The sequence below is a fragment of the Castor canadensis genome, chromosome 9, assembly GCF_047511655.1.
Source record: "Castor canadensis chromosome 9, mCasCan1.hap1v2, whole genome shotgun sequence".
NCBI classification, from domain to species: Eukaryota; Metazoa; Chordata; class Mammalia; order Rodentia; family Castoridae; genus Castor; species Castor canadensis.
Window position 1 is genome coordinate 136056756 of NC_133394.1, and position 1153433 is coordinate 137210188.

A 1153433-nucleotide genomic window follows, 5' to 3' on the forward strand; every position below is an offset into this window, starting at 1 on the left:
GGTCATGCTTCTATATTTATAGTCCAACTCTTGTCCATGTGGATATTCAATCTCTCAAGACACTAGCCCTTACAAAATATGTAAGGCCTTTTCTGCGTGCATGTATTTAAATTTACTAAATGGTATTGTGATACAAAAATCTCTTGATGTTCTCAACCTTTTTTCTTAAGAAAAAAAGAGGACGTATCTGGGTTGTCCTATACAAATAGTTGGCTCGTAGAGGTGCATGTGTGTCCATAGTGTGAATCGAATCACTAGTATACACCTTCCATGTTTATATCAGCTTGTCTCCGTGTGCACTATCACCACCAACACTGAGCTAGACATACTCGGGTTTGTTCACTTAGAGAGTGGCTTGTCCATGCTCTCTGTTGAGTCATAAGACACGAGCTCCTTAATTGCAGTAATTACCACTGGACGGTTCTCAGAGCTGTGAGGTTTATATTGTCAGAGCACATGAGAGTTCTTATGTTGCCAAATCCTTGCCAGGACTTGGGAGTATTATGTTTTCAAGTTATCTCTTTCATGGATGCTTTAATTTTCCTTTTATCTATTACAAATGAGGTTGAACATCTCACCATGTACTTGTCACATGTTCAAGGTTCCCCTTCTGTGAACTGTCTAGCATATCTTTAACCCATGCTCTACTGGCTCCCCAGGTTTTCCTCATTGATTTACAGAAGCTTCTGGTATGATCTAGCTGTAAATCCTTCACTAATTTTGTAGTATGTTTTCTCCCAACTGGTCACCTTCTTCTAGTCTGGTGAGCTTTGTTGAACACAACTTCTGAGTTTTAATAGAGACAAATTTATCAATTCTTTATACGTTTGGGGGCCTCTATTTTAGAAGTTCTTTCTTAGCCTTAAGAGCACAAAAATAATCTCCTTTATTTTATCAACTTTATTTGCAGGAGTTTTTAACCTAAACAGCGTTAACCTATAAGTCACAGGATTGCTGAGCATGGATGGGGAAAAATTTACACTTTTATTTTCGCTAATATTTAATAGACATTTCGGATTTCTTTTTATTATGAATGAGGGCATCAAATCACATTAGTATTAGCAAACTGCTGATATTGTCACCAAAATAAATTAAGCATATTTTCACCTCACATTTATAGTTGTTGCGCTTCCCTCAAAATTTTGTTTAGGCTCACAACTATTTCTTAATTGCTATTGTTATTAGATTTGCAGCTAGATCTTATAAGTTCATGTTTTAGTGAAAAGCACATCTTGTACTTCACTTTATAAAATTTGCACATTAGTGGGCTCCTTGACAATCATATTTCACTTCATAGAGTTAAAGACATTTATTCTGAGGAGTCCATAGTGTCCTCAGATGACCAAAAGGACACATGTCTATATAGGATGCTCTACAGCTCTCCGTTTCACACTTAGGTCTTGATCTGGAGTTCACCTTTGTACATGGCTCAAATCACATCCCTACCTCACACCATATGCCAATCCATGTGCACAGTGCTCTTTCTCTTCCTCACTAGCTTTTGACCACCTTTATTACAATCAAGCTTCCATACACGGCTAAGTCTGTCCCAGAATTTATGTTCACTCTATCAATCTTTGGTCCAAGCTAAAATTCTAAACTATAGAGCAGGAGGGCAGAAGGAGTAAGGCTGGTCAGACTCATGAAGATTGAACTAGCAGTTTTAGGTTATTTTAATCTGTTTTACCATTTTATATTATTTTCCTACATGTGAATTCAAGAAAGACTTTTTTTTAAATTAATGGAAAATGCATGGTGTATGACTATTGGTTTTGGATAAGTAGGCCTGAGCTCTCTTGCATCTATACCAGCAACTGGCAAACCTCTTTTGCAAAGGGTCAGACAACTAATATTATAGGTTCTGCAAGATTAAACCACTCATCTCTGTCCTTGCAGCATTGAAAGCAGTCATAGACAATATGGAAGGAATTGAACATGGCTGTGTGCCAGTAAAACTGTTTACAAAAATTGACTAGCCAAATCTGGCCACAGGCCATAGGTTTGCTGGCCCTGTTTGTTCAATTGAAAACAGTGACAGAGAGTACTCCCATAAAACACAGACTCAAATCCTAGAGTGGAACATTGTGCAGGATACTCAACCTTCTAACTAAGTTGGTTTTAGAATGACATTTGGAGTCTTTCTTTCCAAATATAAGGCAGCAATGGTCTTGAATGTGAAACACATCAAAGAAATTATAACCTTTAATAGAAAACCCAGACCCATGGAACTGAAAATTAGAGGTCTTTATTTGCCATCCCAGCATTATTTATAATCTATGATATAACAGGAAGTTATATGTAGACAATAGCCTAAATGGCCAGTGGTGAGAAAATCACCAGGAAGATTGTGGTAAATCCAAAAAATATGATAGAGCCATTAAAATGTTTGTGGAAGTTATTAACAGCATGTGCATGGTGATGGTATAATGCTAATTTGAAAGTGAGAATAAAAATAACACACATAAGCTATACTATGTTTTAAAATACATACAGAAAAGTCTGGAAGGGAAAAGGCTTGTGACAGACATGGGTACAGGAAAGTATGGTTTGTTTATTTTCTTGAGACTACTTGTCTGTGTCCTCTGTAATTTCTACACGGCAGCTATATTAGTTTTAACTAAAGAAATTTTAAGGAACGGCATTTACAAAACAGTCTGCACAAATCCTCTTACCCTCAGGAGCACTGAGCAGGTGGAAAAGGGAAAAGTGTATTTAGTAATAACCTAGCAATTCAGAAGGTGTGACAAGCTAAGCCAAAACCACTTGCATCTTTAACTTTTGTTTTTGTTTTTGGAAGTATTGGGATTTGAACTCAGGGCTTACTACTTGACCCACACCCCCATCCCTTTATGCTTTAGTTATTTTTCAGATAGGGTCTCACACTTTTGCCCCAGACCAGCCTCAAACATCACCACTCCCCATGGAGCTGGGATTATAGGCATGTACTGCCATGGCCAGCTATAATGTTAAACTTTATATTGAAGAAAGCAAGTAATTAACAATGGCAAATATTTCAGGAAATATTTATTATCCTTGGGGGATCTTGTCAGGACCACACATGGAATGCTAAGAATTTTCCGGGGATTATCTCAGTCAATCTTTCCAATAGCTTTCTAAAATATTTGCTGCTGCCATCTTCACCATCACCATCACCATCATCTCATTTCATAACCCTGTTTAAGAGCTGTGTCCAAGCTCTGTGTATGTAAAAAGCCATAGAATTCCAACACAAAGCCAAATCAATATGATGTCCAACCAAGCACTGGAGAAATAAACTCTTTCCTCAAACTGAAAAATAGCTGTTGGAGGCTGGCACTTCCTCACATTGAGGGCTGGTTTCATTACTCCACAAAGCAGTTCCAGTAGCATCTCTGTTAGTCAAAACTCAGCCAGGCTTTCTTTATAGCCCAATCTCTGGACAGTCTGCATTGCTTTGAAAATACTCTCTGGTCAGACAAGATGCCCTCTCACCCTCCTCTTGTTCCCCTTTGCAGAATTCTCACTCAGAATTACACAGCTTGCATTTTCTTGTGATGCACTGCGGGGGTTTCAGTGGGAGCTTTGACATTGGATTGGGGAAGGCATCTGCTGTCTGTAAGTACCACCTCCCTCCCTTGCTCACCTTTCAGCTCTGATTTCTTCTGTGTTGCTCCAACAAGTCTGCTAAGCTCTTACTTCAGGGCATTTGCCTGGGCTCTTCCCTCCCCAAGTCTTCTAGTGACCGAGGACTCATGATTCAGGTCTAGCCCTCAAGTTACCACCCCAAAAGGGCCTCCCCCAACATATGTATCTCATACCCACTCCCACCTCCCAGCACGTGCCATCCCACTCCTGTGATTTGATGAATATTTTTCTTCATACCACTTTGCACTCTAACCACCTTGTTAATTTTAAATCCTTGTTTTTATCCCATTCAAATGAGGAACAGAAATCCTGCTCGCATTCATCATGACAGTCCCTGTTTCTGGCACCTAGGAGGTCCTCACTGAAGATTTGTTGAATAAATTATCCTACTCAATCTTCCACACTATGCAGAAAGCTGTCTTAGGCTCTGAGAACCTAAAACCATTTGCCCAAGTTTCATGGAAAAGCCTGTGGAGAGCAGGGATTTGAACCAGGCCTGTCTGCCCCTCCCTCCCATTGCCTAAACCTCCTCCTATCAGTCCCTTGATAATGAAGGATTCTCTCTCCTGACACTGGACAGATGAAATCAAGGGTGGCTTATTAGTCACATGTACTCATGGCCAAACAGAGGAGTCGCTGCCCCAGGCAGGTCCCACAAGGGCTACACTCAGAAACAGTGAGCCACTGCTGTTGGTATAGCTCAAGCTCCAGGCTATCAAGATGGTGAGGTGCCCCGGGTTCCCACAGAGGACAAGATTGGCTAGTTTGGGTCATTTTGCAGGCTTGCAGGGAAGTGGAACCCAGCACTTGGGGATAAGACAGAACAACACCTGGTTGTTTAGCCAGGGGACTTTATCTGTAGTAACAGGGTAGGAAGAAGAAACTGTGGTTGGACCATTTGAGGCCCTCCCAGTTTCAGCAGAGGTCAAGATACACATAGTGCTAGACCATGCTTTTAGGCCTTACACCGCACTCATATTTAAAACTGTGTGAATAAAGGGCAAAATAGTTTCTGCTGGGTATTGAGGGGGGGAGTGGGAGGGGGTGGAGTGGGTGGTAAGGGAGGGGGTGGGGGCAGGGGGGAGAAATAAACCAAGCCTTGTATGCACATATGAATAATAAAAGAAAAATGAAAAAAAAAATAAAAATAAAAAAATAAAAAAATAAAAAAAAATAAAACTGTGTGAATAGTGAGAGAAGAAACACAAGGCCTGGGGACCAGGAGATGAAGTGGAGTCCCCGTTAAAAAGGATCAGTCGGTGCCCCCTGAGGGCAGTGAGCAGTTCTTGTCAAAATACTTTGCAATCTTCAGAAAATTCTTCCTTATTCCAAGAGTACTGCAAAATTGGCAAGGCTGGTCTGTCCGGGAAGAACGTCAAGGGCAGTGTTTTAGGGCGTTTGCACTCATGAGTGTGATGAATGTTGGCAGCCTGGTGTCCTGGAACCAGCTCAACACCTGCCCATAGTACCAGTGTGTTTTGCTAGTAAGATTTTTTGACACCCATAAAAATGAAACTATATTAATGGGGAAAATATAATATCTTCTTGGAAGTGTGCCCTGGTTTGTGCAAAGAATACACACAATGTTCCAACTGACCTAGGAGTCCTCCAAGGCCATGGCAGCTTTGAACATCAACTTGTCTGTAGAACTCATTAAACACAGTACGATTGACATCTAAGTCGTGACTCTGTATCCTGAGTTTCACATACTCGGTTGTGCTGAACATTAAATTATTTTCATGTGGGTGTGGTGACAAGCCGTTTGCAGCTTCTTTTTGTTTCGCTTTGTGTGTGTAGATTGTCATTGTCATTTTTAAAATCTTCATTTCCTTGAGGCTGAATTCCCTCTGTACTTTCATAGGTTGGTGTAAGAATGAGGAAGTGAACCTCCAAACGGACAGTCCCATGGCTTTCTGGGAAGATGGCAGCATTTTGTGAGCATCCCTCAGAGAGGTAGCTCTGGTATGCCCTTCTTTGTGCCTCCCATGCGTGCATGCACACACAGAATTGCACACTACTACCACAGATGGGCTAGGTCCAGCCTACCTTCACCACTGGGCGCCTTCCTCCTTCACTACTGCCCCAGGGAACATGTGTAGGTGTCACACTCCCTCACCTCTTTGCCCTTTCTCTCTTCCTCTCAGGCTCGCCCACACTCACTCTCTGATCTCACCTCCTCAGAAAAGTGACACCATTTAAGCAGAACCCTGCATTTCCCATTTTGTCCTCCTCTGTGCTCAGAGGCCACCCAGGCCTCCAGGTAGAGGCCTCTTCTGTTGCCATGTGAGCCCTGATCAGATGACAAGGAAAGACTGCAGCACCAACAGAGGACCACACCTGTCTGTTCCTGACTTGTTCTCAGACCCTTTCCTTCAATCCTGTCCCCTTCACCTTGGTTCAGACCACCAGTGACAGCCTATGAACTATAGACCTGCCCAGTCTGATCAGGTGACAGGCACCATCTTCACATTAGGTCCTTCCCCGGGCCAGCTTTTGCACCCCTCCTCATAGGATAAGGAGTCAGTAGGCCAAATGACTGTTGGCACCAAAATCCATCCACACCCCGCCCTCCCCAATCCCCTTCCCAGACACTGTAGACCAGGATCCAGGCACCTAGGACCTGAGACTCCCATCCTGAGCCAGTCTAGGTGTGCACAGGACTCTTCACTGCCTGCACCACCAGACCTGAGGTGTAGCCACAGGGCAGCCTTATACCTGGGAGCGGGGTATAGACAGAGCCTGGATGGGAGCTGGAGAAGGCACACACTACTGAGTGGGGTACAACCTGGGGAGGGAAGAAACGATGAGAAGGCAGCTGACTGTGGGCCCTGCAGATGGGAGGACAGGCCTGACATCACTCCCTGAATGACCTTGAACCCTCAAAAATCTCCCTACTGCAGACAGGAAGCCACCTGAACTCTGAGCCTGGATATGGGGCCCAGAAGCCCCTCCTCTCTTTCGCATCTCCAGCTTCAGCAACTGGCTGGGTGCCTCTCAAATTTGCCCTCTGGATCTGGTAGACGATTTGCATCCCTTAGTAGATAACTCGTATTGTACCACTATTTCCTTGCTTTCTGGCCCCTCTACCCCCTGTAGACTTTGTGCTCCATAAAGAAGGAACCGCCACCTGGCCACCATATCTCCTGCACCCAGGACCAGGCTTGCTAACATGGAAATAACGATTTGAATGGGCCCTCTTAGAGGTCCCTCCAGGAGCAGGTGCTCCAGCTCCTGTCCACCTCAGCTGTGAGCGCCTGTGTGACTAACTCAGGACACTGGCCTGAGGTCCCGGTCCTCAATTGAGTTCTTGAGGTTGGACACTACTGTGCGCCCTGTGAGTCCTGGATAAGAGATGCAGACTAGGTCTCAGGTTGATAAAAAAAAACACGTAATGCCCTGTGGTGTGGCTCAAGTGGTAGAGAGCTTGCCTAATGAGCCCAAGAACCTGAGTTCTATTCGCAGCACAAGAACTCAAAACCCAAACAAACCACACACACAAACATTCCTGGAGCTTTCTGTCCACCGGCTCCTCTCCCTCTTTTTTCATTTGGGAAAGACAGCATCCCAGTGCAATCCTGGCCAGAGCTATCAGTAGTTGTGAGCAACCCTTGGGTCCTGGTCTACCACTTGCTTGTAACCCACATCAGAGGTCAGCAGACTTTCTCTGTAAATGGACAGATAGGAAGCACTCTAGTTTCAAAAGCCTAAACTCCTTAACTTGACATTTGCAACACAACTTGGCCACAGACGGGATGGGCATACTTGTGGTCCAATAAAACTTTATAAAAACAAGTAGGCCAGGCACCAGTGTCTCACACCTATAATCCAAACACTCAGGAGGCAGAGACAGGGAAGAATGTAGTTCAAGGCCAGCCTGACCAGAGAGAGAGAGAGAGAGAGAGAGAGAGAGAGAGAGAGAGAGAGAGAGAGAGAGAAGACCCTATCTAAAAATATCCAACACAAAAAATGATTAGCAGAGTGGCTCAAGTGGTAGAGAGCCTGCCTAGCAAGTTACCTATGACAGGCTCTGTCTGTGCTGGAGGGCCAGCCCTCTCCACAAGGGGTTGCCTGAGACACAAGGCTGCCTTCCAGGACTTTTCAGGCCTGCTCGAGTTAGGACTGCCTCAGGCCCACAGGGAGATGTGAGCAGCAGTCATCACTTGAACGTGGAGTCCCCTGCCTTGAGGAGGCAGATTTAGCAATCTGTCACACACACAGCCCACCTCATGGTGACACTGGGCTCAGAGAGCAGGCAACATGGCACAGGGAAAAGCATCTGTCAGCCTGCCATATAGACAGAGATTAGAGAGGATGGTGAGGTTAATTATGGCACCTGCTTTTCTATAAAGTGCGTGTCGGGAAGAAGGGATTAAGCTAATTGCAGAAATCTTGGCGCTTCAATCAAAGGTGGGCACAAAGCGATTGCTTTGTCCTGTGTCTCACTGGCTCCCCAGGGCCCGGCTGGAGGAGGCCTGCCCACTCTGTCCCCAGCAGCTCCCCAGAAATAGCCTGAGTTGGCGTAGCCATTCTGCAAAGGAGAGGAGCTAAAAATAAGAGCATGGGAGGGAGGCCCTGCCTTTCCACTTCCATTTTCCAAAGCTTACTTTTTTTCCCAGAGAAAGACGGCGAGTTGATTATCCTGAGGGCGCCCATAGTTGTGCACGTGTGACAGGTGAGCTAAACGGCACCTAGCTTGAGTACCGCACCGGGGCAGGTGGAACAAGTGCTCCCCTTTTTCATCTCTCGGTAACATCAGCTCCTGCTCCCGAGAGCCAGGCAGGCAAAAAGAAAGTCCAGGTTTTGAGTCATTCAGCACCATCACCCTCCCTGCGACACCTCACATCCAGACATCTCCAAGCCCCAAATCAAACTGAAAGAGGTAGGCTTCTGTCCTCTGCCACACAGAGGGACTTGGAGTTTTGAATTCCCAGCTGACAAATATTGGAGTCATTGTGGAATGAATTGCGAAAAGAAGTAAACAGTCAGAAAATCCTCCTCTTGTGCAGGTGGAGTGGCTCAAGTGGTAGAGTGCCTGCCTAGGCAAGTGTGAGGCCCTGAGTTCAAGCCCCAGGGCCACTGGAGGAAAAAAAAGCAGGCCTCCTCTCTGATTTTATTATACGTCATCAGTGGACTTTTGCTTCCCCTCAAATAAAATATTATATCTGAAAAAACATGGTCCATGTAACTTTTGCCAGGTGAGTAAGCTTTTGGACTTCTCAGGGGATATGTTGCCAGATGAGTCCTACACTTGTTTGTTCCAGGGCTTCGGACTGGAGACCTGGCTCCATTCTCTGTCGCTGATTAGTGTTCTGACTTTGGAAATAAATTGCTTTGATTTTTTTCGTTTGTCTGGTGAGAGAGCAGAGCTCACGCCTCCTAGCATGGGTGAGCACTGCGGGAGATGGCTCACGGGCAGCGTCTGCCAGGCAGCAGGCTCTCAAGGCCTCATCATCCCCTTTGCCATCCACCAGAAAGGCGTAAGGTACTGCACGAGTCAGCGTTCTCCAGGGAAACAGGCGGTAGGATGTATGCCTGCAGGCTGTTGTGAATGACACACACATACACACACACACACACACACACACACACACAGATTTATTGGCTCACACCCTTATGGGGCTGGCAAGTGTAAAATATGCAAGGCTGGCCAGCAGGTAGAAAGTCTGCCAGAAATTGGTGTTATGCTCCTGAGTCCAACGGTAGCCTGGAGGTAGAATTCCTTGATCTTTGGAGGATCTCAGTTTTGTTTTCAGCTGATTAGATAAAGCCCACATATCCGCTTTACTCCAATGTTAATCTGGTTTCAATGTTAATCACATCTAATACTCACTTCATAACCACATCTACACTGGTGTTTGACCAACTAACCATGGACTCACCAAATTGACACACAAAATTAACCATCATAGGTACATTATCTCCTACTTCAGAGAAAAATCTGACCCAGCCAGATGGAGCATTGGCTGAATCTTGGGTTAACCACACATTGTTTAACAATGACATAACAACAGAAAGTTTGTAGACTTGCCTTTTCACATTTCTAGCCCATCCACGAATCTATTCTTTCTTACATTTTTATTTTATTGTTGAATGAGCATGCAGTAGTAATACTAGGGGATTTCACTGTGGTAATTCCATAATGTGACAGTGTACTTTGAACAGGTTCACCCCATCCATTGTATTTCCTTTTTTTGGCTCCTTATGCAGCACAAGCTGGCTTTGAACTTGGGATTGTCCTGCCTCAACCACTCAAGTAGCTGAGATTATAGCTGTGAAGCACTAAAAAAAAAAAAAAAAGAAGAAAAAGAAAAGAAAAGTAACAAGAGCCAATCACCAACTTAACCCCCCAGAACCTACTAGATTCTTGAGGAAGGAAGTCTCGTAGCATGGTGGAAGCACTCTAGGCTGGAATCTCAGGTTCAAGTCCCCGCCGCCCCTCTGTTAGTGTGTGGCTTTAGGCAGATCTCTGAAAGTCCTCAAACTTCATCAGTTGCAAGTAACAATAAACACATCTGCTCTGCGGCTGCCCAGAAGAAACATGAGAACCATAGCAGGCTGCCATGGAGAAGGGCTATGTAAGTGAACCGTCAGGAGTCCTCGTATGACGCCTTATCCTACGAGGGACACAGAGCTCCAGTCAGACTCAACCACTCATTTGTACAAACCTACAACTGCACTCTGCCACAGTTTGACCTGACTCTAATATGTAGCAAGATCATCATTTGTGCTCTCAATTACAATTAATCATTCACTTTCCTGGAACTCAGAGTGGCTTTTCTAGATGCGGATTAAGTGTCCACGTTGTGTGAACATTAACCTTTGTTTTTTCCCTCTCTCAATAAATTTTCACACAGAAAGCATTTCATTGCACTTGAGCAGGGCTCAAAGCAGCAGGTCTCACAAATGCTTGCTGAGGAGAATTCATTCATTACAGAGATATTTATGAAGCCCTTGATCTGTGCTCTCGGCCCTGGATGGAGAGGGTGGTGACTTTAAGTGCTAAACCTGGTCATGCAGTAGAGTAGGTGTGTGGCAGACACTCACTATTTATTATGTGCTCATATGTTATTAAGTGACTATTTTTTTTTAAAAGAAAGACAGAATTTGTGTTTTAAAATAAGGACAAGGATGAACAAATGCTCCTCAGAACCTCAGCAGCCTTTGAAAAGTCCCCAGGCCTGTAGCCAGATGTCATCTCAATACCAGAAGACAGCCAGGGACCCAGAGCAGCAAGGACAGGAGGGTGGGTGAGTGAAGCAGTCATTCTTTGGAAAACCTTACCATCAAAGGAAATTGTCTTATGTTGTCTCTTAGAACACTTCACACTTCATCAGGAAGCTATAAAAACAATTACCAGGTCATTAATAAAGGTTATTATTTTTTTAAGATCCTCTCCCAGGATGACCTAAGCCTGTATTTCACAGAAGGCATACCCCGTAGTGAAACTGGGGGAGCTCTGAGTGGAAATGAGGGGGCCTGTTGGGACAGGGGGAGCTTCAAGCTTTCTGAGCCTCAGTTTCCTCAACCCTAGACAAGCCAGGAGACCCCTGTGTATCCCCTTGGGCTGTGAGAGGTTGAAATAAAATGGCTTGGAAAGGATGCCTGGCACCAGCCTGGCACCCAGAGGCACTCAGTGAATCCCATCCTTTCTTTCCCTGGCTCTCCGCTACCTGCATCTGGGGTCGCATATATGAATGGATGAGGCAAGAAAGATGGAGGTGGCCCTGGATGCATCAGGACGGACTAAGCTATGCTGCAGTAACAAGCTGGACCTCAGCAGCTGGAAGTAGCCAAGTTCACGTCTCACTCCATCAAATTTGACAATGCACTCCACCCACTGCCACCAGGCAGAAGCTCAGGCTGGCAGAAGCCCCATCCTAACATACAGCTCTTAGACTCTGGAGGGAGGGCAAAGGCCTCGTGAGCTCTGTACAAGCTCTCGATGTTTCTACTGGAAGTGGGGCAAGTTACTGCCCCTCTCACATTTCACTGGCCACAGTAAACCATGCTGCACACCTGAGGTGAATCAGGTGAGGATGTGTTGTCCATCACGGTGGCAAGAACTTGAGGGGGAAGAAAGCAGCAAAGCTTAGGAATTTGGACCCAACCTAGGGTCCATCCATAATAAAAAAAGAACAGGTGGAAACCTATCAAAAGTTTAAGCTTCAAATCTTGTCACATCAACTCAAGTTACTTTCTTTAACCAATATTTTCTTTTAAATATTTAAACTTGAGCCATCTAGCCCTTTTGGTTTTTAGTCTGTTTTTCAGATGGAATCTCACACATTTGCCCTGACCATCCTTGGATGGGTGTCCTCCTACCTGTACCTCCTGAATAGCTGGGATTACAGGCTCATGCCACCACACCCAGCTAGTTTTTAAGATAGGGTTTCACTAATCTTTTTCCCCAGGCTGGCCTTCACTCATGATCCTCTGCTTCCCCAGGCAACCTATTCTTATTTCACCTTCTCCATATGCTCACAAGGAGATAAGGGCACTGAAGCTCAGAGAGGGGACCTGATTTGTCCAAGGTCACAGGGCAAGGAAATGCCAAAAGTGGACCTGGAGCACCCCATAGCACCCCATGCTATTCTTCTGGGTGACACTCCAACTCTTTGTCCTCCCAGGGCTTCTGCCTCTCTCAGCTCCAGGTGCATCCATGCAATCGACAGTTCAGCCTGGCTGGTGGCCATTACTGTTACACTGTTTACATTAGAAAACAGAGACCCAGAGGGGTGACTAAAGGCTTCTCTTTTACCTACTGTGACCCTTGCCTCCTTATCCACAATTCTTTTTCAACAAATCATGGGCTGCTGTCCTGTCCTCCCCAACACCCTCCAGGAAGCTTTCCATAGGGAACTTATTTTTCTTTCACAGTCTCTTTGGAGGTGATAAGAGGTGGAGAGTTAACCCCAGAGAAAAGCTCATGAAAATAGAGGTGGGATAAAAAAATTACATTAAAAATGCATCGACTTCCTACGTGTTCAAGCTTTCATTTAAAAACATGACATCTCTCATTTTTGTTTAATGGTGCAAAATTTAATGCTCAATTCCAGGAAGAAAAAAGACACAATAAAACAAAAGTCAGTGTTAAGCGTGCTCAAAGGTAAATTTCTTGGTCTGGAAGTGTGGCTCAGTGGTAAAGTGCCTATCTGCCTAGCAAGCTTGAGGCCTTGAGCTTAAACCCCAGTATTGTCAAACAAACAAACAAAAGTAAAATTCAGCCAGGTGCTGGTGGCTCCTACCTGTAATCCAAGCTACTTGTGAGGCTGAGATCAGGAGAATGATGGTTCCAGGCTAGCCTGATCAAATAGTTCACAAGTCTCATCTCCAAAAAGTAGCCAGAGCAAAAAGGACTGGAGGTGTGGCTCAAGAGGTAGAGCGCCTGCTTTGCAAGAGCAAAGCCCTGAGTTCAAACTCTAGTCCCACCAAAAGAAAAACAGGTAAAAACTTTACGTAAAAACTGGGATGGCGTTTGCCTTGAACTAGAAGCCGAAGACATAGTTTACAGTTAGCCATGTTCCATGCATATCATAGTTGATACCCAATCAGTTTGACTTTTCCCTTTGAAGACGTTAAATGCTCATTCACAAACGAGTCAGTTTTTCTGAAGCTCATTGCCAAGGGACACCAGCATTTTCCAAGACACAGTGTGAATCGTGGGTCTTACCTACTTTTGTTAAGTTGCTTGGAGTGTAAGTAAAAAAATATCTACCAAAATTGGTTTAAACCCTAACAGTGTATTTTTCAGGTAATAAGTCTGAAACTATTGCATTCTAGTGTTAATTTAGCAACTCTGTGATGTCAGACTTCTGGGTCAGCTTCTCCAGAATTCTCTTGCTTGCTTGCTGTCTCATGGCCACAAGAATGCTGCATCAGCTCAAACAACCTATCTTCAGAGGACTTCATACTAAAAGAAATTCCAGCAATTCTAGGGCATGTTGCCATTTGACAGAGAGGATGCTTCATTCTCTTTACGTGAGTCCCAAATAAGAGGTCAGATTTGTGGACCAAGGACTTCCCCAAGTCTCTACAACTGTATATGGTTTCTTTTACTTGGAGAATAATCAACTGTGTAAGATGTTTCAACAAAAGGATTTTGTATTGAAGCAAATACAAGTTTAAGTAGAATTCCATCCTTTTTTTCCATGAAAAAAAATCTGCATGGCCCAGTGTCAGGATGGACATACATAATTTTGCCACACAAGGAGCCCTGGACTTTCTGGGTTGGGTATCCAATGTTCAGTGATAAGATTGAAACAAAGGGTCTATGGAAATTTGGCCATTATTTCTTTTCAGTGGTGTTTCCCACTTAGGCTGGTCCCAGGGTGAACAAAGCACAATTGCACATTCATAATGATGGGGGCTTCTCCCTCCTTCCTAGTAATGGAACACCTGGTAGTCTGTTATTCACCACACACAGTAGCATTCTTTCCATCCTTCCTCTGTTTGTGATGAAATCACACATCAAAAATAACTTCACAGGCTAGGGACATGACTCAAGTGGTAGAGCACCTGCTTAGCAAGCATGAGACCCTGAATGCAAACACCAGTACTGCAAAACAAACAAACAAAATTTAAAAAGAAACAAAAACATAACTTTACATTTAACAAGAGCATATTATTTCCATAAAGCCAATTTTTAAAAACCTAAATGAAAATACCTACCTTTCCACCAGGAGATCATTCATAAACGACAGAGTAAAAAACCCTGCTTGCAAACAATTCCCCTTTCCCATGTGGTGGGTGGTAACTATACTTTTCCTACGACTCAGTCCTGCCTCTAAGTGCCTCACCCTCACAGGGAAGTTAAAAGAAAGAGAGGCAGCTGCCTGCTCCCTTCCCGCTCCCCTCACCCAGGGGCAGATGAAACACATTTGGAGAACAGCAAGGGCGAGGGTCTTTGTGGATATACCTGGGAGAGGTGGAGATGTGTAGTCTGCAGAGAGAGACAGACTTGGTTTGGATGCAGTTCCCCACCATGGGAACTTTGGTAAATCAGTTTCTCTCCTTTCATTTATTTCCTGATCTGAACAAATGATGACATCACTGCCTCCAGTGGGATAAACATTTCAAAATTACCAAAATTGGTTCTGTGTTTGTGATTACAAGTGACCAAAGAACATTTTAGTATTTTAGTGACCAATGAGTCAGTGACCTCCCTGAGTTTCCACCAGAAGGTGTGTGGGGTCGGGGGGAGGAGCAATGACAAAGCCTGTTGTGAGGTTCTCACAGCATCTGCTTGATTTCATTGTAAACACACAGGAGGGGTCAGCGGAGCCTGGCCTGCCAACCTGGAGGCAGCAGGGCAAGGGAGAGCCTCAAGGCTCACATTTGTAGACAGCTTAGCCAACTGCCAAACCCTAGAAAAGGTTCTGCCACCCCCTGGCCCAGCTTCTGCAGGAGGGGTAGGCAAGGTGGGAAACTGCAACACTGGTGTCCTTGGACTCCACCAGACCAGATGGAGAAGCTATAGCCATGTGAAAGTCCATGCTGGTGACTCTGTGCTGGGCGAGTCTCTTCCCTCTCGCTTTCTCTTGCGCTGTCCAGGCACTCCATCTGCTTGTGTGTTTGTTTATTGCAATATCGTTAGCATGGGCAGAGGTCTATGTCACCAGCCACACCAGGAGAGGAGTTGGTGCCATCCACATTACTTTAGACAAGGTCTGGCTATGCAGCCCAGGCTAACCTTTAATTCAAGATCCTCCTGCCTCAGCATTCTGAGTGCTGGGATTACAAGCATGTGCTATGGCACCAGGCCAGGGTCATCCATTCTGAGCTGAGACCACTTGCAGTGAGATCAGACCCCAGCTGATCACTTTGTGGTTTGCTGGATTATAGTTGTATCTTCTCACTATATTGTTCATCTTTCTTACCGACACACTCTTCTAAACCCACTCATTGACTATATCCATTTCCACAAGTACATGGTTCTTTGTGTACGTATGGGTACCATCTTATGTACATCAGATACTGTGTTTGCTTCTTTGTTTCCTTGTGATGCTTCGGATCAAACCCAGGGCCTTGCCTGTGCACCATTTGGTGCATGTGAACTCTCTCTCTCTCTCTCTCTCTCTCTCTCTCACACACACATGCAGTAGCTCTACCACTGAGCTACATCCCTAGCCCTGTTTTTGCTTTAGTTATTTTTATAATACAGCCTTGCATATTTGCCCAGGGCCAGCCTCAGACTATGACCCTTCTACTTCTACTTCCCAGAAGCTGGGATGACAGGCATACACTACCACATCTAGCTTGTTGGTTGAAATGGGGGCTTGCTGACATTTTTCCCTCAGGGCTGGCCTTGAACCACGATCTTCCCAATCTCCAGTTCACTCTTCCGATAAGCAGGATCTGGATGATGGTGCTTCTCAGGTAGAATTGCTTATTGCTGAATCCCTGGGAAACCAGACAAAGATATTTCTCAAACTCTGACCCCTTTGCTATCAGCAGTGACTTGGGCCCATGGAGAATGCTATTTCCTCGTGCCAAATTGCAAAGATGCCTCTTGAGTTTCCCAAAATACCTCCTTTCTGGAGACTTCTCCGCCTCAGAGAGGAAGGGTGATGGGTCGAAACAGCTACTGAGTAGAAGGCAGCAGGCATTAGTCACGCGGGGAGGAGTTGCAGATAAATTTTAAGAGCTGCTGCAAACATGGAACCATAGGGTGTTCAGGGGCCATTTTTGTTTTAGCAGATATATCTCAGGATCTTTGAAGGAATGGTTGTGCTGCCAAGATGGCAATTAATCAACCCTCCAAGGTCGCCAGGGACGAGGTGGATTGGGCCCAGGCAACAGGGGCCTAGAGGAACTGGCTTTAATTAAAGGATTTGTGCAGTAATGGAATCTCAAATCCTTTGAGCAATGTTGCGTGAACTGGGCCTTTCAATCCCTGTGCGCATTTTCCACGGCTGCAAAAAAAGCGACAAACATCCCGACTGAGTTCAGGGAGGGAGGATATTGTTAACCCATTTGAAAACCCCACTGAAGAACACGCTATTGGGAAGCAAGCCTGAAAAAAAAAGAAGAGGGAAGCTGCACTCTGCAGCCTGGGGAAGGATGGTAATTCTGCAGACTTCTGTCATAAAGTCCTGATATGGTCATTTCTGATAACTTCCTAAGCATTTGACATTGTCAGCACCTCACCAACTGTCTTCATTTGGATTGTTGCTCGTGATTTTGATGAGATGGTTGATATCTGGGAATTCACAGTCCTGCAGTTTGTGAGACTGGCAGAATTCTGTCCCTAGATGTTTTCTTGACGTGCAAAATATTCTTGCAGGGCATTTGTTGGCTTTTGCAAAGGTCAGCTATCCTCCTTTGACCAGGTGCACACTCTCTGGGCCCTCTCTACACACAGCCTCACCTGACTGACTCTTGGAGATATTTTGAGTTTGTGATGATGCTGATCAGACCTCCCACCAAATCCACAGTCACCTCTTTTTTGTCATTTGGTGCATGTGAAACTCACACACACACACACACACACACACACACACACCTTCCTCATTCTCTCACAGTATGAATTACAGCCCAAAAAATAAGAGCAGGGAGAAATGCCACTTCCTAGTCACTAACAGGACTCCACCTGGCTGCCAATTGCCATACATCTTTTCTTGATTCCTATCACCAGGAAGCTCAGAGCTTCTGTGACAATTACTTGATCCTCCAAATCTTTTCAAAGAACTGTGATCTAGCTTTCAGACATCAGCTTTCTATTGGGTGCTGTTGTAAGGTTATCATTATGTGTTTAGAGAAACTGCTTTCAAATTCAAATATATTGTTTGATGTTTCTTATCAAAGCAACCTGCAGGCTGGGTATCCTCAGAGCTCAGACTGAGATAATAGTCTGCTTTCTCAATGAACAGATATGTACAGGAAACACATCTAGTCTGCTCAAGCTACCTAAAAAATACCACTGTCTCTTGGCCGAAACAATAGACATTTATTTTTCATAGTTCTTGAGGCTGGAAGTCTGAAACCAGGATGCCAGGATGCTTGTGTCCTGGTGAGGGTTTACTTCCTGGCTTGCAGATGGCTGCCTTCTCTCTGTCCTCACATGATGGGGACAAAGAACTCTCAGGTTCTCTTCTTATCAGGACACTAATCCTATTGTATTAGAGTTCTACTCTTTTGACTTCCTTTCTGCTTCGGTTAATTTTTTTGTTGTCCTATGATTTAATTTCTTTATCTCTTTATGTAGGTACTATAGGCTTTTGCTTTGTGGTTACAAAAGGCTTAAGACTCTTTTTTTGTTGTTTTTGGTGGGACTGGGTTTTGAACTCAGGGCTTCGTGCTTGCAAAGCAGGCACTCTACCACTTGAACCACACCTCTGGTGCATTTTTCTCAGGTTATTTTGGAGATGAGGGGTCTCTCAAACCATTTGCCTGGACTGGCTTGAACCATGTTTCTCCCAATTTCAACCTCCCAAGTAGCTAAGATTACAAGCATGAGCCACAGGCTAAGGCTTAAGACTTTTAAAATGAAAGCATCTTATATACAAGAGTCTACTTTAAGCTATTAACAACTTTTATCAAATAAAAAACTCTATCTTCTAACTTCTCTTCCACCTGCATTTTATGTTGATGTTAAAATTTAAATATTTATATTATATATTAATATGATAGTATAGCTATAGTTATTTTAATACTACTATTTTAATACTGTCCTTTAATTTTTATACTAGAAGTGATTTGTGCACAACCATTGTAGTATTAGCATATTACTAATTTAAGTATATTCTTACATTTATGGTGAGATTTATGCTTGCCTATGTTTTCATGTTGTTAAGTATCCTTTTGTTTCAACCTGGAGGACGTCCTCACCATTTCTTGAGGGGTAGGTTGAGTGGTGATCAATTCCTTCAGCTTTGGGGCTAAGGAAAGCTCTTTATTCCTCCTTCATTTCTAAAGGATGGCTTTGGCAGTCTGGATGGGCAGTTTTATTCTTCAGCACTTTTGCATAGATCATCCCACTTTCTCCTGGCCTGAAAGATTTCTGCTGAGAAAGCTATTGCATCCTTATGGAGGTTCCCTCATATATAATATGTTTCTTTTGTCTTTCTGCTTCTTTTGTCTCTCTGCTTCTCTTTGACTTTTGAGACTTCAGTTATGATGTGTGTCAGTCAAGATGTCCTAATGTTTGATCTTTTGGGGATTCTTTGAGACTCATAGATCTGTTCATTTTCCTTTTCCAGATCTGAGAAGTTTTCTGTGACTATTGGTTTAAACAAGCTATTTTTCCCCTTTGTCTTTCTGTTCTTTCCCTCTAAATTCCCAGATGCATATGTTGGTTCACTTGATCCTGTAAATATCCCATAAGTCCTATAGGCTTTCTTCATTATTTTTCATTTTGTTTTCTTTTTGATCCATTGTCTGAACAGTTTCAAGTGACCTGTCTTTGAGTTTGTCAATTGCTTCCCCAGCTTGATGAGGTCTCTCTATGGAATTGTTTACTTCAGCCATTGTGTTCTTCACCTCCAGAATTTCTGTTTTGATCATTTTTATAGTTTCTATTTCTTTGTTAAAGTTACAATTGTGTTACAAAGGTAGCTGTGTGAAGTGATGGATATGTTACTTAGTTCGATTACAGTAACTATTTAAAAATATTTATTATATCAAATCATCCTTTTGTATACATTAATATATACAACTTTTACTTGTCAATTTTACCTCAGTGAAACTGGAAAAATATCAAAGAGAAAAAAGAGACATTGTAGGGCTTTTCTGCTGCTATTGTCTCTTTTTTTATGGTACTGAGATTGAACTCAGGGTAGGAATGCACTCTACACCACTCTGCCAGCACTTGCCTCTATCTTTTTATAGTCATGTTTTAGTGAAACTAGCTTGAGTGATTTTCTGTTATTAAATACTAAGAACTCCATCAGACAGAACCTCATGGTTGGTTTTGTTTATTTGTTTTGAGACAAGGTCATGATATGTAGTTCAGGCTGGCCTCAAACTCACAATCCTCCTGCCTCAGTCTCCTAAGTGCTAGGATTTCAGATGTGTACTTATGCCCAGCAGAATCTCAGTTTTTAATAGCCTGAAGCTGATTGTGGTTATTGAGCGAGCAGTAGTTGGTTTAAATGATAATGACTGGCTTCCACTTTCTGGAAGATACAGTAGATATACTTGTCCCTATTCCATCCTCCTTAAGTTCAATTAAAAACCCTACATATTATGTGAATAAACATAAGAAGTCTCTGAAAAGGCAGAGAAAAGAAGGCAGACTGACCAGAGAACTTGGGAGTCCAAAGAATGACATGGTGATGAGTTTTCTGGCTTTCATTTTTGCTTCATGTATCCCAGACTGTATACTGGAGAAATTAGAAACCCAAAAATGTCCATAAGGACAGACAGACAGAAGAGCTACGAAGAAACTTTCTGTCACTAGCCAAATGACCAGAACAGGAAAGCCAAACAAATCATAAAAATTTTAAACTATAACTGCTCTATGCTAGTCAAAAACCACAAGGCCAAAAACAAGCCCATCAAACAAAAAGCACTGCGGTCCACCCACACTCCATAACAAAGCAAGAACCTAGATTCCCACTTTTGCCAGCTTGTAGAGAAGGGCCCCAACTTCCCTCATAGGTAGAATCAGAGAAGGCCAAGAAGGAGCTTCAGGGTTAATCAACAGTATCAGGCAGTAACAACCCCTACTCTGTAGGATCAGCACAGATTCACCAACACAGCCATAAGGAGGTGCCCCCCATGCTTGCTCAGATTGAGTCAGAGAAGAGCTATAGCATCAGGACCCCCAACATCAGTCAGTGGTGACAAGTCCACTCACCCACAGGGTCAGTGAGAGCCACAAGGTGCCCACCCCAGTCAGGTAACACTTCAAGCATATTGATACACATAAATTAGAAGTAAAAAACATGGATGGGCTGGAGGTGTGGCTCAAGTGGTAGAGTACTTGCCTAACAAGCGTTAAGCTCTGAGTTCAAGCCCCAGTACCAAAAATAGCAAGAAAAAATATAAACATGGAAAAAGATATTCCATTTAATCAAGTGAAATAAAAAGAACTTAGATGTGGCTACACTAATATATCAGATCAAGTACACTTCAAAGTGAAGACATTTTCCAGGGAAAGAGAATATCACATCATGATAACAGCCCTAATCCATCAAGAATATGTAGAAATCCTAAATGTGTATGTGCCAAACAACAGAACTGCACATACGTGATACTGACTGAATTGACGGGAGAAACAGACAAATCCACAGTAATAATTACAGATTTCAACCACATCTCTCTCAATAATTGATAGCAATGAAAGAGAAAATCAGGATGTTTCTAGAACTCACCAATACCACCAAGCCACAGGGTCTAATTTTACCCCAAACACCAGAAGATAGATTATTTCAATTATCCATAGAGCATATTCCAAGGTTGGCCATAACCAAGACCATTAAAAACAAACAAAACTCAATATGAAAAAAGTGAAATCACGCTGTGTTCTCTGACCTCAATGAAGTCAAACCAGAAATCAATGATAGAAAAATAAAAGGAGCATCTCAAACCACTGGTGCCTGAGTTGGCATGAGTTGACCGAGCAAAGTACCACCAACCAGGTATCTGAAACAAGAACTGTTTATTTTCTCACGATTCTGGAGTTAAAAGCCTGAAATCAAAGCACTGGCAAGGTTGGTCTCTTCTGAGACTTCTCCCTTTGGCTTATAGATGACGATCTTTCTTCTCTGTTTCACACTATCTTCCCTGTGTCCTCGTCTGCTCCTTACTTTCTCTTTGAAAAAGTGCATCAGTAATAGTGGTTTAGAACCTACCTTAACATCTTTATTGTAACTTTTCTTTTTAAGGGCCTATTTAGAAATACAGTCACTTTCTGCAGTCCTGAGTTAGGACTTCAACATAGGACTTGAACAAAATCTGTGGAACTTGCTAAACCAGTGCTGAGAGGGAAATTTATAGCACTAAATGCTTGAGAAAAGAGAGAAAGCCTCAAAGGAATCACATGAGCTCTTATTTCAAGAAACTGGGGGGAGAGGGGGAGAGAAAGAATTAAACCAAAAGCAAGCAGAAGAACAAACAATGATGAACAGAAATCAGTGAAAACAGAAAAACAATAGAGAAAAATCAATGAAACAAGATGATTTTTTTAAATCAATAAAATTAACACAAGACTGACAAGGAAGAAAAGAGAAATTATAGAAAAGAATAATATCAAAAATGAAACAAGGTTTATTACTACAGATCCTACAGTCCTTGAAAAGACAGTAAGATGACATTATGAACAACTCAACACAGAGGTTTGACTTTCACAAAGGTACAAAATCAGTTCAATGGTGGCAGTATGGTGTTTTCAACAAATGGTGCTGGGACAACTGGATGTTGGTTGACTAAAAAAGAAAAAAAACCAAATTTCATATTTCATGCAAAAGTAACTCAAGTGCATCATGCAGTTACTTAAATGTAAAATTATAAAACTTTTAGAGAATGCCATAAGAAAAAGAAGAATTTTTAGACATGTCTCTAAAAGCACAACCTATAAAGTGAAAAATTGATCAATTGCACTTCATTAGAATTTAAAACTTTTGCTTGAACAAGACTTTGTTTAAGAGGTAAAAGATAAGCTACAGACTAGGAAGAAATGTTGCAAACCACACAGGTCTCATTTCTAGAATCAGATGATCCTCAGTTTATGATGGAGTTACATCCTGATAAGCCCACTGTAAGTTAAAACATTTTAAGTAAAAAATGTTTACAGTAAAGACACCTGCATGCCAATGTTTATTGCAACATTTTTCACAAAATCTAAACTATGGAAATAGCCAAGATGCCCCACTACTGATGAATGAATTAAGAAATGTGGCATTTATATTCAATGGAATTTTATTCAGCCACAAAGAAGAATGAAATTTTGTCATTTGCAGGTAAATGGATGGAACTGGAGAACATCATCTTAAGTTCACCAGGTTCAGAAAGCCAAAAGCTGAATGTTTTCTCTCATATGTGGAATATAGACCCAATACAAATACAAGCAATGTTATAAAAAACAGGTCTTGCTAAGGGGAAGTTACTAATGAGAGATGGAGGATAAAAGAAGGAAGCTAAGAAGGTGAATACAGTTTTTGTACTTCTTGTACAAGAATGAATATATAGTTTTTAAACCTATTGAAATTGCCATAAGACAGGACTATAGCAGAAAGAAGAAAAGTAGAGGGGATGAACCAGTTCAGGTTATAATACATATATACATGGAAATGTCACAATGAAACACACTGTATAACTACCTTAAACAAACAAAAAACGTCTTTTTTCAAAAAAAGAGAACAGAAAGGTAAAACAGGTCCTGCAGGGAAGATGGTACCTATGGGAGGGAGTGGGATATAAGGAAAAGGTGTAGGAAGGTGAATATGGAGGAAATATTTTGTACTCATGTAGGGAAATGGAAAATTGAGACCTGCTGAAACCATTCCAGGAATGGGGGAGCAAGATAAAGGAGAATGATGGAGGGGGTGAATTAGACCATTGTCTATTGTAAGAGTTTTTGTGTCACAATGTACCTCAGAACAACAAAATATGATAATAAAGATAAAAATAAAACAATGTGTTTAGTTAATCATGTGAGGATCACTATTTGATTCTACAGTTGGGCAAAATCTTCCAACATAAAACCTATTTTATAACAAGGTGCTGAATATTTCATGTATCCACACAGATGTATGGTCTGTAGGCACGATAGGATGTGAAACACAATATCTAGAAATGCTACAGACACTGTATATTGTAGAGGGTTGGGTTTTTGCCCTCACGATTGCCTGTTGACTGAGAGCTGAACTCACCACTCATGCCTGGCATCATGAGACAGTACAAGACTGCACATCACGAGCCTGGGAAAAGACCAAAATTCAAAATATGAAATACAGTTTTTACTGAATTTTTATCAAATTCACACCATCATAAAGCTGAAAAATTGTTAAGTGAAACCATTGTAAGTCAGGAACCATCTGTCTAAAAGGAACTCTCAAAACTCAATATTAAAAAATTTAATTAGACAACAGGCAAAACCTGAAGAAATAGTTCACCAAAGAAAATATACAAACGGCAAATAAGCATGGGTGTTCCACGTGACTGGCCATCGGAGAAATGCAGATTAAAACAGTGAGCTCCCACTGCATGCCAGGTAAAGGAGCCGAGAAAAAGACTCCTGAAGATGCGGAGAAGCTTTTATGCACCACTGAGGGGCAGGTAAAATGCACAGCCACTTGAGGAAATAGTGTGACAGTTTCAAAAAAAGAAAAGAAAAAGGGAAAGGAAACACACCATGTGCTCCAGGAGTCTTAGACATTTGCCCCAGAGATGTAAGACCTTGTGCCTGCACAAAAACCAGATCTTGATTATTCACAGCTGTTTACACCGGCCCCAAACTGGAAACAGCCAAAAAATGTGCTTCAATCAATGAACAGTTGAACAGACTGGGGTATATCTATTCTGTGGAACAGAATGAGAGGAATTAAGTATTATTATGTGCAACACCTAAGATATATGTCAAGGGCATGGGGTAAAAAATAGTCTTGAAAGGACATGTGTACTAGACGATGTTTTAGAGACATCCTGGAAATGACAAAGTAGTGGAGATGTAAAACACTCGGGGAGCAGGGGGGAGGGATACTGAGGTGGGTCAGGGACGACTAGGTGTCAGAAGAGTCTGGAAGAGTTAGGGATTGTGATCATAGCGGTGAATGTACAAATTACACAAATGATAAAATGACAGAGAGCTACGCACACTCATGTACCAAGGTCGGCTTCTTAGTTTTCTCTAGTTAGTTCCATTTTGGAGCCACTGGGGGAAGCTGGGGGAAGGGTACACAGCACCTTCCTGTATTCTCTTTGAAACTTCCTGTAAATATGTAATTATTTAAATGAAAGGTTTACAGCAGGGTTATTTAATATCTCATAGGTGCAAGAGTGCTGGAGAATGGACTTGGTGAGAAGGACCAAAGCCAAGTGCAGACTAGAAACCTGATCAGAGGGAGAAATGCAGCCGTGTCTGTGTTCACAGGACACTACAGTTTGCACCACTAATTCCTCGGTGCCTATAGCCTCCAATGCATGTGGGGAAGGGAGAGAAAATGGAGTGAAAACACCACATGATAGATTCTGATTGGTCGCCCTAAGGTGACATATTGGTCTCTCCAGAAAGGAGGCTGGAAAGCCAATGCCCACCTTCAGTGTCTTGGGCGGGAAGTGATCTGTGACTCATAATGATACTCAGAGTGAGAAATCCCCCCAAACAAACTGCATGCAGATGCTGGCTGTGGCTGGCTGTGCAAACCAGTGGTCGGTGTTCATCTCAAGTCCTGACCGATGAGACCTCTTCCTAAGTCTCACTGCCTCTAATTACCCATCTCTGCAGGTGACCTTGACCTGAAGATTCACATGTGAGCCTAACGCTAGCAAGTCACAGAACTGTGACTTGAATCAGGTTAGATTAGATCTTGAACTCTCAATCCCTTCATTGCCAAGTGTTCAACATGGGAGAAGGAGCACGACTTTGTAATTGATGCATTTTGTTTTATTTATTCAGTTCTTTATTTTAAAAGTCATTTTGTTGCATGGTTTAGAAGTTAAGGTGTGTTCATCCCAGCAGACTTGGAAGTTTATGTAGCAAAGAGAAACATGACCAATGAACATTCATATATAAAGGCAGGAACAGATTTGCAAGTGTGCTAGAAGGGTGACTATGTAAAATAAACTAGGGAGAAAAACAAAAACCACCAAGACAGCATGAGTGCTTGTGAGAGCAGTGAGACACTGTTTATTTTTAAATGTTCTCTATTTCAGAACAACCGAATTATACCTGCAAGCTGAAAAACTTACTGAAACTGTATTGCATTTGAACTTGGGACCCTTGGTGGGGTTTTTTTGTGCATGTGTGTGTAGTTTTGTTCTTCTTTATGCATCCCCTTTGATGAGACAACTACAGAACAACATCGGAGGCACCATCTCCAGGATTGGAGACTGAGACTTCACTGCATTTGAACTTGGAGGTTTTTTGGTTTTTTGGTTTTTTAAAATTTTCTGTTTTTTCATTTTATTTTAATACATTTTTATAAATAGATTTTTCTTTCATTTACTTATTTTTTATTTTTATTCTAACCTTTATTTTTTTTAGTTTTGATTTTCAATCCTCTCTGTCTCTCTAATGTCTGTTCAGCTTACTGTCGATTAGTACACTAAAGCTCCCTGTTTATACCTTTGAAATATTCTTGTCTGACACCTTGTTCTGTTTTCTCCCTCCAGTCTGTGTATTTGTTTTTCCCATTTCTTTAACTTCTTGCTTTCCATCTCAGCTCACCCTTCCATTCTAAATATTACCATTGTTATTATTACAAGCTAGAAAATACTTAATTGCACACAGTACAGGGACAGTAACAACACCAAAGACAATGACCGGAAGACAGAAAAAACATTGAAACCAGTTTCCCCACAGCAAAAAATTAGTACAGGAACCAGAGGGGAATGAAGAAAACAGGTACTCAGATCCAGACTCCAACAAAATGAAGATAAACTATGCCAAAGGACCCAATGAAGCCCACAAGAATAATTTAAAAGAAGACGTACTACAGGTACTCAATTATAGAGATGATACTAGATAGGGTCAACCAAAATGTACAGGAGACACTCAAGAAATTCCAAGACAACAAAAATAGAGAATTTGAAAAAACATTATCATCAATAGATAGGTCATCCAAACAAAAAATCAATAGAGAAATCCAAGATCTAAAATATGCAATAGATCAAATGGACCTAGTTGATGTCTACAGAACATTTCATCCAACTTCTACACAATATACATTCTTCTCAGCAGCCCATGGAACCTTCCCCAAAATAGATCATATCCTAGGGCACAAAGCAAGTCTCAGCAAATATAAGAAAATAGAAATTATACCGTGCATACTATCTGATCACAATGCAGTAAAAGTAGAACTCAACAACAAAAGTAAAGACAAAAAATATGCAAACAGCTGGAAACTAAATAACTCATTACTTAATGAAGAATGGATCATCAATGAAATAAAAGAGGAAATTAAAAAGTTCCTGGAAGTTAATGAAAATGAAAACACAACCTATCAGAACCTATGGGACACAGCTAAGGCAGTCCTGCGAGGAAAGTTTATAGTCATGAGTGCATATATTAAATAGACTGAAAGATCCCAAATCAATGACCTAATGCTATATCTCAAACTCCTAGAAAAACAAGAACAAGCAAATCCCAAAACAAATAGAAGGAGAGAAATAATAAAAATAAGAGCTGAAATCAACGAAATAGAAACCAAAAAAACCATACAAAGAATTAATGAAACAAAAAGTTGGTTCTTTGAAAAAATAAACAAGGTCGATAGACCCCTGGCAAACCTGACTAAAATGAGGAGAGAAAAAACCCAAATTAATAGAATTAGGAATGCAAAAGGGGAGATAACAACAAACACCATGGAAGTCCAGGAAATCATCAGAGACTACTTTGAGAACCTATATTCAAATAAATTTGAAAATCTTAAAGAAATGGACAGATTTCTAGATACATATGAGCATCCAAAACTGAACCAAGAGGACATTAATCACCTGAATAGATCTATAACACAAAATGAAATTGAAGCAGCTATCAAGAGTCTCCCCAAAAAGAAAAGTCCAGGACCTGATGGATTCTCTGATGAATTCTATCAGACCTTTAAACAAGAACTGATACCAACCCTCCTTAAGCTGTTCCATGAAATAGAAAGGGAAGGAAAACTGCCAAACACATTTTATGAAGCCAGTATTACACTTATCCCCAAACCAGGCAAAGACACCTCCAAAAAGGAGAACTATAGGCCAATCTCCTTAATGAACATTGACGCAAAAATCCTCAACAAAATAATAGCAAACCGAATTCAACAACACATCAAAAAGATTATTCACCACGACCAAGTAGGCTTCATCCCAGGGATGCAGGGGTGGTTCAACATATGAAAATCAATAAATGTAATAAACCACATTAACAGAAGCAAAGACAAAAGCCACTTGATCATCTCAATAGATGCAGAAAAAGCCTTTGATAAGATCCAACACCATTTCATGATAAAAGCTCTAAGAAAACTAGGAATAGTAGGAAAGTACCTCAACATTATAAAAGCTGTATATGACAAACCTACAGCCAGCATTATACTTAACGGAGAAAAACTGAAACCATTCCCTCTAAAATCAGGAACCAGACAAGGATGCCCACTATCTCCACTCCTATTCAACATAGCACTGGAATTCCTAGCCAGAGCAATTAGGCAAGAAGAAGGAATAAAAGGAATATAAATAGGTAAAGAAACTGTCAAAATATCCCTATTTGCAGATGACATGATCCTATACCTTAAAGACCCAAAAACCTCTTCTCAGAAGCTTCTAGACATCATCAATAGCTATAGCAAGGTAGCAGGATATAAAATCAACATAGAAAAATCATTAGCACTTCTATACACTAACAATGAGCAAACAGAAAAAGAATGTATGAAAACAATTCCATTTACAATAGCCTCAAACAAAATCAAATACCTAGGTGTAAACCTAACAAAAGATGTGAAAGACCTCTACAAGGAAAACTATACACTTCTGAAGAAAGAGATTGAGGAAGACTATAGAAAGTGGAGAGATCTCCCATGCTCATGGATTGATAGAATCAACATAGTAAAAATGTCTATTCTCCCAAAAGTAATCTACATGTTTAATGCAATTCCCATCAAAATTCCAATGACATTCATTAAAGAGATCGAAAAATCTACTGTGAAATTTATATGGAAACACAGGAAGCCACGAATAGCCAAAGCAATACTCAGTCAAAAGAACAATGCAGGAGGTATCACAATACCTGACTTCAAACTATATTACAAAGCAATAACAATAAAAACAGCATGGTACTGGCACAAAAACAGACATGAAGACCAGTGGAACAGAATAGAGGACCCAGATATGAAGCCACAAAACTATAACCAACTTGTCTTTGACAAAGGAGCTAAAAATATACGATGGAGAAATAGCAGCCTCTTCAACAAAAACTGCTGGGAAAACTGGTTAGCAGACTGCAAAAAACTGAAACTAGATCCGTGTATATCATTCTATACCAATATTAACTCAAAATGGATCAAGGATCTTAATATCAGACCACAAACTCTTAAGTTGATACAGGAAAGAGTAGGAACTACTCTGGAGTTAGTAGGTATAGGTAAGAACTTTCTCAACAAAACCCCAGCAGCACAGCAACTAAGAGATAGCATAGATAAATGGGACCTCATAAAACTAAAAATCTTCTGTTCATCAAAAGAAATGGTCTCTAAACTGAAGAGAACACCCACAGAGTGGGAGAAAATATTTGCCGGCTATACATCAGACAAAGGACTGATAACCAGAATATACAGGGAACTTAAAAAACTAAATTCTCCCAAAACTAATGAACCAATAAAGAAATGGGCAAGTGAACTAAACAGAACTTTCTCAAAAGAAGAAATTCAAATGGCCAAAAAACACATGAAAAAATGCTCACCATCTCTAGCAATAAAGGAAATGCAAATTAAAACCACACTAAGATTCCACCTCACCCTTGTTAGAATAGCCATCATCAGCAACACCACCAACAACAGGTGTTGGCGAGGATGCGGGGAAAAAGGAACCCTCTTACACTGTTAGTGGGAATGTAAACTAGTACAACCACTCTGGAAAAAAATTTGGAGGCTACTTAAAAAGCTAAACATTGATCTACCATTTGATCCAGCAATACCACTCTTGGGGATATACCCAAAAGACTGTGACACAGGTTACTCCAGAGGCACCTGCACACCCATGTTTATTGTGGCACTATTTACAATAGCCAAGTTATGGAAACAGCCAAGATGCCCCACCACTGATGAATGGATTAAGAAAATGTGCTATCTATACACAATGGAATTTTATGCAGCCATGAAGAAGAACGAAATGTTATCATTCGCTGGTAAATGGATGGAATTGGAGAACATCATTCTGAGTGAGGTTAGCCTGGTCCAAAAGACCAAAAATCGTATGTTCTCCCTCATATGTGGACATTAGATCAAGGGCAAACACAACAAGGGGATTGGACTTTGAGCACATGATAAAAGCGAGAGCACACAAGGGAGGGGTGAGGTAGGTAAGACACCTAAAAAACTAGCTAGCATTTGTTGCCCTTAACACAGAGAAACTAAAGCAGATACCTTAAAAACAACTGAGGCCAATAGGAAAAGGGCAACAGGTACTAGAGAAAAGGTGAGATCAAAAAGAATTAACCTAGAAGGTAAGACACACACACAGGAAATTAATGTGAGTCAACTCCCTGTATAGCTATCCTTATCTCAACCAGCAAAAACCCTTGTTCCTTCCTATTATTGCTTATACTCTCTCTACAACAAAATTAGAAATAAGGGCAAAATAGTTTCTGCTGGGTATTGAGGGGGTGGGGGGGAGAGGGAGGGGGCGGAATGGTGGTAAGGGAGGGGGTGGGGGCAGGGGGGAGAAATGACCCAAGCCTTGTATGCACATATGAATAATAAATGAAAAAAAAATTAAAAAAATGTTCTCTATTTCAAAATTTCCTAGGATTTTAAATAAATTAAAGCAATGCAAAACGTTCCCCCCAAATAAACCTTGACTTACTTGCTTTGAATCTCTGGCATTTGAGGAACCACAGAGAAAAAAATTTTTATAAAAAACAAAAAAACTTGTGAACAGCTTGTGTTTTATTCATTTTCATTGTATCAAAATTTCAAGGAATGTATCTTGATTATGCTCATAAAATCTTGTCTTCACCAAGGAAGAAAGGACACAAGGAAGGAGAGAAGAAAAGGGAGACGGGAGGGAAGGAGGGAAGGGGGCAAGGAGAGGAGGAGATGAATTTTGTTGGAGAACTGTTACATTTCATTGTTTTGTTTGGGATTGCTAAACTAGTCCACAACACCAATCCTGCCCCAGTGTGCGTGTTACTCCCACCTCTGAGGTGTGCTGTGGGTCCCCCAGGGCAGGGCGCCATGAATACAGAGCAGGAATCTCCGACTTTCAAGCCTGTGAGTTGATCCTGGCCAAGGCCTCCTGGTATCAATCTGGGGATTTGAAGCCACCTGCGCTGCCAGACTAGTGCTCCTCTGCACTTCACCACTGGTCATCTCTCCTGTCCCTATTTTGTGACTTGGGGTGACTGCAAAATGGAACAGACAACCTATATCACATATGTACATGGCTGTCACTGCCCATTGTTGTAGCAATAGTGCATTTGCTCACCATGCTTGTTCATGCTTCTATCCAGTGTCCAGTCCAAAGTCCCATCTACGGTCCTGCCTCTGCATGCCCCACTTCCCCCCTCAACTTACCCATCTCATCCATGGCACCATCTCCTGTCACTTGTCCACATCAGAATTCAAGGTGGCCACCCTAGACAGGCGCTGTACTGCTTGAGCCATTCTGTCAGCCCAAGGTGCCTCCCTAAAGTCTCTCTCCAAATCCATCATTGGTGACTGTCATTTCTCCATCATTGGTGACTTGTGAATACCTGATGTTCCCAGAGTCCATGTGGGGAGGTGGTGCACAACAGCCCACGTGCCTGGCCTCTCATCTTGGGTCATAATGGACCCTACATCACAGGGCTTGTGAAGATACCACGTAACCCACAAAAAGCACTTTAAACACCACTGCTCGGGCCACTTAGGCATCATTGTTATTATGAGGTCCACTGCTCCACGCCAGTCCAAGCCACCTTCTGTGCTCAGGCTATAGTCTCTTAATAAGTGTCCCAACTTCTGTTCCTGCCTTCAATCCTTTCACACACAATAGCCAGAGATGATTAATATGTAAAAATAAGTATCCTTTCACCACCAAGAACCTTCTGATGGCTTCCCATTGTACGTGGATGAAAATCGAGACCCTTGGCCCTGGCTTACAAATCCCCACATGAGGTCACCTTGGACTATGACCTTTTCCTCCCTACAATTTAGAGGCACCAGCTGTGTCTCAGTTACTACTTGAATGTGCCAAGCTTCAGCCTGTCCCAGTGTCTTTGCATGGGCTGTTACTACTGTGCTCAAAGGACTCATTCTGACTCTCTTTATGTTTCCAGGTCTCCATAGCACGATTGCTCTCTCTTCTGCCAGGATTTCCTTTGGGGGATCCTTCAGTGGGGGTTCCTTCTTCCTCCCTGCTCCCCAGTCAGGTCACCCTATTTTTGAGAACACTGTCAGGGAGCCCCACAAGAGCACACCATTGTCTTAACGTGGTTCTCACAGCACCAGAGCCAGGTCTGGCCCATAGTAGATGCTCAATGAATGCTTGTTGGCTCAAGGAATGAAATGTGTTTTTAGTGGCACTGGGGTTTGAACTCAGGGCCTCAGCCTTGCTAGGTGAGCACGCTACCACTTGACTTGAGTCACTCTACCAGCCCTTTTTGCTTCAGTTTACTTTTCAAATGGGGGTCTCATGCTTTTGCCCTGAAAGACTTGGATCACAATTCTCCTATCTGCCTCCCACATAGCTGGGGATGCAGGTGTGAGGCACCTTGCCCAACCTGTGAAAGGCCTTATGATTTATTCACGTTTATTATCTTCATTTCACAAAGGCAAAAGAAATTGGGGTTCTATAGCTGATGATTCAGGAAGAAACTCAGGTCCATCCAACACAGACCTGCTTCTCCAGTCAGGATTCCTTTCCCTCCCCCATGCTGAAGACGGAATAAAGTAACAAAAGAATATAGGACTGACTCCCCCTGTCCTGCCCTAGCGGCATCATGCTGATGTCAGTGGTGGACGTTCAGAGGCCACCACATTCTGCAAATTCCTTCACTGGTTTCTCTTGCCCAAGCTTTTTAATACTGATTCTTTTTTCATAATGTATTTTTATTTTTAACCAACACATTAGTAATGACACATATATTTATGGATATGATGTGTAGTGGTTAGGGTAGCTGGCATCTCCATCACATCAGACACAGGTCATTGATTCTCAACACTGACACCTGCCAATCAGGTCTTCCTCCCTCCCTCCCTCCCTCCCTCCCTCCCCCCTTTCTTTTTTGCGTCTGGAACTTGAACTCAGGGCCTTGTGCTTAGTAGACAAGCACTCTACCACTTGAGCCCTACCCCTAGTCCATGGCTGGGAGTTTCTATAAATCATAGTCTTAACCAGTGCAGGGCCAGGTGGCAGTGGTGGCTCAGAGAAAGACCGTCACCTACTGATGACCTGCTCCACCTCCAAAGCTTATAGCTGGGCTCAGAGCTTCTCCTTCATGGTCCATGGTATGCATGGGTCTTCCAAGCAGAACAGTGGAATCTTGGTCTTGACCTCCAGAGAGAGAGAGAGAGTGAGAGAGAGAGAGAGAGTGAGAGAGAGAGAGAGAAGAAAAGAAGTGACTCAATGGGAAAAGCTTTTTTACAAAATACAGCTGGCATTTTTGTGGTAAGTATCATTGCTAAGTGTGACATTATGAAGGAGGTTCATTACACAGCGTCCTCTGGACCAACCCAGCAAGGCCTTCACCTGGGTTACTCTGTCCAATGTGGCAGCTGCACATCCATTTCCAATTCCAGCTTATCACTTAAGGCAAGAAAAGGTCAATTTCAAGTTGGTCTTGTGTTGACGGCGAGGCTTGTGGTTACAAGTCACAGAAAGCCACTGACACTTGATGGAGCCCGAAGAAGCCAGGAGCTCTGTTGGAGAAAGTTCTGAGTTGGGGGTCAAACTGGTTAATCCAGTGGTTCAAAGATGTCATCAAGAAATCACTTGCTGATGTTGTCAGTCAGAGAAAGGGAAACTTAGGAGCATATGAAATGTCATCGCACTGTTAAAAAAATAATTCCTACCATATGATCTGTGTATGTGAAATTCTGTAACAGGCAAAACTAACTTACAGGGACATTGTTTAAATCAGTTGTTATCTAGAGCAAGGGAGCATGGAGGAAGTTTCTGTGTTTATGAAACTTCTCTGTAGGTCTTGGTGGGATTGGGTCGTGGGATGAATGTATTAATCAGACTTGACTAGGTGGATTTGTGTATTTCACTTGCATAAATTGTATCTGAAGAGGAAAAGAATGTCAATAAATATTGAATCCTTGTAATGATTTGCGTGCTGAAATGTTTAAGAATGACATTTGCCAATATCTGCACGTTACTTTGAAATATATTAAGAAGTAGTATGGATTGAGAGATGGGTTGATGTGTGATAATGCAAACAGGAAGAAATGTTAGCCACTATAGGATTGAGGTGCTATATGTATGACCCCTCATGGACAAATTCATTCAACTTTTCTGGAGGTTTGAAAATTCCCACAATAAGAAAAGAGAAAGATGAGAAAAAGAACGAAGCCAGCAGGAATGACCCATGAAGCCACTTTGGAGTTGAGATGACTCAGATCTCAAGTTCAAGCTGCCATGGGATGGAATTACCTCAATTTACTAAGTTTCATCATCTTATTAAGGACAAAAATGGGGGAGTTATGGATGTCATCACTTAATCTTTTTAATAAGAAAAACTTAAAATGTGAGGTACCCCTGAGCTTCCGGGCACATCCCTATGGTAGAGGCAAGCTCCCAAATTAGCTAATTAAGCCACTGAGAAGAAACTGCTTGAACCTTTCTGCCACCTCTTGACTAGCAAGAAGGGTTTAATGAATGCCTGGGAGTCTGTCCTTCCTCAAGGCCATCGCCTTCCTAGGCTGGTACCTTTTTTCCAGTGAAAATCTTCTCTCCCCAGTTTCTTGCCTCTGGAAAGAGGCTGCACACACACACACACACACACACACACACACACACATTTTTATTTAAGAGAGCCAACAATGTTGTTTGAGCCATCCAGTGAGTTAAGCGAAGATGAACCAGAAGTATATGAATTAAATTTCGCCTCAAGTCCCATAGAAATCCAATAAATAAATTAAGCGCATGTGGATTTAAAAATTAAAGGCCAAGAAGGCTCGAGGCAAAGTGCATTTGACATTTGAAATAATAGAAACCACGAGGAGTCATGTAGCAAGATGTGCCCTTACCTGGTGTAATAGGAGCCCGTGGTCACCATGCTGCCTGACTCTGTGTTTACAGAGCACAGTGGCACTGCAGAGAAATTCAATAAAACTCTCCAAGAGCCAGGAGTGAGCTGAGTGCCATCGTTTAAGGTCCACGTCAGGACTCCAGCTCGGCCTCGACCCAGGAGAACTGTGATAGCCCAAGTCCTCGTTCCCTTCTCAGTTACCCTTCCACTTTGGAAAGGTTGTCCAGAGGGCCAACACCAGCCCCAGAAAACAGTCTTTTCCCTCCTGACAATATGTTGCAAAAAGCTAAGAGATTTGCTTTATTTTAACCTGGTAATTCCCACTCCTAGGAATTTAGCCTAAGCAAGAAATTCTGAGATGTGACCAAAGCTGTGTATAGGAGGACATTTGTTGCAATGTTATTTAAGAAACCAAAAATGCTAAAGCAATTACATGTCCAGCTATAGGGATTGCATAAATTACTGTCTCAAAGGCTGCTCAACACAGCAGTTAAGACAAAGACGTGGGTGGAGCCCTGGCATAACCTCTGGTTTCCTTGAGCCCGATGGTCCTGTTTCACACCTACCTTGTGAGCTTCTACTTTCTCATCCATAAAATGTGTGTACCTCACAGCCAAGGCTGAGGGATGAAATGAAGTAATGGGAGTAAAATGGTGTGTGGTGCTTAATACACTGTCAGCTCAATTACGTATCTCTCACACACACACATATACACACATATACACACACATGTACATATGTGTGTATAACACATACACAGCTACATACCAATACACAGCACATTGTTAAGAAATATTTAATACCATGGAAAACATTTATGTCTTATTAGGTAAAAGAAACCGAATACAGGTTGAATATCAACTATAACTCAAAATTTATCACAATGGACATTTTATGGGCACAAGAAGGAAGATTGGAAGAAATTTCAGCCAAACGTTTGTAATGACCACTGTGTCTGACAGGGAAACTGCGGATGAGTTCAGCTCTGTTCTGGATGCCTTCCCTATTTTCAAAATAATCAACTTGGATCATGTTTCTTTGTGTAAGTTCCTCTTAAAGAACACTTATTATTTTAACAGATGAATATAAAGAAAAAGAGCAAAAAGAGACCCATTATCTTACCACTGCTAAGATATGAAAAAGAAAAAAAGTAACAAATAAATATAGCTAGAAAATTCAAAAATTAATCATGGAAATTTTCCTCTGATTACACCCCTGGTCTGTCCCCTCAAAGGTGAATGCAGTCCATAGCTGCTTTCAAAGTGGGGAGAAATTTTTATAGCAGTAGCTATCAGAGCAAATAGACCCATCCCATTCTTTTCATTTTTTTTTGGGCAGTGTTGGGGTTTGAACTCAGGGCCCTGCACTTGCTAGGCAAGCACTCTACCACTTGAGCCACTCCATCAGCTCCTCATTCTTTTAATTTTGATCAAATTTCATTTTCATCCTATTCTAGGAAGTCTAATGCTTTTATTGATTTATTTTTCATTAATTTACTTGTGAATTAGCATACATTAATAATCCGAGGACATTGCATCGTGATAACTGCACACGTGCATACACTGTGCCTGAGCAAGTTCACCCTCCATTACACTCACATTCCCCTTTTTCTTCCTCCCCACTCCTTCAAACCGTGCTTGGAGGGTCATCATGCCGTCTTCATTGTACATATGCAGCGTGCCTCCATCTTCTTCACCCTCTATATCCATTCACTCTCCCCACTCCCGCTAACCCTCCTCAGACAGCCCCCATATACATTCATGTCTTATTGTTATTGTCATCATCATCATCATTTTAGATGTAGGTTCCACAAATCAGAGAGAAAATGCAATATGTGGCTTTTGAGCTTGACTTAACTTGCTCAACAAGATGCTCTCCAGTTCCACCCATTTTCCTGCAAATGATATAATTTCATTTTTATTTTTGGCTGAGTTATATTCCATTGTATATACATACATATATATTCTCTTTATCCATTCATCAGTTGTTGGACACCTTGGCTGATTCCACAGTTTGGCTAATTGTGAAGAGAGCTTTAGTTAATATGGATGTGCAGGTATGGCTCCTGTATATTGATTTATACTCCTTTGGATATATGTCCAAGAGTGGTATGGTGAAGTCATAAAGTAGGTCTATTTCAAGTTTTTTGGAACTGAAATCTTGAAACTACTACAGATGAAAGTAGGGAAAATTCTAAAAGATATAGTATAGGCATAGGTAATTTTTTGTGTGTGGCTGCCCTGGGATTTGAACTTAGGGCCTCACTCCATTAGCCCAGTAATTATTCTCTGAATATACGAGAAATAAGATTAAGAATTGACAAATGGTATTGCATCAAATTAAAGAGTTTCTGCACATCAAAAGATACAGTTACTAGAATCAAGAGGAAGCCCATAAAATGGGAGAAAGTCTTCACCAGCTATTCAACAGATAAGGGATTAATATCCAGAATATATGAAGAGCTCAAAAAGCTAAACAGCAGAAGAACAAATATCCAATTAATAAATGGGCAACTAAATTGAGCAGACAGTTCTCAGAAGAAGAAATACAAATGGCTAATAAACTCATGAAGCGATGTTCAACATTCTTGGCCATAAAGGAAATGCAAACCCAAACTACACTGAGATTCCAATTCATCCCAGTCACATTGGCTACTAGCCACAGGTCAGAGTCAGCAAACGCAGAGCCCAGACTTGGGAACCTCGATGCTCCAGAGAAGCACAGCCTGTGAGTTGTAGGGGACCTGGGAGCTTGAAGGCTGCCACAGATCAAGTAGGGAGGATCTGGTGTCTGAGAAGTTAGGAACCAACCTCCTGGGAGTCCCTGGGAACTTAGAAACTGACCTTTAAATCTATTTTTCATACTGGGGCCCTCATTCAGGATCCTGAGTGGCTATTTCCCCACTGAGCTAAATTGCACAACCAGACAGTCCCTCCTGGTCTAAGAGGTTCAGAGTTTAAAAAACAAACCAAAACAAAAAACAGCTGTGGAGAGGAAAGGAAGCCACCCTCCTCCCAACAATGGAAAAAATATTGACTGTTTTTGTCTTTGCCTTTTGGGGTTTGTCTGATTGATTGATTTTTTTTTTTTTGCAGTCATATGTGAGAGTCATAATGTCCATCTCTAAATATCAATTTTAACTATATCTTCTCCCTCATCATTCTCTCCCTCTCCCTAATTTCTTTTTGTCCACAATTAGAGTAGGTTTTCTTGTTTTCCTTTTCTCTCTGTTGCCATCCAGAGTTCTTTGTTGTCATTATTTCTAGCAGATCATCAGACTTCCAGATAGCTCGCTCTCTCTTGCCTTCTCTCTCCCTGTACCTTTCTTTAGCTGAACCTTTTCTCGATCCCCTCCTTCTTTCTCATTGCCCTCCTCTGTTCCTTTAGCTGCCTCCCCTTCCAGCCCCATTACACCATACATTTTGTCTGCTCATTGCAGACAAAATCCTGTCTTCTTTCCATTACTGCCCTTACTAGCTAATGTCTTCCTAGTTCATGAAGTACTACCTTTGCTCCTTTATTCCCCTAAAGATACCAGAACAGTGCAGTGGTCATTCTTATTTAGAAATTACTATGTTCTCAAAATGTGTCTATCATTTGTGACTGCTTCTCCAGCTAGTCTCTTCTCCCTGAGTAGAGTAGGGGCTGGACTCAGTCTTGAGCTTGATGGACAAATGTTTGAATACTGAGCCAAACATCACTCCAGTAATGAGAAAATATAACACAACCCGGTCACTACTCAGTCGTGCCTAAACACTTAATACTTCAACATAAAGGGCACAGGAGTCTAAAACCTCCAGTCAAAAACTTGGCCTCAAATGCATAATCCCAATGTAGAAACACAAGTAATATGAAAAACACAGCAACATGTCTCCTCCAAAAGACAACAATTGTACAATAAATGACTTGAGACATAGTGAAGTAGACAAAAATCTCAAAAAACTGAACACAAAATGATGACAAGCATGATCAATGAAATTAAGGAAGACATGGCTAAACATTTGAGTGAATTCAAAGAGAATAACAAATGAACATCTGAATTAGTTCAAAGAGAATTCAAATAAACAGCTGAATGACATAAGGAACACAATGCAGGATATGAAAGAGGAATGCAATAAAGATATAGAAATCCTAAAAAAATCCAATTAGAATTTTAGAAATGAAAAGTTCAATAACCCAAATAAAAAAACTCAGTTGAAACCCTTGCCAATAGAATAGAACAAGCTTAAAATGGAATACAGGGCTTGAAGACAAAGTAGAGGAATCAGAACATTCAGGTAATGACAAAGAAAAAAATACTAAGAAAGAACAATTGAACATGCAAGACTTCGGGGGCACAATTAAAAGACCAAACTTATGAATCACAGGATAGAAGAAAAGAACAGGTATAAGCTAATGGCAAAGATAATATTCAATACAATAATAGCAGAAAACTTCCCCAATCTTGAGAAAGAGAGGGTTATTCAGGTACCAGAAGCTTTTACAACACCAAACAGACAAGATAAAAAAAGACGTTCCCTAAGAGATATGGTAGTTAAAACACTAAATATACAGAACAAAGAAAGAATATTGAAAGCTGCAAGAGAGAAGCAAGAAGTCACATATAAAGGCAAACCCATTGGGATAACAGCAGATTTCTCAACAGAAACTCTAAAAGGAAGGAGCACATGGAATGATGTGTTCCAAGCCCCAAAAGAAAATAACTAGAGGACCATTTTCTTTAAAAAAAATATTATGATAAACTGGAAAACCTAGAAGAGACGGGTAAATTTTTAGATACAGATTACCTACCAAAATTGAACTAAGAGAATATAAGACACTTAAACAGATCTATTACAAGCAATGAGACTGAAGCAGTAATAAAGACTCTCCTACCAAAGAAAAGCCCAGGCAGATGGATTCACTTGGAATTCTACCAGGCATTTTAAGAGGAGCTAACACCAATGCTCCTCAAACTATTCCATACAATAGAAAAGGAAGGAACTTTACCAAACTAATTTTACAAAGTCAATATTACCCTATTACCAAAACCAGATAAGGACACAGCAAAAAAAGGAAGAAAATTATAGACCAATTTACCCGATGAACATAAATATAAAAATTCTCAAAAAAAAATACTTGCAAACTGAATTCAACAACACATTAAAAAGATCATACACCATGATCAAGATGGTTTCATTCTAGGGATGACAGAATGGTTCAACACACACAAATCAATAAATGTAATACAACATATAAACAGAATCAAAGACAAAAACATGATCATCTCAATAGATGCAGAAAAAGCCTTTGACAAAATTCAACACACTTTTATCTTCATGATAAAAGCTCTGAAGAAACTAGGAATAAAAGGAATGTATCTCAACATAATAAAGGCTATATCCCACAAACCCATAGCTGACATCAATTAATTGGGGAAAAATAGAAACAATTTCCTCTAAAATCAGAAACAAGAAAAGTGTGTCTACTCTCCCCATTCTTATTCAATATAGTACTGGAATTCCTAACCAGAGAAATAGTCAAGAGAAAAGAAATAAGAGGGATGCAAATAGGAAAGGAAGTCTAAATATCCCTACTTGCAGATGATATAATCCTAATAGTTAAGTTACCACAAAGATTCCACCAAAAATCTCTGAGATCTGATGAACTCTTTGGTAAACTAGCAGGATACAAAATCAGTAGTGTTTCTATATTCCAACGACCAATAGACTGAGAAAGAAATTCAATCACAATCACAATAGGGTAAAAAAGAAAAAAAACCTCAGTAAAAACTTAACTAAGAAAGTAAAAGACCTCTACATGCTCCTGGATCAACAAAATTAATATTGTGGAAATGGCTCTACTACTGAAATCAATCAGCAGATTCAATTCTTATCAAAATCCTAATGTCATTTTTCACAGAAATAGAAAAATCCATTCTAACATTCATATGGAAACATGAAAGACCATGTATAGCAAATGTAATTCTTTGCAAAAAGAGCAACTCTGGAGGTATCACAACACCAGACTTCAAATTACACTATAAAGGCATAGCAACAAGAACAGCATGGTACCAATGGAGTAGAAGACCTAGCAATAAACTCACACAGCTCCAGCCATCTGGATTTTGGCAAAGGAGCCAAAAACATATGCTGAAAGAAAGACAGCCTCTCCAGCAAATGGTGCTGGGAAAACTAGATAGCCTTTTGTAGAAGCCTGAGACTAGACACCTTTCTCTCACCTTGTACAAAAACCAACTCAAAATGGATCAAAAATCTTAATATAAGAACTGGAGCTTTGAAATTACTACAGGGAAACACTTGAAGATACGGGCACAAGCAACTGTTTTCTGACTAGGTCTCCAGTTGCCCAAGAAATAAGAGCAAGAATTGACAAATGGAGTTGCATCAATTTCAAAAGCTCCTGTTCATCAAAGGAAACAATTACCAAATGAAGAGGCAACCTCAGTATGGGAGGAAATCTTTGCAAGCTACTCATAGGATAAAGAATTAGTATCCAGAATATACATAATTAAACACCCAAGAACAAATAACCCAATAAATGGGAAAATAATTGCACAGACAGTTCTTAGACGAAGTCCAATGGCCAATAAATAAATGTGTGGAGAAATGTTGAACATCATTGGTTATAAAGGAAATGCAAATCAAATCTGCACTGATTCCACTGTGTCCCAGTCAGAATTGCCATCAAGTAAACGAGCAACAACAAATGCTGGTGGGGGACAGGGAACAGAGTACACACACTGTTAATGGGAATGTAAATTAGTGCAATCACTATGTAAATTAGCATGGCGGTTCTTCAAAAAACTAAAAATAGTCACAATTTACGACCCTGCTATACTACTCTTGGGCATATATTCGGAGGAGTATAAGTCAATATACATGAGAGGCACCTGCACACTCTTCATTGCAGCACTATTCACAATAGCCAAGCTATGGAATCAGCCTAGGAGCTCAATGACCAAAGAAGGAATGAAGAAAATGTGGTATATATGCACAATGGAGTATTATTCAGCCATAAAGAAGCATCAGATTATGTCATTTTCAAGAAAATGGATGGAACTGGAGATCGTCATGTTATACAACACAAGTCAAGCTCAAAAGGCCAATTATTGAATGTTTTCACTCATATGTGGACTCTAAATCTAAAATAATAATAATAATAATGGGACATGAGCATAAAAGGTAGACTGTTTGGTGGGAGCAACCAGCTAGGGGGAGGAGGCAAGAAAAGGATTTTGGGGAGGGTGAGCATGGTTGAAGTATGTTATATATACATATATGTATGTGTATGTGTGTGCAAGTGTATACATGTGTGTATATGTGTGTGCATGTGCATACATGTGTATATGTGTGTATATGTGTGTGTGGTGTATACATGTGTGTATGTGTGTATATGTATGTGTGTGTATGTGCGTATATATGTGTGTATGTGTGTGTCTGATGTATACATGTGTGTATGTGTGTATATATGTGTGTGTGTGTATGTGTGTGTATATATGTATGTGTGTGTCTGGTGTATACATGTGTGTATGTGTATATATGTGTGTGTATGTATGTGTGTGTATATATGTGTGTGTGTGTCTGGTGTATACATGTGTGTATGTGTGTATGTGTATGTATGTATCTCTGTGTATTATGTGTGTGTGTATGTATGTGTGTACGTGTGTATATATATGTGTGTGTATGTGTGTGCATGAAGCATATGAAACCTAACAAATGCTGTTTGAAAAGTGGGAGGTTGATGGGAAGAGTATACTAGAAGTCAATTTGATCAAAGCACATTGCATGCATGTACAGAAATCACAGTGAAACCTCTGTACAATAATGTACACTAGTAATAATAATAATGATAATGACGATGATAAAAACGGCCCCACTGAGCTGGGGAGGTGTCTCAGTGGCAGAGTGATTGCCAGCATCACAGCCCTGGGTTCTATCCCTAGCACTGAAAACCACAGATGTCCCATTTACCTGCCTCACTGGTACCTGTCAGACCTAGGGGTGCTCGTGAACTAGCATGCCCTCTGTAGAAAGTTCTACTCCCCTCCTACTCGTACTTCTCTTCCTCTTAACCTAGTTGGACGTTATCTTGTGGCAAACACTGTGCCGGGCACCTCTCCCTCATCTTATTTAAATTTATGAAAATTCTTCCTTATCTCCATTTTCCAGATCAAGAGACCTAAGTGTGGGCAGGCTGGAGGACGAGCCAAGAGCGTACAGCCGGGAATCAACAAAGCCAGGAATGAAACCAAGGCCTGTTGAGTCCAAAGCTGCCATCCTGCTTTCCCCCCTCCCTGCTCTTTGCCCACCTCCTTTTTTCTCCTACTCTTCCTCTTCCCCCTCTCATCCCCACCTACCCCATGGTGGGAGTGAGGGGACGGTGGACAGGTAGCCATATGTCTTCCTGACAGCCCTGTCTCCTCTTCTTGTTCCTTACACCCAGAATCCTGATTTTGCTCAGGTGCAGGGATTCCTGCTGCTAAGGGGGAGGCAGAGCCTTTCTTGCTCCAGAGGGCATCTGGATTGTTTGGCTCTAAGTCAATCAGAGAAATAACATTCCTTTCCTCATGATTGCTTTAGGCATGGGCATATGACTAGTTTCTGACCTGTGTGATATTATTAGAGAGGACTTTTAGGGGGCTTGTCGGAAAATTATCTTCCCTCTATAAAAGGTACCAATGGAAGAAACATTGGTGTGTGAAGACATGATGCCTGGATCTATGGCAGTCATTTTGTTACAGTGAGGAGAATCGACCTGATACATAACAGAAATGACATGGGCCTTTGATGATATCAATGAGCTAATCACTATCATCCACAGAGCTGCTGGAATAACTCTGGGCTTCTTGGAAGATTAGATAAAGTGACCCTATTATTCAAGCTGGCTTGAGTTGCTTTTCTGTTGTTGGTGACCAAAAGCTCGCTATGCATACACTTTCCTTCCTCTATGGTTGGCTGTTTCCTTCAGGTTAAGAAGTGTTGGTCAGGCAGCCTGATTGTATGATTGTGACACTCCTTTGCACTGCCGAAGCTATTCCAGAAATGGCAGAGGAGAAGGTAAACGGGCTGTGTGCAATGCTCATCTGGCATCATACACGGTTTGAGGCGCACCTGAGGGTCACAGGACAGGCTAGACTAGGCAGCCCTTCCTACTGCTCAAAGCGCTATCCACAGAAAGCCATGGTCATCAGGGAGGTGAAGGTGGGACCATCAAGGTTCAAGGCCAGCCAAGGCAAAAGTGCTAGACCTATCTCAAAACAAGTCAGGCATGGAGGCATTCGTCTGTGGTTTCAGCTACTCAGGAGGAAGAGGTAGGAGGATCACTGTTTGTTTGAAAAATAAACTAAAAGCAAGAGGACCAGGGGCATGACTCAAATGGTAGAATGCTCGTCTAGCAAACTCAAGGCCCTGAGGCCCAAACAAGAAAGTCACGGTCATTGACACACATAGATGCAAGACCAGTAAGTTGATCTCCATAGCCCCGTACAGAATCAAGTGAAGTGAGAGCTCAGGAGTATGGGAGTAATCCCGCTTGCCTGTGTCATGAGATCTCAAAGGCCCCCAAATAATGTTAGTGCTAGAAGAGATCCAGGACACATTCAAGTTCATTCCTGTTGTTTCATGGATCCTTATCCTGAGGTGGGAAAATAGATAATTGTTCAAGTTTCTGCAGTTAAGGGAGGGTCTGCATCCCCAGCCTTCAGACTCCTACCTGAGGGCTTCAGGACCACCTTCCTGTCCGTCATACCTGGTCCCAGATCGCTATACACTCCCCACATTGCCTCTGAATCTGTGTAAGGAAACCTTGCCCATTTGGATATAGTTCAAATTAAAGCAGTAAACTGAATCAGGTGGTGAAGGAGGTGGGCTATGTGTGTGTGCTTGTGCATGTGTGTGCTTGCATGTGTGTGTGTGTGTGTGTGTGTGTGTGTGTGTGCATGCAAAGAGGAGTAGTGACAGGAAAATCTTAAGATCGAGGTCAGCCTAGGCTACATTGAGAACCTGTCTCAAGAAAACAAAAACAAGGGTGGGGGCACAGGAGGAATGAGGAGGTGGCCCAAACAATGTATACACATGTAAGTAAAAGTAAAAACGATAAAATAAAAGCAAAAAAAAAAAAACAAGGCTGGAGGCATGGCTCAAGGTATAGAGTAGTCTGGCAAGTGGAAAGCCCTGAGTTCAAATCCCACTACCATCAAAAACAAAAACGAGAAGAAAGGAGCGGAGTTCCGAGTGTAGGAGACAGCGGCTGCCCCTGCCTTGCCTCCTGTGCTACAGTTGTGGGCTTGCTGGCCACACCACCTGCGCGTCGTGGAGCTCTTCCCTTCCTGGTCTGCCACTGACAAATTGCATTGATTTGCAAAGCAGACAACTCTGCAATTGCCTGAATACATTTAATGCTTTCAAATCAAGCCAACTCCACATTCGGCATACCGTATGGAATTCTTCAGGGTGTTTATAAACACACAGTTACACTTAAGCCCTCGTCCACTTTGCTTAAACTGAACCAGAAACAGCGCAGAGAGCCAAAACCATCCAGACAGAAGGGACAATCTTCCTGCCACCTGCCAAACTCTTGCAGAGGTGGCAACTTCTGCCCCAGAGCTGTGCCCTGGCCCTGCAGGCTGTGTTTGGCACACAGATGGGTTGAGTTTGGCTCACTTTGTGTTTTAAACAATTTTGCACCAACATTTAAGAATTGAGAAATTTCACATGGAAATCTAGACTTCCTGCACCTTCTGGAAAAAATTGGAAAGGTGGCCATACTGTGTGCTCCTTCTACCTAATGCGACTATAGGTGAGCATAGCCTCTCCTCTCCCCATTTTTCTATCGTTCCCCACACCCTCCTGTTTCACCCCACTGTCTATCACTCCTTCCCAGTAGCTTCCCAACCCTTGGGGGCATTGCATTTGCTGTCCCTGCTTGAATTGAGATGTTCATTTTACAGAGGAAGAAAGTGATTCTCAGAATCCAAAGTCGACATGCCTAAAGTCACATAAATGGCAAGTGACAGAGCCCATATCTGATTCATAGGCACAGGAAGGAGGGACTGCTCTGCAGACATGGGATTGGCAGGGTAAGAGAGTGAAAGCACAAAGATGTCCCCTAACCCAGAAAACTCTAGATGTTCCAGACTGGGCTTTGGACTTCCTTCTCAGGCCATGGGATTGGGTAAAGGGACGATGGAGGAGCGAGACCCAGTTGTACCTACATTTCAGGAGCCTGAGAGGCTAAGCAGGCCTTGAGGATTAGATGGAGAGGGAGATTTGATCTTTGGCCTTTGGCTCACCACAGAGGCACCAGACATTTAGTGTTCATTGCTTTTCAAGAATCACTTTAGGCTCTGGGAGAGAAAGATTGAGTCTTGACTTGGACCTTGTACAGCTTCCAGCCCACAGGGGGAAACAGACACGCGAGAATGTGAATTCCAGCCCCTTTGCCTTCCACTCTAGCTGATCAGAGGCAGACGGCAGCACCGAGGTGGCTACAGCCTTAAAGATGTGGGTTCGAATGCTGGTCCTTCCCTTCTTGGCTTGAGAAAAGTATTCCAACCTCTAAGTATCATTTTCACATTTGTTCAAAGTAACCCAATGCCTACCTCATAGGGTTCTTGTGAGGAGAGATTTTAAAAAATGCTTGCACAGAGTGAGCATTCAATAATTGCTAGTTCTTCTAGGATTTGTTCCTACCCTCCTCTGTTACTCACTCTTCCCTTTTTTGCCCTTTCATCTCCCTCCCTCCCTCTTTCTCTCCCTTCCCCCCATTCCCTCCTCCCTCTTCCTCTCCCCTCGTCCTCTTGACATTGCTTAAATTTTGAGATTTCCAAATATTTTCTTGCACCCTAAGCAATTCTTCTGGGTTGGGCAGACCTTCGAATGGAAAGTGCTGACATTGTTAAAACAACCCACACCACCTCCATCCACTCTCACAGTGGCACATTGTTTATGTTACTTTCTTTGAAGGACAGAAAGTTACTAAGGAATCAATCCTTAATTATTTGGTCTCATTTGCATGTACTATCATAGTTGATGGTCCTGCTCTGGGGTTCCCAAAATTGTTCTGGGCCTTGAGCATTTGAGATTCAAACGGAACACAAAAGTCCAAGAGCTTAAAAAATCTTACATTTTTCATCCCAGGGTAGATGCTGGGTCCCTCGTTGCCCATGTGCAAATTACCTCCTCTCCTTATTTGCCCCACCAGCAAGGCAGAAATCATTATTTCCTTGCCTCACTTGAGGGCTGAGAGGCTTAATTAAGCTTTAGAAGATGGTTGTTAGTTAACCTAATTCTCTCTGTAAACTAACAATCCTTTGCTCTCCTAATCACAGCTCCCAAACTTTTCATAAATTAGTCCCGTTTTCTTAAAGTCACAATGTAGACTGCCGCTTCTTTTTGACTGATTCATGCCTATAAAAGACTTGCCTGTTTGTTTGAGGGGGTTGTTTCTCTTTGTTTTTGCTTGCTTGTTTGTTTTTGGTTTTGAGATAGGGTGTCATGATGTCACCCAGGCTGGCCTTGAACTTGCTATGTAGCCAGGTTGACCTCAAACTTGTAATCTTGCCTCAACTTCCTCGCTCCCCCACTTGCATTACAGCATGCATCACCAGGCCTTACTCTATAGTTTTCTGACAGTACTGGGGTTTGAACTCAGGGCCTCACACTTCCTAGGCAGGTGCTCTACCTCTTGAGCCACTTCACCAACCCTATAATTTTTTTTAAATCGTACTAGCATTGCTTTTCCATAAACAGACTGAGGGTGGGAAAATTCTGATGAAGAAAGATCACCTTGGGATGAGGTGACCTTAAAGGGGCTACAGAGGGAACTTCCGTCTCCAGAGAAGCTTTATTTTTGTTCTTAAAAATGGAGAACAGCCTTGGGCCATCTGGTCACCGTGGCAGCCTTAAGGAGAAGTGTGTTTAGCTGCACTTTACTTATTTTGTAGTGTGTAGCTGTGGCGTGAGCAAGAGTCCTTCAGGCATTAGTTCTAATCCTGATTCCACCACTTCCTGGCTGAGTGACCTTGGACACCTAATCTTGATGTCTCTTCACCTATGAGAAGGGGATTATGTCTCCTTCCAGGCTTGTCATGAGGATGAAGCAAAGCCACAGGAATTTCCTCCTTCATGTTCACGTGTAGAGAAACAAGTGCATCTTCCCAACTTACACAACCAGATTATAATAAAACCATGAGAACAGGGATGACATTGTGTGTCTAGCTTTTCTCAACACATGTTCTGCAAAAGAATTAAACTCCATGGAAAATTACATGAGTGGCTCCTTTCTTCCAAGGATGATATATACCTATTATTATTTTAAGTACAAAGAAGAGAAATTTAATTCACTACCTATAATGGACACCTTAGGACTTTTGTGTCCTGCAACCTAGTTAAGAAGTCCTGGTAAGGTAACACTATGACTAAAAGATAAACTTCAAATTTCCACTAGTTATTACAGAAGTCTATGTCTAACGGGTGTCCCAAGATGGCAGGAGCAATAGTTGAAAGTTCCCGAAGTCTCCATGCTCATCTGCATGAGGGAGACAAGAGCTGGAAGAAGAGAGCTTTTCAGATCACATCTGTTAGCTGGAACTCAGGCAAGAGGGATGTTGGGAAATGTAGACCATTGGTGGGACCAGAGAAAAGAAAAAGATTACCAGGTGTCCGCCATCTATAAGTGTTATCTCCCTGGTGTTCAAGCTATCTTGTCATATCATTCTACAGGTGATGGCGTTTGATAAAAGTTTATTAAATGTGTGAATGAAAGCCAGGTGTGGTGGTTCATGCTTGTAGTCCCAGCACTTAGAAGCCTGAGACAGGAGAATTGAGACTTCAAAGCCAGTCTAGGTAACACAGTGAGACATTACCTCAAAAAAGGGAGTGTGTGTCAGTCATTCAATCAACACTTTCTCTGTTTATCCTATGTCCCATTTTTCTTGAGTCCTTTCTTCTGGGCAGCTGCCACTAATACTGTACAAGTCCCAATATATTGTTCTGTAGAGTTAAACCGAGTTTTTGGAAAGAGCCCTGGATTTGAGTCTCAGCTGGGTGACCTGGGGCCAGTTGCTTTTTACCTGTCATTATGGATAATTTCCATGTTCCTTTGTCTATCGTGGAACAAGGGTTTCTGGCCCATCTTGTGGTTTGGGGGGAGGCCACGGGAGTTAATCTAAACTGGGAACTGCCATGAAAATGTAAATGGTGTTGATATTAAAGTTCTTCACATTATTAACTGGAAGTGCTCAAGGCGTTTCTCCTCAAAGGACAGCTGCATCCTAAGAGAAAACGCTCACCAAGTTTCTAGTTGTGAAATATCAGGCACTGCCTTGCTAAGCCCAGCTTTCTGCTCAGTGTCCCTGTACCCTCGTGGCTGCACGTCAATAATTTCCATAAATGCCATCTCGGGGGGGGGGGACCAGAGAATGGGTGTTGTTTGAATCTGTAATGACGGCAAACTCAGGAGGAATAGGCAAACATGAGCTGGTTATGTCAATGAGGTTCAAGCCAAGTCGGAGACAAGGAAGGAATGAAAAGAGAGAGGGAGGGAAAAGTGGGAGGGGGTGCCACTCCACGTCAGGTAGGATGTCTCTGGCAACACAGGTGAACATCCACTGATCCAACTGCATTATTTCCTCCAAAGGGAACAGTTGGAGAGAATTAGAGGAAAACAAAATGAAGAAAGGGAGTAATTCAAGGCTTCTAGATTCTTCCAGGGGGCAAAAGAAAAATACCTTTGCATTTGCATGGAATCTAAGTGAATTTTCAAATGTTTACCCTTGGTGGAGCCACAGATTCAAGGGCAACCAGCTGTCACAAAGAGAGCTCTTAACTCTTAGGAAGGGAAATAACACAATGTTATAGAAAACACACAGGTTATAGAAGAACCAAGAACAGCTGGGTTCACTATTCCTAGCATGGCTTTCGGAAAACCTCTGACCTTTTAGGGAGATGTAATTCCTGCATCAAGGTTTACTGTGAAGACTAGATCCAACATTATGCCTGTTGGCCTACCTAGCCCCTACTAGGCACTCATTAGGTTATTATAATGAAAACAGACTAAAGCATCTATCTCCTCTGATGATTTACCAACCATATAGTAATGTCATGAATACCATTCTGAACAAGAAATGATGTTTGTAAAACTTAAATACAAACAATCTGATCAACTTGCATGTGACTTTTGTGAAATTCTCGCCTTGGTCCACCAAATGCATATTACAAAAAATGTGTATTAAGAAGCCACGGCCTCAGTCCATTTTCTGCTGCTATAACAGAGCACCACAGACTGGGTAACTTAGACAAAACAGAAATTCATTTGACACACAGTTCTGGAGATTGGGAAGTCCACGAGCATGGTGAGGGCATCTGGTGAGGGCCAGTATGCCATGTCACAACATGGTCAAAACATGGTGACCAGCAAACACATGGGAGACTGAGAGAGAGACAGAAAGGGGCTGATGTACCCAAGTCCCTTAGCCACTAACTCACTCCACAATGGCACTGGTGCATTTATAAGGGCAGTCCTCAAGGCCTAACCACCCTCCCAAAGTCCCACCTTTTCATACTGTTACAATGACAATTAAATTCAAGAGTTTAGGAGGAGAAATTCAAGGTAGAGCATCCCAACCCTGGCTCCCCAAAATTCACATCCTTTTCACATCCAAAATAAATTCATTCGTTCCATCCCAAGGCCCATAAGCCTTCACTTATTCCAGCACAACTCAAAAGTCCAAAGGCCCCCTAAATCATGGCCCCATTCGCCCTGAGACAAATTCCTGGGGCCTGTGAGCCTGTGAAAGCAAAATGAGATCAGTACTTCCTGTATGGGAGGGTGGGGCAGGTACAGGATAGGCCACACCATACCTGAATGGAAAAATGCATGAGAAAAGAGGGTGACTAGTCCCAGGTAAGTCTAAAACCCGACAGCAAAAACAGCATTAAATCTTAAAAGCTGGACAGTGATCCTTTTTGACTCCTTGTGCCACGCCCAGGGTACACTGGGGTGATGGTTGGGCCTCCTTGACTTTGCTGCACTCAGCCCAGATAGCAGTTCTCCAACCTGCAGTTGTCACAACGTTCCAGTCGCTGTACAGTTCTGGGGTTTCAAGGGTGGCCTTGTCCCCGAGGCCCCTGCCACGGTGGGGGTCTGTGGCAGATCAAGCTCTGATCCCACATTTCTGCTGGGTATTGTCCTTATAGGGGACTCTGCAGTGGCTCTGCCCTGTGACAAGTGTCTTCCTGGGTTTCAGGAACATCTATTGAAACCTAGTTGAGGAAGCCGTGACCTATAGCTCTTGCTGAATTATCACCAGTGGCGCCAAGGTTTCTTGGTACCAAGGCTGATGGCTTATACCTTCTTCCAAGGGGCAGTCTGAGCCATGACTAGGGTAGTCAAGGAGTGTTTCCTGTTTGTGGGGAGCACAGGGGCAGCCAGCCCATCTTTTCTAAGAGCGACGGACAGGCAGCCTCAAAGACTCTAAGATGCTTTTGGGGTCTTCTCCCATGGTCTCCGTGAATACACCTGGCCCCTTGCAGCCTGTGCACAGCATTGTTACCATGCACTCAGTATTCTCTCCCCAATTGGCTTTTTCACTCTTTACATGGCCAAGCTGCAAATTTTCCAGATCTTTCTCCTCTGCTTTCCTTTTAAAAGCTTGTTTTAAGATCACTTCTTTCCTTCCACATTTCATTGTATGTGATAAAATGTAGCCATGCAGCAGCTCAAATGCTTTGCTGCATAGAGGTCTCTTCTGCCAGATATCCTATGTCATTGTTTTTAAGGACATGGTCACAATTCCACCAGGTTTTTGCAACTGCACAGCACAGGTGGCATTTACTCAAGGCCGTGTTCCTCTGTCCATCCAAGATGACATCAGAACAGCCTTTAATGTCTAGACTTCTACCGACATTTTGACCACAACCACTCGAGCATCTCTGAAAGCTTCCACACTTCCCTACAGCTTTCCTCCTCTCCAGAACCCTCATCAGAGGGTGCTTAAATGGTCCATCCACAGCAATCTCCATTTAGGTTTTTTCCTAGCCTGTTCCTCCAAATTCTTCCAGCCTCTACCCATCCCCCAATTCCAAAGTCACTTTTGTGTTTGTTATAGCAACAGCCTCACTTCTCTGTCCCAATTTTCTGACTTAATCTGTTTTCTGTTGGTATGACAGAATAGCACAGACTGGGTAATTTATAAACAACAGAAGCTTAGCTCACAGTTCTGGAGGCTGGGAAGTCCAAGAGCCTGGTGCTATCTGATGAAGTTGTGACCGTGTTGTGTCATAAAATGATGGAAGGACGAGAGAGCACATACAGGAGAGAGGGAAAAAGGGGACCAAATTGATCCTGTTGTCAGAAGCCCTTTCCATATTGGGGACATTCAAACCCTCGCAACCAAACAAGTTGCTGCCCTGAGAGTCACGCAGGTGGCTTCTTGCATTCTTTCTTGACCATCTATTCAGAGGAATGCTCTTAGTAATCTCAGCATTCAGTGTGTACGTGTTTTATCCTTTTTTCTTCCTTCCTTCCTTCCTTCCTTCCTTCCTTTCTTCCTCCCTCCCTTCCTTCCTTCTTTCCTTTCTTCCTCCCTCCCTCCTCCTCGTCTCCCCCTCCCTTTTTCATTGTTTTTGAGAGAAGGCCTCACTGTGTAGCCCAGGCTGGTCTCAAACTCATGGTCCTTCTGATTCTACCTCCCCAGTGCTAGATTTTACAGGCATGCACCACCTTGAAACCAAACCATCATTTTCCAAAGAGCAGAGAACTTGTCTGTCTTGTTCATGGTGGTTGTGGTGTACGACAGCTCCAAATGCAAAGTGTTCCATAAATGGCTGTTGGAAAGAAGGCTGGGGAAGGAAGCAGGGCTGCCTGAATGATTGGTAAACATTTTAACACTGGCAACCCTTGCATCCCATAGAGAGAGCTGCTTGTCCTAAAATACAGGTGCTCCTGGGAGAGGCAGCAGTTGACTGAAATGGATTCTGGCGTGTGAAGGACTCCTCCGAGACCCCCACACTGCAAACAGGCTCTAGAGAACGGGGCTGGGAAGCGAGGGCACGGAAAAGAGCTTCTCTGCTGTCACCTGGGCATGCAGATACAGGTGTGCACGTGGGCTGTGAGGATGCCCCCCCAACTCCTCCCACCCACGCAGAAGCCAATTTGCATGCATCACCATCAGGGTGCCCTTCATGGAGCATCCATCTTCCTTTTCATCAGGGCGGTGGGGCAAGGGAAGAAATACCTTTCAAGACCAGACATGAATCTTGCAGTAAACAAGCTTTACTGTGCTCTGGTGTGTAGGTTTTAACCCTTCCTGATACCCAAAGGGCAGACTGAAATGCTGGAATAATCTCTGTAAAGCTTTGAGCTAGGATGAGGAAATTCTAGGCATGATATAAACAAACATATCAAAAAGCATGAAAAGCCATCAGGACCCTTTTTCTCTTAAGAAGAGGCAAATGAAGCTCACTCTATTTCTTAGACCTCCTTTTCTTCCCTTAATACCTCCTTCCCTATCTCTCTCTGTCTGTCCCCTTTCTCTCCCTTCTTCATCATTCTTTCCAACTTTTCTCTCTCCAGTGTGTTTATTTCCTTCTGTCCCTCCCTTCCTTCCTCTCCCTTTCCCCCTCTTCCTTTTCTTCCTCCTTTCTTACTTCCCCCACCCTCCTCCTGACAGAATCATTCAGGATTCTAAGAGGAGCCAGGCTGAGAGCATGAACCTGGTGGAGGGGCACACGGGTTTCATAGGAGGAAGAGACTGAGGAGGGAAGCTGCCTTATGAAGTACCTACTGCACGCCAGGCACTGTGCCCACACCCCCCACTTACTGTTCCATTTTACTCCCCAACAAGCTACCTAGCAGTTGTTATTGTCTCTACCACAGACTCATCGTGAGGCTCAATAGACTACTTGCTCAGATCACACAACTATTGATAAAATATCTGTCAGACTCCCTTACCACCTAATTGTTTTGAATTTTATTCCAACTGAGAAATGTTTTCTTGCAGAAGCACATGCTGTGTTCTTTCACCCGAGCATCCACGACAAGATGAGGCTTATCACCTGAAATGTACTCATAGGCCAGCAAGTGGGAGGCCAAATATACCAGGAACCACACTACCCAGCCTAATCCAGAGCCAGACAAGTACTTCTCCCTGGGACCTCCCACAGGAAGCATCTCACATGCTGCTATAAGAAGCTGATGGAGCTCTAGAAGAATGGTGATCTGGTCTTTCAACACATAAGACCTGCAGCATGGACGAGTGTGTGGTCCTGCCTCAAAAGCACCTAGTGCTGGGCGCTGGTGGCTCACACCTGTAATCCTAGCTACTAAGGAGGGAGAGATCAGGAGGATCAGGATTCAGAGCCTACCCTGGTAAATAGTTTGCAAGACCCTATCTCAATAAAACCCTTCCCAAAAAAGGGCTGGTGGAGTGGCTTAAAGTGAAAGCCCTGAGTTCAAGCCCCAGTACCCACCCCTTCCCCCCGCAAAAGAGCACCCAGAGAGCCATCCATCATCCTTCATGTGGAACAACTTCTTCAAGCACATTGACATCCACCCAGGAAACACCACATTCTAGATGGGATGCAGCTGGCCTGCAGGCTGAGTGTGATGTCTTTGAGAAGATAGAGGCTGCAGGGGGGGATCAGGCTGTTTTTTGGACCCGAGTGAAGACATTGGCCATGGACCCCATCCTGGCCAATGCTAGGTTTTCGATGGTGATCTTGCCAAGGTGCCCACTGTGACCCTGACAGTGGGAACGGGCACTGTCATGAATACTAAAGAGGTGACGCTCTTATCACACGTTATCACACGTGCTCACACGTGTTATCACACGTGCTCACAGGCGCTTGCTCTATCCAAGGCCATTGAGGAGGGAGTGGACCCTGTGTGGACTGTGTCTGCCTTCCAGCGGCATCCCTGATCCATGTTTGTAAGTGATAAAGATGCCACCTTGGAGCTGAAAGTGAAGGCCATCAAGTATTTCAAAGGTTTAATGCTTGTTCGTAATAAGTTGGTGGATCCCCTGTACAGAATCAAGGAGAAGGAAGCCGAGGAAAGCCAGCCTTCCAAGAAACTGTATTGTGATTAGCTTGTGCTGGGACCTGGTATCAAGTACCTCATAAGTGCAGGCAGGTCTTTCTGGAAATGGTCTTTAGAATGGAATTGTTTTTCTTTAATATAGCATGGTTACTGCAGATAAGTGTGTGGCTATTACACTAGCAGCCTGGTCAGGGAGCTTAGCTATAGGGAGAATGACTTGTTTGTAACTTAATCAGAAAAAAATCTCTGAAAAATGTACTCTATCATTTTGATGACTACAACACCCACGTGAGGGCCTTTTAGCTTCTCTTCTGCCTCAGCCACAGTTTGCATGTCAACACACTCCCATAAGGAATTTCTGTTCTTATGAGCACTTACCTCGGGTGGGTGGGAATGAGGAGCTTGTGCACAACCTCTTTGAAGAGTCATGACAGCACCTTGTGAACAGCCCTGCTGTCCCTTTTTTAGAGAATCATCAGTCCAAATTTAGGAATAAACTCTTTATATATCTAATGTACAAGGGAGCTGTCCCTCTAGTCAGCACCAAGTACCAAGGAAAGAAAACTGTCCCTTACTTCCTTTCCCCAAGTGTTTTGTTGTTGTTTTTTTTTTTCTTGTTCTCACAGTTGGGTCTTTCAATGAACTAGAGGACTCCCTGAGGAGAATTTGAGTGGGTTGGGTTCTAAAGGTGGCTTTGCTGATAAACAAAGCCTCTAGGGACCCAGCAACAAATAGTTCTCTCCTTCAAGGACCCAAGAGGAGAAAGGCAGAAACCCTTTTCCCTCCAGAGCCCTGTGCTGTTATCAAAGGTCTCTTATGTAGTCATCAGTAAAGAGGAGTCTACAGGCAACAGACACTGCCACACTTTCAGTGCTATTTTTAGGCAGGGTGCTGGGCTGGTAAGCAGTCACCGTCCACTCCTGCCTCCTTCAGAGTCAAATGCCAAGACCTCACATAAGATGCTTCTAGTATTGTTTCCCCACTTAAAATCCCTGCTCCTGTCTTCTCAGGTTCCTGTGGAGTAGTTTGATGTTCTCAGAACATCAAGAAATAGAACCCTGGGCTCCTCTTATCTATCCTTCAGCCCTTCTTCCTGAGATGGACTACTGGTCTACCTTCTCTTTTCTACTCTTGAGCCTTCATGGAGTGGTTGCTTCCTCCTCCTCCCTCCTATGCCTGTTTGAAGCTATTGCTACTTATATCTGGGAAAGATTTTTCAAAGCCTGGCTCAGACCTTTCTTTAAGTGCTGTGTTTGGTACCAGCATTTCATCTTTACCTTTTATACTATACGTGACTGTGCCATCATTCTGTGTTAAGCTAATGGGTCAGTGGACTTGTTTACAATATGGGATTTTGTATTGAATCCAATATTTTTGAAAATATATAAATAAAAATGACATTGTGGCTGTTTACTGCCATGGAAGCATGTTAATGGTTTGTTATTAAGAGAGGAAAAACAGGTTTCAAACAATGTGTAAAACCCCATTTTGACAAATTAATACACAAACATGTGCGCATAAAAATTCATAAGGATGTAAAGAGCCAGTTTGCCTTTGAATAGCAGGATTGTAGGTGAATTTTACTTGCTTTTGCTTCTCGGTTTTCTTAACTATGTTCCTACAATGAGCCAACGTCTCTTGAGCGAATTGTTTTAATTTTTTTCTCTCTAAGAGTCATTTTTAGAATGACTGGAAAGCTTCTTTCTAAAACATTTTGCTTGAGGGCCCAGAATTTGGAAATGTCTCTGTTCTTTTTCATCCATTTCTGAACAGAGAAATAAAAATCCTAGCCCAAAACTCCCATTTGGCTAATACTGTTTCTTTTTCTAATTGCATTGTCAATCACTGATTAAAATGTAAGTGCCCGGAAACAGAAAACACATCCTTTTCCCCTGTGATCCAGGTATGGTGCTAATGAATATCCAAGAGGGCTCCATGGCCTCTCCTTACCCCTTTGGTCTTTCTTTACTTCGTCCCTATTTAACACCAGAAACTTGCTCTTTGGACATTTTAAGCTTAGAGAGTTTAGACAAGACTGGAACTTACTTTCTGCTTTGAATAAAATTAGAGTTTATTGAGTGAAGTGTTGAGTAAGCAAGACAAGGCGGGAGGAGTGTATTTATCCTATTTGGGAAAATACTTTTGAACTCTGTGTAGGATCCTTTTGTCCCCAGCTAATTAATGAATTAATGGACTCATTACAAATGATTATAATTCTGACTCGATTTGGCAGAATTTCTTCCTGGCAGTACTTTGCTTTCTGTTAGTTTATATAACTTGTCAGTATTGAAGGAAATACTTCTTTTCCTAGTAAATAAAGCATGGTTACTCGCTCATCCAAAACTTGCTCAAGAGAGTATGTGTGAGTCTTTTACACTCTTCTTGTTTTCAGGTTTTACTATGCTTTGGAACCTGTATATCCCTCCTTCAGACAAAATTATTATTATTCAAACCTACAAATGTTTGCTGGGCACCAGTGGCTCCCGCCTGTAATCCTAACTACTTGGGAGGATGGCATAGGGAGGATTGCAATCTGAGGCCAGCCAGGGCAAATAGCTCATGAGATCCTCATCTCCTAAATAACCAGAGCAAAAGTGCATTGGAAATGTGGCTCCAGCAGGAGAGTGCCTGCTTTGCAAACTAAAAAGCCTTTTTGTCCTTTTGTTTTTCACTGAACAATACTGCTTGTAACAGTGAGCTAAGAATGTAGTTCGGTGTAGAGTGCTTGCCTACTGTAGGCCAAGTCCTGTCTTCCACCACTAGTACTACTATGTGTGTGTATATATATATATATAAAATGTACCGGGTAATATATAATATATGGCATGAATTGAAGTATTAATCATCCCATTATATTTTTAGAATGTAAATGACATCAAAGTATGTAAAAGTAAAACCTGGATGTCCATCCCTGACTGCCTGCCCTTCATCTGTGCTAGGCATGGAGGTTTCTGCTCTGATGCAGCTGCAAGCACAGAGTGGGGGCTGGGCTTCCTCCCTCATTCGGCTTCTGGTGTCTGCATGCTGTCAGACCCTCTGATAGTCTGGTCTCAGAGGCTCCCTGGCCACTTGGTTACTAAATGCTAATTTGACACAGGTGGGGTTTTTCCAGTTTTGCAGAATGTTTTACTTTTTTGTGTCATCTCTGTTTTGGTGTGGCTTTTTTCCTAAAGCAAACTCTTTAATGGTATGTCTGTCAGGTAACTTTTTCTTAGGCTAAATAAAACAGGTCTAGGGTAAAGGTAAGAATTTACACAGCATAAAACTCTGGGACTCTAAAACTGTCCTACCAGAGATATGCTGTCCAGTAAGGTAGCCAGGAACATGTGGCTTTAAGTCAAAATAATATTTAGCAGTCAGTTTCTCAGCCACTCCAGCCACATTTCAAGGCCTCAGTCACTCCATGAAGCTCCTGGTTGTATATTGAACAGCACGATGGAGGACATTTTCACCTTTGCAGAAAGCTCTTTTTTTCTTTTTTTTGATACTGGGGATGGAACCTAGGGCCACCCACATGCTAAGCACACAGTCTACCACTGAGCTACACCCCCAAACCCCATTGCATATTATTTCTGTTGGATAGTGAGGCTCTAGTGTGCAATGTGAGTTGAGACCAATACCTCAAAACCAGGGCTGGTGGAGTGACTCAAGTGGTAGAGAGTCTGCTTAGCAAGCATGAGGCCCTGAGTTCAAACTCCAGTACTGACCAAAAATAAAAACCTCAAAACCACTAATAAAACACCTTTGCAATCTCTATGTTCAAGTTTGGGCTGTGACACCTTACACTTTGTGCAGGAGGCCAAAACCTACTCCAGACATGTCTCTTCTGCTACCATTGTAGAAGAGGCCAATCCTAGAGCTGGGCACCTTAAACAGCACTGGTTACTTTATTATGTCCTCCAGTTCTGGGGCCTGGACTCAGCAGAGCAGTCCCTGCCAGGAGTCTTTAGGTGATGGCAGATTAGTGGCTGTGGCTGGGGTCTGGGAGAAGGCTGGGCTCTAGGGTCTGGTGGCTGATGTGGATGTTGACTGGGACCTCAGCTGAGGCCTGTCCTGGAGGAGATGGTGACTTCTTTTCGCCACGTGGCCTAGGAAGTCACATTCAGCATCACACACACATGTGCCAGGCCTCCCACATTCAAGGTCAGGACAATAAGTGCTTGCTTCTCACCATGGAGGGTGGGAGGTGAAATGGCTTAGAAAATGCCCTCTGCCGAAGTTCTCTGAGACAGACAAAGGATCTGTCTTTGAGTCACTTCCCTCCTGGACCTGGGCCTTGACTGCATGTTGGAGCCCCAGCTAGAAATTGGTCATGTTAAAGAAAAACTTGAATAGCATAACCTCTGTGTGCTTTGTCCAGCCAGAGCAGAAATTCTACATCCTTTTTTCGTTCTTTCTTTTTGACACAGGGTCTCACTATGTGATCTAGACTGGCCTTAAACTTGTGCTCCTCCTGCCTCAGCTTCCCAAGTGTTGGAATTACAGGCATGCACCACCCACCTGGCTGGAATTCTAACTCTTTATCACACCACCGGTCCTCTTGGCAATATGGTAAAATCTATGTATTTTGCAGGCTACAGTTTTGAAGTGCAAAATGTAAAAAAAAAAAAAAAACAGGATTACAGAATAAACCAGGTATATGGAAACAGCTAAATTATTAGTCAAATTATAACTTAGTAATATCTAGCAAGCCCTCACATCAGATCCTAGAAGTATGATAATTTCAAAGTCGTGATGAGTGTAAATGAAATTTATAGTTATCGTCCGTAACAATTATAATATGACATGAAAAGATTTGTGATTTCTATTGATGACAAATTCATAAGCACTGCCAGCACTATTGTGGTTTGTTACCTTTGTTCATATCAAAAGGAAATGCTAAATTTTGCTTAAAGCCTAGAAAAAATAAAGCCATGATATTTCTGTTCTCCAGATTTTCAGATCCTTGAGTCTTGGAGCTCAGGGCAGGAGCCATGGGCCGGAGCTCATCACAGAGCAGAGCAGCGAGAAGAGCCTGGGAGAGCAAGGAGTCGTGTAGCCTGGGCATAGGAAGGCAGGTGCTAAACTGCTCTAGTGTGAAAATAAGATCTGGACCTTGGAGGAGAAGGTTCTGGAAGGACAGAAAGGTGTGTGTCTTGGTCAAACTGGTCTCAGGTGAGGCCTGAGGAAAAAAAATCCCTGTTGTTGCAATAGCCAAGGCACCATTGCCCACCCCCAACTGTGGCATTCCCAGTCCTTCATTTTGCTTCTCATTCCAGCTAATAGCCTGAAATTGTTTCTCCTGGCCACACAACAAGCCACATCCCTTTCTGTCCCTGCCAGTCTAGACTGTCTTGCAGGACATGCTGCCAGAGCTCCTCCCTGAGCCAGCTGGTCTTGCCCTTCCTTGGGACTTGAGGGAACTAATTAACAGTATCTCTGTCCTCTGTGCCCCAATTCTAAATCAAACCATAGCCAAGGCATGCAGGAGGAGATGGATATCAAAATGTCTCCTTTATTTCAATTAAAAACTGGGCTGGAGGGTGTGGCACAGATGTGAGAGCTTCCTGCCTCTCCCAACACCACACACCACATTGTGAAGCTGGAAGTCTGCTAGGGAATGCTGGAGTCCCTGGCACAGTGACTTCTCCAGGACCCCTCCTGCTGGCCAGAGCAGTGATACAGAGGGATGAAGGCAGAGAGAGTGCACACACACATAGACACACTTAGCTTTGGTACTCTTGATACACTCATTCCTTCCAGACTAGAAGATGGTCCTGCAGCTGTCACCCACCAACCAGATATCTCATGCTACATCCAAGAGGAAAAATAAGGAATGTGGCAAAAGGCAGGAATGCTTAGAGGAAAAGATTCTCCCCTCCAATACTCACATTCTGAAGTCTTACTCAGGCTTAATAATAGTTGTAGTTATTAATCATTATTATAATTATTGATAATTGGAAAGGGCTCCCTCCCTTGTGATAGGTGTTAGAGTAAAATGTTCATATATAATCTCATTTTAATCTTCACAACAAACCTCTGGCTTGGGAGGTTGAACCCTGTGAAATTGCCACTATCTGGTCATTTTGACTTAGAAAAATGGTAGTTTTGCACCATCAACAACATGTGTTGGTGAGGATGTGAGGATAAAGGAACCCTTGAACACTGCTGGTGGGAATGCAAGCTAGTGCAACCACTCTGGAAAAAAATTTGGAGGCTTCTTAAAAATCTAAACATAGATCTGCCATATGATCCAGCAATACCACTCTTGGGGATATACCCAAAGGAATGTGACACAGGTTACTCCAGAGGCACCTGCACACCCATGTTTATTGCAGCACTATTCACAATATCCAAGTTATGGAAACAGCCAAGATGCCCCACCACTGACGAATGGATTAAGAAAATGTGGTACTTGTACACAATGGAATTTTACTCAGCCATGAAGAAGAATGAATCTTATCATTTGCAAGTAAATGGATGGAACTGGAGAACATCATTCTGAGCGAGGTTAGCCAGGCTCAGAAGACTAAAAATCATATGTTCTCCCTCACTTTAGATCTAGGGCAAATACAGCAATGTGGTTGGACTTGGATCGTATGACAAGAGGAGAGCACATATGGGAGGTTTGGGGATAGGTAGAAAACCCAAAACATGAAAGAGTTTGATGTCCCCACTGTAGAGGAACTAATATAGAAACCTTAAAGCGACACAGGTTAAACTGAGCAGGGGATCAGGAACCAAGGTAAAGATCAATTAGAGATGAATCAACTTGGGTTGTAACACATGTGTACATGGAAGCAATGCTAGGAATCTCTCTGTATACCTATCCTTATCTCAACTAGTAGAAAACACTTTGTCTTCCTTATTATGCTTATGTCTTCTCTTCAACAAAATTAGAGATAAGGACAAAAAAGGTTCTGCCTGGAAGTGAGGGGGGAGGGGGGAGAGAGTGGGGAAGGGGGGGGAGAAAGGCGGGGATAATGACCCAAACAATGTATGCAGATGTGAATAAATGAATGATATAATAAATTAATTAATTAATTAAAGAAAAATGGCAGTTTTGTATCGTTCCATCTAAAGGCTTCCCCCTCTTTAGCAGGTGAGGCTGCTGAGCTTTGTAAAAGGTAAGTGTGTTGCCAAGGACCACAGAGCCAGTAGGTGATCCTTGTGGAACTTTAATTCAGGCCGACTCCACTGCCTCTGCGGGGAACTGCAAGCAAGTTAAGGGTGCCAATGCACCTGGAAGGCCCCGGGGGATCTGAGGCTCATTCAACAGTACAGCAAACACCTACCTTCTCTCTTGCCACGGATTAAGAACAAAGTGATCTAGTACTGACTTGTACATATACAGTAAGTGCTTAATAAATATATTGCGTGCAGGTTAATACCAAGGCTCATTCTTACCTATGAACACCAACTGGCTTGCAGAAGCTTCCAGCCTTGCTGTATCCAGCCCTTTGCCGTGTGGAGCTCATCTGCGCACATGCTTGGTGCTGGCCTGCTTCCTTGCTAAGCACCTGATTAAGGGCAGAAACCGATGACTTAGCCTGCTTGGAGCCATGCATCTCCTCTGCTCAGAATTAAGTCAGCTTACAATAGTAATCAGGCCACAGTGGGAGCAACCTAGGGACAATTTAGAGAAATGCTAGCGATTAAGAGGCAGGGCGATATGAGATTCCTTTGTGCATTGTTTCTGAGAAGGAGCCCTTCCTGGGTTTTCATCCCCATCATAAAACCCTCCCAAGAAGCAGGTCTGTAAGAGGTACCACCTGACTCAGAGTGGTGGAGGGGCTCTGGCAGGGAGACCAGCCCTAAGGCTGGCAGGCTATCTTTGCAGCATGTCAGCCCTTCTCTCCAGTTTCCCACAGCTAAGGTCTGGCCACGTGGCAACTCTGACTCCTAAGCATCTTTGGGGTGTGCCCACTTCTGCTGCTTAGATGGAAGGATACTGCTGCCACAGCAGAGTTCAGTTGACAATAATCTCTTCCCCAGGTCACTGATCTGTTACAAACAAAAGTGCAATTGTGTCATCCCTGTTTTAGTCCAGCCATGGACTCTGGGCCTCCCTTGTTCCTTAAATAAGTCAGTCTTGACAAAGCATCCATCTACATTGCTCCTCCTTTGGGAACATTCTCCCTGTCTCCTCTCATCCCAGTCCCATTACCTCAGAGACCGCCCCTGTCCTCCCTAGGACACTTGTATGACCCTGTGCCTCCTCCACACCCCATCAGCATTTCCTTCTCTGCCTTTCTCACTGGTTGTGCCCAAGACACAGCTGGGATTCATTCAGTGAGTAAGTACTTGCTAAATGGATAGATGGATACATGAACAAACAGAAAATGAAATTCAAGTTCCATGCTCCAGAGAACTAAAAGGTCTTCAAAATATACAGTGCATGAAGGACCTCTGGAGACAGACATGCAGAATCCAGGTTTACATGGAGTGCATAGATCTGGACAGATTCAAAACTCCACAGAAGCCTCAGGACCCACCAAGCTGCAGTGTGCCTGGGAGATCCCTAGAAGCTCAGGATATGACAGGGGCTATAAATGAGGATTTATTCTTCAATGTACAATTTTAATCCCATTCAACAATACCAGGTCTAAATATCATCAAGAACGCCATCCGGCTTCTTGAGTTGCTTTTCTTATTCACCTTGACCATGATGCCTGAGTGAGCACGGGATGAGAGCAGCCTTTCTCTTTAGCAATGGCATTGCTGCTGTCTCCTCAAGGGCAGAGGCAGGTGTCTTTGTCTGGTTTGTGCTTTTGTAAAAAAGTAGCCCAAGGTTAGTAACTTACATAGTAAAGAGATTTGTTGGGCTCATGGTGCCGGGAGCCATAGGATCCAAGCAGCCATGAGGCTGGTGTGCTGGTGAGCACCTCCCCCCAGACTGTATCACATGATGGAGAAGCAAGAATCCAACTGTCTGCATGTACAGAGGCCACACCTTGCTGTGTAAAGACTCTTGATCTTTGGGGAGACAGCATTCATCCACCCATGACCTAATTATCTTTGTAAGGCTACACTCCTTAAAGGTTCGTCCCACTACCTTAACCCACTACGCAGGGGACCAAGCTCCTAGTACATGAACTGTTGGAGGGCAACCACACAGAAACCATAGCAACAGCATCACTTGCAGACCACGCAGAGACCCACTGTCTACCCAACGGGATGTGGTGGGAGGGGCAGTTTTTGCTCACTCCAAAGAATCTCAATGTTGGAATTTTTCAAGTCAAACCACTAAAAACTATGACCAAGAGTATTTATTTATGTCTTTAAGGACAACAATGATGTTTTAAAAGTGTATATATAATATATAAGTAAATCCAGGGCATAAAATGGCATTACAAAAAAATTCACACAACTGTTTCCTACAAAGAATGCTCTCTAGAGCTTAAAGGTATGAATACTATAGACTTGTTGAGACACAAGACAATATTTCCAAGGTGAAGATGTCTTGTCAAAGACCCCAGAGTAATCCTCCTGGCCTCATCCATTATCCTGGATGTCACAGAAGAGAGAAACGATGTCAGGCAAGCCCGAGTCCCAGACCACAAGAGCTGTGAGAAGATACTATAGTATATGTGTGTTTATACTTGGCCTTGTTCCAAAAAAGCTTAGAGAGGACTTACTGGAAATGCACAAATTAAAATAGTAAGATGTAAATAAATGCTAAATGGAGTGTCATGTTTGCGGGTGGAGGGAAATAGAACAGAATTTATTTTTTGTTGCTGTTGTTTGTCTTTTTTTTTTTTTTTTACATTTCTTCACTATAAGGGTTAATGGTTCTTTTTTTTCTCTTTACTCATATATTCATATGTACATACATTATTTGGGTCATTTCTCCCCCCTAATCCCCAACCCCTCGCCTGTCGTTTTTTGATACAGGGTGTCATTGCATAGCCCAGGCTGGCAGTGAACTCATGATCCTTCTGCCTCAGCTTCCCAAGTGCTGGAATTGTAGGCATAATCACCACACTCAGCTTAGATCATAGTTTGAAAAGCCAAAAGGTCCCATGCATTATTATAGATGAGCTGAAAATTTAGCTTTGCATTTCCTAGTGTCCAAATTAAAAAGAGAATGTAACTAATGATATTCAGCATTGTGCCATGAGCCATGTCTCAGAACTGCACAGCTGGGGATAGATAGCCTTTGCATAGGAACACCTCTGTTGATCAGAACATTGAGAAATACAGACGCTATTGAGACAGGTATAAGGGAGTTTTATTTTATCTTGGGTGAACTGATCTCTTCTCACTCTCCCTAAATTAGATCATAAAAGTGACATCTTGTTCTGCTCCTTGCAGGTCTGACTTGAGGCTCTGAGTCGGTTCATCCATTCATCAGACATTCTCTGAGGCTCATTGTGTGCCAGGCGCTATCCTGAACACTACTTCTCCTCCAACTGCTAAGAGTGCTACTGGCATCCACTCATCCCATGTCAGGTTTAGAACCACCTGAGCAGAAAGAACTGTCTCAACTGCAGTGGCCAAAATCTGACAATTCATCAATGTAGGTATATCTGCTTCAGCCCCTCTTTCCAGTTTGGGGCAATTCTGAGGGGATATTCTAGCTTTATAACATACCACAGAGCTGGCTGGGACTCCATTGAGACGGCATCACAGCTCAGCTTTTCCTTCTACCCAATCCTGTTCCCTTCCTCTCTTTCCTACAGAAAGGTCCCAAGGGCCCTTCCTAATAAACCTCAGGCACACCAACTCCATCTCTAAAGCCAGCTTACCAGAGAAGAAAAAGAGAAGCTACACCTAAGTAGCAGTTATATCTCTGCTACCTCTCCAGGAATCACAGCAGAAGAGAGGAAGGAGAAAGGATGCTCTGTTTCCTAGCGGTCCAGAGCTAGGGTGGTCCATCTTACACAGACCTGCGCCTCTCTCCCGTTTTTCTCTCGTGAGGGCCCTTCATCCACCTCTCTCCTCTTTCATTATCAGAAACTAATCTTGGGCTGTTGTCTTAGGTTTAAAATGAGGAAAATGAACTCAATGGCTTGTATACTCTATAATTATGATCCTTTGAACATTTAAAGACAGTCATGTCCTTTTAAATTTCATTCCACATATTTCACAGAGGCCCAAACGAAAGGACATCACAATACACTATTTGCTTTTTCAATACACTATATTTTAGTAAATACATTTACGTCACCAACATTGAAGTACACTCAATGAACATCCGCCAGATGCATCATACAGCACTTAAAAATCAGCAATTGTTGGGATGGTGACATGTTTAAATTTGGCTCCTATTACATGAAGTCAATGCGAGGGCATAGCTTAGATTAGGAATTACATTCTTGCTACATGGCTGTTGTTTCTTCTCCCTCGTTTTCTTTCTCTTTCAAGCTGCCAGATGGTGTGAATTCAATTATTCTAGAATGCAGAGAGCCTGGGTTTCTGCAGATGAGCGGCACAGTCGGCACACACTTGTGCTTCTATCACTGTCGCTCACATGGTGTGAGCTGCCCCACCAAGAGCCCCCAGCCAGCCCTGCCTCTCAGGGACAAGGGTGGATCTGGTCATAGTTTTAAGTGCACTTCGAGAGTTTCTGGAATAAAACTTGTTCTACCTCTTTCATTTGCCTATGATTTTAGAAATGTAAGTTTTATCTTTATTTTTTAAGTGAACTGGACGACTGTGTATAATTGCAATGAACATTCCAGCTTGAAGTGTTAGACAATGATGAATTGCCCAATTTTTCAGGGCATTTCCTAGTGACATACTTTGTGCTTATAACAGTGTCCCCATTGCACAGAAGAGGAAACTGGAGCACGGAGAACAGAAAGGGCCACCTGCTTAAGGTCACCTGGCCAATGAGAGAGAGCTAGGACTTTACCCAGGCACTTTGGGTTTTAGACACCAACCATGCTCTGAGCTACTCCCTTCTACTTGTGTATGTTCAGTTAGCATCTCTGTTACTCAGTGTCCCCATTAAAAAACAACGACAGTCGTGATGAAATCCCTTACTATATACAATTTAATACACATTAATATAAATATATATCCATAGAAAATAATAGAACAGGCTCAGTTGCAAGGATGAAAAATCAAGCAAGAATGGGAATATCACCTTGGATATGGGATCGTTGTGAGTGGTGATAGGATGCGAGGAGAACCTTTAGCTCTCTGCCAGGCACACAGTAAGTGCTCAGAACATACTTGCCACCATTAAATTGCAAGGGACTCTGTCGAGGGAAATGTCTATGTCCCCTCAATGTACTACTGTTGAATCTGACTTTGCAAATTCACCTTTGAGGACATCAGAACATTGTCTGTCCATCACACATAAGCAAAGTGGACTCAGACTACCTGGCTGAGGACAGGTTTATGCCACTGTGCATATGTGTGTACCTGCAAGCACACTGCCTAGCTCACTCACTGAAGGCCACAGCCTGGGAGCTTCACAGTCATGTCTGCCTCCAAGGTACAGAAGAGAGTGAACTGCGCAGTGAAGGGGGCAGGGACAAGGGGGCAGAGACATTTGTCTTCACTTTTCAAGGTGAATCCTTACTGCTTATACTTTACCAGAGAGAAGATATAAATTGGTTTAGGCAATTTCTATCAAAGATTTTGATGCATATACCTCTTTCCCTTGAAACAAAATAATGTCAGGGGCTGGAGGCCTGACTCAAGAAGTATAGCACCTGCCTAGCAAGTGCAAAGCCCTCAGTTCAAACCCCAGTACCACCAGAAAACAATAAGAATAACTTCAGCAACATTGACGACCACAAAAAATTGAGATCAAAATAAGTCTCCATATATCTATACAATTAAGTACAATGTTCACAATGAAAGAATGAGATAACTGCATAATAATAAAAACCACCTAGATATATAAGTGAAAAAGCAAGATGTGGGTTACAATTCATGTAAATACGATATATATATATATAAACACACACTGTATGTACAGAGACATACATATACACATGTGTGTATGTATACATCTGTGTGTTTACATATATACAAGCATATATAAGTAATATATACTTTTACAGATATATTACTTAAATATAAATAATACATAGATAGATAGATAGATAGATGTGGAGATGTTACATTTGTATCTATTTTAGTTTGGAATACTCTAGAATCTGATTCTAAGAAAGGATGTAAATTTTTGCTGCTTGTTTGTGATCCTAGGAAACTCCAGTATGAAAATGAAGGAAGGCAAGGCCAGTTAAGGTTATTATTGACTAGAAGTTACCGCTGAGGGAAACTGGAGCTCAGCCCTGCTGAAGAGGTTGAAAAGCAGTATACAAAGAAGTCCCCTCCACTTTACCTCACCCCAGGAGCCTGGAAGCTAGGTATTTACCCATCAACTTCCTGCATCTTTGGTTGTGGGTTCTTTCAGAAACAGTGGCTTTCAGGCAATTCTAGCACACTGCAAATGTTCCCAGGACAGGAACTAAAAGCTTCCAAGCAGAAAGACCCAGGTATTCACAGCAAACAGCCTTCAGTGTGTTCAGGTGAGAGACAAGAGGACACTTTGTTTTCATTTTTGAATCACCATATATTAATAGTACAGGGTTCATTGTGATACTCTTATACACGTGTACTTTGAACACCATTGTGTTTCCACTCCTTCTTCATTCTTCCCACTTTTCAAAGTGTTGGTGGGTTTCATGATGCTGTGTTCATATATATATATGAATATACATGTAATATACTTTGATTCTCTTCACCCCTCAGAATCTTTTCTTTTCCCCTCTCCCTCCTGATGAGTGCCCCCATACAGTCCCCAATTTACATCCATGTTCCATTATTATCATCGTCATCGTCATTTTAAGTCTAAGTCCTACAAGTGTGTGAGAACATGGGATATTTGTCCTTTTGAGTTTGGCTTATCTCATTCGACATGATGATCTCCAGTTCTGTTCACTTTCTTGCAAATGATATAGTGTCATTATTTTTTTATGGATGAGTAAGATTCCATGGTGGGTATTGTGCATGTGTGTATGTATGCATACTATATTTTCTTTCTTGGCTGATTCCACAGTTTGGCTATTGTGAAGAGAGTTGCAACAAACATGGATGTGCAGGTGTCTGTCTTGTATATTGAGTTACACTCCTTCAGATATATGCCCAAGACTGATACGGCAGGGTCATAAAGTAGATCTATTTTTAGTTTTCTGAGGGACCTCCATTCTGATTTCCCTAGTGGTTGTACTACTTTACACTTTCTCCAACAGCATATGAGGGTTCGGTATTATACTCATTCCAAAATCAAACAAGGACACATCCCAAAAAAGAGAATTATAGACCAATCTCTTTAAGGAATAGAGACTCAAAAATTCTCAATATAATACTTGGAAAAATGATTTCATCCACACATTAAAAAGATCAGGCACCATGATCAAGTTGGTTTCACTCTGAGGATGCAAGGATGGTTCAACATAAGTAAATCTATAAATATAATACAGTACGTAAACAGGATCAAGGACAGAAATTACACGATCATCTCAATTGCTACCGAAAAAAATCTTTGACAAAATTCAACATCCTCTTATGATAAAAGGTCTGAAGAAACTAGGAGTAGGAAGAATGTACCTCAACATAGTAAAGGCTAACCTACAGCCAACATCATACCAAGTTAGGAAAAACTGAAACCATTTCCTCTAAGGTCACGAACGAGACAAGAGTGTCCACTCTCCCCACTCTTCTTCAATATAGTAAAGGAATTCCTAGCCAGAACAATAAGGCAAGAGAAAGAAATAAAAGGGATTCGAATAGGGAAGAAAAAAATTCAAATTATCCCTTTTTGCAGATAATGTGATTCTATATTTAAAGGACCCTAAAGATTGCACAGAAAAACTCTAATATTCTAATAAATACTTTTAGTACCATAACACCATATAAGATCAGCATACAAAAATCAGTAATTTTTCTATATGCCAATAATGAACAGGTTGAGAAAGAAATCAGGAAAGCAATTCTATTCACAATATCATTTAAAAAAAACACCTAGGTATAAACTTAACCAAGCAGGTGAAAGACCTCTACAGTGAAAACTATAATATCTTGAAGAAAAAAAAAAAATCAAAAAAGACGCCAGAAGTTGGAAAAAAAAAAAACCTCCAATGTTCATGGATTATCAGAATAGCATGAAAATGGCTGCACTACCAAAAGCAATCTACAGATCCAACACAATGCCCATCAAAGTCCCAATGTCATCCTTCACAGAAATAGAAAAACCAATCCTAAAATTCACATAGAAGCATGAAAGACCTTGCATAACAAATATAATACTGAGCAAAAAGAGCAAAACTAGAGGTGTCACAATATTGGACTTCAAATTATATTATAGAGTCATAATAATGAAAGTAGCATGGTACTGACACAAAAACAGACACATAGACCAAAAAAACAGACACATAGACACATAGACACATAGACCAAAGGAATGCAGTAGAAGACCCAGAAATAAGACCTCACAGCTAAAGTCATCTGAATTTTGACTAAAGAGCCAAACATATGTTGGAGAAAAGAAACCCCTTCAACAAGTGGTGCCAAGAAACCTGGATATCCACATGTAGGAGTCTGAGACAGACCCTTACCTCTTACCCTGTACAAAAATCAATTCAAAATGTATCAAAGCTTTCAATGTAAGATCTGAAACTGAAACTGCTAAAGGTAAATACCTGAAGATCCAGGCAGAGGCAACTACTTTCTGAACAGGACCCCAATTGCCCAGGAAATCCGAGCAAGAATTGACAAATGGGATTGCACCAAATTAATACTTCTGCTCATCAAAGGAAACAATTACCAAGTGAGGAGACATTCCACAGTATGGGAGGAAATCTCTGCAGGCTATTAAACGGAAAAAGGAGTAACATCCAGAACATACAAAGAGGCCTTGAGTTCAACCCCCAAATAGCACTGAAAAAAAAAAAAAAGAAAGGAATATATAGATAGACCAGAAATACTTCTTAAGCCTTGGAGAAAATGTAACTGCAGTACTTCTGCATGATCCCCACAACTGTGAACAACTGTGATTGGTCAAAGGGCAGAGGTGATCAAAGTTCACACTCCAGTCACGCATAAGATCTCCAGGCTCCATTGTGAAAAGCTCTTTCCATGTTGGTTTCATCACAATTTTCCTTTTCTTTTCACAAAGCTGTGGTTATGGCATGAGGCCAAAGCCAGTAGATCCCCCGCCATCCCCACCCCTCTGCCTGGCAGTGTTTGTGGAAGCAATGCGTCTGACCTTGGATGTAGCGCAATCAGACACAGCCCTGGCCTGCAGTGGCTCATGGAGGCTCATAGCTACTCAGCCTGAGAGTGGGGCTTCCTCTCTGCCTCTCCTACCCAGTCATCAGTACATTTCTCCCTCTCTACCATCATTCCATTCATTTTATTCCCTTCTTTGCTGTCTGTCTGTCTGTCTCCCTCTATTAGAAACGGGCTCTGATGAAAATGGGGATAAGTCTTGTTCCTGTCCTCACTGTTTCTCTAGCATCAAGAACTGCATGAAAAAGGTGATCATAAGTGTCTATTGACTGAACTATTGAATAGATGAATGAATATTCCAGAATGCTGGAGAAAGAGGAGAAAAACACCAGTGATGATAAAGGAAAAAAGAAAAGGGACAAGGCAGAAACCAGTACAGGAAATGCCTGGAAGTCACAAGGCAGAGCTTCTACTCAGAACTGGAATGAGATGAAAGGGGCCTTCCCCCTGGCTCCTCCCCACCTGCTGCCACCTGTGTCCCCAAGCTGGAGCTGGAACACAGAGGGTGATGGCATCCTGGAACAAACTGATTTTAGATGGGATCCAATGGCTTTGTGCACAGCTGACCAAGTCATTGTATCATTGGCCATTTTTGCAAATGAGTGAAAAAGGAGTCTTTGTTTCACCACAGCGAAGACTGGCTTTCCCTGAGTTTCAGATTGTTTGGGTGACTGTTGAGTAACACTTTTCCTCCCACTGTGGGTGTCTATCTCCAGCTGCACAGACATTGGGCTGGCTCCATAACTTCTTTTAGCGAACAGAATCCTAGCAAACGTAGCATGACTAGAGACTGAAATGCACTGTCCTTTAACCTGGTGCTTATATACTATGTTACTCCAAGGAAAGAGCTAACCTGAAAAGTCTGTTCTTTCAGAATGAAGGCACAAGGAGTCAACTTGAGCCCAGGTCCCAAACTGAATCCTATCCTACAGAACCACAGCCTAAAGTCACCCAGTCTAGCCCAACATGGATCATCCAAACCACAGGTGACCGTCAGACCCATAGTATAGGAAGGAATAGGTGTGGCTCTAAGCCACTGTTTTGGAATGGTTTGCCAAGGAACATTATGTGGCAATGGAGGACAGAACCACCCTCAACCTAACCCACTCCAAATTCAGGTGTGAGTTGTGTAGTATCTGCATGGCTTTGGGCAAATTAACCTTTGTGATTCCGTTTCCATATTTATCAAATAGAAGCAATGATAACGTGACTCTCAGCATGGTGAGGATTAAATAAGATCATCTCTATAAAGTGCTTAACATAGCATCTGGCCAAGAGTAAACAGTCCATAAATCGGAGGTCACAAATTGGTAAGTGTGTCTCCAAAAATTCAATTAATGAGCCAGGCACCAGTGGTTCATGCATATAATCCTACATGGGAGGCTGAGATTGGAAGGATTGCAGTTCAAGGCCAGCCTGGGCAAAGACCCCATCTCAACAGAAAAAAGCTGGGTATGGAGGGCACACCTGTCATCCCAGCTATGGTGGGACGCTCAAAATAGGTGAATTGCTTCTAGCCAGTCTGGACAGAAGGTGAGATCCTGTCTTCAAAATAACCAGAACAAAAAGGGCTGGAGGCGTGAATCAAGCTGTAGAGCACTTCCCTTGAAAGTGCAAATCCCTGAGTTCATATCCCAATATCGCCAAAAAAAATTCAATTAATGATTTCTATTGGAATAAATTCACAGCTGCCAACTGGGAAATTCCATGCTTAAGTATCTAGATTTCTATCTTTTCTTTTAAAAAAAATCAGGCCAGCGTTCCTACATGGCACATTGACTAGAGCTAGGGGGCAGCATATCACCGTGGGTATGATAGACAACCTGACCACAGGTGTTTAAACAAGAAAAGGACTAATTTTTCTCATGCAGTGAGATGGTCAGGGGTTGGAAGTCCAATCCTGGCACTGAGACTGGGCAATGCCATCAGTGACTGAGGTTTCTCTGTCCTGATGCTCAGCTATCTTCAGCATGCAGTATTTGGTCCTCAGGATCTCAAGATAGCTGATGCACATCCAGCTAAGGCTTCTGTGCTTCAGACAGGAAAGGGGTGAAGATGGTAGGAGAGAGAAGGTTTTACAGGGACTTTGCTTACATCTTGAAGGTCAGAAGAGAACTTTTGTGGCCCTGATTTGCTGCAAATTGGGCTGGGAAATGGGGCACTTGTTTATTGGTTCTACAGTTAAGAGAGAGGAGACATGGAAAGGTGTTGGAGATCCATGCTAGAATGTCTCAGTTGACTCTCTCAAGGCAGGCTTGCCATTGGCCTTCTCTCCATGGTCCCTGCCAGTGTTAGTGTTTGTGCCCTCTGGTATACAAGGTGCCTCTTCCACATTCAGCTGAGTGGGCATGGTTTTGGAGTGTGGTCCTGAGTTTCTCCCTGCTGGTGAAGAGTATCTAAGTTCATGTTAGAAGTGAACCTCCAAGGTCCCATCCTCCCAGCTACTCTGCTCCATTCTGTGTGTGTGTGGGGGGGGGTTGTTTGTTTATTGTTTGGTTTTGTTTTGCAGGGCTGAAGATTGAATTCAGAGCCTTGTGCATGCTACGCAAGTGCTGTACCACTGAGCTGCATCCTCAGTCCACTCTGCCTCATTCTGTGTGTATAGCTTCTGATTTTATCTAAGGCAGGGCCAACCTACAACATGCCCAATGAAGCAGTGGAAAGTTTTGGCCCACCTCTTAAAAGTACCTTTGTAATACCAGTTACTTGGGAGGCAGAGGTAGGAGGATCACTATTCAAGGTCAGTTTGTGCAAAAAGTTACTGAGACCCTATCTCAAAACAAGCTAGGTATGGTAGTGTTGTCTGTAATCTCAGGTACTCAGGAGGTGGAGGTAGGAGGATTGCAATCTGAGGCCCACCCACGTAAAATCAATAGACACTATCTAAACAGACCCAAACTAAAACCAAAAGGACTCAAGTGGTAGCACACCTGCCTAGCAAGTGCAAGACCCTGAGTTCAATCCCTACTACCTCAAAGAAAAAAAAATGTACTTTTGGCCGTGCTAGCCATCTTGGCATGGCCTTAGCTAAAACTGAGAAAATATCCTTTTCCCTACTCCATATGTCCTATTTTTCCTTTTGATGGTCATTGATAGTTTCATGCCATTTTTCAAGGCTGGCATTTGAAGATCCAGGAGGTGACCTCCATCTACTACAATAAAATTAGTGATTTATAGAAAGTCAGAATTCTCCACTTCCCTGAACGCCCCTTTTATCCCTAACTACTATGTCAACATAGCACCCACTAGCCAGGAGGGTTCAAAGATCTGAATTGCACAGCAAAATAAATCATTTTGAAAATCCCAACAGTAATGTACGGTGTGAACGTTCTTTACTTGAATTGAGTGAGGAGGAAGGGAACAGATTGCAGCCAGCCTTGATGGTGGTATATTACTCAAGTTGATGTAGGGTGGGGAAGATTGGATATTTAATGTCAATGATACCATGAGAGGGGGCAAAACCTCCAAGTTCCACTAGAAAATAAGAAGGTAAAACTCAGGTCCCATAAGCCCTAGCCTACTTTTTCCTTCCTTATTTTCCTCCCTGTCCTCCCCCTACTTTTTTACCTTTCTCCTTCCCACTCTCCCTCCCTTCCTTCCTGCTGATCTAGTTCCAAGTTCACTGCTGACAATTTGTTAATTTAGGTCTAGCATAGATATCCAAATACGTGCAGAATGCTGGCCCCAAAGCTGTCCATTCCAGTGCACTTGAGGTTGTGCGTGGCATTACAGCACCTAAACCTAAATGTCTGGAACGTGCAGAGCTGTGCAGAGCTGTGCAGAGCTGTTTGCTTTCTTGGGCAAACTTGAGCATTAAAGGTGGTCTCTGTGCCCCGAGTCTTGGGAATACTGAAGGGCAGAGATCTGTCCATTATTCAGTGGAGTGGCATGGTGGGCCTGGCTGCTCTGTTATGTCAGCTTGAGGCAGTTTGTCAAGTTTATTTTGGGTTCCTATCACACTTGGGCACTGTGGGGGGTGCTGGGGACACGAAAATTCCTAAGTTATAGTCCCCTCTGGGGCTCATCATCTAAAGGAGGCGCTTGACCCCTAACTAAATTATTCGCCCCTCCGGAAGAGCTCTGAGTCCCCTAAGACCAGTTCTTCTCGAACTTGAACGTGGGCACAATCCCCCTGGGTCCTGGTGAAAGCATCAGCTTGAATGCAGTAGGGATGGGGTGGGCTCTGAGATTCTGCAAGTTTAACCAGCTCCAGGCAACACTGTGCTGCTGGCCCAAGGCCACATTTTGAGTGTCATGGTCCTGGAATGGGGGTCAGCTAGGAAAGAGGAGGCCTTGGGGAGCTGAGTGAGAAAAGCCCCAGGGAGCAATTAGAGTCTGCTTCCCTGTGGCACCACCACAGGAGCCTGGGCTTCTACTCACTCAGGTTAAGCGGTACCAGCAGCCCTTCTCCTAGGCCTTATGCTTACTGTAAAGCCAGCTGCCTCTTTGTTGGCACAACCCAAAGGAACACTTTCCAGCTGTGGGCTGAGCAAGCCACCATTTCAGAAGAGATTAACAGGAAGGGATCAACAAATATTGCCTAGGCTTGGGGATAGGACATGAGCTCCCTGTCTTCTTAGGATGACCTTCGTCTCTTTGCTGTCCAAGCACTGCAAATTCTCCAGCACTCCATGGACACCCTGCTCTCCTGTACTTCCCAGGTCCTGAGACTCTCAACACGTTCTATTTATTACATGTGCACTCTCCCGCCACAGCGAAGGCTGTGCACCAAACAAGACCTCACATGCAGTACAACTACTGCTCAGCTTGGAGGTTCTGTGATGTGGGCGAGGCTTGCATGGCTGAAGGTCAGATTCTGATGTCAGAAGTCTGGGGTGGTCCTGGCTGAATGCCTGGGCCAACTGAGCCCCTGTTCCACAAAAGTGCAAGCAGAGAACACAGGGTGATGTTTCTAAGTCTATGCTTGCATTATGTCTGCTCAAATACCATTTGTCAAAGAAAGCCATGTGACTGGACCAGCGAGAGTTAAGGTGGAAGGAAGGACCCTGCAAAGTTAGAGAGGAAAGGGGAGAAAACCTGGGTCGAGAGTGCAGTCCACCCACTCCACCCACTGCAACTTTCATGTTGAAACATAGAACTTCACAGTCATCACTCAGCTGACCTGAGCAGTATCTTTGCATCCAGAAACACCTACCCTTCTGTGATCCCGGAAAGACAGAACAGCTGCAGAAAGCAAGAGAAAACCAAGCACGCAGAGGAGGGAGAGCAACAGAGCATTTACTGACAATGCTCTATTCATGATGCACATTTAATTCAAAGATCTGCTGGCCTTTACTGCCCTGCCTGACGTGGGCTCTGCAGCAGTAGAGATATTGAGCTTTCTGCCTCTCACAAAGCAAGGGCCTGAGCCCGTCAGGTAAACAAAGGGTAATGAATTGGCAAATGGCAGAGTGGTGAAATGTTGGGAGGTGTCTAGCCAATCGCCAAGGGGACACAGCTTCATTCTGATCTCGTGTAACATCTTCATTAATGATCTGGAAGAGGGCATAAACAGCACATTAATTATAATCTCAGATGATGCTAAATTGGTATTTGTTGTCTGCACCAAAGGAGACTCTGAAAGGACCAGGCAGGAGATGGAGCCAGCTTAGAAAAGGCTAACAGCACCTGGGAAAAAAAACTCACAGCACGCAACTGTGGAGGGCCTGTTACTGGAAGCAGTGAGGCCACAAGGCAAGGAAGCTGCCTAAATCCTTCCCAGAACAACCACAGGAATTTTGTAAATAACCAAAGGAAGGAAAAATGTTTACATCACGAAGATGGCAGACCAGCAATGGTGGCTCACTCCTGTAATTCCAGCAACTCCAAGAAGTGGAGATCGATTTGGAGGCAAAGATGGGAGGGTTGTAGTTCTAGGCCAGTGGGGGGTGGGGAAGGGGGTGGGAGGAAATCCCCATCTAAACAAATAATCCAGATGTGGTGGTAGGCTATGTGGGAAAAATAGGCATGAGGATCTCTGCCTCAGGCCAGCGCCGGTTGTTTTTCTTACAAAACAACTAAAGCAAAAAAGGACTGGCAGCATGGCTCAAGTAGAAGAGTACCTGCCTAGCAAGTGAGAGATCCTGAGTTCAAATCCCAGTACTGAAAAAAAAATACCAAGATGGCATCAAGAAATTGGATACAAGCAAGCTGCAGGGAGGGAAGGGAGTATAAGCTAGGGAGCAGGGGGAACTAGACATGGCTTCCTTCAAAGCCTTCTCCCTCTGGGACATGAACTCAGGAATGCAGAAAGTCACCATGATTTGAGTTGATCTGTTTTCTGCTATATCCTCAGCAGCTGGAATTGTGCCTGGCACATAGAATATTTATTTAGTGAATTCTGGAAGGAAGGAAGGAAGGGTGGGAGGAAAGAAGGAAGGGAGGGGGGAAGGAAGGAAGGGAATCAGAAGAAGCTCTCTCTCCTTAAGATGCAAACCAGTGTGAAGACTGATTAAAAACAAAACAAGCAAAGAAGCAAACCAAAAGCTGAGCATTGGGAGGACAGGAACAAGTGAAACCCGGAGAAGCTCCTAAGAGAACAGAGCCCCTGTGATTTTACCATGCAGAAATAGCATCAGTGTAATAGTGCTTACAGATGCCTGGCACTATCTGGGTGCTTTACCCAACTTCTTTCACTTAATCATCACCATCAAACTACCAGGTATGTTCTGTCACTGCTTCCTTTGTATATGCAATGGACAGAGATGAGTGACTTTTGTCTGGGTCCTGCAGTGACAGTGGCAGATTAGATCTAGACTGTTTCTGTCCATGTTTTCTCACAGTCTTATTCTGCCTGCCACACCGGTTTCAGGGCCAGGGCTGGGGCTGAGACAGAAAGAGAAGAAAAAGAAAAGTAAACAGTGAAAGTGACACAGTGGCTCCTCCCAGCGTCCCCTCCACCAACTGCCCATCCCAGTCTGAAGACTCCACACAGCCCTTCCCTGTCTAGGCTGGGTTTTTCTTTTCTTTCTGATTCTTTCATTCCAAACCTCTCTCTTTTTTTATTGTTTTATTATTCATATGTGCATACAATGCTTGGGTCATTGCCCCCCCCCGCCCCCACCCTCTCCCTTACCACCCACTCCATCCCCTCCCTCTCCCCCGCACCTCCTCAATACCCAGCAGAAACTATTTTGCCCTTATCTCTAATTTTGTTGAAGAGAGAGTATAAGCAATAATAGGAAGGAACAAGTGTTTTTGCTGGTTGAGATAAGGATAGCTATACAGGGCATTGACTCACATTGATTTCCTGTGCATGTGTGTTACCTTCTAGGTTAATTCTTTTTGATCTAACCTTTTCTCTAGTTCCTGGTCCCCTTTTCCTATTGGCCTCAGTTGCTTTTAAGGTATCTGCTTTAGTTTCTCTGCGTTAAGGGCAACAAATGCTAGCTAGTTTTTTAGGTGTCTTACCTATCCTTACCCCTCCCTTGTGTGCTCTCACTTTTATCATGTGCTCATAGTCCAATCCCCTTGTTGTGTTTGCCCTTGATCTAATGTCCACATATGAGGGAGAACATACGATTTTTGGTCTTTTGGGCCAGGCTAACCTCTCTCAGAATGATGTTCTCCAATTCCATCCATTTACCAGCGAATGATAACATGTCGTTCTTCTTCATGGCTGCATAAAATTCCATTGTATAAGAAAATGCACATTTTCTTAATCCATTCCTCAGTGGTGGGGCATCTTGGCTGTTTCCATAACTTGGCTATTGTGAATAGTGCCGCAATAAACATGGGTGTGCAGGTGCCTCTGGAGTAACCTGTGTCACAGTCTTTTGGGTATATCCCCAGGAGTGGTATTGCTGGATCAAATGGTAGATCAATGTTTAGCTTTTTAAGTAGCCTCCAAATTTTTTTCCAGAGTGGTTGTACTAGTTTACATTCCCACCAACAGTGTAAGAGGGTTCCTTTTCCCCACATCCTCGCCAACACCAAACCTCTCTTTTGTGTATATAGAAGTCTGCAAATTTTGTTCTGCCTCTGTACTTCCTCTTATTTTCTGTGCATTGTGGTGTACCTCTGCAAATTTTGTTCTGCCTCTGTACTTCCTCTTATTTTCTGTGCATTGTGGTGTACCTCTGTCATTTACATATATTGAGAGCTGAATGCACGAAATTATACTACTGTACATTAGAGCTGACCCAAGGACATTCAAGGGCATTTTTTTAATGAGAATCATATTTTGGGCATTTTTTTAAAAAATGAGAATCATATTTTGTCCACACTTTGACTTTAGGACAATATCCTAATGTCCTGGGCTTCTTCTTGCATGAACTGCTTAGCTTTTTTGCTCGTGGTACTAATTTTAAAATAATTGTTTGTTTTGTCTAGTACTTGTTTTGTAAATCCCTGAAAGTCATGAATTTTGTCTTCTGTAATTACCAGCATCTATGAAGATGGCATAGTCCTTCGTGGGAAAGTTTGAAAACAAGGCAGAGGCAAGCTGTGACTGGAGAGAGAATCCTAGAGGTGTAAGAGGTGCTTAAACTGCTTTTGCTGAAAAGCACTGACTCCTTACTTGTGCCCATGACTTAACTAAAAGCAAGGGAAAAGGTTGGCATCCCTGTCTCCATTTTGTACCTATTGCCCTTTGCCCTGAGCCATTCTCTCCTGCACGAAACTTGGAATCAAGGAAGAACAGGAATAATTGATAACACCTTCATGACAAGGGACTGAAACTTCCCCCAAGGAACAGCAGAGACTTGCAGGACAGACCACCACTCCAAATGAGGACAACCACCTTTACTGATGAGGCTGCACCCTGGAGCAGTAGCAATCGTGTCTTGGGAACTAGATTGCTCCTCTCACGTGATGACAGCAATAACATCTTTTCTGGAACCTTCGGAATGGTCAACCAGAACACACCTGTGACTGGGACTGTTTAACTATGCATACCTTTTGTCCAGTGTCCCCAGTTCTTCTGTCTATTTAAACCTATTACTCATGTCCATACTCTGAAGATTACTGAAGATGGACTGAGTACTTACTCTGCCTCTTCCCATGGCATGTCCCAAGCCATTTAATAAATCTTACTCTGTCCTTCACCATGCCTCTTTATACGGCATGTGGAATCCTAGGAGTTTGGGTCTTCAGTCTAAAACTCTTGTTTCAGAAGCATAAAGAAACCGGGTCCAGCCTCTGTGGTACCCATATGGGTGCTAGTTCCTGACATTTGCAGGTTTCTTCCCAAAATTGTTTTTTCTTTCTTTCTTTTTCTTTCTTTCTCCTTCCTTTCTTCCTTCCTTCCTCCCTCCCTTCTTTCTTTCTTTCTTTTTTGTTGTGTTGTTGCTTTTTCAAGTTGAATTTCAGTCTCTTAAAACCAAATAATTCCTTAATAATGCAATGACCTTCAGGTCTGGCCAATTTTAAACAATCTAGTCTTTGATCTAGAGAGTCTAACGGGAGTACGGATGGAAGCCAATGTGTAAATGTTCTGGGGGACAATGGAAAGTCATTGTTCCAGGCAATTCTGTTCCACTCTAAAGATCACTAAGAACTGAGTCTGTCTCCAAGTTTGATGCCCACTGGTGAGTGAACACATGCCATCAGATGGAAAGGAAGTCCCAAGGCTGATTTAAGAGTGTCTAAAAAGTTGCTCTCCACAAATCAAGATGGAAACAGGAAGGCATTTTGTAGCATATGTTTTAGTTAGAATAGGGTGACTATATAATTTATTCTCCACTTTTGGGAATAAAAGAGAATATCTAGCAATGACTCAAGGACAGTGAACTTAAAGCAGGGTATGTCACCCTCCTTAAATGCACCTCAACAAAGGAGGTTTCTTGGCCCAATTAGCCTGGAAAATGCATATACCAAATATCCCTTTCCAATAGTCAACATCCATTCTATTATTAAATACTTTGAGTCTTATAGTACAGAAACTTACTGAATGTCACCTAAGTCAGCATTCCCAAACTGATTCAATTACAAAATCTTCATTTTCAATAATACTGAGTATCATCCCAGGAACTCAGTATTTCAGAGAACATAGTTCAGAAAATACTGACCTTAAGTATGTTTAATTCAGATATAGTATAACTCTCTGTGCTCACGAATGACCTGAATCTAAGGGCCTCCTGTAACAAAAATATCTTCCTACCACCATCCCCTTTCAACTGCATGTTCTACTACTATTTTCTCCCTTAAGGACTTTCTAAAGGATATGCAGTTGTAATGGGGTTAGGCATTATGTCATTGGGAAGAAATAACTCATTAGCTCGCTAAACATTAGTGATAATTAGTTTATCTAAATCGCCACTTTCCATCCATTGATTCCAAGTGGAGAATGGTCCCCCAGGAATTGTCTTCATGGGAGAAGTGGGATGAAAAAGGTCAGGAGCATGGAATACCAGCTCAGCCTGTGCAGTAGTTCAGTGGAAGGCTCTAGATTACTCCACAAAAGACCACTTGTCATTACCTGCCCCCGCCCCAGTCCATAGTTTAAAAAAAATATTGTTTCCCAAAACATCTACTCTTACTTGGTAGTAACATTTGTAGCCTTACTATAATCTGGGATTTTTTTTTCTTTTTTGGGTTGGGGGGACGGTACTGGGGGTTTGAACTCAGGGCTTCATGCTTGCTAGGCAGATGCTCTGACCAATTGAGACACTCTGCCAGCCCTATTTTGTGTCAAGTATTTTTGAGATAGGGTCTTGGGAACTGTTTGCTTGGGGATTGCTTCGAACCACGATCCTCCTGATCTCTGCTTCCTGAGAAGCTAGGATTATATGCATGAGCCACCGGTACCTGGCTTTGTCTGTTTTTTCTGACCTGCCTTTCACCCTCTTTCTTCTGAGACTGTTCCCTCAACTCCAACCATGAAGTTCTAGAAAGGGCTTCCATGATCATCTAAAATTTCACCTTTCTGTCCATAGTGATTAATCTAAGAAAAGGCCCTGGAACAAGCTGGACACACCAGGAAATTCCTTGTGATGGCTGGGTGCTGTGGCTTAAGACTGTAATCCTAGCTACTTAGGAGTCACAGATTGGGAGGATCACAGTTTGAAGCTAGCCTAGGCAAAAAGTTCATGAGTTCCCATCTCAACGAATTGTTGGGCACAGTGGAGTGTGCCTGTCATGCCAGCTATGCAGGGAAGCATAAATAGGAGATACAGTCTAGGTGGCCTGCACATAAAGCAGGCCCTATTCAAAATAACCAATGAAAAAAGGGCTGGAAGCATCACTAAAGTAGTAGAGCGCCTGCTTAGCAAGTATGAGGTCCTGAGATCAAACCACCAGTACCACAATCAAAAAAAACCAACCAAACAAACAAACAAACCTTTTTTTGGGAGTTTTGACATTTAGATCAAACTACGCAAACCTCAGCCCTCTTTGGGCTACCAAAGCTGTTGCGTGAGAGTCTGGGAACTGCCAGCAGATGTGTGTCCAGCCACAGAGGAAGCTGGTTGCTTTGGTTTGAATGTGTCTGGCAATGTTCACATACTGGAAACTTTATCCCAAGATGTTAGAATTAGAAGGAATGACCTTTAAGAGAGGCACAACACTAGTGAATGGATGGATGGCACTGCTGCAAGAGTTGAGTTCCTTCTAAAAGATGAGTTTGTCTTTTCTCTTTCTCCACGGGATGACACAACAAGAAGGCCCCTGGTAGATGCAGCCCCTTCACCCTGGACTTTCCAGCCTCCAGAACCAAGTTGGCGATAAGTTGCCACTCTGTGGTACTCTGTTATAACAGTACAAAATGAACTAAGACGCTGCTCTTCAGATAGGGTTTATCAACTACTTCTGACATTTGGGGTCAGATAATTCTCTTTTGTAGGAGGTTATTCTACGCCTAGCAGCATCCTTGTCCTCCGTGCACAAGTGCAGTAGCATCCCCCAATCCCCTCAGTTGCAATGACCAAAAATGTCTCCACAGGTCCAGGGGCTGCGGCGGGGCGGGGGGGGGGGGGGGAGGTTGAAAGCCCTAGACTAAAGTAGGAAGCCCGTGCTCAGCAAAGTGCACAGGTGAGAGGAGTAGAGCAAGTCCTGGTGACATTTAAGGCTCTGCTTCAGCTGTCCCTGAGGCTCAGCACGGTTCACTTCTTCCTGCGGATTGATTTCATGAGCCAATTAGCTCCATTTTTTTCTCTAAGCTGGCTCAAGTTGAATTTCTCTAGTTGCACACAAGAGCACTCCGTTAATCTATAATTTCCATTAGGATTCTTGAGGAACTGAAAATAGCTTGCTCTCCTCCTCCTATCCAACCCCTCTGCCCACCGGGCCCCTGGTTACCTCCACAGACCCTGCAAGCTCAATTTCCCTAGCCCTGTAGGGGACTGCGTGGAGTGTAAAGCCTGGATGAGGGCTGAGGGAGCCACACCCACACCGGGCCCTGAGCACCCCACACACTCACCAGCAATTCAGTGCAAAGAGCAAACACAGCTCCTCCCTTCTCAAGCAAGCAGCAGAAGTGCGGCTGCCTAAAGATGTGGTGCTTTGCTTTGTTCTGTTTGGTTTTGAAGGGGATGTGGAGGTAGTGGGAAAGAGGACAGTACTTTTTTTCCTTCAATATTGGTAACAAGCTAAGCAAAAAAAAAAAAAAAAGAGAGAGAAAGTCGATGTGTCAACATTAGAGGAAACTCTTTCTTGGAGGTACAGATAGATGATAGAGAGTAATTTTATCCAGGGCATTTGCAATATCTGTACATATATATTACATACATATAAATATATATTATATGTGAGTACATATATATATATATTTCCTTGGATATCAAAGCCAGTGCCAGTAACCATATCTGCTGGGCCTGAGGAGGGATTGTGACCTATCTTGTCAGCTAAGAGCTACACAGTGTCCTCTTGGGTCACCAGGCCCTGGTCCTCTTCAATTCAATCCCCCTGCCTGCTCCAGGATTGAAGTCACTAACATCTCCCTGCCCCCACACACATAAAGTACTCAGTCCCATGCAAAGAGAGCTTTCCTAGGCCTGGCTTCACCCCGCCTTGGAGCTTAGAGCTGGTTATGTGAATAAGACATACTGGCAGGATGCACCCAGGACAGCAGTGAGATTGTTAAAATCCTGGACTACTTCCATACCAGTGGGCAAGAAGATGCACCTGGAGGTGGCTCTGTCAATCCAGCCCCTTCCTGAGAACCCTGGAGAGCCTGAAGCTCCAGGAACTTCTGGGTTAACGTAGCTCATCAGGAAGCCCCAATAGCAAGCTTCTGAGCCAGCTCACTCCTTTTCTGATTGGTAGGTGCTGCTGCCTTCCTGGTTTTTAAGCACCTGACTAGCAACCTGTAAGAGGAGACAGAATCCTGGGGAGAGGTATGGGAGGGTGGCAAAGACTGTATTCATTTTATAATTCTACTTTGGAATGATCCTGCCATGCCATTTATTCTTTGTGGATGCCTTTATTCTGAAAGCATTCAGTGATGAAGTAGACTTGGCTCCTGCAGAAGAGCTCACAGTCCAGCAAAGGAGAGAAGATATCTGTACTTTGAGCTACACATGATGGAGAAGGCTCTCCAGCTGGGAGGCTGGGACTCAGCTGATGAATACCATCATTTCCTGTAGAGGTCAGGCTGCGTCTCTGTGGGTTTCCAGGGAGTGAGGATAGATTGGCAGTGTGCATCCGTGTGCTCTTGTGGTCCTTCCTCAATGGCACACATGAGCAAGCCACTGGTAGGATTGTGGCTTACTTCCTACCATGAAAGAAGTATACCCATCCATTTGGCCAAGTCCAGGCTTTGTTGTGACTCACTGAGCCACCAAGACCACATGTGTTCCACAAGCCTAATGTAATCAAATGCAGCTAAATTTATGTCACAGAGAGGATGCGCTAGCTATTTCCTTGAATTACATTAACTTTTCCTAATTTAGGCAAAGCTGAGCTGTCCCAGCATCCCTCCTTAATTCAATGTATGCTCAGGTCAAAGAGAAACAAGCCATTTGAAAACTACTGCTCTTGGGAAGGCAAAGGAGAGGGCTGTGGATAATGGTTCATGATCAAAATAGAAGAAAGACCAAAGAATGACCCCTTCCATAAATAGTCTCCTGAATCTGTTTTTCCTTCCACCGTACAGCCTGTCGCTCCGCCATCCCATGCCCCATTAAAGAGGATCTTATGCTCATTCAACAGTCGACCATTAGCTGATAAGGCTTAACAACTCCTAGTAGGTATTTGCATTTTAATAGAGAATTATTGGAGACCAAAAAGCTTGCAGGGTCCACAAGAACACAGCACAGAATTGGAGGCTATGAGGCAATATTTGGGAGAACAGAAAATTGTTCAGGTTATTCTCCAGTTTTCCCATGTTTATTTTATCCCTTCATTGAACTCTCTTGTGATGGTCTCTCCTTGCACCCCCCCACTTCCATCCTATCTCTACAAGCACACTAGTTGACAGACTTCCTGAGGGACAGGTCAGTCCTGGATTTAGTGAAAGTTCCAACTGGACAGCATGAGTGGGGAAGACTAGCCCTCGGGTAAGAGGCAATAGAGGGAGGGGTGAATGGCTTGACTTGGAGAAGTCTCATGGGTTGGGGGCTGGCCCCTAAAATGGAAAAGGTAAGAAAAGATGAGAAACAGAGATGAGTGGAGACTATAGGGAAAGACTGTGGAAAATTGGCAAGTTCATGCTTGAAGAGAGGCCAATGGACTGTTAGAACAGGGATGTTTAATGTTTAATTTGAAGCTGAGGAGTACATGGTCTGCTGCTAAGGTTTTTTCATTCCCAGAGGTTCATGTGTTGGAGGCTTGGTTCCCAGGGTGGTGATATGAGAGGCAGTGGGATCTTAAGAGGGGTGAAGTCTTCAGAAAGGAATGCCCTGAATGTTACACCCATTGTCTCCGTGTTTGGGATAATAGTAGATCCACACTAAGTCTATTGTCTCCATGCTTGGAAGCCCAGCAAAATGATTAGGCATTGCTAGGTAATATGGCTACTTGTCCAGATAAGGGTTCAAACTGGAATCCCATAAGGCAGAAAGTGTAAATATGCCTAGAACAAAGAGCCATTTTGAGCCCCTTCACTTTCAACTCCTGTGTATCACAGGGTGCTCCTCTTTCTCTCTTACTTCTCCCTACTTTGTCCTGCTTTGCTAAATAAATCTTTGCTGGCCTTCAGAAAACAGAAGTGATGTCTAGTGAAAGGTGAGTAGGTCATTGGGTGCTCTGCCCTTGGAAAGGATTAATGAAATTTTGGTGGGACTCCAGTAAGTTTCCTTGAGAATAGGTTTTTAGAAGAACAAAACTGGCTCCTTCCTGCTGTCTGGCTTCCTATCTTACCATGTGATTTCCCCTCCTGCTGTGATTACATCTGCCATGTTGTGACCCAGTCAAGGGAGCCCTCACAAGAGACCAAATCAACGGGGCCAACCAATCATGGACTTTTCACCTCCAAAACTGTGAGCTAAGTAAGGCCCTTTTCTTTATAAAATACCACCTTTGGGGTATTTTGTTATAGCAACAGAAAATGGACTAATACATCCCCCAGGCCCTCAGAATCTCAACAATTAGAAGTTTTTTCAGGGATCAAATGTGGTGGCATCCACCTGTAATTCCAGCTAGTTGGAAGGCAGAGATCGGGAGGGTTGCAGTTCGAAATTATTGCAGGGAAAAAGTCGGCAAAGCCCTATCTCAACAAATAAGCCAGACGTGGTGACACATGCCTGTAATCCCAGCTATAAAGGAATATAGGTAAGAGGATTACAGTCCAAAACTGACTCAGGGCAAAAAAGTGCGACCCTATTTGAAAAATAACTAAAGCAAAAAGGACTGGGGATGTGGCTCAAGTAGCAAGGCATCCGCCTAGCAAGCCCAAAGCCCTTTGTTCTGACACCAGTACTGCCAAAAATTAAACAACAACAAAAGCCGTCTTCAGGTTCTAAGATAAATATCTGTGTTGGGTTAGGCAGGCCCTCAATGTTAAAGTTAAGATGACTGTGGCCAAAAGCCTATGAAATGTTTAACTACAGATTCCATTTCTAGGAAGCAATCTGAAGTAAATAATCTGAAAGTGACATAAAATCACAGACAAGAGTATTATTTGCACAAAGAAATTTTAGAAACGATGTCCAAAAGATTCCTAAAGAGTCTTAGGGGAGGCTTCCCCAGCCTCCCACTGTAGGTCAGGGTCTTTCCCATCCTTCCAGCCCACCCTCCAAGGTATCCTAGTTTGAATTCCTACAGCAGCAGACCATGAGGCCGGGGCTCCAGTGTAGGTGTCATAGTCAGAAGAGGAGACAGCAGGTGCGACAGAAGGCACAGGTTACCAGGAGAAGGATCTTCTGAGAAATTTGGTAAATGCACATGGAATTCCTCTACCACCATGAAGCTGGGCAGCTGCGGTATTGATTCACCAGCACCATACCATCTCAGTTGAGCACTGATGCTGTGGAGATTAAATCCGATTCTTGCAGGCTGCCCCATAAGTAACTGAGCAAAGCATCACCACACTGGGAAAGCCTCAAGCAGAGGTGTAGAGTCCTTTGAGGGAAGACACTGTCAGCATGTGAGGACTGTCTGCTCCTGCTGACAGTGAGCCAGAGGCTGTCTGTCCTGGTACCATAGGTGGCAAGGCCACCCAGCATCTGCTACAGCACCTGAGTTCAAGTTCATCTCCATCTAAAGAAGTCTTTTACAAAAGGATCAACCTCCTCTTTGCCAGTCATGCCATAGCCCTTTTGTCTACACTGCCATCCGTTTCTGTCTGAGCTTGGGTATCTCTGCATGCCTTCATTTTTCATCTGTAAACGGAGGACACTAATGGACCTGATCTGCCAGGAGGAGGAGCCAGAGTGACCCCACAACACACAGGCCCACTGTTTCATCAGAGACCTTCCCAGCCTGGTGGCCCGCCACCCACATCACCGCAAAGGAGTTTTGGCCACAGCCTGCTGCCCTGGAATCAACGCTGCAGCCAAGACCTGGACTCACAAGCAAAAATAAATGTTGTTGACTGCATCTGAGGTTTTATGGTTGTTACCCAGCATTATGATGATAACAGATAACTGATACAGCACCGATTTCACTGAGGATTATGAGGCACATAAACACGTGCAGAACTGGGCCCAGGGACAGGGACCATAATTGATTTTCCTTAAATGTTAACTATAATTGTTAGAGTGGCTACCGCACTATCAGAGGGTGCCATGGATGCTGCGTATTTATATGTGTCAGTTTCTCCTTCTAAACTAGGGGCCCCTGGATGATAGAAAGCTAGGTCCAACTCATGTTGGGTAACATATTTCCCTATATTCAGGAGCCATCATTCTGCAGGAGAGTGACACATACATAAAGCTTGTGGTGGGGACTAGAGATAGCAATCGTCCAAAAGTGCTGAACGCAGAGTTAGCACAAAGAAGATGCCCAGAAATGATAAAGCCAATAATAAAATCCAAGTGCCCCCACATCTGAGCATTCGCCTGGAAGGAAAGGTTAATAAAGATGCGGCTGGCTTTTACCTCCACACGGAAGGAGGCATGATCAGGTACTAACGCACTTCTTCAGTGGTTTTATAACCATAGCTGTGGCTCACATTTCAAGCTCCCTGTCCCCTCCAGACACCAGCCATCACATGATGGCAAAACCAATTAGAGCAAGCATGCTGCCCAGAATAAGCGACCTATTAAGGAAATGTGAATCAAATGAATGCAGAAAGACATCTACTGTAAATCTATCTTTAACAAGTATTTATTTTTGTGGGGTTCCCCCCGCCATCACCAACTTTCCTAGAGGAGTTCATTGTTTGAGAAAAAGCTTGGTAAAAATGAGAATGTTTTTATAGTATTCCTCCTGGTCCCTGTAGAGATCCTCTCTGGGGCCAGCCCACTGCGTGGAGCCAGCTCCCAGGTAGAAACGCTTGCAGCTCCTGCTGAGTCCCAACAGCAAGGTTAACAGAGCCCTTGGACAGATACATCTTCATTTCATGACTTTGACAGTCCCTCAACTTAGGTCAAGTCCAAAGCAAGCCGAGTGATTTTACTGGAGGCAGGGAGAGGCGATGAAAAACACATGCACTGACATAGGTTCCATTCCAGAGTCCGTGACCCACCATGTGGTGGGGACCTTGACCTACTTCCTCATTCTTGTCTCAATTCCCTCATCTGTAAAACAGGGATAATAAAGGTCACCTTGTAGCCAAAAAAGATGTCAAATGTCTGGTCATAACAGCAAGTGGGGAGGGACAGGGTAGCTGAGTGGTTGAGGAATTGAGCTCACTGGCTAGATGGTCTGTGTTTATATTTCAGCCTTGCCACTTGCTAGCTGTCCTCAACTTCTCTGTGCTTCAGATCCTGTAACATCTGTAAAGTGGAGGAAATTATCACTATCTTTGAGGCTGTCATGAGGATTAACTAAGGTAGAGTCTGTAAAGTCCTTCCCACAGTATTGGATACACGGCAAGTGCTCAGTAAGTGTCAGCTAGGATTGTTATTCAAATGGAATTATTAATAGAACTCTCTGATGGCCAGAGACCTCCTAATCATCTCGCTTGAATCCAGACATCAGCTGCAATACATCAGCTCGGACGCCCAAATGGCGACAGTGCATTTAAGCAAATCATAACTCAGTGAGTCACGAGTCCAGTTTATAAGCAGAGAAGCACAATTCAATTTTATAGGCAGCTGGGCTGCTAATTAAGAAGAGGCCTTTAATTACAGCACCTGACACAGAAGCCCTGCCTCAGGCTCACTTGTCTCAGTATTCCTTACTTCTCCCTCAGTCTATCACTCATCCATTTCTCTACTTATTATTTGTTCCTTGTCTCCATAGAGGGAACTTTAAAACAAAAATGAAGCTACTCCCTGCTCTAGAACTCACATGCCACACGTTTGATGCTAGAAGAATACTGCTCAGGTCCCCAAGGTAGTGACTTCTGAGATAATGAGGAAGCCTCAGGAGTGGGGAAACAAAGGACTTACCCCAGGGAAGCAATCCCTGTATGAAGATATTCACAGCAGCTTTCTTTATAATTTCCCCCAAACTGGAAACAATCCCTATGTCCTGCAACTGGTGAACAAATAAGCAAACTGTGGTACTTTCATGCAGTGGAATACTGTCCAGCAATAAAAAGGCAATATGCGTTGCTCAATGGTGTTCTAAGAAATATGTGCCAGGGAATTTTGTCATTGTGTATTTACACCTATCTAGATAGAATAGGTCAGTCACTCCATGTGGCCTCTGGAGACAATCAAAAGACATAGTAAGCCCAGGCACAGCGTCTCATACCTGTAATCCCATCTACTCTGGAGGCAGAGATCAGGAGGATCACTGTTCAAGGTCAACCTGGGAAAAAAGTTAGTGAGACCCACCTCCCCATCTCAATCAATAAGCCCCATATGGTGGTGCAAGCCTGTGATCCCAGCTGTGTGGGAGAACTTAGGTAGGAGGATGGTGATCTGAGGTGAGCCCTAGACAAAATATGAGGCCCTGTGGGTGGGGTGGGGGGAATAACTGAAGCAAAGAGGGGCTGAGGGCATGGCTCAAGTGGTAAAGCATCTGCCTAGCAAGCACAAGGTCCTGAGTTCAAACCTCAGTACCACCAAAGAAAGAAACACAGTAAACATAGATGGATGAAGCTGCTACTGGTATATCATGGCACATGGCAACAGTAAACATTTTATGAGTAGAAAGAGCACACTCTAAAATAATGATAAAAAGTATAGTATGTAAACTATCACATAGTTACTTATTGTCACTGTCAAGTATCAGGCTCTGTTGATAATCATCTGTGTGACACTTTCATATGGCTGACAGCACTGTAGGTTTGTTGAGACCAGCATCACTGCACACGGGTAATGAGATACACTATGAGTTGACAATGACTATGATGTCACTAGGTGAGGGAAAAGCTTCAGCTCTATTATAATCTTGTGAGACAACCAGCACACAGGTTGTCCGTCATTACCTGAAATGTCACTATGTGGTGCATTACTGTTGCTACAAGCATGGCATGGATACACCTCAAATGCATTAGCTAAGTAAAAGAAACCAGAGTCAAAAAGCTATACACTGGATGATTCCCATTGATGTGGCTTCCTGAAAAAGGAGACTCTAGATGGGTGAGGTAGTACATGCCTGCGATTGCAGCTACTCAAGAGGTGGAAGCAGGAGGATCTAGAGATCAAGGCTAGCTGGGGAAAAGTTTTTAAGACACTATTTCAAAAACAAAATACAAAAACAAAAGGGCTAAGGCGTGGCTTAAGTGAGTGCTTGCCTAACATATGGGAGGCCCTGGGTTTAATCCCCAGTACCATAGAAGAAAAGAAAGAAGAGAAGAAGAGGAGAGGAGAAGGGAGGAAAAGGAAGGGGAAGGAAGGGAAGAGAGAGGGGAAGGAAGGGGAGGGGATGGGAGGGGAGGGAAGAAAAGAAAAAGAAAAGAGAAGAGCTCTCTAGGGACAGAAAATAGATCAGTGGTTGTCAGGGCCTGGGGCTGGGGAGGGGTTTGGGAAGGGGTTGGCTATGAAGAGCCCTAGGGGAAAGAATGGAAAAGTCCCATATCTACATTGTGGTCATGGTTATCCAGCACATGTGTTTGTCAAAATTCTTAGAACTACACACCAAAATAGGTCAATTTTATTAAGTGTGATTTAGACTTCAGTAAACTTACCTTGAAAATAAAATGTTCCATAGGAACCTTGGCACAGCAAGAAACATGACCTTGGTCTTTCCTAAAGTCAAACAAATAACCTCCATATGTTTTATGTTATGCCTCTATTAAGATCCTTGTTAGCCATTAAAAAATGCTATGGGGGGGGTGGTAACTGGGGATTGAACCCAGAACCTTGAACTTGCTAGGCAAATGCTTTGCCACTTGAGCTATACTTTCAACCTAAAATACACATTTTTTAAAAGTGGGGGGCCATTAACCTCATCAAATATAGTAACACTGGTGTAAGAAAATACTTCCTTTTCTAAGAAAAGTCAGTCTGGCAGGAAGTCAGATATGAATTTCCATTGGGTAAAACACATCAAGCCCTTCTCCATGTCAGATGACCTATAGGATGGGAGGCATTGTTTCAGCTCTGGGGAAGAGGAGATGAGGGATGGAATCATGACATGTCCATCTATGCATAAGTGCTTAAGTCACCTCCATGCACAGTGACCTCAACACTAGGAAAGCTGGTCCTATGAAGTGAAGATGAAGTTGAATAGAGAGCAATGCCAGGTGGGTTCTCCCAGGAGAGGAGCTTGGGCCAAGTGAAAGGCCCAAGTGGATAATAACCCAGTAATTCATGTTTGGAACTCTCCCAAACTTCTCAGGGCCCAGCAGTGCAGAGAGAGACCTGATTTTCACATTTTATTACATTAAAATATTTCTCCAATTTAAAACACATTTCGCTTGATGAATCATTGGTGCCACCTATTCATAAAAAGATATCTCTAAAGAGTGTCAGTGTACAGTTGAGTGACCAAGGATGGGTGGGCACAGAAGAGGATCTGATTGATAGGAACCAACAAGCACTGAGTATTTAGTGAGTCTAGATGGGCATGACTTCATCTCATCCCACCCCAACCACAGGGAAGATGTTCTTATCATCACTTCATAGACAGGAGATGAAGGCTTAAGGCGAAGATACCATTCGCTCTTAAGCATTTTATATGTCCAAATGCAAATGTTCTGTGATTCCATGGTAAGTGGAAATGGTGATTTCTGAACTAAATTTAGACAGGCAAGAGGAGAGAAAATAAAATTATGAAGGAGTGGGCAGAAGTATGGTGGTGTTTAACAACTAACTTTGGAGTAAGGGGCTGGTTTACACCATAAGTAAACATTCCTATTATGACCGAGTTGAAGCATGTTCATTAAGTCACAATCAGCTCTCCTGAGAGTTGCTGATAGGGACATTTTGGGTGAAAAATATCGGTTCAAAGAAAGTGTAAGAGAACCCTGGGTGAGCCAAAAGACAGGAGTGAGAATAGCAGAGTAACCAGAAGAGGAATGAGAACTGAAGGGTACATGGGTGGGGGGACAATAGAGAAGACAAAATTCAAGGGACAGATTGGAGACTTAGTGATGCAAGATGGAGGTCTTATGGAAGTTTAAAGAAGCAAGCTGCCCCAAGTCACCCTTTGTGTCCTGTAGGCCCTGAAGTGTAAGGCTACGGGTAAACCTGGGATCTACTTCTGGAACAAAGGAGCATCCAAGCATGTGCCTTGTTTTAAAACAGCCATGAGAGTAGGAGTGGAAAGAGTCCAAAGTGAGCCAAATTTCTAGGTAGAAGGGCTACGTGTTCATTGAGCCTGAAGGACACCATGAAGCTGCAAGTAGGAGAAAGAGAAATAAGGTCAGAGAGAAGCTAAGTGACAGGAAGGACCGATAGGATCAGCAAGGATGCTGGGGTTCCCTTTACTAAGGGATGCAGTGCCTAGTGTGTGTGATGTGGGTGATAATGCTCATCAAAGGAGCTCAGATGGCTAGACACTTTCTTCTTAACAAGTAGAAACCTCTACTTAAGGAAAGGCAGGAGCACAGTGATCCCTGGGCAGTGTTTAGAAAAGTGACCAGTGGAACAGAAAAGAGACTAAGTCACTGAAAAGAGGAAACAGTGATTTCTGCTGATCTCATTGTCAAACTTGCTCTGATGTCCAAGCAGAAAGAGGCAAGCACTCTACACCAAGCTATGTCACCTACATAAACTATTTAAGTATTTGCGGCTGGTGGAGTGGCTCAAGCAGTAGAGCACCTGCCTAGCAGGCGTAAGGCTCTGAGTTCAAATCACACTACTGCCAAAAAAATACATATGTAAAATATATTTTTATATTAAAATATTTATTATATATAATGTACAAAATATTATATATATATATACACATATATATAAAATATTTAGAAGGGCAATTTGGCAATATTAATCCAAAATTTAGCAGGAAACGTAGTTCAGTGGTAGAGTGCGTGCCTATCATGCCTAAGACCCTGGGTTCAGTTCCAGTATCAAAAAAAAAATTTTTCCAAATACTATTTATATTTTTTTACCCTCCACCAACAGTTCAGGGAGTATCTATTTCTCCTCTCCATGGAAATACTGAATGTCATGAATTAAAAGAAAATAATTTTGCTAATCTGGTGGCAATTTTGTTGTTTTGATACTCTTATCTCTTAATAGATTTATTAGCTGGTTCCTGCTCTCCTGTGACTGCTGTGTTCACATCCTGGGTCATCATCTACCTCTCTGTTGGGTCACTGGTCTTCTCCATGTGGATTACTATGAACTCTTCGCATGTTAAAGAGATTAATCCTTTGTGTATGTTGTATTGAAAGTATTTGTTTCTTGTTTATCATTTAATTTTGACTATAAAGGGTTATTTGTTTGGACAGGTAGGATTTTTTTCTGCACGAAAGTTTCAGAGTTTTTGAAATTTTTTAAACAATCAGCTTTATCATTAGTGGGTTTTTTATTTCATGTCATATTTACTTTTATAAGTTTTTTATTAGGATAAATTCATTATACAGGGGAGATTCATAGTGACAATTCTGATTAGACTTATAGTGTATATTATTTACATTAGCCCCATTGTCTCTTCCCCTCAACCCCCTCCCCACCCCATTTAAAGCAATTGCAAGAGGTTTCTTAGATCTAGTTCATTATAGGTATCTGAAGTGCCATATACTGTCATCTTAAACTTCTTTGTTCTCATATCATACTTAGTATGGCCTTATCCATTTGAATTTTTTTATACAGTGGTTGTTGTAATGACATTTCTTTGAGAGTTGAGCCTTTGCATTTTCTTTGGTTGAAAGAAATGATGTAAAGATCTAAGTGACCTTTGTCACATGCTTTTCCATTTTTCACAACATTATCAATGAAGTGTGAGAAAAGGTGAAAAAAAGCCATCTTTTCACTATAATTTAGGAAACCAGCATTATCCTAAAATAATGTTTATGTGTACTTCTGTTCATTTCTGAATTTGCCATTCTGTTTATTTATTAGATAGTCAATAGCCAGGTGGGAGTAATGACCCAATCATTGCACATATGAATAAAGGAAAAAAAATAGTCAATAGCCTACCACCTTCTTATCAGATGAGCATTTTCTGATAGGGAATATCATCGTGAAAAAAGAGAGTGGTAACTGCTATAACAAGGGCAACAGAATGTGTTATGGAATACAGGTCCAGAGAGTTTGAAGAGCTTACTTTCCTGTGGGTGTGTTGGGGGTTTCCAAGACATGACATGTCAACTAAATTTTTTGAAGAAAAGTAAACATCGACCAATATGGTATTAACCATTCATCTATCTACTGCAGTTCTGATATTCTAAAGAGATGGTTTTAATTTTTTAAAAAACTTATCCTTTTATTACAAAAGCATTCATTACAATAGGATATTACATATCAGCAGGTTTTCCTATGTGTAATTGAACCCTTTAGTTAGCATATATGTGAATTTTAACTGATAGATATGAGGCAAACACTTTCCCAACTAGCTTTATTAATTTTCATGGTACAGAGGCTCAAAAATCTTACAGTTAAATTGTCACTTCCTGTTTAATTTCTCCTATTGTTTCAATCTTTCAAAAGCTACCATCTCTACAAAGATCTAGTCAGCGGGTCCCCATTTGGGCTGTCACATTTCCACAGTCACGTGGAATATCTGAATAGCATCCAGAAAATGATGAGAAATGAAAAGTAGGTTTCCATTTTTCATGAGTAAAAGTTGAAATAGAACAGATCAAAGAGAGAACTTGAATATTGTCCTCAAGAATAATACAGAGAACGATGAGCAATTACTTTCTCTGTCCACTAATTTTGATCAAGAGAAAATGTGTTTACAGCAAAGTTTTAAAAAAAAATTTTACATGGATGCAAGGAAGAACTTATTCACTATCTTGGTACTAGAATAATGAAATAAACTCCAAAAAAAGGTGAGGGCCTTCAGTTCCATAGCCCTTCCCAAGAAAATAGAAACCTTTTTTCTTAATGATTTACACCAGTGGTTCACAAACTGGAGTTCTTGAAGTATGCTGCAGAAAGTAAAGAGAAGGAATAGGGCAGTTAGCAGCTGGGCTAGGCTACAGGGACTGTCGTCTAAACACAAAGCTATGGAAAAAGGACCTCTCCTGTGCTGACAGGTGAACCACTTACTCAGTTGAGAGCTCAAGATCTCTCTTCAGTGTTGCTTGGTAGTAGTGTCAAGGCACACTTTGTTTGTTTATTTATGTATTTTTTGATGGGACTAGGATTTGAAGTCAGGGCTTTGTGCTTATAAGGCAGGCTCTCTACCACTTGAGCCACACCTCCAGCCCCTTTTGCTCTGCTTATTTTGGAGATAGGGTCTTGCTTTTTGCCCAGACAAGGTTGGATCATCACCTTCCTATTTAATGCTTCCGGCCATCACATGGATGGCATCACAGGTGTACACTACTGCACTCAACTATTGGTTGAGATGAAGTCTGGCAAACTTTTCTCCAGGGCTGGCCTCTAACCATGATCCTCCCCATGTCAGCCTCCTAAGCAACCAGGATTACAGGTATGAGCCATGGGGGCTCACTTTTCTCAAAAACAACAATATTGGCCAGAGACATGTGATTTTGTGACCTGCATTAATTCATATTTGGCATTGGTCAAATGGACTAGCACAGTCATAAAATGACATTAAAGAACCAAAAACATTGAGAATATAAAAATTTTAAAGGACAGAATAAAAAAGCACACTTTCCTGTGGTTCAGAAATGCTATGCTAGTAGGAAAGTTAGATAAAAATAGTTTAGCACATCCCCAAACTCCCAAATTAACCAAAATTTTTTCCTAGGGCATGCATATTTAGCATGGAAGTCAATGGTCAAAATCTGGTCTTTAGTAACTTTGAAAATAGACATAAAAATGCAAATTTTAATTTTGAAAAGTCTTTAATTGACTAGGAGAGCCACGGTAAGGAGTGATTAGAAATTTTTTCAGCTGCATAAGATTTTCAATGAGCTCCCTAAGGATGTGTGTGGGTATCTTTGATTTAAGATTGAGTCGATTAGTAAGAAGGAAATGTAATGTCAGGCATTTGAACCCCATTTTTATGATCTAGCATTTATGCAATTCGCTTCCTCTCTGAATTTAAAACATACTTCAGAGCATATTGGTTAATATGGGCAGTGGTACACTTCCTAGGCTGCAGCTGCAGATTTGAAAGAAAGGGAAGCTGGTGGCCAAGCCAGTCTTCACAAAACTAGGTTAGATTGGTAAGGTCACCCAAAGGCCCAAAGTCCAGAAATTTCAATTCATCAGACTCATGCTTGTTTGGGGAGACTGACTCATGCTGGCAAATCCTCCATTCTTTGAGGTCAAGGTTGCATCATGATGGGTGACTAAGACATGCATCTGCTAAATCCTAGGAAATCACCTGAGTTTTTAAAAGAATAAATCTGTAATACTGTGGTGGAAACAATAGAAATCTTCATCAGTGAGCCAGAAATTTGGAATTCTAAAACAGAGAAAACATCAGGGATTATATTTAAGAAAGAAAAAAATACCAGAGGATAATCACAGCTTAAAATTCATAGGAGGACTGACTGGTTTGGGGACAGGTTCCACACTCTTGAACTAATGCAATGCACTAATTCATACTTGCATTTGACAAATATCTGTTAAGTATCTTTCATGTCACAGGCACTGTCATAGGCATTTTAGTCACTCAGTGAGCAGAGCAAGATTTTTGCCCGCTTGGAGCTTATTTTCCAGTGTGAGGGTGAAAAATGGTAGTAGAACAGTGCTATCTTGGCAAGTAGATAAGGGCAAGGCAAATTTGTTGTGTCTGGGTAGTCGACTGGTTATTGAATAAGGTGGCTGGGGTAAGTCTGGATGAAGAGATAAGGGAGTTAAACCAAGCATGCTAGAGGAAAGGCACTGTAAGCAGAAGGGGCTGTGAGCTTGGAGGGCAGGAGGGAGTAGACTAGGCAATTGAAGGGACTTCAGAGAGGACAGAAGTTAGGAAGTGAGCTGAAGGAAATGAGGCTAAGAATTCAGATTATGTAGATCAGATTATGTAGATCTTCACATGGACCTTGGGGTTTACTCTAAGTGAAGTGGGGACAGAGCTGCAGGGGTGTGTGTAGGGAGGAAGGGAAGTGCAGGGTTTTAAGCAAAGGAGTGATGTAATATAATGAGTGTATGTTAAAGGGCTTGCCTCTAGGTGCCTGTTGAGAATTGACTACAGGAGGGGCAAGAATAGATACAGATAGACCAGTAATCCTAGTAAGAGAGGATAGTGTCTCTGAGCAGGATGAAAGCTGAGGCAATGGTAAAAGTGGCCAATTCTGAATATTTTTTGAAAATGAGAGGAACAGAACTTCCCCATGCACTGGGTAGAGGGTGAGAGAGAAAGAGGAACTCATAGATGACTTTTGTCTGGCCTGGCCAACTGGCTGGATAGGACTGACTTCACCTGGATAGGGCCTATAGGCCCCCAATGATCTTAGCCTCCCAAGGTCATGTACAGTTTGGTCAAATTTGGGAGTAGAGGAAGGTGGTCAAAAGTTCCATTTTGGATGGTATTGAGTTTGTGATGTCAACTGGATATTCAGGTGGAGAGGTCAGTAGGCAGGAATTGGGTCTGGAGTACAGAAGAGAGATCTGAATACATTTGGGGTTGATGGTTTGTATATTGTGTATCACATGTAAAGTCACGAGACTGGATAAGATAACCACAGGGCAGAATGTAGCAAAGGAAGAGAAAAGTGACATTAACTGATTAAAGGAGAAAAGCCAGATGCCTGTCTCAACAGATGCCAAAAAAGAAAAAAAAAATGTGATAAACCTTGACTGCTCATTCCTGATTTAAAAACAAATTCCTTATGGAACTAGAAAGACAAACTTTATTTATGGGGGAAAAAATGAAGACTTTAATGCATAACAAAAGCTATTAGATGAAAGACTCTCTCTATTTTTTCTTTTTTCTCTCAAATGTTAAGGACCTGGCATTTATCCCTTCCCATCTTTTTCATGGCTCATTCAGTATTACAAGCATTTATACAGCCCATGGCTGTAGAGGTTGGATCGTATGAGCTTTGCTTTGACAAAAAAGAATCATAACATTACAGCTTTTGAAAAATTAACAGCCTGTCAAGCATATCCCCATAGATACGTAGATAGAGTCAACGCCATCTTGTTCCCTAATCTACCATGTATCATACCACACATGTGTACACATACATTACATGTACATATTATATATATGTGTAATGTATGTATACTACTATATCCACAGTAGAATATTATTATACTAGTTAAAAAATTTAAGATTTTTTTTTATTTCTACCCTTTTCCTTTTAGCATCTACCGAAATTCTATTCTCAAACTCCCAACTTGGCATAGCCCCTGTTAACAACCCCTTGTACAGTATTCTGTACATTTTCCCCAAGTTCATGTACTCATAAGCAAGTAAGAATCTGTATACAAATATATACATTGACACAAACACACACTCATACATACAAACCCCGTAACACTGATACATGCATACCATGACACACTTCTATGTAGAAGATACATAACTCTGTATCTTCTCACTCAGCGGTTTATGGAAAGAAGTCCTAATTCACAAGGAGTAACTTTAATTCCTTCTTAGTAGTGACATAGCATTTTATAGTGCAGATAAAGAATTTATTCAACCATTTCCTCATGAATGCTTTTAACTTTTTGCTGCTATGATTTTACACATACCCTTTCCATTTGAATCTTTTATTTCCACTGGCTACATTCCCAAGAGTCTAGTCACCGGGTCAAAGGCTATGTGGATTCTTTATTTTAATAGACGCTGCTAAACTATCTTTCTCAAAAGGCAGTAACAATTCACATTTTCACAAACAATGCATGAGATTGCACTAGAGAATATGCTTTTTGATATCTGTCAGTCTGATGAACGCAGAGTAATATCTCATTATTATTTTAATTGGCAATTCTGTGGCTGCCAGTGACTTTGCCTAACTTTTAATATGTTCATTAGCCATTTATCCATTTTGCCCCTGTTAAAAATTGGAATGCTTTTTTCTTTGCTTATCAATTTGTAAAAATTTATTCTATATAAGAAATACCTTTTGTGTGTAGTATCTTCATTGTACATATTTTTCTAAATGCATTTTTAACTTGACTTTGTTTTGGTATCTTTTACCATGTAAAACTTTTAAATTATTATATAATCAAATAGCTTTCATTCTTCTGGGTTTCTGATTTTAAAGATGTTCTCTGCCTCCTCTATTTGCATGTAGCCACCTATGTCTTTTAATCCAGTTGGAATTTATTTTCAGATTTGTTGTGAGATTGAGACACAGGCTCATTTTGTTGTAAATGAATAGCCAGTTATGCCAGCACTATTTATTAAATAAACCATTCTTTCCCACAGAATTGAAATACTACTTTTGTCACATATTAAATTATGATCTATACTGAGACCTGCTTTGGGATGCACTCTTCTGTTCCACTGCTTTGTCTACTCTTATGCCAACACCATGTCGATTGTGTTACACTCATTTTGATTACAGGGGCTTTCAATTGAAAGCAGGCCTCTCATTTTTTATCTTCTACCTACTTTTCTTTGCTAGTCAGGCATTTAATAGTTTCAAGTGGATTTTTAAATAATTTTATCTAACGCTCCCAACCCCTCAAAACCTCAGAAAGAGAACTACTAGTATAAAAAATGGAATTTTTCAATAGCTGCTTATTTAGAGTAAGAATTACTGTTTTTGAAAAATCTGTATTTTTAAAATCTGTAAAGTTTTCAGTAGTCATTTCTTTTTTAAAAATACCACTTTCACATCTCAAAATTTAACAATTTGTTGATGTGATTAAATGTCTAGTCACTGTTCTAATTTTCCAATTAGTTTACTTGCTAGACTCAGGATATAACTAAGGTCATAATTGCAGTTAATGGTGACAAGTGTTTAAATCTTTTTTAATCCAGAGACTCTCTCTCTGACACATTTTTCTTTTTTTGGCAATTTACTGAAGAAAACAAAATGAACATTGTCTGTTCAATATAGCTTCCCTAGCCTGAATTTCTGTACATCAAGATGTGTGCCTTTGTGATATTAATGTATTCTTCTGTCCCCTATATTTGTAGCTACATCTAGAAGTTTGATTCCACTCAGGCTTAATTTTCTGGCGTATATTCATCATGGAAGGTGATGAAGGCCTCCTTGTTAGCACTTCTATCTGTTGACTTGCTAGGACTTGTGCAGAGATGATATTTCCATCCCCTTGGTCCTGCTCATTGGTAACTGGAGCAGCTTTAGAAGCTTCTCCTACAAAGGTGTTGTGTCCTTGTCACCTACCTAGTGTCTGGAAGTGCAGTTCCTGCAGGAAAACAAAAGATTCACATGGTTTCACTAGAGCTGGTTTCCTGGAATCCTCTCAAGGTGGCCACTATGTTTGTTTTGTTTCTTTCATTATGAACTAGTGGACATAAGAATATTGGAGGTGATTTCAATCTATTATAATTGTTATTTTATGTCTCCATGGCCTGTGGGAGGCAAATCAGATTGACTCTTGAGACTGCTGGACCCACTGGAGTGTTTAAGACTGAACCACAGGAAAAGCAGTTCAGATGCTCTGAGCAGGGGCCTCTCCTGCCCTAGACCCCTCAAGGCTGGAATCCAAGGGCTTCTACTGCCTACTAGGGGAGTGGGAGTTGGGATCCCCACCTGTGCACTGGTGTTGCTGAGTTAGGCACTGTGTCTGGGCTTTTTCAAGGACGGAGTAGAAAATGTTGTTGCTCATAAGATCACTTGCCATGAGATGACCCTGAAGTTCTCATTCAGCTGTAGGATTTTTGCTTAACTCATGGATCTCCTTTCTCTCACACTGAAAAGCTGCAGTCATTCCCCATCGAGGGAGAATGCCTCATGTACTGTAGGCTATTCTGTGTACACTGCAGTCTCCACAAATCACGGTCTTCACACCACCTCTAACACAGGAGATTTCTGAGAGCAGCTTGGGACAGTTTTTGAAATTCGTTTTGCTGGTAGGACATATCCCACTAGGGATGGGTTATCTAGTTGCTATCAAGTCACTTAAACAGGTTCTCTATGTGGCTGTGTCACCAACTTGATTCCAGTTGGGTTGGGATCGTTTGCTTTACTTTACTTCCTATTTTTATGGATTAATTTTTGAAATTGTTATAAAATTACATTCTTTCTCTGTCTCTCACTATCTCACTGTCTCTGTCTCTCTCTGACTCCCTCTCTCACACACGCATTATGGAATAATAAATCGAATTTTGCTACAGTTATTTACTTAGGAGGAGAATTGTTATTTGTTTAACTTGTAAAAACATTATTGCTGGGTGCAGGTGGCTCACATCTGTAATCCTAGCTACGTGGGAGACAGAGATCAAAAGAACAACAGTTTAAAGCCAGGCTGGACAAGTGGTTCTTGAGACCCTATCTCAAAAACACCCAATGCAAACTAAGTCTGGTTGAGTGGTTCAAGTGGTAGAGTGCCTGCCTAGCAAGCATGAGGGCCTGAGTTCAAACCCCAGTACCACCAAATCTAAAGAGAATTTCACCCAAACAAAATATAAAGACAAAAATTAAAGACAGGCTGAGTGTGGTGATTCATCCTAGTCATCCCAGCTACTTGGGAGGTGGAGATCTGAAGAATTTCAGTTCGAAGCCAGCCCAGCCAAAAAGTTAGCTGGAACTCTATCTTAATAAAGAGGACAGGTGACATGGTTTATTTCTGTAATACCAGCTATGTGGGAAGTACAGGTAGGAGCATTGCAGTCCAAGGCCAGCCCAGGATATAAAACAGGGTATGAAAAATAAGTAAAAGCAGAAAGGACTGGGGGTGTGGCTCAAGCGGTAGAGCACTTGCCTAACACAAGGGCAAGGTCCTGAGTTCAAACCCCAGGACCACAACAAAAAAAAAAAAATTAAAAGAGAATTTAGAAGGCAGAAAGAGAAAAGACACTAGTCATATGCAAGGGAAATCCTACCCCTTTAAGGTTGTCAGTGGATTCCTTGGCAGAAATCCTAATCCTAGCACTCTTGCTGCAGGAGGGCTCACTGAGACTGAGTATGTTTATTAAGCAAGCAGGCATCAATTCAGCAGACTCGTGCCCAAAGGCTGAGCCCCAGGAACAAAGGGGATTTCCTTATATACCATTTAGAGCAGGTTACAGAAATGAGGGGGGGTGCAGCTTGTCCCATACATAATCACCTTATTTCATTGGCTGTTTTAATCTCTGGGGTGGGTGACCCTCCTCTGGTCTCCAGGTGACATTCTCCAACTCAGTTTTCCTTTGTTTTACTATAGCACTCATTATCTCCCTTCCCCCTCCGTGCCTTCCTGCCACATTCTGGAGGTCGAGGCGGAGAATCACAGGTTTGAAGCAAGAGTGTTCTATATGGTTCCATAGTGAGACCTTATCTCAAAATAAAAAAGAAAGAGAAGAAGGAAGGGATAGAGGGAGGGGGGCAGCGGGAGAGAGGGAAGAAAAAAGAAACCTTGTATATCAGGCATGGTCAAAGTGCTGAAAGAAACCAGCTGCCATCCAAGAATACTTTTCCAGCAAATCTGTTCCTCAGAACTGAAGAAAATAAAATCTGGACCTGTCCTACAAGACATCCTACAGGAAGTTTTCAGGTTGAGATGAAAGGTGATGATTTGTAACATCAAAGCGTATTTCATAGGTTTTTATCCTTTCAGGATAAAACTTACCATCAAAAGTAAGTATGCAGTCAAATTAAAAAACTCTAAAACTATAATGGTGGTGTGTAAGTCATTTGTAACTCTAGAATAAAAGTTAAAATGCAAAAGCATTAAAATAACTATAGTTAGAATAACTTCTTAATGGATAAATAATATAAAGAATGCAAATTGTGACATCAAAAACATAAAATGTGGGAAGATGAGACAAAAATGTGGTTTTTGTATATAATTGAAATTAAATCATTATCAGCTTAAAATATACTTTTATAACTATAAGGACATTTATGTGAGTCTCATAATAAACAGATACACAAAAGACAAAGCTTCTCACCAAGGAAAATTGTCAAATCACATAGGAAATCACCAACAGAGGAAGAGAGGAAGGAAAACATGACAAAGCAGTCAGACAACAATGAACAAAACAGCAAAAGTATCAATAATCACTCTAAATGTAAATGGATTAAATTCCCCAATCAGAAAACAGTGGCTGAATGGATTAAAAATGAAGACCACATTTTATGCTATAAGAGATTCAGTTTACCCTTCCTTCCTTCCTTCCTTCTTTCCTTCCTTCCTTCAGTGGGACTGGGGTTTGAACTCAGGGCTTTGTGCTTGGAAAGCAGGTACTCTACCACTTGACCACATTTCTAGTTCTTTTTTCTCTGTTTTAGAGATGGGGGACTCCAGAACTATTTGTCTAGGTTGGCCTCAAACCTCAATCCTCCTGATCTCAGCTTCCCAAATAGCTAAGATTACCAGTGTGAGTCACTGGTTTCTGGCTTATATGTGGCATTGTAAAAGGCCAAAGTCATAAAACAGACAGTAGATGGTTGTGGGGTTGAGGAGTTGTGACTGGAGGAAGTGAGAGGATGTTGGTATAACTTTCAGTTGTAAGATGAATGTCCTTGTGACCTAACGTTCAGTGTTAATAATAACGTATTACATGTCTCAAGAGAGTGGATCTTAAGTATTCTCACCACATGCAAAAGAAGATAACTCTGTGAGGTGATTCATATGCTAATTCACTTGATTTTGTTAATGATTCAAGCATCATGTTACACACATTAAATACCTACAATTTTTATTTGTCAATTATACCTCTATAAAGATAGAAAGTAAAATTGCTTGGTGTGTAGAGTGTAGCTGCTTTAGGATGGCAAGCTACCCAGAGAAGTAGAAGTGGAGAATGACAGTGGACTCCATTTGTGGGCTTGCTGACCCACGTATGAAGGTGGAGATGAAAGAGAAGCTGACACAGTACCTGAGACATTCTGGACATTGTGCTAAGAGTTCAAGCTTGGTCCCTGTTCTCGAGTCTTGAACAGTTTAGTAGCTTGCCTTGCTTACTTCCTGTTCCTTTTGGATTCTTTGTAGGTTTCTATTTTTCTTACTAGCCTCTTAAATAACTTAATGTCTGTTTGGGGCTGGCAAGAAGGAGCTGCTCTGAGCTTCCCACTACTCTACTTAAATAGTTACGGTGAGAGAATGAGAAACTGGTACAAATTAGGGGAGCCTGGAGCAGGACCTTCCTAAGACCCAGGGACTCAGGGCTGCCACCCTGAGAACTAGGTTATTGAGGGCTCTATTGGGGCTCTCCTTGCAGTGACTCTCACTATTTTCTTTACACCTAGAATAACACTCAAGATGTATTAGATGTACACTTAATAATGGCTATGGAAGCCTTCCAAACTCTCAAGACAACTCATCTGGAATTTGGAGGTTCAAATTGAAAGCAAGGAAACTAATCCTACTACCTTCCTTTGTTTTTGTTGGTTTCTTTGAGACAGGATCTCACTATGTAGCTCAGACTGGGCTCAAACTCACAATCCTCCTGCCTCCGTCTCCCAAATGCTGAGATTACAGTCATGTGCCACCTTACCCAGCCTGACTCTAGCATCTTAAGTTGTATTCTTGGGAAGCAGTCTTACAAACTGAGATTAGTGTGCAGGAAGTGTAGTAGGGAGTGCTCCTAGGGCCAGCACCACGAAAAAAGAAGGAAAGAAAACAAGAGTGGGCAGAGGGTAAACCTTGGCTATGATGCATCCCCCAAAGATCTAATCAGATCCCAAAGAAAACTCTGAAGCTGGAACAGTCCTTTCAATTTAGCCCAGATTCCAAAGGGAAGGGTCCATGGTGATCAGTAATGAGTCACAGACTCTTTTGGGAGAGGGGATGCATCCTTGGGGAAGGCAGCTCTCTTCAGCTGAAGAAGGTTCTAAAGGGGTTGACAACTAAGGACTATGTGCTGGCAGCACTCCTTGTAAAGATGGAGACAGAAGCCCTTCATTCCTGAAGAGGACACATCACCACCCACCCCTTGGCGTGGCTTAGAGCCACTTCTTTCTACAAGTTTTAGAAAAACTCTCCAGAATTCTGGAGCATTTCATTCCTGAGAAAACTTCGAGAATGAAGGTTAGTGGGGTCACCTTACAGGCATCACCTGGAGGTTTCAGCACTGCAGTTAATACTCCATCCTGTCCCTCCTCTGCTAGCCACCTCATTTTTTGGGGGGGAGGTGGTACTGGGGATTGAACTCAGGCCCTCATGCTTGCTAGGCAGACTGTCTACTACTTGAGCCATGCCCCCAGCACTTTTTGCTCTAGTTATTTTCTAGATTGGGTCTTTTGTTTTTGCCCAGAACAGCCTACACCGTGATATTCTTACCTATGAGCTGGGATCCCAGATGTGAACTACCATGCCTGGCTTATTGATTGAGATGAGAGTCTCACTAACTTTTTGTCCAGGCTGGCCTTGAACTGTAATCTTCCCAAACTCTAATTCCCAAGTAGCTGAGATTATAGGCACGAACCACTATGGCTGGCCTTCAGGTCATCAGCTTTTAAAGGTCTGAGTCCCTTGTTCCTGTGGCCTTTTTAGAGTATAGCTACTGCACTTGTCTATTTATTACCCAACTAGGAAGAGAGAATAACAAGGGGTATGCAAATGAATCACCTGAGGGAAAACGTATGAGGGAAATGAGGCCACACCTCCTCCTGGCCAGTTGCTTCTACCAGGATGCTGATGCTTCTTTCCCTCTCGGTAAAAGGAACATAGAGCCCACCAGCAGTCATGGTGAAAGTATCCACTTTAAGGAACCAGTATCTTAAGAATTAGAAACCTAGAATTTCAGCAGGGAAGCACACATTCCCATAATGGATCATTGGGGAAGTCAGTATTTCTGCTGCTACCTCTTCATTGCAGGACCTATGTCGTCTCCCTGCTGGGAGAGGTTTCATTAGCAAGTGCACTGCATACTGAAGAATGGCATGCCATCTCCATAGGGAAGTGTCTTTGGGCTGGCACTTCTCTCAAGCTGTTGGCCCCTTGGTTTGGCAGCATGTGATATGAAGGGTGAATCTCACAGTCATGTACCTATTCCTGTACCTGCTCTGATGTTAAGTGAGTCCCTCCATCTGGCAAAACAGCCTGTGGCCTCTCACGCTGGTGATAGAGGCCAGCTGATAGTCACTGGATGGTATGTGGGTTTTTAGGGCCTTCTGGATAACGAATCCCCTCTATTCATGAGACTAAGATCTTGCTACCCTGTACCCGCCTTCCTGTGTTCATCCACATGCCTTTCTTGCCCTTCAATTTTCTAAAAACATTTTCCTTCCAGGACCCTGGCCAAGACACCTGCTAACTCCAAGCAAGTTCTCCTTCACCCTAAGTGGCTGACTAGGTGTGCTATGTGACTGATCAGGTGTGCTGCCTGACTTCAGCGTACTATGACTTGAGAGGATTTCCTGTCACCACTAGATTTTTCCCAGTGCTGTAGCTTGAACCCAGGGCCTCACACACTAACTAGTCAAGCTCTCTGCCAATGAGCTATGTCCCCAACCCCCCACCTACCCTCTCTTACTGTTATCTTTCAAGACTATCCTGAGTAGGGATTGCTGTGTGGCCATGATCCTTTTCTTTTCTTTTCTCTTTTCCTTTTGTTCTTCTCTTCTCTTTCTCTTTCCTTTTTCCTTTCCTTCTTCCTTCCCTTTCCTTTCCTTTCCTTCCTTCTTTCTTTCTGGGCCTGGAGTTTGAACTGAGGGCTTTGTACTTACAAAGCAGCTGTACAAAGCCACACCTCCAGCCTACCCATCCATTTCTAGCTTGCACCAAGTTGAGCCATTTGTGAATCAAACCCAGGTTTTCCCTTCTATATGAAACGATAATGTAAGAGTCTGCCCTCCATGAGATCACACATGTAAGCTGAGCAGTGACACAGTGGTAAATATTTAACAAGCAACTTTATAAAAAGGAGGGGAAAAAAGCCTGATTAGTAGTGTTAGGTGATTTCCATGCTGTATTTCCATTATGGTTGATTTTAAATTAACAACATAGCATTAACAGGCCCATGAGATTCCTAAAAATTTAACAATGACTTTGGGGAGCTGATTGGTACCAGCACACTACTGGAACTGAGAGAGAGGTGTGTGTACTGTGGTGGATGGCATGAGCTACTACATGCATGCAACCTACTCTTGCAGCTTGCTTTTGCCTTCTGGGTTTGTTGTTGTTGTGTTTGTTTCTTTTTGTGGGACTAGAGTTTGAATTCAGGACTTGGTGCAAAGCAGGTGCTCTACTGCTTGAGTCACATCACCAGTCATTTTGCTCTGGTTATTTTGGAGATAGGGTCTTGAGAACTATTTGCCCAGGCTGGCCTCCAACTGCCATCCTCCTTATCTCAGCCTCCCAAGTAGCTAGGATTGCAGGCATGGGCCACTGGCGCCCCATTGCCTCTGGTTTTAATGATGCTTTGTCCTATGTGTACCTCTTCCATTTAGGCCATCGCAACTTCTGGCTTGGTGGGTGCGGTAGAACTGAGCTAGCTTGTGAGGGGTAGTTCTGGTATTTTGGTCATTGTTGTTTCATGGTGAGACTCTTGTTTCTAATAGAGCCAGGTTTTACTCCAAGAACTGTTTTTTGAAAGGTGCATATTCTCTTTGGCAGTTGCTATGGTTTTGATCCAGGATCTATGAGATATTTCATAAAATTCCCATGTCATCTTTTCCCACAGATTCCCCTGATGCCACAGGAATATTAGGTCGTGCCAGGCCACGTGATCCAAGACACCAGCTGCTTGCTCTGAGGCCTGGACTTGATTTAGAGTCCTTTCCCGCCAAAGACTCCACTGAAACCTAGCATCCTTCTGTGTCGCATGGTATGCGAGTTGGAGCATCCTTCAGGTAATGCATTGCTTCTGAAGCTAAGGAAGCCAGTTGCTGCCATCTTATGATGGGGCTACAATTTCACTTCCCCTCTACTTTGTAGGGGGTCCAAGCATGTCCCAGATCATGGGACTCTAGAAAATTAGTTGTGTGGTGTGCTCCCAGATCTTTTAAGGTGCTTTTCCCCCAAGAGTGCATGTGAATTACTAAGACCTCCTCCAACCTCCTACGCACTTCCTGTGCACTTAATCAAACAAATGTAGTGGACCAGCATGATATTCTGTGGGATGTCCAGCTGGTCTGTGTCTCTTCAGACTGTGTTGTGACAGAAGATAGCAGGGTTACATTTTCCTACCTTTGAACCCCTCGAGTGAAATTTTTCACTTCAGTTGCTGTACTTTTCAGTTTCAGAATTTCTTTTTGGCTTTTTCTTTATTGATATTTTCACACATCTTTTTTTTGAGACAAGATCTCACTGGCCTTCAACTTGAGATCCTCCTATTTCAGCCTCCAGAGTGATAGGATTATAGGATCAGTTTCATACATCATTTCCTTGACTTTCTCTGCATCTTCCTGTAATTCTTCAAGCATTTTTTTTTTCTTTTTGGTGATACTAGGTTTTGAACTCAGGACCTCATGCTTGCTAGGCAGGCCCTCTACTACTTGAGGCACACCTCAGCCCCTTCACTCATTTTTAAGACAGCTATCTTAACATCTTCATTCAGTAGATACACTATTGTTTCATCCTCGGGGACTGTTTCTTTGATTTATTTTTTCTTTGGCCCATATTTTTCTGATTCTTTGCATTTCTTGCAATTCTTTTTTTAATTGAAAAAACCAGACATTCGAATCTCATAAAGTGGTAAGTGAAAATAAGATCTCTCCTCCTCCAGAATTTGATGTATTTTGCCAGTGTTTTTTATTTTTTGTTTACTGTCTCTTTGCTTGGTGGGTCTGTCTCTCTCTGTCAATGATCAGCATGAGGCAAAAACTTAAAGTCTTCTCAGGGCCTTTCTCTGGGCATATGCAGACATTTTCAAATTTTCCCTGTATATGATAATTTTTAATGTTCTTGTCTGTAATCTCTGGCTCTAAAGAGGGGAAAGAGAAAAATGTGAAGCAGAGAAGATGCTGGCCCTGTAAGTCCCCCAAAGCTAGAAGGGGGTGCGGTGCAGTAGCAATGGCTGCCCGCCTGTTTGCACCTCTGTGATCAGAATGGACCCCAGGTATGTGGAGGACATGCCCACCTGGTTCCTGCTGTGTGTGACCTGCTCCAAGATCCTATGCCCAGCTGCCTGCCATGTGGCTCTGGGTAGGGATGAGTAGCTGCTGTCCCTAAATGCTGAAGTGCACTGAAATCAACTGTGCTTTCCACTCCAGACTTCCCCCTGGCAGTTGCAAGCTTTGAATAGGTCTCAGAGCTCCAAAAGGGTTCTATCAGAGAGAGTCTGCAGTGCAACCATGCCCAGGCAGGGAGACAGACTGCTGGTGCTTTCTACTCTGCCATCTTCTGTGACCTCACCCCCAAAGTGTTCAATACACATTTTAAACTAATAGAAGTCTGTCCTCAAACAACGTTACACTATTTCATGTGTAGTGCAGGTAATTTATAACAATGTCCCCAGTCCCTTCTTCCTATCCTCTTTAATGTGCAGCTTATAATGGAATATGCCCTATTCCTCTCTCCCACCCTTTTGACATTGATGCCATCCAGCTCACTTGTCTGTATGCTCTAATCACACAATAGACTGTTACCATTACTTCAACTTGTTACCTGTTAGGTCAATGAAGTATAAGAAAGTACAGATTTTATTTTACCTGTTATTCTTCTTCAACACTCTTTTGATATGCAGGTCTGAGTTTCTAGCCTGTATCATTTCTTCCTTTTCTTTTGTTGTTGGAGTTTGAAAACAGGGTCTTGCACATACTAAACACATACTGAACCACTGAGCAACACTCCTGAGCACCATTTCTTTCTCTTGAAGAGCTTTTAAAATATGTTTTGCATGTAATTCTGTTGGCAATGAATTTCTTCAGTTTTTCTTGCCTAACAAAGTCTTTATCTCACTTTTGCTAGACCTCAAGTTCTAGGTAGATGAGGTTTTGGGTTTTTTTAATCCCCTTCTTTCAGCATTTTAAATACTTCACTCCATTTTCTTCTTGCTTGGTTTCTGATAAAATGTTCACTGTGATTCCTATCCTTGTTCCTCTGTAGTTATTTTTTTCTCTTATGCCTCTTTGTCTTTGTTTTGTTGCAACTGGAGTATATCTAGCTTTATGCTTTCTGGGTTCTCTGAGTGTTTTGGGATTGTGGTTGTATGCCTCTCATTAGTTTTGGAAAATTCTCTACCATTATTACTTAAAATACTTCTTTTGTTTTTAAAATATTTTAAAACAAAATATTTTAAAATAATATATTTATATTATTTTTAGTTTTTATTATTTTGCTATATTATTTTATTATTATATTTATTAAATATTTCTTTCTTTCTTCCCCTTCTTATATTCCAGTTGCATATGTGTGACACTTTAAAAACTTACTCCACAGTTCTTGGTGTTCGGTTTTGGGTTTTGAATTCTTTTTCCTTTTTGCATATCAGCTTGGGAAATTCCTGTTGCTTTATGTTTAAGCTCACTGGCTATTTCCTTGGCCATTTCCAGTTTACTAACAATGCCTGTAAAAGGCAATCTTCATTTATTTTATTTCTAGCATTTCCTTTTGATCCTTTCTTAGGGCTTCCATCATTCTACTTATATTATTATATATTCTTGCATATTGTCTTTTTTCCCTTTAAAGTCCTTAACTTCTTAAACATTGTTATTTTAAATTTCGTGTCTAACAATTCCAAAATCTGTGCCATATCTGAGTCTGATTCTAATTTTTGCTTCATCTCTTTGGACTCTTTCTTACCTTTTAGTATGTTCTGCAATACTTGGTTGAAATTCAGCATGATGTATTGGGTAATAGAACTGTCATAAATAAGCATTTAGTGTGAGTTTTTATATCATTCTGGCTAGGAGAAGAACCATGTTTAATATTGGTCATAGCTGGAGATGCTAGAGACTTCAGATTCTTTTAGAGCCTTTGTTTGGGCTCCCCTATGCAATCGGGGCTTCCCTAAGAATTCTTTCTGAGGTAGATCTGCATCCTGCAGCTTTTTCTGCTACAATCCATTGTAATTATTCTAGAGCTATGTTGATGTTCTGGTATGGAGTACAGAGGGGAACTGTTTGATAATCTTATGATTAAATCTTAGTCCCTTAATGTGCCTATATCCCCAAGCTGTGACCTTCACAAAGATGCTAGATTTTTACTTTTTTTTTTTTTTTAATCTTTTACTTCCTTAAGTGAGGTGGTTGGTGTAGGAAGAGAAATGTCAAGGTGGGAAAAGGCTCTGGTAGTCTTTTCTCTTAAAAGTAGGTCTTCTCTATGAAGAATATTCTGGTCATATTTCATAATGGTTACTCCTCTGTTTTCTCTACCAGAACCATGATCACATCTTTCTTGGCTTTTTGTTGTGAAAACTAGGTAGGTTTCCTGGAGGTAAAACCCCTAAGTGTGGTGTCCCTCTTAAGATGAAAGTCCCTGGCAGTTTCATACCATCTCAATAGGTCCTTCTCAGCTACTAGCAATTTGTTAAAATGACCACCAAAATGTTCCTACCAGCTTATGGCTTCAATTGCTTCTGCTCCAAGGAAGCTTTTCTCTCCAGATTTCAGCATGGTACTTTACCCTGCAAACTCTGTTCTCTAATGACAAAGCCTTTGGTTTTCACTCAGCTTTTTCTTCTTATAGGAATGGTAGTGATAACTTCCAGCTCTTTACATGTCAAAGCTGAAAGGAGAAATTCGTCCTTGGGTAGTTTTGTATTTAATATATTGGCTGAGTTTACAGGGGGTGAGAGGTGTGTGCAAATTCATAAATTTCCACTTGGCATTCTCCACTGTGATAGCTCTTATCTCTTTACAGGTCAATAATTCAATGTCAAGAGGGTTTCCACATTGACTACACCTACTATAAACTAGACTTGGGCCAGACCTCCACACTAAGCCCCCACATGGCCCCACTCTAAGAGAGCCCATAATGATACTTTGATTCTCTTGGTGTCAATGTCAGATCATATTCTATCTAATTGTCCTTGAAATATTTAGGTATCCCCTTTCCTCCAGCCTGTGGCTACCTAAGTAAATGGCCATAGATCACTTGGAGGAAAGAATCTGGGAACTAATACTGTGTACACTTATGTGCAGAATTCTTTCTCCTGGGGACATGACCTCTACCTCTGTCTATGTGCTCCAGGTCGAAAAACAAGTTCAAATCCAGAAACTGAGCAAGTAATCATGACATTTCTCAGGGCAACTGCTCTCAACATCTTGATCATCCATCTTTGTTTACTGTTGTTTAGACTGAGGACTTCCTTTGATGGTTGACCATCTATTTTTCCCTAGATGACTTGTTCGAGAGTAGGTAGGTTCTTCCTAATCTCTGTAGGTCAAATCCTCTTGACTACCACGCTTACCTTGCAGCATCCACCTGCTTCTGTGGGTTAAATGTCACCATGTGACCTCTGTGTTACAAGGTCCTGTCATCTCTATTGCTCTTAATGAGCTCTGTTCTTCTGCTACCTTCAGTCCTGGATTACTGGAAGACCCACCACCTAATTTCTGAATAGTGTTGATGCCTCTGTTGCTGGAGAATTCTTTACTGATTTGGCAAGTAGTGTATTCTTTGAGCTTTCCTGTGAAATATATTCATCTATTGGGGTTTCCAACTTTATGTATTTTCACTCTTGCATGCTCACTTTATTTTTTTTTAGCTGTTTTACAATGTTTTACACTGTCACCATGCTAGTTCTGGCATTTCTGCTTAATTTGGTGTCCTGTGTTACTGATTTTTCCATGTTTCTAGGTGACATACCATAGCATTAAGTGTGTTCATGCTATTACCTGAGGTTCCTGTGTAAGTGTTAAATGCTGTATCCTGAGGGAGTACCCCAAATTGATAAACTCTCCATTATCTAACTTTTTGTTCCACCTTCCCCTCACCATCCATAATCTTAGGATTCGGTTTCCTGGCTCCAGCTAGTACATGCTGCCTAGGTCCTACGGCTTCTTTGGGGCAGGGTTTCATTTCAATATGAGTCCTGTGGTGTCCCTGGACTATCATAGGCAGTGATTTGAGAGTAACTGTTGCTAGCAGTGGAAGATGGGGTGCATTCTGAAGGTGATGGTGGTGAATATGGTTCTGTAGAGAGGAGACATTTACATCATCTTGCAAGGAAGGAGAAGTGGGGTGTTTTGACATGCTCAGTAGATTGAAGGTGAACCAGAAAGTCACGATTTTTCAGGAACTTCAACCCAAATGTCTCCTTCTCATGTGTCAAAGTCCCGCTAACATTAACACATTGTTACTGAATCAACCAATGTGAACTAAAAGGCATCTGGTTAATTGAACAGTTTTAATTTATGTGAGTGCTCATTTATATGAAGCCAATTAGAATAGAATTCCTTAAAAGATTTTATCATGTAGATACAACATACAACACATATAAAAAGGTAACACATAAATGCATATATACGCCAAGATTTTATAGCTTTCACTGTAGAATCTTAGTCACGAGACAAAGCAGTATAGTGATATAATTCACTAGTTAATAAAAAGATAGTTGAAATCAAATTACATTCAGGACAAATGGAAAAGGTAAAGTCACTTGTTTGTACAGCTAAACTTCAGGGTTTTTATTTGTGGAATCATGAAGGCTATGGACCAAATTTTTCTTTGCTTTTTTATTTTGGGGTATATTTTGTCTATTTTGGGACAAGGTCTGCCTGTGACCCAAGCTGGCCTCAAACTGGCAATCCTCCTGTTTCCCAAGGGTGAGATTTACAGGCATGACCCGTCTCACCCAGATTGCATGCTGATTTTTTTTTGTGTGTGGTACCGGGGTTTGAACTCAGGGTCTTGCACTTGACAAGAAGGTACTCTACCACTTGAGCCATACCCCCAGTCTTTTTCACTTTAGGTCTTTTTTAAAAATAGGGTCTGGCTTTCATTCTTGATGAGCCTCCTCCTGTTTATGCTTCCCACCCACCTGGGATGACAAGCGTATAACACTGCACCCAGCTTTTTCTTTTTTAAGATGTGGTTGGAGGTGAGCCTACTTAGCAAGCACAGGCCCTGAGTTCAAACTCCAGTACTACCAGAAAGAAAAAAGAAAAAAAAAAAAAAAGAGATGGGTCACCTGTCCTGAACCATGTGATCCTCCAAATCTTCACCTCCTGAGGCTTGGTTTTTAAAAAGCTTCTTTTACCTTCCTTTTTCCTCTTCTCAGTCTCAAATGTGCTTAGGAGTTAACTCTTATATGTTTGCATTCCAGCAAGGACTGGCTGAAATAATACACCTCCAAGCAACCTTGAATGAAAACTTTATCTTACTATAAGCAAAAAAAAAAAAAAAAAAAAAGTCACCAAAAGGAAAAGAAAATAAAAAACTAGAATCTTTCACATATTAAACCTGTAGCTGCAGTTTAAGAATTATCTTTGGCATGTCTGCCAAACAAAAGTATCAAATTAGACATGTAGAACCAAAAATGAATTTACCAGAAAAAAAGGCTATAAGGTGTTACCATGAACTCAGTTATGTTAAAAAGTACAGAAGAGACCCCAGCCAAAAAGGAGCAGAGCAGCCTGGGAAGCTCCCACCAAAGCTACTCCAAGAACTTCTAGGGGCAGTTTGCCAGGACAGGTTTGAATTAAATTCTGCCAATGCTGTCCCCAGTAGCCATTTTCAGGCCATTTTTCTCCTAATTCCAAAGTGTACTGGAGCCACGCAGTATCACAGAGAAAAACATCATTTTTATTTTCATGTATTCATCACTGAATGTCACCCCAAAATTCTCTAATCCTTCCCTAAACTGGAATTCTCACAATGAATGCCAAGCCAGAAAGTCAAATATTTGTTATCCCTGAAACTAGGACCCTTGCAATAGAGGCTAAACTAAAGGGAAGGAGAAATAGAAAACTGGTCACATGTACCAGTTACACTGGTTAAGATGTCTTCCAGACTCAGAAAAGGTTTCTATATTATAAAAGTGAAATTATGCACCAAAGGCAGGTGGTTCCAAGATGGAGAAAGGCTCTGAGGATGGTGTCCGGGGTAAGTGGCCCAGGCACTTATGGGACTGGTCCACAGGCTTTCCATACTGGCAAGGGAGCAATAAGCCATGGGCAATCTCCATCTGGACTTCCTTCCTGGCTGACCAAATTGTTTCCCAACCAGACCTGTTTTGCCCAGCATGAAGTATGCTAATCACTAAACAAACGTTTTATTCAGAAACTGGTCAAGCATGAGGAGATGGGAGACACAACTCCTCAAATCTGCCTCCCTAAGGATAAGGTTTTAGGGTATTCATCAGATAAGGAAGCAGAGTGATGTAAGGTATGGGGAAATGTGATTGGAATAAAGTAATCAGTGGTCTAGGTGTGTGTAATCACTCTTCATGGCTTTTTATGGAACTCATGTTCAGAAAAATGGCCTTGTAAGCACAGTCTAAGGGATGTAGTGTTTTGGCCTCCTGATGTCAATGAGATCACCTGTCTGACACCCATACAGGCCTGAATGAAGAATCAGTAGTTTCAACCAAAGTGCCCTTACATCTCTGAAAAGTGACCTAGGCAGGTGTTATCATACCCACATGTTAGAATTGTAATCTATAGCAAAGCTAGTGGGAGACTAGCTCAGTTGCAAGATTTCTCAAATTAGTGAATTTTCAAGTCAACTAAAAGCAAGTAAAGCTAGAGGGTTTATCCAAGTTTTTCCTCAGTTTTAATATCATACCTGCCTAAGTGGAGAGCTGAGTCTGCTTTGGAAGTTTACCCTTGGCCTTCTGCTACTATTGCATTTAAATCCTAGGACTGGTCTTCTGCTTTCTCTGCCTCCAATAAAAAGATGAAAACATTTTTATATGTTTTACAGAAGGATGTCCATTTTTCACACTTTGCTCTGAACTGCAGATTAATCACTCTCAGCCTTTCATTATCTTTTCCCAAAGTATCAGTTCTATTTATAGAAAGCATCAAATTCCCATGTTCTCACAGTCACTATTTCCCCCATATTTGAGAACAATATATGCAGTAGTGTTTTTCACTGGACACCACTCATTTTGCTGCTTTTTCCCAGTATGATACAGGTGGAAGTTTCAGCACCTTTTGTGATAGGTATGTTGTTCATGATACCACTGACTCGTTGCTGGCCAACACCTGGTGACCAACCCCAAAATTTGATCCTGATATCTGGTTTCTTGGACCATTCTTGGCATCAAATCTTTTAGGTTGGGTTGCATGTAAAGTAAATTGAGTCAAAGAGGGGCATTCAGGAAGTTAATTAAAGAATACACTTAGGATCAACATCAGTGTGAAGGAAGGACTAAAAATAGGGTCAAACAGGGAAAGGTTGGCAGGGATGCTATTATGTAATAAAGAGTTTCACTAGTCTTTGAACTTCCTGAGAGATGGGAAGCTTACACCCTTCCTTCCATCCTTAGTGACTCAGGATGAGGATAGGGGTTAGTCATGCAAGAAAGACCAACCATCTGATTAAAACATTGAGTCTTTAAGTCACATATCTACCCAACTTCCTGACCTTTAAGGAGAGGTGGCAGCTGGAAATTGAGCTCAATCTTGGGGCCAGTGATTCAGTCAATCATAGCTACATAATGGAACTCCAATAAAATTCCAGACACTGAAGCTCAGTGGAGCTTCCTGATTTGTGAGGACATTGATATGCAGGAAGGTTATGTGCCATAATTCCTTGGGGGAAAGGACACAGCTCTAGTTTCTACCCTTTATAATGAAACCACAGTCTTAAGGATACTGTCTTCTTGAGTTCTGCAAATCATCCTAATAAATTATCAAATATGATGGGGTTGTGGGAAACCCTGAATTTGTAGTCAGTTGGACAGAAAGTGCAAGCGGCCTGTGGATCCCTGAATTTATGGATGGTGTTTGGTGTGAGGGAATCTTCAGTCTTATGAGGGGTCAAAGGTACCTCTGAACGATTAGCACCAAACTGCATGTGGTTCATAGATGCCATCATAACAAAGGACACAGCTGATCCTTTAGGGAGTTCAGGTGTGAGAAGAACATAGCTGTTCTGCATTGGAGGGGCTAAGGCTTTATACCTCTATGAAATATTCAGACTGCCCCTGGGCATTGCTGTTCTCTTCAGCCAAAAGAAGTTCCTGGAGAGTGCTGGCAGCCAAGGGGTGTCTGTGGACAGCTGAGGGTATCTCATTCTAGAAATGGAATTTCACTGGCAGGTTATAACACCCACTATACTTTGTACCTGTTTCTGTCTTTTCAATAGTAGGGAGAATAAAGTGATTAAAAATAGCACTGAAAACGATTTCAAATTTGTAATTACTTTGTAACTAAAATAACTCAAAGAGGGAGATTGGTGGGCTGGACCTGGCAAATTCTTATGAGTGATCATACTGTTTTTCCACTAAAATCTTTTTCTTTTTTTTGTCTTCCTATTGTTTTAGGAAGGACAAAGTCTTAATCCTCAGGAGGACTCCTCAGGCTCTCCACGATGAGTTCGGCTAGGGGTGATCCCTCCTCACCTCATTGCTCCAATCTTGCTCTCTATGGGCTGCATATGACTTATTATATATTTTTTTTAGCTTTTAGGATCTCTGCTTGAAATGTCTTCTTCCTCTTTTGCCTGGTCAATCTGTATTCCCATTTTAGGTCTTTGTCTGAATGTCTCTTCTCAGAGAAGCTTTCTCTTGCCCTCAGTCTAGACCAAGGTCACTTGTTATATACTCTCATAGAGCCTCTCCTCTGTAGGTGGCCTTTTTAGTGCAGCTCTACCAACATAGACATGTGTTTAGCTGTTTAATGATTGTCTCGTTCCTTCTAACATGTTTCATGAAGGCAGGGTTGATGGCTACCTTGTTCTTTCCTTTTTCTCCAACAGTTAACTCAATGACTGACATTGGGGCTTAAAAATATTTGTTGAGTGAATAAATAAGTGAAGTAATTAAGGTGGGTAACAGCAGTGCAGTGCAGAGCTTAAATCATGTGACCCTGGAGTTAGATTGGACTCAAACCCTTGAAATCCAGGGAGTTCTGCAAATTAGTTTCCCACTTGGACAATGTTAGAAACTTGTCAGTTCACATCAAGGCTGTCAGACTGGGACAATTCATCCTCAGTAACACACCCAAGGAGAATAATGAGAATCTGTCTATCAGCAGCAGCTCAGAGTAGCAGTTAAGCACACACATTACATCTGGGCTGAATCCCACAACTGTCTTCTTGGCCTCAATTCTTTTTGCACCAGTTTCCTCACTTGTAAACATCTAATTCAAAGCTGCTATAAACATAGGCTAAACTATGCAATGAACAGTGCCTGGCCCATAGTTAGTGTTTTTCATGTGTTTGCCATAATCATTATTACTCATTAATTTAGGTGTCTCAAGACACCTCTGTTTTGAGACCCAAATCTAGTTAGCAGAATCAGACATCTCCTCCAGGTGTCCCTACCATAGAGTAAACAGTAGATTAGAGAGTTTTCTTAGTCAAAGAGTCAGAGGAAAGGAAATAGAATATTTTCTGGGAAAATATTCCAGCAAGTTATGGGAGACTTGGTGGATGGCTCTTCTCTACTTTAGGAACAGTTATGTCTAAAAGTCTAGGGTGGTTCATTTAGAACTGCAACTCTGACTCTCCTTCCAAGGAATGTGAAACCTCATCATATTCTGAATCTTTGCTCCTCTTATTCTTGATTGCAGAAGGGACTTTGACAAATATGACATTTCTTCAGCCATTCAGGTTTGAACAAAACTGATGTGATTACTTTTCTTTAGATAAAACCTTAGCCTGAGACAAGTCTCATCACAATAATTTCAGTTCCTACTTTACCAAGTCTCTGTGCACATTTACGACAGGCCAATTCTCTTGTATTGGTGCACTTTGCAGGTAGAATTTTAACTTTCTTTCTGTATCATTCCTCTACATTTTTAGCGTACCCTCAAGCTTTCCAGGGAAACTGGAGCCTGGGACGAAAATAGTTGGGAGTGATAACTGGATTTTGATTCTGACTTCTATCCTAACTAATTTTGCAAACGTGGATATGACCTAGGTGCTCAGGTTTCCTCATTGGTAAAACATGGCAGAAAGAAACTTTTGGCGATTATACATCATGACCTCTGACATAAGCCAATACACTGTTAATATACACTTAGTGTAGAAAGTTGTATCGGGTATTTCATAAGTGAAAAAAAAAAGATACATACTTTTCTTTGTGCTGACTTTGGAATGTGGATTTATTACAAAAATGAAAGCTGAATTTATCAGCTGCAATGCTTTCCATTGTATTTAATCTAAGAGAGTGCGGTTCTCAGAATCAGGTAAGAACTGGATAGAATATGATCTTCAGGCCAACAGAGCCATCAAAGACGAGATCGCCGTGAGCGGGTTGGTCTATAGATTCTTGTCTCGTACATTTCTTCTGAGAATGAGTGCAAATGAGCAGTCAGACAGGTAGAGCCCATCCACTAGTCATAGACTCATCTTGACCCCACCAATTTGCCGTCGACTGGGCGCAGCCCTAATTGTGCGATTTCTTGACCTCTTTCAGCTTCAGCGTTCACATCTATAAAATGCCTTGCAGGGTTTACTCTAGGAATGAGGGGAAAGCAGGGCTTACATTGTGCAAACGCGTAACAGGCACACAGGAAAAAAAAAGAAAAAGCAAAATAAAGAGGATAGTATCATATCCAGTAAAAACATCTGTAGCTTGAATACATGTCCATTCTGGAGGGCGCGGGGGACAAAATGGGTCACGGCAAGTCAACATTTTCTCACCTGTTATCTCGGCAATACAGTGTCTGGCGCAGTGCTTGCAAATTCTAGGTCTGAACTAGAAAAGAGTTCTGCTCCAGTCCTGGGTCTGTCACCTATTAGCTGTATGATATTCATCAGTTTCTCAACCTCTGAGTGTGACTCCCCTAAAGCCAGGGTAGTAGGAATGGATAGCATTTCCTCACTGGGACCAGATGTTTTTCAGTTTCCCAGATGAGAAGCACAAGGCGGGACTGAAACCGAGCGTAAAGGCCCGGGGCTCATCCCCGCCCTAGCAGACAGGAAGAGGGTGGCGTGGGCGGACACAAGTCCGGCCAATCCCGCGGCGGGCGGGACTGGAGTTCCCGCCTCTGGACGGCGTGCGCGCGCACGGCGTACGCACGCACACAGTTCGCACGCTCTGCGGGAGCGCGCGCGCAGGCTCGGCCCTCGTCGCCGCCGCCATTTTAGGTCTTGGTTCGGGCCGCACGGTGTGGGCTGTTGGAGCGAGAGGGGTGGAGGTCCCCCAGAGTTAAGTAGCTGTCCTCGACTGTGCCGACGCAGCCGCCAGCTTCTCTCTTTTCTTCCTTCCTAACTGCCCTCTCGAAGAGTGCGAAGATGTCCAAGCGGCACCGGCTGGACCTAGGGGAGGATTACCCCTCCGGCAAGAAGCGTGCGGGGACCGATGGGTAAGCCAGGCCCGGGCGCGAGGCGGCGGCTCGGGCTTTGTTGGGATCCTGGCGGAGAGCGGGCCAGAGCCAGCCTGGCCGAGCGGACCCTAGAGGCCGAGTCTTTTGTTATCGTTGGGGCTTGGTTTAGCGGCGGCGGGTCGGGTAGGAGCAGCGCCGCCCGGCTCCGCAAGGGCGCCGGGATGAGTGTGGCAGGGCCGACGCCCGGCCCTGGCGGGAGGACGGGGAGGCCTGTCGTGGCCGCGAGGGCGCTTTCTCCAGGCGGAACCAGCAGCGAGTCACTTTGCACCGAGTCGGGCGGGAGGGAAGCGCGGACCTCGTGGCTTGGGTTCCCCGGCGAGGCCCGGAGGCGGGGGGCAGGGCGCGGGGTGTTCGCGGCAAGGGCACAAGGTGCTCGTGGGGCGGAGGGGCCTGGGCCGGGTCGGTCCGGGCGGGTGGGGGGCGGTGGGTGCTCGGGAAGAGAGGGAAGCGCGGGGATTCCCGTGAGGGCTGGATTGGGGTGGCGGGAGTTGTCGGGGGCAGGGCGAGCGGAGGGCCTGCTGGGAGGAAGGAAAACGTGGAGGACGCCTAGGGTGGGCTGGAAGGCTGGCGGGAGAGCGTGCCTCCGTCCGAGAGCAGTTGAGAGTGGATGGACGGATGGAGGCAAACTTCCGCTCCCTGCCCACTCTCCCGCCATCTCTTTTATTTCCTGCTTTGCTTAAAACAGTGGCTTTCAGCATCCCGGGGGTGGAGTTGAAAGACATACTTTTTTCCCGTAAGCTTTTAATTTAGTTTATCATTTCCTCTCCCTCCTTCGTAAGCAGCTTTTGACCCTTTAAAAAATGTTTTTAGTATTGGGGCAGAATATCGACCATGTGGAAGTTTAGAAATGCTTGCATAGATTCGTGGTTTTTCACATTTCTTTAGCCTTTCTATAAAGGTACAAAAGCATTTAGCAATTAACTTAAGCACGTGTCTAAAAATCATTTCTTGTCCAGTGTGTATTTTTACTCCTGGAATACAGAATAATTAAAGCAAAAAAAAAACAAAGAAAAAAGTCCGAATATTAAAATATTTCCCTTTTTTTAAAATCATTTTTGTGGACTTGTGATAAAGAATCACTGTCAAGCCATTCATAAAGCTTTCTGGGAAATTTTGTTTACCTCAAGTCCTTTGAGATTGATTTCTAGGCAGTCCGTTTAGTGTCAGCGTGGTGTGTGGGTCAGGGTAGAATGTACTTTTTGATGCCTTCCTTTCATTGAATTATGCCACATTTTAATTTTGTCGATTTTTAACTTACAGTACTAAACATTGTAGTAATACAATAACATCATAAAACAGCCTCTTGTGCTATCCCCCACCCCCAAAAAATACACAAAAAGCAAAAAAATGTTAGTGCCTTTGAGCCCTATGCCATATTAGAGCTGGAAAAAACTTTGAAAGAATACATATTGCTCCACTCTAGGGAACAGAAATGGCAGTCCGTGTTAAGGTGGTTTGTGCACGCTTACACAGCTTATAGCAGGATCTTGAACACATGCGTTTCATTTTCACTGTGAAGCATTCAGCCTGATACTGTAGTGAAGAGCCATCACAGCCTGTTTGAATGACATTTATAATTATTAGTAAAGCAGGGAAACACTTGGTTCTTGATTCCTGTGAAGCAGAAATTGCTTGACATTGGGCTAGTGTGCAGTTGACATCTCATAAGAGGTCAGATTGTAATAAAGTATATTGGGAGAGAATTCACTCATTGGTACTTTCCGGCGTGTGCACCATTTAAAATGTTTTTCTTGGAGTTGGTGGTTCCATGACATGTACATCCGGTTGTTTCCATTCTGTTGGAAGACATACCCTTGGTAAAAATTGACTTTTTGTATCTTTGGTGGTAACCTCTTGGTTCTTGTGGATGCTTTTGTTGTTTGCCTGTCAGTAAAGGAGGTCTCATAATGCCCAAGTTTAGAGAAATCCTGGAGGGCAAATTTTACACTGCTTTCTGTGCCCGTTAAGTGCCATTTTCCATGAAACTAGTTTTCCTTTATCACTGGGCTTGCAATATTAGTGCTGTTTTGATGTTTTGTTTTTGTTGTTGTTACTTTTGTTGACTGCCAAATGATTCTGTGGGCTTTGTTTTTTAAGGGTGATAGGTGTATTTGAGAGCATAAGCTGTGTTTTGTAAATGTGGGTGTCAAATATCACTGTTGTATTTCTCTTAATATGAACAAGGGAGAATAATTCAGTCAATGGGAGGTTTTACCCATATTCATGACCCTGAACTATATAAGGAATTATTTATTCCTGGCATATTTTAGTTTTGAATCAGGTGAAGTTGTAGGCGTCTTATACTCTGATCTCTTTCATTTTTCCATAAATTCAGAAAATCTTGAATATAAAATTACCAAAAAGACAACCTATTGTGAAGTGTGAAAGAAACTTTAGATAGGGACATTTTCATTTATCATTTTTTTAATATTCTTAATAAGAACTCTTCTTGTTAACTCAGAAAAGTAAAGCTAATGCATGATAATGATAACATAAGTACATGTTGTGTACCTGGTATTTCTAGATGTTTTATATTTATAAATACATTTTCGTTATAGTCCTATGTGGTACAGGAGTTAAGTAACTTGCCCAGTGGAACACAGGAAATGTCCATACTGAGAAGTATATCTGAAATCTTTATCTCCATCTTTGAGGACATTTTGTGATGAATTGTTTTTAAGGTCTTTCTATAAGTGTTGTTGTAGGCATGGATGTTTTTCACTCAAGTCTTACTAGCTATAGATCAGTTACCCTTTTCATTGGTTGGATAGTATGCTAATTGTAAAGGTGCATCACAGCTTAATTAACCCATATTCTGTTTGTTGGTGTTAGGCAGTTTCCCAGTTGTCATTTTGAGGATGAAAGTATGATGAACATCCTTAAGTATACATATTTGCACACCTACGTGCTTAGGAGTTTCTGGGAGTAAGATTGTCTGGGGTTGGGGGGAAGTATCATTTAGAATATTCTGAGTATGATGACCAGTTTACATCCTCATCTGTAGTATTTTAATGCTTGTTGTCACTTCATGCAGAGTTTTTACAAGGTATTCTAATTTTAAAAAAATCTTCAATGATAACCAGTGTATATTGGGCATTTCCAATGTGCTAACCAACACTTAAAGTACATTACATATATGTTAACTTTTCAATACCACAAGGGCATGAATAGGTACAATTTATAGATGAGGAAGGAATCACTGATCACACAGCTAGATTGAACTGAGAAACAGTATAGAACTGCCTGACAGGTGTCCCTGCTGTGTCTTAAGTGTCCCTGTGTGACTTAAGTGGTTATAGCACTGTTTTGGTTTTTTTTTAAAGCATATACCTTAGTTAGTAAATATTGAAGAACAAAAGTTTTATTATAAAAAGTGCCTGTTTAAAAAAGAAAATACCCAACTCAGGAGGTAGAGATCAGGAGGATTCAGTTTGAGGGCCAGCTTGAGCAAAACTTTCAGGAGATCTCATCTTAATCAGTGCTTGGCAAGGTGGCACATTGTTGTCATTTTGCCAACTATGCTGAGGTGCACAAATAGGACACAGTCCAGGCCAGCCTAGGCCTAAAGCGAGACCCTATCTCAAAAATAAGACAAAGCAAAAAGGGTTGGGGGGGGGGCATGTGGCTCAAGCACAATGCTCTGAGTTCAATCCCCATACAGCAAAACAAAAACAACAAAACCCATGCATATGTCGTACAAGTCCACTTGTGAAGTAGAGGGTTTTAGTCCCCTTAACAGACTTGTAATTTTTTTTCTCCCTCTTTCATTGAAAGTAGACAGTATGAACCATAAGGCAGTATTTTTAGGTGATTGAAATAGTTTTCTACATCCTCCCAGTTTCTTTTCTTAGTCTGATACTATTTTATTAATACTTCTCACCTTGCAGATTAAAAAATTGAGGCTGATGCCATGCCTGTGGTTTTGCAGCTGCAGTTCCGGTGCCTTTTTTTTTTTTTTTTTAAACTTTTATGCCACAACAACAGTCTGTTTCTTGGTCAACAGCTAAATCTTTTCATCTTCGGAATATATACTTTGTTTCCTGTAGTTTTTTTGATAATGAAGCTGCAGATAAAGTGAGTTCTTGAAAACGTCTTTTGTTGGTAATAGGCATTACTTTAACAAAGCAGAGTATTACATAGTATATGAAACTTTGCCTATCCTCCTTTTTGGCCCAAATTTTGTAGCTCTGGAAGGGTTAGGTCTGTATCTTAAGTGCCTGGTACTGTACTGGAGAAGTTCATTAAAAACTTTTTGGTTTCTCCTTTCCCTTATGATGAAGTGATCACTAGAAACATGAATCCTTTCATTTTTAGACCAGTTCTTTAAGGATTCTCTAGCTCTGTGAACCATGCTTTAGTCTAGTCTTTGAATCATGTGACTACAGTGCTTCTCACATTGCTGGACATAGTTCTATGTATCATTCTGTAAATTATTCCCAGTTACATTTTGGGGCAATAAATGCTTATTTAAGTAATGTTCCCCCACAATCAGATGCAGAAAGAGGAAAACAGATGGTGATAGTACATTTCAAAAATAGGCTAAGACTCAAGTTGTGAATTGTGAAACTTCATTTTATGTTTATTAAAAAGTTATCCTTTGGCTCTTTGGCTTTGACTTTTGTTTTTAAGTAAGATGAGAGGCTTCATTCAGTTCTAGCTTATGTGCCCTGTAATTTGATGTCATTGAACATTGGGATGGAAGAAGGGAAAATCACCTACATAAAATAAGGTTTTTCTCTCCTGTAAGCAATTTTGTATGGAATAGAATTGCATATTTTAAGGACAAGATCAGAATAATGGACTAGTTTGCCATTTCTGTGATTGAACCATTCTAACTAAGTGCTAGGTTTATCGTTTCCAGCCGTATTTTGCCCAATGGAATTACTGTTGCTCAATTGATATATACCATCATGGAGAATGAATGCTCTTTCCTGCTCTGCTGCTGATAACTTAGGTCACAGGAAATTTGTACTACTACCATGGGTTAGGAGTAAGGAACCAAGGACGCAGTTAGGGGATGGTTGACATGTGGACTCATTTTAATCTGGGTCTTAAACACCTTGTGGCAAGTTAGTCCACTATAGGAGTTGGTCTAATGTAAACTAAGTTAGTAGAATGAGCAAGCATACATTTTATTTTGACTACCAGGCCCTCAGAGGCCACTTTCAGATGAACTCCAAAGCCATGCTATTTGTCAGGTTTCCTATGGTAAATTATTTTAAAATTACTGTAATCTCTAGTAACTAGAGGTAGATAGCAGAATTGACTACTTAAAATTGACCTAAGTTTTATAAGGTGGCTATCTTCATAATATTTTTAGAACAACTTAGTGTTCAGTGAAGCTCATTTTTAATTTGGTTATATTTTATTTTGTGGTTCACTAAAGTACGTTAAATTTGCAATGTACTTTCATTGTTTTGATCTTAAGGCTATGATGCAAGAGTAAACAGTGAAAACAAAAGAATAAAAGTGTTTTTCTTAAAAAGCAATATATACTTGTGATACTGTGTATAACATTGAACTTTGCTCTTTTCACATAGCATTACAACATAAAACACCATGAAAATACCTTTTCACATAAACTTGAAGGAGAATCTGGAGAAGATTGTCATGGCATCATCAGTTTGGACTTCTTTTCTTTGCCCGTTGTTGACCTCTTTTGTCAAAGTAGGGTGGGCTTTTACTTGCAGGAGACTCAGTTCTTGTGTAACTGCACTTTATATTAATGGCTGTAAGTCAGGGAAAGATGTTTATGGTGGATTATGAGAAATCCTTTATCATTATTTATGATAGTTTGGTAATCCACTGAGATTTAGACTCTTTGTGACTAATGCTGCTGTAAAACATTGTTTTTAGAAAACTAAAAATCTGAATTCTCATTTTTTTTATTTCTAGGAAAGATCGGGATCGTGACCGGGATCGTGAAGATCGGTCTAAAGATCGAGACCGGGAACGTGATAGAGGAGATAGAGAGCGGGAGAGGGAGAAGGAAAAGGAAAAGGAATTGCGGGCTTCAACTAATGCTATGCTTATCAGTGCTGGATTGCCACCTTTAAAAGCTTCCCATTCAGCTCACTCAACCCACTCAGCTCATTCAACACATTCTACACATTCTGCTCATTCAACACACACTGGACACGCAGGACACACATCACTTCCACAGTGCATTAATCCATTCACCAATTTACCACATACTCCTCGATACTATGATATTCTTAAAAAACGACTTCAGCTCCCTGTTTGGGAATACAAGGATAGGTTTACAGATATTTTAGTTAGACATCAGTCATTTGTACTGGTTGGTGAAACTGGGTCTGGTAAAACAACACAGGTGAGTTACTGTATAGTTTGTTGTTACACATTTTACTGATTTTAGCTTACCAAATGTTGCTTAATTGATTAGATGTTATTTCCATTGTCTGTCTTATAGAACACCTTGAAGAATAAATAGCTTCTTTGATGATTAGCACTTTGTAGTGATTTTTCAGAGCGGGGGGTCTAGTGGGAAGGGGAGTCGAATCTTCAAGTCTGTTCACGAAAATAGCAGAGCTATTTTCTCCGGTCTTGTCACCTTAAGTATGGCAGTGATAATCTCCAACCCACTTTGACTCTGGGACTATACAGAGTTGTGGGTAAAACCTTAATGTTCTAGTGCCTGAGTGGAGAGAGCTTAGAGAGTGCTATTGGAATGGTTTTGGTTTTTGTTATTTGTTTGCTTATTATCTTTTGAACTAGGTGAACATTATCTATTCTTTGAAAAAGTGGAAATGCTAAAAGACACATAGTAAAGTCTCTACCCATGACTTCCACCAGTCTGGTCTCTCCCCTACTTCCCCTCATCGTTAAGAATTAAACACTGCTAAAGGTGTCTCATTAATAAGATACCTAGAATATGTATCAGACATGGATGAGGCATTTTTTTCTAGGTCCCTCTTGACAAATATTTAAGGCTGTTGTAATGCTTTTGTGGGCAAGTGAGTGGAAATTGTTGGAGCATTATCGCTTATAATTTTAATACATGCAGCCAAATAGCCTTCCATAAGGAGCATATCAACTACCCTTCCCTAAGCATGATAAGAGCATGTGTGGGGAGTTGTTAGATTGCACTGCTGAACCTGATTTTAACGTGATAGGTGAAAAATGGTATTTGTGTAATTTAAAATTTTCAGTTTCTGGTTGAGCGAAGTTAACCATCCTTTCATATGCTTGAAACCTGAACTACTGATAAAAAAAATTGTTGTTGTTGTTTACAAAAGTCCATGGCCATTATAGAAAGTTGGAAAAGTCAGGAAAGCATTGAAATTAATTTAATAATTGCCCATTTTAGTTTGCAGAAATATGTTGTATTTCCTACTATCCTGTTTTCCAGGTTTATATACCTATAGTACGTGTTTATAACTGAGCATAGTGTGTAGACAACTACATTTTTTTGTTTTGCTTTTTGAGGTAGGATCTCACTATGTAGCTCAGGTGGTCCTTGCATTTGAGATCCACCTGCTTCAGCTTTGCAAAGTGCTGACAGGCATATGTTACCATACCTGGCTTAAATTTATAAGAAATTAAATTTATAAATTTATAAATTTGTAATTAAATTTATAGAAAGCTTTTTTTTTTAAAGGCTTGAGCCTTTTACTTGCCTATTGATGTCATAGTATTTAAAATAATTACTTCAAATGCTTTACCAGTTTGCATAATATTAACATCACTTGTTTAATTAGCACTTGGGTAAAGCCAGGCATTGGGTATTTTTTTCAATGTGTACTTTTCATGTATTATCTCATTTGAAGTTTTACCTTCAGTGAAAGTAATCTGTGCATTTTACAGATGAGCAAAATGAGACGAGTGTATTAGCAGTTAGTATGGAAGAAAGTCTAATTGACTCAACAAAAGGCTTGTTATTATTTGGATTAACATCTGGCTTTTGGGAGGTATTTGAGATGTGAATACTTAATATTATAGAGAATTTGGGGGATTTGAAGGGAAACTAAACAGTTTGGAAAGCGAATTTCCTCCAGTCTTTTCTTGGCATACTCTTACTAAAAACTTTGATACCATTAAGAGTTAACCATGGTTTTTTACCTCTGAGAAAATGAAATCACCCAAATAAAACCTAAAGTAATGTCTTTGGTAGCGCCACAGTGAAAACATTTTTATTGCTATTTATTATTTAGCAATAAATAATAAATAATAGGAGAAACTGAAACTAGTTTAGTCAAAGGAACAACATGAACAACTTTATAGGAGGGAAGCATTGGATACCCTGGCTAGAGAATAGGATTGATGGGACAGGTAAGGCTGGAGGTATAGGTTGGGTCTTGATATAAATCAGGAAGTCATGAGAGCTATTTAATTTGAGGGGAGTAGCAGAATTTTGCAGAAATTTCCATTCTACTGAGATGCTTATTACAGACCATACAGGAGGTCGTAACAAAAATTTTGACTTCTAAAGGGCAGTGGGAATGAAGAAAAAAATGGATTGGAGTCAGGTTAAGTATTGAGTATGGCACATAGAAGTAAAGGTTTTAGGGGGGATGTTTGTCGTTTTTTGTTTGTTTGTTTTGGGGGCACTGGGGTTTAAACTCAGGGCCCCATACTTGCAAGGTAGGTGCTCTACTGATTGAGTCACTCCACCAGCCCTGGAAATAAAGTGTTTGAAGGAAAGTGAAAAATGCCTTTAAGTTGTTGAATTTGAGATAGTAATAAAATAATTCTTCAGATGGAAATGACCATCAGATCGGGATAGTTGCTAGATGTAACATTGACATTCTTGTATAGTATGTAATATTAGAAATTAAGAGAATATAAAAGATCATTCAGGATAAGGTATAAAACAGGGAGACTAGAGGGGTATGGATCAGTTTTAGGAAGATTGGCCTCAAGAGGAGGAAGGGAAAAAGCAGAAAGGAGGAGGAGTAAAGCTGATGCCAGGCTTGATGGAGCCAGTTAGCCTGGATATTTCAGTACCTGCTTACCTTCATAATGCTATTTTCCTTAGAAATGTAGATAGATGAATTAACTGAGGGTTTCTCCAAATACCGTTTGCGAACCTTTTAAATTTCTGAAACTTCTCCAAGGGTCCAAAAGTTTTCTTTGTATACTTCATACAAATGCACATAAACTCAGGTAAGAGAATTCAGCTCCCTTCTTTTGAGGCAGACATTAAGTGATTTGTTTTAAAAAATGCACTCTACTAGTTCAACTTTTTTTAATTTGGAAAATGTATTTTTCATAGAAAATGTTATGTAAACATAGGATATCTTTTATTAGTTATTAACTACTTTAGTAAATTTTCAGTTTTAATTTCCACGTTATGGACTTAAATGTTACTGGTTCTTTGGTGCCCTGGTTATTTTAAGTGTATCATGCTGGGCACTGGTGGCTCATGCTTGTAATTCTAGCTGACGGGGAAAACAGATCTGGAAGATCTCAGGTTCGGGGCCACAGAGACCCTCACCTAAACCAGTAGCTGGGCATAAAGTAGAAGAATCTCAGTCCAGTCCAGCTGGGGCAAAAAGTGAGGCTGTATCTCCAAAATAATCAGAGTAAAGGGGGACCAAAGACATGGATCAAGTGGTAGAGTGCCTGCCCAGCAAGTGCAAGACCCTGAGTTCAAACCCTGGTACTGCCCAAAGAGTGTCAAGAAGTTATAAAAGTCTGAGAACTGCTAAATTAATAAAAATTATCTTGTTTTCAAAACAAGGATGAGTTAACTATTTTGTTAGAATGAACTAAAAAAAAAAAATCTATGACCATTCTTGTCTTAAGAATGCTGAATCAATTTTAAGTGTCTTTAATTTTGTCTGTTTTGTGTGTGTCTTTCGAGGGTGGTCAGAGAAATGAGGATTAAATATATAAAACTAGTAGAAAACCACTTAATTGTGGGTATTTTAGTTTAAAGAACTGGAGAGACTGCTAATTTAGTTCAGTATTTTTGTTCATTCAAAATCTTTTAATGATAATGTATTCTCAGAGAAACAATGTAACAGTTTCTCGTTTCAGTTATTTGTTAGTGGTAACAGGTATGACCAAATTGAAGAAGTAACCTAACTAAAATGTAAAATACTGAAGCAACTAATATTTTTGATCAGCTGCTGCTGAAAATATTATACCTAGAAAACCGTGTATTTCTTAGAGCATCAGAGTCTGATATGCCTTTTGGAAGCTTTTGTTTTTGGTACTGGGGTTTGAACTCCACCTCTGCACTTGCTAGGCAGATGCTCTACCACTTGAGCTACTCCACCAGCCCCCTTTGGAAGCTTTGATGGGGACAAATCCTTGGCCTTTTAGCAGTGGATTCCTATTTAATGTGGTGGACATTTACATTTTTCCCACAATGAGAATCTGTTAGTGTCTAGATAATGGAACAGGGACGAATGTTGACATGACCACCCCTTTCCCGTTGGCTGCCCTTCAGTGAAGTACTGCTGCTGCTCTAGGTCCTGTTGAATTTGAGACTGGCAGTTGCTAAAATTGACTTTTAAGATGCTATCTAAGATGCTCCGTTGTGCATACTACTCCTGAGGGGTAAAGGATATGAGTACCAGAGTCAAGTACTAGGAGTTAATTTTGTTGACTTACACAAGCCAAATTTGAACTGATTTAAAAGATAAATTGTATCTACTTTTATCTGCATTTTGTAATTCAGATTGGCAGTTTGAATGATAGACTTTTCTTAGAATGTTTTTGGAAGCCAACATTTATTGAAAAGAATTTAAGTTGGATTTCTGTTTTCATTGCATAGAGAAATAATGATAAGACGGTTTATGCCGGTGAACATTTTGCTTGAGCAAAGTCTCAGTAGACCTTGCCCGCTCACGAGAATAACTATGTCATATCTGTTTTATACATGACTCCTAGGCACAGAGCACTCAGGTTATAAGTTTAAGTCATAAATGTTTCTTTGTCATTTGCCTAATGAATTTTGTTTTAAATTATTGGAATGAGGTAAAGTTATTTATGTTAAGCATACTTTATGCAGTCATAGTAGAATTATTTTAATTGTGAACTTATTGTATAGATTCCACAGTGGTGTGTGGAGTACATGCGATCGTTACCAGGACCCAAGAGAGGAGTTGCCTGTACTCAGCCCAGGAGAGTGGCTGCAATGAGTGTGGCTCAGAGAGTTGCTGATGAAATGGATGTGATGTTGGGGCAGGAAGTTGGTTACTCCATTCGATTTGAAGACTGCAGTAGTGCAAAAACCATTCTTAAGTAAGTATACTACATTTTTAAAAATGGACACTTTCTTTGATTGTAGTTTTCTGCTTCTAGTTAAGGAGTTTAGGTAGGTTTTAGTAACATGGTGCTGTATCTTAGGTCAGATGTTACTGATTATGTAAGTTGTGGGGTTTAGTAGATATTCTCTGAAATAGCACTTAAATGTGGAAGAAAAGTAAAAATAAATATTAGTAAAAGATAACTACTTTATGTGTGGGATGGGGTAGGATTTCCTTGGGGGAGAGGAGACTCATGTTAATTACATAGTTGTTGCTATGCATATATAATGAGCTAAGTGAGAAATAGTTTGTTCTGTGATGTACTCTTGATTCTTCTCGAGATCCCGGTTCCTCTTTATAGCTGTGGTGCACTTGACTGTATTGACCTGCTTTACAACTTTCAAGCTTACTTAATTTTTTTATCTTCATCTTTCAAGTTGCATTCATCATAAGTACTGATACATATTTCCTAATGGTCATGCTATCAAAAAGTTTATCAGTATTTGTGGAACATTTAAGACAATTTTAAAAATGATCTCTGTCATAATGGAATTTTAAAAAGACATTTTGCAACCAAATGTTATCTGGGAAGTGACACGAGTCTTTGGCAGTGATACCAATGTAGTGTAATAGGATAAATGATAGTCATCTGGTTTGACTTTAAAATTACAAAGTTTTTAAGTGTTTCAAATGCCTGTAGAGGTAGAATAGTATGAACACCACGTATTAATCACCCATCTTCAATCACGTCATTTTCGTTTCATTCATATGCCAGTGTTTTCCATTATTTTGAAGCAGATCTTAGATACTGTATAATTTCATCATTAAATATTTAGTGTGTACCTCTCAGGAAGTTTCTTAAAATATGAATATATCACAATTTAAAAAAAATTCTTTAATCAGCCAGGTATATTGGCGCATGGCCATAATCCCAGCACTCAGGAGGTGGAGGCAGGAGGATTACCTGAATGGGGTCTGCCTAGGTTACAGAATGAGACACTATCTCCAAAAACAAATAGAAAACCAAAAATCTTTATTCAAGATATTGATTCTTCAAGTTTCTTTTCCTAGTTCTTTGATATATATCTTTTCATTAGAACTTCATATTCAGTTTCCTATTTGACAGCAATTGTACTCTAAAATATTTAGGTCAGCTTTTTTTTATGACTTTATGAGGCGTGCTTATAGCTTAAACCTTAGATTTCATTGAATAAATCTTTAGATCATGCTACATTATTGATTTGTAATGGTCAGTCTTATGCATTTGTTTTGTTTTGTGGTACAGATTTGAAACCAGGGCTTTACTCTTGGAAAGCTGGCGCTCTATTGCTGAGCCACGCCTCCAGTCCATTTGCTCTGGTTACTTTGGGGATGGAGTCTCCTGAACTGTTTGCCCAGGCCATCCTCCCAATCAGACTACCAAAGTAACTAGGATTATAGGTGTGAGCCACTGGTGCCTGACAGAGATCATTTTTATTTATTTACTTTTTTTTTTTTTTAAGGGTACTGGGGTTTGAACCCAGGGCTTCTCGATTGCAAAGTGGTCTCTTTACCTTTTGAGTCACACCACTAGCAATTTTTTTTAGACTACTTTAGAATGTGAGTAATGTCAAGGATCTGAGGAAAATAAAGGGCAAATTTTACAAATCTTTAATGGGAATGTATTTCTGACATTTAATTGATTATTTACCGAAGTTTTCTTGGTAAGTTACAGTTATGTAGATAGTAGAACTTGGAAATTGGTGGGGTGGGGGGAGGGTGGGTATGTACTGTGGTAGTTGTAGTAGGAAGATTTTGGTTTAGTAGGGAGGAACAAGTAACTCAAATAGATGTGGTAGCTCATAGGTAAAGTATTTTGAACTTTGTGATGTTTTCTTATAAAGCAATTCCATTAGCTATTTTCATATAAAAATAAAATGCTTATGTATCCATTTGTGTATTCAGGGGAATGTTTAATTTTCACTAAAGAAAATAGCAAAGAAGAGTAACTTCTCATTTTTCTGCTGAAAGGATTCAAAATTTAGGCACGGTTCCAGAGTGCTTTAGCTAAATTAGTGTATTTTTAAATTGTCCCTATACAGATTTGGGGTCAAAAGATAGTTTCTTCCATATTTGGAATATTCATAAATAAATTCTTTGTTCTAATTCGGATATTGTGCTGTTGTCAAAGAACTGAATCTAGTCTGAGTTACTGTCCTTTGTTAACTCTTACTTCAGTGGCTAAACGATTGCAGTGGACAAGTTGCTGTGAATGGTCTTTATATTTTGTCCTTTCTGAAACGTTCTATTTTCCTGTTGCTGTTTTTGAATGGAAAGTATGGGGGGAAATTTTTGAAAAACAGTGAGGTAGCTAAAGAACAAACCAGTTAGTGAAAGATAATGTTGTCATATTTGTAACTAGTCAGTAAAAAATACTTCATTCATTTTGATGTGTGGGAGAAGATACTGGTGACATCCAACACTTTTGCAATTGGTTTTAGGAAACACTTTGTAATTGAAACTGCATAAATTTTAAGAAATCCATTTTTAAGTTTTTAAGTGAAATCCTGAATGGAAAGTAAAAGCCAGACGAGGGACTGGGATGCAGGATGAGAGTGTTCCAGGCAGATGGAACTGGAATTTGAACCCAGGTTTCTGCACTTATTCGACAAGTGCTCTACCACTTAGCCACACCTCCAGCCCATTTTGCTTTAGTTTATTTTTCAAATAGGGTCTGTGTACTTTCTTAGACCTCAGTCCTCCCATTTCTGCTTTTCCCCATTGTGAGGTTATAGGCACGGGCCAGCATTTTTTTTCCCCCACTTTTTTTTTCTTTAATCTGAAGGGGAAAATTACTGCTTTTCTTTTGAAGGTACTGTAGTTTATACATTCTTTAAGCATCTGACTGACTAGTATAAGCCACCATTTTCATGTCAAATTTTAAGATGTTAAGGACAAAGTACAGATGATCAAAGATGCCCTTTTTAAGCTCTCTTCCCTAATTGGGCCATAAAGTCTTTGGGAACAGGATTTGTGTCTGTACCTGTAGATTTTTTTGGTGTGTTTTTTAATCTGAGAAAGTTAATGTGGCAGCAGTTGTATAAAGTTTGTTACTACAATGTAGGATTTGGATGAATCTTTGGCATGATTGTGAGCAAAGGGTAGATTATTCATGAAAGGACATTTTCTCTTAACTTTTGTGAAGCAGGGTATAGTGATGGGGTGATGTAGTGTACATAATTCGCATTTTATTCTGAATCTTCTCCTTTTGGTATCTAATTTACTATAGATTTGGACTCTTACAAGGTTAAGACCCAATCTGAGATTAATTTATGAAACTATAGTTTTTTAGAGGGCACGGGTTTGTTGGCTCTGCTGTACTATCCTGAGGTGTTTATCTGATGCATAATTTGAAGGTAAGCTGCTAGAAAATCAAGAAAATATAAAGACAAGTCACTTGAAATCTGTAATTCAGAGATGGGTGAATGAACAGCATTGGGTTTTAGGGTGTGCTAAATTGCCCCTTGTAAAGCTTGAGGGAGATAAATTTTGAACAAACCAGCTAAAGGAGTGTTAATCTCAGAAAGGTTGAGAATTTATAGGCAAGAAGATGAAAGAAAATCCAAAAGTATTTAACAAGTCTGACCATAATACAGACACTGCTGCAGTAAGGCGTGAGTGGTATAGAAACTTTAGATTGACAGGATTACCAGGCATTGCTATAGCAGATTCCTTGGGGCCCCTGGAAGCAGGAGACTGAAACACTGACTGCCTAAAGACTACTTAGGAATTCCAGAGTGAGTGCCTAGTAAGGCACCCTGTTACAAAAGTAGGTGACTTGAAAACAAAAAGAGATCAGAGATCTCCAAGCAAAGTCTGTAGGGTGCCAAAGTCGCGTCCTAGCTCTGCTGCTTACAGTGTGATATTGGCTGTGTTAATTAACCTTTCTGTGCTTAGTGCTTTTTGAGAAAATGGAGCTGATAATATGTTGACACTCAGATTTGCCTAGAGAAAATTATAGTATTTTAGAACATGTGCCTTAGGTTATATGCAAATACTAGGCTATTATATTTGAGGCTTGAGCACCCATAGATTTTGATATCCGCTGGGGTGCCTGGAACCAATCTCTCAAGGATATTGAGGGGCAACTGTACTTGTTCTGGTTGTAAAACTAAGTGTGAGTAGAAAAATTATACATGCCTGAAACATCTCAGCATAAGATATATATATGTTGATCAGTTTGTTGATGCATCAGCACCTTTTTTTTTTTTTGATTGTGGACCTTTTGTTTAGAATTCCATTTTGCTATAGAGTAGAGTATATGGCTCTTAGGATGGAATTTGAACTTGGAATACAAAAATATATTGTTCTGGAATTCAAGAGAATTCAGTCTTGGAATTCTACGTTTCTAGACTTTTTCAGTATTGTTGAATTATCTCTCACATTTGGTAGGTTTATTTATTTATTTGTTTACTTTTATTTATTTATTTTTGAAGACAGGGTTCTTGTTTATAGCCCAGGCTGGTCTCTTACTTACTCTCCTGCTTCCCCCTTCCTCAGTAGTGGAATTGCAGTCAAGAAGTTTCCTATTTCAGTTGAAATTTTTATTGTAGTACATAAGGGAGGCAGGGACTTAACCAGTTTTGTCTTGCAACAATTTATGCGGTTCTTTAACCACTGCTTGTTTTATTTATTTATTTTGGTGGTACTGGAGATTGAACTCAGGGCCTCAGAATTACTAGGCAGGTGCTCTTGACAGTTGAGCCATGCCACCAGCCCTGTATTATATCTTTAATTCTCATAACTCCATGTGGTTCACTGTAAGTATTTTTTGTTTTTTGTTTTTTGTTTTTTTTTTTTTTCATTTTTCTTTTATTATTCATATGTGCATACAAGACTTGGTTCATTTACACTGTAAGTATTTGTAAAACTGTGCCTAGGAGATGAGAAAAGCATTAAATGTAAGCTGTGTGATGCATTTATAATAGATACCCTTTAAAGCAGATTTCCAAAATACAACTTTGATTTATCTGCTTATTTGGTTATGCTAGGAGAAAGCCTATGCTGTGGAAGGCAACCAAACTTTCACAGGATGGGAATAATACAACCTAACTGCCTTAATAAATACTTGTGCTGCTTTCACTTACACTGTACCATGGTCATCGCTTTAGAATAGTAATAGCAAGTTGCTTCATTCTTTTAAATGGCTGCCTGGTATTTATGATTATATCCTGGTTTATCTGGTGAATACTCAAATTTGTTTTTTTTTTTTTCTTATTAGAAACAGTTACTATTCTAAACACCCTCTTACAACCTTGCATGTGCATTCCTCCCATCCCCTATTCCCATCTGTGAAATTGATTTCCGACAAGTGACATTGATTGATTCAAAGGATATGTTCTCCATGGAGATTTTATTTACTATCCCCAGTAAGCATTTATTAAAATTTGGTATTTGTTCATATTCTTTCCCTGTCTTTCTATGGGTGGTTGAACTTTTTTCTTAATTATTTGTAGGAGTTCTTAACAAATAAGCACTTTGGATATCAAGTCGCAACTTTGAACCAGCTTATCAGTTTGTTTATTGACTTACTAGTACGTCATTAAGAAATTTATAATGGAGAAACTTCAATTTCACCTCTGAAGTTAACCACTTAAATGTCCAAGTTTTGCATCATACCCTACCTAAGATTGTTTTAAATAATTTAATCCATGTATTCTACTGTTGTGTTGTGAACATGTTTTTTCAACCTGAACACTTGTTGACTTAACTCCAAGGGTATTGTTGCTACATCAGGCATTTACATTGCTTAATCTGTCAAGTGTTTAACTTGATTACTATAAGCTAGGGTTGCTGGGCACGTCGTGGCTCATATCTGTAATCTGGAGGCAGAGATCAGGAGGATCTTCCCAGTTTGAAGCCAGCCCTGGGAAATAGTTGGAGAGACCCTATCTTTGGTGGGGGGGCGGGTTGCGCAGGAAACCATCACAATAAAGGGCTAGCAGAGTGGCTCAAGTGATAAAAGCAATTGCCTAGCAAGTGTAAGGCCCTGAGTTCAAACCTCAGTGGTAGAAAAAAAAATTATGCTAGGATTTCTTAAACTTTAGCAAATATCAGAATCACAAGCCTGTTAAGAGTACAGATTACCATTCCTCAAAACTCATTAATTATATCTGTGATGCCCAAGATTTGTAGTTGCCATCAGTTCCCAGGTGATGCTATTGACTGTTAGTGGCATTTTTGCTTACTAATTGATTATTGAACTTTATGGCTCAACCTCTCTCCCCCTTTCTTTTTTGGTGGTTCTTGGGTTTGAACTCAGGTCCTCATACTTGCTAGACAACTGTTCTCTACAACTTGAGCCATTCTGCTAGTCTTATGACTCCCCCTTTTAACCTGGGTAAATATTTAATAACTATTAAGAATGGGAGTGAAATATGACTTAGGTACAGGAAAAATGGCTATGTTTTGTGGACCACTTCTGTTTCTCCTATATGTTGGCTTTTTTGTTGTTGCTGCTTAATTTTTGAAAAAGCAAAAAAGTTTCATTTATTTAGCAGTATAAAATGTCATCATATGCTTTGTAGCGTTGTTCTTAGTGACCCAAAATGAACAGAAATTTATTCTCACAGTTCTAGAGGTTCAAAATCTATGTATTAACAGTTGGTTCCTTTTGGAGACTGAGGGAAGAGCCTTTCATGATTCAGGCAGTGGCTGGCAATGCCGCATATTGGCATGTAGCTTTGTAACTAGTCTGCCTCCATCTTTACACAACTTCTCCGTCTCGAATATCCACCCTTCCTCACTTCTTTTCATAAGTACATCTGTCATTGAATTTATGGCGTACCCTTAATCCATAATGGACCTCATCTGAAGTTTTTAGTCTTTTCAAGTTAGGTCACGTTCATAGATACCAGAGGTTAGTACTTTCACTAGCTACCTTTTTATTGTATGTGCACATACAATGTATTTGTTTATCACAATCTTTAAGGAGAGGGTGTACTAGCACAGGTTTGGGGATTAGTGGAGTGTATTACCTGGTTTTTGTAAGCTATATAACCTGCTTTGAGACTGGAAAAGTTAGCTGCTGTGATGTTTCTTTTTTTCCACTGGGAAAAAAAGGTTTATCCTTATTTTACAAGAGATTGTCGAAGTTTGAAAAATATTATTTTCCTTTAGTTTCTTTATTGTGCAGACAGCAAACCATATATAAATGATGATGCAGGAGATTTTAACTATAGCATCTTCTTGTAAGGATCACTCAATTTAACATAGAGGAAATACTAGGATTGGTCTCATCTAGAAGATAGGATTTGAGTTTAGTTGACCATTTAACTTAGCATTTCCAATACACTTAGTTGTTAATTAAGCACATATTTCCATTAACTAATTTGTGATATTCATAATTTACCACTTGTAACTTTCCATTTCTTATACGACTGTAAAACAATGGCTTACTTGGTCAGCTTTGCTTTTGAATGCTTCCAGATTGTTGTGGGTGCCTGAAGCTCAAGAGTATGAAGCTAATCACAACATAAAAAGGGGACTTCTTAAGAGAGTTTTTAGAGGTTTTCAATTTGAAATACATCATTTTGTCTGTTTAGTCACTTTTTTCATAGTTTTAATTTCCAAAATTGAGGTTTAGCTTATCATTGGAGGTCTTGTAATTGGTAGCAGTTTAGTTATTGTCACTGCCTGTAAATGCTTGAACTTAATCTAGCCATACATAATTGTCACTTAAAATAAGCTATGTGAATTGTTGTAATTACACATACTGAACTTACATACTAATTAAAATGCCTCCAGAAATAGTACATTAGGACTATTAGGATTGCAATGAGTAGTTAGTATCCAGAAAGGCTAAAAGACAGAGTATGGGGTGTAAGTTTGATAGTATTTGAGCAAATACTATAAACCTTTTTTTCCCCTACGGAGTCATAAAGGGATTTCTGTTGAAGCTGAGAAAGTTACCCACAAGTAGATTGTTTTGCCAGAGATAATGTGCAAGAGGATTGTCTAGCTTATCTGAATGCAGGTACGGTCAAATGACCTCAAATACATCAAAGAAATTCCAAAGCAACTAGGGGCTGCAGTGTTGCTGATTCATGCTGGAGTGTTAAGACATTGAGTCATAGTTTAATTGGCAGCATGGTCTTACATAAAAAAATATTAAAGTTAGTACTGTTGTTGATTGAGAAATGGTCGTGGTTTTTCTTTTTTTAAAAAAAAACACCCAAAACTAGAAACATAAAAAATACATAAATGGAATGAAGGTGGACTACTTGCCAGAATTTTATTCAATTTAGAATTGTTAGGTGAGATAGAAGAGAAAACAGTATTAGGTTGCTGAACTTACTTCTCCAAATGATGGCATTAGCTAAAAATACCAAGTTGGTCCATGAAAGATTAAGTTAGACTAATCATGAAAAAGAGCCAAAACGAAGTCATAAATGATGACTTAAGATTTTTATACCACTTTTAAATCTGTGAATAAGATAATGGATTTTTATTTAACCGAATGAACTGTGACTTCAGCATTTAAATGTGTACTGTGTGTTTCTGTCTAGGTGCCAAAGGAAGATAGTTGTCCTGTATTAGTCAGCACTAGCCAGAGTGGAATGAAAGGAGATGACTGACCCACACAGTGTTCTAAAACCACCCTTGATACTGATTATACATGGTTCCTCCTTGGTGGCTGGATTCCATATTAACTACCTTCTCTTAACCCATTTCTAAGCCTGGTTTCCCTCTCTTTGGTTCATTGGTCAATCTGCTCTTTTATCTTGCACTTACACATCAACGTTTCCATAATGCTGATACCGTCCCTCAGTGCCTGAGGTTTTATGAATGAATTCTTTTTTGTGCTTCTTTAGGGTCATTTCATTATTGGTGGGGACTGAGGAGACTTGGTAGACTCTGTATCAGCCCTTTTAAACCAAGAACCTGTCTTAATTTAGGAATTACCAGGGTTTCCTTTCCTTTCCTTTTTTTTTTTTTTTTTTGTGTGTATTTGCCCATGGTAGCATTTGAGTGGTTTGATGACGTGAAGCAACATAAGGTTTTATTGATTTTTGTTTTGGAGGTTGGATATTTGTATCTTAGTTTTTTGGGTTTTTTTGTAATTATTTAATGGCAAATTTTGTTAAGGGTTTTGTGAAACCACGTGTTCATATTTCATAATCAGGAATGTCTTGTTTCTCAGTAGATTGCAGTATTTGACAAGATTCTTAAATGTGTTTGGTGTATATTCTTAGAAATTTTTCTTGAAGCTTAAATTTACATTTGATTATGAAGCAATAGTACATTTGCCTTGGGCAGAAATTTAATGTCTTTACCTTTCATTTTTATGTCATGAAGTTTAGTTTCAAAGTGATTTAAATGAACCTTGACCAACTTGTTCATTATGAATATAGGTATATGACTGATGGCATGCTACTTCGTGAAGCTATGAATGATCCTCTCCTGGAGCGTTACGGTGTAATAATTCTTGATGAGGCTCATGAAAGAACACTGGCTACAGATATTCTCATGGGTGTTCTGAAGGAGGTTGTAAGACAGAGATCAGATTTAAAGGTGAAGTAATTTACCCATTTAATTCATGTGTATGCATAAAAAATGTGGGAGGACATTGATCACTCATCAGTTACTTTAAAAAGAAAAAAAAGCCTATTTAAAAAAAGAAAAAAAAAGCATCCAAGAACTTACATTGCTTGTTTCTGGTACAAAGACAAACCTTTCTTTAAGGACCCATTTCCTTATTTACATAGGGAGGGCATCTGCATAGTCACGTGGCTGTGTACCTGAAAAACCATTTTTTTGCTGTGACTTTCTGTGGCAGTATAGAAGACGCTTGCTTACTTTAGGAATTTTTTTAAGTGTTCACTAAAGATGATTAAGAAGGGAGAAAATTTACATATGATCTACTGGTTATATTCTGCCTTCCTGTTTTTCCCCTGTGAAAGTTGTTTTAATAAATGTAGCAGTAATTACTGCATTTTAATGTTGTCTTTTACCAGTCCTTTCACTTAGTTCTATAAATTTTGGTTTTTAAGGTATTGTTTCACAAAGATAATGTAGTTCACTTATTGGATATCTCTATAAATATGTTAAAATGTAAGCAACTTTACTGCAGCTCATTCTTTTGGTATTTTTTAATGTTTATTTAAAGACCTGCACTCTGTAACTAATATATGTATATAAAACAGTAACTGCATAGTGCTTTTTTCTTTGAGACTTTGTGAAAACCCTTTAAAAAAAGACAACTTTAAAGTATTTTGCTGTTTCCTTCCAGGTTATAGTTATGAGCGCTACTCTAGATGCAGGAAAATTCCAGATTTACTTTGACAACTGCCCTCTCTTGACTATTCCGGGCCGTACACATCCTGTTGAGATCTTTTATACTCCAGAACCAGAGAGAGATTATCTTGAAGCAGCAATTCGAACAGTGATCCAGATTCATATGTGTGAGGAGGAGGAGGGAGATCTTCTCCTTTTTTTAACCGGTCAAGAGGTATCATTTATTTCCTGTATTTTTTAGCCTGTGTTATGTTACTTCTACTAAATAACAGCTTTAAACTTAAGAACTTGGCAATTATTAACCATAGGCATATATTAACTTTTTTTTCTTACCTTGATGGTTTAAGTTTTTCTTTAACATGATTGTATTAATATACTAAATATGTAACCTCCCCCCCCCTTTCCATATACTCTTAAGAATACCTTTTTAAACCACTGGTGTTTATGTTACAGGTCATTAGCCTAAGACTTCTAAATGCTTTTAGAATTGAATTTATGGCAATTGTAGCAACTTAGCGACCCAGCTCGTAATTGGTATTTACTAAGTCATAGTTTACATCATAGCTGCTTTGAAATCAGGAAGTCCTTGCTAGTTATTGCTTGTGAGTGAACTTGGATGGCCATCTGTCATCAGAACATTCTTCTCTTTTGTCTTCCATGTTCTCATTGAGGATTAGAAGGACAAGATATCTATATTTTATTCTCAGGTGTAGCATTTTTCTAAACTTTTTCAACTGGGTGTTTAGAGGTATGCTGTGAAATTCATGAGTGGTTAAGTTCAGGAGAAACTATTTGAATGAAATAAGGCTTTAGAAAACCTTTTCACTAAAGAGTTAGAGCTTTTCAGTGGGCTTTGAGTTACCTAGTATCTGGTTCTGAAACTAATACACGTGCCGATCACTTGGAAAATTTGGAGATTGTTATCCAGTGGGACATAATGGATCCTGAGAGTCTGCCTTTCTAGTAAACATCCTTGCAGTGGCAGTGTTCCTCAGTGCTGAGTGGCAATGTTCTAGAGCAGTGCTGTGCAGATCATTTTGTTGTAAATACTCTGCATCTATGCTCTTGACTCTGATAACCACTAAGAAACCTAAGACTTTTGAACATTGAAAACTGGCTAGTGTTGAAGAGGGACTAAATTTTTAATTTTCTAGGATATGTGTGCTTACCCATTTATTTTTGTTTTTGCATGGCTCACTGGCTAAGAATTGCTATTACATTTTTAAAGGGTTATAAATTGGAAAAAAATACAAAATTGAGGTGGTAGATGGATGGAAGACTAATAACATTTCTTGACATCCTTTGCAGTAAAAGCTCTGACTCCTGCTCTAGGACATTTTCTTCTCAGGTATGGTCTGTATATTGCCTGCCTGAGGGAAGAAAATTTGCTAAAACAAAGCAAGTTCTTCTCTCTGTTCCAGCTTGGTGAAACAGATGAAATTTGAGGATGAAATATAGGTAGCTGCATTTTCTAAAATGTTCCTTGTGCCATTTTTATATCCCTTTGGTTTAAGGGTCACTTCCAGGAAAATTTTTTAGCTAGAATGATGCAGATGGTATATTAGTGACACCATAAAAACTGTTGTGGGAAATTGCTCTTTTGTCAGAAGGGAAAGGTCTGCATTATGACTGCCTCCTGATGCCAGAATATGAATTCTTTGTGTTGAGATCCTACAGAGGTGTTAATGCACCCATTAATGATACTTGAGCAAATGCCATTGAGTTACGAGCTATAGGCATTGAATAATTTCTTTATCCTTGGCTTTCTTTGGGATTGTCCTTAACAATTTATGATTTGTTCCTTATTAGGCCATGTTTTCTTTTCTACGCAGCAAGGTTTTCAACTTCACTATTATGTTGTCAGCTGGTTAATTTTTATTGTGGAATTACAGGATATCTATCAGCATTCCTAACCTCTACCAATTAATTACACGTAGTAATACTTCCTTCTTTGGTTTTAACAACCAAAGATGTTTGTAGACATTGCCAGATGTCCTCCAGGGGAGTGCAAAGTCATTGCCTGTAGAGAATCATACTTGTTCTTTGGAAAACAAGGTGTGTTGTGAATTTACTTTTCCAGATGAACAAAGTTAACCTTTTCTGGTACTAATCATACTTTTTAAGCATTTAGAATGGAAAGTTTCCATAACATTTTTAGAAGCAAGAATACCAAGCGCTTTTTTGATGGCATATAAAAAGACATTTGTTCTGTAACAGTGATGAAGCTGTTGAGGTATTCATTTTGTCCTCTTGTGTATGCTCTCTAGTTTCTTACTTCTTACAAAATACATAGTGTATTTTCTTTCCTTAAATAACTGTTTAAAGTACTTAGTGTGCTTAGATAACCAAGCACATTCGAGTGCTGTCTCATCTGAGAGGCTCATGGTAAGGAACTGCAAGGCTTTTCTCTGAGTTACCTTCTTGTTTTGGCAACTCTGAATCCCAGAGCTGGGGAAAGGAGGGCTGTAAGCTCCGTGATTTTCAGATGTGTGTTGTATGTAGTATGTTTTTCATGAAACACAGTGCTACTGTACTTGTCAGCTGTTTTCGTGTTTACTATTACATTTTTAAAGTTCTCTTTAGGTGTTCTTCCTATTCTTGAATTTGAAGTCTGGGGAGGTCCATTTTGCATAGCTATCAATTGTATTTAATAAAGCTGGCCTAAAGATAAGCAGAATATTACCGTTCTTCCTCTTTTTGTGAAACTTTAATTTTTACTTGGTAAATTAAATGATAGTTTCTAAGAAATCAGTACTCTTCATGTATTTGAATAGCCTCCATAGAATACAGTAAAGTCATCAAATTTAAATAATGGTGCTTCTCTTCATCAGTTTAGTTTGAGAGGAAGGGAGCCCAGTTGAAGTTTGTGAAAGTGGGATAGGTTTCAATCTAGATGTTGCTACATTATTTTAATGTGTAAAATATGGATCTGCAATTTAAATTAAATGTCAGGTAGAAGACCTTAGGGAAGCTGCATTACTGAATTACAGTAGGAGTCATTAAAATGCCAGTTGTTTATAAGTGGGTGCTTGAAAAGGCTGAGACCCCACATTGCTTAAGCAACACAGTCTCTTATCTTTAATTATGCTTTGTAGAATGCATTTTAAATGCAGTGAGTTTGTATAAGTAAGGTCCAAATCAATTTGCTTACATATATTGATAAATTTTGGAACTGAAAGTCTTTCTTGAAATCAGAAACTCCTAAACTTCTGTGTTACTTCATGACACACAAGTAGTTGGCTGTGGATTAGAAAGTGAGTCTTCCATTTCTCTCTCGTATCTGTTTGTGTTTATATTATGATGAATAGAGATGAGTTTTGTGATATTCTGAACTGATAGTGTTGACTTTGAGGAAGGTTGAGGGAATTTATTTTTTTATTTCATTCCAGACAGAGTCTCATTATACCCCAGGCTGGCTGTTATTTCTGATCCTCTTAGCTCAGCCTCTCTGAGTTCTGGAATTAGAGGCATATGCCACAATGTCCAATGTAAAGGCAAAATTTTACTGCAAAAATTTTCGATTCTGTATGACCTTGTTTATATAAAATAACTGGTATCCTTCTCCCCTTTTCTCCCCCCTCAAAGGCCTTCACATGTGTCAGGCAAGCACTGTTCCACTGAGCCAATTGTGGGGTCTTATTTCTCCTCCATGCTTTGCAGGTTGTCTTTATATTTGTAGCACTCAGTTATTTTGGTTGAGTTAACTTACCTGCCTAGTACATTGGATAGTCTTTTACTTTCTGGTAAAGTAATTATCACTGTAAAATATTGTAATCTTAAAGCAAATGTATGACTTGGCATTTAATTTTTTAATATATGCAAGGTAGGTGACATTTGACCATTTTCTAGTGTATATGTAGCAAAATTGCAAATGATCTGAATATTGGAAATCTGACTTTGTAATTACGTTCAAAACTCTTTTTAAGCCCTTAAAAAAAGATCTTAATTTTGAATTTGCATGCCAGCAGGGGGCATTCTAATTTAAATCCAGTATTTGAAAGCATTTTTTTCTAGAAATAATTGTTAACTTTGTTGGTATTTTTTTCTTTTGATGAATAAATTCTATTTGTAGTTTACTCTGTAAACTTGAGATCTCAATGAAAGCTATTAACATTAGATTCTTTTCTTTTTTTCTCTTTTGTTTTAAACTCATGTTAGGTAGGCGCTCTGCCACTTGAGCCATGTACCCAGCCCCTTTTTGCTTTAATTTCTTTTTCAGGTAGTCTCAAGTTTTTTGCCCAGGGCTGGTCCTGGGCTGCCACAGGATTTTGATAATTTTTTGCTTCAGCTGACCTCTCTGCCTTTGAAGTAGCTGGAATTACAGTTATACACAATCACATCCAACCCAACATTGGACTCTGAACAGTAATTTTCTTGTTACAGTTTTCAAGACAAATAACCTTGTATTATTCAAGAAAATAGTAGTACGGGAAAATATTTTTGTTCTTAACTGCATCTTAGTTGCACTTTGATTTAAGATGATTATAAGGAAAATCTAGTTCGACACAAAATCAGTTTACTTGCAATTTCCTCTCCCCTCCTGTAGCAGTCTGCCTTTTGAATAAAAGATACTCTGTTATCTTCTACTTTCCTGACCATTCCCGCCTTTTAATTGAGATGTGGTCTCAGGAGCTTCTTACTCCCACTTTTTTTTTTTTTTTTTTCCTTTTTTCTTTTTGAAGTACTGAGGCTTGAACTCACTCAGGGCCTATACCTTGAACTACTCCGCATGTTCTTTTTTGTGATGGGCTTTTTGAGATAGGGTCTTGTGAGCTGGCTTCGAACCACAATCCTCCTGATCTCTGCCTCCTCAGTAGCTAGGAATACAGGCTTGAACAACCAGTGCCCAGCACCAGTCTTCATTTTTAAGTTCCTTTGCTATTCCATCTCAGTATTTATTGTGTCTCCTCTCTAAACTTGGATTTGAATGCTGGAATAGTTTCCTGTGGTAGGGAACAATTTGAAATTAGCTGCTAAGATATTTGGGTTAGCACCTATGTTGATACTGTAAAGATGTTTGTTCTCATTAGCACAATGAAGCAAATCTTCCATATAATTGCATTAGTGATACGTGACATTAAAGCCTAATTGGCTTATTTAAAACATCTAGCACATCAGTTTCTTTTTGATTGTGAAAATTGAAAAGGTCATGAGTACAGTTAAATATTCCTGGGTGAGAAATTTCAATTTTAGTACAATTTGTTGAGAATTAATTTGAAAACCTGACTCTTCAAAAAAAAGGATTGTAGGGAAAAGAAAAAGAAGAGGTTGTGGCATGTAAATAAGAGAGTTAGATATTCAGTTGAACACAGAATTCAAAAGCTTTTGGGTAGTTTTAGAAATTCCATCGTAATTTATCAAGTTAAGTTGCTAAACAAAGTAGGGTATCCATGAATTGAAATCAGATTGCATATGTAACATAAACTGCAAAGAAGATTATGCTAAATACTTAGTGTTTCAGTATTTTTATTTTCAGATGCAAACTTTTTTATTTTTTAGGAAATTGATGAGGCTTGTAAGAGAATAAAGCGTGAGGTTGATGATTTGGGCCCTGAAGTTGGTGACATTAAAATCATTCCATTGTACTCCACACTTCCACCCCAGCAGCAGCAACGCATTTTTGAGCCTCCACCTCCAAAAAAACAAAATGGAGCAATTGGAAGAAAGGTAACACTAGAGATATACTCTATAAACCTTTGATTAATACTGAAAGAATTGTACAATACAAGATACCAAAGTATGTTCAGTTATGAAGAGCTTAAGTTGTGGGTGATTGTGATTTGGATTGTACACCACAAGTAGTCTGCAAAGGTAAATAGAAAAAACGTATTGGAGTTGCACATATCATGACCCTTACGGAAGAAGAGGTACTGCAGTTTTTCCTTAGCAAATGAAAGGTTGGCTTGGGTGAGTCAGAGGGAAGATGGCCAAGTGCTGTGATGTTCTCCTGTTAAAGCTGTTGATAGTGCTTTGATTTCTTGCTAGGATTTTCTTTAAGTTTTCACATCTATATCTATAGGTGTAAAAAGTTGACTCTGCACAGCGCTCCAGTTACGAGCACTAAGCACACTGAGTAAATATGTAGGTTCCTTGAAGGCAAGAATTACCGTGGGTTCTGTTGATAGGGAGCTGTTCTTGGCCCGGAAAAACAAACAACCCTCTTTGAGGAGGCACTTTGGGAGAATGGAAGATCCAAATACCAGTTTGAAACAGAGCATCTGGTTTTTTTGTTCAGTTTTTAAGAGTTGAAGGTTTTAGTAGGTTATTTGAAAAAAAGATGCACTGACTTAAATGGTTTGAAAACTACTTGTAATGATAGATTCAACTTGATTTTTAAACATATTACCTGCATGTGAATTTTGGTAAGATTATTAAATCTTTGGTCTTTATCACTTTGGAAAATGATTGTCAAGGGTTAAGCATGATGTATTCAAGGAATTAACAAGTAGGGTCTGGTAATTGTTACACATTTCTTTAGTTTTATCATACAGAAAAAAAGGCTCACTTGAAATTCTGCTCCTAATTTACTTGTCAAAATTAGATCTGTTGTTTCCTATATTTAGGATTAATAGACTCAACTTTTTTGCCACCTATTCCAGTCTCTTTACTAATGTTTTCAATGATGACTGAATTATAGATTAAAAAGAAACATTCAACAAAAGTGATAGAAAAAATAAGCTTAGGGTTTTTTTTTTAATAGATTCTCAAGTGTGTAAATTTGATTTTTTTATTGAATAATATCTTTAGTGTGTTTAACTTCTCTAGGACTTGTTAAATGTTTCTTTTGTATTGTGCATGTTGAACTTTGGGGAAAACGTCATTTTACTGGACGTTTCATTTCTCTGTAGTTTTTAATTCAATGCCACATCAGTGTATGTGTGTGTATTAGTTGTAGGAGTAGTAGCTTTCTAAGCATTTCTATAGTAAAGAGAAAGTAATACATTCTTTAGGCAGAGCTTAAAGACTTCATTTGTTGGGAAATTATGTGTACTGTGTATATCTATACTTGTTTTATTTAGTCATTGGGTGAAATTGGTGTATAGCCTTATTTGTTAATATGTTCATGTAGTTCTCATTCTGTTGAGATCGTTTGATAAGTATGGGCCCACTGTTCTAAAATTTCATGTTTGAGCTCTGTTAGTTATGAGTGTGTTGGAAATTTAGATTCAGTCTGGTGTCAGTCCAACACAGTACATTTTGTAGAATCCATGTGTCTGTCCTATGGACTAGAATGATTTTTTTTTTCTTTTTAGTGTTTTTGTCTTACTGAAAATTACTTAGTAATGGCTAGATGCTCAAATACGGGACCCTCATTCTGGGTTTTTCATTTAAAATGGAGGGCCACAACACCATTTGATGGTGTTGCATTTAGTTAATATATGTCTTTAGCATGAGTTAGTTTCAAAAGGTTGAGAAGACAACTGTTGTCACAGCCTTCCTAGATGATCTCAGGGAGTAAGGGAGCGCTTTGTTGGCAGTTGGTATATCAGAATATGGGAAAAGTACTCTGAGGTTCACAATGTCTTGCACATAGTGAAGATTTTCATAGAAGAAGATCTGCATATCAAGTCATGCATTTACAGTGTAGGGCAAGGGCAGCTGTCTGGGCTGAGATCGGGGTGCTAGCTGAAACGATAAGATAGGTGAAGCATGCTCTGTACAGGGACTAGCAGGCAGGGTGAACAGGTGACTTACAGGCCTATTTAGAGCATGGATGGGGGCATATAAGGGAATGTGAGGAAGAAGGAGGGGTGAGAATTAAGTACACTCTTGTTATATGGGGGAAAGGTGGTGGGTGCTGGAATAGGAAGAACTGCTATTCAATTGCTGTTTTCTGTTTTTGTTAGGATGCTGCAACTTATATATGGTGTCCAATTTACTTCTAGAAAATCGAAAGGTCTAATGGCCAAGGCTTGATTCTGTTGTCACTAAACAAGTATTATGCCAGTTCCTAGACTAAAACTTTGAGAAGTGTTAACTGTTACTGATTATGATACTGACAATTAACTTAAAAATTCCATAAGAACATTTAGAGGTCTCTACCTTGTACTGTGAAAAAGAGTTATCATTTCACTAATTTGTTTACTCTTGTTTGTAATACAAGGGTAATGGCTAGTATACCACAGATAAACATGTCGAAAGTTTCTGAATAGAATATTTGACTTTCTTAAGGCAGTGTCTTATTTGTTGTCTTCTGTTGATGGAAAGTAGATTCTATCAACCCAATAGCCTTTCAGTGTTAAGTTTTATGGGCATTTGGAATGGCTACTTAAGTAGCATTCCTTTTACAAATAGTTAACTGTTCTTTTAGTAGGCTTTTAAAATAGCATTTTGAGTTTTTAGCAACTGAGAAAGGTTGAGAATGTTGTACATGTGTTTATATGAAGAACTTTTACCTGTTTTAATACTTTTTGAAGTTTTATGTATTTGAGCTAAAACCTATAGTAGCTTTTGTTTTGTTTTTACATGGATGAAATGTTTACTCCTCTGGCCCTCTTTTGACTAATACTTAAAATTGCTGTTTTCTAGATTTGATGTTAACTAAAATCTAACATTAGTTCTTTGATTTAAAATAGTTTTCATGAATTTTTGTCCATACAAATAGCTAGGGTTTTGGTGACTTTTAATATAGTTCAAAATGCAGATTGACCACTAATTAAGGGAATTGGCTCTTGTGAAGATAGTTTTATGGTTTTGAAGAGAGACTTGATAGTGTACAAACAAGTAAACTAATGTCTTTGAGAGAACCGCAGAGTTCACTGGGGACTAAAAGTCCAAACTAGTTTAACTTAAACACATCATTGTAGCCAAACAGTATTCAAGTACTCTTTGAGTTCTACTTCGAAGTGGAATTATTGAACTAAATCAAAATGATGACTTCCTTTACAAGTCAGGTTATTGAGTGGCAACTTTACTCTTAGCACATTCTGACAGTGATGCAAAATGCTTACCGTTGGGTTTGTTTAGGAGTTATATACACCTGAGGTAGTTTCATAGTCAGTGAGATTTTAACACTTTGAAAAACTCTTAGAACACTTACTGCAAAGTTAACCGTTCAGAAAGCTTATATCAGTTACGTAGGTTTTCAGTGGTCCTATGTAAGTCCGTTGGCCAATACAGAATCACTTTGGTACTGACTTTACCAATATTTTAGGTCTGAGGCCCAAACTCCTAGGTTTCATTTTAGGTCACCCAATACACAAAGTACAAAAGACAAGTAATAATGAAGGGTAGAGAAAGGAATTTCATTACACAGCACAGCCTTGGGAAGAATAAAAGCATTTTAAACCATCTTTAGCCATGTGATTTACTTTAATTAGGAGAAGAATTGAGGGCAGGGTTGAGAGGTATGTATTGTTAACAGTCCCTGCCGTGGGTGTGTTCCCAGTGGGCATAGGCAGGTGGCTCATTGTTTCAGGATTGGTCAGTTGGGACCTTATTGAAGTAAGACTCATTAATGCCTGGCTGTGGGTCAGGTCCTTCTGGATTCTAAGACGTCTGCAGTGGCTGCTGGCTAGAATGGCTCAGAGCAAAGGGTACAGATGCATAATGGAGACTGGGATGCCATTTACATCAAGAACATGCTTAGTGCTTGCTTGTATTATGTATAAGTATAGGGTTTATTTAGCCTGAGCTCCTTAGCTAGTATTTTTCCAGCATTAGAATCTGCAGAAGAAATAACTCTCTTAAATTTAACAATGTATTATATGAATTTTTGCCCTTTTTGTCCCCATACCTACCTCTCATGGTTTCAGAACCTGTCCTTTTTGTTATGGTGGTATAGGTATTAATAATTATATCTGTATAGAAGATCAGTCCTACTTTCTTTTAAAAAATGTGTTACTTTAAAACTTTTCAGTTTTTTAGTCCTTGGGAAAAGCCCCCAAATCATACTCTAGGGAGTCACTTAATACTCATTTTAGAGTTTGATATTTGTCTGGAAATAGATATCAATGATGACCTCGAGCCTGCTACTTTATTAGCAAGATCATCTAATAAAAACTTGGAGAATCACACACACAACACACATGGACTTACAAATGAAATTTATTAACTATATTTTAAAACAGTCCTCCGCCCCTTTTGTCCACAGGTTTGTTTTCCTTGGTTTCAGTCAGCCATGGACTTAAAAATGAGATGAACAATTCCACAAATAAATAATCCATAATTATGCACTATATTGAGTAGCCTGATGAGAGAGCAAAGGCACTGTCTAGCTCTGCTCCACTCAACCCGGAATATGAATCATCCCTTTATCCATTGTGTCCAGTGTGTATATGCTCACAGCCATTAGTCATTTAGTTATCAGATTGACTGTTACAGTAACTGGAGTGCTTGTGTTCAAGTTACCCTTATTTCACTTAATAATTAATGATAACTCCAAAATATAAGAGTAGTGATGCTGGCAATTTGATTGTAGCGTAGGTTTTTTTCTTTTTTCCCTTTTGGCAGTGCTAGGGATTGAACTCAAAAGCTTTGTGCATGCTAGACAAGCACATTACCACTGAACTACATTCGTAGCTCTTGTGTTTTTCAGGCAGTCTCCCTATGTAAACCATGTTGGTCTTGAACTTTTTAGGGTTTTGATACGTAAATAATTCTGAATGCCTAGTAGATTCTAAGTTACTGCCAGTGTTTTGAGAGATCTCCTTCTCAGTAGGTATGAAGTCAAAATGAAACTGTTAGTATTAAGTAAAATAGTGGAACAAAAGGCTGTAATTCCTTTCATCGCTTACATACACCAATAGCCAATTTTGTGCACATGCTGCCCTTGTCTAAGCAGATCCTTCAGTGGCTGTACTCTTCCCTTCTCTTGTGAGTAGATTTCACTAATCTTCAAGAACTATTCTAGGTGCCATTTTCTCGGTAAAGCCTTTTTTGTCTTCACTGTGGAAAATAAGACACTTTTTAAATCTCACAGCGTATCTTTGGTGTCATTTATACTTCATATCTGTGTCAAATCTTTCCTTACAGACTGAAAGTTTTAAGAGCTGGCTCCATCTGATGCATTTGATCAACTGCTTGCATATATGCATCTCCAACTGAATGTCCATACTCTGTTACTAAAAATCAGATGTTCTAGGTAAAAATAATGTGGTTAAGTGATAATTTTCAGTGTAATAGCTTAGCTGTGAGCTATATTTAAACTTACAGTTTTTAAGTTTACTTAGTGTTAAAGCACTTTGCCATTGGAGAGAGATCTTTTTTCTAAGGTTTATTTACTGGTTCAAAAATCCTTGTGTAAGTGAAAATTGGTGGCTAGTCTTCAATATGAATGTTAATTTTTCTTGATGTGTAATAGTTTTGTATGCGCTTTATTTCTAAACAGGTAGTTGTGTCAACTAATATTGCAGAGACATCTTTGACAATAGATGGTGTAGTATTTGTGATTGATCCTGGATTTGCAAAACAAAAGGTACATATTTTAGTGCTTTCGTTCAAGACATTATGTTAGTGCAGGTATGACTATTTTACTACCTGTCCATCTGATAGGCTAAAATTTCTCTTTTTCTGGATTATTTTCCTATTTTGTTTAATTTTTAGATTTCTGTCTTTATAATAACTTCCATCCTTCCATGCCATAGTTAAGGATTTTGCTTAAAAAAAGCCCTGCAGCTTCAACATCTGATGTTAAAGTAGACTCAAGAAAATTATTTTGAATTTAGCCTGTAAGAAATTACATGCTTTCAGTTTAGTGGAAAAGTTTTCCATTAGAACATTTGTAGGAATGTAGTCAGCTGATCAAAAGATGTTTTAAGAAATAAAACAAGATATCTAAGCAGCCACTTGATTTGGCAAAAGTTTGTGTCCATCACTGCTAAACTAAAGGTGTAACATACCATCTTCAACTAGTGTGCACAGGACACAGAAGGCAAGTGACTTTCTACAGGAAGTACACTTGTGTTATTTTTATTACTGTCCCATTCTTAAGTGAGCATTCAGTCCAAAATACCCACTACCAGCACAATATAAGACACACCAATGCAACTCAAAGAAGGTAAGGGTGGTGATGTGGGATGCCGAGGAAAGTAGCAGCCAAGATTGAACATGAAACACTGCCTTAATTTCTGAGAGCCCGCTAGAACTGAAAGCATGTAATTTCTTACAGGCTAAATTCAAAATAATTTTCTTGAGCCAACTTTAACATCAGATGTTGAAACTGCAGGTTTCTTTTTAAGCAAAATCCTTAACTATCTATCATGGAGGGATGGAAGTTATTATAAACTAGGAAAGGATAAAGATTATGTAAGCTAGCTCTGTTAGGTAGTTTTTTCATGTTACCTTTGAGTCTTTTGGAATGGTAGAATTCCTAAAAGAAAGTTTCTTTTGCCATTGTGTTAGATGATTGTGGTGGTGGTCACTTTGTTTATTAGCATTAACTGTGGGCTTTAGTTACATCTGTTGGATCCAGTTTGTGTTTAGCTAAAGAAAGAATCTTAGGTGTTTTTTTCATTCCAATAGGTGTACAATCCTCGAATCAGAGTCGAGTCTCTATTGGTGACAGCTATTAGTAAAGCTTCAGCTCAGCAAAGGGCTGGTCGAGCTGGACGTACCAGACCTGGGAAATGCTTCAGACTTTATACAGAGAAAGCTTATAAAACAGAAATGCAGGTAAGGTTATTTATTGCTGTACCTTTTGTGTTTGGAAGGTTAAATTGAATGTGCTATCAAAAGAAACTTGCTTCATTTACTTCAACTTTTAGGACCATTATGCTCCTTAGTTTGCCCTGAGTGAGATTTATGATGCAGTCTCCAGTGCAACTCTTTTACAATTTTAAGTTGAGGTGGATAACACCAAACATGTTGAACATTGTGAAGATAGTTTGAGGAAAGCCTGTTTTCTTTCTCACCTATGCCAGTTATTTTTCTTCTCTGAGGCACTTCTGTAAAAGTAATGCCAAAGCAAATAGCTCAAGAGGCAGGGGCACTGGCACAGATTTCCTCATCTCCTAGGAAGTATTAAGGAATATTTAACATAACGAACACATGTTTTTGTTTTTGCTAGGATAACACCTATCCTGAGATTTTACGTTCTAATTTAGGATCAGTTGTGTTACAATTGAAGAAGCTTGGTATTGATGATTTGGTGCATTTTGATTTTATGGATCCACCAGGTATGCCTCATCATAGTATAATTTATCGGATCTTTTAACCAAAGTTGACTCTTCCTTCTGCAGAGCGTATGCATTAAATGTTGTACCTTTTTCTTCCGTATGTGTCAAGATAGGGCTTATGTGATGGTAGTAGAAGTAAGAGGGGTGACAATAACAGTGGCACATACAATTCCCCTCTCCCTTGTCAGAAGTTACTCTGGGAATTTAGGTTAGTTATCATCTGGACATCAAAATGTGAGAATTGCATTTCCTAATTTTTCTTATGGGGAAGTAGTGTGATAAACACATTGATGAGTTAACATTTACATAATATATTTAGAATGAAGACAATTACAAGTGCGGGAAAATTGTGCAGTTTTGTGTGATTCATTGTTTGCTATATCTGTATAATTTAATTTGATAACAGTCTGAGTTTCAACTTAACATTGTAGAATGAAAAATGAGATTGCTTATAGTAGTTTGTATTTTGTCAAATTTTTGCTTGCTTATGGCATTTTGTCTAATAGATTGCCTTTTCCCTCTAGCTCCTGAAACTCTAATGAGAGCCTTAGAACTTTTGAATTATCTGGCTGCTTTAAATGATGATGGAGATCTGACTGAATTGGGATCCATGATGGCAGAGTTTCCTCTAGATCCACAACTGGCTAAAATGGTTATTGCAAGTTGTGACTACAACTGTTCTAATGAGGTCCTATCTATTACTGCTATGTTGTCAGGTAATAGAGGGAAAAGAACTGAAAAAAGCCCAGCTCTTCAGAGTTTGGGTGGACTTCTCTTTCATTTGTGTTATTTAATATTTAGTTTGATAGTGGATTTTATAGATGGTTTTAAGGAATTCATTTTGTTTCCTAAATACCTTGTAAATAGCTGCATAGTGATAATAGTACTTACTAAAGAAACAACTTTGTGCACAAAACAGAAAAACATTGGCTCTCTTGAGTGCAAATAAAAATTGCAGTAAGAATTAAGTTTGAATGCAATGGTAACTGAATTCTTGTTAGGTCCATGAGCACTATCTATGAGGTTTATAAGTGAAAGTACAAGAAGAACTTTGTTCTGGTACTTGGCACCATTCAATGAGCCTGTGATTCATTTAAATTGAGCCTTTTCTACATGTATAAATGTATATTTCAATGATAGTGAAACAAAGAGAAGTGATCATGTATAATTTTAGGCTTAAAATCCAATCTGGTTTTGGTACTTTTTTGCAATGGAAGAAAAACAACTTGGTTACAGAAATACACCTAATAGGTAATTTGGTAATTTTTGAAAATTAGTCTAGTAAGCTGAGGAAATAGTGCTATTTTTTAGAAGTAATAAAACTTAATCCACAAGTAAATAGTAACTTAGAAATTAGACTTTCGAAAGGAGAAGAAATACTATTAACAAACAAATGAATAATGATTCTTAAAGTTAAAAATTGGCAGGTTTTTAATGACAACCAAAATACAGTTTATGCGACTAGTTTCTGTACTGTAGAGAAATAACTTCTAATTGCAATGTGGTTTATTGGTCTTGATAGCTTAATGATACAATTCAAAACCTATGGAACCAAAGAAAAGAATAAATTAAAAATTTCTAAATATAAAATTATGGCTAAGTTTAGATGTATGGTATATTCTAATGGTGTGACTTATTTAAGTAGCTAAAATGTTTTCTTGCCGAGTTATGACTGATCAGACTCAGAGCAGATGGGCAGGGCAGTATTGAATCATTTTAATTAAATTGTAGTCTCTCTTGCGGAGGTGGTGGTAGGTTGTTGTCTGCCTTTCTTTCATGTTTTGTTAGATTCTCCCAGTTGTCCTCCTTAGATGTTAGTTTTTAGAGAAAGTGTGGGGTAAGAATTAACAGATAATTGTATGCCTGTCTGTTACCTGCTTAGGTTTTATTCCTTTAGATTCTCTTAATTAGACTTGCTATATAATACCATTGTTTGAGTTTAGAATATTAGTCCTTTAAAATTTGTCACTATGATGAGATCAAAATCTTCCAACTACATTTCAGTCTCATTTGTAATATGCAAAACTGAGGGTTGACTGTTAGTTCTCCTTAGAACGTAAGAAGAATAAGCATTTGTTTGCAGCAGGGTTTTTTGTTTCTTTTTTATTTTTCTTTTTTTTTTTTTAAATGGGCCATTTGTGGGAAAAATATAAAATAAGGAGGAAGAAGTCATGGAACAGAAACAATTTGCTGAGCTTGTAAAGCTTTGTCTGCCTTTAGTTTCTGAAGTTTTGTGATGAAAATCAGAGCCCTTTGGGGCTCTACTTACTCATTCCCATTTAATTGGTGGCTAGTTCACATTAACACCACAGCTGCAAGAAGTTTCTGTGTTTTATGAATCACCTTGCTTCACTCACTTCAAGCAAGATTTCATACTCACCGTGATCATGCTCCGTTGTCTTTATTTGGCTACTTGGGCATCTTTTTAAAGGGGAACTGTATGGGAAAGAGTTTGATGCTGTATTTGGTCTCCTTGTTGATAATTCCCATTATCTTATATATAAACTGATAATTTATTATTTTTTATTAATAAGGTTTTAAGAGCTTAAAAATGTGTTGAAAAAGTCCCAGACTTGTTAAGTATTTATTTTCATACTGCTTTTTATGACTATGGAATTGCTAAAGTGAATTAAGGAAAGTTGTATTTCAAAAAATGAGGTGCACACTTTGTAACAACTTAAAGTTTTATGTAAATTAATTCTGAGGATCTAAACATACTGTAGTAGTTACATATTTTGATGACCCTTGAAATAATGTCTGTTTGAGACTGTCAACTTTTTTTTAAATACTGGCTTTTGCTTTTATCTTGAGGTTTTGATTCAAATCGGCTTTTCTTTTTCTTGGTTGGTTTTGTTTTTTTTTTTTTTAACTTGGGGTCTCATTTACTGATCTTTTTATTAAAATGCTGCAGTACTAGACTGAATACTTCAGCCTTTTTGAATTTTCTCAATTCTTAAGGCGGTTAAACCTTCCACCACTACTGCTATCATCAAACCCAAGATTTCTTGATATTTTTATGTTTGCATATGCTTCTGCTCACCGGTGCTAATAGTGATACCCACCAGTTGGAATAGCCACAGAATTAGGAACAAGAATTCTGATAGAAGTGTGGCAGTAGACTGGTTGCAAAGTTATTTAAGTTCTGTAGTGGGCCAAGTATAGTTTCCCAACTTTTCTCGGCCATTCAGTGGGTTAAGTAGGATGGCCATTTGAAAAATTACGATTAACTAAAAGGCTATTGACACCATAATTCTGGTTATTGGTAGAGCTATCAGCACTGGTTTTTGAAATAAGTCGAACTTTCTAGTAACTCGATGGCCTTCAGAATAGCTGTTTTGATGCCTACTTTTAGATCTAGTTAAAATAATCAGGTACTCTGTAGCTTTGAAACCCTCTTGTCTTACAGATGTGGTTAGGTGTTGATGTACCAAATCAAGGTAGTAAACAGTCCAAGATGCAGTTGGAGGCCATCCTGCCCTGCCCTATGCTCTGTGAACTGACCTAGCTAGGCCTTGTTCCTCTATCTGTGAATGCGTGACTCATCGATATGGGCGTTTGTGTTGGGCCCATACCAACCTTGTTTAGTCCCACAGTGTTTTGTTCGCCCCACGGAGGCCAAGAAAGCTGCAGATGAGGCCAAGATGAGATTTGCCCACATAGATGGAGATCATCTGACACTGCTGAACGTCTACCATGCTTTTAAACAAAGTAAGTGTAAATTAAATTGAAGGTGCTCTTTTGTCCAAATGTCATTGCAGCATATAAGATGTTTCTCCATCCCACCTTCATTTATTATCCGTGACAGCTTTACATTAGAAACCCAGAGATATTCTAGAAAAACTCCTGACTAGCATTAAAATAGAAATTGCCAATCTTTTTCAAAATTGTTTGAGTTTATAATCAAGGGGAAACACACTGATTATAGAAAAAGCCTGAGAAATACAGGGCGACAGAAATGAAAGACTTGTATAAACTTACCAGTAAAACAGAAATTATGCTGTACTTCACCTTGGTCTTGTAGTTCGTACAGTTTTTCATTTTTTCACAAATAGTTTTGTATCTTTTATGTAATCACTACTCTTAACATTTTTTACTAATAAAATTTTACATTAAAACTAAAAGTAGAACAATGAGCAACAAATTTGAATGACCTCAGATTTAAACATGGTTTGTACACGTGAAAGGGAACAGTTCAGCTGTTGTATTAGCTGAAGAAATGAATTGTAATTGAAAAGAGGTATCATTTGCCTATGTAAAACTGACAAAAAGGCTAAAGGAAAATATTCCTTAGCTGTGTTGTAATGAGTTTAGTGTAAAAATCATTCACAGGAGGTAGGAATGTTAATATTTATGGTCTTTATGAAAAACAGGTTTTATTTTATCAGTAATCTTAACAACTCCATAATACTGTTTGACGCAGAAATAATGTAGGAAGCCTTTTCAGTACTCTGAGAACGCATACATGATAAAATGTTTCATGTCAGCAGTATTTGTAATAATTTGTTTAAGAAGTTGAAAACTACCTAGATGCCTAGCAATGAATATATGGTTCTGTAAGTTTTTGATATACACACATGATAAAATATTGTTCTGGTTTTAAATCATGTTAATATTTAGTGAGCTGGAAAATGTTTGCTAGTTGTTTAAATACTGAGGAAACAGTAATAATGATCAGGTTATTGCTAGCTGCTTTTTGTTGGATTATACCACTTAAATTGAGAGGAAAACTTTATATAGGAAGAAAAAATCAACAGGAACTTAAAAGGTTTGATTTCTGCATATCATAGATTCTCCATGAGGATGATACATAATCACATTGCTAGCCCTGCATTAACACCCAGACCCAAAAATGTTGCTCTGAAAGTTTATGATTTCTGCTAGAGAGAAGTTAATTTCCTCATTTATTAAGTTGACATTCAAATTTGGCAACTCATTTGAACTTTTTGGTAGCACCAGAGATTGAATACAGTGCCTTACACTTGCTAAGCAGGAGTCTTTCATGTGTCTGTGTGTGTGTGTGTTCCTAGGGTTTGAACTTAATGGCTTCATAGGACTATTCATTTTTGGTTCAATCAGTCTTCCTCCCACCCTTTGTTGAGATGGGGTGTTGCAAACCTTTTTTGTCCTGATCGGCCTGAAACCATGATCCTCCCAATAACAGCCTCCCACCATAGCTTTGTGGTTGAGATGGGGTCTTGGGAACTTTGTGCCCTGGCTGTGATTCTCCAGATCTTAGCCTCGAAAATCTCAGCCTCCCAAGTAGCTAGGATTACAGGAGTGAGCTGCTGGCACACAGAAAGGAGGAAGTCCTTTTGCTTTCAGGTTTTTTTTTTTCATATAGGATCTGCACTTTTGCTAAGGCTGGCCTTGTTCCGAGCTGTTCCTATCTCTGTCTCCCATCACACCCGGCTACACTCATTTTAGTATCTCATAGAAATCCTGTTTACATTCCCAAAATAGTGCCTATTGACTTTGACAAATCTCTTTATGGGGTGGTGGCAAACAGAGTACCTACATTTTACATAGCCTGGTATGAATAGATGACTGTCAGTAAGGACAGAGCCTTTCTCTGCCCAGTCCTAAAACATTGGCAGATATGGGAGGTAGAAGCAGAAACTTAGTGACAAACCAAGAACTGAAGGCCCAGTGTGTGGTTTCCTTTAGAACATTTTATCCTTCTTAAGTCCAAATAGTGGTAACACATTATGTTGAAGACTGTCCGTGATAGGATAGGTCAGTTCTAGAAACCTGTATTCCCAGTGTATAGCATACATCCTACTGGATGATTAAGAGATTATAACCTAATGTCAGATCATGCTAACTGCTCTTAAGAGGGAAGACCTAGGGAAGAAGCACACTCATGTCCATCTTGGCTCTCAGAATCTCCTTTGATATTATGAAGAGTCATTGTTTAAGTGATAATTACAAGATTTTGAAGGGACAGCATGGGTTTTTTTTACTTCATTATCCTTTAGACATTTTAACAAATTCTTTTAAAATTAGAGAATTGTCTGTTAAGCTTTGGTAATTATAAGAGCGACCACTGTATTTGAATTTCATAGTTATGCTTTGACAGTGAAATTTAGGATCATACTTTGAAACTTCCTATTAAGTGTAAATACAGCAATGAGATACTTGAAATTAGAGGAAGTTAAGTTTAAGATGGTGCGCTTACTAAGTAATGCTTGTTCTTTGTGTGCATTTTTGATATTTGGGGGAATTTTCTGTCAAAATATTCAGCTGTAGACATCTACTGTGGGACCAGCAGTCAGACGGAGTGTAATGAATTAGAGCAATAATATCCGCTTGCTGGATGCGTCATTGTTTCATAATAAAAACTTAACAGGAGGGATGATAAGTCAATACTTTGTTTTTAGGCGTATTCTCTATATACTTGTCTTAATAAGGTCAAAGAAAAGAGAATGGCTCCATACATGATATAATTGTCCCCTTTTAGTCAAACTTAAAAGACAACCTTTTCAAACAAGAGCTCTTTATTTAGAAAGAAAAAAAATCATACTTTTCCAGATCACTGTATTACTTAAATATTTTTAGATACTTTCTTCTCATTTGTTTAATTGAAACATTAGTTACATTTGAAATTAGGTATATTTCAGATATTAGACAACGTGCTTTTCTAAGAGATAATGGTTAAGAACATGGTAAAGCCAAATGTTATGTTGACTAAATGTCTTAATATTTATGTAACTGACACCGTAGAAACAACTAGTTTTAGTTATTTTTGTGTATGTTGGGGTTATTCTAAAAATCATACAAATGGCTTTAAATCTTAAAAAATAGTTAAAATATCTGAAGGTGAAAAACATCTAAAAATGTTCCCGGATGTAGATTTTATTTACCCCATTTATCAAATTATTTCTGGCAAGTTTATATGTATAATAAAACCATGAGGTACCAGTTGTTTATCTTAAATAAAAATGGCCATTTTGTTGATTTAATTACTGGGAGAGGGTTTCACTTTGTTGCTCAGGCTAATGTAGAACTTAGGGGCTCAAAGGATCCTGCCACCAGGCAGCTCTTGTTACTCTTTGTATTTGAATTCTGAAGATTGGGAAGGGAATTTAGAGCCACGTTCCAGAGTCAAGTCTGCAGTCAATAAGCCCTTACTTAGCTTAGATATTTTCATTGCCTTTTGCCCATACACAGTTTCAGCATAAGCAAAAGTTCTAAATACAATTTTTTTTCTTTTATTTATATGCGCATATAATGTTGGGGTCATTTCTCCCCCCTTCCCCCTGCCCCCTCCCTCCTCCCTAAATACAATTTTAAATGGCCATCTTGTACTTCTCATTCTAAATGGGTTAGTTAATGGACTTCTACTTGTTAATGTTGTTTAATTCGAAGTTTGTTTTTTTCTAGTAGTGGGGTTTGAACTCGGCCTACACCTTGAGCCGTTCTCCCAGCCCTTTTTTGTGTGATAGTTTTTTGTTTTTGTTTTTCTAAGATAGGGTCTTGTAAACTTTCTGCCCACACTGGCTTTGAACCATGATCCTCCTGATCTCTGCCTTCTGAGTAGCTAGGATTACAGGCATGAGCCACCTGCTCTTTCTTCACGATCTTTCTCAAAGCTCTCTTTCTGACCTCCCTCTTTTCTGAGTGCATTTTGTAGCAGATAAGAATTTATTTATGTACCTATTATTTCTCTATAACTATTTAAAAGTTGGACATTACAATTAGTAGAATCCTATAACCAGAGAGAAAAATGTATGTCCCATGTTAAGGGTATGTTGTAGCCAGAGAAAGAGCAATATGTACCTAATTTTTATGTTTTTTTTTCTCTAACCATTTCACAAAAATCCTCAGTTTTTTTTCCTGAGTGAATCTGAACTAAATAATGCTGTTTTCAACATGACTTTTTACTTTGAATAATACATTCTGAACTCTTCAGATGAACAGTGCTGGCCTTTCAGACGTTTATCAAGGATTCTCTAGCACAGAAGTATTATTCTTTTGATAATACTTGTAATGAAGCCTTGTTTACCAACATGAGTAGATGTTCCACACATCTTTCTAAACTTCATCATTTATATTTCAAACTTTGCTTATAAATTGCTGAGAGGCAGATGTGTCACAAACTTGAACCTCACACTTCAGAGCCGTCTAAACTTGGGCAGAATTAAAGAGCAGTAGTCATTTGAAGATTACTTTTGTAGTTGATTATCGTAATTTAAGACTGGTTTTTTTGAAAATTAGCAAGACATGATATTTTACCTAAATCCCCCAACCCACTCCTGTCTATTAAACCATATGGTGGGCAAAAGCCAGGTGTATGTTAATGGTTAAACAATTAGATTTTCTAAGAACAGTTGATTCGAATAATGATTACTTTGGCATTCGGTATGTAAAACCATTCATACTATTTCTTAGTTTGAATTGACAGTAGAGCTTGTTTAGGAAGGTTGGTAACATTGTAGTCCATTTAAAGAAAATGATGTGGGTAAAGCCCTTTTCTGGATTACTTAGTTTATTCTTTATAACAGTTTTCCTTTTTAATTAGAAAATTGTTCTGTGGATGATTCATGGTCCCCCTTTTCACTTTCTCTCCAACTTTCAGATCATGAATCGGTTCAGTGGTGTTATGACAACTTCATTAACTATAGGTCCCTGATGTCTGCAGACAACGTACGCCAGCAGCTATCGCGAATTATGGACAGATTTAACTTGCCTCGTCGAAGTACTGACTTTACAAGCAGGGACTATTACATTAATATAAGAAAAGCTTTGGTTACTGGGTATTTTATGCAGGTAAGTGAATAATTCAAGAATACATAATTAAATATAAATGTTTACATATGTGATTTCTATTAAGTCCTTTGGATCCACTTTTAAACACAAAAATAAACTAAGAATACCTGTAAAAATTGATCCTAGATGTTGTTTCTAGTTTCTTTGAAAGAATTAAGTATACTCAGAAATTTTAGGTCTAATAACTAGCAAGTTGGTGCTCTCAGTGGCAAAGTTAGTACTCCAGTTAGATTGGACAGTTCTTTTTTAATTCCTGGAGCCTTTGTTATACCAAATGGACACTTTGGCTGTTTTCAGGTATAAATGTGAATTTCAGCCTTTTACTCTGATAAATGTAATCAGGTTTCTTGAATCTTGATCTTAATTGGAAATGTATTACTACAACGGTATACTAAAAGGAAGATGTTAATGGTGGATCTGGAAGTATACAATTATACTTTCCTTTTTATCTAAACATCCTCACATTTAAATACTCAAATAATCAGGTTTTATTTACAGTTGTACATAGTGGTCATTGGAATTTATAACTTAAAACCTTAGGGAACTGCAAAAGGTCTCATGTGCTATGTTGGAGGTTATAGGAACTGAAACATGTTAATCAGGTAAATACTGGGCACATTTATTTTAAGGAGGGGTGTGAAATGTTGGAAAGTTTTGTTTGAAAAACTCAAAACCTTACAATAAAATTGAAAACCAATCTATTAAGTTCAGCTTGATTTTAATTTTCTATCTCCTACTTATTTATTCTTTTTTTGTCTTTGCCTGTTGTTTATTAGGCAAAATGTGGTCAGCCTTAAGGGCCAGTTGTGCTCAGTATATAAGATGCATCTCAGTACAGTCAGAGGCGATCCTATGAGGTGTCTCTGAGTCAAAGTGACAGAATTACTGAGGCATGAGCTCTTTTGTATTAGAGTTGGGTGAATAATGTAGTTGAATATAAATTTTTTTCCTCCATAGACTTCATAACTATATTTTTAATATTTATTTAATATGTACCACTCTATTATCTTATTTTTGGTATGTTCTTAAATTTATTTGTAATACCCAAAAAAGACTGATGAAGTCATATTCAAGCAGTATTATACCTGACACCTAGTGGGTACTTAATAAATACTGTGTAAACTTGAGTTGATTCTATTATTCATGCATATTCTTTTTTGCACAGAGTTGTAGAATTAGAAAGGGCAGACATCTTCTGACAGGACATTTGTTAATCGAATGTTAGGTGAATGTTACCAGTCAAGGAGTGGATTTCATGTAACTATGTAACTAACTGCCTTCTTTTTCCATTTTTTTTTTTTTTTTAAATCATTCTCTTTGTGGGCCACCATTCCTCATTCCTTATTGCTCTTTTATCTTAGACACAAGTCTGGTCATTATTTATGTACTCGGTAGTTGGCAGAAGAAGGACCAGGTAGTAAATATTAGGGTGTGTGAATCAATTAGATTCTTGTCACAGCTCTCCCTGTCCTGGTAGTGTAACAGCAATCATAGACAAACCGTGTTCTTGTGTCCCAGTAGAACTTAGGAATACCGAACTTTGAATTTCATATGATTAATTTTTTTGTGCTTCATAAAATGTTTGCTTCTGATTGTTTTACGTTCCAGTCATTTAAAAACATAAAAGTTACTCTTGGCTCACAGACTTCATGTAGGCTTGGGAATTGAATTTGGCCTGCAGGCTATATGTACATGGCTGATTTCTGCTTTTTTATTAAGCAATTATGAATAAGAATAGCCCTAGAGTAAAAAGCAAAACATGAGACCTGCCTGTATACTTTATACAACTTTTGTACTTAGCACATCAGAAACAGTGTACTAATTTACTGGGTTTTGGTTTCAGGTGGCACATTTAGAACGAACAGGGCATTACTTAACTGTGAAAGATAACCAGGTGGTTCAGTTGCATCCCTCTACTGTTCTTGACCACAAGCCTGAATGGGTGCTTTATAATGAGTTTGTTTTAACAACAAAAAACTACATCCGAACGTGTACAGATATCAAGCCAGAATGGTAAGCACACTTTGAAGTTTTTTTTGTTAGTATTTGCTCAGAATAGAATCTGACTCCATTGCAGGCATCATGATCTTCTTTTTGCTTATCGGGTGACTTGCTTTTTTCCGCTAGGGATATATATTCCTACGTATATATTCATTTATCTATATTCTGATGCCTACATACAGGCATCAGAAATTTACCTGATGGTCTGATTGTCTCATAACACAGTTTTGTGTGTAAGAGGACGGGGCCTGTTCATATGGGTAGGATTGGGATTTGAGTAGAATCAAGAGATAATTGGAACTGTTCTCTTTCTGCTGTGCTGAATTAAGTCCATACTATCCTCTGATTGTAGAAGTATGATTTTAAAACTTTTGTCTCATTACATTGAATTATAAATATATTGTGTTGGTGTTTTTAGGAACTATGAAAGCACAAAAATTACAGCTTCTGGTGTCTGAGCATTATAGTCTTTTAAACATGTAATTACAACTCATTGTTTAATTTTTGATTTTTGGGCAGAGCCCATTGTGTTAACTTAGAATGGGAAATGTCAGCCAAGAGTGGCAGAACTGAAAGCGCTTGTGTTAGGTGATGTCACTTGTGCTGCTGCTTTCCCACACTGATATTAATACTTTTGACACTTACTTTGTGTAGAGCATTACCAGTTTATCTTAGATGCTTTGTTGAGAAAAATTTGAATCGCTAAAGCTTAGAAAAGATTTTGGCCGTGTACTCTTTAGGGTATAGAGTTATATTTATGGCTATTAAAACATTGAAAATGAGAAGATGGAATCATTTCAGTATCATATTTCTTACATAGAACTTAATGCCATAACCTCAAAGATGCAGATCAAAATAGTATGTTAGAGCGAAGAAATGAATGGCCTTACGTGTTATCTTATGTTAATGTATAGAAATGGTTTTTAAAAGAGTATGTCCTGAGTATACCTTCTACACTTATATGGAAATCCAGCAGTGAAGCTGTTGAAATAATGTTAAGTAGGGGATGAGGAGGGGGTTGAGGGAGAATGATAGTAGGAGTGGACCTAACCCAGGTACATTGCAAGTATATATGGAAATGTCACAGTGACAACCCCCCGTACAATAAATACATGCTAATAAGTGTTTTTTAAAATGAAAAATATATATCTTGAGGTTTTTTTCAGTGTTTTTGGTAAATTCAGCAGTTTTGTGTTTTACTAAACATATCTAAAAGTGGTGCTTGTAAACATTTGTAAATTAATTGTGGGTTTGTCAATTTCCTTTGTTCATCACTGTAGTAAAGGTTAATGCCTAGCCTATTAGCAACCTAGTACTTCAGTTAAATGTTGATTTGGTGATTTTTTTTTTCTCCCTTCTGGACAGGTTGGTGAAAATTGCCCCTCAATATTACGACATGAGCAATTTCCCACAGTGTGAAGCAAAGAGACAGTTGGACCGTATTATTGCCAAACTTCAGTCCAAGGAATATTCACAGTACTGAATTCAATGCTTAGAACTGAACTTATTCAGAGGACAGCTTTAAAAGATGAGTGAACTCAAAAGTTCAAGTTGTGCCCTTCACGTTGGTTCAATAATGGCCTTTATTTGAAAGCTTTTTAATTTTTCTTTACAGTAAATATTCCATTCTGATTTCATAAATTAAACATTTATGCCTCCCTTTTGTGTTGACACTGTAGCTCATACTGGAAAAGTCGATCAATGTTTTGCAGTTTATTGAAAGTAGTTCTATATATAACAATGTTATAAGCATTTCTTTAGAAATGGTTGAAAATGCTTCTAAAATGTGATTATCGACCATGGTATGCATGATCGTTGTAATTGTTGACATTCCTTTTAGAAGTTGTGAAATGTTACAACTTGTGCTTATGTAGACACAATCTTCTGTCTCAGTACAGAGGCACTGACTTCAATAAAGTCTATTTATACTAATATTGGCCAAAGCCCATTGGTATCTTTATTCTAGTCTCCACATATAGCTGCTTCTCGACCCAAGTGTGGGGCTTTTTCTTTTTTTTTTATTATACTGTTATTACATATTTAGCATCTTTCCACAAAAAAGCACTCCTTAGATAAAATAGTCATTAAAGTAGCATTTTTACGAGCATAATATAGCACTTGGTTAGGTTAATCAGTATGTGATCTAATGGGATGATGTGTAATACTTTTTGAAATTGAAAGAAAATAGTTTTCTCCTCCTTCCATCCCTCTCTCTCTCTTTCTCTCTCTCTCTCTCTCTCTCTCTCTCTCACACACACACACACACACACACACACACACACACACAAAAGGATGGGGGGTGTTGAGCTCCAGGTCTCTTACTTGCTACTTGAGCCACACCCCTAGTTCTCTCCTTGTCTTTCTTAAAGTTCATTTCATATGGCTAATACTGCATTATTTTGATAACCTCATTTTTATCAGATTTTATTTTCAGATGACCATAATAAGCACCCAAACCTGAGAAATGTTTCATTTGTATTGGATAGGAGGGACCAATATTGTATTGTAGATCAGTTTTACTAAATTTTCTATGTTGGAAGTTTTATGCAATTTATAAAGTAATTTCTGCAGTCTCTTTAAGTACTATTTGACCTTCCGTTTCTCATAATAGGCAGTAGACAAGTTCAAAACAGATCTGGAACTAAAAAATGAGATGTTTGATGTGGCCCATCAAAGATTCTGTAATCAGTTGTTTCCACTTGAAGACTAAATACTTTAATTTTTAATGTTTGGGCTTCCCCCCCTTTCTCCCCTTAAATTTTTTTTAAACATGAAAAGGGGGCCTGTGCAGTGGCTCAAGTGGTAGAACACCTGCCTAGCAAGCATGAAGTTCTGAGTTGAAACCCCAGTATCGCCCCCTAAAAAAATGTGAGATGAAATGTATGTGTTGCTGGGATTTGACTATATTTGGAAAGTACTTTTTAATAGGTAACATAGGAAGTTAGTTGCACAATTTAACTCTTCTAGTGTGCCAAGGTGCCTTGAGGTTTGCAGTCATTAATGTCCTCTGTAGATACCTCATTTGCTCTCAAGGAATAATGCTAGGATAATATTTCAGGTTACATTTAAACAATGATTTGTCAGTTCCTGCAAATCAGTGATTGCTGTTCCCACTCTGATAACTTGCATTGGGAATAGACGTGGAAGTAGTAGTGCAAGCTGGACTCTGTTCCCCATCACAATCTCTACCTCACAACCTCCAGTTTTCCTAGGCTGGCCACGTCTGACCAAGCCTAGGCATTTCTTACGTGTTTTTGGCAAAGATAGGAGTTTTAAAACATGGTTTCCATCCTTTTATATTATAGATCTGGCACCTGAATACCAAAGTTTTCCTTTGAAGACAGTGTTTTGACTATCAATCCCTTTGAGGTATAGAACAGATATTTACAGTTTAAGATTCCCTTCAACACTATTTTCAGAAAATCTTCCCAAAGATTAGGGTCCACCCACTTTTTTACAGTGTTTGGAATTGAACCCATGGCCTCACACATTCAAGGCATGGGCTGTACCAGAGATTCACACCCAGTTGAGCTGCCTGTGAATATAGCACAAGGTCATCAACAAGTAGAACCGTGGTCCCACAAACATCGTGGAAATAGCACAAATCAATGAGAAATGAGATCACATGCCTTACAATAAATCCATTTAGCCAGAATCAAAAAACCCAGAACTGGTCTACCTTTGGCTTACCTGTATAGTATGTGTCTCCATCTGAGAACTTTAGGTTTATAAGTTATGTGCAAACAATTGGGAATAATTTTAATAGCTATCCCTTCTGCTCAGATTCTTTAAGAAAAACAATTCCTTAACACTGAAGCCCACCCAGTAGTTCTGCTGGAAATGATGAGCTTAAAGTCTAACAACTTACTTCTATTTTTACTTCTAGTTTACAGTGTGATGGCCTTTTAGGTATTTGTAGTAACCATTAGATCATCTTCCATTATTCCTTTTTTGTGCTATTTTCTTTCCCCCTCATTCTTCCTCTAACATGAATTCTAGGTATTCTGAATATTGGCTAACCTCTGCCAGGTGTTCTCTAGGTTACAGTCAGTACTTTGGTCTAAGCCATCAGACTGCAATTGAACTCATTTCCCAGAGGGCAGGCCTGCCACCACTGTTCGTTCAAGCAACCACAGTTCACTTTTGGCCTGTATTTAATCTTACTATAAATTTAAGGTACCTAATTATAACAGAGTTTTAATCACTGTGGGTCAGGACTGAGAAAAGATCCTCACAGAATTTGGGCAATATTGATCTTTGGAAACCTCACCCCATTTGTTTACATGCACCTGTAGCTAAGTAGCATTTTTAAAACATTAAAGGTTTGAGAGAAATATCTTAATTATAAATGCTTTCAAACAGTCTCAATTCTTTTAGTGAGAAACTAGCCTGCACTGTTTCCAGATGGTTTTGCCAGTATTAACTTTAAAAATATATGACAGGTTTGGTAGATGTGTAAATGTTGATTTCCAAATTGCAAGGTTTTATAGAAAGAGGCAATGGGTTTCATTCATCCATTTTTAGTGGTCCCTAACAAAACTCATGCCTATTACTGTACTTAAGATTAAAATGCCCAATTGGTAACATTGCACAAATGGTTCACACAAATGCGCTATTGAGAGCTTACTAACTGCAGTGATTTCTAATGGTACTGACAGTGGCTAGACTACAGAAACTTTTCTTATTTTTGTTTACTTTGAATTGTCTAGCTTAAGCTCTAGATAATTGGTCATTTGAACTCAGCAAAAGCAGCCCTGTCTGGCCACCTCTGTCGTTAGTTACATTGCTAAATTGGCTCAAAACTGGGTGTTACACACTTGGTAGGTGTCTTTCAGTGTTTTGTTTTTTATTGCTACAGGAGTTTTTAAATTCAGTTTCAAATGCTTATTTTGGAAACTCATTTGTAATTAATAGGCTATAGTAAATTAAACCTGATTTGAGAACTCAAGTCATAAGCATGGAAAAACCACATTTATATCACTTGATAACTTTCTAAAAACACTTCTCCCTGAGGCAATATTATTTTACTTGTTAGGATTCCTTTGTAAAATTTATCATTTGATTGGTGTTACTATTGTTTTTTTTAAGCACCAGCCTCGAATGGCCTCATGTAAGGCTACCTCCATAGCTGTAGTATGAAGCAAGAAGTGATTAATGTGGTTAAGACTAAGTCAGAAAGGGAAGGTCGGTTAAAATTCGACAAGCCCTAAAAATTCACAACCTTGAAGTTGACAGGAGAGTGACAGAAGTAGCCACCTACCCCAAATGGTCCAGTAGGAGCTGCCATAAGTTGAGAGGGCAAGCTGGAGTCAGCTAGCCTTTCTGAGTGTAACCAGCTGTCAGAATGTCATGATACTTCAGACAAAGCTGGAAATCAACATTAGACTCCCACTAGAAATTGTAGGGTTTTCAGCTTACAGCTGGATTGTCAGCTGCATTGGCAAGTTCTGGGGTAAGGAGGAAAATTTTTGTGAAGAAGGTAGTATTTTGGTTGGGTCTCAAGAAATTACTAGGATTTCAACAGACTGCAAGGATCTTGTGGATTATTAACCACATCACTGGCAAAGAATCACAGGGCAGAGGTGAAGTTCTGCTTTCTTGAGGTATAAATATAGTAAACTGCCTTTATAGTGTACAGTTTGTTACGTAATCACAGTTAGCATAACAATTTCATCATCCCCCCAAATTCTTTGTCTCTGCAGCTACCACTTTGTTCCTTGAGTTTTGCCTTTTCCGTGGAGCAAAGTAGAAAAGTTTTCAGGATTTTTAGCATTGAAAAGAATCTAGTAAAACAGATGTTCTTTATTTATACTTAATTGTTGGATACATTCTATGTATTTAGAGTTGCATGGCAGCTACCCCCATAAACTCACTTAGAGCGAGTGGATTTTCCATGTCTTGTGCTATGAGGATGCTTGGTTCACAGCCTTGATGAGTGGATTCTGTACTCCTTAGTGTAAGAATGTGACATCTTTACTAATAGGCATCTTCACTTCAGCTCATAGGTCTGCTGTTTATAAAGACTTGTTGGGCAATGGAAAGAGAAATTTTAGCTTCACCAAATCTGAGGATCAGAGTGAAATAAGACATGCTGTCAGTTTTAGGGCATGACTGACTTAAAACCATTAATGAAGGGAAGTTCGTTTTAATGATTACAGAGTGTGTGTGGTGTCTTTATATAAAGAAGTACATTTGTCCAGAGTAGATACTGGGAAGTATTTTAGTTCATGGCCCCTAAGTAAAGCTCGTTTTTTACGTGGAAATAACTTATTGTGACCTCTGAGAGGTCACAGTAATCTCTGACTCAACATTCTTTGTTGACGTTGCTTGGGCAGAGATGCCATGTGAAAATGTGGATAGTACTATGAATTTGGCTGAAGGGTTTTATCTGAATGCTCTTCCTTCCCTGAGTACATGCCAGATAAGACTTGAAGGGAAACGTTTGAAATGTGTTGGACATACTGAATCACAAGCTTTTCATGATAATCTACATTTTATTTATGAAGTAAGTGTAGTGTTTGATAATGGTAATACATACTGTTGCACTGAAGTTGATGTCTGATCAGAAGAAAATGACTAAAGTATTTTTCTACAAGGGGACTGTAGGATGTCCTGTGCTTTCTGAGGGTTCAGTTAAGTTTCCAGGGAAGTACCGGATTCTGACCTTCCTATTTGGCTCAGCTACACAGGCAGCAGCAGGTGCTTAGACTTACAAAAGATTGTGAACGCTGGCATACAGCAATTACTTTTCTTCTGAAATATCTTTTTTTCTAGTTCCATGAGGGTAGAGACTGCTTAGCAAGTGGGAAGCCCTGAGTTCAAAATCCCAGTCCCACCAAAACCAAAAAACAGAGAGAAACATAATAACATGTTATAAGTAGGGTACATGCTGTACTTCATATAAGTACCACTGATAGGATTTTTTTTATATATATGAAATGTAAGGAATAATTTTTAAGAAGCATTTACATTGTGAAAACAAGTATAGATGGGTTTGTTTGGGTTTTTTGCCAAATTTTATCTAGTTAGTAATTAGAGTATTAGATTTTCATATTATTGAATTACATCTGAATAATATATAAAGACCTACTAGTCATGATCTAAAAGTTTTCCATATTCGTTGGATATCTTACAGAATTTTATGTTCTATTACATTTCTCTTTGTGGTTAGTTTTGTGGTTTGTTAGAAAATAGAAAACTGAGAAAAACGGATGATTGGCAGTCCATCAAGTCCCCCTTTTTATTTCCACCTCCTTATTTAGTTCCTGACTTTGCAATGGCAAAGTCAGTTTCACTGTTTATATACTAAACCATTTGTGAAAAGCCTTAGACATGAGGAAATCCTGGACCTGGTGCTGGGTGGTTAAAAGAAATTCAGTGACAGGCTATGAAACTGTTGTCCTAACTTATCAGTGGCTAGGACATACATAGTTGCCTTCTGACACCATATTGAGTGAAAGCAGTTTAATCTATTGCTCTGTTTAGGTAAGCATTTGGAATCCACAATCGTGTGAATGCTGTGGTTAAAGTATTTTATTTCTTAAGTTCTACCTTATATCAGAAGTTGAGAGCTGGGGAGATAGCTCCCTGGGTTCAATCCTCAGCTCAGCAAAAAAAAAAAAAAAAAAGTTACTGGAAAATATCTCACTGTATGTGTACGTGGAGAAATTTAACCTGCAGTTGTATGAACATCCAGTGATTGTAAAAAATAATGTAAACATGCAAGCACTTAATTGACGGTGATTTCTTCAAGTATGACTCCCTTTTCCTTTCTTGTTAAAACAATTCAGATTAAGAATTTGTAATTTTTTTAGCAGTGTTATTTCTACTTGAAGACTTTTTCTGTTCAATGAAGATTGTAGTGTCTGGGCATATCACATCCATACTCTCAAACTCATTGCTTCTTGCAGCATAAACAACATTCAAACCACTCCTAAGCATTTATCGAGGAAGGTTGCAGCCATTTGAGCTAATTTTGCATGCTTTGTCAATTCAGATTTTCTACGAGGTTGAAAATCTATTTTGGTTTGCAGTAGTGATAGGTTTTATCCTCCGATGAGTCAACCTTTTCAGTTTTTGAAATAGAAGAGTTTTAACCTTTGCAGTCATATAGCACTTTAAAATTCAAAGCAAGGATCTGACTCTTTTGACTCCTAAAATGATACTGTATATGTTTTTGTGGAATGGGAGTGCCAAATAGGTAGTTTTGTTTGCAATTGGAGTAACTGTCATAAAATCAGAGAAAATGCTGGAAGGGATCTCAGGAATGGTTGATTTTAAGCCCTCATTTTAAAAGAAAACCAAGGCCAGATAGCCAAGTTCTCTTCAAGGTCATTTGGTTCGTTGTTTGCCTCCTGGTTCCAAGTGAGGTTTTCTTCCCTGTGCAGTATTTTCTTGCCATTTTTTTGTTCTGTTTTTTGTTTTTAGAATCCCATGATTTTCTCCTTTCCCCAAATAAAAACTGATTTTGAACCATGCCAGTGACGTTAGGATAATGGGGATATAAAACTTGGTAGTTCCTAAAGAACATCTTTTTTCCATTATTTTAGTGATTTTAACTATGGAGGACGTTTTGAAACTTTGTTAATTTCCGGCTATTTTTACTTGATCATTTGGTTAGATTCTGATAATGCTGTGAAGTCCTGGTCTTTACAACTAAAGGTGAAATTTCTTTTCCAATAAATTGGAGGTAGTATATAAACATGTCTTGACTTTCTTAAGGCAAAATGTGTTGAGCTCTGGAGAAAAACACATTTTCAGTTTTGATTTACCCTACCATTTGTTCAAGTACTTACTTTAATGTACCAGGTACCATGCTAAGCTCTTAACACATAGTGTTTCTCAGTTCTTTGATAGCCCAGCCATGGGCTGTAGGTGAAGTATGTAGGACTTCTAGTACTGAAGAACTGTGTGATAAAATAAACCTTGGGAGCTTAGCGGGGTGGGAAAGGCAGCCTGCAGTGCTAGTTAATTTTTGGTAACATACTTACCTTATTCTACTCCCTTCTATCCCCAAGCCAGTGAGACTCAGCCTTTATTGTCTGACTCTGTGCCCCTTGGGGTGTGTTCTTTGCAGACCCAGACTTTATGTGGAGATCTCAGTTCCCCTGTCTTCTCTCTCCTTCTGTCCCTCTGTGCCTAAGTTTGGCAAATGTCAAAGCATACCTGGTCATCATTCTTTCCGTTGTTCTTAGTCCCTTCCTCCACTCACATCCCAGGGGTTCCCTTTTTCCTGATAAGCACAGCTGTGCTTTTAAAGAGATGAATTCTTTTTCCCTCTTTTCTGTCTCCAGGTAAGTAGGGGAACTTTAATGTTTTTTGGTTTTTGTTTTCTGTTTGGTTTTTTTGTGGCAATACTGGGGTTTAAACTCAGGACCTCATGTTTGCTAGGCAGGCGCTTTACCACTTGAGCCCCTCCACCAGTCCATCATGCCTTTGGAATTAACTGATGGATGTAGTTGGCTACTCCCTTTTCTTTAAATAAGAGCAAGATGGAGGTGGTAGCACTGTGCTGTCTAATGAATTATTTGTACAGATGTAGAACAGATACTGATGTATTCAGATGAGTGAAAGTTTACTAAGCATTCTTTGACATATTGACATACTTGGGCCTGCTGGTTCTCTGTCTTTTGGCAAATCTCACTTGAGTTCTGTCAGCATAATTTAGTGGGGTTTGATAAACCATCTGTATTTTCCTTTCCCTGAAGCCTGACACCCAGTGGTCATGCTTCAACACCAGAAAATGTTGAAGACAATTTCTTAGCCACCTGCTTCACACTTTGATCTCCATGGTGAAGAAGTAGCTGAAGCACTGAGCCAGGAGCCAGCAGAAAAGAGCCACATAGTTCTTAAGTTGGCCCATCATAGACTAGCTGCCTTGAAGAGTTGGAGATTTTGAGCCAGTTCTTGCTTGTTACCTTGACTGCTGAAACTGTTCCCTCACCTTCTAAAAGAAAGTAGAGGTTCACCTCCCACCCACGGCTCAGTCTCTGAAGTCAGTCCTTATAGCAGAAGTCATGACATAGTCCAAATTCCATCTCCCTAAGACTGCTTGCTGTATTGCATGCTGAACTATTGAGAAAGATAAAGAACATGGCTGTTTTTAATTCCAACATTGAGAGATTGCCATTTTTGACCTGAGAAGTAATATAGTTAGCTTTCATTCAGATGCCCTATTTTAAAAAATGTGTCTTTATCACAACAAAATCCCACTGAGAAGGCAGAAGGCAGTCAAGGCCTGAGACAAGCCAGCAGCTTAGTCTCTCATCACATGCACAGGTGTCTGTCTAGACTCAGAGTAGTGGGTAGCATTGCTCAAGCTGTTTAGGTTGGGCTTTCTGTTCTTGTTGGTGTTTGTTGACACCTTATAATTCGATTATTAAATTTAATGAATTGTTTGCCATCTTGGTACTATGAGGATTGAGTTGGGTAATCGTGACAAACGTGTAAACTGTACAATAGCTGATTGGTAGGTGTTACTGCTGTACTGTAGGTATTTCTGATTTGGGGTATATCGTGGATTTGTACTTCCCCCTTGAAGTTTGATGTGACCAGATTAACTAGATTAACAGGACTGAGCATAAGTAGATGGGTCATGTCTTGGGGGAAGCTGTAAAAAACAGTCAGTGTTCCCTTTACCGTGTTCTCTCTCCCTCTGCCATGGGAGCATTCCAGAGCAAAGCTCCCAGCTGACCCTGGGTGGATATAGAAGTAACTGAAGTTTTAGAAGCCACTGAGAATGGGGGCTGTTCGTTTTTATCATACAACAGCCCATTCTGACTGACATGACCAAGACACAGGTCTTTTAGCAGTTTTGCACTATTCAGTCCGTAGTCAGAGAGGCTTAAGCTGAAGTGTTCTATTAGGAATTACATTTAGAACTAAGTTTTCTGAACTCTTCTCCAAGGATAGGTTTGATTCAAGATTTGTTTCTAGAAACAACACGGGCAGTAATCAAAAAAGGTGATCTGACAATTCGTGCATGCCTTCTCCGTTCCTAGCACCGTTTCAGATGTATTGCACAAATAAGTTCACTGAGTCCTAGCACCAACCCTGGGAGAGCCCTGTCTATTACTACTGTTGCACAGTACAGAAAGGCTGAGAGGTACTGGATGTCCCAGGTCACATAAGTAGCAGATAAGAGATGAGAGAATTTGAGAGCACTGAGTACCACAGTGGTACCATAACATGTGGTGCTCATTTCAGCTTAGATTTAATGCAATTTGGCAAGTTCGGTGCAAAGTTTAAGGAGTAATTACTCTTACACTGGATTGGAAATGGAAAATGCATTTCTCTCCACAGCACCTTGACCTTTGTCAATGACTTTGACCTTGGAAAAAGTCACCCCATGTCAGCCTCAACATAAAGCCCTGACTGGTAACCCCATCTTTAGCAGTTGGTATGTTTACTCTCCTGTTGTGGAGTGTTGGCTGGACTCTGTTTTTACCAGAGCTCTTTGCTTTATTGGTTGATTCATTGTTCTGATTTATATTATGTCTTCTCTTAAAATGAAAAAGCTCCCAGCAGCCAAAAGTAATATGAGTTATCAGAGTGTTACACCTTTCAAATTGAGATTTTTTTTAATTACAAAGCTAAATATATTCATTTGCATTTACTACAAATTAATACGAATTGCTAAGAGTTAGCATTTATTAATTGCCTAAGAATATTACATTATGAATCCATCTTCATTTTTTATATAGCTGTGTTAATTCCCTGTTGCACATTGCTAGTATTGACATGGAATAAGGGACCCAATTGCTAGTATTTAGGGGTTCCTTTATAATATGATTAAAACATTTCTCAATTTGATTCCCCACCTCAGTCCAGTTAAATCAAGTTTCTTAAATTTGGGGTCTAAGCATTGGTATATGGTCCTGTTTGGTTCCAGTGTGAATCCAGGGTTGAGAATGATGAAGTGAAGTCATGAGCCTTTTATCAGACTTGGATTCGAATTCTGCATCCAAAAAAGGGAACCTTTCAGTTTTGTCATCTGCAAAATAGGGATAGCACCTACATCATATGTTTGTATTAAGTATAAAAGTAATGTAGGTAAAACAGCAGCACCCAGCTATGGTCAAGTGTTCAAGAAATTCTTGCATGTTTTAAGTGGGTGGGATGCATATATACCCAAGCTCAGAGCTGGAAAGAACGTCTGATTTCAGTGAAGCAAGCCTAACCTTGACGAGAATTGAGAAGCAACTTGCTCAAGTTCTTTGTCTAGACCCAGATCTTGGGCTCCTCCTCCAAACCAAATTTCCTTACCATCTCCCTTTACCTCTCAGCTATTTGGTTACATCAGACAGCATTCCCTCCATTGAGCCCACAAAAATGAGTTGGGCAAATGTGAATACTGTTGCTTGAGCACTGGCTCAGCTATGGCTCCAGCTGCTTAGTCTGTATTTCTCTGTTTCAGTGCTAAGATTGTGTTGGTCACTAGAAAGCCAAGAGCCTTTCTAGGAGGCTGCCTCTGCAGGAAGACAGTAGATGGAAAGGGTGGGATGTTGGAGTCAGCCATTTTGAGGTCAGGCCCTGGCTCCACATGCCCAGCTGAGTAACTTCACACCTGAGAGTTTCTTTGTCCTTTCAGTGGTAATGCTGCTCATCTTTTAGTGCTCTGCGTGAACTGAGCATACTGAGTCTGTCATCTCCCAGGTCTGTGACCCTGGGATCATTACCTAACCTTTGGTACCTCATTGTCATGTGTAAAATGGAATGGTAATAGTTTCCACTTCCCACGGTACTTGTGGTGACTCGGGAAGCTGGCGTCTGAAATGTTGACCATGTGCTTGGTTCATATTCAGTACCTCACATTGTTAGAGGAAATGGCCAGTTTCTCATCACTCTTCATCAAATGTGATGAGGTGACACTACCTGGAACCTGCTCCCACTTACGAGGGCTGGTGGACAGCGGCCACGAAGTCAGGACTGTCCTGTACATACCTTCGTGGAAAACCCATTCCCATCTCCCTCATTGTCTCTTCTGAAGCTTTTCAAGTTTATCCTAGCCTGCTTCCCAGTGTGAGTCCTGTTGGTCTGCAGTTTCCCTTCTTGCCTTCTGGGGCTTCCTGATCTGTAGAGTAGGAAAAGAACAGAAGGGGAGGTGGGGCCCCACCATGTCCTTCCCTCCTTGTTAAACACTGACAGTAAACCCTACCATTGGAGAAGTCATTTATCGTTCACTAATACAGCAGTATTGCCTCAGAGGAACGTTGTTCCCCTATTTTTGCAATTGTGGAAACAGGAAACGTGACTTCCCAAGGCTCTGTTGGCTCATGAAAACTTAGCCTAAATTTTCTTACCTTTTCTTTTTCAGACTTCAAGTACAGAGGGATTAGTTAATCATATATAACCTTTAGTAAATGACATGTCATCATTTGTTCAAATAAAGTTCCCTAGACAATGAATGGGCATGACTGTGTTCCAGTAAAATGTTACTTACAGAATCAGGGTAAGGTTGGATTTGACTGGAGAGCCACAGGTAACTGTTCTGTGCTCATGTGAATTTTCTTGTTGATTATATGTGTACTATTTTGAATTTACATTTTACATATTCTTTGGCTTCTTACTGTGTTTTGCTTTTCCTTCAACTCAATGCCTTAAGGTCCATTCTCACCATGGGTACATTTAATCTGTTGCTTGTCGCTACTCCATGCTGTTCGCAGGTTCCACCCCCACTTCTCACCCACCCACTCTTCCGGGGACGGACACACAGTTGTCTCCAGCTGTCCCCTGCCGTGCATGAAGCTCCAATGGACACATTCTTGAACATTTTCTGTGCAGTACATGAGATCACAGAGTGTTCAAGCAAGTACTGCCCTGTCGCTTGGGGATGGTTACCCGTGCCACACTGCCATGTTATATCACTGCAACAAACTGGCGTTGGTCTCCTTTCTCATTTTTGCCAAGTTTATAGCTCATTGTCTCATTTCCGTTTCTCTAATTACTAATAAGTTCATTTGCATATAAGATGATATTTTCTAATAGAAAAATCAGGTTCCTCCCCTTAAGCCTCAGCTGGTTCTTCCCCCAAGATTTCATGCTTTCTATGGGATTTTTCCAAGCATGATCAAAAGGATGTTTTATACTGAGCTCCGTCTGCATTCACAGTTAATGTTTTGCCAACCTCATTACAGCTCCTCCCCCATACCCTTTTAGTTGTCACAGCAAAGTTTTAAAGCTAATCCCAGAGCACATGCCGTCTCATTCTTAAGTCACTTTGCAGCTCAACGTGGGAGGTTTTTAGCCGTTAAGCCAATACAATGGACAGTTCTTCCTCAATACTCATTTTTCCATTTCGTTGGCTGTCTACATCTGGCTGGTTGTTTTCCCGTGGGTCACTCAGCTTGTTGCTCCCCCTTGTGCCGAGTATCTAACCTGTAGGTTACATTGTGATCTTCCTGTCTGGGGAGCCCCACCTAGCTCTTGCCCTACCTACCCCTGACCAGCCTTCCTGGTGCTCTGCCTGCTTCTCACTTAGGAGTCATTCCCAGTCACCTGGTCCAGGCCAGTAAACCATGAAGAACCAAGGGTGCAGCATTTTGACTGATCAATGACCCGCAAAGTTGTCCACATCCTAACTCCTGGAGCCTTTTGAGTACGCTATCTTCCATTCCAAATGGGGTTTTGCAAGTGATTAAATTCTGGATTTTAAAAGAGATTATCCTGGATTATTTGGTGACCCAATAGGTCCTCATAAGAGAGAACAAAGAGGGTCACAAGAGAGGAACTGATGACAGTAACAGAAGTTAGAGTGATGAGAGGAAGGGGCCACAAGCCAAGGAATGCAGGTGTTATCTAGAAGCTGGAAAATGCAAGGAGACACATTCTCTCTTAGAACCTGCAGAAGGAATGCAGGTCTGTTGACACTTGCGCTGTGATGCTTTAACCCTTAAGCGTAAGCTAAATTGTTACAGTAGCAACATTAAAAAATAGGACCTATATTGCATGGTTTGTGCATAATTATGATAATGCTTCTGTTTTCCTCTCTCTGAACTGCTCCCCCCTCAAATACCCTCGGGACCTCCTTCCTCCTTCCTTGCCTCTTTCACCTTCTTGAGTCTCTGCTCAATATTACTACTCAGGTCTGTTTGAAATAAAACATACCCTGTCATGCTACTCCCCCCGGCCCTGATTTATTTTAATTCGTTGCACTGAGTACAACCTGGTATTACAATGAAAGTGTGTATTTTTCTTTACAGATGAGAGTAGGGGCCCATTAAGTCGTTGTTGAAAGAGTAAAAGGAAGGAAGGAGCGTCCTTGTAAGAGTCCTCTGACTTAAGGGCTTCCTAAGTGACTTTCCCACTCCACCTCTGTTCTTAGTGGAGTTTGTATATTTCTTCCTCGGATCTTTCAGTAAAACAAGGACACTTTGCTTAAATCATGGAATGCTTCAAACGCACTGTAGGTTGCCAACGACAAATTGGCATTCGTTCCACACTGCCATTGAGAAAAACGGGAGTGCCTGATGCAAGGCCAACAGCTTCTTAAAACCGTAATTGTAGGGATTTGAGTCACTGTGCTGGGCCAAGAGCAAAGGTGAACGGATGGCTCTGAGCAAACGGCTTCCCTGGGCTTCCCAGGTTCATATCGTTTGGTGAAGTTGAGTCCTAACTCACCATCCAAGTTCAGTGGGGCTGGGAGATTATCTGGACCTACTTCCTGCCTTTGCAGTGTGACTGCTGAAATGTTCCTGGGCTCCAGTACCCCATTTCTGAACGTCCCTTCTACCATTCCCCCCATTGGGCCCACACTTCCCAGGTGTTGGTGATACACTTGATTTGTGATGTTGGGGTGGGGGGGTGGAACAGAGAAATCCTGACTCTTGGCTGGGGGCAAAGGCTGGTCTGGCAACTGGTGACCATGGCCAACACCGTGGGCCTGGCATTGAAGCTCTACCTGAGGCTCTCCCTGTGTGCCAAGGGCAGGCCTGAGCCAGTGGGGATGGAAGTATGTGGGTGACACCTTGGCTTCTCCAACTGAGCTCCACAGTGTCATCCACATCCCCCCAGGCTGGAACTGCATTCACCCTATTGTAACATGCTTGACAAAAATTGCTTCCTTCCCTTCTCTGCCTCCACTTCCCTGCCAGCACTTCAACATTACAGCCAAATGAAACACACTGAGTCTTTGGGTCTGGCTCTGCTGTTGGAGACCCAAACTGAAAGTCAACCCTCAGCTCTAACTGAAGCAGCTGGTCCACTGCATAGATTTCACTACGCTGGTAGGAGGGACCATGTCTTCGACTTGTTCAGTCTTTAGAAACTGTGGTTCAGAACCAGATATCAAATAGTTTCTCAAATCCAGGAAAGAGGATGTGATACTAGTTTAAAAGCCTTGGTTATATACAGGTGACAGGACACCCAATTCAGAGTAAAGCAAAAATGGGCGTGTATGGGTTTATACAAGGGGAGTTCCAGGGTATGCTGAGTTCATCCAAGGTACAAACAATAGTACTGGGACTCAATCCTCTCTTCCTCTCCCTTCTGCTGTCCTCTGTGCTGACTTTGCTTTCAGTTTCTTCTTGGGGACCCCAACACTTGCTAGCATCATTGCCTTCTGTCTAAGCTACAGTCAGTAGCTCTTTCTGGGAGCACCGGTCTGGGATGCCTCAGTTGGGATCCATGGCACTCTGCTGACTGTCGGCTGGGCCCTGCATTTCACCCTAATTGGGGGAAGGGGGTGGTAAAGCATAGGGTATGGAGTCCCACTGCCTCAGGGGACCTGAGGCAAGGGACTGAGAGGAGCGTGCACTGCTGTCACAGACCCTGGAGCAGGAGGTTTGAGTTGAGGCAGTTTCTCTCACAATGCCTATTTCCTTATCAACACAGAGATAGTAATGCTATCTAGCACAGAGCAGTGTGGGGAGTGCCGTGGTCCATTAGGCTGCTGTATTACACCACCACAGATTGGGTGTTTTATAAACAGAAATTTATTTTTCATGGTTCTGGAGGCTGGGAAGTCCAAGATCAAGGTACCAGCAGACGTGGAGTCTGATGAGCGCTCATTCTCTGGTTCATAGATGACAGCATCTTCTCCGTGTCCTCACATGGAGGAAGCGTGGAGCAAGCTCCGAGGTCTCTTTTACAGGAGCACCAATACCATGCATGAAACTCCACTCTTGTGACCTAATTCACATCCTTAGTGCCTTACCTTTTAATACCATCACCTTGGGGGTTAAGATTTCAACGTTAATTGAGGGGTGGGGGACACACTCAGACATAGCGTACAGCTGTCATTCAGAACACTGCCTGATCGCAGAACCTACTCTGTGACTTTTTGCTAATATGACAGCAAACCCAATAAATAACCTTGATATTATAGAAACTCACCTTTCCAACAAGACTGGAACTGGTTGGCTGGCTAATAAAATGATGAATCTTTATCAAAGTCACACCCTGTCCATATTTGACCTTAAAGCATAATTGGGTCTGAGGCCATCCTGGGCTGCCAGGACTGGGTGGCGCAAGGAAGGCACTTAGGCAAAAACACTGAAGTGCTCACTCTCAGGTGCTGATCTGGCTTTTGCACGGCTCTGAGGGTGAGGGCCTCCTTAAAATTTTGTGCCCTAGGCTTCTGTCTTGACCCACCTAAGTTCCTCTTTGCCAGCTACTGGTTCTATGGATTAGAGTTTCCTGTCTGTCTCGCATGAGCCACACCAAAATACTGCATTACCTCTAACTTCCAATCTCAGTTGCTGAAGAATCCAGGAGCGATCGAAATGCATGCTGGCAATACCCAGTCCTCGATTCTTACCGTTACCTCCAAGGCTGTATGGTTGTCTGGCCCACGCCAAATTCCACAACCTGGGTTTCGTTTTTAGCAACTTGTAGTTCTTTAGTCATGCCAAAACATTCAACGTAATTTACCTAGGAACAGGAACTTCGTTCCCACTCGTTTTTAGATGGGTTCCATCATCTGTAATTACACTATGGAAGCAAACGAGTACAATTAAGTAATAGAGGACAGGACTTTCTTAATCACCGTTGTGTTTTTAGACTTAGAACCATGCATACCCCTCACAGGGCTTGGTGTCTGTAGTATGGCAGGTGCACTGGCATGCACTGCCATGGGGAACAAAGGCTTAACTCAGGGTGTTTGTGGTTGCACTCACGTGGAGCCAACCAGCTTCAGGCAGTTCTTGGGTTATGGGCATCAGGAGCAAGGTTTACGGTTAATCCAGTTTGGAGTAGGTTCTACCACTTATGTGTAAATGTATATGGGAAGGGTCTAGAAACATTCTTTTTTTTCTGATCTCATGTCTCTATGCCAAGAATATAGCAAGTGCCTTTTTCACTGGAGGGAGGGAGGGAAGGTACTACAGGAGACCAAGTCTCCATTTCAGCAGGTGATAAGGAATTTATAAAATTTGAAAAAAGCTAATATAAACCTTATATTTGAAAATATACTTAAATAGCTACAGTTTTCATAACAAATTGGAGAGGACAAAGCTTAAGGAAATACACTGGTGGAATATGCGGGTTCCATGAGGGCAGACCCCGGGTCCAGTGTTCACCCATGGTTCTCCAGTGCCTGGCAAATTATGCTTGCCCAGAAAGATTGGGGGGAAATGGTAAATTCTCAGCAAAAACTGCACCCTTTTTTTTTTAATTTTTAAAATTTTTTTTCCAAGACACTGAGCAGTAACAGCCTTTCCTTGTTGCTTCCCTCCCCTGTAAGGAACTGATCTCTTGCAAAATACAGGATGACAGGTAACGAAGAGATTTAGGTTTTTATCCTGCTCTAAACTGCACCCCTTAAGGTCAATGTAACTGTGAAGATGTAGACTCAGGAAATGTAATTTGTGGGTTTTACGGTGCTGGTGGTTTTTTGACATAGGGTCTTGTTGTGTAGTCCAGGCTGGCCTTAAATTAATGACCTCTGCTTCTGTAGTGCTAGGATTACAGGTGTGCACCACCATCCCTGGAATGGAATTTACTTTTTTTTAACAACAGAAGGCATCTTTTAAAATATTGATCAACAATGTTTAAAAGCACAGTAACAGTTTTCCCAAATACATTACAATAGGATTCTTCTCAAGCTCTTCCTCAATGTTACTTCCACAGTGGGATCTGGCAGATGGTCGATCCACCTGGTGAATCAAGTCAGTTTGGAGACTGACCAGTGTCCTCAATGAGGCCACTACATGCATGCAATACATGCATGTGGTTGAGCTCACAGAGGCTGCATCCACAGACTGACCAGTGGGTTGTTCTTAGCCAGTATAAACAGTGGTACTTTCCAGACAAGTGGGAGATAGATGGGGTGCCATTCACCACACCAACACTGTCCATAAAATGATGGAAGTCACTGATGTGGCCTCCTCGAGGAGTCAGGCCTGAAGTTTTCCCCTTGGCCATCTTCCCCCATGGAGGGCTGTCCACACAGCTGCTCATTGTTGTAGCATAAGGCTAAGTTCTGCTATTCTAGTGGGAATTCCAAGTTTTCCATTTGTCATCAGTGCCCTACTCCTTCATCCCACCTCTTCTGCGTCCATCTGAGGATACTGAATCTGTTCCTTACATAAACACGATGAGCTCCACTTTTCCATGTCTATATTGAACCCCATTTTCTTGACTTTTCCTCAGAAATATTAAAATAAGCAGGACAGCCACAAAACCAGCTGTATCATCGAGACAGGGCTGGGTTCTGTCCAGAGTTTGGTCTTCACACGTGCTGTTCCCTCTGCTGAGTCTTTCAACCCTTCCCTTCCCTTCCTTCACTCCCCACCCACCTCCTCCTCAAAGCCAAGAATGATCAGCCAGCTCCCTCACGCCTCCAGGGCAGGGAAGACCATCAGCTCTGTGACCCCACACCACTTGCTTTGTGCTCTGTTACAGCCCTTAACTGTCAGGGAAGCGGTTCAGTAAACAGTGGGGTTCAGATGAGCATCATGGACCACACTGCATTCCAGTGACTCCCAAACCTTTACACCAGAGACCCCTAAAGGAGCACGTATTATACAGCAGCCCAAAGTAGACACACACACAAGTGTACATAGCAACCCAAGGGCAAAGTTTCAAGAAACACTAAGGTCCCATGCTGTGTGTGAGATACTCACTATTTTAAAGTGCTGGCCTGACCCGTTTATAACTAATTTCACAACTCACTACCAGGTTTAGCAAACACTGCTCTTGGCATGGCATGTTGGTACCTGTAATCCCAGCACTCAGGAGGCTGAGGCAGGAAGATCATGAGTTTGAGGCCAGCCTGGGCTACACAGTGACAAAACCAAACAAACAAACAAAACCCTGCTGCTGTCATCTCCACGTGTCTCAGGACTGAATCCATTTAGAGCTGGATGGTAGCGTGATGGATGGGTGGCAGACCTTGCCTTCCATCCCTTGTTTCTAATTTTTCCCTGGGTCTTCTACAGGTTTTCATATTTCTCAGTAGTCCACAGCCCCCAAATGACCACAAGCCTCTTAAAATATGTGTTGCACAGTAAAAAGGCTGCTTTTTGGCCATTGTGTATAATTTTCTTAAAAACACTCAAGCACCATGCTGGCTGTTTTCCATAAAAACCATCCAGCACGATCTGTGGTAAGTGATGTAGAGTAAGTGTGTGTGTCCCTCTTTTGTTCCTTGAGGACTTTCACCTCCTTCTTGATGCCATAAACCTTCTTCAACTATAGTTACACTGGGAAGTAGGAGTCCTGCAATGGTTAATTTTAGGTGTGAACGTGGCTGTACTGCAGCACCTGTGTGTTTGGTTATACTTAGAAGAGATTTAACATTTAATTCAGTGGACTGGGTAATGCAGACTATTCTCCATATTGTGGATGGGCCTCATCAAATCAGTTGAAGGCCCTCAAGCAAGAAGAGGGAATTCTGCCAGCAGACCACCTTTGGACTTGAACTCCAACTCTTCCCTAGGTCAATATATAGCCTGCTAGTCTACCCTGAAGATATTGGACACCAGCCCCCACAATAATGAGAGCCAATTCCTCAAAGTCAAAGCCAATCCCTTATTCTCTCTCTGCCCTCTCCCACCTCCTCCTCCCATTCCCTCTACCTGTTGGTTCACTTTCTCTAGCGGACCCTGGCTAGTCCAGGCCCCTGACATTTCAGAACTGTATTAAGGTCATGCTGACTGCCTCTCCAGGTGGAGAGGATTGACAGGAGTTCTGCAGGTTAAGGAGTCAGCACTGGACGGAATTCAGTGTTGTGTCCAATCCACAGAGGACTGAAGCCCTCCTGCAGCACTTTGGCCTTGTCAGCCGTGTTCTCAGTGATGTGATGGGGTGGACTCTGACCTGCTGGGCTGAAGTGGAGTTGACTGGGAGCATGAGGGAGCTTGTGATCTTGGGAAGAGGACGGGAATGGGGCTGGAAGTTCAGGAACTACCATTGAAAGCAGAGATCTGGTCTGAGGAGCCACCACTGATGCTGTCCCCAGCAACAACTTTCCATCTCAGGAACGTGACTTCACCAGTGACACGCTGTTATGAACACCAGTGCCGACTCTGTGCCAGAAAGGTGGCTTTGTAGCCACCGCTGCCCTCAACATAGCCTTCTCAGCAAAAACGGACTCAGTTACTCTCTTCTGGATCAAAGTCTACAATGTCCTGATTGGTAGAGCCTTGGTCACATGTACCTAGGTGCAAGGGAAGCCGTGAAAGCAATTTCAGGCTTCTGGTTCTGTAGGAGTCACATTATGTAGAAGCAGTGTTGCTTGGGACAAGCTGGCTCAACGCTGGGGAAAACATTCCTGCTAACCCCCGGTCTGTGTCCCTGTACCTTCTGATCATTTTGAACAGCACAGGAAATGGGTTTGTTTGGTGCAGTGCCGTGTCCCATGTTTCAGAATTGGGCAAGTCAGGCTTCAAGCCTTCACTCCATCTCCTGGGAGCTGTGCAATCCTGGGCCCTAAATCGATGCCCCAGTTCTGTTTTCTCATCTGTAAAATGGGAGAATAGTCTACACCAGATGAGGTAGGGGTACGGATTGGAGGAAGTAACACACACATGTAATCCCACGTCAGAGTACAGGGCAATTAACAGTAACTATCGTCCTTGGATAAGACCAACCCTTCTGTACATGACAGTCATTAAAAACTGCCATGACCACAGCCCTGGTGCCTACCCCATGCCACATCAGTCCCCGGGCGAGATGTTCACTTGACTGCTTTCTCAGTCTGCATGCAGGGTCTGCCCAAGTCCTTCCCATCTTCTCTCTCCTGTCAGCCTCTGAGCACTCCATTATAGTCCCATGCTTGACTCGAACTCAATGTCTTTACCTGTTTTCTAGTGTTGTCCTCCCTCTCCCCCCATCCTGCCCCAGCAGGTCCAATCCTACCATCCACCTCTGCCTGGAACCCTCCACTGTCTTGCTGGGTGCCAGTGTCAGCACCTACACCTGATGCTGAACACCAAAAGTGTGGTAGACTGTTGGCTTTGGTTGATTTCTCCTTAAATAGGCTCTGGAGCATGAATGATATACAAAGAGTATCTTTTCCCTCGGTATCTGTTTGGTGACCTTCCCTATGCTACCTTCTTCATCTTCACACTTCATGCTTAAGCGTCCTTCTCTTCCTCTTCATAGCTATGCTCTTGAGAGTTAATGGTGTGTTGGCCACTATCAGGCCATCTCATTTAACCTCCCACAATACCATGGAATTGTATCACATGTGAAAATGGAAGAATTAAACCTACTGAAGTTGTTCCAAAAAGGGGGAAGAGAGAGGAAGAATGACGGAGGGGTAAGTCTAAGATACACTGTAAGCACATAAGTAAATATCACAATGTATCCCCTGTACAGCTATTATATGCCAAAGAAAAAAAGAAACAGTACCCTGGAAGTAATATGATCCCCATCCAAAAAGTTATATACCTGACTGTAAACACACAGTCAATAATGTAATAAGGATTGAGTAATTCCAGGGAACTTAACCACTTAACTACACATAGTTCTTTCATCCTTCCAACCATCCATCCATCCACACCCTACCCAACAACTCACTCATCCATTTATTCACCCATTCATCCATCCTTCCATCCATCTACACCCTGCCCAACAACTCACTCATCCGTTTATTCACCCATCCATCCTTCCATCCCTCCATCCACACCCTACCCAACAACTCATTCATCCATTTATTCACCCATCCATCCATCCATCCATCCACACCCTACCCAACAACTCACTCATCCATTTATTCACCCATTCATCCATCCATCCATCCACACCCTGCCCAACAACTCACTCATCCATTTATTCACCCATCCATCCATCCATCCATCCATCCACACCCTACCCAACAACTCATTCATCCATTTATTCACCCATCCATCCATCCATCCCTCCATCCACACCCTACCCAACAGCTCACTCATCCATTTATTCACCCATCCATCCTTCCATCCCTCCATCCACACCCTGCCCAACAACTCACTCATCCATTTATTCACCCATCCATCCATCCCTCCATCCACACCCTACCCAACAGCTCACTCATCCATTTATTCACCCATCCATCCTTCCATCCATCCATCCACACCCTGCCCAACAACTCACTCATCCATTTATTCACCCATCCATCAATCCATCCCTCCATCCACACCCTACCCAACAGCTCACTTATCCATTTATTCACCCATCCATCCTTCCATCCCTCCATCCACACCCTGCCCAACAACTCACTCATCCATTTATTCATTTATCCATCCTTCCATCCACCCATCCACTCACCTCCCTAGCATTGCTCACCTGTTCTGCTTCAAGAGCCTGCTCACCAGGCTCTATATGTAAGAAAAGCTTACAGACTCATGAGGGAGACAGGTAAAAACCATCACGATACAAACTGCTTCATCAGAAAGAACAGGGCATAAGCAAGCCAGTGGGGAGGGAACCAAGACAGGATCATATTTCTCAAGCACATAGGTGGCACCTGATGAATATTAATCATTTGTTGATTAATTTGGCTCCATTTGCTCCACAGGAAAAGCATCTGCTCTCACGATGAAATGAGATCACATGGGTTAGTGCACTTTGTAAACTTGAAAGTCCTTACAAACATGAGGAGCCGTGCCTGTGGTTACCTGACAGGTGGAACACCTGAAGCACTGCCTGACACATAGTGGGTGCTGCACCCATGAGTGCTATCAGTAAAGACAAATGTCAAGGGCCCAGCTGGCACAGGAGCCTGGCTAACTTTAAGGAAAAGGGTATTAATGTTGTAAAAAGATTCCCTCTCTTCCTTGTCTCATTCAGCACCATAGCAGTGGTACAACTGAAAGCAGAGGGAGAACATATTTTTATGAACATTCTTGAGTTCACAATTTCTTTCTTCTCTTCTTCTACTCCTTTACCCTCCCCTCCTCTCCTTTTCATTCTGCTTACCCACTCACCCACCTTCCCATCCATCCACAAACTACCCACCTACTCACCCATCCATCTATTCACTCATTCATCCACCCATCCATTGATCCTTTCATCCATCCATCCATCCATCCATCCATTCATCTATCTATCCATTCCTTTCTCCCTTCGCTCTCCCCTCCCCAGCCTTCCTCTCCTCTGTTCTCTTCCCACTCCCTCCCCTCTCCTCTCTTCTCTCTGCCAGAATGTATTCCTTCATACCTGCATGAGCTCACCATCACACTCCTACTCCCTATTTTATCTTCAACATATTTTGAAGATACCCCCAGTTTCCTTATCATTAAAGATACAGGTAAAAGACAAACAGGGTTCCTGAACTTTCTATGAGTTTCTTACTTTGTCGGAGGTTGGTCTAAGTCTTCCTTTGCACACTTATTTAGTTGGAGAAGACTGTGAGGCATCCTGGAGATACATAAACAAAGTGTTTGTCACATAGCGGTAGCTCAAGAAAATTGTGTCCCTGCTCTCTGTTGTTGTTTAATGAATGATCTCAAATTTAGTGGCTTAACACAACCACTTTAAAGTATTTCATGAATATGGGGCTAGGTTATTTGGGGGCGATGGCTGACCGGCTCATGGACCTCTGTGGTTTGAGGTGACTCAGTGATACGGCTGGCAGGATGATGCAGGCAGGTTGCTGGAGCTCAGACCCTGGCTCTGTGTAACCCCCCGTCCCCAGGGCTGCTTGGTTTTCCTCATGAAGACCAAGCTTGCTTGTTTGCAAGATCTGTGTTCTGGGAGCCTGTGACAGAAACTGAGATGTTTCTGTGTTCTATCCCCAAAGAGAATTGCTGCTTCATTTTCCTGGTCAAGCTAGTCACCAGGGCCAGCTTGGATTCAAGGGGAGAAGAATGAGACCCCAGCTGGTGAAAGAAGGGGGGAGGATTTGCAGTCACTTGTAGCCTCCAGCTGCTGGAGAAAGCATTCTTTTTCATTGTCTGCCATCCTGAAGATGTGCAAACCTGTGCTGACAGAGCCTCCACTCAAGGTGGTTCCCGTGGTCCATCCAGCTATGAGGCAGCAGCCAGTTCCCACTTGCCCGGCTGACCTTTCACAACTCAAACTTCCTACGAGTACCTGACTTGGGCACAGTTTCCTCTGCCCTTGAACAGAAAGTCAATGTGTTATTCAAATGTGAAAAGCCCATTTCTTTACTGTCACTACAATTCTTCTTTTCCCAAACCAGCATTTCTCAAAGTGAATGTTAATATATCTTGCATGTCTGTAGTAACCAGGACATCAGGGAGACCTGGGAAATGCCGCTGGCTTTAAAAAAAAGTCATGCAAACAGGTTTCCTTCTGTAGGACTTTCTTGGGACCTTTAACATACTGATGTGTACTTTGCATTTCAGAGAGGACAGTCAATGTCACATTCCACAGACTTATGCAATCCCAGACCCTTTCCTTAGAGCTCCTCCCAGGAGATAGGTCGCACACCTATGCCCCTCTTGGAAAGGATGCACTGACCACTACTGGGTCAGTGAGTACTTGCCTGGTGTCTGCACCTTCCCATCCTGCAGGCAGAGTTGGGTGTGGCTCTTACCTGGATTCTGGAGGCTTCCTGGAGAGCAAGAGAAGTCTGCCTTCCATTACAATTTCTCTTAGCTCTGGGGCTGTGGGTGAGTTAACTAATTTCTTAGGTCTAATGTGGAGAAAACCCACCCTGAGCTGGGCGTGGAAGAGTTACACGCAGCAGTGCACACACAGATGGCTGAATGGTGGATTTCCCTTTCTGGTTCTGGGACGAGTCCACCACAGGAAGCGATGAGGGAATGCATGCGCCCCCTAGTGGCCACTTCTGCTGCTGCCACCTGAGTGGAAGCGTCCCCAGAGTGATTGGGTGGCTTGTTACTAACTGTCCCAAGCTGGGGCATGGCAGCCCCTCTTAAACTAAAAAGGGAAGAAACTGTTTAAATGAAGGTGATAGGGTTGAGTACAGGGATTGCAGGTTCAATCCCCATTTTACAGTTGGTGGCCTTGAGGTCAAAGAGTGACATGATAATGCTGAGAGTGATGGGGGATTGGGTTGGGGGCGGGGATTCCACTCACTGAATACCCCTGGAGACAGCCAGGACCAAGATCTTATTACTTTCACCAGGTGCAGATTTAGTCTTGAGGGAACAGGAGAGGTATGAATTGCCTTGTTTTGTCTGTGATTCAAGGTCATCTCCAAGAGTGAGCAATCAATGATAACAAATTATTATTTATGGAAAACTGGCTCTGTCAGGTATAAATACTTTACAGATTTAGTCCTTGCACCAAGCCTTGGAAGATGGCAGACATAATTATTGTGACTCTTGTTCGATAAACGGAAGTCCAGAGCATTTGGGTAACTTGTTTGAGATCACACAGTTAATGTGGGATAAAACCAGCATTCAAACCTATGCAGTCTGATGTCACATGCTTGTGCTAACCCAGTACACTCACTTGCCTCTCTCAAAACCACTTGTTGACTGCCTGGATTAACCAATAAGTATTTCTGATGTCCAGGCTGTGTGCCCACCTATGTGCTGGACCTGTGGAAGATCCAAAAGATTCATGAGACTATTTGGTTTCTATGATTGCTCTAAAATTGGGTTTGACCTCTTAATAACTGGTAAAGAACCCAAGGAAATACTGAATGATGAAATTTAAAAGAGTAAGTTTTTCAAAGTAGGAAGAAACTGGGTAATAGGCTGAAGGGCAAACATGTTGAGAAAAAGAACCAACCCAGGCAAAAGCCAACACTATATTAGTGACACATGTGATTTGTATGCCTGTGAACAGGAAGATGTGGGAGGGGGAGAGACGTCTCCTTGAGTAAATGAAGTACGGAAGTTCATTAGAACTCCAAGCAAAGTGTTAAGAGAGTAGAGCTAGCCTTCAGAGCATCAAGGAATTGTAACATGAACTATACCAGGCAGGTGCAAAGACATGGTCTGAGAAATACATTTACAAAAATATCAGATAAATAATAAATTATTAAATATGTTAAAAGCTAAAAGGATCTTTGTATCTGCAAGGCTCTTACATTCAAGGGGGAAAAAATGTTGGGTTGGTCTGGTCTGAGAGGGTAGAGGAAAGGGAATGGAGACCGTCTGGCTGGATTTGTCCTTCCTCTGAAGAGGTAGGAAAATACCCTGGGAAGAACTCTCACAGGAAATCGTTATGCTGGTGGAGGATGCAAGGCCCCTGGGGAAATGAAGAAGCAAGTTACAAACACCAGATGTGAGGTCCCCATCCTCACGCTCTGCCCAGGAGACAGAGGTCCAGCAGGAGGGCCCACGGCCCGGGACAGGGAGCTCCAGGACCATGAAGGCCTTCTCCAGAGTGTCCTGCGGCCCCTCTGGGATCACCTTTGTTTCTGCTGGTGCAGGTGCTCAGAGCAATAGAGTACAGGTGGAAATCTGTCATACAGAGACATGATAGAGAGAGAGAGAGAGAGAGAGAGAGAGAGAGAGAGAGAGAGAGAGAGAGAGAGAAGATGCACCCACCTTGGCATGGCTCCTCTCTGGACTGGTCAGCTTTCCATCACTATGACAAATACCTGAGACAATCAACTTATAAAGAGGAAAGATCTATTTTGACTCACAGTTTTGGAGGTTTCAATCCATGATTGGTTGGCCCTATTGCTTTGGGCCTGTGGTGGCACATTATGGCAGGAGCACATGGCAGAGCAAAACAATTCACCTCATGGCCAGGAAGCAAAAGAGAGAAAGGAAGAGACCAGGGTTCCACAGTCCACTTAAAGAGCACACTCCCAATGACCTGAAGACCTCCCATTAGGCTCCACCCCTTGAAAACTCCCAATAACACCAAGCTGGGATCAGCCTTTATCATGTAGCCTGTGGGTGACACTTAAGGCTCTGCTATGGCACTCCCTGAGCTGCCGTGACTCCTTGCTATCTCTCCCACTTGGATCATGGTGTTCATCACCACAGACCAGAAGAAAAGACTATCCAGCACGATAGCCACACAAGGTTGAGCACAGGACTCGGGGCCTCTGAACTCTCTGGATGACCTCACACAAGAGACACAAACACTCATTTATAAAATGGCAGTGATCTTGCTAGTATCTCATTGAGTTCTCAAATGATGCATACCTGCTCTGCTGAGCTGCACGCATCTAGCCTGTGTGAAATTGCCATGTGGTCAGGGATGGCCTTTTGTACAGAAGGCTGTCCACTGGACATCTCCCCAAGCCCTTTAGTGACACCAGCTTAATTCATTGTGGTCATCATCCTGTAAGGTAGCTATTACAATTATAACTTTATAGACCAGGAAGCTGAGGTGGGCAGAGGCTGAATAATTGCCCCAAGTCACTCAGCTGAAAAGACGTAGGCTTGATCCCAAATCCACAAACCTGATGTCTGGGTCTAAGCTCTGAGCCCCTTCTTTAAACGTGGCTCCAGTAGTCACATGCACAACTCGGCTGGTATCACTGTGACAGGCTGGGTGAAGGAGAATGCAGGACTTGGCGGCCCAATGTCTGGGCATTTCCCCAAGGAGATCTAAGGAGGAGATTGGAGTTAACCAGGGAGCAAGGCAGGGGAGTGGCTGCAGCAGCAGAAAGGATTGAGGTGCCATTGTGAGGACTGAGTATCCAGGGTCTGCTGCTTACTGACTGTGACCTTGGCCATGCTCCAAAGCCTCTCAGCTGTAAAAGGGGGAAAACAGGTGTGTGCCCTAGTGGCGAGACTTAGCAAACAATGGTGGTACTAGTGTTTGAATTCAGGGCCTTGCATTTGCTAGGCAGGCGCTCTACCATTTGAGCCACTGACCAGTCCTTTTCTGCTTTAGATATTTTTTGTGATAGGGTCTCTTGTTTTTATCTGTGGCTGGCCTTGAACCACAATCTTCCTGCCTCTGACTCCTGTATGGTGGGATTACAGGCACACAACACCACACCTGGCCCACAAGTGATGGATTTTAAATGAGGTGTGATGACAATACCCAAGGCTTATCAGTATGTATATTTTGTGAGGTGTCACAAATCTCCTTGTTCCCAAGATTTGACCCTTTGAAAGATCAGACAATTGAACACTATAGGTTAGCCAGTTTTCTGTGACTCTGATGAAACACCCAATGCTGGGAGTTTTATAAAGAAAACAGTTTTTTTGAGTTCACCATTGTGGAGGTGTGAACGCATAGTGTTACTCTCTGCTGTGCGTGGGTGAAGGCATCACTGTGGATGACATCACAGGTGGGAATCATGTGCAGGGGTGAAAGATCACGCAGAAGACAAGGGCAGATGGGTTCAAGGCTCAGGATCATTTATTTTATTTTTTATTTTTGTGGTGCTGGAGATCAAACACAGGGCCTTGTGCAAGCTAGGCAAGCGCTCTAGCCCCAGCCCAGGCTCACTCTTTAGAACAGCCTTTAGAAGCCACACCCACAGCAACCGGACCACCTTTCACTAGGTCCCCCTCTTGAAGGCCCTCCACCTCACACATGGCCGCACTGAGCCCAGGCTTCCACCACATGAAGCACTGGGGTCACACACCAACCTCATCCAACACACAGCACACAGAGCTTCGGATGTCAACAGTAGCGAAAGCATTCAGTGTCCTTATGTGGTCATTCCATTTCATGCCATAAGGTGAGTGTCTCAAGTCAATTTTACAGATGGGTGACTAAGACTGTTGAAGGCCACACAGAGCAGGGCTGGATCCCCTGGCAGCCTCTACTGTCACACTCTGTCCCTCTGAGAATGTTTTAGGTAGAAGGTGGCTTTAAACACCATTCCCTACCATTAAGCTTTTGTTTTATGTTGAGAGAGGAAAATAAACCTGACTCAGGATTGCTGTGGAATTACCTTCTTGTCATTTGTGTGTCACTTCAACCTTCCCTCCTCAGTCTTCCCAAACTGTCACAGTCACTCAGGCTCTTCACGTGGTGAGGGGATTCTTCTCCAGCAGGTATCCATCGTCTTGTTCTTGGATTCACTTACTTATTTTCTTGTGTGTCTCAACCCACTGGACGGCATGTTCCACAGCAAGGAGAAGTGCCTCGAGCTTCCATCCTCCTCTGAGACCTGAGCATGGTAAAGTCTCTTTCTGTCTGTCTTTGACTGGATGCCACTGAGGTTTGCAGACAGGTCATGGTCATTTCTCTTACTCTCTGCCAATCTACTGAGCCATCAAGTCTTGCTTTTCCTCATTTGTAAAATAGTAGACAATGAATATTATGTAGCCACCAAAAATATTCTGCCAAAACATGGAATGGCATGGATATTCCTGATGTGCTCAGTATCCAAGGCAGTAAGCAGGATGGACCCATGAAGGATGCAGACCAGGGAGATTAAAGGTGAACTGTGCTTCAGGTTGCCTGGTTCCCAGCCTGCATTTTCCATGGATTAGTTTCTGTGACTCAGTTTCCCCAACTATAAAATGGGGATTATAAGGGTCCATGCCAAAAGGTGTCATTGTGACAATTAATGAGCAAGTGTACTTGCTGTGTTAGAGGCATGCTGGCACATTGGAAGAACCCAATAAAGACTATGGTTATTTTTGGGGTCATTGCTATTGTTTCTACTGTTATTTTGACGTAGTCAATGAAGAGATTATGAAATGTATGTATGATATAATTCCTCTATCAAAATATGTGCATATAAGACCGGAAGTGCACAGATCAAAATGACACAAGATCTCTCTGGAGAAGTGCTTTCCTTATTCTACTTTGTTCCTTCCTTCTTTCCTCTCTCCATCTTTACCTCCCTTCCTTCCTGCCTTCTCTTTTTCTTTTCACAAACATGGATTACGTTGGGTAATGAGAAAATAAATCCAAGAAAAGTCTAACTACGAAAATATAAAATAAACTCAAAATAATAAAATAATGAAACAGACAAGGCACACTTTCCAGAGAGGGGGACTCATGGTGACTGATGGCTCCATGGAGCTCACAAGGCCCTGACCTCAGCCACCTGGGCTGTGCTGAGTCCCCATTTTGCCATTCTAGGCTTTCCCACCTCCTGCCCTCTTGCTTCCCGACCTCCCACTGTCGCTCTGAGGTCTCAGTAGAAGTCAGAACAAGTGACTCCCAGCCACTCTCTCCAGCAACTGCTCTGTAGCCCCCAGACAAAGGTTTGAAGGAAAAAGATGTTTGAACTCATAGACCCGACGCAGGGATTATCTACGGATTGTCTCTATGTTATCCCTTTGCACATAGTGGACGGTAAATAGGATGTCTTTATTTCCTTAAAGGAAAAATAAATACTGCAGTTTCAGAACCAGGGGCCTCTGTGATCTGCACAAATGCAGCTTGAGGTGCCCTGATTTAAGGGCCTGGCAGCAGAACAGCAAAGGTAAATTCTCCTGCTGTGGCCATGGCGGTGGTGTTTATATATGATGATGGAATGCAAACAAGCATTGCTTGGCTCCAAAAGCACAGGCAGAGAAAACTTCATCTGGCTATTTAATTCTACAGGGTTCAGTGCAAATGGGCTTTGTTTTCTTGCTGGCCTGGGCTTGCGAAACCATAGGTCATTCCACATCAAAAGGCATTAAAATGTATAAGAAGGAAGCAGAACCAAACACTTAGCAGAAGTTTTCTGCATTTTCTGGTTGTGTTCTTTACTGTAAGGCTGTTTGCACTCTTTAATTCACAGCCCTAGCCAGCTATGGAGTAGAATAACACAGTTGGTGCAGGCATGTACATTCTCTCTCTCTCTCTCTCTCTCTCTCTCTCTCTCTTGGACAGCCTCCTTTGGGTATATGTGAGAAACCAAAATGACAAATATGGAAATTTTGCACTTAATTCTGCCTGTCTAAAATAAATGTTGGAAAGGCATTTTCTCTCCTATATGCCTATACGTGGGCGGTACAACCAAGCAGAGTCAAGGTGCTGGACTGGAGCTCTCTCTTTTAGCCAGTTCCTTATGAAATACCAGGGCTTCTTCACTAGTGTGAGAGCCAAGGCAGAGAACTAGAAAGATAAATGATTTAATTCAGCCTGTCAGATTCTGTTTGTTTGAAGCAAGGACTCACGAGGAGTAAAACACATTAATTGAGGTCTCAGGGTGACAGTAGAACACGTTTTCTTTATTGCTGCTCTCTGTGGAAGGGGATTGCTTTTTTTTTCTTCTTGTTCTTTTTAAACTTTATTCAGTCTTTTTCAGTCAACTTTTATTGAGCAGGTCCTGAGCTAGTGCAGAAAACCAAGATGGTGAAGACTAGCTCACAGGAAATGGTACAAACAGAGAGAAAAGAAGCATAAGGAAGTTCCTCTGGGGCCATTACAAAGGGCTGTCCCCAAAAAGGTGACTTCCACACCTGATCTTGAGAAGGTGGCAGGAAGGCTAAGAAAGGTGTGGGTTGGAGGACCCAGGAGAAGGTATACACAAGAGAATTCTTAGAGAATGGAGAGGTAAGTGGTAGGAATCTGATTGAGGGAGCTTGTGGCTCTTAGAGGGCCATGTGGATTGTAGGAAATCATGCCAGATCTGTGGGGGAAACAGGCAGCTAGATTAGAAGATTTAGTGCCATTTTAAGGATTGAGATTTTGATACAAGGAGCAATGGAAGCCATTGAAAGGATGCCATGATCTTATTTGTACTTTGAAGAGATCATTGTATTTGCAGGGTAAAGAATGGATGGTAGAGGGGAACAGCAGATGCAGACAGACCTATTAGGAGTCTGCTATAAGGTCATGGCAAAAGGGGAAAGTGGCCTAGTCTAGGTGACTGAGTAGGAGTAGTGAGAAGTGGAAGTATTTAAGGAGACCTTAGATGTGGATATCCAGAGGCCAAGGTGTTGAGACTGTTCCTACAACAATATCCAGACTTCATCCTGACTGCCCTTCCATGGACAATCATACCTTGCCATTGTCTTTCTTCAGATGGCCCCCAGGACTTCAGGAGTGGTCCAAGTGTGGCTTCTGAGGGTGTTTCAACCCTGGATTTAGCAGATGTCAGAGTTAAGTCAGACATCAGTATGGCAGAGGATCAGATCTGGAGCCCAGCCTTCATCTCCCCACTGAACTCCTGCAGTCACTCCATGGTAGATACTGCAAACGAACTTACTCGGCATTGATTGCAACAACCCTCCCAATGAATCCTGTGGTGCTTACAGGCCAGGAAACTGAAAAACATATTTCCCAGACTTTGTGGGTCAGGTCATGTGACCAAAGTGTCCCCCAAGCAAACCCACCTTCTCTAAACTTTCAGGCAGAACTAAGCCATGTGTCCTAGCCGCTGAGTCCAGAGACCTGATGTCTGACAAACAAGTGTCAAAGCCTCTTTTTGTTCAGGGGCAGAGGACAGTACAGTTCCTAGTGTCCAGTCCCTAATGTCACACAGCTTCTGTCTCTGGCAGTTTTGTTCCTATTTGTAGCATCCAAACACAGGTCTCTGCCTGTCCAGGAATTATGACTTACCCAAGACTTTCTACTTAAAGTACCTGAGTCAATTCTGTTGCTTGTGAACAAGAAGATGCAGCAGCCATGCCAAGTAATTTCACTTATTACTATTAGACATTTTCTTTGTTTTACAGAATCTGTTCCTTAACGAGAGGTCATGTGTCCTCTGTAATGTCAACTACAGTACAGAGCACATAGTAGCTGTGATATGGACAACTGTCAGTTTTGCCTGCTTGACATTCAACGGTCTTTCTTCTGGAAATAGGTTACCACATTGTGTTCCAGTTTTCCTTGGGGAACCACATCCTCTCCAGTCTCAGTCCATTTGTTTGGGTGGTATTGACTCCACTTCGAGAGCCAAGGATAGACATGTGACTTGAGCCTGTCCAGTGAACACTGCACCCCACCTTATGGGCACACAACTCTACCAAAGTCAATGATTTGAAATCCTAGGAATTTTTCCCAGACCAGAGAGAGAGAGAGGAGAGACAGGTACTTCTGGAGGCACTGGATGGAGGTGAGAATGAGGTCAACCCGAAGACAAGCAAAGTTAAGAAATTGGGTGGTTGACATGGTTTGAGATTTTCACAGAGCAGCCTTGTCTTAAAATTGTCTTGTTTTTAGTCTCTTCAGTTAGGTGAGCCACTGAGGCTCCTTTAAATAATGAATTAATTTTTTGCTTTCACCAGTGGAGTTGGGTTTTTGTCACTTGCAACCAAGGATCCTAACTAATCCTGAGGCTGTCCAAACTCTCTCCTGATGGCTCCTCAGCAAAAGAGGCAAGAGTTGGAGTTCTTAACTCCCCATGTTTAAAAACTGGCTATTGCCTCCATGCCAGCCTTTCTCCAATAGATCAAGGCATAGCCACACTTTTAATGACCTGATGGAACAAGCAATTCAGATCAAGCTGAGATGTAGTCTGCCCCATTATCCTCTTAAACAAACTGGCCACTGCTTCTGGAAGAGAAGTTCCAAGCAAGGGCCAGGCAATGAGAAGTGTGATGTGGTTCTGAGCTCTGTCTTGCTGCAGACACGAGTAGCTACCATAGAGATGGTGGTCAGCCACATGGGCCTTAGTGTGTATGGAAGTAAGGTCACATGGGTTGACTATTGCTCCATGCTCTTTAGATATCCCATCCTGGCCCAGTTGCTTCATTTCTATGAACTGGAATCAGACAGGCTTATCTTCAAAAAAGTTAATTGGCTGACACACCTGGAAAGTCCAGGAGAATGGAGTGTCTAGCTTCAGGTTTGGCTGGATCCAGCTGCTCCTAAGTTATGGCAATCATCTGTGGTGCTTCCTTTCAGCTCTGTCCTCTGGGCTGTCTTGATTCTCAAGCAGTTGGGCTTATTCTCATGGGAGTATCCAGGCCTGGAACAGCCTCCTGGTAGGAGCACACTGTTCTTCCTATGGCTCCAGTGAAATGGGGTCAGCCTGTGTCCCCTACACACCCCTTGAGTGAGGGAGTTGGGTCACATGATGGGCAGGGGAAGGGACATTTCTCAAAGGAAGAGCAAGAAGACAGAACTGATGCTAGCAAGCTGGAAACTAGCAGACGCCACTCCATGCTCTGTTCCCGTGTCTTCCTGGGAAAACTAGAAACACATCCTTTCCACTTCATTGGCTTTGTAAAATAACATGAGTCCATGCTTGGGCTGGAGCTGTTGCTGCTCTCCACATCCCACAGGCCTTTCTACGGCCAAGTTCATGCCCCAGACCCAGCACCAGCAGCTGCATACTTCTGCCTGAGGACTTCCTCTGGCTCCTCTGCGGGCCTCAGGCTGCTCATGCTAAGGAGCTGACAATACCTGTCCACTAGGGAGTTGAGGGGCCCATACCCCAGCCTCACACCCTCTTGTGGGGGTCCACACTGCTTCCTACTGAACTCTTATGGTGTGCAGCTGGATTCTTTACTCTTGGGTCACTTCTTTTTCTCACTCCTGTTTCCCTTCCTGTACTTCCTGGTTCACCTCCCAAACCAACACTTGCCCTCCGGTCTTCATCTCAGGAAAGTTCACCGTGAGAAGGACTGATAAGTGATCAGCATCATGCCTGGCACATCGTGCCAGGCTTTTTCCTGTTACCAACACCACAACACCACAGATGTGGTATGTTTTAGTGAAAAGAGGCTAATTTTGGCTCATGCTTTTGGAGGTGAAGGTGGAGGGGTGCCTCTGGTGATGGCCTTCTTGCTGGCAGAGTCCTGACGACATGTAGGTCAATACATGGTGAGAGACAGGGAATATGTGCATTTCTTTGGGTCTCTCTTCTTTTTTCTTTTTGGTGAAACGGGTTTGAATTTAGGGCTTCGCAGTTGGTAGGCTGGTGCTCTACCGCTTCAGCCACACTTCCAGCTTTCTCTCTCTCTCTTTTATAAAGCCCCTAGTATTCAACTATGGTCACTTTGTCTAATTCCAATCACTTATCAAGGGCCCCACCTCTAACCGCCACAGTCGGACCAAGTTGCCTCACAACAGGGATTAAAACCCAATGAGTCACAGAACTTGGTTGACCTGGGCAGGTTAAGTAACAGCTCTAAGCGTAGCACACATTATAGACACTCAGTAAATGTTTGTTGTTATTATTGCCATGGCTGTTTTGAATTTCATTTGCCTTAGTGTCTTTCTGCTTTAAGTGCTGTGTGCTTCGTCCTGTCTTCATCTTCCCATGCTTGCCACAGGATAACTTCCTCTTTGGGTACATCCTTCCTCCTGCCTTCTTGACTTCTCTTAATTCTCCTCAATTTTAATCTTTCCCCAGGGTAATTCAATTTTGATGAGATGATATAAATATTTAAGCCATTACAAGACAAAAATTGCAATTCAAAAAACTGATGGACCAGACATTTGTTTAGACTGTAAATTTTTTTTTTTTTGGTTGTACTGGGGTTTGAAATCAGGATCTCACACCTGCTAGGCAGGTGCTCTTACTGCTTAAGCCACTCCATCAACCCCTTTTTTTTCTTTTTTGAGATATGGTCTCACAAACTATTTGTCTGGGGCTGGCTTTGAACCATAATCCTCTTGATCTCTGCCTCCTGAGTAGCTAGGATTACAGATGTGAGTCACCAGGCTCAGCAAGACTGTAAACTTCTTGAAGGCAGAGAAGAATATTGGTTCTCACTTTGCCTGGAGTTAGCACATGTGTTTGTATTCAAAGGGCATTGTTTTTTTAATAAGGCAAATTAGCAGACTTTATTTTAATAGAGGAAGGAGACTGAATGAAATCTACTTCCTCTGCACATTACATCTGCTTCCCATCTGCAGTTTCAGCCACAAACAATCATTTTTATCCTAGTCTATAAGAAACTGACCTCTTGCATCTGCAGAGCCAAGCAACTAAATGACACCCTAGTGGCACGAGAGAGTTAGTGCACCTCATTTATAAACAAGGAAACCACCCCTGCATCATCTGGACCATTAACCAATTTTCAATATGAGATTAATGCAAAACTTATTTCTTGGGGAGAAAGTGTTTATGAATAAAGATGGATTACTCACTAATGGGAGGATATCAATTCAGCAAATCATGTGCCTTCAGCATGACAAATTGTGAGGTTGGCAATAGGACACAGGCATTCATGTAGAAGAAAGTTTGGTTTGTCTTGGGAGAACCAGCCTCAGCAAATCTGGAGATCAAAAGCTTGCTGGTTTGGGTTTCCATCTTCAGTTGTCTGCATACCACACAGCAAGGGGTTGGCAAGGTGGCTGGAGAGATTGCTTCTCAATGAGCTTGCGGCTCCCTCTGCTTCCCGAGGGGCCGTCTCCATCTGTTCTGGCCCCAGTGTGGGTAGACGGGAGGATAGCTTGTTTTCATGTTGTAGGAAACTCACAAACAAACCTCCATGTTCCTGTGCTAATGCCAGGTGAGCAAACCAAGGAGGAAAGCAGAATTCTTATGGGGTGTCAGGGGTCCCTTGGGAGAGGGGCAAGCAGGACAGGAAGGAGGCATTTTATCAGAAACCTACTCAGGTGACTTTCTTTGGGCTTCCCCTGTTTAAAAAAGAACAATTTTAGGGGAGCCAAATGTTTATGGCCAGAGGCCTGATGTCATTTGTACAAGCATTCCTGGTGTATGCCAAGGAAATTGTTTTCTCCAGCCCCTGCCTCTCCTTCCCTGGATGCCTTAGCAGGTCCTGTGCCTGCTCAGTGAGTCCACATGCTTCCCGTGTGACTTTCAGGGAAAGAGAAATCAGGAGGGAGATGTCCTTGGTTCAAGACCCATCTCCGTAGGAGGGAGAACTGGGGGATCTTTCTTTGAGTGTCAATTTTTCATCTATAAAACATAGTAGCTGCCTATCAGTTCCCAGGACAAAAACATTCATCAGCTACTGGGGGCAATGAGAGGGTCGGAACCACTGACTCTATCTGCCTGGTGGTGGTGGTGGGGGAATGTCGTTAAATGATCAGTACAGTGATGGGCCTGGTAGGTCTGAGCAGAAGAGGTAAGTGGGATCACACACTTGGATCGCTTCCTACAGCGTTATAGCTGGGCGACTGGGGCAGGTTATTTAGCATCTTGGAGCCTACTTCCCCATCTGTGGAATGGGGATTCTTCCAGAATTGTCAAGATGAACAAAACTGTTCATTCAACAGTAGGAGAGGGGATAAGAGAGACAGAAGTAACTTCCATTGATGTGGAATGGGGGGGCGGACGGACCTGAGCTAAAATCAGGGAAGCAGGATCAGAATATTAACTTGGGCTACTACAGTTGTTTAGCGCTCTCTATAAACGTTATCTAAAGGACTTTGACAGGAAACCTGAGAACCCCAGGTGTTGGGCCTAATTTGATATTTCCCAGTCCCTTTGCATTTAATGTTTCTAGGGGTGGGAAAATACAAAGAATGCGTCCCCTAAGTGAGGGGACACAGTGAGCAATGGAAGGAAGTATGGAAGAGAAGCCCCTCATTAACACTGATGAGATCAGCACTAATTCTGATAACCGAACAGAATTTCTGTGGACTGAATACTTAAAACAAACAAACAAAAACTACTGTAATTTTGAAGCTGAGTCAGTCAGCATTCTTTGGGTCTGAAGTCAGTACACTAAATTTCATCTCTCAATGTTCTGTCCAACATCATTTTTTAGGAAAAAAATCCATTCCCTTCTTATGAAAATCTATAGTGGTCAGTTCGGTCAGGGTCCACTGATTTGAAACACCACTCTTCAGGAACCCAGAAGACAAGATGGTGACCTATTTTTGTTTAAAAGGGTCATTTGATATATCTTTGAAAAATGTCAATCTCAGAAAAATCTCAGGAAAACAGATACTTACCCAGACATCTACTATGTTTTCTGAGTTTCCACTCAGAAACTCAGGAGCTCTTATTTGCAAGAAGAAAGAAGCTTTCTTTCTGGAGGGGTCCTTCTTGCTTTATTTCCCTTCTGAGACCATGAGCCAAGGTTTGTGACATCACTGGGTTGCTGTGGAAATGTTTCACAGAGGAGTTCAACCTCAAGTGGGGAATTTAGAAGAGGAAGTGCAAACTCTTGGAAAAACAAAATTGGCTTGAATAAAAATGGGTAGCATTTGAAAACAAAGATTCAGAAAGCAAACAAGATAAACTGCCTCTAAGAGATTGTTTCAAGTTTTCCTGTAAGAATTCAAATACTTGGAAGAGCATCTCACACAGATATGCCAGTTTTTATTTGAAGTTTACTTTCCATAAATATCTATATAAAGGGTCAGGGGAAGCAAGTAAAGAATGCCGTTTTGCAGAAAAAAAAAAAACCCAAAACTTTCAGCTACTCAGTTATTGAAGGAGGAAGGTTTAGACCTAGGATACCTTGGTGAAGGGGAGGGAAGGAAATTATATCCATTTATATTTTTATAACATATAATGGACTTAAAAGAACAGCTCCCTTTAAAGAATTGTGACTCAAGGGGCCTGAGTTTCAGTGCCCCTTTTCTCGTTTTGAACTGCAAATCAACAGAACGCCACACCAGAGCCTTTCTTCCTGCTGGGGCAGTATTGTCCCCTGAATCCACTACCCAGTCCTCTTAGCTTAGCCTAGTTTGATATAGCATTGACTTAGCCTAACTACAGTAACCGGCAAAAGGAAGTGGGTTTGCATTTGGGATGGGAGGAGGCAGCCACGGGTGTGTGTGTGCCTGCGTGTGCACGCGCGCCGGGGACCAGGGGCACCGGGAAAGAAATAAAATCTAGACCCAGCAACTGTGTGAAAATAATTTTCCCCTGGCTGGAATAAGGGTCTCTGCACGGGAAGGCAATTTTAAGAATTAAAATAAAAAACCTTCACACAGGATAAGAGGAAGGCTTGCCAAGGAGGGTGCGGGGCGTAACGGGGAGGGGGGGGGGTTGCTGTGTCTTCCCAGGCATCCTTCTTTTCCCTTCTCCTGCGTGGGGCCATTCCCTCCCCATCCACCCACTACCCGTTCCCCCACACACCTGCCCGTGGCCGCACCCGCGCCCCCTGCTGTCCCGGGTGGCGCACAGCCGGGCGGGGACGGAGAGGAGATCCGGCTGGCCGCAGGGGCTGCGAAGGTCTGGCGACTCGGGCTGATTTAGTGGCCGGGGCTGTAGTACAGGCTGTCCCCGGCAGCCGGCGGAGTCGGGGAGCCCACGTGACGGCCCCGGCTCTCCGGTGAGCTCCCCAAACAGACGCACACCCAGCCACTCGCGCGCGCGCGCGCACACACACTTCACACACACACGCACGCACCCACCCTCGCGCGCACACGCCCGCCCGCTCTGCCTCTGCGCCCTCCATCCCGGCTCTCTCATTCTCTCGCCCTCTCGCTTCCCCTGCGGTCCCTCGCTCTGCGCGCACACACCACACACACGCACACGCACACACGCGCGCACACACGCAGCCGGCACAGGCGGCGGCGGCGGCGGCTGCCCAAGTCAGGACGAACCTCTCTAGGTACCGTCTTGAAAAGGCGGCGGCGGCGGCGGCGGCAGCCCGAGCATCCCTCCTCCACCGGAGAGGGAGCACCGCCGAGAGTTTCCGTTCCCTGGGCCATTCCCTTCCCCCTCCTTTTCTTTATTTGCGAGACAATTTCTTCTTGGCTTATTGGTTTAATTTGATTTTGAACATTTTTGGTTGCTTTTGTGTGTGTGTGCCTTTTTTTTTTTCTTTCCTCGTTTTATTTGCATCCAGAGCATGGCGGGCTGCGGGCTGTCGGAAGACACCTTCTTCTCTTCCTTCTTTTACAACTACGGCTCCTCCTGGGAAACCCCTTCCAACCAGGTAAGGGGTGCCTCGGTGCCGGGCGGCGTCGCGCCCCGTGCCCCCCGCCGATCGCTCACTTGGCACTAGGCGGGGAGGCAGAAGATAAGGAGGGGGTGGGGCGGATGGGGGGCCAAGTGGGTCGCACTGTCTGGGTCAGCGCCAACTGGCGAGAGGAGGTCCCCCCTTCCCCCAGCGCTAGCTCTCCAGTTTCCAGGATCTATAGCGTCCCTCCGGTGCCCATTCTGCCATCGACACCTCCCCCCACCTTCTCCTAACCCAGCGGGAATCCGAGAAAGAGGCAGGAGCTAGCGCGTTACCCCGAACAACTCCAGGCAAAACCAGGGAACTCGAGCGCAACCTTCCCCAAGTCGCCGCGGGCGCCGCGCCCCTGTGCGCCCGGCGCCTGCCCGCCCTCCAGTTGTGCCGAGGGGCTACGGAGGGGGGAGCCCCCCCCGCGACGTGATGTTCCTCCTACCACTCCCCCCGGGCCCCAAGCCACCTCTTTTCCTAAAATGGCTGAAATCTCAAGTAGAGGCGTCCCCTGACCCGCGGAGGTGGGGGAGCCCAGTGGAGGCTCCGCTCCTCCTGACCCCGCGCCTCCCCCGGCGCGCAAAGCACCCCACAAACACACACTTAACTTTGATGACTGTGCAATGCAGTCCGGCTGCATCGTGCCCTAGACGCTCCCAGCCGCCGGCCTGTAGGTGTGCGTGTTGGTGTGACTCGGGGGCCCGGGGAAGCTGGGGGTAGATGTTGGGGGGGGGCGTGGAAGGCGATGGGTGTCAGCGGGTCACTGGTAACCTGGAGAGACAGGCATGTGCTCAGGGTCTAGGGGTGAAAAAGCTATTCTGGGAGCCAGAGCGAGAATTAGAGGAAAAATGCCTTTTAATTAAATAACTGTTGTAGTCTGCTGCCCCCACCGCCTGTTTGGTGAAAGTCTACAGGCATCTGTCATCTCCAAACTACCCGGGGAAGTGGAGCTGGGGTCGGGGAAGTGGAGGGGTGTGTGTGTGTTGTGTGTGTGGTGTGTGTGGTGCGTGTGTGTGTGTGTGTGTCTGGGCAGGGGAAAGTTGGGGCCAGAGGCGAGATGGAGGAGCAATGTGAAAGGCAGCAACTCGGTGGGCCGTCCAGGCAGCGGGGGATTCCCGGGTCCCGTGGAGCGCGCGCGGGAGGGGGAGGGGGTCCGGGCCCGCGGGGTGGCGATGTCGAGGGAAAGAGCTCGGTTCGGCCCGGCTCGCTGGGCTGCCGCGGCGTCTCTCTCTGGATCCCGCCCGCCAGCCTCGGCCGCTCGCTGGGCTGCCTGCCGCGCTTGCCGGCGCTGGCGCGCTCCCTCCCGGGCCCAGGGCGCAGCGCGCTCCTGCGAGCTCGCGGAAAAAAAAAAAAAATAGAGCCAAAGCCCTAAAGCAAAACAACCGAAAAATGTGCCCGACCGCCCCCGCATCACCCCAAGTTTCCAAGAAACACATCACCAAACTAGTAGTTGCCAGCTGAAGAGCTCGCCTCTCCGGCGTGGGCTCTCCAGAAAGCGCCGTGGCCTCTCCAGAAAGCGCCGTGGCCACCGGAGTGAATAATACATAAAGGCTGCCGGGGAGCCTTGGAGAGGCTCCCGCCGCCGCGGCACGGCAGCGCGAGGCGGCGGCGAGCTCCGGCCAGACCTCCCGGCCGCCGCCGCTGTGGGGGCGTCTGGGCCGCCCCCTGGGAATTACGCCGGCAGATCGCCGATCGCGGGCTTGGAGCCCTGTGGGGCGGGAGGGTAGTCCAGGCGCTGGGAGAGGGCGTTCGTGGTGAGGCATCCGGGAGAGGGAGGCCCAGCGGCTAGTGGAAACTTGCGGGAGCTGCCGAGGTGGTCGGGCAGGCGCGGGAGTTGCGGAGCCTGGAAAGGCACAAATGTGGCCAGGGGGGCGCTCGGGCTGCCCTAGGTCGGCGCTGGGGCTTTCTCCCGGCCCTCCTGGCGGGTCCTGGGTGCTCTCCACGCCTCCTGGCGCCGGATTGCGATTGCCAAGAGCCAACGACCCCTCCGGCTTTGCAAACTCCAGCTCTCCAGGAGCTGGCGTCCGCGCGCCTCCGTGTGTGCGGGGGTGTGTGCGTGTGCGCGTGTGTGTGCGCGCGTGTGTGGTTGTCGATGAGTCACAAACCATCCCCAGCTCGCCTTTGAGGGCCCAGGCGGGTATACAGGGCTTGAACCGTACAGCCAGCACTAGCCCACCCCGGCCGGCTTTCGGGATTCCTCGGCAGCGCCGCGCCCCCCATTACTGGAGTGAGATGCGTTAGGATAAGTTTCCAGGCGCGTGCCTCCGACCCGCACCTCCGGGCTGTGAAACTCGGCCACTTTCTTCCTGGGTAGGAAGAGAGAAGGGAGGCAAGGTGCAAGGAGGCACACAGTGATACGGTTTTACAGCGATGCCAGGTTTCGCAGCGGCTTTAATGAGATAGGAAACAAGTCGTTTGAGAGCGTTTAAAAGCGAAGGGCTGCGGCCCGATTTCCAAAGACAAGCAATCACGTGCCAACTCCTTAGAAACCTGAGGAGGTGGAGGAGAGGGAGGGGGTGCGGGGCAGGTTAGGTGTAAAGGAAAGACACAACCCTAGAAAGGGGCGCTCTTGAAATAGGAAAACTATCGGCTTCGTCGGGTGGGTAAAGTTAGTTTAACTTGACTAGGAAAAGCATCTCCCCAAAAGGCAACATCTTTCTTCTAGACAGAGAGACTCTGCAAAGAAAATCGACAGAATTTGGGCTAAAGCAGCTGGAGCTGCTCTGTGGAGGGTGATTAGCTCACAGGCTGATGTTGGGTAGCCAGCTACCCTTAGTGCGCTGGAATTGTCTGGTGGGAAAGGGAGATTATTTGAGATATTGATTTCTTCTTCCTGTGGTGCGGTATGAACTTTTAAGATAAAGTACAGAAACAAACGAGAGATGTACATCATTAGGGGACGGTGCCGTCTCTCGCCACCGAAGCTTTGATGTCTAGTGGTAAACGCAGTCCAAGCAGTGCGTCTTACCAGGATTCGCGGTTCCCAAAGCAGCCACCACCGTCACCATTTTGGGGAATGAAGAATATACAGTATGTGCACCAGGGCCTTACTGATCTCCCGTTTGCACGTGCGGCGGTTAACCATGGGCAAATGACTGAGAAAACTGCTCCTAGCTGTTTCTGAGAAGAAAAAGGAGAAAGCTAAGGCAATGGTTTAAATCCCATCTCTGATTTGGGCAGAGCTGCCATGGGGAGGCCTGGGCCAAATTTCAAAGAGTGAGACTTCTTCATGATTTTACCTGAATTGCTGCCAAAAAAGCTTACAAATCCTCCATTCCCTAAAAATAGCAACGTTCTTCAAATATAATTTGTTTACTCTACCTCAATTAAAAATAAAACAGTCTTCCTAGTGTTATAAAATGCCTATGAAGGTAAGGGTTGAAAAAAAATCAAGCTTTTTATTTCTAGATCAATATGATGTGCTCTCAACATCTAATACCATGTAAAAGGAGCCTTTTGACAACATCAGTAGCAGGCAGGCGTGTCTCAGTAAGAAGCTCTTTTCCTGGAATCACAAGGCATTTTGATTACTTTCATTTTCACAAGAAACATGATTATGACACCTCTCGTTATAAACAAGCAAGTGAAAAAAAAACAGTGAAGATGGAGGTTCTTGATATATAGACCTGGAAATCTAGAAACCAAGGGGGCACTTATTCATTACTAAAACATGCAAACAAAAACAAACAAAAACCCAGCCAGGAACCATTGTTGAAGGGAAGGTTTCTCCCTTGTCTGTGACATTTTATTATTAAAGCTTGGGGTGGGGGTGCAGAGGGTGTGAAATTTTGGAGAGAGCCCAGTGTGTATTAGAGCCGAAACTACATCTGTTACCATTTAAAAACTGGGAAATTCCATCCTATGTACGAGTAGATCACGTTGCAGGTATTTCTGCACCCACTTGCCAGTGTGTAAAACATACCATCACAAGTGTGTGTGTGTGTGTGTGTGTGTGTGCGCACGTGTGCACGTGGAGGGGTGGGGTGGGGAGAGCATCTGCTTAGGTGGAATTCATTCCTTCAATTAGAATGAAAGCCCCAATTAAAGTGTGTATGTGAGATGTCTTTGCTTGGCTCAATGCAGCCGACAGCAGACCGTTCTTTAATTTACAGTTTCACGCCTAGGGATGGCAGTAGTGCAAGCTTCCAAAACCCGAGCTTTCTCTTGTTCTGCTGTGCTTTTCAACCTGGGATTCTCCCCTGTAGTTCTTTCAGCTTTCAGTCTCCATCATGAAGCTGACTGTGCAGTGGTCATTACTGCCTGCATTTTGGACCTAGGTCACCTTATTTGTTGTCACTCTGTAAGCCCAAATCGAAGCAGGCCAGGTCTGTATGATACAGAATCAATCAATTGAAAGTGAAAAATGGAGCCAATTAGCTGAGTGCTTGGGTGTCCGTGAGGCCAGACATCTGACTTTACTCACCTCCCTGGCTGGTTCTTTGGTTACCAGGCAGCTTAATCTGAATTTGTGAAAAAGACATGACCACCAGACTTCACTATGCTGTTTTAACTTTTCTTTCTCTCCCTCCCACATCACATTTTCCAGACTCAAAATGTGAAATGGCATCCTTGTATGAGATATGTGGCGGGCCTGTGTCCTCAGAGTAGGCAGTGCTTGTTCTGAATTCGGCCCTGGCTTTTGTTAAGCTGGTAAGGGCACAGTTCTTTGTACTCACTCTGTCTTTTCAAGCACCTTAGAAGTTTCAATGTTTAGAATCATTAATGGATGTGGGTAAGTTGTTGGAAGGTTGTTCTGACTGCCTTTTATTTTTATTTACTTTACTTTTTTTTTTTTTTTTGCCTTGGTACTGTTTCCATGAATAGGAATAGCCAATATAGGGAGCAGCCTACTGAAGAGTCCTGGTTTTCCATTCACTCCAAGTACCATAAGGAATTCAATATTTTTTCTTTCTTTCTAGATACTTCACAATTCTTAAAGTGACAATAATGTTTGGATCCACAGAAATGAGCCAAGATTTGAGAATGTCTTCTATTTACAAAGTGGTTGAAGAGCCCCCATATCTCGAAGTTCTAAAAGTACAAGCTAAGCTTCTATACAATTTAGATATTTTTATTTTCTTGAAGATGTATGCATGAACTACAGAATATTTTTAATTTAATTTTTTTATGCAGGAGCTTGAACCCAGGACCTTGTGAATGCTAAGCACATACTCTACCAATGAACTATACCCTTTGCATACAAAATAGTTTTTAAATCCATTTATACAGTTTTACCCTAAATAAATAAAATTTAGAAGTCCACCTGTAAATCCAACTCACATAACTCCAGGTTTTCTAACTTCTCCTGGGTAGATTAAAAAGTAAAAGAGATTCACAACAACTCAGATTTGTTGAGAGTATTCCAGTAAGGTAGCTTCCTTAAGCTATCAGCTTAAAAATATTCTTCACTTTTTAAAAATTTCCATAAACTTTAAAATGTGGAAACCCAGGAGTAGTGACAGTAAGTAGCATTTATCAATGAGGTTCCAAACACCTTACCCAGTGTGTCTCATTTAATCTCCATAGCAACATAAGAGGTAGATATATTTATTGCTATCCCATTTTACAGAGGAGGCAAACAAACCACAGGGTTAAGTACTTGCCTAAGGCCTTAGTGTGAGTTAAGGGAAGGCCAGGTGCCACTAGGCTGCCTGGAGCCAGTTCTGCTTCCTCTTCCTCTCTGCAATCTATTCACTCTGTTCTCCCACTCCATCTAAAGACTGTGTGTGGCCTCTTGTATGTGTCTAGCAAGTTTGCCATTCTGCATTCATTTGCAGCTTCCTGACATGGTGGAGATCTTTGTGTGCCCACATTTGCTCAGGTCTCCTTTATACAGACAGGGAGTTCTCTTTGGTGGATGAAGGGACGTTGCTGTTTTCCTTGGATCGTCTGCACCTACCTGATGCTTTTGCTCTCACCCTAATGATGGGCTAGATATTTATGTTTCCATTCTTTTTGCATTGAATAGTTGATTTAGCTGGAGAGGTAGACAGGATCTTTAGGTTGTCACTTTGCAAAATCAAATAGAAAAAGTTTACAAGTAATTACTTGAATGTATTAAGACTTTTATTCTCCGTCTCTGCCTCTCTCTCTGCATCTCTCTCACATACACACACATGCATTTAGGCGTGACACTCACTTTTATTTTATGAGCTAATCCATATCTGGGCTTGTACCATATCTCTCTCTATACATACACTGTATGTATAATATACAGTATATGTAAGAATATGTATTTATGCATGTACATACATAATTGTATGGAAACGTGTGCACATTTCAAACAACTATATGTACACATATGTATATGTGCACATATATAGCTATGTATGTGTGTGTGTATATATATATAGTTTTGTATGCATATATATATATATATATATATGTGTGTGTGTGTATGATTATGTTTGAGATTTAGTCTGAAATTTACCTTTCTCATCCTGGCCACGTTGTAACAGGTATCTTCTGTACCGAATCATGCACCTAACATTTATGTGCAGCATGAACTAATGCCTTTTAGTGCTTCAGCCTTCTGTTGTGATCTTCCACATTGCAGTTATGGGAAGGGGAGGGAAGACATTAAATGTCAGTGGCTACAGCAAAACAGTCTCTACTGAGAGAGCAGAGTCTCTGGCTGGTTTCGCGGTCCTGCGGCCCAGCAGAAATGTAAAAGTGCAGGGTTTGCATTGGAATGAGAATGGGGTCATCTCCCCTCTGTAGTCATCATCACGGAAGCAGAACTTCCTTCCAGAGAGACCATAGGAAATCAATGATCACACTTTGCCAGCGAGGAGGTGAACGTGTATGGCAGATGGCATTAAATGAAAGAGCAGCAGAAAAGTGATTTCCTCTCCATGACAGTGTGACTTTGGGTCCCTTCAAAGAAATCACATCGTTGATGTAATTCTTGTATTTTAAAATCTCCTTTTTTTGGATTATATGTTTTAAAAAAGAAGAAAGGAGAAAAAAAATGCCACTAGGTGATGTTACAGTCTTTTCACTTAAAGACAGTTATTCAAACAAAGCATGGTGTGTGGAATATGGCACCGGATCTCCCATCTCCCTTTATTTTGGTTAATAAGAGTCACCCTGGTTTATTGAAAGTTACTGCTCTCTTAGTTATTTATTTATTTAGGTATTTGCTGAAGGCGAGATTGAGCTTGCCCTTGGGGAAGGCTGCCCTTGACCAGAAGGGGCTACAGAGTCCTGACACAGGGGAAGCCTTCAGTGGGGCAGGGGAGGGCAAGATGGTGGCTGGCCAGGGAAATGGTGGAAAAGCAGGTGTGTGAATCTACCATGCTCCCCCGCTGTAGCATGCACTTCTGGTTGCTTTGTGAGTATCTTGGCCTGTGTTTTGAAATAGAGAGCAGCAGATAATAGCTAAAGGCCAGAGAATGTCTGGCTTCTATCAGGAGGAAGACAAGACACCCAGGTAGCTTCTTGCCAGAAAGAAACTTAGAAAATGTGTTGGTTGTGTAACAACAAAACAAAACAAGCAAAGAAGACACAAAGAAAAAGGAAACAAACCAACCACCCTGGCCACATTTGGTGACAATTTATTATTTCCAGTAGCAGTTTAGTCCCTAATGTTAACAATGAGTGATTATGATTCTGTAGTTTCGTTTACAGCATAAATTAGCATTTTGTTTTCTGTTACAGCTTTTGAATGAGGAATTATAATGTATAATTTGCTGAAAATAGATGTTATCATCTCTTAGGATGAGAACAAACCACATAAACTTGAACAATTGACAAAAATGGAATCAGTTACATTCAAATGGAAGTAGTTTACAAACCTCCAAATACAAAGTGGCAGTAGTAGCTGGTATTGTAACAAATAATTAGTTTTTTTAAACAACATTTATTGAATTCCATTGACAATTTGGTAATTGTTCACAGTTGGCTGTAGCCCTCCCTCGTCTCAAACGAAATGTGGCAAGGAACAACCGCATTTTATAAACTACGGTTTGTTTCGTTATTTTGCATTGCTTCCAGAATGTATACTTATTTGTGTAAATAGCCCTTCTTGAATAATAAGAAAATACCAAATTATGTCACCAAGCTTAGGTGACAGAGAAACATTCAAGTGCTGATAGTTGAAGGAGTTTGTAGGTTCCATGAAAAAAAAAAAGGCAAATAGTTGAAATGGGTCTGAGTATGTTGAAAGGAGAAACTAATGATTTCGCAATAGGAAATCATATTTTGACTTCAGCAGGTATTGACTTCTCTTTCTCACTCCCTTCCCAGAACCCTTTCTGTTTAGTATTGTCACTACTTACCTGTCATCGGACCTCCTGTCCTACTACAGGAACACAGCCATGCCATGACGAGTTCCCGTTATGCCCAGTGGGTAGCAGGCAGAACATATGTGCCCCATTTATGGCTGAAATCTCAGAAAACAACTTTTCTGCTATCACATGTGTCACTTCACTTATTGTTCTTTGTTCCATCTCTTGGGATGATAAGGACAATTCCGCAATGTCATTTCTGAAAATGGAAATTTGACGTGGAGAAGAAACGAATCCTGTTTCCATTCGAGTGTTCCCAGGGAAGAACATGAGGGGGTGACCTTAGGCTCACTAAACCTCTTAATTTTGAAAATGAAAAATTATGAAGTATATGCTTAAATTAATAAATTCAGAAAGGGGAATGGAGAAAAGCAGCAATCTGAGGGGATTATATTTTAGGTTTTTTGGTAACTGCTACGTGCTGAGTAGATCATTCATTTTTGATTATTTCTAAGAGATTAATCCATTTCTTTAAAGTTAATATGCAAAGAAATATGTTCAACATTACTTTATTTTTAGATTCCACGATTTAGTCTGAAACAAATCAGTGGTGCATTATAAACACACAAGAATGTATCTAATGACGGGAGTCAGGCTGAACAGATGCTAAAAAAGATGCTTCATGTGAAGTCGAGGGAGCTGCAGGAGGGAACGGAAAAAAGCTCTGGAAGTTGGAGGGCTTGTGAGGTGAACCCTGGAGACTTCACCCACCAAGAGTGTGCTCCTGCAGTTTGGAGCAGAAGGGACTCCGCTTGCTCCTGTGTGAGTACCAACAATGCCATCCATCTCTTTGAATGGCTGGGGACCATTCAAAGAGACCTTAGACCAGGTGCTGGTAGCTCACACCTGTAATCCTAGCTACTCAGGAGGCAGAGATCAGGAGGATCGTGGTTCAAGGCCAGCCCAGGCAAAAAGTTCATGAGACCCTATCTTAAAAAATATCCATTACAAAAAGGGGCTGGTGGAGTGGCTCGAGGTGTAGACCCTGAGTGCAAACCCCAGTACCTCAAAAAAAAAAAAAAAAGACCTTAGACTTGAAAGACCTCTGTTATAAGATCTTTGTTAGTCTTTGGCTAAAAAAGGTCAGGGTAGGTTTTCCAGTCAATCTTCTCATGTTTATGGAGAACCCATCAGCAGAATGAATGATACATGATTCTCCGTGAATTATATTGAATCAACCCCAAGAGAACCCATTTGTTCAACTTACTATATCATTTGAGAAATGTTTAAAAGTGCTTTCTATGGATTATTTTATGAAAACCACCCTATGGTAGGCACAATTATTAGTGTTACAAATTACCAGCGAAAGAACTGAAGCACAGAAAGGTGAAATGATACAGCCAGGGCCACCCAGCTACTACGTGGCAGGGCCAGGATTTCAATGTAGTGCCTGCCCTCCAGGCCTGTGTCTTCACACTCATGGCTGGCTGCCGGCAGCTGGATGAACAGATGGGACAGTGGACAGAGGAGCAGCACAAATGAAGCAAACCTGTGGCTTTCCACACGGGTGCAGGTTAGGAAGGGAATGTCACCTTGGTGCAGAGGATGGCTCGTGTTTGAAGCAAGGAGCAGGTAACAGTGCTGTGGCCATGTGGACGAGGGGCTTTCCTTTGGAAGAACTGCAGAAGGTTTTCAGAAGATAGTGCATTTATTCTGGGCTTGAAAAGAGAGATCTGGGCAGGTGAGAACTGGGCAGTAATGGGGCAAGAGGGGGCGTGTCCAGGCAGAAGAGGAGTGTGGGAATGATCACAGAGTAGTTGTTAAGGATCATTTTGTTTGTTGTATTTGGTCAGTTTTTTATTCAATAGAATTTATTGAGTACCTTCAATGTGTTTGTTCCTGTCCACAAGGAGCTATAATTTGGGAAGAAGGGCTGGAAGTGTAGTTCAAACAGCAGAACAACTGCTTGGCAAGTGGATAGCCCTGAGTTCAAACCCTAATACCACCAAAAAAAGATTAGTCGTACACACATGCACACAGATACACAGACACACAGACTCATATACAAAGTATGCATATTAGATACATGGCTAGGTAAATGGATTGGGTGTGATGTATGTAAAAGGGTACAGATATATCTCTCTATTTAACTATCTACCTATCTGTCATCTATCTGTCTATCTATCTATCATTTATCTATCAGCTATCTACCTACAGCTATCTATAATTTCTCTCTCATCTAGCTCTACCTACTTACTATCTTGTTATCTGTCATCTATATGTCATTATTTCTTTAAAGCTGTGTAAAGTATCAAGAGGGAAAATTACAGAATGTTTAAAGAGAGAAGGACAGCCATTGTTGTGACTGTAGAAGTGGACAAGTGTGGACTCTTCAGGGTGATTGTCCAGTCCTCCTGTGGTGTCATTGATTCACCTACCAGCAGTCCCCTTTCCCAAATGGGAAGGAGTTAGCAGAGTTGGGATCTCACGAGTCAGTAATATAGATCAGCGAGTTCTTTTCTACCCTGTCATTTTAGCTGTCACAAGCAAGCAAGAGAACTTTCAAACTTGGTTGAAAGTTAAGCTCTTTGCACCACTGAAATGTGCTCTGTTGACAATGTCAAAAAAAAAAAGGTTCAATTAGCAAATGAAATATAAAGTTTTATTTTAGATTTTATTGCACAGTAATCGATTGCTAAACTTGATCTGTATTAAAATTAATCACCCGAGCTAGAGGGTGAGATAAAATTAGAAGGGGACACACGCTGAGGCTGGGGAGCAGCGCTAATGCAATCCTTGACGGCCAGCTTTGCATGAGGTCAAACTACAAGCCTTCCACAGCTTTGATAAGAAGAACCGAAAATGCTGCAAGCTGGAGTGGAATCATCTTCACAATGTCGTCAAAGGAGTGCTAGTTTAGGAAACAGTACTCCCCTGCGAGTTGAGTTTTTGACCCTGATAGTTACGGTTGCGTTAGAAATAATTTAAAAATTATTTTCCTTAAACTGGGGCTAAAGAGCAAGTTGCCAAGAAACATTATGTACATCTATTACAATAAATAATAGGTTATTTTACCGAAAACTGGCCATATTGATTCATTTGTTGCACTAGTATAATGAAGCATGGTGATGGTGGGGGGAGTGTTTGTAAACTGTAAAGTGCCCTCAGTCATTCTCATTATGGTGGAACAAGAGTTTGCCTGCTGAAATTGGCATTGAACACAGACTCAGGAATAAAGTAGATGTTAGAGAAACCTATCTTTCACTCACTTAGGTAGTTTTGTTAAAATGCTTGCAGTGACATTAAACATTTGCATTTTGGGGCCTTGTCCCGGGAATAATGGCTAACTGTACTAAATCTCTCTGCCTCCTCTGTTACCACTTCTGTCAAGTAGCCTCTCCAAATGTCCTGAAGCTTTGATTAGGGCATGCCAAGCTAATGAGATGTCCCCAAGCATCCCTCAGTGGTTTAGTTCAAAATATCCTATAACATACAATTTGTTACAACTACCCAAATATCCTTTTTCCAGAGAATTTGGGGAAAATGTCTCGGTGTATATACAATATTTTAAAAAGTTGCTTAAATCTTAAGCACTGCTTGAGTGCTAGTTATTAATTCTTTTATGCTTATTGTATTTAGAGTAAATAGCTCTAGGTTTTTCCTTAATTGATTGATAAATGTCTTGAGTTTGTGTGAGTGTGAGTTTTCATATTATTATGCCACCTATAACATTAAGTACAGAGCAAGACATGAAATAGGTGCTAACTAAAATCCTTATAGACCATTTAACTAGAGAGATAATCTTTAACTCAGGGAATTAAAAGACGCAATCCTCTAACGGCCATGTAATTGCAAAGTGAAAGGACCAGAAGTTAGGGAGGCAGAAACATTGCTTTCAGCACCTCCCCAAAGTTTGCTAAAAAAAGAGGGAATTTTCCTATTGAAATTAGGATACATATCTCATTTTCATACATAGGGAATAATATTTTATTTTTTAATGTAAAAATGTATTTAAAACTGGTTTTCCTGGCATTACATACAGGAGAACTGATGAAAAGCATATTACTGGTTTTACTTGAACCAAACTTTTTTCATAGAAGAATTCAGAAAAAAAGAAGCAAATCAAAACCAAATAATCCAAACACCTAAGAATAACCACAGGTAATATTTTGATGGATATCTTCCGAGTCTTTTCTCTAGGCCTATTCTTTCATGTTTAATGGGCATGCAATATTTTTATTACACAATTTTTACCCAGTTTGTCATACAATGCTTCATATACTGCTATACCATTTTTAGTTTTTCTGTAGTGTCCTGCTGTATTATTAAAGGGCCATTTAATTAATCATCCTGTAGTATTAGCCATTTAGGTCACTACCAATTATTACTGAGCTCGGTGCATATTTATGGTTATTTAGAGTAATACTAGGTAAATATATACACATTTTAATACTTTTGTGTTCATTGTCTTTCTTTTTTTTGTTTGTGGTACTAGGGCTTGAACTCAGGGCCTATACCTTTAGCCACTCCATCAGCCCTTTTTTTTTTTGTGATTTTTTTTTTTTTAAGGTAGGATTTCACAAACTATTTGCCTGGGCTGGCTTCAAACCTCGATCCTCCTGATCTCTGCCTCCTGAGTAGATAGGATTACAGGCGTGAGTCACTGGTGCCCGGCTTCATTGTCTTTCTAAAATGATGCATTGGGTACTATTGGAGACTATTATAAAATTAATCCTCTTACTATGAATTGTCTTTGTCCATTTAAAGACTCAAAATGAATCTTTTTGATTGCCGTGTCCCTCCAGAGGTCATGTCCACAGCAGTAAGGATCTTCCTTCCTCATTAAAACATGGGGCAAGCGATTCAACCTCACAGTTTAAGAGTTTAACTCTGATTGGCAGATGAGAATTTTTTTTTTCTCTCTTACCAGCTTCTATTCTGTTGAGATCTACAGAGGAAGCTCTTTCTTGTTCTACTCACTGAACTACTTACACTTTGAAATAAGGAAGAAACCTGGACTCCAAACAGGATCTCTTGTCATTACTGAGAGAATGCCAAGGGAAGAGGAATGGAGAGTATATACCAAGCTATCATTATTGTTGGTCTGGTCTGGACCCAGACATGACAAACTACAGAGAGATTTGTGAAAATAAAACTCTGAAACAATGAAATGTACTTACATTCCTCATTGAAGGCCATCCTCATTGCTCTAGAGCTCGCCCCTCTTCCTTCTCAATTGATGTGTGCACAGCTCTTTCAACATTGCCTTGGACCCCTGTCCATTAAAAATAAGTGCCTCTTCCCCAGATCTGGTCTTTATTATAATCTGATTCTTCCCTAAGAAAGTACATTGGGGGAGCACGATGGGAGGGGCAACAACCATTCACCTGTTGGGTCCAGAGTTGCTTTGGATACTGTTGCTTTCAGATCATTACTTTGCTATCATCACACAAAGCTGTGCTATCTCCATGTGCCCCGCTCCCTCACCCAGTGGAATTCCCAGAGAGTACATCTTCCTCTTCTTCTTGGCACTTCTGTCTCTGTGTTACTCTGTCTTGTCCCTGAGGGCTCAGCCACTTGGCTCATCTTCTCTTTTCTACCCTAGCTGCCACCACCAGAGTGGTCTTCAGCATCCACACCTGGAGGGCATATCCAGTGACTTAGCTTCGTAATTGCAGCACTTTACCGCACTCTGTTTTGGCAGCCCAGTTGTGTCACCTGCACCTGCTTCATCCTTTGTAATGTCTTAACTTCTGGAACATTAAACTTCATTGTAACCACATCGGGTTATAGCCTCATAGCCTTTCTCCACTTGCTCCCTTACTCATTTATTTCTGGTCTCTCTACTACTCTCCCCACCACTTTTTTTTTTCAGATTATCAATCATACCCCTCCCCTTTTTTAACCTGTGAGAGATTCCATGGTGCATTATTTTAATTACTCTCTTGCACAAATCTAAAAGACTTTTTATCTCTTGTCTTTCTAAAATCCTAGCCCTGGGTCAGTTCAATCAATTGCCTTGTTTGTTTCTCAATCAAGCCATTGCCTACTGTTGAAAAAAGTCATACCAAAGAATTCCACTGTAATTTTATTGTCTTCAACCTCAGTAGTGTTCAGTAAGCTTTGTATGGGACATCAATCTTACTTACTGTCCTTTTCTGCAACTCCAAACACTGTCAAATGTACTCAACTCCCCTGACTATCATTGGTCCTCTTCATACATGAGGGTTCATGGTTGTTCAACATGAATTTTCTCAGCCTTTTGTCTCACCTGGAAATCTCCAACTTTTTGCTCCCAGGTTTCCTTCCACCTGTTCTGTGGATAGCATCCCTTGACATCTCCTGAACCTGATCCATCAATTACAGCTTCATGACTCAATACAGTTAAGAATGAATGTACCCAAAATCTCTCCTATTTTGAAATATGCCTCCATGAATCTTTCACTTCTCTTTAGGGGATGTCAGTCTCATTCTCTTTGTTGCATGGCATGAAAGACCCAGCTAAAGTCAGAGATCATACATTTTAATTGCTTGAGTCTGTATGATGGAGGTTGGTTGCCCTTCATAGCTCACAGATTCCTGGAGCAAAGAGGCAGATAATGTTCAAGTCAGGTGACCTAGTTGTGCTGGGCTCAGCAAGAGAGTTGTGTACACTCATTGTTACCAAATCTTCCTCTTCCCTTGTCTTTTTAAATGACCTCTAATAAGAGTTCAGGCTTTAACACTTTGCTGGAACTCTTATTATGAGGCAATTACCTCATAATTACAAAATGTTGGGATGCTTATCAGCACTACTTTTTAGACATACCAAAGATTTTGACTCTTTAAAAAATTATTTTGACTCCTATGATATCTCTCCCGTCATTTTTCTCTTTCTTTCTGTAATTGACTTTCTTGCTTTGTCTGACCTTAAATGTTGATATTCCTGAGGCCCTATTCTGGTTATATTCTGCTTTCACTCTATCCTTGTTCTTCTGTAGCAACCTACCCATGCCTGGAAATCAGTCATATGACCGTCTTTCAAATTTGTATTTCCAAACAAGATCTCTCTCCTGAGCCTCAGAACTCAGAATATTTTCAGTACTCTATGTCAAAGACACAGTTTCTCATCCAGATTGCTTTGCTCTTGAGTTCTTTATCTGGGAAGAAGGTATCAATACTCATCATAGAGACCAGTTAACTTTGCAGTATACCAATAGGCCACCCAAAACTCTGTACCCTAAAACAGCAGCCATATGTATGTGCTCAATTACATGGGTCAGAAGCATGGGCTGAGTTCAGCTGGGTGGTTATTCTGTTGGACTCTGTTGGTTCACTTATGCTGTAGTCATCTGGCAGTTGATAGCTTTGTTCATAAACCTGGCAGATGACTGGCTACTGGCTCAGGAGCTGAGGCTAACTGAGCCATGTGCCCATTTTCATTATCCAGCAGGCAAGCCAAGATTCACTAACACAGTAGTGACCAAAGAGTTCCCAAGAAAAACAAGGTGTCAGGCAGGTTGGATTGGAACTCATAAAACATCACTTCTGTATCATTCTGTTGGTCAGAGGAAGTTACAGGGTCAGCCCAGTTTGAGGGAGTAGAGAAATAGACTGTACCACTTGAGGGGTAGCTCTTAAGGATATGCATGTGTGTATGGTGAAGAGGCTAGTGGCCACTTTTTATAATTTACTTTGTCTATAATCCATGTTGAATCACATCTCTTTCTTTCTTTCTCTTCTCTGCGTCTAGTCAGTCATCAAGTCAGGTTGTTGATAGTAATTCTCTTCTTTGTTCCCATCTTCAACATTCTCAAGCTTAACCTCTGCATTAGTTTGCTGGGACTGTTGTAGCAAAGTGCCACAAACTGGGTGTCCCAAACAAAAGTTTATTTTATCACAGTTCTGGAGGCTGGAAGTCTGAGATCAAGGTGTCAGTAAGTTTGGTTCATTCCATAAGGGAAAGATCTATTTCAGGACTCTCTTCTTTGCCTGTAGATGCCTGTCTTCTCCCTGTGTCTTCACATTGTCTTCCTTCTGTGTGTATCTGTCCAGGTTTCCTCTTTTTATAAGGACACTAGTCATATTGGATTGGGGTCCACTTTAATGACCTCTTTTGAATGTAATCAACTCTGTAAAAACCCCATCTTCAAATGCAGTCACATTCTGGAGTCCTGAGGGTTTAGGCCTTCAACACAAATTTTTCTGAGGGATGTGATTCCATATAACAATCTCCCTCCCATCCCACATCATCTCCTCATTCTAAAACAGTGTTATTATTCTGATAGGTCTGAAATCTCAGGCTCGTTTTTAGGATTGTTAATGTCAAGTGATGTTATATTTTTACCACTGTTTTTTATGTCTTCTCTACTAGATTGTAAGCTCCTTGAAGGCAGCCTATTTATTTATTTACTTATTTATTTTTGGCAGCACTGGAGTTTGAACTCAGGGCCTCTGCATGTTAGGCAGGTGCTTACCACTTAAGCCTCACCCCTAGCCCTTTTTGCTTTATTTTTATTGTTTGGCAATGTCAGAATTTGAACTTAGGGTTTTGAGCTACCTAGGCAGGCATTTTACTGCTTGAGCCACAGTCCCAACCATATTTTTTGATTTTTGAGACAAGGTCTCACTATGTAGCCCAGGATGACCCAGCATTCACTATGTCGCCCACTTTGGCCTTGAATTTGTGATCCTCCTGCCTCAGCCTCCTAAGTGCTGGGATTACAGGTATGCATTCAGCTCAGAACATTTATTGGTCTTTGTGTCTTCAGCACATGGAACAATACACCACCAATAAGTAGTGATTAACTTAAGTGAACTATGGAAAATTCTGCTTATGAAAAAATAAGTAAAATGAATAGTCCTGAGGAAATAGTCTTCCAGAGACATGGTCATCTCAAGATTTTTAATTTAGAGAGGAGCAGTGAATGTTGCTCCTAGACTCTTTGGGCAGATCATCAACACAGCAGTGAAAGGAGTCTGTCCTACCCACATCCAGAGTTGTCTTCTAACTAGTACAGGATAATGGAAGGTTGAGAGAGAAGACCTTACTAGATACATACATGGGATTAGCTGAGGATGCTTTGCAAATGATAACGTTAGACTTTTCCCAAACATGTATTGGGGTTGTCCAGAGAAATTGTGTGTGTGTGTGTGTGTGTATCTTACTACCTATCTAGAGAGATTTCATTGAAGGTATTGTCTTGTGCCATTGCAGAGAACTGCTCAACCGAAATCTTCAGGGTTGAGTGGCAAACTAAAGAACCAGGACAGAGTGGTAGTTCATGGTCAAGGGGAGGCCAGTCTTTGTTCTGTTCAGGTCTTTGACAGATTGAATAAGGCTCACCTACCTCAGATAGAGTGATGGTCTTTACTTAAAGTCCACCAATTTAAACATTAATCTATGTCCCCACACCCCAAAACTACTTTTACAGAAATGTCTAGAATAATGTTTGATTAAATATTTGAGTATCATGACCTAGACAAGCAGACACATACAATTAACCCTCTGCTGGTCCCACAGTGCACGTCATGGTGAGGAATGTAGGCAGAAGATGGGACTAAAGTAAACCAGTCATTGACCCTTGTACGCATATGTGGAAGAGACTGTCAATGGAAATGCCATTAGGGTCCCGCCTGATTAAAATGTCAGTCATTGTTTTAAAAGGATAGTCAACAGTTTAAAATGGAATAGTATAGGATTTTAGGTTGCTAGGGTAAAAGATATGACAGTGCTGAATGTTTAAGAAAACTTTGATATCCTTATTTGAGAGTTAATTCAATTCTAGTCAAGAAGACACAACACAAATACAGATACAGTATTTGTTTTTAATGCAAACATGAAATCAAAGTTTATGGTATGTGTTGGAGTGGGTATTACAGATTAAACAAAAACAATGAAAATTAAAGAATTGTTTGATTAGGAAACCAAGCTGAAACAACATGACGATCTTGGCTTAGTTATCTTCCCTCACTCCCATTCATATCTGTTTAGGATTATCATTAAATGTCCTGCAGTTTCTTGACTTTGAGCAGACACTGAAGAATTCTGGGAAGAAATGAGTGTTTTCTTAGACAATTTTTGGTTTCTGAGAAAGTCTTAACAGGAGAGGCGTCTGCGGGTGGTCATTTGTCGGGTGATGCAGGAGGCTGCATTTTAATTGAGTGTTGAAAACACCTAGAAAGGCAGGAATTTGGAAGAAACTGCTTCTTTTTCTTTAAATGGCCAGAGTCACATGATGAAGTGCTGTCTTCAAAGATGGCTGTGGGCATCTGGCCCCCACTTAATATTCAGTGTTTATAGAACCAAGGGAAGAGCAAAAGGTTACTTTCTGATAAATTCAATAAGGTGGTTATTAATTCTGTCATCATTTTACTAGTGAGTATAATCTAGACTTCAAATTTCTTAATTTTTACCAGGAAAACATTTTGAAATGTTTATATCTTCTTAGACTGGCTTATATAAGAATTCCATATTGCTTTAAAATTTTGCCCTCTCTAAACTGAAATCTATCTAAACATTGTTCTAGACAGAAATCCAAGTGCAGTGTGATGTTGAGGGTCTTGTGTTTTGTAGTCAGCTCTGTGTGTTACTAATCCTCAGTTTTCTGACCTGTAAAATGGAACCTTGTAACATTCACGTCTGAGGTAAATTTAGGTAAATTAAATGAGATAACACACATGAAAAGCTTAGGACTGTGCTTGGCATGGGAGGAATGAACAGAGGGAACAGACACGGCTTATGTAAGCAACGCTAACTTGTTTAGAAAAGACCACTTTTTGCTACTGTAATTCATCCGATCAGTCATTTCTCCGTCCCTGTCTGGATTTATTTCCACAGACCATGTTGATAATGAGGTAAGTTTCAATAAAATATTTTCTAGGAACACATACTTACTGCTTTGTTCAGAAGTCATATGCCCTAAAATATACCAGTTATTTCTAGAAGGTCTGTTGCTTGATTTAGATTTTAATATTTCTCCCCCTGATTTTTGCCCACAAAATAGAAAAAAATTGCCCATTTATTTGCAAGGAATAAAAACATATAATACCAAAGAAAATTAGAAGATAAAACTCCAGAATAACATAATTCTTCAGAAAATACAGTCCAATCATAGGCGATGGGTAATACCCAGTTCTTTTTTGGTTGACCTACAACAGAAGCAGATTGTGTAGGTATTTAATATAGAGTGGCATTTCAACACCAAGTGGTGGCTATTATTTCCATTATCAGTGGGAAAAGTAATATTAAGGTAGAAATTAGTACCTTGGGCAAATGGGGGAAAGTCTTATAAAGCAAAAGTATCTGAAAAATGTAACTTTTTAAAGCTCAAGGTAGTGGGCAGTTCTTCCAGCAAATACTTCTGGAGCTTCTGCCATGTGGCAGGCCACTTTTGAGATGCTGGACGTGTGGCAAGAGCAGGAAGGAAATGCCCTGCCTTGGTGGAATTTACAACATGGCAGGTGTAAACAGAAGCAAAGCAGTAACACTCAATGCAGCATAGGATAATTTTACTGAAACTGTCATTAAAAAGGGCCAAAAGATAGGGTAGACAGTGACCAGTGACAAGAAAGTGCCATACTTGAGATGTGAGGGAAGAGTGTCATAGGAAGTCTCTCTGGGAAGGTCTTGGTTGAGCCTCCCATTCCAGGCAGGTCCAGGTGGGCAGAACTTCCCACTCACGAGGCTGCAGCTGGGGAGTGGGGTATGTGGCCAGAGGTGAGGTCAGAGGTCATACAACCCAGATCCTGTTGGGTTGCAAGGGATGTAAGGAGTTTAGAATTATTTCAGGGATATTGGAATCCATTGGAGAGTTTTAAGTGGGGCAGGAACATGGCCTGATATTTTTCCAAGATTGCTCTGACTCATTCAAAGTGGATGGGTGATAGTGGAGGCAAAAATGAATGGGGAGAACAGTGGGGGCTCTGTGTAATGCGGACAAGAGAGGTGGTGTGGCCAGGGACTAAAGATGGAGAATCTTAACCTAAACCAAGAAGAGTTTGGGCAGTTGTTTCATCTCAGTGCAGGGGACTCTTGTGTATGGCAAGCAGTGCAAACAATGAACTTGACATTGGCACCGTCAGGCATTGGATAGCAAACCAACTCTCCAGGCTTAAGGTGCTTCTGGCCCTGTGGTTAGATTGTTGGAAACTGTTGAGTGATGATCCATCCAGTTATGTAGGAAAACTGTGCTTGTTGGAGGTCGGAAAATGTAGCGTGCAAAAGCTGAGGGCATGTGTCATTGCTTCTCTGTCATGAGTTGGAATTGTGGTGGATAAGGATGGGGACAGTTTCTATGTGTTTTGTGGAGTGCTCTGGGGTCTTTACACATGAGCCTTTTGAGTGGGTAATCAAGCAGACCATCGTTCTTTTGGTTACAAAGCAGAGCAATTGCCTAGTCAGAAGGGCTTGGTGATGAAATTTCTCAAAGCTGTGCACCTGCCACCTGCCAGTGGGAAGATGTCTTCTGGGACTGTTTCAGGCCAATGGTTCCATCTTAACATTCAGGACGTAAGTGGGGCAGGAGTAGTTTGAGCGTAAGTGAGAGAGGTGAGGAGAGGACCAGAGAAATGATGGAGCTCAGGGATCAGGGCCCTATTTCTTGTTTTGTTCCAGCAGTTTTGCTTTCAGGGAAGAAAACCTGTGGCTCAAACTCACAGGGCTTGAGGAAGAGCATAGCTGATGATAGAGAGGCTTCCGATACACCCTGGAGTCCAAGGTCAGAAAGTGAAGGAAGCTGCATCTCCTATGAACGGGCACAGGTACTGCAGTTGGGAGCCAGGCTGTTTACTCTCCCCTACCCAGGACCCTATTTCTGCACTGACTCATGTTGGCTCAAATTCAGCCCAAGTGGCTGTGGTTCCTGATCCTATAGCATCACTTCTCAACACCTGTGCCCCATCCCAATGGGTGGCTCCATCTCTGCTTCACTGTAGTTCAGTTTCCCAGAGGGCAGTTCTGTTTGCTTCAGCCCCTGGAGTCACTGGTTAGTGGTGGTGGCCTGGGGTCCACTGATACAAGGCAGGACAATGATGGACACGCCTCATGGTGCCGTTTGGTAAAGAAGAGCCACGTCTTCCTCCAAAGCCTTGTTATCACTTGGCAGTGGAGGGAGAAGAGCATTGACGGTCAGTTACTGGCTGTCAGTTGGTGCTCTGCAGCTAACCTGGTCTCCAGAGAATTCTGGAGCGTCTCAGGGTGTGTGTGGAGGGAATCTGGAGGAAGGCTATGGTGGAGAAGAGCAGTCAGATGAGAGATGGTGGCATAGCAGAAGGGAATGGGGTGTTTTGCATGTAGTGGGCAGACCTTCACTTATAAAATACAGTAACATCTGAGACAATTCTAGTGAATTCAGTGCCTCTCAACTTATCTACTCTATGACAAAGTTAAATCTTTCCTTAGCAACCTCTGTGTATTATGCTGAAAGAGCCTTTGTCTTCTCTTTTCCCTGAAGGAATTAAATATATATATATTATATACATATTATATATAAATATATATATATATATATATATAAAGAGCTTCTGTAACTCAGTAGCAAAAAACCAAATGACCCAATTAAAAAGGGGCTAAAGATTTGAATAGACATTTCTTTAAAAAAAAGACATACAAGTGGCCAACAGTTATCAAAAGATGCTCTGTCATTAATCGTCAGGGAAATGCAAATGAAACCCATCTCATGCCTGTTAAGGTAGCTGTTGTAGAAAAAGGAAGAAAGAAAAACAAACAAAAAAGAAGAACTGTTGGTGAGGGGATGGAGAAAGTCAACTTTCCCCTTTCTGATCCTAGCTTAGTGCATGTTGGGTTCTAGAACGAGGTCAGTTGGGTGTTGGAGGGTGTGTTGAGAGGGACTGCTTTGCCATTAAAGATTTCAGTGGGGTTGAATGAATACTTTTTAGCCAGCAGTGTTCTCCAGATTCTCAGAATACATTTGGCAAGGGTGGGCAACCTCCTCCTGCCCAATAAACCCAGAAATTCCTAATGGTGAGATTTTCTGATCATTTTCACATGCCCCTCTTGCTCTCCACCCCAGAGCTGAGGATTTCAGAAGTGCTACAGATGTACTCTGAAATGTTTTAAATTAAAAATTGAACAAATACCAGCATATTTCTTGAGAAGTTTGGAAGAATTGTATCCTTTGCATGCAAAAGTCATTATTATTTTATAATAATAATGATAATAATAAAACCCACTGCTGGAATTTTGAACAGCATCTGTGTGAAACATAGGACTCTAGTACTGATAGTCTGGTTGTGCCATCAGAAGAGACAAAGAGGAATTGTCAAGGTATTGATTTTGTATCAACACAGCCTCACTGACACATGACTCAGGAAGTGTTTAAATGAAAGACCAGGCAGAGAAAGGGGATTACATAAGTCTTCAATACAGAAAGACCATCAGTCTGGAGATCTTATTTAATGCCTGCATCTGTGAATGTCACTGACCACAGAAGGTTTGGTCCTGGTGATTGTGGGAATTGTCTGAACACTGACGGGTGTTTGAAGGCAGACCTGGTCTTCTAGTGTCTGCAGACGCAGAAGATTTCAGTGGAAGATTCGCTGAGCTGAATACAGGCACTGCAATGTGAAACTGTCCTTTTTTTTTTCTCTTTTTCTCCCAAGCAGATATATAGACTCAGTTGCTCAGCAAACACTCACTCAGGCTGCCTTCTCTTAAATTGTTTCTTTCCAAGTTTAAGTTGATCTGCTTTAGGAAGCAAATCCTAGCTCTCCAGTTTGCATCGATTTTACTTCCTACAATTACTAATGGGTGATGAGTAACCCTTACTGTGGTCTGTTTTCTATAGCTAATAACACAGTATTGCAGACTGGGTAAATTACAAAGGTAGGATTTATTTCAGCTCACGGTTCTGGTACAGGGTTGAGGGGCCTCATCTGGTGATGACCTTGATGGCTGAGTCCTGAGATGGTACAGGCCATCATGTGGGGGAAGAAGGAAGCATGTGAAAGATTTACCCAAATTGACTTTTAACAGCAACTCCACTCCAAAGACAACCCACTAACTCATTATTCCACTGATCCCATGAGTGGATTAATCCACTTATGAAGGCAGAGCCTTAAGTCCCATCTCTTGATATCTTATAATGGGAATTGAATGTCAACATGTGTTTTGGAGGTGACAAACCATAGTCTGACCATAGCAACACTGTATTATTTTCTTTTATTAGTTTCATTCTCCAATCAATGGTAGGCTCCTTAGGGGTAGAAATGACATTCAAAACTCACCTGCCTTCTTTGTATTAACTTTAGTTCATATCTTCATTGTGTTTTTTTTGGATGAGGGTAATGGACTGTTCATTGTACCAACTAAAAACAAAGGGTCACAAAAATAGGACTGGTGGAGTGGCTCAAAGTGAAGGCCCTGAGTTCAAACCTCAGTCTCAAAAATAAAAAAACAAAACAAAAATAAAAAAACTTTTCTGTAGGTCCCATTGCCTTTGGTATAATTTCAGAGGTCTTTGCACGGCCCTCAATGGCCTGGTTGGTTACTTCCTTGTCTGACCTCTTTCCTTTAACACTTACTTCTCCAGGGCTCTTTTGGTGTTCACATGGGATAAGATCTTTGATCCTACTGAGCCTTCGCTCTCATGTGTCTCTTGACCAGACCTTTCCCTCCAACTCTTACACTTCTGCAATTTTTATCATGTTAAAAAACAAGTGTACATTTCTTGTACTAAAATAGTGACATTAAAACTTGAGGAAGAGAGATAAAGAATGTGTATAATAATGACCATTATTTGCCCAACCAGACAAATATATAATTTGTGCAGGTTAATAAAGCATATTAATAACTTCACGAGGCTAACCAATTTGGGACTCAATTAGAAATGTGATCCCAGGAACTACATACAAATTATTATAATTATGGTGACAGGAAATGGCGCTCCTAGGAAATGGTAGGAGGCAGAAATTTAAAAAGGGAATATATTATTTAAAAGTCAGGCAGCTTGTCTTTGCGGCCCTAAGAGTTGATTTGGGAAAATTAAAGATCTCAGATCATAAAACTACCAGCAGAATGGAGAACTAAGCTAGTCCACTCAGCAGAAAGCAGTTCACCACCATAATTGGAAATACAGACTTGTGGTTACTTAATGGAAGCAAACATTTAATCATGTCAGGGCCACTGTGTGTCATAGATTTAACATACCTTCGCTAACATATTTTGTAACTTGGACAATTAATTCCACACCTGTACTGTCCTGAATCCAGCTTTATAAAACATGTCCTCCCCATAAAAATAAATGTATGTGGCAAATGGGCCTGCCTCTTGTTTGCCAAAAAACAGATTACTATCAGGAAGGCAGAGTTATCACCTGCTGTCAACAAATGGATTACCCAAGTTAAGGTCATTATTGTTGCTGTCATTTTCTTACATATGAAAAGCTGTTACATATGAACATAGGAATGAGATGGATGACCTTGAATCTGTCTAGCGTTTCTATTAGACCTTTTTAACTTCATTTTGTATGCTTGTAAGATTATGAATTAAAACTATCCAGGCAGCCCTACATTTTTTTAAAAAAGGAATTGCCTCTTTAAATGAAGAAATTTTTTCCTTTCCTGCTAAAGGTTTTAGATTAACTCAGCATCCCATGAAACCTTTCATGTTGTCATCCACTGACATTTTTCTTTCTGGATTTTTAGAAATATAATACAAGATAAAAATACACTTGGAGGTGAATCAGCAAGAGGTAGCGATAACAACAATATTTATTTACTTTACTCCTCTGCTTTTATTTTTTTTCCCTTATTATTTATGGAATTTGTGTTTCTACTCTTTTTTTTTTAACTCTAAAGTCTGTTTCAGTGAACTTTGATTTCCATGTTTCTATTTTATTTAATTAAACTTTTTGAAGACTTTTTTCCACTCCATTTAAATGAAACATGACTGAGGAGGAAATGAGTATAAACATCTTTGCATAGCTGATGCGTTGAAAAATGCATGACCACTTAAATGTCACAACTCGGCGAAGCATTTCTTTTTTATTCTCTTGCTGCTGAATTTTAAGGACAAGCTGCATTCTGCATTTGTTGTTTTGCTTAAAGCAGGTAGCCCCCTGCTCCTGGGTAAGAACTGTCTCCTCGAGGCGTATGTTTTTGGAATTTCAGGGCCTCTCCTTCCCTCTCTTTTTCCCTTTCTTTTCCCTTCTCTCTGTTTCTCTTGTCTCTTTCTCCCCTGCCTTCCTCTTTCCCTTTCTTCTTTCTTTTCTTTGGCAAATTAGCCAGGGCTGTGGGGATGACAGATGTGAGGCTAGCCTAGGGGTGGCATCAAGCTCACCATTTAGGGCACTGTCCCTCCTCTTACCTCCTCTGCCTCCTGGGCCTGTTACCGATGAGGCCCCCATTCTGCCAGGTCCTGCAAGCCTCAGGAATTAATTTTGCTCTGGGTGGTACATCTTTCCTGCCTCCGGGCCTGCCCACACTGCTCATTGACTTGCTCTTCAAGAGCCAGGCTGCAGTAGCCTAGACTGCAAGAATGAGGTAAGGTCTGGTTCAGATGACCTAGCAGCAGGATCCCACGGGGCCAGGGGAATACTAATTTGAAAGGGAAATAAAAGGACACAATAATTAGGTTATTATAAGATAAAATAAAGCAGGAAGAAGAGTGTAAGGGTAGGGGAAGTGGCTCAGGGAGCTTCCTTTTCTTAAGCACCTACTATGTTTCGGACACTGCCATGGATACAGGAGCCAGGCAGGGTGGCATTCTGACTGGGTAGTGACTAGGACATGTACTTACCTGTTTGCCACAGTCACCACTACTCCATAGTGTCTCTCTAGCAGACAAGAGGTGATTGTTTTTAAGGAACATGCATTTTTATGTTATCTCAAATCTTCACTTCATATGGTGCTAGCTTGCTTAGGAATATGGGGACCCTGTGGACCAGAAAATCCATGCTTCTGGGAAGGAGACAACCACTTCTCAGTTAATTATTGCTATGTAGCAATGCAGCCCCCATGATGAGTTCTGATTTTTCAATAGAAGGGAGTGCCCCAGGTTTATTTGCTGTTTGAATTGTGTGTGAAATTTCCTGATGTTAAAATATTGACAACTAAAAAAAAAAAAAACCCTAAAAATGAACACCGTCAAAAATTACATTGGGGCATGGATGTGTTTGGGGATGGGGGTGTATGATTTGGCCTACTATGTGACATGACCTAGCACAGGTCTTTCAGAGGGCCTAAAGGAAGAAACTAGTGAGGGACTTGGAAGAACACTGCATTCAACAAATGTCCCTGTGTGCCTACTGTGTGCCAAATGCCATGTTTGTTCTCTGCAGGAAGATGTATCATAGCGTCCATCATGTAGATACTTCTGATCTACCTCATTCCCAGTGCGTTATTGAAATAACAGTTCAGGACAATAATACAAGGCCTCCTATAATTCATTGTCAAGTGAATTGCACAGACGCTCCTGCTATGGGAACTCAGAGGTAGGAGAGAGACCTGTCTTTGGGTTTGGAAGGGCAAGGAATCTACAGGGATCAAAATCTCAGGAATATTCTTCAAAACAGGATGGACACAGAGAGGAGAGGGTCAGAGCAAGGATGGAGGCAGCTTCTTGTTGGGAGAATCTCTCCAGAGGAGAGTCCTTCTTGGAGGTGGGGGATTAACTTTGAGAGAGTAGTCACGTACCCTTGAGTGTAAAGTGAAGGCAAACCCAACTAGAACCCCAGACTGTTTTGTAACCATCTGCTGGTCATTTTATTAACTCTGTCTTGCATCTTTGACGTGCAAAGATCAGAACAGCTATAATAGAAGTCTCTGTAAAGCTAGTGCAGAGTCCCCATGCCTGCTGGTTAGAAGCTAAGGCTGGTGTGGAATTTCCATCATTTCTCTAGAAATCTTTTTACATGTGAACGTAGCTGCTGGTAGTGCCCAGATGGTGTCTGTATAGTTCCTAGGCATGACAGCCAGCTGAGTACCAATGGAACATTACAAATAGACATTGGGGACAGCTGAGATGATGTCTACCCTTGGACCTGGAAGGAGATTATAGGGAAAGAGTATAGCAAGTGCAGAGAATGGAAGGGAGCATACAGGTAAGTCCTGCTTGGTGTACCTCAGGAGCCCTCCCTGCTCTGCACAGGAGGGATTTTCAGACTAGATCTTCTGAACTACGAAGCCCTGGGCTCAGTTGAACTTCTCACTCACAACCCTTAAGTTTAAAACAGATGAAAATAGTCCTCCCTCCCTCCTCCTCTCACCCAAGCCCTTCCTTAGGATGCTGTGTTTAGCCCTAGGGCTTTGGAATCTAGTATTACATCAGTGTTTCCCTTAAAGAACGAGAAAGTTGGAGAATGGGGAAGGTGGTGGTCCAGGCAGAGCATTGACCCAGGCAGACAGAGTAATGAGGTGAGGAAAGGAGATAGGAGAATTTTGTGTTGGTTTTTTCATATTTCATTCTTCTTAAGTTTTTTTTTTGTTTAGGTGTTATAGAGTGCATATTATATTAGTTCAGTAGAACTATTTTATGCTTAAATTACATTACAATATATTATAAATTAAAAAGTGCATTTTAGTGGTATGAACTCAATTTTATTTTAAATTTTACTAATGAGCTATGGTGTAAAAAATGTTTGAAGATCACCTTCCTAGACTATGAATGTCAACCTTTTCTATTTTAACTCACTTCTGTTAAAAGACCTGGGTCCCACCATGATAGAAAGAGAAGGCCAGATTTCCAAGAAGAGAGTTTAACTACTCACAAGCATTCTATAGTTTGTCATTTATGGCAAGATTTGAGGGCATAAACATTGCAGTGGTATTTTTGAGAGGAAATGTTTATCATTAGAGCTCCAAAACACATCACAAACAGAAACAATAATTTCATTAGTAGCTGAAAATTGTAATAATGCTGTTGAATATAAATTTCACTGCTATGGTAATTCTCAAACACAAGGCTGATGAATAAAAAATTGCAGCAGTATTATTGTGAATAAACTTTATTGCTATGAGTAAGACACAGTGGGAGGACTGATGGAGGCTGAGATTTGGGGTGACTGTTTTCAGCCGGTGGGATGGGTGTTACAGGAGGAATGTGTTCCGTTTTCTAGTATTACACTCTTGCCTTCTGTGGAAAATCCCTTCTCTGGAGAGAAAGCAATGTTTCCTTCACTCTAACTCCAAATTGCACTTTTCTTTCTTGCTCAGTCCTTTAACATCTCAGCAATTCTATCCTGTTGCACAAGCCAAAACCCAAGGATTGACTTCCCTTCCCCTGATCCTCTGTATTGAACCTGTCACCAAGAACCATCAGGACTTCTACCCTTGGATTGTGCCTAGAGTCAGTTTCTTTTGTCTGTCTTCTCTGCCAGCCTCTGGTCCAATCTTGGACCACACTGTTGGCTCTCCCTAGCTCTCCCCAACACCTGTATACTTCTCTCCAATTGGACCATCTGAAGAGTAAGCATCGCCGCATGACCATGGGTCAGCCCCTCTCCAGCTAAAACCCTCCTGTGGCTTTCTCTTTAATACAGAATTAAATCTAAACTCTTCAATATAGTCTTCAAAGCCCTGTGTGACTGCCAGCTTCATTTCATGCACTTTTCTCCCCGGGTCACTGTCTCCCTTTGAATTCTCAGAATCTAGCCCATGCTAATCCTAGGACACTCCTGTTCCCTTAGTTCTTAGCTGGCTCATGTCCATCCCTCAGGGCTTCAGTTATCTGTCCCTTCCTTGAAGAACTCCTCCCTTTTCACCCAGCTAAAGTAACTACTGGGGGCTTCCATTGCTATCTGTCTCCATATTCTCACAGGGGATGGAGTGAGAGGTACCCCCTGAGACTGTGCAGGAAAACAGTCCATCTTCTCCTTTCTTTCCTCACAGACTTACTTCCAGTCTCATGTTTGCTTGAATTAAAAAAAAAAAAAAAGACCAGTCTTTAAAGAATAGAACTTGTGACTTTCAGGTTTGTAGTCCCACATCTGAGGAGGTCAGACACCATCATCCTGGCAAACAAAATGCTCACGTGTTTGCAGTGCTCCTCTGGGCTCTCCACAGAGCAGGCCAGACAGATGTTCCTAGGACCTGAGCTCTAAGGTGTCTGATAGATGCCAACCCGTCTGCCACCTCTGCTCACCTGTGAGAGCTATGTGGTGCTGAATAGGGCCTCGTCAAGCCACCCTGGAGCCCAAGGCAATGCAAAGGCCAGTAATGCCCATCCTGTCTTTATGCACAATTTAGATATTTTGCTCATTAACAAGTTTTTGGTGTCAGTTTTCAAACATTGCATTAAAATACTATGTTGCTTACTGAGATTTTGGCATCCCTTTAAGTTTTGGAAGTGCCTCACCTGCTCTACGCTGGCTGAAAGAGGATATTGATCAGGGATATATGAGGAATATATCAGGAACCAGATGCCTTATTTATAGTGGAATGGAGTGATCTGTGAGTAGCACTGACTTGCAGTGTGTACAGAGTTGGCTAGTTGCAACCTCCTGCCCACTTTGCTTAACTGACAAGAACAATACACATCAGGGATGAGGATATTCCTGAGGTCAATTTTTAACAGCTCAGTATTGACTGAGGCCTGGAGCAGGGTCATAACAAAATGGCGGAAAAGAGCATGGCTGAAACATCTCTTGGCCACAGATTCAGATCTTGCTTTTACCAACTTATTTGCTGCCCAGTTTGAGGCAAGTGATTTTTTTTCTTTCTTGAGCTTCAACATCTTTGTTAATAAATTGGAATTTTTTTTTTCAAATCACCAGTTTGTTGGGTGGTGGTGAGTATTAAATGAGATGAGTGATTTTTTTTGGACACCTGTCTACAGAGTGCCCACCAAGTGCCAGCTCTGTGCATGGTTCTAAGATTCAGAGGTGAGAAAATGACATCAGGACACTGGAATTTGCAGGCTAGAGGGGAGGTGAGCATTCATCTGGGTCATACCTGTGGTTAATCCCCATACCAGGAGAGGCCAGGGGAGAACTTCCTCTAGGAAGTGCTGAGTCATGTGAGCTGGGCAGAGAAAACCAGTTCACTAGCACAGCAGGTAGGAAGGGCTTCCGAACAGAGAAGAGCTTGGCCAAATACCCAGTAGAGTCATGGGTGGTCCACAGAAGTCATGGCTGGTCCGCAGAAGTGAAAAAAAAAATGGCAGTGTGACTAGAGTGCAAGGCATTCATTTATGTTGTTGGTATTTTTTTTTTTAAATCATTACCACCCCTCTACTTGGCTCTGGGTGATACAGGGGAATGAGTGAATGAGTTTCAGAAGCTTCACTGGCAGACTAATGCCACCCAAGGAACAAACAGTTCTGCCTTCAAAGGTAGGAACTGAGTTCTAGGTATGCAGCTGTATTTCTAGAAAACATTCCAGAAGGGGACAGAAGAAGCCCCTAGGAGTGAAGAAAGAGGAAAAGGATTAAACTGAAAAGAGCCGAGCTTATAATGGACAGTGAATAAACAAGAAGGGACATTTCTGTGTCACCTGGCATACTTCTTAGGAAATAAAAGTTATTTTTCCAGAAATAACTTAAGGATTCAGCAAGAAAAGGTCCCACACTGTAGAGCACTGGTGCTGAGGAAATTCCCTGGTGTGTTAACATTTCTGAGCAAAATGTACAGGCAGTTCTCTTCGACAGCACCCCTTTCTCCCCATGAGCCAGGTGAGTTTGGGGGGAATCCTTAACAGGCCCATGTTTTATGGGCCTTCCACCATGGTAAAAAAATGAGGAGAGTTGAGGAATGAAGTTGAACTTGTAATCTCAAAGTGCATGGAGGGGAAATTTGCTTTTATGCACAGTGTAATGTTGGCAGAACCCATTCTCTCTAGAGGACATAGAATAGGTGGAAAAGGGCCACTTATTCTGTCCCTCAAGCTCATGCTTTCCCAAGCCAGGCATGACCTCAAAGAGCGAGTTTCCAAGCCCCGCTGTGAAACAGTGAGTGTTTGTCACTTGAGTGCCATTTGTCACAGCTGATAGTGCCTGGAAACTTTCACTGAATCTACCAGAAGGTAGTGGTTCTTCACGGCTTTTTGCATTTGAACTAGTGACCGAGAGGTGAGAAATCTTAGATTCCATTACATCTCTTAGCTCCCTGGTCACCCTGATATGGCTGTGACACTGAAGGTCATGTGTGGCATGGCTCATGATGAAAAGCTACATCGGACTGCAAGTGAATCCTCCATGCAAATCCCACGATGCCAGCTTGTCAGTTAACAGGTCCAACTTTCCCAAGGGGGGCTTGTCACTGCCAAGCTGTGAAAACTGCCATCTGAGAGGTGGCGAGTCCACAGCACAGCTCCACTGTGGTCTGTTGTTTATGTCTCACAGCGAAAACGCCTTCATTCTGCTTGGGGTGGGGGGAGCCATTCTAGTCAGTAGCTTGCAAGGACTCAGACCCACATAATCTAGGGTCCCGGGCAACTTGGAGGTCACGAGATGTGTTGACAATGCTAGCAGGAATAGCAATCAGTGATTGTCCTTCCAGTCAGGCTCTTTCAAGGGTGGGCAAAGCCACTAGTTCAGAGGTCAGCAAGGCTTGGAGTTGTTTTGTGAATAAAGGATTTATAAGAACCAGGAGTCACCGTCTGCTCCTGGGCCCCTGCCAGATTGAGCTTCTTGAGTTTCTGCAGTGACAATGGTGCTGTCCAGGGAACAGAGCATGCACTCAGGAGCAGCGAGGAGCTCAGTTAAGGAGTGGGAGAGGGGCTGGAGGTAGCTCCTTGGTAGAGCAGTTGCCCTGCATGCATGAGGCCCTGGCTTCCATCCCCAGCATCACAAAAGAAAGAGGATGGAGTCTAAGATATGTTGGGAGAGAAGAGAGAGAGAGATCACGAGGCCAGAGCACCTGCTCCAAGGATGGATGGGGGAGTAACTTAGATTTGCACCTTAGCATCCTCTGTGGTCTGGGCCTTTGATTGGCAGAGGAAAGAGGTGGCCCTTGCACCTGAGCACCTGCTCCAAGGATGCAAAAAGGACTGATGCATGGCTGTAACTTAGAGTCCTGGTTCCTTATCATCTGGATCTGTGACTTAACAAGAAGAGGAACTTGCTAATGTAAATGGGTGTCAAACAATCCTTGAAGCAAGAGATCTCATGTGAACACTAAATGCCTAGAGCAGGGGGCACTTCAGGTGAGGGTTTATGCATCCCTTCTGTAGGTCATGGTTACCAGCCTTGGTTAAAAGAGATGTGGCTTTTTCTAGTTTATGAAACTTGTAGGCCAAACTGAAACTCAGTGACCTATTTCATGAACTAAACTGCTGCAGAGTTGGCAGCCACCCTCCAGAGAGTCGCTTGTCCCCCCAGAGCGAAGTAAGATAATATTTATTCATAGCATTAAAAAATTTAAATGAAGTCATCCAGGAGCAGCCTCCTGAGAAGGAAATAAAAATGTGCAGGGTCACTGGTTAGAAATGTTGCTATCGATAAAGACTATGGGGGCAATTAGTATTGAGGAAAAAGTCAATCTAGCAAGGTAAGAAACTGAAATATTTATATAAAAAGTTTAGAAAAAATTCCATTAGTTATTACCCAGGTGGACATATCTCCGTGTAATTATGGAGTCTGCTAACAAAAGTAAATTTCTCTTCCCTGGTTCTATCTCTAAGGCATTCGAGATGGCAGATCTTCTTTTCATGGGGAAGTAATTTAAATAGATAGGGAAACAGGATAGGGTCGCTATAAATTCTTCTTATTCTATAGGTAAAAAATGTGACTCCCAGGGGTAAGGGGACCAGCCTGAGAGAAAGGGATTGTCAGGTAGCTCTGAATGGTTGGTGTGTCCTCAGGCAACTGCATTGGGAAAAAAATGGGTCTGAGGAGTCACAAAGCCATAACCTAAGCAGTATTTAGGAGTTGGCAAAAGTCATTGAAAAATCCATTCTAGCTGGGTGCTCTTGGCACAAGTCTATAATTCTAATTACTTGGGAGATGGGGAGGATCGAGGTTTGAGGCCAGCTGGGGCAAATAGTTTGCAAGACTTACTTTCCAAAATAACCAGAGCACAATTGGCTGGAGGTGTGACTCAAGTGGTGAAGCCACCTGCTTTGCAAGTGCTAAGCTCTGAGTTCAAGCCCCAGTCCCACCAAACAAAAACAAACAACCCCCCAAACCATCCTATTTGCACTCCACCACAAGCCAGTGACACAAGAGCAATACTTATGTGCATTTGTTTGCTGCTCAGGAAATGGAACACATCGCAGTTGTAGGTAAGAAACTCCCAGAAGACAACACTCAGTGCCAGAGGACCCCCATCTGTGGGGCGGGGTCTAACTGTTCTCAGTGTCAGAGCAAAAAGGTGGGCTTTCCTTGGTCATTTCTCATTAAACCCTGCTTTGGAAACAAGGTGCATCCTTGTTTTCTCTGCTTCCTCTCAGGGGCTCTACGCCTCACTAAGAGGAGTTCCATTACTGTTGACTGACACCACACAAAGTCATGGTTTCCAGCTTGGGTCAGGTCTTCAGGGTTTATTGCATTCTCTCCACTTTCCCCTAATGAGCCACTCTGGACCCCCACAGCTGCCATCTGAAAGGGGCTTCCCTCATCCTATGCAGATAATCTTGCCTCACTTCCATAGAGAAAAAAAGTCTTTCACTTGAGGATTGCCTCATTTTCTTTATATATATTTATGTATATATACCTAAATGTTTTCTGTTACAGATAAATCTTATTAAAGGCAACCCCTTCACCTGTGTACTGGCCTTCCCACCCTCCCATCTTTCTACAGCTTTATTCTGTCACTTCCTCTCCTATCTTCAATTTCCTTCCTGGCATATTCTTCTAAATCCATGCATCATCTCAGATTGCTTCTCTCCCCCTGCCCCATCAACCTTCTTTTGATCTTTCCTTCCATTCCCTCGAACCAGAACCCCTACCCAAACTTTCTCTGAAACCATAACAGTTTAGCTTTTATCCCAATATGTATTGAAATGACTCTGGCTAAGGTTATTACTGTCCTGATTTTCAAATCTAATGACCTATTTTCAGTCTTCTTCTTTCTTGATTCTTTAAAGTAATTGCCTGGGTACAACTCTCATATTTAGAAATCCTTTCCTTTCTCAGTTTGATTTCATTTATTTATTCATTCACTTAATAAATATTTATTGATCCCTACTATGTGCTAGGGGGCCCTAGCTGAGGTTTGAAGATACAGCAGTTATGTATTGACACAAATACTTCTGGAAATGAATCTAAAGCATCGTGTTGGATAATGATGAGGTCAAGAAGTTTCCAGGGCCGCCCACTACTGTCTCTTCAATGCCTTTGATGGTCTCTCTGGTTCTTCCATGTGGTTTGTCAATGTTGTTGATCCCAACATAACAATTTGCCTTCCTCTTTGCTTTTCTACATGACTGCCAAGAGATCTCATCCACTCCAAGACTCATATAATTATATCTCTGCTAATTACATCTGTATCTATGTTCCCATTCACCTATATCTTCCACCAAAGCATGGATTTTTCCATCCAGTTATTTACTGGCCATTTCCATTGGAGGGTCCCTAAACTTAGCAAGTCCACACTGACAATCTTCTGTCACCCAAGCCTGTTCTACCTTCTGTGTTCTCTACCCTTGCTGGTATTGACACAATCTTATTGGTCTCTTGATCTAGAAACTTGTCCCTCATCCCTACTGTAATAAGCTGCCAAGGGCAGTGGATTCTCTGTCTTAAAGGCTCTGAAACTTGGCCCTGTTTTTTAATCTCAGGATCTGTGCCTTAGTTCAGATTCATGTCATGTTTTTTCTGAACTCTTGCCTTCTTGCTGGTTTGCCCAACCCCTAGGCTCTCCACTCCAGTCTACCTCTCACTTCATCGTTATCCCAGAAATACTTGATTTTGTCTGGTCTCAGTGTAAAATTAACTCCCTTGTCTGTCTGTGGCCCATAGCAATGTTTTAGGAATGGTAGAATGCAACTAGCTGTGGCTCTTGAGAAAATTTTGGGGGATTACAATGAACATTCTGAAGTACGAAATAGAAGTGAGTTTCACATAGAAAGGGTAAATGTTGTTTTATGAACCTTTAGTTCCTGTTCTAAATATGTGTGTGGAACACATGAGAATACGATGTAAAATGTTTCTCTGCTGGGCAGCATCAGGAAAGTTTTAAACAGTGCTGGCTCCTGAGGATGTTCTAATCCCTGTGTGTGGCATGGGAGGCCCTTCTCAGTCCTGTTGCACCATTCCTCAACAGCTTCTTAGGAAGGGTTCTACCATGAGAAAACTCTTTTAAGTGACAGGGACACAGTGAACATGCCTAGCTTTGCCTGCTCCAGGCCTTTGCCCTCCAGCCCCCTGGGCTGCTTTTCTTTCTTGTAGGGAAATCCTTGATTGTTTTCCATGTCTCAGCTTTAGTGTCTCTCCCCTGGCTCTTTCTAGGCAGGGCTTCCTGATCTCCTACCAACACTGGCATGTTTGGAATGTCATTTTCATGGCCATGTCTGCTCCTGCTCTCTCCAGGTCATGAAGAGTGAGGAATGTGAGGCCAATTCACCTTTCTATTTTTGGCATCTACCACAAGGCCTGGGATGCAGAACTCAGGAAATGTAGGAACTCTGTGTGTGTGTGTGTGTGTGTGTGTGTGTGTGTGGTGTGAGAGCAGGATAAACGTGTGCACACGCCCAGTTCACAGCTGAGCTCTTTACTACTTTTGGGTATTTACCACCTTACCCTGTGTCTCTGAAGCCAGACTCTGAGCACAAGGGTGTATGTCACCATGGTCCAGGCTAAATAGATAGGGCTTCAAGTGAAATTTCACATGCAATACTACTCTAGTCTCTGTCCTTGTGTTGGGTGTCTTATCACTTACAAAGGTCAATGGCTTGTGGTATTGGGTCAGTGTCAATTAGGTTCTGTCCTCATAAACTGAGATTATTTGTACCATGGCCTGAGGCTGCTGGAATAAGGCATTTGTGTACCTAATGGTAGGAAAGACACAATTTCATTTTTTTTTTTTTCAGTTTCTGAATGAATTTGGCTTACAGTCACCCTAGGAAAGAGAGGAAATATGCTGGCCTGAATATTTTCCTATTACCTTAATCTTAGTCCTCGACTACTTATAAACAGTTTGAATTCATTAAAATACAGGTCAACCCCCCTCCTTGCAGCAAGAACAAATAATGTCCAAGACTGCCCTTCATTGGGAGCGGACACTTGAACACTTGAGTCCTAGCTGTGGTGTGGGCACACATCCATTTTCACTCAAACAACTTTGTAGCTCAGGTGATCCTTGACCAAGCATTTCTACTCTGGCTTTTGTCTGTGACTGTAGAGTGAGGATATTCTAGTTCTCTGGAGGGTTACTCACAGTTTTAGAAACTGTGAAATGCTCCCTGTCTGACTTTGAAGGCAAAGAGAAAGAACAGAGAGCAGAACAAGAGAGAGGGAATGGGGTGTGGCTAAAGAAAGAGAAAAAAGCAAGTGGGCCATCAGGAGGGGGAAGCCTGGGTCCATTTCTTGGCCCCCTTGCCACTGGCTGCCTTTGGTATTTCTCTCTGGTCTCCTGGTCTCTTCTGAGGCACCAGGAGAGACTGGGGGGACACAGGTAGGAATCAGGGAGACACTTGTTCTGAATAGCAAAGAATCTAGACCAGAGTTCCTAGCCTTGGCACTGCTGAGTTTTGGGGCTATTTTGAGCAATTCCTGGCTTTTCCTCACTAGCTACCAGTAACCATCCTCCCCCCACACCTCTGGTCACTATAGCGACAAGTGTGTGAAGACATGGTGAAATGTCACCTTAGGGGCCTAATCACACCCCAGTGAGAACCACTGCTCTTTTCAGACATTTGTCACTTACCTACGGCACATTTCTGCTGTGAGGCAGATCTGTTGGGCAGGCTACTACCTAAAGAAGTTAAGTGGAGAAAGATTTGAACAAAAAGTGACTTTCAGCTTCTTCAGGAAAGACCCTCCCCAAAACCAGGGACATTATTTTTCAAATCAGCAAAGAGGGAGTGAGAAAGCCAGGAATCAGAAAATCAGGAACAAAAAGGCCCAAGTTTGTGCTTTAGGACACAACCATATGATCAGAGGGTGAAATGTGGGTTTAACTGGGGACCAAGGACACAGGGCAGGTAGATCTGGTCCTGAGGAATGAGCTCACTGGAGCAAATGGTGGGAGAGCTGGTATCAATGGTCTCCTACTTTTGTGTCCTACCTACCCCAGAAATACTTGCTATCACTGATTTCATGTTTTCTAGAAAGTACCCCATTTTCTGTACTCACTCTCCACCGCCTCGCCTAGAAATAACTAGTGGTCTTCTTCGGAGAACTGGCAATCCTTTTTTTGTTTTGTGGTACTGGGGTTTGAACTCAGGGTCTCACGCTTGTCAGGCAGACCCTCTGTCACTTGAGCCACTGCACCAGCCCTTTTTTGTGTTGGGTATTTTCAATATAGGGTCTTGTGAACTATTTACCCTGGCTGGTTTCGAGACCTGATTCTCCTGATCTCTGCTTCCTGAGTATCTAGGATGATAAGTGTGTGCCCCTGGCACCTGGCTTATCAATTCTTGATAAAGCGGTAGAGCTCTCTTCCCAAGCCTTGCAATGGAATGCCCAAGAAGGCGTCCCACCACGCATTGCTCCAACTGGTATCTTCCACAGTGAAGTTTGACCAGAGACCCATTTACACAGTGTCCGGGTAAAAAGTCTCATTTGCTCAGGAGAAAGATTACAAAGAGGAGACTGGATGCAACTTTTTTGTACACTTGAACAATATTTTTAATTGGTATGATTTTAATTGGCATATAAAAAAGTGTGTATATTTATAGGTTACCATGTGCTGCTGTGATCCATGTACATGTTGTACAATGTTCAAATCAGGGTGAGCTGTCTGTCTCCTCAAATCTTCATCATCTGTGGTGGAACCACAAAATCCTTCCTTTCGTTCCTTTGAAATATACCATTGGTTACCGTCATCTGAAGTCACCCTTCTGTGTGACAGCACGCCAGACCTCATTTCTCCTCTTTAACTGTGACTTAGTGCCGAGTGACCAACCTTGCTCCATCTCTGCCCCTTCTCTCCTCTCCCCAGCCCCTGGCAACCACCATTCTACTCTCAACTTCTGTGACATCAACTCAAAAAACATTTAAAAAGTGTGCAAAATCCCCCAGTTTACAGAGGTTAGAGAGAAATGCAAGGGGTTTATGATGAAGATACTAGAAAACTGTAAAGAAATTTCATGTGGGAACCTACGCCTGCCCCACGAATTAGGTCATTCTCAGTGTCTTTACCTTGCTTCTTCCCAGACACGTTATGTGGTTCACCTGTGCCTCACTAGTTTGACCAGCAAAATGGGAATACTGACACATCATTTCAGAGGTGAAGAATATATTAACTAAGGTCCTTGCAGCTTTATTGACAGCTGAGGTTCTAAAAGGTTGACATGTTCTCTTCAAGTGTGTGTGTTATACAAATCTGACAGTAACCAGCTCTCTGTGCATGGTTTCGATTATATGGGACTGGGTCTTTATCTTTCAGTATGGCACTATTACCCTTAGGTACATATTTTTCAGATCATTATAGGATTCCTGGTGTGACAACCCTGGAGAGGGAAAAATTCACGCATGCAAGCTAGACTTGAGTAGCCCGAGTGTTTACAGCGAGATTGCCTCGCTTTTCCAAAGCTATACATCTGCAGTGTGCGCTAGACCATACTTAAGCCATAATGCATGGTTTTAAGGTCACTGCTGGTTATTATCTGACTGGTAATGACCACAGAACTATACATTATTGCGATTAGGAGCCATTTTTTGTACTATTTTTAGTTTTCATTTTTTATTGAGTAGTTGCTGACACCCCCAGAGTTTCACAGGGTTGGATTACAGTAGCTGGAAGTTGCAGTCATTTCACTAGGTTTTGTTCTGGGGAGAAGTTGGTGTGCAGCTGCTGTTTTTGTTCAACTGCTGTCAAGGAGATTGAAGTTTATTTGAACTGTTCCTTTTATTTTAAAATGGCACTTGGGACTTTTCACCCTGAGATGCCATATTTTTCTCTCCCTTGAAATTAGGGACTAGTGTTAGAGGAGGAGCTGGATTTGTTTATTTTCTTACCTTTTCTGAATAATTAGTTATTTCGTCTCAAGGGAATCACAATGTCATTACTGTACATTCTGGGATTATAAAGCATACTATAAGGGGTTTTTACCTCTTTATAAGGAAAAATAAGAACAGGGGTCAAAATTAACTGGTTGCAAGCATTTCTCATTTGTAATTTTAAATCGTATTTATGACTGTGTTGCTTATCTTACTGAGAAAACAGTAGTGCTGGGGTGTGAATTAGTAAGGTCTTTATTTTTCAAATGTGCAAGCATTCCTTTTGGAAATATTTACTGTTAAATAAAACACCATGGAATCTTTTTTTGGTAAAAGCTCAGTATTTCATTGTTAGCTTCAGTCAACTTTCATTTTCTGTGGAGATTCAAATAATTATTCACAAAGTAATACAAGGAGAAGGAGTCAAGAAAGCACCGTCATGACAATTTGATCCACGATGAGAATTCTGTCCGTGAAAGTACAGTGATAGGGATGATTTTATTCAGCCGAACAGTTGAATATAAAGGTCTTCATAAGGAAACCTCATTTTGACAGCTTTTACTGTTGGGCAGCAGGATTCATATATTTGCCATGTTGATTTATTATTTTAAACTTCTTTTCCATATGCATGCATGCTCTGTAGTCATTTTCCTTGTATCTTTCCTTCCCATCGCTCTGTGGACTGATGAAGGACCATATTAACATTTTTAATGGGAGATTTTTATGTAGGAATAAGAAACAACTAGCATTAATTATTATACTTGTCTGAAGTAGAGAAGAATCTGTACCATATATCTTTGTCTATTTATGTAACTGTCTAATGGTGGCTGAGTGATGCCCTCGCTGCTGCAGTAAATTAAAAAATAATAATAATCCTAGCTAGGGAATCAGTTTTATAAATCTGTGGTCCTGCAGAAATGTTTCAGGAGGTGATGTTTCCCCAGGTCTTTGATATCGTGTCAGGTTCAAACCTTTGCTCATGTGTGTCAGTGTGGTCTAGTTATTGAGACGATAATTATAATCTGTGTTATTTTAAGAAATACTTCAGAATCTGTTATTATTATAGTATTTTTTATTCCATAAGGGAATTTGGATAGGTGGAAGGCTGTACCTTGTGTGATTCTTTGCCAAACTTGAGGGACATTGGAAATTTTGATGATGAAAGAGTGATCTTTTATACTCTTAAGTATGTAATTCCAATAAGGTTTAAATCAGTGTGTTAATTGGTAAGTGATACTGTAATCATATGCACAAGCAGGGAAAATTTTAAAAGTAGATTATTTACTTGCTCTCAGGAAATTAATCTGCAGAGGTCATATATTAGATTGCTTGTTTATTAAGTGGAACCCCTGTAGTTACAAAGTGCCGGCTGGTTCTGCCCTCTCTGAAGCATTCTTCTGGATGTTCCCAGCAGGTGTCAACAGCACAGAGCCTCATGGTCTTATTGATCCAGATTCAAACAGTTCATTAATCTAAGCACATATTGTATAGATTTTTCAATGTAATTTTGAGAGGGTTGAAAAACTATATTGAATGATGAGATATGGTACTCAAATTATGCTTTTTATAGCCCATCTCCCCTGGGATTGTGCATTCCAACTGGGGCAGATACTGGCACCCCCAGTTTGTCACTCCTTCTGTTTCCCTTCTAGTAGGTGCTCACTTAAGAAGTCTGCCCTGTATTATTCTGCCCTAGTATTTTTTCCTTTTCTATTTGGCATAATCTCTGTGCCTTCCCCAACAGTGCCTCCCCTCCCAAATTAGCTCTATAAATGTAAAGACTTAAAAAAAAACCCACACAAACATTTTAAGGATGTTTTTGTCTTTCTCATGAATACAGTAAAAGTTTCCCTAAAGTTTTTCATTTTTTCTTGAGACCTTTGGCTTTATAGATTTATCAGGCAGTTTCAAATAATGTATTTTAATGTTCTTAAATCAACAAAGTTAGACTCTAAGTTCTGTCAAAGGTGCAAGAAAGAATCATGGTACCCAGGTCAATTACCACCATCACCGCTGCCATTTTGTATGTCTCTGCCTGAAGCAAGGTAATGTTCCACTGTTCCACTACTGTTGTAGGTAGAATAGGGAGGTGAACTTTTCCTTCACCTGTTGCACATGTTGTTAGTTTCTTTAATTTGGAATAATGTCTTTGCAACCTCTGTTAGAACTGAAGGACAGGTAACCATCTTATTCATAGGGAGGTGGAAATACTGGTGCTTTTCCTCAGAGACAAAAAGCAGCAGTAGGAAGATAGTAACTTGACAAGGAGAGAAAGCCTAAGAAAAAGGGAAGGGTAGAGGTCACTAAACACCCCCGTTCTCACCCGCTCAACATGGCTCACAATATAGCTTGTCTTGACAGTCTTATCTTGTCAACAAAGCTGGATTAGAAACAGAATGTTTCCTTGATTGTGAGGAATATTTACTTAGTTTTGTTTTATTCTGCTAGATTGATAGCATGGTGTGGTCCTATTTTCCTTGGATCTCATTTGGAACACCTTTGACATAAGTCTGGATGGATAGAGACATCTAGCAACCCTACCATGGCTGTCAGGAGTTAGGCACTGGAGAAAGCGAAGCAACTGTGGGCTTTGGTTTGGAGGCAAACCAAAGGTCACTGGTCTATCCCCAGACACATGGCTATGGCAGGCTGATGAGTGCTGGAGTTTTGAGAACAACCAGTATCTATAGACCTCTAGAAGTAACAGGTTTTGTCTGTATCCATGTGAGAAGGTTTATCAAAGGTGAATTCAGTGTATGTGTAGGTAGTGGTTTGCAAGGTTTGGGGAAGTTTCTACAAGTTGTTTTATGGCTGGAGCAGTGCAATTCCTATTTGAATTTTATTTGAAGCCTAAGGTATACAGGTCATCTTAATGAATTGGCAGGAGAGGATGCAATGCTGCTGACCTGTTGGGTTAGGATGCGATCATGCTCAAGAATGCGTAACTAGTGGGGTGCTGCTATGCTTACCCAGACATTTGCAACTGGTTAAATCTTCATTTCCAGAGTCTACCTATTGTTTCAGAAGTAATTTGTGCATGATTAGGGAACTTAACCATGTTACCTATTCATGCTAACTTTAATAAATTCCACACTAAAAATATTGAGTTCGGAGGTTATTAAAAACAGTTGCCTTCTGTGGCCATAGTTCTGTGTGAGAACAGATTTCCTTTTTCATTTTGAAGGAGTGCACAATAAAAGACATGTTGGCATCTTTCATTTACTGTTCAGCAGTTTTGGCTGTAGGTGGGTCTGAGTTAATAAGGTGAGGCTTAGGAGAAGGAGCAGATTTTATTCTGAAGCTTAATGTGTGAGAATGAAAGATGGAAGGCTTAGGAAGATCCAGACAAGGGAAAGAAGTTAATAAAAAGAAGCCAAAATGGAAATGGAGGGGCCTATCAGCTTTACACATCCTTGTGCCACCTGTCCCCTCTGTCCAAAACCATCTTCATTGTGGGCACTTCCAACATTCTCAAATGGGTACTGCTTTAGGTCCAGTGTCAGTAAACTTTCCTTTTTCTTTTTTTAAAATAAAAAGCCTGAGAGTTAATAGCTTGGGCTTTGGGAGCCCTATGGTCTCTATTACAACTACTCAGCTCTGCTGTTGTACCATGAACACAGCTATGCACAGTGCTTGTATGAGTGGTTGTGGCTGTGTCCTAATAAAACTTTATTTACAAAAACAAATGGTGGTCCTGAGTAGAACTATGGGCCATATTTTCTGACTCCTGCTTTAGGTCATGATTTCTTGAACATCAGTCCTTTTGGTACTATCGTTACAAAATTGCTTAATCTGAGTAGCATCAGCCCTATTGGTTATTTAATTTTTTCTCTTTTATTGATTTTCTTTGTTTTTAAATTTTATTTTATAAGAACCACTATATCACCACCCTGGAAGAGCACTGTTGTGTGTTCCTAAGAAGGGATCCCAAACAAAGGCAAAAGAAACCAATCAAGCACCATCTACTGTGGGTATGCCATGCTTTGGGAAATGTTCACTCAACAAACGAGATGGTTTAAAATCACTCTTTCAGGTTGGATGGCTGTTTCCTTGGAAGTTTTAAAAGATGTAGGCAGGTGGACATCCTGGAAGCAGTGGCTGAGGAAGGGTGTGAACAGGGATGGCTTCCCAGAAGACCAGGTCATTAGGTGGTTGTTGGATCAAATACAGGCCAGCCATTTAACTTGAATTCCAGGTCAGCAACAAGTGATGTTTTAATGTTCCATGCAATAGTAGTCAGATTTATGTCATTCAGTTTTTCATCTGTAATTCAGACTTAACTTGGTGTCCCATCTTATGTTTTAGCTAAATCTGGTGCTATAGTCAATCTCCCCCACCCTCAAATTTGTATGTTGAAACCTAAATTCCCAATTCCAGTAGTATTAAGGGGCCTTTGGGAGGTGATCCCACCCCTACAAATAGAATTAGTGCCCTTCTCAATGGACTTGAAGGAGCTAGCTTGCTTTTTTCACTATGTGAGGAAACAGCGAGAAGGGGTACCATTTATGAACCAAGACGTGGGAACTCACTGGATGTCAAATCTTCCCAGCACCTTCATCTTGACTTCCCAGAGTTTAGAATGGTGAAAAACAAATGTCTACTGTTTGTAAAACACCCAGATTAAGGTATGTTAATTAGACTAATGTAATTAGTCCATTAGAGCAGACTGATGGACTGATGGACACCTGGCAACCATACCCTGTTAATTTGAGGACATACTAATTGGAGCTGGGGGAGGTGGTTATTGTAGAAAGTGAACAGGGAAGTATAAACTTGGCCTACTTACAACTGAGTCCCTGCATCTCTCAGCAGGAGACCGGGAGTGAGCTGACCTGATGGGGAAGTACGGGTCAGAAGTTTAGGCAGATTCTTGTGACTCGGAATCTCAGCCAGAAGCTTGTGCATAATCAATTTCTGTAGCAGGAAACCATTGGAAGGTTCTGAAGAAGAGCCTGCGGCCAGGCAGAACCTCAGTGTTTCCCTGCTTATGTAGTGACATCATGCATTCAGTTCTCTGGAGAAATAATCAAAGGAGAATTTAGAACTGTTCTCAGATTGTCAGTTTTTCATCTAAAAATGTTAATGTACATTAAACTTTTAATTAAAAAAAGCATATCCCATCACAAACTATTTTAAATATGGAATGTTTAGTGACAATGCACACATTTTGTTCCGCATTTCATCAGGCTATTAACCAGAATAATTTGGATTTAAAAATGAACTGAATTAGGTTCAGGTGAAATCCCAAACAAATCACATTACTTAAAGTGTCATCTTTACCAGGTGCAGATATGTTTTTGGTTGTCCTCTGCAGGTTGTTTTGGTCGTTACTGCAATTGGGTGGTGAGCTGTCAGATGTCAGATGACAGAAATGTCAGTAGCCAACAGAGCCATTTATAGAAAAGAGAAAGAAGGATCTTATTAGAGGTCTTTGGGGCCCATTCTCTATCTTGATTTTTGCTTGAAAATAATTTTATTTAGATAATTGCAGGCCCTGAAGAGTTAAAAGGGCACAGAATTGCCTGGATTTGAACTAAATATTTATGCCCATTTGTGAGTTTGCATGAGGATGCATTTGGACATGAAAACCTAAAGTTGGTAGGAATTATTCCATCCGCTTTTGTCTCTTCTGGATGATTTGGATGTGATTATAATCAGGAAATAGTTTGAATGCGATAGAGCCCTGACGATGCCTAATTCTGGCTGTCATGTGCACCAGCGACTTCTGTTTCTCTTCGGCAAGAATTGAAGAGTCAGCAGATAGAAGTGGCTTTTGCAGGCTGAGGAGAACGTGTGCACGCCTAGCTCACCTGGCCACTAGGTGGCACTACAGCCACAAGGAAGTGTGGTCGGAATTACACAGTTCGGCTGTGGCATTAAGGAAGTTCTCCACGGCTGAATTTGGGAGAGGAGAGCCTGTGTTGTCTGGCTTTCCTGGACTGTGGGGGATCTGTGGACTCTGTTGCATACACGTAGTATCTTGGATGAAGGTGAACGTGAAGAGGATTATTTGGTTAGGATGCAATGTTTCCTGTCTGTGTTGTTGTGACATTCACGTGCACACACGTTGACGTTTTGCTAGGGACGGGTGGTGTTTGGGAAATGGGAAATGGAGGTCATACTTCCTGGTTTCTGAGTAGGATGGCCAACTCCAGCTGAGCAACAGCTGGACTCTTGACCCTACTGTTTTCTTTGGAGTTATACACTAGAAATGTTCTCTTGGTAGAGATGATCAACTTCTAGAAGCTGGTAGATGTCACAGCATCCCTGTGTGCCAGTCTCTCTTTCCATTGTTTTTAACCATGGAAAAAAATATTATCATCTAAAAGAATTTTTTTTTCTATTTGGTACAGAAACCTAGAAACCCCACTATTGCCTCAACAAAGAAAAGAGAGCAAGAAGAGCCTAGTAAGAGTATCAAAGGGTGAAAATAGAGTAACAGCAATGCCAGGTGCACTTGAAGTATAAGAATCCTGGCAGAGAATTAGCAAAGATATCTTCTCATTAGTGAAAGATGGGATATTGATCCAATTGAAGTGTGCCTGGTAAAATAAAATTTGCTATTAAATGACTTGAGGAAAAATTAGCTTAGCTATGGTGGGGTAGGGGGGAGGGGGGAGGGAAGTCCGTAGTGGAAATGTTAATGTATGTGTGTGGCCCAATTGCAAAGCAGACGCTGTTGTATGATCATTTATTCTTTAGCCTGGATCTATGTAATGGATATTATCAACCCCTTTCTGCACATAAAGAAAACAGCAGCGAGGGTTGGGTGGCACCTGGCTTGGTTTCTAATACATTTAAAAGCTCTGAGTGGAGTCAGGGTTGGGTCTGACCTTGTGTCTTGGTGTTCAGGAAATGACTGGATAGTGGGAACTCGGGGTAGAGAAAATGTCAGTCAGTGTTGCCTTGTACTGTAGCTCCAGGGCCTGTCATGGTGCCTGGCTGGCTCACAGTGGGACTGGAGTATACGTTTGTTCAACCAATGGAGAACCACAGAACTGCCCATGTGTGTAGCTGGAACACTAGCTATCCCTTGATGTACAGAGTGTCAGAAGAGCCTCAGATTCGGTCAGTTCTTCCCACTTCAGAAGGACTGGAACTTACTTTATTTTTTTTTGGTGGTACTAGGGTTTGAAGTCAGGGCTTTGCACTTGCTAGATAGGTGCTCTAACACTTGAGCCATGCCATCAGCCCTTTCTCTTTAGTTATTTTTTGAATAGAATCTCGCTTGTAGGCCTGGGCTGGCCTGGAATGCGACCTTCCCATCACTTTTCCCATAGCTGGGATAACAGGTGCTCATGCTACCATGCCGGCTTTTATTGATTGAAATAGAATCTCATGAACTTTTCCCCCGGGGCTAGCCTCAGTCCTCCTGATCTCTGCCTCCCAAGCAGCTAAGATTATAGGCGTGAGCCACTGTACCTGGCTTGGAATGTCTGTGTTCAATTCAACCCAGCCTCAGCCTGAGTTCAACGAGGCAGAGATTATCATTGAATTATAAGAAAGTGAGAAAGCTGAATCTGTGGAGAAATTGAAGAAGCTTCCTGAGGCTGGGCAGGGAGAGCTCAGCTTTTCTGACTTTAGTCTGACCAGTCTTTAAGGAAGCCCATGATTTTATAAGATAAAATTATGTAGAGTGAATAATGTACCTATTTTTTGGGTATATATGTTCAACATTCTTACAGAGAAACCAAAATAAGTAATCCGAGAGGAGGGGGCAACATAGAATAGACATATAATACTTATTTCACTTAAAAACAGCTCTTTATTTTTCTTTTTGTGGTACTGGGACTTGAACTCAGGGCCTCCCGCTTTCTAGGTAGGTGCTGCATCACTTGAGCCACAGCCCAGCTCCCAAAATCTCTGTTGTTAACCTTTTACCTATAATAAGTGTTTATTCTAGAGAGCCTAGAAGATCCAGATAAAGAAAGTGAATGTGTTGAAATTCATTCATTTTCTTTTCGATAAACATTTATGTAATCTGTAGGATTTTCCTATGCATCGAGGTATTAAAAAAGAGATTGTGTTTTGCAGTTTGCTTTTGAAGCTCAATATATCATACACATTTTTATGTGTTGATAAATTATTTCTGCATCATAATTTTTAATGGCTGCAAAGTGGCCTGCATGACAAACATATCATAATTTATTTAACCAGTCCCTTATTTTTGGCCATTTGGGTCGTTTCCAGACTTTTACCATAATAAAGCAGTATTATAATAAGCATCCTTGAAAATGTGTCCTCGTGCAGTTACTCCTGACCCATTGTCTTCTAGAGGAATTTACACAGACCTGAGAGGTGATGGAAGTTAGCTGAGCAGCAGAACATGGACCAGACTTCAGGCTCTTTAGTCACTGACAAGCACTTTTTCTGTCTCATCAGTGGAGGTCACACAACCTATCTGGTGACTGTGGCCATTCCCTGTCCAGGATTCTATGCAAAAGGAGGGTTCTTGACATATGCCAGGAACTATTCAGACATAGGGCTAGATAGGTGCTCTTTTTGACCTCAGAAAAGAAGTCGAGTTCAGAAAGGGACATAAAATGATTTTATCACCTTAATGGGGTTAATAGAATTTTCTTTAAACTCCTTTCTTACTTTTCTTCTGTGGCATTATATTTTCTCAGTTTCTGTCCTGGTTCTCTGATCTTCCCTCCCTCCCTCCTTTCTCCCTTGCTCTTTCCTTCCCTCCTTCCCCCTCCTTCTTTCCTTCCTTCCTTCTCCCCCCCTTCAGGTGTCATGACTGCTCCATCCCTGTTTCAATGGCTCCAACTCTCCAGCTACCACTTCTGGACTACTGTGACTCCCAAGTCTGAAACCCAGTCCTGATGTCTGTCCCAAGGGCAGTTCTGCACTTCCCATGGACGGCTCAACATTTGAGTTTCTGGAACCAGAGCGTCTAATTACAGTCTCCCATAGGCTTTGAGTCCTGAGTGGTCTGATCCCTCCATTGCCTTCCTCTGATCTCCCACCTCTCGATAGGTTCTGGCAGCTCTGGGTGTCTGGCACTCAGCATCTCGCTCCCATTTCACTACCTGTGCCCTAATTCTGCTGCCCTCTACCTCTTGCCAGGGTGGTTCCTGTGGCTCTCACGTGGTCCCGCTCCCTCTCTGCTCTCCCCAGCCAATGCATCTTGTACAGCCTTGGCAAGGTCCCTTCTGAGGTCAGCCACTGCTCTGCCCCACTCCATCTGCCCAGTAGATTCCAAGGTTATCACCCTGGCCTTCCAGACTCTGTAATTTGATCCCAAACTACCTTCTTAGCCTCTTCCCCCTTTCCTAGCAGACAAGTCCAGCTCCAGTCAAACTGGACTCCTGGATGCTCCTTCGGCAGACCCAGCTCAAAACTGACTCTGAGCCTGGGCCAGGCCAGTTTCTGGGCCAGAAGTGTCTGTTGTCCTCTGCTTGTAAGCTCTTAATATGCAAATGCCACCTCTTCTGTGGAGGCCTCCCTGGTTTCCTAAGCCCAAACTGACCTTGTCTTTCTTAGTCAGTCACATCTTTTTTCTGGCAGTACCAGGCATCCACTGTAACAACTCAGGCTCTTGCCTGGTGTCCTATGGCAGATGTCAGTCCCCTCGTGGGTAGGAACACGTATCTTTCTCAAATCCTTGTACACTCACTTTCCCCCTTAATGTAAGTGTGCTGTCCCCTCATACCAGGCTCTCAAAAGTTATTGCTTAAGTAGAAACAGTAATTGGAGATTTAAGAAACTTTGCTGAAATTTATCAGAAATACAGCCATAGTACAAAGGAAAAAGCGAGAGCTCCCTGTTCTAAGTGAAAAGTCCCCCACACAAGGTCACCTATGAAATCTTAACAGCTGCTTCTTCTCAGAGCCTCTGGTGCAATGTTCTATGACTGACCCTGACATGTATGAATGAGATTGAAAAATAGTGCTCAGAAGGTCAGTGGGGTTGCCAAGAAAGTTCTACTTTTGTAACTGGGATCCCTTTCCTCTGCCCTTACAATATACTCTGCCCCTTTCCTTCAGCAGAAAGGGCACAAGGCTGGAGCCAACAGTTTTGGCCTCTGCGACTTATAAACTGTGTGACCCCAGGCAACTTTTACTGGGCTAACACGGCGGTGATTGCTGTGTTACTTAAGTGTTGCATTTGGCTGTGATAGAGTGGCTTGAAAATAAAAAAAAAGGATTTATTTTTCTTCCTTGTAAATAAAGTCTGGAGATAGTCCAGAGTTTAGCAATCAATGACCCCAGCTTTTACTCTCTGCCCATTTTGCTCCTTGGTGTGTAGTTTTCATAGTAAGGTAGCCTCACAGACCAATATGGTTGCTTGAGCTCCAGCTCTCCTCTTTGCATTCCTAGCAAGGAGCAAGGATCCAATGTTGCCTCTTCCTCCTTGAGTTTAAAACCATTTTTCTAGAAGTTCTACCCAACAACTTTGGTTTAGAGCTGGTTGTGGTGCTTAAGTTTTAAGTGCATGAGTTGAAGGGCATGAGAGCTTTAAGAAAGCATCAGGGCTGGTGGAGTAGCTCAAATGGTAGAGCACCTGCCAAGGAAGTGTGAGGCCCTGAGTTAAAACCCCAGTACTGCCAAAAGAAGAAAAAGAAAGGGAGAAAGAAAGAAGGTAAGAGCCCATTTTTGGGCCTCGTTGAGAATGAGTTAAATTGGAATGTATGTGGTTGGAGTTAGGGGTCAATATTTTTAAATAATCCTCAGTGACCAAGTGCATAGTCAAGGTTGAGGACCAATCAATTATATAATTGATAACTGATAACTCAATTAGGGACTTTTGAGAGTGAAAGGGAACTAGTGGCATACCCTTTGGTCTGTCCCAGGTGGACGCAGAGGGACAAGAGCCCCTCGTTATAGTTCATCCACTTCAGGGATCTGTCAGGTGCTGGACACAAAGTTTTCTACTGGTGCTGTCCTGAAAGGAGGAAAAAGGAGGAGAGGAAAGACAGTAGCTGGGCACCCAGTCTTCCCTCCCAGTCCTCCGCAGTCTTTGGGGCAGGGTTAATTTATGTGATATCACTTCATGAGATGCAAATGCTTTAAAGATGTGATCTTCCTAACAGTGCAAATAAATCCACATGGTGGCTAGAAGAAGCCCTTTAGCCTGACGGACGTAGTGGCTTTGGGCCATTTTCTTAACGAATGCTGCTGGGAGAGGATGGTGTCTTACCGTGGTTTCAGAGTGTGGACCTCAGAAGCCACAACCCTGGGTGGAATCCCAGCTCTGCTCCCTACTTGCCTTCACTTTGGCTTCTTGAAGTCTTCCTAGAGGCCCTGTAATGTTACTGGGGCTCAACTGGTTGTTCCAAGGATTAAAGGAAAGGTTTTACCTGGGCCTTGGCACATTGGAGTGTCCATCACTCTCCGTGAGATTACCTGGAGGAGGCTGAATGGAGTTTCTCATGGCGGTGACTTGAACTTGGAGTTCAGTGCATTTGCAGTGACCTTTGCCTGTGGCCATTTGGTCTGGATCCTCCCACTTTCCCCTCCACTGGGCTGGAGTCTTTGGAGTTGTAATGTCCCACCCACCGCCTCCCTAACTTGTCAGCTCCCTCCCCAGGGCTGCTGCTCTAATCACGCCTGCTCTGCGTTTTGCTGTAGTCTTGTCTTCCTTTATTCATTCTGTATTGCATTTATTTCCTTACCTTTCCTCCTGCAGTGTAAACAGACCTTGAGGCAAAAAAAAAAAAAAAAAAAAAGAGCCAGCCAGGATGCTGTTTGGTTCTCTTGAAGGGAAACTAGCGTCTAAATCTCAGACAGTGAACTTGACCGCCAGCAGAGTCAAGATCCGATTCTGTCTTCTTGGAGCACCTCCACTTCGACAAGGTGAAGACGCGTGGGAAGCAAGAAGGTTTGGTGTGTGTGTGTGTGTGTGTGTGTGTGTGTGTGTGTGTGTGACCACGCCAGGTCCCTCCCAGCTTTTGGGAGACGGCCACTATAAGCCTAGGGTTTCTTCATAGGGTGACAGTGCTCCTTGTGCCTGGTTCTTCCATGCCGGGATGGCTGATGTTCTCTGTTGAGTCGGGAGTGAATCTGCAGGCCATCCTGTCCCTTGTGCCACCTCTCAGCTCAGCTGCTCAGTACAAAGGCAGTGATCGTGGGCATGGCTGGACCAATGCAACTTTATTTATAGACACTGGAATTTGTTTGAGTTCCTATATTTTTCACGTGTCACTCTTCAACCATTAAAAGCTGTGAAAGCCACACTTAGCTCCTCCACTGGAGGAATCTGTGGTTGAGTGGATTTGACCTCAGCTGTGGGGTTTCTCCTGCCCTGGTGAAATGCAAGGGGCCCAGCCAGGGTTGTGATGGAGAGTAACACTGCTGATGGGAATGCAAAGTCGGTCGCCACTTTGGAAGAAAGTGTGGCAGTTTCTTTATTCTTTTTTTTGTGGTATTGGAGTTTGAACTTAGGGCCTTGAGCTTGCTAGGCAGGTACTCTACCACTTGAGACATGCTTTGGCTATTTTCCGTTACGATCTCATGTTTTTGCCTGGGGTAGTTACAGACTGCAATTCTCCTACCTACACCTCCAGTGTAGCTGAGATTATAGGCAGGGACCACTATACCTGGCCTGAGTCGGGCAGTTTCTTAAAAAACTAAACACACGCTTATCATCTGATCCAGCAATCATGCTCCTTGATATTTATTCCCAAAAGCTGAAAACTAATGTTCACACCAAAACCTGCATATGGATATTTGTGACAGTTTTATTCATAATTGCCAAAACTTGGAGGCAATCAATATGCCGTTAGTAAATGAACAGACAAATAAACTCTGATATATCCAGACAGTGGAAAACTATTCAGCGTGGAAAAGTAATGAGTTATTAAGTCACTCAAAGACAATAGGGAAGCTTAAGTGCATATTACTAAGTGAAAGAGCTCATGTGACAAAATCATGTACTGTATGACATCAGAGAAAAGGCAAACAGATGGAGACAATAAAAAGATCAGTTGGAGGGGAGGGGAGGGTTGAGGGGAATGACTAGGAAGAACACAGAGGATTTTCAGAGTGGCAAAATAGTTCATTGTGATGCCGCAATGGTGGTTGCCTGTCCTTCTGTCTGTCAAAACCCATGTAGTGTACAACACCAATAGTGAATCAGAACGGAAACTCAGGACTTCGAGTGAGAACAAATTTAGGAGCTTTGATTGTAACAAGCATGTCATCATGATGGCAGACGCGGACTGGGCAGAGGGCAGATGGGAAGTCTCTACACCCTTCAGTTTTGCTGTGACCCGAAAACATCTCTGAAAAATGAAAGCCTATTAAGAACATAATAAGGTAATGACACTGATCAACTCAACCTGATGAGTTAGTGGCACAAAACCAAGGGAACAGAATTTCCACTAAACGTTGGTTAGTGGTGAGAGCTGGCCTGGGCCTCTCCCCGGGGACTCTGAGGAGTGAGATCCGGGGGTCAGATCTCCCAAATAAAACATGTGCAGATCCCTGTTAGGGATGCACGGTGTGCACATTAGTGTTTCTGAGAAGACTCATCAACCAAAACAACCACCACCAAACGCATGCACCTCATTCAGGTTGTTTTCCTGAAGAGCAGCACAACCTCAGACTGTATTAACAAGCCCAAACCATTACCATTAGGTGGCCTGGGGTCACTTTGGTCTCTGCGATGCTGGCCTAAGGGCTGGCTGTAATTCACTACGCCTCTGGAGCAGTGGGGATTACAGCTATGTGGCACCACGCCTGACCACACACCTTACTATATCGTATTAGAAAATTGTAAACCATTGGCAAATGTATAGTTTCAAGCTGACTTCTTAAATGAGATTATTTAACTAGTTTCCTCCCATTTTTCAATACTAAGAGACCATCAAATTGGCAGGGCATGTTAACAGAAGGACCTGTTTTAGTTAAATATTTATTTTTTTCCCCCCAAATTCCCTGCGTAAAGAGACATGTACATTGAATTCTAGTTCTTGATTCACTTAATTCGTTAGTGGAGGTGAGACATGCTGACTTCTTTGGTGGTTTGGTAGAATAGTCAATTCTCCCAAAGCAGATGTGTTTCTGAGCAGCTCGCCCCACAGGCTGCGGCGTGGCATTGCCACAGCAAGAAGCAGCTGGGTTGACCTGTCAGTTGGAGCACATGTGGCTTTCTGGTCCAAGCATAGCCTCTCTCTGGGCTGCCAAGCCCATGCTATCTTGTCAAGCCTCTTTCCTTCCCTCCCTCTCTTCCTTCCCTCCCTCCCTCTCTCCTTCCTTCTTCCCTCCTTTCTTTCTTCCTTCCCTCCCTCCCTCCCTTTCTTCCTGTTTAGTGGGGCTGGATTTTTTTGGTGTTGTTGTTTAAGGTAGCTATACAGGGTGCTTCACTGTGACACATACATGTATATGTGTAACCCGAATTGGTTCATCCCCTCTATTTTTCTCCTTTCTACCTTTGTTGCCTTCTTATAGTGATTCTAATAGGTTTAAAATTCTATATTCATTCTTGTAGGGGCTGGAGTTTTGAACTCAGGGTTTTGTACTTAAAAGCAGATGCTCTATTGCTTGAGCCACACCTCCAATCCATTTTTCTCTGATTATTTTGGAGATAGGGAGTCTCACAAACTGTTTCCCTAGGCTGGCCTTGAACCGTGATCCTCCTGATCTCAACTTCCCAAGTAGCTAGGATTACAGTTGTGAGCCATGGACTGGCACCTGGCAGCAAGCCTCATTTCTGATGCCCGCACAAGCCTCAAGCACAAATCTCCCCCAGATGCCCCTAACCCCAAAAACAGCTTACATGCCCCACTGGTTAACTTTAATCATGCCATCCCAAACACGCCTTCCCAGGTGGAGTAGAATTTGCCCAGTTTCTGATGCACTTTTTAGAATAGAAGTTCCATGTTCCTTACAGTGTGAGGCAGGTGATCTGCAGTGATACAATATTGTCAGGGTGTTGTGACAATGGTAGCTGTACTTGCAGAGCACTTCATAGTGCACACTGTCTCTTTAACTCTTTTGAGAATTGGGCAGCTTCTTCAGGACAAAAGTTCTTGTCATGTGAAGCCGGGAAGACTGGAGACTTTGAAGAGTGTGGCTAAGGACTCCTGGCTAGAAGAAAGAGGACAGGGTTCGAATTCCCCTCTTGGCTCCATGTTCTTTCTTCTTTATTTGCTGCTGTCTCGGAGCTGGACTTCCTGTGATGGCCTGGTGTGATAAATGCATTGAGGCTGCGGGCTCTACTTCATCAACCCAGGGTGCTGATGAAAACCTTCCCATCAGAAAACATCTCAAAAATATCCAACAGTAGAGGGGAAGAGTACAGTGAAGATCCAGTATCCTCCGATCCAGTTTCCTAGCGTGGACAATCCCAGGGCCAACCTTTTCTTTGAATGCTACCAACTAATAATTTTATTTAATAGAAGCTGTGGTAATTGAGCACTGAAATGGAAAATAAAAACAAGCATAGCACAAATGCACACCCTATTTAGAGGGATTTTTAAATCCTTTTTTTCCTCATGGTTATTGTGTTATTTACTATCATGGCCAAACTTGTTTTAACTATGAAATGGATTAATTTGAAGATCCCAGATATCAGATTTTTTTTTCTGTAAATATTTAACAACACATCTTTATGAAATCAAGGTTTCGGATTCTGTTTTGCTGCATAAGAAACTCCTTTCAAACCTAGGGTGTTATAACAGGGGTCCGTGTTAGTTTTGGGGTTGGCTGGTCTCAGCTGGGCCGTGTTCATTTGGGGCCAATGTGACTGAAGTCAGCTTTCAGTTGGGCCGGGTCTGCGCCTCCAGGTGGCTCACCTGTGACTCCCAGCTTGAAGCTCAGGTGGGGCTGTCCATGATGCCTACAGATGGTCCTTCCAGGTGCTTGGTTTTTCCCAGCATGGCTTCTTGGTTCTGGGAGGAAATGTCCCAAGAGTGGGGGAGACATTTGGAGACAACTTTTTAGAAGCCACAAGGCTCCAGTGACCCAGACGTGGAGGTTAGGACCACCACTTCCTCGAGTTCCTTTGGAGAAGTGGATGTAAAGGCCACCCCAGGTTCGATGGCGGGGAATGAGACTCCATCTCTCAACAGAAGAGCAGCTGAACAAACATAATAATGAGCCCGGTATTAATTAATGTGATATTAATGTCACAAACATCTAGTTTGTGTTCAAATTGTTTGGAACATAAGCAACTGGTTCTTTCTTTCTTTCTTTTCCAAAAACAGGACAGAAATGAGGTCTACCCATTGCATTGGTGGACATGATTTTCTTTCACTGTGACATTCTCTCTGTCTTTCTTTCTTTGCTTGCCATCTATTTGGTAAGAAGCACAGTAGTGTGTCCTGTTGAATTTCCCAGCCTGGATTTTGCTGTTTACAACCACACTGTGCCTCTGTCCTTTGATTTCACTCTTTGTAAACTGTTAAGTCCAGAAGCTTGGTCAGGTTCAGGTCCAGGGTTTTGGTGGAAACGCTGAGTGAGCAGTGGTGTGCATTTCTTATTACATCACAGTAGGAGGTGCAAAACCAGTTTTCCTCCCTCTGGTGATGTTAAAATTGATTTGTGGGTTCAAGTGTTGAATTCAGAGCCTTTTAAAAGCTGGTCTCCCAGTTTGCAGACTCAGGCACATGTTTGGAATGGATTTGCATCTACACATCCCCACCTGCATTTGTGTGTGCTGACCACGTGCCTGCATCCTTTCAGATACTTTATATGTATTAATTGATTTATTTTTCATTAATGACCCACAGAAGAGACTTTAGGATCATCTGAGGCTGAGGCACCCCGCACCTAGCATCCAGACCGCAGATGCCTTCTGTTTCATTCTCACTTTCTGGAAGGATTAATTGTCATTTTTAGATTTCTGGGGACCCAGGTCTATAAGAAAGAGAACAAGGTTAAGGGGAGGGAATTCTTACACTTATTTATCTCCTCTTAGAATGAAGGGTCATTAGGCCAGAGCCAGGAAAACCCAGAAGGATTTATTTTGCACCATCACCCCTAGCCCTTTTGTTAGCCATGTGTAATGGGGTCAGCAGGGTGTGACCACTACCTCTGCCAAGGATACTGGGGCTATGTCTCCCCTTTACGTGAATGCTACTTTGTTCCCCAGACACTGGGGTGCTTGCAGGAAGCTCCGAAATGACGATTTTATTTTAAAGAAAATATTTGCAAATGCAATTTGCAGTTTCTACATGAGGAGTAATGAGCAAAATGGATGCAGCTGTCTCTTAAATGAACCCTACCGTGCCACCCTGTTTTGCTTTCCTACTGACGACGTGATAATGCAGGCGGCGTTTGTGCCTTTCCTGAGGACTTTGAGGCCCTCTGAGCTTCAAAGAGAGAGCTGGGGGGGGAGGGAACAACAGTGTGTGCCTCCATCCAGGTGCCCGGATGTATCTATAGCTGCCAGTGCTGAGAAGAAGGCTCCAAAGAACAGAACCTAGGAAGTGCATGGAGAGATGGTTTGACACAGAGAGAGCCACGTGAAAGCTTTACTGGGACTCTGAGCCCTTGTTGTCTGGTCAGGTAGTGGGATCAGCTCCATTTCTCCAGGGAACATTTTTTTCCTCCTTTTTTGGGTTGTACTGGGCCTTGAGCTTGCTAGGGCAGGTGCTCTACCACTTGAATAGTGTCTCACTTGTGGCCTGGGCTGAGCTGGACTGTGATCCTCTTATTTACACTTCCAGGATAGCTGGGGTGACAAGCACATGTCATCAGAACCATCTTTATTGCTTGAGATGAGGTCTTGCAAACTTTTTGCCCTGTCTGGCATTGAACTGTGATCCTCCTGATCTCTACCTCCTGAGTAGCTGGGATTATAGGTGTATCACACAGGCCCCAGGAAACATTTTTGAGGGTTGTAGCAGCATTTCTTTCATCTCCCTAGAGTGCTTTAGAACTGTCTTGGTGCTGGATGTCCAGTCTCTTTATGGTCTCAAATGGAGTCATGCTGGGCCAACCTCACATGGCTGTTCCCTGCTGCCTTATGCAGAAGTCCCCGTGCTGTGGGAGCTGAATGAGCTGGCTCTGTCTTCAGCAGAGGGCACTTTGGAAGTCCCCATGCTCCCCCATGCATGTCCAGCAGTGCATATTGACAAAGTCCATTTCTTGACAATGTTGAAAGGGAGAGATGACTTGTCCTGATGGACAAGATGCAGCTTCCTGGCATCATAGTATTTGCCTGCAGTTGTTTTAAAGGATACAGAGTGGCTGTCTAGCAGACTCTGCCTGTGACTTGGAGAGAAGTCAGATATGTCTGGTGAAATGGGGACACAGGTTCCCAGGAACATTCCGTGGTCCCTTGAGAATATGTGATGGCTTTATTTATGTACAGCCTAACTTCTTTTCGCGGGGCAGCGCTGTGGTTGCCCCATGGAGCGCCCGTGTTAACCTGAATGCATTAGCTGTACAGGTGAGAGTATTTTTCTGACCAAGTCATTGCCTCATTAAGAGTGTGATGACTATGTATGGATGGCTGCTTCTTAAAATCTGTCTCTGTAGCATGTGCCTGTCCCCCGGACAAAGAGCCTCTGTGGTGTATTTCCTTGCCTGATGTCTTGTGACATTTTTTATCAGGACAACAGGAGGAAAGGGATGAAAGAAGGGAAAGGAAAGAGAGGGAGGGAGAAAGAAGAGAAGGAAGAAAGGGAAGAAGAAGAAGGAAGGAAGGAAGGGAGTGGGTTGGGGAAAGAAGAGGAGCCTTGTCGTACTCTAGGACTGGGTAGCTTGTCAGTTGGATGAAGTGTTACTGACAGACCTGTCACCCTCTCATGTCTTCCTTCCTAAGTTAAGGATCTTGGACCCCCTACTGGCTGGAGGCCACTGTTGGTTTCATCTTCGTCTTTGAGAACAGCACGATGTCTCAGGTGGGACACAGCCCCAGGCGTGATGTAACGGGAGTTTCTACCTCATGCTTGCATGTCATTCACACAGTGGAGCATCATGGGAGCTTGACTGGATTGATGTCCTCTCCGAGAATAGCACTGATTATAGAACAGATCTTCCCAGATCCAGAGCCATTTTTAATTCACTGCCTACCACAGCTGCCAGCCTGCACAGATAATTCCTTCTAGCAGAATAGTTTTAGATTATTATAGGGAAGCAAAATTTGCATAAAAGCACTCTCTTCTCTCTCTCTCTCTCTTTTTTTCTCACTTTATCTTTCTTCCCTCTTCCTTTCTCAGTTACTAAACAGATATCGTCAATTACTTGTGTTGGAAGAACTTTTTTAGAGGGAGGGAAAATACATTGTTTTTCTGAAAAAGCAATGTGCCACATGCAAGCTCTCTGTCCGACTGAGAAGGACTCAGAGGACTCTTATGACACTGACCATGTCACAGCTGCTTTGTTTTCAGAGTGCTTTTCAGTCCAACCCACTTCTAATTTTTATTTGATTTTCTTTTGATTGGGCACAGGCTCTGAGGACATAAAGATGAGTGATGCTTGCTTTTGAAAAGCTCAGTTTATTGATTTATGCAGAAGTCACATGAAATGAGCAAGGCAGGCCTTCTCAGGTCTTTTTGCAGGTGAGGAACGTGAAGGCCAGGGAGGCTGAAATGTTGGTGGGAAAGCGTGTGGAATGCATGGTGGAAGGACCAAGAGCAGGACCCTGGGTCTTGAAAGACTTTGAGTTTGCTGTGTAGCAGGTGACATAACTCAGGAAGGGGAAGAAGGCAGCTGCAAACTGGCAGCCTGTGGCTGCTTGGGCAAATCTTCTAATTTGATGACATTTGAAAATAAGCAGGTTCTCCTCCCACCTCCTCTACCCTGACCCTCATCCTCAAAAAGTAAGGACATCATACTTCTTTTGGAAAATACTATAAAAGGAGGTCAGGTGTTACGGCTCATACTGTAATTCCAGCTACTTGGGAGGCAGAGATTGGGAGGATTGAGATTTGAGACCAGCCTGGACAACAAAAGCTAGTGAGACCCCATGTACATAAATAAGCTGGGAGTAGTGGTGCCTGCCTGTACCAATCCCGGTGAAAAGGGAGGCATAGGTAGGAGGACTGCGGTCTGAGACCCGCCCTGAGCAAAAAGAGACTGGGGCATGACTCAAGTGGTAGAGCGCCTGCCTAGCAAGCTTGAGACCCTGAGTTCAAACCCCAGTACTGCCAAACAAACAAAAAAGGAAATAAAAGAGAAAAATACCAGAAAAGATGGAAGGTATGACAGAGTGGCCATTGGCCACCGCTACCAGGTACCTCCCAGGTCACTTTTGGACGTAACCAGTCTTTGGCCCTCAAGGCTTTAGTGTCCCTCTCTGCTGAATCTGGGATTGCACCATTTAAAAAATAATCTCTTGGTTTTTCCATGCCTCAATTTATCAGCTTAAAAAACAGAAAGAGTTGGCAAGATTGTCCCCTGTGGGTTCCCAATCCTGATGATTCAGGATTTAGAGACCCACTGAAGATTTTTCCTCCTCACCTCTGAAGGCTGCTGTTTCACTTGTGCTCTTGAGAAAGCTTTTGTGGCCATCATTTGATCTAATTGCTTTCTGGTCTTGCTGCTGCCTTTTGTGGAATGAAGACAGTGAAGGGGGAAGTCTATCCTGCCCTCACTTTGCACTTGGCCTTGATTTCCTGATTTTGTGGGCAAATTTCTGAGCTGTATTTGGTCCTCCTTACTAGGAAAATGAAGAGAGGGCCATCACAGGAAACAGAGAGGTGAGCGTGATATTAGAAACGCCTTTGATGCCAGGTGTTGCTAAGTTCCTAATTGCCACACAGCTTAATTAAATCATTTGATTTAACCATGGATGTTATAGGTTAGAAAGGTCACCCAGGAATCTAAAAACAACACAGAGCCGAAGTGACGTCTGGGCAGGGATCTTTGCGGTGGGCATTTTTTTCTGTGTCCCACATCTATGATTCCTCTTCCGTGTGTCACTTGTGTTCAGTCAGAACTGACCTGGCCATCTGCAGAGGGCCCCACATGGAGCAGAATATGGCTTTGGGTGCTCCATATATAATCCTGCAATTCTACATAGGGATCCTGTTCTTGCCCACCTGCTGAGAAGGAGGTAGCTGCCTGTTTGTAGCACGATTTGATTCCAAAGCTAGTGACAGCCCTCTTGCCCCCACATACTCAGAGCTTAAAATTCCACTTAAGTTGTGCTATTTGGCCTTAGGCTTTGATTTTGTGTTAAAAAATCAGTTACCAACCTTTTTAAGTGCAGAGTTTGTAAAACACGTTCATAAGACTGTCTTACTCCATTGTCACCCCAGCCCTGTACGGGAGGAGGGTGGCATTGTCTCCTCTCGGGAAAGTGAGGAAAGAGAATGACAACAGGCAGGGTTTGAAGCCCGCTGGTACCCCTCACTAACTGTGTGACCTCGGGTAGGCATGTGACCCCTCTGAACTTAATTCTTTTCCCTACATGCGGTGGATTCAAATTTTACTTCACAGAACGTTGTAGGGATTGGGCAGAGCACTTTCATCTGCCAGTCATTCATGAGTCATTCATTCTAGAACTATTTACTCAGCTCTCTCCTAGGCTCTGGTGACAGACACTCTTCCTGTGCTCATGGGGCTTACAATCCAGGCCCAGCCATGGCGTTCAGCCGTAATAGTTTCTCAATAAATGGTTGCTGGGAATGGCAGAACAGTCTTGTGGAGAATGTAGACAGGGAGAGGAGCCGAGCTGAGCTGACTGTGGAGTGTTTGTTCCCAACGTCTTAGGTTAGTGAGCTCTGCCTGCCAGCTTTCTGGAAAAAGAGTTCACTCCTGTTACAGTCTGAGACCTTTTATTTTTCTCCTCATTTCTGGTGTGGACCATTTTAGGACAACATAGCTAGATGAATTATGATGCAGTTCTGGGTTACTATGTGTCCTTGGACACACAGGGTCCTCACCTTAGCCTCATTAGCTCATCACAGGGGTCAGATTAAGAATTTTCTAGACTATGGTGGTGTGATGACTCGTTGTGGCGATGATCTTCACAGCTGGGCTCTAAACGGCACCAAGCTGGTGGGGAAAACATGGTCTCTGGACTTCTCAGTGTTGGGTGCCCCTCGTTGTGACTAAGGACAAGGAACACAGCTGCAGTCGCTGGATCTCGGCGTCTTCTGAAATCTCTTCACCTCTCAGCAGCTGGGCCACATCCTCCATTTTGAAATCATGCTGGGCTGTGACAGATTGTGGAGTTGACCAGGTCAGGCAGACAGGTCTTTCCTTGGTTCTACCTTGACAAGAGAGAGATGTGTTTGGCAGTCCTGTCCGCGGCTAGAGTGGGGTGAGGGTACTTAGGCTTGGTGACGGCCTCAGAGCAGCATGCAGAGAGTGCTGTGTGTCATGCTCCTTCTTCATGTCGTGTCTGAAGCCAGATGTGAGGGCAATCTGGGCTGTGACGTCTGTCACCCCATTCACTACCAGGGTTGATCTGGCTGATCTGGCTGGCCAGGCAGGTGTCCCCTTCCACCCCTCATGTGTGTCCCTCCCAAAGCTGCACGCTTGGTGGAAGAGGACGACCATTCCCGATAGAGGAGGACCTGTTCTTTGCTCAAGTACGAGTAGCTGCGCTCCCCTGCTAGAACCTCCAAACAAACTCAAGTGTCCGAAGCCAGCTGGCTGTGCTCAAGCCCCAGCTCTGTTTTTTTTTATTTTATCTTTTTTACATTTACTCACAGGTGTATACATTGTTTGGGCCATCCCCCCTTCCCCACCTCTCTTTCCCCACACTGCCCACTTCCAGGTAGAACCTGTTCCACCCTCTTGTTCTCCAATTTTGTTGGATAGCGTTTTTGCTAGTTTGAGATAAAGATAGTTATACAGAGAGATTCCTAGCATTGCTTCCATGCACAAGTGTATTGCAACCTGAATTGATTCATCTCTTCCTGACCTCTTCACTACTTGCTGGTCCCCTTCCCATAGTGGCCTCTGCCAGTTTAAGTTGACTATATTCGCTCCTCTACAGTAAGCACATCAACCACATTCAAGTTTTAGGTTTCCTTCCCTTTCCCTATTCCTCCCGTGCGTGTTCTCCTCTTAGTGTGTGACCCATGTCCGATAATATCACTGCATTTGTTTTAGGTCTAAAGAGAATTGCATATGAGGGAGAACATACGATTTTTGGCTTTCTGAGCCTGATAACTTCGCTTAAGATGATGTTCTCCAGTTCCATCCATTTACTAGTGAATGACAAACTTTCATTCTTCTTCCTGGCTGAGTAAAACTCCATTGTGTATAAATACCATAGTTTCTTAATTTGCCAGTAGTGGGCCATCTTGGCTGTTTCCATAGTTTGGCTATTGTGAATAGTGCTGCAATAAACATGGGTGTGCAGGTGCCTTTGTAATAACCTGAGTCTCATTCCTTCGAGTATATCCCCAGGAGTGGGATTGCTGGACCATATGGCAGATCTATGTTTAGATTTTTAAGAAACCTCCATATTGTTTTCCAAAGTGGTTGTACTAGCTTACATTCCCACCAGCAGTGCACGAGGGTTCCTTTCTCCCCACATCCTTGCCAACACTTGTTGGTGGTGGTGTTTTTGATGATGGCTATTCTAACAGGGGTGACGTAGACTCTAAGTGTGGTTTTGATTTGCATTCCCTTTATGGGAACGTGAGCATTTTTTCATATGTTTTTTGGCCATTTGAATTTCTTCTTTTGAGAAAGTTCTGTTTAGTTCGGTTTCCCATTTCTTTATTGGTTCATTAATTTTGGGAGAGTTTAGTTTTTTAAGCTCCCTGCATATTCTGGTTATCAGTCCTTTGTCTGGTGTATAGCTAGCAAATATTTTCTCCCACTCTGTTGGTGGTCTCTTCAATTTAGAGACCATTTCTTTTATTGTGCAGAAGCTTTTTAATTTCATGCAGTCGCATTTGTCCATCATTTCTCTTAGTTGCTGAGCTGCTGGAGTTCTACTGAGGAAGTCCTTGCCTATACTTATTGCTTCCAGAGTATTCCATGCTGCTTCCTGTACTAACTGCAAGGTTTCAGGTCTGATATTAAGGTCCTTAATCTACTTTGAGTTGATACTAGTACAGGGTGACAGGCATAGATCTAGTTTCAGTTTTCTGCAGATAACCACTTTTCCCAGCAACATTTGTTGAAGAGGCTATCTTTTCTCCATCGTATGTTTTTGGCATCTTTGTCAAAAAAAAAAAGCTGGGCATAGCTGTGTGGATCATCTCTGGGTCCTCTATTATGTTCCACTGGTCTTCATGTCTGTTTTTGTGCCAGTACCATGCTGTTTTTATTGCTATTGTTTTGTAATATAGTTTGAAGTTGGGTATTGTGATACCTCCAGCATTGCTCTTTTTGCTCAGTATTGCCTTGGCTATTCGTGGTCTCTTGTGTTTCCAAATGAACTTTAGGGTAGATTTTTCAATCTCTGTGGTGAATGTCATTGGGATATTGATGGGAATTGCACTGAACATGTAGATTGCTTTTGGTAGTATAGCAATTTTTACTATGTTGATTCTGCCAATCCATGAGCATGGGAGATCTTTCCATCTTCTGTAGTCTTCTTTGATCTCTTTCTTCAGTGGTTTATAATTCTCCTTGTAGAGTTCATTTACATCCTTTGTTAGGTATTTGATTTTTTTTGAGGCTATTGTAAATGGAATTATTTTCCTATATCTTTCTCAATTTTTCATTGTTGGTGTATAGAAAGGCTACTGATTTTTGTAAGTTGATTCTGTTTCCTGCTACATTGCTGAAGCTGTTTATGGTGTCTAGGAGTTTTTGGGTGGAGTCTTTTTGGGTCTTTGAGGCATAGGATCATGTCGTATGCAAATAGGGATACTTTGACTATTTCTTTACCTATTTGGTTTCCTTTTTGTTTCTTCTTCTTGCCTTACTGCTCTGGCTAGAAAGTCCAGGACTATTCCAGGACAATGTGGAATAGGAGTGGGGAGCCCAGTTCTATTTCTAACAGCTAAGTACTTTGACTTTTTCCTATGGTAGATTCTTCATCTGGAAAGTAAGGTAACAGTAGCTAAAATTAGGACTTTGCTATGTTCCATGCAAGTTACATCTACCAACCCATCCACCCTATACCAGCCCTGGATCAGCTACCATCTTTATACCTATTTGTAGGTTAGGACACTGAGAAGTAGACAGCTTTGCTCAAGGTAACTGACAGAGATGGGATTCAGACCCAGGTACACTGATTCCAGAGAGTTGTGCTCTTAACAGCTCTACTATGCTCCTTATCTGCTAGGGTAGGATAATAAAACTCTACCTTGAAGGGTTTTGGTGAAGATCAGAAGAGATAAGCAGGAACAGCAGTGCTCACTACTCTTGGGGATAGTACGCTGAGCTCTAAAGGCAGATTTCTCTCTGTGCCACTGGAGCAGCTGAGCGTTGAACACTGTGGGGTGTCCTTCAGGCACCTGAGGTTCATTGCCTACAAGTCCATCTTGGCTTCATGATGGGAGCTGGAAAACCATTGCCCATAAACTACACCAGAATCATACTTACTGTGAGTCTCCTGCAGCAACACTAATATTTCCTGTGAAGATGAAGTATTTATTAAGTACCTACACTTATCTGATGCAATTTCAGCTACTCCAGATACAAATAAACAACCTTGATACCTATACCTGTCCTGGTGGAGTTCTAAGTCCAGAACAAAAAGCCTCCATTCATTCTGCACTGACTTTTTTTTTTTTTTTCATTTTTCTTTTATTATTCATATGTGCATACAAGGCTTGGTTCATTTCTCCCCCCTGCCCCCACCCCCTCCCTTACCACCCACTCTACCCCCTCCCGCTCCCCCCCTCAATACCCAGCAGAAACTATTTTGCCCTTTTCTCTAATTTTGTTGTAGAGAGAGTATAAGCAATAATAGGAAGGAACAAGGGTTTTTGCTGGTTGAGATAAGGATAGCTATACAGGGCATTGACTCACATTGATTTCCTGTGCGTGGGTGTTACCTTCTAGGTTAATTCTTTTTGATCTAACCTTTTCTCTAGTTCCTGGTCCCCTTTTCCTATTGGCCTCAGTTGCTTTAAGGTATCTGCTTTAGTTTCTCTGCATTAAGGGCAACAAATGCTAGCTAGTTTTTTAGGTGTCTTACCTATCCTCACCCCTCCCTTGTGTGCTCTCGCTTTTATCATGTGCTCATAGTCCAATCCCCTTGTTGTGTTTGCCCTGACTTTTATTTTTAGTCGTTGGCACATCTACCTCACATTTTCTATGGATGCGTTAAAAAGCCCACCAGTACCTTCATGGTCACCATCACTGTCATCACTAACGCCATCCTCCCCACCATCATCAGAACAAGTGCTTACTGTGTGCAAGTGCTGCCTGCTCTGCCCATAACATCTCATTTATTCTCACATTAGAACAGAAAATGAAGGTTTTAGCAAATTAGACACCTACAAATTAAAGCAAATGTTGTGTAAATATCATTACTGGCAATGGTTATAATGGACAGAAATGGAGAGGAGTGTATCTCAGCTCTTCGAATATTTAAGAACTACTTTATAGAACATTTGAAGAGATTCCTTTGGTGTATGTGTGTATGTGTGTGTGTGTGTGTGTGTGTGTGTGTGTGACTAATTTAGAATAAATATGGTGAATATAAAAATATCCACAGTATTCTATTGGTACTGTGCTACAGTTTATATCTTGAAGCTCCTTCAAAATTGGACTTTGAGCACATGATAAAGTGAGAGCACACAAGGGAGGTGTGAGGATAGGTAAGACACCTAAAAAACTAGATAGCATTTGTTGCCCTCAATGCAGAGAAACTAAAGCAGATACCTTAAAAGCAACTGAGGCCAATAGGAGAAGGGGACCAGGAACTAAAGAAAAGGTTAGTTCGAGAAGAATTAATTTAGAAGGTAACACACATGTACAGGAAAGCAATGCTAGTCAACTCCCCATATACCTATCCTTATCTGAATCAGCAAAAACCCTTGGTCCTTCCTATTATTGCTTATACTCTCTCTTCAACAAAATTAGAGATAAGGGCAAAATAGTTTCTGCCTGGTAGCAAGGAGGTGGGAGGGGAGACGGAGGGGTGGGGGGTGGGGCGGTAAGTGAGGGGGTAGGGGGAAGGGGGGAGAAATGACCCAAATATTGTATGAATATATGAATAAAAGAAAAAAAAAAGAATGTCCTCCAAAGGCCTATGGAAGTTTGGTTCCCAGCCTGTGATACTATTAGGAGGTGGGGCCTAGTAGGAGAAAGGGGATATTGGAACCCTGGGTCCCCTTCCTTCTCTTTGCTTCATGGCTGCTTGTGTTGAACTGTTTCTCTGCCATGTGCTCCCTCCATGATATGCTGCCTCACCACAGGCTCAAAGGCAATGGGTCAACTGACCATGGACTGAAACTTCCAAAATTGTAAGCCAAAATAAGCCTTTCCTCTTTTCAAGTTGACTGAGTAACAGAAGCTGACTAACACATACCCATTTCCAAAATAGTGTCTAGTGGATATACATATTGGTATTTTGTTAATATAACAATTTAATGGATACCCACTAGGTTCAGGCACTTCAGTTTTCTCCAATATTCCACTCCTTTGCTCACATGTGGAAGTTCTTTCTTTTTTGGGGGGAGGTTAGGGTTGAGAAAAGGTCTCCCTATGTAGCTGAGGCTGGCCTCAAACTCTCTGTGTAGCCCAGATTGGGCTTGGATTTGTAATCCTTCTGTCTCAGCCTCCTGAGTACTATGATTGCAGGTGTGGCTGCAGGTTGTGGCTGGATGTTCTTGATTTATTATGGTGAAGAAATAGTTAATCTCAATCCCATTGAAGTGCAGAGTTTCTCCTAGAGCAGCCTCTCAGTGCTGAATATTTCTTAGTGACATACGAAGCAACCTGTCAAAGAAGTTTTTAGGACAGTTAATAGGTGAAATATTCTCCATTTTATCAGCATAGGTTTTTTTGACTTAAATTTTTTTCTGATAATGAAAGAAACATCCACCCAAACTTCTAATCTGGCTATATGGAGGGTTGACCACCTGTTCTGGTAAATCTTCCTGTTCAAAGTACCTAAGGATTTGCACAAAGTGAAACTAATATACTTTCATGATATCTGCAAAGAAGTGAGTGCAATTCCATGGGCTAAAAATAGATAGGAGAGGGAAACTGGGTGGGAAGCATGAGCTGAGGTTGTGCCCTGAGGGTGTTTGCTGACAGCAGAAAGTTGGATTCTTGAGCTTGAAGACTCTGATGGGACCAGAAACCAGCTTTGGACCTTTGCCATGTGGAAAGTTGAAACTGACACCCTGACATAAAGCCTTGTCCCTAAAGTGGCTGCATCCCTGTTGGCTGAGATTTCTGTAGCCGTGACTCTGGACAGAGCAAAAATGTCTCCAAATTAGTGGTTGGAAGTACTAAGAAGATGGATTCAGAAGCTCTCTTGAGGAAGGCAATTTTGTCCCAGGCTCTATGGCTTCTCCACAGCCTCAACTGACCTCATAATGCAGAACTGTAAAACTTGAAGAATTACATTGCCGGGTATTTGAGTCAAGGGAACCAACAAAAAGCAGAACAAGACCCTCAGGTACTTTATGCATTGTGGTTGTGATGACACAGGAAAAAAGGTACTGAAAAAGAGATAACAGGTTTAAAATAGTCAGTGAAATCAGAGACTTCAAGCATGAGCAGAGACGTGGACTAATCCTAAATAGTATATATACCAAAAGTCTAACAAGGAGACTTGGAAGATTTGGAGAAGGACCAAATAGAAATAAAAGCTGAATTATTAAAATTCAAAATAAACTCTGTTCTTTGTAAGAAACTTGAAAAGAATTATGGGCCCCCACAAATTAGCCATTATTCTATCACTCAGAGTGAACAATGCTTGTATGTTTAGTATAATTCAAGTTTTTTTTCTGCATTTTTGTGGAGTAGAGTATTCTGTACAAGAATAATTTTATATGCTACCATTTTTTCTATATAATAAGCATTTTCCCATCACGGTGCTACAGAATATATATAGAACTATATGTAGAATAAAGAAATGCTATAATGTAAGTGTTCTCTTGTAGTCATATTTATTAATTTATTTACCATTATAAGCAATACTGTGAAGAACATTTGACAGAAACTACCAGGCTTTCTTAAAACTTTATGTTTTAAGAATTGGTACAGTGTCATGTTCTCTATACTCTACTGGTTTTAAGGAGTCACATGGCAATCTCAGATTCAGTGTAACAAGGACCTAATGGTGTGCACACTGGAAGACCTCATTCAGAGACCTAGATGCTATATATATTAGGACTTTTATTTCATTTAAGAAATATAAACAGTAGCATGTTACAGAAAATTTAAAAATTTAAAAATTTTTATTGTTTTGTTATTCATATGTGCATACAATGCTTGGGTCATTTCTCCCCGCTGCCCGCACCCCCTCCCTTATCACCCATTCCGCCCCCTCCCTCTCCCCCCACCCCCTCAATACCCAGCAGAAACTATTTTGCCCTTATCTCTAATTTTGTTGTAGAGAGAGTATAAGCAATAATAGGAAGGAACAAGGGTTTTTGCTGGTTGAGATAAGGATAGCTATACAGGGAGTTGACTCACATTAATTTCCTGTACATGTGTGTTACCTTCTAGGTTAATTCTTTTTGATCTAACCTTTTCTCTAGTTCCTGGTCCCCTTCTCCTATTGGCCTCAGTTGCTTTTAAGGTATCTGCTTTAGTTTCTGTGCATTGAGGGCAACAAATGCTAGCTAATTTTTTAGGTGTCTTACCTATCCTCACCCCTTCCTGTGTGCTCTCACTTTTATCTTGTGATCAAAGTTCAATCCCCTTGTTGTGTTTGCCCTTGATCTAATGTCCACATATGAGGGAGAGCATATGATTTTTGGTCTTTTGGACCAGGCTAACCTCACTCAGAATGATGTTCTCCAATTCCATCCATTTACCAGCGAATGATAACATTTTGTTCTTCTTCATGGCTGCATAAAATTCCACTGTATATAAATACCACATTTTCTTGATCCATTCGTCAGTAGTGGGGCATCTTGGCTGTTTCTATAACTTGGCTATTGTGAATAGTGCTGCAATAAACATGGGTGTGCAGGTGCCTCTGGAGTAAACTGTGTCACAGTCTTTTGGGTATATCCCCAGGAGTGGTATTGCTGGATCAAATGGTAGATCAATGTTTAGCTTTTTAAGTAGCCTCCAAATTTTTTTCCAGAGTGGTTGTATTAGTTTACATTCCCACCAACAGTGTAAGAGGGTTCCTTTTTCCCCACATCCTCGCCAACACCTGTTGGTGGTGGTGTTGCTAATGATGGCTATTCTAACAGGAGTGAGGTGGAATCTTAGTGTGGTTTTAATTTGCATTTCTTTTATTGCTAGAGATGGTGAGCATTTTTTCATGTGTTTTTTGGCCATTTGAATTTCTTCTTTTGAGAAAGTTCTGTTTAGTTCACTTGCCCATTTCTTTATTGGTTCATTAGTTTTAGGAGAATTTAGTTTTTTAAGTTCCCTATATATTCTGGTTATCAGTCCTTTGTCTGATGTGTAGCAGGCAAATATTTTCTCCCACTCTGTGGGTGTTCTCTTCAGTTTAGAGACCATTTCTTTTGATGAACAGAAACTTTTTAGTTTTATGAAGTCCCATTTATCTATGCTATCTCTTAGTTGCTGTGCTGCTGGGGTTCCATTGAGAAAGTTCTTACCTATACCTACTAACTCCAGAGTATTTCCTACTCTTTCCTGTATGAACTTTAGAGTTTGGGGTCTGATATTAAGATCCTTGATCCATTTTGAGTTAATATTGGTATAGGGTGATATACATGGATCTAGTTTCAGTTTTTTGCAGACTGCTAACCAGTTTTCCCAGCAGTTTTTGTTGAAGAGGCTGCTTTTTCTTCATCATATATTTTTAGCGCCTTTGTCAAAGTCAAGTTGGTTATAGTTGTGTGGCTTCATATCTGGGTCCTCTATTCTGTTCCACTGGTCTTCATGTCTGTTTTTGTGCCAATACCATGCTGTTTTTATTGTTATTGCTTTGTAATACAGTTTGAAGTCAGGTATTGTGATACCTCCAGCATTGTTCTTTTGACTGAGTATTGCCTTGGCTATTCGTGGCCTCTTGTGTTTCCATATAAATTTAATGGTAGATTTTTCAATCTCTTTAATGAATGTCATTGGAATTTTGATGGGAATTGCATTAAACATGTAGATTACTTTTGGGAGTATCGACATTTTTACTATGTTGATTCTACCAATCCATGAGCATGGGAGATCTCTCCACTTTCTATAGTCTTCCTCAATCTCTTTCTTCAGAAGTTTATAGTTTTCCTTGTAGAGGTCGTTCACATCTTTGTTAGGTTTACACCTTAGGTATTTGATTTTGATTGAGGCTATTGTAAATGGAATTGTTTTCATATATTCTTTTCTTTTTCAGTTTTTTCATTATTAGTGTATAGAAATGCTAATGATTTTTCTATGTTGATTTTATATCCTGCTACCTTGCTGTAGCTATTGATGATGTCTAGGAGCTTCTGAGTAGAGTTTTTTGGGTCTTTAAGGTATAGGATCATGTCATCCACAAATAGGGGTATTTTGACAGTTTCTTTACCTATTTATATTCCTTTTATTCCTTCTTCTTGCCTAATTGCTTTGGCTAGGAATTCCAGTACTATGTTGAATAGGAGTGGAGATAGTGGGCATCCTTGTCTCGTTCCTGATTTTAGAGGGAATGGTTTCAGTTTCCTCCATTAAGTATAATGCTGGCTGTAGGTTTGTCATATATAGCTTTTATAATGTTGAGGTACTTTCCTTCTATTCCTAGTTTTCTTAGAGCTTTTATCATGAAATGGTGTTGGATCTTATCACAGGCTTTTTCTGCATCTATTGAGATGATCAAGTGGTTTTTGTCTTTGCTTCTGTTAATGTGGTTTATTACGTTTATTGATTTTCATATGTTGAACCACCCCTGCATTCCTGGGATGAAGCCTGCTTGGTCGTGGTGAATAATCTTTTTGATGTGTTGTTGAATTTGGTTTGCCATTATTTTGTTGAGGATTTTTGCATCAATGTTCATTAAGGAGATTGGCCTATAGTTCTCCTTGTTGGAGGTGTCTTTGCCTGGTTTTGGGATTTACAGACTATTTTGTACGTTCCTGCTTTCAATCACATATTTTGTCATACATTTGATATTAGCATATCATTTGTGGTTAGGTTTGGCTGCAAGTAAAATCAAACTCACATGGCTTAAACAAAATAAAGTTTATTTCTTTTCTGAATTTAAAAAATTTGGAAGTAGTAGGTACAGCTTTTTAGATTTTGTTGTTCTACTATGTATGACTTCCACTTTTAAAATACTTTAAGATCCAAGATAGCTTCTGGAGATCTAGCCATCAAAGGTATATGTCATCCAGAAGGAAAGGAGAAAGAAGGCAGGGGTGGGTGGTGGGTGGGGAGAACATGTCTTAGGATGCTGCCTGGAATTTGCAACCATGTTTCCACTTATATTACATAGCATGGAACATATTCACAGGGCCTTAGATAGGTATAAGGGAGGCTAAGAAATGTAATCTTTGTTGCCAGTGACCATGTGCTCAGTTAAAAAGACTAGAGGATGGGAGAATGGGTATTGGAAGACCTCAGTGCATTACAAGTTTCCCTCATGTTTTATTCATGAAGTTCAAACATAAGACTTGATAAAGTCTGCTCATAAATGTCACCCTCACCAGTGCTGGGTGCAAGGAATTTAATAATATAGTTAAATCAGTCAGTTAAAACTACACTATATTTAATTAATTAATTAATTATTTTTGGCAGTACTAGGGTTTGAACTCAGGGCCTCAGTCTTGCAAGACAGGTGCTCTACCATTCGGGCCATATCCCCAGTGTTTTTTGCTTTAGTTATTTTTCAGATAGGCTCTGTAGTTTTTTGCCCTGACTACCTTCAAACCTTGATCCTCCTGATCTCTACCTCCTGCATAGCTAGGATTGCAGGAGAGAGCCACCATGAATTAACAGGACTAGCATATTCTCTGATTGTCAGTGTGAATTGGCTTTTTATTCTATTGTTAGCCATTTATATTTTATATTTTATGAACTTTTTGCTCATGTCCCATGTCCATGGAGTGATGTGGCTCATTAATTTTTCTTCACTGTTTACTAATAACTTTATAATAAGTTATTGAGCCTTTCTTTATGTGTTGGTTTTAAAGTAGAAGCCATGTTTCTGAGAGTTCTGGAATAGGGCACCTGTGAGAGGCTATCCTTTAACTGACAAAAAGGGCTTTCTTCATCCCACTGTGAGGGGGGGACTGGGAGTCTTACAACTTCTGTGTTTGAGTCCAAAGACTTTTTTCTGTAACTCCTTAATTGCAGAATTTGGAGGATCTTTCTATGAAAAAAATCAGAAAACCCAGAAATGGCAAGGAGCAAGGGTGTGATGGAGATTACATGTAATGTGTTTGAAGCATGAGTGTGTGCAGTGCTCTTTGACTCCTGAACTGACTTTCAGGTCTCTTTGAATCCTCTTTTGTCAGGTCTCTGAAGGAGTTAAAAATAGAGAACTTATACTAAGATAGGAATTCACCTTTGTGATGTCAAGATTGAGAAGATTGCAATGAACCACCCATCCATTAGAGAGCGCTCTACAGATAACAATCTTGGCTTGGCTCTGTGGAGAGCATGTGGTAGACATTGTGTTATCTTATCTGCACTGCAGTCCATTTATGTGACAAACACTATCAAAACACTCTTGCTCTTGACTATCAAGGTCATGAGTCAACTCTTAGAGTTTCTTGGAGAGATTACTAGTTTTAATTCTTTACCCAACAGAGAGGAAGGACCTTGCCTAACATCCCCCAGCTTGTTAAATGGGAGGAAAATCTAGAACCAGCACCTGGAGTTCCTTACTTGGGCGTATCTTTCTCCCAAGCTAGCTGTCTGCAAGCCTTTACCATTGTCCACACCCACCTTAACTGCACACTTGCTCTGAGTCCCTCTGCCCCTTGTGCTGTATTTGAGAGAAGTGTTGTCCCCAGCACTCTCCTAACCAAGGACCTAGAGATGCTCAGCTCAGCCCCCAAAATGTAAGAACAATAACAGGTTGAATTTCTCAAAAACTTGTCTCAACTCCAGAGCACTAGAAAGTGGGGGGAGAGAGTCTGAGGGCCAGTATGAAAGAACAAGATGCAGCCAAGAAAGAGAACACGGAATGGATGGAGAACAAAAGGGCAGCATTACTCCCACCTTCATCCTTTAAAATGTTCATGATGGGGAAGCAGGAGGGAGAGGATGACACCACATTTGGAGCCAGATTTGGGCTTCCTTCCTGGCCCTATTACCTACAATAGTGTGACTTTGGGCAAGTCCCACTGTGATCTCCCTGAATCTATTCCTTCCTCTATGGGAACAGCAATGTTCTCTAACTCCCAGGCTTGGGAGGAGGCTCTGATTGTGACACAGTTTGAAAGAGCCACAGTTACTACTTGGCCAATAGGACGATAGCTTCCTATTCCGGGGATCACATGGGGTTAGATCATTCCTTATTTTCAGACTTAGCCTCCAGCAGAAACCTTGACAGAAAGTCACGGGAGCTTTAATGTGGGGGTGCAAATTGACCAGACCAGATGAATGCACCCACTTGGAACTCAACTCTATTTCTTTTTCTTTTATTATTCATATGTGCATACAAGGCTTGGGTCATTTCTCCCCCCTGCCCCCACCCCCTCCCTTACCACCCACCCTGTTCCCTCCCTCTCCCCCCCCACCCCCTCAATACCTAGCAGAAACTATTTTGCCCTTATTTCTAATTTTGTTGTAGAGAGAGTATAAGCAATAATAGGAAGGAACAAGGGTTTTTGCTGGTTGAGATAAGGATAGGTATACAGGGTATTGACTCACATTGATTTCCTGTGCATATAAAGGAAATGCAAATCAACTCTATTTCTGACTGATGGATCTTGATATCTGCCTATCAGTGAACATCGATAAAACTAAGACTGGTGGGCACTGTGGTTCTTTGGGTCTAATAAAGACAAGAGGAAGAAAACCTTTTTGCTAACTATATTACCACTGATAGTATTAGTTACAAGTGATAATTAGCTTTCATTAGAGACCTCTTCTTGCAAATCTGGGCAGGAAAATGCTCAGGAACCTTATAATTTTAGGTTTTCTATTGTTGGGAAGGGGGATTGTGTTCAAGTGTTGAAACATGCAGAGAGGACTTTGCAGCTGAAGTTTTGAGAGTTTGTTACTCATTACAGTTCGGTATGTAGTAAGCGGTAGAAGCAGGACTCGAATCCAGGTCTTTCTGGCTCAGGTCTAAATCACTGTTCTATTTGTCTTGCGTCTAAAGGATGATGATTTATTGCTCTAGTTACATCAAGCAGGACGTCGTACCAGATAGGCTTTTTCATTGTTTTCTGAAAACCAATTAACTTCCCAGCTCTATATTATTTGCTTTGAAGCAATAGTGATTACTAATATGTTCCATTGATTCTAAGACAAGAATTCCCCCCCCCCCACATTTTAGCATCTCTGAAATTGGATGCTTCTTACAAATGATGGTGTATCATCGTTTAATTGGCAGCATTTTTCTTTCTTAGTGGCACATAAAATAATGGTGTATCTCACAATTGATAGCATCCTGGATTTGATGAAATGCAGTAACAATGACTTGGTTCAGGGAAAGGGTAGAGGAGTGTGGGGAAACAAGCTATAAGCATGGTGCATGCCAGGATGGGGCTTCTGGGGTCACATACCTATTTTCCATCCTGTCTCCTGTTACTCCAGCTAAGACTCTTGGATCTGTCTCTCAACCAGGCTGATACCCAACCTTCTCATCTTTCCTATGTCCACTTAGCTTTTGTATAATGATCAGAGCTTTCTGTTTGAAGATCTACCTACTATAAGAATTACCCAGTGCCTCACATGAAGGTCAAACATGCCGGCATGACCTTCCGAGTCCCAAATATGCATTCTGCCTTCTCTCCCCTCACATCCTTGTCTCAGTCAACTTGTGAGGGGCTTTGGTCAAAGTGTTCTCCATAGTGTGGGACCAGGATTGACAATGACCTCAGAGGTGTGCCTCCATGGCATTGAAGCACCCCAAATGACCCGATGAGCTCTTCATGCAATTTAGAATTTTCTCAACTTTCAGGGCATCTGGAGGAGAAATTCTGAATTTTCATGCTGGAAAGTCTTCACTGTCTTGCCACTCTACCTTCCTTTTGTAACAAAGAGAATCAGGCTGTCACAATAGTACTCAGCGGGAATTTAATTTTCTTCTCATTTGTTTATAGTTATATTTGTGGCAAGAGACACTGGTTTTCCATTTATACTAGTGTTACAGAATTGCCCTTTAAAGAAGAAACTTATTTCAATAAAATCTCAATTAAAAAAGAATATTAAACAATGATTATAGATACTACGTGGATATGGCAAGAGTTGTGAGTATGGAACTCACATGACAGAGGTGTGTCCACTTGTCCACGTGTTTGTCTATGCCATTTCTTTTCCCTCCCCAGGAATGATGGAACTCCTGTATATCCCCTCCCCCACCAGCACGACTCCTGTACATCAGTTAACCCTCAATATCCACGGCCTATTGCTTGACATCTGACTGAGTGCTTTTGTTACTCTAGTCTATGGACCATGGTTAGATATTCACAGCCCATCTCTAGTGTGACAGTAAATCTTTGCAGGCAGGGACTATTTCTCAATGCATCCCTATGGTTTTTCAGTGCTTTCTATGAAGCTATAAGAAAGAAAGGATAGATGGAGTTACCATCTGTGTTAGCAAGAGTTTTCTTCAAGGCCCCTCCTACAGAGGCTAGCCTGGTTTCAGACAGCTCTCTGCTCTTGGCTTACACTTAAGAGTCATCCTAAGTAGTGGTTACTCAGGCATCTGTGGAACTTGCATTGTTCTTAGGCATAAATATTTTGCAAGGAAATTCATAGAATCACCCAAAACCATTAAGGAGGAAGTGAACCTAGGGTAAGGCCAAAGAAAGGCCAGGAGGAGGTGCATGCATGTGCGTGTGTGTGTGCGTGTGCGTGTGTGCGTGTGTGCTGATGGCAGCAGCAATCCATTGGGTTTATAGCTGTAGCTTCTGGTTGACTTCGCTGTTCATCTGAAGCCCAAAAGACAAAATTCAGTGACCAAAGATAATGGTAATCTAAGCAGAAAAGAAGAGAGATAAATAAAGTACTAGCGGTTTTTATACTTGAGCAGTCCTGTTATCCTTCTCATGGTCTTAGATAAGGAGCTGTGCTCACGGGAAAGTGTGCAGAATCACAAAGATATATGCTGCTTCCAGAGAGAAGCCTCATTCTGCTACCTATGGTGTCTTCTGGAAAGAGAAAGCAGAAAAAGATTTGATACCACGATGCCATCAATTCCCTCGGATGAATGGTGTTTAAGCAGCTCCTAATAAAGCCCCCTGTTTACTAATCTTATCTCTGCTAAGGAGGACTGATGCCAGAGTCCAACAGTGCAAGGGAGGTGATAAAAACAGGAGTCAGTTTTATGGGAACACACCTTTTATCTCTTCTCATGAGACTTTCAAAGCATAACTTGCTGTTTTCTATCAAAAATATCTCTGCTCCGTTGTTCATACTATAGTTTTAAAGAATCTGATGGTGGGGTGTGTGTCGGGGGATGTGCTTGAGGCCTGATGGATAGCCATCTCGATTTTCTGTTCCCCCTTTTAGAATTCAACTGTACCTAGGTGCAATCAACATGATAGTTTAATTGTACCCCAAGGAAAGCTGTAATACAATCAAGACTGACACATGATGGTCTACGATGTGAGATTCTTTATTTTTTTTTAATCTTCACCTCATCAGTCATTTATAAGGAGAGTTAGCTATTAATGATTGATGGCAATTGGACACATCTAACTATCCTTGCTGTGTTGATTTTTTTCCTTGGGTTTTAGTTGGCAGAGTTGGGTATCAGGGGATGACAGTAAAGCTGTCATCTCAGGGTTTCCTAGGGTCTCGCTAGTGCTCTGCAAACTAAATTGGAATAGTAATTAATTTGATCAATTTTATATTAAAAACTAATTTTAGCTTGTATCTTCTGTGTCCTTTGTCAGGGCACAGCCCTATGGTCAGCTGACCTTTAAAGGAATATACAGTGGTTGCTTCAGTGAATCAAAGGTGGTTTTCTCTTTGCCAGTTAAATGCATTAAGGCAGTTGGTCTTGCCACAGTGATATGATTATTCTGCAAAAGAATTTTCAGTGATGAAAATAAAAAAAAGTTAAAATAGTCTAATTTACTGCAGCACAGTGCTGGGCAGCTGTTTTCTGCCTTGATCTGTATTCTAATAAGTCTTTTAAATGAAGAGATTTATGGGATTATTTTAATTTTGATGTCTTTTTAATGCTTCATGCATTTTAAATACAACCTTTTAATAGTTTTTGAGATTGAAGAATTTAATTTTGTTTTATACTGCAGAAATAAATGTATTCTCAGGAGACCACACCATTATTGTAGTTCTCTCTTTCTTTTTGAAAATCAGCATAGCCATGACATCCAGCTCAATCGCCAACTGGAACTGGTAACATTAGATTTCAACAAAGCCTTTTTTTCGTTGGGATGAAGAGAAAGAATCCAGGGCTGCATTACAACAGAATGGGTATTAAATAGCATTTTTGCAGGTTCAGATGTAAATTTGTCCCAGTAAGGAAAAGATTTCCCCATGCACATGACCAAACCTCATTGGTTTGTCAGAGATGGAGTGTGGTTGGACACCCTGTAGACATGCCACGTGACTTGTGAGCAAGACAGGCTACTGTGTGTGTGTAAATAAAACTAAAAACTGCTTTCAAAATGCAGTCGTGGGGACGATATTCACCCAGAGACATGTTTTTAGAGAAGTAATAATGTTTTGGTATAATTAGATTTTGATGAGCCTCATAATAATATTTTCCTTTACTTTTCCATTTTGGGCAGGGAAAACCAAACAGAAAGCTTTCATAATCAAAAGTTCTGAAGTTCTCTAAAGAGGTCTGTTAAAATGCAAGCATGAGGAGCCATTCCTAACTAAATACTTTCTGCTGATATCTTATGCAAAATTAATTACAGCCCTAAGTTGCTTTAGACAACTTTATATGTGCTGATTGAAGTTATCAGGAGCTCAAGAAACTGTTCTGCTATCCTGTTAGAGGTTTGAAATACCTTCCCTTCCCTCCCCTCCCCTTCCTTCCCCCTTCCCTTCCTTTTTATTTTATACTGGGGATGGAATCCAGGGCTCATGCACACTAAGCAAGTGCTCTACCACTGAATTATAACCCCAGCCTCTTACTTTTCAGAAAAGGTGAGAGATCAAAATTTACAATGCTTTGTTTTTCTTTCTTTCTTTTTGGTGGCACTGGGGTTTGAACTCAGGACTTCACACAAGCTAGGCAGGTACTCCTACTGCTTGAACCACTCCACCAACAAGACAGATCAAAATTTAAAAGCCACCAAAATATTGTTTCAAATAATATTTCATACTATGGAAAATGATCCCTGATGCAATGTTAAATGAAAAGCAAATGGCAAAAATTGTGAGACCCTAGTTGAAAAAGAACAAAAGCAAAAAGAACTGAAGGTGTGGCTCAAGGGAAGAGCACCAGGTGCAAGGCCCTGAGTTCAAACACCAGTACCACTGCCATCAAAAAAATAAAGATATCACTGCGATACAGTTTTCGAAAAGTGAAATACTGTTTTTGTAGGGGATGTAAATAAGTGTAAATACACACGTACACAGCATGCCTTGGAAGCTATTGCAATATTAAGAGTTCATTTTGGGGTTGTGGCATTTAGAGTGATTTTTCACAATTTTCCACAATAAAATGTTTTTAAGTAGCACCAAAACTTGATAAAATACACATATTTCTGTAACATAATGTTTAAAGGGGCCAGAATTTACTATATTTAAATTCTACCATTTTGTTGTAATCAGATTATTTCAAATAGTGATCTTTTACTATTTTTAATTAATTAAAATTAATTAATTAATTAAATTAATAGATGGAGTCTCATTGTGATAATTCCATAGACACTTGCAGTGTTCTTTTTATTTTCTCTTTATTCATATATTCATATGTATATTCATTGTTTGGGTCATTTCTCCCTTTCCTCCCCACTCCCCTTGCTTCCAGGCAGAACCTGTTCTGCCCTTTTCTCCAGTTTTGTTGAAGAGAAGACATAAACAGTAATAAGAAAGACAAAGCGTTTTTGCAAGCTGAGATAAGTATAGCTATACAGAGAGATTCCTAGCATTGATTCCATGTACAAATGTGTTACATCCCAAGTTAATTCATCTCTAACTGATCTTTACACTGGTTCCTAATCCCCTTCTCATGTTGACCTCTGTCACTTTAAGGTTTCTGTATTAGTTCCTCTGCAGTGGGGACGTCAGACACTTTCATGTTTTGGATTTCCTACCTATCCCCATACGTCCCGTATGTGCTCTCCCCTTGTCATGTGATCCAAGTCCAACCACATTGCTGTACTTGTCCTAGACCTAAAGTCCGCATATGAGTGAGAACATATGACTTTTAGTCTTCTGAGCCTGGCTAACCTCACTCAGGATGATGTTCTCCAGTTCCATCCATTTACTTGCAAATAACAAGATTTCATTCTTCTTCATGGCTGAGGAAAACTCCATTGTGATATCCATGGATACTTACAGTGTTCTTTGAACAAGTTCATCCTGCATTATATGCCCTTGACCTCTCTCTCTTCCCTCCTTTTCCAAACAGTGTTTGGTACCTTTCATTATGCTGTCTTCATATAGGTGTAGTAATGAACTTTGAGCCTCTGCTCCCCCAAGTACCCACTCCCTTTCTCTTCCCCCACCCTGTGACCCTCTCCCCAACCAAGACATTCAAGTCCCACGACTCTGATCATATCATTGTAAGTCTAGGTTCCACATGTGAGGGAACCATGTGATTCAAATAGTGATCTTTCAATGGGTACTGGAGGGGAAAAGAAGTGAGGACCCCTGACCCGGAACTCTGCTGTCCTTTAGCTGCTGGGATGTCTGAGGGCTGTGTGAGGGCACCCATCCTCCATAGACTCAGGTTATGGTGCTAAAATGCAGCCTTCAGAGTGCTGCTTTTTGCAACTCCCTCCTTCAGTCTTTTTCCCTGAAAAAAAGTTACATACAATTCATGCCCGATTAATGGTCATTCCTGTTTTACTATCCCATTAAAAACTCCAAATTTGCTTTGTCATCAAAAAGGCAGGTCATAAACAGTCAACCAGTTTTTCTTCTCCCCCAGATCACCCTGTGAGGGCTTAGGCTGTTTATGTTTTTTCCCTCTAATATGTAGCGTTAGAACAAAACCTCCCTCAGCCGTTGACTGGTATCTCATTTGGAGGAAGCCTGTTAATTGACTTGGTCTCCTGGACCTCAGTTTCTTGAGCTACTTAATGGGTCTAAGACCTGTCTTGTAGAGCTGGAGTGAAATAGCAAGAGTGAACGCATGCAAAGGAGGGTTTGCATGGGGAAGGTGTCATAATAGTTACCGTTGTCCTATTTATGGCATCATTATCAGTAGTAATAAAGACAGACTTCCTCAGGCCTGAGCTCAGATTCTTCTGGCATCCCTGTAGCACGTCATACGATAATGGCTAATATTACCCAGGTGCTTATTGTGTTCCAGACATCTCTGTGCTCTGCATACATTAATCTCACTTAGTATTTGCAAGACCTCATGAGAGGCACTCTCAGACCCATTTTGCAAACGAGGAACTGGAAGCACAGCATTTCTGTAGCTCCGGAAGGGTCTCCAAGCTAATAATATTAGAACTCAGACTCTGCAGCCTCCTTCCAACTATGTAGGTCTTCAAAATAGTAAGCACACCAATTGTTGGACGAGACATTATTATAGGTAGAAAGAAGTTCCTGGAAATGTTAGGAGTATAAGTCCCTAAAAAGGGAAGCAAGGCCTGGGAGTAACAGAGGGGTCTAACTCTACCTCATTTCTTCTCTGTGCATAGTCAAAATTTTACTGAAAACATTTTAAAAAGAAAATTGACTATTGGAGACAGCATTCAACTAAAAGTACCAGGAACTGGGTAATGGAGCACTTCCTAACAGTTTATGCTAGATCTGCCCGTCATCTTACTTTCTTTGTTTTTAGGAAAATTGGTGATAAAAACATTAACAAAATATAGTTAGAGACACTGTCTAGATAACAGGGGACCCGTCAGGATTGTTTCAGTGAGTCAGACTTGCAATGGATAATGAACCTTGTGTCACTTCTAAACAGGGCTTCAGAGTCTACGAGTGAGTCACCGTCTACAAATAGCCTACAAACGTTTAGACGCATTCTTTAGAATTCGCTTTTGCTTCCTTGGGACTATTTCCTTTCCATTGATTTTGCTCCTCACTCCCCCGCCCACCCCAACCTCCCTTCTTTTCTTCCTCCCTTCCTTCCTTCTAAGTGCTGAATGCTCTTATAAGAGCATTAAAGGAAAACTTGAAAAAACAACAGAAATCTTATTCGTACAACATAGCTCTGGTTTTGAGTATGAATTTGTGTATTTTTTTATCTGTAAGAAATTTTTTGGTTTACGTACATAATTTATAATGATATGATTGTGGTCAAAATGAACAAACAATTTTATTCAGCTTTGTTTCACGTGTTTAATGACTGTGCATTATTCCATTAAGCTGATGTCCATAATTGATGTGGTTTTCTTCCATTGCAGACTTTTTGGGGTTGTTTCTAAGTTTTTGCTCTTTTAGATAATCCCTAGCAAATATATTCTTGCATATAGCATTTTCTCTTTTTATGTAAGTTCCTGGATGGAATTATTGGATAAGGAATAATAAATCTTTTTATGGATCTCAATGCATATAATGAAATTGATATTGCTAGGTGCATTGAAGAAATGAATGATACAGACTTTGACTCTATTGTGGGCTGAAGTTCCTAACACTGACTTAGATACTCCATTGAAAAACCACAAGTGCTGGGAGTGGTAGCACTTGTCTATAATCTCAGAAACACCAGAGCTGCAATTATTGATGATCTCTATCAGTTGAATTCTTTACAGTACCTGACTCTTTCCATGACCTGCACTTTAGCAATGGCACCTCAAGATTTTTTCACACTGACAAAAGACTTTGTGGATGTGAATTTTAGCTGGATAATGAGACATTTCAAGTGTAAACATCTGAACATGCCCTCGTTTTGTGGCTATATTTTCATTTGGTAACATGTGATGTTCTCCTTTCTTTGGTGATCATCATTGTAAGTACAGTTAATAGACAGTCAAGGCCTTCTCTCCTAGACCTGTGGTCACCTCCATTTTCTCCTTCAGTTCATGCTTAAGTTTGTAGAAGGAGTGTTGCATTCACACATTCCTTAAGTCTGAATCAGTCCTTCATCAGCCCCTACCTAAGCTCTTGTCCGTACCACCCAGGAACCTTCCCCAGCAATGGCAATGAGCATTTTTATGATCAAACCTCAATGATATATTTTGGCCTGTATCTTACTTGACCTCTGTAGCATTTCACAATTCAGATAACTCCCCGAAATTGTCTACCCTCAGCTCCCATGATCTCGTACCTCTCTGACTATTCCATCTTGGTTGCTGTGGATGGATCTCAGCTTCTGGACTTCTATAGTGGTACATTCATTCATGTCTCTCTCTTTCCCTCTCTCTGTCTTTCCAGAGCTGTGTGCTAGGAATTATATTAGACACTTTTCCTCACTCACCCACACTCACCGATCCTTCCATTCTGGCTCTTACCTGCCTCTGGATCTCCCTCTTTTCTTCCTGTTACCACTGTTTCTGCCTTGGATAAACCCATGGGAATATCCTAACTTGTATTCCTGACTCTAGTTGTTCTTGCCTCTAATTCTCTGCTTGCTTTAGCTGGAGTGAACTAAATTAGTCACCTAATCCCCTTGCTTTCTTGCTCTAACCTCTCCCCATGCCTCCTTTCCACAGGTTCTACATGTCTCCAGAAAGGATCATGCTGGACTCTTTTCCACAGCAGTTAGGGTCTTCTGTGACCTGCCCTGTGCCATTTCTGCTGTTGCCTTGTCAGATTCTTGGCCATATTCTCTGTTCCAAGGACATTCTTCATTTCCCTTGCTGTTTCCATGTCTCCTGCCTCTGTGTCTTTGCACACTATTTCTCTGTCTCACCTGTCGCTATTGAGCACCTGCTCCCCTTGCAAGGCTCAGTTCAAGGTTCTCTTCCTTCCCCAGAGTCTCCAACCTCAAAGAAATTTCACATGGACTGGTATAGTCCATCTTGACGGTAAAGTCTGAGTTCTTGAGGGCAAGAATTGTGATTGTGTTTTCTTTTAAGTAACATTTATGTCCCATGATTAAAAACAAAACAAAACACTATGAGCTGGGTGTGGTGGCACTCGCTTGTAATACCAGCATTCAGGAGGCTGAGACAGGAGGATCATAACTTGGAGGCCAACCCAGGCAACTTAGCAAGACTCTGTCTTAAAATAAAATAAAATTTAAAACAGGCTTGAGTATATAGCTTAGTGGTAGAGCACTTGCCTAGCATGCAGAAGGCTCTGGGCACAATCCCAGAACCACAAAACAAATACACTGCATATTTTATTGTGAGGAATTTAAACAATGTCCAAAGAAGGAAGTAAAACCTCACACAACACTTATCCATGTTTATTTCAGCTAATTTGCCTTTGCTTTTACATCTGTATGCAATTAATTATTCCTTTTATGAAATCGACATCATAGACTAATGAAATTGACATTATAGACTAAAGAGTTTTTTTTTTCACTACTGGGGCTTGAACTCAGGGCCTACCCCTTGAGCCACTCCATCAGCCCTTTTTTGTGTTAAGTATTTTTGAGATAGTTTCTCTCGAAGTATTTGTCCAGGCTGGCTTTGAGTCCTGATCCTCCTAATCTCTGCCTCCTGAGTACCTAGGATTATAGGCGCCAGCCACCAGTGCCCAGCTACTAAAGAGCTTTTACAAACTAATAGATCATGAACATTTCCCTATGTGTTTAAATATTCTTCAAAAACACAATTATTAATGGCTGCATTATATTTGATAATAACATAGATATACCATAATTTATTTAACCATTCCTCCTTGATGCATGCTTAATGGCTTTTAATTTTAAAATGCTAAAGCTTCATTGAACAGGATTTTATTGATATTTAACAGATTTTATGAAATAGAAGAACACAAAAATTTATCACAATACATGTCTAATTTCTTCAAACTTCACAAATTCAGTTCAAGGGAGATTTTGTGAAAGTTAACAACTGCCTGGTTGTATTGAAAGCTTTGTTAACCCTTTGGATTATTTTTAACACTATTGATAATTAAAACATGTTTTAAAAAACATAACCTTTACTGTAGATTAAACATAGAATGTGTGAGAGTGAGTGTTGCTAAGAGAACTTCAGCCATCCCATTTTCAGGTTTTGCAGAAATGTAGCTTTTTATGTAACCAGTTCGTATTTGTGAAGTGCTTTGAAGATGAAAGCTATTACGTAGAGGCAGAATCACTTTATAAAAATGTTACATATAAAATACAAAAATCCATAGACAGACTCTAAGATTTTCAAAGTAACACCAACTCTTTCATGTAATCATTTATAACCACCATCTTTAGACTAGTAATCCAGGATTCATTTATAGATTATTCTTGGAGTATTTTAGTGTTATCTGTTACAGTGAAATTGTTTTCACAGTCAAAGGCAGCGGTTAGGAATGACGTTATTCTTTTTAACCATGGTTATTGAAGTTGTAGCACAATTTATAAATAGGTGAGGGCAAATAAAAGTTGGCCATAAATATAAATCTTTCTTTCTGACATCCAACATTACAACCACACTGATTGGAATTTTGAAGAAAAAGATTTCATCGTGTGCTGTGTAGGTTTTAAAGTAGCGATCATAAATTACAGATCACCTTATTTCTGTAGCATATTTAAAGAAACAGAGTAAGACTGTGTGAGTAATGGGCCTGGACATTCAGTAAGGATGTGCTACTTGTGTATCTGCAAACAATATCCCACCTACTCAGTCACACCCAGATTCCAGGTATATGATGTTAACATTGGACCCTTTTATTTACAAAATGATTTTCATTTTAAAATATTGCCTGTAAAGTTTCTCTGGCTTTCTCCCCTCTCACTTCCTACACACCTGTCACTAAAATAAAATGTTACTGCTGCACCCTGAAACTGAAGCTTCGTATTTTCATAGATTGCTTATAATTATAGCAACACTCATCACATCTCACATCTCAATTGACCAAATTCCCACAAATCACCCTGCAATACAGGCTTTTTTTGGCCAGAATTGAATGTCAATCACAGTGAAGTTAAGATTGGGTGCCATAGCTGCAGCAGGGCAAGGAATGAAAACTCAGGCCCAACTTCTGGTACAACTGATATGTCATAGCAGAAGTGCAGTAATTTTGCCTTTGCCTGTATACCTCTCTGCTGGGGTTGATGGATTTCCATGCAGTATGACTTCAACTTTGGAAGACAAGTGAAATGTTTTCTGTCTAGCTTCCTGTTCATTGTCTCTTAGTTCCTGATCTCCTGTGTTCTTGGGCTCTCCATCCCCACCCATCCCATGCCTGGCCCTCGGCAGGGCCTGTTGGCTTCTTGAGTATTGAAGCCCAAGCATCCATGAAGTATGACAAAATTAATGTCATTGTAGAATTCTTTCTCCTTTTTTTTGGCTTATGACCTTTTTGTGCACTTGAAATTGCATTTAATAATTCATTACTGCAGGTCTTTCCATTTAATTTCCTGGATTTTTTTTCACTCGGAAAAAAATCTACAAAGTTGGTTTTTCTGTACAGACTTATGGGGTCTAATAATTTTGCAATCTATGACAGTTCAGTAACTGGTGCCCTCCCTCCAGCATTTTTATTGCACACAATTTTATTGCTAAAAGGTTAAGCCATTTGACCATTTTATTTTAGACTTATCCATCAAACATTGCTCACAGAGAATTAAAATCATGCACAATTTAAAGACATAAGCAACATTTAGTCATTTATTTGCAAGTGGGACTCTTAAGTTCTTCAGAAGAAAATCCCCCGATGTAGACACATGATGCAGGACAGGTGGGTTATGACCATGAAGGTGGAAGAGACTGTGCACGGGCACACGCAGCACAAGCCATGCCACAGTGCAGGTGATGAATAAGTCTTTCCCTAATAGTAGTCCCCTTTCAGTCACCCATAAATATTTCTAGAACATTGGCCTTTTGTTAAATGGTGAATTCTCTCATCCTGGCATGACAAAGACTAGAGCAGTGAGCAGGTTAGGAAAATTTGCAATCTGTTCTTATGTTCCAAACAGCTTACACATTAAGATGGGGATTTTATAAAATTTCTAACTTTTCTGGTGATTGGGAAATGGAGGATGCTTTGTACTTTTTTTTTTTTGAAGGCCCAAAAGATTGACTAGGATCAGGTATGTCCTTCATGGGACAAGCTTTCATGGAGACCTGGCCACTTTTGCAACCCTTCCTCTTCACTCCTCTAAAAGGCTGAAGTCACAAAGAGCCATTTGGCCCAGAGGACGTGCAATAAATCCTTCGTTACCTTTGGAGTTAACTGATTTGACAGAGGATCCTTGCTGCTGCCTATGGTGGGAATTCATACTCCGATGTGTGCTAATGCACTAGCATGCACCACAGACCGAAGTCTGTCAATGAAGGGCCACAGACATGACAGTGGTCACATGGGGTTGTATTGCCTAGTGACGCTGCAGCCTTGTGGTTGGTGTACATACTCTCACCAGTTTGCACATTAGTGAGCTCGCCTAATGACACCTTTCTCAGAACATACCCCTGTCATTAAGTGTCATTCCTTAATGAGTGGATGATAATGTCTAATATGATAATATCTCAAAGGAAAGTAAAATGTCTGGGCTGTTAGGAGTTATTTAATGTTTGTCTGGAGGTCCCATACACGGGGAGGAGAGGCCAATGGGCAGTGCTTTTCCTGTTGTTCTGACTTCCATTTTGTACAATCCACACAAATGATGTTTACAACATAACTCGTAATGTCACTTGGCATCAGAGGTCACAGTGGGCCTGGTCTGCCTCTCCTCTTCACTCTCTGGACCCTGTCTGCCCAAGACTGAGACAGGCCCCATCATGACCTTGGGTTTGTCCTTTTCTCTTCCTAGGATACCATTCCTGTGGTGGTTTCCAGCCTCTCCTTTTGTCTCAACCTAAATACTTTCCTTCAGAAAGCAACCCACCATAGCTGCTGCCCCTTCCTAGAATAGCTCTTTTTTCCTCTACCACAACACTGTTTTTATTTCCTTGGTGGCTCTCGTTTTTCTTTTTTCTTTTTTTAAAAATGGTACTGGGGTTTGAACTCAGAACCTCATGCTTGCTAGACAGGCACTTTACCACACGAGCCAGGCCTCTAGCTCATTTTGCTCTAGCTATTTTTTCTTTTCGAATTTTTGCCCAGGGCCAGCCTTGGACTATGATCTTTCTACGTATGCCTCCTGTATAGCTGGGATTACAGGTATGCACCACCATGCCCAGCCCTTGTCTCAGTTTTAATGATTTTATTTACCCACTACTTCTCTCCCACCATAATATAAGCCCTATTGTCTGCCTTGTGGGCTTTCATATCCTCAGCGCTTCTTGTACTACCTGGCATAGAGTGGGTGCTTAATAGTAAATATTTGTTGAATGACTTAATAGATACAGAAATGACCAATTTAAGCACAATTCCAGCTTCAGCTAGTTGATGTGACATTTTTCTTTTTAGCTATCTTTTTGGTGCATCCTCTGTTCAACTGTTGAAGAAGATGACTGATTTTGATAAAATTTGGTACACTGCACAACGTTGGTCCCATCTTGAATTGGATTCATAACTCTGTCTGTCATCTTGAATCCAAATGGTGGCAGATAAAACTTGACAAATGGGACTTTGAGCAGATTTCAGTACAGTTTGATACAGGGATCGATGTAGCATTTAATTGAAATGTGTGAAGTCTAAATTTCACAAATCTTAACCCTAACCTGAACCTACGCCAACCCGATTTTCCTTTGTAATGATACCATTTTCTTCAAAACTTAGCATTTGGGGCTAGATTAAAAGTGTCTTGGGAGGTGAAAATCAACAAGGAGACTTCATGGTGGATATTTAGCTATTTTCTGTAAAAGTCTTCACATCCCTCAACCTGACAGGGCGACAAGGTTTCTGGGTGACTTCTGGCAGCCAGGCCAAATGCAAAAGTCTCTAGGGATAGAGTGACAGGGAGTGACCATAGCAGCAGGCCAGTGTAGATGAAGTTGGCTTTTAAGCTAAGAAGTCAGTGGAAATTGAAGCTTTTCCCAATTGGAAAATAAGTCCCTCCCCAAGGCTGGCGACCCGTCCTATCTTTGTCACAGGAAGCATTCTGAACGTGGTAGGAAAATTTTCACTTTGATATTTGGGATTGCCTCTTAGAAATTCATGGCCTCCCATTTGAGGGTTCATGGATTTTTAGATTGGGAAAAGTCCTGACAAGTGATGTTTTAAGAGGTGTGGCGCGCTTGCTTGCTCTTGTTTTGGCTTCTGGGTGCTTGTGCTCACCCAGTCATTTGCTGCAGAATTTGCACAGCATTCCTCAGTGGCTCACTCCTGTTTGTTATCAGATAGCAATCCTCAGCAATTTCCCAAACTCTGGAAAAGCCAGGGTCAACACTATCAGCGAAAGAGGTAAAAAATACAACAGTAGATTATTTGCTATTGTAGTTGCAAATTCTGACTCCAGTGCCCTAAAAAATACATCTTCTTTCATCAGTAACCATCAAATTTTCATTTAATGTAGTCTTAAAAACACAGCTCTCTCTTGAGACCTTACTGGCATGCCCTTCTTCCCTCCCCACAACCGTTTTCCTCCTTGTCCCTTCTCCCTCACTTCTAAAGTTGTTATAATGCTTCATTTCTTCCTTTTGACTTTTTTCTGATAATAAAAGATTCTATTTATTATAGATTTACCGTCTGCAGAAGCGTAGATGGAAGAGAATACAAGTGACCCAAGTCCAGCACTTAGAGATAAAACCACACTCAAGTGGTTTTAGCCCGTTTCCTTCCAGCCTTGTTCCTGTGCCTGAATATGCATTTGCGGGTCAAAGCTAATTTGTTTCTCCAGTCTCCCTCCAGATTCCGTGCTGAATATCTCCCTTGCTGCTTATCTTCAGTGGTCCGAGAATTTTATTCAGTGGCCCTGCCAAAGATGGAAAGGGCAGATAGCTTTTCTTTTGCTTGTCGTTTTCCTCCTCCATCTGTGTAGACACCTCTTTGCCCTGGTATCACTAGACTGACTGTTTGCTCATTACCTCCCTTTGACCGTATGCCTCCTTTTTCCTGCTCTTTTGGCTGCGGGAGTCCAGGACTGGCCTACTTAGGTCATGGCCCGCAGTTCTGTGAGGTCACACTTGTAGCGTCTCCCTACCAGGGTGTAGAACCAGATTGTTTCCGCTTCTCTGTAGCTGATGGCAGGCAGGAGGCTGCAGCTCCTGGTAGGAAGGCTAAGCTTTGAAGTTCTAAGTATCACTCTGGCTGGTGCCGATCTGTTCAGCCACAGACTTGGGGGTTCTAGAAAAATCCAGCCTGGCTTTCCTCCAGCTCTTTGCTTTGTGCTCACAGAACCTGCTGCCACCTCCACGTTACAGGAAGGGAGCCGTGGCTAACACATATTCTGCACCTGTACTTGCACACACTTGCTCCTCACAACGACATGGATATTATTGTCCCATTTTGGAGTGGGAAACCAGAAGCCCAGGGAGATTTAGTGACTTTCCAAGGCCACTATACAAGGATTCAAACCAGGTCTGTGTAGCTCTAAAGCCTGTGTTTCACCACACTACAAAGTCTTTTCTGGTAGAAAAATGAGCTTGCACTCTGTGATGTTGGCAGTTCTTTGGATAAGGCTAAGAACTGCAATCGGAGTGAAGGCAAAAGTGTTTACTGATAAAGGTTGTGTAGACAAATGGAAATGGCAAAAGTCCAGCAGCCCCCAAATTCGGGCCAGTGAATCAAAGAGTGTTGGGGCTAGCCAGGACTGTCGAGAACATTGAGGCCCAAGATCCTCAACCCTGACTGCATCATAGAACTACCCAGGAAGCGCAAACACATACACCTGCTCGACACACACCAACCTGTGAAATAATCGTGGGCCACATCAGGCCTGGAGACATGGCTCAAATGCAAGCGGAGATCCTGAGTTCAAACCCTGGTACCACCAAGAAAAAAAAAAAAAAAAAAACCTTGGCCACATCAGAGGTGCATATATCCTTCTCAGACTCTGGGGCTTCTTTTAGAGTCCATTCTGTAAGTAGCGCCAGGGCTTTCGGAAGAGAGGTAACCAACCTTAAGTACAAATGGACCCATCCTACTCACCTGCTGGGTTCCATTCACGGAGGTTTCAGGCTCCCATCTCCACACCCACCATTGACTTGCCATCTGTTCATTTTCTTCATTGGTATTTGCTTTTCTTTTTCCGGAGTTATTCTGTCATCTCTTCTTTGAACAAGACAGTGGTTGGGGAGTGCAGGTCAAGGGTAGTCAACATTACTTAAAATCCTTCTCAAATCTCTAAAAATTTGATTATTGATCTGAGGATTGTATTAGGATGGAAAGGTGTGGAAGGTTCAGAGGTAGGATGAAATTGTTTCTGACAGATTAAAGAGGGTCTGTATATTTCACCTGTGCTATAAGGTGATTTATATATGGAAGTGAGAGAAGCCAGAAGGAAGGTGATGGGGAGAGTGGGTGGGAGGACCTGGAGGCATGTCCCCGCTGTCTGGACAACCCGTTTAATGGGACAGAACACCTGTTCCTCTTTTGTGGCAAACCCTGCACTAGAATGAGATCCAGTTTAGGGAGATGAGACGCCTTTACCTGGATTGGTTGAGGTACTTTCTATACGCGTATGAATATGCAACATTGCGACTTGTCATTTTAGGAAGCTGAGTGGAGAAACAGAGAATAATGGAAGGGATGAACGAAACCAGAGTACAATATGTGTATTTGTAGAAACATCACAATTAAGCCTGTATAACTATCATATATTAATAAAAAGTTTTAAAAAAGAATCCAATTGTTATGTTTTAAGGAATGGATTTTACTTAATAATGTGACCATCCTAATAACAAGGCTTGTCAAACTGAAGTATTTAGTTTGTCTTTTTTGTCACATCTATACATGTCTCTCGCTATGTCCTATCTGTATAAATATATCCATACATGCCCTATCTATCTACTACTACTATTGTTTACTGTCTGTTTACCAGAGATCAATCCATTAGGCCAAACCATATGAAAGTATTAAAGTTTGAACCATTCATGATTTAACAAAGAAACAAACAAGAAAACCCTTACGGTTTAATCTAATAACCTTATTTCACTTTTTTTAACCTCCAGAAATTTATTCATAGATCTAGAAATCTTGTGTTACCATAGGACTGGAGAAATCAGTATTACATACTGTAATAGAATTATACCTGCAAAAAGCCCACTGAACCCCATGAGGCGAACGAACACATACTTGCGGAAGGCTCTGAACTTGAAACTGTTTGTCCTTTGTTAAAAAGGAGTATGAAGTCTTGGAAGGTTCAGGGAGGTGGCAAAGTTTTATTGTCTCCAAGCCAATACTTGCTCTGATGGCATCAGAGATGTAAAACAGGACTGAACAGGAGGCTGTACTGAATGCTTGCCACATCTGCTGAACACACCTCTTTCTGTGGGTGCAGACATCTCAAGCCGTGGGAAACACAGAGCCCTGGGATGCGATCGTGGCTTGCTGGGCTCCACTAGCTCGGTAGGTTGGCGGCACGGAAGTCTTGGCTGCCTTTTTTCATTGTGACTTAGTCAAATGTGTTGACGGCGCAGTTGTGCCTTCTCGAATAATTATGCAACAGCAAATATGCCAAAATTCTTCTCGCTGCATTTATAGCTACAGCTTTGCAGGGTGTTGAAAAAGCATGGCATGCTCCCAGCTATCATGTTTTTCAAAAGTGAATGACTTTGGCATTTTGTATTTCTTTTTCCCTGTGACCCTGAGTACTTTTTCTCTTCCCTGGGTGCTTCAATTATTATCAGGCATAAATTGTGCATTGTCCAGCCTCTCTTACCTGCTTCATAAGTTTATGATGAGGATGAAGAGGGCAATGATTGGCAAGTGCATTTCAGACATAAAGTATCACTATTACTCTGGTTCAAATTAATTTACCTGTAACTTCCCTGTCGGTGAACACATTCCCCACACCCTTGTCCTTGTTGGTGAAAACAAACTGATAATAAGACTTGTTCCTTATCCCCGAATGAATGCTCAGAGTTTGGGACACTATTAGATTTTGTTTTTTAAGTAATGTGGACTCTTTTATCTATATAAAAATGTTGTACATTTCAATTAAAACATTGGCAGCCCAAAAATAATCCAAATGAAGGAAATCACGAATATCCATGCTCTCAATAGAAGACCAGTTGTTTTTTCTTCATAATGCTGACCACCAAACTTTAAATCCTGGAGCCTTGGGCAGAGATGCTGAAAGTAGCCAGTCTCCATCCTCTCTGTAATGGCCTTGTTGGAGGCAGGTAGGTTCTGGTGGGAGACAGGGCTGTGGAGAGAGAACCAGAGACCCCTGATGGTCTGCATTTCATTGTTGGGACAGTTTGTAGGTCTTCTTTCACACGAGAGAAGAAAACGTTTCTAAAGAAATATAGTCAACAGGCCACAAGAACCCTGCCAACTCTTGTCCTTTCAACTCTGTTTCTCAGGCATCTCCTGGTGAGTGCTTTATCTTGTCTTCATTCCAGGGAAAGTTCCATGCATGTTAGGTTTCAAATACCTTCCTTTTGCATAGTGCTTAAGAAATTAATCAAAATATTAGTCAGTTTGTGCATAGTTTACCGTATGCTATGTTATATGGTAGAGAAATATAGAATAGTATATTGATATTTGACTTGTTTATTTATGGTACTGGGATTGCATTTAGGGCCCCAGATTTACTAGGCAAGCAATGTACCATTTAAGCCATGAGCCAGTCCCATACATCGATATTTTAAAAGTCTTTATTCGAGAGATCTGTCTTAAAATTATGAAGTTACATCTTGAAGAGAGAAATCTCCAAATCCAATTCCATTATTATAGAAATCTTGGTTACCTAGCTTCACATAGAATATATACAAAAAAGAAAACTATAAGTGAGATCAGGAGAAAGGGAAGGGAAGTTAAAAAAAGTTCTAAATTTGCATGCAGGTTACCATGACGACAAAATATCTTTATCACTTATTGGAAGTATCTGTTAACCTTCTGTGGCTGCCCCATCCAGAGCTGGGTTTCAGGATCGCTCTCCTATGACTGTGCAGCACTTCACAATCACCCCTTTAACAGATTGCTGGGTCTGAGTTGGAGAATTCCAGTTATTATGCAGACGAGGTTCAGGGGTTCGGAACTCAGCCCCTCTTCCTGTAGCTTTGACCCAGCTGGTGGATACCATTCATGTCTCACATCCTAACATACAGAGACGCATTTAGGTTTCTGTGGCTTGAAAGTAACTGAGAACTATCTCTGCCATTTTGACAAGTTATAGGAAGGCATTTTTAGAAAACTTTACTTATATAATTTTGATCTTTCTCTTTTCTCCACGTAGAAACCATAGGTGAATGCATATGAGAAAGATGTTTTGGGGAGCAAAGATATTTGTGACCCATGAATTAAAGGCTGCATTTCTCAGCTAGACTGGGAGGGACTGGCTTAAAATGGTAGCAATTGTCCCTGTTTATGGGAATGTTTTTACAAATTTTGGTGGTTTGTTCCAAGGCACCACCTATCTCTTTAAGCACAAACAGAGCCTGAAAGTGGCTAGATTTGCTTTTTTATTTTTTCCCTTTAGCAACAAAGAAACCATAATAGTATCTTCATGAAGGCAGTATGGATATCATACACATTGCACTCAATAAGCAAGTAAGGGAGGAGAAGACCTTTTAAGGTACTGTAAGATGTCCATGAGATCTTCCGACTTTTCCTTCTAAATAACTTATTTTTTTGAATTAATCTGAAATCATTCTTGTCTTTCAACATTGAAGCTTTCAGCATTGTTTGCAGGCAGAGCTGTTAGCTGACCAGATTCCCGACATAGCAGAACCCACTGCAGGTCTATTCCATTTGGAATTTTCTAGTGTGTCAACCTGTTATACTTAAGCAGTTAAATAAGTGTCTTTTAAGTGAAGAACTTTTCTAAGTTTGCTCTTTCAATCTTGATTCTAAACTAAACAATTTGATTCCTGTGACAAGTCTGGCCCAGTTATGATCATTTAGTACCTATTTCTCCGATGAAGGAAATGCAGGGTTATTCTCTTCTTTGATTTTCCTGAGGGACCCTCCCCACTTCTTCCTCAAGTGTCCACTTTTCCTTACACAGTAGCGTTCACTGACCCATGGGCTCTTATAATAGTGATTATCAACCGTTAGTCCCAATGCTTCTCTTGACAGCAATTGCTTTTCAAAAGGACTAAAGCCACATTTGAACAATTTTATCCATTATGATCTATTTTGAACGGATGCACCAGAAGAGAGCAGAAGTTTAGAAACGTACAGCCTTGTCATTTCTCTACAAGTGTGCACATAAAATAATGAACCCTCAGCCACGGAATTCTCCCCTCCTAGAATGTTCCTGGATGGGATCCAGGCATAGTTGTCATCTTGCAAGCATGACCAGACTTCCAAGGTACCAGAAAAGGGTAGAAAATAGTTCTTTTTTTTTTTTTTTTAATTTCAGAACACAAATCGCCTATCTGTTGCTAGTACCAGTGGACTTCTTCTGGGAGTGACCTCTCAGAAGGGCCAGCCTATGTTAGGTTTTGCTGCCTTTTAATTTCTTAAAATAGGGGTGTCAGTTAAAAATAGCAAAGAATTTAAAGCTTGAGGAAGGCAGAGAAGAGAGCCTTGAACCAGGTTCAAGTCTTTTGAGTAGCATCTGAGTAGACATGGCCTTTGCAACTTCCAAAACACTTAATGTTGCTAGTTTAATTGGTATCAGTTTATGTCATCCAATTCTTCTGAAACAGGAAAAAAATTGTTGTTCAGCCTGGTGCAGGGAGACTTAAACTAGAAGATAAGAGAAGTAAAACACACGCCAATTTCTTTTCCTAGTAGATTGCTAGTAGTTGAGTCAAGCATTGCAGTAGAAAAAGGTCACAAATCAATCCTTTCTGGATTAGAAAGGCTTCAGGTAAGTACCACTCTCACATAAATTGTACAAGTCAATAAAATTGGCCTAATCATTTCAATAAACATGACATGATTTCTTTTCTCATTAAAGATTTAAGGAGTAATGCTACATAAACTATAACTCTCTTCAATGAATGAAACTAAATAAAGTATGTGAAAAGAATTTTTGGCCGACTCTCAGGGGATGCTGGTGTTTTGGCTTAAATGCCAAGAAATCCTGTTTTCAACTTAATATTTCAATAGTGTGAATTTCAATTCTTGGCTAGGAAATTTCTGACTGATGAGCCTTTCAGACTGGTTCAAGCTCAGTGGTTTTCATCCCGTAGGTTAGAGTGTGAGGAATGTTTAGTTCATTCTCTGCTTTACCCCTTTTCCCCAACCCCCTAAGTTGATGATTATGAGAGAAACCAAAATTGGAAAAGTGTAGCATACCAAGTGATCTGTCTGTGCTAAATTTTTCATTGTATATTCTCTAATTTTGAACCTGTCAAGTGTTATCTGTCAATCATCTGCATATAGCTCTTTAAGATTACAGAGTCGTGAATGTGCATAAGAGATTGACTAAATCCTGTGATTAGCAAGAAAATGTATAAGAAAAAAAAGTTGAAGCATGCATTAAAAATAAATCTTCTTGCTAATAAAGACTTTAATGTTTACTTAGGACAAATAGAAAATATGTAATTGGGGAACAGGTATTTTGGAGAATGCAGCACAACTGAAATTTATCTGATGTACATTTAATAAAATAATCACAATGCTGCCGTTCCTGCTATGCTTAAGAACAAGGGGAATTATTAGGTTTGTGCATGGAAGGTAAAATTACTGCACAGAATTGCTTTGGGGAATATACAAGATACAGGAAATGAAATGAAATAAAGCAAATAGAGGGGAGAGACTGGTTTCTCTATATTGCTAGGTAGATTTAATGAATTGCTAATATAACACTGAGCCGTGAATTACTCAGTCATGGCCCTTGTTTCAATCTTGCAATTGTCCTCTTAAATACAGATTCATTAGAAAAAGAGAAGTTGCCAGCCAGGAAATAAACTTATGATTTCAAATGTAGACTTTTCACTGTCAGCTGCAAAATATTGAGAAATCTTGTGAAGCTATTTTTAAGTTATTTGGAAGATTTTTTTCCCCTTTATTTTGAGGGAGGTCTCTATGTCCTTAAAAGTCCCTTTGGGAGCTGAACTAGGTGGATTAACTTTTCAGTTTTTTGGTGCTATCACCACACTGTTTGTTGTGGTAGGGGTTTGATGGTTAACAGGTGTAGTGGAAAAGACCAGAGGTTTTGACTCAAACAGGTTTGATTCAAGTACTAGATTTAGAATTGCCAGAAAAGCACCATGTTGGGTAAGTTACAAAACTTCTCTAAGCCTGAGTTGCCTTTTATCAACAGGCATATGGAGAGGGTTAGTAATAACCCACCCGTCCGTCATCTACCAAGCACTGTGCTCAGTGCACTGGATTGTCAAATGGTGACGTAAGAGCATGATATCATGAGAGGGAAGGAGACATCTCAGACCCTGGCCTCTTGCACTAGGAAGGGATGGGATCTTTTTTTTTTTTCCCTTTCTTTTTGTGACTGGGGATTGAGCTCAGGACTTTGCTTATGTATGCTACCACAAATCATGCCTTTTTGCATTTTGGCTTGGTTTTCAAATAGTGTCTTGAACTTTTGCCTGGGCTGGCCTTGGACAGTAATCCTCCTCCCTCCACCTCCAGAGTAGCTGGGATTACAAGAGTGGGTCACTATGCCCAGATCAGAAGGTGGGCTCTTAGGAAAACTCCCTGGAAGTAGTATGACAGGAGCCTACAGTTTTAGTGCTTGCAGCTTTCAGCCAAGTACCTCGTGTCTGAACCTCACTTTCTCTATGGGTTTTGCCATTGGAATTGTTATGCAGACCAAAGTTTGCCATGTATTAATTCCCAGAGAGATGGGGCCATGTAGTTACCCATAGGATATCCTTTGTATAATTTCAGTGTCTGTTATAAAGGAGCTTCAGTTGTCTGGACACTTGATGCTCGTCTAGCTAGCTAGCCTGCTTTTCTTTCCATCTCTGTAAGCCACGAATGCTGGGTCCTCCACCACTGATCTTTGTGAGCCATTTATTTTGCAGACATGGAGGTTGTGAAAGGGGTGGATTTATTCAGGAGCTTTGGGGCATCTCAAGCTTAATCTCAGGAGAAAATCTTTAGCCAAGTCAGGTTTTTAATCGCTAGGTTAGTCATCCTACTGATTACATAAGGAACTACGTAGGAGCATTTCAAATGGCACCAGCTCTCGGCAGCAAAATGACAATGAGGATGCAGTATTCAAATCCAGGTACTCCTAAAAGCAGACAGGAGAGGGGCCTCCGACTCCCTGCTCCCGAATCTGCCTCTACATTAATTCTGTGCCTTTTAAAGAGAACTCACTGGAAGGAAAGCATAATTTGAATTAATTATTTGCACATATGGCGTGTTCCTGATGTCAGATAATGTTACATTAAGGACAGACATGCTGGGCACCCATTAAATAATCAAGTAAATATTTGTATTGTTTATGATGAACGGATTCTGTCTGTGGGTATTTTTCTGTGCTTTATAAACATTCCTTTAGGAGGCAGTTACTGTTTGTTGGGGCGTCATACCATGCTTAAATCTGACAAAGAGTGCTGTTTAAATTCCAAATCTGACAAAGAAACCTCACACCCACTGCGTTTTTTGGAGCTAAGTGAATATTTAGTAACACTTTAATATAATAGCTGGATCATTATGGTATATTACCAAACTGAATGCTACGTTAATAACATTAATCACACGGACTCATTCTTGTCCTCGCCTGAGTGTTGTAAGTTCTTGTATACATGATTTCTACTATAATTCAATAGTAATTAGTGACACAATTACTTCAAGCTGGCACCAAATGTTTATATTGAACCACCATGAATGTTGGGCTCAACTCAGGAAGGAACCCAGTCCCTGAGTAAATATTGGGACCATAGGCAGTCGAGTTTTTCTTTGGTGACATGTGTTATGTAATGGAACGTGTCCTGTACAAGGTTTAGAATACCCTGAAGATGTGATGGAGGTTGGCTTTTCACTCTGTTCGCTGAAGGTCATGTCAGAGGGAGACATGTAAAGAAATAATTCCGGACACTTTTTCAGAAGAGAATCCAGTGTTTGAGAAAAGCTCACAGTGCGTCTGGGAGAGAATGGTATCAAGGGTACCTGAGGAAGTGAACTTGGAGTTGCCTGGGTATGAATTCCCATGATTGTTACGGCCCATTGGAATAAGGTCCTTGTATGATTCTTTCTCAAGGAGCTTTAGGAAATCTTGAGGGTTGTTGCATGATATTTGCAAGGAGCTTCTCTGTGTGCTTGACTTCCTCTTTTGCCTCAGAGAGGGAAGGTTGTCATGTGCTCCAGCATTCTATTTAATCCAAGGGTGCAAGTGAGTGGTGGTATTCAACCAGGATTCTGGGGAAACAGCTAATGGAGATTAGTGTAACTATTTGGATGACATGTCTTGGAAAGTTAGAGGCAAGAATCTCATTCATTTTCTGAAAGTGGGGAGAGTGGGCCAGTAAAGGCTCTGTTCATTTTAAGGCAATGTTGCCTACTTCTTGACCGGAATTTAGTTTGTGGATGAAAAAAAATTAATTGTTTGATCTCCCCCTGCTCTTTGCTTTAAACAAAACAAATGCTAAATGTGTTTACTTTTTCTCTAACTCCAAGGACAGATGTTTGATGTCTTAATAAATGAATATATTCACTTAGCCAGTAGCTTTTTGAATGAATTGTTACTGAATTCTTGCTGGGCTTCAGGAATTGGGCTCTATGCTAGAAATGACACAGGAATTTGGAACTTGTGTTTTGGGGCAGCAAAATGAGAGGCAGGAGATGCATAGTCCTAAACAGGAAACTGCTCACAGGCAGTATCTGAAGGGGGTGACTTCTGAAAGACTGGATACTAGACAGGGGACCCATGACTAGATTCTTCTCAGAATAGGATGCCAGGGGCAGGACTGAGAAGAATATTCTGGATCAACTTCAACACTGAGTGAATACAAGTCTTTATGGGATGTTGTTTGGCTATTCTTAAAGCTTTATTATGATGGTTAAACTATGTCAGAATGTCAGGACTGGGCAGAAGTCTGACTTTCCCTCCCTCCCTCCCTTTTTCTTTCCCCTCCCTCCTTCCTCCCCTGGTTCTTTCTTTCCTTCCTTCCTTTCTTCCTTCCTTCCTTCTTTCCTTCCTCTCTCTGCCTCCTCCCTCCCTCTTCTCTCTCTGTCTCTCTTTCTTTGGGATGGAACCCAGGACTTCAAGCATGCCAGGCAAGCTCTCTACCACTGAACCACTCACCTGGCCTGTAGCTTCTCTTCTCATCTTTATTCCCTGTATGGGAACTCATCCAGACCATGTTTTGATTTGAGGAGACTGCTTGGTCCAAGGGAAAGATCCAGCTCACTTCTCACCTGCAGCCTGGCCCTTGGCTTGTGCCACCTTTCTGGCACTCTGGATGTCAGAATAAGGCCTCTTCAACTGATTACAAAGTCCTCGCCTCTTCTGTGGCAGAAGGCAGACATAGTATATGGGATGAGAGGACTGCTGCTTTGTGTTGAGGTCCTGAACATAAATTTCTGTAGACTTCACCTAGAATCTTGCAATTACAAACAGCACTAGATTTTTCTCTTTGAGTTTGAGATTTGGACTTTTTTAGGCTAACAAATGAAAATAGAGTCATTCCAAAAGCAGATAACTGAACTTAGGGTGTTGTTAGATACATATCCCATATACAGAAAAGGGTGTGTGTGTGTGAAAAATAGCTAGACACACACACAGAGAAACAAAGAGAAACAGAGAAACACACAGAGAAAAACACACAGAGAAAGAGACAAAGAAAAATGAGAGAGAACAAAATAGGGAAGAGAAACACAGAGAAAAACAGAGAGAGAGAGAGAGAGAGAGAGAGAGAGAGAATCAATCCTCTTTGCAGTGCAGTACATGACAGTCTTGCTAATACTTCTTGTGAAGGGAAGAGAGCCTCCACTTCAGGCCTTAGGGAGAGGGCTGCCTCCTTTTCATAGCCTTTCTTGCGTGTATAGGGGCATTCACCAACGTCCTGCGCAATTCTTAAGGTATGAATCTGCATATCCAGATTTAAGCCCTGTGGTAGAACTGAGTGAAACAGTGCTGTATTAGACATAACCTAATTTATGTTTTTGGAAACTGATTCCTGCAGCTGTGTGGCGTTTGAATCATGGTGGCCTCAGGGTGGCTGAGGAGGACCAGTTAGAGGGATGGTGGCTGGCAGCTGTGGAGATGGTGAGAAGTTGTCAGAATTAGGATGTATTTGAATGTCAAGCAGTGACATCTGCTGATGAACTGAATGTGAGCTATGAGAACCAAAGGAGAAAAGAGTTGATCCCATCAACAAGGAGCTGAGTCTCTCTTCTGCTCAGATGGAAGGTGCAGGGTTTGGAGCCTGTATTAGTTGCCAAGGCTGCTGTGGCAAATGACCACAAACCTGGAAGGGCAAGACTCACAGTTCTGGAGGGTTGATGCCCACAATTAGGGTACCAGCAGTTCATGCTCCCCCTGAAGGCTCTGGTAAGAACTTGGCCTTCCTGGGCTTGTAGAAGCGTCACTCCAATCTTTGCTTCCATAGTCACATAGTCTCCCTCTTTCAGTGTCCAAATTTTCTTCTTCTTAACAGTCTTTAGGTTAGGGCCCATCCCTATCCAGTGTGACTTCATTTTAAATTGATTGTATCTGCAAGACTCTTCTTCCAAATAAGGTAGCATTCATACATATTGGGGATTAGGACTTGAACATATCTTTTTTTGGGAGGGGGGAGTACACAATTCAACCCACACAGTAGGGATTGAGAATTTGGTTTTCTTCAGGCTACATTTAAGATGTTATTAGATATCCAGGAGAGATGGCACATGGACAGTAGGACATAGGAGTATGGAATTTGGGGCAGGGATGAGGCTGGAGGAACAAATGGTGGCATGCTCACAGAGATGACTCAAGTCTCACCCAGAGAGGTGCTCTGGTGGGGGGAATACATTCTGAAGAGGTGAAGTTTGGGATGTTCCAGTGTTTAGGGGTTAGGAGAAGAAGAGGAGGCTTGGGATAGAGGTAGCTTGGCTTTGTGTTTTTCTTTCTTAGTAGGCTTTGAGCTCCTGGACTGTTATTTTATAGCAACTGTTGTTATGTTTCCAGCATCTAGCATGATGCATGAAATTGAGAGGGATCCCCATAAATGTTTGTTAAGCAAATGTGCAGTGATAGTTCTTTGTTTGTAAACCATAAATAAATGGCACTGATGTCAAGACAATACCTGCAGAAATGAGGGTGCAGGCCCGTGTGTAGCCAAGACAATGTGTTTGTGATCACCCTGCCCATTCCATGCTGTCTGCCTGGTCTGTGTGAACGTGGACATGAAAGATGAGGAGGGGAGCATCTCTTCTTTGCAGAGCATCTCCATGCGATGTGGCTGCTAAATGGGCCAAACCACCCATTCAGCACCAGCACAGGAAGTCACAGCCACTACAGGACTTTGGTTCTGGGAGGTTGAGAACTGGGATGGAGGCTTTCTATAAGGCAAGGGCAGCATGGCCAAGGGGTTCAGAAGGCATGGCTAGAAAAGACCATGTGAGTCAGAAAAGGCGTGAGAGTTGTTTTGTGTTCTGGAAGGCAAAACTAAGGCAGACGTGATGCCAGGGACATCTTGATGTAGCATAAGAATTTGGATCCACATAGAGTGTCATGGGGAAGAGAGTTAATAAACACTAGTGCTAAAGAGCATGGGCTGGAGCCAGAGCACCTTGACTTCTTATCTGGCCTCTGCCATTTACTTTCCACCTTTAGCAAGTTACTTATCCTCCCATTGCCTTAATTATCACACCTATGAAATGTGAATATAGATAGGTCCTTGTCCATAGGGTTCTTATAAAGATGAAGTAGGTTAGTATTTTAAAATATTAGAATGCTTCCTGGCATATGTGAGCACTATTTGTTATACAAAAAGAGCTTGGACCTGGGTTTCAGTTTTTGATTCTGCAACATACTACCTGCAAGGCCTTGAGCCGTTTCCTCATCTCTAACGTGGAAGTAATAACACCTGCTTGAAAAGGCAATTGTGAGGACTGGTGAGATGACATGAATGACATGTCTGGAACCTCACCAGATATATCATTCATAAATGTCAGCAGTTTGCTTCAAGAAGGACTCTACCATCTTGAGAGATAGGCATGATGTAGGCATGTTTATCCTATGTTGGTGTGAACGACAGGCATGATGGCATTTGTCACAGATGTGGGGGATGGGATGCTTGCATTAGAAGGAAGGTAAGAGCTCATACTGTTTACAGCCTTCACTCCTGATTATTTTAGTAAGGGGAGTTGCTAGAGGCAAAATAGGCAGGAAAAACATTGACAAAAGTATGGAAAAATGGAACTCCAATTTATTAGTTGAATGCATCAAGGAAATACTATGCCTGGAATGGGATGGTGAACATTGAATAGAGACACCAGGTGCCTAGGATGAAAAGAGACAGTACAATTTAGGGCTAAAGGTATGTACTCTGGCATTAGCCAGAGTTTGATTCTAGACGTTTGATTCTAGATGTGCCATTTGTTGGTCTTCTGCCTTGGACATGTATTGTATGTTGGTCTTCCCTAGAATCTGACCTTGACTCTCACATTTGAGCTGATGTTATTTATTTGCATACATATTTATTTGAATGGTCCCAGGGAACATCTTGGGAGAGGGTAAGGAAACCAGTACCTGGTGTGGTAATGAGCAGGTTACTGCTGGGAGACCTGGAGTGGACTCCTGCTGGGGCCCCTGGATGACAGTGTTGACCTGCTTCACCATTGTCCCCTTCAAGGGAGAGGAAGCTCCAGAATTATCCACCAGCTCCTGTTTGTTGTAACCCGAGGGTTGCTCTTGGGATGGGGAGCAGGGGCTCTGTTATAGTTCCATGTTGTCCCACTTACATTTCTGGTGATCTTGTGACCAGAGCAAGTCCTCCAGAAAGGGTCTCATCTTGGGGAAAGAAGCTCAGTGTGTTCACTTGTGAGTGTGGAGGGGAAATTGGTGGGCACTAACCATATCTGCTAAGGCAAGTCATTTGAACTCTCTAAATCTCAGCTGCCTCCCAAAGAAAATGGAATCTCTGTGTGGAGATTAATAGAAGGGAGCAGTGGAGTAGGGATGGTTAGTCCCTACTGCTTTCTGTGCAAGGCCAACAAGGGGAGCTATTACTGTGATGAAAGAGAATGGGATGAACAAGGAGACTACCTTCTACTGCATAGTGTTCATAGAGACTGCTCAGGAAATAATTTATTAGAGAGAGTTTGCATCCATTTAATTTGCTTGGAGAAGTGCCCATAATAGAATCTTATACCCTTGGTCACTTAAAAGAATTATGTGTGGCCGACACATTGAAGACATTTATCCACTCGGACGGAAGGTTCTTCGTGAGTACAGAGCCTGTAATTTACTTATAGGTGTATAGAGTGGGATAGCTCAGGTTAATATCCGTGAACAGAGACCAACAATTAGCAAGTTAATTAGGGTCCTGATTTTAGTAGCGAAGGATAATCATTTACTAGCTTAGGTCAGACCCTGAGCCTTCCTGTGAAGTAACTTTTTATGAAAATATTGACTGAGCAGAATCTCTGCACCTTCACACATGCTTGGAAAACTCATTACCTCACCCGAGACAGTAGTGAGGACCACGGTAAGTTAAGGAGGCTTGGCTTTGGCCAGCCTAATATAAATAGAATCCTAACATGATAGGAATATTTGTCCTTCCCGTGCTGTGCTGCTGGTTTGAGACTAGCACGTGCTCTTTCCTGGCCAAAGCTCAGGTAAATTAATACTATTCCCATTGATCATTTGTTGGGAAAAAGAAAAACCAAAGGGTACCATTGTTGTACTTCAGGGCTAAAAAGCATGAGGAAATGTAAGCTTTCCTTTTTCTTTATTTCTTACAATGACAGCCATTGACCCTCATTTGGGATTCTGTACAAGGACCTGGAGATTATAAATCCAATTTAAAGAAGGGGAGAGGGCATGGATTGAAGAGACAACTGGCAGTGGAAGAAGATACAGCCCCGGCTCCTCTTCAGCAATGGAAGCAAGGTCCAGCTTCCAGCTGGGTCTGTTGTGAATTCTTTCTCCGGCCCTTCTCGCCTTTTCTCTGGCACAAGCTCCTGCTTAGTGTGGTTGCAAAGTTGCTTAGCACGTCCCTTGACTAATAAGGTGGGTGCTTGGCCATGCCTCATAAGCCATAGAAACGATGATGGACAAGCCTTTTCAAATCTGTTTGGCTGTGTTTCCCACTCCATCAGTCATGAATTGTAAAAGGGAGTTGTTTCTGTTTGTAAAATAGCACCAGAGATGAGCTCATGGCAAATGTAGCTTTGGTAAGTTGCTTCAGCTTCCTGAAGGAAGCTGATCAGGCCTCTGAAAACATTTCCTGGCCTGCCTTTGCTATGGCAGATCACCTGAACACATTTCTCATTTTGGTTTAAGCTGAATTTGCTAAAGAAAATACTTCATGTTAAAAGTCCAAGTTAAGACAAGGGGATGGTTTGAAGTTACACAAGACAGTTGTTTTTCTTAACACTGTCTTGGTGAACTTAATTTTCAGTGATAAAAGAAAACTAAATGGTGGAACAACTCCAAAAATCATTTTCCATGTCCTAGGTATAAGTTGGTGAACATTAACGAATCACCACAGTCACATTTTCTTGTGTGGTAGGCAGAATTATGCCTCCATCCCCTTATGTCTATGTCCTGATTCCAGAGCCTGTGAGTGTCACTTTACATGGCAGAGGGACTTTGATTAGGTTTACAGTGTAATCCCAGGAGTCCTTAAAATTGGAGACTATTTTCTGGCTGGAGAGAGAGAGAGAGAGAGAGAGAGAGAGAGAGAGAGAGAGAGAGAGAGAGAGATGGTAGACTGAGAAGGCTTTGAGGCCCCATTGCTGGTTCTGGTTCTGAGCTGTGTGTAAAAAACTGAATTCTGTCAACATCCTTAACCAGTGAGGAAGTGATCCTTCCCTAGAGGGACTCAGTTCTGCCAAGGCCTTGATTTGAGCCCAGAGAAACATTTGCCAGACTTCTGACCTACAGAACTGTAAATTAATACATTTGTGTTGGTTTAAGGTACAGCAATCATGGTAATTTGTTTCAGTAGTGAGAGCAAATCCATTCATTGCTGTTTTTCTCTGATCTAGAGTGTCTTAATGACAGAGTGGCTTCCAAACCCAGGCTAGGCACCCTGCAGTCAGGAAGGGCTGCATCATCTTTGAGCAAAATGAGATGCTCTGGGTCTGGTGTGTTTCAAAGAATCCCCACCTGTGGCCCCCAGCTGAGGACATGGGTGATGGAGAACCAAGAAGAAATGAGTGAATATTCCTGGGGCCTTCCCATGTTGCTGACTCTGTGCTGGATAATCACTCTTTAACATACTCACAATCACCTGTAATGTGGAGCTGGTATTTTACAGATGGGAAATTGGCTTCGAGAACTTAAATGACTTTCTTGAGTGCATGAAGGAAGTGAGTGAGATAGTGATGCCCTGAATGTCTAAAGAATATATATTTTTTTGTCCCATGTCCTCCTCTTCCTTCTTAGCAAGCCTTAGGAATTGGGGCAGCCACACTTAATGGCCAACTCTTCTGCTGCAGAAAAAAATGTAGAATCACTTGCCAGTCTCTTCTTGAGTTGCTAGAACATTGATGAAGGAAGGGAGTCTGGGGGGTGCTGCCTGCCTTTCTCTTCTAAACCCACAGGGAGGGTGAAACCAAGACAAAATGGCTCCTCTCTGCTTCTACTTAGGTTCTGCTTCTGTGTTCTGCTTCCCTGATTACTAATCAGCAGTGCTGAGTGGCTTGCAGAATAAGCACCTAGTGTGTTAGTAAAGGAATCAGGTTGGTATTTAAGATGAATGAATTGAAAAAAAAAAAGACTGATTATTTCCAAGGATCACTTGGGACTGGCTTTGCAAGATCCAACTGTATTAAGCCAGATTTGGGTTCGATTGCTGGCAGTGCAGTTGGATTAGATGTGTACCACAAGCCTCTGAATTCCCAAGACCCTCTGTCTGCCATTCAGTAGCACTATGTGTCACCCAGGAGAACACTGGCTACCAGTAAAGAATCCCCTTCCCCAGTGCCACAGATGATTGGCTTTTTTGAATTCAGCCAGAGTCCTGTGCTGGTAGAGTCCTGCAGATGGGTTGTTTAATAGGCGGCTTTCAGCATCTACTACACAGCGTTAAGTTCCATGAGAGCACCGCAGAAGCATTAAAAAGTGCGACCAGTTCCTGAGGTGCACTTAGTTTACAGGGAGAGAAAAGGCTGATTTAAAAAAATGAGCACGTTTTGGTAAACAAATAGTCTTTTGCTTCACAGGTGAGTGGGAAACTCGAAACCACCCATGCACCTGCTTGGCTTTGGGGCAGGCAGGTAGTTGGGTGTTGGCCATATGTGTTTGCACGTAGGTTGGTTTGCCCAATGTAGCCCCAGAATCTTTGACAGCTAAGAACCAAGTCCTCAGACCTTGGCCAGGTTTTGATGGCTGGAACTCAATGTGTTATTGAGAGCTGTGTGGCCAGCTAGACACCATCCCTGAGGTGTGGGGGAGAACTGGGCATCCTCTGGGCATCTTTACCCATAGGATGTTGAATGTTACCTAGCCCATTAGTTCTTATTTATTCCTTTACCTAGAGCTGGACCAGGATTCTAGAATCTTCTCTTCTGGGCACGGCTAGAGTTTGGCCCACTTGTGGTGGCTGTTCCTATCCAAGCTGCATACTGGCTTAACCCTTGACTAGGGCTGGTCTTTTCCATCCCTGTGTTTCCTGTCAGAGCTATGCCTCTGTCCTGTGTGACCCTAGCTTGCACCTGTCTTCAGGCTCAAAGTTCTCTACCCATCTCTGGGTAGAGTATCTGGGTCAGTTTCTCTTCCCCTCATGGCCCTCAGCTGCTCCTGGCCTCTTGCCTCCCACTGCCTAGTGGCTCTGTGTAGTTAAAATCCCAGCACGCCTCACTCCGGAGTTGGAATAGCAACAGAGTAGACCCCAAATCCATCCCTTAGAGCCTCCTTGATTTACACCGTCAAGTTTTTAATTTCTCTTTGAGGCTTTTGCTGTGACCCTAGAACCCAAGAAACATCGTACCCAGATCTGCAATTTTTTGCAGAAACTTCCACCCAGGATGGAATTAAAATTTTTACTGAAATAAAAAAATATCCAATCCTCTCTTTTCTTTGGTGACAACAGGAGGCCTTTTTTTTTTTTAGAAGACCATATTTAAAAAAAAAAAGAAAGAACAACCTGTGATTTTTAAGTTAGAAAACAGTGTCAGAGTACACTATGCCCCAAATCAGGATGCAATACATTTTCTGAACCATGAAATCTTTCTCCCTTAACTGTCACAATAATTCAATTAGGGCTAAACACTTTTTACATTGGATAGTTAGTGTCTTTTTGGAAAGGGTTTTAGGCTATATTTGGGTTCGTTGAACTATTTGTTTTGTAAACAGACCTTTAATGCACATTCTAGCATTTTTAATAAGTGCCCCATTTCAAGCAAAACATCTGTACTCAAAATGCTCATTTTAAACACTGCTTTCACATGTCACTCCTCTGCCTAGAAATTTCGAGTTGCTCCCTAGTTCTTTTTTTCACTCTAATCTAAATTTCAGAGTCTGACAGTCTAGGCTTTCTGGGACCAAACCCTACCTGGCTATTCTTTTCCCTTTCAAGATTTTTAAATTGCCCTTTCTCCCTCTTCAGCTCATAATGAATGAGAGGCTGTGCTACTGTTAGTAATAAGGATGACCTCAGAGTTCCTTGTTCAAGTCATGTCTGTTATTAGCTCTGCGACTTTGGCAAATTGCCTACTTCACAAGCTTCAGTGAGACTGAGTCTGTGAGATGGGAGAGTAATTAAGACCCATTTTATAGGGTTAGAGATGAGGATTAAATTTATTCTTGGATGTGAAATGCTCTCTGGTACACAGTTAATGTTCTCTACGTGTGAGTTATGATGATATCCCCTCATGAGAGGATTGGTGATTTGGATGGATAAGGGGAATATTTAAGCCCTGTTTTTATTCCCTTGCATCAAAGGTGTTATACATCTTTGCTTAGGCTCAACCTCAAATTGACACACCATTCAGAATTTTTTTTCAGCTGCCGCCTGTATTAGCATACCCCACCACAGGGCAGCATGAATGATTTAAAATATACCAACTAAAGAATTTTCCACCACATGTCTGCCCTCATCTAGCCATTTGCAATGCATAATCGGTACTACCTTTAACCAAGGAAGTCAAGCAAGTGTAAGGTTTGGATCACTCTGTAAGTCTATTCCTGCTGCTGTAACAAAGTACCACAGACTGTAATTTATAAACAATAGAAATTTATTTTCTGTAGTTCTGGAGGCTGGGACGTGCAAGATCATGGTGCCAGCATGTTCTGTGTCTGGAGGTTACTTTCTGCTTCAAGGTGGTGCTTTGTTGCTTCATGGACTGGAAGGGGACAAATGGTGTGTCCTTATAAGAGGGCAGGGATAGAAGGGCAGAAGGAATTCGCCCTTCAAGCCCTTATATAAGGCACTGACCTCATCCTTGAGAGTAGCTCCCTCGTGGTCTAATCGCCCCCTGAAGATCCCACCTCTTACCACTGTGGCATTGAAGGTTAAGCTGTAGCATGAATTTTGGAGGGACCCAAACATTCAAACCACAGCAATCACTTTTCCTGAATTTATTGCCATGGCATGTTACTAGCAGAAGAAGCGTGGATACAGGGTACTTCATCAATGAACAAGGGTTTGGTTTGAATCAGGGAACTGTTAGAAGAAGAGTGTTTTAGTAGTGGTTTTTGCTATTTTGAAATTTTTCTATTCTGGATCCCTGGCCCCCTTCTTCCAAGTAAATCCCACAAGCCAATTAACCTTCGGAGCTTAGTTTGAAGCTCGTTGGGAACATTAGAAAATGAGAATGGTGCAGAGGGTCAGATTTCTAGTATCTAGCCCAGTTTTCTATCATCAATATTGGGGGAAGGGTTGTCTTCTGGGAAAATGTGACAGAAATCTACCATAAAATCATCTTTAGGAAGTTAGCTGTCCTCCCCTATCAGCTAGTAGAGCAAAACATCAATCTAGGCTGGATGCCATGATGGAACCCAAAGGAGAAGTCAAAGGTTCAAGATTAGAGTCCATGAAAATTTTCACTCATTCCAAAACTTAGTACAACTGAAAGAAAGTAGTGTTGTTCTTAATCATTTTACTCATTTCCTCCAATGAACAGTCCCTTTGATTTTTTCCATATTCTTAGGGAGGAAATACATTTTGCATCACAAATTTCAGTTTTGGTAATAAAGGACTTGCATATGTGTCCTGTAGTAGCCATGATATATATTTCTTTCTGGATGATAAGTCAATGGGGTCTTATTTTTAAACCTTGGTTGAGGGAGGCGGGATAATGTACTAGATTAAGAGGAGAGATTGTAGGGACAGAAGACTTGGTAATTGTCAACAACCTGCTCTGAGACAAGCTCCTTAATCTCTAGTGATTGTTAATCTTGATTGTCAATGTGATCGGATTGAGGGATGCTGAGGGGATTACTGACACACACTAATGGCTGTGGGTGTATCTTGGAGGGTATTTTCAGAGACGATTAGATCATGAGGGCTCTGACCTAATGAATGGACTATTCCCTTGATAGGTTCATAATACGATGGTGTTATTGGGAGGTAGTAAAAGGTAGGGCATGGGGCCTAATTAGAGGAAGTAGGTCACGAGAGGAATGTCCTTAGGGACTACATGTTGCACTGGCCTCTTCCTGAAACCCCTTTTCTCTGCTTTCTGGTCACCATGATGTGAATGTCTCTGCTCCTCCATGACCTCCCAACCCTCCATGATGGACTGACACTCTGAAACTGTGACCCAAAATAAATCTACCTCCTTTTAAGTTGTTCTCTCAGGAATTTTGTTCACGGCTACAAGAAAGTGACTAATACATCTCTGTAAGTCTTAGATTTCTCATTTGTAGACAGAGATAAAAATTTAATTAAATTACACATACATAATTTACACACACACACACACACTTTTTGCAGCTTTCTAAAAAATGTGAATGAACCAACACATGCAAAGTGCTCAGGACACTACCTGGCACATAGAAAGAATTCAGAAGATGGAAGGTCAGCCAGTAAGAGCTCACTAAAGCCTTTTATTCCATGCATGTGAAAGGCACAGGGTCATGAAGATGAGTAAGAAATGGCCCCTGCTTTTGAGAATCTTACAATAAATATATAAGACATGGGGAAACTGTGACTTTCAGCAATAAAAGAGGACACAAGTCAGGTGTGAATTTGTTGGGTGTTGTGGAGAGATGATGGAAATACCTTCAAAATGGCAGCAAGGCTCTCCAAGATCTGTCTCCTGCCTATGTGAACAGCCTCATCTTAAGCTTTCCCCTCCTTACTCACTAAACTCTAGCTATACTTAACACATCCATTCAATTAGCAGATATTTAGTGAGAATCTTCTAGAAGCAAGACACAGTTCCATGTGGTATGGTGAACAAATGGTATTTAGACCCTGCTTTCATGGAACACAAATACTGCCAATGTCTCACACATGCTAAGCTCTTTCTTACCCCTGTGTCTTTATTCATGCATCCCTTCTGCCTAGCATGTTCTTCCTTTGATACCTTCTTTACACTTCATCCTTCCTATCTTAAATTTACCATCCTTGGAAAATCCTTTCTGATCTCTGAGGTCAAACTCAATATAAATCAAATCCCACCATTATCCTTTCTCAAAGACTCAGAACACCTGTCACAGTTTATTTGCATCATTGTGTATGGCTCATCCACTAAACTGTAAGCTTCATGAGGTCATAGACTGTGTTGATTTTATCTATCACATTCAGGACTTAATTGGCTCCCAATCTAATAAAAGAATCGACTTAGCAATGAAATATATTTTTATTTGACAAGCAGGGGTGGAGAATTTATGCAGATTTTCGTGGTGATAATACATTTAGATTGGTAGGTTTATTTTGGTTCTGCTAGCTGATCTTATATCTATGTGTAGATGTAATTTTTTAATTGCTTAAGTATTGTCCCAGGGAGCTATTCCTTATCATCCAAAAGTTTAGAATAGTTTCCATTCCTTCCCCCTGGGATTAACTTTTAGATTGATTCTCCTCCCCGCTTGGGATTTCAGGATGTGCTTTCATCTTTGTTATAGCATGTGTCACTCAGAATGTCAGTCCTTGGGTGTTGCAGAGTCTCAGTTCTTCTGTTGCAAAATGTAAATCTCTCCCTTGATCACCTGTGTCATCAGTGTGAATCCAAGTCCTTGCAGACCACTTACAGAAGAAATGGAGGACACTCTGAACAAACGCTACCCATTTGTTTGCCTGCTGGAGAGAGGATAGAGGAGAGAGGAAGTAGGGTAGCTGTTGCATATAAATGTGTGCAGCTGGCCAGGTGCTGGTAGCTCACGCCTATAATCCTAGCTACTCAGGAGGCAGAGATCAGGAGGATTGTGGTTCATGAGGCCCTCTCTTGAAAAAAACTCATCATAAAAAAGGGCTGGTGGAATGGCTCAAGGTGTAGGCCCTGAGCTCAAACCCCAACCACCCCCCCCAAAAAAACGCATGTGCAACAAATAACAGCTTAAAACATAGCTCAAACACAGCCTCTTCTTTTTGGTTTGGTTGACTGATGAAGCCAGTGCACAGTGTCACCATCTTTTGGAAAAGCATTCATTCAAATTCCAATATTGCTAGGAAGAAATAATCTGCCATCACAGAAAATGATAATGTTGGATGTGGACAGAAACCCCATAAAATTGTATGGGTGATATTAATTTAGTCACCTACGGCTTAATAGTCATTTTATGGACATTAAAAAAAAGTTTTGTAGCCATAATGTTTTATCTATCTTTATGGTCTCTTATGCTGTGTTTAATCAGTATAATTATGGGAGAAGATAATTAAATCTAGTACTATACAGTTCTTAAGATTTTAATGCTGTTATTACTAATTTAACCACTGAAAGGACATATAAGGTCTAAGCCGTTGCAAATCAGATAGCGAAATATCCAGTCAGAATTTTCAGTAAGCAATTTAAATGATAGAGATGAAGTTGTGCCTTTTTTTTATTTGTCAGCCTATTTATATTATTGAATATATGTTTTTATTTACAACTGGGAAGGAAAATCGGGAGGAGATGAATCCTTGTACGATTCTTTGAACCAAGTGATAACTTTCTGTAGTTCAAAATGGTTACATTAGAAATACTTTAGTGCCCCTGAAGGCTATTTGTGACTACAATTTAAAACTGAGATTGTACATATAATATATTTCATTGTGTATATCTATATTTCTCTCTATGTAATTTTTACTCAATGTATATTAGCCATATTATTTCTTTTTTGTGGGCATAAATAAAAATAATACCATTTTAAAAAAATGACAGTAGGGATGGCCAAAGAATTAGTGAAGGCATTTGGAACTGCTTTGCTTCAGGCAAGGGAGCTCTAGACTCTCCTTCGTGGCTATGAAAACCCACTTTTCAGCTTGTAGGACCAATTGGAGGATGCCCAATAAATGTGTGATGGAACAGCTATTTAATGGAGCGCAGGGAACATGCAGGATTTAGATTAGAGAAAGCAGGGTGGATGAAGGGTGCATCTGGTGGAGGCCAGTGAGAACCAAGGTGAAAAGACTTGGAATCTCTGTGGAAAAGTTGATGAACTCCTGACTAATCTCCATTCCAGGCCATGTTGACCTATGTAATGAGAAATAAGTTAGGAGAAGAAAAAAAATCAGGCATACTGGGGGAGGCTTAAAACATCATGCAAAAAGTATAGGACTGCATACAATGGAATATTATTTGGCTTTAACAAAGAATGAAACTTTGGTATATGCACAACATGGGTGAGCCTTGAAGACATTGTGCTAAGTGTTAAGCCAGATACAAAAGGACAAAATTTTGGAATGCTTCCACTTGTATGAGGGACATAGAATAGTCACATTCATGGAAGCAGAAAGGGTTAGGAGAAGGTAAGAATGGAGTTATTTTTTAACGGCTACAGGACAGTGGTGATGGTTGCACAACAGTGTGAGTTGACTTAATGCTACTGAACTGTAAGTTTAAAAATATGGTAAACTTTGTTATGTATATTTTGCTATAATGGGAAAAACTTAAAAAGTACTGGACTGAATTTTGCAAACAAAGGAGAGGTGTTGAAAGTTTTGTGGAAGGGAGGATGAAATCAAAGTGGGGTATTTGGAATTAAATCCTTGGGGTTTTTAACCAGGTACTTTGGTTGGCAAAGTGTGTCAGAGACATCTTTGTTTTTACCATGTTGGAAGACGGCTCTTCAGGTCTTATAATTTTATGATAAAACTAACAGTGTTGATAGGTAGAAGTTTCTAATGGCAAAAGTACGGTGGGAATTAGAACTGGGCAGCAGAACTTGACTTAGAAGATCTATTTGGTGGTTTTAGTGATGGCAAAGAAATGTTGATTTGTTTGTGTGCTTCTGGAAAATATGACTTGGATAAAGCATCAAGGCCTAATGTTGAAAGTTACCAGCCTGGAATTAATGAAAAATATGAGGACAGATCTTGAGGTTTTGGAATAGTTTTGTGCATGGCATTGATGTTGTGTTCTTTTTCATTCTCTAGCAAATTTATTTTCATTGTACGCTCCAAGGAAATGACTAAAAACCATCATTAAAACACTCTTTTCCTTTCTTCATCATTGGGAGAGGCCACAAGTATCTGCATTTGCAATTGGAACCAAACCTTTGCTTTTGTATTCTAATAGCAACTCTAAATGCGTTCCATGTGGCTCACTGGCTCTCAGGATTTTACAGTAAGAGAATCACAGTGGGGCTCACAAATCATTTCAGATCTCCTTGCTTTAGACACAAAGATGTTGGGCTCAGAGAGTCATCATGGATCCTCTTATAATTCCATACATTTTCTGGCAGTTAAAACAAATGGTTAGGTTTGTAAGGTTATGCATGTTAGGTGCACCAAGCTCAAGACAACAGGTGAGGTTGGTAAGGAGAGGAAAGGAGGGGAAACCATTCCTTACAGGACAAGGTGAGGGAGGTATCTGGAGAAGCAGCTTTGACAGGTCTGAATGGAGAAGTCACAAGATCAAGGCTAAGGGAGGTTTATCTGTGTGGGCAGAGCCTTTGTGGTGTATATTAGATGAGCTAGATATGAAGCTTTGTGAAGATCTGAAGTTCTGTGTGGCTTCACCCTTTAGAAACTGATTTTGGACAAGTTATTTGCTTCTCTAAACCTTAGTGTTTTCCTTTATGAAGGAGCGATGGTAGATCCTGAATGGAGGTGTTCTGAGGGTAAGGGAGGCAGTGCTTGTAATTACAGAGCACATCCCAGGGGAGAGCAACTAGTACTAGGCTGGGCTCCTCAATTGGTAGTATGGTCCAGGACTTTCTGTCCCCTGCTATCTTCCACCCTCTGTAGCTGCTCTTTAGCAGTCCCCAGCGCACTCCAGGCCACCTCTGTAGAGCTGTTGTCTTTTAGTATGTGGCTTATTTTCACATCTGTCTGTTCCAAAACACTGTTGTTCCTCCTGATTCGGGATGATGTTCTTCTCAGTTACAGGGCCTACAAAACAGATGTTCAGTAACTATCCCATGATTGGTTGAATGAATGAGGAAGACAGTGGCTTTTTTTGGCTTGTCTTGCTAGAGGAGGGACAAAACTTAGAAGCTGGTGACACTCTGCAGGTAGCAGAGGGTGGTGGAGGCAAGAGTTTGTGTAAGAGTTTCTTTTCACAAATCCGGAAGTGAATATGCGCTTTATAACATTTCTTTATACAATTTATAAGTAGAGTCTTTGCTGGATAAGTGATCTGAAGAGAGCATAAACTTTTTGGATCGCAATTTAACAATAGAAAGAAACTTAAAAATGTTCATAGCCTTTGATCTAATAATTTTTTTCTTAGAATTATTTTCCAAAGGAATAATTGAAAATTGCAGAAAGAACTTTTGCTGCACAAAGTTGTTCATGTAGTAGCAAAAACAATGGGGGAAAAAGCCAGCTATCTACCAAAAGGAGTATGAGTCAGTATATTTATTTATACCTTAGGCCATTAAAATTGGCATTGGTGAGGATTGTAATAATGTGACAATGTGTGTAGGTAAAGTTTAGTGATGTATGCAAATTCACGATATTTGTTAAAATACAGAAATAAAAACACATGCACATTTAATAATGATTGCTTCCATACTATGTTAAGAATGGTTGACTGCACTCTCCTTCCCATTTTTCTGTATTTTAAATAAACATTCATTACTTTTCTCATTAGAAAAAGCCTGGAAATACTCAGTTTCCTTAAATGGATTAGGCAAAATTGTAGCTGAGGACATCTTTCGGTGTGTGTTTCAGAAGGAAATATACCAGTTCAAGGTGCACCTACTCCCCCTCCTGCCACTTCCAAGCAGCAGAAGAGCTTGCTAGATCAATGGTCCCATGTGACAGTGAGGCACACAGATGTGGAAACCTGGAACTCCTCAGCTAGGTCTTCTTGGAACCCGGCACAAAATACCAGGAAGGAAGAGCTGAGAAGAGGAAGAGAGGTCCTTGAGAGGGGTGAGAAGAGACTGAGAGAAAGGATGTGGAAATTAGAAAAGGCTAGTGAGAAAGAGGCATGGATGTAGAAGGATGTGAGAAACAGGGAGAAAGAGAATTGGTATTTTTTGGGGGAATGTAAGAAACCCCTCAGTTAACCTCTTTTATTGCTCCACGATCTTATATTCTGAATAGTGGAGCAGTGTTTATTTTTATTTAGCAGTTTCAGTGGTTGGCAATAAATAAATGGGCACCTGACTGTGTCTCTAGGAAGTATTTGTAATTCAAATTCGGAGCCCGAACAGTTTTCCCATCCATGTGTCTCTGTCACTTGGAACAGCTGCTTCTTACTGTGCTGGGCACCTCGCTCTGGGGAATGGGCTGTATGTGACTGTTGTCTACCCCTAAACCTGTTTTCTTCCTAAGTAGAGGATCCTGTGAAATCTACATAATTTTTCCTACTATAATTCAGAGAATGGGAGCTCTGTTGCCATTCTTCATTGGCTGGGTTTACAAAGGCTTGTAATGTCCATGGAAGGAACATAATAGAGAGGAGAGAAGACAAAAAGGAAAGAACAAAGGGAGGGAACAGCTTAGTGTAGTGGAAAAAATGGGTCGGAATCCTCATTCTACTCCTCACCTAAGCAAGGGAGCAGAAAATCAGCCTTAACTTCCGTGAGTCTCAGCTTCCTCATCTGTAAATGAAGGTGGTCATGCCTCGTTCAAGATCATTATGAAGAACAAATGACATAGTTTGTGCAAACACCTACCATGTAGTAGGTGGCTGTTCATTGACTTGCCTACCTTACACCAAGAATGATGCTAAGTGATTTCCAGGGCTCCTGTCTAGTAATTTAGACAGAGAACTCCCATTATTTCCTCTGAATGCAATAAAGTTGTTTTGAGTATCTCCTGATAAGTAATTGCTTTCCTTAATGATACTCTAGTGGAATACAATATGGAAACCTCTGAAGGTTTTTATTCTTGAAACTAATTTTTAAGTACAAGTGCTTACAATTAGTCCTGGCTCAGTGTGATTTGTAGCATACCAAAAAGCCCTGGGTTTTTAAATACAGAAATCAAAATACCTTACATCCTCTGAAAGCAATTCCAGAAAATCTTACACAAGAGGAGAACATGCTCACATTATTCTTAGTGTAACTATACAGTGTGTCATAGGGGATGTCCTCTCTCCAGGTCAAAAGTGTCTCAGAAAGGAAATATTCAAATGTTAATAACTGACTCCCTGCTTATAGGCACCTCCTCTCCAATGCAGCACATGAAGGAATTTCTTGAAAGAACAAACTCAGTAATTAAAAACCCAAATCTAAAAACTGTGGGTAGTAAAATATGAATGGTGAAGTCCTTTGCCAAGATGGTGGCTAACATGCAAATTAAAAAAATGACAAAAACATAAGCATGTGTCAAGAGAAAATTTTACTTTGACAATGAGGTGGACTTCTCCAGCCTCTGGTCTCCTGCATGTGGAGTCCTGTGATAGAGGGACTTTTTGGGGGTGCACCTGCTTTTGACTGTGCTAAGCATGTAGATTTTCTATCTTGTTACTTCACAAGATCTGACAGTATTTTTCCAGTAGTTGAAAAGAATGGATTCTGGAGAGGTTGCTTAGCCTTCTCAAGCTTTCACTGAGTTGAGTAATTGTCAAGCTAGAATTAGAGCTGAACTTACTCTTTGTTGCTGTTGTTTTGAGAGGGTCTCACCTTATATCCTAGGCTGGCCTCCTCAAATTCATGATCTTCTTGCCTCTGCCTCCTAAATGCTGGGATAACATTTACCTCACAGGGTTGTTGGGGAGAAATAAAGAACTTAATGTAGGAGGAAGGAGGAAGTGGGGTGTCTGGTTCTCAAAGTCTAGCTCCCAAACCAATAGCATCTACATCACCATGAAACTTGCAAGAAACACAAACCTGGGGCCCTACTCCAGACATCCTGAATCATAAACCAGGGGTGGGGTGCAGCAGTTTGTGATTTACAAGCTGTGCAGGGAATCCTGACACTTCCTCAGTTTGAGGGTCACCAGACCAGGTTCCTTTGCACTGACTCTCTCCAGGTGACTCTTTTGTAGCCCAATGGTCCTTGGCTCCAAAATACGATCCACAAGTTTGGATGCTCAAGGCTTTGATTATTATTTTGCTATTTCTCGGTCATTCTCTGCCTTGTGTAAGATTGAGAAGCTACCTGTAGCACAGGATCCTTCATTTGCAAAGGGGAGAGAACAGAACAAAAATATTAGTGAAGAATTATAAAATGACTAGGAACAAATTTTCAGACTGAACATCTGAAACAAACGTAATCATCTTTTGTATGTATCACGACACTTAGAAATAATATAAATATTAAAATGATTTGTGAAATTTCAGATGTGTTTGAAATGGCAGAAGGAAGGGGAGATAGGAAGTGTCATTGACACATATCTTTAGCACACCTTTATTTTATTTTATTTTTTGGCAATAGTGGAGTTTGAACTCAGGGCCTCATGATTGCTAGTCAGGCACTCTACCACTTGAGCCACTCCTCCATCCCCTTAGCACACCTTTAGCTCTTTAAAGTACTGACTCATCTATTATTTTACTTCAGGTTCATTATAGGTATTTTAGGTTAGAAAATAGGGAAAGGATTGCCTTCAGGGTACAGATGAGGAAACTGAGGGTCACTAAGGCTGAGCAAATTTCTGAAATGTAGTTCTGAAAGTTAATTTTAATGAGTGTCACATCTACAACCACTCTCCTCTCTGGACTCCCAGCTCCAGCCACCCCTTCCCCCCAACCTTTTCAACTGTGTGATTTCAGAAGCCCTAGCTCTCAGTTTGTCATTTGTAAAGCAGGGTCAAAATAGTGCCCATGTGTTTGGGTTATGGCTACCTGCAACCCCTCCCCCTCCATAATTTAATAGCTTAGAGATCAGTTTACTCTTCTCTCACTATTTTGTGTGTTAACTGGAATCTGCTGAGTGGTCTGGCATGGAGATTCTTTTGTGGCTCACCTGGGCTAGATGTACAAGAAGGTACGTGCAGACATGTCTGGCAACTAGGTTGTGATGGTGGCAACAGTGGGCAGATGGACAGACATTCTTTCCTGGGACTTATTTCTGTAATCAGCTTCTATTTCCTTCTCACATGTGGTCTTAGGGGGAGTCAGACTTCTTCCTTCACCCCTTGCTTCTCCCACAGAGAACATTACTAACACAGAAAATGGAAAGGGGCATGATGTTATTTTCTGTGTACTCTGTTGATCAAATCAGTCACATGACAGATTCAAAGGGAGGAGAAAAAGACCTCACCTTTTAATGGGAGGATATCTAAGAATTTGTGCCTGTGGCCATCTGCAATCCACCACATGACTTTATGGGTTGTGGTGAGGATTGAATAGGATGAGAGGCCACACCTAGCAACAAACATGGAACACAGCGCACATTCAGTGATGTTAATTATGATGATGAGAGAGTACCTGAATGTCAGGCAGGAGATTTGACAGGACAACTCTGATTGGATGGTGGGATCATTTGAAATCCTTGTGCTAAAATGACAGAAAAGGAATGGAGAGGTTGGAGAGAAAACTTACTCCCTAGTTTGTGGACAATGAAGAGAAGACTTTTGTCCCGTTGGGTTTGCTTTGTTGGGTTCTCTCATTGGCGGTCAATATCTCTTGTACACCTGCTTCATTCATTCATGTATTTGAGCCAGAAACTCTCTGGCACTGTACTAAGTGTTCAGTATGTAAAACAGAGTCCCTACCAGTGGGGGAGAAAAATTGTAAACCAATGGCCATCCATGAGTGGTTATTTGTGACTGTGCTGAGACTGTGAAGAATGAATGCATGGCGCCCCAGGAGATCATAATGGGGACCTAGTCTAGTCTCTGCAGATGACATTTGACCTGCAATGAGAAGGATAAGGAGGAATTGCCAAGTAAAAAGAGGAGGAGGGCCTAGCATGGCAAAGTCTGACTGTGGAGAGGAGCTTGGGGCAGCCAAGTGGTGGCTATTGGCTTCAGAGCAGAATTTAAGGGGCCAGTGGCAGGATCTGGAGCTGGAGCTGGAGAGGCAGTAGGAGCCCATTGCCTCAAAGGCTTGTTAAGGATTGCAGATTTTATCCCAAGGGTAAGAGGGTTCACTGGAATGGTGGTATTTGAAGAGTTCCCAAAATTGCTAAGTCTTTTTGCCTGAAGAGGAAAAAAAAAAAAAACTTAAGGTGATGGGAGAGGGTGTTGAGGGATGAACTTGGCTGGTTTCACTTGAACAAATAAATCACTGGTTGCCATTTATCCCCAATCAGCAATAATCCCAGCATTCTCACCCCGGGTCAGTCAGGACAAAAGCTGCCCACTCGGCTCCTTTCCACATTTGTCAGCCTGTAATAGCATCCTTATCTATTGCTTATCTCCACTGCTCCCCAACATAAACTGTTTGCTGGGCAGCTCAGGTCAACTGTGCTGGCTAAGCTTGCAGACTGACCCAGGTGCCCTGTTTGAACTGTAGAGGGTTCAATGGATTTGAAGTGACCAGGCTGAGTTGGTAGTGTTTACTGAGACAGGTTTGGGTCTGGGACTATAATTTCTCGGTGCCTGTGAACACCACCTGCACACACAGATCATGGGCTGAATGGCCAAGTGCGTGCAGCCTGAAAGGACATTTCTTTCCTACCACTGCCCTCAAAGAATCAATCATTTAAAACAAACAGCCATCAGGTGAGCAGGGCAATTCTTGTAGATTATGGTGGGTGGTGTGGAAAAAAATCACTTCCCTCCCTCCCTCCTTCTCTTCCTTTCTTCCTTCTTTCTCTCCTTCTTTCCTTTCTTTTCTTCTTTCTTCCTACCCTCTTGCCTTCCCTCCTTTCTTTCTTTTTCCTTGTTTTTGGCTAACCCTGAAACAAAATTAGCCTCTCTTGGGAAGGGAGGTGATTTTAATAGGTAAAACTCCCTTATCTACCTGCTAGGTGAGCTGCCCGGGCTTCAGTGCTTTAAATACTTCCAATGAACAGTTTTGCTGGCAAAGTCCTCCTCGCCCAAAGGGGTTAAAATGTGGAGCATGTTCTGAGGGCCTCTTTTCTTTGTTAATGGGAACTGACATTCCCTACAATCAAATGGGACTGAGCCTAATCATATTCTCCATGACAGAAGAAATTAAGATCTGTGGTGGAAGACATTATAATCCTGACAGAATTTCCATGCTCTCTAAAAGCCCAAATTACTCTGTTTACTGAAATCACATGTTGGTGAATCTTTGTCTTAATGCTCTGATTTGGGGGCCTGCTAATTTCCATTTCGTGGCGGGGGGGAGGAGGCTTACCATCATTTATCTTCTGACTCGCTCCATCCAACGGCTTAGTAGCTGTATCTCTCAATCCTTTGACTAGCAAGCCTCCCCCATGCTGGATGACTTCAGGGTTTGGACTGGCCAAAAGCAGCCGCGAGAACTGAGTCATTTGTTTTTCTCTAAGGCCCAGCATGGCTTCTTCCTTCCCAAATGATCTGTTTGGGATCTAACAGCAGTGGAACTGCCCGGAATTTATTCAGCAGAGTACCTGAGGTCCAACCCCATGCTCAAAAAAATAACAGATTTTTTTTTTTTTGATGATGGATGATGTGATCGTCTATGCTGTTTTTCAGTCCTCTAAAGAAAAAGTAGTCACTGCAGTCACATCATTTGGTTTCACACCATGAAGATGTGATTCAAAATATCACACAATGGTTACAGCAGGAGTGTGACCAAGTAGATGGTGCAGCTGAAACTGGAGTTTTGGACCCAAGGCCCAAACTCCTGAGATTCCATATGCCAGGTCCGGCTACCTGCCCCTAAACCCAAATAAAGAGGCCTGGTGAAGGCAGAGAAAGGAGGTTCATTACATGGCCTGGGACCTGCTGTGGGAAGAGGCGGCTCATCTTTAGCCATCTTCAGGGTACAGACATGAGCTATAGGTTTAAGTAGACAAAAGAACTGGGGGCAGGGAACAAAATTGTGCATAGTTAAACAGTCCCAGTCACAGGTGTAGTTGTCAGTCTTGGTCAGGCAGGTGGTCTGGTCCAGTTTTGGAAAGTTATCATCTGGAGGGAGTAATCTGGTTCCTGTTTGAGAGGATTCTTGGGATAATTGTCCTCTTTAGGAGGGTGGCAGCTCTAAGTGGCTCCAGTTCATTGTCACAAAGAGATCAGTTTTGTCTTTTTAGGAATCCAAGGTCATTGTAAAGTGACTGTAAAGAGAATGACTTAGAGCAAAGACAGACACAAAATGGAGACAAATATGCCAAGCTTTTCCTGTTTTTAGTTAATTTGTGGGCTCAAGTAAGGAGTCAGTGCTTTTCAGCAAAAGCAACTTGAGCGTCTCTTACAGGGCCAATCAGGGCAGATGCCCACGTAAACAGCTAGTGTCTAGCAGCCAGTGGTGGGCTGGCATATGTTTAACAAGGGACACGCTTTGAAGCCAGTGCCTGCTGATGTCTGTGGCCTGACCTCTATTACCAAGGCCAATTTCAAGCCACCAATATGATAGCAATTGGCTCGCAAAACTCCCGCAAATTTAATAATCAGCTCTGGCAAAGCCGCTATAAACTAGGTCCAGCAAATCTCTGTCTGTCTGAAGGAAATATGTATCAGCTTAGTATCATACACGTGCACACGCGTGCATGTGCATATGTGTACTGACATTTATACAGATACACCTACATTTAAGGCAGACTTTTCTTCCTCCAAAAACGTGACGTTACAAATGAGACCTAGGACCAACCAAGCAGGGAATAAAGGGTTTGCAGTGTTACCAGATGAACCATCAGAAAAGCGAAGAGGTCCATGATTTTGTTCTTCCCCACCATGGTAAAGCTGCTAATTCAAGCTTCACTTTCAAAATGTATTTCTCATCAAATCCCCGCCCCCCCCTCCCCTTTTTTTTAAATACACTTCAACTGAGGGGAGAAAATAATTTTGTACTCTGGGCACCAGTGAAGCCAGCTTGAAAGTTACCAATTTAAAAAACCATTTTCAGATTTGGTATGTGGGCAAAATAAGTGGAGGCTGTAATCAGGAAACTCTGTGTAAGAGCAAATGAATTTGAGCCGATTTTAACTCGGTGGGTAATGAATTCTCCAGCATTGTAACTGGAATAATTCCTTGTAGGGCTTCTTGGGAGCAGCTATGTTCTAAAAATGGTTGATGCTTCTATTAGGTCAGTGTTCTCATTAATCCATGATCTGTTTTAGAAGAAAAAACAATGGCAATGCAGCCCGTGAGATTTTTGATTTGAGCACCTTGGACAAAGACCGATTATTTCTCTTTTGAGAACATGTCTAGAGTTGCTCCTTGCAAGTGAAGTCTTTACAAAGAATTCTAAGAGGCGCCCTGCTGCGTTGTTGTCTGTTCTTAAGTCTCTTTTCATTTGACTTGGAAAGAAATAGCAGTCAGCTAAAATGCTGGTCTTTTTGGAAGTGGCCTAAGCCAGCCTAAACAATACAAACCAACGTGCATTAGTCTATCATCACACATTAGTACGAAACCCTAGCAGTCAACTTGCATGTCGCAGATAGATGGCGATTTGTACATTGTACAGCTTTTGACAAATATTGCCCTAACCATCCATAAACATCTCTGCCAGGGCCTATCTGGGTTCTGGAAAAGTGGTTACATCAGGATCCTGTTGTGCAGAAATTAGTCAGAGAAATATGTATATCATCTTTTCTTTTTTTTTTTTTTTGCCTTATTTCTTTACATATCAAAATTAGTTTCTGATTCCCACTTGGGAAAAAAATAATACTGTAGCTTCTAGTGGAAAACCTGTCTTCAGTTATATTTAGCAGGGAAGTGAGTCAAGCTATTGAGAGACTGCCAACTTCGTCATTACAGGATTATGCGTGTTAGTGGGACACGAGTTCGAAGGCTGTTGGGTTTGAGATTTGCGTCACGCACATTTTATTTTCCCAAGCATTCTGAGGTCTGGGAACTACTGAGCTTTAAAAAGCCAGGTGTTGGGTGACCTCTGTTTCTTTTTTGCCTCATTTTAATCACTTGATCCTCCTTACATGGCATCGTTGAGGATGAAGGAATTGACACCAGCACATTTAATTCAAAGGGCACCTCTGTATTTTGGAAGCTTTACGTGATGTCTTAACAGAGAAATGACTTTCTTCTTAGGAGTTTGCGTAGGTAATTCAAGCTTGCACAAGGAGGAGTCAGGCCCTGAATATTACAACTCTTTCTCAGTACGAGAGGGATGAAGTGAGAGAAAATGGGGACCTGGATATCTTCGTGGTCTTGTAAGTGTGATTTCTGGAAACTACTGGAATAGTCTCGTAATTTCAGAGGCTTTCTGGGAGTCATTTTATGGCTCTTGGCCTTGTTTGCACAAGTTCAGTTTTTGGCAAAATAACGAATAGGTATTCAGAAGTTTATCACTTATCTCCCTACAGTTGTCTATGTGTGTTTTGTTTGCCTCTAATCTGCAGATCTGGAGGGTTGCCATAAGTACACCAAGATGTGTACTTATGTGTACTTATGTAAGGCTTTGGCACACATTCCCAGGAGCTTCACCATGCTCTTCACAAGAGAGACACCTGTTCACTGGCTTGGGTATCCAAACCCATCTCTCTTCTTATGTAAGGATGCTCTTTGCTTTCGAAAGACATTCATTATTTACCTGGGGAAATATTTCAAGTTTCTAATGCTTAAATATATTTGGGAAATGTCAAAAAGAGGGAGTAAGAAAAAAGGGGTGTATATTATGGCTGGTATTGAATGCTGAGGTTGTTTGCTCACCTTTGAACTTGGCCAAGGACGTGACAAGTTTGGCAGTACAGAATTATGAGACATATAACTAATGGTGTGGTATTTATTTTCTGTGTGTCTTTATTTGGATTACTTGTTCTAAAATAAAAAGAGATACAAACTTTTCTTGCTTTTTTCTTCTGATGAAATGAAACAAGATAGATGATAACTTTAGAAATCATTGGTTGACCCTCCAGGAACAAAATGCCTCAGGAAGGTGAGGAGCTTTTTGGCAGGAGTTCACAGCAAGTGCAAATGTTCTACTTAGATAAATCCTCTTCTTAGATATTTAAGTTTACACAATAAATTAAAAGAAGTCCTCTCTAGTATTCTTTTAAATGGGAGTCTTTTCCTGGCATACACTCATTTCACTGTTAGTTATTTTATTTGTCTTAGGCTGGTATTTTCTGGAGGCTTTGCCCTATGTAATGGGAGGCATACCCATGTCCAATAGAACGCTCAGAGAACAATTGTCTTTCTTTTTGATGAGCCAGCTTTTTGGGCAACAAACATGAAGAAGTTTTCAACAAAAAAGAATTACTGTGAAATCAGAGACATCCCTGTGGATAGAAACAGGTACTTAAGAGAAAAGTAACATATCCTTCTTATAGTGCATTTAACTCATTCTGCAAAAATGTAATGAGAAGAAGAGAGTTCTCTGGACTCCAAATGCCGGCTTTGAGTTATGAGTATCAATAACATCAGCCATAACTGCAGATAGAACCGTTACTTGCATGAACATATAATTCTGTTACAAATACAGCTCACTAGAACACTTGGGGAAAATAGTACCTACGGCAGTGAGTCCCAAAAGCTAATTGTGTTCTGTTAAAAGTACTTCCTAGGCCCATTTATTTTTTCTCTCTTTACTTTCATGGAGTTGTTTCTTGGTCTTGCCTTGTGGCCCAAGGTAACTAAGAGTATCTATCTGGCCTAGTCACGAACCCTCATTTGTTAATTTTTTTGTTCATACTTTTTGCCTTTCTTGATGCTTCTTTCTTTTCACAATGAAGTAACTCTCATCTTATGACAAAAGAGGTCTTTTCTCAAATGGATGAGTTTCTTTATTTCTGATCTCTTCTTTATCCTTCTCTGTGCTCAACTGATTTTTCTTTTTATGAATCTGGAAGCTCTGCCTGCTCCTCTCCATGCACAGGGATACTATTCATCCTGGAAGGTGCCATTTGTGTCCTACCTCGTCTGAAAGTTCTTCAAATTTATTGGCTGGGTTGTCAATTTGGCACAGCCAATAGCAGTTCATTTTCTCTTTTGAGGATGTAAGTGCATCAACCAGATTGCAGGTTTTTGACAAAGGGCATCAGGGGTCTCCAAATTACGTATCCTTGGCTTTATTAGTATGCGTTGTCTGATTCCATCTGAGAAGAACACAGGACAGACAGAAGGCTGATTTAGACCACAACTTGATAATAATTTTCCATGTATTTCTCAGTGCTTTAGAAAATGCCACATGTGACTTTTTTGGCACCTTTAATGATGTCACAGTAAGGCTAGGTGTTCTCATGGAGCTGTTTACTGGGATGCTTGGAGCTTTCTTGGGAGAAGTTCTCACTTATTCTGAACCAATCAGGGTGAAATGTTTGCTTTTCCTTTTCTGATGGTCCTTTACATCCTGGGTTGCTCAATTTTGTTACTTCTTTTTATTTTTTCTAATTCAAGCTTCACTTCAAGCTTCAAGAGGTGTAACTATTTTCGTAGATCTGAGAGACCTTGGAAATATGTCGTGTAATCCCATCATTTCATAGGTAGAGAAACTGAGGCACAGAGGAATGTCATAAGATGTGCAGGCTGGGCCTGGTTCCCTAAACTACCAGTTCAGTGATTTTTTTCCCCCCCACCAGACCACATGGTCTTCTGTCATTAGCTACTTGCATTTTTCTGTTTATTGTTCTTCATTTGACAAATCATTAAAAATAGATAGCACAACACTGGCCTCAGGACTAATCTTTGAGAGGCCCCATTATTTTTAGCTTCCCATGTGGAGAATTGGCTATTTATGCCCCTGCTTCGGTTCCTCCTAGTGAAGAAGGCTTTAATCATAACAGAACCTCACCTTTTACCCCACGGTACTGACTAGCCTGCCTGGCTTTAATAGCCTCCTATGAGAGAGGCCTTCTCAACTCCCTTTAGAAAGTCTAAATAAATTATGCCCACAGATTCCTTTTTATCTGTGCTTTTAGCACACAATTTTCCCCAAACAAAAAACCAGGCCAGAGCGCACGTTTGTCTTGGTAGGTGCTTTGAAATTCCTTTCCGTGGAATTTCTCTTTGCCTTGTGTGTGGGTCAGACAGATACTTGTTTAGGGCTAGGAGTGGGGTTAAGGAGGATGGCAGCAGCAATAAAGTGAAAAGTCCCACCATTCAACTGTGTCTTAGTCTCCCAGATGCCAGGCAACCAATCTGGCTGAGTATTTTTTAGGATTAGCCCTTTTGGTGTTTGTTGCCTCCTCTTCTTGATCCAGTCCTTTGAAAGCTGGGCTCCTTAAAGTTGCCTCTGCTATGAAACCTTTTCGGATTGCCATTCTTTCATAGCTTTTCCTCCTTCAGCCCCCACAGAAAGTAGGACTGCTCCTTCTTTGAGGCCTCTTAGTTCCCTCTACAAAGTTCTATCCAGGAACTGAAGTACTTTAATTTACCTGTAGGTTTCACCACACTAGTCACACTTTTCCTGTTGCATGTTTGTGTATAGTAGAGTGTGCTAGTCAGACTTTTTGTTGTTGTGACAAGTACTTGAGAGAAACAGTTTAAAGGAGGAAACATTTATTTTGGTTCATGATTTCAGCTCAGGGTTGATTGGATCCATTGTTTTGGGTTTGAGGTGACAGGGAACATCATGGCAGAGGAGCAAGTGGCAGAGAAGGGTGGGGGGCTGATGGACAAGGAGAAGAAGGGGGGAGAAGGGAACACAAAGACACACCCCAGTGACCTACTTCCTCTAACCAGGTCCTCCTTCTAATAGCCCATTCAGTTATGAACTCATCAATGGATTAACCCGTTGATAAAGTTGCACTCCCATTATCAAATCAAATCCCCAAAGCCCTACCTCTGAACATTATACTGGGGACCAGACCATCAGCACATGAACCCTTTTGGGGGGCACTTCATATCTAAACGTAACATCCAGTCACTGGCAATATCTGCTCAACAGATGAATGCCTAGCTTAGGGTCAGAATATCAAGAATTCAGTGTTTGTTACTCAGCGTATGAGCGAGTGTCGCAGTCAGGTCTCCACTGAGGTGAAAAAATACCCGATAAAAAGAACATATAAGGAGGAAAGGCATATTTTTGGCTCATGGTTTCAGTCCATGGCCATTTGGCCCTGTTGCTTTGGGTCTACGGTGAGGCAGAACATCATAGAAGAAGTATGCGACAGACAAAAGCTGCTCACTTCATGGTGGGCAGGGAGGAGAGAGAGAGAGATAGAATTAGAGACAGATAGGTAGATAGATGGATAGAGAGGGAGAGACAGAGAGAGAGAGAGAGAGAGAGAGATTGAGAGAAAGAGAGAGAGAGATAGGCTGGGATGCTGGGGTCCCAGGATCACTTTTTTTTTTTTTTTTCATTTTTCTTTTATTATTCATATGTGCATACAAGGCTTGGTTTATTTCTCCCCCCTGCCCCCACCCCCTCCCTTACCACCCACTCCACCCCCTCCCGCTCCCCCCCTCAATACCCAGCAGAAACTATTTTGCCCTTATCTCTAATTTTGTTGTAGAGAGAGTATAAGCAATAATAGGAAGGAACAAGGGGTTTTGCTGGTTGAGATAAGGATAGCTATACAGGGCATTGACTCACATTGATTTCCTGTGCGTGGGTGTTACCAGGATCACTTTTTAGGGTATGCTGCCAATGACCTAACTTCCTTCCACTAAGCCCCACCTTCTAAAGGTTCCATGCCTCCCAATAGCACCACCCGCTGGGTATCATGCCTTCAATGCATGAGGTTTTTGAGGACACTTACGATTCAAGCCATAACACTGAATAAATGGATAAATAAGGTTGAGTAGATATGGTTAAAGGAAATATGGTCCTCAGTAGCTGAGTGACCATGGGTAAGCTGCTTATTTGGGCTTTTCTTTTTCTTTTTTTTATGGTGCTGGGGATTGAATTTAGGGCCTCTCTCACATGTTAGGCAATTATACTGCCACTGGGCGATATCCTTAACCCAATCCAAATGTCCTAAGCCTCATCTCTCCCATCTGTGTTATGGGGATAATAATTACCTCATTTAAAGGGTGAAGGTGAAGATGAAGCCATCAAATTCTTAGAATGATTCTTAGTCACAGCTTGATGTTATTTTAATTTTTATTGCTCTCCTTGCACCTGTACAGAAGGCAGTGATGAACATGGGCTCTACTGGAGAGCTATGGAAGTGGTAGGGACATCGTGGCTCTTACTGCAGTGTATTAGCTTCTAGAATGCCCTGCCTTGTCAGATGATGACTAAGAATTAGTTACCCTCCTCACAGCTCTTCACAGCTCTTACAATGTGTGATCTTATTTGTCCCTGAAAACAATTACAGGTAGGGATTATTATCCCATTTTATAGCTGATAAAATGAAAATTCAGAGGGTCAAAGGCAAGGTTATGCACAAGTAAATGGCAAAGCCGTGTGGACTTAGGGTCTTGCAATTGCAATCCAGCTTTGATTTGAAATACATAGAGGGTTCTAGAAAAGCATTCTCATATTAATTGTTTGAGGAAGCATTCATTTGCAGCTAAGGCCCTCAGCAGTATAATCGTCTCTTCATTTTGCTTCAAGAGTGCGATAAGAGAGCAGGTTATTGAAAAACAGCTCATTGAATAACTGGAAGGTAAAGTGTCAGCCTTTGCGCAGACTGACGTCAGAGGTCTGGTTTAGAATCTTGACCTGGAGCCTATGCTGACTCAGCAGCTAGTGAGATGGGATGTGGCTGGTCTTTGGCCTGTATCTCTCTCTTTCCTTGTACAGCTGTCTCTGCCTAGCTAAGACAGAACTTGCTGTGGCAGACACATTTGGTCTTGACAAATACTGTATCACTTTAGCCAGCCCCTTGCATCAGAAGAAATTGTGATCATCCAGCTAGACCGAGACAAATGAGAACATTAATGATCCTGAAAAATCATTCTGGAATCTGAGATGAGACAAACTGAGCAGAGCCCTCAGCCCACAAAGGTCAGAATGAAAAGTGCTGGTTTCAGAAACTGCACCCCATCGGCCTGGCCTGTGGGGGCATGGGGTATGTGATGTTCTGGGGTTCTCTATGTAGGCTGGAGCTTTCTGGCAAGCACTGTCCTTTAAGAGCCACTTCAGAATGCAGCCTTTAGATGATCCCATGGCCATCTAGTTTGGTTTAGTACAAGGAAAGAGTTACAGGGGAATTATCTCCAGACATTGCTAAAGGCCTCTGGGTATAGGATAAAACTGGCCCTGGTGGAGAAGCACTGAGGTAGGGTCTTTGGCTAGTGAAGTCTTAGCCTGGGCAGAGCTGCTCAGGGAAGACTTGGCTCGCTGACATATCTCGCATCCCAGGTATGCTTTTGAATCAGCAACTAATGCAGTCGATCACTCTTAGATGGAATTCTGGAAGATGGTTATAGCCTAACACTGTATATAAAACACCACAGATTTCCAGCTTTTGTGTATCAAAGAAAGCCATTTTCTTTAAGTTGCTGTATCTCTGGCATATAGTACATGGCTTACGACCTTGCCTCTTACCCTTACCTCGTTCCTTGCTCATGGCAGACATTGAGAACCTTGCATAACCTTCTTTACTAAGCTCAGTGACTTTGGGACCCTTCAACATAGGCTGTGGGAAACTATCATTGTTTAGAATTAGTCATCAATATGTAACATACATAACCCAGTGAAATCAATTCAAAGAGCATTCCAAATGTTAAGATGAGGTGGGAAGCCTTGCTGATATAAGAGGGTCTGGACTCTGGACTTCTAGGTTGTTTTGATTTCTTCTTCTTCTTTTTTCCTTTAACATCAATAGGTCTCATTTGTTCTATAAAATAGAGCCAAATTTTCCTGGTGGAAACAGAAAAGCCATAAGAACTGTTGATTATCCTCTGGATTTTTAGATAGAGGAAATCAGATAACTTTAGGAACTGAGGCGTCTGTCTACACTAGCATAAGTGGTGATTCCCGTCACTACTTACTCTGGATTCCCAAGGCATATCTTGAGTTTGGGTCAATAATAGACCTCTGTGTATACAACAGCAATCAATTTTATAAAGTTAAGCTTTGTTACCAAGTGATAGACAGACACATTTTTTTGCACATTAAAAATAAATAATAAAATACAAAAATGCTATAACAGAGATTGCTATTACCACTCAGAATAGTTTTTTTAAACAATTTATTTTTAAATTAAAGGACTAGATAGTCGTAGTCTGTTTTTTGTTGCTGTAACAAAATACCCTGAACTATATATTTTTTAAACAACAGAAATTTATTTCTCACAATTCTGGAGGCTGGGAAGTCCATGATGGAGGCACCTGTAGACTTGGTGTCTGGGAAGGACCTGTTCCTTATAGGTGGCTTTCTTCAAATGTCCTTTCTTGTCAGAAATATGAAAGGGCCTAAGGACCTAAGCACACTTCCTCCAGGCTTATAGAAGGCACAAATCCATTCATGAAAGCAAAGCCCTCATGGCTTAATCCCTTTCCAGGAGACCTCAGCTCTTAGTACCTGTGCAGTGGGGATTAGGTTGCAACAAGAATTTTGGTGGAGACAAAAATGTTCTAACCATGGCACAGATCTTCACAGATGAAGTGAAATACTCAGTTCATCCCTAATTTCAAGCCCCAATTAATCTTTTCAGAGCCATCCCATATTACAAATTTGTTATATATCTTACTAGAATATTTTTTACTCTTATTTACACATACATATAAATTTGTGAAAATGGTATTAGGTGCTATTAAAAATTTTTTGTTTATACTTTGTTTTTCTCTCAAACGATTTTCCTCCAAAATGTGATAATTTTGAAACCTAGCCACATTCTTGCATACAGACCTAGTTAACTAGGAGTTGAACATTTTCTTTTTGTATTTCACTGTCTTAATATATTTATTATAATTTCCCTATTTTTGGACATTTATGCTGTTTCCCCTTTTTACTCTACCAATAGTCTTGCAAAGAACAACTTTGTAATGTCCTCTAGTTTCTCTAGTGTATCTACCTAGTAGTGAATTGGTGGCTCATTGCACAGACACCTGAAACTTTACTAGGTTAGTATAAATATTAAAAATAACTATTTAATATTAAATATAAATAGATTACAAGGCAATAAAAGTGTTCTCCAAAGCTGGTGGATCTGAATTCTATTCCCACTAGAATAACTGGAAGTTCCATTTCACTAGTCTTATTTGAGTTGGAGTGAATCTCCATCTCATTTGACTTTTGCTTATCCAGTCAGTTGGGTTGTAATACACTGGATGGAAGTTTTGCAATTTGGAGAAAGAGCAAGCTTTCCAACCATGGCAGAGTGTGATCTGCCTCCAGTTTACCACAGTCCGGTCCTTTTTAAATGGCAAGTGCTGTGATTAGAAGGAGTCCAGGATTCCAGGCCTGCTGCAGATACCTTCTTTCACGGTTTCATCGACTCTGGTTTCCTTTGATGTCTCTATTTGAGCTGGGCCTCTCTTTCACATAATAGGTTTCTTCCCTTTCCTCTACTGCTTTATTTTCCAGTGTGAAAACTGATGCAAATGCATCATTTAGTTCCCATGCAATCTCCTTATCCTTCTGAGTATCTCCTCTGTGTGCTGCTTGTCTCCCTGTTTCTTGATCCCTTTGAGGCCACCTTAGTTCTGATGTACTTAAAGAACTTAATATTATTTGTTGTGTTATCATTGGCTGTTTGTTTTCAAACACCATTTTTAATCCTGTCTAATCTATACTTTACATCTCACCTGCTAAAGTTTATTTTCCTGTAAGCCTTGTACTGGAATGGATTTCAGGTTTTTGAAAGGTCTTTTTTCTTTGGTTTCAATAAGCTTCTGAGCTTCTTGCTTTTTTTTTTTTTTAGTTCTTGCTTTTGCTACTGTTTTTAATTTTTGCTCTGATTATGGATTTAAAATATGGAATCTTTCTTTTTCAGGGGATTTTTTTCATGCTAGAATTACAGGAAACATTTTAATTGTGAGATGAAGCAGTAAGCAAATGAAAAACTTCTAGGAAAGTAAATTTATGTTTTACTAAGCTATTGCACTTTTTGTACTACTGGTTAGATTCTGGTTGCAGAGTAGAGACAGCTGTCTTGACAGGGGTCAGCAAGTTGCAATTTTATCTTTGATTAGTCAATGAAACCCTCCCTACTTTTGAGGGAGTCATAGAATTTGCCTAGAATCATAGAATTAGGCAAAGTGAAAAACAAAACATCAAAGTTGATTTTTGGATAAATAAGAAAATTAGAGTTCCTTGCTTAGCTTCTTTGCTGACTCTTCTACTGAACCCCTTGAACATTACAGTGCGCTGGGTGAAGTCCTCGGACCTTTCTTCTTCTTTGTGCGGCCAGGTGATGTCATGTAACATTTCTAATTATGAACATGCTAGACCTTTTGATATTGTCTCACGTGGCACTGAGGCTCTGCTATTTTTTCAAATCTTTCTTTATCTGTTCTTCAGATGTGTATCTATTGATCTCTCTGCAAGCTCATTGAATCATATGTCTGTTGTTTTTATTCTATTGTTATGTCAATCCAGTGATTTAAAAAAAAGAATTAGAGATATTCTGTTTTTACTTCTAGAATTTCTCTTTGGTTGTTTTTGGCAGTGTTTATTTTTCCTTGTGATATATCCTATGTAGTTGTTCATTATAAACATGTTTTCTATTACCTCATCAAGCAAACTTTTCATAATTGCTTGTAATGATTGCTGGGCCATCTTGTAGTTGGTCCCCATTTCTTACATTTTTCTTAATACTGGGTTACATTTTCCCAGTTTTTTTTTTCTTTGTGGTGCTTGGAATCAAACCCAGTGCCTTGTGCATTCCAGGTAAGCATTCTACCACAGAGCTACATTCCCAGCCCTGTATTTTCCTAGTTTTTTTTTATATGTTGAGTAATTTTAGATTGTATCCCAGACATTTTATGTTGTGGAGGTTCAGATTCTGTTTACTCCTGGAAGAGTATTGATATATATATTTCTGTTTTAGTAGGCAATGAAATTGACTGAACTCAGACAGAAATCTATTTCTTGAAATCTCAGTTCAGTTATTTCACCCTTAGCTGATCTGCTGTCAGTTGGCTCCACGCAGTTGTGGTTCAGAGTAACCAGAGATTTGCTGTCTTTTGATTCTTCAGTCCTAAAGAACAGGTTCTTCCTTTAAATCAGCTAAACCCCATAAAAATGGAAAACACCTGTGACAATATCTTTTCCCAGTATTGATTTCTTTTCAGAATCTGTCTGCTTTTATTTACTTTCTAGAGCCTTCATGTAGTCGTTTTTGTTATTTTGTCCAGAGTTTATAGTTGTTATCTGCAGGGTGGTCAATATGATAGGAGCATTTTCAGCCATACTAGAAGTAGATGTCCTCAGTCCCCTGTTTTTAAATACCATCTCTGTGTCCATGCATGTCACAGTTTCATCTCTGGCTCCAAACACTCTTTTGGGCTCCAGGCATAGACAACCAATCATCTTACATACTTGTCATTTGTATTTGGATTGTAACGGACAGATCAACCAGAATATGGCTAACGTGAATTTATTTTGGTTTCTCTTTGCAAAATATCCTTCTTCACACTCATTCTCAATAAATGGAGTACCATCCTACTTGGTGTTCAACCAGGAGTCACTACTGACATGCTATTCACAAATTCTCAGTCCATCAGCAAATCTTGACTTTACATGAAACATAGCCTTTGAATTCATCCACCGCTCTCTAATATTACTGCCTTTACTACTCTTTCACTGACAAATGTAGCACCTGTCTGTATTGGTCTTCACTGCATCTGCCCCTCCTCCCTTTCAAAGCACTCATCATACAACAGCCGGGGTGTTCTTCAAATACAAGTCAGATTATGTGACTGTCTGGGTAGAAACCCTAGAGGGGTTAAAATTTCTTGCTCATAGAATAAAATCTAGGTTTCTTATGGTAGTCCATAGGCCACCTGTGATCTGGTTTCTGTTCAACTCTCCAACCTCATCTTGGCTACTTTCTCCACCAGGACCCTGCTACACTGTGTCTCCTTTTCTGTTTCTGGAACAGGTCTTAATCGTTCTCACTTCTGTGATTTTTGCATTTGGCATTCTTTCTATCACGAATTTTCTCCCTTCTTTTGTGTTACTGACTCCTTTCCCTCTTCAGGCTTACATTCAAATATTACCTTCTAATCAATCTGTAGCATCATTTCCTATCTCATCACCTGTTTCCTTCCCTTGTGATGTGTGCCATATTTGTAATCATTTTGCATATTTATTACCTTGTCATTTCTCCTCCTATATTGGGGGATGAGCTCCATGAACACAGAATCCTTTGTCCTAATTATTGTCCCCAGTGCTGGCATAGCATGTGACATATAGAAGGTACTCAATATGATGTACTTGGATCAAATTTATCCCCTCTATATCACAATGAAACCCCTGAGAACAATAAATATATGCTAATAAAAGGTACTCAGTAATATTTGTCCAATGATTGAATAAATGAAACCAGGAGTGGTAAGCTACTTCCTTCCTTAATATTGTTACTTATTCAACTTATCTAAAGCTTTTCTCTCTTCTAACACATTACGTGCAAAGGTTTCAAAACCTTTTGATAACCCCATACTTGTATCAATCTCCCTTGAGATTTTGCCTGGGTCCCCTTGCTAATTAGCTACACAATCCTGGGTAAGTCTGCCATCTTCTTAGGGCATAGTTTTTTCATCTATGATGTGAGGAAGTAAAATGAGAATCAGAAGTTTACCATTTTTTAAGCAGTTAACTTCCCTCTTTTATTTCAAATTCAGTCTAATGTTGAACTTCAATAGCCCGATTTCTAGCAGGGTAGGAGGCATAATGCCCTTCCAGTCACTCTCATACTTGACCTCTGTGACACCTCTGAATGTCCTGAGGTCTTCAGAAAGCAGCTTGGTATTCATGTTTTTTTTTTTGCTCAAGCAGCCTCTGCTTCTATAACATGATCAATTTTTTGAGATGAACTCCAGAAAAAATAAATCTAACACTTCCCACTGTGGTACAAGATATAATTAATCCCTCTGTACTATAGACATAAAAAATATTTACTTTTATTTAAAAAATTAAGACAGCAAAGTGTGACCTCTATCCCAGCAAAGTTAATAAAATTATCCCGATTTAAATGTATGTCTGAAAAGACACACACTCCAAACCTCCTGAGGACACAGTTATGCCCCTTTGGGCACCACAGCTCTGGAGGCAAGGGTCTGTGTCCCTATCCATTCTGAAAAGAATGAGGCAGGGAAAGTCACTGCTATATAGTGCTGTCTTGGGTGCTCATTAAAAAACGAAGGGCAGGATAATAGAAGAAGGTGGCTCACAAGTCAGCTGGGATGGGGGTCACTGTTAATTAATGGCTCTCACACACTTCATCTTAGATCTAGCTGCTCTGTTGCTGCTAAATCAAGACTTTCTTTTCTTCTTATCTACCTGTGTTTCTCAGAGAATCAGCCTTTGTAAACGCACAGTGGCTTTTTAGTCTTCTAAGTGTTTCATGAGGACTTTTAGCTCTCCTGATTCTTTTGAGCCACATTCAGTGGCAAACTAGGTTTTTAGCTTCTCCCTTGCCCCTTATTTTGGGGAGAGTAAAAGCTTCTTGAAGCCAAGGTGGGGTAATAAAATTGCCTCAATTCCCAAGAGTGCAGCACAATGCCAGGTATATACCATGTGCCTTTGGCATTGCACAATTCAAACAAATGTTTAATACAAACAGAAAGAAAGTTCATTCCAACTGTCCACTGGGGGAGCTGCTTCAAATGTCTTGCTAGATTGATCAGTTGACATCCTCATTATGAATCTGATGCCCTTCGCATGGTGGCACTGTAGAATTTCGGTGCAGATTTCAGGAGCACTGCTGGTAACTGCAGCACGTTGTACAGAAACAGACAGCCAGAGGACTGGCAGTTTAAAGATGATCTAAAAATTTAAAAGTGGGTCTTTGGAAACCCTGCAAATCAGTGAATATTTTATCAATCTTTAGAAAAATTCTAGTAAGATTTTAGAGAGTCGTTGAGTATAGAGAATAAGGAACACTAACGTCAATGCCACTTCTTTTCTAGTGGAATAGTAGACTAATGAATCGCACATTGTGCCCGACCAAGATTATCAAGATTATTATTGTTTTCATTACATTTTGGCTGGGGTTTGGTGGTTAAGGTGAACTGAAGGGTGACACTTAGAGTTAGAAGAATATGTTATTTGCAAAAAATTATGTATTTGATTTTGATTTCTTACACTTAACAGGACCACCAGGATGCCAATCCCAAACATATATGCCTTTTCTGGACAATCCATTTTTGTCTTTCTGGATGTTAATGGTTAAAACCATAGGAGCATCTTCTTTGTAAACATTCTTATTTTCTACACTAAACTCTTTCAATTCTAATTGTAAGCGGTTTTCATTTTGGACTCTTCAATCCCACTGTCATTCTCCTGGTTTAGGCCCTTGTTCTTTTCCATCTAGATTAATGGTTTCCTTGTTTGTAGACTTATTTCCTTCCCATCTTATTCTGTGGAGTGTTCTTTCTTAATACTGATTCAATTACATCACAGTCTTCCTTAAAAACATTTGGTAGCTTCCCACCTCCTACAGTTTGGCTCACACATTTATTGCTAGCATCATGTACTATTGTCTCTTCTTTCTTTTTCTTTCATTCATCATTAATCTGAAAATACCAACCACTATCAGTGCAGGGCTACCGAGAACTTTAACTTTGCTTTAATATTCATTTATTTGTCCGTCCATCCATCCATCCATCCATCTGTCCATCTATCTATCCATTCACTCACTCATCCATCCATCCATCCACCCATCCATTCATCCCTCCATTTATGCATTCATTTATTGAATTTATTGAGCACTGAGTTAGGTGTTGAGGAGATAATGATGATAAGACCTAGTTTTGGTTTTCAGAGAGCCTGCAGGCAAATCTTAAGTTCTGTTGCCTTGTGGTCTAGTTCTCTTTCCTTTATTAATGGGAATGATTAAGAAAGGAAATGATTTTCTTTTCTCTCCACAGTGATTTCCATGATTCATAGGAAGGAGATCTTTACATATCTTTCTTCTCAGAAGTTTTCATTCCTTAAAAAATTGAAATGTAATACTTTCCTATTGTATTTATAACTATTCTATCACACACAACTCTTAAAAAGATACACCAGTCATTGAATTTTTTTTTTTTTTTGGTGGTGGTACTGGGGTTTGAATTCCAGGGCCTCATACTTGCTAGGCAGGTGCTCTACCACTCGATCCACTCTGCCAGCCCGTCTTCCTATTTTAATTTTGTAGTGATATATGCATTGATGGAAATCTTTGGGGTAGGAGGGCTGGAGGGAGGAGATGACTTAGAAACAGAAGTGAGAGGTTGATTTTAACTCAATATAAAGAGGTTTAGGCCTCAAACTCAGCAAGACTCCATTGGAATGTTGGCTAATTTTATTATTCTTATATGGACAAATTTAAGAAGATTTAACTTCATAGAGTGCTACAGCCTTCTCCTAAGACTTGCATATTTCTTGCTTGGGTGAAGGTGATGCTAATATTCAGTTTTTTCTGTGCCCTCAATCTCTAAAAGTATGTTTAGTGATTATGGTGATATTGTTTGAAATGTAGGCAAGAACTGAACTTTTAATAAAACCTTTTTTATGGTTACCAGATATTTTGTGGTCATTATTTAGCTCTCTCCCCTGGCTCTCTTCCATCAATACTTTGTAGAGAATCTAGATCAAGGGTTGGAAAACTATGACTTGCAGGTCAAATTTGACCCACCAACTGTTTCTGTAAATGGAGTTTTATTAGCATACTGTCATATTCATTTGTTTCTGTATTGTCCTACTGCTTTTGCACAACAGTTATAAAACTGAACAGCTACAACAGTGTAGCCTGCAAAGCCTAAAATGTTTACAGTCAAGCACTTTATCATCAAGTTTGCCATCCTCTGGCCTAGACCATCGTGCAGAATTGGCAGATATGGAAACTAATGTGCTGGGTGTCCACAATGCTGGCATGGCCTCAGAGTGAATCTGTGACTCAGTCTGGAACTCAGTGGGCCTTCTGACTCTGTCGCCTTCTTACCCATCTGCTCCTGTGGATGGTGTTCTTTGATTATGAGCTCTGACTACATCCTCTGTGTTTGGTGCCATTCAGATTTCCTCCATAGGATGAGGGCACATTCCTGCTGTTGTATCTTATCTCCTTGAGGTTAATTGTAGCTCTTGTGCAAATTCAGGCAGCTAAATATTTCTTCAATTCTATACACCTATTGGATTATGACTCTACCTTGGATGTGAGGACCCAGACATCCTAATAATTATAGTACCCACCATCTTCTAAGTAGTAGCAGATGTCATGCTAGGAATGTAACATGCATTATTTACACATATGCACACATATATACTGTGTTCTCAAACAGCTGTTCTTCTGCATACTTTATTATTTAATTGATTTTAATCCCCACAACAACTTATTAGACCATAAACTTCAAGAAAGCAGGGACTTAGATTAATTCTCAACCATAATCTTGATGCCTGGTTCAGTGTTTGACACCTAGTAGTGTTCAGTACTATTTGCTTGAACAAGTGGGTCAGCATTCTAGCCATTTCTAAAAAGTCAATAACCCTTTCATTTTCTTAGCCCTTCCTTTGTCATTTGAACTCTTTTTATAACATGTATACTTTTCTCATAGTTAAGGATAACCACAATCAAGGACAGTTCCAGTTTGCTTTTGTTTGGTATGGTTATTAATAAGACCCATTGTCATTCTTAAATATGTTCTGCTTTGGCAGGTGAATCCCTGTGGTCATCCATGTATAGCACTACAAACACTGGTGAGCACAGAAGGGTTGAATTTGAGGCCTGGTGGCGAGATGGTTATAAGTACATACTCTGGAATCAGGCTGGGTTTGAATCTCAGCTCAGCCATTTATATGCTGAGCAACTTGGGCAAGTAGGTTGTGCCTCCATTCTTCCTGGGGACAAGACTAATTTATACCTCACAGGATTGCTGAGGATTAAATGTGCAAAGAACTTGTAACACATGGGTCATTTCTGTTCTTTTTTTTTTATGCTGGTGGAGTTTGAGTTCAGGGCCTTGTACTTGCCCCTACCACTTGAGCCATGCTACCAGTCCTTTTTGATTTAGTTATTTTTCAGATAAGGTCTGCTTGGACCATGATCCTACTAAATGCTTCCTGCAGAGCTGGAATGACAAGCTTGCACCACCACACCCAGCTTTTATTGGTTGAGATGGGGTCTTAGGAACCTTTTACCTGGACTGGCCTGGAACCACAATCCTCCAGATATCTACCTCCTGAGTAGTTAGGATTACAGGCATGAGCCACTGTGCCTGGTTACCCCTGGGTTATTTTAAGAATGCTAAGTGAAAATTATTAGTATTCCTCCATCCCACCAAATTATAATAAGCCATTTAGCCATTTATACAAAGGTTGGAGACCTTTTATTGAACATATCTATCTTTATCACTCACTAAAAGTCAAAACAGAGCATAGAGCTCCCCTTCCCATGGTGGCCCGTGGCCATGTAAGAGGGCTATCAGTAAGGATTTATTACATCAGAATGCCCTTGTAGGAACTGAGCCATTTCCTCCAACTTCTCCCAGTCACCCTGGGTTTGCAGCCTGTCCTCCGGTTGACCGAGTCTTTCAGAACAGACACTTATCATTTCAGATTCTCCTAACATTTCAAGGGAGTTGGGGGTGGGGCTTGCCACTAAAGGAATGTTCCTAAAATGGATGATCATTCCCTGTGCACATTTCTTACTGGGATTAACCTCACAGCAGAAGAATTTCCCTTGTACCTTAGCATTTGTTTTTAAAGTGAGAGCATTTGAACAATTCAAAGTTCAGTTAAACTAGCATGTATAGTCTCTGGTTTAAAGGCACCAGAAAGGAAGAAAGAACCAATTTCAGCCCTTTTCCTCCTTCTGTACAACACTGTTTATTAGGGCAGATGATGTACTTGATTCCAAAACATTCGTATAGAAAAAGAATTGAAGAATTGTGATTAGAATTGATTTTTTCCCTTTGGGAAGTTGGAATCAAAAATGGTTACCTGCTCATTTATGAAACAGATTTATTCTGTTGACATGGAGGCTTGTTTGAAATGTAATTGAATTTCTGTTACCTAATGGAAAGTGACAGTTAACAGTATTTATTTTCCATTTGTGTCTCAGCAGATAACATAACACAATTTTGATTTGTAGTTAGCTTCGGAATCTGAGATTGTTCTATCTCTGTAATTGAAAAGATGAGAGTGTGATGGCCCCAACACAATCCTTTTTTTGTTTTTACACAACCAGGAAAGGTAGCTTTAATACAGTAAACAGCCTCTCTCCCAGGCCGCTAATGGTTCTATTCAGATCTACCACGAGCATCCTGGCTTTCTTATTAGGTTCAGACACATCTTTCTATCCTGATAATCTCTCCATTTAAATTCACATTTTTTTTCCTCTCTGCAACTAATTTCTGTAAATAACCTCTTCTGCTTTCCGCCCCTCCTTTTTGTTCAAAAATAACTTATGTCTTGGAAATAAAGTGAGTATCTTTATAGGATATAACCCATTCCTGTCTAGCTGACATTCCTGTCTAGCTAGTTGTCTCGAAGAGTGACTTTGGAAGGTGGCCTTACTTCCTCATAGGGCTGGGGTTTTCATGTACAAGAATGAATATTTCCTTTAACTTGGTGTTAGTTATCCTTTGCTTTATCTGAGTCTCCACCTGGAAGTCCTTTGCTTCCCTGTACTAGAATATGACTTCTAAAGAAGAGTGACAATGGGAAAGAATGTTCGTTAAGATGGCTTCCCTTTTCATTTAGAGAAGCTGAGGTCAGATGTGGAGCCCACCTCCCCAGGCAGTAATTCATTTGTCTCCCCTTAACTTCACTCCTTGGATCCTTTGCTTTCCCAGAGAGCACTTTGGATGGATATTTCTGGACTGCCATTTGAGAAACACTGCGTGCGTGTGTGACAAATGGCACTGACGGAGGCTTCACGGCCACTGGACTTGATTATGGAATGCCCTACCTGGCCCTTGACTTGCTAAGCAACCGTGGGAAGTTCACTTCATCCACCTGCTGGAAATGAGGCCCCGGAAGGCCTTCGACAGTGGTTGGATGAAGGGTCTTCCGCGAACCCGCGGCATTTTGATTCAATAAAACTAGCCCTCTGCCTCAGGGCCACCTCCATCAAACAGCCTGTCAAAGTGCCCTGGTGTAAGACAAGTGGCCACAGTGGCCTGGAGGGCAGGGGCTGGGAAGAGATCAGCCAGATGCAGTCCATTCATAACCACAGGCGTGAGGGGAGAGCAGACATTTCTGAGCCTCCTAATTTCAAAGTTGCCCATCCGTCTCTGTGGGCAGCACAGGTCTCAGGAAATGCAGTATTCCAGCAAGGACAGGACGCAGGACATTTTTAACGTTTCTGGTAGGTGGTGCTTTGGAAATAGTTATGCAGCCATGAAATCAAGCCTTGTATATGGCATCGGACGTCCTAACCATCAATTATTATTCTGTCATCAAGCATTTCCTCGTTCATGCTGAAAAAATGAATCAAGAAAGAAGATAGATTTTTGGAGGTGGTCTGAATCCAGAGAGGCAGGAGACTAGAGCGCAGTGTGTCTCACGAGGACAACTTGGGGGGAAATGCAGAGACTAGACCATGGCTGCTTGCAGGGCAGGCTATGCTGATCTTAAAGTAATCCTCTTTGGTGACCTTAGCTATCCCAAGCTACTTAGTAATTTGATGACTCAGTCTCTTTCTCAATAAAATTATTTTGCCTGCCCCATAGGGGTATTCACAATTTGCTGAAATTTCAGAAGGCTTTAAATCTCTACTGGTGTTATGATTTACTTAACAGCTAGAGTTCAGTTTCCAGCAACATGGACCTTATTTACCTGGACTTGGATGGCTTTGCTGATAAAATCCTTCCAATTCATGAGGTCTGAAGACTTAAAAAAAAAATCTACTTGTATCAAGGTAAAATCTGAATTGTATTCATTTATTCTCTGTTAACAGGCCCATAAGTGATTATTCTGGCTTTTACTATGGTACTCTTTAGACATACTGAATTAGGTAGCGAACTTAAATAAGTAGGAATTTTTTCATCTTTATAAATGAAGATGTATAAATTTTTGGTAGCTCCAAAAATTTATTAGGGACCATGGTCTTTTCTGTCTCTCTGCTCTCCTATCTGTCACATATGAGCTTTCATCTTCAAGATGAAGAAAAGCTGTGGAACCTCCAGCCATTACTTTCATGTTTCAGATACAAAGAGAAAGGGCAAGGGGCTAAAAAGAGGGGGCTCTCCAGGCTTCTGTCATCTTTTAACTGGTCTCTCGGTCATTCCACTGGCCTCTGCTTACATCTGTCTCATTGGGCAGTTGCCCCTACACCTAGCTGCAAGGGAAGCTATGAATGTACAATCAAGTGGGCACACTGGTGCTCCAAATGAAATTGGGCTTTATTATGAAAGAAAAGGAAAGAATGAATATTACTAAGCAACTTGTCTAACAGATATTAGGTAGACATTCTCTATTACATATAAGCTGATGGGTCCATCTAATTCTAAGTTTCCTGCCAGATACCAAGGTAAATAATTTTATCCAACTCAAAATTGATATTATCCATTTATAGTTATGAATGTGGGTGTCTATACGTGCTTATTTTTACAGAGCCATGTATTTTGATAAATGCTTATGCAAAGCTTCAGCACATCGGCACATATATATATGCCAATATGCCTACATCATGTAAGTTTCTAACTTATGCCTAAAATGCTGTAGTTTGGAAAAATCTCATTGCTTCAAAGAAGAAAAAAGATAAAAGCAGTTGTAAGGTGGCTTTGTCTTTTTTTTTTTAAATGATGAAGTCTTTTATATTAAAATGTGTGGCAAATTGAACGATAGTATAAAAATATGAGGACAACACACATACTGTGTGCTGACTCTTCCTGCAAAGGAAGCTGAAGGCAGGTAACAAGCAGGAAGATGGGAGTCCTCAGCTTTGTCTCATGCTGTGCCCAGCTAATCAGATCTGACCTTTAGAAGGCCCCGAGGTATGGGACACTCATCACTTTGGAAATGATGGGTTAAGAAAAAGCTTCAGTTGAGACATGAAAATGCTTAATTCTCACATCACAAAGAATTCATGATTTTTTGATGCAGACTATAATATCAACCCATGAGGTTCTTATAGAGGAGGCTGACTAATATACAATTAATATACAAGGAATATTTACATTATCTATCTATCTATCTATCTATCCATACATGCATGTATTTGGTGGTACTGGAGTTTGAACTCAGGAGCTCAGGTTAGGCAGGTGCTCTACCACTTGTGTCAGACTCCCAGCAAGATTTTATATAAGATGGACCTTTCCTGAAAGATCCAAACAGCACAGTTGTTTGTTTTGTGATGGTTCCCAACACCAGCATCATTTATGTGTTAGGGTTGAGATGAATCAGCCCTTATTCTGTCATGTTGTATGCTATAGAGATTTGATTAGACAACAATCCAAATCCATGTGATCATTTACGTAAGAGTTGTATTTTAATTTATTTGGAGAAGGAGGACAGAACTATAGCTTACAATTGTCAGACTACATAGTGAGCTTTCTCATTAACCCCATAAAGGTTGAGACAGGTGGCTAACCATTTTAACCCTTCCACCCCTCATCCAGAGGTTTTACTGAATAAATTACTGCTACAGGGTATTCAGCCCATCTACTCACTACTATATGTCTTACATCACAGTTGCTTTTAACATCATGATATGAATACATTTTATATTATGCTGAAAAGTATGACTTCTGTGAATAATTTTTATTAGCAAAAGTCCCATTCATCATTTAAGTCTGTGGTCAGCTGTGGCAATCCGTACTAGCAAATGAGGGAATCCGCAGCTGAATTTAAAATCAGGTCCTTAGAGGAGTTGTGTAATAAAAAGCATAAAATTTCCACTGCAGCTGTTCTTTGTGTTCAGTCTGTGTATTTGGCTGTGACTTTTGGCAGTGTTTGTGCATTGGTTTTGGTATGGAATATTTTATCCCCTTTGTGTTAATGAGACCTATGGATTTAGTCGACTCGATTCTGTGCTTCATTTTACTGCTCGGTCCACCAGTGGCCTATTAGCTGTTCTTTTACTGTAGCAAGAAGAGTTGTTTAGGTTCTTATCATGAAACCTTTAATGTGCACGTTTATTAAACACATATGTAGTGTAAATGCTGTTTCACAGAAGGGAGGCATAGGTGCTTTGAGATGTTTACATTTTGAGGAGTAAATTTGTACGACAGATACCAGTAAAAACCAAGAACTTTATAGGGACTACAGCTCTAGGACATCTGTTCCTAGGTTTTATTTTTAATGTTGAACTGAACATTTTAAAAGTTACATTTTACTGAGACACTGTATACTTTCCGTTACATTTTAAGAATGTCTATCCAAGAATGTGGTGCCTGTAGGTGCTTAGGATGTGTGGGTTGACGTGAACTGGACTATGAGAGAGGTGAAATATCATGTCAAGAGAAGGTAGATTATACTGCAATAATACACAGCCCCCAGTTATGTTGGGGAGCAGCAATCATGTATCAATGATAAGAACGAGGACCACCATCTATGGAGTTCTGACAGGGTAAGAGACACTGTTCTAAACAATTTACATAGATTTGAACTTTTAATGCACACACAACAACTAAATGAGATGTGAACTACGATTATTTATAGGCAAGGAAGATAAGTGGTTAAATAACTTATCTAAGATTGCATGGTTAATAAGACTCAGAGCCCTGGAAATCTGGTTTTAGAGTCTGAACTTGTAATAACTGTCCATTATTTTTTGTAACCATCTGATGTTTTTGTCTGCCCAAGCATCTAGTTTCCTTTTTTTTCTTTTGGTAAGAACAGTTGATTTGGCTTCTCTCCCACAGGCTTTGTGATTAAGACCAGGCCAACCCTAGATTCTCTCTCAGGTACTGGAATACTGACTTTAACCATAGTTGAAGTAGCCTCCACGGAGGTGGTCGGTCAGCAGGTCTGTTGGCATCTGTTATTTAGATCCTATTTGCTCTGCAGCCTGGATCTCCATCTTTCCTTTGGCTCTATGATGTTCTATATGTCCTTATATTCCTCTTTGCAAAGAAAATTTTTGGGGCTTACGTTAGCCAAAGGCAGTTTCTGTTATTTGCAACCAAAGAGACCTGATTGACCCAGAGCTGACCTAACAGGGGAGTGGTCATGTGTCAATAACAACTTCCTGTCTTTAACTTCAGGTATGGAGCAGTAGGCTTTGGAAAACTAGGCTGTTGAGGCTACTTTTTTTCCTGTGTCCAAGTGGGATTCTCATTAAATGGCTGAAGTGAATCAAAATTAGTGGACTCTCACTTCTTCTTCCCTCAAAGCTTGTATGAGCTTAAGGTATTAGTTGTTTTCTGATTCTTGGTATGGAAACATTACAGTTGAGGTTGACCTTTCTTGACTTTATGGTAATGAACCTTTTGGTTTTTTGGATTGACCCTTTCCCTAGATGGAACATTTATGTATGGAGCAATATAATCTGTTCATTGCCTTTTATGGAGTGCTATACATCCCTATTATGGCTCGTGAAGGTAAACTGTGTTTGTGCTTTGAGATGAGCTGAAGGGTGTTAGCAGCTCATTGGTATAAAGGACATGCTTTGAAAAGTGCCTTTTAGAGACGAGTGTGCTTGAAAGCCTCACAGTGGTTTAGAGTATGGGCTTTGAAGAAGAGCGATTGTAGGAACCTGGGTTTGATTCTCCTGGCTCTCCTATGTGGAATCTCTGGAGAGACTGTTAATCTCTGCCTCAATTGTACTGTCAGGGTTGTAATGTCTACTTGTACCTGGTGTGTAGTGTTTATTAAATGATATTCACTATTTGTAATAATGGTTTGATGCCAACGTCTTCAAATGTGTTAGCATCATATGAGAATCATTTGGACATATCTTTGCTGTCTTTGATTTGTGTTTATGTGTTTTGTCTTCTTGACAATACTCAAGACCCTTGTCTTTTATCTTCTTTCTCCACCATTACCGGAATTGGTCCCCAGTATCTAACACAGTCCTCCACACACAGTACATTTGCAACTGGAAAAAGATAATATCGATGGAAAGACAGGAGGGTGGATGGTGGTGGTAAGTTAGGCCTTCATATACATCCCGCACCTCCACTTACTAGCTATGTGACACTGGGCTGTTCCCTGCAGCTCACCAAGTGATAAATAATACCAGCTTTCCAGGGATGGGAGGATTATGTGAGCTAGTGTTGTAAAGGGTGGCAAAGACACTGAGCACAAAAATCAAGATGCTCTCAATAGCAGTGTCTTTTCCTTGGATGTGAGTGGGTTGCCATTGAGAGGATGTACCACTGGTACACATGGTTCAGGGATGCAGAAGTGGTGAAATTTGCAAGCATGCATGCCAGCCATGTTGGCATGAGGGCTCTGTCCTAACCTGTGACCAGCTTGAGCAAATCTTGTTAACCTAGGTGGTATAGGTAAGAGGTGAGCTGTTAGGTGAGAAGCCAGCAGGATGTGACTCCTTGCTTCCTGAGGATCAACCTAAATTCTTCAGGAAGATGTTGCGAGATAAAATATAGGACCCTCAGTTAACTTGAATTTCAGGTGAACAATGGATATTCTTTAGTAAAGGTATATTGCATGCAATATTTGGAACATACCTGGAGCAAAAACTTATTTGTATTTCGGTATTCAAAATTCAATTGGATATTCTGTGTGTGTGTGTCTGTCTGTCTTTGTATATTATTTATATCTATAGATTTACGTATACTTCTATATGTATTTGTATATACTTATGTGTGTCTAGATTTAATGTTTATATGTAATATACTAAATATTTGTGTGTTTATATATAAACACACACATATATACATATATATATATATATATATATATATATATATATACACACGCAGATAGATGTATATATGATTGCCCCCCCAAATCTGGCAACCTTATTTGGGTCCACATAGCAAGCACCTGCTAATTTTGCTGGTGAAATCAAGAAAAGACCTTTGAGGATAAAGTATTTTTTTCCTCCCCAGTATCTGGCACTCAGAGTTCTAGTTCAATGCTGTCACTGATGCTTTTCCCACAAACTCCAATAGCATCCTGTTTTACCTTAATTTTGCATTCATCTATTTTATTCCCTTTCATCAGTTGAACAGCATTAACTCATTCTATTTATATCTAATCTATTTATAAGCACTGCAAAAGAGAGGATATGTTTGGCAGGAAAAACAACTCTTATTTAGTAACTGGCAAACATCAAGCAAGGTTTTAGCTTTAAGAAACATCTCTTAAAGTTGTGATGGAGGGAAAGAGATTATTACTATCCTCTTCCTTTTGGGGTGAACTTTAAAAGTGAAAACAAATACACAAAAGCATCTTGGACAGGGAATGGAGTGCTTTTGTTTTAATCCTAACACAATATTCTTTGAGGCTGCCTCTGAGCCCCAAGTCTCAAGGCATTAACTAAACAGTTTTGCATTAATTGGCAAGGCAGCTGGGTTGAAATGCAATGACTGATGCCTCCGATGAGCCCTGACATGACCAGTGGCCCACGAAACTGCTTCCTTAGACACCTTCCCTTGGGATAGCTGGGGCTGGGGAGGGTTGGGGAGGCCTGGAAGACTGGGGCCTGTGTTGTGTGTTACTGTGCTGGCTTCATAGCCAAAGATATTGCCTTCAAAAAAGCATGATGGGGGGTAGGGAGGGAGAGGGAGGGAGCCAGAGGGAAGGGAGGGGACCCAAACATTGTATGCACATATGAATAAAAGAAAAAAAAATAACCTGTGTAAATGCCACAATGTACCCCACCTGCACAACAATAAAAAAAATAAAGAATATGCAATAAAAAAAAAAAGCATGGTGGGTATGATTCCAAAGAACTGGGGAAGAACTTCTTGCCTTGCTTTGCTTTGTCATTGTGTCTTTGTGGGATCACAGGCGAAAATGCATGGAAATCTTTTTGGTTCCTCACCTTTCACAAGAAGACACTGAAGACAGTGCTTCAGTATCCTTAAGTGAAGAGACCCATGGAAGGCTGGGTCATGTTAGGAAGCTCCAAAGGCCACAGAAAGCTCTTTACCCACAGAAAGCTGGTTTTTATAGGGGGAGATGTGGAGAGATCATGGCAACTCAGCTAGCTTATGCTTATTCTCACTTAATCTTCTGAATTGCTCCCTGTTTGTTTTTGAAAAGAGATAATTTGTAGCTATAGAGGAAGACTTCAGAAGTGAAAGGTGACAGAAATGAAAACTTCCAGAGTAGCTATAATATACATAAAATGTACATTTTAGAGACATTGGCTGTATATTTTTCAGAAACATCACTCAATTCACATTTTTCAACATCAACTATGTGCCAAGAAAGGCTCTGTGGCTATTAAGATAATTATGATATTATCAAATTATGTTCTATACTAATACATAATGATTACAATATTATCATTCTAACACATTATATAATGCATCATAAGTAGCACTGCTACAGGTTTTCTATTGGCCAAATTAGATTCAAAAGTCTTATGTAAATTGACTTATTGCATTCGTTTATTTATCTGTCTCTTCATTCATGCCATAAAAATAGACTCAGCTTTGCCCAGACCTAAAAAAATGTGGTAGAAAAGAGGAGAAAATACAATTTCCATGTTTAAAGTCTTAGATTTAAGTTTGAAAGAGAAGGCATTTGTGCTTGTAATAATCAGACACCAATGACTCATAATACCGAGTTCAGAGCAAGGAGGACTTGGGGAGCAAGATCATTCTAGAAAGCCCTGAGGAGAGCCAGAAGCCCTGAGTGAGGCTTGAGAAAGGCTGCTTTGGAGGTAATAGTGAGGACAAAGCAGTGTAGACCCCACTCTGGAGGAGGAAGTGTGGTGGCCAAGGCAGGTGACATTTCTGAAGCTTCTCTGGAAAGGGCATGTTTAGGAGATGGTGCATTGGGTCCTGGCCACCTGCTTAGTTCTAATTGACATTTCCTACAGAACAGCAGGCAGCTGCAGTGACCTCTCACCTCTTCATGGCCCTTCTTTTCTCAAAAGCATCCAGGGTTGACATAATCAGGCCATTTAAAGCTATTCACAACAGCTGTCTCTTCCTATGCAGGAAGTATTTGTTGAGTGGCTATTTTGTACCTGGTGGTTAATATTTATTCTCCTGGGGTTTGCCTGTGTGCAGGGTCAATCACAGGGGCAGGGTCCTCTGACAGTGCCCTTCAGAAGCTCAGTCCTTGAGACACCTAGATGTGTGGCTACATCTGTCTCATCCTCTCAGCCCCGCATTCTCTTTTTGATCTGTGTCCCTGCCTTTTTCCTTACCACCTATCTCTGGGTCTGAGGTAGTGTGGCGCTTCTGACTGTTTTGCTGTGTTCATTGCTACCCAGCCTCCAATGAGCTAACTCTTTTTCTTTTGTGCTCACATGAGCCTAGTTATTTTCTTCCAGCTGCTCTAACCATTTCCCCCTCAAATTCACGTATGTCTTCATTTCTCACATTCTCCAAAGAATTCTCTCCCGAGCTTTTCCACTCTTCACTGGTTCCATACCAGATGTTTCTCTCTGACTTGCTGCTTTCTTCTTGCTCCTTTTCTCTTTTAATTAATTTACTTATTCTTCATGTTCCTCATTTCCACCCCAGATACCCTGGCCCCTGAGTTCAGCTTCAGTGTTCAGGCTGATCAAGATGGAGGGTTGTGAGGTCAGCTGGACTTGGAATAGAAGCCAGTTCTACAACTTCAGTAGTTGTGTATTTGGGGACATGTTACCGAATTCTCTGAGTTTCAATGCTCTTGTACTTGAGGATAAGGTGAGTGTGGTACTTGCCTGCCAGACAGCATGAACTTAGTGAATGATAGCCACTGGTTATTACCCATTATTCAAGGCCATCCTAGCTCAGGTTTGAGTCCAAGATGTGCTTTTTAGCATTTACATCCTACGTACATACATGACTGTACATGACCTGTCTACTACAAAACCAAGATGGGGCATATGGGAAGAAGTTAGTATATTACATCATTGAGAGACATTGAGGGAGATAGAATTTTAAATAGGCAGTTTGGTTAGGCTCAGGGATTTGGATTTGCTATAGAAAGAAAAGGAGTCAGACATGGTGGTACACACCTGCAATCCCAGCTACTTGGGATCCCAGCTGGTTCTGGGTCCCAGAAAAAAAAGGAAGACTCTATTTGGAAAAAAAAAAGCAAAAAAGGAATGGAAGTGTGCACTTACTTCAAGACCTACTATCACTAAAAGCAAAAAAAAAAAAAAAAGGAAATCAGCTTCTTAAAGAAGTAACCCTGAGCACCTCTTTTCAGGGGATTCATTTGGCAACTGAGTGGAATACATAAGGGAGAGGAGGAAGAGAAACCCCATGGGGCTATGGGGCTGATTCGAGCAGCAGAGAGTGAGCTAAAGACCCAGAGTGACTCTCTACAACAAAATTAGAAATAAGGGCAAAATAGTTTCTGCTAGGTATTGGGGGGGGGAGAGGGAGGGGGCAGAGTGGGTGGTAAGGGAGGGGGTGGGGGCAGGGGGGTGAAATGAACCAAGCCTTGTATGCACATATGAATAATAAAAGAAAAATGAAAAACAAAACATATTAGTAAGTAATAAAAAAAAAAAAAGACCCAGAGTGAGGGGACAACAGTGCTAATGAGAGAGAAGGGTCAAGAGGGGCACAGGGACAGCCAGGAATGCATTAGAAAGGAGGAAAGAAAAGGAGGTGAACCCAAATTTTGTCTGTAGGATATCCTGGCAATGTTTCAAATTAATAAAAATGAGGACTTTGTGGAAAGGAATCAAAGGGAAACAGACAGTGAACTAAATCTTAGACTGTGACTCTACTTTCACGTCAAACGGATTTCAAAATTAAAACCAAATGGTGTCAGCAATAAAGGACTATGATCGGGACTCACCAATGTCAAGTCACTTAATTGAAATGCTTTTTCACTTTGTTAATTTGACATATAGTTATTAAGCACCTACTACCTGCCAGGCATTATTCTATGAGCCAGAGAAGCAAGTCCATGTCCTCCTAGAGCTGACATCCCAGTGAGAGACTGAGTGGGCACTCAAGGAAGTCATGACCGTAAGTCATATGGATTTTGGAACTGTGCTGTGCTCATCAGCAGTTTATTGGCCTATGTTATTTATTTCTTATGGCAATTCAATGACATGGATATTATAATTTCCATGGTATGGATGAGGAAATGGAGACTTTAGAGAGGCTGACACAGAAAGAAAAGAGGAAGTTTAAGCCCGAGCTCTGCAGGACAGTCACCATGCAGTTGTGGGGAGAGACAGGAAGAAGGAAAGGGATCAGTAGAGGAATGGGAGAAAAATCAGAAGCAGCTGGTAGAGGTGATCAGTGTCCAAGTGCCTCAGGATGTTAAGCAGAATGAGAAATGAGTAAAGGTCTCAGGAAGTGACCTGAAAGAGACTCGTGGTGACAACCCAGTGGTCAGTCTCCCCAAATAACACAAGTAGATGCCAGACTTCAGATTTCTCCCCAGGCAGAGGGGCCTAGTGAGGAACTGGACAGACACAGCTCATTCCAGGATTTAGAGAGGAAGAAGTGAAATAAAATAGTGGCTTACAGACATGACCACATGAAGGTGTTCTTGAAGTGGAGAAACTTCCTGTGAGGCCAAGTGCAGAGGGGAGAAAGAGATGCTGGCATGAGAGAGAAAAAGAAATGGCACAGGTAGTTGAAAGAGATGGGGGTAGGGGAAGGGACAACCTTGGGTTGGAGGCCCAGCTCTTCTCTGAGAGTGCAGAAAAGGGAGAGAGAGAGAATATGGGGCATGGATTTGCTGAATTGGAGCAATTCAATGGCCTGGGGAGAGCAGGGCCCTGGCTTCAGACAGTTCACTTTTTTGCTCAGCAGTAAGATCTCACAGTATCAGGTAAAAGCCTTGGTCAGCAGAAAGTGTTGGTGACTGAAAGAGGGAGAAATATTTGTAAGAGTCTCTCTGGGGAATCCATCCATTGGAACTCACTATTCACTTGCTTCTCCTGTTAATGTCTACTGCTGCTTATTTATTTATTTAGGATTTTTTAAATAGCCCTTCTTCTTATCCTGTTGGTGCATGCCTTGTTCTTGTAGAAAAATGCTGGTGATATTAAAAGGAAATTTGTATTTGCACTTTTGTTAGTCTTTCACATCCTCTTCCTGTCAACTTTATGAGTGTGAAATGCCATTAATCATTATGGTGTCATAAAACACATCTTACAATAATGCTATTCCCCCCAAGGTTTATTTCTACCATTCTAAGAGACATTTGTGTTGGAAATAGCCTTTATTTTGAGCCTTTCATCTTGAACTCCATAGTTATTCCTGGGACTACTGCCCCTTAGCTGATAATTGGTTTTGGATTGCCTGTTATAGGCTTTGTAGTCTCCCAGGGGAGTCTGGAAAGGGGTTGGTCAGGCCAATAAAAGACCCTTAGTTTTTGAACAAAAATCAACATATGGCCTTTCCCTAGGACCATGTTTCCAAAGCCTAGGTGTTCAGAAACATGGGTAGGGTCATAACAAGGTAGAAAGTAGTTTTTGCTCTAGGAAATTGTGAGGGGTGGTCAGCTGCAGCAGGCTCTGCAATGAAACCTAGGATTGTTGGGAAATCCAGTAGGCTCCTACCGTTCAGGTTTGGGGGCTCACAGCAGTACTAGCCTGAGAACCACAGTGAACTGAAAGCTTGAGGAATAAGTGTGAACTTCAAGGAAGAATCTAAGAGTTACTGGACCCTAAAGAATGTTTAATTTGGAAAATACCCAGAAAATGTAGTTTGGTGTGTAGGTAGGCACAAGTAGGAGAATGGGTGTCTGTCTTTCTTCTTTGCTACACAGTCAGCAATGAAGGCTTCTGAATGGTGGATTGCTATTCTCTGTTTCAAGTCTATACCCAGGAAGGCCAGAAGCAGTCTTTTCTTGAACATGTGACCATTACTAAACACCTAAAGAATTCCAGTTGGGTGAACATGGCCATTCCAATTCAGAAGTGGTAACATCTTTAAATTGTCATCCTTTTTATTTGTATTCAGACTTTTGGGTCTGTGAGAATGCAGAAGATGGGTGCAGTTGTTGTCCTTCCCTTAGAAACGTGTGTATATGTGTACATACACAAGCATGTCAATGGTCTGAAGTGTGAGATACTGGTTCTGTACCAGGGCACTGGTGCTGAATCACATGCTGCTTTGCTTAGTGTTTTTACTTAACACTCTTGAAAGATGGAGAATTAGCAGCTTTACTAATAGGGAAAACACATGTGTAGTCACTTTGTATCAGTTAGGGTATTCTGAATCAAATGACTTAAACATTAAAGGAGTTGATAATCTTCTAAAGCAAAATGGCGCCCAAGAATTCTGCTTCTTGGCATTCATGCTGTTGAGTGTGGAATGGATTTTCTGACTCATATAAACCACTGAATCCAGACTAGGGATGATTTGTCTACTTGGGATATTTGGCAATGACTGAGGACTTTTCTTGTTTTTTTTTTTTTTGGCATTACTGGGGATGATGTTAGTAATATTGGCACTTAGTGGGTAGAGAGCAGGGATATCACTAAACATCTCCTACAATGAACAGGATAGCCTTCCACCCCTCAACAAAGAATTGCCCAATCTCAAATGTCAATGGTGGCAAGGTTGTGAACCCCTGTGTTAAGGCAACGTGGCAGGAAATAGTAGGATGTCACTTCTGAGATTAGCTTAGAAAGACTGTGTGTTCCATCATGCCTCCCTTGGATCACTTACTTTGGGGAAAAGCTGGCTGTCCTGTTGTATGTATCTGTGGAGTGACCTGTGTGAGCGAGTCTGCAAGTGGATCTTCTGAGACTTGCAAACAGCCCCAAGAGTAATCCTGGAGTTGACTAAAGCCCTCACCGGCATCCTGACCATGGCCTTGTAGGAGACCCGGATCTGGGATGGCTTGTTCATGCTGCTCTCATATTCCTGAGTTAGCTCAATGCTATGAGAGAACATTTGCTATTTTAAGCTGTTAAATTTAGGGTAACTTGTTATGCGACAATAGACAATTCATACACAAGGAACATGGAGGCCAGGTGGCTCCAGAAGTGGGTCTTCTAGGCCCAGGTGCTCTCAGTGCCTTAGCTGGCCATCTATGTATATTGGCTTATCCTTCAGCTTTTCCCTTATGATCATAAGAATGAGGTGTGGTTCAAGCGGTAGAGCACTTTCCTAGCAAGCACAAAGCCCTGAGTTCAAACCCTAATACTGCTGACTAAATTAAACTAGACTAGGCTAGACCAGATCAGACAAGACCAACCAAACCAAACCAAACTAAATTAAAGTAAACAAGAAGGCTGCGTATTGGAACTAATACCTTGACTTAGGTGTCTGGGCTCTGGCTGCCATTCTTCACCCTTTTCTTTTAGCTGGCATTTTCCTTTTCACTGAGCTATGTCTGCTTGATGAGAACTGGTAAATGAGGGAGAGAGAGAGAGAAAGAGAGTGAGAGAGCGCACAAGTTTGTCAGGTCTTTGGCTCCTGGCAACTGGTTGAATTTCGGGGTGGTGGGGGCTGTGGGTAGAATAGAGAGCATTGTTCCCTCTGAAAATCTGTTCCCTCTCTGAATAGAGAGCAGAGGAGCTGAACTGTGGTTTGGTAGTTTTGCTCTTCCCTAAGCTTCAGTGCAGCCCCTGCTGTTTTTGATGGTAACCAAAGCCTTCTAGAGGAGAAACTGTGGAGAGAAATGAAATCACATATTTTATCCTCATGACTGCATTGGGAGTGATAGGAAGATAAAGAAGACATATGAGACAGAAAAGTTTGTGAATACAAGGTCCTGCAGAGGAATGGCTGAGCACAATTTCTGGCTTAGAAACAGGGACCCAAAGAGATCCCTGAGTTGAGTTGCCAAAGTAGGTAGTGGAGTAGAGAGAGGCAGGAAGTAAAGGGGCAAGACTGTGGGATTAGGAAACAAATACTCTCAAATCTTTGCTCTGTCATTCATTAGCTGTGTGGTCTTGGGCAAGCCATTTAACCTCTCCAAGGCTCAACGACATCATTTATAGTACATGAAACTACTTGGAAGAGTAAGCAAACAGAAGTGACTTGACTTCTCATGGACAGAGAATCTCAAAGTCTGGCTTTTGTTTCCCTTTCTCTAACCTCTTTGTCAAAAGCCCCTTCCCCTCTCATTCTTCATTCCTCCTGGAGGAGTGCGTGAACTTGACTGTCTCACCATGTGGAAAAGGTATCTGAGGAAAACAGGTGCTGCTAGGGACATGGTTATAACTTCTTAACCTATCTGGGGCACATTTGCATTTTGAAAAGGGAGGACGGGGTGGATACAGGCTAAATGCAAACCATAAATCATGGATGGTAAGACATGGGTTGAAAATTATTTTTCAGGGGTATGGATACTGTGTTGTTCAGAGACTCCACTTTAAAATTATTTTTTGAGATGAGGTCTTACTATGTTGCCAGGCTGGTCATGAACTCAGAGGCTCAAGCAATCTTCCCACCTCATCTTCTGCGTAGTTGGTATTACAAGTGTGTACACTACACCCTGCTCTTCACTGGCATCTTAAATTGCCCTACTTAGTCAATAGCCTTGTCCTCCTCTGCCGAAGACTGGCTCTTCAAATGAAGAGTTCCTGTTAGAAAGAAATGGCTGCATGAAACACTGGCTTAAGCTATCTCTCTCAGTGGATAATTTGTTAATTTCTTCTTTTCTTTCAAGGTGTGAAAACTATTCTGTCACATCTCACATCCTGCTTCAGGGCAGAGACACATGGGGATGGTTCATTCACTCTTTGAAAAGAGTCAGAGGAAAGAGAGACCGGAGTTGTCCCTAAGTTTGTAGCCCTTTGAGGAGTCACCTCCTCCTGGCTTTCTTTAGACACTGGGAAGCAGGGTTTCTTCTATTTCTGTCAGCTTTGGGCTGGCCTTGGGAGGGCTTTTTCCCTTCAAATATGCCCAAATGGATTTCCATGACTGGCTAAGGAGTTCACAACTGGAAATTGAATGAAGTAATGAATGAAGAGGCTAAGAACTTGGGCTCTGGAGTTTTACTGCTTGGTTCAAATCCCCATGCTTCCACTCAGTAGTCATGACCTTGAATATATCATTTAATTAAACCTCTCAAAACCTTGGTTTCCTCATCCCTAAAATTGGATTAATGATAGTAATAATAGGCAGTGCTTATCTGAGTACTTACAATGTGTCCAGATCAGTTCTCAACTTCATATGTATTGACTTATTTAATTCTCACAGAGATCTTAGGAGCTGAGTGTCATTGTCCCATTCTAGGTATACAGAGCTAAGGCAGGGTGAAGTTGAATGACTTTCCCAAGGTTACCTTCTGCTCAGTGCATGAACCAAGATTTCAAACTCGGTAGTACAGGCCCCTGACCACTGCTTCTAACCAATTAATGGTCCAGACATCAAGTGATCCTTTGAGGACTCGTTGAGTGGTGCAGGCAATATGGTGCAGTGCCCTTTGGGGTTATTATTTTCTATTTTTTGGGCTATTCTCTGGAGAAAATCTAAAGTGTGTTTTTAGTTACCAATCAGGTTAAAGAATGATCTATCATTATTGCAGTTGCCAGAAAAAAAATTAAATGAAGTCTTTTCCTTCTTTCATTCCCTCTTTCAAGTTCAACTGCTACCAGTAAAAAGGAGAACTTGAATATGTTAACTATCTGAAGGTGGGAAGGGCAGGTTGTATGACCGCCATTTTGAATATGGGGAAGGATTAGTGATCACATGGCCAGTTAGTCGTACAGCAGAGACTCCTATCCAGGTAACCTCTGTCCAGACTCATGGTAGGTTGCATAGATGTGGTAGGAAGAAAACAGTGGACCTTTATGGCTGAGAGCAGTCATGTCTGATATTAGATCCTAATCTTTTTGGATCAAATACTACTACCATGTCCTTGTCATTACATTCCAGCATCACGGGAGGGTGACTTGTGGTCAGTCATATGTCTTTGCCTTGAAATTGTTGCAAAGGAGAAGTGAAGGCCAACGGCTGAGTTGGTTTGAAAGGGCCATAGGAAGTAACAACCGTATTATTGAAAGCTGACCTTCTGTTCAAACCTGTAGCTGTTTCATCAATCAACTACCCATGGGCCTCCTGAAGGTCAGTCAAATGCTTCCGTTAATCGCCCGCTCATTCTCACGTTCTTGCTTCTGGAGTAATAAATTTTTAAAACTTTTTAAAAAATGAAAAGTTGGGTGACAGGTACGTATGGAAGAAAAAATAATTAGATGGAAGAACAGTCATTTAGGAGCAAGCGGTCGGAGCAAGTGTTGGAAGAGGTAAAAGTTTCCCATGACCAAGGAAGACCTTGCGGACTCATAGAACTGTGCCTGCGTACAAGAGGGGGATGAGGCCCCTGATGTAGTCAGGGTGTGTCACCACACACTGTGTTATCAAACATCACTGGATTCTGTGTCCAGTGTTTCCAGCACTGAGTAAGTGGGGATATTCGGTAAGAATTAACCACACGGTTAGGGGCTCTTCAGTGACAAGCACTCAGGAAGTTAGACAGATGCCTGCCCCGTTTCTCACTGCTCCCCTAAAATCACCATAAACAGCACGAGGTGACTCATAAAGAGCTGTATTTACTTTCTTGTTAACAAGATTATTTTGTTTGCAGAAAATGAAGGCTCTTATTGGTGAGCAGAGGAAGTAGATTCCCTAATTGACAGGACAGAACAGGGCATTGCTGAAGCATATGGTGAACAACAATTCAGTTGTTTCAAGGTCATGGGCTCTGTATCAGAATCACCCAAGTTGAGTTCCCATTCATCTCTGTGACTTTGGAAAAGTTGCGTAACATTTCTGAGTCTCACTTGCTTAATATGCAGATAGGAATAGTCATATTTATCCTGGAGGCTTGTCATACATCTTACCTGAGATCCTTTATTCATTAAAAACATTATCCGTGCAATAAACACCTTAGAATAGCATAGAAGTTAAAAGCATAGATTTGGGACTAGAATATCTGTGTTTGAAAATGGTGTCACCATTTATTTGGATAAGCCACCAAAGCTTTCTGAACATTAGTTTTTGCATCTATAAAAAAAATGAGGACAATAAGAGGATATACCTTATAGGATTATTGAGAGAATTTGATTATTTTCTACCTGGAAAGCCCTTAGAACAGAGCCTTGTTCCTAGTTAATGCTATGTGTTAGTTACCATTTTGTGGCAAAGACAATGACAAACCAAATGAAAACGAAAGGGAAAAGACAAGACTGCTGCCTTTCATGGAACTCTTGGCTCATAGCGGAAGGCCAGACACCTTGCATGCTACTTCAGGGAGCCTGGTGTATAGAGCCTTCAGTAAATGGTAGCTGTGAATATCATTGCTGTCACTGAGTTTACTAGGCCTGGCACACTGGACGTCCGATTCTGAAAAGTAGAGGTGAGCTGAGCATCATGCGCGGTCGGTCCTCATGTCAGGCCTGTGCCTCCTGCTCACTCCTCATCTTGCGTGTGTGATGGATGTGTCCTTGGAGATAGGCAGGGGAGCGGAGGAGGCGGCCTGACAGCTCACTCAGAAGGATGAAGAATGTCAGGCTTCCTCAGCTGTGGTTGGTTGATGTAGTCGTGTATTACCTGTTCTCCAGAGAACATGGAAGCGACATGCCGGAGCGTCTTGAGTGATGAACTCCCTAAGGCCTCAACAGGAAGTTGCTGTTGAAACACGTGCTCCAGAGGCTCAAAGGACCAGGGGCAACAAGAAAGGCCACCTAGTAATGTTCTGGCACAGGCAGGGATGCAGGCCCGAGAAGTGGAGCATCAAATAAAATGAAGCTACTTTCTTGTTAACTTTCATGGCATGATTACAAATTAAGTCCATAGAAAAAATTGACTCCAATATCTCTAATTTCCATAGAAAAATGTACTATAAGAAGCAATGTGACTGTTTCTGTCTTTCCAATCAACATTTTCTACTCATTCCTCTCCATTTCCTCTCCCTTTCTGTTTCCCTTCCCCCTTCCTCCACCCTCCTACTCTCCTCCTCCATCAGTCAGTCTCTCTCTATCTCAGGCAAAAGAGCATCTAAGGCACAGGAGGACAGAGACACACCGAAGCTGCCAGGATGGAGCTCTGAAACAGGTCACAGCACATTTCTGAGAACAAAAACTGTGATCTCCTGCCCTTTCTGCTTCCTGGGAAGTTGGTTTCTTTATTTGGCATTTGTTTAGCATTTATTTACAAAGTTTAGGCAGCAGCTGTGACTTCAGCAGGTACACAGAGAGGAGAGCTAGCAGGCTGCCAGATTCCACGAGTACAAATCAAATGTGATGCCACCTTGCATGAGTTTTTGGCATTATGTGAAATTAAACTTTGGACCCTTGAGTTGCTAGGTGAGAAGAGAGGTGACCACTGATCTCTGCAAGCCAGTGGTCAGCATGAAAGATGAGGCACATATCTGAGTGGGAGGCCTCCGGGCTTCCATTTGGAAAGGGGCGGGACGTGTGGGGCATTGTTGCAGTGAAGAGTGGAGGGCTAGATATTGGCTTTCTGGTTGAATTGGGCTGGGCATCTCTAATAATAGCTCTCAGAGAGAAAGGCCAATTTGCTCTCCTGCTGTTTTCTAGAGTGCTTAAATTCCTTTTTCTCAGTGGCCCAGTTATGGACCTTAAGCATGTGGGAACTCCAGCAACTATCTGTCCCAAATCTCATTCCCCCATCCTCAGTATATTTGTAACAATGCACCATTTTGATGGGGAGCAGAAAGAAGCAGAAGGGGTGCAGAGGGTGGCCCACGTCAGATTGAGCATGACAGTCATTCGCCCTTGTAAGGGGCTGCAGGAGAAGTGGCAGTGCCTGAGGGTGCTGTGTGTGTCACTGGAGCTTTGTCACCATCTGTGGGCAGAGCAGGGAGTAAGGAGACCATGTGTGAGTCAATGCAGGAGAGTCTGCCTGTTCTGGCTGGTGAATTCTTTGTTTGTTAGAGTTTACTTTTTTTGGTGTAGAGAGCTAGACACAACAATAACAAATGCTTGGCCTAACTCTGCAGGATTCAAGATGGAAAGAGTTTGTTTTTTTCCTCTTCCCCATGTTACTTTTTTTTTGTTGTTGTTGATCATCTTGGACATGCCCATGTTCTTTTTCTCCAGCTCCAAACTTCCTTCCTGTGACCCAAGAATGGCTTGTACAAGGACCACTCTAGAGCTTCACATTCTTTCTTGGGATGCATAGGAAATCAGTAAACCCAGTTTTGCTCTTTGCTCAGCATTGGACCAGTTCAAGGCTGTCCATTGAGTTGCTAGGTGAGAAGGGAGGTGACCACTGATCTCTGCAGTGGTCTGGCAGGTCTGGCTGGGAGGCCTCAGAGCATTCTATATGGAAGGGGGCAGAATATTTAGGGGGGGAAAACCCCTAACCAAAACCAAATCAAACTAAGTCTATTGGCTTGCTCAAGCTAAAGACCATTTTATTGTTCAAGCATAGGGAAAGGGAAAGAGAGTGGAGTGTGGTTTTTGCCACGTGGTCAGGTCATAGAAGTAGAGTTGGAAGTCCAAAAAGGTTAGATGGGAAAATGGGACACATTTTGCTAGCCAGTGGGAGAATTTCAATGTCAACATTTCTGTCAGCCTTGTGAGCTATTTTCCTTGTTCTAGGAAGAGTTTCTCTGTCAATTTTGCTAGGGAAGGATGTATCTGGAACTTGGCTGCATGGGCTTAAAGGAGAACTTGATGGTGAGTCTGCACTCTGGAGTAGAGGCAAAGAGGTGAGGTTTGACTCTTGGGTGCCAGTACTCTAGTAGAAGGGCAGAAAAAATTAATGAGACATCGTCCCTTTTCTTACAAATAGCACAGCATAGTGACCTGTGAAATTATTGAGCAAAATAGCAACACATTGTGGAAATTCAAAGAATGAGGGGTTCAGATGCTGTAAGGCAAGGGAGAGCTGGAGTGCAGGTAACTGAATAGATGTACTTTTTCAAGAATTATGAAGGACAGAGAATGCTGAGGCTGTGTACAGAATGTTAATTTTTGCAAAAACTATTATTTGTCAACCATCTGTTTTTTTCTTGTGTGCAGTCTTAAGTGTTGGAACTACAACAATTTACCATGAGAGGTTGAGCTGGGGTGACTTCCCAATGCCTAGGACAAAGCCTGACACAAAGCTGGTGCGCAATAAATGCCAGTTGAGTATGAGTACTTTGACCATCACTTTGACTTGTGGAAAGAAAGGGTGAACTTTTTCCCTTCATTGCTAACCATGTTCTTTTTTGTATTAAGAAAAGGTTTTAAAGGTAGAGATGTGCCACTTGTAACAGTTACCATGTTGAGCTCCTAAGAACTCCTTGGTATGTTGTAGTATGACTAATTTACTCTCCCAGCAGCCACATAAAGGAATTTCTTCTTCTTCTAGGGATGACAAAAGGGGAGCTCAGAGAGATGGTGAGTGACTTTCTGATGGTACACAGCTAATGAGTGGCAGGGGTCACATTTGCTCTCCTGTCTGACCCTCAAACTGGGACTCTCCCCATCTGCATGCCATCTCATGTTAACATTCATAGTTGATTGGAAAGCCAGTCTTTTAAACAAGGGAATAAATGAAATGAGAGAATTTTATTTCCCATCAGATTTCATCTCCCTCCAAGAGATTTATGTTCCTGAATTGTATTTCATGGAAGCTTTTTATGAGTAGCTAGATTTATAGGTAATAATCAATAGAGTGCCAAGCTGGGTTTCTGTTGCATATGCATACCTTTCACAGAGAGCAGGTAAAATGGTTCTTCTTAGTTCCCAAGCACCGAAACAGAGCTGACGCTGTTGGAGGAGTCAGAGGAGGGAGACAGAATCGCACTAGGAAGGATGCTTGGGAAATAGCAGGGCTTCAGCTCTATCTTTGGAAAAGGTAATCAATCAGAGGAGTCTCATCTGTCAGGAGAGAGCATGGCTCTATCACCAGTCTCCATATACCTGGTTTTGAAAATAGATGCTTATGAAAAAAGCCTTGTTTGGGTTAGGGTTAGGGTTAGGGTTAGGGTTAGGGTTTGAACTCCTTGTTAGGAGTCCGCATAGGAATTCCTTTTGCTATCAGACTGCACTCAGCATTCATGGATGAAGTTAAGATGCCTATTGCATGACATCCTTGCATTTTGCTCAGGGGTTGTATGTGATCACAGAACCCATGTGTGTTTACATGTGCAGAAATGAGTCTACTAGTGGGTCTTTGATGCCTTGCTGGATGGGTCTTTTCCTTACCCTTTCCAAACCTTTTGCAGTTGCCCTCCTTAATTTCTGGAGGATTCAGTATTGTCTGCTGAGAGGACTTAAGCTATTTCTTCTCCCAGGTATGTTGGAGTTTAATTTTGGCACCCTTGGAGACCAGAAAACCTTTAAGAGGTTAAGGGATGCTAATTATGGGATTCTAGATGTTTGAGAGAATAGTGTTATAATAATTTCAGGGGCAAAGGGCTCTTCCCAGGTGCCTTTCAAATATGACCACAGAGGCCACTGGTTCCTAAACTTGGAAGTACATCAGAATAACCTGGGGAGCTTATTAAAAATACAGAAGGGCAAGAGCAGGACTCGCAACCCAGATAGGCAGATTTGGAATAGGACTCAAGGACCTCTATATCTGAGACCCTGTGCTATCTGTAGCTGCTTAGACTGCCTGTCTGTGAGGAATGGAAGTGACATTGTGAATGCAAGTATAGCATGTATTGGTGTGGTGTGCTCTGGGTGTCCATGAATGTTAGGGCCTGGTGTTCTGAGTCTGTAGCTCCCCTTATGGCAGTGTGACTTTGGGTCCCTATCTCAAGAGAAAGCAAGCAGTAGGCATTTTCTGTGTCACTGGAGAGTCTCAGATGCCTGCACTTTCTTTGTGGCTTGGGAACTTTAGTGGGAATGCACTGTTGAGCCCAGTCACTTCACAGTGCTTTTTTGTTCTTGGTGGAATTAGAGTTTGAACTCAGGACCTTGTGCTTGCTAGGCAATTACTTTACCACTTGAGCCACACCACCAGCACTTTTTTGCTTTTGTTACTTTTCAGATAGTGTCTTATGCTTTTTGCCCAGGGTTGGCCTTGGACCACCATCCTCCTAACCTCCACCATCTTCGTAGCTGGGCTTACATCACAGTGCTTTTATCTTTATGCTTTCTGGGGCTTTGCTTCCTCCAGTGTCATAACATCTTCCTTCCCTCCTCTCTTTCCACCCTTCCTCCCTTGTCTCCTTTTATTTTGAGGTAAAGAATTCAGTAGGACACTCAGCATTCTGAGAAGCAGCTCTATGGTAACTTCCATTAGCCCATATGTATTATATACATGCACATCACTCGTGCAGTTGTGTTGGCTGTGCAGTTTATAAATGCTGCCATAAAGTTCAGCCTTTCCATCTCGGGTGGGAATGAAGTTGTTAAAGACAGTTGATGAGGTGGCATCTGTTGGCCAACAGTTTTATGCTGCAGTAACTCCAAGCAGATAACATTAATAGGAATCACATTTTAAAGTTGTAAATTTGATGTAAAATACTAAATTTGACAATAATTGCATTATAAAGTCAAAATTCTATTTATTAAAGAGCTCCTGCCTCTTTTTCATGTGAGGGGCTCAAATTCTTGCTCATACCTGCCCCTAACAATTATCCTGCCTTCTCTAAAATTCTGTTTTATTTTTCCATTTTCATAACAACTACATTACGATGTGACATGTTTTTTTCCAGATATTTTGCTTGAATAAATAAATAGGATATTAAATTCAACTGGGGTATTAGATTATAAATTAGTTCTGTAATAGGCGTCATAATGTTATTTAGATTTTCAGTTTACACAGACCTTGTAGCAACTCCCCAGAGCTATGCTACAGAATTAGAAGTAGATAGAAGTTGATGTAAGAAAATTGGTTTTTGTAATATGCTGATGCCAGTAGAGTTTCTCTGTGTATAAAGGTATTTAAATAGACCGTTGCTACTTACTTCATTGTACAGACAAAAGATTGATAATGATTCCAAATGACTGATTTGTTGATGCTGATATTGGTCAAATGTGCAGCTAGAAGAGTTCTTTCTGAAATTACAGCAGTCCTTATATATGAAGGCTAAATATCCAGGTTGAAGAAAACACACGAGTTGTCCTGTGCACAGAAGTTTCTTTGTCATTTGGTTGATGCAACAATGACATAATCTCACAGCTGTTTTTAGCGACCAAATTATATTTTCTATGGAGGAAGAAATCTACCCAGGAATACAGAACGGTTGTTGAAGTCATTAGCAAGCAATATATAACCTTATAATTGTGTGGACAGGTAATTCCTTTCCTCTCCACAAAATGGAAAACATGCATGTTTAATAACAATATGTGGATTTTCCAGATGACTGCTAATAGCAATTCATAACAGGAGCAATTAGGCAGGAAAAGGAATTTTTCTTTATAGTGGGTTTCTCCAACACTTCACTCCAAGGACTGGCAACCATAGTAGGTGAGACAGACCCAGTCTGTTGCTCCATCTAGCTAAACAGCTAAGAATGGTTTTTACATTTTTAAATGGTTAAGTAAAAAATGAAGAGAAGAAAAATGCTTCACGACACATGAAAATGATAGGAAATTCAGCTTCAGGATAGACAAATAAAGGTTTATTGGAACTTAGTCCCACTTCTTCACTTACATACTGGTTGTAGCAGCTTCTGCATGACAATGGCAGAGTTGAGTAGCTGCAGACCAAGTAGACTACAGAGCCTAAAATAGTCTGGCCCTTTACAGAAAATGTTTGGTGACCTCTGCTTTAAACCCAAACTAGGCTGGACTGCATATTCTGGCCACATCAGGAAGAACCATCGTAGAGGAGATTGAGTAGGAAGTGGATATCCTCTGCTGGAATTTCTGATGACTACCATTAAGTTAGTGTTCCATAGGACTTAAAAACAAGAAAGTGCTCCAACAGGGAAAACTGTTTTAGAGTTTAATTGACTACACGGTTCTTTGAAGGCAGCCTCGGAGTGGGCAGGTGAACTCCAGGTCTGGTTGACTTTGCTTTGAGCTAGCCCTGGCACTTTGGGAAAGTCTCATTCTCTTTTTGACTAGTCTCAATGATCCCAGAGCTGACACATTATCTCTGCCTATGGGACCTATCACTAACATTAAGAAGGTCCCAGTTGCAGGGAACAGAGCCTGTTCTTTCTGGCATCTTTGTGGCTCCCTCTTGCCTCTGAAATGCTGCATTTCATTAAGGGTTCACAAGTCTTGACATGTTTGTAAAGAAAGACACGGCAGGAATTCATATGCCTTGCCGTATAACAAACATGTTTTGAATAACCTATATTTGGAATACAATTTGTCATAGGCATGCAGGCGGCGTTTTGAATTTGAGCAGCATCTGAAACGCTGTTTTATTCTCTACCAGCAGCTACCAGGGCTCTTCCACTTTGCACTTTGAAGGGAGTCTTTATTGGAAAAGCCGAAGAATGGGACCATTTGCATTAAAAGATGCAAGAGATGCCATTGTAATTTTATGAGGATTACCCTTTTCAATGAATGTTAGATTAAGAACCAAGTAAAATCCCTTGGAAGTGGCTGGAAGATAAATTAGAGCTTGAGCTGCAGTTAGGTAGAACTAAATTTTATTCCTTCCCTTTAAAATGGTTTTTAATTGATTTGGCATACTTTTTAAGTTAATAATGAATACTGTACTGGGGTCTGCATGATCACTCCTATGAATTAGATCTATTGTGCCTGAAACAGCTTTCCCTTACAGAGGACAGTGATTTTAATGAAGAGCCTTTGCTTATTGCACCGATGGAAATGTGGTTCATGGTGGTTTCAGACAGTTCTCTAATTAGCAGTCCAGTCTGCTCCCCAGAATATTTTACCTGAAACAGTGTGGAAATGTGGAAAAGAAAGGTGCTTTATCATGATGCTGGACGTCCTGCCCCACTTTGCATTGGAGGTCTCAGAGCTGGGAGAATTGTGCAAAGGTGTCATAAGACCCAGAGATCTTTAAAAGGAGATGGAAATAGATAAGTCTAAATAAACAACAAAATGCTTCTTATATTCCTATGTTAGAATATACATTTTGCAAGGGTTTTTTTTTTTTTTTTTTTTGGTGGTGGTGGTGTGGGTGGAGGGACATTAAATTCTCAAATTAGGGTCTACACAAAGGCTGCATGTTTTCTCTCCCATGTGGAAGATAGATCCAAAAGATAAACATATTTACAACACAACCATGATCATATACATAGAACACATTTGTAATAGGGGAACTACTCCTCTATGGAACTTGGGGGAGAAGAGAAAAGAAAAGAGAATGATAGCCATTAATATGGAAATACATTACATTTGTGCAGGTAGAAGACATACTGAAAGCTGTTGAATAATAAGGGGGTAGGAGGGAAAGGGGAAGGAAAAGTAACAGAGGGGGGTGAACTGACCAAACTAAAGTATGTTTACAGCTGGGATACAGTGAGAAACCCCTTTGAACCTTGACTTTGGAATTAAAAATGAAGGATAGGAGTTAAAATAGGTCCAGTGTTGGGGAATATTTGTGGGAGAGGGGAGGGTGAGTGGAGGAGATGAAGGTGAAGGAATATGGTTGTTGGGCTTCATATACATATAGGAAATAGAACCTCTTTCAATTGCTTTAAGTGGGGAAGGGGTTGAGGAGAGAGGTGGTGGGGGAGATCTAATTAATGTACAGTGTGAGGCTATAGGGAATTGTCACCATGAATCCCCTCTGTACAATGAACATATGGTAAAAAAATGCAAAAAAATTCGGGTCTATAGATCAGGAGTGTCAAGGCATGATGCAGGTAGAGCCTGGAAATTCATGGCTCTTGTATTCACCTGTCAGGAAATGGAGTCTCATTGTTGAGAGTATCACTGATGGACCACAGGTGTATCCTGGAACAACGCTTAAGAGCCATGGTTAGAAACAATGTGGAGGGGCCAAGAGAAGAAGAGCCAAAGGCAGACATTCCCAAGATCTGAAAATGCAAAGCAGCGTACAGGGTCTTCCCACTGACTCATGACACCCAGTGAGAGAATTGCAATGGAGACAATTTGGAAGGAGAGAAGAAAAATTAAAAATTGAAGAATGTAGTGTCCTGAGAGACAGGTAAAAGCTAGCATTCAACATGTCTACATGTCAAATAGTACATTGGATCACGTTATTTAGAACATGATTTGATAGTTTAGGAAAATGATATGACTATTAATATAAAATGACAATAATCACCACTAGTACATACCAAAGACTTCCCATGTTCTTGGTGCTAGGCTCAGCATAACACACAGAATGATCTATTTGAATTGCTATTGTAACCCTCTGAAATTGGTATGATTGCTTTCCATTTTAAAGAACAAAAATTGAGGCATAGAGAAATTATCTTTTGCTAAGTTCATATGCCTAGAGAATGATAGAACAAAGATATACATTCTGGAAGAATAACTCCAAACCTTATGTTATACTGATCCTGCAGAGGGAACTGGGTTCACTAAGGTGGAGAAAGCATTGTGCATTTCTTGAACTCAAACAACAGTAGTCAGAGCTAGGGCTGAATTGAAGAGCTGCCAGTTCCCATAATGCACTTGGAGCAATAGACTGCTGCACGCTCTCTTGCTACCAAACTGTAATTAAAATTATCATACAGTATAATGATTTCTAATACATTTCAGAACAAATCACCATCTTATATCTGACATGTTGTTAATGTTTACTACCATAATTACCAATTTGAAATATAAGGCAGCAATTTTTATTAGTGTTTGGTTATGTATAATTATGTCAAATATGAGACTGCAATTTAGATTGAACTGTACTAGCAGTGATCATACAAAATGATTATACTGCATATTTGACACCTTGGATATTTTATGTTTCTGTAGATTTTTTTTCCCTCCAAATCATAAAGAATTATCTAAAGATAATCCAAAGGTTATTAATAATAATGCTTTTTATTTTAAGAGTCTTAGAGTGTGGAAATATACACACTGAAAATGGAATATACCAAATTGTAGCTTAACCTACAAGCATGGTAGCGCCCATCCGGGAATCTCTCTGGTGTGTGATTCTTTCCTGGGCACTTTGCATGTCAGATTTCTAATCCTTCCTATAAATATACTCTCTCTCCATTTCCCTGACTAAATAATTGAGGCCAAGAGAATTTAAGAGACTTTATCTTCTTAGTGCATGGCAGAACCAAAAATTCAAGCTCACAATCTTTTAGCAGTTTTTATCCTGGGTGATTAAAATAAAAGATCATTTATAGTAGAAATAGCCAGAGTGTGTATTCCTAGTTTATTGTCAGCTTTCCATTACTGTAAAAAATACCAGAAATAATCAACTGAAAAAGAGGAAATGTTTAGTTGTAGCTCACATTTTTAGAGATTCATGGTTGGTTGGCTCTATTGCTTCTGGATCTGTGCTAAGACAGAATATCATGGTAGTAGTGAGTAGCAGAGGAAGCTGCTCACCTATGGCAGCTAGGAAGCAAAAAAGAGGGAAAGAGAGGGGGCTGGGGCTCCATATCCTTTTCAAGGCATGCCCCAATAAATCTAACTACCTTCCACAACGACCCACCTCCAAAAGATTGCAGCACTTCCCAATGGTGCCATAGGCTGGGCACTAAGACTGTAATGCATGGGCCTCTTTGGGCCACTTATCCAAACAATAGCACCTATAAAATTAGTGCTGTCCGATATTTAATGTATTATGGTCATTCCTTGTATACTGTAATAGTTAGGGTTTTCCAAAGAAACAGAACCAATAGGTAATTTTATACCACACACACACACACACACACACACATATACACGGCATCTGAGAAGTCCTAAAAATATGCACCCTGAAGGACTGAGACCTAGAATAATCAGAAGTCCAAGTTCCAGTAAGGCAAAAGCAGGAGAATCAGGAGGGCTGGTGATGTGTTGGAACATAGAAGACCCGTGGCCAACCTTAAAGGCCAGAAGGCAGAGGAAGTCAATTCGTTCTTGCTCAGCCCTTTGATTTATTCAGCCTTCTATGGATTGGATGCAACTTCTCCACACTGGAGAGGACAGTCTGCTTCTTTCAGTCTATTGATCCAAACGTTAACCTCAGAAATACACCCAGAATAGTGTTTAACCATGTGTCTGGGTATGCTGTGGCCCAGTCAAGTTGACACATAAAATTAACTATCACGTATGTTTTCTCATAAATATGTCCTCGTAGGTCCATTTTAGAGCTGGGAAAATGGGCATTCAGAAGTTTAAGGCCTCTATCCAAGCTTACACAAGTTACCCAGGAAAAGCTGGGAATTGAACTAAAGACTTCTGAATTAAAGTCTAACATGCTCTCAGGACTGATCGTTCCCAGCTTCCCCTGTGGTTACCACTGGGAGAGTCTCAGGCTGCCTTACTACAACAAGGGTTGAGTTCCTTTAAGCTGTCTACATTTTATACTCATTTATTCCTTGTACTATGTTCTTTTTTAAAAAATTTTTATTGTTTTATTATTCATATGTGCATACAACACTTGGGTCATTTCTTCCCCCTGCCCTCACCCCCTCCCTTGCCACCCACTCCGCCCCCTCCCTCTCCCCCCCCTCAATACCCAGCAGAAACTATTTTGCCCTTATCTCTAATTTTGTTGAAGAGAGAGTATAAGCAATAACAGGAAGGAACAAGGGTTTTTGCTGGTTGAGATAAGGATAGCTATACAGGGCATTGACTCACATTGATTTCCTGTGCGTGGGTGTTACCTTCTAGGTTAATTCTTTTTGATCTAACCTTTTCTCTAGTTCCCGGTCCCCTTCTCCTATTGGCCTCAGTTGCTTTTAAGGTATCTGCTTTAGTTTCTCTGCGTTTAGGGCAAAAAATGCTAGCTAATTTTTTTAGGTGTCTTACCTATCCTCACCCCTTCCCTTGTGTGCTCTCGCTTTTATCATGTGCTCAAAGTCCAATCCCATTGTTGTGTTTGCCCTTGATCTAATGTCTGCATATGAGGGAGAACATACGATTTTTGGTCTTTTGGGCCAGGCTAACCTCACTCAGAATGATGTTCTCCAATTCCATCCATTTACCAGCGAATGATAACATTTCATTCTTCTTCATGGCTGCATAAAATTCCATTGTGTATAGATACCACATTTTCTTAATCCATTCCTCAGTGGTGGGGCATCTTGGCTGTTTTCATAACTTGGCTATTGTGAATAGTGCTGCAATAAACATGGGTGTGCAGGTGCCTCTGGAGTAACCTGTGTCACAGTCTTTTGGGTATATCCCCAAGAGTGGTATTCTTTTTTATGCATAAGGATACCAAGATGTGGAAAGGTTCTTACCCTACAGTGGTACAGTGAGACAAGTGTAGGACTTGTCTGATTCCGGGGTTCATTGTTGTATTTGTTTATTCCACAGCAGGTAATAATTAAGTCACTTCTTTGTATAAATAATCCTAAATCTTTCCTATGAAGAGCCATTTTTTACCCCTTAATATATATAGTGTGCATTGTGTAGAGTATATGTTACATTTTCTTGAACACTCTTAATTTTATTAACATACTTAAAAAGTTTGTTCATCAGATTTATTCTGATGTTAACATTTCAGTGATAAAAAAAACATGCAAACAAAAAATAAATACAAAAACCCAAATCCAGAGAGATTATTTCCTGGACCTGGTGATTAATTACATTATTTAAAAGAAATAACTATTTTAGATTTTAAAAGCAGTAAAACTATATTACATAGAGAAAATATGGAGTAATTACATAGAGAAAATATGGAGTAATTACATCTCTTAATTATTCAGCCACTAATATGATTTGGTGAATTTCCACTCAATGATTCATCTAGACATGCTGCTGTAGAAAAGACACCAGGCTCTGTGTTGGCAGGGCTTCTGTGTGTTTTGTACCTACTGCTTACTGCAGTACCTGGCCCATGGTAGGACCTCCCTGAATATGTATATATGAGAGGATTGAGCAATGGAGTATTAGTTTCTGTTTTGTTTTTATTTTGTCAGTGTGTCACATATGTTTAAACTCATAATTCCTTTAAATATTGCTTTAAATTTACAAAGCAATTGATTATTACTAGAGAAATTGCATCCCAACAAAGAGTGAGGTTTTTGACTTTGATTGATATTTTCAAACTGCATCTTATTTTTTTGAATTAACTCAGAGCTGAGGTAATATATCTTTGTATAATATAATGGAGGACCTTTCAGTGAATGTCTCCTTGTCCTCACTTGTTGTCACTGTGTCTGTGAAATCTGCGCCCAAGAGAACGGCATCTATTCTGAGTTCTGATGCTTCATGGGAGTGAGTTTTCACACCTGACTAGCTAGTGACTTGCATGTGCAAAGCCAGCATTAAGAACCAGACAAAGCTGGTCTGACCATGCGTTAAAATAGAGTTTGCAAGGTAGATGCTGATTGAACTCATAGCAATGACCTTGGCTAAGGCTGGGTTCTATCTGAACCATGCAGTGCCAAACCAAATCACATGAAAAAGTAACCCATCCTTTCAGCCAAAATGGAAACTATAAAGCATTTTGTTAATTATTGTTTAGCAGGACTTTATAATAGACTCTCGTCATGCTTGACTAACAATGTACACGTCATAGTATTTTTTTACCTGTAAATGTATTGTACTTTAATCAGTCTAATCCTTTCCATTACTAAGGCAAAACTCCACTGGAAAATGAGCAGACACTTAAACAATGAAGGACAGAATGTAAACCGGGTCATGTTACGGGGAGGGTGTCAGTAGAAGGGGGAAGATAAATGATGAGGGTAAAGCAGGGTGAATATGGTTGATGTATTTTATACACATGTATGAATATGGAACACTGAAACATGTCAAAGCCATTTTAAGAAGGGGGATGGAGAAGAGGAAGAATAATGCAGGGATGAACAAAACCAGAGTACATCATACACATGTACGGGAATGTCACAATGACCCCCTGCAGAACTGTTATGTACTAATAAAGACATTTAAAAATGAACACATCAGTATCCAAAATGTACATGTCAGTGAACACAACAAAATTTACATTGTTTTTGATAGATGTGGGATTTGAACTCAGGGCTTCATACTTGCTATGCAGACCTCTACTTTTTGAGCTACATCTCTAGCCCCTTTTACTCTGGTTATTTTGGAGAAGAGGGTCTCACTTTTTGCCCAGATTGGCTTAGATTGTGATCCTCCACCCATCGCTGGGTATGCCACCAGGCCCAGTTATTGGTTGAAATGGAGTCTCATAAACTATTGGCCAGGGCTGACAATTCTTCTAGCCTCTCAAGTAGCTAGGATTTATAGGCATGGGTCACCTTTGCCCAGCTAAAATTTACATCTTAATAAATAAAAATTCTATATGCATATTTGTTGTTTGTTTGTTTTAAGTGTCTCCACCCTCACAGAGTTGTATGAACAAGTCCTTTTAAGGACCATCATGAAAAAGGGACTTAAAGTCCTTTAACCTAATTCTACACTTGATCCCTTAAGAAAAGTTAAATATCACCATTGTTTATAGATTTCAAGAGCACCACAAAGATAATTCTTTTATAAATACAGATGGCACCCTTATGGAAATTACTGACAGTAAGCTGATGCCAATAGAAGAAAAAAAAATGACATGCTGATTAGCTAATAAAATGGTGTCAATAGAATTAAACTCCTTCGTCTAATTTATGGCTTATTTGAACTCATAATGCCCTGTTTTCATTTTGGTTTTTAATAAGTGTTCCTTTTAAAACTTAGAAAAATGTAGGATAATATGAATTTGATTGTCTTGAACACAAAATGCCCATCATTGATCAGCAGTGGATGGTGCTTGTAAAGCTTGGCCCTCCCCACCCCCTTCTCACCCAGGCCATTCTTCCTGGTATGAGTATGAAGTCAAAGCATTTGTCAGAAGACTGAGAATGTAGCACCGGGCAGACCCTTACCTCCACATGAGCCAGTGAATGTAGAACTGACAAATTATTCATATGAAAATATCAATAATTTTGGCATCAAGGGGGAAGGGGAAAGAACCAATGTTTGCTTTGAGAAGCCTTTTCGGTTTTGTTTCTCTGCTAGGGCTTTGTCTTTTCTTTTTTTGGTGGATTGTATGTTATAACATCAGTTACAAAAAAAAAAGAGTGGAGAAGAAGTGGATCATGGCATTGGGACATCAAGGTCATTTGCATGTTAGCTTCATGTTTCCCACTTTTACTATTGTGTTTGTGGGTGGGTGGAGTGGTGAGCAATGTTGCTCAACCTCTTGGAATGGCACGTGAATAATCCCGTAATCAGTGTAATGTATTCTGTTATGGGAGTAATCAAACCATTCAGCTTTGAAGTAAGACCCAATTTTTGGAAAGTGGCTGATGAATGCAGTTTCAGTATTCAGAGGAGCTGCTGTACCTGGACTATTTGGGTCTTCCGGCTGAACAGGAAAAAGTGAAGTGGACCATTCTAAAAATATCTAAGTTTCAGGATATATTTTCCTAGCGGCATAGTATGCAATTTAGGATTTTAAAATTAAACATGTCTGGGTGCGTTTGAATTTTCTATTGCCGAAAGCTTAGTTGGAAGAGAGGGATGGAGAGGTGATGGCCTGCGCTGTCTGGGAGTGGTGCTCCCTCTTTCTAGGCTGTTCTCTCTCTACATCTTTGCAGGATGGAGTCCTTCTTGTTATTCGTGTCTTAACTTAAAAGTGCCAGCTTCAGAAATTCCTCCCCCGAGCACATTTCCTCTCCCTGAAGCCATACGGTCAAAGTCTCCTTCTACCACCCATTTATTTCTTCTTCTTTTAATTGTCATTTTTTTGCAGGCCCTCATCACCAGGAGCAATCTTATGTCTTCGCTAACATCCTCTCCCCTGGGAGGTGATAAGCTCTGGGAGCAGAGGCTTGGTGCTGTTCACAGGCCCCCAGACAATTCTTGACACCTCAGAGGCACCTATGAAAAACTTATCGAATGAATGAATGCTTGATTCTAAAGCAGGGACCCCCAAATTCTAGGGCTCAGAGGGGCAACCGCCTGTCATCTGCATTGCTAAGCAACTCCACAGGCCAGGAGCATTCTCCCTAGCACAGCAGCACAGGGCACTCTCACTGTGGCACACCTGAGTGGGAAGCTCGTCTCCTGCATCTGGTCTTCACGGGAGGTGCAGCAACCATTCCCAGCCAGGCCACAAGCTGGCAGTCATGCAAAATGTGCGGAGTGTCCCTGCTAGGTACGCTTCATACTACTTAAGACATCCATTTAAAAAATAACTCAGGTGTCTCTGGTGTGTTCTGTACTTGATTTGCAGGGCTTCAGAAGTCCAGATCTCATTAATGCCCAAGCCCTTGCACAAAGCCTTTGTATGGACTTGGGTCAGCTTCATCTGTGAGCTTGTCCTGTCCGCCCCACTCCAAACTAGATTTTTTAACAACTCATTTGTTGATCCCCCGCTACCCATTTGCTCTCTCTTTCTTGCTTATTATTCTTTCTTTCTTCATGCTCTGTCTTTATTCCTTTCATCTCCCTTCTTTTGTTCTTCTTTCTTGTCCATCCTTCCTTTCCTCCTCCTCCTCCTCCTCCTTCTTCTCTCTCTCTCTCTCTCTTTCCTTTTGTCGCAGAGAATGTGTGTGAGTCATGGATTCTGTCTTCTTGTCCTGGAATTCTCTGCACAGGAGGAACAAGTTTGGCCCTAGCCACCTCAGATTTATTTACTGTTGGAATATTAAGTAAGGTCTTCATGAAAAGTTCCAGATAGACAAAAAAAGAAAAACTTCACGCATAAACTGGGGATTTTTTGACTAATCTTCAGTCTATCAACACATGTCTATAGAGTTTCTTTTCTTTTCCCTCCCTAGCGTCGATTTTCTGCTGATGGAAGTAATGCATGCTCACTGAGAAACATTCCCATAATAAAGAAAACGTAGGGTGATTTTTAAACAGAAGTTTTCCCTGGCATAGCCAGAAGAGGAATTGGCTTTCAAGAGAATAATTAATGAAACTCGTTTTAAGAGCCCATTTATTGCAGAAAATAGGGGAATTACCTGTCTGAGGGAATGAGAAGTGTTTAGATGTTACCGACATTTCCCTGGAATGCACTGTGGTCCCAGAATAATGACTTCTTTTATAGAAAAAGGAGACAAGTTGCCCTGGTCCAGCAGATAGGCGGATAGGCTTTCTTGGCTTGCAGAACATATGCTCATTCTGCCTTCTCAAAGGGAACCATCAGGACAAAATAGGTATACAGTCCTGGGTTTTTGATTCATTTTCTTACTGCGTACACACATTTCTCAAAGTCTGTTCCATAGAATAACCATCTCTCAAGGTCTTTCTGTGCCAAAGTGTTCTTTACTCAAACACATTGGGAAAACACTTTTTATAGCACTAATGACATTTCTTTGAGTAAATGCTACACAAAAAGAACTATACTGCTTCATTTTCTTGTTTTTAAAACTTATTGGCTACTGCCATTATTTTAGCTTTTTTTAGGGGGACAGAGTTGAATTCATTTCCTTGCACTTGCTAGGCAGACATTCTGCCACTTGAGCCACACTCCCAGTCTTTTTTTGCTTTAGATATTTTTCAGTTAGTGTCTTGCTTTATGCCTGGGTTGGCCTGGACCTCAGTTCTCCTATTTGTGCTTTCCTGTGTAGCTGAGATGTCAGATGCACATCACTGTAGCTCAGTTATTGGTTGAGATGGTGTTTCAGGAAGTTTTTGTCCAGGCTGACCTCAAACTGTAATCCTTCTGCTCCCTATCTCCCAACTAGCTAGGATTACATCTGTGAGCTACCCCACTTTGCCTGAACTTTTTAAAGTAAGACCTGCTAAGATTCCTGATTCCTAAGATCTATTTGGCCACAAAAACAAACAAGCAAAAGCAGGTCTGTACCCCTGCTTTGGGCACGTTCAGTAAGCCCACGTTATTCATGGGTTCATGGCATGCACTTCTGACTACGTGTGGTGAAACAAATCCTCACACTTGTCATGTAGCTCAGTTGATGTGAAGAAGCTCTCAGTGAGCCCCACATTATGTTGTGTTTAAACTGCATGCAGTTTTTCCTCATTGGTGGTCCTCTTGGAACCATGTACCCATGGATACCAGGGGCCTCCTATAGTCTGCTCTGGTCGAGGCTTTTGCATTACTGTTTTCATTTTGCTTCTGGATAGTAGATGAGGTTGGTAATTGGTCTGTCAGTTCCTTGGGACCAGGCTCTGTGCTAATCTTTGTTACTGTGTGTGAACCCAGGGCAACCTGTGAGCCTTACCTCGCAGGTAAGAATTCTAAAGCTTAAAGAGGTAATGGAGAATTTGTTTAAGGGTCACTGGGTGGGGCAGGTGGTAGAGTCCCATTCAGAGCAATGGTTCCAGGGACCTCTGCAGATACCTAAATCCAGAGATGCTTAAGACCTTTATTTGCATATGACCCCCACATCCTTCACCATGATACTTTACATCATCCATAGGTTACTTATAATACCTAATACAGTGTAAATTGTTGTTATACGATATCATTTAGGGAGTAATGACAAAAAACTCTGCACGTGTTCAGTGTAGATGAATTTTAATTTTAATTTTTATTTATTGTATGTTCCAGTTGCTGCAGAATCTATTACAGGGCTTGAACATATGAGGAGCTTGGTGATAAGTATTTGTTGATGTAAAATTGAAAATAAACTCTATGTGAAATATACAGAGTCCCTGCACTCCATCATCTCCCTGCCTTTTCTTCATAGCATTTTTCATTCTTGGGCTTTAATTTATTTGCTTACAGAATGCCTCTCCATATTTGGATGTGAACCCCTTTGGGGAAAGGTCTTTAGGTCATTTGTTCATCCTGTGAACCTACAGTAAATACTCCGTAAATATTTGATGAAAGAATTAATGGTCCGATACGAGTTTTTATCGTTACTTCTACTTTCCAAAACCTCCTCAGATTGCTTTCTTTACTTGCCTACTTCTCTCTCAGGAGTAGTTAAACTCTACTTAGGGCTGTAAATAAAGGAAGTCTTCCTTCTTAGCTATTCCAGTGTAGCAAATACAGAAAGACTCTGGGCTAGTGTGCATGGGGCTGTCTGCACAGCAGATACAGAAACTGTTTCAAGTACAGGCAGAACAGCCACAGGAACAGTGTGTAAAGCACCAGTCTCCTTTCTGCCTCAGTTCATTGCTTGCACAGCACAAATCCCTTCTGCAGAAATCCAAAGTTAAAAACAAAATCCAGATAGCAGCCATCCTGCCCATGCACTAAAACTACACACTGCTGGGCCTCTTCACCTGGGATGGGAAAGTATCTCAATATCCTTAATCTCCTCTGTAATCCTGCACACACCATTCTTGGAAGGGGGTTGTGGATTTCATCAGATGGCTAATAGGATCTGGAAAGGTGAAAGACCCTTGAAGAAGCCCTGGTGAGGAAATCAACTGGGTGGGATATTTTGGTTGGTGCCTAGGTAAGGGCAAGGGTTGAAAATAGATTTTCTTTAATCTTTGAAGTTAAAAACAATCTATATGTTTGTTCAATATTTGCTCCTGCCCTTTAGTCTTCTCAGTGCTCCCTGACCTCTTCCCCCAAACACACACACACACACACACACACACACACACACACACACACACGCTTCTAGGGCAGAAAGACTTCTGTGTCCTGTAGTTTAGGGAAGCAGGTAACACCCAGCTCCTGAGCAGGGCCACAGTCACTGCTGCAGAGCCATCAAAAGTGAGCCCAGCACTATTCACAATAGCCAAGTTATGGAAACAGCCAAGATGTCCCAGCACTGACGAATGGATTAAGAAAATGTGGTATCTATACACAATGGAATTTTATGCAGCCATGAAGAAGAACGAAATGTTATCATTCGCTGGTAAATGGATGGAATTGGAGAACATCATTCTGAGTGAGGTTAGCCTGGCTCAAAAGATCAAAAATCGTATGTTCTCCCTCATATGTGGACATTAGATCAAGGGTAAACACAACAAGGGGATTGGACTATGAGCACATGATAAAAGCGAGAGCACACAAGGGAGGGGTGAGGATAGGTAAGACACCTAAAAAACTAGCTAGCATTTGTTGCCCTTAACGCAGAGAAACTAAAGCAGATACCTTAAAGCAACTGAGGCCAATAGGAAAAGGGGACCAGGAACTAGAGAAAAGGTTAGATCAAAAAGAATCAACCTAGAAGGTAACACCCACACACAGGAAATCAATGTGAGTCAATGCCCTGTATAGCTATCCTTATCTCAACCAGCAAAACCCCTTGTTCCTTCCTATTATTGCTTATACTCTCTCTACAACAAAATTAGAGATAAGGGCAAAATAGTTTCTGCTGGGTATTGAGGGGGGGAGCGGGAGGGGGTGGAGTGGGTGGTAAGGGAGGGGGTGGGGGCAGGGGGGAGAAATGAACCAAGCCTTGTATGCACATATGAATAATAAAAGAAAAATGAAAAAAAAAAAAAAAAAAGTGAGCCCAGGACTCCTTGGAATGCAGAGGAGAGTTGAAAGCATCCTGACAACCTGACTGGTAGAGGCTGAAGCAGCCCAGCCCTGATTGGATTAGCAAGGTCCACAAGCACTTTAATCTCAACTGCTGCTATGTGGAGAAGGAGGCTGGGCGGGGAGGGGAGACGGTGATGGAGAGTGAGTGAGGCTAGGGAGGCTCTCCAAGACTGAGAATCCCAGCTTTGGGGCTGCTGCTGAGAATATTCAACTGCTTGCCCTAGAGATAAAGGAAGGCATCCTTAAGTAGGGTCTGTTGATAACTCCCCTTTAATTTGGATACGGTGGTGTACAACCAATGTCGAAATAGGCTTTCAGAACACACAGCTTGGTGGTAGCAGGTTGTATATGAGGAGCTGGTTGTATTCAGAGGATAAATTGAAGCTTTAAAAAGGAATATGCTTTCATAATGGGTGTGAATTGAGGGTAGGGAGATGGAAGATAGAATAGAAAAGCTGGATTGTGAAGAAGGAAGGGATTCTTAAATAGTATAAAATAGCAAAATAGAAGGAGAAGGGAATGGCAGAAAACATGAATGAAATAGAATAACCAGAAACATGAATAAGTGGTGTTTATCCAATTATATACTCAGGTCTAATGTTACAGCAGTTGAACAATTTAAAGTCTTTCCTTGGAGTGCATTTAACTTCTTAAACCCCACAGAATATAAGAAACCAAAATAGTTTGCAATTAAATAGATGCAAAATGAAATATGGACCTAGACCAAGTTGTCTGTCCGTGTGGGACTGAGAGTCCATGCAGAAAGTCCATCCATCTTGATGTCCATCTTGGGAATCAAGATTGTGGTCCAGTGGGAGATAAAGATACATGGCCAGGTACTGGTATTTCTGTTGGATTGTAGTGATGAGAGATGAAGGCTGTGAAATACAAGGCAAGAAGAATAAGACTAGACATTCTATCTATGCAGAGACTTTCCCAGAGGGGTGAAAGGGGTAGTGGTGGTGTGCTAACTTCTGAAGTTTTATGAAGCTCAGGGGAAGGTCTAGGTCAGGGAAAGTGAGGAGGAGGTAAGTATAAAGCTTGCTGGAATAGGAGTGCTCTGTTTTTCTGTGTTTAAGGAATGTATGAACCCATGTGCTCACAAGTAAGTAGCAAAAAGTTATTGGGGGAGTGTCAAGATGGAAATTTATAGCTATTATTTTTGTGGCCTCCAGCTACTAAAGCAAGCAGGTGAAGATAGAGACCCAAAGTGGGGAAAAATGACATTTTAACATTTTTGTCAGGTAGGCAATTTAAAAATAAACTTGAATTCAATATACACCATTAATGCTACAGGTTGTATTATAACAATGCAAAAGTGCCTTCCTTTCCATAGCAGTTAAAAAAAAATAAGGCATGTGTAGGGGTGGGAAACTATATATAGAACAGGCACATGTGACTGTGACAGCAGCCACAAAGCCAATGAAGACGGACCGTGACTCTGCCCTGCAGAATCAACACCACAACCTATGTCAGAGTCACTAGTATCCTCACATCTGCTTTTGGATCCTGTCCAGTCCCATTAGTCATTCCCACGTCGATTGCTCTGTTACTCAGGAATGTTAATTGCTTCAAATTCTCTTTGGATGTTCAGATGCTTGGAGAAAAAGAATTTTGGCTGGTGAAGGTGCAAGTTTTATTAATGTAGAAGTAAATAAGAAATGTGTTTGGAGACCTGAGCGAAGTGTTTGTGGCTCGAGATGCTGTGAACAGTGGATCCGGCATCTTTCTCTGCATGTCTGTCATATGTTGGTGGTGTGATGAGGACTGTGGGGGGAGAACAGTTTTTCAGAGCTTTTGGAGTTTGTCCAAAGCTAGTACATTTGTAGATCTACTTAGATGATCAAATCCTTCCTTCAAGAATCCCACTGCCCCCACTTGGCTTGCTATAAAATGGTGACTTTGCAGTCTTTGAGATAAGTTCATTCTTAATAAGTACTATTAAGTTAGAAGATGGGAAAATGTGCACAGGACTTGTCCTAACACCCATTCATTGATTGCCATGGTATCAGACCTAGAAGTATCCTTGGAAATAAGCATCTTAAACTTCCTTATTCCTCCATGGGAAGACAAAGGCCCAGGGAGGGGCAGGGGCGAGGGCCTCATAGCAGCTCTCAGCAGGAATGGCTGGGCAGGAAGGCACCTGGCTCTTGCTCCAGCAATCAAGAGAAGAGAACAACAAGAAAAGCAGAACTATATTACATTCTTCAGAACCATCTGACTGAGTGTTGGAGGTTTTATTTCTTCTTTTGGGTGGACTAGTCTATTATTATCTAATATTGAAATTCATTTATTAATAATTATAATAGTATTCCAGTGATAATAAAAAGATGCATGAAAAAGGAGATCCCTATGCTATGCTGTGATTTTCTAATTCAAGAAGTATTTTTACATGTTTATTAGCATGTATTTGTACAAAGGGGTTTCATTGTGATATTTCCATGCATGCATATAATGTACTCTGATTAAGTTCACTCTCTCTCTCCCTTCAGCCCCCTCCCCCCTTTTAAAACAATTTTAACAGATTTCATTGTTCTATTTTCATATATGTGTATAAAGTACTCCAACCATATTCACCTCTCCCCTTCAGTTAATACCTACCCCCAAACAGAACCTGCTTTACATCCCTGTCATTCATTTCTTAAGGACTAGATTCCACATGTGAGAGAGACCATTGATAATTTCTCTCAGTCTTATTTGGCTTAAGATAGTGGTCTCTAATCCCATCCATTTCCCTGCAAATAACTTAATTTCATTTTTTACAGCCAACACCCCATTGTATATGTATATACTTGTGTATAATAAAATATAATGTATATATCATATTTTCTTTATCCATCTGTTGATTGATGGACATCTAGGCTGATTCCATATTTTGGCTATGGTGAATTATACTGTTATAAACATGGTGCAGGTATTCCGACTATACATTGACTTACACTCCTATGGCTATATGCCCAGAAGTGGTCTAGCAGGACCACATGGTAGTATGCAGCACCTTGATCCTAGAATTTAGCAGTGGATAAATAAGTCCCTGTTTGATGGAGCTTCTATTCTACTGGGGACATGGAAAAGTGAATAAAGAGATAGACCATGTTAGATTAGATCATGGTAAGTCTTACAAAGAAAGAGGAAGGGCAGTGAGGGGCAGAGCGTGGTGGGCAGCAGCTATTTTACATCTTCCCTGGGGAGAGCTCAGTGAACATGCATTGGGCAGAGATCCAGAGGAAGGGGTGGGGAAGCCAAAGATTGTCCCAAGTAATGGGAATTGCTGGAAGGGCAACGGTCTGGAGGTGGGACTGTGCTTGGGCATTTGAAGGGGAAAAAAGAGGCTGATGTTGCAGAGGTGAGTAAGAGGAAAGTGGGAACCCTGGCTCTCAAGTCTCAGGACTTGGAAAAATTCGGGCACATACTTCCAGGGGAGCCATCTTTTCGTGTTCTTGTAATCCTGCATAACATGGGTCATAAACCCAAACTCATCTTTTTGAAAATATCCCAGGAGGTGCCATCCTTCTAGAACAGCTGTGTATGGCTCACCAGGGGTGTTGGGAAGCCAACAGGTCTTGAGGGCTTCTGATCACAGTGGTTGTTACGATGTTAAAATCACCAAATAGTTGTAAGTTTCTTGATGATAGGACCTGTGTCATCCACACTCTTCCAAGAAGCCACTTGCAGTGATAAACTTATACATAACAAGAACTCAATAAATATTGATTATTTTTCTCAATGCATGAATAAATGGCCTGAGAGTGGTAGAAGGAATGGGATGTCCTAGAAAGGGTTGTTAAAAATATACCCTTCTAAAAATGTTGCTAGTGAGGTTACTTCTGAAGCATTCTGACTTCCTTGGAATATTTTTAAAAGACAAGTCCATATGCTGAAATGTGAACATAAGTATATAACAAACTAAACAATAGTAACATTATTTTCAGGCCAAATTGAGTTGGATGGTTGCATTTTGTGAATCTGATTTTTCCTCCATGTTTTAAACTGAATGTGGGAAGGTTTTCCAAATCCTTCTCTGGTATTAAAAGACTATTGGTGCTGGGGTTCATAAGAACATGGGGCTACATTCATTGCTGTTTTGCCCTGGGTAAAATTGTTGAATAAGTTGAGATTGTGGTGACAATTACTTGGGAAGTAACAGTCCTCCAGGGAAGGAGGGGTGGTTAAGGCACATTGTGATGGGGAAGTACAAAGTTGTAATTCCAATCCACTCCATTCCTTATATTAATGGACCAATAACTGACTCCCTTGTGTGATTTAATATCCCCATCTGCAAAGTGGGGGTAACACAAACTTACCCTCTGCCTTTCAGGTGTTTTGCGAAAATCAGTGAACTAATATTGGTAAAATTGGAGCCCCATGGATGAAGGGTACTTTGTAAGTATAACATATTATTGTCATGTTATTTTCTATTGCTCCAAAGTGCACATACCATATGTCTGCTCTTTTCATATCAGGAATTCAGTAACACAAAGTTTCACACCCAGATATTGATAGCCTAACTTCCTTTGAGGAATTTCATATTTCTGAATTCTCTAATGTTTTGTCAGTATGTTGGATGTAGAAAAGCTACTATACCCTGCAAAAAAATACTAAGTTCATGTAATGTTTGCCAGATAATTTGGAAGAATATATGTCTGCATATTGTGTCAAAGTGTTGATATAAACCAGATATAAATGCAAGGTATTTTTACTTCTCTTCCCTCACCTTTCTCTCTTTTTCTCTCTCTTCTTTCTCTCTCTCTCTCCCTCTCCCTCTTTCTTCTCTCTCTCTCTGTCTATTCTCTCTCTCTCAATTGCATTTTAATTGTATTTTGAATAGTCAGTGCTTGTCTCAGAGAAAGGGCTGGTTTCAGGGAGAGGCTGAATGTTTCACTGAGGGAGACTGATGTTTTGTTAATGATGAAAGACAATTAGACAGTTTGCTAAGTATTGTGTTTCCAGACTTGGGGTGAGGAGAGGAGGCCAACCAGAATGGTGAGTGAGTGGATCAGCTTCCTTAAACCAGGTCACAGTTCAGGTGACTCAGGATTGCCTAATATCCATGGAATGGAAAAGGCGGCAGGCCACACAAGCCAAAGAATGGGTCAGAGATGGGACAGTCCTAGAGCAACTGTTTCACCTGAGTTTCTCCTTTGAGTAGTGGATCTTTTTATTTTCCTAGATCAGCCAATGTCTTGGAATTGTATGTATGCTCACTTACTGGCTGGCTGTATGCCAGTGTTTAACCATGATATTTTCTTTTAAAAAGGGTGGATAACACCCTTAAAATCTCCAACATAGAGAAGCTTACAAACTGAATGAAGCCCATTTTAGTGAGCAGTCTGGGCTGATAAGGCTACAGAATCTACATCTTTTGGCAACTCTAAGGCCTCCATCAGATTAGTACCTGAGAGCTGCTAAGGGCAGAAAGTTTCAAGAGCATTCTTTCTCAAGTTAAAGCCAAATCCACAATCTAGGTATCTCTACCCTGAGTCCTAATTTTGCTATCCATGCCTACAAAGAACAAGTCTTCGTCCTCCAAAGAGACACCCTTTCAAATACTTGGTGGCACCTTATTGGGTCCTCCAACAGTGGTGTCTTTGTCAGATTCAGCTCTGTCCAAAAGGAGAGCTCATTGCCATGGTTCCCAAGGTCTACCTCTTTGGAAAGGTTCTCATTTATCTATATCTTTCTTAACAAGCAGCACTGAGAGTCTCCCTTCTCCAGGCCCCAATCTGCGCCTCAGAGCCAAGAGTCTAATGAAAGGTGGAGGAGAACAACCTGAGAAGAAGGCATCTGGAATCCCATGCACCATGGATTGGTTTGAATACCAAGAGAGCAAAGCCCACATCCCTCTGGGAAGTGCAGATGACTGACAGGGGAAAACGTTGGTTTGGTTAATAATACAATCTGCTTGCCGCCTGTAGACACAGCTGTAGCCTACTAATTCGTGAGAAGTGAATTAAGGTTGTTTACCGATGTTTTAAAGTAACTGTCAGAGTGAAAAAAAAAAAGAGTTCATACTAAATGAGACCACTCACCTACTTCAGAGTTGCTGTTTATTTTAAGCTGTGTGCATAAATAATAAATTGAGATACGAAGGGTGGTTTCAAGCATTAGAACACGAAGCCTCCTGTTTACTAACTGTCATTGGGCTGAAGAGAATTTAAACGGCTCTGAACCTTTTTGTCTGTGGATGCAAGGCATGAAATTAACTTCCATTTCATAGTTAGCAGAAATCATGATTATGGCAGTCTTGTTGTGTGTCTCCTGCCGATCTGGGTCTTTTTTGCTATGTAAAACGAGCATTAGCAGGCAGCAGAATGTGTTCTAATGCCTCATTTGAAACATTGAAAAAGACCCCTTTCTTCCCCCGCAAAATAAGCAAGTACCTGTCTGGACCACCCAGTCCTCTTATTCTGGGTAGGGAGAGGAGTGGTGAAAATACACCAGTCTAGGTTCTGGGACTCATGTTCTGACTGCTCTAGACCCATGTGAGTCTCACTTTCTTCATCCTTTGAAGGGGAGTGAATAATAGCACCATAGGAAGATGGTGAGACCCCAATGTGGTAATTGTTAAGTGACTTTCAAAGGCATCGGGTGTCATAGCTGAGCAGGAGAAAATTATTACGTTGAATATGATTAAGGCTGTATTCGAAATGACTTGCATGTATTAGTTTATTCATCCCAGGTATCTGGTGGGAAAGGAATTGTTCTGATCCCAGTTTTGTCATTACAAAACCAAAGCACAGGGAAACCAAGTGACTTACTCTAGCATCTGTGGCTAAAAGTTTGCAAAGCTAGTTTTCAAACAGAAGGCAAATTGGGACTACTACTTACTGGGATGAGGGGCCAGGTTTTCCTCTATATGATTCTGCTTCTTAGTCATGCACAAGTCAATGAAGCATCATTTGCAAAAGCCTGGACTACATTCAGGTTGAGAAAATGTAAGTGTAGCTCCTCTATCAGCACAGAGCACTCCCATTGGGTAGTGATGTAGCAGACAGTATGGATTAATTACATGTTATGTGGAAGGAACCTGGTGATTCTTAGATGGAAAGCCCTAGATGAAAAGACCTATTACTCCTAATGCTTTTGAAACAGGGAGTTTGATTTGCCTTTTGTCCCCTTCAACTTGAAAGTGTGATAGCCTATTTCAGAGTATATAGAGAGTGTTAGAGAATGAATAGGAAATGTATGGAATATTTAATTTTGCATGATTGCACTTTGTATTTGCCAAAGTAACTGAGGCAAATAGAAATGCAGAATAGTATCACAGAACACCTATTTTTGATGTCTTGATGGAGTACGCTGGGATCCTTGTCTGATACATGAACCCTTTGGGGTTAATCCTTATTAAACAAATGAGAAGGAATGTATTTGTGTTTGCATCATTGGAAATGTGTAATTTGCACAACTGCTTTTTAAATTTACATTTACACTATATTTTTTTGAATTTCAAAAAGAGAAAAGACTTAAATGATTAGTGGAAATAAAAATGATGTGAATTTGCAGACATTTTTCTCTTAATATGCTCAGTCTGTACTGGGGTCATACTTAAAATTTGGGGTAGCAAATGTGGGGCTTGCCTTGCTTTAGATTTCTGAATGAAGCAATTAAAAAATAGGATCATTTCCATAATCCCAGAAAAATGGATAGACTCCCGAGAAGTAATCAGCTGGGGGAAAGAATAAGTTCTGTGCTTCCAAATTGCAAAAAATCTCAGCAATTGCCGCTGTGCTGTAGTACTTGTTAATACAATAAGATAATTGCATAATTAAATACACTATGGAATTTCAATAATTGGAAACTTTGTTTTCTCATCACAACATGCAACTTGCTGATGCTGAAAAGCACCCACAGTGTTTTCAGAGGCCGGGATCTCTCTTTCCATTCATGTCCTCTGCAGCATCCTGCAGCTTCCTTGCAGCTACGAGACACTTTCCCTTGCAGGTTATTTTTAGTTGGTTGTAGTTAGACAAGGTGGAATTAAGCAGGAAGTCCCTAAAGACTGACTTGCCTGTCCAGGCCATGGGAGTTGAGAATCATTCTGCTAAAAGTATCCCTGATGCTGTTTAGACTCTTCCCTTTAGTCCTGGGGGAAAAGCAACCTCAGGTCAAGTGTGTGCTGCTGGAACCTGGGCAGCCCCAATCTGATAGAAGTTGTGAGGTAGCTTAGTGGAGCCTTGTTGGGGCCTAACATGCTGTGACAGTGGGAAAAAGTACTCAATCTCTCCTCTTTGCTTACCTTAAAAGGAGAATCTTGGCACTTAGATCTTAGTGTAGGTGTAAAACTTAATTGAGTTAATGCATGGAAATTGCTTAGAAAACACGGGGCAGGTGGTAGGCATCCCGTCAGTGCTAGCTAGTATTAGGCAACCCAAGGTAAAGTTCCATACTTGTCTGAACTGTGGCAAATCTTTGAGCAAGAACATTAAGTAGACCTACAGTTCTATTCATCCAGGAAATATTTATTAAATACTTTATGTGCCACCACCCTGAATGTCAGAGAAACAAAGATGAATAATATCAATTCCCTGCCCTGCAATAGTTCAGCCAGATTGGGAAAACGGACATGTAGATAGATGATGTTGCTTTTATTGATCACGATGGTGGCGATGATGACAGAAATAATACACCAAAACCAAGACAGAGTCTGGAGGACAGGAAGATATTTTAGCAGGGATGGCCTGTTTTCTGTGTCTCCTGTACTAAATAAATATGGCATTTGGCTTAAGATTATTTGGGTTGAAAGTAAAAAATGGTTTTCTAGCACAGAGTAGGTTCCTAGCACAGGGTGGTCACTTAGCATGTAGTGGGATTAAGACAAGAGTGGAGAGTGAGTGGATAAATAAAGGCAGGGATGGAATTGGCTTTCAGCTGCCTCTCCTTGGAGTCAGACATTTGCCACAGTCAGTGAGAGAATGGAGGTGCATTTGCTTTTGTTGGATGTTGGGGTGGGCACAAGGCAAGTGCGATGCACAGTGCCAGGTTCAAAGAGGCTGCCACTCTCAGGTTCCACAAGTGTCTCTTTAAAGTTTGTGCCTTCAGTGCCTCACTTTTCTCACTGTGGGCCGGGTCCTGTTGAGTACGTCAGTCTCACATGTATTCATGTAGGACTGCCCTTTATTTATACATGTGTTTGAAGTTTTCCCCTAAAGTTGTATTTATTTTATTTTGTGGTACTGGGGATTGAATTTAGGGCTTTGCACTCACAAAGCAGATGCTCTACCACTTGAGCCACACCTACACCCCTTTTTGTTCTGGTTATGTTGGAGATAGGGTCTTGCTTTTTGCCAGACCACCCTGGACTGCGTTCCTTCTATTTTAAACTTCCTGCTGTTGCTGGGTTGACAGGTACGCACCACTGTGCCCAGCTATTGGTTGAGATAGGGTCTCACAAAATTTTTACTAAGGCTGGCCTTGAACTACGATCCTCCTGTTCTCAGCCTCCCAATAGCTAGGATGACAGATGTGAACCACCAGCACCCAACTCCAAACTTTTATTCCAAAGAAGTTCAAACACACAGAAAAGATGAAAGAATAGTTCAAGGGACATTCTATATACCTTTTACCCATGTGTATCATTTTGCCTTTCTCTGTATATACATGACTTTGAACCTGTCCTAATTCCCTATAGAAATCATATTGTGCCTTCTATACAATATTCTCATTCCTGGTCTCTACTGTACAAAATGCTACATTTGCTTCCTAAATTATGAATTTCAAACTTCTAAATTTTGCAATCAAAAGCCAGTAAGAACATTGAAAGAAATTTGCTTACATGTCTTTTTAAGTTTAAAAACTGCTGCTTGAACCTTATTTTTAGACTATAACATACTAACATATTTAGTACATAACCAATATAAGATACCTAAAAACTTAAAGATTAGAAGATTTTTCTGGGTCTTCTGACATTCTCTTCCACAGAACAGATATGTTTTTGCCAAGGTTAATTCCCTTGACCATTATTTTTCTGTCTTTCAAAAGTAGACGGTAGCTCTGTCATTAATCCAATGAGATTATCACTTTCCACATTAAGAATATCCACTGTAAAGAGTGACCCTGCAAACATGGTGTAGACAATATAGGTCTCTAAATTCGGTGATATATTCTCAAGTAGAAAGGACTACACACTTGATTTGGGACTACACTGATGAAATTACATGGAAAAAAAGCCCTCTTTTCTGGCAATCTTGAGTGCTTATTAAAAATAAGGTATCTTTCACAAACTATGCTAAGCTGTTTCAGATGGCTGTGCTATCTAAGTGGTCTTGGAAATTCTTTCTATAGAAGATTAGGGATATGGAGAAGAGTCTCTGAACCACCATAGGAGGTCAAGGATGAGAGTGAGGGTAGAGTGGAAATCTAGACCATTTTTGTCATGTTTCATGAAATAGCTCTGAGAAAGTACACTGTATATTGAGTATCTGCCTAAAAATCAGATTGCAAGAAATTGTTGCATTCCTTTACAGATTCTAAAGCTATAAAGGTATGGAAACCATAGCACTAGTGGGTAGAAGAAGAAATAGAAGAACTTCATCCAGCCATGTTGGTTGTCAGTGTGAAGGGAAAGCTGTCAGGTTAAGGGTGGAAAAGGCCGGAAAAACCATGAAAACCCACCCAAGAACCCAAACCCAGCAAGCCCATACATCCTCAAAGGCAGTGGTTCTTAAACTGGAGTGATTCCTGCCTCTTAACCCAGGGGTTCTGATCCAGTGGATCTGGGGAAGAAATTGGGAGTTTGAGTTTTTAATAGTTACCCTGAACCACTGAGGCAGTTTTTTTCCCTACAGTCAGTTTACATTCTAGAACATTATAGTATTTGGTGTTGATACATATGTCTGAGTGGCCAGGAAAATGTTAAGTTCAGTCCAGTATACTTTTGTACCTCCTTTAAAAAACAGTTCAGGGAACTTTTAGAAGAATTTATTTCCAAAATGAATTATCCTGGATAGTGTGGGAGGGGACAAACAACTAAATAATTCTAGTGCAGTGTGGAGTCACCAAGTCCAGTGGAAGGAAAGGCTCAGTGGGGAAGGACATAGGCTCACGTCCAGTGGACACCATGGAGGGCTCCTGGCAGAGGAAAGTTCATGATGGTGCCTGGTGGCTTGGTGGGATAGCCACAGGTTCTGGAATCAGCCTGGTTTGAATCCTGATTCTCCTGGTTATGAGTAGTGGAAGGTTGGGAAAGTTACCCCAGCTCTTCAAGCCTGGGCCTTCCCCAAAGGGCGAGTGAAGACTCAATTAGGTAATGTGGGAAAGTCCTGAGCACACCTGCAGGTAATAGATGCTCAAAAAGTGGCTGTACTGCATGCATTTAAGATGGGCCTTAAAATGGGTGGGCTTTCTGGAGGGCAGGAGTGAGTGTGGTGTTGGTTGGTTTTGGTTTTGAGTGGGGCAGGAGAAGGGTGCCAACAGATATTTCCAAGAATATTCCCAACAAGCAAATTCTGAGGTAAAGGATGGCAGATATTTTTGTGCCTAATTCAGTGTTCCCAAAAGTACTGGCCATACGGAAGGTTCTACATGGTACAAATGTTTTACAAATATTAATTAACTTAATCCTCATGACGACTCTATGAAGCAGGTATTATTTCTTTAACAGACCATGAAATTGAGACACAGAGAGGTTAAGTTGCCTAAGGTCACGGTGCTGGGTAGTGACAGAGCCAGATTTTGAATACTCTTGGCAAAATACTCCTAAGGTACTTGCTATCCTATGCTATTTTAATGAAGATAATTTGTGTTTATGTGTATTAGGTAAGGAAACTAGCATAGTAAAACACCGTGGTGTTATAGATATTGGTGTCTAGAGCAGCAGTAAAGTTTTACAAAGTAGTTTGATTTAAATGAATCATAGAAGATGAGTAATAGTAAGCAAAGCATCAGATATGATGAAAATCTTTTGGGTCCTCAGATGACTTTGCCTGGGAAAGTCTGGGGCAGTGAAAGACAGCATCAAGGATAGATGGGAAATGCCAGGGGAGCCTGGTATGTTGCTGCTTTCAAATCATTGTTGTGTGGAACAGCAATAAATCCTTTAAATTCTGAGGAAGAAGAAGTAGGCTCCCCTTGGGTGAGAGCTCAGGGAGGGGAAAGTCTTGCAGTCAGCAAGGAATTCACGTTCATTTTGCACTTTCCATGGGAAGCAGTAAAAGTCCACAATTGGCTTTGTCTCTTTGTTGAACAGCCAGACTTAGGCCTGGGCTATTTTGGAGATTGTCAGTTTCTTCTCCTCCTCTTTCCCCACCCTTCTCCTTCCTCTTCCTTCTTTCCTTTTTTCTTTCTTTTTTTGTTGGTGGCACTGGGGTTTGAAGTCAGGACCAACACCTTGAGCCACTCCACCAGCCCTTTCTTGTGATGGGTTTTTTTTGAGATAGGGTCTCATGAGGTATTTGTCCGGGCTATCTTTCAACCTCGATCCTCCTGATGTGTTCCTCCTGAGTAGCTAGGATTACAGGTGTGAGCCACTGGTGCCCAGTCTCTTTTCTCTTCTTTTACTTCTTCCCTGTCTCTTTCTTTCCATTGTGCATGGGGCAAATTTCAAAGTGGCTTTGCCTCAAGAATGTAAATGCCTAATGCAATTCAATAGGAAAAAGAGTTTAATACTCCCAATGGCATTTTAATTTACTTCCAGCTCTTCAGAGTAGCACCTGTGTCCACCCTGTGTCTCTCCTTTGGATGTGGTCAGAAATATCTAAAAGCCTAGATAATCCTAAACCAATCTGTGCTCAGGCTTTTATATTTGCAGCAGATTTGCCTTCCTAACAACCTTTTGCAGCTAATATGAAAATGGGTTTGATATCCTGAGCAAATGAACACAGGTGTTAGTTCATAAATTGCAGAAAAGCAGCATGTAGCCAGTCACCCTTGGGTAAGGAGTGTTGGGATAATTCCAGTCTAACCCTAGGTCGGATGCCCACTCCCTGGGCTCTAGATCTGTAGTGTTCTGCCCATGTGCTGCTGGGTTCTCATCCCTAGACATGCCCGACTTCCTTACCTGGTTTTGCCCATTTGCTGTCCTGTCTTGAGGAAGGGAATCATCAGCACTAACCTCTCTATTCCCATCATTCAGTTAATGAGTGATGTCAAAAGTCAGTATTTTTTGATTTTGTTTTAACAAATGTTTATGGAGTATTTACTATGGGATAGGCTGTGTGCAAGGAGCTTTTGTTTGAATCTCACAGAGGCCTCTTCCCTGCTGAAGGTGGGGAAACTGAGCTTCAGGAAGGTGCAGGGTTTACTTTAAGTCACACACCTTGGCTCTGCACAATCTGAGTCCAGACATCTTGATGTTTGGTTCAATTCTCTGTTTTCTTTATGCTACTTTTTCCTGCTTCGCAAACACAGGGTGAGTTTCTGTTCCTGCTATTAAACTGGGGTTTCCTTATCATGGATTCCCCAGGATCTCACTCATCAACCCACAAGAAGAAGGAAAGTTTTCCTGTCTCTGCGTAAATAGGGAATTCTGTTCTCATGGCGTGAGACCCAGCATGTCATCGGACACCACTGCCCGGTGGTGAGTCCAAGCACGGAAGGTGTTCTTGGATTTGGCAGCAGGGGCTACCCATGAAAACACCACCAAGGAAGCCTGTGTCTGTGCTCCAAACACTGCTTCACAGACTAAAATAGTCGTCACGGTGATGAGAAAATTGAATTGGTTAAACCTTCTGGTTTTAGATTGTTTTTGGAGAGTGAGTAACTCTATGATTTTTACTTGTCACAGGCTAAAAGGCAAAAAAAAAAAAGTAACAGTGAAACTTCATAGCTATTTTTCTTCCCTGTATGTTCATAGTGGTTATTTATATCTGGGAAGTTTCCATTGGGATTTAGTTCAGGATATAGACTTGGCAGGGTGGCTTCTGCACTCTGCGGTGACATTTGACAGACTGCAGGCAAAGCAGGATGGATTTTTAATGTCTAGGTGGATGGATTTGGGGGTGAAGTGTTGGGATTGGACTATATTATGAAATGGATTTATTGACAGGAATTCAAAAGCAGCCCATTGCTTGTCAATATGAGACCTGTATCAATAATGTTTGATAAATTAGGGCTCCCAACTCTCTGCTTTGTTTGCTTTATCAACTCTACTTGGCAATAACAATAAAAGATTCCAGGTGGTGTATTGTGAATGGCTTATTGCTCTCCTTGTCTGCGTGACTGACCCCAGGGCTCGGAGCTGTGATCCTGCACTTGTCACCTTCACCTACAAGTGTGCCGCCATGCCTGACTTCCTCCCCAGAATTAGACATTTCCACCCTGCTCAGTTGCATTTCAAAATCAGCTTCATGCATTAACCTTGAGATGCTGTGCCCATGATATAGGTAACATCTTCATTTTCCAGATGAAGAAATTAAGACACTGTGAGGTTAAATGAGCTGCCCAAGGCTTCATGGAAAATCTCAAATACAGCTGGGTTCCAGACAGAGGTGTCATGGTTCCTGGGTGAGGATGTGACACTTTCCTTCTCTGTGGTTACAGAGGTAAAGCAACTGAATTTGAAAAAATGCTTGCTGATAGCACACTTTCTTCCCAGGCATGGTGGGGTGGCCATCTTCTCTCTGAGTCTTGGGGATAAAGTTCATGACTCTTTTGGGAATTAGAGGGTTCTGGTAAGCTCGGGCAATGCATGTGCTATACTTGGTCTTTGTAGCCACAGAGCAAGGCTTTCTCTGTGCCTTAGAATGCCACCTTCATGAGATAGTTCTTATCATGCCACAGGTATTTTTAGGGGAGGGCTCTATTCCTGGCCAGAGAGGCATGTGGCAGTATGGAGGAAGCAGAAAGAAGCAGAAGACCTGGGTCTTCCATTTTCCTTGTTGGGAACCAATTAAATGCCAATCTGTTATCCCCAAATCTCTTCTTTTGTGGACTGGCACATGTCAATGAAGCTGAAATGGACTCTGTGACTCCATTCTCAGGACCATGGCCACAAGCATAATCACAATGAGCAATTGCAGTCTGCTCATTCAATGCGCTGTAATCTTACTCAGCCAACCTTGGCAAAGGGACTGGGGTTGGAAATCCATGGGTGTGCCATGTGGGGTTCAGGAATAATTCTGAGTTTGATCCCCAGTACCACAAAAAGAAAAGAAAAACCAATTTCACCTGCAAATACTGTTAGAAGTACAGGTTTCCCAGAATCAGGTTGGAGTGGCACCTAGGAATTTTGATTTCAAATAAGTACTCTGTATTTTTCTAACAAGCACCCCCAACTATTTTATGATCTTTATTTCTTAAAAACAGGTGTTCTGTGGCTCACACTTTGAGAAACAATGTCAGAGGCAGAAGAATTGGCCCTGAGAAGGCGCCCCATAGAGTAGATAAGTAAATATTTTGAGGAGAGCATCCCTGGGTGTGACTTTTACTCAATGGCCAGCTAGTTCTACAATCTTGGAAAATGTGGACCAGATGTCTTATTCCAAATTTAAGTTTAAAAAATTCCTTAAAGATATTCCCTTAATATCTCAAGATCTGAATGAGAGACAGTATAATATAGATCACTGGGAAATAGATTTGTTATGTGAGCTGTTTTTTTATGATAGGGAGAATTTATTTCATGCAAAGAACATATTATTTGATTGATATCAGATTATAGGAAATCTGTGAGAAAAAAACCAATAATACCAGTAAATTATCACATTCAAGTGATTCATCAGCCATTTGTATATCATATGAACAAGTGCTCTTTGAAATCTTTGGTTGTTCTGTCAAATAGAGAAATTATTCATAGAGAGCGTTTTCATTACTTTCAAAATAACAACATGACTGTGACCAAGCATGTGTGTGTGTGTGTGTACCCACATGGCTTGTGGGTGCATATCAGCAAACAAGCCATGAACTAATAATAAAACAACAAATTAGCAACAATTTAATTAAGCACAATTTATGTCAAAGGAGCTGAATAGGGATATGATTACATAATTATATGTAAAAATTTGAGGCAGAGGAGTGATTTTTCTTTTCTCATGTTCAATTCTGCATTCTGCCAGTGTCCAGCAGCTGTTTTTGGAGCTGCCAAGCTGGGTCATGACTTGGGCCAAATCTTTTCTGAGGAATGGTCTGTGCAAGCTGGCAGGCTGTCAAGCTGCATGTGGCCCTCATACACAAATGAGTAAATCAGAGTTATAAGTCGCAAATGTGCCTCAAATTAACTTCTGCATAGCTTGGCATAATTTAAAGTCCAGCTTGGTGACAGTCTTCTCTCTCAGCAGCTGAATCAAAGAGATGACAAGATATTAAGGCCTGGTGGGTCTCAGAGCTTCCACAGGGCATGAACTCAGTGTACTATGCTTGAAATGTCACATTCCAAGGGCTCCTGGAATGACCAGGCTCAGTGTCATATCGCACTGTGGGCTCTGTTCACATGATGCAAGTTCTTGCTTATCTGACCAGGCCTAAAATAAGACACTCCCATGCTTTATTTATGAGCTCTGTGCCACCCAGACCCATGATGCAAGTAACCTTGGGGTACACAGCATTTGATCACTTCAATTCCCATTAACTACCTGTTTCTAAATGGGGAAAAGCATTTACCCAGCACATTGAGTTATTCGTGAAGACACAAAGTGGCCCGTTGTGCTGTGACTGGGCTGATTTCCATGTAATGTGATCCAGCTGTTGAAGGCTGTGGATTATCAGTTTCTAATGTTAGTTTTCTCCTTCTCTCTGTTACTTTTTCCTCTCCTCTCCTCTCCCCTATCCTCTCCTCTCTTTTCACCTTGTCTTGCTTTGCCTTCCCTTCCCCTTTCTTCCATTCTTAAAGAGAACCTTGGCTAATTCCAGACACTGGTAGGCATGAAACTGCATGTCAGGAGTTATGAGCTGCTCCCCTTTCCAACGCAGAAGGTCACAGTTGGTGGTGGGAGCCATTTACATGGTGATGGAAGCATCTTGTACAGAGCTTCTTGACTTCAGCACTACTGACATTTTGGACTTAATAGTCAGCAGGTTCTGCTGTGAATTGCAGGATGTTTGGGGTATCCATGACCTCTATTCACTAGATGCCAGAAGCCCCTATCCATATGTGACAACTGAGGTTGTCTCCAAAGATTCTGAAGTGTCCTCTTGGGAGAAGACTGTCCCTGGTTGATTTAGTGTGACAGCTCACTGGGTTTTGTTAATGAGAAATCTCCCCAGTTCTCATGGAGGCTGTACAGATGTGGTTGTATGATCAGGATTTAGAGACAGAAAACTTGGGTTTGAATCCTGGCTCTAGGGATTCTTAGCTGTATGACTGTGGGCATTTAAACCTTAACTTCCTCACTGATTCAATATGGATAATAACACATAACTGATAAGGTAATTGAAAGCCAGTGAACTAGTGTGTGTAAAGAGACTGGCATATAATACATACTCTAAAATTGATGATCTCATTATATGACCTGACGTATGAAATGTTATGATTGTGTCAACTTAGACATGCAGAGAAATAAAAGGTACCAGTGTGGGTTATTCTCATCATTTGTTGCTTAGTTCTGTTTTTCTATCTCTTTGCTCCTCTATGTCCACACTCCAGCCATTCTAACATTCCAGAAACAGATTAGTTACGGCCAAAGGCATGAGTCTGAGAGAATGGAAAGAGAAATGGTGAGGGACATAGAAGAGACCAATTTCCTGTGGGACCATTTGGTTAGAAAGCCCTATGAAGAGGCCTGGGCAGTGCCCTAGTTTCTTGAAGGTGAAAATACAGAAAGATTGCAAAAGCAAAAATCCCTCAGCACACCACGAAGCTGAGCCCTATTCTTCCCTCAACAAATGAAATCCACCTTGTATCTTTTGCTTCAGGAGAAAGCAAAGGGTGACAAATGTTAAGTCTGTTTTCTTAGGAAACAGCTGAGGAAACAGTCAAAATGATTCCATGTGACTAGTGCAATTTTCTGCCTGGCTCTTCAAAGTCTGAGTCCCTTTTGAGACATATCTAAATCTAAAAATAATGGTCAGGCTAAGGAAGCAGGAGCAGACACCAGGCAGCTGGTGATGACTGGAATCTCTGACATCTCTTTCAGTCATGGCATCTACGTTTTACAGAGCTTCTCATGACTGCTACCTGCTGGCAGTTAAGACAACCTTGGCCAAAATCCTATTTGTCCCAAATTCTTTCCTCTGAGGTTACTGAAATTTCACTCATTTCTGAAGCTCTCTCTGTCTTATGCTCACCTGCTTTCTAGTCCTTTCTAGTTGTACTTGGTATAAGAGAGTAGAAGGACAAGATGTATCAAGTTTATTGACCAATTTGCTTCCATACCATTCCCCACATGTCCCATCTGACCTCTCCATGCATGATTACAGATGGGGAGCTCACTGTCACAAGGCAGGATACCCAACTACTGAGCCAAGGAATAATTGTTGGAGACACAGCAATCTACCTTTAATCTTCAATCTATACCCAATATCCCTTTACAAGTCCCTACTGACAATGCACTGTGTGCCCAGATCCAAAGATGAGAAAAATATAGCTTCTGCCTTGAAGAAGTAAGTTGTGGTCATGGTAATATTTACAGATATAAATCGTTCATTCATTCATGCAACAAATATTCATGAGCCATTCTGATGAACTGGGTACCTTGCTAGGGGCGAGGACACCATTCCTGCTTTCATGGATTGCAGTCTAGTAGAAGAGAAAGACAATCAGAAGGTGACTTATAATGAGTATATAATAAGATTGCAATGAGGGAAAAGAGTGTGGTTGAGTGCATATAACCATGGAATCTAAATCTGACTGGGTGGAAAGGGGGGATTAGGAGAAATTCCTCCACACAACAATTCTTCTCTAAGCTATGACAGAAGCATGCATGGAGACATGGAGTGGTGGGGGCCCACAGACCTGGAGTCCTGAGAGCACAGAGTAGGGGGCTGAGCTCAGCAGTGCTTCAGGGGCTGTACATTTGCACATTTATGTCAAGATCAAGGGAGGTAAAGAGATTAAGAGCAGTGTAGGGGGTGAAATTGGCAGACTCAGTCATAGTTACATATGGAACAGATCGGATCAGTGAATGGAGAGGACACACTGAGATAAATGCCACAAGGGCGCTGAGGAGCAGCAGCTGATGCTGGGGAGGTCACATCAGGCTTCCTGATGTGGAAGGAGGTGGGGACATCTGAATCCTTGGGAAGTAAGCTTGGGGTTGTCTATGCTAGCCAGGAGGGAAAAGGTTCCAGGGATAGGAATTGTGACTACAGCAATAGGCAGGATCAGAGACTTCCAAGAACATTCTAGAATGTACCCAGTTATCTTTTCTAGGCTGGAGCCCAGGTCCAGGGTGATGGGAGCATCAGGATACGAGGATGCAAATTGGGCGTGGTGAGGTGGCCAAGAACCTATAGACTCTTTCTTGGGTGTTGGGCTACATCCTCAGATGAAACTTTGTGGGCGCTCCGAGTGGCAGAGTGAGGTCCTCAGATGTAGTCGGACAACTTGACGTCCAGAGTAAGGTCTGTGCAAGAGGTCAGGGTGAAGAAGAAAGGGATCTCTCATCAGGACAGCAGAGGTGGGCTGGAGTTACCAAGAAGGGAGTCATCAGGAGTTAGAGTTGGGGTTTCTAGGGCCACAGACATGGGACCTGTTTGACCACATACAGAAGCAGTGATGAGTTGGTCTCATTTTATCTGCTTTGTTAGAGTTGTTCATACATCAGTTCATTTTCCTTGTCAAAAGTGGAGTATTATTTATAAAATGCTGTTTTTTTAAACTCCTCTCCTCCAAACATCTGAATGTTTGAAATTACAAAGATAGGACATCTGGACTAAGGCCTGAAGTTTTGTCACTTCTCCCAGATGTCTGGTGTCCCATTATTGACAAAACACAGGTGTCCTTATATATATCAAACTAGCTCTCAATAAGGCCTAGGCTGTGGGTGCATTTTGAAGGACATAAGAATGGATAAACCCCAAGCAAAGGCATATAAAATAATCAAGCTAATTATGGGTCCAGAGGATTGAGATTTTTTCTAGTTGACCATATGGATTGTAAAATAGTGTATTTGAGGTTTCAGGAATAATTTTTCAGAAGAATGTTTGGACCCCACTGGTTGTAGGAAGATGACTATGTTATCCTACAGAGGGGCTTCAGTGGAATTAAAGTCAAGACTTTACCCTGGGTGGCAGACAAAGACCCAAAGATCTTGAAGTTTTTTAAGTATGAAAATATATTCATATATATCACAACTGGTTTTGATTAACCAGTTGTGATATCTTTTGAAAGAACGATGTTCAAAGGATTCAGAGAATCATTTGTGTATAGGAATTAAACATAAACTTTGGAAAAGTGTAGCTACATGTAACATCTGGGCCAGGAGAAGTGTGTGGAAGGTGCATGCCATTGGTGGTCAGACATTGACATAAACTGTCTGGGCCGTTCCTGTGACCGAGAGTAGGTTAGTCCCTTGTCTGTATCCTCCTGCCACTTCTTTGCAGCATAGAGCTTCTCTTGTGTCCTCAGGTATCTTCATGTTTGCATACAAGGGGGATGTGACTGTCACAGCCATGCCACCAGTGGTCGCAGAATTCAATGAGGCTGTTCCAGTGGACTGGGGAGATGCTTACTTTCTGTCTTGCCCCCTTCTTTTTGTCCATCCTGGGGACCAGGCTCTGCTGAAACTCACCCTGGCTTCTTCCAGACTGAGAAGAGCTGCCTCAGGCCAAGCATGTATCTTACTGATGCTGGTACCCTCTGCTAGTACCTCCACTGTTAGAACTCTGTCAAGGCAAAATTGCTTTATTTCCTAATTCTGATGATATTAGCAAATACATGTAATGGGAAATAAAATTAATCAGTTTGTGCTTGTGAAATTGCTTCCTGTTTACTTCAGCCTTGTAGCGATTTCCCCCCTCCTACAGGGGTTATTTTAATTAACAGCGTGAATTTTTGGTAGTTTAATTTATTTTATGATTGTGTAAAAATACTCCTTTGTAAGGGTTTATATATAACTAGCCAGCTAATTAGCAGTAATATTTTAACAACAGCTGTAGAAGCAGGGAGTCCCATGAAACATGGCTTCTCCCTTCAGACCGCCAGGATATTTATTGGTGCCTTTTCTTATCACCCTGGCTGAAGGTAACAAAGGAGGGAGTGAGCACATCAGATAATTAAAAGAGAAGTAAGCATTCAAGTCCTCCTCTCACCTGATACACCCAACTTCCTAAGGACACTTTGTCTGTGAGCCCCTTGATTTAGGACTCCATCTCCTTGGCTTCTACTTCTCCCAAAGTCTATTATATATTCCTTGTGGGCCTCCATGTAAGATATACCTTTCTGGAAAATTATGAGTAGTCTTTTAAAAGCATTAACTTGAACTAATAGCAGTCACCGACATGTGTACTGCACTTTCCATTTCTGCAAAGCCTTTTAACACAGAGCGAGGCTTGCCTTACATTCATTTAACATAGCTGAGTTCAAGTGTAAAAACTGGGGGGAAAGAGAGGGGTTGTGGAGGAGGAAGGGATGGGAGAGATGCAGAGGAATGGGGATATGGGAGGTGAGAGAGAGAGAGAGAGAGAGAGAGAGGGAGGAGAGAGAGAGATTGGCCCTTGCTCTGTAGCTAACACACACACACACACACACACACACGCACAGCTTGTTCCCTTCCAATCCTTCAGCTTCCCTCTTTTTACTTTGGGTGTGGGCTCAAGAGACCATGTACTCAACAGCCACATTCTGGGAGGGTCCAGAGTTCAAAGGAAAGTGGTTTATATTTTGCACCCCATGTTTTGCTCCAACAAGCCAGCTACCCACTATCTCTGGAGCTCAGTATGAATTCCACCCACATTCAATTTTTCTCTTTATGTGCGTGGATTTTAGATTCTAACTCCTACATAAGACTTGATGATCCTCATTGATCTGGGAAGTGGCTATCCTTACCTGTATTTTTAATCCTTTTTTTTTTCATTTTTCTTTTATTATTCATAGGTGCATACAAGGCTTGGTTCATTTCTCCCCCCTGCCCCCACCCCCTCCCTTACCACCCACTCCGCCCCCTCCCTCTCCCCCCCTCAATACCCAGCAGAAATTATTTTGCCCTTATTTCTAATTTTGTTGTAGAGAGAGTATAAGCAATAATAGGAAGGAACAAGGGTTTTTGCTGGTTGAGATAAGGATAGCTATACAGGGCATTGACTCACATTGATTTCTGTGCGTGGGTGTTACCTTCTAGGTTAATTCTTTTTGATCTAACCTTTTCTCTAGTACCTGTTCCCCTTTTCCTATTGGCCTCAGTTGCTTTAAGGTATCTGCTTTAGTTTCTCTGCGTTAAGGGCAACAAATGCTAGCTAGTTTTTTAGGTGTCTTACCTATCCTCACCCCTCCCTTGTGTGCTCTCGCTTTTATCATGTGTTCATAGTCCAGTCCCCTTGTTGTGTTTGCCCTTGATCTAATGTCCACATATGAGAGAGAACATACGATTTTTGGTTTTTTGAGCCAGGCTAACCTCACTTAGAATGATGTTCTCCAATTCCATCCATTTACCAACGAATGATAACATTTCATTCTTCTTCATGGCTGCATAAAATTCCATTGTGTATAGATACCACAGTTTCTTAATCCATTGGTCAGTGCTGGGGCATCTTGGCTGTTTCTATAACTTGGCTATTGTGAATAGTGCCACAATAAACATGGATGTGCAGGTGCCTCTGGAGTAACAGTCTTTTGGGTATATCCCCAAGAGTGGTATTGCTGGATCAAATGGTTGATCGATGTCCAGCTTTTTAAGTAGCCTCCAAATTTTTTCCCAGAGTGGTTGTACTAGTCTACATTCCCACCAACAGTGTAAGAGGGTTCCTTTTTCCCCACATCCTCGCCAACACCTGTTGTTGGTGGTGTTGCTGATGATGGCTATTCTAACAGGGGTGAGGTGGAATCTTAGCGTGGTTTTAATTTGCATTTCCTTTATTGCTAGAGATGGTGAGCATTTTTTCATGTGTTTTCTGGCCATTTGAATTTCTTCTTTTGAGAAAGTTCTGTTTAGTTCACTTGCCCACTTCTTTATTGGTTCATTAGTTTTGGGAGAATATAGTTTTTTAAGTTCCCTGTATATTCTGGTTATCAGTCCTTTGTCTGATGTATAGTTGGCAAATATTTTCTCCCACTCTGTGGGTGTTCTCTTCAGTTTAGAGACCATTTATTTTGATGAACAGAAGCTTTTTAATTTTGTGAGGTCCCATTTATCTATGCTATCTCTTAGTTGCTGTGCTGCTGGGGTTTCATTGAGAAAGTTCTTACCTATACCTACTAACTCCAGAGTATTTCCTACTCTTTCCTGTATGAACTTTAGAGTTTGTGGTCTGATATTGAGATCCTTGATCCATTTTGAGTTAATCTTGGTATAGGGTGATATACATGGATCTAGTTTCAGTTTTTTGCAGACTGCTAACCAGTTTTCCCAGCAGTTTTTGTTGAAGAGGCTGCTATTTCTCCATCGTATATTTTTAGCTCCTTTGTCAAAGATAAGTTGCTTATAGTTGTGTGGCTTCATATCTGGATCCTCTATTCTGTTCTACTGGTCTTCATGTCTGTTTTTGTGCCAGTACCATGCTGTTTTTATTGTTATTGCTTTGTAATATAGTTTGAAGTCAGGTATTGTGATACCTCCAGCATTGTTCTTTTGACTGAGTATTGCCTTGGCTATTTGTGGCCTCTTGTGTTTCTATATAAATTTCACAGTAGATTTTTCAATCTCTTTAATGGATGTCATTGGAATTTTGATGGGAATTGCATTAAACATGTAGATTACTTTGGGGAGTATCGACATTTTTACTATGTTGATTCTACCAATCCATGATCATGGGAGATCTCTCCACTTTCTATAGTGTTCCTCAATCTCTTTCTTCAGAAGTGTATAGTTTTCCTTGTAGAGGTCTTTCACATCTTTTGTTAGGTTTACACCTAGGTATTTGATTTTGTTTGAGGCTATTGTAAATGGAATTGTTTTCATACATTCTTTTTCCGTTTGCTCATTGTTAGTGTATAGAAGTGCTAATGATTTTTCTATGTTGATTTTATATCCTGCTACCTTGCTATAGCTATTGATGATGTCTAGAAGCTTCTGAGTAGAGGTTTTTGGGTCTTTAAGGTATAGGATCATGTCATCTGCAAATAGGGATATTTTGACAGTTTCTTTACCTATTTGTATTCCTTTTATTTCTTCTTCTTGCCTAATTGCTCTGGCTAGGAATTCCAGTACTATGTTGAATAGGAGTGGAGATAGTGGGCATCCTTGTCTGGTTCCTGATTTTAGAGGGAATGGTTTCAGTTTTTCTCCGTTAAGTATAATGCTGGCTGTAGGTTTGTCATATATAGCTTTTATAATGTTGAGGAACTTTCCTTCTATTCCTAGTTTTCTTAGAGCTTTTATCATGAAATGGTGTTGGATCTTATCAAAGGCTTTTTCTGCATCTATTGAGATGATCAAGTGGTTTTTGTCTTTGCTTCTGTTAATGTGGTTTATTATGTTTATTGATTTTCGTATGTTGAACCACCCCTGCATCCCTGGGATGAAGCCTACTTGGTCATGGTGAATAATCTTTTTGATGTGTTGCTGAATTCGGTTTGCCGTTATTTTGTTGAGGATTTTTGCATCAATGTTCATTAAGGAGATTGGCCTATAGTTCTCCTTTTTGGAGGTGTCTTTGCCTGGTTTTGGGATAAGTGTAATACTGGCTTCATAAAATGTGTTTGGCAGTTTTCCTTCCCTTTCTATTTCGTGGAACAGTTTAAGGAGGGTTGGTATCAGTTCTTCTTTAAAGGTCTGATAGAATTCAGCAGAGAATCCATCAGGTCCTGGACTTTTCTTTTTGGGGAGACTCTTGATTGCTGCTTCAATTTCATTTTGTGTTATAGGTCTATTCAGGTGATTAATTGCCTCTTGGTTCAGTTTTGGATAATCATATGTATCTAGAAATCTGTCCATTTCTTTTAGATTTTCAAATTTATTTGAATCTAGGTTCTCAAAGTAGTCTCTGATGATTTCCTGGACTTCCATGGTGTTTGTTGTTATCTCCCCTTTTGCATTCCTAATTCTACTAATTTGGGTTTTTTCTCTCCTCATTTTAGTCAGGTTTGCCAGGGGTCTATCGATCTTGTTTATTTTTTCAAAGAACCAACTTTTTGTTTCATTAATTCTTTGTATGGTTTTTTTGGTTTCTATTTCATTGATTTCAGCTCTTATTTTTATTATTTCTCTCCTTCTATTTGTTTTGGGATTTGCTTGTTCTTGTATTTCTAGGAGTTTGAGATGTATCATTAGGTCATTGATTTGGGATCTTTCAATCTTTTTAATATATGCACTCATGGCTATAAACTTTCCTCTCAAGACTGCCTTAGCTGTGTCCCATAGGTTCCGGTAGGTTGTGTTTTCATTTTCATTGACTTCCAGGAACTTTTTAATTTCCTCTTTTATTGCATCGATGATCCATTCTTCATTAAGTAATGAGTTATTTAGTTTCCAGCTGTTTGCATGTTTTTTGTCTTTACTTTTGTTGTTGAGTTCTACTTTTACTGCTTTGTGGTCAGATAGTATGCACGGTATTATTTCTATTTTCTTATATTTGCTGAGGCTTGCTTTGTGCCCTAGGATATGATCTATTTTGGAGAAGGTTCCATGGGCTGCTGAGAAGAATGTATTGTGTAGAGGTTGGATGAAATGTTCTGTAGACATCTACTAGGTCCACTTGATCTATTGCATATTTTAGATCTTGGATTTCTTTATTGAGTTTTTGTTTGGATGACCTGTCTATTGATGATAATGGGGTGTTAAAGTCTCCCACAACCACTGTGTTGGCGTTTATACATGCTTTTAGGTCTTTCAGGGTATGTTTGATGAAATTGGGTGAGTTGACATTGGGTGCGTACAGATTGATGATTAACCTTATTTTATATACAGAGATACTAAGGGCTTAGAAAAGTCAAATGCCTAGTCAGTATGCCTAGGATCATACTGAAAGGCATGCCCAGTGTAGGGATAGGTAAATATTCCTAAGAAGCAGATACCTACTTGCACTTTGGATGGCTTCAGGGACCAACAGAACAACTTACACTTGTCAATCATTTTATTTTATATTTAACTCACACAAATGCTGGAATACAGTTGTGACCAGGGGCTTGCTCTGCTTGGTCCTGAACCCCCAAAATCTTAACAGGATGTGACAATGCTTGACACAGAGTGGCATCCAGTATGGGCTTGATGAATGACTGCTTGATTTTATTTGGCTTTCACCATAACCTGCCCATGGCGGGTGTTATTATCTCTATTTGGCAAGTGAGGTATTGTCTGAGAAGTTAGTGATCCTGATGGAAGTTCTCTAGCTAATCAATGACAGAGCCAGGAGTCGAATCTGCCAAAGTTTATGCTTTATTTTATTTATTGCAAAAAAAGCATCTCCAGCAATAACATTATTTGTGGATAGATAATAACTAAGAATAAAGGCAGCTCCTGGTTATATTGAGAAAATGACATTCTTTATAGTGGTTAGAGGTGAGGTTCTGTAATTAGGTTAGAGGTGAGGCTCTGTAATTAGGCAACCTGAGGTTCAAATCTTGACTCTGTCACTTTTTATCTATGTGACTTCTGGATAGTCACCTAACCTCTCTGTGCATGAGTGTCCTCATTGTTAAGTGGAAGCAATACTAGTACCCATCTCTTTGATGTTATCTTGAGGATTATGGGAGATGATACCATTAGTTGAGTGTTGAGCATATCCTCAGAACTCACTGATAATTACCTAAAATGTAGGGTGACAGGTCTTGATGTTGTTCTTAATGGGAGTGTGATATTCCTAGCTCATTCAATCCTCATTTGGAAAATGACAGACTGGTGACATCATTTCTATATGGTCCCTTCCAACTTTAAAATTAGTGATCTTAGTATTCTTTTGGGTATCTTACACCTAGCAGGACTCTCCTCATAATTTCTAAAACAATTTCATTTTCTGAAGACAAGAGAAAATAACGTGAAGTAGGAAGAGAGAGGAGAAACAAGGCATTATAAGAGCATCAGTAAGGGATGGATGCAGGTGTGGGTGTCAGGTGGCAAGCAGCTAGATTGACCATTATGGGTATCGAACTCCATTTGGTGTGTAATTGTAGGTAAGGATATGGACATTTGAAACTCACATCTATATCAGCATTCCCCAAATGCCATCCCAATTAATGGGCACTGAATGGAGATGTGACTGGAAAAAGAGAACACAGAAAATATGAGAAATATAATAGTGTCATTAAAGGAAAACCAATGTGGCTTATAGCCTCCATCTCAATGATTTTTTTTCTTTCCCTGTTAAGCAGCATAAGCAACAACTATCGTGGAAAGATAGAGAAATCGACATTTCTTTTAAAATCTTAAAAAAAAAAAATCCAAAGCTGGGATTTCTTTTGATGGGGAAACAATAAAATGTTAGATAATTCTGAGGTTCTCACTGCAAGAAAACAATAATTATATTTTGTAGTTTATTATAATAATAGGTTCCTGGCTAAGTGCACAAATCTAATAAAAGCATAATACCAAGCTACAATGGGCTTCATGAATTGGAAATGGAACGAATTTAAATGTTTTTGGCATCTGCCACCCAGCTCCCCAATAATAAAATCTATAATTTCCTGATAAGCATGTGCACGACTCTCGTGAATTTAGCTCTATAGCAGGGCCAAAGCCTATTTTCAGTGTTCGTGTTCATTTCTTATTGACTTTGCCAGGCCTACTCCTTCATGTCTAACCCCTTTGCCATTTAAAAGCACTGAAGGCTCTGGGAGAGATTTTTGTGACTTTTAAAGGGATTTTGAACATACGATTAGCTGTACAGGGCCAGAGCAGGGTGAGTCATCCTGGGTGTACTTAAAGGTGTCTGTGAAGCACTGGATGTCATTTGTACACATTTAAAGAGCACTGTGTTTTTGCAAATGAAGTGGAAAAGGCGAGTATGTGTTTGTAAGTCTCAGGGCCTAGCAGAAAGAAGCTGAGTGCCTGCTGTAAAAGTGTAGTGATGGTTTCTCTTGGGCAGGGTACAGGCTAACTAGAGGTCAACGCTGGCATGGCCAGTGGGGTGGGAGAGATGGGGTTTTATTTTTCTGCTCAGGATCTTAGTACTTAAGAGTCCTGTGGGCTCAGAGCAGATGTCTCGTTGAATCACATGAAGTGTTTCCATGTATTACTAGGGGTGATACACCAATTCCAGTTCCTTGGAAGTGCCCCCTGTTTATTTTTTTTTAAAACAGTGCCATCAGCTATGATCCCATTTTGTAACTATCCTAATGCCAGGTCCCTGAGCAGATGCACTCAGAAACCATTAGGAGTGTCTTCTATCTTGCTCATTTGTCCCAGAGACTCACAACACATCAGATGGGTGGCAGTTCATGGTATGGCCCAAGAGTTTGGAACTCTTTTATAAACCTTTCAGGCACACAGCAGAAGTTTAAAGCCATTGGCTCATCACTGGAAACCAGCAGCAGGTGCACATCACCGTTGTTCCCTTTCCCTCCTGCGCTCAGCTGATACGCCACCCCACAGCAAGGAGTTTACCTTTTAGGCTCCAGTGGAACATTTGGATATTGATGGTAACTTAATTGCTAGTGCTGGGAGTTTGAGACATTTAATACACAGTGTCATGGGATGAAGGAAAACACGTGGAAGAACTAGCAGTATCCCCTAGCTTCCTCTGCCCTATACACCCTCCACTGTCCTTTGGGGCCTGGAAAAGGCATTCAATTGAGCTGACTCACCTGCTCTGATCACTTCCTTATCAGCTCCGGATGAGTCTACCTTGCCTTTGCCCCCAGTCTCATTTAATTAGATATAAGCCTACCTCAAAGTCAATTCATTCTGTTTCTTAACATTGACCGCAGTTTCTCTTTTGGCTAACTCCTTGCCTCTCCCTGTGATTGAAGCAGTGGAGGTTGATAATTCATTTTGTTCCGCCATTATTGATTTGGTGGCTCTGATCCAAAATTTGAAAATTTCTCTCCAGGTTGTTCTTGCCCTTGGTTTTTACAAAGACATTGCATAAAACGAAGGGTGTAGGTCAGAAATAGAAACCTCAGTGCTACTTTAGAGTGTGAGGGTCCACTTTCAATTGTGAGAGGCTTATTGTTAATTACAGAGATTTCTCAGGCGGTGGCTGTGAGAAATCCTCCTTACAAATGCTTTCTAAACTGAGAATGGATTTGAAAGACCATTGTCTGCCCAGGCTCAGAAATTATTCCCTCATAAAGACCTTGTGTAAAGGTTTTCAAGATACCTTTATGTGGAAGATAAACTATATTAAGGGCCCAAGAGCTTCTGCTCACCACATTTTTACTGAAGGTTTCCTTTCTTGTTTCTTATAAATGTCAGCTCCTTCAAGTCACTGCCTCCTTTGGATTAAAGATTCTGAACCCAGGAGAGGATGCTTTTCTGACCATCCTTCCTTCTTATTCTGGGTACCTTGGTGGGTGTGAAGTGACCAGTGGAGTTTTTCTTGATGGATCATTGCTAAAATGAGATTATTAGTGGCCTCTTAGCTTTCCTTAAAAAATTCTTCCTAAAGTGAACATTTCAGAAAACCCGGGAACAAAGAATTTGTGTGGTGGAGGCTCTTATAAAGACAAACATTTCTTCATGAACCTTCTACAATATGTTTTCTTTTCATATTGCAAATAGTTATAATAAGTGACTACCTCAAAAAAAACCCAGTAAAGAAAACATGTATCTCTTTTGTTTCATATGCCCAATTAATATGGCAGGCTGAGCCATAGTCTGTATGAAGGAGAAGAGGAAATGAACAGAGTACATGGGTTCCCTCGCTTCTGCATGAAGACGGGTCCTTTGAATTAGTGTGTAAGCTTCTTGCTTTTCTCCTTGATTTTTTAAAAGACAAAGATAGAATCTGTGACATTGTCTTGTATTTTTAGAAAACTGGTAGTAGATGCCTTCCAGAGACACTTACTCCAAATGAAGCTAAATTCTTCTCCCCCATCCTTCCTGTCTAATTTGATATCATCGGTCTCTATAAATAAAACCAGCCTGTAATGCAGTTTATCATTGGCTTAGAGAGCAACTCAGCCTTGACCTCATGCCTATAATGAACTCAGTTTCCTATGATCAGAGAGCACCATAACAAAAAACAAGCACTTTTTCTGAAGCTAAATAGAAAACCTGAAGATGCCACCACCAAATGACTTTAAAAACACTTCCCCTCAGCCCGTCATGTCATGAATGTTATAAACAGGTAGTACAAAACATTTATAAACCTCACTGGCTGTCAGCTGGCAAAGAGTCCAGCCAAAGTTGGGGGAAACTCTTAACTGTGTTAAGCATTCTGGCTTGATGCAGCAAGATCCAAATGTAGCCATTGTGCTTGTATTTCAACAGCCCCACTAGATTCTTAATTACCACGCGGGCTAATTATGCAGTCCAAGTTCTCAACCACTCTGCATGTGCACAGCACCCTCCCTTTCTCGCTGGCATTATTGTATTGGCTTTCTCCACCCTTCAGACTGAGATTTAAATCCTTAACCTGACATTCATTGTGTGCTGTGTATCAGCTTTTCCTGCCTTTCTGAATTACGTGCCCAATAAAGTTCTCATTTCTGTCATAGGTCAGGACTTGGTCTTTTATAAATTCTTAGGCTGGGGCCATTTAAATTCTGTTTTTGATTTTATCCTGCCTCTTCAAATTATTTGCCTTGTAAGCGCTTTAACTTTTTGGCCTTTAGCCCTAGCTTCTTAGGCTATTAATTTTTTTTTAACCTATGTGACCATTGAAGCAAATTTATAGAAAATCTCATTGACAATGAGGTAGCTCCATTGTGGAGCGAGAAATGTTTGGGAAGTGTTCCAATGGGAGCATGTGCCAAACTGTGTGTGTGTGTGTGTGTGTGTGTGTGTGTGTGTGTGTGTGTTTGTGTGTGTGTGTGTGTGTGTGTGTGTGTGTGTGTGTGTGTGTTCTCAGTTTCTGTCAACCAGGGAGTCTTCAGCTATCAGAGTCTTGCATGTGTAGGATATCCTCTAGACATTTCTTTAATGTTTAGTCACCATTTCAATGTGGCACTGTATTAGTTTCCACTAAATCCAGTTAGGAGAAGGAAAGAGGGATGAGAGAGAGGGAGGGAGAGAGATAGAGAGACAGAGAGACACAGAGAAAGAGAGAGAAGGGGGAAAGAGGAATGATGGGGGGAGGGAAGGAAAGAGGGACAGGGGAGGGAGAGAGGGAGTTCTTTAGTATAATCTGTATTTTGAAAGGCATAGAATGCATGAATAGACCAAAATATCGCATCATATTTACTTGGTGTCTAGGTAATTTGTTTATGTTATATATATATAATATATTTACATACAAATTTGACTTTAAGTTAGGGAAGAATTTCTCAAGTCATACTTTATTTGCATATGTCTCTGAGTGAGACTTTTTGAGTTGTTCTTACAAATTCCAAAGACATATCAGAATCACATTGCTTGTGGCCTTTTCTTAAGAAGGAAGGGGCCCAAGACAATATGACAAAGTAGGTGATGCTGGGTCTCCATGGTCCTTGGGCACCTTTTGTGCACACTCTAGTGGTTACTGGACATTCCGAGTCAAGGTCTTTCTGCCCTGGATTCCTTGTCACTCGTCTTCTAGTCACATTTTACTGTCTTCGACCCCTTTCCTTGACGATTTGTTTTCTGCCAGTAAACATATGCACCCAAGTACAGTACATTACTCTTCTAGATCAAATGTTTGCATTTTAAAGAATTCTTCTAGAGACAATTTTATACATTAAAAAGATGGTGCTCATGGTAAGAATTTCATTTGCTCCTGTGGGTGTCTCTTATCAGGCCAGGCTGAGAGCTGGCTTCTTTGTACCAATGTAAACTAAATCAACTCTACTAAGACAATAATGGCATATCTTTGTGATTTAAAAAAATCTATTTCTGAATGATGGATTTCTGGGTGGGTAGCTTATTGATCCTGGCAGCTGTTGAATTTTTATATGTCATTTATGATTGTTCCCGTGATATAGTGAGATATTCAAGGCAAATTTGATCAGTGTTTCTTACAAAGGTCAAATCCTTCTGCATGGTGTTAGTCTGAAGACATTTCAGACTATTTCCTGACAGTACTAAGGTAGGTGGACAGGTATATGTGACTAATAGAGTCACAAATTATAGGCTGGCAGTGTGGTGACAGAGTAGTTTAAGCAAACCAGGTTCTGCATCAGTAGTTAAACTGATCTGAGATCTCTTTGAGAAGGGACAATGTAATTCCACGGGGTCACTTCTCCTGTGCAAAGCATGAGGTGTGATTCTGTCCCAGAATTTTTTCAGCTGCTCCCCTCCCCTCTCTACCCTCCCCAGGAAGTAAGAAACAGTATGATAATGATAGCAGTTGGTCAGCTACAGCCTAATTCAGTCATGTCACATGTCACATGCTGAACTGCTTGATAATTTCATTGTCACACTGAAAGACAGATTGAGACATATTTCAAAAAAGTGTTTCATGGTGACCTGAAAGGTTATGTATTTGAAGACAGCCACAGAAAAGTAGACAGTGGATACCATTTTGTGTGAATTTGAAAAGTTTTTCTCTTAAATTGAAGGGAAAACAGGAAAAAAAATGACCAGATGCAGGGCTATTTTCTTTGCTAGAATAGTTGTTACTTTTTTTCCCCTGGAAAAATAAATAGGTTACTATCTAGGTCTTTGTGTTTCTCTTCCTCAGCTTTATTGTATGTCTTGTCAGTTTCACTCTGGCAGTATTACATTTGGCAAGAAAAAGGCTGGATTTTGAGTTGGCCAAAAAAGGAGAAGAAAGCTCAATGTCCTAAATAACCAAATAATGTTTGGTGGCACCCTCATTCTTCATGTTCCCATATGGAAATACACCTTTTCTTTTAAATAAGAGGATGTTTCTGATAATATTTGACCTCCTCTACTAGCTAAATAGCTAGTCTGAGGAAGATTACAATCCAGGTTAAGTCCCAAAATTTGAACCATGTCTCCCAAAATGCCTGAAATTGAGCCCATGGCATGGGTCATTCTGGGTCTTAGGACAAACCTCCTGTACTGGGCACCATTAGGAGACAGGTGAGACCACACTGAACAGTGCATTGCATATGCTGGAAATACTGAATATCTGAGGACTTGCAGTGGTCTGGACTTTTTTGGTGATATTTATAGGTCAAGATCCCTAGTGACATGATGTACAGGGAAATTAACTATCCTAGTGTTCCAAAATGAATGTATGACTGGGTCCAGAGCCAGGTTTGAGTCTAGAGACTGATGCTCCCTACTGACCTACTCTTCTGCTCCTATGGGTATAGCCCATAGCTGTAGGGAGGGTCAGAACACCAGACCCAGGAGTCAGGCAGGGACTGAATCCAGAAGAAGCTTAGTGGACTTTAGCTCTTGGAAATGCTATGGAGCCTTTTCCCCATCCCTTGGTTTGAATCATTCTGTTTTTATTCTGTTCCTCTCCTGTGCTTAATGAGCGCTTTCAGATTATGTAGGTGTAGTGACATCATCCTTTGTCAAACAATAAAATCTGTTAAAAAGTAAGTGATATGATCTGTCCAATTCCCCACCCTTCCACAGCAAGGCACAGTCTTTTGAAATAAACACTGAGCCAATGAACTTGACAGTGTGTGGTTGGAAATGACCTGTGTTCAGCCTCATCACAATGATTTCAAGATAGCAAGATGCTGTGGTCCCTGCTCTCTTCTTTCCATGTGTAGAGCTTCCCTAACTTCTGCCTCAAGTCCCTTTCTCTTCTGATACTGCCCAGAGACATTCTCTCATCAGTACAGCCTCCTGCTCCTAGAGTTCATTGCTTTTGCTATACTCCTGGTTCAAGTTCAAAACCAAATCCTGGAACATAGGAAAGCATTATTTGGGTGGTTTCAAAGGTCCCAGACAGGGGTTAAAGGGGAGCAGAGTCTGCTCACTGCTCTACCAGAAACCAGCTTGTGACATGGGTCACAATTAATTAATATGTCTCTTGTCCTTCCTTCCCTCATCTTTCAAATGAAGTCCATGTAAGATGGGGACTGACTCTTATTAATCTTCGTGTCACATTCTCATTCTACCACAACTCCTTCAGAAGGACAATCCAGGGGTCCAAGAGAGGAATCACTGGAGTGGGATCTTATTCTTTTATATTCATTTCACAGGCAGGTGAGGAATTTAACCATGATCTTCCTCACATCAATACTTAGGTTATTCTGAGCACCAAGGCTTGTTTATACATATGTGGTTGTTCAAGAATGACTAAGGATGGTAAAATTAGAATGAGTTGCTACAAGCAGAGCTGTAATCGATGGGATTGCAGTGATAATGACATCAATGTAAATTGCACTTTAATCTGAAAGTGGGTTAGAACCACATTGGAGCAAGGTTGGATGAAGGCTGGGTTGCCAGAGTGTCGATGATGGTGCTGGGACTTTGGGATGCTGACCTGTATTTCCAAAAATGCTTTTGGCTACCATGTTGTCCTGTACCAAGGAGCAGGAACTCCAGAGACCAGGGACAGCCAACAGACTGAAAACTTCCTCTGCCATCAACAGATAATTTAAGGAAAGTCTTCTTTCAAAGGGATGTACCCATGGGTCTCCCTTGAGTTAAGTGTTGGCATCACCAGAGAACTTTAAAATGTTTAGATAGCAAAGGTTTACCCATAACCAATGAGTGTATTATTTGAAGTGGGGTCTAGATCCAGAGAAACCTTTCAGTTACTTCAATGTATAATCAAGATTAGAAAGCACCTTACATGTAAAAGGTTCAACAGCCAACTCAGAATCCCAGGGGTTGGAGTCTGGGTGTTTGCTTTTTAAACAATTTCCCAGGTGACTTTGACAACACTGCAAGAGAACATTGAGCCCCCTGGCAAGTAAAAAGGTGAACTTTGGTAGATAAATATCAGCTTTTGATAGCATGAGCAATTTACAGCCTTAATTGATTTATGATGATTCTCATTCATTGTAATGGGTACAGTGAGGGAGACTTACACCAAATACCCAGGCCACTCTTCATTTTTGGGGACTTCTAAAGGGTCCTATCCTTATCTCCTATCTGGTTTTGAACAAGTTGAGACATGAAAGAATTAAAATGGAGGCCAAATATCATATTATTTCCACTGGAGCTGATACTAGGTTTGGAACAAATGGCCTATCATTGTAATCCAGGATTAGATAGACTTATCCATCCCATCATTGCAGAATGTTCCTCCCTTCCACTGGGGCTTTTGTGACACCTGCAGGTGATTCATGTCCAAGATGAGAGGGATGGAGCTGAACAGGGATGCTCAATTCTCAGATTCAGGTAGCTGAATTACTCCCCTCCCTCACTGCAATGGGATGGGGAAAGGGTGCAGTTCCCAGGAAATCTTTCTCCCATGGAAACCAGAAGTAGGACAAAGGTGCTTCCCTCAACCACTAAGAGTCTTAGTCTGTCTTCTTTTGCTCTCATGAATACCACAGACTGGATAATTTATACCAAACAGAAGTTTACTTGACTCATGGTTGAGGCTGCGAATTCCAAAAGCATGGGACAGCGCCTGCTCACCATCTGGTGAGGGCCTCATGCTGCATCACAACATGGTGCAGAGCACCACAGGGTGAGACAGAGCAGGCGTGCCAGCTCAGGTCTCTCTTCTTCTTCCTATGAAGCCATTAGTGCCATCATAGGGCCCTGCCCGCATGACTTACCAGAGGCACTGTATACCATTAACACCATACCCCCATATACAATTAATATAAAATTTGGGGGTTAAATTTCCAGCAGAACTTTGGAGGGGACACATTTAAACCATAGAGCTATGCAATCTTGTCCCCATTCTGAAAACCCACAACTCAGATGTCCTGTGACCTCCTCTTTCTAAGCTGTCCTTGGAGTTTTCATTCACATCCAATTTTCTCTCCTAGGTAAATCCCTTCACTCTAGATCCTAGTTGCTAGATGCAGTCCAGGGCTTGTGGGACATGTAGTCCTGGAGCCTGAACTGAAGAAAGGGGCAATGACATAATGGGGCTTTTTCTATCACCTTGAGGCAGACTAAAGTAGGGAAAGTTCAGGACTCAGAAAAAATACTGCATCTTAGATTAAGGATGCTTTGGCTGAGGAACCACCCTCACCTGACTGTGAACTGCCCATGCTCCTTTTCAATTACTGGATGGGAATCTCCTTGCTCTCCCCTTTCCATAGGTTACTGTAGGTTTTCAAAGCACCCGAAGAGCAGAAACTCTCTGGGCTTCTGGCTTCCTCTTGGGCCTCACCATGCTTCCCTTTGTATTTCTCTTCCCTAACGTTTAATAAACTCCCTTTACACCCACGTGTCCTGCCATGGATTTCTTCTGGTGGGATGCAAAGAATTTGGAAGTCTTCTGATCACAGACTGCACCAGTGTCATTAACAACCTGAGTAAATAGCCCTCAGTAATAAAGTTCTCCCTCTCCGTACCCTCCCCCTCTGACATTTTTGGCAATACTGGGGGTTGAACTCAGGATGTTGTGCTTGCTAGGCAGGTGCTCTACCATTTGCATCACTTCCTCAGCTCTAGGCCCCCTGTTTAAAATACCTGCAGTAATTTCTGTTTCTGTGCCTGGAGCACGACTTTGGGGTTGGCACTTTACATGCTCCCAGCAACTTGGATTTCTGTGTTTAATTCTATACCCATTTTACAGGTGAGTTTGCTGAGATGTAGAGAGGTTAAATTATTTGCTCAAGGTAGTATTTCGAGAAGTGTTGGAACTAAGACTTCAAACCCATCTTTGGCTGAATGCAAGTCTGTGATTTCCCCATTTTAAGTTCTGCTACTTTGCATAGAATGTAGACTAAGGTGGGTGTTTTCTTTCTGCTAAAGACTCCAGAAGTTCTACTTGGAGGTGAGGAATGGTGACCGGGCTCATCTGTTTCCTGCACTCATCTCTCAACTCTTGGCTTTGTGTATTTCATTCTCGATAAACATCACACAGACATAGACTCTAAGCTGGAAAGGTCTGGGCCTGACCACTGGGCAGGGCATCCTGCCTTCTGGAAGGCAGCTGCTAATTATTTTCATTCTTCTGAATGAGTGCTGCAAGGTTGCTCTACTGGCCCAAGTTTTGCCACAGTGAGTAAGTGGTAAAACAGTTTCCAGGACCTCTGGATGACTTCAGCTACTCCTCCTGAGATGTGTGAAACAGATAAACCCCAAAGGAAAAGCTGTGGGAGAGCTTTCCCGTGATTATTCCAGGGGAGCTAATTCTTTGCTTTAAACCAGCCTTCCCACCTGACTCTCAAGAGCAGGGAAAGTGCTGACTGGGGGATCCCTGCCGCACCACCTCGCTTCTGTTCACGTCTCTCTAATTCTCCTTATTAATGGTGAACCATTCCCAACCTGCCCAAGTCAGGAGTACAGAGGAAAGACCTGGAACAATTCTTATTCTGCAGCAAACAGCTACTAAAGGGACACAGGCAGGGCCAGCAGCCATAGATGCCAAAGCCTGGCTACCTCTCCCAAATTCCCCATTGTCTCTGGTGCTACAGGCCAGCTGAATGTGTGGCCGGAAAGATTGCCTTGGAGACAAATGTGAGAAAACTCATCATGTCGCTAGTATTTAGGTGTCAGTTAGCAGCAGAGTCAGATCCATGCTTGTAGTTTGGCAGGGATGGTGACAATGGGGATAGGAAATGAGTGCATCAGACCCTTGACAATGGGAGCACTTGGAGCCAGCTCTCACCTGTCCCTCCTTTGCCTGACTGTTTTTAATTTTATTATTTCATTTCATCTTTCAGACTCTCTCCTTTATTTGGTCCCATCGTCAATTTTGATTTCTCATTTTTCTGTTTGATCATTACTTTAGATATTTGTTCAGTATAAGCTGTGGGGAACTGGACAGCTCTGCTTGAATATCTGAATATTTCACAAATTTTTGATGTCCCCAAAGAAGATTCTTCTCTTTTCCTTCCAACATGCATCTCCCATCAAGACTCCCAGGTCATCCCCTGAAAGTGCCATTTTCCATTTAGGTGCACCAAAAAGCCTGGGGTCACCCTTGACTCCTCTCTTTCTGTCACACGTCACATCCAACCTGCTCTTGGGATCCATTTTCAGGACATCCCCAGAGTCTGACCACCTGTAGTCCAAGTTGCTTAGATGATTATAATGAGCTTTTTTGATCTTTTGCTTCCTCTATTGACTAATTCTCAACACAGCAGCAGACCTGGACTGTTAAAATTAGTCAGGTCATCTCACTGTGTTGCCCAGACCCTTCAGTGGTTCCCTAGGTCACTCAGAGTAAAAGTTTTGGTCTAAAAATTGTCTTGGAAGCCCTTATTCTCTCTCTGAGCTCAGCTTTGCCTACCCTGGTCTCCGTGCTGATCTTCGAATATGTATGACACACTCCTTCCTCAGGGCCTTTGCACTTGTTGCCTCCTCTCCCTCAGATATCCACATGGCTTGCTCTCACCCTTCCTTCAAATGTCTTCTCAAGTGACACTTTCCAGTGGGGTCTCCTCTGAGCATCCTACTTAAAGTCATAGACTTCTCTACCCCAAGTACTCCATCCACTGAACTCTGTCCCTATTAGAATGTGAACTCCTTGATGGTGCAGATTCTCATCTGTTTTATTCAATGCTTTTCTCCTTCATCTAGTCAATTCCCTGCCATATAACAAATTTTCAGTAAATATTTGGTGAATGAATAAATGAAAGAAAAGCAAGTGACTGAATGAATTATTGAGCATGCATGGTGTTAATTAGCATTTAGGTGGAAGTCATTCCTTCACTTATTTATTCCTTTAACAAACTTGTTTTAAGGACCTGGGTGATGTGTTCTGGAGGTGTTCTGAGATGTTCTAGTCTGCCCCTCTCATAAACTGATTTCTCCTTTCAGGGCTGACCTACTGACTCCCTTCTCACTTTCTCCTGCCTCTCTTGTCCTAATCTTCTGGTCTTCATTGGCCTCCACTTTCTGTGGACGCCTATTCTTTGTGAGTTGGTGGGACAGTAGGTGTGCAGTGTGAGCAGGGCCTGGAACCTGCCTTAGGGGTGTACTTTGGTTTTAGGTACCCTCCTGGTGCATTACAATGTTAGGACAGAAGCCGGGCTGCTGTGCTCAGGAATTACACTTTCCACTCCTCCTCATCAGTGCTCTGCTTTACCCTTCCTGGAGTGCAAGGAGGTGATAAAGATGAATCAATGCTAGTTTCTGGTTCCACAGAGAGTAGAGAATTTAGATGGCTTTTTACTCTCATCCTACTTACGATATTTCCGTCTTGAGTTTCCTGGGGACTGAGTCTCAGAGAAGGCAGATTTCTTTCATAAAAGAAAGACATGGTTACACTTGTATAACGTCGCAGTAAAAGTAATGCAACTCTAAGCAAAAAGAGTCATGTTGTCCATATTTCCTTTTGACTCTAATAATTTACAATTTAACATGGGTTCTGTATTTTTATGTTAAAACACTTCCTGTTTTTAACAATGCCACACTACTGCCTTTTTTGGTGGTAAGATGCCACCAATTTTAAGATGCACTGTTGCTTTTCTAACAGCTTTTGAAGAAGAAAAAAATGATCATGTTATTAAGTGTATATATTTTATACAACATGTGGTCTAATTTCAGAAATGTGCCCAGAAATAAGAATCTTAAAATTGAGCAAATAAATTAGTTTGTACCATGGATATGCCACAATTTACTTTTGCTACAAAGAAACTCTGCCGTGAAAGTCTTTGCCCTATAGTTCCATCTTTTGGAAACTCATAGGGATACAAACTTTCCTATATTTTTGGTATTATTTTGCTGTGATGTGTTGTAAGAAGGGTTATAGCCTTTTGCACTGGTTACCCAAAATGTGTGCTTGACTATTTGTGTCTAATTGCAACTCTGCCAGCATTAGGCATTCTGATTTTTTGTTTAGCTTTGTTTTCTGTTGAGTTTTATGTACAAGTGAGTGGTTTGTACTTACATTATTTTGGTGGTTTGAGAGGTGGTTATAAGATATATTGGTAGCAAATTTAGGGACATGTTTAACATGCTAGTAAAAGGTGTTACTGACAAGGTGGTATAGATAGTCTTAGGTGACAAAGACTCCAGTGTGTTCTTCAAAGTTTTGGCCTTTGGCTAAAGTGGTGGAGGAGATTCAATTAATAGAATTATTGAAAAAGAAAATCAATTTTTGTTTCTGAGAACAAATCTAATTAGACTTTTGCCATTTTCCAAGGACCTTCAAAAGAAGGTAGTACAGTCTAACCTTGGAATTTTAAAGAATTTCTGTTAGGAAGTTTGAGGCTGCTATTTCTTTCACAGAATAGGTAAGGAGGGATTCCATGCAGTCACTCTGAGTACATGGTAGTAACAAATGTTTACATGTGACATTTACCATTTGCTGGATAAAAGTTACAGTTGCTTCGTATCAAATTGTCACAATGACTCCCCAAGATAGGGATTATTATTTTTAATGGATGAGGAAATTGAGACTCAGAGAAATTGATGTAGCTCAGACATTAAAAAATTGGGATACCAAAAGACCTAGTCTGGCTCAAAGCCTATGTTTTCCCCCACCTCTTACTAGAGTAACGCAGTGCGGTGTGAACGGGAGGTTGGTGCCAGTCTTTGAGGCATTTCTATGCTAATGAGCTTCACTTCCCACCCTGGGGATGAGAGCGTGAGGTTTATCCTCTTGACAATTGAAAGCACATTTGCCAGCCTTCTGTCTCTTGATTCAAGTCCAGAGCCAAACACCCTGATGATATCTTTTGCCCTTGGAGATGGTCCCTCCTGTACCCTCTCCTGTACCCTTGACTTTCCCTCCTGGGTCATGGATGGGTATCTCTCAGTGAGTCAGATGTTTGGACACTAGGGATTGCTAAAATTAACACAAACATCCCAAATGCTGCAGTATTGGGCATGTTTCTAGTACATTTTTATTTCCCTACCAGAGAGAATGGTGAACTTTGAGTAAAAAAAGGTCTTATAATTAGAACAAACTAAACCATTTCAACTAGCTAATTTAATTGCAACTATTGCATTGTTCTTCAAAAACACCATTTTGTCCTATTATTTCTCACGAAAATGTCTCCTTTCTGTTTGCTTGTGAAGAATTAGTAATATGTTTTATTTGTATGAAATTTTATTCTTGTTTGGCAGTTAATTTAGCCCAGTGATTAAGAGCACAGGTTGTAGAGTCAGAACGTTCTGGATAAAAACCAAATTCCACCATCTCTCATTCTGTGACCTTGGACAAAGTGTTTGATTTCTTCCAGGTATGAAACAAGGACAATACCATTATCTCTCACAAGCTTGCTGTGAAAAGTAAATAAAATTAATAAGTTAATGCTTATAAAATTCAAAGAAAATATATATCACATAATTTGTGTTCAATAAATTATCTAATGATAACATATACATAATAAAATACAATGAAAATTTAAGGTGCAATGTCACAACTCTTGAGGGGAGGGGGATTGCGTTTCCTATTTTTCTTGTTCTCTTTCTCTAAATCAGTGACTCCCAGACTCATTTACTGTTCATTTTTGTGAGTCTCTCTTAAGAATTTCCTCTAAATAAGAGAATGAATTAAAATTAATTTTGTCTATAAAAATTAATATTAAGAAGTCAGTTTCTTTAGAGAGCATGAAAAAGCTTCATTTGTTTGGGTGCCATCTTTTGGGGGGCAGATATGCTGCAGTGTCTAGAATAATACAATGAAATTACAAGACAAGAGGACCTATTTCCAGTCAGGTGCCAGTGGCTCATGCCTGTGAACCTAGCTACTTGGGAGGCTGAAATAGGGAGGAGCATTGTTCAAGGTTAGCTTGGGCAAATAATTTGTGAGACCCCAATCTCCAAAATAACCAGAACAAAATGGATTGGAGGGATGGCTCAAGTGGTGGAGGACCTGCTTTGTAAGCATGAAGCCCTGAGTTCAAACCCAGTCCCACCAAAAAAAAAAAAATCTTATTTCCAAGTAGAGGAATTCTCAAACTTCATTCTAAATTAATCTAATGAGAGAAATTACTTCTCCTTAGTGGTGTGATTCTGCAGTATCCCCAGTGGGCCCCTGGATAGGAAGGAAGGGGCAGTGGGCATGTAAACTCCAGATGGAAATGACCTTTGTGTTGGGTCATGTCTGAATGGCCTCCAACACACACGGAGCACAGCATCAACTATCTCAAGATCATCCCACTTCCGCATTGTAACCAGTCTCAGGAGCGTCCATGTTTGAGAGAAAGGAGGAGTCGTCTCTGGAGTCCAGACAAGGGCTGCAATGCTTAGTGAGGACAGATAGACAGCAATAATGGAGACAGCTCACTGATTTATGGATTGTTAACTGAGCAGGACCCTGCTCGCGAGGCTCTATCTTGATGGTGGCCTTCATGGGGTGGAGACAGTGATGCAGGTGTTGACAGACACTGACCAAAGGATTGGGGAGAAGCAAGAAGCCAGTGTGACAGAGGAGCAGATAACCTGGTTGCTGTTGTTTGTGAGATGCTGCCTGGGAATGGAGCAATCCCACCTTGTAGCCATCAATCTGACAGCTACTCTCAGCCTTACAGAGATAGGGTCAGGTGCTGCCAGATAACCAAAGTTCAGAGCAGGCTACAGGCCCAGGTGTGACTCCCCAGTGCCATGTGCTGGCACTTGCAGAAAGGTAGAGGTGTCTCTTTGGCTCCATTTCCAAGGGTCATGGGGCCATGAAACCTCTCCATGAGGTTTGGCCTGGTACCGTTTACCTTGTGTGCTCATCTTTCTAGTGTCACTACTTCTGAATCAGCTAGAAGTTTGAATTCTAAGGGGGAAAATTAACATCCTCCCCTCCCCACCACCCACACAGATGACAATTATTTTAATTGGGAGAGGGTGTTGTTGGCCCCATGTTGAGCTTGAAGATTGTACTTGAAGAGGATTTACCTTATGCATGCATTGCAGCAAAGCAGAATCAAGGCCATTTGGACCTAATAATCAAAGGGACATTAAAATAGCACCAGGAGTGAAGGAAGCATTGTTGAATCTCTTCACTCAGGAGAGGGTTAAAATGTGTTTAGGGGCAGTTAATTTTGCTGGTTAGGATGGGAGAACGACCACATCAAGAGGTGTGTTGAGTAACTGGATGTCTCTAGCCTGTCCTCTGAGGGAGATGAAGGTGGTTAACTGATTTGCTGAATAAGATGTGGAGATCTGGGCCAGAGCTGAGTTGCTGGGGACATTACAGAAAAGACTACATCTCCTCTGGAGCCCCTGCCTCCCTACTCTCAGCCAAGCTTCTAAATAAATCTTCAACATACGAATGCCTTGTTGAAAAGGTGACGAGGTGTCAGTCTGTGTAAGGTACCCCCAGGACTTGGTTCCGCCCTGCATCCACTGACCTTAGTTGGTAAGAACCACCTCTTTCTGTCTTTGCTGGATGCCCACTCTCGGGCCACTTCCTCTGTACCCTCAAGATGTGAGGAGGCCACTGTGTATTGTTTTGTCTGGGATTTCCCAAACTCACCCTGTGGCAACCATTACCTTTTTGACTTTGACACACCTGCTTTATCTGGTGTGCTTTCATTCTCAGAGCAGATAGTGTGTATCATTTTTTTTTCCCGTTTTTTTGGCAGTATTAGGGTTTGAACTCAAGGCCTTACATTTGCTAGTCAAGCACTCTACCACTTGAGCCACACCCCAAACCCTTTTTGCTTTAGTTATTTTTTCAGATATGGTCTCATTCTTTTGTCTGGAGCAAGCCTTGGAAAGTGATCCTTTAACCTCTGCTTCTGACATAGCTGTGTATTACATGTATGAACTGCCGTGCCTAGCTTGTTCTTTGAGATAGGGTCTCACTAATTTTTTACCCGGGCTTGTCTTGAACCATGACCCTCCTATCTCCACCTCCTAAGTAGCAGGGTTACAGCCATGAGCATTTCATGTGGCTATTTTTTTGACAAACATTTATTTATTAAGCACTTGCTACATGCAATTACTACTGTGTACCCTGCCAGTATTTTAGCTTCAACAGGTCTCTGGTAACTTCATCAATCCTGCAATCCACACCCTGGAATACTTATTTATCTCCAACTCCTAAATTTGACTGAATGGCACCTGCATTCTATCTTAGGAATTCAAGATCAATGCCGTCCTTTTCTGAATATATCATTTACTTTGACAATTAAAAACCTTTTGTTATTTTTCTATGAATGGCAGGCATTTGGTACAGAAATACAAGAATACTTACAAGATAAAAATGGGGGAAAAATTTCTTGTTATTTCTCTCCAGTTACCACTCTCTGTTGTGTCTGCCTTTCTGTGTTTTCTACTACCAGGCCTCTTCTGTTGCCATGGTCAACATCTAGTACCCTACACGTCCTCACATTCTAGTGCCTGACAGCTAGATACCTCCTGCTCTGCACATTCCTGTCCTTGCCCAGTTCTGTGGAGGTGTGGAATGGTCCCTAGAAGACCACATGACAAATAATGAGTCCTACATTCTCTTAACTGTCTCTTATTTCTGCCTTCACATCTCTGCTTAAACAAGGCCACAATCTTTAACCACCTTGGGGACCCGTGTTTTGTTAAAAACATGAATATGGTTCAAGCCATTGAATTTTGCTTGAGATATGTGGGAGAAACTCCCCAAGGGACCAATAATAGCCCTTCTTTCCCTTGATCTTTCCCCTGTATGTATACTCACATGTCACCTCCATTCTAGGGTCTGCTGAAGGTGGCCCCAGAGTGTAGGTGAGATGGGGACTTAAGCTATTGAGGACCCACTGTGTGTCACGTGCTCTGCACATGTTCTATCTCATAGGTCTTTATAACAGTGGTATATTTGTTTCTGTTTTAAGATGAAAGATTGGCACAGAGATCTTAAACAATGTACCCAAGGTAAAAAACAAAAACATAAACCTCCCCGCCAAATAACCTCCAAACACAGCTTGACGCTTGAAGACTGCTGCCTTCTTAGGGGGAATACTGAGTGATTAGAACATTCGAAAGCTTCTCCTAACTTGTGCCCACCCTCACGCTCCTTTCTTGCCCTCAGCTTCAGTCTTATTTGTGACTGGCAGGTGCAGTCCCACCAGGCTACACACCAGCCTTCTTGCACACCATTTTCTTTCTATCCTTTTCCTGGTATTACATTTTGTTTGTAGGTTCCAAAAGCTGTTCTTTTAAATCTACTTCAAATATTTGAATAAAGAAGAGACTGGGGGCCCTAAAATTTTGTTTTTTTAAAAAAGCTATGTTTTGTGTAGGAAACAATTTGACCCCCCCCAAAAAAAACCCTAAAACAACAAAAATGTTGAAGAGCAAAATTGTTCTCAGTGTTCTCTTTTCAACTATGGAAGTGCCTCATTATCAGTCCCACAAGAACTAATCTTGAGCACTAGGCTTTGTCATGCACTGTCTTTTAAGAAGTGAGCTGCAGAATGGGGTGGCCTGTGGCGCAAGGCTGTTGCCAGCTGCAGAGAGGTCCAGACAGGCTGGATAATAACATGTGCCTTGGATGTACCTGGTAAAAATCCCTCCCTCAGAAAGTTAGGCACACATGTTTCCAGGAGGTGGGAAAAGTGGATCGATTTGCACCAACCGTGACCGCTAGTGCCATGCCTGGCACATTCATTTTCTCAGTGTTTGCAGTCTGGGATGTGCTACAAGCACAAATAAGAGGGAGTCCTTGCCTCTCTGCCACGAGCACATCCTCCCAGACGTTCCAGTGCACGACAATCCAATCTGCGTAGAACAGTAAAGTGCTTGATGAGTGACGACTTCTGCATCAATTTATGGTGGATGCTTCCTCACCGTGGCTATCTTGGTCATCCCCTCTGGACCTCCAGGAAGAGAACGATGGACTTCACAGGATAATATTTCATTTTCTCTTCCAGCTCCTCCCTATCAGGCCTTTCTAAGCTTGCTTTAAAATTTCATTTATCTCCCCCTTGTTTCCATAATAAGCATAGTTTTAATTCTAAGTTGCATGTAAATTCTTTAAGGAGAATCAAAACCTCATGGGTAGCTGGACATGGTTGTGTGTGCCTGTAACTCCAGTACTCCAGAGCCTGAGGAAGGAGGATCCTGAGTTTGTGGCCAGCCTGGGCTATATAGTGAGACCCTGTCACAAAACAAAACAAAACCAATCCCAGCTACCCAGGAGGCAGGAACAGGAGGACTGCTGTTGGAGGCCAGCCTGGAAAAAAGTTAGTAGGACCCTTTCTCAAAAAGAAGCTGGGTATGGTGGTACATGTCTGTAATCCTAGCTATGTGTGAGTTGGAGGTAGGAGGATCATGGTCCAAGGCAGGCTCCAGACTAAAAGCTCAAGACTTCAGAAAAGTACACTAAAAAGCAAAAGGACTACGGGTGTGGTTTAAGTGGTAGAGCACTTATGGAGTAAGCCTGAGGTCCTGAGTTCAGTCCCCTGTACTGTCAACCACCCCTCCCCCCAAAATACAAAACACCCAAAAACATATGGGTCAAAGAGGAAACTCAAGTAGAATGTACATTAAGCAACTGGTCATTAGCAAAGGCAGGGCTCACTACCAGGATTGTCTGATTTCAAATTTCTCTCTCCCCCATCATTTAAAGGGGCCAATAAACTGTCACTTCAATCAGTGAATTTGGGCTCAGGTCTCCCTGTACCCATTCCATACACGCACACACCACGACCCAGGAGAGTGCAAGTGTGCACAATCTGGCTGTCTGCACGTGGTGTTTGAGCTGACAAGACGCTGCTGAATTCACAGAAGGGCCATTTGTATGGAGCCTGGCAGATCCTGGGGGGACTAAGCCCCTCCATCCCAGAGGAGAGCCAAGCTGGGAGGCTGCACCTCTGGGGTGAAGGGGAGCAAGGGCACCTTGCCTCACCCTTTGGAGCTCAGCTGCTGCTGGTGGGAGGTGTTTGTGGATCGGGATTCCTTTTCCTGCTGATCTCCTGGGTGGAGGCCACAGAAAGCCCCAGGATTGAGAGCTCTTTGGTTGGTTACAGAGGAAAGAGGCCGCATGCCCGGTGTTTGTACAAATCCCGAGCACCCTGACTCTCCAGTGTCATTTCTGCCATTTAGAGAGTTTGCCTTTCTCCCTTTCCCTTTCCGGAATTGCTTTGCTTTGCTGCTTTCAGACCTCTCCACTCTACAGAATGAGATTTCCATTATGGCAGGAGAATGAAGGATGGGCGCTCTGGCTCAGCCTCCGCCCTGGACACTGCAGGCTTCCTGCCCTGTGGAAGACAGGCCTATACTGCGCCATCCTCACTCCCCATGGGCATGGAAGACATGCCGGAGGCTGCAGGTACCCACTCTGGTTGAGACAGCAGGTGCAGTGCACTCTGGGAATTGTCTCTGCCACTGTGTGGCCGTTGGCTGGCCTGTCGCCTATCTCTTGTCTCTCACATGGTCATATTACCCATCTCTTTAGTTTGGTTTTTATAGTCTCCTTCTCTATCCTGTTTCTAAGATCCTCCCAAGGCTTTATTAGGAAACCCTCTACAAGGCACAATCTTCAAGGCATGTGATAACCCCCCTTGCTCATTCCAGCTTTCTCAAATCCTTAGGAAAAAATATGAAATAATGCTGTTGTTTTCGGGGAATCATGTCATTTGTTTTACCGGTCTGTAGTTGATTAATTTGCAAATGATATTCCCAATAAAGTGCTTAGAAGTAGATAATTACAAGTATATTAACAGTTCCCGGTGAAGCAGATGGTATTCCAAGGAGCTGACATGTAGCATTAGTGCTGATGTTCCACATAATGTCCTATCTACCCCAGAAAACCACAAACGCCAAGCACAAATCCTGCTGATATTCCAGATTGAGAGGAAATTGTACTTTAGACTCACATTCCGTTCCTGTCGGAATTTTTATGTGTGTTTTCCTCCATTGCTAGTGTGCTCAGTGAACTGGTTGGTTTTATGTTGAGTTCCATAACTCTGACTCTGTAATTCTGAACTGGCCCCATATTAAACCTTTACAAAGTGAGTTTTTAAACTCTTCATCAATGTGCCTCCTCCCGTACCAGATATTTTTAAGCATAGATTATCTCTGGACAAACATAGCATTTCCTTTTTCTCAAATTACCTGAGCCAGCATGCCATGTTAGACAATTGGGAGTTCTGAAGGCAGAGAAGTCTCTTCCTCGTTCTCTGGCTTTTTGTGTCACACAAACACGTTTGAATGTATACGCATACATATGCATGCAAACGCACGCATGTCTCCTTTGCATCTGTATTTTGTTTCACTGCTCAGTTGGAATCATTTCCCAGCTTCTGGGTCTCAGGAGGAAGGTCACGATGTCATGGCATTCCTGTTTGCATCAGGAACCGTCCCTCTTATGTTGGTTGCATTTATGTAAGCGTTAACACACCATGGGGCTGTAGAGTTGGAATAAAATAGTCATTTGTGCTCTGGTCAGCAGAAGTGTCCTGGGGGCATGGAGGAGAGCCCGTGGGTCACCAAGAGCAGTTGGAAGTATGAATGGAAGCTTCTTTGGCCACCACTGCTGTTGTTTTGCTCTAGGTAAAGCAGGTAGGAGGCCAGCAGCAAGGGTTAGCCTTGTCACAGCAGGTGTCTACCTTCGACTGCTGTCATCTTTCCACCACTGTTGGGTGGCCAAGGGCCTGCACGGGCCATCACACTAGACCTGGAAATAACTTCTTACTCACCTGAGTCCACAGTCATTTCTGCTGAGTAGGAAAGGCAGGTAAGCAGTGTTTTCTAAGCTTTCTTTGGGGAAGAATAGAGTAGACTTGCTGCTCAGTGTTTTGTGCTTACTTAACACTGTCTTAGAGTATATGCCTGCTGACTTTTCTAGAAGGCAGCCTGTGGTTCTTGCCAGAGGTGTTAGGGTGCTTATTTTGATATGCAGATTGGCTCCTGAATTCCCAACAAGTTTTGCAGTTATCATCATCAGCCTTTTTACTGCTGATGTAGGTGCTTTTAGCTTTAGCCTCCATTTTTTTTTAGTATAACAGGCAGCAGGCATTGGGAGAGATATGTTGAATCTATATCTCTATTTATTTCTCACAACATTTTAAGACAATATCTGCATTTTACAAGTGAAGATGTAGACACTCTGAGAGGTCATATAAGTTGTTCAAGGTTACATAGCTAATAAATGTCAAAGCTGAAATTGAAACCTGATCTGCCTGTCACCAAAGTCCAGGCTCTTAACTGTGATACTATTGAATGTTCATTCATATATGATGTTAGTTCAATGAATGTTGGCTTTTAAGCAGCTAGAATATTTTGTAGGACTGTGCAGGTACCAAAGGTGCATAATGGGTAAACCATGTTCACACACTGGTTTTACATGAGTGTGTATAAGAATCAAGGACACAGAACACAGGCTTGGTTTGGGAGTCATGGCTCCAAAGGGAGTCTGGAGTTAGATTGAGAAAGGTCTTGATGGTCCTGGGTAGGAGTCTGGAGAGCTTCTGACAGACTGTGGTGAAGCTGTGAGTGTTCAGGTAGGTGAATTCCATGATCAGATGTAAGTTTTAGAAAGGGCTACAAAGAAGATATTTCAGGGGACAGTAAGCCAGTAGACAGGCAATCTTATTAGGAAGTCTTTGGAACAATCCACATAAGTGATGGAAAGGTGCTGGCCAGGGTGAGTGATGAAACACTGGGAAACATCAACATGGAGGAAGAATGTTCCAGAGCACAATAATGACAACTGTACTGATTAGAACACTATGACACTATGACCACGCACCTGCCATTGTTTTAAGTGTTTAAAAATATATGGATTCATTTAATTGTTACAATACCCTAGCAAGTAAGTTGTGGTATGTCCTGCATTTTACAGATAGGGTGACAGAGTGACACTGCTGTGTCCAAGGTGACATTGTGTGTAAGTGGTCAAACCTGGATCCAATCCTAGCCTGTTTCACTCCAGCTCCTGAGATCCGGCTAGCATGGTGTTAGACCCTAGATCCAGCTGGATTGTCTGAGTCCCTCCTGTCTTTTCCCAGACAGGCCAGCTATGCATGCATATAGGGGCCTTGACACTTGCTACTTGGGAGAAAATACATTTAGGGCACAAGGGAAGGAAATCAGCTCGTGGTACTGAGTATGATTACTGTTCATGCCTCTCTCTGAATCCTGACAGTCCTTTCCCGGCTGTGCTCAGGAGAGCCACATTCAGCTTGTTTTCATTTAGCTCACTTAGGTAAGAATCACCTTCTGGATTGGAGTCTTCCAGATCAGAAGACCCAAGTTCAGTTCTGTCTCTGTAATTTACAGTAAGTCTGGACACATAACTTTCCACCCCTGAGTTTCAAGCTTGTCACTACTGAGGTCTACTTCCTCTTCTAGCCATGAGTTCAAGAATGAGTATCGAGCACCTAACTGCTAGGGCACGTGCTAGGGAATGCAAAGAGGAGAAAATGTCCCTGCATGAGGCTTTAAGGAGTCAGCATCTTGTGCTGATAAAAGTCAGTAAATAAGCAATTGCAATTTAAAGAAACGAGAAGATAATATTTATTACCCCTTTTTAAAGTCTGAAGTGCCTTAAAACGGTGAGCTATTATTGTTATTAACTCTATTAGGAAGAGTGAGAGGAGAAAGTCAGAAAATGCCAGAGAAATCTAGGTTGGGGGTTGCTCTCCCTCCATCTCCTGGGCTCCCACTGGGCGAGGTTCCAAGAGCGCAGTCCTCTCCAACTAGGGCGTCCTGGCTCCCTCTTGCTTTTGACCTTTCTGGAGAGTGCTTGCATGAGCACACTTCATTTTCAAAAGTTTAAAAATATGCACTTGGAATTGTAGATGATCAAGCACGAATCCCAGGCCATACGTGAGTGGGAGGACTGTGCTGATCTGGAAGTGCTCAAGGGCGGCGTGCCCTGCGGTTTGACGTCAGCAGGGGCCAGGAGGCACACAACGTCTGTGCCCCTGCGCGTGGTCAGCCTGTGATGCAATGTTTTCGCAGCCTGTGAATCAATTCCCTCTAGGAAAAACACCACACATCATGCTGATTAACTGGATCTACTACTGTTGAAATCCCTGATTTTGCACTCTTTAAGCACTTTCTCAGCTGAGGAGGTAAAATAGGGTAAGCAGAAAATAAAAAGCCACATGTATTTATTTGATTCAAATCCTTTCCTTTTTGAATGTTGACCTTTGAGTTTCCAAATTGGGTAAAGGAGTAATTATCAGGAATACCTTGATAAAAGGTTGTATGGTTGCAGTTTGAGGAAACAACTTTATATTTATAAATCCTTTATATTTTTGGTAGCACTTTAATATCAGCATTCTAATTTTATCCTTCATGTCAGTCCTGTAAAGTAGGTGGAGCATTTGTAATAAGGTTATAAAGATGATGACACTCAAGGCAGAGAATTTTTGGCTTCTCCAAGACCCTTGAACCTAGGACAAGGGGGGAACTAGAAGAGAGTAAGGAATGTAAATATTACTGAAGCAATTTACTCTGGCAAGGTATTTAATACACAATTAAATTTCATTTCTCACACCATCCCATGGGGATAACTGTTCTTATTCCCATTTTAAAGATGGCTAAACCAAAGGTCACATAGTTAATGAGAGTTGAAATTAGAGAGTTGATCCTGGATCTGTGTGGTTACAAATCTATGTTCACTATTCGGTTGTGTGATGAAGACAATCCAATGACTAGATCTGTGGCGAGAGGATGCTTTTTCTCCAGGTTGATGATGATTTTTAGCACTTAGAATATTTTTGTAGCACTGTGCAGATATCAAGATATGTGACAAGTAAATGGTCTTGATTTTTACTTGGGTGATGTGCAAGGATCAGGGAAGCAGAGCAAGAGAGAGGCATGGGGATGCTGGGAGGTTGGACTTAGACTGAGAAAAGTCCTGATAGCTCTGTGAAGGGTTACAATGGCATCCTACAGGTGGTAGGGGAAGCCATGAATATTCAGACTAGTGAGGCCTGTATCCAGTCTAGTGAGTGTTTCCAACATCCTCTGATTTTGGGCTCCCATTAACAAAATTTCTGAGTAAGCATTTGCAATAAATGTGTATTTGTTTATGTATAAATTACATGAATGCATTATAGTACTTCTACCTTATAAGCATTATAAAATATGCTCAGGAAGTCAAAGCTTAATTTGCGTAACCATGAGTAGAAGAGCCCTGCTTTCAATCTGTGTTCCATTTTGAAGACATCACTCTGGTCTATGCCCCTTGCTCAGCAAGTCAGCAGAAAGTTCATCCCTGAGACTCAGTGTGTTTGAAAAACCACTAGGCAGCACAGGCTGAGGTTAGGGCAGGACTTTTCAGCAGTACCAGTACTGGCACTTTGGGAGTTCATCCTTTGTTATAAAGGACAGTGCTGTGCCTTGTAGGAGGTTTACTGGCATCTCTGGCCTCTGTCCACCTGATGCCAGAAGCAGCACCCCTCTTCAACTGTGACAACTAAAAATATCTTCAGAAGTTTCCAAACGTTCCCTGCTGAGGGATGGGGAGAAAAGTCACCCCAGCTAGAGAGCACTGCTGTAGGGTCAACAGTAGGAATATCTTCCTTCTTATGCCCTGGGATGGCATCTGGTAGCACAGGTCTGGCAGATCTGGCCAGAAGACCCTTGGGCTTCATTCCAACCCACATCCATCAGCGCTTGTGGTTGGCTAGCCAGAACAGAGGTCCAGCTGTTCAGAGAGGATATCAGCCTTTGGACTGCCCCTGTCCCCATCCATGTCGTGTCTATTTTAGCATCTTCGCACGCTTCACTTGCCAATAGACTTTGACAAAGCCCATGTGAACGGCCATGGTGGTCCAGTGGGGGGCAGTCTAGACATGGTAATTATGAGCTTGAGCTACAGAATCAGGTAGACCTGTGTTCAAATCTGCATGCTGCCTTTGTCTTCTATGACCTTGAACACTTCCCTAAGCCATTTTTCCCTTTTCTTCAAAGCAGTGATAAGACATCTAAGAAAGGAAATACTTGCATCCTAGGATTGTGGCATTTAGCACCATGGCTGCTCCTAGCTCTTATTAAACAGGAGTAAATATTGTTTTGGTGATGATGATGATTATATAAAAGAGCCTCTTGCTTGGGCCATAATTAATTATGTGTGTTATCACATTGCATATTATATTATATGTAATATTAAGAGTGTGTGTTTCTGAGTTTGGTGAGTTTGACTGTAAATCCCATAAAGTGGGGAGCAGAGCTGTCTTTTTCATCACTTGTTCCCCATTCCCTTGTTCAGCATGATTGCTATGGTTTGAATGCTGAATGTCTCCCAAAATCCATATGTTAGAGACTTGATCCTCATGGTGGTACTTTGGGAGGTGGTAGAAACTTAGGGGGTCATTTAGGTCATTGGGGCCATACTTTCAAAGAGAATTATGGGATTGCAGTTCATGTTCTTCTTCTACTTTTTTGGTTCACGATGTGTCTGGTTTACTGTGCTTTATCCTCCTGCAATGACATGCCACCTTCATGAGAGGTCCAAAGTCATGGGCCACCTGGTCTTCACTTGAACCTCCAGAACTGAGAGCAAAAGTAGACCTTTCCCTTCTACAAGTTAATTGTCTCGGGTATTTTATTGTAGTTACTGAATGCTTACTAATACAGAGGTGGTCAGTAATTGTTGTGAGTCCGTGAATATGTGTGCTATTTTTTTATAAGCCATCAAAACTATGTGATCATTATCTTTCTGATCTACTTTAATGTCACACATAATGGCCCTGTCTAGGTACGACGTGGAAAAGTTCTCTGGCCCACTTCATCTTGAGTGAATATATTCATTTCTACCATGGAAGGAAGGAAGGAAGGTCAAACTTCCTTTATGAGTTGAAGCTCACGGAGAGGGAACACTTCATAATTTTATCTAATCAATGGAAATACACAAACTTAATCATCAGGAATGTCTAATTGTTCCCTTGGATTTCACTGCTATACTTGCTATCATGGTATTTTCCATTTCATAGTGCAACTTTGTTTATCTGGTTTCAGTTTTTGATTTTTTCTTTTTTAACTCTGGCTAGTTTTGGAAAAATTAGACTCCTTTGTGGCTTTTCAGAAATACAAAAAAACCCTTTATGAGGTTGAGGATATTTTTCTTGTATTGGGAATACATAGAAAAATCTTCTATAAATCAGACATAACAATGCTTGATAAATTCAGGAGAAAACTGATTGCAGCAGCAATTGCTGATTTAAACTAATGCCTGGTTGCGTCATTACTCAAACAAACACAGAAGCAACATCCATTTTAATTTCTGTCTTGTTTAAAAATGAGCAGGTTTCTTTTTAGAAAATGTTGATGATTTGCATCTTTACATTAAAAAAGGGGAATTTTTCCACCATTTTCTGACTCGTTGATGTTGTGTGTTCTTCAAATTTTCAGCACCTCAAACCTGTAATTTTCAGAATATGTTCTGTAAAAGTGAAATTAGCAGTTAGGGTTTGGTTTTGTGTTTGTATGGGTATTGGAGTGTATTGGAGAGTTGTGTACATAAATATGTGTGGTTTTTGTCATTTAACCTAAATGAAATATGCAATTGGAATGTTCTTTTTGTTCAAAAAAAAACATGTATTCAAAACTTATAACCTCTCACTTCGTTGAATAACCTCTCTTTAGGTATTAATGGAATGAGTGAATAGGAATTCCATTTTCCCTTGTCTGGTATCACTCAAAGACTGATTTTATGCTAAATTATATGTAATTGCCTAGCTACATCAAAATATTAAAAAAAAATTTGAGAGTAAGACAAGTCTCATTATTCCCACTGTGTCTAGAAAAGGACATTGTGACTCAAAAGAAGTAAATAACAGAGAGGCTGAGAGTTTCAAGATTTCCCCCCCAATTATAAAAATATGTGAAAAAATAGAAAAATAAAAAGGAAAAATTAAAAGTTATATAAAGTTCTGTCATCTGATTGCCATCTATTAGTATATTTAATATGGTCTTAGTCTTTTTTTTAATAAATGGGTTTAAATAAAGGAGTTGAGAGCACAGACATTTTTGTTTCTCAGTGTTTTCTTTCATGCTTCCTACAGTCATGTTTCTGTGTCATTGTAAATTTACAGCAGTTTAATATCTGTGTCAATGAGTAAGCCATCATTGACTAAACTCTTATTCTTTGTTAGAAATTTATGTTGTTTCTATTTTTGTTACACAAAATTGCAGATTTTAGGTGAGAGTGCTCTGTTTTAGTACTTCTTCCAGGTCTCGTACTTCTGTGGTTTGTTCCTATGGTCCTCAATTAGTGTCTTCACTAGGAAAAATGGCTTGAGCCATTTGGCCCTATATCTTTTCTATTAAAATTTCCACATCTTCAGCAACAACTGGTCTCATACAAAAAAGGATGTAAGTAATTCACTGCAACCCTTCTGCAACTCTTGACCTTGCCATGGAGACATTATTGCCCAAAGAACAGTGACAAAGAGAAGAGTCATGGCTGGACTTTGCCTTGTCTTTCAAAGCCATGTTTAAATAACTCAAGATGTGCTTCCCCCACAACCTACTTTTAATCTTGAATCTTCAGAAGTTTCTTACGTTTAACCATATATTGCTCTTACTAAGTATGGATTATTTTTCCCAGAAATATATATGGTTTATTAACCATTATCACTAACTTTCCAATATAAAACCTTTCCAATATGCTATCCCTAATATCCTGACTTTGACTCCAGTTTTTTGTATATGGATATTATGTTTAGAGTGAAAACTGTACTGTGCCTGGTTTGTTCTGGAGAGAAAAACCACGGTTCTCTCATTTAGGTCAGAAGGACAGACTTGGAGAATAGGGTGGTGTGGGGAGAAGTCAAGGGTACTTATCTTGAACATCTGCTTCTTTAAGTTGCACCTTCTCCTGATTTTCACATTATTATTTTCATGGGAGATAATTGTCTGCTCATGTATGCTATATATGTACCTATATACTCAAAAGTTTTCCATTTGGATAGGAGCTCTAGTTTTTCAGCCAGTGTCTCTCTGGTTATATCTTTTCTTCTTGTCTTGACTCTTGACCACATTGATGGTAACTGATAGTGTTGTTTGAAAGGAAGTTTTCATTTATTTATAAAGTACCTATTGAACTGTTGCCATGTTCTAAGTTACTACAAAGATGAGCAGAATAAGAAAGGGGAATACCTTTAAGATGTCTTAGGTTGAAGATCACTAGATGAATGGGTGGCCCACTGTATCCAAAAATATGGAAAACATGGTTTCTGTTGCGTGGTTTTCCTGCTGTTAATACTTAGTCTGAAACTTGTGTGGCTCCTTTGTAGGTATTGTCACAGGGCCCGCATCTCTACTGGCAGGGTTAATGTAAACAAGCCTCAAAACAACTAGCATAGTCCCAAAGAGTAAAAGCAGTAGAGAAGTAGTGGAATAACTATAAGGCATCTCAAAGGAAGGCAGTGCATATGGCCCTCACCTGATGTTTCCAGCTCTCTAGTCAGCTTTCTGTTGTCTGCTCCACCTTCCAAACTGCTCAAGGGGATATGGACATGAGCATTTATAATGTCCTAGAAAATTATGGTAGGGAGAGTCTCCCTCATTCCCTTTCATTCTTCCTTTGATGTTTTAAATCTTATGAAGTACTATTTGCAAAGCTGGAGAGATACAAGGAGGACAAATGTGGATGAGGTTCTTGCCATCAAAGTGCTTATATTAACAGGAGAGTGACGGATTGGTGGTGATTAAAGGACCATGTCATAATGACCATATGCAGATGTTTTAGCCATAATCCAAGTTGCTTCTGCTGTCTTAGCAGAAAAGTCACTTTTGGCTCCTTATGAGCCCTTGACTCTTTGCTGGCCCAGTGTGAATTTTATTAACATTATGCTGTGTTCATAGTTGGCTCTCATTAAGTACCTGTTGATCAGCCAGCTTATTCTGCAAGTTTCCTAAGAGATAGTCTGTTCAAGTTGCCCTTTAAAATTTAGTTTTCTACATCTTTGACCTTCATCTCATTTTCAAGCAGGTAATGTATAGGAGCTGACTCGATGGTGACTTCAGTTCCATGTCTATAGTAAGCCAAGCTCTTCATCATTTATTTTAGGGTTTATGCTCTCTTCCAGCAACTTAATTCCATAGTAATAACAGGTCATACATTTTCAAATGAACACTTCAAAGTGCCCATGGGCGTTTGTCCACTGCATTCAAGCCCGCGCAGAATTTAAACCACTCTAAGTAAGTTCTTTGGCCCATTCCTTTTCTTGCAAAGAACTCAGAGCAACTTGCATTTTCATCTTCTTTAAACTTCTGTCATCCATCAGACATTTACAATGAGTCATCATAGCTTAGCTCTCTGCGTGTCTTCAGGCAGAAGGGTGGATTTTATATTTGAAGGTATTTCATGCTTCTGTATTTAAAAGATAAACTCATAAATACTTCTTTTTTTTTTTTTGTAGTACTGGAGTTTAAACTCAGGGCTTTGTCTAGCTAAGCAGACTTGAGTCTGTTTTAATTGTTCTGGTTATTTTTGAGATAAGATCTCACTTTATGCTCAGGTCACCCTGTCTGAGATCCTCTGACTTTATGCTTCTTGCCATAGCTGGCATGACAGGTGCGTGTCAACACACCCAGCTTTTTTCTGTTGAGGAGAGGTCTCATGAATTTTTTGCCTTGGCTAGCCTTGAATTGCGATCCTCCTGATCTGAGCCTCTTGAGAAGCTAGGATTAAAGGCATAAACCTTCATGCCAGGCTTAAATACTTCTTTATTCTTTCTCCATTTTCTCTTTTTCTTTCTCTTAACTGGCTTTATCTTTAGTTTTTTTTCTTCCTTCTCTTTGTTGAAATCCTTTTACTGAAAGAGTGGGTCTCACGTACTGCCCTTTTCAGGGAAATAGCCCCGTTTCCACGCTCTCACCTGCTGGGAGTTTCAGTACCTCCCATCAGGAAGTCTTCCTATTACCCAGCACACCTTACCTGCAGACCTGTGGACCATGGGTTGAATTTTGAAAGCCAAACCCTGTGAAATTGATAATGGTTCATTTTTTCAGAGCTACCTCTTTGGCTAAAAATCCCCAGTCCCTCTGGTAAGTACTTCTGAGGCCACCACCTTTCTGTAGGAAGTGTCTGTTCTGGCAAATGGGCAAGATACCTCCTCAGTCTTTTCTCACTGACTGACTTGCCCTCTCCAAAAGTCATGTGAACTGTGGACTCTTTAAAGCTGTTTATCTGGGAAAGGGCTTTAGAAGGGAGATTGACTCCCAGCTGCCGATGACTCTTTTCTGGACAGGGGCAGGTTGATAAGGAGAGTTTGTGTCATCATGTAATGACTTTGCTTGGACCCACTTGAGATAGAAGTGGCAAGAGGAGCTTGGCAGGTGTCTTGCATGGGAGGGGCCTAGCAGGATGATAAATGGGCCAGGGAGAAAGGCAGTGCCTTCTTTGCTCCCAAAGGACAGGTAAGAAGAGAATTGACTCTCATGGAGAGTTTTCTAGCTTTTTGGCACAATACTTAAATCTAAGTTGTTTGGAGCATTTAATTTTTATTGGCATGTCTACTATGTAGAAGAGGCCAATTGTCAGCTTTTATCCCAATGTATTCCACTCACCAGAGTTCTAGAGACAATGGGAGTACCAAGGTCACAGATATACTCAGCTCATGGGCATCTCTTAGTACTGTGCATGCATCTGGTTCTGTGTTAGCATCTGTATATCCACAACCACGACAAAAAAATCTGACACAGTTAGTCCTTCCAGAGTTGTTTGAATCATACTGGAGTCCAAGGCAGGGACATATGACACAGCTGAAAAACTATGCCCAGCTGTATAGAATTGAACTTCACATGGAAATGAATTTGCAGCATTCCTTAAAATTGCAATGAAATTAGACACACCACTGATGTCCATCAAAATGGGAATGCTTAAAAATGATGATCTAGCCAAACTGTAAGATATTCTGCACCTGTTAAAAATGAATGCTATAAATAGAACTATAGGCAATGACATGGAAAGATAGCCAAGACTATTAAGTGGAAAAAAGGAACCTTAGTTTCACTGTGAGCCATTTATATTAAAAATACTCAGATATTTTCATGAGTGTGAATACATTCTTGTGAGAGAGACTTCCATGATTTTCATATGTCTGCTTTTGTTTTTCTACTTCATAAGGATAATGTACTCATATACAACGTAATCTAAAAACCAAATAAGTGACAGAGCATATGCGGTCAGAAGAGAAAAGTGGCAGATCTGAGGGAAAGTGAACATCCGCCTTTTGACTCTGTGCACATTGAAGGCAAGACCAAGAAGTTGGCAGGGGATGGTTTTCTTCAGGCTTGGCTTGTGGAGTAGCCATAATAATCAATATGACTAAAAATGGCTGTCTCTGCTTGTGATCAACACCTACATGGAGGGATCCGCCATTTATCTTCATTTTCCCCTTCTATCTGGAAAGTGTCTGTTAATGGGGTGAGAGTTGGCAATGTAACTTTTGGCTCCTTGTCCTCAGGAAAGGCATAACATGACTGTTAAGGTCCTTTTCTGCAGTTACTGTTTTAGACCTTGTCAGCTGCTGAAAGATGAAAGAACTGATATTGTATTTATGGCTCCAATTTTATTTTACACTGATAACAGTCACATACTAATAAAAAATAAGAAGCATTATGGTGATATAGTTTTATGGCATATAGTGTTTCTGTACTTAACTTCTCAGGAGCTATTTGAATGTATATGTTTTCTCTCTTGACAGACTATATACTTATTGAGGTTGGGAGTCTCTTTATATTATAGATATCCCCTATAGTTATATAGAATGATACCTTTTTACAAAATGGACACATAATATATGTTTATTGATTGAATAAATAGGCAAATTAAAGAATGGAACAGACTCTGACATTGTTTTTAAATAAGAAACATTTAGTAAGCAGTCAACTCAGTATAAATGAAGTCAACTCAATATAAATGAATACTGTACAAACTATAAAAAATTTGTCTTTTCAGTGAAATTCCTTGGGCCATCTTTCAAAATATGAAATGTTTCAAAATAAAGTACTGAATACAAATGCCTATGAAGCACCCTTGTGTTCAATATCTATATTTAACAAATGCTAACAGTTTGTTATGTTTGCATCAAGTTTGGGCTTTCTTTTTTTTCCTTGACAAATAAAATACTTCAGATGCATTAAGAACTGTTCTGTTTTCAATCCCATTTCCTTCTCATGCCTCTCAGAGGTAGCCACTGCTCTCTAGGAAGCTCTACTTGTTTTTATACGTTTACTTTTGGATATAAGAGTTTCCTTATTGTACCATCTAGAGCCCTGTGAGTTTTAAAATTCACATAATGCCATCCTGCTGTATAGACTCTTCTCTGACTTGCTTTCTTCTCTTGGTATTATAACAGGAATTTCTCTATGTTAACAATATAAATCTATTTCACACATTTAATTTTTTATTGCCTATTGATACATACCTATTCTCATATTGGTGGATGCCTGAACTTTCCCCCGCAGTTGGTAACAGGCTATCAACAGTATCATTATGGCTGTCTCCCTTCGCTTTTAAGATTATTCCTTTTAGGCATTTCACTTGAAGTGAAATGGCTATCTGTGGGAGAATTATGCTTTTAACTTTACTAGGTATTGGTCAAATGACCTCCAAAAAGGCATTCCAGTTGACATTCCCAACCTGCAGTCTAGGAGAACGTCTGCTTTCTGCATATTGTCACTGACACTGTCATCAGACTCTTTCTGTTCTGATTTTTCTAATGGGAATTTGTTTCTGACTGGTGATGGCTTTGTTACAAAGCTCAATGCCTGCCTGTGTACTTTATGATCCAGATTTGTGTAACATGGCATGGCCATTGCTAAAACCACCCCCTTTTCCAGGAGGGCATTTCTTGCCATTAGATAGAAAACTCCTACATTTTTCAGGTCCCAATTAAAATGCTCTCTGTGTCACTCTCTCAGATTTCCTCAGATCATTTCTTGTCCCCTCCTCTTGCTCTTAGAGCTCTCTGTGTTGATTTCCTTTGTTGCACTTACCTTGTTGCATTATTGTTACTTTCAGTGTCTGTTCCAATCACTGGGTTGTGAGATTCTGGGGTAGGAATGAAATGCATCAAACTCACTTCTCTCTCATGTATGGCTCAATACATGTTCATTACATAAATATCTTGAGTAAATAAGTTAAATAAATCTGCCATGCACTTTCCTAGGCATTGGAGATGTCTCAGAGAGCCAGCCTCTTAACTTTCTGTTCTCCTTGAGCTTACATGTTTGTTTATTGGGCTGGGAAAAGGGATAGACAATACACAAATCAATAAATTACTATATACTGTGTCAGGGGATGAAAGTGGCAGGAAAAGAAGTCAGAGTCAAGTGGTAGAGAGAGTAGCAGATGCTGATGCTTTCCTGCATCAGGTCTCTTCCACCACCTCCGATTTCAGCTGCTGTGAGGAAGAAGTCCTCTGCTTGTGACAACTTCTCACTTCTGTAATTTTCTGTGTCCCAAACTGAGAGCCGGCTCATGGTGAGAGCAGCAGCCTGTATGTGTACTGCAGTCAACATGTTGGCGGTTCCCTTTGGCAGGCTGAGATCTCATTGCCCACGGTGTTCAGCAGCTCAGTCCTCTCCCCTTCACTGGCACTTTCTCCTCCCATTGCTACTTTTCCATTCCTTCCCCCAGCTCCCTATGGAGTGGAGGTGACAAAGGCAGAAAGCTAGGGATGAGATGGGAATAGGGGTGGGGACTCTTTAAGCCAAGACAGAGGGTGTGCCATTCATTCTGAGTGAATGAATTGGATCTGAACAGAAGAGAGGCAGGATGTGTCTGAGATATGAACTGAGCAAACAGGTGCTTGTGTCTTTCTGATTGAAACAGACTTAACTAAATAATTTGATGATTTAGAGGTTCCAAGTCATGTAGATCTGAAGAGCAATTATATTTCATGACACACTGTTGAATCACAACCAAGGATTCTGCTCAGGACTGATTTGATTACACACGTAGATAATCCTGAAGTTAGCTGCTCTCAAAAGTTGCTTTGGTAAGCTTGTGGAACGGGGAGAAGTAGGAGCAGAGGGTGGGGAATAGGAATTTGGGGGCCAGTTGGAATTTCATCAGGGACTAATGATTTTGGAAATAATGTTTGAAGTAGCAAAGAGGTCATGGACTATGTCTTGCTTTGGTACAGGTGGATTTAAGTCAGAGTGTCCACCACTTAGCAATGGCTTCTAGCAGGTGGACTGCGAATAAAGGTAAGCTACCTTCATACAAACAAACCCCACAGCTACAGGGGATGGGAGCTAATTCATCAGCTTTGTTAGGAAGAAACTGCTAAGTGGCAGCTCAATTACTTTTGCGTTCCCTGTGGCGAAGATGCAGAATCGCTGGGTTCTGTAGCACTTTCTCCTTTGCAAGGTGGCACCTTCCTCCTTTATTGCTGGGATTTTTGAAAGAGACATTTATTTACTGCTTTGTTGGAAAACAGGCACTCTGATAAGATCACAGAATAAGAGGAGTCCGAGAAATACTGTCCCTTCCACTAAGTTCAAGGAGCAAAAGGGCTTAACGATACAGGGATGCAAAAAGTCTGTGTGTGGAATTATCCAGGTTGGGTCAAGGTTTGGGTACCAAGGTGGGGTCCACAGAAAGGAAAATGATAAAAGCTCAAAGAAGGGAAATGCTCTTTTCCTCTGTGGCAACTCAAGAATGAATAATCTGGCATTAATCTGACTTTCACTGGGCCTCCTGTTCATTTGCTCTGCGTATATTAAATTTATCTTCACCAGCGTAGCTGGAAAATGGAGGTCAAGTTTCATTTTGGCCTGCAACATGATAAAAATGACCTGCAAAAGGTAGATGACAGGTTGTTATTTTATGCCCTGGAAAATGGCAGAGATCAGATAGAGACTTCTCTATGTCCTCCTCTTTTCCTTTTTCCCTTCCCTTCTTGGATGGCTGATACTAACTTTCCTTAGTAATGCGTCATAAATGCACATCCTGATTTGTTAGAAGGGTGGTCAAGGCTTAAAACAAGAACAGTCTACTTCTAACTGGCAATTTCCATCAGTCCAGGTTGACTAGGTACCTTTCACTCTGTGAGTTCTTTACAGAATCACTGACAAATCATAAAAATATCCAGTGCACAAGTGTAGCATTCAAACACACTGTCTCTTCTGCCCATAGTTCATTGACTCCCAGAAGTCATCTATTTATAGCTATTAATGATTTCTAGGCAATTAGGTCCCCCTGTTTCAACAACTATCATGTTGTCGGATAAATCCTTCCCCACAGAAATGCATGTGCAGGCAGTTTCAGGTATGGGAGTAGAGGTTCAAGTTGGTTTGCGCAAAGCATGAAGGAAGAAAACTTTTCCTATGGCACTGGAGGTGGGCTAGGAGTCACATCAAATAAAGACTATCAGGAACTGTCTCCACATCAAGAATATTCAAACTCAGAAAGTCTTTAACCTCCATGTAGCCTCGCCTCCAAGGATGAGAGCCATAGCACCTGCCTGTCCTTTTCTCAGGGACAGCCTGCATACTGCATTGCAGCCTTCTCCACTGGAGGTCCTTCATGAGTCAAGACTACTGTTGCTGTGCTTTGCTTTGCTTTGTAAAGATCATTGCAAGGGCTTATCTTGGGTAATTGTTATTACTACCATCTGCATTACGGTATAATTACCTTTCCAAAATTCTAGATCTCTTTAGCTGATGTTTAAAGGTAAGTAATAGCCAAATAATTGCAAAGCTTGGAATATAGAGCAGAAGCAATAAAGTAAAAGGTGGTCTGTGTTGATAGCACACATTTATCCCTCCTGTTTTCATTTTCCCTTTCTTCTCTGGGGTGACTGATCTTCCTTCCTCTCTCCCCGTTTATTTTTACACAGACTGATGTTAATGTTAAAGGATTTATACTTATCCCAATATGATATCCATCCAACAAAACCAGCAGAAAAAAGGGGGAGCATTCACCAATGCTAACTTGTGTTGATCAGAACTCTTGGCTGGTGAAGTTTCTGTCTGCTCCTGAGGACCTAGAAAGAAAGCAGATGAGACCCCCGTGGCCTCAAGGGAGGAGGCAGACAGACTGAATATGATCTCTTCTCTCAGGGCTTCTCAACTATTAAATAAGCTGTTGACTGGAACTTTTTTCTTGATGGCCCTTCTTCTCTGAGGTTTAGGGGACAGTTTGGTGATTAAAACTTGAGTGCTTTTCTTTGTGAGCATCATCAATCAGAGGAACGTTAGCTATGTTGTACACCTGGTGCTTTTACTATAAATGGTAGGGAATGGAAACCACAAAAATGTGACTAGTGAGGCATGAAAATGAAGAGAATGGGCAAGTAAAGAAAATATGGATTAATTAATAATGTAGAGAAAAAGCATGATCATACCCTGATGATTTGTATAAAACAGAAGTACTGAATTTCTGGTCTTAAAAGTGCTATTTTAATTCCTGCTTTTACTGTTTAATATTCTTGTTTTTCTGGAAATTCCTTTGATTAAGCAAACCTGGCCCAAGTATTTGCCTTCCTAAATTCTTAAACAAGTGAGGCAGATGAATTACCTCGATGCTTACAAAACATTGAGGTAAGTACTAGCCTGTAAAATACCATCTGTCCTCAAACTCACCTTTGCAATGACAGGTTATGGCAGACATGATAATTATTATTATGGAGATGCTTAAAAATTACAACCATTGGAAGATTACTTTGTGCCACCAATTACACTAAGGTTTTTATTAGAATTATCTCATTTAATCTTCATAAGAGCCCTATGATTAAAATGTTCATCTTTTTAATTTTACAGATAAGGAAACTAAGTCTTGGAGAATTTAAATAAGTGGTCTAAAACCATATTAGTTAACAAAGTTGGAATTTGAATCCAGGTCTATGTTGGTAGGTCTAAGAGCCTATACTCTTAACTATTTAAGAGTATGTATTTCTAATCCTTTTAGAAGGATAGATGAGATCTGTATCTATATTCATACATACATATATAGATATGCTATTGGTTATACAAATAATATGTTTACCTGTATTATATGTAGTAAGATCATTGACTATGTCAGCTCTTTAACTAAGATAAGCCAGGATTTATAGAGGACAAATTAGGAAGGATGCTAAGTTTTTTCTATCTCAACAGCTAGTCATATTCTCTGCTCCAGGAGACAAAGTATGCTGGAAAAGGTATTGGCTGGTTAGTGTTTATTTGCAAGATTGTACACTGGTCTCTTCCTAGTGGAAATAACATCCCATCTTGCTCCATTCCCACAAGGAATGAAACAATCATTTTAAAAGCATATCAAGATAGTCTTATGTTAAGAAATCTCTGCACTCATTACAGCCAGCACTCAAAGAGACAAATAGAGTAGCTTTCCAAATATATGTATAGGTGAGTGTTTTCAGAGGGGATAGAAATGTGCCTACTCCCTAAATTACATTGTTGAGCCACTGACATTTGAAATTCCTGTCTTAGATCTTGGCTCTTTTGGCATACCAATTCTAGTCCATGTTCAAGGATGAAACTCCAGCAAGGAGTGTGATGTAAACATTTGTTGTAAACTGTTTTATCAGATTTTTTTTTTTTTAGAGATTCAGATATGGATGGAGGCAGGTTAAACAAGCATGAGGTGAGTGACCATCCATGGAAACTGGAGGGGCAGTGGAATTGACACATAGGAAGGTGTTGCCAAGGTATATAAAGGCAAACATTCTCTTCCGATTTGCCATCAAGCCAGGTCTTACTCTAGTTATTTAACTTGATTAACTAAGAAATGAGTTGGAGTGGTGCTGCCATTTTAAATAAAAGGTCCCATACTTGGCACTAAGAAAATACATTTTTCCTAGTGAAGAGTTACTTATTTGCCCAGTCTATTGTGTTTTATCTCCCTTCCTTCATTTGTTTATTGGTGGACTCTTGATTTTGTCTATGTTTTGTAAAAGGCTCTGTATTTGACCCTGGACCCTGGTATAGTGCCTGCCCTCATAGAGCGCCCAACCTGTGAGGGGACACACGAAGCAATCAAAATGCCTTGGGCTTTGTAAAACTCAGGAAGAAGTCATTGGGATAGATGTTATATAAAGACGACATTGAACTCTGGGTCCTGGAACATGAATGGCATCTCCACCTGTGATTACTGGGCAGGAAGTGGAAACTTCTCAGAAAAGTGTCTTTCTAAAGTCAAATTTTTGGGTCCTAATGAAATCACACATAGGTTGCAACTAGTGAGGGTAAAATAGATCAGCCCTCTGGAGGTCTCATTGTGGGATGGTCCCTGCTTTGATGCACTTCTGGGAGAGGTGAGATGCTTCTGATTTCTGTCTCTTGCATTCTTCTGGCATCTCTAAAATTGATGCAAATTGAATTTCCAAGCAAAAGTACTATTCCTTGTTACTGTGGTGAACACTGGAGTCTTTGAAAGTCGGCATCACCTTATGCATTCCCAGCACCTTGCTATTTTTCAGGAAGTATATTCAGGGATCAGCTCACATAAAGACAGACACATTGCAAATGGATAGATTAATGCATCTTAAACAGAGAAAACCAGAAGGCCTCTAAAAAACTGAAACACAAAATAGTGTGGTATTTGTAAGAAAAGTTACTAAACATCCTTAAATTTGCATTACAACTTAAATATGCTAAAGCTTTTGCATTTATAGACTCAGTAATTGATGTAGATCTCTCTTGCTTTCCCCTTTCTAATGTATTGCTGTTGAGAAAAACAGCATTTCTAATTTACATGTCCAAATTGATTTTAACTTACTTATATTGAATAATAATAGATTTCTTTTTCTTATAATTAATGTTGTCTGAAAACATAATACAGATTTAACTTATCATTGTAAAGATCTTAAGATTTGAATATTTTTGCAGAGGCATAAATACAGTGTAGCTATAATTATTTCATTATGTATGTATAAAAATAGGGTACGGCAAAAAGTATATGATTTCCCTCATGATTACTCTTAATGTCTCCCAAATTTCCTGATTTACAATATTCTCTGAGGATGTAGAATTTCCTAATTGAAGTACAGTAATTTACATATTTTTAGACCTTGTTGACACAGTTAATTGATATGTCATTACTTATATCATGCTGAATATAATTTGTGCTCTTTATCCACGGCAGACTTACAATGCTGTCCTTTTGGGATAGAATTCAGTGTTCTTTGTCTTGCTTTTCCTTTCTTCTCAGCCAGGGTTTGTCCAAGGAAAACCAAAAGGAAATAACAGTCAATTGACAGGATTTCTTGTTCAGCTAAATATTAACCATTAACATAATAATCTGATAGCTGTTAGTACCGGCAGTAAATGTACATTTTTCCTAACAGTTTATTATTTTCAAAGGACTTTCACTTGGTGTTCTCTCAGTTAAGCTCTGGGTAACCTTGGAGACAGGGGTTGTTACGCTTGGTTTACCTGTGAGCACATGGAGACTGAGGGGGCCTCATGACTGGTCCAAGGTCACAGGGCCGCAGGATTGCAGAGCTGGGATGGGATGAAGTTTTTTTGGTTTTTCCTCTCCTAGTCCACCAGAGAGTCCAATAGGACTAGAGGTGTGTGCAAGAAAGAACCAGAAAATAAGGAACAAATGAGAGTGGGCCCATGGATCAAGCCTATGAGCATAGAGACAGGATGTAAGGTCACCCTGTGTCTATCTAGGTGTGTCTGAACAAGTGCATGGTCCTCTCTGAGAGCTGTGAAGTGGACGTCCTGTGCTTTCTTAAGGGTGGGGGCTCAAGCTTTTTGCTTCATTGTCACTCCTACAGTGCTTTGCAGGCTCCAAAGAGGCACTCACAGATAACTGTTGAGTGAGTGAATGAATGGCATTCCTCAGCACTGGCTTTGTGGCCTTACTGTTCCCATGATGGGTGGTGAATATGTCCCCGCCAGCTGTGGCCACCCACATCCGCCCTTCTGTCAGGGAAGATTACTTTTTTGCTTTTCTCCTTTTCTTTCTTTCTGTTTTTTGCTTAAAGCCCCATTACTCAGCCTGGAGAGTTCTCTTGTTAAAAACATGGCTGGAATTTAGCCTAGCATTTACGTGGATTGCTAAAGATGTAGGATCTGCTTTTGGTGGCTTTCCAAGTGTGCAATCCATCCAAGCAGCTGAAAATCACAACAAATGGAGTCCAGAAAGCAGGCACAGGCGAGACATTATCGTATAATGGAGAAAGCATTGGCCTGGGAGTGAGACAGACCTGGGCATGGCTCCAAAGTATGCTGATTGCTAGCTGTGTATCCCCTTGCAAATCACCCCTCTGAGCCTCAGTTTACTTTTCTGCTCAACAGGGCTCTAGTTAATGCATCCCTCTTTTTTTTTTTTTTTTGCATACACATATTTTTATTTAAAAAGGACAAAAGACTTATTTGAGCAGAGGAAATTCCTAGTAATTGAGTTTTTTTTTTCATTTTTCTTTTATTATTCATATGTGCATACAAGGCTTGGTTCATTTCTCCCCCCTGCCCCTACCCCCTCCCTTACCACCCACTCCGCCCCCTCCCTCTCCCCCCCCTCAATACCCAGCAGAAACTATTTTGCCCTTATTTCTAATTTTGTTGTAGAGAGAGTATAAGCAATAATAGGAAGGAACAACGGTTTTTGCTGGTTGAGATAAGGATAGCTATACAGGGCATTGACTCACATTGATTTCTGTGCGTGGGTGTTACCTTCTAGGTTAATTCTTTTTGATCTAACCTTTTCTCTAGTTCCTGGTCCCCTTTTCCTATTGGCCTCAGTTGCTTTAAGGTATCTGCTTTAGTTTCTCTGTGTTAAGGGCAACAAATGCTAGCTAGTTTTTAGGTGTCTTACCTATCCTCACCCCTTCCTTGTGTGCTCACTTTTATCATGTGCTCATAGTCCAGTCCCCTTGTTGTGTTTGCCCTTGATCTAATGTCCACATATGATGGAGAACATGCGATTTTTGGTCTTTTGGGCCAGGCTAACCTCACTCAGAATGATGTTCTCCAATTCCATCCATTTACCAGCGAATGATAACATTTCGTTCTTCTTCATGGCTGCATAAATTTCCATTGTGTATAGATACCACATTTTCTTAATCCATTTGTCAGTGCTGGGGCATCTTGGCTGTTTCTATAACTTGGCTATTGTGAATAGTGCCGCAATAAACATGGATGTGCAGGTGCCTCTGGAGTAACAGTCTTTTGGGTATATCCCCAAGAGTGGTATTGCTGGATCAAATGGTAGATCGATGTCCAGCTTTTTAAGTAGCCTCCAAATTTTTTTCCAGAGTGGTTGTACTAGTCTACATTCCCACCAACAGTGTAAGAGGGTTCCTTTTTCCCCGCATCCTCACCAACACCTGTTGTTGGTGGTGTTGCTGATGATGGCTATTCTAACAGGGGTGAGGTGGAATCTTAGCGTGGTTTTAATTTGCATTTCCTTTATTGCTAGAGATGGTGAGCATTTTTTCATATGTTTTCCGGCCATTTGAATTTCTTCTTTTGAGAAAGTTCTGTTTAGTTCACTTGCCCATTTCTTTATTGGTTCATTAGTTTTGGGAGAATTTAGTTTTTTAAGTTCCCTGTATATTCTGGTTATCAGTCCTTTGTCTGATGTATAGTTGGCAAATATTTTCTCCCACTCTGTGGGTGTTCTCTTCAGTTTAGAGACCATTTCTTTTGATGAACAGAAGCTTTTTAGTTTTATGAGGTCCCATTTATCTATGCTATCTCTTAGTTGCTGTGCTGCTGGGGTTTCATTGAGAAAGTTCTTACCTATACCTACTAACTCCAGAGTATTTCCTACTCTTTCTTGTATCAACTTAAGAGTTTGGGGTCTGATATTAAGATCCTTGATCCATTTTGAGTTAATCTTGGTATAGGGTGATATACATGGATCTAGTTTCAGTTTTTTGCAGACTGCTAACCAGTTTTCCCAGCAGTTTTTGTTGAAGAGGCTGCTATTTCTCCATCGTATATTTTTAGCTCCTTTGTCAAAGATAAGTTGCTTATAGTTGTGTGGCTTCATATCTGGATCCTCTATTCTGTTCCACTGGTCTTCATTTCTGTTTTTGTTAATGCATCCCTCTGAAGGCAGTTCAGAGACCTGGTACATAAAATGCCTCGCCAGCATGAGACACCTGCTGGATGTTATTTCTTTTTCCTTATTTACATCCAAGCTGACATTTGACTCCATTGAGATAAGCCATGACTTCTGCTCCAAGAATATACGCTGCTCAAATCTTCATTCTTGTACATTGGGCAGTAGAATTTTCTTGTGCAGTTTAGTGACTTATGTACAGGTAGAGGAGTTGATGTGTTGACCTCTCATCTCATGGCATCTGAGAACTTCTGAGCTGCCCTAACTCTCAGAGCGGGCAGTGTTTGGGACTGTGCAGGGTCCAGTTGCTATCTACTTGGAGCACTTTCTCTGATGAAGGACCATCTAATCTTCTTTTAGAGGTGGGTGAGCTGTTGATCACTTTCCACCAGCAGTGATTAATGTGCTGAGATTGAGAAGAGAAGGAGGGTTGAGGATGGGGTGAAGTTTGCCTTTACTTCTAAAGGAATGAGGAGGGAGAGTGGAAAGAGCCCAGACTATAGAGACCTACTGCTGAATCCTGCCTGTGCCACTAACTGTATGTCATAGGGAAGATCACTTTATCTCTTTGAGGCAAAGAAACTGGGTTTCTTGAGTTCTAACTCACTTTGGAAGTAGACTAGTGTGATAGCTAAGAGTGAAGATTCTGCAGTCAGCACTTATGAGTAACCGTGGATAAAGTACATACCTTCTTAACACTGCAGTTTTCTATCTATACAAGGGGCATAACAAATACTCCTTACCTCTTTGGGTGGTCATAAGAAGTAAGTGAAGTGTTCTAGGTAAAGCCCTTAGAGAAGTATCAGATATGGGGGGTGCTCAGTAAATCTTAAACATCATTTTGATATCACTGGCACTGCCACCATCATCTCTAGTCAATGAGGGCATTTGCAGATGTCTGTTGACACCGTCTTAAGGTGCACAGGCTAAGGCAACCAGTACTCATGGCATCTTATTGCCTTAAAAGCCAAAAGTCCATTGAAAGGCAACAGAGCTGCAGTTGCATGGTCCTTTCTGCAGTATTTCTGATTTAAAACAGTGCAGTTAAAGGAAAGACACACCACTAAGTATTTCTATAGATAGTCACACATCTGAAAGGTACCTCTGGCTCCATGTAGAGAAGCAGCCTCAACGGTCACAGCAGGTACACGAGTTTCACTAGCAGTTACTGTCTTTCTCTAGCAGTCTTGCCCATGTTTCTGGGCACAAGGGCACAAAATGTGTTGAAAGATTAATCTTGTCCCCATGCAATGAAGCCCAGGCTCCAAGATGACTCCAGCTGGGTCATCTTGAAGTACCAGTTGGATACTCACTTCTTTGCAACCTATATTCTAAGATTCTAATTCCTTTATTAGGGTGCTTGATTAATAGTGGTGCATGTTTACGGAGGCCTTCCCTCCCATCTGTGGCACTGCTCTGAGCCCTTCACCTGCATTTATATTCAATTAATTGTCCCAACCATGATGTGTGGTGGGTTCTCTTTATAGAGATGGTCACTAAGACCCAGAGAGTATGAATAAACTGCCCAAGATCACCCCAGGAGGATGTGGCACATTTTGAATTTGAACTCAGGTGGTCTAAACTGGAAAAATCCATGTTCTTACCTGGGTGAGTCTGACTCATGAGAAGCTCAACTGTAGTAGGTGACTGGTGGAATTATTTGAAGCACAAATAACTGATTAGGTAGCTTGAGTCTAACTTAATGGTACTCAGAGAGGTCCTCCTTGCATTTTGAGACATTTGGCACTATGCCTCTGTCTCTTTCTGTCCCTCTGTCTCTATTTGTGTGTCTTTCCCCTTTCTCTCTTGGTCCCCCTCACTATCACTACCTCCTCTCTTTCCCACTCTCTGCCTCACCCAAGGTCAAAGTCTCTGGTCTGCACTGCTGATAATTAACGTGTATAGCAGAGGAATCAGCAAGTGACAAATTCGTGAACATTCAAATTGAACTTGCTGTACATGAGTAATCAAAGATTGGTGTAAGAATTTTTTTTTCCACTTTTTCTCCTCCTTCCACCCCCTCAAATATCTGTAAATAGAATCTGACCCAGGGATGATTCTTCATACATATAATGCTTTTGCTGCTTTAAAGGAGAGGAAAAAGGTAAAAATTCTGAAGCCCTGAAAGAAAGCAATATATTCCCAACTAAATAAAAAAAAACCCCTATTCTCTCTGGCTATAAACATGCAATAAATCACCTATACAAAGGGCCTAATCTTTACGCTTAGAGTTGGCGATGCTCTACCTTGCATTTTGGACTGGTGAGGGGAGGAATACAAAGCCGACATTTCTACCTTTGAGAGGGAACTATGGGCACATTTTGATCGTGTGTGTTTGGAATTCTGTGATTTCATAGATGAACATTTCTGGGGTACTAGCAGCGTGCTTACTTAGCTCTTTTGGAAATTCCAAGGTTTGCTTTGTAAATAGGAGCCTGATTTAGCTTGAAGTTTTTTAAGATGGGATAATCACCCCCCTCTCTCTTTCTCTGGTATATGACTTAAGAATTTTAATGATTTTTAGAATTACATTGTGACAGGTTGAGTTTTTTGTGGAGGGTGGTGAAGGACATAATTACCCAAGTTTCAGGAAATATCTAGTATTTCATGAGGGAAAATGTCAACATTTGGTGCATCTGATGATTTCATTTTTATGTGTGTGAAAACAGAGGCAAATGTCCGTATTTGAGGAGAGTAATTGTACAAATCAGTGTCTGCACTTTTCTCGAACACACTGTTAAAATCACAATTAAGCCTCTACACCTGTTAGAGAGCAAACACAATCCTCTTCCCAGAGTGCAGTGCCTTTTAAGAAGTTCCCAGATCACCAAGAGAAGCAGGGAGTCCACCTCGCTGTCTCTGACTCTTCTTTTTCCACCCCACCCCCTTTCCCTCATTTTTTTGCCCCTTCTCTTTTTACTTCTTCTTGTCACCCAGTGCTTCTTTCTCATTTCTGTTCTGGGGAAAGTTCTTTATTGACCTTACAAAGTGATGTTATCTGGGATGTCTTGGGGTCCAGTTGGGACTTAACATCTCATTCTAGATTTCTTGAGTCATGTGGAATTTCAAGTTGGCTCTGAAGGGCAAGAGGTGGCAGATGAGAAAGGAAAAGGATCACAAGCACTGAGAACAACACCATTGCCTTCATCTGCCTCAGACTGAACACCATTCACTCAGCTGGCATTTATTGAACACCTACTGTGTGTAAGGAAGACACTCAGCTAGGACCTGGGAGGTACCACTTCTGTCCTAGGAGACCTAATAAGATTGATTGTTGAAAAACTAAGATACTTCCTACAGACTTGGTAAGAGGTATTAGACTAATTTCTTACACACCACTTCAATACTAGTTTCAGAAATCTTAAAATATCTACATGGGAAGTGAGGGAGAAAAATGGAGTTTTAATGTTCGTCCCTGGGCCATAACTATCTTACTAGAAAATAGAATATTCTTTTTCTTCTTTAGTAAACGTACATATACTCCTTAAAAATGTCAGTTTCCCATTTATGGTCTTGAGGAAAATAAAATACTAAACTTCAGGTGACATACTTAGAACAGTACCAAATCTGTTGTTGTGTTCAGTAACTGTTACAATTATTGTTTTTTATTGACTCCAAGTCCATTGGCTTCCTAGAATTTTTATCATTAATCCCAACAATACTTTCACAACACCAGACTTCGCCTACCAGTATCAGAGGGCAGGAGCGGCAAGAAGGAAGTTGACAGATGTCAAGAAGTGCATTTTTAGGAATGTAGCAAAGGAAGGTTCAGCCTTTTGTTTTGTTTTTGTAAGGAAGTATTTTTCACATCAGACCTAGGTGCATGGAGTTTTGTAACTTTTCCTCAACTTGCAAGTTGATCATTTCCCAGAAGCTAGACTCTGCTAACGTTTCATTAAAAAAATTTTTTTTTTCTGTGAGGCAAAGCACTACATTGAATCTTACGTTTTTCCTTTTATCTTACAATCCAATCCTTTTCAGGATCAGATGTTCCTGATATAGGTAACAAGGTCGTTGAAGGGGGAATTGAAGAGAAGAGTAAGTAAGGAAAAGCAGTGCACACCGTAGGATTATTTTGTCTCACAGAACTGCCACCCCAATCACTGCAAGCCTGTTCTGAATAGAACCAGGGTTTTTGCCACAATTCAAAGCCTATCAGGGTGTTAGCCAGTTGCAAAATGACTATCATAGAGTTCTGCTCAAGATGTTAAAGAAACTTCCTAACTTTGACCCACTTCTGTCTTCTGCTCCCCCACCCAACATGGATTCTCCTATAGATGAGAGGACTTCTGAGTAGTTGGAGGGCAGTGGTGACCAAGGGCTTAGGCTTTGGGAGTCAAGCTGCCTGGCCCAGAGCCTGTCTCCCTAGCTGGTAAGTAGTCTTGTCACAGGCACCTGAACACCTGTGCCTGAGTGTCCTCATCTGTAAAATGGGGCCAGGAAGGCTTCCTTCCTGCCAGGGCTGACTTCAAACATGCAGCATGTTTAGAACAGTATGGGGCCATTAGTGAGTTCTGGAGAAGCATTTTCTTGTGTGGTTGTTGCTCCTACCATCAGCTATTGTGTCTTTCACTATCTGCCAGGCACTTTGACAAACGCTTCATATCAACTTGTCATTTCTTCCTTATTTCCATCTGGTCCTCTTTACATTATTTGCACTTGGAGTTGTGGCATTGCTTAAGCAGTTCTATCTTCCTCGTAGCACTTCTCAGAGCCTGGGGTTGTTGATGTTGTTTTAGATTCAGTGTTTATTTTGTTGCTCCCACACTAGAATGTCAGGTTATTGAGAGCCAAAGTGCTCTTGCTGTCCATCTTGGTATCACACCATGTTATTCCTGGTGCCCAGCAAAGCCAGGCATCTGTGGGTACTCATCAATATTGACCAACTTAGTTCTTTGGTCCAGCAGAGGTATTGCCTCTGCATCACTTCTCGGATACCTTGGTTTCAGCACTTTCTCTAGTGTGTTGATAATGTTATTCCTTTTCAAATGTGGTACCACGATCTGAGCACTGTATATCAGACATGAGCTTGTCAGCTCAGTGGGCTTTGGATATGGTCCATAGCAGGAAAATGGACCGCCATATTGTTTTATTGGGGTGAGATTTTGGTGACTTTTTTTCACTGCTGTTTCAGTCAAGTAGCACACACCTTAGCTTCTGGCTAAATAGATTGATGAAGCAAGCTTTTCCTTGCACAATTGTAGTTGATCATGCTTTTGTCCTTGTTAAATTAGTTTTCTTGACTCTGTGCCCAAGTTTCTGTTAGTCAAGGTATCTTGGAACTTTCATTCTAACATCTGTTGAACGAGTGCTCTCTTGCTAATTTCACCTGTGCCTAGTTAGGCTTCAGGATTTATACATCTTCCTTCCGGGATCTGGCAAGTGTGTGGGGACAGATAGAACCTATGGCAATGTAGATGTCCTCTATTGTCATTTATAAAAAGTATGCCCAGAATCACCTACAAGAATAATAGCTAGTGAAACTTAGCACAAAACTCTAACAGTTTTGAATAAATTAGCTCATTTAATCTTCACAAAAAGCCTACAATGTAACTACCATTATTACTCCAATTATATGTGGGAAAACTGAATAACTAGTAAGAGAGAAACCAAACAATTTGTCCAGGACACTTAGGCAGAGTTGGGATCCAACCCAGAGAGGATTTGAATTTGTGCTGTTAATTCTAACACAACTATCCTATGATTGCTCTTATAAGTGCTCATGTATTAGTACTTCCTGGTAAGAATGACTAGTACCTCCTGGTGACAGTGATTTTTAAGCATTAGCAATTCACCTAAGTATACCATCTTATTCTCAAAGAAACCACAGAGTATTTTATCCAATATTTTGAGTAAGTTAATTTACTCTGTTTATATCATTTTCTTGATGTTTTCGTGGACACTAATTGGGGGAACAAAAATTTGCTGCCAAAGGTAGAAGAAAGGTTTATTGTGGACTGTAGCTACCTGCTTGGATGATACACAGTAAACTTCTTTGTCCCAGAGGGGCCATGTCTCGAGTTTTGATTTTGTGAATGACACAGGAGCAATAGCTTTAAGTGCTTCTACTTAAAAGCTTATGTTGAGGACAGAAAGTATTCAGCAATGTGTTGAGATACTAGGAATGGTCTAATGGCGTTTATGCATTCGTCTTCTAGTCCATATGGATAGGGATTACCAATTGTACAGCCTCAAGGTCATCAGGGCCTAGTGATATTTGCTATGCCCAACTTCAAGTTGAGTACTCTGATCATGAGTGTTGAAGAGTCAAAAACTCTTGAAGAAGTGAAACCAGTGAAAAAGTATTGTGATCAAGGTTAGAGCAGTTGCACATGGTTCTTCAGATGACCAGGTGACTGATGAATCATCCTCTGCATTCGAATTCCCTTTGGCTGGTGAAAGTCGTGTAAATTGCTCTTCCTATACAGGTGATGTTCAGAGGTGAAGAGTTCAAGTTAATTAAATATGGTTAAAGCAATGTTTCTCAAAGTGTTAACAAGCAAGATGATTTTAACTGACACACAGATGAACATACACAGTCTTACTTTAAGTAATGTACCAAACATAGCTAGTTTATAAAACAAATGATCATCTCATGGTTATTATTGTTTAGGATTAGGCAAAGTAGAAAATGGGAATCCATTTGAATTCATTTAAAGAAAAATAAGCAGTAAATAACAATATAGGTACTTTGCAGTTTAGCAAAGATTGTGAAAGTGATATGTAAATGAATAAGGTTTAGAGAATGTGAGGCTAATGCAATGATAATTAAAAATGTAATGTCGAGTATGTAAATGACAGTAAAAGTTTTTCATGCTCATTATATTTGCAGAGCTCAAATTAGGCATGTAGTCAGAGTGGATACAGTTGTTCATCACAGAAAGGAGGGCTGATTAATAGAACTAAGGTAATAATAATAGTAAAGACTAGAAAGACATCACTCTCTAGAATGGTGGGTCAGATCTGGTATAAAAACATACTGAAACACACACACACACACACACACACACACATGAATAATGAATCAAATAAATTCATGTTTTTCTCTTTTTGTGTTACTTTAGCCCTATCACCCTCAACTTTTGTTTTTTGTTGTTTTTATGGTGGCACTGGGATTTGTGCTCAGGCCTTCACTCTTGCTAGGCAGGCACTCTACCTCTTGAGCCATTCCACCAGCCCAAAATTATAGGCTTTTATTTTTTTTTTTGGCGGCACTTGGGGTTTGAACTCAGGGCCTCATGCTTGCTAAGCAGGTGCTCTACCACTTGAGCTAATCTGACAGATCTAACTTTTATCTTTAATTATAAAATAAGTCTATTTTTTCTGTATTGAATGAAAGCATACCAATTGAAATGGCCTTGGCCATCTGAGCTCGTTTTTAGCAGTGGCATGTATTGGCAAGCTCTTGCTGTGTAGCAATCCACCCCCAGATGTAGTAGTTAAAATAATCACTTATTGAGCTCATGATTCTGTGGTCCTGAAATGTGACCTCATCTCAATTGGGTCCATGCACAAACTCTCAGGGAGCTGATGCTAGTTAGGCAGATTTGTACTTGGGGCTTGGCGGGCTGGTGCCTGGGTTGATGGGAGTAACTGGACCACATGTCTCATCACTCAGGAAGCTGGTACAGGCTTGTTCTTGTGACAGAGGTGGGATCCAAAGAGCGGGGGCATGGAAGAGTGCTCGACCTGAGAATTGGCACGTGGAAGCATCAGAGCAAGTCCAAGGCCTGGAATTCGAGGGAAAGAGATTCCACCTCCAAATGAGAGGAGCTGAAAAATTACATTGCAAAGAACTTCCACAGGGGAGGAAAGCGCTATAGCAATTTTTTTTTTGTCTCGGATGTCATGTTGGACACTATGCCCACTTGGCTGGTATGTCACGTTGGACAAATCACTTCACTTCTTTAGACCTTAGTATCTACAGGTATAGAAGGAAATAGTATGCTAGCACTCAGTCATAACAGCTGTGACACAAATAAGACTAGTCATAGGTTACTCGACCATGAGTGCGAACTGCTTAGCCTCGTCCTGCCGCAAAGAAAGATCCCATAAGTGGCATGGCTCTTTTATTATTAATAATGAAAAGAAGATAAGCTATAGGTGTAGAATACTGAGTAGGTTGTGATTAAAAAAGAAACAAAAACAGGAGACAAAGAAAACCTATTGTAGTAAAATATGAGCTTACCCCAAAATCAACAGCCTTGCTATAAAATGCCTTTGTTCATCACCAGTTGATGGCTTTTGAAATCATTTATTTTTATTGTCTAACAAAGGGCACTTTGTTGAGTGCTTCATTATCTGTAGAAATGCTTTAGCATTTGCACCAAAACTCTGCTCAAATGCTGGTTCTGGCAATACCTCTTAGTAATAATTTTCAAGTTAAGTATTATGCATCAGGTAAATGATTGTGCATATAAATGGTCATTTTAGACTGTGCATTAGCAGGTAGAAATGGACAATCTTCTCCAAGGAATATTCAACTTTTCCCCTGCAGTTAACTACTTCAAGCAAGATTGTAGAGCTTTCTGTGTTGTTGTTCAAAGTGACGTTGAAACGTATAATAATAAAGGTCTTCAAACTGTTGGGTCTTCCAAGAACGGACTTCACACATTTACTGTTTCTTTTTTCCCTACTGTATAGCCTTACACATATTTATGGTGTTATTTGAGTAATGCTGATAAAAACCCCTAATAGCAATGTGCCATTTAGAACTTGTGGCTTTTATTTATTGCAGACATTGTTTGGGATCAGAATACCATGAGTCTGAAAGTACTTCCTTGCTTGCTCTTTTTTGTGCTCTTGGCTTTGGAAGGCCTAGACTGGATGTTTACTTAAATGCAGGGAGTTGTAAACTCTGAGTGCTTAATAAATGCATATTAGAATAAGTGACTGAATGGTGGTTTATGGAGAACAATTGTGTCTCATTAGTATTATATTCTCAAAGGCCATCCTTGAACCCAATTTCTCCCACCAAGATTGTTTTCAGTTGGACTGTTTCCCCCTGAGACAACTTTGAATGCTGTTGGCAAGAATAATACTGTGAGGGGACCACCCTATGACATACAGAGAACCAACTTCCCTCCCAGGTAGCCTTCGAAACTGTAGAGGATCTTCTAGAGATGGAATTCATCAGCCCCTATAAGCAGAATTTAGGCCAGAAGTCATGACAATGACAATTTTTCCTATTGATCCCTTCCTGTGGAAGGTGAACTTCTTAAAGACACAACATCAAGTGTCTTGTCACATGCATGCCTGTCACCTCTCAGAATGCTTGGTGTCTGTTAGGCACTAAGATGTCCAAGAATTCTTTGAAGGACTGAAGACACTGCCTGGGCCCTGCCGTCAGGATTACCGATTGGTGTTGAGGCAGTGGAGCATGATGGAAGCTGAGTTTGGAGAGGTATTCCCCAAAACCAGGGGGACCTTGAGCTATGCAGAGTGTATAGAATGGGACAACTTGACATGATGCTAATGGTCGAGGTGTGTTGCTTTCAGTCCCCACCTTTGGGCCTTCCTCTCTGTTCTCTGCTTCCTGTTGCCAGTTGTGTCTTCTGCATGTGGAGCTCTAAGTTGGCATCATTAGTATTTTTTTCTTTTTATGGAGTGATACTTCTTTGAGGAAGTGGGCAAGAAGGAGTGTTGTGGGTCCAGCATAAGCCTACACACTCCCAGTCTCCTGGAAGTACATTTATAGATGAATAGATTCTATATTCTCTTTTTGGCTGTTTTCTAATTTCTTACTGTCCCTCCCTTTAGTAATTTTCATGATGCTCTTCTGCCTTTGAGCATCATGGTTCTCCTTTGCCCCACTTTGCCTTCTAAGGTGGTTCTTCTGTTATATCCTCATTTCCTCTTCCGGTTACACTTTATTTATTTATTTATCTTAATGTTCTGGGGATCAAATCCAGAACTTTGCACATGTTAGGCAAGCACTTTACTACTTAGCTACACGTCTAGCCCTCCATTACACTTTGTTGTGTGACAGTGCTTTGGGAGATGACAGGGACTCAGAAGCAAAAGTCCTATATCATAAATCACTTGAGTCATCTTCCAAAATGGAAAACTAGTCACTAGCTTGGGAGTTAATTCCTCTGTCAGTGCTGTTGTAGGTGCTGGGGACAAGGCAGTGAATAATCGTGATTGAGTTCTAGGAGGCTATGGGTGGAAGAAGAGACCTTCTGTATGTGACAACAATTCATTGCATACCCTCAGAGTTCTGGAAACTGTAGTAGGGTCTGAGAATACAGCCATACTCCATAGTCACACTCTAGTGTTGAGACTCTGAGGAGTGGCTTTTCTGGGAGAGAGAGAAAGTCCCAGCTCATGGATCTTCAAGACCTGAGATGAGTGAAGTGAAGTTTAAGTCTTAACTAGTCGGGGATCCCAGAGTGGTTGCATTTGAAGATGGGTGGATTGATGGTGCTCATGCATCCTGTCCTAAGATTCTATAGGCCTGTGATAGGACACCACATGCCTGACTGTGTAATTGGTCATTACTGTAGTCATGACATCAATGAGATTCTGGAGGATTTTGCTGCTTTCTTTTGGTGAGTAGAATTATGAATGGTATTAAGTGAATTTTAATGATATTTTATTATTTAGACATACCTTAGAGCCATTAGCTATATATACAATAGGAGAAAAGCAACAAATGGATTAAAAAAAAAAGTCACCAAAAATCAGAGTGAGGTCAATAGTTGTTATCACAAAATGGATTATCCCTTTATCAAGAAGACTATGGAAGGACCTTTGTGCCTCCCAGGGTAGCATTCCATTTTCTTCAGTAAATAATACAGGGTTCCCCATAATTACCTGATAGACTGGAATAGCTCCTTGGGATCTATTTCAGTCTATTGGGTAAATGATATGTTTTCTAATGGCATTTTACCCAACAGAGAAGCTTGGGAACTAATGATATATATAGTGAGGCCGCTATAGGAAGCAGTGTGGAGGCAGTGGTTACTTTTATAAAGTTACATGCTAGGCCCCACTCAAGATTCCAGGGGGACAATATTTGTATTTAGTATTACTGAAGAAAGCAAACATGTTGCAAGAGCATTCCTAGGGCATTTTCACAGGATGTCTGAAGAGGCCTTATGTTGGGCAGTGTGCCATCTCCAGCCAAAGACATTCCATTTGGAATGCAGCTGCTCTTTGTAGCTATGAAAGACATGTCCCAGTTAGTCTGGGAAGATCCCATGACTGGTCTCACATGGTGGCCTGGATCATCAGTCTTGGAGCTGTGGAAAGAGGAATGATTTAGATTCCTGAGGCATTTATGAGATCATGGAAAAAAGTCCTGAGTGGCAGGCGTAAGACTTGGGCTCTGATACTGAGGGACAGTTCACTTACTTCACTGAGCCTCACTGTCTGACCTAAAATGGGCATAATCATCACCACATCACACAGAGACTACAAGGACCAATAGGGATACCTCAGGCACACGGCTGTGGAAGATTCCTGGCATTTACCAGACCTTCAATGAGGACTTCTTAAGAAATCAAACCAACAATAAATTGCTTGCACACTAAGACAAAGGCTCTCCAGACATGTCTGTTTTCACGAGACACCTGGGATGTCTTAAAGTACAGGCTTCTACCTGACCTATTGACTGAGACATTTTAGAAACAAGGCCTGTGAACCTCTCTAAATCTCTGGGTAGGTATTTCATGATTATCCCAGGTGATTCTTATTGTTGGAATAAGTTGAAAAATAGTAGTGAAGACAAAGAAACAGCAAAAAAATTCATTTACTATATCTTTCTTCATCCACAGGACTGAATAAGTACACAGCTGATCTTGTTACATGTCCCATTCATTTGGCCCTTGATTTCTGCAATTAGCAATATAGCCTAGTCATTATGGGCAGTTATGTGTTGATTCAGGTGCATGGAGCAGATGTGCCTTGTGACTCTGTCATGACCATCTCAGGGTGGCTTGGCAGCATTTCTTTGACAGATTGAATTTTTGTGTTGCTTTTGGTATAACTCCAAATTGCAAGGCACCCAAATGCATTTTAAGCTTAAAATGAATATCAGTTCAAGAATCAGGGTTCCCAAAGAGATAGGAATGGAAGTGACAAGTTAGCATAGTCCTTCCCAGTGCATGCTGTGTGCCCTGTGGATGCTGAGTGCTGGGTGGTGTGGGGCTATCATTACAATGGTCTACCCATAGGGGTCATGAGCCTTCCTGGAAGGCCAAGAAGCTATAAGATGCCTGAGTGGTGCCCATGTTGTATGGTCCAGCTAGCCTGGCATTCTGTGTGGAGTTACACCTCTTTAGCAGAGTTTTGGGGACATCTGATAGTTCCTTTCCATGTTGATGATCTAGAAAATGATACACATCAGTAGAATAAAAGCTAATAATATACTGAAGTCACAATATACTGAAAGCTTCATATGGCCCAGAGCCTGTCCCACTTTTCAAATGTCCCATTTAACTCTCGTAACCACTTTCTGAGTCATTCTTCCCATTTTACAGTTTCCTCAAAATCTGATGTTTGGAACGAGGTTATGTAACTTGCACAAGATTGCTGAGTTACTCCAGGGAATGGCAGAAATGTTACTAGAACCCAGTTCTGACCTCAAGCTTCTAACCATCGTGCTGTGATATTCTCTTCTCTGCCTCCTGATGTTTGGGACTATTTCAGCTGCAGGGTTCAGATAGGGTCCCACTGAAACTAATGTTCCCAGGTTCCAAGTCCTTGCCTTCCGTTTGTGTGATTCTTGGCCACATGCCTTCTCCACATGTTTTTGGAATTTGCATAGGGATGGATTTTATTTGTCTCCAGTGCTGGCCAGTGCTATTTTGCTTTTATAAAATCTTATGGATCTATCACCTCCATTCTGAATAACAGAAACTCAGAATTGGGAAGGGCTTTTGTGGTCATTTTGAACAATTCTCAAACAGCATCAGCATCCTACCTGCACAGTGATGTTCTACCAATCTTCTCCCCAAATGCCTCCGGGGACATAACTTCCCCCTCCTAGACTGTCTGTAACAGCGGTAAAGATGTCTCAAGCTACTCACATTTACTTCCATATGCAGTCTTCTGTTAGTCTAGTGGGGAAGCACAAGGGTATTAAAATATAATGCTCAAAAAGTAGTGGTTGGATGAATCCTGGACACATGATTCCTAGGTTGTGGGAAGATTGTCTTCCTTGGGTAAAGGCTTTCACAATTGAGACAAGGAAAATGGTAAGATGGAAAATTAAAGAGGCCTTTAAGTCACCAAGAGGCTAATGTAAGGGAAGCATTGCAGTGTTTCCAGAATTGAAGGGAGAGAGTCTAAGCCAGCAAGGGTAAAGTGCCATGTTTGCATTTTATTGATTTCCTACCTATTGATTTCAACGGATGAACTGTCTGCCTGTGAGAAAAGAGACGGACAGTGAAGCAGAAACCCAGAAACCCAGACTCTGGGTTCATCAGGGAGGGAGGGAGTTGCATAGACAACCCACCAGGTGCTCACTTCTTTCTTCCACTTTCAGCCCATGAGCACAGTCCAGGGCTTTAATCATTCTACTGAATCCTGGAGGGAGGCGGATGTCTGGGCTGCGGGGGTGGGGTCAGACCTTCTCCATTCTCCTCCCAGGCAGTCTCGGCTACAGGGAGAAAGGAGGAGGGGTTCTCATTTGGATCTCACCAAGCTGTTGGGTAACAATACCAGCACTATTCTGAACTCCATTGTGTCAGATGCCTCTGTGTGTCCCCAACATCTAGCAAGTGTTTGCACAAAGTAGATGCTCAACAAAAGTTTTGAAACGTTACTGAAAGAATGTCTGGTGATTTGTCTTCTTTTTCTGGGGAGGCTCAAGCATTAAAACATTCTTGAATTGGGAGAAGTTTATCAGAACATCTCCCTTTCCAGTTGGAAAATATCCAAGCAGCAAGGATTCTTCTTAAATATCTCCTGCTATCTCTCGGGAGCCCTCAGAGTTCAGTATCTTCCTTTTCCTCCTTTGGTAATTACTAGAGGAGATGTTGCTCTACTACAGGATGCTTAGCAGTTGAGCTTCTCCTGCCTCGGCCTTCTTATTGGCTTATAGGATGGTAGGATATTGCCTGGCTGGTCCCCTAGCATTTCCAATATGGAAAGTAATGCGCCACGTAAGTGATGATGAGATGAGAAAGTTAATTTCACATGTATGTGCGACTTTTCCACACACTACCTAAGTAAGAAATGAAAGAAATCTGTGATATTATTATTTTCAATATGTGATTTTATTTTCAATATCAAAAGTCATTCTTTTGGGACTGGTGGAATGGCTCAAGTGGTAGACTGCCTGCCTAGCAAGCATGAAGTCTGGAGCTCAACTCCAGCACCACAAAAGAAAGTCAGTCTTAAAAACATGTTGATAGTTGAGGACGTAGCTCAGTGGTAGAACACTTGTCTAGCAAGCGCAAGGCTCTGGGTTCCATTCCCAATACTGTGCAAAACTGAAAGCCAAAAAAATATTGATAACAAGTTTATAATATACTAAATGCACAATGCCCTACATAGTACCTATGTATCCCAAATTAATGCTTTTATAGGGGTAGCATGTGTGGTTCTTATAAATGTGATTGACTCATCAAATACAAGATTTGGTTAAGAGTTAAGAACTGATTCATTCACAAGTTTATGTTTAGTGACATAAGCCTACCATAGTTCTGGATTCTGAGTGGTGGGAGTATAGCAGGGAACGAATCCTCTAACCTCATGGAACTATTCTCTAGATAATAAAAAAGGAGATTAGTAAAATATCTAGCATGTCACATGGTGAAAAATGTAGAGAAAATTAAGCAGTTAAGGAAGACAGCATGTTGAGGGGAGGGGTAAGTGGAAATGGGAAATTTTAAAACAGAGTCCAGGTTTGACTTCACTAGGAAGGTAACATTTGAACAAAGGCATGAAGAAGTTAAGGGATCAGGATATGTGAGTATCTGGGAGAACATTCTAAGCAGAAGAAAGCACAAGTGCAAAGGCACTGTGGCAGGAGGGGGGGAAGGCATGGCGTGCACAAGTAAGAGTGAGGTCAGATGGCTAGAGTAGAGGGAGAAAGAGTAAGAGATGATGTCAAAGAGATAGGATTAATTAGGTCCAATGATAACCATGGGTCATGTCTTGAAAGATAGTGAGATCCTTGTCCAAAGGAGAGACTGGAGAAGTCCTTGCAGAATCTGTGATGATGGGTCAGGTGTCATATGATCAACTGAATAAAACATCTTTCCAGTCCTTTGCAAAACCAAGATGATGCCATGATTGTATGAGAGAGAAAGTGGCCGTTCTGTAGTAAGTGGATGGGTTGTCTGGGTGTCTGAGATTTGAGCCAGAGCCCACTGCTTTGTCCACCAGCTGGTGAGATCTGGCTCCAGTCTTTGCTGGAGTGGTGATAGGAATTGATCCAGTCTCCCAGGAGCTCAGCACAACACTTCACCTCACCAGCTGGGGGCTTACTTGGGCCCCCTCCCTGCCGTGGCATTGCAATTTAGCTCAATTTAAAAATCAAGAATTCTTTTTTTCCTCTCAGTAGATTATACCCTCTTGGTGTATAGGTAGGAGGGAAAATAATTTAGTTTGTGCAGCTCCAACAGGTACTTTATAGTACATTAATGTCCACTTAGCTGCCACATGGATTGCTCTGTCAATACCCAAGGCATTTCAAGTTTCAATTTTAGGATCTCTTTCAGGCTGGGTGCAGACACACTCAGCCTGGAGTTGTTGCTTCTCATACTCCCCAGCCAGGAGGGACTGACTGAGTCGTTACCCTTCACCACTACTCAGCATAGGGCTGTGGGGCTGGGATCAGATTGCCGGTGAACCTGCCATGATATCCTTAAGGCTTTCTTTCTCTCTTTAGCAACTGTTGCATCTGGTCTTTTACCAGTTTGCTCAATGGTGAAGAAGATGGGTCACAAAGTGTGAATGGTCTTATGAGTTTTTAAATATTCATTGTAAAATATTTGGCTGATTAAGCATTTGGGTCACCATAATCACCAGTATATGGAAATCATGGCTAAGTTTCCTGATTGACCATCGAATAATTCCTTGATCATGTAAAATAGTTTTTGTCATGTGTATGGCTTTGGTGTAAACAGCATACCTTTTTAAAAATAGACTTTTAATTTGGAACAATTAAAGATTTACAGAGAAACTGTGAGGACAGTTCAGAGTTCCCTTATACTCTTGGTCCTGGTTTCCCTTATTAACATTTTACATTCGTAAGGTGCATTTGTTACAATCCATGAGCTGGTATTGATACTTGACAATTAACTAAAGTCCATACTTTTTTCAGGTTTTCTTCTTATTATTTTTTACCTGATGTCCTTTATCTGTTCTGGATCCCATTTAGTTGTCATGTGTCTTTAGGGACCTCTTGGCTGTGAGAATTTCTTAGACTTTTTTTTTTTTTTTTGATGACCTTGACTGTCTTAAGGAGGACTGGTCAGGCATTTTGTAGATTTGTCTGACAATTGCAATTTGTCTGATGTTTTTCTCATGATTAGATTGTGCTTATGGGTTTTGGAAGGAAGACCACTGAGGGAAAGTGCCATTTTAATCACTCCTGTCAAGGGGACATGCATTCTGTCACTATGACCTCTCCTTATTGACACTGAACTTGATCGTCTTGCTGAAGCAGTGCTGTCAGTTTCTCCTCTGAAAAGTTATTCTCTTATTTCCTCTTTTCCCATCAGTACTCTTTGAAAGGAAGTCACTGTGCATAGCCCTCACTTAAAATGCTGCAATGGCACTCCACCTCCTCAAGAGTGGTGTATGTGTAGAAATTATTTGCAATTTTGCTGCATGGGAGATTTGTCTCTTCTCCCTCATTTACTTATCTATTCAATTGGTATTTCTATCAATATGGACTCATAGCCATTTATTTTATACTTTGAGTTATAATCCAGTACTATGTTACTTGTCTTGTTCTAGCTTTGGCCATTGGGAGAACTTTTCAGTTAGCTCTTGAGTTCCTTTGTCAAGCTGCCATCATTATGTGTGTGTGTATGTTTGCGTTTGTGTTTGTGTGTGTTGAGTATGTCCTTACTTTCTGACACTACATAGAGTAGTATTGCTAGAAAGCACTCTTGGCTCCAAGATCACTTTTATGTTTCTTACCCCAGTCCAAGAATTTGCCATTTCTACAAGGGGCCCTGATTCCTTTTATTGCAAAAGGGTGTTAGAAACCAAGAACTGGGCTCTAGGCATGCTCATTGTTCCTGCAGGTTGCTTATAGGCACGGGGGGGATAGTTGTAATAGAGTAGAGGGGCTCTGAACTTAAAGAGATATTTAGGACCTGAGCACTTGCCCATGTAAGTATGTGTGAATGTGGATAAGCCAGTCTCCCTGGGTTTAGACAAAACTGGAACAATGGTGTCTTCCTCACTTCATTAACAAGGATGCAACAAGGATCATGAGAGTCAGTATCATTTGACAAAGTTTTACAAATTGATAGTTTTCTACATAAAGGTTTGTGTTATTTTCACATCTGAATGCTTTTATGTACTTTGGTACTTGTGTTTGTTTTTTGTCAGTGTTGTAACTTAGTTTGCTAGAGTTTCATGTACTTTCAAGCACAGGCCCCCAAATACCAGCATTCAGTTAGTTTTTTTTTTTTTTAATTAAATGTGAGGCCCCAAGTTCAAACCCCAATGTTGCCCTAAAAAAATGTAAAAAAAACAAAACCAAAAAACTTTTAAATGATGAATTCATTTGTTAATATTCCTATTAGAAATTTCAGTTATGAAAAGGTCTGTTTTACTTAAATTATTCCACTTTCTGTAAGTGCTTTCATATTTTTAGAGGTTTAAAAAGAAATCATGTAAGTCAAATACTGACCAAAAGATAATGATCTTTTGGTTTTTATTATTTTTTACCTGATGTCCTTTATCTGTTCTGGATCCCATTTAGTTGTCATGTGTCTTTAGGGACCTAAAGAACTACTACTAATAGTTATGTCAGACAAGTTGGGGGACCTTGAACCTTCTCCTACAACAGGCTTCCCTTCCATCTCCAATAAATGTTGTAAGTCAAAACAGTACTGTCATCATGCAAAATGGCACATGGGGACAGATCCCTTACCCCCAACCCGGCCTGCTTGCCCATCCTCTTTCCCCTTACCGAAATTCTAAGTCTGCCAATTCGTGCAGCCAGAAGGGTTATGTACCCTCCAATCTGTGCCATAGGAACAAAAGCAAAGACTAAATAACCCTTTCCCCATGCGCTGCGGACGGAAGGCCGCGGATAGTATGTATATGGCAGCGTTCTCAGCAATTTTAAGACGGGTTCTCCAAGACAACTAATGTGAAAGGGCAAAACAAAATTAAATCAGCCCCTTTCTGTTTGATGTCCCTTGTGTAAGCCAACTAGCTGGCGTGCATATGTATATATTTACTTATATATTGCACCGCGGAGACACAGTTAGAGACTGACGATGGGAGGCTCAGCTCAAAGCTGTCAGTCTCTGGGTACTGCTCCCCTGCCCTGACGACCCTGTGGAACCAACTCCAGCTGTGGTCTATAAATGATGAAGGAGAGGCGGTGAACCGTCTCAGCATGAAGGGAGACACATTTTTGCCTGTGCTGCTGTGTTTGTGTTGTGCTTATTGGAATTTTAAAACATGGTCTTATCCAGGAAAAGCCTCCTCTGTTCTACCCCAGCAACCAGGGATACTGAGGTTTTGCTTTGGCACGGGTCTCAGCTCAACTTTCCTATGAACGGACTCAACTTTGTTTTCCTCTCCACGAGCTCAGTGTGCTAATCACACCTGTTTAGATCAGTTTATGTCTTTCTTTTTAATTAAGAGCTAGAGTCAGAGAGGAAAGAAATAAGCATGCAGGGAAGATAGTTACTTATTTTACTATAGGATGTGATCCAGAGATGCTTGTTCTGCAAATGAGAATTTTTTGGTTGTACAAGATTTTCATTTTGCTGTAAATAGGGCAGACTAAGGTGAAATGAGCAAGGAAAGAGAAGGTAGGGGCAGTGGAAGTCGAGATTGCTTTAAAATGTGTTCATTTAAATTAACAGTCATGGTATTTCAAGTCTGATAGAGGAAGGAGGTCTTCTCATTGGTTTGGAAAAAGCTCCCTATGGGCTGTTCGTCTTAAACACAGCCTAACAGAGTGGTACTTAATGAGAGCGATTCGGATCTCAAATTCAATTTTGTTTCTAACTGGCTAAGGCACGTATTTAACTTTGATCTGTAAGTAGGAATCAGGGGCATGATTGGCTAATGTTTGACTTCCAGTTGGCCTAATGAGATTTTATGAATATCAATATTGCTACAACATCATAATGTATTTTCTGGCTTTTCGTGGCAGTGAAAAAATATTGCTGTCTATTAGTCAAGTAACTTGGTTTCATAACGCCACAGTAATTATTCCTATTCCCCTTTAGTGAATATAGGACAACTTCTTAATATTGGGGGAGGTCAGCATATTTTTTTAATTGATGCTTAGTTTGACTGTATCTAATGTCAGTCAACTGTTGTTAATAGGCTCTATTATAACACAAAAGTGCTGATATTAAACGGAGGTGGTGAGCCCCAGCCAGGGTGAATATTCAGAGCTGTTCTACAAGGTTGCATTACACATTCAGCAGCAGTGCTGAATTTATGTGGTTAAATTCATTTCAGCCATTGAAACTTGACAACTAATTTTGGATAAGAATGATTGGAATTGATAAACTCTCTTATTTTTGGAAGCGGCTGTTTTTCAAAACAAATCTTTTATCTAGTGTGGCACATAATTTAGTGGAAACATACACAAATCGGCATTGCTGTTGATCATGGGGGCTGGGGAGCATTCAAATCATTAGGTACTTTATTTTTCACGAAGAAATACAGAGGGCTGTGATACACGTGTAGCAGTAGTTTGTAAAATGTTATTTTCCTTAAGAAAGAGAGATGGGAAAATATACTTGGTGTCCTTTTACATACATTTTCTATTATTACTTTTAGAAGAAAATAAAACAAAATGTGAGCATTTCTGGCATGGCACAAATGCCCACAAAAAGGAAGTAAGAGGAAGGGGGACGGGAATAAAATGGAGGGGGTCAGTTTGTTCAAAGTTCACTGTACACACATATGGAATTACCATGATGATATATCCTGGTATTCATAAATGATAATTCAAAAAGAAAAACAATGTAAAATGTAAGCGAGGAATGTCTGTTTTCATGAGTATCTTTAACTATTGCAAAAGCTCTGCACATAGGTATCCCACTTAATCTGTGTAAGAACTCTTCAAGGTGGCTAATGCTAACATGGAAAACAGCTTCTGTGATGTTGAATCACTGGCCTGAGGCCAATGGCTGGAATATGGCTAAGCTAGAATTTATACTCAGACCATCCTGGCTCCAAACTCCATTTGCTTTCATTACAATGGAAGCTACAGGGGTGAATGATTCCATTTCTTGTTCACTTCTGCATGTACCAGTGCCCAGTGTGGTGGCTGCTACTCAGAAAACCTATAGCTCCTTGCCAATCCCTTTCCATACCTCTGGATCTACCTTCTGACACTCTCCAAATGGTCCTTCTCCTCAGCTCCCTTTTCATAGTTTATCCCCAACAGAATTAAAGCCCTCTTGTAGTGCCCACTAATTAATTCTTTGCCTATCTGTACTGCCTCCATCCTCATTATAATAATCCTCACAAAGGCTCTCAAGAATGAGGTACATCCTGTGGACTCCATTTCCTATGAGAGGAAACCAGAGCCCAAGGGAGTTGAGTGACTTCCTCTAGATACACATTTCATAGGTCACAGCCCTGGGATCAGAGTCCACATCTGCTCTACTTCAAAGCCTGGGCTCCTTCCACACAGAATCTGAGTCTTGAAGGCAAATGTAGAGATGTATTGAGTTGGATGTTCTTGGTGGAGTCTGGAATTGATAGTAGGAAAAGAAGGTCAGAGGTGAGCAAATCCATAGCCATAGTCTAGAAGAGGGACCCTTCAACAAACCCATTGGAACGGGAGTATTGTAGATTCGTCTGCTGAGGGAGACCCAGATCATTTAATAATGCTATGTTCTTCCTGCTTGACCATTCCAATCCAGTGTCTTGCTCTCCTGATTTAGAACCAGCCAATGGGACTTGAGAGCCCATTTAGTTGGAGAGCAGCTCTGGCCTTTGACAAATTCCTTTTCTGCTTCCTCATCCTCCAGAGAAGGATGCTCCACTGTGCTTGAAAGATTCACACACAGCTCCTGTCACTATCTTGCCTTAGGCAGATAGGAAGGTGAGGCTCAGTCCCTACTTGGAGTGTTCCCTTAAAAAGCACAGCCAGGCACACTGGGAGAACATCTTCACCATCGTGTGCCTACCACATTGACTGGAGCTGCCCCTCCCAGGAACACCTAGGCTTCAGCATGGAAAGGAGAGCACTGGACAGACCAGCGATTATCAGAAACCAGTCCCTGATGAATCATTTTTGTTTTTTTTCACTCATGCTGTTGCTTAAGTTTCAGGCTTCTGTCTAGGAAGCCTCTTGAAGCTAAGAAATTAGACCACAAGCATTGTCCACGTTGTGCTCCTGTGACAAAGTGGTATAATTCAAAAGCCTGGGTTATCCAGCTTGTTAAATGTTTATTTTAGATCAAGCAACAAAAGAAAGTCCTCAGCTGTTCAGGTTTTACATTGCTAGGTTGAAAGTCACCCACTTTCTTCTCTTCCTCCCACTCCTTCCCCATTGTCACAAAGCAGAGGTGTGGCCCATTGCTCTTGGCAATAGGTCTTAGGAATGAAGAAGCAAGGCTGACTTTGAGCTCCTTTTATGCCTTTCTCTTCATTTCCAAAGCTTCCACAGTCCCGCCTAACCCTTACCAGGGCCTTGAAAACATGCTAGGCACATCAGACGTGCCCAGGAGTCTTTCACCTCCACTTCACCAAATATGGCCCTGGTCTAGACTTAGGGATTTCATAGCAACCAAGATAGGCAAGGTGTCCCTCTCCTTAGCCTTTGAATTTTCTCTTCCTAGGGGCCTTTTGCTAGTTTGGCAACCGTTTCCTGCACTCACAAAGTGACTCCTCTGCCTTGTTTCTGAGCTTCCGGTAGCACTGTGAACTCTTCCTGCCCTTTTGTTCAATTAGCTCAGCATTTTGTGAAGCTGAAGAGTTTGTTTTGCTCAGCAGAGCTGGAGAAATTATAAATTATAAAAATAGTAAAGAAGTTCAGATATCCGTGCGGCCTCTGGGGCTCCCTTCTACAGGACTTTGTCTTATCTTTAAGCCAATTTACCTGACACAGGTTAGGTGTATAGTAAGTGTTCAATAAATAGCTTGTTGATTCATTGATCCCCTCTCCTTGTCAGGTTACTTCCCACAATCCCAGAATGACTCGGTGTTTTAATGGATTTGAAATATTGTCAGAAGTCTTTCTGAGGCTAAATAAACTCTTTGATTCATTTTTCCTCGTTCCCACACTTGCCCTCTCAGAGGAGTTACACAGTCGAGCAGACCTGAGTTCATTGCCTCCTCTCAATCCTACACCTATTCTCCTGGTGGTTTTGTTGGCTTTCCTATGTAGTGATCTGCACACTTTGATTCCAAGACTTTTCAGGTCTCAGAATGAAACAGAATGATTTATCTGTCCAGGGTATGAGAGTCTGCCTCTGAAGCCTTTTGGCAGTGCTGCTCTACCCTAGATACTGCTAGCAACACTGAATGTTTTTTTTTTTCCCAAGAAACCCCCAGCTTTGCCCTTGAGCTAAAAGCATGTTTGTATAATGCAGCTTTTCCCCCTAGCAATGAAAGGTGTATTATTGACGTTCAGTCATACAAATATTGGATACTAAGGACCCATTGTAGTTGTGAGGAACAAGGGTCCCTAGGTTTGTGGAACTTATATTCTAATAGGTGATGGGACAGCAAATAAATAAACATATAAAAGTGAGAATTTTATAGCCAAGTTATGGAAACAGCCAAGATGCCTCACTACTGACGAATGCATCAAGAAAATGTGGTATCTATACACAATGGAATTTTATGCAGCCATGAAGAAGAACGAAATGCTATCATTCACTGGCAAATGGATGGAATTGGAGAACATCATTCTGGGTGAGGATAGCCTGGCCCAAAAGACCAAAAATCGTATGTTCTCCCTCATATGTGGACATTAGATCAACGGCAAACACAACCAGGGGATTGGACTTTGATCACAAGATAAAAGCGAGAGCACACAAGGGAGATATGAGGATAGGTAAGACACCTAAAAAACTAGATAGCATTTGTTGCCCTCAACGCAGAGAAATTAAAGCAGATACCTTAAAAGCAACTGAGGCCAACAGGAGAAGGGGACCAGGAACTAGAGAAAAGGTGAGACCAAAAAGAATTAACCTAGAAGGTAACACACATGCACAGGAAATTAATGTGAGTCAACTCCCTGTATAGCTATCCTTATCTCAACTAGCAAAAACCCTTGGTCCTTCCTATTATTGCTTATACTCTCTCTTCAACAAAATTAGAGATAAGGGCAAAATAGTTTCTGCTGGGTTTCGAAGGGGTGGTGAGGAGAGAGAGGGGGTGGGGTAAGTGGTAAGGGAGGGGGTAGGAGGAGGAGGGAGAAATGACCCAAGCATTGTATGCACATATGAATAATAAAATAATAAAGAAAGAAAGAAAAAAAAAGTGAGAATTTTCAATTGTAGTGAGGGCTATGAAACAGATAACCAGGTTGAGGTGATTTTGACATGAGGTCAGGCAGGAGGGAGGAGATGACATTTGAAGAATACGCATGATGACAATTCAGTTGTGGCTACCTGGATGAAGGCAGTTCTTTGGAGAGGTAACACAGACATGAAGGATGGTCTGGTGTTACATTCAGAATTCCTGGGTGATTTTCAGTTGTATACCAGTTCTAGATGTGATATCTCATGCAACTCTACTTAATATTGCCAAAGAGTGTGCTAGATGGTCTAATATATTAGCAAAAGTTACTAAAATGTAAGCCAGGCATTTATTGGTTTTGTTCAATGATGTATCCCACATATATAAAGTGCTGGATGAATATTTGTGAAAGAAACAATCCCTTACTTTAGCCCCTCAGAACAGCAGTTTGCCTCCTAATTTAGAGATTAGAGGACCAAGATCCAAAGAGGTTAAATGGGTCAGGTGATTAGGAAGACAGCTGAGATTTAAGCCAGAGACAGTCACTCTAGAAAACCAATGTATTCCCCACTGTGCTCCATCTCCTTTGCTTGTCTAGCACTGTTGACCCATCTACTTCCATAGTCTAATCTTGTTAGTATTTGTCTAGTCAAGATTGAGGCAGGGAGTTAATTTGGCTGGTTTTGCGCTCTCCTGTTTATCAGGGAGTGGTCCTTCAGTGGCACAGTCATTGTATGGTCCCACTGACTTCCGAGCTAATTTGTTGCCTTTGATATGGGCTCAGATCTTTTCAAAGGCCAGACCTCAAACTCTGCCTGCCTAAGCTTGCTGTTCAAGAGGTTTTACATAAATCATGGAATCAGAGCATGATTCATGTGCTATGTTCAGGCAAATGTGAAGGAGCAGAGAGGAAGGGAGATGACATGAACTGAATACCTACTATGAGCCCCATTTGTGATGAATATTATATTTTAGGTACAGAACCTAACTTAATTGAACAGTAATTATTCTGGAAAAGTGGTGATGAGAAATGATTTGGGGTCAGATAGATCCAGATAAAATTATGTGTTTTATCATTTAGAAACTACACTTCCTCTTCCTGATCCTTAGTTTCTTACTTATAGAACAGGCCTAATGTGATTTATCCCACTGGCTGATTATGAGGATTAATAAAACAAGACAACATTTGTAAGTGCTTGCCTAAAGCCAGCATTCAATGATGTGACTTGTTATAAATTATTATGCTTTATTGAGTCTAAGAAGCAATATATTAAGTACCATTATTTCACATACCAGTAGGAGAACATGCTGTCAGTTCAACTAGCATGCACTATTGAGTATAAGACATATTCTGAGATCAGAGATGGGAAAATGTACATTTTGGAATGATTGAAATATTGTGTATATTATAGGTTTATGTAACCCATTAATAATAACCATAAATTATTGAAGCATACAAGACAAATAATTGGGTGTTTCTTGTCAAGTCCTGTAGGAACCAAGGACAGGCACCTTTCTTTATAGCCTCTCTCAATTATTCATGACCCTCAGAATCAAAAAGATTTTCTTACATTAAGTCAAGATGTCCCACAACAATTTAAGGCAAGCTCTGCTTATTTATTCCACTCTGGAGATAACGAGCAAGTGGTCAGTGTCCTCAGAACAGTCATTCATTTGCTTGTTAACTTATAACTTAAATGCCTTTCTCTCAGACTAATTACAATATAATTATCTAGGCCTGCAAAACATCTCACCAAAGTAATGTGGATGAATCCAGGGAATTAAGAGATTTTAAAAGCTGGCCATTCATCCATTTAACAGATATTAATGGTGAGCAAAATGTGTGCCCAGTCCTTTTGCAATGTTGGGACAGGAAAAGTGAACTAGGCAAGGTTCTTGCCCTCATGGAATTTGGAGGCTATGATAATAAATGAATGGCAAACAATATTTTGGATGTTCATGAAGCCTTTGATGAACATAAATCAGGATAATGAGACAGAAAGTGACTGATGCTGGGCTGTTGTGGTAGAACAGTAGAGAAATGGCTCTGAGGATGGGATGGCAGAACAGAGACCCAAATGATGGGCAAGAAGGGGAATGCTGTGGTCAGGAGCAAAAACAGCTATTTCAAAGGCCACCTAAAGTAGAAAAGGGATGGACTTTTTAAAGAGCAAGAAAGATGTGGAGAGTGTTGTACATGTAGAGGAGAGAAAGAAAAGGAGGTCTGCAGAGTGTAGATCATTGTGGGTATGGATGAGGCAGGGATAACAGAAGAAGAATTTGTTCTACATGTAAAAAATATTAAAGGAATCCAGTGAGGGGTGGAGTGGGTTAAACTGAGAAGTGGTAAGATCTAATTTGCCTTTGCTTGTAACTTTTTTTGATTTCTCTGACTTCAGAGTAGAGAGAATTGTGGGGTGGGGGTGGAGGACAATGATCAAAGCAGGGAGGCCAGTTAGAAGGATACCTCAGAGATCCAGACCAAACCTGACATGGCAGGAAAAGAAATGGAGAGTTGTCATCGGAGTAGGGCAGATTTTGGAGGTGGACTTCTTGGGTTTGGATTTGGGACATTGAAAGTCAAAGAAAAATCAAGACTGGTTCCCAGGAGTTGGGTCTGAGCAACAGAACAGAGAGCCATGGTGTTACTGAGGTAGGAAGAAGCTGGAAGGAAGCACATCCAGGAGACATCTGTGGTCCAGTGACACTGAGATATCTATCAGTCAAACCAGAGGAAGTAGAGAAAGGGCAGATATGTGAGTCACAAGTTAATAGGAAAAGACATGGATGAAGGTGTGAATTTGGAATGTTATTTGATGACCCAGGTGAGATTTTTCTAGGGAGAGAATGGGAATAGAGTTGAGAAGACATTTAGAGGAAGAGGAGGAGCCCACAAATGAGACTCTGGAGGAGCCCCCACAGAGAGCCACCCTGATGAAGAGGAAGAGCTCTTCATTTGAACAATTGAGTTGCAAAACAAATACAGGCTTAAATGTACTGTGGGCTGGATCATAACTGCAAAGTGGTTGACCCATCATGGGCTGAGCATATGGTGGAGAGAGAGTTATTCTGGAACAAAGGAGCATCTGCTTTTCACTTCATAGCAACAGAACACTGAAAATTTATGTGACTTGGGTGAGGTTGCATAACTGAGAAGTGACAGAGCTGGGATTTGAACCTGCATGTGAGTTAATAACCACTACCTTACACTGCCTTTATATGAAATCCTTGAAATTAAGTGGAAGGGAAGAGGGAGGAGAGTGTTCTGTATCCAAGGAACAGAGGCATGGGGAATGTGAATTGACTTGGCGAAAAGATATTTTGGTCTGCTTTACCATTTGGGTAACAGCACCATTTTGAAAGAGGCCAGAGACAACCATAATGAAAATAAATGTGTTTTGGAAAGGAGGTAGCAGAGTTCATTTTCTCTCTTTTCCTTCCAGGTAGTCCTGAACAATAAAAACACCAACCACTATTCATATCTGGTTAAACAAAAGTTTAAAAGAGAGACAGAGAGAGAGAGAGAGAGAGAGAGAGAAAGAAGGAGGAGAGAAAGGGAGGAGAGAAAAGACCGCAAGAGCCAAGAGGCAAGCTTACTCTTTGGTATTTAGAATGATTAAGAGAAGCTATATGTGAAATCCACTTAAAATATGATTTCATGTTCTAATATACATTGTGAATTTATGGGGAACTGACTTCTGCCATTTATTCAGAGAGCAAAAAAATGCAGATGCGGTACAGCTGAACTTACTATCACATAATGGGACACCTAGCATTTTTCACAAGTGATTGATCTTCCCCTCCCCTTAACAGTCCTTTCCTAACTGTTACAAAAAATGGAATACATTTCAAGCTTCTCTTGCATTGAATTGAGCAGAAAACGGTACTAACATTTGCCAGCTTTAGGAAGAGGGGAGGGGAGTAAGTGGAGGGTAGGAGAGTGTTTCCTTCTGTGAAAAAGAAAGATAATTTCAACTGTGAGAAACACCCGGGGGTGGATATGTTAATTGGAATATTCCCCACTAAGGTTAAATAGAACTTAAACACTGTTTGAAGCCTATGTCATATATCCCAAAATACATATGAACCAGGAGGTAAAGAAACTGGATTTTATTTCCAGCTGTGTCATTGATTTGAACAAGTTGTTTAACCTGTCTGTGGAGCTCAGTTTATCCATCTTCAAAATGAGAAAAACAGCATTTGCCTATCGCAACAGAAAGCCGGGTTTTGTATTCAAAGCTAAGGGTCCTGTTTCAATTTGAGTTTTAAGGTGAGTGGCTCCACTTTCAAAAGATGTTCAGAATCCTGAGAATAGGAAGGAAGAGAAACAGCTGGATGTCTGGGTCTGAAACTCCTTACTGTGCCCAGCCCTTCCCTGAGTAAAACAGATAATCATGCTGGTTCCTCTCTTGGATTGCTTGTGGAACTTGTAGTTTGCACTTTCCCAAGTGTGACCAACTCATTGTGCTTTGCCCAAGGATTTTTCTGTTGTCTGTACAGAAAATCCCACACCACGACCATGTGCTCAGTCTGAGTCAAACATAGATGACTGGTCATTCTAGTTTCTGTTGAGCCCTGGGCCACATTTGCCTTAGTGCCTAGTTCTTAAGCTTCATGAGGGTACAGGAAAGGAAATGGACTAATTATATTCCCCTTGTATTTTTGACAGTGAGTGTTGAATCTATGGTATGTCACTCTTATAATAAATAACATATCATATTGATTGATTTATTTCCAAAATGTGTCCCCAAATCTTAAGCATTTGCTTTCTGCAAGATATTTTGCTAGGAAATTTTGACTGTATTATCATATTTAACAGTAGAGTCTGTTGAAGTTAGATGTAATCTGAGCTTTCTACTATAAATAACAAAACTTAGATTTAAAAGAGAGAGGGGTATACTCAAAGGCCACCCATCTTCTCAGTGGCTGCACAGAGAAAGGCTAAGACTTCATTACATCATCTGTTTCTTACTTTCCGGGCCAAGAACACCCTTATTCCTCACTTGACCGGAAGATATGAGGTGCATTTCTCAAGGTCTAACTCGATAAGCTTCCCCAAATTCCTGGGACAGTTAGAATCTTTCTCTTTCTTGGGTCAACATCATTCTTTTTCTTTTTTGGAATCCTGCCTTATAGAATATTGGCTTTCATATCCGTGTCTTATTTTATGTTTCACAGATGATTGTGTATGTCTTGAGAACAAAGATGAGAGTTTCTCTCTTCTTTCAATTCCCAACTGCCACGTGTTCACTCATATACCCATTCATCCAAGACTTAATGACTAGATTTAACAGCATCTTGACTTGGAGGGAAGGGCACACCTGGCTTGAAGTCAGTGGGAAAATGTGAAGTTGGAAAAGAGAGAGGGTCTTTAATGAGACTAGCCGGCCATGCAGTTTGAATTTTATTCAAGTGCTAAACCACAAATACTTTCTATAGTATTTCCTCCAAGTTTTCTCAAAAGTTTTAAGTTCTACCAGACAATAAAGATGTTAATATTTTGTGTCTATTAGAAGAATGTAATTTTACTGATTAGTTTACTTGATAGGTATTTTCGAATGTCTGTTGTACATAGGACACCATGCCCAGGTCCTATGGGGAATTCAAAGAATGTAAAGCTTAGCTCTTGCTCTCCAGAAGTTCAAGGGCAGGCTGGAGAACCAAAGTGTACATATTCATCATGGTGTAGAACACAGTTTATGGTGCCATAGATGCATGAGTTCACAGGTTGTGAAGACACACATTCAGGTGGCCCTGGATAGCTTCCTGGAGGAGGTATCTTAATGTTTGAAGAAAATGAAAAATAATAGCTATTGTCCATTTCAAAGGTCTTAATAGGAAAGGTAGGTCTGTGGGGTCCTTTTCTTAGTCCATGTTCCTCCATCTTTCTTTGTGAGAAATTCTGCTTTTCTGAGACAGTTTGTCCTATATTCTCTCTTACCTCCTTTTCTTGGTATGTTAATCTGTTTTTCAATACTGTTAACCAAATACCTGAGCAAAAAAATATCTTAATGGAGGAAAAGTTCATTTGGGCTCATGATTTCAGTCCATGATCATCTAACTCCATTGCTTTTAGAACTGTGGCAAGGCAGAACTATCATGGCGGGAGGGCAGGACAAAATATAGCCTGGGACAAGATATATCCTTGAAAGGCATGGCCCCGATTATCTACCTTCTCCAAACAGGCCCTAACTTCCAGTTTCCACAACCTCCCAATAGTCTATTCAATTATACATCCATCAATGAACTAATCTATTGATTAGCTCAGAGCCCTCATGATCCAATCATTACCCAAATGTCCCTCAGCTAACAACCAAACCTTTAACACATAAACCTTTGATGAACTTTTTAAAATTCAAACCATAACACTTGTCATTGAGAAAAATCAGTTTTAGTTTGGTAACTGAACTATTTCTCTGCTAGTTGGTTTCAACTTGGTCTTGCTTCCACAAGATAGAAGAAACCTTACATAAAAATCAGTTCATATCACTGCCATTCAGTGCAGTCCCCATCAGCTGCCATTATCACAGCACAGGAAATAATATCATCAGTTTTTCATGTGAATGAAGAACATGGGGAAATGTTTACAGCATTTTATGAAATTTTTATGGACTAAGGAGTGATTGACATGTTAATAAACAGCAGAAAAATATTTTGGTTTGCTTTCTAGTTATCCTTGTATTTCTTATTGGAAACCTGTTGTCATCAGGCATATGTCTTCCATGCCCAGTGTACACATGCCTGCTGATAATTGCTATTTATACTTCATTTATAAAGAAAGTCTGGAGGAACATTAAAACACCAATCTGCATCGTCTAGCTTCATTTTTATTCTGATCATATCTTCCCGTTGGTGAAAGGAAGGGAGGTGCTAATGCTTGATATATTTTTCAAAGCATGCCATTTCTTTGAGATGTTTAAAAAATTATTTTATTTATGAGTACTGGGAGCCTGGCAAAAATAATTGAATTGTCAGTATTGGGTACAAATTCAAATATCCAATGAGTAGGTTATTTTCAGTTCACCAGTATTCCTGGTCCTCTTCCATGTAACTTATAAACAGCACAATCATGGAATCGGTATTTTCAACAAACACCTTATGCTTCTCTACAGTTACCTTCTCCTGAATCCGAAGGCTTTCTCTGAAATCGAATCAGTGCTATTATTACTGCCGCTAACAATAGTTCCTGTCCACAGCAGGGAAGAACAATTAACAAATTCATCAATCCTGTTTGTTTACATGTCTGAGCTCAAGGCTAATTATTTAATTAATGTCTTCTGTCTTGAACAGAAGTGTTAGCACATGGAAGTGTTGCCGAGTGGCAAAGAAGGTAAGATTTCAGAAATTCCAACTTATTTGTAGTATGTAAATAGACATTTATTTATTTAAGACCCAGAGTTAGGGTAGAAGTATTTTTACCTCAATGGTTAACTTTGTATTGCTAGATACAGAATTAATTAATTAAATTACCTAAAGTCTTTTTCAGTCATTAAAAGGTACATCATAGCAATTGCTAATCACGATTAATAATAAATGGCAGTTTTTCAAATATTTCACAAAAGCCCTGTCACATTTCCTGTGGTAGAACTGGACAGATGTAACTACTGGATTATGCTTGTTGTCAGAGGCCCAACTTGCCATCTATCTCTTCAGTGTTTCCCCATAACTCTTTCTGTATATATTCTATATGGTGCATTTCTTGGCACTGTGTGAGAAGCTACCCTCTCTGTGGCTGTCCTACGTCATCCCATGATCATCAGTGATTGAGCACAGTGTTTAAAACATCTCAGGTGCTGCATAGATATTTACATGAATGGAAAGCTGATTTTCAGAGTTTCATTGATTATAATACCAACCTAGGAAATAGTTTGCTTTTAAAATCACTTCTTTTTTAAGTGTGTAAGTAGAGAGCTTTGTAGTTAATAAAAAGCTGCTTTCTTCAGCTATCTCTATGTTTGGGTGGAAGTGGCTTAAAAAGAAGAAAGAGTAACCTTGAAGCATCCAGCAATTCCCTTGGGTGAGTAATGGATGTGCTGCTTTAGTTTTACCAACAAAAGTCTGCTTTGGCACCAGCCACTGCGTCTTCCTGCCCTGGGCAGCAGCATCTAAACAAATGACCCAGATGCTTCTGAAGGCTACAGTAGACTATGAGTTGTATTGGGTTTGATTATTCTAGCCACCCCATGTTATTTATTTGTTACTGCTTATGACCGAGGCACTTGGGGAGGGGGCTGCTGTTCTAATCACAGACCTATATGAAGATTCTCTTGTGTTGAAGTTGAGAGTGTGACTTGTGGAACCTAAAGTTCTGTGTGCATTCATTAGCTCCACAATGGATGAACTATGGTGAAGTTATGATCTCTGTGTGCCTTTGTGCCCCCGTTCATAGGATAGGGATAACAATAAAACATCCTCATTGTGACAAGGTAGCTGCATGTGGGTTTTGTGGCAAATAAATGAATTGCTGTATCTAATCAGAGCTAGATGTGATGGGGCACACCTGTAATCCTATCACTCAGGAGACTGAGGCAGAATGATCATTAGTTCAAGGCCAATTGGGCTTATCTAGTAAAACTTTGTCTTAAAAAACAAAACAAAACTAAACTAAATTAATCTTTCTAATCAATAAAAAAGACCTTAGAACAGTGCTTGGCATGAAAACACATGCATTTGCTGTATATTAGCTAGGTACACTCAATGCTCATGCTCCTTTAAAATCCACAGGCTGACTCCCCGATCCCCAGTGTGATGGCCTTTAGAGGTGGACCTTTGGGAGATGAGCAGGTTTAGATGAGGTTGGGGTGGTAGGGTCCCCATGGTGAGAGTAAGAGGAAGAGTCCAGAATCCTCTTTTCTTCCACTGTATGAGGACACAGCAAGGAGGAGGCCATCTGCAAGCTAGAAAGGGAGCCCTTGCCAGGAACCAAATCTGACAGCATCTTGATCTTGGACTGCCATTCTTTAGAAGTATGAGAAATAAATTTCTGTTGTTTAAGTTACATAGTCTACAGTATCTTGTTTTTACAGCCTAAGCTGAGACCTTAGGTACACAGTTGCTGAGCTCAGGCAACATGTAGTTTGGGGAGAGTGGCAAGGTAGAGCAATGCAGAAGGGTGACAGGCTTTAGGTGGCATCAGAAGTGACTTGTTGGCAATAGCAAGAGGCAGCAGGGACTTAGAAGGTGGCATTACAAAGAGCCTTGATAACTTTAAAAAAGTGGAGGGGACCTCAGAAGTGAGGAAGCCCCTATATAAAATCCTATATGTGCCAAAGCACAAGATTTGTTTGGAACATGAAGGAAGTGTGTGAGCACAGGCAGGAGAGGATGTGAGGAGGCAGCAGAAAATTAGATGAACAAATCTTGAAGGGCCCTGATGGCAGCAGCTAGCCATAGCACCATGAACAGAGAAGGGACTTTGGGATCATACAGGCTTAGATGTTATCCAAGCTTTGCCTCTTTCAGTTGGATGACCTTGGTACACAGATGTATCTTTCCGGGTGTCAGAGGCCTCATCTGGAAAGTGGGCATACTTTGCATATGCTTTGCATACCTCCTGCCAGGAGTGTGGGGGATTTTGGAATTCAGGAGTTACACTTAGTAATAATCTTTAAGCTTTTATTGGTAAAAAGAAATGAGAGGACCTGTTGGTGGTAAAGTTGCAAAGGAATTGGGCTAATTGGGGTGGGTCAAGCCCTGTGAAGGGTTTAGTCTATGTTGCTAGGTTTTTTTTTTTTTTTCCTGAGCATCATAATTAAAAGCTAAAGCAAGAGTTCTCATTCTTGCTCCCACGAGAAGCACAGAGGCTTCAAAGCCACCAAAATTTTTGCTAAAGCAAGTTTGGGAGAAGAATAATACATTAATTGACATTTGTGTAGTGTTTCCTTTTAAGTTCCACCCACTTGTCCTTTCTGCATAGCAAATCCCACAGTGAACTGGTCTCCAATGACCTTCATTCTTGATGGTTTGCAAGTGTACCATCTTCAGAGCAATTTTTACTCACAAAACACAGCCCGGTGTAGCTTTCAGACCATGACTGAGAAGGAAATGACTTCTCTTGTCTTGTTTGCACTGCTGATTTGTTAGCTTTTTATTGATTAAAGATCTCAATGCACCATTTGTTTTTCATCTTAAGTAAGGATATTCAGTGTCTGTCCTCCTGTCTATGAGTTATTGATTTACTATGATCTGTAAAACTCTTTTGTCCCAAAAGTTGGGGGCACTCCACCTTTCTGAAGGGTTTTGGAAAGAGTCATTCATCCTGTTGCAAATCAATGCATTTCAGCTTTTCCTGGGAGGCTTGCTGGATGAAAGAAAAATTAGTTTTAGATTTGGATGAGAACAGTTTGGACTATGAAGGCCCCTCTTAATTTCTATTATTTCATTGCTGCTTATTTCAAGAGAATCTATAACTACACATAACTGCTGAGCAAAGCTTCCACTCCGCTCACTGCTTTTCCCCGCTTATTTGGAATGGTAGTCATCTTGATACCTCAGTTCTATTTGCAAGTGCATTTTAAGAACATGTGTATGTATTGGACCATTAGAGGAGAGGTTTTCTGAGTTCTTACAAACTGAATAGCTCATTCACATCAGGAAATGTGTGTAAATTATAAAATACATGAAACTCAAGCCTTTAATGGCAGCAAATTGATTCCCTAAATGAACAAGGTAAATTAGTAATAAAAACTATAACCCAACAGGCCTTTTTACTTTAACCTCAGCCTAATTTTGTGGACACAGGCTGTCTTTTCACTGCCAACTTATTGTTTTTATTAGAAGATTGTCATAAAAGATGCAATATATTATTAAAATCTTTTTTAAAACTGCTACATCCAACAACTCGTTAATACTGCTTACTTTGGTTTTTATCCTTTAGAAATATTGGCTTTCAGAACAAGTAGTGAGTTATGGAAATACACATAGATGATATATCTTCATTATTCTTGATTAACCATGCAATGTAGATAGAGCTCCTAAAAACTGCACTCAGAAAACTCTCAAACAGAATCATTTTATTCTCTTTTCCCATGCAGTCCTGAGCATTTTCTTTGTAATTTGCCAGTTTTATTTTCGTCATTCTTTTGAGCATGTTTTTCCCCCACTTAGAGATAAGTGCAGTAATAATTTTAATGGGCATGGTGAAAGGGAAGACCACCCAGAGATTAATATTTGGACACAGCGTGATTTGAATGCAGCCTTTGATGTTAGTGAGCACGTTAGAGTTGTGACAGATAAATCAGGCACGTGTGTTTACATTGCATTTAGAGAGGCGTTTAGTCTTGTGGTGGTAATGGGGTTTCTCAGCTAGTGTTTGTGAATGTCCTTACTTATGAAGAGGAGGTATTTTTCATTTGCCTTGACAAACATGGTCATGTCTCTCTTTGCTTGACAGAAACCTAGTTTCTAAGACCATTTTCTCTGTTGAACAGACACCTTTAGCTTTGATCTCTATGGAGAGTCAGGAATGTGTTCACCTGACTTAGTCTGTTTGAACTTGGAGTTCATTACAGATCCATAGGCCCTGGTTCTACCCTGAACCTATCTAGAGATCCCAGGGCTCCCAGCCCATTTGTTGCTCTGTTTAGTTCTTGCACCTTGTGCTGCAATGCATATCAATGTGCTAGTTCCTTTTCATGCTGCTAGGACCTCCTGAATTTGGAGGCTACTTCTCTTTTGTCTTATACCGAGAATCTGGCAGAGCACATAGTAGATGCTTAACAAATAGGGAAAGGTGGGAAGGGATTCCAGAAGGTACCAGTGGCATTAGTCATGACTGAGTTCATAGTATTTGCTTGCAGGGTAGGAAAACCCACATGAGTTAGTGCAAGTAGAGGGGCTTTTGTGGGGACAGTGGTATATAATTGGGAGATAAGAGTAGAGCAGATCCTAGGACATCATGGAGACGTGGACAGCCTCTCTCTGTATCTCTGAGAGAAGGGGCCTGGCCTTGCAAATTTCTCCGATTGCAAAAGTCACACTTCACCTCAGTTCTGCTTTCTCCAGCTTCTCTGTGTTTTGATTGGTTTTCTTTGCCTCCCTCATGGGCTAGTATGACTGCATGCTCTGAAATGAGCAGACCTCATGGTTCCATTGCCCATGGCCGCCATGGTGGTCTCTGTGGCTTTTGGATATTCTCTCTGGAGAATCCAAGTGGAATGACTATTGGTTAGTCAGTGGATTGCTGATTGGGACCTTGAGGTGACTTCTGGTGCAATTAGCCAGTATTGGGTAAGGAGGCAAGCAGCTCTGTCAAGGTGACTGAGGAATTCATACTCTTTAAAACAGGTTGTAAGTAGGGCACACAATAAAATATGCCAAGGCCATGCAAGTGGGGAAGCAAGAAAAGGCTTTGACAGGTTCCCTGCAGGCAGAAGGCTGGCGCACATGACTGGCACTGTCCACTCTGATTCAGGAAGCTTGAAAACAGCCTTTTTCTCATGGTGCATGTCATGTTGAGCCCTTCTCCTACAGCCTGGCCTTCTGAGTTGAGTACGAGCCCAGGAAAAATTGTGAAAATCTGTCTCTTCTCCAGAGCTCTGCCCCTTTCCTCAAAGACCCTTCTAAGTTCTTTACTTCTCTTGCCTGGGCTTAGGTTGGGGTCCTTGTAAATGTGAGGAGAAGCCTATCACCCCAAGGCAAGATCTGTTCCCCTGAGTCAAAGTGTCCTAAGAGCAGAGCAGCCCTTCGATGCTCAGGAGGCGTCTGTGTGGTGGATACTCTGGTCCGAGTGAGGGTTGTGGGGTGAAAGTGATACATACGTTCCTGACCTCATGGAATTATGTTCTGGGGGGGGGGATGGGCAATTTAAACAACAAGTTAATATTAGACAATAAATGCTACTATAGAAAACAGTGGGGAAGTGGACTAGAGAGCCACTAGAGTGCTTCACCAGATAAGGTGGTCAGGGTAGATTTCTCTGATGCAGTGACCCCGTCAGAGAGGCTGACATTTGTCGCATGAGGTTCCCACTGATACCCTGTTCTAACAGCTCCCTTCTGGGCTGCTGTTAAGGTCCAGTGTTGGTCATCTAGGCCTCATTTATGTCCACGTGCAGCTTGCCTGTAATACTCGTTTGGGGGAGAAATACTGATAAACGTCGGGACCTTCATGTGTCCCTCCTGTTAGCATCTAGTGACATTGTGTTTCTTTGGTCAGTGGGGAAGGTGTCGCAAGTGTCAGAATATTTGGGGTCACATGAAACTTCTGGACAGAGCAAGACACTGTTATGCAGTTTTAAGGTCCTTTGTTCAAACTTTGGTGTTAATTTATCTAGTCCTTTTTAGTTTGGTCCTCACATTTGCAGAAATGTTAATTCCTGCAGTGTTAGACCCGGGTATACTTAATGGCTAATGCAAAGAAACAAGCCAATGTATGTTCTTTTTGTACTTTGCTTTTGCAATAATACTGGTGTTTTACTCAGCATTGATTAATCTGTGTTTTAATGGACTGATAGTCATAAAAGTCATTATTAGTCACTTAAAAAAATTTTGGGTCAATATTTTCAGAAAATCTGACAGAGTGTGTTCCATCTTGGAGACACAAGAGACATAATAGTAACTTATGCTTTGTTGGAGATTTTGACATGAAAGACACCCTTTCAACTCTCATTCTCAAACTTGACTGACCATGGGGTCACTTTCTGGGACATAATGCCTCTTTGTTGTACCAGGAGAATGTAGGAACATACTCATCTGAGCTGTATCTCTCCACGTGGGAATGTAAGGCTCAGGGGAAGCCACACGTACTGTGGAAGTTTCAAGCACATTATCACTTACTTACAGGCACTAATGACTCCAGTAATGTAGTGAAGTTTAGCATAGATAGGCTCATCATTAAAGTTGATGGCAGAAGTATAAACACTATTAAATTTGCTATTATCCTGCTGTCCCTGGCTGCCTCATACCGGGTGTTCATAAACCTCAGCAGAACGTGATATTATTTTGTTTTTCTGCCCAACCCAAAAGAATGAGGTAATTTTTTAAACCTATTCTCTCCCACCAATGGGATAGCCATAGCGGGGAAAGACAGCCCTCAGAACTTCTGAAGTGACATCTGCCATTTTGGTCACAAGGTTTTCAGGGGCACAGGATTTTACAGAAAACACCCAGATACAGCTTCAGAGAAGTCGGTTGAGAATCTGATGATGTGACCTTCGCAAGACACTTAGGTTGGCTGGATTCTTGTGCCATATGTTGGCAGAGATGGTAAAATGGCTTTATCTGCCAGAGTGGGTGAACCAAGGTACCATGCTGTAAAAGGTACAGTGGGGGAAGTGTTTGAAGCCATACTGGCTGGTCATGGTTGCTAGCATTAACTGAGTGACTTTGGGCCAGGTACTTTCTTCATCTCTTTGTTCCTCTATAAAAATGGTGCCGATAGTAGAAGAATTGTTGGAACTGAATGTGTAAATAAAGTACTTAGGCTTGTCCTTGGCACACATGCACGCACACACACACACACATTCAAGACACCTTAGCTTTTACATAAAGTAGATGTGCTTGACAGTGGAAGACTATAGCGGGTCATGCAAGATAGTAATTATCCCTGCTTCTTCAGCATCCAGACGTAAAGTAAAAAGGAACTTCCCCCCAACACCAATGTTTATTTCCTGCACAGAGCTTGCAAGAGAAAACACACATGTCCCTGGCTGAGACACAAAATACCTCTTTGGTGATTTTGTCCAATGTCAACATCAGAGCAAGGCTGGCATTTATTTGAATGTAGAGATGCTCATTCAGTCTTTGTGTCTACGTGAGAGGACCATGGCAGTTCAAGGGCAGATAGAAGTGGAGGGGTAAGCCAGTGGGGCAAAAAGTAGGAAACATGGGTCTCTTCCCAGGAATTCTCATTCTGCATCGCTCTCTTCATCTGACCTAAGCCTGGGTTTGTCTTCCACACAGCTCTTGAAAGCAAGGAGCTGACTCCTGTGTCATTCCATTTGTAAGCAAACAAGTCTAGAAGTGGTATGGAGAAGAGTTGGGGCTGTACATCTCAGGTTCTGGACCTGTCAGGTGCATAGCCCTAGCTAATTCCCACTTTCTTTAAACCTCAGCTCCAGTACCATGTCCCCTGGGCAGCTGTCCTTAAAGCTATGAAGTGGACATCCCCTGCTTCTTAATCACTGGCCTATGTCTATTTCCATCAGAGTGTTCTTTGGGTAACCAAATGTCCTTATAACAATAAACCCCTTTCTAAAGTTAACATCATAAATCATACAGTTGGGCACCTGGGGAGGTCATTGCACACTTGTGATTTTAAAGTAATCAAAACTTTTAACAGCTGTCTATTTTATTTGCTACAATACTTGATAATCATCCCAGGATTAAACATATAGACACTTTCTTGGGACACTTTCTGTGTTGTAATTGTTTGTTTTCATATCTTATCGAAAAGACTATGAGCTCCTTCAGGGGCCACTTTCTTCTACTTCTGTCCCTTAACGTCTTAGCACAGGGCATGTGGCTGGCAGAGGCTGACCAAATGAATGGATGAATAAGTGCAAAGCTCGTAGACTTGTGGTTTGGTCAAAAAGCATGCTAAAGAACCAGTTTAGTTGCTATTTTTGCTTCAGGCTTGCAGCAAACTTGGAATAAGACTGCCAGGTTCTTCTTCATTACTGGCTCTTCCCCAATTTGTCGTAATGCCAAGTGGCAGTTCTGAGATCTGAGTTTTGCCTCTGATTTGACTTCAGCTTTCCTGAGAACAGGAGCCATGTCGGTGTTATTTATAACTCTATTCCTAGCACAGTTACTTGGGTATGATATATGTTCAATAAATGCTTATTGATGAACACATGATCAAATTACTTGGCACAGGTATACAACCAAGACTAAGATCTATCTACCTACCCACCTACTGTCCTCTGTGGGCTATTTTTATTATTGTGACCATGGTTTATATTCACATCCCCTCCTGCTATTCTAATTTCGAGAACTTTCCCATTATTCTTGCCTGGTCAGCTCTTCTGTTTTTGATCCCTTTGGGTTCAACCTAAGTCAGGTCCTCATGGAGTAATTCCCTTGCCACTTTCTCCCAAACCTTTTGCTCTCTACCTCAGCACTGTTGATTCTTCATGGCACATGTCCCAGCTTGCAGTGGTGTTGGCCTCTTGTGGAATGTCAGTCCAGGAAGCCAGAGCCTCTGTGTATACCTCATTGTGTCTCCAGTGCCTGGCACACAGCAGACTCTCCATAAACATTTGCTGAATGAACAACTGAAGGAACAAAAAAGAAAAGAAAAAGAAATACTTCCTAAGTCTCATAATTCTCCCCCACAATAACTACTGTTAACATTTTTGTGTGTATCCTTCTACTTTTGAAAGAATATTCTTGCATTTTTAAAATAAAAATTTTTTGCCCCATGCTGACAGTTTTCTTACTTGCCTTGTCCCTACAAAATAATCATAAATTTTGTTCCCTCTGTGTTACCATTACTAAGCACAGTAACTAAGACACAGTGGTTTCCTTGCTTCATACATCCTTTGCATGCTCCAGTCTCAGGGCCTTTGCACATCCCACTCCCTCTCTCTGAAAAGCTCTCCCTTTGCATATCTATGTGTCCAATACCCTCACCTCCTTTAGTTCTTGCTCCACTTGCACCTCTTCTGTGGGACTTTCCTTATCCCTCCATCCTCATTTGTAAGCGACAACCCAAGCCCTCTTTTTCTTCTTTCCCTGCTTTTTATTTCTCCGTAATACTTCACACCCTCCACTGTCATAGCCACTTTACTTACTTATTATCTCCACTTCCACATGTCCTAAAGTACAAGCGCCATGAGAATAGGGAATTTTCCTTCTTTTTCTTTTTTCTTTTTGCCACAACTGCAGAGCCTGGATATCGAGGTTGGTCTCCATGAATGTGTGAGGAAATGAATTGGCTCTCAACATCCTTCATCCCTGCAGATGTCTGCACTGTGTGGGTCATGACAATTTGACAGACTGTATGTAGTACTGTGTGCTGACTCTCTTAAAACAGAATAATAGTATGAGAGCCTACAAGTTCTTTGAGTGCCTTGGGAAAGGTTCATAAATGAGTTTGATGGGTGATCTTTGTTAGCTAGATTACCATGTTTTTTGAGCCACTGTTTGGTGGTAGGCTTTGGCCCTGATAAGAACTACTCTTTTCCAGGTTCTTAGAACCTGTTGATCTGCAGTGTTTTTTTTTTTTTTTTTTTTTTGATTTTCACTGAAGGAAACTGAATACTTCTGTCTTTGCTTCAGATGGTCACATCTTTAGATCTTGAAGGGAGAGAAGCAGCCTGTTCTCTCAGGAGTCCAAGTGCAGCAACACATTTGCCTCCAAGCAAGTAAGCTATGCCATAAAAACAAGCAAACTCCCTTCACCAAATCCTTCTCTCAGTTTAGTTTTTCATGCCTCAGTGGCAATTCCAGGATGCTAGATGGTCATGTGACAATTGCAGCACAGGACGGGGGAAGCTGTGCCATTTTCCCTACGGAGTCCTCCTTTTGCTTGATGAAGTCACTTTTTGCGTTGAGCATTCTTCACCTCCACTTTGCTTGTATTCCCTGCTCGTTAGGCAAAGAGGTATGCACTGTAGCAGAGCTGAGGCCAAACTGTATCAGCACAGTGACTCCTGAGCATAGGTCCATATGAAAGATGATGACCAGATGTCACCCCCCATCTGGTGTTGCTGGTGTAGCTGCTGAGTTCCCTTAAGGTAGACTATGCCCAGCTTGTTTTTTGAAATAGAATCTCACTAACTTTTTTGCCTGGATTGACTTTGAGCCACAATCCAAGTAGCTGGAATTATAAAATCCAATGACTGCACTTGGGGCTTAGCTCTCCTTAGGGTTCTCCTAACTCCTCATAGTCCTTTTGTTATCTGAGAATTATTCAACATAGTTTAGAAGAAGAAAACAAGAGAATCCAGTTTGCCAAGAGTGCCCTCTTCATCATTGCTGGATGGGACTATCTCTTTGTTTTCTTTTGGGAAAGAGCCTGGAAAGGTGGAGGAAGTATCTGCCACTAGTGGGAGAAGACTGGTGTCTTTTGGTTGTTTCTGAGGATAAGCACATTCATCAGGAACTGGGGTTTGGAAGAATGCTCCTAAATCATGCATCTCTCAGCTGTGTGAGCACAAAGAAAGAGACTCACCTTCCCTTACTTCCCCTTTCATCAGCAGAATCCTATTTTTAGACCATTGGCATGTAATTCAGCATCTCTTGCAATCGGGTTCTGGCATTCCTTTCAGGAATTTCTGGAGCCATGAATGGAGTCAGACTATGTTGAGGGCAGAGTGTATCATCCTCTTGTGGCGACAGATATATTTAGGAAGAGTGCTGTTTTCAGAAAGTCTTCAACGTAGCATTGTCCAGTGATCAGCCACAAAAATCACAGATTCTTGGCATTGTTGTGAACAAAAGAAATTCCTTGTTCTTGTCTTGAGGCAATGTGATTACAGGGCCTGTGATCAGATAGGTGACCCAAGACGGATGCCTTCCTGAATATAACTTAGGTTTATCTATGCCTGTCCCCACCTTTATCTGTGCATATGTTCTCTGCATTGGAAGATGGATTTATTTACAGCCTGGCCTCTACCACACCTTGTGTTTACCCTTGGTTTCTGCGCTGAGGGTGAATACACTCTCATCCATGCCCTTGTGGCCTAGTGTCTCTCACACAGCCAGATGGCAAGCAAACATCTAGGGCAGTTTTTGGCTCCTGCCCCAACAATGCCACCTGTGTGATCTCTGGAACATTAGGGCATAAGACAGCCCTGCCTGTGCTAGGTACCTTATGTAGCTCACACTTCCACATTCTTCCCAGGGAAGGAGCCAGCCTGTTTGGATTGATTGGTGGTTTTAGAAAGGTGACTAGTGTTCAGATACACTTGTTTCAGAGGTGCTGCCTTTTAGGTTTAACCCTGTTTATAATTGAGGACCAGACTTCTACAGAAGGCTTTTGGCTGCATCCACTTCCAGCAGGGAAGAACACAAATGAGTGCTTCCCTTGTGCGTCATCAGGTGTGTACTCTGTAAAACACTCATGCTCGTGCTTATTAATAGGAGTGGAGACAATGAGTGTGCCCTCATGGAGGGTCACACACAGGACACTAACACACATTGCTAAGAATCCTCAAAGCCAGAGCCTGGCATGGTAATGTGTGTCTGTCATTCCAGCTACTTGGGAAGTGGAGATATAGCCCTGAACAAAAAGCAGGACTGATCTGAAAAGTAACTGAAGCAAAAAATGGCTGGGGGTGTGGCTTAAGTGGTAGAGCACCCTAGCAAGTGCAAGGCCGTTAGTTTAAACCACAGGACTTCTGAAAAAAAAATTCTTCAGAGCCAGGAGAATGACGAAAAAAAATCAGTTGATAATGATCACATTGGGATTTTGTGGATTTATCAGTAAGTGCTTTCATTTGGATAATACTGCATCAATTAATAGTGAAAGTCCACTTATACTTTGCAAAAAACCCCAATTGATTACTAAAATAATTTGTGTTTTACACTTACAGTCATTAAGGTCAATTGATTTTTTTTAATAGTCATACACTGACAATTCACTAGCCAATGTGTCAAAAGTTTCTGATGGAGGAGCAAAGCAACTTAGTAATATGCTTCAAATAAAATAGTTCAGTACACTTTGCATCTACCATTGAGTCAAAGGAAGAAAAACTGCACTGGAGAACTGCACAGTGTACAAGGAGACATCGTTAATGGAAACAAGCTTGCCGAGGTAGATCACAATATACAGCCCCAAATACAGGAAGTTAAAAGAGGTGCTGGATTGAGGCCACAGAGTGTCTTGCAGGTTAAAGGAGCAAGTCTCAGAATCAATACTCTTGCTTAATAGACAGTCTCTACTATGCTTCCAGACAGGCTTAAATGTATTCCTGTGCACACACTAGGATCTTTGCATTCACCTGGGATTCTCCTGATACTTCCAGCCCAATTGAGTCTGCAGGCCAAAGGGAGAGCTGGCCAGTTTAATGGTCAAAAGCTTGTGCTACTGTGTGAGAAGACAGAGAGAGAGAGAAAAAGAGAGAGAGAGAGAGAGAGAGAGAGAGAGAGAGAGAGAGAGAGAGAGAGAGAGAGAGAGACTGTCCTCTTTCACTACTTAACAAGCAGAAGCAGGAACTGGATCCTGTTAGACCTGGTAAGACTTCAGTGATTTGCAGAAGAGAATGCATTTCATGTGACCAAGCCGGTTATTCCCAGGCACACACTCTGGGATTTTACCAGGAACAACCAGAGGCCCCAAAACAAACAGCCCTAAAGGATTTGTGAACAGGAAGTGTACCTTCCCTTGTTGACCTTAACTTATATGTTCAGTAAACAAGTACCTGTTCTGTATACCCTGGTGTATCTAAGGCAACTTTTCGTTTAACTGCAGTTGGACTGTATCCAATTGTCCCTTTGGTTCTTGTTTTTAAAACTGCCAAGAACTGGAGGCTGAGCTATCTGACTTAACTAGAGAAACTGAATTGGAACAGGCTGTGGGTGGATATGAACGGTTCTCAGGTCCTGGGTGAGTCACCTGACCTTCGGTGGGGATTAAGAGGGGCACACATGACCCTATGGCCCTGTGTGATTGCAGCTTAACTGCAAGCCTGGCAGTGTGTTTGTTGTTCTAACTTTTAGTTGTCTTGTGGCTGGTTTAATCTAGTGAGCACACAGAGCAGTGGTGTGAGCAGTTATATACTTAGGACCTCGGGTTCCACACTGACCCAGGCCTTCTCGTGCCCTGGTTTTTCCCTCTGCCAAGGAGCTCGGCAGATGATTGTGTGATGATTTATAAATAGGATGGAGAAAAGTTCATGTAAGATAGTTTTTTTGGGGGGGCGTGATACTAACTGCAATCATTTTTATCATAGAATTATCAGGTAGCTTTGTCTGTGTCTGAGCTAAGGAAAAAAAGAGTTAAACATTGCATGATTGTTTGGATAGCACTCCAGGGAAAAGATCTTGAAAAAAAATTGTTTGCTTATGTGCAATGATCTCCTGATAACCCCTTGTTTGTGGCTGAGAAAAATTGAAATTACACTGAGATATAAATCTGAGTATGGCTAGAAGCCAGCCATGTCACCTGGGTCTTTCATCTGATGGGCTATTATTTTTCACACAAGGCAATGTGAACCAGTAGACCATTCATGGGTCTCTGAGTTTCGAAAGGTGACTTCCTCTCTTCTCACTTACTATATCAAGCTTAGGCAGGTGGCTCTGCTTCTCTTTATGCATCTGTGGAAAGGGGTTGGGAGAGTGGAATTTTATTCTCACTGTCATGGAGGCTAAAGTCTACCGTCAGTGTCTTGGCAGCATTGATTTCCTTCTGAGGCCCATCCCCCTGGCTTGGAGACAGCTCTCTCCTTCCTTGGTCTCCACATGGTCTTCCCTTTGGGTGTGTCTCTTCCTCTTCTACTCAGATTACATTCGGACCCACATGTGTGCACACTTAAAAGCTCTGTCTCCAAATATCCAGATAGGACCATATTCTGAGGTCCTGGGTGTTAGGACTACAATGTAAGGATATTAGTGGCCTATAATTCAGCCCATAGCATGACCTTTCAGAGATTGGACTAATATTAAAATTTCCAGGTAAGAAAACAGGTTGGAAAAGGCTGTTTGGTATGTAGATGTAGAGCACAGATGTGAGCCCCTGTCTGGATCTACATTTTGTGTTCTATTTTGTTTCTCAGCTTCTGCTAAACCACACCTCCCCCTGGGACAGTTGGTACAGTGACTTCCCAAGTGCACCGTTTCCATAGCCCTGTAACTGTGGCTCTTCACCTCTGATTGTCATTACACATGTTCACACGGCTAGTAATGCACTGTAACTCAGAGCCTTCCAGTGCTCCAGGACACATCTAACTATGGGAACATGGACGCTAGAGTTTAAAAGAACATTCTTTGTGGAAATGGCAAATGGACTTGTTATTACCTTTGAATAACCTCTTTCCAGCCCAAGTTCAAGAATAAACTCTCATTGACCCAGTTGACTATAGCCTTTATAATCTTCAAACAGTTCAATTAAATGCCTGTGCAGCATCTCCATATGTTGGCTGGATGCAAGGTGCCAATATTTCAACACTGCTTTCTCATTAAAATGATCAGGGCACAAGCCTGGAAGATTCCAGTGTGTGCCTCACCTGGGACCTCCCCAAGGGAAGTATGCCTGCCAAGCAAACCAGAAATAGTGTCAGGGAGGAAGCACGTCCCTCTGCTGGCTCCCCTCCTGGATGGAGTCATTAATGAGCACTTTTTACCCTTGACAGGGCCAGGTAAGTTTGAGAAGTGTACCTCCTGTGGTGTTTAAACACATTCCAGTTACTCCCATGATAGTGAGGCATGAAGAATCAACATATTGACCCCCCCCCCAGAGTATGTATTAAATTCTGAAGGATTAATCAAAACTGCACCATGTTGTGTGCAATTAAACTCTTGAAAGGCAAAATAAATTTGCTGGAGCAGTAGCAGCACTCATACCACTTCTAGCCGGAATAAGGCATTTTTCAGTTCTATTACTAACAGATGAGTTTTTACTCAGGAGCCTTTTTCAGGTCATGAGATGGGCTAGAAGGAACCATCTGTGAAACCCTTTTATGGATGGGAGGAGAACAGGGAGTCAGAGTCTTCTCGTGTTATCCTTTGGAGCTGGGAAAATACCAAGCAAATCCTTCCATCAGAAGGAGTGGTGGGTTGTGTCACTTTCATATTAGAGGAGAAAATGCCCAGGAGCATAATCTACAGGGAGAAAGAAGGGAGGGGACCCTTCTCTGTCTGCAGGACCTTGATGGCGAGGAGCATACCCTGGAAGGAGGGCCGTAGGGAAAGATTACCTTGTTCACTTAGCCATGTGCTCACATTAATAATGATTTTGTGTGTCCATTTCCAATTCAGGTGAACAGAAACTTAGAGAAAATGCTTTTCTTCCCCCTCACAGCTGTGCCTGAAGTCACCCAGGATGGCACCTCCCAGAGACAGCTCTGCACTCCATCGAAATGTGTCAGTGAGGCCAAATTGCACATTGTGCAGCCATTTTGGTTTATTGTGTTTTTTAGAGTTGATTAGAGTCTGTTGCAAAGAGCTGAGAAGCTGTCTGTTTAGTTCACCAAGGGGTAAGAGAGAAAAAGGTTGGCAATGGATTGCCTTGGAATGATACACGATAGCCAATAGGCTACAGAAACAGTACTTGTGAGTTGGCCCCAGCACAAGAAGAGAGGCTTAGCAATATCAAGTCTGCAGTAAAAGACTCAAGAAGTTAAAAAAAAAAAAGTCTAATGAAGGCATGTATGAGAACAGAATTAGATTTTTCTTTGTCCACTTTGGACAATAAATTTCCTGTGTCTGCCCAAGTGCCAAGGCTCAAGAGAGACTCATAAGGATGGAGAGAGTTGTATGACACTGATAGCACGAATTCATCTCCGTGTCTCCTAGTCCACCACAAAAAAATGAGGGAGTCAAAATCTATAATCTGTTTCTATAAATAATCCAAACTTGTATCCATTACAAGAAAAAATACTCTGTAGAACGATGGGAAATCCTTGAATTAATAACTTCAGAAGCCCTCACTGTGTATGATGTGGCCATTAGAAAAATAAGGATAATGTGCTTAATTTATCAAAGTACGTTTGGAGTTCTTTTTTCCCCCTCAAAGTTCAGAATAAATTTTATTGGGAGAGACATTGAAAACTCTCCTGACATCTGGAATATGGAGATCTAATTGCTGATTCAATGGCGCTGCAAACACGCAAACATATTTCCTTGGTGAAATGTCAAAACGGCACAATCAAAATGAAGCGTTTAAGCATTAAAATGAAGAAATGATGATGGGATTGATTTGTAAACATTCATCTCTAAGCTTACTTTATGAAAAAAGAAGGAAGAGTTCAGGAACAGGATGGCAAATTTGCACATTCCAAATCCTCAGAGCACGCGGGCGTGTGTGGTGGGTTCCATCACAAGTTGTATTTCCCTTAATTCTGATAACCCCACTTGACTTTTTATATGGGTTTTCTTGCATTTTAATGAATGACAAGAAATTTCAAGGTTAGTGAAGGAACAGGTGACAAGGAAACCTCTCTCTTTGAAATAATCACTTTAAGTGTGTCTGGGGGGTCACTTACTTACCCTGCAATGTCCATCAGTGACAATATTTCCTTTCATTTGAGCTATGGAGCAAGATTGGTTAGGGACATGTGGTTGGGAATCCTCAGACCTGGGACTGACTGCAAACCTGACCACTTCTTAAAGCTAACTGTCCTGAGGTCCATGTGCTCTGGTTATATCCTGAAGAGTAGATGATAATTTAGAGATATGTCTCACACATATGTTCCGGGCGAAAGAACACCTAGCAACTGTTAGCAGGGGCATTGAACATAAAACCAAAGTGTGTTAAGCCACCTGACAGAGAAGGCAAATAAACTTGTCATTAAAATAATGCTGGAAAAATATTAAATCAACGTAAATCCTCACCTTGGGAGCTATGTACAACGATCTTGGACAGTACATGAATTATCTCCCCTAAGTGAATATATTTTCTGGGCCCCAAATTCTGCCAATCATCTAAAATGATATCCCTCTTCCATGAAGACACGATAAAGAAATAAAATCTGCCCCAGGAGCGAAGTTGCTTTCCCTAGAGGCGATGCATTTGTAAGGTCTTCACTGTATTGTGCTTGCAAATAACGTTTATTTCTGTAGTGTAAATATGCAAGAATCCATTTTAATAAAAAGTAAGTCCCAAAATAAGATAAAACCCATGACTAAACTTGCATTTGAAGATTTAGAGTGTATTCATCTGCTGGTTTTCAGTATAAATATTCATTGATTTTGAGCTCTCAGGTGTTGGGACTTTTAATCTGCATTCAGATGGAGGTGCTTTAATCAGGCAGTTCATAAAAGTCTGCAAGTTTGCCCCCCCTACCAAGAAAAAAAAAATGGAACAGAGTAACAAGAGAATAGAGGATACCAAGATTCACAAAAACCCACCTAGCTGAACTGCCTTTCTGGAGAGGGGAGAAAATAAACACCACATGCCATTTTGTACCATAATATCAATATTCTATTAAAAATAAATCCTCACTGTTAGACCGAAAAGTCTCAAAAACCTGTCACTTGACTGCAGTCTTCAGAGATGACTGATAATGGGTAAAAAATCCCATAGCATCTGTTTACCGTGTACTCACACAAACTGTTATGAATGTTTTTAAATGTCAGCAGTAATGTATGCGTGTATATTAGCTTTCACAGAGCAATGTTGCCACCATGACACAGGGGACTGCTCTAAATTAGGTAGGTCAAGTGAGAAAGGTACTGGAGGAACCCTTGGTAAGGATGTTGTTTGTCTGGAAAAAAAATCTGAACTGCAAATGTTAATGCATGAATACCTGGGAAAACCCTTATGCTAGATTTTGAATCAAGCTTTAAATCACACACACAAAGGTTTATCCCCAAGACCCCAACACGAAGGTCAGTTTTGGGAGAGCTGAAGGTGGAGGGAAAACATTTTACGTGAGATGTATTTTGCATTAGCAGGCTCTCGGATTTCTCTTGGTAACCTAAGCACATATCAAGAGAAGAAAGTCATTGAGGTACAATTGCTGACTAAACAATGTGACAGTCACAGTGTTGTTAGCAGCTGCTGTAGGGCTGGACAGTTCTGCACTGCTTAACTACTTAGAGGGGAATCACTGTTCATTGTCCCAGCAAAGTCACCAAGACTCCAGGCAGTCTTCAAAATGAACTTTACTGCAGCGATTGCCTTTTTTTCATAAGCCAGAAAGAGGTTTGATAATTGATTTTGATAATGGAGGTTTTTTTCTGATATATAAAGATCCACAAAGGTAATGTAGCATCTTGATGAGTGGAAGGTTCTGTTGTCAGAAAGAATGGAGATGATTTTGGCTCTACCACTTGCAAGAGCGAAACGTGAGACATGTTTAGGATTTAACATGTCATCCTCAGTCTCCCCTTTCTCAAATTGGGGATAGTGGTAGTCCCACCCTCATGGGGGTTCAGAAGTATTTGATAAGATAATTCATGAGCAATGTCTTTCTTTATCAACACTTAATAAATGCTGCAGACAAATTTGGAGGAAGGTTGCTGTGAATTAGTGACGGGCTCACATCGTGTCATGTTTTAATATAAATGTGGGCTCAGTACTTCGAAGTGTGCGTGATAATCTCACTGTGCTGTCTAGAGAACTTGGCCTTAACGGTTCAGGAAAAAAATTCCCAACTCACCTCTCAGAGCAGTGGCCTCTGCTCCCATCCTGAGAGCTGTGTTTGTGTCCAGTATGGTTCCTTTTAGAGTGCTTCAAACAGCCGGCTTCCTTTCTGTCCTTGTCTTAATTGGCTTATTAAGCTCTTTAAAAAAAATAAAATAAAGAAAAAAGATCCAAGGTCACCTTTAGACCTCAAACTCAAATTCTGGTTTTGATTTTAAAATTGTGGTGTTTTAACAAAACATGGCTTTATTTTGTTTGGCTAGTTGTATAAATTGCAGACAAGGAAATATACAGCATCAAAGGAAGTGGTTTTCTTCCTTTTTTCAATCTAATGAGGTGGACACACACTCAAAGGGTGCTTAGCTTCCCTTTCTTGTGGTGCAGTATAAAGTTCCTCTCCTCTTGCAAGTGTCATATTGCAGTATAGTTATTGGTGTGTACGACACTCCTATCTTCTGCCTATCATACTCGTTCTACCAGGGCAGGGAGTACGTCTCACTTATTGGCACAATATATATTCCCAGAACAATGTCTGGTGCTTCCCAGACGTCTGCTTACTCACCTTTGTTGTCTGAGCACAGTTGTAATGGCAGGGGTGATGGAATTAGTGAAGTCAGTCTCTAATGCTTTAGAGTCAACCAATTTTGATTTTGGTTTTATAACCTTGGTGCTTAGATTAAAACTGTTTTAAACACTTCCTCAGACAATATTTCTCCCCACCCCTGTGGTCAATCAATAAACATTTATTGAAGAAATGCTGGGTACCTGGCACTGTTCTGGGTACCCAAGACAAACATAGTCCCTAGAACCAGGGCAAGAGAGTTCAGCCTAGAGGTGGACATAGCAATGAAGTGCCATGAAGTGGAACAGGCTCTGTGACAGATAGAAGGGCAGTGAGGGACCAGTGACCATGAAGGCCACTTCTGTCTGGAAGGGACTGGAAACATTTCCTACAGGAAGTGTGTGTGTCTGGAAAATCTTAGCAGGTTTGCTGGGTGCAGAGTGGTGGGAAGGAGGACAGCATTTTAGTCAGATGGGACAAAGGACAGCCCACAGGGCTCAGCATGCTGGAGTTGGATATAAGGAGGAGGTGGGTGCTTGAGAGATGGGCCTGGAGCAGAGGGCAGAGACCGGGCCTGGTTTTAAGGAGTGTGATATACACCTTGTATGTGGTGAGTGGATGCTGATTAGTCTTGAGCAATTCATGGCACGGGTTGATTTTCATTTATAGGAACATCAAATGTTAGAGCTGGAGGTAGATTAAGAATAAATCCTCATATTTTGCTTTTTGAGGTGATAACACATAGCAGGAAGCTCAGTGAGGTTACTTCTAGAAAGACAGCTTGTGGTCAAAATGGAGTCTGACTATCTTATTAATAGCTTTTTATCAAACAAGTCACCTAATCTCAACCTCAGTTTTCTTATCTTTAAGATGGAGTCAGGCTGGAGCAAGGCTTAGGTGGTAGAGTGCCTACCTAGCAAGCTCAAGGCCCTGAGTTCAAACTCCAGTACCATCAAGGGGTGGTGGGAGGATGGAGACAGCAACTCAGTGTGTTTCACAGGTGGGTGGACAGGTATTGTGGGGCTCAGGTGAGGTGATGGGTAAGGTGACTTTTGACAGTGTAATATGCTGGAGAAATGTGAATGTGGTTTGTTGAGAGCCTGGTCTTTGGTCTCAGGTTGCCTGGGAAGGAACTTTGGCTCCTCTACTTTCTAACTAGGTGGTGCTGGGTGAGTAACTTAATTTCTCAGCCCTTCAGTTTCTTGCGTTTGAGTCAGGATAAAATGGGACTACCTCATTGATTTTTGTCTGCATTAAATGACAATGAAGGCAAAATACAGTCCCTCAAATATTATAAACTCAATAAATGCTATCATTATTAATTTATTACTTTTATTGTTATCAGTCTATAATTTTTTCCAATATACCATCTAGCCTTTCTTGGATTCTTCCCAAGACAGCTCCAAAGCCACAGAGGACTCATAATTGGTCAGATGTGTGTTCTAGATGTTATAACAGTGAGTCATTTGTGAGGTGATGGCATTGCAGATCTTGGCTGTTAGGCTTAACCTGTGGAACTGTGGGCATCACCTGTAGATCTCACTGAGTAAGCCATGGAGTTCTTTGTCTAATTTGTGTACTACAGGGTTATCTGAGGTTACCCGAATGAGGGAGGTGCCTCTTAGGTTTAGTGGTTGTATGAAGAATTGACATCTGCTACCTGCCACCACCCCTTACCCCCCATTACTATTACTATTTGTTAGACACAGTCTTGTCATTTATATTTATGCTTTAGGTGACAGGAACATCCAATAAGTTCATTCTAACCTAGTATACAGGCATCCTTAAAGTAGGGATTCACATTTAAAATTGTTGCTCTACTTACAGTATACATTTCTGTCATATGATGTACCATTACTTTTTATGAAAGTACTCTGCTCTGCTCTTCCTAGTGAAATAATAGGGGTCACCCACCCACTCAGAGGGTACAGGGTATTTCATCACTTTCTGTGTTATTATTTTGGTGAGGATTTGTTGGTTGTTAAAGGTCTCTGCTGCACTTTACCACAAACTTCTAATCTTTTTTCTTAAGTTACAGATGGGAAGTAGAGTCTTACTTAGGACATAGGGAAATCACCCAGGCTCTCACAGCACCAGACTGAAGCAGGCTTTAAAAGAGGATGGAGGACAGAATTGTTTTTGTTTAATTCCTATAAATGTGATCCAGTAACATATAGAGTTTTGAAACAAAGATAGGAGTCATCCACAATCCCATAATTATACACACACTTATTTGGGTTTAATTTATGCCTTCTTATCATTGGGCACATATGTGTGCATGAATACACAGTGTGACAAGCTTTAATGTGGATTCTGACCTGGGTGCTGAAATTAGCTTTAGTTCTTTCTGTTATTGACATGCAACTCTTTGGAATTGGATCCATGATTCACTTTTTCAACAAACTAATAATAATAAATAAAGTCACTGTTTTAGTACTGAGTATTTATAAGAGACTATTCTAGGACCTTATAGATATATATGAATTCATTTGACTTTCACTGGGCCCCTTATCACAGTATTACTATTACTATCCCACTATAAAGAAGCACAAACTGAGTCACTGTGAAGCTGTCATTGATCTGAGCTTGTGAATGGTAGGGCAGGATTTGGATTAAGCTCTTCAGTATCATGCTAGAGTAGAGGGAGATGATGATGCTAGAAGCAGGGCCCCACTGGGACAGCAGCCCTGGGCTGTCTTGATCATCTGCCCCTCCCATCTACAGATAGGCTCAGAGGATGCTAAGGTGATAGGGAGATTGTTCCAAGTAAGGCATGGAGACAAAATGACTTAGGTGAGAGAAAATTCAAAACAGAAGTATTTGGAATTTGTATTTAGTGTAATCATTACTTACAGAGCTTTTGTGAGCATGAAAAAAACCCTTGGAAATAGTCTTTGTCTGATTGTATTCTCTGGACCTCAATCAGGATTTCAGGTCCATATTGGTCCTTTATGGCTGGATTTTTATGCATTTTCCTTATTATTGCTGTTTTTTGGTACAATGACACTTCTATGGATGTGCTAATGCATTAGTCACATGTATGGAACTCACCCACACATACCCAGTGAGGTCTAATTCCCTGGTGCTTAGGGAACACTACACAGCGCGGAAGGAATTCACTCTTCTCCAGGCCCAGTGTGGTGTCCTGGATGCTAAACATTTTCTCCTGGAAGAAATGGAAAGTCATGATGGAAATTAGCGGGTTGAGATTTTGTGGAGCTGAGTTTCTGTCTCCGTTTATTATGTAATACGTGTTCACGTAGACTCACACACATATGTTAATCATATGATTCTTGAGAATTGTGCTGGAATTCTAATAACCAAAGGGTGACCCACTCCCATCCCCATCCTCATCCCCACCCAGTCACAATGTTTCTAAACAAATGCTTGGCTATTGTACAAAATCTTTCTATTTTGAAGAAAACTTTAGTGCCTTGGTTTATGATGTGAGAAGGCCAATCATCCTTCCATTCCCCCTACCAGTTTTTATGAGTTGAATTTTCTGAGTGCAGGGCAGTTGGAAACTTTTCAAATACTCTGGCCTTGACAGCTAATGGTGGATGGTGCCATGGTTAGGAGGCTTCTCAAGGCTAATCATTTTTCAAAGGGAGAAAAATAAAAACAACAACAACAACAAAAAACCCAAGTAGACTGATAAAAAGGGCACAGTGTTCTTGATGAGGCAGACAAAATCTGCAGGCATGGCTCATCCCCTCTTTTAATTATCCAGTTCATTTAGTCAGCTGTGATCCAGGACTTCGAGAGGTCACCTGCAGTGCCAGAGGAAGACAGGGCAGCTATTGACCCATCGCTTGGTTCAGAGATGGAAAATGGCCACCCAGATTGGCTTGTCCTTTAACAAATGGAAGCTAGGGAGAAGGGCTGTGAGTCAATGTGTGACTCCAAGAAGTCCTCCTGATGCCCTGACTTCCTTGAACCAAATCATAAAAAAGTAATTGTATCTGAGAAATTGGCTGGACAGCTGCTTTTGTGATGGCTCCTTCACTGGAGCAGAGCTGAGGCTAAAGAATTGAGTTACATGTACTGTCTGCTGGAACACAGCCCTCAGGAAGTCGCGATTGACATCAGGGATGTTGTCAGACCCCCGGCACACCCTGTGCTTTCCCACTTTTCTGACCATTTGATGTATGGGGGCAACCTTTTGGGGCTTGCATCATTAGACAGCCTCTGAGACACCATTTTCAAGCAAGAGAAAAAGACCAGGAAAACTCACCTTATTCCTGCCTCCCCACCTCTGAGACTTACTTGTCCTAAGCTGACTCAGGAAAGTACACAGCTCATCCTGCCACCAGGCTTCTACTCAGTCCTCTTGAGGTCAGATGTCCCAGTCAATCTGCTCACTGTCATGTAACTTATTTGAAGCTCAAGAACTAAAGACATGACTTTATCCTCTTGTATAACTTCAGACTGCAAAGGCCATTGCTGCTAAGTTAACTTAGAAAGGCTTTCAATTTCCCTGGGTAAAAAATGTGTGTGTGTGTGCGTGTGTGTGTGTGTGCGTGTGCGTGTGCGTGTGCGTGTGTGTGTGTGTGTATTGAGATCAAAGGACCAGTCAATGCTTCAGTTACTATTTTGATATTTACCAGTGGGAGAGAAGCTAGTCATTGTCAAATGATGCACAGTTGACATCACTGGTTTGTTAAGTGAATGGAATCTGGATTTGAATCTGGTTTTTCCACTTACAATGAACAGTTTCTACCCTATACCAGTCATTTAACTCACCGATTCTCAACCTTTCCCCTTTATCTATAAAGAAGGGAGGATTGCAACTACTTCATTAGGTCATTTTGAAAATTAAAGAACAACTTTTGGCAAGGTACCGGTGGCTCACGCCTGTAATCCTAGCTACTCAGGAGGCAGAGATCAGGAGACTTGTGGTTCGAAGCCAGCCCAGGCAAATAGTTCCACAAGACCTTATCTTGAAAACAAAACCCTCCACAAAAATGGGGCTGATGGAGTGCTCAAGATGAACATCCTGAGTTCAAGCTCCAGTACCACAAAAAAGAAAGAACAACTTTTGCTTCAAAGACAGCCAAAGGTTTTAAAAAATTACATGTCTGAGTTACCCCTCCTCTTGGTTTCATTTCAGCATCAGAAAAGCAATGAAAGACATTCACTGATTTATTCCAGGAGTCCCATGAGGTCTGGGTCAGGAGGGGGTTGGGCTATGTGGATACAGGAGGCACTCCTTGCATCCTCCCCTCAAGGATCCAAGGAGCTAGTGGCCACATTGAATGTTTGGGATAGGACGTCTCTGATTTTTCAGCTTTTCTTATTTGAACCTCTAATAGTCTATACAACTTGCCAGCAAGTTTGCAGATTTGATGCCATTATTTGTAAATTGTTGGTCTCCCCTGTACAGATAATTACCAATATGGATGACTGGATGTAGAGAAGGAAGAAGGGCAGGAGTAGAATTTTCCACTGAAGCCTGTCCAGATCACGAAAGTAGTAGGCTGCTGGCCTTACAGAACTGCTCTGCCAGAAGACAGGGTCCCGGCTAGATGTCTTTGGGACCAATGGCAGATGCTTCAGGGTGTGTAGGAGCTTCTCTGAAAGACTCAGAGGCCAGGGGTCCACAGCTTGAGGTGACATAATGAGGACAGAAGTATTTGTTTGGAGACCACCCTGAGGCCGTGGATGGGGAGGAAACTTGCGCTGTGCTCGTTGTCTGTGACAAAAATGAATTTATAGGCATTTTGTTGGAGCTCTCGTGGAGGGAGAACCTGGCAAGCTTTTCGCAAACCCAGGATGATGATGATAAGTGGGAGTTAATTATGGAATCTCCATCATGATTAATTTAAGATGTGTAAAATGCCATTGTTGGGCACTATATAACGGAAGATCATTACTCTGCGTGCAGCTTGCACTGGTCATAAAACATTTTTGGAGATCTTTTTCATATCCTCCTCTCAGCCTCAGGCTCTCTAACCCAGTATTTTCTACGATGTCATGTTCTTAACCATGATTTCAGTTTTTTGCGCTCATTCTCATCCCCTGTTTTCTTCCATTCAAGGAGAGAGTGTGAAGAATTTACTCTAAGAAATTGCAAGGCTCAGGGAGGTTTTCTGAAATTCTTGTGCTCTCTGTGTTTACCATAAATCTGAGACAGTGATATGATCAGCAAGCTTATTTATGTCTGAATACAAAACACGAATAAAATTTAAACCAAGCAGTCTCCCTTTCCAGCCTCTCCCATCATAGACTGAGGAGACTCCGAGCCACGTGGACAGTCTGTCTCACTTTCAGATATTGATTAGTAACTTGGTTTGCAGTAAATTGTTCTCTGTGCTAATATTTGCATCTCCTCCTTTCCAAATGTGTTTCCCCCTTTCGCTCCCTCTCCAATGTCATTTGAAGACAGTATCTGGCGAGCAACTGAGGGCTCTCCCTCTCCTGCTGTCTGCAGAACCAGTCACTTCCGGCGCAGACATGATGCTCAGGCTTTCCATGCTGCTCTGAAATGACACCCAGATTATAGGTCATGCCATAGACTGTCAGCATAAAGTGTCTGTTGGCATCAATAGGATGACTCTCCAGGAAGTGATAACTTTAAAAATATATGATGAGTGCCACTGAATTAAGACAGATGGGCTGATTTGTGTTATTCCTAAAATAACTGGCAAGTAGGTGTTTATCTCATTTTGCAACAGGATGAAATTGCTTTTGGAGTGATTCATTTGTGATCCCAGCTAAGCTGTACTATTAATTTACTTTACTTCTGACTGGTGTATTTGCCTCAGCATTTATTGTGTTTCCCATCAGTATTGTCAAACTGTGGTGTGCCGCTATGACACCTCAACATTTGCATTTAGATTATGGGGTTATGGGTTAGTGTGGAGAGAGAGTGTAACCAGCGATAGTTTGGTTTTTGAAGGTGGTATTCAGACCCGTTTCTGACATCTTTTCTTGGGTTCTGCATGTAGAATTTTGATGGCTAGTGCAACTCTCCAGCAGGTCCTTCTGCCTCCTCTCTCCCCATCCTACCACTTCGTCTCAGTGCTGCTGCTCTGGTGAACTTTTTAACATGCAAATTTGATTCTATCTCAGGGTTTTTTTAAAGGCAAACTTAGATTCCTATAAGGATCAGGCTTAACAAAGGCATGAAGCCACTAGGGTGGTGGTGCATATGGCAGTCAGGAGAAAGCACTGCATCCCCACAGAGCCATGCGGTTGTGGCAAGGGAAGTCAGGTACCTAGGTTTAAGCAGAAGGGCTTGGTAGTTTTTCATTGGCTAAACAAATTGCATCTGTGCACAGTTTTGACCTTGGTCCATTGACTTGTAGTCACTTGCTCTTTTTCCATTGTACCCCAAGAAAATGCCCAAACTCTTGGCGTGGGCTAGGCAGCTCTTAGTATTTGGAGCTTTCTTTCTGTGTTCATCTTCTGCCCTGTGCTGCATTTCTACTGCTCTCCATCTTCATACTGAACCAACTAGTATAAAATCTTCCATAATGCAAGGGGTGGGTTCCAGAAACTCAACTGTGAAAGACAAGCAGGAGCAAGTTGTAGCTCTGAGGTACATGAAGTGACTGGGAAGACCCAATGTGGTTAGTCACTTGGGTTTCAGGTTTCGGAGATTTTGCTGCAAGTGCTAAAGCCATTCCAGTCCCATTGGTAGTTTGGTACCACCTGGTGGCAGAGGTCTGCTCTGGCTTACTTGGTGAGAAGAACTATTTCTGGTGAGCTGGGACTTTAAGGATAAAAACAGTGATTCCAGGATCCCCAACAAGTGGTCATTTGTTTTATTGGCCCTCTCTGGAGCAGTTAGGGTAGGAGAATACTTGGTATTTGGGGCCCACTGTCAGCCTCCCTTCTGTGTGCATGAATGCCATGTGTTTGCACACACAAAGAAATTTAGTCTTCCCCATTTGAGAGTGGGACTGGAGAGAGGACAGGAGCCAATTCTTAATTATACTTAAATTCACATTATTGCATGAGATATTATCCAGAGGTCTTCTTGTACTTGTGGGTCCTCAAATGTTAGCTGAATAGTGTTTAACCTCTGGGCCTTCCAAAGGTCTGTTCTTTCTGCTGTCTCACTCTGGTTAACTCCTCTTAATCTTTTGGGATTCAGTTTCTATTCAACTACCTTCTCCAATGCCTCTCTTTAAGCCCCTGTTCAGAATTCTTGGTGGATCTGAACAATGCAGCACATCTTTTTTATTTGGTAACTTTTTAAAGACATTTTTATTAGTATATATGTGCTATCCAGGGGCAGGGGGCTTCATTGAGACATTTATATGTGGCAACACATTTTTGCAATTGGTTCATTCCACTTTTATGTCCCAGGACCTTGTGGCACCTAGCAGTTTCTCATTACAGATGTGTTGAATAACTGGAAGAATTAAAATAAAGTGGAGCCTAATGCTTGCAGAAAGCTTTTCCAATTTAAAAAGAAACAAAATAGTATCTAGATAGGTACATGTAAAAGAGAATATCTACCTGTATTTCTCTCTCTCTTTCCCCACCACTATGGACTAAGAAATTAGGTACCTTAGAGCACCTTCCTCTCTACCCCATCCACCAGTGACATTATTCCACAGTTTAGTTTTTCTCTAAACTTCCTGGCCCAGAACAAAGTGCTCCATGAGGGAGGCCTTTCTTGCTGCTTCCTGGCTTGGCTTGAAGTCAGACGAAGCAGAAAGAAACCTCACAAATAGGTCTGCTCTCACCAGATCGCCGGCCTAATTGTGAGGACTTGCTATGCTTGTTGATGTTCTAAGCACACTGTCACACCAAGCCCAATCCTTTCGCTTTCTTCTTGTCCTACCCACCCCCACCGGTCGTGAGCACTAAGGTTTATCCCCTGCCTTTCTTTTTCCTTGACTTTCCCACCCCTTTGAGTCAACACCAGTGACGTGCTTCCCGGGCACTTTAAGTCTTGAGTCTTGCTAAAAGAAGGTTCTTAGGAACAAAGGGAGCTTAAGTTCAGGGTTAAGATGCTAAAATCAGATTGTTCTCCTCTGGCAGTAAATTGGCATGCCACTCTCACCACTGCCGCAGATAAAATTAACCATGCATTGAAGTTATTGCAATAGGCAGTGCCATCAAAGCTTATTTGTAATGAAAATATGATGTTTCAGACCCAAACTCAGGAGTATAATGAATGTGGGACCATATGTTCCCCTCCCACACAGGGCTACAGAAAGGAGATGCTATTTCAGATATATAGCTGAGCATGAGCTTGCAGTTTTCTCTGTATTGAGGGATGTCCGAGAAAGAGGAGGACAGGGCAGGGTGACCCTCCCGGCGAGCATGGCTGTGGGGGTGGAAGGAGTTGTGGGGTGTCTGGCTTGGTCAGTTTCTCTCATTCAGTGGCATTTGTCCAGTCTACCATCTTCCTCCCCTCTAACAGTTGTGCTCAGTCAGCTCCCATGCTGGGGAGCAGGGGAGGGAAAGACCAGATGTGGACTCCTATGAGGGTCAATCCTGACACCCATGATAGTACCAGAGGGCAGGAATGGAGGGAAAAATCTTCACCCCAGTCACCAGACTGAAGAGCCAGACTGGGTAGCCTTTCCTTGGTACAGTTGGTTCTCTGTATGGGCTGACCACTGTCACATAACTGGGAGTACTGGCCACCCAGGTGCTTGTCTTCTAACCCAGTCACATTGGAGGTCACAGGAGTGTAACACTGAGCCTCACAGTTCACAGACCGGAAACCCTTATCAATACCCCTGATCTTGCAGGGAGGAAAGAGAAGTTGAGTAGTGTCCTGAAATGGTGACCAACGTGCTGGATTATTTTGTACATTACTGTTGGAGAAAGTCGCACTGAAGTGGTTTGAAGTTGGTTGTTATGTTGTTCCATTCACAAAGCTATTACAGTTAGGAGTTAAGAGTTCTGCATATGAATGAGGGAGGCATAAATTGTCAGCCCATAGCAGCCATCTAATAGCTATGAGACCTATCACAAGTTGCTTATTCTCACTGACTGCTGATTTTCTCATCTGTAAAATGGGGCAATGGCTAATGTCCAAAGACTCTAGGGGATTAAATGAGATATTGCATGCAAAGGAGGGGGATCAGTGCATGGTGAGTACTCAATAAATCTTGGTTGTTAATGCAATGCTGTATCTCTGCCAGGGGCTGTGGGTTACTGTCTCTGCCCTTCCCATCACATCCCTGCTGGCCAGCCCAATGAGGAGAAGCTAGCTGGTAGGTCTGACTTGGTCTCTTCTTCCCTTCCTTTGTGATGTCCCTGGGATGTGGAGTGTGGAAACCAGACAGACTAAGGATCAGATCCAACTGAACACCTGGCTGAGCACTGGAGCCTCAGTTTGTCACTATACATTGATAGCCCTGATGTCTACTTTAAAAGATTTTATTTTTATCCAAAGATTATATGGGCCAAGATACATCGTGGGCATTTTCTGCCCTGAGTTTTCTTTCTTCTTCTACCTTCAGCTGCCATGTTCTTGTTCCTACTTTGTTCTTGGACCTGGGATATTTGGAACTTATAAAGGGTACTTGTGAGAACTAAAAAAAGGATTTAAGATTCAAGGAACTTGTTTTACATGGGAGGAATTCCAGGCACCTTTCGTAAGTACAAGAGGATGATTTGGGGTGTGTGTAAGAGTCTGCTGATAGGAGGTGGGTTCGAGTAAAACTGAGGAAGGAGAGGGTGACTTATATAGTCAGTCACATCTCAAGTTTTCCCAGATCAATGACTGCACTCATTTCTTCTCTCTCTCTACTAAAGCATGCTCCTTATTATCCAAATTAAAATTCTCCAACTAGTTGCTATTTCTACCTTTTTTGCCAATTGTGTATGTTATATTATTGTAAAATTGGGCAGGCCTTTAGTTTTCTTCCAGACTCATTAAAGCAATGAGTTCTGAAGGAGGAAATGACCACCTCAGGTTCCTCCCTAGGTGCTGACTTGATCTCTTGACAGATCCATGCTCAGCTTCCACAGAGAAGCCCCCCTTACCTCTTCTCCCTTCAGTATTTGCAGCTGAGAAACTGGAAGGCTAATTCCTGACATCTATAACCAGGGTTTCAGATCTGGTTGAACAGTTAATTTTTGAGGCACATTCTAAGTGTGCTTTTGGGGAGACAGGAGCAATGAGAGCCTAAGGTGAGGGGGTTCCTCCTTTGGTCTTGACCCCTGGCTCTTCCATAGAGAGGTTTTGCTAACCAAAAGTGGGGGCGGCATTTGAGGGAGAGAAAAGGGAAGTGTCTATGTCTCATCTCCTTCATTTTCATCAAATGTCTTTGAGAAGGGTTTCCTCACAAAAGAGCCACTCTTGGGTAGGCAGGCTTGGCATTCTGCTTTATGTTGAGACAATGCAAAACCAAATCCCTCACAAACGACTGTCTGATAAAGGAATAAATTGACTGTACAAGGTGATGCGTTTGATAGGTCATTCTCACCGATGCACTAGAAACACCTTCTATTAAGAACAAAATGAGGACAAATTTGTTATGCACCTTTTGTTATTTTTAGATTGCACTGACATTTTTTTTCCAGGTTGGAGCCTATTATTCTGAACTTCCTAATAAACAGCAGTGACTTAGAAAATGTTTCATTGTGTTGACCTCTACTTAATTTTCTATGCAAGTGGAAAAAACTATTACAGAGGGCCAATAAATACTTTAAATATCCCATGTGTATATGTTATGCTTATAAATAGATGTGGATACAGCTTTTGAGCACATTTTTATCAGCCTGTATAAGGGTAAAGGGCTTATTAAATATATATCTATATTTATCTATTTCTGAGAATGGGGGAAAATGGTTCATTTAAGGACCATTGTGGTTGGAGAGATCACATGACTGCTAAAATGTTAAAACCGGATCGTGTTCTAAAAATAATACCATTCTACGGTGGCTTGCCTTTGGTGAGAACTCTGTGTAGGGCAATTAGACAGAAATGCTATTGCATGGCTGTTTTCCTTTTTAGCAGAGGGCAGTGGTAGAGAGTGGAGCTAAAAGTGTTTGCGGAGCCAGGGAATCACCACAAGGAGATGCACGCACTGGGAACAGCACCTTTCAACATTTGGGGATTTTTCTTTTAATTTTCTTCAAACATTCCAGCCCTAGGAGGGTGGGTAACACAGCTGTTCTTTGTAGTTTCTCTCTGGCAGGACGACAAGAAAATCAGAGAGCTGCTGGAGTCCCTGCCTTGGCCCATAAATAGCGGCAAAGTACTTGCTTTTGAAATGCCTGTGTAGCTCTTTGGGCACACATTATGGCTGGGATGCTAATGGTTTATGTGGACCGCAGGTGACAGGAAGATTTCTGCAGGCAGGGCTTTGTTGTAAATTCAGTCTGCCGCTGCCTCCTACGGATCAGAGGTAGTTTCCAAGTGATCACAGGCATTTTGAGTTATGGCGAAGACAGCCAAGATGAATGATGGGTAGGCCTAACACAGCTGTTGCTCCTGGAAGGTGGAATTCCAGAGGCTGCATGAAAAAAGACTGTGCTGTGGTGACCTGGGAATTAGAAATGAGGCCCAACTTGTGCCACAAAGTGTGAACTTTAGCTAGAACACTGTAAGAAATACTTAGAACTTTGAGGCCACTATTCTAGAACCACGGTGGACAGGAGGATAATTCACTCAGCACCTTTCTTTCTTCCTTATGATTCCTGTTGGTTATTAATAGCCATTCTTTCTTGTTCCTGCAAAGAACTTTTTGGTTCCACAGTGTCCTTCTGTCTGTCATCTGGTCTTATCCTCATACCAAGTGGCAGATATTTATGGAAGGGGCCGTGATCTTTTTGGAAGAGCTACTGAGCTCTTTTTGTGAGTGTGTGATGTGCCAGGTGTCATGAAAGCTAATTGGAAAGAGACATTCTCTGCCCAGTAGGCACATGGGCCAGCCTGGAGAAAACTGAAAACGCTAGGCATGTGTCCTCTAAAAGGCCCTTTGAAAATAAGGGAACAGGGGAGACAGTTTTATCTGTTGCTCTCCTTGGTGGGCTTGTTCCAGAAGAGCTAATGTGGATAAACAGTAGTGTCCAGCCGCCTCGGTACGTGCTTGAACCTGTCCTTGCTGGCACCATGCATGACTTCCCTCATTTCTTGGTCACAGTAACTCTGTGTGATGGGTACTTTTATTAACTCCTTTTTATCAAAGAGGAAATTGAGGCACAGGATAACCTCAGGCCATGCACCTGATAAAGGCATCCACAGGACCTGAATCTAGCTCATTGGATCTAGGAAAAGAGTAAAGCTCTGTGTTTACAGATATATTATTACTTTAAGGTGCCCAGAGCCGCTGGGATAACCTGCGCTCAGTACAGACATAATCCTTTCAGAGGAGTCTAAGACTTTTTCCAGTGATTATTTATCAACTTCACTGTGTGGGTGCAGGGTTATTGATTTGTTCTTAGATATATATTTTGACTTTGTGAAGGCCATAGGAGAAACCAGTTGGAGAAGGAAGCACAGTTCTGAAGTTGGACTCCCTCGGCATTACTAGGAACTCTGTACTGAAGGACACATCAGAATCTTTTAACCTGAGAGTAAAGCTCTGGTGTGGGGAGAGAGGATTAGGAGTCTGAAGGATTGAATTCAAGGAGTCTAATGAGTTTTCACAGACTCCCATGTAGGCCTTTAATTTCATCCTAGGTCAAACAAGACCCATGAGGTTCATTCTGTTTGTTTCTTGCTCTCTGCTGAACTTGCACTCCCCTCTGAGCCTTTGCATGTGCTGTTCCTTCCACCAGGATTGCCCTTCCCAGATCTTTGCATTGGCTGCTTGTCCCCTATCATGCACACAAGTCAGCTTCCAGAGAAGTTCTTCCTAACCCACATTACTCTTGGGTCTCTACTGCATTATTTTTTCACTCTTTCTAGCATTTAGTTATTTTAGAAATTATCTTTTTATTTGCCCACCTGTTAATTATCTTCACATGTGTACAATGTTACCAACTGAAAGAAGAACCATGATTGTCTTGTTGATGACATAATCCTAAGTGCTAGAACCAAGCCTGCGGCAGACAGGGCGTCCAATAAGAACTTGTGGTGATGCTAGATGAGATAACAGGTAAGTCAGCAGCCTGGTTGGAGGGTTATCCAAGATCAAGTTAATGAAAATTATCTAAACAAACTGTATAAATATCCAGCACGAATGCGATGAAAACCCGGGAGCAGATTAGCTTAGGGCCTTTCCATGCACCAACATGCTCCATCAGAAACTTACTTAGTGGCCGCGTGAGGTCTTCTTTCTCATTTTCTTGTGTCACTTCCAATAACTGAATGCAAGATAATAGCTAACTCAAAATTAAAAAGCCTCTTCCCCCCCATTATCCTCACCACCATGCTGGAATTGAGTAAGTAAATTTCTTGGATATGCTCTTGATTGGAATGGAATAAAAATCAATGTCCAGTGAAGCCCGAAGCTACCTTTAGATCTTAGACAAAGTTTCTTGTCTCTGATCTTATCAGCGAGGACAGTCAAAGGCAGGATGTGCTGGGTCAGTGTTTGGATAAGGGGAAGGAGCGGAAAGCCGTTAATGACTTTCTGATAGGTTGTCAGCATTAAAGTGCTGCAGCGTGGGGTAGGAAAGCCTCTGCAGATCTAGCAGCCTTGTAGAGCTCCCGTTTTCCTGGGAGTCGCTTAGAGAACCTGTTAGGTCCACTGCTGCTTTGCATTCAGTTTTAATTGGAATGAAATGAAGGATTGCTGATAATGTGCAGAATCAGAACTGCCCCCAGACACGGGATAAACTTTCAAGATAAGATTGAAATTGAGGTGTTTGTTTTCACGTAGCATCATGTGGGCAGGATGACGTTTTCTGCGAGCCACAAGACTTTCCCCAGCACGTATGATGTTGCTACTTACCCTTTACCAGAAAAATGTTTATTTAAATATTGTACCATCCCAAGCACTTTTATTATTTACCGATTTAAAAAAATGACATCGTTACTTTTCTTCTGAATTTTTTAAAGCGACAATTGTGCAATTAAATTACTGAATTCATTTATATTTAATCGTGCTTTTCGTTTTAATGTGCTATTGGATGACATTTCTTTCTAAGGGTGTTAGTTTTCCATGCAACATGGAGAATCTAAGGCTGTATCAAGGAAATATATTACATGGGCGAGACAAAGACTCATTAGTGTTATTTACAGCATGCTAAAACCTCATTAAGGGAAGGTAATGCTGAATTCAAAAATGCATTACCGGGAACGCTTTATATTTTTGTACTGGAGAAATTGCTTTTATTGTGTTTCTTTGTCACAGGCATAGTGGCTACTGGACATTTGGGTTTCTTAAAGTATGAAATAAATTAAGTTAGAAGAAAAGAGTAATTAATCCACTGCAAGAATAGGCTCTTCATATTAGTAGAATGGCTTCCGCATGGTTCTAAGGAATTTCTATTTACCCACGCATCTTACCCTTGCCTGACCATTAATTTATAACTTGTTTTGCCCTAGGTAAAAAGCAATATTTTTCAGGGCAGTAGTTTGCATCTTCAATAGTAAATCATGTACTTTCAGTGCATTTCATATCAGGGATGAGTGAAACTTGAGGCACAAAGTCACAAATTGCCCAATTTAGGAAGTTCTGTCTGTTTTAATGTGAGCCATATATCCAGCCCCATGTCAATATTAACCAGAAGGCACGCTGGAGGTCTGTGATCAGAGGCAAATGGGACCAAAAGAGCGAGACTCTGAGTTGTCTGTCTTGGGAGGAAATACATTGGGCAGATGTGGCAGCTACTACTTGCCCCCCACTTGGGGATATGCAGCCAGAAGAGTTGTACTATTGTGGTTTGAATGCTGCTTTCTGGCTGTTTGCCTTGCTGTGGGTGGGAATGGGACAGTGGAAGTGCTTTGCACCAGTCATTGGTTCCTCTGTTCCATTACCATTCAGTGTGCTCATTTGCATCTATCTTTGGGTGAAAAGCTTTGGACATTTATTATTTACTGAGCTGGAGAATGGTGGGCCCTGGGTTTGTTCATTAGCTGAGCAATGCATGAAGACTAGAAGTTCTTTCCATTCCTCTTCTCATTGTTTTCAGCTGTTTATCATTATGTTTATTGTCCCATGGTGTCAAGAGAGCTGCCACAGCATCGAGTATCATAGCCTTAAGTGTTGCAAACAGAAAGGGAAAGAGGCAGAGGCAAAAGTCTTGTAAACTTTTATCATTTGTTTAATTTTTTTTTCATTGAGAAGAAGCTTCTTCCTCAAACATTTATTATGTCTGATTAATCAGACACGATTATGCATTAAAGGGGGTTCTTGTATATTTTGGAAAGTACAATCATGCCCAAGTCATTGTGGTTCAAGATAGAAAGTCAGACTTGAACTAGGAGTTCAGAGGTGCTCTCAGGGAAGCTTTCTGGTTTCAGATGTGATGTGAGCAGTTCAGATCCATCTAACACTCCCATTAAACACAATAGCCCCTTCTGCAGCTTTCTCATTGGAAAACAATTCCATGATTCTCTCAGGAGTTATTTTTGACAGCTTTTTTGCCCAGAGCTCCCATGATTGCCTATCACATGTCTAAGGTGGAGTGGTCTCTGGTTGAAAAAGGAGTGGTGATAGGGCAAGAGATGGGTCTTGACATTCTTTCACCTCACTTGATAATGAGTGCATTTGAATTTGTGGATGAATTGGGTGGCTGGTTTTGATGAGATCGCTATTGAAATTATGTCACCAATGACTCCAGTGATGCATCCAGGGCACGATCACTACAGCAAAAACCAAGAGAAGAAATAGAAGTCATCAGCCACGTTAACGGTGATGAATGATCATGACATTGATGTTGTTTACTTTTTTTTTTTTTTGCCTCTTGGAAGCAACAGCCCTGTACCTGGCTATATTTCCAAGACAAACTTAACACAAATAGCTCCTAGGAATATATCTACAAATGGCCTACCTGCCAACTAATACTTTATGTTAGAAAGCATTTAGGGCAGAGGGGCAAACTTGAGGCTTTTGGGTCAAATCCAGGCTGTGATTGCATTTTGTTAGGTGCACGTGGCATTTAAAAAATTGTGATATTTTAAAAAATATTAACATTCAGGTTTCTAGCTCTCTTTAAAAAAACAGAGTGATGTGGAAATTCTAAATCCACATTGCCACAATAATTGGTTGGAAATAAAAATCCTCAACTTCCTTGGGCAGGAATGTTCTCTTCCATTTGCCACAATCACTACCAGTCCCTATTGTCTAACACTGACTCTACTTGATTCCTTTGTCTTCCTTGGCCAACAGTGGAAACTCTGGAGTTTAGCTGATCTGAATTGGAGGTTTTTAACTTGAATTCAGGGAAAGCAGAGCAAGTAAACTTACTCATTTAAAAACCATTATTCTTATCATTGAAAGTCCTCAGAGCAGAGTTCACCATGTCTTCCCAAAGTTTTTTTGTTTGCTTATTTTGTCTAAAATCGAGAATAATGTTATATTTGAATTGCAAATAGTCCCCTTAGTAACATGCAGACATTTCAGTTAATTTTAAATGGAGAAAAACGATTTGGGCACAGTTAATCTAGCTAGGTATAAATTCATGTATTTCTTCAGATTATACGTATATGCACAGATACATATATATGAGCTGTATACTGGGAGGCATTTTGAAGGCAATTAACTCTTTCTAGAACTTTCCTGAAGTGATCCCACGTGGCTTGAAAGGGTTAACCCACTTCCTAAGACTACAATTAACTTCTTTGGGGCACTGCAAATTATAATCTTGGAAAACTTGGTGGCGTTATTGCTGTTGTTTCTGTTAAATAGTACCTTGGCACCACAGAGCTAAAAACAATTATGTTTAGATATCAGTCTAATTTAATGTGAAACCATGTTTTGCCTAACCATTGTAGGTAGTTGCAATCCTTTTGAAGCAGTTTCTGTAACATTTTTATTAAGAGTCAGGTAGCAAGTTAGCTGTTTGGAAGTTTCTTGTATGAAATATCGTACAATGAGAATTTATGTGTGTCAAAAATATCTTTTAAAATGTATGTGTATATAATGTATGACCTGCTGAAGATTGGAAATGTCACTAGAAGGAATGTGTCTTTGAATCAAATATGTCTGCAGAATGTTCATGAGGCTAAGATGAAGACTTCAAATAATGAAATCAATATACACAACAATGACAAAAAGAAATTGGCTTTCCTGCCCCTTTCATCAACTAGGAATCTCTATTAACAATCAATAGGTTTTCAATAAATACCCAAAGATCAAACAGTATTATAATAAGTAATGTTTGCAATAATCTCTCCAGGGTAATGCAAAATGTGTGATCTCAGAATAACAGCAAAGTAAGATTAAATATCTTAAATGTCTTTTCCCCTAAGTCTCTAAAATAAGAAATGATCAAAAAAACAAAACAAAACAACAAAACCCAAAGCCAGTGGGAAATAAAACAATATTTTAGTTGTTTATTATAATGATCAGCTGAATGATGTAAGGATGGGCTTAACCCAGAAGGTCTGGTTTTCTTCCACTTTTTCATTGGGGATCTTTAAACAAGTTACTAAACATTTCTGGGCCTTTGCCAGTTTCCCTTTGTAAAATGAGTGTGGATCTAACATATCTCTGGGGTTCCTGAGCATTCCACCCTCACAGGTGTGGCCAGACTGTACTTCTTTCCACCCCGTTTCCTTGTTGTATGATGTGTGTGTGGAGTTTGTGCAGTGCTGGTCACGTTGGAGATGATTAAGTGCTTACCACATGCTAATTCTCTTTTGTTTTACATGAAGAAAAACTCTTCTCTGCTATGTATATTAGGAATTCATTTCATTGTTCCTACCTGAGTTTTTTGCCTTTTCCAAAAATGCCTATGTGTCTACCAATACCTAGGCCTTCTCTCTTATTGATTATTTTCCTGATGACTTGGTGATTCTTCTTGTAGGGCTGAGGAAGAGTTGGCAGCTGTAGCTGAGTTTGTAAGTCAAATTAAGTGGTTTAGCCATGTGACTGTTTAGTATGTGCAGTTTAGACAACAAAATAGCATTGAGCTGATTTCATGCCTAGGGGAATGATGGGTGGAGATATTTGGAAGTGAAGGAGAGCACACCTATCTCTTGGGCCAAATCTAGTGTTATTTTTACCATGTTTGGGGCTACTCCATACACAATGTGTCCATTGTCTTCCCACTTAAGGCTAAGTCATAGTCAAAATGGGAAGGGTAGACTAGATGGCCAGGTGAGGGCAATGGTGTCCAAATCAAGAAACCTGGGCTTGCTGTGGTAGACATCTAGGTATTCTGGGGCATGACAAAGAAGTGGGGTGGAAAGAAGTATAGTCTGGTCACACCTGTGAAGGTGGAATGTTCTGAGGGCAGAGTTGAGGATGCCCACTTGGAGTCAGTTGCTGGGAAGCCTTCCTACACTTATGCCTCACCTCCTCTCTAGGCTCTTGGGGCTTCTTCCTTCTCCGCATCCTCTGTGGGATTGCTGATGGGGAGTGTCAGCACCTGCAGCAGCTGGTGGGAAGGATCTTTGGCTCTGTGCCACCACTTCTAAGGAGACAGGGAATATAATTTCAACAATGAGGACCCCTATGCCTCACAGTCCTGCCCCTCTTCTCTTCTCCCCCTTTTTCGAACCTGCAATTCCTTCCCACACCCTTGCTCACGTCAAGAAGGCTGGAGAGAGAAAAAGGTGTTGATCATACCAGTACTTGGTGTCTATCTTCAAGGTCGATTGTGGGGATCAATAATTGAACAGTGAGTTCAGTTTTAAATATGAAATGCCATATAAATGCTAAATAGACTTGTAATTGATGGGGACTCTAATGTTTCAGATACCATAAAGTGGGATGGGAATGAATATATATAAAGATTCATTCCATAAATACCATGACGAAGCAACACATTTATTTGTTCAACAAATGTTTATCTAGACACTGTGGAAATAGAATGAACAGTCACAAAACAGGGACAAACCTCTCTCTAACCCTTACAAAGGTACTTATGGGGAGAGACAGGGAACAAGCAACTAAATAAGATAAATATCATGACAAAATAGTGTGAAGTGTTCTGGGGAAAAATAAAGAAGAGAGCAGGGTTGGGGAGTTGGGCGAAGTTCAAATTTGAAATGACAAGAGCTTGTCGTTGGGCCATGTTTTAATAATTAATTCTGACCAAGGAGTCTACATTTTTCAAATTAAAATCTGTTTAAACTAGGACAAAGAATACCTTTTTTTATTATCCAGATATTCTTTCTATAAATGGTTTATGTATGTGTGTGCATAGAAGTATATAAATGATTTTTTATAACTCCAGACTCAGGATTCCTGTTCTGACCAATATTTCCAAGTTCCAAGACCCACTAAAATCCATTTCTCAATTGTTTTCATTTTTTCCAGCCTTCCTCCTCCTGTGTCATTTTCTCATCATATCCTTTCTGGTAGCTTCTGACCTGCATGAAACTCTGGTATCCTAGAATTTCAAATGCAGAGGCCCTTGTGAACTCCTGGATGAAGCTGAGGCTCCAGTGGGTGTGCATGAGATGTGCTCAGCTGGGGCACAGTGGTAAAGAGCCTAGGCTCTGGAACCCCACTGAGGTCCCAGGTGAGTTATTTGATCCTTCTGGACCTCAATTACCTTGCCTGTAAGATGGGGATAATGATTCTCCCATCAGAGAGCCATGGTGTGAATTCCCCAAGAGGGTCCCTGGAACTGTGCAGTGCATTATAGCACATTACTTGACCTGTTATTCTCAGGAAGGGTGAATTGCCTCTCCTGATTTTTTCTCATTCTAAGTTTTGAGAGCTTATTAGTATAGTATTGTTGTAACTACACGGATCATGGAAATCATGTGGTCTAATGGCTTTCAAATTATTCCTTAAACAATGGAAGAAATTTTTTTCTAACTGAAACCTGAAACCTGGCACAGAGCCCCTGTGCATAAGAAAGGCAAGTAGGAGTAAACTTGCTGAAATGGGAGCAAGAAGGCTGGGTCCTGCCCATGGTATGGCCTTCAGATCTCAAACCTTTCTTTTCTCCCAACAGCAACTCCCAAGGCACTCTGGGAAATACCAGAACTTCTCAGGATCCTTAGACTAACCAAGGAAATTTATCAATATGGGATGGGGTTGACTTTAATTGTACCTCAAATGCTAGGCATCCTTAAATTCTCTTTGTATAAAATCAATCATATCTTTTCTCCTTCCTAGAAAAATTAGGAGTGGAAAATTTCTCATCCCACCTGCTCCATTCTTTTTCTCTTTTGTGTTCTATTAAATTTTGCTTTGCAAGGTCACCATGGCTACTTACTTGGTTTGTCATCTTCTTTGATCTTTACACAGCATTTGTGATTGACAATTTCATCCGTTCTGAAACTCTGTCATCTTGGTCCTCCATGATCCCACAGTAAGGGCTAAGGCCTTCCAATAATCCTTCCTAAATGATAACTTTGATTACACACCACCTTTTGTCAGATGTCCTCCGGGGCTCCCCATTGCCTGCAGAGTCAAGAAGTTATAAAAAGGCAAAGGACCCGTCTTCTGGACCCGGTGAGATGAGGACTATTTAACACGGTTGGGATGATGGCAAGAGCATGGTGCGTCCCATCAAGACTGTTTGAGCACATCCTTTTCAGTCCTACTAGATGGGAGTTATTGGAGGTCAGGAACCAATGTGTTACTCACCTTCAGAAGACCCTAGAGTGCTCACAATTCTGTGCATGTGAATCCTCAACAAGTAAATAAAAAAAAGAATGGCCGCCTGAATTTGAAGTCTAGCAAAGTTTTAAAAAATTACACAAATTCATGTAGTCTACTAATTAATAGATAAACCCTTTGAAAAATGAAAACTAATTATAGAAATGAGTTTTTATTACCTAATACCTTAATGTGCTTTTTTGTTTTTATAAATGATGCAGTTGTACTATGACAATGTGTTTGTGCTCATCAATAATTTTGCCAGAGGAAAGCCAGTGTTCTGTTGGAATTATTTGTATACTTGGCCCCTTTATCATGGCTTTTCCAAAGAAAGCTATTGTATGTCAGTTATTTTTTATCAAATAAACTACATCACTAAGCACTCCAAAAACTTAGTGGCATAAAGCAGCCACCGTTTGTTAGTTCTCGTGAGTCTGAGGGTTGGCTGTGTGATTCTGTGGCTTGAGCCAGGCTCAGATGATCTCAGCCAGCTCACTTTTGTGTGGGGGCCAGCTGGCCAATCAGCTGGGGCTGGCAGGTGGAGGAGGATAACCTTGGCTGTGTTCTAGGTGGTCTCAGGCTAGCCTAGACTTGTTCTCTTGGTGAAGGCAGAGGAAAAAGTGTGCAGTATGCAAGGCCATTGGACTCTGATCACCACACTGTCACTGCTGCCACAGTGACAAAAAGCAAGTGAAGAGGCAGCAGAGATTCAGTGAATGGGGGGATAGACTCAACTATCCCATGTGATAGAAGTTGCAGAATCACAGGCCCAAGGGCATGCATGCAAAGGAAGGATAGAGCATGGGGATGTCTCTGCAATCAATCTGCCACAAATCTACATGCTTCATCAATTTTTCTTGAGATTAACAGAAATCAGGGAAGCTGCTTCAAAGACCAGGGCTCCCTCTTTCCTTACTGAGACTCAGGCAGCTTGTTGAAGGTGCTTGGAGTGTTAAGAGTTCAACCTGCTCATGAAGTCAGTCTTTTAAAGCTAATTCTATATTCTGTCCTTTTCATGCCCTCTTAGTTTCTTATCTTCCAACACAGGAAATGATAGATCAGTTGATTTGTTGCCTTTGTGTCTATAATGGATAGAGAAAAGACATTGGGAAGATCAAGGAAGCAGCGACGTGAAGAAACCTTTGGGTCGGCTCTTTCTCAGCATTTTTCTTAAGGGCAAAATCTAGAAGAAGTTAGAGGAAAGTCTGAGGACAGCTTTTTGGTTTGGGAAGAATCTATCCAGGTATATGAGGGTACGTGGGGAACAGGGAACAAATGGAAGTGCTGATCTGGGGTATTGGAAGACATGAGGAAGAAGCGACTGATCAATAGCTATTTTTCAAGTGCAGAGCATAATTTGTGTCAGGTTGCTGAAATGACTTAGTGCTTCATGGTTAATGGCTGAGAGCACATGCCTTTATCGCAGCACTCTCCAAAACGTTTACCATCAACAATTCTAAAAGGCTGTGAGTGACTCACAGCCAATGGGAGCAATGCACTGGAACTTTGTGAGCCAGGGCCTCTTCCCTGAAAACCTTCCTCTTTGACTGTGTGTCTGGCTTACATCTCTGACTTGGAGATCACATCCTCCAGTAGGGTGGCCATCTTGTTTTCCCGGTTACCGTTCTTTTGTTTGGGGCTTTCTTGGTTGCCCTAGTTGATTCTAAGAAAGTATCATGTTCTTACTACTCAAAGTGTGGTCCTTGGGCCAATAACATAGGAATCAACTGGAGTTCAGGAGAACACAGAGTCTCAGGTCCCACCCCAAATGTGCAATTGGAGCCTGCACTTTTTAACAAGATACTGAGAGGATCTGTGTGGACACAGAAGTTTGAGAAACACTGTACTGTCCCACTAACATAGGTTTTCAACCCCTGTTATCTCAATTTCCTCATTGTTAACCTTCCTAGTCCTATTTTTCTCTTGCCTTGGATTAGAAAATGCTCCTCACCTTTTCAGCTACCTCTACATGAGTGATGCCAAAGTGTGATGAGTGACACTGGCACGGATTAAAAAGTCCCACTAAAAGATAATTGTTTTTTCAAGGTTGTGTATTTACTTTGGTAAAGGTGGTGGTGGTGTTCTTATGTTGTAAAGCCACATGAACCCCAAAGAAATCTGAAATGTTAGACATTTCCAAAAAAGCAAAGTTCATGTTATCTTACCCTCACTGTACCCTAATTTTAATCAAACCCTTCTGTCAGGAGAGTGTGTACTGTGTATAATTCCATCATATCAGAAATGTGATTCAATGTAGATAGTTCTCACGTGAGTGAATGATATCCATTCATTGAAGGCTTCCCACAAACCTTGTGCCATAAGTGAGTATTATACATTCATGACAATATTTAATCAGCACAGAAGCAATGACATATGATCTCCACTTTACAGATGAAGAAACTGAGGCTTAGGGAAGGAATGTAAATTGGCCAAAGTTATATAGAGTGAACTGCAGTATTTGGAACTGCATTTTAAAATACTGTGTGATTTATCCAAGTAGAAATTCCTTTTTTTAATTCTGAAAGGCTCTTTCCGCAGGGCTTACCAGACCTATACTTTTGGGGGAAAGGCACCACTCTCAGTTAATTTTTGACCTTCTTTCCACACTTGGTCTCAGGTACTTTCAATCTACCATCTCCATCTTTGTTTTCATCCTCTATTTCCAATGCTGCCTCCATCTCCTGCGATTCTGAGCCCTTCAGACAAGGCCTCGCCTCTTTCTTTCAGTTGTTGCCTGTGGTTTTTGAAGCTTTGCTTACTCGTAGATTTACCTGGCGCCCACTCCAACAAGGTTGTTGTGTCCTTTGCTCCCTGCGCCCTGCCTGGCACTTTGCCTGGCCCATCACAAATAACACGTATTTGTTCAGTGAATTGAATCTGAGCTGATTTTCCTCTGACAGGGACCTTGGGAGTGTCAGAGCCTGGGTGGGGGGAAGGTTATTGATAGAGGAGAATTTGTCCACACAGACTATTTCACACTTTCTAACAAGGACCAACTTGGATTTCTCTTAAAACACAGTGCACAAAGAAGCAAAGCTGGGAGAAAGGAGAGAGGGAGGCAGAGGGTGTTATAAAACCCTGTAGCCTGGCCTGGCCAAGAGGACTCTACTCAACTAAGAATCTTACTAGTAAACTCAACTAAAAAGAAGGCAGAAAACATTTAAAACTTCGTCTTGGAAAGCTATTCTGTCTTTGATTTTTCAGAACGTCTTCAAGTGATTTGGGTCTATTTTTAATACCCGTGAGACATGCTGTTGTGAGGAGGGCTAAATATAGGGGCCACATCTCCCTTTCTTTTATTCATTGACCTTAATCTTCCTAGGGGAAAAAGAAAATTCACACGATGTTCCACCATGGACTTGTGACGTTTGCCTCATGGGTCCTGTTGAAAGGAAACTCATAAATACTGTGTCAGAAATAAAGATAATGAATGGATTCTTTTTGGAGAAAATGTTAAGTGGAAGTTTATTTATGTTAAGCCTTCTCTGTCTGCTGAAGACTGTGAGATAGTTCCTCTTGTTTTGCTCAGGGTCCTTTGGGGACAGCAGTCAGCCTGCGTTACTGGAGTAAGCTTCAGTTCTTACCAACAGAATCCAGAAGAGCAGGACACTCAGCTAAAAATACCACATGCCATCAAAGCAGGAGCTATAATTCCGGTTTGTTTTATACTGACAAGGCTTTTTCTTTCTTTCTTTTTTTTAACGAAAGCATTAAGCGCATCTTAAAAGCAAACAACTTTGTGAGGACCCATTGGACCAGAAGGAGAGACTTGGGTTTCTCACAGCAGGGGAAAGCCCCAGGGCTCTGTTTCAGAGGGCTGTGCACTGTCCTAGAAGCTCTTTCATGGCTTTGCCTATCCCACACACTTGGGGGATCCAGCATTTCAGTCCATTTTGGGTGGAGCAAAATCATCAGAGTCTGGGATGTGACTTTGAAAAGTCACAGTATTAAGCCTGGTACCTGGGACTGTCATCACCTTCATGTGATTATTGTGGAGGCTGATTAGGAAGGAAAGGTGGCTGGGCTTCTGGCTCATGGAAAGATCTCTGGAATCCTGCACTGTGCTGAGGCGCTGCCCCCTTAAGGCCTTGGGAATTTTGGCGCGTTCTCGAACTTCTCCATGCACCAATTTCCTTGTTTGTAAAATGGGAAGGAAAATAATATTTTACAGGCTATTGGAGCTTTGCGTAGTTGTAGATTTACGTAGTGAGTGCTCAACATGCTTGAGTCTCCGAGTTTGCCATTGCAATCAAAGGTGAGGCCAGTGAAGTTTCTGGATGAGTCAGGCCCCTGGTTTGATAGACAGTTGACTGTCTTTATCTGTGGGTTCCAGATCCATGCATTTAAACAACCACAGATCAAAAATATTTAGAAAATTGTGTCTATAACTGAACAAGTGTAGACTTTAGTTTCTTGTCATTTTTCCATAAACAATATAGAATAGCAACTCTTTCCATAGCACTGGTGTTGTATTAGGTATTATAAAGTAATGCAGGGATGACTTCAAAGTGTATAGGAGGAGTGCATAGGTGTATGTAAGTACTCCACCATTTTATGTGAGACTCAAGGATCTCAGATTCTGGTTTTTGAGGGGTCCAGGACCTAGTTCCCCAAGGATACCTAGGGACAACTGTATTTGCTATGTTTCAACAACCATCTGGGGGACAGTCTTGGCTTGGTTTGGTTTCTAAATGTGTTCACAGTCCTGATTCCCATTGTTGTTCTAAGTAGGGTGACAGCTTCGGCTTTAGATGAGAAGTTGTTTCTAGCAGTGATGTGTCTGTGGTCCATGTGGACTGCCTCTGGGAGAAGAGACCTTCCACTCTCAGCCCCTCCTGCTGCTCCTCAATAAACAAGGACAGTTCACAATTCCCGCCTGAGACACAAAGCCACAGCTGGGAAAAGTAGAGAATTTCATCCAATGAGGTAGAAATTAAAGGTCCCAGCTAGCCCTGTTTCTTCCCAAACTCAAGAAATACAGTTCCACCACTCCCTAACCCTCCAAAAAACAACTTGCACATCCCAGTATTTTTGCTGTTTTGAATGACTATTGGCATCTATACTGGTTTCATGTTGCCTAGCCTCTGCAGGGAATGTGGGGGGAGATAGGACCTCTGGGGTTACTAGGTAAGAAGGACCTTTGTCCTCAGATGTCTCTGTTCATACAAATCCTTAACTGAAACCTACCAGATGAGAGTTTATTGCTCTGAGTGTACATTGTTGATTTGTAGGCAGAGTGGATGTCAGGGTTATAGACTAAGTCTGAAAAGAAGAAAAAATTCACAGGTAAGAGTACTGGGAACAGTTGTTCCTGGTGCTGTGGTCTGCACTGATGTAGATAGATACATTTCAGAAGGTAATTGATTTAAAAACACTACCACCTTATACTAAGGATGGGGCAAGGTCTCCATGGGGCTGTCGTCCAAGGGCACCATGGTTACTCTTGGAGTTGGAGCTGGGCTGGATATTGTAGTATAGGGAAATCTACTTCTCTGTAGACCAGATATTACTTGCAGCTACAGTGTTTTGTTTGCTGGGATACCTCTCTCATAGGATGCCGAGGATATAGATGTGATTTTTTCATCTCTCAAGGCATTAGACCAGCACCCTCCTTAGCACATAGTAGATGTTTCATTTGTGTTGTTTGCATCCATGACTACATCCTGGGCCATACAAAGATGTAAGAACATGACCTGACATCTGTTTACTTATGAGGAAAGGCATTCATCTTGGTTTTTTTTACAGGATGGGGTGCATCTATGATGACAATTTAAGATTTAAAATACCTAAATTTGAATTCTGAAATCCAGTTTGGTCTGTCTGTAAATTGATAGTTTGTTTGATAGCTCTGATAGGCATAGTGAGAATCTGAAATAAAGTGGATTAAATAAATCACAGAATTTGTCTCCTCACTCTTGTCACTTTCTCCCTGAACATGGTAAACAAATGTAACCTCAGTTTCACAGATGCCAGGCTAATACACAGCCAGCTCCTGTAGATTGTAGTTTATTTGTTGTAGAACCTTAAAAAAAATGTGGCTGTTCAGACAGTATGAATTTAGCTCTTATTTTGTTGTTCCTGTCATAATACTTTTCTGGAAAAAAATAATGGACAGCCTTGTGTGTCACAAGTGGCCTTACCTCTAAATTATATTGTTTTGTTGTGGTTTTAAGCCAGACCCTTGATGTTACTTTAACTTGGTTTTCATGGCTTAATTTATTTTACTTGGTAAAGATTATTCATCACTCATTTAATTCCAAGGTTATCTATTGATTCTTTTCTCCTCATTTGGTATTTTCTGACATTTTGTGGCACTTGATATCGATTTATACAAAATCAGTCATCTGAGTGTCCAGAGGAGTCGTCGCTCGCTTGTCATCCGCGGTTTTTCTGAACTCGTAAGTGGAATAGCCATGTATTTCTGGGGTGCTGGGAGATTTAAGGACTGGAGTGCTGCCCTTCACACCTCCTGGATCACTTGGATAAAAATACTCAAAGAATATTGGAACTGAGACCTTCCAGAAGGTTCTACAGAGGCTAAATTCTTCCCCATTGTGCTTGTAGTCACTCCCAGTCTAAGCCACCTTAAACCTGGACCTTCATTTACAAATAAAGAAACAAGTAAAGCTTACTGTGTGAGTAGACCATTAAGGTAACTCTCTCTAGCTCATTGCTTCTTAAATTTAAGGAATCAACCTTGTTAAAATGCAAGTGAAATTCTATAGGTCTGGATTGGGACCTGGGTTTGTGCATTTCTAATAAGCTTCTCTGTGCGCTGGTCTACACTGTTTGAGTGACAAGGCCTCAGCCTACCTTCCAACAATACTGCTAGCTCAATTCACTCCTATTTTGAACTTCCAAAACTGTATCTGAGTGCCTCTGACATTAGTATGTTAGTATTAAGATGGAATGGAAAAGGAAGAAATGCTTTCCCAACATACATTTTAAGATAATCATAAGCAACTAGTTACATAAACATGTTGTACAGTTTTAACAGTCTGCAATCAAGAGTTTGGTAGTTTACAAAGTTAGTTTTCATGTGTCTTTGAGTTCATAATTTTAAAATTAATTTGTACCTAGGGGACCTTTGACATCCCTTGCTTCCTCAGATCCAAGTTCTTCTGAGATATCCTCTGCCTTATCTTTATTCCTTGGCTGGCTGCAAAGAGCCCCACTCTCTAAACTAAACTGGAAAATAACTTGTCATAACATCTTAGGTGACTAAGCTTTGGCCTACCCCTTGTAGGATTAGTTGTAATTTCATAGACAATGACAGAAAATGTTTTGAAACCAAAAGATATGACGGGTAGAATTTTTAGACTGCTAGAAGTCTTACTGAGAGGGCCTGGGTAAGAGAGACAGAAGTTCCCTATTTCTCATTCAGCCACAAATAAGACCTGTCTCCATATTCATTAGTCTATTGGTTATTATTTCTGGGGGCTTATGACTGGAGATGCTCTTCAAATGAAACTTGTTTAAGAAAATATTCTATAATTCATCTCTGCTGGCTTAATATTTGTCAGGACTGTACTCTGTTGTCTCTGGGTTATTTTGATGTCCAGAACATCACAAAACCAGGAACAGGATATAAACATACTAGAAAGGCAAACGTTATTTTTACACTGTATTGGGAAGGGTGATGTATGGAATGTCTTCACCTGGTTTGATTTAGATTTGATTCGTCCCAAATCAGAGATAGATTCATATGTAGAGAAAAATCGAGGTTCTCATCTATATGTTGTTTTTATTACGTTATTTTGCTTCAGGCTCAAACATATCAAAGTAATTTAGACAGTGTGGAGGAAATCATTTGATTTCCATCAATAAATGTCTACTAAATCCTTTCAATTCTAGGCAGTTGGTATTATTACCCAGTGATAGAGAGACATGGTAATGCCATGCAGTAATTAATTGGTGTCTATATGGCTCAGATTTATACAAAGCTTAACGTTTATAGTTATAGCCAGGCTGCTTCTTACTTAAGTGACATAAGTACACTTAGGCGTTGAAATAGATTCTGTTTCTTGGTTTGAATATTTAACCCCATTGCTTCCTATCTCTGCTCATTATGTGTAGGTTAAGGAAAAGTCCTTCCTGGTTTTCCATTTTCTTTTTTGTAAAGGAAGCCTTCTTATTGCATACAATTGAAAATGGGGGTTGACTGGTTAACCATGTAAACTTATGAAGTGGAGAAGCATAGATCATGTTCACACAGAGAACATTCAAGTTTTGTTTAAAACACACCAATGTACATGCATTGACCACTATTTTGCTATGGGGCTAAGGCTTTTTCCATAATTTTGAATTCACAAAATGGAATCATGAGGTCTTTTTTTATTTCTGTGTGTGTATGTGTGCAAAATCAGATTTCTAAAGGAGGCATTACAAATTGCAATTCGATTAAAATGAATTAAATTTGAAGATGGTAGCCAGTATCCCCAACTTGAGGACAGAGTCTGGGTAGGTTTTTAAGACCCTGACTTCTACAAAGCAATTTTTTAAAAGCAACTTTTCCTTAAGGGGTCTGTCCAAAGCATTTGACATGTTTCTTAAAAGCAACAATCCCTCTCCATGGAAACTCATATTTCATAGATACACTTATTTAATTAAATTATGTGATTACATTAGCACCACAACTGGCATACACAGGATTGGGACCAAATAAAAATGAATCTTGGTGAGCACAAAACTTCTGCCAAACGGCATGAGTATTGCAGAAAGTTCCACCAGCTGCAGGCCTTCCATTGGCCGTGAGGTTATGGGTGTCTGCAGTTCAGTTTAGATATTGTACAGAGGAAATGGTAAGCATAACTATGCCAGTGAAGCAGCAAGCTGGAAACCAGTACTGTTTTCTTCCCCTTCTAAACACAACGACTACAGTGTCAGGGTTCACGTTTCAGTTATCGCTTGCTGACTTGATGACAGAGCTGGATTTTATATTTTTTTTGTTTGTTTTGGAATTAATTGACATCTGTCTCTGGTGGTATGGCTTCCATACATCATTAGAATCTGTGAAGTAAATTTCTGATGGTTCTAGACACTTGCAAGTTCATGGGGGAAAAGGTGCTTTGATGCCTTCATGTCCTGGAGAATTTCGTTGAAAATGGATTTAAAGTAGGACTACATAATAAAGTAGGTAGGGACACACAGGATTCTAAGCATTTGACATGTTTCTCTACGTATGGGTGAAAAATCATGCTTCCTCTGTGCTTGGGATGGCTTCTCTTTGCCCTCACTTTTCTCAGTGTCCTCCTGAGCCCTTTGTCGTGGGCTTCTTTCCTTTTTCTTTTAGACTGGATACCTGCACCTCAGAGCACAGGGCTGTCTCCTGCCAGCATTGAGCACTGTGGCTTCATTTACCTGGAAAACTTGATTTCTAGACTTTTGATTCTTTAAGTGAAGTAGTAACCCATTTTTATTCTATATGTGAAAGGAATTTTTCTTAAAGTCAAGGGAGGACCAACTGATGTGTTTTGTATAGATTTTTCTTTTATATATATATAGCTTTTTCATAAGGAAAGTGTTAAAAATTCTAAAACTCTTTCTATTTCTTATTAGTCAGCATATTCCTAATATACTGCTTATCTTGAGGTAAAAATAGTGAATATGGGAAAGGTTTTCCATTACCTTTTGGCATCAATTTGATGTTAATTTACAGTGGTACAGGCAGCTTGATCACCACTGTGGGCTCAACTTCTGGGGGAAAGAATGTGTATTATTTGTTTTGAGACACAGAAGGGTAGATAAAAAGCACTTGTTAGGTATTTAGTTTACTCTATTAAAGATTACATTCTAGCTTTACATTTTATTTTAAAATTTGTATTATTTTTAACACAGGTTTGCTGAGGGTGTCATGACCAAGTTCAATAAATGAGATGGCTTAAATGACAGGAATGTATTGTCTCACAGTCTTGGAGGCTGGCAGCCCTGGTGTCAGTAGAAAGGTCTTTCTGAAGGCTGAGAAGGAAAGAGCTGGTCTACACCTCACCTCTGGCTTCTGGTGTTTGCTGGCAATCCTTGTTTGGGGCTGGGACATGCACGACCTTGATCTCTGAATTGCCTGCTTATGGCATTCTTCTCCTGTACATCTGTCATTCTGTCCAAATCATCCCTTTTTATAAGGATGTCAAACACATTGCATTAAAGCCCATCCTACTGACCTCATTTATTTGGTTACCTTTGTAAAGACCTTTTCTACAAGTAAGGTCACATTCTGAAGCACTGGGGTTAGGACTCCCACTTACATTTTTAAACAATACAATTCAAAACTGTATTGTGTTATCAGCACTTGCATTTGGAAACATTAAAAGAACAGAATCTCAAAGTGGTGTCTTAGAGCAATTTCAAGTGTGTGCTGCGATCAGGAGCTTAAAATGAAAGACTTTAGGTTCATGAAACAAGAGAGTATGATCTGCCAGAGCTGTGACCTCTGCTTTTCTCACATTTACTTTCATAGTTGATCCTTCATCTAATGAAAACGTTCACATAGAAACAAAACTGATTTCCTGCTGAAAGAATAGCGAGGGAAAAAGCTTTGCTATTTAATAAACTCCTATACTTATGCATGTTCTTGTTAGTTTACACTTGGAGTCACATACTTCTTTATCGGTGGTGAGTTCATACTCAGCTCCATTTATTATTTGATGCTTCATTTCGCTTTCATTAATTTCTTTAGTAAGTAGCATTAAAGACATGCTATTCCGAGTTTGTGTTCTGAGATGGAGGGGCACTACTTTATTGAATACTTACTTTTTAAAATTCGTATTTCTGCATCTTCTATAGAAACCGCCACGCATAATCCTACTATCTTAAGAGCAGGAAAAACTGACTATAAAATAAGGAGAAAACAGTGAAGTGTGAAGGAAATGGATAGAACAGTCTGGGCTCATAATGGAAACGGAAATAATATTGCAGGCTTACTCAGTGCTGTGATCTATACTCTATCTGTTTTCCATTTTATTCTCAGAACAAATCGTATAGTAAGGCCTGTATATTGGTTACGACATGTTGGGTTGTGTTGTGATAGCAAACATCCTTGCTTTTCCTGTTTATGTAAGGCTACTGTTGCTCCAGATGACTCAGGCTGCTGTTCTTCACGGGTTGGCTCAGTATTCCAGTCTGCTTTGATGTAAAGGCAGGACTTATCACTGTGGCTCTTAAAATTGCTGCAGAAGAGGGAAAGAAGGCTGAGAGTCAAAGGCTGGTAACTAAGACCTACCTTTGGGAAATACTCAAAAACATTTCCTGAGCCCAACATAAGTCTTATGGTTATGCCTAATTTTAAGGGAGTTAGGGAAATGGAGTTTTTCTGTGTGTCAAAAGGCAGAGGGGAACCAGATATTGCTAAACAATAATGTGCCTTGCTTAGATGATACTATTTCCCGTTTATAGATATGGAAACCCGAGCTCTGAGAAGCTGAGGAACCTACTCAGGGACCCGGAGTGAGGAAAGAATGGAATTGCTAATCAAACCGAGGTCTTTTGGATCGCGAAGACTATGCTCCCAACCACTTTGTGTGTGTGTTGCTTTGCATAAGAAAAGGTCCAGCTACACTGCAGATTGTGTAATTGAAATAGAGAAACTATTTGCTCCCTGTTTGTTTTCCTTATGGGTGCTGTTGAGAAGTGTTTAAAGGAGATAGAGAAGAACCAGATGATTTATGGGGCTCCCACCAAACCTTGACTGTGGAATAATTTCTGGACTATTGCCCCTCTAACCTTTCTCCTTATCCTTCCTGAGAACCTTAGAGAACACCTGTATATTCTCACCAAAAGTGAAGAGCCAAGCATGAAAAGGCAGGGTCTTATACTTATCTGCTTTGCTGGAGATGAACAGTGAAGTTATAGTCTTGTGATTATAACTTGTGATATACCTTTGTATGGCAGTTTACAGCTCACAAAACCTGATCCCATATCAGCTAAAGCTAAGAACAAACCTAAGAGCAATCACTGAATGTTATTCCTTACCAGTGAGGTGTGATTGTCTAAAGAGCACATTAACACTAGGACATTGACTGGCATGAAGCACGCCTTGGAAGCAGATCTGGGTTAATTCCTAGCCCTGTTGTGTAGACCGGTATCATCACATCTCTTGGATTCTTCCTCTGTAAATTAGAAGCAAAATGTTGACTTCAGAGAATGTTTATTAAGAAGTATGAGATAAGGTTAACAAATCAACTAACACGGTGCTGGACACCTTGGTCCACGTGTCATACATAAATGCTGGTAGCACTTATGATTGTGTTGGTGTCCGAGTATGTGATTTTTTTCAGAAAAAGCCTGTGATTATTTGGCTCTATTTGTGATGAGATCCCCTTGGGAATATCATAGTCACTTCCTACCTACTGAAGGTAGGAAACAGAATTTGAGGCTGGTATCCAGGATGGAGAAATGACCTAAAACTCAAGGAACTATCAATATTTAACCTTGACAATGGACTTTTTATTAGAAGCTTGAAGGCATAGGTCATTCTTGTCTTTGGATCTCTGAAAGATTGTCTTACAGAACAGGCTTCGGTCTTATTCCTTATTGAATTAAGGAGCAAGACATCCATGGGTGGAAGTTGCTGGAAGAATGGTAGCAGATCATTTTGGATAAGATGGCCAACCATGGACAGGACCGTTTGAATGAGCTTGCTGTCAGTTTTGGTATAAATGTTGCCTCAATGGATATTACAGGGCCATAGGGATTCAAGTATCAAATGATTGATTAAATCAGAGAAATGATAAATGGGTTTTGTGATTCTAATTCTGGGTACTCAGTGGAACCAGTTTAAAAAACACCAGTGCTGTGGACCCTACTCTAGACCAATTAAGTCCACGTGGCTGGGAATGAACCTGGTTCTGAACAGCCTAACAGCATTATCGTGTGTGAGGGGCAGTAGTGAAGCAGGGCACTTTGGTTGGGGTTGACTTAGGTTGGGTACAGATTTGGTGGAGTTCATCAAAGCTGAAACCTGTGATGTTTCTGGACATTAATTTGGGAAAGGGATTGAGGCTCATGGTTAGATTGAAATGCTTACCTACAGAACATCTTGGGTGGGATGAGGGGTAACAGAGACTGCAGATATCAGGATTCCTCCATGGGAGTACAACTAATTTCACCTAGAGTAGCTTGCTATTATTCATGTTTCATCTGGTGCTTTTTTGAGGGATGGGGTATGTTCAAATGACATGTGTTTGCTGCTGTGTAAAGTAGATTACTTCTAGGATACACCAACCTACTGGCACAATCCTGCAGAACAATGCAAATATGCAAATTCTTGTGTATGTGTGTGTGCGTATGCACACGCGTGGGTGTGTGTATGTGTGTGTGTTGGGGCAAAATGATGGGAGTGCATGTAGAAATGCATATTTCTAGAGCACAGAGCTTGTCTCCACACTTCCTTCCTCTGACCTTTACACCCGAAGCATAAGAATGACCCATTATCCGTTGGCCCTGGATCTTGATTGTACCTAATCTCTGGATGCTCCACGGCTGAGCTGTCCTTCAGCCTGATCAGTTGGTGGCTGTCTGGGTAGCCCATATTTCCCAAATTTGTCCTGAGTGGCTTCCTCCTGCCTGATCCCTCATCCTCTGGCATGGCATTTTCTCCATGACAGTCGGCCCCTGAGCTGCCCTCGCTGCTGCTTTGCTAAAGGCTTGCAAGGAAAGAGCATAACGGCTGCTGGTGAATCCAGTTTGTGCAGGCAGCATCAGCAATGGATGAGACCTCCCCCAGGCTGGAAGAAGACTGGAGGAAAGGCCTTCAGCAAGAAGCAGGCTGGCAGGTAAGTGATGTCCTTAGCCTCAGCCGGGACCCACATCTATCAGCTCTGTTAGCCTCAAGTCTCTGTAACACATGAGTGTCTTTGTAGAACTGTGTTTTCTGCAGGTACATTCATTTGGGACAAGTCATCATTAGTTTCCATTTCTTTATAAACCACACAAATAAACTCCAAATGAATTTATTGTAGATTCTCAAGCACGCTAATAGGGTCTTACAAATCTATATATGTTGCTAAATTTATACTTTCTTAATAAAAGCCTTGAATTAGCAAGTTGCAGGTGTATATCAAAGGAAACATGCAGATTTGGTTTGTGTGAGTACAAGTTCATTGCAGTATAAAAATTTAATACAACAGCTGTCATCAGACTTACTTTATGGTGTTAGAGTCCCTTGGAATAAGGGGCTTGGTTTTAACCTATTTTAATGGGGTGACCATTCTTTTAATGCAGCCTGCATGCCTTCCTTATTTATGCTGAACTCATAATAGTAGAAACTCTGTGGTATGCAGAGAGTTCAAGCTAAAGGATTCATTTTGGTGTAGAGGCAGTTTTCATTAAAATATGCAAAGCAGTAATGTTTATACGTTACAATACCTATTTCAAATTAGCAAAATTATATGGTCCTGTCTCATAAGCTGCCAACTGAAATCCCTTCCTAAATCCTGTTGAATGGCTTTGATTACTCTTCTTCACATTACACATTACACACCTCTAATGCATATTTTTACGCATCCACTCCATTGCCATTTAATTAGACAACAATATTGAAGAGTTATGCCAGAGCTTTTTATTTTTTTCACAATACTATTGCTGTATGGGAGAAGAACACTTTCGTGCATGAAGCTTTCCTTGTGTGCGGTGCTGGTCAAAGTGAAACTATGATTTTCCACTTTGTCTATAATGGAAAGTTTGATCTAAAGATGGTGATTTAGAATGAGTTGATTTTCATCATCAATTAAAAAAATCTCTCCCTTTTTATAAAAAGAGGGGGATTTCTCATAAGATTTCTTCTCCCTCCTGTAACAAATATTTTAGCAAACTACATATTTTGTTCTATGGAACACAATGTTAAGTAAGGAGCTTTGGAAAAAATAATTCCTTTAGCCTGTTGTGAAGTTGGAGTCCTCTGCTTAGAGTGGGGTATTAATTAGAAAGCACGGAGGGACACAAAATAAATCTGTGTGTGCATCTTTGAGGATGATACGTGGGGAATCTCTAGAGGTCCAAACAAATATTCAGATATTTCATGGTATGTTAATGTGCCTTTTAGATTTTTGTCTTTTGTTTACGTTTTTCCTTAGAAACTTGCTGTCTTATACATAGCCTTCATTTTGAAGGAGAGTGAACAGAGGAAGGATGTGAGGCGATGACTCAGACATCTCTGTGGATAAAATATTTAAACTTAAAACATGAAGCCCAAATGTTTTATGTAAAAATGCATGTGTCAAATCACTGTTAGCATCCCCTGAACCATCAGCTTATTATTTCCCCAAAGGCAGATAATGAAACTGTTCTCTCCCACTGGCCTCTAAAGATGTGATCCTCTTCAGCTGGTCGACCCCTGTCATTTCTGTTATGCAAACCGAAGCTCCCCCTTGGTGCTGGTGGAGGTGGAGGTTAGAGAAAGGGCATCCCATGTCTGCCTGGAGCTCCCTGACTGCTGGTCCTGCAAGAGATTGGGTGGAAAGAATGTCACAGGGTGTCACCTACAGTTTCATATGCTTCTGCATCCCTTCCCCATGTCCTATGACTTCTGTCTGCTGCTTCTACTCTACAGTCATCTTTATTGCTATGCTAGGTCCCATGCTTTTGGGGTCACTCGACTTCAGCTGACCCTCAAGCTGTCAGTAAGAAAGAACTTTGTTGTGACAAAGTTTTTGTTCATCCATAATAGTAATGGAGATAGGGGCATTAAAGGACACTTAAAACTAAATTGTGATGGATCCTAAACCATAGTTTAGTCAAATACTCTATTTCTTACTGGAACTAATCCTATACTTTCCTGCCTACCTGACACTTTGTGTGTGTGTGTGTGTGTGTGTGTGTGCACCCACATGTGTATGTGAAGACTAGAAGGCACACATGATACCCGTATGTTACAGATGAAGAAATTGAGGCTCAGACAGGTTACATAACCTGCACAAATCCATCTAGGGTTCTAGTTCAAGATGGCTTGACTCCAATGCTTGGATTTTTCCCATTCTTGCTGCTGTGCCATCTGAATTGAATTTCATGTCATTTTTTTATCTCATGGAATAATAGCTTGCAGGCAGCTGTGATGTGGGCAGGCAGGAAGCAAGAAGGAGAAAGGGAAAAGCATGATGATCTTCTAATGGCATAATTAATCTCCGAATCATTAGGACTTTAATAAAATGTTTTTAATAGTTTATTTTTTAACCCTTACTCTATACCAGGCACCAAACTTAACTTATAATTCTTGCAAGTGCTCTGAAAGACAGCTGTTGTTTGTTCCTGTTATATAGATGGGGAAATGGAGACTCAGTGGTGTTAAGGAACATGCTCCAAATCACATAGCTACTGAGATACTGAAACAGGAAATGGACCCACTGACCTGACCCTTATGACCTTACACTTACTCAGCTGCCTCTCAGAGTGTAGTTTTAAATTATGTTTTGATCACACATATTTTAACTCTCTCTTCTCACAATCATGTGATGGAGTAGGTCCTTGAGAAGTCTCCCTGCTAGTGTTTTTTTAAAGTAAATTAAGAGTTGGGCAAAATGCCTTGTGCACTTCTTCAGAATTCATTTTAATTGGATGCTGTTTGCCTTAAGTGAACTAGCTTACCCATGGAGCTGGAAATGAGCTAGATGCAATTTCTAGAATCAACTGTAAATCTGAAAATCTGTTTAAGCATATAGCCCATACTGGAAAACCAACAGAAGCTGTGTCAAAGTCACTTCTCTTGTCTCCCGGAGTCCTGTCACCTTTGAGAGACATTCTGGAAGAGAGAGGGCAGGAACTCACGGCTCCAGGGAACTGGTGACCACTGGCAACTTAGCCTGGTGCCTTGCTTCTCCACTTGTGAGCTGAGGTGGCTATGCTTGGGTGAGGCCTTGATAATGCTTTCATTCATCCCAGTGATTGTCAGCTGGAAGACATGGAATGGTCATCAGGACTCATTTCTGAGTCCTGAGATAACATTGTATCTTGGGAAAGGCTCTTTATTTCTTTATTTCATTTTATTTTATTTTTTGAGATAAGGGATCATTATATTGCCCAGGATGGCCTCTAACTACAGGGTTCAAATGATCCTTTTGGCTCCCAAGTATCTGGGATGACAGGTAGCTGGGGTGACAGGTGAAGACCATTGCCACCAGCTTGGTGATTTCCTTTCAAACAATCAACAGAACTGCTGTGTGGCCACTTTGAACTTATCTATCAATATTGTCTGTCTGTGCCTGTCTCCCCACAAGAAGATGAATTCCTCAAGGGCAGAGTTGCATCAGGGAGCCTGGCACACAATAAGCCCTGGATGAATGTTTGCTGAGCTGAACGGAATTGCATACTTGATCTGTGAGGAAATGGAGACATGTTATAGCCCCAGGCCTTGAGTTTACACTTGAAGAGGGAAAAGTGATGCCCCAAGTTCAAGGGCTGTTAGTGAGCAGCAGAGCTTAGATCTCCCAGGTCAAGCTTTCCTCTTTTCCCCTACAAGTATAAGACTCTAGTTCTACTAACCAGGCAGAAGCATAATTCTGAAATAATATCAAATATAAAAAATAGTTTTCTGTACTCTCTACCTTTTGTCCTGGGGAAGTTTCAGTCCTCATGTAGGAAGGAAAATAAGTAAGTTTGATATCATTTCCTGCTTTTAAGGATGCAGGTGTTTCATCATGTTTGAAGCATTGACAGTGGTTCACATTGGGAATCTACATCATGTTTAGAAAAATTTGCCTGAAGATACTGTCGTCCATGGAGTGGATGGTGACAATGGACCAGAGTCAGCACATGAGGTTATGAATTGACCTGTCTTAACTTTATGTTAGGCCTTTGAGGGTTCTAGCAAGAGTTGGCTTGAAGGTATAGACATTTAAGTTCATCAGAAAACAAGTTCTGTTTTTCTTCCACTGTTGCATTTCTGGTGCAGTGGGGTGTTTTGAGAAGACCCCTTTCCTTATGACTGATTGTCATTTTTTTGTTGATGCTTTTCAACATGGGACACAATCATTCATTTGTTCAGTTGTGGGATCAAAAAAAGGAGAAGTGTTTGATATATTTCTTAGATTCAAATATTATAGATTCATAAGACTGGGAAAGACCTTGGGATTGTTTGTTTTCATCCTACACGTTCCTCACTGAGCAGAAGCAAGTCCAAAAGGCTGAAGATGGATAGCCTAATATCGCCTCTCTCCATAACTCATTGCTGGATCTAACAAACGACTGTTAGGTTTTGGAAATTCTTCCTTGTGGCAGATTTAAACTGTGCCCGGTGCTGTGGAGGCCCAGTTCCTCTCCTTCATCCTCCCTGGAGGTGGAGAAAAACAGCTCAGTCACTGTCCTCAGGAATCAGCCATCCTGGCCTTGAAGATCATTAGGAAAGCAGCCTTCAGCTTTCTCCAGCCTGAGCAACCGAAATCCTTAGGTATCATTCTTCATTTCTATCTTCTCGAGTTTCCCTGAATCTTCTCCAAATCTGCTCATTACCCATAAATTCTTGGCCTAGAACTTTCCAGGAGTACCTAGGAGGGCTAACTAGGCCTAATCATCTATCTGCTCATTCATTTCATCAGCTAATGCACATTTACTGAGCTCCATGTTTTAAACACTTGACCTAGGAGCCATGCCTGGAGGGCACGCACATAGGCACAAGATAGCACACTGTGGTTTTAAGAGCCTGGTAATCTACTCCTCACCAGTTGGGTAACGATGAGCATACAGCCACACATTTCCTCATGGCAGATGGGTTCACAATAGGGCCTATCTCCCAGAGTTGTTCTGAGGAGTAAATGGACAAATACATGTAATGCAACTGAAAGACGCTTGGCACCTAGTCACGACCACGTAACAGTTTCTTAAGTAAAATACGAGTGAACTAAAATGCTGATTCGGCTCTTGAGTTGTACCTACTCAGCTTGGAAGGATGAACTACAGAGTGACTGATAAACAACTGATTATAATTCAGCATGTTTAGGGCTTCCAGGTGAATAAGAAGCTGAGAGACCCAAGAGAAATGGCTTCATGGGTCAGGAGGGTGAACTCTTGGGTATATTTCTTAGATCACGGATCATTGACTCAGAAGGCTGGGAGAGACTAGGCTTGAAATCTCTTTGTGCATTTTCACCCTGCAGAGCAGTGAGCTGGGCCTGGGAGAAAGAATAAGGGTGGTCTAGGTTGGGGAAGATGGTGAAAAAGCATCCTATGCAGAGGGAGACTTGTGAACAAAGACCTAAAGGAACAAATGTGGGGTACCTGTTTGAAGAATAGTAAGTTTTGGGACATGATTGGGCAATTGCATCAGACTGTAGAGGGACCTGAAGGCCTTGCTGAGCTGTTTTTCTTATCCTTGACCTACCTGTTCCATGTTCATTAGACTTTGTATCTATTTTTAAAAGCTAAAGATCAGGTGGCACATGTCTGTAATCCTGGCTACCTGGAGTAAGCACAGGAATATCTTGAGTTCAAAGCTAGCCTGGGAAATGTCAGCAAGACCTTAGCTCAGAAACTAAAATATGAACTAAAGGGCCAGGTATTTGACTCAAGTGGCAGAGCACTCGGGTAGCAGGCATGTTCAATCCTCAAAAAAGAACAAAACACAACAAACACCGGGCATTGTAGCACAAGCCTGTAATCTTAGTTGCTGGAGAGGCAGAGAGAGGACTGAAATTGGAGGCCAGTCCCAGCAAAAGTTATCGAGCCCTATCTCCAGGATAACCAGGATGTGGTTGGTACTTGCCTGTGGTCCCAGCTTATTTGGAAGAGAAAGTAGGAGGCTCACAGCCCAAAGTTGGCCCAGCAAAAGTGTGAGACCCTATCTGAAAACAACCTACAAGCAAAGGATCTGAGATTATGGCTTAAGTGTTAAAATGTTTGGTTAGTAAGCACAAAGGCCTGGATTCAAGCCCCAGTACCAGTTAGAAAGGCTGCCAAAGCATTTGATATGTCTCTTTTCCAGGGTAAGCATCCCTAACTTGAAAATCTGATATCTGATATGTTCCAAAATCCAAAACTTTTGAGCACCAACACAATAATCACAAGTACAAAATGCTATACCATGAGTTTCGTTTCGTATGCAAAATTATTATAAATATTATGTAATAAAATCTCCTTTAGCCAATGTATATTAGATGTATATGAAAAATAAATAAATTTCATTTGTAGGCATGTAAATCTAAAAATTCTAAAATCAGAAACACTTCTGGTCCTAAGCATTTCAGACCCAGAATACACAGCCTATAGTGGTTTGCCTTCCTTGGCCGGAATCTGAGCTCTATGTCACTCCAGAGGCCAAATCCTGAGTGTCATGCATTTGCCTGTTTAGGCAGAGGGCTGGGTTCAGTCACCATTGTGTTGAGATCAAGTTCGGGTATAACCAGTGCCCTCATCTGCCCAGAGCATCCAGTTGTACTCATGCACGAGTGAATACATGCAAATAAATGAATCCAGATATTTTATAGTTCTCACATTTGACTCAATTTCAAGTACCTCTTGGGATGGAAACACTTTTGTGTAAAACCCAAGCATCCAGTAGAAGTAGTCAATTTTGTTAGCTGTCACGTTCAGCTTCCTGTACTCCCATGTACCACTCAAGGCTGTTGGCTCTGATGAGAGCCCTGTGACCTTGGGTCAGGATGAGACTCCCACTACTCGCTTCTCTGAGAACTGACTCCCACAGGCCACCACCTATGCTGATGGGGGCTAAGGACCATCCAAGACGTGAAGGGCAGATTTGAAAAGATTTGAGGAAAAAATGCAGCACTTGTGTATGGAAGGAAACAGATATGTTTTACATCAGAGTCCCCTGTTGGGAAAAACGTCAGAAGCAGTGAGAAATACTGAAGTTGTAGCAGCTGGTTGAATGTGGTGTTCTCTCACTTAGGGCACAAAAGCTGCAATTTTCTATCTAATTCACTACTCAATCATTCCCTGGCCCCTGTCTCAAGCTCAATTTAAGCTCAGTCCCCAGCACTCAGAGCCACTGCACAGTGGATAAAGAAATGACTGGTAGGAGGGACCGAGGGAAGCCAGAGTCATATGGCGACCCAAAGCTTGAGTTAGTGGTGGTCCTGGGGTCCCAAGGCATCGCTCTCCAAGGCCCCCTTGTGAAATCTGTGCAAAATGGGTCATTTCTCCTTCAGCCTTTGCATTCTGATGACCATGCCTGATGAGTGTCGGACCTTTTTAAATGTTCACTGTTCCTCAGTGTTCACATTGAGGAAGCAGACACACACCAGTCGTCAGTCAGGAGCAATGCCTGGACTGAAAGTTTGGAGCCTTCAGGGCTTTGAATTGAAATGGAAACAGCCAGCTCTCTGCAGAACTCCATTACCGTTGATGACTGTTTGTCTTTTTCAGAGGCGTTCGGGTGAGCAATAAATATGACTGCTCTTTAGGGAGAACGTGCTGAAAACTGTTGGCTCGTTCCTTACACATGTCAAGTGGATTTCAGTTTGCAAAAGCACTTTTCCAGTCATAATCCTTCCCAAACTCATGGGAGCCTTCTGCAGGAACAGGCAGAAATGTAATTATACCAATTAGGAAACGGGATACACAGAGGAGTGCCAGGTGAACAGTCTTGTCCCTTGGGTCAAAATTAGAACCTGGGTCAATCCTGTGATTTTTTTTTTCTTCTTAGAGTTGAGCTACCTCTCTGTTCACTGGTCAAGGGCTAGTGTCCCTAAGGCTTGTAAAAAGTTGTGCTCTTACATGACTACCTAATTAGCTCCAATCCACTGTTCCTTTCCTAAAAGAGTATGGTACTTAAAGCTAGAAGTTTTAGCCAGGTGCCAGTGGCTCACATCTGTAATCCTAGCTACTTGGGAGACTGAGATATGAAGGATCATAGTTTGAGACTAGCCTCAGGAAACAGTTCTCAAGATCCCGTGTCTAAAATAACCAGAACAAGATGGACTGGAAGTGTGACTCAAGGGGTAGAGTCCCTGCTTTGCAAGCATGTAGACCTGAGTGCAAACCGCACTCCTGTCAAAAAAAATTAAATAAATAAAGCTAAAACTTTTATGTCATCATTCCTAGGGAAGAGCTGCTCTACCCACCCCAACAATGAAACTGTTGGTGGAAACGCGAGGTGTTCATGCTTCTCCAGCTGACCATAATGCCCGTGGTCTGGCTTCTTTCTATGAGGGAGACCAGCAGGACCATTACACAGTCAGTAACCCAGACATACGCTGCTGAAATACTTAATTTTGTGTAAGAGTCTAAAAGACTTTATTTTAGCCTTGCTGGGTTCCTTTTTTCCCACTAGAAAAGGAGGCACGGCATCTCTCCTAACTCAGCTGCTGGTCAAGATGTGACTTCCACAGCACGGATCTCTCTAACCCCACCTTTTGCATAAATATTAGTGAATCAAAGATTGGAAGCTAATGAGACGCTAATGGTTTCGTGAGAAAATTTGGAAACTGAAATGGTCAAGTGGTTTCCTGAACAGTGTGGCAGTATTGTTTATAATAATATAAAAGTTCTCAGGTGAAAGTTTTGGCCTTGGAACTGTACTGGGGTTTGAACTGAAGGCCTCTTTCTTGCTAGACAAGTGCTCTACCACTTGAGCCCTTTTTTGCCTTAGTTATTTTTCAGGCAGCTTCTTGAGTTTTTGTAAAGAACAACTTTGGACTGTGTTTTTCCTACCTATGGTCTCTTGCATAGCTGGGATTACAGAAGCATCCACCACTGCCTTCTTTGTTGATCGAGATGGGGATCTTGCTAACTTTTTGTTCCAAGTGGCCTTGAACCATGATCCTGATTTCTGCCTCCTGGGTATCTGGGATTATAAGAGTGATCCATTGCACCTGACTTTGAAATATAACTCTTTTCCTTTATAATTGATCTTGAACTAAGGGGAAGTATTTTGTGTTTTACTTTTCTTGCATCATTCTACAGTTCTTCATGTCTGTATGGCATCTGCCTAGAATCAACCTGCTTTCTCTGTTACCTCTTTTCTCAATCTCAACAAGCAATCAAACAAAGAAAGAACCAAAAGAACCAACAAACACACAAAAAACTTCATAGTCATCCTGTAAATCTCTTAGCACTAACTCACAGGGTGTGGTTGAAATATTAAAGTATATTATTTTGAACATGAGCTGTGGATTCAAACCACTATGAATTTGAACATTGCTTTGCCATTGATTAGTTGGATATCTGTTCATATATTTCTACCTTAAAGCATTAGTTTCATTATTTTAAAATAAGATCATAATAGTAACTTTCTGTACAATAGTAAAATAATTGGGGGGATTAAAGGAAAGAATATACCTGAATTCTTTGGTAAAGTGACTTACATACAGAAACCACTCAGTAAAAATTAGCAATTATTATTCTTACTGTGAAAGTGCTTTTATTAAGATACAACAATCTTGTCCAGAATTCTACTCATGCCAACTTCCTGGGATACAAGTAAGATACAGAAAAAGGGACAGAAAGTTATATTTATCAGATGAAATTACTATTTCTGTAGGAAAGATGGCTACTCAGAAAAAATGGAAATTATTAGAATTATGAGAACAGACTTACTTGATTCAATATAAAATAAATACGTGAAAATCAATAACTTTCTGATGTAGTAGTGATAACTAGCTAGGAAATATGAAGGTAAAATCACTCAGAGTAGCACTGACATATTCTCTTGACATATTATCCAAGAATAAACTTATTGGGTAATTTTTCAGACTCTGTCTGAAGAAAACAATAACACTTTAGCAGGAGGTAAATAGAAGGCTTGTTGCATGGACACAGGTTTCATCTTCCTAGAATGAAACAAGGTCTCCTGTCCGCACTTTAATTCTTCTCAAAAGAAAGTGTATTTTTAATAGAATTCTAATTGAAATCATGTTGCTCCTGATGTTTTCTGGAAACTTGACCAAGTATTCTGAAGTTCATCTTGAATAATAGATGGAATGAGAAAGCTAAAAAAATAATTTAAAAAAACGAAGAGCACCAAAACAGACATTTCTCAATGGTAGAGTAATATCCACCAGACATTGTACAATAAAGGCAATGAGAATTAGGACAGGATACTCCAGAGTAAGAATCAGCAGAAAGATGGGGCAAAATAGCCTAGAAACAGCCTCTGTTAGCAATAAGAGTTTAGAAGGTGGTTGTGGTAGCATTACATCTGAGTTGAGGAATTGACAAATTAGGCAGACAACAGTGTTGAGTTATCAGGTCAGATGACTGGGAGAAAATTTTTCCTTTTTCTTTTTTAGCGATTCTAGGGTTTGACTTCCAGCCTTGTGCTTGCCAGGCACGTGCTCTATTGGTTGAGTCACACTGCCAACCCTTTCTGCCTTGGCTGTTTTTCAAGTAGGGTCTCACTTTTATGTCTGGGCCAGCCTGGACTGTGATTTACACTTCCCCCCATAGCTGGAATGACAGGAGTGTATCATTGCACTCAGTTTTTTATTGGTTAAGATGTGGGGGGGGGGGGCGTCTCTTGAACTTTTTGCCTAAGCTGGCTTTGAACTGTGATCTGCCCAATTTCTGCTTCCCAAGTAGCTAGGATTATGGGCATGAGGCACCAGGCCTGGGTTTGGACAACATTTGCTAATGACATTTCAGATGGAAAAGAGCAAAATGTGAAAAAATTCAAACATAATGTTTTTAAAAAGGAGAAAATGCAGAATAATATTTATCTGATCATGGAATGGGAGGGCTACTAAGAGTGACAATTTAGATAATTTGATGTAAAAATTTGATATACAGTGTGAAAATGCTTTATATCAGAATTGCAATAAGCAGACAAAAAGACCTAAAAAGTAATAAAGTGGAATATATTTTTGGTAAATCTGGCTAAAAAGGATTAGTATCTTTAACAAATGAAGAGTTTAAACTAATAAGATGTAATCTAACATTCCATTAGGGAAAAAATAGATTTGGTTCATGAGCAGCTAACAGTAGATATATGTTGCCAATAAATACATGAAAAAAATGTATCAGCAGAGAAATGCAAATTAAAACAATAATGAGCCACAGCTGGTAAAGATTTTGAGAATCAATAATGTTGGTGATGAGGACATGAATAGCTACTACTTCTCTTGGGGTGGGGGGGGGTTAATTATCATCTTTCTGGAAATCAACCAGATAGCGTATATCATTAGCTTTAAAAACCTGACCATATCCTTCTAGAAACAGACCATGTGGAAGTGGTCAGAGACAAAGGCAACATTTCATGGGAAAGGATGTTTGTACTGATGTTGTTTACAATAGTAAAATTTTTAGCCTTCTACATTTCCAGTCATGGGTTAATGGACAGATATACTATGAAGTAACCATAAAAATGGTTTATAATTTGTAATATAGGAGGAAAAGCTTTTGATATAAAATTAAGTGAAAAAGAATAGAGATGATTGGGTTAAATATGGCATCTTAAACATACAAAAAGACAGCAACAAAAAAAAGGTTTAAAGCTGAAAGGACAAAGAAATGAACTAGAAGATAACATTGGTGAATAAATGTCACCTACATTTTGAAAGCTCAAAAGAGGATAGCAAATGGTAACTGACTTGGCTTGTCACTAAAGTAACAGTGAGATGTACGTTCAAGAGGGGTAATCAGCTGAAAGCACACTGCTGTGCACGGTCAATGCCAGAGAATTGTAGGGACAGGTATCTTAGAAGGTGAGACTAAGTAGGGGAAAATAGGTGCAGCAGGTTTTTAGAAAGAGCAAATTGACAAGAGCCCTTTTCCTACCGGACTAAGGTGTAAAAGTTTGTGTTCTAATGAAATTGAGACAGAGATCTGGAATGGAGACAATTAGACACATGGAGGGAGGGGCAGGCAATATGCAGTAATGACAGCAAGAGGGTGTCAGGTGAAAGTCTGCAGATTGAACAGTAGGCCCCAGTTTCTTTCTTCTCTTCCAAAATGCTGCCAGTTGGCCTTACACTTGCCAGAGGAGAGAGCTAAGGATTCCTTCTGGAGAATCTGACCAATCCAAAACAGGCCTCTGATGCAAAGATTGACTCTGCTCCATGCCACATTGCAGTAAAGCTCATCACTGGGGTCCCTGTCCCATGCTCCTGGAACTTCTAGTCAGACTTGGGTGTTTTACCCTTAAACAGAGCAGGTGTCTCAATATTTTTAGAAAGCCTATAATATAAAAGAGAGAAACCATAACAGAAACAAGAAATAATTGAAGGAAACTGAGGCAGTACAAGACAGGTGAAAATGTCGAAAAAAATCTCTAATTTATTTTGAGAGATGAAAGAGTACATTGCTTCTAGGTTATAAAAACAGATCACTAAGAAAGGACTATGTAGAAAGCCCAAAAGAACTCCTGGAAATTAAAAATACGAAATCAGAAATTAAACTTAGTGAAAGAGCTAGAAAATACACTTGAGAAATATCTCTGAGAAAAACAGAATTGAAAAAAAATTTTTAAATTTCCTGAGCCCAGAAAATCCAACATCCAAATAACAGACATTTCTGAAAAAGATATCAGATAAAATGGAGGGAAAAGGACTATTAAACAAATAATACAAATGAATTCCTTTGAACAGAGACATGAGTTTATAGATTATAAGGCTCCACTCACTTCATGTCAGCTGAACGAATGCATGATGAATGGAACACACATTTACCTACACACATCAGTAAAAAAGTTAGGAACATGGGGGATAAAAAGAACATTCCAAGAAATTTCTGGAAGAAAAAAGTTCCCATGCAAAGGATTGAGAATCTCATCAGAAGAACACTACTTGAAGCTGGAAGATAATTAGAGAATTATATTCAAATTTTTACCTGATTCTCAGCTTAAAAGTTGATATCCTGCTGCTGTCTCCTATTGCCATCAGAATAAAAATAGAAGGAATCATCAAACTAAATAAGATAATGGATGTAAAGTTAATCAAATCTTGGAATAGAATAAGATATTTTTTAGATATTCAAGTTCCTTGCAAATTTCTCAGAAAGTGACTAAAGGATGTGTGCCATAAAAATAAGAGAGTAAACCAATAAAGAGGAAGATATGAAATCCAGGATAGAAGAGTTCCAAACTCCCAAAGAAGGCCAAAGATGTTAGCTCTGCAGAATGCCTGGAGAGAAGCCAGTTCAGATCCAGCAGGAGGATTAAAGACTACCGGAGAGATGTCTCCTATGGGGGGGAAAATGGATCTGATTAGTTGCTTGATGTGTTTGCACACATTGAGAGGAATTTTTCACACTGACAAGTTTGGCATAGGTTCTATAAAAATTAAGGAAAAAAGTAGAGGAAAATAAGAAATAAGACAATTATTGAATCCAGGGTAAGCGAAAGAACATTTAAGAAATAATATGCAATAATGACACACTGCAAAACACAGTGGTGAACAAAATAACATATGTATTGAATATTTACTTAGCCAAAAGCTATGAAGTAATTAGATTGGAAGGATGAGGGGAAAGGTGATGTTTGTGTCCACTGGATATGTACCTAATTTTCCTCTTCCATTTTCAAAAGTCAGTAGACCATATGTAATGCAATAAGCTGGTGAGTGGGCTGTTGTAATTTTTTTTATATTGACACTTTTTTTTTTTATTTTAGGGGTAAATTTTTTTTTTATTTTTCTTTTATTATCCATATGTGCATACAAGGCTTGGTTCATTTCTCCCCCCTGCCCCCACCCCTTCCTTACCACCCACTCCACCCCCTCCCTCTCCCCCCCCTCAATACCCAGCAGAAACTATTTTGCCCTTATTTCTAATTTTGTTGTAGAGAGAGTATAAGCAATAATAGGAAGGAACAAGGGTTTTTGCTGGTTGAGATAAGGATAGCTATATAGGGCATTGACTCACATTGATTTCCTGTGCGTGGGTGTTACCTTCTAGGTTAATTCTTTTTGATCTAACCTTTTCTCTAGTACCTGTTCCCCTTTTCCTATTGGCCTCAGTTGCTTTAAGGTATCTGCTTTAGTTTCTCTGCGTTAAGGGCAACAAATGCTAGCTAGTTTTTTAGGTGTCTTACCTATCCTCACCCCTTCCTTGTGTGCTCTCACTTTTATCATGTGCTCATAGTCCAATCCCCTTGTTGTGTTTGCCCTTGATCTAATGTCCACATATGAGGGAGAACATACGATTTTTGGTTTTTTGAGCCAGGCTAACCTCACTCAAAATGATGTTCTCCAATTCCATCCATTTACCAGCGAATGATAACATTTCGTTCTTCTTCATGGCTGCATAAAATTCCATTGTGTATAGATACCACATTTTCTTAATCCATTCGTCAGTGCTGGGGCATCTTGGCTGTTTCCATAACTTGGCTATTGTGAATAGTGCCGCAATAAACATGGATGTGCAGGTGCCTCTGGAGTAACAGTCTTTTGGGTATATCCCCAAGAGTGGTATTGCTGGATCAAATGGTAGATCGATGTCCAGCTTTTTAAGTAGCTTCCAAATTTTTTTCCAGAGTGGTTGTACTAGTCTACATTCCCACCAACAGTGTAAGAGGGTTCCTAGGGGTAAATTTTTTTTATTGCTTTATTATTCATATGTGCATATAATGCTTGGGTCATTTCTCCCCCCTGCCCCCACCCCCTCCCTTACCACCCACTCCACCCCCTCCTTCTCCCCCCACCCCCTCAATACCCAGCAGAAACTATTTTTCCCTTATCTCTAATTTTGTTGAAGAGAGAGTGTAAGCAATAATAGGAAGGAACAAGGGTTTTTGCTAGTTGAGATAAGGATAGCTATACAGGGAGTTGACTCACATTACCTTCTGTGTTACCTTCTAGGTTAATTCTTTTTGATCTCACCTTTTCTCTAGTTCCTGGTCCCCTTTTCCTATTGGCCTCAGTTGCTTTTAAGGTATCTGCTTTAGTTTCTCTGCGTAAGGGCAACTGTTGTAATTTGCAAACAAGGCAATAAGGATAGGGCTGGAGGATCTCTTTAAGGTTTCACAGCAAGCCTGAGCCAGAGCAAGAACTAAACCCTAGCTGTTGGGTCCTCTAGACTGGTACCGAGCTGTGGCAGAAAGGTCTGTCAAAATACATCCTCTGCCTTCCTCCAGCTTTTTGCATACCTTCGAGTTGGATTGCTCAATAGAAACTCCTTCTCAATAAGTCAGTGTTCGTTTTAAAATAACTAAGCAGTCATTTTTATTGTTTCATGTGCGTTTCATTCTAAAAGGCATAAACGTGCTGTTCAAAAACCTATTGTGAAAGAATAAGCAAAATGTATGCAAGAACTGATTTGAGTGAGCTGCTTTTATTCTGACATTGGGTGTGGGTTTGAGGGTTGACTTTCCCACTGACGAGCTGCCTGTGGTTGGCCAGCTACTTCACTTATCACAAGCTTTGTTTTTCTACTCTGCAAAATGGGAATAAACTAGTGGGCATCTCACAGGATTGAAAAAAAACCACCACAATTCCTGGATCATAGAGGAGCTGGACATGTCAGTGGTTGTGGTCCCAGTAGATGCTAATTGGAAGAAGTAGAGTCAGGGAGAGCAGTTGATCCCAGTATCCTACTACAGTATTCTGCCTCTGAATATATTAGTAATGTTAAAATTATATGACTTTTAGTACCTACGATGTAAGCCTACGAGAGGAATATGGACACAAAGAAACTAGTCAAAATAACAGAAGCATTTTCCGGTCTCCTGCCAGGTGCTGGCATGACCAGAACCAGCTGTCAGTGGCATTGAACAGTCCAAACTGAACTAGCCCCTGCAAGATTGCAAGTTTTGTTATTCTTTTAGCTCTCCACAGAACACTTCTCCACCAGACTTCTCTGAATATGAAAGCAGGTTTGAGAATTAATTGAAAATTTCATGGGTATAATTCTGAGAAGTTACTAAGCAAAAGATGGATACTTGGCCTTGATCCTTTGCCTATACCAGGGAGACCCAAGTAGAGACCACTGCCAACCATGCATTTTTCTCAAGGAAGCAAAATGGACCTCTAGGTTGCTTGGTCTATCCTGTGAAACCCATGTGGCACTTTCCTTGTTTTTAAGAAAGGCTCTACTTGTGACATAGAGTGTTTTCAAAACATGATGTATTGTTCGATGACAAGCCCTATCTCTGATAGATGAGCTGGAGATGGGCTCATAGAAATTTGCAGGTTTCTGCAGAGGGGAGAGAATTTGTCTGCCCCTCCAGGGAAATGATGCACTTTCCCTATCACTGGACACTGCTACTTGGCCTCTGAGACTTGAAAGGAAGGAGGGGATCCTTGGGGCTCTCCTAGGTCTCTCCGGAGCAAAGAACAGGACTTAGGCAGTTGGTCCTTCTTTCTGCTTTCAGGGAAAGCACCCTTTGCCACTTAGGGAAGGTGGGAGCATCCCATTCAATACATTTTCTTTATGTTTGTAGTTCAAAGAACATAAATAGCTTTGTCTCTATCCTCCCCACCCCCATGCCCCTCTCTCTCATTAGGGATGTAGGAAATAACTGGCCAGGCAGACACTTAAGGGCCAAAATATCCAATTATTAGCCTCCCATTGCACTGGGCAAATATTTTTAATCAGTGAGACTTATACAGGGAAAACACTTTATTCAAAATTTCGTGGACTACTATGAGTAGATAAAAGGGCAGGTATGACATCACTGTAGAATGATTAGGGGGATGGAAGGGAAGGAAAAGAACCATGTGGGGTTAATGACATCCATGGAGAAAGGTGGCATATAAAGAAGGAAATGCAATGTTCAGTGTATCAAATTACCATGTCATTAACATTTATGCAATTTTATTTATAACTGAAATATATATTATATATAAATATATATTATTTTATGTGTTAATTATATCTCAATAAGGCTGTGGTAAAAATGGTTAAGTAAGCCAAAAAGGAAATTTAGGCAGTGTGGTGCTGATGTTGTGTGTGGTTGTTTCTATTTAATTCTCATGGCAAATTTGTGGATATGAGGATATAATTATTCCCACTCAGATGTGGAAAGGGGAAGAAGGGGATGCTGGTTCTCTAGGGGGCTAATTGGAAGTAGCATTGGACCAATCTCTCTGGCCTCAAAGTCTGTCATTTTCTTTCCCTGTGTGAGGAGAAAGTTAATTCTTTTCTTTTCAGGTATTTTCCAGTGGCTGGAAGTCCTCCTTGCTATGATCCTCTTTTCCTAGTATTTGCTGGGCCAATCTACTTTCCTTCCAGTAATGATTTTCTTTTGCTAAATTAACTGGCTCTTCATAGTGCTAGTGCCCCCAAGAACTGTTAGGGCTATAGACACAGCTGTCCCCTGCTCTCTTTTCTTCTCCTCCTCAAGTACACATTTCACACATGGACCCACAGCTGGCAAGTGATTCCTTCTGGATGCTTATAAGAGACTGAACCTAATGATTGTCACTAGTACAAAATGGCTCAAATCCTGGTTCTACTACTTAACAGTTATCAGAATATTTTAATTTATTTTCCCTCTTCATTTTGACTTTTGGATTTCCCAATGTGTAAAATGATGATGACAGTAGATACTTTGTAAGCCTTCCAAAAGATTAAATAAGAAAATCACGTCATCACCACCATGTTGTCATCATTGCCACCATCATCATTCTTATCAGTAACATCTGCAAAGAACCTGCATGTAGTAGGTGCTCAGGTTATTGGCTCTTTTCCCCTGAGATTGGTTCCAGCTATTGGCAGCTTGTACTTGCAAGAATTGGGGTGATTAAGGGGCCAGGGTTCAAGAGAAGATAAAGCAAAATGGTGCTTACAAATGTGACGTTGCCCAGTGAAGTTTGTAGTTATGTTCCACAAAGGCTGGTTTGGAGGTCTTTGATCATGGTGGACTCGAGAGCTGTAGGTTCCCACTGAAGAGGTAAGACTATATCGGGGAAATGGCTAAGCCATTAAAGAGTCAAGTTTCTTTTGTGTGTGTGTTTGAATTTCTGATTTTCAGATTTATAAGTAATTATATCACCAATTAAATGAGTGAAATAATCTATAAAACTAAAGAAATGCTATTCTTGTGGAATAATAGATGCACATAAAATTAGAGCAATTCACAAATGCAGAATTCTAATGTTACATTAGATGGGTGCAACTGGAGAGGCTGCATTCAGACTTCCATCACAGTTCTGTTTTCTTTCAATTTGAGAAAATGTTTCCCTTAACAAAAAACTCTAATGCTTTATTTTAGCCTGAAGGGATAAATCTCATACAAGATCTGTTTTAAATGATTTTTTGAGGTTTTCAAGAAATAAAATATTTCTATTTTAATCTCATTAATTTTTCTTTGTTGTTCTGGAAGGACATAAACATAAATGAACTTTGAAAGCTGAAACTTCCCACCTGCCTCATTCTTAGAGAGGAGAGACTGCTCATGAGCTGAGAATAGTTCAGAGAGAGAAATGAAGGGCTCGGGAGGAGGCAGAAATACAGAGTCGGGCATTGGGAGAGATGTTAGGGTTATTTAGCCTCACTTTCTCCCCACAGTGATCTTGAGAAATCTGTGTAAAATCAATATGCCTGTCTAAAATTCAGTAGTTTATCTAGCCTCATTCATCAAGATATGAATTGGAAGAAGTCTAAAGTCCCTTCTAGTTTTAATGTAAACCCTTAAAAAATTAAAAAGTGCCCTTATGATACATTTTTAAAACAATAAATAGTATAAAAAATTTATAATAAGAAACAGTGGTTTCCTGACCTATCTCTCCCCACTTCAAGCCTTATTACTAAAGGCAAATAGTAATGCCCTTGTCTGACTTTTAGGTACAACAACAAGAACAAAAACCCCTTAAACCTGGTTTAGTCTTCTACTTAAATTTGAAATCCTTATATGATGCTCAATAACTAACTAAAACTGGTGAATGAGTTATTTTCCTAGAATTAGAAAAATGTGAGAATGGACATGTTCTTTCATGATCCAGACAAACTTCCCTAATATCAAAACAAAGATCCTGGAGTCCTGGGATTAGTTCAAAGGGAGTTAGTTTCTGATACCCTAATGTGTAAAACTCTCTCCCATTTTTCTCAGAATTTGTTCAGACACATGCTCAATGCTGCTTTGAAAAGTTAGGTCTATTCTTTAGACAGTTAAACTATTCTAAAATGATAGTTAACAAGAATGTAAAATGAGTGGTGCATTTGCTATTTAGAGACTAGTGCAGAAGTATAATGTACCTATAAAAATGCTAATGTACCATAAAATTGACCCAGTTTGTTGGGAAAATGGAAAGAAACATGGACTTTGGAAGGGGAAAATGAAGTATTGTTGATAAAAGGAATCATGTGATATTATGAATCATAATTGGCAGGAGATTTCTGATATTTTAATTGAGTTCTGGATCTCACTCTTCACACTTGATAGTTCCTTTAATTTGTCATTCATCAAGGAGCAGAGTGTTGCTGGCTCAGAGGTCAGAGGTTATGGAGACCATATCATAGTGAGACAGAGGACATCTAAGAGTTTAAAGGGAGGGAACTACTAATCAGAATTTGGGTATATGCTACTGTGAGTGTGTTTGTGTGTGTGTGTGTGTGTGTGTGTGTGTGTGTGTGTGTGAGAGAGAGAGAGAGAGAGAGAGAGAGAGAGAGTCAATGATGGCAAATTAAAGGCAGGAGTCAAGAAAATGTCCTGACATTCTTGTAACCATCTTAACACAGACTGACACATTTGAAATCCAGTCTTCAGGTCAGAGAGAGTTTGATCAGGTAGCAGCTAAGCCATGTTAGGTCAGTTTCACAAACTGAAAGAAAACATAATTGGCCTAGACAAGGGGTTGGCAAAATTATTCTGTAAAGGGCCAGCTAGTAAATATTTTAACCTTTGATGGCCATAAGGTCTGTGTCGCAATTACTCAGCTCTGCTGTGACAGCACAAAAGCAGCTGTGGACAATGTAGAAACCAATGAGCCTGGCCATCACCCAACAAAACTTCATCTAGGGTCTTAGAAATTTGGATTTCATATAATTTTTATATGTCAGAAAATAGTACCCTTCTTTTCTATTGTTTTCAACTATTTAAAAATATGAAGTCGTTCTTAGTTCATGGGCCATTCACAGACAGGTGAATCAGGCCCACAGCTGCAGTGTGCTGACCATCGGCCTTAGGGTTCATCTTTTAAGAAATGATTCTTCTGTCCCAGACAACAGGTAGAGATTAGCTGCTACTTTTCTCCCTCCTCCATCTTGTAGTTTCTGAAATCTGAGTAATTTCTGTTTTGTTTTGTTTTCTGTAGACCAGTGGTCTTGACAGAAGACAGAGCAACGTCTGTATGTGATCTTTTACTTGGATGCCCCATTTCCTGATTTACAAAGCACTCCAGTAAATGAAACAAAGAGGGCTCTTTACTGCATTGAACAGGCACATGCTGAATGTGTTTGCCATCATGACTAAAGGGCTGTTCTCTGCTCTGCGTTCTGGGTAGTTCTTTGTAAGTCTACACCAGTAGGAAAACCTCCCATGTGTCTTTTTAGTTCTCACTTCCTTCCAGATGACACAGGGGCTCTGCTTTGCTAATAAACCCCAAAAGTGCACCCAGTGAAGATTGCTGAGCCACATCTCTCACGGGTCCCTAGTAGTATAGTAACTCATTTGCATATGTAATAGCTATTTCTAATGTGTACCATCTTGATTGGCTCCTGGCCTTTGTTATGACAGTAATACCATATAAATAATAATATGCTTTTGAGGCAGCAGATGTCTTCCATGTAAAACTCTTTGGCAAATGGCAAAGTGAAACTTGGGGAAGTCACACAGGTAGAAAGTGGTGGAACTCTAACTCCAAGCCAAATTGTACTCCAGTTGCATTGCTCTTTCTGCTTGGCCATGCAGCCTGCCTCTAGTTTAGAGTTAATAGGGCTTGGGATCCAAAGCCACTTATAAAGTTTAATGTGATGAGGTCAATTATTCTTAAAATTTATTGTCAGAAGAGAGTGTTTATGCATTTTATTAATGTATTTTCTTCCTCCTAAGCTCAAGTCATTGACTTATATATAGGAGGGCATTTCAGACCTTAGAGAGTAAAAATGAATACCTGCATTCATTGAGCAATTAGCCTCTTTTCCCCTCTGTTGACCCTAAGGACTTTGACCTTGGATATTAAAAAAAATAGGTATCACATGTATGTAAATGGAAAAATGAGACATGATGAAACTATTCCAGGAATGGGGAGAGGGGGAATAAAGGAGAATGATGGATGAGGTGAATTCAAGTATGATATATTGTAAGAACTTTTGTAAATGCCACAATGTACCCCCTGTATAACAATAAAAATAAAAAATATATTTAAAAAAATGAAATAGAAGAGCAGACACCTCTCTTCAAAAAAAAAAAAATACCCTTAGCAATGGCCCTTGTGACCAGGGACCTGGGAACATAAGATCTGATCACTGGCACAAAAAAAAAAAACATGAAGTGTCCTTGGAAAAAGCAAAAGAGCTTGAAATAAGTCAAGAACAACTTAAAACAGTATGACCAGAGCCACCATTTATGTCATGCTAAGTTGAATGGGACTTCAAAGAAGGAATGTGTCAATATAGACTCAATGTCTGGAAAAATCTTTGTGAAATAGCCCAGATTTTACTCAAGCTCTGGAAGTCTTAGGCTTGTGAGAAACAGAGGAGTTCTATTACTTCCTGAGTGCAAACTGTGCAGGCTACTGAAGTTACTTAACCTTTACTTATCATCAGCATTATTATATACACTTTGAATCTGAGAAAGACAAGGCACCCCAGAGAGATAGGATGGCTCAGTGGACTCTGGAGTCGAATTTCCTGGAATTGGCTCTAGGCACTTCCATTTTACTCTCCATGTGACCATACGCAATATCCTGAACTTTTCTGTCCTTTGGTGTCCTTTTTTGGAAAATGGAGATCATAGTATTCCCTACCTTGTCATTATTGTGAAGTGTGAGTGAGTTAATGTGTGTAAATGCCTAGAATGTATTGAATGCCCGATAAATGTCTTGGAGAGTTATTGCTATCATTGCCCAACACCTGTCCAACAGGTGGGATTGAGGGTTGACCCTAAGTTTGTGCTTATTTTGCTACAGGCCAGTTATAGAAGGTGATACTGGCAGGTCCAGCCCAGCACAGTGCTCATGGTACCCCTGGAGTCCATGGCAAGAATTGAGAAGCACAGGGTTTGGACAATGAGTGATGTGAGGGGAAGTTGGGTTCGTAGGGAAGTCCCAGCATCACCCTCAGAGGCTCATGTAAATAGTCTGGCTGGGCAATCACTAGATAATGGTTACTGCATCCTTTTTCCTTTCACCTCAGTTCAGGCCACTGGGACTGTGTGAGTCTGTTCTGATACCTCACATACTCCAGAGTGGTCACGTGTGGATGAGCATACACACCTAAGTCTAGATCCTAAAGGTGACATGTGGGAAGCCGTGCATATTCCCCTGGCCTTGACTTTTATTCCTCATCCCCTTACTGTGCTCTCATCATAGAGAATTCATCTGTAATTCTTCAGATCCACTGATGTGGAAGCCCAGTGAAGGCAGGGCCCACTTCCTTTCCTCATGCCTGACTCTATTCCTACCACCTGGCACAGTGCCTAGAATGTAGCAGATGCTCCATGACTGGTGAGGTAGTGATGAATGAGCGAGGGTTCTTACACTTCAGTGTACTTTGCACTTACCATTTCCTCTGACTGCAACATTGCTGCCAACTTCTGATCTACTTGTTAGTTCTTATCTGTCACCTCCTCCTGAGGTATGCCCTTCTTCTTTGCCTCTCCCTTTGAAAAATCTGAGTAGAGTGCAAATATGGAACCCCCCAGTTATATACCTTCTTTAGCGTCAATCACTTTGTATTGGAACCTCATCTTTATTAGTCTGTTCACCTTGATAAACAGTGGCTTCCTGGAAGACAACACAGAGGTATTCTTTTCAGGACTATGTGCCCTGCATCCTGTAGACCATCACCCTCCCAGAAGGACCCAGGACCACCCACCACCAGTGAATTTACATAACCTACATGAACAGGATCACATATATTTCAAGAGCAATTTTTTCCTGGCCCCTCTGGGAAGTGAATCACCAAGGTAAGTAACAGGTGACTCAGGACAGTGGCAGATGTCTCTCTCCTCCTTTCTTGGCAGCCAGGGAAGTATGGCTCGGCCTCCATGGTTACTCTGGCAGTTGAAATTCAGAGAAATCAGCAGCTGACAGCAGAAGCGAAGAGCCTGAGACCGGGAGAGTCCATAATCAGCCTCAGGACTTTTAATGAGTGTTTTCCAGAGCAGAGGTGCTGACAAACCATTCTGGACTCCCTTGATCAGTTTAATTGGAGGACAGACGGTCTTAAACATTTAAAAAAGCTGACAGAAGGATCAAATTCCCAAGGCTTCCCCTCTGGCTAGATCTGAGCCTCCAAAGTTCGCTTTCGGTGCCACATGCAAAGCTCACATGTAACCTTTAGAGGATTCCAGATCACTGGGCTCTAGCCCTGTTGCTGAACGTGTTAACTTTGTCCTTTTGAGCACATACAGAATGACACCAAACTCTCCATTAATTCTCCTGCCTTGCTACTGCAAATATATTCGTGAGAGGGATCCTTGTCGGGACATTTTGATGTCTGTGTGTGCTGTGAATTTCCTGTTGTTATAATGCATATTTAAAACTAACTGTCTGTTTACTCCCTGACTATTTAGGAATCACTATAGAATTCTCGTAATTGAGATGCTTCTTTGCATTAAATGTGTTTTTCTTAGCAAATTAAAATACTTGGAACATTGAATTTCTTTATTAATAATATGTATGATAGAAGCTGATAAATGTGAGATTAATGGCCAAAAAGAGACACTTCAGATGGATAATTTAGATTTTTATCATTTATTAATCATAGAAAGTAAACCTGGTGTATAAGTAATTTTAGTTTTATCAAGAAGATAAATTGTTCTGGCTAATGAATGTATAGATATTCTATGCCAAAGGCATTTGGAGTAATCTGTTAGTCATTTAACTGTGTCAGGGCATATGCTATGTCTTCATAAAGCAATTAAAACACATAACTTTCTCCACTGAAATGTGTGCTGGCTTTTACCGCCTAAAGCGAATTAAAATGGCATTTGTCTTAGACTAGGTTTCAGTGGCACAATATCTAAAGGCAAAAAACATGGGGAGCGATAGATGTCATGGGAAAGAAGGACTAGCTCACTCTCTCACACTTGGGGCGAGGTTGGAACTCACTCCCAGAGTGGAGCTGTACTAATGAGTGTGGGCTTTCTAGCTCCCAAGTACCTATCAAAGTGGATGGTTTCTTGGCGGCAAATCCCAGAAGACCTTTCCCCTCTCAGTGCCTGGGGATTTACATCTGTAGCTCCCATTAGCACTAATGGGTGTTCCCCGGATACAAACTGTCCCCTCACTGATAGAGAAACAGACTCCTAACTAATATTCTTGGCCATTTATCTGGCCTGCGAAGACGGACAGAGGGCTGCATTAACAGGGCTATGAGGGTGTAATAGTGCCATTATGCTAATAGAGATTTGTGTCAGCTCTTTTTTTTAGAGGGTCATAATTCTACTTTTAAAACTCTCAGCGAGAACAAAATTTTAAATATTAATATTACTTTTGTTGTTGTTTTTCCACAAACCAACGATAACTACTACCACGAAAAATAAATGACTCTTGTACTTACCTGGCAGTAGCTTGTGGAAGGCAATTTTCACTCCACTTATTTTTCAGAAATCCTTCACCTGGTCCCCCGTGCCCCCCAGCTCAGGGCTCAGCTTCTATCACGATTCTATAGGGGACGAGTGTCTAGGTCCTCTAAGGAAGGCCTTCACGAAGGCTTCAGAGGAGGCTGGAGGCAAAGACAGAAGAAGCAGGAGCTTAATGCCTTTTGGAAACTGGAGGCTGATGCCCGCCTACATTAAAAATCTGGGTTCTGATTCCCAGGGTTGGTGAGAGTCCAGTGTTCCACAAGAAGGTCCCCCCAGCACTTCTGAGAAGGAAGGGAAGGAAGGTAAGGCCTGGCCTGGGCCTAATTTCTAGCTAGGCTTCCGTGGCCTACACAGAAGGCCCAGCACATACTGGTTCCACAGGAAGTATGAGAAGAGGGGACAGATGTGTGAGTGACAGGCAGTTCTGGTGTTGGCTTTTGTCTGTTCCTCTTACTGGCTTCATGACCCCCACAAGCCTCCGTTTCCTCCTTGGTAACCTGGGGAATCAGTTTGCTCAGACCTCACAGAATCTCCAATTGGCACCAAGGAGTTAGACACCTGAGGGAGCTTATCTGTGGGCTGTCACTTCCTCCTCCCCTCTTTCTTTTTACCAGTGAACTGTCTTCCCAGTTCTTCTTTTCTTGTTGGATTAGGGTCACAGAGGTCTGCGCACAGCAAGCTGTGCTGCTTTTCGGTGCCTAAGGGCCTGAATCATCTGGGCTGAGAAGGAAGGGAGGAAAAGGGCTGTCTGAGCAGTGTGGGCATGGGCGTCTGGCCAGCTCCGGAAGGCTGGGCCACTCCTGAGTCTCGAATACAGATTCCCTGCTGGGTTGCATGTTGATGCCAGCAGACTGCCAGGCAGGCCCCCTGATGTTTGTAATACACAGATCCATATCAGCGTTATGAAGTTCCATATTAACATGATGCTAAATAGGGATTCTGACTCTTGGAAGATGGGGAGGGGAAGCACTGAACGAGGTCACCAGTGAAAACGAAAGCCCCAGGACTGGAAGTGCAGCAGACTCTCAGGTGACTGTAGAGATGCGTTAGCAGTGGGGGAACTTGAACAGCAGCTGCCCGCATTATTCTTGGTTCCAGCTCAGTGCCCTCCTCTCCTCTTTCTCATTGAATTTGATGCTTTATGGAAGCTGCAACGTCATAAAAATAACACTCTGCAGCAAACTTCACTCCAGGATCTCAAAGCCCTCTACGGACATTAATATTTATCGCTAGGAACCTGGGATGTCGGTGGAGAAATATTATCCCAATTTTACAGATGAGGAACTTGAGATTGGGTGGTTAAGTGACTTGGCAGAAGTCACTCTCTACCTACTGAGTGGTGGGGCCATGGCCTGGGACCAATCCCAGAAAAGTATGGCCAGCCCTTGGCAGGATGGGATCATGCCCTTTGTTTAAATGGGAGACAGAGTGTATCTGGAAAAATGGAGGAAGGAGGACAAGTGTCTCCTCTCTCTGACTTTCATCCCTTCTTGTCAGATCTCCTGGGTTCTTCAGTTTTTCCCTTCTCTGCCAACCTTCCGATTAAATCTGCCAGCTCAGAATCAGTGGCTGGAGCATAGTGGTCAGTTTCTGTTATAGAACTTTCAAGAAATATGAGAAAGTGCCTGCTTGGGAGAATATCTATAATGGTCAAGAAGAAGGAGGACCTGTCTCAGAAAGAACCAGAAGACTAAGGAGGCTGAGAAGGAAGATCCTCCAAATTGAAGGAGTCTTGAATTTAGAGAGGATGAACCAGTTCAGAATTCTAGAAATATGAACTTAGAATTATTCAGGAGAAATGAAGGGGAGTTTTACATTTTTTTGTGTGTAAACATGAACTTTTTTTTTCCTGCAAAAATGCATAGATTAAAATATATTTTAAAGACATTTGTAGAGGAGGACTTCATTTTGGAGAAATCTGTCTTTGGGTTGTTAACAGGAAGACACCAGTGCTTGGTGTTCTGGCTAAGGAAGAAAACTAGAATAGTGAGTGGTTAGATAGACCATTCTATCTAACCTGTCCACCTAGTTCTCATTTGCTAACTTGGCAAAGCCAAGTTTTGACTTGGGCCATGGATACAGTGCCACATAAGTACAATGTCTATCCTGCCAATGGGGACTCTGCACTATCTTGGGGAGGCAGACATGGAAATGAGTAATTATGGAGCTGTGAGATGAGCTGAGGCAGAGATCTGTACTCTGTGCTATGGGAGCCCAGTGGAGGGGTGATTCGTGTTAAGGAAGTTCTGCTTGCAGATTATATTCTTCCCAAACTGGCTGTGATGAGATTGGCACATTTTACCTATTAGAATTGCATGGGGACCACCTGGTTCATTTTATGAGTAAACAAAAGCTGTTCAAAAACACTTGACCTAGTTGAAGGTAATCATGTCTTATGGAATTTCAGGAGGCATCAAGTGTCAAAAATCTCATGTCTAATCCTGCTGGCATTATAATAGTGTCATTGTCACCTCTAGAATATCCTGAGTTCCATTAAGGAAAGGGATCAAAGTTACTCTCTTAGAGCCAAATTGTGCTATTGCCTTGTTTCTTGGATTTTTGGTAGTAATGTTGGAATGATGGCCTAGGATTGAGTTTGTGCAGGGCTTTGTCTTTTAGTAGGAACATGAACAGAAAGAAGGATAAGTTTTAGTGCATGGGTTCCACGTCCTGTGTGCCAAAGCCTTAAGCAAATCTACGGAAGCTCTCATCGCTTCCTCCCATGATGAAGATTCTCTAGAAAAAGAAGATGAAGAAAAGCACATTAAATTAGTAATCGAGATTGTGGGCCTCTCAAACTGTGGAATTCAAGCTGTAGTCAGTTGGCTGGACCAAGAGAGGGTAGGTAAGCATTCTTTTACCACCGGGGAGAACCAAATGATCTCCTTTCTCCCGGCTTCTGTTGGAGCTCTAGGTCTGTCCTAGGGGACCAACCCTGGTGAGCATCAATTTAGAGCAATGGTTCAAAGAGAAAGGCCAAGATACCAAGAGCCTAGATCCAGAGGGACCACAGGAAGTTGGATTGGATCTCATCATCTCCATAGTGCCAGTCTCAATATGTTCTCTTTCTCCTCATTCTGACTGCTCTTTGGAGGAGAAGCGAATGAGTCGGTCTACAGATATTTGTGTTGGGAACAGTTCTCAGTGCTTGGAGGGATAGAAGGACCTTTATCTTTTGCTGGTAGTTGATATGAGTCCTGATAAAGTAGAAATAGGATGGTGTTTGCGGTAAGTTTTATGCTGTTTCTAATACACTCACCCAACATTCTCTTTGGCTACACTTGCTTAGTTTATTGTGCACAGCGAGGCTTCTGCCAGATCGCCCAAATGAATGGAATCAAGTCATCAGGTCAAATCTGGCTCCCAGCCAAGGTGGCTGTTCTTCGACACTGTGAATCCAAACCACATTCACCCATTTAAGGCTGAACACTGAACTCTGGGTCAGTTTGCAGAGAAAGTTTATCGGCAGGAATTAGCATGGTGGTTAAGAGGGAATTCTAGAAGGTGGCTCTACGTTGAATCTCTAGGGCATGTTTGACACATGCTGTAACTTTTTTTCTCTGAATTTTTAAGAACAAATCTGGATATTTATGCCATAAGAATAATAACAAGTATTGCAAGAATTGAAGTAATAATAATTCCATAAGTTTTTATTATAACGCTTTGTGTCGGGTAGGTGCCCTCATATTCTCATCTGTAAAATGGGATTAAGTATTACATAGACCTCACAGGGTCTGTGCTGGGATTAAATGGCCTAATTCTTATTGGTGCTGGCATAGTCTGCCTAGCATAAAGTGAGAACTCATTAAGTGTTATTTAATAGTAAAACTCATTGCTATTATTTTTAGAAGTTAATATAAGGATTTCCAAGGAAGGCTCCATGAAGCACTTTCTTTTCCTCTTCCCTGAGTAAAAAGAAAGTTTTCATATGCGTAATTCCAAGGAGCCAGGACAATGTGATTACTGGCAATCTGAATGTGTGTAACAGCACCTCCAGCCCCTATTTTAAGTAAATCTTTCCTCAACCTTAGGAAGGCTTAAATATTAAAATGCGGTGCCTGGGTGCTTTTGTTCCAACAGTAATTTTTTTGTTGTTGTTATTCCACAAAAGTACTTTTAAAAGTTGCACAAGCCAGTATTAGAAAAATGTTTATCCGATTATATGGGCACATCAACCAAGAGAACATAATAAGGTAGAGTTACTAGAAATTCTAAATGTGGAAAACAGACATATTAAAATAAATGAAAAATTATAGGTATTACTACCACAAGCTGCCTGTAGTATTCTTTTTAATGATGTGGATATCCTAAAATCACGCTCCATAGTGGCTTGCATGCAATGTGAAAGAAAGCCAGTTTCCAGGGTCTGTGTGTGTGGTAGGGCAACTTGTGTGATTGTTGATTGGATCTTTGGTTTGGTTTTACTTTTGTGTTTTAACTTTTTGAGCTTGCATCAGATAAAATTTGATCTTTCTCCATTTGGATCTTCCTAGCTTAAAAGCACATGCTGCATGTAAACTCAAAAGTCTAGAAGAATTAGTTCTGTGTCGAGCCTCTGTGGAAAGGCAGATGTTGAAGGCTCACGGGGCTGGGTGCCTTCTGGGGAGGCTGGGTGTACTTGAGCTCAGTCCTGCTCCCCAGGACAGAGAGGTGATTTTGAGCCTCATACCATCTAGAGCAGGAGTGTGAAGGATAGAGAGCCAAGCAGACAAAAGTCTGTCTTTGGAGGAAATAGTGATTTTAGGCCACATTGCCCTAAATTTTGGTGGCTCTGGGAATAACATGGAGGAAAGGGATCCTTGTTGTAGAAGATGAAGAAAGCCGGAGGGAGACCCCAGATAGAAGAATGGGAGGGAATTTCTCCCTTTGGGTGCCAAGTCCAGAACCGTGAATGCAGTTGGGAAGTTGATGACTTTTGGTCATTATTCTCCATTAGGGTTATCTTGCCAATGTGATACTTTTCAGGAAACTGGCCCTTGACAAGAACATGTGACAGACATAGCTGTGCCCAGATGTGGGACTGGGGAGCTATGGACAGGGGTGCAGAGTCAACACAATTGACGATTGTAGCCTGTCTGCCTTTCCACCATACCATGCGTTATCCATGAGTGACACAGTCTGTTAGTCAGGAAGATGAATTTCTAAGTATGAAGTTCAAAAACTGCTCTCTTGTTTAGTATAATGTGGGAAACAGCTCCCTCAGTCTCATTGTGAGGACATGCATTCCTCAGTACACTTGGGCGAGACTTAAGCCTCCTACATTGCAATTCCCACCTAAATAAATGGTACTTGGGGTGGATTTGCATCGACTCATTGGATAAATTCTGAGAAAAGTCCTGTAATCCATGAGCCTGGTGCACCAGCTGCTGCTCCCCTTGAAAAGGTCAGGGTAGTACTGTATTAAAAAGCACATTTGGTAGTTTTGCTCCTGGTAACTCATTATGCGCGATGTTCAGATGTTTTCCCTTTTGGATAACTACAGTACTGGCATGTTCTCTTTGGTTAAAGTGGCAGAGCTTGATTGAAATCCACATGGAAATGAGCTTAAGAGATCTTCTGATGGGTTTTGTTGATAAAACACAGTCAAAAGTAACCCCAATAGCATCCCCCCAGTAGACCCAGCATTTCCCCACTCTTTTCTCTCATCAGTTCTATTCTAGAAATTCATAGTTCTTAGCGCATACTCAAAACCCTGGTTTTATCTTTATCTCTCAGTCACACTTCTCGCTTGTTGACCTGAACTCTTCCCTTTTGTTTCTTTTTCCAGATTTCCCATTATATCATAAATAGGAGGAAGGGTACAAATCAGTTGGTGTCTGGGTGTGTGGTGGGCAGAGGGCCTCTGGCATGGGCTTGTTTGTGAGTGTGTAGGCAGCAGAGGTAAATTAGCTTGCAGATTTCAGCAGAGACTGTTATCAGCCTCCTCTGCCAGGGATCATGCAGAGTGCCAAATTACAATTGATTTCTCAATAAAATTGACTTCAACCTTCCCCAACATAATCCGAGACAGAAATGACAGAGAACTGTCTCACTTTAAAAATTTTATTCTTTTCAGTCAACTTTGTTCTTGGAGGTTTATGATTGTTATTACCCTTGGACCATGAGATACACACTTCACCTGCCTTTAGGACTTCCCAAAGCAGGTAGGGTCAGCTGAGGAAGTGCCTGCCCCTAGGCTATCCCTCTTGGGGAGGGCCCCACACTTACTGATGAAGCCACTGGCTTTTAAGACCCCAAAGTGTTTGAGCATACTTCGTGGGTTTGGAGTGAATTGTGCTTACAGTACAACAGGCTGTTTACAGCATGTTACATCCTTTCTCTCCAATCCGTCACTTGCTTCTCTGTCTTTCCTATGATTGTGTATGCTCCAATATACATGTACACCCCCATCTGCTGCTCAAAGCTCATCACTTTGGGAACCACCAACCAACCAGCCTAATTAAAACCCATTTTTCCAATTGCTGGAGCAATTCCCCAAATGCTGTGCCTTGCCACCACCACTCCAGAGTGCTCACTGCATTACCTGTGTTCAGCTCCTGAAGAGGGTCATCTTTGCTGCAAAAGAAATGAATCCATTTAATGTCGCTCTGCATTCTGAGACTCAAAGTAGGCACCTTGCTCTCAGGAAGCCAGCCTCTTCTGCGGAGAGATGTACCCAAACTGTATCGGGATCACATGACTCCCTGACCACCTCCACTGCCTTTCCCACCATCTTTAACAACAGTACAATGTTCTTTTTAACAATAACCAAGGACCAGCACTATGCTAACTATTTTTTTTTATTTCAGGCATTTTGATGTACATAATTGCTCCCCCTCCCTCCAGGTGGCTGTCCCCATGATGTTTTTGTCATATGATAACTGTTTTTAAGTGTATAGCTTAGTTGCATTGTTTTATCATGTGGAGGAACCATCACCACCATCCAGTGCCACAGCTTTATTCAGCTTGACAACTGAAACTCCATACTGATCACACAGTAATTCTCCATCCTCCATTCCACCACTGGAACCAGCCCTCTACTTTCTGCTTCATGACTTTTGAGGTATTTTAGGTACCTCATGCAAATGTAATCACACTCTATTTGTTTTTTGAGACTGGCTTATTTCATTTTGTATGTTTCCTAAAGTTTCATCCATGTCAGAATTTCTTTCATTTTTAAGGCAGAATAATATTCCATTATGTGGATACACCTCTTTTTTGTTATTCATTTGTCCATCACTAGACATTTGAATTACTTCTGCCTTTAGGCTCTTACCGCTGCTCTGAATAGAGTATACAAATGTCTCTTTAAGACCCTACTTTCAACTCGTTTGGGTATATACCTAGAATTAATACTATAATTCTACTTTCACTTTTTTGAGAACCACCATACTGTTTTCCACAATGGCTATAGCATTCCATATTTCTACCAGTTCCCTACATCTTGACCCATGCTTGTCATTTCTGTTTCTCTTTTTCCTTTCCTTTTTTTTTTTTCCTGAGGGAACCAGCCTAGTGGGTGTGAGGTGGTATGCTTCACAGCAACTCAGTATGGTAGCTAATGTTATTGTCCTCATTTTACAGATCAGGAAATTGAGGGTTGGGGATGTCAAATTATTCAAAACCACGTAGCTAGCTTCGCTCAAGTCTGTCTGGTTACAGAGGCATTTGAGGAAAAGTGAAGTCCCTAATTCCATGTATTAGTCACATCACAGTATCAATATGGGGCCTTTTCTTTTCCTTCTAATGACTAAAGCTGCCACATGGCTTCTCAGGGAAAGAGCACGCTTATTGCACATGAACACAGTGAAGACATGAAGATTTTTTTTTTATCATTCTAAGCAAAGCGAAGGAAACATAAGATAAACAACAATGGGGCAATATCTTCTCCTTTCCATTTTCACTTTCTTAATTAAGTGGGTAAGAACCAACCTAGGGTTGGAAGGAGAATGGCTGTTTTCTGTCAGTGTAGCATAAAATGCCTTTCAAAAGAAGACTTGATAGCCTGGAGGGTTTTCCTTAAATACAAGATCAAAGGCATAGACATATGGACATATGCATTTCGTTGGCACCTGTGAACCTTTTATTTAGCAACCCCATATCTGAGCACTAAATCTGCTACTTCCTAGTTCAGCAACCTTAGGCACATTTATTCTCTTTGAATCTCAGTTTTCTCATCTCTAAAATGGGAATAAATATATCTTGTTCATATATAGTTCATAACATCTGTCTTCTTCCTCCCAAAGAAAGAGGAAGAACAAACAAAACAAACCTCTTTTGTACATTAGAAACTAGAGCTTGGAACCACCACTGCTCCCTTTGGTTCAACTGAACAAAGGGTTTCCTTAATATTCAGACTGGATTTCATCACTAAATAACCATGAGAAATGGGATGCTCCAGCTAAGACATGAGCTGGTACCAGGCTACGGAGGGGAAGCAGGAGGGCACAGCAATGATGCTGTCTCTGGAGGAGGATGCAAACATGGAGATGGGAGCAGAGGGCAATCTGAGGGCTGGGTCCATACTTGGATTTTACCATCTTGATATGTAACTTGGAGCAGGCCATTGAAGTGCTCTCACATGAAGTTCCTGTTCATTTCTGTAAAATAAGTAACTTCTTTTCCCAATAAGTCAACCCAGTTTCTTAATCTTTCCATAAAGTTAATATAATTCTATCTTTGATCACTTTTGTGGCTTTTTTTTTCTGATTTCTGTGCTCTGATGAAATGAGTTCTGATATATATTCTTAGTTTCTTGCATTTACTTAGCACTTTTCTTGACACATAGAGTTGTTCAATAAAAATCTTCCCTTTCTTTTCTCTGTCATTCCTTCTCTGCTTTCTACTTGCTTTCTGTAAATGAGCAAGGTTCTCAACTTAAGACTATGGACCATTACCTATAGCATGCTCATTTATTTTCCATCACTATCTTAACCCAATTTGTAGTGACTTATTGAATGAAGATGGCTGGTCATACACTCTGAATTGATGGGATAAGTCCCCCAGGTCAATATTTCCCAAAGGACATGGGAACCTTAGAAACAGAACTGTAGTCTCCTAATCAAAGAGTGCATTCTGGGATCATACAGACATGGACTGGAGCCATGCTCTCCTCCTCACAACCAAGGAAGTGGGGCACATTGTAGAGCACTATTAAAATTAGGTTCTTAAGACTGTCTTAAGATGTCATGTCGTAGATGCAAGATCTGAGACAACGTCTAACCTCCTTCTTGTGTTCAACTACCTCATCTATAGAAGGGAGTAGAAATAGAGCTTAATTCATGGGTTGGGAAGATTAAAGTGATAACACACTGAATGCATTTAGAACAATGCCTGGTGTAATTTGGTGATAGCGTGAGGGTTACAGCTGCCACCACAATTAATGTTACTGCCTCTATAGTTACCACTATTGCTCTGATGGAGTAGGGCATTACTCATCTTGTGACTGGTTCTAGGATTCAGATACATCCTGTGAAGTATTCCTTAGAGCCAATTACTAGGTGTTATACACTGGCTTCCTGTTCTAAAGGGAGTACATTTCTTTACTTAAATAGAATTTTTCATATTATTAATAAGGTGTGTTAATAGTAACTCATTTGCCAGTTGAGCAAGATTATGTTTTACCATGATAATTAAATATGTATGTAAAATGTAAATTATAGGAAATTTTTACTCAGTTGCAAAGATATCTTTAAACACCTACCACATAAGTGTAACTTATTTCATAGTACAAATAAGCTTACTGGCAGGGAGAAAACAGTAGTATTTAAAAACCCTATATAGCCATAGATAAACATAAAGTTGAAACTTTTTCAAGTGGAATAAACATCTCCAGTGTATTGTCCTATTTTTATTTTTTAGGAAGATATCTGTAATGTGCTGTTATCTTACCTAGGTACTTCAAATAATAAATATGTAAATGCCCAGACAGGGAATTTTTTTAACAAGGAGATATTAAGGGGGAATATTTTTCATCCCCTCCCACATACCACCTCTCCTCAGTAGTAAGTAATAATGTCCATATAAAAATGAGCATTTCTTTTCCCCTAGGATAGCTCATCTTAAAATCACATTCAGATTCTTATAATTCCAATACTGAAAACAGCTGGTCCTGACCTCTAATCCTTTTTCCATTAGAGATTTCAGCACCACTTTGAGCAACACTGGTTAGCTGATGACCCAAATCTCCTTTATCTCAAGCAGCCATAATATTAGATCAGTAACTAGCATGTATTTTTCTAATTGACTCCACAATATTCTTATCCCCTTCATATCTTTATGGTGCTCCAATAATTAAACCAGGTTTATTTGGCTGAAGGACTGAAGGAACAAACCTTAGACCTCTTTTGATTTTCCTTAGCACCTGGCATAGCATCATACCTCTTCTGTTCAGTACCTAGCACACTGTAATACTTTGTAAATAATAGCTGCATTTTATTGAGCAATTTTCTCATTCAGTCCTTACAACTAACCTGAGTCGTTGTCTTCATAATTCAAGTGAGGAAACTGAGACACAGAGAAGTGACCTCGATTACACCGTGCCACTCAGTGAATGGCCAAAGTGTCCCATGTTCAAGCCCAGATCTGTCTAATTTTGAAGCCTGTGATGGTTAGTCTTTTTTTTTTTTTTGGCAGTACTGGGGTTTGAACTCAGGGCTTTGTGCTTACTAGGCAGGGGCTCTACCATTTCAGCCACGCCTCCAGCCCTTTTTGTTATGGTTATTCTGGAGATAGGGTTTCCTTTTTTGTCTAGGCCAGTCGGCTGTGATTCTCCAATTTTGTTTCCCACCATAGTTGGGATGACATGGATATGCCACAATACCTAGCTTTTTTCCATTGAGGTGGGTTTGAAAACCTTTTTGCCTAGGTTCTCCTGCAAAGATTCTCCCATGTAGCTTGGGATGACTGCTTCATGCCACCATGCCCAGCTATTCGTTGAGATGGGGGTCTCGTGAAGTGTTTGCTTGGGCTGGTCTTGAACTACATTATCCTCTACATCTCAGCCTGCAAGGTAGCTAGGATTACAGGTGTGAGCCACCAGTACCCAGCTTGATGGTTAATCTTGATTGTCTACTTGATTGGATTGAGAGATACCTAAGAGATCAGTAAAGTACACTTCTGGGTATGTTATGATAGTGTTTCTCAGATAACTGAGAGGAAAAATCCTTGCTGAATGTGGGCAGAGCATGATCCAATAGGCTGGGAGCCCAAATAGACAAAGAGGGGAAGAAAGAGGAAGCTCACAAGCCCAGGCATTCACTCTCTCACCTCACTGGTCACCATGACATAATATCTTGCCTCACCATGACCCAGAAATTATGGAGCCCAATCAAGCATGGACTGAAACCTCTGAAATTGTGAGCCAAAATAAATCTTTCCTCCCGGTAAGTTGTTTTCTCATGTATTTGTCACAGTGGTGAAAATTCTGACTAACACAAAGCCTTACTTCCTTTCCACTATAAATTTAGTGCTTTAATGGAGGGAGGGATCCACCTAAAATTCCACTTTTAATGCTCACAGAGATTTAGGATGGATGAGCCTTGTATTTTTCCTTTCTTTGTCATCCCTCACCTTTATTCTTTAGCTTACTCATAGGCCTTAAACAAAACAGCTGCTGGTCTTAAAAGTTGGTGCCTAGCCTTTAATGTGTAGAACACTGGGCCCATGTTATCTCATTTTTTTCCTATATTTTGCTTTTTTCACATATCTTATGTCCATTGAGCAAACTGGGAGTAATTAAGTTATGTGTATGGTTCTATCAATCTTCTACTTGGTTTATATTCTGTATGAGAGTTTATAAACCTTTTAAAGTGGATAGAGGTGTTGTTTGCACCTCAATTTCTGCTGGGCTTACAGAAAAAATCTGCATAACAGGAGAAGTCCTTTGGAATTACATCTTTGAATCAGAATATTTACTTACCGCATTTCCTACAATAACTCAGAAGAAGCGTTTTAAAAAAGAAATGGAGAAAGGGAGGTATAATTAGTACACTTGGCTACACAGGGACAATGAAAACAAAATTGAAGAGCACAAGATATAGGCATTGCTTCATGGAGAGTTCTTATGGCCTGATTCAACTCGGGATGTTTTGCCATCTCCTTCAAATCTGGCTTCTCTAAGACAACTTGTTCACTCAGTCAGACGTACACACATTCTCTCACACTTTGCTTATTGTAAGAACATCTGAATGTCTACTCATACTTTTGTGTCATGTTCCCACTGACACTTTTTCCTGACTTCCATGATTTTCAGCAGCTTTAGGACCTCAGAATCATTGTTTATTCCCTTCAACAAAGTCTAGAACCCAAATCTTTCTCATTGTTTTGTGATGACTCTACCCATTCAGTCCATTCCTTATTATCCTATCCCTTGAATAGAGCTGTTTCCTTTTTAATTGGTCATGAAGCCTCCATTTTTTCAGTTTTTTTACAGACCTCACTGCTAAGAATAAATGACCCAAGGTGACATTCACCACGATTTTTCCCTGCTCAGAGACTTCTGTGCCTTTCCCCATCCTTCAGTGCCTGTTTCATCACTGGCCTCCCAGCCATGACCTTGGCCTGTCCATTCTTAGCTTCTGTAGTTCACACTTGTTGTTAAAGCCATGTTACTTCCTTCCCAGCCCTTCTTTCTCCCAGTAGTTAACCAGGCGCTGATATGGTATTTCCTATATGCCAGACACTCTTGTGCCCAGTCTTCTATATTCTCAGTGAAGGACAATGGACATGCAAATTCCAGCTCTGCCACTCATTAGCTGAATGATCTCAGACTAGTGCTTTAATTTCCTTAAGTTTCCATTCTGGCATCTGTAAAATGGGGATAAATAGCACTTAAGTCATAAGGCTGTTATGAGTATTAAAATAGAGGATGAACATAAAGCCCTTAGTGTAGAGACAGCCCATATAGAGTAAGTGCACAACAAACAGCTGTCACTGCTATTCATATCACTTATGGTAGAATTTAGCTTTTAAATATGTGTGTTTCCCTCAAATGTAAAATCGTTCCCCTGAAAACCCCTGCCTTTTTTTCCCCAGAAGTTGGGAACTGTATCTTTTATCATATTCACAGTTCTGAGTACAGTACCTGGCATTCAATATAATGTTTGAATGAATGGATATAGTTCTTTCAATAGAATAGGTCCCCCCCAAACATGTTGATTTGATTTGGTGGCAGGGCTGATAAAATTCCTTTTAAGCTAGTTGCCAATGAATATTTAAGGATCAGACTTGCCTTGGATAAACTTAATTTTGTAGAAATGGATTCCACTGTGCCAAGGAACAACCACAACCAAAATATTTCTTTGAAGCAATAGAGTTAGAAAGTGAATGAGAACAGGGGCCAGACAGGCCACTTCATGTGAAGAGGGAAGCCAGAATACTAGAGAACTCTGATGTGAGGGAATTAATTAGCAATTTTGGTCTTCCCCTTTAACTAAATTACAGAGAAGAAGCTCAGAGGAGCCAAAGTCAAGGAGGTTTTTTGGTAGTGAGTTAGAAAGCTACATAAGAGGCTAAACAAAAGAACACTTTTAGCCACTAAACTATACTATATAAATCAGCAAGAGCACAGTATTTATTCCAAGGGTTCTTAAAGAGCTAACAAGGAAATAATTCATGAAAAAATCTTCAGAAAAATCACAGAATAAACATTAAGAACCATAGAAATATGTAATTTTTTGCACAGTCAATCCTTGATTAAGCGCACTAACGGAGGAGAATACCATATATCAAATTGTTTTCAAACTATTGCTTTACTTTTTAGGTGCTGTTTTGCCTGTCCCCTTCATAGCAGGAGAATGAACTTTCTAATTCTATTTGCTATTGTCATGTTGGAGTTTCTAGATGACTTTGATTAGGGTTGGGAGGTAGTGTGTCAACAGGACATGCAGAGGTTAAATGGGTTGTTGTGGATTTGGGGAGGTGGAACCAACCGTGGCTTAGGATAAATGGAAAAGTGACTCATCCACAAATAACTGTTGTAATGGTAAAACACCTCATGAAAGTCTTTGCAAAGATTAAAGTCAAAGGGAAATAGCCACCGACATTAGTTTGTTTTCACTATTCTCTCTCTAGCAAGTGTCTAGGAAGTAGGGTATGTATAACACCAGAGCTTCTTTCCTTCATTCCTATGTTATCTTCCAGATATATAATAGCCATGCCCTATAAAACTCACTCCCCTCTTCACTCTCCCTACATCATTCCTCCAAAACTGCCCCAGGTATTTATTGGCTTCTACTTCTGCCCTATTTTTGAAGCTATTAGTTTTCACCTTCTTCAGAATAGATCCAAAGTCTTCAGATCGTCACAGATTCTCCCTTTCCCTGATTTTCCTAATAAGTAATTATGACCTAGAACTCATTAGAGGAGAATAAACCAATGCTGGATTTTTTTCTTGAGGTGAGAGGAGGATTTTTCTTGTGAAATTCATGTGTTGTAGCCATAATGAACATACAGATAATTGAGAGTTCCCTACATGAAGATATACATAGAGCAGAATATCATCTCTGCTTTACACAGAAAGAAACTGTTGTCCAGTGATGTCATATGTTGGCAAGTATTTCCTTCATTTTCACTGGTTGGAATTAGTTTGTCAAATCAGTTACTGGTGGTTAAGAAGTTAGTTTCTAAGCTGGGAGTGAGAGCACTGGATGGAGGGTTAAGAAAAAATAAGATTTTTAGACTGCTTGGAGGAAACTATTAAAAGGCATTGTAATAGCAACGCAGAATATTCCTTCCTTCATTTAGTTCCTTAGGCTGTGGTTGGATAGAGGCAATGTTCTCATAGGCACCATTTGGTGAAGGACGCATTTCATCAATATTAGAAAGACTGGCTTAATTTCTTTCAGAAACCAGGTTTCTCAGGATGCTAATGATTCTTACAATCCCCCTTCTTTGAAATTTTTGAGTGTTAAGAAATAGGGCCATGACTTGTGTTTGCTGAAGAAGAGCCATTGTGTTATCATAGACCAAAGAACTAGTTGTGACCCTGGAATAAATTTGATGAAAAATAAGAAAAGGAAGAAAAGTGTTATTCCAAGAGTGGTGCTGAGGAAGAGAGAGCTCTAAAACTACCACTGTTGTTGGGGGAGGGTCCTGACAGAAAGATTAGTCCTGTAATGCCTAAGATCACGGAGTGTGTGACTGTACATATGTGTGTTTGTTAAAGCACCATCTTGCTTTAAAAAAAAAAAAAAGATGAAAAGGAAAGACTGCAAGCAAGGGTGGCAGGAATGATAAATGGATTAGAGGGCATGACTTACTGTATGAAGAGAGATTGAAGTAATATAGCATAGATAGCCTAGAGAAAAAAATAGCAAAGGAAAAGGGAAATTGCTAATACTTCTAAGCACCTGAGAGGTTGTAACATGAGTGACATTCATTTTGGGACTTGAGCACATCAAAAGACGCACTTAGTATGGTCTGAAGATATATATTTGCCCATTTACCCACTAAGTTCAATGGTGCTGAAACCAGAAAAGGCAGGAAGTGAAGTGTAAAGTCTGAAGAGTTAGAAAGAAAACATTTTAAGTGTTTATGTTACCTTCAAGGAATGATATTATTAACTTACTGCTCTGTAAGATTAAGAGTGACATTAAGCACTGCAGTGGGGAGGGAGTGTGGAGCTGCTCTGTGTGTGTTCACGAATAGAATTTTTGGATGGTGTCTCTGCCTTCAAAGAACCCTGGGATAAGCTGCTTCACCTGCTTGTTTATTGCTAGACCCTGAGTACTTTTTACTGTTGGCTGAAAAGGGCTCATTTATTGATTATGGTTTATTGATTTATGAATGAGTTGTTAAGTACAAGTGTTCTTTATTCATATTTCTGTCTGACTCAGTTACATATTAGTTATGCAATCTGGCAAGAAACTTCATCTCTCTGAGCTTTTGTTTCTTTCTATGTAAAGCAGGGATAAAGATTAGGATTGGCTGTAAAAGATATATACATGGAAATATCATGATGAAGCTCTCTGTATAGCTATCATAAACAAGCAAAAATGCTTTTTTATTATAAAACAGAGGACAGGAAGGTAAAACAAGTTCTGCCTGAGAGTTGGTACCCGTGGGAGGGGGGAAAGACATAAGGAAGGGTGTAGAAGGGTGAATGTAGTAGAAATATTATGTACTCATGTATGAAAAAGGAAAAATGAGACCTGTTGAAACTATTCCAGGAATGGGGAGGGAAGAGATAAAGAAGAATGATGGAGGAGGTGAATTCAAGTATAATATATTGTAAGAACTGTTGTGTCACAATGTACCCCCCCCAGTTCAACAATAATATGATAACTGAAAAAGACACACACACACACACACACACACAAGATTATGGAAATCTATGACAATAAGCACCCAAGAGGAATCTAAGACTTATCAATTACCAAATATTTTCAAAAGCCATGTAAGAATTAGGGCAATGTTTAACAATATATGAGTAGAAAAGACTTTCACATTTTTGTCAAAAATAAAGATTATGTTATGATTTTTAAGAAAAACAAGAATAGGTCTACCTCGTGTGGCTCTTGTGAAGATTAAGAGAGATAATATATGTGAGTACTAACACAGTGCTGGGCACGTTGTACTTGAAATTAATAGGTGCTATGTATTTAAGAAATATTCAAGGGTCTGCCTTAGGCCAGGCTAATCAAGGTGCTAGGGATACAATAGTGCAGAAACTGAAGGTCCTACTCAAGGGACTTAATTTCTAGTGGAAATAAACAAATTAATACATAATATGTTAAGAAATGAAAGATATGATGAAGAAAAATAAATCAGGCATAAGGACAGGGAGAGAGAGTAGAGAGAACATCAAGCTAATTGGACCAAAGTCACGATGAAGATAATGAGTTTGGGAAACTATAGTAGCTCACGGAGGCAAAAAGATGGCATAAGATTGAGAGGGGTAATGAATGAATGAAGGAATGGGAGAAATAGGGAGTAATCAGAAGATTGAGAATCTTGAAAGGTATATCAGTCAGAAAGGTTTACTGCTCTGCTAAACACCCACCACAACTCAGTTGTTTAACACAATAGAAATGAGTTCCTCACTCATGAAGTAGTAGTCCTCAATATTGATCCAGGAGCCTGGGTTCCTTCTGTCTTGTGGTGCTACCATTTTCTAGGGACTGAAAGCCCTGTGGTGGACCTTCTGCTTCTAGTTGCAGGCTGGGAGAGAGACAGAGCATAGGAGAGTTTTATGAACCAGGGTGGACATGGTGCCTGACATTTGCATTGACACGACATTGCCTAGAAACTCACTCACATGGTCACACTTAATGGCAATGAAGGTTGGACAATGAACTCCAGCTATGTGCTCAGAAGTTGGGGAAATGGGTTTGATGGACACATAGCCATCAGTATCTGCCATTTATGACATGCTGAGGATCTTGGATTTAATCCTCAGAGTAGTGACTGAGGTAATTTAAACCAGTGAATGATAAAGTTTACATTTCAGAAAAGTCAGTCTGGTAGAAGGATTAGAAGACCCAAAATCCAAGTTCAAGGGTCTCAATTAAAGAAGTGGTGGTGAGAATGAGGAGGAAGGAGCTGCTTTGACAGATGGGGAAGAATTTGGGCAGGGCTACAAGTGTGTAGATGGAGAGTGGAGAGGAGTGAAATTGACAGAGATGGATCAAGAGCTCCCAGCTATCATTTGCTGAGAGGAGACACATAGGAAGGGAAGATACTGGTGAGGGGAAATGATGAGATTGAGAAACAAAATCCCTCATTGCTTTTAGTTTTTTAACCCTTCTGTATTAGTGAGCCTGGTTTCCAAACACGTATTGGAACACATGCCCTGACATGTACTAGTGAAGTGGTAGGGTCAGCATATTCATAGTCAAGATTATCTTGGAATACCCAGAATATAGTCAGTCTGTATCTATGGTTCTCTGGAGTTCATGTTCATTCATTCACAGTATTTATTCACTTGACATTTATTGAGGTCTTAATACGTGCCAGGAACTGGGCTTGACAATTGCAACTAAACCACAACCCCCTATTACCAGAAACAAATAATAGCATTTCTTGATGATTGATGCTAAAGAATCGGGTAGGTTGAGTTATATGATGCAGCCCATTGTTAGTGGTTATATTGGTTTTAGATTATAATGTCAGCAATGCCTACTGTGTTTTTTATAGGCTGACTTGTGCCCTCTAAAAGATATGATGTAATCTTAACCTCCAGGCCCTGTGAATGTGGTCTTAGTTGGAAATAGGGACTTTGGGTATTTGTTACTAGGTTAGTGAGGACCTTACTGCCATCTTTATAAGGAGAAGGAAATTTGGACAGACACACAGGGGTGAAGACAGAAGCAGAAACTGGAGTGATGCATCCACAAACAAATTGATACTAAGGATTGTGCCCAGTCTTCAGAAGCTTCAAGAGGTAAGGAATAAACAATTTCTTCTTGGGGTTTGAAGAGAGAGCACAGCCCTGATGCCCCTTGATTTGGACTTCTAAACTTCATAACTATGAGAGAATAAATATCTGTTTCTTTAAGTCACAATTTGTGGTACTTTGTAACCACAGTACCTGGGCAACTAAAACAGTCTTTTATCTACTAATATTATAGCTGAAGAGGTGTTTTAACAGAGAGGAGTAATATATCTTTACTTCTTGTCTAAAGTACTCATTTATTTAAACTATTTTATGCCACAAAATAATCAAACTATCTTCATGCCTCTTCTCATTCTCATGTGACATTATTCTCATGGTGAAGAAGAAATAAAGGTTTAGTAAGTTAAGGAACTTGTCCCAGTTCACATAGCTGGTGAGTGGAATTGAGGTCCTTTGTCTCCAATACACATTCTTGGAACTAGGGTGATTCCTTCTGTGCAAAAATTAGGATGTTGGCTTTTGCTGAGTCATCAGGTGCTACCCAGGGAAATTAGGAAGCAGTGACCCTGGCATGCTCTGAGCAGCTCAGTAGGGCTTAAAATACTTGCCTGCATGGAAAAGCTTACCTTTCTCCTCTCTGAGCACTGCCTGAGAAGTGCAAAAGATAAGTACAAGTAACGAGTTGTCCTTGGTTGTCATGTGTGCTGTGTGCATGGAGGTTTAAGGACTCTTGTCCACTTGAAATGTTTCTTTGGGTGTTGCAGAAGTGGCCTTCCAGCTGCTGGAGAGTGGAGTGTGCATTCCAGTGACCAGCCTTGCCAATTAACTGGGTGCCCTGTGCTCTTATGGAACTCTATGTCACGGCATGTCATTTTGAGACGCACCCAGTGCTTTTATGGCTCAGAGGTACTGCAAGCTGATTGGTATGATGCCTAAAATATCTCAGAGCAGTTGACTATGCCTTAGCTTAGATTTTTCCTGCCAACCTCAGGATTAAAGATGCCACCTTTTGAAAAAAAAAAACCTGTGAATACTTGGAGAGTATTTAGGCATGCATTTCTTTCCTAAAACAAATCCAAAATGGCTGCCCTGACCCATGTGAAGCTACCATGATTTTGACTAATGATGTTTTATTTCCTAATACTTTCTGCTATGCCTGCAGGCATCAGAATGGTTCTTTTAAGAGAGACTCATCACTGGACAACTCAGATTAGAATCTGGTCCTTAAGGTCTCTTAAAAGAGGGAGGCATTGTAAGAAACGGTAGATGAAGATGAGAAAGCAGCATCTTATTTGCTTTCTACATAAGAGAATGCTCAGGAAAGCCGAAAAGGAGGAAATGGGCCGGCTCAAAGACAGACTGCTCTTCCAGTAAAGACGGTAGGAATCCTGTTACTCTCAATGGTCATCTTCCTGGAAATTGCTCAGCCCAGGCAGGATGGTTGACATCTCTTAGAACGCATTAACACTCTGCTGAGGGTAGCATTGTGTCTACACACACATTTCCAGGCCAGATTCCCAGAACATACTAACTACGTAGATGGTGTGTTCAGAATCTGAAACTATTGGTTCTTTCTTTGCCCCAGAATTGAGGACGTGTGGTTTCATTACTAATCCTTCCTCTGTTCCTTCCAAAGTAGTAGGAAGGGGCAGTGGAAGTCACCAAAAATTAACAAAATTCCATTTAATTTTTTAACTTCTTTGCTGCGTATTAATTTGTTTAAGGTAAATTAGCAAGGACAACTACCACCACATGAACCATACCTGTACTTTTGGTATTTTACATATTTAAGCCTCATCGATTTCATAACTAACCCCCTTTTACAAATAGGTAAGCTGAGTCTAATTGCTTACAACTAAGTAAATTACCAAATAACTCACTGTGCTGGAGAACAGTGGGACGTCATAGATGAGGTAAAATTTAAACTGTCTTGGGAAAGGCGTTCCGTATTGATAGAGGGGAAAGTCTGCAAAGACAGGTTTATGAAGTATCTTTAGGGAGTACAGATATAGTACATCTACAAAGCACAGTAATGCAGAGTAGAAAAGCACAAGTTAGAAGAGAGCCAGTGTCAGATTATTAAAGGCTTTGAATCCCAGGCTGTGGAATTTCCAACAACTCCTTTTCAGTTGAACATGAATGAAGAGCATTTGAAGGTTTGAGCAAGATGGACTGGGTAGGAGGGTGTAGGGAACCACCAGGGCTAGGCTCTTAGATTAATTTAGCAGCAGTGTGTCAGATGGCGTCAGGGGTAAGGTGCGTAGGTGAACAGGAGACAACAAGGAGGGAACTCTCCTCTGGACTTTTGAATTTAGTTGCACACTTATTCTCTTAAAACTAAAGAAAAGTCTCTTCCTGATTCATAGGAGAGGATCCAAGTGGAGAAAAGATGAAGGGAAGCCATTATCATTTGCTGACTGACTTCAGGTAGCTGTCCCCTATAAGACTGTTAGCTTTAGGGCAGACTAAGAAATAAAAAGACTAATTTATATGCCCATAGGGAACACGAGTTTATATTTACTATATCATGATATTTAAGCAAGTTTATTTATTTTAAAAAGGTGACTTTTAAATACAAGGTCATTAAGCTGACTGACATTAGAAAGAAGGCACCATCCAAGGTTTTCTTTTCACATGCATTTTAGTTGACATTTATGAAGTCCCATGTCTATTGCATGGGTCCTTTTGTTCCCTTCTGAACCACACAGAATAGCGTAAGCTGCCAGTAGCTTAAGAAGTATAAGTAGCGTGTGTTTTCTGGAGTCAAGTATTATGCAGTGCACTTTAAATTTTAATAGCCACTGAGAGACACCTCAAGAGATTCAAGCACACTGGAGTATTGGGCTTGAGCTTTCTTTCTTTTTTTTTTCTGTAGAAAGATGCTTTTGTTGGACCGTGGGGGAAAAGATATACACAGGATGGGTGACTATTTGAACTAGAACTTATTTTGCATCCTGATGCATTCATGTTTTCTATTGGGACAACCTGGCATATATGTGTTTTATATTATGAAGCTACCAGTGTTAATTAAAAAAAAATCCAGCTGAATACATATCAGCCTCTTTGGAGATCAGGTTTTGAAATGCTGAGCAGGTCTGGTAGATGGCAAAACTTTAAGAAATCTAGAAATTTCTAAAAAGCATTTATTAATTCAGATAACGCTTTAAATGAGAATAATAAATTTTACAAGTAGGTAAAACCATGGCTGGTGAAAAAAAATCTGCTTTTATGAAGGACAAGGAAATAAAGAAAAGTAAAGATACAATATAGAGTAATATTCTTTATACTTATTTTTTATCCTGAGGTTTTTGGGTTTTGGTGGGGTGCCTTGTTATAATTTCCCATTCCACAATCTGATATCCCAAAGTAGGACTCTTTAAAGACCAACATGGTACCCATATAATTCACTTCTGAAAAGAGAAGCTATTTCTTAAAAATCACGGCAATAATAGAGTATCATTATTTTGAGATCCATGGATGTGCTTTAAAGTGTCTGTTAACTCTTTGAAATTGTATCAGAAAATTCCCATGTATATGACTCTGTGCATTTCTGCAGAAAGAGGTCTCTGTAATTTTTTTTTCTCATTTAGGCTTTCAAAAGAGTTTGTAACCCTCAATGGGCAGAGAACCCCTGGGTTAATGGAAGGTGGACATATCAGTCAGGATTCTGGCAGGTAACAGATGGCACACTCAAATGGGGTTAGAGTTTAATGAAGAAACTGTTTCAAGAGTGTGGGAAGGGTTAAAGAAAATCAACAAGTGATGACATCCTAGGACTGGGGATTGTGGGAGACCAGAACCACATGAGACCTGACCTGTAGGTGCCTGGAGAGGGAGCTGGTCTGGAACCCAAAAAGCTATAGCTATGGCTGTTGGAGAGGGTATATTTCAGGCGTGCAGGCTTTGACAGGGGAAATGAAATCCCATCCAACCACACTGAGCAAGGACACAATGGACATGGAGGGAGGGTGCTTTACCTCATTTTCTTCTTGGCCTTGGATCTATTGTTAGCACCTTTCACTATCTCAACCTAATCAGAAGTGGAAGGAAAAGAAGCCCATAGACCCAATCTTTGAAGGTCAGGCTGCGGGGGCACAGGCTGCAGAGAAAGGCAAAGCATGGATCTGATAAACAAAATAGAGAATGCCAGGCACGGGGACACTTAACTAGCATGTTTTACTATAATCCCAATGTCTGTTCTCCTAGTGCAATGCTAACTGCAGCCAAGTTCTGCTATAATAACTTGCTCAGTTTAGAAATATTCACGGGCTAGACCAATACAGTTTTGTTTCTTCCATCTTTGACTTGTAAGGATGGTTTCTGATTTCAAAATGTGAGCACTAGAGGATTAACAGCTTCATATTAATTTCACATTAAAGTAATTATTATGGATGTTGGGAAAAATTTTAAGGTGGGTGGATTATGCAGGAGCTTTTTTTGACAGAATTCTAGAGAAGGAAATAGATAAAAACACTTATTTACTCACTCCTAGTAAAACAAAACTGGTTTCACTGTATTTCATAGGACTTATACTGTGTTATTTCAGTGACAGATCAGATCTGTACACTCTAGTATTGCATTAACTCATTGTGTGGAGTTCATTATTGTAATTAGACTGCTTTTTAAGTTTATTATCAGACTCACTAATGTACTCTTAAAAAGCTTTATTTGGAAGGAAGTCAATATCCGAAGCCAATAGAACTGAAGAGCTCGTGCCACACGCTCTCTTGCTGAAAATCATGTTATCAATTTTCATGTGACTGTTAATCAATTAGAGTGACAGAGAGATGATTTGAAGTCAATTTTCTGTTTATTGCTAAATTAGCATTTGATCACATGTGCTTATTTGGGGTTTTAAACAGGCTCTGAATTCTTTTGTCAAAATACACAATGGATGTCAATGATGGGAATAATCATTGGAGATTTTAAAAAGTATTTGCATATTAAGATGTAAAATCTAAACTTCTGGTTACAAAGCTAACATGGTAGATCTGACTATGGAGGTGGGTTGGGACAGCTAATGCAGGAAAACTGATCTGACAGGAAAATTTATTGCAATTAAGACAAACATGCCTAGTCAGTGTATAGTGCAGAAAATTAACCAAATATTAAATGTTTGGTTGTTGGCTAGAATGTCCTCAAAATGGACAGGAATCCTTAGTTATTCAAAATAAAAAGTGTAGTGTAAGATGCACTGTCTTTAGGATGGGATGTAAAGCTATTTTAGTCATTATGGACTATAACTATGCTATTTTGTGGCCAAATTGTTGGCTAGATATCAACAGCATCAATACAACTTAAATAAAAGACTATGAAATGATACAGTGAAAAAACACAGGATGTGATTGTGATGATGGTAGTGGCGTTAGTGCTGGTGACAGTGATGGCTGTGGCAGTGACTACCTCCTCACTGAGTACTGATCATGTATCTAATGCTAACACTAAGAGTCTTATGGAAGATACTTGAGTCAGCAACTCTAGGATTTGTTCTCTATTTGTTGCGAGTTGCTTTAGAAGTTATCATCCTAGCTCAACAAAGAAGAAACAAAGACAACTCTATTTAAGTAGACGACAATATTTATCTAGTCTGTACCATCTTCCTTTAATAGAGGAAGAAACAAAAGCATTGAAAGATTAGATGACTTGTTCATCAATAGAGTTGAGGTTTTTTTTCCAACTCCAGAGATTGTGAATTTAACCAGGATCCTAAAATTTCTCCTTTTGGGGTCAGAGGCCTCTTTTTCATGGCATCCATTTGCATTTTATAAGCTGACTGATCTTTGGGCTTCTTTCCTCATACATACAACAAGGGATTAAGCAAGATGAGCTCTAAGGGTCTTTGTAGCCTTAAATATTCAGATTTTAGAATTATCCAGAAGGGAGCAATTCCTCTCAAATGTAGAATATTTTGCCAATATTCCAATTACAAATCAAATACTAAGGAATCTGGAATGCAGACATTATATTTCTCATAAGAACCTCAATTCCTTGTAATTGCATATTTTCAATTACTCAGTGGTATAATTGAATCACTAAAGTATGGCTCCTTAATTTATGTTGGATAGCAAGTGGACAAGTTTACTATCAGAAGTGTTGCACATTCTGACTTTTCTCCCTTTAAGATATGCTTCCAATTGAAAAACAGAATAAATTACTGTGGATTTGCCAATGATACACAGTTGTGCAGGGAACATTATAGCTCTGGGATGACAGAATGTATTTTGTCCATATAGTTGGACAAGTGATGTTGAGTTTAAATTACTTATGATAATACATAATGGTGGGCCAGTAAATGCACTGTTGTCTGTTTCATGAGTGTAATTAAATTGTGTAAGACAAGACCTCACTGTGGCTTTTAGCTATTATATCTCTGTGGTGACATGAGGTGAGGCTACCTGTGCTCTGTGGGGAAATATCAAGACTGAGGAGTGAAGGGTGAGGATTTGCTAGCTTCTGCCATATATCACTTGCTTATTTGGATTTGGAATGCCTATCTCAGTGTTCTGTCTGAGGTATGCTTAGAAGGTTTAAGTGGAAATTGCAGTGGAGTTGGCTCCATTGCTGGATGTCACCATTTGCTTTTATAAACACAAATAATGGGGAGAGAAAAAAGGACTGAATGAAAAAACCCAAGCCAGCAATCTTAATAGAAAGACTCTTCCCTATCTTGAAGACACTGGAGGAAAAATCACCCTTAGGGAGAATACTAAGAACGGTGTCAGGGCCAGAGGTTGAATGCTTTTATTCACGACTCAGCTGGAGAAGAGAATCAGAATTTTGGGTTGGAGCCAAATAACCTTGAGGACAAGAGTCAGAAGAGGTGATTATTGCATTTCTTTGTCCCTGAAGTGTAAATATCACTTCTACACTTTGGGTCCAACTTTGAGTTAATTGGATTGGTTGAGGAGAAATGTGCATGATGGAGGATGGGTGCTACTGATTCTGTACATTAAAACAAGATTTGGGCAACTCTACTGCTCCTAGGTCAATGTCCCTGCTAGCTGGGTGCTCTTTGAGTCACAATAGCCTCATCTAGAGATGACAAAGATAATTAAACTTAGTTTTACAGTGGGGGCTACAGGTAATCCTGAGTGAGAGAGTTATGTACAGTGAAGCCATGTTATTTTCTCTACGAGGTCATCGCCTTCCCTTGCTATCCACTGATGTTTGAGCAGGTTGTTTATTGCACAAGGAGACTTGATTTGTGAAGGCTAGTGGGGGACCGAAATCCAGTTCATTCTCAGTTTGCTAAACTGTGTGTCCTGGTGTGGGTCGCTTGTGCTAGAAGAAAGGGGCATTTTCTTTGATTTTTAAAAGGCTGCCATTCAGACTGGCAGTAGCTTGGATCATTCTAGACATTCAGGTCAGCATAAAATTGTTGAGTGTCTACTTTGTACCAGGCACCATGCTAAGTTCTGGTGGGTATGGAATGGACAAGCTGAGGCTTCTGATTTTTAGAAGTTTAGAATCTAGTGGGGCTGACATCCAGGAAAACGGATTAAAGAGGCCATGGTGTGATATGTGTAGTGATAAAGCATGCACACAGAACTCCTTGGTACAAAGAGAAGGCACGTAGGTGGTTTGGCAAGGTCACCAAGGCACACAAACAAGTGCGAGCACAGCACATACTCACATGTGCAGATGACTCTGATATTTTTTTCTTTTTTGTGATTGAAACATCTGCCAGTAATACAGAGATGAGTTAGGGAGGTCTTCCTTTCTCTGCTGGAAATAGACATAATACTTAAAAGTAAAATGATAATTGATCACTGTATTTACAGCTTTTCGCAAACATGGCTGTACATAAATTGGAGTTGAGCCTCCTACGTGATGTGAAAAGATCACATGGTCTGTCTTAGGTGATGGCTACATAAACATTCTGAAGTAAGTCAAACGAAGGTGACCCTAGGAATGTAGCTTACTCAGTTGTAATTAATGACTCTAAAACTCCCAGCATTAGCTTTGATCATTTTTCTTTGAAAGTTAATGATTATATCAATCTAAAAATAGTCATAGCAGGTAACTTTTAAATAAGCATGTCAAAATGACCTTATGAATCAACTTCTGTTATCAGCTATGTATTTAAGAATAAAGAAACCAAGACCCTGGATGTCAAGAAACATTGCTATGACTGGCACATGGCAGCACCAAAAATTCCAGGCAGGTTTTTCTGATTTTGGAGCTCGTTTGTTTAAGCATTAAGCCCCAATGTTTCTGGAGTAGCAACTGGAACTGAAAACAGATCTCCTCAAATAATTTGTCCATCTTTTAAGATAGGGAGTACATTTGATATTGTTTGTACCATCCTAACACCATACAGAGTTGAACTTTTCAAGAAGTACTTGCAATGAGCAACCACATCCACAGTGCTCACTACATACCTGGTGTTGTTCTACGTACTTTGCAACAAAATTTAACTTTTCATTCATGTACAAAATACAGTAAAGTATATAAAGTACATTAAATCTGGGCATATGGCTCACTGGGTAGTGTACTATTTCCAACACTCCAGAAGATTCTCTGGTATCTTTCTAGAATTTATACCCTATCCAAGCTATGTCCCTCCCCTGAGGTTATGTCTTTTGTTGTCAACCAGCTTTGTCTGTTCTCTTCTTCATACAAATGGAGACATGCGGTATTTTACTCTTGTGTCTGTTATTTATTTATTTATTTTTGGTCAATGAAAAGTCTTAGATTGTTTCAAGATCTCCCATGGATCAGGGGTGGCTTACTTTTGTGCTGCGTGGTGTTTCATTGCGTTAATTTACCAATATTTATTGAGACCTCTTTTAGATGGACAGTTGGGGCTGTTTTTAGTTAGGTACTAACATAATTAAGGCTAGTAGAAATATTTTGCTACGTGAGCTTTGGTGCACATATTTACTTAGTTTTCTTGGATATAAACCCAGGAATGGATTTTCAGGGGCATAGGATAGGCCCGCGTTTAACTTTAGTAGACTCTGCCAAATAATTCTTTTTGCACAGTGGTTGAACAGATTTACACTCTCACCTGCAAAATATATGGAAGTTGTAATTACTCTGCATTTGTGTCAACACTTGGTCTTGCCAGCCTTTTTAATTTTAGCCATTCTCTTTTTTTCTTCTTCTTCTTCGAATGCATTGCATTTAATCCTCATGAAATAAGCACTATTATTATCTCCACCTCACAGATAAGGAAACTGAAGCACAGAAATATTATATAATTTGCCCGAGATTATACCGATAGTCAGTCAGTGGAAAAGATAGGCTTCAAAGCCAGGTAGCCTGGTTCCAGAATCCATTTTCTAAAACTGTTTGCTACATAATGGGAGCATGTTTGAGAAGTAAACATGTAGCTATTCTCTGCATCATTATTTAAGTCCACGATTCTTCAAGCCTATGAATAGTAACTTCTAGGCTGTGAATAGTGGATCATGTCTGTAACCAAGCTACTCAATAGGCAGAGATCAGGAAGATCATGGTTCAAGGCTAGCCTAGGCAAAAAATTCACAAGACTTTATCACAATACTTGGCCAATAGTGGCCAATAGATGGGAATGGTGGTTGCACCTGTCATCCTGGTTATGCAGAAAGCATAAATAAGAGGATCACAGTCCAGGCAAGCGTGGGCATAAAGAGACCCTGTGTCTAAAAATAACCGAGGCAAAAGGACTGGCTGTGTGGCTCAAGAGGTAGAGTGCCTTCCTAGCAAGAGCAAGGCCCTGAGTTTGAACCCCAATGCTACCAAAAAATTTTAAAAAGTAACTTCTAACATATTTTATTGTAGTTCCTTACTACCATAAGTATAAATACTTAATAATTTAAAATACAAGCCACTGTGGCTATTTCCAAACTATTGTTTCAGTGTAAATGCCGATTACTTTTATCTTAACACTCATTAAAAATAAATATATAACTCCCAAGGAAAAGTCATTGTGAACCATGAACCACACGAAATCACTTTACACATCATTTGGTATTCATAATTTGGGAAAAAAAGTGATTCAAATTACATGAAGATTTGCCTGCAAAAAATTACCTGTATTTCCACTTTTTAAAATTCGTTGTTATAGAGAATGGTCAAAAGTTAGCATTAAATTCAATTTCTTGGCCCTATAGAGACACACACGCTGCCTCATCAGTTTCAAAAGAGTTTCTCACATATTTTACCACATTCCAGATCTTTGCCAGGCTCAGCAGAAGCAGAGCAGTGAGCAGGACCCAGTCTTGGTGGTACTCTTGTCTCATGGAGAGGGCAGTATGAGGGTAAAGAGAATCAATTAGCTCTGTACTGGAAGGCAGGCCACCCCATGTCCCTCCTGTTCAGAGGGCTGTATGTCATTGTTCTCTTGTTGTTGTTTTTTCTTTTTTTGAGGCAGGGTTTTGCTATATAGCCTAGGCTGCCCTTGAACTCACAACCCTCCTGCCTCAGCTTCCCAAGTACTGGGATCACAGGTATGTGCTGGCTCAAGTCATTGCCTTTAAGGTAGGCCTGCCCTATTTGTCCCTTGCTTCCTTAAAGCCTGTTGAGGTCAGCAAGTGAGCTCCGTTTGTGCCACCTATTGATCAGTGGGAGAAAAAGCTATTCGGTCTCTTTTCTCAGTCACTTTCATTAACTTTGTTCTTCCTGCTCTTTTAAAAATTCATCTATTCCATTTGATCATCAAGCATATTAAAAAAAAACAAAACAGACGTAGTGTATTAAGAGCCACGTACCTGATACTCAGCTTTAACAACACAATTCAGGCCAATCTTTTTGCTCTAATCCACAATCCACTCCCCGTCCATATTACTTTAAAGCAAATTGAAGACATTGTTTCTCCCATAAATATTTTGTAGTGCGTGTTTAGTAAGTAGTAATTGCCAGGCCATTATCACGTTAACAAATGGAATGGCCGTGCTCATTATCATCACATGTCCAGTTGCTGTTCATATTTCCAGTTCTATGAATTTCGTATACTTTACCAGTGTATTTAATACCAACCTAAATAAGGGCCATGGGCTGCTCTCGATTGATGTGTGTTTTAAGTCTCATTTAACATTTAGACTCCTTTGTTTTATTTGGCAGTTTACTTATTGAAGACCAGGTACCTCTGACCGAGTTTAGAGCACTAAAGTAGAAAGTGGACACTGGAGACTTTCTTTTTGCTCCATATTAAGTATCTTGAGAGAAAAAGACCCCAGCTGACTTCAGGGCTACTTTTTGTGAGAAATAATGAGACTTCTTTATTTGGAGATATGTTTCTGCATGTCCAGCCAGATAGCTACCTGATTATTTATTTATGATGCCATGGCACCACTGATTGCCCATGGTGCTCAGGAAGATGAAGGGAAAATGGACAGTCAACATCCTGGACTTCAGAGCCAGAGCTGTGCCATTGGGATCTAGTATTTTTGAGGGGAATCTGGCTTGAAAGCAGATTAAATGTAGCAGTAAATGAACACAAGTCGGAGTGAAGCGTCCCGTCACCCAGCTCCTCACAGCCCTCATCTCTCTCAGCCATTCGAAGCCATTTCTGCAGAACTCACCTAGGCAGTTCCCCACAGAGTAGCAGCAAGCAGCAGGAATAACGGCTTTTGTGTGCCTGTGCACAGGCCTGTTCCCTCCATCAGCCACTCCAAGCCATTTTGGAATTGTGTGTGTGTTTTTTTTTAAACAGCATATAAAGCTAAATTGAATTCAATGCTAGTAAAAAGGGTGGCTTATGTCAGAGACAAGTATGTGTTCTTTCAACTCTAAATGGAATAGCAAAAACCTGAATGCAAGGTGTTATTTCCTGTAAGGCAGGGAAGAATTATTTTCTTCTGTGACACTTTTTTTCTATACCACTCTTGATTCTTCCTTGTACCAGTCTCTGTTCTTTAATTGGTGCGTATATGTGTGTGTGTGTGTGTGTGTGTGTATGCCTATGTGTTTGTTCTTTTTGTCTCCTTTATTTTGAAAACAGTAAGTATTAGCTATTCTATACTAGGTGATACTTAAAGTGCTTGGTACATTTTGACACATTTAATCGCAATTCTTTGCCACCAACTAGCAGTGTAACTTTGAGCAAGTTGCTTAATATCTCTGTGCTTGAATGTCCTTATCTGTGAAACATAGATAATAATTTGATTTAATAACAAGACTTTGAGGTAGACATTCCAATGATTATCTGTTCTACAGAAGAGGAAACTGAGGCAGAGAGGTTACTGGTCCCAGATCACATAAATAATAAGTGGTGGGCTCAGGATTCAAAACCAGAAGTCTAGTTCTTAAACCTGTGCTTTGAAATGCAGTCTGTTCAGCTTCTCTGGAGTGATGTATGTGAATCATAAATATACATTACATGTATACATATACATATATATTCACTTTGGGCCATATGCTCATTTTTTTCTTTTTTCAATTTTATTTTTGATTAACATATTAATAGGGTTCATCTGCTCCTTCTGAACTATTTCGGGGCAATTCTACATACCAGTTGTGCAACTTTGAATGAATCCTTTAAAAACTTCTGCTGGTAGGTTTTTATTTTTAACATGGAGCTAGATCTCATGTAACGTGCCTATGAGATGAAATAACACTAGATCTGGTTGAAGTGACCTGTACTAGGCTCAAGGGATCGGAGAATGACCTGGACAGAAATGGCCCATGCCCTCTTGGAGCTTCCTTTCTGGTGGGAAGGTGTCAAAATCAACAACGACATATCTTGACAAGTGCTGAATGAGAAACAAAGCACTGCTACTTTACATGCAGAGCAGAGAGCTTGGCCCCCTAGTGAGTGCTTGTTGGAATAGATGGGTGACACCAGCCACTGAAGATGATCACCACTGTGGCTTAAATGCAACTGTCAGGTGAAAGTGTGTCTGAAAAGATGGAAGACAGAACAGAGCTGACTCATCAGGAAATGCAGCCAGCACAAGTCAGGAGGAGCTGTGGGCAGAGGGCATCGGGGAGTCTGAGGCCACTATGACAATGGGAAGAACACAAGTGGCACCTTATATCGGCAGCCACATCTGTATGGTTGGCTGGTGGAATCATGGACCAGGTTCTTAGGCTTGGTGAATTTCTGTTCCACCTTTATTAAAATAGAAGTGGTAATGTCAAAAGGATTATGTGAAAAGGATTTTTATGTCAAAAGATTATGAGAAAATAGAAAAAGCTCTTATGAGGATATCTGGTGCATTACAACTCTATAGTGTTGGCTTTTCTTATTGTTCTTGTTTATCATCATTATTATAACTTAGCAAAGTTATATTATATATAACCTTATATTATATTATTGTAACTTAGTAAAGTTATGTTGTAAGGAAGCATCTATATTGCTGTTAAATCAATGTTAATTTTCATTTAAGAAGCCTCAAAAAAGAATTTCAGATAGGATGGTGATATGGTGGGATGCTTCTGCTGGGAGAGGCAAGAAATTTCTGCCTTCTGCTGCCAATGCAGGTGGTCCTAAGACAGCCACTTCTCCTCTGTGGGAAGTGGAAAGCTCAGGACTGGACTGGATGTCCTTCAAGTTTATCTCTAACACTGAGATTCTATGTAGTCATTTGATTTTGCTCATCCATCCTTTGGAAATTCCCTGAGGGGCAGATGGTCAAGGGACTCTTCATCTTCTGCTAATTAAAGCTTCCTGTACTGATTTACAGCTAGCGGTGACTTTTGCCTATTCTCTATACAGGGACATTTGGCAATATCTGGACTTTTGGTTGGTTGTCACAACTGGAGAGAGGCAGATGCTATTGGTATTTTGTGGGTAGAGGCCAGGGATGTTCTAAGCATCTTACAACACCCAGGAAAGACTTCTATAACAAAGAATGATGTGGGCCAAAGTGTTACTAGTGTGACCAGTACTGGCTCAATGCTTTTCTTGAGTTTTCAGAACAAGAGCTGAGCTGCCACTGCCCTGGCATTGACACCCTGTCCAGTTATTTTGCCCATTTTGAAGGGCACATACATATTTGAAGGCTTTACTTCCTTTTCTTTCTTTGATCGGTGACAGGGAGTTGTGACAGAAAAAGACACCTTCAAGTGGAGAGTATAGGACCTCTTATACACAAAGGGTCTGAATGGGAAAGGAAATGGGTCACTGTCTAATTTGCTAAGGGATGGACAGGCAATGAGTGATTTAATTTTTGTGTGATTCCTTTCTGCCATTGTCTCAGTATTTGAGGAGTACCTAAGGTGGGCCGGGCTCTGGTGTTTAGCTGGGGATATAGCAAAGGGTGAAGGGAGCCAGTGCTAGACCCATAATATGAGGTTTCCTGCTTTCATCTCCTTTCCATCTCCCAGGCAAGTCCTACTCATCCTTCCGGACTCTGCTCAGAGACACTTTCTTTCTGACGGCTTTTCTCCAGTGAGGTGCTTATCTCTCTGCTTCCCTGAAGAGATCAATTCTTACAGCTTCCTGCATCCTGAACATTTTCCCTTGGGCCTGGTACTGGACAGACACTCCAAAAATGTTTGCTGAAGGAATGAGTGAACAAATGAGTGAATGTGTAATGCAGACATGGCTTCAAAGGGCAGTCTTCATGCAGTTTTTAAGAATTCTGCCTTTCACCATCCATCCCAGCCCCCTGACTGTGTCCCATATTGGGAAGAGAGAAGAAAGAGGGCAGGAGGCAGGAGGTAGTTTTCTGGCTGAAGTCTCATGAGATTAGAGGGGACAGTCACTTGGAGAAAGGAAGGCTAACAGAATCTGAGGATGTTTTAGCAGAATGGAGAAATGGTGATGAGCCAGGGTTGTGGGTCAGGAGTGTGAAGGTGATCAAGGCAAATAATGGGATCGGTAACTGCCCTATTATGGGGAGATATTCATGATCTCCGTAAAGATGGTTTATGGCTCAGAAGGTATTATTTTTAGTAGTGTCTTCGGGTTGTGTGAATTAATAAGGAGCAGCTTAGATAGTAGAACTCATTAACTTCTCAAATCTAACTTATTTACATTGAATATAAACCTTTCTGAGACTGGTAGCATCAGCCATTATTAATGATGTTCCCAACGAGACTGGTATTTTCTGGTAGTGACTGTATTTTTGTTTTAAGGGTGGGGAGGGAGATTTTGGATGTATCAGATACCTTTTTATAGGTGACTTCATCTTCCCTAACCTGGTGATAGGTGAACACTAATCAGCGTTCTAGGTGATTAGTGTTAATTTACGGTACAGTCCCTCACCTGTGAAGGTGCTGTGCCTGCATGGGGATGGCGATTGAATGGGGGATGGTGGTTGAATGAGGACTGTCTTCCCATTCTTGGTTTCCTCTTTTAAACCCCTTTACAGGCTGACATGCCTTCTTTGTACAGAGCCCTTGGCAACCTGTGTCATCTCTAGCAATCATATAACAGGATGTTTTTCTCAGGGCTCAGTGGAACAGCTTTGTCCTCTGACACATTTTTTTTTTCTGGCAATGTTATAAAAGTGCTGTCTTCCATATTAATTTTTCCCAAACATTTTGGAGTCCTAGTTTCAAGTAAACAAGATTGAAGGGATTCTGATCTCAAATATTTTTTCTCATCCACCTCTACCAATGAGTGCATTGCTTGCTGTGCAGAGCAGAAGAGAGATGAAAGCCACTGGGTGTTTTCTGAGGGGCACACTGTCTGATCTCACATTTAAGGTACTTGTTATCATCCCAATTATTCAGAGGAGAAAACCAAGGCTCTAAGAGGATCTTTACCACATCCAAAATCACAGGACAGGCTAAGTAGAGACTGGAATTTGTACTTCAGATTTGTGTTTGTAAATCAAATCAAATGCCACCTGTAAGGGGAAGGGAAGGCTAGGGGAAGGTTAAGGCAAGACAAGAGGAAAGATTTATATCAGGGATAACAAGGGCCTACCGGATATGAAATGGAGGGAAAATGTTGGCGGGTTGAATTATTTTTACTTTTCTTGCTAATGGGCTTCATGGAAGCCCACTGTTCTGGGACAGCAAAACCTTCAGAACTTTCTCAAATTTTCTCCCTGTAGATTGTGAGCCAGAGCTTGGAGGCAGCCAAGGTCTGGTCAGTGAAGTTATCAGCATTCTATATCCTTGAGTTTATCATTTAGATGCTGCTTGAATTTTTGGCTCCTTTTGTAGAAAGTAAAGGAACAGTGTAACAAATAATTATATTACTAGTTAACATTTATTAAGAACTTACTGCATAACAGATAAGCTTCAAATCTAAATTTTTCAACCTTTCAGGCTATTTTCCTTTTAAAATATAATGAATAGAAAAATGAAATGACAGATGGTATATAAAACACAAGCCCCTTGTTTTATATTATTATAGCCAACAACATGAAATTCCTCTCTCCATTGTCAGTCTTAGTACTTATCTGATCATGGACTGGTGACATGAAGGATGCAGGCTGGCATGGTCCAGAGACTACACTTTGAGTAGCCCTTCTCTTGAACAACTCTCATGCAGTCATTCGTGAGAGCCTTATTTTTCTTATGTTTCAGAAGAGGGGACCAAGGCACCAGAGGTAACTTTCCATGGCTGCAGAGCCAGTGAGATGAGGAGTCAGCATTGAAAGGCTGAGTGGTTCCAGAACCTTCCCTGCTAACCTTGACTCATAGTGTAGAACTCAGAATGGGATGGATGCTGAGCGAGTCCTGACGTGGCCATTTAGTACTTGTATGACATTAGGACTAAGGGACATCTTGAAAGTCCATAGATGGCCCCTGGCACAACATAGGTACACAACAAATAGAAGCCATTCATTTTGACAAGGGCAAAATTCCTAGTGCCACTTTGATAGGGTAGATTATTTGATTTGATACAGTTACTTTTGCACATGACAATGTGTCGTGTGTGACAGAAAACTGTCAAGTTTTTATTCTATAACAGAAATAATGTTTTACCATTTAAAATATCTGTAAATATCTGTGCATTTATTTCTGACCTGTGGCAGAAATGACCAGATATAAAATTTATTATGAGAATAGATTCTGTTTCCTTGGGGAGCCAGTGAAGTAATAGATATTGCTTCTATGGGGAGTCTTGAAGCCCAAGGCATGGTGTCCACTCCAGCTTTTCTAATTATTAGCTGTGTGTGCTCTTGACTTGTTTTTTCTGAGCCTCAGTTTCCTCATCTGTAAAATGAGAATGCTAATAGTATGATGTAATTCTCAGTGTTGTTGAGAGAATTCAATAAATCAATTCACACAATGCACTTAGCACAGTGTCTAATAGAGAATGAGCATGTAGCAAATATTTGTCTGTATTGCTGCTATGGATTGCTGTCTTGGGAGGTGGGAAAAGGGTGGAATTCCAAGATATCATCAACTCACTATACGAGGAGATCCTTGGCCTTCAGCCAAAAACAATTTGTGGTAATGAATGAGCATATTAATATTTGGTTATTACAACTGTTTCCTTTAGGAACTGCTACATGTTGAACATAGTACTGTTTATTTCCACACACATTATTCCTTAAGTTTTCCTAACATTTTTGTGACCAGTTATGAGATCTCAGAGTATTAATTTACTTGCTCAGTGTCCCATAGTGAGTGCATAGAGGTCCCATAAGCTGAACCTAGGATAAACATGGCTGAACTCCACACTGGTTTTCAGTTGATTGTAATCAGAAGCAAAACTGATAATAAATAATGAGTTACTATTTACTGAGCTCTTACTATGTATTGGGCTTTTTTTCAAGTACTTTGCATGAGTTATCTTGTTTTTCCCTTACACAATTTTATGAGTAAACACTACTACAATCTTCATACTTACAGATGAAGAAACAGTCAAGGGAAACACAGAAACTCAAGTAACAAGAATGGACCCAAACTTTGAATGCAGATAGGCTGGTTCTGTAGAAAATGCTGTTCTATAAGTAAGAGGTAGGGGTGAGCACGTGCACAGACACAAACTCAGCCTGGGTTGTCCTGTTTCTTGGGTCAGGTGTTTCCCCTGCTCTGGCCCTTGGTGTCCTCTGTAAAGGAGAGGAGCACCTCTGTAAGGAGCTATTTGGATTTCTTGAAAGTCCTTTCTGCCACTAAAAGTCCATAACTCTGTAAGAAGGAATTCAAAATACTGCTTTCCTTCTATGTCTCCAGCACAGACTTCCCCATTAGAAAACAGCCATCATGTGAATGGCTTCATTTATACTTAGACCCTATTTTTAAAATTTCGAGGAAAGCAGGCAGGATGGGAGGCCCAGCAGCACCATTTAAGGCACATTACCAGCTTCTCTTTCAGGGTTTAGTACTGGAGTGCCGCTCTCTTCCTAAACACAGCATCTGCCTCGTGGCTGGAGAGATTTCTCACTGTGCTGATCCCACAGCTCACCATACACCCTGCTTCTTCTACAAACTGCACATGTTGCCTGGGGTGCAAAGTGGACATTCTGTGGTTCAGAGTGGTGGCTGGGTGATTATCTCGTGAAAGTGTGTGTAAAGACCTTGCCGATTTTCCCCTATGGAGTCTTTGAGTGACTGTGCCATTGGCAGTGGCTCATTTGTTGTGTTTGCAGAATTAAAAAAAAATTGTTTTGAAACTCTGAGCTTTCTACCCTTTTCCTGAGAGCTTGTTTGGACATTTACCAGGGGAACACAGTCTCTCTTATGCCCTTGACTAAAGAATAGACCTGCTTTATCAAAGATGTTCATCTTCTAGGACCAAGCATGAAGCTTACAGAGGGACAGGCATGGAGCAGTGAGGGAGAAGGGGACACCTGCCCAACCAGACATGGTGGGGTGACAGATGTCGCACCAGATCACCTTCTCACATCCATACTTATCTTGAGTAGTCATTTAAAAAGAGCTTTTGTATTCTCACTTAAACACACAGGAGAAGAGGATCTAAAAGATGGTCATGCACACTCTTTATTCTACTGACAGGAAAACTGAAGGTTACAAAGGTCACTTAGCTAAACCCAAGAAGCTATAGACAATGGATAATCTATATGAAGTGTTTGGCCCACCTCTGAGCTTTTACTCTGAATTTTGTGTGGCCAAACAGTTCTCTGGAGTGAGGGTCTTAGCAGGGATCAGATCATGCAAATGACCTCTAGGTGGATTCTGGTGGAGTACAAATGGGAATGGTGGGGAGTGTGACCAACTGGATGCCACATATCCCATTGTAAGGAAAAGTTGCTCCTCAGCAACCACAGGGTAGTGCTCACCCAGAACCTCTGAGCTTTTAAGAGAAGCAAGTATCCTGGATTTTTGTGTAAAATATTTCAATTTTAAATGTTGGCAACTTCTATAAAGATTTTTAAGGTAGAGTGCAGGCCAAATTCCACAGGACTTTGAACTGTGTACAAATCATAGGCCCTGCCTTTGCAAAGACAAATTTATAATTCTCGTGAGAGTCTAGAAAACAGACAACACAGGGAAACACTGACATAACTCAGTTCCAGGACTCAAGCCATCTCCTTCTTTTCCCGTAGAATTGGGTGATGATTTTAAAACACCACCCGAACTTGCCGTGGTGTGTAGGTCAGGGGAGAGCAATTCCTCACTGACCATTACGTGGACTGATGGCAGTGTCTCTCCTCTGTCTCCCTCCAGCTATTGCACTGGAGGCATCTCCTGGCTTCTCTGCCCTCTGCAGAGGTATGGACCCCCTTTCCTTGCGACAATGTGTGGCAGCAAATACCCCTGTGTGAAGGGTGGAGCTTTGGGTTGAGGTGACAGGTAGCTGTAAATAAGTATTAGAGACCTGTCAAATCCAGTTAAATAAGAGAGATTCAAAGGGGATGGGGGAGGGGAGTTGGAGCAGATCCGTGATTCTTTAAGATCCTTCAAGAAAGATGGCAGAACTGAGTGTGAATTGAGAGAAACTGGAGCCTTTATCACTGCAGATAAATCTCTGCTGTCCTCTCCAAGTCCAGGGCCTTAGCTGTGACATAAAGATGACGGTGTACAGTCAAGTGTACTGAGACTTCCACTGATGTATACTTGAAGTTCTGTGTTAATGAAGCACATAGCTAGCTCGATGCCTCAATTTCTCTTTGCTTACATGTCCACTTCATTAATTTTCCCGTTTAGCACCTGAAGATGTCCTCTCTTCAGAACTGCTGTCGCCTAACCCATCATTCAAGCTGGACCACATTTAAGAAACTCTAGAACGATCAGTTTTAAGGGATAAGCAATCATTTCAATCGTGGGAATGGACACACTAATTTTTGGAACGGGGATTTTTTTTTTTTCTATTGAAACTTTGTAAGATGGCGTGTTTTTAGCTCACTTGTCAGAAGGACTTTATTTATCAGTATTAAAAGTACTAAGTAAAATGTCATTACTTCTAGAGCAGTGGGAACTAATTAAATCCTACATGCTTTAAGGAATCAAGTCAGGGTCAGAGCTGTTTTGCATACAGAATGTGCAGATTAGGTGAAAGTAGTCTACATCAACTGTCACTCGAAATTATATTAGTTATTAGATAAGTGTTACAGGACCGTGGAGCACAGAAGCCGTCTGGCATGGTGCTCTGGCATCACCTAGGACTAACGTAGGTGGGAGAACTTGATAAACTTAGGCAATGGGAGAGGTGACCACTGGCCATTCTCATTAAATTGTCATTAGACACCATCTCCCTTGGGGATTTGCATTCCAGAGCATCTGTGAAGTTCGCCTCTGGCAAGGATCTGGGCAGAATGAAGTGGATCTAAGTTACTGCCCACTAGAATTTAGGGACTGTCACACTGGGTATGAGCAGCAATGGACAAAGCTGTTGAATAGAGGCACAACCTGAGCTTGAACCCAGTCGGAAGATGCAGGCAGACAGTGATGGCAGAGGCAGAAGCTGCCTCGTCTGAACCATGTCAGGGAAAAGCTGGCTACTGATGGAGGATATGGCCAGTGGGATCAGGCAAACATAGGTTCAGAATCTGGTTTGCATGCTCACATGTCCTGTTTCCTTATCCATGAAGAGGATGCCTGGGGAGTAAGTCAGCCACACAGGGTGTGTGAGTCAGGGCTGGCCACACATAGCATGGTTTGTACACAGTAATCTTGGCAGCATCAGAAACCTGACCTTGACCTTAGCAATGTGTCAGTGAGTAAATTATGTTTGAATAGTGATCAGACATACAAAGGCTGCTTGCCATCCTTTGGTCTAGTCCACCTGGTATGTGTGGGTTACCTGTGGTCCCCTGCTATTGATACCATCAGAAGGAAGGCAGAAACAAGTGAATCATGCCCTGTGTGCAAGATAGACATGCCAGGATAGCAGCTTGGCTATAAACCACCCCTAAAGTTGGCTATGCTCTGGAATAGTCTTCTAAGAGAAGCTTAGATTTCATCTGCTTCAAATATTTCTAACAAGACAATCTCAGCTCTCACCTGTCAGGGATGCATCCTGCTTTACCTTTGCTTTCCTTACTGCTTTTAGTATTTCTACTTTGTGTTTGAGAGTTTACAGTCTCCTCTGCAACACGTTGCTGTGTGATCCAGCTCTGATGTAGCCAGATCATCCAGTACAATCCCTGGTTATACTTCAGACAGTGTTTGTTCAATAAATGAAAGGTTTTGTTTAAAGGTAGAGGGATGGCTTAATTGATCTTAGTTTTTCTTGGCCAGTGATGATATCATCTTTACTTTAGGTGTCCAAAGGAAATAAAACTTAAGTCTCTGGCCCCCAAAGTATATTCCTGTGATATCAATGTCTATATCTGTAAGGAATCATGGCTAGAAAATGCTGGCGTCTACAGTCAAGAGTGCCCTGGACACTACAGAAGGAAGCCCAATACACAGTATTCAGGGAACATTCAGGGTCTTTTCTCCCCCCACCACTGATGAGGATCTTAAGTGACCCCTGTCTGTTCTTTTCTAGACCCTACTCTTTGTTGATTTGGGTTTCCACTCCACCAGAGATGAAACATTAAACTCCCTTATAACTTAAACCAGTGTGAATTGAATGTTTCCTGTAACTTTCTGCCCGAAGGATCTGAAAGAATCAGAATTAATCTGATCTTGCATATCCCTTCTAACGGTGACAATTATTACAAACTGATAGCCAGGATTTGCCTTCTTAAAGAAGAAAGCAAAATCCTGCAGTTGTCATATCCAATGTAACTACATAAAAATCATGAAACCATATGTACATAGCTATCATGTAATGCTATTACCTAAAAATAGTCCTATCAGAGTTGAAGAATTAAGAGAAAAAATTTAAATGCTTTAAAAATCTTAAATAATATTTTAAGTGGTGCCTTCTAATTTTTCTTCCCCTTCTTTCTTAAAATGATGGAGCCCTAGAAGTTAAAGCACACGTCTTAATCATCCCAATTTCATGCGTAGCTGCTGTGATACTTTTAACTTCATATAAATGTGGATGGGTTAAGTTCTATTGCAGTATCAACACTCCTGAAATCTCAATGCCTTAAGTCACCAAAGGTTTATGTCTTGTTAGGCTTTGTATCCATATGAATTTGAAAGGGACAGTCCACGTGGGCCACAGCAGAACTGTGGGGTCAAGTGAGCTGTGACCTATCTTCTTCCAGCAGTCCCCTAGGGACTATGGCTACTCTCCAATCAGAGGCAACTGGAAATTAGACATTCTTATTCCTACTCAGGGAAGCCCCTTGATCTCCTGTCTCCCGCCTCACTTCCCTGGCCAGTGGCCCATCTTCACCACCATCACAGAAAGTACCCGATTCCCTAGGGAGTGCTTCTTGCCAAGTGCTTTCCTGGGTGCTGGGAATCTGTCAGTGAGCAGACAGGCAGAAAATCTGAGCCCTGAGGCTCTTGTATCACAGTGGGTGGGGAGAGGTTCCAAGAAGAAATGACAGACACTGTGAGTAAGTGATCTATGTTTTGGGAGGCAGACAGTACCACGGAGAAGGAGGGCTGGCTAAGGGGGCGACTCAAATGGAGGGAAAGGCAGAAGGAAGAGGAGCGAGACATATGCCCAGACACAGAGACAGCAAGTGGTAATGAGAGAAAGAGGAAATACAGACACTTTGAGGAACCATGAGGAAATGGGCAGAAAGAGTGAGACACACAGACAGCCAGGCAGAGGGACAGAGAGTAAAGACAGAGCTTCACCTGCAGCTCAACTTAGCCTTCTATCTCCCTCACACCTGCTCTCTCCCCTCAGCACTTCCCACAGCCCATCATTTCATCACCCCTTCCCTATGTGGCCATCTTCTGGTCCCTCAGGGTAAGTTTCATCCAGGATTTGACCATCCTCTTTCTCCAGCCTCAGCGCTGTGTGGTCTATCACACTCACGGGTGGCCCTTCCTGGAGACTGATGTCGTGTCACTCATCACCTACTCTGCAGAGGTTTCTCTCACCTCCAGACCCACCTTCTCATGTCCATCCTTAGTGAGCAAAGACAGCGATGCTAAGGCCAGTGCTGGCTCACATGGGCCATGCTTACGAAGGGCAGGCAAAATGGCTAGCACTTCTCAGACTTTACCTGATTTCAGCAACACTCTATAGCACGTGTGTTGTTATCTTCCCCACAATGGTGACAGAGCTGTGGCACAGAAACTTGCCTAGGATACCCCAGGTATAAGTATTAGAGCAGCCAACTCTTGTAGCTTAATAAATATGTACAGGTTGTGCTTGTTCCTAACACTAAATTTATCACAATTTTTTGTGATATTTCCACATCTCTTCCATTCCTCATGCTCCCTGCCGCCGCCCCAGATACCACATCCTGTGAGCTATTTGAGGACTGGACAAACACCTTTGATGCCCAGCACCTGGCAGGGAACTGGCTCTGACTACATCATAGAGGAAGGACGGAATCTGTCACTGTTAAAACGTCATACAGTGCGAGAGCTTGCAAGTGACCTGCTGGTTTCTTAGCATAACTTTTGTGGACCTGAATGATGACTGTCACTTCAGAGGCTCTCTGAAGTGCCACAAAATGCTGGAGGAAGGACACCCTGAGTGAGGGTGCCCTTGGCAATGGGTGGTCCATTCCCATCAGAGGCAGCTGTCTGGCCAGAAGAATATCTGCAGTTTCTCATGTGCCTGAAAGGGGAAAGAGCGACAGATGTGAGTCTCCCTATTTCCCTCTTAGGGGCCTGGAACCCTGCCTGCAGGCCAATGCCCTCAAGTGACATTTCAATGATTACAAGTGGCCCAGAGGAACACCTAGGTCTTGCTGAGAAGCCCAGGGAATTGGCTGGTGTCCCTCTTGTCATTATACTTTAGAACCCGTGGGTCAACTTCTGAAGACAGGAGTGATGACCTGGACTACACAAGCCTGCACAGAACCAGGGAGGCTGAGTTTTCAATTCTTGTCAGCATCTCTGCTGGGGTTCTGAGGATTCTAGGCAAAATCAAGGAAGGTGGTTTACAGAATAAAGTAGTGTGAACACCCAAATTATTGCTGTTCACACTGGAGCAAGATGCGTATCTAGTCCATGTGCTCCACGGAGGCCCCAGAGAGCCATGGGCTAGGAGAATTTGAATTCCAGAAGAAGAAACAGAAAGGGTAGTGCTCTCTCCTCTTCCCCCTTCCCTTTCCCATCTCCACCCTCAGCCTGGTTTCCCTCCACAGGACTCGGGATTGTGACATCAGTGTTTTTCTCACATGCTCTGATCCTTCTAGAAAGCTCAGGACAGCCCATCTCCATACCAGCATCCAAGTGACTTTCTCTAGCAGACGATTGTCTTAAAACTGTGAAGCATTGTCTTGTGGGGGTAGAGCACATTGAACACAAGAGGAACACATAAAATAAACAGAGTGCCTAAGACAGTCCATATTGATATTATACTTATAAAACCTAAAAGCCCCTGCTGACTGTGGAAAATTAATGATAGGCCCAGTCAATATTAATTGTCCCTCCAAAAAAGGCAAGGGTAAAAATCCTCCAAAATGAGGATCAATATAATCCCCCTGCCGGTGTTGTATTGAGCCTTTCTTCAAAAATAAATATATTTTTAAACCATTGACAAGATTATTTAGGGAAGCATTTACTTTGTCCAGTAATGGAAAACCATGGTAATGATCTTTGAACAATAGGTTTCAGAAGCATCAGCTCTTAGAGGGTAGACTGGCGTCCCAGTCAATACTGCAGTTTTTCTTTGAATTGGGAGCAGCCAGGATGAAGGAGTAGAAGGAGTTTGGATACCTGATCTCCCCTATTGAAGGATTTCTTCTTTTTTTTTGCATTGTCCATGAATTACTAAACATGAATCTAAACATGCAGAGGAGGAAAAAGGAGATGACATCCCTGTGAGGGTTCTGATTAGCCAGTTGCTCAGTTCAGGGAGGACCTACATGTTTCTAGTTTCTATACTAGAAACTAGTCAGATCCTTACTGCATCTCAAGTGAATGATTTTTCAATTAGCCTGTGGTTCCTTTGTGGTATTCCCTTTGCAGTCCCACGTGGGTGATGGAAAGCAAAGGTGTAAGAGCTTTTGGACAATTTATGTGGTTTGGAGAGGCTATTTGTCAAGAAACAATATCTGCAACAACTTTTATGTTCAATTTGAGTCCCAGGTCTTTTGCTTATTTTTACAGCACTGCTTCTTGAGGTGTTAAAGCTAACTGAAAGGCGGTGTTTAAATGGTATTGTAAGATGTTTCTGGAGAGTGCTAGAAGACCTGGGAAAACCTAACTTTTGAATACATAGTGACAGTGGACATTGGTGTGACTGCCACAGGGTCATTTGGCCAGTGTCATCAAAATATTTTGAAACATGAATGTAGTTTGAGCTGAAAACTTCACCTCTAAGGTGATCAAATTGTGTCAGTGGTTAAAAGAATGGATTTTGGATTCAAACATGTCTGAAAGCCTGTAAATGCTATTTCCTAAGGTAAATTATTTATCCTCATTATACGTTGTTTTTCTAACTTGTAAAAGTGGGATTGGTGCAAAGATTAAATAAGATAATACCTGAAAAGTATTTAATCAGAGCCTGACTCAAAGTAAGCCCTCAACTAATATTATTTTTATTGTTTTTTCAGCACTGTTGGTAGGAATCTGGCTAAAGACAATGTGGAGGGATTATATAAAGATATAGTTGGAAATATGTCTCTCACAGCATTGCTTATAATTGTGACAAAATGGATGGACAGAATATATTATGGCAATGCTCACTGTATTATTTGACTATTAAGAGAAAGAACTATTGTTAATGGACCAGTATTCACAATAATTTAAGTGAAACATTTAACTGCAAAGTATTAGCACTCCATTGTTCAAAGAGAGCATAGACAAATAGATGTGTAAGAAGTACATTTGGGTGTACCCTTGGGTGATGGGAGCATGATTTTTAATGCTTGCATTTTTTTCCAATGTCCACATGCTTTTCTTGATTGAATTTTTGTTGTTTGTTTGGCAGTACTGGGGTTGGAACTCAGGGTTTTGCACTTGCTAGGCAGGATCTCTTCTGCTTGAATTACCCCTTCAGCCCTTCTTACTCTGGTTATTTTGGAGATGGGGTCTTCCATTTTGTTCAGGCCAGCCTGGACCGTGACCCTCCCGTGTTATGCTTCCCACTGTAGCTGCGATGATAGGTACATTCCACCATGCTTTTTTCCATTGAGATGGGGTCTTGTGAGCTCCCTGCTAAGGATGGCTTGAACCTCAGTCCTCCCCATCTCACCTTCCCAAGTAGCAAGGATTCTAAGTATGAGTGAATTTTGTTGTCATCGTTTCTGGAAAGAAGAAAGCCTTAAAGTGGGGAGAGGCTCCCAAGCGGGAAAGACCTTCTCTCTCTCTCTCTCTTTTTTTTTTTTTTTTTTTTGAAGTCAAAGTGTCAGTAAAACTTTACCTGAGATTTCAGGACGTGAATGTGAATGTGTTAGAGCTTGGGTCACTCCATCAAGAAATGTAAGCAAAGGATGAAAGATCAGGCACATTTGAAAATGAGATCATGAGGAATGAGAACTGAACAATTGCTTGGCCTCATATTTTTTTTTATTGGAAGACTTACTGACATTTGAGAAATGGAGACCTGTGTCACCAACTTGTGCTTGATTGGCATTTATGGGCAGAATAAGTTATTATTTGCCACCTTCTACCACCCTCACCCCACTTCCAACCCTCACCCACCCACCCTCTGAATTAAATTGTATAAACTATAAAACTTTCTAAAATGCCTATGTGCAGAAAGACTAGTTGTTGTTTTCAAAATATGACTTATCAGGATAGAAAAAAGTAACTTGTGACATTTTAAACACTTTTACTGACTCTTGTTAAAAAAGAAAAAAAATAAAGAAAGAAGAAAATTGTACCTGTTCAGAGATGGGGGGAAAAAAACCCAAGAAGAATAGTTTCATATCAAGTCTTTATTGAAATAGTTCAGTCTAAATCCCAATGGATTTTGTAAAAATTGAAATAATGTTTGGAAGGTGCACCCAATTGCTATAAATATCTATTTATATTCATACCTCAGAAGTGGGCCAGGTCCCTTAATTTTCTTCATAAATGGAAAATTATTTTCATGAACAGAGATTTGTCATTTTTATGATGCTACAACTTGACCCTTAGAGTTCTGGAATTTTCATAGCTTCCAGGTGAATATGTATTTTGGAAGCAGGGTGCATATGTACATCTGCACCTCAATGCTTGTGAAAGGGCCTATTTTCCTCCAAAGGGTTAAAGCACATTTATGAACATTTAATCCTTTTTACTCCAAGCTTTCTGTAAGGAAAAACTTAAATGTGTCCCAAAGCCACAAACACTTTGTCTGTCTGTGAAGTATTTAATTCCAGGAATAACAAGTTTTATTCTAGGCTACCTTTCATCTTTATCACATCCTGAAATTTGAGTATCATAAAGTAGGCTGAATGCAACCTATATTATTTATTTATAGGAAATGACAATGTAATTGTCCCTGAAAATTTCTAAAAGCAAATTTGCTAGGAAAAGTATTAAAAGTGCAAATTTAGATGAATTATATTTATTTCCCTGAAATGCCATTTCTGCTTCCTTCTTTCTGTTTCCTTGTTTCCATGTGGTTGGTCTCTCTATCATTGTGTGTTTGCTGTCTCTGTCTACATGTATCTTTCTCATTTTTCTTTTGTTCTCAATGGTGTTCACTATTTTGTTTATAAAACACTTCTCCCTCTTCTTGATTCCCCTCCTCTTCTGTGATTCCCAAGAAGACTTCCTCATCATTCATTTCTTCAGAGCCTTCTTGATTGTCAAGAATTACTATTTTAGGCTAATTTCATGCATAGTAATAGGAGAGATGAAATGTCTTAATGTGTTTTGTTCTATGATAGAGGTCACAATTGATTTTTTTTCTTTGATCCAAGTGATGTTTAAAATTTTTTAATTGATTGCCAGGGTTTTTAATTTTTACATGGAAATTTGAACTTTCTTTCTTAAAAAATTAGAAGATTGAACCACTCTGAGTGTATTTCACATGAAATAGTGAGCTGAAGCAAGTAAGTTCCAGCCCTGTCTTCACTTCCAGGGATGGGAATATCTTAATTCAGCTGTGGTCTGTAGGCATTTCACTCTTCTGCCTGTTTTCTTCTTTCCTGTTCCTGAAATTCCTCTCATAGAAATTTCTTTTTCACCTCCACAGAAAAGCAGTAAGACCAATGGGAATTTTAGAACTGTGGTTGGACCCAAGCCCTTAGACTGTTGATATAAACATTGACATTATTCAAAATCACTGATGTCTGAGTGAGCCGGCTGTCTAAAGCTATTGGAGTTAGTCATGTCTTGTGTTTTCTAGCACATTCTTCAGTTTTTAAGATTAATGGGTCAAAAAGTAAGTTCAAATATATCTTACCACAATTTGAACAGTAATTGAAAAGACTTAGAAATTCTCCTAACACGGTCTAATTCCCAGTGATACAGGTATCTTCACAGTTCTTATGGGATTTGGAATGAGTCTTTCATGGAATCACATCTAACTTTTCCTTTTCCCTACTGGTGTTGCCCCTTATGGTTGTGGAAATCTTTTGAAATATGCCAAAAGCATATTCTGGCTTATCCTTGGCATTTGGTGAGTGTTAGTTAAATGATTTAGTATTTTATATATGTTCAATTTTACCTGTTTCATGAGCCAGAGATTGGAAAAACTTGCCTTTGATCATATGTGAAGTCAGTGAGAAGCAGGTTAGATTTGGACAGACACCTTGAATAGTTGCATGATGGTTGAGTAGATTTCCTTCCATTTTTTTTCCAGTTCCATTAATAATACACTATGACCCAAGAAATGTTCAGTATTCACTTACTATGAACTCTTGAAATGATTGTATGTGTTGATGATGCTGGTTCAATTTGTCACTATTTCTTCTAGAATTGCACTAAAATAATGGTTTCCAGTTCAGAACATTGGCAAACTGTTTCCTTGCTGAACTGATTGGTGGAACTGATGTTGGGGTTCATATTTTCCTACTCATTGCAAATATTGTAATATATAGCACCATTCTAGTGGCAGTGATTTTATTAAACATGAAGGATAGTTGTGCATGTCTTATCAGCTTCCAAAAACCTATGTCTTTGGGCTCTTGGGATTCTCCATGGAAGAATCTTATCCCTTAGCAACTGTTGACAATGAAGTAAGCATATTACCTACAAGCTAATACATGGGGTCAAAGATTTTCCACTGTACAAAATAAACATTAGTTTAGTTTAATTTTCTTGGTTTAGAAAAGATTTTCTCTGTATAGCTTTATACTAGTTTTGTGTGTTGTCTGTTAGAGACAACTCAACTCATCTGCCAGAATTGACAAGTACTTTGACAGAATTTCTTCCCAAGTCTCCTGAGTGTATGTATGCAGGAGTACACCACACAGACACATATACATACACACACACACACACACACACCACACACACACACCACACACACACACACACACACACACCACACACACACACACACACACACACACCACACAGACACATATACACACACCCATACACACACACCACACACACACATACCCATACACACACACCACACACACACACACACACACACCACACACACACACACACACACCACACACACACACACACACACACACACACACACTGAACTGAGAACAGCATTCCTGTCTCTAAGCTTCTAAACTGGTAAAGATCCAGTCATGAAACTACCTTGACTTAAAAGCAAAAGCCAGATCTACAGGGAACTTTCCCTGGATCCTTCAGCTGTTAGCACTCCACTGTTGCTAGAAAAAAAAAAAAAAAAGTGAAGACGAAAAAAAAGCACCCATTATGGAGAGTAGATAATAACTGTTTTACCAATAAGATTGCTAACATAGCTTAAATACAAATAAGATGCACCAAACTGAAGAGCATATTTGTGGGCCCTCTAGAGACAGAGTGCGTTGGAAGGACTCAGGGATCTCACTTTGCGAAAGGATGCTGATTTTTCATCTCTGTCTTTGTATCTCTATATCATCTATACCTATATCTAATCTATATTTATGTGTATACTTATAATATGTGATACATATATATGTGTATATCCCACTGCATATTTCTGTTGGTCAAAAAGTGATGATATATTGGCCATGACATAAGACTCAACCCTGTAACTCTCCCCACCCCTTTTTCCTATTTCCTGCTAACGTAGAAGAGAAATGCCCAAGAGCTGGAATGTTCAAGTTTGAAACTCTATGTTGTGGTAGGCAATATTTCACCAGTCCTATACAGTCCCCTCCCCTTCAGTTCAGTGAAAACATGAGTATGATGGGATGTCACTCCTGTTATTAGATTGCAGAAGGTGAAGGTGAAGGGATATTGTAATCAATCCTCAAGCCTACTCATATTGAGTTAGCCAAATATCAGCTAACACTAGGTGGGTCTTATTTTGTCAGACAACAGCCTTACGTGGGAGCAGGTCCTTCCTGAAGAGGTAAGTGCTCCTCACTTGTAAAGTGCTCACAGTGATGATGGCCTCTAGGAACTGAGAGCCTCAGTCTTACACCTGTGAGGTACTGAATATTCCTAACAACTTCATGGAGTATAGGAGAGAACCATGAGCTCCAGGTGAGAACACAGCCTTCCATGTGGCTTGCTGGTAACCTTGGAGACCCAAAGCATAGTAGAGTTATTATTTCCATCCTCTGAACCCACAACAACTACAAGATTTCAAATGTGTGCTATTTTAATTCACATAATTTTATTTGTTAAATATTTTTATTGTTGTGCTGGGTGGGGGCACATTGTGACATTTACAAATGTTTTCACTATATATCTAATATATAATGCTCCACCATTCTCCTTCATCATTCCTCTCCTTATTTCTGGAATAGTTTCAATAGATATCACCTTTCCATTCACATAAATCTGTACACAGTATTTACACCTTATTTACCTTCCTTCATCATTTCCCCACCTCCTCTGCAACTGTACTAACACCTACCCCCTCTGCAAGCAGGATCTGTTGCTCCTTCCTGTTCTCCAATTTTGTATAAGAAAAGAAGAAAATAACATTTCATTTTTTTTTAACATAGCTACACAAGGAGTTTCCTTGTGGCACTTCCATGTGTATATGTATTATAGCCCAATTTGGTTCATCTCCTCCATTTTTCTTCTTTCTACCTTAGACCCTTTCTTTTTTTTTTCCCCTTTTTCTTTTATTATTCATATGTGCATACAAGGCTTGGTTCATTTCTCCCTCCTGCCCCCACCCCCTCCCTTACCACCCACTCCTCCCCCTCACTCTCCCCCCCCTCAATACCCAGCAGAAACTATTTTGCCCTTATTTCTAATTTTGTTGTAGAGAGAGTATAAGCAATAATAGGAAGGAACAAGGGGTTTTGCTGGTTGAGATAAGGATAGCTATACAGGGCATTGACTCACATTGATTTCCTGTGTGTGGGTGTTACCTTGTAGGTTAATTCTTCTTGATCTAACCTTTTCTCTAGTACCTGTTCCCCTTTTCCTATTGGCCTCAGTTGCTTTTAAGGTATCTGCTTTAGTTTCTCTGCATTAAGGGCAACAAATGCTGGCTAATTTTTTAGGTGTCTTACCTATCCTCACCCCTCCCTTGTGTGCTCTCGCTTTTATCATGTGCTCAAAGTCTAGTCACCTTGTTGTGTTTGCCCTTGATCTAATGTCCCTTAGACCCTTTCTTATGGTGGTTTCAACTGGTTTAAACTTCCATATTCATTTTTGTATAGAGAGTATATCAACCATATTCACCTTCTTAACTTCCTTCTTATCCCCTTCCTCTATTGTATGTGACCTCCCTTAGTGTGACCTGTTTTTCATAGTATTGCTGTATTTGTATTAGGTCTGTATTCCTCACATGACAGAATACATGTGACTTTAGGCCTTCTGCACCTGGCTAACTTCACTTAAGATGATATTCTCCAGTTCTATCCATTTACCTGCAAATGACAAAATTTCATTCTTCTTTGTGTAAGCCATGCAATTTCAGTGATTGATAATCCCACCCTAGAAAATGAGAATAAGGTCAAGCATAGTAGCACACGTCTGTAATCCCAACTATGCAGGAGATGGACATAGGAGGATCAAGGTAAGATACTGATTGGGGCAAAGAGCATGAGGCCCAATTTGAAAAATAACTAAAACAAAAAAGACTGGCAACATGGTTGTAGTGGCAAAGTTCTTACCTGTCAAGTGCAAGGCCCTGGGTTTAATCCCCAGTACTATCAGAAAAAAAAAAGAAGAAGAAGAAATGTCAAAAGAGCTGTATGCTCAGAGAGTGGATCAGATAGCACCTGTGCCTGCTGCCACTTGATTTGTAGAATCCTGCTTCATCTGTTTCTATAAGACAAACCAAAGAAGGGATCCAGTAGGAGTTGAAGGTGCCGAGAGCTTCATGCTTTTTCTGGTTCCATCTGGAGATTTTGCTCCATATCTGTGAACTGATATTCCTGTTTGCTTCATTCTGTTACTACCACAGGGAGACATTCTCTTATCAGAACGAAAATATGTAGCTTGCTCTTTGGAACTGTCACACACTAGATGCTAGGAGTGGGGTCTTGGAACTGAACTGTAGTCCCCTATAGACATGTCATCCTATGGCACTAGATGAGGAAGAAGGTGTGTGGTTCCTACACTGTAGTTCTTTTATGTCCCTGCTCTCCTTTTTAGTGTTCTTTCCTGTTCGAGCTTCTGGGCTTTTTCTTCCCCTTTCCCTTTGTGTGGTGGCATTTGCTTTGAATGTTGATGAGGGAAACTTGGTCTCTCCCCAAGAACTTATTTGGGGGCAATTAATTCTTGGCATCATAGCAGTGCTCACAACTGTGACTTCCTTTGGTATGAATTGACTGACTAAATGTCCAGGCATGGGACATGTGCAATCAATGCATTTCCCGTTGCCAAAAATTTAATCGTTTATTGAACTTGCCCTGGTGGGAATGGGAATGGTGACTGTGTGTGAGGAGAAGAAGTACAGAATTCATATGAGAAAGGTGCAGGAATCATTGAGAACATAGGCTCTAGTTTCTCAATTCTTCTCCTGTGAATAGAAGATAATTCCAGGAAGCTGAGCTAAGCATTATGGAGGTTGCAGTCTACTAGGGGAGCAGCAGGGAAAAATACCATTCATGAACTTCTGTTAGTCTGTGCGGCCATGAGTACAGACAGGTGAAGGAGAAGAGGACAGGGAGACAGTAGGTAAGGCATTTGAGAACTGGAATTCAGTGGGGAGGGTAAGGGGAATTTGGCCACAAGCAAGGGTAGGAGAATGTGATGGTGATGAATGCATTGATTTTTCAGCACATGTTGAACTTGGACTTGAAACTGGGTATAATTTCAGAAAAAGTTTTGTACTGGCCAATGCCTGGCAAAATAAAAATTAATCAATGCTCTGTTAATCTAGAATTTGTGACATATTAGGAGGTCGGGAGTTATCTGCATTTTGTTCCCTGCTGTGTCACAGATATTTGTCTGTAGTGGGTGCTAAACCCAATAGGGAGCTATGTGAATGAATTTCACCGTGGAGCAGCCTGTTACAGGGGTTTTCTAATAAGATTAATTGTGTGAGTGTATGTATAAAAATAAAAACGTGGGAAGGAGAAACTTTTTTTACATGGAAAGATTGCTCAATTGCAAAACACTTTCCATTTATTAAAGCAGCGCTCCAAAGGAGCTGAAATGATCTGTAGGCAGCCCAGTTGGGTTCAAGTATGTTTTGAATGTGCAAAAAAATGTGTGATTTTTTCAAAAGTAGTATCTTCGTTATTAGTCATTGGTCTTCCTTCCCATCTCACCTTCTGAATGAGCAAGGATTTCCTGAGATTTTGATGTTTTACCAAGTGAAGACAATGAAATGCTTTGGAAGCCAGACTTGACTACAAGACAAGTGATTTCTATATAGAAAGTCTTCTGAAGCAGGGCTCCAGAAAGAAAGGCTCTGAAGAGGGCAACCCAGCCCTCGGCAGGCCCTCAAAGACCTGGCGCAGACAGAGTCCAATCCAGATGGACTGGCGATTGCCACAGAACGTGCCAAAGGCAGATGTCCAGGTTAGAGGCTGTCTGTGGATGGCAGCCTCAGAGGGATCAGTGCAAATCATAAGCCCAGCCCAACTAATAGATCAGGAACATAATAAGTTCAAGTCAACCATTGACAGATAATTTATACATCTAATATATACTTTTCTGATATCATTATCTTCACCTAAAATTACCAACCAAAGAGGTCTGGTAGCCCACAAAAGAGACTTTTCCCCAAAGGTTCACCTCTTGGTATATAGGCAATTTTAGCTTTAACCACTTTGAGCAATTTTCACAAAAAAATACTTGTTTGGGCTCATGATGGCAACTCCATTTGCTGCAGTCACTCTATCACAAGTTTCTAAGTGAATATTCAAAGTGTTTCTATGAGGAGGATGGGAGGTACAAAAGGTATAATATAAAACCAGATTACTATTTTAAGTAGCAAGAGGTTATGTGCACAAAAGGCCTTTTACTGGGTTGCACGTTAGACACCTCATTAACTTAAAAACAGAATTCAAATGTAAATTATAACCCTTGTTATTGCTCATAACTACAGTTCAGATAAGCTGGCGGTTTTCCCATACCTTCATAAACTAGTAACCTCCAGAAGAAATTACGTATTACACCTAATACCTAATTGTCCTTTAAGAGACAATGCTGTTCAAAGAAAGCATAAGATGGACACAGGTTTTATGTGAAGCAAATGTAACAAGCTTAAGGTGAAATTTATCCTCCTTCTGCCATTTCCCTGTAAGTTCTGGGTTAACTGAATTTAGATTTTGAGTGTGAAAGAGCTGAAATTCTTGCCTTTGGATGTAGTGACTCTGGGCCAGGGAAGGTTGGTGAGAAGCGACATATAGGACCTTGTAAAGCCAAGAAAACAGTCTTGGAGAAGGCTTCAGATAGTTCCGGGTGGCTGACAGAAGAGCTTGCACGTTGGAAACCCAACGACTTTAGCGTGACTTCTCTTGGGCTTAAACTGTCTGGTTTACTGTCCAGGCATTGGAGTGAAATTCTCCACAAACTCCTTGACTAAGTCTCCATATGTGTCTGCTGGTGTGAGTTAGAATGTGTTTGTATGTGAGTGTGAGTCCATGAGCGTATGATGGTGCTGTCTTGTTTCTTTCAAGTCCTTAAAACGGGGAGTAAATGCCCTCGTGGCTCACAGTAATGTCCTTCCATGGACACCCTTGCCCAGGAGTTCCAGAGAGGTGGAGTAGAAAGTTCTGACCTCTCTGAAAGAGATGACCTGACTTCAAAGTCTGTTATTTTGCCAATGACTTATTTTACAGTTAATGGGATCAAGAAGAGATGGCAGCCTGCAGTTTCACGGGGAGCACAAAGGATGTTGGTGGTTGCTTGCATTTATTCTTAAAATGGCAAAGGTCTTGTTTCTGCTACCAGTTCTTCATCTATCCAGGCATGTTCCTCCACAGAGCCTACTACCCTCATTATCACAGCTGAACAGATGGGCCTGAGAAGTTCTTTGGATTTCTGTTCAATGCCAAGTGAAAATTAATACTCACGGGGACTCTGTAATTGTAAAACCAAGATCTCACTGCCTGTGTATGGGGACCCTGCCCCATCCTGGATTGTGTCAGTAGTCACAATTTTCAGCCTTTCTCTGCTCTTAGGCAAGTATTATGGGATATAGGTTGTCCAGAGGAGACTATATAGACAGTTTTAATTTATCTCTCTACTTTTTGATAGTGTAGGTACATACATATCTATTAAAAGGTATTAACCTACCATCAGAAAAAATGTAATACACACTCAGTGTTTCATAGAAAGCAGTTATAAATAAATATACATTAAATAAATTAACTACTAATTTGTATGCATCATTACTTGCTGACATGTTACAATTTCTTGTTCTGCATTTGTCTGTCTTTCCCACTAGAATACATGTTCCATGAGGGCAGGAATGTTTTTAGTCATTGCTGTTTTCTTAGAACAGGGATATGGTAGACATTTGATAAGTACTCATTGAATGAATGGATCACTCATGAGGATGAGGTGAGTGAATAAATAATAGCAGTAATAGTAAATGTTACTTTTGTGGGTGTTTTTGAGCTACTCCATCCTTTAAATTCTCTACCCTGCACAAAACCACTGTGAAAACTAGCATTTATTGATTGGTCTATTGTGTTCTAGGTGTATAGTGATAAGTGTTGAACGTTTGAATGAGTTATTTCATTTATGCTCTTTTGAGTGATGTATTGTGATTTGCAAATGAGGAAAGTAAAGGTTAAAGAGAGTAAAAACTTGCTAACACAGTATTAATAAAAGGACTGGCCAAGAGTTGACTTCAGGTCTGGTTTACTCCAAAGGCACTTCCTGAATCACTGTGGCCTCCCCATGTCTCTAATTGTCTTTCTTGGATTCATTTATTCAGCCAATCTACTAACCTTCTCATATTGGGGACTTTCTAGGTAAAGTGCACCATCTTGGGTGCCTGGTGACATGGTCCATGCCTTTTCTAAGTGCCAAGGTATGTGTGTGTGTGAGGGCAGGAGTATTCAGGACAAGGATGGGCAGAGAGGTGAAGGAGGTCTTTATGCATTTGCGGGTTAAACTGACAAATTTCTGTCAACTTCCTTCCTGGGTATTCCCAACAGAGAGAGTGATGAATGAAGGCCCCATGATTGGTTGGTTGTAAGGAGGTTGCCACTGACTCCAAATGTTGTGTTTGGAATCTAAGATCTTGTCAATTTCCCTCAAGCCCTATCTAAACCCACAGCTGTCCCTTCAAATCTTGAGGTAGCCTGTGTTTTACCCATTGCACTTCTCAAAGTGGAAGTTTACAGAGCGTCGTTGGTAGTTGTAAGAAGAAACGTGAAGGAAACTAGCACTGTCAACCCTGAAATGCACAGCATTTCACTGCTTGTCACCCTCATGGTCTGATTGACTCTTCAGAGTTGCTGCTTAGTTTTCATTTTGGGATGTATTATTGTAAGGTCACAAACATAGTTTCATGTATCTCTCAGGCCATTGCCAGAAGGTATCTCTACCATAAGCAAAATCAGACCCCATTCCCAGAATGCAGTCTCTGGAAGAAACTTAACCGTCTTCCTTTCTTGTTTCCTTTACTTGCAAATACAGCACCAACATGTTTGTACTAGCTTCAGAACACACGGAAGAGATCTTGAGGTCTATAATCAAACTCTGAATTAATTACATAAAATAACACGTCATCATCAGGTGTTTTTGCCTTTTCTTTTTTTCCTATGCTGTATTTCTTTTTAATAGGCTGCAGGACACATTGCAGCAAATATTTCACATGGGACTTGTGCCACTGTAATAATTAATGCCAGAAAGTTATGTGAAGGTCTTCCTGTATTAAGTAAACTAGCCCTTGCTGAGAATGGAAAGATAAATGGTGAGAGAGTTAAAAAGAAATCTTCTGTAAAAATGACCTAAGATATAAGATATATAAACCGCGGGACAAGAACCCACATATTTTTTTTATCTTTGCCAAGAAAGGTTACTATTTTTCTAAGACAGTAACAGAATAATAACGTTCTCAGTTAGCAAATAATTGCACAACTGTGTGATCAGAGGCTTATAGATGTTGTAGAAAAAAGAATTAACAGGGAACTATGCCTTGCCCAGCTTTTGTTTGCTGCCCTTCTTGTGATTAGATTCTGTCAATCAAAGACTGTTTTTATATAAAAAGCCATTAGGAGTTAGATTTTCAGCATTTCTGAAGGACAACCAAACTTGAATGCAGACAGAGATAGCGTTTACTCTGTGGCTAATGCTACCGTGGGGGTGAATTATAGGTATTGGCATATAGCTTTGTAAACTCTGCTTACCTAGGGGTTTTAATAAAGCACGTTTTGAAGTTTTATGTTTTCCCTTCCAAAGAACATACAGCATTTTTATACTGAAACTTTATTGGTTGTTTGTATGCTTCATCAAATCACAATTCATAGGGTAGATGTACAAGGACTGGAAATAGATATATTCCAACCAGTGGAATAAGACTGGTTTGGAAGTCAATATCAGCCAAGTAGGAGAAAAAAAAGCTCCTAAGGATCTTTTGTGTTCTTTTTAAATAAAGAGCTCTTTTTCTTAGGGCTTCAAATAAACTTTTATCTTCCCCAAGTTGGTTGTGAGGTCTTCATTGCATCTAATGAGGACCAAGCCCGAGGTACAATAGGTTGACTCTGCACTGGAGAGTTCAGAGCAGAGAGTCCAGGGCTGCACATCGCTTCCCAGCTGGGCGAGATCTGGCAGAGCGTGTGGGCCAGGCCTCCTGTCTCTCCCTGTGCATTCCCAAGCCCCTTCTCAGTCAGGCTTTGTTCATGGTTCTCTTCCATCTGCAGCAAGAACCTTTATTGAATATTCTGACCTCATTCTCTGGGTATTGCTTCCAGGATGTCACTGCAAGGTCTGTGGCGAGACTAAGAGATGATGAGTAAGGGCTGCACTGCAGAGCTGATGCAGAGAGCAGATTCCCTATTCATTTTTGCATGGACCACTGCAGTAGTCTCCCAGCCAGCACCCCTCAACAGCTCTGTGTGACCTCTGGCATGCTGATTTTGACCTGAACGTCTTACCTCTCTACCTTCCCCTGGCTTTTATCTCCTCTGTGCCTCCTGCTTGATCTTAAGATAAGGACAAGGTCCTGCTGTAGTCTGACTCCCTGCTCATTTCGCTCCACATCTATGTCCCCCTTTGTTCTCTGGGCTCCCGAAACATGGCCTTCTCAAAGCTTTACTCCATCAACCAAAGGACCTTTGTAGATGACATTCCCTCTGCACAAAATGCTCTACCTTTAACCTTCCCAAGCTGAAGCCTCTCTCACCCTTCACTTTTTTGGGGATGTCTTCCAGATTAGGTCGTTACCCTGCTCTGGCTCCTTCGAGCCCCAGGCACCCCCCGCTGTGCAGCATTGTTCTATACTTGTAGTTTGTTTTGGGCTATTTGATCAATATCTATCTCTCCTAACTAGATGGTAAATAAGTTTCACGAGGGCAGAAGTCACTTCTAGGCTTATGGCATCTCTAGTGCTTGGCACACAGAGGGGGAGTTAAATAAATCTTAGTTAAATTAAGGAAAGGATGGGAGAATGAAAGTGATAGTGATGAAGCATGTATGCAAGAAAGGAAGAGGGAGGGGGAGAGAGAGGAGAGAGAGAGGGAGAGAAAGACAGAGAGAAGCAGTCCATTCTCTGGTAGCCTATGAAAGGTAGTGATGGAATGACTCCATTTCTGCTTGAAAATACATTGACTTGAAATTCATTGACTGTAAGATTGCACAATTGTATGGTACATGATTACTTTATATATCACTAAGAAAGAAAAAATAACATTGCCAATTAAACTATGACATACTATTGACTATAAGATGTACTCCAATTTTATGCACCAAAATATCAGCTGAGACTATGTGAGTCTTAGCATTGATGTATATTAGAATTAAACGACATTAAATCTAGGAAAATGAGTTAAATTGGTGGTCAATAGGTTGAGTTAAATTGGTGGGTTGAAGAATGCAGGCCACATGAATTGGTACTATTGCATGCTACATTTCTAATTTTGACCACAGCAGTATCATTTCTTTTCCATGATTATATGCATGGAGTGAGTGGGGCATGTCTGGTCACACTGGAGTGCTGTGGTCATCGGTGATAAGCAATAGTCGTGTGTCAGATGGTTGAGTTTCTGAGGTGAAATGTGCAATCTGGCAAGAAGACAGCATGACTCTTGATGGTTAACGCTCACTGATGGACTAGCGAGTCTTGAACTTTACAGAATGCAGAGCGGAGAGCTGCCCAGGCCAATCTGTCTCCTCAGCTCTTAGACAGTAGTGAGTTTATGCATCTTTCCCAGAGTATTGCTGTTGGCTGCCCCTCCGATGACGAATAGAGTAACTATGGCTTGAACGAAGGTTTAGGGCAAACCCATGAATCGTGAAGCCAGCACCCGTCCCTTCCCCCGGGCAGTGACAGTCTCAGCAGTGCATCATTACCTTCCAATCTGCTAGAACTCCTCGTGGAAAACTAACCCCTTAAAAGACAGGGAGCTTGAGTCTAGTCTTGGGTCTAGAAGTAGTTAAATGACCTTGACAGGCTATGCCACCATTGTGAGTCATTGTAGAATAGCTTGTCTACAAGAATCTTCTGATTCCTACTCTTGATCTGAGACCTCCAACCCATGTGATAGTGAACTCGTAAGATTTCTGGGGTTGAGGAAGATACACCCTCTCTTCCCCGTATTCCTCCCTTGATCCTGCTCTATCTTTCTTTGTAACTAATGCACACATTTTAGAGCCAGTCACCACTATAAAGTGACATCTTCTGATTCCTTTCCCCTTATCTTGATGTTTATTTTTTTCATAGGTCTAACCCTCTCTCCTCATCAGTTTAGGTGTAGCCATTCAGATCTAGAAACCTTCAGTTGTATCTATAGGTCACTTCACTGTGCCCTCAGTGCCTGTGTTCTTGGGGCCATGGAAGGGTAACAGCACAGGATCTGACAGAATCTGTTGGGATGCCTCAGCTAATTAGCTCATTTAACAGATGAGCAAACTTTCAAGGGGAGAGAGTGGGGATGGTTTACCAGAGGTTACTCAGCTGCTGGTGGCACTGGTAGTGGCAGACTAGGATGTGACTCTCCATGCTTCTATCCCCAACTCACTCACTCCAGTTCACCAAACTGACTTCATTCCCAAAAATACCAGGACAATAGATTTACATACCCTATTTTAAGTTTCTATTTACTCTACCTCCTGAGTTTTGAAAACCCATTTTTGAAATAAAAACCCACATCTCTTTTTTGTCAAAAGTTATTTTTATTTCACATTAAAACATGAATGCAAATTCCCTTACAAGTTTAGTGCTTATAATTTTCTTTAAACCACCAGTTTCAAGACTCCTTGCTGCTTTCAAAATTTAAGTCTTCTTTCTTGGGGATAAGTAGGATCCAGGGTTCTGCCTTAAGCGTTCTCATTCTGTGGAAGATGGCATCTCTGTTTGGAAGCAGTGGAGGCTTTGGGAAAGCCTTCTAGGGAAAAATGGTGGGGCAAGTGGACATGAAATACATTTTTCCTGGGTATCTACAATGGGCCTCATAGATATCTCATTTTAACTCTTCCATCAATCTGCAATGATGGTCAATATGACTTGAATTTTATAAGAAAAGTTCCACAAGTCACTCAAGTAACGAGAGGTGGAGCCAATATTCAAACCCAAGTCTATTTTTTTACAAAGCTTGGTGTTCTTCTAGCAGTTTGCCTATTCAAATCCAAGAACTTCAGTTTTCCATAGTGTGTGGCTAGTGTTCGCTCTCAACTGTTGAATCATTTATCTTTTATTGGAGACCAGTAACACAATCAGTGATTTCCTTAAAGAGATTTATAAAGCGTCCCTTTCATTTTCTGTCTTATCTGCACATCCCTGGGAATTTGTCACCCACAAGCAGCCGCCTTGGAGGTGAAATCTACCTTAGGTTAATAGTGCATAGTCGCTAGTCACTGGAGATTAGTAGAATGCAATTAATCAGTTTTAATTTATCTCTGGAGCAGGACTTTACTCCTTTACTGCAGAAAGTTGCCAGTCGTGTTTTAATCATCTAATTGATCTGGAATTTGAGCCCTAAATGTTGCTATTCTTGATTCAGGGGATTTCTATCCCTTAGGTCACTCATGCTACTTCTTTGGAAAAGCCTGGGCTTTATAAAAGTATTGTTTCCTCTCTATTCAACATGGAAAGCTTAGGTAGCAGAATTCTGAAGCAGTCACAGCCTCAAGCACCTGAGATTTGCTTGTGTTAGAGTCTGAGCTTTCTCACTCTGCTGTAGCAACACAGATGGTTGGATTCCAATGATGGCCCAACCCAGTCATGCCCAACATCAGTTTTATCTTGCCTGTGCTTCAAAGATCCATCACTCAGTGTTTCAGAACATGGACCAATCATACGCTTTTGACTGGTGCCAGAGTTTATGGTATTCTTTGAAAAACATCTCTGCATTGTGACTTCTGAAGATTGTATTGCTGTTTATATAATGACAATCACAGCTTCCATTTAGATTTTGCCTTAACATGATTTTTTTTTCTAAAGGACTTTTATGTGTGTTATCTCAATCCTTCAATCCATTGTTTGCGCTACAGTTAAAGTGATATTTTTTTAAAAAAAAACAATCTGATCCTATCATATGCCTGCTTAAAACCCTTCATTCACTTCCTGTTGTCATTAAAACAAATCCCGAATTCCTTTCCATTGTTTGAAAGTGCCTACTGTAGCTGACCTCTGCCTATCTCTCTACTCCATCTCCTCCTCATTCCACATAGCCACCCTTGTCTTCTTCCTGTTCCTGGAATTCGTTTCTGCTCCAAGGTCTTTGTGCTTGCTGTTCCCTGCACTCAGAATGCTTCTTGGGCTGATATCTGAATGGTTCGCTCATTGACACTTCAAGCAGGCATCACTGAATGATCTTCGTGGTCTGAGTGACACCTTGGGAAGTGCTTGCTAATTTCAGAGCCCAACCTTGAACCTTTACCACAAACTAACCTTCAATTGTACATTTTTCTGTTCTTGATTCTGTTCTTTCATCTATGCCATGGATGTTTTAGGCCTATGTACTGCTGAAGGCATACCTAACTAAGACTAAGGTCTAAAAGGCAGAAAGAGTATGTATATCTTTGGTTTCCTTAGGATTTCTTCCTTCAGTGCTGCTCACTTGGAGGGTAAGAAGACATGAGGTTTTGTTGTGTAGTGGGGAGAATATTGGCCTCTGTGTTAGAGGCTATGTGCTCTACATTGGCCCTCTGCTCACCGGTTGTGTGTGTAGGTAATGCATTCACCTTTCTGGACCTTCTATTTTCCTCTTCTGAAAAAACATGAGACTTTGGACTCCATCTCATTCTTTTAATTCATGAGTAAAGTTTTCAAACAAGACTGTGATTCCTTGTATGATCATAAAAGTGGATTTCTCTGTGGTCATTAAGAGAGAAATTAGACTAAGTTAATCTAACAAGTTTGAAGGGAAGACAGCTTACCATTTCTAATTTGTTTTTTATGCTGTGCAAAAGATTCAAGACTCTGTGAGGTGGACCCAGTTCCAGTTGTCTTTAACATGTCTGATGGGAACAAATCACAGGAAAAGAAAATGCGACACATGTGGCATGCCAAGTAGCTGAATCCAAACTGTGAGACAGTGACATGTAATGAAGGACACAACGAGGTACATTCTTTGGTCCTTTATCTTGAGGTTTCCGTGGCGAATGTGCCAATTCAATCTTGTGCCTCTAGTCTTTTGTTTGTGTATTTGTGGGAAAACAAAGCTAGAAAAATATTGTCATGATTGTTTAAAATAAAAGAAAAGCAGCGTGCACTTTTGAGAACCACAATTAACACTGGGATTATTGCTTAATTTTTAAAAAACCCTTTCTTTTTTTTTCCCCCCCCCTCTGGTCATGTTTGTCCTTTTTTTTTTTTTTTCTTTTTCTTTTATTATTCATATGTGCATACAAGGCTTGGTTCATTTCTCCCCCCTGCCCCCACCCCCTCCCTTACCACCCAGTCCCCCCCCCCCAATACCCAGCAGAAACTATTTTGCCCTTATTTCTAATTAAAAAACCCTTTCCACTGTCTTAGTACATGAGTTCTTCTCTCTGGAACGGACAGGTCAGATGGAATTACATTTCTCCCGCAGAGGTATGATCCAGAGTTTCAGGCCCTCCCAGCAATGCTTGTCTTCAAGTTCTCCTGTTTGTTTTGTAGCACCCAATTTGTGTGGAACCAAACAAGTGAATCACAAACCACACTGAATCACTTCTTGATGCTCTTGGGTCTGGAAGTGATCGTGATAGGATGCTGATGGGGTTGCTGCTTGCTCCATTTCTTGGTATGTTCTGTGCTCAGTGCATGATTTGACTGCTTATCTTGCTTTCTTCTTGAATTTGTAGATTCGTTTTAAATCTTTCTGGATCCTGGAGCACCCACTTTAGTACAGCACTCTAATTGAAGGCTGGTGTCCAACAGTACAAGTTTATGGTTCTTTAACAGCTTTTCTTGAGTTGTCACATAGAGTTAGTTCTCTCTGAAGAGAGTCTAGGTTTGCAGCAGTTACAGCTCCTGAAGGAGATTACCGTAATTACCAGTGATCAACATCTAATGTCTCTCCAGCCAGCTCCTTCACCCCTTTACAAGACAAGATGTGTGTTTAGGGAGGGGCATCAGGGCTAGCAGCTTCACCCAGAGTTTGATTTTCTTTACAAGGAAGCTAATTCTAGTCTGGCTTTGGAACTACATCTAGGTTACAAATACAATGCTTCTGAGTCTTCTCTGGGATGTTAGTGGCTAGATTGTTACTACATTTTTGCACAATGGATAGGCTTCCTTTTGAAGATGTACAGTACCATGTTCTCACTTAAATAAAAAAACTACCAGGAGCAAAAAAAATATCAGCGATTCTCCCTAACAAGGGAGATGTATATTGTTCAGCACAAGAGCTTGTAATTGGTGCAAAGGTTAGCAGAGAGCTCAAGATGCTATAAAAACTCAATGTGCGTGGGGAAAATAAAGATAGGTCCTGGAGAGATGAATCGTTTGCTCCCACTCCCACTAATTAATTGCATATTATAACAAAGGAAGTCATTAAAATGTGAAGGTTTGTTTTTGCAAGTCACATTTATCAAGCATGGTAAAGTAACACTGAGCTCTGTTAGTTCCTGTGTATTTTTAACATGATATATGGATTTTCCTTTTCTATTGTTCTAATGTGAAAATGTTTTAAGGGAAAAAAAACATGCTCTTATTGCCATTTACAAAAAGTATTGAAGAGGATAAAAAGGAAAGTATGAGAGCAGTATATTTTTATGTCAGAAGTAACCTTTCTTTGGTACTCTTTAGATAAAACTGAATATTGGGAAAGAAAGGGGAAGATAAGTAGCTCCCTTATTTATCTTAGTCCAAAATCTGTTTTTCTCACTGCTGGTCGCTGGTATTGCGTGATGATGTGACATTGAATCAGAGGATCAGATTATCAGAAAAAAAAAGGAGATTCCCAATTTAACAGTTGCTCACCAATTTTTCCCCTTATCTCTACATCACAGAAAAATAAGTAGTTGTTAAATTTCAAATCCTGCAGTCTTTCTGATTTATCATCAAATTGTGGATGCACTTAGCTGCCTAGCGTCGGGGAATCCAATAAGACCTGTCACATAAGAAAAAAAGAAAAAGTCCTATTGGATAATGGGTTGCATTCTCCCCCACAGTGATTTATTTCTGTCACAAGACTTAATTTTATCATGAGGCAGATGCTCTGTCTGTATCAGTGCATCCATTTCTGCATTTATCTGCTTCATTAACAGAAAAAGCACCTGCTGCATTTGGGGGGATGTGTTTGGCTTCTTTATTATCTGCCCCAATGACCTGATTATGTACGATTTAAGCACATCTTTAATTTCTACATTCTTACAGGGTGAAAGTTCCTCAACTCATTGATATAGTGAGTGTGACGTGAAGGGGACCCATAGCAAATGAAATGGCAGGAGGTGACCATTACAGCAACAGAAGGTGTTAGCATGCAGCTTTCTGTCTCAAGGCTCTGTGATTCATGTCAGAGGGAATAAGCAGAACTCAGCAGGGTTATCATCAGGTGATTCCTAGGATGAACTGGTGACAGACAACTTTATGAGCTAATTTTGTTGGTCTGCATGTGGCAGACATTGCCACCTTTCACAAAATCTGCGGGTTGACTTACACATACATACATATATATGAAAGAAAAGAGAAGGAAAAATGAAAGGAGGAAGAAAGCAAAGAATAAAGGGAGGGAGGTAGGAAGGATAAAAAAAGGAAGGAAGAAAAGAAGGAAAGGAAGAAAGGAGGGAGGGAGGAAAGAGAGGAGGAAGGAAAGAAGAATAGGAACAAAGAAAAGAGGTAAGGATGAAAGAAAGAAGGAAGAAATATGGAAGGAAGGATGGAAGGGAGGGAGGGAGGAAGAAAGGGCAGAAGAGAAGAAGGGAGGAAGGAAGGAAGGAACTTCTAAAAATCCTATCATTTTTTGTTGGGTCTGAGTCACCACCCCTTACCACAGAGCATTTAATGACGAGCTTGTCTCTCATCAGTCCGCCCTCCCTTCAATCTGTCACTTAGTATAGATTCTGCTCCTCTGAAGAATCATCCTGTTCCTGGGGCAGCTCAAGGCCACAGGTCACCAACTGTCACCACTCCAGAGTTGCAGCTGCATCTGCCCGTCCCCCTGCTCCTTTCTGCAGTCTGTCCTCACTGTAGAGTGCCTTTTTCTTTCCACTGCAGGATGTCCCAGGGAAGGGTGTCTGGTGGCCAAACTGCTCAACAAACTTAGGAGATCTGCAGTTCCCAAAGAGTTGTCCTACTGTCACCTGCCAAACACCAGTAATAATACAAATTGAGACATCTAGGGAGTTTCCACAATCCCTTCCTCACCACTTTTCTGCTTCTCTTTTCTTCCATACCTCCTTCCTCTTAGGCTTCTCTTAAAAATTCAGAACTCAGCCCTTATACTTCCCACCTTTTTTGCATACAAGAGGGCACAGAGGTTAAGGCAGATTCTAACACTCAGCCTCCCAGATTTGCATGTTAGTGGGGTCGCTGCAAGAAAGCTAATAGACAGGAAAGGAGACCAAGTTAATGACAATTCTCTAAACAGCTGTTGTATGATTCAGCTTCACTACTTCAGTTAATTAATCAGCACCTTGCTGGCAACTCTGGGGGAGAGACTCGTTAGATACTGGTAGCAAACAGACAATGCTTTCATATCAAATATGTTTAACAACATCTAATACAGAGATAAATTCCACAGGAGAGAGTAGGGAATACCGTGGCTTACAACGCCACTCAGGAAGCAGCCCTGGGTGTTCTTGTAGATATGCACTTGCTAGAAGTACTACATATGCTGCTTTCTTTGTTGTCTGTAACCAACCCAAATAAAACACGGGCAAAAGAATCTCCAGGGTTCCCTGTTATCATACATGCCTCTTTTTATTGTAATAAATAAATAAGTATGTATTTGCAGGTTGATGGCAATGTACATGATACATAATAAATCAAGCATCTTCATTTCTGATTTTAGTCACAGTATCCCATTTGGAATTTTAATCATTGAAAGTTGTCCTCAAACTTGACAACAACTAAGGGAGATCAAAACATTCAGATCTAGGGCATGCATCAAGCTACCGCAGCATTTAGTATGAGTGTTATTGACTCGTCTACTTTTCCCTGTCTTTTTCTATTCTAAAGGGAAGCAACCTCTTGTTCTCTCTAGGAAGTCAATAAAGTCATACATATTTTATGAATGATAATGCACATAAATCTTAAACAGACAGAATTATATCTATATCTGGCCAAGGGACTCTGCATTTTCTTACTTGTCCAAAATTGTTGTCAGTAAAATCGGTACTGAGTTTAGTGTAAACGTTGTGTTATGCTAAGTTTCCTGTTATCACATGACCTTCCATTGATTAAGAAGATACCGTTTTGCATTGCTCTTACTTTACTCTCTTCGTTACTTTGTGCCTTTACTCTCCGCTATATAGAAAGGAAATTGTAAAAACATGACTGTAAAATATTTTTCTGTATTTGCCATCAAAAGATAGGTACTTTTCCAGTTAAATTTAAATTTCCCATTATTGATACAATGAGAAAGAGAATATTGATGACCATAAATAATATACATAATTATTACATAAGTCTTAAAAATGTATATGTTTCATACGATTTTCTCTATTTTATCATTTTCCAATCTTTAGGAATAAAACTGAGAAGGAGAAAGTGTCTTATGTGTGTGAAAATAATCATGCTTGGGAAATTCCCTTGTCTACTATTCTCACAACTAAAACTCATCCTTGAGTTTCCTGTGCACAGTGGGGTCGGGGGAAACTTCACACCAATGACTTGAAGTGGTATTAACCAATTCATTTGGATCGTTTATCCAGTCCTCCCATATGTATGGCTGTAGACAATTATGACTTCAGTTCTTCAATGAATACTACATTATGGCAGAAGAGTATCAGAGAGTCTGTAATACTCCAGGGAACTATAAAGAGAAATGACCATTTTAAATTAGCTGTATGGCACCAAAGCTTCTGTATTTACTTGCAAGTTCAATATTAAGTCAAAGTACAGGTCTCCAGCCATCTCTATTGTCGACTATCACACTGCTTGTAAAAGGGCTCTCTTGGCAGTTGTTAATGGCGAGTCTGCTTTAAAAGAAAAACAATTCCCACCTGCTACAGTTGCTTTTGCTACAGCGAGAGCAGGATGCTTTCTTAATCCTAAGTAATCTGACATACAAACCTTAGATAAAAAAAGGACTTTCACCTAATCCAACTACTCAAAGTGTGATTTACTTTAGATTTTGTCTATAGATAGACATTTCGGCTTTCTTCTCTTTCTAAATCATGGGTTCCTGATTTGTAACCCATTTAGAAAAGAAGAGATAAGAAATTTGCTAAGGAAAGAGGCAGTGGTAGAGTGACTTCAGCTGTGGTGGCTCTCAGGTTATTGGAGAACTCTATGCTATTTCATGGTTTCTTTCTATAGGAACTCCTTTGTGCACTTAAAGCTTGTCCAAGGATGGCACACATACCACTATGTACCACTATGACCCTTCTGACATCTGTGGCAGAGATCTCTAATTGATCATAACATCTTTCCTGTTGAGCTTATTGTTAGCTTTACTGTCTTCCTAAACACCAAGCTCCGTGAAGTCAACTACTCATTGGTCAAATTTGGCATGTGAAATTTATTTACTGTCCATGGCCTAGCCAGGGATTGGCCAAATATGGTTAGCCACCTATTTTTATAAGGTTTTATTGGAATATAGCAGTGCTCATTCCTTTACAAATTGTCCAAGGCTGCCTTCATACTCTAATGATAGAGTTGAATAATTGTGACCAAATACTAAAAAAAAATTCACTCTGTAGATCTTTTCTGAACACTTTTGCTGACTGTGGGCCTAGATCTTTGCAGGTTTTTTGTTTAGACTTTCCTTTTCTGCAGAAATAGACAGGGTAGGAAGCCTTCTCAGGAAAAACAGTGTGGAGCCAGTGGAGAAAGGGGAAGAATCAATTCTTACTGCCCCAGCAGGTCCTGAAAACAAATCTTACATGTTTTGGTCAGATCAGCCCATCACTGGCAGTGAGCAGCAGTGCACTGGGATCGACTTCAGGGGAGATCCTATTCTGCAGAGTAGTCTGTGAAATCATTTTTAATTGAGAGCTGGTCAGACCACCAACAGAGAGACTTTTCTCATCTGCAGAAGCTGTTCTGTTGTGGGAAGATGTTAGGTTTTGCCACTATCCCATATGACTTTGGGGGACATAACCACTACTTGCTTTCTGTGTGACTTCAGACTTTACAATGCAAAAGGGTTGATGCTTACCCCATAGAAAATGACATCACAGATGTGAAAGGATGTGTAAACTACCACATCCAGGCACCTGAGAATTGTCTTCCCTCTCGTGTCCTCTGAAGATGACAGGAGTACCTTTGGGGATCTTTTGGGGTTTGGCTCACTGTCAGGTGTCTTTTGGAAGGCTGAGTAGAATTTACCTCACCTTCTAAAGCACTCTATATTGCTGAAAGTAATTCTTCAGCATTTCATTCAGCCAACCAATGGACATATAACTGAATATGCCTCATTTCCTTTGCACAGTCTATCAGAAGAATGAGCAGATAGACAATAGCAGCAGGTAGATTAGGATGAAGAAGGAGGGGGTGGGCCCCTGGTGAGGCTCATCGGGTGTTTGACTCCCTGGGTGATCAGCAAACACTTCCCCTCAGAAGGGACTGTAGGGGAATCTTGAGAAAAGCAGACAATTTTGTGTAATGGAAGAAGGGTGAGGTGAGCGTCTGGATCCATGAATAGTAACGAGGTAAAAACTGTAAGAATCAAAGTGAGGGGAATTCCACTGGAGAGTGGTGGATGGTGGATGTGAAGAGAATCACAAATATGCTTCTGTGTAAAACTAAGGAAATTTGAAGTCTGGTAGCTACACCATGGAGGAATAGTAAGCAGGACAGTGATGTGATCAAGTGGTGAGCAAGTCTTTAGAAGAGGAGGGGGGGTTTGAAGGTCAGGTAGGAATTATAAACTGAAACAAGACACTTACAAGGAGAAAACTCATGGCAAGATGTTTGGGCAAGGGATTTCCCACATGTTGTGTGAGCATGTTCAGTGGCTCGTGTGTGTGTGCGTGTGTGTGTGTGTGTGTGTGTGTGTGTGTGTGTTTCTCTTTTCCAGGGAGTTGATCCACATGACTTTCCCACTTTATTTGCTCTAGGGTAGCCCATGACATTAATAGGACCAGCAAGAACTGACATTCTTTTTTGGGTGCTCTGCTAAGCTGTTGGCTTGCATGGATCTGAGCTTTGATAAGATCAATAGTTTTAACTGGAATTTACCATGAGAGATTGATTATTTCATAATGATTTTGACTCACACTAAATTCTATTAAATTGCTAACCTAAGTAGAGTAATATCAATTTCAAACCTGCTCTCATACATGTGATTCTTCTTAAGACAGTAATCTTTCTTCAGGTATGGAGTTGGTAAACATTCTAAGTCAACAGTGATCTCAGTTTTACTCTGTTGATTTCTACTCCTTTCTTCTTTGCTTCTGAGGGTTTCAGAATGACCAAATCCACTCTATTTGCTGTTTCTGATAGGACTCTGGTGTCCTTATGGCAAAGCTTAACTAACTTCCTCTCTGGTCCTATAGGCTTCTTCTCATTTACAATATTGTATACTTTTTTCTCCTTTGTGCTCCTGTCTCTTGCATTCTTCTTTCTGGATTGCTGCTATATCTTTGGGCTTGAGGCAATGGGACATATTGCAAGGAATGTGGGCTTCAAAATCTAAGAGGCATGGAAGGCTGGAAGAATCACTTATCTTTGTGACCCTGGGGGAAAAAAATATATGCTTTCTTTCATCTGTAAAAATGAAATTACTGGCATCCACCTTGCAGAACATTGTCAGTTTTAAATTAGACACACGAAATGTGCCTAGCATTGTGTCTGCTGCAATTTATCTGCCTGGTAATTGATAGCTTCCATGGGGAGTTATGAGTAGTAATGTTTTTCTCCCTCTCCTTCTCTGCCCAATATTCACTAGTGTTTATTTGCACCAGAAAAGCCTATTTTATTAGCTGGAAGATCAAGTTCCCCCTAGACCACTTCTTTCCTCAACCCCCAGGAAGACTTTCACCCCAGGAAACAAAACAGTCCCTTTCTGTAGTTCTTTCTGACTGTAAACTTGAAAGTCTATCTGCTGAATCTTCCAGGCAGGATCAAAAGAACTATGGGCTCCTGGAGCTTCAGAACATTTTTAATCTGCTCAGGAGTCTTTAAAAATGGTTAACTGCCTACAACACAGGGATTACATAGACAGGAGAGAAATGGGCGTGTTAAGCCAAGACAGAGGGGAAATGGGCAGAATGTTAGCAGAATGTGGAGTTCAGAATCCTAGTCCTCAGCATAGTACTTGCCCATGGGCTGAGCATCTGACCAGCTGGGACATTCTACCTCCAATTCTTTTTTTTTTTTTTTTAGCAGCTTCTATTCTTTCTTTCTGTTTTTTTAACCTCAGGAGAAATTGTCAAACATAAATGACAACCTTTTTGATAATGATGTCCCTTTAGGAAAGAAAAGGCATCTTGAGGATTGTTTTTTAAGCCATTAAATACCACTGAGAAAATTACTCTTTTTTGTGGGGGTAGTGATAGTGGGGTTTGAACTCAGGGCTTCACTTTTGCTAGGCAGGCACTCTGCAACTTGAGCCACACCTCTAGCTCTGTTGTTATTTTGAAGATAGGGTCTCACTTTTTGTCCAGGCTGGTCTGGACCTCCATTCTCCCATTTCATGCTTCCTGTGGTAGCTGGGATGACAGGCGCCTTCCACCACACTCAGCTTTTTTCCATTGAGATGGGGTCTTGCAAACTCCCTTCCCTTCCCCCAGGCTTAGAACCATGATCCTTCCGATTTCAGTGTCCCACATAGCTTGAGATGACTGGTGCACAACATTGTGCCCAACTACTTGTTGAGATGGGTTCTCGTGAGCTTTCTGCCTAGGCTGGCCTCACACCATGATCCTCCTGATCTTAGTCTTCCAAGTACCTAGGATTATAGGAATGAGTCACCAGCACTCATCTGAGAAAATTACTCTGAACTGTTCTGAGTAGCATCTTAGTCACTCCAGACACTGGTATACCTTTATTGTGCTGTTTAGGGAAAAATGCTTCCTTTCTTCTGTCCTTTAAATGCTTCTGATTTTCTAGTAGTTCATTGTCTGCCTGGGCAGGCAGTGAGCAATCCTGAGAGCATTTAAACTAAGCAATCAACTTGGGCTTAGTTCAAAGCCTGTCTCTAGCCCCGCTGAGCTTTCTGTCCCTGGGTGAGTTATTTCCCTTTTGCCAGCCTCAGTCTTTAGTATCTGTAAAATGGGATTGGTGATCACAGCCCCTGGCTGACATAATTAAACTTTGAACAGAATATATTCAGTGACTAAAACAAAGAGAACTTGGCTGATTTTAAATATGCTATTGTTAAGTGTGAATTTATTTTTGACTAAGAATCCTGTTTCATGCAGGAAGTTGGTAAACGTTTTCTGACTGAGAATCAATAGATGTCAGTGACTTCAATTTACTCCATCTTCAGTGAGTCAGTGTTTGACATTATGATTCAGTGTTGAGGGAAGGAATAGCCTGTGTAAAAATACTTGCTGTATTATCTGGCCCATAGCATAAACTCAACAATAGTTGCTTAATACTAATATTATTATTTTTAGTTTCTATACTAGGGTGACGTTGAGCATAGTTTTACCTATATTTAAAATTTATTATGTTCACAGAGTTGTCCTTTTGTTTTGTTTTGGTTTATTTGTGTTAGTGGCCTTTGCTTTTTAAGGGAAGATAAAATAAGACCAATTTCCTTCAGATTCTAGGATTAGGGGCTGAGCTAATTTATTGTCTAAAGGAGTCACAATTAAACATATTTCATCATTTAGCTACTAAGAGGATCTATTGCATGCTCCCAAGGCTCTGAATTTTTCAGAAAGAAAGAACTGTGTGAATTCAGTACTGTTTAGTTGAAAGTATGCTTTCTGTGACTGTTCGAATGTTGAAAGACTTAGCTAGAAGGAGCCCATAGACTTCATTTCCATGTGTGCACATAGAGGGCAAGAGCAGCGGAGGGAAGAAGAGTTTAAAATGAAAGCAGAAAAGCTGCAAAGGGAATTGAAGAGATTTTGATACAAGTGGGTATAAAATTAATGGGCTATATCGAGCCTTTCAATCACTCTTTTAAAATGGGAGCATGCAGCTTGTCAAAAGGTACGATTAACACTCACAAAGCCAGGTTTCCTCTATTTAGCTGTGGCTAAAAAATAGGCCTTGATGTCAAATCCACTTGTACTCAAATCCTAGCTCTGCTGTTTTCTCCATGCAAACTTGATAGGTGAGTTACCTAGCCCCTCAGGCTCTCAGTGTCCTCATTTTTCTACCTGGAGAAATATAATACCCATTTTACAGAGTTTTGCAAATGGAATTAAATATATAGTGAGAAAATGTTTACCAACTTCCTGCATCAAACAAGATTCTCTCTCTCTCTGTATATATATGTATCTAACATATATATCTACAATATCTATCTATCTATAGATAGAAATATATATATATACATTTATCATGTTAAGCATTCATAGAATATAATAGTAATAATGATATTACTTGATGGTCATCATAATATTAGTAGCCATATAATCAGTGTTTTCTTTTCTGTACAAACTTGACTCAATGTCAGAAACAGGATGTGGTAGGGAAATCTGATTGAAGCTCTCTTCCTAAGGACTGACCATGTGAAAGGAAGAGAGAAATTGCAGAGTGCAAGGTAAAGCAAGAGTTGTTATACTGTTTAATGCTTGTTACAAAAAGAATCTTAAGGTAAATCCCTTCTCAGATGCTGTGCCTGTAAGTGTTTTGGGCTATTGAATTGAGATCTGGCCTACAATGAAACAGTGGGGACTGGTTAGACGCTACAAACTCATTACCAATTATTTTGTGCTTCAATATTGTACCACTCCTGTGCTATGTTTTTTTTTTTCTTTTTTTATTCTTCTTTCTTTATCTGACCTTTGCCACATGCTAATTTTTTGAAACACCTGGGGCGTGGAGGAGAGAGGAGGCAATAGGTTTTGGAAGTCTGTGTTCATGTTTCTTCTATGCCCTTTGTTGGCATGAGGTTTTGAGCAATGGGGTTAAGCTGTCCCAGTCAGAGTTTTCTCACTGGTCAGATGAAACTCTTTAAAAATGACTCCTCAGTTTTGTTGGGGCATAGGCCAAGCTGATGTATTCCGAGCTGGCAAAGCAGGGTTTGACTTACAGACATCTCTGCCTTCGCCACACAGTTTTCCCTCATGGTCTCTCTGAAGCTCTTTCAGAAAGAAAAAGCCTGCTCCTTACATGGGATCAGAGTAGAGAAGCACCAGGCGTGAGGGTGACAGCAGAGATGGTGTTTATCTGGGTATTTTCCTTAGGGTCTCTTACCTGTTTAACTTTTGTTAATTCTAGATTAACTGACTAATTTGTTGAACAAATAAATATTCATTGAGCAGTATTGGCTTTGGTGGTAGAAGAACAGAGAAAACATGGTTCCTGATTTCATAGAACTTTTGTTTGAGCATCTCTACTCCTCAAAAGAGCAAAGGAATCACCATCCCTCTCCCTTGCTTGGCCTTATGTGTGGAGGAAGAGCCATTGTTTCCAGAAAGGGGAGTCCCTGTCCCTTGTGACCAACTTCTGAGCACTGGCAATGGGGAGGGCAGCTCTTTTTGGTGAATGATATGATTCTGGAAAGCATTTTGCTTTCTCATGTTTAGTAGCCATTTGAAAGCTACATTTAAACAAGTCTCCTACTTTAGGGCTACTTTGATGGCAGCCGCCAAAAGTTCATAGGGTGAAATATTGAGGTCGTCTTTGTTTTAGTATTTTGGGCACCAGTTTTAGCAATAGATACAAATTTCTGCCTTAGATGGAGATACCTTTTCCCTCTCCTCTTGGGACAGGTCAGGCTTTACTGCCCTCAATGAAAGGAACTAAGAGTTGCCTATAGGCCATGGGTGCTCCCCTCTTTCTGCTGATGGCCTCTGAGTTCTTGATGCTACTAGAAACCCCCACCTGTCAGCATTGCTGATTCCACTTCTGAATGGGGAGCTGGGTCTGAGTGCAGATTAGACTGCCCAATGGTGAGGAACTTCGGAGTGTTCAGAGAGACCACTGCCTTCTTACTATGATACAATGGGGAGCTGATATTGTTCCTTATGATTCTTGAAAGAGCATGGCAATCTTCTTATGGATGATGTAGAAGTCTAGTAATTACTGTAGGAAAATGATCCAACATGTATTCTACTAACTACAGTTCAGGACATACTACCAGAGTGGAGCAGTGAGCCAGGCAGTGCTGCACACCCATGGGTGTGGCAGACAGCGCTGTGCTGTGAATGAAGTATTTATATGACAGAATTTACTTTGTTGCATTGTTACTCTGGGCTTGTGGAATACTTAGTGAATTATCCAGAAAAAGCAATTTTTTTTATTATTATCAATGTGATATATGTGTGCATTACATATACATATATATTTGCATGTACATATATTTGTATATATCTGTGCATGCATTTAGAGGTCAAAATAGTATGCTACTATATATATTTGAAACAGTATATTATTGTCTATTATTATTTATATTATGGTCTATAAATATATAATAGACCATAATGTAGATAATAGTTTAAATGTTTATAAGAGTATAAATATTGTGTTTTATTTGTATATATAATGGTATACTACTTCCATGAATTTTCCATATATATATCTACATATTATATATATATGAAGTGAGCATTAAATGTATGAATAAATTATTTAAAGAAGCTAATTAAAATACTGCAACTTTTTTTGGGGGGGTGGAAATAAAATTATTAGTTGTCTGTTTGAATCTATGTAATTATTTTCCTTTAAGTCACTTTTAATCTTGTGAAGGAATAGTGTGAGAAAAAAAGACTTCACATATTAGTAAGTTCATGATACTGGGAATCAGGAAATCAGAGTTAAAGTCTTCAACTCTGATTAGTGTTCATTTCCCAGTTCGCTCATTCCTTGTTTAATTCAGTTCATGTTTATTGAGCATCTACCACGCAAGGGGTTGAATGATGAAAGAAGTAAAAACAGACAATGTCCTGGTTCTCACAGAGCTTATATTCTTAGGCAAGTCATGTAACTTTAACACACCTACTCCCACAAGACAGAAAGCAACCTGCGCTCTTCTTGCCTGTCCCTCTGTCTCTCACTCCACTTTGCTGCAGTATTGTTGTGCCCATCAAAGGGAATAACATGCAAGAGTGTTTTGGAGCACAGATCACAATGTAAGGCCTGTGTACCATGCCGTGCTTCCCTCATCTTCTATCCACACACACTTCATTATGAAGACAAAGCACACATTCAAAAAACTGTCAAGAAAATGCTGCCATGTTCAACTGTTACAAAAACCATTAATTATTGACATGACCTCTTATTAACCGAGGATTGCAATGTGCATCATTAAAAGAGAACTCCACCTAAAATTCTAAAGCCATTAATCTGAAAGTTTAGAAAGCATTAGATCTCATAATGATGGGACATTAGACTGGTTTGATAAATAGATACCTACTAGCAACATTTCCAACCTTGTTTTTCTGTGTAGCCATGCCTGTGTTAGGAGATGCTGAAATGTAAGACTTGCTCTTTAGCGAAGTAGTGTACTGTTATATACGTGTGTGTGTGTAAATTATTTATACTTTTATAAATAAATTTATAATTTAAACTATTATCTGTGTTGTATTAATATGTTATATATTTTATATAATATTTATAAAACACCTTGACCTCTATGTGTGTATGAATATATGTGTGTATGTATACAGATATTTTAATAGTTAAGGTTATTGTGTTATAGTTAATGTGTAAATATATAGAATATGTGTATATAAATATTCATATTCATATGCTCTATAAACTTTTATTTATAAAAAGCAGTGAACCTATGTAAATAATATAATTAGGAAGATTTACACTAATAAAAACGTGGGTGTAGTTGAACTACCTAAGAGAGCAAGAAGCTACTAATTTTCAGTACTCTGAACTTCTAACAAATTTTTCTTTCAAAGATTTTTCTGTTTGAGAATAGTTTTTGAATCTGAATATTTCTGACAGTATTCAGCATCAGAGTTCTTCATCCTCATTCATTTAAGGAACATTTATAGACAACCTACAATGTGCCAATGAGCAGGGAACAAATGCAAGCCCTGTTCTCATGGGACCTATGGTTGTGTGAGGAAATAAGACAAGGAACAGGTGGTTAAGACTTAGAGGTTATGTAGTAGAACACAGAGGTGACACACTGCTCTGGGAAGGTGTAGGAGAGGTAGTACTCGAGAACAGGGCAGTGACACATAGACTTCCAAAGCAGGAGAGATAGGAGTTAGGTAAGCAGTGAGAGAGAGCATGGAATTGTCTAGGCTGAGGCAAGAATAACATCATGGGTAGTTCTTGGAGGCTAGCGTGGATTCAGGAGGGTACCATGGTAAGGACTGTGTGCTAAGAAGCAGGCAAACTTTAGAGTCTGCAGTAGAAGAAACTCCACCGTGCTGGGCTTGTTTTCTTCAGTCCCTTAGATTTTGATTACCTCTGTGTGTTATCTGTGGTTGAAACACAGACCTGTTGAGCAGGAGAGAGGAAGACAAACTCAATACTCTCAGCATTGTTTTTATTAGTGGTTTTGTGATTCCATGCCTTTGGTCTAATATTTCTGCTGCATGATCTATGATAGAGAAGTGTCCCTTTTGCGTTCATCAAATATCCATAACATACCCTAAGAAGTATCCCAGGATTTGTAGATGAAAGTAAGCTTGTTACCTTGGGGTTCACTGTTAGAAGTTCTTGGCAGTAAAATGAATAATGAAGTACTATTAAACAACCTGTCGATTCTAAGTTATATCAGAGAACTTGAAGATAAGAGAAAGCAATCATTCATTATGATGTTTGATATGCATTTTGTGGATTTCTTTGTGATTATTTCTTTGAATATGTCATTAAAAAAACCATGGGACTCAATAATGCCTTAACGTTGAGTAGTGTAGAAAAGGAGATAGTATAATGGAGGGAACCCACATGCCTTAGCTTGCACATTGTTTTTGCTGGATACTGGGTTATGTGACCAGGGCAGATTTCACTCTTTTTTTAGCTTCTAATTCATCATCTGGGAAATATAGATGCTTCTACCAACTGTGATTGTGAGGCTGAAACAATGATATGAGATCATGTGTCTAAAATGCTAACTTAGTCTGGATTTCTGTGGGCTCTTTCTATAAGGGCTGCCCCTACTTCTTACAAGGGAAATTCAGTTGCTCTGAGTTTTTGAGAAGTCTCACAGGCTGACTCTGTTCAGTCAGTCAGTATTGTACCTACCCATATAATTAGAGCTTTATTAACTGTTACTTGTAATGGAATGCTACCTGGAGTCATAGACAGGTCATTTTTATTTGAGAATCTGAGTCACAATGTCATTATGTTTAAGTTTAATTGATGAAAAATGCCAGGAACCAAAGGATGCTAAAATCTTCTTTTCTTCATAGCTAATCTCTATTAAGTGTACATAAAAATTTAAGAGACTTTTCTATGCTGCCTTAAGGCATTTCAATTAATACAATCAGTGAACACTTTCCAAATGTTTACCAGAAATTCTGTAAGTTTTGCTGATACTAAGGAGGCCTTCAATGTATAGCTTATTCCTTAATAACTCTTGAGGGGTTTAACATCAGAGTCAGATTGCTTTAGAAGTGGAAAAAGCCTTTGGGTGGGACCAAACAAATATTCTCACTTACAAGTAAGGAAGTTGAGATCTAGAGAGATAAAGAGTTTAGTCCATAGTCACATGGATGGACACTGAATTTTACTTGGGATCAGGTCTAAGAACTGGGACTAAAGGGCCAAATGTTCTGATTTCTTGACCATGCCTTTCAAGTTAGTTTACCATTTTGTACTACCATCTCCTCATTAAAAATTTGGTTGGGCAAAGTAAATTAAAAATTTACTTTGGGCATGATTGGCTCCCATATGCTAAGCAAATTTTCCATTACTGTGACAAAATACCTGAGATAATCAACTTATAAGGAAGAAAGGCTTATTTTAGCTCACTGTTTGGAAATTTTCTTTTCATCTGTGGTTTGTTGACTCCATTGCTTTGGGGTTTCTGGTGAGCAGTACATCATGGCAGGATTACTTGACAAAGAAGGCTGTTCACCTCATAATGTTTGGAAATGAAAGAGATAATGGTAAGAACTGGAATCTCAGTACTGTGGACCAAGTCTTCAACACATGAGCTTCTGGGGGACATTTCAGATGCAAACTGTGTTGTTTGTGAGTGTGTTATGCATTACCTATTTGAATATAATAGGAACATCTACAGTTCCTTCATCTTCTCTCTAATCCTTTAAGAATTTTGATTTGTGTGTGGCTTTATAGGTTTTTTTCACCTTCCATTCTCAAATTTGATAACAATTCCCACTTAAATCAGCAATTGGTCAAAATTGCCATGTGCACTAGATGGGTATTTGTCTGTGTTTAGCCAAAATATCTCTTCCTTAAAACTAACAACCAATGCCTGCAGTCTAGCTGCTCTTGATCAGAAAAATTCCAGTCTACTTTTCCTGCCTTATACATACCAGCTACGTCTGAACATTGGAGAGTGCTGGCTAGTCACCAAGACTACCTCATCCTGACTGTCCCACTAACTCACTCTCAGAAGGGATACCTTGTTGGTGAACACTTTGCTCTCTTCAGCATCAGAGAATAAGCTATCAGAAGTGAACTGTGTTGTTCAACAGCCCTTTTACTTATCCAATATCTTTGTCATGATTACAGTGTGTCCTTGTATAACTTCAAACCATTTCCGATTTGTTTGGAAGTCTTTGGAAATGAAGAACAGCTGGCTCCCCACCCGCCATGTAATAAACACTGATGAACTTGAAGGCCGTTAGTAACTCATCTCTCAGCTTCTGTCCTCCAAACTTTCCCCTCAGCCCTGTAATCTTTCTCAGTTCTGATTCCCAGGGTTTTAATTATTTCCATTTCTGTCTTCTGGCCACTCTGAAATGTTTGTCAGTGTTACATGGCATTGCATCTAGAATGTTCTTGTGACAGCTCTAATTCATATTTTCCTGAAGGTACCACGAATTTCCCAGTGTGTAAGCTTGCTCCCCATATCCTGCCTGGCATGGCTAATGTGGACTTTGGTTTGGAAGTATGGGTTTTAGTTTTTGTTCTGCTGCCAGTTAACTGTGTGAATTTAGGAAAATCCTCCCAACTGTATGGGTTTCAGTTCCATCATCTGTAAAATGGGGGTAAACCTCCCTAACTTCATCCACTTGAAGAGTCATCAGGAAAATCTGATACATTGACAAATAGGAAAGACTTTCTTGAAAAGTGAAGATGCCTGAGGAAAATGATATGTGATTATTCAGCTGACTTTGTCTTATCAGCTACCTTCTCCTTAAGATATTTCTTATATTCTACATTAATCCTATAAGGCTTCTCAAAAGCATCCATTTATGACAGACTAGTTCATGTATCCATGTAATCAATCAAAATTTAGTATGATCTACAATGCACCAAATGGTGAGACACCCTGTTAAGTAAAACAGAAGTGATATTTTATCCTCCTTAGAGGTTAGAGTAGAAATTTGAATTGATGTTAGATTTGGTTGTGGAATGGGGTTGAAAGAGAGAGAAGGACAGACATTAGTTAAATTGAACAAGCAAGCATATAGTTTAAACTATGGTCAGTATAATGAAGAAGTAAAAAGAGCTAGAAGAACAAAAAAGAGCAGGACCTCATGGTGTAAGGAAGAGTTCCCCAAAGAAATGACCCTCAAGAAAAGACCTGAATAAAAATGAGACAGAGTAGAGAGGTAGAAAAATTTAGGTGTGCATGTTCCGGGGTTTGAAAAAATATGAAAACTTCAGCTTTATAGCAATTTTGTCTAGCTTTGTAATTTCTATTTTGGTGTTTTTGTATCTATTCATATACAATTTGAATAGATATGTATATATTGTTTGTAAATGAATAATCATATACTTGAGTGAGTGCTAAAATGTTTTTACCAAAGAGAATGTACATCAAAAAAGCTCAGAGAATACTGTTTCACCCATATAAAACCAGATAGAGGGATATGGAAGTCTTAAGAAGCTTCAAGAACAGCAGTTGGGGAGATGAACATGAGAGAGTCTGGTGGTATGTGATGTGATGAGTCACAGAGAAATGGATGGGTAGAAAGAACATTCTTGGGTGAGAGGCCTAGCTCAAGTGGTAGAGCTCCTGTCTAGCAAGCATGAAGCACCCAAGTTCAAGCCTCAGTATCACAAGTAAGGGAAGGAAGGAAGAAAAGGAAAGAAGGAAGGAAGGAAGGAAGGAAAGAAGTAAGGAAGGTAAGAAGGAAGAAAGGAAGGAAGGACAGAACTTTTTTTACTATAAAAACACTGGAAAGCCATCGAAGGGTTCCTCTCTCTTTCTCTTACTTTCTTCTGTCCCTTTTTTCCTTTCTTGTCTTCATTTAATAAATATTTCTATGTGCCAGGCATCGTTCCACTTTTTTCTATAGCCTGTATTTATCAAAATTCTCGGCTTCAGTGTTTGCATCTTCCTGTTTGACACCTTGCTTACTTTGAATGCATAAAGAACTTCTCCCTTATGTGTAGCTAGATCCTGCTTTTCCAATTTGTACTTTAGATAACCATCAAGTGTATAGACAGCAATCCCCACCATCACCTCCTTGGTGGTTTGCTGCTGATGTAAAGGCATTGTATCTGAGTCTGGCACATGTGCGCGCGGCAAGATGAGAGACTTGTTTTGTCTCATGATGCCTTGCATGCATCCAGTAGTGTTCTCATAGGAACAATGGTGACCAAGAGAATGCAACAGGATTAAAAGTGATATAGAATTTACTGTGTGCTTGGCCCTGTGCTAGATTCTCTGCATGATAACTTTCTTTTATCTTTTTACAATAACGCTGTGAAGTAGTTATATCAGCTTTATGTTTCAACCAAGAAAACAGAACAAAACATATCACCTAGAAAAAAAGAATTGCTCAATTTTGTAGATCAGGGATCAGTAAACACTATTTTTTTGGAGTTTGAACTCAGGGCTTCTTGCTTGCTAGGCAGGAGCTCAATTGTTGAGCATAACTCTAGAATTTACTCTCTGGTTATCTTTGAGATAGAGTCTTACTTTTTGCCTAGGCCAGACTGGACCATGATCCTCCTATTTCAGGCTTATGCTGTAGCTGGAACCACAAACATACACCACCACAGGCAGCCATTGATTGAGATTGAGTCTCAAGAGTTTTTTGCCCAGGCTGGTCTTAAGCCATGATCCACCAAGTGGCTAGGATTACAGGAGTGAGCCACCAGTACCTGACTTCAGTAAATTATTTTTGAAAAGGATCAGATAGAAAATATTTTAGATTTTTCAGGCCATGTCATTTCTATTACAACTTCCCAACTCTGCCATTGTAGTATAAAAGCAGTCATAATAATATATATAAACAAATGAGTATGACTGTGTTCTAATAAAACTTAATTTACAAAACCAAGTACGGTCCAAATTGGGCCTATGGGCTGTAGTTTGCCAATCTTGTTAAAGGTAATAATAATAATAACACAATACTAATTACTGCCATTTATCACCTGCCACTCTGTGGGCCAAATGCTTTCTATACATTTTTTTTTCCTCAACTGTTCTTTCCTTGATACTTCTCTAAGGGAAGTGTTTTAAATTGTCTGTTACAGATGAGAAAACTCATAAGACTTAAGATTAAGCAGGTGGTCAGTGACAGAGCTAGGATTTGTGCCCTGGGTCTCTTCTATTTATAGGCTGTTTGGCTCTCAGTATCCACCATTTCTTCTTTCCTTCACTGTAGCGTCTCTGGGTTAGCTGAGCTCCTGCTTCCTTGCCTCTCTTGCACTGGGGAGGCGTCCATGTGATGATTTTTGTCAATGGAATGTGATAGGCTCCAAGTTTTCACTTCTAGGCGCACAGCCCATGAAAGAAGGAGCATAAGCATCACATTGTCTTAGTTTTCTTCCCACTGGCTGGAATACTGTCATGACCGTAGGCAGAGGAGCAGCTTTTTACTCCATGAGTTGGAAGCAGTACATTGAAACAGCTGAGTACCTGGCATCATTTAGGCTGAGTTTCTGGTACAGATCTAGCATTTCAGACAGGGATTATGGGTTACTTGAATGGCTGTTTTGAGTATCATTGTTAGAGAAGGCAAACCTGTCTCCTGATTAAGATAAAATTCTATTTCCAGGGAGGAGAGGAATTTTCTGAGGAGTTTCAGAAATACCTTTTCTTATGGGTAGGAGTGTGTGTATTTTGAGTGGGAAGAAAGGAGATGAAAAGTATCATTTTCTTGATGTGTCAGTCAAAATATGTTGCTGTTTTTAGGCGTAACTCTGACCCTCTATTTTGACCTTAAATTTTTCTTTCTTGCTTCTTCTGCTTTTGTCTTCTTTAATTCAGTTATTCTCAACCAACTCCTGGGCTTTCATTTCCCACTAAGCCCAGGATCTCCTCAGCTTCCTCATTCCCAGTGGCCTCAAAGAAAAGTGCAGAAGATTCTTTTGCTCATTGCTTTGTGATTAAACAAAGCAAAGGAAAGCAAGGAAAAACTGAAAACAAACAGGGAATGATCATAATCATTACAAAGATAACACATGTGGAGGATTCACAAGCTTATAACATTTGTGCATGCAGAGTTCCTCAGTCCTTGTTGTATGGCATGTGCACCTGTCTTTCTCCTTTCTCCTGACCCTCTCTGTGATAGATGATATGGATCCACTTTCCAGGAACATTCCTCTTCATTCCTCATCTAATTTTCCTCAAGTGCTCAGTTGGCCAAAGAAGGGAATTTCTATAGCAGTGTTTTCCTTGGACTCTTCCCTTGTCCTCTTCCTTACAATGGAGATGTTCCATGATTGACTCTGCTCGTTAGCTTTCTTATGTAAGTTGGAAAGTTGAACAGTCATGTCAGAGTTACGTTCTTCTAGAGAGGAAGCCAGTTACGTGAGAAAATGGATACCCAAGGAACAGAGGTTCTTGACTTCAGTCTCCGTGATATGTTTACTAGGATGTGCAGAATATTTTGGGAAGGAGACAGGGCAGGTTGTACATCTTCACCAAATTCTCTTACCTCATCTATAAAAGAGGAATACTGGAACCTCTGTCTGACAGGGTGTTGGGAAGACCCAAGGAGATACGTGTGGAAGTGCTGTGTAAATTATAACACAGTTTAGATGTGTTTAATCAAGTTGAATACTTGAGATACATAGTCATATGTTGAAACGATGTGAGAGACAAGGAGGACATTATGTATTAGAAAGTTTGAAGAAGGTCTTGAGGAGTTGGGGCCTCCAGATAAGGGCTTGTGTAGTAGATTGTAGGTTGCAGACATGCAACTTAAGGTCTGCACTCCTGTGAGACTTTAGTTTAGAAGCAAATTTCCATTATAGTAGCTTCACTCAGGATTGCTGGTCAGAGGCAGCAGGGAGAGAGGGCCTAGTGAAAGGCTCCTGTGCCTGCTTCTGTCCTGTATAATGGAAGTCTGAAGCTGCCCCAGACGCCTTTAGTCCTCACTGAGCTGTCCTGGAATCATATTTTTTTGATTTTTTTTTTGTCCTTCGTTGCTTAGCCTCCAGCCCGTTACTCTTATTTTCCTGGAGTTTCTGAGAAATATTTTAGATCCTTTGATTTTATTTTTTTTCTACTTAAACTGGCACAGATGGATTCTTAGTTCCAACTAAGAATTACAGCTGATAAAGATTTATTGAATGACCAAGAGAATGTATACATTCTCAAAATAAAGTGATAAACAAGAAAAATTATTTCACAGTCACAGTGAGCTCCTTGTAGTAAGAAGTTGAGTCTGAATAGACAGGGTGAAACCAGAGGACAAGAGACTTGAATGCCTCTCAGAGGAATAGCAATTTAAAAATTACAAGAGGGACAGCTGATACTATTTGAGCAGATCAATGACATTCCTGAGGATAAATCTGGAGGAAAATGAAGACCAAACCACTGATTGCCCCTTTTTGCTGGCTCAAAGTTTAAAATTAAGACAAAGAAACTGGTGCTACTTATATTAATCAAAACAGCAAAGACAGGCTATGGGGTAGCTGTTGAATCAGAGGCAAAACAGAAAAATCAGGTTCCCACAAAGTAGGGCCAGAGTCTCCTTAAGGAGGTAGGCACTAGGAACTATAGAGTAGCCTTTTCAATGAGCTGATGTTTGTACTTACCCCTGGCTAGGAGAGAGACCTGTTCCTTGATTGACACCCAAGTGAGACCACCCATAGGGAGAGGCAGTCCTCCAGAGAGAGCATGTGCTGTGAGCAGGTGAAAGAGATGTCCACTTCACCTATCCTCAGCAGTATCCCTGCAACTTTGCATGCTGGGAATACAGGATACAAACTGCTCAGATCAGATCAAGGCCATCTAAACAGAGGTGAAACAAAACCACCCCAGTAGTTCTTTTCCTTCCCAGTACAGCAAAGACCCACAGCAACATCCCTCAATAGGTTTATAGCAGCTTCTGTGCCCCCTGCAGGGTTGTGAATTAGGATCATTAAGTTTTAAGTTGCTCTGCTATCACTGGGTAAGTGATCTTGTAAATATCAGGATGTAGGATAGGGGGAGCAAGTAATGGGATAACTCTCAAGATCCCGGATTATTGCTTATTAACCGACATCCAGAAAACTCTCAAGACTAGCACCCCCAGACCCCCAATCATAAACCGAGCCCTCTTTATGAGCACTGTGCTAGAAAGGCAAAGCTAATAATTATAACCATGTAGATGCAGAAGCCATTAATGTTCCTTATGCCCCGTGGTAGGAAGAAATATATTAAAAATTGATTTTTGGTTTCTGCCTTTGTCTGTATAACATTTATAATAAAGGATACAGGAGAAGGAATCCTTCAAAATTGATATTTCAAAGCATTTTGGGCTTGTTGGTGTTAAAATAAATTTTTATTAATGGCTCCATATTGCATGGTAAAAGGTCAGCATCCGAATATGACAATTTTATCTTCTTAAAGAGACAGACGGTGCTAGCATTCTTCAACAATTATGTGCAAGTCAGAAGTTTTGCTGTATTATTGGGATAAACCAGTTTTAGATGTAAAATTATCCTTTGGATGTCATGTGAGCGACATGTAGTAATGTGAAGCTTATGTTCTTCTTCCATTCTCTGCCTTTTTCATCTCGTCCCCTGTTTCTTTTTGTATACAATAGTGTGTAACTTGTTTCCCTCCTGTATATACAGTAAGTGGTGAGCCATGTGTTCACTTCTTTGTCTCTGGGATTCTATTATCAGTTTACTCTTTTATAATTCAAGAAGGTTTTGTTCATCTGAGAACACATTTCATTTTATTCTGTTTCTGCTTCCTCTTCCTGGACATGATATAATGAACATACAATCCTGCAAGTGTTTTTTTTTTTTTCCAGTCACTTTAAATAAAATATACTTCTAAAAAGACTGTCCCATTTGTTCTGAATGTTTTAGAATGTATCTTAGCTATAATTCCCCAGAAATGAAATGGCACAGTGCACTTTCTGATGGGTTTTCATTAATCTGGTATAGTTTTGCTGTTGATTTGAGTTTATCAAATAGGGTTATAACTGATAGAAATGACACTGTCAAATGCTTGGGTTTGTCATATGTTTTGTAATTCTGTAGATGATGTGAGCAGGATGGGTCCACATCAGAAAACAGCCCTTGATCTATAGGAGCTGCTGAGGCTGGGCACATTAATTAAGCCCAACCACCTAAAGTGCATAAAGAGTGACATTTTATGTTACTGAATTCATCATATTTTTAGAAAGACTATGTGAGAGATTAATAAAACATAGCAAATCTTTTATGCAAACCAAATGTTTATAATAAATGGAGCATAATCTAACTGTTCTGCTATAAAGTGAATTTAAGTAGTCTCCAGCCAGTAAACTCAAACAGAATAGAGAAGGATGTTTAGGTGACCTCAACAGGCAAGAATCTTACTATTGAATACATTATTTTCTTTCAAATAGCCCTCCCTTGTCACATTGGAGTGGGTTCAATGTAATGCTGGAGTCTTTTCTTTAACTGGATGCAAATTGGATGCTTAGAAGCTGGGGGTGGGGTGCTAAGTGGGGCTACTTACCTCTGAATAGAGTCCTATAAATGCCAACTGAAACTATTGTCATTTTGATGAGAGCCTCTGCTCTGCTGTACAATGAATGAGCAAGTTTTAAATATTAGTGTTGAACCCATAGTGTGTAAAATGTGAGGAAAAATTAATAAATATTGTGATACAAAGAAATCAGGTTGTTTATAATGCAGAATTATCTCAAAGTACATTTACATTTTACCTTTAAGTTATTGACAAGCAGGTACTGTGTTAGTTTGGGATGTTCAAAGAAATTCAATGAAAGTGAAAAAACTGCTTTTTAAAACTTGTTTTTATTTATTAGCCTAAGGCTATCCATTTCTTAGACCCTTTAATTTTCCATTGTGGCCATATACAAGGTGAATAGCATCTTTGAGATTTTGTTTAGTAATTTTGTTTGTTTGTTTCATAAGTGGGAAGTTTTACAGATAGCTTAGCTGAACTTCCATGCTAGGCCTCTTCTCTTTAGAGTAAAGGTGATTTATGGAAAATACCATTTTGCATTGGGCTCAATTTCAGTGGAAGGCAATGGCTAGGAGAGCTGCTGGGTGCCGGACCTCATGGTTTCAATGCACATGGCAGAGGAAGCAGGATTTCATGGCATTAATCCCAGGCTGAACTCTGTAGAGAGGCAAACTCTCACCCTCAGGGAAAGTCATGGAAAGATGCATCAAGCATGATGATTGATGTCAATATTGTGCTCCAGGGTGGATACTGCGAAGTCCTGTTTTCTCCTTCTCTTCTCCTTTCCTTTTTCTTTTCATTTCCTCCTACAACTCTTCTCTTTATTTTCCTTCTTTTGTAACAGTTAATCAGAGAAACTCTGCAAGGTATTACAGCTAATGTATTGACCTGCTAGCACTGCCATCAAGATACCATAGACCTGGTAGCCTAAACAGCAGAAGCCTATTTTCTTGCAGTTCTAGAAGGTGAAGTTCCACGATCAAGGTACTCAGCAGAATAAGTTTGAGGCTTCTCTTCTTGGCTTACAGTCTGCTACCTTCTCTCTGTGTCCTCACATGGCCTTTTGTTTGTGTGTGCACACATTTCTGATGTGTCTTCCTATTCTTATAGGGATATCACCCCTATTTGATGAGAGTCTCACTCTTATAATCTCATTTAACCTTAATTCCTGAAAGATCCTGTCTCTAAATTTAGTCACATTGATTAGGTTAAAGCTTCAGCAAATTAATGTGGTGGGTGGTTGGGGAGGAGGGACATTCAATTCAGTCTAAACAGCTACTGTAAAACTGTCTGGGTAAATATTCATTCACACTTTATATGACGTGGTACTTTAGACCATTTTGGGAGAGTGGAATTTCTACATCTCACATCCAAGAATGATGTCTTTAAGAAGACGTTAGCACTCCAGCCCCATGCCCACCCTCCCTTTTATATCCATTCCTCTTCTGTTTTTTAAGGCATCTTTCTCCAGAGGTCAACTGTCCTCCTCTTGAGGGTCTCAGGCCTAAAGACCTACTGGAGTGATGTTGGCAGAACTACTGGATCATAGGAGCCTTCTTTATTTAATGACTAAACACAAGTTCCCCTCAGTTCCTCTTTCCTGCCCCACTTCAAAGCTTCCCTACTTTCATGCTTATTCACCACACATGACGCCCTTTATCCTTCTGATGGTTCCTATTTTCTAAGCCAAACCTGACTTACTTGTACTGTGAAAATTCCAAATTCCACTAACCAGCAGAAAAAGGGCCATTATTATTCTTGTGGCCACTACTTTCATATCATCATTGCTAATATTTATTATTAACTCCATTGCCTTAGCAATATTAATTTATTTAATCCTCACAACTGTATGATTCCTATATTACAGATGTGGAAACTGAGACTTAGGTTATTTGCATTTTAGAAATTGTAAACAAATGTCCTTAAGAAGTTAATTGGTCAAGATTGCAGAGTTGACCAGTGGCTGAACATGAATTTGAATTCAGAAAACCTGTTTCTAGCATTTGCTCTATTAACTGCTGTGCTCTTGGAACTACATAGCATCGGGAAAAGATTTAGAAACTTGCATGGTTCAAGTCGGTGTTCATACTAATGAAGAAACCAAGGTCTCAAGTGCGTTTGGTTTCCATATGGATGAACATGCAATGAAATGGATCCAACACATGGTAGACAACTGAGGTCATTATTGTTTTAGATGATAAACAATATTTATCTATGTTGAATGTGTAAATATCACTTTGTCTACATAGTTTCAACATTTTATATTTGTGTAAAATAAATTTCACTGTCTCCATTTTGCAGATAAAGAACCTGAGGTTGACAAAGAGTTTAAAGCAATCACATATTTCTCTGTATAGCTATTTTTTTCCCAAACTAGCAAAAACGCTATGTCTTTCTTATTGTCTCTTAGGTTTTCTCTTCAACAAAATCGGAGAAGAAGAGGGTAGAACAGTTCAGCCTGGGAGCGGGGATTGGGGTGGAGGGGGTTGGTGGGGGGAGAGGTGTTACAAACAATGTATACACATGTAAGTAAATGTAAAAGCGATGAAATAAAAGGAGAAAGAAAAAAAAATTGACCAACACTCTAACTTAGTGGCTGTTTGCATTATAACCCTGCTCTTTTTTTTTCTCCCCTGGCTTTGTCTGCACCCACAACTATGGCCTCAATTGCAAGGCCTCATCACTATTTTACCTGAGGCAGTATTGCCTAGATAAAAGATATACAGGCCTGGGTGTAATCCAGCCTATACAGCTACTAACTGAATAGTTTCCTAAATTCCTCAAGGCTGTCTGAAACTCATTTGTCTTCTATCTAATAGGGGGAAACATATCAAGGCAGTGTTTGATTAGTTCAATAAGAACTAAGAACATAAAAGACAATGTTTTGGCTTCCCAGGTGACTGCGAGATTTAAATTAAATAATATGTACAAAAAGTGAGCACAGTTTCCTGGTGCAGCACACACTCAGCCATTGCTATAGGATGGTACTATTACTGCTACTGTTACTATTTTTGGTATCACTTTGGGTCCCATGCAGCATTGTCACAGATGCTTTGTGGAAGAGCACACACCCACACACACGTTCTTAAACAGAACAGATTTGTGCTATATTGTTATTGAATCCTTGATAAATATTGGACAAAATGCGACTAATTCTTAGCTTTCAGTCTACCCAACACTTGGGTCTGCTATCTATAGCCTTATAGTTATTCTTCTTTTTCATCTTGCTGGGCCATTAGAAAGTCCCTCTCTTTGATCCCCAGTAGCTTTCAAAACAACTAGAGAAAAATCTTTTAGTGCAGGAGTCGAGTCATTCTTTCCCCCTCCTACACTCACCCTTTCTATAACAGTGATGTAGCTGCTCAAAGGTTAGCAGCCTATCCCGGCCAACAGCAAATCTTTTTTGTTTTATGGATGTTAGTGTCCTTTACCAGTGATGTTCTGTGTTTTCCCCTGAGCTTTTGATTTCATTTCAGAAGTACATCCCATATATTCAATTAGGAACACTTAAAAAACTTCTTTCTACTGGTTTATAGTCCCATCTGGAGGAAGGGAGTTACTCTGCAGAATAAATTGAGTGTGAAATTTGGCTATGCAATAAGAATTCACTTCCGTTAAGGCAAAGAGAAGAGATGCATAAAATTCAAATCATGCATAGAATAAATGCTTTATCTTTAAGAAACATATAAATAGACATCAAACACCATAGAAACATAGAGGGTTTCCTCTCTTTTTTTAAGAAACAAATTTGTGTGCAATTTCAGAGCAAAAACTTTGCAAGAAAAGATTATGCATGTCCAATGCTGATAAGACTGCCCAAATATAAATTTTATGATGCATTTCCTTTAGAATTCCATCTTTCTACCAGCACAATCAAAGAAAGGAAAATAAAGTTTGAAATCCTTTGGAGAGCCAAGGGCAGGCACCTGTGGAAATCAGGAAGAATTGAGAGCTTGATGTTGTTGCTAATTTGTGATATTTTTGCTAAGGCTGCTCTCCTTTAAAAAAGCACTTGCTCTAAATTGTCATTCCTTCTTCATGCTCGGGATTGGCCTTCCAGCAAACTCTTGCTAGTGATAAAAAATGCAAGGTAGGAAGTGAGAGGGGGAAGGTATAGGGAAGTTTTCAGGTCCCTGTCCAGAGCCCAAGAAGACCACAGGGGACTTACCTCGTCTGAATTGGATAGCAATACAGCTGATCTTTGCTAAAGCTAACAGCACTGGCACAGATAGGAAGTCCCAGGTCAAAGTCTTAGAAGGTTCCACTCAGGACTTTCAGAGTAAGACAGCTGAAGATATGTGTGGAAAGTTTGTCCTTCAAAGTCTTCCAACAGAATAATGAAAGTACCTTACATTTTTTTGAAGGTAACATTTACCAAATTGTGACAGAAAAAAATGGTTTCTGTGGTGAATAAATCTGGAAATATTGATTAAAGAAAGAAAAAAACAATCATTTTATTTCAGGACTTTTCAGAGCCTTTAATATATTCATGAGTCTTGTGAATACCTAGGAGGAAAATATAGCTTGAAATAGTAGCTTGGTTGTTTAGGAAATATCTCACGGATCTTTGATTCTTTACCACACACTTGAAGATATACTGGTACAGTGTCACGAAATACTTTCACATAGATTGTATTTGAAAAGTGAACAGATGTATGTTTCAACAGGGATGTGTTAGACTGTGGCCTGTCAGTTGAATAAGATGTCACTCTATCTGAGGGTTACCGTCCTTCACCTGCAATCCCGATGGGTAACAAAAGTCCATCTTTAGCCATGTCAACCTGTGATCCTCTGAAACTTTCTGACTTGCACACCTGTGCTTTCTACTTTTAGAAACTACTGTTTATTTGCAGAAAATATTGAATTCATCTTCCCAGTCTAGGTTTATTCTACTGGCAGGAGATTTCAGATTCTCATTTTTATTATTATCTCTTTAAACCTGATTGTGTTTAACTTCTTACAGTTTCATTATTCTTAAGCATCATATCTGATATTTTACATTTCACATTTTACTGAGTTTCTTTAAATGTCTGTGCCATTGTTCCCATGTCACTTGGGGAGATGAATTTCCATTCCTCTTTTTCATCCTGAATAATCAACACCATTGGAGATAGCAACTTGTTAGCCATGGAATGCTATTTCAGAGTATGTGTGTTGGTCCAGAGGAGAGATTTTGTGGCTGTATTTTGTTTAAAAGTGCTATTTTCTGCTAAAAACATGAGTGAGGGATGCTCAACAAATGAAGTTAGAAACCTGAAAACAAGTTTGAGGTGCCATCTCTGTATTTGGAGAGAGTACCTTTGCTTTGAGCAGTTTTTTGTGGAAGTGGATTAACCATGATAAAACAGCAAATTAGATGATTCTAAAAACACTATGCCTCAACCACACAGATTACAGGAGTCATTACTATACATTGCCTTCAATTTGTATGGGACCTCACTCCTTTTTTATTATAATTATTCTATTTTATTGTTCATTTTTTATTAGCATATATTAATTGTACAAAGGGGTTTCATTATGATATTTCCATACATAAATATAATGTATTTTAATCAAATTCACCTCCCTCTGTTACTCTTTTGTATCCTCCACCACTTTTATTTTTACAATTTTCATTTTTCTACTTTCCTACCTGCATAAAACCTTGCTTCTAAGACTCCCTAAGTATTTTTACATTTAGTAACTGACATATCTTAGGAAAAATGTATATATTCTGAAACTATAAACTATAGGTATAATCAATCAGGCAATGACCGGTCAGGATGGACCTGGGTCCAGCTTAGGAGCCAGAACTTAGAGCCCCCTGAGGTGTGTGTTCAGTGCTTCCCTTTTTGCTGATGGCTTTGAGGAAGCTCTGGTAGATGATGGTTTAGGCTCTGGAGTGTCCAAGTGGCCAGATGGATATGTTTAAATATTTTAACAACTGTTGCAGTTGTACTGTGCTGAATATCAGGTCAGCATGTGTCATCAGAGGGCTACTAGGAAATAGAAATAGGTATTATTTTCTCATTTAAGAAAAAAATCACAAAAGGAAAAGAGTTCTGGGTCATACTTTTTGATTTTTAATCAAAATCACTGTCATTGTCACTATGCAGAATAGTTTTTATGCTTGCATTCTTTCCATTAAGGTAGAAAGAAATGACATGAGGCAGTGTCTTGATGTAGGTAACATATTTTGTAAGGTTTGGTGAACACAAGAATAGATAGATCAAGGCAAAGAATGTAGCTTATGACTACATGGTGAATCGAATCCACCATTTTTTGAGGGTCAAATTCTAGCTTAATCATACTAAGCCCCTCCATAACCACATGTTTATAGTACCTACCAGACATAAGCATCCAACCATATAAATCATGATTTGAAAAATTGGAGGGGCTAGACTGGGACATGTGGCTAACAGCTTGTTTTCTGCCACGTTGCAAAATAGCAGTGCTGCGCTTAGAGTTACAAGGTTCATCTGACTTCAGAGCCTACCATTAACTCATTCTTTCTTGGCTCCCCCAGCAAAATCCAAGGCAGTTGCACAGGACCCCTTAGCCCTTTGCAACAGCAGGAAAAGGGCTGCTGATGTCACTGGGTCCCATGGTTGCTACTATAGTGAGTGGGAATTTGTTATGCTGAAATATTTGTCCATTGCACACTGATGCAGGAATCCTTTGACCCTGAGGTACAGGCAGGTAACATTAAAAGAAGTCTGGCTAAGCCTTAGGAAGTCCACATTGCTTCTAGTAAATGAAGTATGGGATAGTCCAATTCTAAGCCATACCATAGAATGCTGATGGGAACAAGCATAAATTTAAATCTGTGTCACTGTTTTATGTTTGCTTTTGGGGTATGTGGAGAATTGTTTCCTGATCTCTGTGAGGAAAAGAAAGAGAGAACAGTAGAAAGTCCTCACTTTCCCTAGAGGAAAAGATTAAGGAATATAATGAGATATTTTGAGCAGGTAGCATTGAAGTTACCTCCTTCGGGGAGTGGGTAATTGATGCTTCGTGGTTGTGTTTGAGGCAGGCATATGTCTGGGAGTCCCATTGTAGGTGGGCCCAATGGGCAACCTGGTAACAAAGAAAAGTCAATCATCAAACTGTCCAGAGGTATAGGGCGAGTACCAAATGTAAGACATAAGAGGAAGTTTCATTCACAGCTGAGTTTATCTTGGAGACTTTGGAAGAAAATCAACAATCAAAAGCCTTCCAACTTTCTAAACTACTTAATACTTCCTAGGATAAGGTAAACTGCTATAAATATTAATAAGTAAATATTAATTGAGCATCTCCATATTCATTGTTTTTTCTCCAGTACTGGAAGTATCCCAGGAAGAAAAAGAAATTCCATCACCATGAGAGGCAGAATGCATGGTGGTTATGGATAGCTCTATATATGCTATAGAGCTGGCCCAGGTATGAGTCACAGTTGGCTCCCTTGGTAGGTTAGTGACTCTGGGGAAACCATCTAACAACTCTGTGACTCAGTTTCCTTGTCTATAATAAACAACATGATGGTAGATCTTGCCTCATTGAATTTCTGTGAGGTTAATGTACTTACACACACAGTTAGAAAAGCAGACACAGTAAACACTCAATAAATGCTAGCCATCTTATCAACATGTTCTTGACTCCTCAAAAAAATGCTATCTTTATTCCCATTTTATAAAGATGGAAGCTGAAGCATAAGAAGGTTAAGTCACTGACGAGTACACGTGGCTAGTACATGGTGTGCACTTGGACATGGTTCTACTGATGTGCAGGTCTAGGATTGCAATCATAAGGGCCCTATTGCCCTTATGAGGATAAAGAGGAAGAAAGAAGGAAGGAAAAGAAAGAAAGAGGGAGCATAAAACTGGTAATGACTTTGGAGGTTCAAGTTGTATAACAACTTTTAGAAGCCTGGTTAGGACAGAGTTCTTGTATCCCTTCCTTGCCTCATACACGTGTGGGAATTATTTTATGCTTTCTTTTGCACCTGAGGCTCTCCTACTTCTGGGTAGACCAACCAGCCTTATTAGAGTGTGAGGGCTGTTCTGTTCATGGCTCTGCTTTACCTGCTCTGCTGACACATGGGCCCCATTGCTCAGAGCCATTGCAGCCAATTTGGTCGATAATCTGCAAATTAAAAATTCAATAAGTAGTTCCCAGAATCATTTTCAAAAGCTGAGACACAGAGATTAACATGTTAATAATCGGTGCACGGTGGGGTGGATTTTCTGCTCTGGATTGCCTTTCCCTTAATTTGGTATTACAAAAAGGCCACGGGATGCATTCCTTTAATTTTGCTGCACAGAGTGTAAGCTTTTAGGGGTGGTCTGTATGTATTGATGTGCATAATGATATTGCACATGGATTTTGTGACAACTTAGGCAGGAAATAAATATGGTGCAGTAGGATTCATCAGAATTTGCTTTAATAATCAGGCCTTACATCTGCACAGCACTTTTGGTCTTTTGCACATCCTCAAATGACTCTCACATGTGCTGTCAGCAAGCCTGAGAGTCAGACAGGAACAGACATTTCTTTGTATGCTCCCACATGAAGACACATGTTGGGGAATGTGTGTCCTCACACCTACTGTCCCTGCATTATGGGAAGCTGGCTGTCTCTGTTGCTAGACGTATGCCCTTTCCTCTGAATGGGGAACCTCCCAGGTTCTCACAAATTCAGGTACAGGTTGCTTCAGTGATTTAGGTATAATAAACTCAAGCCAAAGTGCCTGGTCTAAAAACTATTCCAGGAGCAGCAAGCCTTTGACAGACAGACTTGATTTCAAATCTCTGTTCCATCACAGATTAGGTCAGAGACCCTAGACTCCTTACTTAAACTTTCTGAGCTTCAAATGCCTCACTGAAGAGAGTGATGGAGATAATAATAACTACCCTATAGGGTAGAGGATGGGTGAGAAGGCACTCAGTGGATATTTAATACAATTCCTGGTGTTTGCTATTGAAGATATATAGGACAAGGTATTTGATTTGGAAAGTATATTAAACAAACTTGACTGTGCTCTCCATATGGTAGCCACTAGCTCCATGTGGCCATTGACATTTAAATGGATTAAACTTACAATAAATTAAAAATCTAGTTTCCTCTGTCTCACCACTCACATGCTCAGTGTTCAATAGCCACATGGGACTAGTGGCAGCCATATTGGGTGACACACATACCAAACAGTCTCATTTCAAGAGAAGTTATGCTGAACAGCACAACCTTAAGAGAGATTATCTCTCCAAAGAAATAGGCAGAAGATAGGCTGTACTAAGTTTCAACTCCATGTTTCCCCAAGAGGATGTCACAGAGAAGATGTGGACCAGTGAGTGGCCACTTTCCTTTGTTTAACAAAGTGTTTGTGTTGGGGTTATGCAAATTTTGTGTGAGGAATCCAGTTTCACAAGCCCACTTCGGAACATCCTGCTGATAATTGTGCAGAGCTCTGAGAATAGTGGGTAATTTCCTCTCAGGTGTCTGTTCGACACGCTTGTTTGGCATGCTTTATTGTCGGGTGGATTTACACTCTGCATTTGCCATAAAAACTGTTTCCAAAAGAAACAAGAATCGTGGCAAGATAAAAAGCGATATAAAAAGGGTATTTTGTGATTTATTTATGTCAAATTTATGGAAGATGACAGGAGGCATTACAGTTCCAAAATTAGTTGTCACAGTCAGGCTGTAAATCCTATAGGACAGGAGTTACCAGAATAGTTTGGGGACTGGGACCCCTGGGTCAGTGAGAGGTGTATGGGAAGTCAGGGATTCCTAAAATCCTCCACAGAGGGTCTCAGCCAACTTCAAGATAAGGAGCTTGCATTTAACAGCTAACAACTATCTGTATTTGCTGTGTTTTAAGCCCTTTTCTACATATGATCTCCTTTAATTCCCACTAGCTTTGACTATTTCATCATTTCACAGTTGTGTAAACTCTGCAAAACATGAGGCATAGTGAATAAGGTCCAAGAGGGGCTAAAGTCAGCCAAATAAAGTGGTTGACTTGAATGTATCTTGTGTGCTTTCTCTAGAAAGTTAAATTCGTTCATGTCCCACAGCACTCACTCAGTACCCATGCTGCACCAGACACAGCACCAAGCAACCAAGCACTAGTGGTCTAGAAATGATAAAGTATGGCCCTCTCATCAGGTAAGTTTTGATCAGGCAAGTGATTGATTGAACCGATACAGAAACAACTGTGACTCAAACTGAATGAAGTGATATGGTATACATATCGTGTGTGGCGTTCTCTGGGGCCACAAAGGATCTCTTTTTTTAACACCAATTGGAGTGTGTGCAAGAGATAGTCTTTGAGACAAATGGATGGTCAGAGGTGGGGAGATAGGTGGTTGCACTGACTCCTCTCAGCTCAGGAAATGACACCTATTCGTCTACGTTATTTAAAATTCCTTGTGTTTGGTCGGTAGGTGGTATCTTAAAGAGGTATGTTGAGGAAGATGAAAGTATGTGCCTCAATTAAGGAATGTAGTTTTATTTATTTTTCATTTTATTTTTAATTGACATATAGTAATTATGCACATGTATGGGGTATATAAGTATATTCTGTACTTGTATACAATGTGTATTGATCACCTCAAATGTTTATCATTTCCTTGTGGTGAGAACATCCAGAATCCTCTCTTCTAGCTATAATGGCTTGTTGTTAATGAATTTAGCCTACTGTGCTATAGAACACTAGAACTTATTCTTCATATCTAACCATAATTTTATACCCATTAGCCAATCTCTCCCCACACTCTGGTTATTACTGTTCTATTCTCTATTCTCCTGTGAGCTCAACTTTAAACTAGAGAAAGACTGTTGAAACCCTTTTCTCTTTTTTGGCTCCCATTAAGCACTCTGTTTCTTCAGTTGCTCCTTCTGACTCTCCTGCAAGGATTCTTCTTTAAGCTTTAGCTATAGACGCTCACAGTCAGATGCAGTGACTGAAGCAGGAGGATCGAGCGTTCAAGGCCCATCTCAGTTATATAATGCAACTCTGTCTTAAAAAAATGATGACCTCTGCCTGCCTTACCCCCAAAGAAATCCTTCAGCCTTCTTCCGTTCTTACTCCATATACTCCCTTATTTGATCACATCCATTCATGTTAAATATGTTTTTCCCATGGCCTCCCCAATCTAAGCTCCACCTTCCCTTTGAGCTTCAGACCCATAAATCCACCTGTTCACTACCATTTTTAAGACACTTGCTTTACAGGCCCTACGCTCCCAAGCTTTCTCTCTCTCTCTCTCTGTTCCCCCACCACACAGAAAGAGACCACAGAGCCAGCCTGTCATCTCTTCTTTCCTCATTCTCACATCTCACTAGTCACCCGTCTCTAACATCTGAAATCTACCTTCACTTCTAATCTCTACCTTGTGTAATGAATCCTAGCTGCTAATATAAAAGGAGCACTAAGGAGCACAATTCTGCAAACAGTGTGCGTGTGAACCTGGCTCTCTAGCCAAAGTCACTAGTCCTTTTGGAAACTTGATTTCCTCATCTGTAAAATATAACAACAGTCTTGGAATTGTTGCAAGGATTTCATGAATAACAGAGCAGTTCTCAGCATAGATGAGCACCATTTAAGGGTTTGCAATTGAACATTTACTGGTGGGATGCTGTGCTGAATGCTTCCCTTTTATCTCATAGATACAGGGATTTTTCTAAGACCCATTCTACAGATGAGGAAACCGATCCTCCAAGAAGGGAAATAAATTACCCACACAAGGAGATTAACAAAGATGACAACACATTAACCCTAAAATCGCCTTTATTCTGCTTCCTGGATTTATCTTAGAAGGCTGTTGTCTCAGACCTCCAGACTTCTCACCTCCCTCTACCCTTTGCTCCACATGGCTGCCTGACAACCTTATCAAGAACTCTAGACTAAGATGAAGACATCAGAAATGTCAACATTTCTTCCCTCGCTGGTCCTCTCTTACTCTTCTTTCTGCTTTTGTTCCCCCATTTTTCATAAGAGCACCAGGAGTGAATGTAGGGCTGCCAGGAAAGGCGTTCATAAAAGTAATTATGTGGTTAGCAGGGATTGAGCATTATGGCTGGGTACTTATGGACAGTTAAGCTGCCCGGAGGGTGCCAGAAAAGGTATTGACTTCCCTTTAGCTCGAGTCAAGACTGCCTCCAGATGGACCCCCAATCCATTCAAGGTTTCTTCATCTCTTCAGTGGGAAGATACCGCTTGTTTCAAATGGACTGTGAGTCTTAACTAATGATTAGGAAAGGCTTCTAGGTGCTGAAAGACAAAGGCAGGACAGCGCTACCCATGCTATAAGAAGAGACAAGTAAATTAGATCAATCAAAGGTCCCTCATTCACTCAGCTGGGCACACTAAAAGTTCATACAGCTTCGTTGCTTGCCAGGAGTGAATGGATTTGAAAGTAAAGATTTTCTATGGTATTTTGCTCACAAAAGTTTCCTGCGGTGGGTAAAGAATGATATTGCTTGTGGTAATGGCAGGAAGAGAGGCTAGGGAGGGAGAATAATTTGAAACATGAATGTCCCTTGCTATTTTCTTTGACAAAAAAAATCATAAAATATCATCTAGGTTTAATGTGAAGTCCTTGTTTCTTGAGACTGTGTTTTAGAAACGGATTGATTGTGGTTTTGCACTGAGTCTCCACCACGTCGGGATCACAAAATGTCACTTTGCAGTTAGATGTCCCCCATTGGAAAGGCACTGAAAGATGCCAATTGCAATTCAAAAACCTCAATTTTCAAATATACCTCACAGCTTATTCCTGGTGAGAAACACTTTCCCCCCCTCGTGGGCATGCTAAGTGTTGTGCAGAGAAAAAAAGGTGAAGAGTGTTCTTTTGAATGAAAGGCAATTTGCAGTTAGGAGCTCAAGTCCCTGGAGCTTAAGGGGCCTCTCTTCTTTTAGTGCTGTTTGCAGGGCAGCTCTCCTGTGGGTTCAGGTAAGAGCAGGAGACAATTGCAATGGACCAGGTAAGAGGCACAGATTAATAGTTGTGCTTATCACCTTCACTTGGACCTCAATTGAGATTACAATCCATATGTGTAGGCTCCCAGCAGACCAAGTTCATGCAGTTAGCCCTTGGCAAACAGGAGTCTTGTATTTACTTTTGAGATTGTTTAGAGTCCAACAAATGTCTTCCTGGCTAGGAAGAGTCAACCCCAAGTTCCAGAAACCAGTTTAGACTTGAGAATGAAGAAGCACTGACTGCTTCTGACTGTCAAGTTGTATTGGACACTCTTACACTCAGAAACAGTAGACTATAGGGATGGTGAAGCAGTGTAGAAAGACAGCCTGCAGTGGGGGAAGCTCTGAATCCTAGTGCTCTTCCTTGGGAATTGTTTGACCTAGAGAAAGCTGTTTGTCCTCCCTAGGCCTCAGCTTTCTCATTTGCACAGTAAAGGTGATGGGCCAACATGCTCTGCTTGGCCAATTAACTATGTCTCTCCTTTTTGAAGTTCCTTTACTTTCCCCCACAACTACAACAAACATAATAATTTGGCCATTATTGTTGAGTGAATATTTAGACTCTCCTATCTCACTATATTTTATCTAGAAGAAAAATGTCCCTTTGCTGCCTTTTTTTTTTTTTTTTTGGTGTTATTCAGAAAAATGAGGAGGAGTTGTAGAAGACAGGCCCATTTGGCCTTCTCAGCAGATTTGCATTTGACTTTTTTCCTCAGCCTTCTCTGACTGGCCAGAGGGTTTGACTTAGTTGAAAATGGCACCTAATAGCACAAATGCTCATTATCTTTATTGGTCATGATCCATGAACCCATTTCTTTGTCTAAAGCCTTCAAAACAGCTTATTAGTTAAAGGTATGCATTTGGACACTTTCGGGGCTGGTGTCACTCTGCAGGTTGCTGTCACCCTGCAGATGATTTCAGAAGAGTTGTCTGTGACACTGCCTAACATGTGCAAAGGGGTGAGATGAGCAGAGAATATGGTCATTTCGTACCTGTCCTAATTACTACAGTGAAAAGGCCAGTTTTTACACTAGGTGTAAGAACAGTCACAGGTGACATGGGAGGTAGGAGAGAGGGTGTTATCATTCAGCCTGATTGCCATATATTGTTCTAGGAATTGGATTCATACTGAAAGCACTCACATGTGCCCTAATAGTTTGTTGGAAGGGTAAGGTGTGGGGTCAACGATAGACATGTTCAGTGTCCCCAGTAGGTTGTGAAGAAACATTTGAGCATGCCAAAAATGTTCCAGAGTCCTGGGTTTCCTATGGAAGACTAAGGACAAATCATATCATATGCTCCAGCTGAATCCCTGGAAGCCACAACAAGTGTACCTTACAAAGGGTTGACCTCTTCTTTCAAGTCTGATGGAATCCTGAACAGAGAGAAGTTGAATCTAAATTGCTGCTCTGTCTTCAGGACTTTGGCTATCATGGCAGACCTTTTATGGGGAACAGTGTTGTTATGAAATGAAAATAGTGAAATGCCCCTGTCCTGGCATTATTAGCAGTTATGGAGGGGGTTAGACTAATTAAAGTGCAATGTATTTACAGGTAAAATGCCGAGGCAAAACCCCACTGAACAATGAACAAACAATAACAGACAGTAATTTAAAACAGATCATGTTAAGAGGAGGGTAAAAGAGAGGGGGAGGATAAACGAAGAGGGTAAAAGAGTGTGAATATGGTTGATGTATTTTCTTTACATGTATGAATATGGAATATTGAAACCTCTCAAAGTCATTTTAAGAAGGGGACTGGGGAAAAGGGAGAATAATGGTTAGGAAAAAACAAATTGGGGTACATTGCATGCATATATGGAAATGTTATAATAAAACTCCCTGTACAACTATTACATGCTTATAAAGGCATTAAAAAAGCAGCTCAGACAAAAAATTAAATTAAATTAAAAAAATTTAAAAGTAGTTATAGAGATATGCAATTTTTTAAGAGCACTATCTAGAAAAATCACACACACATACCACACATACTTTTAGCCCTCTTTTTGGGGTTTTCCAGCCTTTAGATTAAGACAGAGGAACATAATCAGTGCACCTCTTCACTAATTTCTTTGGTAACTCTGAGAGCACTTAACTGAAGGGAGGGGTTCATCTAGCTACCATTGTTTTTGTCAGGGGCTTATAAGCCCAACTGGTCCATCAGGTTTCCCAGGAAATTGGAATGACGTGCTTTAGTGATGCCTAATTTTGTTATGAATTTGGGCAGATTAAGGGAAACCTGTGGCCTCAGGCATTACACCAATGTGGTGGCCTTCACACTAGGTAGAATAGAGCTAATTGAGTATGCTTGGTAAATCTTACCCAGCTGCGAGACACACCACACAATTCAAGACAATGGGGACTCTGCCAGAAATAGTGACAATTTTACATCCTTTTTCTTTTCAGTCATTTTGCACAGGATATAAGTAAGCTATTCTCAACAGGACTTCATGAAGGATTTACTTGACCAAAGTGTTACCCCGTGGAACTCAACTAGACTTATGATTTTGGCCCATTCCTTTTTCTCAAATTAGGAGTTAAGATCACCGGTTTATTTTTATTGTTCAGATTATCTATGAGCTTCCTACTTTTGTATGCTCTGGAGAGGGGTTCTTCACAATACCTCAGTACTGTGGACATTTTAGGCCAGATAACTGCTCCTGGTGGGGGCTTTCTTGTGTAATATGGAATATTTGGTAGCATCTCTACCTCTATCTACTACTTGCCAGTAATATTTCCATTTCTACCCTATCAAAAACGTCCTCTAATATCGCTGAGTGTCCTCTGGAGGGACAAGACTGCAACTACGCTAGAGATATTTCTGACACAAAAGGATAAGAATTTAGGCCTCCATAACTAATATAGAGGCTGAATCTTTCTGGCTGCTTATTGGGAGATTTCAAATCAGTTTTTAAAGGTTAGCCTGGATTATTACCTGATTCAACTCAGCAGGAAAAATCATACCATTTGTGTGTAAGTGACTATAATTTATTAGCTCATTAGTCTGGCCTTGAAATTGCCGTTTTGAGTTCTTACCCAGGCTGACCAAGTTTATAGGAAGAGTTGCTTTTTTATAGACTCAAGGTTTTCTCTGTGCTCTTGGACACTCATTGCAAGAACTTCCTGGGCTTGCCACGGCCTGGTGCACTTACTGATAAGCAGCTTCTCCTTGTGCATCCAACTATTCCAAATCTCTGACTGCCATCCCCTTCCCAGAAGCTATGGAAATTCTTTTTTAGTAACAGAAGGGGATCAAGGAGGAGGCAGACTCACCTGTCATATGTGCCTTCCTCCTTATACTTTCCCAGGAGACTCTCACCCATAGATACTTGTGAGCTCAAAAGGGTAACAAGAGTCAGTCATGATGGCATCTTTTCAAATGGCCAAGCTGGATGTAGGGTGAGTGAGTAATTTTCCCCTAAATTACCTTGTGCTGGTCTATCCATGGAAAAAGCAGGAAGGGTTCTCCCTGCTTCTAATCTCTCTTGCCCTGTCCATCATTTCTTCTTATCACTGTCTGTGGAATTAAAAATCATAGCAGCCAATTGAAGAGGTTTTCCTATTTAGTAGTATGTCATATACATCCTAACACCATAATAATTACCGAAACATGCAGGAGAGGCACATTATATTTTGGACTTGATGCCTGCAGATAATTTGGAGACTGGTCAACAATTTCATAGATCCTGATGGATTTTTATCTGACCAGGTGTTCACTTTGCTCCCTGCTTAGCTCTCTGTCAGCAAAGAGCTCCTCCTTGTGCAGACTGCGGGGAGGAGGGCCATACGGTGGGCAGCGGCTCTCCTTCAATCAGTGCAGTCACATTTGCATTCAGCCTCTGAAGAGACCATAGAGGGAGAGACTCCTCTGCCGCACAGGGAAACTGTCAGTGCTTAAAGCAGAACTCAATGAAAAGTCACTTTTTCCATGTGATAGAGACTTCATGCTGTTTTTTATTTTATTTTATTTTGGTAGATAAATGAAGAGGGGTAGTTTGAGTCATTTATTTGCATACTCAAGTTCTAGGATATATTCCAAATCCACTTCTTCTGTCAATATCAATAAATCTTTTGTGGATAAATGACAGTAATAAACATACTCTTGAAGGAATTAAGATGACCATCATCTTAATCTTGGGTAGGTCACCATTGATATTTTCTAGCCTTCATAAGTAGAAAGGGCATATCAGTCAGTTTTTTATGCTTTTTCTGAGTCTGGGTTAAAGATAGTTTTGTTTCATAAATAAGTTTAAGCACTTAATTTTATTATAACATTGTAAGTATAAATACTTTTTTCCATTGGCTGTTTTTTAAGTGGAATGACTTATGTTCACAAATATAGGTATGTATTGATATCCACATAAGACCATTTATTTGAAAACTGCCTTGCATTTGAGAAAAATTGACCATTAAAGTTAATTGCATTGTTAGAGTCGATGACAGTTAATATGGATACATGTACTTAAAGTAAAGCAGTTTTAAATAATGTTAAGAAAAATTCTGAGCTAAAACTTGGAAGCTGTTTAGGTCCCTGGGCTCAAATCTATGTTTTGCTATGAATTTGTGGTAGGTCTGAAGCTAAGGTATTGGCCATTTATAATCTCAATATACCAATTAACAAGTTTGCCTTTCTGGGATTTTCTGAACATTTTGTAAGGATTTCAGATTTTTCCCCTATAGGTATGCTTTAATTCTATTTACAGTAAAAATGACCAGCAAGTAAAATAATGATTACCATTAAAATAGTCAGTGCTTACACCTTGATTCAAACTTGAATCAAATGGAATTACTTTTGTCCTTTTTGTATACAATCAAATAAATATAACTATTCATTTCTGAAAAGGTAACTGTTTCTTAAACTATAAGAAGTTTAGGTTAGTATCTCTCTACTCTTCTTATTTGAAATATACATATGTATTTATGTTTAAATACATACCCTGGAATAGACTGCTAGTAGTTAATTATGTCAGTTGCAAAACAACTGCAATTTTTAGACCCTAAGCGGACTTATCAGCTTATACTCACATCTTCCTTTCTCTGTTGGTTAACATTCCAGGTTCTTGCCATATTGGCAATTTATGTTCTTTTTTTTTTTCCACTTTTAATAGATGGTTTATTTTAAGCTGCCCAGCCTGATGATGCAACAGACAGGGGAGTGAGCTTGGTTTGAAGATAGGTATCTGATCTTCTGGGAAGTGTTTCTACTTTAATAAACTTTGATTCTCCAAGGAAATTCCTAAAGACGGTCAGTCATGACCCACTAAGATGCTAGCTATCTGTAAATACACACAAAGGTGTGTGCACACACATGTACAGGAACAGATAATTATGTAGTTACGGCACTCAATGATGCTTTGACAGTCAGCAGTGGGGGAGGGACTCTTTTTTTTTTTTTTTTTAAGGAAGACAAAGTGTTTTTGCTAGTTGAGTTGAGGCTAGCTATACAGAAATATTCCTAGCATTGCTTTCATGTACACATGTGTTATGACCCATGTTGATTCATCTCTAACTGATCTTTTCACTGGTTACTGATCCCCTTCTCCTGATAACCTCTGTCGCTTTAAGGTTTCTGTATTAGTTCCTCTGCAGTGGGGACATCAAACTCATGTTTTGGGTTTTCTACCTATTCCTATATCTCCTGTATGTGCTCTCCCCTTGTTATGTGGTCCAAGTCCAACCATATTGCTGCATTTGCCCTAGATCTAAAGTCCACATATTTAATGTTCTTTAAAGCACAGAAGAAGCTATAGGTTTATGTGTGTGTATATCTATATAAAAGAGTACTTATTTAGATGGCTTTTTTCTCTATATGGCATTTACCACTCCCACACATTGTTCTCTCTCTCTCTCTCTCTCATCAGCAGACCATATTCTCTTTGCTGTTGTGTGCCCAGGACCTGGAGTAGTGCCTGCTATGCTGCAGACAGTCAAAAAGTATTGCAGAGAATGAATGATTGAATGAATGAATGATAGATCCTGATGAGAACAACAAAGAATTTATCTGTATCATCCCCCTTTTTGTACAGATGTGTAAATAAGGCTAAAAATATTTTGTTAAACTGGTGCACTATCCATTGAGTTGTTACTCAGTCTTCTCATGAAACCCTCAGATATTTATCGAATACCGACTACATACCAAGCATAGAACTAACCAATATTGGTACCAGAAAAGATGAAGCAGAGACCCTGCCTTCAGTGAGGTCAATGTTCATAGGTGAAGCAAAAATGAGTAATGACACTGGGTGTTTTTCTTTCTTGGGGAGAGAGGAAAACAAGAGAGGTGGAGTGAGTTGTTTGTGGAGAGAGGAGGAGGCAAGTGATGATGTTGGGCAAGTAGGAAGAGGACAAGCAACTGTGGTCAGGAAATGACATGGCCCATCTCATAAGCAACCCCAAGGTTCCTAGCTCAGACATCTGTGTGGGTAAGAGAAGCTGTAAACCAAAACCCTGAGTACAGAAAAGCAGCACCCTCAGGGGTTGCTTAGGACAGCATTGCTGACGGAGTACATCTTCAGATGATTCTATTTTGGCTTTACAATCGTGCTGAAGCAGTACCATTGTGTAGAAACTTTAATCTTTTTCCTAGCTAGGGCTATGATATGCTGCTGTACGGTGCCCCCAGCCAGCCATGGGTGTGAACAATGGATACTCTACAGTGTCCTGCGTTGCGAAGTAAGGATGTTCTATAGGCCAGGTGAATTAAGTGTTATTTTCCACTTATGATATTTTCAACGTATGGTGGGTTTATCCAGACATAACCTCATCACATATCCAGGAGCTTCTGTGTAGTGCAGAATTTGCTACTAGAGTGTGGACAACAGGTCATCAGCATCAGTGTCACTTGAAACTTGTTAAAATTCAAACTTTCCACCTCCCAAACCAGGTCGCTTTAATCAAACTCTGCATTTTCACAGGATTCTTAGGTGATGCACATGTATGTTAAAGTGAGAAACGTATGACTCTGGGGAGAGATTGGCAAACTCCTACCTCTGACTCTGTCCAGCCCCTTTGCTGTTTTTGTACAGCCTATGTGCTATGAATGGTTGAAAAAAATCAAAAGAAGAAGAATATTTCATTATACATAAAAATATATGAAACTCATGCTGGATGAGGTGACCTATGTCTGTAATCCCAGCTACTCAGGAGGCTGAAGGAGGGAGATTATAAGGTCAAAGCCAGTCTGAGCAACTTAGTGAGACTCTATCTCAAAATTTAAGAATATAAATAAAATAAAATAAGGGGTGAAGACTGTAAAATGTCTGCCTCATATGCCCTAGGTCTTGGGTTCAATCTTCAGTACCAGGAAAAAAAAAAAAAAAGAAGTAAGCTGTCTCTTAACCCTTTCTAAAAATATAAAAATAAAAGATATATATGAAATTCAAATTTCAGTGTCCATAAATAGTTTTGTTGGAACACACCTCCATTTCTCATTTACTGATGCATTGTCTGTGGCTGCTTGTGCACAGTGGCAGAAGCTGAATGTATCTACTATCTGGTGTTTTACAGAGAATTTCCTGACTTTTTTGAAGAAAGAATTTGGGAGTCAGGGAGATTCTAACCTCTAGAGTCTATTTCTCACAGTACTGTTTACCAGCATGTAAATAACTATTTGCTATCAAATAACAGTTTAATTTACTTTGTTTTGTACTATTTACAAAATAATGATTGACTTTAATTATTTGAGCTCTTCTGACTTGTAAAATGAAGGTATAATTTCAACCTCAGGGGATCATAAGGATGAGGAGGAACAGGCATCTATTGTATTTATCACTAAGCCTCGCATATAATCAGTATTACCTGCTGTCTTTATTATCAATAAAAATGTAAGTGACCACGCTATCTGCTAAGTCTTTTGCTTCAATTCTGTGTTTTCCACAGATGCAGACTTCTTTTCATGGATGTCCTGAATGTTGCCTTTCTGAGCGTTCCTGCCCTTGTCCGATGAAACCAATTTTAGAGAAATGCAGAGTAATAAAGAAAATTGCTCTTTTTACATCAGTAGTTAGGCCTGTCATGAATAATGATATTAATAATTAATAACCTACAATGTGGTGTAGATACTAGGGAGTAATTTATTTTGATATTTTTATACCATCAAAATGAATTTGTTTGTTATTCATTGTAACTCTACTTTCCAGGCATAAATCAATGCTGTTTTATATTCTGGGCAGATGCTGTGTGCATTTCCAGAGGTTTCCTAAGGTAAAGAACTAACATTTATTAATAGTAACACAAGCACTGGGTATTTTGAACACATTTGAAAAGCAGCAATAAAGAAATCAGAGCCATGGATATTTTGAGAGAATGCTGCAAACAGCCATGCTGGTATTTAATATTTGGGACCTTCATTTGAACTTAAGTTGGATGTAGATAAACATCTTGGTTATCTCCTCAATTGAAGTATAACTTTTCCTCAAAGGAAAGATACTCTTCCAAGAAAAATTGAATGTTACTGCTTTTTTTTTTAACTGCTATCTTTTCTTATTAGCTACGCTCTGATAATCTCTTCTAGCAATACTGATAGCCAGGGATGCGTCGTGAAGACAGAAAGACGACAGTAGCACTAAGCATTTATATCTCGCTGTTTCCTTGTTGTGAGTATAATATTTAGGCTGCAGTGTTAAGTAACAGGAAATTTCCTTAAATCTTCAGCTATTATAAATATCTTGGTACAGCCTTTAAGAGTTAGGAAATACAGAAACTGACTCAGATTTCTTGTAAGTTATGATTATCAAAAATAAAAAGAATGGAATATTACCTCTTCAGATGAAATGATCAATTTCTTCCTAACTCTGCAGAGACAAATGTGTGTATGTTATTGTTCTCTATCTTCATTTGCCTTTTAATTAAATAGAAGTTCAACATTTATATTTCAGACAGGCATCCATTAGAATTATGCTAAAACAATAATACTGGAAATGTTTCAAACTTTCATTGAAACTTTTTCAAATTAAACTTTTAAATGTGAACTCTTTCTAGAAAACCTTACATTGTAGCACAGTGTAAAAGAATTCTCTTGAGATCTTTTTAATTTAAAGGAGTATGTATTACATGTAAATTATAAATAGTAAAAAATTGTTCAAAGAGCCTTTAAAATGAATGTTTCATTAGGCAGATATATATTTAGTTACTAACATATGGTAGCAATCAGCCTATTAGTAAGTGTAAAATGTATTGAAACTGTATTATCACAGTTAGCCTTACTAACCTACTAGAGAGTAAAGATTAAGCAGGCTTACTTTTTGTACTACATTTACTTTGACAAATCTGCTATGAAGCTCTTATACACCTATAATTTTCCATTCAAACCCAGAAATACTGACATATTAAAATTCTGAGAATATAAATTGTAGCTTCATTTGCCATCATCCACAAATAACTTAAAATTCTAATGTAAGGTTGTTATACATAAACAAATTACTGACTGTAAGAGGTTAGGTGGGTAAGTGATAACATAGAGGGGAAAAAAGTACATACTTCAAAGAAAATTTAAGTGAAAAAGTGATTTTTGGCGGTGCTAAGGTCAAATCCAGGGCCTGTGCACATCAAGCAAACACTGTACCATTGCGGTGCATCTCAGTCCTAACTGAAAATTTCTTATGGGACAGTGTACTACTATGAAAAATCTTAGTGACAATGAATGTGCTATTCTAATTTGAAGGACCTTTATCATATTTGGTGCCTGGAATATAATTATATGCTTCCACATGTGACAATGTTGCTTTGTTTTTTCTTCTTAGCTTTTATCTCTTAGAGTTCCTAATTATGGCAGGTGGAGTTGTTTGACAGTTTGAATCAATTATAAAATGGTCACCATTTCTTTTGTTCCTAAGTATTACATTAGCAAGTATTTGTAATGACATGGTTCTGAAAATTAAAAAGAATTCACAGGTCAGGGTATATATTCATGTAGGCTTAATCTCAGTGAGATTTGAATACCCAGGGAAAGAAGGTCCTAGCCTCTTCACTGGAGATACCAGTCAATAATCTAATGATTTCCTAATCTTTACTGTATACCCAGGATATCCCAGTAAAGGCAAGGGATGGTTATTCAAATATATTCATTGACTATGTAGTCTGTATAGTTAAGAGAAACCAGTATCATTGCATAATAAAGTTCTCTGCTTATGTAACTTAATAATACAGTGTACCAGGTAGCTACTGAGAGGTTTATTCAAAAGGAGCAGCAGGAAGTGATTTGGAAATGCTAGATAGCTGTATTACAATTGCAGCAACCAAAAATCGTAGTTGACCAAACATGTCTTTGGAAAGGTTTGATAGTATTTCTTTTATGCATTTAATGAGGATATACTGAACACATTTAGCTTGTGACCTATTTGGAAAATACAGAATAAAGTACTTCCTTCTCGACTTCCTAGCTTTATTTAATTTTACTTAGTGCTTTTGCAAAGAAAGCTAAGATTCGAATGTTAAACTAAACAAGTAGAACAAACTTTAAGATTTTCCAGATAGGCAGGGATTAGGGGAAGAAAGAAAGGCTGTCGATCATATCTTCACATAATATGTTAACATAGGATTCTGGGGAGGGATGGTGCAGGACACAGAACCTATGCACATTTTTTATTCTCTTTCATTTTTTATTGTGCTGGCTGTGGGTACATTTTAGCATTTATAAATGTTCTTACAATGTATCAAATATGTCATACTTACACATATTATTTAAATGGTGAGATTTTAGTGAAGGACCTATTTAAGAGAGGGGTACCATGTAGAATAGGAGTAAAGAGGCATTTCGGAGGGACTAGGAGGTTAGCAGGAACTGGAAGTCTTTAACAAGAGAGGGTACTTAAGTGAAGCAAATAACCTTTAAGCTTCAGGGTTCTTTACACTGTACAGAATCCCTGCAAGTCCCTGAGAACAGCCAGGAAATGTTCCCCTGATCATACTTTATACAAAATTTTCAAATTTACTTATATATAATTTGGGCCCCATGAAACCTGGATATGTCTTTGGACATTTACCCTCCTAAGGGCAAAGGACAAGGAGAGGACATAGTGTTATCTGAGTCCTGTGAGAACTGAGTTATGGTATGGAAAGCCAAGGAGGAGGTGAAGTTGTAGAGGACAGAGATGCCTTGAGGATATCAGCCCAGAAGCGGGATGATGTGGGAAAGAATTTCCTCAGCCTTCTTCACTTCATCTCCTGCTTCCCTGATATGCTTCATATTGACTGAGTCCAACAGGAAACCAGCATGCAAGGGTGTATGGATGAGGTTGTACTTGGGCATCCCAAAGTATGGAACAGAGCAAAGAAGGATGGAGACCAGATTGGAAAAAGGGAGGAAGATGACTAACTATTAAAACAGTGAAAAAAATCAAATTGTTGACCTATTTTCTCATTCACAAATTTTAGATGTGTAATTTCATGGTTTGGATTTTCTTTAGAGACCACGATAGATCTTAGAACCAGGAAGGTTCTTTTAATAATAGATCATATGAAAAATAAAATCCAGTACAGTGTTTAAAGTTTAAACCCACTCCAGATGTGGGTTTGCACAACAACCTCAGTCAGAAAAATAAAAGAATATATGGAGTCCCCAGGTGCTAGGGTGCCCCCATATAGTAAATTGTAATGTGGAAGTGAAGGAAATGACCATGAGTTACAACCAGAATTATTCTATCTGTAGACACTTAGCAGACAAACAACTACCTTTCAATATAAGTTTTCTGCAATAACTTCAAATATTTTCACTTCACTGATGAAGTCTATAAACACTAGACTTCTGAAGAGTTGTCTTAAAGAGGAAACTAATGAATTTTCTGGTACAGTAGAGGAGAAAGAACTTATTTTTCATGAATGGGCTCTAGATTGAGAGACTACAAATTATCTTATATTGAGGAGGTTGGAGGTAATGACTAGTTAAAGTTTTAAATTTTTCCTTTAAACTTAAGAGACAGGTTTTCTGTGAGTTTTCGTTAAGAGAGTCAGCATTCCAACTTCCTTGAGACTATTGTTCCTGCCATTATATGGATCCCGTTGGTCCCTACTGGGGTACTAGATGCTTTCTTTGGAATCTGCTGTAAGCCTGGGTTTTGCAAACTTAAAACGCATTTTGCCCATGTGTTTCAATCTTTCAGAAAAACTCTTTGATGCATGGATGATAAAGAATCCCTCGATCATGTGTGGTGTCATGTCTCCCATTCCCTGGTGATCTCCTCAGACCCTCTTAGCCTCCTGTTCCAGACCTTGCTCTTTCATGACTATTTTCTTGTGAAAATGACCAGTATGAAGTTTCCTGTAAACATGTGTGGGGTTCTGCCTGGCATACCCTTCCCACGTCCAGTCACTCATTCAGTCCTTACTACCTTGACTCATTTCTGGCATTCTTTATAGGAATCATCCCCCAGTTCTCTGTACACCTCTAGCTCATCATTTCTATGTCACACATCACACTAAAAATCTGTGCAACTGTCTCTGCCTACTGGACCAAAGAACTTTTCAGGTCATGGATATTGTTTAATTTTTTTAAGTCTCCAGAATGTGCAGACTCTGGCATGTAGCAAGTCATCAATAAGTATTTGTTGCACAGAACAATTGTATAATTGCAAAATTTTTCACTTTCCCCAAAGCAGAAAGCGCTGTGTAATCCTCAAGGTAGCCCTAGTGTCCTAGTTAAAACTTAGTCCAATGTGTAAAATTTAATTATCTCTCTCTGATTAATTGGCTCCTGAGATGACTTTTGGATTTTCCCTGTGCTTGGGGTAAAATTAGAATGGTAAATGTCTGCTTCTTCACGCTAAGCTACCTGAATGAGTAAGTTGTACTTTTTGTTAAGACTTAAAGGGCAGCTTAGGTAATATCTTCTATATGAAGTAGTAACTAATCATGGTTAGTTCTACTAACCTCTTGTGCCAAGTTCACAGCAAAGAAGGTGGTAATGACCAAATAGAGATCTCAATTCTGAGTTTTTAGCCAGAGGAGATCAAATGATTTTCTCAAGGTCACCATTCTGGAGGAATCCTGATCTTTCTGAGTAAGGTCCAGTGCTTCATATCCATTATTTCAAGACGCCATTCAGCACTGACAGGCTCCATCATGACTAGACATTACGTTTATTTTCATCTACCAATGTTTGCTACTTAGCTTTTGCACATAAAGTAGTAGTTATTATATATTCCTGACTAAGTCATCTTTTTATCATTACATGGCATATTTCTTAGTCTAGTAGTTTTGGTCTTTCTTTAAGAACCCTCTTGTGCATTGGGCAAATGATAAATATTTCCATATATTTATGGAGAGTTGAGTTTGGAGATAGTATTGGAGAGGAAGGGAGTTTATAAAAGAGGTGGGTGAAGAAATGCTAGGGAGTGATGGGATAATGAATATATAACTTTCCTTAGGGCAAGGAAACGGAGTCCACTGAAAATAAGTTTCTCAGGGAAGATTAATATCAGTGTTCTTATAGATGTGTGGAATATATACCTTGCTAAGAAGTAGTTTTGAAATCTACTTTGGGGCTATACCTATGATGAGTCAATTTGCCAATGAAGGGTTTTGGGATTGGACTATTCCCTGTCTGCCTTTCTAAGTGCCCGAGTGCTTTATACCTTGCCAGGCGTCATCCATTTCAGAAGAGAGCACTTTTAAATGGCTCAACTCAGCCACATTTTTAGTGTAGGGTGAAATTCATTTGAATAATAGGCCTTATTTTCTATGTGCTTTCAGCAGAAATGAGAGCAAGGAAAGAAAACAAGGCAGATTTGTGGGGTAAGTGCAAAGTGAAAAATATGCATTTGAATGAGTGATGACATGTGCCTGTTTTTAGTCCTTACTTCTTGAGGATACTTCCCCAGAGTTTCATGGATTGGGGGCAGGGGCATGTGGTCCTTGACCTTGAATTCACATTAGTCTGTATTATTGAACCCTGTGACACTTCATAATATAGATTCTAGGGAAAGAAAACATCTTGAGATTTGTAAAGTCTAAGGGGGCCCAGCAAAATGCAATCCATTTGCTTAAAATGGTGGGAGTTTATTTACTGGATTAAGTGTGACGTATGTTGATAACAGATGGACAGGTGATCACATGACATATTTAAATAGTCTAAGGATAACCTCGGTGTCCTGGTCAATGTTCCTTCTCTCAATTAATGCCAGTGCTAATTAACTGGCACAAGTATTCCTAGCCATATGGGGGATGTTGCTGAAAGCCGGCTGGCAGCCTATATCCAACCACTACCTGTACGTAATTTAGTGATTTGCCTGTGCTTTGGGACTTCCATGTACAGTCCAGCACAGAGAGAACTGATGGTGTAAGTCCATGGTGTTTTCTTTGTTTCTTTTGTGCACAAAAGAAAAATCAGAAATTGCATTGACTTTTGCAGGATGGCGAAGCTGTATTTGGTTCATATTTGTGTGTGAACTCCTTGAGTTTCTGATTTCCTAACTTATAAATGATGTTCCTTCAATCAGTGCTGGGCCATTGAGCCATACATTTGCCATATAACTTGAAAAATGAGGGAGAAAACTAGCAAATAGAAAGTAACATGGCTTAATTTGGGTTTTCAGTCCATATCCAGCTGTGATTCTCATAGCAACAGATGTGCTAAGGAAAAGAGTACTGGTTTTGGAGTTTGATAATTTGAGGCAGAATCTCAGTTGGCTACCAAACTTTTGGCCTTGGGTCCTCCCATAGGACTGGCTTAGAAAGTAGACTTTAGCCTCAATGATATCTACCAGTGTTCTTTATGTCACCTCAAATAAGAGTAACACTGAATGAAGAAAAGAGTGATCATATAATTTGTCATCAAAATGTTACATTTGAGAGTGGAAAGAGGAAGTCATAATAATTACTCAGAGACTACAGGCATGCTCTTGACTCTTCTAGGCACACTTATGGCATCCATAAGTAATGACAATGTGCTCCGCAAATACTACTTAAGACTGCTCCCTAGTGGTTTCTGTTCCAACTAGACTTTATTCCCCAAAGTCCTCCTAGCAAGAAACTTTGAAGCCTTCATTTCCTTGAGAAAATGTGCTATTGGGCCACTTTGTACCTATGTTAGCTGTAAAATGGGGTTATAGTACTTGCTTTTTAGAACTGCTGAAAGCATTAAATGTGTAGAAAGCATCTGTGACAAGGAGTGTCACACAGGAATTGTGTTTTAGTCAATGTCTTGTCCTCCCACTTCTCTCCTTCTCCCTCCTTCTTTCCCATGTACACAATAGTAGTATATAAAAGAAAATTAACATACATTTTAAAGGAAAGGACAATGGCTTCGAATTCCCTACTGGGAGCTGAGGCATTGGAAGGTAGCACCACTGTCCTATTAATCATTTATCCTGACCCCATGATACCTGGAACAGAGGCTCTACTTAGTAACATTTGTTGGATAGATGAATGAAACCCAAGAGAAAATGAGGCTGAATTCTTGGCTGATAATAATTCAGGAAGCACAAGAAAGAAAAGTGGCCCTTTCCAGATGGAAACCTAAGCCAAGTGGCAAAACAAGAAGTCTTCTCAAGAGGGACTATCATAACCAGGGAGACCTGGGCCCTTCCATCCCACTTGCTTTCACAGTGCCTGCTGAGTTTTGGAGGTAGAGCAGAAGCAAATATGGAGCCCAGCACAGCAGGGAAGGAATAACACACGTAATTTCCCTGGTGCCCACTCTCTGCCTCCCACATTGGCAGTTATGTAGCTCCTCTGCTCTTGTCAAGGCTGCTCTAACAGGCTGCCACATGCCCAGTGTGCAACAGACAGATCAGGAACCTGGGACTGTCAGCTCTCATGTTGGCTGTGGAAGGAGAGTGGGCTCTGTGTGTAATGTCTGTGAACTGGGGTGGGATGTACCTTGACTTAGTGGCTGTTGGCTTCCTGTCTGCACTGACAGGTTGTGAGCAGGCTTTAGGGAACTGGGTCTAGACATGTATTCTTGAAGAGGCTGTCCTTGTGATCTAAGCAGTGGATAGGAATGTGGGCTTTGGGTTTACACTGCCCAGTCTCCGTACTAGTAGTGCCACCTTGGGCAAACTATTAAATTCTTTAAGTCTCCATCCCCCCTTGTAGAAGTGATAATAGGTATGTCTACCTGACAGGATGATTTTTGAAGGTAAAATGGATTCATCAATGTCAAGTAGTTAGTGCAGTGCTTGGCACATGGCAGGCATACAGTATCTATGAGCTGCTGTTTTTCATATCAGCACCAACTAGTAGGATTACCAGCATCATTTTCATTAATAGCGAGTTCTGAACCTGACCTTTCATTATACTGAATTCCCTCAATGGGGTGATTGCTCTCACTTAGCTGGTGCCAGGGAAACTTGGGGGTGGGGGAGAAGATATTGTAAGACAGAGAATTGTCACATCAAGTATATTATATGCTTCAATAGCCAGAGGCTGATTAGTATAAATTGAGTTTTGCACTAACCTGCCAGAGGCACAATTGGGATCTGATTGGGCTCTGTGGTTTAGTTTGATCGTGGTAAGGAGATATTTACACTAGCAGTGCCATGAGACTATTCAAAAATATCTTTGTTGCAGTTAGTAACAGTGATTATTAATATACAGTGATAGATAGTGATGGATAGATCGATAAATAGATATTTATGCATACACTGATACTCCATGTCATCAATGATGAACAACATATGCAATGGTAGGTCCATAAGGTTATAATGAAAACGAGAAATTCCTATTTCCTCGTGACATCACAGCTGTCCTAACATCCTAGTGCAGTGTATTACTCATACATTCGTTCTAATACTGCTGAGACCAAACCTGCTCTGCTGGTTATACAAAACTGTAACCCTTACCGTTATGACAAATACGTAATACTTGATTCTGATAATAAGTGACTATGTTACTGGTTATTTATTTACTCCCTATACTTTTAATCATTATTTTAGAGTGTGCTCCTTGTACTTAGTATAATAAAGTAGTTTGCTCTAAAACATTGTGCTGTGTTGTATCAGTGGTTACCTTATATATCTCATTTACTGCTTCTCATGATTACACCGTTTTCTCTTGCACCTGATGTAATCTCACATGATTTTGTTTTTCATGGCTCCAGGAGAACGGGCTATACCATGTGTGTGTTGTGTTTGTGCATGTGTGTGTGCACATGTATACATACCTGTATATATTTGTGGAGATACATAGTTTACATGAGTAGTAGGCTATATCATATATGTTTCATACTATGATGAAATCACCTATCAATGCCTTTCTCAAAATGTATCCCTGCGTCTAAGTGATGCATGACTATGTCTTTTAGTACATGTATATATGCATATATATATGCATATATATATACACATATACATATATATGTATATGTATATATATATACATATATTTACCCATGAAAGAAATATATACACCTGAAAACTACTCTCACACTTCATGCTGAAGGCCAAATTCTGCTGTGATGGGAAAGCCTGAAAAGATTTTAAGAAAAGAAGCAATCACCTATACTTTGAGAGCAGGATTTTTTCATGTCTTCCTTTTATTCCTTCATGTCTGGGTTGCACTCTGCCTTTGCTGTTCTTCCTACTAATATTCTACTGTTATGTTCCTGGCACCCCAGAGCAGAAAAGAATCTTTCTCTCCTTTGAGTTTGAGGTAGGATGGGAAATCCTCCTGTCCTGGATTTGTAGGAGATGTGAGGCCATTCTTCAGGCTGACGCCACTCTGCATTTTGCAATAGTTATATACAGCCCAGACTTGGCTCTTGAGGAGCTCTGCTTGATGTGGACAAAAAGTCAGTTTCTCCTTTGTGCCTCTGAGGCTCTCTGTCCATGAAAAAGAGGACCTGTTTTAGTCTGGCTGGGCCTGGCCAGGAGATTTCTTCCACACTGCGAGTCAGCATTCCCTCTCATGACTTTGGGCAAAATCTATTTTGAAAAGTCCATAAATTTTCCTGGGAGAAAAGTGGGTGCTCTTCTGGGGGAAAGGGAGAGAATATATACCCAGTGATGTGCTGTCAAAGGATAGAATGAGATTTGTTTTCTGTGTTTCCCCCATCTCCCTGGGAGCATGACATCTTAAAGATAACCATGTAAAGTTTGTTGGGAAGAGAGCATGTTCTGCCCAGGGAGGAGGGAGGATCTGGTCTGTCACTCTGTCCACCTCCAGCTGTTCTGGGCTGTGCCAGTTCTGAGTCTCCAGGCGTTTGTGACTCACTTCTGCAGGTCACATGAGGCTGACCGTCATGACAGGTGTGTCACTGGCATTGGAAATACAAACTCAGAAAATCAGGTTAGGCTTCTTTCAGTCCTTTGTTCCTCGTTCTATGCAATGTGAACCGATCAGAAGGGGTTGATGAGGGTTTTATTATTGTTTAATCAGGAGTTTTTACAAAAAACAAACGTAAGGGACTTGAGGACAATGAAAATACCCGGGTTGATGTAAAGATGCAAAAGGCAGGCTTTGCGCCTGCCACACTACTAAGCCCTGAGGTTCCCACACTGTGCTTTTCTCATACTGTCCTCCCAGGGGCACCCTCTCTGTCCATTCTGTCCCTTCTCTAGATCCATCTGCCATCTTGGTGAGTCATCCCTTCCTGTCTCTCCATTTCTGCCACTAGGGCTGCTTTTTCTGGTCTGTCTCCTGCTCCATGAACAATTGATAAGACATTGGGAATCATTTATGTAAAGTCAAAATCTAAATGTTGATTCCATGTCCTTTCCCAGAAGGACATTTCCAGCTGTTTTGTAGTGAATTCAATGACATTCCTCTCCTTTCTCGTTGGTTGTCTTGTGTGAATGAAAGGCTGTGTTGTTGATGGTATTGTTGATAATCAGATAAATTAGGCATGAAGAAGGCATGCAATTGAAAGGAAAACACAGAGTTGAAGTCCTATTTTAACCAAGAAATCAAGATAGCATTCCTTGTTTTACAACGGAATAAACTCAGGTTGACTGAAAAGTTAATTCAAAGGTAAGTCAGTGCTAGGCCTTATACTTGGCTGGTGAATAATCCCTACAACCAAGAATATTTCAGTCTAGGGATGAAGGCAACATGAAAAGCTCCAGTTATTCCTGAAACTCAAATAATAACTACAATTCAAATTGTACTTACACTTATTCCATTAAAATTCACAATGTACCTCCTTAGACTCTGTCTACATGACTTTTCATTCTGAAAAATGGTGAAGATTGCTTGAAGTATTTTTGCAGTGCTAAAATTTATTTAACATGAAATTTAGAGACCTACATAGTTAGAGAGGTTATTGGTGCATGAAGGAACCAAAAACTCCAAACAGAAATTGTTTATGTAAATATTGGACTCTGAACAGATCTTCACTGAGGAAACCTGCCTTTGTGGTTCACAGATGCCAAATGGGAGGTGATTATGAAAGAATTATGAATTCCAAGATGTAGTATTACGTGTACCTAAGTTTAGATTCCCAAAGGGACCAATTTACTAATACTAAGCATATGAAGGCTGAATGGGATATGGAGAAAACAGAGATGTGCAGATTCAGTAAGTGTAAAAGTGAATTTTAAATAAGTAACAGTCATGTTGGCATTTTAAAAGATTGGAATTTGTCCTAAACCCTATGCTTATTGGGATGAAAATGTACTGAATTGTACATTGTGGTTTAATAGATTAAAGCAGAACAAAACAGGAAAAAGAGTTCTGAGGATACTGATAAGAGAATCCACATGTTTTCTTGGACCTGACCATGTATAATTGACAAGACATTGGGAATCATTTATAACAATCAAAATCTAAATATTGGTACTAAGTCTTTACCCAGAAGGACATTTTCAGCTGTTCTTTAGTGAAATCAATGGCTTATTCCTCTCCTTTCTCATTGGCTCCCTTACGTGAATGAAAGGCTGTGCCATTGACAGTACTGTTTGAGAACACACTTGCATCAGTATGGCAAAAGCAGAAATTGTTCCATTAAGGTTAAAAAAAATTTATGATATTCTCCCTCCTCCTCCCCTTCCTCTTCTTCCTCCTCCTCCTCCTTCTTCATCCTTTGCTTTGGAGAAATGCACTGTCGTTGGCAATGGACAGGCTGCTCCCACGCATGTGATGGGCATATTGTATGCTGCTGATTTTAAGAGCTGAATTCTTTGCCTAGCTTAAAGTAGGAGGACAAAGAGCTCTGGCTAATGTCTGAAATGATGGTAGTTTTTAGTCTCCAAATCCAATTAAAATCTTTCTTGGTAGTACAGGTAAGCAGGGAAAGGAAAGCTATTATAGTCATTCTTTATAACAGAATTGTAGTTGTGGTCAGTGTTGTGGCTTGGGTTCATGCAGTAAGTTCTTTACTGATAGTACTCAATGCATATCCAGGGAATAACACCTGGAAGGATGGATGCATATGAAGCCCACTTACTGATGACACTGTGCCCTAAGACTGTGCATGGTCCTCATAAAACTAGAGTGGTCTTGCGTCATAATTCCTGCTCCTAAAACAACACTGGGTGCCCTCTGACATAGGAATTTGTCACAAGAGCCATTCTCTTTTCTAATATGAGTATACGTGAAATGGAATATATATTCTATATGTGGAACTTATAAGTCCCTTCAGGGACAAGGTTAAAGGAGGGTCATTATTTCCATTTTAGAAAGTGATCTTGAATGTTTTTTGTTTTTATCAGAGACATATTGGATATTGCACTCTAATTTATGCATTGAATTTTAATCACCCTCTTACAAATCTGTGTGGATTGGTTAATTCATTTTAGACATAAGACATGAAAAAAATCTGTTTTCAGTGATTCAGAGTTTTACTGTTACCAAGATCTGTGTTTTATAAACATCGATGTTATGAGATGTTCTAGGGAACTATGTTTTTGCCTATAGTTTGTGGACATTTCTTTACGTCTGAGTCTTTAGAGATCCTTTATTTCATAATGAGCTAAGTTGTGTTGTAGAGTCTGGAGCAAAGTGATCTTAGGCTCGAGCCCCTAAGTAGCAAGCAACCATGAAGGACCCAGAAAAACTAGAATTGATTCTTATAAGATAACTTCTGGTGAGGCCCAGGTCTATTTTTTAACAAGTCCAGAGAATAGGAACTAGTGAATAATTTCCATGAACTAGTGAACTATACTCATTTCATGGAATATTTGAACTTTTTCCTTTCTTCTTCGTCGATGTCATCTGATTTCCTGATGCTACTGTTACTGATCATACAGTTATTGTTCATTTCATATTCTAAGCATTTGAGTCAGTGAGTAAGTTATGACATGTTTCTTTTTTTTTAATCTGCTTTTTTTCTCTTTTTTTATTATATTCATATGTGCATACAATGTTTGGGTCATTTTCTCCCCTTCCCCCTGCTCCCTCCCTTACCCCCCCAATCTGCTTATTTTTAACATGATAGCAAGAACTATAGACTACTGTCAAATGGAAATCTTGAATGGGCTTCAATCTGCCCTCTTCTCTTTGGAAAATGGCCTGTAGAGATCACCAGAGAAATTCGAACTCATTTTTCATTTGTTTGAGGTACTGGGGTTGATACTGTGGAGCTCGTGCTTGCTAGGCAAGCGCTCTACCACTTGAGCTATAACACCTACCCATCAATTTATCTTGTAAGACTTAGATAAAATGTCAACCCCTTCTGGGTAGAGGTTATTTTTTATTTTTATTTTTTGACAGTACTGGCGCTTGAACTCAGGGCCTCATACTTGCTAGGAAGGTGTTCTGTGTCACCTCTTTCTGTAGTTTCTAAGAAGTTTATGGTAGATTTGAATCACTCCCTTTAATGTAGCACAATCCATACTTCTCTGCTGTAAGATGGGTTTTGTTACCTTGCTGCCTCTTGTTAGTAAATACCTCTGGAGTTCCTCATGACAGAGGTGGTGTTTTTCACCTCTGTAAGTAGACAGATGGGTGCACGGCAGAAGAAGGCACTCATGATGTGTTTTGTAAACTACTTACTGAATGAACAAATATCCAGATAATTAATATAGGTTCCATTAAATCTCTGGCTACATTTTAGAAATTTAGATGAATATGGGGAGGATTGAGAACTGAGAGTTCTAGGGGAGCTATAAATTATATTTTCAAATGCATATAGTTAATTATATGCAGATTCTGAAAACTTCCAATGTAAGAAAGAGGAGATAATATGGCTTAAATTAATGACAGTGACTTTTACCACCTTGTTACTGACAGGTAATGGATTATTTTTTACAGAAAGCCCAGACTTTGAAGACTCATATCCTGTCTTCCTTTTACTGGCTATGTATCCTTGATCCTCTGTGTTCTTTCGAGTAAAACTAGGATAATCTTACTGACTTCTCAAGTAGTGGGAAGAGTTAAGTTATGATATTATATGCAAAGTTTGTAGTATCAGTCTCTGCACATGGTTGTTTAAACTGTAGCCATTGTTAATGCTGAATTGGGGATCTCACTGACTTCCAGTTTGCACTACTTAGTAGTGATCTACCCCAATCCTTTTCCTAGCTCTAATTTTCTAGTGAGATAGAAATTCATTTCCTACAAAATGTTAAACATAAGGTAAAAACAGAAACATCTCTGAGAACCCCTGTCACCATAGAATCCTGGGACCATGACAATGTTTGAATGTGTTTGGGTTCTTTAGAAGGACACAGTGTATAGAAATAAAACAGTTGTCATTATTTTCTAAATGTTCTTTGACCTAGAGGGCAAGAAGGTGAGACACACATTTCTGAGGATGCTTATTGCATTTATACATTACTTTTGCCCATCTGTCAATGAATTAGACTTTAATTTGGGCTGAGCCATTTTAGAATTTCAAAACAAACAAACATATTTTGAAACAGCACAGAAAAATGTCATTATGGATTTTAATATGTTTACTATGCTTTATTTTGGAAGATTTTGATATGCAAAGTTCCTATTGAAATGCAGAGGAGGTTACCATCATTGATTTGAGTACTAAAAATAAGATGTAGTCATGTTCTTCTTCCTTTTTTTTTCTTTTTTCCTTATTTGAGTAATTGTATGGTAGAGAGCTAAATGACAAAGAAAACAGAATGCTAAAAAGCAACACTGGGTAAGCTGCCCAGGCCGGGCAATCATCACCATGGACCCCATCCAGTCCAAAATAACCTTGCTGAGCATCTGAGCAAGCGTAGCTGTGGAGGCTTCTCCTGACACCAAGGGGCCACCTGACGGGCCGCTACAGGATGCCTTACAGCCACCAAAGGCCAGCATTTTCTGGGCAGCAGACACACTGTCACCTGGCAGCTCTTTCTTCCCTGATGTGAAAGTAATGTCCTACAGGGATGGAAGGAAGTCTTAGTTCTCTGTTATTGACTTTCTCCACTCCTCTGACCTTTTTTCTAAGCTACTTGCTCAAACCTTCACCTTTTCTCTATGTGACCCCTACTTCATTGAAGAAGCAAGATATTGCCTTTCTCTGAAGTAGCCTTTCCTTATTTCCGTAGGCCTCTTACACTCCCATTCATGGTGCTTTACACATCTCATCTTGTCAGACTTGGAGTTAGTCATTCTCTCCTTCCCACCTCTGTAGTATTGTAGATCTTAAGCAGTCTTTTACAGTCTGTTTTTCTGTTTCCATTGCAAGCTCCTGGAAGGCTTGTCTTACTTGTCACTGAATCCTCCAGTGACTTCTGTCATAATGTAACATACATTAAGTGTGCAATCATTTAATGAAGGAATGCGTAAATGAATGACCTGGAGAGTTGTTAGACTTGGAAAAGATACGATTTTCCTTTTAAATAAAGAAGTGTCCCTTGGTGCCTATATTTTTCAGAGGGAACTTTTCATAGTTCCTCAGACTGTCTATGTAACAGTTTTTACTCAGGATATTCAAAGGTGCAGAAACTAAATCTGAGGTAAGAACCAGAAGCTATACTTAGCAGAAACTTTTTTTTTGCTGATTTTTTGTCTCTATGCAATTCTTCCACTTCCTCGGGGCACTTATTTTTTTTTAATGTCTCTGCAACCTTGATTTTAGATCTCATAGGACCCAATTTTGGCCATTCTAACTCTCCCATGTGACATGACAACATTAGATAGTTTCTTTTGGACTTATCTCCAAGTTCTGTTGTACTTTTGTTGTATTTATGCATATTATTCTGACTTTGCAAAGTCCTGTTGAGATGAATGGGGCATTTGTCAAGGCACTTCCCTTTGGGACATGGTGAAAAGGGAGTGACCCTAAATAATGAGAAATTGTATAATTGAATAAACTGTGATGGTGAGGCAGAAAATACTGCCACACAACAACTTTGCTGTTCCTCCAGGGGAAAAGAGAGGTAGAGAGACTGTTTCTATCACAAGTAGATAGCCATGAACCCTTTCAGACTTGCAGGGTGAATAGTGGGAGAATAATAAACCCAATGAGTGAATGCATTTTCACTGATAGACAAGCCAACAGTAACTTGCTATCTTTCTAGAGGAAATGGACCTGTTATGGATAGACAGAAATTTTGCTTATTTTAGTAGGAAAAAATGTTGAAGGGAGTCTATAGAGCGAATGTCCTGTGATAACTTTTTGCTGGTAAAAAGAAGAGGGAATTTGTGGGCTGGGAATAGAGACTCTTGGGTATTAGCCATACTTCTGCCTCTGGCTTAGTGCCAAGTTGTACTTTGGGCAGAAGTGGCAGAACTTTCTGCCCCAATTTCCTGGTACAGAATAGGACCAGTAGCACTTCTGAAGGCATCTGCACGTACTGCATGAGAAGATTTTAAGACTGATCAGCATCTTATGTTAGTGGAAGAAAGCCATTAAATAAAGGAAAGGTGGATTTCACTTGTAACATTACCACAAAAGCATCAAAGGCAAGATAAATCAGGAGAGGCTACATAGGGTCCTTGGAGGCCTTTCTCCTATTGTCTCTCTCCCTCCCTCTCCGCCCCCCAAGGACCCTCAGGTGCATTCCATTGTACTCATCCTTGTCTCTGGTCTGCTTAGTGACTGCACAGAAGTTTCTCCTTATTCTTACACACTGCCTAGAAGCCTATCCCTAGTGGTATCCAGTTCATGTGGAAACTGGTGCTTTTCCTTGTTCTGTTGCTTAGTTTTACACATTAGCCTCCCTGCCTCCAGAAGAGTTGAACCCAAAGCCAAGCTGTCTGTTTCTGTCACCTAGCAGCTCCATGATCTTGAACAAATTCCTTAGCCTATCTTGTAAAGCAGGGCTAATTAGCCTATCTACAATGCAGTAGTTCTTCCTTATCTACAGTTTCACTTTCTATGGTTTCAGTTCTATGCAGTCAACCAGTATCTAAAAATTTAAATGGAAAAGATGAGAAATAAAAAATTCCTAAGTTTTAAATTTCTTCTTATTCTGATTAGTATGATGAAATCTGTGCTGTCTCATTCCATCCCACCTAGGCCATGAATCATCCCTTTGTTCAGCATATCCATGCTGTATGCATTACCTGCCCGCTAGTTACTTACAGCTATTTAAGTTATCATGTCTACTGTATCATAGTGCTTGCATTTAGGGTTCTGTACAACCCATGTTTTCATGTATCCACTGGGTTCCTTGGAACTTATTCCCCATTGATGAGGGAGAACTGATGTATATTGGTGATTTAGGCAGTCTGATATATGAAAATTATTTAGATTAACACCTACTCTATAGTAAGTACTCAATTTTGATGGTTCCTGTTATTTCCTCTTGGAATCATTTTGGTGACTCACTTCTATTTAAAACCTTTGTGATGATTTTGGCTTATTTAAAATTAAACAAACTCAGTTGGGTACTGGTGGTTCATGCCTGTAATCCTAGTTACTTGGGAGGCTGAGATGGGGAGGATCATAATTTGAGGCTAGTCCTAGCAAACAGTTCATGAGACCCCCATCTCCAAAATAACCAGAGCAGAATAGACTGGAGATGTCGCTAAAGTGGGCAGAGCACGTGCTTTGTAAGCGCTAAGTCCTCAGATCAAACCCCAGTCCCATAAAAAAATAAATAAATAAATGAAATCATTAGATATTTTTCAGGATGTGGGCATGAATTAATATGCACTAAAATCGATACGTAACATTCCCTGAGTTAAAAATGTACTAGACAGCCTTACAGGTTGAAAAGAACATGGGAGCCATTTGCTTTATTGTCTTTTTTCCCAAAAGTAGAGTTAAAGGGTCACTTATAGGGGGCTAACATTTAGATACAAACATACTTTGCTTTTATCTTGCTATTACCCTGCAGCATCATTTAAGATAGTAAAATAGTTAAGAGCATGAGCTCAGATAGCTGTGAGTTTGGATCCTGGTTCTGCAATTTACTAGTTGTGTAACTATAGGCAGATCATTTAAACTCTCAATGTCCATTAGTTTTGCCATCTGTAAACAGAGATGCCTGTCCCATGGTTTGCCACTATAATAAAATGAGTTGCACGAAAATGATTTTGGGGCCTGGAGTAAGAAAGGTATTTTGTAGAGAAAGGCACATTGCATATCTTAGAAGGGGCACTATTTACATTGTATTCCAGGTAAATAGTGTCCCTTGGAGTTGGGCAATAGGTAGTCCACATACAAAAGTTCACATCTACTAATATTGTCTTTATGAGATACAGCTGGGAAAAGTACCTGTGAGTCACGAATACACTGTAATTTGCTCTTTCTCTGCCAAATATGTAAGCAGAAACAAAATGGCCAGAATTGGTGTATTAGATACTACCATATGTTTTCTCTCTTTAATTTCACCAATTAATGTCTGAGAGTGTATTGTATTTATCAATGATCAAATCTATGAGTCTGATGAAATTTAATAGAGTGAAAAAGCAGACATAATCTTTTCTTGCTGGATGTCCTGGTTGCCAGTGCCTGATCTGACCCCACCTCCCAGGCACGTGGGTATTGTAGGCAGCTTTTTCAGGAGGTGGCACCAGGACACCAGTAGTATTTTGCAAGAAGGATCTTTGGCTTTGCCTGTGGAGCAGAGAATGTGATCCCCATCTGGGAGCCAAACCACAAGCATGTGAGCAGAGCCTCGAGCTTGGTTTCTTCCCAAGTACATGTAGGGGAGTGGAAAAGACAGGGAACCTTTGTGAAAGGATGCAGCTTATGTGCAGAGGTGTTCCACCAGGGCTGGTGGGATCCTCCACTTTGGTCCAAAGTTAAAAATGCAGTGGGGACTGTTTCTTTTCACCTAGAATCACCTCCATTGGAAAGGGAATCTGCTCATTCTCTTCCTAAAGTAGGGGGCTTAGGCAACTCATTTGACATGCATAAGCCTTGGTTTGTTCATCTATTAATTGAGATTAATAATAACTGTAATGCCTACACCATAGTGTGTGGTCCAGAGTTGTTGCCCAGTCAAAGTTTGTCATAAACGTAGCCAATATGGCGGACTTAACCAGCATGGGTCCCACACTGAATTCTGCCTCTTTTATTTGATTGATGAACAGCAGGTGTCAGGTGCTACTGTTAGCAGGAAGTCTAAATCCCCTTCATGAAGTCTCTCCATCAGCTCACAGATCACAGTCCTACTTGTTGCACATAACTAGGGGTGGATTTTGTCCAGAGAACTCAGTGTTTTTGTTTTAAATACCAGACTGAGGGAAAGAAGTGGCTGCCATGCTGTAACTACCACACAGCATCTCTGTTGGACATGGGGCCCACATTGCACAGTAGAGGTTGGTTCACTGCTGTGTAGGGGCCTTTGTTGCTGCTGGATGCTACACAAATCCAGGGATGTCTCCTTATTTGGACTCTCTATTACCATTGTCTTTGATCATTCTCACATGCTTAATGTTTCTCAGAGTGTTATATCAAGACAAGGTGGCAGGTACCAAGTTTCTCATCTAAGTTAAATCCTTCATTCTTTGTGTCACCCATTGAGGGCTCTCCTCCTTTGGGATCTCTTTAGCTAAGACTACTCCACTTTACCAGAAGGATTCTAATTGCACTGGACATCAAATGGGACCTTGCAACTTTTCTTCCCAGGAGTTTCTTTATCCCTCATGCCAGCTTCTTCACCTCTCCCTGTGTACAGCTCTGCATAGCAAAGGACATTGGGACACTCTTTTTGTAAGGCCATACAGGACACATTACATCGTTCTCTGATGGAATTGGTGACTGTGGGCCTTGTAGTTATATAATTGAAGAAAGGCTTGCATTGCCCACCCCTGGCAGGTGAGTGGCTGGCAGTGCTGATACCCCGCGGCCCATGAATGATTAAGTAATGCATATGAAAATGCCTTCTACATGAAAGAACTCTATATAAAGTAATTCATTATTATTATTGTTAAATGGGCAGAGATGTTTTATACATGTGGCACAGGCAAGGCTAGCTCTCATAAACTTCAGGTGATAGCCAGAAAGCTGACTGAAATACAATGCTTTCTAACATTCCAGAGTATGCTGGGCCAACAGACTATTTTCCATAATATGCAGTCATGTTTCTTTTCATTGTTGCATCCTCCTCATCTTTTCTCACATTAGTTTCTCTTGCCTTAGCTTCATAAGCTTGTGGTACTTGATGATCCAACAAGTCAGCCATCTGCATAGGAGAGAAGCGGAAAAGAAAAATATTCATAACTTCCAGTGTCAGGACACACCTATCCCAGGCAGCTTACCTAATCCTCAAAACATGTGATGAAAAAAGATATGAAGTGGGAACATTAGGGACAGGCCCCAAGTTCATATAGCTCTTGAGTAGCAAAAAAAAAAGGTGCCAACTTCCTCATTTGTGATTGTTTCCTGTTCTAGCACTCCGCCTGGCTTCTGGAAAGGGAACAGCCCCCACTTGAAAAAAATTGCTCAGAGCTTTCAGACGTTTTGGCACCAGAATAATTGGGAAGAGACTCCAGGCAATGGTTCTGATCCCTTCCTGCTGGGCTTTACTTTCTCTTTTAGGTTTCCTCATTTTTTTTTTTTTTATCTCACTTAGAGCCACTGTGTGTAATAGAACTCTGTCTATCTGGTCAATACAAGTTTCTTTCTTCTGGAAGCCTCTGTCTAGTGCTGGCAACCCAGAGCCAGCAAGACTCCAGCAACCAGACTCCATGTATTGGTAGCTTTCCCCTCTCTGGAGCATGCTCTAGCCTTTGGCAAGAAAACCTGAGCCCACGCAGTGCCCTAAATCATCAGACTCTAGCACATTAGCAAGATAAGCTCTAGCTTTGCTGTTCTCTACTACAATTCCTTCTTCTTAGGTTCTCCATGAAATTCTAGCTTCCTTGACTGGTATCCAGTAATATAGCAATCTACTGAATACAAATTTTACTTCTCTTTTTTAAAGAAAAATTCATTTTGTCAAAACACCATTTCTTTTTATTTAAAAAAATGTGTAAGCCAGGTGTGGTGGTTCAGGCCTATAATCCCAACCACTCAGGAGGTAAAGGTAGGAGGATCATGAATTTGGAGCCAACCCAAGCAAAGTTAGCAAAAGCCTATCTCAAAAGCAAAAATAAAACAGAAGAGCTGGAACTGGGACTCAAGTGGTAGAGTACTCATGAGGCCCTGTGTTTAATCCCTAGAACCAGGAAAAAAATAAATAAAAGCCTGTAGTGTTTTGTTTCTTTCCTCCATTGTGAACAGGAATTTCATCTGCTGTCATTCATTGTTTTCTGTGTAGTTGTAACACTTCTCTACTTATACACAATTTTTTCTTACTAATCCGTTTTTCCTAAAAGATCACACTAGGAACTTCTGGTACTTATTAGCTGTACGATCCAAGAAAAGTCACAAGATATCTCTGCGCTTCAATCTGTAAAACACAGGGAGTTTGTGCTCCCTGTAGGAAGAAGAAGGATGGACAGGTAATTGCCAGCGAAGGGAGGCACAACTAGTCCTACTCAGAGCATTCTCTGTCTCGTGGATTTAGATTCTTCTAGAATTTTTCTGATCTTGATTGTTTAGTGCCTCTGGGTTTTAATCTCTTATAACTTCATATAATTATTATTTATACAGCTTACTATTTCTATTTGTTAACTAAATGAATGGATTTGCCTTCTTTCTACCTTTCTACCTACCACTACCAGCAACACTAATGCAACCACAGTTACTATTTTCTATCTACCTAGTGTATGCCTGACTTCTGACTAGGTGTAAAATGTGACCTCAGCAACTCCTCTGAACAACCTTGATAGTTGTGTATTATTTTCCTCACTTTGTACTAGAACATTGAGACCCAGCAAGGTGAAACAGCTCACCTGATGTCACGAGCTAGTAGGTGGTAGAGCCAGACTTTGGGCCTGGGTATCTCTGACTACAAAGACCATCATAGCACCTGAGGCTTCCCAAGAACTACTATTTATTGAGTATCTACCACTTCCTAGCCACTTAGCATAGAACACCTCTTTTTATCCTCACAGTTCTGTATTATGTTTTCCATTTTATTGCTGAGGATAATAAAACTTAGAGAGAGATGTTAGGTAAGTATGCCAGAGGCACATGGCCAATAAATGTTCTCAAATCCAATGTCAGATGACCTCCCTTCTCGCTTCCTTTCTGCTTTCTGCTTTCTGCTTTGTGAATGAACCAGTGAGTGAACAGGTCACCTTCCTTTCTTCCTCTTTTCCACTATTCTTTGCTTCCTTTATGCTCCTTCTTAAAAAAAAAATGTGACTCTGCTTTGCAAATGAAAAATCTAAAACGTGCTGGAAGTTAAAAAGGATACAGACAAGCACAAATAGAACAGAGCCAGTCTGGAATAACCTTCCACCCAAAGTAGCCACTTGCCTTCCTTTTTCCCCCTCCCTCTTTTCCTGCCTTGCTTGTGTGTCCCCTTAGCCAAGAGTCACATTCCTTCTCTACCTCTTCCAGCACAAACTCCCTTTGGGGGTCCAAGTTTCCCTGCTGTGATACTTGGCACAACGTGCAACACACATTTGCAAAACTAATCAAGTGTGGAAGGGACAGGGAGTCCCAGCACAGTCTCCAAAGGCAGTGGCCACCACGCAGCAAATTCCCTTTCCCTGGCCCCAAAGGTAAGGGTGAGCAGGCGACTCCCTGTAACTGAGCCCCAGCTGCCCCTCACTGGGACTGTGGCTAACAGAGGCCCTAGCAACGGAAAATGCCACCGGACACTCCCGCGGCAGCATGTGCCGGCTGTCTCTGGGAGCCTTGCGTTCTAAGCCAAGGTTCAGCTGAAGGGCAGTAGCCGAGCCAGAAAGTCATGCGGCTCTCATGTTGGTTAGTGTGTCACTTTGAACAGCTCTTATCTGATATTACTATGACTAACCCAGTGCTGACAGCATGGCACAGATTATAAGGGCCATGTGACAATTATTTAAGGCATACTGAGTGCCCTGTGTGGTTTAGTTAACCCATTCTTTCCGGGATCACTTCCCTTAAGAGTTCATCCTTGACAGTCTGGGTAGAGAGAGGAGGAAAAAAACCACAAACATTTATTGAATCCTACAAGTTCCCATTTGGATGACCTCTGAGCCACAATTTACTTTTGTCCCTGTAGCTGGAGTGGTAGGTATGCTCTTTTGACTTAAAAAAAAAAAATCAATGGTGAGGGTTGTTCATATTTCAAAACCTTTCATTTCTTACAACTTGTACTGATAAAATTCTATGCCTCTGTTGTCATTGTTAAGGTTGATCTTTAAGATATTAGGGAATTGCATTGAAGTCCTAGCTAGAAAAACAGTCCTTCAGTGTGGAGAGGGTGTTACACCCACCGTGTGATTGGCATCTTGGATGGTGTGAAGCAGAGGTAAGGAATGCTGTTATTTATTATTTATATGTTGTCCTCAGTGTACACAGAATGGCACAGAGGTAGGTAGATGCACAAGAACTGTGACACCAAACATCAAATTTATTGTCACTCACAAGGCTGAGAGGGATTCTGTCCTGCATGAAGCTATGTGCAGCAATATAAACATTTTATGCTTGAGTGAAAAAGAATTCCAGCTGGGAGTGGTGGCACATGCCTGTAATCCTAGCACTCTGGAGGCTACCGCAGGGGAATCTGAAGCTCAAGGCCAGCCTGGGCTATATAACAAGACCCTTTCTCAAAAAAAAAAAAAAAACCAAACCAGAGCAGTGGATGGAGTGAATTCAAATATGATATATTTGATTAAAACCACACTAAGATTCCACCTCACCCCTGTTAGAATAGCCATCATTAGCAACACTACCAACAATAGGTGTTGGCGAGGATGCAGGGAAAAAGGAACCCTCTTACACTGTTGGTGGGAATGTAAACTAGTACAACCACTCTGGAAAAAAATTTGGAGGCTACTTAAAAAGCTAAACATTGATCTACCATTTGATCCAGCAATACCACTCTTGGGGATATACCCAAAAATTGTGACACAGGTTACTCCAGAGGCACCTGCACACCCATGTTTATTGCAGCACTATTCACAATAGCCAAGTTATGGAAACAGCCAAGATGCCCCATCATTGACGAATGGATTAAGAAAATGTGCTATCTATACACAAAGGAATTTTATGCAGCCACGAAGAACGAAATGTTATCATTCGCTGGTAAATGGATGGAATTGGAGAACATCATTCTGAGTGAGGTTAGCCTGGCCCAAAAGACCAAAAATCGTAGGTTCTCCCTTATATGTGGACATTAGATCAAGGGCAAACACAACAAGGGGATTGGACTATGAGCACATGATAAAAGTGAGAGCACACAAGGGAGAGGTGAGGATAGGTAAGACACCTAAAAAATTAGCTAGCATTTGTTGCCCTCAATGCAGAGAAATTAAAGCAGATACCTTAAAAGCAACTGAGGCCAATAGGAGAAGGGGACCAGGAACTAGAGAAAAGGTGAGATCAAAAAGAATTAACCTAGAAGGTAACACACACGCACAGGAAATTTATGTGAGTCAACTCCCTGTATAGCTATCCTTATCTCAACCAGCAAAAACCCTTGTTCCTTCCTATTACTGCTTATACTCTCTCTTCAACAAAATTAGAGATAAGGGCAAAATTAGAGGGGGTGGGGGGGAGAGGGAGGGGGCGCAGTGAGTGGTAAGGGAGGGGGTGGGGGCAGGGGGGAGAAATGACCCAAGCCTTGTATGCACATATGAATAATAAAATAAATAAATAAATAAATAAATAAAAACTTTGTTATGAAGACCATGAAAAAAAATATGATATATTTGATACATTGTAAGAACCTTTGTAAATGTAAATGCTACCATGTATCCCCACCCAGCACAACAATAAAGGAAAAAAAATGGAGACATAAAAGTAAATAAAACATAATGTTTTTAGATAAAAATTCAGATGTTGTCATTGAAAGATGTCCAAGGTGCTAGAATACAAAGTTGTTCAATGTGGCACCTGGAATGACAAACAGTGGGTCAGCAAGCTTATCGAAGATGTTAGAGAACAGCCATAATTTACAGATTTCTTTGATAAGCTTAGAGCCTCTTTAAGAATCTGCTATAAAATGGAATAGTATTAATACTTTCCTCTTAGGGCTGTTAAAAAGATTTAACAAGAAAAGACTTGTAAAGGCTTAGTCTAGGGCAAATGAATGCTAAATAAAAGGAGCTAGGTATTGTTTTAGTTATTATTCTTATTATTGTTATCTTTAGGCAAATGCTCTAAAACAGAAGGCAGCAAAATTTGAATACATGATCGAACTGTTGACATTTCCAGGATGATTCAACCAAGGGACCAGGTCAACCTTTTCTCACTGAGGGTGAAGCCATTTTTGGCCTTTCCTCCAATCTTCACAATGGTTGCCATACGTCTTCTTCTCAGGAAAATGCCTGCTACTGCACCCACCTTGGATGTTTGACAGGGTTCGTGCTCTGCTGCTGCAGAAGGCTCACAACCATCCCTGCAAAGGGTGAGTGAGGGGAACCCGGAGGGGGCTCTCCTCAGCCTCACCCTCTTCCTCCAGGCAGTCCAGTTCAGGACCCAAACCTGCGTATGCTGCTCTACCATACAAAAACCTGTGGTGGTAACTCAGCTATGACCTTAGATAGTGGTTTCAGGAACATGAACTGTGACATGAGTCCAACCTGTGGATTTCATCTTCCTATCTTGAACAACTTACCCAAGTTTTCTTTTCACCACTTATAGTACACATGTCTGTAGTGTCTTCTACAGATTGGTACTCTATGTATCCCCCTAGCTGACCCAATATTTAATCCAGTTTTGGTGAGCTCCTTATTCATTTATTTAATAATACTTCTTTAGAGCCTATTTTGTGTCAAGTATTCATCCACAGCCTGGGCTTACAGGAAAAGAAAAAAAAAAGGCCAGAAGCCTAGAAGAATGGTGCTGCTTTCTTTCTTCCACCAGAAATGGATATTTTTCTTCTAAGGAAATTCTACTGGATGGCACTATGACCCTTAATAAGATTAGTACACCAAACCCTACAAACAGACTAGCTGCTCTTGCCTGCTCCTGCATTCTAGTGGATCATACTAGGGTTGATATTCAGCCAGGTGTACCATTATGGCAGTATCAGTTGTCAAAATGGAATATCTAGTAGGTAAATAGTTGCTGGCAGGCTTTCAGAGTGCCCACTCCCACAGTCGCCTCCTGCTTTTGGAACTCCTTGGTTGCTTCATCCAGGAACAATGGTTCTACTCTGTCATAGCAAAGTCTCCAAGACACATTTTGATTGGTTGGTATCCATTTTCATGCTGCTTGTTATACCTGTGCAGGTTACTTACCGATTTTTGTGAGTTGAGTTTCAGCTGAGGGCAGTATAGTGCAATGGAAGAGCCTGCACTGTAGCGAGAGTCCACTCCTTGTGATCTGTCGACTGTGTGTGGACTGCATGCAAGACTTTAGTTTGTATAGATAGGAAGAATAGTAATTCCTGGACTGCAAGGTACCAAACCCTAGCTAATGCAAGAATAAATTAATTCAGACATGTAAAGCAATGAAGGCAGTGTTTCAACATGGGAGGGACTCAGGATTACTTATTTATTATTATATTATTAGAAGTTGGGTTGAACTCAAGCTCAAATTAGATTGGCTTCAAGAAGAGGTGAAATAGATCCAATTACCCTCTTCCCTTACGGCAAAATAAAACAAAACTAAGAAAAGAAGCAACTTTTCCTGATGGATATCAATTATGTGAAGTTCTTATTTTACTGGCATAACAGCATAGATATTTAAAATACCCGTGCATAAGATGTATGTGTGTATATGGTTTTTTCAGAGAGATCATGTATTGAGTAATTGTTTATTGTTGTGTGTGTGAAGGAAGCTGTGATGAATAACAGCTCCTGCTGTCAACGAGCTCCTCATCTGTGAGGGAAACTGATGCATGAACCAATGGCTTTACCACGCTGGGTGTAGTAGTGGAAGAGAACATTAAGCATGCCAGGAGCTCTGAGCAGAAGGCACTAACTTGACCTCCAGGGATCAAGGAGACTTCCTGGAAGAAATTATCTCTGGGTTGATTCTGAAAGAAGAAAATTAAATAAGGAGAGAGGGCTCAGAGAAGATTTCCGATAGAGCACAAGCAAAAGCATGAGAAAGAAGGCAGATGTAGGCACTGTTTTGGATGGAATCAGAGTGATATGAGGTCAGGCTGGAGAAAAAGGGCAAACTCAGAGAAGACTTCCTTGCCATGTTCAAGAGCTCACTCTTGGTCAATGTGGAGGCATCTTGGACACTTGGCAAGGTGGAATGTGGCCAGGATTGTGTTTTAGGGAGATCCTGAAAGTGAGTTTTTGTGGGCACGACTGACCTAAGGCATTTATAATAGAATGGAAAGGAAGAAACCATTTTAAGAATGGAAGAATTAAAGGTGATGATTCCATTGTGGGTTTGAGGAGGTGTAGCATTATTTCTTTTCCACTGATACAGAGAGTACAAACAGGGAAGCAGCTGAAGTTGGGGAGAATGCAAGGCCCATTAAGTTGCATCTTGTTTCCTTGGACCTGCAAGGGTTGGTAGTTAGCAGCCAGCTGGCTCAGAGGCTACAAGGGAGTAGCCTGAACTAGATATATAGATGTTGGAACCCTCATTGTAGAAATGGCAGTGAGATTTGCCAAGGAACAATGAAAAGAGCAAGCAGAGTGGGCTGAGAACAGAGTTGCAGGGGACACAGACATTTAAGGAATGGGACACAGACAAATAGCACTCAGGCTGAAAAGCTAGAAAAACATAGCATGATGAAAACCAAATTTAGGAGGTCAGGCAGACATAGAGAACTATGCTCTGTAATACCACTCTGACACTCTGCTTCCTTGGTAACTTTATAGGTGTGAATTTTTATGAGAACTGCCTTGACAGAAGTTTTCTTTTTTTTTTTAAAGTTATTTTTCTTTCTTTTTAAGTTTAGGCTTCACTACTGGTAACTATCTAGCACTAAACTGATTTTTTCCCCTTTTGCCTATAGACTAAAACCAAAATATAAAGTGGGACATGAAAAATGATCCTGCTGTGTCTCCTTACATCTCACCCCTTCCAGTGAAAACCAGACTCATAAAACCTTTCATTCGAGTCCTGGACTGAGTTTAGGTCAGTTCTTCTTTTTAACTGAATCCTTTCCATTTTCTCTCATCATCCTCCAAATATGTTCTTTTCACTGCTTTTATGAAATGTTTGTCCTAAATCTCTTTTATTTTGAGTGGCACTTATAAACTAGAGTCTAGCACAGAGCAGATGTATTCATTTAATAGTTTGCTTTGATGGCTCCTTTAAGAGGCTTTATAATCTTTATATTTTACCATTGGGTTTGGGATTTTATGCTCCTTTAACAGGTGTATTACCTTCATCAGATGTTTTCATTTTAAGCTGTTGACTTATAAACACATGGCCTGCGGGGACTGGAGTGCAGACAATTTATTCACTTTCAGATTTATTCCCCTATTCATTTTTGTATTTAGAGCAGGGAGCCCTAGATTGATGGATAATGACAGTTCATTGGTAAAAATGGCTCTTTCAATGACCAAAATAATTGTTTCCTCCAGTTGACAAAGGGTCGGTGAAAGATCACTCATATTGAGAAGATTTTGAGAAAAGTTAATTAAAAACGAAATGCTTTCAGGCCCTCTTGTTCTCTAGGTCTGTGTTTTAGGAGAAACTTGTGTCTATACCTTTCTTCTTTCTTCTTTCTTCTGAGGACACTTGAAGGTTTGCCTTTTAAACTCTTTCATTGTTCAAGTCTTGCCGACTGTTCAAAACATAACGTTCTTTACTTGGAATTGACATGTTCCCATCTCATGCACCAGAAACACACCATGCTTCTATAAAAGGAAGGGAAGGAGGGAAGACCACCTTCCTGTTTTGTGTATAAAGGGGACAGAGCAGGGTTCCTAAATGAAAGCTGTATGTGACCAAGAGACCACAGGCAGCCCCATCCCTTGCACATTTCGATACGGAGTGAGGGGGAGAATTGCCCCGTGAGCAAGTTGGTTCTTTCTGGTCTGACACTGGTGAAGTTTGTGTATGCAGTGGGGAAACTGACCAATAGCCTCTGCCTTGGAGGACTTTCTAAGAAAAGAAATGAAATCGAAGACTCTTACTTTTTTCTTTAGACATTATTGAGCAACTCTTCCTCCAAACGGGACTGACAGTGCCTGAAAACAGCTTAGAACATCGCATAAGAGTGGCAGAGCAAGCATTTGTCAACATGCAGAGGGAGGACGAGAAGCTTAAGATTGCCCCACTTGGTGTCCAACTTATTTTGCAGTTTGATGGCCACTGTGAGTGATCCCACATTTCTACCTGTGCCCAGGAGGGGCCAGGGCTGAGCCAGTGTTGAAGTGGAATTGCCCTGGCTTCCTGGATACAGAACAAGCATCTCCTCTCAGTAAAACATGGGAGTGTGACCAACCCTGGGAAAAATATGCACTCCGCACTGTAGTCCTCTTAAAAACAAACAAACAAACCAAAGTAGCTTCCACAGGAACAAAAAGAATGGAAGTATGAAGAAAGTGTTGAAAGTTGGAGCAGAGGTCAAGGAAAGGAAGTTGGTAGATTATTTTGAAAGTGAACTTTTTGGGAAATATTTTATCTTGGGAAAGAATATGATGGCTGTCTTCCTTTACTATCTTAGGAAGTGAAGTTAAATTTTTGCTTCAGTGCAATTGAAACATTTTTTGAATATATTTCTAAATACATTCTCATCAGGTGACCCTCCCTCCCTCCTTTTCTTCCTTCTTTCCTACTTTTCCTAACAGCTCTTTGGTTGTTGTTCTTTTCTAGCAGTCACTTCATCCTTTTCTTTTGTTGCATCAAAAATATTTGTCAACTGAGTATTTTCCCCACAAGATCTCAAATTCCTTGAGAGCAGCACCCATGCTTATGAACAGTTTGCTTTCACCACAAGCATCCAGTTATTGCATGGCAATACTTCTCATATTAGGCATTCATTTGTTGAATACATGAATAAGTGAATACATAATTGAGTGACTGAGCAAGTGAAGCAGTTGTGAATGGAACAGATAACAGAATAGGATTGTTTTCAAGTGGGTGAGTTCAGCATACAGCTATGTTTCTTGGTTGCCTCTGTAGACCTGTCTACATTTAAGGCTCTTGACACATTCCATACATCAGTCTACCTGCCCATCCAGTGTGTTCAGGAATAATTTTTTCACCCTGGAAACAAGGGTGGGATTCAGTTGTTTAAGTTTAAGGAGCCTTAGAGTCCTTTTTCCAAAAATCCAAAACAAAACAAAACAAACAAGCAAACAAACCAACCGTAGTGTACCAGGATTTGTTTCCGTTATTTTCAGAAAAAAATACTCTGGTCTTGAACAGCACCAGAGGAGTTAAAGGCAGCCAGCAAAATGAAAAACCAAAGCTTCTGGGGAAAAGTCAAGAACCAGAAAATGCAATAGTTAGCTGATAAAATGTCTGCTTCAGTTTCAGCCAACTTCCTTGAACCTTGCCCCATTGCAGTGGCCCCCAGTTGAAGTGGCAAAGAGGTGTCAGTGACAAATCACCCTGCCATGAAACAGCACAAACTTTAGTAAATTGTATGTGGAAGTCAGAGCGGTCCAATAATGGTGCAGCCTGGGCGGGCTAGCAGGCCCCAGTGGACTGGAATACTTGCCCCTCCTTAGCTGCAGGATCCCTTCTGTTCATTCATGATGGAAAACGAGCTGAGCATTTTTCATTGAGCATTCTATTGTATCTGTCAGGAGTAAACCAAACAAACACCAGAAAGCTAACATGCTGGCAGAAGTCCTCACCCAAACCCAGAGAGTTATAAGCTTACCATGAACCACCCAAGTTGACTTCTGCATCTTAACATTAGCAAAATTAAAAGAACGCAGACTAACTGAACTAATAAAACTAATCCTCTTAAAACATGACAGAGTTAAAAAGAACTTAAAAAAAACAAGCTTAGCTATTGTGTGAACACATCTATTCCACAGTTATTACTGGGGGAAGGAAAGTTGGAAAAACCCCTCCAGAGTTATAGAAATTCAGACCACACATGGATGTGGACCTGCATATTTTGGCGAGAAAGTGAAGTTGTCCAAGAGATGTTCCCTCCATGATGGGATGGGATGTTGAGGGCTCCCCTCTTCTGGTGGATAACGAAGCTAAGCAGGCTACTTTTCTCCAGCTGGAATCAATTTCCCTTTGAGTGCCAAACATGCAGGGCTGATTGTGGCATACCTAACATTTCTACCTTACTCAGAAGGATCTCTGGTGTTTGTGTCCTGTGTCCCCTATCAGACTGCAAATTCCATAAGGTCAAAATCCATCCCTGATTATCAGGTACCTTTCTCTGCTCTGCCCACCTTCTGGCATGGGAGGAACATTTCATGAACCTGGTGCATATTCGATAAATAGTTCTGAGATGAATGAGTGATGTGATTCCCCTTCCCTTGGCTCCATAACAGTTTTAGCACCACACTATAATTTGGGGACCAGCAGTGACATTCTATTTGGGTGAATGCCATATTTTCCTTTAGACCACAGAATTATTATTATTTTTCCTTTCAGGATTGCACTTCCTCTTGAAAGCTGAGACCAGATAATTCCACCTCCCCCACCAACTAAATCCTGAAATATGCACCAGTAAAACCACACTTGCTCCAGGTGCCTTTCCCAATAAATTCCAGAAGAGCCCCACACAAGGTGTGCTTATTTTGTTAACCCCTCCCTTCCCACCTGCCTGTGCTTGATGGGACAGAAGCATTTTCAGACAGGTTGCCAGTGAAATGTCAAACAACTTGTGCAGTGTGCCTTGGGGCTTTACACGAAGGGCTGCCTGGCACCCTGGTGTCTGTGTAAAGATAGCCAAATCAAATCCCACGCCTGGCTTGGGTTGAGAACTGCAGACCCAGACCAAGAAGAAGCATATTTTAAATTATAAGGTGTTTCACCCACATACATTTCTCTTATGGAGACTTTCTGGGGAGGTGAAAAATCTCTTGTCATTCAATTCAGTTCTTTATAACCTCGCTACACACACACACACACACACACACACACACACACACACACAGTTATCTGAGGACAAGAGTTGGGTTGTTTACTATTTTCCCAGGGTACAAAGTCTTGAAGAGTTTAATTGTGGATGTAATCTGAAGAATCAAAGTCAGCCTCATTCCTCAGAAGAATGGGGTGAGTGTGGGAGAAAGGAATTGGTTGCTCTGTGGGTGCCCAAAGTGACTGGCAGAACCCACTCTTTTCCCTTTGAGAAAGATGGTGGGAGGGGTTGGTTGGGAAGTGGGGCGGGGCTCAATTGTCTTTTTTATAGAAGAAGCCCTGGTTTTCTGGGTTTGCCCTCCTGACTCCTTGTTGTTTACTGTGGGCCAGCCCAGGCTGGGCCTGTAACTAGTATGTCAGGGAGAGGGAGTTCTGGTTGGGACAGGTTCCCCCTGGCTGGAACTGGTGAAGAATGGGAGGAACCTCTCTGCTTCCAAATGGGAGCCTGAATCATTTCAGTAGCAGCAGGGTGAACAAGAAGGAACACTCTGGAATCTGGGTGATAACACTGGGAGATAGGAGACCACATAGACGAATCCTGGCAAAACTTTTCTTAATTTTCCTCTTTCTGAAGTTGAAGGAGGGTTAGGATTGGGTGGAGGACCATTGAGCTGGACAAAGGAAAAGAGAAGATGAATAATTTTAGTATTCTTCATGGACAAACAGATTCGGGGAAGATTAAGCTTTGGTTTATCCCAGGATTATGCCTGAATCAAATCACTGAGGGGCAGGAGGTGGTCCTGGCCTCTGTTTCCCAGAGATCATTTCCAAGCTGCTGGCCATATGGTGTTTTCTGTAGCGTAATCGTTTAGCTGTAATGGATGGCAAATTGAAATCTTGAACACTGTATAAACAAACAACCATCCTGAGGACTAATATAGACACTAGCCTTGGTTCCATTTTTTGTCCTTTTAAAGTTTAGATCAAGTTTTCTTTTCAGGGAAGGCCTGGTAGCTCAGAGTCAGTTCACCACTCTCCCCCACAGAATCCAGTCCTGCTGGTCAAAGCTTCTCTGCACTTGATCTTAGCCATACCATTACATTTATGATGCTCCTTTGAACATTTTGTGTTTTATCTTTTCAAATCAATAGATAGTTTTTGACAGATTGTGATGGAGTTTCTGTATGCATACCACTCTTCTTGCTGAGTTAAAAATTACAGCCTCTAAAGTGATTTCATTTACATTTGATCCTGGGTGGACCTCAGGGGTCAACCAGAGCACATTGGACCTTTTGAATCTGTGCTCTTTGCTTAGCCTCTCATCCACCACTGGTGAGGACTGCTTCCTTCTTCCCATTGTCTTCGTGTGTATGTTGGCTTTGGTTGAACCCTCTTAGCAGGGTCTTTTATTAGCAAGAACCTTTATAGTGCTGACTTGATTCTTGCAATCAAATCCAAGTTTCAGGTACCTTTTCTTTGTCCTCCATTTGCTCTCTGTGTGCTCTGCTAAGCTACTTTATCAGGGCATGAAAAAGGGAGAACATTCTGTCAATAACAATATTTTATCTAGGGCTCCTGACCAATTAGTGTAAGGGCCATCACTCAAATCCTATTTTCTATTAGTAACTAGGTGGACTTTTTCTAAGGGCTTTAGCAAAGGGAGAAAAATCACATTCATTTATTGGGAACTTAGAATAGAGAGTGAGGAAAAGCTGAGCTGCCTCTCAAGGGGATTACAATTCACCTTTTATTTTTTAAAGGAGAAAACCCCTCATTTTATTAGATAAGAAGAGATTGCAAATTGCAAACTTCTACCCTGAAACACAATATCCTCTAAGTTTGGCAAACCATCAAATGGTGGTTTGATTTGTGACCTTAGAGATTTTCTATGGCCACTTCTCTATGTTAGAGATGGAGTGACTGAGGCACAATTTATTTGTATGATTTTATATCCACAGTTGTACACATGGTAAAGGGACAGCTAGTATATGAAGCCAGGTTTTCAGGGCTCCCAAACTAATCTTTTCCCCATTAAGTCTACAAAATGTATTTTTTAGGTGCCTTTAATGTCTCTAACAGAGTGCTGGGTGCTATATATGCTAGAAAGAATGAGGATATAACACTGCTGTCCTCAAGGGACTTTAATGGTTTGTTTTCTTAAAAATAAAATATATCTAAATGAAATCAGAAAAGGGTAAGGCTCGATATGTATTCAAGTGCTAGGTGATGCCTTAGGGATAGGACCAGTGTTCAATAGTAACCATTGGGTCATGATTTATAAAATAGATGGACCCTAAAATAGATCAGGAAGAGCCAGTAGGATAGAGTTAGTTAGCATGACCAGCAGAGGACAGAGAAGCAGGGTTGGCATGAAATATATGGAACAGGAATGGCAAATACTTAACACACAAGCCACTCTTCCCACTCTATTCATAGTGAACCTTACTCATTGATTATGTTATGTTTCCTAGAGTTCAGACATGACTGAATCTTTTTTTAAAACAATTTCTGATCACTGGTATAAAATAATTACAACATACAGGAAATGAAACTTATTTGCTAACCTCCATATTGGGATAAAAAGATCTTCCTGGCTACAGTGATGGAGTTATATTTTAATATTAGAAGACAAAAATAATAAGCCCTACCTTTGTCAGTCATAAATAATATTTGTCATGATGATCCATTATTAAGAGGCCTGAGATGTGTAGGCATAATCTGTTTTGCATTTAAATTATTTTTGTCATGTTGGGCTTCCCCAAAAGAAGCACTTACTGCAGTGCATGGTACATATTGGGCATACAGTAAATATTTGTTGAATGAATGAAACTCACAGAGGAGTTAATTGTAGCTTTGAAGAGGTGAAAAGCCAGAGTTTTAGAAGAAGAATCCATCCTTCTCATGCTGAGACCTGAGCCAGGGAGAGATACATCTGCAGTATATCTCAATGTATAAAATACCTACTTTTGTAAATTGGTATCAGCATGGCCTTCCTTTTCCTGCCAGGCACATTTGCTGTAAGTTGCAACATTAATTAATAGAGAAAATTTATTGTGGAAAAAGAGTAGTGTTTCTAATTTACTTGTTTTCATGCATTTGGATATCCTGTCCAACTCTCTCCTACCACAAATAATATGGTAGGTTTTGTTTCCAGAGAATAGACTGGCACTTTTATTTAATGTCAGTTATTAATCATGATGTTGTGAAATACATGAAATCAGGGGTTTCAGTCTTTATTTCAAGTGCTCACCCACAAGTGAACAACATTTCTTAAGCAGCCATTCTTTTGAGCCATTCTGTTAGTCAAAGGTAGGGATGAAGATGTGGTTCCTATATCAAGGAGATCAAGACTCAGGAGAGGCAGTGGTACAAGTCAATTCAGCTGCAAAGTCTGCTGATTCCAGTAGGTACGCCTTTCCTGAGACTTAGTAAGTGCTTGTAGATATCACGTTTGTTATTCTTTCTATCCTCAAGTTGGGGAGAGCAAATGTGTTTCATCTCTCCTGCCTGTTCCAGTTGCTTTATAATGTGACTTGGCGTTCCTTGCCAAAAATGAACTCCAAGGCCACACATAGATTCTGGAGAAAAGGGCAGCAATCAGCGAGTGGTGTCAGTCTATGAGCAAAGGAGAGAAGGGTGACCTGTGCCAGGAGAGTCTGTGAACTGAGAATTAGGCTCCTGGGAACATCCTTCAATACCTTCCCTTAGTTCTGATTCAGTATTCCCTAAGTTTTGTGTTTAGATGTAGAGTCCCTCAATGTTACGTGCTTTAACATCACTTCTAGGGGGGAGGGATTAAAGAAATAGGTTTGGAAGAAGATCTTTCAAGACTTTGTTAATAATGTCTAGATGTTTATTTTTAAAATAATGGTGATGGTAACTAATATTTATACATTACTTTGTAGCTTATAAAGCACTTCCACAGTGTGGAGATGGAGTATTGGCTAAATAAATCCAGGCACTTTCATACAATGGGATACTAGGTTGCTCTTTATAGAATAATATAGGTCTTCATTTACTGATAAAACACCCAGATAAATTTTTTAAAAGGATGAATAGCAGTATATCACACATATTCAACTCTGTTTCAAAATTATAGTTTCATAAACACCCACATGTATATGATTATAGCATAGAAAGAAATCTGGAAATTTATACAAGAAAATGCTAATAGTCCTTTTTGTTGTTGTGATATAGGGGATTTTTACTATCTCCTTTCTATTTCTGCATTTTCTAAAAACCTTATTATAAACATATTCTACTTCTGTGAAAGCAAAACAAAATACAACAAAGTCATCTACTGAAAAACTTGAGGATATCGTTTATTAAGGTATTTTGATCCTGACACCTTTCTCATAGGTATTCTTCATGTTTAACAAGTGAAGGGAAGACGTTCAGATTAACTAATAACAGTTTTTACTATATTCCAGACACCACTGGTCTGGTCAATTTACATAGATATAGACATATATATGTATTATAAATTAAATGAGTATATATCTGCACTCATTTAAATTTTATAGCAATCCTTTGAGGTAGATATCATTATATCATTATCCATGTTCTATAAGTAAAGAAACCTAGGTGCAGAGAAGGTAAAATGTCAAAGGCTACAGAACTTTTAAGTGGGTGAGTCAGGATTTAAAGCCAGGTCACTTGATTCCAGAATCTACGTACTTCAGTTATGCTATGCTGCCTGATAAAAGCCACAGGGAGGATGTGGTGGCCTTGGTAGCGGAAGTTAGATTTTCTGGCTCCAAATTCTATTCCCTCATCACTACGCATTTGCATGTGCCTTATATTTGATGCTGTCCATGGACTGTCAGGCTGTAATCTCCCCCAGCCCAACATAGCCTCGTAGTCTGGTGTCATTTATTTATGGAACATCATGATAAAATTCTCCTGGAATTCAGAATTGGGAATAAGATCTCCCTCTTTTCCTCCCTCCCTCTTCCATCTACAATGTGCCAGGCACTATTCTAGGAACTTGAGATAAAATAGTGAACCAAAATAAAGACTGCTGTCCTCATGAGCTTTACATTCCAGTAGAATGAAAAGAAAATAATAGGGAATTTAGAATACTGACAAATGCTACAGAGAAAAGCACAGAAGAAACAGGGGTAGTAATGTCTGGGCACCAAGAGTGGGGATGAGGTTGCGACCACATTGAGGAAGATAGGGAAGGCACACTTCCTTTGTGGATAATGAATATTTACTTAGCTTAATACATTTTCATCATGGCCAGATTCTCAGGAAACTCAGAGCTAAAAGCAGGACTTGGTTATAAAAACTATAGCATGTTCCAGGTATATCTGCATTTATTTCCTTGCCCCTTTTAAGCTGATTTAACCTGGTTTTCATTTATATTATCTTGCTTTACCTGCCTGACTCTATATACAACCCCAAGTCCCATTTTTGTAGATAGATAGGACACAAATTTTGAACATTAAATGAAGTCAGTGCATAGTGCAAAAGAAAGGAGGCAGCCTGTTTTCCTCCAATCCAAAGATGTCTCTTCCTTTTCATCAGAATTAACTATGGACCAGGCTCATCTCTGACTCAATACAGGGCTCCTCCTTTTCCTGTGTTGCTTCTTTCCAACACAAGTGATGTGCATGCACACATATTAGCAACTGTGTGCTCTTTCCTAATTTTCACTTCTAGGAAGCTCTAGAGTTGGGTTTGTTGAGTAGAAATGGCTTTTTATTCCTTTAAGGTACTAACACCTTTGCTCTTTAATTGCTGTGACCTTTGTGAGTAGCTGTGGAACTTTCTAGGACCTGTATGGTCCTTAACAGGAGTTGTGAGTGTTGATGGATGGTGTAGTCTTTCTGGGGTAATTAAACTATAGTTATTTATAATGCTTCATTTAAAAATTGCTGCAATATAGTTGCTGTTAATTGACGACAAATACATGCTATTATCAATAATGCAGGATATTTTTACTCGCATCTTCAATTGCTGTGTTCACACTTTCAGCACTGAGAGCTTGAGAAAGTGTGCTCCCTGCTATTCTCAGTGGGTAGAAGGTGACTCAAAATGAGGACATTTAGTGATGTCCCAAGTGGCCTAATGGGAGTCAGACCACACTGACCTATAATTGGCATGGTTACTCACAAAAGAGGGTCCTGTTCTTAAATATAATATTGATGGTATATGTCCCACATATTATTAATATTGCTCCTTTACATCAAGGTAGAAGAGAATACTCTCAACCTAGGTCCAGTTGGTTGTGTTCAAAATTATATTTCAAGTTTTGAGTAAGTTTGGAAGGTGGCAGGCATAATTAAGTTTATGACAAGGCTGTAAAAAGACTTTGAGAATCAGTCCATCAGAAAAGATGGTTGTGGGTCCATCTGTCTCCTCCACTAGACTCAAGGACAGACACTATATGTTACTTTACATGTTGTCTAGCCATATTAAGATAGATAGTAGATGCTTAGTAGGTATTTGAAGAGTAAATACATGAATTTATGCCTTTACGATGTCTCATAGGAAAGGGTATGCAAAATACCTACCCAAATCCCTACAGTGTATGATGACAATTGGTAAATAAATGTAAAGGGCTTAGAATAATACCTGAAATATATAATAGGCAATTAATAAAAGTTAGCCATTATTAATAATATAAATGATATTTCTTTGTGCTTGACACAGAGTTGAGCTTAATAAGTATTCATTTAAGAAATTAATGAGGACCTAAGGTGTAGCTCAAGTGGTAGAGCACTTGCCTCGCAGGTGCAAGGCCTTGAGTTTAATCCCCCCCCCCAAAAAAAAATGAAAGAAAAGAAAAACAAAAAATGAATGGATAAATGAATGAGCAATTCCCTCCTAGAACAGGCTAGTTATCCATTTTCTGGGTCTTCCCAGACCCTTGTGCAAGGCTTTATCTGAGTGCATAGTACATATATAGTTATATTTGCTTATTCATCTGTGCGCTCACCAACCTGTCAGTGCTCAAAAGGTGAGAATTTTGTCTGCATCCCCACAGTCCCAAGACTGGTCCAGCCTGAGTGATGTCCCAGGTATTCAGTGCACATCAGGTGAATGGATGGATGTGGAGGTGAATGAATGGACACATGGCCTTGCTGCATTTCACTTGATCTTAGCCAAAAGGCCGAGAAGCGATGCTGCATTTCTTTGTTAATAGCACAGAAGTGAACTAATGTGGATTGCTATCAAGTAATAAGAAAACTTTTTCTACCTGCTGCTACACAGCTGTATAACTCTAACACCCATTCATTCTTTCAACATGTGTTTATTGAGTTGCTTGTCACAATTCTATGACCTAAGAATACAAATATAATTGTGAGCAAGGCAGTATCCCTGTCTTAATGGAGTGCTGTTCTAACCATCATCATCAAGTCTCATTTTATTCACATTTTCTCTCCTCAGAGAGTTCATTTTTTAAAAAAAGTCACACTAAAATTATAATCCTTACTTTTTAGACATGTCACCAGTTAATATACTACTAACAAAGAGCCTGAATTTTGCTTCATTTTATATGCTCGTTTATTATGTTGGGGTGTGGGTAGGAGGGGAGACAAAGAGAGAAAGAGAGGGAGGAGAAGTAAATGGAGACAGAGAGAAGAAGGGAGGGAGAGAAGAAGAGAGGGAGAAAGGAAGGGAGGGAGGGAACAAGGGAGGAAAGGAGGGAGAGAGAGAAAGAGAGAGAGAGAGAGAGCGAGAGAGAGAGAGAGAGAGAGAGAGAGAGATTTAAGGAATTAAATTCCAAACATTATTGTTGGATTGTTGTTGGGGCTGACCAGGCTGTGATTTGTAATATGGGAGGACTGGTCATCAGGCTGGATATTAGTGAAGAGTTGCTGCCACAGTCCTCTGTTTAAAATTCATAGGGGAGCCTAGCAGGTTGGAACTCAGAAAGAATTTCTGTCTCATAGGGACTTTGTTTTCAAGAAAATTTCAGTTTTTACTCTTAAGGGCTTCAGCTTATTGGACAAGACCCAACCACAACTGATTATAAATATTGTTCACAGCTACAACATACCTTCACAGCAACGTCTGAACTAGTGCTTGACTGGGCATCATAGACTCACCAGATTGACACATGCAGTTGATCTTCAGAGGTATTATCTCTTTTGATCCTTGTAGAACTTTCATAAAACTCTAAGAAATGGGCATTAGGAACCCCACTTCACACATAAGGAAGCTATCAAATTGATCCTCAGTACCTTAACTTGGGGCATGTGTCAATGGCTGAGGTCAATGTCAGAAATCAGGGCTGTAAGGCTCTGCTCTACTAGGCTGCCTATCCCACCTCCCTTCCCAGTGGCTTTTGAAAATACGGTCTCCTCAGAATTCATTCTCTCTCTCTCCCTCCCTCCCTCTCTCTCTCTCTCTTCCCTCCTTCTTTTCCTCCTTCTTTCAATCTCTTTCTCTCAATCTCTCTTTCTATTTTTTCATAAATTTTATGACTTAAAAATTGATTTCTTGTGTTGGGTATCTTTTCAAACTAATCCAATGACCTCTTTGTGGTTCAACATTTCTGTTTTGTGATTATTCAGTTAGTAATTGACTATGTTTGAGGAGATGCAGATCAAGAACAGCTCCCAGGATTTTGCCTTCCTTAAAAAACGATACTTTTTATTTTAGCCATACAAGGTAACTAAATTCTAGACATGTATAGCATAACCTTGTGCCTAGAGTTAACAATAATGTATCATATACATAAAAATTTAAGAAAGCAGAACTCATGTTAAGGATTCCTACCACAATGATTAAAAATGGATGCACTTTAGAAGTCACCAATATGCATGTTAGTATGTATTTCTTGATGAAATTCACACACTTATCATAAAATCTCTTGTTCTTGATGGACATTGTCAATTTTTGTCCAATTAGAAAGTTATTGGTTAATTATAGTTTGGCATGTGTTTCTTGATTAAAGGCTTATTTAATTTCATTAATAATTAACAGCAAATACTTTCAGACTTGTGACCCATCAGGATGATCATCAGGTAACTATCAGAATTTGGCAGTATGATTATGTCAGAGCTCTAATTGTATGTCATGTCTGCCATTTTGAGATCTCTGGCCATAACCACAGAACATGGGAACTTGTATTAGAATGATTTGTGTCTGTATTCCTGACCCCGCAAGTTCACAAATGCCTCATGGGGATATATTGTATTTTGTTTAGGCTTGTAAATAAGACCAGTAGGAAATACCATTATCTTGATAGAGAGGCAGTTATTTTTTACTGAGCATGTCTAACACAGAATGATTTCAAAGTAGGGGAAGGGGAGAGAAAGACTTTGTTCTGATAGTACCTGCTTCTCCTTTCTTTCTGTCTTCCAGGCAGCTTGCGTTTCTCTGGTTTTTGCATTTTACTCACTATGTCCTTTAGATTCCTGTCCCCTTTTAGATTGTTGGTCCCATGAGACCAGGAACCATATCTTACTCAACTTCCTAGCTTATGCTTCCCACAATTTTAAGCAGTAAAGATCTCAACCTTTAGCAGGTGATAAAGAGAAGTAGTTTGGCAGTTAGAGGGTAAGTGCATATTAGGGGCATGTGCTCTGCAACCGGACTGCCCAGGGTCATGTCCAAGCCTTCCAGATTAGTAGATGTGTAACCTTGAGCAATTTCTCCCTCTGATAAAAGATGGACTACAGTAGTTCTCATTTCATAGGATAATTATCAGAAAAGCACTTAGAATAGCACAGGGTTGATGGTGGACATTTTAAGTTAGATTACAAACACCTGTTTCCATTTAATTTCTGTAGTTGTCTTGTGACCTCCTGGCATTCTGGGGGCTAAAGACCAATATTCACCATGAAATCAGGTTAGCAGCTACATCTACCACCTGGTTGAGAGTCAAATCTCAGCTCTTGCTACCTCTCATATTTCTTTATATTTTCCTTAAATATTAACACTGGACTTTTATGATTCATCACATGTCAATGGGTATTTTTTATTTCCTAGCTGTCTTAGGATTGAAGACAAATAACATTTACTGAATGCCTACCAGATGCAAACCTAGGTGCCTGATCCTTATATCCTCATGAAGAAAGTCTCTATTTTATAGAGGCCCAGAGACATTAAGTATCTTGAAACATTCGAAGAGTTAAGAAGCATCACAACCTAATGTCAAAGGGAAGCTGTCACTCCCTCATTATCCTTCGTTCTTCTGCTTGACACCTTCCTAGGGCTCACCAATAGCCACAGGTAGCCACAGGCTCTTTTCCAGTCAAGAATGCCTCTTGCTTCCCTTTGTGCCAGGTTGAGACCTTGTATTAGAGGACCCATGAGTGGATGAACAAGGACATCTGTTTTCCTTTATTTGGACCTTGGCATCCATGTAGGATTACCCAATACTGCGCTAAACTAGTGATCAGGGCACCAAATATAGCAAGGTACCAGTGTAGGGCAACAAATTTCTTCCTTTAGAAGACTAGCTATTGTATTTGATCTTTTAAAGTAATTATTGAAACAACTAGTATGACAAAGATTAGAACCTTATTGGGCATCTCTAAATGTACATAAGTTAGTGATCACACTGCTTTGTATTTTGAAGTACATATGGGGCAGCTGCCTATAAAAGTATTTGTAAGGCCTGGCTGCATTTACAAGATTAATTAGATCTCTTTTCAAGCCCTTGACTGATCTCCACCCTTTCTCCTTCAACACACTTACTATTGTTGTATTCACATGTGGGAATTTTGATTGATTGCATGTTTGACTCTAAGACTATAAGCACTTTCAGGGAAGGCAGAAATAAAATCTTATGCAAGTAAATACCTGGCATGTTGCTGGACCATCTTTTGGGGCATAGCAAATTCTTACTGAAGTATCCTCTTTTATCTTGTGTTCTATTCATTTGGACATACATATAGTCCCACATCTGAGCTATGTGTGAAAGGTCTAAGATGTATCTTTATCATAGTGCCACAAAGATAAAGAAACTATTTGACTCCAATGGAGTTTTTAAGCAAGATGTTTTTGCTTATTTTAATTTTGTAGAGTCAACTTTATCTACTTTCACAAGGTAGAGAAATGGTGAACAGGCAGTATTTACAGGTTGAGAATCTCTAATTCAAAAATCTGAAATCCAAATCTGTGAGCATCAACATGACAGCACAAGTGGAAAATTTCACATCTGACCTCATGATGAATCAGCCAAAATGCAGGTGCACTAAAGGTATTGTAGAAAATTCCCTTCAGACTACATATTGAGGTATGTATGAAGCGTAAATGAATTTGGCTTCAGTCTTGGCTCCCATTCTCAATATATTTCATTATGTTTATGCAATTATTCCAAAATCCAGAATCTGAAATCCAACACACTTTTGGTCCTAAGCATTTTAGATAGGGGTTATTCGACCTGTATTGGACAGAATACATGTAAGGAAGAAGGAAGTCCATTCTGACCCTTTTAACACATCTCAAGTTACTGTCTGAGACTATAAATAATACCTATAGACATGAATTGAAGAGACAGATTCCTAGCGGTTGATTTCCCATGCAGCATGCTGTTTCCTTTTCCTGTTCCCTACTGCTCTTTCAAGTATGGTGATTATTGATAATATTTAAAAAACTAGTGTATACAGCATATGAATACATTTCTCCCCTCCTATGTCATCAATTAGTTTTACTTTTTTCTAACTGGGTATGTGTGGAGTAGTTTCATGATCCATTCAGAAAAGCTTCAGTGCAATCTAAGTTTTAAGTTTTCTTTTCTGAGTGGGAAATTCACCTATTTGAATTTTCAAAATTTTGTCTTTTTATATTTAATCCTTGATTTTGTGTGTGTGGGGGGGGTTGAACTCAGGGTTTCACACTTGCAAAGCAGGTGCGCTATTGCTTGAGCCATGCTGCCAGGTCATTTTACTCTGGTTATTTTGGAAATGGAGTCTCTTAAACTTTTTGCCTAGGCTGCTGTCAAACCATGATCCTCCCAATCTCAGCCTGCCAAGGAGCTAGGATTACAGGTGTGAGCCACCAGTGCCCAGCTTTGATGACTTTTATAAATATGTGAAGAGATGTTTAAAATTGGAAAATATAGACATTTCCACTAGTTCTTTTATTTTCTCATTCATTTTATAGTGTATACTAATTGTATAAAATAATGGGCTTCATTACAACATTCTCATATATGTATATGATGTACTTTCATTGTAGTCACCCTCTCCCACATTACCTACTTTTGTCCCCAAATCACCCTCCTGCTTGTCCTCTTACTTCTTCCCAAATATTTTACTTCATGTCTTCTTTTTTTTTTAAGATTTAGATGTCACATTTGAGAGAAAACATGTAGATATTTGTCTTTCTGAGTCTGGCTTATTTTTCATAACAAGATCATCTCCAGTTCCATCTATTTTCCTACAAATGACCTAGTTTTGTTCTCATTTTTGGCTGAATACAACTCCATTATGTATATGTACTGTATTTTCTTCATTCATTCATTTGTGGTCAGGCACCTAGGCTGATTCACTAGTTTAGCTATTGTGGATTAAGCCACAATAAACATGGATGTGCAGGTGTCTGTATTTTATGCTGACTTAGATTCCTTCGAGTTTATACCCAGGAATTATATAGCTGGGTCATATGATAGTTCTATTTTTAGTTTTTTAGGAACCTTCACACTGATTTCCATAGTGGCTGGGCTGATTTATATTCCCACCAACAGTGTATAAGGGTCCCTTCCCCCAATTCTAACCAGAATTTGTTATTGTTTTCGTAATGATACTCATTTTAACTGAGGTGAAATGGAATCTCAATATACTTTTGATTTGTGTTTCCTTTGTGGTTAATGATGTTGAACATTTTTCATATATTTATTGGTCATATGTACTTTGAGAATGACTTGTTTAATGCATTGGACCACTTGTTGATTGGATTATTTGTTCTTTTGCCATTTAATTTTTTGAATACTTTATATATTCTAGATATTAATCTCTTGTTAGATGGATATCTGGCAAAATTTTTTCTAAGACTGTCCCTTCTCTCTGGTAATTGTTTGCCGTGTAGAGATTTTTAATTTACTGCAATCACATTTGTCAATTTTTGTTGTTATTTCCTGAGCTATTGGAATAATACTCAAAAAGTCCTTGCCTATGACTATATCTTGAAGTGTCTTCCTTTAGTATCTCCAAAGTTTCAGGTCTTACATTAAGGTCTTTTGTTCTTCCATATGAATTTTAGGTTTTTTTTTCTATTTCTGTGAATTTTGAAAGGAATTGCATTGACTGTAGATTGTTTTCAGTAGTAGAGTCATTTTCACAATATTATTTCTGCTAGTCCATGAACATTGGAGGTCTTTCCATTTTCTGGTGTCTTGTTCAACTTCTTTCTTCTGTGTTTTATAGTTTTCATTGTAGAGGAATTTTACCTCCTTGATTAGGTGTATTAGTAGCTATTTTTCAGGCTATTTTGAATGGGATTGTTTTCCTGATTTCTTTCTAAGCACATTCATTATTGTTTATAAAGAAGCTACTCATTTTTCTATGTTGATTTTATATCTTGACTTTGTATATTACTACTTTGCTTAAAATGTTTATCAGATTTAAGAGTTTTCTGGTGGGTTCATTAGAGTCTTTTCAGTATAGATCATCTGCAAATAGAGATAATTTGAATTCTTCTTTTCCTATTTGTACTGTTCTTATTTCTTTATGTTATTGCTTTGGCTAAGGTTTCAAGCACTATCTTGAATAAGAGTGGAAAGAGCAGAAACCCTTGTGTCATTCCTGATTTTTTTAAGAAATGCTTTTGTTTTTCCCTCATATAATGTTGGGTGCGGGTTTGTCATATATGGTTTTAATTAGGTTGAGTATGACTCTTCTATTATGAGTTTCTTCAGGGATTTTACCATGAAAGGATGTTTAACCTGTGTTCAATGCTTTTCCTGTCTCAATTGAGATAATCATGTGATTTTTTTCCCTTGCTGTGTTATGCTTATTGATTTGCATATGATCAAACTGTCTTTATATTCCTGGACTGAAGCCAACTTGATAGATCTTTCAAATGTGTTGTTAAATTCAATTTGTGAGTATTTTATTTACAAATTTTGCATACCTACTCAGCAAGGAAATTGGTATATTGTTTTATTTTATTGTTGTAGCTTTTTCCAGTTTTGGTATCAGACTAATGCAGGTTATAGAATGAGCTTGAAAATGGTGCTTCCCTTTCTATTTTCTAGAATAGTTTCAGAAGCATTGGCATTCTACCAAAAGTTTGGTAGAATTCAGAAGTGAATCCATCCAGTCCTCAGCTTTTCTTTGTTGGAAGATTCTTTGTTACTTCTTCAATCTCATTGCTTGCTGTGTCTGTTTTGGTTGTTTATATCTTCTTGGTTCAATATTGGTGGGTCATATGTGTATAGAAATGTACCTATTTCTTTCAGATTTTCCAATTTATTGAAATGTAAGTTTTCAAAATATTCCCTAATGATTCTTTGGATTTCAGTGATATCTTTTGTAATATCCACTTTCTTTCATCTCTAATTTTATTAAATTGGGTCTTCTCTTTTTCTTTTGGTTAGTTTTGTTGAGGGTTTTTAGCCTTGTTTATCCTTTCAAAAACCAACTGTTTGTTTCATTGATGCTCTGTACTATTTAGCTCTGTTTCATTAATTTCCACCCTGATCTTTATTTTTTCTTTACATCTACTAATTTAGAGTTTTGCTTGTTCTTCTTTGCCTAAGACCTTTGTTCTTAAAACCATCATAAATAAAGCCATCATTTGGTTTTTTTATTTGAGATTGCTCTGATTTTTAATATAGGCAATCATAACTATAAAATTCCCTTTTAGAACTGGCTTTGCTATATCCCAAACGTTCTGAAAAAACTGTGTTTTCATTCTCATTTTTTTCTAGAAGTTTTTGAATCTCTTTTGATTTCTTCAGTGGTCCACTGATCTTTCAAAAGTGAATTGTTCAATCTCTACATATAGGTGTAATTTTTGTAATTTCCCTTGCTCTTGATTTCTAACTTCATTCTATTATGATCTGATAACATACAAGTTATTTTAATTTCTTCTATTTAAGACTTATTTTATGATAAAAAATATGTTCTATTTTGGAAAAAGTTCCATTTTTTTGAGAAGAATGTGTATTTGATAGCTATTGAATGGAATATTCTGTAGATGTCTGTCAAGTCCATTTAATCTATATTGTTGCTTAACTCTGAAGTGTCTCCTTGATTTGTTTTGTTTCCATCTGGATGATTTATCTTTTGATGAGATGGGTCAACCACTATTACTGCATCTGGACTTATCTGTCCCTTTATGTCCAGTAATGTTTGTTTTATGGAATTGGGTGTACCAATATTTGGTACATACCTATTTATAATAATTTTGTCTTCTTTATATATTGTTCCCTTCATTAATATGCTGTGACCACTGTTGTTCCTTCTAATTTTGGCTTGAAGTTTTCTTTGTTAGATATGAGTATAGCTTTTCCTGCTTGCTTTCAGATTCTGTTTGCATGAAATACTGTTTTCTGTCAGTGTTTGTCTTTGCCAGTGAAGTGAGTTTCTTGTGGACAATGGACAGTTGGATCTTGTTTTTGATTCATTCAGCCAGTTATCATCTTTTAATTGGAGAGTTTAGATAATTTATCATTTAAGGTTATTATTCAGAGGCATATACTAACTTCTCCATTCTTCATCTTAGGGGTTTCCTGTTTTTTAGGTCACTAATATTTGTAAATTTCCTTCATATCATTTGTTTATCTATTCTAGTGATTTTACTTTATTTTTTTTGAGCTCCTGTGATTGAGTCTATCTTTCTTCCTCTTCTCTGTGTAGTATTCCTTTATGTATCTTCTGCAATGTTGGAGTAGTTGTCATGAATTCCTTAGTTTATAAGTATCATGAAGGTCTTTATCTGTTCTTTGATTTTAAAGGATAACTTTGCTGGGTATAGTAATAATCTTTGTAGGCAGTTATTTTGTTTTAGGGCCATAAATACATGAGTCCATGCTTTCCTGGCCTTCTGCTGAGAGATCTGCTATGATTCTAACAGGTTTACCTTTGAAAGTAACATGTCTCTTCAATATCCTTTCTTTATTCTGTATTCTTAGCATTTTAACTATAATATACTATGGGGAGGTTCTTTTCTGGTCATATCTGTCCAGGGTTCTAATTTCCCTGTGTACTTGGATGTCTATTTCTTGTCCTAGACTTGGAAAATTTTCTTTTATTATTTCACTGAATAATTATTGCATGCCTTTATTCTGTATCTCAGGTCTACACCAGAGAATCATATTTATTCTCTTAATCATGTCCAGAAGTCTTTCATGTTATGATCATGATTACTTATTGTTTTACTTGTTTGTTATCTGAAAGTGATCATTTCTCAACATTGTCTTTTTTATTTGATTTATTGAGCTTTTCATTTCCAAAATTACCATTTCCCTCAGAATCTCTATTTCTCTTCTGAATTTCTCATTCAAATTATTGGGTTTCTTATCCAGATCTTTATTTCTTTACTTCAGTCATTATTTGAATCCTCTTTGAGGCCACTAATCATTTTTAAAATCAGACTCTTGAATTCTTTGTCTAGCATCTAAATATTTTTGGAGTCAGTGATTGAAGAATTACAAACTTTTGGAGCAGTTATGTTGCCTTTCTTTTTCACATTTATTGTATTTCTAAGTTGGAATTTGTTCATATATTGGGATAGATACCTCTTTTGATTTTATTTCAGGATATTCTTAATCAGCAGCTTTCTCTTGAAGGCTCAATCCTCAGGGCTACTCAGAGAGGGGAAAACAAACCACCATAGCAGCAATACCACCAAAACAACTAGAAATAATAATTCATTAAAATCAATTAAAGCCAAGTACACCACCAGTAACCATAGGAAAAAAAAAAAACAGAAGAACAATGTAGAATAAATATTCATGGTTTAACTTCAGTTAAAATTTAATTAAGATAATAGCTGAAATAAAGGAGAGGAGACAGGAAAGGGAAAAACAAAAGAAGTGAGGTTAAATAAAAAAAGAAAGAAGATTTTAAGGAAAAGGAAAAGAGCAAGAGATAAAAATCTGATTATAAAATAGAGAAAAAAATAAAAGATTTTATTTGTAAGAATACAAATAAAAGCATGAAAGAGTTTTAAAAATGACAAAGTAAAAAAGAATACAAAAATATAGAAAATAGGGAAAAGTATAACAAAATTAAAAAATAACAAGGAATTAGAGAAGCTTCCTTCTGCATCCTCTCACATGGTAATCTGCTTATTGGGATGGTAGCAAGTCATGACTGGAGTATTGTAGTTCCTAATGATCAGGCTGGTGTGAAAGGCAGCTCAGACCAGTCAAGTTGTCAATTTCAGGATTTCATTACTTTAGGAGTTTCCCTTCTTTTTATACTCCGAGCTTCTTCTGGTCCCAATAACCTTTGGGGCCTATAGGATTTGAAGGTTCCTACTCTCTCTAGAGCTCCCTCATCCCCATTTGTGAACCTAGGGGCAGCCCATGTCCAGGCTTTGGGGCTGTCCTTTGAGTATGTCAGAGAGTGAGCATAGCAAACAGAGCAGTGTGATCTTTACTGGAGTGTGAGAACTGAGGGAACCAGGTACTCTGCCTTTCAGACCCTGCTCAGCATTAATCCACCCCAGTCATCCACTGGACCTGGGCTCAGAGATCTCAGTCCCACCTGGCAGCAAACCACACATAGCAGGGAGGTAGCACTAGAAGCCAAGCAATCCACTGGCCATGAGCTCAGGCTCAGAGCTCAGTCTCTGCAGTAATCAATCCACAGGCTCACTTATTGTCCCTGAAGGCGGGTTACTGACCATCTTGCCCTTTATAGCTTGATTTTCCTGCTCCTTAACCTCAGTGGGTGTGTGTCTGACCCTCCCCTCTCTATGTCTGCTTCTTGTGTCTGTCTTCTACTCATATAATGACAGGGTATCCCAGGCTCCCTGACTTGTGATTATTCCTTGGTTTTAGGTCTCCAGAGTAGCTCAGTCTCAAACAATAGGCCCCTTATCATGCAACACATGGCTATATCTCTCCAAGATATGGGAACCACAAAATGGATTTCTTCTCTAATGCTGTGCTACCACTCAGGAAGAGTTATTGTCACATGAAATACCTACACTGGATTTAAGGCATTCAAGAACTATGGGCTCATCTTGTGACTAGGACTTCCAGTCTGCTGTCTCCTAGGCTTCCTAGCTTACCTTGTTGCTATGACTTCAATTTCTCCCTCCCTGGAGAGCTGGAGTTGGAAATCAGGCTGTTTCCTACTTTTCTCTGCACATTTCTTAGTGCTTTTTCAGTGATCCTGCTGATACTTGTGATTCCCTATGCTCTTCCTCTCTTTCTGTCTTCAGAATATATTCTGTCCTTTTTGCCCTCACCCTTCCCATTCATGGAGCCACATGGAGGAAGTAGCTAATCCACCATCTTACTGTCACTACCTCTTTTAAAGGGTTACATTTGGTGGTAATTTGCATTGTATCTTTTCTCAGACATTTGCCCAAACTTGACCTGAGTGAGAAATGATAGTAAATTCAGATATCATTTTCATTTCCATTTCAAAGTTTTCAAGATATTTTTCTTTTCATACATATCTTTGGTCCATGAAAAGGGCCTCTCTTACCAGTTTATTGTACAGGCTCATTTTATGCTCCAAGTAGTATTGTTCCATCTTCTCCCCACTTTATGTACAAGGCACCCAAAGGAAAACATGACCTCTGCTTCTTATACTTGTTTTTCTTCATCACTGCCAAGTCCTCTCCTTGGGATAAAAAGTATAGAAGTCTTGCTGTACATGTTTTATTTTTAAATACTCAGAATAAAGAGGGAGAGAAAAGACTGTGACAATGGAACTAATAGGGGCTAACAAACTCAAAGAAGGAAATTGATGTGGTTTAGCACCCACTGCATGCCAAGCACTCTGAAAATCTCTGTCTCCATCTCTTTGATTAGTCCTGTTGTGTTGCTATGATAAGCCTGTGAGGTCAGTATTATCACCATCATCTCCTTGAGAAAATTCAGACTCAGAAAAGTTAATTAGCTCAGGTGTTGGCATAGAAGTAGAATGGACTGAAGTGAATTCTCACTCATGTTCATGTCTCTGGTACTCCCTGCTAAGTGGATGGACAACACAGCCAATGAATTCTGCATCCATTTGAGCTCCGATTCCACAATGATATGTTTGTTCATATTAGTGTCTTTGCATATATAGAAAAGAATGATGAATATGAGCTTGGTTTTATGTGCTTTTAGAAAGTGAGTTTCTTTTTTAATAATCATTGCCTTCACATTAGACCTCAAAATATTATATAATCTAAAGCATGCAACTTTCATTCCTACTAAGTTACATCAAAATAATTAAGGTTTGGGTTTTTAGTGTGGAAGTAATAGCAGCAGTGGGTATTTAAGAACTGATATTCACATGCCTACTTCCTTAGATGGCCATTGGCCATCCCTGATTGCTTTTGTTCTATTAAGCTCCAGGAGGTGTGAAGATGTCAAAGGAATCAGCCTATTCTGGCTTTGTGTAATGGGCCATATACTTTAGACACTACCCCATTGCATGATGGCCCACCAGTCCACAAGGTGACTTAAGTGCTTTGGACCTTAGTTGTAATCACTACAAAACCAAAGCCACAAAGTTGCCAAATCTTACCCTTTTTGGAAACATATTCAATGTAATTTTTTAATGTTTCTTAAATCAGAAGACATTTGAAAAATCATACATTTTTGCCTCCTCTTTGAAGACTGATGCCACAAGGAATTTTGAACGGACCATGTGACTTTCCCACATTTGATCACATTTCCACACATAGGCTATAATATTCCTTGGAAGTTGATTGTATTATTAATGCTGAAAGGAAAGTCAAAGTCTATTTATTGAGATCTCTAAATCAGATGAACATGTTGTATGCACTTCACAGTACGCAGTTGCCTGGAAAACATCTTTGTGGTACTTGTTTCTCATGCAGTGTAAATATGTGTTTTACTCTGGCCCTTATTTGAAATTGCCATCTTCAAAAGGAGTCATCATTTCATTGAAGGAGAAAGGTGGCATTATAATAAGGACTCCTCCTTTGGAGGTGCTCTTCAGTGACCTAAATCAAACACCCCAAGTTCACTTTAGAGGTAGATCTGCAAAGAAAGGTGCATTCTTTTAAATGATATGTCAGATCAAATTCGTAGACATTTATAGTAAGGATTGTTTTGATCAAAGCAGGGTGCCATGTGTAAGCTGTGTTCTTACTTGAGTCCTGCCTTTTTCTAATTTCCCTCACGGTTTTAGCTAGATGTGCATTATATTTTTACTTTTCTTCTGAACATAAAGCTGTGGTTCCCTTCCGATTTGTGGGAAATTCCTAGATATCTACATTATGTGACTATTAAGTACAAACAAAATGCCTTTTTGTTGTTGTTTCATGGTCTGGTCATTAAGTGGAAAATGTTTAGAGTCAGGCAGGACTAGCCTCAAACCCTAAGTCTCTTGTATACCAGTTGTTTGTCTTTAGAAAGGTTGTCTAATCTCTCCAAACTTCAGTGGGTTTATCCCTAGAATCAGCATAATAGTGGTACTTCTTCCCACTGTTAATGTAGGATTAAATAAAATAATCCACATAACTGCTTAGCATACTGCTTGGCTCACAGTAGTATATATTTCCCAAAAGTCAGGTGTCATTGTTTATTATTATTATTTTTAGTCTGGTCCAAAGATATATGAACTATGAACTTAGAGAAGCAGAGAAGACATGGCTCTTTGAAAGATGTCTGATGGAGGGACGCAGGAAGACCTTGCTTCATTTCCCATTCCTTATACTTGTTTATTACAATTTTAGGTTACCATGGAGACTGCCAGGATTAAGATGGCATTATTAAGTTAGGCATCCAGTGAACACCTCTGGAAATAAAAGCCATAACATATGTGTGCCATAAGAAGTGTCCAGATGAAAGGGTTATCTGGGACAGAAGAGTGGATAGCAGCCACTGACTTCCTTGTCTTGTGGTATTAACTGAATTCAAAGAGATTTATGATCAGGAGTTAAAACTGGGACCGTTTCCCTGTGTTTGTCCCTTTGTGGGCTACTCCATAAAGTTTGTCAGTAGTTATGGCCTGAATTTCAAAATGGGAAGCCACTCTTTACATACTAGGGAGTATGGTTTTCTGAAATAGATTCTGAAACTGAAAAGAACTCCGAGTGTTTTCTGAGAAGGGTTGACCTCCTTTCATGCCACTTACTGTGAATTAAAACTGTGAGGGAGAACTAGTTCGGGCATGTGGTTCAGCACTTAGAGTTGCTGCTGCCAGGGAACAAGATTTGTGTTTCTAAGGAGATATAACAAAAAGGAGAATGCTTTAAGAGCCAGCGGCTGTCAGAGAGTAAAAGTATCTATGTTCAGAAAGGGAAATAGAAGCTGAATTAAGTAATTTTATACACACGTTGCAGGGTGCCCTTCTGCTAGTAATTCTTAAATTCAAGAGCAAATAGTTGTGACCACAAAGGGCTTAGTACATCTCAGCTGATCTTAGCTCGTAGACTCAAACTGGATATGGTTGGTATCGACCCGCCCTGTGCATGTGATTTTTAAGATGGTCTAACTCCTGTCTGTCATTCTGTTGGGTTGTATTAATTACAGGGGACAAAGGGTGACATAGTCCAGTGAGGTTTAGGCAGTCACTTGACGACATATTCTGAATAAAGAAGAGGAGGAAAAATGCCAGTTCTACCAACTGGGACAGTAAAACAGAGCTCTCTACCAGCCTCTTCAGGGCCAATCTTAACCTGCTTGTAAATGTTCTATCAGTTATTGGCATGCAAAGATGTCATGAGCAGGTACATGGGCTAAAGTATCATCACAGGATAGAAATCACAGGGAGCGTGCACCCAGGAAAAATTACAGTACTGCTATATTTACTTAGTCTCTCTGCACTGGGGTTTTATTTTCCGCAGTTGGAAAGGGAACCACCTGTCTCAGCTGCTGATGTCAGAGAGCTCCCTCGGGACTCAGGGCTGTTGGAAAGCACATGATAGTGTACATATTTGCTCTTACGTCCATATCTGGCCAAGACTGAGTTTCAGATTTGTGCCCTATTGTGGAGTTCATTGAGCAGTGCCTCCGAGGTGCCCTTCCCACGTCATCATGCCCTTGTGAATTAAAAAGTGGCGTGCGTAAGCCCCCATTGTGAGCGTTCTCTCAACTTGCAGTGTAAGTATTTGCAGTGCAGTAAAATGAATGACACGCGCCTTGGGGTTATCATCTATGGATTCCAGTTCCAGAGTGAGTATGAGAGGCGTCCTCCCTGTGGCTAGGAGCCATCGTGCTGTTAGTATGTAGGGGTTTGCTTAACTCCTAGTGATGATGAGGATTTAAAAAAAACTATATCGGATTTTGAGGTTTTCTTTGTATATTATATAAGGAGGCAAAAAGATTAGGATGTAGTATGTTTCTGGTTTTTTTTTAAGCTGGTGGTGTACCATTGGGAAGAAATTGTTGAGTGAATGAAATGCCTAATTTGAAAAGAATGGATATTGTGTTCATGCATTTCAGAGTTGTGTATCTTATCATTCTAGGTTTTTTTTTTTTCTGTTCTTATTTTTCCCTGGGAGAGAATTAGACCTTTAAATGTAACTCCTTAGGGAAATTCTAGGGCACTACACTGCATGACTCCAGGGGGAACATTTATGTCATAGACAAAGACTCACACTTACACTCTCCTGCTGACTCTATGTACAATTTCAGGAAATATGATGCCATCAACATTACTCAAACATTACATAAAAATAGAATTGTTACCAACCATCGCAGAAGGCTTGCCATTAGTGAAGTTGTTCATTATTTTAATAGTGCTATGCATCTGAATTTGAATATCTTTACCAACTTGCAAATTATATGGTCATTACACAAACTAGGTGGAAAACAGAGTCTGAGGGTATAAATTACATTCTTGGGCCACATCAAGTCGATGTCCCATTAGGGATGAGTACCAGGGTTCTTAATTCCCAGGCTTCCCATGATGCACTTTCAATTAAATTTATACCTGAAATGATGCTCGGTAAATTTCTCTCAAATCCTAAAAATAGAGTAAATAGGATGGGCTAAGACCCCTTGGTTCATCTAATCTTTTCCCTAGTGTAGAATTTTCCTCTGAACCATTAAAAGTGTTGTAATATATGATTGATATTAATTAGTTTTCTGTAAAGTACTGCACTCCTTAACATGAACTGAACTAGAAATAAATATATTACCATGAATTAAGATTTTATTAGTTGAGAAGAAGAATTGGATGAAAGTACCTATGTGAAATCCTAAGTACAGGCATCAAATTGAATTAATGCAGGTACTGCCTTGAGATTAATTTGAGTACTGAATAAGAAATAGTATACCATAACATAACCGTGTTTACTGAATCATCTTTGGCATCAAAAGCTAAAGCTACATTATAAATACAACAACAGGCTTTTCTCCTTTGGAAGAAGGAGGCGGGTGCATTTTATAATTAGAGAGAATGCTACCCTTTGAAAAATGCGTCCAGTTTCCAGGATGAAAACAGTCTTTTGAGAACACTGCATCCTTCCTTTATGTAATCCAGACTTTTGGTACTTGGTGATATTTCCACTGTCTTCTGTATCCTACTGGAGTTTTATAATATGATCAGCTGTCTCCCACCCTCCTTACTCTGGAATACTGAGTAAAGCTCACTTTCTACATTTGCATTTCATTATTATGTTTATGTTTTGAAAAGCTGTAGAAGGTGCTGAATAGATTTATAGAATTGCCCCAGGTATGTTGCAGAAAGGATTCCTAATGATTTTATAAGGAGAATGGATTATATAGCATTTAAAACAGGACCATGCAAGCTGAATACTGCAAAGTTCCAAGGATCACTCTCCACACACGGTGATGGAATTGGGACCCCTGGCGTTGTACACTGTTGTGCCCCCTGTTCTTACTATTCCTTTTTTTATTATGATATTCCCTGCTCTCATAACTCATTAATTTGATTTGTATTTATGATACAACTTGAAGGCTAAATGCAAAACTCTAAAGATTTTGCACTGTCAAAGAGGAATATTACGCACGTAACACATATAATTTAAATTTTTCTACTGACCACATTTTAAAATGGTAAATTTAATTTTAATAATAATTTTTATTAACAGAATGTATCCAAAATGTTTTATCAACATGTAATCTATCAATTATTGAGATATTTTGCATTCTATTTTTCATGGTAAAATTTTGAAATTGCAGGCACATTTATAGGACTTCTCAGTTTTGAGAAAAATATCTTAAGTATGGAACACAAAATATAAGATATCCCTTATGTCGATTTATCAATTTAAAAAGTAATTGTATGATTGATCACAGATGAGAGAAAAGTGTGAATGCTAAGACAATTTAGTTGACAGGCCACTGGGGGGAAATTGACTTTATATTGAGTTGTTTTGCTCCTGGGGCTTTGTTTTCCATTCTTTCTTCAGATATCATTATTTAAAACACGATTTGATGTTTTGTGGTTTCTCCCACATTTGCAGATGCGTGGTATCTTGTCAGTTTTCACGCACCATATGGATGTCTTGTTTCTTAAAGAGAAATTCTTGAAAGACCTTTGGCTTAAATAACTTTGTGGTCAGTCTATTGGAAACGAAACTGTTTTCTGCACTCGGTGCTTCAGAGGCAGAGCCAGGTCAGGACTGGTACAGGGCTGTTTTTCCTTTCTTTAGGTAAGCAGAGAAACCAACAGGCACTTGACATCCCTGGCATTTGTAATGATTCTGTCACGCATACAAAGCCAGCTGAGTATAGCACTTGAAGATCAAGTCTGCTTGGCTTGGCTTCTTCTAGATCATTCTTTTATTTTCCTTTGCTTCTTCCTTTTCTTTCCTTTCCCTTCTCTTCTTTTCTCTTCCCTTCCTTTCCCTTTCCTTCTTTTATCTTCTCTCCTTTCCTTCTTTCCCTTCTTCTCTCTCCTTTTTTTTCTTTTCTTTACGATGAGGAGGCCAGACAAAAAGCAAACTCATACACCTACTCTACTTTGCTTGATTTTAAGTTGAATTTGAGCTATTTGTTTGTGAAGGGCAGCTGTCATTGCTAAGTGCTTTTTCTATGCCAGGCACAGACTTTGTCTACATCTCATTTAACCCTAATGTCAACCATGTAAAATAGATGTCCAAACTGACTTTTCATAGATGAGGTGGTTGAAGTTCAGATAGTATAGCTGGAAAAATCACAGATGAGTCCCAATGGCAGATCTGCTCTGTCTTACCTTAGGCCTACACTCTCAGAGAAGGAGCTGCACTGTGAAAACCAGTCAGTTATACCCTTCAACAATGAATTTTGAACCAAACATAAAAACACTAAAATTTTCAATTTAGAGGACTCCTCCATTTCATTTATTTAAAAAATACATACACAACACCTAATCTGTTTAGATGGAAGAAAAAATATATCTAGAAAGTTAAGTGGCTTTGTCATCCAAAGTTGAAACAAATCAACCAACTGAGATATTAATTCCTGCCTCACTGAGTGGTTTGATGGCCTCTTTAAGAAGTTAAATTGAATTTTTTTTTTGGCTAACATTTTTTTGAATTTTTTTATTAACATAAAAGAAGCAAACTTGAAAAGTTGGTGGCATTCCTTTTTCTTTCTTCTCAATGTATTTTGAAGTTTTTTTGGAACTACAGTATGGATACTGAATAGTGCATATTTTAGAGAGGTTCAGATCAATGTATTTTCCCTCATTGAACATACCCACACAACCAGCACTAATACCAAGAAAGAGACAGTAGCCAGGTCTCCAGTTCCCACTGCCTGTTTTGCCCACCTCTCCCCAAATGCCACCAAGGGCCAACTCTCTCCTGACTTTCAGCCACTTAGGTATGTCCACTTGGGTGCTTTGTAGAGATGGAATTGTAGAGCATGTACTTTTTTGTGTTTTTTCTAGCTTCTTTTGAATCACATTATATCTGTAGGATTTATCCACATTTGGTAGGTGTTAGAAGTTCATTCATTCTCATGCTTTTGAAGTATTAGAACCCCAATAATTAATCATAATATTTAAAGTATAATAAAAAGGTTTACTTAGCATTATTATTTTCAAAACTTGGGGGTGATGTTTTTGTTCGATTCTCTCTAAAAAGTGAAATAACAAAGCTGAAATATGGTAGCTCGGAACTTGCAAGGCATAATGTGGCCCAGCAAACCACCCTTGTCCAAAGTCTTTACATAATATGTGACACTGGGTAATGTGATAGATAGAGAAGACAAAAGAGTGCACAGGCTGAAAATACCCGCAGGAGAGTGACGGGATGGAGTTCCCACTTAGTGACTTTGTATGGCTGTGCAAAAGGTTAGATGTGGCCTATTTTTAGGTGCCCTGCATGGAAATGAATCTACTAAGATGGATGGTAGAAAGTTCCATCTCAGGAGTTGTTAGAGATTTTTGTTTTGAAAAGAGGTAAGGAAAGAATTCATTACGATTATCAACTTGGGCAAAGTGCAAACTGGACTCCTTACAGAACAAGAGAGCATAGGGTTTGTTTAAAAGGGAAATTCTTGTCATCCTCCTTTTGCAGACTGTTTCGCAGGCACCGAAAGCAAGCTTTCCTGGATTCATTTTCCTATTGTTTCTTTTTTCTGGTTGCAGAAAACTGAGAAGTTAGATATGTCATGCTAGTTAATACTGCTGTGCACGATGCAGCATTGTACAGGAGCTGCTGGTGGCTTATCAAGGCATTGTCTTTTCTGAGGTTTATCATTTACTCAGTCTTACTTTGCCCAGTCCGTGTCATCATTGTTTCCTCTCCAAATTTTTCTGGTAGGGAATTTAGTATGCCTGTGGCTATGCATTCAGCCCTAAAGGGAAATCCTCAATGTGGGTAGTATTTTATGGCACAGAGCACAGATATTCTACCACCTGCTAAACATGGTTGTATGCACCAAGAAAATGGGTAAACAGGGAAACTGTAACCCCCAGAGATACATCAACTGCCCATTCTGTGATATGGTCCTGATTTAATACATTTGCTAATAAGGCTATGTTAAAATATTATAGACATAAGAACTTCTTTTGTAGTAATATCTTAACTGATTCTCCCAAATTAAAAATATATAGGATCTTGTTTTATTAAATATAGTAAGCCTTTTATTTTAGGGGCAGTGGTCTGATAATAATAGGCAAAGGAGTTACTTAAAACTCATTCCCATGTACAAAATCCTAAATTTAGAATCTACCTTCTTTTCTAAATCTTCTCTTTCTGAGTAACACCATTTCTTATTTGTTGCAAAACCACATCGTCTGTTGGTAAGTTATACTGTATAATGTAATTAATTGTATGTGCAGACGTAAGTAAATAGTAACTACCACATCAGTTGTGTGGTTTTCATACTTACTGTGCAAACAGAGGCTCAGTCTTACATGTGACTTATGACACTTAGTGAAATTAGTGACAAACCAGGTGAAAGCTGCTCTTCTCTGGGCAAATCCTGTGCTTTGTAAGAAACACAGGTCTCCAGGGGTGGGTCTCCTTCCAGCCAGTACTCGTGGTTTAAAGTATTATAGTGACAAGTTATCTTGTGTTCTTTTTCTAGGATGGCTGGTAGCTAAATATTTATAAAAGTAAATAGAAAAGTAATTAAGCTGTGCTGTTTATTGCACATTATCCCTGATTCCCAGTGTCTATGCTATGAGACATTTGGGTTCACCTTGTGCAAAAGTTCTCCTGAGCTGGCTCTATCAAGAGAGTCACAGATCTCATTTTTAGAATTGTCAGGGTTCTTAGGTATAATTGAATCTGGCCATCTCCTTTGACAGATAAAGAAACTGAGGCTGCAAATCATTGAGTGAGCGTCCCACAGTCAGATTGCTGGCTCCCGACACAGCTGGGTGAGGATCTACGCTCTTCACATTCATCCCTTTCCTTCCACTTTGGACTCAATCAGGAGTCACAAAGTCACTCTACTTATCAGATAAACTTGAGCCTTGTGCAACCACCTTAAATCTTATCATTTCAACCTCATTGTTCCTCTTCTTATAAAAATACTTTCTGGTCAAAACAACGATCTCCCCAGTGTAGGAAGAGCAACTTCCAGTAAAGTCACAGAAAGCTGAATGAACACTAATTGAACTAGCTGGTAGTGACATTTCCATCCCCGTCAGGGAATGGAAAGGAGGTCAGTTGGTACCATGTGTGATACTTAGAGGTCCCTCAATGAATGAGTTTCCTGCCCAAGAACAGGGCAGTGCCATGAGAGCTCTACATGGGCAGGTGCACGCTTAGGGTCAGATCATGTTCCAGAAGTTCACTTGCAAGTCACTGTTTGAAACATGGACTGTGTTTTTCTCATCAAGTCAATTTCAGATCTCCAGTGGAATCCCCGCTGTCTCGCATCAATTCCTCCAAGTCTTTCCTGACTGTAATTCCATCCGCTTCAGCCAGTAGACTCTCTTCCTGAGAAATGTTCTTAATAGTTTAGTCATATAATTCTTAGATACCCACTATTCTTTTTCTCTCAATCCATGCTTCTGAACTCTAGGCTAGAAGGGAAGAAAAATTCTGACTAATAAATACTTTTGTATAAATGGATGAAATTTTAACTCTACCAAGTATAATTATTTTTTAAAGGGAAAGAGTTTAAAACTTAATTTGATACAATTTCAAGAAACTAAGTGAAGATGATAGTGATGTCTGAGAGTCAGTCATTGGGCCCACCTCTGAGGCAAGTTTCACTAGTTGAAGTTTCTTTTCCCTGTTACCCCAGCCTCATAGGGTTTCTAAGAGACCAGACAGTGACTTCTCTCAGGGATGGACCTGAGCTTTGCAGCCTGGGTGGAGGAGCTGCTAGACTTAATATGGAAGCCAGAAATGACTTTATATTACATACATGATGAATATTTGAGACTGGAATGGGATGTCAGTATTTTGCTATGTTTATTTCATTCTCTTTATGCCTTAACCCTAATTTTGAATCTGCCTATTCTTCTCAAAAATGAAGTTATTCTTTTGAATGTGTTATTTATACATGTTTATTATAGGAAAATTTGAAAATTACAGAAAGGCACATATATACACTCACAAACTAACACTTCTAATGTCATCAGCTACTAGGAACATTACTATGAACAGCTTATTAAATGTTTTCTCCTTCCTCTTCTTTCTACCTGGTATGTATGTATGTATATATATGTAAACATATATATGTATGCATATATATTTAAACCTTTTATGATTATGGTTACTTCAAGTTCAATATTAAATCTAAGTATATTTTGAACATTTTCCCATTTTGCTACTAAATGTATTTTATATTTTAATGATAACATGGAATGTATATGTATACAAACTTCTTTATAATTTATTAAGTAAGCCTATTAATGTGGGGCGCTTACATTGAATTCAAATTTTAAACAGTGTAATAGATGTACCATTGACTATTCTTATCCCAAAAATCTCTTCACACATTCCTCTAGTATTTCTTTAGGATGGATTTGTAGCAGTAGAATTTCTGGATTTATGTGACTATCTACTTTAAAAATGTTAAAAGTGAAGAGTTATCCTAGAAGCATTCTACTTGGTTAAGAATATTTCTTCAGAAATCCTGTTTTTTTTTTTTTTTTTTTTTTTGCGGTACTGTGGCTTGAACTCAGGGCCTACATCTTGAGCCACTCCACCAGGCTTTTTTTGTGAAGGATTTTTTGAGATAGGGTTTCATGGAACTATTTGCCTGGGCTGCCTTTGAACCCACAATCCTCCTGATCTCTGCCTCCTGAGTAGCTAGGATTATAGACGTGAGCCACAGGTGCTATGTTTAAATGAGTTAGTAAATATCAAACCAGATTTTATGTATTATCACAAAATTTAGCTTAGACATTAAAGCTAATTGTGTCTTAAGATGAGAATTTATTTCCCTTTTACTTCTCCCACACTTTGTATATATACATATGTATTAAGCTCACTAGAGTAAAATACAAATATCAAAAAGTACTAAAAAAATCTGTAACAGAAACAAATCCTTCCAAGGCTCTGATGATGTGATAAAAAAGTAGAATAATGAAACTCACTCATTCATTCCTCCTTTTTGAGACTATTTGTACATACAGTTTTCTCCCCTAAAGTTAAGAAAAGTTAAGCTAATTAAGTCCCAAGCTCCTACAATAACTATCAGGAAACTGACAATTTTTTTCAAAATAATTTGTGTACTCTGGTTTTCTCTACCCCTTACTAAATGCAGATAGTGGGATAAAATTTCTTTCTTAATAAATGAAATATTAAGTTTGTGACATTCAGTAATTCTTTAAATTTTTAAATAACACCAAATTTAATAAAATGGGATGTACCTTATTTTCAGTTCCAATAAACAATAAAAATGGTAAATAACCCTTTTCACCAACTTTTACTTACATAATCAGTATCTCTGAATTATAGATGAATTAATCTGAAATAATTAAGGAAAATAGAAATATCTATTAGATTGAAAAATATGACTGATTTGAACAGCTGACAAAATCAGATTTTAACCATTCATTTATTATCATCTGTGTTCCTTATAAATATACTTCTTGCTTTATGTTTATATTAGTTCAACTGACTACAACTCAGATTAATTTTCACGCTATTTTTTGTTGTAATATGAAAAATGCCAACAGCACTTTTTGAGATCTAAGTTAAAATTGAGGCTGGCTCAGTTCCATGGGGCTGGTCTGCAGAAGGTTTTATTGGAGATGAGAGCTGTGTTGCTGTGGTTGTCTATCATATCTTGTTTATTAAAAAATGAAAAACATAAATGCTAGCAGGTATTAAAGTTGTCCACTAACTTTCCTCCACTTGTTTCCCCAAAGGTTCTTTGTTCTCATTTGACATCACTAGAGCAGTCCGTGTAAAATAAGATTTAATTTGAGTGTATTTATAGACTAGATGTCTCTGTTATACCCTACCTGGCTTTTGACTTTTGTGCCCTGTGCATTCTTAGCTTCAAATCACTGACTCAGATTGTGGTCTCAGAAACTGTGTGGGGTATCAGGATCATTGGGTCCCTCTAGGAATTAAAAGCAAACAATCGAATGCCTTTTGGCAATGATTAACTATACAAATATTAGTAGTTCTGGGCAGGCCCCTTTCCTTTCTGGAAGAATGCTCCGGGCAGGCAGCATTCCTGGGAATATTGGTTTCCGGTCAGATAGACACTTTCCATTCAAAGTTGCTCCCCAGTATTTACAGGGCCTTTGGTTTGGGGATGCTTACTATTCTAATGTTTGAAACTTCAGATACTTCTGGATAGGCTTTTGGGATTTGGTTGCTTTTTACCTTACCTATCTCACTTTTCTAATGGGTGCACAGCTTATCCTTATGGGAAAGTTCTGAGGACTACATTGATTGAGATGTCTTATATGAAGTGCTGATCTTGATGGCTATCTCATGCAAGCTTGGCTGTATGTGATTTCCTCTCCACCTTTCTTCCTTAGAAGTTTAACCTTCAATTTTCACTAGTTTATTGTAAGTTTATAAGACAAATGAACAAAGATAGTTATACTAGTAGTCTTTACTTCTGAGTTGCCTTCTGTGCTTACTTGTATACAATGTTGATATCAAAATCAATTGTTTCTGGTATTTGAGTTTCAGTGTTTGGCTTTGAGTGTATTTATTTGTCAGAAATTGGCACATGTCTGACATGTGGAGGAGAGAAAAAGCCTGTACTTTGGGGAACACTTCATCAAGTGTTTTTGTTTTTCAGATCTCTGTCTTTCTACCTGTGTCTCTTTCTGTTTGTCTGGCTCTCTTCTTATCAACTCAAAACCGAGATTTCCCTGCCTCCACCAATGTTGGGACCTTAGAAAACAAACCTTAACAGAACTATTGAGAAGAGGGAAGCCAGGGGGGTGGGATCTAGGCTCCGTATAGATATGCAACGTTATAGGCACTCAACAGACGTTAATAAGTACCTCTTCCTATTGTTTTGAGAAAACTGCAGTTGATTTGGGTGTGAACTATAATGGCCAGTGAAAGGACCTTGTACCTAAGCAGGGTGTGTTTTAAAGAGAAGAAGAACTGAGTATTGAGCAAAATGATAACTGCTTTTTTACAACAAACTTAGTCCCATTTTTAAAGGCTGTCATCCCATTAAATGACAAGCTCCCTGGTGTCCTTGTCCTGTGCTTTCTTGGCAGCCTTTGCCATGCATTGCTGCGCACACAGGAAAGTTTCAATAGATCCCTGTTGACTGAAACCAAACATTTAGAGATCTTGAGGAAAGCATTGTAGAAGGGGTGAAAGGAAAGCTGTAGGCAGACAAGACAGAGGAAGAATTAAATATAGAAAGCACCCAGGGAGCCAGACAAGACCAAGGTTGGTGAGCAACTAACATTTTTAAGTTCTCCTGAGGGGGGAAAAAAAATGGACAGAAGAGAATTTCTAATTTGAAGAGTTAATTAACCAAATTATAAGATTTCTAAAATATCCCTCTCATTAGAGTTGTAATTTTGAGACTTTACAAAAAAAATAGTGAAGATACTCTGATTTGTGCTGTGAATCTGTTTAGATTTTGATTTGTACAGTAGATGGTTTTTTTTTTGGTGGGATACAATCTGTTTTAGTTTATGAGCCTTTTAAATGCTTTTTAATTCTAAACAGCCTCTTTGTGATGCTAAAGGGGAAAACCAGCAAGTTTGAATTCCCCTGTGGTCTCAGTGGATATGTTTATTTGATTTTCTTGAAGGTAGAATTAGGTGGTAAAAAACGAACAAGAAAACCTCACCAACACAATGAGAGCAGGCTAAAACATCAAAAAAGCAAAAAACAAACAAACCAAACTTCAGTTATAGAACACGTTCAGTGCAAAGAACATCTTTAAAAGGTGAGAATAGGATTTTTAGAAAGTGTGATGGATGCCCAGCAATGGACAAAGACAAACAAAAGTATCAGTGGCTGTCATGATGCAAGGATCACTTGATAATAATTAATAAACATTGACTCTTCTTAGCCAAGTGACCAGTATTATTTCACAGTTGACTGTGTTGAGGGCAGAGGCAATGACCTTTGTCCCAAATTTTAATAATTTAACCGAAGTTTTACATTAAGTCAGAAGCTAATTGGGAGAAAATTAGTGTTTCTTTGTGGGGAGTGCAGAGTAGTACAACTAATTGCATGTATAAAAGCCTTCCTGAGGTTGTGTTTGCCTGTTCTTTTTTGATTTAGAAAATTTAATCCACAGTAATTTTCTGCTATCTGTAAGAGGGAAAATGTGCCAGTGAAATGCATTCAGCTAACTTTAAATGTCAAAGCTGTTGGCGATCTTTTTAACATCCAGTAATGACAAACTCTCAATTTCATCACAGTATTCAGAAATTCACTAGCAACTTGTTGCAGATATCAGCACAGACAAACCTCACAATATTTGTGCTCTGGAAGAAGAAGCAGTAGTTTGATGTTTTTGTTGTGGTGGTTGTTTTATTGTTTTGTAATTCTTTCTGTTACTTTACTATTTGAGTCATTGAATATTTAACAAATAGGAGTTAGAGAAAAATAGAAAAATCACTACTTTTTTTTCTTTCTAACGAGATGGGCAATAAAAAATGCATTAAATAAACCTCAGCAAAATAGGAACCTAAGCTAATAGTGATTTATAAGTTATTTTTAGATCCAGGGAGAGTTTGTTTTCAGATAAATTACTGTCAAGGAAAAGAACTGAGCTGGTTTTGAAAGTCTGTGGGGCTTGAAATTTTATGAAAATATGTATACTCACCAAGATCCACACACGTCCCATTGGAACTTGGAAGGGTTAAGCAGTGACAGTTTGTTATGTGTTCAGTATCTACTGTCATCATAAAACAGTTGCACCTGCATTAGCCCTCATTGTCTCAAGGTGGGCTGAAAAAAATTATAAAACAAACCTGGAGAAATGAATATTTCTCCTAATAATATGCTGCTATTTTTCCTTCAATCTGTGGGCATTCTTGATTCCAAACTGTACAACCCAGGGCAGTAGGGTTGGAATCCTGTGTTTATTTTTGAATAAACCTAAGGCACCCTAAGGCAGTTAGAGAGGAAATGCTACATGTATGAAAAAAAGGCAGCTGAGAATCTAAGCTGTTGTGGGCTCGGCAGCAGCAACTGTATTTACTAACATTTGTTTTCTGGAGCCTAGGAAAGAAATAGCAATCATTAGAAGGACAGGGTTTGTGGCTTGCTGTCCTTATATGGAGCAAAGCAAACTGCAGTAACAGTTCAGGAGCTGGTGTTCCCTACTGTCACGGGGACAGTTGATTCCTAGGTGGAGGAGTTTGTTTATACCTTAACAAATTACAGGATATTTTGTTGATTAAACAAGCCAAAAAAGATGCCTTGTTGGCTGCTTTCAAACACTCCCCCCGATTAGAAAATGTCTCATAAAAATGCATCATGTGACAAGCTCCTTGCATTAGTTCCAAACTGAGTCTGGGTCTACTCTTGGAGATCCTAGAGTCCTTAGAGTATACATTTTAGCCAAGAGTATAGTTACTTTGCCATGGATCAGGGAGCTTTGCCACTTGCTTGTTTTGGAAGAAAAATAAATTAAAAAAAGATTGCAGGGGATTTTGGTTATTATATGGCCAGGGCTCCGTTAGAATCTCTGGCATTCAAAGCTGGCTTTAATCACAGCATGATGCTTGAAGCCTCCAAAGTCCAAGTGCTTCCTTTCTTTTTCTTTCTTTCTCTCTCTCTCTTTTTGTAAGCGTTACTTCACTGAGGCAGAGGGCTGCCTTTGAGTGACGTCACGAGTTTGAGCAGCAAGCTGCACAGGAGAAGGGAGGCTGGGTGAGTGACAGCCCAGCCTACTTTTTAATAGCTTTGTCATGTGACTGGGGACTGTAGTAAGACAGGTGCCTTCAGTTCACTCTCAGTAAGGGGCTGGTTGCCTGCATGAGTGTGTGCTCTGTGTCACTGTGGATTGGAGCAGAAAAAGCTTGACTGGCGTCATTCAGAAGCTGGATGGCGTGGGACATGTGCAGCCAGGACTCTGTATGGAGTGACATCGAGGTGAGCTGGGCGGGCTGGGCTTTGCAGGACTGAAGCTTCCCTGAGACGCAGTTATTCCTGTAAGGGGGGATGGGCTTGGGAGAAAGGAGAGCAGGCAGAAAAGTAGCCAGGAAGGAGCTCTAGGAGGGGAATCTCAATCTTATCTTAACTCCAGTAAGTTTGCTATTTTAAGGTGGCTCTGAGGTGCCTTGAGCAAATCAAAGCTTAGTTGTTGTCATCAGTGTCTGTAGCAGTTAGAAACTCTTCCCATGTGTCATTGGCTCTGTTTCTGCTCAGATGCAATATTTATGCTCTAAGATATTGATATGAATCAGAAGCTGAGGTCTTTCCAATGGTGTTTAGTGGCCTGCTTGGAAAAATGCCATTTCTATTTAATAAGAAAATGAAAATAAACATTAAAATGGATGTGTTCAAATATAGTCGTTTTGACTCTAGTCCGGATTTTTTCCCCTACTCTCTCTCTGTTCATCAGACAGAGAACTTACAAAACCCTCAATAATCCTGCTGGGCTATTTTAGATAGCTTTTCCCACAGAACCCCAAACAAGGGTGCAGCTACCTCTAAAACTCCTGTATGTGGTAGGAAGATTTGGCTCGCAGGTTTTTCACAAAGCCTGAAAGTGCATGGTTTTGCGTGAGCGCCAGTGGCAGGGAAGCCAATGGTTAAATCTCCCTGTACCACGGAGAGCTGCCTGAAGCGGAGGAGAGAATAGAGTTTATGCAGGACTGTGTGTGGAGCTGCTCGCTGCTTGTGTAAAAATAGATGGCAATATATCAATTCCACAGTCTTGGCTGGCTACAATTCATAAAGGGGGGAAAAACTGCAAGCGTTTTCCTCGTAATCTCTGGAGTCTAGAGCGGGGGACAGAGGACCTCGGCGTGTTTGCATTCAGCACAATGGAATGTTCTCGGAAAGTTCGGGCAACTTGGGAAACAAGCAAAACTTTCTGTGGACTCTGGTGAGATGAACCCGAATTGAATTGCACAGAGGATCCGAGCTACTAACAATGAATCTGGCAGAGGATTGCCAGGGCTTCCTCCTCCGGGTAGCTGGGGGCACATAGGGTAAGGGGGGGGGGAGGATCAAGTGCCACACGTGATTTGATTAAATAAGATGTCCATGTGGTGCAATGATACACATCTAAAGTGAAAATAATTTGACCAAGGCCGTCTGTGAATGCATTTTTCCTATCTAGTGAGGCGTGCCCTGGATTCTTAACTCTTTGCTGGGTTGGCAAAAATGTTAGCTTCTTTTGCCCTCTCTTGGCTTGGCAGATCTTAGTTGTGGGTTGTAATTGTGCTTATCTTGTTGTGATTTCTTGGTAAGGCAGAATAGATATGGATAATTTATATGTCCTGTAGCTATTAAGAGTCAGAATTCTAAGTGGCTTCAAAGTCCTAATTGTTTGAGTAGCCAGAGTGTCCTGTGGGTGGTTGTCTGGCTGGCACCGTGAGTCTCAGCTGCTGTACTTTCATTTTTCCGTCATGTATTATTCCTGATGCTGCTGGCTGATTGAGGAACAGGATCAGATGGAAATAAGGAGGATTTACTTTAATCATCAGAATTCCTGCATTCATTTGCCAATGTAGAGGCTTTTAGAGTCTTGGCCTTTTACATTTTTTTCTTAAGGAGGAGGTGTCTCGTGCTAATTTTCCTGCCGTGGATTGAGTCTTGGGTCAGCTGTGACTGGCTAGTCGCTCTGGCACGGCAGGCAGCCAGCTGCTAGAAGCCCTGCCTTCGTGGCAGTGGCTCTGGGAATCACCTCCGCCAGTCTGAAATATTACGAGCAGCAGGTAGTGTAGGCAGCTTTCATTTTTTGAATCATTAATATTTGCTGTCATCCTAAAACCTATTATGCCCTTTTGCACATAATGACAGGACAACACGTTGGTTAATAAAGGCCCATATCACCGGAGCTACTCAGAGTCCCTGGTGTTTCACAATTTAATGAAGGTGGTTTTCCATAAGGTTGCTAAGATTGATAGAGACAATTCACGTGACACACACACTACCAAGATTGTCATTCTTTCCTGCCTCCCTCTCCACCCTTTTCCCTTCTCTTCACTAATTCTTTTTAAGAAGTTAAGATTCTTTTATTCATTAATATAATTAATGTGGCCGAGTCCACTCTTTCTTTAAAATTTACCATCAATGGCACCAAAACCTCCAAAAGGTTAATGGAGAATTATACTTAATTATAATGATTCATTATCATCGGTGCAGTTAAGCTAATTTATTGTCTGCTCCTTAACTAAGAGAAAAGTCTGTTGGGGTGAAATAACGTACAATAATTAGCCTTTTGTGTTTAGTGACTGCTTTATCCTCTTAAATCGTATTATAAAATTAAGGCTACAGTTGTGAAGTAGCTGTCATAGTTACAAAGAGGCATAGAACGAGTCTGTGCAATTGCATGAAGCACACCTGTTACAACTGTATAGAGGAGCTGTAAATACCAGCTTGTCAGACAAGGACAGTTACAGGGCTCGGACTGTTAAGTCTGGCATCATCGAAAGGCCAAATATAAATTAATAACAGGAACACTTGCTACTACTAATGTGTTTTAGATTAGAGTAATGCCACATTCAGAAGCACACTGATTCTACCAGCATGTCACCATTGGCAAGGGCAGAGGCACTTTTTGGAACCATAACATACAGAGAGGGGGGGGGGGAGAGAGAGAGAGAGAGAGAGAGAGAGAGAGAGAGAGAGAGAGAGAGAGAGAGAGAGAGAGAGAGAGAGAGAGAGAGAGAGGGAGGGAGGGAGGGAGGGAGGGAGGGAGGGAGGGAGGGAGGGAGAGAGAGAGAGAGAAGAAAGAGAGAAATACAAAACAGTAGTAAAATACACAAATTGATCTAGTCTATTCAATGATTGTCAGAATTTATTTCCAAGTACATATTTCTGGAAGGTTAAAGGGTTTTGAACAAGTCATGCCTGGAAAGGGCAGTTGAAGAGAGAGATGGTAAGCAGTTGTCCACCAATCAGTCAGTGTGACATTTTCTCATTCCAAGACATGGGTTTGAGCTCCACAATCAGCACTTAAGCCAGAGCTAGACAGCTTACATTTTCTAGCTTAGTTCTAGTTTTTGATGCTGTTTTGTTATTTATGCTTTACTTTTTAAAGGACTACCCAGCCTATGAAATCTTAGTGCTTTTGCACCATTGACAAAATTCTCTTCTTGCCTTCGCATTGATGGTGTCAAGGAAGAGTTAACACTGTTTGTGTTTGGAGGATAAGCAGTGTGGGCAAAGACAGAGCCCGGGAAGTGTTACACCCATAACAAAACAGGAACATTGGACCAGGACAAGATCTACTCTTCAGCCCAGCCTCCACTTAGAAATCCAGTGAAGTATGCCTATCTGTAACTTTGCACTAACTCAGATAGTAAAAAGAAAAGCCCAATAAAATGATAAGGCAGGAATGTTGGTAGAAAGGACAGCCCTTTCTTTGCATTGCCATGTGCCTGCTGCTTGGGTGTCACTGGAGCCTGATGGTCTTTGGGAAGCAGTGCAATGATTTGTAGGCTCCTCCCACCTGCCACTTACCAACTGCTGACTCCATTACCCAGTGCCTACTTCTCAGAGTGTGGCTTATGACTGCACTGCTGCATATGACCCGTGCAATGTGCCTGCCAAGGATAACAGGGTGCACCAGAAAAAAAATCTGCATAACTTGTTTTATTTAAAATTTAAATGACAAGGAAGGGCCTGATGTGAACAACTCCACTGCATCTCCCATGACCTTAGAAGCTCGGGGCATCAGGGTCCCACGTCTGAGTGTGAGACCCCTGACTCAGACTCCTAGCTTGCAGTGGATAAGGCCCTGGTGAATCTGACGTTATCCGGCCCCTGCAGCATGAGTTTCTGCAGAATTCTTTACAGTGTGCAGACAAATCAGCAGTGACAAGTCTAGGAGACTACCTCCATGGATAAGAGGGGCCACTTTCCTTAGGAAGCAACAGATGGGACAGTTACAACACTACCTTCTTCCTCCCAGAAGATGAAATAACATAACAACTTAAAATACTGTTGTTGATAAGTCCAGAAACAGTAGTGAATATATTAACTCTTTCAATGTAATAAAATCATTTTTAAAACTCTAAACAGAAATAGTTACTTTGAAATCACTTGGAGCATAGTTTAGATATACCTAAGTAATGAACAAAATATAAGGACCATGTGTAGCACTATTGTGGTTTTTCTTAACCAAGCGCCAGGCCATCCCCCCTCCCAACATAACTTTCAAATTACTCACATTGAAAGATATAAAGGCCATATAGAAAACATATGATTTTTTGTTTTTCCATCTCAAGGAACTGGCTTTTGACCTGTTAAGGATGAACTCTATAAATTAATCAAAAGTCAAGTGAGAGTGAATGATTTAAGTAACAATTCAAGAGAAGCAGAGATGAATTAAAGGACTTTCATCTTTAGTTGCTAAATGAATTATATGGATTGCAATGCTTGAAAGAACACAAGTGGAGAAAGTTTTCTGAGTATAATTCTTGTGTTTTATTTTCATTTAAGAGTTGCTTATTGAGTGTCCATTAATGTGATGACAATTCCAAGGTACAATCAAGCTGGCATCCTTCTGTCAGAGTGTAGAGTAGTTTTTGCATATATTTAACCATAAGACAATCTGAAACTTGGTAAATGCTAACAATCCAATAGGAATGGACAAATTCCATTGATTTCTAACTGGAGGAATCACAGAAGGGTTCATGGAAGCTTGGCATTTATCATGGATTTCTAGGTAGAGTTTTGGATGAAATAAGTCAGGCAATGTATCCTTTGGGAGCCAAGTGAGAAAAGAATTTAGGGTGTTTCCATTGGTGATTAAGGCCCCAGAGGCCAGCTTTGGTGATGTCTTTGAATTAACCAGCTTAATTCCTATCACATGCTATTACAGTTTAATAAATTCCTGCAGTTAATGAAAGATTTTGTTTTTCTTTTCTGCCTCCCTGCAGTGTGCTGCTCTGGTTGGGGAAGACCAGCCTCTTTGCCCAGATCTTCCTGAACTTGATCTTTCTGAACTAGATGTGAATGACTTGGATACAGACAGCTTTCTGGGTGGGCTCAAGTGGTGCAGCGATCAATCAGAAATCATATCAAACCAGTACAACAATGAGCCTTCAAACATATTTGAGGTAAGGACCTCTTTTGGAAAAATTCATTTCTTATTGACCCTGGCTTGGGCCAAACTGACATGGTAATAGTCCTGAAAGTATAATGGGGTCTCACTTTGCTGTCATTAAGAAACTTTTCATCATGCTGAGATAGTTTCTATTTTTCGTAAAATAGTATTTGGAAAACAAATGGATTTTTTTGTTTTAAGAATTAAGAGGCTAAGAACTGACAACTGTGCACTAAGCTGTGTTGAAATACAAGGGGTTGTGAAAGAATTTGTGATAGAGAAGAACAAAATTCTAAACCTGTTTATGCCTATTTCCTACAGAAAGTAACTTAGCAATAAATGGTATCTAATATAAATTAGTATATATATACATATGCACATACATATATATGTATTTATATACATACATATGAAGGCATTTCTTTTGAGCTAAAGGAGTAGGTATCTACTTTTGTTTTGCCAAGTAAGTGAACAGTTTTTATTATTACTCTTGTATCTTTGCTTTATACCCCTAATTTCTTTGTATGATGGAAACTTCTAAGCTCAACAAATCTAATATATACTTATAAATTAGTCAAAATTCATTTACCCTTCAGTGGTGAAAATTACCTCCCAGACTCTAGACTCTTATTTGAGCGTACCCTATAATAAAGAATGTTAATCTACTCCTATTAAAGTGTTACTTAGAGAAAAGAGGTTCTTTCTCACAAGATCAGCATTCATTTGCTTGAAAATGAATCATTTATTATAGAGACAAACATTTAGTGAGTACTCTGACACGTAAATTGAATAAAGACTGCCAAATCAACTAGCTTTCAATATCAAAACCACCAGTACCTTCGTCATCTAACATTTTCTGAGCACCTGCTACACGCCAGGCTGTTTACAAAACTTCTGTTAACCAACCATGAAGGCATTTATTGGGTGTCTTCAATGTTGTTTGATTGAAATGTTGGGTCTTTAAGAAAGCCAATTTTACAGTATTGAATCCACCCCTCCCACCAGCACAGAAGATACTGAATAAATGACTGTTAAATAAGTAAATGATGAATATAATTATGTCTATAACCTTAACAATAGCAACAACTATGGCCAAATTTTGAAACACTCCTGCTTTCTGTATGTCACCTCACTCATCAGGCAAAGCAACCTATTATTGTTTTACAATCATTCCTGTTTTACATATGCAGGCACTGAGTTTCAGAGAGGTTATGTGATTTTTTTTCCAAATCACACAGTTGACAAATGAAGACCTGGTATCTGAATTTCTAAATTTATCTCACTTCAAAGTCTATATCATTGATAAAAATAGGGAGACAGTGAATTTGGGTGACAGCCATCCTTTACAAAGAAGTAACAAGCTGCTTCTTGGCCCAATATATTTAAAAATAGAACAGAATATTTACTTTCTGTGTTGGTCGACATGGCACAGGTAGCTGGTGAGCCCAAGGGGCTGTCAGTTCTGCTGATGGGTAAGATTTTAAAAATATGTGTGGAGTATTAACAGGGTCTTAAAAGAATGCTTAAAGTAGGAAAGTTCAGACTGAGGAGGGACAGACAGCAAAGTGGAGAAAACACGTAAGGTCTGTGGTTAGCTACACTTTCCCAGGCTTGTAAGTGGGTCTTAGAAAGTTCATGTGAGGATTGGCTGGTTAGAACTGGTTAACTGAAATTCCTCATTCAATACGCTTGTCAGGTTACAGGCTCATTCTAAGTCATGCAGCATTAAGTAAACAGTACTTTAAAAAATGTCCATCTCTATAGACCTCGTAACTAATAGTCAGCCTCAACTGTTCCATACTGGGTGAAGGCCATGTGTTTTGTAGATGGTGGTTTGAGAATGAGTAAAAGGAAGTGATGTGACAATCAGTATCTGACAGGTTTCATACACTACTTTGTCTATGACCCTATGTCTCCATATTTCTTGCTGTGGTTTCTGTATGGTGTACTTCCCATTTATAGCTTCAGGGCTTGCCTCAGTAGCTAGTCAGTTATCTATATATAGATGCCCAATCTATGTAACGACCTTCCTTTTGTTTCCCCGATAGAACTTCCTACCACTGATAGAATTGTTTTCAGTGCTCTAAAACTTGAGGTTCATTTAATTTAATCTCTCATTTGGTCATTTTAAACCAATGATTCTCAACCAAAGGCAATTTTGCCTCCCAGGGGACATTTGACAGTGTCTGGAGGTATGTTTGTTTGTTATGAGTGGGCGTAAGGTGAAGCTACTGGCCTTTAGTGGGTAGAGACTGGGCATGGTGCTAAATATCTTACAATGCACAGGACACCACAACAAAGAGCTGATTTTTAAATAACAGTAGTGGTAAGTTTGTGTTATCTTTGTTTCTTTGTGTTAGTAAAATTCCCCTTTATGAAGTTGTAAAGATGGATTGGTCAGTTTGATGAGACAAAGCATAGTGAGATTCTGGATGTAAAGATTGAAAGTGTCATAGTGAAGCCCATTAATTTTGCAATTAATGTATATTAATAAAGATACAGAATGAGAAGTCATAAAATTAAGATGCCTGAGCCTCAGGACTAATATGTCAGGTATTCTCTTAGTGATGGCAAAAGTTAGGGTTTAGATAAGTCCCTATGAGAGTTTGCTCTGATGTCACAGAAGCCGTTCTTTTCTGTCTAGGCAAAGGGTAAGGTCATATGTGGCAACACTCTCACCAAGAGCAGCAACATCAGGAGATTTGCATAGCATTCTGACTTCTGACTCTTTGCCCTCTAGTGTTAAACTCAGATGTCTCCCTCATCACATTTGAGAAGGCCTTGGTCTTGAGCAAGCCAGTCAGGGTTCTGCCTGCACCGACCTGCCAATAGCAAGTGTTGTCTGCCTCTGACTCCCTGGATAAAATAAGGCATCAAAGAGTTAAACACTTCCCTGCTCAAGAACCATGTTCATGACAGTGCTGGAAATTGGCCAAGGGATTTCTGAATTGTCATCAAAGCAGAAAGTAAGATTTAGAGTTACATAAATTTCAGAATGTTCAAACTTTGGGAGTGCCTAGACAGCTCTTTCTTCTGCCTCTTCCATACAGTCAAATCTAAGTTTCATTTTTCCCCAACTTCAGAAACTTAAAATAAGTAGGAATACAAAAAAAGGATGAAGTTGAATGTCACAATTTGGGAAAGAGTAAATTCTGAATGGGAGTCAAGCTGAGCCAGTGTGCAACTATACACGTCTTTTGAGTAACTGGACTCACAAACAGAAGTTTTTGCTTGCACAACCTATGGTTGGATGTGTAAATGGAGGTGATCAGGTGTAATTCAGAAGCCCTTTGAAGAACAGGGCTCAGGGCCTGTAGGGGTTGCCTCCAGTGACTCTGACCCACGTGTAGGGAAAACAGGATGCTGTCCCTGGACTGACTGGGAGCAAGATTTATGTTTCAGAATATTGCAACATAACTTCCTTCCCCCTGTTGCCTTTGTGTATTGTTTGAAGGAGGAGAATAAAGGATTGCTTTTACAGCACGGCAGTATTTAAAGATGGGTGGCATGGAGTTCGTTTAAATAGCACTGGGGCCTTTCTAGGTCACTGTGGGCCACCCTGTCTGTCCTTTATTTTAACACCTGCTTGAATGCCTCTGTGATACAATTGAATGAGCATCTTTCATTCATTCACTTGGCCTTCTGAATGCAGCTACTTGGGGTTCCTTAGAATGGTGGCAAGTGAGAATGTGCTTGTCTTGAGTTCACTGCTCACAAGGCCCACGGGACTCCACAGCTGTGGCCGGTATTCTTGTTTGGTACTGACTTGAACTCTCAGCAAGGTCTGAGACTCTGAACTTGTGTAGGCGGACAAGGGTATTGTCTGTGTGTGAGGTGTCCTGGTACATGCTATCTTGCAAGGAAGTGAGTGGTAGAAGCTTTCAAGATTACATTATCATCCTGGTGGGAGTATACCTAATCTTGTATTTTTTTTCTTTTGGTTTTCAGTTACATATTAAGTTTTCAAGATTGGGCATATTATACACCTATCAAAAAAGTGAAAATGAACAAACTTGGTAATTCAATAGACACAGCATTTTGAGAGCTAGAAGTCTTGTTCATTGAAGTTTTCTCAGATATTTGCTTTTCTAAGCAAATATCTACAAAGCAAGTACTTACAAAGCACAAAAGATATTCTGTTTTCTGAAGAATTTAAATCTAGTTTGGGAAGCAAAATGAAGAAATGCAGAATAATCAATAAATAATACAAGACTGAATGTGTATACATATATCCAAGTGCGTGAATATTTTTATATTTTAGCAATTAGAAAATAATGTAAGGCTGCATATTTGTATACACATACATGAATATATTGGATTATCTATGAGTAGATAAGCAATTGACAAACATTGCAAGGCTATGTTTGCATATATACATGTGTATATGTGTGTGCGGTTGTGGGTGTATTCCCAGCTATTGAGGGAAACAGCAAGAATAAATACACCAACGCCGCTAGGAGAATTAGTGAAGTGTTTGCATAGAGGGGAGAGAGAGGTGAGGAACTTGGTTTGCTCAAAGTAAAAAATGTATTAATGGGTACACAAGAAATATATTTGGATATACAGTAGGTAGACAATCATGGTGGGCCATGAGAACCCATTTGTAAGTGTTTAGCATTTACATGGTAGAAATTAGTGTGTCACTGAAGATTTTTTTGAACAAGAGCAACACAGTGAAGATGGCACTTAAGAGTGACAGTTCCAAGAGGTAGAGGCAAATAGGAAGTATGGAAAGCCAGACAGCAGGCCCTGCTGAATTCCAAACCCACTTCGAGGCAGGTGCAGGGACAGACAGGGACAGGCAAGGATGAGGTAAGAAGAGAGGAGATGGCTTCCAGGGAAAGACTCAAAGCACCTTGAAGGAAAATTCCATCAGCTCTGATAAATACGAGTTGTGTGTAGAGGGAGGTGGTCAGGAATGCTAACTCAAACACATTCCGAAGAGAACCAGAACTTCATGGAAACCTTTCTGGCTATGTGCCTGCTTACCTTTAGAAGCCTAAGGACTTCCTTAGACTCGTGAGTCATTTTACAAAGGGGCTTTCCATCTGCTGCTGCCTTAGACTCAGAGTGTATTTAACCCAATCCACACATTTACGTGGAGCCTGCTTTTTCTCACTTGTCTCCTTGGAGGAAGCTCTGCAGCCTTCCATGGTAATGAATCCCTGCTTCTGACTGTGCCTGTGGTCAGGCAGATTTTTCTATGAATGGCAAACCTCTTGGAATTGTAACAAAACAAACAGACAAGAAAAAAAGAAAAAGATGTGTAAAAACAACCTGACCTTAGTTTAATCATTGGTAGAATAAATTCTCCTTTGTTATGTAGGAGGTCTAAATTAATTTACAATAATCGCTTTTTAAAGATTTCTAGAACTTCCAATTTGCCATCAATAAATGTTTGTCAGTTAAATTAAATTTACAGCCACAACCAGATTTTTGCCACACTTGGTAATGACACTTGCAGAGAACACAGACTTCAAGTAAGAAAATAATAGTCATTTAAGTGGAGAGATAATTGGCTGTAACAGAAGAACATAAGAATGTTGAAACTCATGGAGTATTTTAAAAATTTATGTTGTACTTATCTTTGCATTTGTAGTCTACCACAAAATTCCAAATTCTGGATGTAAATCAGTTAGATGTTCATTTTGGAGACTTACAAATCAGGAAGCAACAATGTGACCCAGGCTGTGTGGCTTTATTTTCAGTTTCTACCATCAGCTTATCTTGCAGGGAGACTAAGTAGTGTGTGTGTGTGTTCATTTGTACACCTTAGTGAAACACTGTTTTAGAGTTTTTGGCTTGATAACATCTGGCTTATCTTGGGAACATCTGGTTTATCACCTTCTTTCCTCCTTGCCATTATGCTGACCACTGGAAAAATGTGGCTCAGGTGTCTGGCCCACAGGGCTGTGTCTCTTGGCATCAACCCTTGCTAATAAATAGCAAGTCACAGGATGCAGGTTGCATGACCATGAATTACCAACACACAATACCCTGCTGGTGGCACTTGGCCATGAACATGGTGGCTACTAGAGAGGAGGCTGGCTGCTGTCTTTCATGGGAGTTGATTCTAGTTCTCAGCCATGGTAATTTGGAATGGAAAGTGAGAATCTATCTGATTAAGTCGGCACAATGATTTCAGAAAGTAGTATTTTGTGTTTTGTTAGGATAGAGACCAATGATTTTATGTCAGATAACTCTGGACACTCCAAGAAGTTTATAGACTTATGTCATAGACTTTTCTAACCTTCCAGAATCTCAAGTGAATCATTGAAATAAAAATTCCTATGCCTAGGTATGTTCATGGTCCAAAAGCTGGAGACCCAAATTCATAAGAAGGAAATTGTGAAGTGGAATCAGGAAAAAAAAATGGCTCACTGCCTCATAGATTTACTTTAAAGGTGTTAGTCTAGGTTACAGTCATCCTGGTTCAAGATGCTGCACTGGACATACGGTCTGTTTGTACAGCACCTGTGTGTGCTGTGTAGTAACCTTACACATATGCCGTCTTTATTTGTCCATGTACGTCTATCTGTATATACTGTCATGGAAGTACAGCCCAGCAGATGGTTCACCTCTGAATGAGGTGAACACACAAAGAAGATAAAAAGATGAACATGAAAGATTGCCTTGTTAACATGAGAGCCAAATTGTTCTTCCACAATTCCCTATTCCAGACCTCACATTTTAAACAAGGTTAATTTGTCCCTATAATTATGTGCCTGTTCTTCTAGCAATGAAAACTTTTATTGTGGGTTTTATAAAATGAATTGCCCATGATGTGAAACAATTTTGTAAGGACCATTTTTCTCTTCTTCCTTAACCTCTCAGATTACTTTTAAGACTGCGTGCTCTGAGGTACAGTTTGAGAGCAAAGCAGGATTCTGCATTTTCCTGTGGGCTACCAAAGATGCTGACTTATAAGTACCTGGGATGAGAGCGAGCGAAGAGCAGAGAGAGAGAGAGAGAGCCACAGCGATTTAATATGCTTGCTTACTCTTGGCAAGGTCAAATTATTTTTTAAAGATAAGTGACTTCTTATCCATTAAGCCAGTTGCCCCGAAACGATGATAGGAGATACACTCTTATGGTTTTTCTTTCCCAAATGACAGAGGCATTTGCAGTTTCAGATCCTAGCACTAAGATTTTGTAGATCTGTCCATTTCCATTATGACTTCAAGTTAGTCATTCAAGGTTTGCAGCCAGATGGATTAATGAATTACCAGATCTTGGGGAGAATGACTTAGCCTGATTCTTTTACTTCTCTCTCTCTCTCTCTCTCTCTCTCTCTCTCTCTCTCTCTCTCTCTCTCTCTCTCCTTGCCAGTCTTGTGAATGTGTTAATAGGTTCTAGAAACTGAGCTCTCTGTACAGTGTTTCCCCCAAGTAGAGTCTTTGAATATCCCCTCTTCCTTTCTATCCTCAATCCAACTTCTGCTCAGAGGCAGGAGTTTCAAAAGGCACAACCAGGCTGTTAGAGCAGGCAAGAGGGTGGAGAGTCAGTAGCTAAATCCTTGGTGGCTGATGCCCTTCCTTGTGCTGAATCAACTGATTTCTCTGTGCTCCTCTTCATCTCAGCTGAGTTGGGAGCAAGTCCTCATGGTATGCATAGCTAGAGCTCTGAACTTTGAAGGAAAGCCTCACAGCTATTTGCAAAGTGCTGGTACTTAGTGAATGCTAAATTACACTTAGGAAATAATCTATTGCTACCGGTTATACTTCGTTTTTATTCTTGACACAGACACCTAAATCAGAGAATAGTAACATTTCAAAGATTATGGGAGTAGTTTGGGTATGTTCCAACACCATAATAGGATCAGAATTTTAAGGCCTTTTGTATTATTACCAATAGTCACTTAGTTTCTACTGCAGTGTACTTTGTAGGGAATTACAGCTTTTACTAAAAAGATTAAAATGCTATTATGCAAATGATTGCAGTATGTTATTATGTTTACAAATTAACATCCATGGCTCAACACACAAATTAACTAACTATTCTATCTGTGTTATTAAGAATTTAATAAAGTAACTGTTAATAAAAATGGGTAGCTTGCATCACTTAATGGGAAACTATTGTGATTTAACACACAAAACTGGAGCATTGTGTTTAATGTTTTAGGTGATAGAACAGTAAAAATAAAGTTGAGTAAAGCCCATAGAAGAACAAGAACTGTGTGAAAGGCAGAGTTGCTTGCCTCCCATGCTGATGAACATGAACTAAATGGCTTCAGGCTACAATGTACAGTGGACAGCATATCAATAAATCTAAGCAAGCACGCAAAACAGCTTCTCCTAAAAACAGTTCATTGAAATGATAATTGCCCTCCATTACATGTTTGATATGTTCTACACTCGCAGAGAATACTTACATTTTTCTAAAATGGAGCTCAAAACAGATTTTGCTGTGACGACTGGGATATAGTTGCAGAATATCACTGTGTGATAAAAGAGGAGAAGGCTGGCTTCAGACTGAGATGACTTTACAAACAGGCTGCAAATTGCTATTCCTGGCTGTTCATAAGAGATCATAAAAGCAAGGAGATAAGAGCCTCCAAGGTCCCTGAGAAATGAGTGTGTGTGATTATGTTATCTCGTGCGTTGGATTTTCTAGACAGACCAACAACACCTTCACTAGCTCAAACAGAAAAGTAGGAAGAGACACGGATTTTGAATAGCAAACTTTGTTGGAACGGGGGAAAGTTCCAAAACACTATTATTAAAGTGATTTGAAGGAGATCTAGAATTCCATCTCTAAATCCTTTGCTAGGTCTCAATACAAGAGCTAGTGGTATTGCCTGAAGTCAAGCAAACTAATAAACAAGAAACTCAAAGAATGACTTGAAAAGCCAGGAGAAAACTTAGTTCATATTTTAACTATTTAGAATTTTTGGTTGTACTCAAACAAAGATGTGGAGAGTCTCGTCTGTGAATAATTTAATTACCTGTTTTAGGTCAACCTCCTGAGCGCTCCTCACTGCAGCTTCCCATCAGAAAGCTCTGAGTAGACTTATGAAGTGTCCAGGCAAGGAAGTGATCACATAGTTGGTCAAAGTTTGTGCCCTTGCTTACAAAGCAAGCAATTAATTTTGTTCCAAATAGCACCTCTGTTGTTGGGAAACTACTTATGCAAATTTTTGATATCTAGCTTTAGCAAGGTACCTGGTTCCTTCATTTCCTTCCACATTTGGATAAATTGTGTTGTTCTTCACTATTCCAAATTTGTCCTTGTGGAAGCGAACACTTGCAAATTGGTTGAAGCTTGCTAAGAGAAAGAAAGGGAGGGGCAGAGGGGAGAGAAGGAAAAAAAAACCTGACCAAAAACAGTTGCTATGACAGCTTATGATTTGATGGTTTGTAGCCTTGTCCCGTTCCCAGGCACCTGATCAAGAAAGTAGCACAATCCTGTTATGCAGGCATTCCAGAAATCTTGCCAGCGTTCACCTGACATGACCAAGGTTTAAAGTCCTTGCTGTAACTTTATGAAGCAGAGTGGAAATGTGTGTGTGTGTGTGTGTGTGTGTGTGTGTGTGTGTGTGTGTGTGTATACACTCATATTTTTCTTTTTTTCAGTAAAGGGGGAAAAGAAAGGGATCCTTGCCATAGCAGGGTGGTAAAATAATTAGTCCAGTAGACAAATGTCTTGGCCCATGTTTAAACACAGCTTTAAGGACACAGTGTTCCCAGCACTCACATATCTAAATACAAACCAGTGTCAGCTGCCATGCAGACCAAAACGTAATAGCCTGCTTTCACATAGGTCATCGTCAATCCATTTTGGTCACAGTCACACTGCACATCTGTTTCTGCGAGCTGCAGCTTCTTAAGGTGGCATTTGGACTTCATAAGAACACAAACAACTGAGCTATAAATTGCCACTGCTGGAGTTATTTTGAATAAGTGTATACTGTTTCATATTTATAATGGTGAGGCTTCATAATATTCACAGTGAATATATAACACCGATCAGTTCAACAAGCATGAAATTGTATGTTGTCAACTTGTCACATAAATAGAGTCATATTCTGGTTTGTGATAATGTTGAACTAACCTTTTTCCCCCCAGAATTGTTGAGAGGGTCACAAAAAAAGAGGAGAGGTAGCATTTCCTTTGGTTAAACAGTGGGGCTATTATAAAGATTATATTCTTCTTGGTGACTTTTTCCTCTCCCCCCACTCCCAAAGCAGCTAGTTTTTCTTGGCTGAATGCTAATTGGATAATCTGGTTTTTTTTTTTTTTTTGTCATCCAGTCCAGTAGTATCATTTTCAGTCAGTGCTTGGAAGTTTTTGCTGGGCTGGGTATGTGTGAGTGACTTTTTGTTGTTCTCCTTTAAAACAGCTTTTCTTTTTTTTCTTTTTCTATTCTTGGAGTGTAAACCATCGCTAATTGTCATGAAATTTTCTAACTATACTCTGGCAAGCTTTCTTCTTGCCTTTGCACCCTAGTTAACTCTTAATTCATTACCAAAGCATTAGGAAATAGTGAGAGTCAGACACTTTGTTCAAACTTTTCTGAGATAGAAAATTCAGAGAGATACAGAGTAATTTGCAATTTTCCGAAAGGAGAAAAGACAAATGCAGTGTACTTGCTAGCAGTGAGGGAGCAACTCAGATTGGTTTGCACAGTGTCTGATATTTTGGCAGCGGAGGCATGAGGAGAAACTGATGCAAGTCTTTCTATGCTTTTGAGAAATTCTTAGATGTATTCAACTTTCCCTGTCTTTCTTAAATGGCCTCAAGGCAAGAAGGCATTTCAGCCTGTGTCTGCAGTCACTCTGAGTTACCTGGTTCCATAGCTCACTTCAAGACCTTAGGGCAGTACTTGGGCTCTTCTGAAGCACTATGCGGATATTTATAAGGATGATCACTAACCCTGCTCTTTCTATCCTGTGTTGCTTAAGGTGTAGATGCTTACATTTTCTCCTAGGAGTAACCATTTACTGGTAGACGCTCCTGTTCTTCCTCTTTTGCACATCCTCACATTTCCTCATGCGTGTGGATTTTTAAAGCTCATCTATTCGCTCACTGATGTTTTCACTCACCAAAATCTAGTTATCTTCAACCACTAGTGTGCTTAGCTTCTTGCCAGTTTCTGTGGATACACTAGCTATGAGGAAATAACCATCTCTGTCTTCATGCAGTTCATAGTTAATAATGAAGACAGGCCACTATAATGGAGTGAGATAAGCACTCTGATAGAGGAAGCAAAGCAAGGACTTTCTCCACCTGCCTGCTATCCTGGTCATCACTAACAGATAAATTCTGCTTCTCTTGCACTTATTATCTTCAGAAATGCTTTCACCTTGAAGTGGGATGTTATTAGAGCAGTTCTCCTGACTAGAGGAACTTTCTCTTCCCAACTGGGAGCCCAGTCGTAGGTTGCAACAACAGATGCAAGGCACTGGCACAGAATAGTTGGAATTAGGAGACCTGGGTTATATGGTGTCCTTTACAGATTGAGTAAAACAAGAGCTTGCTTGTTGGAATTGTTGAGGGAAAATAAATGGAAGTTGACCTAAGGAAAGAAAGCCAGACTGTCAGCAGAAAGTCCTTTAGCCAGTGGGCACATCCCATATGACCTCTGGATGCATGTATGGGACTTCATTGGATGAGAACTGTTTTGTACCATTTTAGGCTTGTTGACCTTTCTCCCTGAGAATGATATTTCAGGCCAGTTGGAAAGGATGACATGCCGGTGGCCTATAAGAGACACACTGTATATGTGGCTTTGCTCGCTCTGGGCCTCTCCATTACTAACTGGTATCATTGCCTCTCGGTAGTGGTTAAGATTGTTCTGTCCCTTTGGGAGAGGTATGGCAAGAGGAATGCCAGATATGCCTCTCCTTGTCTCTCTGGAGGAAACAAGTGTCACACCCCCGCCAGACTTATTCATCAGGTTCCCATAATGCTCTAGGTTAAATCTCTTCCCCTCAGTCCTTTCTGAGAAGTCTATTTCTCAATTTTTCTCAATTTGAATGGCTCTTGCCTGGGGGAAGAAAGTGCCTCTATTATAGGAATGCCCTTGGTTTTTCCATGGGCTCTTGGCCTGCAGATATATAAGCTTCTCTGGGTGTCATCTCATCTACGCAGATGTGAACTTGGAGCCCTTGTATTCCAGACATAGTTCTCCTGGGTGTCCAAGGATCCTCGCCAGCTCAGATTTTGTCCAGAAATATTCTCATGTCAGAATCCTCTTGTGTCTTGCCAGCCCATGCTTAGCGGGGACACCCTGCTCTCCTCTGAGCTGCATAGCTCAGCCTGGCTTTTTCTCTTAGGCAGTGCTGCCTGATGGGCAGGCTCACCTCCTACTCCTACTGGAGGAGTGTCTGGCAAATGCTGAGGAATGGAAAGCAGTGATGCTGCATAGGATAGGTGGCTTCTTTCTCCTGCTGGTGCCCAATTCCAGGGCTCTGCGTGCAGTAGATTTGAGAGTTACATTAGGTCACAATGCCACTGTCTAACTCCTTTAATCCTATCCTCTGCAATCCTAGCAATGTAGCTGAGGTGGCTGCCCCTGTCCTAAAGGAATTTGTGTCAATTTCTCCTGGGACAAATCTAGCCTGGGCTGCTTTGCAGCATTTGTTCAAACTGAAAATTTTGACAAAAACATTTTGTCCACACAGAGCCAAGGAATTTTCTGTGCTTAGATGCATTCAGAGGTAACTAAATATTGCCTGGTCTTGGCAGATAACTGAGTCTCTGAATCCACATGGCGCATGCCCGGCCCTGTTTAATTTGTCTTTGAATGGCAAATGTGTTTCTTCTCTGAGTCAGCAGCAGAGATGATACCCTCTAACAGGACTATGTGACCTCCCTGGTGTTTTTGTGGCATAAAAAAACAAAGCACAGATCTCAGCTTTTCCTTTAGTTACTGGCTCTTTTTTATTTCCTGCTGCATGGTCCATAGCTGAAAGAAAACGATGCATGTTTCCTAGATAGGATGTGTGTTTTACTTAATCGTAGCTGCTCTTTTTATAATTCATACTAGAAGACCTCAGTTCTCTGGTTATCATAACCTTACCATTATTAATTGTCTGAAACAAAGCTGAGAAACACACCATTTTGTAAAGATGTCTCTAAGTGGCCAACCTAGAATCAGAAAAATTTCCTCACATCCATCTCATTTTATTACCAGCTAAGCTTCTCCGGCCTTCACATAGCACTTGCTTCCTTTTGTTTAACTTGCAATTTAAGTGAATCTTAGTTACCTGTTTTCTAAGCACATAGGACACGAAAATAAATGACTTAGAAAGTTGCTGAGGTGGCAGAGTGCAAGAGATCCTAGAGAGACAGGTCTAGAAACTACAAAAACTCAGCAGCCAAAATATGACTACTTGAGACCATTTAATTTGGGGGCAAATAGCCTGTATTTCTCAATAGCTCCTCGTAGTCATCTTTCAATAGCTACATAACTCAATACCCATAATTTTTAAGATGGGGAAATATGTAGATGATCATGAAATCTTTCCATTAAAATACTTTAACAAAAAGTTTGGTGCTTAAACAAGTCAGCTTCTTTGATTCTTCTATGCAAGGCCTATGTGGGTTAATGACTGATTATGAGAGGTAAATGAGACAAATGGACAAACGTGCTTTTAGATCTGAAGACTGTCATAAAGTCTTGATATTGCCCTGTGTTTCCCATGCAGCAGTACATGTTGTAAATAATAGAATGCTCCATGAGTCGTTGAATTTCATTTTATGATCTGTTAGAAGACTTCCTCCCTTAAAAAACACAGCTGTTTAGATTTCCTCTAATAAAGAGACCACTGATTCTTTTTCTTGTTAATCACAAAGCTACGGGGACATTGGCAAAGACAAACACAACACAGCAAAGTTATCATTAAGTAAGTAATTCCCCACATTAGAATGAAATTGCTTCTACATCCTTCCTTCATTGCTTTCCATTCATCCTACCCAACCCCCAAATAAACTACCACCCCAACAATGCACAATTCACTTGTATATATCCATCTGGAGCACATTAAATTAAAATACCGATACCAAGAGTAATTCCTCCCCTTTTTTCCTCCATTTTTGTTTGGAGACTCTTACAAATAAATCACCAACCTTAGGGCTTGCAAAGTAATCATTAAAATGGGTGACTTGGTTTTGGATAAAGGATTTTGGTTAATGTATAAGATGGAGGTCTATAAATCTAATTTCTGTCTAGAAGCCCAGGGAATCTTCTTTGTCTAAACTCTCTTGATTGGCTCTGGCACCTTATTCCTAAAATTGGACAGCTTGAGTTTCTCTTTGTGGACCCTGAGCCTTGGTTAGGCCATGACCCCTCATTAATATTCAAATTTTGGCAATTGCAAAGAGTGCTGTCCTCGTCAACCACTGTAGGCTGTCCAGCTCCCCTGGCCTTTTCTCATGCTTATCCTTTGTACGCAGGCATTTGTGTCTGCCTTCATGTCCCTTTGAGGAGTAATTCGTCCCCTTGTTCAATTTTTCCCTTTCTCTTTATGGCTGTCATAATGGCCCCTGATGCAGTCAGGCAGCCACGACCCTGTCCATCACTCACCTGCAAGCTATTCGTGAATCAGTAGATTGTCCCTGTGTGACCAGATTAATTGTGCCAGCAGTGGGCCTTTCTACCTGACCTTTCATCCAGTGGCATAAAACTGATTCCAGGCTGTGTGCAAGGCTTGCTCCCTGCCATCTATGTTCCCTCCTTGGAGCCCAACAGTAGACAGGAGAGTATCAATGCAAATTAAGTGTGGAAGCAGGGAGAGAAGAAGGTGTACAGTTGGGGTTATCAGAAATTAAATCAGCCCTTCTTTGAGTGCCATTGGAAATAAATCTTAAGGAGAAAGAATTCAAAGGAAATTTTCTACAGACACTATTCCCATAAACAGCATTGTAATGATGTGCTATTTTAAAGATGCATTGTTTTGGACTCTGTTTAGCTGGAGCCCTCTGTGCCACACGGTAGTTTGTTGTTGACACCTATGCAAAAGATCATCTTTTCCTTCCTTTATAGTCTGTGAATTGTGGCACAGCTATTTAGGTGGTAGCTTTTTGACTTCATCCTTTGAACTATATTGTAAACCACATGAGGGAAAGCTGGCACCTCCCCACCTCCTCTGTGCTTTGCTCAATGCCATGCATATTGGAACTCTCTCCAGTGCTTATTAATGGATGGCTTTATAGTGGTTCTACCGATTTCAAAAAGAGAGAGAGAGAAGTTGACCTTCCAGCCATTCTGACCAATCCAGCTAAAAATATGACACGTCAAAGATCTGAGAACATGTTCTCCAAGAGAGGGCTTATAAACAGAACCAATAGTGACAACAGTACGTTGTGTGCCTGCCAGAGTAGCTGAGAACTTACCTTCTAACTCACTGAACTGACTTGCTTCAGATTAAGGTCTATAGGAGGGTGCAGTGGCAGGTGGAAGAACATAGCTGTGTTAAGCCAATGTGGAAAGGACACAGAGCATTCACTCCTCGTTCCTACAGAAGGGGAACATTTCTCACACTCAGTGAAGTGCTGTAGACAAGATAACTTTCTGGAGTTCCAGAGCATCTAAATAACTGCCATTGTGCAGGGAATCAACTGTTAGCTGGGAGCTCATGAAAAAATGCAAGAACACAGATTTCCAATGTACTGCCCCAAACACTGTGCCCATATTTTGTGGTCTCTTTTGACCCTCTCAAACCTCAAATATATCTTTGTCATTGTTGTAGATTTCTTGTCCACAACTGGAATGAATTTTGCCTCTTGTGGAAAAGTGATTGCATGATTGCAAAAGTTGACTGTGTCCTAATTATACCATGGTTACCTGATTTCTTGGAAGATTCAAGCAGAGGTACTAGTAAGAAACCCTGGGGTAGGGAAGGTTGGCTAATTCTTCAGGCATTTGGGCTTTCTGAAACTTGTGAATGTTCTGGTCTTGCTTTCTTCTATAGGCCGGGATCATAGGAACCAGGGTATAAATATAGTAAGGAAAGGATCCCCCTCACCTTCATTTCCTAGCTTTTGCTAGTTTCCCCTGCACGATTGAATTAGTGGTTATCTTTGTTATTTTTTAAGCAAGGACCTTGGTGAATTATTTTGGAAGGGAATAGACTACCCAGTTCAAGATTTTAAGATGACTTGCATGATGTAATTTAGGCAGGATGCTCCAGCACACAAACTATTTTACTCATTCTTAAATGGACCCATTTATTACCTAACAACTCTATTGCTTTTAGCTATGATATGGAGATGTATTGTGTGCATAACACATGAGACACCTTGTTTCCCTGATAGACACTGCTTATCCAGTGAAGAAGACAGTCCCAAACAATGAGGTATAAGATAGGGGATGAGTTCTCAGCAGAGGGAGAGATGAAGTGCCATGAAGAGACTGGTGCAGGAGTAAAAATGTCAGCTAACAGGGACAAGAGGAAAGGTGATCACTGTTGGGAGGTTATTTCCTCATAAGAGTTGAATAAGTCAGAGGTTAAACATACTTTTACTCATTTTTATTTATTTATTTTATTTTTTTTTCTTTTATTATTCATATGTGGATACAAGGCTTGGGTCATTTATCCCTCCTGCCCCCACCCCCTCCCTTACCACCCACTCCACGCCCTCCCTCTCCCCCCCACCCCCTCAATACCCAGCAGAAACTATTTTGCCCTTATTTCTAATTTTGTTGTAGAGAGAGTATAAGCAGTAACAGGAAGGGACAAGGGTTTTTGCTGGTTGAGATAAGGATAGCTATACAGGGTATTGACTCACATTGATTTCCTGTGCGTGTATTTATAAAATGTAGTAAGCTACTTCTCCCACCTCTTAGGAGGAAGTCAAGAAAAAGGTTACACACAGTAGGTTCTCAATTGCATGTTTTAATTCATTTACTTTCTAACAAGCCCTGTCTACATCTTACATGTCAGTCCAACAGCTCATTAGATTTTAACAAAAGCAGCACAATTAAATAAGAAGGATTCCTCAGTCAAACACCCCCCGGGCAATATCTCTGAGAGCAAATGTGACAAATAGAACCAGAAATGAATTTAATAGTCAGCCACAGCAAGCCAAACTTTAAAAAAAGCCTCTAAAATGACCAAAAATGGAAACATATTACAGTTATCTACCTTCACAGTACAGAGCAAGTTTGGTCGTGTTTAAGATAATTCTCTAGTGCCTGCTATTTTTAGCCCAAGGGTAAGCTCCTCTAAGAGTCTTGCAGTATTGCATCCCTTTAACCTGGCCTAACAAACTAAGCCAATAAGCTGTCTGATTTTCCTCGTCCATCCGGGAGGAAGAGAGATAGTTAAAACAAACCATTTGCGGGAAAATGTTTGGCCTATCTTATATTAAGAGCTTTTTTTCATATAGATTTTTAAAACATCCCAATATTAAGTGTTGCCTGTCAGAGACCAAAATGTCAAGCTTTGCTGTTTTGAAATTGTAGGCTCATGGTTATAAAAAGAGGATTTTATAGGCCTACTCTAATGGAAATAAACATTACTCCATTACCTTCAGTAAAACCAAATCTTTACAGTTCAAGCTATCATTATTAATGTCTATGAGAAGAAAGAAACGTTTCCAGGGGTTTATTTTTTTTTTATTTTTTTTTTTTAGGCAAAGAAAGACTGGCGAGCTGTACCATAGCAAATGAAAGTTTTCTTAAAGCTTTCTTCTCAGTGACTTTGCAGTGTGTAATTTAAAAGCAGAAAGCAAAGAAAATGCAGTTTTAAAACACAAGATTGGCTATTCCTGGTATCTTTCTTTCTTACATATTAACTAGCCTTTGTGAGACTATTGCTCTGTCAATTCTTGTCTGTCTGTCTCTATGTAGTATATACAAACCACTTGATCAACTGTTTAGTGTTCACCAACTTATCTTTGTGTGTGCGTATAGGTGCAGGTGTATGGTGTGTAGCTATAGAGGTGGGCTGCCTCAGTTTACACTGTATAACCACAGGTGTGGATTAAAACATTTAACGATGCACTAGCTTCTGCTCAGCTCACCAGGAACAATGTTGTTAATCATCAAAGTCTAAGATAATTCAGAGGTGACCAGTCTATCCCAATTCAGAGGACTGCAATAGTCAATTTAGTATTAGATTTCAGTCACAGTTGCTATGTGTGAGACAATCAATCACCAGATATTTCTTGAGCTCATGTTATTTGCAAGGTATAATGGGAGGTAGAGGTGTGTCTAACACAGGGCATCATTCTTCCAGCCAACTTCCTACTGAGTGTGAGAAATGAGATGCCAGACCCACAGAATGGCAGAAATTAAGGACATGGACAGAAATCCTGTTGTGTTCCAGATATCATGCCTAGGTCTTGGCTTTTCCAGCATCTGATTCTATCTGAATTACCAGTTTTCTCATAAGCATTTTATTGGGCTTCTGCTAAGTGCCCGTTACTACCCTTCGTTATGCATGGTTTCTGTCTTCCCACAGATGAGGAATTTTGAAGTTAGTATTTAACCAGACCTCAAATTTCCTGGTTCCTCAGTGGAAGTTCGTTCTCTATGAGGAATCATGAGAAAAGCTGGCCAGCTACATACTATCTCTACTGGTGTATTTGGCTTACTGAGAAGCTCTGTTGACTGTTAAATGATCAAATGGTGCTTATTTCTGCAAAGACCTGGTGGGGTCTGAACAATCAGAGTCTTGCAATTTCAGTCTCCTGCCAAGATGTGTTTGGTGCTTTGCAGGCTGTGCCTGATCTTTAGTCCCCTTTAAGTCTGGCTGTTAATCTTTAGCACAAGGCTGACACTGCAACACAGGACACACCAAATTGCCTAACTTCTTGTTTGTGTGCTCCCAGGGATCAGAAGCCAGTTTGCTGTTTTTCCCCCCAAAACTACCAGCCTTGGAGGTCACTGTCTCTTCTCTTTATCCTTTGTTTTCCATGTAAAGTCTATTGCTGAGGACTTCTTGTTCTTTGCTGAATGTTCACCATCTTTCTCTACCTTTTTGTTTTGAACCTTCCCAATTTGCACTTAGATGATTTTGGCCTCCCTCTGTCCTTTGTCAGCGGTGTTATTTTCTACTACTCCTGAAGGGATTCTTTGTGATCCTATTCTGTGCTGCACATCACAGTTGATTATGAATCCAACCATATCCAACTTTGTGAGAAACTACGGTATATACAAAACTTCAGAGATTGAAACTATGGTATATGAACTTCAGAGATTATTTTTCTTTGGGTATACGCAGATTTTTAAGAAGCCAAGGCTTATGTACATCATACTATCAGACAATGAGTGAACTGTGAATAGTCACTCAGCAAGACCCTATCCTAAGTTCCATATCACATATAACAATGAATGAACTAGCTCCTGCCTTCAGTGCCTATTAGAAACTCATTGTCACATCAGGAAACATATGGCCATTGGTGAGCCACTGCAAACTACTCAGAGCTTTGAAGTTGGGAAGAGACCCATGAAACCTGTGGGTGGAAAAGGGAGTCAGCCTGGGGGAAGAGGCATCTGATAGGGCATCTAGATGGAGAGAGATTTCCATTGGTTGAGAGGACCTCAGCTTTCATCTCATTATTTTAACACATAGTTACCACATTCAGTGTGCACGGATTTAAAGTATATGTTAAATCACAGTTGATAGGATAAGCAAAGCCATGGGGGTGCAGAAAGCCCAAGAAGTGATTAGGGGAGAGGACTGATAGAATTGGATGAAAGAAAAAAACGTTGACACAAGTGAATAGAACCTTGGAACTGTACAAAATCAGTACAATGAGAGATTTAGTCTCATTTCACAGTGGGGAAACTGAGGCCCAGTCATGTTAAGTGGCTTGCAGAGAGAAGGCGTTCTATGGCTTATTAGAGATCAAGGACTTTCATTCAGAGGCAACATGGAAAAAGGGTGGTCTTGGGCAGAGGTCAGGTGAGGGCCCAGTGGCTAAGCTCTTGTGGCTTTCAATTTTGAGGTTATGGAGCCTGAATTAGGTGGGTGAAGGTAAGGGATGAATAGGGGGGAATTTAGGAAGAAAGACTTGACAAAGATCTCTGTTAGAGAAAGTGATAGGTTCAATGCTGTGGTGAGAAAAAGGGAGTAAAAATGGCTGTGGTTTTAAGCTTGGGTGATTTGGAGAACAGGGGAGCAGTTAACAAAAATAAGAGAATCGGGAGAAGACATTTGTGGTTCAGGAAAGAGCAAAAAGGAAGGATCTTGAATGTAACCTATAAGGTTGTCAGGCATGTAGACTGGCTGTCACTGAAGTCTGTGCATAAAATATGCTATCTGATTTCTGGAATAGTCATGGGAGGCTATATTAGGAAAAAAAATCTTTAAAAAATATTTATTTGGTAGATATGCCAGAAGAAAGATATCAGGACTCCCCTTTGTCCCACATATTAAAGATATTTCACTTTTGCTTTGAGGTCTACAAATTTACCTGGTTTCTTCTTGCCAATAATAATAGTAGCTTTCGGGGGATATTTCTGTGTGCCAGGCACTGGGGCTAAACACGTTATAACAATGTTTGGACGTAAAAACAAAACTAGCTCTGTAACATTTAATTTAATAAAATAAACAGTTCTAATCTCATCTAATTCTTATAACCACCATAATGGGTTGGAGTGATTAACCTCATTGTATAGTTTGGGAAGTGAGTCTGAGTACGTAACTTACCCAGGGTCATGCAAGTCACAGAACAGTATCCAGAAGAGCCAAGATTGCCCAACTCCAAAACTTACTTTCTTAACCACTCCCTGGGCTGCTTCTTAATGAACACCTCCATTACCAGGCATTAAGCTCCCCATCCCTCCTACTCTCAGCCATTTTCAAGTTTTCCACATGCCTGGAATTATTTCTGTCTTCTTATTTTCAATCTTCCTGAATTTTAAAGTCATAGGAACCTCTCAAACTCAGGAAATGTTCCCTGATTAATTCCACCTCATTTGAGTAGATTTGGTGTTGTTTGGTGGAAAGATCAGCGTGAGTTCATCCTGCCACAGACTGATCAGCAGAACAGAGTTCCTGTCCTGCTGCTCATAGAACTATAGACATTTCCAGTTGCAGAGGAATGCACTTAAAAGCATTTATGAACATTGTGAAGCTAGGAACTGTTAGTTCTTCAACCCCACTGTGAATGAATTCTGTTGCTACCTGTTGGCTGATTGACTAAGATTGTTGTTGTATCTGATTGAGAAGGAAGGCAATTACAAAGTATTGATAATGCATTCTAAAATTGGCTTTAAAGTCCTTTTTTAGACTCTTGGGAATGTCTTTGTAAGCTGGATTCAGTAGAATATGAATCTAAGAGAGTCTCCTTAAAGGTAAGTTTACTGGGAAATGTAACTCTTTTAAAATTCATTGAAAATATATACCCCCTAATAAACCATTTCTTACAAACTGCATTTAGTTTTGATTATTTTCCTTTCCTTAGTGGGCATGAAATAATTTTGCATTTGTGGCTATGTGTTTTTTTTTTTTTTGTAATATTTTGGCTTCCTACTGGGTTAAGGAGCAAAATTGTGCCTTATTCATCTTTTTCTTTTGTATAAGGCTTACACATAACAGGAGTCCAATTAATGTCTGTCATAAGATACCATGTTACTCTTCAGTTAAATTATAAGCAGGGATGATGATTTTTATTTATTTCACTTTTTGTGTTCTAGCAATTCCTCAGTTTCTAATTCAAACATTATGTATGCAAGAGGTATTTAGTAGTGGGCTAATGAATGAATGAATAAATAAATGACATTTAGCTTATGATCCTCTAAACCTTCTTGGGAATATTTTGAGGGCACTGGGAAAATTACTTGGGTAACAAGATCTGTTGAGTAGCTACTAGGCTGGGTCTGGTGTCTGTGTCAAAATCTGCAAATCACTCAGTAATTCCATTCCAGCTTGTTCATTCTTTGTTTCAAATAATACAGGTTTTTGTGCTGTGATGCTTAAGATAAAGTGGCACCCATTTTGCATTTCTGGTTACATTTACAAAACAGTGTTTTACTGCTGTGTAAACATGAGAGTGCTCACGTCCACTCCCACTGCAGTACACTGAGAAAGGGCTGTTCGGAGTCTTTGCCCTTAGTTTGAAATATGTTGTCCTTAGAGGTCATGGTGTTTTGGTTTGGGTAACAAATTATTGATCAGGATATTATGGTAACAGCTGTACTACTGATTGGATGAAGATAAATATCCAAGAATGCAACTGGTATTACCTGGCATGATTATTTTTCCTTGGAGCCTGGACATACTAAGAAGCTTTGTAGGAATGGTCACTAGATGAATATTACCAACACTGTTCTTAGGCAGAGGGCAAATCCGTGATAGCTAATTCCTTCACCTACCATTATTTGTATTCTGGCCCCTGACTCTGACTGAATTCATCTTTTTACTTTTTTCCTGTTGCTTTCTTTCTTTTTTATTCTTGTGTAAGTATTCCAGTTTTCATTGATTTTCTGAAGTATAATGTAGAAACAATACCATTTCTTATAATCTCCTTGCTCTTGAGTTTAAGATCATCAGACTGTTTTGGAAAAAGTTATTTTAATTAAAATATCTAAGGTATATAATAACATGATGTGATATACATGTACATAGTGAAATGATTAATGTAGTCAAGCAAATTAACATATCCATCACCTCGCATAGTCTCTTTTTTTGTAGTGAGAACAACTAAAATCTAATCTCAACAAAATTTCAGGACACAATATAATATTGTTAGCTATAGTTCTCAGGTGGGGCATTAGCTGTGTGGATTTATTCAGCCTACGTAACTGCAAGTTTGTATCCCTTGACCTACTTCCTCAATTTCTTTAACATCCCTCCAATCCTTAGTAACCACCCATTCTACTCAGAGACTTCTTAGTTGTCTAATACAAAAGCCCTTTGTTTTCTTGAGTTTTCTGTGCTATTTGGATATTTCTCATTGAGCAGGCTGTATAAACTCTTTTTCTTTTAAGTATTACTCTAAATATTTGAGTTGTTGTTAATAGTCTTCTTTATATTCTCCCAATTTTGTTCCTTCTTCTTGAACATGCACCATTTTCTCTTCCTCTGCTAGAAGATCCTGAAGGCACCTTTAAGGATTTAGATAGACTACATCTAACTGGGAAAGTCAAAGACCTAGTCTGAAATGGCTCACTAGGGGCTCTGTGTCTTATTGTGTTGGCACCACCAAGCTAAGAACCTTGCTTTGACCTGACATTGGGACTGGCATTGTAAGCAATATCTCCCTTCCCTAATTAACAGGCAACCCAAGGAAGAATGGCTTGTGAAATGGTGATCAAGTAGTCTCCTAGTATCATTTTATTCCATAGGACATCTCAGAGTTCACAATTGATTTTGAACAGTGTACTAGAATGGGCTGCTATTAAAAATGTCACAATAATATAAGTATATTCATTAGTATTATATAAAATTATATTTGTACATCACCTTAATTTGTGGTTATATTTATTTTACAAAACATAAAATTATGTATTTAGATACCTGAATTTATGCTTATATTTCAATTTAGAGCCAGTCCACAGAAATTTTATATATTCTTTCTGTCTTCCTGAATGGACTAAAAAGCAAGGTTTTGCAGTGTAGAACTGAATCTCAGAATTAAGAACCTTGCCAGTCCATAAACTAGCATGGCAAAGATGAGATTTGACTTCAGACTATTTTTCTGAACATTTAAACAGTTTCCCAATTTTAAGATATTATCTCAGTATGGTATTTTTCATACGTTCAAGGGATACCCTTAAGCCTTCAAAAACCAAACAAGTGTGACATCCTCACTTTGCAGTGGGGACACCAGGACTCTGAGGGGCTTTCCCAAGCTCTCTGAATTCAGCATCACTCTTTTTCTTCTTTCTGTCTCAAGAACCCACTGACAGTATAGCAAGATGGTTAGGAAATTGTGCTGTGGAATTAGAAAGGCCTGCCCTTCACATCCTAGCTCTGTCACTGATTTGAGGTAAGACCATGGATGTTTTTCTTCTGTCATAAAATAGTGCTTACCTCATAGGGTTATTTAGTCATTCAGCAACATTTATTGAACATCTTTTATGTGCGAAAATGTTCTAGGGACATAATAGTAAACAAAGGAGTACAAATTCCTGCCTGCACAAGCTCATGTTCTAGAGGGTTGTTTCTAGGCTTAAATGAGAGACTGTATTGGAAGTGCTTTGTACAGGGTGTGGAACAGAGATGGCATGGAAGAAATGGCTTTTCAAAAAATGAATCCAATGTCTGTCAACACCTGGAGAGGATGACATTTTCCTTTCACCCATAACTGCATCTGTAAAGACCATCAACGGATTGTTAATGAACCCTTTACTTTCTCAAGAACCATTCCTTTCCTTTCATGGAAACCATTGAGAATTTAGCTACAGTAGGTGTGATTTATAATTTTTAATTCTGTGGTTGCATACAATATAATAATAACAAGAGCAACAGTAATGAATCAACTTTGAATTCCTCAAGCAGAAGGACATCTGTGGTAGATAGAATTAATTAGAGGGTGTTGAATTAGGTTTGACAAGTAAAAGATCTGGCACCTGGGAACTGAACTACAAGAAGATTCTGAGCAGGATTCACTTTTCAATAGGTTTGCCTTGCATCTGTGCCAGTCCCAAGAAGGCCAGGAGAAAGGATCTTGCCTATTGCCTCTCCATGTGTATCTGGTGGGGAAGGGATAATTCTGGAAAAGGAAATTGTAGTGCTGTTAAATGTTATGCACTCAAGAAAAATCCATGATATCTATGGGGTCTTAATGCTGGAAGGGAGATCTCGTAAGCACCAAATACTTGGCATTAAGGAAAGAAATGGGGGCGGAGGAGTTGTTCCCAATGAAATAATGGGAATTCTACCACCCAGTGGCTGTCCTCTGCAATTCCATGAATTAAACTTAGCGCTTGTGTTATTTTTTGCTTTCAAAACATCATTATATGAATATAAATTTACATGTATATGTGTAATACATGTAGGCACTAAATGTATTTTATAAAATCAACCCTGCAGACATTTGTCACAGGTAAGCACTCCTTCTTCCCTCTTTTTTGTGCTCTTTGCAGCTCCTTGGCATTTGTCACTATGCACTTGTTGCCTTTTATATTGTCATAATGCTTTCCAAAACACTTAAGGACATCAGTGATAGGTATCTTTTATGAGGCCCATAGAGTGCTGGCTTTGGGAATCTGAAGGGACACATTAGATTATACTCTATAATTGCATTTATTTGCTATCCCTAAGAAATCATTTATGTATCTCTGGCAAGAAATAGTAGCCTTTTCATTTTTAAGTTTTCAAATAATGTATATAGAAATAATATTAGAGAAGTGCATAGTTCAATGCTTGCACTTAATTGGTAGTCAATAAATGGCAATTTGTAGGAACAGCCAATACCCTTGACTTCCTGGATAGTTCTGTAAAACCAAAGGTGTCCTTGGTAACAAAACTGCATGAAAATTCTGGTCAAGATTCAAATTCCAAGGAGATGAGAGTCAATGACCTTGTTCCTGGGCTCTGTGGCAGCCCTTTGATGAGAATGAGGCTTCTGTTTATTGGCTCCCCAGTGTGGATCCACTGAGTACTTTCATCAAAGATAAATTCCAGGGTGGAGGGGGTGTGTTGATACATCACTGAACCCCATACCTAGCACAGTTCTTAGCATACCGTATGCACCTAAGAAATGTTGGTTAAATTGGAAAGTTCTAAGTAGAGGCCATAGGGAAATGACTAAGCTACTTATTTGAGTGGCAAGTATCATTAGTGCATAATTTCAAAAGCAATCCTAGAACGAGCAAGATGTTTAATCTCTGTCATGAAATGCAACCTTTGGAGAGGAGACAAGCAACCACAGTGTGAGTCCTCAGAGTGCCCCGCAGCTCTGAGCATGGCCTGAGCCTCTCTCTGATGTGGCTGATGACGACCAACAAGCAAAGGCATTTTGTACGTGAAAATGAGCCACATTTAGTCAACGATGTTTGGAATGACTAATTAGTTCTGGTAGGCAGAATCCAGGAAGCAGTGGCCTACACTACAGAAAATATCAGCACAGAGAATCCTTGCTCAGAACATTGGCTACAAAAGTCTAGCATTTGGCATTTTCAACAACTGCTGTTTAATTTGCTTTACGGTTGTGGTGGCACATTCTGGAAAGGAAGTAAGCTCTAATATATACTGTGTGAGTTCTCTGGGGTAGGGAGGTAGGGGATATAAATGTTTTGTCTTCATTATAACTATGGTGACAAATTTTCAAATACCATACTTTATTTTAGTTCAAGGTAGGAGAACCTGGTGTTAGTAAATGTCAGGTGGTTCCCACAATACAACACTAGGGTAATTACTCATTTATTTGACTACTATATGACAAGTCTGGTGACATCTGAGTTTTTCTAGGTGTAAGTTGCATTGTTTTTATCTTGTTCTGATATAGTACATTCCTTTAGGTATTTCTTGAATGCCTAATTCCTCAGTATCAACGACTTCCCTTTCTATATCATTTTTTTCTAAGCCACTAACCAGTTACACAGAACTTAGGTGCCTCTACTGTGTGCCCCATGTGCCTTGTGCCTGCCCTATGGTTTTTCTATCTGACTTTCCAATGTGTCCTTCCCCTCTTTTGCCCTATATAGGAAACTATTTGAGAGTCTGTGCTGTGATTTTCACTAGTTCCATTACTTAACTGTGTCTGAAGTATAGGATATGCTTATTAGGTATATGTTGAATGAATTCAAAACAAGGAATTAAGTAACTCTTTAATTAAGTTTTGTATTACAGTGTGAAAAGCATAACACTAGATATTTCAAGAAGCACCAAGCATAGTAGACACTTGGTTGTCTTAAAGGAGTCTCCAGTTAACTCATCCATTTGACAAGTGGTTTTTGAATGTCTACTGTGTTCCAGGTTACCAACTATTTGGAAGTTAAGGTGAATATTTTTAAGTGAAACCAATATTAAAAATTGAGTGGCAAAAGGTGACTTGTAAAACAATAAGAGTGAGACATGCTAGGGTGGGCGATCACACAAAGAGTCTGGTAAAGTATTTCAACCTATTTTGTATTGAGAAAAACCCCTCTTTCTCTTTCCCTTTTCTCCTTCATATCTGTGCATTCAACCATATGGGAGTTGTCTAGTGTCTGATTGCTCCAACCATCACATTAAATACTTGGAATACAAAGATAAATCACACACCCTGTCTGGTAAATACACATTGCTAAATATTTTTTAGAGGTGAACTCTGCCTTTGAGGTAAACATTTTAGTGCAATGCTTATCTTCAGTATAAAAACTGATCTTGGTTGGACAAGGCCATATTCTTTTACAGAGATTTTACTCTTTCTCTTAAGCTATGATTCTTTGCTAAGCCTGTGGAACTGTTTGGCTATAAGGACTCTCAGTCAGGTTAGATGCAGCTGAGGATCTTTGGAAACTTGCATGGATTTCAGGTAATTGGCTAGGTTGATAAGTCATGCTTAGGATGTGCCTTCATTCCCTTCATCAGAAGGAAAAACCAGAGCCCTTTCCATCCAAATATGTGAACAATTCTCTTTTGAAATCATTGTTGAAATGATTTCTATGACCATAGTAACATAGGTAGGCTAAAAATCCTGTGACCTGATAAAAAATCCCTTGTCTAGATTCTTGGCAGCATTATTTGAAAGTCAAAATGATTCTCCCTTCTCACAACTAACACTCGGTATCTGAATACGTTATCTGACACTTATGTACACATGGCCTTGTGAGTTATATTTTCACTCTTCCAGTCTCACTTCCTTGACTCATTTGTAAACTCTCTGAGGATAATAAAACTCATTTTGATAGCAGTTAAAATTTATGGAAGACCTCTCTGTACCAGGCAGCATTCTGAACACTTTACATGTTTTAAGTCATTTAATCTTTACAACCACCTATGAGTCAGGTATTTCGCCATTGTCTTCACTGAGGGTGGAAAACTGTGTCCAAGAGAAGTTCAGTAACTTCCCTAGGGCTATTCCTCATTAGTGATGGAGTGAGTACTCATCCCCAAATCCCCTGACTCCAGACGCTATACCTTCAGATACTCATTGTGTAGATTCTCTGGAAATCTCATGCTTTACTAAATGGTGACTTGCACATGGCAGATGCTACAACAACATTACGGTATCTATTTATCAATTATTTTCTCAACCTTTTCCTAATTTTATTAAGTTTATATCTGTCCTTCTGGGTAGGAGATATAAAGCAGGTACCATCTCAATACTCTGACTATAGATCAGGAGCAGGGATTATATCAGGCACAGAAAGAACATTGTGCAGAATCCCTCCTCATTGCCACCTCCAAAAATTCATAGTGGCTTAGTGTTCATCAGGTTTAGATATGGAAACATGTCTGGCCTGAGATTTGAGGTTCATCTAATACACTTTCCCTTCTCAAAAACATCTCATTTAGCAGAAGCAGCATAATGAATACAACTTAGGAAATCTTTCTTTTCATCTGTTTAATAAAGAACAATTGGTTGGTCCATAGAAATAGAGCATAAAAATAGATGTAAGATATATTTTATATACTTCTTTAGTGCTTATTTTTCTGTGCCATCTTTCTGCTTTATATGTCTTTCACTTTCTGACTCTATGAGATGTTTACGAAAGTGTCTTCCACTAAAAACAATCCCATCTTTCTATATTTACCTTTTTTTAAAATTTTTGTTTTATTCATATGTGCATACAATGTTTGGGTCATTTCATCCCCCCTTCCCCCCACCCCCTCCTTTATCCCCTCCCACTCCCTCCCTTAACCCCCCTTTTACCCTCCCTTGCTGAAAAGCTTTAAGTATTTAAGAGTTTTGACTTTGTCTTTTCTTGATGTAATGGAATCCTACTTCTAAAATAGGTGATCTAGATCGTAAATGTTTAATGTTTGATTTTAAAGGATTCTTCATAAATCCCTTATACAAAATGGAAACTTGTGAGAGGAGATTTCACATAGCTGGAGAATCAAATTAGCAAGTCATCTTGATTGTTATGGTTTCACAAATTCCCAGAGAGCAGTGATACCTAGTTGAAAGTTGAGGTAATTGGTGAATGTCTATGTGCACATATACATATGGATGCTTACCTGGGTCATGTAGCTTTACAAATCCATTTAACTGTATAGATAAAGGCTTATAAAAGTGTGCTGATGGGGGCTGAGAGTGTAACTCAGTGGTTGAGCACAAGCTTAGCATGCACAAGGGCCTGGATTCAATCCCCAACCCCCCAAAAATGTGCTTATGAAAAGATTAAAAACTAGACTATAGAATAAGTATAAAGCATGGTATGATGTGCTAAAGCACTTTAAAAAAATTAGGTTGATGTGCTTAACCAATATTTCATGGGACAAAAGAACTCAATAGGAGTTTAAGCCTTAAAATTCTTATGAGGAAAAAAAAGGGCAAAAAGTATTTTGAGTCAGAGATGCTAAAATAAAAAATACAAGAAAAATTTAAAAATTAGATTAGAGGGAAGAGTGACTTCATTTTGGGAAGGTGGGCATGACTGGGAGAGGAGGCCAGGACTTGTGGATGGCCACAGACAGACAGTGTGAAGGGTGGGGGTTTGGAGAGGGTGGTCACTTAGAGAAGGCATGCACTGGATGCCTTCTCCAGCATCCAGTTTGCTGGATTTGCTCCTCAAATCACATCTGTTCAGAACTTCTGCTTTATTTTTAAAATGCCAAAATTTCAGATAAAATTTTCAGTTTAATAAATGTTAATAACTAATCTAATTTTAAAAACCTTTTTGTAGACAAAAACCCTGTTAGCTAAACAGAAACTACGTCTAGCCTAGTCTTGGAGAAAGACCTTCAGTTTGTAACCTGAGTCAGCATGAATGGAATGGTAGGAACGGGTGTTTTAATTCAAAATGTGGTGGCTTACCTTTCTAGAGGAGATTCCATGTTATCACACAGAATTGTTTTGCCCTGCATGATGGGGGTAAGTGCTAGAGGAATGTACTGTGAAGCTAGAGTTTGATCTAATGCATGAGATATACATGTATGACAATCTCATAATGAAACCTGTTCTTCTGTACAATTAATATACACTGATTAAAAGAGTTTTGTTAATTGAAAAAAACACACACACAAAAGAAAACTAGAGGATTGGGTGGCACACACCCATCCCAGCTACTCTGGAGGGAGGTGGAGACAGGGGATCCTGGTTGGATGCTACCCTGGGCAAAAACATGAAACCCTATTTGAAAAATAAACTAAAGCAGCTCGGCACAAGTTGCTCATGCCTGTAATTCTAGTTTACTTGGGAGGCTAAGATAGGAAGGATCATGGTTCCAGGCCAACTCAGTGAAAAAAAGATTGCAGGACCCCATCTCAATGGAATAAAACTGTGCATGGTGGCATGTGCCTGTCAACCAAGTGATGGCAGGAAGCCTAAAATAGGAAGATCATGGTCCAGAATAGCCTGGCAAAAAAAAAAAATGATATAATTTTCCAAAATAACCAGAACAAAAAAGACCAGAGGTGTGGCTCAAGTCATAGATCACCCACCTCACAAGTGTGAAGACCTAAGTTCAAACAGCAGTCAGTACCTCCAAAAAAAATCCCCCAAAACAAAACAATAAAGTGAAAAGGACTGGGTGATGGGGTCAAGTGGTAGAGCAGTTATGCCAGGGCTTGAATTTAAAACTCATTATCAAACAAAACACCTAGAACCTTCTCACTCCACTTGTGGAGGTGGACTAGATGCTTGCTGGGGTGGGTGTAGCAGCCCAGAAACTCAGCCTGCACCCTACACTTCCAGAATCAGAATCTGCACTAACATCTTCTGGTGATTTGTGTGTGCGCGAGTGTTTGAGAAGCATCAAATGTAAGATACTTAATTTTTTGTTTTTAAATAGCCCTTGTAAGACAAAGCATACAGCAAAGTTGGAGCAGATAGAACATTCTTGATGTTATTAGTGGAACATGGAACAACAACAAAAAAAGATTCACTCTCACTGAAGCTTGAACAGAGCAGTTAATATGGAAATGTTGACATATTTAGTAATGCATCCACAGTGTTAAGTTCTTTATAAGAGCTTGGCGAGCCAAATGCAAGGCTCTGCACAGGTAATGCATTTATTTGGTAATCAGTAAATTACCTTATATAGTCAGTAAATTGTTGAATCCTGGACAACTGATAAGATCATTTGCTTTCACTTGTTTTTTCAATATTGTGCTGAGCCTCGAGTATAAATTGAATAGAGTGACCTTTTGGTACTCTAGGAAATTGACTGCATTTCCTAAGATTCTTTGCTTTCAATTACCATAAATTTTTGATATTGGGTCCACAGCCATTGCCTTGGCCCCAGTATAACAATATCTTATCCTTGGTTCTGATAATGGTTGGCCCAGTACAGCATGTTGTTACCAATATGTATGTGAGCGTGTGTGCGCGTGTGTTCCCAATCAGGACTTCATGTCAAATTCAAGAACAATATGCCATTTTTTTAAACAAATCAAATCACTAAGTGCATTACAAAACGTGAATGATTTTTGGTCCAGTGATGGAAATTGTGTTCTAGGTTGCTAGCTGGATCTTAAGTTTGTGAGATGGATAAGTCCATTAGTGGTTCCTGAGTTTATTAGCAACTTAATTGTCAGAATGTAACAAACTTCTGAACTGTGACAACTCATTAGAAGCAATGAGACATGTGACCTTTATTTTCTAGAAGAATGTTCATTGAGTTGTGTTTTTCCCCAAAGAGATCTTTTTTTTTTTTTTTTCGGTGCTGGGGACCGAACTCAGGGCCTTACAATTGCCAGGCAAGCGCTCTTCCACTGAGCTAAATTCCCAACCCCTCCCAAAGAGATCTTGAAAATAGAATTAACGATTAAGTTTAAATTTATATTTATGAAGTGGTAATGGCTTTGAATTTTCTTAGGGAAAAATACTTGGGAAAAGTTAAGGCCACCGAGGGTAGAGGAACCTGGGTTCCAATTTCCATTGCCATGTTTACTAAGTCACCTTCTCACCTGTAAAATAGAATAATAATATTTCAAGGGATTGCTTTGCGGATAAAAAGAAACAGCATGTGCGCTTAACAATGTCTTTATCACACAGCAAAGTTTAGTTGACAAGTGCTACTGTTCTTTGTCAACCTAGATAGTTTTCTTCTTTTGCCTTTATCTTGAAGTTAATTTCATTTTTCAAGATTAAAGGAGTAACAGTAAAAATCATGTAGCCTCTCATTATTTACTAGTCGGGGGGCTATATCTTGATATAATGCTTGCATTTTGTAGAAATTGAGGTTTCTGTCATATTGGGTTGCTTTTTTAGTGCCCTGGTTTTGGCTGTTATGACAGTATTACTCTGATGACTGTCACAGAAGCTCAGAGAGAACTCTTGTTTCTTCTCTAATGCTTTAGTATAGCTGCTGCTCCCAAAGAAAACTTTGACACTGTTTAAGAATAAAGAGCTGTTACAGAGTTGTGAGTGACGATTGAAACTTTAATTCACAATTCAAAGACAATAATTATTTTCCAAAGTCCATAGCCCAAATGAGCAGTATAATATGAAGAGTATTTCATTTCCAACTATAAGTGAGGACACCGTTATAGATTCTTCCATTCCCCTCCTAATGTCCTTTTCAGATTTTCATTGTTTTCTTCCTATTTTCATTATTTAGTCTATTTTTACCTTTTTTCAATATATAAAAATTATATTACTTTGTATACTGATGAATGCTGGACAGCTAGGATTCTGTAAACAACACGAAGAGAAGGATATTGTCTATTAAATTCATTGTGGTATCCCCACATCCCAAAAGTATTTTCTAATTCTATGAGTGCATAAAAGAGGGAGTGAGCTGGGTGTCTGTAATCCTAGCAACTCAAGAGGCAGAGATCAGGAAGATTGGTGTTCGAAGCCAGCCCAGGCAAATAATTCATGAGCCCCAGTCTCGGAAAAAACCCTTCACAAAAAAAGGGCTGGTGGAGTGGCTCAAGGTGTAGGCCCTGAGTTCAAGCCCCAGTATCTCATAAAAAAGAGGAAATGAATGAATAAAGCCAAACAAAACAGGTATATGGCCTTTAATCAGTTTGGACATGAAGTGTAGCCTCTTTCCCTTTATATTTTGATTTAGACATATATTTATGCGGATAGTATGATAATTTGATACACATATGCAATATATAATGACAACCTTTAATATTGTAAAAAAATGTAAGTGAAATACATGCTATATTTACTGAAGATGTTTTCTCTAGTCGTATTTTTAAATCAGATGAATTAGCTTATTTCTTCCTTTTATTGTCTTCAAACACAATAAACTTTTCTTTTTCCTATATATCCCCTGTTTATTTTTCCTATGACTCAGTGGCTCTTGATTATTTTAAGGTGATACTTTTGTTCTAGCTCAGCTATCCCAAATTGAAGGCAATATCTGTGAACCCTTAACTAACTATACTAAACCCAATTTATAAAGATTGTAATATGGCTCAACTTAGACAATAGGTTAAATTCTTGTGTCATGTAGTTTCCCATGGTTTATTTTCAAGTTTTGCTCTCTTATTGACAGTGTAACATTTTGGAAATGATTTTAAATAGGAAATGTCATTAACAAAAGAGTAGGAGGTATTTTATGGTTTCCGTTATGTCAGATATCTCTTTTAATCTTTACCATAATGCCATGAAATAGCTATCTTCATTTTTACAGTTGATAGTACTGAGGTCATGGGGCCCAAATGTCCTCCCAAAAGACACAGGCCTAACTGTGATAAAATTAGAATTTGAATCTCATTCTTCTAGGACAAAATCCCGTAAGATTTAAACTCTACTACTTGTAATTATTCACAATGGACATAATATTGATGGAAACAGCAGCAAAATTAGAGGCTGTTGGTTAATGTTTCAGGAATATTGAATGTTTTCCCAGGGACAAATTGTGCAGCAGTTGGTGCTGTATTGTCATCTAACTATTTTGCTATCACTTGCTAAGGCCTGATGTTTTCATACTGTGCCCAGAGGTGAAGAGAGCTTCTCCAGGGCCACCCCTAGCTGATAGCGTCAGATCATTCAGGCCTGAACAGATTACAGTTGGCTGATATTATCCCAGCAGATGGCCCTGGATAGTGTGTCTGCAACCACTGGTATAGCTGGGGCAAGGAGGACTCTGGGAAGAGTTAGCATGAGGGCACTGCTGAGTCTGTCCTGCTTCGGTGGCTTGGTAAGTGAGTGTCAGACACAATCTACTATTGCTTTTACACAGGTTGTTACAGTCTACTTGCTACTGTGAAGTTTGTGAGGAAGAAATGAATTTAAGTAAAGTATTCATCTGTATAAGTATAGTCCAAATTCGGTAAATATTTTTGAATGATTTTTATCTGAAATATGCAAATCTTTAGTACTACCTTTTTAACTCTTAATCAGAGAACATTGTATTATACTTTTATAAAAACATCCAATAACCTTATAAGATATTTCACTGCTCCTTTATACAGGTGAGAAAACTAAGTCCCAAGGAAGGTAAATTTGAAGCTGAAGCCATGAAGTTGAATAGATCTGCAGTAATATTGATTGATTATTTAATCACACTGAAGCTTTTTCCTCTTACCCAGAATCTTCTTTCACTCTACAAACACAAGTATACTTCTTGGTTTCTATTTTTAAAATTTTAATTTATAAGTACAAACATGCTCATTATAGAAAGATTAAAAAGAGAGCAATTGTTCTAAACTTAGGCCATCTGAGGTCTTACCTCTTATAACATTTTGGTGTTTACATATTTGGATGTCCACGTGTCACGGGCTGGACTCAAGTGCCGTGTGTCCACTTGCTTGATTGATTTAAGAATATTTAATTGGGGACTGAGCATGTTAGCTGGGCTCCGTTCCCAGCACCACAAAACAAACAATATGACAAAATTAGTTATAATATTCATTATAACAAATATATACCTCTGTCATCATTTCCATGGATGTGAAGCAGTTCATGGATTGATTCCCCTGCATGTTCAACTCACACTCAACTAGCCTGCTCAGCTATGACCAGAGGCAACTCTTAATGTGACCTGTGATGTCTCCTTTTTGTTTCTTTTATTAATATGTGCATACAATGTTTGGGTCATTTCTCCCCCCTTCTCCCACCTCCCCCCCGACTCCCTTGCTACCAGGCAGAAACTATTCTGCCCTTATCTCTAATTTTGTTGAAGAGAGAGTATAAGCAATAATAGGAAGGACCAAGGGTTTTTGCTAGTTGAGATGGTGAGGGGGCCAGGCTTGGTGTGCATTGGATGAGGACAAACATTCTGTAGACAATGGAAGGGATTCTGGGTTAGCTGGTCCTCACTGACACACAAGTCTTCAGCCCATGAATGAAGTAGATCATAGCACAGATTTTCCCCATTCCTCAAAAAATTCTACCACTCAGTCTTTTATAGAGATGAGTCCCAGAACTGGTTTCCATTAGAACAATACCTGTGAACTTTTAAAAATAATAATGCCCATGTCCAAAGATACTGATTTAATTGCTCTGGGGTGGGGGGTTAAGCCTAAATATTTTCTAAATACATACAGTGATTCTGTTATGTTGCTGAAGCTTAAAATCACTGCTGGGTACAGGCATTTTTCATTTTGTATAAAATGAAGGGGGGAGGGTGATATTGGAGAGTTGAACTCTGAGACTTGTCCTTGCTAGACAGATTCTCTACAGCTTGAGCCACAGCATCAACCCTTCTTGTACTTTTTTTTTTTTAGATAGGGTCTAGCTTTATTCTTGGGTCAGCCTGGTCTCTGATCCTTCTCTTTATGCTTCCCTGTGTAGCTGGGATGACAGGTGTGCACCACTCTGCCTAGTAGTTGGTTGAAGTTGGGTCTTATGAACTTTTTGGGTTTTATGAACTTGTGATCTTCTGGATCTGTGTCTACAGAGTAGCTTACATTACAGGCTTGAGTCACTGTACATAGCTCAAACTATTTTTTTAAGTGAAGTTTTTGCACTGCAAATTATATTTTAAAGTTTTAAAATTTCAACTAATTTTCACTTAGTGTTTCTAATTTATCTCAGTATGAAATCTTTTCTAAGAAAAGCATTCATGCTCTGTTTTTATAAATAAATCTGATTTTTAAATATGGTTGGCTTTCCTTAACTATGTAGAGTTCTTATTGCTTTATCCATTCATTTATTTATCACAATTGTTTGTTGTATTTATAGTAATTTATTTTGTCAATCATCTGAGGGCAGGAAATTTTAATTATTTTGTTCGTTGCTGTAGCCCCAGCGTCAAGAATACGTGGCACATAGTAAGTACTCAATAAATATTTGTTAACATTTTTGACATGCATCTTGATGCACAAAGCATGATAACAATTCCCAGGAAGTTTGTAATCTATTGGAAAACACAGACCTGAAAGTGAATAATTGCAGTTCATTATTTTTTAAAAGCTAATGTTTTGAAATTTTCATTTACAATATTTTAAACAATTCTAAGACTGAAAGAAGAAAAATACCCTTCCAATTGTAAAAAAAAGGAACTTCACTATTTTTTTTAGTTCTCCTTGGAAGCAGCATGGTATTGTAGCACAAGTAAAGACCCCTTGGCTTAGAATAAATACAGATTAGATTAGCCACTAACAGACCTTGAGAAAGTCTGTTTAACACTTTGAGTGACCATCTTCTCATCTCCAACATCATTCTGTTGGATGAGGTGATTCATTGCAGCTCTTACTATTCATTGTTTCTAAGTTACTACATCCTGTCATTATGGAAGCCATAAATGACAAGTCACTAAGTCACCTGTTTTCTCCTTTTGTTGTCCTGTAATTCTGGAATTTTTACCCAGATTGGTTTGCTCCTCCCATGTTATTTCCCACGCTGTTACATGAGTGTGTGCTTTTGTTATCTCGTTATCAAACTCACTTTTTAAAAAATGCCCCCTTTAATGTTATCAGCCACTCTGTCTAACCTGGTCTCACATGCTACCTTACTCTTCATGCTCACCACTGAGGCATACAAATCACCGATAATCATGAATGAGTCTGCGTTTAGAACTGATCCAGGGAACGTATTTAAAGATTCTTCTCAAAGGGTGCACTCATTCTGACATTAAAAGAAGCTCAGTTTCTAAGTCCTAGGAAATTGGAAACTTACTCAGATGCTTTGGGAACCGAAGCCCATGTGGAATTCTTAGATGTAAAGCCATTGAGAAAATGAGTCACTCATATCATATTTATTCGGTAAGTATTTATTGACAACCTGCTACTCTGTGCAGAACACTTTAGTGGAGTATGAAAGTTATTCAAGGAGTCTAAGATCCAATCTTAGGCTCTAAATGGCTCCTGCTTTCTTGGGGAAGGGCCAGGGAAGGCACAGAGGATTACCAGGAAGCACTTTGATTTCCTTTACCCTAGATGGCCTCACAGAGAGGACAGCCTTGCCTCTGAATAGCTTCCAGCCACCTTGAGATGATTTCTCTCATTCTAATGCTATTGCCAGGATATTGCAGTAATCAGATCACTTGACATTGCCTGCATCTTACTGTACCCAACCTGAAATTCCATACGGGTCCAGGTGTTAGGGATCTGCAGCTGCACAATTCCGCACATATCCCGTGGTGCTAAGTCTTTATGAGCAAGTAGTCTTGACCTATAGAATGATGCTTTCTATAGAAAGATGCTTTCTGTAGAAGTGCTTTCTAAGCACTTCTTTTAGGCAGAAAATGTACTATCTTATAGAGAAGTTTTTAGTTACAATTATTACAAAGATTGCTTACATAGTCCAAAAGTATTGCTTATGCTCACAGTTAATATTGTCTACTAATTTGCAACAATAAAGCCTTAGGGTTATTTATGTTTGCCCTCCTTTCTGAAGTCCTGGTGCTGATATTCTGACTGATTAGGGATCATGTGTAATGTTTGGTACATACTTTGAATGTATTTCCTCTTCCCACTTATACCTAAACAAAACTATGAGAAATTAATATTTCATTCATTTCAAGTTCCCATCTTAGGGACTTTAAAGTTGACTTTACTCTTTTCTCTGCCTAGAACATTTCTTTCTCAGCTATTATGGATTATTGCTCTTTCCATATTATATATATAATATATATATTATATGTATGTATAGTTACTAATGGACATTGGGTATAGTTTCTAGTCTGTGTGTGCATATGTATATTGTATAAAATATACACTGGACATATTATCTCTCTATATGCTTTATCTCTCTATCTATCTATCTATCTATTTATCATCTTTCAGTTGGTCTGTCCATCTATCTATCTGTCTTTGAAAGGGAATGATTGATTTATTGTCTGCCATCCACTGACTAAAATGTAAGTTCCTAGAGAGCAGATCGTGGTATTTAGTAGATACTCAAATATGTGTAAGCAATAATGTGTAAATGTATTTGTAAACACACATGTAAATATAATGTTAGAAATAACAAACATAAGTCTATATGTGTGTGCACAAGTAGAGAGTGTGTCAACCATAGATATCACAGATCAATGTGGTGTAGATTTCATGCTATAAGCTTGATCACATCAAACCATGATTGTTCATTGCAATATATCAACCCTGAAAGAGTAACTGGCAAGGCACAGTAACAATTTCAAGTATTTAATAATTTTAATGTTACACTTACAGTTTGATAATGTAGTTGTATAGAATGTTTTTCATTTCCCCTTTGCTTCTTGGTATCCTATCCCTACCTCACTTTAAGTCCCCCTGCTATTATGGAGTGGTTTTCAACAATCCTTATTTTGTTTCACTTACTTTGAATTCAATCTAGTGCACAGGGCTAATAATCATAATGATATTAACAAAAACAAACAGAATTCCTCACTATACATATTATATAATTTGCTTAGATTAGTTTAGTTGATTCTCTAAGTAACCCCACAATATATGTCTTATTATTATATATACTTCTCAGACATGAAATCTGAAGATAGAAAGGTTAAGTGACTTACTGCAGGTCACACACCTAGTAAACAATTGACTCTAGATTCAAAACCAGGTAATCTAACTTCAGAGTGTGTGTTTTACTTCACTTCTCATAAGAATATAATGATGCCATATGGCTTTGATGCTCTTTTTGAGCTTTAAAAAATCTTAAGGAGTGTAGTGTACTAGTCTTTTTTCCATTGCTATAGCAAAATACCTGAGGCTGGATAATATATAAAGAAAAAAGTTTCATTTAGGTTCACAGTATTGGACGTTCATGGCATGGTGCCAACCTTGGCACCATGTGTTTGTGAGTGTTTGTGAGAAGGAGAGATCACATGATGAGATTGGAAGTCAGAGGGTGATGCAGGGCTCAGGCTGTCTTTTATAACACCCTTTCATGACAACTAACCAGAATCCCAAGAGAACTACCTTAACCCTTTTGAGATTAATGCCTCAATGACCTAAAGACCTCCTACTAGGCTCTACCTCTTAAAGGTTCTACCACCTCTTAACATTGCCATACTGGGGACTGAGCTTCCAACACATGAACCATTGGAGGACAAACCACACCTTAGTCATTGCACCTAGTAACGTTTAAGAACTCTGTGGAAATTTGTGGAAGAAAATACTTAATAATCAGGATTTAAGACAATTTTGAAGAATCTAGACCCATTGGTATAGGAAATTAGGTATAAGAATTCACATAGGATAAAGATATTAATAACTATCAATAGCTGGACTTGGACGTGTTTAGGTGTATAAATTTGGAATATATGTAAGTTCCAACTTGTGATGTACTACTCAACATTCACAGAGCAGCGAGTCACCCAAAATTGTCTGGTTGTCAGAATTTCTTAGGTTACTTGTCTATGGAAATTGCAAAATCCTGGACTGGTAGTCATCCTCAAGTAAGGTCAGTTTGCTTCTAGGATATACTCGTCCATATCTGGAGACACTTTTGGTCACCATAACTGAGGAGGTACTACTGGCATCTAATGGCAGAGACCCAGGATAATGTTACACATTCTGTAATGAACAGGACACAGCCCATAACAAAGAATTGTCTGGCTTCAAATTTCAATAATGTTGAAGCTGAGAAACCCTTATCTAGAGGGTTGATTTAGTGGTCCCCAAGAGAGCCTAGAAATACATATTTCTTACATCCAAGGACCCAAGTTATTTTGATAAAGGATTTAGTAGCTTAATGATATCATTGTAAGCTGCATTTATTGGAAAATACCTTATAGAAGAGAGAATGTTTGAAGTAGGTTTTGAAGTAGGGATATATGAACAAATGAAGGAAAAAGGGAAGAACATTCCTCAGTTATGGCCAATAGAACCAAAGACAGACTATGAGGTAACATGAGCCAGTGGCAAAGAGTGAAAAGCAATTTGACAACTTTCACTTCCTAGGTAGATCAATTCTACTTCCTTGGATATAACTGCCTCTGCCATCTTCGTTTTTGTCAGTTGGTAAAGAACTTATATGCTTCTCTAAATCATTTTGTATCCCCTAATAAGCAGATAGATTAGAACAGGCCATATCAACTCCCATTTTTGGTCTAATATTATCTTCCATAAAATTCCAATAAAGAAAGGAAGTAAGAAAGATATTTTATCAGATATATCTGGTTTGATAGCTAATTCTGCCTTTCATTAGACACATGATTTTGGGACTAATAATAGTGTAAAAAGGATACTTTAAGTGAAATAATGCATAGTTAAAAAATAATTCAGCATCAGAGACACAGGAAGCATTCAGTGAAGATAGATTTCTATTTACTATTTTTATTACATATTTGTTTAAGAGAATTGTGTATTTAAGTGAACAGAATAATGTGAAGTTTGGATTTAAGATAATGATCAGTATCTTAATCAATCTTAGCAACCGCTGATTTTATTTTGATCAAAGAGAATTGAGAAAACCCTGTTACAAGACATGAGTAAACATGGCTCCAGGTTTTAAATTGCACATCCTAATTTCTCAAGATTTTTTTTTCTCCTGAGACTGACACAAAATAATCCAGTTTTTTTCTCTGCTTCATGCAGTGACAATCCCCACTGTGATCGTAATCAGATAAATAACAGATTTTAATGTGTGCACTGCTTTAAGATATAGTTATGTTGGTATTTAAATCCATTTATATGAGTACACAAAATATATCAAATAGTACATTTCTCACAATGTAATCTTACAGCAACTGGACAAATGTCCAGGGTTTCACAGAACACACTTTAAAACTCCCCCTAGATGGATACATATACCCTGCTTATAGAAGGTATGTTATGTGACAAAGCAGAGTTCTGATAGGCTCTATCAATTATTTTCCCTTGATTAGTGAACTGAGAGGCTCACATGGGCATATAGTAGATTTATCTAGCATGGTTTTCTCTTCACAAAAACCAGCTTGGCTCTTCCAAGATGTTAGTAAATTGAATGCTGGATGATGTGTTCCAATATCTTCCCCAACAACAGAAATTGAGTTGGGTTGATCTCTACAAAGCCCATCCAAACTCCTTTACAAAAGGTGGATGTTTCATTTACTCCTTCAGATTCAGCGTCCAGGGACTAATTTCAGATTTAACCCCTCTGTAGTTGTAGCTGTTCATATTTCTTTCTCTCCCACAAGAAGATGTTGGCTGCTTGCCTGGTCTATCAACTGGTATATGTGAAATGAATACAAGCTAATTTTAAATCATGGCCTAAAATAAACATTATTAAGAAGATAAATATGTTGGGGGTGGGAGGAGGTAGGAATTATAGAGAAAACAATAACAAAAGAATGAAAAGTCACATTATATTCTGGATTTTTGAAGTATTCTCATTCATTTTAATTAGCCACATACTCTCTCTGCCATGTATCTTTTTTTTTTCCACCTCAGTACTAGGAGTTGAACCCAGGGCTTCACACAGCTTCTACACTAAGCTACACTACACCCCCAACCCTACATGGCAAACATCTTAACAGTAATCAAAGAGGCCTCACAGAGCTTCTATTTTTATTTTTTATTTATACTTTTAGTAACACCAGAGTTTGAACTCAGAACTTCACTCTTGCTGGGCTAGTGCTCTACCACTTGAGCCGCACACTCAGTCCATTTTTTGCTTTAGGTACTTTTCAAATATGATCTTGGGCATTTTGCACAGTGTAGCCTCAGACCAAAATCATCCTACCTACACCTCCCACATGGCTGGGATCACAGGCTTGTGCCACCATGCTTGGCCTTCAGAGCCTGTCTCTACTTTAGATAGTACATGAACAAGAAGAACCACTAAGGTATATATGGAGCTACAGACATAAGTTCCAGAAGAACAACAAACTAGGGAAGGTGGATGGAATGTGTCCAGAATAGTTGGGGGGTCTTGCTGAGAAGGTGACGTTTAAATAAATGAAGGAATGACGGGGAAAATATGTGGCCATCTGGCAGAAGATCCTTCTAGGCAGAGGAGACAGCAAATGCAAAGACCTCGAGACAGGAGAATTCCTCATGTTTGTGAACCAGTGAGGAGATCAGGGGTTGGCAAGGATTCAGGAAGGTAAATGGGCATATTGACAGGGTTGGATGAGGTTAGCCTAATGTAGGACAACCCTATACTCCAGTGAGGCTGCACTCTTCTGGGATGAACCCTTAATAGTTCATGATACTCTGAAAAGTGTTCTGGTTTGAATGATTAACTAACTGTATGGTAATCCTAGGCTAGTGGGTCAGATTTTGGGTTTTATTATTAGAGATGTGGGAAACCATGGGCGAGGCAAGACATGACAGGTTTAATCAGGGTCACTTATGATTCTTGATTGTCAACTTGATTAGTTTTAAAAAAGCCTAGGTTATTGAAGCACTCCTGGTTATATCTGTGAGGGAATTACCAGGGACATTTAGATCCTGAGGGCTTTGACTTAACTAAATGGATTAATTCCTGGATGGAATCATAAAATGATTTCATTATTGAGAGGTTGTTAAAAAGTAGGAGATGGCACCTTTGGAGGAAGTAGGTCCCTGGGGAAGTGTCCCTGGAACTATATCTTGGCTTGGTCCCCTCCTGTAGTCCCCTTTTTCTCTGCTTCCTGGTTATCAGGAAGTGAGCTGCTTGGTCTGCTATGTGCTCTCCGCTATGATGGATTGACTTCTGAAACTGTGAGGCAAAATAAATCCTTCTTCCCTTAAGTTGCTTCTGTCATTCTGATCACAACTACAAAAAGCTAACTAATACTGCAATCTCCTAGTCTTCTGTACTGAGATATAGGGCGGGATGGCAAGTGGCAACAGTGAAAACAGCAAGTTATTTAGGGGTCTCCAGGATTGTCATGCTAGATACTGCAGTGCAGCCAGGGACTTGAGTTGTTCCAGATGACAACAGACAACTGGCTGGTAGCAGACATGGAACTAGGATTGATTCCCGTGACTTGCAGTCTTGGGTTCTTTCTTCTGTGCCCTGTTTCTCTTAGTTTAAACTTGAGGATGAATGAAATAGCTTGCTGGCTCTTTTCAGGTCCATTAAAGCTTCTGCCCCATGGCACAACTCAGTTTTTTCATCTTCCCATTGTTTGAAACAAACATGAAGCATCTTTTTCTGTTTCCCCACTCGAAAGTGCTCATTTCGCCCACACCAAACAGGATTCTTTAGGTCTTTCTATTGAACCTCTGTATTTACACTTTTGCCTCGCAGCCTCTTTAGAATAATGAATTCCACATGTTTAGTATATGTTTATTAACATGTGGGTGTTGTGATGTGAGATAATCAGTTAGAATGGAGTCTTAAGTACAAGTATGAATGTAAGTTTTATGCCTGCTTAAATAGGAGCGTAAGGATTCATGGGAATTAAATGGATTACCACAGATCTTAATATATCTATGGAGAAAATTCTTTGGATTTGCTTGAATTTTATTTCCACTTGATTTTTGTTTTATTTTTGCAGGAATCATCCTCAAGTCTTGATCATTTCTTTCCTCAGTTACCGTGGATAACTGAGAGGAAGAGATATATATGCTGATTATACACTCTCTGTAGTTTACTGCAATTGGCTATGTGAGAACAGACTCCAATATTGAGATGTACATGTGGATAGATTGTGCTTTAAATATGTGTATTCAATATAGAAACTTGTGGAAGCTGGGGCTTATGTATAGACACATGTGCGTGCATGATATTTCAGATAGTCAGTTTGCACATGGTGAGGTAGTCAGGCAGTGAAATTAAAAATTTGTATTTTTTCTACTAGCTACTGAATTCCAACAATTTAAGCAGCTCACAGGGCTTGTCCTTCCTGGGAATAAAATAGCAGTAAGCAAACCCTTAAAGCATTTGTAAGAAATGAAAATATGCAAAAGTATTTTATAGCACGTCATGTAAGGTAAGGAGGTCTTTCTTGTGTTGATTACTTTCTTGACACACCAATGCTTGAGACATATAAAGTCATTTTCTTTCACCTTCAAGTGCCTATAACCTTATTAAAAGTCCTGTGTTCCATATGCTGTACAAAGGAGCTAGTGGGTTATTTTAGTAACTCTTCCTATTGAATGTGGTAGGAGGTGGGAACCTGTAAGAAGTGCCATGTAGGAATTGTACCTATTTTCTGTTGGGTGTTTGAGAAGGGGGCAGACCTGGGTTGGTGCCCACACTTGGAGAAGCAGAAGAAACCATGGTGGAGTGTAGAGAGTATGAGGAGAGAGAGGAGAGAATGGATGAGAAAGAGAGTTGCTTAAAGATGCGATTCAAAATACTTGATAGCCTTTTCTAAAAAAGGCCCAGACCACACAGAACCACATATGTGGTAAACAATCAGTGAAGCAGCCTTGGTTTTGACTATAATGGCTTAATATGAAAAAGCTGAAAAACTTCAAATTCTGTTTCAGTGGTTTAGTCTAGATTGTTATCTTTTAATTTTGTTTCAGAAAAAAAATTAGCTTTTTTCTTTACTTTGACTTCAGCTTATTCCAAATCTTGAATCAAACTTTATACATCAAAACAAAAACTTTTAACAGGCAAACAATTTTTTGTCAATTTGTACATGAAATTATGGTAATAGAGCTTTATGTATGGAATTCAAGAAAGGGGCACCTATGATCAATTGTATTCTTCAGTTGAACTCCTAAAGATGTTGTAAAAGTTGCTTCTCCATTTAGTTATCTCAACTCCTGGTGAGGCCTAGTGGAACAAATAATCCAAAATAGTGGATAATCCAAAAATGTCATTTATATTTGGCTTTGGAATACACTACCAGATGTTACTCTAGCAGATTTCCCTTCCTAATTAGGCCTCACTTAGAGTAGAAGTTAATTTTGTCTTCATTAGTTGTTTCCAAATCAGCAGGATGGGGCAAGAAAGAACCCAGGGAATGCTGGGTAGTTGGGGGGAAGCTGGCCCAGAGCTGAAAGTCGGTGGTAGATAGTGGGCAAAGAATGAAATTCAAATACGTAATCAGGATGATGGGCATATTCACTGAAAGTGTTTATGAGTACCTTCTTGAAGATTTCTCAGACTTTATCAATCCTTAAACCTATTAATCATGAGTGCAAAAAAAATTCCATAATAGGAAGGAGGTAAAATCAAAACCAAAATTTTGTACAGAAAAAAACTAAAAACCAAAAATCAAGGCTCACAGAAGTTAAGTGACCTGTCACACAGATTGATCTCTGAGTAAACAGTACCTAAGAAATGGAAACTGATTAGTGAATGATAAGAAGACCCCCCCACACCAGTTTCCTTCTTATTGATGATTTGAATAATGAGGGAGCAAGAATTCTTGTGGCCTAATTCGCATTAAGAGAGCTAAGATAATGAAGCTGTGATTAAATGGCTATTAAACTATTTTTATCAAACAGAGATCAAGCGAGTGTGAGAATCTGGGGATGCAGAGTGTAATTGCAATTCTACAAGATGCAGAAAAAATTACTATCATAAGCAGGGCACAGTCCTTCCATAATAGTCTCCATTTAGCAACCTTCAGGATGCCACATGCAGTTTTCTCTCTGTGTTTCTCCCTTCAGGTGTCTGTTAGCATCCCAGAGTCCCTCATCTCTTCCTCAATCAGGTGGATTTATTCACCTGCTAGGGCATCCAGTCAGGTTAGCTAATTGCATTGTCTGCCCCACCATGTGTGGTCAGATGGAAGATCCTTTTCCCTTGCTCACAAAAGAGGAAGGCCCATATCATAACTGGGTCCAAACTTGCAATCTTGAGGTGACTGTGGGCACCCAAAGGAGCACAATCTTCAACTATTCCTTTTGGATTATGTCATATTTAGTTCAGGTCATATAGGGACACAGCAGTCCCAAAAAGCAGTGATGAGTCTCAAATTCTGTTGACTGTCCTAAACTATTATTTATTAATGACACTGCATGGCTTAGGGATTGTTACAGAGTCTAAATTTTGAGTTGTTAGGATGAATGCCTAGAAATTCTTTACACCTGGAGGGAGGTTTTGTTGACATGCCTACTTTCTTCCTGGGCAACCCTTGGAGAGTGGAGTTCTACAGGCACACAGACCTTTATTTAGGTTGGAAGAATAGCAGAAGATCACATTGTGTAAGGAAAAGCCAAGGTTGAAACCCCCTCATAAGAAATGTTCTTAATAGCTACAGAACTCAACAGTGGAAATGGCTGTCAGCCTGTTTTCTTCTTCCCCTTTCTACTTCTGGCGATGGAGCTGTAGATCCCTGCTCAAATGATGATCTCTTACTTTTCTGACTTTTAACTTAGATAGAGCTAATAAGTATATTTTTGTGAGATAGCAATTTCAAACAATTGGAGAGCAGTATCAGGGTCAAATCTTTTAAAAGTTATCTTGCAATGTCATTTTACTGACTAATGTATTTCTATACCTTGACACTTGTGAACAGACATGTGATCGTAGCCATTGTGCTTCATCTGCAGCAACTTTGATTTATTTGCTCTGTAAATTGGGACTGGAGCAATAATGGAGAGTGACATTAATTGTTTAACAGAGTCCTCTTTGTCACATCCATTGCTTCTCTGGGACATGTGGTCATTGAAACTCATACAAAACTAATTGAAATTGTCACAGTGAGGGACTGCTATGTCCACTCAACTTTACATGTAGGAATATTTGTTGAGCTTTGACACAAAAGTGTCATCAATAAATAGCAAGCTTTCTTCCCAGCCTTCCATAATTAAAGGAAACAGAGAATTTGAGATTGTAACATATTTTTCCTTCCATAATTTGAGAACTTTACTAAAATAGATGATCTTGGAGCACCTTTCTGAGCTATTCACATACAGGGATGATAATCAAAATGTATAATAATCACTTTGAATGAACAATGAGTGTAAATAATGAGTACTGCCCTAGTAGTACATACTGGTTGAATACTTCTGCTCAAGTGTCCCAGCATGCATACACATACATGCTGACACAAACACACTGATGCACACACATAAACACACACTCACGCACACACACACAAGCTCAAGTGCCCACTCAGGCACATGCGTAAACACACATGAACACTCACTCGTGCACACACATACTCATGCACATACATCCAAATACACTCTCATGCGCACACATACACACACACACACACACACACACCCCACACACACTATGACAGTCTTTCATCCCACAAGCCCTTCCCTCTGGGTGAGAGAATTAAAATAGTTGGTGGTTTAATCAGATCTTGTAAATTAATTATGACATTATCAAGTTCCAATATTTCTGCCATTGTATTTGGTATACATTTACTTGGGCTTATTAAAGAGATTGGAGAAAACTAGTTAATTTAAGTTTTCTTTGTCATTTTGACTTGATTGGAATTATTGTGGTTTGTTTACATGAGGGATAGAGCTAAGGCGCTATTGTATTATATGATTGAAAGCAAATAGCAGCTTGTAGTATTGCTGGAAAGCCAAACACAAAATTTAAATCAGGGTAAACAAAATCACTCATTTATTGGTAAACACTCTTAACTATTTTTCCTCAGCTCTCTTTTGACTACAGTGAAATAAGCCTTTTTGGAAAACGGATATTTGGGGAAGATGTCCAGTTAATTGAAAGTGTCCACAGTGTATCTACGTGTGCATGTGTGTTGGGGATGCTTTCAAAGATTATTTTGTTCGATTGTATGGTGATATTTGTAGAATGTAAATCTCATAATTTTGAGTTGGTTTAAAATGATATATATATGTTATTTCAATAGAATTTCATTGAAAGCAGTCTAATAAATTGAATTTTGATTTTTAGAGTGTGAGAGAACTTAAAAAAGGAATGACTGTTATTTTTGGGTAGCAGATTATGATCCTGGGCAGAAAATAAGGGGAAATAATTTCACTACCTTTATTATTGGACTTACATGGACAGGGTCCAGAAGAATTGGAGCTGCTGGTGGCGGTGGGGTTGTATAAGTGTTTGTTACTGAATTGTGCATTTGGATTCCAATGAATTGGTCAGTTTGTGGAAATAAGTATGCCATTTTGAAGATAACAGGTCACCACTTCTAGTTAGGATTTGCCTTTTTTTTTTTTTTTTTTGCTGTACTTGGGTTTGAACTCAGGGCCTCACGTTTGCTAGGTAGGCTCTCTACCACTTAATTCACTCCACCAGCCCAGGATTTGCCTTCTTAGCTAGAGCATAAAAGTCTATGCAATTGTCATACTACATTGTGCCCAGACTACTTAACTGACAATGTCAAATCCAGGGACAGCAAAGAGATGATTATGCAAATATAAAATAGGCTGATTAAAGTCTACCATGAGAATAAATGGCTCTTCTTGGCCTCTTGAATCCAAAAGACAAAGAAGTCCATAGTTTTATTGCTGGATAGAGAGTGAGCAGTAATGAGGGAAAACAATTTTTATGGGAAAATAGAATGTATACGTGATAAAGCCCTGCCTAATTTCTTTAGTAATACAATTTGATTTTCTGATTAGCTGTCATATTCTGTGATTCTTGTAATTTTGTCAGGTCAATTAACTGGAGTTCAGTGCTAGAGAGAAAGGAAGTGTGGACACTACTGGCTTCATTAGATGTCAGCGGCTTAGGTGCATTTGTAATAGAATCTGTGTGGGATAATTTAGCCCATACTGTTAATGTCATAGTATACAGATCTTGAACAGAAAGACTTTGGAAGCAGGTCAGATTGGACAGACAATATAAAGTGCTAAAAGAAAGAGTTGAAAGTGATCTACACAGTATATACTGTCAGCAACAAGTGCAGATCAATGAATTATTCAGGAAGTGATCATTGACTATGTATACTGGGTGCCCAGTACTGGTACTGATTGTCCAGGTGGGTGGCCTATAACACATTGCCCTGTTAACCAGGTACACAAGCTCCAATTTGTGTGTCTTTGAATATTTTTGTGTAAAGGATTGAAATTAATATTATCTTTTATAGTAAATTGTTTATAGGTTCTTCCTTCCCACTTGAAGATTCTTAGAGAACTAGGGTTTTGTCTCTTTTCTCTTTGTGTCTTTAATCTTTACCATAACTTTGGCACAGTCTAAGGTGTTCAAAAATGTTTGTGGAATGAGTTATTGAAGATTTACTTTTCATGGGTGTGTTGGTGAAAATCAATCTGGGAGGTGGGGAAACAAGTTAGAATCTATTTGCCGAGGTCCCCACTAAAAGTAATGTGGCTCTAGAATTATACCCCTGGCCACAAGCAATAAGTACACTTAAGGCACATTACAAAGTAAGATTCTATTTAGTGACTGACCAGAGAAAGAGGAGTCAAGATAGGTCCAGAGTTTAAATCTGAAACATTATATCCAAACTAAAGAAGTCAAGAGAAATATCAATTTTTCTGTGAAAGGTCCAAAGTTTGGATTTTGGAGATGAGGGAGCTACATAAGGTAGAAGTGTCCAGTAGGCAGTTAGAGATTTATGACTACAATTGCGAGAGATGTCAAGGAGAAAAATAAATGATTTTGGAATGTTCAAGGATGAGATTATAATTGAAACCATGAAAGTGTATAGATTCTGTTGGTATAGTTCAAGTTTCTAATGCTGTTCAAATGGAAGTTTGTCTAAATGTTTTTTTTGGGGGGATTTATGCTGTACAGGAGATCTAAGCAGTATGTCTGAAGGTTAAATAGATGGCTAAAATTCTCTCAAGCCCTCAGAGTCCCTAAGTTCTCTTTTAGTTGGGGGAGAAGATAGGAGCGTGTGGGAAATAACTGAGAAGACAGAATTATATGCAGCAGCATTAAGCACTGACACAACAGATTGCTAAATTGGACAACTACTTACACAATCAGACATTGGTACAGTAGAAGATTTCACCAATTGTGAGATTCAGACCAAAAGTGAGTTCGGAGTTTAAGGAAGAAATGGTCTTTGTGTTTTGGTGTGGACATTGAAGATTTCACGTACAGTTTACTCCCTCAGCTTATGCTGATTAGTAGCATTACCTACCTCCCAGTGTCAATTCACTCATGTCTTCTGTATTTTTTTCTGTTTTGGCAGAAGATAGATGAAGAGAATGAGGCAAACTTGCTAGCAGTCCTCACAGAGACACTGGACAGTCTCCCTGTGGATGAAGACGGATTACCCTCATTTGATGCACTGACAGATGGAGACGTGACCACTGACAACGAGGCTAGTCCTTCCTCCATGCCTGACGGCACCCCTCCGCCCCAGGAGGCAGAAGAGCCATCTCTAGTAAGAACCCTTCCTACTGTTTAACAGCAATTGGAGTTGCCTCTGGCCACCCACTGCAGGGGTACGATGTAGAAACAATAAGGTTTGGATTTTTAATTTAGACTGATGCCAAAACAATCCCCAAGCACACTCAGAATTACACGTTATGTGATTCTCCATTATAAAAGTGTTGAGGATACAGTTCTTATGTAGTATTGCTACCGTTTTTTAAAAACTTCTTTTGGTACTTAAGTGTATGCATTTTTATTTCTTAGAATTATTTATGTTCATAGTAAGACTAGAAAAAATAGGCAACTAGAAAGAAGAGAGTAAAAATTCATCTGTGGTTTAAAAAACCCTCTAATATAGAAATGATAGAAGTCTTTTAAGATATATCATGAATGTGTTAGTGGAATTTTAAGTACATGCATAATTTTTAGCAAGTGCATAGTATTCTGTAAGGAATGTAATTTATTAAGCAATCCCCTATGGTTGAATGTTTAGGGTTTTTTTTCTTTTCTTTTTTACTATTATGAATTACATAATAATTAACATGCTTGCAGTTTTATCTTGTGCATACAAATCTAGAAATAGAATTGGTAGACATAGGGGCATGCAGTATTTTAAGACTTTGGATCCATATTTCCTATGAAGGTTGAAAAATAATAGCATAGCACAGTACATCCTACATTACTGAAATTTATAGTCAGCAATGAAGAGTGAATTTGTTGGCAATGAAGAGTGGATTTTCTATTCAATGCAGTTCTTGACCAGAATTTTATTAGTCATGAAACACAGTTTACCTTTCTCCTCTATGGTGGCCATTTGTCATTTGCCATAAATCTGATGTAAGACGATGCTGTGTAAATTATGGAATACTTTCATCCAAACTCTAATGATGTGCTTTGGAGTTACATCTGAAGGTTGCTTCTCCTGTATCTCTAAGTTCAAAAAATTTTAAAGAACCTGACGTAAACCTATAGAGACCATGCTTACATTCCTTTGTGTCTTGAGATTTCTGCTCCTGTAGAGAATATCTCATAGGGAATTATTTCTTATTTATTTTCCAGTGTCTCCATTTGCCGTTGGCTTTAGGGTCTAGTACTGTGATTTCTTTACATTGATGCCAGATGATTTTCATCTGCACAATTAGTTCAGTAGGGAAGGGTTGATGACTCGAAAACATCCTGCCTGTCAAGCAGGGAAGTCTTTGATAGTCATCCAGGCAAATGAGGAAACAGAGACCAAGAAACAGCAAATGCTTGGCCTTTGTCAAAACTCACAAAACTCATGTCTTATCTACTGACCAGAATTCTACTTACAAATCCTTTCTTTCCATTCTGAAATCAGTGACAACCACTGTTTTATCCCACACAAATTCTTCAAATTAGTAAACTTGTATAGTTGGTTGTGAAACATGGGGCAGCATCAAAGAATCATCTACCGTCACTCAATTTATCTGGGTTTTAGAAGGGAAAATGTGTATCTATTCTTCCTCCCTCCCAAGCCCTCAATTAGCAAGGCAGCACACCTTACCTGACGTAGTAGTGGAAGTTGTTTTAGGAATGATTTCAGTATTTTAGCTAAAAATAATTTTTAAAAATTAAGGTTTACAATGTGAAGTCTCAAATACAGGAAAAGAAAATAGTCTCATACTTTTTCTTTTCAAGGAAATATGCTGAATTAGCACTATTGTACTAAAATGGGGTATAACTACAGAGTGAGAGGATACATTTTTATAATTAATATTAATAGTTAATTTTAAGTTTATAACTTCAGTTACTTATTCTAATCTTAAGAAATACCTAATTTTTTCCTGCTTTTCCCTTTTCTGATGTGTTTCTAGCTTAAGAAGCTCTTACTGGCACCGGCCAACACCCAGCTGAGTTATAATGAATGCAGTGGTCTCAGTACCCAGAACCATGCAAACCACAATCACAGGATCAGAACAAACCCTGCAGTTGTTAAGGTACACACATAAATGTTCCAGTACAAGGAGGAGAGTAGTAACAGGCGTTTGCATGAATCTGTAAACCAGATAGGTTTGTGTGGATTAATTTAACTGGTATCCAGCATCTGCCTCTTCCCAGGGAAAGAGATTATGAAATGGCTTTCCAAAGCAGCACTTGAGCTATTGGAAACTAGGAAGAGTTCATGTGTGCATGGATGATTGGGATGGAAGTGCCACTGTGTGTGGTTCCTTATCCACTTTATTGATACGTTCAGTGGGGTACGCTACACCAAAATTTGCTGATAGGCTGATATATTATCTGCAAGTGACTTTAAGATGCAGGATGGCTGTTTTGCCAGCTGTCTAACCTGAGAAAGATAGCTTTGGAATCACTGCGAAAGATCCGTCTCTGCCATTAATTGGAGAGAATGCTGGCAATGACATAATTCGGTTAGCAGGCTGTATTAAACAATGTTTGTCTTGCCACTCACTGTGAGTGAAAACGGAGCATTAAGGGGTACTTAAGAGAGTTGTGAACACTGGGCTTCAGCAATCAGTAGTAAATTAAGGTTTAAACCAGCTTATTTTTTTGTATTCACAGTAAAGGCGCTGTAGGGTCTTGTTAGTTACATGTTGCTGAGTAGGAACATTGAAATGTAGGAGAAATGAAATAAAAAGCTGCATAAATGTCATTTAGGAATTTTAAATGTAATTTTCTTTCCTTGTTCTGCAAACAATTATTCACAGCTCATAGATCTAGTACACTTAGACTGAACACTTCACTGAAAATCTCATCTCTTCAGAAAACCTATATCCATTCTGCTAAGGTTCAGTTCACTAATTTTAGCCTTCTTTATGCCTTGTGTTTAAGACCGAGAATTCATGGAGTAATAAAGCAAAGAGCATTTGTCAACAGCAAAAGCCACAAAGACGTCCCTGCTCAGAGCTTCTTAAGTATCTGACCACAAATGATGACCCTCCTCATACCAAACCCACAGAAAACAGGAACAGCAGCAGAGACAAATGCACCTCCAAAAAGAAGTCCCACACACAATTGCAGTCACAACATGTACAAGGTAGGTGGGGGACCAGAGTGCTGGTGAGGAGGGTTGAAGGCAAAGCACACACAGATCCGAGTGCATGGACCTGGTACTTGCTGTCATCCCACTGGTGTCTCTCTGTGGAAAGGGAATATAGTACTTTATTATAGAGGTGGAAATTCTTCTTTGGACACAGGGTGAACATCTGCTATTCAGCCAAGATACAGTCTATATCACAACTTCCAAAACACACCTGAAATACTAGCCTGCTGGAGGATGGAGAGCTGTAGGAAGGAACTGCAACACCAGTGAAGTTTAGAAAAATTTCTGGATTGCTGAGATTGTTGAAGTTATGTGCAAATTGCACTAGCTTGCTCATTAAAGATCTTTCATTTAATGGAAAAAATGAGGCACTATAGATTTGTTGTCTGTACCTTAAGAAGTAGTAAATAGTATTTACATAGTCTTTGATAAAGTGCATTCTTCTTCCTTATTTTTTTTGGCCATCTGCTCTGCCCAAAGATTTCATTTTGTATGTAAGGATTTGGAAATTCCTGAATTTTTTGCCCTTTGTTTATTTTGAAAAAAATATTGCCTACATTAAACAAAACATCTGGGTTAATTTTTATTTTTTCCATATGTAGCTAGGAGGCTGATGCTTGTGAGGCAAATCAGGATGATTTGGGGAAAATCTCTCTTGGCAAAGACATTTTCTGTTTCAAGTCTTGCTCCTCAAAATGATATAGTCTAGGAGGCTCAAAGAGAGCTGTTGAAATAATTGCTGCTTTAAAATATGCCAGCTTCTACCTTCTACCTCAAACCTTGTAGTGGAAAGCGGCATATTCTAAAACAACAATTGTAAATACCCACGCCTTTTCTTTCTTTTGGTTTCTCTACCTTCTTCTAGTTGCAGAATGGTAGTTCTACATGTTTTGAACCATGAGTATTCTGTACAGGTATGCTGAAGTTGCTGGTGATTTAAAAGTCTTTTCTTTCCCAGGGTTTAGAATTCCTCTTCTCTCCTCTGTACTGTACTATTAGCACAGAACTTTCAGGAACTTTCCTGTAATACTTTAAATTGGTTCTCAATTAGGTTTTTCCTGCTGGGTATGTTAAATTTGCTGTCCATCTCTTTGTGTGTCAGTTTGGGGAGACGGTACTTAGCAAAATTAACCCAAGTCACTTCCAGCTCCCTTTGCCTGGATTGTTTCCCAATTAGCAGCACTATCACAGTTTTTTAGGGGAAAGGACCCCTCCATGCTGATGGACTCATGGTGCTCAAGGCCTGGGTGAAAGGAGCTGGCTTGACTTGCTGACTTGCTCTTCTGAGTGAGTGGAAGAATTCACTGGGCCTCTCTCCACCTTATCCTGGTCATAACATTCATTTTCTGGAGCTGAATTTAAAGTCCTGAGCTCAGTGAAGCCCTGTGATCAGGAAGCCAGACCAGCAGCACAAGGTTTAAAGCTTTTTTCTGTTTTTTACACTTTTTGATTTTGAGATTTTTTTTTTTAAAGTCCACTTACCACTAAACATTACTGTAGACTTTTACAAATCCTGGCAATGAAAAATTAAATAGGCCTATGGAAGATATATTCTCTAGGTGAGACAGTCTACATGTGGGATTTTTAAGGTCTATATCTGTGATAAGGAATAAAAAAAGGCTTATTCCAGAACAAGGCCTGCTTATGAAAAAAGAAAGAAATCCTGTAGTTATTAAGGCCTAAAAAAAAGAAACATGTCTGGCTGTTAATAACCAATAAAAGCTCTATTTCAGAGATTATTTAACTTATCATTCAAAATCAAAAAGTAGAAATTACATGACGAGACCATGACAAAGAGGATGTAACAAGGTTACCTTTCTTAATGTGCTGTAAATATTCTCTCATTGAACTTCATATGCTGTCTCTGTAATATCTGGGTCCGTGTTCTCATTCATTTCTGAGGATAATAGTCTTAGCTTTTGTTATACGTTGGCATCTCATTTATTCATTTATTCATCTGCAAATGCATTTATCCAAAAATAGCATGGTCTGCATGAAAAAGATGCATTCCTGTCATCCAGAATCCTAGCAGTCTCTGGTCTACCAGTCCTTGAAACAGTGATAAAATTCACGATAAACCAAGTCAGTATCTTCTAGTGCGTGTTTGTGAGTGTTGGTTTATTCAGGGATTTGTTCTGAGGGTGGTTTGGAGGCTACACTCCTCCTATGGCTCGCATTTCCTGTTTGCCTTTGGTTCCATTAAATATGGCTGCTCGGATTCCTCTTCTTTCATTGCCCTTGGCTTTACCTGTGCCCAGCTAGCAGAATTTCAGAGGTCTTCCTTTGAGCATTTCAGACAGTCTGTTTTACATCTCAAATACTGGAATTTCTGTTTTTGATTTTCGTTGTACATTTATTGTGTCATATAGCACATCTTTCCATATCAGGTCATATTTTCTATAGCACCTGTGTGAATTACCCTAATTATTAGCTGAACACCATAAAAGTGAGTGAAGTTCCTTCATAAACTCATTATTTTTGAAAGGCTCATTAAATTAGACATACTCAAAAATTAATGTACAATCAGCTCATTTATCTGTATATACGTAAAAGCCAATTAATCGATGTACCTAATTTGTATGAGACAGCATGAGTTTCATATTTCTGGATGCACACTGGACAGATGATATACTATTCAATTGTTTAAAAACTAAGTCTAAATCTACAAATTAAGTATGTAAATACTATTTATCCAACTAAAGTACCTAATTTCAGGCTAATTTGAACATAAATAATATTTTCACATTTCAGAGGACCTTAATTACTGGGGTTGATTAATTTATTTTAAAGTCTGTTGAATACAATTCCTTTTGATAATGGATGAAAAGAAACATCATTTTGGCCAATTCTGCCAGTAACCAGTTTTATAACCCTTCAGAGATCACTTAGCACCTTTAGGTCTCAGACTCTTCATTTATAAAACAAGAAATTTTATTCCTAAGACCCTTTTGGTTTCAACTCTGTTTATTTATTGCATAAATAACTACCTCTTGACCTTCTCAAAGTAGTTATTTAATGAGAAAGGTTGGCATAACCCTACACACATCTATCTCCACAGGTAAACCTATACCTATATATAGGTAAACCTATATAAATACTTAATATGTGGATGTAAACCTCAAGTGTGTTTCTCATCATGTATTTCCTTCTTTCTGTTCAAAATACAAGGCTGACTTGGAGAATAATTGAAATATTGGAATAAGACGATTCTTATTTCCACGTTCATTACCGAGAAATACTTTTTAAAGGAAGATTTAGGGAAGATTGAAAGGAAGTAGTGAGCTCTTCTTGCAAGTCTATCAATCTCTTTACTGATTAACATAGGATCTTCCTTCAATTGTCTACAGATTTGGAGATGTGAACTCCATTTAGGCCATCTGGGTCAATGCCCACAATTTGCCATAATCTCTCAATTAATTTCCAGTGAATGGAATGGTTATTGCATGAGCTTTGGCCTCACAGAAATAACTTATTCTCGGGACTAGATATAAAATTATACATTTTAGAAGTAAAATCAACTGAATATTCATAACATTCTGTCACTTTGTACTTACTCTGCTGTTTTCTTGTCTGAACAAACCATGCACTGTATTCCAAATTAAAACAGAAAACATTATTTCTTTCTGATGGTAGGATGCAAATTTTGTATCCTTAAAAAGGTGGTACATTTTTGGGAAAATTCTGTTTTTGTATGTGTTTCGAATGATCGTTTACTAATGCAAATGTTGCTTGGAATTACTTTTAGCATAATGGACTGTTGTCTGACTTTGAGCCAATATTCAGGGATTTCCTTAGTTTAGTCTTCCAGCTTCCTGACTCTGTTTCCAACTTGAGTGTAGAAAAAAGCAAATAAATCTGAAAAACACTCAATATTTCATAATTAGTTTCTTTGTTTTTCCCTTTAGCCAAACCAACAACTTTATCTCTTCCTCTGACCCCAGAGTCACCAAAGTAAGTATTAAGAAATGCAACCATTTTCAGAAAGGGAAGGGGGTTCTAACACATTTGGCTACAGCAACTCCATTTCAGTTTGTTTTTATAAATGTGCCATATCTTCCAGTGACCCCAAGGGTTCCCCATTTGAGAACAAGACTATTGAACGAACCTTAAGTGTGGAACTCTCTGGAACTGCAGGTAAGTCTTATATTTCACTTGGAAATTGTGTGTATGTGTTTGTGAAATATCTATTAGGTAATAAAATATATTCTATGTGATCAATGAAATAAAGAGTACAACAAAAATTGGACAAGAAATTATAAATATTTTCAGTTGCTTATTTAAAAAAAATTGAATTGAAACATGTTTGAAAGATACTTATCATATGTCAGAACAGGCCAGACTTTCTGGTGTGTATTTTTGCTTTGGATCCTCAAAGGACCCTATTTTGTGTGAAGACAATGAAATTTGAGTAGGAGGAGAAATGAACATTTTGGCTGTCCCCACTAGTAAATGTGTCAGGCATATAAGTAGTTCCAGTAAATTTCACAGCGACCTCGTGGAGTTTTTGGTAGTTTTCTTATTTTTAAGGTGAGGAAATTGGTTTTGAGATATTAAGTAGCATGTACGTGATCATGGAGCTGGAGAGCAAGGGGAAAATCTTGAATACAGGTTTATTAATGGTCAATATTTCTCTTGGAATATTTTCTCACTCTGTGCCACATTTAGAGCACATTCTATCCTATACATGTCACTATTTTTATATCTTTCCAGCAAAAGAGAACACTGAAAATATGCCCATTCATCAAAACAAAATGTTCTTATCTGTTTTCCAACAAGAGTAATTTCCTTCATCATTTGGGACCTGTGAACTCCTTTAGCCAGTCTTTACTTCACATGAAGAGGAAGGAGCTTGAACAGGTGGACTAACTGAAGAGTTCCTAGGCAAACTTCTGAGTTGCTTGTGAATGGTGCCTCTCTGCTGAGAGTTTTAGGTGTAGGAACTTGAACCACACCAGAGAGTGAATCTTAGGATGTCTGAACAAGAAATTCCTTGGCTCTGGTCATTGCTGATAAGGATAAAGGAACAGTAAGTCAAACAAGATGCTTTCAAGCAGAACTATGGTGCCTACACGCTCATTGTCACTAAGTTTAATTTCACACTTTGAGTTTGCTAAATTACCTCCTTATGAAAGGTCCACTGCATGATTGCATGATTTGGTCAAGCAGTAGAGTAGTTAATTTCATGGTGTATAAATAGTGTATGTGTATGCAGACTCACACATACATACATTTGTATACAAATATAGCTTTCTATTTATACAAATATAGCTTTCTATTTAGCTGCACATATACACACATATATACACTTATAAGCACAAGCATAATGTGATTTTTTATAATAAATTATAACTTACATATATAATTAGAAGTAACTTTTATTTGTACACATTATATACAGTAGAAGTCTTCTTATCTGACCACTGAGAACAAGTAATTGATGGGTTTATTTAAAAAGTTGGTTCAAGCATATTCAATTTTGTATCTTACTTTTGGTTGAAACAGTTAGACATACATTAAAAAAAGATATGTGTGGTAAGACATACAGACCTTTACCTTGAGCATAAATTTGTTAACTGGGGGTTCATTCGTCTTTCTTACATGAGTCACACCAGTGATAGATCATAGATGGTATTTACTTTTCTTGTTCTTTGAAGGAAAAGAATTAAAAACATTTGTATGGTAATCTGAGTGCAAAATCTTTCTAAATTTTAAAGATTTTCCCCAATGTTTTACAATACCACCTACCCCAAACAAATTTGACAGCATTTCTTCTAGCAACTTATTCTTAGTGTGCCTATTTTTATGGAAATAATTTTCATAGTCACATTCCACTCATTTGTGTATTTTGTCATCTTACATGAAATCAATCATTGGTACAATGAACATGAACTCATTTTGGAAAATATACCACTGTGGCTCTTGGTGATAATTCAGATGAAAGGAATCCATTAATTAGGCGCATTCAGAATGTTGTAGGTATTAGTCAGTTCCTCTGTTTTAGAGAGGGGAGAGAGAGCTTCCATTGTATGTACCAATATCAAGCTTTCCATTAAAGAAACTTATATTATTCTCTGTTTATAAATAATGAACTTACTATGAACGAGTCAAAAATATAAACTAGTTGAAAACTTCTTCATTGTTCTAAAGCGTCAAGATAGCATTGGGTACAGATAATTTCACACATCTGTGATCATTTTGTGTGTGTGTGTGAGTGCATGTACATATACTCTTGCTTCTTAATTTTTCAATTTAAGTTTTGATGAAGATTTTTGTATCATCTCAAACTGTATTACCAGGCTATCAGAGTTCTGTACAGTATTAGTTTGAGTAGGAATATAAAAAAGTATTTAATCATAAGCCTTTTGTTTTATGTTTAGGTTGTTTTGTAATGTCATTGTTTGAAATAGCACTGCAGTAGAATCTCTGTTCATAAATCATTTTTTAAAATTTTTATTCATTTATTCACATGTCCATACATTGGTTGGGCCATTTCTCCTCCCTGCTCCCTGCTCACTCCCTCTCACCCCCACCCCCCTCGCTTCCAGGCTGAACCTGTTCTTCCTTTTTCTCCAATTTTTTTTGAAGAGAAGACATAAGCAAAAGTATTTTTGCTAGTTGAGATAAGGATAGCTATACAGAGAGATTCCTAGCATTGCTTCCATGTACAAGTGTGTTACAACCCAAGTTGATTCATCTCTACCTGACCTTTTCACTAGTTTCTGATCCCCTTCCCATATTGACCTCTGTCACTTTAAGGTTTCTGTATTAGCTCCTCTGCAGTGGGGACATCAGACACTTTCATGGTTTGGGTTTCCTACCTATCCCCATGCTTCCCGTATGTGCTCTCCCCTTAGCATGTGACCCAAGTCCAACCACATTGCTGTATTTGCCCTAGATCTAAAGTCTGCATATGAGGGAGAACATATGATTGTTGGTCTTCTGAGCCTGGCTAACCTCGCTCAGAATGATGTTCTCCAGTTCCATCCATTTACTTGAGAATAATAAGATTTCATTCTTCTTCATGGCTGAGTAAAACTCCATTGTGTATAAATACCACATTTTCTTGATCCATTCATCAATAGTAGGGCATCTTGTTTGTTTCCATAACTTGGCTATTGTGAATAGTGCTGCAGTAAACATGGGTGTGCAGGTGCCTCTGGAGTAACCTGTGTCGCATTCCTTTGGGTATATCCCCAGGAGTGGGATTGCTGGATCATATGTCAGATCTATGTTTAGATTTTTAAAAGCCTCCATATTTTTTTCCAGAGTGATTGCACTAGCTTACCTTCCCACCAGCAGTATATGAGGGTTCCTTTTTCCCCACATCCTCGCTAACACCTGTTGGTGGTGTTGTTTTTCATGATGGCTATTCTAACGAGTGAGGTGGAATCTTAATGCGGTTTTTTTTTTTTTTTTTACTTTTTTTTTCTGAGTATGTTTCTTTTTTTTAAATTTTATTATTCATATGTGCATACAAGGCTTGGGTCACTTCTCCCCCCTGCCCCCACCCCCTCCCTTACCACCCACTCTGTCCCCTCCCTCTACCCCCTACCCCCTCAATACCCAGCAGAAACTGTTTTGCCCTTATTTCTAATTTTCTTGTAGAGAGTATAAGCCATAATAGGAAGGAACAAGGGTTTTTGCTGGTTGAGATAAGGATAGCTATACAGGGAGTTGACTCACATTAATTTCCTGTGCGTGTGTGTTCCCTTCTAGGTTAATTCTTTTTGATTTGCATTTCCTTTATGGCTAGAGACAGTGAGCATTTTTTCATGTGTTCATAAATCTTTTTAACTTATTTTCTCAGAATAGATTCCTACTGGTTATTAGTATCAAACTAAGTGTATAAATATCACAAGAGTCTGATATTTACATTGCCAATCAGCTTTCCAAAAGGGTATTTGTACTTACCTCCCCATTATCCCCAATAGACATACTTGCTTTATGACATCTTTGTAATTTGGGGAGGGGTATCTTAATTTTAAAAGTGTTTTTCTAATTAACATTAACATCTCATTTATTTGCCTTTATTATTAGTGAAATTGTAGTATTATACAAAGGACTTAATTTTATTTTCTTCTTGGCAGAGGTTTGACTATTTCTTCTTATTGGATGGTACTTGATCTTTCTTTCCTCCCTCCCTCCCTCCCTCCTTCCTTCCTTCCTCCCTCCCTCCTGTCCTCCCTCCCTCCCATTCTCCCTCCCTTCCTCCAGTTCTCCTTCCTGTCTGTCCTCCCTCCCTTCCTCTCTCCTTCCCCTTCCTTCCTTTTTCTCCCTCCCTCCCTCCCTCTTTTCTTTTTTCTTTCTCTCTCTCTCTCTCTGTCTCTCTCTCTCTCTGTCTCTCTCTCTCTCTCTCTCTCTCTCCCCCTCCCTCCCTCCTTTGTTTGTTTGTTTCTTTCTTTTTCATGCTGGGGATGGAATCCAGGGCCTTGCACATGCTAGGTAAGCACTCCAGCACTGAGCTACATCCCCAGCCCAGGCATTTAAATTTTAAATAGCTTATGATTTTAAGAAGTTAGTAAACTACTCAATTGAAAGGCAGGTAGAGATTTATAAAGAAATATTTTGTCAACACTTAAAACTTTTATATAGTATATTTACTTCTGCCAGCGATTCATAGTCGTCTTATTACCTTAAATCCTTTATTCTTGGTAATGTTGAAATGTTATTGGGTATAATGGGAATGAATTTATCAATGTATTTTTGATACCTGCTTTATGTTGACCATATCTCAGGTCTTGCTGGGTATGAAGCCAATGTAAATAGAGACACATCCATGCAAAGCATAGAGAACAGTACTTGGCCCTAACATGTACTAAGTACATGTTCTTAGGCCACAGACATGGGCTTGTAGTCTACTGAAAAAAATGCTTACTGGTAAGCGGCACAGAAGAAAAATTACTGTATGTAATGTTTTGCCTTCTTCTAAGAAAGATGGACCCAGAGGGTGGTTTATAGCTTGCTGGGCATGATGGCAATAACTGTGAAGATGTGGGGAAGTGAGGTAGGGCCAAATTGCATGACATAAAGGAAGGATTTATAACTATGGGAAAACAAGGAGATGAAGAGGAACTTGGAGGATGCCAAAGTAGTCTAGAAGTGGTATAAGGTGGTGATGAGGGGAAGGAAGGTTTTTTTAAGTAGAGATATTGTGATTATGCTTTGCAAGGTCTGATGTCCATGGTCCCCATCCTATGTAAAAATCTTCAGTTAGATGTATTGCTTAATTGTGTTTGTAGGATGTGACAAATATTGATTGTACCTCAAAAGAATCATAAAGAGAGAAAAGGAGTTAACAAAGGGAACACTGTAACATGGCTTCAAAGTAAAAGACAATGATTGTGCAAAAGATTTTTCAAGAACTTTGAAGACAGTTGAAGGATGAAACAAACAATTAAACAAAGGCAATGTCATTATCCCAGTGAGTGACAAAGGTGACCTGTGGGAAGAGTTTGGAGGAAATTGAGTTCTCCAGAGGCTAATGTGACTTGGGAAGAGTTAAGGCAGAAATGTACCTGCACCAGAGTTTGAAGCAGGAAGGCAGAAAAGAGAGAAGATGTTGGAGCATGGACAGAAGCAAGAAGGCAGGAAATGTGAGAGCTGTATAGGTGGCAATAACTTTGGCCTGGCTGATGAAAATAGTAAGGGACTACACCATGACACACACACTTTTGTCTTTCGTCTTTTGTTTGCTAAGACTCTTTCTGTGTCCTTGATCTTTTCTTGGTCGTAGTTTCTTCAACTTTAAAGTTCTTCAATTTTAAATCACTGTCAGACTCAAACTAATAAAACAGAGGTTGAAATATAACATTGCCAGTATTTAACCATTTTCAACATGCAAAAATGAAAATGACATGTAGTTTAAAGTGAATAAAAACACTTTCTAAAAAGAGAAGGTATAGTCCAAAGACTATTAAGAATTTTTTTTAAAGAAGATGACATATTTTAGTGACTTTGTGAAAATCCTTGCTTTGATGTTAGACAAACCCAAGTTCAAAAACGTGGATCTACTCTCATCTACCATATGGCCTAGATCAATTTACTCAACACCCCTAAGTCTCAGGGTCCTTATCCGCCAAATGAAGATGACTATATTATCTTACCTCACTGGGTCACCAGAGGATTAAATGAGACTAACATGAGTGCCGGGATACTGTATAAGTATTCAATAGATACTAGGTGTTTAACTACTAATTCTCAGTTAGCTTCACCTACTAAGCCAATGTACCTTGCTTCTCCTCAACTTTTGACTGTTTCATTTGCTCTCTAATGTTCTTGATCTTGCTGCTATATCCTGTGCCAGTCTTATATGTGGAGTTCTTTATTTTGTGACACACACACATACACACACACCTGTTTCTGCAAAAATTTAATAAATCCTCCTTTTGGTGTGGGTGTGAGATTTAGCAAATCAATGCAGAAACAAGAGCTCTTTCATATTCTGTCAACAACAACTACTTCTATAAACACAAATTCTGGTGACTAATCATCCACAATTGTCACTTTACATTTATTACCATTGTGACATCCCCTGCATATTTCATTATTGAGGAAAAAAGCTCCACGTTGACACCAGCTGTGAGAAGGACTGTAGGTTCAAAGTAGATCCATCTGACCACAGAGTTTGTCTCCTTCCTAAAGTCTGAATTTTAAAGATAGTAGTTGACATCTGTTATGTTAAATAGGTTTCATTTCACTTGCCAGGTGTCATTGATTGGTATTGACTGCTAGGAGCATTGTGTTGAAAAAGATTCAAAGGCCAAGTCTACTCAGTGGGATTGTCTTGATCAATTAGTGATGTCTGCTACAGTTGCAGCAGGGGGTGCAGAGGGTGTAAATAGCACTTTTACCCTGATTTGTTGATCCTTGGTCTATATGCTTAATCTGTTTGGTTGAGGTGGAGAAAGTGGATCAAGCTGTTGTTGCCCAGGCATTCTGGTATCTTCTTTTTCTCCACTTTCACAAATTTTAGTGAAATTTTCCAAACATTTAACTGGAAATGTAAAGAGTCAACAAAATTCTAAGACCCCTGGAATAATGTCTGTGCCCCATCTGTAGTGTCTTTGGGAGACAGGAGGGATGAGATAGGAAGTTTGCTTTATTAGGTATTGCCAGCTGGTCTGACTTCTTTGTGATTGTCCTAAACTAGCTCATTTTGGCTGATAAAAAAAAATAAAAACTCTTCTCTTTTACAGGTGTAAAAACTAATTTGATTTCAAAATAGCTGTTAGTAAAGCAAGATGAGAGAAAAGAGAATGCTTTTTTGGCAGAAGGCATTTAAATCCATTGCATATGGAGAGTTTCAGAGTGATACCATCTTTTTGTTTGTTTGCTTGTTTCTGAAATGAACATGGCAAAGCAATGTCAGCTCAACAAGGTGATGGTTTTAACCACAAGGCATGAAGGAATTTGGTTATGGACCAAAGTGACCCCAAAATTTCATGTATCTACATTATATAAATTCTTTGTATTGTTGTTACTATAAACATTCTAAAAGCAATGCAGCTATTTTATAATTCATTAGGAAAATGAGAGAACAAAATAATCAGCAGCCTCATCACCCTAACAACAACTGGGCCTTGGCATTTTTCCTCTATTGATAGATGTTTTTCTACATTGTTTTAATATTGGTGTACATGTGATTTGATGCTATTTTTCACTTAGTGTTTTCCCTTGGCTTAAGTCAACAGTCATTCAGTGTATATTTGAGGGGAACTATGATTAAAAAAAAACCAAAACCCTGAGACACTGGTTAACCCATTAATTTATAACTTCTTTTATGTGGATTTCATTTTATCTTTTTTGGGGAACATCTCGTTTAAATGTTCATTTTCCAGAAGGAATATTGTTGACTAGCATACATTTGGTGTAAACTTTTGTTATCTGCTTCTTTGCATGTGATGTATCACAGGCAAAACAGACTTAAAGCAAAATCTGGAAAGTTTTCAGTAATTTTAAAAGGAAAATCACAGTGTCACAAAACTGGAAAGTGATTTTGACAGGTCATATAATCCATTTCTGTGCAGTAAGAATCCAAGAAAGGGAGACCCAACAAATTCTCTGTATGGCCCATTCCCATGTTTGGCAACTCTCATTATCAGAAGATTCCTATTTTCACCATATCCTTCCTTTTCCATCTTGTTCTTTTTGACCCAATGTCTATACTGAGCTTTCCTTTCTTCTTCAATTTTCTTTTCTGGAAATGGTCCTATCCCATTTCTTTTAAGCCAAAGATAACAAAGTCATTTCCTCCCTTTCCTCCCCCATACCAGCTTTGGGCTATGGTGGTAGATACCTACAATGCCAGGTTCCCTGGCCCAGCTTTGGGAAAATGCATGGAGACCATTTAATAATATCTCCATCTTCCTGAACAAGAGTTGCGGAGTTAGGCACATGTCATAGGAATGTTTCAAAGCTTTGCTGTAAGGCCAGTTTGTTCCCTAATGATCATGGGTGATATAGAATGACTTAGAGGTAGGACATTCCCAGTCACAGTAGACTGATGCCAGCCAGAGTACCAGAGTAGGGTGTAGGAGGCCCCTCTGTGCTATGTGAGTGGATTTTGTGGATCCCAGAAGAGTCCTAGGAAAGCAAGGGACAGGGGGCACCAGAGAAGCCTCTATCAACCAAATACTTGAAACAGCTGGTATAGAGGTAGCAGCAGTACTGAGTGAGCATCAGGCTTTCCTAAGTTTTCTTCACACCCACTCCATGTTTTGGAGGCCCAAAGTTTGTGAGCAGAACAAATTACACCCCTCTCTTCACCTAGTTACTCTCTCTTAGTGAGTTTTTAAACAAATTAGAAACTCACTGTTTTTCCTTAAATACTTGAATTGGCATGCAATACGAGCCAAATACAACTATGAAGTAAACTCAAAGTTAGTTACAGAGTTAGCAGTAGATTCTGTACAATTCAAAAAACTACAACACCAAAATGAAAAAAGAAAAAAAACCCAAAAAAACCCAAAACACGTTCTGCTGAACTTGTTGGATGGCATCTGGAGTACCAGCGACAGAGCAGAGACTTCACCATTTATCAGAGTCATTCAATTAAGCAAACAAATCCAAAAAGAGAAATCCTCAAAGAAAATTGCTTTATAGCACATAATGAAAAACAAAACAAACAAAACTTGTCTCTGACTTTTTTTTTTTAATAAAAGGGCTGTTTAAAAAGATGACTATAGATCGTGTGCCACTTCTCTCGGATCTGCCGTGCAGAAGTGCACAAGTGTGAGTGATGTAGAGGTACTTGTTTATTATAGAGCACATTTCAATGCAGTAATCATAAATATTGCTAAGGTTGTGCTCTGTTGAAATATGACCTACATACTCTTGATTGTTTGTGTTACGTGATTTGTCTGACACCCATTACATTCTGGGTAATAGCTGCCATTTGTTGCTCTGCACAGCAGGCTCTTTTGACAAAAGAAAATAGGCAGCAATAAAAAAGCTATAGTCTGAATTACATTCTGCACAGAGCTGCACTGCTGAGAGTTTGTGCAAGTGTGTTAACAATGCTCTGAACTGCCTCTTGTCAGCCTTCAGCCTGTAATGGCCATCTGTCCTCACATAAATCTGTCAAAACCTGCTAAGTTCAAGAGAGAGCACAGAGTATACCTTGCACTGTCAACGCCAAAATGTACACATTCCCCAGAAAATCAACACACAGGAAATAATCCGGAGATTACGGGAGGCATTAACACTGTTGATTTAGGCTTATGGCATGAAATTGAGAGACCAGAGATTAGTGGGAAGATGAGCAAAGGTATCAGCATTGAGGAGTTGAGGACAGACCTTCCTCCTCCTGCAGCGGAAGAAATGGTGGGTAGAGGAGGCCAGGTTAGAGAAAACCAACTGATCCAGGGCAATCAGGGGTGACCTATCCCATCAGCTGCTCTTAAAAGTTTGACACTAGGACAAAAGAAACAAAAAATAATGTTCTTTGCACTTTTGTTTTGCCTTGGGTTCCATCTATCTGGAAATAGATTTTTAATTAAGAACTTGGCGATAAGAAGTCTTGTCATCTGTGAGATTTCTGTTTTGCAGCACTGAGAGATCCTCTGATTAAAGACTGTGGAAAATAGCGAAAAGTTTAGGTAATTATCTAAATTATTTGCCCCCACCGATCTACACGTGTCTCTCATCTGATAAGCAGTGATGTCAACGGAAATTTATAGTCCTGATATTTTCACTCATAGGACATATTTGGCTGTGTCTGAGTATTTTCATTAAGCTTTAGGCATATTTGTAAGAAAAGCACAATTATTTCAAATTTGAAAGTACTGCCTCTTTTTTAAAAATGAATCATGAGGTTCTCGAGGGCTGAGTCTGAAATACCAGCCTCTGATGCACTATCTAGCACATAGTAGGTGTTCAGGGAACGTCTGCTCAGTGACCAGAGGTTGTCTAGTCTGTGAGGAGGAAAAAACTTTGTTTTTAACTCAAAGAAAGTTCAGTCAGTATGTTGCATCTTCTAAGAGCAACTTGAGAGCCAGTTATTGAAGTAATAATGAGCTTAGGTACTAGGACAAGGGCTTCGAATCTTCAAGACTAAAAAGAATTTCTATATTTAAAATCCCTAGATAGTCGAGCTATTTTTAGAACCAGTCTCTCTTTAATAGTGGCCTAATTTGGCATTTCTGAAGTTTAGGTTTCTTTTTATAAATCTAGAATGTCAGTTAAAGCACATGTATATAGGGGTACAAGACAGTGTGCTCAGAGATGCTCCGAGGCCGTGGTTCTCCATCTGAGGTCAGTGAACCATCTCATTAAAAATGAGACTCTTAGACCTTTGAAATGTGAGACCCTCTACTAAAGGAGAAGCTAGAAAAATAAAAACAAATTCTAAAATGTTGCAATAATTAAATCCAAGTGGCATCCCAAAGAGAGCTTATGATCTCTTTGGGAGGCAAGACACAATTCAAAACAAAAGATAAGCAAGAAGATATAGGAATATGCAGCGCACAAGAAATGAGAGATTCTGACAGTAAATTACTAGAGAAGTAAAAATTACCCAAAACTAGAGTGATCTGGAAAAGATTTGTACCGTTGAATTTTAAGGTGTTGGACAGCATTTCCTCCAATTCAAGGGCTCCATTTTTTGGTGTATTACCCTGGCATTTATTCAGCAAAGAGACCTTATTTATCATTAGTTGTTCCTAAACATCTTTGACTCCCATAGGGCATATCTGAGAATTTATCATTTCTCTCCAGGGCATTAGTAGTTTTATATTTGCTGTGTTAGTAATGGAAGGTGGCACGTGGTGGAAATGAATGTGAATAAGTGAGAAACGAAACAAGAAAATAAAAGACAAAACTGGTCCTGTAGGAATGTCTTAGATCAAATAGAAGACATTTTCACTTATGAAAGAGGAAACAAAATGGAAGTGGACCTTGTGGAACAGACGTTTTATTCAGGAAAATGTCACCTCAGTTTCTGCTGCGGCAGAGTGGGGTGGGCATACAAAGCAAGCTCTTGTGAGACCAACACTGGCTCAAGGAGGAGAGGGTACCCCTCTCTGGATTTGCATCTACCTGGCTTTCTCAGCTCTTCTGGGATGGAATTCCAAAGCCAAATCCCTTTGCATTTTTATACCCTTTCTCCCCTCATAGGGAATTAGCTATGAATGATAAAAGTCATTAAATATTGGTGTAAGATATTTCTTTTGGAAGAAAACATTTTTTCCACCTCTTTATTGTAAATATGAGAACAAGGCAGTGTCTTTCTGTTCATATCAAAATTTCATGTGTCTGTCTGTAGCCTACTTGGTTCTTGTGTGTGTGTGTGTGTGTGTGTGTGTGTGTGTATTAAAGCAAGATCAGGAATTTTTTCCCTTGAAATGTGCAATTGCCTTGCGTCTAGGGCTTGTTAATGGATTTGAAACTTTTGCTGAATAGCATACAGCAATCCTCCTAAATAGAAAATGTATTATTATAAACTATAATGTTTCCTTGTAAGCATAAAGTCATTTGAACTCCAGTCCATCCTTCTTCAAAGTTCCTTGGAGTCGGTTCACAATGATCCTCCCTCAACTTGAAGGAATGTGCCATGTTTATCCAGAGGTAAACTTAGAGGGAGACCTATGCCTCAGACTCTCTCAACAGAGCTTGTGAAGAAATTCTCTGTCCTTCTGTGACAGAGTCAAAAAGACAAAAACTGACAAGTATCCTCTTTCTGTTTTTATTTCTTCCTTATTTAATTAGTTACTTGCTGAAGCTTGAATTTGTTTCAATCCTTCTGTCTCATCACTCTGAGTGATGTTGTGCTCTAAATAAAATGGTCCCCACCCAGCACAGTGATCTTTAGGTTTCTGTTGCAGAACTATATTTTAGACAGAACGCATTAGTTCTGCTTACAAGAATGTATTATACCTACATTAGCCATGGTTTACTGAGTTAATGAACTGTGGAGACAAAGAATCATCACCATCACATGGTGGAGTGACTGTGGTTCCCTTCATTCGCCTGGTCTGTCCCATTTTACTGAGCTTACTTCAGAGTTGTCTGTGCACTCCCATGCTGACCAACACTTGCTATCATTCTGTCAGATATGTATGTGTGTATAATTGTTCAATTCCTTGGCTCCAAGAATAGATTTTTTGACTGGACAAAGACTGCTGGGATACTACATCCTCCGCAATGCTATTTGCAGACAAATGCCAAGGATAGCCTATGACTCCTGGGTCCCACTGCACAGATTTTCCGTTATGCAATACCCTTGGAAATGTGAGCGCCGGTAATGCCTGGTGTCATCAAGGCCAGTGGTGGCACATTCATTCGTGTTTTCTGGAAAGCCAGATTTGTTAACATTGGTGTTTGAATACAAATATCGTGGCTGTCCCTGCTTCCTTGCTTTGTCAATCCATCTTTTCTGGGTGACAGAGGCTTAGGGGAAGAATCAGTTTTTCAGGTCTTGTCATGAATTTAGCTTTCTTTTTCTTCATACAGTTTTAACCCTTGCCTGAATTCTTAAAAAAGTTAGGAGATGTGTCTTGTCATGTAAGAATATTATCTCTGTCTCTTTTCTCTTTTTATTGTTTTTCTTTTGCTTTTTTTCTGTTGTTGTTATAGGCCTAACTCCACCCACCACTCCTCCTCACAAAGCCAACCAGGATAATCCTTTCAGGGCTTCTCCAAAGCTGAAGTCCTCTTGCAAGACTGTGGTGCCACCGCCATCAAAAAAGCCCCGGTACAGTGAGTCTTCTGGTACCCAAAGCAATCACTCCACCAAGAAAGGGCCCGAGCAATCTGAGTTGTATGCACAACTCAGCAAGTCCTCCATGCTCGGCAGTGGACACGAGGAAAGGAAGGCTAAGAGGCCCAGTCTACGGCTGTTTGGTGACCATGACTATTGTCAGTCACTTAATTCCAAAACGGAAATAGTCATCAATATATCAAAGGAGCTCCAAGACTCTAGACAACTAAATTACAAAGATGCCTCCTCTGACTGGCAGGGGCACATTTGTTCTTCCACGGATTCAGACCAGTGCTACCTGAGAGAGACTTTGGAGGCCAGCAAGCAGGTCTCTCCTAGCAGCACCAGAAAACAGCTCCAAGACCAGGAAATCCGAGCAGAGCTGAACAAGCACTTCGGTCATCCCAGTCAAGCTGTTTTTGACGACGAAGCAGGCAAGACCAGTGAACTGAGGGACAGTGATTTCAGTAATGAACAATTCTCCAAACTACCTATGTTTATAAATTCAGGACTAGCCATGGATGGCCTGTTTGATGACAGCGAAGATGAAAGTGATAAACTGAGCTACCCTTGGGATGGCACGCAATCCTATTCATTGTTCGATGTGTCGCCTTCTTGCTCTTCTTTTCACTCTCCGTGTAGAGATTCAGTCTCACCACCCAAATCCTTATTTTCTCAAAGACCCCAAAGGATGCGCTCTCGTTCAAGGTCCTTTTCTCGACACAGGTCGTGTTCCCGATCTCCATATTCCAGGTCAAGATCAAGGTCCCCGGGAAGTAGATCCTCCTCAAGGTAAACCTTGTTAAAACCCACGCAGCAACTAAGATGTTTCCCAGGAAGTCAAAGAAAGAATTCAAACCCCAGACTCAGCCCACTCCACCCACCACTGCTGCATTCCCAGTGCTGCCAGAACTAACGTGTTATCCGTTTCTTTCTCCCCATGTTCTCTTAAAAAATCTCAGCCCAGAGCACGGTGCTTTGAGCCAGTTAGATCAGAGAGAGCAATTTGTAAGAAACTTGCTCATTTAACTTTTTCCATTACCTGGAGAGCTGCCCTGTGCCAGGGTAGTCAAGATCCGTGCAAGATAAAGCTGACAGTGTACCGGCCCTGGTGCTGTGTTAACATCAATAAGAGGTGCGGGGAGAGAGCACCTCACTCCCAGGCCGAGCTGACAAGGGAACATCTCACTAGCAGCTAGGCAGGAAAGGCCAGTTTTTGTAGTACAGTATTCAAGAGGATGTTCAGTAGTGCTGATAAACTCGGGATAAGTGGCAGTTGCAAATGTTCCTTTTGTTTTTCTCTTCTCTCCCAGGTCCTGCTACTACTATGAGTCAAGCCACTACAGACACCGCACACACCGAAATTCTCCCTTGTATGTAAGATCACGTTCAAGATCACCCTATAGCCGTAGGCCCAGGTAATAAGGCATGTCCTTTTCCTTCAGCTGCTTTCATCCCTTCCTTTGTAAATGTCTGAATGTCTTTGGACAAGACGTTATCCAAAACCCTTCTCCCTTCCCCACAATGATTTCTTCTGCTTATGCAAATGGAGGTGGTTGACTTAATGATGAAGTTATGTTTCCCAGGTATGACAGCTATGAGGCATATCAGCACGAAAGGCTGAAGAAGGAAGAATACCACAAAGAGTATGAGAAGCGGGAATCTGAAAGGGCCAAACAGAGGGAGAGGCAGAGGCAGAAGGCAATTGTAAGCAGCTTGAAGCTCACTTTCTTTTTATTTTATTATTTTTTAAATTTTTAATTAAGTAATTAATTAATTTTTTTGATTTATAAACAAAAGATATTTATTTTGGCTCATGGTTCTGGATGATGGGAGATCAAGATTGGGTAAGGATGGTTGTTTTTTTTTTTTAGTAGAGCAGCAAACAAACTAAAGCTAAGGCTCTATTAAAATAGGCAATATTCGCTCTCTTGGTTTTAAAATATCAAGAAATTTTCATTCACTCTTAACACAGCTTATTGGAAAAAAATGTTAAGTTACTATATTTCTCATCATGGCTGCATCTTGAAGTTCATTACTATTTTCAAGTTTTGTTTTGGAAAGATGGAAAGAGTAGTGAACACCAGTTTGAAAGGATGAGATTTTCTCACTGTTTCCTATTGCTTCTTTCTGTGAGTGGACAAGGAGGAAGTCTGTTTGGGTTCAGATTTCACCTTTCTGATAAACACGAGGATTGGAATGTCCATAATGAGACTGGGTTTTAAAGTCTGCCATAGAGAGAGACTTGCTAAGAGAGTCACCATTTCTTACTTGTCATGGGAACATCCTAAAGGATGGTTGATGCATTCACCTTTCTGGCTGCTAATAAGTACACTTTACTTCAGCTTCCTACTGCTGCTTAGCAATCTAGACCTTGGATGGCAAAAATGTAGCACTCCAATTGTCAACATCCAGTACATGCTTATGTCAGACACTCCTAATCAACCATAGAACTCTTTCTCTGAGCCCCCCAGAGCCTCAAAGTCTTTCCCAATGTGGTCCTTCAGGGGGCCATGGCCAATCAATAAGCTAGAGCATGACTTTGGTGCATTGCACCTGCTGCTGTCTGTGCAAGCTGCTCAGAGTCAGTTAAGTGAAAATCACCATGTGACATACCTTGTATATAAGCTAATCAATGCTTAGAGAAATGAGTTTTTAACTATATAGATTGGGTTTCTATGGTACTTTTAAGAAAACCTAATATAGCAACAAATTTTTGAAGAACTTTTATAAAAGAGCTGGAGTCAAAAATCAGGCATTAGCAACAGTTACCAGCTGGAGGAAAAAGGTTAAATGAGAGGTTTGTTAATCACAGGCACTCAAGGAGAAAGAAGGGAGAAGTACTTGAACAGTTAGTGCTTGGTGCCATTTAACTCAATCTACCTAAGACTGAATAAAAGGCCTTGTGCAAATTGCATTTTTCCTCATTTTTCTCAACTTTCAAATGAGCTGTGATATTAAGATTTGCCAGAGTATCATTAGTTTACACCCACGAAGACTAATGAAAATTAAAATTTCAATTTTTCTAATATCACTGTATTTAATTAATGGCCAATTCAATAATTATAATAATGCACATTTATACAGCACCATATAGTTTACAAATCCTTTTAGTATGGCACATTACAGTTAATCATTACACAAGAGAACCATGTTGAACAAGTGCATAAGAAAATAGTGTTTGCAAATTCATTTCACTTCAGTGTTTGCAAATTCATATATTATAAAATTCTTGATGTTATTTCTCAAAAATAATACATTAAAGAGCGAGATTAATACTTTTACCATATATTTGCTTATGTGGGAAAAACACGATGTAGTTCTAAATTGAGCCAGATTAACATTTTAATAAAAAGTATGTAGATGGATGACATGCCTTTCAAAGGCATAATTTAGTGCCACTTACATAACTAGAGTAAAGAAAGGGAGGGAGATTGTCTTTGTGCTAGTTTGGCTCACGAATACATGAAATAGAACAGTTTGTCTAGATGAGCAGAAAGTATTCTTGAGGCCCTCTTCTAAGCTTGAAGGTAAATATCACCCTGCCTTCTCTTTGTGTCTTGATTGTTGACTAGTCCCTTAGTTAATTCCTTGCCTAAGACAATCTTTATCAATTCTCTTTGAAAGAGGACTTATCAGAGTGCAAATGTCAACTTGGCTTATATGAAATCATTTATACATTAACCAGGTGCAAATTTTTGCTTTGATACTTTTTTAAGTTTTTGTTTTAAATAGATTTGTAGAAAGAATAAGGACATAGAAATTGTTTACTAACACTGTGACCTATAGATAGTAAGTGCTTAACACAGATTTTGGACTTTTTGTTCAACTTGTTCCCCTTTACAAAGTATATGCTGTTTCTGTTTAACACAAATGAAAACTCATAATTCTTTCTGTGACAAACCTTAACCAGTTGCTTAGGATATAAAATCAAGTACGATCTGGTCCCCACATACAGAGAGATTCAAGGCAGATAAGGATGTCCAAAGAGGCAATACTGTGTGATAAGCGGTATGATAGAGGTTCCATTTAAAGTGGTGGTGGTATGTAAGTAGGCATCTGGACCTGGAAATGAGAAAGGGCATCACTAAGGAGATGATACAAATCTTAGGAGAAAGAAGAGCAAAAGTTTTCTATACCTGCGCTGTCCAATATGGCAGCCATGACTAGGTTGGCTAGGCAGAATTAAGATGCACAGTACACTGTGGGATTGGATTTTGAAGATTTAGTACAAAAAAAGTGAAAATATCTAATATTTTGTATCAATCACAAGTTGATAATATTTTAGATATATTGAGCTAAATAAAATATATTATGTCATTAGCATTATTTTCAGTTTCTTTTTACTTCATTACATGTGGCTCTTAGAAATTTAAAAAGTACTTATGGTGCATTATATTTTTATTGACCATTGCTGTTTGAGGCAGGGGCTATTGTGCATACTAAATCTCAGGAAAATAGTTTGGTATATTGGGAAACTATTAGTCATTTAACTGTAAAACTAGGATACAAGGAGGACAAGAAGTAAGTTGACAGGGTTTAGTGGAAGGCAGATTCTAAAGGGTGCTGTATCTCAGGCTAAAGACTTTGAAATCTGTCTTGAAGGCATAGTGGAACTATTTAATGAATTATCTACAAGAAGATTTTCTGGTTGATTTCCTTCCTCCGCATGGTCTTCTTTCTTGTACCATATTGCATTTATGAAGTATATTTTTATAGACTTGAGGACAGGAATACATGTACTGCTCTTTGACTCATTTGACTAAATTAGCTCTAAAATTCATTCATCAAGCCACCAAGGGAACCAGGACAGGGTACCTAAGTTGGTCAGGTAGTTGACTTCCATTCACTTTTTTAAAGACCCCCCTCCCTTATAATAATGAATAAGTTGCAAATTACATTTGGAATAACTTGAATGCAATGTGGGATTAATCATTAATTAGATCAGTCATATACTTAGGGGACCAGCAAACAGTACCTCCAAAAGAAAAAAATAAAAGCATTAAAAATACAATAATTGATATTTTATAATGTTATCCCTTTCTATCTTTGTTCAGTGGGCTGTATTGCATTTGCTTTGAGTTCTGTAAGAAAAAGGTGGTTTAGGAGGTCTGTAAAGTTTTCATTGCTTGTGCTTCTAATAGCAACCAATTTGAATTGCTAATTTGAGAAACTCAGAAAGCTAAGAAATCACTAATTATTAGTAATCCCTAATATAGAATAATATATTGTAGTTGAATATCACCTTTTTTTAAGTGGGTGCTTTCATATGGCTTCCACCTTTCTCAAAAACCTATTCACTTGCTGCCTTTCTCTTCCTCTTAAGTTTGAAATAATTTAGATTATATAGGTACTCAACAAGCCAAAGTTTACTATTTAATGTCTGCACTGTCACTGCTTTAATTCATGATTGAATTCTAAGTCCAACCCCATTTGCAATCTGTACAGTTTCCTGTCAGAAAACATGATAATGGTATGCTAATTTAAAGGACAAATCTAGACATTATGATATGACTCAGTGCTTTAAACCAAACCCAGATGTGCTTGGGCAAAATGACTGTGCCATTTCACTGCTCTTCTCCATGGGTCAGTGTGCAGACTGGGAGCCAGGGACAGTATATTATCACGGACGATTATCAACTTCTTTCAAATGTATAATTCAGTTATTCTTTTTTTGAGAAAATAAACCAGTTGCCCACTTGGTGCTAGTGTTGTCAATCCTTTTTAGGAGCTATTTGAGCAGGATAAATATGTGTTACATCATCCCTTTGAGTTCAGTATTTATAAATATTCAGTTTCATGGCCATATGAACAAATTCTAGAGATCTATGGTTAAGAACATCACAGAGTGCCCTTTGAATTATGTTAAAATGGTAGATATCACATAAAGTGTTCTTACGCACACACACACACTGAGGACAACAATCTCACAATTGAACATCAAGAAAATTTTTGAGATGATAGGTTAGTTTAGTACCTTGATCATAGTGATGGTCTGGCAGGTGTGTGCATACATCCAGATTCATCAAAATGTAGGCATTAAATATGTGCAATTTTGTATACCAATTATACTTAAATAAAGCTTTTAATGACTATCTGTATTCTGAGACTATAGCTTTATTTGCAAATTATCTTTTAATTGCATATGAGTTCTTAAGTAAACTAGTGTGAATTTGTTCAGGTTAGCTGTAGATGACTTTTGGTAGTACTTATGTGGAGTTAACTTTGGAAAACTGAATGCTATTATTTTGTTTCTTTTCTAAGAACACCCCTGAGAATGACTTCTGAATTAGATGAGTATAATCAATATTAAGAGTAGTAAGAAAAAAAGATTCTTAAAGTATTCTTTAAGAAGTATTTGTTGTTTCTGTCCATCTATATCTTTCTATGGGCATCTACCTTTCTGGCTTTATCATTTATTAAGAGTACTTAGGTACACTATTTTCTTACCTACAGTATTCATGGTATCTTGTGAGTGTGTGAGTTGTGTGGTACTGGAAATTGAATGCAGGGTGTACTAACCATGTACTCTACTACTGAACTATACCCTTGTCCCTATCTTGAGAATTTTTGAGAAAGTCATGTTGCAACTGTTCTGGAAACAAGAACAAATCTTTTATTATCAAGATGTATATGTTGTTTTCTTAAGATGCATATTCTACATGGAAATATAGAATCAAAGTTCTTGGAATCAAAATATAAATTATACCAGGCTCTCCCTTGTTGGTATCAAGCATCACAAGACATTTTAGTGAGATAAGCCATAAAAAAAATCAAACTCAGAACCTGGTCTCTTTGGAGTTCAATAAATCTTACTCCCCCCTACTGCTTCCTGACTTTTCTTAGTCTAACCTCTCTTACCAAGGGTAGTTTATTATTTGATGAGAAACATTGATTGTTTCCCCCCAGCTAACTGGGAGTCTCTGTGATCTTTTTATCTTATTTTACTATTGTTATGCTGGGGGTACATTGAGGCATTTACAAAAGTTCTTACAATGTATCAAATATGTCATACTTGAATTCACTCCCTCCATCACACTCCTTTATCTCCCCTCCCTCCATTACTGGAAGCATTTCAGAAAATATCATTTTTCCATTTACATACATGTGTATACAGTATTTCTACAATATTCATCCTCCTACACTCTTTCCCCACATCCTCCCTGCCCCGCTACTGGTGCCAACCCCCCAAACAGGGTCCTGTTCTCTGAGTTTATAAAACACAAAAAAATGACATTTTTGTTTGTTTAAGGTAGCTATACAAGGAGTTTCCTTGTAACATTTCCATGTATTGCTCTTTTTGATAAAGATTTTGGTAATACAAAGTCAGTTAATTTAGTCAGCTTTTTTCTTATTTATCTACTGTGTTTCAGTATAACAAAGATTTACTGTAGCTGTTAATGCAATGTAAATCTTCAATTTTATTATCCATCCCATCATCAAACTAGCTTTTGTGAAAATTGAAGCTAAAAGTTGTTTGACAAATGTTCCATCCTCCTCAATGGTGAAAACTGGTCTGAAAATCATTTTTCAAGGAGTTTTTCCAAAGGTTTCAAGTTCCTTCAAGCCTTTAAGAGTTGAAGATGTTATTAAGCATTTTGATTTCTTCCCCTTTCATCTCCTGTTTAGAAATTAATGTCTTGAAAAATTGACTGCAAATGTTAAGGTTTTTTTAAAGATATGAAATCAATTCATCTGTCTAATATAACAGTAATATGTTGAAAAGGACTGTTTCTTTTCTAGATATCTTGGCCAGTCTTAGAAAGATTTTTGTCTTTTCCTTCTAGAACTTCAGATGTCTTCTGTTTTCACTTTTAGCATTTGGAAAACAAAGCACTTCAATCATTTTCCCAAATGAGAACTTCATTTGAAAATTTCAACATGAAATTTTCGCTCTCTGTAAGGGAGCAGGACATTGCCCATTGCTGTGTTTTATAAAAATTGATGATAGACTAACACATAGTTTAAATGATTTTGGAGCAACTCTTTGATCTTTGATTTTCCGTTTCTACTTTCTAGGTCATGTCTTCTTTTTAGTGCAGAATGTATCAGTATCCATTAAAAAAGATCCTCTGGTTTCTCTTCTTTTTGTGGGATTATTGTTGTGCACAACTTTGTATAAAGCTGCAGTTCAGAAACTGTCCCAATATGTCTGCATATGGGTGTACATATGGTCGATTTTAGCTTTAACTTCAAATTTCCTTGACTACATAGTCTGTGTATATTCCCATAATGGTAGCAGAGCAATTTCCTTTCTATAGCTCAATTTCTCTCTCTCTTCTGCATTTCCCTCTCCTCTCCCTCTATACAGTAGTAACTTTCCTAAAAGGCTCATTTAAAAAATAAATCCATAACACCCATGCAAGCAGGCGCCAGGAAGTTTAAGTTTAGATAACCGTGCCATCACATTTGGCTGTTTGGCTGAAGCTGGAAGCGTAAATAGAATGGAATGTGATGTTATGATTCCCTTGCTAACGTGGGCAGTGCTGCTTCAGCCTGAGCCTCACCATCCGTTTCTATTTACTGACTGGCAGGATGTGCTGGATGCTCTGGAATAACACAGGTACAGCCTTCAATTGAGACGTATAATCCACATTGAAGTGAATTGGGCACCCAATCTGTTTGCTGTTGTTCACCTGGTCAGTTTTGTATGCTCGGTAGCTATTGTGAGAGGAAGTATATTTTGCCAACTGTTTCAATGGAGTTCCACCTCTGATTTGCAGAGGTGACTTTTATGAGTGAAAACCAGCAAGCATGTAGCTATTCTACAATTCCTATACTTAAATCTTAAATTCACTTGGCTTTTCCTACGACAAAGTCTCATGCCTTACTTTCATTCTCCTTGTGTTGGAGAATCTCAGAGAGTAAGGATCACAAGTGAGCATCTTTGATGCAAGGAAGAGAACAGGGTGTTAAAAATGATTAATTGATTGGCAAGTGATTGATTTTTTACAACAAATATTCATTGAGATTCAGTCATGTTTCAGTTACACTTGTAGTGGTGAAAAGGAAAGATCTGGTCTCTACTTTCATGAAGCTTTCATTGTATTAGAGAGGTAAATATTGAACAATGAATTAACTATTAATTCTTTACTTACAATTGGACATAGAACTGCAAAGGAGAAAAAGGTTTCTATAAGAGGGGCTAATAGGAAGTCTGACTTCATCTCAGGTCTCAGAAGGGAAATGATTATTGAGCTTAAGATGTAATTCTAAAGAGGGTTTTGAGGGACATGATGGGAAGGATATTCCAGGTAGCAGCAGAAGAGCTTGTACCAAGGCTTTGTGAAGTAAGAAACACAGAATATACTGGGAGCCCATAGAATCTGGGTGTGACCAGAAACTGGAGTCATGAAAAGAATGGGACATAGCAGAAAAAGTCTGCCTAATGGGTGTTGTTAATGACTCAGATTTTTTATTAAAAGCTATGTGAAGCCATTGAAATGGTTTAGGTGGTAATTAAGGTAACTGGATTCTTTTGACTTAGCAAAGACCATTTTGACCACCGTGAAAGGATAGATTGGAGGAAGGAAAATATGGATGCAAGGATCCAAGTTAAAGGGTTACAAAGAGTCCAGAAAGAGAAGCTGACATTTTGGATTAGGGAAGAGGGAATAAAGGAGATAGACTAGAGAGAAATTTAGGAGATAAAACTCCACAGGACTTATTTAACGAATGAATAGATAGAGAGGACAAAAAGAGCAGCCAAGGGAGGACTCAGATTTTTGTCTTGAATGATGAACTGAAAGATATCACCTTAACTGATACAAAAGCATGATAAAAGGACCAGTGTGGAGAGGGTGAAGCTGGAGAGTTTGGTTTGCTATATTAGGTCCAGTTTGAGATGCTTAAAGGACAGCCTACCTGAGAGGTCAAGAGATGGTGGGTTATTTGAGTCTGGAGCTTGGGAGAACTTTAACCTTGATAAAACAGAGATAGAAGTGTTGTGTATGGTCATGGAAAAATGTGAACAGCTGTAGATGACCAATTAATCTAGGAAGCTATTAAGTCTCTACATTGTTCACTTACATTTCACAAGGGCTTATTAAGTGCTCACTCTTTCCAGATCATTTGATTAATACTGGGCCCATGAAAAGGAAGTGCATCCAATAAATATTGTAGGCTATCTCTTTGCCTTAAGCTTAAATGACTTCTTGTGCCATCCAAGAATGGGGACTCTCAATACACCCAGAAAAAACTCATGGGTGAGTTGAATCTGCATCTTGGTCCTGTGTTTCCTAGCCTTTAGTTTAGTCTAATTTAAATCTCTACAACTTGAAGTGCATTTTATTCTTTATTTGTCCTGGGTAGATCTATAAACTAGTTGGTAACCACAATCTTTATATTAACTCCCTGTGTTCTTTTTCTTAAACAAATCAAGCCATTTTTCATAAACATCACCCCCTTTGAGAGATCATCCATACCCTTTGTCTTTGTCTTAGAACAAGAGATATAGAATTGCTTCTTACACTAAGAATGCATCCCTGTTTTGCAACAAAAGAAATCTGTCCTCAGGTTACAAAGTATTCTTCCACCATATCTTGTAGGTTATAAATTACTGGAGACATTCAGATAATGATGATACTGACTTCACTTGGGAAAATTAGGCCACACCCTTCTAGTCCATTTCTAAAATAAGTCTAAATCTATTGGGAAAGTGAAATTTATAGACTCTCTTATTTAGTTAGCTCTTATTGTTCAGAGACCATGGTTTAAAATGGCCTACATTTTAAAACTACGTATCTTAATGATTGTTTTTAGACTGAATCATCAGAATCACTTTGGTGTATTTGTTGAAAATAAAGACTGTTGAATCTTATCTTCTATTTTTTTATTGTTTAGCTGGGACAAGCCCCAATAGTTTGCATTTTAAATAAACGTCCCAAGTAATTTTTATGTCTATTAGAGTTTAAGATCCATTCTTTTGAGGATATCAAACTGTTTCCATCTCATTAGAATTCTGAGTTGATAAGAAATTAGCTTTACAAGCTAGGTCAGTATTGCATCAATTTAAAGGACTAATAGTTGAGTCACAAGTGTCCAGTTATTTTAGAGATATTAGTCAGCTGTCCAGGGATTTAAAAAAAATCACACTGCACACACTTCTAACACACCAAAGTTCATGTGAGGGAAGAAGAGAATAGCTAAGAAAAGTAGAAAAGAGAGGAGGTAAAGAGAAAAATGCAGAGGTGAGAATGAAGAGAAATTGCAAGTCAAAGTTGGATCCCGTGTATCTTCCTTAGGCATAGTCTCCAGTTTGCTCTGGTTGGCACACTCTATGAGTTCTTCTTATGCACAGCTGTAAATTTTTGAGGCTTCTGAAGGTGCACCTTCTTCCCTAGCTTCAAAACTAACAAAAGTCTTTTCTTACTTTCTCCTCATAGGAAGAACGGCGTGTGATTTATGTTGGTAAAATCAGACCTGACACAACACGGACAGAACTGAGGGACCGCTTTGAAGTTTTTGGTGAAATTGAGGAGTGCACAGTAAATCTTCGGGATGATGGGTGAGAATCTTCAAGATTATTTCTTGTTTAGAAGCTGACGTATGTAAAAAATTATGGTCTTAAGATTACTGGGATGGGAGTTGCCAATGTAAGTGCTTTGACAGATGACATGTTGAGTTCAGAACCTTATTTATTTTCTTTCATCCCTATTTATTAATCTTTCTAGTTGAGATTTCCTGTCCTAGAAGTAAGTGTTTAGCTGCTTGACAGGACAATCACACTGATAAATGGATGCGCTGGCTGAGACGTTGGCACGAGCGACATCTTCCAAAGTAGAAGGGTTACAGTCCTCTATACGGGTGTTTTCTAAGCAGCTCTGAATGTCTCTTCTCTGCATTGCAGAGACAGCTATGGTTTCATCACCTACCGTTACACCTGTGACGCCTTTGCTGCTCTGGAGAATGGATATGCTCTGCGCAGGTCCAACGAAACTGACTTCGAGCTGTACTTTTGTGGACGCAAGCAATTTTTCAAGTCTAACTATGCAGACCTAGGTATGGTTTTTATTGTACAGTTTCGGAAGCAAGGAACTTGCATTTTGCCAGTGAAGCTCAGAAGTCAGTTCTTGTACTATCTGCACAGGTGCTGAAACCACATCTACTCTGTGTGTGTGTGGTGTGTGTGTGTGTGTGTGTGTGTGTGTGTGTGTGTCTGTTGTATGTATGGTCCATTGAGTAGATCCACATTTGTTTTAAGTTTTGTGTGTATTCTTTTTGTGTTTGTAATCTGCTTTTGCTTTCAGTGGCTGTCATTAATCCTTTTGTACAAATCATAGCATTGCTATCACTATCTTAGGGAACAGATTATGCAAGTATCTTCCTAATTTTTCCTCCTTATTCCACATGCTCTTAGAAACACTTTTTCTATGAATTGCAATTTGAGAGAAAAAGGGAAAATTTCATATGACCCCATACCCACTTTCTTTAGCAAAAAAGAAATAATGCTTATTATTTGTTGAGTGCTTTGATATGCTAGACACTGAGCCAAGAGTTCTATGAGCATTTACATGTTTGATTACCAAAATTATCGTTAAGAGGCAGTTATTATTGCTGCCATCACCATTTTACAGATAAGAAAATGAGACACATATAACAATTTGTTTTACTGTTAAAACGTGTTGTGAAGATTCAATGGGTAAAATTTGGAAAATATAAAAAAGTATTAAGAAGAAAAGTAAAACCACCTATCAGTCCATCACCCATAGATAACCACTATTTTGTCCTGAGGTGTCTTATTTTCTTATGGTTGAGGTCACATCACAGATAGATAGATAGATAGATGGATAGAGACAGATAGATTTAGATTCTGTTTTTTTCAATAGTATTATAAAAATTCATTTTCTGTGAGTCACTGATTAAAAACAATTTATAAATATATTTTAATGGTTGCAAAATATTTTGTTGGGCAAACAGTATCATTAAATTTAATCATTCCATGATAGTTACACATGTGTACAATTTTTAATCTTTTGATATTATAAATAATTTTACAATGGACATCTTAATTTCTTTCTTCTCTAGCTTTAATTTTGTTTGTTTCCTTGTAAGTCCCTATCAAATTATAAGCCTTTTAGTTCTCTGAGGAAGGAAGGAAGGAAAGTGGCAAATCGTTATGACATAATTATTTAAAATTCATTTACAATAAGCATAAAATTAGCATAAACATCTACTCTTCGGTATTTCTAGATGTCTATTTGCCATTACTCTGATGTGGTGGAGAGAAAGAAGGAAATACCAAATACTGGAATTTCTTTTTCCCCTTCTAACAAAGTGATGTCTTCCTATAGTAATTGATATAGGTGCTGTACATTGTTCAAGGAAATATGCTATAATTCACTTCACAAGCTAAATAGATGGTGGAAGCAGGGGAGAGGCAGATGACTGTTGGAGAGATAGAGACCTAGGGATGAAAATATAAAATGTGGCAAGTCATTTGTTCAAATGTTGGCTGATAAAAAGTCAAGACAGATTGAAGCCTTGAGTTGATTTGACTTATTATTATGATTTTTTTCAGTGTTGAAGGCTAAGGTGTTTCTAGTCTCTCAAAATATCTAGACTTTAAAATAAGATACCTAGAGGGGCCTTTTCAACACAATTCATCATGGCAGAGGGAGGATTGGATGGTATTTCCAAATTGAACTGGCACTTCCCTGAAATATTTCTAACAAGAGTGCGTCCCCTCTTGTTATCTCCCTGCCTAGCCAGCAGCCATAGAAACCTTGCCACTGCTAAGCTTGCTCTGTATTTTCAAAGTATATTTGATGTGTATTGTAGTAGCATGGGAATTTCCAATTCCTGCAAGCTCTACAGTGCCAGGAGGGATAGCTTTTCTTTCTTTTTTTTTTTTTTTCTTGACAATATTGGGAGTTGAACTTAGAGCCTAGCGCTTAATAGGCAGGTGTTCTACCACTTGAGCCATGCTCCAGCCCTTTATGCATTGGTTATTTTTGAGATAGGGTTATGCTTTATGTCTTGGCTAGCCTGGACCTCAATCCTCCTATTTGTGCTTATCTGTGTCGCTGGAATGAGAGGTGCATGCAACTGCATCCAGATATTGGTTAGATGGAGTCTTGCTAACTTTTTACTTCCACTGATCTTGAACTGTGATCCTCCTGATCTCTGCTTTCCCACCTAGCTGGGGTTATAAATTTGAGGCACACACTTGTGAGAGAAAGTTTTTTAAATATAATGCCCTGGCTGTGGAGTTTTAGCATCCTGGGTTTAAACAATTCAACTCCATTAGCTTCTGGTTCTTTTGTAAAATTGACTTATAACATTGTTGGGAAGCTATATTAAATAAACGTGAAGCAGTTAGTGCAGTGTGTGGCATAACCAAGATGCTCAATAAATAGTAGATATGATTATAACTAAAAGTGTTAGGAATGAGAAATAGGAAGGTAAAGCTGTTTAGAAATGGAAGAATCAACAAGGGCTAGCTCCAGAACTCAAGGAAATTTTCATGCGTCTTGTCTTTGTTCTCTGCATGATTCAAGCTCAAATGGTTCAAAGCATGCATGAGCACTAAATACAGAGAACATAAAAATATACTAGACACTTGAAGGGATTGGAAACTTACGTGTTTCAAGAGTAAAACAAAATGATGCGACCTATCTTTTTAGATAGGTTCAGAAATTATTTGGTCCTCCAAATGATGTTAGCTCATACATTCTATGTGTCTACATTACAAGTAGTTAATGATTACTACAATATTATTAGCGCAAGACATAGGGGTTCTAGCTACTATCTATGAGCCAGTTTTATCAATGAGACAGAAAGTGTAATGTGACTCAGTCAAGGCTACAGTGGTAAAGCCAGGATTTGAGACCTGGTTTATGTGATCTCTAGTTTGTGTTTTCTTTGTATTTGCTATCTTAAGAATGAATGAATCTTTCTTTAAAATTGATGAAAATATTAAAGAGAAGAGACAGAATTAAACCAGAAGGATGGATCACTATTATGAGTGTAATGGTTTTGATCAGGAATTAGTTATGGCATAGAACTTACGTTTCAACATGTAAGAAAAATGAAATAATAATACATTCATCACAAATTCTTTATTAACACAAAATTATGCTAAATAATCAGCATCTAGGATATATACAACTTTACATATACTCTTGCCATTTATTGGTGAATCATTTCCAGATTCCAACATGAATTTTTTCAACCATAGCTTTAATAATATGTGGGTATTCAAGACAAATATATGCACTCAACAAATATTAATTTGAGTACTTACCTTGTGCCAAAAGTTTTCTAGGTGCTAGGAATACAAATGTGATATGATTTATTTCTATTTGTGCAAGATCATTATTTATCACAATTTCTTTGGAAAAATAATTGGAGTGGCTTTCAGGTTACTCCTATAAAAATTTTATTATGTCTTACTGTGTTCCAACATCCTTCTGTTAGTGGGAGAAAACATGATGAAGTGAATGCTATGGCCTTAGAAATGGAATGTAACCCCATTGTGTTTCAGAAAACTGAAATAACCAATGGGAGGCATACTATGCCTGTGTTAGTGGATATGTTAAAAATTCTTGAAAACTATTGTTTCACAGTGTTTTTTGTTTCTCAACGAAAATACAGAAAAAATAAAATTCTGGGCTTCACTTAGAATAATCCAAAGCTACGAAATTTAACTCTTCTCAAAATTTTCTTCCAGGAAACATTGTGTACTTGTTTTTCCTGGTCCCTGGTTGCCTTTTGTCATAGAGCTCACCCTCAGTGCCATATCTATCATGATTTATAAGGCAAATAGGATTCTAACTTCCAACTAATCTCTTGCACTGAGCTAGACTTTATTTACTTAGTTTTTGTATCTATAAAAGTAATTTTGATTTGAACAACAGCTACTCATGAAGCAAGCCATTCATTAGACCACAGAGAGAAGAGGTGGAAGCCAGTGTGATTTAAGAATTGACTAAGATGATACCGAGGAAAGGTTAGCTATGTTTGCTTTTATTTCCATGTCCCAGTAAGATGGTAATTGTTGTTGTTGTTCTTACCTAGAAAACATTTTCTGGAAAAAAAAGGCAATACACAAGGGATTGAACAAGACTTTTTTTAAAGTGGAAAAATTTCTTTCTTTACATTTATGATCATTTCTTTAAGTAAAAGCTAATGTGTTATACTTGGGCCAGCCTGGAACATGATTCTCCTAGTTATGCTTCCTGCAGCCACTGCAATGACAGCCATGTACCACCATGGTCAGCCTTTTCTGTTGAGATGGGGTCTGACAAACTTTCTTGCCCAGGCTGTCCTGGAACTGGGGTTGTCCAAATTTCCACCGCCCACATAGCTAGAATGACAGGCATGTACCACCCCACCATGCCCAGCTCTTGGTTGAGATGGGGTCTCACAAACTTTTGGCCTTACATTGGAATTCTCCCTATCTCAGCCTCTCCAGTAGCTGGGATTACAGGTATGAGCCACTGCGCCTGATAAAACATTGTCTTATGTCAGTGATTAATTACACTTCCATTTTTATCCACTACTATGCTCTTCTGTCACTTGGAACATTTTTTATTGTAACTTACTGTGGGAAAACACAGAATGCTTATATATTTTATAGAATTATTAATGTGTTCCAAAAAGGCTTTATTTTCCCTTCAAATAAATGTTTGTTGAAGAAGGAATATATTTGCAAGAGAGCTTATGATTATATTTCCAAGCCACCCTTTCTCACTCACATGACTAGCAAGCAATATCTGACTTTTTCATAGATATCAGTGGAGAAAAGCAAGAAATAGCACAATTGCACGTAATATTCAACATTGCTAAAACACATCCATTTTGTTAAGGGTTGGTTGAAGTTGCATTTGAGATTTTACATAAAACCTGACTTGAACTAGTTTAAGGATCCAAGAAAAAGTGTGATTCTGTTATTCCTTTATTTATATTTGTCCTCTCTTACTATGGAGTAAGAGGCTGAATGTACCCTCTTGGGATATGACTTCTAACTTGTGGGGAGTTTGCACCATTATTCTGTGGTACCCAGAGGCATTGGGGTAAATGACTGCATAATTTGCTCCTCTTGCCTCTAAAGTATATGGCAAGTTAGAGATATGGGGATATTCTGGATGATTTCCTCCCAGTTAAATAGCATTTCTATTTAATGAAATTAATCTCATTGAATAGGAGAATTATTTCCAATTTCTACTTGTACCTCTACATCTAAGTTACTGAGGAACCATTGGCAAGTCACTTAACATGTCGGAAGCAAGAGGAGGATTGGGCGGGTATCTATGAAATAGTGAAATTAAAGTCTCTTCTGCCTACATCTCAGGAGTATTTCCATCTAAAACCCATCAATAGGTGTCTGTTTTTGAAAGCTTACCACTCTATCCTATTTCAATACACTTTTGTACACATCCAATAAAATCCAAACCTTATTTTTTTTAAGTATATTGATTGGGTAAATTACATTGAATGAGGTAATCTTGAAGTGGAATGATTGTCTTTATGGGACCAGCAAAGGGTACATCTAACCTAGCTTGGATTTTCTTTCAGATTCAAACTCAGATGACTTTGACCCTGCTTCCACTAAGAGCAAGTATGACTCTCTGGATTTTGATAGTTTACTGAAAGAAGCTCAGAGAAGCTTGCGCAGGTAACATGTTCCCTGGCTGAGGATGACAGAGAGATGGTGAATACCTCACAGGACAGCGTCCTTCCCTAATGGACTATTGCAAGTTATACTTAGGAATTTCTCCTACTTTACACTCTCTGTACAAAAACAAAACAAAACAACAACAATACAACAAGAAGAAGAAGAACAACAATGGTTTACATGAACACAGCTGCTGAAGAGGCAAGAGACAGAAAAATATCCAGTAAGCACATGTGTATTCATGGGTATCAGCTTCGCTTTCCCTGGAGTCTCTTGGTGACAGAGTGAGTGACTGAGTGTGAGTGTTTGTGTGTGTGTGTACATGGTTTGGGGAAGTATGTTTGTGTACACGTGAGGATTGGGGGCACCTAACCAGAATGTGCAAGGGCAAACCACTTGAAATGGCAGCCGTTCCATGAAGACACGCTTAAAACTAGAACTTTAAAATGTTCATATTCTATACAAAAGGAAAAAATATATATCAATTAAAAAGGCAAGAAAACTAACCAACCAACCACAAACCACCCTAAAATGACACTGCTGATGTCTGGCATCGGCCTCTGTACTGTTTTTTAACAAAGTGCAAAACCAACTTGCAAGCAAGCTTTCTCTTGTAACTTAATGATTATGTGACAATCCCGAAGAAACAACAGGTTCCATAGAACTAATACCCTGTCGCCCTCTCTCTTTCCCTCCCTCTCTCTTTTTCTTTTTCCTTTTGCCATGGAATCTGGGTGGGAGAGGATACTGCAGGCACTCGAATGCTAAACTTTCCTAACATTTTGAAGTTTCTGTAGTTCGTACTGTGTCCTGACACCCATGTAAATGTCCAAAATGTTGATCTTTCACTGCAAATTTTAAAAGCCTTGTCAATGGTCAAGCGAGCAGCGTGTTCAGCAGTTCTCTCTCTCTCTCTTTCTCTCTCTCTCTCCGAGGAGCGGACACGGTGTTACATTACTAATGAGAGTTGAGTAGAACTCTCTGGATGTGTTCAGATAGTGTAATTGCTACATTCTCTGATGTAGTTAAGTATTTACAGATGTTAAATGGAGTATTTTTATTTTATGTACATACAACAATGTTCTTCTTTTGTTACAGCTATGCACTGTAAATGCAGCCTTCTTTTCAAAACTGCTAAATTTTTCTTAATCAAGAATATTCAAATGTAATTATGAGGTGAAACAATTATTGTACACTAACATATTTAGAAGCTGAACTTACTGCTTATATATATTTGATTGTAAAAAAACAAAACAAAACAAACAAAAGACAGTGTGTGTGTCTGTTGAGTGCAACTACAACAAAATGATGCTTTACTCACATCCATCCCTTCTTGGTGAGCTTCAATCTAGGCATCTTGTCAAAAAATATCCTAATCCCCTAAAGGTATTAACCACTTCTGCGATATTTTTCCACATTTTCTTGTTGCTTGTTTTTCTTTGAAGTTTTATACACTGGATTTGTTAGGGGAATGAAATTTTCTCATCTAAAATTTTTCTAGAAGATATCATGATTTTATGTAAAGTCTCTCAATGGGTAACCATTAAGAAATGTTTTTATTTTCTCTATCAACAGTAGTTTTGAAACTAGAGGTCAAAATCTTTTTAAAATGCTGTTTTGTTTTAATTTTTGTGATTTTAATTTGATACAAAATGCTGAGGTAATAATTACAGTATGATTTTTACAATAATTAATGTGTGTCTGAAGACTATCCTTGAAGCCAGTATCTCTTTCCCTTGGTAGAGTATGGTGATGGTATTTATCTGTATTTTTTACAGTTATGCATCCTGTATAAATACTGATATTTCATTCCTTTGTTTACTAAAAAAACATATTTATCAGTTGCAGATAGCCTATTTATTATAAATTATGAGATGATGAAAATAATAAAGCCAGTGGAAATTTTCTACCTAGGATGCATGGCGATTGTCAGGTTGGAGTGTAAGTTCTTCATTTGGGAAACTCGGCTTTCGCAGAAGCAGTGTTCCTACTTGCACTAGCATGGCCTCTGACGTGACCATGACGTTGTTCTTGGTGACATTGCTTCTGCTAAATTCAATAAAAACCTTCAGAAAAACCTCATTCTGAGCATCAAGATTTCGTCTGAGTGTGGAGTCCCTGCTCTGGAATTCACTAAAGTTTGGAGTGTGTATTCAAGTTTCCAAATTGAGATTTGATTACTGTTTGGCTGACATGACTTTCCTGGAAGACGTGATATACCTACTACTTAATTGTTCTTTTCCTTTCTCTCACCCAACACGATCTTATAAGATGGGTTTCACCCCCAGCCCAAGGCAGCTCGTTTTGATAGCTGCATACATTTATCACCAGCATATTGTGTTCTGAGTGGATCCACCGTCTGTCTTGTCGGATGCTTGCTCAAGTTTTTGGCTTCTTATTTCTAAGTAGATAGAAAGCAATAAAAATACTATGAAATAAAAGAACTCTGTTCACAGGTTCTGCGTTACAACAGTAACACATCTTTAATCTGCCTAATTCTTGTTGTTCTGTAGGTTAAATGCAGGTATTTTAACTCTTTGTGAACGCCAAACTCAAGTTTACAGTCTTTCTTTCTGAATTTTGAGTATCTTCTGTTGTAGAAAAATAATATAAAAGACTATTAAGAGCAATAAATTATTTTTAAGAAATCAATATTTAGTAAATCCTATTATGTGTTCAAGGACCAGATGTGTTCCCTATTTTGCCTTTCAATTTTTGTGATCCAATTTTAAACACATGCTCTTTTTTGCCCTGGATTGTTGACATGAGTGAAATACTTGGTTTCATTTCTTACTTATCAAAAGATAACACTACAAATTTCACATTGAGGATTAATTTGTCCCCGCTCTGGCCTGACGAATATTGTTCTCATGAAGATAGTTTTCCTCCATGGACTTCAAATTGCATCTAAAATTAGTGAGCTTTTGTATCTTATGCAGACACTGTGGGTAGCCCATCAAAATGTAAGCTGTGTTCCTTTTATTTTAATATTTAATTTTTAGAGAGACTATTTCAAGTGAACACATGCACCCCATCATCACTGGAGGCAAATTTCAGCATAAGTTTGTTTATAGGATTTTTAGGTGACCATGGGCCATTGCCTTCATGCTGTGGTAAGTACCACATCGACAATTTTGGTAACTGAACTGGTGCTTTAGATATGTGGGGTTTTAAAAAGACATGCAGCAGAATAACTCTTCCAGTGCAACACAATCAATTTTTTGCTAAATGACTCTGAGAACAACGGCTGGGCTGTCAACATTCAAAGCAGCAGAGAGGAAACTTTGCACTATGGGGTATGATGTTTGGGTCAGTTGAAAGAAGGAAACCTTTTCATGCCTTTAGATGTGAGCTTACAGTAGGTAATGACTATGTGTCCTTTTTATGATGGCTGTAACGAGAACTTCAATCACTGTAGTCTAAGACCTGATCTATAGATGACCTAGAATAGCCATGTAATATAATGTGATGATTCTAAATTTGTACCTATGTGACAGACATTTTCAATAATGTGAACTGCTGATTTGACGGAGCTACTTTACGACTTGTAGGTGAAAGTGTAATACTGTTGATCGAACTATGCTGAAGAGGGAAAGTGAGCGATTAGTTGAGCCCTTGCCGGGCTTTTTTCCACCTGCCAATTCTACATGTATTGTTGTGGTTTTATTCATTGTATGAAAATTCCTGTGATTTTTTTTTTAAATGTGCAGTACACATCAGCCTCACTGAGCTAATAAAGGGAAACGAATGTTTCAAATCTACTTCTGCTTTTCTTATTTATCGGAACCAAACTGCTGCCATGTTTCTCAGTTCAGTACATGTTACTTGCTTGTTATTATTTTCTCTCCTCTCCAGCTCTCTTTCCCTTTCTCCCTGCTTTTCCATATTCATGGATGCATTTCAGCACTAAGGAAGTGTGTACCTCTGGTATTTTACCTTGTCTTCTTTCAAACTGTAAAGGTAGACAGATGTGGTTATTTCTATAATGAACATTGACAGGTGAAAAGTGACACAGGACTTTATTAAATGGATTAGCTCCATTTTTGCCCTTAACCCTGAAAAGGGTGTGTTTTTAAAGTTAGGCTATTGCCTATAAGTAGAACCCTATTAAATAGTCAGTGTAGAAAGCAGTTTTACTGTAGAAGTACTGACTACTTTTCAGTGACTTGCATCATGAGGTAGTCCTTATGATAGGTAAGTCACCAGGATACATATGGGATGAGCTCGTAGCTGCTGACCTCCTTGTCGTCAAGATGTCCATTGTGCCTGGTAGGTCATGGTGGTCCTAATGACAGTGAATGCATTATTAGCACTTTCCTCTTCTGATTTTAAATGGTTTTCTCCACTCAACCACTTGCATGACAAGACCCAGCATAAACATAGCACAATGGGGAAAGCTAGCTAAATATATCCTGACCCTACCCCCAAATCTTCTAGAAAGAAAAAAATGTTTGTGAATATTGGAAATGTGATAGTGCTATCAATCATGAATTGAAATATGTTAAATAACATAAAAAGCACTCCCTATGGTTTTATTTTTTATACAAGTACTGCAATTGGTCAAAATAAAAACTTACTATTGTCTCATGCAAATATTACATTCATCTACAACAGGAGATGCTGAGCTCCTGGAGTCAATGGACAAGGAAAATGACTCGTCTTCTACTTTCACTTAAATTGTGTCGGGCACTTTCCATCTTGTGGCTGGTAGCAGCCAGGATATCAGAATAATGTAAATCTTCCTGAAACAGTTAAGTTTTTATCCTAATAAATCCTTTGAGGGCAGAGAGGAATTTTGAGAATCACAAGTAGCCATTGGCTTAGTACTGGAGCATCCTGATCAGAAATAAAGGATTCATTTCATGTAGTCCTCAAAATGGTAAATCGTTTTCATCCTTGATGATATTAATGGCAAAATAATTACTGAAACCAAAAATAAATGAACACTTGATATGAAAGGTTTATTTAAAAAGAGCTTGTCTCAGTTCAAAAGTCCTCCAAACTAAATCTGTCTAAACCATATACAATGTGATATTGAGTTGAAATTATTTTTCTAGCATTGCCAGTTTTCTCTTCTTTGTAGGCTTATTTAGCTAATCATTGGGTATAATTTACAGCCCTAATAACATTATTACACTCATTTAACACTAGTGTTACTAGCTGCACAGTTGTACTCAGTATTAATTATAGAATATTTTAACCAAAGCATACTTTTTGTAGTATTTACTTACATATTTTATAAATCTCCTTGGTATTCCTTGTTTTAGAGCACACTATACACCATTATATATCAGTCTTTGCACTTTATCCAACGGCAAAGAGTAATAAAGAAGGTCACAACTCATAGAGGAGTTCCTTGGAGGTTTGTAACATCAAGATTTAAATCTCAGAAAGATTTAATCAAAACTGAATTAATCCCTGGGGAAAGAGATCCTGTATAGATTCCATTGATGAGTACAAAGCAGCCCATTTCTTTTTACTGGTCTCTGTTAACATGTTGGGGAAAGGAACACAGTTTTTCTGTTAGAAGAAAAATAGGATTTCCATGGTGGAGGGAAAGATAACATGTCATGTCATGTGTCGTTTCTTCTGTGGATGATTTTACTCTACTTATCTGTTGTAGTGCGTGGTGAAGTTAGATGTCCTCCACCCTCCTGTCTCCCTTAATACATCCCATGTGATTCCAGAAGCTGTGCAGATTCCCCAAAGCTGTACTCCTTTCAAGCATGTGGAATGTGTGGGTCATGTGGGCTGGTTACCAGGTCTCTCCTGAATAATCAGGTGATGGCCTTAGGGCAAATTCTCAGCATTCAAAGACACTGAGAACTTGCAGGAAGAAATGAACATTAAATTCAAGTATTTTGAGGAGCAGGTTCTATTGAGAAGCTTAACATTGTTCCGTGACTAGGGCCAAGAGGCCACCACTTTCCCACATGCTGCCTTCTGTCCACAGGAACATGACTGTACGCTTTTAGCTAAGCACTTCTTGCTTACCACAGGCTGTCTTATAGACGGAGCAAAGTGGAATTAATTTGTTGAAAGAAGTGAGAGAACTTTTAGAGGAGAAAACCAGATGATCCTGTAATATTTTCATGATTAAATTAAATGAAGGTAATTATTCATGCACATATGCACACCAAGGCATTATTATAATCAAAGACCTTAAAATATTGTATTGTTTCAAATTTATGCATATGGCACTTGCTGAAGGCAAGTAGCTGGTGTGAGATTTGAATTTGCATATTGACCATTTTCATATACTAATTTCTAGGAGGAAGAAGCTGAATTATTAGGAAAGATCCTGGGGTGATTTAGAAAAAATATTGTGCTTCTGCTGGTTTTTGAACATCAGGAGCACTTAGCAACATTATCTTTTTTGTTCCGTGTAGTTTTCTGTGATGGATTTTCAACAAGATGACATCCGAGTGAAAGCTAAAATTAAATGGGAAGGAAAGAATGTTAAGTGGTAAAATCCTAAATAGCTTATTAGACTACTTAATTGGAGGGAATTTATTTTTGCTGCTGTTAGGAACTCTATAGTCAAGCTTCTTTTTAACAATACTAATTGATGAAGAAATGTAGCTATAGTAATATAGTTACCGCACAATACCCTCCAGCAAGTCATTTAAGGAAATTCACAGGTACTTTGATTGACTTTGGTGGTGTTGAAAATCCAGTCCTGTCTTCATTCATATCATTATTCTCTCATTTCATTTCCAACCAGGTCCCTTGATTATTCCTATCATTGCTTCGTAGTATACTTAAAAGACTTACTTAATTCTTAAAAGAAAATTGATGCCATATTTGCTCCTAGTTTAACCATTTAGCTGGTTTTGGTTTGATCAGTGAACTCTTTAATTAAATGTATGACTATGCTTCATAGTGCTTAGAGGTATTATCCTCTCTAAACACTTCCCTATTTGTTGACAGGAACAGGTGTCCATTGAGACAGAAGGATGATTAATTATTCTACATCCTAGAGAAGGGTAAGTTAGTAAACTTGTCACTCAAAATGTGATGTGGCCACGTTACTTTCATGTCAGGTAACTTCATAGTCAAGTGTGATGCATGATATAATTCTCTTCTACTTACCTGGATACATGTAGAAGGTATCCTGGTAACTGTTTAAGGAGCTACCTTTCCCGGTATTGACTATCTGAATTGCAATGTAGACTATCCAACAGAAAAACAATTGTAGGAAAATAAAAAATAGAGCTCACTACCCATTGCTTGGTCTCAGCATCTAGAATGTAGGAAGTACCTGTGTCAGGGTGACTTTTTCTAATTTTCAATGGCAGGTGTGGTGGCACACAAAGGGAGTACCAGTGCCTGCACCCAATGAATGAAATAATTCATAGCTCATAAGAGCGCCTTTGTCACATGGTGCCAATGTGTCATTGAATCACTGCCTGCCACGGCACACAATGGCATGGGCTAAGAGTAGAAAGCTGCCCAAAGGAATAAATAGAAGGTTAACCAAACACATGTGAACTTCAGGTGCAAAGCAAGGTTTGGGCAAAGATTTCCCATGGTTTCTTATTTGGATTTTATTCCAACACATCCCAATGGGATTATATAAACAAAGGAGACAATTGTATAGCTCAGGCAGTAGAGCTGTGAAGAAGAGAACGGAACTTACAAAGCTGGTTCCATGTGTGCTGGCTCTGAACAGCTGATGAAAATCCTGTTTACTGCCTCATTACTACATTGATATGAAGTTTTTGGGGATTTCTGTAGCTAGGATTTTGGATAGAACTTTTCAGGTTTAATTTTGTGGAATGATAAAAAGATGACTCTCCATGCATAGAATAAAGAGGGCTCTTCATATTTCAATAGCGCTTTAAGGAAGGGCTCCTATTTTCTCCCAGTTGATTCAAATTTGCCATCTTGAAGTAGCCATATGCAGTAAGGGATTGTCACAAACGTTTAGCAATTTGAAGGCTAATTTGAACCCTCTTAAAAGTCACATTTGCCAGATCCCAGGGAGACATGTAAATTTCGTGGCAATAGGAAGATTGAAAAACAATACTTCAACACTTCCTTTTTTTTTTTTTTTTGCTTTCTTAAAAACTTGGCCCCATCAACTTTATATAGAAATTTGATCAACTTAGAGATTTCCTTTCTTAGACATACCTTGTCACCCTGTTTCTGAGAAATTTGACTTCAGGTAATAGAGTTGCTTGATGTCCTTGGACATCCCCATTTCACAATAAGATAAATCTTCCTGTTGCAGAAATAAGGATAACAATGGAAAGCTACTCTCTAGTTGAAAATTCAGCAAATTCACTTTTTAAGAAAAAAATGAAGATGATGATAATTTTGTTGATGGTATCAGCTAACATTTATTGTAGATTTACTGTCTCTTAGTCACTTTGCTCAGCTGTTTACAGTGTATTTTCTTACTTAGTTCTGCAAACCAAGGAAACCAACCCTCCCAATTTTATAGATGAGGAAATACAGATTTAGGGATGTTACTATCCAGAATGGGCAAAGTCCAGCTGACCTCAAAACTTACCTTGTCAAAACTATTGTGCTATATATATATAATGACTCCAGGAATAAAATATTCATCTTTATGAGAAAACATTTCTTTTCCATCAGAGCTACTTGGTTATTAAAAAATTTGTGTAATTTCATTGCTTTCATCTGGGTGAAGTCAGACTCTTCTTATGTTGTGTTCTTTCATACTCCATTCATTAACTTAATGCATAAGAAGTCACAGTAGGCTCTAAAATACACATGGGCTCTATTCCACATCTGTGAATTTCCTAAGAGTACCAGTAGGATACTATCGCCAGGACCCTTTGTGTGAATCACTCGCACAGTTTCTTTCAACATATACTGTTTCCTGAAAAGTATATTACTATACTGTAATGGAGGATGGAGGTTACATCCTGATAAACCTCTCATTAGTTGAAAATATCACAAATCAAAAATACATTTACTACATCTTGCATCTAACATACTGAGCACTGTAGCTTAGGAATACAGTGTACGCAGAGTGTCCATTTATTCCCCTTACGATCAAATGGCTGACTGGGAATAGCAGCTCATTGTTACTGCCCACCCTCACAAGATGGTATTGTACTGCAGATAAGTAGCCCAGAAAAAGATCAAATTCAAAGTGTAATTTCTACTGAATGTGTATCACTTTCATGCCATTTCAAAGTAGGACAAACAAGGAGAATGATCTGAATCAGGACCATCTGCATAACCAACATCTGTGAAGACTGAGGTCAGTGATCCTCATATTTAAGAAGCAGAAATGATGTGGTACTATGATCCCATGGTATACAATCTCCTTTAATAGTACTGATAACCAACTTCAAAAAAATATATCTCTTCCCTACATTAAAAAGGATTTAGAGGTTTAAGATGATATTCCTTTATCACTGAGGAATTAAATAATAAAAACCTAATTAATATTTAGTAGCTCATTATAGTTTCCCAAGCAATTTTTAAAAGCTTCTGGTTTAAAGCTGGGAAAAGGATACTTAGCAAGTAGTGGACATATTGACAAGCCACTTTTTGACTAAATGCTTCCTCATTCCTATGGCTATGTTTATTGTTAGGACGTAATGCTAAGTTGAATAGTCGCCATGATAGAGAACCTTGTTAATATTTCTCAAATATATGTATCTGGAATTCTCTCTATCATGCTAACCTCTCTACAGTTAAGTCTGAGGATTACTGTGAACAGTGATCACTAGGAACTCATAGTTCCAGTTTATGGATGGTCTTTTTAATACTGGCACAAGTTTTAGGAAAAAGCAAACTCAGTTTCTAACATTGCCATAGCTGGCTCTATCCCCATCCTAGTGGCTATTCTTGTGAGAAGGAGAACAGTTAAAGAAGTGGGAAAGAGGAGAAATCAGTGACGGACTTTCACATTTGGAATTCTATGAACCTTAATAATATAAAATTTGGTGGTATCCATAGTGGGTGAAGAATTTCCAAGAAATGACTGGTTTAACAATGGCTGCGACAGATGCTATCACAAACTCTTTAAAAATGTTTTATGTTTATGGTTAGAAAACATTTCATATAAACATGTAAGTGTATAGAACACTAGAGTTGAGCTCCATGTATCTGCTACTCACATTTATGAGATATTAACATTTTGCCTGATGTACTTAAGATCACTCTTAAAACGAATCACCTACCCTACCACTTCTGTCTCCTTCTCACCTCAGTAGTAATCTCTCCCCAATGGTTCCTGTGTGTTATTTCCATCCACTTTTGGATACATTTCCATATATCCCAAAGTAAGATGCAGAATTATGTCTTTTGAAAATTTGCATAATGTTTTTCTACTTTATGTATCCTTTTGCAATTTTCCAGTTGTGCCATTTAATGCAAATGCAATTAGAACAATTGAGCCTTGGTGGAATAGAAACACCTTCTTTCAGGTGTTCAGAGCCTTTTGCGGCTGCTCTAACCATCCCAGCAAATCATTCTTCACAGAGCTCCTGACATTCATCTTTGTTTCCTATTTATCTCTTTGGCTCATGGTTAAGTACATTTATGCAATAGCTTTAAAAGTCTTGACCCTTGCTCCATACCCTCATCTTGCTTATTGAGTGGTTATAAAGTGGTTCTAAGGAAATAAGAGGTCATAAAATCACAGCAGAAGATGGAAACACATGCCTAGATAGTTAATTTTTTTATATGAGAATGAGTTCTTTGGATTTTATTTTTAGTTAAGTTAGAGATTTTTTGCCAGACTACTCACCTTCCCATTCCCTCATACCTGTACATGGCCATGCACTCTCCAGAGAGGACATTGAGGAGCCCCAGCACTGAAGAAATTATTTCTTGTAATAGTAACCAATTAAACTACTTACCAGCTGGAGCCCATGTTTCAGCACTTAAGTTAATTGAACTGTTACAAACTAAATATGATTCTAAATTGTTTCAGTATTCTAAAGTACTTCATGCATGCAGATAAAAATGAAAAAAAATTGCCAAATCGGTTTGGAATGTGCAAATCAGGCATATAGTGCTGACATTTAGATCTATGACTTGATAACTCTGCAGTAGGTACCTTGAAAAACTTCGTAGGATTTTTTTTTTCTCTTTTCCTGAACTCTCCTTTGAAACCCCTGAACCACTCCTTGATGTGATATTCGGTAAGTGAAAGTCAGGCTGCAATCAGAAAGGAAACTGTCTGCATCAGGGTTTTTCTACCAATTTGCCCAGAAAATATTCTCTTTGTGATTCATTTCATGGACCAAGTATGAAGGGAATTGTTGAAAGGAGGTTGAGCTTAGGGGAGGAAGTACAGTCTTTTATTCTGGGAGAATCTAGTTAGAATTTGGTTTATGAGTTTGTTTTGAGGCCACAGTTATCTTTGCATGGTGCCACTTCTATATCTAGGCCCACTGTACAAAGCCAATGAATGGATTCAAGAAGTGATGGCCCTGGGGAAAATCTGGAAGGTGAAAGAAGCTAATTCCAAGTCTTCCCAGTCCTGTCTTACGTTTGATGTCTTCCCCAACAAGGAACATATATATAAACAACATCTCATTTCTGTGACTTTTTCTTTCTCTGAATTTTCTAAATTCCTACATAGATCAGGCATTGTTTGAGAGGCTTGAGTGAGCTGTGTACCCACTGTTAGCTTACTGAATCATCTTGTGTAACAAGTCACACATGTTCATGGTAATTCCTGCATCCCTTCCTTCAAGGTCACTCTTCCCTTCCTACAGAAAACCTCAGAAGAAGATGAAGTGAAATCCTGGCTCAGTTGATTTCATAGGCTCTATTTGAAATGAAAAAGTCAAAGAATTAGCCAATCTCAGGATATGGGTCATAGAGGACCCAGAAGAGAATTCTTAGGGTCACTGGTGGTAGGTTCCTGGCTTTGGGTTGTATGGTTGGAGAGTCTGTGTGGCAATACAGTCTGTAACTGTTAATTCAGCTACACCACAAATTTTCTATCACCACATAACATTGTATGAGAACCTGTAACCCATTAACAAGAACAAACTCATGAAGAACAAACTGAGTTCTAAGGATAGCAGGGATATTGACCAGTGAGGTGTGGCCAGAGAGGAAGATAGTACCAGTCTTGTTGTAGATGGGCAACTTGCATCCAAAGAATGAGGAGAAAAGTTCAGAGTGGATCTCTTTCCCTAAAATACTTCTGCTAAACTTACAGGTAACTCTGGAAATATACATTTGGTGATTCATGTATTTCAAAATTAAGCTGGGATGGATAAAATATAGCTATTACCAGTTCTAGTATTGTTGGTCATTTCATTTCAAGATGAGATACAGTTGTATTAGGGAAAGAGTGAGTCTCACTGCCCAGAGAAAGGCAAGAAGAATTGAGACCCTGGGAGCTTAGAGAAAGGACACATACAAATGCATCATTAACTGAATTACCAAGCTCAAGTTTGAGTGGGGTCTTTATTCACTAAACATTTATCCAACATAGACTTTGTGTACTGTCAAGAACAGAATGGATAAATTATGTAGTTCCTCCACAAAACTTCTAGTCAAGTATGAAGACATATATATATAATATTCCACAAACTTTAAAACACATTACCTACTCTCTCTCAGACACTGTTTTTATCACCAAAGTGGCAAAAAGGGATTGAGATAACCTGTCCTCAAGCAATTTGAAATTCAATGGATGCACACAGTATCTTGAGTGAGGAACTAAGAAATGTTCCCAAGTCTGTCTGGGAATAAGTCCTCTGAGAAAGGAGGAAGGGCAGGGAAGCCCCCAAGGATCCTTGATATGTGGATGTGGGTAATGGGGCAAGCAGAAGAAGCTGAACTATCTTCTCCCAGATCTAGAGCTAAGAACATACAAGATTTTTCTCTTCTTCCTATGTATGGATTCTCACCATCATTCAATAAACTAGTCCAAGTAATATTTATTCCATACACACACTTTCCTAACCCATTTCTCTCCACAGTCTGTCCTTAGATTTTAGAAGTCATCTTGTTTGTTTGTTTTTTTTCCAGTTCTGGGGTTTGAACTCAGGGCCTCATGCTTACTGGTTGCTGGTCAGGCACTCTACCACTTGAGCCACACCTCAGTTGTAGAACTCATCCTTTTTTACATGTCTTCTGCATGTATATCTATCATAGCACAGAAAATGTCGTATTCTAAATGATTAGTTTCCTTACTTTTGTCCATTGAGTTTGTTGGCTGACTGAAGGGAGAGATGAAAAATAATGGATAGGATTTTCATATTTGGCTAAATGAATCCACAAAGTCCCTGCTCTGAATCACATCTGGAATATTCTTCTCAACGTGCCATAAAAGGCAAATTATGATAGTTAATTTTGGAAAAGGATCTCTCAAGGCTTCCAAGAGAAAGTGAGTGCAAACAATACTTCCGTGGTGGTATTTTCTTTCTTGTGGCTCATTCATAGAACAAGCCAGACCACAAGACGTTTTCTCTAACAGAAATGGGATTTCTTCACTTGGGGGTACAGTCATTGTCAGCTCACCATACCTGGGCTCTGCAACATGGGTTGTCTTTCCTCAGAGCCTTCGGACTTCTCGTGGCTCAGACCAGCTCTGGGGAAGGGGTTTTCAGCTTCTTGCTTCTATACATCTTCTACTTTTCTTCCTTATGCATGAGGTTCGCATTTGGATTGTTTGGATTACATATTACCCCTTCCAAGGTTTTGGGTTCTTTACTCCAGTAAAGACCTGAGTCAGACTTGAGCCAGCAACCTCAGGGTTGCTGAGGACTGGGGGCACGGTGGTCTTCCAAAACGTTGGCTATTAACAACTCTGAATATGGTTTAGGGCACTTTTCTGGGAACCTCAAGATTTCTGCTGATTCTAGGGACTTATAGAAGCTTGAAACTTAGCATGAAAGACTTACCAAGCTCAAATGGATGAAACCTGGGGATATTTGTTCATGCTTTACAAATATCTGTCTGAAAATGTTCATTTCTGCTATTTCTATGGCCAAATGAATTGTCACTTCCATGTGCATCCCTTACCCAGCAATCTGTTTATCAAGAAAGAGAAGCCTGTTGTCTCCCAATTTCTGCTTTCCAGGTGACTGATATTAATTAGTTTGCAGCAAGCACAGTTTATCTCCGGCTGAAACCAAAGCAGATGAAAATGCTGCTGTGCAGTAAGAATTTTTTTCTCTTGAAACGATGAATGGGATGAAGATAGTTATCTGGTAGAACAGGTTTCAGGTGGAGCTTCCATCAGCAGAGCTTTGAAATGCATTGTTAGACTATGGCTGAGCTAAGTAAGAAATAAAAATAGCATGTCATATTGTGACTACATTAACTCCTTTCCAATAAGAGGCTGAGACCCTGGCACAATGACAGACTTGCTCTGAAAGTCGAAACAGTCTCTGTTGATAACAACAGAGTTAGTTCTCAATTACTGGCATTTTGTGAAAGATACTAATTTTCCAAATGCTGTGACTCCACATTAGAATTCATCTCAGTCTTCCAATATGGAGAACAGAACTTTTAAATCAACATATCTTCTAAGACTGGTCCCTAGAATGATTCCCTACGCTTGTTGTATTAGTGCTTTGTGTCATTGTGACCAGAGTTTCTGACATAAACAACTTAAGGGAGGAAGGATTTATTTCATCTCATGATTTCAGAAGATTCAGTTCATGGTTGTTTGGCCACATATCCTTGGGCAGAGCATCATGGTGGTGGAGGTGACAGAGGAGTTTCTTCACCTCATTGAGGGCGGGAAGCAGCAGAAAGGGAATAGGAAGGGACCAAGAACAATATGTTCCATAGGCCTCTCCCCCACTGACTTACTTCCTCCATCTAGGTCTCACCTCCTAAAGTTCCCAGAAACTCCCAAAATAGCACTAGTAGCTAGAAACTTAGGCTTTAACGCAGGAAGGAGACATTTTATTTTCAAACCATAGCACATGTGGAGTCAGTATTGAACCCCCAGATGTTTACAAACAGAAATAATTAGGGAAACTGGCAATGAAATAATTATGCACCCCAGTATGTGACTCTAGAGCTTTTATTCCTTTATATATCTTCACCTTGACTTCCTCAACAGAAAATGGGGAAATAAAACACATTTGGTAGGGTAGATAAGAGATTTCTTGGGATGATCTATCCAAAAGAACCTGGTAAACAATGAACATACTCTGTTCTCTTCTTTGTGACCCAGAAGGAAAATATCTCCGCTACAATGGAAAGTTGAGGTGAGATCTCAGGTTAAAAGGATGCATGTTTCGCATCAATTTTGCTTTAGTTCTCATACATGATTCTAGACAATGAGGCTAAGGGAAACAAAATTAAACACAAACATATGAAAACCCTCGTCTGGGTTAGAACTAGAAGTTTTGAATTCTTGCTCTAGTTTTAATATTGTCTAGCAATAACTACTTTCCTTCACCTTCTTGGTGCCATCTGCCACATCTCTAAAGTGGAAAAGAAGGTTGCTTCAAATTCTCAATACTATGAAAATAGACAAATACACTTGTGCATTAACCTCTTATGTATTCCTTGTCACTCTAGCCACTCCTTTTCATTCTCCTTCATTAGTGTCTTGTCTTTTACTTGTGTCTTTCATTATGATATTTCCTCAACTTTTTCTTTAATTATCTTTATCATCTTTGTGTACATTCTCTGAGATGAATGATTGATTGCAATAGCATTGACTTCCTTATTAACATGGAAGATGACTTCTAAATCTATTTGCCCACTTAAATCACATTCCCAAGGTTCAGACTCACAGCTATCAAAATACTGGACAACCCCTTTTGAGTTTTCCCCAGAAGTTTAAGCATTATATGGTCCAAATGGAACACATCATTTATTCCTAAAACTCTACTTACAATACTATTTTCATAAAATTTCATCAACTCAAACTTTCCTTACCAAAAACTTCAGTCATCATAAGTGCTTCCTGTCTTTCATGGCCACATCTAATTGATCATCAAATCTTGTATATCCTGCTTCTTTCAATACTCTCAAATGGATTCCTCTTTGTCCGCATTATTTCATTTATAACCAATTCTACTATCTCTTTAGAATCAAGACATTGCTTTTAAAGCTCTAATTTCATCCCTCCCCATGCTTATTTGGAGCCTATTGAGTGCTTCAAATGGTTCTATGAAATCAAAACAAAGTCCTTAATATGGATGATAAGAATCTATAAGCAATTCTACTTTCCTCCCCAGACCTTATTTTTACCACACTCTCTGTGGCATTGCTCCCTTTTACTATAGCCCCACTCTTATTGAATCCTTTGTGGTTTCTGGAATAGACTATCATGTTTCTAAAACTTAGTAAAAATTGTTCCTTCTACTTGAAATGCCCTCTTTCTCCTCTATCAAAGAGGCTGTGGGGTTTCGAAGGTCCATATTTTAGAGTGCGACATGCTTGTGGTTAAATACCTGATCTAGTATTTATAAACTCTGTCATGATAGGCAGGTAAGTTATCTTGTAAATTTCACTTCTATTACTTTTCAAATGAAAATAACAGTGCTTGCTAAATACTGTTCCTCTAAAGAGTAAATATGATATATTAAAATAGTACCTGGTACACAGGAACTTTGAATAATTGATTACTAGTATTTGTCCTTTTTAATTGGACTCTAAGATCCCTTTCTTTTCCTCCTACCACATCTTCCATGTGGAATGTGAGGTGAAATTTAAGTTCCATGATGTCACAAAGTCTATTTTCCTCACATTTTAACACTTGTCACTGTGTCTGACCCACAGCAGGCCTGCCATAGAATGGATGTCACCATCCAGAGTAAACTCAGGCACTGTTTCATCTAGGGAAGTTTTTATTGAACCTTGGATCTTCTTGTACATCCTTGGATTATTTCTCCCTCTCAAGACTCTTGAGTTTCTAGAGGGAACATAATGCATCAATTATATCATTGAATCCCAACTCCTTTCCCATCTCAAGAAAGCACTTGTGAAAAAATGAGTGACTGAATGGAGGAGTGACAGACGGTTATATTCTTTCTTTCATTTGTGCTTCTTTCTCTCTTATGTTTCCTCCTACCACATGGCATTTGATTTCTTTTTGTAACAATCAGAGGATGTGGAAACCAAAGGTTGTGGGATCAGTACAGAGTACTCTTCGCCCACAGTAAACATCATAGTCAACCCCCTGGTGCTCTGATGAAATTACAGTAGTGATGGTGGCACAGCACAGTGGGGAGGAAAGGCTGGTCAATGAAAGGAGCAACAGACAAGCTTTTCTCTGAGCAAGGGCATGTGAACAGCACAGAATATGCCATTGGGAACTCTGCAGATTCCTTGAAGAGAGTCTGAAAACCTGGGGTGTAAGCAAGTGTCCACCTTGGGACTCTGCCCATGAAGGTATAAATGAAAGTCTGGGAGGACTATGTGTTTCCAAATGAGAGTGGCTGAAAGATGGTCTGAAAAAGAGGGAACAGTCTCTGTTCTTTGGGCCGTGGCCTCCAAACCACCTTGCAGGCAAGGCAAAGAGCTGAGTTGATCCTGATATGCATTGAAATGAAAGGGTTTATGTGCAAATCAGGGAAAAATCCTTTCAGCACCTATAGGATCCCTGCCAGGGAGTTAACATTTGGAAACCTCAGCTCAGTGCCAGGTCATTGTTTAAAAAGGAGCAGATCTTGGAGCAAATGCCAGAGAGATACAGCGTGGAAGAAGTGAGGACAAGGACTCCAGGAATTAGCTATTCAGGTATGTTCCAGACACCTGATAGCTCTTTTCCTTGTCCAAAGGAAAAAGAGAGAGGGAGAGAGAGAGAGGAAAAAAGGACATTCACAGGAGCATTCATCGAAGCAGGCTTCAGGGTTTTCAGGGGAGTTGGGAGGGCAGATGCTACAAGGTTATTGGAGTCAGTGTCAAATGCGAGAACGAAGTGTCAGTGACATGGGTTAAGAAATGACTAAGCAGTCGAGCCCTGAAGTAGCTAATAGATGGATCCAAATGTCAAGTGAAGCAGTTGTCTCAACTCATTTGAATATTTCTAAAGAAGTGAAGACAAAATAGTAGAGGTATGGAACTTCTTCTGTTCTAGGCCATCCCAAGTATACAATGTAATATTGTCTAACTCTGTTACTCTGGGATTGTGATTGATTGTCCCTCCCTTTTAGCCACTTTCCCTAGAATTTTAGAATGGATGTCTTAGGACCAGTGTATACCAAGTTTCCATTTGATAGGAGACCTTTATTTTTAAGGGATGTCTTGCTATTTCATAGGTGTTCTTCCTTCTTCTAGTGAAGAGCTATTCAGAGGTTTAGGATTCGGAGTGTAGTTTGGCACTATAGCAGGTAAATTCCTGGTTTACATAAAACTTCCTTCTTCTTCCTGTCTTAATCCATCTCTCTTTTCATCTTTAGTGCTTTTGTACATTGAGTATCCTAAAGGATTTGGGTCTGAAGCCCATGGTAAAACGAGGAAAGAAAGTTAGAGAAGGCAAAATCATATATATGCATGTTGTTCTATCTCAGGGAATGTTAGTATATGAAGAGTAATTAAGTACTTAGCATATACTAAATGCTTCATAAATTCTCCTGTCCTTGCTCCATTATCAGTTACCTCTCTCCCTGGCTTCTCTTATGTCTTGTTTATTAAGAAAGATCCAGTATTGGTAGTGTGGTCCAAGTGGTAATGTTCCTGACCAGCAGGTACACTACCTGCTGAGCTCAAACCACCATACCACCACCAAAAAAGAAAGAAAGATTCAGATTGCTTTGAAAAGAATGAATGTCAATGCCAATAGACACCATTTATTCCCTGGCCCTACCTTAGACATTTTCATGATGTCAATTATACCTTAAGGCAACTTTGAAGAAGAGGGGAAAAATATGTCTATCCACTTCATGGATGAGGAGCTGAGCTAACACAAAGTCACTTGGTCCTATTGCTGAAAAGCGATGGAGCTGGAGCCCAAACTCAAGATTTTAGGCTGCAGTGCTTCTCTTCTGGACCATGCAAATGTGGCATCTTGGAAAAAATGGATGTTACTAATTTGGCTAGGTAGGTTAGAGAGTTAAGGGAATGTTTTCCCATTAACATTCTCCCCGCCACCGGTTTGTTGAAGGTGTACCAAGGCATGGTACTTTGTGGGTCAAGAATCTTTTCCATTATGCCCTGAATCTGGAGCTTACTACTCTTGTTGCTGTCCTGTGGGGTTCAAGATCTCAACTAACTAATTAAATAAACTTGTCTTGATTAAGAGCTCTTAATTCCAAAGTTGCCATTTTCCATAGATAATAAATGCACTGTCAAATATAGGACTTGTAAATGGAAGTTGGGGGGAGGTTGAGGGCAGGGATGAGGGGTGGCACAAACAATGTATACACATATAAATAAATGTAAAAATGATAAAATAAAAGGAGAAGGAAAAAAGGTTGCTTGGAGACACTTTTAAAGCAGATAAAACTTTATCGCCTCTCAAATGTTATTAAGTAGCAATCATCATACCTATTTCTTACAAAAGACCAGCTTAAAAAAAAATCTAGTGTTGAGATCTAAACCTCTAATTTCTTAATAAGGTCCAGTGAGAAATGATATTTTGGAGTTGTTACATTTTTTCTTCAACACCTATTATATGCTAAGCTCTATTCTGTGAGAACAACTCAAGCCCCTGAGAGGTCTTTGCTACTAGAAATTTTTACTATATTTTCCTCTCTCATTGGGCTATTTCATAGCTGGTTGACCACTTAGGAAGAAAAAAAGACCATACTTATGGCTAGAGAGTAAAAAGATTAAAGAATAAAAAAGAGGGATATTAGTTTGAAACTACTTATTTAGAATTACTAGTTTCAATCAATGACAATTTTAAGATATTAAATACATTCTGAAGTAACTTGTCACAAAAAAAGAAAAGGTGCCATTACTGATATTCTCCAAGGTTTTTTTTAATAAGATCAGGGCCAGTGATGGGAAATAAGCTGGAAGATGAATAGGATGTCAGAATGCAATTGAGTTCCAAGGAGTTGTTGCAAGTTCTCCAGAAAACATAGAGTGAACAAGTTTCTTCCAAGATCATGGTCAGGAATGCCTTTCTTGATGTCAGCCCAGGGAGCAGCTGCTGCCTCATCACTAAAATGCTGATAGGTCATCCTTTCTTATGCTATTAAAAAACATCTCAGGGTATTCTCCTCTAAGTAAAGGCAGAGAAGGAAGGAACCACATAAACTCTGTGCTCCTCTACATTCATATCTGTTCTGTTGAGAATAGAGCAGATTCTTTCCATGGCCCAATGAGAACCAAATCTTAGTTCCAACAATTATTGGCTGTGTTACTTTGGGCAGTGTGTAACTTATCTAAACCTGAGTTTCATCATGTAGAGAATTGGGATAATATGGCTAATCATAGTAGTGAACATTGATAACGTGATTACTTCTGTGTTGAGGCTCTGTCATACGGGAGATTTATCACTTCCTTGGATATTGCACCCATTGGTAGGTTATTATTATGGTTGCAGCTTAGAAACACTAGAGGTAACTTCTTTGAAATCATGATTATCTCTTTAAAAGTATAAATTTCTGTGCAACTTGTGCAGTGTCATCTTTGTCCGGTATTTAATAGATGGCAGAATTTAGAAGTGTTTCTGCACTCAACAGGCACATCGTGCTGCCTCCAAGTCCCACTGAGTCCTCTAAAGACAGTAAGACAATAAAATATAGCACTTGGATTCCTGTTACTATCGTGAAATAATGGAGGTCATTAGCATATAAGGAGAAAATGCTTAATTTTGGTTTATAGTTCTGGATGTGTTAGTCTAAGACTGAGTGGTGCCAATACTTTGGGTGTCTGGCAGGGACAGCACTTTATGGCAGAAGCACATGACATCAAAATGGTCACCTCATGACCCAGGAAGTAAAAAAGAAGAGGAACAGAGGAGAAGACCACCATCCCCAACCCCTTCTGAGAAAATGCACCCACTCGAAGTCACATTCTAAAATTTTCCCCAACCCTCAATAATGCCACCCTCGGGCCTGAGTCTTTAAACCTGTGCCTCTGGGAGACTTTCAACATTCAAACTATAGCATAAGACATTTAACTGGCCAAAAATATTGTCTTAGCCCATTTTGTGTTGCTATACAAAATGCTTAAGGTTGGGTATTTTATAAGGAAAAGAAGTTTATTTAGCTCATATTTCTGGAGGTCCAAGAGCACTGTACTGGCATGGACTTCTGGTGAGGGACCAGTCTCATTCTTTTCTATAATAATGTGCTCTGGAAACATTACCCATTCTGAGAGAGCAGCATTAATGTCTTCATAAGAGGGGCATCTCCATGATCAAATCTTCTCTTAAATGTTCTTCCATCTCTAGTGAATCTTTTACCACATGGAGCTTTGGGAAACAAACTACATTAAAATCACAGCAAATACCTTTAAACGAATGTATAGAGTACTTATTCAACGGCAGAGATTTTCATTTTCCTTGACAATGAAGCAGGAAACCAGAGTGTCTCCATCTGTGACTCTGATTCTGTGATTTGCTGTCTGATTTGGCTTGGAAATTCCCAACCTAGCAGAACACAGTTATACGTGTTCCACCTTCAGTGGTGTCCTGGCAGGGGCCCCACTGCCAGCAGGCCTCAACCCTGCAGAGAGTATGTTCTTCTTGAAGAAGGAAGGGAAGAATTCCTTCCACTCATCCCAACAGAACCACTCCCTCCTCTCCATTCCTCAGGTCTCCAGTCTTTTCTGTACTCCATTCTTTTATGGTATCTGTGAGGAAGGAAAAATCGATTATTTATTTAATGTTAGCCAGTAAAATTTGCTCATAGGTACCCTAACCACAGCCAGAGGTGTTTAGCCACCTCTGGGTTATAATTCAATAAAGCCTCTTAATGGCCTTTATCATGTCTTCCCTCCACACAGGCCCCTTGATAGCACTTCTCATGCTCACTTATAAACCTCTGTATGTGGAAATGATTTGGTCTTTTAGTTTTCCTGCATCATTTTGGATGTGAGTTGGGTTGGGAGAATGAGGACAAGGGCAGAGAAAACCCAGATCTATGGGCATTTAGTCACATGTAGTTATTCTAATAAGAAAGGTAGCTTCTGGTGGTGCTGACTGGTACAGGCTGGAAAGAGATACTTCTGGGGCTTTACCTGGTTCCTAAGTCATCATGTAGTATCTTTTAAATCACTCATTTTATGAGCACATACTATGTAGTAGGTAATATGGCTGCTGAAATGAAGGAAACTCAGACTGTGAATAGCTGTTCACAGTTTAAGTGGGGGAGAGAGAGGAGTAAGTTAGTGAGGAGATTAAAGGCATTGAGTCATGGAGTTAATCATTTTTAAATTGTACCCAAAGCACTTGTCTTCCTCCACAGAGCCAGGAAGCACCTAAGGAAACATTTCTGGGCATAGTTGCTTTGTATTGAATCTTGAGAGTCAAGGATGAGTTAGTTCCTTAGGGGAAGAAGCAGAGGCAGTGGTGTGACTGGACATCAGACATCTGCTCAAATTCTCTATCTACTACATATGAACCATGCTGCCTTGGACAAGTTATGGATCCTCTCCAAAAGTAGGCTCCTAAGCTCAAAAATAGATTAGCCTTCCTTCTTTGCAGGGTTTTTGTGAAAATTAGTAAACTATTTATAAATGTCACAGTAACGGAGTAAATACTCAACACAAGGAGATTATCACTATGATAATTGTAGTATATTGTGAATTTATCAGGAACAACTCAGTGGTAATTTAAACTTGAGCATGGTCCATGGAAAAAATAAATGACTTTCAGTTTCACTGATATTTGTAGTGGTTTAGAGGTGAGGAGTAAGAAACCAGAGATCAGTGCATGAAGGGCCTTGAATCCTGCACTTAGGAGTATAAATTATTTCTTGAAGAGTTTGGGAGCCATTGAAGGTTAAACACATTTTAAGAAAGGTTGTGTGGAAACAATTAGACATCCTGATGATGACATGGCACTCCTTATTATCAGGTGTTTGATCTCAGTTTGCAAAGTCTTGGATCATTTACCACCTGGCTATAGAAAATAAAAACCCAGTCACCACTTTACTGCTGAAGAATTCTCTGCAGCTTTTCAGAGTAAAACATTCTTTGTGAAATTCTTGAAGATTTCTTCCCCTCATTCTGAAATGCCCTGAATTGCAAGCAGTCTTCATGTTGCTGACTCATTTCTAGTTTCGTAAGGATCTGGGTTGACTTATCTTACGTTATAAATCTCTAGGTTATGGAATCTCTCCTATTGCTGTAAGGTAGACCCATGAGGTGACAAAAGGATTGAAGATAGTTTAGACAGAAGTTGAGCTTAAAAAGTGTCTTGTAACTTGCTCTGATTTGTTTTTCTTTGTTGAAAGGAGACCTTTAATGGTTTTAAAAGAGGGTCATTATTTTGGTCTTGAGGGAATGTCAAGGAGTAATACGTCCAAGGCATAGTTCATGAAGACTATTGGTATTTAATGTAAATTCTCCAGGACTTCCTTTAAAACTTTATGGCATTTCTACATCATTCATGGCAAACGCATCTCAGAACTCCAACAAGTGTTTTCGTTTTAGAATTTTGAAGTGACTTTTTCTATCATGGAAAGGAACAAGTAGCCACTTTGGGAAACTGTACAACATCACATTTACAAACAGTAAATGCAAAGATACAGCAATGTGCAGCAAGAGAAAAAAAGGCTGGTCTGAAGAAAAATATGACTTATGTCAGTTTTGTTTGTTTCCTCAGGAATCAACTGTGTTGACAACATTTACAGAATAAATTCCAGGAGACTTGAGTAAGAGTTTGCAAGCCAACTTATATCAGGGTAACTGTTTCCTGTGAGGAAAAACTTGTGTATGCCTTTTCACAAGTTGCTTGCTTCTCATAGAATACAATGATGGATGAACTAATAGACGGATGGGTAGATGGATGGACGGATGAAAGAATTCCTGGACTGTAGAACAGCAGCCCTTGCAAGAAAACATAACTTCCTTACTGTTGTATAACTTTTTGCCTTGATGTTTTGTTGTTGATGTTGCTTGTTTTGCTACACTTTTGCTGTACTCCCTTGTTTCATTCAGACCTTCCTTAGCCAAAACCAAGGTCAGAGAGAGTCTGCCTGGTAAACTGTGTATCTCATGATTCAGAAATTGAGCTTCTACCATTTAACAAGCTATAGTTTCTTATAAGAGGAGCTGCTGACTCATAGAATAGGCAAGGTGACTTTGTACATGCAAATGCATAATTTATTACACCGATTTTCTTAAACAAGAAGTCTGTGATATCTGAGAAGCTGTCAAATACTCCTACTCATTTTATATAATTACACAATATAGAATGATATAATCTCTACATTTCCTTATTATTGTATTATATCTTGCTCTCACTAGAAGCATAACCTCCATGTGGACAAGGTTTTTGAAATTTATGTTAACTAATTTACTCCATCACCTGTACTACCTTGTAGTAGGAGAAAGTCACTAGATATTTGAATAAATAAGTGATTGAATACAAAGTCAATACACCTTCCTTTCTTTGTTTCTTGTCTTGGCTTCATATAGGTTTCTAGTAAGTCCCTGGAGAAGGGTTCATAGTATCATCTACAATGAGAGACATTAGAGTTATTCTTCAAGATTTTGTTACTGTAACAAAATCTGAAAAGAGAATTTTCAGCCTCATTCTTTCTCACTGATGTCAGTTGAATCTTAAATCAACCTTTCTATATTTTTCACATTCTCATTACTGACTTTGCTTACAGTAGAAGCCTATTTTAGGTTATTTTTATGTACATACATTTGTTTTTAAAATGCTACTTATTAAACCCAATTTTATGCTTTATTTTGTTCCTCACAGACTATATCTTATTTTCTTCATACCTTCTCTTTTGCTTTTCTCATATGTAATTCTTTCCTTTCAAGTCACCAAATAGTAATTTGCCTGCATTTCTTGATAGCATCTCTCTTTATTTGGTATCTTCTGCAGCATCTTCCAGCACTCTTTCATAGAGCCTACATCAAATAGTACCTTCCATGTATTTGGCAGGAAAGCATTAAGCATTAACTCCTAAATGCCTACTTCTTTTTATCTGTCCTTTAAGTTATATTGCTAGACAGATTTGAAGTGGGAAAAAGAGGTCACTTGAGCAAGGATCTATTTTCCTGAATAGGGGTATCTAGAAGCAAATTCTTTCCAATGACAGATATAATTTGTTCAAAAGGTCAGATTAATAATCTTTCATTAAGTGGAAGTGAAGGCATCTTTTCATATATAACAGGATGAATAGTATTGGTCAAGTTTCAAAAGCTTAGACATAAAGACAAAGGGACAGAGATAAAGAAATCAATTATCAATGTGAAGGGTATGGATTGTTGGCTAGCAATGTTGATGAAAAAGTTGTTATAATAGTGGGGCTTTGAATAGATTCAATGAGATTCTGTGTGTCTTGTTGAGCAGCCATGAACATGTCAAAGTCAAATAAGAATTAAGGGAAATCAGAAGGTACAAAACATGATGGAAACACTTAGACAATGCTGCCTTCAAAAAAAGATATGACCAAGTCCTGAAGATCATGGATTTGGGTTTGTGTCATGAACCATATAATAACAAAATGTGTGTATACAATTGTTAAGAAATATACTTGTGCCACCACACATTATGTGCTAGCTTCAACTGTTTGGTGGTAGCTTCCTAGAACTATGTGTTACAAGAGAGTCTCAGTATCAAATGGTATGTGTGAGAGATGTGCTAAAATCAGCAGCAGTGTCTATCACAGCCATGATACTTGGAAGTGTTAGCATGAGTTCTGTGAATATTTTATTGTTGATTCGTGTCTAATCATTGCTTCATATTATGTTTCATTTTCTTCCTATAATTGTTTTTGGTTTCTAAATTTGGTATTATAAAATTTGTTTCTGGAAAGATTGAAATATTATAGCAGCCATCTGGCCCTTGTGTTATTTGCCCAGTTGCGGCTATTACAAAATCATACCCTATCTATCACCTTTGACAGATTTCATAGCAGAGAGTAAATATCCCACACTGACTGAAGAAACATAGATTTTGACCTAAGAAAGCACAGCGATATGCAGTATAAAATTCACTACTTCTTTTATTAGAGCAATGGTGCTAGGCACTTCAGCTACTTCACAGAAGGCTCTGCTCGTATGTATATGCTTGCAGCTGTAAACACCAGAAAACCCAGTCAACAGGGGCTTAAAGTTTTATGAATAACTGCTCCCCTTCATAAGAATCAGGAAGTTGATCATGGTTGGCATTTGTTCAAGTGCCAGGGCTTCTGTTTGTTTTAGCTCTCTTGGAATTTATCTTATGGTTATCAGATGGGGGTCATATCATCAAGTCTCATTTTTACCTTTTATTTAAGAAACACAGGATATTGTAAAGTGTTAGTGGCATCTTCTTCTTTCATTGATAAAGAAAAAGTTTTCATATGTGACTTTGGACTTTTGTCTCTTTTTCAGAAGTGTGCCACACAGCTCATCCTGGCTTTGGAGGAAGCTGAGAAAGCAGGCATTTACATATCATTGTATTTTAAAAAACTATCTTGAAGTGAAGCATCACCAACTGATGAACACTTCTCATTCTCACACTCATCTGTGTATTTTCTGGTCTAGTGACTAATAGCTAAAATAATAGTTTCTGTTCCCTCCTTCCAGTATGTAATGGTGGTGAAAGGACAGAAAAACTCCAATAGTATTCCACCTTGGAAAATGGAGACTAAGAATTACATTTGAATTGACTGGTCTATGATACACAACAAATAGCAAAGATTTTGTCCTGGCAACTGAGTAAGTCCTGTATCAGACTGTCTGCCCATCCCTGTCTTTTCTCTTGGAGGAGCATTAGTATCTGGGAGGACTCAAGACATTATTATGCTAATTATGCTTACTCTCCTATCTGTTATAGGGCTTGGAGAAGATGCTCTTTTTAGAAATGTACAACTAGTTCATTTCTTATTCATGATGGATCAAAGGCTTATGGGGCTAACCATCAAAGTAATTCTAGTACTTCATGTGGAGTAACTAAAAGCCAGTGTACGTGTAGATACAATCTTTAACTGTGAGAAATCTTGTCTCCTACTGCTTAAGTTTAGGAATTAGTCTAATGGACAATGCCTGATGAAGATATGAAAAAAAGGCTTCTGTTGCGAGGTACCATCCTTGATAAGAATCTATGCTGATGTTCAAATGTAGTCATGGCTAAATATTGGAATTCTTTCATTTGCTTGGTAAGCAGCTGGCGACTCACCTTCAAAGAGCCTTCCTCAGCTTTGTTGTCAACACTTATTTTGATTCCTCATTGCATTTGCCTTCCCAGGTGCTACAGCTTGGAAAGCGCTTATGTGTCCTCAAAGTAATTAAAAGCTTGATCCCTATGGTGGCATTTTGGGAAAGTGGATTCTAGTGGGAAGTCTTAGGTTATGAGTTCATGCCCTTAGAAGGAATTTTGTAACTTCTCTCTCTTCTCTCAGTCTCTCTCTCTCTCTCTTTCTCTGTGTGTGTGTGTGTGTCTCACTTCCTTACCTGTCTGGTGATTTAAGCTCTCCCCCATGTACTTGCCTCTGCTGTGATGTGACATAGCTGAGAAAGAGGGCTTTCACCAACAGTGAGCCAATGTTCTTACCATACATTTAAACTTCCAAAGCTGTAAGCTAAATAAACCTCTTCTTCTTTAGAAGAAGCCTGTGCAAAACAGACATGAAGACCAGTGGAACAGAATAGAGGACCCAGATATGAAGCCACACAACTATAACCAACTTGTCTTTGACAAAGGAGCTAAAAATATACGATGGAGAAATAGCAGCCTCTTCAACAAAAACTGCTGGGAAAACTGGTTAGCAGTCTGCAAAAAACTGAAACTAGATCCATGTATATCACCCTATACCAATATTAACTCAAAATGGATCAAGGATCTTAATATCAGACCACAAATTCTAAAGTTGTGATAGGAAAGAGTAGGAAATACTCTGGAGTTAGTAGGTATAGGTAAGAACTTTCTCAATGAAACCCCAGCAGCACAGCAACTAAGAGATAACATAGATAAATGGGACCTCATAAAACTAAAAAGCTTCTGTTCATCAAAAGAAATGGTCTCTAAATGGAAGAGAACACCTACAGAGTGGGAGAAAATATTTGCCAGCTACACATCAGACAAAGGACTGATAACCAGAATATATAGGGAACTTAAAAAACTAAATTTGGAGGCTACTTAAAAAGTTAAACATTGATCTACCATTTGATCCAGCAATACCACTCCTGGGGATATACCCAAAAGACTGTGACACAGTTTACTCCAGAGGCACCTGCACACCCACGTTTATTGCGGCACTATTCACAATAGCCAAGTTATGGAAACAGCCAAGATGCCCCACCACTGACGAATGGATTAAGAAAATGTGGTATCTATACACAATGGAATTTTATGCAGCCATGAAGAAGAACAAAATGTTATCATTTGCTGGTAAATGGATGGAATTGGAGAACATCATTCTGAGTGAGGTTAACCTGGCCCAAAAGACCAAAAATCGTATGTTCTCCCTCATATGTGGACATTAGATCAAGGGCAAACACAACAAGGAGATTGGACTTTGAGCACATGATAAAAGTGAGAGCACACAAGGGAGGGGTGAGGATGGGTAAGACACCTAAAAAATTGGCTAGCATCTGTTGCCCTTAACGCAGAGAAACTAAAGCAGATACCTTAAAAGCAACTGAGGCCAATAGGAAAAGGGGACCAGGAACTAGAGAAAAGGTTAGATCAAAAAGAATCAACCTAGAAGGTAACACACACGCACAGGAAATTAATGTGAGTCAACTCCCTGTATAGCTATCCTTATATTAACCAGAAAAAACCCTTGTTCCTTCCTATTATTGCTTATACTCTCTCTTTAACAAAATGAGAGATAAGGGCAAAATAGTTTCTGCCGGGTATTGAGTGGGTGGGGGGGAGAGGGAGGAGGTGGGGTGGGTGGTAAGGGAGGGGGTAGGGGCAGGGGGGAGAAATGACCCAAGCCTTGTATGCACATAGAATAATAAAACAATAAAAAAAAAAGAAGAAGCCTGTACCAGGTATTTCATTACAGTGATGAAAAGTGAACTACTATAGCAGGTATTAAATATTTTGTATATCACCTCTGGCTTATATTCTGTTAGTGCAACAGAAGTATGTTCGTTAATATAAAGGATCCCAGGACTAAGCCAGGCATTTTCCAAGGAACTGTCACACTAAGAGAATGCTAGTCAAAGCCTTAAATAAGTACAATGTCAAGTAGTAAGATCAGCTTATAAGAAAGTAACAAGAATTAAGAAAAGGTCAAAAACAGGTTGGTTAGAGAAAAGGTAGGCATTGGTTGAAAGTAGATTCAAGAGATAATTATGCTAATGTATACCAACTGCTGTGTGTGGCATTCCTTTCCTGTGTGACTTGGCACAGTGTATTGCCCAGGGGCATGTCCTTAAAGCCATTCACCCATCCTGGATGCAAGCCAAACAATGAAGGGTCAAGAGCAGAAGCCCAATTAATCAGAAACCACCAGTGTAGGTGGTCATGACACCAAAGGCAGGAAGGTCAGCTATGACAGGGGGATATAGGAAGCTGTAATAGATCTCAGAACACAGGCAGGATCCAGAGTCTAAGAGGATAGAATTTGGCAGAAAAAACTCTAATGTGTTAAATTTGGACCTTGGAGCAGAAGTTCTCCACTGTACACTACTGCTACCTGCTGAATGAGGATGAGGTGTGGATATTGTCAGACGTAAAGCCTTTGTGAGACTAAGGACAGAATGAAGATACCAGTGAGACCTTATCCAGATTTTACTACTGACTTGTCTTTCTTGATTTTTAACTTTTTAATCCATTCACTTATTTGTAATATTTAGAGTTATATAATATTCTGACTATTGATAATAGCTGACATTTGGGGAGGGATTACTTGTATCATTCAAAACACAGTTCTAAGGATTTTATATATAATGAATATTTAACCTTTGCCTTTGTCATTCTTACTTTATAGAGGGGATATAGGCCTCCATTCTCTTTCTTTACATTCTCTATATAGGCCCTTTGCAAAACTCATCCTCTTTCATCCATCCATCCATCCATCCATTCATCCCCTCATCTATTCACTCATTCAACAAATTGACACACAATTTGTATGGTAGATCCTGGAAATACAGTAATGAACAATGTTGATAAGATCTCTTCTTTGAAGTTTACAGTACAGCAAGAAAATGAGAGAGCTAAATAATCACTTGTGATAAAGTGTGCTGTCACAGACCCACAGTAAGATTCAAGACACAATGTTAACCTATAGAAGGGGCACCTAATTCTGTTTCTCATGGGGCAGAAAAACTTTCATGAAGCTATCCAAAGTGAAAAACAGTCTCTAAGTATTTGGTGACTGGGAAGAAAATCATGTCAACTAGAAAGGTACATTTTTCCTAATTGGGACATAAAGTGAGAAGTACAAGGGGACAAGGTTAAGAAAGAAAGAAAGAAAGGAAGATAAGATGCCAGGCTACCAAGGGCATTCTGAGGGCTTAGATTTTTATCTGCACGACACACATGCCTTTGATGAGTATTCAGCAGAAAAGGGACATGATTAATTTACTTTACATTCTAGAAGTATCACTCTGGCTGTATAGCGGAGGATGGATTGGATGGGCAAGACTGTAGGCAGCAGTCTGCTTTTCAGAAGCAGTCACAGTCTACAGGTGAGAGATGGTATTGGACTGAGCTATGGCAGTGGCTAGTAGGACAGAAAAAAGTAGATGAGAAAGAGAGATAACTAGGAAGTCAAGTTACACAGAATATGCCATGGGCCTTCCTTATGGAATATGTAATATTATGCATACATTGCCATTCATCTGGAGTAAATATCACTGAGTTAAGATCTCATGTTATATTTTTAACACCTAATTGAGTGCCTGGGGGATTATAGAAAAGTTATGTCTCCAAAATGTACATTTTCATACTTGGTGATATATGATAAAAGAACCTCTAATTTTTATAAAATACATCCTGATATTTATGGCAAAGGATGGATTATATTAGAACATTAGAGGTTTGGTTGACACTTGAATTCTTTTTCTTCAATTATAGAGTCAAAAGAAGCTATGTTGTGAGTAGATGAAATATGAGGCTCAGTGGGGAGATTTTGGGGAACTCTTCCTGGTAACAGTTATTTTGAATGAAGCGTATGGAAGAAAATATTCTGTCATGCTGCACTGAAATTCTATATTTCCTTTCAAGTGACTTTTCCTTTAAGGGAAGAAGGTCTTGGAGCCAGATTCTAAGAAAGCAAAATGACAGCAGAAACTTGGAAGAGTCTGGACTTAGCCTGGATGCCCATGCTAGCCTGTGATGTAAAACCAGAGGAGCCTCATTTTTCATCCATTTCATAACCAGGAAGAACATGAATAGAGGCTCCTTTTTGGAATTATATTGCCTCCCTATTGAATTTAACTTTTGTCCAATTGAAAAGACTCATATTTTACTGCCAGTCATTTCAGTTGCTATTCAGCAAGCCATTGAGCCATTGAGATTAGTTTTCTTCCCCCCATGGAACCTACATTTATTGTTGCTACTTCTTGTTATATTCTGTAGCCTACTCTTATTTCTATGGTGTGGCTACCTCAGGCCTAATTATTAATCTGTCAACATTGCTGAGTTTAAACCTCTCATGCTTTGTATTATAAAGAATTACATCATCTATTTAAATTAGCATCCAGATGAAACCTGATACAGGGTTTCTTGCCAGTATGGGTCATATTTCAATGCTTTCTTGTCATTTCCAAGGCTCTTCAGAGCACAGTGACTATTCTAAGTCCATAGCCACAGAGAAAATTTTAAAGGAAAAGTAGAGCAGATAAAGTTCTTTGGATGCCACCCTGACCTCTTGCCTGGATGACTGGAATGACCTGTTTCCTAATCTCTCCACCTTTACTTCTGCCATTCTCCAATACATTCTTTAACCTGAAGCTAGACACAAGCTTATCTTTTCTTTCTCCTGCTGCAATCCCTGAGAGTTAGTAGAATCTTTTCCATTCTCACCTCCTATTAACTTGCCCTGGATTACTATGGTCCATCCAGACTGATCTTCTTTAGGTCCTTTGGATGGGCTGTGTCTTCCTTCTCATCCAGGACTTCCATATGAAATTCGCACTTTCTGAACTAGTCATTCCATACTCCTATTAATTCTTCAGGTCTTGGCTTAAACCTGCTTTGCTCTAGAAGCCAACTTTATTTCTCCAGTCTCATAGTTCTCTTTCTTCACCTTATCCAATCTCAATAACTCTTTTTTATACCTACATGTTTGCATATCTGTTTTTCCTCATGGACTATAATCTACTTGAAAACTGGGACAATATATTCATCTTTAAGCCATCAGCACCTAGCATAATTGCTACCACATAGTATGAGATTGGTGAATTTTTAATGACTGTTTAGAGTTGTAGGAAAGAAATGTCCTCAGCATCACAACAGAAATTTCCCTCATTAATGAAGGCAAGTATCTAATATTAATTAACTAATTCATGCTTGGTTGATAAAAATTTTGAGTACCTATGAATATGCCAGGGAGTATTTTGAGTACTGAGGATATGGAGATGAATATGACCCTTTTCTTTTCCCCAAGACACTCCAAGTTTGTGTGGGGAAATGGAAACTATCTAGTTAGGATGTGATAAATGAATGCTGTAGAACATAGGAAAAATAATGCTTAAATGTGTCTGAGCATCTAAAAAGATGAGATACAAACTGAGTTTTGATGGATTTGTGAGTGGTATCAGCCAAAGAAAAGGAAGGAAATAGTTCCTAGGAGGAGGAGACAACATGTGCAAAGGATGAAGTTGATGAGAACACTGGCAAATCCAGGAAGCTGAATGGTCAATATAGCTTCTGTTAATGGTGACTCATTGAACCTGTCAGGCTAGCGAAGCTCTAAATCATTATGTCTTTTGATGCAAATGAAAAATGGGGTCTATTGATTGATTTTTAGATAGAAGAGAGATATGCTCTGAGTAGTGCATTACAAAGCAGCAGTGTGGAAGACTGGTTGTAGGGTGGCAATTAGAGGCCAAAGAGCCCCCGTTGGGAAGATCATTTACTGATGAGAAACATGGAAGGTATGCTGTATATAAGTTTCTGGCAGTAGATCTAGAAAGAAAGTACAAAAATTATGAGTGAATTAGGAGGCAGAACCACGTTGCCAAGGATTGAATGGTGTTCTTACTTCTTGAATTACTGTTCTCTCCTTTCTTTACCTAATTACCATTCTACCATTTGTCCTTTATCATTAAATTTAAGAGTTGTCTCTGGTAAGTTTCTCTGATTCTCACCTAAGTCTGATTAAGATACCCCTTCCTTTAATCTCTCATTGGACATAGTTTATAGCTTCAGCAAAGTTCAGTTATAAGCAATTTGAAAGCAAAGATAAAATCTGATTCAACCTAGCAAAATTTTAGCCGCATGTCTGGAATCTGGCATACCCTCAGTGATTTTTACAGAGACAAATGTATGAGTGACTAAATGACTACCTAGAAATGAGAATTTTAGGAAACAATGATTTAGTGAGATGCTAAGATTTCTGCTTGGACAATAAGGAAATGATGGGGATAATTCACAGAGCTATGGATAAGAGGGAAAGAAATAAGTTTGAAGAAAAAATAGCTCAGAGAAGGTAACAGTGGTGGCATCTATTATTAGGGACATGTTGGATTTGAGTGATTTATTAAAAGAACTCATAAACATGTTCTGGTGTTAAGTAAAGAGTTGTGACTTACTAATTGATAGGTAGATGATACTTGAAAGTATCATGCAGTTTAGTCATCCGGGAATACTTTGTATTTTGAAATAAGTAAATAGTTAACAGAAAGACCTGAGAATCACTTGGTGGACAAGAAGTCGAGGAAAACTACAACAAATGGGTAGACACCAGGAGAATAGTTTGATAAGCATATTAATATAAACTCAGAGGAATAAGTCTCAGGAAATGGTCAGTAATGCCAAAGATTTCCAAGGGCTAGGTGCAATAATGATTGATATAACCAATCCATAAATATATATACATATATTTTTATGTATCCATGCAGGCTATCAAATCTAGGGCCTCACATAAACGAGACATATGCTCTACTGCTGAGCCACAGCCTAGCCCCTCAATTCATTTTTAATGAGACTGTTTATAAAATTATTTCTTAACTATGAAGAACAATTTTAGTGGAGTGCTGAGGATGCTATACAGTTGGTAGTGGTTTGAGAAATGGAATTATTACAGCCAGTGAGTATAACATACGAGAAAAACATACGAGGTAGAGAATGGGGATAGACAAGAAGTTGGCTACAGAATTGGGGGAGACTTTTTTTTATAAAAAAAAGGGAAAAATAAGCATGATTACATCTTGAGAAAGAGTGTGTGTTTAGAAGGTAACATTAGTAGTGCAGGTGGAGGTATTTCCTGGAAAAAAGCTTAGGATAAGAAGGACTCAGAGCCCAAAAGAAAGGATCCCCTTTGATGAAAGAGAGTGACATCTCCTCTGAGATTAAAGGGAAGAAAGAGTGAGTACATACATGAATCTGAGTTAGTGTGGAAGTCATGCACATCTGATTTTGTCTATTTCTCTAGGGACTAGGTAGCATGATCTTCTGCAGACAGTGAAGTGGGTAGAAATGCTAGAGAATTGTAAATGCTGACTGTTGGCTCACTTCTGTGGTAATTAAACATGGAATTTAGCAGAGTGATGAAAAATTATTGTGTAGCTGTGCAGACTTTGCTAAAATGGATAAACTATATCTGTTGTGTAGCAATTTTCACAGTTGCATGATTTGCTTAGCATGAGAAAATAGCTTGTATCAACCTAAGATAAAGAAGGCAGATAATTACAGCGATGCAAATTAGCATTAACTGGGCATATACATAGATTTCTAACCTGAGGTCCATGATCCATAGTCCACATGCAACTTCAGGAGCAGTTATCTTGCAGCCTCCTGCAAGATAACTTTCACTACAAAATTGTGTGCATATATATGGATTGTTATGGAAAGTTGCACCTTAGTCTTTACTCAACTTTCGAAGTGTCTGTAAATGTTACAGTTGAAGATTGAAGGAAAAATATAATAGTTCAGGATGAATTAGTGATATTCAAAAGGTGATAAAAGAATGAACATATGAGTCTTTGGGGTTATAATATTACCTGGGAAATATTATATTGAAACACACATGTAACACACACAGACTTATATAAGGAGTAATAAAGTATAAAAAGAACTCTCAAAACTCAATAATATGGAAACAGAGAACCCCAAATAGGCAAACTATTTGAAATGACAATTCACTAGATAACATTTATTAGTGGTAAATGATCACATGAAGACACATGCAACAGCATTAACCATTATGAAAATGCAAATGGTAACTGTAAAGAAATATTACTTCAAAATTACTAGAATGGCTAACGTTTTAAAAAAGTGCAAAACCATTGGTGATGTGGAGAAACTGGAACTCTAACATAATACTAGCATATACTGTTCTGTATTTACCAAAGAGAAATAAAGATACATGTTTACACAGAAACTTATAGATGAGTGTTTATAGTAGTTTTATTATTAATATGTCAAAAACTTGAAACAATTCAATAATCACTAGCTGGAGAATGATTAAATAAGTTATGGGGTGCCATACAATAAAAAAGAGGAATGAAAAAGAAATGATAAAAAGCAACAAGAAGGAATGAAAATTTGAAACATGGGACAGAATAGATAACTCAAAAACATTGTGCTAAGTGAAGGAATTCAGACTCAAGGACTAAAACTGTAGGATTTTTCCTATGTTACATTCTGAAGAAGGCAGATATCATCAAATCAGAAGTCACCTGGGGCTGGAAGTGAGGAAATGGATTGCCTACAAAGGGATGCAAGGGAAATATTTCATCTTGAGTTTTGTATGGTTATAAGACCATTATAAGTTTATTAAAATGCATAGAACCGTGCCCCTAAAAGTTAGAACAAAAATATTTGTATGTAGATTATAGACTTCAAAATAGGAAAAAAATATAAAGCACAAAAATTTTACAAATCAATGCTCTGGAAAGAGAAGGATGGGAAGAGTTGTGTAAATTTTAGATTCTTTCTCCTCAGCTATACTCCGCATACACATAGTCTGTTCTCTTTGATGAAACCACTTCCTCAGTTACAGATGCAAAGCACAGGGTCCTCAAAGGTTTTCATGGAGAAGAGCTCTGGAAGGAGAATCTCCATGTGGTAACAGCGGGAGAAAGAACCCTACTGGCACTATAAAAATCAATGGAAAATATCTGGGCCTTCCCTACCTAGGGTCTTTTTTCCCTATATATTTTCTAGTAAAACTTTGATTTTGTTAATAATAGACTCCATTGCCTTATAGCATTAACCCAAACACAAACTTGTGCCCCAGGGAAAGGCAATCAAGTTAGCTCTTACTATTCTTATTTCATCTTAGAGAATAATAGTGAAGATGAGTTTATTAGATCTTTGTACATTGATCAAAGCAAGTGTTGCTTGGAATGCATACAGAGTAGATGCATTTTCTTAAAATAAAATGATAGAAGTGCTTTGTTTCCTGAGGCCCAAGTGTAGATAGGCCATAGAATTATTAAGCTTTACTCAATCACAGCACAACAATGAAGACATGGATACATGGGCGGGGGGTGGGGAGTAAGGGTAATAAGCAAGAGAAAGTGAAATTGAGAATGGGAAAATGCTAAGAATAAAATGATAGCGACTTTATCTTCATTGGCTCTCTCACAATTATAAGCCCATGGAGCAAGTGCTGCATATTTATCTTCATGTTTAAATTAAAATGAATTTAATTGGATTTAGTTGAGTGGAATGGCCTCAACTCAAGAGATCTGTCTCCTGGACTGTAGAAGAGTAAGTTTCGCTTATCACAGAAACTTAAGAACTCACCCCAAAAATGTCTATGGTACCATGACATGCATGATTCAAAAGTTTGCCTCCCCAAAATCTTGCATCTTGAAAATAATGTTTGAGGGAAGTAATGATGGGGTGCTGAATGGACTACAATGTTTCTTCTCAAATATTTGCCATTGTTCCAAAACACTTCAAAGACAGGATTTTGTTAACAGCTGGTAAACTCTGTGAAGAAGTACTATCTTAAATAAGTAACAAGAAGACTATAGTTAACTCAGCTGAAATTACACATATGATTGTTTTTAACAATTTCACCTCCAGGAAACTATAGCTACCATTAAATAGAACATGATTCCCATGAGCCCAGTTCCCATTAAGAAAGTTATTCCCGCCACAAAAAAACAGAATGAAATGTTCCCACTTAACTGTTTGGGTGCAATTATATAGACTAATGAACAGACAGGGGAGATTGGAGGGATGGGAGAATTTAGTAGGAGATGTAGAAATGAAGTTATTGCTAGGCAAAAGATGAGACCTGGTCAGAATTTTTCAAAATGTATTGGAGGGGGATTAAAGTTTAGATAAAGAAACAGATAACCCAAGTGAAACTTAAGCTACTAAAACTTTAAACTACTTCAGATTGATTGAGAAAAATTAACTTGGACATAAAAATGTTCTGCATGCAAGAAAGGGATAGCGTAATGCAGAGACACAAGGATAAGAACAGCCCAGTTTCCACTGCTGAGGATCAGCAAAATGTAGCCATGGACAACAAAACAAAAGTCTCCACGGGATTAGGTCATATTCACAAAAGGTTTTCATCAATTGCTTAGGAAGAGGAAAAGGGAAATTAAAATGAGAATTTCATTTACATATAATTTGACTTTGCTAAATATAATTTTGTTTACATTATACATATGGTTAAACAAGTCAGAATTTCTGTTTCATCAAGGGCCTAGCAAATAAGTGATTATACACTCAAATAGAGTAATTTAAAGACTGTTCAATAGAGAAAATGATTTTGAAGACACAGGGAAACCCCAAGAAACAGAAAGCAATAAACAGAGACTATTCAAGCAAGGACAGGCATAAAGGGGCAGAGAGAATAATTGGTGGAAGCAAAGGACAAAAATATGAGGTACCAGGTCACATGGTAGGCCCTTCTGATGAAAATAAAACCAGTTGAGAATAATGACTGAATGGGAAGAGTGAGGAGAGTACCATGACTTCTTTGTTTTCTTTGCTTGGTTTCTTGCCAGCGTTCTCCATTGGTTCACTCCCAAAGGAAGACAGAGAGTATGAGAATCCATTGATGCAATGTCTATAGGTTAGCCTCTCAAGGCCAAAAGCAGGGTGAGAAAGAAAACTATGCAGATTTAGAGAGACGAAGAGATTAACTGCATCACAGCCACACTCTCTGGTCCCTCAGGAACTACTCTTGTCCTTATCCATTAAACACTTAAGCACAGGAGACACATACAGACACTATTGTATTAGTGTGGATGGTAATGTCAATCCATTCATTCTTCTTGATGAAACAAAGTATTGGCAATTATCAATGATATAAATAAGTGGAAAACAAGAAACCACAAGTAATCATAGCACTTAATTTCCTCCATGATGCTTTAGTAGCTGGCCATGAGGCCTAGTTTGTCAACCATCATCTTCTGTTGTGTGATACAGGTTCCTCATTCCTTCTGGCTAAACCTTGGCTTGATGGGTGATTATTTAGCCCTCATCCTCATGGGTCTGTGTCTTTAGTGATAGTGTCTTCTGAGGGGATGTTAAGTAGATTTTCCATTCATTAGTAGTACTGTTGGATAAAAGGGTATTACGAGGTATCCTACGGGACATCCTGTGTTTCAAACATAGAACTCCTTGTACTCATTGATGGCATCAAACCAATGGCCTAGGATCAATCACCCATGTGGGAACTGCCACCCTTATCTGCCTGGTGGTGCAGTGGTATAAGACTACAAAGGTGTTTGAGGAGGAAGAATCAGTTTATATTTGAAGGGACTCAGGGTCCATATTTTTTTGGAGGTGTTTCTCCTTTTCATTGGCTCTCCAAATTCATTAAGATTCTGTAGTTAAACCAGTGGATGTCATGAGTATGAGGTCATTGTTGCATGGCCCTTGCCTCATAATGTGACCCCTTGGTGGAGATCATATTCTGGAAGAGATTGTACTAGCTTTTTAGAAAGATATAACAAAGTACCACAAATTGAGTGACTTATAAAACTAACATTTATTTTCTCACACATCTAAGGACCAAAAGTCCAAGATTAAGGCCATAGTTCTTCTGAAGGCTATATGGACCCATTTAGGCTTCTCTCCTAGACTCTGCTACTTTATGGCTTGTGTTAGTATACTCCCAGTTTTCACAGAGCTTCCTGTGTGTGTTCTTTTTAATAAGGACACCACCAGTATGACCTCATCTTACTAAACCAACTATATCTACTATGATTCTGTTTCCAAATAAAGTCATATTCTGAGGCATGAGGGGTAGAGACTCCAAAACATTCACAATTCAGTACATAACAGGAGCCATGGTAATCAATAATCTATTTCTTCTTCTACATAGAGTGCTTACCATAGTCTTTCACCCAAAATATACCTGGAAGAACTATATCTAGTAGAAAAGTGGAAGGGCTCCAACACAGTTACTACTTTATGAAGTCAGGAAATCTAAAGGGGCACTTTGTTATCTTTATAAGGTCCAGAGTTAGAGGGTCACTCTAGGTATTCATGGTATAGAAACACCAAGGCTGAGGTGACCACAAGACCAGGTGAGTAGCTCCCTATTGAATATTGATTTAAGGAGTTGTCTTTCAGTCTGGGTATGTATGTGCACTCTGTATTACATGAATTTCCAATGAAGGCTGAAAATCTTGATGAAGCAACACTGCACAGATGAAGATAGACTAGAATAAGAGGAAAACTTTGCCTTTGATTGGATACAGTCTTTCTGCATTAAGCACTGGCATTTATATGTATATGTATATATGTATATACACTTATTTTTTCCCATGGGGCAGTTCTAGAAATAGCTCTTCAAAGGCCCTATTTTTATATTATTGGCACTATAATCATGTTTAACTTTTATTGCTTTTCTAAGACCTTCATGCATTCACTTGCAAACACACACACACACACACACATTTACATAGGATATAAACAGCTATTAGTGTGATATATGATTTCAGTGGCAATTGTAGATTCTTTCTTGCTTCAGAGTCAATCTCCCTTTAGCTTACTTTGAATTCCAGAATTGTCACTTTGTAAAAGTCCTTCCTGCTACAGTATTCTATGCAGAAGTCCTTTGTTCTAATGACATTTTTCTTTGGAATACGTATCTCTAGTGAAGCGAAAAGATCACAGGAGATAGGAAAATCAGACCTCAAGTCCTGCCCCTAATTTTCTGTGTAGATATGACAAAATGCATTTATTTGGTCTTGTATTACCTCATTTGAAAAATAAAGATATGGGATAAAGATCAAAGTTACTGATATTTTATTGATCAAAAGAATCACATGAAGTGCTTATTAAATGATAGTTCTCCAGACTAATCACATTGAAATCTCTAGAGCAGGGATTGGTTAGCAGGATTTTTATATTCACATTAATCCCACACCATATCCTAGGCTCTTAGGGACCAACAATTTAGGGAGATGGCATATCAGGTTATTTCTAAAGCCCATGTCTACTCTAATTATCTGTGGAAAATAAAGGCCAACGTACTGACTAACTTTCAGCTCATTTTACTCATTACTCTTCTCCAGTTATGTTAAGGTAGGTTAGTGTCTCATGGAATACGGCTGAAGATGGGAAACTTCTGATGAGCAGACACTTTTGTGTCATGGTTGGCCCAGATGTCAGGTGTGAGTTGGATAACTTGAGAGCAGAATAAGGCATGCATGGATAAATTTGAAGCTAAGAAGAAAAATGAATGTGTGTATTATCTATCAGTGTGTGTGTGTGTGTGTGTGTGTGTGTGTGCACTTATGTGTGTATATATATGAAATGGACTAAGTGTCCACATTATAGATGCATTTATAGATGTTGCTAAAAATGATAGTGCAGATCTGGAAAGAAGCACACGGTGGATTTCTAAGTGAAAATTAGGTATGTCTCTTAGGTTTCACTTTGAAAAGAGAACTATTCCCTTTGAATTTGAAGGCTATGCAGTTGAGTATGGGTAAATTTCTTTGAGTGGTGAGAGTACAGTTAACATTTATGCCCTCTTCCCTTTTTGGATAACCTATTTTTCTTTAACAAAGGAAATTCAGTAGTTTACAACCACTAAAGCCATTTCCATCCAGACAATAGGAGAGGTGAGATTGGTGGTTGTTGCTAGACACATGAAGAGACCAAACAGAGCAAGCATAAGGAGGAGTTGGGTAGAAAGAATGGAGCTGGACCAAGCTGCAGAGGAAAGGGAATGACAGGAGAGGGAGGAACAGTGAAGCCAGGTAAAGCCTGTATCCTTCCAGGTTCTTATCACATTTTCCCTAGGGTTGCAGTCCTGCACTTTGTGGTTCTCTGGGCTACTGGTGCTCTTATAGCAGTGATAATTGCTGTGTACAGGCCAAATTGGGTTGCTTAGGATTTAACTACTTTGGTTCCAGTCACTAGCCTACAAGCTTGCCTGGGGCTACCTGCTCCACAGACTAATGTGTTCATTTCTGATGTGCAACCCAGGATTTTAGGGTTGACTAGCATCTTGGAGCACAGACAAGGGAATGGAGGCTATTTATAGCAGACAGCTACAAAGGTTTCCTTTCTTTCCTTTACCATGAGTTGTATTCCTCTGAAACTCTGCCCATGTTGTGCAGAAACCAAAAGGGCAAAAGAACAAGTTCTTCAGAGCTGGTTGCAAAGTTCCAGGGTTCTGTTTTTAGAGCAAATGTGCCAGCTTCAGAGGAGGTTGCAACCACCCTCAGATTCTAAATCAGCTTGATGGTGGTGCAAATAGATGCAAATGAGGGTCAAATCAATTTCCATAATGAACAGCATAAGCGAAGCGGACACCTTTCCACCTGACTCAAAATTACTAGAGAATCCAATGAAGGGGAAAAAGAAAAAAAGAAAAAAAAAAAAAAGGAAAGGATAACATCTTAGTGACTAAAAAAAAAAAAATCAAAAAACGGTACCTCTTTGGATCTTAGAAATGGAAACTGTGAGGCCCGGAATAACTGCGGACTTTTACTTGGAAGCTAATGTGGAATTGGATAATTACAGGGTATCTCTTTGAAGATTTTGATGGTGATCAGGCCTTATGTTTTCTTTGTTATGTTTTTTTCCCACATTCCTGAGCTCTATTTAATGTCACAGCCTGATTGCCTCTGTCATAGAAGTTTAATTGAGATATAATTCATCTCCCATGAAATTCACCCTTTTAAAGTACACAATTCAGTGGTTTTAAGAATATCATGGAACTATACAACCATTATCACTATCTAATTTTGGAACTTTCATCATCCCCAAAAGAAATCCATACACGTTAACAATTACTTCCCATTCTTCCTTCCTCCAGGCTCTGAGTCCACTAATGTACTCTCTGTCTCTGTGGGATTTTCCCATTCTGGAGGCTTCATATAAATGGAAACATACATGATGTGGCCTTCTGTGGCTGGTTTCTGTCATTATGCCTGGCATTTTCAAGATTCATCCATGTTGAAGCATGCATCAGCACTTCATTCTGTTTTAAGGTGGCTTGGCCATCTTAAGCAGAATCAACGGGAAGGTCATAACTCTGTGTTTCAGAGAATTGCAGTGAGCTCTATTTGTTTTGTTGAAAACTATATGAATTTGGACATTATAGTAACATGGCCTAAAATTGTTACTTGTACATTCAGTCTTTGTCTAGTCTTTGTGTTTAGCTCTTGATATCCCTGCATTTCAGGAATTTGCTTATTACTCAACTAATACTGTGCTAAGTTGACTTACATTTATAATTAACAGGTGTTTTTATGAGCCACAAGGCAGGGACATTTATTTCCAAAACATAATTTTTGTTCTTCTGGCACAGACTATGTCACTGCGTATGGTTGACTTGCATCTCTGTAAGAAATGAGTCGATAGAAGTATAATACATATGGGCCATTGCCTGAACCATCTGAGGAGTTTTTAATTGGTGTGAATATGGAGTGAAATAATTCATATGGATCCATTACTTTTAAATGCTTAAGTACATGAAGAGAGTTAATTGAATAGGCTTTATTTTCTGGAAGGCCCTGAATGCTTTTGGATAACCCCAAATTTCTTAATATAAAGCTATACTTCCATGAAAACCATTCTCCTTAAGACACATTTATCAAATACTTCCCTTGTACATGATCATTCTTTGAAGAAATAAGGTTTCCACCAGAAATCATATACAGCAAACCTTCTGCTCTTGCCTGCTCAGCCAATAGAACTTCACATTTAGAAGTAAAAAAAGAATCAGGTTGAATTAAAATGGGGTTTTCTGACAATACCTACAAGGCAGTGCTTAAGCCTATTGGTAGAGAGGGGAATAATTTCAAGCTATTTTTGGTGCTAGGATTCAGCATTACAGAGCATGTTTGATAAATGGGTGCAAAGAGCACACCAGAAATCTATTTTTCTACTGTCGTAACAAAGAAGGAATCTCCTGAGAGAATTCATTTGTTCCAAGGCTGATCTGATGAGTTGGGAAGATGAGTGCTCTTAAAGTTTGTGTGGCGTTCCATAGGGTAATCAAACCTGAAAAGTGGATTCAAAGATCTGGATGAAGAATGCCATTATTCATATTAATATAATATTATGGAGAAGATGTCAAATTCACAAAAGATGATTCATCAAAGGGACTTGGCTCTCATGTCAGGCCATTTGGGTTCTATTTTTCAGATACACAGGGTTCAGATTCACTAAACATGGAACTTGGGTAGGGAAACTTAAGGAATGCTAGCTAAAGAGAGTTTAGCTAAGGCAAAAGAAAGTAAAAATAACTTCACTCTGTTATTGTAAAAGGAATAATAGTAATTTTAATAGAACTCTTTCAGTCATTAAGATTAAATCCAGCCTGTAGCCTTGACCTCTACCTTCCCCACACTGAAGTCTATAAAATACTGGCCTACCAGACAAAACTATCACTGTACCTATGCCATGAGTATAACACAAAAGATGCTGGCGAAGCGTTCTCTTCACTTTAGCAGAGTCTGGTGTTACTTTGACGCATCAAGAGCTGTTGTACATGAAAAATACCCATAGCTCAAAAGGAAAAAAAAAAAAAACATTTATAGCTCATAGAAAGTCCTGGAGTAGCAGTGCCTAGAGGGGACTTGTGATGGTAGAATGGTGGTAGAGAGTTGAGAGTGTGGGATGAAGGCATTGCCAGTGTGATTAAAAAAGAAGAGTCACAAAACTTTTAGGTGGAATTGCTGTGATCAGCCCCTGTCTATGCTATGAGCCACTATTCCCCTTTTTATGCTACTTTGTTTAGTGACTCTGAGATATCATGTTCATTGACACTTGGGAGAATGAATATTCAGAATAGGTGAGTGAGATAATCAGGGGCCTAGAAGAAGTCTGCAATAGCAGATTTGGGTGAAGGCCAAAATAATAATAGTAATGATTGAAACCATAAAAATAATAGCTATAGAGTATTCCATGTGCTAGGCTCTGTGCCAACTGCTTCCGTTCAGTGTCTCTTTGAGTTCTCACAATAACTCTTTGCATTAAATACATTTATTACATCCACGATACAGTCAAAGAAACTGAAGCATTGTGTTCATCTTATCTTAGAAGGGACGTCAGAATTCAAATTCAGATGTGTGTCTTACTCTTAGCCCAAGTTCTTAACCTCCATATTCTATTACAACCCAGGTTACAACTACAATGACCTCAGTTTTAGCCATTCATGCATTGTGTTTGGATGAGTATTCATTTGGCAACAATAATCCATTTCCTGGGAATGCTATTTAAAACTTAAGTTTATATACATAAACATATAGTTATTCATATGTACTTTAATGGGCTAAGTTCACATCAATAAACAGCTTCAAAAGTAAATAAGTGAGATTTATAAAAGAGTAGATTTAGGAGAATTCATAATTATTTAGCATTTCTTCAGTGAGGAAAAGCAGGAAGAAAGAGGGTACCCTGAGCATCCTCGTCTGTGGCACATATTAAGGTTACACTGATCCCTACATTATCATTATAAAACTAGTGTCATTCTATTCATTTCAGAGGTGAAATAGTAGGTCTCAAACTACTCAGGTCAGAAAAGAGATTCAAACTTATATATGACTTTAAACCCAGCTACACCACTGAGGCCAACTTCTAGAAGGATGTTAGAGATGGAAGGCATCATAATTTTCTCGGTCTTTACACATGGTAGAACATGTAAGATGCATCTGTTTAATTCTCCCAACAAACACTGGCAGAATACCTACATTATACCATGCTACATTCTGGTTCTAACTGTTGTACTGATCTTGGGGAGAAACTCCATTGTCCAAAGGAAGAGAGAGTACACAAACATAACATTAGTTACACTTGAGAAGAAAAGATTGTAAGGGAGAGAAAGGAAACTATAACTACATATGCTATGTAGATTTGGAAAAATCTTAGCAGAGGAGACATTGGATCAGGATCTTGAACAAGGAGTTTGCCAGGCAGAGAACAAGGTAGAGGCAACATTAAAGAGCATCCTGAAGGCACAGAGAGTGTAGCTTGGGAAGGGAAGGAGCATCCTTCAGTGTGGTTCAAAGATCCAGTTTTGAGTAAGTGGTTGGAAAGACAAATCTAGTAGCTTATTCTTTGGGCCTGGTCTTGAAGGATTTTATATGCCAAGGAAATGAATTTGGACTTTTTCCTGTGCCTGACAAGAAGCCATTAAAGTTTTTACAGGAAGTGTGAATAAATTTTGTGTTAAGAAGATAATTATATGAGATTTGAGATGATATGTTGAAATATTAACAAAGGGACATTTAGGAGAATTTTTAAAGTCTAATCATCATGAAGCCACCCTAAATTCTTTTCCGATCTTTTCTTATGACACTCTATGCAGATGGTCACCAACTCCTAAGAAATTTCTTTTACATCAGATGCCTTCTTTTTGTCTCATCTCCATCTTCATATCCTGTAGCTCGTTCTTATGGGTCCTACATACCTCTTCTGAATGCCTGGTGTGCTACAGCTCTAGTCAGGGATGCCTACAAACCTCAAGACTTGAGTGTCACCTGGGTACATGAAAGTATGTCATTACTTTGGTGTATTTCCTTAGGAACAAGAAGGTTGTTCTTTGCATGAAGTTGACCTTCATACAAATGTGGAATTTTTCCTCATTGGTTTACCCCATATGGATCGTACCTGATGGGGATTCTGATGTCCCCAGAATAACCTGAAGGACAACAGACATCATCATCCATTTATCTTCATGATTCTTGAAAGTAGCATCATGTTATGTGTGTAGCATGATGGAAAACATAACTGAGAAGAATTCATAAAGCAAACTGTTCCTGGGAAATGAGGTCATAGAAAAGAATGATCTATGGAAAACTACCTTACCAAACATTTCCCACATTAGAGTGGAAACATTTCCAGAGATTTGAATTCTGTTCTTGACGTTTTTGTAGCTGGTTTTACCACTTTGACCAAGTTAATTAACCTTTCCATTCCTCAGATTGACCTCAGTAAACTTAGAACTATATACACCTGCCTGCCTGGCTCCCAGTCATGTGAGGTTGAAAGGGTTAATAGGAGAAAGTTTTGGAAGTGTACAAGGCACTGCTTATCAGAAAGTCTACAGCTTGTTGTGATAGGCAATCTACCAGTGAGTGTGCTAGATAGTGAAAGGCTGTGAAACCTTCATAAGAAAGATTATTGGGCACAGTTATCTCTTTTCCTTGAAAGCCCTCAACTTACAGGTCAGTGAAGTACCTCTGTACTGGGTGATACTCAAGGTTAGAGGAATCACATGCCTTACTACTGAATTGTAGCAAATCAGTTAATTACAGGGCAACCTGTTCTTAACAGCCCCTGGAGGCACTGCCTGACCTTGTACCAGGGCTGTGAAAAGACACTTTCTTGACAAGGAAATAACCAGACTTGTGAGGGCTCTCCCTGTATTCAGGTATTTACAAGGGTAGCAAAATGTAGCAGTTACAATTTCCTTTGAAAGTCACCACACCTCCTTTCTCTTTGTGATTTCTTAACTCTGGCCAGAAGGAGAATAGCAAGTGGGGTTTGCTTGGGCTTTGTAATTGCCAGACAAGGGGAGGCTGGTGATGGAACAAGGACTAACTTGTCACTGGGGACCAGGTGATGTTGAGCCCCGGCATAACCTGCAGACAGCTTTGGAGAGCAAGGAGGAGGACTATTTTCAATGTCACATTGAAATCACATTGGCAACACTGTAAAGAGTGGAGTAAAGATATACCATTGGCACAGGTTGATTGGTACACCCAGTTTAGGGACTTATTTGGCTGTATCTATTAAGATTAAACTTTCATATCCTCTATGACCCAGTAATTTTGCTTTATAGCCTTATAGAAACAATCACTCAGGCATAAAGAACCATGAATATGGACGGACATTTTAGCACACTTTGTAATTTATAAAAAGGCAGGAGGAAGGCATACCTTAAATACAGAGAACAGCAAAATAAGCAATGGAATATTCATATTGTGGAATGTAACAGGGTGACTTAGAAGAATATGAGGGACATGTCAGATCATAGACATTTATTTTTATTACCTTTTTTTTCTAAAATATTCCATTAATCTGATGACTTCTTACAAAGTCCACCATAGACAAGATCCATTACTCCATCCATCACTGTTCCTATGGACTAAGACTTCACAATAGCTTTTTTTCTAACCTCCCAGCTTCCTCCATTGCCCCCTACAGTCTATTTTCCACTCAGCAGTGTTCCACGTAAGATATAAATGGGATCATATCACTTCATTGGTTTCTCATCACACTTAGTGCAGCACCAAAGGCTCTCACCAATGCCTACAGAGCCATGGAGGATTTGAACCCTGGCTATCTCACTTAATTAATTTCCTACCATTACCATTTCACATAGTGGGTGCTCAAAAAAAATTGTCAAATTAGCAAAAGTGGGCTCTAAATGCACTTAAATGGAAAGATCAGTAGGGCCCACATAGGCTGTACTATGGATGTATATATTGATTGTCAATTAAAAATGCCTAGGTTCAAATCCTAGCTTCATCAGTTTTCAGCTGTGTGGTCTTATGAACATTTGTAAATTCTACATATTTTAAATGTATTACCTAAAATGAAATCATTAATTTTGTCTATTTCAATAGAAGTATGAGTATTAAAGGATCAGTTCAGATAAAGCAGTAGAGCCATATCTTACTCACAGTAAGCCTCAATTAGTGTTTTTTCACTACTACTTGGAATTCCTATGAGTCTTTGGTTTTGCCTCATATTTTTGCCATACCATGTATCACTGGTTCTATTTTTAATGCTGTGACTAGAGAAGGTCTTAAAAATAAGATGTTTTTAGCAATGATCTAAATGCAGTGAAGTGGCAAACCCCGTAGTATTTTAGGGAAAAATATTTAGGCAAAAGAATAATTCAAGAAAATTCTCTGAGGTGGTACACTCCTGCATGGTCTGAATAAAATAATATCAGGGAACATGGTGTAGAGAAGGGGAAAAAAAAAGATGTAGGGACTCCAAGTAGTAGTGATACAAATTAAGACTTGCTAGGATTAGAATACAGTTCTAATCTTCTTACACATATTAACCATTTAATCCTCACTATGTGGTGGGAACATTGCTGATTCTTCCAGAGAGAGCTTGAAAGCCACAGATGAGTGAATAGAGAAGAGTAGAAGGAGAGTTAGAAATGTGACAAGGTGTGGTGGGAGGTTAGAGTGTGAAAACCTCTGGAGGCCACAATAAAGATTTAATGGAAACTATGAGGAAGTCCAGAAGCCGTTGGAAGGATTTCATTAGAACATTAATATATTAGAGGAATCACTGGAGGAGAGAAGGTGTATGTCGGCTAGGTAAGTGACCCTGATAGCTTGCTGCAGAACTGGAAGTGGTATGTGAGAAAGAGCAAAGGCAAAGATGTCCCCACGACTCTGGTTGAGCAATGATAAAATTGGGTTGTTCTTTATTGCATTTACTGAACGATTATGAGGGGAGGAATTTGGTAACGAAGGACCGTAGGGGCTTCAACCAACAATTAGGTTTTGTGTGATAGATGGGTAGATTTAAGAGTCTCAAATTCTGGAGAGAAGTCTAGAGCTATTGAAAACTTGAATTTCTAGAACATTGTGCAAGAACTCTAATGACTTTGGTGTCTCAGAAATGTATATGTTTGGGTCTTTTTGTTGTAGTCAGAATCTAACTTTCAAGACTTTTTCATTTAATCTGATTTTTCCCACCTGTTGAGAATCAAGAGGAAAGAAAAGTAGTAAGAAATTGTGGAGGCTTTTTTCCTTTCCAGTATTTCCAATCAAAATGTTGCTGCATTTAGAAGAAAACAGGATGGCAATTGGGTGTCCACAGAGAAGGAGTTAGGAGCTGAAAATTGGCATTGAGCAGTATTATCTGACATGAGGAGGGAATAAGAAATAGTATTTTTCATAATGTCAGACTTTATAGAGATGTTTAGAGACAAACATTCTAGAAGAGAGAATACAGATGCAAAAATATGTGAGTTAAAATAACATATGTTGGTTATTGCAGAAATATTATTCTTCTTAGCTACCATTATTCTCAATAGCTCTTTCTGTTAACTTATTTTTCTATATACCAGACAGCAGGCGAGGTGCTTTTGTGGCTCCTTCCCATTTTCTCATTTGATACTTAAACATTGTCATGGTGTCATTGGTTTCTCTCTTATGCAATTCAGAAAACAGGATCAGAACATGTAGCTACTATAAGATGAGAGATCTTGGGCCAGCATTTCCCAAAGCTAGCTCACAGAATAATAAGTGCTACTCAGAAAGTTGGGACCCTGGGAGGTTGGGAAATGTTGAATTAAATCAATATATAAGCATGCTTCTTAACAGAACTTCTCAGGTCATTAATATGCTAATATAACTCTAAGAGGGGGTTGACATGCAGCATTTGTCATCTATTTGAGCACAGAAACAATTTCTTTCTTAGATCATCTAACACTTTTAATACTAGGAAGACCACATTTTGGAACATGCCTCTTCAGGTCAACTTAGCACTGAGGAATGACAGATGTTCATAACTTTTTTTTTCTTACATTTCTCTCAAAACTTTTTTTCTGCTGTGTCACACTGCTACAGGCATCTGATGCTGTGGTGTATTTCTGATTTCTTACTACTTCCTGGGCTTGGATAAGCATTTTGATTGATGCACTGTTGTTGATCATGCAAAAATGATTTCACCTTGAATGTGATATCAATCTGATGGATATCCAGAGTGTTTATCAGATGAGCAAAACCTGGCCACAGGAGAATTTTCCTTGGTCACTGGGTGCTTTGTGCCGTTCTGCACAAAGACCTGCTTCTTCTCTCCTTAAATCTCATAGGCCAATTTGTCTACTGAAGGAAGCATAGTATGAATCCGTTGCTCTGGAAAGGAGGGTTTAGGGTGCCCTTTTGTGAGAGCAGTATCCCTTTACAGAGCCATGACTCTCAGGTCTTTGTGTCTACTAGGCTAAGTCTTTATGACATTTCTGCTCTGGACTTATTCTGGAGTTCCTCTATTACTGATGATTCAGAACCCTCAATTCTGCTAGTGGGTCCCCTTTTGGCTCTTGTCAATATCTGTAGAGATCAGATGTTTAACTGTGAACTTTAATCCATGATCTTCAGTTCAGCTAGCTGTTGACAAATACCTCAGTTAATTAGTTGCTTAGATTTCTATGTATCTCCTAACCAAGAGCCTTTTCACCTGTGTCTTGACTGCTCTTATTACAATGATACATTGATGATGACAACAGAGGCTTGCATTTTGTGAGTGCTACTGTGTCAGACTCAGGCTGAGGTCTTTATAAACATTATTTCATCAATAGCCTTATGAAATAAACATAATGATCCCCACTTTTCAGTCAAGGAAATTGCACCAAGTTAATAACTTGCCAAAGATAATGTCCCTACTGAGCTGTAAGGACAAGATTCAATGCAGGTTTTCATTCTCAAGCCTGTGCTCCTAAGACAACAGTATGTTTTCATGTATCTTTAGGATACTCAATCACTGTGCCTTACCTGAACTTGCTTATGTTTTCCTTAATCTAAATTTAAATAGTATTTGCCATAGAAAGCAAAGTTAGCTTGTGTCAGACTTAATCCATGTGTTCATTTCTAATCAATCAAACATTTACCGAGGGCTAACTGAGTGTCAGACTGTGCTTGGTGAGGGAGAATGAACAATTTTCAAAAAGGCAGAATCTGACTTCAAGAGGCTCATGATTTCTAAGGAGATGGAAGCATAAATGTGTATGTGGAGAATTTAATGGTTGCTATTAAAGGTAGTTATATGTTTAACACTTATAGTCCTTTAAATCAGGAGAATGATCAGCAGGACATTGAAAACACCATTACCTTATTGTCTCTAAACCAATATATCTCAAAAAAGGTATTGCTTATACTTATTATAAGTATGTTTTAGTAAATGTACAGTTAGAGGGTAAAGTGAAACATCACTTTTCTTATATATAGGTGATGTCACTCCCCTCAATGAATCACTTAGAATTCTCCAGACATGTCTAGGTGATAATTCCGAGTAGATGATTACTCAAGGAAATCATAGGAAGGAGACCTCCTTGCAAATTATTTATGCATCAAGCTAAGACTCTCCACTAGGAAACAGAAGCTGAGTGGGAAGGCCCTAGGCATCTTCAAGTTTTGAACTAGCAAATGTTGTTGTTATATGTGTTGGCACTTATCCTTGGAAGGCTATAATAAATAAGTAGTTCTCTACATGTGGGTGCTGGAGAGGCAAGATGGTATCCTCAGGCAACATGGCGGACAGCCAGGCAGAGAAGGAAGAACCATAGTGATGGCTGAACCAGACACTTTTGAGAATGTAATTGTGTTAGAAACAGGGAATTTTAAGTCTGAAGACACCTCACTGCCTTTTCAAGGATGTACAAAATGAAACTATACATACTTATAAAATGAACTATGAGCCTACAACTGATCTACTTATTTTTCCATAATTTTAAGTATATATTCAAATTGTCAGCCTGTTTCCATTATTCTAAGAAGACATAAGAAGAGGAATTTGTACCAAGATTTGAATCAGAAAGAAAGAGGTAGTTTGGCAATGGATAAGAGTAGAAAACTCCAAAGGGAAAGATATAAAATCATGGTATAATAGCAGAAAATTAGGAATAAAGTAGGTCAGAAAGAGAACAATTATTCCAGAACAATCATCTCCTTAAAATCAAGGATTTCAGTAAGGGATGTTAGGTTTCTGGAATTCGCATATAGACAACAGGAAAGCCGATCCTGTTTCAACTTTCAATCTTATCAGTGAGCCTGAGATAGCAAGGTCTCTGGAAGAAGAGATGTTATTAGCCACAGACAACAGGTAAGGGTGTATAATTTGTTTACTATCTGCTTACTGAGTAAGATTATACTAACCTTTCAGATGTCTTAGAATTTTCTACCATTTACCCCAATCCACCCTGTTCTGAGACCTTACATCCTAAGTGAGTAGGTTTAACTTTCTGTCAGATAAGAAGGTTTTTCTTTTTGGGAGTGCTAGGGGTCATACTCAGGGTCTTGAGCAGGCAAGCACTCTACCAGTGAGCTACATCCCCATACTGAGAGTATGTTTAGCTTTCTAAATCCTGATGTGAAAGGATTGGTGAAAGTTGGTGAGAGAATAGCTCTTAGTCTTAGACAGAAGATTGATTGTCATGTCCTGCTTATCAAAAACACTTATATCAGTCTCATCATTTGTTAAAAGAGAAACATAAGTGTTTGATTATTTCTTCGCTCAGAATTCTTTAGTGAGAAGAAGTTGAAGACCAGGTATATTGATGAACTTTAAGGATACAATTGTTCTTACATGATCCTTACCCTCTATGGATGGTAGTGGGGCAAAGAAAAGAATTTGAATCTATTTTTTGATAGAATCTCAAAGCACAAACAACTTACCAGTACTGGTGGTCAAACATAGCTTCTTAAAACATTTGTCCTTGATAGGGAGGCTTAAAGAATGACTTTTCACAAGTATTAGGCCCCAGGAGCTAGTACCTCATGGACTAGCACCAAACTAACAGTGTTTGGAGGAAACACAAATGGGCTCTTGCTCTAAAGTATCTTATCTTTCTTTAAAGAAATAAGCCCACACTAGAAATTAGCATAACCATAAGGCTGTAAATGATTATTTTCTGTGATGTGTGGTAGAGATAAGTTTATCATGGGCCAGAGAAGGGAAATGATCTCTGTGGTTATCAGTATCACCAGCTTATAAATGACTGAATTTGGATGCCCACTCTGATACTTTACTATTTGCTTTAAAAGAATTTCCTTCCATTGAGCAGTACCTATATTAATGGATCTTTTGTTTTTTAGGGAAGCTTCATAGACTCCCTCTAAAATTGAGCTTCAAAGTCAGATTACATTAGATGTTCGTGCTGTTTGCCACTTGACAATTCTAATCTATCAACAGATGTCTGGGTACAGCACTTTTGTGCATAGAGGCTTTGGAAGAAGCTGGAGCTAAGGAAACTCACCCGCTTCTTTAGAGACAAAAACTCACAAGGCACACACCTTGCAGTCCAATCTTTATGGCTGAGCAGGAGACCCACAGTGTAATTTCAGACTTTTTTTCTTGACATGTGGAATCTGTTACTCCTGAAACTTCAAAATGTACATATTTCCCCCAAATGAGATATAAGTCTGTTGAGTTAATTATCATACAATTATAGCAATGGAAAAGAAAACCCTAATCAAACGTGAACAGCTTGTCTAACTATTAACCAGGCCATGGTGAACCATTACTTAGCTCTGACTTACGTGATCCATCATAGACTTTTAGCCCTCTGTGAAAAAGTGCTTAAATGAGTCCACAGCCATTTAAAACAAAGAGGCCCAGCCGCCTGGGATCTTGTGATTGTCTTTAAATTGTTTAGTCATTATATTTTACTGGCATGAAATTATGGCAACCTTTCTCCCTCCCTCCATCTTTTCCATGTAATAGGAAAGAGTAGGCTGGACATGACATGAAAGGTATAGTTTCTTAGAACTCTGACCTACTAATGTGGTGATTTGTTTTAAAACATTTCTATTTATATATTCTCTTAAGCTACTAAAAAACTTAAAAAACCAAATGCCTCTGGATACGTTTTCTTTCTAGGAAGATCCCCAGTCCAAAAATATCCAATTCAGGCTATCTGTTAGTGTCAGTCCTATTTGAGCTATCTTCAGGTGAATTCAAGCTACTGCAAATATGCCAGCAGTCAAATACAAAAAGACTCAAATATGTGACAGTGAACTTTTAGTTTATAGTCTGAAATCCAAGAGGGAAATGTATATCAATACAGGAGTATGAAAGCAGAATTTTCTCTAATTGAATAGAGCTACATTGCTAACCATGTTGAGGTTAGGACTGGGAAGGAAAAATAGGAAGGATAAAGCCAATCTGATGGTGTGGCACTGCTTTTGAGGTTAGGAAGTCATACTATGAGCTTATTTTAGCCCAGGTACAGTAGGAAGTAGCTGTATTACCTTGTATTAGATGAACATTGGTTCATTCTAACCCCTATTATACCAAGCTTATCTTGGTACCAGCCTTGGGAGTCTCTAAGTCATCAGCCTCTCACGAAAGGCAGGGACTGGAATTTTCTATGGAACAATATAGGGTTAGGCATACAGTCAATATAAAGGCTGATTGAATGTGAAATAGACTCATCTATTTCTGACTTTGACAGAGAGGGATGCTTAGAAATGGAGGCAAGTGGCTGATTTAATTCTGCAAACACAAGCTTAAATACTGCAAATGAGCTTTTCTATTGACAAAGAAGTCTACATAACATTTTGGTTTTCTGTTGTTTCCTGGTAACTAGGGTCTGGGCAAAGGAAGGTAGAGAGGGCTATGTGAGGAAAGGGTGGAGGTGCATTTCTGCTGCTGACAATGTTGAGCTTCCACGACAACCACCAATGGTAACCACTGCAAGGGCCCTACCTGTAAATAAACAGGCTGCTCCCAAGAAAACATCAGTATCACAAGACCAATATCAGCAAGCATATTGTCCTTCTTTTCTCCACTCCTGCCTTCTGCTAACAAGAAGAGAAAGGCAAGCATCTTGGGAATAAGAGCCCCGTTGGGGTGAATATTTCAGGATGCTTTGAATGTCAAGACTTGCTTTCCAAGCTTACCTTGCTTCCTGTAAGAGTTTTGCAAAAGCTGAAAATTAGCTTTGGAAGAAATCCCAAGTTGAGTTTTGTGTAGGGAGAAAATGCCAGTGAGAATGAAGTTTATAAAAAAGTGGCCAAGCAAAGCTGAGAAAAAGTCAAGCTAAGAAGATACTGAATAGGAAGCATATCAACCATGTGTGGAGGCATATGCTGACTGCAGCAAAAAAAGAGGAAGAGGGAAAGGAAGGAAAAGAAAAGCAATATACCCAATAAGAGGGTGAGAAAGTACTAGCTTTTGGCTGGGGAGAAAGAGTGAGAGTGGTCAAGGATTCCAGGGATGTGTGTCAAGGGCATTTCTAAAGAAGTTACTTTGCATTTCTCTCTCATCCTTGTCTTATGTGAAATCTATTAGAGATGATGGATCCATCTCCTGCATGTTTCTCAATGAAAGCATTTAATTATTTCCACAAGGAAAAGGGGAAATAGAGACTTCTAGATGAACAAGTTGGCTTGATGGAGGTCAACATACATGCCTTCTACTTTGAAATGAAATGATAGGTCATAGAGAATGCTAATAGCCAAAAAGTTCATGTAAATATTTCATCTTTAGCATGGGGGTAGGATTGAATGAGTCAGGATCATCATGAGCTAATTCTCAGTGTTCTCGGAGCTTATCACTGCCTGGTTTCCTCTATAGTAACCTGACTTTGTTTCTTTCTATCTTCCTTTCTGGTGGTTCTGTGGTTTGAACTTAGGGCTTCACACTTGATAGGCAGGTATTCTACCACTTACACTATTCCTCCAGTCCTTTTTACTCTGGTGTTGTTTTGGAGATAGGGTCTCACATTTGCCCAGGCTAACCTGGACCATGATTCTCTTATTTTATGTTTCCTGCCATTGCTGTAATGACATTTGCATGTCACCATGTCCAGCTTATTTTCCATTTAGATGGAGTCTCACAAACTTTTTTGACTTGACTGGCCTGGAAATGTGATCTTCCTGATCTCAGCCTCCCAGGCAGCTAGAGTGTCAGGTGTGTGCTGGGCCTGATGTTTCTTTTGTCAGAACAAGTTAGGGCAAAAGTCAGCTCATCTGAATTATATACCGAGAAAATGTGGGACAGCATGGGTAACAGAATCCCTGAGTGACTTCTACACAGTTTTTGTGGCCATTGATGGCAAGGTTTTTCCCCGATGAAACCTTAATTTCACTATGAAATTATGAAAACTATGATATTTTTTAAAGGGTGAAATGCCCCTAAGCTAGCTGTTAAACAGGAGTTTTCAAGAAGAATCAGATTCAGAAAGAGGACAGTAAAATTCTTGGGCTGATGTGATGATGCATGGGTGTGCTGTGCTCAGCCAATGCAGGTCCTTGTTCTCTAAGACATCAAAGAATTGACTACTGAGAACTTCAGCAAGGTGAAAGCAAGAAAGGCTTATTTGCCTAGAAGTGAAAGTAAAAGGCTGCTCTTAAACTAAGGAATGCCTTGAGTAGCTGGAAACTCCCAAGGAAACCAGATACTCCCGAGGGACTTGGGGAGACTCTTTATTCTCCTCATCATGGTCCCTTATCTCCCCAGGGCAGCTGGTTTTGGGCTGTCTCTCCAGGGCAGCTGTTTCTGGGCTAGGGCTTGCTGCTGTCTTAGAAGCAACTCTTCCAAGATTCTGGTGATCTCTATCTCTACTCCACCATCCTAGCTCTCCTTTCAGATGCATTCCTACAAAATAATTGGATGTCTATTGGCCATTAAATTTTCCCAGGAAACATTAAGTCACCAAATTTAGTAAAAGATTTTGATCTCTGATAATTTTAATAAAAAAAAATAACAGAAAAATGTGTTTAACAGAGACAAGTAAGAGTTTCTTTCTTCCTTATTGCAATTAGCAATAGATATCTCGAGTATGCCAAGGAAGTGCTTTGTTTTTATGTGCCATTGTGATTTATCTTCATGGAAACTATGCCAAGTATTTATTTTTATTCAACTAACAGATGAAGAAACCTGGGATTCAAGGAGTTAACTATAGTCCCCTAACTATACATAGCTAGAAAGTTGCAGATCAGAAATGTAAGTACAAAGAGAATCTGTCTAGATCCCACAGGCATAACCATTAGGGTATATAACCTCCATGAGGTCACTGGCAGAAGCCTGGGATAGAAGTTATAACTAATTACGTACAGAATTGAATCGAATTCAGACTTGAATTGAAAACTATTCATCTCTAGACCTGTCTTCAAGATAATAGACTTGTGAGGCTTATATCTGCCTTTTAGTCTAGTACCACTGTGAGCTGTGGATTCTCAAGCTAGACAGGTATGTGTTTCTATCCTAATTCCTCCACATCTATCTGTGCGGTCTTGATGAGGTTATTAACCTTTCTGAATCTCAATCCACTTATTTTTTAAAAATTGAAATAGTACTTTATAAAGTTGTAGAAAGGATTACATAATAAAACAGTGACAATTCACAAGCTGGCATACAGTAGGTGCATGAACTACTTCCCCTTCCTTCCACCCACATGCCGGTGTCTACTTCTTGTGTAAGCAGTCTGAGAATTATACTGGAATATGCTTTTCCTAGAGAAGTAGATCAATTACTTCACTCTTTAGTCCTCAAAATCAATTACTTCCTTTTAAGAACATTGAATCCCATTATTCTTAAATAATATTTCTTCCTTCTCACACTATACCACATAAATAGCAGTTGATTCCCCTAATTTTCTCTTTTTTGGTATCTTGATTGTGACAAGACTATGTCAACATCCCAATAAGTAACCACTACCATTTGTGTATGTCAGGAGCTTTTTTGGAAGCAAACACTGTCTATTGATTGTTGGTGCTTCCTTCCCATCAATAGACTTTCTTGGTAGTGATCAAGGGCAGGAGTGCCAATCATGGGGCCATTACAGATGAGTTTGGATTTCATTGAAATCTGCAGAACAAGGATAATGGGATATATTGTCATCCTGTAGATAGTGTAAGAGCTGCTGTGGTTTACTTAATTTGAAGGGACATTTCATAATTCTGGCTAAATTGGAATCACAAGTCAGATGAAATGTAAGAACAAATTATTGTGATCTTGCCCTCTGGAGGCTTTGAAAGAATAAGTATTACCACAGTTGGTAATGGCTGTTGATGAAGTTTTTTTTTTTAAGCTCAAAAAGGAAAGTTACTATTTTAGGAATTTAGAGTTTCTGGGATCCAATGACAGAAATGATCAATTCTTCATAAACTAAAAAGGTTCATGATTTAAAAGGGTGAGAAATATTAGTGTCCAATGAAGCAGTGTAAAATTAAAGTACTTTTGGAAATATTTTAGGAAGACATAATGGATATGCAGGAAAATGGCCTCACCCAAGATCAAGGTCTAATATCAAGTTTAGGGAAGAAAATATATTAAAAGAGGGGAATGAGTAATTATTCTGAGTCAGGAACAATGCTGAACATCTCAAGCATTATGTCTTCTAATTCTTATAACAATGTAGATCATATCTGCATAATTTATTTTAGGGCATCTGGCTAGTATATTTTCACAACTTGAATTTGAGCTCAAGATTTTTCAGCAAAGGGTGTCCTCTTTCTACTATGTAAAATCTTGCTTACTACTTCCTGTCTTTTAAGTCCTGTGGTCACCCTACTACCTGTGAATCTTGTTCTGACAAAACTGAGTTTTTTCTTCGTTTGTCTAGGATATAAAATATGATGTCTTTAGTGCAATACCAAGGGTCAGTATTATCTAAGAAACACTGAAAGAGTTGAATGGGAATGTAAGTGAAATTTGAAGAGCACAGTTGAATTAGGGAAATTCTGTCTACTTCTGGTACACAAGGGGACTGCTCTGCTCTCTGCTTTGTCCAGGGATCTTTATGCACAGAAGAGGGAAATATCTATGCTGAGAATGAGCTAAAGCATGGTCTTAGAATCACAAATGGACGAAATGACAGAGGTGAGCTGGGTCTGTGCAACTCTAGGGTTTTTTTTTTTTCCACCTTAATCTACTCGTTGGTAAATTACCAACATATTATGTACTGTATGTGACAAATAAACTATAAGTCTTAACCTCTGGGTTTTGTATCCTGTATGTTTTGGTAATTCTATCCTATTAGAAAGAAAGCTTAATTGCTCATTGAATAGGACTTAGTTTTTCTATTTTCTCTTCCTTTGTTTTGCCCTACACAGCCCTCAGTAAGCAATAGGTATTTGAGTGCTACATAAATTGGCTTATCCATCTCAGGACTTCTTCCTCCTACCATCTCCCACTTAGATAAGTCAGGACCATTCTACTTTGAATCTTGATCTCTCAGTACTATGGAGAATTCCATCTTTGTAAATTCCCTTGCATATCTATTAAGAGACATGGAAATGAGAGTGGTTAAATGTACAATGCCCATTGGGCATGAAGAGAAGCTGGAAAGATCAACAGGAAACAATGTATCATAATCTCATAGGTCTTTTCCTTCTTGAATTTCAGTACTTTTTTCCTACTTCCAGGTTTCTATGCTGTTTCCCAGATCAACAGAGAAAGGCACAATCAAAACAAAAAAAACAAAGAGCTTAACAAAAATGTTATGTGATGTCAACTTATTCAATGTCTTTCCTTTCTCTGGCTAGAGAATGGAATAGAAATTCATGGGCTACTGGTTCCTAGTATGAACCACTGGAAAGCTCACCCTCATCTTGGGACCCTTCCTCACGAGAGCATTTTGAGTCCATGAGGGATGCTACATGCCTAGAATTATGTGTTCCAAAGAAAGAGGTGAACTTTCTCTGACTCTCCCTCTTTCTTTTAGGACTTTAAAAGCTTTAAGAGTAAGTACTCAATAAATATAGATTGTGTGGATACCAACATGCTTTTTAAAAGCAAGTAAATTTGGAGAGAGAACTTCGTTCACTTCACTGACAACCAATAGTTTCTGCTAAATTGAAAAATTACTCTGACATATGAATCTAAGTAAAGAAATAATGCTCATCAATTCATTTGTTTATCTATTCGGTAGGTAGTAATTTGAGTGACTTCTGTGCAGAAGACATAGCTCTAGGCCAAGAAAAGATAGTAGTGGATTAATGGAAACAATCTCAACCTCAAGACTTTACAGTCTAGTGGAGGATTAGATCTAAAATAAGAGAACAGAAAATACATATATAATCTTCTATTAAGTTACAAAAAGAAATGACTAAAGTTCTAATCCCAATGTAAAAACTATTTTGTCCTCATGAAAGCCTTTGAGTTGTTTTATCTCTCTTTATTTCTCCTCATTTATTTAAATATTGCCTAATATTTTGGTTTTCCCATAAGTCCTATTAAATTTTCCTATACTTAGTAGGCATAATGAGTACACACTACCAAAAAAATAGCAAACAATTTTTTAGCACTTTCATGTGTCAGTCATTGTAAAGTTGCTCCATCTGTGCCTCACATTGCACTAAGCACTTAACAGAATAAGAGTTAATGTTTATCGGATACTTTTTATTCCAGTTATTTTCCTGTGATAGCCATTAAGCTTCATAACACTTCTATGTGATATTGTTTTTATTATAGGTAAAATAGGTTTATCAACTTCACACTACTGTTAAGTATCTTCATTCAGATATGATCCCAGTTGGTTTTGTTTCATGGCAAATTTCACAACTACTGTGCAGAGCAGACCACCACTGTAGTCTGAATTGGATTAGAATGTATCAGAGTTCATTGACCATACAAAAGTTCTACAAGCCAACTGGATGACCCCAAGGTATTTGACAGATATCAATGCAAACCATTTGTTTAGGATGTGATGACTGAGAAGGAGGTCTTCTAATCCTTCAGGAAAGAAGTAATGGACCGACCACTCAAAATAGCCTAGGAGTCAGTGCACCTCTCTAGGTCTTAATCAAAGAATAAGGCAATGAATAGGGTATGTATTTAGAAAAAGTATGGCTGTGCTTCTCCAGTTTTCTCCATGTTTTAGAGGATGAAGCTGCTGTAGAAAGTGTTGGAAAGATTTGTAGAGGTTGGGGGCACTTTAAAAAGTAGAAGGCTATGGAAACCCCCTCCTAGGCTGCCATCCTCCAAGAACTCTGGAACCTGTATTTTTCCTGTTCTGCAGGGACACTTGCTATGAAATGAAAAAACAGATGCTCAATGCAGCTGGTTTCACCTATTAGCTTTTTAATCTATCCTAGAAGAGAGCTTTTCTTCCGTAATAGCAATGTGTTCAATCTGGGAAGATGTACAAGATGCTGGCCTGACAGCGTTAAATTGCAGAGGAAATACCAGCTCCCAATTCTCTTTCTTTACTTCAATGAATTTCCTCTCCTCCTTGCCTTGGCTTCAAGCTCCTACTCGTGTCCTTACTCCCACCACCACCACCTTTGACGTTGAAGGCATGGACGGAGATGTGTTTACAACTACTTAGTTTCAATCAATCGTCAGCTTTCTTCAGATATTGAAAGACTCGTTTTATGTTGTTTACTTTAGCAGCATTTGCTTTTATTTGACTCACTACTCCAATAATTGGGAAATGGAATCTTCACTGAGAAGGTGTAAGTGAACGGGACCTAATAGTTCCAATTTAACTAAAGCTATCAGAAATGTATGAGGGTTACAACCCGTGGCAGAGTTGAGACACTTGCTTTTATGAAGAGCATATATTTGAACAATTTTAAATAAATACAGTTGTCTTTACCCTGTACTCATGAACAATGATTTTAAATGGTGAACTTTAAAAGAAAAAACAAAAAGAAAGATTCTTAGATTAGAGTTGACTAGGTTGAAATTACATTTCACACTAGTTTTTCAGAAGTGTGTGTGTATGTATGTTTACACACACACACACAAACAAACACTCCCACCTTTTATTCCTAGTTTACTTCTAAAATTTATCATTACTAACTTTCAATCTCACTCATTTGTTTTACTTTGCCTTTGCTTCCCAATGCCCAGGTTAAGAAAACAAACATTCATGTTCAGCTCTAGGCATCCACAGAAACAAATACCAACTAAAACATGACCAAAAGTCAACTGAAGGAGAAACAGAAAAGATTGGAATTCCTTGTGGCTCCCCTCCTGGTTTCTTTCAGGGCCCTAGGCAAGTGAGCATGTGCTAATTTGCATGGATGACTAAATGGCATGCTTAGACCCAAATTTGCATCTCTGCTTGGGTTCAAAAGTGGGTCCCTGAACCAGTTTGCCTTTGCTTCTGTTATTTCTCACTCATAAGTTAAATCCCTTTGAGAGTACTGCTCACCAGGGTACCTCTTAGTGCAGAGGAGCAATAATTGGCTGGGCCCTGTCTTCCTGTAATATGAGGTACAGACAGCTGGTGCTGGTGTGATGGGGCTAAGTAGGAAAGAGGCTGGGGTAGGGAAGGGAAGAAGATAAATTCCATTGCAACCTCACAGAAGGTTTTAAGTGGCTTGCTCCATGCTGCTCCTTTTCCAAATAAAAATGGTCACTACACTTAGAGATGGTCATAGTTTTGCACCTTCTTCCACCTTCCCAGTCCTCCATGGAGGAAGGGGTGGGGGTTAAAAGCAACTAAACAAGTTTAAGTGAGCCATGAATTTTGCCTCAATTTCCTTACCTGTGAAATGGGAATCAGATACTTGCCCGACCTAATTCATTAAGTTGTTAGGAAAATTATCATGGTAGTCTGAGATCTTAAGAGATTTCATCTTGTTGGCTATTGTGATGAGAAGGTTTTTGAAACAGAACTGATGGCCCCTGAGAAAGAATGCTAGAATTGGTACACACTCACTGCCATGGGTGTGGTGGCAAGAATGCCTTCCTTGGTTCCTCTGAGCTAGTTCACTAGGATCATTTCATGGATGAGGAAATAAAAACTCTGATAACTAAAGTAAATTATTAAGTCATAGTGTCAAAGTGAAGTGTTTTGCAAAGGTAAAGCCATATTACATTTATGCCAATAGCATAAATGTCCATATTTGCTTGGAAGAAAATTGAGTAAACAATACTTTGGTGACTGCATTAGTTTTGTTGCAAGTGTCAGAAAGGTAACCCTTAATGAGCTATTGCCTGCAGGGATCATTTACCAACTTACACAATCATGTCAAAGTTGAACAACCAAATAAAGGGAGGAGGGGAGTTTCAGCTTAACCTCAGGGACTGTCCTCCAATTTGCATAGCTGTATCTGTCTGCATCTCAATTTTCTAATTATTATTAATTATATATATATATTTTTTCCATATATTCTTTCTCAGGAAAGACAATATAGAAAACAAGGTTCAAATTTTTTTTTGGCTTTGGCCACAAGAGGGAGACTGCATCACCCTCTCTGTGCTCTGAAATGTAAACTATCTCAGGAAGTACATGGAGTGGTCCAAAACATGGGACCAGTCATGAGTGAATGGGTAGAGTGTACAAGGGGCTGTGAGGCTTTTTCCGTGCAAAAAGCTAAACAATGTGGACTCATCTCCAAGACACATTTAATCACATAAATACAATAGCCCACTTGATGCCAGAGGTCTCTCCTGTTATGAGTTAAGAGAGAATTGTTTGCTAACCATTATGTCTGCTTCCACACTGGATTGAGATTATATTTTTTTATATGGCAAATCTCTTCACACTAAACAAACTACTTCCTCTGGTGCTCAGCAGAAGAGCAGAAATTACTGGAACAAAAGGGGCCGATGACAGTGACAATGCCACGTGGGTCCTGAGCATGGCTCCATTTCGTTGCTGTCTGGCCTGCCATACCCATCATTTAGTGCTCTGATTTGAACCCCAAGTGTAATGGGGCTCCTTTACCATGCCCAGACTTTATAGCACTGGACTGCTAGGTCCATAGGAGGCCCCTTCATCCATCCCTGGGGGAATCACATATAGCATTATAGTTTCTTTTGGGCTTGGCAAGCTAATAAGTCACTTGTAAACTTCAGTACTTTTAGTAATTAAACAAATCAACTAATCACATGCTAAATGGAAAGATTAAAACCCACTCAAGGCTCCTGTGTGACCACAAGTGCAACTGAGGTGACACTAACAAAAGAAGGCCCAACGTGTCTGTAAAGCCTGTTTTTATGTTCTAGCTAGGTATTACTGAGATTAGAAAATACAAGGTATCATAATTGTAAGGAAAGTACTTTGACTACCTCTAAAGTATAGCACTTTATAAAGCAGTAAGTCATTGTTACGTTTTTAGAGAAAGGAGCCTTTCCAAATAGAATAAAACATCTCAGAAATTAATTGTATTTTTCTTCTAGTAAATAAACTTTTGCTTACAGATATGACCAAATGCGAATGAAGGCAATGTTTTTATATTCATAATGGATTTTAAGTTTAACTGTCACACAGATTTAACTAGGCCAAGGACCACAGAAGGGCATGATAGTTATTATATATTTGGGCCAGAGATCTTGTTTCCTTCTATCCCAAGTGGAACAATGCACCCATCACATTGGAAGAAAGCAAAATATCCCAAGTGTGGAAAACTAGAGGCTCCTTTATAAAAAGAAAGAAATCCCCAATACTTTCTACAAATATGTCTCATTGAGAATCGAACACTTAGATGGCAACATGTATGTGTCCAAAAGAATCCTTACAGGTTCTTTAAAATTTTTCAGATTTGTCCCATATGGTGTATTTATTTGCATCCTAGAGACCTGAAAACTGCAATTCCACTTTTCACACATTCAATGTCACACATAGGAATTGGCACAGCTCACTGCACCACACTGCCTGTGCTTTGCTTTGACAATCTTAAATTGGGAATGAATGAAACTTGTTCAGCCTTACTAGATGTAAAAGGCTGTTCATATCCTGTCTTCAAGCTTCCAAGAGAGATTATTATAATTGCAACTTTTAAAAATCTCTCCTTTCAACTTCACATATTTATGAATGTGCCGATGAACACTTTAAGAATATATCTATCAATATCAAATGTGGTTTTTAGCAGAAACCTTGAAAAAACTGCAAAATTATCCTCTGAAATATTGCTGCTATTATTTTTTAAAATTACAAGAAAATGTTCTGCCATTTCAGACCATTTATCTCTGTTAACAAGACACTTTTTTAGTTGGATAGATAATATACACCCATCTGCTGTTCAGTTTCTTCATTTGCTCCAGTAATAATAACTAAAGGCATCTTTCCTTTGCTTTGGCATTGTCCAGGTCAATCTTTTGCCTTTTCTGATGTTGATATGGGATGAAAACATTGAGAAGAAATTAGAACTTAGTTATTAATACGCAGATATGCCCTTTAGAGTGTCCTTTCAGTGCTGAATTGTTCATGGAAACAGAAATCTTATTTGAAACATCACTAGACATTCAAACAAAATGTAGAGAAATTCCCCCAAAGTATCTCTGTATTATCAGCTTGCTATGGGGTGGATGCAGTTTGTTTGAGTGTGCCTCTCGAGGGTTCGTGTGTTAGAAACTTGGTCCTCAGTATGGTGATGTTGGGAGATAGTGAGGAATTTTTTTAAGAGTTGGGGCTGACTGCATGGTGATTGTCATTGGAGGTACCATGTTCACAAGGGATTGAATAGTTCCTGTGAGACTCCAGGTAGTTCTATGGAAGTGAGTTGTTATAAAAAAGTGAGACTGTCCTCTAGACTCTAGACTCTCTCTGGCTTCTTGTCTTGCCATGTAATCTCTCCTTCTCATATCTGCTCCACTCATTATGATGCCATCTGTCATGAGGTCTTCACCATAACCAATCCAGTTCTGTTGTGATGCCCTTGAATTTCTAGTACTGTGAGCTAAACAGATATCTTTTCTTTACAAAATTCCCAGCCTTATGTATTTCATTACAGTAATAGAAAACTAATACACAACTTTTATTGGACATTACTCAAGTCTTCTCTTCCATTTTGTGAATATGCACATTTGCAAGTAAGTGTGTTATTCACTTATTTTTGTCAGATTTACATAGACATAAACAAATTATGAAAAAATGGACAAACTTCATTTGACTTAAGTTCTGTTTCTTACACAATGAGAAATGAAGCATTGAGACAATTTTCTGTGTGATTCAAACTAAAGAAAAAGAATCTGCTTGAATTGCTTTGATATTCAAGCATAGAGCTTCATCCTCTCTTCATTTTCCTTCTGTATTTACAGACTTGGCATTTTGGCAGAGGTTTTTCCTGGAAATTCTAGAAGGGATGGATGTTGGTTCTGAGACTGCAAACTACAATTTCTTCCTTTCTCTTCTGCTTCCATTTTTTTCCTTACGTTTTCTCCTCATCCCACACTTTTCCTTTCTCTTCGTTTTTCCCGAAGCTGCCTAACACTCTGTTAATTGGTTTTATTGAATGTAGTCTATCAAAATGCAGTTGAATTCAGAGAAATTTACTTTTTTGTTTTGGGTTGACTGAATTGTTCTCTTTAATGCTTTGTTTGAGCTTTGCAGCAGTATAGCTAAGTATTGTCCTTCTTCCAGGCATTTCTTGGCAGGTGGACAGACTGCCTTCTTTAACTCGCCAGTTGGGAGCGTCTCTGGACCTCTGCTTCCACCCAGGCTGGGCAGGGGGAGGTGGAGATCAAATGACTGGCTATTTTGGAATTGATGAATAACCATGTTCCAGATGAATTCCAGAGGTGTTTTTTTTTTTAAATAATAATACAGGTTAATAAAAGCCAGCCATCAGGGGCTTTCTCAAGGCTATTTCTTTATGTAGAAAGATTATGTAGTGCTGTGTAAATAGAATGGCTGTGTGCTGTTTTTTTGTTTGGCTTTTTAAATTTTTTTATTTGGCTCATTTTTTTGTTTGTCCAAGGAAAAGTTTAAAATATTTATATGAAAATGCATCTCATTCTTATTTTCCTCTTCAAAATGCTGTTGATTTAATTCTTCTAATATCATAAGCTAAGCTGTCATTCATTTTTTCTTTTTTGTTTCAGAGCTTTTCAAAGGTATAGTTGAGTTGACATATAATAAACAGCACACAGTTAAAATGTATAGTTTTATATATTTGACATACATATTCAGCTTGAACCCTAAAATTCCAAGAAAATTCTGGTTTAACCTCAGTTCTCTGTGTGTGTATGTGTGTGCACATGCTGGACTTTGTGATAGAACTTAAAATTCAAAGTAAGCCAATTAGAAATGATATAATAAGATGCCTTTATTTTACAGATGAGGAAACTGAGTATCAAGGAAGTAAAGTCATTTATCGAATATTGCAGATTGTTAAAGCAAAGCAGGTCTCCTGACTTTCAGTTCCAAGGAATTTATGTATCCTTGAATGTCACTTTCAGTCTTGATGATAGGAAAAAAATTTTCAACAATATTTTAAGATCTGATCTGTGTGCAACTTTTCTTAATAAATTGCTACAAAGAAAATAAGAGAAAGGCCCTTAAATTCTCCTTTAATTTGTGTGTGGGTGTGCGCACATGTGTATGTATTTAAAAAGATACAGTCCATGAAATGTAATCATGAGACAGTCATTCAGATATTAGCAAAGAGCATAAGGAAAGATATACCTTGTAGGACAAAATTTTTTTTCTATGCAACAAACTTGCACTGAGGAGTTAAAAATACAAAATTCACCATGAAGACAACCAGTACATAAGCTATAATGTGTAGAGCCATCAACTCTGCTTCTCTTTGCCTTTCTTGTTTTGAGATGTCCCTGATTCTTTGCCAAGTTTTGATAATGATCCTTCACCTTGAGATAGAACCCTGGATTTTTGGAATATACCTGAAATTGTTTTTTAAATAAACATGGGATCAGAAAATATTTAAACTATGAAGAAAGTGCTTTCTACAAAGGAGGAAGTAAAGGTGGGCCTGTTCAATATACTCTCTGGGTAAAAATGGCTTATAATATCTAAACCTCAGAAACCTGAACAGATGAAAAAATGCCATAAACTGCTTAGACAGGTATTTTCCTACTCTGACATCAAACCAGTAGGCATGAAGTCAGAGGAATGATATTTTTGAAAGATACAAACTTAATTTCTCTTCATATTGTGTTCTTTAGTGCAAAAGATATAATTTTCCCATAATTTCTTTAATTTTTAGCTTTAATCTTTATAATTCCTTGCAGTTAACACTGATGTGATGCCAAAGCCCTACCTATTCATGAAACTACATGTGAATTCTCAAATACACTAAAGCTAGAAAACAATGACTTAAAGAGTTTGAGAAAGTATTTGAAGTCACATTCAATTACATACTCAAAACATGCTTTATAATGCCACTGTAATATGGCATTACACCTAAATCCTCTGTTCTTGATGTATTATTTTGTGAGGTCTCTGAATGCTGGGATGCTGTCTTTCTTCTTAACTTGTATTTCTAGCACCTAGCACTTTGCGTGTGACATGGTTGGTTGCTCAATGCATATCAGCCAAATGAATGGTCAGATTCAATACTTTCTAGGTCACTTTCATTCCAATGTTGACTTAATTGGAAGAGTAATCACTAGGAAGAATGATGCATTAACACAGTCTGTTCACTAGCTAACTCCATAAATAGTGATTGAACACTTAGTGGGTCTTGGAATATCCTAAATACTGGGATATAGCCATGAGTAAGGCAGACAAGATCCCTGATGTCTTGGAGCCAGTTTTCCTGGTTTTTTTTTTTTTTTTTCTTCTGGTTGTACTGGGGTTTGAACTCAGGGTCTCACACTTGCTAGGTAGGCGCTCTACCACTACCATTTGAGCCACTCCACTAGCCCTTTGGTGCTGGTTTTCTGGGGAGAAAGATAAATAATTCTACAAATAATTTTAAACATATCTTGATAGAAATTATAATACAACAGTGAGACAGAGAGAGGAATGGGGAGGAGAGAGTAGGAGTGTCTCAGTAGGTCACATTTAAAGGGACATTTGCATGATGAGATGTAGCCAATCAGCAGAAGCTCTGTGCTCCAGGCAGAGGATCAGCAAGTGCAAAGTCTTCCAGACGGTATAAGGTAAAAGTATTTAAGGAGCACAGACAAGGTCACAGTTGTTGGAGTGGAATGAAGGAAGAGAACTGTCATTGGGGATGCGGCTGGAGAAGAGAGCAAAGGGCCAGGGCATAAGAGTGTGGCAGACTTGCAAGTCTGCTGTCTGTTTAATTTTATTAGCTTTAAATAAGGTTTCTTCCACTAAATATCAGAGCTCCTGATATTTAAAAATGTCTACTTAGTAAAGATAAAATTTTAGGTTAAAGATCTTATTTCTAATGCTTCTTAAGGAATTATGATGTTAGGAAATGAATTAGAAAGTTATTAAAAAAAAAAAACTCTGCTTAGCCATATGAGATTTTTAGGACTTCTCTCAATGATAAAGTATCCAGTTTACAATAATGGGTGACAAACTTTTTTTTAAAGGGAGCAGATAATCATTGAGGACCAAGAGGCAAAATCCAGGATAGTTTGAAAGTATTTGCATAACTTTTGTGTTATGTTATAATTACATATAAAATTAAGTTTAATATTTTAATCATTTTTGAGTATATAATTCCTTACATTGCTATTTATAGTGCAAGTCTTTGAAATGTAAAAATCATCCTTAACTCATAGGCTGGTTAAAAACAACAAAGGGTCAGACTTACGTGTGAGTCAGTTTATAGAAATATAAGAAATATGCTCCTCATGTGTGAAAACACAAAAATAAGACCTGCTGAAACTATTCCAGGAATAGGGAGAGGGAGAATAAAGGAAAATGATGGAGGGGGGCAAATTCAACTATTATATATTCTAAGAACTTTGGTAAATGTCACAATGTATACCCAGAACAACAATAATGAAAAAGAGAAAAGAAGAAAAAGAAATGTTTTCTTCTGCAGAACAATTGACATGAAAACAAAAAAGTATGACATATTCAAAATCCAAATAGTTAGAGATAACGCCTGTGGTGGTTAATTTTAGTGTCATGTTGGCCAGGTTATAATGCCCATCTGTTTGCCTAAATACTCATGTAGCTACTGTTATATAGGTTTTCTGCAGATGTGACTAACATCTGAAGTTGACTTCAGGAGGGAACACAGAAATGTGAAAGAGTCTCATCCTGTCAGTTAAGGCTGCAACAGCGAGTATCTCAGAAAAAGAATTCTGCTTCAAGATGGTGATATAGAAAATCTTGCTTGAGTTCTAGCCTGTTACACAGATTTCAGACCTGTCAGCCTATATAATCACATATAAGACCTTTTCTTTTTTCTTTAATTTTCTCCTTCCTTCTCTCCCTCCCTCCCTTCTTTCCTTCCTTCCTTTTCTTCCTCTTCCTTTTCTTCTTCTACCCTCTATTCCTGCCTCTCCCTTTCCTTCCTTCTTTCTTTCTTTCTTTCTTTCTTTCTTTCTTTCTTTCTTTCTTTCTTTCTTTCTTTCTTTCTTTCTTTCTTTCTTTCTTTCTTTCTTTCTTTCCTCTCTCTCAAAAAGGTTTTACTATGTAGTCTAGACTGTCCTTGAACTCACAGTCCTCCTGCCTTAGCCTTCCAAGTGCTGGATTTGCAGATATATATAACCACTCCTGCCGATAAGCCAATTTCTTAAAGATGATTCATACAAACTTCTATGCATAGACTATAGCTGTATCTTGATATTCATGGGGAATTGATTTCAGGACCTTATAGATACCAAAATCTGCTGTTGCTCAAGCCCAATATATAAAGCCATGTACCATTTGCATATTACCTGTACAATCCTCCCATGTATCTCAAATCATCTCTAGATCACTACTAATATCTAGGACAATGAAATACCACATAAATTGCTTGCTGCTACACTGTGTTCTTCAGAGGATACTGTCAGGGAAATAAAAGTTTTCACATGTTCAGTACAGAAACAATTTTTATCTGAATGATATGGAATTCACAGTTACCAGATACATAGGACCAATTGTGTGTGTGCGTCTGTGCATATGAGAGAGAGAGAGAGAGAGAGAGAGAGAGAGAGAGAGAGAGAGAGAGAGAGAGAGAGATCTTATTTTGTTTTGTAACCCTATATGATACAATACCCTTAGTGTTTCTTCAAGTCTGAGAGCACTAAAAGTTGTGAATTTTTGGAATAAAGTCCTACTGTTTAGTTTTCAGTTTCCAGACTTTAAATTTCATCATCAAATGCAGGAGTCTCTAGTCCTGCATTTAGAAGGCAGCCAAGAATTTGAAGTTACAGTCCTAAGATTTCTTTTCAAATCTTACATATCACCTGCCTTTCAAAAACCCCATAAATAGAATTTACAATTGTTAGCTATTGGATTCGGTCTATATGTGAGCCTTTCTATTTGTATGTTTCCTCTGTTGGTCTTGTAAAATAACCCAAATAAATCCTCCAAGTATAGTTTATGGGCGTTCCTACTCTCAATTAGGCATAGAATGCCATAGAGTGGCTGTATCGGTTTCAGAAAGAACTCTTCTCTCCTCATTAACTCATCGCTTCAGAGAGCTTAGTGCCTAGGGGGACCTTCTTCTTGTATCAGGGTTTCAGGCTGTGTGATTTTTTTCCCCAAGAATTGAGTGATTGTGCTATTGGGGAAACAGCATCACCGGTGACAGATAACTTCTTTATTGGGGCAGATGAGTAACAGTGACTGCAGCACTGATATCATACTTAAAAACCTAAAGGGGAAGAAGGGCAATAGTGAGTATCACCCAACACCTGTCCATCAGGCTCATCATTTATTATACCCAGAGAATTCTGCAGAAATAATGCACTCATTGTGTCACGGCCACCAAATCTTCCCAAGTTTCTTAGCTGCTGCAGACTTGTGGTACAGTAGGAGCCTCTGGATTAAGATGATTCAGTAGGTTTCAGTTCATCCTAAATAAGTGGCTGTCTAGATAAATGAAGTTCATCAAATTGCAATGAATACCATATAACAACCTTGCTGGAACTGCATGCCCCTGGGACCCAGACCGTGTCTAACTGTGGGCTAGGCAGCAGCTCCTGTGTGTAGCTCTTTGTAGTCCATGTTAAATAATAACAATATGACAATGTGTTTGCCCTGAGTCATTTTAGTTTTTATCAGCAAAGTTAATGCTTTAACTACATCAATTAATTCACTTAAATTCAACCAGATAATGAAACATCCTTATGGGATGCAGCCTCAGAATCATTTTTTAAACTAGCAATAAAAGAAAACAAAACAAAAATGATTATTAATTACATTTCATTTGATTTATTAAAAAAAGACAACTCAAAATCAGGTTTTATTTTAATTACTGAAATCCCATCTGTATGGATGGGATTTCCTCAGCCTTGCTCGCTTCTCTTTATTTAGTTGGTTAGCCATTTTGTTTCCTGGCATAGTGGGGAGATACTCAGCTATTGGCAGAGTGAAGTAAAAGGAGCCAAATCATTGGAAAATCACCCTCAGCTCTGGCTGCAATGCTCAGACAATGAGGTAGTGGGGCTGGCTCGCTTCTTCTTCCCCCAACATTTGACCCAATGAAAGGGGCTGTGCTCAGATTCAGCTTTGCATGGACAAGGGGCTCCTCCCCTCTAGTAGAGGAACTGCAAGTTCTCAGGGTGTTAGAGACTCCAGGTGCAGTCAAAGCCCATCAACAGCTGGCACTCACATCCAGACTATCTGTGTCAAGCAACCTTTACATTCTCTAAGATCAGCCTACTTTCACACACTCATTCACCAAAATTGGGAGTAGGGAATAGAGAGTGGGGATGATCTTACTGGATTGCAGTCTTATACTGCATGCAAACCTCATCCTTGTCGGGGCCTAATTCTGAGAGAAAATGGAAGGATCAGTAGAACCTTGTCTTGCCCTCACTAACTTTGACTGATGGAAAAGTTTCCTCATTCTCCAAAAATTTTTTATTCCTATTCTTTAACCCAATCATGTGTCAACTTCATCAGTAAATGCGGTTGACCCAGGGGCCTCCTCCTCGCAGAACACACAGCCTAAGCTGGTTGTTGGAGTCCTTATTTCTAGGAATTATAGTAATTTCCTTTCTTCAAGATGAAGAATGCCTTTGACAACAGGTGGGGCCATCGCTCTGGTTTTATGGTTTTCTACCTGATACAATGTGTCTGCTCTGCTGCACAGAGCTAGGGGTGAATATGGCTGTTTGAAGTGGCTTCTAAAATTCCCCTCATAGCACTGTACCAACTCTTTGGAGCTCAGTTCTGCAGCTATTTCCTCTCCATTGCTGTAGCTGCTGTGTTGGGCAGTACAGCCTTCTTAGGTGTTGCTGCTTTAGAGTTATTCAAGGATAGACAACCAAAACTGTATTTTCTGTCTTGACACAACCAACAGGAAAATGGAATTTGGGATAATTACTTCTAATAATATATCGGTTTTAGGGGCCAGATAGCAATATTAAGATACATTTACATTTTACACATGTTTTTGTGATATAAAGGAAAAAACAACAGATTTGGAATTTGAACATAAGTTGTAAATCTGAGCCTATTACTTAGTAAACTCTCTCTGCTTCCCAGTTTTCAGATCCATATGGCATGTGGTGAGAAGTTGGAGGTGGGAGGACTCACTGCTAGCCAACTTCTCCTGGAAGGTTTGTGTAAGGAACAAGTGAGTTGTTTGTTATGATACCTTGTAAATTTTTTTTAACTGAATATTTATTGCTGTTACAAGAAAAATTTTACTTGTATTTTACTTAAAAAAGCAAGTAGTAAAATAAATACTTTGAAATTCAGTTCATTGTGGGGCTGAGGGCACGACCCAGGTAATAAAGCAACTGAGATACCTTGTAAATTTGAGAAGAGGATTGCAAAGATATCAATTGGTGGATGGTCTTTGTGCTGAAGGGAGAAAAGGTATTGTCTACATTAAATGTACAGTTCCTGAGCAACAGAAAGTCAAAGTGGCTTGACCAAGGTCTTCTGGCTGGTGATAGTTGGGACTGGGACCCATAATTTCCACCTTCAGCTTCATTTCTTTTCTCAATAAAACTGAGGGCATGGTTTGATTCCTCATTAGAAGAAAAAGCAAAATCTGACACGAAGCAAGCCTTCATTTCAGAGAATTGCTTATTAACTCTGATGACTTTTAGTGCAAGTGGCACCAGTCAAGTTCACCATCTTCCCCTAATCAATTGACTTTGATATTATATGAGTTTAATAGAATCTTAAATATGATGTCCCTAGGGATTGTGGGTAGAAAGAGTAAGGGCCTGAGCTCTGTCAATACATTTTTCAGCATGAGAAGAAAATGGCTTTCATAAACATTTTGTGTAACTGAGCCTCAGTTTGCCTTCAAATTAGTAGTACCACCTAGTAGATTCAACTCCTTATTAGCTCTTTGCAGAGACTCTGCCTAGTATTTAAAAGCATTTCAGTAGTATAAGAAACATAAAATCTTGTATGTGACTTTGTAAAGGGCATTACATAAACAAATTGCTGTATGAAAGAGGTTGCACCCATAACAGGAACTGAAGGTCCTGCCCCTGAGTGATTTTTATCTTCATTTTACGGAGCCAAGGTATTTGCAAATACCCAGTTACATCAAGATTTCATTGACCAATTTTCTCTTCTACTGGGGCCAGCCTGGGTTCAAAATTGCTGATGTATTTGGGTGGTTCTATTTGTTTGTGTTTTCCTGGCTCTTGAATGTTTAACATCTACAGTGCAAAGTTGTGCTCTCAAGACACAGAGCAAGAAGCTTTCTGAGGAAGGAGTTTCTGTGAATGACAAGAATAGCAAAGACAGTCCTGGCTTATTCCTCTGTAGCCAAAAGGAGCAGGATCAGCTTGTACCTCAGGTGGCTCAGCACACTCTTTCCTTGTGGGCAATAAATTATGTGCAGCACCTGAAAAGAAGAAGCATGAAGGATCCAGTTCTTGCCATAGCCAACTGCTACTCTCAGAAAACCAAATCCCTTTCTTCTTTAGATATTACTTCTAAGTCTTTTACTCACTCAGCTACCTGTGGGAGAGTTGGGGTTTGGCTGTTCTACTGTGTGCCATGGATTCTCCATTTGTCTTTCATTTTCTGGGACTGACAGCCTACTATGACACATTCATATGATAGTGATGACAGAAAAATAGAGTAACAGACCACCTACATGCACGCATACATCGCACTTTGCTTACATCATAAGTGCAAATCACTACTATTAGCTAAAGTTTGTCACACAACCAAGTCCTAAAATTAAGGGACAATGCACTCAATTCTCTATGAAGTCAAATAAAGTTCATTATCATAGGTCAGGTAAACAGAACCTTCAATGGGAAGTTAAGTTGGGGGAAAGAGGGGGAGTGTTTGAGGAACAATATCCTAATCTACCAGTTGGGCTGTCTCTGTGACCTGGAGCATTTTGTTTCATCTCTCTTAGATTCACTTTACTCATTAGGAAAAGAGGGAAATAAAAGTTGGCTATGAGGATAAATTAGTTGATATATTTGAAATGTTTAGGGAATTCTGTGGTCCATAGTTATTCAATAAATGTTAGTTATTATCTATCAGTTTATCTATCTATTCTCTCTCTCTCTCCTATTATTTCATTTTGAATAGATTTTGCTGTTACCTGCTTGCTAGATTCACATGTAGTCATTAATACATGAATGTTGTAGCACTCACATTTTTCAGTATTTTGTTGCAATACAAAAGGAATTTAATAATAAAAATAAAATCAAGCTCAGAAAGTGTTCAAAATATCAGCAGGAAATTTCACTTTGAGACCATCTATTACAAGGGTATTTCTCTCACTGTTATCAATCCTGAATGCCATCATTGTTCTTCTGTTTTCCATGGCCCCGGGCATCTGGAAGCTGGATTACTTCTACCCTACACCCCAACTTGAATAGACTCTCCTGTGTTCTGGTTTCTTATCATCACTAATTCCTGTACCAGTTCCTGAGATACATGCTATTGGATGATCTTATGTCACATGTACAAGAAAAGGATTTTGGAAAAGTGATTTTTGACATTTAGTTTTTTGAATTTTTAGTGAAGTTAAGTTGTCCCCCTTCAAGACCTATAGCATATGGAATCACTGAAATATTGAAAAGGGTTTCAAATTTGAGGCTAAACAAATCATAAAAGGCCAGTGAAACTGTGGTATCTAGTTCCCAGATTCAGTTTCTGCCTCTGGATTATGGCTTCTGGGAAGTTTACAAAAAGTTATTGGTGCTTCTTATGAGTAATGAATAGTCTTAGAGTGAAATTTCCTTTTATTAGTTTTGTAGCATTTTGCTCTCTCTTTTTCTTTCTTTTTTTTTTTTTCAGTGCTGGGGTTTGAACTCAGGGTCTACACCTTGAGCCACTCCACCAGCCCTTTTTTGTGATGGGTTTTTTCGAAATAGGGTCTTGCAAACTATTTGCCTGGGCTGGCTTCAAACTGCAATCTACTTCCTGAATAGCTAGGATTACATGCATGAGCCACCCACCCCAGGCCTTGTTTTTCTCCTTACTAATGCTGATTGTGAGTGACTTACAGTTTTCCCCACTTTTTAAAAATCATGTAGTTTATTCTACTGGGCTCAAGCAACTAATAAGACATCAAGTCTCTTAATTTCAAATTTAAGCTTTTATTACTTCATAGCATGTATCAAGGGACACACATAAATGTTACCAGGACTTAGTAACTTGACATATTTTCACCATTGGAAACCTATCAGGGAGTTGGCCAAACTGATACCTAGCTAGTTGACATTGTAGATACTATTCTTAGTTAGCTATGTAGCAAGACATTATGAACTGGATCCACTAGCAGCTATAGATTGATTTGAGTCAGTCACATAAGTACTCCATATCTGGAACAGTGGAAATACAGAACCTCAAAATGAATTTTGGTTCTTCAGTTTGATAGCTGTGAGACAAATCAGGAGGACCCTGTTTTTCATAAGGTTATTTGGCTACAGGTTGAGCATTATTAGAAAAATTTCATGCCAAAACTGTGGTAAACCCTTTAAATAATGAAAACTGGTAGGCACTGCAGTTGATTGACAGCCCTATCCTTTGTACCTGCCCCACCCCTTGAACCTGGTGGCAGCAGCACAGGTAAAATGGAACCAAACCTTTGCCTCAGGTCATGCAGGTATGGATCACAACCACTATTGTTATTCTCCCAGTTCCGAGCCCAGCAGAATTGTGAATGATATTAATATCACTCCTGAAGAAATATCAGAGCGGCAGTAATGGCAACTTCAGCCTCACCACTTTCAGGAAGGCCCCAGGAACTGTCAATCAAACAGGAGCACCCTAATTGGTTCCTCCAGCTGATATCAGCACAATTGTCACTGCTTTAAAATCCTCACGGGGACTCAGGGAGACTCAGATCCAGATGCTGCCACCCAGAGGAGACTTCAGACCAATATCTGCAAGCCTGAGAGAATCTTCCAGTCCTTGGGAACAATGGCAACTGTCATGATTGTCACTCCAACTCCAGTTTTGCTTCTAGAGACTTGGCTTAGACCTTGATACACCTCGGATGGCACTTAGTAACCCCATCTCCAGCCACTCCAGATGTTTACTGTGCCTTCTCTGTGCAAGACATTAAGGTGCAGGGAATGAGTTTTATAGTTTACCTTCTATTTATTAGATAGTCTTACGTCACATGTTAGATGATAAACACTGAACAGAAAATAAGTAAGGGATGCAGATAGAAAGGACTAGGGTTGGAGCTATAATGTAAATGGTTTTATACAGTCGAGTGTTCTGTGCTTCCTGTTGCCTAAGAAGAATTTTCAGCCCCCTGCAGTAAGGTGGGGGCAAATCACTAACTGTGACCTGTGGTTGGTTGGTAGTAAAAGTAAAGTTGGTTACTTCCACTAGGGCATTAAGAGTGATTGTGCAGCAACCTCCAAGTCTGTTCTTCCTTCCTACTGAAGCCATGAAGGTGGACATGCTCCATCCAGACAGTGCTCAAGAGAGGACAGAGTCATCTTCAACTTGCCTCCTTCAGTGAATGTGGAGGAAACAGCCCATCTGACCGGTCCACTTTGGGCACATAATGTGAGCAAAAATATATGTGTTGTGTTAAGCCGGCAATATGGTGTCGATTTGTTACCTACGTATCACCTAGCTTATTTTTACCAGTATAGTTGGTTAGTCAGGAACTCACTGAACAGTTGACTTTGACTCACTCTCTGAATGAAGAGAGACAGTAAGCAGGTTTTTCATCACTGGATGTCAGCTTCTGTGTTATTTGTCTAGTGCCACAGGACCTTAAAACTCCACAAGTGCAAAGATGACCTTTGCTTTATTCTGCTCATCTTATTGAATTTCAGCACCATAGGAATTCAATACATTTTTGTGAAATCAATAAATGGATGAACAAATACACAAATAAATTAATGAGTTTCACAAAGATTGTTGGGAACATGATAAAAGTAAGTGAACTATTGTTGTATTCAACATTTAGTCTCCTTTTTTGTCTCTCTTGTTTATCTTGTTATTTGAATGAAAATAATGACACATATTTATTTAATTAGGCTCTCTTGAATAACAGCAGTTTTGATTAAAAGAATCATTATTAGGGAAAAAGAAGTTATACTAGAGCTGAGTTAGTCTGCTTTAAATGTCAGTTTTAAGGCTACCGATGCATGGCAAATAATGTCTAATGTCTATTTATTGAACTATTACTATGTTCCAGTGAAATACTGAATTCTTCACCTTTGTTGACTTATTTAATCCTCACAATGACTCTACTAGTAGGCCCCACTGTAGCCCTATACAAAGGTTGAGTAGCTTTTCCACATTGCCACAGCTCATAAGTAATAGAGCCAAGAATTGAGCCTGATTTTCTTATTCTAGAGTTTTATTAATATTTCCTCCTTATAGCCACCTCCTGGACCAGTCTGCTTCTAGAGGATCTTCTGGAAGTTGCAAACTCAGTAGAAAGTTTTGTGGCTTCAATCTTATGCTTTGCCATTCATGTATCTCAGTTCCTCTTAATACACCTATTTTTCTCTGGACCTATTTGCTTTTCTCACCAATATTATTATTCTTTCTCCATCTGTCTTTCTGAACATGACTACTTTGCTTTTGCTCCCCTTTCTTATAACCTCAGTGATCCTTCATCCCTTTGTCCTAAATGGTGGCTTCTCTCTGTACATCTTTTAATCTCAGCCTTTGCTACCAAGTTCTTGACTCAAAAATCAGGCAAAGGCTCATCAGCCTCCAGGACCCAGCTCAGGTTTTGAGACCAGGTCAAGTCATAATTTCTTGGCCATATGATAGGTCGCTTGTTATATCTGACTACCAATCACACAGTCACCATAGACTGTGGTAGAAACAATGCTGCTCAAGGATTCTGAGTTAAATTACTTGGTTGAAGCTTTTTGCTTATAAAAACTTATGAGCATGGTGGGAATCACAATTAACCTATGCATTATTACTGAATGTCTCTGATAAGCCAAGCATCCCACAAGACATTCTAGACACACTGGATAATATAATTATGACTCTTTAAGGTTGGAATTATTGTTGTTTCCATTTTACAGTTGAAGATACTGAGTCTCTTAATCTTGCTCAAGGGTCCAGGACAAGAAAATAGCAGAGCAGATATTCAGTCTGCCTGAACACTTTTACTACACTAAACCAGACGTTTCCTTTGCACATGTTATTTTATTTAAAAATTTCTGCTTCCTTTATACCTGACATAAATAGAACACTTGAAAGTCACCACTTCTGTCAATATTAGAGACATGTCAAATGCTGTCTCTTAGCCAGAAAGCTGCATTGGAGTAACTGTGTAATATTATACAACATGACAAGCTCTCATCCACAGTGGCAACATTAAAATCAGGGGCATGGGGCTTGTGCAAAACCCCAAAGCCACTAGCTGAAATCCCAAGACCAGAAGGCTGAAGAATTAACCACCCAACCCAATATGGTCTCAGTCCTGGATAGCAGAGGCCCACTCTGCATGGGTAGGTTATTTTCATTCTAGGCAAAATGTGTGCTGACATTCAGCTTTCTGTTCCAGAGCTGGCTGGGCACATTATCTTCTCAGTGTGGATTGGATGAGGGAGGTGAGAAGCAAACAGCAAATTCTTGGCAGCCAAAGACAAGCAGGCAACAGAGGAAGGGAGGAGAGCTGTCAGAGGACTAAGGAGAAGTCATTTGACTTGGGATATTCCTGCCATATTTCTTCAGTCATCAGTCTTCCATTTAAAAGTATCTTCTTGATATATGAAGAGACTGAAAGAGGTCATCTAAGTGTTTCTCAACCTTTATTCTGTATGCTACTGCACTGGCCAGAATTTTAGCAGTTAAGATACTTCCAGGAACAGGAATACCCAAATTATAGAAAAAAAGATTCAACTGTATACATTATGAAAAGTAACTCATGATTCCACCTAACTCTAAGGTCCCAAGTTAGAGTAGACTGACAGTAAGTTTTGCTAGATTTATTTTTCCTCCATTTTTTCTGTAGTGTTAATTGTTTTCTTCCTATTCACAATATGGAGGCCAACAGCAATCAGTCTACATGTTTTCTGGTTTAGGAAGAGAGAATAATTCTCTCCATAGTTCTTCAAGAAAAGCAAAGGAGAAGGAAATTCCTTGGCAAAAGCCCCAGCTCAGACCTGTGTCCTTACTTGCTCTACTAGAATCACATGGCTATTCCCAATCCAATTATTATGGTTTTTCTGTGGGCTCTGCTGATTAATTTAAAGTAATTAGGAAACACCCTGAAAGCTAAGGATGAAATCATCTCTAATTATAGATCAAAAGTGGGTGGAAAGTTAGTTTTTCATAAGTCTGTTGACCACTAAGGCAGGAAATATATTCAAGAGAGACGAGGCAGGAAGAGATCTCATGAGACCCATGTCCCATCTCATCTGAAGTATTGCATGTCTCCTTCTTAAGCTACTCTAGGTAGCTTTGGCCCATCTTTGACATTTCCCCAAATGACAGCAAATGAAATTTAGGCATCTCACATGATATACAAAGTCTGTTATGAACTGCTTCCTATCAGCCTACCCACTCTCCAAAAACGATTGTGTGAAACTCCCTTCTAACCTTCTTCATCTAGCTCATTGTTCACCATCCTTCAAATATCAGCACAAACATTTTCCTGTAGAGGCCTTTCATGACCTGACCACTGCAGCCTAGTTACCCTTTCTCTGTGTGTTCCTATCAACCTGAGATTTCCTGCCATCACAGAAACATTCTACAGAATCGGTGTACTTTGTCTTTCCACTCAAGACGATAAACTTCTTCAAGGAATGATCCTCAACTCTGTACCCTCAGTGCCAGGGACTCCACATGGCAGAGTATACATCGCAGATGTATTTAGTCACTTAAGACATGTTTACTGAGTGGTTCTGCTTGTCAGTAAATTCCACTACTAAATTGTGTGGGCACAGTGTAAGCAGAAAACAAAGTCAAGCTCTGGTCTATACTGTCATAGACCCTGTTCATTAAAAGAAAATGAAGAGATGGAAGGCAATTTCCTGCTCCAATGAGGTATATTGAAAAGAACCTGAAACAGGTCTTTTTCTATGGACCTTCATTCTCTCTCTCTCTCTCTCTCTCTCTCTGTCTGCTTAATTTTCATGACCTATAAAATAAGTAAATTTCTAATGTTTACTGTTTAAAAAATACAATTGCATTTTCACTCCACTCCATTAAGTCTTTCTTCTTTTGTTCTCCTAAGAAATGGGTATGGGTGAGGGTGGTTGATCTTCATCTAGAGATGTCTGTAGGAATTCCTAAACATGTGGAGGGTCAACAACTTCAGCAATTCTGAATGCAAATCCACTTGTAATTCTTTAAAGCAGGTTTAGTGCTCAATAGCAGATAGCTCTTCCATAGTATACTGGTCGATTTTCTTGGGTGAGAATAGAAAAGCATATTTATACCAACTACTTATTCAAGGCTAAAGAAAAAAAGAAAAGTATCATATTAAGTGGAAATATTGTGAATTTAGTACCAATCTAAATCTTGCTCTGCTACTCTGGCAACCTTTTATTTCAACTAACTGATAAACTTGAACTTAATTTTTTAACTAATATTTAATGTTGGAAAGCTCAAAGTATATAATTTGTATCACTATCATGACATAGTAACCTAATTAATGAACCACTAGCTTATAATTAAGAAAAAAGATGAACAAAGGATAGTTTTGTTATGCAGTGGCCTTCATTTATTGTTATTTTTTTCTTTTTTGCCTTTTTGGCTCACATGCTAATCCTCAGAATTCAGTGATCTCCACTGGGTTCCCCAGTCATTAGTATGAATTAGCAACACTTCACTGTAATTCATTGTAATTCACCAGAGATGAAGTTTTGACAAAATGGAGAAAGGATTTTAACAAAACCACTGTGGTGAAGCCAAATTTCAGAAAGGACTAGGCCTCTTTGGTAACTAGGCTTCTTTTGGTTTCTCCATCTTGTATTGTCTACCATCTTGTAGAAGAAAAAAAATGGTAAAATAAATGAAATCCTTAAAAACCCTCTAAACCCTAGATTTTAATAAACTTAACATTAATAAAGAGTTTGGATGATTAGAGGAAGGGCTTCTAATCAATTCAGACAGATAAGATCACAGTCATAATTGCTTTGGCTGTTATTATTTCCTTTTCATTTACTTGTACCAAATGGAAAATAAAGTCTTGAGATGTCTACAAATGGAAATGAAAATAATGGTTTTCAGTGATAATTTGATAGGAAGTAATTGGCCACCTGAAGAGAAGAACCCTCATCATGGAAATAATTATAAATAATTGGTTACCACAAGATTGGACTATATTTGATGCACTTAGTACAATAAACACTCTTAACTAAAGATGCTAGCATGGCAGTCTGAGGGTATTTGCAACTGTGTGAGTGGCTTTATTGATAGGGTAGTGATGGTCCAACTTTGGTCCATGGAAATAATTTATTTAGATGATAAACTAATATAGAATTGTATTTTAATTAGCTATCAATACTTTATAAGTGAAGATTTTGCATAAAAATCTGGATTTATGGTTGTTTCTCTTAAAAACTGGAAATATCAGTCAACACTGGGCTCTTTCCATGGAAAAAATCCTATAGAACCTAAACAAATACTAGAATTACCTATTGATCTGCTTCACGCATTTAGAAACTGGCCTAGTTCTTGTAGATGGTTGAGTTTGTGACTCTTATCTCTGGTATAATCTCCTGAATTACCATAAAACTTTTGAGTTTGTATAGTAGTTTCACATTTCTTAGTTTACTTGATCCTTACAGCAACATCATAGAATAAATAATACAGATTACACAAAACTAAACTAAAACTTTATTTAAGTAGCTCACCCACGGAGACATGTCAGTAGGGAAAGAAGCCAGAACAGGGAGCAAGTCTTTTGACTATTAATCATGTAGCATTTCCACTGAGCCATACTAGCTCTTGTCTGAAATAAATTATAAACCTCTTCATTGAAATAAGTAATATACAAACTCAGGGAAGTAAACATTCTTTATTTGGAGTCTAAAGCACTGGCCTTTAGCATGTTGGATGAAATGATTTGTTTTATTTGAGAAACACTAAATGGCCAATAATCAAGATATGGTTCAAAATTCTGGCCCAGAGGAAAATCTCTTCCAGGAATAGTAGCCTTTCAGGGAAGCTACTCATGCATAATTTCAGGAAGAAGAGCTGTTGAAGGGTGATAGAGTGAAGTGTGGTGGAATGGCCTCAAGAGAACCTCAAGTGCTAGAGTTGGAGACCTCTGCCTTCTGGTCCTGTGTCAGTATTGTCAGATATTCTTTTTGTACCAGCCAGCCTGTCTTCTGTCATTTGTTCTTCATACAGCTTCACTTCCTGATGGATTACTTGTTCTATGTATTTTTCTTTGTTAAGCCTTGCTTACTCATTCTCACCATCTTGACTTGCATATAATATAATCACAATTTAAGATTACTCTAAAGCAAAATGACCATACTTATCTGTAGTGCTGGAGGTTGAACCCAGGGCCTTGAACATGCTAGGCAAGTGCTCTACTACCAATCTCCACCCTACAATACAATACAATATTTTGAAACTTGTTTCATTAACTTCAAAATACCTATCATATTAGCTTCAGTACCACAGTATTTTAATAAAAAGTGAAATATGACTGATACAAACTTATGTACCAATGCTGCCCAAAAATATAAAGTGAACCACATATATAATTTTTAGTTACTGAAAATTTGAATTACTAAGGTTCTAATTTATAATAATTCTGGTAATTCATAATTACTAAAGGGGCCATATTCTAGAACACAAGAAACATGAAATTCATATATTTCATTTAAACAAATTTCAAAATATTTTTAGTAGGTAATCAAAATTAAAATATCAAACTTTTTATTCTTTCACTTGTATGCAGTATTTGAAATCTAGTATGTATTTTAGACTATGGCAGACTTCAGTGTGGATGGGGCACATTTCAAGTGTTGAAAAGCTATGTATGGGGTGAAACAGTTCTATACTTGCCTTTAGTCTGTGTTGCACCTGAAAGAGGACTAAGGCTATTCTATCATTTCAGTTAGAGTGTGCTCAAGGAAGATGATTGGAAAATAGGGCCCTTGATAGGACAAATAATAGTGTTCATACTGCTGGAATAACAGCAGTAATGAAATCCTAAGAAAAGGTTCTCTCCTTATGAGGATTACTGAGCAGGGAAACAAGGGAGTCCAGAACTGGGTGGGGGAGGTAGACCCTCTCTCTCTAGAACAGCTAAAAATTGAGTTCTGCAAAAGAATCCTCTCATCTCTCATTCTCAGTCCTCTCTTCTCCCAATCCTTCTTGTAAACAGGGAGTAATATGATTGGAGCACTTTAAGGATACCGCTTTGTTCCATTTAATCTCTTTGTATACTTCTGAAGTTTTAAATTATTCTGATTTCAGAGTGTGTATGTGTGTGTAATAATGATATCATAGAAAAGACCAGTGCTTTGGTGCTTAAACATATCATGGTGCCTTCAACAGAGCCTAATAAAACTGATACTGTGATTATTAACCTTAGCCACTTTGGCTTTTTCAACTTATATTCTTACTACTTAAGGATAAATTCTCTTCACATTTCTTCTTTTAAATTCCCTGTGGAAAAACTCTCACTGTTCCACTTTTTGCATCTGACCAAATCATCATGTGCTGCCTCTTTCTGTATGGACAGTTCTTGAACCAGGTTATCCAAGAACTTCAACCACCTGTAGCAGGAGAGGCGCCGGGATTCCCACTGAGCTGTGGGGGGTTAGGCATACCAAATGACATTTTTTAGTATACTTATGCACTGAGCAAGGTGGGTGGTCAAGTGGAGGGATGCTTGGCTTCTTTCAAAGCAGTGTAGAGTGATAGATGAGAGAATATGGAATAAGAGAGGCTCCTGGTTTCAAACCTTAGTTTCACTAAGAACCAGGTCAATATACTCAAGTAACCCTCTATAAATCTTCCTTTGTAGAATGGAGACACTAATAGCAGCTATGTCTTGGTTGTTTTGAGAATTAACTTAAATAATAGTCAGAAGTTATTTCAAAGGAGCCTGGGTTGCACTTAATGTGTATAGTATTATGATTTTTTGTTCTTTCACTTATGGAGAGTTAATCATACACTTTGACACATGGTTTTGCCTTGTTAATCTGACCAAAAATTGTTAAGTATTGCATTGCAATTTCCATACCATTCATAATGCAACCAGCACTAATAATGGTTAAGCAACTCTATCCTGACCATATAATTAATAAGTGACAGAGGTGGAACTTAAAGTGAAGGCTGACTGATTTCAAAGCACAATTCCCCTGTTTCAGTAGAATTATTTCTCTCCCAAGAGACTTCAGATAATATGGAAGATGTGTGCTGAGAGTCACCATCCTTGGGGGAAATTTGATTTTAATGGTATGTGGTAGATTATTCCAGAACAAAGCCTCAGGATACTATTTGATATCCATGAAGTCTCATCTCCTGTGTCCTATTCATTTATATGCTTTCAGCTCCAAAATGCAAGACCTGCCACTGAACCCGGGTGCTCTGTAGAGTTGGGTCTCACTGCCATCAAGTTGTCACTGATGTGTTGAAAAGATTTATTCTGGTTTGCTTTTCAGAGAATGAGCTGTTGCCTCTTTGACTCAAAATCAGGCATACTGTTAAAATAACAGGGCTGTAGAACCCAAATCAAAAGGTCCAGACTTTTGCTCCAAGGACTACAGTGATGGAACAGATGACAGCCTTCCAGCTATTCCTTGCCTGCACAGTAGCCTTGAAGTGGTTTGCATGGCTGTGAAGCTTGACCAGAATCCTCTTGCATTTGCAAAACATTTTCTATTATGCTTTGACTTTAAAAAAGAGGTCCAAGCTTTGAACAGTTTCCCCAAAGAAAGTCTTTGCCTTTTGAGCTTTGGAAAAAACTATGTGCGCGCACATACGCACCTGTGTAGAAATGCACGACTGTATCACATTTAAGGGTAGAGCCATTATAAACGTTGGTGCTGTTAAATTCTGAAAATCAGGGCTTGGAAGGGAATGCCTCTGCTGATTGCAGGGTAACTGGTGCAGCTAAATAGGCTCCAGACGCTACTAGAATAGCAGATCCCGGCGTGTGACTACAGAGGAATATATAAGAAAGAAGAAGACAGATGGTGTGCTTAGGTGCACTTAAGTCTGATTGCATGAGTTGATAATGAATGTTTAAATATGGCACTCCCATAAAATAAGATACCTGTAGACAATACAGGAATAACTACAGACTTGCAAGGGGAAAAAAATGAAGTTGTGGATTCTAATTTTTGTTTTTGTCATTATTGTGATTGTCTATTTACTTGTATGAGAATTTTCATAACTTCCTCAGAGCCTAATCATAAAACATAAAACACAATCAGTAGCATAGAAAGTAGATTCGTAGAAATGAAAGGAAACTTGACAATTATTTCAGAGCTGTGGAAGTCATGACCACAGATGTGAGAGTATAAAGGTCAGACCTGCTTGGTGACAGATTGAAGATTGAGCAGCCAATGTATTTTCTGTTACCTCTTTGTCCAGTCATTATTCTACTATAATGTGCCATACTTTTTCTCCAAAAGGATTACCTTAAAAATAATAGGCCAAGCAAGACTGAGAAACAAAATACAACCACCATTTGAGCAAAGGGGAAAATCTTCCAAGCCCCTGCCATTAACTAGGTTGGTTTACGTATTTTTTGACCCCCGAACCTTATTAAATAAGATTTTCAAAAAGCCTTAATAAAGGTTGGAATAAAGGTTTCTGAAAGGGCACTAGTTTTAACATTTTTCCTGCACACACAAACAGTTTTCCAGTTAGATTAATAAAATTCCAAAGCATATAAAATCAAACATCTTGCTTAGATCAGGCACCAAGGTATAGGTGGTTGGGGAAGGGTGGTCATTTCATCTGTGCACAGAGATGGTGAAGGACTGAAGAGACGTAATCCTGATCTGAAGTGCTTGCTCCACAAGAAGGGAGACATCGATCAGAAGCTGTAAATAAATTGGACCTGGCACCTTAAGTGCTTTAAATGTTGGAAGTTAAACCTTAAATCGCATCCTTATTCTTAAAGGAAGCAGGCTAGCCTCCCATCAAAGAGACTGGTGGCATAATCAAGATGAGTAATGCTGTTGAATCTTGAAAAGACTTCACAATTGAGGTGGGAGAGACAGTCCCTGGTGCACGGAGCACTGAAAGTCCACATGTCACTTACAATCTGAGTGGTGAAAGAGGCACACACTTTACAGTCAATGACTGCTGCCTTGTATCAGGAGTCCTTTGGATGGTGGTGGAAATGTTTTCTAATCACCATCTCCAAACAAGGTCCATGTCAGGCTGTCAAAATGGCATCCTTTGTTAGAAAACAGAATTTGAAAATGATTCTTCAAGAAGCTAGGAAAAAACAACTTCACATATAACCTAAAAGGGTTTTACAAGTCTAAATTTATAAATTATGTGGGAATTATAAACCTCTATAAATGTGTTCCCAAAATCACTTATATTTTCCCCATAGATAGATACATTGGAGAAGCAAATATGACACAAATATCATCTTTTTGGGTTCCAGCATCTCCCTTTTCTTAACCCATGGAAAGGGCAAAATGATCATTACTTACAATTGGCAAGGGTAAAGTTAGTATTGTAAAACTTGTACATATTCATCAAAGGCCTGGGACATATGAAGAGAGGTCATCAGTAAGATAGAAATTTTGTAAAATTCTGGAAGCCAGAAAAGCATATGCAATCAGATTGATACAAAAATTAGAACAGAGAAAATTGTTAAGTGTGGAAATAAGAACAGTTCTAGTCAATGTGGTCCAGGTGGATGGCTTAGCTCAGAATAATGGTACAGAGAGAGTGATAACAGTCGATGAGTGGGGTGAGGATATTGAAAAGCTAAGCCTTGTTTATGGAAGAGTACTCCAGTTATGCATCTCCTATATTGAAACAGTAGCATATGACTGAGCTAACATTGAGCTGTGTGCCTGGTGAGAGGTCCTAGATGGGTGCTAGGCAGGGCTTGTCATCAGGAGTGTGTTACAATTTCAGACCTTCATAATTGTTGTGAATAATTGTAAGGAGAAAGGAAAGGCAGATCTACCCAATACTGAAAGTGTGTTTCATTCAGAGTCAGGGCACCCTTGCTTTGGCATTTTTGGAGAGAGGGCAATCTTCTGAGCTGTAACTAATCAATCCACTGTCTTTCTCAAGGAAGTCTGCTTATCCACAGGCAGTGTCTATTCAATATGGCGTTCAAGCAGCCCCCATTCAGGGAAGAGTATGCTGCAGTGACAGAATAATGAAGACAGCAAAAGAGAGAAATCCCAACTTCCTTCAGATGAGAATGTTGACCCAAGCTACAAAGAACAAAGCTTGAATAGGAGAAGGGGACCAGGAAGTAGAGAAAAGGTTAGATCAAAAAGAATTAACCTAGAAGGTAACACCCACGCTCAGGAAATCAATGTGAGTCAATGCCCTGTATAGCTATCCTTATCTCAACCAGCAAAAACCCTTGTTCCTTCCTATTATAGCTTATACTCTCTCTACAAAAAAATTAGAAATAAGGGCAAAATAGTTTCTGCTGGGTATTGAGGGGGTGGAGGGGGAGAGGGGGGGGTGGAGTGGTTGGTAAGGGAGGGGGTGGGGGCAGGGGGGAGAAATGACCCAAGCCTTGTATGCACATATGAATAATAAAAGAAAATAGAATTTTAAAACTGACATGAAAAAGATTCTTTTTTCTGGAAAAAAAGAAGAAAAATAATAGAAATAGACAGAAAATCATAGGAAAGCATGAGATCTTAGCACAGTCTTACAGCTCCTTCACTCCCCTGAAATACTAAAACAGATTTGCAGGTGACAATCACCAATATGTTATAAGCAAAGAAGTCCTTTTATGTAAACAAAACAAAACAAAACAAAAAAACCCTCTATCTCAGGTCTTAGGATAAAGTACAGAGTATAAAGCGACTATATTTCTTATACTAACATTGAAAAAAGATAAAAAATTGTTTATTCAAACTGTATATAGAAAAAATTGTAACTGAAATTTAGCAATCTATATAACTTCTAAAAGTAATTATGTCATGATTCAGTACTATGTTACTGAAGAGTTATTTGCCAAGTTGTAACCAGGCTATCTTTGTGTGCTATGTACATTGTTATGTTCTATTCTTGTCATTACACTGACATAGCCTAGTTTAACCCATTATGTTTGCACATAATCATGTATAACATATATGTTTATTTATTTTAAAGAATAGCAGTTAACACATGGATATGGTATGTGTTTTGTGGTTGAAAATAGCTAAGAAAATGAATGGAGGAATAAATATCATATAACATCAGTGGTTATTCTGAGGAGGATGAGTTTGGGCTAAAAATTCAAATGCAGTCATATAAAAGAATCTCCATTTGTTAAATTAGTGAATTAAGTAAGCTGAGTTGGGAGAAATACAATTTTAACCTTAACTATAGGAATCTATATTATTTAAGTATTTTAAATGGGCATGTATTTAATTTATTAAATGATACAAATTGAATCTATATATGTACATTTCTACATAGACTCAAACATGAAACCACTAGTCCCCAGTGGTCATTCACTCAACAAATATTTGATGAAATAAGTACTAAATTGCTGTAGATGTTCGATATTTATCAGTGAACAAAACCAACAAAATAGATTCTTATTCGGTCTCTGTTTACTTATGATTATTTAATCATTTCTTAATATGTCAAACAAATTGATTTCAATTTAGTTCAGATACTTGGTTAGGAAGAATCTATTGAATTTTTAAAAATCAAAATTTTCTTAATTATATTCTTCAATATGTGAATGAAAGTAATTCACAAGAGTCAGCTAGGGAAAAGAATACTTATACTCTTTCTTCATTGTTGGACAAAATTCAAGAGCACTTATATTAGGACTTTGTACTAAAAAAAAATCATGAATCTACACTAAGAATGATGGTTGTTAACTGTTTATTATCTGTATGAAATAGAAAAGTGAAAACTTCCTGATAAGGGGAAAATGAATCAAAGAACACCGAGTTTGAAACTATATCCGTATGATTGTAACTTGTGTTTTAGATGCAAAGTACTTTTGCAGTACTGGATTTTATACCCAGGCAAGGGCACAAGAGGCAGTGATACCATGCTGCTGGGATGATTCTTGGGAGTTTTGGAAAAAGTTATGGTCCACATTAAAAGAAGTAGAAATAGTGTAATTTTCATGGTAAATTCTAGGAAAAGAACTCACAAAGATCCAAGAAGTGAGAACATTGGAGTGGCTTACAAAGTAAGAAAAAACCTCTTGGATGATTATGTTCATGGGAGAATGCAAAGAAGATTTTGTTTATGAAAGCCATATATAGTTTATTAGTGAGACATGGATCACATCATAGAAAATCTGAAAGATAGTTGCCCTATGAGGGCCAGTCTTGACATTTTGAGACGTTACACAATTGGGTTCTGTATAGAATTAGGAGTGATTGGACCCTAAATAAAAAATGTCAATGACAGTGTTTAATTCCCAGAAGCCAAGTGGAAATAATGATTATAATCATGAGTAGCTCTGGAATGGCAGCCAGGAGGACCTGATCTACAAAGAGCTATGAAGATTATAAACTAAACAATATCCACAAGAAAACTACATGGTCTATTCTAACAATAGAAATCAAGAATGAGAGTAGCCACCCAATAAAAGTCATGTTCTTATGCCTAACTTCTGGATCAAAGCCAATTTTCACATCTGGAATCCATAACTAAAGGAGAGTCAGATCTTTAGGTGAAAGCATACTAGAACACTATGGGAAGTATATAATGTTTTCCTATATCTTGCCAAAAGGACCCTTAACTATTTACAACAGGGAAGGGAAATATCTGAATATTTCAAGAACAGAGGGCCCAGGTTAAATCCGGGCATGAAAGGGTTCAACATGGCTTCTCATGTGAATATAAAGCTTACAGAACCCAAGTAGTACATGGTATTGTAGCCCAGGTCTGGTTGAAAGTGTGTCACGTGGTGTTAAGGACCCACATGGTGATCATTTCACACCCCATGGCTGTACAATTGGAAAATACATGCTTAGTAGTTACATCTCTTCCCTTGTGGAATAAGCTATTGTAGTGTGGGAAGTCATGGGAAGCCCTGAAACCGAACCTCCCTCTTTTACCAAGATAACTGCAGAAAAAATAAACCAGAAAAAATGGCAGAACTCAATGATATATAAAGACTTGAGTAACAGCTGTTTCTGTAGATGCTAATAAGCAATAATGAATTACTGGCGTTAGAACTGCACTGGCACTGGTCAGGCGGGAGGAGAAATTGCTCCCTATACCTGGTTGGGTTTTGAGGAAAGAGCATTTCTCTCAGAAATTTCTGGAGCCATAAGACTCTGCTTTACTGTTTATTTCTACATCCTATGGAAAACTTGGGACAGGGGTGAGACAAAAGAGAGCTCATACTCTGGATGAACATGAATTGAGTTGATGACTGGTGGTCATGGAAAGCTTCAGTAAACATGTGTTCAAAAAGGCCTGAAGTTCCTGGCCCTGCTATTTACACTCTAAAAGCTGCTCAACTTTTAGCAGAAATGTTGATGTCATAACTAAATGTCTTACTTCAAGGAACTGAAGATTTAAATAAAATAATATGCTCTAAAAATATAAGAACTGTGGTTTCTAGCTTATCTCCATTTCATTCACCAGTCTGTATCTTAGATAAATCAGATGAATTCTGAAAGATAGAAGTAGGCTACTACTAACTCCACTGAGTACTATCCCAAGTTCAGATGCAGTATCAGATGTGGTGCTGTGGTTAGGATGTTGAATGTCCCCCAAAGGTCCATATGTTGTTAAAGACTTGGTCCCTAGGGTGGTGCTATTGGGAGGTAGTGAATCTTTAGGAAATGGAGTCTAGTGAAAGGTCCTTTTGTCACTGGGCATTGCCTCAAAAGAGGCCCCAGCCTCTTTTTTCATTCTTTTCCTCTTTTGCTTCCAAGCCATGAGGTGAGCAGTTTGCTCCACCATGCACTCCCCACTATTGTTTCCCAGCATGACTACCAGAACCCCAAAGCAATGGGTTTACCCAATTATGGACAAGAACCTCTAAAACTGTTAGCAAAGTATTTTCTCTTACAAGTTAATTATTTAAAGTATTTCATTATAGTGATATAAGCCAATTAACACATGCGGTATGCTTGCTACGGAAGATAAAACAGGCTCAAGTACATGACATTTAATCATTAATCTGATGAATAATATTTATATTTTTCCCATGTATGTTAAAAGGGTGGATCACAACTAGTTTGTGTTCCCATAAAAGAGACAACAGTACAAATTTTCAGTCTTGCTCCAGAACGATGTGAAAACTCTTTAATATTCTGTCAAATGTAAACTGACAAAAGCTAGATTGTCATGACATACTTGTCCATTATGTAATGACGTTAGGTTAAATGATATGGATGGCCAAATAGAGTGGCAAGTGGATTAGTCTTTACAGAATATAAACACTTACAATAGTAGTAATACACAGGATGAAGATTCAGGGACAAATATATTAATGAAATTTGGGAGATTCCTATGGTCTGAGACATACTGAAGAATATCTTCCAAAGTAAAGGACAAGTGATGGCATCTTGTGCCCCACCTGGTGATCAAGGAGGCAAAGGTCCTAGAGACATCCAATTCACATGTAGGAACATTGTCCCAATTCATATTGTACATGGCCCCGAAGTCAGACATATGTGAGTGAAGTTCAGGGCAGAAAAGGACTCTGCAAGAGATTCCAACTCCATTCCAGTGACCTTGTCATTTGGATCATCACTGGCTCTGTGGTGTTGATAGTGTTGGTCTTGGTAAAAGACACTGTCTTATGTGAGTCTGGCTGGTATGACAAAAATATCATAAACTGTGTGGTTTTTCACAGTTCTGGAGTCTGGAAAATCCTCAATCAAGCTCCAGCAGATGTGGTGTCTTATAGCCCACTTCTTGGCTCACAGATGGCCTTCTTCTTGCCCTCACATGACAGAAAGGGTAAGGATGTGTTCTTTAATTTCTTTTATAAGGGCATCCATTCCATTATGCGGACTCTGTTCTCATAACCTAATCACCTTCCAAATGCCACACCTCTATATACTATTTCATTGGACATTAGGTGACCAAGTGCTCTCATGTATAAAAAGCTATTAGTGCAATTTTAATAATTTAATGTGCTAAAGTTTGTAAATAATTTAGCATAGTGTCCCCATCTCTTACAATAAACAAATAAGTGTACAAAGAAAACATGAGCATTTCTAAGATAGTTGGAGTGACTGATCATCTCTCATTCATACAAAGCCAAACTTATTGACCAAAGACATCCATTGAGGTTTTTGTGCTCAGAACATTTTAAACATCACTGGGACAGTTATGGTAGTCAGAAACATGTCCACGTATTTAAATGTTCAGAGGGTTTCTACTCCATACTTTTCATAACCCCATAGAATTTCTCATAAATTTTTTCTTTCAATTCTATAGTAAATTAGACTCTTTTCTTTAGCTGTTTTCACTCATTTCTTCTTCTGATGTCAATGTTATGATTTTCCTTTCGAGAAACACTAATAAACTCTTTTCATTACATGCAATTGGTGATGTGGTAGGGTAACCTTGCTCTTATCTTGAAGGTGGATAATCTGAGTAGAGTTCATGGGTGACCCAAAGTTAACACATGACACAAGCCAGGCCAACCAGAGCCAATGAAATTCACTCTGAAGATCTTTAAAAAACCACTTGGAAGGAAACACACTACTTCTACTGAGTTGCTGAAGGTATAGGATATAAACATAACCCTGGAGCAATGTAGTAGGTCTCTTGCCACGATGAATGGAGGTCCTGCCTAACTCTGGAATCAACATAGGAAAGCATAGATAGATAACCTGGGGATACCATTATATTTCCTGTGAATCTGTTTGAATCAGAAATTGACAATAACTAAAATTTTAAGTTGCCGGGGCCAACAAATTATCATCTTTGCCTTTAACTAATCAAATTGTCTCTCTGTACTCTGGCACTAAACAATACAAAGATATTTTTTTGATTTCCAAGCATCTGAACTGCCAAATGCATTTCAAAAATGCTCAGCACCATTACTAACACACACTCCCAGCTTTTCAGGCTGCTCAGTCATGCTCAGTTGAGTACTTACTCCCAAGATCTAACCAGTGAGCTATGCTGCCCAATTTCTGGTCTTGCCACTCTGTCTTTCCCTTAAAAATCTGAATGTAAAGTTTGAGCTCTTTACAACAGAATAGCAAGATTGTTTTGCATAAACACACACGACTTCCTCCCACTCATTCCCAAATGAGTCCTCTTCATCAGTGTGGAGTTGCCCATGGCATATGGCTCCAGCTATAGTATTACATTCACTCCCTACAGAGATTCTGTGGGTCAGCTCTGGAGACGGTAATTACTCTTTGCATGAAAGTAGCTGTGCATCACTCAGGGGCTTTTGTAATTGATGTTTCTGATAGCAGTATTTCTTTCTTTTTTTTTTTTTTTTTAGTGATGCCTTGGAGAGCTGTGGATTAACTCATTTAGGTAACATTTGTTTTAATATTTATTTTTTAAAGCAGATATCATCTTATGATGAATTTAGATCATTATTACAGCGACCTTGAATTCATTGCCTTGATAATGATAGATCATCTCTAGAAAAGATTCACTGGGAGTTTTGGAAAGATAAACTATATTTAATTATTTGTAATTATGAATTACCTCCTGAAATTGCAAAGTGACTATTTAATATGAATATCACAAAATTCACATCTCAGGCAAAGAACTTCTTTTCTTGGCCTTGGAAGACTCACCTTTTCATTTTTTAGAGAAAACACCATGCACTCTCAAAATAGTAACCTGAGAAAATGTCATCTGTTTCTACGTCTTTAGAATGTCACCATCAACATTCCACAGACTTGAGATTTATAATAACCACGCAAACTGAAATCACCAGAGCAGCTTCTTAGGTGGCCTAATATGAATGTAGAAGCGGAAGTTTTAAGCATGTGCACATCTGATAGAGGACCTTATTTGAAGAACATTATAGCTAAATTGGAGAAAGCATAGGGCAACAGAAATGATAAATGAAATGGAAGGGATTACTGAACATATGAGAAGAGATTAAGAAAAATGGGGTTGTTTAGTCTTGAAAGAAGATGAGTCTGAGGTGAATTGATTGAGGAATTTGAACTAGCTAAGGGCCACAATGCAATTAAGTTTGATCCATTTGAAGGTGTACCTTTAGGCAGAAATAAGTGAAAGGCAAATTAAAGGGCTCTTATTTTACAGAAAGTGTGGTGATAAGCAAAGAAAGGATTTGTAAGTACTAAGCTAAAACAAAATAGTATTATCATACTTAAGAAAATATTTGTACTATTTAATTGAAGACTCTCATAAGAACAAGGCAAAGATAGTGGAAATAAGCATCCAAAGTCTTGGTATGTTTTAGAGAGGAAAAATAACCTTCATTTACTATTTTCTACTCATGTTACATTGGAATAAAGATATTTGATTTTAATTTTAGCTTGTTCACATTCTATTGGATTCTGTGATTTGGTTTGTTCCTCTATTAAAGACATGGCAAAGCTAATGCTTGCATTATTTAATTAGATATTAAATAACTACACAAAATTTGCAAATGTTTTATGTAAATTATAAAATATTGGATATTTGTCAAGCCCTCTTGCTAATGTAAATGCAGTTAAGCCGTTTAGGAAGAATATATGAAATATACAGAAAACAATTTATAAAAATATTCAAATAATGTAGTTATATTATCTCGTTCTAAAAATAACCTGAGAGAGCAACCAAAAATTAATGAAATAAGCTAAAATATTCACAATTGGTAAGATGGGAACAAAAAATATCAGGAATATATAATGTAGTGGGGAGTCAGTCTAAAACATACTATGTGGATTTAATATGGGAAGACTATACAATTTCCTCAAAGCTTTCTATCAAACAAATGGAAAAACTAAACAAAACAAAACCTTTAGCAGTTATATAACATAGTAAATTCAAAATGAAAACAGACCAAATGGTATGATGATGAAGAACCATTTTCAGTATTACGGCTAAATAAGTAATTTTCTGAGGGCCCTCCTAGAAAGAACACTACTATCATAATCAACAAGTTCCTAAACAAAATATCCAACAATAACACTTTTCATAGACTATTTATTTTTAGTACCCAACAGTGTAAATAGTTGGTATAAATCAAAGCCTAAATCGATGATGACAGTTCTAATGAGTGTTGTGTAATTTTATCCAAATACTTAGTTCTTTCTTGAAATCATAAATACTATACTCTATTTACTAATTAATTCAGCCCATCAATTCATATTGAGTTTCTCCTACTACTTGCCAACATATAGTTAATCTTGTAGCATATACAGAAATAAAGTATAGACCTTAATCACTTCTACTCTGGCTTTAATGGAATAGCTGGTATCAGGTCAAGTCTCCAACCAAAACCAACAATAAAACGGATAAAATACAAATAAAAAAAAACAGCGATTTTAAGATATATAGAGATTTCCCCCATGTTTTTTTCTTTTGCTGGCACTGGGGTTTGAACTCAGGCCCTTGTGCTTGCTAGACAGGCCCTCTACTGCTTGAGGCTGGTCCTCCTTATTAATGTTTATATTCTCTCTTCAACAAAATTAGAGATGAGGGCAAACACTATCTGCTTGGAAGCAAGGGGGTGGGGGCAAGAGGAAGGGGGCAGGGAGAAAGGGAGAGTAATGACCCAATCATTATATGTACATATGAATAAAGGAAATAAAACAAATAAATAAACAAAATAAGCTAAACACACACACACACACACACACGCACACACAAAGATATATATAGAAGAACTAATGCAATCAAGATTTGGAAAATATTTCAGAGCAATGTTTTTAAGAGGTAGCAAAACTAAAGGATTAATAAATCCATTTTATAGTGCTTAGAAACAAAAGTGAAATTTGATCAATAAAGGAAGAGAAATCTAGGTAAACCAGGCTTTCTTGAGAGTCTGGTAGGGCTATGGCCTAGTAGTAATGACGAATGATAAATAAATAACCTTGACTTATCAAGATGACATGATCATACTTTAGTTACTGGTCAGATGAAAATCCTCTCTGAAAGACATCTTCAGAACCTTTAAAATTATCTATGTGCAACATCAAGCATTCAATTGCGTAAATGCTATAAAACAGAACCAAATGACTAAAAGCAATGGAAAAAAACAGAAACTACAAAAATACCTTGAGTGAAATACAGAATTTTCTAACAGAGAGCTTAAGATAATTAAGATTAATGTATTCAAAGTAGATGAAAAGAAGGAAAATATGGGCACAGAGATTAAAGATAGAAGAAATTTAATGGAAAATACTACAAATGAAAAAGAAACTAAGGTATAATAGGAGTTGAAACAGATCCTTTTAAAAGATTAAATACAATGGAAGATAGAATTAGAGAATGGGAAGATGGAACAGTAAGAAATATATAGTATGAGGCTCAGAGAGAATAAATAGGAATGCAAAGAACAAAAGTGAGCATAACAGACATCTAGAACAAAAGGAAGATGTCACAAACTTGTAACTTGAGGCCCCGCATAGAGGAATGAAAGAAAGAGAATGGACCCAAAATACTTGTGGTCAGAGACCAACATTATTTTTCAAAACAAATATGACATGTGAAGACTGATTTAAAGTGCTTACTGAGGCCAAAGTAGGATAACTATAAGGAAATCGAGGTGATCATGGTAGAAATGGTCAAGATAAGGATAAATAGGTTGAAGGTGTTGCGTAGTGTTACAGCACTTGCCTAGCATGCATAAAGCCTTAGGTTAAATCTCTAGCACTGAAAAAGTCAATATAAAATCAACAAGTAAGTAAAAAAATCCATGTGATTGTCAGAGGAAGAGTTATATAGCTAAAAAAATTGCTGACTTACAAATAAAAATGATGGAAGAAAGGAAGATGATACAATAATTTTTAAGCTATAAAAGAAAGTAATTGGCAACCTAGATTTCCAATGTCACCAAAATGTGCCTGAAAATTGAAGATGAAGAATAGGCATTTCAAGCTCCATTAATGTGTTACTGACACAAAAAGTCACCACATACCTGTGCACAAATAATAACACTGAAAGTTTTGTAGCTACAAAGTTCAGAAGCCTAATATTAGTCTCACTGGGCTGTAATCAAGGCATTGTCAAGGATGCAATTAATTCTGAAGAATCCAGGAGACAATCTGTTCCCTTTTCTTGTCAAACTTTCAGAAGCTATCCATATTCTTGGTGTGTGGCACCCTCTGTTCTAAAAAACCAGCAACAGAATACCAAGTCTGTCTCATCCTGCCATTCCTCTAATTCCCTGAAGCCATCAAAATTTCTCTAATTTAAAAACTCATTTCATTAGACTGAATACTATAGGAAATCTAAAATAATTTCATATCAAGCTGTGTAGTGTCAAGTAACTTATGAAGTCACTTTTGTGTAACACATGTGTAAGTTCTGAGGATTAGGTTGTGAGCACCTTAGAGAGCATCATTCTTCCTACTACACAAACAAAAACTGAAAATTTGTTTCCAGCAGAAGTTCATAAGTTAAACACTATAAAAGGAGTTCATTGGGAAGTGGAGAAATGGTTCAAAGACTAAGCATGCAAATGCAAGTAGAAAAAAATCATCACAAATGGTAAATATATGGGTAAGTATAACTGTATCTCTATCATGAGATATTGAAATAGATAAGGCTCCAGTGATGCACTATAACCAAGTAGCACCAACTTGTAGGAACTTCTGCTAAATGTTCAACAGCTCTGAGAGCGAATTGTTCAATATATTACTTTAACTACTACTAAGAATTAAATTCTAGAAAGTAAAAACTAAATAAATTATGTTAAAAACAAAGGTGAATACTCAAAACTCACAACAACCTATCTATCTAACCACATTTTGTAATATTCTGTTTCCCAAATTGTTTACATCTATTCTATCTCTATGGTGATCTATTCATAATGGTACAGTAATGCACAACTCATCAATGCATTCACAGATGTCACATCATAATTTGGAGTTGATCACCATGAGAATATTTACACTATGAAAATTGGCAAATACTAATACTCACAGCTTGATTTATTGTTTTCATTTACTGTCACAAAAGCGATAAAGCTATTTGTCCAGCTTAACTATTATCCAATTTAGCAAAGAAATCACTCATGCCAAGGTGTCACCCTATAACATTTATCTTTATTATTTCATGTTGCTAATGCTTGACAATAGAAGTAAACCATGAAACCATATATTATTTATATTTATTTGTTAATTGCAACGATAGTTTTTGATAAGGAGTAAAAGAGCTTGGAAAAATTCAATAGCAACATTTTGTGAGATTTAATTGTCTACATGAAATTAAAAATACAAGATACTGCATATTTTATTTATTTACAAACTTATTGCTACTCGTCCTTTATATCAGGAAAAAACATACAGGTGCTCCTTGATTTATGATGGGGTTTTATCCCCATAAACACATAGTAAGTGGAAAATATCAGAAGTTGAAAATGCATTTCACACTCTTCACCTAGCCAATGTCAAAGCTTAGCACCACAGCACATTGCAGAGTATCTGTTGTTTTTTCCTGATCTGTGGCTGACCGAGCTGTGGTTCACTGCCTCCACTCAGAATCATGGCAGACTATCATATACATGCTGTTAGTGCAAGAAAAGATCAATATTAAAACTCTAAGGTTCAGTTTGTATTAAACGTATATCACTTTGCCCTGTTGTAAACTTGAAGAATTCTAAGTCAAACCATTGTAAGTTGGGAATGGTCTGTAAAACAAACTTACATATATGCATACATTTTCCCCAGACAGCTGATTGCCAAGCATTTACCAGTGCATTCTAAAGTAGGCTCAAAATACCCTAGTAGGACAAAGATGGAGTTAAAATATTAGAATTTGAATGGCCTGAAAGATAGTAAACATTATTAATTTAAAGACAGAGAGGTAGGTTCAATTTCCAGGATAGCCACTAAATAATTAGTAGAAAAGGGAGAAGATAATCAAATTAGCCATGTCTATTCAGAACGAGTAAGAGAGAGAGAGAATTTTTCATCCACTTCTAGTTAATGTAATTAGTAATATATTTGGTCCATATAAATACATGCATATGTAGATAGATAGAAATGCTTTAAAATTGTTAGCTTGATTATATATAGATTTGTAGCCTGGTTTCATTACATATCATATTGAATGCTATTAAATATTCTTTGAAACATCATTTTTTTAAATTTAATTTAATTTTATTGTTTTATTATCCATATGTGCATACAAGGCTTGGGTCATTTCTCCCCCCTGCCCCCACCCCTTCCTTTACCACCCACTCCACCCCCTCCCTCTCCCCTCCACCCCCTCAATACCCCGCAGAAACTATTTTGCCCTTATCTCTAATTTTGTTGTAGAGAGAGTATAAGCAATAATAGGAAGGAACAAGGGTTTTTGCTAGTTGAGATAAGGATAGCTATACAGGGAGTTGACTCACATTGATTTCCTGTGTGTGTGTGTTACCTTCTAGGTTAATTCTTTTTGATCTCACCTTTTCTCTACTTCCTGGTCCCCTTCTCCTATTGGCCTCAGTTGCTTTTAAGGTATCTGCTTTAGTTTCTCTGCGTTGAGGGCAACAAATACTAGCTAATTTTTTAGGTGTCTTACCTATCCTCACCTCTCCCTTGCGTGCTCTCGCTTTTATCTTGTGCTCAAAGTCCAATCCCATTGTTGTGTTTGCCCTTGATCTAATGTCCACATATGAGGGAGAACCTACGATTTTTGGTCTTTTGGGCCAGGCTAACCTCACTCAGAATGATGTTCTCCAATTCCATCCATTTACCAGTGAATGATAACATTTCGTTCTTCTTTGTGGCTGCATAAAATTCCTTTGTGTATAGATAGCACATTTTCTTAATCCATTCGTCAGTGGTGGGGCATCTTGGCTGTTTCCATAACTTGGCTATTGTGAATAGTGCCGCAATAAACATAGATGTGCAGGTACCTCTGGAGTAACCTATGTCACAGTCTTTTGGGTATATCCCCAAGAGTGGTATTGCTGGATCAAATGGTAGATCAATGTCTAGCTTTTTAAGTAGCCTCCCAAATTTTTTTCCAGAGTGGTTGTACTAGTTTACATTCCCACCAACAGTGTAAGAGGGTTCCTTTTTCCCTGCATCCTCGCCAACACCTGTTGTTGGTGTTGCTAATGATGGCTATTCTAACAGGGGTGAGGTGGAATCTTAGTGTGGTTTTAATTTGCATTTCCTTTATTGCTAGAGATGGTGAGCATTTTTTCATATGTTTTCCGGCCATTTGAATTTCTTCTTTTGAGAAAGTTCTGTTTAGTTCACTTGCCCATTTCTTTATTGGTTCATTAGTTTTGGGAGAATTTAGTTTTTTAAGTTCCCTATATATTCTGGTTATCAGTCCTTTGTCTGATGTGTAGCTGGCAAATATTTTCTCCCACTCTGTGGGTGTTCTCTTCAGTTTAGAGACCATTTCTTTTGATGAGCAGAAGCTTTTTAGCTTTATGAGGTCCCATTTATCTATGCTATCTCTTAGTTGCTGTGCTGCTGGGGTTTCATTGAGAAAGTTCTTGCCTATACCTACTAACTCCAGAGTATTTCCTACTCTTTCCTGTACCAACTTTAGAGTTTGTGGTCTGATATTGAGATCCTTGATCCATTTTGAGTTAATATTGGCATAGGGTGATATACATGGATCTAGAGAAACATCATTTTTAATGGCAACATAAAATCACATTATATGTCATATTATTTATTCTCTCTTGTTGGTTGATATTTGCTTTTTATGAGCTGTTATAAATAATGCTATGGGGAACATTCTTTCCCACACATTTCTTTGTAAAATATATGGTTATTTCCATTGGGTAAATTCCTAGAAATACAATAAAAAGCATGAATTGCTTTAAACTCTTCATTCATATTGTTAATTGATTTTCAGAAAAGTTGTGTTAGTTTACTTCTCTGTAGTAGTTAAAGGATGTTCTTTTCTCACTAGTTTTTTTAAAATGGAATTTTATTACCTAACATAATATTTTAAGTAATTCCTGTTTTTAAAATTTAAAATACATATTTTATTGACATTTTAATTTTCATCTCTTTGATAACTATTACAGCTAAGTAGATTTCAAAATGTATTGATCATATATATAGCTCTTGTGAATTGTTGGTTCATGATTTTTTCCTTAATTTTCAAAATGCCATCATTAAGTATTTTTCTGTATTTCATTGGCATATATTGATTATACCCCCTCCACAAACCTGATTTCCATGGAGATGATATTTAGAGGGGAAAACTTTGAGAGGGCTCTGCTTTTATGAATGGGGGTCATGTCGTTATAAGGGAGACCTGGAGAACCCTCTCGTCCTCTTTGCCATGCGCAGACACAGGGAGAAGGCGTCATCTATGACCCAGAAAATGTACCCTCACCAGACACCAATTTTACCAGCATTTGATCTCCAGAACCAAAAGAAATAACATTCTGTTGAAACGTATTAGGTTATAACAAACCAAATAGACCCTAAATACTCACAATGAGTTATTGACCACAGAGTTACATATAACAACATTATTCAATTTTTTAAATACTTACTGAGAACTACTGTCTTTCACACCTGTGAAGGATATAAAATATATATAATACCCTAAGGATCCCATAAGTGTGGTTAAAAGCTATTGATTCATCTAATAACCTAACCCAATTCAGGGTAGATGATATGACTGAAGGCCAAATGCTTATCACAAGCAATAAACACACTTACTGAGAAATACCATTATTTGGGAAGATTTTTGGTGGACTTGGATAAGTACTGAGCCTTAAAAGAAAATAATAATGTGTTGATTGCGAGAACTAAGCTAAAAAACAAATGGATGGATGTCAAGATGTGTGTGTGTGTATGAATGAGAAAGTGGTATTTGTGGCCTACTGCTTTTGGCAGATGAGTTGTGTGGACAATATTTGAAATCATTGGTGGTGCTAGACATGAGGCTTGATGCTTTCCCATCATCTAAAAGCCTGTGCTCCCTTTCCAATTAAAATTATTTCAACTTCCACTACTGAGACAAAACCAACAAAGACAGTACTTGACAACCACAACAAGAAGGGAATAGGCCCACTGGATGTAATACCATCTCAAAGTGATTTTAGTGTCAGCCCTAAATAAGGAAGACTAAGAGATACTCCTAGAGCAGACATTCCCCACAATAAGATGTTCTAGAAATGTACAAGTTAAATAAATGATCAGATTACCTCTCCCCAGTATAGGTGTAAAGGACAAATGAGTCTAGATTTTAGGATTTTTGTAGATTTCTCTAGGGTTTATGAGTGTTTATATTGCCTTAATAATTTAAATGTTTTTCTACCAACCTTTCCTATTCAGTTTAAAATAGACAGCAAAATAATTATAAACATTCAAACTATAGAGAATAATTTCAAAAACAATTCATTTAAAACTCCCTCTTAATTGGTACTGGACTTGTCTTCCTGCTGTAAATAAAAAGAAAATAGTTCAAAATGTATGAAATGATTGTCGCGAGGTCCTGAAAAACAGGCAGTCTATCCCTGAGGAGAGAAACGATTGATTGGAGCTCTATACTGGCCCAGTTTACTACAAAGTGCATCCTGGACTGGAATGCAGGGTGAATCACCAACACAAGCACTGTGCTCTCACTGGGTAGATGAGAACATCAGAGGGACTATGAAAATGAAAGTAAAAAATGTCACCCTTCCTCTCCAAACACCAACCCATAACTGTTTCTGTGGACATTAAGATATACTTTAGGGCATGTGGAAGAAGACAGTAATAAACCACACGCTGGACATGTGTCTATCTGCAGAAGGACTAAAACCAAGGGTGGAAAATGATATCATGTGAGCTCTAAGAAGGGAAAGACTGTTCTTTATGCATCCTGAATCTGCATTACTTTGAACACTACTGGGTAGCTTTTATGTACATAAAGAATTTTGTAGTGCTGGGCGCCAGTCAGGAGGTAAAGATCAGGAGGATCACAGCTGAAAGCCAGACCTAGGCAAATAGGTCACAATATCCTATCTCGAAAATATCCAACTCAAAATAGGGCTGATGGAGAAACTAAAGTGGTAGAACATCTATCTAGCAATCGTGAGGTCCTGAGTTTAAACCCTAGTACCACCAAAGCAAAACCAAACAACAACAACAACAAAGAATTTTGTAGGGCTAGGGTCAGTTGTAGAGTGCCTGGTAATACACATGAAGTCTCAGATTCCATTCCTAATAATAGAGGGAGGGGGATGCGGGGGAGAGGGAGAATTACAGAATTTTCTGAAAGTATGAATGGCTTTGTGTTATTGACAAGGTAGAGAGAGTTCAAATTCTGGATGAGTGTGTTAGGTGGAAAAGAGTAATGGGGAATGGCTTATTTTCTTTAAGCTGTATTCAACATAGCACTAAACATCACTTAATTTCAGACTAGATTTCCTACTTTTAATTTCATTATTAATGACTATATTTTGGTAAGATGGAAAGGAAGTAGAGCAATCACAATGTGGACTGATGTATTTCAAGTAATTTTCTTCTACCCTGACATGTTTGAAGATGTCCTAGGAGCTAGTTATGCTCTGCTTGAGCCTTCCCATTCATTTCCAGACCCCTTGATACATTTCCATGAAGGAAATGCACCGTTTCCTCCTCATGGGAAGAACGAACCTTCACATTGCCACAGGTCCATTTGTAAAGGTACGCTTTAATAAGCATGTCTTGAGCAAATACATGGCACATGCTGATATGCTTAGGCTTCTAGCAATTTCACATATTTCCCTTTTCAAATCAATGTCATTTCCATCCCACTCACTCTTTGATTTCAGAACAAATGAAAGCTCCCTAAGATAAAATTCTAAATAACCCACAGACATGGAAAACCACCAAAAGTCCTCAGAGGAGAAATTTAAGGTGAATTAAAAAATCTGGAATGTCTTAGCATGTAACAAACATGCTAGATCTGTGGAAGATTCAAGTGGACAAGATAGCAAGAGCCTAATTGTTCCCTCCATGGTGGAAAATACTGTGAAAGGCTGAGAGGAAATAGTGACATTTGGCAAAATCATCACTGTGAACCTATAGTAGTGACAGGAGCTATCAGTGGTTAGGCCACCAGGAGTCATTTCTTCTCAAAAATGTGCTTGACTTAGTAGTGCCTGGAGCACTTCCATACCATTTGTAGTAGAGGAGCAAACTGATGGTGTCCATGAAAATTTTTAACAGGTTGTCAGTTCCTTTTGATAGATATGTGCTATTGAACTCATCCATTTTGGTGATGGTCAGGGATGACTTCAAGCTTTGAATGGAGTAAAGTTTTTGGATGACTCTCTCATGGGATGACTCACAGGCAGGATGGGGTGAAATTGTTGTACATACCAAAAGAATTATGATAAAGTTTATTAAGTATAACTTGTGGGATATCCTTGAAATATTTTTACCTGTGTGTTCTTAAAATAATTGAGTGAAATGATACACATGCCTGCACATATTTTAGTTGGCAGCTGAAAATTTTCATCATATATTTAAATACTTCTGGAGATGTCATTTCCTTCATAGTGCAAATATTAACATTTAACAATTAAACTGTTAGATCGTGCTTTAAATTTTTCTAATACAATGTAACTATCATAGTGATGAACTATTCACCAGTGTTCATTTAAAATACATGAACAGCTTTAAATATAACAGCATTAATTTTGCTTTTCAGACTAGTATTTTTTCTACTTCCTTCAAAAAAATTTTATCCTAATGTCATGTGTTTTATGCCTGGATGGGTTTTATTGATTGCATTACCATAGTTCTCTACAATAAATCCTGTACATAAATTGAGACTTTTTAAAATGTTTCTTACAACCATAAGACCCTTAAGTGTTTAAAAAATATTACATGTTGAGTTATTATAATTGGTGTGGGCACATCACTGATCAAAACAATGTATTACAGTTCAAATTTGATTAATAATTATTAAACACAAAAGAAATACTTCATTAGATATGCATCTCTGAGAAGGTGTATAATTTTTATTCTTTTCCTGGCTCATTTATCTATGGATGAATATTTCTTATTACTAAAACCGCAGTCACTGCCTGGGTTCTGCTTCTATTTTCAGTTTTTGTAGATTTAAGTGCTAAGAAATAATTTTTATAAATAAGTGGGTGGGAACAGAAGGAGCGATGTCACTCAGTCCTTTGATCTCAGAATCATGTAATCACCTAGCATCATAAATTATTTCTAATCTGTTAGCTAATAACTTGATTAGGTCGTCCTCAACTTTGCTGAAAGCAAAGATTTGGACACAACCTGACTTTTAGAAAAGATTTGTGCTGTAATCATTAGTCATTTTGGTTTTTGGCATCCTCACCAGTATTTTTCCTGTGGTTTGGTGTGATAGAGATCTGAGTACCATAAGGCACTTCACCAAAGGTAGATTCTACCAGGTTGAGAGTTTGTCTATGTTTTTCTGAAGTAGAAGAAACAAGATTTTTGTCTGAGGAGAGGAAATTTTAAAATCTGCATAAATTTTTGTGTGTTCTCAAGGAGATTAATTTTAAAGAAAAACACCTAAGGAAGTTAGGAATGCAAATTCCCGGAGGTTTGGATGTATGGTAGGAAAAGACTACATCAGCCAATGGAAAATGGAGTTAACTATGGTCTGTAGTCATAGTAACGTATACCTTTGATACAATTTCAAATCTGAGAATCTACCTTGAAAATGTATGCTAAGTAATGATAATCCTTTCCCACAAAAGGCATTTATTGAAATATTACCTATAATAATGAAAGTAGAAATGAACAAGAATGATGTAGTCCTTGAATGAATATGGCACAATTCTTCAAGAAATACTTTGCCAGCTAGATGCTGGCTTATACCTATAATCTTAGATACCCAGGAGGCAGACATCAGGAAGATCATGGTTCAAAGTCAGCCAGGGCTGGTCTCTAAACTGAAGAGACCACCCACTGAGTGGGAGAAAATATTTGCAAACTACACATCAGACAAAGGACTGATAACCAGAATACATAGGGAACTCAAAAAACTAAACTCTACCCAAATTAACGAACCAATAAATAAATGGGCAAGTGAACTTAACAGAATTTTCTCAAAAGAAGTTCAAATGGCCAAAAAACACATGAACAAATGCTCACCATCTCTAGCCATAAAGGAAATGCAAATTAAAATTACATAAGATTCCACCTCACCCCTGTTAAAATAGCCATCATTAGCAACACCACTAACAACAGGATGTGGAGAAAAAGGAACCCTTATACACTGCTGGTGGGAACGTAAGCTAGTACAACCACTCTGGAGAAAAATTTGGAGGCTTCCTAAAAATCTAAACATAAACTTGCCATTTGATTCAGCAATACCACTCTTGGGCATATATACAAAGGAATGGGACACAGGTTACTCCAGAGGTGCTTTTACACCCATGTTTATGGCAGCACTATTTACAATAGCCAAGTTATGGAAACAGCCAAGATGCCCCACTACAGATGAATGGATTAAGAAAATGTGGTATCTATACACAATGGAATTTACTCAGCCATGAAGAAAAATGAAATTTTACCATTTGCAAGCAAATGGATGGAACTGGAGAACATCATCCTGAGTGAGGTTAGCCAGTCCCTGAAGACCAAAAATCGTATGTTCTCCCTCATATGCGGACTTTAGATCAAGGGCAAACATGACAAGGGGATAGGACTTTGATCACATGACAAGGCAAGTGCACACAAGGGAGGTATGAGGATAGGTAGGTAACCCCCAAAAAAAAAAAAAAGATAGCATTTGATGTCTTCAATGCAAAGGAACTAATGCAGAAACTTTAAAGCAACAGAGGCCAATAGGAGAAGGGGACCAGGAACTAGAGAAAAGGTTAGTTCGAGAAGAATTAACTTAGAAAGTAACACATATGTACATGGAAGCAATACTAGGAATCTCCCTATATAGCCATCCTTACCTCAAGTAGCAAAGACCCCTGGTCCTCCTTATTAATGTTTATACTCTCTCTTCAACAAAATTAGAGATCAGGGCAAAACAGTTCCTGCTTGGAAGTGCAGGGTTGGGGGCGTGAGGGAGAAGATGTGAGGAAAAGGGAGGGTGCGGGGGAAAGGAAGAGTAATGACCCAGTCATTGTATGCACATATGAATAAAGGAAATAAAAAAACCCCAATAAAGATGCAACAAAAAAAGAAAAAAAAAGTCAGCCAGAGCAAATAGTTTGTGAGACCCTATCTTGAAAAAATCCTTCACAAAAAAGGGCTGGTGGGGTGGTTCAAGGTGTAAGGCCTGAATTCAAACCTCAGTATTGCAAAAGAAAAAAAAAAAAGGAAAGTTAGAAAAAAAAAGGAAATATTGTCCAGTTGTTATAATTTTATTGAGATAATGGAATATTTCCAATAAATATTTGATAGGTTAGTTAACTGAAAAAGGAAGAAAGAAAATTGTATTAAATTCAAGAAAACCTGGGACAAAAGTATGCATATGAGGAAAAACTTAAGGAAAATCATGAAAGTAATCATCTCAGAGAGGCATCAAATGTGTTATTTAGTTTTTTTGTCTTCGAATGAGAAGAAATGTAACTACAATGGAAAGTGATTACATTTCTTCTTTGAAGCTCTATTATGATACATATGTAGTTATGACATATAAAAGGTTACATATATTTATGTACTTTAAATAGTTTATAATGAATATATGTATTTCATTAATTTTAAGAAAATAACACATGTACATCATAAAATGGTCAAGCAGATGACATGCTTACAAAATAAAAATGCATTTTCTAATTCAGTTTTCCTGAAGTCTACCACAAATTAACCACTGTATTATACTTGGAGAACTTTGTTTATATATATAAATATATAGGGAAACATATAAACAAATATACATGTGTGTATGTACTTACCAATATATATATATATATTACAATGTTAATCACATTTGCTTTTATTCACTTAACATTCTCCTAAAATTAACATTTCTCTAATTGACTATATTTGTGCCTTTTTCTACTGCCCATTAAGAAGTTTATGAGTTCCTTAAACTACAAATAGTTGCCTTTAAAATTTCAAATATTATACATAATCACTTTTTCTCTAAAAGTCAATTTTAATAATATGTATTGGTATCATCAATTTTCTCTTGATTACTTCATACCTTGAAAATTTTAGACCTTTACTGATGGATTTACTTAATGATTTAATTTTTGGTTATTAAAAAGAAAAAAACAACATTTGAAATTCCTCCAATCTAACTTCCGTTTTTCATCTTGGGATTCCTACTAGATATCTAGCAATTCTTCAATATAACATAAATAATGTTTGCATTGTATTCCATAACTCTCAGACTGCCTATTTTCAGGCTTAATTTTCTTATTACTTGGTTTATGAAAGAGTCCAATCATGTAACTTTCTTTTTATGTAAGAGGACCAGGAACTAGAGAAAAGGTGAGATCAAAAAGAATTAACCTAGAAGGTAACACCCACGCACAGGAAATCAATGTGAGTCAACTCCCTGTATAGCTATCCTTATCTCAACCAGCAAAAACCCTCTTTCCTTCTTATTATTGTTTATACTCTCTCGACAACAAAATTAGAAATAAGGGCAAAATAGTTTCTGCTGGGTATTGAGGGGGTGGGGGGGAGAGGGAGGGGGCAGAGTGGGTGGTAAGGGAGGGGGTGGGGGCAGGAGGGAGAAATGACCCAAGCCTTGTATGCACATATGAATAATAAAAAAAAAAAGAACTGACTGTCCAAAAAAAAAAAAAAAAAAAAAAAAAAAGAACTCACAGGTGCTGCACCTGGAGGGCTCATAAAACTGTATAGAATATCTGGATCATTCTTTCTTATTCTGAGGACTATGTAGTCTTGCTTTTTCAATGAGCTTTAAATGAATAAAAATATGAAGCCATCCTGGGTTTTCCCTTTCAGGTATAAATTAAACATTTTGCTTACATCGCCATTTCATCATTTATTCTTATCATTTATTATATTGTTTTTAATACCATATAAAGTTTTCCTACGGCATAATTTCCCATTTCATTTTTTCAGATCTGATCTTTTGTTTGTTTTGTTTTTGAGACGGGGCCCAGATTAACCTGGAACTTGTGATCCTAATGCCTCTGCCTCCTTAATGCTGGTTACAACTTCTTTTGAAAAACTTTCTTCTATTACATCTTTTGTTATTTCTTCTGCTCTGTTTTTACATTCTACTTTATCTGAGCACCAATTATATATATGTTATTGATCATTTGGCCATAATTCAGATCTATTCTTTTCCCTGTAATTCTTTTAAAAATGTTTTTGTTCAATTTTTGAAGTCAATTTTTTATGTATAACTGTGTTTTTAGTAGTCTATATGTTATTACTTTTAATGTAATTTTTGTAACTGAAGTTTTTTGTTTTCTTTTCCATTTCCTTCTAAGTGTTGCTATCACACTTTTATAATCTTTCTCTTTTATAATCACTGGCATCTGTACTTTGAAGTCTTTCAGGATGACATTGATTTTTAATTATAATTACTTTATTAAAAAAGTGTTTTGCCCCAGTTTTTGTTAGCTTTTATGACAATCATGCTGGCATTTGTGCCTCACTTTATTTAAATTTCTCTGATTATATTTTTATCTCTTAGCCATGTCCTTGTGTAGTTCCAGTGTTGAATAATTTCATATCACTTAAAAATATCTGAGCCATTATTTCTGAGCCAGCAGTTTACTTAAGACTAGTAATGTGTGAGTGAGATATGAGAACAGTACTAAAAAGGAGCATGTTGGATTTACATCAGTTTGACACTAATGTTCTGCCCTAAGAGCATTGTTTATTTTTGGACAATAGAAGATCTACTAATCCTATAGCAAAACCTTGTTTGTCACTTTTTTTTATTGGTTATGTTGCACAGACTATCAAGATCAACACACTTGCATGTGACTGACCACTCTGGCTTTCCCTTGCCTTGCTACTGTAGCAACCAGCTTCTTGCAAAGTTAGTAGGTGTGCTTATGACAGTAGAGTTCCCAAATGTACTGTTATTTCTGGTGTGTCTGAGAGGGTGTTTCTGAATGGGGTTAACATTTTTCTGGGGGAGGGTTTAACATTTGAATTGGTAAACATAATAAGGTAGATCCCCTTCCACAATGTAGGGAGGTTTCATCCAATTCATTGAAGACCTAACTAGGAAAAATGTGGAGGTAGGAGGAATTTGCCTCTCTTTTGCTGACTCACTGCTTGATGTGGGACATGTCTCTCATCTTCTCCAGACCTTCTGGAGGTAGCCTCACCTGTGGCTTAGATTTCTCTTCCAAATTCATGCAATCTTTTTTTTTTTTTTTTTTTTTGGCAGAACTCATTTCCTGTACATCTCATGGCACTTGCTCTTCAAGGGCAGAAGTAAGTTCTCTGTCTTCAGGGAAAACCTGATTCCTCTTCTAAAGGGTTTTGATTAAGTCAAGAACATGAAGGAAAATCTCTCTTTTGATTAAATTCAATTGATTTGGGACCTAAATGATATCTGTAAAATTCCTCTGCTTTTGTCTTATCATGTAACTTAGTCAAGGGAATGTGACCCTTTAACTTTGTCATATAATGTAACTCCATCATAGACATAATACCAGGGGTTGAAAATCATGAAACCATCTTGGAATTCTACTTACCATCTCTAAGAGAGATGTCAAGCAAAGCACTCAGCACCTTTCACTGATGTATGTTCTAGCACAGTGCTCTAACACAGACTGGTTTAGAAATAGATACCCAATCAAACAGAATTAAATAGAGAGTAACAAGAGCAAAAATAGAATTAGATACAAGTATCATGCTAGTTCAGAAGAAGACCCAGTTTTTTCTGGAAAGGATTAACTCAGAGGTGTTTCATGAAGGATAAGTAAGAGGAACAAAGTTAACAAATATAAAACAGACTCATAAAGAAGGAATGATTATTGGTTGGTATTTTTGAGAATTACCCTATTATAATATTTACATTAGTCTGATAATTTATTCTTTATAGATTCTTGCAGTAATTATTTTTAAAATATTGCATTAAAACATTATTTATTTTGTTTACTGCCTTTAAAAATATTTTTAATTAAAATTTGTACTTGAAGCAAATGCCTTATTCTCTTCATTCTAATCCCTGGCATCACGTAGCAAAGCCCAAAGAATGGTGAATGTTTAGGTATTGTGAATTGCAGGCAGATAATGGGAGAATTACAGGGAAGAAAGCTGCATAAGTCTGGATGGAGTAAGATTGTGGAAAGACGTTTTATGTTCTGTAACAAAGATCACCAAAGACTTTACCTGGAGGACATCACGGAAGAGGAATGATGGGGTTAGACTAGAGAGTGACCAGATGAGACTGTCATTTAAAAAAGATTGCTCTGGCAGAAATGTCCATGCTATTTAGGAAAGGTTTGCTATTCTCCATTAAAATGGAGCAATTAGGAGACTATTGTAGTGATCACATGAGATAAGTAATTATAGTTACGTTTCCCATAGTATTTGGCTCACTGAAAAGTATTTTAATTTTGGGATTCACTAGTAAAAGCTGTGAATTTCTTTTTGGAGAGCCTGTTAAATGGCTTTTTTGACTCTCTAAATGGTAGACCTTTTGCTAATGTGATTTTTTTTATGGCAATCACATTTACAGCTGGAACATTTCTGTAACTATAGGTAGATTATTTCACCTGAGAAAATGTTTTTGATAAGATACAACGTTCTCATACATGATGCCAAGATTGAGCCTGAGCCTATAGTTTTTATTGCATTTCTATGCAGTGATTTTGGGTGAGGAGTAAGGCAAATGAATTCTCACCATACAAAATTGAACAACCCAGCTTTATAATTGCTTCAGGATCGTCGATTGCCTATTTTGTCTCTGTTCAAAGTACCCAAAGGAAATCTTGCTAAAGCCATTGAAAATATCAGAGTCTGCAGATGGAGATCATAACTGTATGGTATTGGCTGTATATTTAATATACAACTAATGAAAACGATTCAGGGGAGGGAGCCAGGATTACAACGGGATGCTTGATTGGAAGGGCTGATATTAGCCAAGAGAGCAATCTATAAAAGACTATTTTACATAGTAACGAAGTGGCATATTAAGAAAGCATTTACTGCCTTGAAAGATTTTAAATATGTGCAGCATAAATGCTGATGGAGTCATACAGTCAGTCCTTTATGTGTCAATGTTATTTAATATCTCTGATACCAGCTTCCATCCCACACATTCATTCTTTCAGTTTTTCTTTCTTTTTAAATTTTATAAATACATTGGTCCCAGATTATTTTCCATTTTGTGTATATAAATGGAAAACTCCAATTTACTTACTTTATGGAGGGTGCTTTTTTTTTTAGTGAGAACAGAGCTTCTGTTTTTTAGTGTCAAATCATATAGAATTACTACCAGTTAACTGGAAAATGTTATGATTGGATCTCAGAATTCAGGATAAAGTTGGTAATTTTAGGATTGATTGGAACCTTTATAAATAAAAGAGGATTCTAAATTTCAAACCAAACATTTTCATGCTTGCCTAGAGCCTGCTCAGTTAATCCATTGGAAAGTCTTGTGACTGCTCTGAACATGCAGATAAGGAAGTATGGGCCACAAAAGACATTCTTCAAAGCTCAATCCATGAGCAACAAAGAGGGGAAAGTGCAAATCCAAAGCCCTATGAGATACTGCTTCACAACTGTTAGATGGCTACCATAAAAATGTCAGTGGTAGCCAGGGTTGGATAGTGTGGAGAAAGAGAACCCTTATATGTTGCTGATAGGAAAGTAGATTGCAACACTGTTATGGAAAACAGTATGAAGGGTCCTAAGATAATTAAAAAAATAGAACTGCCATAAGACCCATGAACTCTTCTAAGTGCGTATCCATGGCAAATGAGATTATCAACTTGGAAAGACATCTGTACGCCATTTTTATTGCAACATTATTTACAATAGCCAAGATGATATGGAAATAAACTAAGGGTCTGTTGATGGTTCAATTGGATAAGGAAACTGGTACATATATACGATGGAATATTATTCAGCCCTAAAAACCATTTGCTGCAATATGGATGAATCTGGACACACTGAGTGAAATAAGCCAGACACAGAAAATTTCACTTATATGTGAAATCTTTCTAAAAATCAAATATATAAAGACAGGGTTAAAAAAAAAACCCAGTGGTTATCAGGGAAGGGGTGAAGGACAGGGACAAAACAGGGAAATGCAGGTCAGAGGACATACCGTAGAAGATGTGAAGGATCACCACCTCTAGAGATCACATGAACAGCATAAGAATTATAGGTCAGAAAATTGTATAGGGGATATATACCAAATGAGTAGATTTTAGCTGCCTTTTCCACACAAGCAAGCAACATAAGGGTAACTATGTATGATTATGGGCATATTAACTTGTTTCACTACAATAACCTTTTTTATCATCTGTATGCATCCCATAAACATCAAGTTGTCTACCTTAAATATACATAATGCAATTTATTTCCCAAAGAAAACACAAAATAACTAAAGCAGAGGGAGGATATGCTTCCATATGGGGCCTCATTTCAGCAGCTCCAAAATTGTCTCAGTGACTCCAAAATACTCCATACTTAAAATCCCACTACACACGACACAATCTTTTATTGCATAACAGAATTTGAAAAACAAGGCTTAAAGCATAAATCTTCCTAAGAGAGTTTACATTTTAATTAAATTTTTATTAAAGTAAAAATTACTGGTAGCTGTAGCACTTTGCCTGTGAGACACCGTGTCAGAGAAAAACACTGATATTCCGCGATGGAGGTGCCACTTTGCAGGGAAGGGAAGGATGGAGGAGATGGAAACACAAAGGTCACTGTCCATTTGGTGTCTGCTTAATTTATTTAATAACAGCAACTATAAAATCAAAAAATTGTAACTGAAAACGAAGCAGTTCTGTTCATTAGAACCTTAACACAGGACAAAAGTATATAAAATAAAATGAATAAAAATTTCCCTTAGATCCCTTCCCAGGAGCATCACTGATAGGAAATTTTGAATATATTTTCCCAAGAACACTACCTATATAAAAGCATATGTGCATCCACAGTACACTAGTATAAATATATACCATGTGCCTATAAGTGTATGTGTGAATCACAGTCACACAACCTGGTGTAGGTGGTGCCTTATCTCTCTTAACAGTGCGCTTCAAGACCACAACTTATCAGTATATGTGGGGTTCTCTCTTTCCCTTTAGTACTGCAGAGCTTGGCTTCTCAGATTTGACACTCTGCACATTTTACAGATATGTCTTTGTTTGAAAGGGAAGTTGTATGCATCTTAGAACGTTTAGAAGCCCTCTTGGTCATCACCCACTTCAGGCCAGGAGTATCTCCCACTTCTGACAAGTAAAACATTTCCAGACATTAGCAAATGTCCCCTGGGGTACAGAATATCTCTGGTTGAGAAACACTGCTTGGAAGGGACCCTTTTGATAAATATTTTTGAAATCACAAAAGTGTCTGCATTGAGCATTTCAAGTCCACATCCTTGAGTAAATGTATGTTTATTAATAGAAATAGTCTCACGTGAATTCCCATGTCAACGGGCTTGTGCATTGCACATTTGTACAGATATTGCCACATTGCTCTTCTTTTATACTTATCTTCCATTTTCACTTTCGTACCACGTCAAAATCACCTGGGATGGAGATGAGGGCAAGAGGAGTTCAATAAATGTTTAAATCATAGATTCAAAAACTCTGGGTATGATGACAGTGGCACAATGATGAGTTGCCTTGACCAAGGCTATCCTGGAAGAGAAGGCAGCATGCCAAAAGTGCTTATTTTAAGGCAAAAGGAAAAGGAGTGAGAATGAAAGGCAATGAAGTAGGAGGTGATGAGAAAGCAAACATTTCTTACATGTCTTCTGTTTCCAGATGCTGTGATATGTACTTTACATGTATTAGTTCCAGTCTGTTGGGGATTAACCTTATGAGCTCTGCAGGCACTGACTTAGGTCTCTGGTCACAAACCCAAACCAGGTGAGCAGGTTTATTTAAAAACTAAACACTGCCAACATCATTGCAGATGTTGTCTACCTTATACAAAGACAAGAGCCACCTTGTCAACAGACTGAAGATAGTCTCTGTTTCATAGCTGCTTTATTTAACTGAAATAGCCCCTCCAAAGGTTCTATGATAGATGTCTAATATATATTGTAAGCTAAAAGTCACAAACCAACAGCTAGAAAGTTGGATTGGCATAGACATTGTTTATTTGGTGCCTATTTTAAAAAATGACCCAACATTTACAAAAGAGATGCCATATAAAATCTTGCATTCTGGTTTCTCTTTTAAAAAGAAGATCTCTAAGGCAGTCCACCTGACAATGAATGACATGGGCTGGAAGAGTAGCAAATATCCTTTTCAAAAGGCAAAATATCCATCCAATCTAAAGAGAAACCAGAATATTCAGGTCCCCTTTAAGATAGGCCACGTGCTCTCCATTTTATACTGTTTCCCACCATTCCCTATTAGTCCTTCACAGGCATGTGTAGGCTCTGTTGCTATTGCAACACTAGCAGAGGTATTTCTCTTCCAGTTGAAAAGCTTCTTGCTATCAACATACATAAAGCATGGAGAAATGAAAGCTAGACACCTCCTAGGCAAATAAAAAAGGTAAACCTTGCTCAGTGGTTCGTGAATACACCTGCAAATTAGAATCATCTGAAAAGTTTCTTATTTTAAGGATGAACACTTAGATCTCTACTGCTTCTCAGCCTTTTGGTTAAGATCATGTGAATACCTAAATTTCATCTTCCTTGATTTGAGAGAGATCTCAGGCATTGGTAGCTTTTAAATGCTCCCAAGTAACACTGTTGTAGAGGCAAGTTCGGCACACCTAAATTCTAACCTAGATCACAGCATATATAACCTGCTATCTGTAAGCATTTCACTTTGGATTTCCTGGCCCAAGTCAAACACTTTTACCACACCTTTTATACAACCTGTAACCTAAGGTTAGTTCATCTCAGTAAAGGTCATGTTCAATGCCAAGCATACTACAGGGCAAAATAGTCACCTGAATTTGGGTTCATTACTCCTCTTTCCCACAAGTGACCAGTACAGTCCTTCCTATCTTCAACACACCATATCTAGTCCTCTTCACTGTGTCTGTTTCCCCTTCTCATCAGCAGTTCTCATTTGCAGATTTCAGAGAGTTCAATTAGCTTGATGTAGATCATCTTTCTGGTAAGAGGCAAACCTGGAACTCAACTCAAATCTTTCCTATTGCAAAAATGTCATGTGTGTTCCACCATAGCAATTTCTCCTGCGTTATCATTCCCTCTCCTCTTGTGTTTGAAAGTTCTTACAATATATCATAGTTGAATTTACCCCTTCCATCATGCTCCTTTATCCCTCCTCCCCCATTCCTGCAACAGGTCTCATTTTTCCGTTTACATAATGTGTACATAATATTACATATGTGTACATAATGTGTACATAATATTGCTACCATGTTCATCCTTCTACACCTTTCTTCATACCATCCCTTCCCACTGATGCCAACACCTAGAAAGGACCTGCTTTGCCTTCCTGTTCTCCATTTTTGCGAAAAAAAAGATATTTTTGTTTAAGATAGCTCTTCAGGGTGTTTCATTGTGACATTTACATGTATATATGTATTATAACTTGAATTGGCTCATCCTGTCTTTCTCCTTTCTACCCCTTCTTATGGTGATTTCAACAGGTTTAAAAAATTCTATATTTGTTCTTGTATAGGAAGTGAATCAACCATATTCATCTTCTTAACTTCCTTCTTTTACCCTCCCTCTCTCATATATGTCCTGTTTTTCATAGTATTTCTAGTATTTGTTTTAGGTCTACATTCCACATATGAGAGAAAATATGTGGCCTTTTGGATTTCTGAACCTGGCTAACTTCACTTACGAGGATGTTCTCCACTTCCATCCATTTACCTGCAAACGACAAAATTTCATTCTTCTTTCAGGCTGAATAAAATTCCATTGTATATAAATATCACATTTTCTTAATGCATTCATTAGTAATAGGGCATCTTGACTGTTTCCATAGCTCAGCTATTTTGAATAATGCAGCAATAAACATGGGTGTGCAGGCTTTATTGTAACCTGACTTACACTCCTCCGTGTATATCCCTAGGAGTGGTATTGCTGGATCATATGGCAGTTCTATTTTTAGTTTTTTGAGGAGCCTATTTCTTTCACAATGAGAAAGAACTTGAAGGAAATTGCCCCTAGAGAGGGCAAAGTAAAGAAACAAAGCGCTGCTGGTGTGTAACTAAATGCAGATCACTCATATTACTGCATTGGGATTACAACGCAGCCCTACTTTTTACAGCCCTGCTTTTTACTTGATTATAGGAGCTTCACTTACTTCTTGGAAAAAATTGTAAAGGAGAGGAAAATAGAAGGAATGCATTCTAAGTTACTAGAGAGTCATCACTCTTCAAAACCACTCGATATTTTAATGTGGTTTCTTCAGACTTTTTCTTATACATTTACCTCAAAATCAAGATCATATGGTAGATAAAACTTTCCCTCCTAAATCACTGTATAATACCAAATTATTTTACCAGCTCATTGAAAAGTTTTTGAAATATTGCTAGTGCTAGCCAGCAGTGGTGGTACATGCCTGTAATTCCAAGTACTCCAGAAGCTGAGATGGGGAGGATTGAGGTTTGAGGCCAGCCCAGATAAAAGGTTAGCAAGATTTCATCTCACTTAAAATGTTGGATGTGGTAGTACACACTTATAATCCCAGTCATGCAGAAGACATAGGCAGGAGAGCCATAGTGCAGGAACAGCCCCAGGCAGAAGTGGAAGACCCTATTAAAAAATAACTAAAGCAAAAAGACTGGGGGTATGGCTCAACTAGTAGAACACCTGTCAAACAAGCATGAGGCCCTAAGCTTAAAGCCCAACACTGCCAAAGAAAATATTCCCAATGGCTGCAAAGTATCTCGATGTGGAGAGCTACTATAATTGATTTAAGAGTATGGTACAAGATGCTAGAGTTGAATTTTGAAGGATGTGAGGGTATTGTACTAGCAGACATGGGAACATGTGGGTTTTTATGCCAGCTCTGTATCAATATCCATTGGCCTGGGTTGCTTCCCAAGAACCACAGCTGTGCCAGCTCTTTGCTCCTGATTGACTGTTTGATTTGGATTTGAAGTGAAGCTTTTGAGAGTTTGGATTATGTTGGTCTTTCAAGGGAGAAAATTGAACTTAGGATAAAGAATAAAAGGAGGAAACAGAGTCAAAGAGGGATTATTTTATTGAGTTGGAAATTCATAGAAGCTTTCCTTACTTTTCAAAACAACTGCAAAGGGAAGTTGACACTTCCCCTTAGCTGGGGACACCTGCAGATACAGAATGAATATGTTATTTAAGAATCTTCTTAAATTAGCACTACAACTAATTAATTATGAGATTATAAACTACAACATTTAAGCATCATTTATTGGACAGATATACTGTGCCAAACATAAAATGTTAAGGATACAATGATGGGCAAGATAGATGCACAATGCAACTTCTGGTTGGTTTTGAAGATAAATAATGTTTTATCTTCCCATTTTCTCATTTATAAAATAAAGGAATCTCTTCATCCCTGTTCCGTGATAAAGTATTATTTTCTAACTTCATTCAGCAATTTAAAATGCATTTATTAAAAGCCAGCTATATTTTATGCAGTTTGCTGATTCTCAGCCACTTTACTCTAAAGAACTCAGAATACAATTAGAGCAGGAAACAGAAATATAATTTCCAAGAGTTGCAATAGTTGCCATTAGGGACAGATACACAGAGAAGTTAGGGACACACAGAAGAGGGCTCTGTGTCTCTCCGGGGGAATGAGAAGTCTTGGAAAGTGTAGCTGAGAAGAAAAGAGGGAATGGTCATAAGATGTGTGCCAACACTTTCTGTTCAGAGAGACGGGAAAGGGGTGTGTGGCATGCACAGCAGCACAGGAATATAAGCTATGCTTATTAGCTTATACGTGCTGCAGACATTTATTGTATATCAAACGTGGTAGGCATTGTACCAAGCCCTGGGGATGGAATGATGATCAACCAAAAAATATAGAGCTTAAATTTTAGGCCTGAAAGCCTACTGGCATAGACACACAATAGAAAAATAATGACACCGATACATATATAATTGCAAGCAGGCACAGGGGCTATGAAGGAAAATTCTTAAAGTTACTTGTGTCATTCAGTTTTCCACCATTTTAACAAATACCTGAGAAAATCAACTTAGGAAGAGCAAAGGTTTAATTGACTCAGAGCTTTGGAAGTTTCAGTCGATCCTACTGCACGCTTTGCACGAGGCACATGGCATTGCAGGAGTGCGTGATGTACCAAAACTGTTGACTTCATGGTCGTGAAATGAGAGAGAGAGATAGAGTGGAGTCCTACAAGTCCCTTCAAGGCTGACCCCAATAACTTTAGGTCCTATTCTTAAAGGCTCCACTGTCTTCCAATAATACCATGGCTGGGGATCAAGCCTTTAGCACATGAATCTTTAGGAGACACTTAAAATCAAACTCTAGCATCCCCTCAGTCGGCTTCCCTGGGGAGGATAATATTGGATCAATATCCAAAATATCCCTGAAAGAAGTCTGAAAAATGGCAGTTTGATGGGATTTAAAATGTCATGTGTTATAGCACAAGGACAAGATGGATTGGCTCAAAGTGAGTGTGAGCTAGGGTCCTGCCTTAAGTCAAGTATGATATCTTGACTGTGACCAGAATTTTCTAACTCAGTAAGGACAGCAGTCTTCTGTTATCTTCTTTGACTGTTTGATCTCCAAAGTGGACTTCTGGAATTTTCTACTAGCCTCTTGTTTGGGACTATTATTCATTTATTTTCGTGGTTAGAATGGTTGTCCCAGCCTCATCATACAAACACACATTTTAACTCTTTTGACTCCTGATGATTGTCCTTAGGGGTACAAATACTCCAAGGTAGACCAATCACACTACCATTTTCTTCAGGTCATAGTTTATCAGTCCAAGTGAGTTCAGAGGTTTTTCCAGTAAGTTTCTTCATTGATCAGTTTTCTTTATTTATAATTACAAAAGATATATGATAAAATCACTCCATTAGTGACATGGAATGGCAGAAGCATGTTTATTGATAGCAGCAACTTTTGAGCAGAGAAATGGTATAGGTTCCTCTTAGCTTTCAGTATTTGTGCCTGAACTACAATGGAACAATCAGTAGTACACATGAGGAAAAAGACTGTTTAGAAGAAGACACCACCCACCTTCATATTACGTTGCATATTTGTAGGTTAACATAAGAGAGAGTAGAAAATATCTGATATGTGCAAGATGAAAACAAGCAGGAGGCTTCCATACCTAGAAGCTGGTATAGGAAGTGTAAGTTTCTCAGGCCAGGTATCAATCTGACTTTCCTAGGAAGAGCCTTAAGGAACCTCTATGGGCCAGATTACCAACATCAGTGGAAAGTCCTGGCATTTCTCTACAAACTATCTCATTCCAGTTCACTGTTGAACTCTAAGAAAAAGAAATAGGGTCTATCAGGGCAAGTGGTGCATTAGAAGTTTCTTCCATGTAACTCTGTGAATGAGATGTATCAGGGCAACCAAAGAGATACTGAATTCTAAGAGAGAGAAAGCATTGGGAATCAAAAAGTGACAGAACAGCTAAAAATTATGGAGAAACAGAAAAGTGATACAGAGAAAAGTAGGAAGCAATTCACAGCTCCAACCCCAGCTCCCATAGAGAGGAGGGGGTGGGCAAGCCAAAGCTATAACAAGCCAAACAGCCCTTGTGACAACAAACTGGACACCCTAGCTCAAACAGCAATGCACTGTTCTTGCAAATCTTATATCCAGTATGGGAATTTAGTGTGACAGTGATTTTTCTTGCCTGGTAGGCCAGACTGGAGAAGAAATCTGTTATGTTGCTACCCACATGTTGAAGTGCTATAGCCAGGCACCATCTTAACAAGACCCTGTTGTTTGAGACTGAACTATTCTGGGGACCTGAAAAAAAGGAATAATAATAAATCAAGGACTCTAGAGAGACTCTGACAAAGTGTTTGCATGGGAGCTGGCCATTAGAGGCAGCCATGTAGAGGGTGAGAGCTGGTCATGGATCTACTGAGAGGTCTGGGGAACAAGGAGGTCTGTGGATGGTGCAATGATCAGTGGTCCTGCCCTTTGTAGCAAAGGGCAAGCCCCACTGCAGGAATAGAGAGCTCTGAGCCTACTGCCAGTAGATTGTTTGCCCCCAAAGCTATCTTCCTGCCACATATGGCTTGCTGACTGTAGAACTGAGAGCTCTGAGACAAAGCTTGCTTGATTTCTCCAGCCTTCTCCATCCCTAAGGGTGATTTAGTGCTGGATAGAGTCTGAAAGCAATGAGACCTGCAGCCATGTTCCCTCGGGTCCCATCCATACAATGAAGAACTGAGTGCTCTGCTTGCTTCCCTTGTTCTCAAATGCACCCAAGGGATATCTGTTGGCTTGAACATGTTGCCTCAAAGTGCACAGTCTAGGGGACTTCTGAGACAAGTGGGAACCTGCCCAACATATAGGCCACAAAGATCCTTGAGACCTGCAGTGTTTATTCCCAAAAAGGGAAGCAAATGACCTAGCCCTCAGCCTGCACATGGCAACCGCCAGTATGGTGAGAACAGAAAGGAACTACAATAGAATTTAATTATGAATCACTATCCTTACCAGACCAGGGAGGTTCTGGTATTTGAAAACCTGGAAAGAAGCTTTGCTAATCCTTGATTTCCTTTATTTTATTATTTTTTTTCTTATTACTATTTAGAATTGTTTTTCTTTATGATATTTTTGAAAATATTTTGCTTTTTATTATTTATTCCTCCTTAGCTTTACTTCATTTCATTTACATATTTTCTTTGTTTTGTAATTGGATGTTTTAATCTCTTTCTTTTCTTACATCCTTTTCTTTTTTCTCTTCTTCTCCTTTATTTCAACTTATTTCTTCCTTTTTCCTCATCCCATCTCCCCCATTTATTTCATTATTCATTATTATTACTTTTACCTTTTAATTTTTAAGGTAGCTTATTCTACATTATTTTTACCACTTCAGTTTTATAGTTATTGGTGGGGTAGTAATTGTATTTAATTGATTTTTTTTCATATTTATATGTATATATATATATATATATATATATGGATTATTTTGGTATTATTGCAGTTATAATGGTTTGTGTACCTTATGAGAGATGGTGGGTATTGGGGAACTCATAAGAGAAGGTTGTTCCCTAAAAAGACTGGAAGAGATATCTATCACAGAAGATGTGCAAATTATAATATAAAAACAACAGAAAAATGAAAATACAATGTACCATAACTCCTCCAAAAGTTCATAATGCTTTAATAAATAAATTCTAAGATATCAAAATAGTTGAAATGCCAGACAAAAGCATTCAAAAGTTTACTTTTAAAAATGATCGATGACCTCAAAGAGGACTCAAATAGATAAGTAAAGAAGTCAGCTGAAGACTTGGAAAATAAATTCAGCGTAAGATATAGATCTTAAAAAAGTACTTGAAATCTTGGAATAAATCAAATAAAAACTCAATGAAAAGCATCATCAATAGACTGGAAGATGTGGAATAAAGAGCATCAGGAATTAAAAACAAAGTAGAGCAATTATTATATTGCGATAAAAATAAAGAATAAAAAGAGTCATGACCACAATATTCAAGCTCTCTGGGACACAAATAAGATACCAGAACTATGAATCTGTTATATAGAAGAGGAAATGAAGAAATAGATTAAAGGCTTAGAAAACCTGTTTGATGAAATTATAGCAGAAAATTCCCCAAATCTAAGTAAAGAAATGTACAACCAAGTACACAGAGTAATTCGAGCCCCTAATAGACAGAACCAGAAAAGAACCTCTCAAAGCCATATTATAATTGAATTGCTAAGAGTAGAATTAATTATAGAATTAATGTCTTGAAAATATCTATATTATCAAAAGCAATCTCTATATAGGCAGTAAAATCCCTATCAAAATTCCAATGGCATCCTTCCCAGAACTATAAAAAATCCCCAAATTCATATAGAAGAATGAAAAGACCTCAAATAGCCAAACAAATCTTGAGTGCAAAGAGCAATGTGAGAGGTCTCACAATAACTGATTTCAAATTATACTACAAAGCCATTGTAACAAAAAAAATGACAATGTCACAAAACAGACATATAGCAATAAAATTTCATAGAGGATCCAGAAAAAAACTTATAAAGCTATAGCAATCTAATTTTTGACAAAAGTGCTCAAATCAGGCATTGGAGAAAAGACAACTTCTATAACCAGTAGTGCTAGGGAAACTAAATACCTGCACATAGAAGACTAACGGGATCCCTATTTCCCACCCTGCACAAAAATCGGTTCAAAATTAAACAATTTAATGTAAGACCTGGAGCTTTGGCACTACTAGAGGAGAACTTAGGAAAACACTTTAAGGTACAGGCATAGGTGATGACTTTCTAAAGAATACTCTAATAACTCAGGAAATAAGAGCAAGAAATTGATAAATGAGATGCATCAAATTAAAAAGCTTCTGGACCTCTAAAGAAATAATTATTAAGGCAAAGAGATAGCTTAAAGAATGGAAAAAAATGCCAGTTTTTTATCCAAAGTGGATTAATTCCAGAATATAAAAAGAATGCAAAAAAATTAAATGCCAAAAAATAATCCAGTTAATAGATGGGAAAATTAACTGAGCATACATTTCTCAAAAGAATAAATACAAATAAATGACCAATAAATTCATGAAAACATGTTCAACATCTTTAGCCAACAGGGAAATATAAATCAAAACCATATTGAGAATCCATTTCACCTTAGTCAGAATGGTTATCCTCAAGAAACAAAGAACAACATATGCCGCTGAGTATGCAGGGAAAAAGGAATCCTTACACACTATTGGTAGGAATGTAAATTAGTGCAGCCACTATGGAAATCAGTACAGATGTTCCTCAAAACTAAAATTAGAACCACCATACAATTCTCTGTACCACTTCTGGGTATGCACCTTAAGGAATCTAAGTCACATACAATAGAGACATCTGCACATCCATGTTTGTTGCTCTCAATTCACAATAGCTAAGTTACAGAATCAGTCCAGGTGCCCACCAATACATATGCACATATATATGATTTCCTTCCTTTCTTCCTTCCCTCCCTCCCTCCTTTTTTCCTTTTTCTTTCTTTCTTCCTTCCTTCATTCCTTCCTTCCTTCCCTCTCCCTTCTTTCCTCTTTCTTCCTTCCTTCCTTCCTTCCTTTCTCTCTCTCTCTCTCTTTCTTTCTATATACTGTGGAGTATTATTTAGGCATAAAGAAGAATAAAATCATGTCACTTGCAGGAAAATGGATGGAATTGGAAGGAAATCATCATCTTAAGCGAAATATGCCAGATTTGGCAAGTCAAAAAATCATACATTTTCTAAAATATGAGAAATCTAGATTTTAAAAAAAGACATGAAAGTAGAAGGGGGACTATTTAAGAACTGGAGAGCACTGTCTGAGTGGTGAGGGAGGAGAATGGGTAAGTGGAGTTGACTATGATAAGGTACATTATCAACATGTATCAAAGTGTAATTATAAACATTTTATTTTGTAAAAACTAAAAATTTAAGAAAATAAAAATGGAAAGAAAATTTGTCATTCTTTATTTACTTTATCAAAAATGGCATTGGTCTACTTTGTTATTTTCAAAGCAAAAGAAAGCACAAGAGGCTCATTTTGTTAATCAAATGGCAGGAAATTATACAGAACACACAGGATCCGCTTGATAGAGATTCTCTTTCTTGGGACTTTTGATGTTCTTCAGATGGAGTGAAAGTTCTAGAAGGAAGCCAAAATCCTACTACAACTTGTCTGGAGAAGATATCTCATTTATCTGGAAAAGCTAGCCCTTCAGACTGCATATGAGGAGAACAGACCATCCTAGCCAAGGAACAGACCCAGGGCACATATCATAGTCAGACCATCTTCTCACTGCCTAAGGAGTGGGATTGTTTAATAAGTTTGCTGTTGTCTATAACTATACTTAGTGCCCACTGGACAGCCTTGCCATACCCCTTTTGTCTGTCTACACTCCCCCAGGCTCTGGGAACTTGAAGTCTATTCTCACCTTCCTTAGATTCCACATATGAGGGGCAACATGTGGTTTTTGTCTTTCATATCTGTAATATCGTCTTGAGATTACTTCTATTAAAAGGAGAATTTGAATGAAAGAAATGCTTGTTTGAAGTGTGTGGTGAAGAGAGATAGTAGCATGCATCATGCAGAAAAGGCCCAAGGTGATCCTGTAGTTAGCTATGTTCAGACATTGTTGCTTTAGACATACACAGAACTTCTCACAGCCTTTTTTTTTTTTTCTAAAAATGATATTGCTTTATTGGGGGTCTGACTCTTCCCATATTCCTTATCAATGGGCCTCCTTCAATTATTCTTTTTTTTTTCTTTTATTCATATGTGCATACAATGTTTGGGTCATTTCTGCCCCCTTCTCTCCTCCCCCTCCCTTACTCTTCCCTGACCCCTCTGTCTTCCCCCCTACCCTCTCAGTGCCAGGCAGAAACTATTATCTTTTTTTTTTTCTTAGTAATTCTTTTTATTGTTTTATTATTCATATGTGCATAGGAGGCTTGGGTCACTTCTCCCCTCTGTCCCCACCCCCTCCTTTACCACCCCCTCCACCCCCTCCCTCTCCTCTCCACCCCCTCAATACCTGGCAGAAACTATTTTGCCCTTATCTCTAATTTTGTTGAAGAGAGAGTAGAAGCAATAATAGGAAGGAACAAGGGTTTTTGCTGGTTGAGATAAGGATAGCTATACAGGGAGTTGACTCACATTAATTTCCTGTGCGTGTGTGTTACCTTTTAGGTTAATTCTTTTTGATCTAACCTTTCCTCGAGTTCCTGGTCCCCTTTTCCTATTGGCCTCAGTTGCTTTTAAGGTATCTGCTTTAGAGAAACTATTTTCTTAATAATTTAATTTCTGTTATGAATCCCTAAAAAGTTATAACTATCATCATAATTTCCAAAATTTACTTAGCTAAGGAAACCTTTTGTTCCACCCAGATTCTTGAATAATTAATCTTTATAATAGTACCCCTAATACAAAGTGAGCGATTAATATGTGACAGGAGCTATAGTAAGTTGTCACAATTATCTCATTTGATACCTATGGCAAGTCTAAGTTGTAGTCTATTATTCCTCTCATTTTACAGGAGAAAAACTAGGCTGTGTGTGTGTCTCTTATTTCCCAAGTTCATAAAGCTTGTGTAAAGAGAAGCTTTGATTTGAACCAAGGTAGTCAAACTCCAAAACTTGTGTTATTTTCCAACCTTATTGCTAGCCATACTTCCTTAGCATGTTGGCACAGAAAAGTTCTCATACACTGTAAGACTCCTTGCAATGCTTGCCTCCTTCATGACTGGTGTTTATTACGTGGAGTGGGTAGGTTTAGAACATGTGGCATGCCTAGAAGCACATGTGGTATGCTGTAATTTTTTATATGAAGAGAGTTATCAAATACATTTTCTTCTTAGTTTCCTCTCTCTCTCTCTCTCTCTCTTTCTTCCTCCTTTTTAGACAGGGTCTTACTACATAGATCAGACTGATCTCAAATTCACAGTCCTCCTGGTTCAGCCTGCCAAGTGTTGGGATTACAGACATGTACCACATGCCTGGCTGAAATGCTTTTTTCTTAAAAGGCAGCATTGTGGTAAATTTTAATGGTTTACTTTCTGATTGTCCCTCATCTGAAGTGGAAGGGAATGCAGCTAATTCCTTTTGAAAATGAATTCTTTCCAGACACTGTGACTCACACCTGTTAATCCAGATAGTTAGGAGGTAGTTCAAGGCCAGCCTGAGCAAAATGTTAGCAAGATCCCATTTCAACAAAAAGCCAGGCCCAATAATCCTAGATATGCAGGAGGTATAAGTAGGAGGACCATTGTCAAGGCCAAGACCAGACTAGGCAAAATAACAACGTAAACCCCATAAGACTCTCTGAAAAATAACTAAAGCAAAAGGACTGGGAGTGTGGCATAAGTGGTAGAATATTTGCCTAGCAAGAGTGGGGCCATGAGTTCAAATCTCAGTAATGCCAAATAAGTAAGTGAAATAAAATGAATTCTTGTTAAAGAGATAAGGAAAAAGTAGAATGTAAATATATATGTATAATATTTGTATTATACTAACATAAGAAAATAACGGATTTCAATCAGTAATTATAGTCATGAATTTGTGAAGGACAGTATATTTTTCTTTCAGCTTTCCTTCCATGCATTTTGAAATTTTTCCAAATGTCCATTTTATTTTTTTAATTTCAAGCCAAATTATTCTAGTTTTAAATATTCTTTTTCCCTGGGTTCAATCCAATATCAAAAAATAAAAAGGATTTTAAGAGTTAGTCATTTGGTTCACAAAAGTGATACTTTGGCTAGCACTTTTTCCTAAAATCAGGAAACCTATCTGTGTAACTGTCAAATATTTGGTTTATCCTGGAGAATTTTCAAATTTCTGTCTGTATTTGTTTTCTAGAACCACTGGACCAGAATGACCATTTCCCATTTTTTAACTGAGTAGCACTCAGTTCTCTGTCCCTAATAACACTCTCACATGTTCCTCTGGTGAAATTCCCTATCTGCAGATGGCATGATTTTATATATAGAACACCCTAAAGTCGCCACCAAAAAATGTTAGAACTAATCATTTAGTAAAGTTGCAGAACACAAAATCAACAAACAGAAATCAGTTGCATTCCTGTACCCTAACCATGAAATATCTGAAAAGGAACTAGGAAAAGAATCCCATTTACTATAGTACCCAAAAGAATAAAATGGCTCATGCCTGTAATCCCAGCTATTTTAAAGGCTGAGATGCAGAGGATCATGGTTTGAGGACAGCCCAGGCAGAAGGTTTACATCGCAATGGAAAAAATCTAAGCATAGTGGTGCACGCCTGTCATCCCAGCTACAGCACAAATTGTAAAACAGGAGGCTCGCATTCTGAGTTGGCCTGGGCACAAAGCAAGAAGCATGGCTCAAGAGGTAGAGCACCTTCCTAGCAAATTCAAAGCCATGGGTTCAAACCCCAGTGCCTAGATTTCATTAACTAAAGAATTAAAGGACTTACATAGGGAAAATTACCAAACACCAATGAATGAAATGAAATAATGCACAGATGGAAAGATTCCATCCTGTGTGCATGTGTAAGAAGACTGAGGCTTTGCATCTTTACTGCCGGTGCTAGAAGGTAGTGTCAGTGGGAAACCCTTTCATTTCCACCAGGCCAGCCATTCCCTGCTATGAAATGATTGCTATGTTTTAGCCTAATACTTTGGAGCTCTTTGATGCCTGATCATTTGTAAGCTTGATGAATTAATAGTTCTGAGTTCCTTATCTTTCCAGTAAATTTCCTTCCATTCAATTTAATCTAGAATCGGTGTCCATTGCTTTCAATACAGAACCCTGATGATACACAATGACATCCATTCTACATTGTAACCGCTGGAAAATGCTTCCATTGAACTCAATAAAAGCTAACAAGGAAGTAATTTCAGCATCCAGATAAAATTAAAAGTGAAAGGCTAGATCTCACCTCATCTAGAAGAACCTAATGAAAATACCAGTGACCACAATGTATCAATTCAATGCTTTAAAATTGTTTTACTATTATAAACACATTTTAGGCTCTAGAGTGAGTTGAGATTTTAATCCTCATGCCCACAGATGGGAAGATTGAGGGGATAAAATGTCATTTCCCAATTTTAAGGACAAGACTACAGCATGTTGCAGAATCCTTAATTGTCTGATGTTCATGAGTTTACATAGCACCTTAGACACAAGATCTCTTTTCTTCTTTCCATTTCTTTTTTTTGGGGGGTGGTGGATGTTTCTTTGTCTGTTCTTTAAGACCTTTTGCTAAGAAGAATGTATTTTTTGTGGACAGTTAAAACTACTCTCAAATTTCTAAAGATAACCTGCTAATTCCCTGATTCCTTTGTAATTAAAATCTTTCTGAAGTGGTGCATGGATTTGTCATAACTCTCAGGACAGAGAGCCCAAGACAAGACCCAAGTTATCAGCCTGTTTTCCGTGGTCTTTTACACACTGACCCTCTAATGATAGACACTCCCATCTTTAAAGCAGCTTTACCCCAACGAGGCCAGTCTTCTCTTAGAGGGTCCAGAAACCAAACAAGCTTTTCAAAGAGGAAGCTGCATAATTGGCTTTGAGGTCTGTCCTGAAGAGATATTTCATCCTATCTGTCTCTGTTTACTTAGTTAGTGGGTTGAACTAGGCTGACATAGTTGACTTGCAAATATATTTCTTCAAAAGAAAACAAACAACCTCCCCATCTCTTTAAAATCAGTGATGGGCAGAAGGCAGCTGTTCTTGGGAGAGGAACCAGGAGCTGTGTTTGCTTCCCCCTGAGCTGGCCACTAGCCAGCTCTCTCCCTGTCCTCCCATCCCAGCTCACCTGGAGTGAGAACAGAGCTGCAGGGTTCCCAGGGACAGAAGTTGCAGCGGGAGGGTGACTAGGCCCTTCTAGGACTCAAGAAAAACAAGGAATCTCTGCTCCCTTTTTAGAGCTCAGTTCAACAAAACACTCTTCACAGGAAGAAAAACCCCTCCTCTATTTTTTTGAGCAGTGTCAGTTCTTTTCTCCAAATCCTGGGACACTTTATCCTAATCTCTTATATTAGGTGACTACTTGACTAAATTCAGTGGTTGTAGAATGGCTGCAGCCCATTGGTCCTCACCTTATTTTGATCTTAGCTGGCTATGATTCACGCAGACCATTCTCTCCCTTGCCTGGTTTCATTATTCTTCCTCAGGCATGTCTGTATTTTTTTACTTAATCACATCTCACCCCAAATTCTACCTCTCTCATTCTTTTGCAAGTACAATTTTGCATTGATTCTGTTTGCTTCTTTTGTCTATCCTTACTATGTGCCAGGTACTCTAAGCACCACAGGAGGTCCACAATAATGGGGTCGCATATGGTCTATGCTCATAGAGAAACAGAACATTAATTGCAATGCATATGAGAGCACATGGAAGTAAACATGAGTTCTATGAGAGGGACAGAAAGAGCCCTGAGCTTACATTTCTGGGATAAGAATGTCTTTCTGGATAAAGTAGGAGCTTAAATGCAGTTAGTGACCAGCTAGGAGAATTGGGTCAGTGTAGTAAGCCAAGAAAACAAGTTTTATTCTTCCTATTTTTTGCAGATTGCACAATTATTGTGAAATTATTGTGAAATTTGGGGAAAACACAAAATGATAAAGATGGAAAGAAAGCAATAATCTTAAGTCCTGCCACCCAATATTATCAACCACTAACATTATGGTACTTTTCTTTGAATCTTGGGACTGTGTTGGCAGGAAGGGGTTGTCAATGATCTAGAGATAATTTAGTTTTAAAATTAAATTGATTTACTGAATATGTCATTTTTAATACTGTGCTGTTTTTCCACTTAAAATTGTACCATAGGCTTCGTTTCACTCTATTAAAATTTCCAAAACAATTTTAATAGCTTCTTTGGTTTTTCTACATGAGTCCTTCTAACTTTCTCTCACTCTTGTGGTCACCTGGAAATCTCTCTTGCTCATACCTCCAAACCAGACTCTCCTTTTAGTCACTTCTTAGAATTGATGCAATCAGTTACATGTGCAATCCCTAATCTTTGTGTGAATTTAGAGTGACCCTGTGCCCCTAGTTGGTTTCATCAATATGCTAAAGCCAGTGAATCCCAGGCCTCATCTTTTACTGCCTGTGGAAAGCCCTTCTATGAATGGATAGTACATGTTCCTGACTAATCGATCGATTGATTTTCCCTTAAAACATAAGCAAGAATGAAAAGTTAACGCACATTGGCAAAATCTACTCTGAACCTTGTTTACTCTTTGATTGGGCAACACCCAAGTACCTCACACAGTGAGTTATTGATTTTGTCAGGCGTCATTTGTCCTGGAACTTCCCCTTTAGTCAGGGTTAAGGCGAAGGTTAGGACATAATGTGCCAGGTATTTGATCTGCTTCCTATTTTGCTGAAATAGTTAATTTAATGGCAAAAACTGGACAAACCTATGCCTCTGTACTCCCTGGGATCATCATTAGCAATGATGCCATTCACAGCCATTTCTACATGGCTGACATTGTGCTTAGTGCAGTACTAATATTATCTTATTAAAATTTCAAAATAACCCCCTCAGGTTCATGTTATTTGCATTTCCATTTCTATTTTTCCTTATAATCATTTTATTCCTTCATTCTTTTTTAGTATTGTTTACACTTGGCACACATCATGACATTTACAAAAGTTGTTACAATATGTGATGTTTGAATTCACCCCCTCCACCCCTCTCCTTTATCCACTTCTCCTTATTTCTGGAATAATTTCAACAGGTCTCATTTTTTCATTTAAACACACCTGTATATATAGTATTTCCATCACGTTCACCCTCCTACACCATTTCTTTACATCCTCCCCCTTTCCACTGGTACCAATTCCCCATCAATGACCGGATGAAGTAATGGGCAAATGAACTGAACAGCACTTTTTCAAAAGATGCAGTCCAAATGGCCAAAGAACACATGAAGAAGCACTCAACATCCTTGGCCAGATAGGAAATACAAATCTAAATCACATTAAGATTGCACTTCATTCCTGTTAGAATGGCTATTATCAAGAACACAAACAAATATTTGTGGGAATGTAAATTTTCACTGTTGATATTCCCACTGTTGAGGGAATATAAATTAGTACAACCACTATGGAAAACAGCATAGAGGCACCTCAAAAAACTAAAAATAGGACTGATATACCCAAAGGAATTTAAATCAGGGTACAATAAAGGCACCTGAACATCCATGTTTATTGCAGCACTATTCACAATAGCTAAGCTATAGAAATAGCCAAGATGCCCCACTACTATGAATGGTTTAAGAAAATGTGGCATGTATATATAATAGAATTTTACTCAGCCACAAAGAAGAATGAAATTTTGTTGTTTATAAGTAAGTGGATGGAACTGGAAAACATCATCTTAAGTGAATTTAACCAGGTTTAGAAATCCAAAAGCCACATGTTTTCTCTCTTATGTGGAATATAGACCCAATCTAAATACAAGCAATATTATGAAAAATAGGTCATGCTTAAGGGAGGTCACATACAAGAGGGGAAGAGTAAAAGAAGGAAGTTAAGAAGGTGAATATGGTTGATGTACTTCCTATACAAGTATGAACATAGAATTTTTAAACCTGTTGAAATCATCTTAAGAAGGAGACTAAGGTGGAAAGGAGAAGAATAGAGGGGATGAACCAATTCAGATTATAATACATATATACATGGAAACTTCACAATGAAACACCTTATATAGCTATCTTAAACAAACAAAATGTCTATTTCTAAATGAGTGATACTATGCCTATGTGTTTATGCATTTTGCAGTGGTTTGAATATCTCCTCCAAAATCACTCTGAAATTTAATTACTATTGTAGTGAAATTAAGAAGTGTGGTTTTTAAGAGGGGATTAGATGATAAGGCATCTGTGATGTGATCATGAATGGATGGAGCTGTAATCTTGACTCTGGGATACTTATGACAGGGGATTGGCCCCCATTTTCTCCCTGAATTAGTTGCTCTTCTGCCTTAAGCCATGGGATGATATAATATGAATGACTCTGTCAGGAGCTGGCACTATGCTCTTAGACTTCCAAACCTCTAGAACTGTGTGCAGCCAGCAAAAGGCTGAGGCCTCAGTCATTCAACCTTGGAGAAATCAGTTCTGAGAAGCTGAGTGAGCTTACAAATGAGTTCTTTCCTATTTGAGTCACCAGATGAGAATCCAGCTCACCTGACATCTTGGTTGTAATCTTGGGAGACCTTAAGCAGAGAGTGAAACCAGTCAAGTTGTTCCCCAAATTCCACAGAAAGTATGAGGTATTAAATATGTTCTTCAAAGCTGCTAAATTTTTTGTGACTTGTTATGTAACAATAGGTAACTTAACATCATTTGCGTGCTCAGCTCCTTCTTTTACTCCCACTGTTTCATCCTACTAGAATTAACATGTCCCTCATATTGCCAATATAATAGATCCTTTGATCTTTATTTTATAGTGAATACCACTGACATTTCTCCCTACACAATTTGAAACTCTTACTTCAATGTTTAACTAAAAGTATGAATCAGAATCAATATGGACCTTTTCCAAAATACACATGGCCAGACCCTTCCTAGGAGGTATCGATTCAGATCCGAGAGGCCTGAAGTTAAACCGGTGCGTACACATTTTGAAAAGCATCTCAAATGTTTCTAGTGGGCCTTCCTCCAAGTGAAGTCCTGTCCCAATCTCATCCCTTCTGGGACACTATGCTTTCCTCAGAGGGCTCTCCAAAGTTCAACCTCTGTCACACTACTTAATTGTCTTCTGCCTGATTTCCTTGGTCAATGTATTCATTTTTCATTGTTTTATAAGTGTCTGCATGTTGCTGACTCCTGCATCTCTACCTTATCCCAATTCATTCCATAAGACGCAAAGCAATTGTCAACTTGCTGAGAAAATACCATTGGATTTTCTACAACTAGCATGTTGAAACTCACCTGACCTTTCATCTTCTCAGTCCTCTTTCTTCCTGTATTCTCTTGCCTGGTGAGTGGCACCCCCTTTTTTCTGACATTCAAGTTAGAAAACTGGGGAATCATTTTAAACTTTAAATCTTTTAAAAGACTCCTCATCATCTACAGAATTATTCTAAATTCCTGATTCTCAAAGGACCATCTCCAGCCTGCTTCCAAACTATATTCCTGCCCTCATCATCTCACAGTTGATGTGCTTATACTGCTCAATATCAGGTAGTTAACCACAGGTACCGTTTGCTTTTTTACTCTATTCATTTTACTCTGGATATAAAAGTCTTCTCATGTTTATTCCCCTAAATCTCCTCTCATCTGTATGCCATCTTCCCTCCTTTTCTCAATTCTTGGGTGTGGTCAAGAGCTCCTATTATGCTACTACACTGTTTTATGTGTACATGTTTCATTGGTTCTTAAATTAAATTCTCATTTTATGTGACTGCCTTCTCCCATTAGATAAGAAATCCCTTGAGGGCAGAGTCTGTGTCTATTTCTTATGTCTTTGATATCATCTTTCCAGTACCATGTAGCATACTTAGCCTATAGAAATTGGACAACTAACTGGATGTTTATTGAACTGACCGATAATAAGTACAAGTGCCATAGTATTTGAAGCTTGTTTAGCTTACCTTGAGACTTAGATAGAGCATACATTGGTAGGGACAGAGCAGGGGAGGTAAAGATTTGTGTAAACCAATGGGTCCTAGCTGTACTAATGGATAGTTTTACTAGAGTCACTCAGGAGTATCTCAGTGAGTATCTTGAAATGAACTTTGAGGGCCTGGTCAAAGTGATTAATTATTGTTTTCTAAATTCTTTTTTATTTTTAAGCCCCAATTTTGTTCAAGTTTCCTCATTTGTTTCAGCTATGTTTTCAAATAGAGCCTTCCTATGTCTATAAACTAAATTGATCCAATGAGAATGAGGCATGAGTGATGGGGTATATGTAGTTGGGAGGATAGGGGCTAAAGGGGATAAAAATTAGATAAAGACAAATGCATGCAGTGAAATATTTTGGATCCACATCCATATACCCAATGCTAATTTGCTTTGCATTCTGTGCTCCGAACTGTCTGCTGGAGTGAAATGTGTAAGAAATGTGAATTGTCCCGGGTGTGATTGGGGTTAGGGTGGCATTACAAACAGTTTCTTAATGGTTGTCAACTGGAACAAGTGAAGGCCCAAATTTGTCCTTTTCCTTTATCTTTAAGGCAGATTTCATTTTCAGATAATTAGAGGGTATTTTGTATGTTTTCCTAGCTTGTACAAATAAAGAAAGCCAGGAGCAATAATACTGTGTGCTTACTTTCTTTTCCAGTCTTGAATTATAGCTAAAGCTCAAACTCTGGGTACCTCAAGCTAAATCCTGGTGTCAGTTCTGGAATGAAAGTCTCTCCTGATAAGTTTTGGAAGAGGGAGGCACCCACTTTCCAGACCAGTATTCATAGGATGAAAATTAACTCATAGGATGACACTGAAAGCAACATAAAGACAATGAGGTAAAGCAAAACAAAATAGACTTTTTTATTTCTGATATAATTCAAAATTTGGGTTCAAAAATCTGTGTTTTTAGAAAAAGGTGCATTCATTTGGTTGAGGGAGATGTGTTTAGAATAGACATATGTACTGAAGGATGACAGATGCATGTGATGAAGCCAGATGTACAAAGCAGTCAGATGTGTACATTTCCCTAGCCAAAAACTTAAAAAAGGAGAAAAGAAAGGTGAAAATAAATATGTATATAAAAATGGAGAGTGACCAATGTGCCACTAATATTTATACAGGAGAAATACAACAGTTATTTCAGTACTAGATTACACAATCCACAAGTAGATATAACATTACAAGACTGGTTAAGGAGACTAAGTGCTTCTTGGGCTTAAAAATATTGTACTGTTTGCCAGTACTGCCAAACCTTGCTTTTTAATGTTTTTATTATAAAATCTTATTTTCCTCTTCTATGCCTTTGCACCGATAGTAGTTGTATATGACTACTTCTTTTCTTAAACTTACTGTTTTACTTTAAGAAATAACATTTTGTAAATATTTCCAAAATTAAAACCTTAATTCCAATATCTGTCCAGTCTCATACTGAACTAGAAAACACTAAAGATAAGAAAAAACAATAAAAACAAAAACTGTCTGGACTGTTTTTTCATCCTAGTCTTTGTCCTTGCTCTCTCTTTGCTAAAGTGAAGATCTGATGAATTTTTTATACAGCATAAGTAATGCAGGGAGGAAGAGGAGAAGTTAATTTATGTGTACAAGCCCATGAATGAGTCATATGCAATGTCATTTGCCACCTCCAAACTTCACTAACAGTTGGGGCAGTTGGAGGGGAGTAGCAGCATGAAAAATTGACCATTTACAAACATAGGAATAATACACTTTGAAAACAGGAATCATAACACTTTCCAAAATAATAATGTAACAATTTACAAACAACTCAAGACCAAATCCACTTCTCACTGTCTCTCTCATAGTCCCCAATGAAGACAACCCTCACAGCTAACCCAGGGAAAGCTGGAGGGAGTTATGCTCTGACTTCAGAAGATATCTGACAGAAATAGAATTCCTTTTGTTATATAGGGGGATTCAAGAGTGTTCATAAATAAAGACATGCTTTGTTTGAATTGAACATGAAAATTCATCAATAAAACCTGTATGTTGTTATACTGGTGGCAGTTGTCTACTAAAATACAAACTTTGCCTTGTCATGCTAGCTGTTATATTTTCTTGACATAAAAGTTCCAGAATAAAATATTTGGGCTTTTAGAAGTGGTATGGAGGGGAAAAGTTATATAGGATATAAATTGGGGATTTTTAACTTCACATTAGATATCTGTGGAACTATTTATAAGTGCCAACATGACAAGGCTTAAGTCCTGCTCCCAGAGATTTTGAAGATCAAGTGTTCTGGGGTAAGGTCCCAGAGTCAACATTTTTCAAGCTTCCCCAGATAATTCTAATGTGCAGACCAGTGGACAAAGCCTGGAAGTGATGAACCAGAAGGTAGAGATGCAATGTGCTTCCGGCACCATTAAGAAGTAGTTTCTTCTGGCAAAAGGAATTTATACTTCCTTGTTCTAGTTCTGTACTAACCAAACACACTTTTGGTTATAACATGGTTTCTCATATTGATCTGACTGCAGAGTAAGATTGGGTTGCTTGTATTAACACCAGAGTTTTGGTTTATGAGATAATTACATGTCTCATTGCAGATGAATCAATAAAATGGCTTCTTAAATTAACTTTAGTCTCTTCTGAGATAGATTAGTAGAATTAATCTCCCAAAGTGTGCTTAGCTCTGAAGCCCTAAAAGCTTTGGCTTTGAAGGCCAGATAAAAACTGTAAGAATTAAGCTGAAGAGTTGTACCATGTGAGTGAGGTGTTTTAACTTTCTTTAAACAATATCCATTGGAAACACTATCACTAATTATCTTAATAGATCCAACATTTTTTGACAACTCTTACAGATTTTGGTAAACTTTATCAACTTTGTGGATAGAGATATTGGACCAGAAATGATTTCAAACATTGTCAAAATAAAATCTTTGCATTCTAGGTTTTCTTAATTTGTATCCATTGAGGATAAAGTGAAATAATCATAGTAATGATTAAATTTTGGTGCCATGCATTCTTACACATCAACTATTCTCTTTGAGTATCATTTTTTTCCTTAATGCAAAACAAGAGGGTAGGGTTATATGGAAAATCTCTGTTGCTTCTAATTCAAAATGTGCATGTGCTATAAAACATGGTCTGTTTTATAAATAGGCTTTTCATTTTAGAATCATTATAGGTTTATAGAAAAAATGAGATGACAGTACAAAGAGTTCACATTTTATGAATACCTCACAGTTAAATGGTTCATTTATTATAACTAATGAATAAATATTGGTACATTACTATTAATCAAAGTCAATACTTATTCAGAAATTTTTCATTTTTTGCCTAATATTCACCACATTACCTCCAGTAGTCCTGAGTCTTAAGGCTCCAGTTGGCTGTGACACTTTTTTGGTTTTCTGTATTTTCAATAACCTTGACAGTTTAGAGTACTAGTCAGGTATTTTGTAGCTTCCCTCCATTTGATCATATGTTTTTCCCATGATTAGATTGAGCTAATGGATTTTTTAATTGGAGATCACAAGAGCACAGTCATTTTCATTGCCTCACATTGAGTGTGCATGCCATCAGTATAACTCAGCACTTGCTGTTGACCTTGATCACCTCGCTAAGGCATGTTTCCTGATGGTTTCTCTACTGTATAGTTACTCTCCCTTAGCTTTTCTCTACACTCTATAAGATGAAATCACTGTCGCAACCCACTCTTAAGTATAGGGAGTTATGTTGTACCTCATGGATAGTAGAGTTAGCAAACTGTTTAGAATTTTCTGAAAGGGAGATTTGTTTCTTTCCCTGTATCAGCATGAACTCACAGATACTAATTTTATTCTTTGAGTTATAATCCAATACTGTATTATTTATTTTGTTATCCTAGGTTTTCTATCTTTGTCTATCGGGAACTCTTTCAGTTGACTCTGGGATTCCTTTTCATATCCTCATCTTTTTGTTTGTTTTGCGATACTGGGGATGCAACCTGGGGGCTTCACACTTAGGAAAGTGGTCTGCAACTGAAATACACTATCATGCCTACAGCCTCATCAGTGATCATTGCATGTGTGTGTGCATGTGTGTACTCAGTTTCTGTTACTACCATACTATCCAGGACAATCTTGCTTATTTCCAGCTTTCGTTTTAGAATCAAACATTCTCTAAGGAGTTCTATTTACTGAAGAATGCTATTAAAAACCAAGATTTGGATTCTAGATGAACTCCTTGCTGCTGGAGTTACACACTCAAAGACTCTGCATGTTTCCACTGGAGATTCTAAGTGTGCTCAGCTGACAGACTATGGAAACGTGTTTGTGTATAGTAACATGTGCGTATACAAATATCTATAAATATTTCTATGTGTAGCCATCTGTATCTATATTATGCTAGATATAAATTCATACTGATGTCTAGGACTCTAATCCCTTACAACATAGATCATTCTAGACTTTTCCACTTACTTATCTATAACCTCCATTCCAACAGTGAGAAACCTGGCTCCCACCATCTGCCATCATTTAATTGTTCAATTATGGTAAACACATACAGAGGTATCAGAGCTATTAACCCATAACCCCACAAGAAACAACCTCACAAACTTGCGCACATAGCATATGAATCATTTCTTTTGCTTTTAGACTTATAGACTCTGCTCATTTCCAGTTACTTATATTAACCCCTTCCCTAGTTCTCACCTCTTCAGTGACATTGTATCATGTGTTTGAAATACCATCAGATTGCTTTGTCACATTCTGCATTCAGTCCTGGAATCCTTCAGTCTTCTAAATTGCTTTTTTCAATTTGCATATATTAAAATTTAGCCTTTGTTTTGTAATGACTGTAGTGTATTTTGATCAATACTCTTGTGGGCTGTTACTGGTACTTTAATGATTTAGCAGTAAATAAAATTGTGTGAGCAAAATCTTTGATGCATAGTCTGGTAATATTGCAGAGCATAATATTTTCAATAAATAAAATCAGAAAAACTATATATAGTATGTAAATATGTGAATGCACAGACAAATAGGTAGATAGATGTGTTGTGTGTGTGTGTGTGTGTGTGTTATGAGTGTGTGCACAATATCTTTTGCTTTCTATTGTCAGAGTTCTTGGTTGCATTGAACAGATGGGTGGTGTAAGTAAGTAACTTATCAATAAGAGTTTGGGGGAAAAAGAAAGACTTTAGAAAATGAAATTATCAGAATTAGAAGCATAGACTTTGTATCTTTACTGTGTTTTTTAAATTAATGAAATATTTTGAAAATATTTATAAGTAGAAAGAAAAGTATAGTTATTCCTCAGGTACCAATCATTGAGATTTGACAGTTATCTCAATTTAACCTGAAATTAGTTTTCTTAGTCATTTCCTTTCAAAAATTTTCTCTTATCTACTTTGAGGTAAACACCAGATAACAGATCACATTCACATCTACTGAGATTAAGAATAATTTCTTAATATCATCTAATAGTTTGTATCTAAATTGATTACCTAGAAAATTATTTTTGCACCTGATCTGTGAATCAGTTTGTGAAACAAACAGGTTCCCATTTGTTTGTTGCAATTTTTAATTTTTTAAAATCAGGCAGACACTTCCTTCTTTCATTTTCTTGCCACTGACTTTACTTGCTGGAGAAAAAGATCAGTTGTTGCACAGAGTATATATATGACATAGTGCATTGTCTGCTTTTTGTGTGCACTTAATTTGTCCCTTTTATTGGCTGGGTCATCATACATGGCAGTTAGCTTTTGGTCATATTTAGATTCAATGTTTGGAGAGGGCTTTTTCACGGTTGGTATGTGTGCTTCATGTTGCTTTATATCAGGAGTCTAGCGATGTCTGCTTTTCTCTACCTTTAGTGATGCAAAAATCAATTAATGAGTTCTGGTGATAGCTATTTGATCACTACAAAATCATTAAGCTTTCATCTAGTGGTTTTGCCCACTAATAACTGTTATCTGAGTCAGTTATTTCACTGGGCATTAAGAAATGGTGACCCTCTAAGTTCGATATTCTTTCCACATGTAGCAACTAGCATTCCTGTGTAAAGAACAGTTCTACCACCTAACCTATGACTACCTGGCTATCTTGTATTATGTATTCTAAAGGAAAGGCAAGATTAATGCTGACCTCTTTTCTTTCAATTGCCACTACTCAGAGAAAGGAATTGGTGTTCTAATTTTCTCATGGCATTCATTGAGATGTATGTTATATCAGTACATATTTTCATATCAGTATTTTGTTTTACTATCTCTTATTAATTTAATTCAAATTTGTATTTAAACAATATTTTATGCACTTCAACTATTTCCATACATTTTCCTTTTGATATTCAAAATGAAGATGTCTCCTGATTTTGTTTCACGGGTAATTTTCATGAACTCATTAATCATTACTAGTCTTACTTATTGGGAGCACACACCCAAAAAGATACTTAGACTTATCTTTCAAGGAATCCTGTAAGAAATAATATTTATGGACCATAAATAAATGGTAATTAGGCTCATTGCTTTGGGCTATAAAATAGACATTTTGCAGTAACAAACATAAATATATACTGATATTTTTAGTTCAAATCTACAGCCGAATATAAAAAACTATTTTAAGTATATTCTTATTTCTTTTCAATTACTCTGAAAAGTTTGATTTCTAGTAACTTCAGCATATTACTAAAATTGTATTATCCTGTAACACAAAAATTTCAACGTATTATCAATATTGTTGCAGATAATAATTAAATGTGCTTAAGACTCTGTCATTGTTGTCCTTTGAATATTAGCTACAGATGTGCAGTCAAGATATAGTGTGACAAGTCATGTGAATTCAAATTTAATTATAATCATAGTATTACATTACCTGCTCAGTATATACTGACACATAGTTCAGTATATGCACAAAACTTTTATAGTTGAATGAATCAATATTGTCTTTTTCATTTTGGATTTTCACTTAAAGTTACAAAGTTGGGGTTTCAGCTATTAAGTGCATTTACTCATGTGTCTTACTAGATCTTTAGGATCTCAGTTTTTACATTGAAATTTCACATTCATTTAGATTTCATTCCAGTGTACAATGTGGAACATGGATGTGATTTGATTTTTTTCTTAATGGCTATTTATTTTTCCAACATGCCTCATTATTATCATTGTTATTGATTGAATTCTGTCATCCTGAAAACAGATGCCTTTTTTTTTTTGTAAATAGGGACTGCAAAAAGGCAATCGAGTTAAAATAAGGTTATTAAAAAAAATTGTATGTTCTCCCTCATATGCGGACATTAGATCAAGGGCAAACACAACAAGGTGATTGGACTTTGATCACAAGATAGAAACGAGAGCACACAAGGGAGATATGAGGATAGGTAAGACACCTAAAAAACTAGATAGCATTTGTTGCCCTCAATGCAGAGAAACTAAAGCAGATACCTTAAAAGCAACTGAGGCCAATAGGAGAAGTGGACCAGGAACTAGAGAAAAGGTTAGATCAAGAAGAATTAACCTAGAAGGTAACACACATGCACAGGAAATCAATGTGAGTTAACTCCCTGTATAACTATCCTTATCTCAACTAGCAAAAACCCTTGTTCCTCCCTGTTATTGCTTATACTCTCTCTTCAACAAAATTAGAGATAAGGGCAAAATAGTTCCTGCCAGGTATCGAGGGGGTGGAGGGGAGAGGGAGGGGGCAGGGTGAGCAACTGAACTAAACAGAACTTTCTCAAAAGAAGAAATGCAAATGGCCAAAAAACACATGAAAAAATGCTCACCATCTCTAGCCATAAAGGAAATGCAAATCAAAACCACACTAAGATTCCACCTCACGCCTGTTAGAATAGCCATCATTAGCAACACCACCAACAACAGGTGTTGGGGAGGATGGGGGGAAAAAAGAACACTTGTACACTGTTGGTGGGAGTGCAAGCTAGTGCAATCACTCTGGAAAAAAATCTGGAGGCTTCTTAAAACTCTAAACATAGATTTGCCCTATGATCCATCAATCCCACGCTTGGGGATATACCCAAAAGAATGTGACACAGGCTACTCCAGAGGCACCTGCACACCCATGTTTATTGCAGCACCATTCACAATAACCAAGTTATGAAAACAGCCAAGATGCCCCACTACTGACAAATGGATTAAGAAAATGTGGCATTTATACACAATGGAGTTTTACTCAGCCATGAAGAAAAATGAAAACTTATCATTCTAAAGTAAATGGATGGAACTGGAGAACATCATTCTGAGTGAGGTTAGCCAGGCTCAGAAGACCAAAAATCATATGTTCTCCCTCATATGCGGACTTTAGATCTAGGGAAAATACAGCAATGTGGTTGGACTTGGGTCACGTGATAAGGGGAGAGCACACATGGGAGGTATGGGGATAGCTAAGAAACCCAAAACATGATAGTATTTGATGTCCCCACTGCAGAGGAACTAATACAGAAACCTTAAAACAACAGAGATAGATATGAGAAGGTGATCGGGAACTAGTGAAGAGGTCAGTTAGAGATGAATCAACTTGGGATGTAACACATTTGTACATGAAAGGAACACTAGGAATCTCCCTGTATAGCTATCCTTAGCTCAACTAGCAAAAACGCTTTGTCTTTTTTATTATTGCTTATGTCTTCTCTTCAACAAAATTAGAGATAAGCGCAGAACAGATTCTGCCTGGAAGCAAGGTGGGGTAGGGGGTAGGGGGAAAAATTGCCCAAACAATGTATGCACATGTGAATAAACAAATAAAAATCGTATGTTCTCCCTCATATGTGGACATTAGATCAAGGGCAAACACAGCAATGGGATTGGACTTTGAGCACATGATAAAAGCGAGAGCACACAAGGGAGGGGTGAGGATAGGTAAGACACCTAAAAAAATTAGCTAGCGTTTGTTGCCCTTAACGCAGAGAAACTAAAGCAGATACCTTAAAAGCAACTGAAGCCAGTAGGAAAAGGGGACCAGGAACTAGAAAAAAGGTTAGATCAAAAAGAGTTAACCTAGAAGGTAACACACACACACACAGGAAATTAATGTGAGTCAACTCCCTGTATAGCTATCCTTATCTCAACCAGCAAAAACCCTTGTTCCTTCCTATTATGGCTTATACTCTCTCTACAACAAAATTAGAAATAAAGGCAAAATAGTTTCTGCTGGGTATTGAGGGGGTGGGGAAGAGGGAGGGGGCGGAGTGGGTGGTAAGGGAGGGGGTGGGGGCAGGGGGGAGAAATGACCCAAGCCTTGTATGCACATATGAATAATAAAATAATTAAAAAAAAACAAATAAAAAAAGTTTAAAATTAAAAAAAAAAAGATCCTCTCCAATATGGCCAATGTCCTTACATAAAAGGAAAATGTAGATACAGAGATGACATTTTCCAAGAGAAGAAGTTAGAGAAGAACACAGGAGATGGCCCCAACAAACCAAGAATTTCCTGAGGATCCCTGAAATTAGGAGAAAGGCATAGAACAGAATCTTCCCTAGTGTCCTCATCAGGTGTATGATGCACCCAACACTTTGATTTTGAACTTCTGGCCTTCATAACTATGAGACAACAGCTCCCACTTTGAGTGTATTTTGTGGGATCCCTAGGAAAGTAATATGTCCAACTTATTTGTGATGTATTTTTTATCATATGCAGTATTTTCATCTGCAATTTGTGTATAGTTCTCAACTTCCTATTTTGCTACATTTGGTTTATCTTCATACTCATGTATCAGTAACACAGAGTTTTAACTGGAGATGGTCTACACTGCTTTACTGTCTGGCAGAGCACAACTATCAGTTTGGATTTTTCTTTCTCTGTGTTCCTAGTTGTTTGTTTTTCCTAATGTAAGTTATCTTTTAAGCTGTTAACTCCAGTGAAAAGTAATTTTGGGGGGGGGGAATTTTGCAATATTTTCTATGTTAAGACTCAACAAAACCAGCTTCTCCAACTAGTTTCCTAGGCTCTATCTCCCTTGTTAGTTTCTCTGTATACTGTAAATATTTCCAGACTTCAGAAATAATTCTTATTGCTATTGAAATATTTTCTCCACAAAGACTGACAATTCCTTGTATGCAAGGGCTCTCTTATAAGTTTGTCTACACTTAGGGGAATTTTCCTGAATGCACACTTGATCTTGATAATTAAATGAGAATTATGTTGAAAAGAATTAAATTGCATACATGCATACTTCAAAATTGTAAAAGAATATTTGTATTTAGTGGCTTGTAGAATGTATTTACAAGCATGTACCATGCAGTAAAAAGAGGACTAGCTGTGCCACTGTATAACCTATGTTCTAGTTTTCCCTCTGTCTCTATATTTATCTATCATCTATCCATCTGTGTATCTCTTATTCAAAATTATATGTACTAATATAGCTAACTAAGACCAGCTTCCTGGATTTCCAAATCTAAGATCAGAAATCCTCCCTCATCCAATTACTTATTTATGCCTGAAATTATATTGCATATTTATTATTTTAGCTTTAATTTCTTTCACTATCTTCTAAGCTACCTGGAGCCAAAGGTGTTGTCTTCCTCATCTAATACCTAAATGCATTAGGTGCCCAAGAAATATTTCCTAAATGAATAAATAAATAAATGACATGATATATATGACATGCTTGACACACAACAGCATTAATGAATGATGCTTTTCTCTTTTATTTATTTTACTCCAGTGGTTTTTTGGTATTACAGTAACACTGAAGACCCCTGTTAAACATTCCCTATTTCTTCTCCACACACTGCACTCCTGAACTCTGAACTCTGGTTAATAAGAACTCAAATGATCTGATTTCATTTGCTAATTGCTTGGTTTTGGTGATGTTTTCCTGAGCCTAGACTCTTTTTTTATTATTATTATTCATATGTGCATACAAGGCTTGGGTCATTTCTCCCCCCTGCCCCCACCCCCTCCCTTACCACCCACTGCACCCCCTCCCTCTCCCCCCCATCCCCTCAATACCCAGCAGAAACTATTTTGCCCTTATCTCTAATTTTGTTGAAGAGAGAGTATAAGCAATAATAGGAAGGAACAAGGGTTTTTGCTAGTTGAGATAAGGAGAGCTAAACAGGGAGTTGACTCACATTAATTTCCTGTGCGTGTGTGTTACCTTCTAGGTTAATTCTTTTTGATCTCACCTTTTTTCTAGTTCCTGGTCCCCTTTTCCTCTTGGCCTCAGTTGCTTGCAAGGTATCTGCTTTAGTTTCTCTGCGTTAAGGGCAACAAATGCTAGCCAAATTTTTAGGTGTTTTACCTATCCTCACTCCTCCCTTGTGTGCTTTCGCTTTTATCATGTGCCCAAAGTCCAATCCCCTTGTTGTGTTTGCCCTTGATCTAATGTCCACATATGAGGGAGAACATACGATTTTTGGTCTTTTGGGCCAGGCTAACCTCACTCAGAATGATGTTCTCCAATTCCATCCATTTACCAGCGAATGATAACATTTTGTTCTTCTTCATGGCTGAGCCTAGACTCTTGAATTTACAGGATATCACAGCATTTTGAAATTCTCTTTCCTTGCTATCAGTCATGCTGATTTCTTAGGTTGAGTATGTTCATGTGTGTGATTAAACCTGGTGTGTTTTCTTCCCAGATTCCAGAAGAAATTCTGCATCTTTGTATTCGCTTTGGACGATTGAACTTCCATGTTTTCAAAATGCCTGTCTTAGTAGTCATTTTCTCCAGTTGGGACTTAACTGGTGCTGTCAACATATATGAAATATATCCAGTCCAGTTCAGCTTCTCTGTTCTTCAAATGGAGAAGTTCTAGTATCACTGATTTTAAGATTTTGCAGTGTAATAATCGTCTAAGATTGAGGCAGACGATTGCTTGTCCTGTTGAAAGTTTAGAAAAGTGTGCAATTTGGGAAAGTTTCTAAAGAAGCTCGACATTTCTCTGAATTGTCAAGGCCTTGGCAGTCAGAACCAGGAGAAGACATAGAATTCAGCCTCTTTGGTCATGGCCCTTTTGACAGACATGATGCGAGGGTCTAATCACCAGAAGAGGGCATTCAAAATGCTGAGGAGCAGGGCAAGTGTCAAAAGACAAGGGGAAGGAACCAACATTCATCAGATATAAATTGTGAACCCAGCACTATGCTGAGTGCTAGGTCAGAGGCACTTAAGTAGTTTTCAGAGCAATAAATGCCTGGCAGCTCTGACTAAATGCTGGCATAGGAATAGCTCACTGTTTTACCACTTAAACCCTCCTTTTTTGACAGTGTCTAGAATAGTGGTCCCCAAAATCCAGACATTCAGGTATAAGATCTTCACTATGCCGGTCTTGTCTGAGTACCACTTATGCTGTTATTTTTTTGTATTCTTTTTCTAAAATCAATTGCTATGATTTAAATGTTTGTGCTCCCCTCTCCCAAATTCATATGCTAAAACCTAACCAACACTATGATGGAGGTGGGGACTTTGGGTGTGATTAGGTGATAAACATAACCCTCATCAATGAGATTGCTGTTTTACAAAAGAAGTGTTAGAGAGCCACCTGGCCCTTGCACCATGTGAGGACTCAGGAATTGAGCCCTCAACTGATACCCATGTCTACCCGTGGCTTGAACTTGGACTTTCCACCCTTCGAAATTGCCATAAATAGTTTCTGTTGTTCACAAGCTGCCTAGTTTATTGCATTTTGCTATAGAAGTCCAAGTGGATAACGACATCTATGTACTTTTAAAAAATGGATTTTAATTTATTACAAAAGTTTATATTACTTCATAAATTACTTTCTCTTACCATAGAAGGACACTATTATGAATTAAATTTTTCATTAAATAAAATCATCTCATATATGACCAGTGCCCTAAAATGCTATCTTACTTGGAGGTTTGGAATCCTTAACTTCAGAGTATTTGAATGACAGATTTATGCTTTTATTTCTTGTCTGACCTTTTATGATCCTGGATCACATAGATGGTCTTGGCAAAACTTGTTTCTGCCTCTTGAAAGCTTCTTTATATTCAGATGATTCTGAGAACTTGTTTGAGCTCTGTCTTGGGTAACTGTGGCCTCTGTGGTTGCTGGAAGTAGAAGCAAGTTTAATCTCTGCCAGTTCAAAAGAATTCTTTCTACCAGCCCCTCTTCTCCCCAGTTCTCTTTCTCACCACCTCCTTGAATATTTAGTTTCCCAACTAAAACTGACCATTTTATGGTTTTCCTATGTGGTATACAGAAAGTCTAATAAGGGAAGAGAAAAAAGAAAAAAATGACTTCATTTTTGTAATATCAACAATGAGACAAATAAAATTCCACATTTTTTTATAATTCTGAACTCCTTCAATGTTTTAAAACTATTATAATCATTATAATCTCTACATAGAGGTAAGTAAAATATTCTAAATAGAATGTAGCAATTTACAAAGGTAACACATGATCAAAAGTGAGATGCAAACCAAGCTGCCTCAGAAAACACAGTGTGTGCTTCTCGCAGTCAAAAATCCTATAAAAGAGGAGAGCCCATTGGCATTTTAAAGATATGATATGCAGAGTTGATAATCCCTCTTAAACTGACAAAAACTCAATCATTTTTGTGATTCAAATAGCTGCAAAATATATATGTTTCTGATTCAAGTTGCACTTAAGGTATAAAAAAGACTATTTTCAAAGAGCCATTTAATGTTCAAGAGCTTTACAAATAGGATCAGGTGGCTCATTGGCTGAGAAGATCTATTTCTTGTTTCAGTCTTAAATGTGCTGAGATGATATCCAATTCATAATGCCACTATTGATATGCCCAGAGGGTAGAATCCTGGCTAGTTAATCTCATGTTCCCTGGGAGCTGAGGACTGCATAATCTTTCATTGTGGGAGGGCGCCATCATTCATCTGACATTTCTCTCTCTTTGGATATTTAGGTTGCTCCCATTTCTTTTGTTGTATGAAAACTCATTTTTAAAATTGTTTTTAAGTCCAGTTTGATAGGTTATGGTGATATTTTATTTTAAAATGAGGTTATTTTGTTGTTCATGAATGCATATACAACTTAAATTTTTTTTTTCAGTTTATATGTATTCTGCATCATTTTATTGATAGGGTCGCCTTTTCCTTATGGACTTGTAAGCTCAGTGAAGACAGGGACCTTGTTTGTGATGTTTGTTTTTGTATTTCCAGGTTTCAGACCAGTGGCAGGTGCAAAAATAAGCAAGATTAAATAAGATTGTTCCCCTAATGTTTACTTAGGAATTATGTTAATGGTGTTAATAAAAACTGTCATTAGAGTGAAAAACTTAGGCAAGTCAATACAAGACTGCAATATAAGGTACATTTTTTTCATGATCAGAAAGAACATCTTGCATTCAGGCTGTATGATTTCTAGATGCCACACAGATATTACACAGAAGATGTGGGTCTGAATGCCTACTTTCTCACTATCAACTATTAATTAAAATGTGCAGAATCATAGATGTTTGACACTTTCTCATTTGGACTTTCAAGTTTGAGTGACAAGATTCTCCAGAGAAATGAGAAATTGGCAACTGAATAAATATTTATTTAAAAATAAAGTTCAAATTGCAAACATTTTTAAGCTGTGAAGGACAACTTAATAATGAGAAATGTTACAAAGAGCATTGACAAGAAGAATGTGAAGAGCACATGAGTTTTTACATTGTGAAGGAATTTTGCTAAACCTTTCAACTTTGAAAGGTTCACTATATAATCTGATGAAAATTCTTTTTTCTTTGAGGGAGGGGAGACAGTAATGGGGTTTGAACTCAGGGACTCATAGTTGCTAGGCAGTCTACCACTTGAAACACACTTCCAGCCTTTTAACCTTAGTTTATTTTTCAGAAAGGGTCTTTCTTTTGCCTGGATTGGCCTTAGACTGCAATCCTCCTTATGGCCTCACACATAATTGGGATGACAGGCACATTTTCTAACATAGTTTCTAAATAATCTTTCATTTTCTAACTGATGCCAGTGCTGAGTTTTTATTTTCTAGATTTCTTTAGACATAAGGACAAGAGTAACAAACTTAAATACCATCAATATCTCCACATCACTTAAATAGATGAAGTAGAAAAGCACAGTCAAATAGGAAGTTGTGAATCAACTGCAAAATTTGAGAGCCCCTCTTTCATCCAATTACATTTTAATTGAATTTCTTTAGAAACTGGTTTATTTTCTAAGACACTTACATTTAAGATGTGATTTTAAAGATAAGTGTAACATCTGGATAATCCAAGGCTTCACAGAGGTTGTTCAGTGAAAAATATGTGTTACTAATAAGTTTTTCCTATTGCATGATAACAGTATTTGGGGCAATAGGATTGACTACAAGGAAATGTTAACAGGATCAGATGTTAGGATAGATGTACACATGTGAGGAATAGGTAGATGTCAAGGGGACTTAGGATTCTGGCTTGTATAACAATGGATGAAAGGGACTTTTTTCAGATAGAGACCATGGAGGAAGATTGGGTTTCAGAGGTATAGAAGAGTGAGTCTGGAAAAAAGACATGTGGGACATACAGAGATGAAATGGTCAATTAAAGATGCTCAGAAGACTGGTGGTCTGAGGTCTGAGAAGCCTTTCCTAGAAGTATAGAAATAAGACCTCTGAATCAAAAAAAATAACAACAAATTGAAGTCACAAATGTTAAGAATAATGCTTAGTGAGAGTAGAATGATAAGAGAAAGGAAATTTAAGAATAACTTCAATATTTTAAGGCCCAGTAAAGAAAAAATAGGAGAGAAAGAAATCTAGAAGTCATGCTATGGAATTTAAGAGAAGACTCTTCAATGAGTAGCATCTTGGTGGCCAATTAAAGAGAATAACTTGATTTGAAGACACGGAGAAAGGAAATGTTCTGATAATTAAAAATACTTTTAGTTCTTCATAAGCTATTTCTGAAGATGTGTTCAGTGTTAGCACAATACAGTGGGTTCAAGGGTGTGAGAAAGGGAAAAGGAACTGTGAAACTGGATACAGCAGGCTCTTACAGAGTTCAGGGCATGGGAGCAGCGAGTAGAGAAACAAACCAGTTCCAAAGAGGGTCTTTATTTTTCTCAGGCTAGAAGAAAACTGAGCACACTACAATGGTGAGCAGGGTTTTGCAGAAAGAGAATGGAATCATAGGTTTCTGATTTAATATTTCCGATGTGGTGAAAAGACAGGAAGAATGGAACAGGGACTGTTGGAAATAACTTGGCATTTATTAGTAGGAAAGATAGTAAACATAGCATGAACAAAATGAAAATGAGTAAGCAATCAATTGTTAGAAAGAGAATAAAGTAAATCTTTATATTAATGAGCAAGGTTAACTAGAGAGGTCATGAAAAATCATTTTAAAATGATAAAAACTGAGCCAATGGATCATATACCAATTTACAAATATGAAAATGAAGATAACAAAGAACAACTCAAAGTTGCAAAATATCACTTGAATGTTTATACTTTTGATAGGAAATGGTGGTAAACTCTATATCAGGTAAAGTGATCATAAAAAAGTTAAATAAATTTGAGGACAATATTGTACAATCCTAGAAAAAATTGGACAATTTCATAGGAAAATAAAAGTAAGATAAATTGGCATAACAATCAGTAAATAAAACACCATAAAATAATACTATAGAAAAATTCCAAAAAATTTCCAAGAACTGCCTAATGAAAATGAGGGTTTTACACTTACTCAGGTGTGTAATCAGGGTGAGTATGTTGCTGATTTCTTCAAAACTGCTGCATAACAAGAAAACATACAAATCTTGACTATACATAGTAGGTTAGCTGAGGATCTGTTGATATAAGCTGGCCTGAACCATTGATCTTACTTTGGCTAACTCATGAATCTGAGAGTCAGTGTTTTGAGGAACTTCCATACTGTTCTTTACAATGGCTATACTGATTTATATTTTCATTAACAATATATAATTATTTCTGGCAAGGATCATTATATGGGATAATTTGTTCTTTTATTTTTATACCTTTTTATCTTATAATGTTAAGGATATATTACTAAAGCCATAAAAATACTATGCTTAATAAAGTAAATATAAATAATCAAATGAAAATTTGTAAGGAGAAATGGAAACCTATTATTAATAAAATAAAGACACTGATTACAAAATTGAATATAGTTTGAACAGTTTTTAGCTTATCCAATAGTACCTATTTTGCTCTATTTTCTGTTACAACTGAATAGCGCAGACTAGGTAATTTATATTGGAAAGGTAGGTATTTAATTTGCAGCACTATAAATCTAAGTGTCTATTGAACTTCACACATTCACTGGGCATCCCATGAGGGTCAGCATTCTGGGTCATGGCCTGCAGAGGGAATCACATGGAGATGCAGAACTAGCGAGCTTGCTGACTTTGTCCTTTCTTTCTCTTTTTATAAATCCACTAAGGCAGTTGTGAGGGCCCCACACCCTGCAGAATTCTAATTACATCCTAAAGGCCCCACCTCCTAGCACCATTAATAAATGATTTTGAGAGTTAAGTTTCAGCATGTAGGTGGATATTGGGGGTTGAATTTAGGGTTCTGCTATTGCTAGACAGGTGCTCTATCACTTGAGCCACTCCACCAGCCTTTTTTGCTTTAATTGTTTTCGAGATAGTGTCTGACATTTATGCGTGGATTGGCCTGGATGAAGATCCTCCTGTGTGTGCTTCCCTGTTAATTGGGGATGATAGGCACACACATCACATCCGCTCATTGGTTGAGATAGGGTCTCATGAACTTTTTTCCAAGCTGGCAGCAAACCAGCTACCTCCTGAGTAGCAAGGATTACAGTCAACATGTGTTTTGGAGGGGACAAATGTCAGATTACAGCAGTAGCTGAATAGGACATATAATAAAGAAACAACACATTTTAAAGAATAAAAACAGCCATAAACTCCTTGTACAAACTTATCAAAAATTTTCAAATTCAAAGGAAGAAACTTCAAAAGTCTGCTGAAGGCCATATAAGACAACTCCAGTAAATGGACAGACACACGTTCTTGGGTTGGATGAGGGATAGTAAAGATACTTTCTTCTAACACTTTATTATTGCATGGTTTACTCAACTGAAATCTTGATAGAAAAAATGCAGAATCCAGGTATTTACATAGTATAAGTGACAGTTTTCTTCACGTGGAGCTAAAAATTAATCAAAAATTTCAGAGGAAACTGACTAAGCATCCAAACTCTGGATGTATAAATAAGTCCTTATAAATAATAATGCCTGCTATGGGGATGACATGAAAAAAGGTTATCTAACACTGAGATGAAAGCATTGGTGATTATTTTATCACTTGGGACCACTGGATGAATTTTCTAAACTTAACAGAAAATTTCAATGTTATGCTTTAAATAGATGAAACTTTGAATCTCCATTGTAAAAGTTTCAGTGTGGCCACAGAAAACAAACCTGAATGAAACAAAATACCCTGTATTGGTAAGGCTGTGAGAAAATGGGCATCTTGGTACATGTTGGAGTAGAACCTAAATTGATAAGAATTTTAAAAGGTGAGTTTACCAGATGAAACATTTAAGATGCTCATTGTCTTTGACCCAATAATCAATCTTAATTTATACAACCAGTATATATTGACAATGCAATATTGACATCCATAGTGGTAAGTTTGACTAAAATATATGGTGACAGATGCTTTTTTAAATTCAAAATATTTTCTTAAGAAAGAAATGAGGCATATTTTTTTCCAAAAAGCTTTAGATTCCCCCATTTGTAGGAATTTCTTCCCAAGTCTTGGATATTTTTGTGCCTAATTTGAACTTTAGTTCTTAAAGATGTCATTTTTAGTCCCCTTAAAGTTCATACCTGATTTTCTTGAGAATAAAAACAAACAGCTTCATAAAAAGTATACATTTTTCTTCATCATAGTTATATTTTTGGTTGAAAGAAGAAAATATATTCAAATAAAATGGTAATAAAATAACATCAAATATTAATATAGCTCTTCCTATCATGAGACACTTTTCTAATTTCTGTACACTTATTAATTGAACTTATCCTTAAACTAATCTCCTTCTCCCCATTAAACATATGAGAAAATTAAGTTTAAGAGATAATAAATATAATTAAACTTTCCATTAATAGGCAATGCATTAAATAAATCAAGGCATAGTTATACAAAATAATCTAAAGGGGTGTACACAATAAAATAAACCTGTATTACTTGACATGGAAATGTGTGGAATATATTAACTAAAAAGTTAGTTAATATAGCATTGGCTATATGATTCACTTATGAAAGATCTCCTAAATATATTTCTTAATTAATTACCCTCTGGTCAGTTCCACATCTCCTTTACGTTTATATACTCCCATTTGCATGGGAAACTGTCTTGAAGGATGTTCTGCAAAATGATAGCAGAGTTTATTTCTTTGTCAACAAGGTTTGGAGTCATTTTTAAGTTTTTTATTCATAATTTTCTGTAATTGCTTGAATTTCTTTTTACCTATGGATATATTATATTCTATGACCCTACTCCCCCACCAAAAAAAAAAAACAAAATAAATGTTGCCTTTGTTTATTTGTTTATTTTTTTGTGGAGCAGGAGATCAAATGGAAGAACTTGTACACACATGCTCTACCACTGAGGCACATCCACAGTCCCAAATCTTTTGCTTGCAGAGAAATGTACTTCTGTGTAAGACAGTTGTAGGCACCTTTAAAAATATTTTCTAATTTCTCTATATTTTTCTATTTTTCCCCAAAGTGCATATTATATCATGCAATAAGCAGCAACATTGATCTCTACATTAAAAACAAAAATGTCAGCAATATATATCCCATGCATTAAATAATTTGTTTTGTTTTGCAAACCCAGTGAATTCATAACATGATTCTTCAGACATCTCTTTTGCTATTTGCTTTTGTTGTGACCTGTGCTTATCCTCTTACCTGACCTCTGCTCTTCATCCTTTTCACCAATGTTTGCATTTTTGAGGTTTCCTCCTTCATTATGCATTTCCCCTGCAGATTCTAGACTTTAAACTCATCACCACTAATTCTATAGCCTTAATGTTGCTCTTTATTGCTTTTAATGCAATTTCTGTTCTACTATTTCAGTTTTAATGTCCTTATAATCTTTATCATGTCAAATTCTTGTTTTTGCTTCTACCTGCCTCTCAGGCAACTCCCTTCTTATCTCAACTTATTTTCATATAATCTCATCTTTCATCTCTTTATTCAGAGACTATAGTTTTCATATTTTATTGAAATTGCAAAGCAGAAAAGTTTTGCAATTTCTTTTCTTTGGTGACTTTTTAAAGTGTAATTTTTCTGTATCCTTATTGCTCTTTTTAAGGTACAGGATATTTCCAGTGGAACCATTTTTTTTCTTTCTGTTCTCATGCCATCTTCTTTTAACAATGAAGTACCTATCCATGGATAGGGACTCTATCAGTCCCCATGCACTCAATTATGGCTTCCTGTTAAATACTACTCTTGGATCTCAAACAAAAAAAGCAGTTGAAGTCATGACTCCATGCTACATGTATGGCATCTAGCAGTCATTTATCTAATGCTAACATTGGACATAGAAGAGATTCCCTATTCTTGAATCATTGTTGACTTGCATACTGTAGCAATTAGGGTGTTAACTCTCTACATAAGAGTGGCGTGTTAGAATTCTGGGTCCACCTGTTATTTAAAGAACAATTTATTTGCTTCAAGACCCATTTCATTCTATCTCTGAAATGTCTACAACAATACTGTAATAGCACATAAATTGTTGGGTCATATGCGAATTGGTACTAATAAATCATATAAAGGACTAAAGTGGTTTAAACACATGAATTCAAAGACTTTTCCCAACTATTTTTTATTTTTTAAATAAGGTCTCACTATGTAGCCCCAGGCTAGCCTTTAACTTGCTATGTAGTCCAGATATGCCTAGAACTCACGTTCTTCCCCGTGCAGTCTCCTGAGTAGTGAGATTGCAAGTGTGGGCCACCAAACCTGGCCTAAGTATTTTTATTCTTATGTTACAGGTGAGGAAATTGAGGCAGTTACATATTAAGTTACAAGGCCACACAGTTTGTAAAACATAGAACTGAGATTAGAATTCAGGCAGCCTGCTTTCTAGCTAGTGTTTCATATGCAATGTTTAAATGAATGTTATATGTATTATTACTTGAGTTTATTTATGGATGATATAAAGTAGTGAGCAGTTCTTTTCTGAAGCAATATTGGGAAAATTCAATGTTTCACCCATGTGGGGTTTTTCTCTTCTTGTGTGTTTACATGTTTGAGGTGGTACGTCAAGACGCAAACATGCCATACCAAAATTCCTCTACTTTCGTATCTATAGCATTCCTGAAAATTATAATCTCTGAATATATTTAGGAGAAGTCCAAATTGAGTGTCTGTGGGTGAATATATGTATGTGAGTGTGAGTTATCATTTTCATTTTCAGTATATGTATAAAATACGCACACACAAATGCACATCTACATTTCCTGTGCACACAGCTGCTTCAGAGGCTGTGTTCCACATTCTGTTAGGTAGAACTGTGGTTATCTTAACTAGTTAGGCTGGACGCTGTCACAGATTCTGCATTTGTGAGACAGGGAAAATATGGTGATGTGCTTCTGCATTGTCCTTCAGGTTGGCAGTTTTCATCTCCTACAAGTGACAAGTTATGTGCTAATGTCACCTGACAATTGTGTCTCTCTTTTCCACTTCGTGAATATTATAATGAGAGGAAATTCCGCTAAGATTTTGGCAGCAGGTTAGTTGTCAATCTTACTTTTTTTGGTTTATTAAACACACTCGTCTTTCTGTTTTCTTAGCTATTTCATCACGAAAATCACAAAGTCTAAAATGGGGAAAGCTCTTCCAATATCTTTTTGAGCTGTCTTCTCCTCAATTCCACTTGTCCTTTCCAATCACACACATATGCACACACACACACGGAGTTGGGGAACCTGAGCAATTTAATTGCCATAGTAATTCAACAACAAAGAATGTGTTAATACTACAGGAGAGAAAGCAATCGACTATTCTCTGAGAAAGCTTGCTCTTCCCCTTTCTTCATGATAGTGAGAGTATCCGAAGTCAAGGTAGGTATAGGTGCAGATCAATTTTTAGATTAGAAGAGATGGTGATTGATTTTCTATGTCAACTTGACTGAGCCATGATGCCAAGAATCCAGTGAAATATTTCTGGAATGTCTACCATATTTCTGGAAAACATTAGAATTTAAATTGGTGAACTGAATATGCCAGATAGCCTTGCCCAGTATGAGTTGGCATCATCAAATCATTGAGGACTGAATAGAACCAAAAGAAGAAGGAAGAATAGATTTGCCCTCCTCCTGGATAACTGCTTGAACTACCGCTTTTGGTCCTATTGGTTCTCAGGCTTTCAGACTTACAGTAGAATCTACACTATTGGCTTTTTTCTAGGTCTCTAGTGTACAGATGGAATATTATGGGATTTAGCTTCAATAATTGCATAAAACAATACCTAATAATCTCTCTCTACATAGATAAGGATTTATATACATACATGTACATACATATATATGTACATAATCTCTTCCATATAGCTTGTAACTATTTGGCGTGTTTCTCTGAAGAACAAGAATATCAAGAATTAGGGTGTTGCTTTAAAGAATACCTAAAGCACCTTTGCAGCTGAGTAATGAGAAGAATTTTAAAGAATTATGAAATACATGTTAGGAAAAGCTGATACTGCTGTGAAGAGACTTCAAAGGTGATTTTGGTGGATGAGGACTCAGACAAAAATAGAAGAGCTATAGAGAAAGCATCTATATTCTTAACAGACATAAATAATTAGGTACACAATGTTAGTAGAAATATGGACATTAATGGTAATTTTTATGAGATTCAAATAGAAATGAAGAACATCTTATTAGACAATGGTGAAAAGGTAATACTCATTATAAAATGGAAAAGAATTTGGATGAATCCTGCTCATGATCTGGTGTGTTATGAAATGTAGAACTTATAAAAAATAAAATTGGACATTTTACTGAGAAGATTTCTAGGCAAAGTGTTGAAAGAGTAGCTTTGTTTCTCCTGACTGTTTATAATTAAAAGCAAGAAGAGAGGAATGGTTTGAAGAAGAAAAAGGGAGACAGAAATTTGGAAAATTCTCAAGACAATCCATATTGTAAAAAAATAAGAAAAGCATGTCCAAAGAGTGTTCTTAGAGTGTGGCTAAACAACATTTTATAAGATTAGTATGGGTATCAACCAAGGACCTAGTCATCTATCTCAACAGGAGCCAGGAATAGAGATGGGATTATTCAAGAAGAAATGCTGCCAGCTCAGACTAGAGAAAATGGGATGCAAAGAAGAAAGGCGAAAAACATGTGTTATCTTTCAAAAACAGGAAAGAAAGACCCAAGGTGATTCTAAACTCAATATGGTTAATATTCCCATCACAGGCTCAGGGAAAAGGCTAATTCCTTTGTGACTTTCAAGGGTGGGATTGCCTCTGTGGCTCTGGAGGCACAAGATGAACCTCAAGGCCGGATCATCATAGAAGCAGTATGTGTGGAGTAACTTCAGAGAGCAGAAAAGAAACACATGGCAGGAAAGTGAGACTCAACCCATCAAACTCTGGGGATGGGTTGCCACTCCAATGGGACTAGAAATCAGAGAAATGAGCCAGAAGATTAGCTCAAGGCTCAGGATCTCACAGGGTTTGGTTTGCTAAGTTTTGGACTCTCTGGGGACTCACTTCTTTCTTTAGTATTTCTACCTTTTGGGATAAAAATGTATACCCCACACCTATCCTACAATTGTATTTTGGTAGTACATAGGTGGCATGGCTTCACAGGTTCAGAACTGGTGAGGAATTTCCCTCAGTATGAATTGTACTTCAAAACTTATTCATGTTTGTTTTAAATTATAGTTAGATGAGACTTTGGACAACATCAACTTTAAAATTGATGATAGAAAGATCTAAGAATTGGAGGTTATTGGAATGGAATTAATGTATTTTTCATGTGAGACTGATGTGAATTTTGAGATGCTCAGGACACAATGTTCTAGATAGGATGTTTGCATTTCACCAAATTTCCTATGTTGAAATATTAACCCCCAATGTGATGGTATTACAGGCAAGAGCCTTTAGGAAGTAATTAGATAATAATAATGGAGATCCATAAATGAGATTAGTGTCCTTATAAGAAGATATAAGGCTGATTATTCCTCATTTAGCCATGTTAGGATTCAATGAGAAGATGGCCATGTGCAAACCAAGAAGAATATCTTCACCAGACACCAGATCTGCCAACCTCTAGAACATCCTCACTCTGGAATTTGAGAAAAAACTTTTGATTAAGTAATCCTAACTATGGTAGTATGTTATATCAGCCCAAAATAAGAATAACAAAAGTTTCAAGAAAATTGCTAGAAGGTAGGAGAGGCTATCTACTGAAATGGCATTATCATTATCATTAGTCTTGCTATGTGGGGGACTTGGCAACAGTTTATACAAGTTATTGCCTGAAATGAAGAAGGGCTAATGTTTTATTAGATGGAGATTTGTCCATGTAACAAAGACCAAAAGAATAGTGGCTTAAGGAAAAGTTTATCTCCTCCATATAACAATTTGAGAGTAAATACAGACTGATTTGGTAGCCCCATCATCTTGGGGAACTAAGCTCTTTCTGATTTGTTGCTCTGCTCTGTCAAGTCACTCTGTCCATGCTTTTGTCATCCAACTAATTACTTAGCATCATGTTCACCTTCCAGGCAATAGGAGGAAGGATAAAGGGCAAAAAAAACTAACTAATGACTTGGAGGGTACACACAGAAAGTTGAACACATGACTTCAGCGTTCCATTACATAAAACTTGACATGGCCCCACCCAGTTGCAATGGAAGATGGGCACTACAGTCTTCAGCTGGGCAGTCACAAACACAGTTGAAATATAGTGAGATTCCTTTACTAAAACAGGGCAGGAAATAATGGAAACTTGAGGAAAACAACATTCTGTGTCACAATTAGGGCCATGTTTATGGGTCCCAGAAATATCATAGAGTGAACCAGGTTTGAGTTTGTGTCTTCACTTTCCATTTTCACTTATCTCTTGTCCTCTCATTTTGCCAGCTACTTAATGACCTTTCCTGCTGTGTGGGGCAGGGCCATTAACATTCATCCAGCTCCTAATTTATAACACACTTTCAAATGGTCAAAAGACCTTTCCTTGGATATTTCTATGATATTAACATAGGACATCATTGGAAGTCTAATGAAATTGCAGTTCTAATTCATACAATTTTCTTAATCAACTTAGTGATGTTGTCATAAATAAAAATATGGATTGCTCTTCAGTGACCATTCTTCTTTGCTCCCTGCTAACAAGTTCTAATTTGTTCAGTTATTAGGTGGAGATTCCTTGTCTGCATGGAATTAAGACCCTGTGTTAATCAGTTTTTCTGTCATTGTGGCAAAATATCTGAGAAAATTGACAAAAAAGAGACAAGATTTGTTCTGGTTCATGGCTCAGAGACTTTGTCCACGGTTGGCTGTCTCTGTTATTTCTGGACCATGGTGAGGCAGAACATCATGACAGAAGAACATGGCAGAGCACAGTTGCTCACCTTATGTTGTCCAGGAAGCAGAGAGAGGGAGAGAGTAAGGGCCCAAGGATCAGATACACCCTTCAAAGATGCCACCAGTGACCTCCTACCTCCAATCAGGCCCCATTTCCTAACAGCCCATTCAGCTATGAACTCATCAATGGATTTATTCGTTGATTAAGTTAGTGTCCTCATGACTCAGTCACCTCTCAATAGGGTCAGCTCAGGACAAGCTTTCAACACATGAGCCTTTTGGGGGGACACTTCAGTTCTAATCCATAACAGATCCCTACCACAGAATGTGTCAGGGATGGTGTAATCCAATCACAAAATCATTCTCCTTGGCCAAAACAAAAAAATCAGGAAGCTAGTGAACTGGAGATTTCCCTTTCCAAATTAAAAAAAAAAGTGACTATACTAGCAAAATTGGTTAAATACATGCAAAATAGTTTTAAATTGTAGAGAAATCTGAAAGAGTGGGTTAATGGCTTAGCTTGGTTGATATACCACGCTCATCAATGTTATACAATTAGCATGTCCACCTGCGAACAGCAGTCTCACACTGTTTTCCTGGAGTGAAGAGGGCTAGAGGTCCCAGACATTCCTGCAGAGATGACATAAGAGAAACAAGTCTGGAAATAGCGTTGTATCCAGTAGAGAGACTCAGGCAGTAGCTAGACAATCCCTGCTGGATGAATCACAGAAGTTTGAAAGGCTTAAGCCAGTGAGTTTGTCAAATTAAAAAGTCGTAGTGCTCTGGGAACTCAGGTACAAAGAGTGGACATCATGGGATCACAGGCATGTACAAGTGGGACAGAGCTGTTTGAAGACGACATTTTGGTTGAAAACATTTAGGGAAATGCTGATGAAAAAACATCATCTCCTACTCCTTACCTCCTCCTGCCTTTTCCAATACCTTTTTCCTTCCTGATTTTGGACTTCATTTCTTAGTTTTGCCTTTGCTACTGCCTCTGGGTTCAGGGCATATAGTTGACTTTCAGCACTTCTTAAACTCATTGCTCTCTAATACCCTTTAGATTTTGTTTCTTTTGTTTGTGTGGGTTTGCACCCTGCAGCTTAATACCCAGTCTGGATATAATTCTATGCAGATATCACCTTGGTCTGGCTTGCTTCAGCTCTAGTTGAGGTGGGAATTAACAGAAGGGTCAAGCAGATTTTTGCTGTCACTGTTGTTGCCCAGCTTTTTCACTTTCCCAGATCATGGATGATGCACGAAAGATCCCGTGCTGCAGGGACAGGAAGGCGTCAGGTTGAAAGAATGAGGATACTACCCCAGTGATGAGAAGGAATCTTTTAAGACTACTTGCTAACCAAGATTAGGGCAAGTGGCTGTTCAAGGATGCTGGTGGCATGCTGAAGAGGGGTGGTTGCTCTGATTAGATGCCTACTGTTGACTGGATATTCTTAGTGATAGACTGAGTACAATGTTTTCTTTCCCTGATTACATTAGTTGAGACAATACCAGAGGCCACTGGCATCTAGTCATGTTATCCTGTCTTGTTCTACTTGTCAAACAAGTTTGAAACTGTCACCATCATCCTGACCAGTTCACCCTGCCTTATATTCCTTGGCCCCAGACATCTGGAGAGTTGAGGCCCTGCCATCAAATCTCACATTTTCATTCCTTTTAAGTCCCATCACTGCATGTCCCTGGTTGAAGGGAAAGAATATTGGCTAGGTGATCACTCCGTTTCTGAGCTCCCAATTCTCAGTCACATTTCATTTCCTGCCTCAAAAATGATTAAATGCTCTGGTAGGGGTGACCTCTGTGCCCTGACCTGGACTTTTTACTATGTTACCTGGCTTAACTCCTTCATAACTTCTCTATGTCCCCTTTGACATCAATAAGTTATCCCTTTTCTCATCCTTAGTATTCTCACTTGCTTTTTCATTCTTTTTGTCTCAGCCTCTGTCCATCTTTTGTATGCACTTCCATTCTCTAAAACTCCTTCCACATCCTATATAGCAATTTTTCCTTGTAGTGTCAGGTAAGAGACAGATAAGCCATTGCAAGCTTTCTTTTCAAGATTCATAATTACATTTCAACAAAGAAATTATTGATTGCTAAACATTATTCCAGGTTCTGATGATAAAGTGATTAAAAAAAGGATGATTCCTGCCCCCAGAGCTACTCATAGTCCCATGCAAAAAACAGAGAGATGCATAAACAAGTACTTACAATACAGTAGGGGTAAATTCTATAGAAGAGTTATACATCAAATGCTAAGAATATTAATGATGAGGCAATATAGTTTGACTGTAGGTAAGAAAAAACTACAGATCAGACCCAAAAATTAAACCGCTGTTTGCTTATAAACTGAATGAAGTTATTACAAACTAGAATGCTACAGATACGGGTAGTCCTTATTTTATCCTTGAGAAAATGAACTCCAAGAGGTTAAACAAAGTGTACAAATTCACTGATCATGTTAACACAGTGCTTGAATCTTACCCTAGTAAGGAAAATTAGCAACCATTAATATAGACAAACTCACAGAATATCAGTAGCTTAATCCAGCAAAAGGTATTTTAGCAGGGGAAGAGAAAAATAAAGGATTGGTTTAGTTTGGATGTTTAATATCTCTCTAATAATCATATATTAAAGGAATGGTCCCCAGTGTAGTGCTTATGGGAAATGGTGTAACATTTGAAAAGAGGAGCCTTAGGGGAGGCTTTTAGGTCATTGGCAACATGCCCTTAAAGGGGATTGTGAGACCCCAGCTCTGTCCTTGCTGGTTTTGTTCCCTGGTCATATGATGGGTGATTTTTTTCCAGTATTCATTTTTACTATGACATACTGCCTCACCACAGACAGAAACAGCAGGACCAACCAATCATGGACTAGAATCTTCAAAACTGTGAGTGAAAATAAAATTTTTCTATTTATAAGCTGATTATATCAGGTATTTTGTTATAGCAACAGAAAGCTAACACAAGGAGATATATGTATATATATATATATATATATATATATATATATATATATATATATATATATACAGAGAGAGAGAGAGAGAGGGAGAGAGAGAGAGGGAGAGAGAGATACTCTTAATTACCTTGCCTTTGAAACAAAAGATATCATAAATTTAACGCATTGGTATACACGTTTGTTGCTGCAATATGAAAAATGTAAAAGAATGTATGAAATTTATTGGGTACAAACTAACTTTGCTACACCTGACCTTCCTTCCTTGGGAATTTTGGTACTAGCCTTAAGGAACATTCTTCAATATATGCTCCTGGTGGTGGTGGAGCATGAAGGATAAGTTTAAGAGAGATGGATGGGTGGATGGATGAATACATTTGAGCGACCTCATTGGCTATCACTGCTTCAGCTAATCTTCCTAGCTGGGCTGGAGTTTATTTTCCACTCCACTTTTATAAGTTGAGCCCTAGGTTCTTCAGCTAAAGGGCAAGACATCCTTTCTTCCAACAGAATCTAAGAGAATTTTGATAGAGCAGCATGGAACATCCTGGTGTTAATCATTTAGTGATCATTAGTGCAAAATAAAATGCTTAGCATAGTAAATAATAGCATTATAGCTGTCTTTGATAGAAAAGGTCAATACTATACCTGCTTGCTGATCGGAGAGATTAACATACACTTACTATTATTAATAATAGTAATTAGGTTCTATTGCTTTAGCTGATCCTTAGGTCCCATTTACAGGAATAGCCTACTGTTCTTTCTAAGCATGACTGGGCATATTTTAGCACCTCATTGCAAGCATCGAAGATCAGTGCCAGGATCTTCTTATCATTTTATTAGCTTTTTTGGCACTTGGAGTTTGAATTTGTATTGGGCTTACTTTTCCACCTTTGCTTAATAGCATTTCCTGTTTTGGGGTGGCTTGAATATAGATCTTTGTGTATCTTGCACGATTTAGCACAGTCGCTGCTGCAAATTAAGAGGACAGTTTTCTTTGTCAGGACAATTAACACTTGCAGCAAAAAATTTTTCTTGGCCTGGAGCAGGAGGGTGATGTACTGCAACTGAAATTGTTGTTCAGGGAAACCTGTTATTAGGATCAAAGACTGGAGTGGAGAGTTGGGACACTGGCTGTTTGGTGATCAGATGGTCAAGTTCTTGTTTTTTTTTTACACATCTTTCACCAAGATCACCTTTGAATACCTTACAAATCATTTGCAGAGATATAAAAATGTATCAGGGTGATCCTTGTTCAAAAGTTAAACATAATGAAGGTAATTTTAGGGGATCCCTCATTCAAATTAATTCTCCTCCATCTTCTTTCCAGTACCTTAGATTTTCACTAATATTTTCCATTTTGGATTAAGGCATTATAGGCTTTGATTAAAATGAACCAATGTTACCTAGCAGGGATAAACGCCTTACTCTTTATCATTAATGTCTTACTGTGAATAATTAAAATAAGGTTTCTTCCCTCAGCTAAGCCTTGAGAAATAATAATGGTAATGTTGAAAAACGTAAAATTTATTGCATGCTAGAGTTTATAAGGCAAACTAAGTTATTCCTTCGTTTGTTTCTCCTAATAATCTTATGGAATAAGGTAAGCAGAAGGGAGGTGTTATTCTCATTTAACAGATGAAAACTGAGACTCTGACTGGTTCATTAACTGACTGGATTGTAGAATGAGTGAGTGGTGAGGAGGGGGAAGGAGGAAATGGGGACAGCCTTTGTGAGGGTCAGTGTCTTCAGACCAGCTGGGAGCACAGTGAACAGAGAAGGTAAGTAGGGAGGCTAAGAGGCTTGGGTGGGGCTTAGGGTAAAGAGAGGAAGAGGCTACTAATAAGCATAGCTACCTTTTTTTTTTTTGAGCATCTATTAAGTGCTGAGCACTAAACTAGATTCTTGTGTACAGTTTCATTTAATCTTCTCTATAATACTGAAAGATGGATAACAACATTCCAGATTGATAGAGCAGAACACAGGGGTTTAGAAAAATCAAAAATCTTGCTCAACTAAACACGGAAAAATAATTTCCTATTCCTGAACTCTGCATTCTTTTAGCGCCACATGCTCTAGTGAAAGAAAGCAAGCAAAGAAAAGGTCATGGCAGGGCCTTGGAAACAAATTTCCCTTTTTTCACATCTGTCTCAGGCTTAGCTTTTCTGTCCTTCATCTCTCCATTAATTCTGTAATCCTGCAAAAAACAGAAATTTTATCACACTGTGGCCAAAATAAGTGTTTTACAATTCCCTACCTGGATACTCTTCTTTTACCTTTCAAAGTTTCTCATTTTCTCTTCATATTCATTATGTAGGAACTTTCATGTGTTTATTTTAATAACTTTTCTATGGTTGATGTTTAAAAAAAACTGAGGGGCTAAAAAACGGCAGTTTTTCTCCATATTGAATAATATACCTGCCATGTGTTTCTCTCCTATGTCAGAAATTATTCCCAATTACCTTTAGGTGCAGTACAACCTATCAAAAGTTTCTGAGCAGATTTTTTCCCAAGCAAGAAATCATTTAGGACCGAGGATTTACTTGCAATGGAAGGCAGGTAGCTCGAACTTTCCTTAGTGCCTACTCCTGCAGTTGCTGTAAACTGGAGTTACTTTACTTGATTGAAAGATGGTCACCTCTGGGGTGAAATGTGGCAGGTGCTTAACAGTGTACATTAATAAAACATGATCATCTAAGCAGCAGCAAATAATGGTGAGCTGATGCATTTAATTGACAAGGCAGACAGAGGTGCTTTTGAGTTTTCATCTTCCTATTGAGTGATCTTGGGTGGGCTGTTTAGTTTCTCCATTACTCAGTCTCCTCATCTGTAAAATGGGAATAATAACACTTACCTGGCTCACAAAGGCATTGCCAGAATTGATGAACTCAGATGAAGTTCTCTGAGATCTCTGGATGAATGGTGCCCTGTGATTGCAAATGATTAGTATCCTTATTATTCTGACACTCACCCATGAGGCTCATCGATCAAATATAGTTCCAGCTCAATTGGGCAGAGCAATGGCTTCTGCAACTACATTCAGTGGCAGTTTGCCCTAAAGATAAAGTCTGTCACACACAATCTCTCCCCAGAGCAAGCTGAAGCTGGTTGCAGTATTGATGTAGGTGATCTTCTTGCCAGGATGCATGGGGGTGCTTTAACTGGAGCTAATTATGGCCAGCAATAATGCCTGAGCCAAGAACTCACCTCTGATTATGATGGGATGTTCAAAGAAACCATTTCTGAACTGGATAATCAGGTAGAATTTTCTGCCCCATTGGTATAGGTAACAATCTGAAGAATGTCGAGGCACCTCAAGTTTCAGAAGGAGATTTGCAATACTTTTCTAGATAGGAAGAGAGCTAGAGAGAATTGTTATCCTTCAAATTGCCCCTTGTAAGTTTCATCATTAATTCATTTTGGCAACTTTTGTTGTTGCATAAATGTGATATGTTTGTTCCTAGGACAGAAATGAAAGGATAAAAAGAGTTGACATGTGAGATAAGTAACAATGGAAGCCTGTATGTAGGAGCTTTTATTGAGGAGACATGAACAATATGCAGAATAGCAGAAGTGTAGATTTAAGGAAGCCGGGGGATCAAGGTGTTGATGTGATATGACAGATGTTAGTAATCATAAAATCATAAGCTGCAAATATATATGATATGTCCATCCAAAAAGCTTTACCATGATTACCACCTTAATGCAAATTACCACCTTTTTCATCCAACGACTGAAAACTTAAAACAGGTTAAGACATTCAATCTTTGCCATCTTTAAAAAAAATTATTAGGATATATTCTTTGTACAGGGGGGATTTGTTTGGACAATTCCAAATAGGCTTATATTGTACATTGGTTACAGCATCCTCACCGTCTCTCCTCCTTGACCCCCCCTCCACATTCCACTTAAAGCAATTGCAAGAGGTTTCTTTGCTCTATTTTATATAAGTATATAAAGTCATCAACCATATTCTCTTACCTTAATCTCTTTCATTCACCCTCCCCTACCCACATGCCCCCCCACACTGTACCTATTTTACAGTCCTGTGTTTTATTAATATTTAAGTCGATGTTCAAAGGGGTTTTCTCAGTGTACCCCCACTGACTGTGAGTTTACTTTACTTTGCCTCAAGTGGTGGAGCACTTGCCTAGCAGATGTGGGGCCCTGAGTTCAATCTTTGCCATCTTCTAGCCTATTCAACACACAGGATTACTCAGAGCAAGTTATACTTTTGTTTCTAGCTTTCAAAACTCTTTCCTATTATGCTTATATAAACTCTTACCATTGCCACCTGTCTTCTCTTGCTCATCTCCAAACTTTGAAAATGTGCTTATTCACTGAATTTCACCCATGATATTTTTCTTGGGGATCCTTGAAAGCCAACCTTTTTCCTGCCCCAGGACCTAAAATGTTCTTCCCTGCCTGTCTTATACCACTGGCTAGACCCAATCCTTATCTCTTGTCAATTTAAAAGCAATCATCTTTCTGTCTTTTGCCAATATCCTTGTTCTTATGTTCTCCTTTGTGATATTTTCCACAATATGTAATTGATTCACTCACTCATTCATTCACATATTCATTAATTTACTTATTTACTAGTTCTGTATTGTTTGGAAGGTGAGCTCTCAGAGAGAACTTACCCTCACCCCTTAATTACTAGCACTTAGCATAGCACTTGACACAGACAAATATATTTCTTAGTATTGTTTGAATAATAACTAATTTTACCAAGCAGCTGTATGTCACAGACTGAACTATGTACTTTTCTTGAACAACCCACTTGGTATTCCTTAGCTGCAGTTGTCAAACAACTAAAGTGAGGCTGAAGATCAGTTGGGATTAAATGAAACCTTCATTTGAACTCAAGACTTCCTGGCTCCATTGTCTGGTCCCATCATCTGGTCCCATCTGGGACCAGACTTCCTGGCTCCATCGTCTGGTCCCATCGTCTGGTCCCATCGTCTCCTGATTGTGGAGGTTAGATGAGCAATCTAAATTTCTCCATTGAACATGGACTTACTTGAAGACATTTTTGGAAAATTGAAATGTAAGATCAAGTCCCAGGTTGCTAAGTATCTTTGTAAAGTTTCAAGGACTTGGTGAATAGTGTCTAGAGGAGAATTAGTTAAAAATAAAAATAACTTGAAAAGTACGAACCTAAACAGTCTTTTTCTGCCTTTCTTAGAAAAATTTCCCACTTATTTTCAAACCACTTCTTGCCTGGGGCATCTCCATCTTTGGTTTCTGATTGTTGTTTCCTGGAGGAAAGTTTGGGGAGTGTGAAAATCATTTCACTTCTAGGTTCACTTGAATTCAATTAAGACCCCTGAACATTTGACAATCTAAATAACTAAACAGCAAAAATTCTGTTTAATTAGAGCATAAGAAGATTGTGGCTTTCCTTAAACTTTGGCATTTAACATGTGATATTTTGAATGTGGATTGAAGTACTTTCATAATTAATATAAACAAACAGGATAACTTTTAATAAATGAGGCAGAATTCAAACAACACTGTGGTTCTTTCTTTGCCAACTAAAAAAATCATTTATGTGTACATGAGCAGGGTTTCCTATGGTGATATGAATATTTTTCCTGAAAGATTTATTTTTTTCATGTTTTGCTGAGAGGTCTCCAGTTTCCTAAGAGGTAGTGAAAAGATGCTAAAATAAAGGCATGTGTGTACGTAAGTCATCAAATCTCAACCAGAGCAATCAAAACAACCATAAAGATGAAATTTTAAATATTGTGGCACAGCTGTGGACAGCTACAAGATAGAGAACTAACTAAGATCAGGAGAGTTAGTTAAAAATTAACTGTTTGTATTTCAGAGACCAGGATAGGCTCAGCACCATGAAAAGGACTGGGTATTGAAAGCTGAAGCAAGTACCTCTGGACTGTAATGAACTAGTGCTGAAAGAAGAATAGTAATTGGTATATCACTGTAAAATGACGAGACAGAAAGAGTCACAGGGTTCTATGGAAAGACAGAGGTAGAGCCTGAAATTCATCCTGGAAGAATCTGAACAGACTTTCTAGACAGGAAACACTGGAGGTGAATGTTAAGGGCATAATTTAAATGTCCACAGGTAACCTTGGTGTTTTGTGGGAATGAGAACCCATGAAGCCTTCTCTTATTTGCCTCATTCTTTTCTAGTGCAACTGGCTTTCTCCTCAGGCAGAGAATGTAGCTGCCCCACCCAGTTTCCAAGCTCATGTTTATTAAGATGAGAAAAGCTTTCTCTCTTTCCAGAAACCATTTGAAAAAAATGGGTGGAAACTTCTGACATCCCTAGGTTCCTTTCTAATCTATGGTCCAATCATTTTGGTGAGGAAGTGGTGGTTCCTAATGGATCTAGCTTTGATTCATCCAGTGGGCCTAGACAGCTAGTTATCTAAGATAGTCACTTCTATTAAAGTCTAGAGAGGGAAAGAGAGGACAGAGAGAGAGAGAGAGAGAGAGAGAGAGAGAGAGAGAGAAAGCAGCATGTGATTCTAGGGAGTGTCTTCAGACATAACTGTGGTAAAAGGAATTGCATCACAATTTATGGATACATTTTAGGTAACATTGGTCTATTGAAAAACCATCATCATAAAGATGAAATAAACATTAGCTAAGTTATTTTCTGTCCCAACCTGGTACCAGGTACTTTCCTTTCACTGTCACATAAGGATTCTCACAATAATTTTGATGGTAGTATTTTACATATGAGGAACAAAGAGGTCAAGTAACTCTCAGAGATCACCTGGATTAAAAAGTCACAGAGACTTGGCTTGTTTTTAATTAGCAATTCCACATTCCCTCCACTATGCTATGCAGATCATGGGAAAACAATATTTGTAGCATAATGCATAATCTTCCAAGGGCCAGAGGTGTGCAAATAGGAGCTTTGTTTTGTTTTCTTTTTTGCTGACTTTATGATAAGATGGTCTTTCTTCAAATTTTAATGTGCTGCGTCAGGAGAAAAATATATAATGAGTGCTCTGGATTTTCTGTCTTTTGAGCTGATTCTGTAGGAAGTGTCACATGTCTCTTCCTTAGAGAGAGTAATTAATGGGGTATATTGTTATTTCCATATGATATCATCTTGGGAAGAATACTTTCTTAGCACAGCGTGTGAGGGTGGGAGACGGAGTGTAGAGACACTCCTAAATTTCTGCACCAATATTGAACGATTTCCTAATAGATGGTGCAGGAAAAACCAATAACTAAATGGGAAATATTCCTTCATCTTTATAAAGAGATTTTTCTTACTAAACTAGAGTGACAGGTCTTTGGAAGCTTCATTGTGCTTTGCTGTCTGGTTGTGGATTGGCAGAATATGGTGTGGGGTGAGGTGAGACACTGAAAAGAGATCATTTGGATTCTTCAGCAGGAAGTCAGGAACCACTCCTTGAGCTGGCTTTTGCTCATTTCATCTACAGTGCATAGGGCTGAAAAAAATACATAGTTTTCCCTCTCTCAGGTAAACATTATGCTTAGTTACAGAGGTAAGAGAGACACATAAATGGAAGGGGGGAGGAGTATCTCCTCATTTTATTATTCTTTTGTGTAATGGTAGTAAAACTTTTGTAGAGTGTATTGTATACAGTAAAACAATCATTTGTCAAAGGGTAAACTTACTGAACACCAATGTCTGTTTTTAAAAGATCCCCTGTGTGTCATGAAGTACGGTGTTCATAAACAGTTGTATTCCAGGGTTAGATATTCTTGTTTTGTCAATTACTGGAGTTTTCTGAAATCTCTAAGGAAGAAGGATTAAACATTTATTTTCAGGAAGCACCAGGTTGTACTTTGTCCCAGGCTTTGACACATTCATTAGCCTGAATTTCAATTACTGGATTCATAAAATTCTGCCAACAAAATAAAAAACCAAAACCAACCGCAAAACAGTAAAAAAAAAAAAAAACCAAAACACTAATGAAGGAGAGAGAGAGAGAGAAGATGGAGGGAGAGAGAGACGAGGGAGAGAGAGAGAAAGGGGGAAACAGGCAGGTTTGGGCACTGTTGTTCTGAAGACTCTATTCTTTCCTGTCATTTTAGCTTGGCCACTTCAGCCAGTGGGTGTCCTTGATGAATGATACCTGCAGTTATATTTGAGTCATCAATTACTCTGATTGATTACTTACTATTTGGTGTCATAAGAAAATAAGAATTGCTGTCTTTTAAACTTTAGTCTGACTCAGTAGTAGATGAGGAAGATGAAAGAAATAAACAAAACTCCCTCCCGGGGGAGGTAGGGCTGGGATGTCTTCAGATAACAATGCACATTTTAAGAGTGTTTATGAAGAGGAGCACAAAGGCAATTTCTATGAGTTAGTCATTCAGAAATTCTAATTTGGAAGATCAGAATGAATTTTGTGAAAGACCAGTAAATAGTTAAATGGAGTTTTAAAAATAAAGACCAAGAGATACCTGCATATCCATATTGACGTGGCACTGTTCACAATTGCCAAATTATGGAACCAGCCAGGGTGCCCATCAACAGATGAAAGCATAAGAAAATATTGTATATATCTATAATGAAGTTTTACTCAGCCACTGAGAAAAATGAAATTATTTCATCTTTCTGGGAAATGAGTGGAATTAGAGATCATTATGTTAAGTGAAATAAGGCAGTCCCACAAACACAAGTACTATATGCTTTCTCTCATTTATGGAAGGTAGGGGGAAATGAAGCCAGATAACCTAGGTCACAAAAGTAAAAAAGGGACTACAATGGAAGTGGAAGGCAAAGGGAAAGGTGGAGGAAGGAGGGAGAATAAGAAAGACTTTTAGAGGGGTGAAGGCTGAAAGAGTGGCTCAGGCAATAACAACACCTCCCTACCAAGGGTGAGGTCCTGAGCTCAAACCCCAGTGCTGCCAGAACAAACAAAAAAAGTAGAGTCCATCATGTGACTGTATAGAAATGTCATGATGAAACCCAATAAAAAAATACAATACCATTGTTCTTCTATGATGGGTTAAGTAATTGATTGTTATTTTCTGCAATTCTTACCAAAAAAAGTCAGGTAGTCTGAGAATCAAGTATTTTCTTGGGCCAATCAGAGAACAGAGGTCTCAGGAAAAACCACCACTCTTAAATTTCTAAAGGCAGGAGTACCCTGAGAGTCAGCTGGTCTTTTTTGCTTGGAATAGCAGCCCTGGAGCCGTGGACAGGTGAGAACACTTGAGTGGTGTCTTAGTCTATACAATTCCGACAAAATGTGAAAAGCTAGATGACTTATAAACAATAGAAATTTATTTCTCACAGTTTAGAAATTGAAGGAGACCAAGATCAAGGTAAAAGCAGATTTGGTGTCTGGTAAAGAGCTAGCTTTCTGGCTTATACACGGCACCTCTCTATGTCTTCATTGAGTGGAAGGAGAAATGTAACTCTCTCAGGTCTCTTGCATAAGGACACTAGTCCCATTCATGAAGGAAGAGCTGTCAGGACCAAGTTGTTTTCCAAAGGCTTCACCTCCTAATACTATACGTTAATAGTTGGGATTGGGATTTCAATGCATGAACTTGGGGTACACAAACATTCAGAACATAGCAAGTGATAGTTTGAGTGAACTATCTGAGGCTGAGTGTGTACTGGAAGACTGAAAAATTCCTGTGCCCACAGTCTCAGGGAGGCCCCGCGATTCTGCAGGTTTTATCTCCAAATACTACACTGGGTTTGCAGGGCCAAAATCTAGAAAAGATACCCTCAAGAATCTGGCAAGAGTTAGGGAGAGTAGTCATTGAGAAATGCACCCAGAGTCTTCTCCACAACAAAACCTTCTGTTCAGGGGAAAGACTTCACAGCACCTTATCTTACCTGGGGAATGAAGTTCTCTCCTCTGGGTCCCTCAAACTTTCTTGTGTCAACTAAGAACAGAAATATCATAGACTGTAGGCATCAGTGCTGCAGGGTGGCAGATTAGGAGCAGTGCCTCCAAGGAAGGGAGGAGATGGCTGGTGAATAAAAGCTGTACTGAAGGAAAAACACTAAGAAGGTCACAGTCCTAGGGGAAAAGCTCATTAAAGGTGTGGGATTTAATCAGAAGACTATAACATACTCTGTCTCCCCTCTCACTGTGACACTACACAAACAGGGCTCCAATATTAAAACACTGGTTTACACCCGGAAAAGGTACAAATACTAACTCTCTGTGAGAAGCACTCCATTGGGAAGATCAGAACATGGACTCTATCAAGAGGAACTTGAAGCTTTGAGCATCTAGAGCTAGAGCAAACATTAGATGCCATACAAGTCCTACCAGATTAATTGAAATCCTCACATTTATCATTAATTTATCTCAATTCCTGTTAGTTGATACAAAATGTCTGACTTTCAAGACAAAAATTTAAGGCATGTTAAAAGGCAAAAGCAAATAAAAACTGAAGAGACAAGGCAAGCATGAGAATCAGATTCAGATCTAACACATAGTTTAGAATCATTAGTCAGAATTTAACTGATTACAACTACCGTGTCAAGAATGCTAATGAAAAAATATATAACTGGATGCAGTAGAGATCTCCTGTAATTCCAGCACTTCAGAGGTGGAGGCAGAATGATTGTGAGTTCAAAGCCAGTCTGTGCTACATATTGAGACCCTGTTTCAAAAACCAACAAAATAAAAGCAAACAGGAGAAGAAGGAAGGAAGGAAAGAAGGAAGGAAGGAAGGGAGGGAGGGAGGGAGGAAGGGAGGAAGGAAGGGAGGAAGGGAGGAAGGAAGGGAGGAAGGGTAGAAATGCATAGAACACGTAAGAACAATTGAGTAATATAGAGAAAAAGATGATTCCCTGAAGAATGAATCAAAACCAAATGCTGTACTGAAAAATGAAGACTGGTTTTTGATGAGTTCACCATTAGACTTACCATGTGAAGAAAGAATTAGGTATCATAAAGATAGGTCAATAACAACTTTTCATTCTGAAATGTAGGGAAAAAATAAAGTAGAATGATCTTTCAAGGACAGTGAGACAATAAAAAATGCATGCAATGTAAGAGATTAAAACAGAAGAGATTAGGGCAAAAGAGGTGCCTGAAGTAATAAAAGCTGAAAACTTTCTAAATGTAATGAGGGATAGAAAGCAACAAATCCCAGGAAGCCCAAAAGCACTAAGTAGTATAAATATCCCAAAATACTATCTGTAGGCATATCATATTAAAACTGTAGAAAAAGATCAAGGGAGAAAAACCTTGGGAAAACAAGAGAGTGGAAGCATTTTACCTATAGAGGAATAAAAATAAATACATCAGACTTCTTAAAAACAGAGAAAGCAAGAGGATTATGAGGTGAAATATGCAAAGTACTAAAAAAAACCCACTTACCTATCTAGCATTCACATTTGCAAAATTGTTCCTTAAAGGGAAGAAAATAAAAACTTCTTATAATAAAAATTGAAGGAACTCATCATCTATCTATCCAGCAAGAAATGTTAAGTGATTCATGTACAGGGAAAATTTGTTTTAGACTGAATGCTCGTGTACCCCAAAATTTAGATGTTGAAGACTCAAGAACCAGTTTGTTTATATTTAGAAATGGGACTCTTAAGGATCTAATTAAAGTTAAATAAAACAGTAGAAATGGGGCTTTGGTCTCATAGGATTAATGTCCTTATAAGAAGAGACAGCAAACACCAGAGCTATATTTATTTGTAGATGGCATGATTGTTTATGTAAAAAAACCCCAAAAGAATCTATTTTAAATACAAATAAATAAATTAATGAATAAAATCCTGAAACGAGTAAGCAGTATAGTTTATAAGTAGATACAATGTCAATACAGGGAAGTCAATGGCTTTCTTATATTTGAGAAATAAATGAGTAGAGTTAGAAACTAAATCCAAAATACCACTTAAAGTAATACCAAAATTGAAATTCTCAGGAGAAATCTAACAATTATAATAATCTATATAGAAATACCTATAAAAATAAGGAAAGAGAATAAATGACCCAAGGGAGTGAAGAGGTGGTCCATGTTTATTTATTAGAACACTCAGGATTATTGAAATGGTCATTCTCAACTTAATCTATAGATTTAGCACAATGTCAATGAAAATCTCAGTAAGTTGTTTTGTAGATCTGGATAAACTTATCCTAAAATTTAAATGGAAATGCAGAAGTCCTAAAGTAGACAGTATATATATCTATATGTGCGTGTATATATATATATATACACATGTGTATCCATACACACACATGAGTGGAGTTTGAACCAGGGCCTTGCACTTGCCAGGAAGGAGCTTTCCCATTTGAGTCATGCCACCACTCCCAACCCAAGGAATCTTTTATATTCAACATTTAATTGGATTGTACATGTCTTTGTAGTTGTGACACTGGGGTTTGAACTCAGGGCCTCCAGCAGCTAGGTGGGAACTTTACCACTTGAGCCATGTCCTCAGCTCCAGACAAACTCTAACTGAAGGACCTTTTATAAAACATCTGACCGGAATTGTCAAGGTCACCCAAAACAGGGAACACCTGAGAAATGGTTACAGCCAAAAAGCCATACGAAAACATGATGACTAAATGTAAGATGCTATCCTGGGTGGGATCTTGGGGCCAGAATAGTATCTTTGGCAAAAGCTAAGAAAATCTGATTAAAGTATGGATTTTAGTTAACAAAAATGCATAAATATAATTCAGACAAATGTGCTATCCTAGTGTGAACTGTTGATAGAAGAAACTGGTTGCCGACTACATTAGAATCTGCTGTACTATCGTGATATTTCTGTAAGTCTAGACCAATTCTATGATAAAAAGCTTATCAAAAATATATATACACTAAAGGAAGAACAATATTTGACTAAACAACGTAACTATTTTGGCAAAGCAACAGTTGCTCATTTACTATGATTAAAAAGCTGAACTTAACAGAAATTTCCATAGAGTCAGTGTCCTTCAGGAAGGGACCCAACTCTTTAGCAGATAGGTACTTCGATTGTCTGTCTGGGTAATCAGTACTGACTTATGAAATCCAGATTTAAAACAAGTATGTGGTTTTTGGCATACTTTTCAGATGTAAAGACTAATAAAGGCATTTGATTGTCATTTCTCAAAATGCACACAGAGTGTACCCATTAGTACACTTTCCATGCTTTCTGTTGATGGAAAATCCATCTTTAACCATACAGCAATTGATTTTCATAAGTGTCCTTTTCATGTATTGCTGATTTGTATTCTATATGTTCATCTTTAAAGGATGGTTTGTTTGAGTGTTACCCACTCTCTCCTTTGCCTTGGACTTTCTGGTTATTCAAGTTACCAAGGAATAAAAATAGCTGCAGTTTTGGCAGTATCCATCGCTTTTTCCTATAGGGAATATTCACTACTTAGCAATGAGCATTTTCAAATGCAAATGACCCTCCAAATTAGGGCAGTCCTCTTTCTTGGAGCCACTACTAAGCTACCACCTGTGTGTGTTCCTATTCAAGCCCTGTCTACTCAGCCCATATGCATCTCCTCCAGTGTTTTATTTGACAATCTGTTTCAGCTTCACAAGGGAGCTAGCAAATTATGTATTGCTCATTTTGTCAAAGTCATCATTGAGAGGCTCATTTTATTCTGCAGATGTTTTTATCAAATAGAAGATAAATCATGGTTTCCCATTTTGTTTTGTGTTACACTTCTGGGAATAACAGAGGGCACAAATAAAAACCCTTTCATTAATAAAGAAAAAAAAGGAATGCACTCAGGAGGATCACCACTGCCTGATTTTCAGATATGCAGAGCACACACACTGGTGCAAGATTATATTTAGTACCAGCCTAGCAGGCTTCAGGGAGCGGTGATAGTGTTGGGGGAAGGAGAGAGAGAGAGGTAATCTTAATTTTTTAGAGATTCGTTTCCTCTCATTCCTATGGGCCAATTGGTCCTTACTTCACTGACTTTCAAGGCAGAGAAACACTCACCATAGCATCTTCTTTCTGGCATTATAAAATATTCCTGAAAAAATTAATAATTAACCCACTAACAAATCCCTCATTGTGAGATATTGCTTAGATATTCTCTTGAAAGAGGCTGAAATTTCTGAGTTTTTGACACCAGCAGCCAGGGGTTAATGACTTTCTTGAATTGTTCTGCAGAAGACTGTGTTCAAACTTACATTTGAAGAGTAAAAAAAGGACAAAAAATCTGGGTGTATGAACCTGTCTTCACCTTCTGCTAGAAGGTATATACAGCTGAAGATAGTAAAGCAAGACTCAAATTAAGGTACATATTTAATATAGGCACACCATATGCAAGGCTCTGATATTTTATTAAGACTGAAAATATGGGATTAAAGTGGTCAGAAAGGTTTCAGTCCCTCAAGTTCCTAGTGCCATAGAGAGTTTGGTGGAGTTAACATCAGAGCTTGCTATGGTAGTTACCAGAAGAGAACAAACACATATTAAGTAAGTCATGGTCCTCTGTGATGTATGTGATATCATAATAAAAAGCAGCCAAGAAGGGATATAATTTTGGAAATTCTCTGGAGGAAGCTGGAAATTTAGAAAGAGAAAGTTTTGGAGGAGTAGTTGAGAATAGAAAAGAAAGCAGTTCATGCAACTCTACGTTCACAAATAGCATAATTATTTCCAATAATGTTATTATATGCCTGAGTAACACTACTCAATGACAACAGAAGTGCACATAATCACTCATTATTTTCACAACCGTGTCTTGAGATAGTATCCTATTTCCTATGAGCAATGGTGGTGCATAGAGGTTATGCCAGACCATACAACTGTGCCTTCTGAATGTTGGGCAGTGACTGAAGGTTGGCATTCAGATGGTCCTTGGTTTGGATCTGTACAATCTGAGTTGCAGAACCATAAGATCCTCTGTGAACCAGTTGAACTTTTAATTGAGTTGGTTGATAAATTTAGCATCATCAATTTATTTACCCTATGTTCCTTCACTAGCACCTCTTAATTATTGGAGGTCTGCTATGTGGAAAGCACTCTGGACAGCAAGGACATGTGTATATGTACATACGTAGATACGAAAACAAAACAAAACAAAACAACTACATCCAAAAGGGATTAACATGGGACCCTCTGTTTCCCCTATCGCTACAGATGGACAGGCTATTCATTTCCTATGTCAGTCCTGCTTTCAGCCTCTTCTCAGGCTCTGTGGAAACTCTTGTTTGTTTTACATCAGCATTGTGATTCACAATGTAAGGGAGAGATGACTTCTTATTTCACAGTTCTTCTCCCATTAATTCTGAATAAAACATAAGCTGGTCAATATATAAAGTACCCATAAAAACTTGGCCACTGTGGTGACTATATGCACTGTTTTTTTTTTTCCTCTCTTTTACCTTACTTCCACATGATTTAACACTAAAGTGAAGGTAAAAACAACAAAAGAATGGAAAAAGCAAATAAGATTTTAACAAGCTTTCAATGACTGACAAAAGGAGATGGGAAGTAGAAACATGAAAATAATATGCAGTAACTCTGCCAAGAAATACAGCCTCCAAATGGATCCTGAATGAAAAATTTACTTATTTATTGGTATCTTTCAGTTCAGTTTTGCATTGACTATGTTTTCCCCTCTTACTTTTGAAACCACAAGGATTTATTGCATTTCTCAGTGTTCTTTTTCGTGTTTTGTTTGTTTTTTAACATCCAATCTCCTTATTTTAACATCTCTTTATGTTCAGATTTTTCAGACTCCATTTACTCTTTTTTTCTGCAAATAGTAGAAATCATGGAAAGAACAGTTAGAGTTATTGTTAGTGCAAAATAGCTTAAGACAGATCGTAAAGTCCCCAGTGATCAAGGAAGTATATAATGCTGACTAGCTCCAGCAGAGACAGCAAAAATTTCATAAGCCAGATGCTCCCATTTTAGCACAACCCCATCAACTTATCCCCACCACGTGAGAATCCTCCATCATTTTTCCAAAAAGCCCATTGTCTTTCTGACCTGCACTTTCTGTGGTATTTCCCCAGCTTCATTCTTTCTTCAACTGCACATAACTAAAGATGATGAGCACACCTGACAAAGGATGAAGTGATGAGGATGCACTACAGAAGGTACACATACATGCTACTTTACCAGTCCAGAGCAAATTCAGAAGCATGATTCCAAAACAGGGGACACTAAAGGTCTTTGGAATAAGATTCTGCCACTCATAATATGAAAACTTAGCTCTTTTGCAAAGATAGCAGGTGAAGAAGGGAATTGTTACATCCTAAGGAGCACTGTTGGATTCCTTAATAAACCAGCATTTTGAATATATTGTGATTCTGATTACCATGGTTTAGGGTTCATAAATATAGCACAATGTTAACCATTTTTCTTTCCCTTTTTTTTTTGGAGGTACTGGGGTTTGAATTCAAGACCTCATACTTGTTAGTAAAGCTCCTGCTACTTAATCCATAACCCCAGTCTTTTTTTGCTTTAGTTATTTTTTTCAGATAGTGTCTCTCATTTTTGCTCAGGCTGGCCTCAGACTCTGATATTCCTGTCAGTCCTCTCCTGTAACTGGGATTACAGATGCACACTACCATACTTGGATTATTGGTTGAGATTGAGTCTTTTGGGCTGGCCTGGAATTTTGGTCCTCCCCATCTCTGCCTCCCGAGTAGTTGGGATAACAGACATGAGCCATCACACCCAGCCTGACTTTTATTTCAACTTACTGATTTCCTTAAAAAAATCGCTCTTAGAGTCCACAAAAATAATAGAATCAGAGTGCTTATTATGCAAGAAAAGCTATTAAATTTTGTTCAGGTTTTTTTTAACTTGATCTATATAATTACAAACCTATTATTTGCAGGCTTTATATTTCTCTCATAAACAAGAAATTAAATTTCAGACATATTTTGTGTTGAGAAATCATCTGTATAAATACAAGATAGAAAGTGAACTAACTGGCCATGAGAAAAGCAAGTAAAATGAGTGTTCCCCTCTCTCCACCTAGCTCAATGGGTCTTAACCCTTGAAGTACTATTCTCCAGGAAGAACTTAACCCATAGCAGGCAAGAGGTAGGGAACCTAGGGTAGAGAAGCTGACAGTTCTATATAACTAAGGGACAAGCAGGTAGCACTAGATGGATGAGTTTCCTAAGCTGTTATAACAAACTCCCACAATCTGAGTGGCTTATAATATCAGCAAGTTATTCTCACAGGTCTAGAAGTTAGGAATCTGAAATCAAGGTGTCAGAAGTGCTATGCTCTCTCCGAAGAGTCTAGTTGATGGTCCTTTCTTCCTTGTCTCCTCTAGCTTTAGCTGGTCACCAAAAACCAGTGGCATTCCTCTGTTTTCACCATTGTAAGTCTGTCTGTGTCCAGATTTCCCTCTTCTTATCGGGACATTATTCAAATTGACTTTAGAGCCACCTGTATAGGAAAAGCAAAGTGTTTTGTGTGTTATCTTATATCTATCAGCACAGAAGACTTCAGTGGCCTCAAAAGATGTGGAAATCTCTCCCCCACACCAAGCAAGCACTGGATTCTGCAGCACATACAGTCAGGTGTCCTCTATTTCAATCCAATTTAGACCTGATCTACCATTAGGTGATGGCATCAGATCCCACAAGTGAGGGTTCAGTCCCCAAGACTGCTGCTCCTTTCACATGCCAGTCGCAAGCACTAGGCTATTTTACTCGTGACTCTGAAAGTCTGATTATAAGCCAGAGCTCCCACAATCTCTTTCTTGAATTTGCTCAATTTGTTCAAATAGTTCACAGGACTCAGAGAAACACAGACCTCTACTGGTAATTGAAGTCATAAATGATGCAGACAAAGAGCTACATCTGGAAGGCATATTGGAAGAGGCACAAAATTTCCTTGCCTTCTTCGGGTGCACAACCCTCCAGGAACTTCCTTATATTTGACTATCTAGAAGTTCTCTGAACCCTGAAAATTTCAGTTTTTATGGATACTTAATTTCACAGACTCGACTGATTAAATCATTGACCACTGATGATCAACTTAACCTTCAATGCCTCTCCCCTCCTAGGAGATGGAGAGGTGAGGCTGAAAGTCCCAAGCCCCTAATTCTATCTTGGTCTTTATGGTGACAAACTCCCATCCTGACCCCATAGCTATTAGTCAACTCATTAGCATACAAATGATGCTATCACTTCAGATATTCCATGAGTTTTTTGCGCTTTATTTCAGGAAATGGTAATGAAGAGTGTATATATATCAACATATATATTATATGAACATATATTATATATATCAGCATATATTACATATAAATATATAAATATAGATGATATATATTTAAAGGTATATAAATATATATATAAAGGTATATAAATATATATATATATATATCAAAATATCATATCACTTTTATCCAGTATAACCTCTCTTAACTTGATTGCATATCCAAAAATATTATTTTCAAATAAGGTCACATTCAAATGTTTGAAGTAGATGCAAATTTGGCAGCAACACTATTCAAACTAGTGTACTAAGCCAGGTTTTATTTCAAGGGGCAAATATCTATGAGACATCTTAAACTTAACATGTCCAAATTGGAACTTCTCATATCCTAGGACACACCTTCCACTCAACAGCTTTCCCATTTTCGTTAAATAATAGAATTCTAGTTTCAAGCCGAGAAGATTAAGATTGTCCCTCTTAGTGTTTTCTTTCACAGACTACATTTAATATATCAGAAAATCTTTTGATTATGGCTGCAAATATATATCTAGAATCTCACCACTTCACATGCCCCTTCCCAAATGTTCCTGAATGAGTAGCCATCATCCCCACTTGGATTATTTCAACAGCCTTCCACTGGTCTCCCCATGTCCACCCTTTTTCATATAGTTTCATTTTGGAACAGCAGCTAGAGGGATCCTTTTGAAACATAGCTCTGATTATGTCACTTCTCTGTGAAATCCCTCAAGTGGCATTGCGTTAAATAAAAGCCAAAACCCTTATAAGCTACAATGTGGTCCTCTCCCCACCTGTCTAACCTCAACTGTCTTGAAGCCCTCCCTGTGTTCTGTTCACACTGTCCTGTGATCTGTCAATCACACCAATTATGCTTCTAACTTAGGGCCTTTGTGGGGCTATTTCCTCTTCCAAACACAACATTAAAATCATTCAAGTTCCTACATTGCTGAAGCAGTCAAGGGTGAGCAGGACAAAATCATGTACAAAAGAAATTCAAGTGTCACTTCTAGTTCTTTGAATTAGAGCAGAAGAAAATCACTGTAAACCACTCTTTCCATCATTTGGACGCTTTTAATGAAATAATAAAAACAATGCACTTCCAAAATACTTTCACACATGCAGCAGACATTTTGTTAAAATGACTTTTTAAATTATCATGTGGTCTATGAACGCTTAGTGAGTCTTAACATACATTAGGATATCGAAAGGATTGCCTTTGAGATGCCACAAGGGAGAGAACACTGTGTAATTATGTGAGGAAAAGAAAAACTCCTTTCTTTGTCTTCCAAATTAAACATATGAACTTGAGTGCCAAATCCTGGTCCCATAGGCTTATCAGTAGTTTGTATGGGAAGTGTGGATTGAGAGGAAGTCCCAAATCTCCACCCAAATATTTTCAACCTATACCCTTGGATTTATTTTTAAGAAAAACACAATGTAATAAGAACATAATTTTCATATAGTAATAGAAATACCCAAGAAAACACTAGATAAATTCAGACAATTAATTAGTTTTAGATTCAAAAGAAAACAGACTTGTTTATTAAAACAAAGAAAGAAACAACCAAGGTGTCAACAAAAGACCTGAGGATTTAAAAAAGAAATTATAAAGCAAATGTCATGGATTAAAACCAAACAGGTAGAACTCTAAAAGGACATAGAAGAGAACAATGAAAATAATGGGAAGATAATTAACTTAAGAAACAATAATAAGACAAACTAAAACAGAAAACTGCCAGGAATATGGCAAGTGGATCTGATGAAATTGCACAGAGTAGAAGAGAACAATGCAACATTTAATATGGATTATAGAAAATCTACCCAATGTTGAAGACAGACAAAAGAAATTGAACTCATGTAAAAACTGGTTTTCTGTTCTGCAAATAAGAATGTGGGACATGAAAAAAAAAAGATAGAACAAAGCTATCTTGAAATTTAGGGAAAAGTTTGTATTTGCAAATAAAGATAACAAAATAAAGTTCCTATCCCTAAACCATCGCCATCAATTTATACTGGTAAAGTGAGCATATTTCCAGGACAAGGAAGAAAAAAATAAAACAACAAGCAGGGGTCCTATTTCCAGTAAGAAATAGGATCCAGGTTGTTTATAATACTTTGCTAAAAGCAATGAAGTCTGATAGATAATATATTAAATTATGCTTTGAAGTATTGAATAAATTGAAAAAGAAGATAGGACAACTAAGTGGTAATTTTTCACTGATTTTCTCAGTAATTTGTGAGAGAATAAGGTCACAGATGTACTAGTAGTACACTTCATTGAAATAGAGAAATTTTTGCCTTGAGGATATTTGCTGGCAAAGTTGTCTTTGATTTAAACAAACATCTACCCTGAACAGACATCTTAACACTACCCTGGAAAGATGTGCATGAACTGGAAGTCATTCTGTCTTCAGAGGACACAGTGTAAATTGATTTGGTTCCTGAAGAGATAAAGTGTGGAAAAGAAAACAGAATTAAAGACAATAACTATTTTCAGATAAACTGTGGTCATAGCATTTGCATTGCTCAGACTTACAACCCAGATTCTTATTTTCTGGGGATTCCAAGTAAACTCAAGCTTGGATTTGTGATGACCATGGATTAATTAGAACCAGGTGGAAAATAATCTCATGAGAGGTCAAAGAGAATCCATGCCCCAGCATAATTTTTTAAAGTCAGTGAGCAGTGTGTAACTAAAAAATATCGAAATGTAAAAGGAAACAATTCACTATGGTTAGAATGGTACATAAAGACTTTAAGCACTGGATTCATCTAATCTGTTTATAAGTGCACTGTGCTTATATTTAAGTAAATCAAAGACAAACCTAAAAGCTATGTATGACAGGGAGACATAAACATCTTGGAATAAGTATGGAAAAGGGAAAATTTTAAAATAGAAAATAAAGGTAAATTTGAAAATATTTTTGTGTTTTTGTCCTCTTAAAATCAACTTCATTGAGATACGATAGTTTAAAGATGGGCTTTATGGAGGTACACTGAAAATGCACATTGGTATGTTCTGGAAAGTGTGTATCCTATATATACTACCACAGGTAAGCTGTGGAATCTTCTGTAATTCCCTCTTTCCATTGGTGTGTGTTGTGGAGTTAGTGATGCCCGAACATGCCGCTCTTCATCCCTGAGGCAGTAAGTGTTATAGTTTGAATATGAAACGTCCCCTACCGGCTCACATGTTGAAAGCTTCCTCTGTAGCTGGCAGCACCATTTTGGGAAATGGTGGAAATTTTGGGGTGTGGGGCCTAGCTGGAGGATGCTCTTGAGGGTTATATCTGGTCCCAGATCCTTTCTGACTGCTTTCTGTTCATCATGAGGTGAGAAGCTTCTGCCACTGCAGAGCCAATGACAGTGGACTGAAACTATGAACCGAAATAAAAATTCTTCCTCCCATATAAGGATATGTATTGAAAACTTTTGAAAAAAAGGTGGGTGAGAGGGAAGGGACAAAGGGAGAATAATGGAAGGGGTTGAACAGACCAAAGTAAAGTATACCCACAGCAGGGATGCATTGGGAAATCCCTTTGCATATTGACTTAGCTATTAATAATGAAAGATAGGGCTATAAAATAGGTACAGAGTATGTATGTTGGGGGTGCTAGTGTGAGGGGGGAGGTGAATGAAGGAGATTAAGGTGAGAATATATGGTTGATGGACTTCATACACCTATATGAAAGAGAACAAAGAAACCTCTTGCAATTGCTTTAAGTGGAGCTGGGAGGAAGTTGAGGGAAGAACTAATGCGGGTGATCTAACCAATGTATGATATAAGTTTATTCAGAATCATCAATACAAATTCGGGCCCCCCCTGTATAATGACTATATTCTAATAAAAAATTATAAAAAGAAATACTTCCTCCCATAAGTTGATTTGTTTCTGTATTTGGTCACAGCAATGAGAAAGTGTGACTACCACACTCTCTGCCATAAGCGTTCTAAAAATGTGATTATAATCTGCTTCTTGAGTCTAATATCAATTTTTCTTGAAGTCTATTTTATTTGATATTATTAGAGTTATTTCAGGTCTATTTTATTTATTTATTGGTATATCTGTGTGCAATCTTTTACTTTCAACCTATTTGTGTCTTTGAATGTAAAGTGGGCCTCTTTATAGATAGCAAATAGTTGGAAAAAGATTGTTTTCAATCCATTTTGCCAATATCTGGCTTTTGATTACAGTGTCTATCCTTTTTACTTTTAATATAATGGCTAGTTAGGTAGGATTTAAGCCAGTCATTTTTCTATCAGAAATATTGCTCAGCTCTTTTCTTGTCTCATATTTTTAGGACTTGCATCATGCAGCTTTTTGGCATAGAGTTTTTTGGCATTTAATACATGTTTTATTTGTTTGTTTTGTGGACCTGGTGTTTGAAACTAGGGCTTTGAGTTTGTAAAGTAGGGGCACTACTGCTTGTGCCACAACTCCTGTCCATTTTGCTCTGGTTATTTTGGAGATGGGGTCTTATGAACTATTTGCCCAGGCTGGCCTGGAACCCTGACCCTCCTGATCTCAGCCTCCCCAGTAGCTAGGATTACAGGTATGAGCCACTGACTCCCAGGTCCCAGTATTATTTTTTAATAGTTCTTAATTTGTAGACTACTGTTCACAGTAACGTTGCAGAGATTTTTATGTATTTTTTTCCTCAGATATGCCTGGTCACCTCCATGTTCAACAGTTCCCACTAGAGTGGTACATTTGTTACAACCCATGAACTATATCTATAAATAATTGTCTGTCTCCCAAAGCCTATAGTTCACTTAGGGTTCCTCCTGGTGTTGTATTGCTTTGTATAAATGTACAATAACATGTATCCATCATTATAATATCATACAGAACATTTTCACTTCCCTAGAAATCCTTTGGGGTTTTTCAACTACTGCCACCAATGACTCCATGTGTTCTAAGATTGTCATTCTACACTTCTTTTTTTTTAGTTTTTCCTCTTCAAGCCATATAGTAAATAATTCTATCTTCAAGTTCATTAATTCCTTATTCTGATCACTTGCATCTGGTTTTAAGTCCTTTTGAATTATTTTACTTCATTTGCAGTACTTTTCAAACCCAAACTTTTCCATTTGTCTCCTTTCTATAATTTTCATATCTTCATTAACATTCCCTATTGATTGAGACATAAATTTCATACTTTAATGTTTTACACAGGACATCTATTGGTCCTTTCAATGTATTTATCATAGATAATTTAAGTCTTTGTCTAAAATTTTCTCACAGTTTCTATTTGATTGCTTTTACTCTTACTCATGAATTATACTATTCTGTTTCTTTATATGCTTCATGATTTTTTTGTTGAAAACTTATCTTCAATAATATAATGTGGCAAATCTGGAAATCATTTTCCACATCTCTGTAAACTTCATTGTCAGCTAATGATTGGACAGAGATTTTCTTAAGTGCTTTGAACTAGTATGTCTCTCAGACTTTGCATGAAGCTGTGTGTATTTGAGGCATATCTTTAGCATCCTGGAGTTTAAAACCCTATCTTAGGCTTCACTTCCTGCTGGTACAGAGCCAACAAGTCAGCTAGAGGTGAGAGATTGAAGTCTCCCTTTGTATACAGCTCTGCATATAGACATGGCCTTCTAGATGTTCAGGAATGAGTGACCGTTTCCCAAAGGCCCCTATGGATAACTTATTCCCCAAAATTCTTCTTAAGATTTCTGAATGGTCCCTTGGTTATCCCAACTTGTATAGCCATCTCTGGAACTGGCAATGACAAAGAAGTTCTCCTGAAAAACTCTGGGAGATAAGGCTATTTATATTGAATGAGCTCAGAGTTAGGCCATGTAAAGACAGGCCTGTGAATGGAGATTTTCTAGAGTTACTCAGCATATTAAATAGCAGTAGTTCTCTGTGATGTGGATTTTTGGAGTTTTTCCAGCCTTCTCTGTATCATTCCATGATTACTAGGCTGCTGCCTTTCATACTTAGCATGATTGTGAGAGTATGGGTTTTCAAGCCCACAGTTTCTGTTTTTGTTTATTTGATTTGGTGCTAGGGATTGAACTCAGAGACTTGTACATGCAAAGCATGCTTTCTTTCAGTGACTTACACCTCCGTTCTCTGCAAGGTTACTTTGGAGCTAGGATGAGAGAGATGGAAACAGTACAAGCTAAACCAACTGTTCTCATCCAGATGCAGTCAATTGTCTTGAGTCAATGCCCTCAAGTTAGGGTTAGCCTTTGATTAATACCAGTGTTCTGAAAATTTTTATTTTTGACAAGTTTTTGCATTTCTATTACTTTTAGAGACGAATAGATTTACTTTACTCAAAAATTAAGAATTATTTTCTATTATGTTTAATTTTATTTTCTTTTTTAAAAATAACTGGCAGAGTTGTCTAAATAGTTGTAGCATCTTATATCCTACTAGAAATAGAAGAATGAGTCAATTATTTTTATGTCCTTAAAATAACGTATGTTTCTGATAGAGTACAGAAGGAAGTAATCAATTAGATAATAAAAGGGAATTTTTAAGATCTCATTGATATGAGTCTGTCACTTAGAAAATCCCACAGAAATAAATGAAGTAAGTGTGTGCCTACATACACACACATACACACACACACACACACACACGTATACACATAAAGGGAAGATTATAAAAGCTTCTAAGGAAGAGAAGCAATGCAAGATAACTAAAACATGAGATATTATTTGTTTTAGCCAGCCTCAGTACTAGAAAATGTAGGGTATCACATTCACAGATGCAAAGGAAATTCTCTTCACTAAGAATTACTTAACCATTCAAATTATCAACCAACTATGAGAAGACAAACTAGATATTTTGACACAAAATTTAAAAATCTTTGTTCACTTGCCTCTGCTTAGAAAATTATCCCTCTCTGTACTTTTCTCTCCCATCCCTAGGAAGTTATTTCAACACATATTCCAACATGTGGGAAGGGAAAGACCTAGGTTCCAGGAAGCAGTGGTTCTAACTCAGGGAAGTAATGCAGAAGGCAAATCCCACATTGTAAGTTAAGCAGCAGGAGGTTTAGTAGACTACAAATCCAGGATTCAAGAAGAGAAAGGGTCTTAGAAGAAATAATCCAGAAATAAAAGATGGATTTTAGAACCTGTCTTTGAGATGCTTCAAATCTTAAAAAGCTTAATGGCAAATAATACAATATAATGTAAAAGACACTTAGAACCCCGCCAAATAACAAGTTGAACATAAAAAGAAATATGACTTTGATCAGTGAACAACATATGGTCACATTGATTTGATTTTGAATTTTTAGAAATAAACTTTGTCCAAAACTAAATCATGATCCAAAAATTAAGAATATAAAATGTCATTGTAGAAAAGAAGTTTCTAAATGTTCCATCTCTTTGCTACTTTGAGAGCAGTGTTATTTTGTTGAACAGATCTGGTGACAACAAGGTAATACATTTATCAATGAGGTTAAACACAAATGTATAAAATAAATGTGAAAGTGCTAAAAAACATGTCATGTTCATGAGCAAGTAAGAAAAGACAATTTAATGTAAACTAGTGAAATATTCTCTTTTAAATGGTATGGTTTAATGTTTGTGTCAGATATTTAGATTATCTGTTTTAATGCTAAACACTTAATGAATTTTCAGCTTTTGAACAATTCTTCAAGCAAAGCCTGATGATATAATTATAATTGCTGAAATAAATGATAGTGTTAGAAACCCTGACAATATAAAAGTTATAGCATTGCTGAAAGAATTTGGTTAAATAGAGAAGAGATAAAAGTGATATACTTGAACAAATATCGTATTGACCCTGGAAGTCAAAGAAAACTATTTAAAGTTGATAAATATTTTATACATTTAGTGATCCACATTTGAACTGAAATAAATGATTTACAGCAATTACCTCATGAAGTGGGATGGTGAAAGTCAGTGGGGTGAGAGGAATTTTACTTTTATATCTTCTGTATTTCTACAATGATTTTTCTATCATTTACATTCATTATCTGTATAATGATTGATGCTTAACATAAGTGCTTTGGTTATAAGGAAACTTGAATCTCAAAATACTCTATCTATCTCAATGTTAGTAATATCATTATTAAGTACATGGGTTCTAGAGAACCCAATATTACTTATTTCCTTAATTTGTGAAACTCAACTCTATAACTGGGAATTATATGAGCATTTACATATAGTACTTAGTACAGTGGCTGGCACTAAATATGGGCTTAACTGTGAGAAAGGACAGCAAAGCAATGGGTGACCTCTGCTTTGAGAGCATCCTCTTGGACCAGTACTCACTCCATGAGAGGGAGAATGGGGACTTTTGTTTGTGTGTGTGTGTTTATATATGTGTGTGTGTGTGTGTGTGTGTATGTTTACAAGGTTATTGCTTTGCTTACTGATAAAGACTAACAAATTTGAGTGTTTTTTGGCTCACTTTTTATCCTTCAAAAATATCAACATGATAAAAATAATTGGGAAGATTTTGAATTTTTTTATAAGGAGACCCATAAAATAATCATTTGTAATTAAGCTATCTTCTGTTAATATCCACAAATACCAAAATTTTTGTTTTACTTTAACTTCTACAGTATGATCCCACTAGACTTTTTTTCCTTCTGGCTTGTTATTAGTAGAATTTCTGAAACCCAGACAATGGGTTGTCAGTATGATACATTTTTGGTGAAAAAGCCTTGAGTTCAAATCAGGGGACTATGTGTGATCTAACCACATTCATTAAGAGCTGGGAGGCTCCAGTCTCATTGGAGCTCACTACCTGCACATAGCAAGTGAAGGTAATGATGTTTTGCATACTATTGATGTGTAAATTCATTGAAGTTTCAAGGGATAAGCAAATAAATGTACAAATATGTTAAGTACCAGTTCCATTATCCTGGGTTGAAATATCTTGGATTTATTTTTTTTTGTCACTTAGCCTACTGGGTACTGACAAAATTAACTGTGCTATAGAGTATTTCTTTGTGAATTGATGGTTTCTGTTAATATTAATAAATTCACAAAAAATAACATCTTTCCTTGCTCTTACTGAGACTATAGTAAACATTTAATAAAAATGATGTTGATCCACTATTAATTAAAGGCAGAGCTTCAGAGATGGTCAGTAGAAGAAAAACTAAAATTCTAAACGATTTCTTCTCTTTTCAAGGTAGGAAAGGGACAACAACTTTTATAGTGTAGGAAGATTTGACATAAAGAGAACTTTCTCTTCTGGTCACTAGAAGCTTCTAAACAGGCCCATTGTGTGGTAGACAAATAGCATTAAACAAAATGCTGCCCAACATCTATGGGGTGTGGTCTTTTGGGGAAACCACACTAGAACATTCATAGTTTCCATCTGCCAACATGTTAAAATGTTCCCACTCCTTTCTATGGCATGCAAAGCTGCTTAGGATTTGACTTTTGTGTCCAGTTGCTCAATTGGAACCTTAGAAATGCACATCTCCCTGTTCTCCTGTTATAGTTAGTGTCTCCTTGTCTGTGTTCAGTGTAGACTCTCCGAAGTCAAACACACATACTCTTTATCCAAAAATATCTTTATTTGTAAAACCATGTCTCAGAGCTCATCTTATCCATTGATCCTTCCTTCACACTTCAGACTCTCCTGACCTATCCACTCTTTCTTCTGAAGCCCCACAATCTCAGGTCCCAGAAATTTTCTCCTTGGTCCACCTGGCATCCTTCTCTCAGCAACTGTGTTTTGCATACCTGTCTTTTTTTCCTATACTCAGGGTGACAGGGTAGGGATTGATTTGAATTCATAGGTACACCACATTGAGCCAAATGTTTGATGAACAATACACAGAATGAATTTGTGAATGAATGAGTGGATTCCAACTCTAAATATTTTTATAATTTTATTTTTATGAGTTTACTAGCTACCTCAGAGTTTGGTTGGTTTGTTTTTTAGCAGTTTTCTTGGGAACTAATTTATATACCATAATATTCACTGATTTGAATTTAACAACTCAATGGTTTTTAGCATCTTTCTGGATAAAGTTTCATACTTTTGGCATGGACAAGTCAAATGGTTTTAACTTAATATGATTAAAGAATGAAGAAAGGTAAAAAGGGAGGAAAAAAGTGTGAAATAATTATTTCAAATTCAAATTCTTCCCTCACATAGAAGAGTTGCACTTTTAAGTCAGATTTGTTGCAAGTCTAATCTAGAAACAAGTAAGTTAATTTTGCACCTTTTAATATAACCCTGTCTGAGTCCACTTCTGTTTTTATCATAGAAAATCACACACTGGGCAACTATAAAGAAAATAAATTTCTGGAATCTGGGAAGTCCAGATCAAACCGCTGCAACTGGTGTGGGCTTTCTTGTTGTATCATAAGACAGAGGAAGGCAACAGAGGGTGAGAGAGAAGGTGAGAGAGAAGAAAACACTGCTTTGCAAAAGAGTTCCCTTTTATAATGAAGGCACTCATGTGTGATTAACCCACTCTGGGATAATACTATTAATCCATTCTTGAGGGTGGAGCCTCATGACTTAATTACCTCTCAAAGGTCCTAATTTCCAATATTGTCACAGTTGCAATAAAAATTGAACATGACTTTTGAAGGAATATTCGAGCCCTTTCCACACATTTTATATTTTGTATCTGTCTGTGTAAAAGAGCAAGAATCATGACTTATATTTTTGTGCTTCTTCCTAGGGCTTATTGTCCTGATATTCTTATATTTGTTTTTTTTTATTTATTTGTTTTTTATTTTGAGATTGGATCTTCTAATGCAACTCAGGCTGGTCTAGACATCCCTAGGTGGTCCAGGCTGCCCTTGAACTTGTTATCTTCCTGCCTCTGCCTCCTCAGTGCAGGAAGTATAGGCCTTACTCAGCAGGGTTTATTATTTTGCACATAATAAGAGCAACATAAATATGTAGTACAGTGAACTGAAAAACAAAAGTGGGAAACAGGAGAGAATATGTGTCATCACACAGAAAATAGATGATGGGAATCAAGATCACAGTCCATTTGGACTTTAAAAATCTAAGTATCTCAGGCAATCATTTTTTAAGGCTTTCTAATTTCATTTTTACGTTTCACACTGTGGAGAAGATTTGTCCTTTAGCTACTTATCACTCCAGAGGAACAAGGTGTGAGAATGTAGCCCTCTATTTATAAAGATCTGTTCGCCCACCATCTCCTGATGAGAGGTTGACAAGCTTTAAATAGTCTCAAGCAACCTCCCATTATATTTTATGGTAGGAACCAAAAGAGAGTGACGTATTCAATTAGAATTCTGAGAATGCTTTAAGAAATAATTGTCCAAGTGGTGGAACTAAAATAGCACTAGAAAAATAAGTCCCCCCATCTGCTTTACAACACCCCCACCCCACCAAGAAAAAAACACAACATAAGAAAATTTGAAACAGTAGCATAGTTATTTGAGTCTTATGAAACTATTTCCATACCCTTGGAGTTTGGAGGTCAGTCTAAATTCTTGATTAGCTAAATGAATGTACATTAAATTGGAACTCTTTCAATTTAGGGAGTTGCCCATCAATAATTAATAGCTTGTTAATTGTGCGTAAATGTCTATGTCACTTAACCTGGCAATATTTTATTTCTCACTCCTGTCTTTTAGTGTTTACCCATCTCTATTCCACATTTTTTGACACTTTTTTAAAAATTAAGCACCCATTCATTGGTATTTACTCTTCTGTCACAGGCGTCTTAACATTCCTTTTATTGTACTACTAACTACATTTTCATCAGCATTACACATTCCTTGCCACAGCTGCCAGATACATTGTATTGATTGCAAAGTCATCCACTTTACAACAGCCTTGCAATGATCCTTGGTGGAAGGTCTTCTACTGCAAAGTCATTTCCCCTGAAAAGCAACAAATAAGCAGGGTGCTGCATTATGCCCCCTTTAAGCAATAATTGGTTGCTTTGCTACTCTCTGGCCCAATATTTCCTAATTTGTAATGCAGGAGGCTCTGTTCAAAAGAATAACATATTCCATTTCTGTTTACAGGACTAACGCTTGATGCATAAAGAGATAGAAAATAAGATTGGTCCTTTATTGGTGATAATTATAGCAACAATACTGAGCAAGATTTGGAAGGGTTAGATAAAAGCAAATGAACTTACTTTTTAAATTGAGTTTACTAGATGTAATCATGTAACGAAGTACAAATCTTTTAGCTGTTCAATTAAAACTCCCTTATTTTTTTCCAATAATTTAGGGGTCCATTTTTATATTATTTTGAATAAGTATTTCAACAAATTTCCATAAATTTGCATTTTTGTTCAAAAAGCTCTAATGCCAATTATGTTAAATAAATGTAATTAATTAGTGTATTCTACAGCAATTGCAATCCAGCCTAGTTTGTTTGCAGTTGGAGACATCAGAATGCCTGAGCCCAGACAGCCTTGGGCTGGAAACCCAGCAAAGTCCAAATCATATCCCCCATATTCCAAAGTAGAAACTGAGATTGAGATTTCAGAAAGATCAAAATATACAGAATATGGCTTCATTTCAGTAGACCTAATTCAATGCCCAAAAATAGAGTGAAATGTTGATTGGTGCCATTGTCATCATCTGCACGTAACCATTACTTTGGTATATAATATTCGGGACAATTTGGCCATGATGAACCATTAGTATCACTCTGCACTGCCTAACATATCCCTCTGTCACAAGAGAGATGGGAAGAAAACCTCAATGCTGTCATCTGCTACTTGTTTCCCAGTTCAGGCTTCATTCAGGAAGCACCTGAAAACATGCTATTATTGTCTTTTTAAGCACATTGAAAGGCATGAGCCAGTATTTCCTTACTTTGTACATTTATTCTTCCCTTGAAAGCTTGTACTATGCAAGGACATGTTGAATACTTGCTAATATGAAGCCATGAGTACCTTTTGTGTCAGTTTTCAGTCTAATTTTCAAACTATTTGCTGCTTGGAAGCTTGGGAGTAAAACTCTTGATTCTAACCATCAGACTCTCTAATGCAATTTAAAAGCCATAATGATTGGCTGAACTGAACATGTCCATTGGGTTACTTCAAGTTCAAGTTTATGTATGTAGAAACATTCATGCAATGTGGATTGGAAAAGAAGCGGATGGCTGTCTTCTCATCTAATTTTGAGTTGCATGTGAAGCATATCTAAATTACTTCTTAAATTGATTCTTGCCTGAATATTTCTGTAGGGCTTAAAATATATTTTCATATATTGTCATTTAATGAAAACAGGAGGGAAGATTGTCCCTCATTGCTGAGTATGGGAAATCCTGAGTTGTTTGAACTTGAAATCACAAGTGCAAGAGATTTCAATGAATGAGAGTCATGTCTTTGTCTTAGGCTTTCTTTCAATTAGCCTTGATAACACTTTTAGTGGATCTGTGACTCTGGGGTGGTAGGTCATATAATAGGGAAGAAGCATTTAAGCCAATCTTCACAGGACTCCCTGGCATCCTGCTCTGAAAATCTTGTTTCAACAGATGATAGATAGCTGTGTAGCTGCCAGATTCAAATATACAAAAAGCAGTGTTTCCTTATGCTTACACAGACTTGTTACATAGGGCAAGGTCAAGCCTGCCTGGTTGGAACAGGGTAACTAAAAAAAATACCCTAACCTAGTTATATGTGCCTTCTGGGAAGTTCTATATAGGATTAAGTATAACTAAACTTTCCTGTTTTATTCCCCACATTGGGGTGAAAGGTTACTGAAATCACTTTATTCCAAAGTAACTGGATCTCATAGAATTTCTATCTTAGGGATAGAAAAGTGAGGTGCCTCACTTTTCAGTGTATGATATCAATGCAGGTAAAAAGGATATTGCCTCTGTTTTCAACACCATAATATATATTAACATTAGTTAGCATTAATTCAAGTTCAGATAAAATTGAGTCTTCAGATGTGATCACTAGAACACATACCCCATGACCAGACATGAGCTGTGACCGAATCCCAAGTGGGCTTTAGCTGTGATGCTCCAGTCATCTGTCACCAAATCTAATTCCAAAGCTGGAATAGGACAGCTTTTGTCCTATTCTTAATTATTATTAGAATGTACCATCACTCAGAGATTTCAGAAATGCTAAAAATGAAGGCTCAACTATATTACCCCAGAGATTAGCCCAACATCTCATGTCTAGTGTAACTTCAACTGGAGTTTAAGTATTTCCTATGCTGGGTTTTCACGAGTTCTTGAGGAATCCAACTCTTCATGAAAGAGAGTGTCTTTAGAAATAATAAAAAGATCTCCCCTTTTGTTTTATCATGATCAACTATTGGAAAAAGATGCCATGTTGATTAGGCTTTCCAAAACTAAAGGAGTGTGTGTTAGTGTGTGGGTGTTGTTTATAAGAGCACTTATTAAATTGGAGCTTTTAGTGTCTCATGAATTTGCCTTACTGCCCACAGCCTCATCCTTCTAGACCTGGTTCCACTGATCAGTTAGGGAATGATGCCCATGGGCAGCAGCATTTGATGATAGCCTGGTATGATCCAAGTAAAAACCCTGGCATGAGAATATGAGTAGTTCTATAAAAGCAACTAACTTCACAAGGCAAGGATAGGTGCTCTGGAATTCTTGGTGCTCTCCTTTTCCTTTTATTTTCCTACTTTTCTTCTATGTACGAATTTATGTAACAGAGGACAACTGAAATCAAGGTCAGCATAATGCTGATTTAGTTAGAACCACCTCCTTTGTGGCATTTTATTTTCCTATGTATCTACGATGTTGAGTATTTTTACAAAGCACATTGATTGTCTTCACAATAGACCCTGAAGGAATTAGTTATAGGTTATGTTAGGTAAAATAAAACTCAAGGAATTTATGACTTCTGTAGAGCCATGTTAAGTGGTCAATTTGAGGTACAAATTGGGATCCAAATCATATAACATGAGATCATTCGTTTTATTTAAAATAACATTATACTGCTCTATTTTCTTCCAAGGATGATAGATCTTTTGACTAGAAGATTCATGCTTAAGTGAGAAGAATGATGTGGGTTAAAGGAAATTTGGAAGACTGATCATATTGAAAAAAAAAATTGGGGGTTTGGGTGGGAGAAAGAGAAGTGTCAAGGAAGGCATTTTCTGGCAAGACCAGAACAAAATATTCCTGAAGAGATGACCAAAAAATGGAATTGAGAAAGGGAACATATAGAAAACACATAAGTGACACTGATTTCAGGCTACGCAATATAAAATCCTCCATTTTTCCTCCCTAATACACCTTTAAGAAAATCCATGTAGGTAATAAGCACGTTGTGAGTAGAATACTGATTTAATGAGGTGTACTGAGTCCATACTGACATGCAGTTGAATAGTGGCTCACACTGGAACACTTGACATGTGGGTTCCAGTATTATCTCAAAATCATACGTTAATGTTCCTCTTCGGTGTTTCAGAGCTAGGGATTGAACTCAGCGTCTTGCTCATACTAAGCAAGCCCTCTGCCACCAAGCTTCGTTCACAGCTCCATTTATGTCCATTTCTAAGGCTGGGCTGCAAGCTGCTCAAGAGGCCTTCCTTGTTGTTTGTTTAGCCATGTTTCTTTCCATGTGAGCTATTACATAGTAGGTGTTTACTATGTTTTGTTGAAGCTAAGTGAAATCAGTATTTGAGGTTTTCTTCAGCTGCCTCACAAAGGGATACCCAGGATTAATAACAGCCCCACCCTCTAAAGAAATGCATCAGGCCAAAAGCTGTGTTTCTATTTAATTAGCCTCACTCTGGAAATGGTTTGCAATGGATATATCCCTGGGCTTTTCTGTTTTATTTTGTTTATCTTTAGTTGTACATAATAAAGATCTATAATAGGCAATGTAAGCAAAAGTAAATTTACTGGAAAGATATAGGTTAGCTAACAAAATAAATGGATAAACCAGAAAATTAGAATTCACATACTAAATACCAAAAAGAACAAGATCAATCAAGGCAGAATCAATAGGATATCAAGATGCCAAGACTGGGATAAGTGAACTTCATCATGTTTTCAGATCTTTAAACTCTTGAGTTGAAATTCAAAGTTCCAGGAGAAAGAATCAGATTGCTTGAGTTTAAGGCAAATGCTAACCTACCCTTGTCTACAATGAACTGGAGAGAAAAGACTTGATCAAAACAGTCTGCAGTGCTTCCAAAGACCTTGGGGGCAGGGATGAGTGATTTACAGTCCCGTCAAGACTGCAATCAATGAAGGAGAGTTGATTCCGTAAACGGACATGTGGCTTTTTGGAAAGCACCTGAGTGTTTGGCAGTTAGAACGATAAATTCCCACAGCTATGGGGTACCCTTCCCAGTAGTTATTTCCATATTCAAGCCCAAAGTGTTAGCCTTTGTGGTTAGAGACCATGAGTAAGAGCTAAAAGGAACGTCAAATGTACCCATGAAAATGGACATACAAACATGCAATCCACAAAGCCACCAGGATGCAGAGAGAAAAGTTCTACAGAAGGGAACACTTACACTTCAATAAAAGAGGAGTTTTCAGAAATGAAACAAATGAAGACCCATGTGGATTAGTTCTTGCTGTTTTCTTTCCTTTTGTCTTTTGAACTATTTTCCCAGATGCCTTCCAGCCCAGCTTTCCTTCATTTATCAAATAAATTGTAGTTTCCATCATATTGCAATATCCTCTCTCAATTTCCAACAGCTGTCTGTCTTCAAGGGTTATCTAGAGATTTAAGAGTATCTAAAAGAGTGTTGAATCTTGATTATGAATGTTTAAGAAGAAACCAATACTGGGGAGTTGTGAAGATGGGGCTAGTTTAGGAACCCATCATTCCTAGCTGTCACTGACAAGTCACGAGGCCACTGTAATTCAAAGTCATTATTCATGTCTTCTTGAAGCACAGAGGCAACACTGTCGAAAAGCAGCAAGCACTGGGGTATTTCAGGAGGAGAGATTCTTTCTTTCCACACACTGGTCAAACTCTGAAGACCCTACAGATTTTTATAAAAGTGACAGATGCTGGCAATACCATACTGAATTCATGCCAACCTATTTTAAGTATGCAGCAAAGCTGCAAATTTTGCTGATTCAGTATTCTATAGTAGGAAAAGGAATTCTGATAATCCTGTTGTGAGAACACCAGTGAAAAGATTACCAAGAAAGGCAGCATTTGTTACTTCTTTACAGGAAAAATTGGAAGGCTACTAAAGAAAGTTTTCTAAACCCCAAAGAGATAAAAATACAAGGATCAAACGGAAGCAAATCTGAATTTGTTAAATACACATGTTTTGCAAGCCAAACCATTGCCTGCTATTCCATCTTACATGAATTGCCTGCAAACAGCTTTGGAAACGTGCAGAGCATTTAACAGATCACTGAAAACCTAAATACCAAAGTGTCCGCTGAGGTGAGATATATTTAGCCATCCACTGTGCCTGCCGTCACCATTTTTGTCTGCTTCTATGTCAAGGACTTTTACTGCAGCAGCTTAAGAAATACTCCTTTTGTAGGTAGAAAAAAAACATATCTTGATGCAAATCTGCATTGGAAGCTGCAAATTTTTTTTCCTAAGAATGTGCATTTACGCTCGGGGCTAACTCCAGGCTCTGTCAAGGATACATCCAAAATGAGGAAAAGGTACTTTAATGGACTGGGGAAATTTGGAACAGTGCATGTGGGAAAATTCGTTCTCCTCCCCTATCCCATTAAATTTATAATTTTGTAGGAAAAGGTACAAATTCTATTAAAATTATTCCTCATAAGAAACCCACGTGAATATGTGAGTAAATGTGCATCTAAGGAGGACAGCAGAAGTAACTCCCAGAAGGATGACCTTGGAGCATTCTGGAAACAGAATGTAGTTCTTACAATCCAGATGTCATTGAAGGAGAAAATGTCAAAAAAAAAATCTTTGGCAGAATTATTATTATTTTTACTTTCAAATATCTCTGTTCCTTCCCATTATATGTAGTTTTATCACATCAGTCACATTTCAATATTGGGTAGACATCCGAACTTGTCCCATCCAGTCATTAATATTGACTCCCTAATACAAAACTGAAACTTGGAGTTGCTTTGGCACTGAACATCCTATCCATATGCAAAATTTAATACAGAGAATTAACAGGTGCTCCAATCAAGCATTTTTAGAATGGATTCAGGTTCACGTTCCGTTACATTTCTCCTCTAAATGCTATTGGAACAACCTCTGTTTGAGCGCAAATATTCTCTATAAGTTAAAATCAGTGTTCCTAGCATTACAGATAGATAGGTAATAGATGGATGGAGAGAGAGAGAGAGAGGGAGAGAGAGATGCATTTTTATAATGTTAAGCTAATTTTTGTGCTGCTAAAAGGTAGTAATTTGGGGGGATGCAGAACTCTGCTAATTTTCTGAACTTACCTACAAATATAACATTCAATAGATGTGAACTATCATAAGTGGCCATATTTTCTGTTAAGATCATTTGTAATTCCACCAAAGACACAATAAAGTTCTTTAGACTTGTACACTAATTGAAAAATCAGCAATATATTATTTACAGATATATATTCTTAAATGTACACTTTAGAATGTAAATTACTTTTTAATAATCTTTGAATGATAATGACTTCAAGCTTTTTAATGAGTGCTTTTGTATCAGAAAAAAATAGCAATGCCTGCTGCAATGTTCTCTGGGACATGGAACCACATAGAAAAGTCACTGTGGAGTGTTGAAGGAGACCCTGGATGGAGCAGATATAGAGAAAGAATGGGAACATAGGAGTCAAGCTTGTTTGTTATAGAAGCAGTGTCTATTTTTCAATATTGAAAAATGCCTCTTTCCACTATGCCTTTGGTCCATGTATCCATTTGTATTGTGCAAAAGGCTTTGAGTCAATTTAGATTAGGTAAATTATAAATTCTTACTAGTAAAAACAGACCAACCAGTAGTTTGAAGAGGACTGGGTTGGCTAATCCTCTATAAGTTTTCTGTCTAATTATAATAACAATAAGTGTCAGTGAAATATCTTCACATAATCTATTATTTTTGTTTTGTTTTTGGCAGTACTGGGGTTTGAACTCAGGGACTCACATTTGCTAGACATATATTCTACCACATGAGTCATACTCCCAGCTCTATTTTTTTAAAAGTCATTTATTTAGAAGCAGACTTTAAAAGTACATATAATTGGTTCAATAAATATAATGAAACTCCAGCTCTCTGTCATTTTAGTTACTGATCATCATTTTGCATGAAACAGGCATTCAAGGCAGGTTCAAGAATGGGTCAGAAAGGACCTGCACAGTCTGTGTCAGGCAAACACGTCTTCCTAACCAATGGCTTGGCTTACAAAGTTTTTGGAATTAAAAATACAGGCTAGAGATCTCTACAGATTTGTATATCCTATAAGTGCAACAATGAGAATTTCCCTAAAATATTTTTGCCAACTCATATATTTTGAAAAATTTTAACAATAAGAGCTCTAAAATTAACCATGGTATTTAATAGAATACTAATTTTGACAAATTTTTTTCTGACAGTCACTAAGCTAATTTGCAAAGCATTATCTTTTATGTAGATTTGGACTTCAGAAGAACTGGTAGATACCAATTCCTGATGAAGAGTTTTCTTCATTTTGTTTTGTCTTTTTTTTTTTTTAACTTCACATCTAAATGAATGACACGCTTTTATTAATCACCTTTTTACTTTTAAACTACTCTGATGAAATGTGATTGACATGTCAATAGCTCTATATATTTAATGTATTCACCTCCATGGGTTTGTGGATAAGTTTGTTCTCATGAAATCATCACCAGAATCAAGGCCATCAATATAAGCATCACCCCAAAAAGTTCCCTGTCACCTCCCTTGCCATTATTTTTTAGAAAATTTTAAGAATACAATATAGCATCATTAACTAGAGATTTTATGCTGTATAGTAGACTTCCAGAACTTAGAGATGGAAGAGTTTCCTCATTAAGAATGTTGGCTTCCACCACTGGATTATGAATTCTGAGCTAGAGTAGCTATCTGAATATGGGTTATAGCTTAATCAGTTAACAAACACATAAGAGTACACTTTTAGGCACAATTTTTTGTTGTTGTACTGGGGCTTGAACTCAGGGCCTACACTTTAAACCATTCCACCAGCCCTTTTTTGTGAAGGGGTTTTTTTCAAGATAGGTCTCACAAACTATTTGCCTGGGCTGGCTTTGAACTGCGATCCTGATCTCTGCCTCTTAAGTAGCTAGGATTACAGGCATGAGCCACCAGCACCCAGCTTAAGCACAATTTTTATAATTTCATTCACCTTACAAGTAGCACAAGTTCTTGCCACTCTGGCTCTGGTATAACAGAAATCACATTTTGCACCCTTGGCTCCATAGATAGCCTGGTGTTGAGGTGTCTAGTAATTCACTATCTTGACTAATTTCTCAATCTTTATGTACAACATTGAGTGCCAACTCTATGCAAGTCAATGCCCAAGAGGTAAGGCTCCTCCTAAATATGACTAAAAGTTCCAGTCTTCAAAGTTTTGAGGTTAAAACTGAGTTGAAATTTTATCCCCTTTGTAGATATGTACTTCTACTACTAAGTCCTGAGTAATCATAATAAACTCTTTAAGGCTGTCCATCATTATTTCATCTGTCTTTAACTGATCAAAGGACAATGTCTTATATTTGTAGATATGCTCAGATCTTACAACAGTACTCTAGCTATGATACTTAATTAGCAGATATTTGTTTATGGAGCTGAACCATGGCCATAGCTTGTCTTGATTCTTAGAGCAGAGTTGCTGTGAACAAACAAAATAGACATCCTGTTTTCTTGGAGACAAGTAGTCGGAGACTAAGTTTAAGCACTAACACTAAAGAGTTGTGCATCATGGATAGTTCTCACTCTGAAAGGACCTCCACTTTCTCATCTGTAAAAAAGGAATGAGAACTCTCTCCCTCATGGTTATTGTAAAGTTTAAGAACACATGTAACATCTCTAATGACATTCTTCATTCACAGAATTCACTTAACTCTGAACAAATGTAATTAATTAGCCAACAAATGATAACCTTTCTTACATTTTTTCTCTCTGGCAATATAATACGTAAGTGTCATTGAATGCTATATTGGAGGACAGAACTGACTAATGGAAATAAAGTACTTATACCAGTCTTTGTACACATACGGTTTTGTTTTTAGGGCCTTAGATGGCTCCACAGTATATCAAAGTAAATGATACTGTTATTTATTTATGAAAGGGTTTTAGCATGTCTTCATCTATTTTGGACTGCTACAACAAAATATCTTAGACTGAGTAATCTCTAAAGGAACACATATTTATTGGCTCATAGTTCTGGAGGATGGGAAGTCCAAGTCAGAGAAGGTAACATCTGGTAAGGGCTTTCTTGCAGCATCATTCCATGGTATATGGGCAAAGAAAGGACAAGACGGAGCAAGTGACTGAAGTCCTCCTGCGTTTGGCATTAGCACATACCTGTGAGTGAAGCCCTTAGGACTGAAACACTTTCCATTAGGCCCCACCTCCCCAGATGTTGCATTAGTTATTAAGTTCCCAATACATGCTTCTTTGGGGACACATTCAAAACCCTAGTAGCACATTTTATCTGGATAAATTTTATAAATGCAAAGTATTCCCCAAAGTGACCTGATGTCATCATCATCTTCACGAACTATGAAAAGGCCTCTTTATCTTCATTGTGTTAAATCATGGAGTCTTTGTAATTGGCTTACATAAATGGAACTAAGTTCCATTAAATCAATATATAATCCCTGACTTTATATTGGTAATATTGAAAAAAATCTTTTGAAGTATTTTGAGAGTCTACAAGGTGTCAGATATTATGTTAAAGCTGTGTCATTTAATCTTTACCTACCCTTCAAAAACGATGTTACACTGTCCATTTTATAGAAGGGAAACTACATGTCATAGATAGCTACATTCTCATCTCACATATACTATAGCTCTTTATAATCAGACTTACATTATAATCTATCTATAGAAAGTTCACCAGAAATGTTATTAGTGATCTCCGTGTTTAAAAATGCAATGAATATTTTGAGTTCCACTCTAATTTAATTTTGCAAAATATAATTCCTTTTGGTAATCCTTTTTGATATTTTCCATAATATCATTCATCCATAGGTTTCTTCCTAGGTCTTAAGAAATTGCTTCCGAGACTCTTTTTCCTTTCCCCCGTCTCTCCTTTAAATACTGGAATCCCATGAGGGTCTAACCTCATCCCTTTTCTCCTCTCTCCATGCTAACCATTCCCATATCAACACCACTAATCCAAATCTCTCTCCAAAAACTTGATTCATTTTTTTTCCATTGCCTACTTTAACTGAACGCACTATAAGCACTTCAGATTTGATGTATCCATAACTGAACTCATCTTCCTTGCATAAACTAATCTTTCACCACTAAGCTGCACCAATCATACACACACCCACACATACACACAAACACACACACCACAAATAGAAACACTCCCCTCCTATTCATTCTATCCTCTTCCTCTAGGACCTATTTTAGTAAAAGATGCTACTATCTACCTAGTTTTTCCCAAGCAGAAGTTTCATACCATAAATCTAAGAATTGACCACAGCTCAATTCTGTTTTTCCCGTTAGTATCATACAAATCACTGCCTCCACTTCATCTTGAGTCCTACACTCAGACACCAGCAAATCCTTCCAAAAGATTAGGTCCCTGTCAGCATGAAATTTTTAGTGTGGAATACACATATGTTCCTTAAACTTGCTTAATCATAAAAAGCAAATGTAGTCTCTTAAAATTATCTGATTCCTAAGTGTCACACCTAGAGAATCTACCTCATTGAGTCTTTGAGGTACTATTAACATATGCTTTTAAACAAGCCCCTTGGGTTCTATGAAACAAGGAAACTTGGAAAAATAATGGTATATGACTCCTTCATGATATGGTAACTGCCTGATTTTCACTTCACATGGCATCACAATTTAGTAACCCCCAATATCTAACATCATGATGACATTTTCCTGGACAAATTAATAAATGAACTTGTCGAGGTGGAATTTGAACCCAGAACTATCTGATCCCCAATGGCATGACATTATTGAACATTAATCAGAGCGATGGAAAGAAAGGGATAGAGTCATGTCCTTAACATTTGAAGAAAGGATCCCTTACACTTCCCACACTCTTTATTTCCCTGGTATTGCCAGCATGTGATCACAGATACTTGCAGTATGTATCCATTATATGCAAATCCTTTCATATGCATTTGCACTGCATTGATGATCTAGATAAACACATTCCTGGTCCTTATGGTGTTCCTATTGTAGTAAGGAAGAGAGAAAACAGACCACTAAACCAGTAAGTGCTCTGAAAAAATAAAATGATTTATGGGATACACAGAGAGTTGTACTTCAAATAGCAGGAAAAAGACTGACTGTAGATGTGTTGCTTAAACTTCATCATGGAAAGATATCACCATACTAAGACCTGGTGTCAATGAAAAACTAAAGTCTTTGGGCATTTTTTTTTTCATTTTTTTTTTTATTATTCATATGTGCATACAAGGCTTGGTTCATTTCTCCCCCTTGCCCCCACCCCTTCCCTTACCAACCACATCGCCCCCTCCCTCTCCCCCCCCAATACCCGGCAGAAACTATTTTGCCCTTATTTCTAATTTTGTTGTAGAGAGAGTATAAGCAATAATAGGAAGGAACAAGGGTTTTTGCTGGTTGAGATAAGGATAGCTATACAGGGCATTGACTCACATTGATTTCCTGTGCGTGGGTGTTACCTTCTAGGTTAATTCTTTTTGATCTAACCTTTTCTCTAGTACCTGTTCCCCTTTTCCTATTGGCCTCAGTTGCTTTAAGGTATCTGCTTTAGTTTCTCTGCGTTAAGGGCAACAAATGCTAGCTAGTTTTTTAGGTGTCTTACCTATCCTCACCCCTCCCTTGTGTGCTCTCGCTTTTATCATGTGCTCATAGTCCAATCCCCTTGATGTGTTTGCCCTTGATCTAATGTCCACACATGAGGGAGAACATACGATTTTTGGTCTTTTGGGCCAGGCTAACCTCACTCAGAATGATGTTCTCCAATTCCATCCATTTACCAGCAAATGATAACATTTCGTTCTTCTTCATGGCTGCATAAAATTCCATTGTGTATAGATACCACATTTTCTTAATCCATTCGTCAGTGGTGGGGCATCTTGGCTGTTTCCATAACTTGGCTATTGTGAATAGTGCTGCAATAAATGTGGATGTGCAGGTGCCTCTGGAGTAACAGTCTTTTGGGTATATCCCCAAGAGTGGTGTTGCTGGATCAAATGGTAGATCGATGTCCAGCTTTTTAAGTAGCCTCCAAATTTTTTTCCAGAGTGGTTGTACTAGTCTACATTCCCACCAACAGTGTAAGAGGGTTCCTTTTTCCCCGCATTCTCGCCAACACCTGTTGTTGGTGGTGTTGCTGATGATGGCTATTCTAACAGGGGTGAGGTGGAATCTTAGCGTGATTTTAATTTGCATTTCCTTTATTGCTAGAGATGTGAGCATTTTTTCATGTGTTTTTTGGCCATTTGAATTTCTTCTTTTGAGAAAGTTCTGTTTAGTTCACTTGCCCATTTCTTTATTGGTTCATTAGTTTTTGGAGAATTTAGTTTTTTAAGTTCCCTGTATATTCTGGTTATCAGTCCTTTGTCTGATGTATAGTTGGCAAATATTTTCTCCCACTCTGTGGGTGTTCTCTTCAGTTTAGAGACCATTTCTTTTGATGAACAGAAGCTTTTTAGTTTTATGAGGTCCCATTTATCTATGCTATCTCTTAGTTGCTGTGCTGCTGGGGTTTCATTGAGAAAGTTCTTACCTATACCTACTAACTCCAGTGTATTTCCTACTCTTTCTTGTATCAACTTAGGAGTTTGTGGTCTGATATTAAGATCCTTGATCCATTTTGAGTTAATCTTGGTATAGGGTGATATGCATGGATCTAGTTTCAGTTTTTTGCAGACTGCTAACCAGTTTTCCCAGCAGTTTTTGTTGAAGAGGCTGCTATTTCTCCATGGTATATTTTAGCGCCTTTGTCAAAGATAAGTTGGTTATAGTTGTGTGGCTTCATATCTGGGTCCTCTATTCTGTTCCACTGGTCTTCATGTCTGTTTTTGTGCCAGTACCATGCTGTTTTTATTGTTATTGCTTTGTAATATAGTTTGAAGTCAGGTATTGTGATACCTCCTGCATTGTTCTTTTGACTGAGTATTGCCTTGGCTATTCGTGGTCTCTTGTGTTTCCATATAAATTTAACAGTAGATTTTTCGATCTCTTTAATGAATGTCATTGGAATTTTGATGGGAATTGCATTAAACATGTATATTACTTTTGGGAGTATCGACATTTTTACTATGTTGATTCTACCAATCCATGAGCATGGGCGATCTCTCCACTTTCTATAGTCTTCCTCAGTCTCTTTCTTCAGAAGTGTATAGTTTTCCTTGTAGAGGTCTTTCACATCTTTTGTTAGGTTTACACCCAGGTATTTGATTTTTTTTGAGGCTATTGTAATTGGAATTGTTTTCATACATTCTTTTTCCGCTTGCTCATTTTTAGTGTATAGAAATGCTAATGATTTTTCTATGTTGATTTTATATCCTGCTACCTTGCTATAGCTATTGATGATGTCTAGAAGCTTTTGAGTAGAGTTTTTTGGGTCTTTAAGGTATAGGATCATGTTGTCTGCAAATAGGGATATTTTGACAGTTTCTTTACCTATTTGTATTCCTTTTATTCCTTCTTCTTGCCTAATTGCTCTGGCTAGGAATTCCAGTACTATGTTGAATAGGAGTGGAGATAGTGGGCATCCTTGTCTGGTTCCTGATTTTAGAGGGAATGGTTTCAGTTTTTCTCTGTTAAGTATAATGCTGGCTGTAGGTTTGTCATATATAGCTTTTATAATGTTGAGGAACTTTCCTTCTATTCCTAGTTTTCTTAGAGCTTTTATCATGAAATGATGTTGGATCTTATCAAAGGCTTTTTCTGCATCTATTGAGATGATCAAGTGGTTTTTGTCTTTGCTTCTGTTAATGTGGTTTATTACGTTTATTGATTTTCGTATGTTGAACCACCCCTGCATCCCTGGGATGAAGCCTACTTGGTCGTGGTGAATAATCTTTTTGATGTGTTGCTGAATTCAGTTTGCCAGTATTTTGTTGAGGATTTTTGCATCAATGTTCATTAAGGAGATTGGCCTATAGCTCTCCTTTTTGGAGGCGTCTTTGCCTGGTTTTGGGATAAGTGTAATACTGGCTTCATAAAATGTGTTTGGCAGTTTTCCTTCCCTTTCTATTTCATGGAACAGTTTAAGGAGGGTTGGTATCAGTTCTTCTTTAAAGGTCTGATAGAGTTCAGCAGAGAATCCATCAGGTCCTGGACTTTTCTTTTTAGGGAGACTCTTGATTACTGCTTCAATTTCATTTTGTGTTATAGGTCTATTCAGGTGATTAATTTCCTCTTGTTTCAGTTTTGGATGATCATATGTATCTAGAAATCTGTACATTTCTTTTAGATTTTCAAATTTATTTGAATATAGGTTCTCAAAGTAGTCTCTGATGATTTCCTGGACTTCCATTGTGTTTGTTGTTATCTCCCCTTTTGCATTCCTAATTCTGCTAATTTGGGTTTTTTCTCTCCTCATTTTAGTCAGATTTGCCAGGGGTCTATCGATCTTGTTTATTTTTTCAAAGAACCAACTTTTTGTTTCATTAATTCTTTGTATGGTTTTTTTGGTTTCTATTTCGTTGATTTCAGCTCTTATTTTTATTATTTCTCTCCTTCTATTTGTTTTGGGATTTGCTTGTTCTTGTTTTTCTAGGAGTTTGAGATGTATCATTAGGTCATTGATTTGGGATCTTTCAATCTTTTTAATATATGCACTCATGGCTATAAACTTTCCTCTCAAGACTGCCTTAGCTGTGTTCATAGGTTCCGGTAGGTTGTGTTTTCATTTTCATTGACTTCCAGGAACTTTTTAATTTCCTCTTTTTTTGCATCAATGATCCATTCTTCATTAAGTAATGAGTTTTTTAGTTTCCAGCTGTTTGCATGTTTTTTGTCTTTACTTTTGTTGTTGAGTTCTACTTTTACTGCATTGTGGTCAGATAGTATGCACGGTATTATTTCTATTTTCTTATATTTGCTGAGACTTGCTTTGTGCCCTAGGATATGATCAATTTTGGAGAAGGTTCCATGGGCTGCTGAGAAGAATATATATTGTGTAGAGGTTGGATGAAATGTTCTGTAGACATCTACTAGGTCCATTTGATCTATTGCATATTTTAGATCTTGGGTTTCTTTATTGAGTTTTTGTTTGGATGACCTATCTATTGATGATAATGGGGTGTTAAAGTCTCCTACAACCACTGTGTTGGCGTTTATATATGCTTTTAGGTCTTTCAGGGTATGTTTGATGAAATTGGGTGCATTGACATTGGGTGCATACAGATTGATGATTATTATTTCCTTTTGGTCTACTTCCCCTTTTATTAGTATGGAATGTCCTTCTTTATCTCGTTTGATCAATGTAGGTTTGAAGTCTACTTTGTCAGAGATAAGTATTGCTACTCCTGCCTGTTTTCGGGGGCCATTGACTTGGTAAATCTTCTTCCAGCCTTTCATCCTAAGCATATGCTTATTTCTGTCGGTGAGATGAGTCTCCTGTAAGCAACAAATTGTTGGATCTTCTTTTTTAATCCATTTTGTCAAACGGTGTCTTTTGATGGGTGAATTAAGTCCATTAACATTAAGCGTTAGTACTGATAGGTATGTGGCGATTCCTGCCATTTAGTTGTCTTAGTTGTTTGAAGGTTTGATTGTGCCTAACTTGATGTTACTCTCTTCTGTCTTGCTTTTTCTTATCCTGTGGTTTGGTGCTGCCTGCCTTTTCATGGTTAAGTTGGGTGTCACTTTCTGTGTGCAGGATCGCTTGCAGAATCTTTTGTAATGGTGGCTTTGTGGTCACATATTGTTTTAGTTTCTGCTTATCATGGAAGACTTTTATTGCTCCATATTTTGAATTATGCTGGGGTTGAAGTTATTTTCATTCAGTGCCTGGAAGATCTCACCCCACGCTCTTCTTGCTTTTAATGTTTCTGTTGAGAAGTCTGCTGCGATTTTGATGGGTTTACCTTTGTATGTTACTTGTTTTTTCTCTCTTACAGCCTTCAATATTCTTTCCTTAGTTTCTGAACTTGTTGTTTTAATGATGATATGTCATGGAGTAGTTCTATTTTGATCTGGTCTTTTTGGTGTCCTGGAGGTCTCTTGCATTTGTATGGGAATATCTTTCTCTAGATTTGGGAAATTTTCCGTTATTATTTTGTTGAATATATTACGCATTCCTTTCGCTTGCACCTCTTCTCCTTCTTCGATGCCCATGATTCTCAAGTTTGGTCTTTTGATGGAGTCAGTGAGTTCTTGCATTTTCTTTTCACAGGTCTTGAGTTGTTTAATTAATAGTTCTTTGGTTTTTCCTTTAATTACCATTTCATCTTCAAGTTCTGAGACTCTGTCTTCTGTTTGTTCTATTCTGCTGGATTGGCCTTCCGTTTTGTTTTGCAGTTCTGTTTCATTCTTTTTTCTGAGGTTTTCCATATCCTGGCTGTTTTCTTCTTTAATGTTGTCTATTTTTGTCCTGAGTTCATTTATCTGTTTATTCATTGTGTTCTCTCTTTCACTTTGGTGTTTATACAGTGCTTCTATGGTTTCCTTTATTTCTTCTTTTGCTTTTTCAAATTCTCTATTTTTATTGTCTTGGAATTTCTTGAGTGTCTCCTGTACATTTTGGTTGACCCTATCCAGTATCATCTCTATAAAATTCTCATTGAGTACTTGTAGTATGTCTTCTTTTAAATTATTCTTGTGGGCTTCATTGGGTCCTTTGGCATAGTTTATCTTCATTTTGTTGGAGTCTGGATCTGAGTTTCTGTTCTCTTCATTCCCCTCTGGTTCCTGAACTAATTTTTTGCTGTGGGGAAACTGGTTTCCCTATTTTTTCTGTCTTCCCGTCATTGTCCTTGGTGTTGTTACTGTCCCTGTACTGTGTGCAATTAAGTATTTTCTAGCTTGTAATAATAACAGTGGTAATATTTAGAATGGAAGGGTGAGCTGAGATGGAAAGCAAGAAGTTAAAGAAAAGGGGAAAACAAATATACAGAGAAGAGGGAGAAAGCAGAACAAGGTATCAGACAAGAGAGTTTCAAAGGTATAAACAGGGAGTGTTAGTGTACTAATCAACAGTAAGCTGAACAGACATTAGAGAGACAGAGAGATGATTGAAAATCAAAGATAAAAAAAATTAAAAATAAGTAAATGAAAGAAATATAGATATATAAAATTGAATTAAAATAAAATGGAAAATATAAAATTAAAAAAAAAACCCAAAAAACTTCCAAGTTTATATGCAATGCAATTTCAGTCTTAATAATTTGAGTGTCCGTCTCAATCTCCAGTTCTGGAGTTGGTGCCTCAGATGTTGTTCTGTAGTTGTCTCATCAAAGGCGATGCATAAAGTAGAACAAAACTACACACTCACAAAAAAAAAAAAAAAGCCCCACCCAGTGTCCCAGGTTCAAATGCAATACAGTTTCAGTAAGTTTTTCGGCTTGCAGGTGTAATTCGGTTGTTCTCTCATCAAAGGTAGGGAGAAAAAGAAAAAAAAGCGTCTGGAGGCAGTTCTGAGAGTGGTATCTGCAACTGTGGCTTGCCTGCCTGCTGCTCTCAGCCTGTAGCTGGCGGCATTATTTATGCAGATCTCTGGGGTGAGCTAGCACTCACCTGGTCCCACAGGCTTTGTTTGCTCAGAGTTCTCCTGTGAGGGAGCCTCTGCTACAGCCTTTCCCCTTTCCAAGCACTGGGAAAGGTGACACTGTCGCCGCATTGTCAGGCCTGCGTGTTTATTTACAGTTCATGTGGGAGGTGGGTCTTCCCCCCTCTCCTCTGAAGTTTTCCTCCCACCGCCACTTTCAGAAGCTTTCCTGCTCCTGCTTACTGGGCGGTGCTCCTGCCGGCCGCCATGTTTATTTACAGCTCACGTGGGAAGTGGGTCTTCCCTCCTCTCCTGTGGAGTTTTTCTCCCTCCTCCACTCTCACAAGCATCCCCACTCCTGGTTGCTGGGTGTGCACCCCGCTCCCTCCGGAGGCTCTCCGGCCCGCCTGGCTTGTTTATTTACAGTCCCGGGAAGGATTCCCTTCCCCCAATCTTCAGCGCTCAGGGCGCCCCACCCTCTTTCCAGCGTGTCTTAACTGTTCTTATTGCTTATTACTCAGTTTCTCTTTTTTTCCCGGGTGCAGGTCAGTCTGTCCAGGGGGCTATGCTGCTCTGGCCCAGGCTTGTCTGTGGGGGTACCGTGGTACTGCAAAGCTCACCTGGTCTGTGTCTTCCCAAGCCGTATGGGTGCCAGCCACTGGCGGCCCCGGGGGCCCTCCTCGTTTCTCCGTTTAACGTGAAGTGGAGATTCTCTGCACTGGCTGGAGATGTGGAGGGGTCAAAGTTATGCCTTTTCTCAGTGATTATGCCTGCAAAGTGTGTCTCCAGCGTCTCTCCAAGATTTCACTATAGGAGGGTCGCTTTCTGCTTCCTACCTCTAGCCACCATCTTGGAATCTCCAAACGCTAGTCTCTTTGGGCATTTTTGATCATTCCTTTTATGTGTTGAATCATACATGTGGGGCATGGATTTTTAACACTGAATTTTTTCAACAATTTTCCAGCATCCATTAAGAGATTATATACAAGGAATCCTTTTTTTATATACTCATACTATAGAGATGAATTTTCTTTAAATATTTCTAATTTTATATTTTTCTTTATTTCATATCTTGTGGTTGTGAGTAGTACTTGTTCTATAATATTAATTCTGTGACTGATAAAAAGGACATGCTAATAAAGAAGTTTGCATAGCATAGAGGTAAAGAGGTATGTCTATGTGTTACTTAACATGTTATATGGGATTAAATTATTGAAATAAAGGCTATAATTTGAAGAAAACATTTGACACCATGGTCAATAAGTTACTGAAGCAATAATGAAATGAAATGTGATATATTGCTGAAAAGTAAATATCCATGAATAATAGTGACATAACTTTATATACAGAGTGTTAAGATTCTTCCATAAGAGGAACTCTCTTCACCTCAAGGAAATTTGACCAAAGCATCATTTGATGATAGGAGAAGAAGACTCATTGTGAATGGTCATAATTTTTGTAGTGTTAGAAAAGAACCTTAGCTTTTGGAAGCATGCCTTATAGTAAATGTAAGGAAAGCAACAGTTTCATGGTAGAGACAGAAGTAGAGAAGAAAACAAGGTATTTTAATATACAACTACACTCAGCAACCACATTTTGAATAAAAAAGCTACTTGTAACAAATATGCTTTTAAAAACAATATACCATATCTGTCCTAGGAGATTAAATTTGACAGATAAATTTTACAAGAGTAGTGAACAACTCTTTTAGTATTCACTGATGTTCTAATATAATTCACTTAAGATGTCACATCAATGTAATTTGTAGATGTTGACTATCGAACCTTCTGATGACTTAATGAAAAAAATTTCATCCATTTCAGGGACCTTCATTCTTACATCCTTAATATTGTGAATCTTAAATGAACAATAATAAAAAAATTAAAAAAACTCTTTGTCTTATTTAGTTAAGAATACCCATGGGGCTTAGTACATTAAATACTTTTAAAGAGTCAATTTTCAAGTGAACTTTCAATATTGGAAGAGAATTAAAGTCATCAAAAAGAAAGACGAGTCAATCAACAGGGATTTGTACAGTACTTATGGAGTATTCACCATTGGGCTGGATGTCAGAGGAGAAAAAAGAGGTTATGTAAGAGTGAACCATTGCCTCCAAGAAAGTTATAGTTTAATTGGGCGATTGCATTAGCTCAAAGGAAATAGTTTTGAAATAATGAAATGAGAACTGAGGATGATTGAAACTTCATAGAGCATCAGAGAAAGGTTAAGTCTTGAAGAACAAGTAGGAATTAGAAGAGCTTGACAATATAACGAAAAGGAGATTAATATCTCTTGAGCCCTCAGGGTTTCTAGATCCAGTGCTAAATGCACCTCACACATATTTTTAATTTTAATTCTTTACCTTTTAGTTAGGTAAAGTTATTCCCTTGAAGTTGAAGAAATTGAAGCTTAAGGAAGTGAGATGTTTGCTTATAGCAAACGGCTGGTACTTGGCAGGCACATGGTCAAACCCAGGGATCTTTTGCTCCAAAGTCCATGATGTTATCCTATTACAGAGGTCCACAGTGAGAAATGCTATGACAAAAGGTTGACACAAGAGAGTGTATTGATGTGAAAGGGAGAGTGAAAGCAATCAGTAGATTTCCACAGAAATACAGTATTTCCCCTGCAAAAGTTTTAGCTTTCAGAGGTTTTCTTGGGTTTATTTTCCTCTTAAGTGGGATAATTCCCACAAATCATTCTCTACTATCTCAATATGCAGCATTGCTCTGCATCTATTTGCTGAAGTCATCTTTTATTTTGTTTTGTATCTCCAGCCTCTTCCCTAACTCAATATCAAATTCTCTTGTCTTTATCTCAAATATATCTAACTCAAGAGTTTTTACTTCTAAATTCATATCAGTTCCTATATTGATATCCAGCTTGACCTGTATCCAAATGTATTCATAAATCCTATCTACTTGATCTTTAAATATGTATCCTCTCTATTTCTATATCAATTTCTACATGCATATTTGTATAATAGCTATCTGTATTATAATACTTATGGCTCTATCTCTAAATCAGTATCTATATCTGTATATATGCCTATTCCTATACTTGCATAGACACCTATACTTACACCTATGTTCATGTATAATTTACCCATTTCTATCTATTTCTATTTCTACATGTATATTCATCTCAAATCCATTTCCCCTGGAATAAACTTAATTCAAGTTTTCATCATCTCATACTTGGATTATTGCTATTGTCCCCTTACTGTTCTTCCAACAGCTATTTTTAATATCCATAGTCCCTTACATAATTAATCAGTTCATAGTAATGTCAAAAATTCTAATGCCTTTCTTCACACTAGCAATAATGCCCAAATACCTATCCATAGCCCATTCAGTCTACTTTTCCTTCCTCATCTCCTTAAAGTCTCTTTCTCAATCATTAAGCTCCAGATACTAACCTTCACTCTTTTGTCAAGTAGAAGAATTGTTCATGCATCAGTTTTGCCCTTGATATTCCCTTTGTGTGGTGTGGTCTTTTTCAGATGTTATTGGATTGTCATTCTGGGCTAGGTTCATATGGTGCTTCCTGAGAAAAGACATTCTCAAAGCTATGTCAGGGCACCTGTGTTAGATATAACACACACATATATATATATATGTGTGATATGACACACATATGCCTTGGCACTTCTTCCATTGAGATACAAGGTCTTGATATCATCTCCCGAGTCTGGGTAGAGTCTGTAATGGCTCACTTCAAGAGAAAGGGGAAAAATGATGCTGTATTCACTTTGAGGTTCTGACCTTAAAAGGCTGGCAGTTTTTACTCATGTTAGAAGCAAGTTGTATAAAATTAGTGTGACTCTTCCTTTAAGAATCTCAAGCCACAAGGAGGGACATTCAAGGATGAAATGCCTCATGGATAGAGAGCAAGATACAGAGGCAGATACAGACCACACTTAGAAAGGAACAAGGGTCCTGAGGGGCTAGATGTGAGCACTTTGTGGGAGTAGGTCTTCTTGTCCCAGCTGCAACTATATGAGCTGAAGAAAAAGTACCTTGCTGAATCTTTTCACAGTTGTCAACTCACAAAGATTTTCTAAAAACCACAATGGTGTTTTAGGTCACTAAGTTTTGGAATTGAGCACTATCTGGAAATAGTTAATCAGGACTCATGCCAAATACGATTTGCACATTACACTGATTTTTCTTATTATTTAATATTGCTTGAAATATCTTCCCTCCCTCACCAATCTTCTCTCCCACCTATCAACCTGCTTCCCTACCTCTTTCTCTCCCTCCATCCCTCCTCTTCCCTTCTTCCTTCCCTCAACCTTCTCTCCCTTCCTTCCTCTCTTTCTTTTGTTAACTATTTATTGCCTCAACTCTTTACAAAACTCACATTGATAGAAACTTGGCTAACATCTTTTCCACTGCATCTCTATCACTAGAAATGTACCACTACAGATCAGATAGCTGGAATCAGTAAATGTTTATTGAATAAATGAAATAAGAGCATTCATTTAATTACATAAGGTTGGTAGTTACTCATTCAAATGTAGGACATCCACACTTTATGTAAGTAAACATAAATCCTGCCAAAATAATCCCAATTGTAAGTGGGAATAGAATACATGATATACAAAATATACCCTGTCCTGTAATTTTACAGTGAAATGGGTTTCAGCAAAGGAAGATGCTTGAATGGGCTAGAAAATTATACTTCCTCTACTGTTCTTTGAAATAAGACTCAGTGGGATTATCACTAGTAGACTCAGTGTTATAATGAGCTTCAAAGAGTGAGAAAACATCTTCAGATTTCAAAGTATCTTAAGACACACCCTCTAGCTTCTTGGTACTAGAGTTTGTAGTTGAGATAGTTTTCCCACTTTTCATCAGCTACATGAGGACTTGACGAGCAGGCCATGTGGATCTCGGAAGCCTGGCTGCCTCTGATCCCAGTAGCTGACACAGAAATAACTTCCATTGCTCATAGATGACTCTTCACAAGGGCAGAGTGAGTACTGCTCTCCAAATGCCATTGTGGGACCATTAGAGAACTCCTGCTGTGGAGAAGATGAGGTTTTCAAGATGTGAGGAGAGCGCCTTTCATCCTTGCCCTTTGTGCTTAGTACAAAGACAGAAAGGCAACAGAGAGTTAGACTGAGATTCCTGTCACCCTAAAAGTAAATAAACTGAGGCAGTCACTTCATAGATACTTTCTAAGATGCCCACCAGCTTATGCCCTGTACTCCACCTCTGGGACACTCCACCTCTGAGCCTCTGTCATCACAAAGGTGAGTGGCCACCTCTTTCAGTGTGTGGTGTATCTCTAAAATCCAGGGCTTTTGCATAGGCTTGCTCACTTTGACTGAAATTTTCTTAACACCGACCTTCTTCACCCAGTCAAAATCAAGGTTTCTATTTAAATGTCACTTCCTTTGGAAAGGCTTTCTTCTGCCGTAGGCGAGGCTCTGCCTCTCTGCTTCACACCTATTACACTCTTTACAGCAAGCCGTACTTCTGCATTTAAACAGTGACTCCACTGTTTCGTGTATTCTCTGTGATTAACCAATGAATCCATTGTGTTATGCATTCTCTTGTGTTTAGCAGTAAGCGAAATGAAGGTAGAAATTGGGCTTGTTTTGTTCTTTTCTGTCACTGAAGGATTTAGTATGGTTCCCAGGATAGAGCATAAATTTTAAATTAGTTATTGAATGAGTGAATATGAATGGTTGGTGAGAGGATGGATTTGGGGGATAGTACATTTTATTGATTGTTACCCCTTGGATTTGGAGAAATATATGTGTTCCTAGTGAAAGTGAGAGTCTTTGTAGCTAAATTCTTTCTTTATAATCCTTACAGATCATTCATACGTTTAGTAGCACCAATCTGTTTCAGACCAATCCTAACTTGAGACAGCAAGCAGATAAGAATTTTCATTCTCTTTAGAAGGATTCCATGGTATAATGCTTAGCATTCTGGACTTTGAATCCAGAATTCCTGTTCCCTTATTCAGGATGCTGAGGCCTTTGATGTGAATGCCGAGATCCCATGTACCTCCTTTTTGGCTGTACCATTGTGATAAAGGAAACCGAGTCCTTATAACCCAAGCCTGAGCCTCCACTGCATATTCCAATTACTGAAGCATAGTTAAGGTTCTAACTCAGCTCTTGGCTTATGGCAGGCTTTCTGACTAGCAGTCATCATTAGCAATGTAATAATTAATTATGCACTAGCATCATAGTCACCTGGGTAATTTTCTCTGCTCTTTGTGAGATCCATCCATGTGTACTCTTTTCATCTGCATCATATCCTTTCCAGCAGGTCTGCCAATCTTCCACCTGAATCTAGTCCATAAACTCAGGCTTTTTTCTCCCCGACTTTTTTTTTTATGCTACCAATAGGCTTCTCTGCAGAGTATTTGTGCTGGAATTCCACTTCCTGGGGATTACTCTATTGAAAACTGAGCTTAGAGATTATCATGGCCCTTGGATATAACTGTGGTGTTCATAGGTCTGAAACACTAACTTTATAATTACTTTGCCTGAGTGTCTCTGATCTAGTATCAAGAATCTAGATACTAGAGTCACACAGACAAGTTTTAGGTAATGAATGGTCCATTAACTAGCTTCAAAAGTTTGGAAAAATTAATTAATACATAGACCCTCTTTCTTCCTGTAAAGTAATCAGTCATAGTACTTAACTTGCAGTGCTGTTGTCAGGACAAAGTATGATGACATGAGAGTAAAATGCAACTGCCAAGCCTGTTTTTCTTCCTGGACTATCTATGGTCATCATTTCTTCCTTTCTAGGTGCAGATGCCCTGAGGTTGTGCTGGTATGTCTGGTTCAAGTACCGCCCCTGTATAGTTAAGTGAAAGTGCACATACATTACTGGTCTCCTTGCTCTTTAGGAGCTGGAGAGTGCATAGACACCAATATTTTGAATCCACTCAATGGAAGGTGCTGAGTGCATGTTTTTGAACAGACCGACCTCTGTAATAAATAGCCCCTCTGTGAGTCTATCACTTGCTGGGCAATCTCTCAAATGAGTTGGACTGTGGACTTTTCAGAAAAGAAGGAAATTGTAAAAAGTTAAATGAAATTATTTTTAAGTGGCTTGCTAATGAGATTTCTACTTCCAGATGATAGAATAGACATAATTTCCTCCTCATGCTAGTAAGTACAATTAAGAATACTGGACATTATGTATAAAACAAACAAACACGTTTCTGAAAGATAAAGAACAAAAAGCAAGCTAGGGAATAACTTGATAGTTAATTACCTGAGGGTTTTTTTTTTGCCGTATGTGTCCTGACTTAGAAGTAATGAAGCTAATGACCTGGAAAAACCAATCAGCAAAAACAGAAAAAGGCCCCCCAAAATCTCTATCCATGGAGTTGGAATGGGGAGCCTAGAAAAACAAAAAACTCTTAGGCAATAACTTTTGTTATTTGTCTGGCCCTAGCCTACTAGCCACTCAAGACTTTTATGAGGAATTCCAAAACCCCTGCTGAGCTGCTGCTGGAAAAAGCCAGGTAGGAAGGAATGACCCAGTGACATACTTCCTCCAACTCAATCACACCTCCTAACATTTCTATCATCTCAAAAACAATGCCTTGAATGTATGATCAATCAATAGATTGATTCACCCAATGAAGAAGAAGGACTGTGGGGAGCAGATTATAAGAAGCCTATGAGAACTTGACATAACCACAGTTGTGCTCAATGATCTACAGGCTGAGTTTGACATGGTCCTAGCCACGGAAGAGAGTGAAAAGGCAACATGCAGCACTGCTGCTTTTCCTAACTTGTTTACTTTCAGAGAAGTAGGAATGCAGGTTTCTCTTGTTACAATGTCACAGCCCTCCCCAAGAACTGTTGCTCCACCTCCTTGTTTACCACTGGATATAAAAGACTTGCTGAAGGAGGATGTGAGGTTTTTGATGGGGGATGGATTGATTGGTGGGCTGCTTGCAAGAATGGTGCTTCTGGTGGGCTGCTGAGTTATACTAGAGATTAGAGAAAACATGGGACAGTGCAAGTCTGAACACTGAGATTTTAAGAAAGCTAAAGAGAGAACACAGTACAGTGCGAGTCTACAGACTGAGACTTTAAGAGTTACGCTAATGCAGTTTTTAGATGTGGCTGCTGTTGTCTGTCTGCAAGTCTGAGCACTGAGACTTTAGACAGAACATGGGACAGTACAAGTCTGAGGGCAAAGACTTTAAGAGAGATTGTGCTAAAGAAAAGCTAAGAAAAAACACAGGACAGAGTGAGTCTAAGGAAAGAGACTTTAAAGAATAAAAAAGAAGACTTTAGAAGCAAGGTTTTAAAGAAAGACTTTAGAAGTAGAGCCTTAAAGAATAGAGAAGAAAAGAAGCAAAGTGAAAGAAGAGAATAATACAGAAAAGAAGCAACAAGGCTGTTGTGTGTCTCTATCTGAGTGCCCAGCAAACCTGGCCCCAATTTCATTCATGTCTATCTTCTATTGTTTGTCCTTTCTGCATCTCCCATCCCCCCAGTTAGGTCAGTGGGCCAGGAGCAAGAGAACCTTGCTCCAGCAGAGACCTCATGATTCACTTCCCAAAATCTCCACTTCTAAACACTGCAGCATTGGGAACCAAGCCTGCACCACATGAGTCTTGTGTGGGGACATTTAATATTCAAACACTTGTAACAAATGAAAAATAAAAATCTCAATGCACAATTAGAAAGTATATAAAAAACAAATAGAAATTTTGTAACTGAAAGTATGATTACTGAAATAAACTACTTAGTTGATAGACTCGGTAAAGGAATGGATGAGACAGATGAAATATTAAGTGAGCCAGAAGATAGAATAATGGAAGTTACTCAATATGAGCAACAATGAGAAAGTTGAGTAAAAAAAATTTAATTGATTTTTAGTGACCTATAAAACTATAATAAATTATTTAACTTTCTTGTCAGGAATTCCAGAAGATGAGGAGGAAAGGAGACAAGGCTAAAAACTACACATAAAAATATGAAGACTAAAAGCTTCTTGAATTTATCAAAAAACATAATCTTACAGGGTCAAGATATGTGAGCCCCAAAGAGGAAAAACTCACAGAAATCCATGAAAAGACACATTATAATTAAACTTTTGAAAACTGAAGGCAAATAAGCAGACTTGAAAATTGCCAGAGAAAAATAACACTTTATGTTCAGGAGAAAAACAAATAATAGCTATATTCTTATAAAAAATGATATAAGCTGTAATAAAAAGGCATAATATTTTTCAAGTGCTGGAAGAAAAGACCTTTTAACTCAAAAAAATATCAGTCAGTGATGGAGAGGAAATCAAGATATTTTAGGATGAGGAATAGCAGCTGTGAGTTGGTGGATCACACCGACAACTATAGCTACTTGGGAGGCTGAGATTGGAAGGATTGTGGCTCAAGGACAGCCCAGGGAAATAGTTCAAAAGGCAGTATCTCCAAAATAACTGGAGCAAAATGGATTCGCGTTGTGGCTCAAGGGGTAAAATGCCTGCTTTGCACACATGAACCCTAAGTATAAGCTCCAGTCCCACCAAAAAACAAAGAATGAGGAGTATCTAAGGAATGTGCTCATTCTCAGACTTGTAAGTGAATGCACACTGTGAGTTGTCTAAACGTAAAGAAAGCATACAGTAAGGAACCAGGAAGCACCAGGGGGAAGGAAAGAGTATGATAAGGAAACCTGGAAAAGCACAGCAACCATTCCTTTTGGTCTTCAGTCTTCTAATTTTTTTGATTACTAAAGCAAAAGTTGTCTCCTGATGTGGTTTTAAATGTATTCAGCAGAAAGATTTCAGACAATTATAAGGCCAAGCAAGGCCTTATAATTTGAACTTATAAAATAATGATACCAGTAGACTATGGTAAGATTTAGGTAATACACACATACATATATGTATAGTATTAAACTATAATAATAACCACTAAAATGTTTCACAAAGCTTTATATACTATTTAACTACAGCCTTTTGATATACACAAAAAACTACAGATAAATCAAAATAAAAATCTAAAAAAACTCAAGTACCACAGAAGAAAGAAGGAACATGAGAACAGAACTGAAAAATGAAAGCATAAAGACAAGATAAAAATGAAACGACAGATTTACCATACCAATAATCACACTGAATTATAAATGGTATACCTGCATTAAAGACTGATTGGTAAAATCATTTATAAAACATGAGCTAACTATAAAAATAGATAAATCATTAAAACAAAGAAAAGAAAGCAGAAGTGGCTGTAATAATATCAGAAAAAGTAGTCTTCACAGCAAAGAAAATTACCAGAAATAGTGAAACATTGTATACTGATAAAAACATCAACCCTCCAAAATAATACAAAAATCCCTGGGTACTCACTTAACAACGGAGCTGCAAAACATATTAGGCAGAAACCAATAGAACTGAAATAAAAAAATAAATATTCATTGTTATACCTGGAAACTTCAACACCCCATCTCAACAATTTATTAAAGAAAAAACTAGACATAAATCAGCAAAGATGCAGAAAAATTCACCACCACTACCAAATTGCAGTATCAAATGTTTTTAGAACACCCTGTACTAGTAAAACATACATTGTTTTTAAGTGCAGATAAACCATATGCCAACATATACTCTATCCTAAGCTAAAAACTAAATGTTAAAAACATAAACTAACTGAAGTCACACAGAATATTTGTCTGAACACAATGGAATCAAGCCAGAAATCAATGAGAATGAATACAGAAAGTCTCCAAACATCTGGGAACTAAATGTCATCTTTATAAATAACCCATGAATCAAAAAAAGAGTCTCAAAAAAGTGCATTTAACTGGATGAAAATTAAAATACAAATTAACAAGTTTTGCAATACCCAGCTAAAGCAGTGCTAAGAGGGAAATTTATAGAACTAAAATTAAAAATTGAAAAAAACCTCACAAATCAATAATGTAAGCTCCCTCATTAATAATTTAGAAGATTAAGATAAACTCAAAGTAAACAAAGGAGGTAATAAATATAATAGCAGAAATCAATGAACTTGAGAACGGAAAACTCAATGAACTCAAGAGTAGATTGTTTGAAAAGATTAGAAAAATTAATAAATAGCCAGCAAGACAAAGAAAGGAACAAAAGTGAAAATACAGCTTGCCAATACCATACCTGCAGCAGATTTTACTGTAGACCCTATAGACACATAAAATGTAATACACAAGAACTATGAGTAATTTTACATGTAGAAATTTGACAACATATTTGAAATTGTCCCTTCATCAAAATAATACAAATTAGCACTACTTATCTAACATGAAGTAGACTATAATATACCTGAATTGTAAGGATACTTACTTCAACTATTTAGCAATTAAGCTGGTAGTCATGGCACAAAATCTCAGTGCTTTGGTAGCAGAAGCAGGAGTATTGCAAGTTAGAGGTCATTCTGGGCTTTAAGTTCCAGCTCAGCCTGGGCTACATAGTAATACCCAGTCTAAAAAAACAAAAAGGAAGGAAAGAAATTGAGTTCAAAGAGCTCATAAAAACAGATTCCAGATAAGAATAAAAGTGTCACTTTTGTTACAAGTGTCACTTTTGTTATTTAGTGATCTAAGAGACTTCCCTGTTGACCATATATTTAAGTAGGTATTACCACCAGCTAAAACCAAACCAAGACTGGTTAACAGCTAATTTCCAGTTGAATAGAATTTTAAGTTCAGGTTTTATCATTTGAAGCACACCATAGTCATGACCTGTAAAACCGAATTCAAAAATAAATCATGCTGCTGTAATTCAGTGAAAGGAGCTTAGGATAGGGATTCCTAGTTTAATTTTAGCATATTTATATCTAATTATCAGTCTTACCTTGGGCAACCACTTAAACTGCTTGAGTTGGTAATTGGAAAAAGTTCCATAGATTATTTTATAGTCTTTTCCTTTGAGCTATAACATTCTTTGATTCAAATCCAGTGTGTTTCATCAGAACTAGATTAAGGGGAAGGTGGCCAGGGTATCTTTGACAAATTGGATTTTCTAATGATGGTCACACCAATATCAATTGCATAGCATGTGCTGGTCTTACAAAGGGATTCTGATCATCTGTGGAGAGGTGGAGTACCTGGTTCATCTCTACAAACCTGAATAAGGCTTTATCCCTGCCTTAACTATAACAGCATAGTAAAATTGATGCTTGCCTAACTTCTGAAGCTAGATTATAAATGGTGATACAGTTTCCACCTAGAGCATTCTCTCTCCTTCCCTCTCCCTCTCTCTCTTTCTCTCACACACACAGATCCAATTTGGCATGTAGGTAGCTTTGAAGCTGTCATGTTGGAGATCATGTAGTGTGACATCACAGAGCGCTATGGTGAGATACCCAAGGGGCCCCTGAAGTTAAAAGATATTCAAATTTTCCCAGGTTGGGCTTCATATGTATGCACTAGGAAGCCTTTTTTATGCTCTACAGAGCCAACATCAGACTATAACTTCATGAAGGACTCTGCATCAGAACTGCACAACTGAGTTGCTCCTAAATTTCTGAGATTATTAGAAATAAAAAAGGAATTTTATTGTTTTAAGCCACTAAGCATTGCAGTGGTATGTTGCATAGCCACTGTTGATAGAATAGGACTCATGTTCTTAAAACATGGCTGGATATGTAGCAAGATGGAGAAATTATATTTACTAGCATACCTGGGAGTATATATAAATGTATGAAGGGGAATCTATGTCCCACTGATAGCCACACCATCTCTACAGCAAAAAAAAAAAAACAAAATGAAGTGAGTTTATTTCATGGTTTTATAAAATCTGTTGTCAGAAGAATGGGGTGGTAGAGTCAAAATCCTAAGATTAACACATTGGGGTGAGCTCATTTTCACATAACTTACTTGAAGGATTATGTGAAAAGCAACAACTTTAGGGAAGCCCATCTCAAAAAGGAACCTCTTCCACCTGGAGAGTACAAGAACTTAAGCTCTCATAGCTCAGGGGCACCTCCCACTAGCACAGTGGCCAGGGGTCTTCCTCTACTTGAGAAGATGGAGCAGAATCACAGTTGTAGCAGACCCTGATGGTCTGAAGCCCACACATAATGTGAACAAGAAATCAATCTTTGTTTTGTATAGCACTGACATTATGGAGTCATTACTCCAGCAAAGTCATTACATTTGGTAATGTAGCCTTTCATGTGCACTCTGAAAGAATATATGGCTAGGAGTATAACTCTGGTAGAATTCTTGACTACCATGTATGATAGATTCCCGGCACTGCTAAATAAATAAATAATAAAATATAATAAGGCAAGATTTTATGAAAGTGTATGTGATTATATGGATATGTGCATGTGTATTAATAGAGAAGTTTGCATTACATAAAGTCAATAATTTTATATTGGATAATTTTTTAATGATGTTGACTAATCCCATAATCTATATAACTGGGAAAGTCAACCTTTGATCTGATTATACATACTATATTAAAAGGCAGTGGAATAAATTTAACATATTATTCCAGATTTGACAATGTCTTTTAGCTACAGTAAATAATTTACTGGACAAAATACTTTGCTAATCTGTTTTGGGTTCTGAAGGGCTATATTAATAAAGCCTGATTTTAAGTGACAAATTTCAAAACATACCAGATTAAACAAATTCTAATCATAAAAATCATTATTATGAATAGAGAAAATGTGTCTGTGTGTGTTGGAAGAGACAGATTACTTAACTTGTATAATTAAAAATATAGTTTGGGACACAGGTGGATCAAAGACCTCAAACAATATCACTGTAACATGTACTTAAACTACTTTTGCTGAAAAGCACTGACTCCTTTCTTGGTTCCACAAATTAACTAAAAGCATCCCTGACTCCATTTTGTATCTATCTTTGTTCTAAGCCATTGTCAATGAAGTCACTTTGTAATCACCCTGAACAGGACTGATCAATAACATGTTTACAAGGAGGAATGGAGAAAACCATTCCCCAAAAGAAACAGCAGAGATGTTCAGGACAGACCACTCACTAGGCAATGAGGTTTTTTTTATCCTGACTGGTGATAACAGCAATAACAACTTCTCTCGAATACCTCCCGAAACAAGGACTGAGGGAACAAACTTGTGACCAGGACTGCTTAATAATTATGAATATCTCTTTCTTCCAAATTCTTTGTCTACTTAAATCAAAATTCATGTCGATTCCCTAAAAATGACTGAACGTGAATTGAAGTACTGATTCCCATGGCATGCCAGTGCCACTTAACAAGCCTTCCTTCTCTGCCCTTCACTATGCATTTTTATTTGGCTTGTAGGGACAAGGTGTAAGGAATCCCAGGAGTTTGGACCTGGGGCTTAATATCCCAGTTTCATCACCAATGTTGCTCTTTCTGTGTGTGTGTAGGTCCTCTTTCTTCCCTCTGTATTTTTCCTCTTCTTTCCCTAAACTTATATTGCTCTGGTTCATTTCCTTCTGTCTGTACTCTGCCTCTCTTATTTTGTGTCCATTCTTAAAGCTGGAGATGAGTCCTATCAGAACCCACTGAGACTGAGAACATGAGCTGAGGTTGTATAAAAGTAAAATTAAGATGCTATTTTCAGATGAGGGATAAAGTCTAGACAGACAAAATAAAGAAATTCAATTGCAGGAGTAAATCTCCAAAGAGCATGCTCAAAATAGCACAGGTGTTTGCTAAAGTACAAGAAAAGTGAGAAGAGTTAAATACAGAGCATTTGTTTGGCTGAATGAATTATGCCAATTTGGGGCCAGAGCTGATTTGTTTAGGACCACAAAGGAGGGGAAAATAAGGCGACCTCTTTCCATTCACAGGAGCTTCAAACAACTATTTCAAAATGCCAGAGTGAAGAAGGGCCAGGACACACTTATGAACTGGTATATCTGAGAATGTTCTCAGCAGTACTATTGAGCCTGGGATTCTAAACACATCACAGGACCTCACTATTCCAGACTGATGTGGGAAGAATTAGAGAGCTGTCCAATAGAAACTAGCATCACTAGGTCAGGAACCTCCCACTTTAATTCTTCTGGTAGTACTTTGTGTACATGATTCACTGCCTTCCTCTTTATTTAAAAAATAAAATCAAATATGTAAAAAGATTTTTAAATACAGTCTCCCAGGTGTCTGTTGCAGCCTCAAGCCCCTTTCTTTCTTCTATTGTTCTCTTAATTGTTACTTCAAAACAATTAGTTGGATATTCATATGCAAATATATGCAAATGGAGGGGCTCAATATAAGAGATTTTCACCACTAGTTAATTTCTACTTTTGAGTCTACTGATAAGATCTGCAAAACTGCTTTTTTGTACTGTACTCCTTGGGGCATAAAAAAGAAAGGGTGGCATGAAAGCCACCTAAATATCTCAAAAGTACTGCCATTGTTAAGATCATTCATCAACTTGGAAAGTGTTTTTTAATTGTTTTCTCCATTGTTTGCCTTGCTCTCTCACAGAGAATGTTGTGTTGAAGCTTTCAGTTTTTGTCACTGACTAGATTTGGTATTTAGGATTCAGAATGGCATTTGGAGTACTATAACCGATACGAGAATGTGCTGGGAAAGGAAAGGAATGATCAACAGAAAAATAAATAGAATTTGATTGATTAATTTATTGAAACCATTGTTTCAAGGCATAATTAATAATTATTAAATATTGTGAGTGGAGGGAAATCTGATGAATAAATAAGATAAATGTTTTTGAAGCTTCTGTGAACTATTAGATAATTTGATAGATGGAAGGCAGTTAAAAATCTAATTATAGCTTTCCTTGATACTCCAGATTAAAGATGACCCCCTATGTCTTTGATACTCTTCCATTAAGAGACATTGTCCACTCCCTTAAGTATAAGCTTACTTTAAATAATTTTCCTTACCAATAAATGCAGCAAAAGTTGGCTTTTGGGACTAACTGGCTAGCTCAGGAGGAGTATTGTAGCTTTCACTGGCCTTAAAGAATATTCTCTCCAGGAAACCAGTTGTTGTGAGTGAGATCCAAGTGTAGTAGTCATTGATAAACAGAAAACCCAGATTCTTATTATCCCACCTGGATACATCCAGGCAGTATATATGCAAGTATTTAGGATGATAATAAAAATGTATTAAAGGTTAGGGATGATGGGCCAGGTATGAGGCAGAAGCAGAGAGCTCATTCTTTTTCCACATGCTTTTAAAACCTGTGCTAACCTATGGAAGGGGAAAAACCCAGGCCATTCTGGATCACTAATAATCAATGAGTGGGGAAGTGTTTGGGTGGTTCCTGGGTTAGGGTGGTGGTTCAGGTTAAGATGTGAATAATCTGCTTGTATTTGCAATTGAAAAGAAAGGGAGAAAACTTTCAGTCTGAAATATAATATTAAGTTATACATATTTTAAGAGTCCTAATTTTTTCTATGTCCTGACCTCTCCTTAATTTTAGCTTGTCTCACAAGCAACCTATGGATTGGCCTTCATGGATCACAACCAAGTTGCCCTGAAAGATTAAACAAAACTCTCAGTCAACATGCAGCACCTTCATGCTGGCTACACGAGTTAGCCATCTTGGAAGTACGTCATCTTGCACAAATCACACTGCCCAGTTTAATTTCAGGGACCAGACCAGACACCCAGCTAGGGACTCTTTCAATTCCTCATCTACAAAATCATGCTCCAAGTAAATTGTTTTAAGCCACTAAGTTTTGGAATAGTTTGTTACATATCAACAGGTAATAGGAACACTGGCTGTGGATCAAACAAACACAGACGAAAACCCAACTAGCTTTGTAAAAGCAGTTACACTTTCTGTAAAACTTTCTTTGCAAATCTAAATACAAGCTCTTCACACAGCTTAAACACAGGAGACATTTTAGTTTATGATACAAAAAGAGCATGCAATTGGTAATACCCTCTCTACATATTACGTCTGGCTCATCTCTGTCCCCCAGTGGGAGGCCCAAATGGAGAGGGAGGAACGGGATGCCGAGAATAGAGAATAAATGTGCTGGCTGAGACTCCAGTGTCCTCTGTGCAACCTACAGATGCCTCAGTGACTAATCTTCATCTGTAGATAATTCGGAAACAGGGCAGATCCCTTGGATTTGAAAATGGGAACTAAAACTCATCCATCTTCTCCTGATGGCTAAACAGGCTATTATTAGCAGGCTGAATGATTTAATAGGCTGGGGATGGAAAGGCACATGTTGATAATTAAACACTCCAGAGTTCCATTCCAAAGCAAGTGGCCTTTAACATCATGCTTAACATTTGTTTGTTTTTAAAACACTTCTCCACTGTCACATCCCTGGAATGTGGTCAGGCATCAACATAAACTTTTTTGATGATTAGAAATGTTGTTTGTCAAACCAATGCTTAATTGTTTGGATGCCATGGTACATACAATTATCTGTTCTGAATCAGCTGTGTAAATTCATATAGGTGTTATGAATTCTAAAAAGAATTTAACCACAGAGAATATGAAGAAAGGTCTAATGGTTGCGATAGAACAACATGTGAAATGTATTTTAAGGTGACTCTGTTTTGTGACTATCTGACCTTGAATAAGTTAAAATGTTAGCTATGAACTGAATGCTTATTTTCCCTCAAAGTGCATATGTTAAATCCCTAATGTCTAATGTGATGGTATTTGTAGGTGGGGTCCTTTAGAGAAAAGTAGATGATGGTGTCCAAGTCCTCAGGAAGGATCTAATCCTCAGGATTAGTGCCTTTATGAGAAGATGTAGGCGAAATCTACATAATGTGAAGATACAAGGAGCAGAACCCTCACCAAACACTGAGTATGCTGATACCATGGTCTTTGACGTCCCAGTCTCCCAACCTATGAGAAATAAATGTTTGCTGCTTGAGCCAACCTGTCTGTGGTAGTCTGTTATAGCAGACTGTTATTTAAATCTGAGATATCCCCCATGGCTATGTGTTGGGGGCTTAGATGAATTTTTGGTAAGTGATTGGATCCTGAGGGCTCTGATCTAATAATATGTTGATGACTAACAATGTGATGACATTATTAGGATTTGGTAAAAGAAGGAGGTAGGGTTTCTTACTACTCTTACTTCACTAGCAGTGAAATAAGTCACTGGTAGTTGGGTGTGCCATAGAAAGATATATCTTGTCCTCTGCCCATTCTTCTGTCCCCTTCTCTTCCTGGCTTCCATGAACTGAGCAGCTCTAATCTACCATAACTTTCTGCCATGATGTTCTGCCTCAACACAGGCCCAGAAACAATGAAGCCATCAGTCCATCATCATGGACTGAAACCTCTGAAACCCTGAGCCAAAATAAATCCTTCCTTCTTTTACATTTTCTCTCTCAGACATGTGTCATTGTGATGGAAAAATTGACTAGCACATAGTCCAAACAGACCAAGGCAGCATCTTTGGTGTCTGAGTTTGATAATTTGAAAATGTTGAAAACTTGATTCTACTGTTCTTTCAAGCACTAAGGAGTGTTTTTCTACAAATATCATTGTCAACCCAAATCCTTCTCAAGTATAAATTGGCCTATGAAGTGGTTAATAGAAAATGGATTATTTTTTGCTTTAGGCACATGCATTTATTTTTTTCAGCCCTCTATATTTATCATTTACTTGATGTCCCTAAAAAATTCTATTAATTATTATAATACTAGATGTTTATTTTAGTCATGACCATGTGCCAATCACATTATTCAGATTTAGAAGTGAAATCTGATGCATTCCTTCCAACAAGTCAGATACAGCCAGACTTGTTTTATGGAAGAAATGACTGGATCTCTGAGAGGGATCCTATCATACACAAAAGTGGATAATTCAGACTCAAATCTGGAGCACATACTCTTTTAGGTATTTGTCACACAACTATTTTTTAAATTCATTTTGAGATTAGGAGGGGCTTTTAAAGCCAAGTTTTAATTTATACAATAATATATAATATGTTGTATGTGTGTATATTTAGAGAGAGTATATATATATACACACACACACACACACAGAGTATCTATTGATATATATATTTAGAGTATATATATATAAAGAGAGAGCGAGAGAGAGAGAGAGAACAGAAGAAATACAAAATTGAAGATTGAAAAGGCAGCTAGCTTGATGAGCAGGGTTTCTCTACATGGGATGATGTCTGCATTGATCTCTTGGGTGATTTTTTTTCTGTTCTCAGCTTGGAATGGGCTACAGGGGAGATTTCAACTATAGCATAGAGAAAGAAAATAAAACAGTTTTCCAGAAAAATATCCTCCCTGTTCTTTTGAGGCCAGGCTGCTGGCTGATACTTTCTGTGCATTGTGGTCCTTCCAGGGAAGAAACTTCTTTTCTTCAGCTGGAGATTTGCCATCTTGACATTGCTGGACCATTTTGAGTTTCTGAAGTTGCAAACACCAATTCTTCTTTGACCATTGTTCTGAGAGAGTTATCGCTATGGTCACTCAGTTAAATAAATGGAGAACACATCCATGCCCATTCTCCAGGAAGGCATACCTCCAAACTCTGCCGTTTTGACTCAACTAGGGCCCAGGCTCAGGCTGAAGTGAGTCTTGTTAGTCTTCCCTGTGCAGAACCTGCTATGATGTACTTTATGCCCTCATCTGCAATTGGTATATTGAAATCTTTATTCCCCAGTGTAATAGTGTTAAAAAGTGGGACTTTTCAGAGGTGATGAGGTCCTGGATGTGGGGACCTCATGAATGGAATTGAATGGGATTAGTATCCTTACAAAAGAGGTCTAAAAGAGACACCTCTCAGCTTGAATGTATGGTATATTTTTCATGAGCAGGGATTTGCACATGTTATTTATTCTTTCGCTCTGCCTGCAATTTTCTTATTGCTTATCCCCCCTAACCCCACTTCTAATAATTCAGCCTTCTCAAAATTATATGTTTGGGAAAATGTGGCTCAGTGTGTGACAATATCTGAACTACTATAGCTCTGCTAGCCCTGAAGACTTGTTTTACACTTCTTTGGAAATCTGCTGATTATGCTGCCTTGTTTTACAGCTTCAACACAAACCCTGTACCTCAACTTGGCATGAGTTCTGTGTTCATTTACCCTTTAATTATTTCCTCTACCACATGTTCTAGCCCTCATCTATTTTGGGGCTATTTAAATGGCTCTCTTGTCAGCCAGCATTTCACTTTGTTCCCAAACTAGCATTTTCAACATCACCTAGTAGCCCCTTACAAATACACATTCCTAGGCCTACTGATTCAGAAACAGTTCCTATTCTGGCAAGTTCTTCAGGTTCTTCTGAGACACATTAAATTTTAAGAACCAATAATTCAAATGTTACAGTACTTTGAATCTTGATATATATTGCCAAATCTAGATATTAAAAAAAAAAAAGCACTCTTCTCTGAATATCTTGGCTTTGGAAATCATAAGTACTTTTCCTTTCAAGTGATTGGTATTTATTTTCTTGGGCTACATAAGAAAATATCAGAAATCATGTGCTCAAACAACAGTTTCATTGCTTCAAGATTCTGTTGGTTGGAAATGCAAAACTGAGGTGTTGATAGGGTTGACTCTGATTGAAGGCTGTGAGGGAGAATCTGTTCTTCTTTCTTGGCTTCTGGTGGTTTGTTATCAATCTTTGGCATTTCTTGATTTGAGACAGCATACTTCTGATCTTTCCCCCTAATGGCCTCATTTTAACTTTATTACCTCTATAAAGATCCTGTTATCAAACAAGGTTGATATATGGCAGACAGATAGAAAGGGAACAATAACCCAAAGAAGCCAGAGAACAGGTGCAGCATTGTATCCAGGTACATTTTCTCAAGCATCCTGCTTTACCACTGTCCTGGAGTAAAGACTGACCACAGTTGATGAAACTTTTTGCAGCAGTGACTAAAGATCCTCAGCAAAAACCCCCCCAAGAAAGGCTTTCCCAAATCTAAAGAAACCTTATTAGGTAAGGTTCCCATATCCCAGTCCTTAGAAATACTTTCCCATTTCTTGGAAAATTCCATAATTATGTACATATGTACATATCCTCAGCATAATCATTTAACCCTACCTATAAACTCATTTAAGACATGGTGGGGGTTTGAGGCATTGACTTCTTGAGTAAGCTGCCCACTCTTAGTTTCCTTTGAATATACACTATTGCTTCCCACTTCCTTTTGCTTAAATAAGTCTGCTTTATTAAAAATTCCTGTGTTTCTTTACTGAGATAAAAAACCTACCACTTGTCTCTTCTGACATGGTCACTTTCTGAGCTCCTGGAGGTAAGAATTCCATCATATTTTTTTTGAGAGAGGCACAATTCAACCTATATCTTGATTAAAAAATGTTCCCCATTACACTGTATCCACTGTGCTATAGAGGCAGTAGTGACCACAGCTCAATGACTGAATAACAGTGAGACAAAGAGGAAAAATTTTAAAGAAGACCCAATTACTATTTTACCAAATGAGTTTAATCAGCAATAAGGAAGCCAGGAACTCCATTTACAGCAAAGTCCAAGATTTACTGTGTTAGCCATAGCAAAATGCCACAGAGTAGGTTGCTTAGACAATAGAAATTTGTTTCCTCAGTTCTAGAGGCTGACAGCCTGAGATCAGGGTGTCAGCATGGTTGGTTTCTGGAGAGGGCTCGCTCCATGGCTTGTAGACAGCTGCCTTCTCACCATGTCCTCCTCTTGTGTAAGCACAGCCAGAACAAGCTCTCACATCTCTTCTAATGAAGCCACTAATCTCATCCTGAGGGCCCCACTCTCATGATGTCCCTTAACTGGGGTCACCTCCCAAAGGCTCATCTATAAATATCATGGTATTGGCAATTAGGGGTTCAACATAAATGAATTTTGGCTGTGGGGGATGCAAGCATTCAGTCCCTAGCACTCACACTGATGGATTCTGAGTTATTTCTTCTGGGGTAGAGCCTGTCTACCTGAACTTTCAGAACTTTACAGGCAATTGTGATACACAGTAGTTGCTCAAATCAATGTCCTGGGCCCCCTATTCTATGGAAAAGTCCAGTAATGTTATACAACAATTAACACAGAAGACAACATATAACCAGTCAAAAGCCATCTAGTGTCTTACTCATTTTACTTCAGCATTCTGCTTATTTTGTGTATATCTTGTCTGATCTTTTCTTCTGTAAGCTCCCTTCATGCTGATAAAAGATAACCCATCTCTAACTCTTCACTGAGTCAGATACTTACTAACTCCTTCACAAATAGCTTGTTGTTAGAATAGAATCTTGATTTCTTTATTTCAACCCATTTGTTTCAACAACCATACAAGTAAAAAATCAATACGTGCACATTATGTAAGGAACGGTTTTTGGAAATTTTATTGCTTCTAAACTCATAGTACAGAGCTGAGTCTAGGTTAGCCAGATAACAGAAACATTAGAACACAATCCAAGCCTCTCCTCTCTTTGGTGGTTATAGTTTCCCTATTTTCTGTCTCTCATTTATACTCTGACTGCTTGGTAAAACCACTGCAATGTAACAGACCACTTAGTAGGGCAAAGCTTATTCTACTGTTGCTGTTAGATGTATTAGGATTATAAAAAGGATCAGAAGAGATTTCCTTCCTGCATAGTTAAATTATGAATGAAAGCTTAGGGTAGACATTCTTAAACCCCTAGCTTTTCTGTTTTATCCTTTGGCACTTTATTATGTTATATTAAAAACATAGTATATGGAATGTCAAAATCCTAAGAAATACATTATAAACATAATAATCAATAAGTCACAGCTTCCCCTCCCCAACTTTCTACCACCAAATAAGAATAAAACCACTCATATGCTACTGACTTCTGGAAAATAACAGTTTCCTATCTGTCCAGCCATTATAGGATTTTTCTATTAAGCTCAGCACACCTTGATTTGTTTGGAGAGATAAATTCCACCCCCAGCATTTCTTTAATAATCCTTTTATACCCTCTTCTTATCTCTCCTCTTGCTGCTATTGTTTGATAGTGCCACTTAAACAGGTCTTTCCACAAGGTTACTCAAATTAAACATTAGCTAGTTCAAAAAGTAGCTACAGAAAACTACTGACAATATCTGGCCAGATAAACATCCGCACACCAAACTTTTAAGATTTCTTTATTTCTGCTTTGATTGTCTCAAAGGAATGGTTTATGAAGACCACCTGATTTGCTTTCTGTTGTATTCTCAGATATTTGGAGTTCTGGTGTTAAAGGACAATGTTGTATTGATAATTGGCTAGATTTCTCTTGGTTTTGGTGATAGCAAATTTACCGCTTACATGCTCTGTACTTAACTTCAAGAGATTGAAATTACATTTAGAGATTCATACATTTGAACTAAACAATTTATCCTTTGATTACAGCTCTCCAGGAACACAAAAATTCATACCCAAATCAAAATCAGATACCCCAAACCAACCAACCTTAAAACAACAACCACAAAAGTGATTTATTGGCTAACAACTAAGTCAGAATCAGTTTATCAAAAATGGTTCCCTTATAGGAAATGCAGATAAACTGAGAACACTAGATGCCTAAAAGCAAAGGGATGATAAGACCTGGGACAGGAACATTACAGGTAGGGGTGTTACAGGCCACTTTTGACTGCTTCATATTTAATGAAGGCAAACCAGTAGTGGTAAGCCCTGCCCTCAGGCAATTATCCTCCCCTCTCTGATCTTGTGGTTTAGTGGATAGAGCACAAACTTTAGGTTCAGTCATGTTTTAAGGGAAATCTTGCTCTCCCCATTACCAGTCATGAAATAAGATGATTTTTAACATTAAGCTTCTTATCTGTAAAAGGTTCATACTAATATATATCTAATAGTGTTGGGAAGATGAAATGAAATAAAATTCCTAAGAACTTGGTTCTCACAGAAACCATGAAAAGACTAGTTCACATCTTGCCCTATGATCTCTCCTTAGTTTCCTAAGCTCTTCAGGTTTCTGCCTTTTCCCTGCTTCAGTAACACTGAAAGAAAGGACTGATTATTCTAGGAGAGCATAAGTCACCTCATACCTGATAGCTAAACAGGTGGCTCTGACTGTTCTCTCTCTTGGTGTCCTTCCTACATCCCCCAAAGAAAACAGGAAGTTTTTAGATTGGCTTTGAAGACACTTAGGACTGGCAATTTTCAACCATTGCAATTTCAACATTTAAAGACACATTTTGCTCTCTTTGTGTATGTGTGTGTGTGTGTGTGTGTGTGTGTGTGTGTGTGTATACATTAATACCCAAAGACCTCTAGAAAATGTACCAGAAGAAAAACAAAAACAAGTGCCCGTGGATGTACTATATTATATAGCACAGAATAGTAAGGTGATATCATTATTATATAATATAATATGCCACTGTATTAAAGATTATAGCATATAATATATCTTATGGGATAGTGTTATAGAATATTAATACACTATTTTGTAATCATTATGCTATTATTTAATGCTTTATAATTATATAGTAAATATATGTGTATTAATATATATTTCCCATAGATTCCTGTAGAATATGTAGTGAGAAGCTTTTCACAATTAGGTGGAAGAAAATGCAGAATCATTAGTGACAATCTGTTCATGTTTGTAATCTGCTTTCAAGTACTGTGGAATTCAGGGGAAATAAAAATGTATTGTGTATGTTGTGCGTGTGTGTGTGTGTGTGTGTGTGTGTATGTGTGTGTGAGTGACAGAGATAGAGATAGAGAGAGAGAGAGAGAGAGAGGCTTCCATTTGCTAAGGATCAATCCACAGGCCTCCTGAAATCCTCCAGGGTGGACTGCCTAGGTGAGAGCTGAGAATATTTTCTTTTTATCTTTCAGTCACTGCCTTTGTAGGTATAAAATAAGAATATTGATCACTGGAAGGTGATAATGGTTTCTCAGTCAAAATGTTATTTGTTGTTAGAATGCATTTCCCTGTGGCATGATTTTTATGTCACTGTCCCCAAGTCTTCAATGTTCTCCAGATGTGGTCAATGTCCTGGCATGTTCCAGGAAGCCGTGGTGGTTGGGAAACTCTTGGAAGAGACCCAGACTGGTCAGGGGGATTTCCTGGCAGGACTCACTCCCCACTTCCTAGCCCCTCCGGCTTTCTACCCTTTATAGGAAAGGATAATCCTGATTTTCAGCTCTCAACAAGCTTGTGAATTAGTGTAGTAGAGTTTCCTCCTTCTCACTTTGGTGATACCACAGGGAGAGGGAAACATGTATAGAAAAGCAACTTTAAAAATATGAATAATAAAAGGAGCAAGTGAGAACCAGAATGGGGGAAAGCACACACCAAGGACACAGGAGAGCTTGGTTATGTGAGTTAGAGGGGGGATATAAGCAAAAACCATAATAACATCAAAGATAGAAAAGTGTGTAGGAAAAAAATGGAGGACAAAAAAGTTACAAAAATAAATGGCACATCAAATAAAAATATGAATTAAAATTTAAAATTCATTATTAAGTATAAATAGCAAAATATAGCCAGCTAAAATGATTGCTGACATAGAAAGTTAGAGCATAGGAAATAAACCCCATATGAAGTTTAAAATAAGAAATTTTCACTTTTTTATTATATAATTCTTTAAAGGAAAGTAAAAACATAAGTGTAGGTGAAAACGTTTTAAGAAATAAGGGGTGATAATTTTCTAGATAAGATAATAATATAAAACCTCATATTAAAAGATGCTTTTTGGTGCTGAAAAGATAAGAAAAATCTACACCTAGCTATTTTATGGTAAATGCTAAGAGTAACAATAGCAAAAATAGTTTGTTAAAATTTCCCAGACAAAAAGATCATCTAATATTAACCTCTTCCAAATCAATACAAGGATAATGAATGGGTAATATTTTCAAAATGCTGAAAACTAAGAACATCACACTTAATGCTTTAGCAAGGTAAGGAATTACAGATCTAAATAAATAAGGTTATTTTAAGTTCTCATAAGGTTTACCCCATACAACCTTCTTTGATAATATTCTTACAGGAAGTTCTCTGGCAAGAAGAGGAACAGTTCCTGGAGTACACACAAAAGCAGGCACATATGCAGGTGGAAAATAAATGAAAAATGCTCATGAGCTCACAAGTGAGAAAAATATACAGTTAAGCTCATGTCTAAAGAAGCAAAGACAGTATATGTGTATGCGTGTATATATATTCTAAAGAAGTGAAGGTAGTATTTATCAGAGGATACTGAGAATTTCTTTAACTATATTCATGCATGGTGAGCATTGTACAAACATTGTAGATTGTACTTACTAACACAAACCTTGATGACACAGCTCACTCATCTCTTAATACACCCAAGAGATCTGACATGTAGAGATGTATGAGGCCACTGCTGGAGTAACATGGCATACTGTTTCACAGTAATCTATACTTCTATAAGTAAAAGATGGATACTCTTAAAAGTAAAGTAAACCAGTAACATTGTCATTTATTGCCACTGTCAGGTATTATGTTCCGTACACACTTGCTTGTGCTATATTTGGATGTGACTAGCAGCACAGTAGGGTTGTTCCCATCAGCACCGCCACAAAGACATGAGTATGCAATGTACTTGGAAGTTATGCTGGCTCTGTCACTAGGTGGTAGGACTTTTTCAGCTGTGTTATACTCTTATGGGACCCCCTGTTGTACATGTGGTCTGTCATAGACTGAATGTCGTTATGCAGAGTGTGATTGCATTATGCATGTATGGGTGAAGGTAGAGTTACTGATAACTTTAAAATGATATTTTAATAGATATTTATAAGTTAAACATAATTAACTGAAGGCTAAAAATAGAATACATAGAGGAAACCATAATGGAAATTATAATGTCATAAACTTAGCATTGAATGACCATGCAAATACATTAATAAGCACAAGCTTAAAAAGTTGGACAAAACAAACATAAGAGAGCCAGTGAAGCAAGAGGGGAGCCCATCATGATCTTAGCTGCAACTAGTGGATAGCACGACTACGTAATCTCTATGAAGGCAGGGACTCTAGCCTGCTTTGTTCAGTTCAGTTGTGTCTGTGGTTAGAACAGTGCCGATAAGTTTTTAGGTGCTCAATGAATATTTAAGAAGTAGAATAATAAATAAATCCATAGGACATGTGGAAAATATTACCAAAGATGTAGTTTGTTAAAAGGATTCTTATGGTAAAGATAACTCTGGCAATACTAATAAAAGAAAAAAGTAAATATAATACAGAAATCAAGAGAATATAAAATGAATAAGATATAATAATCATATAGAATATTAAAATAATAAAATTTTTATTATGATACCATATGCTAACATATCTGAATACATTTCAAGCCTAGAAGGAGGAGAAATTTACATAAAAATCTTGAATTGGAAAAAGAATAAAAATGTGGATAAAACAATAACAATTAGAGAAACTGAAATGGTAATTCCAGATTCTTTAATACACATGTCTAAACAGTTTCTTAACTGAGATCTTTGTACTTTTAAGGGATGGATGATTCCTACCTTATGAAAGACTTTTCAGAAAGCTGAAAAAAATTTGAAACTCAGGTTTGAATAAGGCTAGTATAAATTGAATAAGTAAAATACAATATAAAACATTTACAGATACATTTTATCTATCATCACCTGAAAGACTAACAATACAGATCTTTTTTGTATTTTTGCCTTTTGTATTTTATTTTTAAATAAATTTCTTTTTCTTTAAGGAACACAACATGATGTTATCAGATACATACAGAGAGTAAAACAGTTATTGTAGTGGTATAAGTTAACATATCCATCATCTCACGCATTAACCTTTGTGTGTTGAAAGAGTAGCTAAATTTATTCATTCATCAGAACTTTCAAATACAGGGCATTTTATTAACTTTAGTCCTCACATTGTACATTATACCTCTAGATTTGTTCATCCTACATGCCTGCTCTTTTGTAGAATCTGACCTATATCTTTCTGTTTCCTCTCCCCCCACCATAATCACTGTTTTATTAATTCTCTATTTCTGTATATTGAACATTTTTTAAGATTCCACATATAAGTAAGATATTGAAATATTTTATTTGTGTGTCTGGCCCAGAGAAGTAGAAATAGCTCAAATTTTGATCAACTGATAGTGAATACACAAAATGTGATATATCCACATGATAAAACTATTACTCAGCACTAAGAAGAAAGGAAGTACGGGTGCATGCTATGCATTGATGAATCTTGAAAACATTATCATGAGGAAAGAAGCTAGACATATAGGCTATATGTTGGTTGACTTTACACATATAAAGCATCCAGAACAGGCATGTATGGATCCAGATAAGAGATTACTAACTGCCTAGAACTAAGGATAGAATGAGAAATGGAATATAAGTGCTTATGAGTATGAGGTTTTGTTTCAGAGTGATGAAACTCTTCTAAAATTGTATGGCTCTAAAATTGAGTATAATGATGGTTTCTCAAATGTGATTATACTAAAAACCTGTGAGTTGTACACTTTAAATGGGTGAATTTTGTGGTTTATAAGTTATATCTCAATAAAGCTGTTAAAAATGTAGCTCATACTTTTAGCATGCCTACATCTGTTTGAGATGGATTTGGTCATTTACCGTCTCTTCTCGTTAATGCTAGTTGCAAATGTAATATGTATGCCATCTGGATCTTTATCCTAATCACAGATAACTACTGTAAACCAGAATAAACCTAAGGACAAGGTTATTTTTACGTGCCATTAGTATCCCTTCTCAAGGCTGATATTCATTACTGTTTCTGATCCATGTTCATCCCATAATCGAAATCATTCATTCACCTATTTAAAAGTCAGACATTACACTGGATGATGACGGTAGGGGAATGCTTAATACCTGCTTCTTACTCATCAGCGGGAAACAGCCTATTATGTGAGGCAGACAAAGAGATAAGTCCTAGAAGAGTTGTTTCTGTTAGGATTTTTTGGGGGGTAATCAACAGCAATCAACTCTAGCTAATTTAATTTAAAAAAAAACTTATTTGAAGGCTATGTACTTCACAGTACTGCTCACAGTACTGAAGGAAAATTAGAATAACTAGTGCTTCCAAATGGACAGGAGCCAGAGGGGCTCCATGAAAAAGGCAGGAACCAATCAATGTTTTTGTCAGGCTGCCAGTGCTGGATTAATCAGCACTAACCATTCTCCTTTCTGGTGTCTCTCCACTCAAGATCTCAATGTCCAAGAGAGTAAGCTCAACTGGCCTAGCTTTATCTCAACACACCACTTGGCTGGGAGAAAAGAAGTATACTCTGGCTGGCAAACTACCCAAGACTGCAGATCATGGAGGAAGAAAATTAGAAAAAGAGGTCATGCATTCTGAGCAGACAAAACCTAGAAAATTACCACTAAAATAGCTCTATATCAGGGAAATGTAGAGGTATGTAGTGTTTGGACTGGAGTAATTCTTAGGGGTTTTTCTGTTGGCCATGATGATGCTGAAATATAAAAGTAGACTATCTATGTGAAGGAGGAGCAAGGTGTAGTGGTCAAGAGGCATTTTGGCCACATAGGAGTCAAAACACAGAGACTTGAAAGACCATGGTTCATTGAAGTAATGGAAAATTATTTAATACAACAAATCAAAGGAAGACTGCTGGATAGGCGATTTAAATATGGCAACAGTATGATGATCAGCATCTTTCATGGTTTATTGTAGGGAAGTCTGAACTCTGTTTTGGAATGGAGAAGAATCAATTTAGGATTGTTAAGCAGTTGTTGACATGATTAGATCTGCAATTTAGACAGTGGGATGAGGGCTGGACAAGACAGGCAGATTGGTGAGGAGGTTGCTTCAAGAGTCCAACTGTAGTTTAAAAGAATGAACATGAGAAATTTGTAGTAAGAATATAGAAGAGGAGATATCTACAAAGACTATTGTGGAATAAAGAAGCACAGGTTGGCTGAGTCATTGGATATAGACTTGGAATTTTGGAGAGAAAGGAAGGAGTCTGGAATGTCACCTTGATTTCTGGTCTGGGGGAGTTGTCCAATTTCTTAGAAAGACCTTTTGCTGCTCTATTTACTGGTTGTAGCAGCTCCTGGGGTCTTTAGTTTATGACTGTCCTGTGTTTCAAGTGACAATATGGAGACTGCAAGCATCTCAACTTTGTCTCTGGGCATTCATGTGCTAGCCAGTTCTATTCTGATCCAAGCGTGCTTGCTTTGGTACCTCTGGGGTGGAGAGGTTAAGCCTGTCTTCTTCAGTCTTAAAGGCTTCTCTGCTTTAGTGATGGAGATCAATTTAAGGTTGCTGCAGTTTGGTGCAACCCTGAAACATTTTTCTCAAAGGCAAGAAAGAATGCTTTCTAGGCAATGCCAACAAGGCTTATTGCTATAGGTGGTGAAGTCTGTCTTGGCAGCACTGGTAATGTGTTATAAATTTGAGTGGCTGCCAATGGGATGAAATTCAATCTGACCACTCACAATGGAAAGTTCTCTCATCCATTACAAAGTCACTGATCCAGGAGTGCAATTTTAATTTCCTAATCAATGCAACCAGATAACCTTTCATGGAATGGAATCACCAGATTAGAAGGAACACTGAGAGGTCATTTAGCCTAACCGTTTTGCATGTATGCAAGACCTTACATGAACTTATGGAGGAACCTCCATTGGAGCAGTGGGTCCCTGAAGACATGGTGTGTGAATTTTGCCTGTCCAGGAATGACTCAAAGGATTAAAAACAGTTCTCTCCTCTGAAACACTCACTTTCCTCTTTTTCTGGACTCATTAGAAGTAGGGGACTCTGCTTTTTGTCAGTCACGAACTTCTTCATATACTGAACTATTATTAATTCCTTATTCAGCCTTCTTTTCTCTAGGCTAAATAAACTCTGTTCCTTTAGCCTTTCCTCAGAGGGAATATTAGTCAAACCTTTAATCATTTCAGTTGCTTTCTTTTGGACCACCTCCAAATTTCTGCAGCACATTTTATCTGGAGGAGCTGAAATGGAATACAGTGGGGGAAAACGCTCATCAATTCAGGCCATGCCAATTTGAGATCTGTGATAATTCAGACAGGGATTTGTTTAACTAACCCCTTCTTCATTGATTGTGCAAGTTCATGGCAAAGCAGATCAGGAGCAGAGAGCTGTACAAAATATCAAAATACTCATGGGCACTAACCTTTTTCCAAGTGTATCAGTGGTACATTTTCCCACAGAGCCACTTGTCCACCAAGTACAGCCATGGTCACCTGGCTTAGCCAGATCTCCAACAGCCTGCACAAGCCCCACTGTAAGATACATTGCCTTTTTGTTACTGCAGTCACACAGTCTCTCTCTAGAAAGCATGTTTATTGGTGAAAGGGCTAAATTTATCAGCATGATAAAATTCCAAAATTCTAAGCTCTAAGTTGCTACTATTTCTTTAGGCATTCTAAAATCACACAGTTAAAAACAGTTATGATCCAATTTGGTTGTTGGGCTTTTCAAAGCTCAGAGAATTTATTCTTTCATGAATGTCTGATAGATGTTTTTATTTAATTTCTGTGTACAAAGATTGCAGTGATCTACATTTAATTTTAAAATATGTTCACCTTACAACTCCAAGTTTTTTGTTGATTCATCCATTGAATAAATATCTAGTTCATGTCTACTTTGAGTCAAGAACTGTGTTTTCAAAGACAGGTGCAACATTCCGCTGTCTTCAGGGATTATTGATCTGGGATATTACAGTAAGGGTATCAGTAAGGTTTACTGAGAGCAAGGGGGAGGGCTACCTGCATGACAGGGTGACTTTTGAACAGTGACCTCAAAATATGAGCAGGAAAAGGTAGAAGAAAGAACACAGGTGATTTCAAAGAAAGTCTGGGTACCTCATTACTGGTAACTATTTCATTAGATTTTGCTTATACTTTTATGATGAGTGACCATTTTTGCTATGAAAATTCTGAACAGGTACCCTGCTCCTTTGTGCATATGTGCTATGGAGTTTTTAAAAAGGGAAAATAATAGTTCCCTTCTCCTTGCTTGACTATAGAACCAACTGAGATATTCAGGAGACATAGATCAAAATATCTTTGTTCTTGGTAGTGATGGGTGAGTAGAGGTTGTAGATCAGATGTAAAGCAGCAATCACTTTCCTAAGAATGCTGGGTTTAAGTTCCAGTGTTTTGCAGGGCTAGAAAACCACAGACACTACAGAGTAGAAGAAGGCACTTTTCTCTGGGCATATTTGAGAGCACTCCATTTCCCTATAGGCAGGAATTTCCCAAGGGAACCCAAAAGAAGCTAACATTTATGGATTCCAGGTCTTCATTCCATATTCCCCCATCAAGCTACTTGGAGAGTCCCAGAGGCCACAAGTGTTGTTCTCATGAAAACCATTGAAAGAAATCATGAAGGGTAAGTTAGCAAGGTGACAATCAGATTCACAGCCTGCCCCCATCCAGAATTAGCCTCATTTTCTGAGTTTTAGCACAAGATGGTTGAAACAAACAGAGTCCCAGATCTAATCAAGTTCATTGCCAGTATATTCATTTGAGAATCAGAGGAGAAAGCCTCAGGAATGCAAGATCAGGAACCAAACTGGTGAGGTTTATACCCTAATCCTGTCATTTACTAATGGAATGACCCAACCTGTCTATAAAATGCAGCTAGTAATAGTACTGACTTACCTGGCTCATTGTGAGGTTTAAATGAGTCATGATATATAATATGTTTCAATCAGGGTTGGCACATAGTAGATGTCAGACAAGTGCTTGCTCTTATAAGACCTGCATTTCTGCCTAATTCCTCAGGGCTAAATGGCTTACAGCAGGTTTCCTTCATTTGTTTACATATTCAAAATTAAGAGGTCCCATGAACCATGTGTTATGTGCAAATATTTTCTCAAAACTTTTGAGTATTGTTAACCTGCTGGTCTTGTTCAACAGTAGAGCCCAACTGAATAATTCTGTGATGAAGCTTCAAGATCCTTTAATTCTTAACGTTCCCAGTTGAAGCCAATGTTTATGTGCAGTGGACTAGATTTTGCATAGAGTGGGCATAGACACTTGTACCATAAATCCACTTGACGGGTCTAAACAAACAGGCATATGTGTTGTTTCTAAGTGCAGAAGTGCAGATATCTGGGTTTGGCTACAATGGCATAAGTCTTCAAGCCTCTAAGTGCTCTCTCAATTACAACCTGTGTAATGTATTTGTACCATACTGTGTGTGATTTACAACTTGTAGCCTTCTCATTAGTTACTCTCTTAATTCTTACCCTAACTCCTTAATTAAGATGGAGTCAGAATACATCCTTTGATCAATTCACAGCCCTGACAAAACCTAGTGCTTAGGGACAAGTTAAATCAATGGAAATTTGCTTCTAGCATTGGCTTTCAACTTTAGCATGCATTGGAATCACTTGAAGGATATCTTCAATCACAGGATACAGGGCCCCATCCCAGGAGGTCCTGATTCAGTAGGCTTGAATTGGTGGCCAAGAATTGACAGTTCTAGAAAAGGCCCAGGCAATACCTATGTTACTGCTTGAAAGCTGCACAGACTTTGAGAATCACTTGTGCCTCTGAAGAGAAACTGTTTGAATCACAGTGGCCAATCATATCAGGTTAAAATATAGCCCAGATGCAATACACATGTAACCAACAGATTAAGGGACTATAGAGGTGGATACATTCTAATTCATCAAAATTCCTAGCAGCTGAAACTAGCTCAGTGTCCAAAACCTCTGCACTATCGTGAGATGGCTGCCTGAAATTGAAGGGAAATGAACATTCATAAAAGGCAAACCTGGTCTCGCTGTATGTCAAACCCAAGTACAATGAAGCCCAAGCAATTTGCAAATTTTTCATTGGAAAAACATGATAGAAATACCCTAATTAGCATATTATTGTACGTCAAACATCAGGAGAATCTCTATCTCCTCCTGAGAGCTTCATCTGATGGCTTCAGGCCTCAATTGGGTTTAGTAGTCCACATTATGTTGGTAGTATTTATAATTTTATATTACTCTTTTCATGAATAGGCCTGAAACGTCTGGAAAACAGTTACTATGACCTTTAGTTCTGTTTTTAGGGTTTATTGCAGTGAACCTACCATATGTTTTTCAGTTAGAATACAAATGTCTTCAAAAGATATACTAAAAGTTGCTCTACATCCAGTTGACTTTTGTTTCTGTGTTAAATGTGTATAATAATTGATAGAAGGAAGTTGTCGTCACATTTTTGTTAATGGAGGATACAAGTCACATTTCTTCTCAACTCCATCATTTCAGTAATATGTTAAATTCATGTCTTATAAAAAAGAGAACATTAAATTTTTTTTAAATCCAGGTAAAGGTCTCACATGTTTATCAAGAGAAAAATAATTTTTACATTAGTTATATTACATGATGAAATGTTGTATAGTAGTGAAAGTGGATGAAATATAACTATAGTTAATCCTCATTATTTATGGATTTTATAATTGCAAACTCACTTACTAATATTTATTTGTAATTTCCTTTTCAGGTCATTTGTGGCCATGCAGAGAGATGAAAAATTTAAGTTGTGACGTACATATTCTCTGCTCTAGTTGAACATGGGGACTCTGACTTTTGGTTTCATCCCTTATATTATAAACAAATGACCTTCCCATGGTATGTGTAGTGTCTCATTTTTCTCACTTTTGTACTTTTCATCAGGACTTTCATTGTTTAAAATCCACATCGAATTGCTGTCTAGTGTTCCTAAGTACAATAAGTCTTTTGGTGAACATATATTTATTAAGTTTTTTAAGGTGTGAATTAGAATACTGTTGGTCATGTTCAATGCTAATGAGTCAACAATATATATTAAATAATGTATTTTTAAACAGAAATGCATACAAAACAAGGTTGCATATTGATTAGTTGATGAAAATTTTGTAACCAGAGGCTCACAGGAACCAAAACCTGTATTTCCCTTTGGAGCAATAGTTCAGTACCAGCTAATTCAGTGTTCAAGGTGACTTTAAATAAAGCAACTACTGAGATTAATGGGGATCAACTGTATAGCAACTAGAAAAATACATTTTAGCAACATAATTCTAGCCAAAGAAAGCACATCCCCGAAGACTACATGGTGCTCTTCTTACAAAGTCCACAAACAACTGAAACTAAGTTTTTAAAAAGTACCAAATAAAGCAATGGAACACAAAGTCAGGTTATTGATTTCCTGTAAGGGGTAGAGGGATGGGGTTGTTGTGTGGATGTAAGATGATAGAAGTAAGGTCTTTGGTGATAAATCCATGACTATTTGTTGTCTTCTTAAATTCTGACTAAAACACACAGATAAATAAAGAGAATGCATGCATGAAAGAGGAAAATGTGTCATTTACCAAGGATTATAATTACATAGATTATTGGCACTGATGTCCATTGATACATATCTCTTCATTTTTATACCCACACATATACTAGGTAAATGAATGAATAAACATATACTTTACCACACATCATCAGCTATTTCCCCCTAAATTAAAGCTTTCTCAATAAGACCATGGAAGAGAAGCCCTCATGAAAAAAATCAGAAGATGCATGCCATACAAAGACATGTCATACTTCACCAGCACCTGCATTTTCTCAGTCATTCCTGGAAGCCCAGACATCATGTAGATCTATCACTAATAGAAAGATGTTCTAGAGAACCCAGTGGCATCTGAGTGCTACAATAAGTCAGATGCATCCCTGACCCAATTAGTCCAAACTGAAACCTACAATACAGATAGGAGGTATAGGAGAATTCAGCCTAGAGCAACTCTGATGTAAAGCTGTGGTTTAGAATTAAAGCCAGATTTAAAAATCCAGAATTCTATGGAAGTGGGTTTTAGGGCAGTTGCTGTTGTGACAGATGTAGAAAGTATCATAGCTATTTAAGTAGGAGGTTCCTGCCAGTTTGGCATGACAGTTAAGCCTCAAAAACCTGGAGGGAAGCTCCTCTGATTGAATTTGGGAGAAGGCAAGGATTGCTAAGGCAGTAACATGTATTCTCTTATATGAGGAGCCAAGGTACATCCTCACGGGAGGTTTGCCTTTGATATATGACTGTTATATACCAGCAACCTGTTCCCTCCCAGCAGTTGATAATTTAGGGTGATTTGTATAGTGCACCTTGCTGTAGCATGCAAATGATGTGACCCCATCCTCTGCTGTGTGGCAGCCCAGTTAGGCTGGTGGGACTAAAATGAATGCCTGATATTCCAGCAGCATTTAATCACACGTTGGGTTTGATTTACTAATGCTATTGTCTTTCCATTTTCTGTTAAGAAATTATTAGCAGGAAATAACTCGGCCTGAACGCCACAATATGTTGAATCAATTTAAGAGACAATATAGATCACTGGGATTTCTTTTGTCAAATGGAACCATTAGACTTGCATATTAAAAAAGTATATATTTCTGTGTCAAGTGTATAAGTGATACATTGCATACCATTATGCAAAAGGCCACCAAGAAGATAAGGGGAGAGAGATGAATGAATGACAAGGGTAGGATGATAAATATGTCATCACACATGCAGGGAGTCCACTTTCCTAGTTTCCTAGGAGGTGGCTCACCTTTCTCAAGATTGTCATCCATGAACTCAGTGACAGTCCAGGTTCTGCTCTTTACACAAACTTGCTCCAACGCTATCTAATGATGCATGTGGCCTCTCTTGGATCAGGATGAATACTGCTCAGGAATCAAACTCAGAACTCAATTCCTCTCCCTGTAACATCCTACGATGCCTTTGCCACCAGTGCTTGTTTTTCTGTGTCACATGGGGTCTGTTTTTCCGTGTCATGCTGTCTCTCACTGTCCACTGCGCGGACAGAACAGCTGAATAATTATACCAGTGTGACTGCCGTTTTTACCTTTGGAGCCCTCTGGCTTTGCCTGTGTACAAGTGACTAAACCAGGAATGGTGACAGTCCTTGCTGGGAGGGATGTGGACCATGTGATTCTATCCACTGGCAGCTTAGCAGGCAGCTGAGTCACAGCAGACAACTTTGCAGATTAGTAATGTGAGTCTGAAAAAACCACGTGAAACAGGACCTTAGGCACTCTGTCCCCAATAAGTATGGCTCCAGATTATCATGGAACGAATGAGATCTAAAAAGATAGGACCAGAGAAAAAAGCTTTCTCACCCTCATTCCAGCCATGAGCAACCTTGGATCAGGTACTAACACCTTCAAATATTCTCTTCCTCACTTCCCACATAGATATGAAGGAATAACTGTAAAAATAGTAGTAGTAATTATTAACATGTAGTGATTTCATGAATAGCTTTTTATGCCTTTGATAATTAGCACAAAAGAATTCACAAAATCACTGAGGTTGAAGACAGTAAAGCAATTTGCACAAATGCAAGTTGAGTAAAACCAAAAGCCAATTGCTCCAAAATGAGTATTTTCCATCCCATTTTTCCAGTGTTGACAATCCAGTATACTATCAAGGTAGATTCATAAGATTTTGTGTGCTTTAAGCACTTTCTCATATGACAGATTTTGTTTTGTTGTGTTGTTATTGTTTTCCTATGTTTTATTGCTTTCACATTTCTAATTTACTTCCAGCTGAGTTGTTCTCTTCTTTTCTATTTGTAGTTATAAAAAGATGCTCATTTAGCTTGCCTTCAAGTAATGCCCTGTTATAGGATCCTTTTTAGTTCCCGTAAATCTCTGGTTATTTTCATTTAGGTTACTCTAGCTTATATACTTATTCAAAACTTAGAATGCCTACTTTGGACCAGTGAACCAAAACTGTCAAAATAACAAAACAATAAAAATTGTAATGGACCTTGTAATCACTGTCCTGGAAGATATGCTGAACACCTTCAGAGACAGACAAAGCACTGAGGCTCTGGTGATCATTCTAACAAGCCGATCCTTGCTGTCCAGGAGTTGCAGTCAATAGCAGAGAGACAATAAACATTAAACACATATGATGATCATGGTGTACAGTCCACAAAAGGACACAGAGTGGTTCAGGATGTGACAACCAAACCATGAACGAGAAGAGAAATGTGCTAATCATGACCAATCCAGGGACAAAGGACTAAGGTCCCTTATAGCAGTTTATTTGGGATGATATATTTTATCTGAAGGACTGTGAAATAAGAATGGAAGGACAGTTTGGGAAAATTATTTTTGAGAGTTTGAAATGTTACAGAGGAAGTATTGTGGACTGAATTGGTTTCTCCCAAAGGATTTAAACCGTATGCCCCAGAGCTTCTCTCCCCATACACACACCCTGTGAACACAAAGGTAGTTTCGGGGTGATGCATCTGCCAGCCAAAAAGCACAAGGATGACCAGCAACACCTTCTTCTCAGCCTTCCAGAACTGTGAGATAGTACATTTCTATTGTTTTAGCCATGTGGTTTGTGGAACATGATTTTGACCGTCCTAGGAGACTAATATGGACAGTCAGTGGCCCCAGATCCTTTGTGTTCCAGCAGATTCTGCCTCTGCACCTCAGTGCCTAGCATGACGTCAGAGCGTTTCTAATAACACCCAGGCAACCAGGAACATTTCAGTGGGCTTAGCAAAGCAGATCAGACTCACTGGGCTAATACATTTGAAGTCTTCTTGTTTTGTTCCAGTGCTTTTGGTAGACAATAGATAACTCTTTGAAAGTTTTCAGGAGGGAAATAAATGAATTAACCTTCATTTTGACCTCAGCTTCTAGCTTAAGGTTTGTTTATAAACCTTTCATTCTTCTTGCTACCATAAGGCTGAGTTCACTTGAGTTCTGGTTTCTTCCTTTAAACTGGGAACCACTTGAGGACAGGAATTGTATTTAACCCTATGAATGTGCAGTGCAGGCTAATTAATTGCTTGTTTGTAAATTACATTTGTTTATACTTTTTGATTGTTTATATTTTTATATTAACTTTTATTTAGGTTTTAATTTTTGTTTTGACAGTAGGTCTTGCTATGTCACCCAGGCTGGCCTTGACACCTAGGCTTGAGAGCTTCTTGACTGAGCCTCCAGAACAGCTGGGATTACAGGTATGTGCCATGGTTTTTACTTTCCGTTTTGGAATAATGTCATAACATCGGAAAAACTCCAAGAACAGTATGGAGACTCTGATTCAAAACTTGTTAACATTTTGCCTTATTTTCTTCCTTTTGCTTTTCTGATCTACTTGGGAGAAAATCACAGACATCGAGCCTCTCCACCTAAAAGTTTTAGTCTATGTTTCCTAAGAACAGAGAATATTACACTATGCAATCATACTATAATTATAAAAGTCAGGAAATTTAACATTTATAAATACTCCCATTGTCAGTCAATATTCAATTTTTTCTGTGTTTCATTCTTTATTTATATTTTTTTCATTTGAAAATGTAATGCAAGACCATGCTGTTATTGACTTGTGACATTTTAGTTTCCTTTACTCTGGAACTGTTCCTTAACTACTCTTTGCTTTTCTGATACTAGTATTTTTCAAGAGTGCAGACCAGTTATGCTGTAGAACACACCTCAGTTGGGTGTGTCTAAAGTTTTCTAATGATTAGTTATAAAATTTGCATTGTAGACAGGGATGCTATAAATATAAATTTGTGTGATTCTCAGGGTATCACATCAACAGTTATATAATGTTGATGGATTTACCCTGTTTTTGGTCCTTCTGACTTGAATGCTTGGTTAAGCTGATGATTGTCACATTTTTCCCACTATTTTCCCTGAATGGTTAATAACTGATTTGTGAGGAGTTACTTTAAAACTTGTAAGTATTACATTCTTCATGAAATTTTCACAGACCCACTTGGTATCCATTGCTGATTCATGCTTGATTCAATTATTATACAATGGTGAACTGCTATTTTGTTTCTTCTAATTTGTTACTTAGCATTCTACTTGCCTTCTTTCTCAATGTGTATTTATTCATTTGTTACCAGTACAGGTTCATGTATTATTCTTTTGTTCAATGGATTGTAATTCTTTAGTGTCATTATATATTTTTACGCTCAAATTGTGCTAGATTAGCTTTCTGGAACCGCTTCAATCTGGCTGCTTTGTCCTCATGAGTTTTTGAGCACTTGATTTTTGGATCCAACAAGTGATTCCCATTTATCTTGTATTCGTTTTTCACCCATGCAGGTACTTGCCTTTCCTCTGAGCTCCACTATTTCCTTTGAGTGGGGAATGATACCTAGAGACCAAGATATAGGATTGAGTTAAGCTCCTTTCTGATCATTCCAACCTCTACTTTTCAAGTTTCATTCCTCACTTCCTGGTGCCATGTAACATTTGTGGCCTGATATAAATATTCTTTCCCATCACTTTCATTATTGTTTTAATTTCCTGAAAAGAGTGAGTTTACCTGAGATAAGTGATAGGAATATATTTAACTGAAGAGGTAAATGATTTATACACGGATAACTATATAGCACTGATAAAGAAATTGAAGAAAACAATGATAAATGGAAGGAGAGCTGGTATTCATACATTGAAAGAATTACTATTAAAATATCTGTAATATGCAAAGTGATCTACAGACTCACTTTTGGTAATCAATTCTTATCAAAATTCTCATGATATTTTTCACAAAAAAATCTTAAAATTCTTATGGAACCACAAAAGGCTCCCAAATAACCAGACTAACCCTGAGCAAAACAAATAAAACTGGACGCATCACACTACTGATTTTAAGATATAATTCAAAACTCTAGTAACACAAACAGCATGGTGCTAGCACAAGGCACACACATATAGATGTCCAGAATAGAGAGCCCAAAAACAAAGACATGTAGACACAGTCGACATATTCTTCACAAACATGCCAAGAAGATACAAAGAGGGAAAGGAACATCTTTAAAAAACAGTGCTAGAAAGGCTGGATACTCAAAAACAGGAGAATGAACTTCGTGCCTATCTCACTTGATATACAGAAATCAACCCAAAATAGATTACAGGCATAAAGGTAAAATCTGAAACTATAAAACCACTAAAGATAAACAGGGCAACAGCTTCTTGACATCAATCTGGACAATTATTTTTTTGGATATGACCCAAAACACAGGCAACAATAACAAACAAACAAAAATGGACTTAGATCAAACTAAAAACCTTTCAACAGCAAATTAAATAGTCAATAGAGTGAAGAAAAGAACTGCAGAATGGGATAAAATATTTATGGACTGTATATCTGAGAAGGACTTAATATCTAAAATGTATGAGAAAGTCAAACAATCTAATTGCAAAAAAACAAGTAACCCAATTAATAAAAAGGGAAAAGAATCAGAAAGGACTTTCTCAAAGGAGGCTATCAAAATGCCCTCAGTGCTATGAGAGAGAGTGGGGGAGGGGCTATCGGTGGTGGAAAACATGGCTTCTGCTGTTTACTCACTTGGCAGCTGATTTGGTTCTGTGTATCATAACTCATTTTCTACAGAATGAGAAAAATGAATTCTTTCCTCATAGGAGTGTCCTCTAAAAGAACTTTATAAATTGCAAAGCATCATGCAAATGTTAGTGCTTGTTGTTGGATAATTAAAAATTACACGTAATACTTTTATCTTTGAAACTATAAAAATCAGCAAAAATTAGTGTAAATTGTGAAGATGTTCAAAAGACATCAGTACATTATCTGTCTTCTTATTTTCTCCTTCTGTCCTTGGCTATGCTACCAGGTGGGTCTTTGGCTTATTCTGTCTTTCTTTCCCTGCCCTCTTTCCTTCTCAGACATGGTACACTGTCATGGGGTACATAGTCACATTGAGAACAGATCGTCATGAGTTCAGTAGGTCAGTAAAAGTTATTCTTCCTAACTAAAATTTTATGCCTTTTGACCAACACCTCTTCTTTTTCCATTTCATCCCTCATCCAACTTCATCCCCAGCCTCTGGTAACTGCCATTCTATTCTCTGTCTCTATGTGCTTATCTTTTGAAACTCCACCTATAAGTGAGATCATGCAGTGTTTATCTTTCTAAGTCTGGCTTATTTCATTCAGTGAGCTTTGTCTCTCAACAATGAATGGGTAAAAAAGTGGCATACAGGAGATTCCAAGATGGCGACTATAGGGAGGAGGCAGAAAGTGTGCTTCCTAAAGTAAAATTTTGGAGAGATGCTGGAGATACACCTTACAGGAAAAACCACTGAGAAGAGGCAAAACTCTGACTCTTCCATATCCCCAGCCCATGCATAGCATCCCCCCGTCATGTTAAACAGAGAAACCAGGAGGGCTCCCGTGCCACCAGACGCCAGCTCCTACAAGCTCAAAAGACACAGACCACCAGGTGAGCTAAGCGGCATGCAGTACTCCCACAAACAACCCTGGGCCAGATCAGCATATCCCCCTGGACAGACTGACCCCAACCCAGGGAAAAAGAGAAAAAAAACCAAACTGAATAATAAGCAACAGCAAAAAAAGACACATAGCAAAGAGGGCAGGGCACCCTGAGCACCAAAGGGGGGGAGGGGCAATCCCTCATGGAACTGTAAATAAACAAGCCAGCTGGAGAAGGCAGGAGTGGCGGCCCCTGCCCAGCAACCTTGAAGCAGGAAAGCTTGTAAAAGTGGTGGTGGGAGGAAAGCCCCACTGGAGAGGGGGGAAGGGACACTTCTCATGTGAACTGTAAATAAACATGCCGGCCAGAGAAGGCAGGTGTAGCGCCACCTCCCACAGTGTGCTTGGAGAGGTGAAAACTTGTAACAGTGGCGGTCGCATCCAGGAGAACTCTAAATAAACAAAGCCTTCAGGGCTAGGTGAGTGTTAAGCTCACTCCTGAGATCTGCAATCAATAAAGCCTGCAGCAACAGCAAGCTGACAGCAGCAGGCAGGTGAGCCGCAGCCTCAGATAGCCATTCACAGAACTGTCTCCAGACGCCTTTTTTTTTCTTTTTTCCTTTTCTCTTCCTTTGATGAGACAACGACTGAACTACAATCTCATGCTGAAGACTTACTGAAACTGTACTGCATTTGAACTTGGGATATTTTGTTGTGTTTTTTTTGTTGTTGTTGTTTTTTTGGGGGGTTTTTTCCCCTTTGATGAGACAATGACAGAACTACTTCTGAGACACCATCTCCAGGACTGGAGGCTGAAACTATATTGCATTTAAACTTGGGGATTTTTTTTTAAATCCTCTCCCTGTCTCTCTAGTGCCTGTTTAGATTACTGTTGATTAGTACACTATCTCTCCCTGCTTATTTCTTTGACACTGTTTTTATTGTTATTGTTTGTTTGGTTTGGTTTGGTTTTACTTGTCTGCTTTTCCCTTTTTCTTTACCTTTTTTGCTTTCCCTCTCCTCTCACTCTTCCATTCTAGATATCACCATTGTTATTATTACAAGCTAGAAAATACTTAATTGCACACAGTACAGGGACAGTAATAATAACATGGGCAATGATGTGAAGACTGAAAAAAAGAGGAAAACCAGTTTCCCCCCAGTAATAAATTAGCACAGGAACCAGAGGGAAATGAGGAAAACAGATACTCAGATCCAGACTGCAACAAAATGAAGATAAACTATGCCAAAGAACCCAAAGAAGCCAACAAGAACAATCTGAAAGAAGAAATCCTGCAAGTAATCAATGAGAATTTAATACAGGTGATACTGGATATGGTCAATCAAAATGTACAGGAGACACTCAAGAAATTCCAAGACAACAAAAATAGAGAATTTGAGAAAGCACAAGAAGTAATAAAAGAAACCATAGAAGCACTGTATAAACACCAAAGTGAAACAAAGAGCACGATTAATAAAGAGATAAATGAACTCAGGATGAAAATAGACAATATTAAAGAGGAAACAACTCAGGATATGGAAAACCTCAGAAAAAACAATGAAACAGAAATGCAAAACAAGATGGAAGGCCAATCCAGCAGAACAGAACAAGCAGAAGACAGACTCTGAGAACTCAAAGATGAAATGGAAATTAAAGGAAAAACCAAAGAACTATTAGTTAAACAACTCAAGACGTGTGAAAAGAAAATGCAAGAACTCACGGACTCCATCAAAAGACCAAACCTGAGAATCATGGGCATTGAAGAAGGAGAAGAGGTGCAACCAAGGGAATGCATAATATGTTCAACAAAATACATACAGAAAATTTTGCAAATCTAGAGAAATCTATGCCCATACAGGTGCACGAGGCCTCCAGAACACCAAACAGACCTGACAAAACAGAACTACCCCACAGCATATTATCATTAAAACAACAAGTACAAAGACTCAAGAAAGAATATTGAAGGCTGTAAGAGAGAAAAAACAAATAACATACAAAGGTAAACCCATCAAATTCACAGCAGATTTCTCAACAGAAACATTAAAAGCAAAAGCAGCAAGGGGTGAGGTCTTCCAGGCACTGAATGAAAATAACTTCAACCCTAGGATATTCCATCCAGCAAAACTATCATTCAAAATAGATGGAACAATACAAGTCTTCTATTATAAGTAGAAACTAAAACAATGTGACCACAAAGCCACCACTATGAAAGATTCTTCAAGGGATTCTGCACAAAGAAAGTGAAACCCAACATAACCATGAAAGGGCAGGCAGCACCAAACTACAGGAAAAGAAAAAGCAAGAAAGTAGAGAGTAACATCGATTTAGCTACACACAATCAAACCTTTAAACAACTAAGACAACTAAATGACAGGAATCACCACATACCTATCAGTACTTAATGTTAATGGACATAATTCCCCCAACAAAAGGCACTGTTTCACCAACTGGATTAAAAAGGAAGATCCAACAATTTGTTGTTTACAGGAGACCCATCTCACCGTCAGAAATAAGCATAAGCTTAGGATGAAAGGCTGGAAGAAGATTTACCAAGACAATGGCCCCTGAACACAGGCAGGAGTAGCAATACTTATCTCTGACAAAGTAGACTTCAAACCTACATTGATCAAATGAGATAAAGAAGGACATTTCATACTAATAAAAGGGGAAATAAACCAAAAGGAAATAACAATTATCAACCTATATGCACCCAGCATCAATGCACCCAATTTCATCAATCATACTCTGAAGGACCTAAAAGCATATATTAACTCCAACACAGTGGTTGTGGGAGACTTTATCTGTCATCCAAACAAGAAATCAATAAAGAAATCCTAGATCTAAAATATACAATAGATCAAATGGACCTAGTTGATGTCTACAGAACATTTCATCCAACTTCTACACAATATACATTCTTCTCAGCAGCCCATGGAACCTTCTCCAAAATAGATCATATCCTAGGGCACAAAGCAAGCCTCAGCAAATATAAGAAAATAGAAATTATACCATGCATTCTATCTGATCACAATGCAATAAAACTAGAACTCAACAACAAAAGTAAAGACAAAGAAGATGCAAACAGCTGGAAACTGAATACCTCATTGCTTAATGAACAATGGGTCATTGATGAAATAAAAGAGGAAATTAAAAAGTTCCTGGAAGTCAATGAAAATGAAAACACAACCTACTGGAACCTATGGGACACAGCAAAGGCAGTCCTGAGAGGAAAGTTTATAGCCATGAGTGCATATATTAAAAAGACTGAAAGATCTCAAATCAATGACCTAATGCTACATCTCAAATTCCTAGGAAAACAAGAACAAGCAAATCCCAAAACAAATAGAAGGAGAGAAATAATAAAAATAAGAGCTGAAATCAACGAAATAGAAACCAAAAAAACCATACAAAGAATTAATGAAACAAAAAGCTGGTTCTTTGAAAAAATAAACAAGATCGATAGACCCCTGGCAAACCTGACTAAAATGAGGAGAGAAGAAACTTAAATTAGTAAAATCAGGAATGAAAAAGGGGAGATAACTACAAATACCATGGAAGTCTAGGAAATCATCAGAGACTACTTTGAGAACCTATATTCAAATAAATTCAAAAATCTTAAAGAAATGGACAGATTTCTAGATACTATGATCATCCAAACTGAACCAAGAGGAAATTAATCACCTGAATAGACCTATAACACAAAATGAAATTGAAGCAGCAATCAAGAGTCTCCCTAAAAAGAAAAGTCCAGGACCTGATGGATTCTCTGCTGAAATCTATCAGACCTTTAAAGAAGAACTGATACCAACCCTCCTTAAACTGTTCCACGAAATAGAAAGGGAAGGAAACTGCCAAACACATTCTATGAAGCCAGTATTACACTTATCCCAAAACCATGCAAAGACACCTCCAAAAAGGAGAACTATAGGCTAATCTCCTTAATGAACATTGATGCAAAAATCCTCAACAAAATAATGGCAAACTGAATTCAGCAACACATCAAAAAGATTATTCACCACGACCAAGTAGGCTTCATCCCAGGGATGCAGGGGGGTTCAACATAGGAAAATCAATAAATGTAATAAACCACATTAACAGAAGCAAAGACAAAAACCACTTGATCATCTCAATAGATGCAGACAAAACCTTTAATAAGACCCAACACCATTTCATGATAAAAGCTCTAAGAAAACTAGGAATAGAAGGAAAGTACCTCAACATTATAAAAGCTATATATGACAAACCTACAGCCAGCATTTTACTTAATGGAGAAAAAGTTCCTTCTAAAATCAAGAACCAGACAAGGTTGCCCACTATCTCCACTCCTATTCAACATAGTACTGGAATTCCTAGCCAGAGCAATTAGGCAAGAAGAAGGAATAAAAGGAATACAAATAGTTAAAGAAACTGTCAAAATATCCCTATTTGTAGACAACATGATCCTATACCTTAAAGACCCAAAAAACTCTACTCAAAAGCTCTAGACACCATTAACAGCTACAGCAAGGTAGCAGGATATAAAATCAACATAGAAAAATCATTAGCATTTCTATACACTAACAATGAACAAACTGAGAAATAATATATAAAAATAATTCCATTTACAATAGCCTCAAAAAAAAATCAAATACTTAGGTGTAAACCTAACAAAAGATGTGAATGACCTCTACAAGGAAAACTATAAACTTCTGAAGAAAGAGATTGACAAAGACTATAGAAAGTGGAGAGATCTCCCATGCTCATGGATTGGTAGAATCAACATAGTAAAAATGTCTATTCTCCCAAAAGTAATCTACATGTTTAATGCAATTCCCATCAAAATTCCAATGACATTCATCAAAGAGATTGAAAAATCTACCATTAAATTTATGTAGAAACACAAGAGGCCACAAATAGCCAAGGCAATACTCAGTCAAAAGAACAATGCTAGAGGTATCACAATACCTGACTTCAAACTATATTACAAAGCAATAACAATAAAAACAGCATGGTATTGGCACAAAAACAGACATGAAGACAAGTAGAACAGAATAGAGGACCCAGATATGAAGCCACACAACTATAACCAACTTGTCTTTGACAAAGGTGCTAAAAATATACGATGGAGAAATAGCAGCCTCTTCTACAAAAACTGCTGGGAAAACTGGTTAGCAGTCTGCAAAAAACTGAAACTAGATCCATGTATATCACCCTATACCAATATTAACTCAAAATGGATCAAGGATCTTAATATCAGACCACAAACTCTAAAGTTGATACAGGAAAGAGTAGGAAATACTGTGGAGTTAGTAGGTAGAGGCGAGAACTTTCTCAACGAAATCCCAGCAGCTCAGCAACTAAGAGATAGCATTGATAAATGGGACTTCATAAAATGAAAAGGCTTCTGCTCAATAAAAGAAATGGTCTCTAAACTGAAGAGAACACCCACAGAGTGGGAGAAAATATTTTCCAGCTACACATCAGACAAAGGACTGATAACCAGAATATATAGGGAACTTAAAAAACTAAATTCTCCCAAAACTAATGAACCAATAAAGAAATGGGTAAGTGAACTAAACAGAACTTTCTCAAAAGAAGAAATTCAAATGGCCAAAAAACACATGAAAAAATGCTCACCATCTCTAGCAATAAAGGAAATGCAAATTAAAACCACACTAAGATTCCACCTCACCTCTGTTAGAATAGCCATCATCAGCAACACCACCAACAACAGGTGTTGGCGAGGATGTGGGGGAAAAAGGAACCCTCTTACACTGCTGGTGGGAATGTAAACTAGTACAACCACTCTGGAAAAAAATGTGGAGGCTACTTAAAAAGCTGGACATCGATCTACCATTTGATCCAGCAATACCACTCTTGGGGATATATCCAAAAGACTGTGACACAGGTTACTCCAGAGGCACCTGCACACCCATGTTTATTGTGGCACTATTCACAATAGCCAAGTATGGAAACAGCCAAGATGCCCCAGCACTGACGAATGGATTAAGAAAATGTGGTATCTATACACAATGGAATTTTATGCAGCCATGAAGAAGAACGAAATGTTATCATTCGCTGGTAAATGGATGGAATTGGAGAACATCATTCTGAGTGAGGTTAGCCTGGCCCAAAAGACCAAAAATCGTATGTTCTCCCTCATATGTGGACATTAGATCAAGGGCAAACACAACAATGGGATTGGACTTTGAGCACATGATAAAGCAAGAGCACACAAGGGAGATGTGAGGATAGGTAAGACACCTAAAAAACTAGACAGCATTTGTTGCCCTCAATGCAGAGAAACTAGTGAAGATACTTTAAAGCAACTGAGGCCAATAGGAGGAGGGGACCAGGAACTAGAGAAAAGGTTAGTTCGAGAAGAATTAACTTAGAAGGCAACACACATGTACAGGAAAGCAATGTGAGTCAACTCCCTGTACAGCTATCCTTATCTTAACCAGCAAAAACCCTTGGTCCTTCCTATTATTGCTTATACTCTCTCTTCAACAACACTAAAGATGAGGGAAAAGTAGTTTCTGCCTGGTAGTGAGGGGTTTGGGGGTAAGGGAAGGAGCAGGTGGGTAAGGGAAGGGGTGGGGGGAAGTAGGGAGAAATGAGCCAAACATTGTATGCATATATGAATATAATAAAAAAAGAAGAAAAAAGTGGCATACATAATGGAATACTATACAGCCTTCAAAAAGATGGAGGAAATGATATATTCATGATGCTTATTTTCCTTACTGCATATTCTTCCATTTCTGAAGATTCATATGTACCCTCTATAGTGGTACTGATTCTCAACAAAGGTATTGTTGCTGCTGTTGTACTGTATTTTAATTATTGGTTTTAATATTAGTATTTCCTATAATTATAAAAATCATTCAGGGCCCTACTTGTGTTGTATTTTACCACTGCTTCCAGTGCCTATTATATGACCTAACATACATTAAGTGATCATGATCTCAGCACTGCAAAAAAAAAAAAACAAAAGATAAATTAAAAAAAGATAACTAGTTGAGGCAATGACTGTATTAATTAGCTTGATTTAATGTTTCTACAATGTATACATATAGTATCATGTTGCACCCCAGAAACACACATCATTATTACTTTTCAATTAAAGATTTGACAACTGAATCTTCCTAGGACTTGAAGACTTTGATAATTGTTAAGTGCTTAATGACTGAATGAGGTGACATCTGAGCAGTTGTCTTGGGATAATAGGAGTTTGCTGATCCAATGGCGAGAGGCAAGTTTAGACAAATAGAAGTGAGGTTCAGTCATGCTTCCTGAGGTTTATGGAGGGGATAAAGAGTATATGCCAGGGCTGGGGGAAGGCAGGAAGGCAGTTTAGAAGGAAAAGAGGAATGAAAAGGAAGAATGAAGAAGTGAAAGCCATCTGGGTGACGTTCTCATCTTCCACTCCTCCAAGGAAGGAGAGGACAGAATTTGGTTTCCAAATCCTATTCAGAAGAGGTTGCACAGAGACCCCAGTGGGAAGAGGATAGAGGACCTGGGACATTAATTAAGGCAGAACAGTTGAACTCTTGAAGAAGGTGAAGAGAGCTTCCTAAGTGACAGTAAAAGACAGTTTTATGAGCCATGAAGACCATCCAGGCCTCCCTTCTAACACTGTAGTGAGGCTAAAGGACCTCAGAGATGAAGAGCTGAATGGAGACATTAAACCCTGAAGGGAAAAGAGGCTCAAAGCCAACTTGGTCCCTCTATTCAAGATGCTCAAGGGATCAATCACTGACCATTCCAGCAAAGACCAGTGAGGTCTGAAGTTATGGGTCTTTACAAATAGTCTTAATTATATGAGACTCCTTCTCTCCACAAAGGATTTTTTAGTTTTTGGCAATATGGGGGTATGAACCCAGGGTCTTGAACTTGCCAGTCAGCACTCTACCCCTTGAGCCATAACCCCAGCCGTTTTGGCTTTAATTATTTTTAAAATAGGGTCCGGTACTTATGGCCTGGACCAGCCCTGACTGTGGTCCTCCTGTTTGTGTTTCCTACATAGCTGGGATGATAAGGGCACGCCAAAATACACAGTAGTTCCATCTCATGAACTTTTTGCCTAAGCTGGCCTTAAGCCATGATCAAACTCTCTATCTTAACCTCCTAAGTAGCTAGGATTACAGCTGTGAGTCACTGCACCTGACTTCCAAAAGAATATTTTATATATGCTGTTCACTGGGTCCCAAACTAAAACAAGCAAAAACCAAGCTAAGCCCCTAATGATTCAGAATAAATTTCCAGGAAGAAGGGCTGAGTAGGGGCTTATAGTTGGAGAGAGTTAATATGGTAAAATAAAAGATACAAGATATATATTTTTCCACCCTGCACCAAAGAATAATTGTCCAAAGAATGGTTACCTACTGGAGGCACTGCAGTCTGTGTTCTTCAGCAACCAGTTATCAAGGTTAAGTATTAAATTGCTAAGGAAAATTTCCAACATTGGAGACCCAGTGGGGAAAAGGGAAGCTGGAAACTGTACAGCTACAGAGGGTGGAAAGGAGAAGGTGCAACAGGGAGAGTAGGTATTTTCTACAAAGATTCGCCCCATACACCAAAGCCTTTTCCCACCTCTTCATTTTGTCCTAAGCTATGCTAAGGAACTTCTCAGCACTGGACGCTTTCAGTATCAGGAGTCTGATGTTGCCAGACTTTTGAAGCCTACTTCTCACTTTATGCTACCTTTTAAGTCATTTTAATAAGATCATTTTCACAGGGGAGTGTCATGAGGCATAATTAGTACCTGTAGAGAACTGTGATCTTACAAGGGAAGAAGTACAACATACCGTTTAACCTGAGACCAAAAAATTGAATGAAGAGATTGCTCAAGTTAGTGAAAGTCACAGTCATGCAACATGCTAGAAGGACATGAGAGTCTCTCCTTAGAGATGCAGTGTGAGGTGGGTGTCTTCTAGAGTTGATATTTTCCCAAAGAGCAATAGCTTTTTATTTCAGCAACTCTAAATGCAGCCAGATGCTGTGGGAAGGATGGATGCATGGGAATTGGATTTGAATCCAAGTCTTTGTGCCAGTACCTATCAGTGCAAAATCAAGTGGTCAATTTCACAGCTCAAGTGTAATTTATCTATATATTGAGTGGGTGGAGATAAATGAGGTCTGAAGTTCTTTTCAATTCCAACATATTGATGGTTGAAATTCCTAGCATTACTTTACATAAATTTAGTTCAATCAATGTCTAGTGTAGGTTCTATGTGGCAGGCATTGTAGCTTCTAGAAAAGGTCTGCTTCTTTGCATAACTTTAAAGACACTGTGCATATAGAAGGCTAAGACAATCGTCACCCCCTAAAAGTGGGTGTAACATGGAGACTTAAGGAAACCCTGTGTTTGGACAGGACAAGGAGAGATAAACTGAGCTTCCATTGGTGGGAATAGACCAAAGCTTCTCCAAAAGTTGATGTCTGCCCTGGATTTGGAAGGATGAATAAAATTTACAGTAGACAAAGCAGATTTCAGAAAGTAGAGGAGCTTTCTTTAGGAAAGACACTCTGGTCACAAAGAAAAAGATACACAAAAGCATGGAACATAGATGAAGATCTGCTGAAGATAAACTTACAGAAGCATGGAGATGATTATCCAATAGGCTTTAAAATGATGATGTGTCTCAATACAGTTCCAAATGGTAGTGGCTCTTTTCTTTTTCTTTCTTTCTTCCTTCCTTCCTTTTTTTTTTTTTGATTGTACTGGAGTTTGAGTTCAGCATCTCATGCTCATTAAGCAGGAGCTCTACCACTTGAGGCACTCCACCAGACTATTTTTGTATTGGGTATTTTTGAGAGAGCATCTTAAGAACTATTTTCCTGGGCTATCCTTAAACCATGATCCTCCTGATTTCTGCCTCTGTACAGTTAGGATTACAGTTGTGAGCCACCAGCCAGTACCTGGCAAGTAGTTATTTCATATTTGCAGTCAAGATTTGTTCAGAATCTGTAAATCTCAGCACTCATAAAAGGTAATTGAAGCAATATACAATCAACCTCAAACAATGCAGGCCAAATCTTGCTTTGCATTTTCTGACCTGTTTAAGAAAAAGGAAGCAGGATTCCCAAAAAAGGCAAATGAATTAATGATGGTTAGTTAACTTACAGGGGAATTCAGAATTTCTGTGCCTGGCTTCTTCCAGAACTTGTCACAAAGAAGTGCAAATAAGGAGACCAGAGAAGTCAGCCAAGTCCTCTCTAAAATTATCCCTGTCATCAGAAACAATTAATACTATGTACAGCACAGTATTGTTCTAGGAATAGGAGCCAAAGGAATTTAGGGAGATTTGCAGATCATATAATTTTGTAATTCAAGTTTATGGTTGGCACTGGTTAAGGTGACAAAGCCAATTGGTGGGAGGATTCGTGGGGGTCCAAATGAAGCCATTTCATGAGTTCAAACAATATTACTAAAGGAAGGGATAGTTGATATTACTTTCACATCCTTGGGAAATTGGATATTTAATTTCTTTGGAATTGGTCAAGTTTATCTGACTCATTAGAACCTCACATGTGTGCATGTGTGCCTATAAGTGCTATGATTTTCACTTCCTTTTTGTACAACATGCTGTGGCTACTGAGTAATCTCAAACTTTTTCAGACTAAGCTAATAGACCCTCAAATGAATTTTTTTACATGCCTTCATTTGTGTAAATCCCAAGTTCAATCAACCTGACATTTTTTTCATACATTTTAAGAAAATCAAAGTCACATTACAAAGACTGATCTAACCAGGGAAAGAAAAAAAAATTAAAAATAAAAAATGAAAATGTGATTATCATCCAATATGATAAACTGTAATTTTTTTAACCAGTGCTAAAATGTACTCATTTTCTTGCACATTCATTGTGAGATTAGGCAAGGAGACAATTATGATTTCTCCAGGACTGATATTGAATGTAATGAGATATTATGAACAGTTTCTTGAAGGAGTTTCAGTGTACTTTTTATAAAGTGTGGATAAACATGCCTGACATTGCTGGCTGAATCTCCATTTTCTGGCTTTCCATCGGAATTTTTGTTGTGAAGAAGTACCTGCTCCAATTTTTTTGTTTGTTTGTTTTTCTTTTTACATTGGAGGAAAGAGAATTTTATAAGGAAGATTAATTTATCAATAAGTGAATCCCTTGGACCCTGGTTGATATTCAGTTTAACAAAAGTAGAGTATTGTTTGTTGAGCTCATAAAAAAAGAACAAAAGAGTCACTACCTATGTTTTTGATAATGGTTGACATTTGAAGCTTCTCCAAGAGAGGTTAATTTTGAAGTCTGTGCAACTTTGTGGATGATGTAGGGATTTCATAAATAACCAGAAAGAGTAAAGCTCATATGCAGATAAGGAAATCTTTCCCAAGCAGAAACAAGATTTTCAGTAGCATATGTGATCATGTACTAACTGTAGCTCATCAAGTTATAATTACAGGTAAAGCAAAATAAAAATACAGAGCTCGTGTTTATCTGGAAACATCCTTGTTTTCCATGAGAAAGTACATACAATGCCCCCTACCAAAAAAAGAATGAAAAAGAAAACGACAAGTTTCTACAATAGAACCGCTGATAGTCAAAACAAGACATGTAGATCTATTTGAAAGGTTACTTGAGCCTGACCAGTGACATCAGGCTTGGCAATCTGTGGGGAGGAGAGACTGCCACCTATTGGATCACCACCTTTTAGTTCTTTCTGTCAGCACTTTGATTCTCCTTGGAGTTCTACCAACCCCAGAGTGTGACCTTGCTTGGAAATGAAATCTGACCTCATTACAATGCAAGCTTAGCTTTTTGCAGGCACATTACAAAATCAGCCAGAACCCCTCATCGGCAGATTTCACCCCATATAGTGCCACAGGAAAGAGAGACAAGCCAAAGGGCTACGTAGAACCAAAACAGCAAGAACAGCTGCAAAGGGGGATCAAGCATCTGTGTAATGATATGTTTAGTCACTAAACACAACTATTTTATCTTAAGAGAGACTAAAAATCCAGTACACATGTTTATGAAGAGTGTACTTATTCTCAGTCTGAGGAAAGTGCCTGACTAACTGTTCTGTTGGATTGAGCTTAATTGTTGACATCTGGAATTCGTTAATGTTAATATTAGCCAAAGGATTTGACTAAATAAAATGATATGTGAGAATGGTATATTCTGAGCATTTATTGTATGATAACAATATAGATAACTGTACAGTTTATGGATGTCAATAATCATGATCCATTCTCAGTTTTAACTTAGTTTAATCTTAAATATTATATTGTGTTTTCCACATCCTATATTCAGAGGGTCCTTTGATATTATAGTCCATATTATAGTAAACCAAGTATGCATATCAGGATGTGATTTATGCTTATGTTTCTAAGCATATTCCTATATTCTGAATTATGAAAACACTAGAGAGGACAAAAATGTAAAAAGTTTTAACCGTATGTGCCTTTGCCATCTGATTCCCTTTGGAGTTTCCCATCAGCCATTGTGGAACATATATGTGCTTCATATACCAGATAACTCTGATGGGCTAAAAGGAAATATTTTGGGGATCATAGTTATACCCAAGCATGGTACAAGTAAATATTTAAAACTTACTATAAGGATAGATATGCACATCAGAGTAAGAGAAAGCTTGTTTAGATACATGTGCTTGTTTTGTGGCAGATACCATTGGTGTCCATAATAGAATAAGGAATTCTAAGAAATTATGTAGATTGAGAAATTCAGAAGCACCAGCCAGCCTGAACGAGACTGAAGAGAAACACTTTAACGGAGCATCTTAACCCAATTAAATAGCTATCCCCAGGCATCCTGCTGTAGCAAGTAATTGAAAACAATGACAAATGTGCTGCTTTCATAAAGGGCATACCGTTAAAAAAAAACTTAACATATTTTAGTTGTTATTACTTTTCTCTTCATTCGTGGAAAGTACAATATTTGAAGAAGTGGTCAAAATAAAAGTACAGGATTATGTCAAAGGGACATAGGGGGCAATGTGAAGAGGACTCCAGGGACAAAGTTAGATCAATCTGAATTACAAAATAAAATAAAATAACATAATATACATTATAACTTTAAGTATATAATAAATTAAAACATATCCATACTAATATAGATGAACTCTTAAATAAAGAATGACAGAGACAAGGTGAGTCTTCCTTATAGAAGGATGTAAATACTGCCTCAGTTTTTAGTGTGAATTTGACTTAGTAACTAGCTTCCAATGAACACAGGAATATGGAGAAGAAAATAGGAAGTTTGCAGTCAATATTGCTGATAGGAACTATGTGTGGTTAATGTCATCAAGACTGTTAAGTGGAAATCATATAAACCTTGACATAATGTGATAAAGGCACTTTACCTCTCTGGTGATCTTCCCCAAAATCCAGTCTAATCATGAGAAATACATTATACAAGCCATATTTGGGATACATTGCATAAAACATCTTAGCAGTGATCTTCAGAACTGCTAAGATAATAAAAAGAAAGATGTTTGAGAAAATGTCCCTGGATATACTTTGAAAATAAAATCGTTGGGTTGTTGAAGTATTAGGTAGAAGATTTCTGATTCCAGGATTTCTCCATGGTTTTAAGCCTGAGAATCTGGGAAGATCATATAACCATTAGCTGAGATGGGAAAGACTTCCAAGAAGAGCAGGGTTATGAGAGGACATCGCAATTCAGATTTGGGTATATTATCTTAATATAGGAGGCTTAAGATACACACTGAAGTCATACATTGAATAGTTCAAATCTGTACTTTAGATAAGATGTCCAATCTAGACTTATAAATTTGGAAGTCCAAAATGTTCATAGCAAACACGTGCATAATAAAAGAAAAGAGGGGAGGTTTCTGGGCCCTTCAATATTAAGAGATGCAGTAGATAAGGGGTACAGAGAAGTGGTCAATGAGGCAGAGAAAATTAACATGAATGTTAATTCATGAATGTTTACTGGCCATGGCACAGGTAGGAGAACCCGATAGACTCCTTTGACAAAATGAATTAAAGAGACAGAGCTGGGAACCAAGGGAGACCAAGGTGGTAGAAATTCACAAGGTAGATGATCAAAAAGGAGAGTGTCTCAGGGAGAAAACCTCTGTAAATGTGCTGAGGGTCCATTCTCAAGTCAGAGGTGTATATAATTTAACAATAAAAAACTCATCAGAGAGGATTAAAAGGAAGAGTGCTTGGCACTCTCACAAAGCTGAAATTATGGTTCCTTTTTTTTATAGCCAGCATGGAAAGAAATGCACAGTGCTTAGGACGACCACTTAGAAAGTTTTTGCCTCAGTAGTGGATAATAATTATTATCATAAAACATTATTAAATAACTATTATAAAATCCTGCCTAACAAAATCTAAACGGGAGATTTCAAAGGATTAAATTGTTTTTAAGTAAATAATTTGTGGCCTAAAGGAAGGCTCAAAAATATTAACAGAAACACAAAAATATCCAGCACCCCCCAGGATAAAATCCAATGTTTGGTATCCAATCAAAAATTGGAAAGACTATAAAGAAAAACAAAAACACGATCTATTAAAAAAGAAAGTTCAATTGATTGAAACTGATTCGAATGTGATACAGATGTTAGAATGAACAGACAAGGAAAACAAAACGATTATTCTAACTGTACTGCATATTGTCTCAATGCTAAAGCAAGGACTGAAAGACAGATGCAGACTATATATAAAACCTGGATCAAATTCTAGAGATGACAACGGCAAGAGTGAGAGGGCTAAGAAAGAAATGCAGATGAATTTGATCAAAGTACATTATATGCATGCATTTCAATATCACAATGAAACCCCTTTGTACAATTAATTTATGTTAACAAAAACCTTTTTAAATAAAACAAAGAAAATGGCAATATGTGATATATATTTGATGGAAATATGGAAAGTTAGATCCCATAGAAAAAATAGTGAATTTAAAAAAATATTACAATAAAAACTATTCAAAAGGAACTCAGAGAAATAATGGAATGGAAAAAAAAATCAAACAATCTAATGTGCCTCTCATTCAAATCTCAAAAAAAGAAATGTAACAAGAAAAATTATTTGTAGCATTAGTACCCAAATGTTTTCTATATTTGAAGATAATTATACACCAAGAGATTCATAAAGCTCAATAAACCCCAAGTGAAAAAGAATTCAAAAATTTTTGAAGAAAACTATGCCAAAAATAAATCAAATTGCTCAAAACCATTGGGAAAGAGAAAATTAAAATTAGATTATGGGGGAGGTAGACATGCTTGAACTATCATAAATAAATGAATACTTAGGAGAAATAATAAATTAATATAGTGTGATAAACTGAATGAGATCCTTTAAACAGAAAATGGACATTGAGTGAAAATTAAGGAAATCTGAATGAAATATTGGCTTAAGTTAATAATAATTGCAAATGTTATTTCAATAGTTGTAGCAAATTTTTCATATAAATATAAGATATTAATAGAAGAGCTGAGTGAGGAGTATATGGAAATACTTCTGTTCATCTTAAAAACTCAAAGTTTATTTAAAGAAACAAGTATGTGTTTCTTTAAAATATCATATTCCTGTTGGAAACTGCAAGTGGAAAGACTGGAGGACGTTTTTTTAAGGTAGTGAAAGGAGACTGTCCACTTAGAATTTTACCTAGAATTCTACACACAGAGAAATGTCTCTCAAATATCAATAGAGATTTTTCCATTACAAGAAAGTTAAAAGAACTCATTATGGGTAGACTCTGATGACAAGAAGTGTTCAAGAAGAGTTTTGATCAGAAAGCAAAGGATTTCGGCTAGAAATCTGGAGGTACAGCAAGCGAGAAAGAGTACCACAGTGGAAGGCACTTGGGTAAATACATGAGATACTCTTCTTGTCATTTGCATACCATTAAAAATAACTAAGCACAAAAAAGTAATTAATCATGGTGTGAAAAACACAGTATTTGAAGAACTAACATTATGAAATCACAGTCTGGGTTTTGAGAAAATCAATTAAACAAAATACTTTCCAGACTGATCAGGAAAAAAGAGAGAAGAAAATTATATCACTAATGGACAAGATCATATTATTCTACATCAAAAAAAAAGATATTAGAATGATACGTAGCAATTCTAACTGTTGTGTGCCAATAAATTCACTAATGTAGGAGAAGCAAATTATTTGAATAGCATTAACTACAAATCTCAGACAAGGAGAAGTAGATAATTTGAATGAAACTACTGCTATTGAAGTTATACATTTGAAGTCATAAAAATACTTCTGGTCCAGGTAGCTTTTTTTGATAAAATCTACAAAAGTGTAAGAAAATAGTATCAGAAGTTTTATAAAAATTCTTCCAAAAAATAAAGATAATGGAATTCTTCCCAACTCACTCTATTAAGGGAGGATTACCTTAGTCCAAAAAAACAAAGTCCTTATAGCATGATAAAAGTTTAGAACAAAAGGAGAGGGTGATAAGGAGATGAGTATGATTCTAGCATATTACATATATGTATGAGAAAAGCATAATGAAACCCACTAAAACTCTTTAAAAAGGAGGAGGTGGAGAGGTTAAAAAAGAGTAATGTAGATCAGGTGAATTTGGTCACTATATCATAGGCATATATGTAAATATTTCAATGAAACCCTTTCATACAATTAACTTATGGTAATAAAAATATTTAAAAAATAAAAGTACAGACTGTACTTTCATCTGTAGTGAACAATGAATGATGTGAAAATTATTTAAAAATTTTTGGAAAACAACTGTTGTATGTATACGTGAAAAGAATAATACATCATGAAATGCAAAGATTTATTCATCATTTAAAAGTGAATATAAATCACCATTTTAACAAACTGAATATAATAATAAACCATTGAATCATCTCAATAGTTGATAAAAAAATTTGGATAAGTTTCAACATTCATTACTGATGAAAAACTAAAACCTGGACAGGAGTGCATGCTGTGGGAGACTGAGGCAGGAGGATTGCTAGTTCAAGGCTGTCCTGGGCTATGGTGAAATGCTGCCTCACCAAAGCAAAAACAACAACAATGAAAACACAAAGCAAAAAACGAATGAACAAACCTCAGCAGTGGAAAGAAACTTCCTCAATTTAATAAAAGATATTTAAGAAAAAAACTTCAGATTATATTACAACTAATATTAAAAAACTGAGTATTTTACCTCTACGTTTAGGAAAAAAAGGCCAAGGTATCCACTTTCTACTTATCATGTTATTGTGAATTCTAGGCAGTATAAAAAGACAAAAAATGAGCATTCAGATTGAAAAGGAACAAGCAAGTTGCTCTGTTCACAGTTGACATGATTATCTTGGAGAATATATTATTGAACTTACTAAAAGTTACTAGAGCTGATAAGTGCAGACACAGTGATTTTAATCAAGAAACAACCCATTGTATTTTTATATACAACCAATAAACAGTAAAAATTTAAATTTAAAAATAAGTATAGCCTAGAGTAGCATGAAAGGCATTAAATGCCTAGGATTAAACTTGTCAAGATATATGTAATACCTGTAAAATGGTAATTATAGGACATTGTTGAGAGAAATTAGAGGTGCCCCAAATATATATTCATGATTTTGGAGACTTAATATTGTCAAGATAACAATTTCCCCAAAACTGAATAATCAACATAATCTCAATCAAAATCCTTGCAAGCTATGCTGTAGAAATTAACAAGTCAACTATAAAATCCTATGCAGTGTAAAGGACCTAGAGTTTCTAAAAAGACTTTGAAAGGGAAAGTGTCAACATTTATGATAAAGATGTAGTACTCAACACAATTTAGTGATGGTAAAAAGATAGATCCAATACATCAATAGGACAAAATAGATTTCAGACTCATAGATATAAACAATGGATTTTCAATAAAGGTACAAAGACAATTCAAGGAAAAAAGCATAGTCTTTCCAAGAAACTGTTATGGATATGCATGTGCCAAAAAAAGAGCTTCCATACCACACACCATATAGAAAAATAAAAATGTGCTATGGTCCTAAATATAAAATCAAAGCCATAAGACTTCTAGAAAAAACGTAAAATAAAATATTTCTGATCTTTAAGTAGGCAAATATAGCTACATGTAACACCAAAAACATGATATATATAAGGAAAAATTAATATGTTGAACTTAATTAACATTAAAAAACTTGAAGGGCACTGTTGAGAGAATGAAAAGACAAAGTAACGATTTTGACAATTACATACCTGCAAAAGACTGTCTAGATTATGCTAAGAACACTAAATTCATTGATAAGAGAACAAGCCAGTGACAGTGGAAAAATAAAAACATTTGAATAACTACTTCATCAAGAAAGAGAGATATGGAAAACAGCAACATAACATGTTAGCATCACTAATCATTAGTGCACTTCAAATTAAAAACACGAGATACAATTACACATATATTAGAAAGGCTAAAATTGAAAAGACTGACCATATCAAGTGTTAGGGATGCAGGACAAATGAAATTTCATACACTGCTGTTGTGAGTATAATACGCTTTCACTTTCCAGTTTGGAAAAACAGTTGTATTTTCTTAAAAGTTAAACAGGACGATTTACTCAAGAAACTCTAAAGGGTAAGTTGACACAAAGACTTGTACTTGAACATATATAGTATCTTCACGTATTATAGTTAAAAACTGGAATTAACCAAAATGTTCTTCACAGGTGAGTGGAAAGATATTTGTGGTATATCCCTTCAACAGACTCTAGTCAACAATAAAAATGACTGCGCCATTGGTACACACAGCAATGTGGGCAAATTCCAAAGCAATTGCACTGAGTGAATGAAGAGAAAAAACACGTGTAGTGATTCTCTTCATATAAGGTTCTTAAAGTAGAAAATGTAACTAATCCATAATGACAGGTAACTGATCAATGGTTATTTGGCTATGGGGTTTTGGAGGGAAGTCATGTTCACAAGTTCTTTTAAGGGTTACTGTGGAACTATTTTCCCAGAACTAAATATATTTCAAGATTTATCAAATTTGTACACATTTATATAACAGTACTTTATGATTGTCAGTCATATTTCAATAAGGCTATTAAAACTAGTGCTAGCATAAGGCCATTGAAGAATAAATGCTTTGTTGAGTGAATGAATAAGTGAATTGATTGTGGCTGGATCGGCATAGTCCATAGAATAGTTAACACATATGAAAGGAAAAGCAAAACCCCATAGCAAAGTGATTCTTCAGAAATCATCAAATTTCCCATGTTTCAATTTTAAAAATCTGATTGGGTATGTAAATAAAATGAAAATACAAAATATTCTGGCTTATAATAATATAAATACTGATCCACAAACATCACAGGAGTCTTTTAAAAACACTTTATTAGTCTGTATTAATTGTATAAATACAGAATTTCTCAAGCATGCGTATAGTGTAGTTTGATCCCTTTCTTACCCTCTCACACTCCTCTGACCCCATCCCTTTATCTTTAGTCTTCCTTCTATGATCTTGTCTTTTTCCCTTTAGAGTCCACATATGTTCTTGTCTGGCTCACTTTACTTAATGCAATGAAATGCATTAATGGATCTCCAGGTCCACTCATTTTGGAGCAAATGACATGATTTGTTTCATGTTTATGGCTGAATAAAGCTCATTTGTGTATATAAACCACATTTTCTTTATCCAGTCATTTGTTAATGGGCATCCAGGCTAATTCCATAACTGGGCTGTTGTGACAAACATGGGTGTGCAGGTATCTCTTCTGTATGCTGATCATTATTCTTTTGAGTATGTATCCCAAACTGCGATAGCTAGATAATATGACAGTTTTATTTTTAGGTTTATGAGGAACCGCTATACTGATTTCCATAGTAGCAGTACTAATTTATATTCCCACCACAGTGCATGAGGGTTCCTTTGCCCTCGCATCTTCACCAACAGTTGCTGCATTTGTTTTGTTGATGATTGCCATTCCAACCAGGGTGAGATGGAGTCTCAGTTTTATTTTTTAAAACTATTTAAAGCAAATATTAGTTGTACAGTGGAAGTTTCATTGTGACATTTCCATATGTGCTTACAATGTGGCTTGATTAGATTCACCCCCTCCATATTTCTCCTTCATCCCACCTTGTCATTTAAAACAATTTCAACAAGTTTCATTGTTCTCTTTACATATAAGTATATAAAGTACGTCAACCATATTCACCCTCCTTCACCCTCTCCATTCACCCTCCCCTTCCCAAAAGTAGCCACCCCAAATGTGACCTGTTGTATATTCATGTCTTTCACTTTTAAGTGTAAGTTAATTTTCAAAGACATTTCACCACAGTATTTCATACACACATATATTGTACTAACTAACCCCCTCTATTTCTGTATCCTCCCTACACCCCTATAATTCATCAGCTTTCGGTGCATTATCCTTATGCCATTTTCATACACAGATGCATTGTATTTTGATATTATTCACTATCATTTTCTTTTCCTCTTTCGCCTCCCTGTCAAACAGCCCCACTATTACAAACATGCTATAAACACACACACACATATGGATATGAACATGTATGTATTTACACATGCATTCATCTTTTAGATCTAACTTCCATGTATGAGAGAAAACACGCAAACTCTGTCCTTCTAAACCTGGTTTATATCACTTAACATGATGATCTCCAGTTCTATCCATTTACCTACAAACAACATAACTTCTTTCTTCTTTAAGTCTGAATAACACTTAGTGATGTTTCAATTTGCATATCCCTGATAACTAAGGATGTTGAACATTTTCTTCACGTACATCTTTTATTGAGAAATGTCTGTCCAATAAATTTGCTCACTTATCAATTGGATTTTATGTTCTTTTGGTGTTTAATTCTTTACACATTCTGTATATTAATTACCTGCTAGATGAATAGCTGGCAAAGATTTTCTCCCATTCTGTAGATGGCCTCTTCAGTCTGCTAATTATTTCCTTGCTTTGTGATTTGACACAATCCCACTTGTTAATTTTTGCTATTATTCTTGAGCTCTTTGAGTTCTATTTAGAAAGTCATTGATTGTAAAGTGTTTTTCCTCAATTTCAATTTTTCAAGTTTATGTTGAGGTCTTTGATCCATTTTGTGTTGATTTTTTATAGGATGAGAGCTATAGATTCAGTTTCAGTTTTCTGCATGTGGATGTCCAGTTTTCTCAACAGCATTTGTCCTTTCTGCAGTGTATTTCTTGGCACTTCTGTAGCTGCATGGGTTTATATCTGAGTCCTCTAATTTATGCCACTGCTCTATGGTTCTACAGATCTTGTGTGTGTGTGTGTGTGTGTGTGCGTGCGCCTGTAGCATGCTGTTTTTGTTACTATGGCTCTGGAGTATAATTTGAAATTGGGTGCTGTGGTACTCCAACATTGCTATTTTTGTTCGAGATTGTTTTAGCTCTTCATGGTCTTTTGAGCTTCTACATAAGTTTTAGGATTTCCTTTTCTAGGTCTGTGAAGAATGTCACTGGAATTTTGATGTGGATTGCATCAAATCTGAAGATTACTTTCAGTAGCATAGCCATTTTCAAAATAATAATTCTGCTGATTCATGAATTTGGGAAGTATTTATATCTTCTAATGTCTTTTTCAATCTTTCTTTAGTGTCTTATCGTTTTTGTTGTAGATATCTTTCACCTTCTTTGATTGGGTATGTTTATTGGTAGTTTTTTTCTCTTTTTCTTTTTTGAAGTGTTGTTTTTTTTTAAGCCAGATAGTAAAAATGCATATTTTATGATTTCATATAAGATGCAAACTCATCCTAAGTAATTAAAAGTAGATCAAAAGCAGCTTGGGGTCAGGATGACAAAGATGAATGATGGTGACAAAACAGGAAAAGGAGGAAAATTTTAAGGGTCATTGGTTCATTATTATACATCATGTGCATGGTAATATTTAACATAAAATAAAATACTGAAATATGGGACGTTTATTGCATGATATGTACAGTGCAATATAGCTGTTTAAAATGCTATACAAGTAAAGTATCAGCGTATTCTATAATAATGGTAAGTATACGCGGTAACTCTTTTTCATTATTATTATTCATTTATTCACATGTGCATGCATTGTTTGGGTGATTTCTCCCTCATGCCCCCACCCCCACCTTGAAGTTGTTTTGAATGGGATTGTTTCCTGAGTTCTTTCTCAACTTGTTCATTATTGGTAAACACCACAGAATTTTATTTTTATTTATTTATTTATTTGCAGCACTGGGGTTTGAACTAAGGGCCTCATGCTTGCAAGGTTGGAGCTCGTACTGCTGGTGTCACTCTGCCAGTTCTTTTCTATGAAGAGTTTTTTCAAGGTAGGGTATTAAGAACTATTTCCCACTGGCTGGCTTCAAACCATGATCCTCCTGATCACTGCCTCCTGAGTAGCTATGACTATAGGTGTGTACCACCGGCACTAAACACCACAGAATTCTTAAGTGGCAAAAGAAAGAAAATAAATCTATTTCTTATTATTTTAGCACTAAGGAAAATATGTCAATTCTGAACACATCTATGTATAATGTTCATAGTAACTCTTATTTAATGAGATTATGCTTATTCAGTTAAAGAAAATCTACAATTCTCCCACTATTTTAAAAATTGTGTCTTGTGTCTGAAAATCCACAAAACAATAACAAGAGAGGTTTGTTTTTATTACAGAGATATTGTTCACTTTCAGAAAAGTTTGCAAAGGAATTATTGAAACAATGAGTTAACTAGTGCATTCAGCTGTTAGTTATCAGGTCATTAACTACTTTATGGAACAGGTTTAAGCTGCAGAGACAATGAAATTAATACTGAAGAATGGAATTTCAGAACTACTTTGAATTATGTATATCTCATAAATAAGAGATTAAGATCTTTAAAAAATGATTTAATTCAAAGGAAAAAGTACACATATTTAACAAAAATGCAGATTGTGAGAACTCTATAACATGAGTATATCACTATCATAAGTGTATGTTATTAGTAAATAGATCTTTTCCCTAGTGACACGGTGTGACAGAGGGGTATGTGTGTAGGGGATACTCAAACCAAACATAAATCAGCCAAGAGTCCTTACAGCGTCTTGACCTGGCCTGCTTATTTGCATTGGAGCAAGGGAAACTAGAGCTCATCAGGCCAGGACATTTCTTCCTCATCACTCACTAATGTGGACTGACGAGGCTGGCCTTGGACCTGTGATGCATCATCAGCTGTGAAAATCAGGAAATATATGTAGAAATTCCATTAACATGCGAGTTGGAAAAGTAGATTAACCCAGTCCTTTGGATGAATTTGGTAAAAAAAAAAAAAAAAAGTGAAACACAGCTATGTAGCAACTTTTTTGCTGGATTCATTCAAAAGGCCCTTCATCTTCCACTAGTGATACTAGTGAATATTACTGAAAAGAGCTAGAATAAAGCTACATTAAAAAGTATAGATTAAAATCAAGTAAGCGATTAAGCAAACAAAGCTATCAAACAGGAAACCCCCTTTTTCTGTTCATATGTTTCCCTTTACTGGAAATTATTCTCCTCCGTGGGTGCTATCAATAATTTTAGCCATTACATCCACTTCAACAGGCACTGCTGACGAATCATCAGAGGTCCACAGTGCTGGTGCAAGGTACTGTTATGTACCACAGGGTACTGTCTTGTCAGCTCGGGCAGCCCTGACTTTTCCGTTAGGTACCATCCTTTCACCATCTGCTGATGTGTTATGGTGGGGAAGTGCCGATGCACCGTTCTGCTCTGCTCATCAACACAGGCAATATTTAGCAAGGTCTCTCCAGGGTGGTAAGGAGACACTAGTTAACTAAAATAAATAGCCTTTCTAGTAGGGGAGTGCCGCAGACAGAAAAGAGTCTTGGTCCAGCAAAACAGAGAAATAGTGTATAGCTAGAATTATCCAGCTCTATTCTCAAAGCAATCAATCTGCTTTTTAAGAAGGTTTCGCCTGGAAGTAGTGGGATTAAAAGAGTGTGTGTGAGGAAAGCCTGATGAGAACTATTCTAAGTTGGGGTGCTCGGTGGGGAAAAAAATCAGCAAGTGTGGGGATGATTGGGTATGGTTAAGAAGAACAGGATGATGCCCAGGTTTTTCATTGTGTCTCTAAAAAAGAAGGGAAAACTCTCTGTGGCACTGCAAATATAGGATTCCTACAAAGTGTTCTTTCTGTCCATCAAATTTAAATTTCCACCAAAAAAAACCATTATTTATCATTTTCTTCCAATGTGCCACACGCAGTGTTAAGGTTGTCAACATGCAATCATGTGTGTCGTTCTCTACTCAACAGTGACTATGAGTTCACAATCCTTCCCAAGATAATGAGAAGAATGAAGAACTTGATAGGAAGTAACTGTGTCCAGTGTTATTCAGCCAGCATGGGGCAGAGCTGGGGAGTATAGCTTGGCAGCCTAATTCGAGAGGTTTGGTTCTTAAACTCAAATGAAACTGAGTTCTCAGTTAATGTGTATTGTCCTGTCCCTCTTTTCACAAAATGGCAATATAAATTCATAGAAGGTGTGTTTCCTTTGTGCACGGGGATGCCTAAATACGTGAGCATGCATGTGTATTACTATGCAAGTGCGTATGTTAAGCATGTATTGCATGCATGTGTTCTTGCATGTAATTCACTGCTGTGTTGTGTCTATTTGTGAGCACGTTATGCCCGTGTGTGCATGTGTGTTTGTGTAGTGGTATGTGTATGTGTGCACAGACTTGGCTAAAAAGAAAAATGATTTACTCTGACAAGAACGCCTTTACTTCTGAGTAGGCCTTCTTACATCTTGATCCTTTTTGCATTAGCATAGTCTTTTTCCACTCTAAATAATGTCCAAATTATTTTTAAAAAGACACTTTCTCAGGTTTCTAGCACTATACTAGTTGTTTTTATTATACTGTTTCTTAAATATTTATTTCTTTAAGGCTCTTATGTAATATAAAGCAAAAATAAGTTTATAAATTAAATACAAACAAAATACTATCTAAAATAGAAGGATTAATGTACTATGATGGATGGTGTTGTTTTCTGAAACTAAATTCCTATAATATGGGTAAGAGATTGACATGCTATGGTACAGTTTTTAAAGTGGCATGCATTAAATTTTTCCACCAGTTTTCACTTTTCACTATAATGTGAGCTCTTTTTTCATTTGATGAGCCTTGATGCAATTTGGCTTATGCTTTGTGTTAAATCAACATTCATGTGTTAAATAATTTTCTCCCTTTCTTTGACTTTCCATTAGCCCACAATAATTAAAATAACATCATAACTAATACTGACACAGAAAATTATTGCACTGCCCTGTTATAAGTTGATGTATTCTAACAATATATTGCATTAATATTATCACTCAAGTGAAATATATAACTTTTAAAATCTTGAAATTTTTGAAGCACTGTCTGAGAAACATTGCCTCAGGATTTTGCTACTTTATAGAAGCTCATTAGTATCTCAAACCAACAGATTTCTCTCTGGCAGTCCCAACATGCAATAGACATACTTGCATACAATCATCCAAATTCTAGGAAGGAACCCAGTGTTTCTTTAAGCCACCTTCACCTCCATTACTACCAGCCTCTAATACATTCTTGTGACCAATTTCTTCTCTATATAGATGTCGCAGCTACAATCATTTTCTGGATAGCATTCAGTTGAATGGTAAAATTTTCATCCATTTCTTCATTCATTCATTGTTTCCATAAGCATGGGCAGTCTAGGTCTTTTGCTTGTCATTAAGAATTCAAAGATGCATGAGATGCAGTTTCTGCTCTCAGGGAGCATACAACTGGCCAGGTGCAAGAAATACAGGCACCTAATTCAATCAGTGGCCAGGAAGAGTTTCCTTAAAAAGATGACCTGTGAGCTAAATACTAAAATAGGAGCAAGAGTAAATTAAATAAAGAAGGAGAAACATTCTAACAGAAAAAGCAGCATGCATCAAGGAAACTAGAAGAAGTTGAGGCTGTCTGGATCAGAGTGTAAGGGGAAAGGTGGTGAATGCTAAGCAGAGGCCGTGTCACGAAGAACGTCTTACACATGCCAAGCTTACGACTTTGGACCTTTGCCCTGAATGTGGTAGAAGGTCTGTGCTGAGTACTAAACAGCAGCAAGATGTTTCATAGCATGTTAAAGTCTCGGTAGGAACAGGTATGAAAGCTTGATGGAGGATGGCTGAGATGAGGGACACCACGCAGTAGGATGAAATAGAAATAAGATGGCACTTTCAACTAAACAGTAGTACTGTAAAGATAGAATTGATGCGATTTAAAAATATTAAAGAAGAGACATTTTTGTTTGAATTTGCTGAAAGGATTGAACATTTTTTAAAATCAAAGATGAAGCTCTGGTTTCTAGCTTGGACATTAGTAGGATGGGGAATAATAAATATGATATCTTCAATATACGCCAGAAACTGGAATAAGTAAATATTTATTATTTCACTTAATCCCTTTATTTTTATATTCATTTATGGCTAATACTTCTCTCTTTCTCTCTCTTTTTCCCTTTCTCTTCTCTTTCTTTTAATTGAAGATCCTGATTACTCACCATGATTTCACAAGTTGCCAATTTCAAATCTCATTCACTGAGCTGGAAAACACAAGAGGAACAGTGGTCATTTTGGGGATAGACAATGAGTTTTATTTTGGACAAGCTGACTTTGAGTCATTAAGAAAGACAGAAAGCTACACAGCTCTGGGGAGAGCAATCCCCACAGCCCATCACCACTGCACCCTGCTGTTCTACTACGCCAAGTATCTGCTGTGCATCTGCAAGTGAATACTCTCACTATGCAGCTATCTATGCATGTCTAGAGCTCAGCATAAAGCATTAGGCTATAGATTTATATTCAGAGCAAAAGATACACCATAAATATTAAAGGGGTGTCACTGATCATAATTGAGGTTTAGTATGAGTGAGATCACTCAAGAAGCATGTATAAAGAAGAGGGTTATCATACAAATATTTAGAGACTAGGCAATAGAAGGAAATGCCATGAAAGAGGTTGTAAAGAATCTGTCAGAGTAGTAAGATGAAAACCAGAGAGTTGTGTCTCAGAAATCACAGCAAGGAAAATATAAGGAGAGTCTGTTCACTAGTGTCAAATACTACTAAAAGTCAGAGATAAAGATGCCTGAAGAAGGCCATGGAATTTAATGGAAAAGAATTAAGAGAATACTTTGGTAATATGAAGTGTGGTATGAACTAAGGAGAGATTGGGAGAGCCTGTACATTAGGGACTAGTTAGATTTTAGCATTGTTCACTTGTCTTGGAACATAAGTGATTCTAGGAGGACTTAGTATTTGGAAGTCCTTTGTCAAGACAGGCCTCTATTATTCTATCACAGTAGAAATTTGCCAGAGACAATCTCCCAATCTGAGCTCAAGATTATACTTGGTTGATAATTATATAGTTTCAGACTCAACAATGCTACATATCAGAAAAAGGGAAAATAGAAATATGGAATGTGAAAGTCCCAGTAATTCAAATAGCCTGACCTCATTGACTTCAAATGACACTGAAGGTCAAACTGATATCCCAAGATGTGTGAAATACTAGACTGGTACCATTGCATGATACCCTATTGGTTTACTAGGTCCAAATGCTGTGTTTAAACATTGTCCATGGAAACATCTACCTTTTTGGAAATAATCCCAGAGTGCGCAATTTTGTCTATAAAGTAACAAACATACTCACAAGTAGAATATGAAGGGAAGACTAATATTTTTGAAAATCACACATATACAACCCCATATTTATGTTTCAGAGACCCTAGGGATTATCTCAGAAACTACTTTCCAGTTTTTGCTAAATGACTTATTCCTTTCCCAACTGAGTGTTAGCAGTAGTTAGAGCTTAAGGGTTTTCTATTCTCACAATGAACAAATAATTGAGAGTTCAATTTCATAAGCAAGGAAATTTTTATTTATTTATTTTATTTATAAATCATACTTAATTTTTTAAATTATTCATTTATTCACATATGCATACATTGTTTGGGTCATTTCTCCCCCTTGCCCCCCTCCCCTCCCCTCTTTTCCCCTTCTCCCCTCAGGCAAGGAAATTTTTAACTGATAAAAATATAGAAAATAGCTAGATGGTTTTACATAGCAATATTTTGCCTTATTCATCTTCCTGTTTGAGACAGATATAGTGCAATTGAGAAACCCAGTGGTCTTGCACAAATAATCAGACTCAGATGTATCTACAAGGTCAAGGATTTCTAAATTGTTATCACATTTGCTTTCATTATCTCTTCTTCTCAAAAACTGAGTGATATGGATAAAAGAGATATTGTTTTTCTCTGAGACAGATGAAGAGACAAGATGAGAGATTAGGAGTTGTGTTTTGAGAACAAGAGGCAAAACAGGTCCTGTCTGGAGGGTGAATATCAGTGGGAGGGGGAAGGATATAAGAAAAGGGGATTGGAGGGTGAATATGGTGAAAATAATGTGTACACGTGTATGTAAGTGGGATAAATGATACCTGTTGAAACTATTCCAGGAATGGAGGAAGGAGGGATAAAGAAGAATGATGGAGGGAGTGAATTCAACTATGGTATATTGTAAGAAATGTCATAATGTACCCTTAGTACAACAATAATAAAAATAAAGCATAAAATAAAACAAAAAGAGTTGGGTTTCAAATTATACAGTTAGTAAGTAGCAGAACGAAATTTATAGCTCATTTTTCTCACTCTTTTGATGGATCAGGCAGCTACCCATTATCAGGAAGCAAATCTAACAAAGCAGAATCTCTCTTGATGGTTTTTTGATTTCTAGAGAATTAAGGCAAATGTTTTTTCTCCTATGAGGAAGAAAAAAGGTAGATTTACATTCATTGCGACTTCTGACTCTAAGAGGTGGAGTCTAATTTTCTCCATGAATCTGGGACGCTCATAGTAATTTGCCTTATCTACAGAATGTGGTGGAAGTCATGTTCTGGACTTCTCAGACTAGATAGTATGCACTTGTGTAACTTCTGCCCGTGCTGCTGCAATGCTCATCCTCAAAGAAATCAGCTGACGTGTAAGAAATTCTGGGAACACTACTTTTTGGAGAAGTTCAAAGTGATGATGCAGAGAGGTAGTAGAGAGGGGGGAAGATCTGCCAGCCCCAGTGCTGTCATCTATCCCTTTCCAGACACCAGACTTTTGATTTAAGAGACCACTTTGGACAGTTCAGCCTAAGAAGATGCCTACCAGAATTGAGTTGGTTAATGCAGCTAAGAGAAAAAAGGTCTTTGACATGTGGCCCCTGGTGAGCTGTCTGAGCTCAATCTAGCCACTTGTACCACCTGAGCTGAGGTCCTAGTCATCACCAAGAAGGGATGAGACCATGTTGTTCTACTTCATCTGAATTAGAAGCATGACAAAATGGATGTTTTACACCACTAAATTTCGAAGTGGTTTGTTATGCAGCAATGGATAAACAAAACATCTTAGGTAAAGCCTTTGATATGGCTTCATGATTGAGTGCCCTTCAAAATCAGAACTGTTAGTCATGGAAACAACACAGTAAAATCCAGTTATCCAGAACTCTTGGGGAATAAGTCATTCAGGATGATGAAATGATGGCACTTCGAAAGATGAAGGTGATCAATCTTTTAAATGCAGGTGATATCATATTTTAACTGTTTCATATGAATAGTTATACAATCATCATTATATTAATGTGTACATATATTGAACACATGCCATGTGCTGGACTCCATGCTAAATACTGGGTGGGGGTCTTTTATTCAGCATATGCAGACCTTGCTCTCCACAAAGTGTACAGAGTAGTGAGGGAGAGAAAGTTACTAAGTAATTTGCCCGAAGTTACAAAGAAGGCAAATTTTAGAGTCATATCTTCAATCCAGGTCTGCCTGACTCCAAAAATCAACAAGGGAAGATGTATCATAAGGACAAGTTTCCAGGTGAGACAGCTGAGAGCAATTGCCTGCTCTCTGGTTTTGTTCCTTCTTTCTCTCCCATTAGAAATTACTGTGTCTTTATTTAATATTTTAAACTATTTCCAGATTTAGCTTCAAACATGCATCAAATCTTATCTCTTCCTCTTCATCATTTAAAAATATTTTTTTGTTTATTAGTATATATTAGTTGTGCAGGAGGGATTCATTGTGACATTTCTAAATGTGTTTACAATGTATCTTAATTAAATTCACCTCCTCCATCAGTCTCCCATATCCCCCCCTTCCATTCCTTAGAACAATTTCAACAGGGTTTTTTGTTTTATTTTCGTACACATATAAAACGTACATCTGCCATATTTGCCCTCTTCTTTTGCTTCTTGTTTACCATCTTTTTAAAAGATAATCCCTCTGAAAAATAATTGCATTGAAAAATTATATATTTATATATGTCTGTAGCCTTTTAAATAAGATGGACTGAACTATTAATGTGGAATGATTTTTGCTTGTGTTTCTGGTGGTCATGGCTAGGATTTAATCAGTAAATTCAGGTGAAGCAAACTGCTTGCAGCTATTTAAGATGGCATCAATGTAATAATACTGATACTTAACTTTTCTTGTGCCTCTCATCTGAGGATTGCAAAGGATTTATCAACATTAATTAAGCCTTACAGGATTTTGATGAGATCATGAAGCAGTTTAATTACTATAATATATTGAGATTTTTAAACAAAGCAGAAGTAACTTCTAGATCACATTTTGAAGCATTGTCCTTTGTTCTTGGTAGCATAGACCCAAGAGTGTAGGAATGATTTGGGAATCTTGCAATTGTTTCTGAAGTTTTTGAGAAATCATGGTACTATAACATATTCCTTTTTCTGGCTTCTCAGAAAAAGATACAAAGTAAGTGACATTGTATATTTGATAGGAATCAATTCACCAACATACATTTCATGCTTGGCTAGTATTGGACACTGTGAGTGTATTTTTGGCACACTGAAGAGTATAGAGAATGTAATACCTGCCTTTAAAAACTCCCAATTCAAGGACCACTATCAGCAGTTGCTATCAGCCTTGCTTATGGGCTTGGCTCACCATTTCCTACCCTCCTGTGACCACAGTTGATTCTTACTCAATATCTTGTTGAGGAGCATGACATGACATAGCTACTCCTTGGCAATGAATATCTATATACATATAAAATTAAAATAAACCTTCCCCAATCTCCTGGGGCTCCTTCCCTTGCTACTGCATATATCTTTTTGTCTGATAATAAAAATAAGTCTGTCCACATGACCAAACCTTGAGTCTCCTCCATCCTTGCCAATCTCTTCTGTTTCTTCATCCAGTTGTGGACTCTAGTTTCATGTTTCTCCTACCACAGAATACTTGAAGCCATGATTTCTGTTGGGAGTCTCCCATTTCCATGGCTCATGCCACTCACCCACTTAGTATATGTCGGATAATTGTGACAGTCTGAATAGAAATCCTATTGGGTATATTTTACACATCAGTCTAGATAAAATGCAGTATCTTCTTGATTGATCTAGCAGATCATCAATTCCACATGGCAAAGTATTGACTGATGGCATATAACATGACCACTAAAATGTGCAGTGCATTTTTAAACATTAAGACACAATAAGCATTGCCTTTACAATTCTTTATGATGCATTATATTGACACAGACCTACATTTCAGTATAGCATGCCTGATTTGGATATTACAAATTGAAGAGGGATATGGCAGGTATGTGAGAAATAATAGACAGATGTATTCACTTAACAAGTATTTATGGAGTTTCTACCATTTTTTTCCACATTTTTTGTGAAATGTGGAGGACTTTGTGGAGCATATTATGTAGAAGAGAAAGCAGTTAATAAGGTATCTTAGTTATTTTTTCCACTATAATACAATATCTGAGACTGGGTAATTTATAAAGAAGTGAAATCTGTTGCTCACAGATCTGGAGACTGGGAAGTCCAAGATCAAGACTTGCTGGCATTTGGTGAGGGTTTTGCAGCTGTACTCTCACATGGCAGAGGGAGAAGAGCAAAAGAGAGTAAACTCACAGTTGCAAGCCCTCTTCCATGGGAAGATTAGTGAAGCTCTCATAACCTAAATGCTTACTTTTAGGATCTGTTTCCCAATACTGTTTCATCAGGGATTAATCCTTCAACACATGAATGTTATGGACATATTCAAACTGTCACACCACAGGTAATACACACTAAGACATGAGGCTGGGAATCCCCTTCAAGGAACAATTCACCAGCTATTGTAAGATCAGTTAGCAATGCCGGAGAAAAGAGACTTCTTATCTACAGTCTAATTGGCCAGTGAGACTTAGGTAGGGAGTGTGGCTCTATGTGCACCTGTGCTCACATGGATGCACAGAAGCAGGGAGGTAGGGATGTGTTCCACGTCGGAGAAAATCATCTATGCAAAGTCTTAAATCAGAAAGAGATCATCAAGTATTTGTAGTATGTAACACAAATACTACCTATGGAGGGAAGAGTAGGGAGAAAAGTAGAGCTTCAAATTGAAATTCTTGCTTTGGACATTTGGGGTAGGGATATATTTAGGTGGGAGAAATAATAAGAATTGGTTGGATTTGAAGAAATTGATTTGGTATGATGGAGTAGTTACAGGTATCTCCTAGGTAGATGACTGGGGCACATAAGTATAATCATTCCTGACAGTGACACACTTGATACAGTAGAAGATACACAATCATAATGAGTTCAGTTTTAGAGATGATTAATTTAATTTGGTGATTAAGAAAATAGACTCTGGAGTACAGTATCTGATTTTGAATCTTAGCTTCACTATTTATTAGCTGTATGTGACCTTAGGTGAATTATCTCTCTATACTTTGGTTTCTTCATGTTTAGAACATTGTTAGATAATTGAGATGGTTAATTTTATGTGTTGATTTGGCTGGCCTACAGTGTATATATATTTGGTCAAACATCCTGGATGTTTCTGTGAGGTGTTTTGGATGAGAATAACATTTAAATTAGTGGGTTTTGAGGAAGTCACACTGCCTTCATGATGGGTGTGGGTGGGGTTAATCCTACTAATTGAAGGTCTGAACAACAAAAGACTGACCTCCACTGAAAGTGAGGAAATTCAGTAGAAGACAACATTCAGTATGAAATGCATCATTGGCTCTTTTGTGACTGTCCAGCCTGATGACAGACTTTGGAGTTGAGTTGCATCATCTGCTATTCTTTATGTCTTGAGATGCTTGCCCATCTTGCAGATTTTGGACTTGGTAGCCTCCATAATCTGCAAGAAATTTCCTTAAAATGCATCTTTTTCTATATGAATATGTGTATGTGTGTGTGTGTTTGTGTATTTTATTTTTCAGACTAATATAATAATAGTAGTAGTAAGTCATAAAGTTAATCTGAAGATTGAATAAGATAATATATGTAAATATTTCAGAACAGTAAACTGCTCCGTATGAATAATCAAATGTAGCAGTCATCTCCTGATGTCTGACATGTATTTCCATACGAAAGTATTGATTTGGAGTTCAAGATGTAACATAGGCTGGAGATAAAGTTTCAGTATCATTAGTGCACAGATGATAAATGATGCATTTAGAGTTGATTGGATTATCCAGACAGGGAAGATGCTTTGTGAGAAAGGCTCAGAGCAAAATCTTAAGAAAGCTAATATTCAAGATATGAACAAAGAATTTAAGGGAGAAACCAGCAAAGTAGAAAACCAGAAGAATGTTTCACTGAAGTACTGCAAAATGCGGTTATTGTATATGAGATTAAAGTCAGAATGCAACACTTACTTAGTGAATATAATTAGAATGAGCATATGCACAAGTTTACTTTGATCTGTTCCAGTTTATACCTGTTATCCAAGCATCATTAGTAAATAAATTTTATGATCATCTAATACTCAACTAAGAGAGTCAACATGTGATTTGAGATGGCTCAACTAAATTAAAGGTAAAGATTATACATTATGTTTGGTAAAAAGGTTTTTCACATTCTTTCACAAGATAAATAAGGAAAAACCTAATGTAGAGGACCCCTGCTGTGCTCTGAACGTGTTCCATTAAAATCCAGGTTGAAACCTAAACCCCATGGAGTAGGTATTAAGAGGTGGGGCCTATTACAGGTAATTAGATCTGAAGGCTCCACTCTCAAGAATGGGATTAACTTCCTTATTAAAGAAGATTGGAGACTTCCCCCCTTCTGCTCTGTGAGAACAAAGAAACAGGTGCCATCTTTGAGGCAGGGAGTCACCAACAGATATCAAACTTCTGGTGTCTTGATCTTGGACTTCCCAGACTGAAGAACTGTGAGCAATATATTTCTGTTTTTCATAAATTATCCAATCTATTTTGTTATAGCATTCTGAGTGAACTAAAGCAACAACCCTGACACCATTTTGCTTTGAAGAAAACAAGCCTAAAGGGAAAATGATGCTAAGAATGGCAGAATGGAGAGATGGAACAAACCTGATTATTGGAAACATATTTGAGCCTGTACTAGTAGAGCATGGAAAATTACTTACTTTTAAATATGTTATGAGACAATAGATTCCTTTCTTCTTTAGCACAGTGTAAATGGTAATATTCTGCAATTTGAAGCCCAATGAAACCCAACTGACAGAGATATTACAGGGGAGTAGGAATATCCTAACTGTAAGATCATTTTAAAATTTAACTGCCTCTTCCCCAATGCCTTATAAAGAGGGAGAGTCCCCTTCAAAGAATGACTGGAGAACTTGCTACTGAACATCGGGATGGGCATGATTTGGCAAGGCTGGAGAACTGAGGTAGTGTTGAGTACAAATGTTCTAGTAATGTGAGGAAACATAGGGTGGAATGGAATTCAGGAGAAGAATGAGGGATGCTACAGTTTACATATACCACAAACAGGAGGCAATAAATAAACTCCCCAATGGGGGGTAAAAACTGTATATTATGTATTAGTCAACTAGATTACTATAATGAAATGCCTGAGGCAGGTTAACTTTCTAAATAGAGGCTTATTTAGTTTATTGCTGTGAAGGTTCAAGAATAAAGGACTGGCATCAACCCAGATCATGGCACCATGACATCATGTCAGATGGCAGAAGCATGTGCAAGAGGGAGAGATCATTTTACCAATCAGGAAGCCAGAGAGCAATCCAAGGGCATGGCTCTCTCATATGGCAACTCACTCTGGAGAGAGCTTAGTGGTCCCATGAAAGTTTCTTTAATCCTTCCCAAGGGCAGCAACCTCAATGACACAAGGTCCTCCTACATTAAAACACTAAGGACCAAGTTTGCAACACATATAACTTTGGGGTATAGACTTAAACCGTGCCTGAACCATACAGCAATGGAAGGAGGAACTATGGGAAATGGTTCTGCTTAGGGATTGATTTTGCATTTTAGAGAGAAATAAATTTCCATGTCTGTCCCTTTTTATGAAACATTCAATATATTCTATATTAATGGAAGATGACATGGTGGCAATGTGGGTACTTCTGGAGAATTGCAAATAAGAGCCAGTTCTAGCTTAAAATCTGTCCAAAGCAGAAAGAAACCACATACATTGGATTACATAATAAAACTGGTGAGTCAGTACTAAAATTCCGAGGTTATACACTGGAAACCAAGTAAGAAGAAAGCTTAACAATGTCCTTGATAAGGTGAGGAAAGTCCAGTTGAGAGAAGTTGAGGATAAGATGAGAAGGACATGCAGAAAATTAGTACAGTTGAGAAGCTGTGGTGTGGAAGGAAACCTAGAGCTGAAAGGCAACCAGAGGAGACCTGGAGACAAAGGAAACTATTTTAGTGCTTTTGTTTTTATATACTTTTAAATTTGGATTAATTTTAGATTTATGGAAAAAACTGTAGGAGTTGTTCTTGGGAATGGTGCTTTAAGCTAAATGATTTTTTATGGGAGAGGGATAAATTGATTCAGCAGAAAAGAAGATAACTTCAAGAGACCATGAGTTCCCTGAGAAAATGAATCACAGGGAAGAGCTTCACAGTGCAATGCAGAGGTTTTCCTCAAATAAAACCAGAAACCAACAAATAGAGGCAGGGTGGCTACAATGAGGGAAGATTGGTAGGCTGGATAGTGGGGGCTGAGATTGTTCTCTATGAAGTATGACACATGTTCATAGAGAAGAAATATTATTTCCTGGAGGCACAAAATATTTATCTAGGGAAGTATTGTCTGTGTTACATAATCATTTGAGATTTGTTGTCATGTCTTTACAAAGTAACCAATTGAACATATGTGTGATTTTTTTAATGAATATTTGTATGTTTTGTTTCAGGTGCAAAGTTAGCAAAAAGTTGACTTTAAACAAGCATATTTCAGAATTAAGGATTTGGGCAGCCTTGGCAGACATACTTAAATTGATACCCAACGAACCACATATTTAATCCTCTCCTCTTGATTTATTTCTAGTCAATACAATATGAAAAAAGGTAAGAGAATTTTTCAGCTATCTAATTAAGATCCCTAAATATGTGACTTTGATATAGTCCAAAGAGAGATTAGCCTTGGTGGGCCTAAAACAATCAGGTAAGTTATTTAAAACCCAGTACAAGCTTGCCCTGAAGATAGAGACTTAATACAGCAGAACTTTCCTTCTCTCTTTCCATTGCTTTGACAAATCAAACTCCACAAACTCTGTAGCCACAAGAAAAGGAATACTACCAAAATCCTGAGGGAGCTTAGAAGTGACTCCTTCTATAGCCTCTAGAGAAGAATGCAGGCCAGTTGATGACTTGGTTTCAGACACATGATCGCCTGAGCATAGAATCCAGTGAATCTTCAGGCTTCTGACCTAAAGAATTCACCAGATAATAAAGGGGCATTGTTTAAGCCTCTAAGTTTGTAAAGATTTGTTAGACATCATAGACAAATGTAATACAGGAACTATGAAATAAGCAAAGGTGGGTAGTGAGGTTAAAAGCCCTTTCTGAACATGATTATGGTGCAAGACTATGGAGTTGATGTAGGATGTACGTGAGAATAGGACAATTCATTGATACCAGACAATTGCTAGAGTTGTAATTTGGAGAAAGTTAACTGGAAGGAGAGCAAGTCAGAAAGAGAGAGGGAGAGGGAGAGGGAGATGGCTCAGTTATAACACTATGGCAAATGACAGGCTAAACTAATGAGGAAGGAGCTTTTTTGGAGTTGAGAACTAAGAAGATGTGAGAGGCCAGCACGCTGATTAAATCTATTCTGTTCATGTGGACAACTTCAAAAGAAGGACCAGAGTGGTGGTGAAGAGAGAAATACATGATGGCAATCCATAAAGGAGAAAGCAGAACTGAAATGATACATACATCCCAAAGAAGCAGTCGATAAGGATGTCTGGTAATTTATACTTCAAAGAAATTAAGGTCTTTTTAGGAAGAAAAGGGTTGGAAGGAAGTAATGGGGAATTAGGAAGGGCAAAACATCATTGAAGAGTTATAATGTATGCAGAGTTGGGAGAAATCTAGCTTGAAGCTGTGGGGAGCAGAGCTTCGTGGACATTTTTTTCAGTTAGAGAAAGAAGAGTGAAGCATGCAGAGAAGAGTGAGGCCATTTTTTTTTTCTGTAGTTGAAAAACAGAACTTTAATTTCTTCCCAGTACTGAGAATTGAACACAGGGCCTGACAGTCATTGGCAATGTTCTAGCACTTGAACCGCGTCCCCAGCCCTTTTGTTTGTATTTTACTTTTGAGATAGGGTCTCACTGACTTAGCAGGCTGACCTCAAATTTTCAACTTTTCTGCCTCCACCTCCTGAGTAGCTGAGATTATGCACCACCAAGAACAGAACTTTTTAAATTTAATCAACTTCATTATTTATTTTTACACAGTGATGCCTCAAATATACAGTGTCAATTTGACTACATCTCAAAAATGACGATGAGTGATACTAGAACTATTTTGTCATAAATAGAGATGTAAATAATTAGATTTTTTACACCAACAGTGGGAGTCATTTTAAGTTTGGAAGTTATTTGTAAATAATAAAACACATAAATATCATATGACTCAATACTGTTGAATGGGGTATTATTGTTGCTTTTTGTGAAAGAAATTAGAACTCTCCCACTTTACACACTCCTGGTACTTGCCAGAGTGATACCAACATTTTCCAAAATATGAAGCTTGGGCTGATTTATTCTTTTTTGTTGTTGTTGTTTCTTTTTTTTTTCTTTTATTCATATATATATATATATACAATGTTTGGGTCATTTCTCCCCCCTTCCCCTCACTCCCTCTCTTAACCACCCCATTCCCTCCCTCCCCTCCCCTACCCCTTCACTTCCAGGCAGAAACTATTTTGCCCTTATGTTTAATTTTGTTGAAGAGAGAGTATAAGCAATAATAGGAAGGACCAAGGGTTTTTGCTAGTTGAGATAAGGATAGCTATGCAGGGAGTTGACTCACATTGATTTCCTGTGCATGTGTGTTACCTTCTAAATTAATTCTTCTCGATGGTGACCACAGTTGTTCAAAGGGCCCTATTCCCCCATTGTTAAGACACTGAACTGATAATCAGGGCTATTGTTCTTCTGAAGTTTGAAAGCAACTTCAAGGACTTCATGGAGGTCTGTTTTATTTTTTTAATGCAAATATGTTGTGTTTACTTTTTTATTTTATCATTTTTACATTTACTTACAACTTACATGTGTACACATTATTTGCCCCACCCCCCACACTGCCCACCTTCCAGTCAGAAGCCCTCTTGTTCTCCATGAAGAGAAAACATAAAAGGCAGAAAGAGAAACATAGCATTTTTACTAGTTTGAGATAAAAATAGCTATACAGAGAGATTCCTTGTGTTGTTTCCATGCATCTTCATATTTCAACCCATATTGGTTCATCTCTACCAGACCTCTTCACTACTTCCTAGTCCACTTCACATAGTGGCCTCTGCCAGGTTGAGATTACTATATTTGCTCCTATACAGTGAGCACATCAACCACATCCAAGTTTTTTATTTCTTTCCCTTTCCCTGTCTCTTCAGTGCACGGTCTCCCTTTACTGTGTGACCCATGTCCAATAATATTACTGCATTTATCTTAGGACTATAATCCTCATATGAGGGAAAACGTGATTTTTGGCCTTCTGAGGCTATCTTGCTTAAGATGATGTTCTCCAGTTCCATCCTCTTACCTGTGACTGACAAAATTTCATCCTTCTTTGTAGCTGGATAAAATTCCATTGTGTATAAATGCCACATTTTCTTAATCCATTTGTCAGTGGTGGGGCATCTTGGCTGTTTCCATAGCTTGGCCATTGTGAATAGTGCTGCAATAAACATGGGTGTGCAGGTGGCAAGGCCATTTTTGTTCTGATGTTGGAACGCCATTGCCTGAGGGCAACATGATAGGGCTTTGGAGGGCATAGAAAGATATTCAAATTAATCAACGGAGAGAGCAGGATGGATGAGGGACTTTGATGGAACCCATGCTAGAATGGAAAGTGATGCATGATGGGATTTCTGGATTATTAGCGAAAGACTACTACAGGGCTGTTCAATTTGACCCAGAGAAAGCACCAATTCCCTTGAACTTGCACAGAGACAACTTGACTAACATAGAATACTGATCTATGCTTCTTTATCATATTGTGGCAAGCAGAAGATGCTCTTTTTTTTTCAATTAATGAGGTTTAAACTCTGGGCCTTGCACTTAATAGGCAGACACTTTACCACTTGAGCCATTCCCCTATTCTTTATTGCTTCAGTTTATTTTTCAGAAAGGGTCTCATACATTTTCCAGGGCAGGACTTGGACTGCAGATATCCTATCTCCATCATCTCCTGGGTAGATGGAATTACAGGTATGTACCACCACACCTGTCTTGTTTTTGTTATTGTTGTTGTTGTTATTTTCTGCAGATTGGTCTCAAACCATTATCCATCTATCTTCACTTGGGATTACAGTAGCAAGCCACCACACTTGGCCTGTTTTATTTTTATGTGAAGTTACTATCACAAAACAACAGCCTCTCTTCTTCTTGCTCGAAGTCTTCAGCATTTTCCCATGCATTAGCAGTAGCCACCTCTTGATATGCCCTTCACAGTTTAATCCATTAAATGATTGAAATATGTGGAGTTGCTCCTCTTTCTTGCCAAATATATGTACTTTGTAGACACAAGCTATTTCTCAGATAGGGTGACCCAAAATCTAAACCAGAAGGGATTATGGAGGATGAACATGGGAAAGAGAGCTACAGAACTGTACTTGTTTACAAATCAAAGCCAAGTCCTTCAATTTAGTTTTTGTGACTCAATAATGAAACTAACAACTGATGCCCATCTTCCTATGTGTATGTCTTAATTGGTTGCAAAACTTGAGAGGGAAAGGCCTGCTATGTTTTGATCCTTTAAAACCTGAATGGCTGTAATAGATGACTTGAGCCCTTGCTCAACAGTGGAGGTACAGTATTGGCCTAGAATATACACTGCTATAGAAAAACAATATGGGATATAATCAAGAAAATTAGTATGTAATTGGGTAGGTGCTTAATATATGTATATTTTTCTCTCTCTACCTTAGAGCATCAGAAGGCTTTTAATTGATTGTTGTAACTTGTGTAACAAGGATACTAGGTAATAATGAATCATCATGTGAATTCAGCAGCCAGAGCTGGGTGGAAGTTTTACTTCAGATGACATACTTTTCACAGCATTAGAAATAGGTTCAGAGTCTGTGTGCCAACATCTAAGAGTCAAACACTTGGCTGGCTGTGTGTCAGGGAGTGGCTAAGAGGACAGAACTGACTGCCTTGTGCCAGCCAGTTTCTATGGGGTGGTGAAGTTGTTCCACACTCAGAAAGGAATTTGCAGGCAGGACCTTTGAAGATTATATCTTCCAAATAAAGAAGGAGAGTCAGCTGGATGAGGTATTTCTTTCCTGGGAGGTCACCTATGAGCATTGATACTAGACTCAGCTTGAAATTGCTGTGGCTAAATCTTTTTACCCTCAAGCTCTATGAGAAAATTCATGTGATACAGAAGAAAGTAAAATTTCCCCAAATAGATAGCAGAGATGAAAATAGAAAGAAAAGTCTTGACATGGTCAAAGACAGCGTCCAGGCATCTGTGGGAGCATCCTTACTCTTACCTTGTTATAATTTGGTTATATTTTGCTTGTAAAACAAAATATTAGCTCCAATTGAACACCTTTTTATTTGCAGCTTTTCCTAGTCCATTTGGCTTATCATCATTTTCTAAATTTTAAAGAAAAAATGAATATTCATTTGTAGCCATAACTATATTTTCAAAGAATAAAAGGGAGAATCAGAGAGGAAAATGATGGAGTACACTAAAAAGTCCCAAATGTCAATTTAGTTGGATAATATCAAATGTAAGAAAGGTATCAGGAACCAAAATTCTCTCCAGTAAGAATGAAGATTTAGCATTTAGATTTTTGTTATTAATTTTCATAGCCTGATCACTGTCAATATAAAAGCTTAAAATTTGACTTGCATTGAAAAGAATGTATATAATACTTATGATGGATAGCTTACATTTAAAAAGTTTGCTTAGTATTACAGGAAAGTTAACAAAATTTGGTTTAGAATAGGATAGGAGCCAGAACAGCTTCAGCAATCTACAGAACATTGACTAAGGTTCTTGTCAAGATGGATGGGATGAATCAGCTCTTTCCATTTATTTTTGGTAATTACTTGTTCTGACCAAGACTGGAAGAGACTTGGATTGGATTCCCTTCTCATCCATGCCACCTTGATTTACCATTCTACCATGACCAAACACAATGATGGAGAGGTAAATTCGCAAAAACTGAAAAAAAAAGAAAAGTGGAAGGAAGGAGGGAAGGAAGGAAGGGAGGGAGGAAAATGAAAGCAAAAGTAAGACAATGTATTTGAGTGCTGCTATAAACAATAAGAGACAACACTGAGAGCCTGAACCCTACCTGCCAGTATGGAGTGGACATGACTCAATGTGTATGATTGTTCCAGTTACCTATTGCTGTGCAACACTTCATTTTGTTTTACGTTTTTAGTAGGTTAGAGATTTGGGCAGGGCTCTGCTGGGAATTCTGGCTCCAATCTCTCAGGTAGTTGATGTTGGAAGGAGCCCATTGTTAGGAAAACAGGAAGCTGAAGAAGCTGGTATCATGTGAATCCTTTTTCTTTGAATAGTTTCATGTCCATCCTCCCCTTTTGGTTTCTCTATGCAGGCTAGTTTGAACCTCCTCAGAGTATGGTGACTTGAAGACAGAATGCTAACAGTGTCTCAGGGCACCAAAAAACCAGTCCAACCTCAAGAATCATGGGCATCAGTATTACCACATTCTCTAAATCACACAGATTTTATGAGAGGGTATCAAGGCTCCACTTGTCAACAGGACCAGGGTCAAAATCACATTGAAAGAAGAACATATGCATTTGAAGTTATTACTGGAAAATAAAATCTGTCAAACTGTGTACCCAAAACATATTGAGTCTCACCGTAAGAAGCCTGGTGAGGTCTTGACGTCCTCATATTGATTGTTCTCTCCTCCCCCACATCCCCCATTTGAGGGTCTGAGCCAGCAGGATAAATTCTAGTGCAATCACTGCCTGGTATTTTTAATACACTTCGCAGAACACAAGTGAAGTTGAGAATGAAGTAAAATCAATTCCAACAAATGAATTTCTTTTTTCATAATGGTTTTATGAATATGAAAAATATCAATCTTATAGGACTAGTTTTGAATATGTCAATCATAAAACTGAATGTTTAGAGACTGTTCTGTTTAGGGCAGAGAACATTATTGTGTATCACACATCAACTGTGTGCCAAGCACTATTCTTGTCGATGGAGATGCAACAGTAAATAAAACATAGAGTATTTAAAAATCCCTGCCACCAGGGAGGTTACCTGAAAAAACTATTCTCTTGGGAAAGGGATGCTGCCTAGTAAATGTGTAGGTATTCAGGTTCTTCCACCAGTACTGAATAGGCCCCAAGGCATGAACTGTGTCATTTTCACCACATATTCCAGGTTCTACCACAGTGCTTGAAGGATACTAAGTGTTCAATGAATATTTTCAAACTAATGTGCAAATATGAGGGAATTCAGGCCAGTTGCTTAAAAAAAAAAAAGGACTTTCTTGCAAAGTAAGTTACCATGCCCTCTTCTTAAAATCTTGGCCCAGACAAGTTTGGGGAGATTCCTGAACAATGTCCTTAACAAAATGAGAAAGAGGAAAGAATAGGAACTGACTCTGCTACATACTCAAAAAGAAAAGAAGAAAGAAAACTATAAGATTGGTAATTCCCCTGTGATTGTTATTCTTGCTTTTCTCTGGTTCCCTGTAATAATTAATAGTAATATTTGTAAATGTTATATGTACTGGCTTTTGAGGATTGAAGGGAAGGTGGAAGCTGGGAAGACAGTTACTCTGTGCAAGAAAGCTCACGGGCAGAGTATCCTCTAGGGATAGAGACCCCCAGCTCCTGCTTTAAGGGAAAACAGAGTACTAGGCCTGCACTTCAGAAGGCTCCAGAGCCTAACAGTGCAAAGGGTTTGTGCTTCCACCACTGAGGCTTCCCTGATTTTTTTCTTGTATAAAATTAAAAATAAATTAATGCTCTTCTTATGATTTCTTTGTTCTGCTCTTTAGCTCACTTAATATGTCATCCAAGCTAGAAGTCATCCTCAATCCCTGCCCTTCTTCATTTGTAGACACACCTAGTCCTGCCTTTTCTGCCTGTTAATGTTCTTCTCAGCCTCTTTATTCCCAGTGTCATTGCCTTTTGTCTGCCCCAGATCATTTCAGTCTCCTGGATTACCAGTTTTTCCTTAATTGTTCTGCAGAATGAAAATCCTTTATCTCACTTCACATTGCTCTTTCCATAAACACAAAAATGACTATGTCATTCTCTTCTTAACTTTTTGCTCAGAAGGCCTACCACACTCAGGATGAAGCCCCAAACTTGAGGAGAAGACTCAACTGTTCAACTAAACTTTGGTCTTATGTTTGGTGCATCTTTCCAAAACATATCTTATATTCTATTCTCACTGAAGCACAAATAAGCCATGTTATTCCAAAGGATCAATTCATATCTTTGCAAGTGAAGTTCAATGTACCTAGAAAGTCCTTCCCTTTTCCTCCAATACACAGATTCTGTCTCAATTTTCAAGACCAGTTCAAATACCACTTCCATTCAATGAGGCTTGTGGTTATTTTTCTCCTAGGCACTGTAGACTCCTACAGTCTATGCACATCCCACAAATCAGACACATATTCTTGTTCTGGTGAGTTTCCTTTCCTTTCCTGACTATCTTGGGAGGAGCAATTGTGTGTTAACTAACATTATATCATAAGTGCCTCACACAGCACCTGTGGGAAAACCAGGAAATAACACAGATGAAGTGAATGAGTCAATGAGTGATGAAATAAATAAGTCAGAATGCACAGACAGTTTTGGTTCTGAGCTGTGATGTTAGAAAAATGGTGAAAATACAAGTCAAGGTGAGTGAACCTATTCCATGTCATTGATTTTCTCTGGAAATCTGCCATTTTATTGCCTAGGGATATAAATAAATTATACCAGGAAATACTAATACAGCTATATGGTCTCTGGACAGCTAAAAAACACCTGTCAGTTCCATACGAGATATGCAATTATGTTATTTGATGGAAAAAGTCTTGAGCTTTGAACAAAATAAGTTTGTAGTCTAGTATGGACAGCTGAATCTGGAAGGTGGTGTTCATTTTTCTTGTAGCAAATGGGCTAACTCCAGGTCTCTATGAGTGTCCAGTCACCAAGAAATAATGGCTTCAGCTTGGTAGTATATTCCAAAGAAAAGATACTAATCTTGTAGATAAATGTAAGAATAGAGACTCATGATGATCATTGTAGAGCTAATTATGAATAACTCTATAAAACCAATAAGTAACAATAAAAGTAATAATTGTTGAGAGTTATTGAATGCTTTCTATGTGCACAGTTCTGACATTTTCCATGTGTTCATTTAACACTTATATTAACCCTAAGAAGTAGGTGCCATTGTTACCCTCATGTTACAAAGATATTGACATGTGGTAACTAACCTAAGGTCACACAAATAGTGATTACCAGAGCTAGAAATCAAACTCAATCTGGCTCCAAAACTCATGCTCTTAAACACTTAATCTTAGATGAAGAAGCCCTCATGGATAATTTCTATTTTAATGGTTTTAGTATTTTTACAGCTGTGCATATGATTAAAAAAAAATTGGAAAATTGGAAAAAAATCTACTATATAAAACAGGTAAAGAAGCTGAATTAGACTTCCATTTCCTAGCAATATGGTAGACAAGATATAATGAAAGACTTTCTTCCACAAAATACAAAATTTTTTTCTTAATATTTAAATGTGTATTTAAGTATTTCAGAAAATAGGAAAACTCTTAAGAGAAAGAAAAAGTGAGATAAGATCTAGAGTGTAATAAAATGGAGGAGGTTGTAAAAGCCTGTATGGATTCCCTGGTTCATAGAAAACTAGACCTCTTCCTTTAACAGGCATATGCAGAAGAGAAAAAAAAAAGTCCTGGATCCTTATAAAGGTGCAAGTCACAACAGTCATATTTTAACTAGGATTCTTGACAGGATTGCCTCTGAGAGAAAGTGTGGTGTGTGTGTGTACCATGTGAAGGGAGAAATTTGTCAATCTTAGCCTATGGTCTAGGTGATAAAATTCTAAAAATTTTTAACATTTTTAACTGTGTCTTAGCTATCACACCTATTGATGATTGAGATCTACCACACCTGAAAGTTCTAAATAAAGAAATTCTGTAAAATATTTCTGGATCAGATTTCCCTCACATTTCTAGCAGAAGTAAATGCAAATTTTCTCATTCTCAAACCAGATACTATAGAATTCAACCAGCAAAACCCCTAAGCAACATAGTCTTGTACAAAAAAATAAAAAGAAACTAGTGATGAAATAAGGTACATGGCTTCTCGTTCAAGTTACAAAGAGCTCGTGAGTCATTTCTCTTGTTCTCAACAACAAAAACACTGGACAAGATGAAGATCAACAACTCTCCTTAAATTTATAAAGCACTGAAATCACAAGGCAAATTTCTGCTCCCAAAATTGGAGAGATAAATGAGAACTGAGAGTCACATTGTCTTCTGCTTACCTGAAGTAGATACCCCAAACAGGAGCCAACATTGGAGTCAGTACTTGTGGAAACAATGTATAATCTGCTGAATTGCCAGATACTCAATGTGACCACCCTGAGAATTAAAAGCTTCGAAGGTCTAGCTTTATAAGGTCCCACACTTTTGTCAGTTTTACCTCCATGAATTCTAGCAAGTTCTCACAGTAAAGACGAGAGAAATCTCTCCTCATAATTTTAGGGAGTGAGTGAGGGAGAAGAAAATGAACCATTTTGAAATATTCCTAGAGCATTCTTTTCTCCTTAGCAAAAGGTTGCCTTTAATCCTCGAAAGAATGTTTTTGCAACTTAACCTACTTGGGTTTTACCAAATCATAACAGATCTGGAGAAAGGGAAATACTAAACTCTGTCTGGGTAGGATAGCTCAAGACTGTAATCTTAGCTACTTGGTAGGTGGAGATAAGGAGGATAGCAGTTCAAGACCAGACTGGGGTAAAGTTCGTGAGACCCCATCTGAACCATGGCATGTACAGTTCTCCTGGCTACACAGGGAAGGACAAGTAAGAGGACTATGATCTGGGCTGGCTGGTCATGAAGTGAGACCCAATCTCAAAAATGACCAAGGAGTGGTTGAGAGGCACAATTGGTGGAGTGCCCACCTAGAAAGTGTGAGGCCCTGAGTTCAATCCTTAGTACTGCCAAAATAATAATAATGATGATAATAAAATAAAAGATTTAAAAAGTAAACTACCTGAAATATAGTATGGAAAGAGCAAAAATCTAAAAGTTAAAACTGGGAACAAGAGAATAATACTATCTGTAAATGACAAATTGCACATGAGAGCAGATTGTAGCAAAAAAATGGCATTAAAATATGTAAATGATTTCTAAAATTCAACAAAAAAAGAAAAAACAAACAAGAGAACAAAAATTATCAAAAGGCATGAATGGGAATGCCACAGAAGAAAATTACCAATAAATATTTGAGTTTTTCCATTTGTCGCCAAGCAATTTCAAATTACAAGAATGTTGACAGAATTGACCTGAGTTATTTTATTAAAACAAAAAATGTAGTAATATAGCATGAATTCCCAGACAAGTTCTGTCACATAGTGGTTAATAATGTTGTTTGTAATTGTGGGTTCAAGGAGTTTTGGGGTTACTGTTTCAACTTGTCTCTATTGTTAATAATAAGGGCATTGAGAATTTTGGTGGTTTAGGTGAGATCCCAGAGAGCTTTGCCTTTGTGACCACTTATGTAGCAAGAAATGTGCTTATTGTCCAAGAAGGAACAGATTGAGAAGAATCTCTGTATTCAAATCCTTGTTTCTGAGATATGCCACGCACATGTCAGTGTTCTTTATTGAGAGAAAAAGTGTGTTCAATATGGCCCTTATAAAGAGAGAGGGCAGTTGGAACTCATGCCTCACCTCTCCAGGCATGCAGCTATGAAGCAGCCTTTAGCTTTGATGCATATCCTTTCTGTATATAGTTGCCATGCTTTATTATTTCCCTGCAATAAGCTATAGATTTGTGTGCATTGTAATTTGGGTACTGGAACCCTTCTTTTGACAAGGTATTAAAAAATAAAAATATGAGTAAATCTGGTGGTCCATGTCTATAATCCTAAATTCTTTGGATGTGGAGGCAGGAGGATTGTGAGTTAGAAGTCAGCCAGAGCCAAAGGCAGTGTAACATCCTGTCTCCAAAACAAATTCAAACAAAAGGACTGGGGATGAGATTCAAGTGGTAGAATGCTTGCCAACCATGCACAAAGGCCCTGGGTTCAATCCCCAGTAATACACACACACACACACACACACACACACACACACACCAGAATAACAAGTATTGGTAAGATTTACAACAACAGGGATTTTCTTACAGGGCTAATTGGATTATTCATTGATAGAAGTACTTTTGAACATTATTTGGCATTATGTGATAAATTTGAAGTATATCATACCTTCAACACTACAATGTTCCCTTAAAATATAGTCTTAAAATATAATGCACATGAGCACCAAGATAAGTTTATATAAGTTTTTATAGAAGTAGCTGGCTTACATAAAAATATCCATGAGCAAGAAAATGAACAGATATATTTTGGTCTATTGATACAAGAATAACAATGGATCAAAACAAATCATGGAAGGTTTTTAACATGAAAGGTTTGATGTTGGTTTTGCTCATGCTCTACTTTAGAAAGGACTGTTTATTGTATTGTTTTTTGTATGTGACGAACAATTCCAAAACTGCTTGTATTAACCAATGCCATCCATTCACAGTTAACTATATTGAGGATCCAAGAGATAAATGGCCTATCATATTGCATAGTTTATTTCTAGTAGAAATGAATCTAGACTACTTCATTTGCCCATACTCCATCCACCTAACTAAAGTAAAGAATACGTCTTGGTATCCTGAACCCATCCTGATATATCCACAAGATAGGGTAGGGTGGGAAGCAGCCACAGAAGTTTCAGGTTTGATCAAGAACTTAAACACTGGCGAGACATGGCATCCCCAGTCTGGGCCATACTGCTGAGCAGCTCACTAGGCCCTCTTTCCTAGACAAAATTTCAGCCAGCACAAAGTAGTGAATTCTGTTAGAGCGTTGATCCAAACACTGTGACTTTGTTAGAATTCTCTGTAATACTTCTAAGTAACATGAGGGAATGCTTTTAATGAGACACTCTGGATATTCAGAATGGCTCAGTTTCCTTTTCTCATAAGGTTTAATGGCAAAGTTTTTGTCAGCTTGTTATGTTCAATGGCAGAAATATGTTTCTAGTTTCTCAGATGAAAATTCATGCCAGGAGAAATGTGGAACAAGTAAAGGCTAACCAGTCATCAGAATCATCTGACACAGCATAATATTTGTGTTGGTACTTAACAGACACAAGAGAGTAGGATTTAGTAAGAGATCAAAGGAAAATGCGTGAGATATTTTGTGAAAATATTTTGAGTAAGTGGGATTAATTAAGTCAGGGTTTTCTCATCACTCCCTTTAGACAGTGATGGGGAAGGGTTTTATAGGCATTTTCTTGTCTAAAGGTAGAAAAGGATGGTACAAATCTTGTCCATGATAAGGATAGAAGAGAAAAATGAGTAATTTCATCCAATGGTATCCAAATACGGTTCTATGACCGGCTGTATAAGAATACCCTATTTTTGAAAAATGGAGACTTATGAAATCTCACAGGGACTATCATTTATTTAGGCTAAAGTTTGGGCTCAGAAGTTTATAAAAATGAAAAACTTCCCTGGACATCACTGTGGAGTTCTGATTTTTATGGGAAGGTAATTTTGAAAATTTCTCTTCTTACAATTTTTTAATCATGAAAATAGCCAATCACCAGGGATGGAGTGAAGTTATTGTAATTTAATGTGCTAGTAAGGAAATAGGATGTTCTTCATGGAGAAAGAGCAAAGGAGATGATACATGTTCATATTGTCTGACTCAGCGTTATGGGAATAAGAGCTACCAATTGATGTCAGCAGTGTTGTCCATGGGTATGTCTTCCTCATCCTTGAGTCCACTGTTGACCCCAACATGGGTACAAAGCACCTGGGTCTGGTCAATAAACAAGTTTGGAAGAAGCAAAACCTAGAATTAGTGAAACCAACTGATGTTCTTCAGTGCTTCCAATGATAGATCATATTTCTAAAGACTTGAAAGATTTATAACACATACTGTACACCTGGTGCATTCCAGATGAGCGAACTTTGTGTGCTCAGAAGTAAGCGGGAAGATATGCTGCATTGAATTTTATTGATTTTCTTTTTTGCTTGTATAGTTTTATGATGTTCCATTTTCTCTTTCTGTTGGTTTGGAAATTGTGGCCTCAGTTATTTATTTTCTTCCTTCATTTTACATTTAAAATGTATGTGTAACACTGCATCAATTTTCACGGCCACAGGAAAGGGCTGGGTGAAGTCTCTGGCCAAGATAAGAAAGTCTCAGGATAGAGGAATTAATTCTTTCCCCTCTTAGGTAACTTCTCCGGAAGTTCCCTTTTCCTTTTATGTTCTCACAATTTTGAAAGTATTTATAATTTGCCTTTTCATTTCATCACTTTCTGATTTTTTTTAACACCAAGATCTCACTTTCAGGGACTATATATTGATAGCTCTAGAATTTTTTCTTTTGTATTCTGTACCATGCTCTTTGTGAACAATTTTCTCCTACAGCTTATTGATATAACTCATCTAGCAATAAGATTAAATAGCTGAATTATAATAGAAATAGTGCTTTTATCTGTAGATATTTAGTAATTGATGAGGATCAACTTTGTAACAAAAATATCCCCCTTTCCAGTTTTATTCAATTCACAGTATGGTTTTAATTGGAATATTATCTCATTTTTGCATTATAAAGTACTTTTCTTTCAATAATCTCAAGGCTTTGGACCAATTAGATATTAAACCCTTGTTTGGGCTCATGACCCATGGAAAGTGTTCTGCCTCTAATTTTGCTAGTTCTTTTCAATATTTGGTGAATTAATATACTAGAATAAACATTGCAAGTACATGGATCTTTGCTGTGCTGAAGACTGGAATCAAATGTAGTGTCACTGTCCTTGGTAAAAGAAATGATTTGACAAAGGGCTCTTCCTTTCCATGTGACAGCAGTCATTAGGTAAGCTGAGATGAGTGCAAACAAGTATATCCAGCAGCTACAGAGGAAGAAGCAGTTAGACAAGAGGCACTTTCTTCTGATAGTTTGCTTGCTGGCAGTACCCTGTGCTCTCTGTGCTACGAGGGGCTCCCTGTTCCACTAGGCCAGACAAAGCATGCCACTTGGGATACAAGGCCAAGCATGGTTATGTCATATATAGATGTTGTGTGTGCTGTGGTGGCCACAAATGCCCAGTTCCTAATGGTACAATTTATGGCAAGCCAGTTCATCATAGTGTTAATAAGATAAGGTTTGCACAGGAACAAGCTGGACATCACTGTGGAGTTCTGAGAGTCCTGAATTCTTACTAGGTTGGTGAAGATTCCACATACAAATTCTTTAAGGATATCCTTATTGATCCATTCCATAGGCTATCAGAAGAAATCCTGACACCCAGTGGATTACCAAACCAATCCACAAGCACAGGGAAGACTGACATCTGCAGGCCACAAGGGTTGCTATTTCCACTACTGGTGGTTCTCATCTTGCAGCTAATAAAAGTAATGTTTGTAAAATTCATACCTAGTATACAGTTTAGGACTGTAAAAATTATTTGAACATATAAAGGAGAGGCCCAAATAAGTTTTTCTTGTCAATAGTCACATATAAACCTCTTATTATAGTTCCTCATTACATCAGCAGAGCAGCGCCCATATCCTTTGGTGATATATCCCAAGACCTTCAATGTTTTCCTGAAATTGTAGATGGTACTAAATCCTCTATATAATAGGCTTTTCTCTCACACATACATGCCTATGATGAAGTTCCATGTATAAATAAGTCATAGTAAAAGATTAACAACAACAACAATAAAACATAATAGGACAATGCACTGTAATAAGAGTTATGCAATGTAGTCTCTCTCTCAAAATATATTATTGCACTATATTTTACTAAATTGTGGTTTTTGACCGTGGTTCACTATAAGCAATAGTAACTGTGAAAAGTGAAGTTGTAGAAGAATATCTCAGCTTCAGTCATTCTTACATGTCATCACAAATGTTAACTCATCACATAATTAGAACTCCAATAGTTTCATAGTGTGTACCATATGATACTGCCGTATTTGTAATTAAAAAAATGAATGATGATCAAAAATTTCATATAATTCAACCTGATGAATAATATTTTCTATTCATTCACTTTTTAACTATTATACTAGGAAAAAAGTTGCTGACATAAAAGGAAAACTTGTGCCACTTGTGATAAATAGAATATAACACTACAAGCAAATAAAATAAAAACAAAACAACAGAAAGGGGTAATATTATTAAGTGCTAGCTAACTGCTATTGCCTGCCAAACATTTGGAGCTGGAAGTCTGCACTTTCTTTGCTAATGGAAGACATTAACAAGTGAAACAATGCCCATGAAACCAACAAAAATCAAACCAAGACATGCTCTTGAGATAATCAGTATTGATGGAAACGTTAAAAGGGAAAAACTCTTTCAGCCTATGATTTAATATTATTTAATTCCACACTCTAGAACCACACATTTTACATTTTGGAAAATGCCATGTTTTTAATTTGTTTCATTTTCCTTTTGTGTTCAGGGGAGATTTCTAAGCGTACAAGAAATGGCACATGATACTCATTTATCAACATCTAGCACCAAATCTCATAAATTAGTCAAATGAAGCAGAATCCAGGATCTCTTATTTGGGTCAGGAAAACAAGTGAATGACTTATGTAGACTTAGACATAAGTTAATGAATACAAGGAAAAGATATGAAAAGCGACAACATTTGCGAGAACATTTCCCATTATATCCACGATCATTTCTATAATTCTTAGCTGATGAAGTATAAAACTAGTATGCAACAGTTTGAAGTGAACACACTCATTGTCTAATGAACTTCTTCATTTTCATAAATGGGATATTTTGGTTGCTGGAAGTATGTTTTGTTGTGTTGTATTATGAAGATTAGAAGATTAAACAGAAGCATCATTGTATGTATTGACAATACATAGGAAATTAATTGAAGTAATATTTATATATTACTATATTAAGATGATTTGTCCCTAATACAGCAGTCAGGCAGAAAAAAATGATGAAATGTAATGTCATGATATATTACTTTGTTACCTGTTTATATGAAATATCTAACAATACAATGTAAATTGATATACAGAAAGATAAGATTTTACTAAAATATCAAGAGAAATAGGAAAAGACCTAAGAGAAATGCATGCAATGAAGTTAATAGACACACTAAAAATACCTGATTTTGAGGTTCAAGCAATTATATGATGGAGTACTTTGTTAGGAAACAGAAAAGCAAAAGGGGTGGGTGGGAGAGGGAAGGGGCAGGGGGCAGGGAGGAGAAATGACCCCAACAATGTATGCATAAATGAATAAATGAATGAAGAAAAAAAACTAAAAAAAAAGAATAAAATAAAATTATGAAACTGCAAATGTTATTAAAATTAAAGTCTCAATGGATGTTTTGAGAAAGGCAGCTGAAGAGAAAATTGAAGCAAAGAATAGCAAACTCTGGGTCTCACCAAAGAAAGAATTCAGGGATGAGCACATGAATGAATTTTAATAGAGATTTATTGAAGCAAAAGCAAAAGTGCACCCTAGGAGATTGAGAGTGGGCAGCTTGAGCAAGCATTCAGGCTCCCTGAACTCCTAAGTCTTTGCCACTTTGATGAAGAGGATTTAATGATTATGTTAATGATATGTACATAATTGTGGAGATTTCTGAGAAACATGAAGGCATTTCCAAAATCGGGAACGAGGAGTGGTTTACCTAATAAGGTGTCTTCAGAGCCAAGTGCCAATTTGAGGGTCTGAGTAAGCATGAGAATTGCTACCATAATGAGATATAGGTCAAGCCTCTGGCTGATTTAAAGTTGGGAAAGTCCCTGCTAGGGAACTATTATCTATTACAATAATAAGTAGCCTCAACCATGCTCAATCATTACACCAGGAAAATGGAGGCCAGACCCCCATCTAAATATGATTCCCAGTTTCTGACTGGAAAATCTGTGCAAATACTCTAAAACAAAGACCTAGAAAGGACAGAAGCATAACAGTAAGAGTCTCACCTAAGTTTGGAAGTTAAAATTAGAAAGCTCTTGAGGAATTTTGTTTGAAGGTAAGAAAAGTAGCAGGAACTAAAATCACTGCCAAAAATCAAAATAGAAAACAAAATAAAGACTTTAAAATAAATGAGTTATAATTCTGAAATAGAAAAAAGGAAAATGTCCCCAAAGGAAAAAAAAATTTAACAAAGCTGTCATCAATGAATTTTGAATAGATACACAAAGAAGATAAGAAATGAAAATAGAGCCATTGAAAGTATTTTAAAAAATCAATATTATGAACTCATTCTAATTTGACACTGTAAAAGAGAGATTAAATGAAATTGAGAGGAAGGTGTTGAGGAATTCATCTCAAATCTAAATCACCAAATTGTTGACATATTTTTCAAAAATTATGCTTATTGCCTTCTAATATGAGTTTGACAATGATTGGGAGAAGAAGAAAATAATATTGATTTTGAGTAACTTTCACCTTTAATGAAAATTGTGTATTCTTTTCCACCCACAAAGTCCATATATCATGAAGTTCTTCCTAAAGATTTTATCCTCTTTGCTCAAAACTTTCTGCAATCTGTACAGTTCTATTCTAGATACCAATGTATTTCTCACTTGGTTACATGAAATAATTAAAATAATTGGCTAAAACGTAATAAACCACATTAACAGAAGCAAAGACAAAAACCACTTGATCATCTCAATAGATGCAGAAAAAGCCTTTGATAAGATCCAACACCATTTCATGATAAAAGCTCTAAGAAAACTAGGAATAGAAGGAAAGTTCCTCAACATTATAAAAGCTATATATGACAAACCTACAGCCAGCATTATACTTAACGGAGAAAAATTAAAACCATTCCCTCTAAAATCAGGAACCAGACAAGGATGCCCACTATCTCCACTCCTATTCAACATAGTACTGGAATTCCTAGCCAGAGCAATTAGGCAAGAAGAAGGAATAAAAGGAATACAAATAGGTAAAGAAACTGTCAAAATATCCCTATTTGCAGACGACATGATCCTATACCTTAAAGACCCAAAAAACTCTACTCAGAAGCTTCTAGACATCATCAATAGCTATAGCAAGGTAGCAGGATATAAAATCAACATAGAAAAATCATTAGCATTTCTATACACTAAAAATGAGCAAACGGAAAAAGAATGTATGAAAACAATTCCATTTACAATAGCCTCAAACAAAATCAAATACCTAGGTGTAAACCTAACAAAAGATGTGAAAGACCTCTACAAGGAAAACTATACACTTCTGAAGAAAGAGACTGAGGAAGACTATAGAAAGTGGAGAGATCTCCCATGCTCATGGATTGGTAGAATCAACATAGCAAAAATGTCGATACTCCCCAAAGTAATCTACATGTTTAATGCAATTCTCATCAAAATTCCAATGACATTCATTAAAGAGATTGAAAAATCTACTGTTAAATTTATATGGAAACACAAGAGGCCACGAATAGCCAAGGCAATACTCAGTCAAAAGAACAATGCAGGAGGTATCACAATACCTGACTTCAAACTATATTACAAAGCAATAACAATAAAAACAGCATGGTACTGGCACAAAAACAGACATGAAGACCAGTGGAACAGAATAGAGGATCCAGATATGAAGCCACACAACTATGAGCAACTTATCTTTGACAAAGGAGCTAAAAATATACGATGGAGAAATAGCAGCCTCTTCAACAAAAACTGCTGGGAAAACTGGTTAGCAGTCTGCAAAAAACTGAAACTAGATCCATGCATATCACCCTATACCAATATTAACTCAAAATGGATCAAGGATCTTAGTATCAGACCACAAACTCTAAAGCTGATACAGGAAAGAGTAGGAACTACTTTGGAGTTAGTATAGGTAAGAACTTTCTCAACGAAACCCCAGCAGCACAGCAACTAAGAGATAGCATAGATAAATGGGACCTCATAAAACTAAAAAGCTTCTGTTCATCAAAAAAAAATGGTCTCTAAACTGAAGAGAACACCCACAGAGTGGGAGAAAATATTTGCCAGCTATACATCAGACAAAGGACTGATAACCAGAATATGTAGGGAACTTAAAAAACTAAATTCTCCAAAAACTAATGAACCAATAAAGAAATGGGCAAGTGAACTAAACAGAACTTTCTCAAAAGAAGAAATTCAAATGGCCAAAAAACACATGAAAAAATGCTCACCATCTCTAGCAATAAAGGAAATGCAAATTAAAACCACACTAAGATTCCACCTCACCCCTGTTAGAATAGCCATCATTAGCAACACCACCAACAACAGGTGTTGGTGAGGATGCAGGGAAAAAGGAACCCTCATACACTGTTGGTGGGAATGTAAACTAGTACAACCACTCTGGAAAAAAATGTGGAGGCTACTTAAAAAGCTAAACATTGATCTACCATTTGATCCAGTAATACCACTTTTGGGGATATACCCAAAAGACTGTGACACAGGTTACTCCAGAGGCACCTGCACACCCATGTTTATTGCGGCACTATTCACAATAGCCAAGTTATGGAAACAGCCAAGATGCCCCAGCACTGACGAATGGATTAAGAAAATGTGGTATCTATACACAATGGAATTTTATGTAGCCATGAAGAAGAACAAAATGTTATCATTCGCTGGTAAATGGATGGAATTGGAGAACATCATTCTGAGTGAGGTTAGCCTGGCCCAAAAGACCAAAAATCCTATGTTCTCCCTCATATGTGGACATTAGATCAAGGGCAAACACAACAAGGGGATTGGGCTTTGAGCACATGATAAAAGCGAGAGCACACAAGGGAGGGGTGAGGATAGGTAAGACACCTAAAAAGTTAGCTAGCATTTGTTGCCCTTAACGCAGAGAAACTAAAGCAGATACCTTAAAGCAACTGAGGCCAATAGGAAAAGGGGAACAGGTACTAGAGAAAAGGTTAGATCAAAAAGAATTAACCTAGAAGGTAACACCCACACAGGAAATCAATGTGAGTCAACTCCCTGTATAGCTATCCTTATCTCAACCATCAAAAACCCTTGTTCCTTCCTATTATTGCTTATACTCTGTCTACAACAAAATTAGAGATAAGGGCAAAATAGTTTCTGCTGGGTATTGAGGGGGTGGGGGGGAGAGGAAGGGGGTGGAGTAGGTAGTAAGGGAGGGGGTGGGGGCAGGGGGGAGAAATGACCCAAGCCTTGTATGCACATATGAATAATAAAACAATAAAAAAAAATTGGCTAAAAATGTCTAAATGAGAGAGACAAACAGATGAAAATGTGAAGGGTTATTGATAGAAATGACTGAGGACAAAGCAATGAAACTGACTATAATAACAGGGGAGAAGGGGTTTGCTAAGAACTCAGTGGTAGAATGCTTGCCTCAAATTTGGGAGGCTCTGGCTTCAATTCCTAGTACAACACACACACACACACACACACACACACAGACAAACCATATTACCTACCCAAATTACTGGGTTCAAATGGTGTTGCAGGTTTTCTCATCAGAAATTAAATTAATTCTTGTTTTTAATTTTTTTTGAGAAGTGAGAGTACTCTGGTATAGCTTTATTGCTTATTGTCAATTGTGGATACTTATTGTCCTTATTTTTTAATGACTGTATATTAATTGTACAAAGCTATTTCATTGTGATATGTCTGTACATGCATACCATGTACTTTGTCATATTCACCCTTTTATTATTCTTTCTTATAGCCCTTTCCCCATTTTAAAAATTTAATAGGTTTCATAATTCTACTTTCATACACATATATAATATACTTTGATCAGAATAGGAAAAACTTGTTCTGAATTACAAAGATAGTTCATAAATTGCTAAATCAGGCAAGGACAGCAAATGGAAATATACATATATCAACCATAATCATAAATATTGTTTAAAGAATCCTACATACACTGTGAAGAAATCATACTCTGAATGTATACAAATTAATAAACATAGTTGTATAGAAGTAGATTTCTTTTACTTGTTGAAAGTATTACTAAAATGAGTAAAAAATATTTAAAAGCTATTAAAGTTAGGAATAAGACAAAAATGTCCTTTTTGATCATTACCATTTGATATTGTACCAAGGTTCTAGGCAATTCAATTAAGAGAAGAAAACAAATACACAATGTAATGATTGAGAGGAATACACAGACAATATATATATATCAAATAGATGTGCTTGCACACACAAATCTAAGAGAAATCTGCAACTTAGAAAAGAATTTTAATTCTGCCTTAGAAAAGAATCTTCATAATTACAGTAAGTTATTTTTCTTAGATTTTGAAGTACTTAATCATATCATTGTTAAATGCCTTTAATTTTGCCTCATCTTGTGCAATTTCTATACCTGGAATTTATTGTTGTTATGTAACAGAGTTGGCTGAAACCTGGAGAACAATTCTCTTTATAATACCTTACAGGGTCACAGCTTAGAAGGTCACACCTATCTTGCCTGACTTTAATGTATTTCTAACATTCCTTAATTAAGCATGATGAGGTATTTTTCAGGCTGAGAGCAATATATTTTTATAATACTTGTCTTTTAATATTTATAGGGAATTGGTTCCAGGCCCTAACATGTATACTAAAATCCATGAATATTCAAGTTCTTTATGTCAGATGTTACAGTATTTGCATATAATCTAAAACATCCTTCCATATATTTTATGTCTATATTACTTATAATACCTAATACAATTTCAATGTTATTCAAATTTTATAGTACAAGGACCAATGACAGGAAGAAAAGGCCTGTATGTTATCAGTTTGAACACAATACTCCCCCCAATATATTGTCACTCTGGATTTCATTGAATCTGTGCATGCAGAACCTATGGATGTAGAAGACTAACATTACATCATCATAAAACTTCTCACTACTGAATTTAACAGCCTTTCTTAGACTTCCTTCTAAGTTTCAATTTTTGTCACAATGCTTGAAATGTTTTTTTTACATCCTCTTGATATTTACTGGGGTCATCAAGAACCCCCCCCACACAAACACACACATAGAATCACAGCCTTCTTTCTTACCTACAATTTAAAATATGAAAAATTAGAAACAGCAGTAGGGTAATACCAAAATATTATCTTAGTTATTTATAAAAGCTAAATTTGAGAATCAAATGGTCCTGTTCACTGAGCTCTAGCAATCAGACAATTCATCCACACAGCCTCAGGCCACCCCTTGTGCCTAGATAAGATTTATGACATGGAGAACCAGAAAGGAGCTTGTACAGGCACGCTACCAAACGGTAAAAGCAGATGAGCTAAGCAAGAATAGTTTTGTTTTTACTTCCTAAGTATAAATCAAGCAAGGCATTCCTATTTCCAGGTAGTGGAGGTGAGGTTATAAAGAGGCCAGGAATAGTTAGGAGAAACCTCCTATATCAGTTTCCATTTGTTGCTGTAATAAATTACTATGCATTTGGTGACTAAAATGGCCCAAATGTATTGTCTTACAGTTCTGGAGGTCAGAAGTCTGAAAAGAGTATCATAGGACTAAGATCAAGGTGTTTGCAGGGCTGTGTTCCTTCCTTCTAGAAGCTTCAGGAGACAACCTATTTACTTGCCTTTTCTACCTGCTAGAATCTACCTACATTCTTTGACTCATGATACCCAGCCAGCAACCACATCATTCAAACATAGCTTCCATCATCACACCTTCTCTGAATCTTACCTGACTTCGGCCTCCTTCTTTCACTTAATATGGACTCTTGTGATTACACCAGACCCATCTGAATAATTCAGGATAATCTTCCCATTGCAAGATCTATAACACAGCCATAACTGAAAGTTCCTTTTTCTATGTATGATGACATATCCATAGGTTCTGAGGATTTATATATAAACAACTGTGAGAAGGCTATTACTTGGCTTATTACAACTTTTTTATGGAAACCAAGAATCAAAGTATGGAAAAAATAAGCTCTTCCCTAAAATTCCTCAGTTTTTCTTCTTTTTGCCCATTGAACTTACCATGAAGCCTGTGATCAACCAGATGCTGCTGTTGCTGCATTAAATGAGTTCATTTTCCAACAGGATTCATCAGTTCTCACCCCCATGAGGGTTTGCCTTCAATGGTGACCAGAACTCTCTTAGAGTTTTTATTGTTAAACCAATTGTGTGAAGTTCAAGTTTAGACTATCCTCCTAAAGCTATGAAATAAGACATAATTATATACTATATGATCAACTTCAAGGTCAATCTTTAACCAGAATGAAGAGCTCACTTCTTATTTTATTTCTTATTGCAAAATTTGGCCAGTCACATTGCCAATGGAGCATATCAGAAATTCATCAATCAGATGAAATGATAACATAAAGATACTCCAATAATTAAATATACAAGGTCACTCCAACAGTGCAGTGCAAAAACATAGAAATATCTCAAATTGAATATAAAATCTATCCATTAATAAATTTCTGAAGATAAATAAAACAATAAATGTATCAACTCTTTGCAAGATAAAGACAAAAACCAAAAAAACCCAAAAAACAAAACAAAGTCTCAAATCTAATTCTATCTGTGTCCTAAAAGTTCAAAGAATTTAGATTTTAATGGTTTCATATTCAGCACAGTCTTTGTTCGATACACTTTCTCTGCTGAGTGGCACCAGGGTTTCATCAGCAGCTAAGTCCTAGATTGTTTCTCAGAAAGTTTTTGTACTTTCTTCAGTCTCAGAAGATATGTTAACTTATTTTCATAGCTCTGATGTTTCTAATCTTATGAAGACAGAGAATTAATGGGACATATGGGAGTTTCACAGAGATGGCTCCACAGTCATGCACTTGTGGATGAAGTCAATCTTCTTCCTTGAGGGCAGTTATTCCAGACAAAATCATGTTCCAAGAACCAAAATCATTACTGTTAAGATCATCACAGAAACTTGGTAGGATAAGAGTGGAGAAAATTGGATTGTCAGAAATACTAGTTAGTTTCAGGAATCCATCACCTGTAAATTTAAACTGAGATTAGAGAAATTTCTGAACAGATGACTAATTTTACCTTACCTATAGTGGGGTGGACAGTCATGTTCTATATCTTTTAGAGAAAACCAGTTTTACATTTTATGGTCTTCATGAAAATTCAACAGTTTGTAGTGTTTCTGGCTCCAGTCATGAGAACTTACCTGAAATGTCTCTCTTTCTCATTCAGCCTATTCAAACCCTTAATTCTCATTTCCTATTTTCATTGCTCTGCACAATACATTCTTCACATATTCTCCATGCACAGGGATTTTTGATCCTGTTTCCATTAGACATGACCATAGAATTATTTAGGTATAGGGCACCTGCCTCCTTTGAAAGCTTCTCTTTCAAAAATTATTAACCAAACAAGGGCTAATTTAAGACACTGTGGCAGGAGATGACTCTTAACTCAGGACAAGTCACATCCTATGCCCAAACTACTTTGCCTTGCTGACTATGAGAGGGTAGGGTCCAAGAATTTCTTCTTCATAATATTCTCTTTTAAACTCTGATAACCCATATGACTTTAGAACTTCAAACATTATTTTTTTTGTAGGTTTATCCCTTTTACTCACACTGTTTATGCTCCATCAGTGTAATTTCAATTTTGTAATGGACATAAACATTTTGAGTTCTTGCTACCGTCTCAAATACAATATGTCTAAAGTTTAATTAGCCACCTTCCTCTCCTACCAATAAGATGATGTTCAAATTACTTCCTTAGCTTTGTCAAGTAGTGATGTCATACCTTTCAGAGACCTAGGATTAAAATTTAAGCTGTTATTCTTTTAATCTATGCACAGCCATGTATCCTTTTCACTTTACATAACTGATATTTAGTAAACTTTCTTAACTTTTCTTCCTTTCCATCTCTTATTTTATCCAGATCCTCATCAGCTATTGTACCTTTTTTAAATTTTATTGATAAATTGGTGTTCATCCTTTGCCAAAGCTAATGGTGAAATCTGTGTTCTTGTATCTGTATTTTCTTACCTTCTCCAGTCATTACACTGAGATCTCTATTGCAAAGATTACATTTTGTATCAAATCTAAGAATACATCATCTCTCAAACCTGATTCTTCATCCTATTATGGGTAATGATGTCACCATTGACTGAATTCCTCAAACCATGAGCCAAGAAATTATCCTTGACAGCCTTCAATTTTATCACTCATATCTGGTTGTAAGGCTGTCCTTGCTAAATAACTCTCCAGTATATTTCTGTGTACTGTCACTGTCCTGGTTCATCTCTTCTTACTCATACAGATTATTTCAAGTTACCCAGCTGGTAGTCCTGACCTCAGACTCTCCTGAGCTTCCATTAATTCTTCACTCCTACTGACAGATTTATTACTCCAGAATAAAACTTAGATCATGTTGCATTACTTCCTTGCTTAAAATATTCCAGTGGCTTCCTAGCCTAGTGGTTGAAGTCAAATTCCTTAGAATGAGATGCAGGGGGCCTTAAAGTTCTAACACTAGCCTCATCTTATGCCACAGATCAGCTACTTCAAGGCTTTCTCAATATATCATACTTTCTTCTTCTCTAATTTTATTTTTGTCTCTGCACATAAGTGTTGTCTTAGTCTGAAATACCCTTTTCTCCTTCTCAGCCAACTGCTTCAAGAACAAAAGCCAATTTTACCTTTTTGGGGAATCCTAAGAAATAACAGGTATTTCCTAAGCCCCTACTTTAAAATATCTCTTACTTATTGCATAGTAACATATTTATTATATTATTTTGGTAACTACTTGTCATTTCATTTCTCTGATCTCCATTTTTCATGTTTTCCATATTTAGAATAAAATTCTAATTTCTTTTAATGGTCTAAAGGCCATGATCTCGCCTTTGGCTACTTTCCTGACCTCATTTCCTTCCACCCTCTCCCCAGCTGACTCTGCTCCAGGAACATTGGCCTCTTTCCTATTTCCACACACATCCCCATATGAGGTACTTTGTGCTTGCAGCTCCTTCTGCCTCTTGTCCTATTCCCCAGATATTTATATGGCCAATGCCCTCCTTTTCTACAAGTTTCTGTTCAATGATTACTTCTCTCCAAAGGCCATTTTTCCTGAGTTTGCAGTTTGAGACAACTGCCTCATATTTCTCAGGCATCTTGAATTACATTCTCCGTAATAATACATTCCCAGACTACCTTCTACATTATAACTCTTTGACTTGTCTGTAAGGATAGATAAACAACTTGTTGATCATGTTGTAAGAGTCTTGGCACTGGCAAAACATGGCAGGCATTGGAGTTTTCTTTTGGAAATGATACTAGAACCAAGATTTCATTTGAAGGTCATGATTAACTGTGGATTAAATTTAAACTCAAGAATGCCTTTTGGAATATTTGACTACTGTTAATAGGATAGCATATAATGTAGCTGAAGGTTTATCTGGGCTTATTGCATAAACAAACATATCTCAAGTCAATGCATAACCTGTGCACATTACTCTGTAAACGAATTCCACAATGTAAATAGTGGTGTCTCCATGCCTCATCATTTAGGGTGTAACACATGTAATTATTATAACCAACTTGATTTCTGTAGTACATGATGGATTAACACTATTGTGTTCTTTTTTGTTGTTGTTGTTGTTAAGACGGGACCTTTTTATGTAGCCCAGATGGCCTTCAACTCACAATCCTCCTACATCTGCCTCCTACAGACTGGGATTACAGGCATGACCCATCATGCCTCACTCTTAGCACTGTTATGACCTTATCAAAGATAAGATTTGTCATTAAGAGTAATATAAAGTTTAGGTGATCAAATGCCTGTTTCAGCCCCAGAACACCAGAGGATCCTTACTTTCAGCCTAAATGCTGGCTTGTGCTGACCAGTATACTAAGTGTGAACCAGGGATTATTCCAACATCTGTTTGGGAAAGACAGATGTTGCCTTTACAAACCTTCATCCGTGTGCTCCTCCATAGTTAAAAAGAATGATTCCTGAGCCTTGAATTCATAAAAGCAAGTAAGAAAGAAAAAACAAAAAGTGCAAATCTCCAAAATGTTTTGAATAAGAAGTCTCAAGACCAGAGAAGGAAAGGAAATAGAATGGAGATGTAGAAGATGTGGTAGTGATGAAGAAAAACAAAATAAGGTATTGTGAAGAACTCTCAAGCTATATAAAAAGACTTTTGTATAGTTTGTCTGATGTGGAATTTTATAACCATATAAAACCCAGTATGCTCGTTTCATTGCAAGCAGGAGGCTGCTGTACAAAAAAGCTGGACAAACAGTATGCAGCTCATAAAAGACAATACACATGCATTCATCATGGGATGGTGTGCAACTAGAGGCAGACCAAGACATTTGGAGGAAATGTAAACTACACTTCCTTTGGTCACAGCCAAGCACCTGATATAGGCCAGCATCACCAAGGTGCATGACTTTTCAGGACAATGAAGAATGACAACTGATATTGTGCTTCAACAAGTGGACAAAGTATTCTAGCTGTGGTCTCACTGTTGGCAGAGAAGTCAAGGGCTCTATGTAGGGAAAAATCTCACGATGGCAAGGGAGTTAGTCTTTTCCCACTTCTCCCTGTCTTGGCTGTGCCTTGAGAGTAACAGGTGGCCACAGTTTTTGTGCCAAATTCACTCCTGATTCAAGACGTGTCTGTTCTTAGGGCATCTGAGATTTGGAGCTCTGAAAAGAAGGGAAGGGCAAAACCACCAACAGGTCACTGATAGAAAAACTGGCATGACATGCGGTTCTCAGGGCCCCTCTTTGAAGATTTGGCCTTGACCCCAAACCACTTCTATCTCCTGATGACAGATTGTGATGTTTGTGTTCCAGTTTCATTGATCAAGGCTGCCAGCAAGGTTCGCGTTACCTAGATTTTATCTAAGGGACAAAGAGAGGGGCAGATGGACTTGGCACAGTATGATTTGTTTGGGGCCTTCACCCTGCATAGGTATGGTGCCTATTGGCATTTGAATATTTTTTTTTACTTGGGTTTATATCCAGATCTCAATCCTGTGTCTGCATTAAGGGAATTTTCCTTTACTACAGCTTCTATCAATTCAACCTCACAGTTGAATGTTCTTCCCAAAGAATAGTAAAGGACAAATCAAATCATTTGCCCACAAAGACCTCCCTTTTCAGAAAGTCTGCAGTAAACACACTTCCTAAACACAGACTAATGACACAGATTAAGACGGCGGCTTGGTAATTTTCAGGGAAATCTAAATGCTACAGAACATTCAAATGGTTTTGTAAGTCTTTAGAATATACACTTAGAACATTGTAAATGAGGACTTCTCTCCCATTAGGGAACTGGAGTCTGTCACATTATTCCCTGTAATGTCCCTGGCACAGTACCACATGCAACAGATGTAAAAAGGTCACCAGTGAAGGGCAAAATATTTTGTGAAA

At 39.4% G+C, this 1153433-nt stretch overlaps 2 protein-coding genes, 1 long non-coding RNA gene and 1 pseudogene across 8 annotated transcripts; 3 read left to right on the plus strand and 1 right to left on the minus strand.

The window, feature by feature from the left end:
* The first annotated feature begins 9005 nt into the window (after positions 1-9005).
* On the plus strand, positions 9006-54743 carry LOC141410824 (glucosamine-6-phosphate deaminase 1-like; annotated as a pseudogene).
* A 66235-nt stretch (positions 54744-120978) lies between these two features.
* Dhx15 (DEAH-box helicase 15) lies at positions 120979-168522 on the plus strand. Its single transcript, XM_020181997.2, has 14 exons — positions 120979-121196; positions 127113-127548; positions 132235-132428; positions 141826-141985; positions 142704-142922; positions 148208-148375; positions 154038-154124; positions 155171-155320; positions 155715-155823; positions 156348-156539; positions 159409-159531; positions 164399-164589; positions 166433-166602; positions 167956-168522. Exons 1-14 carry the CDS (start codon positions 121126-121128, stop codon positions 168071-168073), a joined length of 2388 nt encoding a protein of 795 aa, XP_020037586.1. The 5' UTR covers positions 120979-121125; the 3' UTR covers positions 168074-168522.
* Positions 168523-207102: 38580 nt separating this feature from the next.
* Ppargc1a (PPARG coactivator 1 alpha) lies at positions 207103-835563 on the plus strand. 5 transcript variants are annotated; one of them, XM_074042525.1, is made up of 14 exons: positions 207103-207518; positions 391113-391177; positions 745874-746053; positions 796276-796470; positions 798296-798418; positions 799272-799476; positions 803388-803433; positions 803543-803616; positions 816553-817468; positions 817990-818094; positions 818263-818383; positions 828061-828182; positions 828525-828676; positions 834194-835563. In XM_074042525.1, exons 2-14 carry the CDS (start codon positions 391160-391162, stop codon positions 834295-834297), a joined length of 2361 nt encoding a protein of 786 aa, XP_073898626.1. In that variant the 5' UTR covers positions 207103-207518; positions 391113-391159; the 3' UTR covers positions 834298-835563. The 5 variants fall into 5 exon arrangements, with proteins under 5 accessions (XP_073898626.1, XP_073898625.1, XP_073898624.1 ...); XM_074042524.1 differs by lacking the exons at positions 207103-207518; positions 391113-391177 and adding an exon at positions 728019-728175; XM_074042523.1 differs by lacking the exons at positions 207103-207518; positions 391113-391177 and adding an exon at positions 740738-740909.
* LOC141411004 (uncharacterized) lies at positions 693503-755407 on the minus strand. Of its 2 annotated transcripts, none has more exons than XR_012435858.1 (3): positions 754985-755407; positions 754412-754477; positions 693503-694182 (listed from the first exon to the last, which is right to left on the minus strand). It is a non-coding gene; the product is annotated as an uncharacterized lncRNA (long non-coding RNA). The 2 variants fall into 2 exon arrangements; XR_012435857.1 differs by lacking the exon at positions 693503-694182 and adding an exon at positions 724128-724663.
* Positions 835564-1153433: the final 317870 nt, after the last annotated feature.

What these genes read in the sequence shown, in the direction of transcription:
- Dhx15 (XM_020181997.2), top strand. Translation starts at nt 121,126, where the DNA reads ATGTCCAAGCGGCACCGGCTGGACCTAGGGGAGGATTACCCCTCCGGC. An exon ending in AGTGCAAAAACCATTCTTAA is followed by an intron (nt 132,429 to 141,825) that starts GTAAGTATACTA and finishes TTATGAATATAG; the next exon opens with GTATATGACTGATGGCATGC. An exon ending in ATGGAGCAATTGGAAGAAAG is followed by an intron (nt 148,376 to 154,037) that starts GTAACACTAGAG and finishes ATTTCTAAACAG; the next exon opens with GTAGTTGTGTCAACTAATAT.
- Ppargc1a (XM_074042522.1), top strand. Translation starts at nt 741,811, where the DNA reads ATGTTCTCGGAAAGTTCGGGCAACTTGGGAAACAAGCAAAACTTTCTG. An exon ending in GCAGTCACAACATGTACAAG is followed by an intron (nt 799,477 to 803,387) that starts GTAGGTGGGGGA and finishes TTTTCCCTTTAG; the next exon opens with CCAAACCAACAACTTTATCT. An exon ending in CTGACCCCAGAGTCACCAAA is followed by an intron (nt 803,434 to 803,542) that starts GTAAGTATTAAG and finishes CATATCTTCCAG; the next exon opens with TGACCCCAAGGGTTCCCCAT.